Source organism: Mustela lutreola, chromosome 5, assembly GCF_030435805.1.
Source record: "Mustela lutreola isolate mMusLut2 chromosome 5, mMusLut2.pri, whole genome shotgun sequence".
In the NCBI taxonomy this organism is placed as follows: Eukaryota; Metazoa; Chordata; class Mammalia; order Carnivora; family Mustelidae; genus Mustela; species Mustela lutreola.
This window is the reverse complement of record NC_081294.1, coordinates 114,065,793-115,219,225: the sequence shown is the minus strand read 5'-3', so window position 1 is coordinate 115,219,225 and position 1,153,433 is coordinate 114,065,793. Positions and strand designations below refer to the sequence as shown.

The following is a 1,153,433-nucleotide window of genomic DNA, read 5'->3' as shown; positions in this document are numbered from 1 at the left end:
AAATGTACTTATGAATATGCTATCCTACTCCTATAAGTTTAGAGCCAACATGATTCAGACTTGGATGATTGAAGATACCATGGTGCCTAAGATTATCACAGAATATGAAATTATCTTTATCCAGTAGTACAACTATATATGTAATGGAAAAGAGGTTGAGCTGACTGATTATTGACACCTAGAACAAACCCTGGAAATTATGTGCTGGTGTTATTTGGTTTTAACATTGTGTGTCCCTTTCTTAGAAAAATAGTGTGCTTATGCACAAGGATGGTTTATAATTATAGGTGCTAATTAATGATCAAATAATTGAGAAATGGGTACATGTACATACATACAAGTATATGTATATATTTATATGATTTGTATATTTAAATAAGCTCTTTAGAGTGTCTAGTTTCGTGTTCTTTACATAGTATACCTGCAAATTGTTTCCTTAAAAATTAATGTTGTCCCATCCACAAGGGCTCGGTTCTTGTCCAAATGCACCGAAAGCCACAAATCTTGGTGACTGACAATGACCAAAGCAAATTCATGCTAATTTGTGTTTTTGGTAATCTCTAGTCAAAGAGAATGCTTACTAGACCTGGGTTTAATTTTGGTTCTGTTATTTACTAATTTTTTGGTCTTGGGCAAGTTACTGAAATCCTCTGAATCTCAAATGCACTCATAAAATGCAATGAATAATACACACTTCATAGTGTTGTCCTGAGGAATAACTAAGAAAGTGTGTGTAAAACAACTGAAATGGTCTCTCTCCTAGAGTAGATGTTTAACTGTTACTTTCTCTCCTTTTTTGTTCTTTCACAGAGATGGCTGAAAATGCACCCCAAGGCATCATATCCTTTATTCCTGATAAGCTATTGTAGGTTTACTATAGTAGAGTATTAGGGGGGAAAGGATCCATTTTAAGAGCTAATTAATTGCATTTTTATATTCTTTTAAAAGCATGCTTTGATTCTGCACTGCCAGGGAACAACTATCCTATTCATTTGAAGTGTACTACATGCTGATTTGTTATATATATATGTAGATAGATAGATCTATATATACATATAGTGAAAGGATTCCCGCCATTGAATTAACATATCATCACTTCACATATTTGCCTTTTCTTTTTTGGTGAGAACACTTAAGTTCTACCCTATTAGCAAATTTCAGTTATATGATATAGTATTATCAGCTACAGTCACCACAATTTACACTAGATCCTCAGACCTTATGAAAGTTGTGCCCTTTCCAGCTTCTTTCTATTTCCTCCCCCTCCCCAAACCCCTGGCAACCACCATTCTACTGTTTCTGAGTGGTATAATTAAAAAAAAAAAAAATTTACATAATGGTGATACCATGCAGGATTTGTCTTTTCCTGTCTGGCTTATTTTACTTAGCATAATGTCTTCCAGTTTCATCCATGTAGTTGCAAATGGCAGGATTTCCCTCTTTTTTTTTTTTTTTTTTTGGTTAAGATTTTATTTATATATTTATTTATTTATTTGACGGAGAGAGAGAGTGTGTGAACAGGGAGAAGGGTAGAAGAAGAGGAAGAGAATCTCAAGCAGATTCTGAGCTGAGCACAGAGCCAACATAGGCTGGGTCTTATGACCTGAGGCACCTGACCTGAAACCAGGAGTTAGGGACTCAACCGACTGAGCCACCCTGGCACCACCCTCCCCTTTCTTTTTTTTTTTTAAACAGAGTTAATCCTGTCTCTCACGATCTAATATCTTGTAAGTCAGACTAAGATTAAGAAGAAGAAATATTCCAGGGGATATAAAGTTTAAAAAGCAGTAGTTTGAGGATTCTTTGAGAAACAACTAGCCAAATACTCAATTTTTCAAAAACCTTGATCTAAGTGACTGTGTTATTATGATAAATGGTTATAGATTAAACATTAATTCTGGCAACTATATGCCATCTGTCACAGTGATGGGGACCAGTGTCTTCTGGATAAGGAAAGCTTCAGTATCAGTTCTTGGATTAGGGCACTTATCTTTGCTAAACCCAACGTCTCTGTATTCCTTTCTTTTCTCTCCTCTCTCCTCTTTTCTTTTCTTTTCTTTCTACATAAATTCTATCCCTCCTTCTCTGGAAGGATACAAAGTCCTTTGATAGTTCCTTCTTGGGTCCAGGAGGGACTATATTGAAGGGGAAGAATACAAAATGGAGGAGTGCTTGTAGCATCATCCTCCTGAAGTCTCTACTCAACTTTCTCGTGCTCCCTTCTCCCTTACCTTTTTTTTTATTTTTTAAATATTTAGTCATTTATTTTAGAGAGAGAGAGGGAGAGAGAGGTGGAAAATGGGCAGAGGGAGAATCTCTTCAAGCAGACTTCCCCTGAGCATGGAGCCCTACACGGGTTTGATCTCATGACCCATGAGTTTATGACCTGAGCCGAAACCAAGAGTTAGATACTCATGACTGAACCATCCAGGTGTCCCTCCCAAACCTTTTTTTTTTTTTTTTTTAAAGATTTTGTTTATTTATATATATAGAGAGAGAGAGAAATTGAGCATGAGCAGGACAGAGGGGTAGAGGAGAGAGAGAAGAGGAGAGGAGAGAGGGAGAGGGAGAAGCTCCCAGCTTAGCAGGGAGCCCTCTGTGGGGCTTGATCCTAGGACCCAGGATCATGACCTCAGGCAAAGGCAGACACTTAACTGACTGGCACCCCACCCTCCAATATCTTTTTTAATAAGGAATTAATAAAGTTTCTTAATCTCTCTCTCTTCTCAAAAAAAAAATTAAAAAAAGACTTCTGGGTTTAAATTCATTTAATAGGTGACCTTTCTGATCTAATAGCTCATGAACAATGTGGCAATGAGTGAACCTTAGCTTAAGCTTCAATAACAAAATATCATAGACCAAGTGGCGTAAACAATAGACATCTACTATTTATTCCCAGTTTTGGAGCTGAGATGTCCAAGATCAAGGTGGACAGGTTTGGTTCTGGTAAGGACCCTCTTCCGCACATGCTGTTAGCTACCCTCTTATTATATCTTCACATGGTGGAGAGTGGGGGGAGGAGTAGGAATATCTCGTGTCTTTCTCTTCTTATAAGGGCACTAATCCCATTGTGGAGGCTCTACCCTCATGAGCTCACCTAAACCCAGTTACCTGCTGAAGACCCCATCTCCTAATACCACCACACCAGAGTTTCAAACCTCAACCAGTATATTAATTTGGGGAACCACGTGTGTATGTATATGCGTAAAATATATATAGCATGTAATATTTTATATACATGTGTATATTATATGTAGTATATTGTATATATAAATATATATAAATTTATGGTGATATGTGTGTATTTAAGATCCTGGACACGTTTGAATCAACTTGACTCTAACCCTGTGGGATGCAAAGGAAATAAACTATTAACAGAAGTTCTTTGTCTTCCTAGTATTGAACTATACGGACATCTTCTTTTCCTGTTCTACTCTCAGCATGCAGTGAGTAGTTTGAATATCCACAGAATTATATTGGACTTTTGATTTCATTTTTAGTTCATTTTTATAACCTATTTTTCTTTTCAAAATCTTTCTTTAGTTTGCTTTTCTTTTTCATGTATTCTTACATTAAATCTTTTTCCTTAAGGAACACTTGTCAGTCTTAACCAATATTCTGTTTGATACAGAATCACCAAAGGATAATAAGTCATGGTTATGGATTAATTATCCAAGAATCTATTTCAAATCTTTGAATCTACTGGAAGCTTAATTATAGAATTTAAAATCTTAAATAACTTTTAGAAATCAACTCATTATTTCCTTCTTATAGAGATGAGGACTCAGAGACATAATTTCACTTTCTGATTTTCATATACTGAGACTAGAACTCCGTTTTTTTGGTTGAAGGACAATATTCTTTGCCTAGTCATTAATTGCTATATTTTGTTTCCCCAAAACTTTTTTTTCCCCCAAATTGGCTTCTACTTCCATTAGGAAGCATTGAATTAAGTCTGAGGTTTAGGTGCAGTTCTGCCTGGATAGATCAGGTTGGACTACATTAGTGATGAAAATTAGCACTTGTGTGAGCCTTGAGCTTAAAATAAGTCAAGGCTAATGGAAATCATCCAGTGGACCTAAAAGCAATTTAGCATTCCTTTCTGTTTTTGCTTTGGTTTTAAAAAGAATCTGTATATGTGGGGAGTTCTGAGTGGTTCTAAAATAGGCAGGTTCTTATATTTTCTGAAGCCACATTTTTAAATATCAGACATGGCTGATAAAATGTAGTTAGTCTTATTTTCCATGGGGTAGGGGTGTGAGACAGACACATGTATTTCTATTTATTTCTGACCTCATTTTCTCTCATGTCCCTCGTGTTTCCTTCACTCTAGATATGTTGGCCTTCTTACTGCTGTGTGTTCCCTTGTCTGGGGTCACATGGTTTATACTCTCATTCTCTTTAGGTGTCTGCTCAAGAGTCACTTCCTCAGAGAAACCTTTGTTGATCAAACTCTCTAAAGTGCACTCCACTGCTCTAATTCCTTCTCCATGCTTTATGTTTTTTGGTAGTGTTTTTCACTACAGGCTTTAATATAGTGGTTTGCTCTTTTGTTTTTGTCTGTCTTTTGAGTAAACTGTAGTTCTGTGAGAATGGGGACTTTTATTTGGTTCTCTGCTTTCCTCTAGGGCCCAGAACAGTGCCTGTACTAAGCAGTCCTCCAAAAGACACTTTTAAAGGGATGAATGATTTCCGGCATTCATCTTCTCCATGTCACCTTCCTAGAGCACCTGTGGAGCAACATGTGGAGACAAGTGCCTTTGAGGGAGTGCTGGTTTTAAGCTGAGAGACCCATTCTTTTTCCGAAACTTCTTTTTCTTTCAAAGAAGTTGAATCTGAAGAATTTTGTAACTTTGGATTCAGTTTTTTACTATCAAATTAAAGCTAAAACTGCTGCCAGGAAGGAGGGAAAGCCAGATTGGAGGGGGAGGAGGCGAGAGGTAGAAGAAGGGGAAGCAGAGAGTTGGGGGAGAAGATAGCTGAAAGATCCAGGAAACCTGAGGAGAGGCAACAAAAACCAATTAAAGTTAATGAACTACAGCTAAGCTTTTTATTTTAGTTGTTTTTTCCCCCCTCACAGTATACCAGCCTCAACTTGGAACTATTTTTCTTGGAGAGATACTTGCAAAAAGTAGATTATTTCCTCCCTACCCCCATGCTCGGGGAAAAAAATAATATGACACTTCAATCAACAAAAGCATGAGGGTATGTTTTGTGCAGCTATCTAGTGGATTTGTCACTTGGCCTTCAGCCTTGGTCCTACCTCCCACTGAATTCTGGCAAAATCCCAGAATGTCACAAATCTTGTTCTCCTCTAGCTTCACATAAGCCGAGAGAAAGTCGGCCCTACTGAGTAGCTATCTGGAGACAGGAGGCGGAGGTCCAATTGTAGTATCTAATATTAGAAATAGAGACGCCTCCAATGGTTTTTGGCAGACTGAGCCTAGAAAGAGTGGCTCTGGCTCTCCCACTCAAACGTCTTAAATAGTTTATATATCTCTTTGATTAATTTGGCTGGAAACATGATTGCAGTTAATGTATTAGGTATAAAAGTTTAGAGGAAGATTCTTATCTCTATTATACCCATTCTCTAGAATAACTTATTCTATCAATGCAGCTATATTTAAATGATGAGTGCTAATAAAAATGAAAGACCCTCATATTAATTGAGTGTTCTTTATTACCCACAAAACCAAAAAATTAGAATATGAATGAAATGTACTTCACTAACATTTTCTATTCATTCAACATTTTGGTCAAATATCACATTCAAATTTATGATTTCATTCTAAAACACAAAAAGTAGTATAAACAGTTATAAATTACTTTAAAAGATGCTTAAAATCTGAGCTCTGGACACTCAGGTTTCCAATTTGAAGTATGTTTTCAAATACTCTGCTATTCACAATAATCTCTTCCTCAACCTATTGTCTTTACCTCAGGCTTAAAATCAGAGTTTTGTCTATTTATTTCTCAGCTTCCATCTTATTCCATTCATTCCTTTTTTGATTCCATATATATATTTTCCATATATATATTCCATATTCCATATATATATATATGTGAGTGTGTGTGTGTGTATATATATATATATATAAAATTTGTCTTCTTTCATACAATTTAAGAATCCTGGAAGTAAGAGTGGCCTTACTCAATGTTTGGCTGGATGCTAATTCATCTCTCTGTCACCCCAGTTCCTTTTCTTCTATCCTTAAAAATGCCGGGGCGCTCCCTGTTGCTGGAGGCAGCCCTTCCTTTGTTGGGAAAAACCTCCTGATTAGAAAAGTTGTCCCTGGGTTAAATCAAAACATGTATGTTGAAATGTATAGTTGTTTTAGCACATCAGTTTTGCTCATTTGGTGATTCATTTATTCACTCACACATTGATACATGCACTTAATAATTATTTGGTTATTTGTTGAGGTTTACCATGTATAGGGGCTATACAAGCTCAAGGCCCTATAGTATAACAAAATTAGTCTATTTTGGTATATACTTTTTGTTGTTGTTGGAAAGAGAAGAAAACTACAGTTGTAAATATAAATATCCTCACTTCTACTTTATCTGACACAATATAATTTTAAACTCTACTCTGTTTTTGATTACTGTTTTCTGAAAAGCCTTTATATGTTAATATTGCTCTTAAAATGTACACTCACATTTGAAGGGGATTTTTTACATTTAAAAAACACTAAAATTATTACCTTCCACATTTGAAGGCATGCCTTCTCTTAATATTGCTTTTTTTCTTCATATATTTAAATGTTGGTCATTATTTACTTATATTATCTCTAAACCTCAGATTTTGAAATTAAGATGAAGTATATTTAAGTCAGGAATTCATCTTGTGCTGGGATATGTGTGTGTGAGAGAGAGACAGAGAGAGGAAGGGATTGGGAGGGACTGGGAGAACTCCATTTTTCTTTTTATTTTTCCATATTAGAGTTTAGCTTGTCAAAGAATTATTTTCCCTACCTATATAAAGAGTGTTTACAAATAATGTATACAAGACAGACATTTTTACTTACCAACAGAAAAAACATATGACAGTTCACAAAAAATGTGAATGAAGATTTCTAAAAATACAAAACTTCAACCCTCACCTGTATTAAAAATGTAAATTGAAACCTCAATGAAACAAATGTTTTTAACCCATCAAATTTCCAAATTGTAGTCAGTTGTTTTTAAATTTTAATTCAATATGGGAAAGAAAGATGCAGGCTTTCATTTATTACTGGTTTAGATATAAATATAGAAGATGGATTGAACATTAATAACATTTCCTGAATCATAAGGAGATTAATGAGAAATAACATTAATGATTTTTGCCCCAAATTGTTCAGTGTTATTCATGACAACAGTATTTAAATTTAGACATCCAACAATAGGGAAATGGTTAAATGCATCATAATACCACTAATGAAATATTATACAGTTATTTAGTATCATTTTCAAGAAGTATTTAATGACACAAAGGATGCTGTCATTGTAATTTTAGGTGAAGAAAATGAAATATTCAAGTATATGTAGACTGTGACTTTTATAAGTTCAGGAGTATTTGTCTGTTGTATTTATAGTTGACTGTCCCCAGTGCAGTAGAATTATGCCAGGCACTGGCAGGCATGCTGTACATATTTGCTAAATCAAGTAATGAATGAATACGCAGTATGTTTCCACTTAAAAATACACATACACATATATACACACAATTAAGAAGAAAAACCATCAAAATACTAACAATGTCAATCTCTATGTTGGTCGTTATATTTTATTTTTATATTTTCAGTAATTTCCAATTCTCTATAGTTTATAATCAGGCAAAATTTACTGAGCCAATATCCTAGTTATCTTCAACCAGTAACTCCAACTTATAGAGATATTCTTCATTTCTGCTTCTATAGTTCGATTCTGAAGCCATGCCCAATAAATTTGGCATATTTGCCTTTCTAGTGAATACTGATAAGGATGGAATTCTTTACAGTACAAACTCTTTCTCTCCAGTGCACATTGAAATAATGAGCTAAACGATTTTAAACCCACCTCCTGTTGAGTGTATTAGGATGTGTGGTCAGCCCATACCCTTCTATTTTGTTCATGATGATTCACTGTAGAACGTTTTGGTAGCAAAGACCTGCATCCTGACCTGCATTAGCTACTGAGCTTCTCAGTAAAAGAAACAAAGTTAGTTTGGTTTGGTTTGATTTTAGTGATCCTTGCAGGGATTATGTTTTTGTTTTGTTTTTGTTTTAATTCTCAAAACATAAATGTTTGAAAATCAGTTTTAGAATTTTATCTGTATAATTTCAAACTTATCTTTCTCTTTTAAGATCTACATTTTTTAAAGATGAATAAAAACATTTGCTTGTCTCCTGTGTAGCACCTGGATACCCTTGACACTGGTCTCTCCGAATGCGCCAAGAATAAGTTGACTTTCACATCAGCAGTTGTTAACTAGGTTGCTTTCCCCAGAGAACTTTAGAGATCCCTTCCATTTTGCCAAGATGTTGTTCTTTAGATTTCAATGTTTGCATACATTTTAAATGGCACGGTGCTTTCTTACTATGCCTTTGCTTTTTCATTTTCTAATTCAGTACTTAATTTGTGTTTTCCAGTAGATCATTCTCCTTGATAGAGAGGATTAAGTCACCTTTGTTCTTGCTTCCCTGTAACAACTGACAATAACACCATTATCTCCTGAGCTTATTCTCTAACTTTCCATCTGAATTTTCTGTGCCATCGTCTGCATTTCCTCCAAATGGGGGAAAATGTTTTTTTTTTTCTTTCTTAATTTTCCATCTTAAAAGATTGCAGAAATACTGAAGAAATAATACAAGTATTTAACCCTCATCTAGCTTCCCTGAGTGCTAATTCTTTCCCCACCACCTTTCTTAAACTGTTTGAGAGTAAGTGCAGGTATTCTGTCCCTTTACATCTAAATGCTTCTGTGTATTTTTCTTGAAAGAAATTAAGAAGAAAAGAAAGAAAAAGAAAAAGGAAAAGGAAAGGAAAGAAAAAAGAAAAGAAGCGAGGCATCTCAGTGGCTCAGTAGGTTAAGTATCTCCCTTTGGCTCAGGTCATGATCTCTGGGTTCTGGGTTGGAGCCCTGCATTGGGCTCTCTGCTCAACGGGGAGTCTGCTTCTCCTTCTCATTCTCCTTCTGTATCCCCCCCCCCCCATCAAATAAGTAAACAAATAAATAAAATCTTAGACAAGGAAAGAAGAAACAAGAATATTCAGAGTGTAGTTATATAAATCAGGAAATTGGCATTGATACTGATAGGACACGCTACCACAAAATATGGCATTTCGGCATATTGATTAAAATGAGTGAGTCTGAGAAAACTGCCAACGCAGGAAGGTAACTGACCTCTCCCTTCTTGCGTTCTTCCCTGATAGGAGATAAATCTCCATTGTGTAGATACCCTCCCAGGACCAGGAAGAGGGAAGACATTCTTATCACCAGAGACAGAAAATTAAAAATCTTGTTAAGCTAATCCTTATCTTCCTAGGAAGTTCTTCACTATTCACTACCTCTAGCCCACAGGCTTTTGTCTTGTCAGTTCTTCATAAATTTATGGTTTCTTTGTCTAAAAGGTATGAAAGTTTCCTGCTCCAGTCAACTCTTTGGGTCTCAATCTCTTGTGAAGACTCTCATGTATATGTAAAAATAAAATTTGTATGCTTTTCTCCTATTAAATTTGTCTTCGTTAGTTTAATTTTGAGATTCAGCCAAGGACCCTAAGAAGATCGAGAAAAGGTTTTTTCTCTCCTACATCCAATCCAATGGTATTATAGTAAAATATATATAATAAACAATAATAAAGAACTTATTCAAATATTGCCAGTTTTTCTAAGAAAGTAATGTTTATAACAAATTATTATTTCTTTCTGGTCTAGGATCTCATGTTGCATTTAGTTGCCATATCTCTTTAGTCTCCCTTATTGTGGAATAGTTTCCAATTTCTCTTTGTCTTTCATGACCTTGATGTTTTTAAAGAGTGCAGACCAGTTATATTGTAGCATGTCTCTCCATTTTGGGTTGTCTGATATTTCTTCATGATTAGATTCAGGTTATGCATTTTTAGCAGGAATACCACAGAAGTGATATGTCCTTCTCAGGAGGCACTTGATGTCCATTTGTGCCATTACTGGTGAATTAACTTTGATCATTTGGTTAAGGTGGTGTCTGCCAGGTTTCTCCCATAAAGTTACTATTTCCCCCTTCATAATTAATAAGTATCTTGTGGAGAGATACTTTGAGATTTTGTAAATATCCTGTCTGATCAAATATTCACCCTTTAATTTTAGTATCCATTGATGATTTGTGTCTGAATCAAATAGTATCATAATGATTATTTCCAGAAAATGAATTTCTAGTTTGATAACTTTTTCCCTGTATTTATTATCTAATATTTTTATGTAAGGATGACTTTTTCATTTTCTCCCTTATTATTATGTATCTATTTATTATATTAGTATGGCCTCATGGATTGTTATATTCCATTTAATTCAGTGAGTTATATGCTGTTACTATCATTATCTATTTTGATGCACAATTTGTCTCAGATCGGCCTGTTAGAGCCCATTCAAACTGTGTGTGTGTGTGTGTGTGTGTGTGTGTGTGTGTGTGTGTATGTGTGTATTTTGACATGTCCTCATTTAAGTGCAAGGCAAAAATTCTTTTTTTCTGGACTCAAGATACTGCAAGAACATGTATATCTTCCAAGTCCCAACCCTGGCATCAGCCAATTAGCCAAGAAGCTCAGTTTCCTGTTAGTATGGGATGATGTTTAAAAATCCAAGATATGGATGCAGGTGTGGTCATTGCTTTTGGAGGTATTGTTGCCTCTAGCTTTTTTTTTTTTTTTTCAGAAGGCACAACACACTACATAAATACATACATACATTGTATACATATAATTACATCTATTTCATTATCTATCTGTGTCTTTTATATTGATATCTCCAGTCTGAAATCAACATCAGAGATCCTTCCTTCCCATAGTTATAACTCTGTTCTTGGACAATGAGAAATCTGGCTGGCTATGTATATTTTGATATGTCAGAGAAGGCCAGGTTTCTACTTAAAAAGTTATGACAAGAGTTTTCAGGGGTTTTTTGAAAGATTTATGTATTTATTAGAGAGAGAGAGAGAAGAGAAAGAGTTCATGAATGGGGCAGAGGGAGATGGATACAGAATCTCAAGCCGACTTCCTACTGAGTGTAGAGCCCAATGCAGGGCTGGATCTCATTGACCCTGGAATCATGACCTGAGCTGAAATCAAGAGTGGATGCTTACCTGACTGAGCCACCCAGTGCCCTTGTAGTTTTCAGCTTTAAATTAAATCACTAAAAACAAGGCAGAATAAAGAAGTTACAGTACATTGAGTACAATTATTGAGAACACAGAATTTTCTATATGTTTTCACACACACTCTCTCTCTCTCTTTTTTGAGAGAGAGCAGGTGAGGAAGGGCAGAGGGAGAGGGAGAGAGAGAATCGTAAACAGGCTCTATAACCAGTGTGGAGACTGACACAGGGCATAATCTGAGATCATAACCAGAGCTAAAATCGAGTAAGATCTTTAACCAACTGAGCCACCCAACCACCCCTCCCACTCTATTTTAATATATTGTCACCTTTATTCCCTGCCATACTTATTTTTATCCATGAGGCTTTTAAACATCCCTGTACTTGGATTATCCTGAAGATTATCTTTACCACTGGGGAGTCTTTCCCTATTGAATAGCTGGTTTGAGTCTTTGTACCGTGTATGTTGTAAACTCTGCAGCAATGTACCATGGGCAATGGGAACACACAGACCAGGCACAAATGGTAAGAGAAGACATGTCTGTAAAGAATTTTAAAACAATAAAACCAAATAAAATCAGTCTCATATATATTACAATTATGCATCAGCAAATTTGAACATTTTCGGTGATAAAATGCTCTTTCCTGCAGATGGGATGTTCCTCTCCTGTCCCACTAGTGTATCATGCAAGGTTAATCACATTGATCCAACTGTTACAGCATGAATTCATAGCTAGACTATGCCATTGTCTCTATGTTCTGTGTTGCTTTCAAACTGTTTTATATTTATTTAAACTTTCTAGTGTAAAATTATTTTTTTTTTTTTCAGATTGATTAGACTTAATGCAGTAAGTACATTGTTATACTTATTTCTCAAATGTAAATGATGGACTGGTCCTTTTTAAAAAATTTTTTTGAAGATTTTATTTATTTGACAGAGACACAGTGATAGAGGGACAAGCAGGGGTAGTGGGAGAGGGAGAAACAAGCTTCCTGCTGAACACAGAGCCTGATGTGGGGCTCATTCCCAGGACCCTGGATCATGACCAGAGCCAAAGGCAGACAGTTAATGACTAAGCCACCCAGGTGCCCCTGAAAAAGATATTCCCAGGGCACCTGAGTGATTCAGTCAGTTAGGTGTCTGACTCTTGGTTTCAAGGCTCAGCTCATGATCTCATCAAACACCCTACCAGGCTCAGTGCTCACTGGGGAGTCTGCTTGAGATTCTCTCCCTCTGCCCCTCCCTGAACTCTTATGTGAGCATGCTCGCTCTCTCTCTCTCTCTCTCCCCCAAGTAAATAAATAAATAAATCTTAAAAAAGGAAAAGGAAGATCCTCATAATTAATTTGGTTGTTCCTTCTTGAACCATAGTTTAGAAAAGAATGATTTAAGAAATAGGTGTTCAGGGATGCCTGGGTGGCTTAGTTGGTTGACTGTTGGACTCTTGCTTTTGGCTCAGATCATAATCTCCGGGCTGCGAGATGGAGTCCCCCATTTGGATCTACCCTGGGCATGGAGTCTGCTTAAGATTCTGCCTCTCTCTCTTCCTTTTCCTCTGCCCCTCCCCCTGTTAGTGCATGCTCTTTCTAAAATAAATAAATAAATACATAAATAAAATCTCAAGAAAAAGAAATATATTTTCAGCCTTTGAAAATAGCTTATTTATTCAGTTGTGAATGATCATCTCAAAGAAGTTTCTTTACAACTGGTTAGTTATTTTTTTAAAGTAACCATTACAGTTACAAATACTATATAATTCAAATATTCTTATGGATATTCTGTTTCTTCAGGATACATTCTTGGATCCCAGTTTGAGAAATCCTGGGCTAGATTTTTAAATTGTCCTGTGTCATTCAAAGAAACATCTCACATTTTCTTTCTTTTTTTTTTTTTTTTGTAGAGATGCTTTGGATTTGAGAACATCTGCAGCAGTCTTAAACACGTTTTCTCCAGCATTGTGCTTTAATCCTTCTGTAGATATCAGACATTCTCACAGATTCTGGGATATATTAATTTTACTAAACAAATACCATTTATACCTCTGTCTTGAATAGTGTCAATCTGAATTGAAAACATGTCAACTTTGTTAGCATCCTTAAATTCCTCTTTTAAAATTGAGAGAAGTCCATAAAAAGGGATTGGGTCATGATAGAAACCTTTTCAAAGTAAGTAGCTATGAGAGATACACTCACCTTATGGTAAGAAGCAGGTCCAGGTTATGTCTTCCCACTCACTTTAAAACCACTATGTGAAGAGTATCTAGAATCTGTCTTCTGGATAGGAAATGAAAGTTCGAGGTAGAACATTTCTTACTTCCTATACTATAAATTGAAGAATTAATATTCAGAAATGATTAACTGAATTCCTCCAAATTTAAGCTTCTTTCTTCTTTATGCTTTTATGAAAATAGAATTCTCTGAAACTAGCTGGGACCCTTAACTGATCTTTTGCAACAAGAGCAAAAAAGAATGATCATTCTACTTATCTAATAAGTAATAACTTATTAACTAGAGCTTTGGTAAATTTGAGAATTTAATCTCATTTGATTTTGGTTAGAGATACAGCTTAACTTGAATATGTATCTAAAATGGATGTGTACCATGTAAATTCTTCATAGCATTTTTAACATTTTAAATACTACTTAATTAAAAATATTCAGAGTTTACAGCATTGTTTGGATGCTGGTGGAGGTTGTGAAACAAAGAATCTGTACTAATTCCCATAGATACTTTTTTTTTTTTAACTTAGTAGCAGCCTGGATGTTTTACTGCCTGAAGATGTGGGTTCAAATCTAATTCTATTAACAAGCTTTGTGAGGTTGTGGAATTTATTTAACCTCTTTCAAACTTCATTTAATTTTGTAAAATAAAAATGCAAGTGCCTCCTCAGGCCATCTCACCATAATATTAAGAGATCAAATAAGATTAATGCATTTGAAAGTGCTTTGTAATTTCCAAAGCACTATATAAATTTGTTTTTTTATTATTGCATATGTAAAATATTTTTTGACTCTGTCTATATTTAAATTTACTACCTCCTAAAAATGATTATCTAGAACGATGTTTCTTAAAAGCGTGCATCAGAATGACCCAGAGGGCTTGTTAAAACAATTTGCTCTGCTCAGTCCCAAAGTTTCTGATCAGATATGTCTGGGGTGGGGCTGGGAACCTGTATTTCCAACCTGTTGGAAATACAGGTTCCCAGGAGATACTGCAATCCCTGGTACAGAAACCATGCTTCAAGCATCACTAATCTAGAATTCAGGGCTGTGTTTTCCCCCTATATAACAAATAGCTATCAAATAATATCATGATGTTTACCCTGTTAAGTAGTTGTTGCACTTTTCTTCTTGAGTTTTATTTCCATTTCCAATAAAATAATAGCCCCACTGAATCAGACTCAGAGTGTTAATAATTTATGATTATTAACCACAGCATGTTTTCTGCTGTATCTTCTCAGTTCTGATTGAGCCTCTCATTTGAGCAGATTTCATGGGTGAGGAGAGTGTTTGTCCCAACAGTTACTGCCATCTGAACAGAGTAGTGAATCTGTAAATAGGCATTTTACTTCCGTTGTGTGCATGTAAATTTTTAAATTAAAAAAATCACAAAATACTGTCTTTTCCTAAAATTCACATACTTTTTTAAAAGAGGTGATTTAAACCACAGTAGAGGATAATGGCAGAGATCTATCACTCAAATATGGTTCCCTACACATATATAAAGAATACATATGTTGTGAATTAAGTTATTTTCTGAGTATCTTGCTTTTTCACACTTTGGGGAGGCCATATATATCTTAATAAATTATGGTAAATTTCTCTGCAAATAAACTTACCATTGGAATAGAAATTATTAATAAAGAAGAATTTTGATGACAAATGAAAGTGAAGTATTCCTGAGTTTATGCAAGGTAGAATAGGAGCAGGTAGAAGCGATCTACTTCAATTGTGTAAGTTTCATTGACCTTATGATTAATTTAAATGTGCTGTGTTTATTTTCCACAATGTGATTCTAAATGTACCGAGAGCAAAATGACTTGGATAGTAACTTTTGTTTAAGTTTTCTATTTAAAAACCAGATTCTAAGATCAAGGCTTTCAGGAAGTTGGCTAAATTGGATGATTTCTTTTTTCCTTTCTGTATGTATTGTTTTACCAGGGACAGATTCCTTCTTAAATTAGATTAGTTCTTTTCATACAGTGTCTTCAGGAAGTATAGTTGGACCAAATGGCAAGAAATATCAGCCAGAGAGTTTATGCATGTCGAAATGTATGGCTAAAAGAAAATCTGTTTTGGCTATTTTTATGGCTTTGAAGGAAAATATCCCTTCCGGTTCTCTGCCCTTAGCATGAATCATCAAAGGGAGCTGAAAAAAGTAATGGTTGAAAATATTACAAATGTTCACAGAGTATGTGATTGTCTCTTGAGGGTTATGTCAGAGTTGCAAGGAACTTCCAGAGTGCATGGCCGCCTCACACAAACATTATATGAAACGCTTGGAACATAAAAATCACCTGTTTTAAACAAAGATTGGATGAATTTAAAGTTATTTTGACTTCATTTCAGAAATTATATTTCTTAGACAAGAGGTGTAAGTTATTGTACTTTGAGCAATACAGAGACCCAACTTTGTTTTTGAGAAGCCTCAGATGGTAAAGATTAGAATCTAGTAATTCATCTTTTTTAGAACCATTTTGGAAATTATCTCAATGGAATATAAGTATACTACATTAGTATAAGGTGTGATCACTAGACGCTGCAGCAATACATTGCAATTTGAATTGCAAAATGATAGAAGTCATTCTTTAAAGAAGATTCTTCCTCTTTCCAATTTGTGAAATAGAAACTTAGTTATTATAGCTCCAAACTGATACTATTCCCAGATTTCTCCTGCTGGAAAAAACTACCCCTTGTTCTAAGACACTCAACCTAATGAAGGTCCTCAGGTAAATATCAAGAAATATCAAAAATATATTGAAATATCAAGAAATAATTGAAACTAGGGGAATGAGCCATATTTAGAATGCCAAGCAGAATTATACAAAAGGTACAAACCAAAGAATCCCTGCAGAGTTACAGAGGAGGAGAATCTGGCCTATGGCTCAGGTTAGAAAGCAAAACATGAAATAGAGAAACAAGTATCATCTGTTGTGCGATAATGAAGAAAGAAGTTATGTAATGGCATCTGAAGACTGTGTTTATTGTTCTCACTTAGATGTTGGGTCCAAGATTCTCAATCTGTTCTTGAATATTTTTTAAAAGCAGGTAATTACCAGGACTTGTGACCCCCTGTTAAAAAAGTGGCAGGATCTCGCAGACATCAATCTTTCCTGGTGGCTTCTTATTTGGAAGGAAAATCTGACTTGAAGTGGAGTTTCACTTAATTTTGTCTCCCGGCTTTATAAAAAATTTGTAGTTTATCTCTAGGCACCAGACTGATGCTTAAATATCTTTGTGTTTTTCTTTTCCACAAAAAAATGGTTCCCTTCTATATGTGTGGTTAGATATTATATCTTATGACATATCATTTGAAATCTCACAGTTTGAGCATATGTCTGCTATTCCTCTTCTTAGAGTCTCCTTCTTTTCCAAGTAATTCTTTTAAAATTTAGATGACATGTGCTATTGCCTGGTTGACAAAGCAAATGAGTTAGAAGGCATCTTTCTTGATTACTACATAAAGATGGATAAAGGTGAATTATTCATGCATTTGTATTCCATGTTTGATGATAAATGTCAAAGGCCCATTTTATGCTTCTGTTTTTGTACACTAATGATGATGACCATCAACTTTCTGAACTTACAATTAACCTTCAAGGCAATTCATTAGGAGAATCAGAGCTACCTATTACCAGAGGCACCAATGATTAAATCCTAACCAAATTGGTTTAGGGCCTTAAGATCAATTACTTTATTGGTTTAACTCTTTCATGATTACTTATATTTGTAATTTAGAAGATGCTTGTGAAAAATAAAGAAAGTTCAAAAATTGGTATTTAAATACTTCAATAGTCAGTACCCTCAAATTTTGCCTTTGGGTCATTAATATTCTAAACATCTATTACATCAAATGTAAATGGGCTTCATTATGTCTATTCTGAATTGACTCTGTAATTTCCATTTCTGTCTATTTTTCTGTCTGCACTAAATTGGGTTGATATATACACCTCCCATTCTCCTTCACATTTAAATTAAATTCCCTAATTGTAAAATTTAAAATTAGGCCTGTTCTATTTTTGATTTTAAATGTCAGATTCTTGAGAAGACACTGGCCTAATGGGCCTGTTAGTAATCACTCAATCAATCTATACAAGTTTCCCTGTCTTTATTGTCAGTTTAGTTTAGAAAAGTAGAACTTTTCCCCTTCTCTGAGGTCGGGTAGCCCTTCCTTGGTGTTTAGTATTGATCTTTGCTTTGTTCACTTTATTCTTGTGGCATTTGAGAAGGACCACCAAGTAGCAATTAGATCATGATCCCTCAATTGTGGTTAGAACGAATTAGGTGTACCCAATCACTGTTCTGATAATAATTCTCAGAGGGTGGGGCTCATCTTGCAAGGCTTTCTCAGGTCCTGCCAGTCATTGTCAGGAGCTCTTAAATAGAAACACTTTTCAACACTTCAGAAGTTCCTGAAAAAACAAACAAACAAACAAACATATATTTTTCTTTTGTTGTCTCTTTAGGTTTTTCACTGCTAATTACTGCTAAGATGTATAAATGGAATAGTTTAGCTAAGAGAATTTATCTGAAGTTTAAAAAGTCTCCTGCCCCATGACATTTTTTTTTCTCATTTTGTAGTTGAGTTGGGACAGAAAAATATAAGATAGGGAAGCAAATGATCTCTTTTAGCTAATACAGTTGAACCACAGGAGAGCAGTTGATTCCTTAAGAAACTTCCTTGAGTTTTATGGCTTGAAACCTGGAAACTCAAACACTTTGAGAAAGGGGATTTAGACCTACTGTGATTGTGGAAGAATGTATGGAATTTTTAAGAACAGATCATATCTGGCCTCCGTAATTTATAGAAATGAAAAAGCAAAATGAATTCTAGAAGAAGTTCCTGTATTTTGGAATTTGCAGAGAACGGGGGCTATCATATTAATAACCTGTGAAGGGTAGGGTAAAAAATTAGTCCTAATTTGGAGAGACTTCCCTGGTTGAGCACAGAAAGTCCCTTGTTTTGGGAGCCTCCCTCTGTTCAAGGCAAACCAGAATAGTTGGTCACCCAGGAAAGGGATATGGGAATAATTGAGCCACTTTTTATTCTCTTTCTATGAATGGCCTTCCCTTGAAGTGAATGCAGATATGTGCATTAAGCATACATTATCATTATTTGAGTACGGGTATTCATGTTATATTTCCCTTTTATTTAATTGATTTTTAAAATGGTTTGGTAGATATATCACTGGAAAAAGAGAGGAGGGCCTATATATTCCAAACCATGGACTCCATTAGCTACTTTCATGGGCAGAATAGAACAGCTCTCTTTGTAGCTAAGTTTTAGAATGTAGGTCAAGGCATGTTTAAAAAAGAGGATCATGGATATTTCCACTCTTAGACTGATAATTATTTTCTTAAAGTCATTGTTCTATGATCTGACCCGCTAGTGGGCAGAGGAAGGTGTGACTTTGTCTTAAAAAATCCACTCAGAATAATCCACTTTGGGAGTTCATCTTACATGTCTACTGACATGGATGATATGTAGCCATGTTTACAAAAGTTGGCATATACACAGAAACCTAGATGGGAATTTAAATCTCTGTGGACTTTTGCTTAGATCAATTTAATAAAATATTTACGAAGATACATTTTCTGGTGAGCTCCTGATTGGGTTGAATTGAGTTGATGCAGTGTATTGTTATAATGCAGAGGAACTGAGCAATCAATAGTAGCGAAGTGCGAGAGCAGGGATATTCAGGGTCCAAACAGTTAGGACAAGGAAAACTTGCTTAAGACGGTGTCTTAGGTCATGCTGTCAGCATGACAATAGTAGGAATAGTAGGCTTCCAGACTCAATGTGAATTATGCTGTTCCTAAAAGGAGGAGGATTTTCAAATACCTATGGTGAAGGTGGAGAAGAAAGAAATGGAGAGAGTCACAGCACAAAGACTCTCTAGTGCAGTAGACTGTTTATGTTATTTCCATACACCAGTTAATTCCATCTGTTTAATTTACATTTTTATTTTACATCAGGCTTTACATTACTAATATAAATTAGTAGTAATTCAAGTAATGCAAAAACATAACAAAAAATGGTTTTAGGGGTGTGTGGGTGGCTCAGTCAGTACGTCTGCCTTCAGCTCAGGTCATGATTTCAGGGTACTGGAATTGAGCCCCCCATTGAGGGGGCTCCCTGCTCAGCGGGAAGCCTGCTTCTCCCTCCCCTGCTTCTCCTGCTTGTGTTTCCTCTCTCTATGTCTCTCTCTCTCTCTTTCTCTCTTAAATAAGTAAAATCTTTTTAAAAAAGTGGTTTCAACTAAGCGCCATAACCAAAAATCAAAATTTATTAGTGCAATAAAAGAGGCTCTAATACCAGTTTGTGGGATTAGGAGAGGCTTTGTTGAAGATGTAACAGATGAGATAGATCTTTTTTTGTTGTTTTTTTAAGATTTTATTTGTCAGAGAGAGAAAGCACAAGCATAGGAAGCAATAGGCAGAGGGAAGAGCAGGCCCCCCACTGAGCAAGGAACCCACTGTGGGACTTGATCCCAGGACCCTGGGATCATGACCTGAGCCAAAGGCAGATGCTTAACCACCTGAGCCACCCAGGTATCCCTGATGAGATAGATTTTGAAGGGTAGTAAGACTATGAATTGGAAGACAGGGAGAATATTTTGGCCAAAGGAAATGGTATCAACAAAAGTCTTGGCTTAGAAGAGCACAAATAAGAATGGACAATACAGTTTTCTGAATTGCAGGATAAAGGTAGGAGAGAAATGAGATACAAAAGTAGAAACATGGGCTAAGTTTATATGAAGATTCTAAGTGACAGAATGAAGGTGTAGTATAGTAAGCAATGGGGGAAATTGGATTTTAAGTAAGAAAACTGTGTAATTGATAACCTTGATTTAAAAAAAAAAAATCTGAGGGAAGTATGAAGAATGCATTGAGTAAAGAAAGACACCTCTTTCATGTCTTTGCGACATACTTTCTAATGGATTTTAAATGAAATCTGAAATACATCTTTGCCAGCAGTCCCCTCTGTTTGTAGCTAAACCCTACAATAGTACAGTAGTGGCATGTTTTCTAACTCTGTCCATGTTTATGATGTTGCTGGAACTCTTTGTAAAAGAACTGTATTAGAAAGAACACTTTAGTCCATGCAGTAACAAATGTACCCTGTAATCTCAGTGGTCTACCACCGCAAAGCCTGGTGAAGGGTAGCAGAAGTTCTTCCTCACACAGTGACTCAGATCCACTCCATTTTGTGTCTCCACTATCTCAACATACGGCTTTCAAGGAGGCCGCCAAAGGGAAAAAGATTTAGAGGAAGCACTGTGCTCTAAATTGCCGCATAAGTTTAACTGCCTGATAAGTGTCACTTCTGTTTATAGTACTTTGGAGGCCAGAACTAGTCATATAATTTTAATCTAACTGTAAGAGAGGCTGGGGAATGTAAAGAACCATATGGATATTTGTGTTCTGCCACAATCCAACCTTCCAGTCATGAAGTATCCCCTTGCTACTTTCATCCCACTCATATAACAAACCCAACTCCTCCCCAAGGAGATGGTCTAAAATTTATTCATCACTGAATCCAACTCATAGTTCAGGAATTCTGGATTCATGGTAGCCTCTGAATTAGGTCTAATAGTGTTTTTGCTTTTTCCAGAGTCCCACGAACTTGAAAGACAAATTATATCTGCCTTCCTCTGCAAATAGAACAATGGAATTCTCTAATTAGGAAAGGGGAAGGATTGGAAACAGACCATAGTCCTTGGCTCATAGCAAATGTGAAATCTCTGTACAGATAAGGTGAAGGCCCCCTACCTCAAGGAGGCAGGGAATGGGTGGGGATTTCCTTAATTAGGTCATGATTCTGCTGTATTCCTTTTCTATTGTTCTCAGAAGTCCCATGTGAAGTGGATGCTGAGAAATGTGCCATCTTAAACTTAGCACCTTTTTCTCTCACCCATTTCCTGCTCTTGGAAGGCTGGGGGCCAAAGAGTGATCTTAAATTTTAAGAAGACAGATGATTTTTCAATCAGTCATGTGGTTTCTCAGGTAATGCCGTTGCTTTACAAACTTAATAAGCTTCAAATCTATTTGTTTCCAGTAACTTTCATGTTCCAGAGCCCACCCCAAATTCTTTTTTAGATAGTGTCCTTAACCCACTGAGCCACCCAGGCGCCCTAGATAGTGTCCTTTAATCTGCTTAATGTTTTTGATCCTAATATCTTTTTCTCCTCAGTTTTATAGTGGCTTCCTTGAGGCTATTAGGTTTGAATTAAAAGGCTATACCTTAATTTGACTTTTGCAGTGAATCATTTTAGGGACTCAGAATTTTTGCTGTGTCATAAATTGGAGTGTCCTGATACAGGTTTTAGAAGAGGCAATGGATTAGAATCATCTATAACCATGGTTCTCAATGCCTTCTAGGGAAGATTGTCTTTTCTTCTTCTTCTTCTTCTTCTTCTTCTTCTTCTTCTTCTTCTTCTTCTTCTTCTTCTTCTTCTTCTTCTTCTTTTTTAAATATTTTATTTATTTGACAGAAAGAAATCACAACTAGGCAGAGAGGCAGGCAGAGAGAGAGGAGGAAGCAGGCTCCCCGCTGAGCAGAGAGCCCAATGTGGGGCTCGATCCCAGGACCCTGGGATCATGACCCGAGCCAAAGGCAGAGGCTTTAACCCACTGAGCCACCCAGGTGCCCCAAGATTGTCAATGTCTAGGTGTATTTTTATTTTTATGACTGGAGGGGTGGGTGGTGCTTGTGCTACTGGTATTTAGTGGGTAGAGGGCAGGGAGACAGCTAAAAACTCTACAGTGCACTGGGAATCCCCACTCAACAAAAGATTCTCTGACTGAAAATGTTGAGAATGTCAAGGTTGAGAACACTGCCTCCCAATACACACAGACATAATCTAGAACCTCCACCTGTAGTTAGTCCAGAATTTTCCAGCAATTTCTAGGTGAACTGACAGATCCATTCACCTTCTTCAGATTTCTTTGGAATTTCCAGGATTCTTCTTCTGGAAGATAAAGCCAGTAAGTGATAGTTCACCACCTTGGAGGAAACTAGCCCACCAAGTTTCTAGCTATACTTAATTTATATATTTTGGTATTCTATGTATCCCTAACACAACTCTAAGTCCATAGCAACTACCTAACATTATTCAAGAATAATATCACTGGCTGTGGCCATTAGAGGGTGGCTTCTCCATTATGCCAATGTTCAGTTTATTCATTAGAACAAATACAAAGTCTAAAAACTTGGCCAGATATAATCTTTTTGGAAGATGAAAATCTTAGTGGTAAAATGCTAGAAATATAATTGGCCAAATGCAGTAGTGAATATAGGCAAAAGTTAGTAACAAAGCAAAAATTTCTATAGTTTTCAAGAGAGGTAAGACTAAATTGTATTCCTGGGAAGTTAGTTATGTTTTGACATATTTTTTCTCTCTATCTTGAGATGGTTTAGAGCAACTGATAATTAATCAGCATTTTCTATAAGAAGAACTAATATTGTTGTGGAAAGTTAACTTCATTTTAGAGTGTATTTAGTACTTAGTGAAAAAGACTAGAAAAGATCTATAAAATGAATCATTTTCGGGGCGCCTGGGTGGCTCAGTGGGTTAAAGCCTCTGCCTTCAGCTCAGGTCATGGTCCCAGCGTCCTGGGATCAAGCCCCACATCGAGCCCCACATCGGGCTCCTTACTCAGCAGGAAGCCTGCTTCTCCCTCTCCCACTCCCTCTGCTGTGTTCCCTCTCTTGCTGTGTCTCTCCCTGTCAAATAAATAAAATCTTTAAAAAAAAAAAGAATCATTTTCTAATAATAAGCTCTTGCTTAAAATTACTAGTCATATCTGCAAAAATGTGTTTTTTAATGTTATAAGATTTATATCATGTCACTCTCCTTATTCATTATCAATACTTCCTCCATTTTTGTTATGTCTCTTCCTTTCTGGTGCTCATCTTATCTGTAGAAAGAAGTGTGTTTGAAGGCAATGCCCTTGGAATATAATGTTTGCTCCTCAACGCATGTCTTCATAATAATAATCATAAATTTACATTCCTCAAAAAATCTGAGGTTGGAGGAGGAGGTTCATTATAATCTGCTACATTTCTTGTATTCCTATATCTTATTTCCATTTGCCAGTTTTGATAGTTTTAGAGTTGAGGCACATGGATTATCACTTATTTTATTTTTATTTATTTTATTTTATTTTATTTTATTTATTTCTTTTCAGTATCACTTATTTTAAATGGTATACTCATTTTTGTGGAGAAAGAAAAGCAGCCAAAAATCATAGAAATTGTTCAATGTATTACAAATGAGAATGTCACAAGTAGAATGCCAGATTGTTCACCTTGTCCTTTACCCTAACATAAAACTGTTCTATTCTATGTCTTTTTTGTAGTTATGAGTAATACCCCAAATATTTTACAGCACAGTGATGAGTCACAAAGTAAGGAACTATAAATACTCTTGTTCTCCAGAAACAATGAAGCTTAATCTATTCTTTCACATTCACCCACCTCATATGTTGTATCATTTAAGGTTAAGCTTTTTAAAAAACCAACTTTTCTCTACTTTAAACATTTAATCTCCAATACAAGTTATGTTTTCTAGTAAACTGTTTCATTTTATCTAATGTTTCAAAAATGTATCTAAACGTAGCTCATCGTGTACTGCTAGCTACACCTAATCATACACACAGGTCTGAATTACTCCACTCCTATTTAAAGCGAAAGAACAAAAAGTAAGAATGGCAGATGTGTTCATAATTAATATCCTACTGAGTTAATCAGCAGATCCCTGGGAATGCTCTGAGACTTTTGATGTATTCCGAAAATCACAGCCTTAATCTATAGACCTCTCTTTAACAGACATACAACTGTTAGAGTTTGAGGAAGATGTGATCCTTGCAAATAGGTAATAAATATCATTAAGTCACAAACTTGTCTCTCTGAATAACCTAAATCCACGCTTGATTTTGAGTATTTCAGTGAGGCATTTATGTTTAACATTTATAGTGGATACTGTGTACAAGTGTTGCAGTTTACTAATATTGCATTCAGTGTTTCTTGTAGGTAATTCAAACAACGTGAAGTACAGCTCTTCTAAAACTAAGAAGATAGTTTTTTTTTTTTTAATTTTGAAATGGATATTTCAGAATTGTTGACTTACAGAAGACTTCTGAATGTGAGGATATAAGAGGCATGATAATTCAATGAAGAAGAGGAGAAAGGGGAAGAAGATGATTTACAGGAAAATTCCAAGTCTTACAGTGAGACAAACCTGAATTGTAAGCTCAGTCTCCTTTGGTGTGTCTCCCGATTACCTAACAGTTCCCCTCTTCAGTTACCTCATCTACAAGTGTGGCAATCTGTCTTAGAGTGTGAAGTGTTAAATAAGCTGGAGCAATATTTAGGACATTAAAAAATGCTAAATTTAAAAGCTCAGTTTCATTGGGAACATGGAACTCTCATTGTAAAAACACTACTCTATAAAAAACTGAGTTTTAGTTACATTGTGGTTTGCATTTTAGTTTGTGAGTTAATGTATTCAGGTATGTGCCTGGCACATGGTAGGTACTCAATAAATGTTGAATGAGAAAATGTTGGTCTAAACAGAAATCTTGGGATTTAACTAGGGATTTAGTAAAAGAAAAAAAAAAAAAGAACAAAATTATAAGAGATTCATTGGCTCTCTCTTGACTGTCTCTAGATTGAGGATTTGTGAGGTATTTCCTGCAAGCTGAAGGATGTAATACATGGTCATTTTAGGTGTATTACTCCTTAGAATTTATGTTTCAAGTACTTTCATTTTGTGTTTGATTAGTCAAAGCATTACCTTTTCCACAATCTAGTTTTTCCATTGAAAGTGGTATTAACAGTTTTTCTGAGTCAGAGAATTTGTATCATCTTAGTCTCTGGGAGAGTCAGGGCTTACATTCTGCCGTTTGGGGATGGAGCATGGCACTAGGTGCCCCGGTAGGCTTACCTAACAAGGATCTCCATGCCAGAGAGAGGGAGGCATTAAATAGCAAATAAAAGACATTGTGACAGATTGAAGTAGGTTGGGGAGGAAAGCCAAATGGGTTATGTTTTAGTACTTAAGTACTTTAAACTGCATTTCCCTCCATTTTTAAAAAATAAGGAGCTTCACATTTTCATTTTGCACCAGGTCTTACAAATTGTGTGGCTCATGCTGATACATGTTGGTGAATCATAAGAAGCTTAGTGACTTAGCCTGACTTGCCTTTGCCTTCCTCTCAGGCTACATCTGGTAAAACTCATCTTCCTCACACTGCCTTTCGTCCTCACTGACCTTCTGTCTGCTTCTTCAATACATTCTTTCTTCTTACTTCAGAAACTTCATGCTTGCCAGTGCTTCCTCCCAGTACAGCATCCTCTCTCTTGTCTTATTTCTCAGCTGGAGAATCACTTCTTCAGACAATGCCCCTTCAACACTCCAACTAAAGCGTCCTCTCTCCCAAACTGCATCTTATCTCTCTTAATTCTCTCTTTTATTGATTTTATAAAACTTAACTACTATCTGTGATTTATTTACTGGCCATTTTTGCTCAACCAAATGTAAAATTCCATGAAGAGACCATCATGTTTGTATCATTCAAGATGATACACTTATACAAATGGGTAGAAAAGGTCCTAGTGCATAGGTGCATAATTTCTTGTTCAATAAATAACATGTTCAATAAATAACATTTCTTGTTCAATAAATAACATGTTATTTTTTTTCATCCAAAAATATGAAAGGTCTACTCTGACAAAGTACTAAAATTTGAAGGGGATATTAATATGGCTCTTCTAGGAGCTTTTAATCTAGTTAAGAAGAGGCAAGCACATATACAGTTTAAAATAGTATATAATAACTTGTGGGTGCCTTAGTGGCTCATTTGGTTAGTGTCTGCCTTTGGCCCAGAGTTCTGGGATCAAGCCCCACAGAGGGCCTGCTTCTTCCTCTCCTTCTGCTGCTCCCCTTGCTTGTACTCTATCTCTCCCTCGATGTTAAAAAAAAAAAAAAAATATATATATATATATATATATATATATATATATATATTTTAAAGATTTTATTATTTGACAGAGAAAGACACAGCGAGAGAGGGAACACAAGCAGAGAGAGTGGGAAAGGGAGAAGCAGGCTTCCCGCTGAGCAGGGAGCCCGATGCAGGGATCTGTCCCAGGACCCTGGGATCATGACCTGAGCCGAAGGCAGACGCTTAACGCCTGAGCCATCCAGGTGCCCTCCCCCGCCATATAAATCTTTAAACATTTTCTAGTGTTAAAAAATATATATAGTAACTTGAGTGGTCAAATGTAATATGGCAAAATTATCATATTATTTCTTGTGTGGCAACAGAATAGAGTGGTTTGGAAATACAAGATTGCGAGAAATCTAGCTTCTATATTGTTCTTACAGCAAGGAGGTCAAATATTCAGGGAGAATAGCCTACAAGAATCTTAACTGAAATGAACTCATCACAAGCTTACAGGTTCATGGTAGTGGAATGGTAAGAAGGGCTTAGTTTTCAAAAGTATATTCTGGGAGTCAGGAAAAAACAGATGAGTTGATCTCCAAGAAAGTAGATAGTTTCATCCTCAAGGTATGTGAAAAATAGCTTAGTTGTAGAAGGTCACTACTTATCCAAAAGCCATGAATCTATGTACTGTGCATCAGTGCTTCCTGATATTTCATCAAGCTCAACCCTGAATTCATTCCCCCAAACTTCCATGATCCATCTCTTGACCCTATTGTAAACTCTTTGCTTTGGAATTTATTTTTGTCTTCTTGGACTAAAATTACTCTGATTGTTTTCTTTGGTTCTGAGGCTTCTTCTTACCAAAGATGCTCTCCTCAGTTACCCATAGGGCCATGACCTCTATAGGTCCACAAGCCTTGAGGTCCTGAATCTCTCCCCTACCAACATGACCAGGTTCCCTTTTATTCCAGAAGACCAACAGGTACATATAGAAGCTTGGCCAAAGCATGAAGGGGAGGACAGGAAGTGATTTTTATATTACTGGGCTGGATTTCAACATCCATTTTTAGCTCTTTTTGGATGTAACAGACAACAGATTTTAGGAGGAACATCCCACAGTCAAAAATTTTGGAGTCACACAACCAGTAAACTGGGTTATGGCCACTGATTACAGAGAAAAAAATCCTTATGCTCTCTTTTGGTTTGGGGCATTTTTTTAGATCGTCTTCCTTAGAAGTACAGCCTCACCTCAGGCAATGTCTAAAACAAGGAAGGAGGGTATGTGTTTAGGAGAAACTTTTATGTGAGTGAGAAAAGAGGATAGGGAAGGGGAAAAAGCTAAGCAAAGACTTGGTTTTAGGTATTCATCTTTAGCCTGATCTATAGGGAGGTGCAGGAACATAAATTAGACCAGAGAGTCTGTCCTTGAGGCAGTAGGGCTTTTGTATCCACATTAGCTGCACACTTGCTTGGAGTCACCCAAAGTGGGTTGTTTCTCTCAGGTATGTTTAGCTAGGTGACCCCCAGATCCTGTGGGGTTAATTGTCTGAGGGGTTGATGATAAGAGCTAATAGCAGCAGGCAAAAGGGACTCATGTATGTCTGAGTGGGCCACCGATAATATCTTCAGTGGTCAGTGGATATGGAGCTGGTAAAAATAAATATATAGAGGCAAGTAAGTGACTGCAACCAGAGAGCAGAGTTTTCACTACATCTGGTAGTTACCTTTTTCAGAAGAGCCAGAATACAAGATAGAAATAGAGCAAAGAAAATGTACATGCTAAATTCTATAAAGAGAAGCCAAAGGAAATGGGTGAATACTGGAAACCTGTAAGAACCAGATGTATATATTTATTACATCTGTAAGCACTAAGGCCTCAAAGAGGAAAAGCGTAGTGAGAAATTGAGGAAAGGAAGTAAAATATCCATAAGAATAATCTTCAATTATTCATTCATGTATTTGAGGATCAATTTATAGAGTAAAAAATCTGAAATTGCCATGATCCCATGGATCCCATGATCCCTTGGCATCACATGACACATGACTGTGAGCAGGAAATGTAGGTTTGATTTTCATCTTACTGTGCACACTATTCATCACTTTCATGTATATCATAAAATTTAAAATCTCTGCGACTGGACAAACTGTGAGAAGATGCATACAGGCTAAGTTCATTCCTGAGAAGAATAAAAGGAATTCATTTCAGAAAACTCGCTTTAGGTGAACTGTGTAAAACACTTAATATTTTTAAAAATCACCACCTATTGGGTGATGAACGAGATGTTTCTTTGTAACAACTATTCAAACCAACTGTCGGGAAATGGCTGCAATAGAACTTTCTGAAAAAGAAAAATCATCATAAACAGAGGGACAGGTTTAAAGGATGGATCAGAAGAACCATCATCATTTGAATATTTAATGATGGGCTTGACCAAGTGTGCCTGGATTGTATAGTTGGCTACGTGTCTGATTCTTAATTTCAGCTCAGGTTGTGATCTCAGAGTTATGAAATTGAGCCCCACGTTGAGCTCCATGCTCAGTGTGGCGTCTGCTTGAGATTCTCTCTCCCTCTCCTTCTGCCCTTCCTACTCGTGCTCTCTCTCTCTCTCTCTCTCTCAAACAAACAAACAAATAAATAAAAATTTAAAAAATTAGCCTGTTCTGAAATACTGAACACACCGAAGGCACTGTCTTTCTGAAAGAGGATGCATTTTGGTTTTAGATACAGTTGGTTTTAACTTTCATCTTGGCTAGTTGTGTGTAGGTATGACCTTGGCTAAGTTGCTTAAACTCTCTGAGTTCATTTTTCTCATTTGTTCAATGGCCCTTGACAAGTTTTTATGAGGATTAATAAAGTGACATTAAAACAGTACTTGACATACCATCAGAAATTGTTAGAACTCTTTCTTTTAGAGAACTACCAAGGGTAGTTCTTGAGGTCTTATCTCTGCTCCACAAGATAGGTGCCATCTTTGCTGTAAATTGGTTATTTCATCTCTGCTGGTGGCAGGAGGTATACTTTAGCCTCCACCTTGGAAATGGTGGTTAATAGTAGAGGATAAATAAAGCTAGATTTTTTAGTACTCCTGGATAATGTGTGAGTGAGTGAGTGAGTGAGTGAGCAAATGAAGCCAGTTGATCAAGGGCAGCCAACAGTTAAGGATATAGTAAAAAGCACCATGATTCCCAATGAAAGAGCTCATCCATATCCAATTTCCAATGGATTCATACATAATACATTCTTTAAACACATAATAGAGTCATAATGTTAAATTAAAAAAAATAGACTTCATGTGTTATACAGAGTTTCTTTTTCCCTTGAGGTCTAAAGTATATATGACATAATCTCTAATTATACCTTGCCATTTACATGCAATCTTCAACAATTTATTTCCAGGATTTTATACAAGGTTCCTGATATTATGTTTTTCCTTCATAATTGAACCACAGTTGACTGGGTTTAAATCTAATAAGAGCCTGATTGGGGTTAAAGATGTGCCATAATGGGAATGACTAACGATTTCATCTTTGTTTCAACTGTATTAAGCTCATGAGACCTATGATTTTATCACCATTATCAGCATTTTCAATATCCATTTTCCACTCATTTTGGCAAAATAATAAGGGCAAAGAGCAAAAAACATTCAAATAATTACATGAAGCCTGCTCTTACAGACAAAGATGGCATGACTGCCCAAACAGAACTCTTGGCTGTCAGGCGGTGCCACCACACATTAGTGCAAAATGTTCGTTGATCTGCTGATGTATGAAAGTCTGGATTTGGCATACAAAAGGCACTTTGGAGTGTCGATGTATAATGCATGAAAGTGTTGGCTGTTCAGAAGCTGAAAATATGAGAGTCAGGGACAGCCTGTATGTACATGAACAAAGGAAAGGAGACAGATACAGTAAACCATGACTGACTTTGTCCTTTAGGTGTTAAGGAAGACTTCCAAGTAGAGGTGTCTCGAGTGCAGTTTGTAGAGGTGAGTAGACTTGGATCAGGTATTGGCCCACGGTCTAACTGTGCACCCATCTTGGAACCGTTAAAGAACATGGCATGTTCAGGATGTCTGAGAGCAGAACATAGAGTGTGGGAAGAGACAGAAGGAAGTTAGTTTGGAAACAGAGTTTGAAGAGCCCTGCATGCTGTGTCAAGGAGGGAACAATATTTTGTAGGTCAATAGGTCTTTTTTATTGGCTTCAAAATGAACTGAAGAGTTAGGTGATTTCAATAAAAATCCAGTTATCATGATTTTCTTAAGAAAGAACAACACTGAGCCTCTATTCCTATAAGGCAGCACTTGGCTGGAACAGGTTAGCTGCTGCTTTTTTTATATAGGGCTTCTGCTCTCCATATTTTTTCTTCCTATTGGTAGGCTTCTTTCATCTAAATGACCACCTGGCCTTCATAGGCATTTAAATGTCTGGGCCCTGAACATGATGGGGACCATCAGAGGCTTACAGGAAAAAAATAATCAGAGAAATCCACTTAAAATTTTTATCATGATTTGGATACTGCTTTGGGCTCTGTAAGATAGAAATATGGGTCTGGGAGCAAAGAAAAGATGGTTGGGGTGGGTTTGCTAGGGACAGAATGGGGAGAGAGGGAGAGGGGAGGGCGAGGGAGAGAGAGACAGAGGGAGACAGATAGTGAGATACTGAGAAGTTATTTAGGAGTTTTAGGTGAGAAATAGAGAAAAACTGAGTATCCTCTGTATTTTTGTGAATGCTACAGCACTAGACGTATTGCCTTGCATATATATTGGGTACTCAGTAAATGCTTTTTGAATTAACATACATTAACATATTGATAAACATTTAGTCATTGTGTGGACTTTTTCATACCATCTTTGGGCCCTAGTTTGTCACTTAATAAATACAAGTAAGAAAATAGAATTCAGTGACAGCTCCAAGTGGAGACTGATTATTAGAGGATTTGTTTAAATTGTTTACAGTGTTTCACGTGGCACAGAAGAATGATATGTTTCAGAAATTCCAGTTTCTAGTTCTATGCTGGTTTTGGACAATTATTTCCTTTAAAATCAATTGTATTGAATATGTGAGGATTAATAAATCCATTCACTTTATATTAATGCTTTTGTTTTAGAAAATATTTAGAAAATAAACATTTTAGAAAATGTTTATAAAATATAGGTAACGTAGAAATCATTATTCAAAGAATGCTTATGTATGGATCACAGAATTACAAAATGGAACATTATGCCTTTGAAATCTTTTTTGTTCCTTTTCCTGAATCTATTCCATTCCCATTAACTCAAGAAAATCACTAGTCTAAATTTTTGTTTATCATTGCTTACCTTTGTATTTTTAGTTATGTTTCTAATGTTAAACCATTTATTGCTTGGTTTTGCCCATTAATTTTAACTTAAAAAAAAAGATTTTATTTCTTTATTTAGAGAGAGAGTGCAGTGCATGGATGCAAGCGGTGGGAGAAGCAGAGGGAGAGGGAGAATCTCAAGCAGATTCCTACTGAGTGCAAAGCCTTACACAGGGCTCGATCTCATGACCCTGAGATCACGACCTGAGCCAAAATCAAGAGTCAGATTCTTAACTGACTGAGCTACCCAGATGCCCCTTTAACTTTCAAAAATAGAACAATATTGTATGTATTCAGTGATTTGCTTTTTCACTCAGTGTTAGGTTTCAGAGGTTTAGACATTGATGCAGGTAAGTGTAATTAATTGACTTTTCAGTGCTCTGCAGCATTCCATTTATGATCACACCCTAATTTATTATATTTTTATTTGGTATTATGAACTGTGTTATTATGAACACTTTCCTGGGATGTATATATGAGTGTTTCTTTAGAGTTTAAACCTAGAAATGGAATTTCTGCATCAAAAGAAATGTGTGCATTCAGATTTGTCAGATTAGGTCAAACCATTTTCCAAAGTAGTTTACCAGTTCATGCAATGACCAACAGTGTATACATGTATAAAATATTTTTTTGCATAACGTGCTTGACAACAGTTGGTGTTGTCAGACAGAAGTTTTTTGTTTTTATTTTTGTTTTTGTTTTTCACCATCTAGTGGGTATGTAATGCTTACCTTATTGTAGTTTTAATTTACATTTCCCTGAAAAATAATGCTAGATACTACTTTTTCATTTATTTGGATTTCCTTTTGTGTGAAGTGTCTGTTTAATTCTTTGCTCAACTTCTGTGGTTTCTTATTTATTAGCTGTTCTTTAGAAATTTTGCATCCTAATCCTTTATTACATGTGTTGAAAACATTTTCTCTTTTTTTTCTGGATGGTGTCATTTTTTTTTAACAAACCGCTTAATCTGAAGGTGTTTCAATTTTCAATCCAGTTTTGTATGGATTGAACTTTTTGTATGGGGTTCTTATGGTGCTTATAAAATAGTGTTCTGTGTTATCTTATAAAGGTTTTATAGTTTTGACTCTGTAGTTAGGACTGTATTGATTTTTTGTGAAGAGTATTGGGGTAAAACTCCAGTTTTATTTATTTTTTTCCATATGGATAACCAGTTGTCCCAACACTATTTGTTGTAAATTCCATATTTTTACCATTGATCTGCAATATCACCTTTGTCATAAATCAAGCTTCCTTGAATGTGTGGGTATTTTTTCTGGGACATGTCATTTGAGCAAACTATTTTTTAGTCTCCAGCAATACTGCAGTCTTAATTTTAATAAATTAAAAATAATTCTTGATACTTGATAGGAGATACATTCCAACTTGTTATTCAGGGGAGTCTTAGCAAATCTTAGACCTTTGCTTTTCTACTTTTAATCAGTCTATCAAGCTATACTTAAAAAATTTTATTTAGAGAATGTTTAGGGTTTTATTGATAAATTTGGGGAGATTTGAAATTTATGATAGCAGATCTTCCAGCCTATTACATCTCTCTATTTGTTTAAGTCTTCTTTAATATTCAATAAAGTTTATAAACTATAAAATTTTTATAGATTTTTGTTAGATTTATTTCTCAGACTTCATATATTTTTATAAAGCATTAAATAACATTTTAAAATATTGTACATTTTGAATTTGTGGCTGAGGTATTAAAAAGTGTATTTGATTTTTGTATGTTATTTTGTATCTTACAAGCTTGGTAAACTTGACTTCTAATCAATTCTAATAATATATATATTGATCTCTTTGGTTTTGCAGCTAGGCAGGTATATTGATGATTAATTAAAATTTTATTTGTTTCATTTCTTTTGGCTTTTTTTTTCTTGCCTTACTATGCTGGATATGACAACTAGTACAATCATGAATAGAAGGGAAGATAGTAGGCATTGTTCTTTTGTTCCTGATGCTGTAGGGAAAGTTTTCATTATTCTACTACTAAGGGTCATTTTACTATTTTTCCCCCCAAATACCTTTATCTAGTCAAGGAAGTTCCTTTCTATTTCTTGTGTGCTATTAGGTTTTTTTTCTTTAATCATGTATAATTCCTGAATTATTAAATGTTTCTAGACCAATAGATACTAGCATATGATTTTTCCATATAGTCAATTATCAATTATTTCCATAGTCAATTATCAACCTATAGTTCACTCTGTGGAAAACAATTTGACTTTTTAATTCTCAGAAGATTTTTCTCTTTATCTTGTGGTTTCACTGTGGTGAATTTAGGTGAGGATTTGTTTTGTTTTTTTCCTAACTTAGAAATTTGGAGTGCCTTTTGAATATGTGGATTTATGTCTTTCATTTTTATCAGATAATTTTCAGAAATTTCCTTTCTAATACTGCCTATAAACTTAGTTTATCTTTCTTCTGTATGTGTTTCTGTAAATTCAAATATTAGCCTGAGTTTTTCAGAGCACTCCAGTTGTGTGAATTAAGACTGCAAAACCATGTAAAAACTGGTTTGTTTGTTTGTTTTTACTTAAGTTTTTAACTTTGCCTTTACTATGAAGATTGGACTTTTTGAATGTCACAGATTTTAGGGTTTTTTCTCTTAATACTCCTCATCTATTTACTAATGTATCCCTGATATGTATTTTTTTATGTATCCCATCCCTGATCTATTATTTTTTTAAAGATTTTATTTATTTATTTGACAGAGTGATAGAGAGAAAGCACAAGTAGGCAGAGCAGCAGGCAGAGGTAGAGGGACAAGCAGGCTGTCTGTTGAGCAGGGACCCCAATGTGAGACTCGATTCCAGGACCCTTGGATCATGACCTGAGCCAAAGGCAGACACTTAACTGACTGAGCCACCCAGGCCCCCCCCCATCTCAATCTATTATCAGTTCTATCTGGTAAAATTTAAATCACAATTGTTTTTTATTTCCATAAATTCTCTTTGGTTATTTTTTGAATCTGCTTGGTCAATTTCTTTTAATTAGTTATCAATTTTTCTATTCATATTTAAATATTCATTTAAAATATATAAGTTCATTTAATATTTTATATTCATAAATCCATTCCTGCTGTTTTTATACTTGTTTTTTCTTTTGATTTCTTGGGGCATTTGGGGCATTTGGTGAGTTACGTAATTTTGAGCAATGACCTTATGTTTCTTGCAGTCTCAACCTTGGGAAATATTTCAGTCCTGAATGAAGATAGGTGCTCAAGAGAGAATTTTTATTTGCCTCTGTAAATATCTGTGTCTATTAACTAGTTGGGGACCAATGTAAATTCAGTTTTTTGGCTTGCGATCTTCAGAGTACCCACATGTATGAATTCGGGCTATAAACCCATGTGAAAACTAGCTTTTGCTTATGAAATCTCAGGGAATATCTTTAACTTTACTTGTGTTATGAAGGCAGGAACCTCAAGGTCATAGCTATTTAATAATTTTCTGTTAGACTCCTTACCTTGGCCAGAATTGCATCCATGCCCCTTGTCTCTTGAGCCCTTGAGGGCCATGAAAAGGAAATTTTAATTCTATCTTGTTTAGTAAATCTCTCAAGGTGAAAACTGACTTCAGAAATCCTCTTAACACCATTCTTCACTTTTACTTATATTTTAGTCTGAATATTCCTTGTTTTCTTTTGAATTAATCAAGGCACTTAAGAAGATATCTTATTAACATTTTCAGAAGTTTCTTCAGTAGAGAGGTGTGTGTACCACATTGCTAGAAATGAAGGTCTGACTATGTTTTGACTAAAGGAGAAAGAGAAAGTTACCACTGGTGTTAGTAATTTTCTCATGCTGGGAATGGTCTCAGCACAGGCAAGCCAAATAGGACAGTGATTCCTGACTATGAAGAGTAGTTTAGGATACTCCTTTGGAAGACATTGGTCTCAGGATAGGCGAGAGGAGTTTTATTGTGCACATTTGAAGGACAGAAGGACAGAGTCAGTGTGTGCATCCCAGATAGAGCTGCTGGATTAAATTCCAGACATCTAGCTAATCTGAATTTCGGATATATAGTGAATTTTTTAAAAAGATTTTATTTATTTATTTGATGGACAGAGATGACAAGTAGGCAGAGAGGCAGGCAGAGGCTGGGGGGCGGTGGTAGGAAGAGAAGCAGGCACCCCACTGAGCAGAGAGCCTGATGTGGGGCTCGAACCCAGGACCCCAAGTTCATGACCTGAGCTGAAGGCAGGGGTTTGACCTACTGAACCACCCAGGCACCCCTATAGTGAATATTTTTAAGTATATGTCCCAATTATTCCCTTTCATTCAGCCATCTCTCATCCCAGTTATCGAAGGTGGTATGGATATCATGGAATGTATTATTTATAAGCACTATATTTTGGCTAAATGAAAGCCTTAGAGAAGTAAACTTTACATTTTAGTGTGCAAAATAAATCACCAGGAGTATCTTGTCAAACTGTAAATTCTTATTTAGTTGGTCTATGGCTAGGTAATGAGCTTTTGCCTGCCTTTCTTTTTTTCCCTTCCTTCCTTCCATTTATCTTTTTTCTTTTAGTTTCTGCATTTCTAACATGAATGGGTGCTGCTCTAAATGTAAACGTGAAATCTCTTCTTCATATAAGAGAAATTTCAAAAAATAATCTTTTCTCAATAGACAAGAACCTTCTGCTGCTCCCTCCTAGAACCTTCAAGGCAGACATATTTTTCTCAGCTTTTGAACTGAGAAGCATGCTTGTAAATATCTCTGATAAAATGTGGCTGTGGTTCAGTAGGCTCAATTCTTGTAGGTAGCCCTTCCTGAAGCATATTCTCAAAATACTACCTCATCATTAAAATGCTGAAATACTAAAACTCACTCCTGCTCCCTTATCCACCCATATAGATATATGTAGTTCAGCATGCTTCATAGATAAACAAATACATATCAGTGTACCATATATGTTATTCTCTAAAACCCCAAGGAGAGGAATCATTTTGAATAAACACATTTCCAAAACAGATAACAGCTTATTCCTTCATGTTTCCTGTATTTGAGGTAGAATGGGAACTAATGTTAGGAAACACATTAGCTTCCATTATACCAACTGTATTGAGGGGAGTTTTATACCTGAATTTTTGCACGAGTTGTATATAGATCTAAATGGGTAAACAGTAGAGTAACAGAGATAGAATGATAGAGACATGCTAGAATAATTTCTATATGCTTACCTCCCTTTCTTCTCTAAACTCTGGTAAGTTCCATACTACATTTACAAAAACAGATGGGATGTAAGTAAAATCATTGTCTAGGGTTAGATTTTCCAATATTTTGTTAGAGATAGAAATGTTTTCTTCTTCCTCTGAAATGCCTGTTCTTAATTTTTCTGTAAGATAAGTGCATCATTCAAATTCATGAGTTTAGAATATTCAAATGGTACAATATAACATGAGTAATGAGTGTGAGCTCTGTATCACCTTATCATCCTGGATGTTTTTATCTATATGTGAATTTTTATGAATTTTTAAAACTGCTTCTATTCCCGTGGTATTTCAGTAGTGGTCATTGTTTGCTGTTATTCTGAAATTTTGTTTCATTTATTCTTTTTCCTAAAATTGCCATGAAAATAAATATAGATCATGATATGTTTAAAGAGCAATAATTAAGAAGAATTTATTCTTTTCTCCCAATTCATCAAATGTCGATGCTTTTGCATGTGAATGGTTATATCTCATTAATGGCTTCTGTGGTGTAACTCTGTAATTAATATTTATATATTAGCTACAGTATCTGTTCTTAGGGAAGAAAGAATTATATAGTATAAAATTGAATGTTTTAAAGCATTCAAGTAAACCAAAAATATTTCCTCAAAAATGTGTTGAAAGGATGTAACAATCCAGCATGTGATTTTAATTAATGTCCAAGTAACTAAAAATGTATTTAGTTCATAAAGAAAACATATTGACATCTAATTATGGATCATAGAATTTGGTGCAGTGAAACCGTAGTGCATCTGTTCAGTGAAAACATAATCATGGAGAATACTAAATGGCACAATATATAATGAAAAATTGAAATAATGCACAAATAAGACCATTAAAAAATCACAGTGTGAAACTAAATAGAGTTGGAATTTAGCAAGAGAGGTCTGGTAGTTCTAGATTTACTGATAACAGAGATTGTCAAATTCATACAAAATTTACTATGCTAATTTTAATGGTTGTGCAGCAGAATCATCTCTCTTTTCTCCTTTAATGGAATTTAAATTTTTAAAGTAGAAGAAAGTTAGTGCAATTAGCCCACTTTCATATTTTCAGACTATATATAAATTGAACTAAGGGTTATCTTTTTGATAAATCATTTTTCCTCTATTAATGATGGCAAAGACTAACAAATGCCAAGAGTGTTGACTTTATTTTTTACAATACTGTTGGCTCAACCCCTTTACCTCTATTTCTACTGATTTAGTACAGGCCGTAACTTCTTCTCATATGGAATTTCAGTAGCTTCTCAGTGGCTTCCTAACTGGATCACTATGTTCACGGTGGACCTCATACCTCCCAGTCTCTCCCCACTGACCCCCAGTCTATTCAATACTTACAGCAGTGGTTCTGAAATTTGAGCTTGAATCTGAATCACCTGGAGGACTTGTTAGAACACATAACAGCATCCTTAGAGGTTCTAGTTCAGTTGGCCTATGAAGAGGCCCTGGAATTTGCATTTTGAATGATTCCCAGGTGATGCTGATATTATGGGTCCATGGACCATATTTTTGAAATGACACCTGGGCATCTTGCTAATTGCTTTAAAGCTTCTTGCCTCAGCTCTCCTGTTTTCATAGTCTCTTATTGGCTTCTTGTGGTCCTTCAAATCTGGCTCAAATTTAGCAAGGTATTTAGGGATTTCTACCATGTGGCCCCCAATCTATCTTTTCTGCTCATCTCCAAGTTGTCTTTCCCTGGGTACTTGATGCTTTAACACACAGAATAACTCACTGTTAAAGAACATGCCCAAGGGACGCCTGGGTGGCTTAGTGGGTTAAGCAACTGCCTTCAGCTCAGGTCATGATCCCAGAGTCCTGGGATGGAGTCCCACATTGGGCTCCTTGCTCAGCAGGAAGCCTGCCTCTCTCTCCGACTCTGCCTGCCTCTCTGCCTGCTTGTGTGCTATCTCTCTCTCTCTCTTTCTGACAAATAAATAAATAAAATCTTTTTTAAAAATTAAAAAAAAAAGAATATGCCCAAATATTTTTATAACTTCTTGTTCTGTTATGCTATTCCAGTCTGTCTGGAAAACTCTTAGCTCTTCACCTCCATATTTTAGTCATTCAGTTCTCAGCACAACTGCCCTCTCTCTCTTTTTTTTTTAAGTATTTAAAAAATGTATATAATGATCATGAAAATAGATATGATAAAGGTAATCCCAGTAATAAGATCATCTAAAATCTAGTGAACTTCTAATATGTAGCTAGGCAGGTGTCTAGCTTCACACATTATTTCATTCCACCTCCTCATTATTTCCATGAGATTATTTTCATTCCCATTTTATAGGTGAGAAAACTGAGGCACCAAGAAGTTAAGTAATTGTCCATAGTCACATAGCTTATAAGTAGAGTAACTGGGATGTGATCCCAAGAGGTAAATCTCAAGACCTCAGACTTCTAACTGCTTATACAATGAAACTTTTTATATTGTAAAAATGTAGACACTTAAAATTGGGCACCAAAAGGACAGATATTTTTGCAAATTTTATCTTGTATAAAAATTGTCAGTATAGAAAACTGACTAAATGATGATCATTAACTCAAATTCGGTACCAGAGTGGCCTTGAACATTCCTCCAGTTGCAGTTCTTTAAAATTCTCCAGTCATTTCCCTTACCCAGTCATTTATTTGCATGATAGAATTACAAGGAATGCAATGTAACCTGTTCTTATTTTCACAATATCATGGTAAAGTATGTTTCTCTGAGGGTGGGCTTGGGACCACCTGTATCAGTACCACCTGGGGTGCTTGGGGAAAGTGCAGAGTCTCAGATTAACCAAGATCGAAGAAATCAGAGTATCTGGAAGAAGCTCCTGAGAATGCCTTTTCCCTAAGCACCCTGGTGGTTCTTAGGTACACTCAAGTTTCAGAAGTACAGTTCTCTCTGGATATCAGATCAGTCAATGTGATTTATCAACACTCATTTAGTGTGTGTGTTGTGGGGGTTTGGGGAGGTTGATTCTAGTTACTGACAGCTCTGAGTTAGGTTGCATATAGGGTACCTGTGAAGGCACACAAGATTTGTTTGGATTACCAAGGCTTCTTTAAAAACGGTTGTAACTATTTAATGACTTAGTATGCATTATTTAAATCAAGTAACTGAGTCATTTCCCCTTTAACCCATATAAGGCTCAGCTATTCTAGTATTTCTTAATCTTAGATAATTTTCCACAACTTTCTAAAGAAAAAAAAAGAACAAAACAAAAAACACCTTTTGACTTTAGAGTTGACTCAATTATATCCAATATAAAGTTTCTTAAATATTGTATAAGCATAAAGCAAAGTACGCATTTTATATAGTTATAAGATGTACCATAATGTATAAATTAAGTCCAAACAAAACCATAAAGATATATTATTCAAGTTACAAATATTAAAAATGAAGATTTTTTTTAAATTGAAGCTCTTAGGTCTTCTGTTATATTTTAAAGTAATGAATATGTTTTTTTACCATGTCACTCTTTGTCAATGTAATTTTTTTTTACTTTTGCATACAAGGTACTATAATTTATCATCGCTTTAATTGTTTCTCTTTTTTATTTTTATTTATTTTTTAATTTATTTTTATTTTTTATTTTATTTTTTTTTTAAGATTTTATTTATTTATTTGACAGACAGAGATCACAAGTAGGCAGAGAGGCAGGCAGAGAGAGAGAGAGAGAGAGAGAGAAGCAGGCTTCCTGCGGAGCAGAGAGCCCGATGCGGGGCTCGATCCCAGGACCCTGAGATTATGACCCGAGCCGAAGGCAGCAGCCCAAACCACTGAGCCACCCAGGTGCCCCTGTTTCTCTTTTTTAAATGAATTTTTAACCTTACCAACTACTCTTTTACTTTCATGGGGCAATCAATTTAAGAATATGTACATAATGTAAAATACAATCATAAACGTGATAACTAAATGAAACATTCTCCAGGGCATATTTGTTTTTGTATGCACTGATAATGAACTATTGCAAGATGATCTGCAGTCAGACTAGGCTGTGTTGTCTGTTGGGCAGGTTTTTTCTGGTCAGTATGTTTTCTTTTTTTTTTTTTTTTTAAAGATTTTATTTATTTATTTGACAGAGAGAAATCACAAGTAGTCGGAGAAGCAGGCAGAGAGAGAGAGAGAGAAGCAGGCTTCCTGCGGAGCAGAGAGCCCGATGCGGGGCTCGATCCCAGGACCCTGAGATCATGACCTGAGCCGAAGGCAGCGGCCCAACCCACTGAGCCAACCAGGCGCCCCTGGTCAGTATGTTTTCACAACCACAAGCTTTTTTTTTCCCCTCAAATATTATTTATTTATTTGAGAGAAAGAGAGAGAGAGCACAAGTTGGGAGGGGCAAAGGGAGAGGGAGAAGCAAGCTCCCCATAGAGCAAGAGAACTTGATGTGGGGCTCGATCCCAGGACCCCGGGATCATTACCTGAGCTGAAGGCAGATGCTTAACCAACTAACTGAGCCACCCAAGCACCCCCAAGTTCATGCTTTTTGATGACAACTATTGTGCAAACTTCACTCAGATTTGGCTTTCAGTTCCACAGAATGTGATCCAATGTAAACAAGGTACCTGGTTATAAGGCAGTCATTTAGATTGGATGGACTATACCAATATCAGTATCCTAAAATTCTTTTAAAAAAGAAAACACAACATTAAAAGCATTGAAAACAACAAAATTTCCAGAGCTTCAAAACCAAAATGAGTAGACCCCTGTTCTTGGCATCCTTGAAAACCTGTAACTATTCTTTGGTGCATTGTTTTGGCTTGGAAGTATAGAGTGAATATGGAAATTAAAAAGAACAGAAGAGAAATTTTGTATCATGAACATGAATTTCTGCAGATTGGTGGCTTGTTAGATACTCAAATAAAAGAGGATCTGAAGAAAGGAAGAAAATAGTATGGGGAAAGTTGCAAAAGTAATGGTAGCCATTGGCACTCTTGTTTCTTGTTTCTTTCTTTTGGTTCTGATACTCTCAGATCACTCAGGCAAGTCTATGTCATGTAAAAGGTGACTTCTGATACAAGTAAATTAAATACAAAAGCTTGATGTGTTTAGGTTGCGTTTTTGGTCTTCCATCTGCAGCATGTAGTTGACAGTCCTGCGTTAGGCAGACTTTGCTCTGGATTTCTAATTGTTCAAGACCTTTTGGTCTTTATTCACTGTGTCAGATGATACCACTCAGAAGAACAGAGGAATAAAGTCCACTTTCCTGACTTCTTAAGCATCTATTGCTGATACAAATCTAAATTAGTTCTAAAGATCTCCATATTGAGAGAAGTTGCTATTTTCTTCCAGAAACTTATTCCATTGTATAACACCTCACATTTCTGTGTAGGCATCCTTGTCCATATCTAATCCAAACCCTCTGTACTGCATTTTATTCTTTCTCCCTTTGTCTGTCTGTAGCATGAGAAGAACAGATGGCCATCTTTTGTCAGTACTTAAAAACTGTTTCTAAGAAACATTAATTCTGCACCAGGCCTCACTTATTAGACAAAGCTCCTTTTCAGAATAGCCAGGACAGTTTTTTTAATTCATCAGGTATGTCTTGAAGCCCAATTCCCCTTTTCCTCACTTTAAGTCTCTCAATAGCTTCAGGCTTTTATTTTTAGTTTATTTTACTTTTTTACCTTTTTCATCCCTATCTTCAGATATATAATCATTAAAATTATTTACATTGAGGTGTAAATGACTGCTAAAGCTTAAAATATAGGCCATTGGGGGTGGGTATCTTAATTTTAACAAAGAGCATTTTTTCTTAGACTGAAATTTTAATTGCAGGGTTAGAATATCTATGGATTGGATAAGGGAGGGTGGAAGGAGTGTGGAAGATAGCTCTCAGCAATGCTGTGATCTTTCTGTGTAGGCAATTGGTAAAATGCTCCCTGTGTGAGTAACGTCTCTCTTCATTCATGCTTCATTAAAAAAAATATTCATTGGGCAGTTAGTGTCTGGGGCACTGGGGATCCAGCAGTGAATTAGACAAAATCTTATAGAACTTGTTCTTTTGGGAGTAGAAACAATAAACAATGGCGTCTGGGTGGCTCAGTTGGTTGAGATTCTAACTGTTGGTTTCAGCTCAGGTAATGATCTTGGGGTCATGGGATGGAGCCATGTGTCAGGGTCCTCACTCAATGGGGAATCTGCTTGAGATTCCCTCTGCCCTGACCCTTCCACATGCATGTGCTTTCTCTCTATCTCATATCAAATCAATCAATCAATCAATCTTAAAAAATGAACAGACCAACAAAAACAAGAAAATGCCTGGTGTGAGAAATTTTAGGCAGAAAATTAAAATAGGGTAAAGTGAATAGTGAATGGCTAGCTACTTCAGATCTCGGAGTCCGAAAAGGCATTTCACGGCGGAGGTGACATCTAAATTGAGATCTGACTATAAGACAGGGCCAGCCCTAAGCAAAGGTACTGTAGAGAGAGGTAAGAACAAGTGCAAGGATTCTTGGAGATAAACTTAGTGTGTGAAGATAAACTTAGTGTGTGAATGTCTGGCTCTCATTAAAAAAGAGGGAGTCTAGAGGATGAACTTGGGGAGAGATGGAGAGATCAGGTCATGTGGAGCTTTGACATGCCACTAAAGATATTTAAGATTTTATTCTAAGCAGCGTGGGAAACCTCTGGAGCCAGATCTGATTTACATTTTTAAATATTACCAAGTCTGCTGTGTGTTATAGGAGGAATGGAAACAAGAATACCAGTTAGCATATTGAGTAATCTGGGTGAGAGAAAATGATGACTCAGGACAGGAGGGTAGAGGTAGAAGCTTGGAGAAAAATTTAAAGAGGTTGTCAGGGCTTATTATTATTGGGTTGAATGTAGAGTGGGGGTAAAAGAGGAAGTCAAGAATAATGCCTAGGGGTGCCTGGGTGGCTCAGTGGGTTAAAGTCTCTGCCTTTGGCCCAGGTCATGATCCCAGGGTCCCGGGATTGAGCCCCACATTGGGCTCTCTGCTCAGCAGGGAGCCTGCTTCCTCCTCTCTCTGCCTGCCTATCTGCCTACTTGTAATCTCTGTCTGTCAAATAAATAAATAAAATATTTAAAAAAAAAAAAGAAAAAGAAGAAGAATGCCTAGGCTTAAAGCTTGACTAATTGAGTGGTGATGGCTTCTTTATTATTATGAGGAAAACTTAGGGAGAAATAGGTCTAGAGGTGAAATCACGATTTCATGGTATAACTTGCAATAGTAGTTAGGGTCACAGACTCTAGGTTAGGTATACCTGAATCTAATTCTTTGCTTGGGTGTTTTGAACTCAGTGGTCTTGAGCATAAATGGAGATCAATATAAGAGCAGAATTATGAAAATGAAAAAAAAACTTCATAGAGAATACTTAGGTACATCATCATTATTACTAAATTTGAGGTTAGAATTTGTAATCTATTTTTTCCATTTTCTAAATTTTAATATTCTTTGCTAATATTTTATGCCATGTCTCTAAGATATCTGCCCAAATTTTAGAGTTTAAAAATTTAAACAGTAGTGTTATTGTTTGATCAGTTATTTAACTAACAAGTTTACATTCTTTTAAATATACCACAGTGTTGTTTTAACCATAGTAATGTGTTGCTTTCTCATAGTCAGTTGTCTCTAAGACTCATATCATTGATCAGTACAAACTTTGGTCATTTTCATACTTTTCATTATCCTGTGTGGTTTTCTTTATAAAGACAATAAACCAGCAATTATCCACTTTATTCATATACTTTTAACCTTTTGCTTGAAAACATCATAATATATTCTAGCCTTCAACAAACACTACACTCTTCTCTATTTGTTGTCTTTATCAAACAGAATTCGTTAGTATCTCTTGCATTTTTCCAAGTTTTTGATTTTTTCCAACTTCCAATGGAAGTCTGACTTCTGGACTTAAAAATCATTTCTTTGAAGAGAGTATAGTAGGAGAGATTAAATTAAGTAGGTTTTTTTTTTTTTTCAGTTTTGAGGAAGTTAAATTTATATTTCTTTTTCTTAGGCTGTGTTTTATGGGAAGAACCATAGCTTACAGTGGAGAGGAAAAGGGCTTGGAATAATACTAAGGTCATTTTTATTTATTTATTTTTAATTTTTAATTTTTTAAAATTTTATTTATTTGACAGAGAGATCACAAGTAGGCAGAGAAGCAGGCAAAGAGAGGAGGAAGCAGGTTCCCTGCTGAGCAGAGAGCCCGATGTGGGGCTCGATCCCAGGACCCTGAGATCATGACCTGAGCTGAAAGCAGAGGCTTAACCCACTGAGCCACCCAGTTGCCCCCTAAGGTCATTTTTAAATCATCACTTGTACAAAATCTTTATATAGAAGAAATCTGTTTAAATTTTGAACATCTAAAATTGGCGAATGCTATTGATTGGTCTATGCTATTAGTTACCTTGGACTTTTTAGAAAGATAAAGAAGAGAGGATAATTTTCACTGATCAGGGGAATGCAAGCCTTTGAGGAAATTTAGATGGTGATTAGTACTTTGTGTATCAAAGTTTTCATTTTTTTACATTGATTAATGAAAATGCTGATGAGAGAAGAATCAAGATAGAAAGATAAATTGTACATGCTTCTTCCTATCAAAAAATAATGCTCTTAAACATGGCTCATTAATTTCTAGCCTGGGGGTAGTATTGATGATGTAATACTCCTCTGAGAGTAACCTCTATGTTTAACACATTTAACTCATTCATGTTTAACTCATTCAATATGATCAATTTATCAATATTAATAAGACCATCAGAGAGTCTCTTATAGAAATATGCATACTTTGTTCCTATGCATATGCCTCTTTGCTAGGCAGAAATGATTTTGGTGGGCTAACTAAAGAAATCCTAAATGAAGGTACAAATTGAAGATTTCTAAAATAAGTAAGTGGTACTCGTGGTTGAAAGCATTATAGGGTCCAAAATTCTGAGTAAAGAAATCATTTTATATTTACTTCAGAGAGACACTATTTATCTCTGTTGGCCAACATACTTTGAAACAACTATTTGGTTTTAATGGATATATATCTTGCCACTCTGCCATCAGTAATTTGAACAGCTTGAAATACTGTATGTCATCTTACATTGCTTTCTCTTTGAAGCAAACACAATCACTGGATTGTTTTCCATTGATTTAAAAACATTGACTTGCTGAAGTATGAGCCTGTGTGCAGTCATAATTCTTGTCTTTTTTCCCTCGGCAAAGCCTGTGATAATTCTTTGAGTTTCAAGCAGGTGTCATGCATCAGATCCAAGTGCTTAATAAATGCACCAGAAGTATATTTTCCTTAAGGCCTTGTGTTTATCCCATTTCCATTTATCTTGTGAAATATCTTCAAATGCTTTTTTAAAATCCTGGGAAAGAGCAGGTTAGCATTTCTACTTGGCAAGCAGCACTAGTAAGCGTAAGGCTCCCTTGTCTGTTTTGACCTTAACCAACGTTGGTGATTCCCAGTCTGTGTGCCAAGGGACTGTGAGGAGTGATGGAGTTGTTGGACAGAGCCCACCAATCCATATGCACACCAAACTTTTTTTTTTTAGTAATCTGAAAAATATTTCTAACATGAAAATGTACTGTGCTTTTTCCTAAATGCATATAAATACTGCTGTGATCAATAAAATACAAATACATGTTAAAGAGATTCCAAATTCAAGATGGCATTTTGTCGCTATATTTTCTCAATTAATGGGTGGTACTGGGTTACCTGTATTTTTGATATTGTAAATGACAGTGCTTGATGCATTAAATTTTAGGATGACATTATTGGCCAGAGGTACCTTACTGATTCCAAATTGAAATGATTTTTTTTTTATCACATCCATGTTGTGAGCTGATAATCAGGAATTTTACATTCAGTTTGAATAACAGCACACTACTACATTAATGATGGTATAATTAACAACTCCTATAACTATTTTGTTGGGTGCAGAGAGTCACTTAGTTTTTATAGCAACCCAGTGAAGTAATCATTATTATTATTCCCTTTTTGTTAAGAGGAAACCAAGGCTCAGAGAACTCAAGGATATTGCCGTAGGATACTCAATAAAGTAATAAGTCATGTGGGCTTTAAATCCTACCTTGGCCATCTGACTCTAAACTTGCTCTTTTGACTCTGTTGTACTACAGAGCAGTGTGACAGGTGAGACATGCATATCAAAGTTGTGCTTGATTCTAGAAGACATGTATTTATGGAATGGACTTGCCTTAAGTTTTGTTGAATCTAAAAAATTATGAGTTTTTAAGAACTTTTAATCTAGAAAATTTGTTTGTGAAACCCAGGACATCATGTTAATGCTGCTCAAACGAAGCAATTACAGCAACTACCTCTTACTGTTAAACCAGCAGCCACCTATTAAACATGTCCAATTTTTACCTACCATTTCAAATATCAAGAAGAAGGAGGAGAAAAAAACAAGCAATGATATGGAGATTTAATAACTTAAGTGCAGGGAAGAAAAGGAAGGAAGAGCTACATGTAGTTCATGGATTCTAGAAAGTGAAGGATTTGGGGCCTTATCACTAGAGTCCCTAAAAGGTTTCAACTCATTCTTTTAATTCCCAGTTGCTCTGGTGAACTAGGTGTTAGCTTCACCTAATGGTTCTCTTCTATATCCTTCTTCTCATTATTCTCCCTTCCACAGTGGAAAATCTTACTGTTTGTTTACAATCCAGAGTTTTAAAGAAGCTGAACTAAAATTGGCTGCTTCTGGGACATCCCTGCCAATGGATAGGTTCCAAATTGGCTCTGCCATGAAGAGGCAGCTATGCCCACATAAGGATATTTTGGCTTAGTACTTCTGTCGTCTTGTTGCCAGGCAGACAATCATCCAGGAGTGGGAAAATACAGCTGGGGCAAATGTTTATAGCTAGGATGGTCAGCTGGTTGGAGCACTAGTCTGAAGGAAAGGCTATCTGATGTCATGTCTGACTCCTCATGAGAAGCACTTAATGTTGAACTTAGCTTCTAACCCGATCAGATGGACACAGACCACAGTGCATATACCTTCTATCTGCCAAGGCATATTCTTAAATCATTCAGTTTATTTCTTCCACTCTTGACTGTAAAGGAGATAACAACTTTCTTTTCTGATATGAGAACAGGCAGATAACTCTGTAGCTTTTCTGGTGGTGTAGTCAAGTTTAGGAGAAAGAACAATTCTCTCAGCTCTGGGAAAAAAGCTTCCCTTTAAATGTTTCTCGTGGGCTAATATGTTACCTGGAGATGGGAAAACAAGGGTGTGTGTATAAAAATCACATGTAGAAAGCATATGTGTAAAACATAGATGTATATACAGTATTTATGTAAAGATGTCTTTATCTAGACATTCCAGCATAGCTCCGAGTTAAGCCACAACTTTTATAATGGGAAAGCAAATCAGATTTGACTGCATTGGCTGTTTAACTGAAGGAGCCACACAGATGGGAAAGAAGCACAGACAAATTGCTTTTGGCTCTGTTTTCTTTTATAACAACATCAGATATATTTAGTTTCTTTTTCTTTATGCGTTGTGCATGTTTCTGCCTCATATAGAAAGTCATTGCACATTGTCTTCATCAGTTTTGCCACTCTCTACTAACAGGCCCATTTAGCATTTCATTTACCTTTAAAATTTTTGAGATCCGAAGATATCATAGGAAAGTCCATTTTCAGACGTCGATGATGGGCAGCGAGAAGTACTTAAATATCATGGAAGTGATTCTTATTAGGAGAAAGGAGAATCTTATATTTTGACCACATGGTGGAGAAATATTTCTGTTTAGCACAAAGTGTATTTCCAAGCTGGATGGACCTATACACACACCTTAGTTCCAATAATTTGAATAATTTTTTTGACAGACCCTGTATTAACATCATGAACTGTGAGGTTCACTAAAAACATTTGATTAGTTCATGTGAACTTCTCATAAGGTGGTCACTTTGTTCTCCCCCTTTTGAACTCTCCCATCTGTAAATGGCAATATTTTCATATCCAGGCCCCTTGTGATACACTGTCAGGTTGAAATAAGAGGACTATGGTACAGGTTCCATCAGTTATCCTAGTAGGCTCTCCAGTAATTGTTATCCTCTAAAACTAGTCCATGAGCCAGAAATTAAAAACATACGGCTCAAACAATGTGGCAACTTCTTAAAAAGTTAATCGTGGAGTTACCATATGATCGAGCAATTTCACTCTGAATTATCTACCCCAAACTTGTGTTCCTTTAAAGACTTGTCAACCAATATTTATAGCAGCATTATGCATAATAGTCCCGAAGTGGAAACAATCCAAACGTCCAACTGGTAAATGAATAAAGAAAATGTGGTATATCCATACAATGAAATACAATTCAGAAATAAAAAGTGACAAACTACTGCTGATACATGAAATGACAGAGGAACCGCAAACACATTTTGCTAAGTGACAGAAACCGGACATAAAGACTACATATTGTGTGATTAAATTTATATGACATTTCTAGAAAAAGAAAATCTATGAAGGAAAGACGCAGATTACTAGTTGACTAGAGCTGGAGATAGGAGTGGCGACTAACTGCAAAGTACATGAGGCAACTTTTTGAAGTGATGAAAAGTTTTAAAGTGGTTGGTGGTTATGGTTGCACAATTTTATGTATTTATTAAAAATCATTGAACTGGGGATGCCTGAGTGGCTCAGTGGGTTGAGCCACTGCCTTCGGCTCAGATCATGATCCTAGGGTCCTGGGAATGAGTCCCACATTGGGCTCGTTGCTCAGTGGGGAGCCTGCTTCTCTCTCTGCCTCTGCCTGCTACTCTGCCTGCTTGGGCATGCTCTTTCTCTCTGACAAATAAATAAATAAAATATTTTTTAAAAAAATCATTGAACTGAGACTTAACATTGAATTTTATGGAATGCAGACCAGCCTGAATAAGGCTATGATTCTGAAAGTCTATCAGTTTCTATAGCTCTGTATCCACATTATTCCAATTTTGCATGCTATGTATTTCGGGGCAGTCAGTGTGTGTGTGTGTGACAGGTACTCTTCTCGCTGATGTATTCCAACTATGATGGAATCCTCTCTGTTTCATGAATATTTGCCAAATTCTACTCTGCTCCCAGAAATTCTTCTGCACATGCTTTCCCTGGAGTGTTCTTTCCTGATACACTTGCCAAGCCTGGCTCCTGTTCTCACAGGTTGTTGCTCATGTTACCTCCTCAGAGAGGGCTTCCCTGGCTTTATAAAGGAGATTCCTGGACCCAATAATATTTTTGGTCCCTTGTGAACTCTTTTCAAAGCATTTAACCCAACTTTGAGTTAGTTTCAATTTCATATGCATGAGTGTTTACATGTATATATTAGTCTCTTCCCTAATAAAATATAAGGCCTGTAAGTGGAATTATATCCCAGCACATGCTACAGTGGGGGTGTTTAAAATTTTGTGAAGAATTAACAAATCGATGACTAAGAGTACTCCCTGTATTAAACCATGAAACGTTAGAAATGTCCTAAATAATTTAGCTGGGTCTGTGTAGTTTTCTTCAACTATTTCCATAGTTGAGAATGCACTTATCTCATCTAGAAAATACTGGTATTCCTAGGAATATTCTGGAATTAACCTGATATTTTGAGCACTTCTGAGCATGGGTTTAAGTCTTACCTGACAAAGGATTCCTGTATAAGTGAGGGATAGATACCCAGAACTTTCCCAGGTCTGTTTCCTAAAATCTTACATGATTCTGGGAGACACAGAGTCTCCAGATTTATTCAGTGCTCGGGAATTACCAGTTGCTAAATATTGTTTTTTGACACCTCATCAAACTCTTTTAAAAACCTATTTTTACAATTGAATTAGACCTCCCAGGGTGCAAACCATAATACAAAACTAATGTACAGTTAACTGTGGCCTAAATAATGAGGCTTCCCCAAAACCTAATCTTCCTCCCAGGAAGTAGCTTATACTTTGGAAAAATCTCACTCATTACATAATCTGACAAAATAATATAATACAGTTTTAATAGCTACAGTTAATACATTAAACATATGGTTTCTTCAATAATTACTAATTTTTACATTTCTCACTACTAATTACGGTATTAAATCGTTCACTCCTTAATTTGTTCTGTCATAAGTTTTTATTTATTCCAGGCTAAATGGTGATAGAGTTGAGACTTTTGCACTTCTCCCATTAGCTTAACATCACTGATATAAAGCTGCTGTGTGTTGTAATGGTTTATTATCATATTATTTTTGGTGACTTAATTTTCCTGTGACGATCGTCTCAATTTAGCCATTCCAGATGTGAAATAGTTTCTAAGGATATTTTAAAAACCTAAGAAGATTGTTGTTATTTGTAGTTTTATATCATTTTAATGCCATTTTGATAACGGCCTATTATAATTGCCAACTGCCTTCAGCTGCCTGTTTGCTACAGGGTAACTTCGCTACTGTAGTACTGTGGGGGCAAACTAGGCAGTTGGCATATTTTCTGAAGCTGCCGCTATTGCCTATCTCCACAATTTTTTGGACCCCATTATTACATGGGTTAATATTTTGTTTGTTCCAGACTCCTCTAAAAATTCAGTGTCATATAGGGGTGGATTCCTACAGAGTGTGAGAGTTGAGTGGCAGGTTTATGACCCAGTGTTATGAGTTTTGAGTCTTAGGAAGCTAAATATTTCAAATGTGCTCTGCACTCGGTCAAGTGGGGGCTGCTTTTCCTCCCATATATTTTGTACTACTGGGTTTTCAGGTAAGGTCATTCCTCTGTATTTTTCATTCCCTTGTACCTCCTGGAAGCAGGCCAACTGTCCGTTGATTGATAAATGGGTAAAGAAGTTGTGGTACAAACACACACACACACACAATGGAATAGTATTCAGCCATAAAAAAGAATGAAATCTTGCCATTCATTGTCATTCTTATCAATGCGACTCTCTGTCATACCTCTTAGTAATTTTGATGTCCACAGAGATTCAGGCTTTCAGCTTCTCTTTTTAAAAGACTTATTTATTGGGGCGCCTGTGGGTTAAAGCCATTGCCTTTGGCTCAGGTCATTATCCCAGGGTCCTGGGATTGAGCCCCACATTGGGTTCTCTGCTCAGCAGGGAGCCTGCTTCCTCTTCTGTCTCTCTGCCTGCCTCTCTGCCTACTTGTGATCTCTGTCTGTCAAACAAATCAATAAAAAATCTTTTTAAAAATTATTTATTTATTTATTTATTTATTTATTTTGAGAGAGAGAAGACAAGTGTGAGTGGGGGGAGGAGCAGTGGAAGAGAATTTGCAAGCAGACTCCCTACTGAACACAAAGCCCAACTGGGGGCTAATTCCAGTGTTTGAGTTCTTAATCACGATAGTATACATATATTATCTCATCCGAGTCTTATAACCTCTAAAAATAAATCAGGAAGTAGAAGCTTGGAGAAACTAAATAAATCTTTCAGGATCACACAGCTTACAGTGGTGGTGTTTAAACACTTTAAAACTCTGCCTACTTTGTGCCTAAACTTAAGTAGCTGAACTAGACTAAGGAAGAATTTATGCTTACTCATCTCATTTTAAGTTCATGATCATTTCAGTGGGAGCTTTAACGCTGTCAGGCAGACTTATAGTTCCTTAGTCTGTCTTATTTGCCCCCATTATCTCTACCCTCTTCTCAAGCCTCATATCCTTTCTTATTCTAAATCTCTTCTGATAGTCTTGAGTAATATTACATTGAGATCATAGAAATGATTTGAAGAGATTGTTCCCATTGTCCTTCCACCACATCCACCACCGCATGTGTGGGGAGAGCCATATATTCGACATTCTCTGTTCTTAATGCAGACCAGCCAGCTGACTGTACTCCTATGCATATATAACTCTTTGTTATTCGCTAGATCCCAGTTCATTCAAGTAATTGACCCTTGTGTCTGTTATGTTATTAAGTTTTCCCTCTTCACTGGGGCACCTCCAGTGCTGTAACTTCTTCCATTAAAAGAAAATAATAATAATGAAAGATATCATTAGGCACATAGATCAATGGAATAGAATAGAGAGCCCAGAAATATACCCATATGACTATAGTCAACTGATCTTGGACAAAGGAACAAATGCAATACAATAAGTTTCAAAATAGTTTCAAAAATAGTCTTTTCAACAAATCATGCTGAAACAATTGGGCATCCATATACAAAAAATTAATTTAGACATAAGCTATACCCCTTTCACAGTAATTAGCTCAATATATCACAGATCTAAATGTAAAATGCAAAATTATCAAACTCTGAGAAAATGACAGGAAAAAATCAGATGCTCTTGGGTTTGGTAATAACTTCTTAGATGTAACATCAAAAATGAAATCCATGAGAGAAAGAATTAATAATATGGACTTCATTAAAATTTAAAGCCTGGGTGGCTCAGTCAGTTAAGCATCTAACTCTTGATTTTGGCTCAGGTCATGACCTCAGGTTTGTGAGATCAAGCCCTGAGCTGGGCTCTGTAATGGGTAGAGACCCTGGTTAAGAGAATGAATGAAACAAGATGGGATTGGGAAGGAGACAATCCTCATAAGTGACTCTTAATCTCACAAAACAAACTGGGGGTTGTTGGGGGGGGGGTGGTTGGGAGAAGGGGGGTGGTGTTATGGACATTGGGGAGGGTATGTGCTTTGGTGAGTGCTGTGAAGTGTGTAAACCTGGCGATTCACAGACCTGTACCCCTGGGGATAAAAATATATGTTTATAAAAAATAAAAAAATTAAAAAAAAAGAGTCTCTCTCTCCCCCTCCACCTGTATCCTCACCACCACCCCCAAAATACATATATACATACATACACAAAAAGTGAAACTTCTCTCCAAAGACAATGTCAAGAGCATAAGAAGCAGAGCCCCAGATTGAGAGAAAATATTTGCAAAAGATGCGTCTGGTGAAAGACTTACCCAAAGTATTTGAGGAACTCTTAAAACTCAATAATAAGCAATCAATATGATTTTTAAAAATGGACCAGAGACATTTTGTTAGTAGTTATGTCACCAAAGAAGATGTACAAATTGCAAATAAGGATGTAAAAAGATGCTCCATGTCTTATGTCAGCAGGGCATTGGAAATTAAAACGTAATGAGATATCAATACACACATATTAGAATGGCCAAAATCCAAACCACTGACAACACCAAATGCTGGTGAAGATGTAGTGCAACAGGAATTCTCAATCATTGCTGGCTGGAATGCAAAATAGTACAGTCACTTTGGTAGACAGTTTGGTGGTCTTTTACAAAACTAAATGTACTTTTACCTTACAATCCAGTAGTCCTGGTCCTTGGTATTTACCCAAAGGATCTGGGTAAACTTATATCCACACAAAAACCTACATGAGGATGTTTATAGAAGGTTCTACATTTGGAGAAAAGGCAAAAATGCAATAAATCATTACCAGATCAATAACCGTCATAGCATTTAATGAGTGCCCAGAATACTGAACATTGGAGGGAGGAGAAATCAGTTAAAATTATATGATGTAGACAGAGAAGATCTCAGAGAAACAACATTTCTTCTGGCTAATGGAAGGTGAACCCTGTTTCCCTGTTTTCTACACCCCTTTAGTAATAATAATGGACCTCACCTAAGGCAATATGCTAGCATTTATATACAATGATGATTATCTTTCATTTCTCTTCCAATGATAACCCCAGAACTCTTCCAGGTTGAGAACTTCATTGGTCTTACTTATGACTGAGTAGAACAAATTTGCACTGTGGTCAGTGAAAAAGAATGACAATAAAATTTATAACCCCAGATTCTTTATTCTTACCCAGGAGGTTCTCAGGTTCTCATATGACACACGTAAAAATGCTGTCCCTCTCTTTGAGGTACACTATCATTGAGGAGGCAGAGTTCTGTGCAAATGCTGTCCAGGTGGTTGTAGCTATTACTGCACAGATTTCGTGTCCACCCAAAAAAGTGTCTTGTAGTGAATGAGTGTGTATGACAGCTATATTTAAGTTATAGAAAAATTAGCCCCTCTTGAACTATAGTACCTTATTATTATTAATAAATTACTTGTAAAAAATGTCTTAAGTGACCAAGATAAATTACTAGGCTATAAAACCATGGTTTAAAAATTCCGTTGTATTTATTGGGTCCATTGACTTCCAGAAGATGTAAGGCTTTTTTTTTTTAATTTTCATTTTTATGATTTCAGAATTTATGTTGATTTTTTAAAAAGTAACATGATGTATTGACAAGATCATAACATTTAGACTCAAAAGGCTTCAGTCTGGTTCTATGTTCCAAGATGTATCAGTTATATTGAACAACCCACTTAATAGTACTAAATATTGGTTTAATTATGTGCACCATAGGATTGTGTAAACTACAAAAATTCAATAGTCTTGAGTTGTTATTATTGTAATAGCAGAATCAAGGCACAGTAATTGTCTTTTTCTATTTTCCCTTTTTCTTTCATTTTCTTTCGCTCATAGAGATAGCTCCACAGTACTTTTATAGCTTTTCTTTTCTAGTTCATCATGAGCATCTCTGGTGAATAGGGATTTTTACAATTGGGTAGATAGCGTACAATGTATTGTCAGGGACTGCTGAATTACTTAGAGAATTTTTCAGTGTTGAGGTACCCATTAGTTTAGAATATTTTCTATTTTTAAAAACATATGGGTGTGGTTAAGTGAGAAGGAAGGATCAGTTTGACTATGACATCTAAAGAGAAGTGGAAGAGATGGGGAGTTCGGGGAAGCAGTAGAGAAAAGAAAACATTTTTAGATAGTACAAGGAAAATGTTCTCTGAGGAGAAACACTGAACTGATGGTATATATATATATATGTGATTAGATGGCTCCGTGCTGCTCCTGTGGAGAAGGAGGCATGGCTGTACCTTTGCTCCTTGGGAACGACTGGGAGGCCAAGATAAGGACTGAGCTCTTGCACAATGCTGCCTCCAGTTCCAAGGGAGCTGCTCTAAGAACAGCCAATATAAGAGCAGGGTTTACAGAGTTTGACTTCACGTAGAGATTGGGGGTGGCCTGAGTCTCATCTGTTCATCCAGTTCTACAAATATTAGTGTGTACTCTGTGACAGGAATAGCAGTAGACAAAACACACAACGATCCTGTCCTCGGGGAGCTTATACTGCAGAGAAATCTAAGCCTTTCTTGTGAACAAAAATCTCTTCTGATTCACTAGATTTTTACTGTCCCATTGCCCCCCACTGGACTGTTTTTGGATATCAATAATAACCTGAGCATGGTCATTGTATTTCTATTGATACGGGCTGCCATATTACAGGCACTTTGATGTGGTGGAAGAAGTACCAAACTGGGAATCAGATGATGTAGATGTCATCGCATCTGTCACTAATGAGCTACATGAGCTTCAGCCAATCACAGAGTCCAAAGAAAAAAGAGGTGTCTAAAATATTTATGCTTTTTCAGGCAAAGGGGAGGATATCCTCTCCTCCTGAATTCACTTCAGCATAAAATCATGCCTGCTCTCATTTGTTACAGGAATGGTGGTCACAGCTAACATCCAGGCCTCTGTGGCGTAGACTCTTTCCAGTCAGAACTTTTTGGACCTGAGATCAGAATGTGCCACTCTGAGAAAAATTTGTCAGACAATTAAACAGAAACCTATTTAGTGTCTTCCAGCTTGGACTGTTTTCGCTATGCTTGGAATCAGGTGTTTTGTCTAATCAAAGAAAGCATTTTCTGTTTCCTAGAGTAACAGCAAGACTGAACTTGGGTCAAATACTAAAAATAGTTCAGAGTCTGTTAGAGCCTTATAGATGTCCCCAGTATCTATTTCTCCTTTTTCCTTTGTAATGGATTCCTTCAAATTATAGCTGGGCACATGGCTACCACAAGACCAAAGCAATATTTTCTAATCTCTTTTGCATTTTAGAACGGCTGAGTGACTATGTTCTGGTCAAAGGGATGTGATGTGAACAACTTCTAAATAGTGCCCTTAGAGAAAGGGCAAGTTCTGTTTTATACTCCTCCCCACCCAACACAAATTTTCTATGCTAGGATGAGGACACAGTAGACATGGTGGTGAACCACCATCAACTGCAGACAGGCGATACTCCAGTGAGTGGTAAAGTGACATTAAAGAAAGATACTGGGTCTCTAGCTTTGTGGAACCTCCACACTAGCCTTGAACTACCTATTCTGAACTTGATGTCCTTGAACCTTTTCAATCGGGTCCTCTTTGTTTGGACAGCTTAACCTATATCCTAATTAATACAAAGATAAATGACTCAGGTAATAAGCAGACACAGAAGTGTTACATTATAAATAACTTTCTTTGACCTCTTCTAAAAAAGTGACAGCCAGTCAATAGTCTTTGTGAGAAGTGTATGTATGTATATGTGTGTGTGTTGTGTGTGTGTGCATGTATGAGTATACCAAAATGAGGGAGCATTTTGGGGATGACCAGTAAGAGAGTGGTTTTTTTTAAAAAAATTCATTCCTTTTCTTTGTTTCTTTTCTTTGGAGTATAAATTTGAAAAATGATGAAAAGAGCAACATTTGATTGAACAGTAAATTCACGTGATTTTTATAAATTTTAGTGACGATTCTGTCATTGATAATAATTTGTTATAATCCATGGTCATGGAAAGTCAAACTGAAATAGAGAAGGCCTGAAAAGTACATAGAGAAGGTTAAAATTATTTTGTTGTGCATATTCTAATATTGAATTTCCTGATATTAGACTTCTATTTTCTCAGCAATAATAATACATCCATGCTTGCATTGGTTGCCAAATTTGTTTATAAAAAGGTTGTGAACAAACAAGAATAATTAAGCCCCTCAATATTAACTAAATAATATCTTGATGAGGATTTTAAAACAGTTTGGCTAGCATTTTTTCCTGCTTAGAAGTGATGTCGCTGTGAAATGTGAAGATAACACTTCATGTGTTACTATTTGTTGTGAAGTGATTTAATAAATGTTTAAACAAGTCATTACCACGTTGACAGCATTTCTTATCATGGAGCTGTAATTTTGATATTGATTGTCATGCTCGGCTTCCCACCCCCTTCCTCTGCCCTGAAAATGTGAGGACACGTAAGCATGACCCTCAGAGAGTGCTAACAGACTGCATGGTTTTGTTTGTTCTTGAGTCTTCCTCTCTTTTGTGTCAAAGAAGGAAAGACAGTCAGCTGTACTTTCCACACCGAGGTGGTAGCATGCACGGAAGGGATAAATTTTGTGTAGTATATACTCATCTGCTAGGAGAGCACCAAGGTAGCATCTTTAGAGGATAATAATTTTGCTCATATATGAATCACTTCAAAAGAAGCAGCCTCCAGGAAGCCCTTTCTCACGTTGTTTAACAGCTTTCAAACTTGCAATCAGGGAATAACTGTCGTGTAGCCTTCTGGCTCCTTAAGTGACACCCACCCTACCTTTGTGAATAAGTAGAGTAAAATTAGATGGTGACATTCATTTCCTCATTAATAATTACTGAGCACTTACCATGGGCCAGGTAAATAACTAGCTAAAGAAGTGCTATTTTTGTCCTCTTGAAACTTATAGTCTAGTAGTGGATCTGCATCCTAGTTTTCAGGTGTCATTTTATGTATTTTTGCTGGGTGAGTTTCCACTCCTTCAAGATCCTCAGACTGCACTACCAGGAGCTCTTCCTCGTAAATTTAATCAATGAGAAAAGAACATGTGACCTGAGTATGGTGTGCTATCTTCAGTAGTACAGTCTTAGTGATAAAAGGTCTCGTTTATTTGCTGCACACATTTTCTTGAAGAAAGACTCCTGGGGCACCTGGGTGGCTTGGTGGGTTAAGCCTCTGCCTTCAGCTTGGGTCCTGATCTCAGCGTCGTGGGATTGAGCCCCACATCGGGCTCTCTGCTCAGTGGGGAGCCTGCTTCCTCTTCTCTCTCTCCCTGCCTCTCTGCCTACTTGTGATCTCTGTCTGTCAAATAAATAAATAAAATCTAAAAAAAGAAAAAAAAAGAAAAGACTCCTATGTGGGTGGCATTCAGTTTCTGCTCCAACACCTTTGAAAAGGTATTCCAGTTTTTGTCAAATTTCTTATGGTTTACATTCAGTATTTTCCAATTTATTTATGTGTTCATAAAAGGAAATGAAGTCAGAGTGGTGCAATCTGACCTTAATTGGGTCTATATTTAATCCTAGTGACTACCTATGTCTTCCTAAATTCTGGCAACTTCAGGAAATATTTAAAAAACTTGTTTTTTTAGGGACAAGATTTTCAACACAGATTTTTCAATATCTACCTTTTTCCCTATTGAAAATAATATAAGCTGCTCATCTCAACTTTTCTGTCATTTTTCTCATTCTCTCTGTAACATGAGACTGCACCGTAAACATTCTTCTCTATGTCACAGATGTCTTTCCCATGAGAGTGTTTCTACTGTATCTTGAACTTTTCCTCCATTCTCTATGAGTAACAGGGAAATACATGGCTTTTTCTTGTATAGTCCTAGAAAACAGTTATACTCTTACTCTTCTCAACCAGTGGTCATTTTGTACCCTAGGGGTCATTTGACAATATCTTGGAGACATTTTTGGCTGTCACAGCTGAAGGAGGATTTGTGACTGGCATGAATAGAGGCCAAACACACTTGCTAATAATCTTACAATGCACAGGATATCACCTCACAACAAAGAACTGTTTGCTTCAAAATACTGTTGATGTTGAGTTTGAGATAATTTGACTTAAAACAATTGAAATCTTCATCTTTATTAAGATATTTTCTTAGCAATTTCTTCTCTGTCTCCACTTACATCCAGTTAGAGAAGCTACTGGTAAAATACTGGTAAGTATTTTAATATGCTTTCCTTCTTCACTGATCTGTTTTCTGTACACACTGGAATATTTGTCTGTACTAGGCACTCTAGGTAATATAAAGATAAGTAAATCCTTGGCTCTGGCTTTATAGTAAGAAACTTGACATCTGTGAATTAAGATAATTAGAATTAAAGTGAAACCAATTAATTATGTCAGAGCAGACAGAAAGAACCACAAGAAGTTGGAAAAATTGGTTATTTCTGGCTGGAGCGATATAGATGATATAGGTAGCATTGGAATTGGGTCTTAAAGAATAGTTGTGATTCTAAACATGCTGAGGTGAAGAAATAGGTGGGAAGTAACAAAGAGAGAAGGCAAATGGAATCAGAGCAGGCTCAGGGGACTGCCAGTGGTGGCCAAGCTTGGCCTGAGGTAGAGCACATGAAGAGACGTGGTTAGGAACTTCTTTCCTCCTTTAGCCAGGAGGAAAGAAGCTTAATGGTATAAGCTAGATCACTGTTTTGAAAATATGCACATCAGGATCCTTATAGCAGTTTTTTACCTTTCTGAGCAAAAATAATGTCAAATTTTCTTATCCTATATTGAACAAATCGGGATTTTTCATTGCAAGCTGAGCTTATTTGGATTTTCCTGAGTTTCCTTCCATGATACTTTTATTGCTTTTCCATCAGCTGATATTTGTTGTAATCAAGAAGCAGAAACTTTTTTTTTTTTTTTTTTGAGTCTGAAAATTCACCTTGATATGCACATTCTCATAGCTTCTTGGAGGATTCAGTGATTCACTCCTACAGTGCAGAATGAAAATACATTCTAGCCTGAGATAATAAAATGTGCTATAAAACATCCTTAGAAATACCCATCAAAATGTGGCATTAGAATGGAGGAGCAATGGAGAGTCAACTTCCCTCTTGTGGCCTGGGAAAGTCCTCAGGTTCCCCCACCCCAGGGCTTGCTTTAAATTGCTGATTCCTAGACTCCTCTCTATAGTGAAGAGATTGAACCAGAATGGAGAAGGAACAGGATGAAATCTCTTTTCATTTTTTTCTTCTTACAAGATCCTTAGGTAATACACTTGAAACTAAAGTTTAGTATCTATGGTAGTGTCCGATTGCTCATGCTGTGGTTTAGCTCTTCAACATGTAAGAGTCAAATGTGTAACCAGAAACATGGCTTTGTGTGAGTAAGTGAGGCCTAGGACCCTGAATTATGTATACAAAAAGGGTACAGATGAAAAGTGAAAATATTGGTCTGTGATTAGCATTATCGAGGGAGAATTACTGTAGTTTAAAGAAATAAATGTGTTTATTCTGTAAAAATAGAGACTGACAGGCCCAATCATTAATTTCCAAGTTAATTTGGGGAATCTGCATGCATGTGATTTTAAAAATGCCTTGTTGTTTTACTATTCTCAGAACAAGGGAAGTTGAGGACATGAATGCTATTCTTTTCTCTTTTGTTGAGCTACTTAAAAATATTAAGAAACCGTCTTAGTTTTCCTAGAGATTCCACCTAGCCTTTGTCCTCTAATGTTATAGAGCTTTTAAGGTAGTGATAAAGTGAATGGATTTCTATTTTTCTTATTCTTATTATATATGCATAAATTTCATAAATTCTTACCTTGTTTTATGGACTGAATACATTTTCCCATTGACTTGGGTATTGTATTCATGTTTTATTCTGTCATTTTTAAAAGTATGCATGTACTAACTGTGCCTATATGATCGTCAACTCTCAAGGGGCTATGTCTGCATTAATTCCTATCACATATAAATGAGTTCTTAATAAATATTTTTGATGATGAGGATGACACTTTGTATACCTGGCTTAATGGGTCAAATTCACTTGCAATCTGATATTCATGGCCTTCAGCATAACATTATCATTCCTTAGCATGGTTATTTTCTCCTCCATAAAATCAAGCAGCTGATGCCATCCGACTCTGTGTTGAGATGATTCTATGTAATAATTATGTAAAGTACTTAGCCTGGGAGGTGCCCAATAACTATCACTCTTGTTTTTACTTGCTTATGTAATAGAATTGACTAAAATAATTCTTGGCCTTTCTCTGCCTTGTAAAAATTAGCAGTGGAGATTATTTGACTTGCTGTGGAAGTCAAAATACCCTTCTACTGTATTCAGTGTTTCTCCCAGTGGAACCCCTCCCAGAGGAGGCTTACACAGCCCTGCACTGTTCACCTTAGGCATCACCCAGGGACTAGCAGTGGCAAATGAAATGCAAGTGAAAGTGATGAGCCACTTCCTAGCAGATGATTCTGAGCCAGTGCATGACTCACAGTGTTCTTTCTTTCTTCCCTTTGCCTCAAAGACAGGCAATGCTTCATTCATGACTGCCCCATCAGCCTGAGTCCAGGGAGAATGCTCTCTGAACCTGGAGCAGAGATAAAGCTGACCCGCAGTGAACACAAGTCATGAATGAGAAATAAATACTTGTTGTTGGAAACCACAGAGATTTTGTGGTCGTTTTATGTCCCATAAATAATCCCCACAAGGAATTTTGTGAAGAATAAATAGCAAGGAATACTTGATCAGAGCCTCTTTGAAGTGCTACCTTACATCTTAAGACTTTCCCAGCCATTGAAGTAGGTCACAGGAGTCCCTTTAGCCTCTCAAGTCTTGTCTGGCTCTTAACTTGACACCCTGTCATAGCCAGCTCTGAGATATTATAAATTGTTTGAGGGAATATGCGCCCCTTTGTAATCTCCACACAGATGGTATATACCAAACAGCTTCTACAAATATAACTGCTGAGTGTTGAGTAGATATATTTTGTATTGGAATGTAAAGCAAGCTGTGGTGGGTGGGTACACCACAGGTAAATGGACACAGCTGGATAGAGTGTGAGGTATGTGCCTGCCGGAACACAAAGGAGAAATTTGTACCTAATTTAGAGGCCCAGAGGTTGAGGGAAGATTGTTGTTCCTAGAGGCCAGGAGAAGTTATCCTGTATAATTCTATCAACAATGCCAGGTTCAGATGCTCTTCTAAGGGGGAAACATTTTTATAATTTTAGCATTTTCCAAATTATTCCCTCAGTGAGTCATAGTGTTTAACCTAAGCAATTTGGGCTATGGCAATAGAATTCTTCTGAGAATTTAAAGAAAATCTAAAGGGAGTCTGAGCCCACATTCTTATAAACAAGATGCCCCATTCTATTTTAATTAGAAATATCAGTTCGGTACAAAGAGGCTCATTAAGAAATATTTATCAGCTTGTTAAATGAGCTACTCTTGTTACTTCCAGAACAAGTGTCTTAAAAATGTTCAGAATTTCACCAACCATTCAGCATGAAGGATTAGGGCATTTTTTATCTGTTTCTTTTCCTAAAGCAACGGTTTTCTGTAGGCACCAATACATCTTAAATATTTCCCTGTATCATTAAGTGTGGGTGAATTTAGGAATACTCAGATATTTTTTATGTTAGATTTTGATGAGGAAGTACCTGGACAAATGCACATATTTCACAGGCACGTGACAGATACTGATGAATTCTCTCCTAACTGGATATATTATTGAAGGTTTGTCTTTTACTGCTTATTCATTTAGAAATGTAGATTAGATTTGGACTTTGTATCAGATGTGCTGTTTATTCACTTAGAAATGTAGATTAGATTCGGACTTTGTATCAGACTTTGTATCAGAACATTGTGTGTCACCATAGTAAAAGGACAGCTTTTTCTGGGGGCATATATTCAGCTTTTGTCATTTGTGTTAAAATCTCTTGAAAGTTCTTTTAGCTTTGAAGGTTTATTTTAAAGTCAAAACAGCAAAACAACTGTGAAACAAACAAATAATAAACCATATATTTTGCATTGAGCAGACCAGAAAAAATTGGGGTCCATATAGGTATTATTAATCTAAATTATTAAACTAAAGTCAGCTATACTGGTTTTTGGATATTGAAACCCCAAGCAAACAAAATACTAAAGTAGCAGCAGTATCAACAAAAGAAAAAAGTAAGTGTTTAAATAATATCCTAAGAGGGAGATTCTCAAATTGAGGACACATGTTTGGTCTGTGTTAGTCTCTCCTTTGAATTTGCTAGAAGTGACATTTTATAATATTACGAATTATCTTCTATAGCAAACTTTTTTTGTGTGAGATCAGCTATCCTATTTAGTAGATCTTAAATTCTCCTATAGATTACGATGTCAAACTTAAATTTATGTGCCAACAATTGCTAAAGGCTATCTGGATTGTAGTATTGAGAAGAACTCAGGGGCCATATTTATGCTCATCAGGAAAAAGTCCTGGCAAATGAATAATATTTACTATGTTTTGAGGGGGGATGGCTGTTCTATTTTGAGGAAGTCTCGTAAGTACCACAAATTTGCCATCTTTGTCTTAGAACATTTTGTAATTGGGGAATCATTTTGTAAAAGTAGATCTTTTGCTTCTTCATATTCTTCAGGAAAGATAACAAGGTGCTTTCTTCTTTGATTTATTACTACAGTCTTATTTAATATTGCTAAAATCTCATTTATTTTGCATCCCCATCTTGAGAAGATTCCAAATGGTGGTTTATTAGAGAGGCATATAAGACTATAACAAGAACTAAAGATATAGCTGAAAGAAATCTTGAAGAGAGACATACTATAACTTATTCCTTAACAACATTGCTCAGAATTTATGAATTTATGAATCCCATAGTGATGGGATTTGGGGAAAGTTTGAAATGAAAAGAGATTTTAAATGATAATGTAAAGTTGAAAGAATTTTGAATTACATAAATTTACGAGAGAACTTACTCCTAAGTATTCTATGAAGATATTATATTTCTACCCCAACAATGCCAACATGCTTCATCACTAGGGGTTAGCAAAATGTGTAAGTAGATTTGTATCACGTTACTCTCAGGTCTCAGAAATCAGTTCTTCATGGAGGGATCCCAAGTACTAATATTTCTGTTGATACTTCATTCTTACTGTATGGTGTTTTGTTTTGCTACTTTATGATTTCCTTTAAAGTGATTACTTTAACTTTTCCTGAAGAGAGATTGACTTATGTTATCCTTCCATCAACACAACTCAATTACTATCCACTCTCTTAATTGCTGTATTTGAATAAGTCTTAAGATCTTCTGGCAAGCCAAGCTGGTATATTTGACCATCAAAAAATTTCAGAGTTGCTGGTGAAATTTTATAAAGTCAGAACTTTATAAAATGCTATATTCATCTTTAAATTTTCACCACGACATCATTTTTCTTACCTGTGTAACAGTAGCTTTCTCAGTTGTAAGCAATTTCATAAGGATACCATGAGTAGTGTGTATTTTTAAAAACACTACCTAAATCCTACTAGTGCTACTATTACTGCTGCCGCCACTGCTGCTGTTCTTTGTAGTACTCTCTCTATACTCTTGTCATGGTGAAAAAGGGCTTTAGGAATACTTTAAAAGAAAAACAATGCAGGGAATTTAGCCACATTTCTAAATATGTCAGTGTTGTTTTCTTTCAAAGAAGGGCTAAAAATATCTACTGCACATTAGTCCATTTGAATTTTTAAAAATTCCTACTTAATGTATATTCTATGAAAGTACTGAACATCCATAAATAGTATGCAGGATTTATTTGTCAGCTGAAGAGGTATCTTTTAACAGCATCACAAGTGTGTGACCAAATCCCAACTAGCTGTTTTTGTTTGATCAAAATGTAGAGAAAAAATGATAATTCATTATGTTCCTACTTGTTGTGTTCAGCCTTCCCTGTGCATGGTTTCTCTGTATAACACTTGGTGGAATTACAATGCTTTTGCTGTTGCCTCTAAATATCACTACACCTTAGAGAATCTGCAGAGTTATGTAACACTGTGATTAAACAGAATCACACCCCTTTCATAGCACAGACTTTGAGTTTTGCTGATGTAGAAGATGCAGAATCCCAAGATATCCAGCTGTCTTACCTAAAGTTTATAGGAAGGAAGAAAGATGAATTGGCTGAAGGGAAATTAAGAAAAACCCCTCTTGAAGCACGAATGAGCAAGAATGGACGAAAATAAATCAGGCTTCCTTAGCTTCACTTACAGCCTTTTAAACCAACAATATTTTCTTTCATTCTTGGCTTACTGCCATGAGGGAATTCAGAATTTGAATGCAAATTGATTATTAAAAAGATAGACTTAATTTGGAAATGAGTAAGGTAATTAACAAAGAAAGAGAATATTTCTAATCCCTGAGATTTTCAGAGTGAAGGAAACCAGATTTGTAGATCATATGGTTATAGATCATATGGTACCTCAGTAAAAAAATATACAGCAGAAAAATTATTCTTTGTTTCAGGGATAAAAATGTGATGTTTTTTGTAGTTGACACCTCTGTCACACTCGGGTTACCGAAGCAAATACCCCTTTCTTCATTAACAAAGAAAAAAGAGTTCGCATCAGAGCTTGGCTATTTAAGCAATGCATCAGATATCACTTACACAGGTCAATTACAATTTCCAATAATTAAAAACAAGAAGGAAAATGTTCATAGTTCATGACACTGTCTAATTTGGTGATTTTCACACATTTCAAAACTGAGACTTGAGGCTGAGTGCAAAGAGTATGCAGGCCTGGCTGACACATCCAGAGTTCCTGTGAATGTTGCTGGAGAAGTCACTAACCTTCATCCCAGAGCTGACACCCCACTTCCGGAGAGCAAACTCGCCTTCTATGTGTATCTCAGAAAACTCACCTGTCATGATTATGTCTGTGTTATTCAATACTGGCCTTATTTCACACCAGAGGGTCAAAGGGTATTTAATGAATAATGGTTTGCCACTATTATTTAATTCCATCTTCAATTTCTACTTCTACTTCCTAAGCTCAGATTTACTTTCATTTTTCTCGGCTAATTTTGTAGGTTATCGGATGCCCTAATAAGGCAGGCAGTGACAGGTCTGCTCCCAGTTAAGTTGAACTCTTCAAAAATATTCTTCAAGTACATAGAACTGCTGCAACTCAATGTTCACATCCAACAGGAATGGACTTATGGGGAAATGCCATCAACCAATGTTTCTATTTAAAGTTGATCTTCATTATTTATTTTATTTTTTCCTGTGTGTGTGTGTGTGTGTGTGTGTGTGTATCTATTTTCTCATGTATGTATTTTATTGCTCACTAAGCAATCAATTCAGTCAGCCCTTCCTTGTAACCAGCACCATGGAGATAGGAGAAGGGATCATTATGTCTGAATGAGATCAACAGGACAGGTTACCAAAGCTTGGTTAAGAAATCATCCTGTGATGTTTTGGGTTTTTTGTTTTGTTTTGTTTGTGGTGTGTGTGTTTTCTTTTTGTTTTTCTCATTCATTTGTAAGAAGTGTTCTTGTTACGTACTTTTCATCCTTCAGCCTGGCCCTGCTATTCTGGTAAGGTCAGTTGAACTCTCATGTAATATATTTCTTTGTTCGTGTTGTCATTTTGTACTTTCTGTCACTGGTGATCTGTGATACCTGTTAGTTATCTTGGAAGTATGAGTTCACCCATGGGAATCAATTTTCTATCATGTGCTTCCCATGCTTATGTGAAACCTCCCACAAATGCACTTAACTTTAAATTTTTATTCCTATAATCAGAAAAGTTGTGGTTTTCTTGTATTTATGCCTTAAGTAAAATACAAGACTGCAAACTAAGATTTAAGTGACATTGGGAGACGGAGAAGAGAAGTGAGTTAGGGGAAATTGGAGGGTGAGATGAACCATGAGAGACTGTGAACTCTGAGAAACAAACCGAGGGGTTTGGAGGGGAGGAAGGTGGGAGGGATGGGGGAGCCTGGTGGTGGGTATTGTGGAGGGCACCTATTGCATGGAGCACTGGGTATAGTGCATAAACAATGAACCTTGGAACACTGAAAAAATAAAAATAAATGATTCCTGTGTTCTAGGCAGTGTCATTTACCATATCTGATATATGTAACCAACTAAAGATGTATGTTTACATATTTTAATGCGTCATTTTATTGTACCATTGAATAACTCACAAAACTGAAACTCAGAAAGGGAAACTCATTTTCCAAAGCCACACATGGAGTACTTCTTGAGTACAGTTCTGATGCCACGGCCTGCACAGCCTGGCTTTGTACTACTCCTTCCTTCACCGGACAGCTAACACTTGAGGACTTAGCACATGTCAAGCCCCGTCTTAAGAGCTACATCATTTCAGGGTGCTTGCTTGGTGGTTCAGTCGTTTGAGCTTCCATCAGAGTCTTGATTTCTCAGGTCTTGATCTCAGGGTGCTGGGAAGGAGCTCATCAGGGAGTCTGCTTGAGATGCTCTCCTTCCTCTTCCCCTTCCTCTCACCCTTGCGCTTGCTCTCTCTCTCCCTCAAATAAATAAATAAATCTTTAAAAAAAAAAAAAAAAGATTTACTTTATTTCATTTAGTCTTCACAGCTGTGTGAGCATGTCTGAGCTCCGTCTGCAGGCCCAGGCTTGTTCTGGTTCCAGTGCCAACCTCAACACAGGCCAGGGCCTTCACCTTAGTGTCCAACAGGGTGACGTAGGTTCATTTACAGGTGAGTTAGTAAGTGATACAAAAATCTGGTTTGTTTTTTACTGGTGTTTTTTACTGGTGCATGAGAAATTGGCTCTTGGAAGCTTTCTGGTATCAAATGTAGCTGAAATTTGGGGTCCATGTGGGCTCATCTCTTCATTTCACTTCTAGAGTGGGACATTCTTAGGATTATTAATGCCCTCGCTCAGTAAAAGAGATAGTCCCAGTAGCTGAAATCCAAGTCTAAAAATGCAGACTCTTGGGCTCTCATTGGCCTCACTAGAGTTCTGTGTCCATTTCTGCAGCATCCTCTGTAGATAAGGTATTCTCTGCATGAAATCTGGCTTATCCTCGGCCACCAGCTCTACTTCTGCAGCCAGGAGGGAGAATCAGTTTTAAACTCAGCAAGGAGCTGGGGGTAGGGAGGAGTGGTTCTAACTAAACAGAATAAAACATAGATTCACAGATGATTGCCTTAAGAAAGGAAAAGAATCCCTTCAAGCCTATCTTCAATGTACAAATTTTATTTACCTAAAGTGTATAAAAATATATCCAATACCTCCCTCCCTCAAGAGACTGTGCTTGAGCCAGCAGTGTTCACCCATCCTGGAATGGTACCATTTCCTTTTGTTTCTTTCCCATTACCCATCTTTTTTCTGGGACTGGCCCTCAACAATAAAATCCAGCTCACTTGGCTAGAAACTTAGTTCTTTGTTTAAATTTTGTTAGCTCTTTATTAGAAAAAACAAAGAAAAGAAAAAATTGTATTGAATTATCTTTTGAAGATAATCTGTGACAAACAGAATTACCAAACCAAGTCACTCTGGCCCACTCTACCTATCAGATTTAGAAACCAATTTCTCATTAAGATTTTGGTTGAGTCCTTCCTGCTTTCTGGGCCTCAAATTACTTATCTGAATAATAACAAAATGATGCTCTATGATTCTAAAGTCTCTTCCAGCTATGATGTTCTATAAATTTATCTGGACATTATTCTACTTATTCTATTTTTTTCTTGAATAATTAAAGCATATCTAATGAAATTTAAATGACAAGGAGTTTTCAACTTTGTCCTCATGAAATTATTATTATTATTTTTTAAAGATTTTTTATTCATATGTCAGAGAGAGCGCAGAAGCAGGGAGAGTGGCCGGTAGAGGGAGAAGCACACTTCCTGCTGAGCAAGAACCTGATGCAGAATTGGATCCCAGGACCCTGGGATCATGACTTGAGCCCAAGACAGACCTAACTAACTGAGCCACTCAGGCGTCCCTGTCCTCATGAAATTATTGGTTGTGTCACGGTTATTTCTAGAAATTTCCTGTTTTGTGATAAATTCTGTGGTTATTGTAGAGATCATGTTATTTGAGAAAACATGATGCCATCTTGCTTTAACTACTAATAATATTTATCAAGCAGTTACCATATGCCAGGCCCTATTGTAAGTACTTTAAATCTTTTAATTTACTTAATCTTCATGACAGACCTAAGAGCCAGGCACTATTGCCAACACCATTTTATAAATGAGAGGAATGAACTTCAGAGACATCAAGAAACTTGCTAAAGATTACAGAACAAATAAGTAATAGAGAACTATATTGTCTGGCCTCTCACATTTAATACATTTATTGACAATTAAAATTAACAAAAATAGTTTTAACAAAAGCACTAAATTAAAATATTTATCAAACTTTTAGAACCCAAATAATACCTATTTTTACCAATTATGACCTAAATTGTAATCTAGAAGATGCCAATTATGAAATCTAGTGTAACAAAGAAGAGTATGCAGAAATTTATGATATCACATATGTAATTTATTTCCTGGGGAAAAAATTTCATAATATTGGCTCTCTCACCCCAAATCATATAGTTTTACTGATAAAATTAGGTCTTTTATGTAGTACATATATAAATGCACATATATAGTATATATTCATATATACTAATCTAATTTTATCACTAAAACTATATATTTGTATATATGAGTATATTCATGCTATATGATAGCATACGGATATAATAGTAATTCTGGTACAAGATGGGCATATATATGTATTATTTACATATATGCCATATATGTATATATTATATATATATATTATATATGTGTGTTATATATGTATATGTACTTATATATAATACATATACGTGGAACATCTTGTATCAAAATATACCTAATAAATCTAAGTGATATGTATGTTTAGTAAAGGCTATATTTTTCCCTCTTGGTTTTTGACTTGATTTCCAAACTACCCCTTCTTTTTTCTTTATTTCTTACTTAAAGAATTAGGTATGGAAATATTTCAGTTACTATCATGTTATGATTTTGTTTTTTTTTTTTCCTTTTTGATTTATGTATTTGTTTTCTTTTAGTTGTCCTAAGGCACTAAAAATTAATAGAACTGTGTACCAGTAAATTTCTTAGAAAACTGTTTTCTCAGTCTTCTTTTTTAAAGACTACTGTGTGACAAACTTGTCTGATTCTAATTATTGCCTGGAGAGCCCCAATCCAGATCTTCTGCTTTGACTTTTTAGGGGAGAGGCCTAGTAATTGTTCTTTTTGACAAGTATCACAGATGAATCTTAATATCAAGATCTTAAGAACATGAATGTCTGGGAAGCACTGTTTGTGAGACTTGGAATGATTTTTATTTTATTGAATAGAACACAAGGTCTGACAGAAACCTTGTTTCTGAGGCTATTGGATAAAATTTTAAATTACACAATAAAATCCATATAAAAATCCTATAAGATAAATTTTTATACTAGCAAATATCTATTTTTGAACTCTGTGAGTAGATATGTATTTGGGGGCACTGAATCTACTAAAAAAAATCAACTTGAAAATCAAGTAAACAGTAAACTTGAATTTCCCAGAATGCACTCGCTCCTTTTTGATAACTTGAATTTTATTGGCATTAATTCTCATGGTAAGGAATAGTGTCATATCTATGTTTTTCTCTAATGATTTACATGAAAATGACTAGAACTATATTTATTTACCTACTTTTTTAGTTTTTCTAATATTAAATATGAAAATATACATTCACTTTCATTAAACTTGTTAGAAAACAATTTGGAGCATCTTTGTATATTTTAACAACACAAATTATTTTGTTATTGATGTGATTCTCTAAAACTGTAAATTTTGTCGCTTTTGCCACAAAGTTACAAGTCTGTCACATTTCTCAGTGATTGACAGAGAGCCCTTGATTTAGGCCAGCTGTTGGAGTGCTGTGCACTTACTGCTAAAGCTTTCTGGAGGCCTTGGCTATCACATTTTCATCAAATGTGAATTCCTTTTTGTACGTGTACATATTGTACAGAGAACAGAAGAGCTCACAGCAGCCCCTAAACGGCATCTGTTCTTTATAGTGAGATGAAGAAGCTGCAGAAGGTTTGTAGAAACTTGCTGAAGCTTGTTGTCACTTAGCAGGAAGTGTTTAGAAGTTTGCGAAGAACAGAATTACAATTTGTCAAATGTTGCAGACTTCACAGTGAGCACACAATGTTTGATTTCACCGTTGCTCTAAATAGGATTGCATTTTATATATTTCAAAATGACCAACTTTCTTTTTTTGGTAAAATACTAAAAATTCTAGCACAGGAATTCACAGGCATTCAGGTGAGACACATTCTTCTTTAACTTTACCCTTTTTTTGGAGCGGTGGGTGTTGGAGGTGGTAGGAGGTGGAGAGGGTGAGGCGGTGTTGGGGGAGTGGGGGCAATATTGTAGAAGTCACAGTCACAGCACCTGGCACCTGCCTTGCTGATTGGGATAAAGAAAGTTTGTGTGTGTGTGTGTTTTGTTTATAAACTTTACTTTCAGTCTTAGAAGAGATTAGAAGCCAGTGAAGTGCTGAAGTGAATGCTTTATCATGTGAAACCTGCACTTCGGAGCCCTTTCTTTAAAGTTCACGCCTCCTCAGAATTCTTCCTTTGTTGGTTCTATAGGCTGAACCACTAAGGTCAGCAAAGACTCCATTGAATTCCGAAAGTTCACCATTTTTATTATGGTAGCACTTCCTTTTCTCTCTTTGTCCATGTGTGATTTCTAACTTCCTCATCTTTTTTTTCCTTCAGTCTATCCACCATGCATTTTTATCTTCAGGGCAGCTGGGCGGCGGGGTGGGGGGTGGGGGAATGGGGAGGAGCGCTCTCTTTCTCTCTCTCTCTCTCTCTCTCTTTTTTTTTTTTTTTAATGATTTGATTGCTTTGGTTTGGGTAGAAGAAAAGATTGTGTTGCTTTGGTTAAAGAAGAGTTTGATGGGTGTTTGGAGTTTGCCAGAAATAAGTTACTACAACAACACCCTTTAACTCAACCAAAGTAGTTGAAAAGTAATTTACAAGAAAACTAGGTTACAGGCAACTTTTTCCGTGATTTTAAAAAGCCAGGTGCTATAACGAGTTGTTTAAGTCCTGAAATCTTTTTTTACTTTTCAGGCTAAGAGTACATATACACGGAATGTAACAGCAACATTTGGAAAGTCACCTGCCGACTAAATAGGCCTCTGCAGTTTGGAAGGATTCCTCATCTTTAATTTTTTTCTCTTGGTACACATTGTCTCTTTTAAGAGAACTTGGATGATCTAATATGTTCTGAGTTTTCTCCTTAACTTAAATTTTATGATTTCCTATTCAGAATAACTGAGGCTTCTTCTGAGGTGAGGAAATAATATATATATATATATATTTATTGTCCTCAGATCTTTTCTGAAATATTGTCTCATGTTTTAGCTGTTCTTATTCTTGGATTAACTCTCAAATACCTGTCTGAAAATCCATGCCAACAGGGTTAGGAATGGAGTTTGAGCAAACAGAATAGAGTGTGCTAGAATGTGCTGGGGCTGGTCCTTGCAACAGCCTCCCACTGCCTTCAGTCCATTTTCCACACCGCAGGTCTGAAATGGCGCTGGGCTCCTGTGAGAGTTTGGAAATAACTTGAGGGCTTTCTCCTTCATCTCCTTTACTTACTGTGTGAAGAGACATTCTTTCTAACAGGGTTTCTAACATGCAATGTTAGAAAGTGTCTCCCCCTTTTATTCCCCCCAAAAGGGAGAAGGGACCCTTTCTAATAATTTTTAAGAAGAATCTTAATTTCACAACTTTTCTGAAAAATTAATCCTTTTGGGGTTAAACGGGGCCCGCTCTGTTGTTTACCTAGGGAAAAGAAGGAAAGGATCATTTCTATAGGTCTCTGCATACTTGTTCTAGAGTGGGTATAAATGACCATTTGATGTGTTATTTCAAAGGAACTTTATAAGCACCCCAAGAACTGATGAAGAAACTCATTAATTCCTTAGGAACATTACCTCCCTTAATGAAAGGAAAACAGTCTATTGGCTCTTTAATAGTAATCAAGTGAAATGCAGATACTTCTAGGCTTTTATTTTCAATCACCACTTATAGTGAGGCCTCAGTTTCTACCGTTAAGTCTAACCAGAAACTATTATAGAGCAGTTTAATTGTAACGTGTATCTGTTTTTCCTATAAAGATTTCATTCTAACTTGGGGGATTACTTTATCAAATAATTCCAAAATTTTGCCAGCAGTCTATCATAAAAATAAGCTTTTTAACTGCCCACTTTATGTCACTAAGTGAGGAATTGGGAAAAGCACACAACTGTTATTTGTACCACACATTGTAAGAATACATTGTCCAGTAGATGTACATAATTTCAAGAACATAGATAATAAAACAGTAAAATAATTTGAAAGTGATGTATTCTGAATATTTATTACCTTTGCTTATAATATAACTCATTATGTTTCTATCATTTAATTTTTAATAATGGTCATCTAAAATTGCCTGCAAAATTTCTGACACTTCAACAGCTGTCCTCACAAGCTTGTACAAACCAAATCTAGCACAGCACTCCTAGTCTTTTTGAAGCTGCATCTTTCAACTTGAAGCATTCCTTTTATGATGAGATCCTTGTATCTATGGATGGCCTTGCTCAACACATAAACCTCCAGTGTCTTCCACATATCCATTTGAAATGTCAAAAATCCCATGGAATTTATTATACTTCCATGACAACTAATGATGTGTCAAATGTAAGATCAGATTCACCGTTTCCACCTGCCCTCATTCCCCTGTCCACCCAATACTAGTTCTCTTTTCCATTCTTTCCCACATATGTTAAATAACACCATCTCTCTTTCCATTCCAATATTCTCAGCTTGGCAAAATGTAATGATATTAAGCTGCAATTTGCTTTCCTTATTTTCCCCCAAAACTGAAACCTGGCAGTCACTTGGAAAGAAATGCCAGTCTTGTTAAAACTTTGAGGAATTATGTATATCTGTATATAACTGTCCTTAACCTTCAATATACCAGAAAAAAAGAGTCTTTGTAATTTACCATTTGTGTCCAATTGCCTGTTTTTGTTTATTTATTATGTCACTTTATGAAAAGTAGAAGAAAAGTAGAAAACAACTTTATTAGAAATTTTAGTAAGAATTTAAATAAAAGAAACCTCTTTGAGTCAAGTAAATTTTGGCATTCAAACAGCAAAACTGATGAAAGCTGACTATCAAATGCCTTCTTATCTAAATAGATAATACAGACTTTTTGTTGCAAGTGTTACATGATGAAGTCCTTTCTGTTGAGCAAGAAGACCATATTTCCTTTTTTCTTGAGAAATCTATTGTTCATTGAGCCTCATTTAAAGTCTCATATTCCAAGATCTCTGAGTTCTTTCCTTTGGACTGCCATTGCATGTTCTGTAGACCTCACCCCTTTTACAACTGGACCTTATAAATGTCCCCACTTCATGACCAAGATGTAGGGAAAGTGGGGAGAGCCAGGGTAACTCACCTTGCCACTAACTCAACTGCTTTATCCTAGGAGTAGCTTATATTTTCTTGTAGTGAATTTTGCCATCTGGTATCAATCCCCCCATGAATACTGAGAGATCTAGATCTTTCTAGACTCATCTTGAATTCTTGGTTTCTTATGATATGGTGAAATGAATTTCAAGTTAAATCTTGCCTGCCTAACACCTAGGGAAAGGCAACAAGCTTTTTAAGGTAATAGAATGTTATGACTGGATGCTCATTATGAATCGACAAGGACATTTAGCTCTGGTGCCTTAACAGATCTTTGGTATCTAAGTGGTGAGACTAAAACACTCCTCCAACTCTATTTGTAATATCTCAAGTACAAACTAATCCATATGGGTCTATCTTGTCTTTCCAATTACATTTTGAGTTATTGAAGGAAAATTAAAGAACTTTGCCTTCTCTCTCTAAAACATTCCACAGTGATAAGCATTCATTCAGTTTGAACTGATTTGAAACTGCAAATTTATTGAAATATTTGAGATGACTTATTTAAACTAAAAAATGTGTAAGCAAAAACAAATACTTTTTCCCCATGAGGGAAAGTGAAGACTAAAAACATTTCACATTTGCCAACATATAAACATTATATTGCATTTTATTATTTGATTTCTTCTTCTTAAATGATTGTCTAAAGCTTACTCTTCTAAATTTCTGCCTTTCAGCTGAATGGCAACAATATATTTACCTAAAAAAACCATCATTACCAATTATTCTGCCCACTCCAGGTATTGCTGTCTTCTGTAAGATAGTCTGTGTATAGGCAGTTGCTTTGGAGTTCTCTACCCGCTATTAAGATGGTTCCATAACTTATTTTGAACCTTGTATATTAGGGTGGAGGAAATTCCAAGTTATTGTAAAAAAGGTTTTCAACTTTCAGGCAGATCTATGCCCTGGGTTTTGAAAAAAATACATTGAAAGGAAAATGAGAAATGCTGTCTGGGCTTGAGTCATATCAACATAAATATAAATATGAGCACAAATTTATTTATTTATTTATTTATTTATTTATTTATTTTAATCTCTACCCCAACACAGGCAATTTTGTTTGCGGCCAGGGCAAACCATTGTAAAGTTGTGGGACACCTTTGCTGGGCCATGAACAAAATCTGCACATGACATTTATTTCGGGGAAGCCAAGAGTTTTAGAAGGAATTGAGAGCCAAGACTGGACAAGCCAGCATGCTGAGAAGTTCTGTAATTCGTGGCTCATTTGCTTTCAAGCATATGCATGTTGACGTTTCTTTAGAACTTCAGAGAAAAACTTACTCATGCTTTCCATGCAAGTAACGAGACGTTCAGACAAAGAGTCTTATGATCTGTACAGGCACAAGATGCACAGCGTTTTGAATATCCCAAGATAGCTTATGCACTTTTTTTTTTTTTTTTCTTCACAGTAGGAGGAGAACTGGAAGTTCTGAATCAGGAGTGTAAATGCATTGCAGTGTAACAAAAATTTGAGAACTAGTAAAGGAAATACAGATTAATTACCTAGGATTCTATTGTCACATCCCCTCAAGTTACTGTTAACCATAGCACTGCAGGTAGTTTATTTCAGGTATAAGTACCTGCTGGTTAGAAAACGAAAAGATATACAAACCATCTCAAAATGTTACTTGAGTAGTATAATGAGGTCCTATTTTTATTGAATTATTCCCAAACCTGGATCAAATGTATACAAACACGACTAATTATTTAGTAGTAGTGTAAGCCTCCTCATTCTGCAATTCTGGAAATAACAGTCAAAATGGATTGATCTTTTATTTATTCATTTATTCAACAAGCAAGTATCAAATGTTTGCTGTACAATTCAATGTTCTAATAGCAACACTGGATGCTTTTGCATGATGGTCCTGCCAAAGAGGAGAGATTATGCGTGTGGGTTAATGTCAGACTTAAATGCCTTACTGACCCTCCTGCGGCAATAGTTAGTGACTCCAAACTCCTAGTTATATTCTTTTTCATTCTGTCGCATAGCTTACGTTTTTGGGTTAGAACATGTAAATTGTATTATATATTATTTGAAATGATGTCCTTTGCTAGAATAGAACATCTTTCAAGGGGCACTAACTTAACCTTACTATGCATTCCTGAATCGAACTACTTTTTATTATAAATACCTCTTGAAGAATATTCTTGAAATTCTATTTTTCGATACCACCAAGTAAACAATGGTCTGGTGGCATTATATGCTGTCTACCATAATGAATTCCAAGACAAAAGGAAAATATGTCTTTTTGTTGTTTGCACTGTGTAAATATAGTTTCATTGAAATTGTATGTGGCTTACATATATTCTGGAATGTTTGTCAATGTAAGTATCTTTCATATGAAAGAGATCAAGCTGGTGAAATGCATTTTAACTTACAAAACCATGTGCATCAGTTTGTATCTTCTATTGAAACACTATCTAATCTTTATTATTTTAGGTATAGATTCTATTTTTTAAAACTTCAGAAAGAACAGTTTCGACATATTTTCCCATGGAAATGGTTCTCATAAAATAAAGTTGAAATGGCAATTTTCCTGTTTAGTATAACCCTAGAGTTGGGCAAGTAAGGCCCTGGCCTTGTGTTTTAGAATGCCCCACTGATTATAAATGCACACACACACACACACACACACAATTTATTAAGGAAATAGGCACGTTGGACACTTGGGATTGGGCACGTAATGCTGGCACAAATATCCCTTAACATTTACTCTCATGATGAGAATGCTTTTCAACATTCTCCCACCCTTTTTTAGATAAAAGGTAACTGAATGATATAAAGGATCAAGCATGGTATCACTGCCCAAGAGTTAGAATGTGAAAGGTGCTATGACTGGGTGCTACCTAGCTAAGAAAAAAATTCTTACATAACAATGTATCGTTTACCGTTTGTATCTAGCATCTATTTTCTTGGTTCTCTTTGTATTTCATTGTGTAATTTTGAATTCACAAATGTGGACAACTTTACAATATTGAATAACTATTTACAAAGATAGGAGAGTAAATATTGCACATCTTTTAGAGGCTTTAGGTTAATTTATGGAATGTGGGTCTTATTAATACTCTTGCCTCAAACCCCACAAATATTAGGGGCATGCCTACTTCTATTTAGAATTTAACTCGCCAAGAAAGGACAATGTCTAAACCATGCCAAATACTTGGAAGATAACAATTTCAGTTAGAAACCTTAGACTGGTACTCACGATACTCCATGATATGATCCTGGGTATCTTCCCAGAACAGACTCTTAGACAAGGATTTGTGTGCATGGAATGTATCAAGACAGAGCTTCCAGGAAAATCCAATAAGGGAGAGAGGGGAGCAAGACAGAGATGGGGAAGAATCAAAGTGAGAGTATATAAATAATGTCAGACAGGCTAAGCTTCAACCTGATTCTTCCTTAGGGGAGCTCCAGAGTATAAATTACACAGGACCATTGGTGCTACTGTCAGCAAAGGATCTGGGTTCTCCATACTCTGGCACCGATCAGTCCTGCAGGGAGAGGGGCAAGAGGGAAGGGAGGTCAGGGAAGGAATGACAGTATAAATTCCCAGAAACTTCTCCTTCTTTAGCTTTGCTGGTAAAGCAGCTCCAGTAATTTGAGGTCAGTTCTGCAAAGGTAAACATGGTAGATGTTCGTAGATGATCAGCAGCCGCTGCTGTATCCCTGTTATTTTCCCTTATGCCATCGTGGGAAAGGTTGATTCCCTTTTCTCTCCTAGAGATTTGGCTACACAGGGACACACTAAATGCTCTACGAAGACCACTCTAGGATTTTTAAGACTTATTTCTTATTTACACAACAAACCACGTCCTCTTACTTTTCTGACAATTTATGCTAGCCCTTTTGTCTGGAATATAATTTTCTCATTAGAAGATGTACTCTAGAACGCTTTATTAAAGTCTGTCTTATAACACATATCACAAACCACAGAGGTTTCTGCATTTTTTTTCTTAGTTATCCATGCATCACTTCCTTGCTTTCCTACTTCCCCATGTCACCCACAAAAGTGAGATAGTATATAGCATTCTAAATACAATGTTTAGAATCACTGCAAGGAATGGCTAGACTTGGGAAACTAATTATTGTGTATTAAATTATATTAAATTGATTTAATTAAACATTGATTAAAATGTTATACTGATTACCCACCCCCCATTTTTCACCTGGATGTCTGGGAAAGGAAATTTTGAATTTAATATCTACACTCAATGTTTCCCAAGCCAAGAAAAAAATATACTCAAACACAGTTGAGCTTCTTTAGTAGGTAAGGTGCTAAACCGAAGTGGTAATCTAATTCTGAAGAAGTTATCAACAGCGAACACTGGAAAATGGTGCCAAGGAGTAAATAAAGTATATAGACAGATTTTTCACTAGCTTTAAAAACTATCTATAGTGTATGTTGAGGTAAGAATGACTTAAGTAAATATTAGCCTTTAGATAGCACTGTTAAAAAAATCTGAAATGCTTTGACTTACTTTCAACAGAAAAAAATCATATATAATTTGATGACCAAAGTTCATAAAAGGCAGAGCTTTTACATGCCTAATTCAATGATAAAACTCAAATATATATAAATATAGTTTTCAGGGATTAATATTGAACCAAATTGCTAAGGGGGAATATTCTACCTTCTATTTTTATTCTCAGTTTATTGATGTAAACTTCACTAGGACCCGAGGTTTTTACTAAAGATTGCAGGCCTTGCAATCTGCAGGGATTTGCCTGAGAAATGGACCAAGAAGTCAACAGTGGCCCGAAGAGATGGAGTATGCCAAGGCCTGTGGGGTGTACTAACCCGATGTGCTGGTGAGAAGCCAGCCACTCCTCAGCCCAGCAACTGCAGCTGTTGACTTAGTTCACCTCCTCTCTAAGGACCTCATGTGCTCCCGTGCCTTCTCTGTCACTTAGGTTCATGCCCCCCAAATCTAAATCCCCCACTCAGAGGCAAAAGTACTATGTCATTAGTTGTCAAAGTTTTCTGCCTTGGGTCTCTCAAATTCAAAATATCCCCAGCCGGACACATTAACTTGACTGAGTACTGTTTCTAATTAGCTCTTCTGGTTAACTTTCTCCTTATAAACCTTTTTTTTAAAGGTTCTGATTCATTTCTTTCTCAAATCCCACATCCAGTTTGTTTCATATTCTCTCCTTTACTTTTGAATCTTATCTTTCTCTTTATATACATAACTCTTCTAGTCCTTATCTACTATGAAATATTATAGAAATCCTTTTAACTGGCCTCTCGACCCAGTGTCTCTCTCCTCAAATTGATTTCTTTTTCAGTACTCTCAAGGTTATTTTCTCAATACCAAGATGAGTTTGCTTAAAACAAACAAAGCTGTCGAATACACAGCAAACACCTTGGATAGCTTCTCCCTGACTTACATTTTCCAAATATTTCCAAGTATTCCAGATACTTTCATACCTTCACGCTCTTACCACTACTTAAAATGATTTTCCACATCTCCTACTCTATCTGGTGAAACCACACTTATTTTTTAAGATGCTGGTAAAAAATCTTATTTTTTACATGATAACTTTCCCGATCAATCCAACATCTCTGATTCTAAATCATTTTGCTTATACCTTTAAGTAGTATTTGATTTATGTTAAAGTAACTTGTATACCTATCTTGATCTTACTCATCTTTGTATCATTAGAGCTCAGTACATGCTCAAGAAATTTTTATTGAACTAAATCATTCAACTTAAATCAGGAAGAATGGGATTAAGTAGAATATTCTCGCCGAATTTTTCAGTTTTAGAAAGAGGTGACTGAATGGTGAAATTAGTTATCCCTTTAAATTAAGGGATAACTCACATGATACATTCACCTAAAGCCACAGGGTCTATTTCTCTGTTCCTACTGAGGTCAAGTGAAACTCACACTTTAGATTTGTCTCAGTTAATTTCCACAAGCATTCATTTAGTGATTAAAATTTACTTTGATTCTACTCTCCATAAAATAAAAGTAACAAGTCTATAAAGGTACACTCCCAAAGACATTTGCTAGGGTCCTCATTAGAGATTTGTTATTTGTAGGAGAAAAAGAAATTTCTATGGGTGCTTCGGTAGAACAGCCCGCATCTAAAATACCTCGTGTTTGTAGGCATAATTTTACACACAATTCAGGAAAAAAGGAAAAAAAAAAGCAAGTACCCAATCAAACATATATAAAAACAATAGCAACAATAGCTACAAAATAATGCCTCCCCCATACACACTGCTCTTTTTCTGAATCACCCAAATATCAGAAGAAAAAATAACATATTTTCACTAATATCTCAGATGCAGTCAGATCCTTCTACATCCCTCTCAGCTGTGAGTACCCGCTCTTCAGATGAAATAGTAGGGTCAAGCCTTTTGCTATGTTTAAAAGACTGACACCATTCTCTGCAGCAGATTTCGAACACAATGTAAAATCTCTCTACAGCGTGACAATTGACATTTTTCAGCACAGAAGAAGCCATTACCATCTGTCATGTGACTGCTCCGAGGATAATGAGAAACCTCGGACATGTGGGTTGGAAAGAAATGACTTTATTCCAAGTAAAATAAATCTAAATAATACAAATGCAGTGGGAGTGTTGCTAAATATTTCTGGAGACTCTTGAGGCGCTTTGGGAGAAAATGAAGCATGTTAGTAATAATTTTTGCTTCTTTTTCTCTTAAGTCTGCCAATTTAAAAATATCATACAGGCAGGACCTGTGTTTTAAACTCTACCTGTACTTCCAGAAGGGTGTCCTCAGGGCTTTGCCTGCAGGGAGGTCACCGGGAGTCAATGCAAATCAAGCCACTTGCGTCCCTGGCAGCAGCTTACCTCCAGGACCCTTGCGGCACAGACAGATTTTAGAACAGCAGAAGCACTACCAATGTGGTGAAACAAAACAAAATAAGGTTGTTTATGATCCTTTTTAAAAGGAGGGCAAGATTTTTTGCTAAGTCGTGCACCCTCTGCTTCTGCCCTGACAAATGTGATCGTGAAACTAGTAGGCTGTGTGTCTATGTGGGGTTCATCGCAGGGACTTGCACTGGGTTGAGTTAAAGGAAGAACTCAAATACGGAGTCTTCACTCTGAAGGTCTGCCTTCTGTCAGACCTTTTAATGTAATCTTAACATCCATTCTGTTTAATAATCCTTTGTCCAATAGACATAAATAAAGCATAAATATGTGTCTGCCTGCAATGAATTAGTTTTCTAACAGAAGGAATCCTTGCCAAGATTCTGCAGCGATCTGGTCAATGTAGATAATGTGGTACATTAGAGTAGAAGCTGGCTGTTTATTGTTCTATGAATAGATATAGATTTAGCATTTATGGGAGCCTTTGAATAGGATGAAACAAAGCAATGAGTAGCCAATGGTTCTTTGTGGGTTTGATTTTAGCTAGTAATTTCCTATCGGGTCAGTAAATCTTTTTTTATGACTAGGGAAAAATTGTGTTCAAATATCAAAAAGTAAACACATTTCCTTGCATGTGTACTTTTGCCTAAAATGTCATTGCCCAATGACATTTTGTATATAAATATATATATATTTATACATATATTAATGAGTGACATATTATATATATAATATGCCATATTATATGTAAATATATATGTAATATGTCACTCACTTCCTCAAGTTTGTAGTTCCTTCTCCGTATTTGAAGATTTGAGATCCCATGATCACCAAAGTCCCTTTTGGCTATGTAATTCTATGAAAAAAAACACCAAGATGATCATCCTGTCTTTCACCATCCTGAGCTGGTTGTGCAAGGCATTCAGGCCTCTTTAATATTGGGGCTTGTACTTATTAGTGATTCTTTTATGGTACTTGATTTTAATCAAGTTTTCAAAGTTCTTTTGATTAAGGTTTACTTGCACTTTCTTGCTGGCGTTCAATAGCTGATTTGCATTGTCCCTACCTTCTAAATGATTGTTCACTTTCCTCTTCTGTCTAGACCCTCTTTTAAGGTCAAAGGTTAAATATCAGCAGCACAGATGTTTCTGAATAGCTCTTAAAGTAATTAGCGGCAGTCACTAGAACTACTTGAACTACTTCTTTCTCTTGCTCACTTTTCTTTCTGCTTTCCTGTTTTCTCATTTTTTTCTCCCATTTTCCTTTCTGTAGCCCAAAGTCCAAAGCATTTCTGATTCTTAGAAGCTTTGAGAGGACTGCTCAACAGCAGGATCTCACTGTCACCTGTCTTAAAATTAACATATGGAAAGTGCTTAAAAGAAAGCTCAGCCCAATACTTGTCACAAAACTATCAGTCAATAAAGAGATTTTTTTCCCCTAAAGGTAGGTACTTCTTATTCTATTGCTTTCCATTTCAATTTCAATAATTACGGCTCTTTCCAAGATTTACAATAAGATTACTTACTCAGGACTGAAAAGTGGAGTGGGCAGTTGTACCAGGCACACTTGAGATCTGTAGTACCTATTTGTCTCCATTGTTTTGGCAACTTGTCCTATCTCAGGCACCACTGAGGAGGCCAGTTCTGCTTAGACTCTGCCAAATTACATGCAGACATCACTTGACCCTACATCCTCTTATGATCAGGTTTTCTTCTCTTGCCATCTGGCTTCCTTATTGATACTGAGCAAGAAGACCCTCAGAGAGCAGCTTAGCATGTATACGAGTATCCAGAAGTGCAGGTGGGCGGAGGCAAGGAACAGAGGTCTAGAGGCCAGAACTCTTCATTCTGCAGGACAAACTTGTGGCCAATGGAGAATGGAACTAGTAGATAAAAATATTCCCCTTTTGGGGACGCAGAGAGACTTTCCTTTTTGATGGTGAATGTGTTAGGTCTTCCAACATTCAACAACCAGTTGTATGTGATACCGGCTCCATAAAAATATCCAGTTGTTAGCTTGTCTATTCTTCCTAGCCTCATTCTGCTCCCTCTCACTTATGCATCCCTGGGTTTGCATCCTCTGATAAAACAGTAGTACGTGAGGTTTTGTTTTAGCCTCTGACTTCTGAAGGATATTGGTTAATTTAGGTGATATTTATGAACACGTAGAGTCACTCATGGACTGATGAATTGTGAGAGTGGAATACAGGAGAGTAGAAGATTATGAAGGTGATGGGCATTAACTACTTACCTCTACCTCCTTTAGGTCCTCCATGACTTTGTTATGTTTAATGTTTCACGGCAGGGTAGAAATGCATTGGGATGGAAAAAGCAGCACATGTAAGTTCACAAGGATTCTTTCTGCTCTGTTTTATAGGTGAGAGTCTTTTCCCAAATAAGAAGGGCAAAAACGCTATTGTAGCCAAATCTGGTTTCTAGACTTACTTTAAAAAATATGCTCACTTGAAAACGCTGCTTGTTCATTTGACTGAGTTAGGTAGTAGAAAAAGATTTCAGAAATACAATGTTGATTATGAAGAATGTTATAAAATTAACGTTAGAAGACAATTCATATCTTTGTCTCTCTAAACAACAATTTCTGCTTTACGTTTGCCATCCTCATCTAAACATATTTTTAAGGGCCTCTGGGTAGCTCAGTTGGTTAAGTGTCTGCCTTCAGCTCTGGTCATGATTTTCGGGTCCTGGAATCGAGCCTTGCCTTGGGCTCCCTGCTCCGCGAGGAGCCTGCTTCTCCCTCTCTGTCTCTGCTCCTCCCCTTCACTCTTGTTGTCTCTCTCTCTCTCTCAAATCAATAAATTAAAAAAAATAAATAATAAATAAATCTTTGAAAAATAAACAATAAATAAATCTTTAAAAAATAAACATATTTTTAGAGAAAACAGGAAAGTAGATATTCATATATTCAACACATATTTGTTGAGTGAGTAGTTTATGCTAGGTACTGCTTTAGGTGCTAGAAATTTGGCAGTAAATAAAATAAGCCAGATCCCTGCTTTTGTAAAGCTTATATTATAGAGGAATGACATAGACAAAGATAAAGGAGTACACAGAGCAGTTAACAAGATAATTTTTAATATTGATAATTTGCTAAAGATAGTAAACAGTAATATGGTATATAAAGATTAAGGGAATCTGCTTTAGATTAGGTATTTGGGAGAGACTTCTTTGTGGAGAGGATGCGAACACTAAGTTTTTCCTAGAAGCTGGCTGTTCAATATTGAGGCTACAGGTTTCCAAATCAAGAGAAAACCAAGGGCAAGACTCAATATGGAGTATGAGTTAGTATAGATGAAGGAAACAAAGAAGCTAGTATGGCTTGAGGGTAGTGCCAAGAACTGTAGTGGTTTGAGATGAGATAGGAGAGGTTAGAAATGACCCGAATTTTATTTTAGGCTGCATTAATGAGTTTGAGTTTATTCTAAATGTAGTGGAAATTCATTGGAGAGTCTTAATAACATATAAAAATACATAATCCATTTCACAGAACTCTTAAAAAATGTGGATACTGTTGTAAAACATTTGTGAATGGCTTTTTTTAGTGACTTTGTTTTTTTAGAACAGTTGTAGGTTCACAATTGAGGGGAAGGTACAGAGATTTCCTATATAGCTGTGCCCCCACACGAGCACAGCCTCATCCATTATCAACATCTCCCAACAAGAGTGGTTCATTTATTAAAATTGATGAACTTACACAGACACATCATAATCATCCTATGTCCACAGTTCACATTAAGGTTCACTGTTGGTGTTGCAAACTCTATGGGTTTGCAGAAACATTTAATAACATGTGTCTTTCTCATTGTGGTATCATAAAGAGTACTTTCACTCTCCTAAGAATACTTTGTGCCCTATTTATCCCTCCTATGCCCTTACCCTCTGACAAATCACTGATCTTTTTATTGTCTCCATAGTTTTGACTTTTCTGGGTCATATGGTTGGAATTAAGCAGGATGCAACCTTTTCAGAATGGCTTCTTTCACTTAGTACTATACGTGGAAGGTTCTCCCATGTCTATTCAGGGTTTGATAGTTCATTTCTTTTTAGCGCTGAATAATATTCAATTATCTAAATGTACCACAGTTTATTTATCTATGCACCTAACTGAGGGCATCTTGGTTGCTTCCAAGTTCTGGTAATTATGAATAAAGCAGCTGTAAACATCCTTGTGCAGGTTTTTATGTGAACATGTTTTCAGCCTCTTTGGGTAAATACCAAGGAGCATGATTGCTGTATCATATGTTAAGGTTGTGTTCAGATTTCAAGAAACCACAAGCTGTCTTCCAAAGTAGCTGTCCCATTTAGCATATTCTTTCCCCACCCCCCAGCAGTGAATGAGGCTTCTCACTGCTGTACAACCTCACCAGCATTTGATGTTGTCAGTGCTTTGGATTTTGGACATTCAAATAGGTGTGTAATGGTATTTCATATTGTTTTAATTTGTATTTCCCTGGTGACATATGATGTAGAACATCTTTTCATATGCATAGCTGTAATTCATATATCTTCTTTTTTTATTGAAGTACAGTTGACATACAATGTTACATTAGTTTCAGGCATATAACACAGTGATTCAACAACTCTATACATTATGCTATGCTCACCACAAGTATAGCTACCATCTGTCACCATACTATGATATTACAGTATCATTGACTATATTCCCTGTGCTGTGCCTTTCATCCCCATGACTTATTCATTCTGTACTTGGAAGCCTGTACCTCCCTCACTCATTCCCCTTCGCCCATTTTGCCCATTCCTTCACCCCTCCTTCCCTCTGGCAACCATTATTTTGTCTCTGTATTTTTGGGTCTGTTTCTGCTTTTTGTTTGTTCAATCATTTTGTTTCTTAGAATGTACGTATAAGTGAAATCATCTGGTATTTATCTTTCTCTGTCTTGACTTATTCTACTTAATGACCATGAGGTCCATCCATGTGATCACAAATGGCAAAATTTCATTCTTTTTTATGGGTGAATAATATTTCATCATGTGTATGGATGTATTTCTTTATCTATTCATCCATTGATGAACACTGGCTGTTTCTGTATTTTGGCTATTGTAAATAGTGCTGCAATGAGTATGGTGGTGCACGTATCTTTCAAATTAGTGTTTTTGTTTTCTTTGGGTAAACATATAGACGTGAAATTGCTGGGTAGTTTTATTTTTAATTTTTTGATGGAACTCCATACTATTTTCCATAGCGGCTGCTCCAATTTACATTCTCACCAACAGTACACTAGGGTTCCCCTTTTCTGTAAAATCTCACCAACATATTTTGTTTCTTGTCTTTTTGATAATATCTATTCTAACAGCTGTGAGGTGGTATCTCATTATAGTTTTGATTTACATTTCCCTGATGATTAGTGATGTTGAGCATCTCTGTATGTATATGTTAGCCATCTATATGTCTTCTTTGGTTGTATATATTCTTTGGTGAGGTGGCTACGAGAGTCTTTGGTAAGTTTTTATTTTTATTTTTATTTATTTTTTATTATTTTTTTTAAAGATTTTTATTTATTTATCAGAGAGAGAGAGGGGGAGAGAGCGAGCACAGGCAGACAGAATGGCAGGCAGAGGCAGAGGGAGAAGCAGGCTCCCCGCTGAGCAAGGAGCCCGATGTGGGACTCGATCCCAGGACGCTGGGATCATGACCTGAGCCGAAGGCAGCTGCCTAACCAACTGAGCCACCCAGGCGTCCCTCTTTGGTAAGTTTTTAAAATTGGATTGTTCATTTTCTTATTGTTGAATTTTAAGAGTTCTTTGCCTATTTTAATAACAGTCCTTTATCAGATGTATCTTTTGTAAATATTTTAGTCTGTGCATCTTCTTCTTTTGATAGTGTCTTCCTCAGAGCAGAGGTTTTACATTTTAATATGTTCTAGATTATCAATACTTTCTTTTGTAGATTGTGCCTTTGATATTTCTTCTAAAAAGTCATCACCAAACCTAAGATCATCTGGATTTTCATGTTATTTTCTAGGAGTCTGATAGATTTGCATTATAGATTTAGGACTGTGATCCATTTTAAGTTAATTTTTCTGAAAGGTGTAAGGTCTGTGTCTATATTCATTTTTTTTCAAGTTTGTATGAGGATGTCCACTTGTTTTAGCTTTATTTGATGAAAGACTATTTTTTTCTCTATTGTATTGCCTTCTGCTCCTTTGTCAAAGATCAGTTGACTATTTATATAGGTCTGTTTCTGTGCTCTCTATTCTTTCCTATTGATCTATTTGTTTTTTCGCTAATACCACACTATCTTGATTACCCTAGTGTTATAGTAAGTCCTGAAGAAGTCACAGAGTTTCTGTTCTCCAACTTTTTTCTTCTCCACGAATAGGCTGGCTAGTCTGGGTCTTTTGCCTCTCCATATAAACTTTAGAATTCATTTGTTGATATCCACAAATAAGCTGTTGGCGTTTTGATTGGGATTGCATTGAATCTATAGATCTAATTGAAAAGGATTGGCATCTTGATAATATTTAGTTTTCCTGTCCATGAAAATGGAGTATCTCTCCATTTATTTAGTTTTTCTTTGATTTCATTCATCAAAGTTTTGTAGTTTTCCTCCTATAGATCTTGTGCATATTTTATTAGATTTATAACTAATTGTTTCATTGTTTGGGTGCTAATCTAAATTATATTGTGGTTCCATTTTCAATTTCTACTTGTTCTTTGCTGGTGTATAGACAAATGATTGACTTACAAATTACCCTTGTTTCCTACAATTTTGGTATAATCCCTTATTAGTTCCAGGAGTTAGTTTCCTTCCCTCCTTACTTCCTTCCTAAGATTTATTTGTTTGAGAAAGGGAGAGAAGGAGAGAGACAGAGGGTGGAGGGGGGGAGGGGCAGAGGGAGAGAATCCTTAAGCAGAATCCTCTCTGAACACAGAGCCTGATGCAGGACTTGATCCCAGGACCCTGGGACCATTACCTGAGCTGAGAATAAGAGTTAGATGCTGAAACAACTGAGCCACATATGTGCCCCAGTTCCAGGAGTTTTCTTATTGATTCTTTTAAATTTCCTACATAGATAATCATGTCTCCTGCAAACAAAGAGTTTTATGTCTTCCTTCCCAATCTGTATACCTTTTATTTCCTCTTCTTGTGCTCTTGCCTTAGCTAGAACTCCCAGTACAGTGTTGGAAAGGAATGGTGAGAGGGGACATCCCTACCTTGTACCTGATCTTAATGATCATTTAACCAACCCTGAAATTATGCTATGTCTGGATTTCCTAAATTTGTTAAATAAGCTTTTTATTGTTTAAGCTAATTGAATCAGGATTTCTTGTTACTTTCAGCCAGAGGTAAACTAACTGAGAAAGGCCCCATATTAAAAAAAGAACTTATAAAACAGAGTGTAAGCAAGGTGAAAATATAATTCCATAGTGCGTTATATTAAAAGTACTTCAAGGAACAGAGAACTAGAATGACTTTCTTCTTCTTCTTCTTTTTTTTTTTTTAATTGAGGTGAGGGACAGAGGGGCAAAGGGGCAGAGAGAGAGAATCTTAAGCAGGCTCCGTGTCCAGCATGGAGCCTGATGCAAGGCTCTATCTCACAACCCTGAGATCACGTCCTGAGTTGAAATCAAGAGTTGGACCCTTAATTGGCTGAGCCACATAGGCGCACCCTCAAGAAATACTTTAAGTATGCCTGCTAAAGTTACATTTATTTCTTCTATGTAATGTAGTTTTCCCTCACTGACATTCCATAGCACCATGTTTATACTTCACCTGTGTCATTTATATTTTGAATTGTAGTTATATATGACTTTGTGTTAATGTTTCTAGCTTGTAATCTTAGAGGACTATACTTTTGCTGTTTGTACAGGTATGCACTTTTATACCAGTGGGAACTGAATAAGCATTTTTTGAATGAATAAATAAATATTACACAGGGTTTTAGGATGTTAGAAGGTGAGGTCACTGAAGAGAGTTCATAAATACAGTTGAGGTAAGCAGGAAAGGGATCAAAGAAGACTTCTAACTGTATTTTAAAAGATTAGTGGGGTTTGCTTAAGTAAAGAAGCCAGGGGAGGATGTTTTAGTGGTAGGATGAAGAGACAAAGGAAATATTAAGACAAAGTTTTAAATTGTCTAGCTGTCACGACATGTTAAATTAGCTGAAAAAGTAGTTTGGAGTCAAACTAAGGAGGATCTGAAATGTTAAAGTTAAGAGATTATCATCACCCTCTAAGAATTAAAGAGGAACTAAAGTTTGAAACAGAGACATTAAGTTATATGAAAGTGTGTTTTATAGGACTATTAATCTAAAATTTCTCCTTCCTTGCCCCTTGCTGTATGAATATAAAGTCCTCTTTACAACTTTCCTTTAGGATTGGGCACCTTTCTAGTTCATACCCCAGACCACACTCTGGCTGGGAAAAACAGTTTTGACCTAGCTATTTTTTGATTATATACTATCTCTGATGAATATACATGGTCCTAAGATTCAATGTAGCATAATTCAAATAACTATATTCTGTATGACCCTGCTGCTCCCTTTTGCCTGCATCTTTCCTTCTGCAGCCTCTTTTTCATTCCAGGCCACTCACTTACTGTCCTTACTGGATGAAATTCAGGGCATTTCCTTTTGCGGTGTGAATAAAGCTAGTAGTATTGCCATCAGATACCTATGCGTACCGAAGAGGGAGAGATTAATATTAGTGGAGTGCCAATGGAAAAAGAAGTGTTGCTTTCAAAAATCTAAAAAGAGCAGCAGTTTTACAGAAGATATGGGCAGTGAGCATTTTAACAATACTACTAAGTTTAATATGACATTTTGGGGAAAGAAATCAGGGCTGTGTAGAAAGTATGCCAAGTGTGGACTTTTCCACAGTATAGGTCTTGTGGAGTTAAGTAATATTAAAGCATGTTCAGTAATGGTTGGTAGGCTAAGCAATGTAGTCTGGTCACAAGCCCAAGAATACCTAGGCATAGTCCCAAGAGAAGTTTGTAATCAAATGCAGCTTGCAGAAAGAGTTTCAAATCTTACATGATTTTCATAATGAATGTTTTGGATTATCACAGTATGTTTTCCTATGCTCATTTTCATCTAGATGGAGGGGGGATTTTAAGAAGCTATGCCTTATACTTTTTATTTCAGTTCCTTAAGGTACCCAGAATTTCCTTGCCAGAAGGATCCATGTAAAAATTAGAATCCATTTTGAAATTCAACTAAAGATTGCATCCCTAAGTTGTTTCAAAAAATTGAGAGCTGAGCATATTGTAATCCTCAGAGCTGTCCCTAGACAGACAATATTGCAGAAGTTTTTGCCCATGTGTCTTTGTTTTGCAAATGAATATGCAGCATTACATTAGAGCAACAAAAAAATTAATCTTGGAATTGAAGAACCTAACAAATGCTGAATTTAAAAACAAGTTAGTTAACCTTAGAGAAAGAGAAAAAAAAGCATCTAGTAAATTTATTAATGCCTCAAAATTTACAGTGACTTTTCCATTAACCATTAAGGGAAACAGGAAGGAACTAGAAACTTACATACAGTATTAAATGGTGTTTTAAATGAATATCTATTATTGTTCCTGTAAATACCATATAATAAAGCTAAATTATTTAAATATTACTTAGAAATGTATTCTTATAAAAGACACCAGGCACATAGCCAGTATCATTGCAAAACAAAGAGGCAACAAAAAATAAAACTGTACCATTTACAGAAACCATGGCTTACAATACCTCTCATGACTAGAATTGTTAGAATTCTGGTATAAAAATCTGGTGGAATTATTCTTTGCATTTTCATGCAGATATTGCAATGACAATATCTTCTTGTTTAGTGTGGTATTATGAACAATCTGTGAAAAATTTTATTGTATATCCTTTGGTAAGTCTATTTTTGTCTCTTTCAAAGTTGCATTATTTTCTTTTTAGAGAGAGAGAGAGAGAATGAAGGGGCAAGGGGCAGAGCTAGAGGGAGAGGTGGGGCTTGATCCTGCAACCCTGAGATCATGACCTGAGCTGAAATCAAAAGTCAGACACTTAACCAACTGAGTCACCCAGATGCTTCTCAAAATTTCACTTTTAACAGCTTCTAGTCTTCTTGATCGATGAAAATACATTGTGCATCCTTGGTTTAAATGAAAAAAAAAATCATGACTGTGAATTTTGTGTAAAGTTGAAGACTAATAGTATCTGCAAAGAGATTTGAAAAGTCGAAGTAAAAGCATTTCTTTATTTCATAATTTAGTTTGAAATGTTTAAACTAAATGTTTTTTCTTGAAGAACATTTCAAATAGCTTGAGAAAGGGATCTTTTAATGAATACATTATGTGTAGGTAGATATCTAGATTGAAGATGGTTGATTAACTGATAGTTTCACCTTCATAGTCTTGGGAAAGAAAACCGTTACATTCTGCCTAGTAGTGTCAGACAGCTGATGGTAGAAATGGTTGGACTGAGAAATGATCTCTATCCTTCCCACACTTCATAAATGAGGTCAGTTGGCTGTCAAGTAGGTTTCCTGTCCCTCTTACTTATTCCCCTCTCCTCATCTAATTTTTCTCATTGCCATGTCTCTTTTAGTATGACTACCTCTGGTAATGACACTTAGGACAATGAAGTGTGCTGTCGAAATTTATTCTTGTTTAATAAGAGTTTCTTCTATAATTCATTCCACTTCCCAACCTGATTTCACTATTACCATAATTCATTAAAATGAGAAAACTGGCACACATATAGATTCAATCTTTTAATCCCAGGATTAGTGACCAAGATGTGATCAGAATTCAGTTCTCTCACTTTCTAATACGACTCCCTTTCCATGGTAATGCCCAGCCTTCAATCAAACGAACTGAATGTATTTCGTTGGAAACAGTTCTTCTCAGAGAAGGATCTTATCTTCAGCTCTATCTGTTGGTTCAGTATGGCCATGCTTTTCATGTCATTCCCAGTACTCTTTGAGGCAAAACAGCATTGACTGTGGCAATGAAGAATTGATGACTGAATTGGAGGCTGGTTCTTTTAGACCAAAGAAAGCCTCCTTGTCATAGAACTTGACTTTCTGGGATCTTTTGCCATTTTAGCAATGACTTTCTTCTGAGTCACTGAGTTCTAAGTTAAAGTTGGTTGAAAAGTTTAAAGAAGAGGGTGCTGGAGGTTTGTATATTTATAATTTTGTACTGTATATTTGATAGATGCTTTGATAAAAGAATGCATATCTCAGAAATGTATATAGTGTTTTGCTTCTTATAGCATTTGATGCTTATGTGTTTATTAGTAAAACTATATTCAAATTAGAAGTATTAATTCACTTCAGATTATTTTCATTTTCATCAATTTTGTTGAACATTTTGGAAAGAAATCCACATCCAACTGAATTAATCCAAGACATTATTTATTTTCTCTTACAAACATTACTTTAAAGTTTAAAAATTCTCCAGCTAATACCTGTAAACTCTTTGGGATTTAGTAAAGTGTATTTGTCAGTCTTTTCATATTTACTGTGCTTATGACTCAAAGAGAAATCAAATAAGGAACAAGCTCCAAGAATAACTTTGTGCTTTGTGTCAGTAGATAAGACATACCATTCTCATTTTGATTCTTCTGCATGGTTTACTTGAGTTGGGTTTTTTTTTTTTTTTTCTGTATTGTTTAGTGATTTTTAAAAATTTTTGGTAACTCAGTTTGTTCAGTTTTGAATCATGTTGTTATGGTTCTTTGTAGGCTTAAGAATGATTTTTAAATCTAAGTCTGAAGTAACAATTTAAAAAAAAATAGAGTTCTCAAATTTTTTTATAAATACAAAATTTAGTGATTTTGCATGCATAAATTTTACTTATTTTAATTAAAAGAATTATTAGTTTTTAGTTTAGTCTTTTTTATATTCTAGAACTTACTCTTTATGTGAAGGTCATTTGCAAATAATCATCTGTAGTGCTCATATGACTAATCTTGTGCTTATTTTTCTTTCTTTGTTAACTAACATGCTAGAGATGTGACAAACTGTCTTTAGGAATAAAATCATGTATTTTTGTGTCTACCTATCTACCTATCTCCTAAAGAATATGCAGATTCTAGATATTAATAGACCCTTAAAATTAGTTAGTTGTGAATGAGGTTTACACTTTTTTAACTTTAATCTAAATTCCTACAGAACATTTGGAGAGAACTACAAATCTCATTTGCTCTGAAAGCACTCTATGGGCCAAAAATTTCTACTTTCTTTATCTGGCAAACTATTTGGCGGCTAGAAAACTGATTTCTCTTTAAGTCTTTTCTCCCTTAGAGTAAAAGTTTTCCCAAATGTTGCAGCAAATGACTATTTTCCTTTAGTTATTAAAAAGGCTTATTTTAGGGCACCTGGGTGGTTCAGGGGGTTAAAGCCTCTGCCTTCAGCTCAGGTTTGATTCCAGGGTCGTGGGATCGAGCCCTGCATTGGGCTCTTTGCTCCACAGGGAGCCTGCTTCCCTCTTTCTATCTCTGCCTGCCTCTCTGCCTACTTGTGATCTCTGTCTGTCAAATAAATAAATAAAATCTTAAAAAATTATTTAAAAAGGCTTATTTTGACTGACTTCTCTTTAATTTTTTTTCAACTAGACTCTCAAATTTATCAGGGTAAAGTTATATATAATAATACATTTTTATTTTTTCTTTACTTTTCATCTTTAAGTATCCGAAGCCTTGTACTTCCTTTCTTGAAGTGGATTTAGAAACTGAGAAATAGAAATGATATAATTATTGGGGTGCCTTCATGGCTCAGTCGCTTGAGCATCTGACTCTTGGTTTCTGCTTTGGTCATGATCTCATAGGACGTGGATTTGAGCTCCATGTTGGGCTCCAGGCTCAGTGGGAAGTCTGCTTGGAGATTCTCTCTCACTGCCCCTTCCTCTGCTTGTGCTTTCTCTCTCAAATAAATAAATATTTATAAAAGTGGTATAATTGCCTAAAAATATTGACAGAGAACCAAAAACTATAGTGGTAGCCTCTGACTTATAGGAATCATAACAAAACCACTAGAAAAAGAGAGATAGAAAACAGATGAGAAAGAATAAAACTTAAAAAAAAAAAGAAACATTTTAACCATGAAACAAGAATAGGGTGCTGCAAAAATGGACAAACAGATTAAAAAAGAGCAGTTGAAAATGTGAAATTTGAGAGAAAACATGATAGTAAATCATTGGAAGATAAATTCAAGAAAATCTCCCAGAAAAATGCCAATAAGACTAAAAATGGTAGAAAAAAGCTAAGACATTTAGAGGACCTGAAAAATAAGGATTCCATAGGAAATTTAAAGAAAAACAAGAAAGTAAAACATTAATTGTTTTCTTGGAATAAGCCAAGATAATTTTTTTGCAGATTGTATTGGTTTCCTGATTTTCTACATAAAGGTAGAAAGCAGAGTCATACCAAAGCATGCCATCACAAAATTTCCCAACTATGCAGACAAATGAAAGAAAAAGTAATATATAAATCTAGGGAAAAGAAAAAAAAAACAGGTCTACTATATGTGATTAGAATAACTCTGGGTTTTTCAAGAATAACATTGAAAGATAAAAGGCAATAGAGAATTGACTTCAACAGAATTCTAAAGAAAAATAATTTCCAATTAAAAGTGTACATTTAGCCAAGCTATCAGTGATGGGAAAATCAAGGATATTTTGACTATTCACTTCCTCAAGTCATGTATTTCTTTATCTAATAAGATGGAAGAATGTGTGCCACTAGTCAAGGGAATAAAAGAACAGAAAAAATGAAGACATGAGATTTGCCAGAGCTAGAGATCCACCAACAAAGATAGGTAGTGAAGGGAAGCCCCCAGATGAGAGCTGTGCACTACCGGTACATGGAAGCTGCTCCAAAAGAATAAGGTCAGAGGCTCCAAGAAAACTTCCTTTAAACTTCTACTTTTTAAGTAGATGAAACTGATAGCATACCTGATGCCTTTGAACCTCTAGAGTGGAGATTTAGTAACTGATAAAGAGTATGAATTAGTAATAAAGGTGGAAGGAACCAAGCAAGTGAATAAAACAAGAAATATGTGATAACTATAGGGAAAACTACAGAAAAAGAAAACGGACATAAATACTAAGTTTATTATATGGATCAGCTTTGAGTTAAATTTATTGTCATAATAATAGATACTCTGGGTATTAATCTAAACAGGTTACAATATAATTAGGTGATGTGGGACATAGATGGAATGATTCTGAGTTGGGAGTAATAAAGGAGTGGGAGGAGAGAGTTTTGAATGCTGACCTTATGTAGTATGCACATAAATAAATGATACCTAAGACCCGCTCAAAAATTAGCAAAAAATATGACATTACTTTGAGATCCAGTGAATTATATCAATCTAATTGTCTAAAAGTACCAATAAAAGCATATGAGAGACATGGTGATAAATAACAACATAATCAGCTAAAGAGATAAGAAGAGTAACCACGAGGAGGAAAAAATGTGGGAGTGGGGGTAGGGGTCTGCTATTTTTCATAACGAGCTTTGTAGAACTATTTGACTCTTAAATTCTTTGAAATTATAGATTTTATTAAAATTAAAGCAAGAGAAAAATAAATTACTAAAACAAAACCAGTCACTACTGAACTAAATATATTGGAAGGTATTTTTTAAAGATTTATTTATGTATTTATTTGAGAAAGAGAATGAGTGGGGAGGGGAGGGACAGAGGGAGTGGGAGAGAGAGAGAATCTCTAACAGACTCCCTTCTGAGTGGGGAGTCCAATGTGGGGTTCCATCTCACGACCCTGAGATCATGACCTGAGCCAAAATCGAGTCAAATCTTAACCTACTGAGTGACCTAGGCACCCCCATTGGAAGATAGTCTTAAGGTTCACAAAGTAAAGAAAGGAAATCAAATATGCATGGAAATCTTAGCCAGTTGAAAAATTTAACATGGTGCTTACCTGCTTAGTAAATCACTTTGTTATATCTTATTTATTTACATTTGAATTTAAGTAACATTTTATATTCTTCTTCTAATTGTTTTCTTATTTACTTCTAATGTGTGTAGCAAGACCAACATGTGTTCTTATAAGCCAAGAAATCTTCTGGAAACAAGAATGGTACAAATAAATAATACTGATGGCAAAAAAAAAAAAAGTAGAATTAAAAACTAACACATATAAAACAAATGGAGGGAAATGAGATGATTAGGGCCAAGTAATAAAATAAGACTTGGGAAATGGGAAAATCATTATCAGACTAAATAGCATATTATCTAAAATTATCTTTTTTAAAATTTAAATTCATAGCCAATATATAGTACATCATTAGTTTTGGATGTAGTGTTGAATAATTTATCAGTTGTGTATAACACCTAATGTTCATCACATGCCCTCCTTAATGCCCATCACCCTGTTGCCCATCCCCCCATCCACCTCCCCTTCCACAACCCTCAGTTTGTTTGCCAGAGTCAAAACTTTCTCATGGTTGTCTCCCTCTCTGATTTCTTCCCAGTTTCCCCTCCCTTCTCCTATGATCCTCTGCACTTTTTCTCATATTCCATTTATAAATGAAACCATATGATAATTGCCTTTCTCTGATTGACTTATTTCACTTAGCATAATACCCTCCAGTTCTATCGATGTCATTGTAAATGGTAGGTAGTCATACTTTCTGATGACTGAATAAGATTCCATTGTGTATGTGGACCACAGCTTCTTTATCCATTCATCTATTGAAGGATATCTTGGCTCCTTCCACAGTTTGGATATTGTAATCATTGTTGCTATGAACATTGGTGTACAGGTGCTCCTTTGGATCACTACATGTCTGTCTTTGGGGTAAATACCCAGTAGTGTAATTGCTGGGTTATAGGGTAGCTCTATTTTTATCTTCTTGAGGAAACTCCCTCCTGTTTTCCAGAGTGGCTATATCAGCTTGATCTAAAATTATCTAAGTAATGGTTTGAATAACCATTACGTGATCACCTTTCTGTTTTGAGTTGTGTCAGATGCAAATATAACATGCATTCTTTGTGAAGGCAACTGAATTTGTATATGAAAGAACTTACTCCATTTAAGAATTACAAAATAACACAAGGCAGTATCTGAAATGGTAAGATAAGTGAAATGGACAGTAGGAGGAAACTTTGTGCAGTGTGTAAGGCAAGTGAACATTCATTCCAAGGAGAACCATATCTGAGATGGGTCTTAAGGGTGGGAGGAATTCCTGGTTGGGAAAGAGGCAGAAAATATGAATGAAACTCCTCAAACATGAGTTGAAGGCACATGCTGGCAGGTCATGGAAAATGAAATGATACATGCAGAAAAAATTATATAGGTAGAACCAGATTGTTGGAGATTATGGATTTATATATAATAAGTACCAGAAATATTGTAAATTCTAGAAATGCATGATAAAACAGTTTTTTGAGAGGACTAGTTTGGCAAATAAGTCTTAAAAAAGTCAGAGAGGGAAGAGTCCAGTGGCGATAAGATCAGTTTGAAGTTGTACGTGAGTTGATTAAAGCCTTTGTTAAAATGGAACTGGAGAAATGGGTATAATGAAAGATATCTGGGAATTTGTGATATTATTTATATTTTGTATTTATGAAATTGTGTCAGAGAAAAAAGATGGTGTCATTCACTAAAATGGGTAATTTCAAATGGAGATTTTGCTGACAGGCATTTGAAGCAAAATTGTAGCTCCTGTAACCAGTTAATATCAATAAATATGTAAGATTACTTCTCACTCTCCATTCCTCTGGAGTGCTAAAGATAAATGATCAATCACTTTTTGAACATGTGTAGTGGAAACAACACAATAGACAGTCTGGGGTGTTGCATAAGGTTTTCAGTGTAAAGACAAAGATCTACTAAAACAAAGTAAAGTTGGAGAAATGTCATAACAATCCAGAAAATTCATACCTTTTACCAAGAACATGGTTCTTGGAATACTCAAGGAGTTATAGCATTTTTCAAAACTCTAGCTGTCCAGATAATGACTTTAGTTTGCATGTCTGTTTAGCTAAAATAGACATAACCAATGTTTCAGGTGGTAGGGGCTTGCAAATTATTTTTTGTTCAGTCTTGTTTAATCTTGATGGATTTGTCATTGCAATAATACCTATACAAATAAACACATTAAAGTGATCTCTATGCATATCATTAGGTTGATACCTTTGTTTTGTTGTTTTAAAATGTTCATATTATTAAATCCTTATGATAAGTCAGATCCAGAGGTTAATTAAGCAAACAGTAACTTAATCATATTCCTATAAGTGAAGTTAATGGCAGACATGTGGCTAAACTTCTACTTATTATGTTAAATATTTATATTGCAGCCAATAAGCCTAAACATTGTTCATATTGTGCTACCGATATAGGAGGAAGCAGGAGGCAGAATGAAGGTTGCTATGGGATGTGGGAAGGACGAGGAGCCAGTGAGGGATAGGCATCTCTCCACCTGGCACCTGGGTATTTTGTAAACTGCAAGGATAGGGATATTTTTTAAAGCTATTTGACTTGGAGATACAAAATTTTAACTCACAACATTGTGTTTCCTTTGATTTGGACAGTTTCTCTAAATTTGGTTTATTCAGTATAGCCCTAGACTATGTCCTCTTTTTTAGCCAGATGAAATAATTACAGCTTTTCCCCCCTGAACAATAACAAATCAAGCAGACCTGAAATACTGTGTTTTTCTATTTATTTCTTTTATGCATTTCTGAAAAGTATGAAACCAAGTGCTGCTCTCCTTTGGCATTGGCAAATATTCGTAATTTTATCAAAAGAATTATTGAAGTTCAACTTATTTCCATTTCACAGTTGAACTTGAAGAAGGAATATGCCCCAAGACAGTGTTGTTGTATGTGGCAGTTGTGGAAATTTGTAATACTGCTCATTGTTGCAGATGATGGGATGGACCTTGCCTCTTGACTGTGTATAGGATATACCTTAGTTAAGCACCACCTCTCTCTACATATACACTGAGGTCATCTCCAACTCAACTTAACCTACAACTGCACTCACCCTGCCCTTCCGACCCGTTTTTTTTTTTTTTTTTTCCAGATGCTGTACTTCTGTTAATTTTGCCTCTATATTCCCTGATATTGAACTTAAAATCAGTGTCTTACTGAAATCTGTAAACTCTCATGCTTGGATTATTTAGTTGTTAGTCTTCCAATAGGACACACAAACCCCCAATTTTTCCTAATCCGGTCTTTCATATGCATCTCTGACCGACTGATCTTCCTAAAACGTGTCCTTATCAAACCTTTATAGCCTCCGTCTCTCTACTAAGTTAATAAAAAGCCTCACATTGGAATTAAAGACCTCACGATATGCTCCCATATCACCTCTATGACAGACATCTAGAGGATTCTTTCTTTCTAGGGAACTTAGACTATACTCTTTCCCTAAACATATTTAGATTTTTTAGATTCTAGTGACTGCTTATACCATCTCCATCTCCTTGGGTAGCCTCCAAAGACATCAACTAAAATCTTAGGTTTTCCAAATAGAAACAGCAACTGCCCCATGAAACCTTCTGTGGTCAGCCACAAATGACCTCCAATCCTTTGAGCTCATACCATGTATTAAATAGCTACAGAGTCTATGTGAAACATATACGCAGCCCTGTATTGTCTATATCAGTGGGCTGAGAGAAACGTCCTCAATCTAGAAGGAAAGGATATAGTTGACCCTCAGTAATGTTAATTTCCTTCTGCCTGAAGGCTTTTGTTGTTGATATCTAATATCTCTATATTCCCTATACTGCTTATAGTAAGTAAATATTTGCCAAATAAGGACTTAGATGAAATTACTTTTTGGAACCTATTTAATTTGGTATAAAAAATGAACCTATTCTAGGAACTGAAATCTTCCCCTGAAATTAATGCAATATTTCTGTATGAACCTCTGAAAACCCTCTATTCACAACACATGAACAGAACCCCTTGCTAGAAATGTTATTTTGAGCATGAAGACTATGGAGATTTCACAAAATCCAGGAGGGTTTTCTGAAGAGTATTCTGTGAAGCCCCTGCAAAAGTTGTCCTAGCAAAATTTCCCATACCAATTAAATATGCCAAAGATGGCTTACATGGAGATTAACCTCTGGGTTTAAGGGTAAGTTGACTTCCTCCTTTATTTAAAATAAGTTACTTCTCACTGGATTGGAAAGCCAAATAAGGTCAAAAAATTGAATTCACTGGAGGCGTGTGTAAAGAAAGGTATGTGGCAGCGGCTTCTATTCTCCAAAAGGCTTACATTTAATCCAATGATAGACAGTCACTTGTAAAAAAAAGTAAAATGAGTATTTGGAAGAGAACTAAAGGGCATGGATAAATTCAGAAGCATGGAGAATAAATAATGATGATTCTATGACAGATTTCTTTATCTTATTTAGTATTTACATTTTATTAATGATTGTATTTAAATATTCTGTTTTAAAAATATTTTTTATCAGCAAGCACTCAGTGCTGAGGGAAAGAAGGTGTTTTTTAGCAATTACTCTGTTAGTTACTAATCAGTTTGAAGGTTTTTATTATGTTCTGTGCCTGTTGAAAATGATTTCTCTAGAGAAATTCTGATTCTGCAGACACGGTTCAGGAAAGCAAAGTCTTTCGGGTTGCTGTGCCAAGTCCTTGAGTTATGTGTTTGGACCCTAAGACCACACTCTCTGAGTCTGGAGCCTTGTTTAGAGTTCATAAGAACCTGTACTACTCTGGTGTTATTTCAACAGCACATCACAGTAGAGATTCAGGGAATAACACCAAAAAAGGGTCTAGGTTTAAAGTCCTCTGTTTCTGCTTCCATGGGTCTGTTGACAATAATCTTATTTATTATGTAATAGAATCTGGCAGCATTAATAAGCTTTCTTTTTAAAAATTTTATCTTTCTTGGATTTCTGTTAATCTCATCCCTCTTAATCTTACACCTTAAAGACTGGTCCTCCTTAGTGCTCTGATTTCTGCTCTTATCAGTGAAGTCTCTTCTATTCAGTCCTCTCCTTGGGGTCATCTCACACACTGTTCATTCCACAATGTGTGCCCTTGTGAAGCCATACAACTGGTACATGGTGGAACAGAGGTTGGAACCCAGGTCTGCCGACACTGAAGCCTAAAGTCCTAGTCACTTGTCAGCCGAAAACTAACTCTGCAGCTTGAGTGTCTTCACCATCCTTGCTGATACTTACAGAGGGCCTACTGTGTGCCAGGCCCTGGATTTAGATCCTTCACGTCTGTTGTGCCTGACTTCAACACAGTGTTATTCCATTTCACAGATGAAATTTCATGCTGTGGGCATGGTCCAAACAAGAACATAAGGACCCGCCATTTGCATTTTTGCATATGGAGTGCTATCTTTTCTCTGTCTTTAGTTCAGTTAAGCTCTCAAAGGTAGATACAATTCCGGGGCATGTTTATGTGCTGATGTCTTTAAGTTCTTTTAAAGTAGAACACACTGAAATACATAAAAAGAGAGAGAGACAGACCAAAAAACAGACTCTTAGCTATAGAGCATAAACTGATGGTTACCAGTGGGGACGTGAAGGGGAGGATGGGGGAAATTTGTGATGGGGATGAAAGAGCACACATATCAGAAAAAAAAAATAATTTCACTATGGGTTATAATTGTAGGAGTGAAATAAACCAACTGATTTTAATAACTTCACTATTTAAATATATATGTAAAGTATGATTCACAAAATAAAATTTATTACCATACTAAAAAAATAAGAATGTTGTTTGACTAAAAAAATAAAGTAGGACTCACATACTCAAACGTTTATATTACTAGAACAGGTAACATTATTGAGTAAATCAGACTTCAAGATGATTAGGACTAGGGACCCCTGGGTGGCAGGTTGGTTAAAGTGTCTTGACTCTTGATTTCCACTCAGGTCATGATAACCAGGTCGTGAGCCCACATCAGACTTGGTGCTGGGTGGAGCCTGCTTGAAATTCTCCCTCTCCCTCTGCTCCTCTCCCTTTCTCTTTCTCAAAAAAAAAAAAAAAAAAAAAAAAAAAGGAAAGGAAAGGAAAGAAAGAGAGAGAGGATAAATACTTGCTAGGTTTCTGGAAACTTGAGAGTTTGTGCCCCATATCATGTCATTCAGGTTTATTATAATGACATAGTACAGGTAAGTGCACACACTCTCTCTCTCACACACACACACACACACACACCATGGACACCTGCAGGTCACCCATTTGCAGCTTTTAATTTTTTTATTTTGTATTTTAGAAAATGTTTTATTTATTCTTTTTTTTTTTTTTTTGTAGCTTCTGTGCCCATGTGGAGCTTGAACTCACAAATCCGAGACAAGAGTCACATGCTCTCCCAACTGAGCCATCCAGACATCCGGATCTGTGGCCCCTTAAACTATCATTTTTGCCTTAAGCAAAAGTTACTAGGCTAGATTAAGAAAGATATAATTCCATTTTGGAGATGAACGTGAAGTCACTGTTTTGCATGTATTCCTATTTACACCCCGAAGACTGGTTTGGCAAATGGGTGATGACCACTTTGAAGGAGTCACTGCTTTAGTCGAATGGTTTTGCTTAGGGGGTCATGATACACACTCACTTGCGTACTTTTCAAAGAAGGAAAACAGATGATGAGTTCCTTTCTTCTTTCATCAGATGATTATAATTAATAGCTTGAGAGCACAGTTCCCTCTCCGTGGAAGGACTCCCCAGGGATGGAATGTGGCACCTGACGATGCCTAGGGGCCAGCAAGCCGGGCGGGGGACTCCAGCCTCACTGGAGGGAGCTGCAGGCGACTCCATTCCACTTGGTTTTTCAGTGCTGGCAGATGGGACTTCATTGTTTCAAAGTTTCAGTTTGGAAAATTTAGACATTAAGGGTTAATCTACATTTTAAAATAGCTGTCTTTGGAGGAAATTATGCTATAAATGAGAAACCTGTGTGGAGTTCTGGGTTCTTTATGTTAGCTTTGGCAGGGCCAGGAGCCTGTTTTGATGATAAAGCCAGCATTTGAAACCTGTATTTTATATCGCAGGAAAACTAAGCAAATTTAAAACACTCCACATTTGCCTTTTGACACCCCATAACCAAGAGATGAACTTTAATTTCTGGGAGGCCTCCCAGTGATTAATGCCTTCCATTTATGACGTGAGAAGAATGAGCCGTATGTTAGTTGGTCTTCTGTCCGTTTCTAAAGAGCACGCGTGCCAGGATTTTGATGTGCACTCGCATTCTGGCACCAGGCTTTACACTTCTCACCCAGCACAGAGCCAGCTCACAGATCCTGTTCGGCACAGCAACTCCAGACACGCAGCCTGAATTTGAAGGCAGCCTCCTAAAATGTGGCAGGCACCGTCTCCCTCTTCCTATTTGGAGCCCGTCATGTGGGGCTAGGACCACTCTCAGCTGCCTGCAAGGCGGCCTCAAGAGAGTTGGATTTGTTAGCTTCTCACCAAAGCAGTGTCCATGAAGGTCAAGTGTGGCACTATGGGACTGCTTGGCACTGTTATCTGTTGCCTAGACTTACTATTAAGAGGAAATGGTTATATATATATATGTATATATATATATATATATATTTTTTTTTCACATTTCCAATAGAGATCCCTTAGTCTTCTCTTGTAGGGGACAGTATCCAAATAAAGACCTTTGGGGCCTTCCTTGGTTCCACTGCCATCCATGGGAGAGGAATGACATTCACTAAGCTGTGTGTGTAGCTGTTAATGCTGTCCACCAATATTTTTGGTTCTCACACCTTGAAGGCACATAGTAGTTTGCATTTCCTGCCTCTCACTGAGCACATAAACTGCTCAAGTCAATAAAAATCGAGCAGAAGTGTCATGTGTTTTACTTTGCACCGTAAATGTTAAGAGCCAGGTGGTGATTCACCACTCTCCACTTATTGCTGCTGCAGTGACTGGAGAAGCACACAACCAGAAAAGGCCTCCATTAGCCTGGGTCCCCGAGTGACTAATAAATAGAAAAGTACTTTTCACCAGTGTTAGACTTGCAACATGAACAAGAAGGATCCTTGGGTATGTTAACCACTGAGGTTTGATGATTTCTCGTTCCTGCATCACAACATAGTCTATGCTGACCAATGAGCCTTGTTAAATAGAGATTAGACCCAGTGCCCTGATGCTCAAACAGTGCCAAGCCAGGTCCGTGTCTTTCTGGTCTCATTTTCTCTTACAGATATCAGCAAAACGTGAGTTCCCTTTATGTGGAAAAGAGACAGAGTCTGCTTTAGCATTCCATTATCTTCCAGCTCCCCCTGCCCTGCCTCCACAACAGACTAGGAATAACAAAGTCTAAATCAAGAAAGGATATAAGGAGACCCGGCTATATTCTTAACCAGTTTCACCATTGGTAAGTTTGCTAGATTTTGGTCCCACTTAGTTCTTGTCTCTTTCTTCTCACGTTGGTTAGGAAGCCAGAAGGAGAAACAATGATGGCTGTTTTCCCAAACTTCCAACACTTATAGACCTTAAGCACACCACTTGATCAAGTCTATAGGTAACAGAGGTAAGCATACTATTTTTGTTGTTCCTTTAAAGTCTTGAAATACTAGTATATAGATGTCATAGACAAAACTGTAACATGGCCTTAAGTTTCTGAGCCCCTGGTGTACATTCCCTGAATCCCCTTCCCTTCAATGTATAAATGAAAATAGCATCAATGCACAAAAGAAATATCACTCCAGTGGTTAATTTACATTATATGGCAAAGGCTAAAGAGATTTCGCCATTGTAATTAAGGTCCCTAATCAGTCGAGTTTGAGATGATCAAAAGGGGATTATCCTGCCTAAGCCTAACATAATCAGGTGAGAGTTGGAAGAGAGTTTATAGGTCACAAATAGAAGTCGGTCATTTTCCTCCTGGCCCTGAGGGAGCAGCTATCTGTGCTGTGAGCTGCCGGTGAAGGAGGCGCCATGGCTAGGACTTGAGTTTGGTTTCTAGTTGTTTCAGGATAATTCCTGGCAGACTTCTAACAAGAAAATAGGGACCTCAGTCAGAAACAAATTCTGCCAACAACCTGAGGGAGCCTGGAAGCAGAACTTTTCCTAATTGATTCTCCAGATGAGAATACAGCAGGACAGCATTTTGCCTTAAGCCTTGTGAAACCATGAGTAAAAGATGTAGCTAAAATGTGCCAGCCTTTTGACCCAGAGAAACTGTTAGATAATACTTGACGTTATATCTTATGTACATCAAAGACAGAAGCAAACAAAAAGCTAATAAATGGTTTGCAAAGATTTTTAGATGTAAGTGAATTCAAAAGTATTTAGAGCTGTGGCTTCCTCTAAAGAGTTTGTGAAGGTTCCTGATGAAAATACTGATGACATGGGGCCAGTGAATAGGGCTTATAGGTAAAATTGTTTGAGGAATGCTGAATTATCATTCTCCCACTGATTGACTAGAAAAATCTAAATAAAAATATTATGTGATTGCTTATCTACATTGTTTCACCAGTGCTATAGGTCATCAATTCTTGGATGAAAGCCCCAGCTGAGGCTAGGACAATATGGGTTCTCTTCGTGCCCTGTAGTCATTCTAAGATTTCCTAGTAGCCTGTTTTTTTGGTTTGTTTATCTTGCCCTTATCATTGTTCAAAGAAGATGCATTCACTCAGGGGGAAAATAGAGACTTGATATTTTGAAAGTAGTAGTTTTTAGTGCATAACACTCTGGGTGGTTATTGAGGGTGCCAACTAGTTTAGAAGTTTGCTGATTGATTTTCTGTAGTTCATACTATTGGCCACCTGTGTTAATAGTAGAAAAGTTCTCAAAGGAGTTGATTTTAAGGGACTTGGGGGATTTGGGTAGGAAGCTGAGATCACTAGGGCCCTATGAAAAACTGTAAGGTTGGCTGTCTTCTCTTTTTGATCATCTTCTCTTCCCAATCTTATGAAGATCCTCTCCCTGATTCTCAGAAACATTTTGCTTCCCATTTACTATTTAAAAATGTATTTTTTTCTACTTAAAGTTTCCAGTTCAGCAAGTTGGTTTATCTCAGTTAGAAGAATACAAATCTGATTAAAGTACTTAAGTAAGACCACATTATGAAGATTTTATGAACTTACTCCTCCAAGGTAAAGTTTAAAAGATGGTATTCATTAATCCAGACAAATCCCTATTTGAGTAGTAAGGGCAGAGACTTTTGAGTGTAGGGATCTGCGTGTTCTTCTTTCCTAACCGCATTTGCCATTCTTGCATATCTTTTCCTCATCAAGAACAAGGGTCTGTAACTGAATACTTCACTCCTGAAAGTCTGCCAACCATCTCAGTAGATGGGAAATGCTTTCTGCCAAAGGCATGTTGTTCTCATTGGAGTTTGAGCCACTCTCTCACATACCTGAGTTCTAAGCCAAAAGAGGATACATAGAAGATCAGGTAGAGAGAAATAAACATATCAGCTTCAATAGTAATAGCACTAATGGAAAACAAGGTTTAGGCATGTGACTAATATGTGCACCAGAATTGGGCCGATCTATCCACCCCATCAGATACAGCCCAGAAAAACCATAATCTTGCCCACAAGAATATTTTCTTTACCACTCAGCTTCCTATAAGCAGAGAATGAATCCAACCATATGCTCTCCAAGTAGGTTGATCCTGAAGAAAAGAGGAAAGGGGAAGGGTAGAACTAATTAATAACATGGTTCCTGCTCCCAAATTTAACTCTTTCCTCAAGTTCACTCCCATAACTGGCTATGTAAATTGTGGGGCCCAGTGAAAAATGAAAATGCAGGACCCCTTGTTCAACAATTTTTATGAACTTTAAGATAGTAGGAATAGAGCATTACATCAAATATGAGCAAGTATACAGGCTACAAAGTCAGGAAGCAACCTCTGTTTACTTCTTTTTTTTAATTTTTTATTTTTTTATAAACATATATTTTTATCCCTAGGGGTACAGGTCTGTGAATCACCAGGTTTACACACTTCACAGCACTCACCAAAGCACTCACCCTCCCCAATGTCCATAATCCCACCCCCTTCTCCCTGTTTACTTCTTATCTGGGATACAGAATAAGGAAGTTAAGCAAATACAAGAGTGCATTTTATTTATTTATTTATTTATTTAAAGAGGTTTTTTTTAAAAAAATATTTATTTATTTGATGGACAGAGATCACAAGTAGGCAGAGAGACAGGCAGAGAGAGGGGGGAAGCGGGCTCCCTGCTGAACAGAGAGCCCGATGTGGGGCTTGATCCCAGGATGCCGAGATCATGACCCAAGCTGAAGGCAGAAGCTTAACCTACTGAGCCACCCAGGCACCCCAAGAGTGTAGTATATTTAATTCATGTCCATCTACATGTGTAAATCAAGTATAAAAGAAGTTTCCTCAAAAAATGACATTTCCAAGTCTCCCGTTCTCTAATCCCTTAGGTTTAACTAGAGAGTCCATGGTCCACGGGGGAGTGGCTATACCTGTCAGAGTAGGAAAGCAGCCATCTCATCAAGGTGTTCTTGCTGTCATAGCTGTGAACCTACCCTTCTAGTACCAACCACTGTTGCTTTTTTTATCCTTTGGGCATACAGCAAAGAATGTACTTAAGATTGCTATAAAATAGGTCAGAATCATATAATCATAATCATACTATATTACTCCATACTACTAAGGGATAATGGATCCCTTCGACCAGAGGAAGAAAGCTGGTTATTTGAAAATTGATCCCTGAGAGGCCTCTAGGAGAAAGAGAAAGTGATACTCTTCTGCTAAATAAAATGTAAACTCAGTCATTTACTTTAAATATTAAATAATGTGTTTCCTGATTACAAATAGAATTCATTTGTGGGGTCTAATAATGAAAAAGCCTTTGTAATCAATTTATGCTTATTCACCTTAGTGTTATCTTCTTTCTGATGATGTATTGTCAGCTGTATGTCAGGCATTTCATCCTTGCCCTTTTCTGTGTCTTGCTCTGGGGAAGAATATCAGGATTGTTCATCTCACCTTCATTGCACCCTCCTGCATCTTTTGGGGCAGGGCTGAGTCCCAAGCCTGGGCCATTAAGGGGGAGTCATGGTTGCAGTGATTCCTTGTTTTGACATGCTGTCCTAGAAGCAGGAGAGATGTGTTCAGCTGGGAGAGTGAATCAATTCATGATGAATTCAGAAGCCTCTGCCCTTGACCCTCTTCTGCATTATCCAGGGCAGCCTTAGAGTGGCTAATGGTGATGTGGTGAAGAGGTGAACAGGGGTAACTCCTGTCCTCCGAGCCCTTACAACATCTGTTGTATCAAAAAGAAAATGTAGCTGATAATGTTTTTATCATACTCAAAAATAATTCTTGTTCTCTAAGAAAGAAAAAAATCAGTGCAAGGGAAATGCTATTCCTCAAGAACTATTAAGGCCTTTGTGCTCTTTTATATTCAAATCAGTTGATAGTATCCATAGTTTTACTGATAAAAATCTTACTGAGCTTATAGCACTAGATATGACCCTATATATTCTAAAGCAAGTTCATATGATTTGAAGCAAATTTAATGCGTGACCATGGAACGAACACCGTAGTTCCAAATTTTCACTTAGAGAATGTCCCTTAAAGAAGTTTAAGATTCAAAAGCTTTCTAACTTTGCACTTCCTTCTTCATTTTTTCTCATCTTCTATAGAAAGATACAAAGAAAACCCCCCAAAAATATAAATGTGGAAAAAATCTAGATAGAATTCATGAAAATATTGGCAATAGTTTATGGTATTGTACTATTAAAACAAACAAACTCATCACCAAACTATTTAAATTACAGTTGTCTTTATGCAAGGATATGAAGTTTCTCATTCTTCATTGATCTTCTTTCTCAGTATCTGAGAGCATATTTCATATCTAGATGGTCATCAAGCCCAGTATATTTTCTGGCATTGCCCCTCTGTGTTTTTACAGTCAACAAGATCAACTAGGGCCTCATAACCTCACTTTCAAGTGCTTCAGCTCAGTAATCGACTTTCAATTTAGACTGGTGACATATCGTCTTCTTTTTAGGAGGCCCTGGGGTCCCTGGCACCAAACTCCCCTTTCCCTTGGTAGTTGTCAATATGTGATATGTCATAGAAGTTCTTCTCCAAACCTTGCAGTTCAGCAGATCCTATCCGGAAGCCCCCATGTCATAAGCACATCAGTCCTTTTCATGTGGGCTGCATGGTCATAGATAGGTTAAAAGAAACAAGAAGTCAGAAAGGTATAAAGAACTTAATACTGTTTCTAACTGCCATCTGAGATGTAACATGAAAGATACACTTGACTTTATTCCTTTGCTTTTATTTCAAAGGATGGGGTTCACCATGTCTACTTAGATTTCCATATTCTGCCTTAGTAAAGGTTAATTTAGAATTAACCTTATATCCTAGCTTGATGAAGTAATATAGGCAGAATTATAGGCATCCCGGGGCCTTTACGGAGCTATTGTTTCTCTGAGAATATCCAAACTAAGTGAGGTCCAGATCCCTGTCACACATAAATCCTCTCAGAATTTTCATACCCCTTACTTTTTATTTTAATTTTATCTCCCTACTATTCCTTACTCTTCCTTTTTTTATTTTTTTATTTTTTTATTTTTTATTTTTTTTTTTTAGACTTTAATTTTTTTTATTTTTTATAAACATATATTTTTATCCCCAGGGGTACAGGTCTGTGAATCACCAGGTTTACACACTTCACAGCACTCACCAAATCACATACCCTCCCCAATGTCCATAATCCCACCGCCTTCTCCCAAACCCCCTCCCCCCGGCAACCCTCAGTTTGTTTTGTGAGATTAAGAGTCACTTATGGTTTGTCTCCCTCCCAATCCCATCTTGTTTCATTTATTCTTCTTCTACCCACTTAAGCCTCCATGTTGTATCACCACTTCCTCATATCAGGGAGATCATATGATAGTTGTCTTTCTCTGCTTGACTTATTTCGCTAAGCATGATACGCTCTAGTTCCATCCATGTTGTCGCAAATGGCAAGATTTCATTTCTTTTGATGGCTGCATAGTATTCCATTGTGTATATATACCACATCTTCTTGATCCATTCATCTGTTGATGGACATCTAGGTTCTTTCCATAGTTTGGCTATTGTGGACATGGCTGCTATAAACATTCGGGTGAACATGCCCCTTTGGATCACTACGTTTGTCTCTTTAGGGTAAATACCCAGTAGTGCAATTGCTGGGTCATAGGGCAGTTCTATTTTCAACATTTTGAGGAACCTCCATGCTATTTTCCAGATTGGTTGCACCAGCTTGCATTCCCACCAACAGTGTAGGAGGGTTCCCCTTTCTCCGCATCCTCGCCAGCATCTGTCATTTCCTGACTTGTTGATTTTAGCCATTCTGACTGGTGTGAGGTGATATCTCATTGTGGTTTTGATTTGTATTTCCCTGATGCCGAGTGATATGGAGCACTTTTTCATGTGTCTGTTCGCCACCTGGATGTCTTCTTTGCAGAAATGTCTATTCATGTCCTCTGCCCATTTCTTGATTGGATTATTTGTTCTTTGGGTGTTGAGTTTGCTAAGTTCTTTATAGATTCTGGACACTAGTCCTTTATCTGATATGTCGTTTGCAAATATCTTCTCCCATTCTGTCAGTTGTCTTTTGATTTTGTCTGAGTGTCGCAGACCTTACTCTTCCTTTAAACCAGTGGAGGAGAGAGGAGAGAAAGATGGTACTGAAGAAGGCATAAATGTTACGGAGTTGTTCTTGTCACTGCAGCCAAAGCAGTTGTGTTCTCATTTGATTTTGTTTTACATGTAGGCTTTGAATAATGGGATTTGGATCCCGCCATTTCTTCAAGCAATCATACCAAATCTTTTCATCTTTCTATATAAATATTTCTTGGGAAAAGTTATCGACACTACCCTACTGAATTTGCCCCTCAAGTTTTTGTCATGCATACTTTCTTTTTTTTTTTTTTTGTCATCCATAATTTCTAATTAACTTTTGTTTTTGTCTTTTATAACCACCTTTGACACCAGTGACTATTCTCCCCTCAATCAAGACTCTCTTTCTCTCTCACCATTTCTAGGATGTAGCCCTATCTCTCTGACAATTTTTGCTATGCCTTTTTTTTTTCTTTCTTGATTTTACTCTGCCCACACAAGGCACCTGTCCTAGGTCATGTTCCCTGGAATGAAAATCTGAGATGGAAGATCTCACTCCGTCAAATCTAGCTCTGTTTTCTTTCATCCCGATATGGCTCCCTTTAAGTGATATATTCTCACATTCTATGTATAAGTGTATGTCTACCGCACACATATCGCCAATGTCTTGTCCCAACTGCACATCTTCATTTCTTAATTCATTGCAGAATGGATGTCCTACAAAGTTCACATTTCCAAAACTAAAGTCATTACTCATTACTTGATTTCCCCAAACCGACTTTGCTGTATTTGTAAATGATATTGTTACTCTTCATTATGAGGGTTCTAAAGATATGAAACTATCATGCTCTCTTCCTCTGACAGTAAACTATCATGTTTACTTCTCTATCTCCCACTTTTAATTTCTTGGAAATCACCAATGGTTCTATTACCTTAACACTTTTAGTCTTTGTTCAGAACATTTTCTTTATCTTCACTGATTTTCTACCCATTTACACATTTTTCACATGGAAGAACTGATAAAGGAATGTGGGGCTAAGTGATGCTGAGCTTTATTTCTCTGGTCTATTGTGTTCACCTCTACCTCCCTTTTCTGAATCTTTGAACATGCCTTGTCATGTTGACTTCCATAAGTAAAACTTCCTCAACTTTTGATTCAGGCAGTACCTCGCACCTTGTAAATAATCAAAGTTGTCTATGTAAATATATTTAATAGGGACAGAAGCACATTAACAATTTGAAGAAAACACTTATGACTTTCATCCCCTAATCTATTGCTTTGAAGAAATAAAACATGACCCATGGAATATCAGTAAAGAAAATATTTGGGGGAAAATTCTATGGCCTGACTTTTTTTTTTTTTTTTGGACAGACAGAGATCTCAAGTAGGTGGAGAGGCAGGGAAAGAGAAAGAGAGAGAGAGAGAGACGAGGAAGCAGACTCCCCACAGAGCAGAGAGCCTGATGTGGGGCTTGATCCCAGGACCCTGGGACCATGACCTGAGCCGAAGGCAGAGGCTTAACCCTCTGCCCAGGTGCCCCTATGGCCTGTCTTAATTCATTATGACTGCTCATAAGGCTGTCCCTTATATATGCTGTATTCCCACCAGGCAGATTGTCACATTCTGGCTGGCCTCAGATGTTCAGAGATCTGTAAAGGTAACAATAATAATGACTGCAATTTCTTCTTAAAATGAAGACAGCTCTATATTCTTGGATGAGTCTAATATTGCATACTTACAGTCACAGAGTGTTTTTGTATATTTAAAGCTAAGGATATTCTGTTAGGTTGCTTCTCCCTAAGGCCTCTGCTCACTCTGCATTGTTCAGGGAGCAGATTTGGTCAATTCAGTGGAATAATTATACACTTCACAGCTGAACAAGAGATTTAGGATTTACAAATGAATGTTTGATTAGTTCCAAAGTTGACAAAGCACAACTTCATAGGGGAATGGTAGTAGATAAATTCAGTAATAACTCTCAAATAGCCAAGAGGTACATGACATCAACATCACTAATCATCAGGTAAATGCAGATCAAAACCATAATGGATATCACCTCATACCTGTTAAAATAGCCATCATCAGGAGGACAAGAGATAGCAAATGTTGGCAAGGATGTGGAGAAAAGGGGACCTTTGTACACTCTTGGTGGAAATATAATCAGTTCAACCACTATGGAAAACAGTATGGAAGTTCCTCAGGGAATTAAAAATAGAGCTGTCATAGAACCTGACAATTCCACTCCTGGGTGTATATCCAAAAGAAATGAAAGGAGGATATCAAAAACCCCATGTTTGTTGCATCATTATTCACAACAGCCAAGATTTAGAAACAGCCTGTCTGTTAATGGATGAATGAATAAAGAAGATGTGAGACATATATATGTGTAGTAGTATATAATAATAAGTAATATACATCCAATCACAAGAAAGAAGGAAATCCTGCAATTTGAGACAACGTAGATGGAACTTGAGAGCATTATGTTAACTGAGATAAGTGAGACAGAGGAAGACAAATGCTGTGTGATACTACTTACAGGTGGAATTTAAAAAAGCTGAACATGCAGAAAGCAAGAGTATAATGATGGTTACCAGACACTGTAGGGAATTAGGGAGTGGGGTAATTAGGGAGATGTTAGTCAAAATTACAAACTTGAGGGGCGTGTGGGTGGCTCAGTGGGTTAAAGCCTCGGCCTTCAACTCAGGTCCTGATTCCAGGGTCCTGGGATCGAGCCCCGTATCGGGCTCTCTGCTCAGCAGGGAGCCTGCTTCCTCTCTCTCTGCCTGCCTCTCTGCCTACTTGTGATCTCTCTCTGTCAAATAAATAAATAAAATCTTTTAAAAAAATTACAAACTTGAAGTTAGAAGATAACTAAGTTCTAGAGACTTATTGTACAGCATTGTGATTATCATCAACAATATAGTATTTAATATATACTTCAAAGTAGCTAATGGACTATATTTTAAATGTTCTCAACACAAAAAAAGAAGTAATTATGTGATGTGACAGAGATGTTAGCTAATATATAAAAATATCAAATCATCACATTTTACACCTTAAACTTATACAGTGTTTTATGTCAGTTATTTATCAGTAATAATTATTCTTTCTGTACTTAAGTAGTAGTATATTCATTTTTTTCTGCTGTGTCTTAGCATCAGCCATACAGTGACTGTAAGTAAATGAAACTGTATTTTTCTTCAGGTATTTTTAGAGTTTTATTAATCTTTTCTTTAATTGAAGGATATTGGCTTAATAAAAATATTCATATGAAAGGCTCTCTGATCAAAATTAAAAACACATGATTTGAGAATTTCACTTCTAGTAATAGCTGGTTGATCTAAACCAGTTCTCTCTCTCTCATAAAAGCTGAAGAGCCTGGTCAAAGTTTTAAAAAGACATCTTTTTGAAAATAGCAAAGAGCTTGTAAGATAATGAGGAACAGTGAGGCCAAGATTTTGGATAACTCAGGTAAGTTGCTCAAAATTGCTTTTGCAACAGGTCCACAGACATGACATTATGGAACTCAGACAAGACTTAGACTCAGACAAGAAAACAACTAGTCTCATTATGGTCTTAAAAAAAATAAGAGGCAAGATTGAATAGTTTGGCAGGAAAACTAGAAACTATGAAAATTATATAGGAGATACCGGTATATACCTAAAATGGCCAACATTTAAATCACTAACAACTTTAACTGCCAGTGAGGATGTGCAGCGATAGGAGGAACTTCATTCATTGCTGGTAGGAATACAATGGTCCAGCCATTCTGGAAGACAGTTTGGCAGATTCTTACCAAACTAGCCATATTCTTAACCATAATTGCCAAAATGTGGAAGTAACCAGATGCCCTTCAGAAGGCAAATTGATAACCAACTGCAGGACACATAGATAAGGTAACATTATGCAGCACTGAAAAGATATGTGCTATCAAGCCATGAGAAGACATGGAGAGACCTTAAATAGTAATAAGTGAAAGAAGTCAACCTCATAAGACTATAAACTATATGTAAAACTATGGAGCCACTGAAAAGATTAGTAGTTGCCATGACCTGTGGAGCAAGGGGAACAATGAATAGGCAGAGCACACAGGATTTTCAGTGCAGTGAAAATACTTTTCATGATATTACAAAGAAAGATACTTGTCATTATATATTTGTTCAAACCTATATAAGGTGCAACACCAAAAGTGAACCCTAACTTGTACTACTATGTAATTTGAACAATTATGTGTCAGTGGAGGTCCATCACTTGTAACAAATATACCACTCTAGTGGGGAATGCTGATAATGGGGAAAGCTATGCAAGTGTGGGGGTAGAAGGCATGTTGGAAATCTCTCCACATTCCCCTCAATTTTGCTCTGATTCTAAAAATTCTCTAAAAAATCTTATTCCCAGTGAGTCACAAGTGGGAAAAAAAAATTTTTCTTCTTTTAAACCCATAGTGATACCCCAGAACTCCAGAGACAAATTTTAAAGCAATTAGAGGAGATTACCTTTAAATACAGTGGTTACAAGGAGAGTTTATTTCTCTAGTGCAACATCAGAAACCAAAAGATAAGAGTTATGTTTACAATGTACTAGAAAAAAAAACCACCACAAGTTTCAAAACTAGAATTTTATACACAATGATACAAACATCCTTGAAAATAAATACAAAATGATATTTTGTTACTATCCTGATAGTTACTATCAGGATGTACTAAGGAAACTTCTAAAGGATGTATTTTAAGTAGAAGGAACTTAATCCCAGATGAGAAGTCAGAAATAGGAGAAAAAAAGATGCTGAATGTGAAGGTAAATGATGCATATTGCGTGGTTAAAACAACAAGAACAACAATGACAACAACAATTTTTATGGGCTTTAATATATTTCTTGCTTTATATCATTAGTAACAGCAACAGCTTATAAATTTTAAAGTGAATAAATGGATTTAAGATATTCCAAAGTCCTTATATTGTCCTGGATAAAAGGAAATGTATTGCAAAATACTAAATTTTGTTAACTTATGAGTACATATTTAAATTTAGAGTATAAGCAATTCTGCAGATGCTATTCCTTCCCTGAGCCATAATTCATTTGCCCACTTACAGATATCTGTTGGTATAGTAGACTGTCCAGCATCCATGCTGACAACTTAATCTCACAAGGACTTAGAACTCTCTTCTTCCCTTCCTGAAGTTCTTCTATAGATTTCTGAAACTTATTTCACCACAATAGCCACAGTCTACCTTGCACAGCAAAGCTAACTACTCTGAGGACATCTCACAACCACGGGGGATAGAATTCGGTGGAAAAAGTGCCCTAACTACTCAGTCTGCTGGTGGGGTGATCCTGTGGTCTGTTTCGTGAGTTCTTAGAGAAGTTGCAGTAGGATTGACCCTATTTGTCCATAGCAATACCTCACTCATTCATATGCCCTTTATTGGCTTCTCTCCCTTCTGTGTCTCATATTCTACAAAGTCCCAGTTATTCCTGGGGTTTTTTCCAACTTCTGATGTATAAGTACTTATCTTAGGGTCTGATTTTAGGGAAGACTAACTAAGATGATTGCAACAGGCTTGGCTCTAGAAAACAGTTTTTTTAGGATACGATTCTGGCATTGGATCCCTCAGCCAGCAGATGACAAAGACTCTGTTGTTGATAATAAATAGGCCGTGGAAAATCTTTTGTGTGTTATGTTGTCACACCTTCCTAGACTATCACTGCAGTGGACTGACATTGTGGTCAGGTTGGCAGGGAGAAAAGTGCTGACTTATAACAGCTCTACCACCTGAACAATAAAGAGGCATGGCAGTCCTAACTAATGTTGAGGTACCTGGTTTTTCAACCGACTTAGAGGACTTGAAAAAGGATACCGTTAGTCTTAGGTCAGTTTTGAAATCCAGAAGTCTTCCATGGAAGAGTCTAAAGAAATTCTGACCTCCAGCATCTAGAGACCTAAGGTACTATAAAATCAGGTCCCCCAATTGTTCCAAGAATGGCAGAGGTACAAAAGAGTCTGAATGCACTTTTACCGAGGATCTTATGCTAAAGTCAAGATTCTGATGGAGAAGCAGGACTTATGATCTGATAGGAAAGGAGAGAGTGATATATTTGAAAACCTTTAACCCCCAGATATCGCTGAATCCTTTAGGCCAGCAGAAGCAGTCCTCTGCTTTGCTAGAGGAGAACAGCTTCCCCTTCCACTTTACTATCAAAGGCGAGATGGATATAATTGGTCTAATGATCAGTGAGGCTAGAGTAACTTTGATCTGCAGATCAATGGCTAATAGACCATGGAATTCCTAGAGGCTAAATGGAGAGGCAGCTAGCAAAGGTGTTTCCTAACTAATCAAAATGATTATGAGTAGGTGAGTAAAAGGCTAATGTTAGCCACCCCAGTGGAAGCCCTCTTAAATGGCCCATTAAAATAGCAGCTGCTTCCTATGAAAATGGTCTACCTTGTCACTCTGAATTGCCCTTACCTGGTTCTAATCTCTCCCCTCACACTTAGAACTTATAATGCTCTAGTTTTTCCCATTTGTTAAGTTTCTTTTTCATTATCTACTTCCCCCCCATAATGTATATTTCATAAGGACATTTTTGGGTCTATTTTGTGTATTGATACATCTAAGCACCTAGAACAATGAGTGTCACAAAGTAGGGGCTCATTAACTTTGGTTAATGAATAGCCAGTTTTCCTCACTGCAGGATCTATACATTTATATATGTATTTGAATAGTACCATGATTCAGTATGATTGGTCAGTATCAAGGGGTGCTTTAGAAAAAATATACTATGAAATCTGTGGCATTGTAAAATGGTGTCCATCTCTTTGTATGAAGTATGAGTATTCTCAGGATGCCTTCCTGGCAGGCTGAGTTAACAAAAAATAGTTAAACTTTTTTTGCTAGGTAATTGGTTTATACTTACTTTGTGGACCCAAGACTTGGATTTTCTTTTCTGGAAGCCATTTTTTTTTCCCCCTCTTTACTATTATCCTATTGAATGTGATTAATTCTGTTTTATATGTTATGATGTCAAAAGTCCTTTGAGGAAAAAATGGGGTTATTTATAAATATTAATTATCTTTCAAAATGAACAATTCTCAATATACCTCGAGTTTGGAAAGGGTTAATGCACTACCCAACTTACCTAACGTTATCAGAGACTGGGGTATGTGTACTTCAAAAACCTATGTAATGATGCCATTAACCTTTCTTAGCCTAGCTCTGTAAGGTACTTCACCATTGGTTCAAGTGACTCTCTTTCTTTTCATTGCAACTAGCTGGAATTTTTATTAAGTGTCATTAATCAAAGGTGAAAAATTCTCAGAGCAGGAAGATTGTCAGTGAAACTGGCTGTTATATGTGGAAAAAAAACCACAAATAAAAGGGTTTGATAATTATGTATTAACTCAAGCATTGATAGTCTTTTCATATCATCATAGGTTATGGCTCCGCTTTGATTTTAGGGGTTTAATTTTGGGGGAAGACCTATTAATCTCTTTTCCATTTCTTTGCTTTCTTATTTAGTAATTGAACTGCTCAGGTGTTATTGATTAATGTAGCTTTCTTAAATGACAGGTGTGGTATGGCAGTCAAAGCTATTCCCTATGCTGTTCCTCTGAAACAACTCATTTTGGAAAGTGGGGAAAGAATAAGGATGTTAAGTTTTCTCGTAAAAATAGATAGACTTAGGCACCACTTTTGGAGGCAAAATGAGCTTTTCTTTAGAGCACTGGTGTTGGGGTTAATTAGAATGAACTTTAATCTGTACTGTAAAAATTAATATGGGGAAACCTCACTAAAATCAAGTTGGGAGGTTCAGGAGAGGGAGGTGCTCATGCCCTACCACTCATCGTTAATTGCAGATCAGAAAATCAGATCATTAGTTGCAGAAAGAGATGGGTCTTGCAGGGGATACTACTATGTTGTCCCAGTAGAAGGAAACAGGGCTTTTGCGCTCCCTTGGCAACAGCTCAGCCAATGACAGAGAGTCACAGCTCAGCCAATGAGAAACCACTATACATGGAGCACCCCCCCCCCCCCCGTTTTGGCCAAAGGACTTTTTGTTTATAAAGCCTTCCCAACTTCCCCCTTTCCTCTATAAAGGAGTGTTCCTTTCTTTTGTATTGTAGACTTGCTTTTAGTTTTGCAGGCATTTGTTCGTCCCGAATTGCAATCCTCTTATTCCCGTATTGACCCATTTCTAATGACCAAAACAACCGGCGGTTTTGTTTTTGAAGTTAACAGTATGAAGAGTTAAGAGCTAGCTTCTTATAAACATCAGATTCGGACCTTAGAAAGGTTTTTATTAATATGCTCCTGTAAACCTATAACTGAACTGACTGCCGGAAGAAATTCTACTCCTGATGTGACATATTGAGGCTTTTGCTAGCTGCAACAAGTAGGTGAGTGAAGCTCTTCATATTTTTAATGGGCTCACATCACAGAGAAGAGAGAAAACACAATCTTGAGAACAAGGGAAAAAAGATCAGTAGAAAATCGATATTTAGAAAGGTAGACCCTGTAGGATTATATCATAGCCTAAAACTGCCAATATCATTTATTTTGTGGATTAAACATCTGTGCTTTGCAATATAATTGGGGGATACAAGTACAATGTAAGTTCTGTTTAGTTTGCAACTCTGGTTGTTTCTTCCTCCACACTGTTTGTGTTAATTGCCCCTTGTGGATGGGCTTCATAGTCTCTAATCCTCATAGTGTGCAAGTGAATTTGTGCTGTGCTTCTCTCAAACACACCTGCAAGAAATTTTAATAGCTTTAAAAACCTAAGATGTTTCCCTAACTCCCTGTTGCATAACAGTCCTGACTATCTGAGGTATCATCACAAAGGATAATTTAATAATAACTATGATGATGTAGGCACCTGAAATTCCATCTGGCAGCTTACACTGTAGTAAGACACACACACACACACACTCACGCACACACACTTAAGAGATTTTTTTTTTTTTTAAGAATTTTATGTATTTGACAGATCACAAGTAGGCAGAGAGTCAGGCAGAGAGAGAGGGGGAAGCAGGCTCCCTGGTGAGCCGAGAGCCTAATGTGGGGCTGGATCCCAGGGCCCTGAGAGCATAACCTGAGCAGAAGGAAGAGGTTTATCCTGCTGAGCCACCCAGGAGCCCCGAGAAACATTTTTTTTTTTTTTTAATAAACTTGTCTAATGTATTTCCACTCTGTATACATGCTGCTTGCTCTTGCTTGGACATCCAAAAGAAGAATTCAGCAAGTTGTAACAGTGAATCCATTACAAGTTGGTGAATGCTTTGACAAATTATATCCTGTTTCCAACCATTCCCTGAATTATTTTTCTTAACATTTAAATTTAGGTTACAATAAAATTGTATAAATATAGGATAGGAAAAGTAATATGCTTCACTAGCTGTAGTCTTTTTGAAGCTATTGATTCCAAAAAGCAAAAATAAATGGTATTTTACCTAAAATGTGCAGCAGAGTTTAAAGGTCTTCTATGCTTGCAAAATTACTTATTTCCTGTATCTCAGAAAAATAGATGACAGTTTTAGAGGAGGGAAATAATTCTAAATGGGGCTTAAGGTAGTTTTTCTGGAGAGGTCAGTAACTATTGAATGAGTAAGTGGATAATTGTATGTATGGACAAATGAATAAACTAAATATGTAAATTTGTTATGACTAAAAATTAGATTGATTCATTTACAATTATATTCAACTTCATGTATCTTGGGCATAGATCTGCTTTGTAAGTGGGCATTTTTTCTTGGCTCTTGGCCATTACTGTATGACCACACATCTTGGCATTAAACAGATATTTCGAAATTTGAACGTGGGATAGTTAGATGAACAAAGTGTAGCCATAGCTGTGAACCATTTGCTTTTTTTCTGCTCTGTGAGCACCTTTTCACTGCCGCTGGAGGTGCAGTCGAAGACACTTTCGAGTTTCCTATCATTAGAAATTATTTCTAGATTTAACTGGATCTCCTTACAGCTAATAGGATTTCTAGTATGTGTGTGGGAGAAGGGTGAGAGGAACAGGGGCTAAATATTGATTACAGAAGAGTCTCGGAGGAGAATTTACTGTATTTTGTGGTTAGTTTCCTGATTTGGATGCTTTCAGCTTAATGCTAGCATATTAGATTTGTTTCGTTTTCATATTTGATACATGTTAAAACCATGTTAATTCGGGACATCTGAGTAGCTCAGTCTATTAAGCCACTGCTGGCTCAGGTCATGATCCCAGGATCCTGGGATCGAGCCCGGCATCGGGGCCCTTGCTCCTCAGGGAGTCTGCTTCTCCCTCTGCCTGGCACTCCTGCTGCTTGTGCTTGCTCCCTCACTCCCTCTCTCTCCCTCTCTCTGACAAATAAGTAAATAAAATATTAAAAAAAAAAAAAAACCTATTTTAACCCTTACTACCACAATGTATTTTTTAATAGAGCACAGTTAGCAAAGGTGGAAAACCACCAGCTATTTTCCATTAAGATGGTTTAGAGGCCACTGAAGCTTCACCGACGTGGTTGTCCTGTCTATATTCTTTCTTGAGAACATGTGTGTAACATTGTGAACTTTGGGCCTGAAACTTTGATCTGGTTGAACTAGGCATTAAAACTAAATACCAGTGTTTCTTAAAAGAAATGATCCTTCTGAAGCTGCAGATGTCAAAAGCTATCTTGAGATCTTAAAAAATTTTTCTGGAAAGTGAATTTAAAATGCCAAACCAATACTTCAGAAAACATCTTTAATCTTAATTGATTCAAAAGCATTGACTATAATTTGGTTGGAATTTTAGATTTACTCAGCTCTTTTTGTTTTTTAACCTAAGCTTTTATCCATTTTATTGAAATACTAGCTTTTTATCAAAGAAAAAATCATATAAAATGTCCTTTCTCTCACATGTGTGGTTTTTCAGCAAATAAAAAATAATCTCTAAAAGAATAGTTTTTTTAATCAAGACAGAAATTATACAATGCATTCTTTGCAGAATAAAAAATTCTGTATCACATAAGAATGCATTTACCTGTAAATAACAGAAATATCCCTAACAGTGGCCTAAGCAATGATCTTTAATTATTGTAAATAAGAAGAAGTAGGGACAAAGAAGCTTGTGCAGCATTTCCAGCATGCCAAAATAAAATACCTGCTTCTGTTATCCTTTCATTCTATGTGCTTGTCACTCCATTGCAAAATGACCATTAAAACTCCAATTGTAGTTAGAAGAAGGGGTAGTGCTACTAGAGTGTGTCAGTTGTTTCCCCCAAAAGAGCACTGCCTTCTCAGATAAGCCCTAGGGGACTTCTCATTAGTTCTTATTGGCTGGAATTGTATTGCATGGACAACTGTAGTTGCAAGAGAAGCTGGAACATTAAGCCTTTACCTTTTGCAGAACAAAAGCAAGTGTTTAGTGTGTCCAATCTCTCTGTTTGAAGTCAGCAAGAAAATAAAGGGTGAAGAATTACGTCAGCAGCAGCTATGATTTCCAAGCTCTATTTTAGGTCTAATTGAATTCTAGCAGTCTGATGACAAAACAAATTTATGGGACAACAAAGAAACTGAGACATCTTTTGCACATTTACTGCAAAGGATAGAACTAAGATAAATGCCATTATCGAGTAGAGCCCATATATATTGTAATTTCACACAAAAGAGGTCACTGACTCTTTTAGAAAAATGAACTTCAGCTGTATCAAGTCTGTCTTTAAAAATGAGGATGAAAAGTGGAGTTTTCTCTTTAAACAACCATTTGAAACAAACCCTCTTCAGTAAAGCCTATCCGCAGACCAGTGTGATGAGTAGATATGGATTTTTTTTGGGTCAGGATTTAGTTAAATGAGCACTAGTATCACTACTGAAATGAGTATTCTTAACCACTACTTGTTTTATTCTAGAGCAGCAACAAAATGGCAGAGACGACAGCTGCCACATCATATACATACACACACTCCTTCCTACACAAACTATGCTTTGTACATCAGATGCAGCATAAATACCATGGCATGTGGCAGTTGCTATGGTGACAAGTTTTTTTTTTTTTAATGAAGAGCAGATGGACTAAGCATGTAAAACTTGCATAAGTTGTTAGTAATCTGTGACTTACTGTAGACTAGTTGATGAAGGAAACTACAATCTAGCTTTTGTAATTTTTCCACATAACATGTTTAACTACCCCTTTTCTCCTTTTCTTCAGTTCATTTTGTTTTCCAAATGGCAGTGGAAAATTGTTAATTGTTTTTCCTATACCACAGGAATTATATATATATAACACACACACACACACACACACACACACACATTATATATATATGTATAGCCCTTCTTTGCCAAATAAATTTCTATTGTAAGGCTTTTAACTCTTAAGTGGAATACATGCATATTTCCAGTTTCTCATATAAGTACATTTCGTTTAAGTCTAAGTCACAAAATATACATGATAACTTGGGAATGGTTCTGCATGTGAAAGGGTTAGAACCAGCGAGCAGGTAGCTTGCTCTGTATAGCTCAAGTGCTGGATAATGTGTAAGGGCTCTAGGATGTATAATGAGTATTTTGGATTAGTTTTTGTTCTGTTGGTCTAATCATCCAATCTAGGCAGGCCTTGTTCTGAAGTGGCCTAATCATGTGTTGTTCCTAGCTGTTCATGGAACTGGGCAGGGGGAGCACCCTCAAGGAATGATGAAATGTGCTTGTATGATCTTAACCAGTGGTTTTTCTATAGGCCATATTTTCTCTCTTTATGTGCAAAATAGTGAAGGAGATTTTAACCTATTTCAGGAACTACTTATTGTGCACCCCACATAAGGCAAAATTAAGGGGAAGGCACAGAACTGCTTTCAGTGTCAAGAGAATCCTGGGAAAAAGAAGATGAAGTGTCTCTAATACCAAATAGACCCTAACTGTCATTAAGGAGGAAACTGCTGAGGATCCAAGCAGGAAGAGATTCTCATTGGTAATGGCTTTCTTGGATATTTCCTGATGATTTGGTACTATTGGTTTTAGGCAAATCTTTTTTAGATCTTCTTTCCAAGCATGTGTGATCGTGCACTCTGCTGTTTTGTTCATCTTTGATGGTGAATTCACCTTGACTATGGAACTATTATGGGGAAGTTGGTTCACCTGGATAGAGAATAAAATGACATTAAGCTCATTTTAATTATTCCTTCAGCTCTTCCTTGAGAATTTCCTCAAAGATGAGTCATACTTATTGTTAATCTTTATATTTTCTCTTTTGCTTAAGGCTAAAACAGAGTAGAGAGATTGGTGATTAGCAGTTCCTTTATATTCCCCAGCATGCAAAGATAGCCCTTTGGATTGCCCCCCTGGTTGGTATTTTAGATGCCATGATGACTTGTGTTGCTGCTGCGCCCAGTAACCAGCTCTGTGATGGGGCAGTATTTAATAGCCACGTTCTGGTGTGTGTTTCGTGAGCGATGCATGCTGCCCTTATAGCCCAGGTGTTCTCAGACGTGTCTCCTGGCAGAAGTTGATCCTTTTCTTCACAGAGTGTTCATTACAGGCTCAACTGTTGCCACTTCCCTAGATTGACAGCAGGTTGTGAAAGCTGGGGCCATAAACTCTTAATCGTTAATTTACTAGTATATCTATTTAACATTGCTGTATTAAAATGTATTCTACACCAAGCCCATGTGGGGCACTGGAAGTACAGAAGTTAATGTGACAGACTTCTGTTGCTTATATTCTAGAGAGGGCATCAATAATAATCATGTGGATTCTTTTTTTTTTTTTTTTTTTTTTGTTCCCCTAATGATGATTGCAAATTTTACCAGTGTTTTTTTATCAGCTCTAAAGTGATAGCATGGATTGGTGTGACAGAATTTAGGTAGGGTGGCCAAATTCAGCTTCTCCAGAAAGAAACGTTTGCGGTAAGAGTGTCTAGGTTTGTAGATTGAAGGTGGAATTAAAATGGTAACGGTTTCCATTTTAGGCCTAGGTTGTTGACATTGTGTGTATTCTGTAGCACTTTCTAAGTAGTCAGTGTGAAAAATCTGAGATTAAAAAAAATCCTTTTTGTTCTTGTGTTATGAAGAAAGCACCAATTGTGTTATCAGGCTTGGAACTGATGAAGTACCACATGCATTGAAAGAAGCAGAGTAATCATAGTGGGCTTTTTAAAATTATGATTTCATTTAATTGTACTATAGTAAGCCTAAAAATAATGATATAATTACAGAAAGAGGAAAAATGTCCTTCCTCAGGATTGATATTCTGAACCCAAAGTGTATTTATTATTTCTTAGTGATAAACCTGGTATCCTTAATTTTGCCAAAAGTCCATTAGCTAAAGGTAAATGTACCCGTAGTCATTTCAACACATAAGAGATAAAAATGTGCCTTCTGGAGTTTTAAGAGGATCGCATAGATGTTCTACCATGCTGGATTTAAAACTCAAAGTTTCTTATCAAGAATCAATACAAAATAATTACTGTAATCCTACTGCATTCCTATATAAATTAACCCTTCACTCCGCGGGAAGCTAACGAGAATTAAGTATGGTTTGACTTCCAGAGAGTTGCATGTATTTTTATATTTCCAATTCATTACAAAAATAATTGTGGACTCTAATTTTGTTTAACTAGTGTGCTGCTTATAATTGCAAAATAGCTGTTAAACAATTGCTGCAAAGGCTCAACTATGTAAGGCACTAATGACTATTCAACCTCTAGTAAGACACTTAATGTGGAAAGACGTGAGAGATTTATAATTAAAACAATCTTCTCAATGAACTGTTTGCTCAGAAAACAAACAGCTCGCCTTTACCTTGGCACTAGTAATCGACAATTAATTGACAACATTGTTGACAGTACATTTGACTATGCTTCACCACCTATTAGAAATAGGATTTACTTCCATAGTATTACCATGATACTTGTGAGATTATTAACTATAACTCACTAGCAAAATAAAATATACGATGGACTACTCTATGCTTATGAGTACCATTCATGAGTGTTAATCGGTGCAGTGGAGAAGCCTGTATTGTTTCTAATTTTGGTTATCCTCTCTATATATTTCCACAAATGATGTCAGATGAACAGATGTAGAAGAATAGAGTTCACATTAAAAAAAAAAAAAAGATTTAACTGTTAAAATCATAGCATAGCTCTGGGAATTTATTTTCAAGACAATTCTTATCAAATGAAAGTAGTTTAATCACAAATGGAAGTGGTCTAATGTGCTTGTTTAGAACTACAGTGGACTCCAAAGCATCAGACCTTATAGCTTTTTCTTTTCACAAGCACAACTGAAGCTTCAGGCTTTCTGATATTGAGGCACATAAGTGTTTTCAGGGTGCTAGTTTTGTAACTAGCCACCACAGGGCAGATCCTTTGAGAACCAAGACGTAGGTGGGTGCTCTCTTCACCATTTCTATGACCTCCTTCCCCTCCAGCCCTCCTCCTCCATGCACCTGTCCCTTTTTGGGGAAACCAATTCTGTATTTGAAGAGAAGGCAGGAGATGGAGACTTAATACTATTACTCAGCATCATGTCTGGCCAGTGGCAAGTGGAGTATAACTCTCTAAGCCTCCATTCTCTTAAACAGTAGTATAGGTAAACTAATAATACCTACTCTAACTACCTCACAGCATTGTCCTGAAATCACAGTGAGATTTTTTTGTGAAGGTGCTATATGCATAAGTAGTTGATGGTTCCCAAACTGGTTTTTAGTTCACATTAATGTAAAGAAGAGTCATTTTTCCACTAGTGTTTGTATTTTAATTTTGATTGAAGTCTTAATGCAAAGTTTTCATAGGCAATGCAGTATAGTAACGTAGGTTACTGAATTCCCTAAGCCTCAGTTTTCTAATCTGCCAAATGGGGAAAAAAATCCCTACCTTGTGGAGATGATGAGAAGCTTAAATACAAAAGAATGTGTACAGTTATTAGCCTTCTGTAGGTACTCAGTAAGTGCTAGTTATTACTAATGACAATGTTTAAGGAATTATAGAGCTTTTGTATATTCTATGTTCTCTATGAAATTACACCTAGTAGGCATTGGTAACCTCTGCAGCTCTTGCTGTACCATTGATGAAAAGGAGGAAATAACTTCCTCTTGCTTTGGTGCATAAAAGACTGTAACCTGTTTGAGTACATGCTTGTATTTTATGGTTTTGCTGTACATTGTATCTTCTACTCCTCACATGGTAATAAAAGCCTATATTTTATCTACGGTGTATCTATGACATAGGTGTAGTTTTCTACTGCTGCTCGTTATGAAAAAATACAGTGTAGGGGTTTAAACAACGCATATGTGCAGTATCTCACAAATCTGTAGGCTGGAAGTCTGAGCGTGATGTAGCTGGGTTCTCTGCTCACCAGCATGACATGAAGGTATTGGCGAGAACTATGAATATATTTAAGACTTAGAGTCTTTGTTCGAGTTCTCTGGTTGTTGGCAGAAATCAGTTCATTATGGCATAGGATGCAGGTCACTGATTTCTTGCAGGCTGGAAACCCGTGAGTGGGGTAGGGCAGTCTCAGCTTCTGGAGGCTGCCTACCATCTTCCCTGTGTGTCTCTCTCCACAACATGGCAGTATGTTCCTTCAATATCAGAGGGAGAATTTTTCACTTCATTCCTTAATCACATCACAAGTCAAGTGAAGTAGCAGTGTTATAAAATTTTGGGGTGGGGAGTTGCTGCTGTATGGAATTTTGCTTCATTCAAGCTACCTTATTCATGGGGTCCTGAATGAAAGGAACAGAGACAATGCATTCCAGTGACAAGAAAGCAAAGGTAGTTAAAAATAGTCAGATAAAGGGATGTTTGCCTTATGGTATAGACACTATAGTAGGCAGACCTGGGGTAAGAGAAACAAGGAACAACAGCAAGCAATACTAAGAACTAGAAATGGCATACCCTTTTCATTGTCTTTGACTTTGGTCTATAAGAGCCTTATCAAACAAAGAGAAAGATGAAACATTACTGAATTATTCATTTACTATTTTAATATTCATATAAGTACTACTAATAATGAACAATTAATTTTATTTTTTATTAATTAATAAAGTGTTGTTTTGAAGCATCTTTTTTCTGATATTTTTAGTTTCCTATAGCAATATTATCAGACAGGACAGGGAAAACATGGAGACACATCAGCTTATTTATTCTGCAAATAGTCGGCAGGAGATAAAATAGGTCTGCCATGCCTTGAACACATAGGTATAGTTTCAATCTTTTATACCTAATACTTAATAAATAATACAAATTCTTCCATTTGAGTTCTTAGGCCTTATTGCATAAAACCCTCCCAGTGTCTTTTGCTCAAGGTGGATGTAGTTAGCACACTCATTGTTCTATTCCTAATGCACTGACATTTTTTCCTTAAAATTCTATAATTTTTACAGTGTGGAAGCTAATTGCCATTGTGACCATGGCCTGTGCACAGTTTAGCATCACTGTTTTGCCAGACTCCAGCGGTACTCTTTGCTCATCCTATTCTGAAGGTGGCAGGAAATCTGTCATTCTGAGGCTTCCTCCTTACTGTTTTGTGGTTTTTTTTTTTTTTTTCCCTGCAAGCCCTGTGAGCAGTTTCCATCCCTGTGAATCTAATTATTTAATTTTACTAACTGAATGAGGAGAATTTTCTTCCAACACACGAGTTTCTCTTCTGAGAAATACTGTCAACTAAGCACCTTTAATAAAACAAATTCCTTTACTTAATCATCTCAAGAAGATTTTGGAGTTGTTACTATTATCCTGGTTTTGAGATAAGAAAACCAAGGGACAAAGAAAGTGAGCGATGCCCCTGAGGACACAAGCTATAAGCAGTAACTTTTTCATGTTTACGTGTTTTGGTTGCAAGTCCAGTGCTTTCACAAATTATGCCATACTTTTCTTTTATTTTGCCTGAAATAAATATTAAGTATTGGTTCTGTTATTGGAATTTCCTATTATAGTTGCAGTTTTGTGATGAAATGAAAGTTTTCCAGGTTTATTTTACTGTGTAATTTTAGAATAAGTGATTTTATTTTATTTTAAAGATTTTATTTATTTATCTTAAAGATTTTTTTTATTTATGTTTTTCATTGTTTATTTATTTTATTCTATTTTATTTAGTTGAGAGAGACAAAGAGAGAGAGTGGGGAGTCTGATGCAAGACTGGATCCTGGGACTTTAGGATCATGACCTGAGCCGAAGGCAATGGCTTAACCAACCAAGCCACCCAGATGCCCCTAGAATAAGTGATTTAAAACTGAGCATAGAATAACATGTAAACATAACTTACATATGTAGGACCACATGAAACATGGATATATGTTCATTTCATATTTAAAGTTCTGTGTTAGTTGTATTTTCTAGGCAGACATTTAGTGAATTATTCTAATATATTTAAACATCAGTCCAGGTGGTGATGTTTGGCCTTAAGTATACTGGTGAGGTGGGGGGGGAGGGGGATGGGAGGTTGGGGTACCAGGTGGTGGGTATTATAGAGGGCACAGATTGCATGGAGCACTGGGTGTGGTGAAAAAATAATGAATACTGTTTTTCTGAAAATAAATAAATTGAAAAAATTTTTAAAAAAGTATACTGGCTTTTGTCAATGGATATGTGTTTTATTTTCTTTATGACTATACTGAAAAAATTAATTGTAGAAAATTTGGAATGTCCAGGATAAGTTGATTTCTATTTGGTTAAAGGAGCTCCGGATACCTTTGGCTGTTCTCAGTAATACTTATTAGGGATCCAGGGGGACTCTGCCTTCACAAAGAAGTTCATGGGATGTAAGGTAAGGTCCAGCCTTTTTCATAGCAAACATGTCTCATATGGGCACTCTATAATACCATACTTGTTTGACCTTGTCACCTTTTCTTTTGGAGAAAATGAATTTGAGTTATGATTTTATTTGTAATAATCATTAAGAGAAATGACTAAGAAGGAGAAGAAAAACTCCTTTCCTGGGCCATGTCTCAGGCATTTTTGTCTCTTATGTGAAACCATGCGGTCCTTTTCTCCTCACCATAGTAGTTCCTGTATTTTACATATTAGGTGGGGCCAACTATTCATTCAAAAGTAGTTACCAAATGAGTACTAACTTGTAGATATTATTCTAGGCATGGCTTTTAAACTCAATTTTTTAATCAGCCAACTTGGATCCTGGTTTACAGTGAAAGCTACGTAGTGATTTGAGTGCTCTCTACCTGAAGTAAAAGTTGGGATAATAGAGTGAAAAAATAAGTTCCTCACCTAAGAAAGTCTTGTTTTGATGAGGGGCAGAGACCTTTACATCTTTGAGTGGGAACATATTAGAGAATTCTCTGGATTTGTACTGATGTCCATTATTACCCTGGTAGCTATACAGACCATTTCCCCCCATTTTCTGAGGGTAATCCAGTTTGGAGAAACATATAATGGTCATTTTCAAAAGCAAAAATGTATATATCACTACCCTCTTTTACAGTAAGGCATTTTTATGCATTCCTGAGCCCAAGATGATACTGATTTTTGCTAAGACAACACCAAATTCCATTGAGATGGACAAAATTACTCCAGCACTAGCGATCATAACACAGCTTAATAAATCATACTACCTTCAAGTGTTACTTTATAACAAAACTGTTTATCTGCTAACATTCAGTTCTTTTGTAACCAATGCCACCATATGTTTAAGACTATACTTATAAACATAACATACATATGATACTCAATATTTATGTATTTTAACCTTTAACTCATAAACAACAATAAAACCAGAATGGTGAAGATGAAAAACAATGCAAATGGTGTCACTGGTGGATCTTCAATCTTGGAAGACTCTAACAGTCTCAATTAGATGATTAGATGTTTTCTTTAGTTCTGCTATTCTCAAAAATACTACTATAAACACTTTATATGTCAGTCATTTGGTGCATTGCTAACTATGTTCATAGGACATATTTTTAGACGTTGACTTCATAGAACATTTGCATGTTGTAAAGGTCTTAGACATACATTCTAATTTGCTCACAGAAATACCTTCTTAGTTCATACTCTGTGGCAGAATGTGACAAGGCCCATCTTACCAAATCTTTGTCCTAACTGAATATTATTTTTCAAATAATTACCAGTTTGCTAAATAAAAGTATGTATGTTTATAATTTTCATGGATTTTTCTACCAAAGAGGTTAAACATTTTCCCCTCATGCCTAGTACTCAGGTGGGTGTATGCTTGTGTGCACACGAATGGATGTTATGTGTTTGTGTAAGGGGTAGAGTGCTTGTGTCGTTTGTTTATTGTTATTATTTGTTTACCTTGTTTCCCTTTTTGTTGGTTGGTTGGGTTTTTTGTTTCTGTTTTTTGTTTATACTTCCCTTATGTTTTTGTTCATAGTGATTTCAGACCTAAGAGTATTATGCTGTCATGAAGTCAGGTTTTTTTTTTTTTTTTTTTTAAGATTTCATTTATTTATTTGACAGAGAGATAGATCCCAAGTAGGCAAAGAGGCAGGCAGAGAGAGAGAGAGAGGGAAGCAGGCTCCCTGCTGAGCAGAGAGCCCAATGCGAGGCTCGATCCCAGGACCCGGGATCACGACCTGAGCCGAAGGCAGAGGCTTAACCCACTGAGCCACCCAGGTGCCCCATGAAGTCAAGTTTTTGTCGTAAAATGTTGTCTTGGGGGCTTCTCTAGTACAATGTGAGGTTGATGCAAGGTATTTCTCCCAGCTGGGTCATCTAGAGCAATAGAGGTGTTCTGGAATGATGTCTGAAGTCCCTTTCCTTGGGATCCTAGCTGTGTGTCTTAAGAGCATGCCAGACTATCCAAAAACCAGGGAAACCTAAGCAGTGTTGTGAGAGAGGGCAGAGTGAGTCTTGAGCAGCAATGTTGTGTCAGCAAGAAGCAGTGAAGGTGGTGAACTAATATGAGGCTTCTTCTGGTTCATATGTGGAAAAAGAATAGAGTAGTTGAAATGCTGGGAGAGGCGCTCCATAGAAAGGTGTTAGACTTCAAATAGAATATTTGAACGCTTAAGCATTTAGTTGAACATAAAAATGGCTCTATATACTGAATTTTTTGGAGTATAGTATATCATTTAAGTATACAATATTTTTTTTACTTTAGTCCCTAGAAAATAATGTATGTTTATGAATTAAATTTTTTTTGTTCCATTGCATTCCCTGTGATTGAATTTCCAATTTGCCTTAAATATTGCCATTCTGCTCTTTCAAGCTTTTTTTCTGCTAATTTTTATTTCTATTTTATGTTCCTGAATATTTTTTTTAAATTTTACTCATTTCTCCACAAAGCAGAATCCTAACACAAATTTGTAGTCTTGGAATTTAATAAGTTTAAAATTTACATGTTTATCTTCATGGCTACTACTTTTGATCCTACAGCTGTCATTTCTGTTTTATCTGTTTTGCTTTCTATTTTTAATATTTGCTGTTTCCTTTTTGTATAAATACTACCCTGCTTTTTAAATTTTATAGCAATTTGGAGGGAAAAACGAGCTTTTTTTTTTTTTAATAAACATATAATATATTTTTATCCCCAGGGGTACAGGTCTGTGAATCGCCAGGTTTACACACTTCACAGCACTCACCATAGCACATACCCTCCCCAATGTTTATAACCCCACCCCCTTCTCTCAACCCTCCTCCCCCCAGCAACCCTCAGTTTGTTTTTGAGATTAAGAGTCACTTATGGTTTGTCTCCCTCCCAATCCCATCTTTCATTAATTCTTCTCCTACTCCCTTAACCCCCCATGTTGCATCTCCACTTCCTCATATCAGGGAGATCATATGATAGTTGTCTTTCTCTGCTTGACTTATTTCACTAAGCATAATACCCTCTAGTTCCATCCACGTCGTCGCAAATGGCAAGATTTCATTTCTTTTGATGGCTGCATAGTATTCCATTGTGTATATATACCCCATCTTCTTGATCCATTCATCTGTTGACGGACATCTAGGTTCTTTCCATAGTTTGGCTATTGTAGACATTGCCGCTATAAACATTTGGGTGCACGTGCCCCTTCGGATCACTACGTTTGTATCTTTAAAGTAAATACCCAGTAGTGCAATTCCTGGATCATAGGATAATTCTATTTTCAACATTTTGAGGAACCTCCATGCTGTTTTCTAGAGTGGTTGCACCAGCTGAAAAAATGACCTTTAATCTGTATTTCTCAAATTCTCACATTCAAGGAAAATTGAGTCTTTTGAATCTTTTGTCTTTTGGGCACAGATTGAGCAAGATTTTATTTTTCCCATTATTCTACCACCCAAACATTACCTCTTGTACTTTGCTAATACATACCTGGTGTTTGCCCTGTATTTGTTTTCTTAAATTATTAAACTGTTCATTGTTTACATAGTTCATTTCCTTTCTCATGTCTTTGTATTTACATTTTATTTTAAAACTACTTAAAATAATTATTTATAGAGCTAAAAATTGGTGTATTTTACTTCTAAATGAGGAATCTGTGCTGATATTATCTCCCAGATTTTGAATTCTTATTTTTGTTCCTTCTCTCAGTAGACTAGATTATTACCTGGTATAAATTACTTTTAATAATGGACTGTTTATAGGACAGTTTTAAATTTAGAGAAAATTGAGACGGTACTACAGAGGAATCCCACATACCCTCACAGCTAATTTTCCCTCTTAACAACATGTTAGGTCAGTATGGTACGTTTGTTACAATTCATGAACCAATACTGATACATCATTGTTAAGGCCTGTACAGTATTCAGATTGCCTTAGTTTTATCTATTGTCATTTTTTGGTTCCATGATCCTACCCAAGATACCTTTAGTTGTCCTATCTTCTAGGATCCTCTTGGCTGTTAGTATCTTAGACTTTTTTTTTTTTTTTTTTTTTTTTGGCAACCTTGACAATTTTGAGGACTATTAACCAAGTATTTTGTAGGATGCCCCTCTACTGGAATTTGCTTTTTTTTCTTCTAATAATGCAAATAGAGTTAGGGGTTTTTGAGAGGAGTCCACAGAGTTAAAGTTCCAGTTTGTATCACAGAATATCAAGGGTACTGTATCAGAGTTCTTCAAAGAAACAGAACCAACAGGATGCATGTAAAGAGAATTATTGTAAGGAATTGGCTCACATAATTGTGAAATTCGTAGGGCAGGTCCAGGCTAGAATCTCAAGCGTGGATGCTACAATCTTGAAAGAAATCAGGATTTCTTTGTCTAGGGGAGAACTCATTTTGGTCTTGAGGTATAAGGACTGATGGGATGAGGCCCACCCACATTGTGGTGGGTAATCTGCTTTACTTAAAGCCGGTTGGTTGTAGGTGTTAACAACATCTACAGTATCCCTTAACAGCAATGCCTAGATTAGTGCTTGATTAAATAACTGGTTACTTGAGCTGAACCAAATAGACACATAGAAGTAACCATCACAGCTACCTACTGTGAAAATGATTATCACTATTCTTGTTAACTTAGGTCACCTGGCTGAGGTATTATTTGTCAGGCTTATGAAATGTTTTAAAGTTGCTTTTTTTTTTTTTTTTTTTTTTTCCATTGTATGTAGCCCACACTTAAGAGACGGGGATTTATGCTTCTCCCCTTGTCAAGGGCAGAATATTTACATAAATTATTTGAAAATTTGCAAAGGAATTCTGTCTAATCTCTTCCTCATTTGCTTATTTATTCAGTCATTTATTTTTATCAGTACAGACTTGCTTCATACTTTGGGTTATAATCCAGTGCTACTTACTTGGTCACTTAAATTGTTCTAGCTTTGGTCATTGGGGGCTCCTTTGGTGGACTCATATTACCCTTTCACATAATATCAAAAATGCATATTTTGGTGTTTTGTTTCTGTTTTTAGATAAGTCTTACTTGGGGCGCCTGGGTGGCTCAGTGGGTTAAGCCGCTGCCTTCGGCTCAGGTCATGATCTCAGGGTCCTGGGATCGAGTCCCACATCGGGCTCTCTGCTCAGCGGGGAGCCTGTTTCCCTCTCTCTCTCTCTCTGCCTGCCTCTCCATCTACTTGTGATTTCTCTCTGTCAAATGAATAAATAAAATCTTAAAAAAAAAAAAAAAAAAAATTAAAAAAAAAAAAAAAAAAAAAAAAAAAGATAAGTCTTACTTTACGGAACTACAGGATGCTTCTTAGATGTTTCCAACCTGTCCTCAAATCAGCCATTTCTCCAAGGAACCCTTGTTCCTTTTACTGCAGGGTGCCTTTAGTAACCAAAGTCCAGGTGCTAGTGCACTTATTGCTACTGGAGTGTGATTTTTTTTTCTAGGTCTTCTTAACTGACAGAATGAGGAAATGTATACATGCAGACATGTATACGTATGTACATACATACATACAGAGTATATGTAAAATGTATGCACACATTTATAAATACTTGTGTATATATAACCATCTGTATCTCTATTAAGTTAAACATGAGTTCATACTGATCTTTCCAACCCTTATCCCTTAACACCTGGATCATTCTAGCCTCCTTTTCTTGCTTATCTGTAAAGTTTTAGTCCAGTGAGAAATGTCTTATACTACTTACTAGACATTTAATTACCCAGTTTCAGTTCATATGTGTAGCGCTATCAGAATTGTTAACCAGTATCAATGTGGGAAACAACTTTATCAACCAGAGCAGAGTACATATTTGGTTTCTTTTGTTTTTAAATTAATGGACTGTGTTTATGTTCAAAATTACTTAAGTCGGACCTTTACACTCAACCTCTATAGTGAGGTTATTGCATACATTTGTAACACAGCTATCTTCTCCTGTCTTAGTTTGCATTCCTTCCAGGGATCTCTTGACCTCCTCAATAATGTGATTCCCATCATTTATCCTGTTACATTATGTGGGTTTTGACAAATGGATAGTGCCATGTTCTCACCATTGTAGTATCATATAAAACAGTTTCATTGCCCTAGAAGCTTCCCTGTGCTCTATACTTGTGCTCTACTCTAACTTCACCTTAACCACCCTTAATCTCTGGCAAACACTGATATTTTTACTCTTTCTATTCTGTTGCTTTTTCCAGAAGTTCAAATAGTTGGAATCAGACAGTGTACAGCTGTTTCCAAATGGTTTCTTTCAATTAGCAATATGTGTTTTGGGTTCATCATGTCTTTTCACATAAATTGATATTTCTTCTTTTATTGCTGAATGATATCCTATTGTATAGCTGTAGCATAGTATTTCATAAATGATAATCTTCAAGTAAACTTTTTCATAAAAAATCAGTATGTAGTAAGTACGTTTTGAGTGTTTGCTCATCTGCATGAAATTTCCTGATGCCTTTCAAAAAGAATTAAAACTTGAATGGGTAGAAGATCTTTATGAACATAAACTTTGACTCTCAATGTTCTGTGCTACGACACAGTGACAATATTTACTGAGTATATTTCATCAGTTCTAATGTACTTTTTCTTATGTTTTAACATTTCTTAAATTCTGGTGAAACATAAAATAACCTCATATAGTCACTTTGGGGTGGCACTCTGGGGTTGTGCTTTGAGATGGAAATGTCAGTTTTGTTACCATACACAAATTTGGTCACAATTCTTTATCATTACTTCAGTTAAGTGTATGCATTGGTGTTGCTGCGCACACTGAGTTTAAATGCCATGTCAAATGTCTTCAAAATAATTACACACTAATTCAGCAGTTAAAGATTATTGAATGTAAGGAAAGTCATAGATCAGAAGAGAGGCATAAATTTGATATTAATGCAGAAATTTTAATTGTTGGAGGAATGACTATAGTTTCTTTTTTCTCTTTTCTTTCTTCTTCTTCTTCTTTTTTTTTTTTTTTTTTTTTTTGCAAAAACTAACGAAGTGTTTTATGTTATCAAAGAAGGGACAAAACCCTAAAGTAGAGGACTGAAGTGTATTAATTATTTATTTATTACAGATTTTTGTGCACAAATATTGTCTGTCATACTCAAAGGAATGCAAATGAAAGTATGAGAAACTGCCATAAAAATCTCCGTGTAGCTGAAGTTAATTTCAAAGCAAATGAGAAGCTGGTGTGATGGATTGTCACTTAGGATTATCATTAAGGCATTATGTCACAGTTTAATTGACAGTCTTTTGCTCCCTTACTTAATATTCGATAAAATAATGGTGTATTTTACAATCCTTGAAATCTTATATTTAATAACATATGTATTTATGATTTACTGTGCTCTGTGGTTTATGTACTCAGTATCATTTCAGCTTTGCTATCACCCTATAAGGGTAGTATTATTGTCCTTGTTCAGCAATAATGTTATTAGGAAAAATATGTAACTTGCCTGGGGTCATGAATCTAAAAATTGGTAGAGCCTGGACTTGAGTCTTTGCTGTTACATTCCACTATGGTGCTCCAGTCCTTTCTTTCTTCCACTGTTACTGAGAAGTTTCAAGTCAGCTGATATCTTGGAATTTTTTTTTTTAATGTTTCTAACCAATGTGTGGATTATTTCTTAATCCTGTCTGTCCCCTTTTCCACCCTTTTTCTCATAAAGTTATCCATTAAAATGATGACCACAGTTTTAAAATGAGGGGAATGGGGAAGAATCCATAATACCACAAGAAATTTAGGGCATTAAAGAGAATTTGAGGGTTTTTTTTTTTTTTTTAAGCGGGTGTATGGTAGAGAGGACCATACCAGAGATGTCATTGAGAGCCAATTCAAAATTCACTCCCGAGAAGTATATAATAAAATGTACTGTACTCCATTATCCACTGGCAGCAGTATTTTAAAACTGGTAAGTTCTTGACTTGTGTGTCAAGTTTTTTAACCTAACAAAGTGATTCAACTAATCTATAGTAGGAACATTAATCCTATATCTTATGTGATAGAACAGTATAATGCTTTAGGATATTGCAGAAAATTTCACCAAAGATATCAGGAACATTTAGAAACTCTCAAACAATATGAAGAGGCAAGGAAGAACATTATAGAAATAAAAAAGAACTAAGGAGGGGCTCTTGTGTGGGCTCAGTCAGTTAAGCTTCTGCCTTTGGCTCAGGACATGATCCCAGGGTCCTGAGATTGAGTCCCACATCCGACTCTCCGCTCAGTGGGGAGTCTGCCTCTCCCCCTCCTCACCACTTGTGCTCTCTGCTCTCACACATTCTTGCTCTCTCTCTCTCTCATATAAATAAATGAAATCTAAAAAACAACAACAACAACAACAAAAATAACAGCTGAGGAGGGTGTGGAGACAAAGAATATAATGTCCAATATATTTTTGTGAAAACAAGTCTTTTCCTTGGAGAGTAGGCCGTTGTTATGGAAAACATTGTTGGCTTATTTCAAATTACTCTTCCTCCCCTCCTGCCAGAGCCATGATGAGACCAATATATATATATATGTATATATATATATATATATATGGAGATTGATAATTATGACCTTTAAAATCAGGAAGGATAGAGTTCAATTATTGGTGATGGAGTGTTTATTTGCACAATAATAGGCTCGAAAGAGATGCATACTTTCCAAAATAAATCAAAATAAATTCCAGGTGGAAACATTAAATGTAGAAAGTAAAATATTCAAATAGCAATAAATATTAGTATATTTATCTGCTTTCCAAAGCAAGGAATACCATATATATATAATATATATAATATTATATATATTATATATAATATATATATATATATAATCAAGAGAGAAGTCACAATGAAAAATGATTCATGGCCAATATAAAGGTTTACAACTTTATTAAATTAATTAGAAAACAAAGGTATTCAATGAACTAAGAAATTTCTGAGACATATAATAGATAAATGATTACAACTTTGAAAAAGACAAGTTTCCTCTTATTCTCTCATAAACTTAACACTTCATAAAAAATGAAAAAAGAATATGAATAAATAATTCATACCCCTCAAAAGGAAATAGAAATGTCCAACCAGTATACTAAAATTTTTCAACCTGTCCCAATAATTCTTTTTTTTTAAGGCTTTTTTTTTTTTTTTTAATTCATTAGAGAGAGGAAGACAGCATAAGCAGAGGGAGCAGCAGGCAGAGGGAGAAGCAGACTCCTTGCTTAGCAGGGAGCCCAATGCGGGACTGAATCCCAGGACCCTGGGATCGTGATCTGAGCTGAAGGCAGATGCTTAATGGTCTGAACCACACAGGTGCCCCTGTTCCAATAATTCTTAACCTGGGAACTTAGCTCTAAGGAAGTAGCGGAATTGTTTATAATGAGACAAGGATTTTTTACCATGGATTCCAGTGGTCCTAGCTTTTTCTCAGCCACAAGAAATGAGGTTAATATATTCTTTAAAGATTTTACTTATTTATTTGACAGAGAGAACACAAGCAAGGGGACAGCATGGAGAGGGAAAGGGAAAAGCAGGGAGCCCACTGTGGATGATCCCAGAAGCCTGGGATCATGACCTGAGCAGAAGACAGATGCTTAACCAACTGAGCCACCAGGTGCTTTGAGATGAGGTTAATATTAATATATGGAAGAACTCCACAGGATAATGTTTAATGAAGTTGTTGTATGGATAAAATAGCAAGTTTTACATACTTTTTGGGAGAAAAGAATGGCAACGAAATTTTTTCTTTAAATCATTGCATCATGATAACAGTGGTTGAAAACTGCAAAGTAGCTATCTAGGTAGAAACTTGGTTAAATAAGTCAACCAAACTTGGTAGTCATTTAATTATTTTTAGTAATAGTGCTGATAAACAAAGTGTGTTGGGGGGACATATAACAAAGATAAACAGAATTACCTCAGTTCTAAGAAACAGAATTCACTCACAAATCTGTTTCCAGTAAGTGAGCCATAAATTTGTACATAATTCTCTCATGGAGGTGCTATGATTATGTATGATGACTCCATGCTTTCTCTCTCCCTCCTTTCCTTCTTTCTTTGTCCTGTTCATCCCTCACTGCATGTGTATCTTTTTCTTTCTCACACACTCTCTCTCTGTCCCTCTTGTTCTCTCTCTCTTTCCAAAAATTTCCCACTATATATGTATTACTTGAGTTAGAAGAAAATAAATGTTATAAAAATTGCCAGCAGTTGCCCAGGCTCTGATGGCACCTCAGAAAAGTTTGTTTTGCTACTCAATATATCTTGGTTATTTCTCTTCCAGTTCTGTTTTCTTTCTCAGGGTCCCCGTGCTTTTAAGTAGGATCTCTACCTTCCTCTTTTCTCTTTGATTTTTTTTTTTTTTTGCCCTTCCCTCTGTTTTTGGGGAGAGCTTTGCCTTTTCCCTCTGTATTACTGATTTGATTTCAGCAATATCTACTTTAAAAACTTTCTGATTCCAGTGTAATTAGCATAGTATTATATTAGTTTCAGGTGTACAGTAATAGTGATTCAGCAAGTTTATACACTGCTCAGTGCTCATAATGATCAGTGTACTCTTAATCCCCTTTACCTCACCTGCCTCCCCTCTGATAACCACCAGTTTCTTATTATAGTTAAGAATCTGTTCCTTGGTTTCTCTCCCTATCTTCATTTGCTATTTGTTTTATTTCTTAAATTCCACATATAAATGAAATCATATCTTTCTCTGACTTAATTCACTTAACATTAAACCCTCTAGATTCATTCATGTTGCAAATGGCAAGATGCCATTCTTTTTTATGGCTGCATAATATTCCATATCTATCTATCTATGTATCTATATAAAATCATTTTTGTCCATTCATCTGTCAGTGAATACTTGGGTTGCTTCCATATCTTAACTATTGCAAATAGTGCTGCAGTAAACACAGGGGTGCATATATCTTTTCAAATTAATGTTTTCATCTTCTTTGGGTAAATACTCAGGAGTGGAATTCTTGGAATAGTAATAATTCTGTTAATTTTTCAGGAGCCTCCATTTTGTTTTCCACAGCAGTAGCATTACCACCAACAGTACATGAGGGTTCTTTTTTCCTCTCTCCTTATCAGCACTTGTTGTTTCTTGTGTTTTTGATTTTAGCCATTCTGACAGGTGTGAGATGATAGCTCATTGTGATTTTGTTTTGCATTTTCTTGATGATTAGTGATGTTGAGTGTCTTCTGCCCATTTTTAATTGGATTATTTTGGTAGGTCTTTTTTTTACAGGGGGGGTTATGTCCCTACTACCCAAAGCTATCAGCAGATTTAATGGAATATCTCTCAAAAGACCTACATTTTTCACATTACTAAAAAAAAAAAAAAAAAAAAAAATCCTAAAATTTATGTGGAACCACAAAAGACTCTGAATAGCCAAAGCAATCTTACAGAAGAAGAACAAAACTAGAGTATCATAACCCCAGATTTCAAGATCGACTACAAAGCTGCAAATCAAAGCAGTGTGGTACTGGCACAAAAATAGACACACAGATCAATGAAACAGATCGGAGAGCCCAGAAATAAACCCATGATGTTATGGTCAGTTAATCTATGACAAAGAAGGAAAAATGTGCACTGGGGAAAGGAATAGTCTCTTCAACAAATGATGTTGGGAAAACTGAACCACTTTTTTACACCATACGTAAAAACAAACTTAGAATGGATGAAGGACCTAAACGTGAGACCTGACATCATAAAAATTCTGGAAGACAACATTGGCAATAATTTTGTTAACATTAGTCATAGAAACATTTTTCTACACATTTCTCCTCAGGCAAGGTAAACAAAAGCAAAATTAAACTATTGGGACTACACAAAAATGAAAGTGTTGGACAATAAAGGAAACTATCAATGAAACAAAAAGGACAACCCACTAAATGGAAAAGATACTTGCAAATGGTATATCTGATAAGGCATTAATATCTAAAATATATAAAGAACTTACACAACTCAATACCAAGAAGAACCAAATAATCTAATTTAAAAATGGCAGAAGACTTGAACAGACATTTCTCTAAAGATATTCAGGTGGCCAAAAGATGCATGAAAAGATACTCAGCATCACTTATTATTAGGAAAATGAAAGTCAAAACCTTCAAAAGCAATATCTACTTTTCTATTAATAGCCTATAAAAGGATTTTTAAAGAAATGCTATTCTATGCTTAACTTTCCCTTTCAGTCCTTCAATGGTCCATATAATATACAAAGCAAAATAAATACAAAAATGAACTCTAATTCACTGTTCCTTTTTTTTTGTTTGTTTTCCCTGAAGAATCTTTGTTTTTCTAAATTTCACTGTATGGTTTCCTTGTAGTGGTATCCTCTTACATTTTATCATGGATACCAAGGTTTTTAAACAATTGCCTAGTTTTTCAGAAGTATATCTTAAGATATGGTTGCCAGGGTGAGATTCCTTTTATTAAGGCTTTGTAATGGTCCTTTTAAATCCATTATTGCTTTTTATTCATTTATCATTATAGTCTAAAATAGATCTTTTCATGTATAATATTTCAAATATTTTGTTCTTGACTTCAGCTGCCATCCACTTAGGTCCTCACTGAGTGCCTTCCCCAGCTATGCAGTTGTAAGGAGGGAATATAACAGGTGCCATCCAAGTGGACAGGAAGCTCTCCTGGGATATGGATATGTTGAACTGAATTGAGAGTCTTTTACTTGGTTGGTTCTTGGACATTCCTGGTCCACTCAATATAAGATAGGCAAAAATTTCCACAGAAATTTCTATTCCAGGTCTCAACAGGTTTATCCTTCTCTGTGTGTCTGAATCCACTTTCAAAGGCCACTTCCTTTATGCACAGTTGTGTTATCAGAGTCAAGCCACTAAATAGAAAAATATGAAAAGTACCTCGAGAGGGATATTAAGTTTCTTAGGAAAAACACCTTTTAGTAGAGAAATGGATGCCTAATTTTCAGGTTATAATTCTCTTGCACTTCAGAGTTAAGAGTTAAAATTTGTCAGATAACACGGAGGACATTAGGAGAAGAAAAGGAAAGTGAATTGGGAGATATTAGAGGGGAAGATGAACCATGAGACAATGTGGACTCTGAGAAACAAACTGAGGGTTTTGGAGGGGAGAGGGGTGGGGAGATGTGTGAGTCTGGTGCGGGGGAAGGAAAGAGGGCATGTATTGCATGGAGCACTGGGTGTGGTGCATAAACAATGGATCTTGGAACACTGAAAAAATAAAGTAAATATAAATAAAATGTGTCAGTGTAGGGGAGAGAAAGGTTTTTTAATCTTATTTCTATTGAACAGCTTTCCTCTGTTTTCAGCAGCTAAACATATATAGCTCATTAAATTTGTTTGTAAACTCTCTCTATCCGTTCTGTTTTTAATGGGAATTTCTTCAAGAATCCGCTAATGAATTTATTGCACGGCTTTATGTTGTGATTGTAATCTTTTAAAAAAATCTCTTCATATATTCATAGGTATTTTTTAATTCCTTTAGAGAGTTTGGAGAAGCTGCGTCATGGGGTCTTAAACCCTTTGAACAGATATTCTAAGGTCATGAATTTAAATGACTTTTTAACTCTTAAATTGTCACCAAAATGAAGGGATTAGAGGGAGAATTTTCTTTGAAAGAAATGAACTTGTCATTTTTCTTTCCTTTTTCTTTTTGCCAAGTATGATATCACTTCCAAGTTAGATCTGTTTTCCTTGTCTTCTTGAATTTTTGAACTTTGATATTTCTGTATTTATAACCCTCTAACCCCCCTTCCCCCTTTGCTTTTATCTCTTCTGATGGGTCTTTCAGAAGTCCAGACTTCTCTTGTTAATTTTTAACACAAATACTATTAATTGTCAGTAAGCTCAGTAACTGTAAAAATCCTTCTATGTGCCTCAATAATTTTAGACAAAGTTTAGGTTTTTTTTCTTTTCTCTTGGCCTTCCCTTAAAAATCCTTTGCTTCCCTCCGCTGTCCCCCCACCCCCACATCACTCCTTCTCCATCTGTGTACTAGTCTCTATGGGTTAGCCTGAGCAATGGGATGCCTAAGCATCCCATTTTGGAATCAGAGTATTTTCCTATTTCAATTTCAGTAGGCCTTTCCTTGGGTGGCTCAGTCAGTTAAGTGTCTGCCTTCAGCTCAGGTCCTGATCCTGGGGTCCTGGGATAGAACTCAAAGTCAGGCTTCCTGCTCCGCAGGGAGTCTGCTTCTCCCTCTGCACTAACCCCCTCCTGTGTGCCTGCAGTCTTTTATCTCTCAAATACGTAAGATCTTAAAAAAGCAAATAGACACAATGGAATACTATGCAGCCATCAAAAGAAATGAAATCTTGCCATTTGCAACAACATGGATGGAACTAGAGCGTATCATGCTTAGCGAAATAAGTCAAGCAGAGAAAGACAACTATCATATGATCTCCCTGATATGAGGAAGTGGTGATGCAACATGGAGGCTTAAGTGGGTAGAAGAAGAATAAATGAAACAAGATGGGATTGGGAGGGAGACAAACCATAAGTGACTCTTAATCTCACAAAACAAACTGAGGGTTGCCGGGGGGAGGGGGTTTGGGAGAAGGGGGTGGGATTATGGACATTGGGGAGGGTATGTGATTTGGTGAGTGCTGTGAAGTGTGTAAACCTGGTGATTCACAGACCTGTACCCCTGGGGATAAAAATATATGTTTATAAAAAATAAAAAATTAAAAAAAAAAAAAAAAAGCAAATAGACCTTTCCTAAACAGTGCATCCTTAGTTTGAAAAGTACTAGATATTGTTCAATTGCAGGTTGGACCCAAAGTAAGTGGAAATCAGAACACTTTGAGAATCCGATAATCCCTTCTTCCTTTCACATACATGCAGGAGTTTATAACTCTATAGTGACTTGAGAGAAAAGAGACCTGAAGTTAGTGCTGGTTCAGCCAACAGGAAGTGGCCTCACTGGCTCTGTTTATTTTCTGCTCTCATGTCCTACAGGCCCTAACTTAGCCTTAAGGAATTCTATCAATCACCACTTGCCCAGTTGGCAGAGTGTATAACAATAGGGCCATGTGCCATGCTCATTATAATCCTGTGGGGGTTGAAATAAGTGCAGATAAGAGAATGTATTCAGGAAACTGTTCTATTTTCTTATCTTTCCATGAGTCAATGGACAAGCAAGTGAAAGAAACATAATCAGCATTTGCTTCCTTTAATATCTATCCTGTCATCCTTTTCTTATTAACCTGAGGGAGAAGGGTTGATCAATACAGGGATCATTGCATAATTTAACAATCAAAGGATCATAGATCTTTGAAAATGTCAACAATATCAAACTCCTTGACAATTATAACTATGCAGATTAAGACCATATCTGTTTCTAATGGGCAGAGGACATAAACAGATATTTCTGCAAAGAAGACATCCAGATGGCCAACAGAAACATGAAAAAGTGCTCCACATCACTTGACATCAGGGAAATACAAATCAAAACCACCTCATACCAGTCAGAATGGCTAAAATTAACAAGTCAGGAAATGACAGATGCTGGCGAGGATGTGGAGAAAGGGGAACCCTCCTACACCATTGGTGGGAATGCAGGCTGGTGCAGCCACTCTGGAAAACAGCATGGAGGTCCCTCAAAAAGTTGAAAATAGAGCTACCCTACGACCCAGCAATCACACTACTGGGTATTTACCCTAAATATACAAATGTAGTGATCCGAAGGCGCATGTGTACTCGAATGTTTGTAGCAGCAATGTCCACAATAGCCAAACTATGGAAAGAACCTAGATGTCCATCAACAGATGAATGAATAAAGAAGATGTGGTATATATATATACAATGGAATACTATGCAGCCATCAAAAGAAATTAAATCTTGCCAATTTTGATGATGTGGATGGAACTAGAGGGTATTATGCTTAGCGAAATAAGTCGATCAGAGAAAGACAATTATCATATGATCTCCCTGATATGAGGAAGTTGAGAGGAAACGGGGGGTTTGGAGGGTAGGAAAAGAATAAACGAAACAAGATGGAATTGGGAGGGAGACAAATGATATGAGACTCTTAATCTCACAAAACAAACTGAGGGTTACTGGGCAGAGGTGGGTAGGGAGAGGGTGGTGGGGTTATGGACATTGGGGAGGGTATGTGCTGTAGTGAGTGCTGTGAAGTGTGTAAACCTGGCAATTCACAGACCTGTACCCCTGGGGCAAATAATACATTATATGTTAATAAAAAAAAATTTTAAAAATTGTCAAAAAAAAAGACTATTTCTAACAGTTCAGCAGATAATGTAGTAAAAGAGGAGAGGTCTATTTAATTCTTAAAATTTATTGTAAATTCTTTAGCCCTATAGATAATTGACTTGAGGCCTATAAATTACCTGTGAATATGTTGTAATTCCTGGGCCCATATTCATTCAGGTGTATTTGTTGAGTAACAAAGACATAATTTATTCTATCCAACTTGCAAAATTCTTACATCCATTAAGAATAGCAGTCATAGAAAATTAACTCTTTGAAAGGAGTTTGAAATGATACTGATAAACTTTGAGTCCATTTTCTCCTGAATTCTTACTTTCAAATGTGTTGATTTCAGTCAGCTGACCACATAGAAAAATGCCATGTGCATGTGTGTGTGTGTGAGAATGACAGATGTGATTCAGAAATTATACTGTATAAATACAGACACACAGATACAGTTTATCTCTCTCTCACACACACACATGCACATAAACACATATTTAGACTTCCATTCATACAAGTGTTCCAGCACTGTGGAAAGACTGTTTTATTCCTATTGAAATAATAATGATAGGAGAAAAATGATCCACTACTTTCATAGGGAATAACAATTATATTTAAATGATGTTTCTTCTAACTTAAATCCCAGATTTATTTCCTCTTGATTGATTTTGAGGATTGACTTCTGATTTTAGCTATGCCAGGTGAAAGGGCAGCTTCTTGATGAAGTAGCTGTCAAATGTTGGGGTCCATTTTCCAAAGAACAGGGCATTCAGAAATCATTAATAGCCAATACTCACAGCAGCTGGGGGTGGGAATATCTGCCAGTAAGTGGATCTGGTTGGGTACTGACAGTATTCACTAAAGTGGTATACGTTCTTCCCTGAAATAATCTGACAAGTTTTGGTATGATTAAAACTTTCCTGTCATCACCCATTCTTATTTGGCTTACTGTTAATATTTTTATTAAAAACTTGCTTTTTATTAATATTTTATTATTCCCTAAAATATTTGCCTTATGCTTTGTTTCCACAGATTTCTTAAGGGTAATACTGATGCTGACGTAATGTGACAATAACCAGATAGTTCCACCTATTCCATGACTGCTCTAGATTTCTCTTGTCATTCTATACTTTTCACTGCAGCATTAAATTTATAACTCAGAATGTGGCTAGATGGTTACCATATTGATAATATGTAGTATGCTATTATGTTAACTGAAATTATGTCACTGAGGATTCACTAAAATTTTTTTAGTGGAGGGTGTCTATAGTAATAACTTTTAGGATAGAATTAATTTTCTTAGAAAATCCTAAAGACATTTTGATCCAAGATTAGGTGAGTTTTTGAACACTTCTGAGATTCACTTGTTTTTAATTCTAAACATTAGAAGACCCTTTTCCTTTGGAAGAGTTCAAGGGCTGATACTATTATTTCAGTGGATTTTGGATCTGGACTCATGAATGTATTTTGGATACTCTAATGGAGTAAATCACAATTTCTTAGAATAACTCCTTAAAAATTATATGCTGTGATAAAGCTTCTTGGAACTATACAGGAACTTAACTGTTGTGGGTAGGATAGATGATGTAAAGTTAAGGAGTACACAAGGTAAGTGAAAATGTGTTTTTTCCCTTGTACCAAATTCTTATTAAGCAACAAAAATCATCACATAGGTAATAAGAGTAAAAAGAACAATACCAAATATCTACATAGAACATATGCCAAACAATGATCTGAATGTTCTCAACATATGAACATATTTAATCCTCCAAACCATCCTGTGAAATATGCCTGATTAGTATCCTTATTTTATACAGGAGAAAACATATGATTTCACGGTGATTAAGTGACTTGCTTGAGATCACATAGCAAATTTGAGAGAGCCACCACTCAAACACACAATCTGACTTCAGAGCTTCGCCACCTTATTAATGAAAGCATCTCACCAGGAATCTTAATCTTCCTTCCCAAGAGACAATCTGCATATACACAAGGAGATAATATTGCTCTTGGTCACACTACTATGCTTTAGAAGTTACCAGCAAAGAGCTGTTCCTTTAAACCAACTATGGCTTTTACCTTCAGCCTGCTGTGATGCTCTGATGAGGGTATCATGCAGATGCTCTTCCTCTTGCCCTCCCTCTCTGCCTGTCCCCCTCCTCTGTCCTTTCTCCTACTCCCTCCCTCCACCCCTGCTTCCCTTTCACTCCCTTTCTCTATCCCAAGTGCAGTTTGCTATTCAAAAAGAAAATTAGCTGGTCAAGGACTTGAAACAGCTGTAAAATTCTGCAGATCAGAAAATGGGAAAAGAAATTTGAAAATATGCTTACGAAAATAGTCTGGCATTAACTATCTTATAAACACCGACTTAAGAATTACATGCTTCGAGTATAAATGCCTTCTGTATACCTTATAACTTTGCTTCCTAGAACTTGGGTGATGCTAAAGGTGACTGAGGACTTTAAAAAGTCCTTATCTTACCGATGGCTGGACTAAAATCTTGCAACTTAATTTCTTAATGTTCCTACTTTTGATGTTGAAGGTAGTACTCATAATTGGTATGTTTGGAGAAATCTCAACTTTTCATTTTATTGAGCTAAGTATTTGGAGGGGAATCTTTTTAGATACTCTTGCTAGAAGGAGGGGAAAATGTGTATTTGTAATTTTCAGAATTAAGATGGTTGGAATTGTTTTCTCTACTTGTGTGTATTTTTTTATCCTGAGGTTTTTGCTGCTTTTAGAAAGTGAAGAACACCATTTTTGGAAAGTGAAGAATCTTTTGGTGTTGAGCTCTCTTTGGAAAGGGAAATTAACAGCTGTAGAGTATTATTCAGACTCAGTCTGATTGTGTATCTAGAAATGAAGTCCTACCTTAACTGTTTAATTAAAGATTGGGAGAAAATATTTAAGCAGGTGTTAATCAAGTCTTTAAAAAAATATTGCATACCCCTGCCTTCCCAGGTGCAGTTCAAGTTTTCATACTTACCAAGTATAGTAGATACTAGATAGAGAAATAAAGTCTATTTTGAGGACTAGCAGTTTATTTCTTGAGGTTGAATAATCTTATGATTATCACCCAACACATAGTGCTTGATTCCTTTTAAAGAAATAATATATGTTAAGCTCTTATTTCTCTACAGGTTTTGTTTTTTATTTATTTATTCTTTTTTTAAAAGATTTTATTTATTTGACAGACAGAGATCACAAGTAGGCAGAGAAGCAGGCAGGGAGAGAGGAGGAAGCAGGCTTCCCGCTGTGCAGAGAGCTGATGCAGGGCCAGGACCCCAGGGCCATGACCGGAGCTGCAGGCAGAGGCTTTAACCCACTGAGCCACCCAGGTGCCCCTATTTACAGATTTTAAACTCATATTATATTATTTGTAATTGACAAGCATTAAGTTTCATAAAAGTGTATAACTTGGTGAGTTTTGCATATATATACCAATGCCATATGGAAATAGATCCATCTATCTCCATGAAACCATCACTACAATCGAGATAAAAATACAACCTTTTTGTTGTAAAACATATAAACATGTGGAAAGTTACACAGAACGAAGCTGTATAACTCAATGATTGATCATAAAGCTAACATTCATAGCCACCCCTCTGGTCAGAAAATAGAATATTGCCATTTCCCAATAGCTCCTGTACCCCATGAATCACTAGCTTTTATCTCCCTCACAAAAGTAAATCCTAACTCAACTTTTTGATAATTGATGTCAGACTTAAGAATAAAAACAATCATTAAGAAAAACAAAAACAAACAAAAAAAAACCCACAACCAAACCTGAGGAGCCTTCGTTGTGGTGCACTCCTAGGAGGCCCACTGCAGAGAGCTATTCCAGGCAAGTCATTGAACAGCAAATAAACGGCTTCTGGGAGTGGGAATGAGAATCTCGGACTGTGGGTTTGTTTCTCCTTAGCTTACTCCAGGTAAGATGCTCTTGGAGGAGATGGCCGGCGAATCACCTCAAGTTGGAAAACTATTATTTTTCCCCTCCCCTCTTCACTGAATATTTCAGATACCCTTCTTTTTTTCTCCCTATGAACTTAGAGTAGTACTCCTGTAAGTTGAGGCTTCATGGTGTGATTTCACACTATTTATATTTGTGTAATTGTCTGGAACTCTCGTATCTGTTTGGAAGACATATATTTGGTGTAAATACCAAAACGTGTACATAATTACATGTTCACAATGGTTATCACTACCCAGACGGTGAGTATTGCTGTTGTCATGTGTTTCTTCCCTTCAGTTCTTCTGTACTTTCATTTTTTAATAACCATTCATCACTGTTCAGTATTTATCACATAACTTTACTCTTAATCTCCTTCACCTATTTCGCCCATCCTCCCCCACCCACTTCCCCTCTGGCAACCATCAGTTGCCAGTTGGTTCTGTGTTTTTAAGTCTGTGTTTTGGCCTTTTTCTTTTTTCTTTGTTCCTCTGTTTCTCAAATTCCACATATAAGTGAAATCATACGGTATTAGTCTTTCTTTGACTGACTTATTTCATTTAGCATTATGCCCTCTGATCCATTCATGTTGTTGCATGTGGCAAGATGTCATTCTTTTTTATGACTGAGTGATACTGCATTGTGTATCTATCTACATCTTTATCAATTCATCTGTAGATGGACATTGGGTTGCTTCTATATCTTGGTGATTGTAAATAATGCAACAAACATAGGGTGCACATATCTTTTTGAATTAGTGTTTTTGTTTTCTTTGGATAATACCAATATTGGAATTACTAGATCAGATGATTGCATTTTTTTTTTTTTTTTTTTTTTTTACAAAACTCTCCTGTTTTCCACATGGTTGTACCAATTTCCATTCCCACCAGCTATGCATGAAGTTTCCTTTTTCTCCACATCCTCACCAATACTTGTTTCCTCTGCTTTTGATTTTAACCATTCTGATAGGTATGAGGTGATACCTTAATGTTGTTTTGAATGCCGTTTTTCTGGTGACTAGTGACACTGAGCATCTTTTCATGTGTCTCTTGGCTATATGGATGTCTTCTTTAGGGAAATTGTCTATTCAACTCCCCTGTCCATTTTTAAAAATCAGTTTTTTTGTTGTTGATGTTGAGTTGTATGAATTCTTTATATATTTTGGATATTAACTCCTTATTTGATACACCATTTATAATATCTTCTCCCATTTGGTGGGTTGTCTTTATGTTTCTTTGATGGTTTCCTTTGCTGCCCAGTACCTTTTTATTTTGGTGTAGTCCCAAGAGTCTAATTTTACTTTCGTTTACCTTGCCTGAGAAGAACTATCTGGAAGAATATTTGTATGGCCCCTGTCAACAGAATTACTGCCTATGTTGTCTTCTAGGTCTTTTTATGTTTTCAGGTCTCACATTTAGGTCTTTAATCCATTTTGAGCTTGTTTTTGTGTATGGTATATGGAAGTGGTCCAGTTTCATTCCTTTGCATGTAGCTGTCCAGTTTTCCCAACGCCATTTATTAAGGGGACTATCTTTTTCCCCATGGTATATTCTTGCCTCCTTATTTGACCATCTTAGATTATTTGACCATGTATTTGGCGGTTTATTTCTGGGATGTCTGTTCTGTTCCATTAATCTGTGTGTTTATTTTTGTATACATATCATACTGTTTTGATGACTGGAAATTTGTAGTATATCTTGAAATCTGGGATTGAGATACCTCTATTTTTGTTCTTCTTTTTTTAAGTTTGCATTGGCTATTTGGGTTCTTTTGTGGTTCCATACAGATTTTAGGATACTTTGTTCTGGTTTCCTGAAAAATATTGTAGGTCTTCTGATAGTAATTGCATTAAGTCTCTGATTGCTTTGGGTAGTTTGGACATTTTAGCAATACTGGCTCTTCTAGGAGTGAGCATAGAATATCTTAAATGAATTCAGTGAAGTCAGAGGATACAAATTAATATACTGAAATCTGTTGCATTTGTTTACACTAATAAGGAAGTTGCAGAAAGTGAAATTAAGAAGGCAATCCCTTTTACAATTGCACCAAAAACAATGAAACAACTAGGAATAAACAACCAAGGAGGTAAAAGTCCTGCATCCCCAAAACAATACAAAGTCTATGAGAGAAACTCAAGTGACTCTTCTGTGCTTATTACAATTTTCTACATTAAATAGATAGGCATTCTTGGGTCCCTGGGTGATTCAGTTGAACATCTGCCTTCCTCTCAGGTCATGATCCCAGGGGCACAGGATCTAGCCCCAAATCCAGCTCCCTGCTCAGTAGAGTCTGCTGCTCATTTTCTCTCTCCTGCTGTGCCTACCCCGCTTGTGCTCACGCATTCTCTCTCTCTAAATAAACAAATAAAATCTTTAAAAAACATGTAGTCACTCCTGTAAATCTTTTGGGGGAAGATCAAAATGCTATTTATTAGGTGATAATGTAGCTACAGTAATTAAATTTAAGGTAAAACTATATTTCGTTGATTTTAAAATATAGCAATTTAAAGATACAAGAGTGGGACACGTGGGTGGCTAAGTCAGTTAAGTGTCTGCTTTTGGGTCAGGTCATGATCAGGGGGACCTGGGATTGAGCCCTGCACCTGGCTCCTTGCTGGAGGTGGAGGGGAGGAGCCTGCTTCTCCCTCTCTCTGCGGCTCCCCCTGCTGTCCTCTCTATCAGATAAGTAAAATCTTAAATAAATAAATAAATAAATATGCTTTGAAATATTGAATACAAAAATATGCTTATAGAAGTTAAATTTTGAGATTGTTCTTGAGACTTAAAAAAATTGGAAAAGAATTCTCTCAACTTTGGGACAGACCGAGACATATTTTGTAATATTGAGCACTGCAGAATCAGTGTTTTTTCAGACATTTTTGATGAACTCAGACTGGGCTGTATTATACCAAAAACATATTGCATTAACTTTTAATACCATTGTCATCCAGTGAAAGCTAACCCATATGTTTATGATTCATTTAAGTGAAATTCTCAAAATAATGATTTTTAGAGCTGTTTGGTGTTTAAAGAGAAATTTTAGAGTTTTAAAATGGGTTATTTTATTCCGTTAATGGTCAGGAAAATCAAAATGTTATGGAAGAGTCAGAAATATTGTTAATATTGAACACATGAATTTTTTAGGTCATTAACAGAAAGTATTTACTCCTACCTAAAAGAGGATAAATGTGTTTCTCTACATGAGTAAAATCAAAGTCTATAATAATAAAATATAAGTAGAAATTCCATCATATTTCTGCTTTTAAACAATTATACACAGTATGTATGATATTTTTGTGAAAATGGCTTTTTTCAAAATATTTTACTGTTTTTTAATTTTTCACAAAACTGAATAGCTCTTTAATTCCCCAATAAATTTTGAAAATCTACAAATACTATGATCTAAATTCAAGCTTTGTTTTGTTTGTTTTTAATGTTTCTGGTGGTTTTAATTCTCCCCTTCTCTCTCTCTCTGTTTTTAACTTACTGTAGAGGTCAAGCTGTAGTGATAAGATTGTTCTCCCTGCCCCCGGAGAACTTGATTCTGAATACAAAGTTACTTTAACACTTACATAAACACATGTCTACAAACACATTCATGTACTTCATGAGTTTGAAAACATGCAAATCACATGGGAAAGTATTTGTCACAACACTTTCAATCAATATATACCTTTTCACATCTGTAAGAGCTGAAGTCTTTAAGCCTAATTCCTGTGGAAACAAAGAAGTATAACTTTGTCAAAATTATGCTAAAAATTTTTGGAAAACAACATTGATTTTGGAAAGCCAGCCACCTTAGTTATGTTTCCTACCAGCTCATATCACATCAAATAATGTGTTTTGGTGTTTGATATTATTAATATATTAAACAATATTATATAAGCATTATTTAAATTACAATATATTTTAGCATTTAAAATATGCCAGACATTGTGCTAAGAGCTTTATATATTTAGCATCCTGGAAGTGAAGAAATGCTTACTCTTTCATGCTTCTCTTCCATTTTCTTTATTTTAATTTTTTTTAAGATTTTTTTAAAATTTAATTTTATTTATTTGACAGACCGAGATCACAGGCCAGCAGAGAGGCAGGCAGAGAGAGAGGGGGAAGCAGGCTACCCGCCAAGCAGAGAGCCCAACATGGGGCTCGAGCTGAAGGCAGAGACTTTAAGACTTTAACCCACTGAGCCACCCAGCCACCCTTCTCTTCCATTTTCTAAGTACCAAATATGTCACCTTTCCAGAAAATTTCCAAAAGTATTTTACTTTTTCTGTGAAGTTTCCCTGAAAGTCTTGTATTTCTCTCATCATTAAAGAATGGCTAAAGGTTGCATAACATACTTACTTATGTATTCTTCATATATACATATTACAGTAAATAGCTGTCTTAGATTGGCATCATAGTCTACCATATTTTCTCCACGTACTGTGTATGGGAATCATCTCAGGAGTTCAGCAGTACTGTGTTCCTTTCTTCATCACATACTAGATGCGCTCTGCCTTGTATAAATTACAAAACTTCTTTACATACTACTTTCTTCACAGGAATAATGTCTAATTGGCAGGTAATTGGCTATTTGAATATTAAAGGAGGTAACTGCGTAGCAGCTTTTGAGTCATGGAGTCAGTATTCGGCAAATATAGATATCTTAGATTGCCTGAGTTTACATTATACCCCTTGTGCATTCTTGATTTGGAGGCTTTTAAAATGTTGAGTCTTAATTTGGATAGTGTTAATGCCTCCCTGGAGGGGGATATCCCAGTGATCCTAGGACTTAGGCAAACTGCCCTTCTTTTTCCACTTGTCCTTATCCAGCTCTAGATTCATTCCCTGAGAGACAATTTTCCAAAGGTCAATTTATAAAAATCTAATCATCTGCATTTATTTGTTTCTTTTAACTGTTTTGAACAAATTTACAGTAAGTTTTGCTACATAGGGTAGCTTTACTGACCACTGGATTTCCTGCAAATTTTGACAGTTGCCATTTTATTTTCTCACGATGTTTTTGGTAATTTTGATATGTCTGTCCTTGACAACTTGTTGCTCCATCTGGAAGGAAATGAGATAAAGGGTAGAGATTGCCTGATGAGAGCTAGGACTGCTGTCACACAACAGGACACGAGGATTTGAGAGAGAAACCATATATTGTTCACCCAGGATTCACTTGAGATGTAAAAGAGACACAAAAGTTTTAAACAATTATTATTTTACTGATTCAAGTGAAAAACCAGGAATGTTCTGGGAAAGGATGTCTGGTTACCCTACCTAAGGACAGATTGAAAGGGACTTAGGAATAAGTCATGGATGGGGAGATTGATGTGTATTGAAAAAGGAGATTGGAATAGTAAGATGAAATTAAGGAATTAGAGCAGAGGGAGGGGAAATCTGAGGGTCACAAGAAGATATTTATGAGACTGTATTTAAAATATATATTTAAGAACATATTCAAGCCCAAGTGTCCATGAACTGATGAATGGGTGAAGATGTGCTATGTGTATGTGTGTACGTATATATGTGTGTGTATGTATAATGCAGTATTTCTCAACCATCAAAAGAAGGACATATCGCCATTGGCTATGATGTGGATGGAGCTAGAGTGTATGACACTAAGCAAAGTAAGTCATAGAAAGACCAATACCGTGTGATTTCTGTCATATGTGGAATTTAACAAAACAGAGGAACATAGATGAAGGGAAAGAAAAATAAAACAAGATAAAAGCAGAGATACAAATCAGAAGAGAGACTGAACTATGGAGAACAAATTGAGGGTTGCCAGAGGACAGGTGAGTGAGGGATAGGCTAAATGGGTGATTGGTATTAAGGAGGGCATTTTATTTTATTTTCTCAGTGTTCCAAGATTCATTGGTTATGCACCACACCCAGTGCCCCATGCAAGGAGGGCACTTGTGACGAGCACTGGTTGTTATATGTAAGTGATGCGTCACTAAAGTCTACTTCTGAAACCAACATCATATTATGTGCTGACTAATTTAAATTTAAATAAGAACTTGAAAAAAATATTTAAAGAACTATTCAAAACTGTATTTTTAAATATATAGATGTATCCTTCATGAAAATAATTTTTCATGAAAACATTCTGATATAGTTTTATGGATATGTTTTTCTCTTGGGGCAGAGGGAAACTGAGCATCCCTTACGATGCTGTTACGAAGACAGATTGAAAAGTCGTCAACTAAAACTTTACAAAAATCTTGAATAGATGACACAACTGTCTTGTCCAATAGCGACTCTTGTAATTTATTTTTTAAAGTTTAGCAGATAAAAGTACATTAGTCTTCAATAAATCAACTTTCAGTGAATTTTCTTGTACTGAATAAACTTTCAGAGATTGACCTGACACAATTTTGAGTCCAGACAAACATGCTGAATGTAATTATTAGTAGGAATGAAAACTCCTCTAAGATTAAAGTTGGGATTACTTTTATTATTTGGTTATTTTGCATAATAGGAAAGGGAAGACATTTCTATATGAAATACTTGGATTTCTTTACCGCTTTTTCCGTTGGATAAGCCAGTGGAAATATTGGGCAAGGGATTAGCCAAAACAGAGGTAAGGGAGAAGGTAGTAAGAAGATGTAGGGAAAAGAGGGTAGGAAGAAGCTAAAATTGGATTGGAATTCTCTACAAAGGTAGAATAATTAGGGCCTTAACACAGAGTTAGAGTTGTCTTCTGTGTTTTGAATTTAAGCAGTTTAAATATTCCTAGGGACAGAAATATTTTCTTAGCATAACACACAGGTGCAGGTACTGTGCAGCCAAGGAAAAGCATTGGTAAACATTGGAACATTCTTCCAAAGGCATGGTCCAGAGCCAAACTTTCAGACTGCCTCAGTGGCTTAAGTTCTTCATCATACTCAAAAAGAGATGGCCTGTTCTCAATGTAATGAAAGAATGATCTCAAAGTAACACGAGGAATCTTTGTGCAAAGGCAATGAGGGCTAAAATAATCTTCAAGGGAGTTAGCTATGTTTGTACAGCAGCAAGACATTTTTAAATGGAAAGTGTTCCCTGGCTGTTTGTACTGGACAGTGGCGTGTTACATTCCCGTCATCTCTCTTAGTCTCATTGGATTGGATTCTCCCTTTTACGTTAAGAGGTGGTTGGCAGAATATCTCCCCTGGCATAGAATAGAAAAACTTTTTCTTTCTGTGTTTTCAGACTTTACAAAGCCCCCGTGCTCAAACCATACATCACTTTAGGTTTTTGGTAGATCAAAGAATTTCGCTTTTGCTAGGAGGTCAGGACCCTTTTGGCATTATTGCCTTGATAATGCATTGTTTCACTTTTCACATTCTTACATTCTCTCCCTGGACAGAACTGCATGTTCTCAGACATAGGCAACGTTTTCCCCTTCTTCTCCATGTGTAGTAGCCATGAGAGCATCTGTGTGCACCCTCTCCTTCTCAAAGCAGGGAAGCACTTGTTCCCTATTCTGATCCCGTTTTACTTTTTCCAATTCTGAATCTTTATTTCTGTCCATTAAAATGTACATTCCCAGGTGCCTGGGTGGCTCAGTGGGTTAAAGCCTCTGCCTTCGGCTCAGGTCATGATCCCAGGCTCCTGGGATCGAGTCCCACATCAGGTTCTCTGCTCAGCAGGGAGCCTGCTTCCTCCTCCTCTCTCTGTCTGCCTGCCTCTCCGCCTACTTGTGATCTCTCTCTGTCAAATAAATAAATAAAATCTTTAAAAAAAAATGTACATTCCCCAGAGCTGTGTTGTCATAGGCATCACCACCAACATCCTTTCCTTTATGAGATTACATTCTGGCATCTGAAACATCTGGATGGGGCTGAATATACTCGTATTCCAATTCTGACATTTTTTCTGTTAACAAATATTTTGAGGCTTTCTTTTAAAATTACCTTGACTCGCATTTTTTCCTTGGTTCCTCATTCCTTTTGAACAATTTTCTCCTTTGGGGATATAGTCCTGTTTATATTGGGGCTGTAGTTTCTCTAGTGATTGGATGGGGAGGTAGGAAGGAAAAGAAATCCAAGAATGCCATGAGAATCCAATGACACAGAAGTACCTTTCCTAATTCTTTCAGAAAGCATACAGTTCTGATTCTATGAAATATATATGATAGTACTTAAAACACTGGTGTGAAAAGAATAACGATTTGACAATGAGAATGACAAATTTCAGTTAAACACAGTTACTTTCTGGGTCAGACTGATTCACCTTTAATAGCAAGGTGCCTTTATGTCAATTCTGATTCACAGTTGCAATGGACTCAGCAAGATCCTATGTGACCAGTCATGTTTCCAGATACTAATCCAAATCGGAGCTTAAAGAATTTGTGAAATGCAGGGATGCCTGGGTGGCTCAGACAGTGTAACATCTACCTTTGGCTCAGGTCATGATCCCAGGGTCCTGGGATTGAGACCTGCATCGGGCTCCTTGTTCAGCAAGAAGGCTGTTTTTCCCTCTGCCTGCTGCTTCCCTAGCTTGCACTCTTTCTCTTTGATAAATAAACAAAATCTTAAAAAAAAATTTTTTTTAAATCTTGTAAAATTTAAAGAAGGGATAAGGTTGTTCTCAAGAGAAAATTCAGTTCCTTAAACTAACATTTTGCCAATGACACATTTGTAAAAAGTGGAAATTTACTATTTGAAAATATTTAATCCAGTTAGTTTTCCATGTAGTGGTATAATTCAGACAGAACAAGTGAAGTACTCAGTGTGCGCAACGTAAGGCAAAAGATAGTAACACTGGCTTGGATTGGGCTGGATCTCTTCATTAATGGTGGCATGGTACAAGGTTCAAAGATAAGTATCCATTCTTGTCAGGACTTACACGCCAGGATGAGCGGTGATGGAGGTCCACAGGAACCCCTTTTTGAGACTGTTCTTCTGGATATGTGGTAAGGCAAAGGAATTGGGATTTGGCAGGCTCAACTGCATTAATTGTGCTCTGGGTGTAAAATATGTTAGTTTGCCACTGTCGGAAAGAAATCATGATGAGTCATTCACCGAACTACTTAGAATCTACTTTTAACACTTCGAAGTATTTATTGCTTTGGTCATTCCTTTTTTTCTCTTAACAGATGTACTTTTTAATAACTTACTTTAAAGAGTCAAGAATCATTTTACTTTATTTCATCTGAAATTTCTAACAAATTTTTCGGTTGAAAAAATACCTGGTTGTATTTAATTTCCATTCTGAAATTATTTTCCACTTGATCCGGGAGCATTTTATGAAAAGGGGCAAGATCATTTTTATTCCTTCTGATAATGTAAGCCATTAACTTGTGAAATCAGAACCAACTGTATCCATAAAACGAGCTGTCTCAGTACCAAAAGATTTTACCTGCACTTTCCAAGGATTCAGAATAATCTTAGGTATTCAGCTGTTTGTTGAAGCAGAAGAGGGTTGTACTGAAAGCAAAAAATATGAATCCAGCAGGTTAAAAAAAGAGTTTGTTTTATGATCTCAAAATGTTTCCATAATTTGAAACATAACACGCCTACTACATGCATAACCCAGCTTCAACAGATAACTCAAACCTTGTAACAAGAAGTTCCTCTGCTTGGCCTTCAAGATTACAGTATCCATGCTCCTCTTTTCCCAACCAAACTTCATATAATTAATGCCATTCTTAAATTAAGCAGTTAGGAAATATAAAAGTCTACATGGGTTTATAATCAACCATTAAACAACTGACATTGAGCCATTGAATTAAACAGACATGATGCTTTACTGCTGTAAGAGAAATAAAAAAATAACAGAATAAAATCCGTATTTGGGAAAATTGTTAAGCTTTTTCTCTCTCAGAGAGAAAACACAGGTTCTCAAAATGCTGCCACTTTCCTACCTGTTTTCAACTAGCAATGAACATAGAATTACAAAAATTTGCACACTTAAAGTTTGACTCTTAAAATAGTGCTAAACGTATGTGAAGTCTGCAAATTAAAGCTTCCCCCACCCACACCCCCACTACAGGACACTGTAACCATGAATGCCTTGAGATATTGGCTGAATCATCCCCCTTTCCAAAACTGTCCATCTGTCTTTGAGAGTAGTTGTGATCTGGAGGTTCAAGTTGACTTACTCACTGAGCTGCCTGCCAGTTGAGTTGCACTTTGTAGGTGGAAAATTGTTGGTCTTTGTCCCTCCCAGCTTGTAAGTAAAATGAGGCTGCCAAGAGATAAACACATTCTAAGTTTATCATGCTATTCTTGGCCTCAAACTACAAGCCATAAGGCAACTATTGCTCAAGGTACCGTGTTTACAAGTGTTCAGTCCTCCGCTGTTTCAGAGACCCAACAAGATGGAATTTCTTCCTGCCAGCCTCTGTCTTTTTTTTTTTTTTTCCCTAAGCTTTCACATTTCTCATTTCCTTTTTAAAAGTGAGGACAAGGAATAGTTCTTTGACAACATTTCGAAGGTTTGAAGTCTCATTAAAATTTTGATTTTGATGTTTTAGGGTTTTCTCCCCCAAAGGCACTATAAGTTCCTAAGAAAGATTAGAAGCTTCTTTCTATTATCATTATCATGATTATTATTTTTTTGTTTTAAAGATTTTATTTATTTATTTGACAGACAGAGACCACAAGGAGGCAGAGAGGCAGGCAGAGAGGAGGAAGCAGGCTCCATGCTGAGCAGAAAAGCCTGATGCAGGGCTTGATCCCAGTACCCTGAGATCATGACCTGAGCTGAAGGCAGAGGCTTTAACCCACTGAGCCACCCAGGCACCCCATCATGATTATTATTTTACTTAAAAGTAAACTAAGAGGTATACTAATGGATCTTAATATGGGCCTTTTCACACATTTATTGTAAAATCCATGTTTCTCTTAATTGATACTGATGGGATTTTTTCTACTAAGTAGCTGTATTGAAAATAATCAGTTTGGTAATTCTCTCAAATCACCCCCCTCCATATTTTTCTTTACTTTAGTTCTTTTTCTTCTTCTTATTCTCTCCCTCTCTTTCTCTCTCTTCTTGGTGAGAGAAAGTACTGAGTTAACTTTTCTTCACAAATGTCTTCCTGGCTGCATTGGATAACAGGATGTATTGAGTTCATACATCTTAAATATAAAAGAGGAGTATAGCTATATCACATCCTATATTGGCACTGTATATTGACATGTATTATGTATGATGTTACACTGTTTAAATTATTAGAAATCACATTAAAAGAAATTATAATAAGATAGGGCTTTTTACCAAATCTAGAATATTTGGCAAAGATAGGATAATCAAGTTCAATCCTTGATTTACAAATAAGACTTTGAGCTCTCAGAATCTTATAACTATATTCTATATCATGATTTTTTTTGCATTTCATTAAAACTAACATTCCCTTCAGATTTCAGCATAGTACTTACATAATTTACCTATAGAATCAGGCCTTAATTGTTTTCTTGGACATGATAGCTACTGTTCTATATCCTGGAAAAAAATTTTTGAACACACTCTGACTAATGTCTGCTCTTACAGTGGTTTAATGTTGTTATAAATTAAATTCACTGACTATACTACAAATGAAAAGAATATGACAAGAAATTTTACTTGTTCTAGTGTAAGTACTAAAGGTAGAGATGAAAGATTTACAACAATCTCCTCTAGGAGATTGCAGGGAAAAATGTGTTAATTTGAAGCACTACTTGAGATTATCCTGTGGATCAAAGTCATGTCCTCACTAAAATGGGCAGAAGGACTGTCATGTATCAGGGTCAGAATATATTTCACAACCACCCAGTGGCTTCTGAAGGGGTACAGATCAGTTGATGAGGAGCAGTGGGTGAATATGCTATTTGAAAATTATCTCTGTTATTGCTTGAACCTACCTGCAACACTCCATTAACAACAAAAATTGTTACATTATCATCAGTGCCTATAAAAATCCTAACTGCTTTTTCCCTATACAACTAAAAGTAGGTGTTAAGGCTTGTGTATATGCTGAAGAACACATCACTGGAGACATTTGATAGCTTTGCTTTACAGATCTCTTTTTCTTCATTTATTATTCTAATAGTGTTTTTAAATGTACTTATATGACACAGAGTGGCTCAATAGATTATAAAATTTGCCATAATATTTCAAATTCACATTGCTAAATATATAAAAGGCTTCAACTTTGAAGACAGAGTCTAGATTCTGAGGAATTAAAGGACTGGTTGGTCATTAGTACCTAGTAGTGCTAGCAGACGCTATTCTTTGATTAGACTAATAGGTTCTTTCTATAGCTGGCAGAGGAGACTCTGTTAGTGTTATTTTGGCATTGCCTAAAGTGTGAGACGGGTCACTAGAATATTTCTGATATGTCAGGAGTCATCATGGAGAAATGCTTCCTAAATACAGTATTTTAGTTTTCTGCACTATGCACATTTATTTGATTTTTTATTTGTTTTTAAGTCTGATTCTTGATTTAAGCTAAATGTAAATAGTCCCAGAATTAAAATTATAAAGTAGATAGCTTTCAGCATTCAGTGTCATTAGTAAGAAATTAAAATTTCAAGTACCAGGATTTCACAAATAAAACAACTAAACACACACACTTTTTTTTTTTTTCTTCCTGAAAGATTAGGAATTGTTGCTAAAAGTAGATCATTTTCCTTCCTCAGAAATATCTTTGCTTTAACTATTAATCCAGGATTTTCTTTGAGTTTACAATTTGATATTCCATTGAAATCTTTGTTTTTTGGTACAATTTCCTTCCATTTTGTTTGTGGCTGTTCTTAAGGGGGTATGTATGAGGTCATGCTGTGTGTATTGGTGGTCCAAATGATGCTTTGGTAACAGTTCGCAATTCTGAAAATCTTGATGGTTTAAACAAAACAGAAGATTATTTCTCACTCACACTATGTGTTTAACATGGTAAAGTAACAGCCTTCCAGTTAGTTGGAGAATCTGTTTATCATAGTTACTCTAAGACCCAGTGGTTTGAGGCTTTATCTCAAAACATACTCTGATGACTGTTGAGGCAGGAAAATGGAATAAGGTGAATTACTCTATGGCTCTTAAAGCTTCTGTCTGAAAGCAGTATGCATCACTTCCTTCACATTTCCTTAGCCAAAGAAAACCACACGATATTGCCTAGCACCAAACATGGTAAAGAAATGCTCCTACCTTGTGTTTTGAAGAAATGGAAAATTCTTGGGCAGACTTTATGACTTGACTATTACAGGGATAAGGTTAATAACTATTAAGAGAAGTCATTCTTTCTTAGGCCACCAGGAGTAGAAGACATTGGATACAGAATTCTGTTTGCACACCTAGTGTTAACTTAATATTTGGGTACCATTCAGAAAGATTTTGAGGCCTTGCTTCCCCCTTAGTCTTACTTTGATGTGCCTGCAATTGTTAGGCCATGACAAAGGCTTTGGGAGAAATATCAGGGTTTCCACACTTTGGCTTAGGAAGTGGGCATGGAAGTATCCATTTGTGTCTATAAACTGTAGTGAATTAGCAGAAGCTGGTTCAATCTGTTTGGAAACAAATTGTGAAATGGATAAAATAAGACCTAGCATACACTAACGTGAAAACATACAAAGTCATCAAGAGATAGGCAACAGACATGATCCTTGTTATGAAGCATGCAGTTTCAGTGCTTTTAGATCAAATTGAAATGGGTAATAAGTTCATTCATGTGAAATATATAACATTAGAGTGTGGTGCTTTAATCTTAACTATTTTTCTGTAAATACTGTATTATCCATAATTTAAAGGAGCCAATACATTTTAGAAATATAACATTTCCATCAACTTAAACATCCCATTAAGGACTTGAAGGAAATTTTGATACACCTTACGTGTTATGGTACCTTATTTGGTCTACAACTTTCCTAACCATAGTGACATTGATGATTATCTAAATCTTAAATTTTACATTTTCCCCCAAGAGAGACACTAGAAATTCGGGAAATGGGGCGCCTGGGTGGCTCAGTGGGTTAAGCCGCTGCCTTCGGCTCAGGTCATGATCTCAGGGTCCTGGGATCGAGTCCCGCATCGGGCTCTCTGCTCGGCAGGGAGCCTGCTTCCTCCTCTCTCTCTCTGCCTGCCTCTCTGCCTACTTGTAATCTCTCTGTGTCAAATAAATAAATAAATAAATCTTTAAAAAAAAAAAAAAAAAAAGAAATTCGGGAAATGGAGACTAGAAAATGCCCCCTGAGGATAATGCAGATTTATGTGTGCTTTTGTTAGTTAGTTTTGCATACTATCTTAACATTTTTTCTGTATACAACCCTTAAAACTTAGAAGAGTGATGTGGAAGAAGAACTGGGTCGTTGTTCTTAGAAAAGGTCATAGGAGCATGCTCAATTAAAATAAGTAGCAAAGGACCAGAGAGATCTTTGTAAATGGGAGGACAATAAAGAATTTTTAGTGAAAGAACCTAAGAAACTATGAGAATACGTGGGAAATGGTGGGGGCAGTGGTAAGGGGGCCTGGCTAGGGCCAGGGCAGGGCAGGGTAGGGCACGGCCTGGCATTGCGGGCCAGCAAAGAGGAGCAGGTTTCTGATCTGTCCTGTGCCTGATGGCTTTCTGCTTCCACTTTCTTGTTTCTTAGAGTGGCCAGATAAGATTTCTTTTCTTCACAGTCAAAATACTTGTTTGGGAAAGTGGAGGCTTCTTAATTTATCTGGTGGAATCTAACATCTCGCTCTAAGAGAAATCCTTTAATTGTAATTATTCCACATGTTTTTAGTTGTTTGTGTTCAGTAGGTCAAGATGTAGTCTGTGAGTTTCTACCTAGTTGTCTAAATCTTCCTATGAGGATTAACTATACATAGTTATATATAATTATAATAAATTTATGAATATAAATGAGGACTAACTTTTACAAGTAAATTTTTTAGCTATTTCAGAAATTACACAGAATTTAAGCTTTCTTTATTACTGGTGAAAACCTGGATGTTGTTTGCGAATGACCATTTATTTTTTGTATGTTGACTGGTTAAAAGATGATTGAAAAGTTCCCAGAGTAAGAATTCTAATTGTGTGGTCACACAATGTGAAATATAAATTCTCAAGTTCTAAGCATATGCTGCTTTTCCTGAAGCCTATGCCATACCGCAGTGAAACATCTGATGCATTTTTCTTTTTTTTATTAACCTGTATTATATGAACATCTATACCTTTGTGACAAAAAAAAAACAAAAAAACCAAAAACCAAAAAACAAAACAAAAAAAACCCAAACAACTGTGGAGCATATGGGTGCATTTTGTTGACTGTTTCAATGTTTGGGGATTGAAGACAACATGTAATTATGCTTGAGAAGTCAATCCCCTGTGATACCAATTAAGAAGGATAGTGTTGCTAATACATTCCAGTTGTCATTAACTGCCATAAGTCACCTAAAAGGCTTAGTCTATTGTCTTTTTTTAAATAGACATAGGTAGCTTGATGATTTTTTTTTTTTTTACTGAGGCAAAAAAAAAAAATTACACTTCAAAGTATTTTCCTAAGTTGAGACAACACATAACTTTGATTAAATTTTATGTGTTGGACATCTCAATAGGCATAATGAAATAACTTGTATTAGTGAAGTTGCATCAGGTCAAGATGAATACTATAAGTAGTTAATTCATATTGTTATTTCTTTAATTTCAAGAACTTAGCTGACAAGTGGTGCCAAAAATTAGGCTGTATCTACTGGACATGCAATGACCTGAAGGTTTGACATTAGCAGGCTTCAACATGTGATCCAAGTGGTTTATCTAAATGCACTGGTCATCGTAACAAATGTAGGCGAATAGAGCTGAACTAGGAGTTGGAGGACCTGTTCAAGGTCTCTGTTCTGCCTCTTCAAGGTCATTGCTGTTTCAGGGGTAGGAAGGGTCTACTGATGTCTTTATTCTGTGTAAAAGGAATCAAATACCTGGATGTTGTAATCTACAGTGACGTTATGAGGCTTGAACCAGGTAATGCACACTGAAGTACATTGTGATTACAGTATATTGAATAAATAGAATTATCAATCAGAGGTACCCATTTAAATATCTGTTTGAAAATATTTATTAATAAAAGATAGGTTAAACCAGACACTGAATCTGAATTTAGTAGATATGAATGTTAATATAATCTTTAAACAGGCTTCTAAGACCTAAAAGTAGGTATGTTCCTGACTGACCTCAGTACCTTCTCATTTTCCTCAGGAAGAGGTTTTAGCATCACCTCTATTCATAGGGCTATGTCACACCTTTTACCTTTTAGAGAAACTTATCTTTTTTTTTTTTTTTAAAGATTTTATTTATTTATTTGACAGAGAGAGATCACAAGTAGGCAGAGAGGCAGGCAGAAAGAGAGAGAGGAGGAAGCAGGTTCTCTGCTCAGCAGGGAGCCCGATGTGGGACTCGATCCCAGGACCCTGAGATCATGACCTGAGCCGAAGGCAGCAGCTTAACCCACTGAGCCACCCAGGCGCCCAGAAACTTATCTTTTAAATATGTCTGAATAGTAACTTTAAAGGTAATATAGCCTTTGGCTGTGATAAAATTGTGAAATTAACTTAGTCTTGCTCCATATAACTGTAAAAACAAACGAAATGCATGAAAATGTGGGAATTGGACAAAAATCAGTACAGGAGAGTGATCTCAGAGAATGGAAATCATGGAGATGAGCTTTACTATTGTCCCAGTTTGCGTATGATCATCCTACTTATCATTAAGCTCTGTGCAAGGAGTGTGAAAACCAAGAGCCTAGTAGTCTCTGAACTGAAGAGGCGGGAAAGCCAAAATGGTTAGAATTTGCAGAGTAGGGGGACAGAAAAGAGGGCTGTGTTAATTGAGAGCTACAAAGATTGTTGTGGAAATCTGATCAGTATTCTCCCCAAGTCTTTGGTTGTATACAGAAAAAGTACGTGTATTTGAGAAAACTACTCAAGGCCAGAGGAGTCTCTGGAAAGGAATTGCCAGAGCAATCCCAGTGATTATACGAGAGGAAAGTTTGTGTTCCCACAAAGCAGATAGAGAAAGCTCTCCCAGCACACAGGGCATATGGTAGATTACTCAAAATTGGCCTTGCCTTATTAGGGAGTCACAATTAGCCCTAGACTAAAGAATGCCCTGGAACTGCCTAACAATGCTTAAAAGCAAACTTGGGAAGGATCAAATGATTTCCAAGTAACTTATATCTTAATCCAAAGCTCAAGAGTATTTAAAGGAGTAAAAAATATATCAACACCCTATAAGATTTAAAAAAAAAATCTGACATCAAATGAAAAATTACCAGGCCTGCAAAAAATGTAAACTATGATGAGGAAAAAAAAAAATCAATCAATGGAAAAATAATGATGCAGAGGACAGAATTACCAGAAAAGGATATTAAAATAGTTATATAATATTTATATGCTTAAGAAGATAGGTAATGACATGAGCATGTCCTAATATTCTAATTTGTGAATTTGTATCATAGATTTCATGTAGAAATAATACCAAATGTTTTACAAGAAATTGAAGGGGGCTAGATACATCCCAGCTCATTCTACAAGTAATCCATAAAAGTAGTATTATCCTGGTACTCAAAATAGAAAAATCTTATTGTAATACAGCTGTGAGCCAACATGATTCATGAACAGAGGTGCAAAAATTCTTAACTAAGTTTAGCAAATCAAATCCAGCAATATAAAAAAAGATAAGACATTTCAATTAAGAGGAGTTTATCATAGGAAGGCAAGATGTATTTGATTCAAATCTCAATGTAACCTGTCATATGGTGACTAAAGAAAATGGAGATAATGGATTATTTCGATAGAGGCAGAGAAAACATTTGTCAAAAATCCAGTATGGATATCCTGATAAAAACTCTAAACGAATTAGAAATAGAAGAGAACCTTCTAAATTTGTAGTTAACAGTATATGTAATTGTAAAACATTGAATGTTTTCCCCTTAGGATCAGGAATAAGACAAAGATATCCACTTTTTTTTTTTAAGGTTTTGTTTATTTATTTGACACAGAGAAAAAGAGATCACAAGTAGGCAGAGAGGCAGGCAGAGAGAGAGGCAGAAGCAGGCTCCCTGCTGAGCAGAGAGCCTGACATGGGGCTTGATCCCAGGACCCTGAGATCATGACTTGGGCCTGGGCTGAAGGCAGAGGCTTAACCCACTGAGCCTCCCGGGTGCCCCAAAGATATCTACTCTTAATGCTTCTGTTCAGCCTGTCCTGGATATTGTAGTCAGTACATAAAGATGAGAAAAAAATAAAATCTTATAGGTTGAAAGGAAGAATGAAAACTGTCTTTATTTGCAGATGATACGATAATCTGTGTAGAAAATACATATAATCTATAAAAAAGCTACTAGATCTTCAAAAATATTTATCAATATTTCCAAATACAGAGCTTAAATGCAAACATCAACTGTATTTCTATGACATATCAATGAATAATTTTTAAAAATGCATTATGGTAGCATAAATATAATGAAACACTTGGGATAAACTTGACAAAATACTTTCTACACAGAAAACTACAAAATATTGCTGAGAGAAATTATATAATTATATAAGACCTAAATAAATGGACACATATGCCATATTCATGAATTATAATGTGAATTTAACAAGATGTTAATTTTTTCCAAAATTGATCTATACATTCAATGCAATTCCAATTAAATCAATCATAACAGGGGTTTTTTGTTGTTGTTTTCATTGTATTATTTTAAAGAGGTTGACAGACTAGTTCTAAATTCATTTGGTAATATGGGAGCTAGAATTGCAAAATGACTTTGGCTTTTCTAACTTTGAAAAAAGTGCTTACTCTAGTTGATAAAAATATTTTATGTAAACCTCCACTAATCAAGACAGTATGGTATTAATAGAACACGAGAGAGAATCCAGAAATAGCCCCACACTATATAGTCAATTGATTTTTGATGAAGATGCCAAAGAAATTAAATGGAGAAATAATCATCTTTTTAACAAATAGTATTGCAAAACTCGAATAACCATAATAAAAAAAGGAAGGAAGAAATGTGAACTTTCCTTCATTTTGTGTACAAAAATTTAATTGAAATGTATACCTAAATGGAGGAGTTAAAACTATAAAAGTGCTAAAGAGAACAGGAGAAATACTCTGTGTCTTGGGTTAAGCAGTTATTTCTGACATGATAAAAGCACAATCCATAAGATAAAAAACTTGAAAGTTAGACATCATCAAAATTAAAATCTTCAGCTTTTAAAAGACACTGAAGAAAATGTAAAAAGATAAGCTATGGACTTAGAAAAATATCTGCAAAACTCATATTTGGTAAAGGTCTTCTCTTCGGAATACATAATGAACCCACAAAACTCCCTTACGTGTAAGTAAACTGTCTTAATTAGAAAATAGGCAGAAGATTTTCAAGGACAATTCACCAAAAAGATACCCAGCATTATTAGTCATAGGAAATACAAATTAAGCTGCAGTTACATATACTAACACACCCACCAGGATGGTTGAAATAAAAAGTTTAACCATGCTGATTGTGAAGCTGTGGAATGACTTGATTCATACGTGGATATGAGGAGTAAAAGACAGAATAATAGCTTTAGAAAACACTCGGGAACCTAAAAAGTTAAGTGTATTTCCCCCATATAATACAGTCATTCCCATTTGTAGATATTTACTCAAGAGAAATATTAACATATTTCTATATATTACTTGCACAGAAATGTTCATAACAGATTTGTTTTACGTAAAGACAGAAAATAATCTGAATGACCGTAGCAGGTAAATATAGAAACAAATTATGGTATATTCATAAAGTTGACTATTTATTATTAAAAAGGAATATATCAAAATGGATAAATCTCAAATAGTTATGTTGAGTGAAACAAACCACACAAAAAGGAGTACTTACTCTGTGGTTCTGTTTATGTAAAATTGTAGAAAATGCAATCTATACTGGCAGAAAACAAATAAGTGTTTCACTAGAGATGGCCAGTGGAGGAGAGGGAATGAGATCTGGGTTACACAAGAGCACAAAAAATTGGGGGGTAGGGTAATGTATATGTTCATTACCTCTATTGTAATGGCAGTTTCATGTATATATACATGTCAGAACTCATAAAATTCTACATTAATATGTGCAATTTCTTATACATCAGTCATGCCTCAATAAAGCTCTACAATGGAGAGTAGTATATCTATACTAAAGTGATGAGAACTACAGATATTTTCATTTCCATATAATCAGTAATAACGGCAGTTTTTATATAGATCAAAAGTGACCATTTGTGTGTGTGTGTGTGTGTGTGTGTATGTCCTGTGTGCATTTTAATGAAATGCTCGTGGGCTTTGGCCTTAAGAGCTTTTTAATATATCTCCTAGTGAGATGTAAAACTAAAGCTGTATCTAAGAAATATGGATTCGATATGCTTAAATGCCTTACTATTCATATCAATAAAATAATCAATTTATCTTTGATAATCAATTCTCAGTTTAAAGGCAGCTGAAATGCACAAATTAATGATGTGCATGGGTTAGTCCTCCCTGACCCGTTGGACCCGATGTGGTCTTAATATCATTATTAGAAGAAAAATGTCATTATCCAATGTGATCTTATAAGCTACCACAATTTATAGCCACCCCTGCTTATTTTCTATTCTAAAGAACAACTTTGTGGCTATGCTTAAAGAAAGTGAAGTCTTTTGTTTCTCCCTGAGGTTGTCATACCAACAACAATTATTTTGCTCTAATTGGTCTGTAGGAGGTCAGGATCAGCAGCCTAAAAATGCACTCTAAGGATTTCACATTTCAGCTCAGTGGTTAAATTGTAGCAATCTCTGTCTTTATAGTAATATTCTGAAAATGCCTATTTCAGACCTCTTATTTGCACCCCTCCTTTTTTTCTTCTAGAGGAAGTTTCAGTCCATTAATAAGGAATAAACCCAGGGTGCTCATGGCTTTTAAAATGTGATTTTTTTTTTCTTATATTTGTCCCACTCCACTTCTTTGAAACTGGAGGTGAAACTATGCTTCTGTAGTTTCAAAAATATGCCATTCAGTTTGCATTGTGGTTTTTTTTTTGTTGTTGTTGTTGTTGGGTTTTTTTTTTTTTTTTTTTTTTTTTGGTCTCTGAAAAATGAGAACACTTAAAAAGTTGAAGACAACCTAAATCTGATTATTTTACAGCCACCTTTATTCCCATCTTCCTCTCTTTTTCTTCCCTGTTTTTAAACAAAAGTTGTGTTTAATCTGCTCTGTGTCTGCATATCTGCATCATTAGGCTTATGTGTGAGAGGTCTGTCACAGCTGAGGGCCATGTTTAGTAAGGGTAATAAATTGGAGATTAGACAAAATATGATTTGATACTAAAGTTATCAATACTAGTTTGTTGGTTTGAACTTAAGATTTCTTTGTAATCTTTAATGCTAGCCTGATTTTCTTTTTTTTTTTTTTTTTTTTTTTTTTTTTTTTTATTTTTTATTTTTTATAAACATATATTTTTTATATACATATATTTTTATCCCCAGGTCTGTGAATCACCAGGTTTACACACTTCACAGCACTCACCAAATCACATACCCTCCCCAATGTCCATAATCCCACCCCCTTCTCCCCAACCCCCTCCCCCCGGCAACCCTCAGTTTGTTTTGTGAGATTAAGAGTCACTTATGGTTTGTCTCCCTAGTGATCCAAAGGGACACATGCACCCGAATGTTTATAGCAGCAATGTCCACAATAGCCAAACTATGGAAAGAACCTAGATGTCCATCAACAGATGAATGGATCAAGAAGATGTGGTATATATACACAATGGAATACTATGCAGCCATCAAAAGAAATGAAATCTTGCCATTTGCAACAACATGGATGGAACTAGAGCGTATCATGCTTAGCGAAATAAGTCAAGCAGAGAAAGACAACTATCATATGATCTCCCTGATATGAGGAAGTGGTGATGCAACATGGAGGCTTAAGTGGGTAGAAGAATAAATGAAGCTAGCCTGATTTTCAAAGTTATGATACGATTTACCAATTGTAACATTTTTAAAAAAAGACTGTCAACGTTTTCATCTGTTGATACTTTTCATAAGGCATGAGCCTTCCCTCCAAAAGCTATTTGATGCCTTCCCTTACAAAAGAAAGATAAACAGATTTTTTAATGTATAATTACACTAACTGTTCTTCACTGCAGAGGACTAGAATATCTGTTGTCCATCTTTAAATTACATGTATTTGTGTATATGTATATCCATGTCCTCAAGCTTTGGCTTGATCTCCTTTCTTGAATTTCACTCTGTCCCTTAGCCATTGCGATGTACTGTTGGGGTAATTTTTGTCCCTAATTATAATTTAATAACATCACCCATTTCTTCTGGAGTATTTAAGTCATAATCAGCAGTCTAGATGTCCTTATTCCCCTAAATATAGCTTCTAGTTATACAAAAATATTGGCAAAAATGTTGAATGATAACAAATAAATAAAATGAGACACTTCCACCCAGCTTTTGAAATACTTGAATTGACTATTATTTATTCTAGAAGAAGAAATATTAACTTTACTCAGAAGTTTGGGGAAAGCAGCTTTACAGAGGCATACGAGACAACCCTGAAAAATTTAGTTAAAAAAGCATTGATGGGATTTCATGTGATAGAGCTTACCATTGCTAATAACTATATAATGTGGGTAAGACTGTAACATAATGGGCAACATTATGTTCCAACCTTAATATCAAATGAACATTTTCAAAGATTCCTTACCTGTACAATGGCAATGATAATTTTTGTTTCAGCCTATGAGTATAAATGGTTAAATGTGATTATGTGCATTAGGTTGTAAACACCAAGTGGTAGTCAATAAATAAATGATAGCAATTAGAATTAAGGGGAAAAAAACCAATTGGACTGATCTGAAAAGAGAAGAACTGAATAATATAATCAAGGCAATGATTAGACCAAAATAAAAGATTAATAGTTTGAGGCTATATCAACTTTTTTTTTTTCAGAACAGACTTTTTATTTTTTAGAGGCTAAAGTTTTAAGTTCATAACAAAATTTGGGAAAACGTATAGAGATTTATCATATGCTTCATACCCCCACACATTCATACTCTCCCCCATTAAACATCTTACAACCAGAGTGGTACATTAGTTATAATTGATGTACCTTTACTGACATCCCACAGTCACCCAGAGACCATAGTTTACATTAGGATTTTCTTCTGGGACTTTAAATTTGTGGGTTTGCAAAAATGTGTAATGAATTGTATCCACCATCGTAGTATCATACATTTTACTGCTTTAGATATCTATCTAGAACTGGCTGAAATTGGGTATTTCCTTTTCCTTTGGGTCAGTTAGCCTGTGATAAACCCCAGCAGGTTATATTCTGGTTAAACAGTTTCTATGGAGGGCAGAACTCTTTAAGAACAGAATGTTGTGGTGTATTTCAAGATGGTTCCTTTTTTTCTTCCCCCTGCTGGAAGCATGAGGGAATTTTGTGAGAGAGCCAGGTTGAACTCCCAGAGCTAAAATTCACAGAGATGTGGGGCCACTCCTGTGATTGGGTCTCCTTGGAGTTTTTAACTCTGATTTGTAATTCGTCACAGTTCGTGTTTGTGTTTTTCTTCACTTCTTTCAGCCTGCTTCTGCCCCCAACTTTCCTGTAGATGTCTCTGCTCATAATTTTCTGCTCCAATAAGTTTTGAGTCTCTGTTTTGCCTAGTTTGTCTCTCCACCTTTCAGGGCAGTGGTTTTCCCAGTGACCTCACTTCTTTAATGGTTCTGAGAAGAGTTCTCCATTTTTCAGTCTCTTCAGCTTTTTACTTGTGTGGCCAGAGTGGCAACTTCTAAGGTTCTTACATGCCGATTTGGAAACTGGAAGCCCTTCCTGTTTCAACTTTTGCTAAGTACTTGAGATATTTTTCACAGATACTTAAAAATAATTTTTAAATGACTTTGAGATTTAGTCCTCAAAACATTTTATTTTTGAAACCAAAATGCCATTTAAGCAAATCACTTCGTCAGTGATTTATTTAGCTTTCAATATTAGAGTATTAGAAGTGTGGATAAGGTGCCAAAATAAATTATATATTTTTAAAATATACATTTATGTTTGATAATGTATATTTTATTTTGTTATACAAAAACACCCCCATATTTTAGGGATAAATATTCCAATGTGCTTCCAGATATGTCTATGGGTGTGGTGTGTGTCTGTGTGTGAGTGCGTGTTCATAATCCTTGTCTCCTCTATTTTGCTTTTATTTATTTGTCTGTCTTGAGTTTAGTTCAGTTTCGTAAAAGCATTGATTTTTATGCACTGGGTAATGTGATCTTGGTAGAAAAGATCTAATAGCGCTACTACTGTAGCTTAAGGGTAGAACACAGTTTTGCCTGAGGAATCTCATAAACACCTAATATGGTCTGTGTTGCCATATCACTGAGGTGTATGAGGAAAATATTAATGTGAATTATATAACCCTAAAATAATTTAATATTTGGAATGTAGAAAAAGTATTGGTGGTTGGAGTTTATACACTGGAAAATGGAAGCAAGCCAAAACACTAGCACTAACACTCTGCTCTTGTTAAGAAAATGCCAAGGGATCTTTTCACAAGAGTAACTCACAGATTGCAACACAGTTACCTTAGCTGGCTCCTGATGTGCAGTATCACACCACATTTAAATTTCCATCTGTGGTGTCTGGAACTATTGTTCTCACTATGAACACCCCCCCTCCCCCCGAAGTAAATCTACAGAATCTGAAAGACCACAGGATACGCTTCCTTTAGTGGGACAACCAACTAAACTTAAAGAAGTTATAAATGAAGTTTGTGGTCTTTCTAACCACCATGGAATCATTTCATAATTCAAAACAAGCTTTAAAATTATACATAGAAAATGCTAAATTTTGATATATCTGGAATCATCCTTTTTTTTTTTTTTTTTTTTTTTTTGGAATGTCTTCAGTGCTCTATTGCTGCAGCGTGTGTCTTGGAGGACGAAAAATAAGGATGCTGTGTTCTTTGTCCTTTCTCTGTGGAGTTTAGTCATCAATACCCTTAAACCCAAGTAATTGATGGTTATAAAATAACCAAATTGACAAAGGTGACTGTTTAGCAAATTGATTTTAATACAGTTCTATTTACCTATGCAATGTTACCTTGTGTACCAGTTGAGTTGTGATGATGAAATTTCACATGCACACTCACACGTGGTATCTGTTTTGTAAGTATAATTGAAGGGAATATTAACTACAGCTCATGAGTTAGTTATAGGGCTAATCTTTCTGCTTTAAGAAGAGTCATTTAAGAAATGACTTTATGATAAACTTTATTTTTTTTACTCTTTTTATACAAGGAAACACATATTTGTAACTATTCAACTCTCAAAGAACCTGGGAAAGAAAGTAAAATTGATTTTGAACATCATTGAAAGGAAAACTTAAATAAATAAAGGATTCATATATCTATTTTTTAAAAAAGAGGAATACATTTGTTGATGTCTTACTCTTTGCCTTATGGATGAACCTAATAATCATTTTTTCTTTTTAATACATATTTTTTCTTATGTATACTCCATCTCTTCTCAGATATATGTATACTCATTGTATTTACACTATCTCATTTTCATCTTTTCCATTTTCTACATTAGAAGTTAACGTAATCAAAGCATTTAAAATAATATCTAATATTTAAATAATATTATTTAAAATAATATCTAACATAGCCATACACCAATAAATATTAATTAATAATTATCTTGTTATTGGAATGACTTTACATTATGTATTTGACTATCAACCTTATCCTTGTTCTAAGTCAGTATTTATGGAGAATTGCTGGTTTTAGAGGTTGCATGATCTGCAAGGACCTTTGAATGATCAGTCCAAGAAGCAACATTAATGCAAATTCTACCTCTTTGCTCAGCAGTCCTGTTGCTAAGCAACTAAGTTTGTTTATCCTCTCTAGTTTGGGTCAGGACTAGGGGTAATGAGCTGATGTTGCATGTCAGAGAAAGGAGTTAGTGGCTGACAGCGAACTTTAAACCTCTTGGCTTTGCATTGTTTTCACACTTAGGAATCTTCTGCGTAATTTTGAGCACATTATTCTACTTCCATAGGGTTGTTTCTTTTAGATCATTAAAGTAACAGTTATATGTAGGGGCCTTTTGCAGGGTGCTGCCTACATGCTGATATAAAGATAGTCCAAATAAGATGAACAAGAACTTGGACTTCAAGACAAATATTTTGAAACTTTTAAATAAAAATAGCCAAGAAATGTCTTGTTTGCCAAAGTGAAACATCATCATTATTATTACTGACTTGTTTTCTAGTTCCTTCCAGAAATGAATGGCAGAAGTGATTGACAAGGCACCATGTACATTTCCAAAGCCAATTCTTATGACATAATATAGTCTACAAATAAAAATGTCTATAAAGATGCATAAGTTATTTCTGTAGGAATAGAAGGGATGAGTTACATGCCATTCCATTTTGATGAACTTGAATCCAGTTTCTAATCAACAAGATTGCCCTATACAATAAACTACTGATTGTGACTGCTGGCGTTAACAGTAATAGGACAAGAAGATGTGTGGCACAATTTTCTCCATTCAGCTATTCATTTTCCTACTGCTTTGAAGGAGTCTTTATATCCTTATGATCCTTCTCAAAGTTAGTCTGATCAATTGTGCTAAATGTGCCCAGTAGAGCCATTGAATATACGGACAACTCTTGTTGATTGCAAAGTAGTGTCAGTTTGGCCTCAGTTCCTCATTTTTGTCAGAGTTCTCAAAATATGAATTTAGTTTCGGGGTGTTTTTGCACCCTTTAAAGATAATGTTCTCTACTCAAAGCCCACTTAGTTTTATGAATACTGCTAAATATAAGAAATAGATGTATAGAAGCTGATATCCTCAGGCCACATTATCTCTGTCTATTTAGTCTTTCTGAAGTCTGCAGATTCATTTTTTTTCTCTGCCAGTGCTAACTAGAGATAATATGATGTGTTGTATGTAGCTGGAACAAAAACCTTCTTTTGTAAGAACAGCAATAGAATAGAAAACGTCAGCAGAATGTCTAACTTTTATCAGTCTTCATAGTCTTTAGCTCTGGCATTTGGACTTGAAGTTTGGATAGAATCTGTGAAATTGCTGTGAGAATTATTAACTCCAGAAGGCTTTCATTTGGAAGAATCCAAGTTTGTATTTTCCTAGCAAATTTATAACTGAACATGAATTTCAAAGTTTTCAAAAAACATCGAAACACAGCATGGATATGTATTTTTTAAAAAATCACTTGATAAATTTCAGAATGCACTGTTTTGTTTATTTTTAAAGAACCTGTCAAACTTTATTGTTGGATTAACTAAATAATACAGTTTGCCTGTCATAGACTGCTGTGTTCACCACAGTTAAAATGTGCCTTTCTTCCCACTTCTCATTTGGTATATGTATTAGCTGATATTTGTGTGACTACTGTTTGTTCAAAATAATTCTTATAATGTTGTTCAGAATACAGTGATGCCTTTATAACGAGTGTCCTCATACCTAATTTATTATCCATTATCCATTCTTGACAGCTTAGCTCTGTCTCACTGAATCTTCGCCATGAGTTCAAACATGTTCCTTTCCATAGTACCAACCAGAGTGTTGGCCAGATGCTACCTGTATTTCTAACCACTGATGATGCCAACTGTAGAGATATAAACCATTTGATGCAAATTTAAAAATCAATTTTTCCTTAAAAATTCTGTTAAAAATAAGATTTGGAGATTATTTTCCTCCTTTATTATTTTCTTTCTTTCTTCGTTAGAGTAGTAGTAGTACTGCAAACATTGTTGGGTTCTTGATCTGTGTAAATGCAAAAAACTTTACATGTCGAATTTTTTTGATCCTCCAAACAGTCCTACAAAGTAAAGGGGATGCTATTTTATGCCTGCATTACTGATATAAGAAATCAAAGGCACAGAGAAGTTAAGTAATTCAGGTCATGTAGCCAGATACAGTAGAGTGGGGATTCTCCCCCAGGCAGGTTCATTCCACATCTTGTGCTGATAGGCTACCCAGCTTTAAACCAACAGGAAGCATCAACACTGCATGAAATTATTCATTTGTAGGTCTTTCTTTGAGATGTTCTACTTACTTGGTGTTGATCATAGCCAATATTAATTAAAAATTTTCCAAGTAATGTAACTTTAGATTTTTAATAGTAGAGAGCCAAACGACTAACCCTTATAACTCATAGACCATTAAGATTTAGGGGGGCTTTGCAATCACTCGGTCTTACCCACACATATTATATGACTTGGGAATCTGAGGTTTATGAAGTAAAGTTACTTTTTTCAACTTCTACACCTAGTTAGATTCAGAGCCAAGGTGAGGATTTGGGTCTTCTGACTCTCAGTGTGCTGATTAATTGTATTTCTCTCTAGTCATAAAAGAAGATAATAATCTTGTGGGAATTCACTTTCTTTTGGCAGGTGGTAGGGTGAGGAGTGGATGTGGGGTGGGGGTTGGGGGTTGTTATATTCTACCCGAACACATTGTGTTCAGCTGATGTTCACTGAACAGACACAGGAGAGCTTGGACCAAATGAACACATGCATATGTATATGGGTCTTTAATTAAATTCCAACTACTTCCAAAAATGTTTTGAGGCCGCTAGATCCAGTTGTGCATATGAGAGAAAGATTTTTGGGTAGCAAAAATCTAAATAACTGGCTCATAGCTAAAAGATGATATTGATGGGCAGTGATGTTTTTGTTAGATGGAGATACTAGGCGTTCCCTGATTCCATAGGAAAGTACCAATGAGAGGATTTTAATAAGGCCTTTTGAAGATACTATTTGGGAAAATAGTGTGTGTTTGAATTCAATACATTTCATTTCCTGGGGGAGAATTTTGAACACTCAAATGCTTCACATTTTTATACACCAGGCCAAATCTGCTTTCAGTAGTTTAGGCCAGATATGATTAAGGAAAAAGTTTCCTGAGATATTCACCACTGTAGAAAGGAGAGACATAGATATTTTCAACAAAAGAGTTCAGTTTCTTTGAGCTCTGTGTAAGAGAGAAGAGAGCAATGTCAGATGTCCTCACAAGATTTTCTAACAATCTTCTATGCCAGAGAATTATAAAATACTTTGAATTGCTCCATTTACTCCTTTTATTCACAGGGAATCACACTATGTAACAATAAAAAAGGCCTCTAGACTTTTATGAATTAATTTTTCTTATTATCTAGGAGAATTCACATCCTATTTGTCCATTATTTTGAGGATTTCTGAGAAACATTTTTATGTTTCTGTTAGTGCATTTTTACTTTTCTTAAGGTAAGTGAATGCCACCCTGATCCCATAAATATGTGTGCTTTTCCTAAAGAACTGGCATCATGGGGATTTTGCAGAAATGTTCACCTCTTAGAATACTTCCCTTTGGTTTCATAGTTTAAGTGGTTTTCATTTTTGTTGTGTTACAGAACAACATCTGCCCCATATGAAATACCCTCTAAATACTTGAGAAATCAATGAGTTTTGTTGGATTCTTCCCATCTAGCTAACACTTGGCTTCATTTTGAGTGAAAATCCAGTCACTTTGACCACACTTATGACTTAAGTACTACCCACTGTGCAGTTAGTCCTTGCATGTATTGCCCTATGAATATTAATAGGAAATGCCTTTCATTTTAATATGGTTTTCATATTCTTTTTTTTTTTAATTATTCATTTATTTGACAGAGATCACAAGCAGGCAGAGAGGTCGGCAGAGGGGGGCGGGGGAAGCAGGCTCCCCAATGAGCATAGAACCCAACGTGGGGCTTGATCCGAGGACCTTGAGATCATGACCTGAGCTGAAGACAGAGGCTTAACCCACTGAGCCACCCAGGCTCTCCTAGTTTTCATATTCTTGACTGTCATTATCATTATCTTAGGAGGAGTCACAAAAGCATTATTTAGAGATGTACACTAGAGGGTGGTGTTTTACCTGGACACTAGACCTATCAATGCACTGGCTTTGAGGAAGAGTAAAAAATAATTCCAGGAAATGTTCCCCATGTTTAATGTTACATAATTCTCAGCACATATGCCCCATTAACAAAGTTGATAAACCCCAGGGAATGGAAGCAGAGACTGAGTCACTTGGCGGCCTTGCTATCCGGTTTCTTCAACACATTCCTGTAGGTGTTTGGTTTTTCTGAGCTCCACATGCGGAGTGTCACTTGAAAACCAACACTGATCACTGGGTGAGAATATATTTGACTCTTTAGAGCTACAGGGAGTTGGAAAGCAAGGGAGGCAAATAGTGAACATGGATAAAGCTATTAAACTCACCACTTCAGTCTTTAAATCCTCTGAATTGTATTATGTGTACTCCCATGATCTGAGAACAGAAACTATTAGTAGTGGTGGGAAAGGTGATTTCTGAAAGAGCTCATATTTATGTGCCCTACTTTTCTGGTTTTTGCTTGGTTGGGGGGAAAATGAAGTTTTGTAATTCTGGAGAAACCCATCTTTCATAATATCTTAGAAGGGATGATCAAATGTTGCTATACGTTTCCTGCCCCTCAGTAAACCTATAAATGTTAATGGTAGATTGAGGCTTTGGTTTAAGTCATTTTGCTTGTAGCTAGCTGTTGCTTTCATCTTTGTTTTTCTCAGTTCATTCTATTGATATTGGTACAGTCTTTCCTCAAATCATAAATTCTTCCATGGTTTCTCATGACAAATGTCCAAATTTTCATCGACTTTTACTTAGACATGTGAATAAATACATGAAAGGGGGAAAATGTCAAATTTATTGCTCTGAAATTTCCCTTCAAGAGAAAACTATTCTCCCTGCTCTGGCCAGTGGAAATTTGCTTCTAATACAAGCAAGTCTTCATGTGATGTTTCGTGTTTTCAGACGTATATTCTTTATTATTCTTTACCACTATCTGATTCAGAAAGACTGCTGGAACCAAGATCTCCTGGAAGAAATTTAAAAAACACAATTTCATGTGATTGAATTAGAGTTGAATTGACTGGTTCCTATTAAAGTTAAGCCCTGACCAATACTGCCAAACTCTACTGAAGCTAGGTGCACACCTCCCTTCAAATGTTCCTTAGCATTTGGCTCTCGCTGTTTCCATGCCCCCCCTTTCCTCAGTGATACGATAACATTGCAATAATACTTAAATGCTGACACAACAGAAAACCTTGCCAGTTTGGCTCTCAACCTTGGCAAGCTTTTTGTTATAGTTGCAACCCAGCTTACTCCTTGAGTTGCACAAAACTTCCAGAGCTTCTCCCCAGCATGTCTTATAAAGGGGACTAAAAGAGAAAGTAAGAGAGATGCTAATTTTGGACAGAGAATAGTAAATAGGACAATAAATAAAAGCTCTGTTTTGGCACATTGGAACTTTCTCTTTTTTTCCCTTTTAAATGTGTGATTCCTTTTCCCAAATGTTGCACTAGATTTATTTTTAAAGGTGTCATCTATTTCCATTCCAGTGCTATGTCATCTATAATTTAAATTTATGAGATAAATCTTGAGGTTCACCAGTGGAGCAGCTGGAGAATTCTAGCCACTTTGCCATGGAAAATGCAGATTTGCTGAAGGTTTTGTGTCTGACAAGCCCCATTGAAAGCATCTCACTCCCTTGCCTGACAAGCATCCATCAACATGTAATATTTATTCTTCTGTTTTAGTTTCACTACAAATAATTGGCGGTCCCTCAGCAAGAGGACGGTTTCCTGCTGAGGCAGCACCACCTGTATAGCTTTACTGAGCTGAGAACGAATGCTCTGAGAAGGAAGCTTTCCTAGAACTGATGAAGAAAATGAATGAGAGATGTTTAATAAAAGGAGGAAAAGTGGAATTTGTTCCTCCAGTTGCATCATAATTGTTAGTTCTCCACTCTTCCTCTGTCACCATCAGAAATAGCAGTGGAATGTTTATACATACATTTTATGGCTGATAAGAAAAATATTCTCCTTGACCTTTCACTCCACTTGTCTTTCGATAGATACAAATAGGTGTACATATGAGCCTTTAGCTTCACAGTTATCTTCTCTGGACTCAATCTGTGGTCTCTTTTTTTTAATATGCAGCAAACATGGAAATTTTACACCCAACTATAGCCATTGTAATAGCCATTGTCAGAAGGCCATGACCCTCATATAATTATCATGACCTCCAGTTTTCTTGTAACGCCTAGACCTAGATTCCCCTTGTTAGGAAAGGACGTACTCTTAAAGAATTATGTTTCTGTAAAATTCGCGTGGGTTACACTCTTAAAAATATGAGAGGTAGATGAAACAAACAAATTGACATACTGATTTTTTTTTAATTATTTTTAGATAAAGGACAAACTAGAGGGACAGTTTAGGTTTACCTTAATTTCTAGTGCAGGGATTTACAAACTTTGAGGATCAAGATTGGTTTACTCTGGGCTGCACATTGTGCTTCATTACCAAAATCAGGTAAGGTTGTTTTCTCCCAATTTCCAGGAAAATTGTCAAATTGTCATTTAGTATGTCCCCTGTTTGCAGCATTAATCTCATGATTGTGTTTTATAGAGACTTGGTATCTAGCATTGCCCATTCTCTGGTGAGCAAAATAAGTGAACTGGTAATAGAGGAACTTCAGTACAAACACCAACACCTGCATAAATCCCAGCTCTTCGAGAATGGATACCAGTGCTCTTGGTTGTTACTCTGCATTCCAGGCGTTTAATTTAAACATCAACCTAACAAGCAAAGTGAGACATCAAAAGGCAAACACCAACTTGTATGCTGAATTACTGAGAAGGAGTTAGAACTGATCATTATTCTGTGGGGTTTCACAAAGGGTGCCCTGATTTCTGAGGATTGTGCTATCAGAGGAAGTCTGAGGACTATGCAGTGCACTTCATTTATAATTTTTTTGTTTTTTTTTAATTTCTTATTTTTTATAAACATATATTTTTAGTCCCCAGGGGTATAGGTCTGTGAATCACCAGGTTTACACACTTCACAGCACTCACCAAAGCACATACCCTCCCCAATGTCCATAATCCCACCCCCTTCCCCCAAACCCCCTCCCCCCAGCAACCCTCAGTTTGTTTTGTGAGATTAAGAGTCACTTATGGTTTGTCTCCCTCCTATTCCCATCTTGTTTCATTTATTCTTCTCCGACCCACTTAAGCCCCCATGTTGCATCACCACTTCCTCATATCAGGGAGATCATATGATAGTTGTCTTTCTCTGCTTGACTTATTTCACTAAGCATGATACGCTCTAGTTCCATCCATGTTGTCGCAAATGGCAAGATTTCATTTCTTTTGATGGCTGCATAGTATTCCATTGTGTATATATACCACATCTTCTTGATCCATTCATCTGTTGATGGACATCTAGGTTCTTTCCATACTTTGGCTATTGTGGACATTGCTGCTATAAACATTCGGGTGCACGTGCCCCTTTGGATCACTACGTTTGTATCTTTAGGGTAAATACCCAATAGTGCAATTGCTGGGTCATAGGGCAGTTCTATTTTCAACATTTTGAGGAACCTCCATGCTATTTTCCAGAGTGGCTGCACCAGCTTGCATTCCCACCAACAGTGTAGGAGGGTTCCCCTTTCTTCGCATCCTCGCCAGCATCTGTCATTTCGTGACTTGTTGATTTTAGCCATTTTGACTGGTGTGAGGTGATATCTCATTTATAATTTTAATAATTTTTTCAACCTATGGAAAATAACCCGATTAAATAGAGTAGTTTTCGTGAAAACCCAGAAGTCTACGTGTTTTACTGGCAGTTACTTTTTTTTTTTCTTTAAAGATTTTATTTATTTGACAGAGATCACAAGTAGCTGGAAAAGCAGGCAGAGAGGAGGAAGCAAGCTCCCTGCTGAGCAGAGAACACGATGCGGGGCTTGATCCCAGGACCCAGGGATCATGACCTGAGCCGAAGGCAGAGGCTTCAACCCACTGAGCCCCCCAGGCGCCCCTGGCAGTTACTTTTTAAGATCTATCCAGATAATGTGTTCGTAATCAATATTTGCTTCTTATCTTAGTGGTCATATGAGAAATGAGTAGTCAAACTGAGATTAGAGTTCTAATTGACGTGAACTGTTATAATACTCATTGAGTATTCAGAGAGTTAGAAAGTAGTTAAACAAGGGGTTTAGGGACAACCTAAAAATCCTGTTGTAAGACCTTTCCTTGAGGAAATTAAATAGAAGATGTGTAATGTGAAAATCAGGTGCAGACCAATGCAAAGAGAAAAAGGACAGCCCAGGGATTATGTTAGAGCGGCTGAATCCGCACATTCACCATCATGGATGAATTCTTCCCCTGGACTGGTCTTGGAATCAAGAGTCCTGAGACTCCTGTTGACTTACATTCTAGCTGAATTCTCTTGTTTAATTTGTTAACCTTTCCTGAATCTTAACTTCTTTTTCCATCAGAGACAGCTAATGCTACTTACCTCTAAGTGGGGTTTTGTTTTGTTTTGTTTTGTTTGAGAATTAGATGGTTGACCAACTGCTGGGTAAACTATAAACTGTTAGAACATGTAAGATACCTATATGATCTTTTCTTGCTGCAGGACAGTGAAGGGGAAAGATCTAATAGGGGAAAATCAAGATATCATAATGATAAAATAATTATACTAATATTTATGGAGAATTCGTTATGTGCCCGGCATGGTTCTCAGTTCAGTGTATTTGAGCTCATTCAATTCTTATAATACTCTTTTTTTTTAAAGATTTTTTATTTATTTATTTGACAGAGAGAAATCACAAGTAGACGGAGAGGCAGGCAAAGAGAGAGAGAGAGAGCGGAGAGCTCTCTGCTCCGCGCTGAGCAGAGAGCCCGACACAGGACTTGATCCCGGGACCCTGAGACCACGGCCTGAGCCAAAGGCAGTGGCTTAACCCACTGAGCCACCCACGCACCCCAATTCTTATAATACTCTTAACTCACATGTATACATGGCCTAAATAGATAATGGTGCAAATAGGTATAGTATTAAAAGAAATTGATGCCATACGCATTAATCAATTACTAGATAGGTGTTCAGAAGTTGAAATCTTGTGGATTCTGAGTAAAAAGAGATCAGTTTGAACTGTGGAGGTCAGGAATGGCTTTATGGGAGTACTTGGATCTGTAGTCAAGTTACCTGCTTTAGTATATGTGCTGTCGAAGTGAGCACAAGTTACCTGCTTTAAATAAGAGAGATAGGCAGAGACTCTGTAATTCCACACCAGCTACTGACCAGCCACGTCCTGTCAGGCTTCAGATGACTCAACTCCTCTCAGGCCTTTTTGAGATCCCTGCAGCAGAAACCTTCTGAATGAAATGTATCTTACCGTCGATAGACTGCTTCAAATCTCTTTGATGCCTCAAGCAGCACAGTGTCTAGAAATACTAGTCTCTGCTACTAGAGCAGAAATCTTAAAGAGCCATGCAAATTGGATCCACCCGGTCTTTAACTTGGGCCAATTCTTCCACAGTATGTGCAGACACATTCTTAGGTGACTTGACTGCATAATAGAGATCATTATAAGCACTTACTTAATCTCACAGGGGTCTACTGAAGATTAATTAGTTAATGTTGGCAGACCAAAGGTGCAATGTATGTGCTAAGTATTATTATTATTACTGTGCCACTTATCTTTAAAGAATGTTGTTTCTGAAGTCATAGTGCCTATGTGCCATCTGCTCACAGCAGCCTTTACCATCTCTCTACTCAGAGACTGAATCCGGTATCTGAATAAATAGATGTGCTCAAAAAAAAATTCTATCACACCTCCATCTGTGCTTATGGTATATGAATTCAGACATAGGCAGAAATGCAAATCAATCACAAGTGGAGAGGCTTCTCCAGTGCCCAGAGTCACATTTTGAGATGTTGCTCTAATATTCTAGCTTTTCATTTTAGAATCCGCTAACTCACGATGTGATGCTTCTGTGAAATTTTCTCTCTTCTGCATCTGAAATAGGGTGTCACATTAGAGCCCTGAACTGCCTTCTCTTTTGTTCCCAGAAAGTTGAAAGAGAAAACTTCCCCAGAACACGTTCACTGCTGATCTTTTGCAGAAATTAGCTCCATGGTTTTAGTGCTTTAGATATTAGTATAATTATCAGAAGCTAATGAGTTTTTAAAGGTTCCTATATGAAATCATGATTTTGAAACTTCCCTCCTGCCAGAATTATAACTAGGTTACAGACAACATGACATGATCTATGACCCATTTTTACTAATGACTAAAGAATGAAGATACAGCTTCTTATGAATAAGCACTCCTTCCCGAACATGATAGGGCACTGCAAGTACGAAAGCTCTGAAAATCAGGAAGATTAAAACCTTGAGCTAAAATTATCCAAGTGTTTCATGGATGCCACTGTAGTAATATAAATAGCATTCTTTGCCTCTGAAATAGTTATCGGTATCACAATTATCATAGATATTTAATATTCTTCCACAGTAGGTGGCTCAATCGAATTATTTCTTCCCCCATCATCCTACTAGCTCTTTTCTCGACTCAGCTGCAGAAAGTAAATTTATCTTCTATCTGAAACTCACCTCACTTGATCTATACACCCCTGATAATTCCAGTCATATTTTTGCTTAGTTTTGTTTCCTTGTATCCAATTTGTTGGGAGATTTCTTGTCTAATCCAGGAGTATGCTAAGATGTCTTATTTATGGTGGCCATAGAATTAATCAAGTAAGAAATAAACTCTGGTTCCTTAAAGCTTCTGGGACCTATTATATGTATAATCTGATCTCATGGAGGATGCAAGTCATATTTGAGTTCATTTCATCTAATCTAAATTATGCATCCACCTTATGAATTGGTGAGGTTTTGGGGATATAAAGAGGCATAAAATACCATACCTGGCCTCCACTCAAGAAGATAAATCTATAACTAACTATATTAAAATGATAAGCCCCACACTAGGCAATTTGAGCAAGTCTTCAGAGAGCTCAGAGGAAGGATTGATTCATTTTGTTGAGAGTCGGGAAAGAGTTTCAGGAGGCTTTAGATGGATGACATTTGAATTAGGCCGTGGAGACTGAAAATGGTGTCAGTAGGTGGAAAAAGAAGCGAAGAGAAACTCAGCTGTCCTGAGTCGACTTGCCAGCAGACTTCTGCCTCCTTGAACCGTGCTGTCCTCTTGGGTTAAAAATGAAACTTGGACACATTTTTATGGACACATTCCTTACCTTTTTTGAAAATTTTCATCTCAGACCCTTGGATTCCACCCCCTCTCAAAGCCTAGCCTCCTTGGTGTTGTTTTCTGTTGCTTGATCCTACCCATCTTTCCCACTTCAGAACCTCCACTTGGCACAGCTTTCACCCTGCTAATCCCTGAAGCACAGTGTCCCAGACATCACCCACCTGATGTCCCTACAGAGTTCACCGTGGCCACCTAGAAGAAACTTTAATATTTTTCAGGTGGAGGAAACTATGAGGAAAAGACATAGATGGCATAGATCACGGCATGAGTGACAAAAAGCAAACTATCTGGTTGGGCCAGAGCTCTCTGTTCCCTCACACATCAGGACATTTGACAGAATGATGTAAGCAGTCCCACAATAGCAGTAATACTGCGAAATAGCAAAAGTAATCCTACGCTGGCCATGCTTTAGTCTGTCTCTCAGAAAATTCTAATTATAGATGGGGTGTGTGCACAAATAGGCTTAACTCCCTAAGCGACCATGACATCGTTGCTTCTTAGAGAAGATGGTGTCATCTGTCATTTCTTGAGGCTAGGTTCTGTACATTTAGGGGTCCAGATTTCTCAGGGAATAGCTCATCAAAACATCTTGGAAAATTAAATATTTTCTCAACATGCTGCTTACCGATTTGTAAGCATAGAGTGGATGCAGAGATCTTCAGTGGCTTGGATCTTGGGTGTTTTAGACCTTGGCTGCATTTGCCAGCCCACTGTGTTAGTGATAGGATAATGTCCCATCATTTGCGGAGTTGAGGTTGCAGCTAGATTTGCTGATCTTTAATGGTACTTTTATTATTGGATAGACTAAAAGTCTGAAACCCTTGTGCCCCCTCAGGAATAAGGATGTGATGGAGTGAGGCTAGCTCAGAAGGCTTGCAGCATGACAACTTATGCAATGCCTTCTCTCTAGACTAAAAAAGGGAGTCTGGACTCTGGGGCTGTAAATTTGGCACCGTTCAGGAGTTCTAAATTGACTTTAAAATGAATGAGGTAATGGAATACTCAGACAGAAGGCTCATCCGTTATAGAAATACACCTCAAATTGGTCCTTCTTTTGGTAAAGGCTAAGGAGTACTTCTAGTTAAAACTTGGCAAGTTATTTGCTTACCAGGTCTTGCTGGGATTTGAATTAACTGTCACAGTGACAAAATTTTCCTAGAAACTAAATGAAAAAGCCAACATAAACAAATGTTACGGAAAGCCTTCAAAATTTTCAGAATTAACTGTTTGATCTAGTTAGCACCTCTAGATCTGTTGGTATAGTCCATTTAAAACAGATTTCTGTAAGAGGATAAAGAGTGAAATTGAAGCAAATTACACATATGGCGTGGGTCTATCTATTTATGTAATGGAAGAAGAGGCAGAAAACAGAGAGAGAAGAAAATTGGAGGAAAAGAGATAGTGTTAAGGAACAAATAAAATGCTCCTTTAGTAGACCCTAAAAATTCTCAATCAGGTCATTAAAGGCAACAACAAATTAAAGAGTATTTAAAATGCATCCCGCTGAATATAACCCACATGCCTCTGTGAGCTTTTCACATTGGTCAGGAGTTGCTTAGTGAATTGAGACTCTATTAAGTTGCATGTGGTTTCCATTCTCTTGTTTTTATAGCTTTTTGGAATTTACTTTGGGTCTGTTGGGACCGCTAGCCATTTTCTGGCCTAAAGATGCTGTTGTAGACCACATCACAAAGGTAATCTCTTTTGTGTAGTTGGCCGGTCACACTCGAAGTCCTGGAATCTTTATTCAACATTAATATGTTATAATTCAATCCTCACAACTATGCTATAAGGTTGTTACCCATATCTCCATTTTGTCATTCAGTTCAGACCTTTAAAGATGGAGTAATTTGTCCAAGTAAGAGGTAGAGCCAGTTTGAAACCCAGATGATCTGGATTCAGTTCCTGTATTCTTCCCTCTAAATCACATACATGCTATTAAGTTCTTATAGCTTCATATATATGTATGAATCTTTTTGCAGTTATGTTACTAGGATTTAAAGAGATGACATTGATTATTGAACATTTCTTTGCCTTCCATGCCCCCAGGATTGTTTTTGCATGGAGGGGACAAATATTAAGGTGAGAAATGATGACATAAAACTGTATTAGTAAACTTTATACTTTTGTAAAATTTATTGGCCACTGTCAAAACATGAAAATAAAAGGTTTATAAGGAGTATAAGTAATGCTTGCTTTACCCTCTAGATTTTTCATTTTATCCTTCCTTATTTTTTTTTATTTTAAAAGTAACACATGTATGTGTAAAAAATTCCAAACAGTAAAGAAGTTGTAACATGAAAAGCAACTCTTTGTCCCATCTTTACTCTCCAGTCTCAATTTCCAGGTTAAAGTCTTATGTATGTTTCCAAAAGACTTTTATACATGCAGACAAAAAATATATCTCTTTTTTTATATATTCTATTTGGGTGGTATTTTTGCTATCAGTTCTATAATTTCCCTGGCTTTTCACAGCTGCAGAGTATTTCATTTATGGGTGGCCTGATATTGGCTTAACCCATTTATTGCTGTTCAACATTTAAAGATTCTCCAGAATTTTGTTATAAGTATGCTGCGATGAACAGCCTTATTCTTACTTCACTGTTTAAGGATGCATGTATGTAAGGATGCCTGGGTGGCTGGGTTGGTAAAGCATCCAGTTCTTGATTTCAGCACAGGTCGTGATCTCAGGGTTCTGAGATCAAGCCCTGCGTTAGGCTCTGCACTGGGCATGGAATCTGCTTAAGATTTTCTCTCTGCCGCCCCCCCTCACTTGCATATTCTCATTAAAAAAAACTTAAAAATAAATAAAAATAAGATGCAGTGCATGTGTAGATGCTGGGTAAATACCTGAAAGTTGCATTACTGAGTCAAAGACTAAATTCAATTTATTTAAAAAAAAAAATATATATATATATATATTTATGTTTCTTACAAGTAAAGGAGATTATTCTATTTAATACACTTTATAAAATATTTAAAAATTCCTTATATTGTGAGGTTATAGAATATTTATAGAATATTTAAATTTCTAGGTAATCAAATTTATCAGTCTTTTTAAATGCTGCTTCTGATGGTTCCTATTATTTGGAAGGAGTATTTCCACATCAAAACTCTTAATATAAATGTAAATTTTGTTCTTTAAAAATTTTATTTTTACATTTAAATCTTTGATACATCTGGGATTTATTGGGGTCTACTCTTAAGACAATAATCAGCTTTTTAATTTATGGCTGGCTGGTTGCATCAACGAACTTTATAGAGAAAGCTATTTTTTTTTTAACCTATTTGAAATGCCATCTTTATCATACAGTAAACTCTCATGTGTATTTGTTTATTTCTTTACTTTTTCTACCATTCAGTTGATCAGTCTGCCGATTCAGACACTGCTGCCAAACAATTACAGTGGTGGGAAAATTCACCTCACTATCTTACCAAGGTATCTTCTTTTACTACTTTTAATTTTTTCAGAAACTTTCTGCCAATTTTCCATGTTTATTTTTACATAAGAAATTTAGAATCAGCTCAAGTTCCAAAAATAAGGCTGTTGGTATTTTATTTGGATCATGTGAAATCTGTAGATTTATTTAGTTTGAACTTAACGTTTTTACAATAGTGAGTCTTTCTCTGCAAGAATTAATTCTGTCTTTTTTACTTTTGAAGCCTTTTAAGAATATTTATCGTTTAGTAAAATTCAAAATTGTTCTTTCAGAGACATCAATCACATTTGTGATTAACTTCCACCTAGATATTTATTCTCTTTATTTTGAAGTTGGATTCTTTTTTTTTTTTTTTAATTTTTTTATTTTTTATAAACATATATTTTTATCCCCAGGGGTACAGTTCTGTGAATCACCAGGTTTACACACTTCACAGCACTCACCAAATCACATACCCTGCTATAAAATAGGAATTAAGAATCATGTGATTTGAAGTTGGATTCTTAATTCCTATTTTATAGCAGGGTATGTTTCCTAAAAAGCCATTTTTAAAAATTATTTGTATTTGGTTCCCTCAGTAAATAAGTTTTCCAGTTGTGTATCATCTGAAAAAAAAAATGTTGTTTTATCCTTTACAATATTTTTCCATTTAAAAAATTAAGTTTTTAAGAAATATTTTAAAGTATATCACCTGGTACATATAGAACCATATTAAATATAGTAATCCTAATAAACATCCCATTTTATTGTGACTGAATTGAATGAAAATGCTTTATTATTTCTGTTATCATGGGTTTTGCTTTTAGACATATATGCCAAACAGATTACAAAGTTTTAGAGGATACCAGTTACCATTTTATTAATTATAAAAATCAAGCTCAGATACCAGTTTTTACCGAATAATTTGTGCTGCCTACCAAATAATCTTGTGCTTTTGTTTTCTTATATTTTTAAACATAGTGATATTTTTTATTTGAAGATGTATGTATATTCCTTGAATAAAACTTCTTAATTGTGTTCTATTCTTTTAATATTCTAAGAATTTCCTCCTTTTGCTTCGTTTTGTATACAAAAGCAGTATGGGGCTATAGCCACTCCCCCTTTTAAATCTGGAAAGATCATTTTTCCAGATTTAAAACGTTAGTTTTATAAAAGACTTCATAAAAGACGAGTTTGGAAGTTAAAGGTTTATGTGCTTTCTGGAATTTCAAATAGCTTTGCAATTATCTATTTCTTAGGGTCTGGTTATAATTCATCACTGGAACTCCATGGTTTAAGAAGTATTCGGCTTCCTGAGGATAAATAAATACTTTTCTTAATTTTCCTCCACAAAAATTTGTAAATTTACTTTCATTTGACTTCTCTTGTCCTTTTAGATCAATTTTGTCCCTTCATTTTATTCAGACTTTGAAATTTAGCTTCAGTGTGTGAGTTAAATATTTTCTCATAATTAATTTCATTTTCCTAGCAATAGTATCTACTAACAAATTCACTTTTGCCTATTTTACTATATGTAATATTATAGTCCTCAGCTTATTTTTATAAGAATAGTTTATATATACGCATATATGTTTCAAAACATAAATACAAACACAAAGGTACACACATATATTTAATCAGTTTTATATATGCATATGGTTATATATCTGTGTATAATATAGTATGTATATATAACATATACAGTTACTAGCACTTTGAGTTTTACTTTATTATATGTGATTTCTCCCTAATGTTATTTTTTAGTATTACTCATATACCAAGTGTATTTATGTCTGTATATTATTAGCATATGCATAGGTGCATAACATGTATTCAGTTATATGATACCTATTTATATGACCACATATGAATCAATTAGTGAATTAGCTGTTTTACTCATTTTCTATTTTCCATTTTATTAATTCTGCTTTTGTCAGTGGCAATTCCTTCCTTTTGGTTTTCTTAGTTCTATGTTACTGTTACTTTTCTAATTCCCTCAGTAGAATGTTTAATTAACTTATTTCATTCTTGGTTGTTTAGAAAGGTAATTATTAAAGCCTGTAATTTTTTTTCTTTTGATCATATTTTTAGTCAGTTTTCATAGGTTCTGATATATAATTACTTGTTATTGTTATATCCTGGATATTCTACACATTCCTTTTTTAACTCGTGAGCTGCTGAACACAGAACTTCTAAATGTTTAAACAGCTGGTATGTTAGGTTTTTCTTTTGTGTTAATGTAATTGTAGTGCATTTCAAGCAGGGGATGTCTCGAAATTAATCGCTTGTCAAAAAATTGCTTTAACTTTTCTTTATAACTGAATTTGTATGCTATTTTATATAAGGAGATTGATATATTTTGGTAGGTACAACTGTATATATTTATTTGGTCTATTTGACCAAATGAGTTCAAAGATGTAATTAAAAATACTCTAGTGCTATTGTGTATGTTCTGCTTCATTGAAGTGGTTCTTTTAACTCCTTTAATATTTTTTCTCCTCCTTGATTTCAACTTTGATATTAATATCACCAATTTTGCTTTCTTGTTTGTTAGTATTTTCTCTGGTATGTCTTCACCTATCTGTTTCCTGTATTCCTTTAAAGCCACTTTATTTTAAAAGTTTGCTTTATTTCACTATGGGATTAGACTTTCTTGTGGATCAAATTAGATAATCTTTTATTCCTAATAGCTTATTTTATTCAGTTTGCCTTCATTCATATGAGAAATATGATTGATCTTAGTATTATAATCTTACCAGTATTTTATGTTTCCTTTTCAGTCTCTTGTGTGTTTTATTGTGCCACCTTTTCTTTGTGTACTTCTTATTTTCTTGTAATTACTTGGGATGTTTATTGACTGTTGAGTGCTTCTTGGAAGTTAAGCTATCTTAAAAATAATTTCCTTATTGTTTAACTTTACAAAACCATTGAATCTCTACATCAAGGTAAAAAGAAATCAGCTCACTAACACTGGTGTTACTATACCTCCCAATATGTGTGTTAGTTTTGTTGATTTTGTCATGATTTTTTAAAATAATTTTTTATTTTTTATTAACATATAATGTATTATTAGCCCCAGGGGTACAGGTCTGTGAATCCCCAGGTTTACACACTTCACAGCACTCACCATAGCTCATACCCTCCCTAGTGTCCATAACCCAACCCCCTCTCCCTATCTCCCCCTCCCCAACCCTCAGTTTGTTTTGTGTGATTAAGAGTCTCTTTTGGGTCATAGGGCAGTTCTATTTCTAACATTTCTGCCCTATGACCCAGCAATTGCACTATTGGGTATTTACCCTAAAGATACAAACGTAGTGATCCAAAGGGGCACGTGTACTCGAATGTTTATAGCAGCAATGTCCACAATAGCCAAACTATGGAAAGAACCTAGATGTCCATCAACAGATGAATGGATCAAGAAGATGTGGTATATATACACAATGGAATACTATGCAACCATCAAAAGAAATGAAATCTTGCCATTTGCGACAACATGGATGGAACTAGAGCATATCATGCTTAGCGAAATAAGTCAAGCAGAGAAAGACAACTATCATATGATCTCCCTGATATGAGGAAGTGGAAGTGGTGATGCAACATGGGGGCTTAAGTGGGTACGAGAAGAATAAATGAAAGAAGATGGGATTGGGAGGGAGACAAACCATAAGTGACTCTTAATCTCACAAAACAAACTGAGGGTTGCTGGGGGGAGGGGGTTTGGGAGAAGGGGGTGGGATTATGGACATTGGGGAGGGTATGTGCTTTGGTGAGTGCTGTGAAGTGTGTAAACCTGGTGATTCACACACCTGTACCCCTGGGGATAAAAATATATGTTTATAAAAAATAAAAAATTATTAAAAATAACCCCCCCCAAAAAAAACAAAAAAAAAAGAGTCTCTTTTGGTTTGCCTCCCTCCCAATCCCATCATGTTTTGTTTTTTCCTTCCCTACCCCCCAAGTCCTCCATGTTGCCTCTCAAATTCTTTATGTCAGGGAGATCATATGATAATTGTCTTTCTCTGATTGGATTTTGTCATGATTTTTTAACTTTTATCTGAGAAATTTATTTTACAGAATTAGTATCTGTTCGGTTCTCCACCTGGAAATGACTGTACATTCACTTCATTAGGCTTCCCTTCTCTTGCTTCCTCTCCTGTTTTTTTTTTTTTATTATTATAACATTCTGTAATTGACAAATAATAATACCTACATTGCTTTATCATTAGTTCTTTGAAGTGGTATCAATGACTCACCATTTTTTCCATTCCTGGTCTTTACTTTGATTCATCTCTGTCAGGTTGGATTTTGTGATTAAGTGGTTCCTATGTGTGCTCATGGTGATCCTATTAGCCTGGGCTTGATGAAGTGTTTATCTGTTGCCTTAATTATTAAGAAGCAGTTTGTTGGGGAATAAAAAATGAAGACCATCTTTTCTTTACCACAGTGATATACTGTTTTTTTTTACTCTGATTATTTGTCTTGTTTGTCTCTTTTTACTCCAAATGGTTATTTGTTTGGTTTTGTTTGTCTAGGGTTAGTTCTTTATACTTAAAAATCCAGTAACTGTTCTGAGATATGGTGATGTTTGGTTGACATATTTCATTTTTTTCCTTAAGATAGAATTTATCATTTTAATGTACAAACTTTGTCATTTGTTATTTTGGTGTTTGAATGACCTAATTAAGAAACTTCATGTTCTTTTCTTCAGAAATATGAAAATATATATATGTACAAATATACACTCACATATATAAAATTCATCTCCTGTATCTCTTATTATGTCTAAACATTCATTTTTCCCCCATTTGACCATATTCTCTTTATTCAAGCTGGTCTTCCCTGTTCCCAGTTAAATTTTCCATATTTTCCCTACTACTTTTTGTTTCTTTTAATGTGCCCTTATTTACAAACTGTTTTACCTCCACCTTCTTTCTATTTCTATTTCTAGTATTGTTGACTCGCTTTAATTTTTTTTCTGGTGTCCTCCTTGACCACATACATCTCTGCTTTGAACTCTTAAAAAAACAAACAAAAAACCAGAGTTTGCTTTCTTTAAGCCATGATGGAGAAAGATTTGTTCCAGGCTCTCAACTGTCTTCCAGGACATGTGTAATCTTCTGATCCCTCATCTCATGCTGGTGTCCTTCTGATGACTGTTCCCCGTTGAATGGGGTCAGCACTCTGTTCAGCTTTTGAGTCATGAAGTAGGAATAAAGGGGAAAGAGGCTTGGTGAACTAGGGCATAGCCTGCTTCATTTCGGACATTTCATTATAAGCTCTGCTGACACCTCTGTCTTGTAGAACAAACTTGACAGATGGAGTCAGTTTTTTTTCTCTTTTGTGTGGAACAAAATATCTACATGGCTCTCAGTGATGTGTGGTGGCAGAGAATTTGTGCAGGAATGTGGCTTGTTCAAGCAGGAATAGAAATGAAGTCAGATAGAGGCAGTGTCCTTTAGTGGTTACAGGCACAGGCTTTTGAGCGGATAGCCTTCCTGCGTTAAATCTGAAACTTCACCACTGATGAACTACATGCTATTGAAGAAGTGCCTTTCCTCCTTCAGTTGCTCACCTGTATCTACCTTCCAGACTTGTGAATATCAATGACATAATGTGTCCAGGGCACTTGGTGTATAGCAGGCACTCAGATTGCCCTAACACCATTACTGAGACATCGTGTACTCAGTGGTGAGGCTGCTTGGGTTCAAACACCAGCTCTTCATTTACTGGCATTAGTACAATTTGGTACAATTTACTCAACTCTTCTGCGTCTCTGTTCCCTCATATACAAGAAGGAGGTTATAGTAACAGCTACTTCTTTCAGTGTTGGGGAGGTTTTAGAACAATATGTGGCATATAGTAGGGGCTCAGTAGCTTTATTGTTAATCATGACACTCAACACACAGAAAAGTTAAATCTGGCAGACAATTTTGATCCATGAATCTTGATCCATTCATGAGTATTAAACAGTTAATGCCTGAACTTATATACCACAAAGTACTGACACCTTGTGAGCATCTATCCCAGTATTCTGTACAGTAACAATAATGGTAAATGGTTGCAGAATGAATAAATATATTCATAGAAGTGAGGTGACACGGGTACCAAGTTGCCTCCTGTTTTTTGTTTCATTTTGGTTTTTTTGTTTGTTTTTGTTTTTGTTTTTTTATCATGGAAAAAAATATTGAGTTTAATTTTGAAAGGTTTCTTCTGTGATGTTTTGACTTATTTATGTTAGTTTGGTTTTCTCGGTTTTCAGTAGCCTTTTTTGCTTTCTAGTTATGTATTGATAGTACCCGTTACCTGCAAGAATATAGATAGCATGGATTGATAGGAATTAGAAGTCCTTTGAATTCCAATGTGAAGATTATTATTATCACATAGAATCGAGCCTCTGATTTAACTTTAAACCGTTAAGGATTGCCTTAATAACAGCTTGTGTAGGTGGACTAAATGGTTTGCAATATTTATTTAAAACATTAGCTTGATGTGGAGAACTTTCAGTTTCGCATTTTCTACTTAATTTATTTGAGTCATCTTTATTTGTTTGTGGCCACTGATGTATCCTTGGTTTAAAAGAAAAGTGACTTTTATCTCCAAACAGTGGTCATGCTTCATTTCCCCAGCTACACTAGAATGCCCAGCCTTTTGTGAGTAATTCTTGTTTAACCAGTTTACTGCAGTTTTTATCTTTATTATTGTTGCCATTACTGTTCACTAAGTGCCGAAAACATTTTCAATACTTTCAAATGCAGAACCTAACCAAGTGTAGTTTCTGCCCTGGCAGCTCCTATCCATAATGCCACAACTGATATTGCAGAACAAGAGAAAAAACACTGTGAGAGAACACAATGAAATTAGGTTATCCAGGGTTAACAGCATTTCATTAAGTTATTTCTGAGCACCTTTCTTTACTGCACTAAGTTCTTTGAGGAATCTAAAAAAGCATAGGACATATCACTTTCCTAGAAAATTTTACAATTAGATTTGGAAGGCCTAACGTATGCCTATAACATGACTAGACAAAAATTACCAGGTACCTTTTGTTAATCAATAAATTTGCACTGAGCCTCTATTAAATGAAGAGATTGGCTCAGGATACAAAGACATTTATGACATTGTCCCTTTGATTGTAAAGAACTCAGCATTTGATGAGGGATAAAATGTCACTCCATATTACCATTACCACTACCGAAAGTGACCATTTTTCTTGCAGACTTGCTACATGTGCAGTTACTCTATTACATGCATTTGACATCCTAACTCCCAGAATCCCCACAGTAACTCTGAACATGTGTTGCTGTCATTCTCATTTCAAAGATGAGAACACAAAGGCACAGAATGTTCAAGTCACTTGCTCCAGATCATTGACCTAGTAAGACGAACAAGATATAGGGGCCTGATGACATCAGGGTGAAGGGGGGATAGTATGGAATAGGAATTGGGAAAATCTTTTGGAAAGAGTTAAATTTTTTATCACTATCTCAAAGGAATAAAATAAGGACTTTTCCATGGGAGGAAGCTCAGGAGTCCATGTATTTTGAGGAGGCACGGGCCGGGAGAAGAGTGGAAAGCTTGAGGAATAAACAGAGACAAGACTTGGTTCTGGCCAAGATTTTAGAGGCTTGTGATAGAAATGCCTCTGATAAGTCAGAAATGCTGAGCAAAACAGACTGCTCACTGGAAATTTTTCTGTGCCTGTTTCAGAGAGACTTGGACCACATGTCCAGGTAACCTCTGAAAACGGACATGATTGAACTAAAAGCTGTGTGGTTTTCCTCGTGCCTGATAATGCCACAGAGACAAGATTCAGAGCTAGGACATTCTTTCAAGAGACCATCACTCTTAATATTGCAGATAACCCAAGAAAGAATCTAGAATCAAGCTGTTATCTCCATTAACACTTAGTGCCCATTAACTCATTTGTGAGTTTATTGGCTCACTTAAGTTATTAGATCAGTGACAGAATGCTAAGCAAGGCAAGTGGTTTTAATAGCAGTGAAAGCACGTTATAAGATTGCTAAATCACATGACACCAGCCAGGCATGTGGAACAGCAAAGTCATGAAAAGCCAGAGAAACTGAAAGGCAAAGCAAAAGGCTCTGAGGATAAGTCCCACCAATTTTGCAAGTTTGCCTAGAGCTGGCCCTGAGAAATACACAAAGGCAGATCTTTCAGTAATATGCATAATTTGTAGGATAGAAAGTGAAAGGGATGTATTATTCCTCAAAGTTTTTTGTATGGCATCCTTTTGCAGAGCTAGCTGGTAACAGTCACTGAAAGCCAATTGTTAGATTACAAAAAAATGTGGGAGCCAATTAAGTGCTGCTAGACTGAAGTTTACCATGGTGGGAGTATTTACACCATGGATGTTGGCAAATGTTGCAAATCACATTTTCTACCCTCCTATCTTTCTCACCCTCTGATCCCCCAACACATACAACACCTCACTGTGCATTGAAAGCTAAGGAAGGGAAATTCAAGACGTGGGGTTTAACCAGCCTGCCATGGACTTTGAGTGACAACTCCTTTCACTGTAGTGAGGGGAATTGGATCTGCTCTAGGAAGGTGAAGAAAGAATGCCCTCCTGCCCCAACATTCCTTGGAATCATGGCAGGGAACACAAACAGCCTGGGTTGGTGTATGTAGCTTCCTGCTGCTCTTAGAAAACAAGATACTATGGAGTTTGTGATTCACAAAAGTAAAGAATGTATAATGTCAAGGAAGGAGCATGAATGCTTGGGGGCCCTTTGGCGGACCAGTGGGAAGGATTCAGAGAGTTAAATGTTGGAGTGGTACTGACTCAGCAGTTGATGAAAATATAGCGACGGAGGCCTTTGAGACTCCATTTGCTTACAAAGTGCTTCCTTCTCCGCCTTCAACTTTAATCCTCATTCTTCCAACTCTTCATCCTTCTTCGAGACCTCATTGAGTTTCTGGAACTGTTTTAGACCAGACAACATCAATGGAAAAGAGAAGGGAAAGGGGAAGTTTTATAAAAGGCCTCTGAGAAGAACAAAGGCAGACTGCTGGAAAAAGAAGGTGGCAGCGGGGGGGGAAAAAAAGGTACACCCGTACATTTTAACATACTATTTAGTGAAGAGCCTTGGAATTTTCAGCTTGAGAGGAATAAAACCACTTAAGCAGATGGGGGAAAATAAAAGTTAGATGAAACTATAAAATATTCTAGTTACTAAACTGAAGAAACCATTAGTAGTGCTCCTCTTCTCATTTAAACAGCATGAATAAGACTCATTGAATAATAAATTCTTATCCTGCAAGCTGTTTGTAGAGTCAAGGAACCTATCTCATGCAGGTGTTCCATGTGTGAAATGCCAAAACAGATAATAGAAGCCCCAAACATACCATATTGTGGTTAGAGGGAGCTCTAAACCCAGAGACACAGTAAGAAGAATAAGAGGTTTTCAAAACAAAAGTATGTTTGTGCTTTAGTGCTGCTTTAAAGTGATTCAGTTTGTTTTAATCAGTTACACTTTTTGTGCCATAAATTCCGTATGTATACTAATTATACTAGTAAAATTTGAGTTTAACACTGCTAGGAGAGAGCTTGTGAGTTCTGTGGGAAGATAGAGCTTTTCCTACAGGATACAAACTCAACTTCAGGTCATTACGAGTGAAATTTACTGTAGAAATTATTTGCAGCCTAGCTTAAGGGCTTGATTTGGCATGCTTATGCATGCAGAGCTCCTGGAGAAGTTATGGAAACTTATAGCTCTGTAAATGCCAGCTGCTGAAGTCAGGCTGCTCATGATCTGAGCGGTGGAGGAGAGAAAATGTAGACAAGAGAGAGGAAAATAAATGGGAGTAAAGAGGAACACGAGGCTACGTACTTGGTATAAGACTTTGGCAGAAACAGGTTCAATTTTGCTTGGGAGACATGGGAGGAAGGGAATGAAGTGTTCCTGATGCCAAAGTAGACTTGGAGGCCCAGGAACTTCACTTCGATATTCATTAAGTCAACCTTAGTCATTGGTACTCCTGCATCCACTATTACGTATATAGGCTAAACATACAAGTACACATATGCTCATGCATTTATACATAAATATATATACACAATAGATGCATATCTATGCACAATATATAAGCATATATGCATACACACATATAAATATATATACATATATAAAATGGGACATAAATAGGAGAGAAAAGAGATGTAAAAAGTGCCTTCTAGAAACTTACAGTTTAACTGAGGACACAAGGTAGGATATACAGAATAATTGCTCTTGTGTACTTTGATCACTCATTTTTTATTTAACCTACTTTAATTTAGGTCCTGCCCCACATGTCCTTGAAACAGCTCTATCTGCATTTGTAGCCAAATGTTATGTACTTTGTAAAGTTCTCTCTCAAACTTTCAGTGCTGTAACATGTAACTGATCTGTAATACTTGACCTCTCCCCCACATTTTTTTCCCTATCCTCACATCTTGAAATACTTCCTTTCCTAGCATTTGATTCACCATTCTCTGGATTTAACTTCATCTCTCTGGACATTCGGTCCTTCCATGGCCTTTTTGTCCTTAGCTGGTCTGTTAAATGGAGATGCTCCCCGGAAGTCTAGTCATATAATTCCTTCTCTTGGTGATTTCACCTGTACCCATGGCTTTACCTACATAGATGTTGATGATTCTGAAATCCAGCATAAACCTCTAGTCTGAACTCAGACCTTTGTATATGACCAGCTAGAATAAATATCCACTTGGTTACCTTATAGTTTTCTGACAATCTTTAATCAACCGGCACCTCCTCCTGTCTTTCCTCTCTTACTTGGTGACATTCTCATTGTCTCAGAAACTGGAACCCTGAATCATCCCCGACTCTACCTATCACCCCTTCACCCCCCATAATGAATCCCCATAAAATACTGTCCAAAAAACCTCTCCAGTAACATTTCAAATGAGCTTCTTTTCAAAATTCTCTCCAAATAACTCCTAGCTGGATGAGCCCAAAATAAGTCTGATTGTATCTTTCTTTTTGAAAATCCTTCCATTTCTTCTCCTGACCTTCAGATAAGACCTGAATTCCTGAGCATGGCATAGAAAGGATTTTATAATCTGTCCTCTGCACACCTCTTCAGCCCCATGTCTCTGCCCCCTCTTTCTCTCCTCTTCTGGGCAATTCTTGATACAGGACTTGAGCCAGGTGTCACTTCCTCTAGAGAGTTTTCTTGGATGTTCTTTCTGTTTGTGCTCATAGCTCCCGAGAGTTGCCTATACCACAGCGTTTCAGTCCATCGCATCATACTGTTTTTTTCTTGTTTATCTTTCTCTCTGCATTTGGGAGCTCTCAGAAGGCAAAGACCACTTCTCATTTGTCTTTGTGTCATCATTATGTTGCAAAATGTCTGGTACATCTATATAATAAATATAAAAAAAAAATGCCCAGTGCCCAACAGATGTTTTGTTCATGACTGAATTCAAGGCTAAATAGTACTAGATCTGTCAGGAATTGCATTCGGTTAAGGGAAAGGACCTCACTTCAACAAAACCACAGTGGGTTAGACTCATGAGTGTTTTCTTTTGATATTTGTGGGGAGTTGCTGTGGCAGCCCCACAATGTTCAGATGTAGGATCTTCACTCTTTCTCCTCAGTGGTTAGCACTTGGTTGCCAATCTCAGAATCAATCCCATGATCCAGGATGACTAACGGGTTTCCAGCCTTCATGTCCATATTCTAGGCAAGGAGAATGAGGATTCAGGGAGAGGGCAAAACAGAGAAATGTCCACGTGGGTCTAGCTTCTTTGGAGAATTTCCCGGCAAGTCTCACCACAGTCCTTATTCTTACTTCTTACACATTGCCACCATCTGCATGGCAGGTTAGGGAGCATAATTCTTTAGGTGTACATTTTTCATCTTGGAATAAAATGAGTCTCTGTTAGTATAGAAGGTGGAAGTCGATTTCAAAGAAGTAGATGTTTAATAGGCAAATTTTATTATCAGGAGAGTGCCAAAATCAATTTTACCAATGAGCAATTCTGTAGGAGTATTCAGTATAGCCCCGGATGGTTGATGTGTCCTTGCAAAGAGAAGGATGGAGTTTTTGCAAATGAGGCGTGAAAGGTGGGTAAGATTAGAAAAGGCGTAAGCATGGAGTGGCATTTCAGAGTTGGAAAAATACTGTGCATGGATTTGAGAATTAAAGATCAAGGATGGTTGGTTTGGGGGTATTGATCGTTTGCTATTGGTCTTCGCCAGATTTTAAACTCCTTGAATTAGAGCATACTTTGATCCTTATACTTCTCCATTACCTAACATAGCCCCTGATACCTGATAGGTGCTCAGTCAGTTCTAATCTAGAGTCGATGTGGTGGATGGATTAGAGAACATGTTTAGAGAGATTTTCTTAATACATAAAAGAAGTTGGAATTAATTCCACACACCACTAGAGGCATTGGGAATTTTCAGAAGAACGACATGATGAAAATCTTTCTCAAGGATCAGTTTTATTGTAAAGGTGCCGAAAGGAGCCAAGGGAAGTATTTCAGAAGTTCAGTTTGAAGATGTGAGGAATTTAAATGGAAGGGAAGCAGTAGATAAGCAAAAACAAGGAATGATTAAAGAGATTCCTCTGTAATGATTGTTACCCTTGTCCCTGATAATACCTTTTCCCTTTTCTTGCTTAATTTTTTTCTATATCACTTACCACCTTCTAGTATACCATATAATTTGCTTAATTTTTTAATAGTATGTCTTTTGAGGGAATAGGAAGCATTGTGAATTGGTTTGTTGGATTACAATGTTGGCAGACTATCCAAGTTAGAGAGGCTTGAGATTAGATTAGGAAGTAAGTACAGAGCGGCAGATACAGGTTTAAGAATTATTAGTATGGGGGCACCTGGGTGGCTCAATCAGTTAACCATCTGCCTTTGGCTCAGATCATTATCTCAGGGTTCTGGGATTGAGCCCAATGTCCTGCTCCCTGCTTAGTGGGAAGTCTGATTCTCCCTCTCACTTTGCCCCCCACCCACTTGTGTTCTCTCTCGGTCTCTCAAATGAAATCTTTAATACTCTGTACTAACTGTATACTAATAATTATTTTTCTTAAAGCTGAGAAGAAAGAGCACCTCCACAGGTAGGATAATGTACAGTGATAAAAATAGAAGGCAGAAGAGTAGGTAATCAGATATCAGATGATAATCAGGTGGCAATGATCGATGATGTTTGCAACCATAATACATTCTTGTTCAGAAAGAGACAAATCATGAGACAAATCTTAATATGAAGATATTCTCCCTCCCTCTTATTCAGCCAGAAGAAGCAGGTTTGGTTAAGCCAGGATAGATTCTAGGCCATGAGTGGGAATGGGATGAAAAGTTTTTCTTTTTTTTAAGATATTCATTCATTCATTCAGTCAGTCAGTCAGTCATTTATGAGAGAGAGAGAGTGAGAGAGAGCAAGAGAGGGAGGGAATCGCTAGGGAGGGAAGAAGAGGGAGAAGCAGGCTCACCATTGAGCAGGGAGCCTGATGCAGGGCTTGATCCCAGGACTCTGGGATCATGACCTGAGCCAAAGGTAGATGCTTAACCAACTGAGGCACCCAGGCGCCCCTATTTTTTATTGTCATAGTATGGATCCAAGTTGCTTTTTATATTGTGTTTGTATATTGAGAGAGAGAGAGAGAGAGAGTGTGTGTGTGTGTAGAATTTATTTCATTCCAGTTTTGGTGTCCAAGACTGGCTTTAGGAGAAACTTACACAGTAGAAGCCAATTTCCAAAGTGTTTAAGACTACTTTGTTAGGGTTTTTGGTCTTTTCTGATGTAATTTGTCCTTGAAAGAGAAACCAACATGGAGAGTTGGGAGTGCCATCACCTTGTAAAGTTATTTGTTTTGTTTTTTTCTTCCATAAGTAATGTCTTACTAGTCTAACTGAGCTTAGGCATAAAGCTTGGTATAGTCGTGCTTATTCTTGGGGAATGATGAACTCTTTTAGTTATGTTCTAAGGAGGAAAGGATTTTGTGCTGTCGTTTGGTTCCCAGCAAGGGTAAGAGTCTAAGCTAAAAATTAAACTAATAGTGGGTGTCCCCATGGCATTTTGCTTATAAACCTTATTGATTCTGCCCTACTAGATCAGGTAACCTGTCATCTATAAATAATGCATATCTGATTAGAGCAAACTTATGACTCTTTTTAGTTAGAATAGAGTTGTGCCCAAAATTACTTTAAACGAAGATCCCTTATGTTGGGTTTAGGATACTTAATTCTGCTTTAAGGTTTTGCAATGAAGACATCTGCAATTTGGCAATTCAAATTCCTATTTGTAAAATATTTCCTAAAGTAGGCTTCTGAAAGTTAGAGATTATGATAATTACCTCTGGACATCTCTCTATATTTCCCTTGTAGAGTTAGCACATTTTACAATTTCTATTTAATAAACGTCATTCTCTCATCATCCAGTTAAGTGTCCTGTCACAATGAATCTGGAAGCAAGTCCCAAGCTGAGCTTTATTTCCTTTCTACATTTGTTTACATTCTGACCCCAATTTTATTTGCAAAAATTATTTATGAAGCTCTTTTTTCCCCCTTCTTGCTTGTGAAGCAGCTTGTGGGTCTGTAAGCCGTAGAGTAGTGTTCTCATCATGCATATATTTAGCATCCTAATCTCTGCAACCAGTTTTAGCTGCTTGTTATACTTTTCTTGACATTTTCTTGTATGCTTTTTGACATCTGCTTGCAAACTCCTGCAGCCTTTTCAATCCTGATATTCACTTGTTTCATCTGATGTTGTTATCATTCTCCTTAGATATGCAGATGTGTTGCTTTCCTTCTAGTCCTGTCCTTTCAGTCTTGCTAGAAAGACTGTTCTGTAGACCCACCCCCATTGCTTGTCGATTTGTTTGTTTCTCTGCTTGTTTATTGTTACACTGTTTTCTGTCTCAGACCTCTAGCATTGCACTCCTCCTTTGAGGACCGAATGCTTTCAGTTGACTTTTTAATGCAACCCATTTGAAAACACACATGGCAGAACTCTGTTTCACAGGAGCACGAAAAGCCTCATGGAATGAAGCCTTGTCAGAAACGATTTTATAAACTTAAATAATTAGCAAGCTAAGGTGCTGTCTCATCACATGGCATCACTTTGTGTCAGCCATCTTCCTTTCTGGTCATCAAAACTGATTTAATTGTTTATTTGCCTCTAATACCATATAGATCTATGACATTATCTGGGTGTTTGGTAATGAACCCGAGTATAGTGCAGTGCTTTCCTCAGATCTCTGAATATTTCAAAAGGCAGAATCTTTTGTCTGTCTGGAAATGTACCCCCCCTTGTTACGCAGTTTATATCTTTGGAAGAGATGCCTGCAGGGATGCATCCATGATTTCAGGTAAGCCGAGCAAGGTCTGGAGACCCTGGAATCATCCCACATAGGGACTCAATGAAGCACAGAAGTTCAGGTCTAATGCTAGATGTCTAATTCCTGAAACAAAAGCTCTCTTGCATCTATGTTCCAATTTTCAGAAGACATTTGGGTAGTAGTTAATTGGTAAAAATCTGTCAGTGCTGAAGGTGAAGCCGTAAGAAGTTCAATTTTCATCGATGCCGAATGGTGCAATGTCTCGCACATAATACTTAAGTCAGTAGCTTAACCGCCCCTGTATATTTTATGCACGATGAAGTACCAACACAGCACGTTGAAGTGTTTCGGTAACTCTGTATTTGGATTGAGTTTGAACGAGCAAAATATTTTTTTCTAGTAACGTTAATTAAAAGAAATAGTTGTGGACATGATGTTGTCTCTATTCAAGTCACTGATAAATGGCACATGATATTTTGACTTTATTTTTGATATCAGACGTTGGATTAGAGGGCTGATCTGAATTACTGAGAGATTAAAAAAATTGTAAACAGTCTGGCCTTAAAAATACACTATCCCACAACCATGATAAAATCTTTCATGTGTAAAGTTAAGTAACATTTTTTGAATATATCAGATTTTGGACACTGTCTTTACTATCCCTGATGAAAACAACAACAAAAAAACAAGCTTTAAAGGCATAGTTTTCTGGGAAAATTGATGCCTTCCAGGATCTTTAAACACTGAGCTAAGTACATGAGTTATTGAGGTGAAATAAGTTGCTTTCAACAGTTGTTAATATATCATTAATAATCATACATGCAATAAATAACAACACATGAGTTATTTCCTAAGAGATATATGACTGCAAATTGCAGCAACAAATCACAGCGTGTGTAAAGAATGCTCATTACTCTAGTGTGTACAGAAGCTGTTTTAACAACTGTATTCTTTATGGAGAAGCTCACCCTAATTAGCCTTGCAGATTCCTTAGGGAATGTGTGCGGAATGTTTGACATTGTGATGCTGTAGCTAAAGTGGGGGAGGAAGGTAGAATTTCTGCGCCTAGAAAGCACCAGGCCACAAGCCTGGCTTTCTACTCAGTCACTTGTTTTAATGTATGCATTGTGGTGAAAGTAAGTAGCCTTTTCAAACAAGTAGATAATAAGGGTGTTTGGAATTAAATGACTAATTAAATCAATATTAAATATGTAAACTAGACAGCGCTATGGACTAACGTGTTTTTTTTTCCCCCCAAGTGGTGCCCTTCCATTATAATAGGTGCATAAACCAACCGTACGTCTATATGGGCTTGCACACCAAGATTTGTAGCCACAAATGTAATAGGAGCACACTGGCTAGTCTCTATTGTATTTGAAAGCTAAGTGGACTATACATTTAAAAAAGAAGAAGAAGAAAAAGTAAGGTTGAAGCAAACAAAAAAGCAGCATGTTTTTTTCCCCTTTCAATGAAACATTATATGCGGATTCTGCTGCTCTATTAGCTTATAGCTTGTTACTAAATCAGACCTTTCCTGCAGTGAAAAAAATTGCATCTTTTCGTTGTAATCCTTGACAGCTTAAAGTTTAATGGAGGTAGTTTTTTTTTTTTTTTTTTTTTTTTTTTTTTTTTTTTTTTTTTAAGGTATATAATGGGTTGACACCATGGAAGGCTGCTGAGAGCTCACAAACTCAGAAATAGCATGAAATGCAATAAGAACAAGCTCTTGCTGGTTTTTTTTTTTTATCATAATTTCCTACTCTTGATAGAGAAAGCAAGTGGAGAAAACAGTTTTATGTTCTCTTAAAGTAAGTTGTTTGTCTCATCCCAATCAAATGATTCTCTCCTTCCCTGGAAGAGTTTGAGTGGGGATTTGCTTAAAATGTACGAATAAGGTAATACAGCCATTAATAGAAACTATATCTCTACCTCTGAGTACTAGTCAGTAGAAGACAACCAGCCAAGACGAGAACTCAATGAAAGGGGCAGATTTCCCTCTTCTGGACAACAGAAGCAGGGTAAACCATCACTGGCTGGCAGTGTTGCCCTTGACACCCAGAGGTCATGCTTGGTTCCATTTCAATTTACAGATTCCAGAATACCATCTCCAGATAACACATGCTCAGGACTGTGGTTGAGGAGGGTTCAGAGATTACACCTGTAGCAGGCTTTAAAAGTCTTGACAGTTGGCACCAAGATTCTTCTGGGGAGGAGATAACAAGGGTTTATCTTGGTTTGGGTCCTCTTGATTTGGGATAATTCTCTGACAAATGCTTAAGAGTGATGGTGTGGGCTGGGGTGATAAGTCAAACTTTAAGGGAATATAATGGCTACAGGAAAGAAAACAGATGGATTACTGTGTAAAAATTAATAAGTATATGAGGGGCTGGAAAAGGGGAGCAGAAGAAGGAGAGGAAAAGTATAGTTGAGAAATATAATGTGGTACAAATTTTTTCTTTTACCAGCCAAACTGTGTACTATTGAATTTCTGTGGACAGTCACATTATAAAGCCTGTTTCTCTACAACATTCAGTAAAATCTGCCCCATACACATAAAACACTTTGTGTGGGTGGTACTTTATTAGAAAATAAAGAAGGGAAAAATGAAACACAGAGGTGATAGGTGATGACAGAGTATTCAGCAAGCTGTAACTAGTGTAAGAAGTAGCTCTAGGAAGGCAAGATGTGAGAAGGTAGAACAGTATCCGGAGGTGAGGCAGGAGGAATTTGTTTTCAATGTGCCTACTTCACACCTCCACTGGAGAAAATATTTACTTGTATCTTGAGTCTTACTTTATATTGTTCCATTATACTTTCTGAGATCTTTCTTAGGATTCTGTGAAGTTCAGTACAAGTGTGACACATTGTGGGGTGGTAAAATTTATGATCATGGAAATGCTGATATTAATGAACTTTCTGTGTTTTGAGAGTAAATTGTAATGGTAGTGTTCAGGATGAGTGATTGTTCTCAGCAGTTAAGATGGTGCTTAAATGTTGAAATAAACAGTGGGTTAATTAAAACAGTGGCTCAGTGGGTTAAATCCTCTGCCTTCAGCTTGGGTCATGGTCCCAGAGTCCTGGCATCAAGCCCCATGTTGGGCTCTCTGCTCAGCAGAGAGCCTGCTCCTCCTCTCTCTCTGCCTGCCTCTGCCTACTTGTAATCTCTCTCTCTGTCAGATAAATAAATAAAATCTTAAAAAAAAAAAAATTCCGTGGCTATCCATTTTATTGCTTGGTCTTCCATTTCTCATTTTGTTTTTTGAGTCTCTTTTTTTCTTAGTTAATGTAGTTAAAACATTGGCAATTTAGTTTAGTTTAGTTTTGTTTTGTTTTGCTTTTTTGCTAAAACTATCATTATTTTCATGTTACTTCAATAATATTTCATGTTGTTATGTTATAGTTTATTCTGGTCTCTATTTATTTTTCATTTTTCTTTGTTACCTCCTTGCTCTACCAAATTTCAGCTAAGTTTCTTCTTTTAGTTCCCTTGTGTAATGCTAAGGTATTCAGTTGAGCTTTTTTTCTTAATGCAAGTGTTTGTAGTATAAGCAATAAATAAAATACTATTCATCATGGAATTTTTAAAAAAAAGACTGGAAAAAGCAAATGGGGAAACTAACATTTAGTTAGAAGGTAATGAATATATCAAGGAATTTTCTAAACAGATACTCTCATATTTTCAAGGGCTTTTCATTAATTTAATAAACCTTTATGAGAACTTTGAACCAAACAGTATTTTTTAAAATTTTTTAATTTTTTATTAACATATAATGTATTATTAGCCCCAGGGGTACAGGTCTGTGTATCTCCAGGTTTACACACTTCACAGCACTCACCAGGCACATAACCCTCCCCAGCGTCCATTACTACCACTCTCTCCCTTCTCCCCTCCCCGCAGCAACCCTCAGTTTGTTCTGTGAGATTAAGGGCCTCTTTTGGCCAAACAGGATTTTAAATACATAATCAGTACTCATGGTTCTAGACTTTGATTGCTCAGAATTTGAACTTTCAAATTTAAACCATGTTTTTCTTACTTTTTTTTTTAGAAGTTTTATTTATTTTTATAATTTTTTATTTTTTATAAACATATATTTTTATCCCCAGGGTACAGGTCTGTGAATCACCAGGTTTACACACTTCACAGCACTCACCAAAGCACATACAAATCCGGTTTTGTTAAAGTTTGGGTGCAACTTTGCACAAATTTTTTAAAAAATGTATCAGCAGGTGTAAATCAAATCCTAATTAAATTTTGATTTAGGATTTATGCTCTTCAGTGCTTATCTGCATCCAGTGCTGAAGTTTACATTTTAAAATACTTTTGAATATCTTTTGTTTTCAGAATTGTTAAAACTTTGAGGATATACTGTGTTGACACACAATGTTACATTAGTTTCAGGTGTACAACCTAGTAGTTCAGCAACTCTGTATTTTATGCTGTACTCACCACAAGTGCAGCTACCATCTGTCACCATGCAAAGCTATTGCAATGTCATAGTCTATATTCTCTATTCTGTACTTTCCATTCCTGTGACCTGCTCATTCCACAACTGGAATCCTTTATCTCCTACTCCCCTTTGCCAATTTTGCTTACCCACCCCCAAACTTCTTGCAACCATCAGTTCTCTGTATTTGTAGGTCTGATTCTGCTTGTTGGTTTGTTCATTTGTTTCATTTTTAGATTCTACATGTAGGTGTAATCATGTGGCACTTGTTTTTCTTTGACTTAATTTATTTAGCATTATACCCATTAGGTCTATCCATGCTGTCGCAAATTGCAAGATCTCATCTTTTTTTTTTTTTTTAAGGGCTGTGTAATATTTCAGCATGTGCACATGTGTGGATGGGCGCATGGGCACATATACACAGCACATCTTTTTCCATTCGTCTCTTGATGGGCACTTTTGTTTTTCCTATATCTTGGCTATTATAAATAACACTGCAATAAACATAGGGGGGTATATATCTTTGAGAATTGGTGTTTTCATTGTCTTTGGGTAAATACCCAGTAGTGGAATTATTTCATCATATAGTAATTGTATTTTTAGTTTTGAGAGGAACTGCCTACTGTTTTCCATAGTGGCTCTACCAATTTACATTTCTCCCAACAGCATGCACAAACTCCTTTTTCTTCACATCCTCACCAACATTTGTTATTTCTTGTCTTTTTGACTGTAGCCATTCTGACAAGTATAAGGTGATAACCTCATTTTAAAATGATCATAAAGTTAAAAGAAAATTTGAGGGCATCCCTTGGCCTCTAATTTATGATAAGCAAATGTAATTGGATAAAGCACAAATATGTACTGAACACCTACAGTGTTCAAAGTGCTCTACCAGCTTTGGGTGTGATAGGATGCTGAAAAGACATGAACTTCAAACTGAACTAATTTCTGTAGCCCAATATGAGAAATTATTCATTTTAATGCATTGTACTATAAGGAAGGAAACAAAGTATTTGAAGAGAGCTAAAAGACTAGTGCATCAGGCAAGGAAGATTATATCCAGTTGCTGGGAAGGCTTCCCAGAGCTGTGCTAGACTTTGATGGAGAGTATGTGGAAATGGAAAGATGATTTAAAAAGGGCTTAAAAGATATCCAGAGCATGTGGACAAAGACAAGCATATGGGTATCCTGGTGCATCCACAGGAAAAATAGGTGCTTCATGAGAATACTGAACCCTTCATGGGAAGTGATGGGCAGAAACCATTGGGAAAATGGGTGAAGGGATAAATGCTCTGCTGATAAATTTGAACCACATTTTGTTGGAAATGGAGAATCCTTGCAAGTTCATGAGCAGAGAAATCAGTGCTAAAGCTATGGTGTACAAAGATTAATGTGGCACTAGTGCATAAAAAATTGGGATGGGATAATTTATTTGTAAAAGATTTTTAGTGGCCTGAATAGTGGCACAGATTTCTCCCACTTTTGGTGTAACCAATTTTGATGTGATTTCACATTGAGTCAAGAACCCAATAAATACTCATATTCAATTAAATGTTTATAACTTATAAAAAGCAGTCCCATCTTTTGGGGACAGAGAGGTTGTCCTCCACCAGCATGAAGAACAACTGATCAGACAGCAAGCCTTTCTTCAATGATTTCTTAATACTATTTAAAACATATTTAGTAAGAGATAAGTAGGCATGATTAAAATAGGACACTAAAGTCACAATCTCTTGGAGCTGTCTAGGTGTCAGTGATTATGCTAGGCACATTATATGAATTATAATATTTAATCTTCAAAACTATTCCAGGAGGCCAGCATGTTGTTCCTATTTCATAGATTTGGAATGCTAAGGCTTTGATAAGGAAGGTGAAAAGACCAGCCTACAAGTATAATATTTACCTTAAAGTCATATATTGCTAGAAATCCACTGGTGTGTATTGAATAGGGACCATGAATGAGATAATTATTTCAGGAAAAAATGCAAATGCAAGACACAGTTAACAGTAATACCTATGATTTACTGAGCACTGACTCTGCCAGTGTGCTGGATGGGTTGCAGATAGCATCCCTGGACTGCTAAGTTAGACTCAAGTACCATTGTCACATCTACAGTATGACTGTGAATCAGTAATATAAGGATGCTTTTCAGGGGGATATGGACAAATGGGACATGGGATTTTATGACGTGTGAACTCCAAATAGGAAGCCTTCTCCTTGGTTTATTTTGGTCAGGCCTTTAGTATGTTCCATTTTGAGGGCCAAAAACAAACAGAATATAGAGAAAACAGGGTTTAGAGAAAAAGAACCAAGTGATTAAGTTGGCAAAAAATATTTCCTCTGAGAAACAGCAGGACTGAAAGTCAGCATTAACATGTTTCAGTGCTGCATTTTGTACTACATGGCTATGTAACTTCGGAACTCATTATTTATCTTTTGCATCTTAATTTCAAATCTATAAAACCTGTTTTATAGTTACATTAACAAAGTAAATGTAAATGTTGTTGAACGATGGGTATCATCCTAGGCATTATGGACGTAGGAAGGGGATTTTTTTTTCTGTTTTTAAAACTGTTTATTAAGTAAACTACAAATTCAACTAAAATTAGAGAAAAAATGAAAATAAACCCCTATAGAATAGCAATAAGATCTAGTAATTAAAATTTTGCCATTTAAAAAATATCAGAGATGACATTTAAAAAAATTTTAAAATCATGAATAATACTTAATTATTGCTTGACAAGGATCAATTTGGCAACTTTATTATTTTTTTAATTCGATTGGCCAACATGTAGTACATCATTAGTTTCAGAGGTAGAGTTCAATTAATTCATCAGCTGCATATAACACACAGTGCTCATCACATCCTGGGCTCTCCTTAATGCCCATCACCCAGTTTCCTCATTCCCCCACCCATCTCCCCTTCTGCAACCCTCAGTTTGGGGATTTTTTTGCCACCAAGGAAGTGATGTGTACAAAGAGATCAGAGGAAAGGGCAGACATGGAGCATTCAGGGAACTGTAGGTATGTAATTTGTTAAGACAGGAGTGGTGAATGTTGGGGCATTTTGAGAAGTGAGGATGACAGGTTAGTGCTTAAAAAAACTGAGAGCAGCTATGGGGCACCTGTGTGGCTCAGTGGGTTAAGCCTCTGCCTTCAGCTCAGGTCATTCTCTCAGGGTCCTGGGATCAAGCCCAGCATCAGGCTCTCTGCTCAGGAGGGAGCCTGCTTCCCCCCCTCTCTCTGTGCCTGCTTTCTGCCTACTTGTGATCTCTGTCAAATACATAAATAAAATCTTTTTTAAAAAAGATTTTATTTATGTATTTGATAGAGGGAGAGCATGAGAGGAGAGAGGTCAGTGGGAGAAGCAGACTCCCTGCTGAATAGGGAGCCTGATGTGGGACTCGATCCCAGGACTCCAGAATCATGTCTTGAGCTGAAGGCAGTTGCCTAACCAACTGAGCCACCCAGGTGCCCCTAAGTAAAATCTTAAAAACAAAAACAAAAAAACCAAGAGCATCTATATATAATAGTAGTTAAGAGTATGGGCTCAGGAACCAGATGATTTACATTCAGATTCTCCTATACTCTTTACTTGTTGAAGAACACTGGGCAAGCTAATGAATGAATGTCTCTTAAACTCTATTTCTTTATCTGTGAAGTGGGCACAATAATGGCCCTACCTCTCACATTATTGTGAGATTAAATAAATTACTCCTGTTGAAAAGAAGAGGCCACCACTCAGTATCTAAAATGAAGGGCTGAATGTACTGCTTGGTAAATAGAGGAGAATTGTTCTTTAAAAACATAGTCTCTCTGAACATACTATCAGGGATTGAGGAAGTATAGAGCTCTGGGATTGGCAAACTTTCAGAAAGCAATGGAAGGGTGGCTCTTGGAGTGTGATTCTTACAGCACGGCTGACTCTAAGAAGCATGGTTCCTAGAATGAGGCTGGTACTGATTGAGACCTGAGTCACTCATGACTTAGCTTTCAGAAGTATGGTTACAGACTACTGTCTAGTTTAAGTGCCTGAAAAGGATGGGCTCAAAATTGGTTCTAGAGGTTACTTGCTACTGAGACCAAAGGATAATTAGTCTTTTTTTTCTTGCATATATAGTATAGGAACATCATTTCAATTGAGTAGTGCCTTTGCATTAAGTGTTATATTACTAGTCTTTCTATTAATTGTTTGAGTGGATTGAGAACTACTTTTTTTCCCCACGTAATCAGGAAGAGGATTGTTGTTGTTTCTGTCCTGAAAACAATGGAGATTCTCTAGTAAAGGATTTTTAGTAGTGGAATGATGTGATTAAATTTGTCATAAAAAAAAAAAAAAAACATCTCTAGTGTATGAAGGTCAATGAGAAAAAATATATACATAAAGACTCTATTTCTCTGATTTTATGTGTATCAGAAGTGTTGATCTCAGATGTATTTTCTATGGAGTCATAGTGGTTAAAAAAAAAACTGAGGAAAAGGATTAAATGTTACTTTATATAGCTTTGTGGCAAAAACACCTCCCTCACCAATTTTTACCAATAAAAATAACTCACTTGGAAGTTCCAAGGGATTTTCACATTCAGGGGGTAAAAGGGAAATCAACTAATGCTCTAGTCTAAATTAAATGAAAATTCATTATCCAAATTATTGTTGAATTTGAAACAGGTGTTCCCTTCCTCCTTAGGAAAATAAGAAATGAGAAAACTGCCACAGAGTTTTTACTGATTTAAAGGGTTCTTAAATTGAAGAAAAAGTTAAATCCTAGTGCTGTACTTCTAAGTTCTTTGAGGAAATCCTCTTTAATAAAGAGAATTTATAGAACATCAGAGAGAAAAGAAATTACCAAAAAAGGAATGAGTCATTTATAATATTTGGGCCTGCCCATATGGTTGGCCAAATAATAGGGGATTGCAGGGCTACCAGTTTCAAAATAAAATCTTGATTTATTAGTTGGCACCTCTCAAATAATTGTGTCTCTAGTGTCCATGGGAATTTGGAAATGCCTGATTCCATCTCTAAAAGGAAGATGGAGATTAAAAATCCAGGACAGCTGTTGGGAGCCTTCTCAGAGGGTTCTCATTCTATTGCCTAAAAAAGGAGCACAGAAAGAAAATTATTACATACGAATCTGTTGGTAGAAATTGATCTTCACAAAACTCAGCTGTTTTCGTGTAACTGAAAGAACGCCCATGAGGTTTGAATAAAAGCAGACTTTCCTCTTATACTGACCTCACTTAGAAGAGATTCAAAGGATCAGTGTATTCTCAGAAATCTCAAACTGACCGCTTACAATAACACAGTTTGATGTATAATTCCCTAACGGAAAAGATCACTAGCATGTAACTTTATTTTCTTGCAGCATCCCACTTCTGGAAGCATAATGCTCCATGATATTCCCAACGCTTTCATGATAGGGTGAGAAAGAGACAGTCTGAGAAGCATTGCATGGAAGTGGAACATACTTAACACCCAAATCTGATTTCAGTAAATAATCCTGGACCCAGGAAATCAAGTTTTCAAAATCAAGTTCTGTAGGTTGCCCTTCACACAAGTTGAGTGTGCCTGTCCTTAGCCCACCCTATGTTTCCCAACAAAAGGTAATCACGTTTTAACTGTCTGGCAGGGCAAGTAAAATTTAAATGGAATTAATGGAGTATTGGCAGTGTGGTAAAATTTTACATTGGAATGTGATGAAGTTGAGGCAAGCATTCTGCCTTTAAACTAGCTACATACTGCAATAGTTTCCATGGGTGTAGATTGTGGAAACCAACAAATTAAGGAAGGGTGAGTGCCTCATTTTGAATCTGCCATCACTGACACCTTTAGATGGAGTAGAAAATAGATCCATCATATCCAAACTTACCACTGAGAGTGTGGTCATTTTAACATGAGATACGTGCTAAGTGCACTGTTGAACAGTGAATATTTAACAAATGTCACAGAAGAGTGGCATTAGGAGGCAAAGAGTTGTTAAGACAGAGGATAAAGTTCAAAGTCCATAGAATGTCTCCAGGACTAACTCCTACTTTAATCTCCAGCTTCATGCACCACTAACCTCCCACATTCAAACTCAGGATTCCAGCTGTTACCAGACACTATCTGTTCTGAATGTCCACTCTTCCTCCTCTTCCTGCATTGCCTTATTTTTTTTTTCATTTTTTTTTAATTTTTATTTTTTATAAACATATATTTTTATCCCCAGGGGTACAGGTCTGTGAATCAACAGGTTTAAACACTTCACAGCACTCACCAAAGCACATACCCTCCCCAATGTCCATAATCCCACCCCTTTTCCCAAACCCCCTCCCCCCAGCAACCCTCAGTTTGTTTTGTGAGATTAAGAGTCACTTATGGTTTGTCTCCCTCCCAATCCCATCTTGTTTCATTGATTCTTCTCATACCCACTTAAGCCCCCATGTTGCATCACCACTTCCTCATATCAGGGAGATCATATGATAGTTGTCTTTCTCTGCTTGACATATTTCACTAAGCATGATACGCTCTAGTTCCATCCATGTTGTCGCAAATGGCAAGATTTCATTTCTTTTGATTGCTGCATAGTATTCCACTGTGTATATATACCACATCTTCTTTTCATTTTCAGTAAAGTAGAGTCACCCCTGATGTACTCCTGTTTCTCCCCCCACTGAGTTAGGTGGCTCTTCTCTATATTACAGCTACTCTGTACTCTGTATTCCTCATTATAATGTTTATCCCACAATTAATAATTTTCATATTACATAACTATTTCCCCCATGAGACCCTCTCCTTCTAAGGAACAGTAACATTAACTTTCTAGTTCACCATTGCATCAAAGGCTTTTGTTGGTCCTGTGTATGGCACTTGGTAAGAACCCCAAATAATTACTGATGGAATAAAGGCTTATATTTGAAGGATATATAAGTTGATCAAGTGCTTTAAATTTTTTTTTTATTTATTTGACAGAGAGAGATCACAAGTAGATGGAGAGGCAGGCAGAGAGAGAGAGAGAGAGAAGCAGGCTCCCTGCTGAGTAGAGAGTCCGATGCGGGACTCCATCCCAGGACCCTGAGATCATGACCTGAGCCGAAGGCAGCAGCTTAACCCACTGAGCCACCCAGGGGCGCTGATCAAGTGCTTTAAATTAAGATATTCATAGGTAAATATTGCCTTATCCACCTTATCGATGGTCACTTGAGTTTTGGCCTGGTTCTTAGACCCAGAGGTGGAGGATTACAACAGTATCCCATCCAAAATGTCTTTTATAGAAGCGATTAAATCAAGTTTGATATTGTAATGATGTACAGTCAGTTAAATCTGTTGACTCATTTTATGAATCTGTGTCATTCAGTAATTTCTCTGTATCTGTATGAAGTTTAGAAGCCATAGTTTTAGATAAAGCTTTCGCTTTATTTTGATTTGAGGAAATATGACCTTCTGGAAATACATAATTTTCAAAAGTACAAATATGGAAATGCTTTATTCCAATTTTCTGGAAGGAATAATGATTTTTTTTTAGAGCATGTTTTTTTTTAAGTAGATGATAATGAATGTAAATCATTCGACAAAACAATATGAGCTTATTTTCACATTTGTTTGGGATTAAACTGCATCCATAAACTGCTTCCACATGTATGTTAATTAACTCTGCAACGAACCAGCCCTACTTTGAGGATTATAGACAAAAGCTTTATGAAATCCTACCTTTTCAGTTCAACATTTATCATATTTCTGGTCATTAGGGCTCAGTTATGAGTATTGTGGGGTTTCTTTTGGCCCAGGACATTGGTAATAGGACATGAAATCTTTCCCTTGGAGATAAAAAGATGGAACACAAACCAGCTTGATGTAGATCCTCAGTTAATATTATTTGATAGCTGCCAGTAGTGAATATAAAATTTATGGTTTCCTAGCAAATAAATATTAATTTTTTTTTAAAAAGTTACTTTTGCATCAGCATTAAAGAGTGTCATTGCTAGGAGTTGCAGAAGGCCAGAGTTTGAGTAGGCATTTAACAATATATGCACCTCTAGGACTAGGAGTAATTTTAGAAAGGTTACTTTGATGACTTCAGGAGGTTATAATATGCCTAAGCCGTACTTGGACAGGCTTATTTATATTGCTGCTTACTTGTAATTGCGGAAGAGTAAAATGAAAAGGAACAACTGCTTTTTGTGTGTATGTGTTGTGTTTGTGTGTGTGAGAGAGAAATTCATCTTTTAAATACGGGCACTGTTTATAACTGCAAATTGGTAGAGAAATAGATCTATTATTTATCCTAAGACTGTTTGCTCACTGTGTTACTGTTGTGTTTCATTTTGCTTTGGACTAAATATGTTAATAAAAATTTTAAGAATTTTAAGAATACTTAGTTCTACTTGGTTTGAAATACAGGTCAAATCCTTCAAGATAGCAGTATAACTCAGTTTCCATCATATTTCTGTAATTGTTCTAATGATTCAGGTAATAATTATGAGCAAATAATGCCAGTGATAAAACTTACCAATAGCTTTTAAGTTTCTCAGATTACAACAGTATCCCAGAATTCCCATTGATGTTCTGTACTTTCATTTATACATTCATTCAACAAGAGGTCATACCAGATACCATGCTAGCTGCTAGTTATATACAGACATGAATAAATGAAGGCAGTATGTTACTTTACTTCACAGAGCTTTCAACATAGTATGGGTGTGTGTTTATAATTAAAAATTATGAAAACTTTTGTGGAAGATATTAAAAGGATCTTTGAGATTAAGAGGAATTTACCTAATTTAGTTTGAGGACTAGGCAAGGCCTCTAGCATTTGCACTCTTGAATTTGATTGCCTCACTATGCTATTAATAACATTTACTTGGCTTCACAGATACTTAATAATAAGGAAGAATGTTTTGTCCTCAAATGTGCACACTCATAATGGCTTTGGCGTATTTCTTTCTGTAGTGTATTGGCTACTGGCCAATATAAATGATTCAGAAAATACTAGGGCAGTTGAAAATGAAAGGGAGAAGTTGTGTAAAGTAACTAGCTCTTTGTGTTGCCCTCTCCCCTACATACACATTGATTAGCTTCCACATATTTATTAGAGATATGGAGATGTTATTATATAATCTTGAAGTTAACCTACATAGGAATAACTCAAAAACCAAATCTAATCTCCAACTGCAAGCTTCAGGCTTTTTATTTGTTTTACTAATTGATGTAAATGGAATTACTGGGTTAATATTGGCACAGTGAATATTTTTGTCCTAATACACAATTCTATCATTATTTTATCTTTGTCTATAGAAATACTATTTGTGCATGGAAATACTACATTGTGTCAATGACACATTTTGATGGTAAAAAAGAAATAGAGGGATTGAACATTTATAGATTGTAGTAACCTAAGGAAAAATGAATCTTTCTTATTTTATCTCAAACACTTTTACATTTGAAGCATATTTTCCTTTTTGGTGTGAAAAAAATCTACCAAGTTATTGCCCATCTCTATGTTGTTTCAGAGTGTGAAATGAATAAATATCAATCATACTGTTTTGTTTAATGAATACTTTGGATTGAGATAAGGGGTGGAGTGTTGAGACAAATTTCAGTCCCTGTGAGTTTCTCCACTTTATAAAATTATATGCACCTGTAGAACTAATACAATGAAGGGAAAGAAAAAAAAAAAAAACGGGGTCATAATTGCTATCATCCACCCCAGAAAGAAAAGACATTTATCTTATCAGACCATAAGGATCCACTGAAATAGGTCTGAAAGGGTCTGAAGCTGCTGACAAAACCACAACACTGGGCCCAATTAACAATACCCATTTTTAATTAACAGTTGCTGACTCTTTGCCATTGAAATATTCACGCTCTAGGTGTGAAATGGCAACCCCCATTTGTCATATCTGTCAAAATTAATTTTGAAATCCCATGGTCTTCCTTCCACAGGATAAAAGTGAATAACTAGAGCATACTTCCTACCTGCCAGAAGTTCAGTTCCGGGACAAAGACTAGGAAAATAGAACCTAGAAAACTGCTGAGGTCAGCTCTAATAGTACAACTCTTATAAATTATTTTCATAACATTCCTGGTGCTGCAGACTATGCCAATATATGCAGATATTCCATACTTTGGGAGAGGGTATGAAGGGCATTTTGACAGTTTTTAACCTTAATTCTTTTTAAAATTTTTTCATTCAAAAAATGTATTAAGCACCTCATATGTCTTAAACTCTAACCCAGGCATATCTTTTAATCCTGAGCTCACATACTTGAACAGGACAGTGTGCTCTGGGGGACATCACAATGTAATAAAGAAGGAAAAACTGCTAAGTTTCTGTATATGTATATATTATGATTGAGAGTATGATCTCTTTAGAAGGATATGAAAGTATACAAACATCATTGATAGCATGGCTGAGAAGGAAGTTTAAAAGAGGTTAAAGAGCATACAAGCTATTGATTCCAGGGTAAGACTTGCTGCGAATGGGGTCTTTTGTACATGAAAAGTCTAGTTGGATTCAGCAATAATAATAGAATCATTTTGTGTATGTATTTAACATTTAATATAATTTTTTGAAAACAAATAACATATACTCTACTTTTCTGATTGGATCGTTCCAGTGATCTTACGAAGTAGATAGTATTGCCTTTGTTATAAAAATGGAAAAAAAAAATTTCAGATACCTAGTTGACCATGCTAAAGTTAAGGAGTTGGTAAGCAGCAGAGCCAGAGCTAGAATGATCAATTGACACATTAATTCATGAATTCACTTATTGAGTATGTATGTTCTGAGGTAATGGGGGATTGAAAATAGATAAATAAAGCCAATGCCTGATCTCAAAGCATTTACTTCTGGCAGAGGTAGAAGTTGTGTTATGAGAAATAATGATAAAGAGGTAAAAATACAGTATGCGTATCGTACCTTGTGCCAGGGGAGCACAGATAAAAGAATGAGTGCTGAATTCTTCTTGCGGGGATAGAACATTACAACAGAAAATGACATTTTCTGACCCATTTCATGATTTCCCCCCAAGTGTCAGCTGCCTTTGTCCAGCCTATGTAAAACACAGGTATCATTAGAGGTGGGGGGAAAGAAAAAGGGATCTAAAAATTTTGCATTGTTCCAGTGCTCGAGAAGCTTATATTCTAATTAAAGAACAAAATGTCACCTTTGAAGTAGAAGAAAAGCTGTGGAGTTGTCAGGGCTGTAATCATTGACTAGCTCTCTAGCTAAACAAAAGGGAGAATGAACAGTGGAGCATGGAGAAACCATGTCATTCCCAGTCACTGGGGAATTCACTATGACTAAAGGGAGAATTAAGCTGAGTGGGTCAAGGATAAAAGCAAATCGAAGGAGATTCAACACAAAAGAAGTCACCTGGAAATTTGTTTAAAACACTGCACTATGTTTCAGGTGGGAAGAGATGGGCAAGATAAAATCCGTGCAAGATTTAATTGATATTAGAGCTATGTTTTTCCAAATTCTGACACAAAAGCACAGATAAAGAGAAATACTACCCAGAAATTTGAGGCTTGATGAAGAAGATATATATTAATAATTAATTTAATGATAACTCTTTCCCTTCATTTTATATGTTAAAATGCTAGTAAATACAGGTAGGCAAAAGAAAAAAATCACATTCATACTTTTCCCACTCTTAACTGGAAACACACACATTTAGTTGATTATATTATATATTATTTAACACAAGTATTTCCATACATTGGCCCAGACTTTATTTTTAATGGTTACCTATCATTTATTATATCTATGTACTGTGTATTGTATAATCAGTCAGTTCTTTTAGGGCTAAAGAGCATACAAGCTGTCAACACCAGGGTAAGACTTGCTGCAGCGGAAGGACGTACATTGGAAACTATTATTGTAATGATGAGTATTCTTGTAGCTAAATCTTTCATACTTTCATGATTGTTTCTTTATGATAGATTTCTGGAAATATAACTAAGATCAATAAGTAATAAATATGTGAACATTTTTGGTAGGTATGATCAATTTTCTTTTAAAATGTACTAATTTACATCCATTTTCGTATTGTGAGATCTTATTTTCTCCAAATGTTGAGGCTCATCAAATGTCTTTTCTAGATTTAAAAGAAAACTGATTGATGTAACTTGTATCTATTAGTCATTGGTGTTTTGGAATGTTTTTCTTTTGTATTTCCATTCATTAATTTTTGGTGTTCCTCCCTTTTGAGGTACTTATTGGTGACATTTTCTTGATTTGTGAAAAATAATTACATATTAATCTTGTTGATTCTTTTCCCTCAGATCCACCAAAGTTATGATAGGGCTTTTTACTTTGTATTTTTGTATAGTGGAATCCAGTCTTTTCCTTTGTACTTTCTGTTTAAGTGGTGCCATATATAAAATTTTCTTCATTCTAGATTACATAATTAACATCTATATTTATTCTTGCATTTTTTATTTAGATATTTAATTCATTTAGAACTTTGGTGTGTGGTATTGACATAGGAATTCACTTTTTTTTTTTTTTTTTTACCTAATGGTTAACGATTTTCCAAATGCTACTGGGTTCCTTCTTTTTTTTCTTAAAGATTTTATTTACTTATTTGACAGAGAGAGAAAGCACAAGTGGGGGTGTTGGAGAAGAAGAAGCAGGCTCCCAGCTGAAGGGAGCCTGATGGAGAATTCCATCTCAGGATGCTGGGATCATAACCTGAGCTGGAGGCAGACGCTTAACCTACTGAGTCATCCAGGGGCCCTACTGAGTTCTTTCCCCACAATTTGGCATATCATATTTATTATATTTTCAGTTATTGAATATATGTTATCTTTTCCTTATCCTTATTGGTCTGTTTCTGCTTTGTTTTTTTTTAATTTATTAGTCTTTAAAGTTATTTTTACATATGCAGTGTTACTTATCAAATATTATGTAACTCTTCTCTTACATATATCCTCCAAAAAATCCTTTGAACAATTTTGTCAGGTCTGAAAAAAGAGCTACTAATTTTTTATGACTGCATTAAATTCATAAATTAATGTGGGAAGACTTGAGATCTTCATACTATCCCTTTTATCTAAGCACATAATTTCTCTTGCCATTCATTCAGAGTTTTTGTTGTTGTTTTGTTTTTTTCTGAATTTCTTAGGAAATTAACAACTATTGGTCCTAGAAGAACTTAAATTACAGAAACCTTAGAATGCTACTAGGCAGAACTGCAAAAACTGTTACACTACCACTGAATGACTTACACAAAGGCTAATTCAATCTTGGAAATGTTTACATCTTTTGCATAGAAGAATAAGAAATGACTGGTAGAATATTGCCAAGTTAAACACTATCTAGAGACATGTGTGGCAATCAAATGATTTTTATGTCTTGTAATTTTTATCAATCATCTTTTTTTCCCCTAAATACAATTTGATGAAAAATATGCTGTGATTTTTTAAAATAAAACATAAAACCAATTAGGGGTGCCTGTGTGGCTCAGTCAGCTAAGTTGTCTGCCTTCAGCTTAGGTCATGATCCCAGAGTCCTGGGATTCAGCTCCAAATAAATGAATAGATAAAATCTTTTAAAAAATGATTTAAAATGTAAAACCAGTTAGAAAAGCAAAAATCATATGGTTTCACTTACGGGTGGAGTATAAGGAATAATACGGAGGACATGGGGAGATAGAGCAGAGAAGTGAGTTGGGAAAAATTGGAGGGGGATACAAGCCACAAGAGACTGTGGACTCTGAGAAACAAACTGAGGGTTTTGGAGGGGAGGGGATGAGAGGTTGGGTGAGCCTGGTGTGGTGGGTATTATGGAGGGCACGTATTGCATGGAGCACTGGGTGTGGTGCATAAACAATGAATGCTGGAAGACTGAAAAGAAACAATATGGGGGAAAAATCCTGTTTACCATCTGAGCTTAGTTCTGGTGCCAAAGAATGAAGCCAAATTAGGTATTTATTACATGGTATAAAATATCAGGTTGCAAATATTTGGGGACCTGTTGTGAAAAATAGGCTAGGAATGTAATTGCATGGAGAAATGTTTCCAGATACCTCCCAAAGAACCTTGAACATGTTCTAAGTGCTGGTGTTGGAAAACTTTTCTTATTGGTCCATGCTATACAGAGAAAACTCATGGAAGTTAATAGAATTTTATAATTTTTTTCTGTATAAGTTTCTAGCAACAATAGTTTGTGCATTTTTGATAGTAGCGTATGAAGACATGACTATAGATTTTTGAGTTCTGTCTCTTTAATAGAGATGGATTTTTGTGAGCCATATCAAATTCAAATTTTATGGTATATGGCTAAACACATGCATTAGCAATGCAAAAGAAGTTAAAAAGTTATATCCAAGACATGTAAAGGAACAATAAAGTGTAACCCATACAAAAATAAAGTAAGTAAGTAGTAACTGTCTTTGAGAGGCCCCAGATACTGGACTTAGCAAACTTCAAGACAAATATTTTAAGTAGGTTAAAAAAAAAAACTGAAGGAAATTATGTTTAAATAATTAAAGATAGGTTGACAATGTCTCCTGAAATAGAGATTTTTCGTAAAAGACAGAAATTATTTTTTAGAAATGTAAGTTTGGATTTGAAACATAGAATAATTGAATTGACAAAAATCACGAAAGGGATTCAAAAGTATTGAGCTGGCAGGAGAAAGAATCAGTGAACTTAAAGACAGATCTTTACACATTATGGAATATGAAGACAGGAAAAAAGGAATGAAGTTAAAAGAGTAGTCTCAAATGTGGAACATTATTAAGCGTATCCTCGTAAATAATGAGAGTACCAGAAAAGAAGAGAAAAAAGGAGCAATCAATAATTGAAGAAATAATGGCTAAAACTTGACAAGTTGGTTGAGAAATATTATTCTAAACATCCATGAATCCAAATAGTATAAATAAAAAGAGAACAACACACAGACATATGATAGTCCAAATGTTGATGGACAAGGATAGGGAATCCCAATAAGCTTAAAGTTAATTTATCATTGGAAGTAATAGAGGCAAAAAAGCAGTGAAAGGATGTATTCAAAGTGCTGAAGAGAAAATAAAAATCTAAAGAATTAGAGATGCAGAAAATTACTTTTCAAAAATGCGGGTAAAATTAAGACATTTCCAGATGAGTAAGACCTTACAGAATTTGTTGTTAGCAGACGCACCCTATAAGAAACACTAAAATAACGTCTTCAGCCTAAATGCAAATAACATCAGAAAGTAATTCAAAATCACATAAAAAAACAAGCACCACTTAGTGCAATTATGTAGGCAATTATGAAATCATATGAAATCAATTATGAAATCATAATTGCCTATTTTTTCTTTTTTCTCTATTAATTGATTTAAAAATCAGTTGCATAAAATTATACATGAGAGTGTGTGTGTGTGTGTGTGTGTGTGTGTGTGTATACACACATCATTATGAAGCTTTATATATGTATAACTTTATTGTTGAGCCATAGTGCATAGGAATACATTTAACAATAACAGAACTATGAAATGGGTGAAAACAAATCTGTAGTGGAGTAAAGAAATGACACTATATGGTAATTTGAGTTCACAGGAACCAATGAAGAGAAACAGAAATGGATAATTTGCGTGTGATTATTTCCTTTCAGCCTGACAAACTTTCTTTAGTATTGTTCTTTATTATACCTTATAGTGTGCTTTACAGGCAATATATTCTCTCAGCTTTTGTTTGAATATTTCTTCTTTCTGTCTTTTTTAAAATTAGACTTTTGCTAGGTATAGAAATCTCTTTTGACAGCCGTTTCTTTTCCTATCACTTCAAAGATGGCATTCCATGAACATGTGGCTTGCATTTTTTTCTAATGAGATATCACCTTTTTTTTTTTATTCTCCTCTGTGTAAAGTGACTTCTTGGTCTGTTTATAAGAATTGTTTTTAAATTTAGTCTTTGGTAATTTGATTATGATGAAATATAGTTTTATTTGTACTTATATGAGTTCATTGAGCATCTTAAATAACTGCTTTTTCATATTTTTAAATGAATTTCTTTATTTTAGTTCCAGTATTGTTAACATGAAGTGTTATATTAGTTTCAGGTGTACAACATAGTGATTTGATAATTTTATACAATACTCAGTGCTTATAATGATAAGTGTACTCTTAATCCCCATCACCTAATTCACCCATTCCCCCATCCCACCTCCCCTCTACTAACCATCAGTTTGTTCTTTAAATTTAAGAGTTGGTTTTTTGGGTTGTTTCTCTCTTTCTCTTTTGTTTTCCTTGCTTGTTTGTTTTGTTTCTTAAATACACATATGAGTGAGATCATATGATATTTGTCTTTCTCTGAGTTATTTTACCATTGTATTCTGAATGTCATTGGAAATGGCAAGATTTCATTCTATCATATGGTTGAATAAGTGTTCTGTATACCAATTCTTCTTGTCCATTTATGTATTGATGGACATGGGCTGCTTCCATAATTTGGCTCTTGTAAATGATGCCACAATAAATATTGGGGTGCATGTATCCCTTCAAAATAAATACTGGTAATATGACTACTGAATCTTAGGGTACTTCTATTTTTAACTTTTTTGGGAACTTTCATACTATTGTCCACAGTGGCTTGATCAGTTTGCATTCCCATCAACAGTGCATGAGGATTCCTTTTTTCCCAAATCCTTGCCAACACTTGTTATTTTTAATTTTTTTTATTTTAGCCATTCTGACAGGTGTGCAGTGATCTCAATGAAGTTTTTTTTAATGTTTATTTAATTTTTAGTAGTTAACATGCAATATAATATTAACTTAATTTATTTTCATTTTCATTTCTCCCTATATGTTATTTGATTTCCTCTTTCATTTCTTTTTTTTTTCTTAAAGATTTTATTTATTTATTTGACAGACAGAGATCACAAGTAGTCAGAGAGGCAGGCAGAGAGAGAGGAGGAAGCAGGCTCCCTGCTGAGCAGAGAACCCGATGCGGGGCTATGCGAGGCTCGATCCCAAGACCCTGGCATCATGACCTGAGCCGAAGGCAGAGGCTTTAACCCACTGAGCCACCCAGGTGCATCTCCTCTTTCATTTCTTAATTGACCCATGCATTACTTAGTAGCATGTTATTTAATCCCCATATATTTGTGGTCTTTCCAGATTTTTTTCTTGTGGTTGATTTCTTGTTTATTCTGTGTTTCATACTGTTCATACTGTGTTGTGGTTGATTTCTTGTTTTATACTGTTGTGAGAAAAGTGCATGGGATGACATCAGTCTTTTTTAATTTGTTGAAGCTTGTTTTATGGCCTAATAGGTGATCTATCCTGGAGAATTTTACATGTGCATGGAAAAAAATGTGTATTGTGCTGTATTAGAATGGAATATTGTGAGTGTATCTGTTCAATGCATCTGGTCCAGTGTATCATTCAAAGCCCCTGTTTCTACATTGATTTTTTGTTTGGATGATCTGTCCATTGATGTGAATGGAGTGGCAAAGTACTCTGTTATTATTGTATTGTTATTGATTTGTTTCTTTATGGTTGTCATTAACTGTTTTATGTATTTGGGTGCTCCCACGTTGGGTGCATAAATATTTACAATTTTTAAATATTCTTGTTGGATTTTCCTTAGTATTATTATATAGTGTCTCTTGCTATAGTCTTTATTTTAAAGTTTATTTTGTTTAAAATAAGTATTGCTAGTCTGGTTTTATTTTAGCATTCATTTGCATTATAAATGTTTCTTCATCCCCTTTGAATCTGCAGGTGTCTCTAGGTGTGAAATGAGTCTCTTGTAAGCAACTTATACATGGCTATTGTTTTTTTTATTCACTCTGTTACCCTATATCTTATGACTGAAGCATTGAGTCCATTTTCATTCAAAGTAATTTTTTTTTTCTTTTCAAGGTTTTATTTATTTATTTGACAGACAGGGATCACAAGTAGGCAGAGAGGCAGGCAGATAGAGAGGAGGAAGCAGGCTCCTCACTGAGCAGAGAGCCCGATGCAGGGCTCAATCCCAGGATCCTGGAATCATGACCTAAGCCGAAGGCAGAGGCTTTAACCCACTGAGCCACCCTGGCCTCCCTCAAAGTAATTATTGATAGATATGTACTTATTGCCATTTTGCTACTTCTTTTGTGGTTGTTTTTATAGTTTTTCTTTGAAGCTTCTGCTGCACTCTTTCATGGTTTGCTGTCTTTCTTTCTTTCTTTTTTTTTTTTTTAGATTTTATTTATTTATTTGACAAAGAGAGACCACAGGTAGGCAGAGAGGCAGGCAGAGAGAGAGGGGGAAGCAGGCTCTCTGCCAAGAGCCTGACATGGGGCTCGATCCCAGGACCCCAGGACCATGACCTGAGCCGAAGGCAGTGGCTTAATCCACTGAGCCACCCAGGCGCCCCCTGCTGTCTTTCTTTAGTGATGTACTTGGATTCCTTTCTCTTTATTGCTTGCATATCTGTTACTGGTTTTTGATTTGTGGTTACCAGTAAGTTTGTATATAACATTTCCTGCATCTAGCAGTCTCTATTAAATTGCTAAGTTTGCTTAGTTTGCTAAGTTTGAATCCATTTTTTTTTCCTCCTCTTCTCCCACATTTTAAGTATACAATGTATTTTACATACTTTTATTTTGTGGATCCTTTGACTAATTTTTATATGTACACTTATTTTTACTGCTCTTGTAATTCTTGCTTTTCATACTCTCATTTAGGGTCTTTCCTTTCCACTCAATTTGTCCCCTTGTTATTGCTTGTAGGGCTGGTTTAATGGTCATGAATTCCTTTAGATTTTGTTTGAGAAACTAATTATCTCTCTTTCTATTCTGACTGATATCCTGGCTGATTAAAGTATTCTTGGCTACATATTTTTTTCAGCACTGAGAATATATCATGACCCTCCCTTCTGGCCTGCACAGTTTCTGCTGAAAAATTAGCTGATAGCCTTATGGGGTTTCCTTTGTATGTAACTGTCGTCTTTTCTCTAGCTGCTTTAAATTTTTTTCTCTATCACTACTTTTTGCCATGTTAATTATTATGCATTTTGATATAGACCCCCTTGGGGGAATTTCTGTGCCCCCTAGATCTGGATTTCTGTTCCTTCCCCAGGTTAGACAAATTTTCAGCTATTATTTTGTCAAATGAATTTTCTGCCCCCCTTTCTCTTTTCTTCTACTTCTGGGATCCCTTTAATGTTAATATTATTACATTTGATGGAGTCACTGAAGTCTCTAAATCTTTTCTCATTTTGTATAATATTTTTTTCTCTCCTGTGCACAGCTTATTGCTTTCCATTACTCTGTCTTCCAGATCATTAATTGATTCCTCTGCTTCTGCTGGCTTGCTATTCTTTCATCAAGAGTATATTTAATTTTATTTATTGTGTTCATTTTGATTGATTCTTTTTCATCTCTTTATTAAGGGTATCACTGATGTCCTCCACTCTTTCTTAAGTCCAGTGAGTACCTTTAAGATCATTACTTTAAATTCTTTATGAGGTATATTATTTATATCTGCTTTGTTTAGGTCTCTTGCTGTGGTTTTATTCTTTTCTTTCATTTGGGACATAGTCCTCAGTCTCTTCATTTTTGTATACCTCTCTGTGTTTCTGTGCATTAAGAAAGTCAGCTATGTCTTCTACTCTTGAAGATAGTGTCTTTATGAAGAAGAGGTTCGGTAATGCCCTGTAGTACAATGTTTAATGTTTCCCAGGACCTGGTACTTCAGGTCATCTTTCCTATGTGTATGTGTGTTGCCTGTGCCCTGCTGTTGTGTCCTGGCTGTTTTTTCCTTTAATCTGGTTGTCTATAGAGGCTCCCTTTACCTGTGTGGGCACTGTTCATTCCTGGTTGGGGTGGGGTGTATGCTGATCTGCTTGCAAAATGAAAGTTGCTCCTACTGTTGCCAGAACCAAGGCCCCTCAAAACATGGGGTTGGAAATGTGGTATTGGTGGGGTTTATGCTAGTATTCTGGGGGAGGCATTCTGTAGCACCAGGACTAAGGCAAGTGTAATGGGAAGGGTGGATTCACTGAAACATGAGGAGTTCGGGCTTAGTTAGATGGTGAATGTAGACTCCCCACTGCTTCTTGCAGAGAGCAGGGAGGGGAAATTGTACCAGCCAGTTCCTTTCTTCCTGAAGAGGTCTCCCTATGATTCTTGTCTCTCTGGGCCATGCTCTGAGATGGGCAAATCATTCTCCCTCCCATCTAACCCTGACGTTTTTCAAACTGCCATCCTTTTTCTGCATGAACTAAGCCTACTGATATTTAAAATTCCAGGCTTTAAGTCCTGCTGTTTGTAAAAACTTATAAAATTTGGCTCCTCTCACTTTCAGAGGCAAATATTATGGGGATTCGTCATCTCCATGCAGGCTCCCCAGTGTGAAAGTCTGCTTCTTGCCCTTCCCACGTCATCAGCTCCCTCTCAACCAAGGCTGACCATGGTCTATGTTGTGTCACTGCCAGACTGCATCTCCCTCCTTCCTACCTTTTTTGATGTGGTCTCTTTGGTATTGTAGTTGTGAAGTTTGTTCTGCCAATCTTTGCAGGATTTTCTGGGTTATTATTATTTTTTTCTTTTTTAATAACAGCTGCTTTTTATTTTGTTTTATTTTATTGTATTGTATTGTATTGACATATAATATATTATTGGTTTCAGAGGTACAGGTCTGTGATTCATCAGTCGTATATTTCACCCAGTGCTTACCATGTCTCATGCCTTCCCCAGTATCCATCACCCAGTTATCCCATCTCCCTTATCCCCTCCTCTCATTTTCTGGGTTATTTATGCTGATGTGAGTATTATATAGTTGTTTCCATGGGATGAGGTAACCTTAGGGTCCTTCTACTCCACCATCTTCCCAACATGTTTTTTTTTTTTTCCTTTTTAAAAATTATTTGTCTTCTTCTTTTGGGTCCCTGGTTCTACAAGTGCTTTTTTTGTCCTACATGTTTTTTATGAACTATTCTTAGAATTCTTAGTTTTGTTTTGTTTTTCTCTGCTTCAATTTGGGTAATTCCTATTGCTCTACTTTAAAATTTATAGACTTTCTTTCTACTGTATATATTCAGTTTGAAATTAAGCTCCATATCCAATGAATTTTTAATTTCAGGTTTTTTAAAAACATTTTCCATTCTAGAATATCAATTTTATCTTTAGAGATGCCATTTTTCAATGGAGATGGATTTTTCCCTATTTTATCTATCTTCTAATTTCTTTAATGTATTTATGATGCCAATTTTAAAGCCTGTGTAATCTGCTAACTCCAATATCTAATTTATTTGTGGGTCTGCTTCTACAGATTTATTTTTCTATTTCTTTCATTTTGCGGTCATTTTTGCATATTTTGCATATTTTACATATGCATGATTGAATATTTATTTGAACCAAAGAATTTGGTACAAAAATACTTCTCCTCTGAGAGGGCACAACCCTTTCTCTGTCAGGCAGTTACGGGGAAGAGTTGATTATTTTGATCCAAATAGGAATTTAGGTGGGTTGTATCTGGATTGCAGCTTGAGTTTCAGTTTACCTCAAATTTCAGAATTCTTAAAAATGAGATCTATCCTGAGTAATGGCAGGCACCTTTTAGGAGAAATCTGGGATTGAAGCACTGCAAAATATAAAGATTTCTGCCTCCTTTATAGACCAGCCCATAGCATACAATGGTGCCATACTCCGAATCAAATTCCTCTAGGGAAGCTTTGGTTGACCAGAGGAATCAGCACTGAATATGGGGATATAGTAGATTACAATCCTTAATGCCAGCTCATGTAGCTGTTAAAAACTATGCTATATTTCTCATCAAAGTTCATGACTGACCCATTTCTTGTGTATTTATTCTCAGAAATGGCTAATGCTCACAGAGAGGGAAATGACACTGGTATTGACTCAAGAAAGTGTCTTTCCTCTCTAGAAAGGAAATTAGTTATTTCTACAATACTCTCTGAAGTCTTAAATATATTTATGCATACATGTATCTAAATATATACATATGGGTCTGTTTGTATGTGTGTATGTTTTATCTTTTTAAAATTTGTCCTGGTTGTCATGGTGGCAGTTATCACTTGTACTTCCTAAATGAACGTGGAACACCCTATTGCCCTACCAATGTTCATTTAATATCTTAAAAAATAATTGATATCCTTTTGTTATTTTTACGTATTACTAAAAGAATTTGTTTTACAATGGATGGGAGTATCCACAGTAGTACATAGGGTGTTGTGTCATAATAACAGCTACTGTTTGGTGGAGTTCTTACCATAAGGTAGGTGATTTTCTTAGTGTTCTAAGTATATTACTTAATTTAATCTCCACAGTTATCCTACAAATTAAGTACTATTGTTAATCCTATTATCACTTGGGAAAACTGCACCATAGAGAGTTAAGGTGATTTCTCAAAGCCATGTACCTTGTAAATAGTGGAGTCAGGATTAAAAAACAAGTGGTCTTCCTCAGAGCCCCAGGCCTTAAGTCACTATACTATATTGTGGTATTGAATGAACATTTAACATTTTTTTTTTTTTTAAAGATTTTATTTATTTATTTGACAGAGAGAAATTACAAGTAAGCAGAGAGGCAGGCAGAGAGAGGAGGAAGCAGGCTCCCTGCTGAGCAGAGAGCCCGATGCGGGACTCGATCCCAGGACCCTGAGATCATGACCTGAGCCGAAGGCAGCGGCTTAACCCACTGAGCCACCCAGGCGCCCAACATTTAACATTTTTTAACAGGGCTATCCTTCACTTCTCTTTATATTCTAAAATTATTTATGTTATATAGTCTTCTATTTATATAATTCTGCTCCATACTTCACTTTTTCCAGTATACTCTTTGGTCTGCTAAGAGTTACTTATATTTCTCGATTACAGAACAAACATTTATATTCCCTTTAGAATTCGATTCCGCGAAATGCAACTGATTTCTGTGCATTGATTTTATATACTGACACTTTACTGTATAAGTTCTAGCAGTTTTGGAGTGGAGTCTTTTGGGTTTTCCACATATAGTATCATATCATCTGCGAAGAGTGATAATTTGACTTCTTCTTTGCCGATTTGGATGCCTTTAATTTCCGTTTGTTGTCTGATTGCTGAGGCTAGGACCTCTAGTACTATGTTGAATAGCAGTGGTGATAATGGACATCCCTGCCGTGTTCCTGACCTTAGCGGAAAAGCTTTCAGTTTTTCTCCATTGAGAATGATATTTGCGGTGGGTTTTTCATAGATGGCTTTGATGATATTGAGGTATGTGCCCTCTATCCCTACACTTTGAAGAGTTTTGATCAGGAAGGGATGCTGTACTTTGTCAAATGCTTTTTCAGCATCTATTGAGAGTATCATATGGTTCTTGTTCTTTCTTTTATTGATGTGTTGTATCACATTGACTGATTTGCGGATGTTGCATTTCTCTACACCAACAGCAAGACAGAAGAAAGAGATATTAAGGAGTCAATCCCATTTACAATTGCACCCAAAACCATAAGATACCTAGGAATAAACCTAACCAAAGAGACACAGAATCTATACTCAGAAAACTATAAAGTACTCATGAAAGAAATTGAGGAAGACACAAAGAAATGGAAAAATGTTCCATGCTCCTGGATTGGAAGAATAAATATTGTGAAAATGTCTATGCTACCTAAAGCAATCTACACATTTAATGCAATTCCTATCAAAGTACCATCCATCTTTTTCAAAGAAATGGAACAAATAATGCTAAAATTTATATGGGACCAGAAAAGACCTCGAATTGCCAAAGGGATATTGAAAAAGAAAGCCAACGTTGGTGGCATCACAATTCCGGACTTCAAGCTCTATTACAAAGCTGTCATCATCAAGACAGCATGGTACTGGCACAAAAACAGACACATAGATCAATGGAACAGAATAGAGAGCCCAGAAATAGACCCTCAACTCTATGGTCAACTAATCTTTGACAAAGCAGCAAAGAATGTCCAATGGAAAAAAGACAGCCTCTTCAATAAATGGTGCTGGGAAAATTGGACAGCCACATGCAGAAAAATGAAATTGGACCATTTCCTTACACCACACACAAAAATAGACTCAAAATGAATGAAGGACCTCAATGTGCGAAGGGAATCCATCAAAATCCTTGAGGAGAACACAGGCAGCAACCTCTTTGACCTCTGCCGCAGCAACATCTTCCTAGGAACAACACCAAAGGCAAGGGAAGCAAGGGCAAAAATGAACTATTGGGATTTCATCAAGATCAAAAGCTTTTGCACAGCAAAGGAAACAGTTAACAAAATCAAAAGACAACTGACAGAATGGGAGAAGATATTTGCAAACGACATATCAGATAAAGGACTAGTGTCCAGAATCTATAAAGAACTTAGCAAACTCAACACCCAAAGAACAAATAATCCAATCAAGAAATGGGCAGAGGACATGAACAGACATTTCTGCAAAGAAGACATCCAGATGGCCAACAGACACACGAAAAAGTGCTCCATATCACTCGGCATCAGGGAAATACAAATCAAAACCACAATGAGATATCACCTCACACCAGTCAGAATGGCTAAAATCAACAAGTCAGGAAATGACAGATGCTGGCGAGGATGTGGAGAAAGGGGAACACTCCTACACTGTTGGTGGGAATGCAAGCTGGTGCAGCCACTCTGGAAAACAGCATGGAGGTTCCTCAAAATGTTGAAAATAGAACTGCCCTATGACCCAGCAATTGCACTATTGGGTATTTACCCTAAAGATACAAACGTAGTGATCCAAAGGGGCATGTGCACCCGAATGTTTATAGCAGCAATGTCCACAATAGCCAAAGTATGGAAAGAACCTAGATGTCCATCAACAGATGAATGGATCAAGAAGATGTGGTATATATACACAATGGAATACTATGCAGCCATCAAAAGAAATGAAATCTTGCCATTTGCGACAACATGGATGGAACTAGAGCGTATCATGCTTAGCGAAATAAGTCAAGCAGAGAAAGACAACTATCATATGATCTCCCTGATATGAGGAAGTGGTGATGCAACATGGAGGCTTAAGTGGGTAGGAGAAGAACAAATGAAACAAGATGGGATTGGGAGGGAGACAAACCATAAGTGACTCTTAATCTTACAAAACAAACTGAGGGTTGGTGGGGGGAGGGGATTTGGGAGAAGGGGGTGGGATTATGGACATTGGGGAGGGTATGTGCTTTGGTGAGTGCTGTGAAGTGTGTAAACCTGGTGATTCACACACCTGTACCCCTGGGGATAAAAATATATGTTTATAAAAAATAAAAAATTAATTAAAAAAAAAGAATTCGATTCAGCTACCACTTCTTTCAGAAACTTCTGTCATTGACTTACTCTCTTCATCGACTTATTTTAGACCATATGCATACATCTACCTCAGCATTTAACATATTGCATATAATGTATTTATATATGTGTATCTTACCCATAGTCCATAAGATTGTTGAGAGTAGGAATTGGGGCTTAGCCATATCTTTCTTTATATCCCTGATGATGGTCGACATGCAATAATCACTGAATTTGCCTTTACCAAATTGATTTCAATCTGTGTCTTAAACTTTTTCTTAATAGGAATTTCAAAGGTTAAAAGTCTCTGCAGTGTATTGCACTTATCTTGCTACGAAGTTAAAGCTTAATAATAAAGCTCAAAATAAATGTTGTCATACATTTTAGAAGATCTCCTTGGCTAAAGTTAAAATAGCAAGAAATGTTATTTAAAACTGTAAAATTATTCACTTTAATTTTTATCTGTTTTTAATAGTTAAAAGCAAAATTCAAGTCTCCTATTTCAAATTAAACTACTATTCACTCTTAACTAATAATACCTTTATGTGCCTGACACTTCAGGTGGAATGATTAAATTATGTACCTGTAGAAAGATCTCAGAAAGCAATGACAGGTATTACAAACCTACTATGTTCCTGGGTACTTAAAAAAGTACTGTATTTAAAATTTAAGACATTGATTTCAAGTCATTGTTTCTCTCGCATATGACATTCTTCTTTTCAATTCACACAGAAGGTGTAAATTTTCATTTCCTTTGCTTTGCTTTTCATTGAATTTATACCATAGAACGTTGTATCGTTCAGCTTTACTCGTTACTTTAAGCAACAAAGTAGAAGTATAGAACCATTCCTTTTGCTCAAATGGAGAACAGTCTGAAAGGACGTTTTCTTTAAAAAGTACAGTCAACATTGGGCTGCTCATAGAGAGATTAATGCAGAGCACAAAATCCTTAAAGCTACTCTTTCCATTCTTTGCATATAGGCTATGTCTTGCTGCATTGAATGGGTGAAATATATTTTCCTCCACTGTTATTTAAAGCTGAAGTCCTCAAACAGAAATTTAGGGTAAGCAACCCCAAATAACTTCTTGAGCTCTTGTAAAGTTGTTTATGCTTGCAGGCCTTTTGAATTCTTTTTATGTCCTACTATGGAATGTATTTAGCACCCGACTCTAAGAACTGCTGAGAGTGCTAGTCCTAAGAAGGAAGAAACAGAAGGCTTAGTTTTGACCCCGTGGGGTCTATAATTTGTGGTTCAGGGAATGACTCTTATTTCATTCTTTTAAATTACTTTCGAGTCTCTTTTTTTCTTTAATGCTAGGGGTTTTTTTGGGGGGTGGGAGGCGTTAAGATGTCTAAGAAGGAAGGACATAGCCAGAAGGCATTTGAGTGTTATCTTTCTGAAACGGCTAGATGTGCATTTTTTTTTTTTTAATGGGACAGAAAACAGACATGGAACCATGATTTGACAAGTGTTTCCTTGAATGAAAGTGTCCAGGATAGGAGGAAGCATTTTTCAAACATCTTAGACAGTACTGTCACTACTTTTCACAAGAGAGATTATAGTATTTTAGATTAAGACAATTTATTTCATCTCCTAAAATGAATTGTTACCTCAATGAGGCTCCGTCTTGTGATTGGGATTTTAACATAACAGGAAGAGATTTGTCTGATGATGCGTTTCCCATGTTTGTCAATGTCCTCTCCTCCTCACTCCATGAACAGCAGGAACACCCATTCTAATGGTTTTCCTTTGAGTTTGAATCTGAAAATTGTCCTCCCTCCCAAATCATGTCTAAATTCAGTGATCATAATTTCTTTTCTTACCTGGAGACTTTACAGATAGAATATGGGCCAATGTAATTATGTCTTCTCTTTTGCAACCCGTCATAACTATCCGTACACCATGTTAAGTTTTCATCTTCACTAAGCGCATAACTTTTTAAAAAAGAGAAAGATAGTAACCAATATCTTCTTGCCTCCAACTTAAACCTCTTTATACGTGTCTGAAAATTATAAAGGAGAAAGAGAATAGAATGGTATAGATACATGTATGAGACTGTATTTGTATGCATGCATCCCTATATATATTTATACACTTATTCATTCATTTGGTAAAAAAATCACTACTCATTACTTAGTGATGAATCTGGCTTAAAATACCACTTTAAAGCTATGTGAACATTGGGAGGCTTGCTAACTTCCATGAGATTTTTTTATATAAAAAATGGGGCACTCATACCTATTGGGTTATAATAAGGAGCGACTGATATATAAAATATCTATAAAATTTTAGATTTATATTTAGAAAAATAAAAATTTAGATTAAAATAAAATTAAAATTTTTAAATTAAAATAAAAATAAAATTTAGATTATAGGTTCCCCCAAAGTGGTAGCTATTATTACATTTACCCTGCTGTTCCTACTACTCTCTAGTCACTGGACTCAGTGCTCAGAGGCACAGAAGCAAAGAAAAAATAACCTCTTTTCTCAAAAGCCTCAAAGTCTGCTGAGGAAGACTTAGAAGAGTGTCAAAAACCAAAATACAGTATACTAAGAGCTATTAAAAATATTAAACAGGTGTGCACCTTCAAATGAAGCTGAGCAGCCGACAAGAACCTGGTGGGCAGTGGTTGGCAAAAGAATTTCTATCTTTACTGACTTAATTGAAACTAGTTACTAGCCAGGGATTTTGTCTTGGCTATTAATTATTTTAAATTTGTTACAATTGTTTATTGCTCAATTTACTTTTTTTTTTTTTTTTTTGCTTCTGTTTAAAGTTCGTATATATTTTTAAAGCTTAGCATAGGGAATTGTTCTACCTTTGTACTTGAATATCAAAAAAGTAGAGGACACAACTGAACTCAGAAAGGTTGTCTTGTCCTGAAATTAGAAGGAAGGCTTATATCAGCAGAGGATCTCTGAGGATACAGTAACATGTGTTGGGACACACAGGATGGTATGGAATTTATTTATTAGAGTGAATATCAATACGCCTTATCCATTTGAATTTCAGATGTTTAGAGATCATCACTATTGTCATTCCTCTGATATTGAGGTTATTTCCCCAGTTTCAAAGCTTTAACATAATGGTTTAATATTAGAGAAGTTGGTTTAAGACACAGTGGAACAACTGGCAGAGAACTCAGCCTTCTAAAGTATAGGAGGAAGGGTAGTCTGGACCACTGTAAGCTATGGTAACCCTAAGGGTTTTGAGGAGCCTGGGCCAGCAGCTAGAATTAGGAAAAGGATGCAGAACACATGCTCACTTTCTCCATTTCTCTGATGGGCCTGACAAAGCTTACATTGTATGTGTTTCTCAGGATAGCACCAGTTTGTGCTTTTTGAGAGAAAATTTTAAGTTAGGATAGTATGAACGTTTAGCTGATAGAGGGGGAATCTGATACTGTTCTTTTTGTATTATTAAATACAAGTGAGAATAACTAGGCATGGAGAGGAAATGAAATACTTAGAAATAGGCATAAAATAAGAAATCCCAGGAAAATACAAAGAATGCAAGCAAAGAGAAAAACATAGGAATGCTTAGGAGTCAACAACTGAGTTAGAAGAAAACAAAATTAAATATATGAAACAGAAAAATTGACCTCAATATAATCTTTTTAAAAGACAAAGTCTTAGCTGAAATAGTTTTGTTATAGCTCCCTTTTTTGGTTCTTTCTCTCTTAGTTTCTAGTTAGGAAAACCCCCCTTCTTACTTGCTTGCTATTTTTCATAGCTAGGGAAACGGGGAGACAAAAAAGTTGCCCAAGGTGAAGCATCCATAAAGGCTGAGCCAGGACTTTGACCCAGATGTACCCGAGTCTGTCACACCACCTGTCCCCTTCTGAGATGTTGTTGTTGATTTTACAAAAAGGAGGCAAATTAAGTGTATGATTTAAAATGCTTCTTATCTCAGATCTTCATACTACAACCTCCTCTGTATGCTGTCTTGCACTATGCTACATATTCATCTCCCTTTGCTGGTTTCCTCTGATGCTGGAGTTCACTTAAGGTTCAATTTTAGGAAGTTGGATTTTTAATAAGATTCCTTTAAATGGTTTCCATATTTAGCCAATCTTGCAGTTCTCAACAGTACATGGAAGAGCAAATAGGGAGCTTAAGAAAAAAAAAAAATTAGTTTCTTTAACTACGAGATGAAACCAAAATTTCGGCTTTCTGACTTCTAAGATTTGGAAGCAGTGTTGGCAATCTAAATTTATCAATAGTCGAACATATAGCATTCTTCATAAAGGACTTCTTTATTCTCCTTAGGATAGCAACATTTCTTAAATTTCCAAGAGTGGTCCTTTTCCTCTAAGTGTTTTCCACATGACAGCTCTTTTCTGAAGTGCGTTAATTCAGGCTCTATGCCACTCCTGCGTATTAGCTTATATATATGAAGAAAGATGTCAAATATGGAAGAAGTCATTTCTGACCTCATTTTAAAAAGACAAACAGATCTGGTTTAATTTCTTTTCAAACCACGTAGTGCTCTGGCATTTTTATTGTATACGTGAAGGCCATGCCTCGTTTTTCTGAAACAACCTTAGGGCTATATTTTTCTTCAGATTGTTACTGGATTCTGCGAGGTAGTCGATACTAAGCTCTGCCTCCTGATGGTGTGGTGTGGAAGGAGGGTTAGGAAGGAAGGAGAGCAGGAAGCGGAAGGATGGCAGTAAACATTTTGATTTATGCAATTTTTATGAAAAATGTTCTCTTTGCTTACTGCATAGTGTTACTATTATTATCACTTGGTGGGCCTGAGGCATGGGCCACACACATCATTCGCCTAAAAATAATTCTACAGCCTGTCTGGGTGTCATTATGGTGTTTGTTTCATAACAACTGCCTATGAATCTTTATTAAAATTCAAGTAGGCTGAGACTTGGTGCCAACAACGGAGCCCGTATACACTAACAGAGTGCAGTCTGTCCTTGGGAAGGCGCTGGCAGCGTCAGAGTAGGGTGTGTCAAAAACTAGGCAAACTGCAGAGAATCTCAGGCTCATAAACTCTGAAAGAGGCAGGATGAGACCCTTGGAATGTATTCTGTCTGGCAAGATTTTCAGTATTTGGTTCACTCCCAGAATGAGAGAGACTACACCTGTGGAACTAAACAAGTGGGAATGGACCTCTAAGCATGCCGCCGCTTACCATCTGACCACCTAAGGGAGTGAACACTGAAATGTTATGGGCTTTTTTTTTTTTTTTTTTTTAATGGGCTTAAGATTTCTGAAAGACAAAGGCAAATGGCACAAGATTTTTCCTCAGATTATGAAATTATAGGGTTTAGATGGTGGGTATAACACTCTCTATAATAGCATCTATTCTTCCATATATTGGGATAGAACCTGTGTTTATGAAACACAATCTCCATGAAAATCCAGGGAATACCCAGCGTGAAGCTCACAGATTTAATCTTTAAATTAATACTTACTGTTCTTACAAGTGTTTTTATTTTGTGAATGAGAATACTCCTTAAAAAATAAAAACTATGAAGGGGTACCTGGGTGGCTCAGTCAGTTAAGTGTCCAACTTTTGATTTTTGATTCAGGTCATGATCATGGGTCATGAGATCAGGCCACATGTTGGGCTTCACGCTGAGCATGGAGTCTGCTTGAGATTCTTTTCCTCTCCCTCTGCCCCTGTCCCACTCACACCCTCTCTCTTTCTTTCTAAAATAAATAAATAAAATCTTAAGAGTTTTTCCACACATAGGACCGGTTGTAAGCAAAAAACACATAGTTGTAGAACTAAGATGAAATCAAAGTTAGAAGGGCTCTATTTGGCATTTAATAGTGATATACTCCATTAATTACAATATAGCATATTTATTGAAAATGTGGGAAAATGTAGATTGCAAATGCAAAAAGATTTAGCTATTTCCCATGATCATATTGGAGTGATAGCATTATTAGTATTTCACTGGGGCTTTTGGATTTGTATGGTTAGATAAAGGCAATGAGTAATTATGGAATATTCTAATTCTGTCATCCTTTGTGTATGAAAGCAAATATTGTAATAAGAGAGAGGAAGTTAAATCCCCATTCTGTATTCAAATTAAAAGGATCAATATAAACGTATGTAATATTATATTTTGAACAATAAATTATTTATATCTGTTTATATATCTCTTACTTTATCTCTTTAGAGATAAAATATCTCTAAAATATCTACTTAAACACTTAACTATCTCTTGCTACTGTATCTCTTTACTACTAAACAAGCCAAGAAATAGTAAATTCAGTAGCATCTCTCATCCTCAGATTATAATCTAGTAATATTCTACTAAGAGAAATCAAGATGTCTTGAAGAAATTGATGATTCTATGTCTTTGGTAGGAAATGTGCAAGATTAATTTGGATCACCTTTCATCCTGGGAAAAATGAAAGCTATCAAAACTAGTAGCTCTATCAGAAGAACACAGGAGCTGTTAGCTGTGAAGAGGCTTCCACTGGCCAAAGCTGAGACAACTTAACTCTGTAAAAATTAACAGCAATAGATTGAAGCACATAAAAAATGTTTAAATATATATATTTGATTTTTAAAATGAATAATGGCTTACTCCAAAAGATAAGAAACCGTTATCTTAAAAACAGATAGAGAAAAATAACCAAACATCTATTTTTCCAAATGGTAGATAAGGAGAAGTATTTCTTTGTTAGATATTTTCCAGTTAATAGATCAAAAAACTACTGGAATTTGAATATCACCATTTTGCAAGCCTCAATGAATTGCAGGTCTATGCACTCTGAGTATCGATGGTTGCTGACATAACCAAGAGGAAGACAAACATGATATGCCTCCTGGTCTAAGAATACAACAGTCCTCACACGATTGTTAAGAAGACCAAATTCGAGTCCAACATAGTTTCTATATCCAGTTTCCAATTTACAGGAAACACAGAGAACAAAGACACATGCTAAACTATACTGGGAACATACAAGATCTAAACTGTGGAACACTCAATAGTGTTGGACTGGGTCTTTAACAGATTGATTCTTTTTCTTTCTTTTTTTTTGGTAATTTTTTCTTATTATGTTAGTCATCGTACAGTACATCACTAGTTTTTGATGTAGTGTTCCATGATTCATTGTTTGCATATAACTCCCAGTGCTCCATGCAGTAGTGCCCTCCTTAATACCCATCACCAGGCTAACCCATCCCCTTTTCCCCCTCCCCTCTACAACTCTCAGTTTGTTTCCTAGAGTCCATAGTCTCTCATGGTTTGTCTCCCCTTGTGATTTCCTCCTCATTTTTCTCTTCCTTCTCCTAATGTCCTCCATGCTATTCCTTATGCTACACAAATAAGTGAAACCATATGAAATTGACTTTCTCTCCTTGACATATATCACTTAGCATAATCTCCTCCAGTTCCATCTATATTGATGCAAATGTTGGGTATTATTCATCCTTTCTGATGGCTGAGTAATACTCCATTGTGTATATGGACCAAATGTTCTTTTTCCCTTTGTCTCGGCTCCTTCTACAGTTTGGCTATTGTGGACATTACTGCTATGAACATGGAGGTGCATGTGGCCTTTCTTTTCACTACATCTAACATCAATTCCAAGGAAATAATGGGTTGGAGGAGAAAACTCTAGATGAAAGGAAACTGAAAAACAATACAAAAATTTTAAGAAGATGCAAGATTAAAAAAAAAACAAATTTCCCTGGGGGAACTACTATATTTAAAATTCTGTAGTTGATTCTAATGTACATTGAAGTTGGCAATTAAGGGGTTAGAAGTTAACCAAGTTGGAGGAAATGCCAGTTGTCTGCGTTATGCTAGAAAAGTGTGTTGGCATTAAGATACCATGGACACAGGGTGCTTGGGTGGCTCAATGGGCTAAAGCCTCTGCCTTCAGGTCAAGCTCCCAGGGTCCTGGGATCGAGCCCCACATCAGGCTGTCTGCGTAGGAGGGAGCCTGCTTCTTCCTCTCTCTCTCTCTGCCTGCTTGTGATCTCTGTCTGCCAAATATATAAATAAATAAAATCTTAAAAGAAAGAAAGAAAGAAACAAACAAACAAACCATGGACACAGAGGAAGAAAGGTGAGTTGTGTGCTGGAGCATTTCAGCCTTAAGATGGAAGCAGAGGTTGACAAGTCATCAGACTTTAAGAGAAGTGGGAGATTTAACAACTACCCTGGAGAAAACTAGAGATAATTAAGATCCTGCCAGGCTAAACAGCTAGAGATGTTTTGATACCAAACTCTTTTGAAGGTTGAGGGTAAGCTGTCTGGAAGGACTTGAGTATAAAGTATTGAGTATTATTTCAGAGTGACATTAAATACTTTTACAATTAAATATTACTGGTAATGTTACCAGATTTTCCTTAGTGTTTATTTCTTTTTCAAATTGCTTTATGAGTTAGATGGCTAGACAGTATGGTGTGGGGATAGAGGGTGTGTAACTGATGGCTCTGTGTTCAAATCTTTGTATTACTTTTTAGTAACTTTGTAATGTGGCAGAACTCAGCTCTTAAGTCTCAATTTCATTGTATGCCAAGTGGACATACCTTAAAGAATTGTGAAGAATAAGTCATATTTATGTGAAAACACCACCTATTTTTAAATGTTTTATTGTTTATTTATTTATTTGTTTTTAAATATTTTATTTATTCATTTGACAGAGACAGTCACCATGAGAGAGGAAACACAAGCAGGGGGAGTGGGAGAGGGAGAAGCAGGCTTCCCACCAAGCAGGGAGCCTAATGCGGGGCTTGACCCCAGGACCCTGGGATCATGACCTGAGCTGAAGGCAGAGGCTTAATGACTGAGCCACTGAGGGGCTGTTTTTAAATGTTTTAAATATTTAATTTTAGTGTGAACTATTTACAACTTAACAAGACATGCTAACAGATACAGATAATTACATTTAAGACATTTTAACATGGTGCATTAAAAAAAAGTAGCACAGGTAAATCAAAACATCTGTATCCCTTTTTACTTTTTCTTTAATCAAGGTATGACTGCAAAATTGTTTCATATTATATATTATGTTTTTAACAGTTTTATTGATGTACAATTCACCTGCCATATGTTCTGTTTAAAGCGTACAACTCCATTTTTTTTGGTTTATTCAGAGGATATACAACTATTATTATAATCTAAATTTAAAAACTGTTTGGTCCCCCAAAAAGAAACCTGGATTCATTAGTGGTCACCTTCCATTCCTCCCCAAATTTCATCAGCCCTAAGCAACTGATAATCTATTTTGTGTGTCCATAGATTTTCTCATCTTGAACATTTAATTTAAATGGAATAATACATTTATGGTTTTTTGTGATTGATTACATTTATTTAGTGTAATACTTTCAAAGGCTCATTTGTGTTATAGCGCTGTTTCTTTTTATTTCCAAATAATATCACAGTGTATGGATATATTTTTTTTAGTTAGCTGTTTATCACCTGATGGACATTTGGGTCATTTTCACTTTTTTGGCTATTGTGAAGAATTTTCTGACATATGTATGCACGTTTTAGTTGAGCATATGTTTTGTGTTTCTCTTGTGTATGTTCCTAGAAATGGAATTGTGGTTATCATATCATAGCTCTTTGTCTACTATTTTGAGGAAATAGTAAAATTACCTGTTTTCCACAATGACTCTGCCACTGTTTATTCTCACCAACAATGTATGAGGGTTCTAGTTTCTCCTTATCCTAATCGGTGTGGAGTATTATGTCATGTGGTTTTAATTTGCATTTCTCTAATGACTAATGATGTTAAGCATTCTTTCATGTGTTTCTCCCCACTTACATATCTTCTTTGGAGAAATGTCTACCAATTCTATAATACATTTAAAAATTGGGTTGTTGGTTTATTGCTAAGTTATAAATTTTCTTAATGTATTCTGGATATAAGTTACTTATTAATATATGATTTGCAAAAATTTCTCCTATTCTGACTTATATGCATTTAAAATGCATATAATTTATTAATATGCATATAATTTATTAATTTATTTATTTTATATGTGTATTGATTTCTGGGTATTTTAATATTTACATATGTGACATTATTAACCCTATGTGATTTGGTATTTTTCTTGGCTCTACTCAACATTTATATTGACGTATGTCCTGGCTGACAATCCAGTATAGTTCCTTCTCGAGTTAATTCATTTAACATGATGACTAGTGTTCTTTTTTTTTTTTTTAAAGATTTTATTTATTTATCAGAGAGAGAGGGGAGAGAGAGTGAGCACAGGCAGAGGCAGAGGGAGAAGCAGGCTCCCTGCTGAGCAAGGAGCCCAATGTGGGACTCGATCCCAGGACGCTGGGATCATGACCTGAGCCGAAGGCAGCTGCTTAACCAACTGAGCCACCCAGGCGTCCCATGACTAGTATTCTACAGCAAGGGTAAATCATAGTTTAAGGTCATATTTTCTTTTTCCTGTATTTTGCCTTTCAGCCAGCTATATTTAAGAAGAGATGAGATGTTGTGAGCACATTGGTTGTTCTCTCATTCTTAACAATTACAGGGTTTGTTGTAAGGTATTTTGGGGTAGAACTGCCTCCAAAAAGAGATGACTTTATAATGTCCAGGCACTATTACTCGATATAAACAGTACCCTAGAAACTTAACTTCAGTAATCATAATTTATACAGTAATTCCTCACCTCTGTCAACATAAAAGTATTTAGTTTCATTCTATAGTTGAGACATAGTCATAGTAATTAAGCTTATTAGTAATATAACATATTCTTGAAGTTATAAAAGTAGAAAAAAGAAAGATGTTTGGAAATTGCAAACTGAGGATAACTCACGACGTAAAAACAAAAATCAATTGCAAAATAAAAAAATACCAAAAATCAAAAACAAACATTTGTAAAGCGAACCGTGGGAAATAAAGATTGTTGAGGACATTGAGGAATGATGCTAAATACTGCACGGTGTCAAAGACCTTGACAGTTCCTTATGCCAGACACTGATTTTAAAAAGTGCAGTCCCCCTCCATCAGACATTCTGTGCCAGAAAAGTCACTATCCATGTTTCAAGAAGCTGCAGACATTCTATTCACAGAGAATTCTCTGATTCTGAAGAGGCTATACTTTTTGACCTAGAGAAGTAGAGGAATGGAAGGAGAGCTCTAAAAAGAAACTTTCATATTATACTGTTTTTATTACTATTTTTTTACTTTCTGAATTTCTTCTAACTTGGCAAAGTTTTATTACATTGGTTATTAATAGTGTATATGTTTCTTTTCCATAGGTGAATTCTTTCACTCATCACTTAGCACAGAACTAAGTGCTAACTAAACGCTTACTTCATGTTTCAGGCTGTGGGTATTCGTTGTCATGAGACAATGATGTATATTCTCGTTGCTCTTTGGCTTTATATATATATATATACATATATATATATACATATGTGTATATATATATATATATATATATATATATATATATATAAAGATTTTATTTATTTATTTGACAGACAGAGATCACAAGTAGGCAGACAGGCAGACAGAGAGAGCGGGGGAGGAAGGCAGGCTCCCTGCTGAGCAGAGAACCTGATTCGGGGCTCGATCCTAGGACCCTGAGATCATGATCTGAGCCGAAGGCAGAGGCTTTAACCCACTGAGCCACCCAGGCGCCCCAGCTTTATATATTTTTTTAAAGACTTACTCATTTATCTTAGAGTGAGAGGGCAGATAAGTGCAGGAAGGGGCAGAGGGAGAGAATCTTCAAGAAGACTCCCCGCTGAGTGTGAAGCTTGGCATGGACCTTGATCCCACAACCCCAAGATCATGACCTGAGCGGAAACCAAGAGACAGATGCCCAGCTGACTGAGCCACTCAGGCCCCCCAGCTTTGTATTATTTAATCCAGTTTTCATTATTCTTCACAAATCAATCATTTTATGTAGAAAACAATTTGTATTTGTGGCTTCCCTCCTCAGACATATACAATATTTCAGTTTCTTACTATACTGTAGTATAGCAGTTAAGAGGTTGGCCTCTGAAGTCAGATGTCTGAGATGTGTTAAAATCATCTGGGCTTTGGAGCACCTTGGGGGCTCAGTGGGTTAAGCCTCTGCCTTTGGCTCACATCATGATCTCAGGGTCCTGGGATCAAGCCCACATTGGGTTCTCTGCTCAGTGGGGAGCCTGTTTCTGCCTCTTTCTCTGCCTGCCTCCTTGCCTACTTGTGATCTCTCTCTGTCAAGTAAATAAAATCTTCTTAAAAAATAAAATAATCTAGGCTTTGAGAGAAATGGGTGGAGGGGCCTCTGGAGGTCTCAGCTGATTAAGCATCTGCTTGGGTCATGATCTCAGGCTCCTGGGTTGAGCCCTGCATTAGGTCTCCCTGCTCAGCAGGGAGTCTGCTTCTCCTTCTCCTTCTGCCCCTCCTCCAATAACAAAATCTTAAAAAAAGAAAAGAAAAGAAAAGGATAAATGTATCAACATACAGGAATAGAGGGTGGTTCATTAGACTATTTTTTTTTAAATAGACAATATTTTCTGTAACAAAAGTTAAAAATGAGTATATTCCATCATATTCTTCTTTAAGTAGACTAGATTTTTAAAACCACTTTGGGTTACATAGTAAATGTGGAAAAGTTAAAATCTTATACCAGATATTTAGAAATTCTTAATTTATAGAGATATATGTGTATAAGTCTAGCTAGGAAAATTATAAATAACCTTCAGTAATCTCTTGGGAAATCTAGAGTATAAAGCTATGTATTTTACATGTATATGCAAGCATCTTCCTCATTCTTTTAGGTTTCTTGTAATGAACGTTCTAGACTTTGAAATCAAACAAATAATTCAGTTTATTCAGATAACCATGGTACCATGGTTATCTATCTATCTATCTAAATGGTTATATATATATTAATATATATATAAAAAATATATATTAATGATTATATATATTAATATCTATAATATTTTATAGAACAGCATTGTCCAAAATGATAGCCAATGCCAGATGCAACTATTTAAATGTTAATTATAAACAAATTACAATTAAGATTCAGTTTCTCAGTCCTATGAACCACATTTCAAATGTTCAGTAGCTGTATGTGGCTAACAACTATATTATAGTACTTGATGGATAGAGTCCTTTTATTGTAGCAGAAAGTTCTATTGGGTGACACTGCTATCGAATATAACCAATGTTTGGAGTCAACCATTTATCTTCTCTGTCTCTACATCAATCTCTTTTAGTTGTTTTGGTCAAGAATGAAAGTTTTTCCCTTACGAGTCATACAGTACCAGTCCCTTAAGTGTCGTCAGATGATAGTTCCCATTTTTAACTAAAGATGATTTCCTGTTGCCTGGGGCTTGACAGTTCACAAAGAGACCAGAGTTGGCAGAAACACAAATAATATAGGATTAGTAGGATTAAAGTATGGGGGGAAAAAATGACAACTGAGTGAAAACGTGAAAGAATGAGTTTGGAGCAAATATGCAAAAAGCGTACTAGATTACTTTGTCAACAGGAACTAGTGTCATTAAAAAAAAGGCTTGGCAGGTGTTTTATTCTCACAGAAGGAAAAAGTACTTACTGTATAGAAGACAGCATTACATAGGGCCTTGCTTTACATACTGATTTCATTTAATAAAAAAAGAATCAAGACTACCTTATGTTTAACTCTACTATATATACATAATATCTGCTCATACACACACACATACACACACACATATTTACAATAGTATTTTCTCACTTATTTTTAAAATTGAACTTATTTAAACTAAAATCCCAATTCGCCCATTTCTCCTACACCCCCATCCCTCACTTCTGGCAACCACTCACCTGTTCTCTTTATCAGTGAGCTTATTTTATATATAAAATACATTTATTAGCATACATAAGTATATGATTTAATTCTTATTATTATTTAATTATATATGATTATGTAGTATTGCCTATATTATTATTTTACTTTGCATAATGCCCACAGGTCTATCCATATTGTCCCAAATGGCAAGATTTCATTCTTCTTTTTTTTTCTCATTGTGTTTTTTTTTTAATTTTTAATTCTTTATAAACATATATTTTTATCCCCAGGGGTACAGGTCTGTGAATCTCCAGGTTTACACACTTCACAGCACTCACCAAAGCACATACCCTCCCCAATGTCTATAATCCCACCCCCCTTCTCCCAACCCCCCACACCCCAGCAACCCTCAGTTTGTTTTGTGAGATTAAGAGTCACTTATGGTTTGTCTCCCTCCCAATCCCATCTTGTTTCATTTGTTCTTCTCCTACCCACTTAAGCCCCCGTGTTGCATCACCACTTCCTCATATCAAGGAGATCATATGATAGTTGTCTTTCTCCGCTTGACTTATTTCGCTAAGCATGATACGCTCTAGTTCCATCCATGTTGTCGCAAATGGCAAGATTTCATTTCTTTTGATGGCTGCATAGTATTCCATTGTGTATATATATCACATCTTCTTGATCCATTCATCTGTTGATGGACATCTAGGTTCCTTCCATACTTTGGCTATTGTGGACATTGCTGCTATAAACATTCCACTGCACGTGCCCCTTCGGATCACTATGTTTGTATCTTTAGGGTAAATACCCAGTAGTGCAATTGCTGGGTCATAGGGCAGTTCTATTTTCAACATTTTGAGGAACCTCCATACTGTTTTCCAGAGTGGTTAGACCAGCTTGCATTCCCACCAACAGTGTAGGAGGGTTCCCCTTTCTCCACATCCTCGCCAGCATCTGTCATTTCGTGACTTGTTGATTTTAGCCATTCTGACTGGTGTGAGGTGATATCTCATTGTGGTTTTGATTTGTATTTCCCTGATGCCGAGTGATATGGAGCACTTTTTCGTGTGTCTGTTGGCCATCTGGATGTCTTCTTTGCAGAAATGTCTGTTCATGTCCTCTGCCCATTTCTTGATTGGATTATTTGTTCTTTGGGTGTTGAGTTTGCTAAGTTCTTTATAGATTCTGGACACTAGTCCTTTATCTGATATGTCGTTTGCAAATATCTTCTCCCATTCTGTCAGTTGTCTTTTGATTTTGTTAACTGTTTCCTTTGCTGTGCAAAAGCTTTTGATCTTGATGAAATCCCAATAGTTCATTTTTGCCCTTGCTTCCCTTGCCTTTGGCGATGTTCCTAGGAAGATGTTGCTTCGGCTTAGATCGAAGAGGTTGCTGCCTGTGTTCTCCTCAAGGATGTTGATGGATTCCCTTCGCACATTGAGGTCCTTCATTCATTTTGAGTCTATTTTTGTGTGTGGTGTAAGGAAATGGTCCAATTTCATTTTTCTGCATGTGGCTGTTCAATTTTCCCAACACCATTTATTGAAGAGGCTGTCTTTTTTCCATTGGACATTCTTTGCTGCTTTGTCGAAGATTAGTTGACCATAGAGTTGAGGGTCTATTTCTGGGCTCTCTATTCTGTTCCATTGATCTATGTGTCTGTTTTTGTGCCAGTACCATGCTGTCTTGATGATGACAGCTTTGTAATAGAGCTTGAAGTCCGGAATTGTGATGCCACCAACTTTGGCTTTCTTTTTCAATATCCCTTTGGCTATTCGAGGTCTTTTCTGGTTCCATATAAATTTTAGAATTATTTGTTCCATTTCTTTGAAAAAGATGGATGGTACTTTGATAGGAATTGCATTAATGTGTAGATTGCTTTAGGTAGCATAGACATTTTCACAATATTTATTCTTCCAATCCAGGAGCATGGAACATTTTTCCATTTCTTTGTGTCTTCCTCAATTTCTTTCATGAGTACTTTATAGTTTTCTGAGTATAGTTTCTGTGCCTCTTTGGTTAGGTTTATTCCTAGGTATCTTATGGTTTGGGGTGCAGTTGTAAATGGGATGGACTCCTTAATTTCTCTTTCTTCTGTCTTGTTGTTGGTATAGAGAAATGCAACTGATTTCTGTGCATTGATTTTATATCCTGACACTTTACTGAATTCCTGTACAAGTTCTAGCAGTTTTGGAGTGGAGTCTTTTGGGTTTTCCACATATAGTATCATATCATCTGCCAAGAGTGATAGTTTGACTTCTTCTTTGCCGATTTGGATGCCTTTAATTTCCTTTTGTTGTCTGATTGCGGAGGCTAGGACTTCTCGTACTATGTTGAATAGCAGTGGTGATAATGGACATCCCTGCTGTGTTCCTGCCCTTATCGGAAAAGCTTTCAGTTTTTCTCCATTGAGAATGATATTTGCGGTGGGTTTTTCATAGATGGCTTTGATGATATTGAGGTATGTGCCCTCTATCCCTACACTTTGAAGAGTTTTGATCAGGAAAGGATGCTGTACTTTGTCAAATGCTTTTTCAGCAACTATTGAGAGTATCATATGGTTCTTGTTCTTTCTTTTATTGATGTGGTGTATCACATTGACTGATTGCGGATGTTGAACCAACCTTGCAGCCCTGGAATAAATACCACTTGGTCGCGGTGAATAATCTTTTTAATGTACTGTTGAATCCTATTGGCTAGTATTTTGGTGAGAATTTCCGCATCTGTGTTCATCAAGGATATTGGTCGATAGCTCTCTTTTTTGATGGGATCCTTGTCTGGTTTGGGGATCAAGGTGATGCTGGCCTCATAAAATGAGTTTGGAAGTTTTCCTTCCATTTCTATTTTTTGGAACAGTTTCAGGAGAATAGGAATTAGTTCTTCTTTAAATGTTTGGTAGAATTCCCCCAGGAAGCTGTCTGACCCTGGGCTTTTGTTTGTTTGGAGATTTTTAATGACTGTTTCAATCTCCTTACTGGTTTGGGTCTGTTCAGGCTTTCTAATTCTTCCTGGTTCAGTTGTGGTAGTTTATATGTTTCTAGGAATGCATCCATTTCTTCCAGATTGTCAAATTTATTGCCGTAGAGTTGCTCATAGTATGTTCTTATAATAGTTTGTATTTCTTTGGTGTTAGTTGTGATCTCTCCTCTTTCATTCATGATTTTATTTATTTGGGTCCTTTCTCTTTTCTTTTTGATAAGACTGGCCAGGGGTTTATCAATCTTATTAATTCTTTCAAAGACCAGCTCCTAGTTTCGTTGATTTGTTCTATTATTTTTTTGGTTTCTATTTCATTGATTTCTGCTCTGATCTTTATGATTTCTCTTCTCCTGCTGGGCTTAGGGTTTCTTTCTTGTTCTTTCTTCAGCTCCTTTAGGTGTAGGGTGAGGTTGTGTACCTGAGACCTTTCTTGTTTCTTGAGAAAGGCTTGTACCGCTATATATTTTCCTCTCAGGACTGCCTTTGTTGTGTCCCAAAGATTTTGAACCGTTGTTTTTTCATTATCATTTGTTTCCATGATTTTTTTTTTCAATTCTTCTTTAATTTCCCGGTTGACCCATTCATTCTTTAGAAGGATGCTGTTTAGTCTCCATGTATTTGGGTTCTTTCCAAACTTCCTCTTGTGGTTGAGTTCTAGCATCAGAGCATTGTGGTCTGAAAATATGCAGGGAATGATCCCAATCTTTTGATACCGGTTGAGTCCTGATTTAGGACCGAGGATGTGATCTATTCTGGAGAATGTTCCATGTGCACTAGAGAAGAATGTGTATTCTGTTGCTTTGGGATGAAATGTTCTGAATATATCTGTGATGTCCATCTGGTCCAGTGTGTCGTTTAAGGCCTTTATTTCCTTGTTGATCTTTTGCTTGGATGATCTGTCCATTTCTGTGGGGGGAGTGTTAAAGTCCCCTACTATTATTGTATTATTGTTGATGTGTTTCTTTGATTTTGTTATTAATTGGTTTATATAGTTGGCTGCTCCCACGTTGGGGGCATAAATATTTTAAATTGTTAGATCTTCTTGTTGGACAGACCCTTTGAGTATGATATAGTGTCCTTCCTCATCTCTTATTATAGTCTTTGGCTTAAAATCTAATTGATCTGATATAAGGATTGCCACTCCTGCTTTCTTCTGATGTCCATTAGCATGGTAAATTCTTTTCCACCCCCTCACTTTAAATCTGGAGGTGTCTTCGGGCTTAAAATGAGTTTCTTGGAGGCAACATATAGATGGATTTTGTTTTTTTATCCATTCTGATACCCTGTGTCTTTTGACAGGGGCATTTAGCCCATTAACATTCAGGGTAACTATTGAGAGATATGAATTTAGTGCCATTGTATTGCCTGGAAGGTGACTGTTACTGTATATGGTCTCTGTTCCTTTCTGATCTACCACTTGTAGGCTCTCTCTTTGCTTAGAGGACCCCTTTCAAGATTTCCTGTAGAGCTGGTTTGGTGTTTGCAAATTCTTTCAGTTTTTGTTTGTCCTGGAAGCTTTTAATCTCTCCTTCTATTTTCAATGATAGCCTAGCTGGATATAGTATTCTTGGCTGCATGTTTTTCTAGTTTAGTGCTCTGAAAATATCATGCCAGCTCTTTCTGGCCTGCCAGGTCTCTGTGGATAAGTCAGCTGCCAATCTAATATTTTTACCATTGTATGTTACAGACTTCTTTTCCTGGGCTGCTTTCAAGATTTTCTCTTTGTCACTAAGACTTGTAAATTTTACTATTAGGTGACGGGGTGTGGGCCTATTCTTATTGATTTTGAGGGGCGTTCTCTGAACCTCCTGAATTTTGATGCTCGTTCCCTTTGCCATATTGGGGAAATTCTCCCCAATAATTCTCTCCAGTATACCTTCTGCTCCCCTCTCTCTTTCTTCTTCTTCTGGAATCCCAATTATTCTAATGTTGTTTCATCTTATGGTGTCACTTATCTCTCGAATTCTCCCCTCATGCTCCAGTAGCTGTTTGTCCCTCTTTTGTTCAGCTTCATTATTCTCTGTCATTTGGTCTTCTATATCGCTAATTCTTTCTTCTGCCTCATTTATCCTAGCAGTGAGAACCTCCATTTTTTATTGCACCTCATTAATAGCTTTTTTAATTTCAACTTGGTTAGATTTTAGTTCTTTTATTTCTCCAGAAAGGGCTTTTATATCTCCCGAGAGGGTTTCTCTAATATCTTACATGCCTTTTTTGAGCTCTTGAGAATTGTCATTCTGAACTCTAGGTCTGACATATTACCAATGTCTGTACTGATTAGGTCCCTAGCCTTTGGTACTGCCTCTTGTTCTTTTTTTTGTGGTGAATTTTTCCGCCTTGTCATTTTGTCCAGATAAGAGTATATGAAGGAGCAAGTAAAATACTAAAAGGGTTGCAACAACCCCAGGAAAATATGCTTTAACGAAATCAGAAGAGATCCCAAATCATGAGGGGGGAGAAAGGGGATAAAAAGAGGTTCAAAAAGAAAGAATGGAAAAAAAAGAAAAAAAAGAATTAAAAAAAAGAAAACGAATAAAGAAAAATATAAAAAAGAAAAAATATATATATTAGATAACTTGTTTAAAAACGTTAAAAAAGAAAAGGGTAAAAGTTTAAAAAAATTTTAGAAGAAGAGAAAAAAAATGAAAAAGAAAAAAATTAAATTAACTGCAAGACTAAAAAAATCACAGGGAGAAAGCCATGAGTTCCGTGCTTTGCTTTCTCCTCCTCTGGAATTCTGCTGCTCTCCTTGTTATTGAAACCGCACTCCTTGGTAGGTGAACTTGGTCTTGGCTGGATTTCTTGTTGATCTTCTGTGGGAGGGGCCTGGTGTAGTGATTCTCAAGTGTCTTTGCCCCTGGCGGAATTGCACTGCCCTTACCAAATCTGCTCTGGTTTGCTTTCAGGAGCTTTTGTTCCCTGAGCGCTTTCCGTAGAGTTCCGGAGGACGGGAATACAAATGGCAGCCTCCTGGTCTCCGGCCGGGAGGAGCCGAGAGCCCGGGGCCCCACTCCTCAGTGCGCCCTCAGAGAACAGCGCCCAGTTACTCCGTCTGCCTGACCTCCGGCCGCGCTCCGAGCTCACTGAGCCTGCGACCGGTTCAAGGTAACCCCGAGCTGTGAGTTTACTGTCGGCTCTGTCTCTGTAGCTGGCTTTCCCATTCCAATACCTGCAAGCTCCGCGACACTCAGACTCCCCCGATCCTTCTGTGACCCTGCCGGACCTGAGGCCATGCTGACCCCGCGTGGGCTTTGCCCCGGTTTAGCCTCTGGAGCGATGTCCCTCAGCGGAACAGACTTTTAAAAGTCCTGATTTTGTGCTCCGTTGCTCCGCCGCTTGCCAGGAGCCGGCCCCTCCCCCCGGGGTCTATCTTCTGGTCGCTTTGGATTCACTTCTCCGCCAGTCCTACCTTTCAGAAAGTGGTTGTTTTTCTGTTTCCAGAATTGCTCTTCTTCTTCTCTTCGATCTGCTGATGGATTTGCAGGTGTTTGCAATCTTTAGATAAGCTATCTAACTGATCTCCTGCTAGCTGAAGTAGTCTCAGACTGCTACTTCTCTGCCGTCTTGACTCCTCCCCCCAAGATTTCATTCTTTTTTATGGCTAAATAATATTCTGTGTATATACACACACACACAATTCTTTTACTCATTCATTGATGGGCCCTTGGGTTGTTTCCATATCTTGGGTTTTGTAAATAATGCTGCAGTGAACATGGGGGTGCATATGTCTTTTAAATTAATGTTTTTATTTTCTTTTGATAAATACCTAGAATTGGAACTGCTGGATTATATTGTAGTTTTATTTTGAATTTTTTGAGGAACCTCCATACTTGTTCCATAGTGGCTGTTCCAATTTACATTTCCACCAACAGGGCTCAACAGTTCCCTTTGCTCTACATTTTTGCCAACAGTTGCTATTTCCAGTCTTTTTGTTAACAATCATTCTGTGTGTGGTGATATCCTATTGTGAGTTTTTTTCAAGATTTATTTATTTATTTGACAGAGATTGAGAGAGCACAAGTAGGCAGAGAGGCAGACAAAGAGAGAGGGGGAAGCAGGCTCCCCGCTGAGTAGAGAGCCTGAGATGTGGGGCTCCATACCAGGACCCTGAGATCATGACCTCAGCCTAAGGCAGAGTCTTAACCCACTGAGCCACCCAGGCACCCCCCCATTTTGAGTTTTTGATATGCATATCCCTGATGATTAATTATGTAGAGTATGTTTTCATGTACCTGTTGGCTATCTGTATACATGCTTTAGAGTCTTCTGCCTACTTTGTAATCACATGATCTTCTGCTGTTGTATGAGTTCTTTATATATTTTGGATATTAGTCATTTATCAGATAAATAATTTACAAATATTTTCTTCCATTCAGTAGGCTGCTTTTTCATTCTGTTGATGTTTCTTGTTTTGAGTTTCTGTTGCTTTGGTTGGTTGGTTGGTTGGTTTCTTTTTTTGCTATGCAGAAACTTTTTAAGTAGATGTAGTTCCAATTCTTTATTTGCTTTTGTTGCTTTTGCTTTTGGTAACAGATTAAAAAAGTCACCACCAAGATCCATGTCAGACAACTTGTTACCTATGTTTTCTTTTAGGAGTTCTGTGATTTCAGGTCCTTCACATTTTAAGTCTTTAATCTATTTTGACTTAAATTTTTGCATGTGTTGAAGGATAGCGGTCCAATCTCAGTCTTTTGCAATAGGCTGTCCAATTTTCTCAGCATTCATTAAAGAAGCTGTCTTCTCCCCCACTGAAAATTCTTGGCTCCTTTGTCATTATTCTTTTATTCTCAGTCTGGTCACCTAAAAAAGTCAAGATACTAAAAACTGCTTTTAATATCAAAAGAGAAGCAAAGTTTCCTAGTCAATGAGTTTCACATTTGCAGGATTTACTTCATATAATTCTTTATATTATGCTGTGTATAAAATAATATTAGTTGATATTTAGCATTTTGGAAAATTAAAATTTTCAACAAATAAGTATTTCTAACACTTAAAACATCCATTTAAAAGCAAATATTTGAAATTGTTTACTTTTTTCATAGATGGTTATCTAAAATTTTATGACCATTTTTTGCCTTATTAAGTAAATTGTAAAAGTAACATTTAATACTTTCTCATCTAACTGGCCTGATAATTATGCCCAGTAGTTTTCATAGTAATTCTAACACAGTGTGGACCCTACGACTATTGAGGTTAGGTTTGCTTCTGAAGTAACAGCGATAGGTAAATTGTGATTCTGAAGCCCATTATACACTTTTTTTTTTCCTCATTGTAAAGTGTCACTTCACAGTAGATCAGATACTCATACTTCTTGCTTTTCTTAACAAGCTTCACTATCATTTTGGTAAGAAATCAAGGTTTCTGAAAGAACCAGACAGAAAAGTTTGTTAAGTGAATACACTTAACTCTACATGAATTGCCAAACCATTGGATTGTTATTTGAGGGTTGGACATGCCTCCTCTGGGCTTTATGACAACATTCTTCTTCATTTTTCCAAAGGTGTTCTTATTTATTTCCTGTAAGGCTGGAACCTAAGTCTGGATATAACTGATATTGTGAAAGTGGGTTGTTGCCATGCTGCAGAAAACCATGAGTGTCTTTTTAGTTATGTTGATTCAAAACTGGGGGGAGGGCTGTAGAAATGAATGGAAAGGCAGAATTAATGTAAGAACTAACTTTAAGAACCAGAAGTTTTCTTAAGGCTATTCTTGACAGAAACCAAGGGTAATCTCTTCCTTAAAAGCAAAAATATGAGTGAAGTATTCACCCCTATGTACTTGATTTCTTATAACTGCCTCATGTTAAGAACATTTCCAAAATATTTTACACATTTGCTAAATGTATCTTATTGTACACTAGCAAATGTTAAGTTGAATGCTATGTGTATAGTAAAATAATTTTGAAAACCATCTACTTACCTAGTAAAGGAAAAGGGCAACTTTAAGTTCCAGTCTACTTGGTAGGATTTAAAATTTTTTTATCATTAATAAATATTAAGTTGTCTTGAAATTAAATCCCTTTGTATGTTTTTGAGGGAAATAAAAATAAACAATTTGTTTTTACTGATTGCTTTTTAAGTAAATATGAGTGAGCCATAACAAAAAAGAAATCTACACAGAAGTATGAAAGCATTCAGAAGCAGATATCCCTTTGAGAGAAAATTACTTTTTTTTCTTTTAAGAAAGGAAGATGGTTTTAAATTCTCAGCAAGGAGTCACCATCTCAATTAAAAATGATTCTGAATAGGGACTTAAAAGCTGCTAGTTCATTTCATTTATGTTTTGGCCATTAGAACCATATATTAGAGGAACTAAAGTGATGGGAAATTAGTTTGAATTCTTTTTAGAAATAATAAAGAATAAGAGAAAAATTTTTTCTCAAATACTGTGTCCTATTCTTTACATGTAAATTTGAATCTCTTATTACCAGTCACATGATCAAAGAGTCAAAGGCCCAAACTGGTCTTGGAGTGAGTATATCTGATTGATTAGGTAGATGGTGCTTTACATGTGAGGTGACAGAGGAAGACTGTATCCATTGAAAGTCCATAGAGTAAAAAACATTTATTCACATTTTCAATACAGAATGGTTTTTACCTGTATGAGGAGAGTAAAGATATCTTCTGTTTTTATTTATCTGATATGATTCACTGTTTGAAACAGATCGAAATAGCCAGATTGGAGTGAACAGAGCTTTTTAGTAATTGTTCTTTATGAATGTGCACTGTTTCCAGGAGATACCCATGGGCTTATGTTTGCAGTTCTCTTTAATATTAAAACATAATAATCAGCACACTAAAAATATCACCTGTTACTCCCATAGATACTAATAACCATGTTATTAAAGATATTGAGGGCCCACCATTTTGGTGATAGAGGTTCAAGCCCTCTTGCATTTTGTCCATCCTGTTACCCAGGGCTGCCAAATCGCAGTAGGGCCATTTTTCCCTGCAGGAACGTAGGGGATGATTCATCTGGTTTATCTGAAACAAATCACCTAAGATAATTTGTTCTTGTTGTTGTTGTTTGTTTTTTTAGAGTGAGCCTGAGCCAGAGTGGGGGCAGGGGTGGCTGGAGGAGCGGGGAAGAGAGGATTTCAAGCAAGCTCCTCGCCCAGCACAGAGCCTGATACAGGGCTCAGTCTCATAGCCTTGAGCAGACATCACGACTCAGATGCTTAACTGAGCCACCCAGGAACCCCTGACCCCTAAAGTAGTTTAATGCCAAACTGCACAGCCAAACATCACACCTCTAACAATTATTCATATAAAAATGAGCTATCTTTTATAAAATTACTGAACTCTACCAAAGTATTTAAAAATTTGTTCCTAAATTTTGAAAATAAGGTAATTCCAGTTTCAAGACCTAAGAAGAAAATGAAACCAACCTGAATGACATTAGATTCTGGACATTTTATGGTGTTAGGTATTTAATACTGGCCCATTTCATTGCTAAGATTTGCAAACATGAGTAGCTGAATCTTTATAATGAAGAAGTTGAATTCTCCATATACATTTCTGAAAAGTGCTAGTGACAGAAGGCAGCACGTAGTGGAGTTGGGGGGCAAGTGAAACAGTGACTGGAATAGTGTATCTTCTCTTAAGGGAGGACCAAGGACAAACTGGGAACCTAAGGGGGAGAATGGAGCTAAGTGGAGCCATTAAATCAGAGTTTATCAAGAGCCACATAGGATGAGAAAAATATTATCACTGGTTATTTCTTTTACAAACTCAAGCATAATGTGTGTAGACACCTAAGTCATGTGCAGTGAAGTCAGCTCAGTTCCTCCTATTACTCAGTTTTCCTTCTTTTAAAGAAAAATTATGTCTAATGCCATTTCTTGTTTTCATTTTTGAGTTAGCATTTTTTTTCAGACAGGGACTACAACTTTTTTTTTTTTTTTTTTTTTTTGCTTATGGTCTCAAAACTGATTTACATAGAGAATGGTAATGTGACCCAAATGGTCCTCACTTAGCAGTATATTGCTACCAACATCACAGATAAAAAGATGTGTTCAAGAAGAAATCCTTTCCTTGTACCCTTACTTAAAAAATCACCCCATCATTGGAATCTGATAGAGAAGATAAACTTTTTCAAAGAAAGAGCTTATATATTTTGCAGTAAATAAAGGTAAAGTGTGCTTAACTTTTTGCTTTTATCATGTTTACCACTTGTACTTTTATGTTTTTTTGATACCTGGGGAAATGTGACTTCAACTTCAATCCAAAATGTGTTGTGGATTTATACTTCAATAAGTTTACTTTAATTTAAAAATACCCAAATAGCACAGTAGAAAAAGAATATTCAAAATATCAAAATGTGTATCATAACTTCTCTTTGAAGAGCTGGGTTAGTAATAAGAACTTAGAGATGTTTGATTCTTTACAGTTCACAATAAACTTTGTAAAGGAAAAATAAAAAGATAGAGATAATAGTAATAATATTCTCAGTTCTCAGATGTGCTGAAAAAGGCCAAATGCTCCTAAACACCAATAAAAGGAAGGCTCTTTTGAATTCATTAAGTATGCCAGAATCCCATTACCCTTTTGTCTAGGAATGAACAGTGGAGTTTTCTCTTGCAGATTCAGATCATGTATTATGAGATTCTGCGAACTGTCGGGAAGGAATGATGGCAGTAATACCACACCTGGAACTAGAAAGATGTATCATATCTGGTGCAGCTATGTTGGACAAAGGTTTTTTGTTTTTTTTTTTTTCATCATATACATTCTCTGTTTGATGTGATTTTTTTTTCTCTATTTCTTCTGAAAGCTTGTGTATGGGTACATACACACAGATACTGTATGAAAACATGTTCTTATTATATTTGAGTGTGTAGTTAACTAGACTAAGGGGACTTCTTAAATGAATGGGCATGATTTATTCCCTTGTAAAAGGGAAGACTGATGGTGTTAACATTGAACATTTTCTTTCCAAATGAGGCTTATATTTTGAATGACACCATAAGACCTACAAACACTTTTGATACATATTGTAAAAGATTAGGGTATATTTGTGTTCCAGGGCTGAGCTAGCTTCTGAGGATTTTTGTGGGCCTTTTCATTTTGCCCTTGGCTGACTCAGTTCTGGGGATAGTGTGGGACAGATATCTGAACCAGATTGCTTTTGGAGAGTCCCCACCATTAAAATAGTCTTTATTGGCTTAATTTGTGAATAAACTTGTACATACCAAAAATAAAAGTATAAAAATTTTCCCTATACATGATTATAATGAGGTTGATAGTTAATAAGAGGAATTTGTGAAGATATTTTTTTCTTTTGAAATGGAATCGATTTTTATTGTACCTGGGGATGGATGTCCTTTGAATGCATTTCAGATGTGTTTTTCATATGCTCAAGACTAATATGGTAGCTTTCCTTTAGCAGAAGAGTTTTCTGCTATGCCCACTCTTGCCCAGCTGACCTAGAAATTTATATTAATTGATATCTCAATTTACTGATCAATCACAATTTATCTAAAACCCCCCGGGCGCCTGGGTGGCTCAGTGGGTTAAGCTGCTGCCTTCGGCTCGGGTCATGATCTCAGGGTCCTGGGATCGAGTCCTACATCGGGCTCTCTGCTCAGCGGGGGGCCTGCTTCCCTTCCTCTCTCTCTGTGATCTCTTTCCTTCCTCTCTCCTACTGTGATCTCTCTCTGTCAAATAAATAAATAAAATCTTAGAAAAAAAATAAATAAAACCCCCCATGCACCAGGTTTGCAATACAGAGTGATGTCTTCCAACGATAAGAATTCTCTTAAATAAGGCTCAGTTTACTGTCACATAGTGATGCAGTGAGAAACAGAAAAAGTGTTTTCCAACATTGCATCCTTCCCTTAGTGTGACAATGACAGAATGGTCATTGGTCCACATGTGTGATTCACATTCAAAATATTTTCTTGGTCCCAAATTCATGGACAAATATGTTTCATGTGATTAAAAATGTTTAAAAGTGTTTCTTTTACCCTTGCATTTTATTTGTCTGATCTATATTTTTTTCCTGTGCAATAAGCTGATAAATATTCTAGCCAGTTTTTTTTTTTTTAATAATTCTTTTTGCCTTTCTTTTGTAGCTTTTGACTGACATCTATTCACTTCAAGGGTGATTTTCCTGTTGGTAAGAGGCAGAAGAGACACACCAAGCATCCCCTTCAGGAACAAGCAATTTAAGTACTATAATGAGATGGGTCTTTTCAGAGTCTATAATTGGTGACAAGGTGTGGCAGCTTCATATCAGACAAAGATGTACAACACCGAGCTTATTAATGAGGATGGAGCGTCATACTCCAGAAAGCTTCCCGTGACTATGAGACAGGAGAATATAACAGATAGTGTAGGTTGTTACTAAGTCCAATATCTCCAATTTGCATCATAAAACCTTTATGTAAGCCAATTCAAGCTAATCCAGAATGGGCTATTTTCCCCCTTTAGAATTCACTAGGGTAGCCAGCAATCCATCACTTTGGATCTCAGCCCTCCCAGACAACAGCAATAATCATCTAAACGTGCAGATATGCTCAATTTAATTGGGTTAGTTTAGTAACCTTCCTTGTATTAGAGCCAACTTGCAAAGAGAGATAATATTTTCACAGTTATGAAGACATAGCAGCTGGCCATAGTAAGATTTGATTGTGGATCAAGAAATCAAATTTTCATCAAGTTAAGAACTCTTCATGGAAATATATATGGAATAAATAATAAAGTAAAATGATTAACAGGGAGACCTACAAAGATATTGGCAAGGCATACAAAAACTGCCTTACTGATAATGCTGAAATCTGCTACTCAGCTTACTCTGATAGCTTTTTACTAGTATTTTTGGGGAAGAACATTAGTTTTAAATAAAACCAAAAGTCGAAGAAGTAGATAATGAAGTGATATATTAATATTGAGAAGCTACATGAAACCTCAAGATGTTGAAATTATTTTGTAAATGCTAATTTATTAAGCTTTATGCAATTTTCTAAAAAAAGATAACTGTCTTTTTTTTAAACATTCTTAAAAACTTAAAAAGTAAATATGTTTTATGTAGTCAAATACAATTTCAAGGGAAGTCAGAAAGAGAACCCCGGTGTTGGGTTTCTGGTGTTTGGTTCTGAGGAATGATACTTTTTTTTTCATGTGAACAATAGAAAAGTTATCAGAAAATAAATACCTCTTCTTAAAGGTAACACTGGGACCCATTTTAATGAGGTAAGTGACCAAGATGCTGAGGAATAAAGCACTGTACGATCCTCTTACCATCTGCCCCATATTAACAGATTTCTGCAATGAGTTGTTTATAGTGTAATTACAAAGAAAAACAAGGATAAAATAAAACAGAATGAAAGATAAAGGATTGTTCAACTTCAAATGTCCTTTTCCTGGAAAGCACTTATTCTCAGAACAAGCTGCCCCCTTTTCAGCATATATTGCTTCGAGGGGGTTCTTTCTGTTCATAATTATGGGCCCTTTATTCTATGAAATTAAAGGATTCTCCCTCAGATTGTCACTCAATAGTAATGTTTCTAGGGAGTTTGTGAATTTCCAAGTCATTGAAATATTTCTTGAAGTCCAAATTTGGCCGCCTTTGATTATAAGCTAGAAATCATAGCTCAGTTAAACTTTTAGAATCATTTAAAATTACAATTGTGTAGTGATGAAAATGTTCAGGACCACATTTTGAACCAGCAGTGATTGCATAGTATTTATTACTAATGCATTGCATATTACATGTTCTGCGAAGCCAGAAGCATTTCCTTTGGGCATCAGGACTAGGGGAGAAGAGTCTCAGGGGCCGGAGACTAGCTTCTCCTACTTGGTCAGGGCCAGGTCAGGGGTAGTGAAGTAGAATTACAGGTTCTATGGAGGATGGAAAGGCCTGTTTTGTTTCATTCTCTTCATCTGAATTTAGTTCTTTCTCTCAGGGCTCTATGGTTTGGGTCTAACCCAAATCCTGGTCAAAACTAGAATAAGTTCATTTTCTGCCTGATTTAGCATTTATAAAGTAAGGAAGTAAAAGGGCGGAGATTCATTTGATTCATTAAGACCTTCCAGTATCTTAGGTGATACATTTAAAATGAGTGCTGCGGGGGAGTTGGGGAGGGGGCTGGGGGGCTCAGTGGCTTAAAGCCTCTGCCTTTGGCTCAGGTTATGTCCCCAGGGTCCTGGGATCAAGCCCCACATTGGGCTCTCTGCTCGGCAAGGAGCCGGCTTCCTTCTCTCTCTTACTCTGCCTGCCTCTGCCTGCTTGTGATCTCTGTCTGTCAAATAAATAAATAAAATTAAAAAAAAATAATAAAATCAGTGCTGTGGGATTTATGAAATATCGAAATATCTAATTTAGTGAATCTGCTTGTGTTAAATTTACATTCCATATGCCTGTTATAGTTGTTTCCCACTTCCTTTTCTGGGTAGAGAAATAACTAACTAAATAAATAAATAAAGACTCCAATTTAAATCTTTAGATCCCCTTGTATTAGTCCATTCTTCCCAGAAATAGCTTTGAAACAACCACAGACGGAGCAGCAACCTATGTTGACTAGAGTATGGGCTTTGAAATCAGGCACTCCTGAGGTCAGTACTTTTCAGTTTTAGGATCATAAACCTCTCTGCTTCTTTGAGCTTCCTCTTTCTCATTTATGAGCAAAAGTGATACTACTCCTTTGTAGGAGTAGTTACGTGTTTAGAAATAATACATGTAAAGTATCCCTCCTGGGAACTACTGTTTATTACGTGCACTGTGTATATTCTTGCTATTATCATTCCTACTGTTTGTATGTGGGGGCGAGGTCTCTGGGGAAAGGAAAGCGTACAGGTGAGGACTGGTGTGGGGATCATGGAATAGCTGATCTTTTCCCCGTATCCTGCTCCTGTGGCAAACTCTGTGCCTTTTCTCTAAGTGATTCATTCGCAACTTGCCTGGCCACCTGCTTGCAACCTCACCACTCTTTCATTAAGTGTTCAGTAATAAAAATAAGATAACAGTTTGCAACTTCTAAGCGTGGTGACTCAGCTCTCACTCTGCTTGTTAAGTCACCTACGTTTTCCCTCACTTGATGCAGCAGAACCTTGGAAATAAGGATGTTTGAGGATGTAAACTTTATTTTTTTCACACCCTGAAACTTAAAAAAAAATATTTCTTAACATCTTCTGTGTTTTCTCTGAAATAATGTTTTGTGTACAAAAAAAATGAAAGGGGAATTTGATGAGTATTCAGAAATTATTATTACTATCAAAATTCAAGTATATTTACTTTCTTTTTTTTTAAGATTTTATTTATTTTATTTATTTGACAGAGAGAGAGAAAGATCACAAAAAGGCAGAGAGGCAGGCAGAGAGGAGGAAGCAGGCTCCCCACCAAGCAGAGAGCCTGATGTGGGGCTTGATCCCAGCACCCTGAGACCACGACCTGAGCCGAAGGCAGAGGCATAACCCACTGAGCTACCTAGGTGCCCCTCAAGTATATTTTCTAATAAATACGCTTATATCTACTGTTCCAGGCCTTTTGTAGATACAGGTTTTATAATAGGTATAACAATAGTTAAAATTATTTCAGCAATGAAACCTAATAAAAATATGAGGAATTTGAATTTAAGATCTTTTAAAAAGAGTCTCATATGAAGGGAAAGAAAGAACTACCAATGCCAGCAATGATTTTTTTTTTTTTTCAGTTAGGTGGGACTCTCTTATAAACTATGTCTTTAAAATGAATGAAGACATATTTCATCCTGTTACTTTTTCTGACAGGTGTCATTTTTCCAGGACAAATGTTTGAATATCTTAGGTACTTTTAGAAAGTAACAGCTGTTAATAATCTCTGAAGTTTGAAACTGATAACCACAGTCCATCAGGTATGGAGCTGAGCTGAACCTTCTTTCGTTATTGTTGGAGACATGTATTCTTCCTTTCTCTCTAAGGGAACTTTTTTGCAGAGAGCCAAGTAACATGCTATGCCTGGCTGAAAATAATTCGAAATTGGAGTTTTTTAAAACCTACATATCTACGAAGATATCCCGCCTGCTCAACTTTCAGGAGAAAAAGAAAACTTTTAAGTCCTTATCAAACATTTAAATCTTAACTCTTGCCATTTTTATTCTTCCTGCAGGCAACTTAATTTCTCTAATTCTCTATGTTTTACATCTGTACTCATGGAAAGTACATGAGCACATAGGAGGCTCCTCGACCCTCCTATGTTTTATAACTTATTTTAGTCACTGTTAGTCTTGTTTCCAGAAATCTGAAGAATATTCCTCTATAACAATAAATTGCTCACTTTGCTTCCTAGTTACTCCTTCTTTAATTAATGTTGTCCTCTCCTTGGGCATTTTTATCTATGAGCGAGAAGTAACATAGAAAATGATGGGTCTCCTCATTCTCTGAGAGGGTTTACACATTGCTGACCCCAAAGGAGGTGGCAGGTAGACTCCTAGAAAGAGAGTAGCTGACAGCTCTTTGGTGGCACTAGCAAGCAAATGTGTTGTCTTGATTTGTAAAGGGTTTTAATGTCATCAATAGTAATTCAGCAAAGAGAGAGTTGTAAAATGCAGCTCAAAATGTAGCAAATTGCATCATTGTTAGTGCTTTAGAATTTTAAAATATCTGCAGCAGATGGTAGAGTGCTAGGAGCAATGTCTTGCTTTAGTGTCTAGGAAAAGTTTATGTCATCATAAACTCTAGCGTGATTGTGGCTTCTTTGGCCTGCTGGAAAAAGTTGTTATTTATTTTCCTTCAAATAATAATTTGCTTTTTAAAATATTTAGCAGAGTATCAAGAAATCAGGATTTCTCAGAGAAGTGGTTCACTTTCCAAAGACAGAAACGAATATTATATAGTAGCCTTAGAAATGAGGACATGTTTCAAAACAACTTAATAGAGGTTAGAATAAAGGTTAGGCAGAAAAGTTTTCTGCTATATGTTGTACAGTTTGGTTTTAAATGTCCTAAATAAGAAGTTCTTGCTACCAAAAAATTGGGGGAAAGTTCAGTTATGTACAAACCCAGTAATGTACAAATTCATCAAATTTTAGTTCTGGAAGCTTCTTTAAATATTTTAGCTCCTTTTATACCATTATTTATAAATGGCAGAATTACAGCTGTCATGATGTACCCAAGAACATACATTTGGAATAAGGCTGCTAGGGATCTCTCCTTTTCCTCAACTTAGATTGATGTTTTGCATTTTTCCAGTGCATTAAAGTAAAAAATTTAATAAACTAATAATTGTGACAGTACAAAAACTTCTTAAATTGAAATTGGTAATTATCTGTGCAATAATTACAGCTATCAATCTCCTAGAACCTGGAAGAAATTAAGAAATAGGTTGCCTTATTTCTGAGAATCATGCAGAAACCCCAAATGAAAAATAGGTTAAAGTGTAATTCTACTTTTTTAGAAGCAAATAGGACAAAAAAACACACACAAAAAACAACAGCCCAGAACACTTCAAAATAGGAATCATTTTACTAGCAAATACTATACACAAATCAGCTTGGGTTATAAATTATGGGCTACTAGGATAGGCTTTAAAGCCAGTCCATCTGGGATGGAATCTTAGCTCTGCCACTTAGAACCATACCATTTAAGCCTGTTTCTTTTTTTTTTTTTTAATTTTTATTCTAATTCCAGTTAGTTAACATACATTGTAATACTAATTTCAGGTATATGGTATAGTGATTCACCACTTCCATACACCACCTGGTGCTCATCAGGACAAAGGTACTCCTTAACCCCAATCACTTGTTTCACCATCCTGTGGCCCACTACCACCCCCTCACCCCTACTCCCCTATCCCCTTTCCTCCCTACCCCCCTACCTGCCTCCCCTCTGGTAATTGTCAGTCCATTCTCTATAGTTAAGATTCTGTTTCTTGGTTTGTCTCTCTCTTTCTTTTTCTTTTCCTTTGTTAAGTATGTTTTGTTTTGTTTAGATTTTTTTTATTTATTCATTTGATAGACAGAAATCACAAGTAGGCAGAGAAACAGGCAGAGAGAGAGGAGGAAGCAGGCTCCCTGCTGAGCGGAGAGCCCCATGCGGGGCTTGATCCCAGGGCTCTGGGATCATGACCTGAGCCGAAGGCAGAGGCTTTAATTCACTGAGCCACCCAGGCGCCCCAAGTATGTTTTTTAATCTATGCCATGGTTTTCTCATCTGTAAAATGGAGTTACCTATTCCAAAATGTCATTGTGAAGATCAAATGGATTAGTAATGTAAAAACACTTGTAAAAATCTCTGGCAAACAGCAAGCTTATAACAAATTCAACTGCTTTTTTTATTATATATTAAAGTTGGTGCGTTATTGAGTGAACTTTTTTCAGAAAGATAGCATGGCAGTGGTAGAGAGGAGCAGGAATGCATTGCTGATTCTGAGGAAAGCTACCGAGTGCCAAAGAATTAGTAGAAAAACAGGTTCTAGAGAAGTTTACAAGAGAGGTGCTCCCCAAATCATTTTCTACTTTATTCTATGGAAAGTGCCCCCAAATAGACAGAATTAGCTCTATTTAGTTTCCCTCTTAATTTGCTTCAGTTTCTCCAACCTTCTGTACCTTAGTTTCATTCTCTTTTTCTGGGTACACACACACAACACATATATACGTATATGTGTTTTTTCCCTTAAAATTACGCTGGGGAGATTGTTATTCCACTAAGAAAAAAAAAATGCTCAGATAAGAATAAGGCTGTTGGCTTTTCTATTTTGTGCTGAATCTCTCTTGATAATACTCGAGGGAGAAAAGTTAATCTTGTGGGAGACAACAGAGGAGGATTTTTATTCTGCCCTGTAGCATCACAAAAGTCTAAGAAAGAGTTCACTTCACTTGTTTCTCACAGTTCTCCTGAGACCAAGGGACCAGGTTAGCATTTTCACTAACTCATAGTTGTTCCATGACCTCAGACCCCACCACTGTCTCCCTTCCCGAAGGCCATACATACACACTGTGTGGCTCTGCTGCTCTCAGAAAGCTGAGGGAGAAAGTAAACAACGCAGCAGTCAAAACGAAGGAAGAGCATGTTGCTAGGCATGCTTGGGGAATATTTCCAGACATCTTTTATTCTGAACCTCAGTACTTGTTGCCTTAGTCACCAGTCTGTAGAGATTCTTTTCTTTTGATATAACATTTTGACCTTTATCTTACACTCTTTTTAGTTATCTGTAAAGTTAGTTGTCAGGAGCCAGCATTCCTTGGTCCTTGCCCATTGCATGTTACTTTATGATCAAGGACAAAGGCATTGATGCTGCTGGCTGATGTCCCTGCCTTGTTCCTGCCATCACTGACATTCACCTTTCTGGCTGTCACTCTTGAAAAGTAACGTATCGTTTTAGAGGGTCATCTTCTTTCACAGATTCAGTCGTCAATGTATATGAAAAAAAAACGCCCATCCTTCTCCACAATCTTTGTCTGTCAGTTCAGCACAGCTCTCCAACCACAAGATACAAAAGAAATCTGTTAGAACACGCCTCATTCTTACATGGGTTAACAAGTGCTGCATATCACATCAGAACTAAAGAAAATTGTTAAAGTCACCCCAATGAGAGAGTATATACTTCCTATATAAACTGAGTATAAATTTCCCCCAATGTCATTATGTGTGTTTTTCCTGTGCCAGAGAAAGACTACAAGGACAGAGCTCTTTTTTTTTTCCAGTGGCCTCGCATCCTTTGTTGACAGTCAGATGCCACAGTGTTCTAGGGAATACCTGTAATTCATTCCATTGTTGTGTATGAAAAAATTGCTGTGCTTTTTGTCATCTTCTCCATAACTCAAATGTAGATGGACACCTTTGACTGTCAATTTCTTCATTCTTCTTTGTTGGTACACAGTAAATGTTGCTTGTATATTTTCCTTTGGAACTAAGATGTCAAACATGAAGCATATGTGAAATGTAGGGGGTTTTGATATCTAAGTCTCCTTTTTCTGTATCAGAAGATTGGTAAGATAGCAAAATTCTTATAACAAGTATATGTGTTAATGGAATGATCACTTGTAAAACTAGTCCCTACTCTCCACTCTTGGCACCTAATCGCTTTTCATTAGGTTTTTATTGACCACTTTCAACTGATTGTCAGAAGACAGTGCAAAGAAAAGGTGGGACAAATGTATTGCTACATGAATCTGAATCTTTTTTTTTTTTTTTTTAAAGGTAGAGTTATGTAATCAGTGTGTCTTGGAATAATCCTACATTGTTGTCTTTGTTCCAAACTGAGCTCTGAATTTTTTTTTCCCCCTCCGGGGACCTACATAAATCTTCATTTCCAGAGGGAATTCTAATTAGACTATTCTAATGCCTGGCATCTCCCTCTTAACTATCATTGAACCAAGATAAGCCTGTGACTCAAGTCAACTATTGAGTAGATGAAAATGACCTCTCTCGTAGATTTTGAGAGGAATGGAGTTTTAGCTTTCACATGTTCTCCTCTTGTAGACGTCGATAAATAACTTTCAGATGCCTCAGGCTCCCACTGTGCTACTACAAGGGAACCACCCTGTGGTTTAGGATATGGAAGGTAGGTTGAGAAAACAAATAAGAGGTTTTGATAGTGTCATTGAACACACTCTAGCTCCAGTTGCGTCTACTAATAAATTTCCTTGAAAAAGAATACACTTATCATGATAGGAACTAAGTAATGTATAGAATTGTTGAATCATTGTATGGTACATCAATATAATATATCTTGACTATATTGGAAAGAGAAAGCCTTAACTGAAAACATTTCCTTGAAATTAATAAACTCTTGAGTTAAGAATGTTAGATATTTAAGCAACATTATATAGTTTCATAACTGAAAGTTACAGGGAAGAATTATTGGAATGACAAGCCAGAACAATGACCATTGGGTATATTGAAGACTGAGACCAGTTACCAATTACAAAAGAAAATTTCCAAGTATAAAGATATTTTATGCACCCCAAAGAGAATATTGAGATACCAGAAAATCAAGAGAGACTTCGGAAACTTGATAGGTTACTAGAATATTTTTTTCAAGTATGTATTATTTTATGATCAAGCTGGGTCTGAGAAATATCAAGGTGTTCTATCTGCCTTAAAGAATTTCACTGAAAAAATTTGCCTCCTTCCAAAAAAGAACTTGTTTATTCCAAAATTAGTACATATTATCAGTGAATATTGTCATTAATAATTGAATGGATTATTTAAAAATTTGTTTCTTATCTTTAAAGTTCTAAAATATTGTTAATTATTTGAATTGGATTGAATTTCAATTGATCCTTTTCTGTAACAATTATCACATGCAAAACACTTTTTGCGTATAATCAGTCATGATTTACTATTTCCAGTTTCAGGTAGAAATGAAATTATAAACGGAATTATTAGATATCTCTCTTTCAAAATAAGTAAAATAGTATTATACCATAAATTAATGCATATGATAAGAAAAATCATATATTTTACAAAATTACATTGATTCTAATGTCATAGCACATATATCACGGCTAGCTTACAAGATGATTCCCATTATGACCAAGAAAAGTGTTCAAAAAGGGCTTCCTTCTTTCAGAATATGTTTTCCTCCAAACGTTCTTTTTCTTTAGCATTATAATCAATGGTAGACATTTCTAAGTGGCCAACATTTGGTAGGCACTGTAAAGTCAAAGAAATATGAGTCACGATACCTCCCAATAGAAAGTTTTTTCTAATTGTGTAGAAAAAAACAAAGAACTGCATAGAGCCTTAAGGTAGAATAGAGCTAAGGACCAAACCAGGGCTAGAGATAGCAGGTACTAGAATCATTGTGGTTCCTACAGACTAGACTCATACTACCCAGACACCAGAAAGATTATAATCTACCAGCATTCCTGAGTTTACTATTCCAGATAAGTCTATGGATCATAGACAACGGCATCATCTTGGAGCTTCTTAGAAATGCAGACTCTCAGGCCCTGTCCTGAATCCACTCGATCACAGTCTTTGTTAACAAATCCCCAGGTGATTTATATACATGGTGAAGTCTGAGAAACATTGTATGCAGAGTATGAAGGAAAGAAAGATTTCAATCATTCTTTTCCCAGTTTTTTTCCTGAATTGGCTGGTTGTAAGTCTTTAATGTCAGGCTTAATATATACACAGATTTCTTATTTATTTTACAATCAGTATTAATGTTCTTTGTGCAGGATGACTCTGCCAAGATGGGCACTCTACAACCACTGTGTCAGTGTAGGAGGGCTTCCATACAGAGTTCTCATTCCCAGGAATCACCCATGGACTTCCTCTTCCTTATCTTCAGTTTGACTGCAAGAATGTATGGGAAAGAAGAATGAGCACTTGACAGGCATCCTGGTTTCTGATCTCTGTTTGGGCACTAAATAGCAGCATGATCTCAATCATGTAATTATTCCAGGTAGTATTTTCTTTTCAATAACATGGTATTGAATGATCACTGAGTCTTCTTTTAGCTCTGAAACTTAATAATTTGATTTCAGATTGTCATACATTAGAAGATAAAATATAGGAGACTAATACTACATAACCTTCTGTGTGGTTTTTCAGAGACGAGAATGTTGAGTTGGTGCTGTGTGTGGAGTATGCATGAAAGCAGATTGTTGTTGCGGTAAAAATAAGAAAATGCTGAGATGCCTCAATGCCGTGCTGTTATTTAAAGGAACTTTTTGCTTACTTTAAAATACAAAACAGATTTTTTACCTTCAACAGCCAACTTTGAAATACTGTACATATTTCTTATGTAAGCTAAACATTGTTGGTATGACTCATAAAGAAGAATCCTAATGAATTCAACCTTGCCCTGTATACTTATTTTCTTATTTCTGTCTTTGACCTAATTTCCTCACACATTTTTCTCTTGCTTAGAGTTGTGTTATTTTGAAGACTAGAAGCTTCCTATTCAAGGGCTTGCCTTCAAAAATTCATAAGGTAAGTGATTATTGAGTGTCTCTTTGGGACAAAGCAATGCTTATCTTCATGAGAAATTTAAAGAAATAAAACAAGTCCATGATGTTAACATTTTTGAGTAGCAATTATATAATTAAGGTCATCATAAATTCAGGCACACTATTTATTGTGGTAGCACTTGACTACCAGGCACTGTGTATACTAGATAAGATTTTAGTTAATCCTCTTGACAGTGCTATAAAGTAAGTACTATTACTTCTGTTTAATAGAGGAAATAGCTGAGATTTAGGGAATTAAGTTATTTACCCAAGGCTACTGAACGTCTAATTCAAAACTTAGTACATCATACTCATGCTATGTTAGAAAAGGTTTTCTAAAGGTACCTGGGTGGCTCAGTCAGTTAAGTGTCCAGCTCTTGGTTTTGGCTCAGGTCATGATTTCGCAGGTCATGAGATGGGGCCCTGTGTCAAGCTCTGCGCTCAGTGGGGAATCTGCTTGAAAGTTCTGTCCCTTTGCCCCTCCCCTCATGTATGTACATACCATCTCTCTTTCTTGGAAATAAATCTTTAAAAAAAAAAAAAAGTTTTTCTGACCTTGAAAGGTATATTGAAATAAGACAATGATGGAGTATTAAGAAGAAAACAAAACAAGTAAAAGGCTACAGTAGTGGTCCTGCAAATAGGTAATTCAGGCTTGAGTCATGGCATTATGAGTTGAATTGTACACCCTCCAAAAAGATACATATCAAAGCTCTAACCCACAGTACCTCAAAATGTGGCCTTATTTGTAGGAAATAGGGTCACTGCAGATGTAATTAATTAAAATGAAGTCATACTGGAGTATAGTGGGCCCCTAATTCAATATAAGTGATGTCTTTATAAGAAGATGGTCATGTGAACAGTAACCGGCAGGGAGAATAACATGGGGCTATAGAAGCAGAGCTTAGTATTGCACGAACGAGCAAAGGAACCCTAAAGATTGTCTGCAAACTACCAGAAGCTAGGAAGAGTCACGGAAGGATTCTCCTGCAGGCTTCCGGGTGAATGTGGCCCTGCCAACACCCTGATTTTGGACCTCCAGCCTCCAGAACTGTGAGACCTACATTTCTGTTAGTTTAAGCCACAGTTTGTGGTACTTCATTACCAAAGCCCTTGAGAAACAAGTACACATGACAATAGAAAATGGAAACTAGAAAAGAGAGGAAGGCATACAAGTTAGATGGGGAAAAAATGGTGGAAATATATGCAGGAAGTCAATATGTGTGCAAAGGTGAGCCAAAAGTAATTCAGAAGTCTTGAACGTGGGAGGCCGTGGAATATAGAAACTAGTGCTCTTTACAAATGAGGAGGTAAGAGGTTTTTTGAATGGAGTGAAGAACAGAGTGGAGAAGGGATCTGTGTGGATGATGAAAGTAGAATACATTTTAAGGAAAGAGAATACTGATTCAAGTACAATTAAGACAGAGAAATTGTGCCCAAAAGAGATTAGAGTTTTGTTGAAAATGTACATGACCAGAATGATAAAAACCATAGTATATACTGAATGCTCTTACATCCAAGTTACTTTATAGATGTCATTACTAATCCTCACAACAGCACCCTAAGATGTGTTAAAGATGAGTAACTTTCCACCAGACCATCTCCTTCATATAGTAAGAGTTGAAGTAAAAAGTCAATACTTAATCATTAGCATTTTCTAGACCCTCTTGCAGGTATATATGATCTTTTATGATTTTGACTGGTTTTCACTGAGAATGTGGGCAGACTAATATGTATAGCTTAGAGACTAAGCATTGAAGAGGAAGGTTCCTCACACCTTTCGTGTTTTGCCAGCTGGATATGATGGCCCATTGACCAAACCTGCCCTCCTGGATATTTTATAAAGACGTTTTGTGGAATGGAGCATGCCAGTTCACTCACATATTGTTTTGACTCCACAGCAGTGGAGTTGAGTTTAAACAGAGACATTATGGCTTGCAAAGGCTAAAATATTTATTATCTGGCCCTTTACCCCCCAAAAATCTCCAACTCCTGCCCTGGAAGATGGTAGTCAAATACTTGAAGGAGTCTGGGTCCCTAGAGCACTGACGAGAGCTGCCATTAGCATGAACCCAAACTTTTTAGATCATTATGTGAGCCCAGGGGAAGAAAAAACCCCCCAAAACCTATTATGTTCATTAAATTTCACAGTTTACTTGTGACAAGTTTATCCTATCCTTACTAATGCATCCATTTACAGATTAAAAAAAAACATTTCAGAGAAGTTAAATCACTTAGCTACTAATACATTAGTAAGTGAAAAGGACAGGATTTGAATGCAGGTCTGAGTGACTCTAAAGTCTATCCTTTTTCTCTAACTTCAGAGCAATCATCTCCAGATACTGAATTTATGGGGATTTGATTTTCTTCTTTGTGTTCTTGTGCATGGTTTTTTCTAATAGCTTTATCGCTTTATTGAGATACAGTTCACATATAAACACATTCACACTTTAAAAATAGATACTTTTGATAGATATTTTAATGGTTTTTGATATACTCACAAAGATGAATAGCCATCACCATTATCTAATTTTAGAGCATTTTCAGTAATCCAAAAAATCTGATTAGCAGTGACTTCCTATTTTCTAGTCCTCTTATCACCTAGGAACTACTAATTCTCAGTCCTGTTAATAACAGAACAAGGATGAGTTTACCCATTGTAAAATAAATGCAATAATAATAATATTATAATAATAATGTTATATAAATGCAATAATAGAATATGTGGACTTTGTGACTAGTTTCTTTAACTTAGTATAACATTTTCAGGATTTATATATGATGTGGCATATATAAGTACTCTGTTCTTTTTCATTGATGAATAATAATGCATATATGTATGCATATATCATATTTTGTTTATCCATTAATCATTTGGGTTGTTTGTACTTTTTAGCTGAGGAATAATATTATTATGAACATTTGTGTACTAGTTTTTGTGTGAACATACACTTTGATTGTCTTGGGTATATACACCTAAGAGTGGAATTGCTTGATTCCATGGTAACTCTATCTTTAACATTTAAAATAATTTCTAAACTGTTTTTCAAAGTAGCTGCATCATTTTATATCCTACCAGCAATGTATAAGGATTCCATTTCTCTATGTTCTTGTCAACACTTGTTTTTGTCTTATTTTAGCCATCTTTGTGAGTACATAGTAATATCTCATTGTGGTTTTGATTTGCATTTCTCTAATGACTAATGATGTTGTGTATCTTTTCATTTGCTTATTGGCTGTTTGGATATCATCTTTAGAGAAATGTCTGTTCAAATTCATTGCCAATTTTAAATTTGAGTTACGCATCTTATGTTGATTTTTAAGTGTTCTTTATATATTCTGGATACAAGTCCCTTACCAGGCAAATGATTTGAAAATATTTTCTTTGATCCTGTAGGATTTGGGGGTTTTTGTTGTTGTTGCTCCTGTGTTTTTGTTTGTTTGTTTTTACCTTTTTTAAGAGTATTTATTTGAGAGAGAGAGAGAGAAGCAGAGGGAGAAGCAGACTCCCCACTAAGCCAGGTGCCCAACATGGGGCTTGATCCCAGGACCCTGAGATCATGACCTGAGTTGAAGACAAAAGTTTAATCAGCTGAGCCACCTAGGTGCCCCAAAATATTTTGTTTTGTTTTGTTTTGCTTGGTGTCCTTTGCATCAAAAATTTGTTTTATTTGATGCAGATCAATTTATCTATTTTTTTCTTTTGTTTTTGGTGTCATATTCAAGAAACCATTTTCTCATCCAGAATCATGGAGATTTACATCTATTATTTCTTCTAAAAGTTACATAGTTATAGCTCTTACTTTTAAGCCTGTTGTCAATTTTGGCTTAGTTTTAGTATGTGGTATGATAAAGGGGTCCACCCTCACTCTTTTACAGGTGGATTCCCAGGTATCCCAGCACCATTTGTTGAAATGTCATGCATTCTTCAGCTTTTAATTATAATGTATTTGTTTTGTGATTGAAAACACTAAGTATCATAAAAATTATGCCAAACACTTTTCAAAATTAAATATATGTAGAAGGATAATGGTATGTCACAGAAATTGAAACCAGGAAAATGAAGGAAAATTGGGAACACTAAGCTATCATATGCAAAATAAAAGTCAAAGAACTTAAAGAGAGAAAGGAGAGACACACTCTTGGGAGGGGAAACTGAAAGGCTGCATTTGTTTCATTTAATGATAAGTATATGAAGCATATGCAGATAAAAGCAATGAACATGACTCTCAAGAATTTTAGTGGTGAGAGAATCAGAGTTCAAAGGATAAGTAGAGGTAGAAGAAAGATTATTATAATGCAGAGGAACATTTTTGGAAAAAAAGGAGTCATTAGGAAAATACTGAGAATGCAGGAAAAAGATAGTAATTGATGAAAAAGTTGTAAGAGAAGGGTGTGTAATAGGTCATGGACTGGAATAGAAGTGTGGTTTCAATTTGTAAGAAAGAAAGCAATGTCAGAAAGCAGAAGGAGAAAGATTGAGTGATAGGTAGAGAAACCAAAAAAAGCAGAAGGAAAGGTATGGGAAGAGATAGGGAGGGAAGAAGTTATAAGGTGAGACTAGATGAATCAAGAGCCGAAAATAACATTAATTATAATCTCTTTAATACATAAAGAGAACTGTCTTTTCCTCACATGGCATTTAAGTGTGATCATTCAGTCCAGGTCTGTAAACTTGATAAGCTACTGTTTGCTAATGAACCTGTGTACAAGAGATAACAAGTAGAAGTTTGACCCAGATATGTATTTTGCTGAGATACTCTGCGAGTTAATCAAAACAATCCAAAAAATAACTCCTCTGAAAGTCAATACACTTAGCAATCCTGAGCCTGCATGGAGGCAGCAGCAAATACTAAGGGCTACAGGTTACGTGGCCCCTTTAGAAACAGGATCTCCCTTATCGTTTACCTCATTTCTTACATCTCCCATATGTATGTATATATATATACACATATGTGTGTGTGTGTGTGTGTGTGTGTGTGTATATATATATATATGGGATAATAATAATAAATGAATGAGCAGAGATTATATAAGTGGACATGATTCTCTACTTACTCATTTATTAATTATTTAGCTTCATAGTTGAAAAGGAGGAATGACACATGTTTATTTAATGAAACCTGTAGCATAGAAGGCAAGTTGCTAGTAAACAACCAGATCTGGCTTTAGTGTGCTTAGGAATTCAAGGGCATTTTACCCAACAATTATAATCCATGAATGGAACTTGAGGGGGGGGGTACCAGAATAAATACAAAGATATTTTTGAATTAGAATAGTTTCACCTCTTCTTGTCTTTTCTCTGTGATTACAAGCAAAGAATATGATGTATAAAATCTGAGGTTATCTAATTCCCAGCAGGCCAACCGATACAAATGACTATTGCAGATTCACATTTCTGACAATCTGACAAAATAAGTACATTTTCATATAATATTGCTTTTGAGTACTCCAAAGTAAGCCTCTTATAGAGTCTTGGATCATATCTTTTTAAACAAGGAAGGTAATGAATGACCTTGATGTGTGTAAATTTACAACTATTATTATAAGACTTTTAAACAATTCCCTGAAACTGTTCATCTAAGAGCTTGAATAAGTCATTAATGCTTTCTCACTGTGTTTCAAAATTTTTACTTCTAAAGTCCTCAGAAGTCTTCTTTCCCATGCCAACATTCTAGCCACTAGAAGGAATAGACTGGGATTTTCCTGCTTTTATTTATATAATGCTTTTGAAATTAAAAAAAAAAAATGTTCCATGCCATGACACATATAAATGCACTCAGACACAATGGATGCTGCCTACATAGTTGTCTTCAGAAAAACACTCACACACATGAGAAATGTGTCCTACTCTCCCCTCACCCATACTGTAGAAATAGTCTCATGAACAGAATGCAATACTCGGGAGAGAGAATCAGAAAGTTGCCAGATTTCTTCTCTTTGCTCCGGCATCATAATCTAGCTTTTCTGGTGTTGTGTGGTCTAGCTCTGTTATCTCACTCTACCCTGTGGGGCCACCCATGGACAAGTTGCCTGACTTTGTCTTTTGATCTCAAATGTGTCCCTTTTTTATAATCTCCCATCTGATCCATTTGGGGGAAGTTGAGAAGAAAGGCACTGAGTGCCAGCAGACTTCATTTTCTGAGTATCTGTCTGTATAGTCTCTATCACCTTGGCACATGGGAGCAGGTACTCTGAATTTTCATATTGCATTTTAGTCACTTATCCCCATCAAGAATGGGTAGACCCACATTTTTCAACTAAGCTCTCTAAAAACACGTAAATAGCAAGCTGTTCCCTCACATGAATCTGTAAAAAACAATATCAACAACAACAAAGGAAAGAAGAAAACCACTCTAGTATTAAGGGATTTTTTTTTTTTTTTTACAGTTTTTACTCTAGTTAATTCCAAAGATAAACATTAAAAAGAGAAACTTAAATAAACACATACACAAGCAAAACATGTGTTTTACTGATTTCCTCCCCACCAGCCATTTGCCATATTGGAGCGGGAGGAGGAGGACCATTAAAGTTCAGATTTCATTGTGTTTGGTACCTGTGACAAGCTGTTGCCCTCAACCATCCTCATTGCTGTTCACTATCTGTTGTGTTTATTTTTACATTCACCCCAGAATATAACTGGATACTTGAACATATTTTTGTTGTTATTGAGGTTGTTTTGGGGGGATGGTGGATATAATGTCATGTAATAACTAGATTTTAAAAATCAGGCTTTGAGTTGTCTATCAACTTCAAATCAGTAGCTATCACTAAGATTTCAGCCAGCAGGTACTGATGTTTATGATAATAAGGAGGGATGGTGAGGAACTGAGAGGTCAGGTAGGAAATTACAGCGAACTTTCACTTCAGAGCATATTGAAAGATTTAAGCACGACAGTTGCCTTACAACACGAGCCTTCTTCTAATATACTTGGTCACAATTGCATTCCAATATTCTAGAATAAAAATTCTCCAAACTTCTCTCTCTCTCTCTTCCTTTTTTCCCTCCCCTGCCTTTACTACCGTATCCCACTATTGCATTTTTACTAATTTGGATGGGTTTTCACCTATCTTAGGTTGATAGAATCACTGCTTCATAGAGTATGAGTAAAATAATGCATAGTCTTTACCAATATTTTTAAAATAACAGTTCAGATGTTTCTGGACTTTTAAAAGAAATCAAAGAGATTATGAAACACTCCCCCTCTTATTTTTAGAGAGAAGTTAAAATCTGAAATCTGGAAGCATTTGTCATCTTCCAAAAAATGTAACAAAAATTCTTTTTTTCCAATTCCGAATAGAATCGCAATATGCCCTAACATAGGAACTGCATTTGTATGGCTCTATACTAAATATTTTAAAGTGTTTCAACCACTTTCTTTGACTTGGAGAAGTGAAATCACTGTGCTGTTAGATCAATAAAGGCACTTTATATCATTTAAATTATTAGAATTAACTGCTGCTAAATCCATCAGCATTATTTACCTTCGGCAGCTTAGCGTCATAGAAAGATACTGCGCTCTTGGTTCTCTTAGGCAACAAGAGGACAATCAAAGGCTTAATCCTAAATTGACTTTCAGAGTGCAAGAAATTTACAGATCTAAAAATTTACCAAGAGGGAGACCAGCACATCTGCCCCTATAGGAAATGATTTTTGCATAGTAAGTGTTGATCTGCATAACCATATGATCATCTCAAGTGCTGATTACCAAATCTGAATCATCATTACTTAGCAAACTTCTATAAATACACATGGCACCATGTAATATATTCAGCTGTGCTAAATTAATGACAAAGTCCTTACCCCAAGGAGCTTGGGGGTCTAAAAACAAAGAATGACACAAAAGACAAAAATGTAGAACACCCTGAGTTGGGGGTAATTTTCAGTGAAACGAATTCAGTGAAGGGTTTTTATGGTTTGTGGCAAAGGAGGAATTAAAGATCTATAGAGTTTGCCTTTTGGACTGCTCTCCCTACAAGTTATGTGCTGCCCTAGGAAAGAACGCCAACATTTGAATCTCTTGATTTCTCAGGAATTTCAGACCTATATTTCTATGACTGCATTTTTTTATATCTTAAACATGAGTATATTTAAATACCATAAAATCAATGTATCCAAAAATGAACTCATTATCTCCTTCTCACTGTTTTCTTGTTCCTTAAGTCAGCTCTTGCTGTGGTTGAAGGCACTGTCTTATCCCATTGATTATTCAAGACATTTCAGAGGTACTTCTCACTATTCTTCTCCCTCACCTGCCAACAAATCCTGCAGAGTGCCAAGTTCATGTTCCATTGGCACCTCCTTAGTCCTAATCCAGTCTTCATATTTTACTTTAAATGATTGTTGTGATCTTCAGTGGGTTTCTTCTTCAGTTGATCCTTCAAGTTGCTCTTAGAGAACCAATCTTAGCAGTCTTGGGTTGAACCTTAATGGTTCTCAGTATAAAGACAGCACTGCTTCCAATGGCATTTCTGGCCCTTTCCAACTTGATCCCTACCTCTCTTTCCATCTTTGCTTCCTACTAATTCCTACTTACTATACCCTAAAACTATCACCTCATTTAGGTTTCTTGACACTTACTTATGATACCCCAGTCATTTTGTATAGCTGTATAAATTCTTTCTGCCTTCTCTATCATTTAGACCTAGGAAAAAACATGCCTGTGAAGATTTCTCAAGTAGCCCAGGAGGAATAAAGATTTTCTCCAACATATATGTACCTATATAATTTGACTTTATTTTTATCTAGTAGATATCTGTTGGCTACCTTCACAGTGATGTCCCCCTTAACATGTCAGGAGCACCCAGATCTTTCTTGCAAGTTCTCCCTCTTGTCTCAGTTTAGGGGCATTAACATTTTCATGTGCTCCAGGAGTGGGTTTTTTATTCCTTGAAATCACCGTGATTATTTAAAAAGTGAGTATGTAATTCAAGGTAATCTACTCTTCTTTAAATTCAGATATTTTGCCAAGGCAAAAAAATTTTTTTTTCTTACTTGGTTGGTGCCATAATGCCTGACATTGCTTTATCTGTATGTTCTACCATGACAGGATCAAGCTTATGGTGGTTAGAGCCCATAATGAGGAAGGAGAGATGAGAGATTGATTTTAGTAATGTATTTTGATTTCTTTATCCAGTTACTTCCAAAACTGGCCCCATTCGTGGACTTTTGTGTTATGTGAGTTAACTACTTTCCCTTTTGCTTAAACCAGTCACAGTGGGGTTTTCTGATACATACATACCCTCAAATCCTGTCACTGCTTATTTGGATGTTTAATAAGTATTTGCTTACAAATATTTTCTCCAGATAAATTATGAATTCTGTGAGTACAGGGAATGGTTTATATCTCCTGTATCTCTTATTGTGTCTATCCTGGCATATTGGGTTATCAGTAATTTAAGCAGAGACCATATAATCATCTGTCAAGAAGGCTTCCGAAAGGAATGCTTTAGATATAGGAGATTAGACTACATGACCTGAAGTTCCCCTTCAATCTCTCAGCAGGTTTTTGGGGTTTTTTTATGATGATAATTGTAAATGTTGCAAAAGTAATCCACTCTGCAAAGTTGACAGTGATGGCAAACCCACTGGAGAAAAAATGATGTTTTGGTTTCCTGGAACCATCGTAACCGAGTACCACAAATTAGTTGGGTTAAAACCATGGAAATGTATTATCTTAGAATTCTGGAGGATAAAATTCTGAAATCAAGGTGCACCTTGACAGTGCTACCTCTGAAGGATCTAGGGAGGAAGCGGATCCATACCTTTCTCTTAGCTTCTGATAGTGGGCTGGCAGTTTTCAGCTTTGCTTGGCTTACAGTTGCATAGTTCCCCATGCCTTCTTACATGGCTCTCTTCTTATAAGTACACCAGGCATATTGGATCAGGAGCTCGCCCTACTCCAGTATGACCTTATTTTTTTTTTAAAGATTTTATTTATTTATTTGACAGAGAGAGATCACAAGTAGGCAGAGAGGCAGGCAGAGAGAGAGAAGGAAGCAGGCTCCCCGCTAAGCAGAGAGCCCAATGCGGGACTCGATCCCAGGACCCTGAGATCATGACCTGAGCTGAAGGCAGCGGCTTAACCCACTGAGCCACCCAGGCTCCCCAGTATGACCTTATTTTAACTTCACTATTTACACCTGCAATTACCTTGATTCCAAGTAAGGTCACATTTTGAGGTAGTAGGTAGGATTAGGACTTCATATTTTTGACAGGGACCTGGAAGAGGTTGGTGGGGAGAGACACAAATATCTCTAGGAGAAATCTTTATTAGGGCTCCTTGCTATACAGAGAAGAATAGGATAATAAAGATTCTGAGGGAGAAATCTAAATGATTTAAGGGAAGCATAGAAAGTCCTGGTATTGCTCCTAAATAGAACTGACACCCAGTGATCAATGACCATTTTTTTAAAACATGTAACTTTTCCTCCATGATTGGCACTTGCGTATGAAATAAAACATCATCCCAGTGGACACTATCTAGCTCCGTCAGGCAAACAATGATTCATGTTAACAACACGACATTACTGGTGAGGAGGTGCTTTTATTCATTTTTGCTCATGAATAAATTAGATCTTTAAAAAATTCATAGGAGAAAAATGCCATATGAAGTTGTTTTCACATTTATGGAGGTTATCTGTTTATCGGGATGAGGGCATTATGTAATTTTAATGAATGGAATGTAATAACATATTCTTTGGTTTTATAACAAGATTAAAATTGATTTTGAACATAATACAGCCCTTCCCCATTGAAAAGCAAACCCCAAAGCTTTTTTATCTCCATGAAGTTATTGCCACAGAACAAATCTATTTGTAATACATATTTGGAGTCAGGCATATCTTGGTTCAAACCCAGCTGCCACTAAAATAATTGTCATTGCACCTTAGGCAAGTAACTCCACTTTTCTGGACCTTAGTTTCTTAAACTATAATCTCAAAAGATTGTTGTGATGATTGAATTAAATAAATGCATGTGGGGTACTTAGTGTTTGACACATAGCACTAATAAAATTTTATCTTATAAATATTATAAGTAGGTGAAAAATTTCTATTCAAAAACATTTGAGGCAGAAACAAAAGAAAAAACCTAAAATATAATAACATTTTAAAGGCATTATTAGTTCCAAGAATTCATTCTTGCAATTATTCATTTATTCAGTTATCACATTTAAAACTAGAATTTAGTTTCCTTCGGGGGGGAGGGGAAACATTCTTTTTATACCATAAGAAGAAGGAATCATTCCTTTCAGGTTTCTCTCTTGCATTATCTGTCCATATCTCTCGCCCGCATCTTAGTATTATAAAGTAGCTTTACTTAGGAGAGGTATCAAAAGAGGATAGGTATCAAATAATATAGGGAGAAACAATATGCTTTTGTGCCATAGTAACCTGGATTGACTCTCTACAGAGATCAGGTAAAGACTAGTCTGCCATGTAACCAATATTCTGTTCTGTTCTTCCTCGTATATCCCTGACCGCTTCTTGGTTTTTCCTCAAGGCTGCATATCATCTGTTTGTCCATCACACGTGGTGTCCCTCAAAAATTTTTAATCTCCTCTTCTTTCGCTGGACATTTTCTGTGGGTGATCTGTCCTCTTTTATGGATACCACCCGTGTACTAAAACCCACCAAAGCTCTGTAGTGAGCCTCTTGCCTCCTAGATCTTACTACCTAGTTAAGGAAATTATTAGAACGTGAGCTATAGGGTTTCCCTTGTATTGTTGACCACTACAGTGTTCACAATGCCAAGCACAGAGTGGGTGCCCAGTAAAGAAGAAAAACAAAGGAAGACTAGTTCCCACATACCACTGACCATTTGTCTTCCCACTTGTTTCTTGCTCCTAAATAATGACACTCTGATTCTCAAATTGCCTAATCTAGACACCTGGGAACATATTTCGTTCTCTTTCTCACTTTCCACATCCAGTCACTGGTTTTGTCAGGATTACTTCTTTCAAACACATGAAATTGGTCCACTTTCTATTTTTGCTAAGGCTCCCATAGTCTTATGTTTCCATTACTGCATCAGCCCCATCTGGTCTTCCCACTACATCCATTTTTGCATAGTACACCCGGAGTGAGTCGGAGTGAAATCCAAACTCCTCTTCGTTGTGCGCGCGTCCTCTGGAGAGTTTTTTCGGCTTCATCTCTTAACACTCCCTGCTTTCCACTCTTTCTCCCCCCCACCCCCAGTCATACTAAATGGTTTCCCATGCTGTGCTTCCTTTGCCCTTCAGTACACTGAACACACTTAGTCCTTGTCTCAGAAGGCTCCTTCTGCCAACTCCTTGTCTCTTTCTTGGCCCTTGATCTGAGCTTTAAGTATCCCCTCCTCCAGGAAACTTACCCTTAATTCCTTAGCCAAGAGGAGTGTAGATGCTGCCCTCTTCTCTGGAACACAGAGCCTGCAGTTCTGATGTCATGGAGCTCTTCACACCCTGTATTGCCATTGCTTTTCTCCCTAGGAGATGCTATAGGCATATTGAGTGTTGGGACTGTGTTTTATTCATTGATATATTCCCAGCACCTAGGACAGTATTTGGCAAATAACCAACACTTAATAAATATTTGTTGAATGAGTGTTATGTAGACACAGTGCAAAGTAGCCTTTGGCCAGAGCACTGATTACAGTATTAGCAAATCTGTGCTATTTTTTTTTCTTCAAAACAGTTCACTTTGATTTATCTCGAACTGTTATGCAAGCTGTAACTAAAAACGACTGTGCTTGACACTGACTATAAAAATACCACTGTGCAGACTGTGTTTTTAAAAACCAATATTGAAGCTCAGATCATTTATAGTGATGTCCGTATTAAATGCTCTCTACCTACGTTCACTAAGTGTTGAAGGATTTTTTTTTTTTTTTGCGTCTTTTCTACAGATTTTTTCTCCAGCTGCTACCATAATCGCTTCCTTTACTTGGTTCACACTGTTGCTAAATGCAAACAAATCAGACTGTCACAGACTCCACCTGATTCCAGGAGTAAGCGGTAGTCCAGTGACTCATTCATTGAGTCATTCAGCATAAGCAGCTATTAATCTAACCTGGTATTTGCAGGAACACATTGCTTTGATCCATAGAGTATCCCCACGCTTTTAAAAATTTCAAATTTAAAAGTACTAGGATAAGAGAGTACCCCTATCATCTTCTCTTTCTTTGTACATGTATAGAAGGGATTTTAAATTCCTGATATCAGCTAACACTTGAGGTTAGTTATTACATCTGCTGTGATCAGATTTTCCTCTCAGATAGTTTTTCTCTGAGTCCATAATCCTGGTAGAGTATTAGAGTGGACCAAATCCCAAGTGTCTATGTGTAAGTTACTGAATTTTGAAAATTCTTACACTTATTCAAAGATTTGTTATTGATCTTTTTCAGTGTATCTGTTATCACACTTTGCATATTTCTTCCACCATCAAAAATAACAGAATTGTTAAAGTACTCCCAGGAGAGCAGCATGACTGACAATACCGAGAAAACCTAGTATCAGTGAACTAAATTCTTATGTCGAATTCATATCCACACTGTGAGTTTATTTGGGAACGGGGGTCTTCAAAGAAGTAATATAGGTTAAATTAGGTCGCAAGGGGGAGGTCTAAATTGAATGTGACTGATGTCCTTAAGAGGAAGAGATACTAGGCCTGTACACACGGAGAAAAGGCTATGAAAACACAGCTAAATGGCAGCCACCTGCACCCCAAGTAGAGGCCTCAGAAGAAACCTAACCAGCTGTCACCCTGATCTTGAGTTTTAGTCTCAAGAACAGTAGGAAAATAAGTTTCTGTTGTTGAAGCCTCCAGTCTGGTATGTTGTGGCCACCCTGGTAGACCTGGGTTTTAGTCCTGATTTTAACACTTAGAGCTGCAAATGAGATGGGAGACTTCTGCTTCCTGAATTTCACTGCCTAATTTGTGAAAAGAAGGTGACTAAATGTACCACCCTAAGAGGTCATTGCAAGGTCACAAATTATGTGATGGTGCATCGTACCCTCTTTTATTTTTTTTTAAATTATTTATTTATTTATTTGTTTATTTGACAGAGATCACAAGTAGATGGAGAGGCAGGCAGAGAGAGAGGGAAGCAGGCCCCCTGCTGAGCAGAGAGCCCGATGCGGGACTCGATCCCAGGACCCCGAGATCATGACCGGAGCCAAAGGCAGCAGCCTAACCCACTGAGCCACCCAGGCGCCCCACATCATACCTTCTTAAAGAGTTACATACTTAACTTCTAGTTACCTTTCTCATAATGATGTTTGCTAAATAGAAATTGGTATGATGTTTTAGATTTAAATTCAAAGATTTTTTTGAGTCTTTTTTTTTTTTTGTAATAAGACTTTTATTTTATTCTGGGGCAATGGTCACAAAAGAGACAAGAGCCTGTGTGTTGGAGTCTCAGAAAACGAAGTCCAGCAACTACACATGTATCTAATTGCAAATTATGGAACTTCTCAGAGCCCAGTTTCTTTATCTGCAAACGGGTATGGGAGCAGCTAGAGCACATAAGATTATATTGCTAAATGAGAACATGTAATCCCTGGCCCATGTTTGCATCTAATAAGGTCTCTGTTGGGTGAGTTTGTATCGTTCTCATATTTAGGTCCCTCTTTGCCCAGAATGTAGGAAATTCTATCTAGACATTATAGTGTTGCTTTCGTTTATTTCCTCGAGAACGAGATAACAACAGCAACACAGCAGCTAAGGGATTAGTGCGGACTTACCGTGTGCCAGGAACCATAATAAATGCTTTAACTGGATTAATTTATGTAATCACAACTCCCCCATTATTATATTAATTGTACACTTGGGAAAACTGAGGCCTCAAGTAGGGTTGCCACACTGAGCTTTGCCAAATGTGGCACAGAATATACTTAGACTAAAAATGTTAACTGTTTATTTGAAATTCACTTAACTGGACATGCTGTATGTTATATGTCAATGCAGCCCAGAGAGGCTAAGTAACTTACCTAAAATGACACTGAAGCCAGGTTTCAAACCCTGTGCATGACCCACAGAGACCCAAATCTTAAGCTCTGTGATTTGCTGATTACATATGATTTTAAAAAGAGACTGACTATTTGGGCCAGAGTGAAGAAATTTAACTGAGAATTAGCCGATAATTAGAAGATCTTCATAGACGATAATTAGAAGATCTTCATAGACAATAATTAGAAGATCTTCATAGACTGAGCTGATTGTGAACAAGGTCAAGCCAAAGTCTTCAGGAAAGCTTAGGGCTCTGAACTGAGAATTTAGGGCCCTCATTAGTTGGGCAATCTGCTTTGCCATCAGGAGCAGAACAGAGTTTAAAAGGAAGGGTTTCTCTCTGCAGAGTTGTTAAAAATATCTTTTTTTTTCCTTCTCTTGCATTGGAACACATTTCCTGAATTGGAAACAATGGAACAACTGAAATAGCTGTGAGTGAGTTAGAAAATGCCTATTGAACATGCTTCCTTGTGGAGTTTGGTACTCTATCATGGCCTAGCCAGTGACTTGCAGCAAGTTGAAGCCGGACCTCTGCCCGTGTACAGACAGATCGTGAAGCATCTTCTCTGGTTCCGTTAGTCCGTACAGGGGAAAAGGAAATGGAACCCTGTGCTGCAGATTAACCTAGCGACCTGTAAATTGTACCAGTCACCAGGTGTCCATATCATTTATACCTCTCGGTTCCCCTTCCAGGCAACAAAAAAAGTACCCAACAAGTAGGCAGAAAATCTGGGAAAGAACGCTTTTGTAGAAAGAAAATACTGCATTAAATAATTTATACACTTTATTTTTCCATCACGTAAGAGCTATTTTATTTATTTATTTCTAGTAAACCAGAGGAAGGCTTGACAAATACGACCACCTGCCTACTGAGCATATTCACATTTAAATAAAGAGAACAAGAGAAGAGCTAAATAAAGCTTAAAATAAAAGAGAAATAAAAACAATATGTGGCTGACATGCTGTAACCAACAGTGGGATTGAAAACCATGAGCAACTGATTCTTTGAATGATAGATCATCACAGGCTTAAAAAACACCTAAATGTTTAACTTTTAACATCAGCGGTAACGGTACTGATACCAAATAACTTAAATGTAAATATGCTTAGAATTGTCAGGATGGTCCCCAACTTTATGCATTGTGTTTCTAAAGTTTTTTTCTGAATTTTTTAAAATTTTGGAATGTGTTCTACTCTAGAAAGAAGATGAGAAACTGTGATAACTTCAGCAGTTTAGCTCACAAAAGCCTCCTAGATTGTTAATATGCCTGCATTGATGTACTGACTGGATAAAACAAAGCTGTGTTCTCTGACTTCTGATCGTGAATTTCAGTTGGGTTATCCATTACCACCTTGCCTCCTTCGTGCCTGTTCTCTTGAAGAACACTTAGTGTAATGTAGCTATTGCTTTTAGAATAAAATCTGAACTGCCTGTACCTTTTGAGGAGGCCCTCATGACCCGGCCCTACCACACTCTCCAGCCTCATCTCCTCTCTTCTGCTTTGTTTCTTACCAGCCTCACTGGCCTTGAGTGGTTCATTGCTTCAGGTTTTAAAGTGCCTCAGGACATTTGACCTATTTTCCTACCTTTCTTCCCTTGCAGTTCTCGTAGTTGGTCCCATCTTTTTGAGGCCTTTCCTCATTGCTCTATGTTATACCGTTGATGGTTTGTTTCCCTCAGAAGACTTATTCACATATCATTGATCCACTTAGCTCTTAGCATCAGTTTGCCATCTCCTTCAATGAGACCAGAAACTTAGGGTAAGCAAGTCTCATATCTGTATTACCTCTGGACTCCAAGAACTGAACATCATGTGTGCCATGCAGTACGTGCTAAATATTTGTTGAATGAATGAATGAATGAATGAATGAAGTTATGCTGCCTTCTAACCTAACCAGTAACAGCTAAAACAGACTAAGCAAGCCAGAGAATGGTCTTGATAAACTTGTGCTAGTGTTTGGAGGGGATTCTGAACATTGGAGAGCTTCAGGCTGAGTAGGGCACAGCATTTCCAAATGGATCTTTATATACACCAGATGACAGAGGATTCAGGTCATTAATTAAAATGGAGGTAGCATAGATAATTTTCTCTGTGAAAAAACAAAAGGCAGGAGAAGTAATGTTTATGGACATCAGTTAGTACTCTACTCTGAAGTCCTGACTCCAAAGTCTGTCCCTGACAGGATAGTGACATTTTGATTAGGTAGATGGCAATGAGATGAAGAAAAGTTAAGGAATTCCAGAGTTATTTAAAAGGTTAATTAAGGAATTCTCGAACTGCAGCATGACTTATGTATTGCTGGGCCTTAAAGTCAGTTTCTGATGTAGAAAGTCTAGAGTGAACCCTAAAAATGTACATTTCTGACAAGTTTCAAGGTGATATTTATACTACTGTTCAGGGGTTTACATGTCAGGAACCACTGTTTTAAATTCATAGGATTTCTAGTAGATTGATTGTTGGGAATGAAGGAGAAAGTAGTAAAAAAAAAAAAAAAAAAGGTCTGATTTCTAGATTTCTGGCTTGAACCATGTTGGTGTCCTTTACTAGGTTACGAGGAACTGAGATTTTAAAAGAGGCATTTGTGAGTCCTTGATTGATCTGATGAGTTTGAAATTCATTCTAGACCCACAAGAGAAAAATGTCAATAGGGTGGTGGATATGTGCCTGGTATTTGGAAGAGTACTCTGAAAAAAAGTTAGGAATTTTTGAGTTCTTCATATACTGAATGTTATTAACATTGTAGATAGGGGCATGTTTACTGAATGGGAGCAACTGGACTTGGGAGTCAGTCTGAGAAACTCTGACGTTAAGGGACTTAGTCTACAAAGAAGATGGGAGAAGTATTGAAAAGTTTAAGGAAAACAAGAACAGTGAGAGGTCCCAGAATCCAAGGGTACACAGCAATAAAAATGCCCATGTTTACATTTGTATTCATGTAATCGTTAGTTTCTAAGTGATCTCTGACATTGTCCTGTCAGAAGGCAGTTCCACTTACCTACTATTTGAATTTTTACACAAACACATACACACTGTCCTTGTTTTTAGTCACACTTGGCAAATACCATCAACAGTTCTTTGTCCTTTTTTTCAAAATATCATCAATCTCAGAAAAACTATTCCCTTCTTATGACCATCTAGAGAAGCTTATCCTGAGATCTTACATGGAAAATCCACTTTTTTGATAATTTGAAGTTTATCTTTGGTTTCGGAGTCAATTGAATCCAGGATCTCAAATGCTATGAGTTTACCCTCTGTCTGCCTCTTTGTCTCAGTCTCTCTCTCTCTCTCTATATATATATATATTATATTATATTATATTATATTATATTATATTATATTATATTATATTTTCTGTCATCCATGTCTCTTAACAAGTTCACATGAAGGAGGATAAGGCCTTTGGCAGCTTTGGGCTGACATCTTTACTGCTTTATGACCCAAGAGGAAAGAAAAAGGATAACTTCACTTTTCTGTTAAAAATAAATATTGAGGAGGGCTTGTGATTGGCTAGACTTGAGTCATGGAACTATTCCTCACCAATCATAGTAACTGGAAACATGGGCTACTCCATTTAATGAAGCTGGTATTGTGTTTCCAACCCTGTGCGTAGGGGAAGGGTGGTCTTGCAAGCCTCTCCTGAAATCCCTCATTAGACTGAGGAGACATAGTCCCCAAAGAGAGAGGATTACCATTACCAGAGGGAGAAATAAATTCAGGAAAAATAAAGCAGATGTCCACCTTAAACTTGTTAGCTTTTATTTCTTACAACACCCTGTGGTAAGCAATGGCACTCATTATAGTTTGCAGTCTTAGATGTGTTTCAAAGTTGATTTAATATGGAAATTCTGTTCTACCTTCTAGGAGGGTAGGAATTACATCTTCTTTTTTTCTCTTTTGTGTCCCAGGGCCTGGCAAGGTGACTAGCATACAGTAGATGCTTGAAACATGTATGTTTAAGGACTAAATTAATAAAATCCTAATTAAGACATTTCCTCTGAATGAGTTCCCTGTTCTGCTGTGGTATCTTTTCTCTCCATCAAGCTTTGTAGCACCTTTTATTTACCTGTGTTTACTCACACTTATTATTTGAGGGTTAACTCAGGATCTCAAAGTCTGCTTCTGAGAACTTTGGAGGATCTAGGACGCAGAGGTTGACAGTGTTTTTCTGCAAGAGCCAGATTATAGGCTGTATGGTCACAGGCATAGCTAGTCAACAACTTTGTAGTGCAAAACAGCCTTAGAAAATATGTAAACAAAGGGGCATGGTATGTTCCCATAATATTTAGTAAAATAGGTGGTAGGTTGGTTTTGGCCTGAGGTCTATTGTTTGCTGACCTCTGACCATTGACCCTCAGCAAAGTTTTGTGCTGGTTACTTGCTAGAACAGCTCAGAGTTCGTGAATGTATACATAGCTTAGGCATCTAATGTCATAAATCTAGTTTTAGTGATATCATCATTTTCTTCTTCTCATAATCCTTAGCAGATAGGTTTCTGATCCTTTCATTAAGTTTGGAAACTGAGAAGTGGTGTTGTGTGAGTAAGAATGTTATACTTGCGGTGAAAAGGAACTAAGTGTAATGCAGTGTTTTTGAATGACTGTAAATGAAGAAAGAACAGTATCTCCAGTCTTGAGTTGTTTTCACTATGGAATCACATTAATACTAAATAAGAACTGATGTGTATACTTTCTAGGGAGTGTATGGGATGGAGACACAAAGTTCACCATTACTTACTTCATTTAGAAAATCAAATTTTAAACTTTAGCCATTTCAGTCCTGTTGTAATTACTTCCAACAGTGCCTTCAATACCTGAAGGTACAGTTTGAGTTTGATTGAGGGAAGGGAAAAGAAAATAGGAGTAAGACTTACAAAGGAGGGGAAAAAAATGAGCTTATCTTGTCTTTCAGGCACCATTGGAGTAGTTCAAATGCCAGGGATGCAAGCAGTGATAGAGTTCCTGAGGGAACTCTTGCTGCAAGCTTGGTGGTTAATTTTATGGAAACCTGAATCATATGATGATATGGGGAGTTTCCACCTGTGAATATTTCACACCGTAGGGTTGTTCTTCCCAACTCAGTGGTGAAAAACAGATGCCTGTGGTACATGGTCATGGCTGTGGAGACCTAATCATAGGTATGAAAACAGATCCCTCTATGAGTAAATACTGGGAGCCGTCAAAGCGTCTCTTTACTAGCTTCATTGGGAACTGTTGATGAAGGATGACACACCGTCATTACAAATAGTCCAGGGAAAAAGAAAACTGTCCAGTTATTCTCTGTTTTTAAAAATTAAGTAGCGCATTTTGCTGACAGTCATTGCTTGTTCCAAATTTGAGCCTTTTAAAAAGGTCTTCAGATTTGCAAAATTTTAAAAGGTCGAAGGGGCGGTTACAGGCTCTTTTGCACTCCTTCAAAGCCAGGAAACGGCATTGCCGACAAATGATCTCTACCTTTTCCTTGAAAAATACCAGGCAAGGAACTTATTCTGTCACAATGCCCATTTTGGACTTGGTTCACTGGCAGAAGTGTCCTTTTTATTCTTCCCCTAAATCTGCTCGTTTGTAGGGAACACCTACCGCCCCCACACTCAAGCAATAGGCAATGTCTTGTGTCTCTTCTACATAAGAGCTCATAAATTAATTGAAAAGAAATACATATATGCTCTGTACTTCAAGGTAAAATGGTTCTACTTTACCTTCCTGTTCTTCATCTTGGGAAATTTGCAGTCCTCTCAGCAACTAAGCTCTTTAAACAAGATTGTTTCCATTCATCAGGGTTCTGCATAAATGGAGAGCCTCAAATCTGGACTAAGTACTTCCCTTAGAGTCTAATCTGTGGGAAACATAATGAGGGATTTTCTCTGACCAGATGTTCTTTTTATCAAGAACTATCTATCCGGCTCACTAAAATGCCACATCTTTGGCAGACAGAGGTCTATCATGATATCGTTGTTTCTAATATAATTTTTAAATTATTTAATTATGTGTAAATCAGTTGGAGAAGATCAAATGAATTACGTCCTCCAAGTCATAGGACTTTGTCATCATTGGCCTTTCCAAGTGTGTATTGTTTTGTCCTGCATGCATTTTTAATTTAGGGGTGTGGTATCCTGTATGCGTTTTTTTTGTTTTGTTTTGTTTTCACCTTGCTCAGTACTGTTCTTTAAAAGATCTACAAAAAAAAAAAAAAAAAAGAAAAAAAAAAAAAAAAAAAAAAAATAAAAGATCTACGCAGTTAGGTGGATATTTAGTCTGTGCTCCTAACTGCCACATGGAATCTGGGGCGTGCATTTATCCATATTAAGCTGTCTGCTCTCCCAGTGATGCATATGCTGACTGTCTCCAAAGCCGTGACATAGCAAATTATAGTGTGAGGAACTTCCTCAAGCCTGTATAAGAATTTGGAGATTTCTGTACCCGGGGGTGTGAATATACTGAATTTGACAAATTATGCCAGAATGCTCTTCAGAATGACTCCACCTTCACATTCTCACCAACATTTGGTGTTTTCTATGTTTCTAATTTCTATCAGTTTAGAGATGTGGCTTGTTTTAATTTTCGTTTTCTAGTTACTAATTAATTCAAGGATTTTTCTATGTTTGTTAGTGCTTTTTGCTTTTAATTTCCTCTTCTCTAGACTACTTATTCATTTCCTTTGTGTTTTTCCATTGGTGTTTCCTATCTTTTTCTTGTTGGCTCAAAGGAATTTTTTAAAAAAATTAAATATGTACTGTTTTTTAAACATTACAAATATCTTCCCTCAGTCTATCATATGTCTTTTACCTTTGCCCATTCATAGTTATTTGGCTTATGATTTATATTTTTAATATTGTGTTTAGGGTGTACCCCTTTATCTGTCTCTTCACAATGATATTTTTCTATGTTTTTCCCATTAAACTGATAGGTTTTTAATTGACTTAGAGTTCAACTTTGTATGCAATGCTGTGAGCTGGTTTTATTGTACTCCACAAAATGAGCCACCATCATGTTCATACCATTTAAGAACAAACCGTCCTTTCTGTTTTGAGTTACATTATATATTAAGTTCCCAGATACACATTTATCTCTGTGTACTCTCTCTTAATCCATTTGTCTGTTCTTGTGCTAATGCCATATCTTGTTAGAAAAGTGTCCCTTCTTCTTTTTTTTTTTTTTTTTTTTTTGGTATTTATCTAACAGATTCGTGGTCTTTATTTTCTGTGTATTTATCAAACCATCTAGCTGAAAGTGAGTGGGAGTGCACTGAATTTATGTATTAGGAGAACTGACCTTTTTACAATATTAAGTTGTCCTATTCAAAAAATAAAATTCCTTTCCATTTATTCAGACCACATTTTTGTTATTGGTTTTATAGTTCCCTTTGTTATAGTTATGGAATAATAATTTCAATCTAATTTCTAGATGTATATATTTAAGGCTATACCTTTTAATCAGTGTTCTTTTTTCCTTTTGGTTGTACTTCATGAAGTTTGGCATGCATGGTTTTCATTATCATTTAATTATGAATAGCACTGTACATCATGCCTAAATCAAGCTTACCCCTGTAAGGCAGGGCTGCCTTACCGGCCGCCCGCATTTAGGAACCCTGGGCAGCCAGTGCTTGAGTACTACACTCGGTGGCCATATTAAACAGCAAAATCACCAACAAAGGTGAAAAATATGGAAATGATGACACTAAAAGTCCACAGAAGGGACACTTGTTTGCAGCATGAGAGCCCAAACAGGAAGGCAGAGTTTTGCCTTGCTGGACTTCAGCCCACCAGGGACTCACATTTTTTACCGCTCTACCCATGGCCACAAATCACTGTGAACATGCTGCAAGAATTGATTTGGGAGATTACAAATAAATTTAACAAGTCAGGAAATTTGCAAATACAAAGTCTATGAATAAATAATGAGCACTGACTGTATGTATGAAGTGTATATAGAAATACATACATTTCTCTTTCCCCTGACTCTCAGAATTTTGATTCCCTTTCACACCTCTAATTTTCCTAAGTTATTTTTTGGGGGTTTGAGAGTTGGGTGTGAGAGGTCACCAGACCATGTTAGTTGTCTGGACGAGTAAATTATATCTGTAAAGAAAGTCATCAAGACCGATGATCGCATTTAGGTGTGGAGGATCCTAGGTAAAAAGGGCTTGGCAGCATTGATTGAGATAGGTTAAGTATAAGACAGGGAAGATAGGCCTACAACTAGACTCTACATTACTGACTAGAGATCATCAAGGACAAAAGCTAAACAGGTAGTCATAGTCTGTGAACAGAAATCAGAACCACACAAAGGAAGAATCATAAACTACCCCCATGATCCCAAACACCAACTGGGATTGCTTTTGGGGTGTGGTTGGGGGGAGAACTGAATCTTGTAAGTGCCTCCTTCCAGCCATCTGAAATGTTTGTGCCTGTGGCTTTCCTTACCATTTTACCTCTTCAGTGCTTCAAAATGATGGACGGTATTATTGTTTAGAAGTTATTTTTATCTGGTGTTGATGACATTGTGTCTTCCTCTAGTTTGTCAGTCTAGTTTTCCCAAGATCCCATGGTCTGAATTATTAGGTTCTCCTGAGGGGGTTGAGGCCTATGTCAGAGAACCCTAATGTGTGATCTGAGATGGGATAATCTCTACATAATGCTCCTGTCATTCACCGGAATGCCTTTACCTACTACATTATCAGTACACTCTCTCTTCCATTGAAAAGAAAAAAGCAGATGCGGGCCCTGGACCTCTCATTTGGTTGACTGTCTGACTCTTGATTTTGGCTAACGTCTTGACCTCAGGGTTGTGGGATAGAGCCCCCAGTTGGGGCTGCGTGCAGAGTCCACTTGACATTCATTCCCCCTTCTCCCCTCCCCTCTGCTCCTTTCCACCCTCCCCTGCCCCTGTTCCTTCTCTCTTCTCTGAAATAAGTAAATAAAATCTTAAAAAAAAAAAAAAAAAAAAAAAAGGAAAACAAGTGCATCCACTTATAATGCCATATTTTAGTCTGTTTTTTCCCTTACGGTAGGTATTGGCAATTTAATTATTTTTGATAACTAAGATCAAGCATGAGTTTGTATAAGTTATTAAAATATTCACTCACGGATAGTACACTAGTTTTCTTTAGTTAGCTGTTTTTTCTCTTAAAAATATAGCCATCACTTAGCATAATTAAAATGTGCATGTAGAATAAAAACTTCTGACTGTTTTTAGCAATTCATTTTATTGGAGTTACTCCGACAAGGATTGCCAGCCAAAACACTAGTGTTTTGAAGATGCTTTTGTTTCTACAATGAAACAGATTCATGAGAATTAATTTAAGGATCTTCAAAATCAGCAGTAGTAATAATTGCTGTTTGAAAGCTAGACCCAGATCCCATTAGGTTCAATTTTAATTTTCTCTGCTGCACTAAAAATCTGTATTTTCCCATTTCACCATGCTCTGTACAATTTAGTGAAACATGAATCCCCTGAGTGTGGAGTGGACGGACCTAACAGACATGGTCATCTTCCCAAATGCATCTTCACCTGCCAAGTGGACAGACATTGTGATCTTTAAAAAACAGTAAGTTTGTTGCAACCACAAGTGTAGGTGGCAGTGAAATGACTTGATCTATCATGCAAGGATGAAAGGAAACTGAACACAGAGCAGTTTTTCTGTGAAGTATTTTGGATGAAATTGTTTGAACGAAAGACCTCTTTTGCCTAAGTGATGGATACACTCTGTCTCAGATTTCAGTGAGTTATATTTTTTTCTAGCATTTCTTGCTCCATTTCTGAGCCCATGTGAACAAAAGTTAAGTTTATTTTTGTGGCCAAAAAAACTGCTTTTCATCTCTGTAGCAAGTTGAGCTTTTGTATTTATTTTTCAGTGCAAGAAAACATGATAATTTGAATTCTGAATTCATGGAATTGGACTTAGAAAACAATTGGGTTTTGGAGCTTGTAGCAGTAGAATCAACTGGGAGGACCCAATTTCATCCAATTTGTAGCTTGATTTCATCCAGCAAGACACACTTAAGCATAAAGACCTAAAAGTGGTAGGTGTTGTATTGAAATAGCATCGCACTTAGGATGCAATGAGGCATAAACTAATGCTGAATGCTTTACATTCACTAACACGACATTATTCCAGCATGACACACAACCCGAAGCTTTTGCAATTACAGCTGTGACCCCAAATTAGATTTTAAAACATGTATATATGTATATGCATTTTAAAAATTTCCCTTCATTTTATCTCCTAATAGTTTAGAAATGCAAATGCTGGTAGCTTCTTAAAATAACTCTGTTCACCCAGAATATCGTCCTTCCCCTCAACTGACTTTTCTTCGGGCAAAGTCTGATCCTTTCAGGATGGGCAGGACTGTAGCCTGGGATTTTAGGAATGGACTTAGGGGCTGAGTGGCCTCTGTTTCCATTACAGTAAAGCTTCACTGTTTTACCTGAAGTGATTCTATTGCTTTCTCATTGAGTTGTATTTGCCACCACCCCCCCCCCCCCGCCCCATGTAAATGAAAAGCCAGGCTCAAATAAGATTTTTAAAGCCATGGTGACAGTGCCAGCTGGGCTGATAAAAAGTCCCTTTTTCTCTCCTGTGTCAGGACTAAGTCACAGGGGCTCTTACTGCCTCCAGGCTGTAATTCTGAACGACATGAGCTCAGAGTGCATCGTAACATTTTCTCTGGGCTTGTGCAAGCATTTCTTTTCCCTCAGAAGGCACTTTCCATCACCGAGGGTCTCCGATGGGGAGGGTCTTCCCACCTCCATTTGCCGCATCCCCACAGTACTGGGCCACAAAAGGCTTGGATTGACATGCGTATTGTCTAAATATGCCCGATGTGTGAGCATTTCATTTGTGCCTTATGTCCCACAGCTTCCTGCCTCCCTTGGAAGATTATATAATCACTTATCTTTTCTATTTTTAAAGCAGATTAATATGATTTAGTAGAAAAGAGACAAGGGAGAAAAGAAAGGAATAATGGGAGAAAGCCAATATTATTTCTTTCAAAGCAGTTTGGTTTAGAGTCATTTTAATAGGTCTGGAAAATTAGAATTGGAAAAAGAAAATCAATTGTGATGCTATATGCTAGTTTGGAAAGGAAATAAATCCACCCTGGCACTGACTTCCTAGTGGTAGATAATTAGGACTGCTTTGTTCTCATGTGGAAGAGGCAGGGGACTCATCGGTTTCTTAAATCTATTATGATTATTAACAATGTCGTGAATACCAAGAATTCTCTTAGGAATACAAGGTGTTTACAGGATGCATCCGTCACGGGAGAAAAGGGTAAGCAGCCTGTCTACCCCATGTTATTGTAAGAAAGGCTGCTTCTGTTGGAGCAGTAGGGCAGCTGCGTGAATTTTGCCCGTCCCTCTCTCCCACTTGTTGAACACAGATTAACTCTCTTTATTTCCTTTCTCTGTGAACATTTCTGAAGATTTTCTCCTCAAAAATTATTCTCAAAAATGGTAAAAATAAATGCAGTCTAGAGCTTGGATTTTTGTGCAATCTAAAGCTTTAGGAAACTTCTGCTTTGAAATAGTCTCTTTTCTGTTCCTTTTGTCTATGTCACTTTGATAATTTCAGAACAAAAACTGGGTTCCTGTGGCTGAGGATATGGGAGATACATTTATGGGGGGTGGGGAAAGATTAAGTGGTCATGGTGGGAGGAAAATTCTAGAAGGAAAAAAAAAAGCAGACTGAAGAACAGTACAGTGAGCAAAATTACATTCTGTGAAGTTGATCGAAGTGATTTTGTAAAGAAAATGCAGAAAAGACCGCTGGGGACATAAGAATAAATCAAGGACCGTTAGGACTGCCTTCTTGGAATGGACAGAAAAGAAGTAAGAATATATAATTTCTAGAAAGATATAGCTGACAGTAAGACAAATACTTCGGTATGAGAATCAAAGAGGAAAAGAAAGATTGTGTAAAATGTTTGTGGGAAGCTGAAAATAAATTTGAAAGTGTCGAATAAAAAATGCTCTGTACAGAGCTCAACAGGCAAGGAAGACTTTATTTAACACCATGCAGGAAGACTCTCCCCTCTTGCAATAGGAGAGAGAGATTGGGCTCAACTCTGCTGAAATAAAATGTGAGAGGTTTTTAAAGGTTGGGGTGAGCTAGTAGTAGAAATACTGAAGGATGTTGGGGGAAGGATGGAGAGGAAGGATGTTGGTCAGTGTGATTAGGCACATTGTGTTGGCGAATTGTTGCTTATGAAGGTAGGCCTCTGTCTTCTCACAGAGACTTGGAGATGGGGTGCTATCTCTCTTGATGATTACATCTTTGAAGAATAGATCCAGGTCCTGAAAAAAAAACACTCGGGATATAAAACTGGCAAGAGGCTGGTAGAAGATTTACATCTTAGGGGGACAGAGAAAGAATTAAGAATTGTAAGTTTTCTAGGAAAAGGGAGGTCAGGGGCCTATAATCAGGAAGATAAGGTTTAATTAAGTTGAAGGCAACTCTAATGCCACTGTATTATTCAATAAATACCAAAATTGTCAATGCAGGGGGATCCCTCCCAAGACTTAATTTTCATTATATAAAACAGAAATTTTTCATTATATAAAACAGAATTTACTCCATAGTGTTTCTTGTATGACTTAAAGAAATTTATATGTGTAAAACACTTAAAACATCACCTGGGATATCACAAGTATTGCATAAATATTGGCTGCTACTGTTTCTTTTTTAATTATTATTTTTATGAATTAAGTGGAAAGCAAAAATGAAGGATAGTAAGATGCAGAGATCCTATTCAATGATTAAAATATATCATTTATGAATGATCTTTTCAGAACAAAGTAGAAATAGAAGGTCAATAGAAATTTTATTAGAATGGTTTAACCCATCATTTAGGAGGTATTTTGTATTACCGGCACAACAATGTCCCAGGCCAACGTCTGCTTTCCACCTCCCAATTTTTCAACTAAGGAATATTGACTGTGTGCATGCAGCTACAAAGGTATAAAAAGTCTCAGTTCCTGTTTTCAGGGAGATTAAAGAGGAATAACAGGTAAAGGACAGTTACAATCCAACACTGCAAAGGCAATGATCAAAATATGTACAGAGTATTCTAATATTCAGTGAAGAATGGATTGGCCTAGAATTTCCCCGGTGATGGGCTCTATTCTACTTGGTAGTGGAGTTATATAATGAAAGCATCATAGGTTTCCTAAATCTGTGGAAGCCTGAAGGCTGGATTCAGTCTTAGATCCCTTAGGTCCAATCTGAAATGCTTTTTTGTATACTAACATTGGGTTCATGGCCTCTCTCCATGGGAAAACAGTCAGGTTTTACCAGGGAAACTATTAGGAGGACAGAAATAGTAAGCCCTTTAGTGCAGTATTCCTCAGTATTCCAATGAAATGGGAAAAAAAGAAGAGACTTTTATTCCTGTACTGGAGGCAGACCGACAGGCACTGGTGGAAAGCCTAAGGTAATGAGAGTAGGAAAGGGAGTCAGAAGTAGACACTCCCTTTACCGTCTTTACCGGTAACACTAATAAATACTCTGTCTGGCCAAACCAGTTTCCTGGGTAAGAGCCACAACTTTTTCTTCTGGTTTCATGGTACCAGAAACTACTGACTGTTCACCATTTTTACTGAATTTCTGAATGAATACAAGTGCCCTCCTCCTCTCAACCGCATCTGGGATGGGCCCTTCTCATGAGCTACAGAAGGAAGAATGGTGCTTGCTAGTGAAGCACATGGCCATGATTTTTCATCTCACACAACTAAATAGTAAAAGGACACAGACCTCCCTGATCTCAGTGTCCTTGAGATTGGCAAGAGAGACACATACAGACAGAGGCCAGAAATACCACAGTATCCAAAAGAGGCAAAAAAAAAAAAAAAAAAAAAAAAAAAAAGCTATGTTGGTTAGAGGTTATGCACAAGAGGCAAGAGGTCTGTGTCCTATACCCCTGACTCCATACTGAATCTCAGCATGCTGTGAGGTACATACCACTCAGCCCACACTATCCAATCAATAATTGCCTCATCCACTCATTTATTCCTACTGACACCACCTTCAGTCTTGACTACCTGTGTCACACTGGCTGACGAATAGCCGTCTGTCACTAAAACTAATATGGCCAAGGGGATGAATTAGCAATCCTTGATTATCAGCATAGAGCAATAATCTTCTTTTTGTAGTTTTTAGTCTAAATCTTTATCTCTATTTTCTCCTGAAAATAGTCAAGATTCTTTTCCAGATCAGAGAACTCCTCAGATTATAAGCAGAATGCTTTCATTTATCTACCCATTATATGATTTTGGCTCTCTGTGCCCATCAAAGCCACCCAAAAACAAAAACAGCTTGGAGAATGGAAAGGCAAGAGAACATTGGTGAAGGACCTAGTTCCTGAAATCTACATGTCTCTGAAGTCTGTGCCTCAGCTTAACTCTTGGCTAACAGATATTCCCTATACACCTGGACTAGCACTGCCAAATGGTTAATTGTAAAATGCTGAACAACGCTTTAACCATCAAAGGGGGATCTAAAGAAAGATCTTTGAAGACAAAGTAAGGGGGCTGGTTTGCATCAGTCTTGCCAGAATATTCAGTGTTTGCCTTTCCCTTGCATCAAAAGGCAAACCTGTGAGCTTACTCTTATGTACCAGCATTTGATATAGGGCAAGTGTACTTATGTGTGGAAAATTTCAATTTCACAGACATACGTGATGTTACAAACCCACAGGCCTGGATGCTGTACTCACCAGTTGTAAAGTTGTCTTCCTCTACTTGTCCTTTCTGTAGTGTACGCTAATAAACGTGTATGTGTGCACCCATGCAGGCACACACACGTACCCCACAGAGCTAACACAGCCCCTGGAATGCAAAAGACTAGTGTGTCAGACATAAACAAGTGCATGCGTGCCACGGAGCACTTTATCCCAGTTCTTTCCAATGTGTCATTTTGAGAATCTTTTGCTTTTTATTTGCTCTGCTCCTCAACTCCCAAAATCCTTCTTGATGTTTAAGCAGGATGCCCAGATAAATGAGCAAAATAAGAGGGAGATTCAAAGCAGATACTCTTCCCTGGGCCTTGGAATGATACTCCCTGGTGTTTGGGGAATGATCAAGTAGATTGATTATTCATACTTGGAGGACAACTTTTGCTTCATTCAAATAGATTCCAGTCATCAATTTTTTTTTCTTTCCTTGAACATAGATATTTGCTGCTTATTCTTGACAGTATGTAGAGTATTTTCTAAGAAGATATTGCAGGTATTTTTAAATGAGCATAATACAGTGTGTCTTCCACATTTAGAACAAATAGTAGTATCAGTAATTATTTTCATAGCTGTTTTTGGAAAGGTAATACTGTATTGATATACAATAGTACTATATTGATATAATTAATATATATATATTATATAATATATATATATATATATATACCTGAAATATTTGTCTGAAAGAAAAAACAGCTTTATACAATGAGATGATCAGTTTGGGCTAGTTACTATGGTACATTTAATACTGACTGAGCATCATTATCTAAAAAATGAATCTGCTAGTCCATCTTTATATACAGTTTACAGTTCAAGTAATTTTAGCTTATCATTAATGTAAGATTTTTTCCTTTTATTCCAAGTAGAGAAGTGTGATTTTAGGCTACTATTCTAACATGGTAAGAAGATGAAAATAACTTTTACAGGGCTGCTTATGTGGCTCAGTCAGTTAAGCATCTGCCTTTGGCTTGGAGGTTGTGATCCTGGAGTCCTGAGATAGAGCCTCAAGCCAAGCCCTGAATCACTGGACTCTCTGCTGGGCTCCCTGTTCAGCAGGAAGCCTTCTTCTCCCTTTCTCTCTCACCTTCTCCCCTTCCTACCCAGCTTGTGTTCTCTCAGATAAATAAAAACTCTTTAAAAAATGAACTTATACAGAGATAGGGAACTATCAATAAGGATTTAGCTCTGATAGGCTACATAGAAATTGCATGAGGCAAAGCCTGCTGCACAACCACAAATTAAGCATGACTCTTACGGGATTCGCTCCGTAACTCTTCCTCTAGAGACGTGAAGTTTTGTACCTTTCCACAGTTAGAAATGTGGTGCATCTATATGTGTGTTTAAGTTGTTTGTAATAAAAGCGTCTAACTGTTATTTCACATGCAGGGTTGAGCCACCTCCTGCTCCATTGTAGTATGAGTCATAACAACTTCAGCAACTCTGTCTAAAGTAACAAGCTCTGGTAGCAAATGTCCACCAAATTGATTATGTCTGGGAAATGATAATAATGCAAGAAATATATGCATTAAGCCTCCCTTAAAAATGAAGAGCCATCACAGTCCAACACACAATTATTTTGACAAGTTTCCATAGAAAGTCATGGCTAATCATAAGAAGGGCAGATATTGATGATAAGATTGCGTTTATTGCTGTCGTCTTTCAACACTTTCACTTGGGTAAGATGCTTAAGCAAGAGCAATTTCAATGTAAAAGAAGCCCTGATATGTTGATGATGCAAACAGGATGATTAAGACTATTGTAAACCCCCTAACTGCTACTTTTCAAGTTAGTTGTAACAAATGTGAGATTTGCTGGCATTGCTACTCCCTACTTTTCCATCTGCCTTGCAAACGGTGACAAAACGTTTTTTTCCCCCAATGACTTCTCTTCTTCTCATATGAATAATCTGAGCAAACAAATTTTGGAACAAAGAACGTACTTGTTAACAAGGAGGAAAAAAAAGAGCATCTATTTCCATTGAATATTGTTTATCTTTGCTGTATTTTCACAATGATATTACAAGGGTGCTAGCAATTGTTGCTCTAACTCGTGGGATGATGTCTGTATATAAGAATGAGTCACCAGCATTTATGAAAGGTCATTTTAGAATCTCAGTTATTTGTTTTGGATTAAGTGGTGTTTTATGACAAAGATGTATGTTCAGAATCATTCCAGTGCATTGACATTTTTGGTTGGAGTTTGGTGAGAGGCTACATAAAATATCTGTCATCAAAGCCATTACTCAGATTGCTAACCAGCTAACTGATTAGTTTACAGTGAAGTAAAATAACAGTTGAATGGAAATCTAAAATATAGTTATTTTGGATATGGTTCCAGATTGAAAGGACTTGGTGCTGCTAATTGATGGCTGCATTAGTATGCTAGGGCTGCCATAACAAAATACCACAGAATGGCATGATTTAAACAACAGAAATTTATTTTCTCACAGTTCTGAAGATGAAGTTTGAGATCAAGGTGTCAGCAAGTTGAGTTTCTTCTGAGATTTCTCTCCTTGGCTTGCTACCTTCTCCAGGTGTCCTTACGTGGCCTTTCCTCTGGCTGTGTATGTGCCTTTATTACCTCTTCTTATAAAGACAACAGTCAGATTGGGTGAGGTCTTAATGATAAGGACCACATTCTAACTTAATTACCTCTTGAAAGACCCTATCTTTAAATACAGTCCCATTCTGAGGTACTGGGAGATAGAGCTTCAACATACAAATTTTGAAGGGACAAAATTTACCTCACCACAGAGTCTTATGGTTAGTTGCTTTTGTTAGCATAACTCTTGGCTTTATTTTGGTTTTGGTAATATGGACTTAATTTCCATATGTATTCATTAATATCAACATTTCATAAAAATAATGAATACAGGGGAACCTGGCCAGCTTAGTTGGTAAAGCATGCAATTCATGATCTTGGGGCTGTGAGTTCAAACACTAAGCTGACTGTAGAGATTACTTAAAAAAATATTTTATTTTTTAAATTTAATTTTATTTTTCCAGTGTTCTAAGATTCATTGTTTATGCACCACTCCCAGTGCTCCATGCAATATGTAAAAAATATTTTTTAAGTAATGAATGCAAAACAAGCAATAGGAAGATGTAAGAGAACATTTATTTACCATCTGGGTAGATCAGACTTTGAAAAGTTTACTCATCTCTCAGAATTTCCATTGCCAATTGTTTTATTGCTTCATTCTCTGTACAAATATTTATTGTAAAATTAAGTTGAGTTAAATTGATTTTATTTTCTTTTGAGATTCTTTTTTGTTTTTTTAAGACTTTGTTTAATTATTTTGAGAGAGAGCAAGTGAGAGGGAGAGAGAGAGAGCAAGTTGGGGGTGGGAAGGAGAGAGAGGGAGAGAAGCAGACTCTCCCTGCTGACCAGGGAGCCCAACGCAGGGCTCAGGGCATGATCCCAGGATTCTGGAATCATGACCCAAGCTGAAGGCAGACTCTTAACTGACTGAGCCACCAGGCACCGCTTTTTTTGAGATTCTATTCTACACTTCACAGCAGTACTTAAGGGGTTTAAGTGGATCTTTAAAAAAATTAAAAAAAGATTGGAAATGACTATTTGATATATTGAATTCAGTTTGAATGATACTGAGCTTTTTCTTCTTTTCTGAGAACAAAAAACTCACCTTGAAAGTATCATTAGTTTAATAATATATCTGGAAAATTCCAAAGTGTACATATACCAATCCATGTTATTTATGAAACTTCTGAGAAGTAACCAGTAGCTGTCTTTGTGTAATTGTACTATATTTGTTAATACAAATCTTCTCATTGTCAAATTAACAATTGTCAAAACCTTCTCCAATTTCCCAAGCTTTCATCCATTACTGAAGCACAGGAAATCAAGGATAAAAATCTACTTAATAACACAGGGCAATTTAATATGCCTGTCCCAGTTAGGAAGTGAAAGCGGTAAAAGTACAAACATACACATTATGCCATATGAAATTTCATCTAGTCCAAAGAGTAGCTAATAGCCAAAAGAGAAATAATGTTCAGGTCAGACTGCATGCTGTCAACACAGAAGACAAGCAATAAACTCAGGCAAAACAGTCAGCCAAATAAAAGTTTAGAGATTGAACACTGTAAGAATTACTTTAAACCTTTTGATGAAGTCTTCCTAGCCTTCTTTATGTCCTAGGTGGACAAGAACCTTATTTCAACAGCTGCTAATGACATATTTTGTCCTCCTGGTTAGGGCAAAATGCCATTCATAAGCTAAATAGTCTTTCGTAGCCCTTTTTTGGAGTTGTCCATTTTTCAGTCCACCAAAACATTTTTTGGTATGGTTATTACATTGAGGGTAGGCAGAAAGCGGTGGTAAGGGCTAGTAGCTTTGGGATCACAGTCTAACTTTAAGAAGGACAGAATTCTCTGAGATTCATTGAAAATGTGCATTTGTTTGCATCAACCTTGTTTTCTTTTTATCTCAGGACATATTCTTTGATGTTTAGCTGTTCAAAGTTAAGATGAAGCAGATGAAAGTCAGAGAAGATTATAAGAGAAGGAAGAAATATAGTTCCCTAGAACCAAAATACACAGAGCACACTTCCTGAAGGATGAGAGAGGTAAGGAGCGCATCTTTTTTTCTCTTTTTTTTTCTCGGAACAGCTTTTGGATGTGCTTCTATCAGTGAAAGGCGTCATCTTAGGGTTTCAACAGGCAGAACCTTACCACTCAGGAGATAAGAATACTTAAATATATAGTGGATTTCTAGAGATGTTGAATTACTCCTGATGTGTGGTGCCAGCTGCCTCCCCTTCCAGCCAAGCTCAACACAGACTATAAAAGTCTGGGAGGGAAATAATTGGTTATCAAAACTCATTTCTCAAGGCTATAGATCAAGGTTGTATGTTATTCATGTTGTGAAAATTAGTGAGTTAGTGGTTGCTGTTGATTGCCACCTGAACTTTCCACATCACAAGAATGAAAACAAATATGTACAAATTTGACTTTGTATTTTTAAACTTTATTTTAATCACCAGTGCTCATCAGGACAAGTGTGCTCCTTAACCCCCATCACCTATTTTACCTATTACCCCGTTACTTCCTCTGGTAACCACCTTTTTGTTCTCTGTAGTTAAGAATATGTTTCTTGGGGCACCTGGGTGGCTCAGTGGGTTAAGCCTCTGCCTTTGGCTCAGGTCATGATCTCAGGGTCCTGGGATCGAGCCCCGCATCGGGCTCTCTGCTCAGCGGGGAGCCTGCTTCCTCCTCTCTCTCTGCCTGCCTCTCTGCCTACTTGTGATCGGTCTGTCAAATAAATAAATAAATAAATAAATAATCTTTAAAAAAAAAAAAAAAAGAATATGTTTCTTGGTTTGCTTCCCTCTCTCACTTTTTCCCCCTTTGTTTGTCTGTTTTGTTTAAATTCCACATATGAGTGAAATCATATGGTATCTGTCTTTCTCTGACTGACTTATTTTGCTTAGCCTTATGCTCTCTGGCTCTATCCACATTGTTGAAAATAGCAAGATTTCTTTTCTTTTCTTTTTTTTTTTAATGGCCAAGAAATAGTCCATTTTGTGTGTGTGTGTGTCTACACACACACACACACACACACACACACACCCCACATCTTCTTTTTTTGCTTTTTTTTAATGTAGTGTTGGATTTGGTTTGCTAGTATTTTGCTGAGAATTTTTGCATCTGTGTTCATCAGGTACATGGGCCTGTAGTTCTCTTTTTTAGTGGAATCTTTATCTGGTTTTGGTATGAGGGTAATTCTGGCCTCATAGAATGAATTTGGAAGTTTTTCTCCCTTTTGTATTTTTTGGAATAGTTTGAGAATAGGTAGTAACTTTTCTTTAAATGTTTGGTAGAATTCCTTTATGAAGCCATCTGGCCCTGGACTTCTGTATGTTGGGAGTTTTTTGATTACTGATTCAATTTTTCTGTTGGTTATTGGTTTGTTCAAGTTTTCCATTTCTTCGCGTTTCAGATTTGGTAGTTTATATGGGTCTAGGAATTTATCCATTTCTTCTACGTTGTCCAATTTGTTAGTATATAAGTTTTCATCATAATTTTCCTTCTATAGGAGTTTCCTACTCATTAAGCCTGAATTCTATAAATAACTACAACTTTTTGCCATTTGTTTTGTGTAAATAAGCTTGTATTTTTTAAGGTGGGGTGCTGCTATTAAACAGAACTGAATCTAAGAGACAGTAAAAGAGCATGGGGCTTGCAATCATAATGACTGATTTGAAACTTAGCTACACCACTTCCAGGCTGGACAATGATCTGGTGCTTCAGATTTTCCATAGGTATATAATGCAGTTAATAATAATTTTCTTCAAACATTTGGAAGGATTAGAGACATTCATACAGTGTACATAGAACATTGCCTTGCACATTGAAGATGTTAGCTTTTATTAGCACCCCAGTAGCCTGAAGCTGAACCCTCTTCCTCTACCTGTAACCATCATCTTTATGTTATCTCAACTGGATGATTTTTTGACTGCATACGAGGGAAATTTAGAACTTAATTTGAACTAAAAGAGAGACAGAAGAACAAACATGATTTTCATTTAAATAATCTAAGACAAATTAATCTTACACACTGCTGAGATACACCTAATGATTAGTCCCCAGGCTGATCCATCATCAGTAGTTTGTAGCTAGTTTGTTCCTTCCCCTAGAGTAAAGCTGAAGGCACTTCTTTCTTTAACAAACTAGACATTAATTAAGGTAAGCAGGGGACTAGAGTGTATAATTGCTATTGTAAAGTATAAAGAATGTTACAAAAAGCAGTGAACCTACTAATAACAGAAATGGAATTCTTCCTAAAAGATAAAATAGAAGAACATCTCTTTTTGAAGAAATGTGCTTAAAGCTGAAGTTGAAAAATATTAATGAAACGTTATTCTCCCTTTCCAGCTATTTGATGCACAGAATAGAGAAAACTTTAAAACAACCTTTAATCATATTCTCAGAAGTTAGTCAGGGTACCAGTCAGATTTGCTGTATCTGATATTTTGATTTCTCTCCAAACTGTATAGCATTTCCATTGTATCTTTTATGTCACTTCCTGGGTGGGGTATCCTGCCAATACTGCCCTTTTCTTAATTTTCCCATTTTTTCACTGTTAGTTCAGTTGCCTATACTCAAATTTTGAGTGATATTCTTGATTTCTTCCTTAACCATCGTATCCAGTAAGTCATTAGTCATCTCACTTTGACATTATAATAGCTCTAAAATAAGACATTTCTGTATATTCCTATTTATTGTGGTATTCTAAATGATCTGTGTATAAACCCCAATTCTGCCATTTGTTATTGGATCAGTTCCTCATTTGCAAAATGAAGATAAAATATAGATCTCAATAAGTAATTATAAATGTGAATATTATAGTATACATGGGGGCTTGATGCAGTGCCCTGTTCTGGAAGGCCTCAGCACATGATAGCTATGATTATTCTTGTTGTTACAATTGTTGTTCCGATTGGCACCACTCTAGTCAGATCTCTAATGCTTTTCTTTTCACAGCAATAGTCTGTCTAATTCAGTCTCTCTAATCAACCGGTTACCCTTAACAGTATTGTCAAATTAACCTTCTCAGTCCATAATGCTTGCCATATTGTTCTGGCCCCAAAAGGCCAAATTCTTTGTCTTGATGCAATATATCCTCTCCATTCTGCCTCACCCCCTCTAGTCTGTTCTTACTCTGTTCCTATACACTAAACTCTGAAAAATCATCTTCAGCTAAAATAAGGTTTTGGATAATACATTTGGGATTATAAGGTGAGCTCAAATGCATGGGTTCTAGACATTATAATATTATTTATATCTGTGTCTTAAAAGTGTTGACTTGATGATAATTGTGATTTAAGAACACTCCTTTATATCCCAAACAAGAAATAAGAAAGATAGTGAAAGAAATAATAACATGAGCAAGAAGGCTAAAAAGAAAATCCTCTTCATGTAGCTCCCCTCAACAGCAATAATTTAGCATCCATCCATTTTATGGGCAAAAGTGCCTTCATGGAAACTTTGGGATGTAGGTAGGAGTTTGTGACATGATCTTATACATAGAAAACCCTATTGATTTCACCTCCCCCAAAAGGAAATGTTAGAACTAACATTTCTGTAAAGTTGCAGGATATAAAATCAACATGTAGAAATCATTTCTACACTAACAAGACTGCTGAAAGAGAAAAAAGGAAACAATCCCATTTGCAATAGAAGACAATAAAGTACTTAGGAATATTTTTAACCAAACTGGTGAAAGATCTTTACACTGAAAACTATAACATATTGATGAAAAAAATTGAAGAAGACACACATAAATGAAAAGATATCCCATGTTCATGAATTGGGAGAATTAATCTTGTTAAAATATCCACACTGCCCAAAACCATCTATAGATTCCATGGCGAAAGAGTTCAAACATCCAGTTATAAGACAAAGAAATTCTGGGAATTTAATATTCAGCATGGTAACTATAGTTAAGAATATTATATACTTGAAAATTGCTAAGAGAGTAGATCTAAAATGTTCATATCACAAAAAATAAATCATAATTATGTTAGGTGATAGGGGTGTTAACTACCTTATTGTGGTAATCATTGGAGGTAAAATAAGAAAGGCATATTGAATTCTGTTTTCTTACTTATGGGGATTAAGACAAATCGATAACTAAGAGCAGACCAAAACTAGTAAATTCAGACTTCAAATGTCAATCAGCAGAAAATAATGCTGATATTTAAAAAATTAAAAATATATTTCTAACTCAAAACGTTGAGTCTAGTAGGAGTTTCTTGATTGTGGGAGTGTATCACACAGCAGCTGCCCCTCAGATACTAATCTCGGTAGTCTCACAGAGATTTGGAAGCATTTCTTTGATGAGTGAGGTGTTGATACCAATCAAAGTAGAAACACTATCTTAAATATAACCATCTCTCTTAAGGCCATAAATACAACCTAAAAAGGCATATTAGGCCATCCTAGTAGCCAAGGAATGTAGATTCTAAATTTTTTACCTCTTGCCACAAACAGCATTTAAGAAATGACAGTTGATGTGTCAAGCCCTTGTTTTTGTTTCTTATAAAAACAAACCATTGGTGGGTTTTGAGCATCGAGACTATAATTTTGTTTAACTCAGAAAACAAATTTGACTTAAGTTTGAAGGAAGTATTTGTTTCCTTATACTTTTACAATGCTTAAGTTGTCATACATAGCAACAATATCCACACTGTGTGTTTTGGTAGGTCGTACTATCAACCCAAGCAGAAGTTGCCAAAGTATTTGATATAGAAAATTCCGCAAGAAGAGGCTAAATTATGAGGCGTCTACAATGAAAATTACATTAGTTTTCTGAAACTACAGGAAACTCGCTAATAGTTATGTTCATTAATTTTATCTCCTTTGGTTCATTAATTTTATGTTGTTGACTGAAAAAATGACATTGTTTCCACCATGAAGATTCTAAGTCTTCCTGTGCAGACTTTTTCATGATCACTCTGGTCCAAATCAGATGAAACTACCTTCATGGCATATGCACAAACCTGAACAAACATAGTTAGTCTTTTAAGAATGAACCAAAAAGATAACCAATTAACAACAACAACAACAACAAAATTCAAGGTACAGATCATTCTTCTCTGTGAAAATACTTTGCCTTCTTAATGAGGCTGAGACCAGAGGCAACAAGACTTTTGTTTGATAAGAATAATATTCATATCAAATGAGATCGTGTGAATCTGAAGTCATAAATATCACATTTTATGCACCAAGAGATAGGCTTAGGGCAAGTTAGACAAATCATTAGTCAAGAGTATATTTTGCTAAAGATTGAGATCTTTTTGGGCACGTATCATCATTTTCTTCATGTCCTGTTCAAGCCTGTATCTGTCTGGAGGAAAAATGGATATCTTCCCCATAAGACAATGACAGAAATAGGCTGTGGATATGCATCTATGTCCAATCAGCCACAATATGCATAGTAATATGTGGCACAGTTTGTGTAATGAAGTTCCCAGCATGCAGTCTGGAAAGGTATCCTCCAGTGTGTTGGGTGATTTATTTTCTCTGTCAACAGGCAGGACAGCCAGGACTTGTCCTTCCCTCCTCTACCTGCAAAAATACTCTGTCATCTTGGGTAGTGGTAATGGGTTCTGTGAGGCTGTACAGGGGCATTTTTTTGAACCCTTCATTTAACTGGTCTATTTCCCGTCCCTTTTAATTCTGTGACTGGAGCTTTAAAGGGGATATCTTCAAAAACAAAGCAATCTCTAGTGAGAAGAACTCCCGAATCATACTATTACCCTGAAAGCAGTATTTAGAATGGTGAATCAAAACACTTCTGCTGTAATAAAAGTGTATAGAAAATGAGAAGGAACAGCTTCATATATAATTTAACAATGTTCTCTCTACTGAGAGTAAAAGAAAAACAAGATTTTTGTTTATCCCTTTACATTTTTGAAGTTTGTGTATTTACATTAGCCATGATTTCTAGTGCCAGAATGTAGCTGTTACACAGTTTTACCTAGCAATTTATATTAGACTTTGATCTAAATTTTGATTTCTTTTTAACCTTTTATGAGTATACAGAAGTTTATCCAAGAGTAGCTATTTTCTCTCAAATCAGTATTTTGCTTATTTTGATTAAGTAGATAAAACTAGATAAGTAAACTTAAATTTAAGAACTTAAGCCAATTTTTCATTTTTTAAATTTATCTCTAGTTAAAATTAAATAGAAAACATCCAACTTTTCAAAAGGTTGGAAATTTAAGAACATAAAATTGAATAGGAAATCTGTTAATGTTGGTACAGATGATTTTTGTTACCAAAAATTTTTTCTATTTTTTTCTATTAAGGGTTTTCTATTTTTTTTATTTTTTTCCTATTTTTTCTATTAAGTGTTTTCTCACAGAATTTACTAATGAAAAAGCCATCATTATTTGTTTTTCAAAAAATACATCTTACGTTTGTGTATCTAAAATTCCACAGGCTGCAACAGGGTATTGGGATGAATCTCATTTGGAGAACTTACAGTGGAAACAATTTCTGATTTGTCTGTAGATGAAACACGTATCAGTGCTGAAAGGCTAATAGGATAGAAAAGGATTATTTTTCCAAAGAAAGAAAACTACAGAAATTGTCTTAATGTTCAAATCACATCTTTCTATGGAAATTTTATTTGAGACTTTTTTCTAATAAGCTTATCTTAGAAAAGTATGGCAGTTACTTGGCCAAATTGACTGAAGAACCGTAATGTCACAGGCAGGATGTTAGATGGCATGTTTGGGTTCAGACTCGGCTGGGTCAGGAACTCCCCTGCGTACTAGCTGTGTATGCCTGTAGATGAGTTGCTTGAGTAAGTGTCAGGTTCTTTATCTGTAACAAAGGAATAATAATTTCTTGGTTGTTTTAATCTACAAGGTTTTATGAAGTTAAATGAATTAATTTTGTAGACGTTTTTGCACAGTAAGTGAAGCCTAGTGATTACGTGTGGTATTCATGCTATGTTCAGTAAGCACATCTATGCCACTTGAAATTCTGCTACATAATTCTCCACTTTCCCATCTCACTGCTAGAATATTTGGCTTTCTATGAGTTCAGATTCTGGTAACGAAATTCTACAGAGCCACTTTGGGGATGATTTTGCTATTTCTCCAATGTTCTTTCAGGCATTTCAGACTGGTATCTTGTTTTTTGTTTCTAACAATGACTTATTACTTACTATGTAGCACTTGGTAGGAAACTTGTTTCGAAGATGTAATCAACTCCTTCCTTCCTTCTGGACAGCTCTAGCCATTGTCTTCAAATTAGATTTTTTTTTTTTTTTTTTTTTGGTGGTCTCTTATGTCTATGATGTTAAAAGGTTTTAGGTTTAAATCTAAAAGCTGAATGAAGAGCTGAGAACAGTGATGAAATTACTGGAATTTCTACTGATGAGAAGTGTTATTCTAAAATGAAAAACCTAAAGCATGAAATCAAGAGTAGCTTACTTTATTCTTCACAACCTATTTTGTCTTCCTCTGTGCCCTTACTTTTTCTTATTATTGAAGTGTAATTGACATAGAATGTTATATTAGTTTCAGGTTTACATCATATCGATTTGACACTTCTATACATTACTCACTTTTTTTTTAAAAGATTTTATGTATTCATTTGAGAGAGAGAGAAGGAGAGAGTGAGTGCACAAGAAGGGGGAAAGGGAGAGAGAGGGAGAGGGAGAAGCAGACTCTCAAGCGAGCAGGGAGCCCAACACAGGGCTTGATCCCAGGACCTTGAGACATCTGAGCCAAAGGCAAATGCTTAATCATCTGAGCCACCCAGGTTCCCCAACTCACCTCCTTCCACAAAACGGTAATTGCCATCTGTCACCATGCAACATTTTTACAGTATTATTGACTATATTCCTTATGTCCTTACTTTAACTGGACTCTTAACTTTGGCCAGGAACTTTTAGACATTAGCTCCTTTAACCCTCAAAACAACCATATAATTTTTAATCTTGTTTTATGGGAAACTGTGTTTTTGAGAGGTTGGGTAACTTTCCCAAAGTCACACAGTGATTAGGAAAGAAACAGATCTCAAACCAAGTCTTATGTCATTCTATGCCTTTGCTCTTTCCTCTGCTGTAAAAACTCTCTTTCTCTTCCTTCCCTTTCTGCTTCTACTCTTCTCTCTCTCTCTTTTTCTTTCTCTGACCCCCCCCCATCTCTGTCTCTTTCTCTTCCATCTTTTCCTATCATGCTATGGATTTGAAAGTATTTCCATTTCTTTCTCTAATTTTTAAATTATATATTAATTTAAAACAATGTTTAATAATCTCTGTATTGGGCTCCCTAAAAAATGTGTCACTGTAAGTTGAATGTTTGACTCACGTCTTCTCACTACATTGTGACCTTCAGGAGACATCAGCTTCTATGAGTGAGGAGATTCAGAGTGCAGTCAATTTATTCTGTTATGCTGAACAGAGAGATTATGGCTCTGCTAATAGCAAAGATGACATTGAGATCATGATTTGGGAGATGAGAATCAGGTTGTGTGATCCAGAAGGGAATGTAAAATATCAATCAGACTCTCATGTCAAAATCAGGGACCTAGAAGGACAGAGTTAGGTTGTAATCTGGATCAGTAAAACCAGGGGTAACAAACAACAAGACAAGGGCCAGTATTATTGGTCCAGATCTCGCCAGAAGGTATAGCAGGGGAGAGGGAGCTCTTGAAAAAGTTGTATAATTTGCCTGATCCTTAGCTTTTGCATTCTCAGATATAGGTATGATTCCTTCAGTTGAGAGGTTTAGACGTACTGCATGGAATGCATCTAAGTGTTCCCAACATACTGCTATCACCCAGTAAATGGCCACTGCAAGGGAAGGAAACTTTGGGATTTTAAATATTTACTTATGACCTTGACTCAGGAGTTGAAGATTTTCCATGAAACAGTGTTTCTCAAACATCAAAGTGTTCTGCTGAGTATGGGCAAACAGTCATTCGTGTGTCATCGCTCCCCATGTCCCCATGCATGTGTAGACGCAAATGTCAATGTTTGCTTATGTGAATGGATTAAAAATTTAAAAATGGTATGTGTATGCATACATATAAATATATAAATTAATATATGCACTGTATCTTTTTTATTTGTAAAGTTAGATCTATGATGTTGTCAATTCATAAGAAATTTATTTCTTAGGCTATAATTTCAAGTCAACAAGTTCTTAGAAAACTTCAAAATGGCAAGTATTCCTTAACATTATAAATGTTAAACAAATGTTAAACTCTCCTTGAGATTTAGGGGCTAGATGCGAGCTGTGATTAGATGAGAAGCAAATAAAATTGTAGAAAAGAGTACTGGCTAAGGATTTCACAAAATAATCAGCAGCAATACTCTGACTTGTCTGTGTATACCCATAGAAGTTAACAAAACAAAACAAACAAACAAAAAACTAGTGCCTTCAAATTCATTTAAACTTTTTTTTTCTCCAAATCACCAAATAGCTAGATCAATTTATCAGTATACTATAGTTTTCCTCTTCTCGCATCACATATTGGTGACAGGAGGATCAGAGGCAAAGAGAACGGCAAGGGTAGCAGGAGTCCTGGTTGGCCAAAATCATCCTTCTAAAACACCTCTGGTCGTTTTATTCCAGGGTTGAGATTCCTTCAATATCTTACCATATCATACCTCTATATCAATATCTATATATAAAATCCAAATTCTTTGCCTGGTAGGCCACATTTTCCATCACATTTCCCAGGTCTTGTGTGTGTCATTCTCTATGCTGCAATGTCCTTTCCCAGCTGATGTTGCCCAACAGACTTCCATTCATACTTGAAGACAGAGTTCAATGGTAACTTTGGTGAAGACTTCCTTAATTGTACGCTGCACACTTGATCATTCTTTAATACCTTTTGCTCCTATCCCTTTTATCCAGTAGTTATACTTGCAATAGCACGGAACAGAACTGCAATGCTCTTTCTTAGGGTTTGATGCCCTGTTTAGCTAGTAAGTTGCCCAGCAACAAGGATTCTGTTTTCTGTATCTCCTGTACTCAAATCCAAGCTCCTGCCTGGTTTAATACTAGTAGAACTCAAAAGGTGCATGTTGAATTGATGACTTAGATAGTGCTTCTGTGAGACAATTCCGTGGTTCACCTGGGCTTAGATTCTGCCTGAACTGTGATGATAGAGCATGGTGGTCTCTATTATCACTTAGCCATGTTCTATCATCCTTTAGGCGATTCTAAGTTCTTTGAGCTTAGGATCTCAAAATTTTTAGGAATGTTAGCATAATATAAATAAGGGGTCACATTTTTAAAAATGATAATGATACCTGTTTCCATTTAAGTTGATAATACTTTTACTTAAATATTATCTTACTTTGAAATGAAGTAGTCTGAGCAAATATTAGGGTATATCAACTGAGTAGTGGGTAATGTCACAACAGAGTTATTCAATTTGACAACAACGTGAAAATTCCTGGGGACTATGATGGTTGACCATTATACAATTACACATTTTTTTCTCATTTTTTTTTTATCTGTAATGTAATGTTGATAAAAGACAAACATAACAAACATATGATACAAAGATGAGTGAAGAAAATTTAATTCTACAGAATTGTCTGAAGAAGACCTAAGTAGCTTCCATATGGTCATAGTCCTAAATTGCTTTCATCCTGACCAGAATCACCATGTTTCTACTACTGCAAAAGCCATTGTTAAAAGAAAAAATGTATTGTGATGAATATATCTAATTTATATTTTTATCCACTGAGATGAAGATAGTCTATATCCATTATGGGTCCTTTGTGTGCATGTGCTTGTAAATAGCCTGAACTCTTTTTAAATTATCATTTAGAAGAAAGAGAACGCAAAACTCATATTTTAAAAAGTTCTAATGAAAAAATACGAAAATTCAAAATACTAGTTGAGCTAAGAATTTTTGTCTTTTTTGGTTAAGACTGCTCTCTTTCCGTCTCCTTGGTAGTGGACATTAGTATCCCAATCCAAATGTGGTATGTCATTTTCATAAATTTGTTCAAAATCAAGATTTTTATAAACATTTAAGTTAAAGGAAATTAAATAGTATGAATGACTTCCCAAGTGGGAAATGTTGATTTTTGTCATTACGTGCTATAAAATTTATCAAAATATGAAAACCAATTTTATATTACTATCTTTTCTAAAATGGTAATACAAATTAAAAATATCTCAATATTTTTATTCCATTCCATGCATATATTAAAATTATAAAGGAATTTTTAAAAATAGTATGAGGGCTCCTCAAAATTATGTGCTTCTGGGAAAGAAATTTATGAGTTAAAACCTTGGAAAACACCCACATAGTTGGGTATAGAATTTGAGGGTGCATTTGGATTCTATGCAAAAGTATTCCATTGACTTTGTCCAAGAGCATGATGTGTTTATGATCTTCTAACTATAGAGGCTTTTAAATTAGACTATTTTTAAAAAGTCATAATCAGATGCTCTAAACATCTCTATTAAATTTTTGTGTAATGCCCAATGCATATTGCATTACAGATGCAGTCCAATTGTTTAATGATTCAGTCAGAGACTGCTTTGGGAAGATCACCTCCTCAGTGGGATCTGAATACCTACCTTCCTCCATCTCTCCTTCTCCCCCAGCAATCCATCCATCCATCCATCCATCCATCCACATGCATACCTATGTGTTCTAATTACTGAGCCAAACTAGCCATTTGCAATTGCTTACATTTTTGCTTGCATTTTTGGTGGGACTTAGAGGCCAGGATATAATAAAGATACAGCTAATTGGTAAGGAATATGTATGCCAAGCCATGGGAAGGCCACTATTTTGTGACTCTCAGTGTTATTTTAATTATGATTTCTGAATATTCAGATAATTAAGAACAGTTTTAGAAAATGCTTAATCATTTCTCTCCCTATTATATTACCTACATATTTTCTAACTCCGACGCCGTAGCCTACTGTCTCACACTTTTCCAGAAAACACATCCCTGGGGACTTGTGCCTTGTTAGCCTTAATCCCTGTTAAAACCAGGGATTTTATCCATTAACCCCGCTGCCTCCACCATTTACTAGAAAAGTACTGCAATTTCACTTATACCTTAAGGAAACCATAGTTTCTGCATCTCAAAGGAGGCTTCCTTACTCTGTTAGCAAACCGGGAAATAGCAGAAGTAAAATTTCAGGCACAAAGAGGGTCTCTGTGGCAGTCATAAGGATGACAATCTATTACTCAGTTGGTTGAATATGATAATAAAGGAGGGAATAAATACTGGCTACATTACTTTCAAAAATGTTCCGACCTTCTGTTTTTCCTCCTCAGTTCTTACAAGACAGACAGGTATTTTGGTAGAAGATTTCAATGTATCTGCAATCTGGCCCCCAAGTGGCTGTATTACATTTCTTTTATTTATTTCAGCCCATAACCGATGAGTGTCATCCTTATAGAAACCAAACCAAACCAGAACTGCGTCAGGCTTACCTGCTATTTCAGAAGATTTCTAAAATTGAGGTGTGTGTTTAGCAGACGCAGAATAAAACGGTTAAAAATAGGACCCCCTCAATCTAAATTATGTTTGATTCAAATCCTTGCTTGGATGATTCTTAGGTCTCTTGTGCCGAAATGACAGAGCAGCCCTTTCACTCGCAGTGCGGGTTTCAGTGGGAGAATTTCTATTTCCTTACAACCTAAGTGCAATGCAGTGAGTTCACCAAAGCAAGGTAATACCAGCCCAGCATGCATGTGATTTAAATACACAGACTTCCATTTAAAGAACATTTAATATCCTCTTAGTTGCCCTTAGGTAAGAGAATCCCTAAATCCATTCTTTTGTGCTTCTGCTGGAATCGAGTAATAGACAATTAATATGATTCCTCTGACTATGGACCTCACTTTTGGAGAGCTGGATGAGGAGTGCAATATATTGACCCCTTTCTCTTTTTTCTCTCGCTCTTTTTGTGTGTGTGTGTGCTCCATACAAGGAGAGCCCAAAAGAGAAACCTGTGGAAAATAGCTAAGTGTTCATCCGTTAGCATTTTACCACTCAGGTACTACTAATACAAATTCAAAAAATGCTAATAAAGTCTGAAATTTCCCAGTAGGGGAGTAATGGAACACTTTTAAAAAAGGCACTTTCAGTTAATGACTAAGGCATTTTTTGCTAACAGCAATTTTGGCTTCTTATCCCAGGTGGAGAAAAATGCATTAAACAGGAGATTAAAATGTCCTTTCAACTGCTTGGTAATGCCAGCTGCTGCTGCAGGCTAAGGCATCCATGAAGTGGCATTTAGTTGATGGTAGTTCTGTTCCAAGGGATGGAGCAAGTATGAAAATCCCACTGGATGGGGGTCTCTTTAAATATGCTGCCGACGCACAAATAGCAAGTGTAGGAGCTGGGCTGGGATGGTAAACTGTACAATCTGTTCACTGCATTTTGGTTGCTAATTAAGAGGTGACATACAGTATGAATGCACAGAACCTGTTGAAATTCTGTCAGGCTCTGTCTTTGCTTTCACATGTTTGAATGCTATTTAATAAGGCGTCTTAATTGAAAGCAGAGAAATATATAAAAGTAGAGGACAAATATGTTACATTAAGATTCCTTGAAAACGTGCGCGCGCGCATTGTGTGCGTGTGTGTGTGCGCGCGTGCGTGTGTGTGTGTGTGTGTGTGTGTTCATGCTTCCTAACCCCTTGGTGCTTCTCTCCGAGACAGCTACTCTACTTCATAAGCACAATATGCAAATTTCGTGATTTTCCTCTTGCTGTGGGGGATAGAACTGGAGTGGAAAGTTGGAAACAGAACTTGCAAACACAAATGTGAACTTAACAGTGACTCTGACATAAAGGAAAAATGGTTTCTCTTGCCAAGAAATACCGTTTTTATGAGGAGTGCTTAAGCAAAGAAGATGGAAAAAAAGGGAGGGCAATGTTACTTTTAACAATGTATTGTGTGTGTATTTTTATAGCTAAACGCATATTTTCTCTCTGCCTTTCCTCAGTGGATGAAGCCAGATTAATACCCAATTTTATTTTCTGCAAATTGGCTTCAGAGAGTATACATAATGAAAAAAGAAAAAGATGCAGCAAGAGCCAAAGTTCCTGGTCTCTGTGAAGCTAGAAACAGGAACACACTGAAGTTGAGCATAAGGATAAAAGTCCCCAGAACAGCAAATCCGGTCTCCATGCTTTAGTTTCTTCATTTGCATACACTGGTTAATGAGTTAACAGATGATACTGAGCACTCTGGATTTGCCTAGCACATAGAAGGGGCTCCAAAGAATTTGCTCCATCTCTCGTGCCTGTTATTGTTTAGTACTGGGAAGTGCAAGTAGACTTGGGAAATCTGATCATTGTGAAGTTTTCTCTGTAGAATTTTCATTGCCCGTGCTTCTGTCTGGAGCTAAAATTATTTGAATTTGTTTTACTTATGTTAACTAAAGACTTTTCTTGTCTTTCTCCGATGACCAGTGAAAGTTGCTGAGACAATTACATAGACACTTACATTAACGATTGTTTAGTGATAGCTTAAAAAGGTATGTTTGGAGTTTGAAGGCTCCTTTTATTTCTGTCTTACTGTTCCCATCTGTCCAGTCTCCTGGTTTATTCAACTCATACAGTTGGGTGGGACTTCTTCATCTGATGCCCAGACCCACTGATGCTCCCCCTTAAATTTCAACAATACCCACACCAAAATGACATACAAACTACTGTGCTGGAGCAGGGAGTTCATCTGGAGCATTTGTCTTCATGTGAGAAACATAAACCATCTGTATTGTGGACTCGCAGTGGCCTGAATTCACAGCCCACTAATACTGTGAGTTAACAATAGGACATTGGAAACAGCCATCCATTATTACATAAATAACTGAGGGGTGACTTGGGTAAATAATTTCAGTGAACGCGTAATGTGAAAAATGCTTATTTGTCATATTCATCACAATAGGTCCTAATTTGTACCTTCTATAGCATAAGAGATTCCAAATTTAGAAAGAAAACTGAGTAGTGATTTTTTTTTTAATTGTATTTATTCGTTTTAGAGATAGAGAGACAAAAGAGAGGGAGGAGCAGAGGGAGACGGACAAGCAGACCCCGTGCTGAACACAGAGGCAACCCAGATGCATGACTCAATCTCACAGTGCTGAGACCACAACCTGAGCAAAAATCCAGAGTCCAGTGCTTAGCTGACTGAGCCACCCAGGTTCCCCCTGAGTAGGGATTGGTAACCTGTTAAGGGAAATCTGGAGAAAAGAAGAGAGGGGAGGAAAAGGGGTAGTAATCTCCTCCAAGGTCTGATCTAATCTCTAGAGCCAAAATCCAGATACCTTTATGCTAAAGTATGGTATTAAAAAAAAAAAATCCATCAAATCTTCAAATTATCAGAAATTCTGTTCTGATGATTCTCCATGTCCTTTGTCAATAGCGGACATAGAAATATTTCTCAAGAAACATTATTTCTAGGGCATTTAAAGGTATGAAGAACTGTCCCTGGGGCAACAATCAGGGTGAACGGAGATGATCTCCCAGACAGTTTTGAAATGCCTGGCTTCCTAACAATAGAGCTGAGTAGTTGTGCAAAAAATTCCATGCTGAGATGCTCTGAAATTCTTTCACATATTAGTAAGTATATAAATATTAGAGATTTCAGACTCCTAATCACTAAGAAAATAAAACCATACTAATGCTCCCAATTACAAGTCACTTCATTACATTGCTTACTGTAAGAATTTAGTTTTGCTTGGTAAATGGCAGTTAAAAACATAGCAATTACATGTCCTTACAGATTACTTGGCGACTTTATTTCTAAAGTTTGTATGACTTGCCCTTTGATTTTCATAACCGAAATAATCTCTTTACCCTATAATTACTTGCTATGTAAATACCTGTCAATAGATGATTGACTCTGGCCATTTCCATTTAATTAAAAGGTCAATGCCGACACATAAATACTTTTTTTAATTTAATGCTAATATTTGTACCTATAACCACACAGTTAACTTAGTATCCAAGGTAAACTTATCTTTGCTGTGCACACTGAGATACACAATATGAATTTGATGTCACAGGCATGTAACATCAAATTCTCCACATGGCAATTATGAATGGTAGGGCATTTGTTGATAATAATACATAATAAATGCATACAGAAATGTTGCATAAAAATTATTAATCATGTATGAACTTATTGAATTATTGCATAGATTAGATAAAAATGAGTAGGATGAATAATCATTCCGGAGACTTTCTATTCAGTTACCAAAATGTACATAACTGTTAGTTCTCATAATTCTTCTCCTTTGAGCACAGCAGAGAAAATAGGAAGCAGAGATGGATAGGACTTAAAAAACGTATTCCTCTGTTTCTGCGAGAGTCTGTGGGGATAGAAGGGTGAAATGGAGCAGAAAGACAGAGGAGGTCAGATGGGTTATGTGATAGGAGTAAAGAGCAGGCTAATTGAATTTGCAAATGATATGAACTTGGGAGTTGTCAGGAACAGAGGGGAAGACAGACTGGTGAGTGTTAGTAGATGACTTACTTAAGTTTGAGTAAGTTGACATTCTGCAACTTTGAACATTTATACTTTGCATGCATTGGCCTGGCTTTGTTCTTTGCCATAGGATTTATTAGTTGTGGTCCTTGAAATTAGCCAGCAATTATTCCTTTATCCACTCAACAAATATGTACCAAAATGTTCTAGCCCTTTTCCACTCAAGGAAGGACATGGAGAATAAAATAAAGATGGTCATTATTTTTGTAGCCTTTCTGGCTTAAAGACACACTTTGCTTGGAAATGTTGTAGTTAAGTTTAAGACATGTGGCAATTTGAGATATTTGGATGCTACCTGGCTCTTCATTTGAAATTTTCACAAAAATCAATTCAGGATCAATCTGAAGGAGAGTGCCCAGGACCAATTTTGCAGAGCAGAGGCTTTTTTTTTTTAAGTAGGTTATATAAAAGAGATAGAAGAGATGGAAAAGGGTGGTTCTTGGTGAGTTGGTAGCTGAAAACTGCCTCATCCCTGTTACCATTACTTAGGATGGAGAAGTGTATTTTACACCTCAAAGACTTGGCCTGCTTTGCCATGTCTGAAATGTCTCATTCTTGCTTTAATTGAACGTGGCTTCATTTTTGAGTGATGCGAGGTGCCTGCTACTGTCAGTCCTGGAAGGAGAAGGCCCATCCATGAAATGGGTTGTAAATGAGAAGTAGCACCTCTTTTCCACACAGCTCTCATAGCTCTCAAAAAAAAAAAAAAGCTCTGGGAATGAATATATAGACCTCATAATATGATACAAAGAAATGTAGGTCATGAAAATTTCAAGCCTGATAGAAATAGTTAATGCTCATTTATGCAATGACCTATGTTGTTTAATTTATTTATAACTTCTAAATGTTATAACATTCTTTTGAAACTTATCTCCTGTCAGTTTTCTTACAGTGCCCCAGGGAAAATTTTAAACTTGAAAGTTCCAACATTTCGGATTTATCAAAGTGAAAGAATTTCTCAGATTCTTTTTTCACTGGGTTTCATGGATTTTTACATTGGAGAGTTAATATAACTAAAGAAAAAAAAATCTTTCTGTTAAAAAAAAAAAAATCACCTCTAGGCTGAGACCATATTTGGAGAGCTTCTGCTCCAAAGCAATTTTGAGGCTATTTACATAAGAGAAGGAAACTGGAATTTATAACTGAAATTATTTAAATGACAAAATTCGCTAAACTTGATGCTATGATAATGTCTGATGAATATACACATTTTCTAAAGAAAATCAGATAAAATCTCATCCAGTTAAAGCTCTATCTAGTTTATAGTGAAAAAAGGACTTATTTTAAGGTGCTATTTTTAAAGTGTTCTGCAGACTGTGAACTCTCAATCATTTTTTTAAAGAAAGATGTTTATTCTTAATAATAGTAACCGATAAAATTGGTTAAGAGCAGCAAACCATTTCATAGCCAACTTGCCACTATTGTAGCATTCAGAGCCAAAATAAAAAACACTGTGGAAAGATCATGTCCCAGTACTTAGAAAGTATTTTATATACTAAATCAGTTGTATGTCTGGGGGTTTAATGTGTCCCTTTAATAAATCTATGCATGCCTTAAAGCCATAAATTCTTTCAAGTTCAACAGCAGACTTAACTAAGTGTCCTGAAACCTCGAAATTTAGCCAATGCCTTAAATATGATTAACACTCGAGAGTTTAGCAAATCATGCTGTCATACTTTCTTATATGCCCATATATATGGTGGTCTAAATTACCACTCACTGATTGCTATTTAATTAAACAAGAAAGTACAGGTAAATTGCTCTTGTCACTATAAAGGCTCTGGACACATTCAGTGACTGTCACTCAGCTAAACTAGACTCAGAGTGATTAGGTAGCTGCAGCCTATACAGAATATATCATTTCTTTGAGAAACACAGCAGGACATTTTTTTGGAGGGGGGAGGGGAACGTATTTTATTTGTTTTACATCTCTCTGTGGATAATTGTGTGGTTTGGTTATTTTGAGACAATAGCTTGGTGCGAAAATTACACTGTGCAGCAATTTTAGCCCACCTACATTCTGTGGCTATTTGCTATTATTATTATTATTATTTGCATTGTTTGCATTCATATTTAAGACATTTAAAAGCATAAACAAGTAACTTGAGGCTTTCTAATGATGAAGACTGTGTTCTCTCACGGAAATGATAGCTCATGCCATTTTCTCCTCACTTGCACCTGCCTACCTCCTCAGTGTTTCTGTCTCACACGCTTTGCTTTCAGAGCTCATGTAAGTGTCCTGTGTTCTGCTTTGCACATAGCAGGCATGGTTCTTGGCTCTGAGCCCTGTGCTTTGGAGGACCCTCCACTATGACCCTCCCCTCACTGTGCCATTCCTAAGTTTGACAGAATCCACCAGGCTGGCTTGAGGGACAGGCCAGGTAGGAGCCCAAAACCCACCCAACTAGATAACATTCAGGTACTGAGGACCCCCAGATTTTCTATCCAAATATTCCCGAGATCACCCTCAGGGCGTGTGCTGAAGTATGTTCCTGGTTCCTTCTCCTGAGGACACCGGTGTGCTTTCCCAGAGGGAGAGAAGGAGGTGAAGGTTGTGTCAACTGTTCATGAAGATGGTGGTCTGGGAATGGAAACAAGAGTGGCGGTTGGCTTCCCAGGGGCTTCATAGGACTTACGTCTGGCCCATAAAAGGAACAGGCCTCTGGTCATTTACCAGGGAAAGTCTTTCCTAATCTTCCTGAAAGGTCAAATGCCTCTGTTGTTTGTATAGGCCCTCGGATCACTATGTGGCAATCCCTGAGCTGTTCTGATAGTACACATGTTTGTGTGATTACATACTCGATGTCTACCTTGCTACAAGTATTTGGCTTCAAGCCAGAAAATGGGTTTTATTATGTTTATTATTACATCCTCCTGCCAAATTCAGTGGCAGGCTCCTAGTAGATGCATAATCAGTATCTGTAATAAATGAATGAGAAATTTGTCACTTCCTCTGAAAACTGGAAGACCAGTGACCTCATATACTCATGATGCATGACTATATGAGGCTTAATACGTGCTTGGCAGATAGTTCAGGGAAAGTGTGTTAGTTAAGATTTATCTATCCAAGTTGATAATCAGTTTGAATGAGCATTACCTGATTGGCATATGTGTGCTATCAATTATTTATATTAGTCATAACTGTTTTGGCTTGCAAAGATTGTTTTACTGTGCATTACAGATATGTCAGTACATTTAACTGAAAAGTCCAGGGAAATTAATTGACTTTAGGCACATATGGATCTAGGAGCTCACATGATAATACAAGTAATCTGTTTCTTTCTCTCTCTAGACACTGTTTGGCTTTGTTCTCTGGCAGGCTCTTTCCCCAACAATTGTACTCCCAAGTTCCAGGCCTCACACTCACGGGCTTTTTGGGGGTCACGTGGGCAACCCAGAACTATGCAGGTCAGGCCATCACAACATGAAATTGCAAAATGAGGGTGAAATTTGTTCTCCAAAAGAAAATTAGTATGTTATTACTGTAATGAAGATACTGATCAGCTAATGCCATATACACTATCCACTATTATCAACACTATAGAAAAGAGTGTTTTGATTTAAGGTGGCTTGATTTAATGACTTGGAGCCCATTGTTGCTGTGTTACCAATTTGTCACACATAGAAAGAGACAAAGCAGTATGAACCCTTGCTTTCTGGGCTTGCTTCCTGAGGGATCTGCTCAAGCATCCCAGACTATACTCTCAGAGTAGCCCTTCCTTACTTCCTTTGTGGGGGATGGGAGGGAGAGAGCTTACTGGCGCGTGTTACAGCCCATTCACACTCTTGGCATACCCATTGGCTGTTGGCCACATATCAGAATTGAGGAAAGGAGGCAGAGCCAAGCTGAAAGAAAGAATTGGAAAGGAGGAGAATGGGTGTTACAGTAGTCTACAGATTATAATGCCTCTGGGAACAACAAACCACCTCTGCAAGATGACTCCTCAAGAAAAGTCCACTTAATGTTATGGAAGAATATAGAATCATTGGAACAAGTGTTACCTCCTTAGGGGACTACTCTGAAAAGTAAAACTTATTTTTGGTGCCTTTGTTTAGAAGAGAGAAGTGATTAGAGCACTGGCTTTGGAGTCCATCTCTCAGAGTTCAAAGCAAGGCTCTGCCACATACTTCCCCTCTGACCTTGGTCAAAATCCTTGATTTCTCTGTCCTGCCTGGTTCACATCTGTTAAATGGAAATATTTATAGAATCTGCCTTGGAGTTGCTCAATAAGTAATTGAGTTGATACAAGTAGAGATTTAAACTGGCACGTAGTAATTATTTAAAAGTTAGCATAGCTGTTAGAATGCATTTGTAAACAGAATAGTTTATATATATTTGGTACTAAATTATTAAAACGGTCTCAGTAGTTTTAGACATATGTGATAAACAATCCATAAAGCGTTTTTAAAATGACTAATAAAAGCAAAGGAATGAAAAAAGTGGTACTGACTACACTGGAGAGTGTGGGCTCTTGTGAGCTGAGCGTGGAGTATGCCCTGCAGTGGGGGCGAGCTTTGGGCCTTGAGGACACTGACTAACTTTGAGTTCAGCCACCACTCATTCAAAGCTTTGAAGCTCTTGGATGCAGAAATAGCAAAGTGGTAAAGGATCAAAGGATGAAAATGTCAGCACCAGTAAGGATTGGTTCTTGGGTTTTAAAAGTCGTCTGACTTACGCAACACTTAGTGTGTAGAAGCCGGCAATGGGAACTGACAAGATGGCGGCTAAAGAAAACGGAGTGGATTTCTAATCCGAAATAAGCGAAAGGTCCAAGAATATCCACTCATTGTAATATTTCTTGGTTTCACCATGTATGCGTTAATATACGTATTAATTTAACACATAGTCATTGAATACTTCAAATAATATACCAACACTGAGAATGAATGCATATGTGTGTGTGCGTGTAAATATATGTATTTAGTTTCTGATTATGAGGGATCAAAAAAGTCTTTACAGAGATTGTCACCAGGCAGAAAAGGGGTATTTCAGTGGGCTGACAGCCTGAGAAAAGGCACAGAACTCTAACACACCTCTGAACATTTGGGGAGGGCAAGCCCAGTGTGTGAGGCAACATGACGGCCCAGTGAAGAAACAGTCATTGAATGCCCCAGTGCTATCTAATGTTTACATTACTGTATATGTGTTAAAAAAAGCTCTTAATCTGAGGAGTAATAAACAGCTTTGCATTTTAGAAAGATGACTTTTGTGACAATGCAGAAGACAGGTGTGGTGTCTTAAGATGAGAAGCAGGGTGATTTTTAGAACATGACTTCAGGTAAGCAATATTAAGGACCCAGAGAGCAGTGGACATTTTGCTAGAGAGGTATAGATAACAGATGATTTGTGTAGGTGGATTTGGTAATTGGTTGGAAGTCTGACATTGGTAGTATCATTCACCAGATTGAGTTTAGGAGAAGGTATAGATTTGGAGGCGGACAGTAATGATGGATGTGCCTTGGAATTGCTGACTTGAAGATCCAGGAAAAGCTTAGGGGAGTAGTTTGGGTCAGAGGTATGGAAGTGTGTTGGGAGGACAGAGAAATGTAGGGTGTGGAAAGGAAAGAGCAAGCCAGGGAGAGACCTTTAGGATTACTAATTGTCAAAAAAAAAAAAAAGTTTAAAGAGGAAGAAAACTCCTTAAAAGAAACTGGAAAGGCAAAAGAAGATCAGAAAAATCTAATAGCATGGCCACCTGCATCAGATGCTAAATAAACAATTTCTTGAAAGGCACGCACTTGTGCATGTGCATCCAATGGAATATCTGCAATAAACCTAAGAAATATGGTCACAAAACAGCATCCCTTGATCAATTTTCTGGAACATTCATTTGGTCATCCCAGTTTTTCTCTCAGATCCTCTCCTCTAAAATGTTGTCTGCAAAAACCTCCCCTAATGTCTTCTGTGTTTTTCTAATTAATTATATGACCCTAATTAAGGTAGCCCTCTAATGTTTTAGATTAGGGGTTGAGAGTTATTAAAGAATTGATAAACTCTTACTGGATAATAGTAAATATATGAGAAACATCATATAAGTCACACAAACATTAAGGAGTTTCATATTACAGCTGTTTCTATGCAACTGATCACTAGCCAGGAGAAGTGTCTTTTATTTATGCCTATAACCTCAGTACAGTCCCCATTACTATGCTCCTAGTGCTCCCACTGAGCCTGCCCCTACTGTGTGTCTACAGAAGATGCAGTGTGTTTCCAGGGAATTTGAATTTCCTTTTTTATTTAAATGGATTTTTATTTTTTTAATTTTTTTTTTTAAGATTTTATGTATTTATTTGACAGAGAGAGATCACAAGTAGGCAGAGAGGCAAGCAGAAGGAGAGAGAGAAGCAGGCTCTCTGCTGAGCAGTGAGCCCGATGCAGGGGTCAATCCCAGGCCCCTGAGATCATGACCTGAGCCAAAGCCAGAGGCTTAACCCCCTGAGCCACCAAGGAGCCCCCAGGGAATTTGAATTTCTAAGGGATTTACAATCACTAACTCTAAACTTCTGCTCTATTATTTCACTTTATGGATCATTTCATCATCCTACCGTGCTGATATCTCTATGCTCCATTTTTTCCATACCCACAAACTACCACCTAACATCTCTGTGTGTGTTGCAGCCTTAGCTAAGGTTTTGAAGAGATATTAGACATTCAGAAGATTCTCTTTTAATTATGAAAAGAGAAGCCCTTTCCAGACAACTTTCTGACATCTCAGGTTTAGAAAGGGGGTTCCTCTGGTTGCAAGATGGCTAAGACAATAGAAAATCTGTGTCTCCAGCCCGAGTGATAGGAGAGAAAATAGAGAACATGATTAGTTACGGTTGCCAAGTAAGCATACCAATGATAATGTCCCCTAAACACAGGAATCTCTTCATCCTCATACAAATCCCAGGACGTTGGACTACTAAGGTTCTCAATTTTATAGATGAAGAAACTGATATTCAGGTAGGTGAACTAAAGCTGAAAACAAGGTGCAAATCATTTTTTAAAACCAACTTCTTACTTTAAGTTCTATAAATTAGCCACAAGCCACATGTGAGTCCTAACACTGGTCAAAAGAATACCAGCAGTCATTACACTGTGGTTGGTTTCACTGTAGCAATTCCCTGAGTATTCTTGTTTATGTAGCTTTTCTGTCCCTTCCTCTCGTCTTTCCAGAATTCCATCCTTTAAATTCCTAAGCCATCCACGAAGGTTTCCTGACCATCGTCATTCTGGTAACTTTGCTCTCCTTTAAATATCCATAGCTCTTAATCTGTGATAATTTAGTTGATACTTGTTACAAATTGTCTTGAATTTTTGGTTATTCCATTTTGTATCAAGACGTTTTACTTACAAACTTCTGAAGAACAGAGAAGATAGCTGCTAAGAACTATAGCTATCCGACTCCCACTTCCTCCTGTCCCTTGTCCAATTTCTCACAACTGTGTGCCATTTAAAAGATCAGAATTATAACTTACTCTGGTAATGTACAAGTAGATTTTTAAACTTAAACCATTTTTCCTAAACCATATTCATAAACAAATATTACTAAACTAGAAGGCATTGGCTTCTCATGTCTGAACTGTGAGAATAACTGCTCACCCTTGTGTAGGCAAAGCTTCCTAAAACAAGGTAAAGAGGTCAAAGTTCTTTGTCCTTCATGTAATACTTATTGAGAACCTAAAAAGTTCTTATAGTGTACTAGGTTTTGAGGTTTTAAGGGTAAGTGATGACACAACCCTTGTCCTCTCAGCGCTCATAGTCTAGTGGGAAATGCAGAAGAGTGAAGAGGTGGTTCTGTCAAGTACCATCTCTATCCCCATTTTGCCTGGAGCCTGTTAACTACCGTGTGACCATTATCTCTAGGGGTTTAAATCTATTCCTTTTCCCCCTCCCCCTCTTTCTATTCTATTTTGCAGGCTTGTTTCCTGGAATGTAGCAGAATGCATTCTGTCCTTTCGAATAGGCAACCTCTAAGTCATGACTTCATGTTGTCTCCCAGTTCATGTTAGTTGTACATTTTAAAGCCTTCCCTCTGTGGTAGGCTACTCCTAAAATAGCTTCCAGTTGTCCCTGCCTCTGGGTAGTTAGTCATGCTCTTGGACAGTCTCCTCCCCTAGTGTGTGGACCGGATTGAGTGGCTTGCTTATAACAAGTAGAACATGGCAATAGTACCTTCCACATTCTCTCTGTGGCTTGTCTTGTGTCCTTGCTCTGGTGAAGCGATCTGCCAGGTTGAGAGTGGCTCGATAGTATGACCTGTAAGGCAAGAAACTGAGGGTAACTTTTTAGCCAACTGTCAGCCAGAAACTGAAGCGTTGTGTCCAACAACACAGAAGCAACTGAATCTGCCAACAGTCAGATTCTTGATCCACAGAAGCTGTGAGATAATTAATGCTGCTTTTTTTTTTTTTTTTTTTTGAGCCACTTGGGATAATTTGTTCAACAGCAATAGATAACAAATACAGCTTGGAAAAGACTTCATTTATCAGTTGCTGCATGGACTTAATATCTCGTCCTTTGCCCTCATTTTATCCAAGAGCTCCTTTTAACCTCTCATAAGAGGTCTTTCACTTTGGCTTCACCTCCCTTCCCTTCTGTCTCCTAACTGGCCAGGACTGCTTGGTGAAGATTTCTGATTTCTTACAAGCAGCTAGATTTTGATTATCGCTGTAATTAAGAATGGGTTACTAAAAGGACCATAAAACAATCTTCCTTTTAGTAGGATAGGTCTCAAAGTCTTAGAAAATCTTTTCTGTTTAGGGCACGGGGATGGCTACACATCTCTCTCAGCTAGACAACACTGGTAGCTTCCTTACTGGTCTTCTTGACCCCGAGTCTCTTCTCCCCATTGCAAGTCAGAAAAATCTTTCCCAAATGCAAATCTGTTCATTCCACTGCCACCTCCCACCCTCGCCCCCAACACACCAACACACAATACTTTGAGACCTTCTCAGTGATCTCAGATAAATGGTAGATGACCTCTTTAGTACCTCCCAGGCCCTGCAAGGTCCAGCCAGGGCATACCTCTCCACCCAGCTGCTTCCTACTCTTTTTGCTCTTTCTGTCTGGCCACTTCAACTCCCTCCCTCTCTGTGCGCTCTTTTTCTATAACCTGTTTCCACGTCCTGTTTCCTCTTCTAGGGATACTGTAGATGATTAAGGCACATTCATCGCTCAGATGACAGCTGCTCAATCTGATGTTCTTCCAGTGCTTTTATGATCTCCTCATATATGTTGACTTCTCGCTATAAAACTCTGCTTCTTTGCGTGTATCCTAATCACAATACCAAGACCTTTTGGTAGGAGTATTAGAATGCACATCTCCAGTCTCTTCCCTGTGGGCACCACGGAGTGTTTTTTTCTCACCAGTTTGTCAGAATGCCTGGCTGTGGTAGGTTCACAATAACTATTTGTGAACAAGTGTATGAACTAGACAGGACTCAACTGTCAGTTTTAATGAGTATGCTACTACTAGGCTAGGACTTCAGTGGAGAACTAACCTTGTGTTTCTCTAATACGACCATAGCAGAGAAAACCAAAGGGAGATAGTAAATTTTGAAAGCTTGCCATATTTGTACATCAAATGTGTTTTTCTCAACCTACTTAGTATATATTATTCCCAGTTTTGTGCTGTATGATATTTCATACATGCCAGAGTAAGAATTTATTATTAATATACAGCATTAATAAATTTCTGGGTTCTTTTGACTAAATGTGATGAATTATTAGATTAATCCATTCAAACAGCAAATTAGTCACTTGGTTAATAATTGATTAGTAGCTAATCTTTTTAAAACCAGGCATATCATGGAGCATAAAACCTATGAAGAACTGACATCCCTGCGAACACAGAAGGCCATTCCACACCATCTCCCTGACACTGCCTGGTTTTCTTCTTGGCGTGGCCACACTTTTCCTTGGCACCGTTACTTTTCCTTACAATCAGGCTGGTAGTTTTCTCTAATCTTTGTTCCACTGATTAGCCTCTCTCAAAACGAATTTTTAAATAAGGCCCAAAGCTTTTGAAATATTGAGGTTTTCAAATTTAATTTTCTTCATTTTGTTTCTTATTTATACTCTGTAAATAAATATATATATATTTCAAATTGAGACAGACCTTGAAACATAACGTGTCTTTATATAGCTGTGATCCACCCACTCAGAAGAAAACAATTCATGAACATGGAGTTTAAAATATATCATAAAATTCACGCTTCATGCTGTGCCAATTTAACACAAACATGCCACATCCCTTGCATTAATAACGCTAGATGATGACTGATAGAAGTTCATAGGATTGCAACTTAAAATCAGATTTTAAGATTTTATATATTTCTTATAGATCAGAAAACAATTTGAGTAAGGAAATTTAGGGATACAGAAGAACCCTATCTACACTCTTACACAGATTACCAGAATCTGTGATGTCCTGTGATTTGTTACATATATGAGGCAGCAGGCAGTTGGGCCATTTTGTTTTTTTCTCAGGGGACTGGCATGCGCTTTTTAGAGACATTTTTTCTTCTAGAAATTGATTAAAACAATAGTTGGGTAATATTCATGGAATTGGAAATAATTTTCTTTAATTCTTGGAGTGTACAAAATGTCTCTCAATTATCACTAATGGTGCGTGGAGTTATTCATTCCAGGTTTAAAAAGATGTTAAAATTATGTGTTAAATTTATATGTTAAAATTAAGAATAAACATTAAAATTATATGAGTAAAAACAATATTGCTTTGCAGATTGTGAACTGTAGTGATGCTATTCACTAGCCCTAGAAGAAGGATTTACATAGAGGAAAAACAAGTAATAGCATTTTGCGTACGTGCAATTATATGATCAGTTATATCATCTAGCAACCAAAATATTAAAATGAGCTAAATTAAGTTTATTTTTCATTCTCTAAGGGATTTTACAATCTAGGTCACTAAATATTATTTTGCAGAGTCCATAAATTTTCAAGTTTTTCCCAAAGTTGAACCCAGGAACAAAATTGTATTTTATTCCGATGTGTTTTTTTATCAGGAAAGTGTAATTTTTTAGAAAAATCTTATTAGAATGCTAATGCTGAACAAATAGACTAAAACATCACTTAAAGCTATCCATATTAAATGAAAGTGATTTGTGGAGATTTCTTCAGGACAGAATCTTTGTTCTAGTGCACACCTCTCTGATTTGAATTTGTAGCAGCAAAGTGGAATTGTGGGAGGTACGTTTCATTGGAAGAGTTTGGAAAGATGACATCACAGGTGAACACTTTATGCAAGAATGTTTTTATGATTTCACTTTTAAGTAATACATTATTCAAGTAGAAATATTCCACAAGAATTTGATAGTCTACAAAAATTAACAGCCATCCTTGTGGGTATTGTTTTACTTTGTTCTGCTTTTATTTTTGTTTTTTTGTTTTGTTTGATTGTTAGGCCAGACTTTATTATCTGTGGGAAATAGTTTATGTTTTTTTTAAAGATTTTATTTGTTTACTGGTCAGAAAGAGAGTGTGCATAAGCAGGGGGAGCAGCAGGCAGAGGGAGCCAATGCGGGACCGGATCCTAGGACCCTGGGATCATGACGTGCGCTGCATCAACTGAGCCACCTAGGTGTCTCTGTTTTTGTATTATTATAAGATAATGGACTTACTATCTTAAGACATTTTTTCTGCATTTCCCATAAAAACCACTTATCTAAATTTGACTACTCCCTTCAGTAGCTGTGAGTGTGGGGCAGTGGGATGTAAGAAGATGGGACACATGCGCCTTTCAGGCCTGGCCCTCTCAGGGGAGCCAACCCATGACCTTTCCTTTTTGCCAGCCTGAGGCAGCCCAACCAGGAGAACTTGTGATCCACATATTGACAAATACACAAGCAGAAGGAAAATGGAGGGAGCTTGGTTCCCTGAATAACATATACAGGAAAAGTGCTTATGGATTACAGACCATTATTTTGAACTTTCTTGGGCAAGAGATAAATTTCACATATTAGGTCACTGAGTTGTTTTTTTTTGTTTGTTTGGTTTTTTGTTTTTTTAAGATTTTACTTATTTATTTGACAGAGAGACACAGCAAGAGAGGAAACACAAGTGGGGGGAAATGGGAGAGGGAGAAGCAGGCTTCCTGCCGAGCAGGTAGCCTGATGTGGGGCTTGATCCCAGGTCCCTAGGATCATGACCTAAGCCGAAGGTAGCCACTTAAGGACTGAGCCAACCAGGCACCCGTAGGTCACTGGGATTTTAAACCAGCAGCTGTATTTTAGTTTTCTTACTACTGTTTTAACTAAAGCATACTTAAATATGGTAAAATTAATGCTTTTTGTGTGTAGCTTATGCATTTTGGCAAAGGTATGTGGACACTACCACATAGTCAAGCTCTAGAACTGTTCTTTCAGCCCCCCAGAAAAGCACTCATGCCCCTTCGTAGTCTGTATCTCTCATTACTGTCATCCCTAGAAAACACTGATCTGTTTTATTTCCCTCTAGTTTTATCTTTTTTGAAATGTAAAATTAACGACACTGTACAGCATGTAGACTTTTGAGTAATTTGGCATGAACATTTGATATCCATCAATGTTCCTGCTTGTATCTAGTGCTGAAGCCTCTTTGTTGGTGAGTATCCCATTATATGGGTGTATCACAGTTTAACCTTTCAAATGTTGGTGGGCATATGGGTTGTTTCCAATTTAGGACATTTATGAGTAAAGCCACTGCAAACATTCACCTACAAGTTTACTTGTGAACATACATATTCACATCTCTTGAATAAATACCCAGGCATGGGCTCACTGGGTCAAAAGGTGAGTGTATGTACAGCTTTATAAGAAACTGTCACATTGTTCTGTGAAGTATCTGTATAGTTTTTCATTCTTATCAGTAACGTATGAATTCTAGTTTCATTGTGGTTGTTAGTGTTATTTGGCCATTCTCATAAATGTTTGGTGGTCCTTTGTGTTAGTTTCTATCGCTGTGTGACAGAGTACCATATACTTAGCGCCTCAGTGCTGCCCAAATTTGTTACCTTCAAGTTCCTATGGGTCAGAAAGTTAGGCATGGCTATCTGGCTACTCTGCACAGTCTTTCTAGACTGCAGACAAGGTATCCGTAGGGATGCACCTCTCTGAGGCTCCAGATCTTCTTCCAGACTCATTCAGGTCACTGGCAGAGTTTAGTTTTTTGCATTGTGGGAATGAGGTCCCCGTTTTCTCACTGGCTCTTGGTCTGCAGTCGCATTCAGTCCTAGTGGTCTCTTGGTCATGGACCCTCTCACAACAGGGCAGCTTCATTCTGACTTGCAGCCAACAGAAATATGTCTCTTTGATTTCCTTTGTCTCTGACCACTGAACCATTCTATAAGGGCTTATCTAATTATAAAAGGCCCAGCAACATAATCTCCTTTAGGTTGGGCTCAAAATCAACTGATGAGAGATCTTAATCACACCTATAAAAACCTTTCAACTTGGCTGTATAATGTAATAGTGAGCCTGATATCCCCTCACAGTTACAAGCCCCAGCCAACACTTATGGAGACGTGGATGTATAAGGGCATTGGTCACTGGAGGGTCATGTTAGATCCTTCCCACCATCTAGCTTACTTGGGTTTTAATTTCTACTTCCTTGTGACTAATGGTGTTGAACATGTGGTTGTATACTTACAGCCAGCTTTATCTCTTCACTGAAGTGTCTTTTGAAATATCTTGCCTATTTTTTTATTGGTTTGTTTTCTTATAATTGAGTTTTGAGAGTTCTTTGAACATTTAGACATGAGTCCTTTGTCAGATAAGTATTTTACAAATATATTCTCCCATCTGTGCCTTGTCTTTTCATTCTCTTAACATTATTTTTTCAAGAGTGAAGTCTTTTTTTTTATTTGGAAGTTTTTAACTTCAGTGAAGTCCATTTTATAATTTTATGGTTCATGCTTATAGTTAGTACAAAGAAACATTTGCCCAACAAGTTCACATAGATTTTTCTCCTGTGCTTTATCTTGAAGATTTCTAATTTTAGGTTTCACATTTAGGTCTATGATTGTTTTTTATTAACTTTGTTTAGGGCATAAGATACAATTTGAAGTTAATTATTTTGGTATGGATGCCTGGATTCCAGAATCACTTGTTGAAAAGAACATCTATTCTCCACAGCCTTTGCAGCTGTGCCAAAAAATCAACTCACCATATATGTGTGCATCTATTTCTGGACTCTCTTTTCTTTACAGTTGATTTGTATTTCTCTTCTTTCTTTAATATAATATTAATTTCATTGCTGTAGTTTTAAAGCACCTCCTAAAGTCAGATTATATGAGCTGCCCAACCACGTGTTTCTTTTCATACTTAGTTGTCTTTTAATATTAAGTAGGAAGCTGGCTGTAAGGTTTTGTTTAGCTGTCTTTTTAATGGATGGAGGACATTCTCTTCTATTTCTAGCTTACTGAAAGTTTTTATCATGAACAGGTATTGTATTTTGTCAAATGATTCTTCTGCATTGACTGAGATGATCATTTATTTTTACTCTTCTTTAATCTGTTGCTGTGGTATAATTGCTCTGCTTTATCATGATGTATTAATATTTTTACATATTGCTAGATTCAGTTTTTCAAATATTTTTGTGTCTATGTTCATGAAGGATATTAGGCTGTAGGCTTGTTTTACTGTAATGGCACTATGTGATTTTCCTTTCAGGGTAAGGCCAGCCTCATAAAAGAGGTTGGGAGGCAATGTTTCCCATTTTATGGAATATTTTGCACTGAATTGGATATTTTTTTCTTTATAAAATATTTGGTAGAAGTCATCTAGTGAACCTATCTAAGGTTTTCTTTGTTGGAAGCTTCTAAACTACAAATTCAATTACTTTGTGACGTAAGACTCTCCAAGTTGTTGGTTTTTCTTGAGTGAGCTTTGGTGGTTTGTGTCTTTCACAGAATTTTTCCATTTCATCTGTTGTCAAAATGTGTGGGCTTAAAATTGTACATAGTGTTCCGTTGTTTTTTTTATCTTCAGCTTCATTGTTTTATACCCTTTATTGTTTTCTTCTTCCTATTTGTTTTTGTTTTTCTTTTCTTTTTCTAGTTTATTCACAGGATTTTAGGCTCTTGTCTTTTCTAAAGAAAACATTTAACATTATATATTTCTTAAAAGTACTGAGTTAGCTGAATTCCAAGAGTTTTCGTATTCTTTGTTTTTATTTCCATTCAATTTAAGTTATTTTCTAAATTCCCTTGAGACTTCTTCTTTATCCCATGAGTTATATAGAAGTGTATTGCTTAATTTCCAGATATTTGAGTTTTTTCCATCTGCTTTTCCCCCATATGCTTTCACTAGTTCCTAGTTAAAATTTTTTATGAGCAGAGCTCATAGTTTGTATGATTTGTAAATAGTACTTAGGCCTAGAAATAGCCATGTGCTTTCTTCTCCTTGGCTGCTTGTGTTAGAGTATGAGTCAATCTGGTCAAAATGTTACCTTCATCACAGGTGCCCTGTGACTACCTTCAGGGTACCACTGACTCCAGGTTTCTCTAGCATGACCTTGTTCTTGGGTTGGGACCGGTTTGCCAGAGGGTTTTTTCAATGTTTTCTGTTACTATGAGGTGTGCCTACACTCAGGAAGGATCTGTCTCCATGCTCTTTCCCTTCCCCCAGAGGTGTACCACTGTTGCTTGTTACTCTGATTGCCAGTCCATCAGTGAAAGACAGGTGCATTCTCTATTATCTTTGTAGAGTATTATTCTCTTTGCCCCTGGCTTGAACTAGTTTCAGGGATTCTTCCCTTCCCTCAGTAGGAGACTAATGATCTCTCAGTACCAATGGGATTTTCCCTTTCCCTCTTCAGCTCTATGGGTTTATACCTATACTCTGGAGTAGTAAGGGCTCTTGGCTTTCTCACAACTTTAGGTTCGTGTTCCATGGACAGAATGGTCTTTGACAGGGGCCTCTCCTCCTCACATTTGCATTGTGAGGAAGTCTTTCTCTGGTCTCCCTGTTTCCAGTTATTCCCATGGGGCCTAGTAGAGATTCATGGAGAAGAATCTTTGAGTGGCTGTAGACGCTCCTATGTTTTTGGCTCCCAGGGCCTTTATACTCTCTCATGTTAGCCTACACTTCAACAGTGAATTAAAATTTTTAGCTGAGTTCCCCTTACTTACCCCATCATCCTCCCCTGCTCTGCTCCTGATGAATCAGTGCTTAAGAGCTGTATCTCCTTAGAAGCCATCTTCTTTTAGATTACGGGCTAATTGGTTGTCCTGCAATCTCACCAGTATGATGAGTGCAAGAAAATTTATCATTTTGAAAATTACATATCTTTTTCCCATTAGTAGGTTGAGAGCAACACTCCTTTTTGCTTTCTACGTCTGAAGAAGCAGCCAGACATTCACTAATAGATTTTGAAATATTTTTTTTTTTAATTTTTATTTTTTATAAACATATATTTTTATCCCCAGGGGTACAGGTCTGTGAATCACCAGGTTTACACACTTCACAGCACACACCAAATCACATACCCTGAAATATTTTTTATATATTGACTCTAAAATTTTCATTTGTTTGAAATCTATAAATGAGAAAGCCATGAGAAGTAGCTTCTCTTAGTGGATTCTGAGAGTACTACTACTGTATGCACTTTACAAATGAATAAATTGAGCTTAGGGGGTTGTCCAAGACTTGAAGTCATGCAGCTCATAATGACAGAGCTGCACTTAGGACCAGAGCTGTCCTTGATCTGTATGGTTTAGATTCTGACATACAAAAATGCTTGCTTATACGCATATATACTCAGACTATCCATTGGAATAGAAAGCCTAGATTTCAAAGAATTTGTGGGCATTTAAAAACTAATCATGTCCCTTGAAAATGAAGACAAAATAAATACCAATTTGAAACAAAAACAACAAAAAAGCCTAGATTTTAAGATGAATTATCAAAGCAGGCACCTCCTCTTAACCCTTTTATCACCAACATTTAGCAAGTCCTCAAAGAGTCTTTCCTGAATGATTTAATAAGTTCTTGAGTGGATCAATGGATAAAATTTTTTCAGGAGTTTAAACAGAACATTCACTATTACTTAAGTATTTTGCTGGGTATGCTTGCACACAGGATACTAATCTTCTCATAGGAAATTGTGGTGTTTCCTGATAGTATTTGTTTTTATTAAAATTTGTCACAAATGTCCTGTGAACTTTATTTTCAGGAAAAGTGAACTGATCTCAGCTAAATAAGAAGGAGACTGAAAAGTTTACCAAACGATGAGATTGTGATAGCAAAGTCCTCAGCACAACAGCTAATTGCACATACCATAAACTTGAGTTCCTCACATTTATTTACAGTATTTGAAAGTCTACATTCTAGGGCTAGACTAACATGGAATAACATAATTCCATGGAGAGAGGAGTATCAAAGGAATAGAGTAGGAAAAACAGAAGTATTTGATAATATGTGTGCTTTTAAAAACATTCCAGGGTGGATTTATTTACCTGTTTGGAAATGAATTCAGTAAGATCATTTATTTAGGAACTGGGAATGTCATTTTTCCCACACAAACCAGATATAATCTTTTTGATGCACAATAGTCCAAGATGGTTCACCATGTATGGTGGTTTTGGACATACAACTGTAGTCCTCAAGGCTAGGCATGTGTTGACAGTTCATGTACACGTTTGTATGAACATCAGTGGAGAATTATGCAAACATTTGAAATCACCATGATTATTAATGAACCTTTACTGAATCTACAGTCCTTTTAAGCACACCTTAGAATAAATTGGAATGATTTAAGAAATCATGATATCAATTCTTGTTTTGCCCAACCTGAGAGAGGCTCTATTGTACCACATAGTTTTACAGTTTTTTCTTTCTAGGTTATTTAATACTGAGTTGAAATGAATTTATCCTCAAAAGTCATATTTCTGTTGGGGGGGGGGGGAATAAAGACCTTATGGGAATTCTAGAAGCAAGACTCCTAATTGGGCTATAACACAGTATGGATACAACCAAATCAGAGGATTACTGAAAATGGTTTCAAGAAATTCTATGGTTTTCACATTTTTTTTGTTGTTTTAAAAAAATCTCATATGAGATAGGTATTTGAAGATACAAGTATGAGAAAACAAATTAGACTGCTCGATTTCTATTATCAATACAAGAATGCCTAATAATAATTATATCAGAAAATCTAAATTTTTGAGACATTTTCTAAGTCAGGCCAGACACATCACATAAAGCAATTTTCACCTATGCCTTTTGACTTGGGCCAGCTTAAAATACCCAGGCGCATAAGCAGTCAAGATATAGGGATTTAAGGAATCAGGAATGGTCATCCAGGTTCTTTATTACCTTGGGAAAGTCACTGTACATATTTTATTCTCTAGTGCCCTTCTCTCAGTTGACCAATATATATAATAGCATCACTGATAAAATATTCTTACATAAACTGTTCCCATTTTTAAATATGATATATTCGAAAATAATAGTCCAAGTTAGCAATACTTTGTGTAATCCAGATTTTCCATTTGAGTTTCCTTAAAAAGATTTCTAAATGCTTTAAAGGAAGAGATTTCTTCCTTTTGGTACAACAATTAAGTTGTCCTCCAGAGATTGGATATGCAAATGGTTATGTAGAACTTTGGGAATATTCGAAAGTTTAAAGCAGGAGGCAATGCTCCAGAAGGTGGAGGAAATTATAGTGAAAGCATGCGTAGTATGCCTTCTTTGAAAAGTAGTTCAATCTGCCTCATCAATGATTATGATATTCTTGTAACTCTTCTTCGTGGGAAGTTTGTACTCTAAATCAGGTTACATGTTACTAAAGTGCTTTCTCGTTTACTACGGAGTACTTAGCAAGTTCCAAGTGCTATACTTCTTATCTTTTTTTAAATGTTTTTCTCACCATAGCACATACCCTGCCCATTGTCTATCACTGAGCCCATTGTCTATCACCGAGCCCATTGTCTATCACTGAGCCCATTGTCTATCACTGAGCCCATTGTCTATCACCAAGCCCATTGTCTATCACTGAGCCACCCCATCCCTCCCACCCACCTCCGTCCATCCATGTGCTGTTCTAAACACTCTCACAGAGGCATTTTTTCAACTTATTAACAAACTTAGGAGGAAGTTAATAATATCTGTGCATAAAAAAACTGAGACAAAATTTAAATTCTCTGAGTTCACGTAACTCTTAAGTGATGGATCTAAGTTAGGGACCTAGTTAAAAAACCCCATTTGAATCTCTAAAATCTTGTGATCCCAAGTTAGGAAGGCTGTGTGTCTCTTATATAATTAAAAGAAAAAAGAGATTTGTAATGAATGTGAATTTTATACAGTAGTGGATTTGTGACATATGGAAATATATTTATTTAAATTACATATTTTGAGTTTATTTTTACTGACTTTGTCTTCAGAACTATAAATTAGAGAACTGTAATAATTCCTTAAATACGAGAAGAATATAGTTCTATGTTAAATAGCCATGTTGCTGAAATATTTTTGATTGACCATATGTAAATTAAATGTTAAATGCTGTGTTACTCTCTAGAAGAAGCCCTGCACATGTGTTTATCAATAAAGAAAATGTCATATTCAATTATAATTTATCTACCAGTATAATTATAAATCTATGAGATCCTGGTAGTGTCTGTCATATGTTTCTGGAGTCATATACTTTCATAACTTCAACAGATCTCCAAACCTAATCTCATCATGAAGCCAGAAAATATATTAAAGTCTTTGTGGTTAGTTTGATTTGCTGGTTCTTTGGCCCTCTGCAAGTTTCATAACCAGTAGCAAAACTCATGGCTCCTTTTTAGAGCCAAACCTCATTCTGGCATAGTACCAGTGTTCAGTCATTTCTTTGGGAAATGTGCTCTACTGTTTGACCAACTAATTTTAAAATAAATGCTGGTAATAAAGGAAGAATATTCCATACTAGCTTTATTTATTTATTTATTTATTTATTTATTGCATTAGCTACTACTGTATTGGGTCTTAGAGTATCATTCTTGAGGTACAATTTTTTTAATATTAGGGTGACTCCAGCATTTTTTTTCTTCTACTCTTTCTCTCTTCTTCTTGTCAACTACTACTTGTTTAAAGCGTACCTTAGGGCAGGCATTTTGTTAAAGAAAATTTTACACACCCCAGGCATGATGCAGAAAGAAAACGGAAACCATTTTACTGCTGATTTTCAAAGGTTAGTGTCACCTTCCTCAGGTGGGGATCCTGGTAATCGGAGCCAATATGATGGGGGGACTACCGAGTGATGATCGGTAGATGACTTTATTTTTTACAGTCACTTCTTTTATACTTTACATAAGATCCGGTTACAAACAGGATATAGATTTACGTACAGGACATGAACTGCATGTGAGATGTGAGCTACGTGCAGGACGTGGGCTACGTGCAGGCAATCCAGTACGACAAATATACCAACAACGATTATCTCTTAGCTTTAAATGACAAGAACACGTTAAGGATTCCCCATTTTTATCAGATCTATCTAAAGGAGGACAGGAAAGCACTCCAGGGATCCTCCCATGTTCATTCCCAGCATTGGCCCATGAAGACTCTTGCCTTCCCATCTCCTGGAGTTTTCTCTCAGAATCCAATGTGACCAGTCACATTGGTGAGGATCCGGGTTGTGTTCCAACAATTCCCCCTTTTCTGTTTTTTAACTGCAACACTTTAAGAGCCAATTCCAAGCTAGATGCCTGTTGTTTGTTCACTCGTCTTTTGAAGAGACAGTATGCTGTAAGAAATGTACAAAAACATACTAACAAGCTAACTCCTGCCCCAGAAACAGAATGCATAATGCTCTGAAACCAAGCTTGAGGGTCAAGGCCCTGCAGTGCCTCAGCAGTCCCTGTAGGGAGCCCTCATAAGAAATGCCTGGCAATTTGTGTCGAAGTTTCAAAAATCTCCTGCTGGAGCTCTTGGATGTCAAAAGATATATTCTCTCGTAAGTCTTGTAAAGATATTTGATCTTATCCCATTCAAAATGACTATTCTATTTTTCAGGGGTCCTTTCTTACAAAGGGACAGCACACGCATCTTGTGAGTGGCCTTCTATGTCTCTTATGTCTCCAGATATTTCTTGGAGATCGGGGGTGCAGTGGTTATCGGGAGGGTCATTGGTTTCTGGGACCTGATGAGCCAAAGAAGAAGCTATAGTGTTTTGGAGGTTCCATCATCAGAATCTGAGGAAATAAAAGCAGACCCTTTGCCTTTCCTTACTAGGAGGCCAGGAAGCCATTCATTAAAAGATTTGAACCAAATAGAAATAGATGCTTCAAGGGATTGCTGTGATTGTGAGAAGTGTTTTTCTCTCTGCTGTCTGAATGTCGCCTTGGGGTAAATTCAAAAAATTTAGAGTAAATAGAGTGCTAAAACTTCTTTGGGGTTCTCCCTTTTTTGTTTTTTAATAATTTCAGTTTTAGTGTACAATGAGCTCGTTCAACTATACCTTGTCCTTGTGGGTTTTAAGGTATACCCATAGTATCATGAATCTGCCAGTCAGAACAAAAGGCAGTAAATGTGTGGCTTGTGTAAGCTGGTACATTATCAGTTTTTATGGTAGTAGGGGCCCCTCCCCCATAACACTAAAACATTGCAATAGAGTAGAGTGGACAGCAGTAAAGGACTCGGAGAATTGAGGAACTGCCCAAAGAAATCTAGAAAGTGTATCAGTAACAACATGTAAATAAGGTTGGAGAGGGAATAGAGCGAAATGAGTTACATCCATTTGCCATGGTTCATTGGCTTGTGAGCCATGAGGATTGGCTTCTGAAGTATGTGGGCGACAATGCAAGGATGCACAGATAGGACGGGATTGAACAATGTTAGGTGCCTTTCATAGTGGAATTTGGTAACGGTTGTGCAGTCGATTAGCATTAGTATGCAAAACTGAGTGTTCATCTGCAGGTGATGTGAAAATAAGACATATCAGTATATATGCTTGGCAGTTACCTTCTACCATGGGTTCTGGGAGGGAAGAATGGGCCCTAATATGGGTGACATAGAGAGGATGGGGACATGATCGTACAAGGGACTGCAGCTTTGTGAGGAGGTGTCAATGGTTTTTTGTGTTGTAGATATCTGAGCTGTTTCAGTGGCGGGAAAAAGACCAACCACATAAGCAGAATCAGAAACAATGTTAAGTGCAGAAGATATACGGGTTAACAGAGCAGTAAGAACAAACATTTCTGTTTGTTGCACTGAAGCATACTCACTTTGAATTGAGAGGTTTAAGCCAGGTCCATGTATGCCTCCTTTTCCAGTCGAGGAGCCATCAGTATAATACACTGGAGTGCCTGTAATTGGACTAGTTTTATAGATATTAGAAATTACAAATGACGTCTTTTTTAGGAAATCCCATAATTTACCCTCAGGGTAATGGTTTCCAGTGGTTCCAGAATATCCTGCTAAAGCATTAAGGAGATCCATTTTCTTCACTATTTCCCTCAAGAAAAATAGGGAAGGGAAATAGGGAAGAAAAATGTTTTATAGAAATAGGAAGAGTGATAACGTGAGGTTCGTATCCCAATATTTGAAGACAACTGGTTCAGTCAAGGATAATGAGGTCTGCAAGGAGGTCAACATATGCAGTTAAAACCTTAGGAGCTCAGTGTTTCAAGTAGATCCATTCTAAAGGAGAGTCTTGTTGAGCTGTCACCCCTCTAGGGGTGTAGGGCATAGAAAATAACAGTAAAGGTAATGCAGGATCATAATGATGCAAGAACATTTGATGAAGGCGTTCTTCAAGGAACTGAACTTCCTGTTCAGCCTGCAGTGTTAAGCTTTGAGGACTATCAAGGTTAGGGTCTCCCTGAAGAGTGGCAAATAGATGTGTAAGTTGATGTGTAGGAATACCCAAAATCGGGCGTAACCAATTAATATGTCCTAATAATTTTTGAAAATCATTTAAGTACTTAAAGTACTCTAAATGGAAAACTTCTGAGGACGAACAGTTGTATGTTCTATAATACGACCCAAATAAGAGAAGGGTGGAATAAAATGTACCTTTTCAGGAACTGTTATAAGACCAGCCTGTTGTAGGTACTGTTGTGTATTTGAAAACAATTGATGTAAGACCTCTGGGGTTGGGGCTGCTAGTAAGATATCATCCATGTTATGGATAATACAACATGTGGGATATAATTATCAAATGGGCTCAAGAATTTTTCCTAAAAAAAAAATACTGGCATGTCATAGGAGATTAGTGATGCCGTGAAGGAGAACTTTCCATTGAAATCTTTGTAAAGTTTCCTGTAGATTTACTGTTGGAATTGAAAACACAAAATGCTCTTTGTCTGAGGGGTGGATAGGAATAGTGTAAAAGCAGTCTTATAAATCCAAAACTACTAAAGGCCATTTAGTAGGTATACAAGAGGGAGTAGGAAGTCCTGGTTGTAATGTACCCATAGTTACCATTGCAGCATTAATATTATGGAGATCCATTAATAATCTCCATTTGCCTAACCTTTTCTTTATAACAAAAATTAGAGAATTCCAAGGAGAAAAAGAAAGTTCAGTATGTCCTTTTTCTAATTGTTCTTGAATTAATTTTTAGAGCCTGCAGTTTTTCTAATGTGAGGGGCCATTGGGGAGTCCAAATAGGCTCGTTACTTTTCCAGATGATTGGAATTGGTGAAGAGGCTTTATCAGCTCCAGTGGCCCCTGTATAAAACCCAGCCCAGCAGGAGTATCACTAGGGTTAAGATCTATAAGTTCATGCACCCCTTGTAAGTTTTACCTAAGCCTTTCCAGGGAATATACCCCATGTTTTTCATCATTTTTTTTCTTTTTTTTTTTTTTTTTTTTACAAGTGAGGATGGAGGTATGTGAATTTCAGCATCCCATTGTTGTAACAGATCTCATCCCAGAGATTAATGGGTACAGAGGCAATGTAAGGTTGAATATGACCTTGTAATCCCTCTGGGCCCATATATGGCAGAGGTCAGCTATTTAGTCTTAATTGTTGAGTAATTACATAGCCAAGACCTTCAAGGGCATAATCAGCAGGCATTGTAGGCCATTGGCATGGCCAACATTGACAAAAAATGATAGAGATCTCTACTCCAGAATCTAAAAGCCCTTCAAATATTCATCCCTTAATAGAAAACTTCACTTGTGGTCGACTTCCTTCAAACAGTTTCTTAGGAAAATAAATCTTTTTATTAGTACTACCGGATCCTCCTACCCTGAAGTTTGAAAATTGAGTATATAGGGAAGTAACAGAAGTTGGCCGACTCATTCGCCTGCTGGAAGGGTCCAAGGGAACAATGACATAAATTATAATTTGAATCTCACCATAATAATCAGATTCTGTAACTCAAGTATGTATTGTAACTCCTTTCATAGTTAAAATACTCTGTCCAAGCACGAGACCAACCGTATTTGGGGGTATAGGTCCATATAGGTTTGTTGACAATTTATAAGGACATTGAGATGGATGTATAAAGCAAGCCTTAGGGAGAGGGATATCAAGAGCAGCGCTCCCCTGAGTAGCAGCTACTAAGTCCATTACTCAGAGACTCTGTTGGGTACAAACTGAATAGGATAGTTCCATGACCCCACATTTACTGGGGCCTGGGGTTGGCTCCTTAGGGAGTTTCTCTGATGAGGGTTCTAACGGATTTCCATCTCTGCTGATTTTTGATTTCTTAGCCCAATGTTTGCCTCCTTGACAGCAGGGACAAACATTAGGAGGTTGAATCTTGGATTTATTGAGGCAATTGGCAGGAACGGAAGCAGCCACACAGGGAGGGAGACGACAATGGTTTTTGGTTTTTTGGGTTTTTTTAATGTGTCCTGCTTGTCCACAATTAAAACATTTTGCCTGCAATTGTTTTTGAACAGCCATGGTTTCTAACACTGTTACTCGGGCCTGATGTTTAAAGGATCCTACATTATGACAAGCTTTTAAATAATCCATGACATTTCCAGATTCTCTCAGAGGTCAAATCAGGGCCTAGCAATCTTCATTAGCACTATCATATGCTAGTTGTTTCAAGAGCATTTCCTGAATTTGTCCTCTTCTTATCTGCTTTCCAATGATTCTTTTAACCTGCCAATAAAATCAATGTATGGTTCTTTAGGCTCTTGTTGTATTTTTGTATAAATGGCAGTATAATCGGTACCCAAATTAATTTTTTGTCAGGCCTGTAGGACTACATCACATATGAGGTGAAGGGCTGCAGAGGGATGTTATGAGTTTGATGATTAGAAGTCGTCCAAGCTTCTGTTCCCATGAGCGTATCATAAGTGACTGCTACAACATTTCTTCTCTGTCCTAAACAACTAACCTTTTCATGTGCCTCCTCAGAAAGCCACATTTTCCATTGTAGAAATTCAGAAGAGGTTAATACCATCTTAGCTGTGAGTTGAAAATCATAGGGAATCCAGTGGACATTATTGCCCCAACTGAATAAATATTCATAACAATAAGGACAAGTAGGCCCATACATGGAACAGGCCTTTTTAAATTCTCTTACAATCTCCATTTGCATCCCATCATAAGTATTTAGCCCACCAGCACGAAAAGTTACAAGGAAAACTAAGTGCAGCTCATGGGGGCAAGACAGTGTAGAAATAGAATTGTGGTTTTTTAGTTTATGTTGGTCCTAATTGTAACATGCGTAAGTTATCATCCAACCCAGTGTCATTTCCCTCGCCACCAAAGAGGCCTGAAGCTAATTCCTCATCCTCATGCCCAGAGGGAATCAGAGATGCGGTGGCCAAGGGAGAAACATGGTGTTTGTCCTTTTTGCCGAAAAATAATTTTTACTTTTAGTTTGAATTTGTCAGGTTGTTTCCTCATTAAACTCCTATGTATGCAGAGGCGACTCTTTCAGCCTTGAGATTCTCTTCTTTACATTCCCCTCTAAGAAATAAAATTATAAGGCATCTGGCTAGCTCCGTCAGGAGAGCACCTGACTCTTGATCTTAAGTTCAAGTCCCACATTGGGTGTAGAGATTACTTTAAAAAAAAAAAAAAAAAAGAAAAGAAAGAAAGAAAATTACAGTTTTTACCAATGCCCATGTAACCCAAAATTCCACGGGAATTTTTTCACCTTGTCTATAAGCCTTTTCCACATTATGGAATGTGCACTCCCAAATTGCCTCTTCCAAGGTTCCTTCATCAGGAAACCAAGGATTATATTCTCAAATAATATCCAGACAATTTCTTTATTAACATCTGGACACTCGAGCACCTCCCCGAGATAAAAGGTGTGGTATTAATGCTAGAAAAGACTGGGCACAACTTTGATTCTGCCTCATCCTTCTCACTTACCTCCCTCTGTGAGGGCCTCCAGACCACTGTGTGACTATTTGTCAATTTCAGGTCCGTGTTCGGGCTCCACTTGTCACCTTCACAAGGTGGGGATCCTGGTGTTTGTAGCCGAAATGAAGGGGGGGGGTCTACTGACTGATGATCAGTAGACGGCTTTATTTATTAACAATCACTTCTCTTGTGCTTTACACAAGATCTGGTTACTGGGATATAGATTTATGTGCAGGACGTGAACTGCATATGAGATGTGAGCTAAGTGCAGGACGTGGACTACGTGCAGGCAATCAAGTGCCATAAGTGCACAACAATGATTATCTTTTAGCTCTAAATGACAAGAGCAAGTTAAGGATTCTCCACGCTTATCAGATCCATCTAAAGGAGGACATGAAAACATCTGGGGATCCTCCTGTGTTTATTCTGGGCATCAGCCTAGGAAGACTCTTGCCCTCCATCTCCTGGAGTTTTCTCTCAGGATCTGACAGGACCCTAGTCACATTGTCGAGGATCTGGGTTGTGTTCCGAGAGGTTAGCTTTTTTCCTATTATCCTGGTACCATACAGTCCCAAAGCATTTATAAATCTCTGGGCATAAAACGAGTTCAGTGAACACAGTCTATAGAATGTGATAGCCATGAAATAAAAATAAACTCACTCTTTTGTATACTCAGTAAGTTTAGTTAATATCAACTCTAAACACAAGTATTAGGTCATTAATATAATATTGCTATATATCTTTTCATTATTTTTATATTCAATTTTAATCTGAGTACACTTGTGATATTGGATATCAATTTGTCATCCATCATTAGTTTGTAAACATTTGCTGTTTTCATTGCTATCATTCATGAAGAATTATAAAACTGTCTAGTGTCTGTAACATGTTACTTTTCTTACTCTTAGACATTTAGTTATCTATTTTTGCATAGTATGCTTTTCAAAAAACTATTTAGTTATTTTTATTTTTTATTATTTTTTATTAACATATAATGTATTATTTGTTTCAGGGGTACTGAATCATCAGTCTTAGACAATTTGCAGCACCCACCATAGCACATCCCCTCCCCAGTGTCCATCACCCAGCCACCCTACCCCTCTTAGCCCCCTCCCCTCCAGCAACCCTCAGTGTTTGTTTCCTAAGATTAAGAATCTCCTATGGTTTGTTTCCCTCCCCAGTCCAGTCTTGTTTCATTTTTCCCTCCCTTCCCACCATTAACCCCCACTCTGCCTCTTAAACTCCTCATATCAGAGGGATCATATGATTGTTCTCTTTCTCTGCTTGACTTACTTTGTTTACCATAATGCCTCTAGTTCCATCCACATCATTGTAAATGGCAAGATTTCAGGGATATAGATAGATAGATAGATAGATCTATCTGCTATAAACATTCAGGTGCATGTGTCCCCTCTGTATCACTACATTTGTATCTTTAGGGTAGATAACCCAGTAGTGTGATTACTGGGTCATAGGGTAACTCTATTTTCAACTTTTTGAGGAACCTCCATACTATTCTCCACAGTGGTTGCACCAGCTTGCATTCCCACCAACAAACATAGGAGGGTTACCCTTTCTCTGCATCTTCGCCAACATCTGTTGTTTCCTGACTTACTAATTTTAGCTATTCAGACTGGTGAGAGGTGGTACCTCACTATGGTTTTGATTTGTATCTCCCTGATGATGTGTGATGTTGAGCACTTTTTCATGTCTTTATGGGCCATTTGGATGTCTTTTTCACAGAAATGTCTGTTCATGCTTCTACCCATTTCTTGATTGGGTTATTTGTTCTTTGGGTGTTGAGTTTGATAAGGTCTTTATAGATTTTGGATATTAGCCCTTTATCTGATATGTCATTTGCAAATACCTTCTGCCATTCTGTCAGTTGTCTTTTGGTTTTGTTGACTGTTTCCTTTGCTGAGCAAAAGCTTTTGATCTTGAAGAAGTCCCAATAGTTCATTTTTTCCCTTGCTTATCTTGCCTTTGGAGATGTTTCCAGGAAGAAGTTGATGTGGCTGAGGCCAAAGAGGTGTTGGATTTTGATGGATTCCTTTCTCACATTGAGGTCTGTCATCCATTTTGGGTCTATTTTTGTGTGTGGTGTAAGGAGATGGTCCAGTTTCATTCTTCTGCATGTGGCTGTCCAAGTTTCCCAACATCATTTGTTGAAGATGCTATCTTTTTTCCATTGGACATTCTTTCCTGCTTTATCAAAGATTAGTGACCACAGAGTTGAGGGTCCATTTCTGGGCTCTCTATTCTGCTCTATTGATCTATGTGTCTGTTTTTGTGCCAGTACCATGTTGTCTTGATGACAACAGCTTTGTAAAAGAGTTTGAAGTCTGGAATTGTGATGCCACCAACTCTGGCTTTCTTTTTCAACATTCCTCGGGCTATTTGAGGTCTTTCCTGGTTCCATATAAATTTTAGGATCATTTGTTCCATTTCTTTGAGAAAAGTTGATGGTGTTTTGATAGGGATTGTGTTAAATTTGTAGATTGCTTTAGGTAGCATAGACATTTTTACAATATTTGTTCTTCCAATCCATAAGCATAGAATGTTTTTCCATTTCTTTGTGTCTTCCTCAATTTCTTTCATGAGTACTTTGTAGTCTTCTGAGTGCAGATTCTTTGCCTCTTTGGTTAGGTTTATTCCTGGGTATCTTATGGTTTTGGGTGCAATTATAAATGGCGTCGATTCCTTAATTCTCTTTTTTCTGTCTTGCTGCTGTTGTATAGAAATGTAACTGATTTCTGTGCATTGATTTATGTCCTGACACTTTACTGAATTCCTGTATGAGTTCTAGCAGTTTTTGAGTAGAGTTTTGGGTTTTCCACATAAGGTATCCTATCATCTGCAAAGACTGAGAGTTTGACTTTTTCTTTGCCAATTTGGATATCTTTTATTTCTTTATGTTGTCTCATTGCTGAGGCTAGTACTTTTAATACTATTTTGAATAGCAGTGGTGATAGTGGACAGCCCTGCCTTGTTTCTGACCTTAGGGGAAAAGCTCTCAGTTTTTCCCCCATTGAGAATGATATTCGCTGTGGGTTTTTCCTAGATGGCTTTGATGATATTGAGGTATGTACCCTCTATCCCTACACTGTGAAGAGTTTTGATCAAGAAAGGATGCTGTACTTTGTCAAATGCTTTTTCAGCATCTATGAGAGTATCATATGGTTCTTGTTCTTTCTTTTATAAATGTATTATATCACATTGATTGATTTGTGGATGTTGAACCAACCTTGCAACACTGGAATAAATCCCATTTGGTCATGGTGAATGATCCTCTTAATGTACAGTTGGATCCTATTGGCTAGTATTTTGGTGAGAATTTTTTCATCTGTGTTCATCAGGGATATTGGTCTGTAATTCTCCTTTTTGATGGAATCTTTGTCTTGTTTTGGGATCAAGGTGATGCTGGCCTCATAAAATGAGTTTGGAAGTTTTCCTTCCATTTTTTGGAACAGTTTCAGGAGAATAGGTATTAATTCTTTAACTGTTTGGTAGAATTCCCTTGGGAAGCTGTCTGGCCCTGGGCTTTTTTTGGGGAGAGATTTTTGATGACTGCTTCAATCCTTACCAATTATGGATCTGTTCAGGTTTTCTATTTCTTCCTGGTTCAGTTTTGGTAGTTTATAAGTCACTAGGAATGCATTCATTTCTTCCACATTGTCAAATTTTCTGGCGTATAGTTACTCATAATATGTTCTTATAATTGTTCATACTTCTTTGGTGTTAGTTGTGATCTCTCCTCTTTCATTAATGATTTTATTAATTTGGGTCCTTTCTCTTTTCTTTTTGATTAGTCTGGCCAAGGGATTATCAGTCTTAATAATTCTTTCAAAGAACCAGCTCCTAGTTTCCTTGATTTTTTCCTACTGTTCTTTTGGTTTCTGTTTCATTGATTTCTGCTCTGATCTTTATGATTTCTCTTCTCCTGCTGGGTTTAGGCTTTCTTTGCTGTTCTTCCTCCAGCTCCTTTAGGTGTAGAGTGAGGTTGTGTACTTGAGACCTTTCTTGTTTCTTGAGAAAGTCTTGTATTGCTATGTATTTTCCTCTCAGGACCACCTTTGTAGTGTCCCAAAGATTTTGGACAGTTGTGTTTTCATTTTCATTTGTTTCCATCAATTTTTTTCAATTCTTCTTTAATTTCCTGGTTGACCCTTTCATTCTTTAGTAGGATGCTCTTTAGCCTCCATGTATTTGAATTCTTTCCAACTTTCCTCTTGTGATTGGGTTCTAGTGTCAGAGCATTGTGGTCTGAAATATACAGGGAATGATCCCAGTCTTTTGGTGCTGGTTGATCCCTGATTTGTGACCCAGGGTATGATTATTCTGGAGAATGTTCTGTGTACACTAGAGAAGAATGTGTATTCTGTTGCTTTGGGATGGAATGTTCTGAATATATCTGTGATGTCCATCTGGTCCAGTGTGTCATTTAAAGCCTTTATCTCTTTGTTTATCTTTTGCTTTGATAACGTGTCCATTTCAGTGAGGGGGGTGTTAAGTCCCCTACTATTACTGTATTGTTGTCGATGTGTTTCTTTCATTTTGTTATTAATTGGTTTATATAATTGGCTGCTCCTGTGTTAGGGGAATAGATCTTTAAAACTGTTAGATCTTCTTTTTGGACAGGCCCTTTAAGTATAATATAGTGTTCTTCTTCATCTCTTACTATAGTCTTTGGCTTCAAATCTAATTTATATGATATAAGAATTGCTACCCCAGCTTTCTTTTGATATCCATTAGCATGGTAAATTATTTTACACCCCCTTACTCGAAAACTGAAGGTGTCTTTGGGTCTAAAATGAGTGTTTTGTAGGCAGCATATCGATGGGGCTTGGTTTTTTAACCATCCTGATACCCTGTGTCTTTTGATTGGGGCATTTAGACCAATTACATTCAGGGTAATTATTGAAAGATATGAATTTAGTTCCATTGTGTGGCCTGTAAGATGCCCGTTACTGTATATTGTATATTCATTTCTGGTCTGTTATTTTTTAACTCTCTCTTTGCTTAGAGGGCCCCTTTCAATATTTCCTGGAGGGCTGTTTGTTGTTTGCATATTCTCTTAGTTTTTGTTTGTCCTAGAATCTTTTTATCTCTCCTTCTATTTTCAATGACAGCGTAACTGGATATGATATTCTTGGCTGCATATTTTTCTTGTTTAGTGCTCTGAACATACCATGCCAATCTTTTCTGGCCTGCGAGGACTCTGTGCATAGATCTGGTGCCAATCTAATATTTCTACCATTGTATGTTACAGACCTCTTGTCCTGAACTTCTTTTAGGATGTTCTGTTTGTCACTGAGACTTGTAAATTTAACTACCAGACAATGGGGTGTAGACCTATTTTTATTGGTTTCGAAGGGGGTTCTCTGTGTCTCCTGGATTTTGATGCTTGTTCCCTTCACCAAATTAGGAAAATTGCTCCAATATACTTCCTGTCCCTCTCTCTCTTTCTTCTTTTTCTGGGATCCCAAGTATTCTAATATTATTTTGTCTTATGGTATCACTTATCTCTTGAATTCTCCCCTCGTGATCCAGCAGTTGTTTATCTCTCTTTTGCTCAGCTCCTTTATTCTCCATCATTTGGTCTTCTATATCAGTAATTCTCTCTTCTGCCTCATTTATCCTAGCAGTAAGAGTCTCCATTTTTTATTGTACCTCATTAATAGCTTTTTTGATTTCACCTTAGTTAGATTTTAGTTCTTTTATTTCTCCAGAAAGGGATTTAATTTTTCTAGAAGGGGATTCTCTAGTATCTTATATTTTTTTTTTCAAGCCCAACTAGCATCTTTATAATCATCATTCTGAACTCTGGTTCTGACGTCTTGATTAGGTCCCTAGTCATCAGTATAACCTCTTTTTCTTTTTTTGAGGTGAGTTTATCTACCTTGTCATTTTATCCAGAGAAGAATATATTGATGAGAGAACAAAATACTAAAAGAGTAGCAACGACCTCAGAAAAATATACACTAACCAAATCAAAAGAGACCCAAAACCAGGGAATGAAGAAAGGGGGAAAAATATAGGTAGATTGATAGATATTGATGTCTGTATATATCTGTATATATGATTAGACTGGTGAATAGAACAGAGCCACACACTTGATTTTGGGTATATTTTGGTCTGTTAAAAGAAACTGCCTCCCAAAATGTTAAAGAAAGAAAAACCCACATATGTACAAAAATAAGGGCAAACCTGATGAAGTGATGGAATATGACTGTAAAGGTGAAAATTCTAAAAAATTTTTAAAAAGGAATTGATAAGAAGTTGGTTGGAAAGGAAAAAAAAAATTAAAAAGGAGAGAATGTGATCAGGCTGGAGACTAGAACACAGCCATATGTTAGATTTAGTGTATATTTTGATCTGTTAGAAGAAACTGTATCCCAAAATTTTAAAGAAAGAAAAACTTATATATGTATATAAAAAATAAGGTTGAATAATATGAAGAGATAGAATATCACTATAATAATGAAAATTTAAATTTTTTTTAAAAGGTATTGATATATAATAGTTGAAAAAGCTTAAAATAGGAAAGAGGAAAAATTTTTTAAAAATAGAATAAGAAAAAAATAAAATTTAAAATACTTAACTTTGAAAGACTAAAGAATCGTGGGGGAAAAGCCATGAATTCTATGTATTGCATTTCTAGCTCTGGAGTTCCACAGTTCTCATTGATTGGTGAACTTGGTCATGGCTGGATGTTCTTATTGATCTTCTAGGGGAAAGGCCTGTGGCAGTGATTCTCAAATGTCTTTGCCTGAGGTGGAATTGCACCACCCTTGCCAGGGGCCAGGCTAAGGAATCAGCTTGGTTTTGTTCTTGGTAGCTTTTGTTCCCTGAACACTTTCTGTACAGCTTTGGAGGATGGGAATGAAGAGGGTGTCCTCCCAGTCTCTGACCCAGAGGAGCTGAGAGCTCAAGGCCCCACTCCTTAGTGTGCCCTCATAGAAAAGCAGTCAGTTACTGCTGTCTCCCTCGTCTCCTGCCCCATACATGCTCACCTGGCCTGTGACCAAGCATTTCTATCTCTGACACATGGCCCAGTTTGGAGTCTCCAAACCCAGCAGATTCCTGCAGTGTGCTCCTGTGCCACTCCCCCGGGAGGAAGAGGATAAGTCTCCCCGATCTGCCTATTGTGGGGTCCCTGCTTGAGGTGTCGTGGCCCAACTGTGCCAGGCATCACGGTTTATGGCAATTGCGAGCCGAGAGCCCCCTCCACAGTTCTGTCTCTGCAGCTGGCTTCCCTGTTCCAATACCTGGGATCTCTGCTGCCCTCAGACACCCTTGGTTTTTTGTGACGCAATAGTCCTGAGACCACACTGTCCCCACAAGGGCTCCATCCCCCACTTAGTGTCTAGAGTGATGTCCCTCAGTGGAGCAAACTTCTAAAAGATCCAGTTTTGTGCTCCATTGTTCTCTCACTTGCCAGGAGCCATCCCTTCCCCTCATGGTCTGTCTTCCCTTGAATCACCTTAGATTCACTTCTCCCCACGTCCTACCTATTAGAAAGTGGTCAATTTTCTGTTCCTAGAATTGCTGCTCTTCTTCTCTTCTACCTTCTATTGAGTTTGTAGGTGTTCAGAATGGTTTGTTAACTATCGAGCTGAATTCCTGGGACTCAAAGAAATTTAGGTCTCCTTCTTTGCCACCTTGCTCTTGGGACTCTTTGCATAGTATGTTATCCCCCAAAATACTAGCTTAAAATACAATTATTTTATTTAATCATGGCTTTGTGGGTCAGGAATTCAGACATGGTATAGCAGGGACATTTTATCTCTGCTCATAAAGTCTGGAGCCTCTGTTGGTATTGCTCAAGTGGTTAAGGACCAGCTCAGGGACCTGGTTTGGAATTCAGGTCATGTATGTGGTTCCTGGTTTCTCCTTCATGTAGGCACTCCATGTATTTGGTTTGGGCTTCCTCACAACATGGTGGTTTCAGGACCTTCACATTTCATACAGTGTTGTTGATTTTTTCCCCAGAGAGATACTAGGAGCTGTCATACCTCTTAAAGGCGAAGATTGGAACTGACACAGTGCCAGTTCTGCCACGTTCTGTTGGTCAAGGCAAAGCAGAAGGCCATACCAGGTTCAGGGAGGGGGAAACATATTCTCTTCTAGATGACAAAGTAGCAGTATAGAATGAGTTGATGATATCCATCTTTAGTGATACCTGTCATGTTGTTTGAACCAATTGCCAGCTGTCATCCTTTTCCTGCTCTGGCTGATTGTATTTTGGCATCTCTCTAACCTTAATTCAAAACTGAATTCATTAATTATTGGATTTCCCAGAAAATCTGACCATATTAATCTTTTTTTTTTTTTTTTTGGTAACTTTATTGAAGTTGTAAAGAGTGGCCATATCACTAAACACTAAGTATCTTATCTAAATGATTGTTATTTTCTCTTCAGACTGAGTCTTTCTCTATGAAAGAGTTATCATATCAGCTGCTAAGATGATGATGCTTCCCCATCTTATTGGATATGCAGCTTCACTGCATGCTTGTCAGAACTTAGTAATGGAAATTTTATTTCAATGTTGTATTATGGAACATTACAATCACATGTAAAAGTAGACAAAATGTTATAGGACACACTTTTGTAGCCATTGCTCAGCTTTAAGAATTATCAACTTATGGCCAATCTTGTTTTTTCTATACCTTGCACAGTTGCTAGCTCTATTCTCTCTCTCTCTCATTATTTTAAAGCAAAGTGGCACTATGAGAGGATTTAATCTGTAAATTGAATAATACTGAATAGTATGTTGGTGTTAGACCCATGTGAAAAGTACTAACACAAAGTGCACAGTTGTCATATTTTGGACTCACTGTGATTAATAGAGGTAAAAAGTAATCCTTCAGTGCCTAGAGCTATGAGCAGAAACTTAGTTATTTGCTTTTCATACAAGGAAAAGTGGACTGAAATGCAGATATACAGAGACTACTGTCTAGTGGTAAATGATTTGGTTAGGGCTGTTAAAGGGACAAAATTAGAGGAGAAGATCTGAGGCTATCTAAAAGAGAAGTGTATAGATCAAGTGGTAGAATTGGGCATAATAGAGTTTTATGTTAATGAATATGTGAGCCTCGATTGTGGAGAGGCTCTTAGAAACTAGAGGGACATTCTACTACAGATACAGTGGGCCCATGAAGAATGTGTTCAGGATGGTATGACAGAAGGCTTTGTGTGGGCCCAATAGTATGTGTTCCTTCTCAATGAGCCTGACCATGCTACTGCCTTTGCTGAGGTCTTGACTTGCTGTTACCAGAAATGGATTCTGACTACTCAATTTGGAAGCATTCTCAAGGTGGATTAGTCTGGCACTTTGTGGCAGTTTTGTAACATCAGTACCATCTATCCTACATGGTCAGTGATGAATCCTCACCAGATTGATCCTTGCCATATACTTGGTATTGATTTGCCTTTACTCCTGAAATGCTGCCATCATGACCACCAGGGTTTAGTCATCTCTTAACATGATAAGTTCCCACACAATGTTACTTCAGCCCAAATAACCAATTTTATGATAAAGAAGGTGTTATGATAGGCCCTAGAACAAGATATTCACTGGTCTTAACATATATTCCTTACTCAGAAGCAGCTGGCTTAATAGAACATTGCAAAATGCAATCGCTTCTTAGCCTTTTGGCTAAGATCAAGTGTAGAACATTGCAAAATGCTTATTTAAGCCATCAGCTCTGGGATTTTAGGTTTGTCTTCTGAGTTGGTATATGCCCTCAACTCATGGCCACTATCATGTACTGTATCTTTAATAGAATATATGGGAATTAGAAAAAGGAGTTGAAATATGTCCCCTTCCATCATCTTTCCTGTGACTCAGTTGTGAAGCTTTTGATTCTCAGCTCCACAGTCTTGGATTCTACCAAATCTGAGATTCTCTTTTTCATGTGTGGGGCAGAGGATTTTTTTTTTTCCTAATTCCATTGAATTTGAAGCTCTGACTGCCACTTGTTTCATAAAATATAAAGACAAGATTTTCTTTATTGACATAGGTAACGGACCCTTGTGGGCTTAGGACTGCTGCTACACAGTAGAGGCAGACGAGAAGAGTTTCAAACCCAGTGGATTTCTAAGGGCATCACTTGATGCCTCTGTATCCAGTGTCTTCCCCTCAGCTACTTCTCCAAGTGAGGACATGATATTTAGAAAACATAATACAAATGTTAGAGATACCCAATACTACTAACTCGGCTCTTTCTAGGCTTTTTTATTTAAGAAAAAAGAAATCATGGGTTCATCGTGGTACTTCCAATTCAAATTCAGGATTACTTTTTTTTTTTTTTTACTAATTTACATTATTATCTCTATCTCCTTTCTTCTTACTAAAAGTCCAAGGTGTAAATAACACAATTTAGTTACTTATTTGCTTTATCTCATTATATGCATTTAATAGGCTCAGAGTAACACTACTAGAATTAACATAAACAGTATGATTACTGACAAACACTGTATGATCTTATATCACTGTATGATCTTATATGTGGAATATAAGAGAGTCAAATCTGTAGAAGCAGAGAGTACCATGGGCTAGGGGAGGGAAAATGGAGCGATGTTGATTAGGAGTATAATGTTTCAGTTACATAAGGCAAATGAGTTCCAGAGATCTACTACACAGTGTAGTTTCTAGAGTTAACAATACTGTATTGTATATTTAAAGTTTGCTGAGAAGACATATCTTCTGTTACATTATTCTTATTACCACATACAAAAATAATAACAATAAAGGGGGCAGGAAGACACATCACCTTCGGAGGTGACAGATACATTTATATCTTTGATGGCAGTGATGGTTTCAAAGGTGTATGTGTACTTAGCCCCAGACTCATCAAGTTGTATACATTAAATATGTACAGCTTTTTATCTGTCAATCATAGCTGAACATAGTGATTTAAAAAACAATATTAGTGAAACCTGCTTAAGTTTGGTTTTCCTCCCAAATACTTTTTCGTCTTTAAGATACACACTACCAAATTCTGTCAAATCACTGTTTAAAGCTACTTAAAATAGTTTTTCCCTGTGATTTGTACCACTGATACACTATGTCATTTGGTTTATTTGTTTCATTTTGCTTTTGATTTTTAGGTACTGGTTGCATTTATATCAATTTGGCTTTGTTTTATGAATTATGTTCAAAGATTTACATGAATTCAAAGTCGGATATGTAAAAGTAGGTATATCTTGGAGTTCTGTGTTCCATGTCTGTCCTTTAATTCTGTGGTTGCTCTCCTTTTTAAGGTAACAGCTTTTTTAAGTCTACCATTTCATTTTTTTAAGACAAGTGAATAAGATACGTTTACATGTATTTGTGTATAGCTATAGGTGGAGAGAGGACTGTTGTATTCTTCACTTCTTTTTTTAAATATAAATAATAGAATAGTTGAATTTTATTTTAAAAATTCAGGGATTCTTTAAAAAAATTTCTTTTTATTGAATTGAGTTGGTTCACACAATTTCATCTTAGGCTAATCCATTTCAAATGGCAACTCATTCTAAATAAGAGGTCAATGAAGGGAACTTTAGAGGTCATGTTCTCCCAGTTTAATTTCGATCCAATTTTTAGTTTTAAATGCTAAAATACTGTATTTTAAGGAGACAAACTTTGACATCAAGATAAACTCATTATTAGACAAACTAAATTAAAATAATACCAGTAGGTTATTTAGACTGGGAACAGGTAAAAATTACCCCCCTGGTTTGCTTCAGTACTCACTGTTTCCACAGGTACTATTGTTAATGGCTCTTTGAAAAATAGTTAGTATAAAATTCTGAATCATGGTATAAAAACTGATAAAGTGGACTAGAAAACGTGTTAAGCCACTGATGTATATAAGATACTGTGTAAAGCACTGTGTAGGGGAAACACAGAGAATGGAGTAGTAGTTCTTTCCTTTAAAGAATAGACAGTCGAGTTGAGATAATAGACTCAAATAGCATAAGACCATTTATAATCATGTAAGTGAATGTGCAAAGTAATGCAATATAATCTGAGTACAATAAAGCTTTCATCTTTATTTTTCCCCAAAGATTATTTTTTCAATTATTTAATGTAAAACACATTTTTAAATGATTGGTTATAAATAGTAGTTTCCAGGAAATTCTCTCTCTTTTTAAAGATATATTTATTTATTGAAAGAGAGTGAGTGAACACAGGGTAAGGAGAGGCAGAGGGAAAGGGAGAGAGAGTCTTAAGCAGATTCTGCACAGAGCCTGACAAGGGGCTGGATCTCACAACCCTGAGATCAGGACCTGAGCCAAAACCAAGATTCATATGTTTAACTGTGCCACCCAGGTGCCTCCCAGAGAAGCTCTCTTTAATGCATCACGTAAATAAACTTAATAGAAGAAAACATTATAGTGGCAACATTGAAATTAAGCAAAATTAGAAAAACAAAACAATTTTATATTATGATTACCTATCTTGAATTTGAATTTCACATAGTCAGAATGAATAATAGCATGTGTAGGTAGGTAGAAGGTGGAAGTTGATGGTCAGAGGTCATAAGGAGCTATGATATAGGGTATGAAATGTATAAAATGATTTGTAATAAGTGAATTGAGTGGCACACAGAGAGTAAGTCTTGGAACTCTAGTATATTGTCATGCCCTTCCAACCTCTTTACCCCTGGCCCAGCTATACAGAAGAGAAAATTACTTTGGATTTTTAAATTGGATGAAATGGATTGGAAACAGAAGTGTAAAAAGTTCTGTCTCACTGTGAAATTTACAGCATCTAAATCATAGTTTTTCTTTTTTTAAATAACTGAATAACATTTGCTTTTTTCATTAAGATAGAATGTGGAAACAAAGAAAAATTATGGGTACTTTGTTATAATTCATTTGAAATGACATTTCATTAAAGTTGATACACAGACAATTCTATACCCCAAAGATAACTGTCAGCATGTAGTAGATTCTCTTCCTAACATTACTTGATTGTCTGTATGTGTGTGTTTCACTGGGATTATATAGTATATGGTTTATATTCTGGTTGTTGCTTTGTCTTATTATAACTACCATAATGATTCCCACTGTTATAAAATATTATTTAAAATAATTGTTTTAATAGTATAGTATTCCAGTATGCTCCTTTCATTTGTTCCTACTTTTTACCAATGTAAATTTAATTTATATGTGCATTTTTAGGTTGACATCTCATATTTTTCTTAAGAAAATTCCTAGAAATGAAATTATTAGGTCAAAGTTATGAGCAATTTCTTCCTTCCCTTCTTTCCTCCTTCCTTCATTCTTTTGTCCTTCTTTTTTAAATAAGAAAAATATTTGTTGGAAGAATATTGTGTAACTCACAGAACAAAGTAAGTTGTAATTAGGTCTTGATAGCAAGAGAAATCCCTGTGACCTCTGCAGCAGAAATAAATGGAGGGTTTATTAAGGGTTGGCCATTAAGGGACTCAGTGCCAACTGTTTTCTATCCCTGTGTGCTTCCATTTAAGATTCATATTCTTGGAGCAGCACCTGGGTGGCTCAGTTGATTGAGCGACTGCCTCCACCTCAGGTTGTGATCTCAGAGTCCCAGGATCGAGTCGCACATCCCTGCTCAGCCGGGAGTCTCCTTCTCCCTCTGACTCTCTCCCTTCTCATGCTCAGTCTCTCTCTCTCTCTTTCTCTCAAATAAATAAATAAATAAATTTTTTAAAAGATTACGTTTTTGGAAAAGAGAATATATTTGCCCTAATTTGGGTCATGTTCTCGCCATAAGGTGAAAGAATTACCATAAATTCATACCATAGTGTGGTTTTAATAGAACTTTATACTTTAATAGAACTTTATAGAGATCTTCAATAAATGATGCTGGTCAGACAAAAAATAAACAAGCAAAACCACTATCAGTTATATTGAACGACTAATTTGCCTACTATCTAATTCTTGGCTGACCAAAATTCCCTTCTCCTCCAATATACAACTGGTATAACATAATCAACTATTCCACACATAAGCCTTTCTCTAATGGGAGATAACCCAAAGCATATTCTAGTCCTGTATCCATGAGTCATGGGACTATTCTGATTTCACAATCCATGACATTTTTCCTCAAGTCTTGTTGAAATATTCCGGTAGAAACCCTTCCTTTAAATGGAAAATAAGACCCTACAAAAGGCATATAAGAACTATATAGGGCCAAGTACAAAGAGAAGAAGAGAGAAACGAATGCTTTCTGCAGTTTCCCCCATTTTACATGTGACTATCAAGGCTCTTGATACAAATGGCAACTAGCCTTCCAGAACTGATCTAGTTCACAGTCCCATCAGGAATATGTAAGAGTGCCTCTTTCACTGTACCCTTGCCAACAATGAGTACTAAAAAATGTTTGGCAGACAAAAATACTTTTGCTTTAATCTAAAATACTTTAATTCCAACATGTCTGGACATTTTTCATATGTTAAGGGAATATTTATAAAGCTTCTTTTGTGAATCAGTGAATGTAATGTCATTTGCCCAGTCTTTCTCTTGGGGCATTCTATAAACATATTTACCCTACAGCAAGTCTTGACTTAGAGTGCTACTCTTCCTACCACTCAGAGAATGATACACACACATTTGTACATGGTTAGTTGTTCCTGAAATATTACATGTTTTATCTCCATTTCATCTCTTACTAATGCTAGTTAGTTGTGAAGTAACATTATTATCCACTGTTATAGTTATTTGATTGAAAGTAGGAGAGAAGAAAAAATACATATATATTTTTTACTAAAAGTAAAAGCAAAGTGAAAATGAAGAAAAGCTTCATGACAAAACACTTCATTCAAAGGCACATAACTTAAAAATCAGATCTTGGTCTCTGAGCTACACCTTAGAAGTCCATGAGGCACGTTAGGAAGCTGAATCAGAGTATTATGTTGTATTTTATAAGTCGTGCTTATGAGTGACCTAAATACAGTAGTTCCCAAGTGATCTGAGAGAGCCAGCTTCCAAGGGTTGGTAAAGTTATAACCAGGCAACAGCTTGAGCTTTGGGAGAGTTCCATCAGTAGGTCTTAAAAGTCGTGCCTTGGGTTGGGGGTGGAAAGGAGGAAGACTGTAAATATACCACAGGTCTCACTGTGTTTCCGAGTACATCCTGAATCAAGGCAATACTCTTCTGGAGCTGACATTTCTCTTGCGGTGCCTTAAGGAGCCATAGGGCGACATTTAACTTTGGACTCTTTTCTTTGTATTTAGTAAAGAAAGTGCTAATGAGATATGGAAACTAAGATAATAATTGAAAGAATATTATTTTGCGCTTTTGCAGTATCTAACAGAGGGTAATGAAGATACTGAAGAGCAAGATTTCACATTTGATCATAAACTAATTGAAGAATTCTTTTTGGCTTTTTAAATACCCCCAATTTAATGAAAAATGAGGGACTTAAATAGCAAAGCAAATCTGAGAAATTTAATGACTGCTAAAAATACTTAGATTTAAAATATTATTTTAATATTTATTAAATATATTATTTTAATATTTAATATTTTTCCTTTCTTCAAACTCCCAATAGCATGGTGTTTGGACAAGTATCGTGGTATTTTCCATATATTGCCATGTATTATATTATGAAGACTTCCTTGCTAGAGCATAAGTTTTGTAAGAATAGGACTCAGGACCCATGAGACATTTATATTTATAATCATCATTGCATTTTGATTATGTTGTGGTCAGGGTTGAGTAGGTGGGTGTCACATTTATTAGTGGCTAGACTATCAACAAAAACAAAAAATAGGGTCATTTTATTCTGTTTTTACCAGCTCAGCTGTTTATATGTACTTGTGTTAAGTACTTCATAAAATTTAAAAAGCTCTGAACCCTTTGAAATCACAATTCTTATTTTTACAGTTGAAGAGTAATTGTTAAATTATTAAAATTGAAGATGGGCTTGATCCTATCTTCTGTTGTGAAAAGGGAGGATGCAGTCAAACATATATTTTATTTTATTTTATTTTTTAAAGATTTTATTTATTTATTTGACAGACAGAGATCACAAGTAGGCAGAGAGGCAGGCAGAGAGTGAGGAAGGGAAGCAGGCTCCCTGCTGGACAGAGAGCCCAATGCGGGGCTCAATCCCAGGACCCTGGGATCATGACCTGAGCCGAAGGCAGAGACTTTAACCCACTGAGCCACCCAGGCACCCCAAACATATATTTTAATAAATAGGGTCTGATAGTTTTTATTTTTGTCTGAACAATTTCACAATAAAAATAAATTTTTAAAAGGGATCTGAATACATAATTTTCAAGGCAATATTTTATTTTAACAAAAATAAAGGATTTAGGGCGCCTGGGTGGCTCAGTGGGTTAAGCCGCTGCCTTCGGCTCAGGTCATGATCTCAGAGTCCTGGGATCGAGTCCCGCATCGGGCTCTCTGTCCAGCAGGGAGCCTGCTTCCCTGAGCAGAGAGCCCGCTTCCCTCTCTCTCTCTCTGCCTGCCTCTCCATCTACTTGTGATTTCTCTCTGTCAAATAAATAAATAAAATCTTTAAAAAAAAAAAGTTCTATAAAAAAAAATAAAGGATTTAGCTAAAATCTTTGTACTATTTTGTGTGACAAAGGAAGACAACATTTGGAGTTTGAGATTTGAATTAAGCAAGATGCTCTTTGTGGCACTATTTATAAAGTGGATTGCTATATGATTTTAATTTCAAAGTAACCTGTTGTTCTTTTAATGTCTAGGGCTTGTAGTACTTTAAGGTGAGTGAATAGACCAAATTGGGGAAAATACAGTCCTGGCTGTTTTACCAATGTGTATCAACACTCAAGTTCCCCCCCCCCTTTTTTTTAAAATTATCACCCTGTCAAAATTAAATGTGCAATTCACAGGAAATTTAAAGGCTAGTTAATATATCTCTTTGAATTTCTGGATGTCTTATTTCTTCAGTAAACATTATAAAATGCAAAAATAACATTTTTTTATTATGCACTATTTACTTATCTTGAGTCTCTTAGTCTTGTAAGTAGTATTTGCTACTTCTCGGCCATTTTGTTAAACAAATGCTTTTCTTTATTTTAAATTTTCTAACACAAGAATTTTTTTTTTCTAACTCCAGCAGAATATAGGAATTTTTTTTGCCCATGACCTGCATCTTTTTGTTACGCTAGTGTTGGTGTTTGAAGTTAAAGGTCTATACCACATTATCTATATCTAAATGGTCTTATGTAAGTGAAATAGGACTTTGTAACTTCAAAGAACAGTATAAGAGAAGAGTAAAGAACAGAGTAACAGAAAATCAGAAGGAAACAGATTGTTCTCCCTGAGGGAAAAGTGAAAAAAATTTGCAAAAGAACTGGTCTCTTTTTTTAATCTCTGGGATGAAAATGGTAACCATAGAAATAACAATAAAACTAAGGCTTCCTTGTCAAAGAATTTCTCTTGGTGAATGACAGTCCTCTATACTATTTTTGGATCTTTGCTCTTATCACCCTTCCCAATATTTTAGAATTTCTAGAAAGAATACACCTGTGCCATTCATGGACTAACAATTTGGCCTGAAAATTGAAACACTTGAAAATTTGAGCTTCTCACAGAAACAGAATATAGCATACAAAGCACAAACAGCCAGCTCTCTATAGAAGATGGGAGAGAAAAGGAAAGGATTGAGACTCATTCCTCACTCATATTTTTAGCAGTTCATAAAGCATAAAAACTCTGGCTAGTTTAACAGAACACTCAGTGGAAGAGAAAAATAGCTTATGAAATTTAAGAAAATAAGATTTGAAAAAAGGAAGCTACACTACAACAGCAGAAGTTTGTAGGTTTTTCTTTCTGGAATGCTGTTCCTGTGGAGAATTTACTCCAGTGGCAGGTTATAGATTAAAAACAATGGGATTGGACAGCATTTTTCATCTTTTAATATGTATAGTGCTTATTTATTATACCTATTTTTATTTTCCCTTTTCTCTCACCAAACGTAAACTCAAGAAAGACAAAGATTTTTATCTGTATCTCTAGCATCAAGAGCAATGTCTGATATATGATTGGTATTCAATAAATACTCACTGAAGAAACTGAAACTTCAATGGTCTAGGTAAAAGAAAATGAAAGCCTAAATGAAAGTAGTACTATGAAAGCTGAAAAATAACAGATTTTAAGGAGTACAAGTTTCTGAATTTATTACTGATTAGATAAAGGTGAATAAACCAGAGATATTTAGCAAATATCCAGTGTCTAAATAAAATATTAAATCAATTGCTGCAAATGTTTTATAAGAGGGGAAGAATTTGATGTGAGGAGGTAGGTGGTCAGGATATATAGGAGCGTAGTTTCTTACTTGGTGAAGGGACATTCTTGTGGGGCGTACAGAAGTCAGGAAGTGTTTAGATACATGGTCCTGAAATCGAGTGAATAGGCACAAATTGAAATGAATATATTTGAGAATATTCAACATATGACTGTGGTTATATTTAATTTGTAAATATAGTTAAATCTAACATCTGGATGTTCATTCAGTTTCTCCTACCAGGTAGTAGTAATTGTGGATATCTAGTACCATGTTATTTTTTTTTCCTATTTCCTTTACCTCTTTCACACCCCTAGCCTTGCTTCACTCACTCCACTTGTGTCTTTTAAATATATAGTCTGTCTTTCAGGAGTATATATATATTTTTAAGATTTTTTATTTATTTGACAGAGATCACAAGTAGGTAGAGAGGCAGGCAGAGAGAGAGGAGGAAGCAGGTTCTGGATGGAGCAGAGAGCCCCGATGTGGGGCTCGATCCCAGGACATTGGGATCATGACCCGAGCTTAAAGCAGAGGCTTTAACCCACTGAGCCACCCAGGTGCCCCTTTCAGGAGTATATTATACCAGGATACGTGGATGTGCTCTTTCGGAGGCAGAGCGCCTATGTTTTAGAATGAATATCAGGATGAGGAAGAACTTAGCTCAAATTTACTCAGATATAGTATTAGAAGAAAACTTAATCTTTCTGAATGTCAGATTTCTCATCTGTAATGGGTGAATGCCCAGTTTCATAGGTTATCGTGAATATCACTTTTTAGCACAGTGCTTGAACTCAGTTGACTATTTAATTAATTACTCTCAGTGTAACTGTAGCTCTTGTTATATCAGGTGTAATAACAGTATTACATCTAGCAGTAGATCAAAGACGATAGAATTAAAGGTTTGTAGACAATTGCTGATCATTCCTGAACTTGTTCTGAGGTAGATTTTAGATGTTCTTCAAAACACTTCATACTTTAAAGAATTCTGATAAAGTATTCTTTTTAATAAAAAATAAGGCATAGTTAAACATTTTTTTCACAGAAATACAGGATTATCCATCCAAGTGAGTTGGGTTTTTTTTTTTTTTTTTTTTTTTTTTTTTTTTTTGGTTGGTTGGTTAGTTGGTTTTTGGCTCTGGTACATTCTAAAATATCCATTGCATGAGACACAGTTGAACTGTCTCCTGAGTCTAGATACCTGCTGTGATATAAACTGTACTGTGTAAGAGAATAGCTTGTGTTTATATAGGAATTTTAAACACACGATCTCTTTTAATTCTTGTAATCACCCTGTGAAACCTTGGACATCAGAGATTATCATCTCCATGCTATAGATGAAGAGTTTAGGCTCAGAGTGTGGTAGCAGATTTACCCAGCAAACAGTGCAACAGCAGTGTCCAAGCCAAGTTCAGTTGAATGTGAACCTGCTCTTGTTTCCCCTATCCTTACTGCCTCTTCCTCCATCTCTGACCCAGAGGCACAGCACAGGTGGTCACCAGGAAGGAACTGTAACAGAGAGAGTACATCTGGACAAAATTAGCATTTACTGTAGACTTTTTTTTTAAGATTATATTTACTTATTTGAGGAAGAGAGCATGAGCAGGGGTGGTGGGCAGAGGAAGAAGGAGAAGCAGGCTCCAGGCTGAGCAGGAAGCCTGATGTAGGGCTCCATTCCAGAACCCTGGGATCATGACCAGAGCCAAAGACAGACACTTAACTGAGCCGCCCAGGCACCCTGCATTGATTGTAGATGTTGATAAACAACCACTAAACATAAAATGAAAAAAAATACCTAAAGCTGGACAAGATTAAACTTACACTGCTCTATTGTAAAATGCACCCCAGAGAGATTTTCTCCCATTCTATGCAGGAGTTATTCCAAAACATTACCAGTTTGCTAAAGCCTACCCCATTATTAGCCTGACTTCAAAGATCAAATGGAAGCCATGAGGTGCCCCCAGCTAGCTTATCTGTATCCAAATACACATTATTCCTCCTTTAGTATCTCACAGAACTGTTGCCTCTTCTCCAGTGGTGCTAATAACATCCCCTGTGGGCTGGACCCCATTGACTTTGACCTACTCAGAGACTCTGTTCTTTTCATTATAATCTCTTGATGCTAACCAATATTGAAACAAATGAGTAAACAAATAATCATGACTGAAACTGGAAAGCTGCTCTGTAAATCTTCTGTGCCTTACAAGCTTCTGGATCTCTTTCATGCTGTAGCCAGGTCTATAAAAAGGAGTCTGTCTTCACTTCCTAACCTATTTTCCAGGCCACTGACCACACTATTCTGTTTCAGTGTGGTTGACCAATAACCACCTAATTGCCAAGTCTGATAGATTTTTTATTTTCAATACCTTTTTTTCTGTCCTCATCTTACCTGATTTTAATGTCATTTTTGACAGCAGCTCTGTTCCCCTTAAAGTTCAATTCTTTCACTGACTTTTAAAATGTTCTTTTCTTCCCCTTTCCCTGGATTGGAAGAATAAATATTGTGAAAATGTCTATGCTACCTAAAGCAATCTACACATTTAATGCAATTCCTATCAAAGTACCATCCATCTTTTTCAAAGAAATGGAACAAATAATTCTAAAATTTATATGGAACCAGAAAAGACCTCGAATAGCCAAAGGGATATTGAAAAAGAAAGCCAACGTTGGTGGCATCACAATTCCGGACTTCAAGCTCTATTACAAAGCTGTCATCATCAAGACAGCATGGTACTGGCACAAAAACAGACACATAGATCAATGGAACAGAATAGAGAGCCCAGAAATAGACCCTCAACTCTATGGTCAACTAATCTTCGACAAAGCAGGAAAGAATGTCCAATGGAAAAAAGACAGCCTTTTCAATAAATGGTGCTGGGAAAATTGGACAGCCACATGCAGAAAAATGAAATTGGACCATTTCCTTACACCACACACAAAAATAGACTCAAAATGGATGAAGGACCTCAATGTACGAAAGGAATCCATCAAAATCCTTGAGGAGAACACGGGCAGCAACCTCTTCGACCTCTGCCGCAGCAACATCTTCCTAGGAACAACGCAAAAGGCAAGGGAAGCAAGGGAAAAAATGAACTACTGGGATTTCATCAAGATCAAAAGCTTTTGCACAGCAAAGGAAACAGTTAACAAAATCAAAAGACAACTGACAGAATGGGAGAAGATATTTGCAAACGACATATCAGATAAAGGACTAGTGTCCAGAATCTATAAAGAACTTAGCAAACTCAACACCCAAAGAACAAATAATCCAATCAAGAAATGGGCAGAAGACATGAACAGACATTTCTGCAAAGAAGACATCCAGATGGCGAACAGACACATGAAAAAGTGCTCCATATCACTCGGCATCAGGGAAATACAAATCAAAACCACAATGAGATATCACCTCACACCAGTCAGAATGGCTAAAATCAACAAGTCAGGAAATGACAGATGCTGGCGAGGATGCGGAGAAAGGGGAACCCTCCTACACTGTTGGTGGGAATGCAAGCTGGTGCAGCCACTCTGGAAAACAGCATGGAGGTTCCTCAAAATGTTGAAAATAGAACTGCCCTATGACCCAGCAATTGCACTATTGGGTATTTACCCTAAAGATACAAATGTAGTGATCCAAAGGGACACATGCACCCGAATGTTTATAGCAGCAATGTCCACAATAGCCAAACTATGGAAAGAACCTAGATGTCCATCAACAGATGAATGGATCAAGAAGATGTGGTATATATACACAATGGAATACTATGCAGCCATCAAAAGAAATGAAATCTTGCCATTTGCAACAACATGGATGGAACTAGAGCGTATCATGCTTAGCGAAATAAGTCAAGCAGAGAAAGACAACTATCATATGATCTCCCTGATATGAGGAAGTGGTGATGCAACATGGAGGCTTAAGTGGGTAGAAGAATAAATGAAACAAGATGGGATTGGGAGGGAGACAAACCATAAGTGACTCTTAATCTCACAAAACAAACTGAGGGTTGCCGGGGGGAGGGGGTTGGGGAGAAGGGGGTGGGATTATGGACATTGGGGAGGGTATGTGATTTGGTGAGTGCTGTGAAGTGTGTAAACCTGGTGATTCACAGACCTGGGGATAAAAATATATGTATATAAAAAATATATGTTTATAAAAAATTAAAAATTTAAAAAAAAAAAATAAATAAAATGTTCTTTTCTTACATTTTTGTTAATTCTGATTTAGATTGCTGCTTTTTCTTGGTTCCATCTTCAGCTGTCTTCCCATCATCTCATCTTCTCTTAGGACCTCACTTCATCTGTATGTGATGGCTTCCAACACTCTTCTGTCAACCTACATCACTGTGTAGCACCACACGTATATTTCTCACTTTCTATTGGACACTTGTACATACATGTGACACCACATCTCAAGTTCGACATGCTCTAAATTACTTATATGATTCCCAAACACACACTTCCTATATAGTTTTCCTTCCATATTCTCTGTCTTATTGCCTGACACCACCATCTAGTCTGTCTTCTCAGCTGTACGCAGGCTATCACCCTTAGCTCTATCCACTCTTTCATCCATTCCTAAATGTGTAAGTGTCTCAGTTCTTTCTGTCTTGATTCTAAACTATCTCTCAAATCCATTTAAGTCTCTCCAGCTCCCAAGCTGTTCCTCTATTTTAGGTCTGCACCATGCCTCAGGTGAATTATTTTCAGCCGTTCTTCCAACCCATTCTCCATAATGTAGTTAATAGTCTTTCTGAACCTCAACTCTTCTATGCCATGTTCCGAAAACAACCTTTGAGTGATTTTGTTCCCTTCAAATTATGGTCCTTTTTTTTTTTTTTTTTTAAATTGTGTTCACATGGCTTTTCAAGGTTGAACTCCTTACCTACTTCTTCTGTACTTCTCTAGCCATCAGTCTGTTGCTTCTTGATTTAGTCAATTCTTGGGTATCCTTAAAAATCTTAGAAGGAACATCATTTATGTGGGGTGATTTTCTCTGATTCCCCTATTCTAGGGTAGGGGTCTCTCCTCTTTGCTTTACAGCTAGTGATATTTATCCTGTATTGTAATCATCTCTTTATTTATCTCTCTTTACTGGAATGTTAGCTCCCTTATTACAAAAAGCATACCTTTTGTATGGTGACCCCAGAATCTGTCATGGCATTTGTGAGGTAAATGTGATAACCACTATACTATGGAAACAAGGCAGGATGCACATGACAATTGAATGTGTTGTGCACCTAATAGCATTTTGTGAAATGTCTTAATATAATATATATTTGGTGCGGGCCTTCTGTAATTAGATAAGCACTGCTCTAGGCATTGAGCATAAAGCTATGAAAACCATAGGCAAAGTCCCTGCCCTCAGAGAACTTACAGAACAGTGGGTGGAATAAATAAATATACTTGCATTTTAAATAGTTGAAAAAGTAGAGTCACTTACAAATATCTAATCAGTTATTGTTTTGTAAAATCAGAAAGACATCACTTCTTCAAATTGCAGATTTTACCAAAATTTCTGAATAAACTGTGGAAATTATACTAAATGAGAAGTTTTATCTGTAAATTTCACATCAAACTTCAAAATGTCTCCAAATGTGTATGATTCGATGTAAGTATGATGATCATCTGATAAAAGTCACATAAGATGCTGCAAACAATTCCCATTACACTGACTTAAAACATTTTTAAATCAAACATTGCATATAAGATTTATTTCAGAAATCTCAAACCGTAAAGTATGCAAAGAAAATGGGCTATGAATGGATGAGAGTCTAAAAAAGTGTCTACTTTCTAATTCCAGCGGCAAGGAAAAGAATGTCAACTATGTTAGACTGTGGCTGTGTCTGCATCCACAAACTGATTTTAAAAATGATTGAATTCATTTAAATGGCCAGTTATTTTGACAAAACCAACAACCCAAAGTGGCCAAATCTAGTAAATACCTGGTTGTTTGCATTCAGCCGTCTTGGCCCCTCAAGTTGGCACCTATGTATAGATAGTCTGTGTATCAAGAATTCAGGGTGGGCCACTAATGTCATTTTGTGAAAACAACATGTTACCAAATAAGAGAGTTTTCTGGCCATTTGCTCTTGGCCACCCACATGTCTAAGAATGTAGTACGCTGGGCTCAGTACCTTAAGGCCTCACATTTTTTCTCATCTTCTGAAGGTGCGGGGGGGGGGGGGGAAATAGTTTGATTGGAAAATAGTCTCCCTTGTAGTTGCAGGGCAGGGACATAGTTACCATAGAAGCTTGTTATCAGTCCAAGGATCAACCAGCAGGGGCTGCTACCTGAGAAACCAGCAAGCGTCCCCTCATTAACTTCCCTGGTCTGTTGGATAGCACTGTTTACTCAAAAGCAAAGACTTGCATAACATTTTTTTTTTTTTTAAGTGAAGCAACTTTGCTTTTGAATTGCATTTGTTTCTGTAACAATTCCCCAGCTTTAGTTTCTGTCAGATAAAAGACCAACTAGTATTTTTCTAAATACAAACACCAACAAATATGCTTACTGCAATTACTATAGCTGCCTTTTTACTATTGTTAGGAGATATTGAAAGGCTTAATTGCTTGGATTTCTTGTAATGCTGATTAAAAATAAGAAAAATGCACACATACAATTCAGTGAGGACTGTTAGAAAAACAATGCATGGCCGAAAATATACTCTGATGTTCCTGCTAATCCTTAGGGTTGTTACAATATTCGTGTATAAAAGCACAAAATTTATATTGAGGAGGCTCACCATTTTCATTTATTTTTAACAATACCCTTTCTTTACATTGAATGAATATCTTATTACTCTACCGACATGGTAATGTCCAAAAGTAAGAATTTATCCTTGGAGCCTAATACACATTTGATTCCTACTGGGTAGGTCAGAAGGTTTTTTTTTTTGGGGGGGGGGAGAAGGTATGAAGTAAACAGGGTATGATTATTATTATAGATTCAAGTTGCCCTGACTAATCATTTCTTGTAGTTTAAAGATAGAAATAGGAGAGATGGCGAAACCGAGAGAGGCGGTGCTAATTCACTCACTCTTATTTAGCCCTCTACACGGGGAGGAAATGACTGGAGAAACAGGCATTGACTAGTTGTTAGGACACCTTAGTCAGCAGAATCACCTGCACATGGTTGAGAAAGGGGTCCCTCAAAGAGCAGATTTTGTGTTTGATTCTAAGGAGAACTCAAAAGCCAGAATACAGTAGCTGTGGATGGCATTTATATTTAGTAAGAGTGCAATATACTCGTTTGAAGTTGGGAGATGAGTATTTATTGAAACAGCTGGCAAATCAGCAGGAAAATGCTGATTTTGAAAAAACTATTCTTCTTCTGTGGAATCAGACCTACTGTATTTAGCAACACTATTATAATTGAACACAAAAACTGCATTAAAATACCATTAAGAAGGAGACAGAAATCCAGAAAAATAAGAGAATTCTAAGTTAAAAGCTGTCACAGCACTCCTGAGTCAGCTCTTTTAAGCATAAATGCACAAATGCATAAATGATCTTTCAAGTATGACATGAGATGAACCGACTGGACTCTGTTTCCCCATCACTTATGGCCCCTGCATGTCACATGCAACCAAGATATTTTTCCAGGCTGACCTAAACAGCTCATCTATTTGTATACCCCAAAGCACCAATTCCATCCTTTCATGGAACTAAAACACCTGGAAATTGGATGGAATTTTAATTTTAGCATGACGTAAACACAATCTAACCTTTCTATGAAATTAGCTTATGTACTAGTAAAGGACATTCTGTAACTCCTGCTAATCCCTATGCCACCACTTAGAAACACAGAACCATGCTTTTGTACAGAAATGAGGAAATTAAAGGATCACCAGGGCTTTTTTTTTTTTCCCCCCAGAGGGGAATACTGGGAATGGCTCAATTTATGTGACTTGCTAAAAGCCATAAAACTGGTTTGTGGCTAACACCAAATCTTGCAACTTTCAATCCAGTGTCCTTTCGACCACACTTCTTGCCCTCTCTGGTTGGTCAGTGATGGTTGCTGCTATGTATAAAATAAAAATAGACTTTGTCCCAACCCTGGCCCTTAAAAACAACTAGGAAGGCAGAAGTGGGTATAAACAGTAGGGCATTTTGTGAAGCACTTACCTGTTACTATTTTCTCTTTCTGCATTTAATAATGACGGCAGTCAAGTAGGGTTTGTCCACCTCCCCACACATGCCAGGGAAGTACTGTGGCAGCCCACTTTGCAGCTGCCAGGGCAACAGTTCATTTATGTGCCTTCTGCTACCCTGGAAAAAATCAGGAAAATGTAAGCCATGCTCAAGAGCAAGGTGTAGATGCCTGAGAGCTCTCCTGCTATAGTTCAGCTCTGAACTTGGGTTCACCTTAAAGGTAGAAGTCCATCTAACCCTTTCTCAGGAGTGTACTACTGGTTTTTCTCATGAAAAATAAAGTCAAAAACGCTCTGGAGATCAACCTAATCTTCACTTTTCCTCACACAGTGCAAGATAAATCTAGGGTTAGCTTCACTGGCACCAAGAGTAAGTGTAGTACACAGTGTACATGAATCTAGCTTTGGATACTTTTCTGTAGGATCTTAAAAGTTGAGGGCAGAGTCTGCTTTCCAGAATGTACCACTGTAAGTCCACATGGCTTGGGAATGCATCTGAACCTAGATCTTAACATCTGTCAAAATTCAGGAGATGTACAGGTGGTACCAGTGTGTTTCAAGAGGCTATACTTTTGTGCCCAGGTCTTTTCCTCAAGTGTAATCCTGTCCCTTCTCACAGACCCAAGATTAAAAATAGATGTGTCTAGAATATAGCTTCCCAGTTTTCACAAAATTCAGTTATTTCTCACCTTTGGAGAGGCTCGAGTTTACTGCTTAAGATGCCTGTCAAGACCTTGGAAAGTTTAGAAGGAAAGAAACAGAAAATTTGAGAACTTATTACTCTGGTTGAGAGCTCCGTGAATGTTTTTGTGGCTGAAATTTTAAACCTAACTTAAACCTTTGAATATTCAAGTTCATACCTTCTTAGCAAAGCATGACCTCCCTTTCTTTGTGGGGAAAAATTCTAAAAACATCAAAAGTTACTTTTTGAATCATTTTAATTGCAAATGAATCAGAAACATAAGGATGAAGTAGCTCTGAAATTGCAGATAGTTGCTAATACTAAAAGGGAAAAGAGTAAAACGGTTTTAGACTTCAGTGAACCAAAAATATCCAAAATATTATTTTGGAAATTTGGGGTGTAGGGGTGCATGAATGTTGTGTGATGCCTTATTTTTTAAGTATGAAATAGACTCAAGGAGAAATTTGTCTTGAATATTTATAGTGACAACCTCAAATTTGACTTACTCTATTTCCAGAGGGTGTTTTGCTTTGCTTTTCTATTTTGCTTTATGCTAACATATTTTTGTTCTTCTAATCATATGCATTATCAAGTGCACCATTAATAAATCCTTATAGGAAACATGGCTTTGGTCTTACAAAACTCTAGGGATAAGTCTGTGGTTTTTAACATGGATTATCTACAATTTTTGTTGGATCAAGTTTATTAGACGACTCAACAGCCCTAAGCAATTGCTGTGTTACTTCTAATAGTCCGTATCAGTGATATTGAACATTTCCACACTTTGATTTCCAGTAGGCTGATTTACATGACAGGTTTAGAATGATCTTCCAATCCATATTTTAGTCATTTTTGTCTACCTTTACTTAATTGCATTTATTTTGGCAATCCATTTTTCTCTAGCAATTCCTTTATGGATTTGTTTAAAGGAACATTTTTAGCACACTCTTGGCACTGGATGTCATATCGCCTTTGTTAATTTTGTTGAACGATAGACACTAATTGAGTGCACACTCTATACACAGATACACAAAAGCCTTATATCTGTTGAGCTTTTGCATGTGGGGACTTTCCACACAGTTTTAAATCTAATAATAAATTCTGTCCAAAGGCAAATGTTCTGTACCTTTGGTTACCCTCTCCCTTTTCCCTAAACCAGCACCACACCAGCACGGTCCACAAAAATAACTGCAAATGAGGTTTTGTAGTTAAACATAACATGAGAGACCAGGGATAAAGACTTCTATGAGAAAAGATACTATATTTCACTTGCTTATAAGTTCAGAAGTTGGTATCAGTAAAGATACCCAGGACATCTTTATTGATCCACATATCAGCTTGTTCTGTTCCTCTTGTGTATGAGGGAATCATAAGATAAATTCTTTTAAGTGTCACCTAAGATCAGTATCTGAAAGATATGAAGGTTAAAGAAAGATTTGAAGGTTAAAGAAAGATCTGCTTATACTGCTTATATGTGTACACAATGGTTTGCTTTCATAAAATGATTTACTAGACAACTTTGGGTTGGGGCAGTGAGGAAGTCTGGTTTTTCTGATTCTTTGGGCTAAAATGATTATGAACAAAGTAGGTTTGGCATAAATTGCTGATGTCCCTCACCACTGTGGTTTTCAGTCTTCGCTGGTCCACAGCAAGTCTAGATTACCCAACAGCCAGACAAACCCATGAATAGGACAATGAGAAAATAAACAGATAAACAAACACCTAACTTTTGGATTAAAAAACTGGTATTAAAAAAGTAGCAGTCACCTTGGGCCAGGAGCTAACCCAGGCTGTGTTTCCCCTTTGCCCTCTGGGTGGGAGGGGGGCTAGCCCTCAAACCTAACTTCTAATGGCACTTGTGTCACTCCAGGTTTTTTAAGAAACATTGGATGACAAGCTTGACAAGTCTGGGAAGGTTGAGGGGGTAGGGTAGTAGAAGAGGAGAAGACCTGTGCCCTGGTACAATGCTTGTCTAACACCTGTGCAAGGAGAATGCGAAGAGAAGGGAACTGGATAGGAAACATCTCAGATTCATTGCGGTTCCCAAGAAATTGTCAGCCAGCCCGATGAGGAGTTTCCTAGCAAATCTGCTCACTAGAGTCTGTCCCTGGGCATGGTGTCACCTGGGGTAAGCAGGGACTTAGCACCGACAACACAGCAGATCTAGAGGTGCTACAGCCGAAGGCCTTCAGCTAATTGTGCCCACGACCAGGTTTTGTTGGGTAGAGCGTAGTACCATAACATTTATGCTCACATGCTCTTGAATGTTGTTAAAGTGGGAGTCTTTTACTTGGGGCTTGAAATTCACTAACGTGTCTTAAAACGAACCTTCCTCAACTAGTCTTTTAGGTATACGTCAGCTCACACAGTTACACTAAACTAGATTTATTCCCCTTCTCTGTGCAAATAACCTTTGAGGTTAGGCTTCCAAAGCTGACCTTGCTGTTGAAATTTCTTCTACCTCTTAAGAAGTTTCTTTTGTTTTTGTCTTCATTCCTTCTCCAAATCTAAGAAAATTAAATGAAAAATAGGTATAAAGTGAGTTCCTTTGTAACACCTGCCTCACAATAAAGCTATTCTAGGATATCTGTTCTTTATATGATCTTTTTGAAGAACTGTATCTCTAACATCCATCTCTTACTGCCTTTTCTCTTCTGTTGGTGTGGCAGTTAAGAGCTATATAGCTTTTGGGATACCTGGGTGACTCAGAAGGTTAAGCAGCTGCCTTCAGCTCAGGTCATGATCTCAGAGTCCTGGGATCAAGCCCTGCATGGGGCTCCCTGCTCAGTAGGTAGTCTGCTTCTCCCTTCTCTCTGACCCCTCCATTCCCTGTCCCCCACCTCATGCTCTCTCTCTCTCTCTCTCTCTCCCTCCCTCCCTCCCTCTCTCTCTCAAATAAGTAAAACCTTTTTAAAAAATATGTATATAGCTTTTATTTGGGAGGTAGTATCCTGTGACCTCAGGAAAAAAATGGAGTTCATATCCAAATGTGAGAATAACTCTAGGACAGAATTCTCGATTATCCTTTTTATTTCTCATCTGTTACTAGTTAAGGTAATTAATTCTAGTTGCCACAACAGAAGAACTTCAAAGTCTTTGTATTTTAATGCAAAGAAGTATCCAACACTGTTTAGCGGAGAGTACTTTTCCATTTGGTAACTCCAAAGATCCAAGTTTCTTCCATTTTGTCATGTCCCCTTATCATTATATGACTTCCAAATTGGTTGTAGAGGAAAGCAAGTAGGAGGCCACTGGCTCTTAAATGTTTTGAATGAGAAATGACACATAACTTTAATGCACATTGTCATCTGCCAAGAACTCACTCCTGTGTCCCTCCTGTGTCCCTAGCCCAAACGCAAAGGAGGATGGGAAGTGTGAATGAGTACGGTGCCCCTTGCTAAGCACTATTGGTTCTTATATGCCATGACAAACTTGCTCTGCCCTCACTCCAGGGTGGCTAACTGATCTTCTGTCCTTCTGTTTTTTCTGTTTCTTAGCCCCTGAAGTATCTCCGTATGCATATATTATCTCCCTTGCCAGGAAAGAAAAAGTAAATATTTATAAAGTGAGATGTTTCTAGAGGTACCTTGAGTTTAAAATATTCATCCATGTTTCCTGTGTTTCTTGATGCCAGTATCAATCTTCATGTTTTCAGTTTCTGGTATTTCTCCTTTTCTCCGCATGTCTTATTTGAAGGACGTTATTGAAAGGACTGGAATCAAGAGGAAAAGTACGATAATGGTGGAAAAAAACAGTTATCTTTAAAACATCCAATACCTTTCGCTTCTTGGCCTTTTGGCTCAGATCAAGTGTAATACATCCAACACCTAGAGACATGCAAGCAAAAAAGTGGAGTAACCAAAAGTAAATAATTGTATTTTGTTTCTTGTAAAAGTTGAACATAATGTGATAATTTTGGTCTTGTCGTTAGAACAAAGTTTTTAAATTTGCTTATTTCATAGCAGATGAAAAATCCATTTTCCTGAGTATATTGGTTTCCTATTGTTGTTTTAACAAACTGCCACAAAAGTAGTGGTATAAAATAACAGGTATGTATTCTTTTACAGTGCTGGTTGTAAGAAGTCCAAGATGAGTTTTATGGGCCTAAAATTGAGGTGTTGGCAGGGCCGGCTTCTTTCGGGAATCTCTAGGGAAAATATCAGTTTTTTAGCCTGTTGCAACTTGTAAAGACCTCCAGCATTCTTTGGGTCATGGTCTCATTTCATCAATCTGTGCTTCTACCTTTACATCACTTTCACTGTCTTTGACCCTCCTGCCTCCCTCTCATAAGGACTCTCACGAAATATGGACCCACACTGATAGTTCAGAGTAATCTTCCCAGTTTCAACATCCTTAATTTAACCACATCAGCAAGGACCATTTTAGTATGTAACAGAACATATTCACAGGTTCTAGGGATTTGGGCATGAGCATCTTGGGGCGGGGCGGGGGTGGGCATTATTCAGCCTACTATCCTAAGTTATATACTGTCTTTACATATCTTACACTCTTGTCAGTAGCCCATTCTTATTGATCAGATTGATGAAGATGGGGATATAACTCATAGTCATACAATAGATTGATTTTCATGAGACTAAACTTGACGGATGTGGTAGCAAAATCTTGAGCATTAGCCAGCTATGAATTGGTTTCTGAATATCCACTTAAAAGGAAGAATTGATGAGAGAGGGGTTTAACAAATTTGTGTTAAGTTCAAGGAACCTTTTGAAGATATCAAGACCTCCACTGCTTCCCTCTTGGGAATCAAAGTTCAGTCTTCCTTAAGGAACTGTGGCAACTAGACAACAGAAGTCCACAGGTAGGATAGGTTCCCCAGGGGCACCATATTCTAATGTATTAGGGCCAATAAAAATAACTTACAGAGAAGGGATTGGATTTTTAATTTCAATCCCAACTCCTCCATCCCTGATGACAGATGGGATAAATCTAGAGGTGAAATTTTGATATTACACAACCTCAGTATGGTTAAGACTTTAATAGACCTGATTTTTTCCTGGACATCACTCTGCTCTTTCCAAACATAGAGAGGTTTTTCCTTGTAAGTGTCATCCACTGTGATATTTTCTATGACCTAATTGTTACCATTGTAGTAGTGTTACTGTAGAACTACTCTGAAATCTTTTAACCAATGTAATGGAATTATAATGGCATTATAATGGGCTCCCCATAATTTCTTTTTACTATTGTAATGCTGTCATAATGGCATTGTAAGGGGTTCTCCATAAACATACCCTGAAATCATTTTGCCACCATCATGACAGTGAAATGAGTCCCCATAGAGTTTATTTGAAATTGTTTTGCTCTTCTAATGGCATTATTAATGCAGCCTTCATAGACTTACAGAGAAATTGTTTGACCATTATAATGTGGTCTTTGTAGACTTACAATAAAATCTCTTACCAGTGTAATGTGGTTTCCATTAACTTGCACTGAAATCATTTTCCTACCATAATGGCATTATAATAGGGTATCCATGAACTTGGACTACCGAAGTTTGGTTCTCTTGATGGCATCATAGCAGCATTGCTACAGAGACTGTTAAAGTAATGTTGATGCTCTGTTGTGTCATAAGCAAAGACTGTAAGTAATGCACATCTACTTTTCACACTTAAGTATCAAGTGGTTTTTCCTTTAAAAGTAATGCCCTGACCGCTATATACTTTATAAACCAACAATACTTCTCAGATAACTAGATGAGAGAACCCTAGAATCTTAGGGCAGAAGATCTTATCTTAGTCACCCTTTATATAAATTCTAATGGTTTTTGTTAATTTGACTATTTTTTTCAAGTGTGATACATTCTTTTCCTCCTGGTCCTTCAAAGCATAAACAGTATTACTTTTTTATAAATTCTGTTTTATACTGTAATTTATGATGAGAATAATATGAAGTATAATCATTACTTTCTAGTTTTTAATATGAACATTCTGAAGTACATAGTGTTTATATCTAGTTTTTTATTGCTTTGGTCCCTTTAATGTAAAAGAAACAACACAAACACAGAGTACTCACTAGCAAAGAATGCATATAGTATATAGATAGATTACAAACATGAAATAAATAGAGTGGATTAAATATTTGCTGGATGCACAGACCCAGTGTTAGGTACATTCTTACTATATGCAAGCATAGTAAAAGCTGTGATGTTGGGGAGTTTTATGTTTGCATAGAATGTGATTAGATTAACAGCAATGCAACTTCATAAATAGCTTTTGGGGACCTATCTACTACAGATGGTTTTCGAGAGTGGAAAATTTCAATCATTCTCTGAGTTAACAATAGCATAGTGAAGATATATATGATTTCAAAAGGCATAGTGTGTTATTCTTCTATTATTATGGATTTTATTTCTGTTGTCCTTAAAATTCTATACTCTCAGTATCACTTCCTTTAGGCACATCCAGGTGCAAACCTGGGCACCTGGTTGGCTCAGGGTTAAGCAGCTGGCTCTAGATTTTGGCTCAGGTCTTGATCTCAGTATCCTGAGCTCTAGCCCTGTGTCAGGCTCCATGCTCAGTAGGGAGCTTGCTTGAGGCTTCTCTCTTTCTCTGCCCCTTCCCCAGTTGTGTGTGTGCTCCTCTCTCTCTTTCTCTCTCTCTCTCTCTCTCTCTCTCTCTGAAATAAATAAATGTTAAAAATAAAAACAAAAAGCAAATCTATGTAATTAGGTATGAAATAGGTAGGGACCAAGGCACATGATTTAGACAGAACGTGAGTATTAAAAAAAAAAAAAAAAGCAAGTAACTGTTTTCTTTTCTTTTTTTTTATCTTTATGTTTCTTTATTTTTTTTATTTAATTTTTTATTTTTTATAAACATATATTTTTATCCCCAGGGGTACAGGTCTGTGAATCACCAGGTTTACACACTTCACAGCACTCACCAAAGCACATACCCTCCCCAATGTCCATAATCCCACCCCCTTCTCCCAACCCCCCTCCCCCCAGCAACCCTCAGTTTGTTTTGTGAGATTAAGAGTCACTTATGGTTTGTCTCCCTCCCAATCCAATGAAACAAGATGGGATTGGGAAGTATCTGTTTTCTAAAAGTGGCCAGCCATGTCTTTATCCTGGTGTAAAGAGAAAATTGCCTTAGAGGTGTTTCTCCTTGGCTTAGAATGTTTCCTTTAAGGTTGACTCTGCAATTGTAAATATAAGACAAGTATTTATTATTGCCCTGGTAAAAGGTTATGGCAAGATACTCTTTTTGGTAAGAATTTTCCCTGTGATACCCAGTTTATCTGTAGTATTGGTCACTGAGAATGAAGAAGAAAAATTTGTGTAGAAGTCAGTGAACCTTGTAGGAACAAAAGGATCAAGACCTACACCACTTCCCTTTCAGGATTCAATCCTCATACATTATCTGTCATGAATTGAGGTAGGCAATAGAGGTCCACAGGAAGAGATTCCCCAGGAGCACCTCAGTGCTTTTCTACTACATGTGATGACTGGAATGATGATTGAGTTCAGTGCCAAGACATGTATACTCAGGGGTTAGGGCACAAAACAGTGGGGAGTTTGTCTCAAGTTAGTAGCCTCTCCCAGTGCTGCGCTTTCAGGTAATGCTATTTATTATTAATAACAATAAAATGACATTACTATAGCAAGAATTTTTTGTGTGGTTCATATAAATCTGCTCAAAACAACTTGTGAGTATCACATCTTGCCCATAGGAAAGTTGGGAGAGTAAATGACTTGACCAAGATCACACAGCTATTAGGCAGTTGAGGCAGGGGTGACCTTAGGCAGTTTGACTCTACTGTCTACCAATTTTTGTACTACAACATTTTGGTATCCCAAATTTGGGTCACCCTTACCCCTAGCACACTCACACCATGGGATCTTAATTTCAGGGCTGAGATCCAAGATGGTAGGAATAATTTCAGAACTGGAGCTTGTAGTGGTTAAAGAAATATTTGGTCAATTATACCTTCTGCCCTTAGGTCCTGAGAAAGCACTGCCAGAATACCAGTGATACCAGTGATAGCAGCAGCAGATAAATTTAACATCCCAATATATGAGTCCACATGTGTTCTATGACAAATGTGGCTAAGAGCAAAATGATTGCATCAAAAACAAGGGAACTTTCTTCCATTGAACTGATAGGATTTTCTAGTTCTTTTCTCAAAGTGTGACGCAGAACTGATTGCTTTGAATGAGAAAGTCTCCAGAGTTCCTGAAATATGTGGGGTGAAATATGTGGGGAGTTGGAGATGTCCCAAGAGAGATACTTGAGTTTCTGCTAATGGGCGTGTAAAGGCTCTAGAGACTAATTTGAATACTAGAAATAGAAATGACCCATTTATATCACAAACTCATGAAACAGGTTATTTTGCATATTCTGCAAAAACCTCTGGATTAACATATACCAGTCAGATTTCATAAAATATAAATGCAACCAATGATTATCTCTGAATTACTTAATGAACGCCACTGACTTTTACTGCCAAGGTTCAGTTACAAACTTATAAATAAAATAGAAAAACAAATCACAATGGTCAGAGGATGATAGCACAATAATATTGGGGTAAAGTTAAGAAAATAACTGTAAATTATAATGTGGATATCACATAACTGACATTAAAAGTGCCAAAAACAAACACATTCTTAGCATTCTATCATTTCATTTCTGTGAAAAGATTAACATCAACACTAAGCATATCATCATTCCTCAAAGATTAACAAGAGTTCTTGCAAGACTATAGAAAAGCATTCAAATTGGCTATTAGAGGATATAAAAGAGCTATGAGGATTAAATGAGATAATTCACTTACAGCCTTTACTCTAGCACTTGACACGTGGTGGGCATCCAACAGATGTTGGCTCTTATTATTGTTGCATTGTTATCTTCATCCATCAATGAAGCCTATGGCTTCAGACAAGTCACTTAGTTTCTTTAAGTCTTAAGATGACCTTGAAGTCTTCTCTAGGTCTTAAGATAACTTAAGATGACTTTAAAGCCCTTCTTAATATTCAGCTCATTTAAATATATAAATTTTGCTGGTGGAATTCTAATCTGAGTATTTTCTGCAAGTTTTGTTAAGATAGGTCAAAATTATTTAGTCACAGGTAGTAAACTGTGAAATTTTGATGAATGTAGAAGTTTGAGTTATTTAAACCAGTTGTAAGAAAGGCACTTAGCGTGACTGCTGCATAGCAGTCAAAGATGAGGACTCTTGAGTTTAAGGGTTATTATGTACCTTAAGAAGAAAAAAACCTGGTGGCTAAATAGGAAGAATTACTGCCAAACACTAACTAATCATGAAACATGTTGCCCACTAACCTCTCTAAGACCCTAGAGTAGCAACATCATCAGCAGAATCCCCTTCAAATAAAAATATTTTTTATGGTTAGTAATACCAGTTATGTGACGAATTGTGGATGTCAGAAGTCTTTAAGAGGAAGTCTTTTGAGATATTTTGATATGAAGAGGAAATAGTTTGTCAGTCAGTCAACATGATTTACCGAGATTATTTGACCATAGAGCTGTCAAAGTGCTATAAAAGAGCAAAATGTGAGCTTTGTAAGATCAGACATCCAGACAAACATTAAGTAAGTTAAATCCATTGGAAAAAGGAAAGTAGGGCTACCTATTTTTATGGCTCTTAAGGGCAAAACATAAGATACAGCAAGGTCTACCCATAGTTTTTGGCCTTAACAACTGCCAAAATTTTTGGCTTGTTATTTCCTAATTTTTAAAAAATATTTATTTATTTATTTATTTGAAGCAGAAAGAGGGTGTGTGAGGGAGTGGGGCAGAGGGAAAGGGGGAGAGAAAATCTCAAACAGACAGACTTCCAGCTGAGTGGGGAGCCCGACACAGAGCTGGATCTTAGGACCCGAAGATCATGACCTGATCCAAAATCAAAAGTCAGACACTTAACCAAATGAACCACCAAGTGCCCCCATTATTACTTTCCTATTTAGATATAACCTTATTCTGTGGATAGAGCAAGTCTTTGACAAAAGTGGGATGAAAAAAATTGGTGTTTGGCTTTTTGACAAAATCGAAACCTTGGGCTTTGTTCATGAACTGTAAGAAGTGACTCTAAACTTAAGGACATGGTCTTCTCCATGTAGAGGTGCCTAAGAAAATTGTGAAACATGGTGAGAGGAGATGGCAGCGTTCGTGACATCTCCCATCTTAACCCCTAGAATCCTAGAGTTGCTCTCTTATATTTCCTTTTAGTCTTTGAGCCATCTCAGGGATGGGTTAAGTTGTGACTCAAGACAAAAATGCACTAACAGTACATCACCAGCCCATGCTGTCTTTCTTCTTAGTTCTTTGAGTCATGTGATCCTTTCCTTAATCAGCCCTTCTTATCATCTCAACTAGTATTACTCATTTTAAGATTACATTTCCTGAACATAAGGAGCAAAGGTGAAAGAACACAAAAAATTTTAGAGGAATGACTTTATAGCCCCTTGATGGATTATTACAACTCAGTTTTACTACTGTGAGTGTATTTTGCTTCTGTAGTTTAAGTAGTTATCCATTTAATATGTAGCCCTCATTAGTCAGATACTATATTTTTATTGAAAAGATTACTGTACCTTTATGTTCAACTAGAATATATATATACAATTTATATTTTTAAATTGTTTTCAAGATAAATATTTTAGACACAGACCTTTAATTGAGGTGTAAATGTGCACTGTGAGGGGGGAAAGTTCGTAGGCCTGAAGTATACAACTCATTTGGTAGCCATGGTGTGTATTATTGGACATTTGGGCTGTTTTTAGTTTTTGACCTTTATGAATAAAATGGCAGAAATATTCATGTCCAAATCTTGGTGCAAACATGCTTTCATTTATCTTAGGTTTGTGTGTTGAAGTGGAATTTCTGGGATTACAGAGTGCTATATGTATAGCTTTAGTGGATACTGACAAATATTCTCACAAAGTGGTTGAAGCAATTTACATTCCCACTAGTGCTTAAGAATTCCAATTGCTGCATTTTGTTCCCAAGACTAGGTACTATATTTTTAATTTTAGCTGTTTGGGGAGATGTGTAGTGTTGTATATTCTTAACTGCATTTAATTCAAATTTCAGTGACTTATGATGGCAAGTTCAAAAATTCATAACTACAATTTTGTTTTTATAGAACAGCTTTCTAGCTTCTTTGGCAAATATGGTACAATTATTTATAACACAATCCCAAATTTTTACCACATTGAATTGGTTGGGAATTATGAATTAGGTTTTAATTTTAGGTCTTCCAAGAAGCAATAGAGTGATCTATACAATTTATTTTTCTTAACTGGCTTGTTTGTATTGTTCTAAGTTTGGTTTTATTTCTCATAAATATGGTTTAATAAATATTTTATCCTCTGTTGTGTTCTGAGTCTCTGGCCAGGAAAGGCCCCTGACTCTGTATTCAATGGAGAAAAGATACATGTAGACACACTAAACATCGTACTCTAGGTCGTTTTCATCATGTTTTCAGGTTTCTTTGGATTCATTTAGATTTTTAATCCTTCTCCTTAGCAGAAAGTGAAAGGGCCTAATGGTCTAAATTACTACTACTTATCCCTTGAAGGATTTCTTCCTATATAATTCCTCAAGAAATTCCTTCTTGGTCCTTTTGGCAGAGGGATCTTGCTCCAGGGCCACCAGCTTTCTCTCCTTTGTACTGACATGGTTCTCCTGTCAGATCTAAATCTTAAAAAGGGTTATGCCCTTCCCAGAGTAAATGGCTTCCCATCTGCTTCAGGGAAATTACATAAACTCAGGAGTGTTGGAGCATATCATGTGGTCACAATAACAAAAACAAATTCTTATTACATATAGTGAGGGCAATTGTGATCCAAATTAATGTCTCTACTCTTACCTGTGTTGGAATAAGAACTGAGCAGAGGACCAGTCTTCTTCCTCTTGGTCTAAACTTAAATCCATGATAATTAATGTCCCTAAACCATACATTTCGTTTTTAAGATCTCCTGAATTTTACATAAATAAATGATTCTATTGGAGACTGAACTTTGTAGTGCCAAAATTGCTACCAAGTGTAAAGTTAGCCGCTTGTAAAAGCGGCATTAACTCTTCAAAGCCATTCAATTTCTAGTTACTATAGAAAAGCCATTATTCACATGAAAGTGAACCTAATGCATCACTGATTTATGAACTTTGCAAACATTAAACTATGCCAGGTGCTATGATATTCTTGAGAATACAATAGTAAAAACAAAGAAAAGTCATCTTTCTCTGTCCTCATGGGCTTAGAATCCTGTAGTGTCATTGTGCAAAGTTCTTAAATTTCTAGTCTTATAGATCCAAGAACCTGAACTAAATGACTTAAAAAGATATCAAATTTCAGAATGACTAGGCATTCAAAAGGACCCTTCACCTAGAGGAAGGAGGAGGATTTTGTTCAAACATACCTTTATTCACAAATATATAAAGAGTTTTTACTTCATTTGCTTTAACTGGCATTGTTCAGCCCTGAGGTATCAGGAGTACGACAGATGTGCCTGTTGTCTGCTGGAGTTTCTGAACTGTTGTTATCTTAGATTCTGCTTGGAAAACTCTCTGCTTAATGGCTAAGAGCCTGGTTACTACTAGCTTATTGAAAATGCAGTTTTAATTCCTGAACTTCATAAAATCTATGAAAGACCCACAGCAAATATCATCTTCAATGAGAAAAAGCTCACAGCCTCCCCGTTGAGATCAGGAACATGACAAGGCTGCCCACTCTCACCACTCTTGTTCAACATAGTATTAGAAGTCCTAGCAACAGCAGTCACACAACAAAGAGAAATAAACGGTATCCAAATTGGCAGTGAAGAAGTCAAATTCTCTCTCTTCACAGATGACGTCATTCTTTATATGGAAAACCCAAAAGACTCCATCCCCGAACTACTAGAACTCATACAGCGATTCAATAATGTGGCAGGATACAAAGTCAATGTACAGAAATCAGTGGCTTTCTTATATACTAACAGTGAAAATACAGAAAGGGAAATTAGAGAATCGATTCCATTTACTATAGCACCAAGAACCATAAGATACCTGAAAATAAACCTAACCAAAGAGGTAAAGGATCTGTACTTGAGGATCTACAGAATACTCATGAAAGAAATTGAAGAAGATACAAAAAGATGGAAGACCATTCCATGCTCTTGGATTGGAAGAATAAACATTGTTAAAATGTCTATACTGCCTAGAGCAATCTATACTTTTAATGCCATTCTGATCAAAATTCCACTGGTATTTTTCAAAGAGCTGGAGCAAATTATCCTAAAATTTGTATGGAATCAGAAGAGACCCCAAATCGCTAAGGAAATGTTGAAAAACAAAAATAAAACTGGAGGCATCACGTTACCTGATTTCAAGCTTTACTACAAAGCTGTGATCACCAAGACAGCATGGTACTGGCATAAAAACAGACACATAGACCAGTGAAACAGAGTAGAGAGCCCAGATATGGACCCTCAACTCTATGGTCAAATAATCTTCGACAAAGCAGGAAAAAATATACAGTGGAAAAAAAAAACAGTCTCTTCAATAAATGGTGCTGGGAAAACTGGACAGCTATATGTAGAAGAATGAAACTCGACCATTCTTTTACACCATACACAAAGATAAACTCGAAATGGATAAAAGATCTCAACGTGAGACAGGAATCCATCAGAATCCTAGAGGAGAACATAGGCAATAACCTCTTTGATATCAGCCACAGCAACTTCTTTCAAGATATGTCTCTAAAGACAAATGAAACAAAAGGGAAAATCAACTTTTAGGACTTCATCAAGATCAAAAGCTTCTGCACAGCAAAGGAAACGCACAACAAAACAAAGAGGCAACCCATGGAATGGGAGAAGATATTTGCAAATGACAGTACAAACAAAAGGTTGATATCCAGGATCTATAATGAACTCCTCAAACTCAACACACACAAAACAGACAATCATATAAAAAAATGGGCAGAAGATATGGACAGACACTTCTCCAATGAAGACATACAAATGGCTATCAGACACATGAAAAAATGTTCATCATCACTAACCATTAGGGAGATTCACATTAAAACCACATTGAGATACCACCTTACACCAGTTAGAATGGTCAAAATTAGCAAGACAGGAAACAAGGTGTGTTGGAGAGGATGTGGAGGAAGGAGAACCCTCTTGCACTGTTGATCAGAATGCAAGTTGGTATGGCCACTTTGGAGATCAGTGTGGAGATTCCTCAAGAAATTAAAAATAGAGCTTCCCTATGACCCTGCCATTGCACTCCTGGGTATTTACCCCAAAGATACAGATGTAGTGAAAAGAAGGGCCATCTGTACCCCAATGTTTATAGCAGCAATGGCCATGGTCGCCAAACTGTGGAAAGAACCAAGATGCCCTTCAACGGACAAATGTATAAGGAAGATGTGTTCCATATACACTATGGAGTATTATGCCTCCATCAGAAAGGATGAATACCCAACTTTTCTAGCAACATGGACGGGACTGGAAGAGATTATGCCGAGTGAAATAAGTCAAGCAGAGAGAGTCAGTTATCATATGATTTCACTTATTTGTGGAGCCTAACAAATAGCATGGAGGACATGGGGAGATGGAGAAGAGAAGGGAGTTGAGGGAAATTAGAAGGAGAGATGAACCATGAGAGACTATGGACTCTGAAAAACAACCTGAGGGTTTTGAAGGGGCGAGGGGTGGGAGGTTGGGGGAGCCAGGTGTGGGTATTAAGGAGGACATGGATTGCATGGAGCACTGGGTGTGGTGCAAAAACAATGAATACTGTTACACTGAAAAGAAATAGATAAGAGAGAGAGAGAGAGAATGCAGTTTTAATCTCCATGTAAATGCTCTTGCTCATATGTGTCCTTCTCTCAGGGAACCCAACACATGGCTTTTCTTTCCCTTTTTCAACTATAGACATGGAGTATGTATGTGCATGCACACACGTGTGTGTACTTGAGAATATTTGGTTAGTTAAGAGTGTACACAGCGTAGAAGGAAGAAAAATGAGAGAACAATTCACACATCTTCAAATATGCCTCTGAAACTTATACTTTAGTTACAACCTGCTTTCCTTTATCCCCTGTAAACCAGTAAATGTTATTAAATGTTATGTTTAGACAATTAGATTTAAAAGTCTAAATTAAAGAAAACTCTAAGTTTGGGATTCCAGCTCTGCCATTCAATTCCTGAGTGACTTGGTCAACTTACGTCTTGTCTCTGGGTTTCAATAATCTCAGCTGTAAAATGGGGATAGTAATTCCCATTGTCTGCATAATCAAATTTTTTTAAAAATGGGGGTACCTGGGTGGCTCAGTGGGTTAAGCCTCTGCCTCTGGCTCAGGTCATGGTCCCTGGGTCCTGGGATCAAGCCCCAGATCGGGCTCTCTGCTCAGTGGGGAGCCTGCTTCTCCCTCTCTCTGTCTGCCTATCTGCCTACTTATGATCTCTCTCTCTCTCTCTGTCAAATAAATAAATAAAATATTTTTTAAAAAATGGATTGCACAAGAGCTTCAGGACAATTTCTAAAATTATATAACGAGCTATTTTCTATAATGAAAAGAGCTAGTACTACAGTTACTTCTCACTGTCATGGCGGTTGACAAAACTAGGAGAGACGAGGAAAGTGTGCAGCTTGCTCATAAAACCCCTTATACACCATAACCTTCTCTGTTCTTTGCCTATCCTCATATGTTCAAAGTACCATTTGCCAGGGATCAAATCATGCTTTGAGCAAAAGTATATCAGGATAGTTAGGCACATAGGCACTCATAATATACCCTCTTTCATAGAGAGAAGACTTTTACAAAGTTCTCTCAACCCATGCTTCACTCCACCATGAAATATTTCCTTTCCCTATGGGTCAGTTATCCCATTTCACTAATGAGGCATGGATAAGCTAAATGATATCACTTAGGCACAAATGATAATTAGATGGCAGAGCCAGAATTAGAACCCATTAGACAGTTTTACTTCCAGGTCCATTCTCATGTCATTGAACAAGTCTCGTGCTCCATTTCAGCTCAGATTTCTTATTTACAGTGATGTGCTGTTTAAAATTTCACAGATTAGCACTTTGACCCCTTAAAAACAGGATTATGTGATTGTAACACTCCTACCTCAGTGCACTTTTATTTTTACTCAATCAATTCATCAGAACTTTCTGTTGTTAACAGGAGAAAGACAAAGACCAGAAACTTTCATGACCGCTCTAAGCACTCAGTTATTCATTGGAATTGATAGTATTTTATGGAAGCAAAATAGACACAACCAGAGTTATGATATAGCAAGAAGTTGCTCTAGGTCTGACCATGAAAAGAATGTGGCTGCTACAACAAAAGCAGAAAACATGGAATGTAATTTTATAATTCTGTTTTTCCCATAAGAAATTTTATTTTCCACATACACATAGCTTGTCTATATATGTCTATATAAATCATTACTGAATTCATCTGCATACAACAGAAAATCTAAAAATAGTTATTGACCACATGACATTCATCCCCGAAGTTCAGAAGTAGACAGCCAAGTGTAATAATTGGAACCATGGAGTCACCAGAAATCCTTTGTTTGTTTGTTTGTTTGTTTGTTTCTTTCTTTCTTTCTTTCTGTTTCTGCTCTGTCATCCTCACCGTGAGGCTTCCGTCGTCAGTGTCACCCTGTGGTTCAATGTGGCTGCTAGAGCTTCTGTCCTCACGTCCTTGTTCAGGCAGCAGGAAAAGGCAGGGAAGGCAGAGGGTATGCACAGACTGCCTGATTTTCTTTCAAGGAGTTCTCCAAGTCCTCCATGACTTCTTATGTCACCTTGGCTAGATTTAATTCTTATGACCACCCTTAATTGTATGGAAATAAAACCTTCTATTTTGTTTGGGTTTTGTTCTGTTTCATTCTTTTCTATTTATTTTTACTATTCTATTTTATTTTTAAGTTGGCCCGTTTGACTCTGCTCTGGTTATCCAGTTTCACACAGTAAAGAAGAAGGTAGATGGTTATTGGATAGACAGTGGTGTCTGTCAGTGTTTCAGCTAGGCACAGAGTAAATACTAAACATGAGAATTACTTGGCTAACTATGAATGAGCTTCCAAATAATTCACGTGAAAGATAAGTCCTTATAAATTAACAGTCCTCCATAATAAGGAAGTCTTTGAATAGATTTTTACATTGCTATTTCACAATAAAGCAATGCAACATTATTATAACGAACAACATCAAAGTATGAAGAAATAAGTTAACCTTTATCCCTGTGTCTGTTTTCCATTCTGTCTCCCACCCTACCTCTCAGAAAACCAAAACTAGCAGTTACGTGTATTTTCCTACATTTCTCTAGAATTATACAAATAAATGATACACGTGTTGTTAGTATTGAATCACAGTATATAAATTATTCTGCAGCTTAATTTTTAACTTAATCTATGTTCATTAGATATAAATGGTCCCATTCTTTTTAATAGATGCTTAAAATTGGTGAGTGTGGATATGCCATAACAGTTTCACAAAGAAGAAACTTTTACTGACTAAGATACCCACAGGGGCAGCAAAATCATCTTGATGAAATACTAAAGACAGCTGAAAAAGCAAAGGCCTGAATGGCTGAGAGCGAGTGAGAGAGTTTAAGGATGAGCCCAGTAAGTGGGTTACCGTGGCTAGCTAGGACACAGAGCATGCTCAGAGTGTGACTGCAGCATTTTCAGGACACCAGGGGCACTTTTTAGCATAGCTTCTTCTGCCACAAAATCCCTAAAGATGCCATTTATGCCATCTGGCTTTGTTGTTCCTCTCAATCAGCATCTTTAGACATTTCTACTATTCATTTTTTCTCTTTTCAAAACATCTCTCCAATCAAATCACCATCTAATTTCTAAATTCTGAAAAAAAAATTTAATTAAAAACTTTGCCCTTAAAGCACTTTTTCTCGTTATTAGTCCACCTGTTGATGGCATTTCTTTTCGAGTTTGCATTTATTTTTATTCTTTCTTTCATACATTTTTCTTGTCTTTATTCTGCCCTCTTATCCCTTTTTCCCCTTTTTCCATGATCATCCGTCCCATCCTGTAATGCTCATCAGATAAATACTTAATGAAACACAAAGCAGCATATATAGTTTAATCTTGAATTTGCATAAATATTTAAAACGTTATATTGAGAGAAGCTGTGTTAGAGTCCGAATCTCTAGGTTAGCTATTCCTGCTTCCAGAATTTGAACCTCATGCCATGAACAGCTCTGCTTCTCAGCCTTGCCCTACCTAGTTTGTGAGACCTGACTGTACAGGATGAATGTGATGGATAAGTATGAAAAGTCAGTTAAAAAGCAAAGGAAATTCCATGAAAGAGACTAAAGAAACACTTTTTCTGGAACACAAACATGTAGATATCTTGGCATGCAAGGTAGACAGGTATGATTCTGGAACTCAGACCATGCTGCCCAGGTTCTCCTGGTTGATCCAGGCTTGGGGGATTTTGGTGGGGGGAGAGACTGGGTTAAGTAGGGTAGATGTTCATTGGGAAGGGCTGACATACGGAAGTAATTTGCATATGAGGAATCCAAACCAATAGAATGCTTTGTCCCGGGTTATATTACTGTTGTCAAAGCCAGAAGTGAGCTCTTATCTGTTGTACAGGCTTTCTTCACTCTGTCCTTGCCCAAGACTGCTTCACATATTGAACCGATGGGTATAGTAAACCTTCCATTATTTCTGAGAGAAAAAGTCCCATAATCTTTTATGCAATGCTGATCACGTATCAGACACCATTGTACAAGTTGTTTCGTGCTTTCATTTTCTCCATGAATATTTTCCCAGAAACATTTTTGTTTAGCCTCTTTATAGGCACCGTTGACAAACCAGAAGGAGTCTCTGTCCTCATTCCACTGACCTCTGGATGTGTGTATGAATGTGTGTGTGTGTGTGTGTGTGTGTGTGTGTGTGTACACGAAATGCTCTATCTATAGTTTCTCTGTTAAATGAGCATCAGAGATTAAGGATAGAGAACAATACAGATGATGAGGAAAAGCTACTTTACATTATCTCATTTAATCCTAATATCAAGTCTGTGAGGTAGGATTTATGTTACCCCTAAGACACAGGTAAAGAAATGAAGACTGAGGGTAGTTGGTTCACACATCTTGGGTGGGAAAGAGCTGGCATTAAACCCAGGTTGGCTTCCCTATAAAGTTGTGCTCTAGTCACTATCCCCAGTTGCTTCTAAGTAAGAATGTCAAAGAAAAAAAAAAAAATTGCTTGAAGTCATATTCAAAGTAGGGATTGTTAAATGAGAAAATACAGTGGGTAAGTGCTGATGATTAAGTGTCTGAACAGTGGAGCTGAGTTGTTTAATGAGGTTAAGGCTCGTGGCATCAGAACTTGAGTTATTTCATCTTGAGAATGGCAGAAAAGAGGCCAAATAAAAATGCATTATTGGATTCATCTGGTTCCTATTTTTCAAGGATCAAAGAATCAGCTAATAGGTACACAATTCTTGAAGCCATGGTGTTCAAAGCAAGGTCAGCAGCTAATAAAGACATCTACTGTTTAATCATGGATCAGACCACTTGACTTTGCTTATATCACTGATACCAGCCATTATTGGCTGAGAACCAACAGAGTACTCAGTACAGCATGAAATAAGAGAGGTTTGGGGATCTGTTAATTGCATCTTGTCTCAGCTGTAGGAGGTATACTACTCCAAAATCAGTCCCCTCCAATTATTCCAGGTTGCAGCTGGCATGGTGAACCCTGGGTTGTTTTCACCCAATGAAAGAGTCTAATTTTATCACAGAATCACAGGACTGGCAAGACCTTGAGAGGTCAGCAGAGGCTTTCAGGCAAGACTGTGCTGAGTGAATATATCTAATCCTGTTTTAAACCATTTCCAGAGGGGAGATTCCATGATTTCTCTTGAAAGCCAATGCCAGTATTAAGCAACCTTTTCTGCAGCCAGTCTAAGATCCCTAGTAATTTATTTTAAATTCATCTTTCACTGCATTCATAATGCTAGTTTATGCTATCTCTATTTTGTCTCTTCACTGTATTTTTTTAAAAAAAGTATTGTTGAAAGTTAAAGTAACTCTTGTTTTTGGATAGAAGGATTAATAATTTGTAGTTGTGGTTTAATGGGACATTATATTAATTATTAAGCTTAATGTGCCTGAATTGAGTACCTATTCCATAGTATCTTTAAGAATTTCAAAGAAGGGGCACCTGCGTGGCTCAGTGGGTTAAGCCTCTGCCTTCGGCTCAGGTCATGATCTCAGGGTCCTGGGATCGAGCCCCGCATCGGGCTCTCTGCTCAGTAGGGAGCCTGCTTCCCCCTCTCTCTCCACCTGCCTCTCTGCCTGCTTGTGATCTCTCTCTGTCAAATAAATAAATAAAATATTTAAAAAAAAAAAAAAGAATTTCAAAGAAAAACAAAGTGAGTTAGCAGGACTTCCCACCTAGCTCTCATTTTCCCTAGTGTTTCCCTAATTCCAGGGACACTGGCCATTCTATATCCTCAAATGTGCCAAACTTATTTACTTCTTACTCAGGGCTTTTGAACTTGCTATTCGATCCTGTGATAGTCTTCCCTAAATCTTTGTGTCTAGGGGCCTCCTGCTAAGAAGCACCATCCCTCATTGACCTATTTAAACTTTCCTCAGAACACGTGTGAGTCTCTAATATTAAAATTATTTTATTTATTGGCCAGTTGCACGTTGTTCTTTTTGCCTTCCAGGGGAGAAGGTAAGAACTATGTGATGGGAGACCTCACCTGACTCTTTTTTTTTTTTTTTTTTTTCCAACCATTGCAATCCCAGTTTCTAAACAGGTTTCTGCTAGGGAATCAGTAAATATTTGTTCAACAGATGAGCAAAAGGATGGTTGAGTAGTCATAGATCAGGGTGGCATGTTCTCTAAGTCTCTTTTTACTTGGAGAGCTCCCAGAATGGTTGTGTTCAGAGAAGCTGTAGCGTATGCATCCATGAACTTGAAAGACCAGGAGGCTTCAAGTCCCAGATCCAGCATTTATCAGCTGTGAAACCTGGGTCAAGTTACTTAATCTCTGAGTTTTAGTTTGTAATCTGTGACATGGTGATAATAAAACTGCCCTCACTTGTCAGTTATTAGGACAAATGGGTTCTTTCATAAAAATGAATTATTTTATGTAGTACATAATGAATTTACTTTTTAAAATGATATTTATCAAGCATCTACTCTGTGCCAAGCACTGATCTAAGAGCTAAGGATGCAGCAGTGACTTAAGTAATAAAAGTCTCTACGCTCAGTTTACATTTTGGGGCACATACATGCATGTTTTATAATCATTTTAAGAATAAGAACAGGCTTCTGAACTTAACCTTCAATGGGATTAAATTTGAACTCCGGTCATTGTGCTACTGCTGGCTCTTCATTCAGTAGTGAACACATATTTACTGTGCGCTTTTTATGGACCCCAGCCTAAGTATCCAGTTAATAATGGTGTATTAAGGGACGCTTGGTGGCTCAGTCAGTTAAGTGTCTGCCTTAGGCTCAGGCTCCCATCATGAACCCAGAGTCATGAGATTGAGTCCTGCATCAGCTCTCTGCTCAGTGGGGAGCTCGCTTCTCCCTCTGCCTGCCGCTCCCCCTGCTTAAGCTCTCTCTCTCCCTCTCTTTCTGACAAATACATAACTATAAAATAATGGTGTATTAAGAGGGTTCTTAGAAATGTCTATGTGTAAGAGGATGTGGCCAGTCTTAATCTACAAATGGATTGCCTGTGTTTGAAACCTACAGTGCATAAGGAGATCTATAAAGAGGTACAAAAAACATGTTTGCTTAATATTGATTATATATATTTTTAGAAAAACTATCACAGCCCAAACAAATGCATATTTCTTAGGACTCTTTTTGTTGTTGTTGTTGTTTTATTTTTTTCTTAAGATTTTATTTGTTTATTTGACAGAGAGATCACAAATAGAGAGGCAGGCAGATAGAGAGGAGGAAGCAGGCTCCCTGCTGAGCAGAGAGCCCGATGTGGATCTTGATCCCAGGACCTTGAGATCATGACTTGAGCTGAAGGCAGACACTTTAACCCACTGAGCCACCCAGGTGCCCCTCTCAGGACTCTTGATAAAGAAAGGCTTTTTTTTTTTTTTTTCCCCATAGAAATAAGGATGTTTCTTGATTTTAATCAGTGAACCATGTGCATCGGAAGAACTAGACCTTGATTTTTTTTTGAAAAAGCTGTTTTTCTATGAGTAATCCATTCTCCTTTGAAGATGTTTAAAAAAAGACATAAGCAGCCAAGAGGAACTTTTACTAATATATTAATAGGTTTAGGTTAAAATGTAATTCACATATTTTTTAAACATAGTGAAATTGTATTTCCAAGATTTACCTTTGTATTTACCAGTATGATATGACCCATATTCTCTCTCCGCAAATATAGATTTCCCGTCATTTCTGATAGCACTATAAGATCTGTGTATGAATGTGTCTTAATATATTTGTTTAACTCTTAGTTATTGAACATTTAAATTGCTTCTGGTTGTTTTGCTATTCTTAATAATACCAGTACAAATGTACCTGACCAAACACCTTTGTTCAGTTGTTTGATTTCCCTGGGATATATTTGGAAAAAATGACTATGCCAAAGAAGAAGGTATATAACAATGTATTTGATATATACATATCAGGACATATTACACATATTAAGGCAGACGCTCAACTGACTGAGCCACCAAGGTGCCCCTGAAACCTAATTTTTAATAAACCAAATAAAATGCAAAACGTGAAGTTTGCAGAACATTTGTAAGACATATTTAGCACAAAAGCATGATTGTTCGAACCAGCCCACCAGAGTTTGAACTTCCCTAGTTATTAGCTTCTATGACCTGAGGAAAGTACTTACTCTTTCTGTGTGCTGAGACTTTCTCATCCGTAAAAATACGGATCTCTAGAGATGATTGTGAGAGGCAAATGTAAAATGCCCTGAACTGTGACACTGAAGAATGTGTATGCAAAAGTTTGTTTAAAACACGTCAGTAGGGGTGTCTGGGTGGCTCAGTGGGTTAAAGCCTCTGCCTTCGGCTCCGGTCATGATCCCAGGGTCCTGGGATTGAGCCCTGCATTGGGCTCTCTGCTCAGCAGGGAACCTGTTTCCTCCTCCTCCTCTCTCTCTCTCTCTCTGCCTACTTGTGATCTCTGTCTATCAAATAAATAAATAAAACCTTTAAAAAAAAATGTCAGTAATGGGTAACAATCTAAATAGGGCACGAGTTTGGAGATCAGTAAGACCTGGGATCCTGACCTGAGCCAAAGGCAGACACTCAACCAACTAAGCCACCCAGGTGCTCCTACTAGGACAAACATATTAAGAGCTTCAAAAAGAATTCTTCAGAAAGAATCTCTAATTCTTTTTCTGGAAATATACTTAAGGCTGTCATCCAGAAAATGCACAAAGTCTATACCACAAAGATGTTGAACAACATGGCACATCTAAATGGGTCCCAAACAGGAGAGTGGTTAACAGGCAATCTAGGAAGTCAGATTAAACCTGACTTTAAAGCCTGCCTCCACCATGAACTAGCAGTGAGTTTGAAACAGACGTTGAGCATCTTTTAACTGAAATCTTTCATCTGAAATTGAAGATAATTTACCTAACATCATGGATTTGTTATAAAAGGGACATGGTAACTGACAGAGCAAACTGTCAAGAAATGATTGCAAATTGCTACTATCAATAAAAGCCCCAAACTTTAGATAACCTTAAATAATTGCAGAGATATAAATTCTTAAGTATTTTTTCAGATGTCTTAAAGACATGTATAAGTAATGTCATTCATTGAACATTCTAATGGATATAATATTTAGTTAAAAATGAGATTCAAAAGTGAATCTATTAGATAACCTTTGCTATGTGAAACTATACATTTATAAAGTAAATAATGTCAAGTGGTAGTTATTTCTGTATGATAGAATGAAAATTTTATTTGTTTATTCTCTATATACACACACATATATTGCAAATTTTTGTGATTTCTAGGTTCTAAGTAACATGTATGTGGTAGTCTCAGGGAAAATAAGTATTTGTATTGATAATATAAATTAATTCCTAACTAAAAATTTTTTTATTTTATTTCTTTTCAGTGTTCCAGCATTTGTTGTAAAATATTTTTAATAGTTATAATAGTATACAAATGAGAACATAATAATATAATTTCTTTGGTTAAGGATCTGGTTTTTCCTCTTATTCTAACCACTTGCTGTCATCAAATATTTATTATATGTTCCCAGGCAGTTAGCATTTGCTAGAGGCGAGCCTGAATAAGTCCCTATCCTCAAGGTATTGACATATATGAGATCGTCTTACCAATAATGTGCCCTTAGGTATAAGAAATGTACACATGTTTAGGGTGACTTCTGAATAGATTCAGAATGACAGTAAATATTTCAGAGTAGATTTTTATTCCCACTGGTATACGTAGATGAAATTCGTTAAAAGTTTAATAGTTAAAAATGGTAACAGACTAGAAGCATTTTCTTCAAGAAAACAAAAAATCCAAAGTTTCAAGTTACTGTAAAGTTTTTTTCATCAAGTTCAGAAGTGTATACACTGAGCAGAGCAAGCGGTTTTACTCGTTGTCAGAATGTGAATAATTAGCAGTTCGTATTTTCCATGAAATGAGAAGAATCGCCAACTCCACCTGTATCTAAAAACCTTTGTGCACTTGGATGTGCTTGGGAAGTCAGCTGGAGTGTGCTAAGCAAAATTTAAATCAGCTGATTACTTTAATTCTTATTAGATTCTAACCAAGATCTTCCCAGACATCAGTTAAGATAGGGAACTTAATATAGCATGAAATTTTACCATCCTTAAACAAAAAGTAGTAATAAAAAGCCAAGTAAAATGAAAGATCTGAATGCTGTTCTGAAACAAAGTTGGGTCGTGCGCCTCTGTCTATACCTCAGCCAGGTTAGGATCGTTTTGCTCTTGCTCAGTAATCTAGTCCCTGTGCCTCGCACATAGTGGGTTTTGCTTCAGAAGATAATTAACACAAAGAATGAGAAGATGGCATTATAACAAGGCCCTAATACATAAATTAGTAATATTATCACATTAACTTCCCAATTAAAACATTAATGACTTTGAAAGTACATAGATGCATAGTGCCCTGATACTCCCTGTCACATTCAGAATTTGATAAAGATGATTCCAGAGTCTTTATTTAGTCAGTTCTCATCACTTGTGTGTAGGACTCAGGCAGCCCTACAATCATATGGTAAAAGAAGTGAGTTACTCTTTGGAAGTAAGGGGACAGGGGGACATATTTTTTTGTTTTAGGAGCAGACAAGTATTTATGAAAATAGAATATTAACATTTAAAATTCCTTCATATTAGTATTTCAAATATATAAGTAAGGCATTCTCACTATAGAAAGCTGGAAATTATGGAAATCAGAAGAGAAAATAACACATTTCTAGCATGCATGGACAGACACTGGACAATTTGGTAAATTCTCCATTTTTCAGTAACCTCCCCTCCAACATACTCGCTGGAACATGCACAACTATAGCTTTTCTTTATATTAAATAGATATAAAAAAAAACCCACCAATCTCTCTGCATTTCTGACCTTATCGTAATCAGAAGAGTTTGATACACTTACATGAACACTTCGGTTCTTTTTCTTATGGCTCCTAATGAACACACAAGAGATCCTCTCATCTGATTAGCAGGTAGAGATTATATTTAACTTCCAAAGTGAAAGTAATCATTGTACAATATTCTTTCAGTGGTTCTGTCCCAGTCTATGTAAGCGTCATCTGTTATCTTTAAAATAGGGAAAATAGTAGCTCCTCCATCCAAAGTTTTGTTACGAGAATTAAGTAAATTCTTACAGGTGGAGGAATTAGAACAATGACAAGTGTATAGCACAAGTTCAACAAATACTCACTGTTAATTTAATATTGGCATCATTGTTATTGTTATTGTGCACACGGTCTTGGGGTTTTATAGAACAGAATGGGGCAAAGGAAGGAGAAAATTGGGGACCACACCAGTGTCAACTGAAGCAAAGATGGTAAAGCTAAAGAGCTGTGTTTTTTTTTTTTCATTACATTTTTACCACAGTATATGGGAAGAATCACTACATACATGCATCAAGAAACAAACCCTGTTTGTGAGTATGCATGGCAAGATTGGGCTCTAAGACTACAAAATATTTAAAAATATTATGTAAATGCAATGTAACAAATTACCATAATAATATTGTGAAACCTCTCAAGATAATTATTTCTCATGATCATTGTGTAACCAAAGCTAATATTTGCTATTCAACAGAAGAGTAAAATAAATAACTTCATGGAATTTGTAGTATCTTAATTAATCTAATTTCATCTATAAAATATGAGTCAACTTGGCGAGGATCAAATGCATTTTTATTTATCCGTTTAAAATTTAAAAATCCAGTTGACTATTTTTAAATTGTATAAAAGTAAAAAGAAACAAAAAAGGAATTATTGCTTTCAAAGGCATCCTTTCTGCTTTTCCTACTCAGAAATGGCTCTGATTAAAATTTTTAGCTTTGGCAAGCAGTTATCCAAAAATATGATCAAATGATAAATGGATGAGAGATTCATGAGTAAAACCCAGCTTTATGCTGTGCTTTCTAAGTAATATTTTTCAACCAAATTTGAGTAATTATTTTTACAATGGAGGCTGATGTGACTAATATTTGAGCAGTCTGTTAAAAACATAAAGTGGGAGAAATGCTCCTATTAGGGGGATCAAATATACAAACATAAATTCATAATCAAATTCTTTAAAATGCTTTCTGCTTTTCAGAAAATGGGCTCTGAGATAGAGGTTTAGGGTGTTTATGGAGAAGGGCCCTAAGGATCAATACCTGTGAGAGGAAAAAAAGGGAGCAGAGGGAGAACTTGAACTGTGTAACAGGCCCCATGTCATCCTCTACTGGGAGCTCCAGAACTAAATTGGCACTTCATGGTTGCCCTATATTGACTCCAAAATGGCCAAGTCCTTGTACCCAGATATCATGGAAAGTTGGCCTCTGAGACAAGGTGTGGCCATGGACGAGGCTGCTCTGTCCAGGTGAGGCAATTTCTTGAAGGGCTTCCCAGCAGAAGTTTGTCTTCTAATAGCATGCCTAGTATCTGGACCACAGACTCCTCCTCCAAGGATAAACTGGGCAAAACATTACTGCATACTCTCTCATGTTTATCTAGACAAGTAGTGTAAGTTCAAAATAAAGTTTCCAGGGAAATCTGGTGAAATTCCCTCGCTGCCCCACTCCCCTCTCCCACTTGATTTCATCATTCATAACTCACCTTGAGACAAGCTTCTGTATCACTTCCTTCAGGAAGCCTTCCCCACCCAAACACATATGTGTTTATTCCTACTCCCACATTTTGTTTTAGAATTGTCTTTTTTTTTTTTTTTTAAGATTTTATTTATTTATTTCGCAGACAGAGATCACAAGTAGGCAGGCAGAGAGGGAAGGGGAAGCAGGCTCCCTGCTGAGCAGAGATCCCGATGCGGGGCTCAATCCCAGGACCCTGAGATCATGACCTGAGCCAAAACCAGAGGCTTAACCCACTGAGCTACCCAGGTGCCCCTAGAATTATCTTTTAATGCTTCAGTTTCCCTTTGGGAAGGAGAGTTCCTCTAAGGCAGGGACTGTGTCTTGATCATTTTTCTTTGTTAACTGTTTACCACAGAATCTGCATTACAATGGTCACTCTGTGGAATATTGTTGAATGAATGGATGGATGAATGAATTTTTCTTGTGTCCATTTGGCTCTGTCATTTTAATCTCTCCTAATATTTCTCATATAGCTGAATTAACAGAAAACTTTCTCCTTACCATAAATTGTAAGCTCTGTTTTAAAAACAAACAAACAAACAAAAAACCCAAAAAACAAAACTCTATCTTTATCACCAGTGTATTGCCGGGGACTGGCTTAAAAGACTTTAAAAGACCTTAACAGTCATTGAGTGGGTGAATGTTGATTTAATAGCTCTGGAGGTGACAATAATGTAGTCTGTATATAAAGAACCACATGATTTAGAGATTCATTTTACTTAGTGTTGGGAGTCTTTAGTAAATGTCAGGAAAAATTCACATCAAAATTTTAATATTATTAAGTAAAAAATAAAGCATTTTATTACTCTAGTACATTTGTCATAAATTGTATCATATGATATTTTTGCTGAAATTAATTTAGAAATGTCTGGATTCCTATTTCTATAGTCACAGACAATGCCTACACCCAAAGAGACAACAAACATTTTTTGAGATCCTGAAAGTTGTTTGGTTTCACTGTAATATTATATCACTTAAGCCTAGTAATTGTATTAAGCATGTAGTATTTTCATAATTTTCATATTATTTTTATTTTGTAGATGGATTTATTTTCATATTGTCATTTGCAAATGAGAAAAAATTGAGGCTCCGGAGATTTTATATAAAATTCCCCAGTGTTCACATCTAATGAGTAGAAAAATGGATTCAAACTGATTTATCAGATTTCTAGAAAATATGCTTTAATAACCACAACCAACCAGCGTGTATTAGAAATCTATAGATTTTTAATAATATTTTTATATATTTATATGCATGTATTTTTATTTTCAGAAATTGTGAAGAGTAAAGTTTTCCTTACAAAAATGGAAGAACTGACTGTAATATTTTGTAAGAAAAACTCATTGCACATTGCATTTTCCAAAGATGACCACAACTGTAGTCTCCGATTGTACATGCTCTTCTGCAGTGTGACCTTACCACTCCCCAACAAGTTGAGTCTTTTTCCCTACCTCTTGAGTCTAGGCTGGCCTTAGTGACTCTTGAAATCAATCAAATGTGGCAGAAGGGATACACGTGACTTCTAAGGCTGAGTCAGAGGAGGCTTGCCACTTCTTCATTAGTCTCTTGGACTACTCACTTTCTTGCTATTCTTTCTCAGGGGCTCTCTTTGGATCGCCTGGTTTTCCGTCATTCCGACTCAGACTCAATTACACCACTGGCTGTCTTGGTTCCTTAACTTTCATCAGGCAGATCAAGGGAATTCCTGGTTTCCAGAATCAGTGAGCCAATTCCAATAATAGATAAATACTTGATCTATTGGCTTGGTTTCTCTGGAGAACCTTGGCAGCATTCTCATAATGTCTTCTCAGAACTTTTCTTTGCTTATTGTGTGATTGTTTTCCAGTCATCTAGATGGTCCCTAAACCAATCAAGTCATAGACAATGCAGCCAAAGTAGACACAAGCTAGAGCTTATTATTTCTAGCTCCTAATTGTTATCCTTGACTAGAGTGAAATATGGATAGGCTTTAGTCCCCTTTTTACCCAAATGGATATACTAGAATACATGTAATGAGTTCTGGAGAAAGGGAAGAGGCTAAATAAAACTTCTAGAAATAATTTTTAACAATTCAATTCTCTGTATATAATATTCCCCCAAATATATTTGATTATAATTATCTTCAACAGTGCTATCAATATCTGAGGACTGTGATTTTGTTGTTGTTGTTGTTACATTTGATTAGCTCTTGGGTACCATCTGTCCATCCACATTCAGAATATGTTATATGCTTATGTACATGTATGTGTATATACATATGTGTGTGGGTGTATGTGTATGTGCAAATATGTGTGAATAAGCAAACCATATAGTACAGGAGGTAATTTATTTCTATTTGTAGAATTTCATAAAACACACTGAAATAAATATTAGAAATTAGAACTGGGAATAGTTAGCGTAGATCTATTAAGATTAATTTTCATTCTTATTCTTTGTAAAGTGAAAAGAACATTTATTTGCATCAACTTTTAAAATTATCTAATTGCCTCGTACAAAGCAAACAAGTAACATTAAATATATATTTCTTGAAATGGTAAAACCAATCATTAATTAAACATCATTCACCTTTACCTTTTTTGGGGGTTCTCAGTTCGGAAAGCAGGCTAAAATGAAATTCTTGATGCAACTATTTCTATTTTTCTTTTGCTACAAAGAAGTCAGATTAGTAAGAGTGTAGCTGAGGGGAAATAAGTCAAGCCTTGGTTATAGTTAACATTCAAATTAAAAGAACAATTTGGCAATTGATCTGCCATTAGGAAAAAAAAAAAAAACAGACACAGGAAAACCTCAGTGCCTGGAAACAAATTTGTCTTCCTTAAAAGCTCACTTTCAAGTGTGTCTGGTTTCTAGCCCAGTTTGTATCAAAAGGGATCAATTTTTTCCCCCTTTTCCCTGTTCCACTTTTGCACTGGTATTGTCTGAATCCCAGAGTGAGCAGCAATACATCATCCTGCTTCAACATCTGCTAGAGCCCCCTCTCCTCCTAATCTGCCCAGATCCCCAAAGCCTTTTCCACCTGCTATAGCGCCAAATGCTCATTATAGCATACAGCTACGCCCTTCACTGTCCTTCCTCCCAGATCCTCAAGGTTAACGTGGAACAATGGCTATTATTAAGTGGGGGCTTTAGGAATATAAAAGCAGACTGGGCAAGGAGAAAGGGGGAGGGGCAGTGGAAGCGCTGGGTAGAATGCCAGGATAGCTGGCAGGAAAGAGCTGCTAGAAAGCTGTGGCCAATTTTCCAGTCCAAACATGAGTCACTGAACAGAGATGCCCTAGAAATAAATAGCTTCCCTATTCATTGCCCAGTACAAGCAGAGACCACACCCTCCAATGGTTTTATGTCAGAGTACTTTGGGGTATGGCTTTGAGCGGCTTATGGAGAAAGGGAGATAAAAATGGCCAGCGTAAGGAGGCTGGCAAGTCTGGAAGTTATGTTTACTGCTTAGCCAACAGTAAATTGTAAGCAATTGGAGGTGTTCTGCCGCCTCTTCTTTTTTCTTCAAACCACCAACCTGTTCCTTCTTCTTACATCATTGGACCAAGCCCCAATGGAAAATTTGAGGTGCATTGGATTATACTGCTTAGAAAATAGAGAAATTGCACAGTCCCTCTGACACTCTACATTCATCTTCTATTATCATGAGACCTGAAAAAATATATAAAAAGGAATCTAATCGGGGGGATGGGGGAAAGCAGCTTTAATTTAAATTTCCTGTCTTTAGCAGCTGTGTACCTCACTCCCAGATGCCATACTTGGTGCAATTTCCTTTTAGTTTTGTACAAGATATTTTAAGAAGTGAAGTGCTGCTTCCTCAGTGACAGTCATAGGGATGATCTCGATACACCACATAAATGCCTGCCGGCTGCTGACAGAGTTGGTTCGTTCTGCCCTGGACACACTCAGCTCTCCTGCTAACAGGACACTGGACAGTGTCTCCAGCAGGATCAAGTCACTCCCTATTGCTACTCAACTCTCGGAAAAAGTATAAAAGTCCACCTTGTAAAATTTTACTTGCCTCCACTCCTCTGGGCCCCAAGGAAATGTGCCACCATCCTGTAGCCATACGATGTGCTGATCTAAATAAGGCACAGGCCACCTAGCTCAGTCACTGCTCTTGTCAAGAGATGTGGGGGATTGAATGAACTCTCAGTAAAAATAGCCAAGTGTAAAACTGCCTGGGCTAGGTTGAATAGGAGCTTGTTCTTTGCTCTCTGAAATGACAGTGCACCTAAACGGTAGACTTACACTTAGAAGATTATTGTATTTCTCTTTTCTTTTTTTAAAATCCATGTTTGAAAGTTATAGTGAATTTTGGATAGACAGCTTTTTAAAAACTTGTAGTTAAGAGAAGAGAGACATTTTGAGGATTAGAAATTCTTCATTGTCACTTGGAATGATCAAGAAACTAGATCTTTGCTGAAGTTTTGTGTAGGATAAAAAAAAAGGGGGGGGAGAGTTTAACTAAATGATGTACATTTCAGAAAACAATTCCTAACAGCTCTATTGAGTTACTGACATATCCAAATTGTATATGTTTAAGATGTACAACTTGATATTTTGATAAATGTATACACCGTAAAATGATCACCCCACGCTAATCTATATATCCATCACCCCTTGTGTGGTTGTAGGTGGGGTGAGATTTAAGACCTATCTTCTTAGCAAATTTCAAGTGTATCTACACTATTGTTAATTCCCATCACCATGCAGTAACTTAGATCTCCAGAACTTTTCATCTCCTATGACTGAAACTTTGTATCCTTTCACCAACATCTCCCCATTTCCCTTCTCCCGCAACCCCTGCCAACACCATCCTACTCTCTGCATCTATAAGTTTGACAGCTTTTGATTCCACATATAAGTGAGGTCATACAGTATTTGTCTTTCTGTGTCTTGCGTAATACCCTCCAGCTCCAGCTGTGTCATTGCGAGTGATAGGATTTTCTTCTTTTTTAAGAATGAGTAATGTTCCATTGTGTGGAGGGAAGGAAGAGGGATGGTGGCAGATAGATATTATACATACCCATTTGTCTCTTGAAGGACATTTAGGCTGTTTCCCTATGTTGACTACTGTAAGTAATGCTCAACGAACATAACCTTGAAAATCCAAAATCTAAACCTTGTCCTAGACATTTCACGTATATATTAGTCTCTACTGCTGCTGCTTTACTGTCTCCATTTTGAGAGAGAGAGAGAGAGAGAGAGGTAGTAAATGGATGCTAGCATGGAATATTTTTTTAAGTTTAATTTATATGAAAGTAAGAAAATGAAGGAAAATGATTTTTTTTAATTGACACAAGTCTTCAAAGCATATGGATCCTGTAGAAGCAGTATCCAAATACTGCTTTTATATACATATAGCTTTTTAATGGCATGTGGGTGATATTGGGCAAGTTTTATTTTAGTTCCCTTGGTCTTTTCTTCCTTATTAAAAGTGAGTACCAATAGTGTGTTACCTACCTTAAAGGGTTCTCATGAGGATTAAATGAGATGGCTTGGGAAGGCACTAGAGACACAGGGAAAGTTCAACTTCCGTTGCTACTATTCATAGCTATTTATTTGAGGACATTTGCAAGATGTTTAAAATTTTTCCAAATGACTCGGTTTCTTTGCTCCTTCTTATTTCATTTTTTTCTGCTTTTTCATTACTAAATTTCTATTCAAACCTTATAAAGAATAAGATTCTGTTTTGTTTTATGAAGTTTCATATTCTTAAATCTGATATTAACTATATTTAAATATTATACACAAATACCCAGAATTAGGGGTAAAAATCGCTGACTGTGTTTTAATTAACTCAGGCTGCCATAACGAAATACCATAGACTCAGTGGCTTAAACGGCAAATTTATTTTGAAATTTGAGATTCTGAGATCAGAGCGCCAGCATGATCACTTTCTGGTGAGAGCTCTCTTCCTGACTTGCAAATGGTTACCTTCTCCCCATGGTGGGGAAGAGAGATTCGGGTTCTCTGGTGTCTCTTCTTGTAAGGGCACTGATCCCACCATGAGAGCACTACCCTTATGACCCTTAAGACTTAATTTAGACCTGATTGTCTAATTAGCTCCCATAGGTTCCATCTTCAAACGTCATCACAATAGTCTTAGGGCTTCAAAAATATGAATGAAGTTGGGGGGGGGTGGTAGCCAGTTCAGTCTATAGGAGATTTGTTTCAAAATTCGAGACCTTATTTCACCAGCTTGTTGGAAAGGTTTTCAGTAGCCAATAAACATTGATCACAGAGATTCCACATTGTAAGACATTTTGACATTGTAACTGCAGATTTGATTTTGATTTAGCTCTATACATTAGTTTAATCAAAATCTTCTTTATTTCCTAGGAAGTCCGTCCATACTGCTCCAGTTAAGTGTTATGCACAATTACCAGTCTAACACAAATTCTGACCTTTTCTCTCCATTGCCTTTTTTTTTTTTTTTTTTTTAATCTTTCTTTAGCCAGCTTTGGCCTATCCTGTCACCCATCTTCTCCCCACTTAGTCTCATATTATCCTACTCACCCTTAATCCATATAGTCTCCACGTTTCCCTTTAGTAACTCTGAAAATCTTGACTAATTTAACCTTCTTATGATAACATCTCTTCTTGGGTTCTTTTCCTCAGAACTCTGTGTGTTAATCTGCCAGCAACATTTCAGATTTCTTGACCACTTCTCCTTTCCGCTCTCCAGGCAAATCAGCTTTCCTGACACTTTCTCCCCAGATTTTCCTTCAATGTTTCCTATCCTGCCTCCTCAAATTTTCCCTGCTTCTTCTGTAAACCAAAATCTAGGTGTTTCCCCTAAGGCCACTTCCCTCTCCTCCCTGTTCCCTCTGCTTTTAGTGATACCATCCACTTCCAAAATTTTTATTTTTGCCCTTGTGAACATGACATCCACCTCTTTTTCTTTGCCCTAACTCTGCAGCTCCAGACTTTTAAGATTTAGGCGATCAGCAGGACCTAAATCCTGGGAGAGGATCCGGCCTGAAAAGAGAGCACGTGAGCTTACACGTGAGCTTACAGGACAGGGAGGAAGGAAGCACAAAGTTGATGACTGAACCCTGAAATAGTGAAGATGATTCTTTTTGACGGCCTTCTTAGCTGATTCAGGATCTGACCACTTCATTTCATTTAACACTTTAAATTACTCTTTCAGTATTTCGAAAAAACAAAAAACACTCAGGCTTCCCCTCTTACCCTGTATCATAATCACACTGATATAGTTGCCTTACTTTTCAAGTTGCCATTTGGATGTCTCCTAGAGAGTGTGTATCTAGAGTTGATTTCCCCTAATATGTCTTCTTTTGTAACCATCCCCATGTCTTTTGTTAGTAGTTTTATCTCCCTGTCCGTAATCCAAACTCCCCTCTCTTCAGCAGACCCATAATCTCCCCAGTTCACAGGTATCTATTGGTCATCAGCAGTTAGGATTCTGTTGGAATTTCTCTTGTACCTGATACTTCAGTGCCATTTCTCTTTTCATTATTTTGTTCAGACTCTTGTTTTACATTGCCTACGTTTTGTGTCCCCTCCTAAATGATGCCTCTGTTTCTGCTCATCCTTTCTTGCCAAGTTCATCATCACTCCTTTTCTTTTATATATATATATATATATATATATATATATATATATATATATTTTTTAGATTTGATTTATTTATTTGACAGAGAGAGACACAGCAAGAGAGGGAACACAAGCAGGGGTAGTGGGAGAGGGAGAAGCAGGCTCCCTGCCAAGCAGAGAGCCCGATGTGGGGCTTGATCCCAGGACCCTGAGATCATGACCTGAGCCAAAGGTAGAAGCTTAACGACTGAACCACCCAGGCACCCCTTCTTTTTTATCTTTATCCCCCTGTCGGCAGGGCCCATGAAACAAACCCTGCGATGTTAACTTGGTTTACAAGGCCTTCCTCAAATTAAGCTGTACCTCATTTTTGTAATGCGCCTCTTAAAAGTCGCCTTAGCTCTGCTAAAGCTAAATCAGAACTGGTCACTGTTGACTGCATGTACTTACAAACACCTTGGTGTTGTGGCTGCCTTCACATGGCCAAGAGGCTTCCCCACTCTTCCCACCTGTTGAAATGTTCTTCCTTCAAAGGGCAGCCCAAATTTCAACCTCAGCTGAAATCTTCCATTTCTACTTGCTGAAATGTTCATAATCACATGCGCGTGCTCACACACATTTTTAAACTTAAGTGCCTTACCAGATTGAGTCTTGTGCTAAAGCTATTTATACCCCCTTCTTATCTCATCTAATATATTAGAAAGATCTCTGTGTCCAGAATCAGATCTTATTTATATCTTTTTCCTCCCCACCAAATAAGATTGCATGGCTCCATAAATATCTGTTCAAATAATGCTGATTAAGTCTTCATAAATATATTTGAATAAATATAAAAAATAAATTACTACTAAGAAAAATTCTCACTTCTTATCATTAGGTGTTATTTCTGACATGATTGACTATTTAAAATAATTATTATACTGCAATGGTTAGAGGAAGAAGCCTTTTGTTTTTTTAATATATTTTGTTGGTAGGATGACGTGACATGGGCAGCTGCATCCTTTGGTTTTTTAAAAAAACCTCCATGTTTGCATGTAAAATGGGTAAAACTGTAATTTTGTTTGCATGAATGTACATATCTCTGCATTAGGAATAAAATCTTGAATAGAAAAATAACTTAAAGAATGGAATGTGGATAAAATTCGGTCATAGTTAATCTGCAATGGAATTATAGTTCAGCAAATGAGTGTAATATATATGTAAATTAATTAATTAATATATGTAAAATGTATAGTTTATTCCATGAAAACAATATAAATTAAAGAGCCTATATTTAATAATTATTTTTGGTAAAAGATAAGATTATTTTAATAGAATAAACCTTTCTGCTACTTTAAAAAAGTAATTTAATAAGTTACGTGCAAGGCAGAGTAGGGTTTTTTTTTTTCCCTTATTTAAAAATGTGAAATAACATTGTTAGGCTCAACACTGTTTCCTTATTAGAGATTGTGGAGTCTTTCTTTTCTCTCAATTCCCCTGAAGTCCAAGGAATTTCAAGTAGTGTAGAAGGCCCTACGGTAAAAAATGTATTAAAGCCCTGCCAGAAAAGCCAGTTATTTGAAAGTATACGGGAGATACATCCTCAGCAAAACACGCATCATAAAAGCCTATATTTAGTGATTATTTAAAAGAGAGAAGAGAAGCTAGCTGACGCGATGGCAGCTGTGGGTGGCCATGCTTGGGAGATCCCATAAAAGGCCTCGGTTGGCTGCAAAAGGTTTCAGTATGGGTGACAGGATATTTCCATGTGTGTTTCCTTTCAGTTGATACCTTCCGGTAAGGCTTCCTGTGTGCTGCTGGAGCTCATCTACACCACCCACAGCACATTTCTTGATTTGAATTAGGGTTTCATGGAGTATGGGTATTAGAAGTTCGATTTAGTACCCAGACACCCGAGAAAGTACTGAAGCCCTGATGGTTGATTTCAAAGATTCTTGTGACTGCCAAAATAAGTTTTCACGAAGAGAAAATTAAAGTCCACAGAATTTAAATATACAAATTTCAATTCTTTAGTTATAAGGGACATTTATTCTAACTTTGTGATTTTGCAGATGAAGAAACAGAGAGAGAAAGGTAATTAAGTTGCCCAAGGTTGAATCCCCAGATGAATATAGGTTTCCTAACTTCTAGTCTCTGGACTTTGTAGGCTGACTTCTCTAAAGACAATTACCACCAGAATATTAAGGAACAAATGTTGTATTTAATAGTGAATATACCATTTTCCCCCAGATCCAGATTAAAAGAGGAAGAATATATGTCAAAATAAAATGGGCATTATTTGGTTGCATATGATTTAGTTCTTATGTACATATAGATAGATACAAATATTTTATTTTTTATATAATTTATATTTTTATATTTTCATATAATTAAATAAATTTATATATATACATACACACATGTGCACACACACAATTTCTAAATGCTAAAATTATAAATGATGGAATGAAATGGAATATGTTTGAATTGTCGTTGGATGTTATTATGATAAGCTTCACACAATTATAAAATGTTCTCTAAAAATTGGCAACTTATTTTTTACATGTTATTTCCCTAATGAGTTTGTGAGGGATGAAAAAGAGTTAGTGAAAATTATCTTTGTTATACAGTTGAAAAGGCAGAGAGGCAAGTCAGAAAAAGGATGGATTTAAATTATCTTTAAATCTATCTCCTATGTGGCTCTGTTTAAACATCCTCAGGCCAGCTGAAATGAATCATTAAATAAATTCCTATATTAATACAAGGAAGGCAAAGTGATTTTAAACTTCAGTGTTACCTTAATTTGTGCATCAATATCCTTGACTCAAAGGAAATTTAAAAAGAACAGTAGAATCTGTAATTGAAATTCATTTCGGTAAGTAAAAACAAAACTGAGATGATCTTACTAATAGTTCAGCTGTCCCATTATGGATGAGCAGTTGTTAAGCGGTGACCTTCTAGGTTATGATTCTATCTGGTCACCATAATGATTACCTATTTAGGGTCTAAGCATATGCTTGGGAAAAAGTATAGGCCCAGGAAAAGAGCCTAGAGTTGAAATATACTCAACAAACTTGTGAAAATTTGTAACCAGATGTATTATTAGTTAGATTAACTGAAGTAGAGAGTTTTGGGAAAGCTATCCAATATGAACTGGATCGGACAAAAACTAGCAGGTGATTAAATATCATAATGGCAACACATAAAATCCTGAAGATTGAGCCAGTGGAAAAGAAGGAACAAAATAACATTGCAAAAGAATGGTAAATAAAAGGTGAGGAACACTATGAATGATTAAAAATCTAGTAAGCAGAGGCATAGATAATAATAAAGGTGAAAGTCTTTGTGGTTAAGCGGCTAGAAATTTTTGTGGTACAGTCCTTGCAGAATATAAGGGAATTAGATTTTGTTCTCAATGCCATAGTCTAAATGATTTAAAAAAAAAAAAAAGATACAGGGACAGCTCAGAGGTGTTTATAGTTGATGTTCACAAGGGCTCACTCAGTTGATTCATAAAACTCAGTAATCCTCACATAATTGTAGCTATGATTCCCTTATCCCTGTTCACACACACACACACACACACACACACACACACACCCCCTTTCTGCCACTAATTTCATTGCAGGCATCCATAAGAGTAAATTAAATAACCAGAGCTTTTTGACGTCTTGAGACAACTAAACTGTTCCCTACGACATGTGAAATGACACTGTGAAGCATTATAAACCTTAAATATTGAACTCAATTTGACCCTAAAATTGAGGAAATTACATTTAATCAATTATATCTCTGTAATCTTGATAGGTATGTAGATAGAAAGAAAGAAAATATTTCCACTGAATGAATGCTTTTTGCCTAGCTAATACTTAGACCCCTTTCTGAATAAAGTCCTGTATCTTGAGCAAGGCAAGATTTTCACCCCACCCTTCCTTTCAACCTAAGCAAAATATAGGCTCATCAAAATATTTTTCTGAGGAAAAACAATTCTCCAAATACAGTATAATTGTAACATTCATTGTGCTTAGGGATTACATTTGTTAAATTCAGTAGAAGAGGGGCGCTTGGCACTTGTACATTATTGGAAATTCCCCAAACACAGACAACAAAAGCTCAGTCAGTTTAATCAAATTATCAGCTTTTCCTCAGTCTGTGTTTAGTCTGTGTTTGTCTAATGTCCGGGTGCATATTTTCTACTTAAGAAAATCAATAAATCTGCTGCTTTAAAAAAAGGCACATTTCAAATGCAGTATACAGCGTATTGCACTATCTGATCCAGCAATCTGTCTGCCTCTGCCCCACAGAAGGAATGAACAAGAAATATGCCTGACAGGCTTATGAGATGGTTTCGAAACTCATGTGGGAAGGGGAAAACGATGCCATTGAGAAGTGCACACCATTCACTTCTGATGTAGAAGGATGGCGTGAAATGTGTAACCGAAACTTCTTTCTGCTCTTCGGAGTGGTTTTAAGTATAATGGGCAGCCCTGATAGTATCTTAGCAGTGAAGTAGCTAAAGGTGTTTTCTTAGGTAAAATATTTATTCTTGTAATATTCTTTTGTCAACGTAACTGTTACTTCTCTGTATATCTTGAGGTCTGACAGCATGTCTTCCTTTATTATCAGCTTTTGTTCTATAAATATTTAAATTCTCGGTCTACTGTAGGATACTCAGTTTTTCCAACTATGAAAAATGGTAATGTTGCTCCAGGAACATTCTTCATGTCTGTGTGGCTCTTAGGTTCTCCATTGTTGTCTCTTTATTTGCTGTAATACTTGGCACATAAGCACAAACAAGCTGTTAACAAAAAAAAAAATTTTTTTTAAATTTAAAAAAAATTCTCTTCAGTATTAATACTTCTGATAAATAGCTATTTTATAAATATTCTAGAAAGGTCATCCTGCTAATAAAATTAAAGTTCAGGCTTTTCTTAGATCCAGACAGAAAAATTCAGAATTTTGATGGTAAGAATCTGGCTCTTGCATTTCCATGGATTAATTCTGACTGTATTAAAATTAGTGAGTGTTCTCACCTGTATGGGTGGATCTATAGTAAATAAAATCTGAAATGATATAAAGAAGACAGACATTTTAGAAATAAGGTAAATTTTTTCCTATTGGTTGAGATATTTAAACTTAACAGAAAATAGATCCTGCTTTTCTTAATAACAATCAATAAATTATAGACTGCTACACATGTTATATTAGAGCTTTTTGACCTAAAGATTTGCTCACCATTAATCCTTCGAAATGAGCTTGTCTTGATGTAAGTCTTTAATCTCATAACTGGTACTGATCCCTCTCAGTAAGTTGGTTTGAGCAATGACAGTACACTGAGTTTGGTTGCTAGAGAAATGTTATTTACTCTTTCTCCTTCTGTGTTTTTTTGGCAATGAGGAGATGGGGGAAATTATGAAATTCAGATTCCAGTGAATTTGTCAAATATTAATAATTGCCCAAGTAATTCATGACATTTTCATTGATGTATATGTTTATGCTCATAGGGGACAATGAGTGAGCAAGTACTAGAGAAAGAAAAGAAAGACCATTTAAAACAGTAACCTGAATTCATTCTCAGTAAAGAGAAATTTCGATGAGCTGACTCCCCTTTCCCCTACAACACTTGATAGCAAATGTTTGCTTTGTTTATTATAAAAATGCAAAAGTCATCATTGTCAAATAACTTTCTTACTTATTTCTAATGATTCTGGGGGGATATTTTTATTTTTGGTGTAAAGCTCCCTGGATTTGGTTTACTGTTTTCCCCACGGTTGTTTATGTGAAGAATTTCTAGGCAGGGTAAAAAAGGTGTTGCTTGTGCAGAGAATCCGTTTAGTGGAGCAGGCTAATAGGCTGACCAGTCATTAACTAAAACACAGCTGGGAAGAGGCTATAATCCCCCAATTTCCTTCACAAATGCAGTAAATAAATATTCAAATGAAGCAGTGCACACATTTGCATATGTGTTAAACAAAAGCCCAGCTGAAAATCTGGTTTAAAAGCTCTCCCAATGTTCTTCCCTTTTCTACCTACAATTCCTCTACCTGAAGAGTTTGCATTTCACAAATGTCCCCGCACTTCCCCCATTTACTTCAAGAATTATCTTAGAAACCTTCTGTCTTGCTGACCCCCATTAATTCCTTCATTGAATCCCATTTTTAAAAGGAATGAAAGCCTCATATCAAATTAAGTCCATTTCCTCCTCTTTGGATGATTTAAATTTGAGTATCCTTCATGTGTAAGATACCCGTGTTCCTCTCTGTGTTCTGCTGGTTTGTGAATAAAATTGTATTTTTTTGGACCCCGGAGCAGTAAATACTTGGGAAATAAAACTTGGAGACTTGATCACTGATAAAACTAATTTGTTAAGCTCATGGCTGTAGGAAACCGATTCAGATCAGCTTCCTAAATTCTTCAGTCTGTCCTCTGAGATTTCAAGCAAGTGATGTAACATAGGAGGCTGTTCGGTTAATTATTCCTCAGAATAAGCCTCAATATCATTAGAAATTCCCTATTCTGCCTCTTCTTTCCCTCTCTTGCTCTTATTCCATGATTGTAATTTCTAGAGTTAGATTCTAGGGCACACCTGACCTTAGGCTCTTCTGGGTTGCTTATCCTGAAGCAGTGTGAGTCCCTCCCAAGGTGAAGAAATATAATTAGAAGAAAAAGAGATCATTCAGTGAGGAGCCTAAGGTAGGACACAAGGGGTTACTTTCTAGGGGAAAAAATAGATTGCAAAAAAAATTTTTTTTAAGTGATTCTGAAAAGAAAAAGAGAAAAAAGAAAGCTCTGCAGTTAAAAAAGCGTATGAAAAATTAGCAAGGTACAATTGACTTGCACTTGTTTTCAACCCGGCTCGTGATCCCGGCAGATTTGTCCCAACACATTGGAGAGAGAAAAATAAAAGTAGCCAAAGACCCATGGAGTTCCTAGGCTACAGTGAATTTGTGCTTTTTTTTTTTTTTCCTAGTTGTAAGAAGTGCACTATAATTATTATCATATATATAAAGCCATATACAATGAGCTAAATATACATAATCTGCATTTTTTCACGTATATTTGACTACTATATATAAATATGTTTGCATACATTTAGAAGACACTATTGACTCACAGCAAAGTGAAGTGCATAGATTTGAAATATGTGAATCTTAGAAGGAAACGGGCTAGTAATAGAAACACTACATCAGAATTTGGGCCTTCGGCTTATATTTTTAAATAAATAATAGAGGAATTATTTTTGTCAACCTGTACTTAAATGCATGCAAGGATCCTTATTAGTGCCTTGTTAGTTGTTTGCTCCACAACATCCTGACGTGGTGTAATTCTGCTATACTTAGGAGCAAGTGTAGCTTACACAGTAAAGCTTTTGAGAACTGAGATAATAAAAGATTTCTTTTCCTTCTCATTCAATCACGTTTACAAAGGATACTTGTAGGAGAAAGTCACTATCATATAAACGATAATGCTTTGTATTTTTAACAAAATCATGTCGGTATGTTTTGTATTACCCATTTTTTATAAGTAAATTTTTTCCCTTAAATAAAAGCATTAAATCTGGGAGGCTTGTTCAAATACGTGCTCTAACCGATATTATCCGAGTACAAAAGGCACTTTTAAGAATCAAGTTGTGTGAATTGTGCTGGATATCTATGAGCATTATTTTGAAGAGGCTTCAAAGCTTTCAAAATGCATATAAAACATGGCAAAATAACAATAGAGATCTCTCTGGGTTTTTTTATCTAAGTTTTATCTTTTGCTTATTTCCTTAACCGGTTGTTAAGTGCGTGTGTGTGTGTGTGTGTGTGTGTGTGTGTGTGTGTGTGTGTTTTCCTGTTCAAGCCACATTGAACAAGACACTGAGTTACCTTACTTGATAACACAAAGGTGTGGCAAGAGAAAGGTGCCCTAAGGACACCTGTTGAATTTAAATAGAGTTCTTGTTTATTTGCTTGCTTTTCCATTTGAACTTTTCAAGAAAACTGGCCTCTCCTCATTTTGTTTTATTATCCTCAAAGCTGAAACCTTCCCTAAAGGGTTGTAGTAAAGTCTGAGATCACATACATTTATCCAAAGCCACTTCCTCGTAGCCCCACCAAGAACTCCTGTCCCATTTGTAAAGGAGATAAACTACAGTTTTCAGATAACTTGCAAATGAATTATCTCTTTTGATTTGCACATGTGACTTTTTTTTTTTTTTGCTGTTGCATTTATTGCTTTAAGCACAGAAAGTTATTTTATAATGACCTTTCCCCCTATTTTTTCTTTCCTTAACTATAAAAGCTCCAAGTTACATGAGACTGTGGTGTTGTGCATTGGGTTAGAGCTTCCTAATCAGCTCTGTGTCAAAGATTCTGGAATTCATGCAAGTAACCGTGAGTTATGAAGTGACAAGAACTAGAGAGGGAGAGAATTTCCATCATCAAAACAGGGAGATTTTTATCAACGACTCTGTCTGAGCAAATGCAGTGTGTCCTGCAGTCCCATCTGAGGTCATGGCTGCCCCAGAATTTGGGTGGTTGGAGATATTTTGGGATGCTTTCATTAGAAGGTACAGAGTACAGTTAAGAAACAGGCTCGGGGCGCCAGCGTATGATTATGGCAAGACGAGCTGACCACGGGTAAATTGCTGAGCCAACAGGCCGAGAGTCGGGTTGACCTCCCCTGGGGCCAAGTCCACAGAGACACTTCCCAACACACCTTCTGAGGGGTCATCTGAAGCACTCAGTGTTCCAAATACTCATCTGAGCAACAGATGTTTTTATAAGACAGAAGTATTGTACATTTTCAAAGGCTCTGTTTATGAGTCCTCTTCCTTTCTATTTTTAAAGGTGCTTGTATCCAAAAAAATACCCCTTATATTTACTTTAGAAAGATCCAGCATCCTTGATGCCCATTTCACTGGTGGTGGTGATTGGTGGGTGGGGGTGTGGGGGGGAGTGGATGTGGCAAAAAAAAAAAAAAAACTCTAACCACAATGCAAGAGTCACTCACTTAGCAGGCTGCAAGTTGCCGAGAGCTTGTTCAGAGAGCCATTATATAAAGCAGGTATTTTTTAGACTTCTTATGTTTAATGACATTTAATGCTTCTGGATAAAATCTTTCCACTTTCAATTTGTGGTTAACAAAATATTTCTTTCCTTCTGTGTTTCTTGCTTCGTATAGCACCCAAACTTGATGTTTTTTTTTTCCCCCTTGATTTTCAAGCAGCCTGTTTATACAAAGCATGAAAAAGAGTTAAAATGAGAGAGAATTTAGAGAAGGTGTCATTTGATAACCATGACAACTCAGAAGGCAATAAGAAATTTGGAATCTAATATTTGTTTTATGAGCATTAGAAAACCTGGCAATTGAAGCAACAGCCCTCTGTTACCTGGCATCGTCAGAACATGGTTGAAATAGAATAAATCTGAAGAAAATGGGAAAATGTTAATTCGATAAGTGGGAAAGAAAAAAATACACAGTAAAAATCCACTAATGTCAGTTTTTAATCATCTCACCACATCTCACACAGTTTATTTGGGGAAAAAAAAAACAAAAACAAGAATAGTGTTACCCACTGATGTCTCGGTGCCCCTCCGTTCTCCGTCCCCACTTCCTCTCCCATTCCCAGTACACATGAAACAACCCATCAGGAGGTTTGGATTGGGCAGTCATGTATACATTTTCTTAAAATAACACAAAAAAAAGAAATAAAATGCTGAGCAGGATAAATTAATTACGATAGACTCAAACAAATTGTGTTAAAGCCTTGACTCTTAGGGTGTTGGGGATTTCAATTTAATTCAGCTTGATTTAAGTAAATCCCTTGAGCTTTTCTGAATCAAAATTTATATTTCAAGTTTGGATGCTATAAGAAGCAAAAGTGCAGTTATATAGCAACTAAAACAGACTAAGCCCAAACCAGCAGTAACTATGATTGTCAGGTTTCTCCTAAAAAGACAACAAATCAACAATAATGAAAATTAAAGTTTCTACAGAAAAAGCAAATCTATAAAAAATCAGGTCCTACTTACCACTTTATACTTTGCCTTCATTTGTGTGCATGTGCGTGTGTGTGTGTGTGTGTGTGTGTGTGTATGCGGGTACTTTTCCTGGCTACACATTTGCCTCTTCTCTAATTTATTTCCTCCCTTATTGTTTCTTTCCCTTTCCTCTTTTAAATATATCTTAAGGTCTTCTTCAGCAATTCTAGGCCATCTGTCCTCAGCGTACTAAATAAGCATTCGTGGACACATGGCTGCCTCCTCCAGACTGACAAAGGCTCTTTAGTATAGCTAAGAGAAATGACCCAACAGCAGTGGTAAAGAGGCCTAAAAATATTTAAAGTAAAAAAAAAAAAAAAAAAAAAAAAAAAAGCAAGACCCACCAACTTTCTCTTTGCTTGACTCTCCCATTTTTCTTAAGTTTATTTTCTGTTTTACCATTGGAATCTGCCCTAACAGAATACATTTGCATAATTGCCTGCCAAATTGGATATAAGCTTATTTTTAAAGGTAAAGAATCTTTATATCAGAAAAGAGAAATTAATTAAAAAAAAAAAAAAAAAAACCTCTACCTTCCTTTTAAGCCATGGCTGCATATATTGTCAGGTAGTATAATTGGCAAACATTTAAAAGAAGAAAGGTGAGTATGTTTAAGAAGTACTCCTGAAATTTCTACTTGTATGGTAGCTATGAAGGGGTTGGTAGATATATATTTTTTAGTAGTTCAATAAGAATACACCCAGTAAGCAGATATGCTTTCAAATAACTTACATAAATTGTAGGACGTTAAGGACACACAGTTTTTAAGAAGGTATTCAGTGGATTAGATTTTTACATAAAAGACTTAGACTCTTAATTCTTTTTTTAGTTGACCAATCTTGGATTCTTTTCATGCTCTATAGAAAATTAAGTTGTTTTATTTCCAACGAATACTATTTTCTTATATGTTTGTTAGTTTATTAAAGCATTTTATCTAATGAAAAATATTTTAATTGGATGTAAATTATCACTTTATTTTTTCACAACAGATGCTGTGTGAATTACATGAACTTATATGAATTTCTGAGCTACTCATAAGTATTCAGAAAACTGCTAAAACCTGTTAACTGAATAGAAAATAAGATATTTCTATCTTCTTTATGGCCTAAACCTTGCTTATGGAAAAATTGTTAGGCTCTCCCTTTCTCCCCAAAACTTAATAATGTATAAGCAAGTGTTTTTTTTTTTAATTCTTGCACCTATAATATATGTGCTTATACCTACACTAAGTATACCTCAAAGTGATGTCTTCTAGAGTTTACAGTACAAAATGGCTGAATACTACCTGTTATATATTTTATGTTAAAAGAAAAAACTTTGCTCAAGTATAGTCTATCATAAATTATTCCTTAGTGTGTTGTTTCTGGCTTGATTCCAGTTATTACTAGTTAATATTATGAAAAAAAAACCCATTTGTTTAAAAAGTCTATGATAAAAAATGTTCAGCAAATTATATTTTTATAATTTCTAGAAAGAATGGAATATTTTTTAAATGATCCTTAAATTAGGATGGCACAAACACAGTGAGTCGTCTAGTTTGATGCCACAAAATGAAATTCAGACATCAGAGAAACTATTATCTCATCTATTTGAAACTCAAACCAAGTTTCCCAGTTTTAGAAACCCCTCTTTGAAAAATGTGTACAGTAGCATAGATACCATTAAAACTAGCTTTATGAGGACTTTAGTTTGTGTGTGGAGGGCATAGAGGCAATGAAGTGGGGCAAGAAGGAACTGAATTTAGGTGATGATGAATTTCTTTAAGCACTAGGTGTTCATCAGTGTGTGTCTTAAAACAGTCAGTGTTTTTTATAGAATGTTTTCCCCTTTCAAAAAAAAAAAATCTAGGGGATGTTTAGTGGGTTCTTTTGTTGTTCGATCTGTTAATCAGAATTTTGCCACAAATCTTAGTGAGGAACAAAATATTGCAGAAAGATCTTATTTTAAAATTTAGAAAATATGAATGCCAAAATCAAAGTCAGAGTTATAAACATAAGTGGAAAGATACCAAAAGATTTTATGTATTTGAAAATAAAAAGCACAGCACCCTCTGTATAACATAAAGCTAGAATTAGTGAAATGTCCAGAATCTGATCTGGGAAGGAAGCCGGATCAAAGCAACAGAACTTTGTATGGATACTAGGTAAAATGCCCATCTACTTACATTTTCATTTCAACTGGCAGTGAGAAAGTAAATTGCAGTTCTAACTCAAGAGTTTTCCAAATCTGGGATAAATGGGTAGAAATTAAGGAACTGCTTCATCTCTAATATACTAAACCAGCCCCTCTCCAAAGAAAGGAAAGGAAATAAAAGGAAAAAGAAAAGAAAAGAAAAGAAAGGGAGGAAAGAGATTGGAAAGAGAGACCACAGAGTAGAAACAGGGCCAACCCTTCTAAATAGGACGTAAGCTACAGCTCTAAGGCATATCTTGTACTTTTTTCGTCCTGTTAATGAAGTTTTCTTCAATAATTCTTTCCAGTTTGTTCTGTCAAATTCTTTTTGTTGGTGATGATGTGTCAAATTCTTGATGAATATCAATAATGAAAAATTTGAACCATATATCTTCTTTCTTTTTTAAATTGATTTCATAGGAAAATAATTGGCCAAGTACTTATAGACAGTGCATTTGAAAATAAGCCCTAAATTAGAGAAGCAGCAATTGCACTCTCTGGGAAGCAACGTAACATAATGGAATAATACAGACATTAAAATCAAAAGACCTAAATTATAAATTCTTACTCCATTTCTTACGAGGTATGTGGCCCCTGTCAAATTACGTACCTCCCTGAGCCTCAGCCTCCTCCTCTGTAATCAGGAGATAATAATTGCTTCATCATGGACTGATTATGAATACTAAACATGATAATATATGTAAAGTGCCCAAAAGAGGTTTGGGCCCATAGTGGGTACTTAGAAAATGTAAAGTCCCCCACTCCGGCCTACCTCACCCTGTACTGTCTAACGGCATGTGATCAGCTTGATCACCAGAGAAGTGATTGCTCAAGAAATTTTCTGGAACAATGAGACATTCTTTGCGATGTTTATCATATTGAAGTCAACAGTCTTCTTAATAAAGACTGTGATCAATGCAAAGTGGATTTTCATATTTAAAAGCTATATGTGGGTATCTCTGGTAGGGGAGTTTTCTTTTAAAAATCCCCTGATGAAAGCCACAATTAGCATGAGTTATGAGTGCACTAAAAAATTATCAGAATTGTTACTTTGTTACCAAATTCTCCTTAGTGCATGTATATACAATCCCAATCCATAATTCAGAGAATACGAATATGGAATGTGATCCATTCAAATAATACTTAGAGTTGTGTTATTGTCAGTCAAATAAATTTTATAAACCTGCTGACTCTCTATTGGTGCATATACTGTAGATGGAACTAAGAACTAGTAAACCTTGTGCAAAACCACTGTGTTTCAGAAAAACTGCTATTTTGCAAAGGCAAAAAAACTTTCTGAAAAAAATACCATACCATAATGCTTCATTAACTTTTAATTAATTAATTAATTAATTAATGCATCAAAACCTAAGAAAAATATTCTGTGACCTAAGAAAAAGAATTTAGTTCCGATCAGTAATATAAATAATACACTTTATTACTATTTAGATTTTTTGGAAGTCCTCATGGCCTTCTGCCAAGTAAGTCCATAAGTGTGGAGTTTAAATGTAGTAATTCTGCAGACATGTATGAGCAAATATAATGCTGTCTCTTGTCATAATTTAAAAATTTATAAATGTTTGTTTTTAACTGATTACATTGTCTTTTTTCTTTTTCCTTTCCATGAGCACGTATGTACACACATAGTCCTTGATTTTATGCATTTAATTGTGCTCACAGAAATACCACTCAAGCTGTTGTTCTGGAATAATCTCACAAGTAAACAGAGAAATACAGTGGGAGTGCTTAAGAGTTCTATGTGTTCTATTTTACCCATATTACAAAGGGCCCAAGTATTTTTTGGAGTCTAGAAATCCCTAATGGAACTGATAATCCTAGCAAAGATTCCATAATACCAACATCTAACTTTGCTTTCCATGAACAGCAGAAAAAGTTTAAATTACTGTGAAAACAGAAGCACAAATACTTTGCCAGAATCTGTTATATAAAATGGTAATAATCACTTTCTCTTATTGTCAGCCAGGAGGACACCGTATAAGTAAAGGAGAGAGAAAGAGGCTCTAGGGGGAAAAAGATAGGGTGTGAAGTTTACTGTATGAAAGGAAAAGGCTAATAAAAAGGAAAACGAATGGGGTCTGGCTGAAAATTCATACTATTTCATTAAAATTTTGGTTTGGTTTATAAGACAACACATTAAAGAAATTACTTCTGGTTATTTCAGGCAGTGAAAGAGTTCATCTGGATCGGTCCTAGTGTGCATTTGAGTTTCTGTCTAAAGAGCATACTTTGACTATAAATTCATGATCCTGCACTTTATTTCTAGCCAGAGCAGAAAGAGTCTTATTCTAATGAAAACAGTTGGAGCATTATCTTCATTATAGCTTCTGATTCTTTGAAAGGATAAAGAATGATGTTCTTTTTAAATTTTTTCACATGTATATTTGTGTGTTTATTTAAACTTACATTCACACAGTATTGTGTGTCCAATGTATTTCAACAAAGAATGGTATTCTTTAAATTTCTGCAACTTATACTGTGAGCGTAACCAGAATGGACTTGTACTGAGATAGCAACTCTAAAACTGCTGTAGATTAGCACAGCATACATGAGCTTCTTGCTCATCCCAGGACACCTGGGAACTCTGTTCTATACCTTCTCACCCCGGGCAGATGATATTTCTATCATCTGGAAAGTTACTGATTGTCCTGACAGGAGAAGGGAATGGCAAATTGAACTTTTCTTTTAAGATTCCAACTTGAGGTGACACCTGTCACTTCTCACATTTCATTAACCACAGCGAGTCATGAGGATATAAATGGGTTTCATGTCATGAGGACAGGGAAATGCAGTTTGACCATGTGACCAGAAGAAGAGATGCCAGTGGCCAATCACAGGTAGACTCGCCAGTGGGAAGGCCGAGTGGTCAATTTCATCTGTTTTCATTGTTTGCAATTCTTCTCATCACACCGATTATGTGGAAACCCACGTTGTTTAACATGGTCAAAATTAATGAATAGCTTATGTCTTACAGTTTTGTTTCAGACAAAAAAAAAATAGTCTCCTACTTGCCAGGATCCTTTTTCCTGACATGTTTTTTCCCCACACAAGAACAGCCACTAGAAAATTGTTGGCCTTTCAAAACTTAATTATTACAATAAAGATCCTAGAGTCTCAGTATAGAAAAGTCACAGTATACTCCATCTATCTGTGCTGTGGATATCACCCTTGCAGTTTCTTTTACAGGCTTTCTTTCTGCCTTTCTACATTGAAAGTCAAGACTCCTGTTTTATCCAAAAATGTCTCAGGATTGACATTGCCACCATGGTTGCAGTTGTTACTGCTGCACTGTTGCCAAGGCAGCCATAATACAGACCTGGGGTCAAAGTAGTTGCTGGGTGTGGAAGAGGGTGGTCACTTCCACTTTCATGAATACAGCTGCTCTGGATGTGACAAATACCGTTATCATCAAGGGTCTTATTACCTCCAGCCACAAGGTGCTATCTGAACAAATGCTTGGTTTTAACTGTCAGACCCTTGAATATGTCACATTTTTCTCTGGATCATTGGGTGGTTGCAGCAGCTGTTTGTAAACATTGTAAAGCCTACATTAGGTACAGAGTGGGCAAGAATATTTTGACCCAAACGTCTGTCCTCTCAACTACTGTAAGGAATGCAGCATGTCTGCGGACACTTAAAGCAATAGATTGAAATAGCAACTGGGATTAACTTCCAGCTGAATAAGTCAATAGGCATTTTCAGTGTCAGACTCCATCTGGGTCTGTTTTCTTTCATCGGCTGGCCCGAGAGCATGCCCGGGTATTAGGACCATACTGTGAAAAAGAGTCGGGGTGGGCATGGCAAGTAGGTATGTCCATCAAGATTGTGTCTGGGCAGTACTTCCACGAAAAGTCTACTGTATGCCCTTTGATAGTGCGAGTTACCAGTGCTTGTCGAAAAGCATTCATTCCTTTTCTTTAGAAACAGGGACACGAGCAACTTTAGAATTTGTTATGCTCTGATCTCTTTCATTCTGTAAATACCCCATGCTATTTTATGTAGTGGTAATGAGTTAGATATTTCTAGTGCTTGCCTGGTAAGCAGTCATGAGGGCTGCTGTAATAAATAAATAGTAAGAGCACATTGCTCTGATAATAGTAACTTTCATTGAAGGATGTGAATGTGCCTTGCAAAAGAGTGATACTGAATCCTTAGAAAGGCGTTAATAGCAGAAATATAATACACCAGTTTTTAAATGAAACAGTAGAGTGCAGAGAGAATCTCTGACATTGTGTCTCTAGTGTCAGTTGTAATTTTGGACACCTAGGCTCTCCACCCCAGCAGCTGAGAAGCTAAGAAATATTCTAGTAGAAAGTGCACTTACAGCACCTTGAATATTATGAGAGATAGCGTCCTCAGGACTTCTAGATTTTATACATACCATGTATCTCCCAACAAATGATGGTAGACAGTCACCTTTGGAAGTAACCAAATGATGTATATCCAGTTGAAATTTTACTTGGGCTTAAAAATAAGACCCTTGAAATAATAGTCTTATTCTTTTGTCTACTCTTCACAGGATAATTAGATTTATTGCAGCCATGACCCTCAAACGTTAAAAAAGTTTTCCACTGAGCTTGCTTAAATGTAGTAAACTGTTGTGTGTGTGTACACAGAAACGACTCTAACAACTGAGATATAACTCATGTAGTTATCTCTAAAATAAGTACTTTCTGAAAGAAAATTAATCTTGTTTTAAAATGTCTGGGTGGTAGTTAGGTTAGAATTAAATGCATGACTACCGAGATAAGTAACTTAGTATGCGTATGCCAGGGTGACAGGACAAAGTCAGACAGAGATTTAAATTTACTATGGATAATTGAGAATTGGCTAAGTGTGGGATATAAGATTTCATTTAAAAGATGTAGGGGAGTCCTTTTAATGTTTTCTTTTCATGTGATGGTTGAACAAATTGAGGTTTGTTCTAGCCTCAACACACACACACACACACACACACACACACACAGAATCTCAAAACGAAACAGGCAAAGTTGTGTTCTGCTCTTTTATAGGGTGAGGATGTTTGTGAAGTTTCTCACTTTGTTCACATGTTGCCTTGAAATAAAGAAGGCACTTTCATTTGAGCATGTGTCCTGAATTTCTTTATAAAATTAAAATTGAAAATGGAGGCTAGGAATAGTGCCTGAGATCTCTTACATCTGTTTTGTCATGAAAATTATTCTTTGTCAAAGCTGGCCCTGTGTAAGTGGTGGGAAGGAGTCAATTTTTGTTCTATTGCCTTCTGCATCTCTTTTTATTATTCTAGTGTATATTCTAGTACATTTCTCTAGATTGTGTTCCCATTCCAAAGCCCTAAGGAGCCCACAGTTTAGTGCCCCTAAGAATGTAAGATTTTTCTAAAGTGCCCTCTCTATATATTTTGTTAATTCTCATCGATTGTTACAGTTTCCCGGACCACGGTTCTGAGTGCCATGGACTGTAATGAAATGATACCAATATACTGCACATCTTCTGTAACAAGCAAACATCCATTCTATGAAGGGATTCGCTCAGAGAATTTTCCACAGAAATAATGTTATAAATGGTTGCTGTCCTTCTAAATTCAGAGAAAACAAATAAAACAAAATCTTGAACTTATATTTAACATTGAATATCCCTGTTCCCCTCCTGGCTGCCCCTTCTCCTGACCGGAAATGTCACTCTCCAAGAATAGGTGATCTCAGCTGTGTTGGTAGAAAACAGTCTGAGAGTACTAATTCCCACTCTTTCAGGAAAGTGCGAATGACTGTTAATCCCTTAAACTCCCAAAGGTTGAGTGGTTAGAATAGTTGTTACCAAAATAAATCATGTATTTGTAGGACCGTAATACAACAGAAAAAACTACAGCTAAAAATGTTCAGATAATATGTAAGGATTTATTTTGCAGCCAACGCATGGGCAAATCATACCAGTCTAGGCTTTGTCTCTAGATCTTTCTGTCTACAATGCTCTTGATTCAGGCACCTTTTTCATTTTCAACTTCTTGCACCATAGAATTTATAAAAAGTCCTGTTCGTCTACATTGTGGTTCCCATTTCAGCAGCTGCAAGGGACTAGTGTGTGGGAAAAGTGTGGCAGGAAAGAAGGTATGATGTACATTGATTTGAGGTAAATCAGAAACCCTGGGTATTTGCATTCAACTCGGGACTTTCTGAGGATAGTGACTTAACTGGAACTGTGAGATGTGTTCAGGCTCTGTGGAAGGCAGTTGAGAAAATATTGAAGTCCCTCAAATCACACTGTGTGACGTTTTGTATTCTTTATTTGTAATTCAAGTGTTCATTTTTGCTAATTTCTAAGTGAAATGCTAGTTCATAAATCAAGAACCTGGCTTTCCAGCCATGGTGCTAGCATTCATTAGCTCTGTGTTCTTAGGAAAATCACTTCATCTCTTTGGGTCTCAGTTCTCTCATGAGTCAAAGGAGATGGTGATTGTAGCTGTGCCTCAAAAGATGGTGGAGACCCAATGAACTATTAGATACAAGGATGGTTAGACAAAGTCAGGAACATTATGCACATGTAACCTATTTTAATTAAATACTATAAGATGGAACCAAATGTAACCTTAAAGTATTTTCTCTTAAAATATTTTTAAAAGTTAAAAATATTTTAAAATATTTTCTCTTCCTCTATATTAGAATTAATTTATTGTGGAAATGAAGTTCAATATATTTAGAGAAATTAAAATGTCACTACTTTCTTGAAACTGAAATTAATTGCCCTTTCAGATTTTATAAAGCAATTGTTGGGATACCTACATACAAATGCTTATTTTCTGCCTTTTAGGGTGCCAGGAAACTCAGTATACTTCTAAGGATCCTTTAACACTTGAAACAACATAGATTTATCTCCCTTTTATGGTCTGTGCCTTTTTCTTTTATTCGTGGGGTACCAAGTTTTATTCTAGGTACGGATTCGAAGATATTTGAACATATGTGATTAACTAAAATTAAACTTAACTAAAATTAAACTAAAACTGAACTAAAATTAAAAATAGGATTTTAATTTTATATCATACAAAGCATTTATTAGAGTGCATGGTCTTATTTTGGAATCCAAGAAACAGCCTTTGGTAACTTCAAGATGTAATTGAGAAAATATTTCAGAGGACTGGGTCCTGTGTTTAACAGATTGAAATGGAGACAAGAAAGAGTAAAGCTTTCTCTATTATTGTCACTGAGGTCCATTTATACCCACAGTGCATGAAGCATTAGAAAATACAAGTCAAAATGAAGTACCTTCAGCCAGACATTTCTACTTCACCCAAAAAGATGGTCTAGAGCAAAACAAAACACTGTATGACTCGTTTTCATGGATTGCCATTGCCTAGATTTAGGATTATGGCATTTGTCATATTATATGTCTAACTGATAGCTCTATTTGATGAAAATCTGAATTAATCTCAGCTATCAATACTAATATTCTAAGTATTTCACAGTGAAACTTATTCTTTTTAAACTATGGAGCATCATACTAGATCTCATATAAAACATAAAACCAATTAGGAACAGATTTTAAATATACATGATACATGTTTATTTTATATTATGTGTATTAATATATAAATATATGCACATATTATTAATCTCGAATCCTTCTCAATATTATTATATTACAAAATCGGGTTTTCTCCCTGGATTTATGTTAATGTTGTACTTTAAAATTATTTTTAATCCTCTTTATCTATGAAGGGCTCTGGTAACTATAAAATGTCCAGACACTTAACATACACTGATTTATTGAACATTAAGGTGACTTGAGTGCCCAAACCAGGTACTTGGGAATTTAGCAGATTTAGGCTACCTTTGAATCAGTGCATTACTCACAGCTTCAGCAGAAAGCAGATTGGACCGGGGGGGGCTCCATTATGTCCCTTGATAAGTAACTTGGCCCAGGGAATTGGAGAAGAATATCCACTCACCTCTAAAATGAAAATAATGAAGGTGACAGGGTGAGTTTGGATCTCCTTGACTCCTGACTCCCCCTTACTCTTCTAAACACCAGGTCTATCTCTCAAACTTCTGTTATATTCATGAGTTTCTCTGCCATATCCTCCCCAGTCACCATTCTTTCTCCCCTGAATCACTGAAACAGTTTCCTAAATAGTTTCTTATAGTTGACCTCCCCTGAAATTAGTTTTCCACTTTGCAGTAATATAATCATCCAAAAATTCAAATAATATCAAATCTACTCTCTACTGAAAAGTCTTATACCACTTCCCACAGTCCTGAGGACAAATGGGTAAGTTTGCTTTGTTTGTTCATATTCATCTTTTATTCAGTGGGTTTTCCTCAACTTTCTCAAGATTTTTGGATGTGTACTCACACTTATAAATGATGGACTATCTTGAATAGTAAAGGTAGCTGGCACATACTCTGTTTTCTCTTGTTTGGGACTGCTTCCCCGGGAGCCCTCTCACCTTAGTGAGAATCAGGCTGACTGAAGGTTCTTTGTAAGTAGGGAAAGTCAGGGGAATGTTTTGACAGGCAGTTTCTTTCAAGTGCCCCTGGGAAAAAAGCAACTTACAGGAACCTCCTCCAGGCCTAGTATATTCCCTTCCCAAAAGGGAGTGCTTTCTGACTGTCACTTTAAACCTACTGTTTTCTGTGTCTGCGTGGCAGTGTAGAGGTATCTGGAAGTCTGCTCGACTTCCCTCTCAGACAGCAGCATCTTCACAAGAGAATTTTCTTAGTAACATGACCCAAATGCCCACCTGATTTTGAGAACAACTCTTGGCCTTTCGCTGCTAAGCAGAAGCCTTTGCTGCCAAACCATAGCTCTGTTTACACCTGTAGAGGTAGAGAGTTCAACTACCCCAGCTCTTAGGAAAACAGATCGCTAGATAAGACCTAGGATTGGCCCTGGGCCTATCACTGCCCTCTGTGTTTATTGATAACACCTTGGGGAATCTCACGTGACTTCTGTTAAATTTTATCTTTCATTTCTCCAATAAAAATTCCCAGAATTTTTATAAAATTTTGGTTCACTGATGATACACATTTCTTGTTTCCCAGAGTATCATGGTGTCATTCATTTAAATTTATCATTTCTCTTCAAAGAGAATTTGAGAGAAAGAAAACACAACAGATTTGAGTTTAGGCAACCATTAGGAGAGAGAAGATTAAGTTTACTTTTAACTTAAAAAAAAAGTTTGAATAAATTAATAATTAGATCTAGGAAAACTCACTGTTTAAACACTGTTAAGAATTTCACAACCTATGTATCCATCTGTGGATCAATGGATAAATATATCCATCTGTGGATAAAAAGGTTGTGTATGCATATACAGTGAAATATTATTCAACCATTTGCAGAAACATAGATGGACCTTAAGGAAATTATGCATTAATTTTGGATGAAGGTGGTTAAAAGGTACAAACTTTTAGTTTTAAAGATAAAAGAGACTAGGGAGGTAATGTAGAATGTGATGACTGTAGTTAACACTGCTATATGGTATATTTGAAAATTAAGAGAGTAAATCCTAAGAGTTATCATCAGAAGGAAAAAAATATTTTTTCTTTTTTTTTTAAATCTGTATGAGATGATGAATGTTAACTAAACTTACTGTGGTAATCATTTCATAATATATGTAAGTCAAATCATTATGCTGTCTACACTAAATTTATACAGTGCTATATATCAGTTATACATCAGGAAAATTGGAAAAAAAGAATTTCAAAAATATTTCTATTAATTTACATTTTTATTCATTCCTATTTGAGAAGATCCTCCAGAAATCAATTTATAAATCAACTATCAGACCATATAAAAATTAATAAAATTATCTTTATAAAGATTGTATTTTCCAGTTTAGATATTGTTTTAAGGAATTTTAACTTGTTAATTATAAAATATCAATAATCAATGATAGGGAGATGAGTATAACTGATGATTAGTGAATATACCATTTTGTTGCTAAAATCTAATAAATGATATTTAGGCCATTTTCAGTTATTTAAACAAAACCTTATTTATTATGCCAGTCCTCAGCCAATCTTCTTGATGATTCTTTCCATCACAGTATAATTTTCAATTATCACATTTTCTTAAAGTCAATTGAAATTATAGTAATTAATGGAGATTAACTAAATTATATACCTTTTTGAACTCTCCTAACAACTAGAAGATTACTGACAAATGATTCAGTGAAGATTTGAAAACTATCATAATATACCCAAAGGAACTGGTTATTTTAAGAGATATATAATGGTAAAAAAGGAGAAACAGAAAGAATCACATACATGGGGTCTTTCTTCCTAAAATGGCTACAGATACTACTGATGGACACCAAACATTAATCCTCACTGAAATCTAGCATTAGCCTCAATGTACGAAAGGAATCCATCAAAATCCTTGAGGAGAACACGGGCAGCAACCTCTTCGACCTCTGCCGCAGCAACATCTTCCTAGGAACAACGCAAAAGGCAAGGGAAGCAAGGGAAAAAATGAACTACTGGGATTTCATCAAGATCAAAAGCTTTTGCACAGCAAAGGAAACAGTTAACAAAATCAAAAGACAACTGACAGAATGGGAGAAGATATTTGCAAACGACATATCAGATAAAGGACTAGTGTCCAGAATCTATAAAGAACTTAGCAAACTCAACACCCAAAGAACAAATAATCCAATCAAGAAATGGGCAGAAGACATGAACAGACATTTCTGCAAAGAAGACATCCAGATGGCCAACAGACACATGAAAAAGTGCTCCATATCACTCGGCATCAGGGAAATACAAATCAAAACCACAATGAGATATCACCTCACACCAGTCAGAATGGCTAAAATCAACAAGTCAGGAAATGACAGATGCTGGCGAGGATGCGGAGAAAGGGGAACCCTCCTACACTGTTGGTGGGAATGCAAGCTGGTGCAGCCACTCTGGAAAACAGCATGGAGGTTCCTCAAAATGTTGAAAATAGAACTGCCCTATGACCCAGCAATTGCACTATTGGGTATTTACCCTAAAGATACAAATGTAGTGATCCAAAGGGACACATGCACCCGAATGTTTATAGCAGCAATGTCCACAATAGCCAAACTATGGAAAGAACCTAGATGTCCATCAACAGATGAATGGATCAAGAAGATGTGGTATATATACACAATGGAATACTATGCAGCCATCAAAAGAAATGAAATCTTGCCATTTGCAACAACATGGATGGAACTAGAGCGTATCATGCTTAGCGAAATAAGTCAAGCAGAGAAAGACAACTATCATATGATCTCCCTGATATGAGGAAGTGGTGATGCAACATGGAGGCTTAAGTGGGTAGAAGAATAAATGAAACAAGATGGGATTGGGAGGGAGACAAACCATAAGTGACTCTTAATCTCACAAAACAAACTGAGGGTTGCCGGGGGGAGGGGGTTGGGGAGAAGGGGGTGGGATTATGGACATTGGGGAGGGTATGTGATTTGGTGAGTGCTGTGAAGTGTGTAAACCTGGTGATTCACAGACCTGGGGATAAAAATATATGTATATAAAAAATATATGTTTATAAAAAATAAAAAATAAAAAAAAAAAATAAATAAAAATAAATAAAATAAAATAGAAAAAAAAAAAAAAAAAAAAAAAAAAGAAATAAGTCTATAGGGGGCGCCTGGGTGGCTCAGTTGGTTAAGTGACTGCCTTCTGCTCAAGTCATGATCCTGGAGTCATGATCCTTGATCCCAGGATCAAGTCCCCACATCAGGCTCCCAGCTCAGCAGGGAGTCTGCTTCTCCAACTGACACCTCTCCTCTCATGCTTTCTCTCTCTCTCATTCTCTATCTCTTTCTCTCTCTCTCTCTCTCAAATAAATACATAAAATCTTTAAAAAAAAAAAAAAGTGAAAGAAGTCTGTGGGTTGTACATACATTTCACACAAAATTCCATTAAATCTGTCTGAGGAGATAACCCATGGGATCAGTAAAAAATGGTTCTGTGGTAGGAAATGACTTTTAACTAAAGGTTAAATAAAATTTTACTGATGTTATTTTAAACTGATCGCTCAAGACAGTAATTTCTTTGGAATTGTCCTTAGTTCAATTTGTTCTCTACTTCTGTTTTTGTTTCTGTTGCTGTTGTTGTTAATCTTCAGTACCCCCTTTATTTCCCTGATGGTCATACTTTCCTCTCCACCTGCTTCTGTCAGTCTCCCAAACCAGATCCTCTGTCCAAGATCTATCAGTGGTTGTCTTATCTTTCACAGAGGTCTGTGTGATTGGGAAACTTCCTTATTCTTTTACCCCTCTCTCGCATGATTATCTTTTGTTCTATCACCAATCAGAATGAAAGGCAAGTATAAATTTGGTTAATTGTTTCTATCATGGGTCTTAGCACTGTTGATTAAAATTCTAAATGGTGGGTGACAAAACTGTGGTGGTAATTTCAACTACTCAAGACTAAAATATCCTAAAGGTAATTATTATTTATTTCTATTACTGATCTGTCCAAAATATCTTGCAAATGATACGTATCATAATAATCTGTATCTTTTATCTTGAGGAGAAATATTTTTTGTCTCGAAACAGTGTAAAAGTAGTGCGTAGGGGAGCCTGGATGGTTGAGTTAAGTTTCTGTCTCAATTTCGGCTCAGTTTATGATCTCAGGGTGATGAGATGGAGCCCCATGCTAATTTACATGTTGCAGTTTTTATATTAATGTTCTTTTTCCCTATTCCATGATGAATTTCAGAATACCACCTTGCATTCAATCATCCTGCCTCCTTTAGTTTTCTCTGATCTGTGGCATTTTTTCCACCTTTCTTTTTCATGTTTTCAACACTTTAGAGGATTACTGGTCAGGTATTTTGTAGAATGTCCTTTGATGTGGTCTTCTCTGATATTTTTCTTATGTTTAGTCTGGGGTTATGGGTTTTAGAAAATAACACATGGGTGAATTCCCTTCCTTATCATATATTATGATGTACTTCTTATCATATGATATATCGGGATGATGTTGACATGATCATTTGAGTAAGGCCATGTTTGCTAGGATTTCTCCTCTGCAAACTATTATGCTTTCTGTTTCCATACTCCATTCTTTGGATGAGTTACTAAATCCATCACATCACCCACACGCTTGTGTGGGTATGGTATGATGGTGGTGAAGGAGGTTGGGAAAATATGCTCTTAGGAGTGTCTACATGAGTATTTGAGATTCTTTTGCAAATAATGATTGCCTCTTTCCCATTTGTTTTATTTCGTTATTTGTTTATGCCAGTGTGTATTCATATAGATCTGTTTTATATCTTGGGTTCCAATCTTACATCATTGTACTTGATCCCAGGATCAAGTCCCCACATCAGGCTCCCAGCTCAGCAGGGAGTCTGCTTCTCCAACTGACACCTCTCCTCTCATGCTTTCTCTCTCTCTCATTCTCTATCTCTTTCTCTCTCTCTCTCTCTCTCAAATAAATACATAAAATCTTTAAAAAAAAAAAAAGTGAAAGAAGTACATCATTGTACTGGGTTGAATAATACCTCTGAGTGTTCCTATCAACCCAATTCTATGAAAGTAACTTTATTCAGCAACAGGGTCTTTGCATATTTAATCACGTTAATGTGAGGTCATGCTGAATTAGGGTGGTTCATCAATCCAGTATCAATCATGTACTTTATGATGAAGGAATTTGGCAAGTTCACAGGAGTGAAACACCATGGCAGAGGCAGAGATTAGAATGATGTGGCCTTACAAACCACAATACCAAGTATTGCTTCCACCACTAGAAGCAAGAAAGAGATGAGGAGAAATCCTCCCCAAAAGCCTTCTGAGAGAGCACTGCTCTGCTAATGCCTGGTTTTCAGATTTCTAGACTCTAACTGGCAGAAAATAAATTTCTGTTGTTTTAAGCCACTCAGTTTGTGGTAATTTGTTATGACAACCTACAAAGCCAATAAAATTATGCTGTTTGTTTTGTTGCTCAAATTGTTCCAAGTTTGACCATTGAGAGAGCATTCAGTTTGGCACTTACATCCTTTTGACATGTCTCATCCCATGCTGGATTTTTATACTCATTTTCCTCTCCTCTTTTGTCAAGCTTCTCTGACTTCTTGTATATCATTTTTTCTCTCTTCCAGATACTACCATCTCCTCTGTAGGTAGCAGAAGACTGAACTTTCCCCCTAGTCTTCCTATTATCCTCTCTACCTGCCACCCAGGTAGAGAGGATAGTACTGACAAGTTAAGTCAACTTCCTTTCCAGAAAATCATGAAAGGGGGGCAGTAAGAAGATGCCATAAGTGATGTGTCTTCTAGCAGCTTTTTTCTGTATCTGTCACATAATCGGTAGGCCCCATATTTAACAGGTTATCTTTCTGATGACTAAATATTTAATATTTACTGATTTAGTTTTTTAATGCTTAGTCACAAATCCAGACTTCTCACTCTTTCCAAAATGCCATAAATAAATATTAAAAACAAGTACAAGATTTGGAGGCTTACAAATATTAAAATTATTATACATCTTTAAAAAACTATCATGTATTATAAAATCAGACAACAAATACATGTAGCAAAATTTTCTGTGGGACACAGCATAGAGTTAGCAAGGAGAAATCAAGCAAAGTAAAATGTTCTCCTTCTACTTGACCATGATCTCATTCAAGAATTCCAACCAATGATTTTTTTATGAAATTTTATTAGTGCAATTATCCTGTAGCAAAATGGATAGACAAAATATTTACATCTTTTTGTATTGCTGTCCAATTAACAACACAACAGATAGATTTCATTCAGTCTGTAGGAAATTAGCAAATTAAGCACCAGGGGAATAATCCACAAACTAGATAATTACGTAAATTGATTAAAAAATCCACCATCCTGAGATTCTTCTTGATAAATGGAAAAGTAAACAATTCAAATCCCACCATCCTGATATAGGAAGGTAATGTAATGATAGCAGTTTTTCTCATATTTCATGTACATGTCATCCCTATTGTATGACAGCACAGCAAAGATAAAGGACTAAAAAACGGGGAAAATGTCATGGGAACAAAATTGCAAATTAGAGTAAAGAAAAGGTTTAATTTTTCATGAATCAGTGCAAGCCCCGTATTTAGCCATTATCCCTATTTTTTTTTTTCCTCCAGTGAGCTCACTGGAGAGCTTTATTCTAACCCACACTGAGGCTTGTCTAATTCATGACTATACTATCAGGAGCTCAGAGGGTCCAATTTCTATTTTATTTCTTATATAAGAATGGCTAAATTTGAAAGCAAAAATCAAATATTCAGTAAAAACTCATGAAAACTCATTAAATTTTTCAGAATTTTTAGAGTTTCTTGCTATTCTCGGATTAGTTATCTACCCCGAATCTCAAAGAAATATACGTATTTTGAGGCTTTACTTGTGAAAAGCATTGTCTCAAATCTGTGTTCCTAATGTTATGATAAATTAATATTTGTAAAGCATGTTTTTATGGATCATTGCACACAAATATGTGTTAAGTATGACATTCACTTAACCTGGAAGTATAGGGAATCTTCCTAGATTATTATGTAAATCTAGTATATTGGTAGCATGTGTTATGTCTACCCAGTGTACATGGCATTGCGCTCTGGCAGCCGTGCACACAGAGAAAAAGGATTGAAAAATCATATTTGAAGGCACTTTAATAAATCAAGAAATGAAGAAGCATGCAACAGAGCAGTTGCCAGAATGCACTACAAGAAAATGCCTTATGTATAATTATATAAATGTCCAGAAAGTTTAGATTGTGATCCAGTAATCGAAGAAGGATGTGCACAGAAATAATAATGAAAATAACTCCATAGTGCTTAAAAGTTGTCACTCATTCTATTATAGCTGATTACCTGATGTCATATAATCTGAGCCCATAAATAATCTGAGTCCATAGTCAAAGTATTCTAAGACAAGGCTGAGCATACATAATATTTTCCTGAAATGCTGAATTCTGTATGAGGAGGGATGAATCATAAGGTATAATATATTTGAGATCTATGATATATGTTATTATTGTTGTTCTCAATTATCTACTCTTTTACCTCAACGTGTATAATTCCCCCCACTCCCAATTTACCATGCCTTTCTGTAGGTAGACACTTTCCTACCTCATTGTCAGGATTAGCCATGTGACTTGTTTTTTGCCAATGAGAGTGACATACACCCTCTCAACTGAAGTCTTAAATGTACTTGCGAGTCTTAAATGTGCTTGCATGGTTTGGTTGGGTTCTTGCTTCTGTCCTCTTCCAAAACAACAGCATATCCCAGATAGAGGCTCCCTTCAGCCTAGGTTCATAGAATGAGAAGACACATGGAGAAAAGCTGAGGTAACTTGCAAACCATCAGGCAAAAAATTAACGTCTGTTGTTGTAAGTTACTAAGATTCCAGAGTTACTTGTTAAAGCACCATAAGTTACTAATATAACACAAGAGATAATTTTACAGTCAGTAGTTGTATTCTAATCATCCAGGACCCTCCATCAACTTACTGTCCCTCTGAATAAATATAAATTAATGAAGGTGGCTGCTCAGAAGTTTAAGATGGTCATACCTCCTGACTCTCACCCATGGATTTACCTGTTAGACTCCACTGTCTGGGGATACTTTGGCTTTTAAACCACTTAAGATTTTATACCTCCATTGAAGCGTTCTCTCTAAGATATTTTGAGATGTGAAGTTTCTAGGCTGAAATGCTTTGTTTTGGGATTTTTTTATTTGGGTCTGTCTTTATTTATAGACTATTCTGAAGGAGTAACACCACACTGACATTGAAATGTGTCAAACCTCTGTTCCTGCCAGATGTAAAGCTAGAATTCTACCTGGACCTGTGTTTCCTGTGTTTTTCTCTTATTAAGAGTACAGGAGGGTCACTTAGACTGTAGAGGAGAACATCTACGAAATCCAAGTTTGAGGTGGATTCCAAAGGCAGTATACATCAAACTAAAGAGATCTGTGTGCAAAAGGAAGCTCAGTAAAGGTTTTATGGGAGGGAATAACAAAATTATTTCTAGTTTTTAGATGAATAATTCTAGTCACAAAATGGTGCCAAAAGTGGTATAGCACGAAAATTGTGGCAGGAAAATAGGAAGCTTTTCCAAAATGTGTAGTACAGGCAAGCCGAATTTTCTGAAGGCATGAAGTACAACAATAGTAGTGACGATAGACAAACACACATTTGGGATATTTTAATGTGATCTCGCCAACCAGAATAAATTCAATGTGGCGGCAGTAGCATTGTTGCTTTAATTAAATATATTGCACATTTGACAATGTAATAAATGAAAAGTGATACAAAAGATGCTCTCTATATGTGAGATGATGTTATTCATTAACCACATAATAGTGTGTGTGAAGTGAGCAGAGAGAGGAAAGACTAAATAACTCCAACCTTTTAGGAAGAGAAAATACAAAAAAGGAAAATAAAGGGTGGTTAAAAGTGACTAAGGTTGCTAAATAACACACATTATATGATTGGACACAGTTCTCTATGAGATACTATTGTGGTAAAAATTGAAAATGACAGATTATGTCTCTTTTAGTCATAAAGGAATTAATTTGGCTTATTTATTCCTAGCACTATGAAAAATAACCTCATTCCTATAAATTTCAGTGTGGCAGTTTGACTAAATGAAATTGTTATTACCCACATTTTATTTCTGAATAGTTAAACATTAACAAGTTAGTCAAGTAACTGAGGCAACAGAGTTTAGTAGCATTTAGAAAAGAATGTTTTTATTTTTCTTTTGAGGACCACAGGTCTAGAGAAACTGGGGTTGAGGTCTCAGGCCAGGGTCAAATCCTTTGGGTTCAACATTTGTGATATGAATACTAGTAAAGAGTAAGACCTTAAGGTTGAGAAAATAGTGAGTCAGAATGGAGAGATTCCAAACTAATAATCACAGTCAGCAAAATCTAACATCCTGACTCTCTGCTTAAGGGAGATGATGACTCATTAATTATACGGAGCAACTCTGAATAGTTTTCACACATTTCTGTATTCTAACCCATTTTACCCCTCCCTACGTGAGGACTGGACGTGAAATGTGGGGTTAAAAGTTCCTTAAGGAAGGGAGGGAGGGAGCGAGGAGAGAAACCTTCCACTTAGGCATTACGTTCTTAAATAGTCTTATCCTGAGGGTGGCCTTTGGATCACTTTGTTTTTTTTTTTTTTTTTTAAAGATTTTTATCTATTTATTTGACAGACAGAGATCACAAGTAGGCAGACAGGCAGGCAGAGAGAGAGGAGGAAGCAGGCTCCCCGCCGAGCAGAGAGCCCGATATGGGACTCCACCCCAGAACCCTGAGATCACGACCTGAGCCGAAGGCAGAGGCTTAACCGACTGAGCCACCCAGGCGCCCCTTGATCACTTTGTTAATTGAAATTTTCTTTCCTTTTTTCAAAAACCAAAATGAAAATCTCAAGTTTAAATAGGTAGGAAGTAAGAGAACTGTCTTTTACGCCAAATGTGGAAGATACACAGAATTGTATTCTAGGCACTGTTTCCAATTAACATTTTTGATAATTCTGAGGCAGGCCCTGAAAAAAAAAAGAGGTAACATTTATCACAGAAAGAGCTATCTTGACTTTTATGAAACCCCTAGTGTACTTGGGGGGCTTCTCGTGGCAGCAGCCTACATTGGTGGAGGACAAAGTCATTTTCTGGTACAAGTGACTGCAAGGGGAAATACAGGGTGGGAATACAGAAGTAAGCTGGGGAATATAAATGCAGTATTCCAGTATTAGATAATCTGCATTCTTATGTAAAGGTAAAATAATTACAGTATGGAGAAAGAAATACCTTTTTGTAAATAAAGAGAGCATTCTTCTTACGAGATACAAATATAACAAAATCTCCCTTTTCTTATTTCTCTCTAACATATCCATGAAATCGTCTAAAAAAGAAAAATAATCCTTAACTATTATTTGAAAGAATAACAGAAATCAAATTTCCAAAACTTAAAAGAATTTCTAGATTCTCTCACCTAATAGGCTATAGAACCCAAGAACTGTGCCTTCTGTCATTCAGATCTCTAGGCAGTCTTTCTGGAATTTTTCTTCTAGCAACGGCACCAGTAGGACTTCAGCCAGTATGAAATAAGGCCATAAACTGAGTACTTGGCACCATACTGCAAAACTAGTTGTTCTTAGTTAGACATGGTCTCTAAGTTTTAGCCAAGAAATCATCAGGGAAGATGAGGAGCGATAATAATAACTGACTTAATCAAGTTTTAAAGAACCAAGTAAAAGGAAAAAAAAAAAATGGTGAGGGAAAAAACATCTGTGCCATCCCTGATATGGAACAACACAAAAGTAAATTTTGAAAATAGCTGCTTTTCTTTTGTAAGGAGTTAAAGACAGCAGAGTATCTGGGAAACAAAATCTGAACTGGTCAAGTCTTATTGAAGAACAATTGAAGTCATTGTTGAAAATAATTAAGTAGTGAAAATTAAATGGTCTGGCCATCAGTTCATATAACAGGAAACAGAATTAAGAAACATATGAAATGTGGAAGGTATCATAAAGAACGTGATAAAATAACAGAAGACGGTGGAAGAATGTTACCATTTTTTAAATGTCCAATGAAATTATATCTTGGGTGATGATTACCAGTGCCAATTAATATCACAAGTTGAGATACCTGGAAATCTTATACATTATGAAGGAAGTATACAACACCAGTTACGGAGACCTTTTGCCAAAAACTCAATCTTAAATCTCATTGAGCCTAATGATCTAATCCCAATGCAGTAAGAAATATCTGATTATGGGAAATTCTGTGAAAGAAGTAGTACAATGTCCTCAACAGATCCATTGGAGAGAAAAGAGAAAATAATAAATTAGAAAAGACTTAACCAACTCTAAATCTAAACTGAATCTAAAGTTGTTATCAAGTCAATGCAAGCATATAAGGGAAGGCTAATCTCAGAATGCTTAAAGCAAGACAGTAACACATAAATGCCACACAAAATTCAATTTTCATTAATTTATAACTGGAGTTAAGGAGTGAGGGAGTTTGGGGAGGTGCGGAGCTTCTTTCTCCTCTGCAGGTTGGGGTTCTAGCCACCTAACACTCCTGGTCTTTCCATTTCCCAGATTATACAAAAGCTGGAGCAGTTGAGGCAAAGATTTAATTGTGGGAGAGAGGAGGAGGGTCACAGAGGGCAAGCTCCTTGAGTCTTTATAGCAATGGGTTAACAACAGTATCACTGCTTTTGAATCCACAAACAAATGTGTTTCATGGACTAGGGAAATTCTAATTTAAATTGTGAGCTCCATTCCTAGACGGACAGTTATAGACCAGCTAACTCAAATCCACTTTACATTCAGTATTAGGAAGGAAAAGTGAAGAGAGTAATCTAAAATTAATGTAGCCTTTTGCATAAGGCTCAAAAATTACCTTCCATTTTGTTCCGAACTGGTTAATTACATATGAGAAGGAAAACTGCCTTCACAAGTGTATTAACTATGCCTAGGCAATTCCATAAGAGACAGTGGAAATAGTCTCGGTGCCAGAGATCTGAAAGTGCCAGCTTAGAAAGAGACTGTGGTCTTTGTGGCTGGAAGGTCACTAGGTTCAGTTCTGCAGTACAGAAAAGAGGGACCAGAAGGAGACAGGAATTCAGATGCTCTCCATATACTGTGTAGAAAAGAAAGAACTTTGTGAAAGACCTCACAATGGGGATGCTACCAAGTTGTATTCTGCCATACAAACATATGGAAGAATGTAATGATGGCTCAAATGGAACTCTGAGAGGAGGAATTATGAATAAGTGGATTAAAAACCCTACCATATGCTGAATGCATAATGCCAAACTTAACCTTTTGTTGGGAGAGTTTTCCCAACTGTGTTTCTTCACTTTAATTTCTTTGAACTTGATCTCATAAGGGCAGTGTAATTTAGTGCATGCTTTTTTGTCTTACTCCAGAACCTCTGGGTGAGTGAGTTTGCTTCATTCAGAGGTTCAGCATTAGGAAGCATACTAGAATACAGGTATAACCCAATTCTTCGTTGAATAGTTGCTATTGAGATGCTATTTTGGTTGTCATCTCTGTCTTTCTCCTTGTATTATTTCTCAATTTGTTGATGAATATGACAAGGAATATGCAGTTGCTAATCATTCATGTCCTCAAATACTAACCTACGTGAAGGCAAAAGAAAGATTTTCCCATTTAAAGTATGCTTTCAGGTAACTGACCACACCAAATTAACTGTTCCTACAGGACCATTAAGAGCATTGTCCAGATATCTTTCAACAAATGTGCCTTTAAAAGAGAATACTGGGGGCGCCTGGGTGGCTCCGTGGTTAAGCCGCTGCCTTCGGCTCAGGTCATGATCTCAGGGTCCTGGGATGGAGTCCCGCATCGGGCTCTCTGCTCAGCAGGGAGCCTGCTTCCTCCTCTCTCTCTCTCTGCCTGCCTCTCTGCCTACTTGTGATTTCTCTCTGTCAAATAAATAAATAAAATCTTTTAAAAATAAATAAATAAAAGAGAATACTGAGGTAGAAAATAACCAGTAATTACTAGTGAGACCAATAAAAAAATCGAAGGTAAATAATAAAAAGAATTAAAGGATGCTTAGTTTATAAACAAATACTTATTGACAACATGCCATGCTAAGCTGAGGAAATAGTGTTAAACAGACATAGGGATACCTGCTCCCACAGAGTTTAAATTTTTGCTAAAGAAAAATACTAAAACAAAATAAAAGTTAAATAAAAATGCCAAGAGAGAATACCATAGTCTTCTGCATATCTGAATTGGGAAACAGAAACACTGTCAAACTACTTGGAACAAAAAGGGTAATGTGTTGAAGGAATAGGGGGAGGAACTGCTCTTTGTCTACTGAAGTTACATGCTATATAAGCTCTGTAATTTTTCTAGAGAGGAGTTTTTTTTCTCTTTTCTCTTTCTGGACTGCCCCTAATTCAGTATGCGTATGGTAGACAATGAATGCCCCAGCCTTGGTTCTGAGCTCCAACATCCAACACAGATTAAGTGTTCTCTTTGAATCACAATTCCCAGTTGACACATAGGAAAATCTGTTTTACCTGAAATTAGGGGTCCAGTCCACCACACGACAAGCCAGCAGTGACTGGGGGTTGGGTGGGGGGACAGTAGAATCCTGTGAAACTGTCATGGAGGTTAGTCCCCTTGGCAGACTTTGCTACTTGCCTATGCAGGATCTATTTTCTTCATCTTTATTTTTATAATAAAATCCTGATTTTGCATGGGACAACAACATGTCCAGATAAAATATAAGATTCCTTAGGCTCTCTTATGGTTAAACATAGCCATTTTAAAGGGAAAGACTTAGAAGGTACATACCTTTTGTCTTTGGCTTTAATAGTCTTCTTCCCCAAAATTCAAATAAATGGCTGGTAGTGTCTAGCCATTTCACAAGCTTGGAATGATAAGCCCAATGGCAACAGATCATTCCAACTCAGCTGAGTAGAAAGCCTAAGGGAGACCACATCATTAATGTCATGGAAAAGCCAGCATAAGATCCCTGGACTTCTCCCCTTCTGAATATAGTGATGTGACAAAAATAAACTTTTGGTTTATTTAAGCCATTGTGAACTCTTTTCAGCCACAGGTAGCCAAGTGACTTAAGTTCTGCCCCTTCGTGATCAGTTTATGATGTCTAGCTATAACAGAGAAGTGGATCTTGACTGGCTCAGCAGTCCAAAGAAGACTTACTTTTAACAAATGGTAGGGATAGCAACAGTAATAAGAATATGGAAAGAAAAGTATCAGTGTCGAGTATACAGATAAAAATTAAAGTATCAGTGTCGAGTATACAGTGAAAAATTAAAAGAGCAGGGAAAGAGGTTGTACAAATGCACAACATGTTTTATGCTCCATAAAAGTTTAGACCAGTATATGTAGTGTGCATAAGGATATTTGCATAATGCCTCATGATAATCAACGTATTATAAACATCAAAGGCTGTGGTAGAAAAGGAAGTATCAGTTAAATCTAACTAATAAAATTATGCAGAAGATGACAAAAAGCAAACCTTATACAAAGATGAATGGAAATAAAGTACAAACAAAATTAAAAAATTAGATTAAATAGAAAAAAAATGCTAACTATGTGTAAGAAATGGACCCAGAGCAAAAAAGAATCCACATAGCTAGAATAATGGCAAATATTTATACAAAATAAGTTTTGTATAAGTCTGCTATATGAATGTTAATATTATCAAACAACTTAGAAATTCATGCAAAAACACTAAAGAAGTTTATTATTTTGGTTTGAAAAAATTATAAAGGCCAAACATAAATAAATACCCATGCACCAAACAATATAGCACCCAAAAGAATTAAGCAAAAATATTTAGAAATACAGTATTTGTAAAAAAAAAACAAAACAAAAACACCAACCATAAACACCAAGTTTTATTCTCCTGTCCCATGCAAAATCAGGATTCTGTGGCACATTAACCATGCAAAATTAACCTCTAGAGAAACCTCTAGAGAAAATTAAAAAGCTAGGATGAAGAAAGATTATGTTGTGGTATAGATCTCCTTTGGAATCCTGGACCCAGGTCAAATGCTTTGGAGTTCTGAAGACTCAAAAATTTCTGTTTTTGAAATTAAGGAGGAATAAGGAATAGGAGAAAGGGAAATGAGAGGAAGAGGAGCAGGTGGTAGGGAAGGGGCGGTGGGAGGGAGAGAGGGAGAAGAGGGAGGAAGAGAAGAACCTAATCCAGGTCCTGTGTTATGACCCTTATGTATGTTATTTCATCATATCCTCCCATGTACATATCCCTATTAATAACAGAAGAATGAACACACTTTCAGAGATAACTAATTTGTCAAGGATCATACAGAGTGTTTTGTTTTGAATGTCATCATGGTTTTTTTATAATATGTGAAATTTATTTTGGGGAGGCTACACTAGTTTGAAAAAGTCAAGACAAGTAAGTTCATACTTTGAGGAAAACAAAGTATTAAGGTGTGAGGGTGATAACTTCTTGACTGGAGAGACAAAGTGGTATATTATCATTGGCTTAAAACCTGATAGATACTAATGATTAGTTTGCACTTTAATGACCATCCACTTAAATGTGAGCATTTTGAGAGAAACAGTTTCTAGGGTTGTTTGCTTTTGTTTTCCATCATCATAAGCATGAAATACAGAGAGGAAAATAGCTTTAAATAAATAAAAAGTTATTCAGTTTATACAAAAATTGTACAATCCAGGCTAAAATATATCTGACATCGGAATCTTTTCACTTTCATAAAAGTAACTATTTGAAATCTTTTGAAGCATTATTCTCTTCAAACATTTTGAAACAAAAAATTTGCCTTTTGATAGGAACTATGTGTTTCATTATAAAGATGGAACATGATGTTCTGGCTTACATATTCTCTGCAGAAGGAGGTCCTTTTTTGTACTGAATTTTTAGCATATAGTAAAGATCCAGATTGTAAAAAATTAATTTCAGGCATGACAGACTGGAAGTATATATTGAACAGATCTGGGAACAGAAATGATGCAAATGCCTTTCTTCCAGCTTCTGAAAATTATGTAATGGACCAGAATTTCAGGGTAGACTTCTGTTTGAGTGAAGCATGGACTCTTAATCAAAGGAGAGTACCAAAAATGACTTTGGAAAGCAAAAGTATAAGGCAATTTCCCACAAATGGTAGTTCCATTGCCATTGTCTCTGGAAATATCACTGTAGCTAAGCAATAGGATATTCACATATATTTTAATTATTAGTGATGGTAGCAGAACTATGATAGAAAAAATTTTCCTGAATGAGGAAGAGTAGTAAAGGAAATTGACTCATGAAAGGAAGAAGACCAGTGATGCATTAAAAGCTAGAAATAAAAATCAATGAAATTGTTTTAACTCTTCACTATGCTGCTATTATGTTTTAAAATATTACACACTTGTTGGGTCACAGTCAGGATGGTAACATTTATATTGCCTATACAGTGATTTATATGTTATTTAGTGTTTCTACCTCAAAACAAATGAGAATGCAGATAAATAGGCTGATAAAAAATACTTGAAAGATTTGTGCCTTCCTATCATTAAGCCATTTAAAGTACGACAGTTGCACAGAGTGCAATGAATAGTAGTAGATGCTTGTTAGTATAAAAGTTTTACCATAACATTGCAGTTGAATGACAGGCCTATACTCAGAAAAACTAATGAAAAATTAGTAATTCTAATACATGAAGTGATGAGCTTATTTATATCAGTATACATATTACTGAATTAGGAAGATAGTACATAACCACTATCAAAAGAGCAGATAAATGGGCTTTTAGAAAGGTACTGTTAAACCAATCAGCTTCCAAGTTGTCTACAGATTTTGTTCAATTCAGTGCAACTCAACAAATGTTTATCAAGATCCTGTTCTATGCCAGTTTTTCTCACAAAGTGTTTTTAGGAAGGGAAGGAATACCTCCCCCCAACCAAAAAAAAGAAGAGAGGCATGACAAATCCATCATTCAAGAAGTATAAACAAAATGCTGTGGGAATTTACAGGGATTTAAAATGTGTGAAGCATCAGGAAAGACTTCATAGCAGGGCTGGCGTTTGAGATGGTACATTAAAAAGGTCAACAATTCGACATGGGGAGTTAGGGCGGGGGGCAGGAGCATTACTCAAGGATGAAAGCCAGTATAAGTCTACTCCCATAAAAATGCTTATAATAAAACTCAATAAAGTCATTAGCTCACTTTGACTCAATAAGTAGAAGGCAAATGATCTGTAAGAGAAAGGAAGCGATATTAAGTTAGACACTCAAGAGACTGACCCTAAGTAGCCAGAACTCATGAAAGAGCAGCTTGTACAAAATTGATTTTCATTTCCATCTCTATCTCTAATCCATTTCCATCATCTATTTTTTCTATCAATTCCTATTTTCAACTATTATATGTGTATAAAATAACTCCTACCTAATTTTGTCTGTGATAGAATAGAGCTACAGATGTGTATGTGTGTGTGTTTTACAGAAGTCTGCGGTTCTCAAAATACCACCCCCAGATGTCATGCCAGAGCATTTATAATGCTTCAAAGCTCACTCTGTGAAGTGCTTTCACAGAAATTTTTCAGAGTGACCCTGCCTAAACTCATGTCTTTAAGATAATATGTAGGTGAAATTCTATACCACAGAGACTCCCAATTTAAATATAAATTCACATTTCTCTTACCTGAAAGCAATCAACCCCAAGGATAAGAATTGTGTTATGGAAAAACCAATTTAAAAGAAGTATAATGAATCTCCTTTCCATGTTTACTAAAATAAGCAGAAATGTGAAATATTAGTTGAAAAAATAGGGAGGGGTGAGGGCGGGGGAGTCTGTGTAACTGGTTTATTTTAGGATCCACTTAAAACCAAAATATTGGGCGCCTGAGTGGCTCAGTGGTTAAGCCGCTGCCTTTGGCTCAGGTCATGATCTCAGGGTCCTGGGATCGAGTCCCGAATAGGGCTCTCTGCTCAGCAGGGAGCCTGCTTCCTCCTCTCTCTCTCTCTCTGCCTGCCTCTCTGCCTACTTGTGATTTCTCTCTGTCAAATAAATAAATAAAATCTAAAACAAAACAAAAAACCAAAATATTTTTATATTTTTAATCACAGAAACATATTTTTTAATTTAAAATTACGGATGATATATTAAATTCCTATTTTTTCCTCATCTTCCCTAAACTTTCCTGAATAAATAATATATCTTCCTCACTAAGTAGGTTTTAGTTTCTCTAGTATATTTTATGTAGATCTAAGCTGACATCTTTATTTCATTTTAAACAGTAGTTTCCTTAAAAAAAAAAACAAAAAAAAAACAAAACAAAAAAAAAAAAACTCTTTTCAGTCCTAGAATTTTATTTCACATGGAATAGTAAATTGTCATATACTACTTGTTGGGGTAGAAGTTCATACCTGTTCTTGAATAACTTTCTCCTTCTCTACTTATTTTTAAATGGAACTCCTTCCATTCCCATTTCTTCATGTTTGCTTCTACACTGCCTCCCCCAAGAAGCCTCCCAAAAGAAAACAAAATAATAACAACTATAGCTCTTTTTTGCTTTCATATGATAGACACTGAACTAAATTCTTTGCATCTCTTATTTCTTTTAATACTTTAAGAAAATCCTCCTCTGTGGGTAGTATTGTCATTCCCATTCATAGATGAAAAAATCGAGGCTCAACACTGTTCACGGAACATTCAAGATGTCAGATTCTGAAGAGTATGCTCTTTGTATGTTTTCTTTTCCTCATCCTTTTACTTGTGTGTGCATGCAAATATGTGTGTGCACAAACATACACGTATATCGTTGCATAAATGTGTGTTTAAATGTGCAGATATGTATGTATGTCTCTATATAAATACATATATGTATGTGAATCTTTGCATTTCTTTTGTTGATACAGTATCTGGCACATAGTAGTTCCTCAATAAATTATTGGTTGAAGAAGAAAACATCACTAAATTTGTGTGAACTGTACTGACACAGTTACAAACATCTTAGAGCCTTATAGTATTTTCATTCACCACTGTCCTCATGGTTGCTATTCACTAGGAATAATATTTTCTATTCATTATCCCCCTCTATATTTTTAAATTTGTTTTAAGTGAATTTACCTATTACTAAGAATAATATGTTCTGAGATTGTCATATTTGATGTTGAGTAGCAAAAATGATTACAGATTAACAATTTTATCACAAATCACCTTTTATATTAGGAAAAGTAAGAAAGAAATATCTTTAGGGATCTTCTTTTTCAGTTGATACTAATTAGATTTCTTTAAACCAAGTTTAAAGCTCACACTGTTCTGGCTTGATAGTGCCAAGTGATAATCCAATGTGACATACATTTCCTATAGCAATAACATTTTGGCAGATAAACTCCCCAATGAGAAACAACCATTTCTATGCTTAGATGAATTTTGTGATAAAACGCAAATGCAAAAAAAAAAAAAAAAAGTAACAGAATTAAAAAAGAAATACTCCACAGTATAATGAAACTCCTTTCCATGTTTACTAAAAGCACCTAAATTCACAGAGGGTAAAAATATTGAGTATATAATAGCCGACACGTCATAGGTATCTCATTGTCCATGGAAAGTTGATAAAATAACAGATTATTATTTACACTGAAATTCATTCCTAGAAATCTTGTAACCTTTCCCTTCATTATGCAATACTGTCTTGGACCTGGGAATCTAGAAATGTGGAAATTATAACACTTTGACATACCATGTAAATGAGGTATCGCTGTAACATGCTATTTAAATAAAGTTTGGAACAAACATTCAGTAGGGAAGTTTGGAAAACTTATAACGAGATTACCTCCTAACTTTTTTTATAAGAGTATTCTTGTATCCCCCCCCAGCCATCTTTTAATTCCAACAAGAACGTACAGCATGCCAATTTAGTTCTCTAGCAGCAAAGCCACACGTTGTCGTATTGTGGCAATTAGTCAGGAGCTGAGCTTGTCGTTTGAGCCTCTGCTTTTCTTCATGTAGATAATATTCGACTTGGAGGATCTTTGTCTTTCTGATGGAAATACCTGAATTGGATATTATCAGTCTTCATCAACAAGATTATTTCCCATCATCAGTTCTGAAATCGAGGCTAGTATAGGATGGGTAGTCAAAGTTTCCATGTTGGTCTACACGTTTTATTTATTTTCCACATGTTGTTTTCAAGATTAATTGCAAGACCTGGACAACTGGATTGTCTGGAAAGCTTTAGGATAAATCCAATTTAAAGGTTTCTTTTAAAAATGTGAGCTTATTTTTAAAAGATCATGGCTGTCGTGGCACAACTGGCCACAGTTAGGGATGTGGCCCGGGAAAAAAAGAGAACAAAATGAAACTATCTAATCTTTAGAAATGAAGTCAATATCTTTAGAACTGTATTGTTCGTAAAGTAATGTATTTGCTAAGGAGTTAGAGACAAAAACTCTTTAAAAATAAGTAAGATGTAGGTTGGAAGTGTAATTAAAAATTTCAACTCCCTTATTTTATAATCTCTGCCAGACAGGCCAGATCTCACCCAAGATATGTATTTAATAAAATACATGTTTGTCTTTGTACAGTTCCACAGCTGTCAGAAGGTGCTATAGAGACCTTCTCCGACATCTGAGTGCCCAGTTGGAGGCACCCTAAACTCTGTTTTTTTCTCCACTTTCTAAACTTTTTGAATTCTAATCACATCTCCCCATCCCTTCTCTTCAGGTTTTCCCTTTTGCTTCTTTTTCCAAATTTCTTTCTATAAATGAGTGTTGAATGTGAAATCTCTTTCTGTAAAAAGTAAATTATGTAAATCTAATGGAATAAATAAAGTTCCACCAGGCTAAAAGACCAGAGAGAGCAAAGAACTATCCACAGAAGTATTTGGCAAGGGAGGCCCAGACAGTCCCTCCCTCAAGAAAAGCCAATGCATCTCCTCAGAAACTATTTCAGTCACCATGTGTTCTCTAAATAGCCTTCTGAAGAATTTCCCAAGGAGATTTCTTCCCAGGGCACTTGGGAAAGGTTCCTTCTATTAGGGTGGGCTTTTGGGAAGGAGTGGATGAAAGAGACCATTAGGTCAGGTTACTAAAGATAGCCTGCCATACACTTTAATCCTGAAAGGGGGGGGGGGGAAGTAATGAAACAGTGGAAGGCTTTCTGAATAACAGTAGGCAGTTTTCAAATTCAACTCTGGCTATCCCATTGCCAGTGCATATTTACATCAGATTATATAAAGTTATAAATAGCATACCTTCTAATGTTTTCATTCCTCAAACTGTTTCCCACAATAGTGCCCTATCTCTTATGAAATTCGTAACCTTTCTTATTACATGAATAGAGGAGTAAAAAGCAAACTCTTATCATTTTCGTAGCTCTTAGGTATATGCAGTATAGAAAGCCATTTGTCAGTTTCATTTGCCCAAGTATTTTAAATTGATGAGTCGTTTTTAGAGGAAAGCAATAGAATCTAAGTTTAGTCTCCATTTGTGCTCTTTGCCAGTTTCCAGCAGAGCTGGCTGAGAGAAAGCTGAAGGGCACTGATTTAAAATCGGAGTGAATAGGTTAAGTGGCTGCTCTTCCCTAACACAGAGTTCACCAAAGGCACATTTTAATTTCTTCTGTTTATCATTTACTTATAATTATAGGCTTATTTGTGCCTGGTTGTTTACTTTATTGAAATGTATTTAAATTTCACATTTTAAATGAAATATTTCTGTGTGATATTACCAGCTAACCCCAATTTCTAGCTGTTCATCCTTTAATTTTTATTTTGTTTTTGTTGTATCTGTGGTCAAAGGTATAACATGAGATGCGGCAGCTTTGTATTGTTTTGTGTGCCTATGTTCAAAAATTTAAAATACTTTGATATTAGGTAATTGCTATCTTCAATTGTAGAAATATATGCCTTGTATTCTGTCTGCTGACCTCTGAACGTATATAAACAGAGGTTCTTCACCTTGAACTCACTTTCCAATAAAAGATTTTATTATGTTTATGACTTACTATTTTCATCCAACAAATGGTCATATTTTTATATGTTTTCTGGGGGCCAGAGGAAATCATGTCTTTCTCCACAAATGTCTATAACAACATTTTGGATCATTTTGCTTCTCTTTTCTGGTAGTATACATCTAAGGAAAATTCAAGGGAAGGTGATTCCTAGGATTTTTATCCATTGATTAGATGTTACAGGTTTAGAGGAAGTACTGACAAAATTTTGTCTTATATTTTAAAATAAGGTTTTTTATTCTTAAATCTTTTTTATCATCTCTGGCCTGTATATACTAGGAAGCTGTTTTATTATACCTTATATCTATTTGATTACATTCATTTTTATGTTTTATGAAAATATCACAGACTTAAACATTATTGAAAAATTTCTTTCCTATCTTAAGATTGGGGAAGTCAACCACTGAAAAGCATATGTTTTACTCTTTTCCTTTTAATAGCTCAGAAAAGGTATGTTCTCCAGATACTACTTAAAATTTGATGAATATTAGAACATCTCTGGAATTTGTTTTTCTTTTGATAAGTTTTAATTACCAACACGACTATCATTTCAGTTTCCACTGTAAGCTAATATTGTAAAAAGAGAGAATTAATCAAGATACCAAACCTAAAGAGATCTTAAATTTTGCAAATTCTATAGTGAGATAATCAGATAATACAGATTTTAATAGCTGCTATCAGCCTCTATTTATGGCTATTAATTCTAAGATCAGAAATCATGAATCAGAAAGTGTTAATAACTACCACCTTCAGGCTTTGCCATTAAACTAAATATATGAAAGAAGACCATGTAACTCTAATACTAATTCTGTACAATTCTATACTATCAAATAAATGTAATCAGTTAAAAATCAATTTAGAAAAAGTAAGATGACTGGGAGAATGTGTGCAGCAAATATGAAAAACAAGGAGCTAAGTCCTATGACATGAAGTACTCATTGACTAATATGAAAAATACTAGCATGCTAGAAAAGCAAATAGATAATTCATACTAATTGTGTGAGCATGTGTGTTGTATGTGAACACATAAAAGTACAAAAACATAAACAAAAATATGCAGAAATATTCCCCAAGAAGAGAGAAAAGGGAAATGGAGAATAGAAGATGTTTCAAACTTAGCTATCATGATCTGTTTCAAAAATAAATAAATCAGTAAATGAAGCTAATATCATAAAATTGTTAACATTTGTCAGCCTTTGCTGGAGGGTTCAGGAGAGCTTATTTTCTGTACCCTTCTTATGTTCCTTATCTTTAAAGTAATTTGTAATATGAAAACAATCATCACAGAATTCACAAAAGAAATTATTAAAAGGGAAAATAATTAGTAAAATAATTAATGAGTTTTTTCAACATTATAAATAACAAAAAAAATGCAACTAAAGGAATGATAAAAATAGGCAAAAAGTTATCAGAGACTTTAAAATGTAGTATACTCAATGTTAGCATGGGTAGGATGACAAAGCCACATTCATACAGTGCTGTGGGAGTGTAAATTGGTGTAACCTTTCTGAAAATCCATTTGGCAGTAGGTATAAAGAGCATGAAAATGTTCAGCTCACTTTGATCCAGTAAAACCATTTCTGGGAATCTAGCCTAAGGACAAAAGACAAATGTGAAAATATATATAGGTACAAATACGTTGATCATTTCTTCATTTATCTATTTAATGAATATTTACAGAGCTCCTACTATGTGTCTCATAGTGTATTAGCTGCTGAGTCTGTAATAGGCATCAAGACAGACAAGGTCTCCATTGAATTTCCACTGAAGAATTTTTCTAATAACAAGAAATTGAATACAACTTAACTGTCCAACAATAGTGGAGATATTTTATAAAGATAGATACAGATGTAGATGTGGATATTGATGTATCTATATTTATAATCTACATATATGTATCTGTCTACACACACACGCATCAGTGGGACAATTATGATTTTTGGTAGCAAATAATCGCATATATTGAGCAGTTACCATGTGCTAGGACCTATTTTAATCATGATTACATGTATCATCTCGTCAATCCACATAACACCCCCATGATGTCATGTATGTATTTCCTATTCTTGCTATAACAAACAAAAACCATAGTTTGTAGTGGTTTAAAACAACACAAGTTTCTTTTCTTACAGTTCTGGAGGTGGGAAGTCCAAAATACGTCTCACTGGGCTAGACTCAAGGTATTGGCAGGGCCGTGTCTTTCTGGAGGCTTTAGAGATAATTTGTTTTCTTCCCTTTTCTGGATTCCTTCTAGCCTTAGTTTATAGCACTCTCTACATACTCAAAGCTGGAAAGGTCAGGCTGTGCCCTTTTCATATGGCCACAGCTCCTGTCTTTCTCCTGCCCCTTCTACTTTTAAAAACGTTTGTGGTTACATTGGGTCTAGCTGGATAATTCAGGATAAACTACCCTCATCTCACAGTCCACTAGCTGACTAGCAAACTTAATTACATTTTCAGTTTTAATCCCCCTTTTCCATAAAACCTCATTTAGTCACAGGTTTTGGGGATTAGGACATGGACACTTTTGGAAGATTATACCACGGATATGTCCTATTTTTTTTTTATCTTCCTTTTGGATAAAATACACAGAGTAAAGAGGTGTTTGTTATTTTGTTCAAGGTCATACACTTACTAGTGAGAAATGTGGTATTCAAACTTAGCTAAACGAACCAAAACCTGACCCTTAATTACTGTTGTACTTCATAATCACTATGTTGCCAGTGTTAAACCCTTTATAATAAAAGGAAGTGTTTCAGAATAAAGATCTGTTAAGAGTTAATAACATTTACCTCTTAGTCCCGAGCATATGGATAATTTTTATTCTTCTTTATATGTTTTTGAAATTTTCGCAGTTTCTTCAATGACTATAGTTATGTCCTCTTCTGTTATCAGCTTGATTAAGTGGGGAACTGTGTTTTCTGGAAGCCCTTCCCTGGGTGTAATGTAGTAATGTGTGTGTTCTGGAAGGTGGAAAGCAAAGCACAGTCACTATACCCTGATGATCATTATTAGCCACAGGCAATGAGAGACAGAGAGCTGTAGGTGGTTTCCCATTTTTCCTTTCTCTTCTCATCTCTGTGTCTAGTTCTCCTTCTGACTGACAAACCTTCTGGTGAAAATCAGCCCTAGGCTCACTACCAGATTTTTACAGTGAACTCACAGAGTAAACAGTCAGAAAGAGGCAATAACCTTGCACAGATTTCTTCACCTGCCTCCTTTGGTGACCCCAATCCTGCGGCTGGATATGCATAGCTTCTAGATTTCCATGTAAGAACCAACTCATTCACTCATTCAACTCACTTTGACAGGGATGGTTAATTTTCTCTGAAATTATGACTCCTTTTTTTTTTTTTTTAACTTATACATTTCTGGCTTCTCTCACAATTGTGGAAGTCCTAATTTCTGTAATACATTTCTTTTTCCCAGTACATGACACATAGTGCTTTGCATCTCTGATTGAATACTGACAGAGTTATTGGAATCAGAACTGGGTTGATTTTCCTTATAAAAAAAATGAAGACAGAAACATTCACTTTGAGACTGGTAGTGGAAAGGGGCTGCAAGGACATTCATGGGGTCTATGAAGATTTAAAGGATAACATAGAAATCATTATTGGAAGCTGGAGGAAAGGGAGCTCAAGTTAGGTATTGGCAGAAATATTAGCCTTACCTGTAGTAACATGGAAAACAGAAAGGTAACCTAAGGAACTCATTGATCTGGCTAAGGAGAAGGTTGAAAATGCTAACTGGCTTTTTCTGACTACATATGGCAAACTATGAGAAAAGAGGTAAACTTATGGAGGAAGTGTTTACTTTTTAGCAGAATTTAGAGGGACTATAGAGTTAGGTAAAGGAAAGTTGACCATCAAGAATAAGGATCAGAAAGTAAGAAATGGGGGCGCCTGGGTGGTTCAGTGGGTTAAAGCCTCTACCTTCGGCCCAGGTCATGATCCCAGGGTCCTGGGATCGAGCCCCATATCAGGCTCTCTGCTCAGCAGGGAGTCTGCTTCCTCCTCTCTCTCTGCCTGCCTCTCTGCCTACTTGTGATCTCTGTCAAATAAATAAATAAAATCGTTTAAAAAAAGAAAGAAAGAAAGAAAGAAAGAAAGAAAGAAAAAAAGAAAAAGAAAGTAAGAAATGGCCTCAGGGTAATGATCAACCCAGTGACCTACTTGTAGAATACCATCTCAGTTGAAAGATGGAGTCATGTAAGCAGCTTGAACCCTTTACTGAGACTGGAGATTGATCTAATGATATTCCTCACAGACCCTCTCCAGTAGACAAAGATGACAACAAGGACAACAAAGCTGTAAGCTCGCCTGTTAGACCCTTTTTTCTTAGAGGGATTTTATGGATTTTAAGGGAGCTATACCACAGCACCCTGACTCTCAGCCCACGACAGAGAGCCACCTATTTCAAAGATATATGTGATGTGCTTTTGTCTAGTAAACATCAGCAATATTCCTGAGAAAACTGCAGTGTTTTTAGGACAGTTTTAATTGTGGAGACACTGACACCTATATTAAATGAAAGAGAGTCAGTTCAAAAGAAAAATTTCATAGAGTCCCAAACTTTCTATAGTCAGAAAGCAGGGTGAAAAACTTAAACAGCTGTACACATGGGCCATTTCCTGTGGAAAAGGAAGGATGCTTCAGTGTGAGGCTGAAAACCTGGAGAGTGGAGTTTAAAACCATAGAAAAGAGTTCAAAGGAAGCAGGACTGGGCTCTAATTAAGGAGCTGGCTTTTGTGTCTTGGCTGGATTTCAGAACTATTTTGGACTGTTAACTACTACTCTTTAACTAATCTACTAATAGTTAATCTACTGTTAACTACTCCCCTCTTTCCCCCTTTTGAGTAGGGATGCCCTTTGCCGTTTCCTTGCTGCTATACATTCCCTGAGACCATCTTGCTGTGAGTATGATCAAGTTAGCTACATGGAGTGGATGAGTGGGAGAAAAGTGGCTGGGTGAGCCCCTCAGCCATGCCAGTTGTTCCAGGCAGCACCTCCAAGAACGTCGTGGAGAAGAACCAAGGAATCCTACAGACAGGGAGAACAGAGGCCCCAGGCAAGCCATCCTAATCATCTGCAGATGTTAGAGCCACCCCAGCTGAGACACAGATATTGTGTAGGAAAAATAAGTCTCTTTGCTATGCCCTACCTGAATTCATGACCCACCAAATAATGAACAAAATAAAATGGCTGTTGTTTTATTCTATTATGTTTTGGGATGGAATAAACATGTAATCATGTAATACATCATTGAAACAAATATACACTGATCTTATAATTCATATAAAAAATAAAACAAAAGAGAAATTAAGGAGTCAGTCCCATTTACAATTGCATCCAAAACCATAAGATACCTAGGAATAAACCTAACCAAAGAGACACAGAATCTATACTCAGAAAACTATAAAGTACTCATGAAAGAAATTGAGGAAGACACAAAGAAATGGAAAAATGTTCCATGCTCCTGGATTGGAAGAATAAATATTGTGAAAATGTTTATGCTACCTAAAGCAATCTACACATTTAATGCAATTCCTATCAAAGTACCATCCATCTTTTTCAAAGAAATGGAACAAATAATGCTAAAATTTATATGGAACCAGAAAAGACCTTGAATAGCCAAAGGGATATTGAAAAAGAAAGCCAACGTTGGTGGCATCACAATTCCGGACTTCAAGCTCTATTACAAAGCTGTCATCATCAAGACAGCATGGTACTGGCACAAAAACAGACACATAGATCAATGGAACAGAATAGAGAGCCCAGAAATAGACCCTCAACTCTATGGCCAACTAATCTTTGACAAAGCAGGAAAGAATGTCCAATGGAAAAAAGACAGCCTCTACAATAAATGGTGTTGGGAAAATTGGACAGCCACATGCAGAAAAATGAAATTGGACCATTTCCTTACACCACACACAAAAATAGACTCAAAATGGATCAAGGACCTCAATGTGCGAAAGGAATCCATCAAAATCCTTGAGGAGAACACAGGCAGCAACCTCTTCGACCTCTGCCGCAGCAACATCTTCCTAGGAACAACGCCAAAGGCAAGGGAAGCAAGGGAAAAAATGAACTATTGGGATTTCATCAAGATCAAAAGCTTTTGCACAGCAAAGGAAACAGTTAACAAAATCAAAAGACAACTGACAGAATGGGAGAAGATATTTGCAAACGACATATCAGATAAAGGACTAGTGTCCAGAATCTATAAAGAACTTAGCAAACTCAACACCCAAAGAACAAATAATCCAATCAAGAAATGGGCAGAGGACATGAACAGACATTTCTGCAAAGAAGACATCCAAATGGCCAACAGACACACGAAAAAGTGCTCCATATCACTCGGCATCAGGGAAATACAAATCAAAACCACAATGAGATATCACCTCACACCAGTCAGAATGGCTAAAATCAACAAGTCAGGAAATGACAGATGCTGGCGAGGATGCGGAGAAAGGGGAACCCTCCTACACTGTTGGTGGGAATGCCAGCTGGTGCAGCCACTCTGGAAAACAGCATGGAGGTTCCTCAAAATGTTGAAAATAGAACTGCCCTATGACCCAGCAATTGCACTATTGGGTATTTACCCTAAAGATACAAACGTAGTGATCCAAAGGGGCACGTGCACCCGAATGTTTATAGCAGCAATGTCCACAATAGCCAAAGTATGGAAAGAACCTAGATGTCCATCAACAGATGAATGGATCAAGAAGATGTGGTATATATACACAATGGAATACTATGCAGCCATCAAAAGAAATGAAATCTTGCCATTTGCGACAACATGGATGGAACTAGAGCGTATCATGCTTAGTGAAATAAGTCAAGCAGAGAAAGACAACTATCATATGATCTCCCTGATATGAGGAAGTGGTGATGCAACATGGGGGCTTAAGTGGGTAGGAGAAGAATCAATGAAACAAGATGGGATTGGGAGGGAGACAAACCATAAGTGACTCTTAATCTCACAAAACAAACTGAGGGTTGCTGGGGGGAGGGGGTTTGGGAGAAGGGGGTGGGATTATGGACATTGGGGAGAGTATGTGCTTTGGTGAGTGCTGTGAAGTGTGTAAACCTGGTGATTCACAGACCTGTACCCCTGGGGATAAAAATATATGCTTATAAAAAATAAAAAATTAATAAAAAAAAAAAAAAGAAAACATAAAACAAAGATGGTGAATGTCCCTTTTCCCCACTGGCTAATTTAGTAATGTAAATTTAAAAACTTAGAAAAATATACATCTTAATGTTCCTAATCAGAAGATGTCACTTGGTCTGTAATTCAAATGCTGCTTCTCCATAAGCATTTCTGTGTGGCCTAAAGGTGGAAGCTGCCTTGCCTTCCTCTTTCTCCCCATAACTCGTAACTATTTATACCATTCATCTGGCATTCTCTCTAAACTTCCCTGTGAGATGGGCATAAGAGATTTTATTACAAATTTTAAGGTACTAAGCCCTGTATTTTAGAAGATGAAAGGTATATATGGTACTGCTCCTGCTCTCAAGGAACTCAACGTCTTACAAGCTAGTCAGATGATTTGTATAAGGAAATATATGACTGTGATAAAAGAACGATGAAACTTTGTTCCATAAGGAAATTCAGAATATTATGAGGGCCTAAAGGGGAGAGTCTATTTGCTAGAGGGCAGAGATAAATGTAAATATAAGGGATATAACTGTGATAAAAATGGGATTGTAGAGGCCTTTGGCCTATTCATCTGTGGATTCCTCAAACGCCTCTCAGAATTTCAGAACATATAGAAGCTCAAGAATTGTTGAACAAATTACTGGACAGGTTTCTAATTTCTGTGTACTATAATTTTAGAAATAAATCATACGATTATCCCCTGTCCTAGGGTAATAATTTGGCTGTAGTGTTTTTAGGGTTTTTGTTTTTATGAAGCTTTTTTGCTACTAATTTCTATGAGATGTAGAGTTTACATATAACGCCTTTGTAACAGATTTAGATGAAGTAACCATAAAAGCATAAATTATTAGATTAAAAAAAGGACAGAGTTTATTGCTACTTCTCATGCAGCAATGTTTTTGCCATGTACCTAGAAAAACAGGGTCAAATGGCTTCAACATGAAAAATCCATGCAGCTTGTTCAAGATATTTTGACAGTTTCTACATTTTCTCATAATGTTATAAATTGTAATGTTTATAACCATCAGGTGAATGAGAACAGAAGACAGAGAAAGAAAATCTAATTCAGCATAGAGCCTTTAAAAACAAAAGAATGGAATGAGGTCCTTTATGTCACTGAGATAAATTGTTACATCCTTTTATGTTCTACATCATGGACTTCGAACACATTCACAACTTGTATGTGTCATATGGGCATGAGCTATTTCTCATCCTCCTACTCAGACTTCCTTCCTAATAGCAAGTTGTTCCAAAATATCTTGTCAGCAAGCTTTTGCTGATGCTTGAAGACAAACTTGATTCTGAAACCCTTTGCTCTTTGCAAAAGAAAGAAAAATAATCTTATTTTATTTCCAGTGTTAGAATATAAAGCAGTATCGTGGATAATTTCAGCATTTTATGAGTGCTTGAATTAAATGCAAGTAAAATACAATGGCCTATTCTTGATAAGATTTGAATTGTAAAATGGACTCTGTATCAATAGGAAACATTCCTCAAATTCCTGATTTTCTTGATTGTTTTTACATCTTTTTTTTATTCGGTCTATTTATATGTTTCTAGTTAAGGAAAACTATTGGTAATTATGATGTCTTTGACACATTTTAGAGGAAAATATCAATTAATGTACTTAATATAACTACATTTACTTAAATCAGAGATCAGTTAAAAAAAACTATTCACCAACCCTGACCTCAGTTCATTTGAAAATTGAAAAAGGCTGTGCTAAAACTTCAGCCCAGAAACTGAACATGGCTTATGCTGACTGTTGCTTAGGCCTCAGAGAAATCCATAATCCCTCCCTCAAGTGTGGAGACAACATCCCTACCAAGTCAGCTCTCACTACCTACAGTTTAGTGTTAGACCCCAGTGTCTAGCTCAGAAGAATGACCAAGGAGTAAAGGTTGGAACCAATAAACCATTCCCTCTGTGCTGACTGATAGGCACATTCTACATTTGTAGTACTTGAGCTGGAATTTCCAGTGCAAGGCCATCAACTAGCTGGGTATAGGACACACTTTTATGATGTTCATAAAATATCTCTAACCCACAAAGAAATGGTCAGCAAAGGACAGGAAAGACATTCAGTCAATCAGTCAGTCAATCATATACATATATACACATTCATGCTTTTCAATACATTTACTTATTTACTTTTATGTTGGTGAATCAAAAAGAAGTCAATGGAAATGTGACAGAAGATTGATTGAGCAATTGAGCAAGGTTCTGAAATTAGTGCTAATGTGCAAGTAAGGGTGTGATATTGGAAAGGGTAAGAGTATCTCTTGCCTGAGGCAACAGAGAAGATTTGGATGAGTTAAAAGGAAATTCTGACGTGGGGAGAGTAAAGTCTTCAGCTTACCTTCAAAAGCTCTGATCAGAAGCTAACTCTGATCTCAGTAAAGAAGTGATTCTGATTGTAGAACAAAGGGAAGGTAGAGCGTGGCTTTGGGGCACGAGGATATTGGACAGCACTGAAACATTAGAAATATATAAGGCAAATGATGGACATAAGAGGCTCAGAAATGATTTAGGACAGTAGTATAGAATTGCCAGTGAGAAAAAGATGTACAACTCCCTAGGAATTGTTTAGGGAGGGTTCATTAAGAAAATTATCAAATCGAAGGTAAAGTCAAATTTCTGTGAAAGGCAGAATAATAATGGAAAAGTGGTGGGATAGAAAAATGAATTCACAAGATTGGGGAAAGATGAGAGCAAAGGAGCCGTCAAGGTTGAAGTGTATCTAAAGAATCAGGTGTGATTTTGATAGGAATCCACATATCTATCACTGGGTAAAGCAGAGAATGTTCGACTTTTTGACCTTTGGTGATCATTGGGAGTAAGGAACTGACAGATATTGGAGTTGGGGAATAAACTAGAAGGCCATAGTAAAACAGAAAAACAGGATATGTAACCTTTGCTGTTCGCAGAATTTGTAGCTTTTAAAACCACAGAGGCCTGACTGGGGACAGGAATGTTGGTGTGATCTTGTAAACTTGCTTCCTCTGCATGGTTCTGTTGCTGATAACAGCTTCATGTTGGAAGAGTTGTTGTTGAAGGACAGCCTCTCCACACATTTGACTCCTACATGCTGTGCTCTGATATGAAGATGGAGGATGTTAAGTGCAAGAGATCCTAGGCCACCTTGCCCCAGGAATTGTGTTGAATGAATGAGCTATGTGAAATTCAATTACTTGGCAGTTTATTGGTGAAGTGAAGATTTGAGAACTATAGCGTTATATCAACTTGTAGAAATCAGGGCCTGCGAAGAGTGATAATTTGACTTCTTCTTTGCCGATTTGGATGCCTTTAATTTCCTTTTGTTGTCTGATTGCTGAGGCTAGGACCTCTAGTACGATGTTGAATAGCAGTGGTGATAATGGACATCCCTGCCGTGTTCCTGACCTTAGCGGAAAAGCTTTCAGTTTTTCTCCATTGAGAATGATATTTGCGGTGGGTTTTTCATAGATGGCTTTGATGATATTGAGGTATGTGCCCTCTATCCCTACACTTTGAAGAGTTTTGATCAGGAAGGGATGTTGTACTTTGTCAAATGCTTTTTCAGCATCTATTGAGAGTATCATATGGTTCTTGTTATCACTCTTCGCAGATGATATGATACTATATGTGGAAAACCCAAAAGACTCCACTCCAAAACTGCTAGAACTTATACAGGAATTCAGTAAAGTGTCAGGATATAAAATCAATGCACAGAAATCAGTTGCATTTCTCTACACCAACAGCAAGACAGAAGAAAGAGATATTAAGGAGTCAATCCCATTTACAATTGCATCCAAAACCATAAGATACCTAGGAATAAACCTAACCAAAGAGACACAGAATCTATACTCAGAAAACTATAAAGTACTCATGAAAGAAATTGAGGAAGACACAAAGAAATGGAAAAATGTTCCATGCTCCTGGATTGGAAGAATAAATATTGTGAAAATGTCTATGCTACCTAAAGCAATCTACACATTTAATGCAATTCCTATCAAAGTACCATCCATCTTTTTCAAAGAAATGGAACAAATAATGCTAAAATTTATATGGAACCAGAAAAGACCTCGAATAGCCAAAGGGATATTGAAAAAGAAAGCCAACGTTGGTGGCATCACAATTCCGGACTTCAAGCTCTATTACAAAGCTGTCATCATCAAGACAGCATGGTACTGGCACAAAAACAGACACATAGATCAATGGAACAGAATAGAGAGGCCAGAAATAGACCCTCAACTCTATGGTCAACTAATCTTCGACAAAGCAGGAAAGAATGTCCAATGGAAAAAAGACAGCCTTTTCAATAAATGGTGTTGGGAAAATTGGACAGCCACATGCAGAAAAATGAAATTGGACCATTTCCTTACACCACACACAAAAATAGACTCAAAATGGATGAAGGATCTCAATGTACGAAAGGAATCCATCAAAATCCTTGAGGAGAACACGGGCAGCAACCTCTTCGACCTCTGCCGCAGCAACATCTTCCTAGGAACAACGCCAAAGGCAAGGGAAGCAAGGGAAAAAATGAACTACTGGGATTTCATCAAGATCAAAAGCTTTTGCACAGCAAAGGAAACAGTTAACAAAATCAAAAGACAACTGACAGAATGGGAGAAGATATTTGCAAACGACATATCAGATAAAGGACTAGTGTCCAGAATCTATAAAGAACTTAGCAAACTCAACACCCAAAGAACAAATAATCCAATCAAGAAATGGGCAGAAGACATGAACAGACATTTCTGCAAAGAAGACATCCAGATGGCGAACAGACACATGAAAAAGTGCTCCATATCACTCGGCATCAGGGAAATACAAATCAAAACCACAATGAGATATCACCTCACACCAGTCAGAATGGCTAAAATCAACAAATCAGGAAATGACAGATGCTGGCGAGGATGCGGAGAAAGGGGAACCCTCCTACACTGTTGGTGGGAATGCAAGCTGGTGCAGCCACTCTGGAAAACAGCATGGAGGTTCCTCAAAATGTTGAAAATAGAACTGCCCTATGACCCAGCAATTGCACTATTGGGTATTTACCCTAAAGATACAAATGTAGTGATCCAAAGGGACACATGCACCCGAATGTTTATAGGAGCAATGTCCACAATAGCCAAACTATGGAAAGAACCTAGATGTCCATCAACAGATGAATGGATCAAGAAGATGTGGTATATATACACAATGGAATACTATGCAGCCATCAAAAGAAATGAAATCTTGCCATTTGCAACAACATGGATGGAACTAGAGCGTATCATGCTTAGTGAAATAAGTCAAGCAGAGAAAGACAACTATCATATGATCTCCCTGATATGAGGAAGTGGTGATGCAACATGGAGGCTTAAGTGGGTAGAAGAAGAATAAATGAAACAAGATGGGATTGGGAGGGAGACAAACCATAAGTGACTCTTAATCTCACGAAACAAACTGAGGGTTGCCGGGGGGAGGGGGTTTGGGAGAAGGGGGTGGGATTATGGACATTGGGGAGGGTATGTGATTTGGTGAGTGCTGTGAAGTGTGTAAACCTGGTGATTCACAGACCTGTACCCCTGGGGATAAAAATATATGTTTATAAAAAATAAAAAATTAAAAAAAAAAAAAAAAAAAAGAAATCAGGGCCTGAAATAGGACAATATTGCACAATTGCTGAGTCAGGAGGCCTCAACTATTTCCTTCCACCAAGCAGAAAAAGCAGCAACTAGTTCATCCTTAAGCCAAAACATGCATTATAGGAACGCCTTTCTTACTGATCAGACTACTCCTTTTTGTTTTAGAACATCACATGGTGGCATAATTTAAAGAGCACTAGATAGGAAGGTAAGAGTGTTCATGCCCTTAAGCTATCAAATTATCTAATCTTTCCATATCATAGTGATGTCAGAAATAGATGATCCCTGTAACTCTTTGAGGATCAACATGCTCATATTTGGATGTTAGGTAATCTTGATACTAAGATGGAGGGTAGGTTGGTACCCTCCATCTTCTTTCTAAAGAGATTAGAAGATATTAGAAATAAATCAAGAAACTGTTGTTAAAATCTAGTGAGAACTGATGGTCTGTGAACAGAAAGCATATGTTTAGGGAGATTAAAGTTGGTTGCTAGTCAGATATGAAACAAATGATGAAGTAGGGAGAGGAAGGTAACCAGGATGAAAGCAAGGTCTCTGGTTTAGGTGAAGATGCCTTTTCTGGGGAACAAAATATGTGTGAGAGGAAAGATGCAAATTCAGTTTTAGGCATGTTGACTTTGTATATTCAATTTTAGACATGTTGGAAATACCCAACAGGCAGCAAGATAAATATTTCAATAGTTAGAAGATAGATGATAGATAGATAATATATATTCAATATTACATATTGAATTCAATCATATATATATATTCATTCTTTCGTTCATTCATTCATTTGTTCTATCTCGGAGCTCAGAGTATACATAGTTCTTAAAGTTGTGGGTTGCCCAAGGAGAAAATAGAGAAAAAGCCCAGACAAGATATTTCAAGTTTAACATATTTGAAAATTTAAGGTATAGTTGAACAAGGAACAGTAAACCAAGGGCTGTCTTAACATAAAACATCATTTGAAGAAGTTACTAAATGCAAGCAATTGGCATTTAATGGATTAGTTTCCTCACAGTTGTTTGGGCATTTAAATGTTTACCTACCAGAGAAAAAGAAGCAATGTATCCCTGTTTATACTGTGTGTGCATGTGCACATGTAAGCGAGAGGATGCAGCAAAAAATACTGTGTATCCATGTGTATTTATGCTATGTATTTAGGTATCCATAGCGTTTTTGTGAATAAATACATACAAAGAAATACTAAAATTTGGTTCTTAAGGGCTAAGAGGAATGCTAGTTTTTGGATGATGAGGAAGGAAATGTTTGTTACATGCATCTGATGACTTTGCTTATAGTTCTCCTTCTCATGGGGTGTGAAGTTAAAACCACTCACAGAATTTCTACTCAATATTATAAAGGTTAGAAACCATGCTTTTCCAGGGAAAGACCTTCTTTACAGCAAGTAACTCTTAAAAATTCAATTGTTAGTTCTAGTTTGTGTGTGTGTGTGTGTGTGTGTGTGTACATACACACGTACATTATCCACACACAACGACACACAATTTTGTCACCTGTGGAAGGGAAAAAAAATTGAGTGCAGTGATCATAGTGAAACTCTTAAACCAAAAGAACTATAAACAAAAACTGAAATAAATGAATTATGGTTAAATAATCAACTTAAAACTTAGTAGCATTTCTCCTGTAATAATACAGGTTTGAAAATTTTGATTAATTTGCATAAGCTTAATGTGCCAATTCCTTTTTTTTTTTTTTTTTTTAGAGATTTTATTTATTCACTTGAGAGAGAGCGAGCATGATTAAGGGGGAGAGGCAGAAGGAGGAGACTCCCAGCTGAACCGGGAGTCCAGCTAGGGGTTCCATCCCAGGACCCTACAATCACGATATGAGCTGAAGGCAGATGCTTAACCATCTGAGCCACCCAGACACCCCTGTGTCAATTCTTCATAAACTGGATATAACTTAGTATTGAAAATTATATTGAAAAGAACTATCATTTCTCGTTCTCTAAATTTATATCTATATATTCTTGACATTTACACTAAACTCACATCATCCTTTTCATAAGCTTGAACATTTAATGAATTTTATGCCTGAAGTTGCCTAAAAACTATTCAGAATTCTTTGCTAAAGAAATAGACATTCCTAATGCCTACAAATTGAATATGTAATACAAGAATTTTAGGGTAAGGGTTTAATAAATAAATTTAATAATAAATGACTTTAGGGTAAGTCATTTAATAAATGACACGTATATTTGTCCCTCCTTCTGAGTTTGGAACTACTTGAGAACTGGCAAATGGAGCACAAAATATTAGTTTTATTATTGATAAAGTTTATCAGAGAGAATGACTTTTGATCTGTGACCAAATGACTTAGCTAAATTAATCAGCTTTGAATGGATAAGAAGTGATATCCCCAAGAGCTTAACCATAGTGCATAGAGCAGAAAAGAATGCATGTATCAGAATGTGGCTCTGGAAAAGTATACAAAGTACACTCAGTTGTATTCAGGTTTTCTCATAAGCTCATCCCTCAGGTAAATCCCTTCAGTTTCAGTGAACAGAAAAAAAAGAAAGGAAGGAGAAATATTGCAAGTATCTGTCTCATATTTTTCCTTTCTGGCAAAGTGGAACAGAAATTTGCTTTCTTCTTTGAAAACTTGGACAGTGTAAAATGCATCCCTATTTCATAGGTAATAAGCAACAAGGACATACCTCACTCACTGTATACAAAGTCCCTTGTATTAAGCAGATGACAGAAATCAATGTAATGTCATGGAGAATCAAGTCAATTCTATACTTTCAAAGATATTCAACTGCAATTGCTATAGCTCATTTAAATTAGTGATTCTCATCTTGGTTTTTTATTTGTTTGTTTTGCCTCAGGTATTTTTATGTGCCTACTTGTCAGTCTTATTTAAACCTTATAAACCTAATAACTATTTTAGTGGACATTAAATTTCATTTTCCATATATCTATAATATTTAATGCACTTATGAAATTGTTGCTTTGAACCTGTCTGCCCCTGCTTTATTCTGTTTTAAAAAGTCACTCAGACAACGTTAAGTGTACAAAAATAATTGACATATAACACTGCATTAGTTTTGGGTATACAACTTAATAATTTGATATATATTATAGAACGGTGATCTGATATATATGATGTGTAATATATGTTAATTATATATTTACATATAATATATTATGAAGTGGATGCCACAATAAGGTTAGTTAACATCCATCGCTATAGAGTTATAATTTTTTTTCTCTGATGAGAACTTTTAAGAACACTTTAAAGAACTTTTACTCCCCTAGCATCATTTGGAGATACAATACATTACTATTGTCACCATGCTGTATATTATGTCCCTGGATTTACTTATCTTATAAATGGAAGTTGACCACTTTCACCCACTGTGCCCACTCCTTAACCTCCTGCCTCTGGCAATGATCATTCTGTTCTCTGTATATGAGTATGTTTGGTGTTGTTTTCATTTTTGATTCCACATATAAGTGAGATCATACTGTATTTGTCTATCTAAATTTCCCTGGCATAATGTCTTTAAGATCCATTCACATTGTTGCAAATGGCAGGTATTCCTTCCTTTTTGTGGCTAAATTTTATATATGTAAATATTTATTATATATATATATAATATATGCACATACGCAAATATAAGTAAATCTAAATCCATTCATCTGTTGATGGACATTTAGATTGTTTTGACTATTATAAATAATGCTGCAATGAACAGGGGGGTATAGGTATCTTTTTCAGTTAGTGATTTCACTTTCTTCAGATAAATACCTAGAAGTGAAAATGCTATATCAAATCGTAGTCCTATTTAAAATTTTGAGGATCCTCTTTACTATTTTCCACAGACTATACCAAATTACATTCTCACCAACAGTGCTTCAGGGTTCCCTTTTCTTCATATCCATGCCAGTTTTTTAAAAATTTCTGGTCTTTTTAATTATAGTCATTCTAACAGGTGTGAGGTGATATCTCATCATCTCCCTGATGGTAAGTGATGCTAAGTACCTTTTCATGTACCTGTTGGTCGGTATATCCTTTGGAAATGTCTATTCAGATTATCTGCCCATTTTTAAATTGGATTTCATGTTTTTTTTTTCTATTGAGTTGTATGAATTCTTTATATATTTTAGATATTAATCACTTATCAGATATATGATTTGCAAATATTTTCTCCCATTAAGTGGGTTGCCTTTTCATTTTGTTGGTGGTCCTTTGCCCATACAGAAGTATTTTAGTTTGATATAGTCCCAGCTCTTTATTTTTCCTTTTGTTACCTTCATTTTTGTTGTTAAGTCCCCAAAAATCATTGCCAAGACCAATGTCAAGGAGCTTACCACATATGTTTTCTTCCAAGAGTTTTAGGGTTTCTGTTCTTATGTTCACATCTTTAGTCAATTTTGAGTTGATTTTTGTATATAGTGTAAGATAGTGATCAAATTCCATTCTTTTGCATGTAACTGTCCAGTTTTTACAACACTGTTGAAGATACTATCCTTTCCTCATTGTATATTCTTGGTGCCTTTGTCAAATGTATTTTTGTAAGATCTTTATCAAAGAAAGTTGACCCTCAGATTAATGATAACCAGAATGATAATCATTTTGTAGGAATGAGAGATAGAAGTGTGTTAAGAGGGTAGTATTTGAAAGCAAGTAACAAAAGAGTTTGGACTGGAATATGGTTAACTTTGAAGTAGATGTTTAAAAACTCTTGTAAAAAAAAAAAAACCTATACATTTAAAAACATGTAAAAATAAGCAATGTAATCATATTTACCTCAGTTTCTAAAGATATTCTAAGTAGTAACTTTAAAGGTAGAAATTGTACTATATAAAACATCCAACAGCTCATTCCTCCTTTTAATGCTACTAGATTTAATATTACTATTATGTGGAACTTGAAACTCTACCCCGGGGTAGGGGGGAAGCCATGAAAATCTTAGTTTTGTGATTGAATCACACAATTTACCTAAATTTATGAAGCTAAAATGGCAAGATTGTTATGGATCAGTAAATTGGCCTTATTAACATTTCTATTTAAATTAAAAACTTTTGTAAGATTGCTTTAACTTTTTTATCACTACAATATATGTAGAAATTTAGAGGAATTGAGTGATGATCACAGATTTCATGAAAGACCTTCACATTTCATAAAAATAGAGATAACAACTCATCAGTTTTGTTCACCAGTGTATTTTTTATGCTGAACACACAGTAGGATTACAGTAAAGTTTTGTTGAATACATGAATAGATTAAGAAACTAGGGGTAGCTGACAATATAAAAAAATAGCCTTATTGTTTTTGGAAGGCCTTGTTCATTTGTATTGGGGATGAAAATTACTGATCTTTTCAAGAAAAAAGGAAACATACAGGTTTCTTCCATAATTGTATTATGTCCAAAGAGACCAAAGATTTATGATGGATTTGAAAACATTTTTTTCCTAAATAGTAGAAATTTGTCTTTAACATTTAAAATAGTGTCTTAAAAGTTCTCTCATTCCTTATTCCTAGAGGATATTTCAAATAGATCAAGGAGTGTGGTGATAACAGTTATTAGGCATAGAATAAATGAACTGACCCACTTTTATGGGGAACCAGAGACATTATCATATATATTTTAATTTATTTAGATTGTTAGTGAACAATAAAGGAAAAAGAAAGGCAATATAGTCTTCACCAGGCTCTGAGTTTGGGACAAGATAAAATAATTATTTAATATAAACTGGAGGATTTCCTACCTTTTAGGATAGTAAAGATGTTGCAAGTGTAATCATAATGACCCTGGGGTAGTTTGCAATTTAAAGCATTTTAGAAAATGAGACGAATTATGTGACAATATAGTGAGAAATGAGATTCAAATCTGAGTTTATTTGCTTTTTTAAAAATTAACATATAATGTATTATTTGTTCCAGGAGTACAGGTCTGTGAATCATCAGGCTTACACATTTAAAAGCACCCATCATACAACATACACCCTCCAATGTCCATAACCCACCTACCCTCTCCCTACATACCCAACCCCTAGCAACCCTCAGTTTGTTTCATGAGATTAAGACTCTCTTATGCTTTGTCTCTCTCCCAATTCCATCTTGTTTCATTTTTTCCTTCCCTACTCCCCACGGTCCCTCACTCTGCCTCTCAAATTCCTCATTTCAGAGAGATCATATTTCTCTGAATAGAGAAATTGTCTTTCTCTGATCAACTTATTTCATTCAGCATAATACCCTCTAGCTCCATCCATGTCATTGAAAATGGCAAGATTTTTTTCTTTTGATGGCTGCATAGTATTCCATTACACACACACACACACACACACACACACACACACACACACCACTTCTTTATTCATTCATCTGTTGATGGACATCTAGGTTCTTTCCACAGTTTGGCTATTGTGGACATTGCTGCTACAGATCACTACATTTATATCTTTAGGGTAAATACCCAGTAGTGCAATTGCTGGGTCATACAGTAGCTCTGTTTTCAACCTTTTGAGGAACCTCCATACTGTTTTCCAAAGTGGCTGTACCACCTTGCATTCCTACTAACAGTGGAGGAGGATTCCTCTTTCTCCATGTCCTTGCCAACATCTGTCATTTCCAGACCTGTTACTTTTAGCCATTCTGACTGGTGTGAGGTGGTATCTCACTGTTGTTTTGGTTTGTATTTCCCTGATGCTGACTGATGTGGAGCACTTTTTCATGTATCTGTTGGCCATCTGGATGTCTTTTTTGCAGAAATGTCTGTTCATGTCTTCTGCCCATTTCTTGATTAGATTATTTGTTCTCTGGGTGTTGAGTTAGATAAGATCGTTATAGGTTTTGGATACTAGCCCCTTATCTGATATGTCATTTGCAAATACCTTCTGCCATTCTGTCAGTTGCCTTTTGGTTTTGTTAACTGTTTCCCTTGCTGTGCAAAAGCTTTTGATCTTGATGAAGTCCCAATAGTTCATTTTTGCCCTTGCTTCCCTTTGGTAATGTCTCTAGGGAGAAGTTGTTGTCGCTGAGTTTGAAGAAATTGTTGCCTGTCTTATCCTCAAGGATTTTGATGGATTCCTGTCTCACACTGAGATCTTTCATCCACTTTGAGCCTATTTTTATGTGTGGTGTAAGGAGATGGTCCAGTTTCATTCTTCTGCATGTGGATGTCCAATTTTCCCAACACCATTTGTTGAAGAGACTGTCTTTTTTCCATTGGACATTCTTTCCTGCTTTGTTGAAGAGTAGTTGACCATAAAGTTGAGGGTCCATTTCTAGGCTCTTTATCTGTTCCATTGATCTATGTGTCTGTTTTTGTGCCAGTACCATGCTGTCTTGATGATGACAGCTTTGTAATAGAGTTTGAAGTCTGGAATTGTGATGCCATTAACTCTGGCTTTCTTTTTCAACATTCCTCTGGCTATTCTGGTTCCATATAAATTTTAGGATCATTTGTTCCATTTCTTTGAAAGAGGTTGCGGTATTTTGATAGGGATTGCATTAAATGTGTAGATTGCTTTAGGTAGCATAGACATTTTCACATTATTTGTTTTTCCAGTCCATGAGCATGGAAGGTTTTTCCATTTCTTTGTGTCTTCCTCAATTTCTTTCATGAGTACTTTGTAGTCTTCTGAGTACAGATTCTTTGCCTCTTTGGTAAGGTTTATTCCTAGGTATCTTATGGTTTGGGGTGTAATTATAAATGGGATAGACTCCTTAATTTCCCTTTCTTCTGTCTTACTGTTGGTATATAAAAATGCAACTGATTTCTGTGCATTGATTTTATGTCCTGACACTTTACTGAATTCCTGTATGAGTTCTAGCATTTTTGGAGTGGAGTCTTTTGGGTTTTCCACATAAAGTATCCTATCATCTGCAAAGAGTGAGAGTTTGACTTCTTCTTTGCCGATTCGGATATCTTTTATTTCTTTTTGTTGTCTGATTGCTGAGGCTAGGAGTTCTAGTACTATGTTGAATAGCAGTGGTGATAGGGGACTGCCCTGCCATGTTCCTAACCTTAGGAGAAAAGCTTTCAGTTTTTTCCCATTGAGAATGATATTCACTGTGGGTTTTCATAGATGGCTTTGATGATATTGAGGTATGTACCCTCTATCCCTACACTGTGAAGAGTTTTGATCAAGAAAGGATGCTGGACTTTGTCAAATGCTTTTCAGCATCTACTGAGAGTATCATATCGTTCTTCTTTCTTTCATTAATGTATTGTATCACAGTGATTGATTTGTAGATGTTGAACCAAACTTGTACCCCAGGAATAAATCCCACTTGGTTGTGGTGAATAATCCCCTTAATGTACAGTTGGATCCTATTGGTTAGTATTTTGGTGAGAATTTTTTCATCTGTGTTCATCAGGGATATTGGTCTGTAATTCTCTTTTTTGATGGGATCTCTGTCTGGCTTTGGGATCAAGGTGATGCTGGCCTCATAAAATGAGTTTGGAAGTTTTCCTTCCATTTCTATTTTTGGGAACAGTTTCAGGAGAATAGGTATTAATTCTTCTTTAAATGTTTGGTAGAATTCCCCTGGGAAGCAGTCTGGCCCTGGGCTCTTATTTGCTTGACTCTCCTTACCATTATGGGTCTGTTCAGATTTTCTATTTCTTCCTGGTTCAGTTTGGTAGTTTATAGTTTATGGATTCTCTAGGAATGGATCCATTTCTTCCAGATTGTCAAATTTGCTGGCATAGAGTTGCTTGTAATATATTCTTATAATTGTTTGTAGTTCTTTGGTGTTGGTTGTGATCTCTCCTCTTTCATTCATGATTTTAATAATTAAGGTCCTTTCTCTTTTTGATAAGTCTGGCCAGGGGTTTATCAATCTTATTAATTCTTTCAAAGAACCAACTCTTTCCTTGATTTTTTCTACTGTTCTTTTGGTTTCTATTTCATTGATTTCTGCTCTGATCCTTAGTATTTCTCTTCCACTGGGTTTAGGATTTCTTTGCTGTTCTTTTCCCAGCTCCTTTAGCTGTAGGGTGAGGTTGTGTACTTGAGACTTTTCTTGTTTCTTGAGAAAGGTTTGTATTACTGTGTATTTCCTCTCAGGGCAACCTTTGTGGTATCCCAAAGATTTTGGACAGTTGTGTTTTCATTTTCATTTGTTTCCATGAATTTTTTTCAACTCTTTTTTAATTTTCTGGTTGACCCATTCATTCTTCAGTAGGATGCTTTTTAGCCTCCATGTATTTGAGTTCTTTCAAACTTTCCTCTTGTGATTGGGTTCTAGTTTCAGAGCATTGTGGTCTGAAAATATACAGGGAATGGTCCAATCTTTTGGTACCAGTTGAGACCTAATTTGTGACTCAGGATTTGATCTATTCTGGAGAATGTTCCATGTGCACTAGAGAAAGATGTGTATTCTGTTACTTTGGGATGGAATGTTCTGAATATAACTGTGTTGTCCATCTGGTCCAGTGTGTCATTTAAGGCCTTTATTTCCTTGTTGATCTTTTGCTTGGATGATCTGTCCATTTCAGTGAGAGGAGTGTTAAAATCCCCTACCATTATTATATTATTGTCGATGTGTTTCTTTGGTTTATATAGTTGGCTTCTCCATGTTAGGGGCATAGATATTTAAAATTGTTAGTTTTTTTGTTGTACAGACCCTTTACGTTTGATGTAGTGTCCTTCCACATCTCTTTATTATAGTCTTTGGCTTAAAATCTAATTGGTCTGATATAAGGATTGCCACCCCAGGTTTGTTTTGATGTCCATTAGCATAATAAATGGTGTTCCACCCTCTCACTTTCAGTCTCTAGGTGTCTTTGAGTCTAAAATGAGTTTCTTGCAGGCAGCATATTTTTATTTTTATATTCATTGTGATACCCTGTGTCTTTTTTTAAAAAATATTTTATTTATTTATTTGACAGAGAGAGAGATCACAATTAGGCATAGAGGCAGGCAGAGAGAGAGAGAGGAGGAAGCAGGCTTCCTGCTGAGCGAAAGCCTGATGCAGGACTTGATCCCAGGACCCTGAGATCATGACCTGAGCCAAAAGCAGAGGCTTAACCCACTAAGCCATCCAGGCACCCCACCCGGTGTTTTTTGGGGGGGTCATTTAACCCATTTACATTCATGGTAACTATTGAAAGATATAAATTTAGTGCCATTGTATACTTGTAAGGTGACTGTTACTGTATATTGTCTCTGTTCCTTTGTGGTCTACTAGTTTTAGGATCTCTCTTTACTTAGAGGACCCTTTCAATATTTCCTGTAGGCCTGGTTTGGTATTTGCAAATTCTTTTAGTTTTTGTTTGATTGAAAGCTTTTTATCTCTCCTTCTATTTTCAGTGATAGCCTAGCTGGATATAGTATTCTTGGCTGCATATTTTCCTCATTTAGTGCTCTGAATATATCATGCCAGTCCTTTCTGGCCTGCCAGATCTCTGTGAATAGGTCTGCTGCCAATCTAATATTTCTACTGTTGTAGGTTACAGACCTGTGCTCCCGAACTGCTTTCAGGATTTCTCTTTGTCTCTGAGACTTGTAAGTTTTACTATTAGATGATGGGGTGTGGACCTATTTTTATTGATTTTAAGGGGGGTTCTCAGTGCCTCCTGGATTTTGATGCTTGTTTCCTTCCACAAACTAGGATCATTCTCTACAACAATTTGCTCCAGTATACCTGCTGTCCCTCTTTTCCTCTTTTTTCTTCTTCTGGGACCCCAATTATTCTAATATTATTTCATCTTATGATATCACTTATCTCTCATATTCTCCCCCCATGGTCCAATTGTTGTTTGTTTCTCTTTTGCTCAGCTTTAATCTCCATCATTAGGTCTTCTATATCACTAATTCTCTCTTCTACCTCATTTATCCTAGCAGTCAGAACCTCCATTTTTTATTATACCTCATTAATAGCTTTTGTAAATTTATTTTTAAATTATTTTTTATAAACATATAATATATTTTTATACACAGGGGTATAGGTCTGTGAATCACCAGGTTTACATACTTCACAGCACTCACCATAGCACACACCCTTCCCAATGTCCATAACCCCACCCCCCAATAGCTTTTTTTATTTCAGTTTGGTTAGATTTTAGTTCTTTTTTTTCTCCAGAAAGGGATTCTCTAATATCTTCCATGTTTTTTTGAACCCAGCTAGCACCTCGATAATGGTCATTCTAAGCTCTAGTTCTGACATATTACTAATGTATTGATTAGGTCCCTAGCCATCGGTACTGCTTGTTTGTTGTTGTTGTTGTTGTTGTTATTGTTTTGTGGTGAGTTTTTCCCTCATTGTTATTTTATCCAGATAAGACTAAATGAGTGAGAAAACAAAATACTAAAAGGTTGGCAAAAACCCTAGGAAAATATACATTAACCAAATCAGAAGAGACCCGAAACCAGGGGAGGGGAAGAAGAAAGGGGAAAACATTTAGAAAATAAATAAATAAAAATATACATGTGTGTGTGTGTATTAAACTGGTGAATAGAACAGAGCCACACACTTGATTTTGGGTGTATTCTGGTCTCTGAGAAGAAACTGCCTCCCATAATTTTAAAGAAAGAGAAACTTACATATAAATAAGGAAATGTTGAAAAACAAAAATAAAACTGGGGCCATCACGTTACCGGATTTCAAGCTGTACTATAAAGCTGTGATCACCAAGACAGCATGGTACTGGCATAAAAACAGACACATAGACCAGTGGAACAGAGTAGAGAGCCCAGATATGGACCCTCGACTCTATCTATGGTCAAATAATCTTAGACAAAATGGGAAAAAATATACAGTGGAAAAAAGATAGTCTCTTCAATAAATGGTGCTGGGAAAACTGGACAGCTATATGTAGAAGAATGAAACTCAACCATTCTCTTACACTGTACACAAAGATAAACTCGAAATGGATAAAAGACCTCAAAGTGAGACAGGAATCCATCAGAATCCTAGAGGAGAACATAGGCAGTAACCTCTTTGATATCAGCCACAGCAACTTCTTTTAAGATATGTCTCCAAAGGCAAAGGAAACAAAAGCAAAAATAAACTTTTGGGACTTCATCAAAATCAAAAGCTTCTGCACAGCAAAGGAAACAGTCAAGAAAACAATGAGGCAACCCACGGAATGGGAGAAGATATTTGCAAATGACAGTACAGACAAAAGGTTGATATCCAGGATCTATAAAGAACTCCTCAAACTCAACACACACAAAACAGACAATCATATCAAAAAATGGGCAGAAGATATGAATAGACACTTCTCCAATGAAGACATACAAATGGCTATCAGACACATGAAAAAATGTTCATCATCACTAGCCCTCAGGGAGATTCAAATTAAAACCACATTGAGATATCACCTTACACCAGTTAGAATGGCCAAAATTAGCAAGACGGGAAACAACATGTGTTGGAGGGGACGTGGAGAAAGGGGAACCCTCTTCCACTGTTGGTTGGAATGCAAGTTGGTGCAGCCTCTTTGGAGAACAGTGTGGAGATTCCTCAAAAAATTTAAAAATAGAACTTCCCTATGACCCTGCAATTGCACTTCTGGGTATTTACCCCAAAGATACAGATGTATTGAAAAGAAGGGCCAACTGTACCCCAATGTTTATAGCAGCAATGGCCACGGTTGCCAAACTGTGGAAAGAACCAAGATGCCCTTCAACGAATGAATGAATAAGGAAGATGTGTTCCATATACACTATGGAGTATTATGCCTCCATCAGAAAGGACAAATACCCAACTTTTGTAGCAACATGGATGGGACTGGAAGAGATTATGCTGAGTGAAATAAGTCAAGCAGAGAGAGTTAATTATCATATGGTTTCACTTATTTGTGGAGCCTAACAAATAACATGGAGGAAATGGGGAGTTAGGAGAAGGGAGTTCGGGGAAATTGGAAGGGGAGGTGAACCATGAGAGGCTATGGACTCTGAAAAACAATCTGAGGGTTTTGAAGGGGGGGGTGGGAGGTTGGGGTACCAGGTGGTGGGTATTATAGAGGGCAGAGATTGTGTGGGGCACTGGGTGTGGTGCAAAAATAATGAATACTGTTATGCTGAAAATAAATAAAAAATAAATTTATAAATAAATAAATAAGGATAAATATAATGAATGGATGGACTATTACTATAAAGATGAAACGTAAAACAATTTTTAAAAAGAATTGCTAAGAAGTTGGGTGAAAAAAGAAAAAAAAGAGTAAAGAATGTAATCAGGCTGGAGATTAGAATAAAGCCAGGTGCTCGATTTAGGGTATATTTTGATCTATTAGAAGAAATTGTATCCCAAAATTTTTTTAAAGATTTTATTTTATTTTATTTGACAGAGAGAGATTACAGGTAGGCAGAGAGGCTGGCAGAGAGAGAGAGAGAGAGGGAAGCAGGCTCCCCGCCGAGCAGAGAGCCCAATGCGGGGCTCGATCCCAGGACTCTGAGACCATGACCTGAGCTGAAGGCAGAGGCTCTAACCCACTGAGCCACCCAGGCGCCCTGTATCCCAAAATTTTAAAGAAAAACCTATCTGTATACAAAAATTAGGTTAAATACCACAAAGGGATAAAATATGATCATAACAATGAAAATTTTAAAAGATTTTTTAAAAGGTATTAATAAAATAGTTAAGAAATGTTAAAACGGGAAAGAGGAAAAATTTTAAAAACTAGAATAAGAAAAAAATTTAAAAATTTAGCTTTGAGAGACTAAAGGATCATGGGGGGAGAAAATCACGAGTGTATGTGTTGCTTTCCCCTAACTCTAGAGTTCTGCAGTTCTCGTTGATCAGTGAACTTGGTCTTGGTTGGATGTTCTTGCTGATCTTCTGGGGGTGGGGTCTGTAGCAGTGATTCTCAAATGTCTTTGCCTGGGATGGAAATGCACCACCCTTACCAGGGGCCAGGCTAAGTAATCTGCTCAGTTTTGCTCCTGGAAGTTTTTGTTCCCTGAGCACTTTCCATACCGCTTTGGAGGACAGGAATGAAAATGGCAGCCTCACAATTTCCAGACCCATAGGAGCTGAGAGTTCAGGGCCCCTCTTCTTAGTGCAGTCTCAGAGAAAAGTAGTCAATCCCTCCCGCCTCTCTGGTCTCTGGCTACACTCCGAGTTCACCCAGCCCGTGACCAAGTGTTGCTATCTCTGGTACATGGCCCTGTTTGGAGTCTCCAAACCCCGGAGATTCCTGCAGCACATTCCCATGCCACACCTCCCAGAAGAAGAAGGAGGGTGTCACTCTGGATCTGCCACTTGTGGGGCCCCTGCTCTAAGAGCAGTGGTCCAACTGTGCCTTGGATCATGGTTTAAGGTAATCCCAAGTTGAGAGCACATTCCTCAGCTCCATCTCTGTAGCTGGCTTCCCTGCTCCAATACCTGGGAACCCTACCACACTCAGACATCCCCAGTCTTTCTCTGACCCCACATGTCCTGAGACCACACTACCCCCAGCTTAGCCTCTGGAGTGACATCCCTCAGTGGAGCAGACTTCTAAAAGTTACAATTTTGTGCTGCTACTCTCTCACTTGCCAGTAGCCAGCCCCTCCCACCGTGGTCTATTTTTCTGTTGCTTGGGATTCACTTCTCCGCACATCCTACCTTCCAGAAAATGGTTGATTTTGTGTTGCTAGAATTTTTCTTCTTCTCTTTGATCTCTTGTTGAGTTTATAGGTGTTCAGAATGGTTTGATAACTGTCTAGCTGAACCCCTGGGACCTGATGATATTTCAGTCTCCGACTCCTCTGCCATCTTTTTTTTCTCTACCTTACGTTTATTTGCTTTTGAGCCATGAAGTTTTATGAAGGGACTCAACCTCTCTGTATCTCATATCATCTATAAAATGAGGATGAGAATAGTTCTATTTCATATGGGCTCTATTTCATATGGGTTCTATTTCATATGGGAGTTAGTAAGTAAAATCATCTAAAGGACTGGTACTACTCCTGGGCATGGTAGATGTCCAGTATCAGCACCTCCTTCCCTCAGAAATATAGGGAAATTTTAGATTCTCCTACTAAAAACATGAGGCTAAGCAGTCTTACAAAAGTGTTATAATATTTAGCATCTTTTCATATGATGTTAAAGCAATCGTATGAAAGTTTTTAAACAGAAATATTAATAAGGTCAATGTATGGATTCATGACAATACTACGTTTTTAGCATCTACTGAGATGTGTTTGTGAGAAGTGAGAGATCCAGAATTTCTTACAGACCTAATTTTCTCTGGACAAGCCTCAGTGTAAGGGTTTGGTATGGGCTGGATAAGGGGAAAACCATACTGAAGATCTCTGCCAAGAGACTCTCTGAGCACAGGGGCCATATCTTTGTTCTGATAAGCTCCCCAGGTGATCATAATGTACACTAAGATGTGACATGCACTGGTTGCAGAATAATAATTTTTCTGGGTCCTGAAGTAGCTCCTTTTTTGTTTTGTGTTTTATAATAGGCAACTACTTAGTGGGTTGTGCTCAATCATTGAAAAGGCAGCATACTCTTCCCTCTTTTTGTCCTTAGGGCAAATGGTATAATTATAAAAGACCACTAGAAAGAGGTTTTTTTGGTGCTTGGCTGGATCACTGAGAACCTCATCTTTACCTTTTTTCTCAACTTCCCAGAGTAGCCCCTTGTGCTGCTAGGTAGGAAGATACAAAGAAAACTGAATTATATCCCAAAATTTATTTTTACCGTAAACTAGAGACTCGAACTATGCTGGGTTTATCAAAATGAGCTACAGTTAAAGACAGAGTTGTTGAGATTAATATGAGCTGAGGATTCTTGCCTTATCTTCATTTCTAGCAAGAAGGAACCTTTCTTACATAATTGGATAGGCTTCATGACTTGCAGACTTCTATTTTTTTAACTGTTGGTTTAACTGTTACTATTTTACCAATTCCTAGATCCATTCTCATGCCATTAATAATGCCAGGGAGCAGCTGTGTTAAAGCTGAGGCTGTCTCCCGAATTTACCAGCCATTGAGGTCACCATCTATAAGTAGTTCAAAAGAATTCTGCTCCCTTCAAGGTCTTATGTTTCCCCCACCTGTTATACTCTTAGGACAGTTCCCAACTTCATTGCTAATATAATCTTTCTGCATTTATTTTTCTGGTTGTTCTTCTGTTTTTCTAATGAATATTGCCATTCTTTTTTCCTTGTAATATTCATCTAGCTTACCCTCTCTGATTAAAATGTCTTTCTAGGTGCACCTGGCTGGCTCAGTTGGTTAAATATCTGCCTTTGGCTCTGGTCATGATCCCAGGGTCCTGGGATTGAGCCCCACATCAGACCCCCTGTATATCGGGGAATCTGCTTCTCTCTCCCTCTGTCCCCATGTGTCCCCCTGACTCAGACTCGTGCTCTCTCTCTCTCTCTCAAATACATAAATAAACAAATAACACTAAGTCTTTTAAAAATATATATAAAATGACTCCCTGGAATAAGAGCACACACTCCTTATTTTTATAATTCTCATCTAATGTTTCAACCAGTGAGCTGCTCCTGCTTTGTAAAAATTAGCTTTGGAGGCTGATTCTTGAGTATATCAGTAACTTCTCCAGCTGTTCTGGTATATTTCTGCCCACAGATAAGTTCACCAATGTCGGTATTTTAAGATTTCCAAGTTATATCCCTTGTGAGGGAAGACATGAAATAGAAAAAGAGAACTAGAAACAATATAGAACACACAAGAACAAACAAGTGAGTACTTTTGATGTTGCATCAAATATGGTACCAATGTCCTGGTCTGGTGTTCATGAGTTTGATATCAGTTTTGACATTTTGATGTTCTAAATCAAAAATGTGGTTAAAGATCACAGTTACTATGGAGCCCTCAAAAAGAATGGCTGACCTTCAATGAGTTCTTTGTAGCATCAATGAAAGACACATGAAAAAGAAAGGTATTTAAGATGCCCAGATGCCCAATATTTCATTGAGAATTTCTTTTTACTAAGAATTTGTGAGGTCTGGGTTTATACTCTTTGTACCTGATATGAATAGTTTCTTAATATTAAGTGCAATTTAATACTAAAGATTTCCTAATATTCTTGCTTCTCTTTGTTCCTCATGCGTTCCAGGATTTTATTATTTGGTTGTCAATTTGACCAAATTTGTAAAAGCGGTCAGTCAGTGATATCAGGGCACAGAAAAATTGAACTAATTCTGTTTACTTAACCAGCCCAATTTCGGCTTTGTAGCATTTTAAATGAGGGAGAAATGTTACTCGTTGTTAGTTGGATTTCAAACAGGAGATCACTGCTGTGGGCTATTGCCTCTTGAAAACTATGAATGCTTATCTTAGAAAAGAGACACAGAAGGGCAGAAACTCAAAATGAAAAATGGAAAGCTCAGAATAAGTGGTACAATCTGCAAGCAAAGTTCTAGCACTCTTCCTTTGCCCGTTCAGAAATTGATGTTTCCGATACATTCACCTTACCAGAATGAGGACTTCCTACTTTAATATACACATTCTTTGAGGAGAAGGCTGGTTCCTCCTAACCATTAAACTTTCAGGGAAAAAAAAATCTTCCTACAGAAATATGCCTGCCATCTTTTTCGCTTTCTTCCCCATTATGAACATAGGTCTTTTTTTCTTTTTCTTTAAATTTTATTTATTTATTTGACAGACAGAAATCACAAGTAGGCAGAGAGGCAGGCAGAGAGAGAAGGGGAGGCAGGCTCCCTGCTGAGCAGAGAGCCTGATGCGGGGCTCGATCCCATAATCTCAGGCCTCTGAGATGATGACCTGAGCTGAAGGCAGAGGCTTAACCCACTGAGCCACCCAGGCGCCCCTGAACATAGGTCTTGATGAATATATACAACACACACACACACACACACGCAATATTAGATTTCTGTTGATGCCTAACAAATTACTACAAACAACACCTTAAAGAGCATAGCACAAAATTATCATCTCACAGGTTCTGTATGACAGGATTCTGGACGTGGCTTAGTTTGCTTTTGTTCGCTGGCTCTCATATGGCTTCAGTCCGCATGTCAGCCAGGCTGGGTTCTCATCTGGAAGGTCATCTGGGCAGGAATCTACCTCCAAGCTCATTCAGGTTTGGATGGAATTTACTTTGTTGTGGCTATATCCCCAAGACCTGTAGGTCCGGCAGGCTGCCTCTACTTTCTTGCCATCTGGGCCTTTCCATAGGTGGCTCATATTGGTACTGTTTGCTTCTTTAAGGCAGACTGGAGAGAGAGAGTGGAGCATTTCAGAATTCCCTAGCCTCTAGTGTTAAAAACAACAACAACAACAACAACAACAACAACTTATTGAGAGATGATCATTTGCAAGCAGGCCACATCAAGGAGGAAGAGCTTTACTTGGGGTTTTCTTGCAACAAGTCTAAAATCAGGAATACTAAGGACTCCCTGCTGTACATGTCTTTGCATCATTTGCCTGCGTATTCTGGGACTCAAAGAAGGACTTGTATAATTTATTGTATGTAAATTTCAGTCCAAGGGCTTATATTTATCAATCTTTTACTTCCTGAGAGCTCCCTGGGATTTCCAAATTGTGACATATATAAAGGTATATACCAGCTCCCTTCTGTTCTCCTCTACTACTCAACCTCCACCCTCAACCCCAGGTAATTTTATTCATTTCGGGGACCTCAGAGCCACTCTGTTATGCCAGTGATGCCCAGAACTATCTATGTAAAGGCCAAACTTCTCTTTCCATATTAAGTCCAGCATCATATTTGCCCTCCAACATTTTACTGAGATGTATTACAAGTAACTGCATCTAAACAGTTCAGAACTTAATTCATCACCCTTCTTCCCCCTTACTTGTTCACCACTCACCTGATCCTCTTCCTGTCACTAAAACAACACCATGCATTCAGTGGCTCAGTTCACCAGCATAGGACTCCTTTGCTTTGTCCTCTTACCATTTACAAACTAACAAATACTGGCAATTCAACTTCAGCTTCGTTTAAAATTTTAATGGTGGATGTTATATATTTGTAGCAAAAGTCACTATTACTTTCTGTTGAATTTCACTTTATGTTTCTCTGTAGAGCATCCCAGTTCTTCCTCCCCCAGAGTTAATTACTATTCTGAATTTTGTGTTAATCATTATCTTGTTCTTCTTTGTATGTATTCCCCCAACAACACATTGAGCACTGCCTGATCTTGAACTCTATAAAGATGGCATTCTAATGTAAGTTTTCTTCAACAATTTGTTTTTTTCACTCAAAGCTGTATCTTGAGATTTATCCATCTTACTGCATGTAGAGGTAGTTAACTTGAAACTTGAGTAGTATAACAGTATAACATTTTATATGTATATGTAACAGATTATGCATTTACTTAATGGTGGTCATTTGTGTTTTAATTTTTCTTTTATTATTACAATGCTACTATGAAATTACACATATCCTCAATTCACCTGATGTGAAAAAGAGCCTCAATTTATGAATGGTAGCACATTCATATTTCCAACTTTATAAGTTAATGCTAAGTTATTTTCCAGTGTATAGGTTAAAAATTTAAACTCCCCCTTACAGTGTCTAAGAGTTCTTGTTGTTCCAGACCCTGACCAACATTTGATTTTTCAAGACTTGTATTTTTGTCAATATGGTGGGTGTGACGTGAATTTCTCTGAAATGTAATGTAGGTGGATATGCTTTTATTTATTGCTGGCCATTTGTTTTCTGTAAAATATATGGGTGTATATTTTTGTCCATTTTTCTACTAGGTTGTTTATCATTTCTTACTGAATATTATAGACATTATTTTCCAGTTAGAAGTATGCAGATTTTATTCTCCCAATTGGTGGTTTTTTCTTATTTATTTGTAATCGATAGAAGAGCTCTTTTGATCAGTAGTTCTTCTTTTTAATGTAAATTAGGTAATTCTAATGTTTTTATATTAAGTGACTTTGTGTCTCATTTGAGAAATCCATTTACACCACCAAAGTCATAGAGATATCCTCCAGTTTCTTTTAAATTCCTTATAAATATTTTAACTACATCTGGGGTAGATGGTTGGCTCAGTCAGTTAAGCATCTGCCTTTAGCTCAGGTCATGATGCCAGGTCCTGAGATCAAATCCCACATCCAGATCTTTGATAAGTGGGTGCCTGCTTCTCCCTCTGCTTGCCACATCCCTGCTTGTGTTTTCTCTCTCACACAAATAAATAAATAAAATCTTTTTTAAAAATTTAAAATATTTCTTCAGTATTTAAGATTTTAACCCATCTAGGATTGATTTTTGTGTAGGGTGTGATGTAAGAGACATTTTTTTTTCTTTTTCTTTCTTTTTTTTTTACAATTAGAAACTGATTATTCAGTTATCATTGATTGAACAGTGTGTCTGTTTCCTCATTTTGGATCATGTTTTTATACATTGGTGGTTCTATTTCTTGGATGTCTTTTGTTGGTATATTTTCTATCCTTATGCCAAAATCACGCTGTAAAATCTGTGACTTCACCATAGATCTGGACAACCAATGGAGCAAGTCCACCTTGCTTTGCTTCAAGGATATCCTAAATATGTTTTTCTCTTTCCTGTATACATTTTTTTAATTGCCATAGGCTATGAAAAATCCTGTTAAATTTGTGTTGAAAGTATAAATATGTTTGCAGAGAATTGACATTTTCACAATATTGAATCAACATATTATTGAATATGGTATACTTATTACATAAAACAAGGTGCTACAGTTTCAGTCTAATAATTGGTCTCGAGTTTTTCATAGAGATAATCATCTGTTCATGATTGTTTTGTTTCTTCTTTTCTAATACCTAAGATTTATTTATTTTTCTTGTTTTCCAGAGAGCTTCAGGACATCAAGTGTAAGGTAAGTGGAAGCAGTAATAATTTTCTTCTATCTTATCACTTTTTTTCCTTACAGTTCAATTTTGTCTTTGTTTATAGTCACTTCATTTTATAGTTCATTAATTTCTGATCCTAAACTTATTATATCCTTACTCCTACTTCATGCACTTTTCAGTTTTTTTTCTAACTTCTGAAATTGAATACAGCTTTTTAAATTCTGAGATAAATATTAAAGTGTATGGATTTCCTTTTGAGAATTTTTTTGGTTACATCTCACAAGGTTTGAAATTTTCCTTATTATTGATCAGGTCTAAATATTTTCTAATTTCTGTTATGAAATTTGCTTTGACCCATGACTTGTATGCAATGTATGATTTTAAAAATTTTAATGTATTTTTGGTTTTGTTGATTTCTAAATGTACTACATTTTAGCAATTTAGACATTTAGTATTAAGCAATTTTGATCAGTGTGTATTGACTGAATTTTTCAAGACTTTGTGAAACAATTGTTCAATGTGTGCTTAAAATGAGTAAGTTTACCTCAGAAGGTGGGTATACAGTTCTTTACATGTACTTTATATGTATGTGTTGTTTAAAAAAACCTAGTTATTAGTGCCATTAAAATCTTTTATATCATTACTGATTATTTCATCTTGACTTAATAGTTGTTATAAACTGTGTTGAAATATCTCATTTTGATGCCAAATTTTCACTTCATCTATTCTGAAGCTATATTATTAGGTTTGGGGAAGTTTAAAATTATTGCATCTTCCTAATGAACTGAAGCATTTGTTATTATATTATTACCTATTTCATTTCTATCAGTGGGATTTTTGCTTTAAAACTACTTGTGTGATTTTATTATTACATAGTATTATTTTGTAGATTATCCATTTTCTTGAAGTAGCTCTTAATGAATCTAGGATCCATGTGCAGGTTAGTAGGAGTAGATATAGATAGAGGAAGATTTTTGGTTTTTGTCTCCCACATATGCCAACCATTAAAATCTAAGCTCTAGGCTACCCAAGATCTGTAGACACACCTGGGGTAGCAGTTAGCCTTCGCTACGTACTGACTTCATAGGATTCATGTCCATGATTCATTTCTAGTCCCAGAGCGTTTGCATTTCCTTTCCTACTTGAAAACTAATTTACTTACTAAAGAAAGCTTATAGATATACTGTATACCTACAGAAACACATGTGTAATTATTAAGGTATATCGAGGAAGAGTTTTAGTCCTCATCTGTCATACTGCCAGAAATGGATGTCCTTCATTTTCAGCATCTTTTAAATGCATCCAGTTCCTACCATCTGCACTGCCACTAGGCTTATTCAGGTCCTCACTTGTTTTTTCTGCTTTTATTTTTCCCCCTTCCAACCACTTCTCCTACAGCCTGAGTTTCCTCTCTGAAACACAGATCTGTCGGTGTCACTCCATCTTGTTCTTAACATTAAGGATGAGATTATTTAATATGTCCCAAATGGTCTTAGTGACTAAAACTGCTCATTCCTCTTTATTCTGGCCTCACCTAACTCCAAAATATCTAATTCTGCTACAGAAATTGCTTTCTACCTTTATGGAGGATGTTTTGTTGTTGTTGTTTTCTTTTTGTTTTTTGGGGGGGTTTGGGGAGCTTTTATTGTTGTCATTGTTGTTTGCTTTATAAACACTATCTTAACTTATCCCTGCAAAGATCTTATTTAAGTACTATTATCCCCATTTTACAGGGAGAAATAGAAATGGTTAAGTGACTTAACCAAAGTCACACAACTGTTAATTGAAGGAATTGAGATTTCATCCTATGTCTTCCCAATTTCCGTGATGCTTATGTGAATTTATGATCCTCCTATAGTTCCTTTCTCATTTCTGGGATTTTCCTCTTCTTAGCTTTCCCTCTCCATAATATCTTTCCCATCCTTCAGGTCTTCCTTGATCAAGTGCACTTTTCAGTGTGCCTTTTTATCTATCATAATATCTCAGTTTCTTTCCTTTTCTTCATTTCCCTTCAAACTCTAAACTATATGACAGCAGAGACCAAATCTACCTTCTTCTCAGTGGCATCTTTAGGACAATGACACATACTTTCGAAAAAATTTCTCAGATACTGTTTCCAAAAACCCTGATGTAATTTAAGAAAAGGGATTTTATGATAAATCAAAGCATGGGGACTTTTTTCTTTTCTTTTTTCTTTTTTTCAAAGAATAGTTCCCAGGTCAAAGAGTATTATTTTTATTTGCTGTTTTTAGTGTGAAGCTACCTCTTCTTCTTGAGATTTTATAAATATAAAAGTAGGAGCTACTTATCATATATGAGCCCATACAGTGATTGTTTAACTGCATGTTGGGCAAAATTTCCAGCATTTCTAATAGTATGAAAGAAATGTGAATTCCATAAAACATAAACCTAAGCATTATATTCTATATTCTATATTCTCTTTTTGTTACACTATTGCTTGACTAACAATTCAGATAAATGTTGTTAGTACATTCTTGGCAGTTCTATGAGAAAAACATGTATTTTCATCAGAAAAAGGTACAGATATTTGTAAATCTCTTTTAGGCATTAATACTTGATTTGCCTTTTATTTTGAAATTTTTGTTATAATAGCCATTTCTTTCCATGTGAAATATGGAACACTAGATGGAATTTGCCCATAGAATTTAAGAAACTCTTTTCTTAAATAAAACCAGTTAAATTGATACAACCAAGTGGTAAAAAAAATTTTTTTACCTTCATTGTTTTTCTTTTTAGTGAAGTTAAGGATATATATTTTCTCATGCCCAACAATTCACTTCTAATTATATACCATAAAAAGGCATGATTAGCTATATTAGTATATGTATGAACAAGTACCATAGCACCTTTATTCATAATACCCCAAAACTGTAAGCAATCAAAATGTGCATTTGGAAAAATAATGGAAAAATAAATTAACACATATTCATACATGATTATTAACAGCAATTCAAACAAATGAAATATACCTAACAAAGAAATCTTAAAAGCTAACACTGGATGAAAGAAGTCAGAGGTCACACCAAATAAATATATACTTGGGATTCCATTTATATACAGTTCATAATAGGTAGGACTGAGTTATATTATTTACTGATACATTTTCAGGTGGTAAAACTGCAAAGAAAAGCAAGGAAAATACCACCATAAACATTCAGACAGAGTAGGAGGGAAGGTGTTGCAGTTGAGTAGGCTATTTTGTAACCTGGTGGTGGCTACAGAGATGTTTGATTTATTATAATTCATTAAATTATGAACTTAAGTTTACTCTACTATCCTTTATATTTGCATATTTCACAATAAAAGGATGACACCATGGTAAAATTTAATTTCCGTTTGCTATAGGTCCAGAGAATTACTTAAAGTTGAACTGGACTTACCAATTTCTATCAACATTTTAGTGCATAGTCACTGTTCAGGAAGGAAATGACTTTTTTGAGGAAAAAGAAGATAAAGTTTCTTTTGGCTAAAGGAGAATTCACTTTCTTCATTAGCAACTATATAAAATGCTACTTTTCCATTTATGGTGATAGGCAGGGTTGCACTGATTAAAAAAAAAAAAAAAATTCCCTATGAGAGTGGTTAGTTTTGCAAACTAAGGCTATAGAGTAGAGCTTTGCTTTTAAATGAAGTTAATTTGGCTAGTCATTTTAATGCCTGATATTCCTTTATTACTGTCATGTTTTAAGAAAATCTGTAATTTCATCAGACACAAATAGGAAAAGTCTGGGCATCCTTAGTTTATCAGCCATTCAGTATAAAAAATAACTTATAGGAGAGTCATAACAGTGTGTGAATGATTTGGTGACAGTTCTGTACTCCTTCTTACTTTTCTGCAGGACTGAAAAACAAACCCACTAATTTATTTAAAAAGTATTCATTGACCAGCCACTCTTTTGTGGTTTACAATGCTTAGAGCTAAGAATATGAACACAAAAAGGAAAGGCTCTCTGTCTTTAACTTACTTAAAATATTTCTTATTACTTAGGCTTTTTCAGCATTTTAGCTATGGTTCATTCAACTGTTAACAATTTAAAGAAGTTATATTGTCGGCTCCATTTAATTTTAATTCTTTATCTATCTGAATTATAACTTTTATACTCAATAATAAATGTCATAAATGACGAGGTCACTTAATTTACCTTAGTCTGAATGAGAAGAGTGTTTTTAGAAGAAGTTCATGGATTTAAGAAATATTTGGAAGTTTGTCTGGAAGGAGGAGGGAAGGAGATTATACATTCAGTTTTGGACATGTGATCTCTCAGATGGTTGTGGGACATTTAAGCAGAGATGCTATGTAGTTAAATATATAGGATTGACTAAAGCTCATCAAAAAGATAATAGTTGCGGATTTTATTCCTTGGATTAGATTCTTACACATGAAGGTGGTAAATGAAGCTACAAGAAGGTATATAATGATAAGAGCCACGGGCTTAAGAGATAGCCCTGAAGACACTAATATTTAGGAAAATGGAAGTGAAAGAGGAGTCTACAATGAAAATGACAGTGTTGTATTACCGAAACAAAAAACTTGTGTTCAAAGAGGAAGAATTAGAAATAACAAGTTTTGCAAGTAAAATAAGGTAAGAATAGATTTAGAAATAAGACATCATTGATGCCCTTAAAAAGAACAGTTTCAGGAAATTCTTGGAAGTGGTTTCCAGATTACAGTGGGTTAAGGAATGCTTAGAAAGTGAGTGAAGGATAATACAGTGACTCTGGGCCACCTTTTTCAATAAATTTTCTTCTAAAAGGGAGAGATAGGACAGTATTTAAATAGTGACTTGAAGATGAGGGTATTGGTTTACTCTTGAAATTGGAGAGACTTAAGAATATTGAAACAGTATTATTTGAGAAAGATCGAGTTAAAAATATAAGAATCTAAAAAGGGAAAGAAATACATGATTTTTGAGGTACTGTGACCCTTAAAAACCCAAGATGGTTGTGTGGGGCAGCAGGGGGGTGGCCAGGAGGGAGAAGGATTGGCCTCATGTATGAGGAATAACACCTCTACACCTGGGACGGAGGAGATAGAATCAGTGGGTGCTGATGTTCATTTGCTTGATTATGGGTTCTGTTTTCTTTGCGAAGAGATAGTAAGCTGAAGGTAAAAAGATGGCCAGCATAAAGGAGAACAGAGAAAATAACTGTCTTTTGAATAATGGGTAAGAGAGCTAGGGAATGAGGAAGAATTGATCTACTCTTGAGGTTTTTCCATGAAGATGGTGATATAGAAGGAAAATTTGGGAGACTTTGAGGTGAAAAAGAGGAAGAAGGAGACCAGAGAGTCTAAATCTAGTTGGGAATTAGATCAGGGCTAATGGAGATGCACAATTTTCAGCATTGAGGGATTAAAGTTCTTGATCAGTTTGGATAATGGGGATGACTGAATGAAACCTGGAAGGCTAAGAAATTGTTGCCAAAGAGAAAAATTCAAAATTTTAGAGATGGGGGCACCTGGGTGGCTCAGTATGTTAAGCCTCTGCCTTCGGCTCAGGTCATGATCTCGCGGTTCTGGGATCAAGCCCCGAATTGGGCTCTCTGCACAGCAGAGAGGAGAGCCTGCTTCCCCCTCTCTCTCTGCCTGCCTCTGCCTACTTGTGATCTTTCTCGCTGTCAAATAAATAAATAAATAAATAATCTGAAAATTTTAGAGATGGACTAGTTCTAGAGCTAACAAGTTTCAAGTTTCTACATGGTAACTCACAGCCAAAAATGGAAAATGACCATTTGACCATATTTGCCTATGTAACCCTTCATCTGCTGCATTGGTTGTACACAACTTTATCTGCAAGTATTTGTTGGTCTCTTTTGCCTTCCCCTACAATATCCAGTTGTTTCCTTATCTCTCTATTCAGAATCCACCCACGCTTCACAAGTCAAGGCCAACGTCATTCAAACCTTTCCACATTACCTCAGCTCCTGGGATTACTTGCTGTTAGGAATGTGTAATGTTCAGTGTGTTTCCCTCAGTGGCCTAAATGAGTTAGTAGGGTGTGCCACAAAAGCTGCATTTCTCACTCTCCCTCTTGTTCAGAGCAGTGTACCTTTGCTCATGCCGGGCCTGTCTGGGAAGCCTGTCACCTCTTCCTTCTCTGTCTCGTTTCATCAGCGTTCTAAGTTAGGTGCCCTCTCTGTTCTCCTCATTCCATATGCATGCATCTATTTCAGCACTTACTACATTATGCTCACATTAAACTTTTTATATCTTATTCCTTATAAGTCTGCACACTTCCTCAAACTGATTTTTCATTTTATTTATCCCAGTGCCAAATACTATGCCTGGTACAAAACAGATGCTCAGTATATGTTTATGGAGGTGAGCTGAAGTAAAGCCTTGTTCAGTCACTTGGTGGCTTTGGGACCCAGACAATTTTCATCCACTTTCTAGCCCTTGTCTTCTCTGGAAAGGATGAGGACATCTCACAGGGTTGAGGAGTTAGGTGAGATAGCTAACGGAGAGAAAGCCTCCAGTCTGCTATCTAGCAGATAGAAGACTGTAGTAAAGTTTTTCAGCTTAATTTTAGTCTACTTTGTGCTACCTTGTGTTTTTCAACTGATATTTAATATGTGTATCACTATTTGACATTTTTATAAGAATGTCTTAATTCATCAACTAATTAGTTTTTTGAGAATAGGGATCATATAGTATATAAGCTGTGTATTTTACATTACCTAGCATATATGAGGACGATGAATACTTACAAACTGACTATTAAACATTTACAAACAAACGAACCACTTTCACAGATTCTGTTTGAATCTAGCTCTGAGACAGATGAGGCAGGATGATTTTTCCCTTTAAGAACAGACAGCGTTACATATATCTGTATTCAGTGACACAATTAAACCATAACCAACCACTAACTGAATGGGGATTGAAAGCATGAATTGAAATTTGTATACCATAAGCAGAATGCTTTTTCATTCAATGACTACAAGCCAAATTGCATATAGTCTAGTCTGTATCATTTGTGGTTCAGGAAAATTCTAATCCGGGCTACTCACCACACAAGCAGACGAGAACAGCTATAAGAATTGAATGACATAAGACATGCAGATGTTTATATAGCACCTGAATCATTAAATCTTTTTTCTTCAAGTTCATAGGAATGTTCTGGCCTTATATAGGCATAGCATTCAGCTGTACATTGTGCTGAGAATGAAAATAAACAAATGCCTTGATACAGATGACATCCATCAAATGGTTCTGTTTTTCCTCATATAAATGTATATAATTTTTATTAAAAATCGTATTCTCAACTCTTTAATGATTTCTTGGTGAAGACAGCAAAGCCTATTTCATAACTGTATAGTAGAAAGATTTATAAATATCTTATTATACGGAAAGAAACTGAAGCAAGAAAAGAATGTCACAGAATCACTTAACAGTAAATGTATAGAAAATATACTTGGTCCTCAGTTCTAATGATTCAGAAAGAAGGTAGGTGCAACCCTCAACCCCATCAAGTCCATTCCTTTATTCTGGCAAATTTATATGGTTCTGATCAGGAAGTTTTGAATAAAATGCATGTCACAACCTCAGAGTGGAGAACTGATTTGACTTGTCTATTTGTTTGTACATATTTTGAATTTTTTAAAATGACACAATACAACTTGAAAAAGAAACATTTGATTGCAGGAGTTCATATGTACTCTTTAGATGTTTTCATAAACCTTCTTCATCTATATTTTCGGCAATTTTTCTTGGACGTCTAACAAATACTGAAATCAGTTTGCCTCTCCACTTACCCTTTCATAATGTTCGTGACACAAGCCTGTGTAATTTGACACCTTGGAACTTTAAACAGACTCAGAATCTTTTGGACCTTCTAGCCATCATCAATTCACATAGTGTGCAGTAAATCCAGCTCAAAATAAACAACACAGATGGAATCGAAGCTTATAGTACAATGTCAGCAGTATCCACAGATTGACAGAGCTAGTTAGGCTGCCAGATGCACAGAATGTTGTTCTATCTACTTGTTCTTTATAACTGGACTTGATGGAGTACATCAGTGTCAAACTCCTTGCTGGTTTCCACACGCACACGCACAGAAACGCACCCGCATACACACGCGCATTCCTGCGCTCTATATCAACGGCACCATCTGCTCTCAGCTGTACATGTGGTAGCTAGCTAACTATCCTACTGTGCCTGGGTCTCACCGACTGCTTTCCCTGGAAACAAATGACAACAGTTTTTATCTTGTGCCCTCCTTGGCATTATAAAATAAGGCTCTTAACATTTCCATACGCATATATTTTACATGCATTTTTTAAAATTCTGTTCTCCGTTTTATTTACTGATTCCCTAGAGAATGGCAATATCTCTTTTTATATCTCCCCCAAATTGAGATTTGCCTATGGAAGTTCACATACTGAGACTGTTGCTTCTAAGATTTACATAAAAGCAATGTATGTAAAAGTCATGGGCCCTGGGATCATTTTGTTGTCTCCACAGTATTTTGTAGGGTGCCGCATACTATTTGTAAAATGGGGGCGTAAAAATGTGGGGATTCAGAAGAGAAAAGACATCTATTTCTTTCCACTACCCTTCTATAAAATTTCACTGACAATAATGACCATGCTGGGAATGTGAAGATTGAGGGAGTACAAACATGAAATATTTTCATACACAAGTATCTTGCCTGCAGCAGAAAGCTCATGTGTTATTCTGTTACCAAGTGTAGAATTTTTGCCTTGACCTCTTTGCCATCTCATGTGAAATCTAGATGGGTAGTAAGATATAAAAAAAGATAATCACTTTTTTTTTTAAACTGACAAAATTCAATTGTAATGTCTTTTCAAAGCAATACACCCATATTAACTGAAAGTAGGAGCTGTTGTAAGAAGGATGTATGGAATAAAATAACAGAGAGACGACCCAGGTTTGGGTCATACCAGATATCTTTTCCTGACCCACTTCCACGTCTGACACCTGTCTTTATGACAATCTTTCCAGAACATCTATGGAAATTATACCTACCTTCTGGTAACTAGGTAACATAATCTCCTGGAGGCTAGCTAATTGCAGCCCACAATAACCTCACATACAGTAACTGTTAAATTTTTCATTTCTTTCAAATTATTATGGATCAGTGGAGAGGGTATTGATTTGATTCATTAACGGATTCCCAGTCTGTTCCAAGGTTAATGATTACATGTATCTCAATTACATCCTTAACAGGTTATACTGTATGATTTGTTTTAACTGCTTTGTACATTGTGTATCTTCCCCAGCTGAAAGGCTTCTTAGCACTTCATGATTTAACAAATCTTTCTCCTCCACTTCCTAAAACAATGAACCTGCCCTGAAAGAGCATATCAAGGCAGGACAAAAATACATGATAAAAGCTTTTTGCAGAATTCTCCAAGAACCATAGCATAACAGTTTATTTTAGTCAGGTAAATAGTCTTAGGTTTAAGATGTTTATAAGTAGTATGGAACAGAGGGGTCGATCCTTTCTCTTGATATTTTATTCCACCTTTCTTATATAGGAGGCATTTTTCTTTAACTTTGATCTTTTGAACATACCCATTATGGAATTTATCTTTAAAAAGTAGAAGTAAATACATATTCTTAAAGTCACCTGTAATCCTTCCAGCAGAATCCAGACACATTAAAACGGCTCTGAAGAGTCGAAAAACATTTTAAAATTTAAAATGTAATATTCATGTGACACTGTTTAGAATGACAGAAGGTCAAATGACTTGTAGGCATACTTTGCACATTGGCCATGGATGGTCAGGCAGGAGGATAGAGGGACCCATTGCAGGGAATCTGGGGCAGAGAACACATCTATCAGAGGACAACGTGATTTTGACAAGAATGAAGACAGTTATTTATTCCAGTCCTTCTATTTCCTTTTTATCCCTTTGCCCCTGCCTCCAACCCTACTTGGCTCTGTGTACTTAACTTCTCTGTCATGAACGAGAATTTGTGAATCTAGGGACAGTCTAATCTTGCTTAATTTTGATGCAAAAGCCCTGTTTCTTGCACAGAGTACTGTAAAGTCCATAGTGGGAATTACATTTTAAAGTATCTTAGTACTTTTACTTACCCACTTGTATTCGGAAAAAGCAAAACACTAGACTCCCCTCCTTTCTGGAACCCCCAAGATTCTGACAGAGTTTGGGAACTCAGAAGCCAAATGGGAATCATCAGGAGGAGAGACTTCAGTTACACAATCCATTAAATAAAACAATAGAGCCTGCAGCTGAGCTATTAAAAAGAGTAGAGCAATTTTTATTTCAATGGCTACATTTTATTTCCTCTTCTGAGTGACTGTTAACAAAGGGCCGCTGAAAGGACTGGATAAAAAGCAGGCGTCAGATGCAGGATCCATGAGTTAAACAACATTATTAGATACAATTTCATAAAATCTAGTTGCTTTTTTGCTACTAGAAATCATGTCCTTTTGTCAACTTGTGGTCACATCAGCACTTCTCTGATATAATTTGCTCCAGCTGCAGAGCATAGCTGGCCTGCAAATCAAGAACCAGAATGAGGACAGGCAGGAATAACTCAATGGCTTGGATAATGTGCAAATCACTACACTTCTCGCTATTAGTCTACTTTTTTTTTTTTTTTTTTTCAGAATATTTGGAAGAGGAAAAATTTATCTTTAGCAGAGCAGCCAATCAGCCACCCTCTTAAGAACTGGTTTGTCTGGTTATCTTCTGAAGCCTAACTCTCTTTGCAGTGATGCTCTGTAATCATGATATTATGAATTTAAGAAAAAAAAAAACAAAACACTAAACTTCCTTTGTTTACCGTAAGCTGGCAGTGTGAACACCTAATGTCAAATAGCTCCTGGTTTTGTTCACCTCCTCTAAAAAATGTTCCTTAGATTTAAAAATCTTGCTGTGTATTTCTGTTCATAATTTTTGCATTTTAAGTGCTTCTATCTGGCCTAGAATGCACAGGTTTACAAAATAATACACATCATTCGAATGTCAGCAAACTGCTATAAATGCCTCAATTCAAGACACAAAAAGAGCCAGTTAAAAAGGAAATGAAGTACTACTTATTGATTTACACATGAGTAAAACTGGTAGAGGTTTAACTAGTCATTCAGCATTGAACTTCATACAGCTATGGTTGCTTGATTATTGATCTTCCCTGGAATCAATTAAAATTGGATCCCAACCATTTCAAATTCAGCTATAATTGAATAATCAACAATCACTCATGTAGGGGAGAAAAAAAACAGTTTCTAAATAAAAGCAAAGTCCAAGTATTCTTGCATGTCTGAGGAAACCATTATATATGGTGGGCAAGTAAGAACAAATAAAAGCATATACAGCTGGGATAGCTGAATCAGTGTCCCTAATGACAAGAGCAGCTTATCAAGTGTGCAAAGGCAGCACTAGCCTGTAGTTCACCAGTGCAAGGGAGCTGATTCTCTCTTTTCATGGCATGGCCACCTTCCAAGGCCAGGTGCAATCATAACTGCAAGCCCGTTATGTAACCCGTCACCTTCTCAAATTCATTGCTGAAGCAAGTACCCACATCCAAAGCTATGGCTTTTTCTTTGTAAACTGACCTGGGAAATGTTGTGACTACAGAACATGCTTTTAGACACCATTGTTTTAGAAAGGACAAAGAGAAGTCATGTGCCACATACCGATGACACCGAGTCTGTTTTCTTCTTGGCAAAACGAGGCAGTGAGATAGGGATCAGTCCCATCCTTTTTTCTTTCTTTCCCAACACATTGCAGCGGTGAATCTGTCAAAACCCAGAGCTCTGCTTACTTCTTCGCTTAGAATGAGAACATAATATTTTCTGAAATGTGTGTGTGTGGTTTCCTTCCATCCTGAAAGCTGTAGAAGCTCGCCCCATCTAGATACAGGTCAGTGAAGTTCATAAGCTCTAGCCTAAAGGAGCAAATTTTAATTTCTGATTAGAGTCTGTGAAAGCTGACCCTTTGCATTTTTCAGATGTATGATACCCCCACTTTTTTTTTGTTGACCCCCTCTGGGAGGGTAACAAACTTATGACTTATTTAAAATGGAATCCTATTTTATAATGCTGTTGACTAGCAAACAGGCACTGCTTAACTATCACATTAAGTGATTCTATTCAAATAAATGAGAAACAAAGTGAATAACTTTTTCCCCCTTTGGGAAAATAAAAACACCTACTGATGAAGAAGAATATTTTGCAAAATGAATTTTGACATCTCTAATCACACTCTTTGAATTCTGGTCTTGCCTAGCATCCTTATAGGTGGGCCTAGGTACAAAAGATAGGGCAAAGGAACGGAGCCTGAAATCTGTGAGGTGGCCCTTTAATGATGATCACTTGTTTGATGGTTCTTTGTTTGTTCCTCACCCAGGACAAGCTCTTCTTTTATCATCATTAAACCATAAACTAGTTGTAGTAGTGAGCAAAATATGCAGGGAACTTTTATAATGACACTATACATAGACATGCTGAAGGCCACCAAATTGCTACTTCTTTGTCAGATCTTAGATGCTCATCTGGTATCCTTAATTTGTGTCTAGACAGGGAATAGCAACAAAAAATAAACAATAAAAAAATGCTTCTGCTTTTTATTTTATTTTTCAAGAAGGAAAGCATAGCTTACTTTTTCTACATTAAAGTTAAAAAGAAGCCATTCTTTCTAAAAATTGTCTTCCTATATCCTCTGGATTGGTTGTTCTTTAGAAGTCACAAATCAAGCAGAAATATATGTAGCACTGAAAGTCCACTATAGCAATCTAATAATTTGCTTAACAGCATGGTTTCAAAAATACTCCACTTGGAAGTTGCATCATCCCACAAATGTACAAAGAATCTTTTTGAACATTGAATTTAGTGTTATTCAGGTCTGTTTCATAAGGTGCTACCCTAGCATGGGGGAGATAAGGTATTCCCATCCCCCTGGGTTTAAAAAATCATAGTTCAGATATTAATATCCAACACCTTAGCAGCTTGTGTGCTATTTTGCCAGTTGCTCTTGCTGGCAGTAGGCCTCCCTTGTAAAAGATAAAGATTTCCACAACAACAAAATCTCTGCATAAATTTCAAATTTATTGCACTTTCTTCCGAGTCCCTATATGCTATATTCCGTTTATGTCTGTGGAACACCAGATGATGAAGGGAGGGGGAAGACCGCATTGGAATATTTTGAAGATGACGGTTAACCTTAATGTATTACAAAACTATTGAGGCAAATTTAATTGCAGAAGTACATCTAAATGGATAAAAACCAAGGAGAGAAAGGAAGGAAGAAGGAAAAGAAAAAAAGAATGAAACAGAGAGGGAGAAGGGAAAACATAAAACCTTGGAACAATTTCTGTTGCTTTATCTAATGTTTTGTCTGCTTTAAACAGATTAGTGAGTCACTGTCTTTTCGTTTTGTTTTATAGGAAATTCTGTTGACTTAAAACACTACTGCCAACGTAGACAGCAATACCACAAGTATAGTTTTATGACAAAAATATTTAAAGCAAAAAAAAATTATTTCAGAGTCATTCATGTTATCGTGGTTGCCTGAATTTTCACAAAACATTCCCAAGGACTCAGTGAGGGTCGAGGAGCCAGTTGTTTCTCTGAGTTCCAGTTAGCCCGAGGCATTCCTACTGTGAGAGACAAGGGCATGCGGGCTTGACTTAGACAGCTGGTTGATGAGACCTGTGATTGCAATTATTTCCAAATATTTCTTAGAACAATGTGTAACTTGTAAAGTTAAAGAAAATTCACACACAACAATTTATGAGTATTGTGTTGTGTTGTCGTTTCACTGACTGTGAATCTAAAATTCTATCTAGTGTACTTTTTTTTTTCTTGTTCGTGGTATTTGTTTTCAAGTTTGGATGCAAACCTCATAAAAGGGGAATAATTAAGTTAATATTTAATTTTTGGGGGACATAGTATGTGTTCTATGAAGAAAGTATTTATGGAAAACTCTTATTTTCCTGCTGGATTGTAAGGCTGACTACATCACAGATTGTGTCCTGCTTAGATATGCATGTCCTGGTGAACAGCAGAGTTCCTTGCACACAGCAGAATGAGTGAACATTTGCAGAGTTAAAGTGAAATCCAATTGAATTATAATGGTAGTAAGACAGCAGTCATTTGACAATTTTCTAAAACAGACACACAGCTGATAAATGGACAATTTCTAGCATCAAATGGATTAAAGAAAGATGAGCTTATATCTTTGTTAGAAGATTCTAATTTTTTTCATCTTGGATTTTCAAAAATACCTGTGTCCCCACTGATCATGGCTTTTCTGTTAACAGTAAGAATTGTCCCTTATTGGGTGTCAGCCCCATCCTAGGTATTACGGTAGATGTTTTAGGCACATTATTTTACTACTTGTTATACTCATCCCTTGAGATAGTCCTGTTTCATCCCATTTTTTCAATTAGAAAACCAAAATCCACAGAGATGTTGAATGACTGCTCATCATGTGTGGCAGACTGAAAAATGGCCCCTCAAAAGATACCATGATGTAATCTCTGGAATATGTGAACGTTACCTGATAGTACAATAGAAAAAAATTTTTGCCAGTGTGATATGATTAAGTTATGGATCTTGAAATGGGAACATTACTCTGGATTATCCGGAAAGCCCCTAAGTACAGTGACATGTAATTCTCATAAAAAGAAAGTGGAAGGAGGGTTTACACACACACGCGTGTGCGCGCACACAGGAGATGGGGAATGGAGAGAAGAAGGAAAAGGAGGCATTGTGAAGACAGGGGCAGAGATTACAGCCGGAAGCCAGAAAATATCAGTAGCCACCAGAAGATGTAAGAGGTAAGGGATGGATTTTCCTAGAGCCCCCAGACGGAGCACAGTCTTAGTGACATCTTGATTTTGGCTCTGTGATTCTGATCGCAGACGTCAGGACTCTGAACCTGTGAGAAATTAAATTTCTGTTGCTTTTAAGTCACCACACATGTGGTACTTTGTTACAGTAGCCTGGGGGAACTAACATACAACTACAGCACTTTGGCAGTAATAACGTTAGAATTTGAACATAATGTATTAGTATTGTACTGCATTGCAAATTATCACAGATTTAACTGTTTAAAACAACACCCATCTATTCTCTCACAGTTCTGTAGGTCATTCAGGGCCGGCTGAACTGCGATTTTTTGTGTAGGGTCTCACCAGGCTGAAATCAACATGTTAGTCACACTGGGACCTTACCTGGAGGCTCAGGGAGGAATTACCCCAGTAGGTTTGGCCCATCAAAAAAATCTCCCCATCTTGAGATCACCTCAAGAGTGATTTTGTTTATATCTGCAAAATCCCTTTTGCCATGTAATCTAATTGCCAGGGAATAACACCAGGGCAGAGGTTATGGGTGCCTACTCTGTCTTCGTGATTCTAAAGTCTATGCTTTTGTGTGTGTGTGTGTGTGTGCGCGCACGCGCGAGCCATTCCACACTGCCTTCCAAAGCACTTTGTCTCCAGGAGTCTTTAGAAAACACCCAGAATAGCTAATTAATGAACATAATGTTCATTAATGAACATAAGAACTTGTTCTTAGACCCAATAGGGTGATGCTCTGAGAAACAGCTAGGAGGAGTCACAGAGGTGGGAGAGAGATTGTAGGACATAGATGAGGACTTGCACAGAGATGTACAGAAGTAAGATGTATAATAGTTCTCACTTGGTACCCTGGTCAGATCACTCCATCCTGTTTAACCATGATGTGTGCTCCAACTTCTGTATATTTTGTTCTAACATCTCTCAAAGGATTGCACGGAGGTTACTGGAGCTAGCTGGAAATGTAGGGAGTTAGCTAGGGAGATAGCTGGAAATGCCTGGGAGTTTATGTCCCTCTGGGGTGACTCAAGGACTGTTTGGTAAAAAGATACAAAGCCCAGTCCTTAGCATAGAGATACAACAAACTGACTTGCCATTTAAGCTCCACAGCTTTTTCTGCAATCTGGCTGAGCCTGGAATTTCACCTGATGGTGTACCCCCCCCCCACCCCGCCTTTTGTTTCTTCTTCCTCCCTATTGTGAACTCCATTAACAGTTTCTCCTGGGAGCACTGCCTTAATAAATAACTTGCATTTGAAATCTTCGCTCAGGTTTTCCTTCTGGGATGACCTGACCTCAGATAAGGAATAGACTTCAAGCACTTTTCTGGAGCCAGGAGCATTAGGGGCTGGCCACTGGCAGGAATGGAAAGTATCCAGGCTATTTTGTGTGGGTAGTGATTACAGCCTGCCTGGTCATTACCTGGCAGCCAGATTCTCCGCTGTCAAACAGATGCCTCTTCTGAGAGTGAGAATGTGTGCTCGACACAGAGGCTATTTGGCCTCTCTTAGCAAGTGCTATTGACGGTCTCTCCTTGAAGAGTAGAACTCAAAGCCTCTTCCAGCATCTCTGGAAAAAACCTTTGTCCTTGATTGGCCACTATTTGAAACTCATTGCCTAAACTGTGTGTATGGCTTTCTTCTGGCTCAGACTTGCTATTTCCCGGTGGGTATGCATGTAGTGAATGATTAATTTTAAGTGCCTGTAGGAAGTACAATGGTGAGCACACTGAAGGCTGAATGAGTTTGCACAGAGTGTTTTAAACATTATCCTAGTTATTTCAAATCTGCAGTTGATTCGTGATATGAGTACAGAATACAAAATGATGATTCACAGATGGATCCACTGAGCACTCTTAACTGCATATTCAGGTGAATGTGAATGATGCTACAAGGAGAATCGGGATTCAAGATAAAAGCTGGCATAAAAGGAGAGAGCAGGATGTGAAAAATTGTGTCAGAGTTGCTCATTAGATACTACCAAGAACTTGTAGTTACACAAGGGTGGGACAGAGCTCACCTGCTGTGTTTGATGAGGGTTCCATGATTTTTCACCATGGTACCCTACTGACTCCTAAATTAAAAGTAAAAACCTTTACATGGGAAGGGGGATTATGCAGATGTATAGCTAGTTCTTCCATTAATTCAGCAAGTATAAAATGATAACCTACTCTGGTTAAGATGATTAATTAGATAAAATATTACTCTTCGGGCAATGAAATTATTCCATGTAAATGAGCTAATTACAAAGAACAGCCTTAGAAGCTTTAGACCAGATTCCTTATGCTTAAGGATTACTATATGATAGTGGGTCCCAGTCAAACAGGCTTTAGATACCTAGAACTTTTAAAAGGGATCATATGATTCGGTTAGTTCCACGAGGGTAATCTCCTTCATGTAAGGTTACCTGATTAGTAACATTATGATTACATAGTCAGATAGAGTTTCTTCTTCTCAGGAGGGTCAGCCTTTTTATTCTATTCAGACCTTTAACTGAATGGGGAAAGCACACCCATGTTAGAGAGAGCAATCTGTATTATTCAGTCTACTGATTCTGATGTTATTCTCATTCAAAAACACCCTCATGTACACATCCAAATATGGGTGATCAAATATCTGGGTACTTTATGGGCCAGTCAAGTTGACACATAAAATCAACTATTATAGGTGGGTCATTTTTTTACCCACTCCAATAATCTCTGTCTTTTATTTGGGTTGTGTAAACCATTTACATTGATTGTGATTTTATGTGTGGGTTCAGGTTACCTTTTTTTTTTTTTTTTAATGTTTGTTCCTTCTTTTTCATTTTTGTTCCTTCTTTTTCATTTTATCTGTGACTTCCCCTTTCCTGTCTCTTTGGACTATTAGATCTCTTGCCCCTCATCTAGTATTCCATTTTAACATATTTATTGTTTTTAGACTATATATCTTTTATGAGATTTTTAGTCATTGCTCTAGGGATTATAATACACACTTTTGACTTTTAACAGTGTACTTAGAATTAACTTTTTACTACTCCAAGTGAAATGTAGAAAACTTACTAGCTCAGATGTCCCTTTACCTTCCCTTCCTTATATTACATTGGTTTATATATTACATCTACATACATTAAAAACACCTTCAGAAAATATTATAATTTTTTCTTTCAGCTGTGAAAAATATTTAAAGAACTGAAGAGAAATATAGTCTATTATATTTACCTATATAGTTAACATTTCTGTTTCTTTTACTTTATTTAAAATGTTTTAAGACTACTTCCAAAAAAAAAAAATACCCCCTCTTTGTAAATATTTTCTTCTCAATTATTTTAGAGGTCTTCAGACAATGAATTCCCCTAGTTCCCACCATCTTAGAAAGTATTTATTTCACCTTTATTCTTGAAAGGTATTTTCAATGGATAAGATTGCCAGGTTGAGTTCTTTTTAGCATTTTTTAAATGTCTGTTCTGACCACCATTTTTTTAGATAGAAAGCCACAATCATTCAAATTATTATTCTGTTATATATAGTACATCATTTTTCTCTAGCTGATTTCAAGAAATTTTTCTTTAGTTTTCAACAGTTTTTTAAAGATTTTGTTTATTTATTCGACAGACAGAGAGGGAACACAAACAGGGGGAGTGGGAGAGGGAGAATCAGGCTTCCTGCTGAGCAGGCAGCCCAATACAGGGCTTGATCCCAGGACCCAGGTCATGACCTGAGCCAGGCAGATATTTAACGATTGAGCCACCCAGGTGCCCTCCCCACCGGTTTAATTATATGTCTGGACCCAAATTTCTTTATGTTTATCATGTTTGGGTTAATGAGCTTGTTAAAACCATAGGTCTACATTTTTTACCAACTTGAGAAGTTTAAGCCATTATTTTTTTCAAATTTTCTTTTTCTTACCTGACTTTTTCTTCTTCTTCTGGGGTCCCCGGAAAACTTTGGGTATTATTCCACAAGTCCCTGGGATTATGTCCTTTTACTTTTCAGTATATTTTCTCCTTATATTTGGAATGAATAATTTCTAATCATCTATCTTCCTATTTAGTAATTCATTCTTTTGTCATCTCTATTCTGCCCCTGAACCCATCCAACGAGTTTTGTTATTTTCAATACTTTAATTTTTAGTTCCAAAATTTCTATTTGGTTCTTGTTTTGATTTTCTTTTGCTTTGCTGATAATGTCTATCTTTGTATTCATTTCAAGAGTGTTTGCCCTTAGTTCTTGTATCATTTTTAATAATAGCTGCTTTAAAGTCCCTGTCAGATAATCTGGCGTCTATACCAACTGGGTATTGGTTTCTCCTATTAAGATTTTCCTGGTTGTTCCTATACTGACAAATTTTGGATCGTGTTCTGGACATTTTGCTATGTTATGAGAGTCTGGGTCTTGGTTAAATCCTTAGGAGAATGTTGGTATTTGGTTTAGAAGGCAATTGACTCCATTGGATTCAGGCCACAAATTCTAACCAGGCTTTTGAGGGTTGTGGTTTTAGTGTCAGTTCCATTTTCAAGGCCTTTGAAATGCTATTTATATCTGTCCTGTGTTTGCTACACCCAGTTGCCAGTCTAAGATTGGTGGTAGTCTATGTCTTATTTCAGTTCCCAGAGCTTTTAGTATAATATTTAGGATCAGATCCATGTATATAAAGCTCAGGAGTAAGCCCAGAGTTTATAAACAACTTTAGTGGTCCTCTCTCCAAATTTCTCCCTCTTGATTGATATCCTCAGTACTTGCTGGCCAGAAAGCTGGAGATCTGATTGTCCTTCTTTCTTGTGCACCTTACATTACTACATCCTCATCCAGGGTCAAGGAACAGGAGAACAAAGGAAAAGGAAATGGATTTGTCTAACCTACATGGGACCACAGATCATGACACAGGAAGGTTTCATCCCTCAGAGTTGTATAGTTGTGAGTCCCCCATTGCGACACTACCGCTGATAGAATACCCCTAAACTAGAGGGTTTCCTTGTGAGCTTCCTCTATCCATGCTGATGCTCACTTCCAAATTTCAGGATGAGTTGAGTCTAGGCCAGTTACTAGAGGAAACAAAAAGGTAAACTCACTGTCAGTTTGGTCATACTTAAAGTTCTGATCTTCTCCAATTGCTCTGCTGTTTGTTCTTCATAGTTCTCAGATAGCTGGTCAGTGCATTCTTTCCAGGATTTATAGCTGCATTCAGTGACAAAGAATAAATTGTGCTTACTGTGTCTTATCCAGAATTTAAAAAAAAAACCCATGGTTAATTTCTGAACAAAGTTCATGAGCATGCCATAAATAATAAGATGATAGTAAATATAGTAGGGAAATATGCCATACTGCAGTTCTTCTTAAGCCATGGCATTTTGTTCTTCATTGGAATATAAGATCATTAATATAAGATCCTTTAATATAAATAAAAGGCATTTATATAAATATAAATTACATCCAGTTGCAACTCATTCGCTCAATATAAGAAATATTTATAGAACAGCTACTTCAATCAAGGCAATTTACTAGTCACTACAGGTATAATACTATTTCACATGGTGTTGGAGGAAAACCAGTTGTGTGGCATTGTAAAAGCAAAGGTGAAATAGATATTCTATTGTTATTATGACAATTGTTTTATTTGGAAGATCCAGTCATCATCTAATTTTAGCCTTGTATTCTTAATTCAGCAGGCAGTCATGTTTACAATATTTAGGAAAAATTACTATTTTGACAGATTGATCAGCTATTTCTTCAAAACCCTGGGTAAGGCCTATTTTTTCATCCAACTATTGAAAAGTATCCACATTTTTACCTCTCTGATCTATGACTCCTTTTTTGGAACCCAATTACACAATTCATCTGCTTTCTTAAGAAGTAGTTAAATCACTCTTCTGCTGTATCACTAAAGATTATTTTCCTGAACTATTGTGAATATTATTAACTGATTTCTTTACTATTTTTGTGAGAAACATTAGCAAATTCAACACGTGAGCAGGCTTTATCAACCAAGCCTACAAAACCCAGACTGTAGATAAACAAAAGCCTGAAGAAGACTTCTTTATTGGAAGCAACAGATTTTATTTCTTAGCATGATCAAGGGTTAGGATTGCTTTTTGGTTTACTGAATGGAAGGGGTTCATATTATCAGATATGCAATAAATACAAAGTAACTGATGAACTGGTGAACTTTAGTAATATTCAATAACGTGGAGTCATTGCTAAGTTTGGCATCATTAAAGAAAAGTTTTCCCTAGAGGAAGTACATCAGAGGTTTTTTTTTAAAGATGTATTTATTTATTTGATTTTTTTGTGTTATGTTCAATTAGCCAACATACGGTACATCATTAGTTTTTGATGTAGTGTTCAGTGATTCATTAGTTGCGTATAACATCCAGTGCTCTGACAACACGTGCCCTCCTTAATGTGCATCACCCTGTTACTCCCCAGCCCCTCCCTTCTGTAACCTTCAGTTTGTTTCCCAGAGTCCAGAATCTTTCATGGTTTGTCTCCCTCTCTGATTTCTTCCTGTTCCGTCTTCCGTCCCTTCTCCTGTGGTCCTCCGCTTTACTCCTTATGTTCCACATTTGAGTGAAATTAGATTTATTTGAGACAGAGAGAAAGAGAGAGAGCGAGCATGCAGGGTGGAAGGGCAAAGTCAGAGGGAGAGAGAAACCCAAGTAGATTCTGTGCCGCTGAGTGTGGAGCCCAACACCGGGCCCAGTCTCAGGACCCTGAGATCACAGCGTTCCTTGACAAGATCATGATTCTAAGATCACAACCTGACCCGAAACCAAGAGTCTGACGCCCAGCTGACTGCACCCCCCACCCAGGTGCCCAATATCAATTAAAACAAAAACCTGTGCATGCTTTAGAAATAAAATATACATGTCTTTAATTAAGAAGTTCACTAAAGCAGCCAATGCTACTCACTATAAAATGAGAAGGCAAAATTTCCCTCAACTCTGCTCCTTAGGAGCAAAAAACAAACAAACAAAACAAAAACAAACAAACAAAAAAAATACTAGAGTAAGAAGGATTCAGAAAAAAATTCTTGCCCTTACTCATTCTCTTTCAGAATCCTGAGCAAGTCACTTAGTTTCTCTAAATCTTGGTGTATTCATCTATAAAACGGGATTATAGTAGAACTTACTTCATACAGTTGCTACAAGGATAAGATAATATGAGAAGACTTAATGCCTGGCACACAGTACACAGTAAATGATTGCTATTATGATCACTAAAGGAGTTATTTAGTAGAGTTCAGCATTTTGTCAGAAAGGGAAAATCTTTAAGAGGCAAAGACATCTCTGGTGTTTATATCCAAGCTACTTATCTGGCAATGCATTTTGTTGTTTTTTTTTCCTCTCATCAATATAGAATATGTGTGGATTTGAGGCTTCTATAATATTCTCAATTAGAAGTAATACCAATATAGTGAAGTTCATTTCTGTTCATTCCTACTATTCTCTTCAATGCCTGTTTATTCACTTTTCCCCCACTCATTGATTTGACATTAATTGAGCCTACCAAATGCCAGGGACCATGCTAGACATGGTGAATAAAAAGATAATTAAGACTCAGCCCATCTCTAAAGGGCACCCAATCTTTAGCAGAAAGATAAACATTGACATCAGAATTTCAGTAGTGTGTTGGAGACATCTTGTATCTTTTCATAATAGCCAGCTGTTGAAATTCCAGGAATTTTTCAATTTGTTAAAAACACTGTCATTTCTTAAAAAGTGACATAAGTGTATAATTATATTAAAATGCAGGTAATATTGGAAACTCATCACCATCATTTTGCTACACTTTACTATTATCTATGCATTTGAGTTTACTTACATCTTTTATTTCTGTATGCTGGAAATCTTACCTAATGGTGTGTTACTGTACATCTTTCTCCAATTCCATGCTTCATGATTACCATGCTGGCTATTTGAAATCAGCCCTGGTAGAATATTTACACCATGGGAATTGACAAACATTACAAATTACGACTCTTTCCCCTAGAACTACTTTTGTCTAACAGTGCCAGCATAACAAATCTTCTCATTATAACACACTGCAATATGTATCATCAGAGAGATGTATAGGACGCTATAGGAATACAGATGAAGTGATCCGTGAACCACTGACTAGAGAAATTAAAGAAGGCTTTGTGGAGACGGATATTTGCATTGATGACATTTAGAGTTTTGGCTCTTTAGCAACCCCGAGGACTAGAGAAGTTCTTCTGAAAACATGAAGACTGTATTATTGCTCTCAGCTATTCACTCCATCTTCCTGTTTTATATCCTTACTCAGTGCTTTTGAACTTGGCCTTGTGAACCAATTTAGTAACTGGCATGCTGGTGGATGCGAAGTAAGCCACCTTGATCGGAAACTTTAAGAACCCTTGCATGTGCTTCTAGCTCTCTTGCTCTTAACCTTTGCCTGGAGAATGTAATGATTCATATAAACACAGTTCCTTCATCCTGGGTGCTAGAATGAGAAGACATATAAGGCAGAAATGCAGGCAACTCTCACTAATTTCAGCTATTCTAAGAAGCATCAGCGGGCATGTTAACATGAATAAGAAATTAAATCATTGTAAGTTGTTGATATTGGAGAGTCATTTATTACCACAGCATAATATATTGAAAACTGACTGTTACTTTTAAGGTGGGATTTAACATTAGCACCTTCCTGCTTACTTATCATTGCCAGGGAAACTTTCTTGTAAGTAAAATGAATCTCTGATATACCCAAAATGCTTTCGGAACATGTTTAGAACCTTCTTCCATGGAATTTCTCCTGATGGCACAATGTACAGGTAGACTTTGGTATAGCCACTTCTAAGAGCAGGAAACTATAGAAAATAGATGGTAAGAATTCTAAAATCACACTACCTATATTACAGTTTTTGCTCAAAGCCAACACTGCATAAAACTCAAGCATGCATATATCATCAAAGAGCTAAAACAAGAAGGAACCTACAGAGTCACATCATGTAGCTCCTACATTTCATGGTTAGTAAAGCCAGGGCTCAAGGCAGTTGAGTGGTTTTTGTAAGAAGTGAGCTAAGAAGCTGCCATACAGCTCCTGTTCCCTAATTTCCAGTGTAGATTCCTATCTTCTACATCATCATCATCATCATCATAAATGAGTAGCATTTGTTACATACTTGCTATGAACAATACTCTGAATTAATGGCTTTATACATATAAAGTCATTTAATCCATGTAACTTGTTTAATAAAAATGAAAAAAGAGATAAGCATTATTAATACTTATTTTTAAATACTAGAAAGCTTAAAGAACTCACCCGTTGATCACACAGCTTTAAAGTGTCATTGGGATTCATAGCCTCACATTTTATCACTGGGCCCAGTTTGCCTCACTCATACTGCTCCATGAAGTACTAAGAGATTCGAACTATAAACAGGACATTCTTTTCTTTCTGAGAGCCAGCATGGTTTTTTTCTTACAAAGGTCACACTGTTGCTTTAATCTGAATAAAGCTATATTTTTTTTTTGAGAGATGCATCACTTCTCAAATTACTATCTGCTCTAATCAAAACTACCTCCTCAAAAGACAACCTTTTTTTTTTTTTTTTTGGAGGGAGGGGTATTTTCTTTGGTTTCTAGCTTTGACTTAAAATGTTCTCTTCAAGATTACTAGAAAGTAATGACCAATAACTTGGTAGAAGTCCATTATAGAATTATAATATGTGCTAGAGAAGGGATGGATATTTTTTGGAGAGTTACCACCTTTGAGTCCATGTCAGGAAAGGAAACGTATAAATGTGCCCAATAGATAAAAATGTTTGTTTTCCCATTATATTGGTTAAGCCAACCAAAGTCTCTCTCCTTTCACATTCAGAATTTTTAAAAACTTGTGAGGATCAGTTTACAGTAACTTTTGATGTTAACCAGATATGAATTGAGAATATTTTGACATTGGAGAATGCTCATGAAATTAGCCTAAGGCTTAGGTTTTTCTTTTGCTTTCAGAGGAAGCTCCCTGAGAGCAGAGGGAAAATGGTCTCATTCTTTAGGTTTCTTGATTGCGTTCTTTTTCCAATTCACCTTGCATCTGAAGACATGGTTTTATGAAAGAATTCCACAACAAATTGGAAGTTAATCCTTAGGGTCTCTAAATTACCTGATGGAATGCTTCTCCTATTCTCCATGTTGCCTCTATTCCCCAAGTCCTTTCCCAGAGCTTTCCACCTTTGAAACAAAGTGTCAAGGAAGTGCAGTGCAGCAGTCTAGGAACTTGACAGAAAAGCACCCTGGTGCACCCCATCTATCTCGAAGCACCCTCAAGTAGATCAATCCATGCTTTCATCAAAATTACATATATTTTTTGAAGCAAAAATCGAAACCACTATTGTTTTTTGTCTTCGGAAACACTGGAGCACAGAGAATGTAGGGAAATTGCTCCAAAATATCAAGAAAAGTATGACTGATAAAATTGTAGAACCTAATGTACTTTTTAAAAATATATATATTTTTCAAGATTTTATTTATTTATTTGTCAGAGAGAGAGAGTGCACAAGTGGGCAGAGTGGCAGGCAGAGGCAGAGAGAGAAGCAGGCTCCCTGCCAAGCAAGGAGACCAATGTGGGACTCGATTCCAGGACCCTGGGATCATGACCTGAGCCGAAGGCAGCGGCTTAACCTACTGAGCCACCCAGGCGTCCTGCTAATGTACATTTTTTTTAATCAAGAGACTAAAGCCTCTCGTTAATCTTTTCACTTCAGTTTAGCTCTTAGCCTTTCTTTTGTGGATAAGTATTCCTTATCCACAAAACATTCTGATCCCCTGTATCACCTACATTTGTATAGGGTAAAATCTCATGATCATTTGGTGTTCAGCGAAGTGAAGAAAGAATAAGAACAGAGCTTTACTGAGTTTTCCTGAACTGCTTTTACTTTAGGATGAAAATACTTTTTATATAGGAATTATCTCTATCTTTGAAATTTGCCACCTGGTGAACAGAAGTTAGTTGAGAGTTTACTTATATTAGTACTAGAATTCATTCACTGAGCTTTTTTTTAATAATAAAAAAAAGAATATAATTAGGAATTATGCTAAAGAAAGATGTCATAAATGGTGTAGCAACTTGTTTTGATGATTAAATTTAATTCTAGGCCTTTGGTTTAGAAAACTACTTTTAATATCTCTGCTTTAGAATTTGGTCTAGTAGAATATGCTAGTTTCTTTTATTTCTTTATAAGCTTACGTCTTTCTCAACCATTCATATATATATATACATACACACACACACACATACATATACATATATACACTTTATTTTTTATTCAATTGTTACTTTAGCAGTGTCTGCAATTAAGAACCAGCTCACTAAATGAACTGTAATTATTGCAAATTGTGGTAAGCACCAGTAATTAAAATGTTGCAGTAATGCTAGCCAGCTTTGCTAGATGCCCTTTGAGAGTAGCATAAAATGATATTATGTCTTTAACTGGTATTTGTATTACAGATGAGAAAACCTGGAAATTCAGGCCTTCAGACTCCTTTGGCTGTCTTTAGAGCATAATGTAAAGTGGGGATTAGCAGTTATCTAGTGAATTCAAACTGGGAAGATAGTTAATTTGGTTAATTCCCCAGCAAAAGTGGCTTTTTCTTTAAAATGTACAGTCTTTAGGGCATAAACATACATGGCTTCCCCACGAGGGGAAAATGAACAATAAACTCTAATCTCTTCTTTGTGTTTGCAAGATGCTAATAGTGAGCCTTCTGGGTACAAAAGCAAGACAGAATTCCTTCAATACACACCCATCTTTTGAGGATCCTCACCCAGCTGCTACCCCCAGTGAACTCTCCAGCTGTGTAGTCATTTGGCAGAGTGCACTGTTATGCATAACTTAAGCTATTTGTGTGTGACTCCAATACAACTGGTGAATATAGGCTGTCCACAAGGAAACCCCTTAACTTATTGCAAATGAAAAACAATGGATTCAATGGTCGCATGGTCATGAAAATGATCTAAATTTCAGTTTTAACATTGACTGGATTCATTTGTTGACATATTTGATTATTTGCTTCTTTTCCACCTTTACTCAAGGTGATCCCCCAAAAATGTCATCTGATTAACCCAAGGTTGTGAATTAGAGGAAGACTAGGTAATATATTTCTGAAAACAGTGCTAATGAAGAAGTCATACATTTGATAAGATTTAAGTTCAATGAATCTCCATAAGGGCCTCAGAGAATACAGAGATTTGGAGTTGAGGATACTGTTGTCATGTTACAAAGTGAAAAACATTTGCCATCTTGTGATCCTGAAAATTGTCTGGTATCCCCAAACATTCCAATTACAAAATCCAAGGCACAGGTCTTCCTGTCCTGGCCATCATAGGTTATTGGATGTTGGAATAATTTTCCTACCACAAACAATTGTGAATCTAGGGAAAAAGTAAAATCAGCTGACTTTAGACTTCGTATGACAGACAGAACAGCAGGTTTGATCTTTGCAAACAAGTAAACAGGTGGAGTCAGTTTTACACCCACCCCAGCGCTCTGCCTGGGGGTGTTTCTCAGATTGAAGCATAGGGAAGTAGAGTACAAACAGAGAACACTGGTCTCTCCAGGCAGAGAAAAGAGAAACCAGATTTATGGCTGCTGAGGTGACCAGAATTTTAAAAAGCAGGATATTAGAAAACAGGAAGTAGCTTCAAGAAGAAGCCCTATACATCCGCATAGGTGTACCCTTCCATCTTTCCCCAAGTAATAAGCTGAGTATTCATACGGGACCTGGAAAACCACAGTTACTAAGGGTCTGTGAGATGATAGAGATTATAGAGGATAGTCAGTGCTGGAAGACATTGGAAACCATCTCTCTGAAAAAACCCAGTCATTCAGCTGAAACCATAGCAAGACCATACCATAAGAGAAGGACAAGCCCAGCCCTAAAGGAAGGGTTATTCTAGAACATTTTAACAGAGCATAAAACTAGGCCTCAAAAAAATCAAATTGTGCTACCACCAAATTAACTGCTGCTAGAACAAGTCTCAACAGTTTTTAAAGGCAGCATAATTTAGACTAATACACAATTCATAATGCCCAAAATTCAATTTAAAAAAAATTACTGGATGTACAAGAAAGCTTTTAAAATGTGACACAGAACCGGGAGAATTACAGTGGAGAGAAACAAACCCAGGCGGGACAGGGGAATTAGCACATAGGGTCTTTAAAATAGTTGTTATAAATATATTGATGGGTTTAAATAAAAAGATAATGTGCAGGAAGCTCGAAATATATTTTTCAACAGGGAAATATAAACAATGAAAAAGTGAAAATTTTAAAACTGAAAATAATATAAGTGAAATAAACATTCCAAATGCATAAGCTTAATAGGAAATTGAATTCTTAAAATAGTTAATAAAAACTATCCATATTGAAGTACAGAGAGAAAATCATGGACTTGTGGCACAGTATCAAATGGTCTTATTTGCATGTGATATTGTAGGAGACAGGAAATGGCAAAAGAATTCTATAGAGAAAAAATATCTCAACAGTGGTCTCCACTTTGTGGGAGGAATTTACTGGGAAAGGACACGAGGGAGCTTTTTGGGAAGACGAAAATGTCCCTTGTTTTGAAAAGGGTGTGAGTCACAGAGTTGTATTTGTCAAATCTCATTGAGCTATTTACGGTCTTACGGTCTATTCATTGAAATCTTCTTTACCTTTTACTCTCAGTGTGACAAATTGTTAGTGTCATCTCTTCTCTCTCTATTTTTTATAGACTCTTTCAGTGTTCCTTTTCTTACCCCGACGATTAAATATTCACATTTCTAAGTTTCTGTCCTTGGCCTTCTCTTATTTCCACTTCATACATTCTCTTGGGACCTAAGATATGATTAGTACAGTACAGGTGTTCAGTGCTTGATAGGTAGATGGATGGATGCATAGTTGGATGGATGGATGGATGGATGGGTGGATAACGAGACAAGTAATGAGTCCTCTCCTATCTACTTTCATTCAGTTTATGTGTCGGGCACTTTTCCAGGTGCTGAAGGCACAGTTGTGAACAAAGCAGGAAAAAAAAATTCTGTTTTCTAGTGTTCACATTTTATTTATAGTGAAGCCTTGGTGCAACTTCCAATTTCAGGTTCGCGTCATTTCCCAAATAGGAGCACACCTATCTCTGAGTTGTACCTTGTAAGTCAATGTCAGCATAAAATTAAGACCTATACCTGATTTGTTACTCCTATATATTTTTAATATGTAATGTACATAAATTTATATGCATTTTTGTCATGTTCAACCATATCTGTACCTTAATACCCTATGCTCTAGTCATATAAAATTATTTTCTATTTAACTCTTTCACTGAGTATTTTTGCATAAGGGATTCCTTAGCCTAGACTATCCTTGCTCTTCTCAGTCTTCACCTTCAGTGTCTCCTTGTAGAATTCTTACTCCTTCTTCAGAGATGCTTAAGAGATCTCTTAAGATTTTCTTTTCAAGGTTTCTTTTTAATACTCCCCTTAATTATTGTGTATAGGTTTATCGGTAAGCTGGGTGTTGGTACAGGTTACTCAGCCATAAACAGACTATACTCTGAACATAAAAAAAGGATACAGTAGAAGAATTAGAGGTATAAGACCAAATAAAGCACTGGTAGTCCAAAAGATTCTATTCAGGAGAGAGCAAAGAGAAAAATAGGATGTTCAAATGCAGAGGTGGAACCCAATGTTCAGGAGTAAAGATTGCCAGGGACATGAGCCAGCTACCAAGTACAAGACTGGACTCCATCTATACCAAAATCTCAGAGGCACATGTCTCTTCTAGGGGCTTCAAATAAAAAGGGCTATAAGTCAACAGCTGGCTGATTAAAATTTATGTAAGGATAGCTAATGGCCAGGAGAACGGGACATGGGGAACACTTCTGCCCTCAAACACAAAAGAGACCTATGACAAAATTTAATGCACTGTAGACTAGAATAATACTGTTGCCATTTAACTGGCTATGTGACACAGACAGCTGCTGTGGATGAGTTTGGGAGCACAGTCTGATACCCTCTCCAAAAAGGAGTTTGTTACACTACTTGTTAGACTGTTTACCTTTTGGGTCAGTAAGGCCCTGGATGGAGGTTATACAAGTTCTTCTCTCTATCTACTATTATGTGTGGCCCATTGTAGGCACTGAAAGTTCCCTTTTAGCAATAAATTAACAGTTTTCAGTGAGTGGAGCAGTATTCACACAAAGCTTTCTTTAGTCCTTAGACATGCATTCTTTGTTTGGGATTGTGATAGGTTTTGTTGCCATGAGAACATTTTACCACGAGAACATTGTCAAGACAGTAATCTAAAGATGTCACATCCAAATACCAAGCAAATAGATCAGTTCAAAATCAGTTAATACTCTTTATATTATATAGATAAATGATACTTTATTCTTTATTTTTCATTTCATAACTGATTATCTTAATATCATTTATAATTATCCTAGTTTATGAAACTATTCTCTGCCCTTGGTAAGAATGGATTTCCTGGATATTTCATAGCATTTTGCCCATGTTGTTCTGCGGAACACTGCTTCAAGGAGATGTTAATATGTAAGGATATAGGTTTTAGAAGTGCAGCCATCCTGATCTCTGTCTAAAAGATTCACAATGCACATTAACATGCTAAAGACTCCAAGAAGGCCTGGGGGGCGGGAGGGGAAAGGTGATTTTTAGCACACAGGTACCCAAAGAGTTTATGACAAAACACTTTCTTCATGACAAATAAGGAACATTTGGAGCAGTGCTTCCTGAGAGTAACAGTTTAAGAGATTTCTTCTAAAGAATAATAATTATTGGGGCACCTGAGTGGCTCAGTGGGTTGAGCCTCGCCTTCAGCTCAGATCGTGATCTCAGGGTCCTGGGATTGAGGCTCGCATCTGGCTCCCTCCTCGGCGGGGAGCCTGCTTCCCCCTCTCTCTCTGCTTGCCTCTGCCTGCTTGTGATCTCTCTCTCCGTCAAATAAATAAATAAAATCTTAAAAAAAAAAAAAAGAACAATTATTTTCTTTAGACAAAGAACCAAATATAATGAAATTATGACAGCATTTGGAGTCAGAAGTCATAGGTTTCAGTCACCTAAGCCAGTTACTAATTTGTCATCTGGGAAAGTTCTTTAACTTCTTTGAAGATTACAGAGGCTATCCTGCAGGTATAAGATGCTCAACAAATACTGGTTTTATTTTTCTTATTTTATTATCCCCTCCCACATTCTGATGATGAGACCAAGTACCAGACTGTGGGCCCAGCTGGAGTTGACCATCCCGTAAGGGATGGGCCTCCCTGATAGCACCTGTGCTTCAAGAGAGCCAGGTGGGGTACAGTGATATTGAGACTAGGCAGGAGGTAGGTGGGGAAGTGGTTAGTCCACCCACACGTTCTCACATGCTGCAAAATGCAGCTGGTGATTATTCTCTCAGGAGAAGGCTACTAGCACGCATATCAATGAAAATAAGTCCTCAGGTCTAGTTTGGCACGGGTGCCTTAGTTATTGGCCCGTACTTTCAGGAGGTCAACAAGGAAGTTCTCTCTTTTTCTATGAAACAATCATAAAATCAACCAGAAGAGTTAAGGTTAATACTTTTCAAATATAATACCTGGAAACTTCTTTAGGCTATAACTACAACATCATCTGTAAGCTTTTTCTCTATTAAATTATCCAACGCTAGTTACAAATCAAAATGTTGAGCAAGTACTAAAACTTTAAATATGGTTTTCCACAAATTTTAAACAGATGCAGCTTTAACCTAAGAGCCTTTCATATCCATTTCCTCATTCTGCTTGTCCTAAGAAATGACTAGCATGGACATTTTGGTGAAAGGGGTGTCCTGACTAAAATGGAGCTTAGTTTCTCTGAGACTACCAGCCCTCTGACCCTCTCTCCCAGCCCATCCCTGCTCCCATGACCCATCCTCGGCCCATGGCAAAATGGGAGGAAAGCACATGCCATGTAGGCTGTGTCTTTTCTAGGGAAAAAAAGTCCCCTTTGTCAATTTTCCTCACACATCAAACATACCTTCAGAAGGGTGACAGCAAACTGAGCAGTATAGGCTAAAAGATGCAAAAGACTGAAAATCAAATGTTTAAAAAATAAAACTATGTTTTTCTCTTGGAAATCAAGAGTCATGACATGTGATCCAGAATTTAGATGTTTCTAGGGAATAGTTCTATTGTCAAATCCGATGTCAGATAAACTGTGACTCCAGATGAGAAGGATGCCTGGAGAAGGCACACAGCAAGTTTTGTAAAAGAAAAGACAACCCAGAGCAAATATGTTACCTACCCACCCTTCCTTCCTTCCTTTTTCTTTATTTTCCCTTCTTTTCTCTCTCTCTCTCTCTCTCTCTCTCTCTCTTTCTTTTTTAATGAGAATATGAAGTAGTTCCAGATGGTGAGCAAGTGGCCAGACTCAAACAAGTCACTAAGCTTGCTGGCATAAGAGAACCTGCTTCGTGGTGACACACAAGTACTGAATCCCCACAGTCCTGCTTCCTGGTGAAAACCAGAGAGAGCAAACTAACAATAGAGAAATGAGTACTGTAATTTATCTTGGAGGCCATTTAGGTTGTTTATCCCAAACTACATTTTGATTCCAGTTACAGTTTAATTATGAGTATTTGTTCTCTAACAGAGACTAAACAAAGGGTAACTATTTTCTTTTATCTTTTTCTTTGTTATGAAAATTTCAGTTTCATGTTTGCCTCTCCTCTCTCCTTAAATAGTGTCTCATGCTATGTAAACGCATTCAGCTCAATTTCTTCCCACTCGGATGAAGTCTCTAAAACTAACAATAAGAGCAGGAGTTTTTACATGTAAGAAATGTGTGACTTAATAATGTCTTATATATTTCTTTGAGCTTTTACTACCTATATCTGATGAGTCACTTCAGTTGTAAAGACTCCGGGCATCAAACAACTGACATAAATTTTGACAGCGGAGGAAACCCACTAAGTTTAAATACCCCTCTCCAGCTGTAACTGGCGAGGTGTTTTTGTTTCTGATCATGAAATAGGAAATTATAAAGATACAGAAGGAAGGTGGGTTATGCTCATTCTCTTTTGTGTATCTCCCACCGTTTCTGTCCCAGACCAGCAGTGATGAATTTGCTTTCTTTCAGAAGCCATAGTCCACTTGCAAAACATGTTCTGTCTGGTTTTGCAGCTGCTCAAAGGTTAGTTTCAGTACATAATTTTTGTCAAATAGACTGCTGAGGAGTAAAACACCCTACACAATGCTTGCTGCTACTTTATGTCATGGGAAATCACATTTTCCCCCTCTATATGCTGTAGATGGGCACCCTGTGACTTGCTCGGCCATCTTTGGATTCTGTCTAAATTGTAGTGATGAAAAATATTTGATAATCAGTTCTTTCTTGGTAGAAAAGAGACTTCTGGTTTGGATTGAAACTAAATTCTATGTTGCTTTAAAAATTAATCGGTAATTAAAATTTGAAAAATATATAAAACATTATATGCAACAATTTAAAAAAGAACTTCTTTACTATAGAGAGCCCATAATTTTGAAATTTAATATTCACTTTTCCTGACACAAGAGTAATACATTTTAATTGTTTTCATCTATCACTTGCATTATTGATCAGTTTTTTTTTTCTTTTTTAAATAAACCTTCATTTATCTATTTTTGGGTTATTTTTTTGTGATTGTTCTGCCAAAAAAAACTATTTCCACTGCCATCTGTGTTTTCCATTGTCTTGCCTTTTATTTCGTCATGAAAGGTTTTCATTTTTCAGTTCATGTCAACTAGGATCCTCATGTGATTTCAACATAGCTGATACACATTTATTGAACGAAAAAGAAATGGACAGTTTATCAATAATAATCTGCATTTCATTCTATATGTAACAGTAAGTGTAAACATTGTATTAAGTTGGTTTTATTTTTCAAAAGTTCATCTATGGTCTTTGAATAATGAAAGGCATTCTGAATATGCGCATACTCATCAAACTTGATGCAGACTCAAACTCCTCTGTCCATAGCTCACACACTTCACATGACTCCACAGGTTATCAGGGAGGGGTTGAGGGCATTCACTTTGGATTTGCAAATCTCAATTTAGTATGTACTAACTACCTGCCAGATGTTCAAGTCACTTAAATTTCTGACTCTCACTTTTCCAACCCTGAAACAGACATAATATTTATCTCATAGGTTTATCAGGAGGATTATAAAATATAAATGTATAAACATACATGATTAATCACTTAAATATACTCAGAAAACATGAAGCATAATTATGATTATTAATATGTTATTTCCATGCAATAATTTGATACAGAAATTAAAACATATCCAATTAATTTGAATATTTGAAAAATCATTTCTAATGAAATGGACTTGTAACTTACCAAAAGGTGTTATTCTACCCAGAAAGTGAATTATCATCTTATAGGCAATAACTTCTTGCAAATGATTTTTAAAGGAAGGATTTTTTTTTTGTTCCATTGTGACAGCTATAAAATATTAATGTAACTGTTAAAAGAAAGAGCTTTCTGGGGTGCCTGGGTGGCTCCATCATTTGAGGGTCCAACTCTTGATTCTGGCTTAGGTCATGACCTCAAGGTTGTAAAAGTGAGCCACAGGTCCCAGCATGGGTCCTGCTTAAGATTCCCTCTCTCCCTATAATCCTTTCCCCAACCCCCCTTCCCCATTTGCACTCACTCTCTCTAGGAAGGAAGGAAGGGAGGGAGGAAGAGTTTTCTTATGATCTCTCAACTTGAAAGATTTAAAGCACCATAGGACAGACCTTGAAAAGGGAGTGACTTTTATGGATATCTGAGGGTTTCTGTGTGCACATTTCAGTTTCAGTGATCACTTGAAAACAAATGATTCCTTCTCTAAGGTAATGTAACTTTTAATTTGAAATATAACTATGTTTACTCTCGAGAAATTTCAGGAAAAAAAACAAAATTAAGAGTACAATATAATAAAAGTAAATAATAGATAAAGAATAACTTACTGAAAGTGTATTTCTTAATAAATTACTCTGTATTTACTTAGTGCAGGTGCATGCTGCTCATGAGCTCATATACTACGTTCAGCTTCATGTACTACGTATATGAGCTCATATACTACGTTCAGAACTCTGCCATTTGGCTTGCAGTGAGGGACTCACAGGGTCACCTTCACTGATGCACCAGCACGGTCCCCAGTCTTACAGTCAGTAAGTTAATATAGAAGGTCAAAATGCAGATACATCACAGGAGAGACAATCTTACAATATGATTAATTATAATACAGCTTTTCTGGAAATGCATTTTTGGAGGAATGAGTTCATCATCTGGACTATATGCTTCAAAAACTTAGTATCTGGTGACTCCAGTTGCAACAAACATTTATCAAGTGTCCACCAGGAACTAGGGAAGGCGCTGGGGAAGCAATAATGAGTAGAATACAGATTCCTTTCCTTAAGGATATCACTGTGTCTTGAGGCAGACACATAAATATTTGGAACATGCTCACTGTTACTAGAGAAAATGTGAATGGCTTATGGAGACAGTGAAGAGTATGCATCCCAAGCCCTCCTAAGCCAGTCTGTGGGAAAATTCTTGGAGGAGGTGGTACCGTCAGAAGGGATACATGGATGAAGAGACAAGGCCACAGCTTGATAACCAAAGCATAATATGCTTCAGTCATGAGCTCTCTTTAGTTTAAATAAGACACAGGAATCAATATCTCAGCAACATTGACTTGAACATGGTAGGTAAGCAAAAGAGCCTATTAAGGCTTGGATAAAGTGGAAGGGAAAATCTCAAGTGGAAGCTAGCTTACCTTTGTTTTCCATATAATGCTTTTGCTACTGTTCTAGGACTGGTTTAAAAACACATTTAAAAAAAATTTTTTTTTTTTTAAGACAGAACACATGTGTGCAAGTTGGGGGATGGGGCAGGGGCAGAGGGAGAAGGAGAGAGAGAATCTTAGCCAAGATCCATACCCAGCATGGGTCCCACTGTGGGGCTCAAGGTCAGGACCGTGAGATCATGAGCCAAGTGTGAGAACCCTAAGCCAAAGTAAAGAGTCTGACACTTGACCAATTGATCCACCCAGGCACCCCCGAAAACAGATTTTCTCTTGGTTTTTTCTCTTGGTTTATTCTTTGCTTTGAGAGTTACTGTGAAGAGTTCATATGTTTCTGCTACTTCTAATTTCTTATCTCAGTTTAATATATATATATATGGAAACTCTCTTCTTTCCTTTTAAATGTAATGAATGAATTATATTTCTCATTTATATATGAAACTACTCCTGATGGACTTCCAGTATTTTAAAATCTATCTCAGTGGGGAGGCATCTGAAAGATATTCTTACCCTCCCAAAGCACTATAATGGTAGTAATTTGGCTACATGCAGGATTCATTTTATATTGCTAAGCCCTTGCAGCCTCCTCAAATTGTCAACAGGAAGTAGGAGTTCCTTGACCACAAAACCTTTGGAATTATTAGTATTTTGAGGCTGCATTGAATGGGATTTCCTAATGTATCTTCTCAGATTTTGGCAACTAGGGCGGTGACTAGAGAATTCTTGATGCTGAGCCCTCGGGTCTGGATCATGTTTCCTTTTCATTATACTGTGGTCTGATGTTGGTAGTTTTTAATTTCCAAAACAAGAAACATCTGTTTAAAACATTTTTTTTAAACAATTGATAGGAATTTCTCACTTACTATTGGGGTGAGCTTTGTTGATGAGATAAAATTAATTTCTGTCATTCTTTGGCTCATACTAATTTCCTCTTGATATTTGCTTAAGGTAGTCAGAGTTGTCTTTGAATGCAAAATAATAAATGCAGTGTATGCAAAAACAGTGATAATGTATCTCAACAAATAGACTATTGTAATTATAAATAACTAAGTAGATACGTAAAAACTGCATCAGTTTGGGTCCCCTAGAAACAGATAGGAAGACAGAATAAGAACTGCAAGTGATTTTGGGGGAGCAATTCCTGTGAAAGGTGAAGGGGAGAGTGAGCAGGAAGGCAGGGAAGGCTTTCAGATTGTGATACTAGCTTGATACCTATGAAAGAAGAGAGGAAAGAAATGAGACTGGAGTAAAGAGAGTTGCAGATACCATGTAGCACTTGGAAAGTCTTAACCAGGCCAATGTGTAGTCCCAGAGCAAAAATGAACCATTGGTGTGGGCTGCATTCAGCAAACAAGACTGGAATCTTTTCCTTCCTCAGAGACCGAGAAGTTCATCTAGAATACAACCTCAGCAAAGCTAAGGTGGAAGCTAAATATGTATTCTCTCTTGAGGTAGATCCTGAACAGTGTACATCCATGGCTGCCACCCTAGTCTTTCTCAGTATTTTGCTTCATATCATGGAAATCTCACTGACCAGAAACGCATACATAGGAAGGATTTCAAAAACCATTACAGTATAATAAATTATAGTAGTATTTTTAGTTATTTTGACAAAACAAAGTTTATTGAAAAAAAAAATGAATGTCACAGTCCCACTTAAAGAAAATCCTGCTGTAAGTCAATTACTTAAAATTGGTATTTTTGACCTTAAAATGTCTTAGAGTCTCTTAATTTTTTTAACACTGATATAAGTTTGCAAAGATAATTAACGACATATTTTGTTAGAACAAAATTTAGCATTTTATTTCATTGCTGTATTAGAAAAGAGACTAATTATGCTATTTGAGACAACATGGATGGACCATGAAGGCATTATGTTAAGCGAAATAAATCAAGGAGAAAAAGACCAATGCTGTGCCACCTCACATATATACAGAATCTAAACAAAGCAAACAAAAAAATGAACTCACAGAGACAGAGAACAGAATGGTTGTCATTAAAGGTGGGAGGTGGGAGACGGATGAAAAGGGAGAAGATGGTCAAAGGCATAAACTTTTGGTAATAAATAAGTTATGAGGATATAATTTACAGCATGGTGACTATAGTTAACAATATGTATTATGTATTTAAAAGTTGCCAAGAGAGATCTTAGATGTTCTACCGTAAGAATAAAAATTATAACTGTGTGGTAATCAATGTTAATTAGACTTATTGTGGTGACTATCTCATAATATATAGAAATATTGAATCATTGCATTGTATACCTAAACTACTATAATGCTTATATATATATGTGTGTGTGTGTGTGTGTATACATATATAGAGAAACTATATATATATATAGTATCTCAATGAAAAAGAATTAGAGTATTCTATTATTCTTATAGTATAAGACAATAAGTATTCTTACTATGAAAAAATAAATAATATTGAATAATTTGTGTTAGATGGTATGTGAATTATATAAAGGTAAACTAAACTTGGAGTTTTGTGTCTCTGGAGTTTTCAGCTTTACTTTGTGGTACCAGAATATCTTGATACAGAGGAAAAAGGAAAAACACATGACCCATCGTATATAGTATACAAAGTATATAATAAAACAATGTTTTAGAAAAACATTTAATGACAGGAGAAAATAGACAAGACCATTATTAAGAGGAATAAAATAATGAAAAACAGTTTGAAAATGTCCTCTTATTGCCAAATTTATGTACTACTGTTTTAACAATACTTATTCTAGGGTTTTAGGATTATATATCTGTTTGCTTAGGTTTTATAAGTGTTCTAAAATAAAAATGTATTATTCTTATAATTCTGAGCAGCTATAAATTTTTAGAGTTATAAGTAATTACTAGCTAGCAAGTTTACACACACACACAAATGCACACAAAATCACTAATACTTATAACACAACATCAGCAACAAGTCAACAGGTAGAAAATAATTGACTTTTTTAATTGAAGTATAATTAACACACAGTGTTGTATTAATTTCTGATGTACAATGATTCAAGTAATTTTATACATTACTCAGTGCTCATCAAGATAAGTATACTCTTAATACACTTTATCTCTTTCACCCGTCTCCCCATCTGCCTCCCTTCTGGCAATAACCACTTTGTTCTCTGTCTTCAAGAGTCTGTATTTTTATTTGTCTCTTTTTTCCTTTGTTCATTTTTTCCTTAAATTTCACATATGTGAGAAATCACATAATATTTGTCTTTCTCCGTCTGACTTATTTCATTTAGCATCATACCCTTTAGGTCTACCCTTGTTGTTGCAAATTTCATTCTTTTTTATGGCTGAGTAATATTCCATTGTATGTATCTGTGTGTGTGTATGTGTGTGTATTCTTCTTTATCCATTAATTTATGAATGTATAAGTTGGTTTCTTCCATATCTTGGCTATTGTAAATAATGCTGAAATAAACATGGGGGTTCATATATCTTTTCAAATTATTATTTTCATTTTTATTTGGTAAAATACTCAGTAGAGGAATTAATGGATCATATGGTAATTCTAGTTTTAGTTTTTTGAGGAACCTTCCTAATGTTTTCCACAGTGGCTGCATTAATATGCATTTGCACCAGTGGTGCACAAGGATTCTTTTTTGTCCACGTCCTCACCAATACTTGTTACTTCTTATCTTTTTGATTCTAGCCATTCTAACAAGTGTTTGATATTTCACTATGGTTTTGATTTGCATTTCCCTGTTGATGAGTGATGAGCATCTTGTCATACATCTGTTGGCTATTAGTATGTCTTCTTTGGGAAAATGTCTATTCAGGTCCTCTGCCCATTTTAAATCACATTATTTGGGGGGGGGGATGGTGCTGAGTTTTGTAAGTTCTTTACACTTTTGGGCTATTAAGCCCTTGTTAGATATATCATTTGCAAATATCCTCTCCCATTCAGTAGACTGCTTTTTTGATTGTTGATGATGTCCTTAGCTGTGAATAGCTTTTTATTTTTGATGTACTCCCATTAGTTTAATTTTGCTTTTGTTTCCTCTGAGAAGACATTTCTAGAAACATACTACTTTAGATGATGCTAAAGAAATTAGTGCCTCTGTTTTCTTTCAGAAGTTTTATAGTTTTAGGTCTTACTTAAGGTTTTTAGTTCACTTCGAGTTAATTTTTGTATATGGTGTAAGGAAGCAGTCCAGTTTCAAACAAGAGAAACCCCATAAGGCTATCAGCTGATTTTTCAGCAATAGCTTGCATTCCAGAAGGGAGTGGCATGATGTATTCAAAGTGCTGAATGGAAAAAACCGGCAACCAAGGCAAGGTTATCACTCATAACATAAGGGAAGGGGCATCTGGGTGGCTCAGTGGGTTAAAGCCTCTGCCTCCGGCTCGTGTCATGATCTCAGTGTCCTGAGGTCGAGCCCCACATCAGGCTCTCTGCTCCACAGGGAGCCTGCTTTCCCCCCACCACCACCCCCGCCTGCCTCTCTGCCTACCTGTGATCTCTGTCTGTCAAACAAATAAAAATCTTAAAAAAAAAAAAACCATAAGGGAAAATAGAGTTTCCCGGACAAAGAAAAGTTAAAGGAGTTCATCACCACTAAATCAGCCTTATAAGACTTGTTAAAGTTAATGCTTTGAGTGGAAAGGAAATATCATAATCATGAATAAGAAAACTATGAAAGGAAAAAATTTCATAGGTAAATTCAAATATATAATAAAGAGTAGATAATTCACTTGTAAAACCAGTATGGAGGTTAAAGCATAAAAACAAAAAGAAAAAAAAAAAACAGTATCATCAACTATATCTATAAAAAATCAGTCAAGGGATTCACAAAATAAAAGAATGTAAAGTATAATGTACATAAAACGTGGGGTAGAATAAAAATTTAGTGCTTTTAGAATGTAACTTCAGCAACCATCAGCTTTAATATAGACTGCTGTATGTATAAGATGTCCTACATGAACATAATTATAACCACAAGAGAAGAAAGGAACAGAGAACTACAAAACAACTGTAAAACAACAAAATAGCAATAAATACAAACCTATCAAAGATGACATGTATATACATATATATAAATATAAATGGACTAAGACTCCAACAAAAGACAGAGTGACTGAATGAATAAAAAAGCAAGACCTATCCATTTGCTGCCTACAAGAGATCAGTTCAGACCAAAAGACTCATGCAGATCAAAAGTGAAGGGACAAAAAACATTTACCATGCAAATGGCTTCAAAAGGAAAGTTGGGGTAGCAATACTTACATTGGGCAAAATAAACTTTAAAACAAAGATGATAACAAAAGACAAAGGAGGAGACACTGCATAATGATACAGGGAAAATCAAGTAAGAGGATATAACACTTATGTGTCCAACATGTGACACCTAAATACATAAAGCAACTATTAACAGATAAAAAGGAAGAAATTAACAATAATACAATACTAGTAGAGGACTTTAACACCTCAGTTATATCAGTGGATAGATCATCCAGACAGAAGAGCAATGAGTAAACAGCAGCTGTGAGACACATTAGACTAGATGGACCTAACAAATATATTCAGAATATTCCACTCAAAAATAGCAAATTATAAATTCTTTTCAAGTGCACATTAAATATTCTCCATAACAGATCATGTTAGGCCACAAATTGAATCTCAATAAATTCAAAAATACTGAAATCATATCATGCATCTTCTTTGACCAGAAAGGTATGAAAGTAGAAATCGATCATAAGAAAAAAGTCTGGAAAGACAAATACATGCAGCCTATATAATATGCAAATTTCTGGGCCAACCAGAAATAAAGAAAAAAATAACATATATGGAGACAAATGAAAACACAATGGTCTAAAATCTTTGGGATGCAGCAAAAGCTGTTCTAAGAGAAGTATATGCAATACAAGTCTACCTCAGGAAAGAAGAAAAAATCTCAAACCACCTTATGCCTAAAGGAGCTACAAAAAAGAGGAACAGACAAAGCCCAAAGATAGAAGGAAATAATAAAGATTAGAGCAGAAATAAACAAAATAGAGACTAAATAAATAATAGAAAAGATAAATAAAACCAGGAGTTGGTTGTTTGAAAAGACAGCAGAATTGATATACCTTTAGCTAAACTTATTTTAAAAAAAAGAGAGAGAGAGAACTCAAATAAGTAAAATCAGGAATGAAAGAGAAATAGCAACTGACATCACAGAAATACAAAGGATTATAGGAAAATATTATGAAAATATTATGAAAAATAATATGCCAAAAAACTGAACAACCTAGAAGAAATGGATATATTCCTAGAAATATATAACCTTCCAAAACTGAATCAGGAAGAAATAGAAAATTTAATTATTTAATTATTTTTATTAACATTTACTGTACATATAATGTATTATTTGCCCCGGGGTACAGGTCTGTGACTCGTCAGGCTTACACACTTTGCAGCACTCACCATAGCACATACCATCCCCCATGTCCATAACCCAGCCACCCTATCCCTTCCTCCCTACCCCCAGCAGCCCGCAGTTTGTTTCGTGAGATTAAGAGTCTCTTACAGTTTGTCTCCCTCCAAATCCCATCTTGTTTCATTTTTTCCTTCCGTACCCCCCACTTGCCCTTTTTCCCACCCTGCACCCCCAGCCTGCCTCTCAAATTCCTCATATCAGAGAGATCATATGATAATTGTCTTTCTCTGATTGACTTATTTCACTCAGAAGAAATAGATAATTCTAATAAATAGCATTGGTTTTTGTGTAGGGTTATATTGTCTCTTCCATCATTTTTTCTTACATCTACCTTGTATTTTCTTTGTGCTTATTTTTGACTGGAAATTCATCCCATATGTTCAATATGTATAAAGAAATAAGGTTGAAAATGCTAGCAGAGGACATATAGGATTTACAATTACAGTGGAAAAAAAAACACAGGAATCATTTTAACTCAGTGGATAGAAGATTACAAATCTGTACAGGATATATTGTTCAAGAGAAGATATGATTATAAAGATGACAAAGTTCTGTTCTTTTATGGTTGAGTATAAATGTAAACAGAGAAGAAAAAGTGATCTATGACACAATATTTAAGAGTTTGGCTAAAATATTCAATATCTCTTTTAGATACCTATTTTTTTTAATAGACCTACAGCTTTTTTTTTTTTTTCAGTGTTCCAAAATTCATTATTTATACACTCTTGATATTAGCTCAGGGAATTACTAGGAGTTACTAGAGAATATATAAAGGTCAGGGCTGGTGAATATATCTACTGATAACACTTTGAATGCAACTAGAATTTGCAGGTGCTTTAGAATCTGAAAGTCATATTAAGTGTCTAGGTGTGAAGTAAGGGACCCATGTGATGTTTCCGTTGAGATCATCCAGGAATGGGAGTTCATGCCTCAACACATTTTCAAAGTAGGTGAAAGAGATAAATATATTCTGGAAAATGATATTCAATAGAATTTATGTCACCAATGAGAAAAGGAATATACTTAGTAGAAAATGCACCCACAGAGCACTAGCTTATACCCCTGTCAGTTGCCATTGACTTAAAAACAAATTAAGTCATGGATAGACTCTTCTCTTGAGTAGAAAAAGTTCTCTGTATAAGACATAATATTTTCCCACATTTGATTAGACATAAATTCCTTAAGAGCCAAAAGTAACAGAAAGTTGAGAAATGTAATAGTATTTATAATTTCTATTTCCCTGGTCTCTTGATGCAACACAGATCCTGTTATTAATGCAAATGCACCCAAAGAAGTATATAAAGAGCAACTTAAGTATTCTACATGGATAACCATCTCAAAGTAGATCATTAAAGTGATTTTTCCTTAAAGTGAGCTCATCTAAATCAAACAGTAGCATAAAAATATACATTACATGGGGCACCTGAGTGGCTCAGTCAGCTAAGCGTCCGACTCTTCATTTTGGCTCTGGTCATGATCTCAGGATTGTGAGATCAAGCCCCACAGTGGGGTGTACACTGAGCATGGAGCCTGCTTAAGATTCTCTCTCTCTCTCTATCTCTGTCTCTCCCTCTGCCCCTACCCACCCCTCTAAAGGAAAATAAATAAAAATATGCATTTCATAAAAATACAAAAAATATACAAATTTTGTGAAATGTGAAACATCTTGAATTCTTTATTCCAATAAAAACTTTGTTACTGAAGATAGCTGCTTTAATCCTCTCAGTTTTAAATCTAAATTAGAGACACAGAATACATCAGGAATAGTTATCGCTTCAGTTTGTCCCATTTAAAGCTTTCATTGTGTAGTATCACAAAGTGCTAGATTTGGGATTAGAAAATCTTGATAAAAAGTGTCTCACCTAAAGAATCTTTTGCACGAAAGTCCTAGATCAGTAGCTAGGTCAAAATGTTTCAGTCCTCCCTATGCTGCCTGAGGCTATCAGTCCTTCATCTACTGTAGAAAACCTGAACCTTACACTCGTATCAGAATTGTATCACCTTTTCCTCCCTTCATGTTTTGTCTAGGATTTTTCTAACTTCTTAGATTTTTCATGCGTTGAATAGTTCAACCTCTCTATTTCTGCATCAGTCTTTATCACAACTCCTGTCATTATCAGGGTAATTTCTGGGTTCACCTGGACATGGAAACCAATACACCAGTTCTTCTTTTTTGTTAACCTCTGCAAGTTCAATTCCCTTCATCATCTAGCAGTTCAACCATCCATTACCACAGCCACACCTTTGACATAATCATCTTCACAACTGCTGTACTTTTAAAATATTCAATTTTTATCTGTCACTTTCTCAGGATGGTCTTCAGGATTCAGAAATAAAGAAGTCTTATGGAGAAATTAGATTCATATATGTCTTAACAATCTTAAAAGCTATGAGAAAGAATAGATAAGTTACTTACAAAGAAATGACAATTAAACTGACAGCATCAATAGACACCAGAAACAAATGGAATAGTGTTTTCAAAGTGCTAAGGGAAAATGATTGTCAAATTAAACTTCCATGTGCAGAATTAATGAGTGAAGGTGAAATAATGATACTCTTAGACACACAAAGTCTGAGAGTTATTCTGCTCATAGACCCTTATTAAATGAACTACCATATTTCACTGGATTTAAGATGTTATCAATTATATCATGTATCAGCAAAAGAAAAAAAAATACTTTTAATTAAACTATGATATGCCCTCAATTGTAAAGTGCATTCTAATTACAGAGATGTTGAAAATATGAAAAACTTATATTTTAGAATAAATTAAATAAAAATGAGTAGAGGAAATACTTCATCAAAAAGGAGTGAACCCAAAAGCTAAGAATAAGACATAAGACAATATTGAGCAAGGAAAATTATAAACATATTTGCAAATGCAAATAAGGCCTAACTATAGCTAGCAATAATTACTGTGTGACCAAAAGAAAGATTGAGCTAAAATGCCAGTACACAATAACATGGAAGAGAGGGAAGATATCATGTTAATGCTATTCTGTGGTCCTTATATTATTTGGAGGAAAGCCTAGCAATACTCCTGGGCATTGTTAAGTATTTTAATGGTCACCTGTAAAAGAGGAAATAAAATGTTCTATATTCAAACAGGTAGAATAAAAATATGGATATTTTTAATTATATAACAAATTCAATAGAGCAATGAGAATGAATGACTTAGATCTATTTCTATAAATATATGTAAATCTCAAAAACAATGATGAATGTAAAAAGCAAGCTATGGTATAATACTGAGAACATAAATCCCTTCATTGTGGTAACTAGCCAAACAGCTACTAGTTACTGATTCCTGAATATTACCTAGGTCCTTATATAATCTACCCAACAACTGTCAGAAAAAAACCTCACTTTCCATGCCACTTCATAAATACTCAGAAGTTAGGTATATACTAAGAACGTTACTCCACTCTCTTCGCATAACACAGTTACTAAGTAATTGAGTTCAGTTTCAGCTCCAGGTGTTCTATCTCAAGAAGAATGTTTATCTTTAATCACTACCTCCTACTATTAGTTTCCAATCCTTGTACAACAGCATCTCATATATAGCAGGCATTCAGCGAACTTATATTTAAAGGAAGGAAATAAGGGAGACAGAGATAAAGGCTGAGGAAGACAGAGAAGAGTACTGGGAAGCACGGGAAGAAGAAGGAAAGAAAGTTGAGTTATGAGGCCAACTCAGGACACGAGTAACCAAACTACCTTCACAACCAGTCTTGCAATTGCAACAGGCCGGGAGCTTTTATGGATGCATTTCCTTGATCAAGTAAATGGAGCAAAATTCCGATGAAAGTCATCCTATATGTTTGTAAAGACTTGGGGAATGTATCATCCTTGCATTCTTGGAAAGAATATACTGAGAAGATATTTGCCATCTGTATTCAGTTTGATGAATACAGTTTGTGTACTTCTGGCATGAAGATATCTGGATAGATATTCTACATTTTCACCTGCCAGGAATGCTGAGGTTTACTAAGAGGTTTCATTCTAATAAGAATGAACAAAGGAGATGAGTAAGAAGGGAACAGAGTATACTGATCACTTATGTAAGATTATGAAGATCCAAATATAAATTTCTAGTGGTTTCTCATTGTGGAAATAACAATTCCAACTGAAATAGGGGTCAGTGAATTTGCCCAGAACAGTATATGTAACTTCTTTGACTGCTGGGGTTCTACTTACCTGTGGGATCTGATTATGTGCTGAGTTGGGCGAGAAAACAGATTTTTTAAAAAGTATTTTTAAGATTTAAGTGACAAACTCAAAGTCCACAGTAGCTTTTTTGTTCAGTGGAATATCTGATATTGGCATTTGGCTGCTAGAGAACAATACATGGCTTTCTCATCCTGACTCTAGATCTTCAGCATAGCAAAGATTTCTCTTTCCTTGACTTGGGCTTCTAAACCTGGACGGCATGACATCTGGACAAAAGAATAAATAGCGAAACCTCTAGGAGAAAATTAGAAATAAATAATACCAAGATTTTCTTACCTCTCTTGACTACATGGGAGGCATGATATTTCTGAGTGGTGAGAAGAACTCAAATTTGGATGTTTTCCATTTATATGCCACTGATGACTTGTGGACTTCCTTTCAAGAGGAGAAGCTGATAAAATGAAAATACGGTCTAAATATGTATCAGTTCAGTAATTGCAACCAACACACAGACTTTCATATTTTACCCTATATGTGGGTATTATTTCCAAAATAACTAAATTCATTATTTTCCTATGCAGAAAGATGTACCAGTTAGTAAATAGAGTAAGAATTTTGTTTTAATACCAGTCTGATGGAATAAGTTCTACCATGCTGCTTCACAGGGATAACACATAAACTGTATTTCTTTTATATATCAGTAAATGAAACTTGTATCTTATTTGGGGTCCAAGGGTAGTTTCACACAGATAAACTCTTGTGTTTCCTATTTGTGGATATTTACCACTGGTGATGCAGGGAGTGATTTGTTGTGGTGCAAGGACATGAAAACATATGAATTACATGATTAAAAATTTAACCTTTTTGAATTATCTTTGAATCCCTTTTTTTCTTTTTGAACAAGAAAGAATATTGAAGGCCCAGTGCCTTTAGCAGAAATAGCACCTTGCTAGAATTTAATAATGTTATTCTCTTTTCAGAGTAGTTACTTTTATTTTCCTCCTTTGCATATCAGTGATTCTAGTTTTTAATGTAGACTAGTTACAATTTATTTTCTTATAAATAAATGCATTTAAGTGAAAAATGGAAGTCAATGTAAAGAAAAATATTGGATAGCCATATAAATTCTATTTTGGATAAGGCAAAACTTACAAGTTGGATAGAAGAATGTCTGAAATCTGGTACAATACTGTAGTGAGTGTTAAGTGACATAGTATTGATTGACAGAGCAAATTCTTTCTATATTAGCAAATGGAAGTAAAGAATAGCAAATTATCCTCCAAACAATACCCTGAATAAGTAAGTCTCAATAGCCTATCATTTGTGCAGGGGTGTGTGTGTGTGTGTGTGTGTGTGTGTCCTAGCTGCTGGCACTGGGCACTTTGCTCAGTTGTCTGGTTCTTCTGTAAGCTACAGTACTGTCAGCCTTCCAGTCACTGAGAGGTAGAAAATGCATGCTAATATATTTTACTGTATACCTGTGCAAAACCCATGAGCAGATTCAGAGTATAAATAAAGGACATAAAGGGAAAATATGCAATGGGTCTGAGAGTCCTCTCTTTTTCCGTTCGTTCGAAGAAGGACTCTGGCACAGAGTTTGTTCTTTTACTTCTGGCTGATTCCCTTTAAATCGTCCATATGTTTTTGGAACTTAGAATGAGGCCAAATGACATTCTGTATTTAGGGTGCTGGTCTTCAGGAATGGAAAAGGATTTGTCTAAGTTTTGAAAAGCTTTATGAATGATGAAGGAACCACAGGCCGTTAAGTTGGCTGCTACTGTAACCTCTAGACTGAACGATTCATAACAGCCCCAGTTCATAACCATAGCAAAATTCAGAATTATTCAAGCTTTCTACATAACAGGAACTTAGCTTGTTCCAATGATAAACAGACACACATGAAGGAAAATTCCACTGACCTTCTCTTCACCTCCTCCTCCGAGGCCTAATTGCCTTAAGAAGTAGTGTCAAAACAGAACACATACCTTCAGTTTCGGCAGTTTGGATGAGCAGGGAGGTGAATACTTTGCTTTTAAGTAAACGAGAATGTGCTTAAATTGTTGCATAATGATAAGCCAAATATTGTAATGGTTTAAAAAGATCAATTAACATCTTTCTATATGCAGAAAAATTTAACATAAGTCTTGGGGGGCGGGGTAATAAATATTAGTTGTCTTTTGACAAAAGTTCAAAATGAAAACAGCTTATTTTGAACAATGGTCAAGATAATTCCTTCAATAGTAGTAAGATATATTGATTATATTGATGTGTGTGTGTGTTAGTGCATAGAGAGAGTTTGTTGTTCGGAGTGCAGAAAAATAAACTCTAATTCACTTTGTTTAGGAAATTTAGCAAAATATACCAATATTTAAGTTGTGGATACTAACCTAGTTATCTCACTTCTATTAATTTACTTTACTTAGATCTAATCAAATATTGAACAATTTATATACATGATATAAGTTAGAGCATGTTTGTAACAACAGCGATTTTTAAAAACCTGGGAGCAGATATCTGTCAACAAGAGATTGGATAAACTAGCTGTAGTATAGCCATTCCTTGAATACTATACAACTCTAAAAACTAGCAAATAATACCAAAAAAGGTAAGGTAAATATATATGTAAGCACATGGAAGAATTTCTTGATCTATTACATCAATAAACAAATTACAGATATTTTAAAATAAGCAAATAAAAAAAACTCCATACATACATACATACAAACATGCACACAAATATATTCATACACACATGTCTTTATTTCTATGTACTGGCTTATATTTTATAAGTACCAAATCACTTGGGATGTTATTCACCAAAAAGTTAGTATCAGTGGAGAGCTACTGTTATAACTTCATGGGAAGTGCAGTCCGTGGGAGAGTGATAGCAGAGCAGAAGAACATGATAGAAATGTTTACAGCTCTTGGGAAATATTTATGTGAACTCCTAAGTATATAATTGGGCAAGACTTTGACAGAGTTTGGAAGTCCTTTATCAGCAAGGTAGGGACCAAACACACATGATTTAGGAGTCACTTAAATGTGACTACATGCATTCTATAAATCCTAGAAAATGTGAGTTACAATTTTGTTTTTTAAATTTTTCACTTAGTTGTCTGATATCAACTAATAGGTGTAGGAGTTGTATGAAAAGGTCTGTACATGAGTTAAGTTTGATGAGGTATTTCACCCACAGGGCACTCAAACATTAAGACTAATACTAGTAACAAACATTTATATAGAGCTTGATGATTGACATAATGTGTTCATACAACAGTATCTTGTTATAGTCAAATGTCATGAAATTAAATAATGCATCTACTTCATTAGTGTTATACCATGTTAGATACAACAACTATGAGTGGAAACCTTATGGAAAAGAAAGAAGAAAGATGTATTTAACAATTTTGATTTTGTAGTAACTTGCAGTGAGCTAACCAAATCATTTTGTACTATGGGTTAAGATTAGGAAGGAGAACTTTAGTCATTCATTAAGATTTAAAACAGAAATAATAAATGAATGAATGTGAGTTTTGTGACACCAATATGATTCTGGAAAGTACAAAGCATGGTTACACAAAAGTCCTGATAAAAATTACAACACATTTTTTTCTTTCAAATATCCATAAGCCACAATCTATACTATTATTTTAAGAATAAAAACAAGTACCATTCCTAATGTAAACCAAGATTTTTCTGGATTAGTAGTTTTATCTCTACTATTTTATAGAGAAGCGGCCTTCATTTTGAGAAAATGGTATATGAAGACCCACGAAAGTGTTTGAATTCATTTTCATGTTTGAATGAGGTATCTCAAAACAGAAGACGTGATAAAGGAGGAAGGAAAAGGAAAGAGGAAGAGGAAAATAGGTGGGAGGTTGTTTTCAAGAATGTCAAAGAACTATTTCAATATCTATTGTAAATGTTTATTTCAAATCGAAAGTGGTACAGAGAGGAAGTTTATAAAGAATTCAGGGGAAAGAACTGATCAACCCAGGAGTTTCCTTAGTCTATCAAATACAATTCTTTTCTTCTTCCTTTTCTTCTTCTTCTTTTTTTTTTTTTTTTGCATACAATGTTATTTTAGGAATTCTATTTCCTTTTTTAAAAAAACAGGAATTAAAAGCAATACAATTTAGAAGCTACTGACTTCTTAAATTTCTCCTAATCCATAGAAATTCTCTTTAGGGGAAAGGACTCTATAACTAGTATCCATTCAATATTTGTTTCTTAAGGAAAAGAGCAGTAATAACAACAAAAGTAAAACTGATTGTCAATTTTACTAGAATGCTTCCAGCAAAATTAGCTTTGTCCCTATGTAGGTAACATCAAATCAGCTGACAATTTAAGTAAATTCTAGTAACAAAACAAAGTAGTTGTTCTACTAAATAACCAGAAGAAATTGAAGAAAGAAAATAATTAAATTAGTAGAAATTTCACTGAACCCAATTGATTGAATAGTTTTATTTAGATGACCTGGTAATCTTGGTTCACCCTAATAAGAACACATTTTACTCTAGGCAGAATTAGAGAGTGAAAAGGTAAAAGAAAAAAAAAAATTCCTCAGAGGCAGAAATAGTTCAAACTGGGCAAATTTTAATATAGTGAATTTCTGGAGAGTGTGTAAGTTCTTTTGTAGAGTAGGAATGAAACCATATATTAACTATTTTTCCAAATAGGCCTTCAGTATTGATCTATGTGTCTGTTTTTGTGCCAGTACCATGCTGTCTTGATGATGACAGCTTTGTAATAGAGCCTGAAGTCCGGAATTGTGATGCCACCAACGTTGGCTTTCTTTTTCAATATCCCTTTGGCTATTCGAGGTCTTTTCTGGTTCCATATAAATTTTAGCATTATTTGTTCCATTTCTTTGAAAAAGATGGATGGTACTTTGATAGGAATTGCGGAACAGAATAGAGAGCCCAGAAATAGACCCTCAAATCTATGGTCAACTAATCTTCGACAAAGCAGGAAAGAATGTCCAATGGAAAAAAGACAGCCTTTTCAATAAATGGTGCTGGGAAAATTGGACAGCCACATGCAGAAAAATGAAATTGGACCATTTCCTTACACCACACACAAAAATAGACTCAAAATGGATGAAGGACCTCAATGTACGAAAGGAATTCATCAAAATCCTTGAGGAGAACACGGGCAGCAACCTCTTCGACCTCTGCTGCAGCAACATCTTCCTAGGAACAACGCAAAAGGCAAGGGAAGCAAGGGAAAAAATGAACTACTGGGATTTCATCAAGATCAAAAGCTTTTGCACAGCAAAGGAAACAGTTAACAAAATCAAAAGACAACTGACAGAATGGGAGAAGATATTTGCAAACGACATATCAGATAAAGGACTAGTGTCCAGAATCTATAAAGAACTTAGCAAACTCAACACCCAAAGAACAAATAATCCAATCAAGAAATGGGCAGAGGACATGAACAGACATTTCTGCAAAGAAGACATCCAGATGGCGAACAGACACATGAAAAAGTGCTCCATATCACTCGGCATCAGGGAAATACAAATCAAAACCACAATGAGATATCACCTCACACCAGTCAGAATGGCTAAAATCAACAAGTCAGGAAATGACAGATGCTGGCGAGGATGCGGAGAAAGGGGAACCCTCCTACACTGTTGGTGGGAATGCAAGCTGGTGCAGCCACTCTGGAAAACAGCATGGAGGTTCCTCAAAATGTTGAAAATAGAACTGCCCTATGACCCAGCAATTGCACTATTGGGTATTTACCCTAAAGATACAAATGTAGTGATCCAAAGGAGCACATGCACCCGAATGTTTATAGCAGCAATGTCCACAATAGCCAAACTATGGAAAGAACCTAGATGTCCATCAACAGATGAATGGATCAAGAAGATGTGGTATATATACACAATGGAATACTATGCAGCCATCAAAAGAAATGAAATCTTGCCATTTGCAACAACATGGATGGAACTAGAGCGTATCATGCTTAGCGAAATAAGTCAAGCAGAGAAAGACAACTATCATATGATCTCCCTGATATGAGGAAGTGGCGATGCAACATGGAGGCTTAAGTGGGTAGAAGAAGAATAAATGAAACAAGATGGGATTGGGAGGGTGACAAACCATAAGTGACTCTTAATCTCACAAAACAAACTGAGGGTTGCCGAGGGGAGGGGGATTGGGAGAAGGGGTTGGGATTATGGACATTGGGGAGGGCATGTGATTTGGTGAGTGCTGTGAAGTGTGTAAACCTGGTGATTCACAGACCTGTACCCCTGGGGATAAAAATATATGTTTATAAAAAATAAAAAAAGTATATATAAAAAAAAAATAGGCCTTCAGTATTTAGAAATAGTTTTTCTAAATAGATAATATGCAATAATTTCCTATAAAAGAACTTTGATCAAGATCTCTCATTTTTATGATTAGATAATGTGTTGCTCATGTGGCTTTTTCCTGACATAAACATATAGAATGAAGGAAGTCCTTAGAGTCGCTTGCACTGGTATTTAGCTGACTCTCTGATTGACTACATGATCCAAAACCCAGTTACAGTGCCATGTAGGAATCTGTACCAAGGGACTAATTTTTGTTCCCTTCACATTCAGCTTCTTCAGCATCTTTCATCTTTGATTTAAATAGAGTAGTAACAGCATATTTTTATTCCTGTCCTTTTTTGTGGTTTTTCCTTTTGCTTTTTTCTGCTTTCATAAAAAATAAGGAATTATTCAAATAGATAATATGGTGGTTGGTTTGCAAGTGAATATACAATTTATGTGGGTTTCTTGGGGCTCAAAACTCTCTATTGTATCTCTAATATGCTAGCTGGTATCACTAGTTGATAAAGTGTTTATTTTTTTAATTTAATTTAAATTTTTTTAAAGATTTCATTTATTTATTTGACAGACAGAGATCACAAGCAGGCAGAAAGGCAGGCAGAGAGAGAGGAAGAGAAGCAGGCTCCCTGCTGTGTGGGGCTTAATCCCAGGACCCTGAGATCATGACCTGAGCCGAAGGCAGAGAGTTTAACCCACTGAGCCACCCAGGTGCCCTTTAATTTAATTTTTTAAGTGTTCCAGGATTCATTGTTTATGCACCACACCCAGTGCTCCATGCAATATATGTTTATTACATTTATCTAAATCTAGGAAAAGTGCTTGCAAAGCTTTAAAATATCACCATACTTTAAAAAAATTTTTTTAATTTAAATTCAATTTAATTAACACATAATGTAGTATTAGTTTCAGAAGAAAAATTTAATGATTCATCATTTGCATATAATACCCAGTGCTCATTCCAGCACATGCCCTCCTTAATGCCTATCATGCAATTACCCCATTATCCCACTCACCACCCCTCTAGCAGCCCTCAGTTTGTTTTCTAGAGTTAAGAGCCTTTTATGGCTTGTCTCCCTCTCTGTTTTTGTCTTGTCTTTCCCTTCCCCATTCTCATACTTTTTGTGTCTTAAATTCCACTTAGCATGATACCCTCTAGTTTCATCATGTTGTTGCAAATGGCAAGATTTCATTTTTCTTGACGGCTGAGTAATATTCCATTGTATATATACACCACATATTCTTTTTTTAAAAAAGATTTTATCATCTATTTGTCAAGGAGAGAGGAACAGCAAGCAGAGAGAGAAGCAGGCTCCCCACTAAGCAAGGAACCTGATGCAGAACTCAATCCCAGATCCGTGAGGTCCTGACCTGAGCTGAAGGCAGATGCTTAACTGACTGAACCACCACCCAACCGTCCTACCACATCTTCTTTATCAATTCTAGGTTCTTTCCATAGTTTGACTATTGTGGGCATTGCTGCTAAAAACATTGGACTCCATGTGCCCCCTTTGAATCACTGTGTTTGTATCCTTTGGATGAATGCCTAATACTTTAATTGCTGGGTCATAGAATAGTTCTATATTTAATTTTTTTATTAATTTATTTATTTTCAGAAAAACAGTTTTCATTATTTTTTCACCACACCCAGTGCTCCATGCAATCCATGCCCTCTATAATACCCACCACCTGGTACCCCAACCTCCCACCCCCCCTCCACTTCAAACCCCTCAGATTGTTTTTCAGAGTCCATAGTCTCTCAGGATTCACCTCCCCTTCCAATTTACCCCAACTCCCTTCTTCTCTCTAACACCCCTTGTCCTCCATGATATTTGTTATGCTATTTAATATTTTGAGGAACCTCCATACTGTCTTCCAGAGTAGCTGCACCAGCTTGCATTCCCACCAACAGTGTAAAGAGGGTTCCCCTTTCTCCACATCCTTGCCAATATCTGTTGTTTCCTGAGTTGTTAAATTTAGCCATTCTGACCCGTGTAAGGTGGTATCTCATTGTGGTTTTGATTTGATGCCAAGTGATGTTGATCACTTTTCCATGTGTCTGTTCACCATTTGGATGTCTTCTTTGGAGAAATGTCTGTTCATATCTTCTGCCCATTTGTTGATTGAATTATTTTTCTTTGGGTGTTGAGTTTGGTAAGTTCTTTATAGATTTTGGATATTAGTCCTTTATATGATAAGACACTTGCAAATATCTTCTCCTATTCTGTAGGCTACCTTTTAGTTTTGTTGATTGTTTCCTTTGTTGTATGAAAGCTTTGAAGTCCCCAAAGTTCATTTTTGCTTTTGTTTCCCTTGCATCTGGAGATGTGTCTAAGCAAGAAGTTGCTATAGCCAGGTCGAAGAGGGTGCTGCCTGTGTTCTCCTTTAAGTCTTTCATCCATTTTGAGTTTATTTTACTGTATGGTGTAAGAAAGTGATCCCGTTTCATTCTTCTACATGTGGCTGTCCAATTTTCCTGACAGCATTTGTTGAAGAGCCTATCTTTTCTCCATTGGATATTCTTTTCTGCTTTGTCAAAGATAAGTTGTCCATAGAGTTGAGGGTCCATTTCTGGTGATCTCTGTGTCTGTTTTCATGCCAGTACATTACTGTCTTGATAAATACAGCTTTGTAATAGAGCTTGAAGTCCTGCATTGTGACGCCTCCAGCTTTGGTTTTCTTTCACCACACTTTTTTATCCTCCTTATTATCAACTACTTACTTCAGACAAACCCTCAAACTGTACCTCTTATCTTTTATAAATGTTCTAGATGTGAGGAAGATGGAGATAAGACAGTCTGTGCTCTCAAGGAACACAGAGACTAGAGAAGACCATTGCATATCATATCATATTTAATATGGAGTGATGCCTTAAAATATGTGGTACAATGAAGGATATAATTGGTTATAATTGGATATAATTGGATATAAAAGGATATAATATGAATAGGATATAATTGGTGCTCAGAGGAGGAGTATCTAACCCTATATTGGATATAGAAAATTATCCAAAGAAAGTTTATTTGTTTATTTGTTAATGAGATCTAAACTGAGTTTGAAGATTAAGTTGAAAAAGACAGGTAGACAATGTGGAGACATTATTCACGACCTAGAGATGTAAACCTGTAGGACACTTCCGAGGAAAAACAAGTAAGTTTATTTTGTTGGAGGGGACACATTTAGAAGCTGCTGCAGATAAGACTAAATAGATAGCACAAGCCAGATTATGAAGGACCATCACTGCTGAGATAAGAACATTTTATTCTGAACATATAGAGAGCCTTTAGACGACTTTATGGGGATGGCATGAGCAGACATGCATTTGGAGGAATAATGGCATGTGGAGAGTGGAGAGCATAGCAGAACTGGAGGGTTGGGTCCAGAAATGTGTGATGAGCAGCAGAAACATTAGTTAAGGGTCTCTTTACAATGACTTAGATTTGAAATAGACTAGCGACACTGGGAGAAGAACAAGAGTTAGAGCTGAGGTATTTAAGCAAGTTGTGTACTAAAGCTTAATAATGAATTAGAGATTGAGGGAAAATGGAAGAAAAGAGGAGTACACTCAGGTTTCTTGTTTGGGAGACTGGACATGAGTGCTTTTCCTTTGCATTGCTTAAAGCCTTTTCCTCCCCCCCCCTTTAAATCTGTCCTTCCACCCATTTATTCCTTTAATATCATACCTCCCCCTTGCCCTCATCAATGAAAACCTGGAAAGATAAAGTGCCATGAACTATTCTACTCCATTCCAGTTAGGTATATAATTTTCACTAACACTTAACTGGTTATTACTCTGAGGGACTTTTTGTTTACCTGTCATTCTTAAATGTGGTAAAGAGTATCTACTGATAGAAAAACCAACCAGTGACAAATTGTGTTAAATAGATCCATCCTAGTGAAAGAATTTATTAAGACATAATGATTGATATAGAACATTGAGATACTAAAATATGCTATGTAAATTTTCTGGAAACTCCAAGTACATAAACTTTTCCCTCTTCATCCAGAAAACCAGAAATTTAGGACACGTGTTCACAATAGATGAGAAATAGATTTCTCATATACTTTACAGATGTTGACTATTTCACACATAATTTTAGTTCTCTAAGGCCGTGTACCAAGAAAAATTATTATGTTTGGTACTAATATAAGAGGACAGGATTTTCTCAGTAGAACTTCACCTCATTTTTTATCAAATTATTTTACTTAATAGCCTCCTACAGTACATACTATATTATGCGATTATATGTATTACATATTACATTTAGTATATTAGCTCAGTTGGCTAGAATATGGTTATTGTAGAAGAGTTTGTTAATTTCTCATATTACCCATTCAACTGTTCTTTCCTTTTGTGATAGACCCTCCCTGCATGATCCCCCAACTACATTCCCTATTGCTTAGCATCCCTTTTAGCTTCTTATATCTTGTAACTAAATTCTTTCTAGTGGGATATGGGTAGAAATATGTATAACTTTCAGGTCTTGTCCTTAAAAATAATATGTCTGTGTCACCTTTTTCCCCCCTCTCTGTCTTCTGCCATCGGTTGTTCTTGCAAAAGGCAAGAACAGGAAATTTTCTTCTACCCCAGATAGAAGCCCCATGATAAAGAAAGCAGTGTCAACCTGCCAGCTTGGGTCCTGGATTACCATGTCAAAGCTGCTCATTAACTATTTTCTCCTGCAGAGTTATATGAGAGAGAAAGACACATCTGTCTTCTTCATGGCACCATATTTTCTCTCTGTTATAGAAGGTTCTTCTCTATCCAGACTCATACTGGTGATCATGACAAGGTTTGCAGCTCCAGTGTAACACAGCCAATGGTTTTCACACAAGAACGACTGTCTCAAACATATGTTATGAAAGGAACAAGTTTTTCAAAGAAAATGGGCAGGGTTGAGGGCAGATGGATGGAGAACGTGCAGATACATCATAGCAAAATGATCACGAGGACTGGAAAAATAATGATGAATCACGTGGATTGTTTTTGTTCCCACTGTCTCTACCTCCCACTCCCAAACTTTCATTAACTCCAAGCTCAACATTTAGAAATTGAGTATGTGGAAGATGGGCCATCAAAACAATATTCTATCTGGAATTTGAGACTGGTTCCTAACCCTTAGCTACACTGATCACTGATAATGGCCCATGACATAGAGGGTAACCACCCTATGATTGATGAAACGCTTAATGTGCATGTATCAAAAAACACTGAATTGATAAACTTATTTTGTACTGTGAGTAAAACCTACAAACGGGCACAGCTGGTCAGCAACTTGGTCATTTGGACTTTCCATTCTGAAAAAAAATCTTACTCATTTTCACTTCTTGCCTCCTACAAACTACATTTGGATTTTACACGTTAGACTATGACATCTCACTTCTAAAAACTAAAATGTAAAGGTTTGGGCGGTATTATTCATCAGCTTGTTTAAAAATGCATTTGAATTCATATTTATAGCATCATGCAAATATAAATATCATGAAGCAAGAATAAACACTGTGCCTTAAAGTGTCTCATTCCAAGAGTGTGTGGAAACCTTTAGAAGTGGGCAATAGGAAAATCACACTGCCTGATTTTATTTATCATCTACCCCTTGAGGAGTGGGCAGACTAGAAAATTTGTGCATTTCTTCAGAAGTCAGCTTCATCTGGAAATAGGACAAGGTGTGAAACTGAGAGTAAAGTCTCAAAGTAATGTGGCTGACAGTGCAATATGAATTAGTGTAATGTAGATTATTTTTCCCTTAGTTCACAGAACCTCCAGCGCTACCAAAAAGCATAATAGAATTCCCTCCAAAAATAAAGTTGATCTTCAATTCATGACATTTCAGAGTTTATTACCATGATACCAAGATGGCATATGGGTTACAAATGCCAACATTAGTCTTTCAGTAACAAACTACGGACTCAGTAGAGGTTGAAGTGAGAGCCTAAAAATTTAGGCCCTCGTATATTCAGCATTTCTGCAAAACTTGAATGGAAGTCTATGTTTTGACAGATTAACGTTGACTGTAACTAAATCAAAGAAGCTGTATTTGAATATAATTGAGTAAAGCATGCAAAATATATTATACTGCTTAAGGAGGAGAGTGAATTCCTAGGTCTGGATAATTTATCATTGGTTTTACGGAGATTTTAAGAAGTCTGATAAGGAACATGACTATTTTCTTAGTAAACAAAAGAAGTACATGTTAGTAACTCTTTAAAGAGACTTCTCCATCAATTTCAAAGAAATACACCTACCAGCAAAAAGAGAATACTCTTGGTACACCTGGGTGGCTCAGTGGGTTAAGGCTTCTGCCTTCGGCTCTGGTCATGATCCCAGGGTCCTGGGATTGAGCCCCACATCGGGCTCTTTGCTCGGCAGGGAGCCTTCTTCCTCCTCCTCTCTCTCTCTCTGCCTGTCACTCTGCCTACTTGTGATCTCTATCTGTCAAATAAATAAATAAATTCTTAAAAAAAAAAAAAAAGAAAATACTCTTGTACTACTTAGTAAGACTTACCTAAAATAAATTTTCCTCATTTTTCCATTAGTATTTTCATTATTCCATACTAGAATGACTTAAAAAATTGTGGAGTGATTTACTTAAAATTCAGAATTTTACTGAAGTTATAATTTTTAAAATTTAGTTTTCTTTTTTTCTGGTATAAGTAAATAAGTGAGGTGGTGGAATAGGAAAAGAAATACAGAGTGGTACTATATTTAGAAGTTATCTTTTGAAAACTTTACTATGTTTTCAGAAAAAAACATTCTTAAAGGGTTAGAGAATAAAACTGTAAGGGAGGAGTTGTAAAGCAAAACATAAAAGTCAGTAGTAGGTGTAATTTATCGGTCCTAAATGACTACCTAGTTTTGAGAAATAATTAACTTCCATTTGGTCTGAATAGAGTATCTGGGGTATAAACAAATAAGCCTATTTGACTGGGAGGACAGATATCAAAATAAATTAATATATCCAGAGATTGAATGATAAATACACTTCTCCCTTGATAGTACATTTTTCCAAAGAATTTGAGATTGTTTATAATGACCATCTTTACTTAGAAACCCCTTTATCAAGATGGCAGGAACTCAGCCTGAATTAAATATACATCATTTATATCTCTTAATTTTAGTCAAGTTCTTATTTTTTTAAACACAGAATCATCCTTTGTTGGCATGCAACAAAAGACAGGAAAGTAAAATGTAAAATATAATGTATATTTATCATAATCTGAAATAGACAAATGTATTTTTATTTGGATTTTTTTTTGGAAACCTACACACATGTATCAACATCAAATGTTAAGAATATAATATTCTTGAAACTTATTAAAAGACATATAAGTCACTCAGTCCAGGAAACTAGGGATGAAAAATACTAGGACAGGCCCATGTTTTTCCCCTAATGAATGAAAATTTTTAACACGGCTCTAGGATCTTTTCTGCCTATGAGCACAGTATCTTATGGGAAGGAATTGAGCTCTAGGTATTTCAGTAACTAGAAATATCTTAAGATTGGAGATATTTCGTGTATAGTGTATATTTAACCACATACTCCAGTTCCCATATCACCAACTCATAACGGACTATTCACCTCATATATTCTGTTAATTTGGCCCACCCAGAGCTAAACTTCTCTTTTTTTCTTAATGGATAGATTCTACTCTTGTCCTCATTTTATTACTATTACCACCTCTTTCCTATTGTTCTGGATTAGAATTATCCAAGTCATATTTGATTCCAGGCTTTTTCACTCACCTTTCTCATCCACACAGCAATTTACAACTTTGCACACTTGGTAGTACTTGCATTCTCCTTTCCATTTCAACTTCCATTTGGTTTAGAATCCTAAAGTCTCACCCTTAAACTCAGACCTACACTTTCTAAACGTCTGTCTTTGCCTCTAATATCTTTTCTCTTTAAAAACACTTGGTACATTGTTGCAAAATTAATTTTCCTTAAATATCATTTTCATCATTCCACTTATGTGTTTGATAATGTGGAGGACCCATAGCCCTGAATCTTGGGCTTTCTAACTCTGTGCCAGTGGATGTGTAGTGTCACTCTCCTCTGTGAAAATGAAGGTGTTGGACAAGTCATTCTCAAAGTTTGCTCTATCTCATGTTTTATTGTGATTATGTGGTCCTATGAGCAACCTGGCCTTCCCACTACCTACAGCAGCAGTTCTCATACTTGACTGTACAGAAGAGTCACCTTCTATATTGTTATTTTCCATTTCCCCTCTTCCATGTATTCTTTTTTTTTTAAAGATTTTATTTATTTATTTGACAGAAAGAGATCATAAGCAGGCAGAGCAGCAGCAGAAGGGAGGGGGGAGCAGGCTCCCTGTTGAGCAGAGAGCCAGATGAGCCTGAGCCGAAGGCAGAGGCTTTAACCCACTGAGCCACCCAGGTGCTCCACTCTCCCATATATTCTTTATCGTTCTCTACTTTGTCTCATGCCCCAGGAGGATAACCCCCACTGAGTAGACCATCTAGGTTACCTTGCCCACTGGTTTCTCCTAGGATTTGGCCAATGGAAGACGCTGACAGAAGACCAGTGTACAGGAGGAGAGTATCAATGTATCTTTTTTTCCTTAAAGGAAGGACAGATCTTAGTCTTTTTCTGTTTGGGAATCACATCTCTAGCAACAGTTTTGTCCCTCTGACTATAGCTCCTACCGGGAGGCCAAATGGATTCCAGATATTACTAATATCTGGCTACCTTCTCCTTAACACTGAGTCTGTTGCACTAACCTTGCTTACACTTTTGCAAGTTGTCCCTTCATTAAACCTTCTTCATTTAAATCCTTTTTCTGGGATCCTGATCAGTAGATGGGAAGAGGTGTTTGTTTGTTTGTTTACTACCAATACTCCAATCAGTAGAATCAGAAACCTTGCAAGTGGGGCGCAAGTAGAAGTGATTTACAAAAGCTCCTCCTGATAGATTATAAAGTCCAAACATTTTATATCTTATTCAAGGCCATGTGTCATCTGATACCAGCTCATCTTTTTGATCTTTTCCATCTTTTGCAGATACTACAGAAAAAACAGTCTCTCACAACAAAATTTGGCCAGATAATAATTTTGCCAGTACGTTTATTTAAAGAAACATCAAAAAGTACAAATGAACGTAACATATGCTAGACACACTGCTACATGGTCAAACAAACAAACAAACAAACAAACTTCCCAAAGTGGATCAATACTGGAGTCAGGGGGAATCATCAGCACAAAATCTTCTGAAAAGAAGTGACTTTAGATTTAATGAAATATGTTAAGAAGGACAGGTCTGTCAAGGTATCATAGTCTTAGTTTTCTCATACCCGTGAAATGCAAAGTCTCAAACCATCATTTATATGGTTTTCCAGTAGGTATATTTCTCTTTTAATTTGGTCAGTTATTAAAAAGTAACATATTTAACTTTCACATTTTCACTTGCCTTGATTACCATTGGTTTACAAGAAAACAAATGGACAAATACGTTGGCAGGTAGGGTGAAAGAAAAAAGAGATACCACTGTTCTTCAGTTACACAGAAACTGGTGATATTTGGAGCAAACACATGGTGGCTAGTGCCTTTAGTTATTTATAGTTCTAGGATTCTCAGACGCTTTCAAGTCTTGATTGTCTGACCGATCATTTCTTCCTTGCGTTTGTCATAAAGGCTTATTTCAATGCCTCTAATTTCAGCTGGATGGCCACCATTCACTGCTGGTGAGAAGTGGTTTCAAATCAGTAGGTCAACCCAATCTTTTGGGGATAAAACCATTCATTCAATAGATATAGAATGCCAACCACAACCAACCAGAATACCATAAATCTGATGTCTGGAGCTGGTCATTAAAACAAGACTTTATCAAATGTGGTCCTTATTTGAGTTAGTAATAACACTGGTAAAATGAAATGAAAAATGTGGCGATTATATAATTTATTTACTCCAGATCCATATGCAGAATAGCTGCTTGAGGATTTGAAGTTTGGTTGCAATATGTTATGGCACCATTATCCCTACTCGTGTTCCGTTTTGGGTGGGGCGGAGGATATAGTGGTAATGACCACTATGAGTAATTTACCTGAAGCACAGCAATTAATATCACTGTTGTTCTCTTATTGCTCACAGATAAAACAGATCTTGGCCAAATTACTAAAGTAATTTAATAAATTATTTTAATTTCACTGCCTAAAAGAAGAGGCAAATGGATGCCAGTTTTGAGTTAGAGTATTCTGCCAGAAGAACTTTTTATTCCAGTTAGTGGGATATATTCTAGGGTGGTCAGCTCCTGCACAGAGGAGAACAAGATGGTAATATTTGATCAGTTATACCTTAGCCAGTTTAGTCAAGTGTAAAAATGTGAAACACTTCCCAGGAAAAGAGTTACTTTGACTCATAAAGAATCTTTCCTCCAATATGAACTTCGTAGTTTTTTGTTTCATAGGATGTATTGAGTTGCCATTAGTACCAGTGGTGAACCAGCCAGTAACTCTGAGGTTTCTAAAAACATTGATGACTGTGGTTCTTCTGGCTACAACCAGATATGGAAAAAATAAAAATTGTATTTTCTCTCCATTTAGTTCTAAGGTTCAAACTTCAGTCTTGAGGTAAGGTTGTACCCTGTGGGAGGGTACCTCCATGCTAGGCCTACTGTTTAATACACAGGAAGATTATAAAAGCATGTCAATGAACATGGAAGGGGGGGCTTTTTTCAATCAATCAAAATGTATGGTTTATACTATAGTCAAGACACTTGAGCTGCCTTAGAATGAAATAAAATCTTAGCAGGTATTGTGGGTCTTGGAAGGGACTGTGTGATTATGTCATTAGAAAACCATTTTTTTTTCAGTCTTTGAATTTTTTAACCAAAAAAAAAAAAAAAAAAAAAAAACCCAACAACTTTGGCAGAGAGAAGAATAGTATGTCTTCTAAACACTAAAAAATTCTCTCAGAGGCCTTTCCAAGATGTTTTGGATGGCTCTCTGCCTCTCCCTCTCTGGCAGCCCCCTCTTCCATCAGTGTTTGCAGAAGGTCAATAAACCCTGTGCAGGCGGGTGCCGGGGAGTGCATATGTGAGAAAACCTGCTGTTGTTGCGGTAAATGCAGTGTCCACAAATTCATTAGGAATGCATTTGTTCCTGGAAGTGCTAGCTATTCCGGTAACTGGCTGCCGCCAGTGTTTTTAACCATATTCTCCACTTCTCTGCAGACGGCACAGGGCAGAAAACCAGGCTTCTGTTCTCACTGCCTGCATCAATTTGTAGTTTGTTACTTGATCGGCTCGTTTTACCTTTCGTCTAGTGTAAAGGGCAGTCTGGGACACTGTAGTTATGTCTGGGGCCTTCTTATTAGACTTTATGATGAAAAGGGGCTCTCTAGGGTAACGAAAACTATGAATCTACTTACTCGGCTCTAAAGAAAATACCAGGCATAAGGAAGAGCTGAAAAATTGTAGGCAGTGTGAAAATTGGAGGAAAATAACTTCTACCTTCCAGATTCTCTCATACACAATAGAAAAAATATATATATAGTGATTCCTTTAACATGTTAATAATTATTTTATTAAGGATTCTTTTTCGCTCTGAAAAAATAGAAAACATCTCCATTCTTTCTAAACAACACTCTCGGAAGCTAGCTCTCTGAATAGCAATAATACTAATATTACCTGTAAACTAGAAGGAGAAATTTGAAAAGGACAAAATGAATTGTGTGCTAAAATGGCCAGAACTGTATGGGCATACACCTCCAAAATCAAACACTACTATTTTTAACCTTATCTGACTGCCAAAATGACAGGAAAAAAACAGTACATAAAAATGGGACCCCTACCTTTTTCTAAAAACAAAACAAAACAAAACAAAAAACCAGCTCTGGTCTGGCTTTTTTGAAGTAATTCACCTTAAGGGGGTGACAACATTGAACTTCCTGTGATAACAGTATCTGACACAACATGGATTCAGCTTACTTGTAACTGGCACGTTAGAACTCGTGAGAAGTGCGAGGCCCTTCCATCACGAATGAAACACATCTGTCCAGGAAATACACTTCACCGCGCCAAAATGCTTTTAGTGTATCTGCCCCCTGAGTGCCCTCTCAAGCTACAATTCCCTGTCAGCAAGTACCTTGTAATTCCTTTCCTTTTATGTTGATGAAACTCTTGATCTATTATGCCAATATCGCATACTTTCCAGTCTCCCAGAAACTATTACTCAGTAATACGCACAGGAGATCATGCACTGTTACTTAGACAACCAGTCTCAGCTAAGAGCATCAGGTTTTGCAGAAAAGCCATAGCTAGGTGGTCAGACTTTTTAATGTGGCTCAGGTTCCACATTGGAAAAGGGGGAAATGAAAAAGGAAAAGAAAGAAGGCCAATGATGAGGTGAGATGCTAGAGAAAATGATGCACTGCTTTGCAAGGCAGCCAAGAGGAATGAGTCAAGGAGGGACCTGACTTGCTTTGTTCTCCAGCCTAGTGAGTTGTGACTATATCCAGCGAGTTCATTTTAGGATGAGTCAGAGCTGGAAGTCCCCACGAGGTTCCACTTATATCAGTAGTAGCGACAGAGCCTCCAAATGAAGGTTAGGTGACCCCTACCCCCATTCTTGAGAAAAGCATAAAAGTCCAGGTTGTCTCTGTGTTTTAAGTTACTCAGGCATTCAGAAGTACATCATAGTCACAGTCGCTCTCAAGAGCTAACTGAATTCTTAAGTTCACGATTTCTGGAGTTAGCACAATTAGATGTGATGTTCACCTAGACCAAAGAGTCAGGAAATGTGAAGATTCAGGAGTATCTTAAGTTGAAAATCATCAAAGCTACCCCAGTTGATTACTTGGCGATAGTTTCTAGATGACTCGGGTATCATTAGCTGTTGAGGATTTATGCTGACCATGAGCCAGCCACCATGTTTGGTGCTGAGGTTACAGGCAAGTAATAACTAGCACACCTGCTACTCCTGACTGTATGCCAGACAATGTTCTAAGCATTTTTACAATATGACCTCATTCAATCTTCACAACAACTTTCAGAGAAAAGTATTACTATGATAGCAGTCTTACAGGTGAGGAAACTGACGTGGGGAGGTTGAACAGCCTGCCCTAGGTTACAGGACTATGAGGTGGCAGAGCAGGCTTGGCTGTACTTGTAGGCTCCACTGGTCTCTCACATCCCATGATCATTAAATACAGACAGAAACACTGGCAGTTAAATGACCACCACGGTCATAGTCAATTGATGATAAAATCAAGAAGACAACCCATCCACTTCTGCATCCCTGACCAGTCGCGGTCAGGCCTCTGAAACACAGCCCAATGAGAGCTAAGAAATGTCTATAAGCTCTTCCACAGCCCCAGCTTTGCTGGACAAAATCCAGCCCTTGGAATGTGGCTTTATTTTTTTAGGTTAATTATTTAATCTTTTGTTCTTGAACTGTTCCATGAAAACAAAATGACGTCTCCCATTCTGAATTCAATATGTCAGATCCTGTATTTTATATCCAAAACCCACTCAAAAGAAAGATGGTATCTTCGAAGGCAGGACTAAGGTTTCATCAGCTCTTTTTCTTTTCTGATATGATGGCACACTGAAGAAACCTGCTTTATTACAGAAGTCTTCGAGAGTTGTGGGAGTTTTAAACCAGAGTCCTCGGTGGATATTTCTCAATGAATAATACAGGATTTGCAATAGACCTTTTAGCCTCCATGTCCCAGGCATTGTGAGAGGAGAATAATAAATCCCCTGGCATAGGTATAATTCAGATTTTCAACTCCATATTCATATGATTGTTTAATATTTATTGACAAGTCCTATTTGTTGGAGGCCCAAGTCGGCCAAACATTTAAATTTCCCTCAGTAGAAACTCTAGTTTATAAAAATAACTTGGCAAATAATTTGTAAGTGATGTTCTGAAGTGATCAGCATGCCATCTAAGGAAATGTTGAAGTCAGTATGCTATTTTAAAGAAGGAGCACACAAAAGTTTCCAATACAATTTATTATGAGACAAAGTCGTAGGTGGAAAAAATCATTAATATTATTCTTCGGGTGGATATAACAGATCAAAAAGCACTCCATTTAAAACATGTCACTGCAGGAGTGACTTAATTATTCATTTTGCCTTCTGAGTCATGTGTTCAAGCTTTGTAACCTTTTGGTTAAAAAAAAACCTGCCATTTACATTTTAGTTTGGGAGCTGTTTTTCATACTTTGTAAAAGGAAGCAAAATGAAAATTTAAGTTACTACCTCTATCATAAAGTAAGACGTGGCCCATTTTTTTTTTTTGATGCAACTCTAATTCTTTCATCTGTTTAATTTGAACATATATAAATACCTATACAGCTAGATGTGTAGTTACATAAACTGTAGCTATACAAGTCAATTACTCTCCAGGGTAGTATTCCAAACACTGCAGGAATTAAATTTCTTTAAGAACTTTACAACTTAGTAGTAGAAAATAAAAGTTGTGTGTTACTCTTTTACATGTGTGATTTTAGGCTGATAATATCAACTGTATATATGAAGAAATCAAAAGAAGCAATAATAATCTATTTGAGACCTCGAAACGCTTCGAGGAGCATCTGAGAAGGGTTTCTAGCAATGGGCCTGGACAGAAGTCCCTGGAAAGAGGAAATCAGGCCAGTACCTGAAAAATGACCCAAAAGCCAAAAATTAAGCATGGTATCAGGAGGAAAAAGAGTGGAGAGAGAAATTTAATAGGCACAGAGTGCCTTAAAAATAGTTAAGGCCAGAAAAGCTGGTTAAACATTAGAATGAATCTTCTAGCTTGTATCTCATCTAATATGGTAAAGACCTTTAGAGAATGGTCATTGAGTCACTGTAGTTGCCCTTTATGCAAGTATGTCACCCAGTGATTTGTAAGGCGGACAAAATAGAATAAAAACTAGAGATAGCAAAGGCCAGTCGGGAGAGAGGAGAAGCGAGGGGAGTAATATGATGGGGTGATGTGATGAACTCACAGGACCTAAAAGGGTAAAGAAGGAATGGGGCAAGAGAGAGGATTTGTGGCTGAGGAAGCATCTCAAAACTCCATCATCTGGTTACATTAAACGTGGGTTGAGAACTTTGAATTTCTACGGCTGTTTTTTAAACCTTGATGAACAGGAGAAGCATCCCAAAGAGAAGTATCGGTGCAAAAAAGATAAGCCTAACAGTAAGCATCTATTTATCCGCGGCCGCAGGCAGTTGAATACGTGGGAGGCTGTTAAGAACCTCTCAAAACCACACAGCATATTCACCAAAGTAGATTTGCAGCTTGAAATCATCAGAGCAGATGCATTTCCTATGACCAGGAGTATTACTAAAAATATCCTCCAGGTTTTTTTGTTCCAGATGAAAGTGCTACTTGGGTGAATTTGAGCTTTCAAGTTGAAGGTGCTACTATTGTTACTTAGATGTGTTCTTCGTGTTTGAGAGTGTTACTTCCTGTGGCGTGAGTGTCCCCATGATGACTGTAGCTCATTCTTTGGCCCCTCGCAGAGATTGGGGAAGAGTCTTAGAGCCAAGACTGACACGGCTCGTGGCTTTCTAAGTTAAGGTCATAGAGAGTGCAGCATATTTTGTTGCACCACTCTCTTCAGCAGTCTCAGTGGAGCAGACCACCCTGGTCACTTACTGCTGTCACTTTTGGGTGACTGACAGCTCAGTTCTGTGGGGATTTCAGCTTAGCACCATGCAAGTGCAGGAGAGTTTGTATCCCACAGACTTGTACTCTAATTTCATGTAGTCCTGTTGCTTACAAACCCATTTCATCTAAGGTAGAGGAATGGCTACTTTAGAAATCTGGCTTCATCAGTTCTCTCAAAGGTTGTTATTTATTTGTATAAATTTAAACCGAATTGTTGGCAACTACCAGAATGGACATTCCAAAGTAGAGCTACATCCTCATCTCTCCTGTCTCTTGCTATCATACTAATTATTAATAACAGTTCATTTCACGTATCACGTTGGTAATCGATTTGAGAATTCCAGTGACTCAGAAATGTACTTGGGTACCTGTTGCATACCAAGCATGTAGCCAGCTCTGAGGACTCAAAAGAAATACAGAGAATAGTTTTATCCTCAAGTGGTTTAGTGTCAAAGCACAAAACCAGAAAAACATATCTGAAAATCTTTGTCCACAACTTTAAGAAGGTATCTGTTAAGTGTTCACTGAAGCCTAAAGACAGGATAGGTTACCTGGTCACAAACTCATGTATGAACTTTCTAAATGTTATTTACTTGAGCCTTTTGGATGGCCTTTAACCAGACTTCTTTATTTGCTCTCAGAAACCCCACAAAATTGAAACATCAGTTCCTGGACAGTTTTCGTGTTTCCATTGAAATTATAGGGGGATAAATGGTAATAGAAGGAAGAGGCAAAGCTGATCAAATACTGTGTCTGAAGAAGATACTCTGCTTTGGGCATGAAGTGGATTAAGAGAGTGGTTGCAATCACTCATTATAGTATTTTGCAAATACAGAGCTCCTCCTTAAGGAGTCAAAATTGCTATTCACAACTAAATTGTTATGATAAGAACTCAAGATAGCTCAGGCAAAAGAATGGTCGTTATGACCTCTGTGAGGCCAAAAACAGAATGTAACTGGACCTCTGTCTTAATAGCTTTATCTTCTAGACCTTGTTCTTCTGGCATTTTTGTCCACATCTAGGGACTCTAAAGTTATTGCACTCAGAGGTCATATTTTTACGACCTCTTATTTTTCTGTAGTTGATTATCTTCTAATTAATGGGTTTAAGTCATTATAAAACACCTTTTCCCCCTATTTCACAAAGAATTTGAGCTGAGGATATTAAATGATTTTGGAATTTGGAGAGTGACTTTATTGCTCTCCAGACATTTCCTTTTAATGTGCCATGAAAAGTCTACTTGTTATGCTCCTTGATAATAACTTGGGCAGAACTTAGATTTCCAATCCCTTTCACTTATAATAATACCCATATGATGATGATGATGATGACAATAACAACAATGACAACAGAAAGATAGAGGACAGCTAGCTAGCCTTTTAGATGGATGGATATTGGACTATTAAAGTTCAGCCTCTACCAAAAAAAAAAGGGGGGGGGGGTCAAACTCATATGTCATTCATGGCTCTTCTCCTCACTCCCAAAAGTATTAGATTTCCTGCAAAGATAATGAAGGTTAAGCTTTGGGACCCTTACCATTCAGGACCCCCTTACAAACCCTATATCTAACACTGTATTTGGAATTCTGGGTTCTACTTTTCAAAAAGGGTTCCCTACTTCTATAAGGCCCCTCAAAACCTGCATACCCCTCTTTTAGAAATTTAGGCCTGGAGGACATGTGGCCTAAAAGATGGATAAAAAGGAGTGAGGGAGTTAATCTACCCTTTGATTCCCTTCTTCTCTTCACGTGTTTCTACCCCTCACTCCTCCGGAGTTAGAGCTGAAGAGAAGGGATTAGAAGAAAGAAGCACCAAATGGCAATTGTTGGTCGTTCCCTCTTTCTTGACTATGGACATCTTGTCTGAGACAAGCATGTAAATGCTAGCCTTCTCTTGATATGGGCAGTGCTCTCTCTAGATGACCTCATATGACTTCCTACAAACCACCTTTCCCATGGGTCCTGGCCTCTTCCTTCTCATACCTGTCAGGCCAGCCCCCTGGGTAGGCTCTGGATGGCTCAAAGTCGATCACCTGTTACAGCATTCTCCTGGCTGGCTCACACACATTCTTCAGAGCCTTGCTTACTAGCAGTGGTAGAGGATGTGTGACTGCTGCCCCCCCTTTCCTTGTCATCTTGCCAATTGTGTTTTCTATCTACTCAGATAATGTCAAGGAGAGATTAGCTAGTCTGCTGCATAGGCAGCTATCCAGCCAATAACTGAAATGTTTGTCTCTCTGAAAGACACCCCCAAAACTCTAAGAGTGATTTCTTTGGAGCCCCTTTCACTTGGTTGAGTAAGGAGAGGGTGTGTAAATTCTCCCAAGCTAAAGATTTCTCCTGTCACAAATCCTACTACTTCAACCACTCTCTGTGAATTTTTCATCCTACCTTTATATAAATCCTGGTTGGAGTAATAAGAATGAATGTGAAAGACGTATCTGACCTATGAAGGAGTCTGAGAGATGGGAATTGGTAGCGACTCATTTCCTTTTTTAGACTACCTTGTTCTTTGTCAATTATCAGTTTTGAAGTCTTAACTAAAATGAATGGAAAGACTAGAATGGAAAGACTCTTACTCAAATGATAATTATAAAAGCTTTTCTCTTAAATAAAACACTTATTAGGGGTACCTCAGTGGCTCATTCAGTTAAGAATCTGTCTTGGGCTCAGGTCATGATCCCAGAGTCCTGGGACTGAGGCCCTCATCAGGCTCCCTGTTCAGCGGGGAGCCTGTTTCTCCCTATCCTTCCAACTCCTGCTCTCTCTCACTATCTCTGTCACTGTCTCTGTCTCTCAAATAAATAAATAAAATCTTAAAAATAAAGTAAAACCTTTATTAAGAGGTTTACAAACCTCTAAAAAACACATGGCAGAGTGAGGATCAGTTGGCAGTCGGGATGAGGACTTACCCAGCCACTCACTGATTAACCCTCCACACACAACGAGTGTCTTCACCATACCAGACACCCTAGCACATTGCCTGTCTACACGGACCATCCCAACTCTTGCTCTGTCTTTCTGGTCTCATCTCCTGCCACTAGACTAGAAAGTCCAGAAGGAGGGTCAGGTGTGCTTCGCCACCTGAAAGGTTGTAAATGATGTCAGTAACTAAAATTAGAAGTATAGAAAAAGGATTGAGTTGTGGGTGAAGGTAGAAAAGCATCACTTTTAGTACTGACAATGGTAATGACCAGCCCATTCTTATATAGAAAGATACACAAATAGAATTATTCATCCAATCACTGAAAAAAAAAATAAAAACAAAACAGCGTTTTCAGTACTTTCTGTGCACCAGGTTCTATGGTAGATATTGCTCTCATATTATCCCCCAATAGAATCTAAAACATTATCTGTGATTAACACACACACATACTTATTTCAGCATACAACAAACATCACACTTCATGTATCACTGATTATGGACATAAGAGCAGAACTGGACAAGTCTGTATGTATCCAGGGTTTCACAAAGCATTTTCACAGCATTAGAAAATTTGAACATAGTGAATCCCAAATATTTTAGACAAGTCATTCTCTGTGATAATTGTGATTATAGATTCATCTGAAGTTCATCTATTGCCATGTAATTTTTCAAGGAATTTGGTTGAAAACCTACTCAATAAATAAGAGATCAGTTCTTGAAGTATTATTATTTTGTTCATTTAACTTTATCGAGTACTATGTTGCTGACAAATCTCTTTTCAGATTTATAGTTTGTAGCACATAGTAGGTACTCAGCAAATATCTGCAGATGGAATGAATGAATCAATGAATTAATGAATAAATATTATATTCCCCCAACACAATTATCATCCAGAGTAAATGATTTTTTTTGGTAAAGCAGGCAGAGGGACCTGACCATAACTTGCCAAGTACAATTTTTATTTCTTGGCATGACTGCTAGTATGCACGGGGATTACATATGTATTTCATACAAGTCTCAGCTTCTTCTGAGGTTTGTCACTCTACATGGCAACCAAGTTTATCTTCTCTCCAAATGGACGAGTGACATTTCTGGAAAAGGTGCCAGAGGCGGGGAGAAAATACTTCCTACTAACTCCTAAGGAATGAGTCCCCTTTCAGACATGAAGGAATGTACCTATAATATCTGTTTTCTCTTCTGTAACATTGTTTGTTCCAGCACAGGTAAATTAACAATGCCTAATAAAAAATCCAAAAGTTGGACTAGCTTTAGTGTGCTCAGGAAATTAGTTCAAGGCTTGAACTTAGGTTCTGACTTTCATTTAGGAATTAATTATACCATGTTTAAAAAACATAAAATTAAGCAATATTTTTAATAGTTTTCTTAGAAAATGTAATGATGCAAGACCAAGAGCAAATTTTCATTAGGTTGAAATCTTAAATACTGAAACATTTCCTGGATATTTTTGTAGCTAGTTCTTTTTTTTTTTTTAATATGTTATTATAAGAATCATACTTCTTTTAAATGGAATCTTTCAAAAACATGACTCTACTTCCACATATATAATACTTGTGCCATGTTGCTTTATATTTTTAAACAATCTTATGATAATATTATCATCAATATGTAAATATAATGAGAAAAAATAAGACAATGAGTAGCTTTCTCTTGATGACCATGCAGTTTGCCCTTCAGTACTAGAGGTGAAACTCCTTAACCTTTTATTATAAAGACTTTCTTTTCTCCTTATGAATTGGTGAATTTGCCTAAGATGAGCTGAATTATTACCATGGTGGTTCCATGGCAGTGACTTTTCAGAATCACCACTCAGGCCTTATTGTCTAGATGGATGAGATAAAGCTTTATGTTATTTTCCTCCTCCCATGACAACTTACTAACCTTCACCACCCCATAGAACTGCAGAATAGGACCCCACTGTTCTAAACCCTTGCCATTTATGTATATTACATTGTTTTTGATTTCTGAAGTAGCTTGGCTAGTGGCATCTTCCTTTAAAGTGCTAATAGCAAGAAATAACAAACCACCATTTTTTCTTTTCTTTTTTTTTTTTTTTTTTTTTGCCCTTTCACTTTATGGGGACTACAATTAAGCTATTATTCACTTAATTCAAGTATAAAAACAAAACCCACTGAATATTCAAGGTAAAAGTCTATAGTATGTTTTTAGGATTTTTTTAAAACTCAGATTGCTGAATGTATTAATTTTCTATTTCATTTACTATTTGCTAACCTAGGGAGGAAAGGGTATCTCAAGGGAGTTTTATAGTGATAAGTGCAAGAATATATTGACAAGGAGAGATGTCACATGTGATGAAATTTGCTAACCTCATGAATCAGTGGTAACACCATAGGCTGAAAATATAAAAAACAAAACAAAACAAAAACTACTGAGTAATATAGTTTTCTCTAAATACGCAAGAATGATGTAAATTGTATTACCAATGAGACATTTTATTTTTATTTTTTTTTTAAAGATTTTATTTATTTATTTGACAGAGATCACAAGTACGCAGAGAGGCAGGCAGAGAGAGAGAGAGAGAGAGAGAGAGAGGGAAGCAGGCTTCCTGCGGAGCAAGGAGCCCGATGTGGGGCTCAATCCCAGGACGCTGAGATCATGACCCGAGCCGAAGGCAGCAGCCCAAACCACTGAGCCACCCAGGCGCCCCACCAATGAAACATTTTAGATTGTGTTTGTAAAGATTCCCACATTTGAGCTGACCCAAGTAGTTTGTCAGAAAACAATGTCCCTAATCATTCTCTATAGCTAACCAAACACATGAAGCTGACTTTCTAATGGCATAAGCAGCATTTCCCTCCTCATGACAAGTATAGTTTTGAAACCAAGAAACTTTAGTTTGCCCTTCAAGAAAAGTGATTTATAGGAGTTAGTGTGGGGGGAAAAAAAGGAACCCTACTTTGCCCAAAAAGGAGACGAAAACCTTGCCAGAGGCAACATTGTGACATTGCCAATGTGAGAGTGTTGTGAAATCCCAAGTGTATGTTTTTGTGGTAATGTCTGAAAGTACTGGTACTGTACTGGTGTCTCGCTATCATGCGTCTCTATTTCCGGATCTACTTCCTTATAATTGCTAATGCAAACAGCGCAAGGAGCAGAGCAGTGTATAAGTCTCCGCTTCACTTCTTCTGTTGTTTTCATTGATAGATGGCCTCTTCTGAAAGTTTCAAAATAATTTTCTTCTACCTTTAGGAGAGAAGATAAATCATTTTTCTAATTAAATAAATATACTATATTTGTTAAGGTGGCTTAGCCCTTTGTCCTACAAGCTATCAGTTTCTTTATTCCTCTCACTCTGGCATCCTTAAAACCAGTCCCTATTCATGTGTATTTTGCAAATAATCAAGAGGCTAAATAACAGTAACTGAGGAAAATCAGGATACTACTATTAAGTAGCCAAGCTCTACATAGAACTATAAAATAAAAATAGAACATATGACTCATAATACAGTACTAGTTCTTCATCTTTCAGATGTTCCCAGCTATCAGAGTCAGTGTGGGCTATGACACTGGTAAGTGTGGGCTAGTTGGGTAAAACTTTGGAGAGAACGATTGGCTTATTTTTTTCCCCCCAGATTCTTTTCATATTACCTCATTTACTTCATGTTTATAGAATGTACAGAAAACTCTGTCAACTCATTTCTTATTTGCGTTAATAGCAAGCCACCCTGTCCTAATGGCATTTTAGGTTTACAAAACACATCTGAGGAAACAAGTGTCTGGCTTTAGTTATTTGCTAGCTAAATGTCGTCACCTCATGAAACAAATTTCACCAGTGATTCCTGTCATGACACACCACGCACAGGACCAACCAGACAGAAAAGACAGCATCTCTGACCATGGAAGGGACACAACAGAAAGGCTGTCATGATATTTATATCCCACCTACTCAGAAGACCAATTGAGAAACTCCATATGGACTCCAGTTTGCCACTAACCCACAGAATTGAAATTTCTTGACTGGCTTAAATTAAGAATTTGGGGATAAGTATAAAACTTTGCAGATATTTATTTTCATAATTCTAGGCAGTTTATTTTCATATAATTCTTCTCATCCTACCCAATTCTCTTTTAGTTGACACATTAAGCAAAGGAAGTGCGTTCTTAGAAAGCTCATAGGAGAGAGGGCAAAGTATAATCGGAAAAAATAAAAGAACACTGTCAAAGAGCTCTAAGGTACATTAATGAGAGAAAGGGTGTCTGTATGTAGTTTAAGACAAGAAAAAGAAGCTGGCCTACATGGAAGTAGATTGGCTGATTTGAATTATCTTGGGGACTGAAACCCCTTCCTCTCACTTCTCAGCATTGCCCAAATGGCAGGTGGTACAAGTCCAGTTCCCCAGTAAGTTCCTGTAAACAAAACTACTTATTTATAGACAGCTTCTCAGTACTGTTTTCAGGAGCTCAGTCAGACTGCAACTCAGAGTCACCTATCAACTGCAAAAAAGAAAAAATAAAGACATAAAATCCAGTCTGCAAATTTTGCTTTACAACTGGAACCAGATAATCTGACATTCTATACATTTGGAGGACCCTTAAAATCATGATTGAGAACTGGTATAAAGAAAGAAAAAGAAGGCCGTGAGCCTCTTTTTTAGAAGAAAAAGAAAATTGGGCTGACATCATGGAAATCTGCCAGCAAACCTAAGCAAAATTTGATGTCTCTACTTCTCCTTTCTGCTCTTTCTTCTTTTTGTTGGGCATTCATGGGAACCAGCCTTGATGGAGGAATCACTGAGCCTTGGTGATACATCACAAACTGGAGAACTGAGATTATTGAAATATTGAAAGCTTCCCCCCAAGTACTTTGCCATATTTATTTAATTAGTCAAATTAAAATACTAATAATCCCAACAATAATTCCTTCCTTTTAAATATATATATATATTTCAGTGTACTTTCATTTATTCTCATAATTCTCCTTATGGTATGTATAGATAGGTATAGATTAACTCAGCATATATTTCAGAAAGTAAATTCCTCCATTGTTTTAATCTAGTGTTACACATAGAAAATAGTATGAAGAAGTGTAACTACTTAGATGGATCAACAACGTGGCAGTCTTTAATGTAATGGCTAAATGATACCCCTTCATATATCCACCAATTTTTATTCATCACTTTTCAAATTCAAGGCACCTTGTTTGTTCTGAAGTGGATACAAGTGCAAACTTACATAAATATAATCTTACTCTTCAGGACCTCAGTTTTACCAAAGAAATAAAATGCAAGCTCAATTAAAGCAGAAATGTATTTGCTCATTGCTGGCATATAACCCACATTTAGTACATATTTCCGAACAAGTATATAAAACATAAAATCAAATAATTCTAATATAATGCAGGATATAAATCCCAAACATGATCAGATGCTAACAGAGTTTCAGATGAAGGAGTAATCACTTTTAGCTGAATGATCAGGAAGAATTCATGGAGTTGTATTAGCTGATAAGGATTTAAATTAGGGAATGGTGCAAAATGGATAACTGTTAGGCAGGCAAATAGGAGAAGTCCCAGTGGGGGTGGGGGAGACTATATGGAGATGGGATAAAGCACAGAATGCAAATAACTGGCATCCAGGAGATCAATTCAGTTTGAGTAGGTAGGGAAGTAATGGAAGAAAATGGATTGGAGCCAGATTATAAGGGTTGTTGTACTGAAGACTTCAGGCTATTTTCCGGATCAGCTGACTCTAGGTCTCCCACAGTATTAAATTTTTTTGAGCACTCGCAACAGTATGTGTGTATTTTATACATTAGGATTTATAAAGTAAACATCCATAAACTGCTTAGCTATACAAATATATCTATACTCACACATATTACAAGTAGAAATTTTTAAGTGTCCTATAGCTACTATAGTTTCTAACACCACATTGTAAATGTAATTAATTATTTTGTACATATTTGCTTAACACATGCCATCCTTGTCCCCTGTCGAACTGTAGTTTCCCTGAGAGCAGAAAACTTGGCATTCTTGTTCTTTCAATAGCACTAGAGCCTAGTGTAGTATTTGGCACAGAGTAGAGGTCTATCGATTATTTGATCACAGAATAAGCCAAGCAGTCAATTGATTCAATTGATTGTGAAGTGAGAATATTTCAGATTAAAATACTAATCGGGAATCATCAGACATCCCCATTACCCACTAAAGAATGACCATCTATCCACCATTTCATTTTCTTATAAATGTCTATCTTCAGTCTTGGAATTATCGATGACAGACTCTATTTTTAAAGAAAAGATGGAAGAAACAAGACTGTCTCATCTTGAATTATAACACTGAATCTTTCTTAGTATATTACACTTTTTTACAAAGCAAAGAAACAGTCAGCCTAAGCATTTTCTCCCCACAGAAGATGGATTAAAAAAGAATATAGAAATCAATTTGTGACTTCTTTATATAAAGCAAAGTTTCACAAAGTGAACTCCTTTGAGTCCAAGTGTTTCCAGCATGGTCTTTAGTGGCTTTCACAGTATGAGGGTTAGAAGGGGAAGCTGGGGTAGGGGTACTCCACACTATTACCTCAACCAGCCATGTTTAATGCTCTCCATTAATACGAGTACTTTTTATAAGATGCCGTTTGAAGGAAGGGATTCAGGCAATGAAAATAATACATTAAAAACCCATGATTTAAAGTTGTTTGCATCCCATATAAATCCAGCTAAGTAACTGTGTAAACCCTTGAGTCTTAATAGTTTTGTTATATCAGCTTGTTTGTATTATAGGACACCTACTCCTTCATCTATGGTATTGCTGTTGAATCTAAAGCAAAATTAAAAATGAAACTAACACTATCATCAGAGTAGTTTTACCCTTATAAATTTTTGGTGGTTTTCCTGTTTGCCTTCCCAAATCCATCTCCTCCTTTCTGTTTTCTATCCGCTGGACTCTGTTGTTGGCTGCTGGTTGGGAGTTACCCAATGAGAGACACTGGAGGGAGATCAGGATATTAGAGAAGAAATGGGTCATGCGCTGGTCCTGCATCTCTGGCAGTAGCTGCAGCCCTTCATGGCTCCCCACAGCCAGACCCCTGTCCACAGTTCCAGTTCTCACCAAGCTCCAGTTAATACTGCTTCCCACTCTTCAGCCCCAGAGGGTAACAACTTTCCACCTATGTTATTCTCTGTGTTCATGCCAGCCTTCACTTATTCTCTTACTCCTCTCACATCCTAATCCCTTGTCTCTTTATTTGAGCCAGCTGGTTAATTATATTAGCCGCCATGACCTACACTGATACAAAACTTAAGTCTATTAAAATAGCAAGATCTAAAATACAGAAAATAAAATATAAAAATAAATATATTTAAATATAAAAATAAATATTTTTTAAAATCTCAAAAAAATAAAATGTTTCAACATTGGCTCTTCCTTGTTTACTATATTTTCTGCCCAAAAAAATGACTACCCTACTCTTAGAGACTACGAAGAAAAGAACTATAGAAAAGTGAATTCAGTGCTGTGTTCATGAATGTCCGGAAAAATTCTTACTTTTTTTTTTAAATGATGGTTCAAAACTTCCCACTTCCCACCTGCATGCAAGCCACTAGGTGACAAGGCCACATAACTCACTTCACAAAGCCAGGGAGGACTCGGGAAATGTCCCTGAGAACATTCAAAGAGTAACATGTATATGCACATATATACATTTTCTATACAAAAGCAGAATATGTTGGTTTGTTAGAGGCCTGAGATAAGAGTAAATGACTAATAACAAAATATTTTTGTCCAGGTAAAAGTGTCAGTTACCGCCTATATTTCAGTGAAAAGTATAGTTGGTGCACTTTGATAACCATAACTAGGATTTAACTCTATAAAGTGTTGTCTCTAGGAACCTTGAAAAAAAATGACATGAACATGAAGAAATTTTAACAAGACTAAATAAATAAAGAACATTACTGTATGTTTTGAACATATTCTTGAAAAGAAAGCATAGAGAGAAAGTTTCCATAGAGCTTTTTTGAAAACACTGACTAGTTATTTTTATATAGCTGTAAAAAAAAATTTAGCATACTTCTTTACAAAGGAATAAAGAGAAAATTCTTCTGACGAGTTTTTAAGAAAACCTTGCTTTGAGGGAAACATTCAACAATCTACTCTTTAGGGATCTTAAATATCTACAAAAAGAAAATAGGTATTAAAGGTAATACTGGAATATGTCGTGGGAGTTAAATAACTATAGTACTATCATGTCTAAAAATAAGAAGGAGGTCTCATCTAGACCGACCATTAGTGAAAATGCAGGACATCTTTTCTGGCCAAAGAGTTGAAGACGACTGGATTTTGGCTTCCATCTGCCTCAAATTTACTGAATCTACAGCAAAAAAAAAAAAGGACAAAAACAAAAGGAACCTGTCTTTGTCAAGTAGAATCACAGTACTGAAGTAACAGAATGTCCCTGTGGTTTCTTCAGTGATTCACATGAAAGACGGCTATGATGACAAGAAATTTATAAGAAATAGCAGTATCCTGCCTACAGTCTACCCACAACAAAGAGACTGAGTTTGGGTCAGAGGTGAACTTGCCTCCCTTGGGTTTGTACGGCAGAATGACCAAGACCACTGTGACTATGGGTGCAGTAGATAGAAGACTGCTTATCTCACAGATGCTAAATTCAGAGAAGCAGCTGTGGGTGAGCAAATTACATTATAAGTCACATTTGCAATCCTGGGCACTGAGAAGACTGATCAGTGGGAGAAGGAGCACTCCTTACTTGAAAAAGAAAATTTTCTTTAAAAGAGAATTATGTACGAAAACAAATGTCATGAGATATTAAAACCACAGTGCCATTTTGCAACTTGAGAGAGCTATGTTCCTCCAATCCTGCAGGAATATTTTTTCTTCATATATATGATAAATTCATTAAGGTCATCCCTTTATGCTTTCTAATTATGATGTGATCCCTAGGTACCTCCAATCCAACTTGCACTCAGCAATCCATAAAAAAATCCTCAGAAACCCTCCAAACTTTCTCTGCAATATTCAACATGATTTATCACCACTTCCATCTTATAATTTCTCTTCCATTGGAATTGATAATGCAGGATAGCTGTGGTTTTTCTTCTGCCTCCCCAACCACACTTTCTCTGACAATTTTCCTCTTCCTATCTGCCAGCTGTCAATATGCCTGCATAACAGACTTTTTAATCAGTCAACTGTATGTTTTGGGTCTTGAGACATAAGAGGAAGCAATTTATTTTACACAGACAGAACTCTATCATCAACCAATTCCTCAAATTATTATCGAAATGGTTCTTAGCTTTTCGAAGGTCGGGCAAAATAAAACATTCTTTTAAAGATTTTATTTATTTATTTGACAGAGAGAGAGAGAGACACAGTGAGAGAGGTAACACAAGCAGAGGGAGTGGGAGTGGGAGAAGCAGGCTTTCCCGTAGATCAGGGAGCCCGATCCGGGGCTCATTCCCAGGACCCTGGGATCATGACCTGAACTGAAGGCAGATGCTTAACAACTGAGCCACCCAGGTGCCCCCAAATAAAGCATTTCTAGTAATATTATCACTTAAGAGCAGTTTTGTTTTGTCATGGAATGAGTGTGTGCACATGCACAAAAACAGTCCTGGACAGACTCTTAGGCACACCCAATCAGGATTTTTGAATTCAGAATAGATCTTTAATGCATAAATTCATTGTAAAGTCTCATATATTAAGGACAAACATAGAAATTTGTTAAATGATAGGCATATCATCTACTTTCTAGGAGGTTTCAATTTCTTGCCTAAGAAATAGTAAAGTAACGGGCATGACTAGTGGAAGATTATTAGAAGACAGTTAACTTTCTACAGCAAACAAATTACTATCGGTAAGAGTCCTTTCTTGGCACATAGGCTTTTCTTGTAAGATTTGGTGGTATAGTTTCCACGGGAAACTCAGCTATTGGTTTGTATAGTTTCCTTGTTTTACACTTACAGGAAACACAAAATAGCATCCTAAATTGTTTTTCTACCAAGTTATAGCTGTCATCAGCTACAAATGTGTTTAAATGTCTAGAAGGTTACCATGAACACTGGTCCTGCTGCCCCTGCTCTTCACCTTGTAAGCTCCTTGGGGGCTTCCCTGCTTCCCTGGCCTCCTCTGAGTTCTAATTCCTGAGTGACCCCACTGACTATGTGCTGTTCTGCGAACTGCTCTGTCATTATCGGAAGGAACCAATTGATCAGAAAGACATGAGTCCTTGAGAGCTTCACAGGTCCGCTCAGCTGAAGGAGAGAGAGAGAGCTGCCTCCTCACTGGCATCAGGTGTAGAGCACTTCAGTATTAAACTGAAGTTTAAACTAAAGGAGTAAAGCACTTCAGTATTAAACTAAAGACACCTAGCACTAAAGCTTTATATTAAATTAGATAAGCTTTGTACTTTATTCCTATATGGGTACGTAGTAGCAACAATCAATATTTTAATAAAAATTATCCAAAGAAAGCACTGAATTGGGAAAAATATCTATCTTTGCCAGTGAACTAGGAAAATATTAACTTTAACAGTAGAACACATTAATACAGCTCAAGGAAAACTTTCTGGAAAGGAGCTTGCAAACTTCTCTGTTGGATCACAGAGTAATAAAGCCATAGACTCTAAGAGATGGAACATGGCTTATACATTATTTATTCTTACCCTTTAATTTTTCAGATATGAGAAATGAGGCTCAGATAATTTGGATGAATTTCCCAGTTATGTAACTAGATAGAACTGAACCAGGACTCAAGAACATGGGTATTCTGATTCCTCATTCAGCACAATATTCCTTATTCAACAGTCTCTTCTGCCTTTTGCTTACATGGAATTTTTTTCTTCTGAAAACATCCAAAAAGCATGAAAGTTTTTCAGATTCTGTAATAAATATGTTGAAGTTCTGAGTGGTCACTAATAGATACTTGTTTTATTATCTTTTTTTTCCTGGCCCTTAGCCAACTATCCCAATAAATTTAATGAAAGGTAACAAAAACCATTACTCAGTAGTGATCTTTAAAATTCAGTGGCTGGAAATACATTAGGATTTTACTAAAAATTACTTAAACAAAATTCTCTTAATAGCTTTGAAAATCAACATTTGAACAAATAATTCATTGAGCTATTATATGACCTACATGCGAACAGGTAAATATTTAGTATTCAAGAGGCAATAATTTAAGTTGGAATTAAAAATGTATTTTAGAAAATCTGATTCTTGAGATTTTGGTATCCATTAATTTTCGCCATTTTTTGTGTATTTCAAATACGCCAGAGTTTAATGGTAGTATTCACAAACTTATTTACTTGCAGTTTTGCCTTTCCTTGAGGCATTTCTAAGTGCCCAAAACTATTAATAAGGATGAATAAATAGACACAAATGAGCTTCTTTTCAGTCATTTACAATTTAGTCTACTATGTGCTAATCCTGTGTCCTGCGTTAATCCACCCCAAAACACAAGTCTTCCATTGTGCTCAATAGAGATGGGGCATATGTGGTGGAATTCAGTCAAAATATTAATTTAGACATCTGGGAACCATCACCTTCTTGAGAAAACTATCAGGTAAAATACACTCATTTTCAGCCAAGCTAAATTCCCACGTCCATGAATTGCACAACCCTGTTAAAGTCAGTAAGTGTCAAAGTCTTGAGCTATGGACTAGACAACATTGCCCAATAACCACAATTAGGGTTTCCAGCATCTGCTGTTCCTCTTTTACAAATCTGAATTCTTCTTCCTATGCTATCTCTTACATGCATTATTCATGCCGATGTTGAAATACTGACAATTTATGAGGAGAGTTCAGGAGTTTTGTGTGGCACTGGAAATCACTGCCTAAGTAACAGAAGGAAAACTTACCCCAGGAAATTATCTCATAAACATTCTTAAAACTCCATTTCATTATGGTGTGCTTTAAAAAAAAAAAAATTATGGGATGGTATTTTGTGAAATCTTTGGTTTGTCCTGAACTCAAAAGCTAGATTTTAACCCTCAGTTTCAGTGTCCTTCAATGACTTGTCCTGATTTTACTTTTCTTTTTTCCCTCACTTCATATCTGTCCTTTAATCAGTTAAGTTTATCTGCATTGTACTCATCTCTCCTACTTCTGGCCTCCACTCTCTGTTATACCTGAAATATTTTAGCAGCTTTCAGAATTATCTTTTCCTCCTGATTCACAGAGCTGTCAAGATACAGCAGTTTAATGTAATTGATATTTAAATGCAATAATTATTTCCACTAATCCAATGTATATTCCTTAGGAATTTAATTTATTTGCCCCTTTGCTCTTCATAACACCAAGGGAAAAAAAAAGATAGATGAAAGCTCACACAAAATGTAAATCAGCCATAAAAATAGATAATAGCCCTCAGGCCCTTAGTCTAAAAGAAATAAAAGACCTAGTGAGAATCAAAAAGTGGAACTGAAACAAAAATTATATTTCTCTTTATTAAAAACATTTGTTTGGTTTTTATGAAAATATGAGTTTTTATGAAACTGAAATATTATTGCTTTGTACAAGACTGTGTCTTCTCTAAGTCAAACAATCTATCAAATTTTGGATTACCAAGAAGAAAAGTATATTTGGGAAAATCCATTTTTGCAGGGCAGATTTAAGTTTGGAGCAAAGTATATTTCTAAAAACTAAGAAAATGTGATATAGTTATTTGTTTATATTATGCATTCAATTGATATTTACATATACGTAAAACTCTTTTAAAAAAAGAAAGTCCAGGTACAAATGATCATTTTTTGGTTAAGTACTACATATATATCTTCCCGTTGCTCTTAATAAATAACAAATTGCCCTATGGGTAATCCAAGATCAATGGATGAACCAAAAGAATCTCCATAATGCATTTTCTTGAGGCTGGTAATAAATGAACTTCTGTCTTGAGGAAGAAGTTGACTTACTGATTTACCAATTTATTACTAAAGCTAGCTCCTAAGGAATCTCTAAAAATATTTTTAACATAAAGTTAGCAAAGTTTACAAAGCATTCTAACTCGTTCATCAACTCCTTCCATGCAGACCACATTTGTTTTCTCTGTAATCCTTTTCCCCCTCCTAACAACAGCTGTAGCACTGTATAGCTCCCATTAGTCTAATGCTATTCTTAACTAAAATTACTAACTTGCCTCTAAGAGGTGCACTAGAGGGGGCCAAAGGGCAACTCAGTATGGGGTGTTCCATTGGCCTACCCAACACCTTATCCATTCAGAGTGTACCAAAATACTCCTACTTAAAGTAATCAGATGATCAACTAGCCTAACTGCTCACTGATAATCTACTACATATAAGGCATTGTAGTAGGCAATTTTTTGAGAATACAAAGATATATATTACTGACCTAGGATTCAACATTGCTACTTTGACTACCCTCAAGCAATAGTCAAGAGTTCATGACATGTAACAATTTGTAATTTTGCTGAGGCATGAAATTGAATTACATGTGGCAAGAGGCAGGACTCTCACAGGAATCCTTTAGCTAGAGCATGCTTAGATGACTGGCCCACATATCTTCTCCCAGTGGTTTAGATATTCTCTACTTGTGGTCAAGTTACTATGCAGTAATTCTCATGACATGATGAAAAACTATTTTCTTTGTGAATACTCTCCCTGAAAATAAAGTCAGCTGCTAGTTCTGGTGATGAAAGTAAAGTGGAAGCAAAACTATCCAAGAAAGTGATCGTTCTAATCCAGAAAATAGAAGTTTTATGGAGACAATTACATGCTACACTGATATTCGTGAATTTGGGACTGTGGTATCCCTCATGAATACTGAAGATCTGCCATATAAAATAAAGTCCTTATCTTCAAGGAACATTTAGAAAAACATGAAATTCTTCATCATAGTTACGTTTTAGAACTCACATTGTCTTTAGATCATTGCAGACATGAATGTCATTTTAATGACATCAGGACATCCATTTTATTTATGTCTTCCTAAGTATTGTGCACAAAATCACCACAGTATCTACTGTTCCCCACGCAAGATTTGAGGGACTGACCCAAACTTCTTTTGTTTGGGGGGTAGTTTTGGGTTTGTCTGTTTTTTAGTTTTGGATACCAGCTAATATAGCTTAGGTTAAGATAGGGCTAAGAATAAGACCTACCTATTCCAGTTAATTGTGGCAACATATAATATAGGCTTGGGCTAAAACAACTCCACAGAGAGTTGGATTTAATATATTTTTGCAAGGTGGCTTCAACATTTCTTTCTAAGCAAAATAAGCCTGGAAACAGTTTTTGAAGCCCAGAACATGCTGACGGTATACATGATGTTGCACAATGGGAAGTATATGGCAGGCATATCTTGGCCACCTGTCCCTTATGAAGATCAAGGCTCATCATTTCAGCTCATGGCAGCTGTTGTTTTCCATCCTTCTTTCTTCCTGCTGCTGGTTGTATATCCAGCCATCCAGGGTCTCCTAACCTTGGGCTGTTACTGTTTGTGGTTCTTGCCCTTGCTATTTTCACTTTATATAGGCTGTTTCTGTCCTTTTTCAAACTTGTAAAAATAGTGCTCCTAATAAGGACTGAAAATCCAATGCTTGACTTCTTGAGTATCAAGCTTCCTCTTTCCCTGGACGATCACATAACAGAATGGGGGGTGGGAGAGGAAGAAAGGAAGTAGGAAAGAAACAAGTCATTTATCTCTTAAAGTTTGCAAAGTTCTTTTTGAAAATGAGAATTCTTTGTATTTTTAAAATCCTCTCCACCCATTAGCCTCAACACTACATTGCTGCTATACTTACACCTCGCTCGTTATGTATTTACTTTTTATATAACTAAGCAGCACCCTGTCATAAATGAAATATTCATGCAAAAAAAAAAAACTGCTCAAAATGAATTTATAAAAAGAACATATAAAAACTACCATCTGCTCCCAGTCCTAGCAAGCCCTTAGATACCCAAGTGTAAGCCCTCTGATTCCACAGAGAGGTAAGGCAATGTGTCTGTGATGTATTCCTGAAAGCCAAAACTTCAGACTTTGTATTTAGATGGATCTATGAGCTCTGGCCATCGAAATGCTTAGATCAACATTGATGGGCTTAGATATTGCACATAATGAATTCACGTGCTAGCATATTGTAATGGGTAGTCATACCCGGTCATGTTGTGCTAAAATGAGCTGAAACTCTTCTGGGAAGTTGTGAAAGCATTTTGTAGTCAGTTGATACTGCAGTACTTTATAATACGCCTTCCTTTAAAAAAAAAAAAAAAAAAAAAAAAAAAAGAGTTGTCCAGACATTCCAGGACTCCAAGCTGAAGTGTTGTCACTTGGAGACTTATTGTTTTAATTCACCTAGGGATACTTCTGATATACTCAGGGCATTTTACAGCTCACATTTGGAGTATCATCACTGTTGTACATAATAAGATAAATGATTTTCTCAGTAGTTTCATTTCTCCCAAATGGTAAGTTGCACCTTTATAATTTCTATGAACATGCGAAAGACAGTCTTCCCTTTCTGTAGCCTCCCCTTCCCATCGAACACATTCCCACTTTCCTCAATGTTCAGTGCTACCCGCTCTGAACTCTGTGTTTAGAATTTTCATTTTTCCCCACCTGGAGTCATGAAGAATTAAGTCTGCCTGCAAGTAACCAAAAAGCAAGATAACAGTGCCATAAACAAGAGTTTATTTTTCTCCCACAGGAAAGATATCCAGAGACATGTAGTCTAGAACTAACATAGTGGTTCCAGGATCATCAGGTAAGAAGGCCCGCTTTTCAGGCTTGCCTCACTACCCTCAGTGTGTTGCCTGATGGCTGAAGATACTTCTCCAGTTCTAGTTATTCCACTATATGCCAGAAAGCAAGAAGAAAGTTCTGCTCTGTCCTTTTTTAATAAGACTTCCAGGAAGTACCACACATTTTAAATATATGTCTTTGACCAGAACTTAATCACCATGCCAAATCTTGCTGCCAGTTACCCTGGGGAATGTAGTCCTTTAGCTTGACACCTTACACCCAAAATAGATTAAGAGTTGTCATACTCAGGAGGAGGGAGAGAATAGATGTTGGAACAGGAAATTCATAGCCTGTGCTTCACTTGACTGGATCATATCATGACTTGTTGTTACAGATCCCTTGTTTAGGTTTAGATTTCTATTAGTCCTAATTAGTTGAATAATCTAGCTGTTTGTCATTCAACAATCAAATTATAAATTTAAAAAAAAAGATAAAAATAGAGAAAAGTTCTCGATTTACTGTTACACCTTGATTTTATTTAAAGGAAGTTCTGAGACTGCCTTCAAATAACTGACCACACTTAATCACCTAACTGGATGGAGAATTAGGTCTGTAATTCTATAACTAACTCTCAGTGCTTTCCTCATCAGGTGTTTATTTTATGTTTGTTTTATGACCCAAACCAAAACACTTTCGAGAGTGTGAAGGAGGGGTTATTAACAATTACATGGAAACATCAAGGGTAAATCAGGACTGTCCAGAGCAAACTGGGATGTAAGGTCATCCAACTCAGCCTCCTTCCTGGAATCCTTCACATGCCAGACCTATTCGGATAGATGTCAGTTTACTGTTATTAATTTATCAGTCATTTCTCACTGGATATGTGGTAGGAGATGAAGAAAGCATGGCAGATTTGGGCTTTTATCCTACACATCATGTCTCTCACTTGGATATACAGGGGATGGAACTCTGGTTAACAACTGCAGATTAACTGAACGTATTATTAATGAACTATTTGCAGCCCTTCTCGCTACAGTAAAGCCAGAATTGTTCCAGGAAATGGGTATGAGAGATGGACATCTACTTCTAGTGCTAAGAACCTAGTTAGAAGGGATTCTTCTTAGGATCTCTGAGTTTGTAGTATTTTTATCCATCATCCTGAATAGTTTGTCACTTTAATGTGTAACCTGTGACAGTTGACAGCTGTCAGTCGGAAGGATTTGCTCTGGCTAAGGGCCAACCATAAAGAACAAGGCTAAGAGGGAGAGGCCAGGCTGACAAACTATTCTGGATTTCTTCTTGGGGCACTAACATGTTAATATTTTTTTGAGAAATCACCTCTGCCTATGATGGAATCTAATACCAGATCCTCCCTTTATCCTCATTTATTTTTCCATAATTTTTTTTCAGAAGCATATTTTTATCTGGAAAAGATGACTGTCTATTAAATTGTACCTTATTGCTCTGGAAGCCTCCAAAGATACTGATGCTCAACTAAGGAGAAGCAAAGGCACTGAAAGAATTTGGATTAGTAATAATTTTCCCAAACACCCACAATCTACACTATACTTTTCTCTGTTGCTTTCTAAAGTCTTCTTTCCCTAAGTGAGTTTATAAGAAGCAGTGTAGCATGCCAGTTCGAAACATGGATTTTTGAGTCAGACTTTCTAAGTTAAAAATCCCTGCTCTGCCACTTCTTAACTGAGCTACTCTAAGCATATCAACTATCTGTAAAATGAGGATAATATTAGTAATTACCTCATGGTTGCTTGAATATTTATTGAGTTAATATGTTCAAAGTGCTTAGAGTAGTGCCTGGCATACAGTAAGAGCTTTTTAAGTGTTTGCTATTTACAACCCAAAGATGGACACAAGATATAAAACTTGTCTCCGTATATAGATCCACTCAAACTCAAGGAGTTCAAAACTGAACTCATCTTCTATAAAAACATGTGCCTTTTCATGGTATGCCGATGTATGTTAAGCATATCACTTTCCTCTATACACCCAGACTCTAAATATTACCCTATATTCTTTGTCCCTTTCTATTCTCTTTCACATCAAGAAGTATTCAAGTCTTCTTCTTCCAAAATCCACTCCCTTCTTTCTCTTCCCACTGCCACTGGCCTAATTCAGATTCTCTTTGGTTTTTTTGTTGTTGTTGTTTTTGGTTTTTTGCCTAAATAATTTCAGCAGCTTTCCTAACTTGTTTTTTGTATCTCCAGGCTACTCCCTTCAAAACCATTTTTGTAAGGATCTGAGAACATTCATGTTAAAATCCTACTGTGGAAAGGTTCTAGATTAAGAGTGGTCATACTCAGGAGGAGGGAGAGAATAGATGTTGGAACAGGAAATTCATAGCCTGTGCTTCACTTCACTGGATCATAGTGAAAAGGTTCCAGCCTATCTTTCCCTTCCCATCTTCCTCCCCGCTCATACCCCAGATAAGTAGCTAAGTAGCTGTGCATTTTGACATCTTAATATTTTTTTCCCACACTTTTCCAACTAAATAGAATGTCTTGTGCTCTCTGATATTCATTTTCTGAATATCAAAGTTTACCGATTTTAAAGGTCCAGCACCTTTAAAATGAAAGGTCCAGGCACCTGGGTGGCTCAGTCAGTTAAGCGCCAGACTCTTGATTTCAGCTGAGGTCATGATCTCAGGGTCATGATAACCAGCCCTGTGTCAGGCTTGGTGCTCAGTGAATGCAGTCTGCTTCTCTCTCTCTTCTTCTCCCCCTGCTCTTCCCCACACTTGCTCAAGCACATGTTCATGCTCTCTCTAAATAAATCTTTAAAAAAATAATTTAAAAAAAAGGCCCAGTAGACATGCAAATGTCTACATGAAACTTCTAATGAATTGTAAGTACTCTTTCCCTCCTTGGAGGTTCTATGACTTGTACCTCTGTAATAGCTCATTACATTGCCCTCTAAGTTATAGTTTCTTATTGATACCTCCTCCATGTTTTCATCCATATGTCTTCATCTTTGTACTTCCTAGTAAAGCCCTTCCTCTTACACACTGGGCACTCCTAGACCACTGAATATAATTGTGAAATTTCTGTACTACTCTAAAACATACGTCTTTGAAAGCTAAAATCTAGCCCAACCTCTACCTGTGAAGCCATGTGACTCTGTGTTTCCATAAAGGGGAGAGTTTCTAAATCAGTCTTCCTAGAACCTGTCAGAAGGGGTTGCCTCATTCTTTCACTCCCTCCAACAGGCAAGCTACACATCCTCCAAGAGGAGCACCTTTTACTTTATTTTTTAAAATATTTATTTATTTATTTATTTATTTATTTATTTATTTGACAGAAAGAATGTGTGTGAACTTGAGAGAGAACAGGGAGAGGGAGAGAGAGAATCTCCAGCAGACTCCAGGCTGAGTGCAGAGCCCAAGGCAGGGCTTGATCTCACCACCCTGAGGTAATGACCCGAGCTGAAATCAAAAGTCAGAGGCATAAGCGCCTTAGGCACCCAGGCGCCCCTAGGAGGAACACATTTTTCTAACTCATACACAGGTGCAGTTCAGGACAAGACAGGCTACAGTAGCAAAAAGAGTCAAAACGATATAATGGTTCAAATATGAATGAAGTTTATCTCTTACATAATATTTCAAAGAGGGTTTTTCTTGGTTGGCAGGCAACTATCCTCATGGTGATTCAGAGATGAATTTGCAATGTGGCTAAAGAAGGATGTTTTGTATAGAAGCATGAGGAACCATAGCAGGTTTAGAGAACTGCAAATAGTTTTGTCTGGCTAGTGCACTGGAAACATGAGGGAGTATGGCAGAAGATGAGGCTAGCAAGATAGGCAAGATCCAGAATGTGAATTTATCTGAAAGTCCTGTGAAGAATCAGACTCGGTCCTACAAGTGACAGGAAGCCACTGGAGTTTGTTTCTGTGTTACCATAATTGTCATTATTGTTTGTTTTTTATCAGGATGGTTAATTTTTTTTATATAGAAATGTTAGAAATCAGCACTGCCAAAGTATGTGAGCTGATTAGGGTTGCTGTGAACAGAAAGTTAGGATCACCAACAAGGCAAATACAACATTCCATAAAAATGTTGAGAGCTCAAAGTAGGGCAGTGGCAGTGGTGATAAGAGAGGAAGGGAGAAGAAAAAGAGCAATTTAGGAAGCAGGTCAGAGCAGGACTGGTGATTATTTAAATTCAAGGGATTAGAAGGAAAAAGTTGAGGATGCCCCAGCTTTCTAGCTGAAGTGAGGTCTGCGGCTGTGCCTACGAAAATCAAAAGTTATTCATTTCTACTTTAACACCGAATTTATTTTATTCTGGTCCCTACCGAACAAACTAAATGACAATAAGTGCCCTTTCCACTAATCTTCCAGAGGCCATGCAGTAAGACCTTTCAGGGTGGAACACAGAATCCATCATATTGTCACAATAAAGTCTCCAGGATGTTTATTGGTTAAATAGAAAAGTAACTTGAAAGAACCGACTGTAACTTTTCAGTGATCGTTGCCTGACCTCAACACCACCAAAAAAATACCTACTGGAGCCTCAAAATAGAATTAGCTTTGCCTGTTCTGAAGTTGCTATTCATTATTCATTGTCTTCCTTTGTTTTAAAAAGAATTGGAATCTGAAAGTTTGCAGTCCTCAATAAAGATCAGTATGTATTTGAAGATACTTGCTCCTGATGGCTGCTGAGTATTATAAAGTTAGAAGCAATCATAGAGACTTATGCTTGCTTTATTTTCTCAGCAATGTGGAAAAGGCACATTGGCCTCTTAAATCCATCTCCCAGGGATTAAAGGAAACTGGAAATGGTTTGACTCTTCACTGAATCTTCACTGCCATATGAGGCTGGCTGGAGATGGCACTCTGAGTTGAATTGGCACAGCTCCGCAGCATTGGAATGGTATTTTTTGACAGGGTTGGATGGCATATGTAGTTTTGTGTATTGTTCTTGTGCTTCTTAAATCAAATTGCCCAATTTAAGCCAAACAAATGTTCCATTCTCCACTGTCCCTTCAAATCATACCAATCCTTTGCTTGGTCAAATCATACCCCCGCCTCCCGACTGTGCTCTGCAGATTTTCCATGGTGCTGAAAAAAGGCTTTCATTATAATAGATATTAATAAAATAACACACTCAAGCATGCTTTCAGTATTTTTATTTATTTTGATTATATTATTCCTATAGTAGATAACTATTTAAATTTTTTAGTTAGTAAATGAGTCAACCTTATAAACCTATATATAATAAGTGACTGTATTTAAAAACAAAAATAGGTCTCAGATCTCAAATCAGTTTCTGGATTGCTTTATATCCTGAAAGCAGTTTACCCACATTAATTTAATTTAATCAAAGAATGTCTAAATCACCACTGTGTCTTTTGTGCAAGAAACTGACTTGAAACACTCAGTGTTGGGCATTTCCTCCAACATTATAAGTAGGCAAGTCTTCAAACTACTGTTGGTGTGTTCTTTATTAAAATCAGGTTTGACAAATTTGAGGACAATTACGGATAAACTTGTCTTATAATTTTAATCTTCTATTTGAACTCATAAAGGTGCCCCACTGTTATTATTGATCTAGATCATTTCTAAGATTTTCCATCAATCACTCAAATGTAAGACCTTAGCCATGCCCTAGTTCTCCCATGTTCCTGGATCTCAGACTTGTGGGCTGACTCTACCAGGCAAATTTTTGGCAAAATTGGGCTCGTGACTGGTAATTCCCAATGTGTGGCACCACAAAGAAAATAGCTCCATTTTGACAGCCACATGGAGTGACTTATGTTATTGGCATCTCACAAATCATACCAGTTGGGTGGCATCTAAGGTTATGTGAAGTCCTGCAGGAAGACAAGTCACATGATATAAAGAATATCTGGCCCTATAAAAAAAATTCTGGTTGATAATCTAGATGTCTTAGAGCTTCAAAGTGGGATCAAAGAATTTGAACAATGAAATGTTAATGTCAGTGTTCTGTTCTGAATGTTTGTGTCCACCCCCACACATTCATATGTTGAAATCATAACCCCAAATGTGATGGTATTAGGAAGTGGAGTCTTGGGAGGTGATGAGGTCATGGGGTAGAGTCCCCAAGAATGTGATTAGTGCCCTTAGAGACCCCATAAAGCTGTTTCTTCCATGTGTAGACACAGTGAGAAGATGGCTGTCTATGAAGGAGGAAAAGGCCCTCGTAGGAGGAAGAAGGGCTTCATCAGACACCACATCTTCCCATGCCTTTATCTTGGACTTCCTGGACTCCAGAACTGTGAGTAATAAATGTTTGATGCTTAAGCCACCCAGCCTGTGGTATTTTTGTAATAGCAGTCCAGATGGACAGTTGATGCTAAAGCAGGGCACCACTAGGGCATACACTATCTGGATTCCCACATTCCCATTCACCTTCCCTCAACATTTTGTGAGATTTATATTATAAAGTGGACACTCCGGACTTCAAGGCCTTTTCCTACTTTACATTTCCTGGTGGGAACTGACCCTAACTGTACTCCATGTTCCGACTCTCCTGTGGCAAGTGCTCAGCTTATCTCTGCCCAGTATGAGGACAGAATTTGCCTATGGGCCATTTACATTGGCAAAGCTCTCTATTCTTAAACCATAATGCTTGCTGCTGGTTTCTGGCCTCCAGCAGTTTGCTTTAGGTAATTCTTAATGTCACTTTCCTTTTTAAGGTCTCTCTTTGAGCTTTGACCTGTGGACTCTTTGGAGAATATTAGCATTGTTCCATCCTGTTTTAATATGATCACTTTTTCTAGTCTCTTAGATAACCAGAGAAGTAGGTAGGGGAAGGAGGTGGCTTGTTTTTCATTGCAGGCCCCAGAGCTGGTCCCTTTGGAAACAGATTAAAATTCTTTAGTCACTGGGTCAGCCTATTTTGCCTCAGATAAACTTTCTTGGATCTGAGGAATAAGTCTTTTATTCATTTTTAAAATTTAGTGGGGTTTTTTCCCCCTGTGGTCAGTGTTATTGCTTCATTTTCTTCTCCTTATTTCTCTCTTTGCTTTTATATCTTCTCTGTAGCTCTGCTACCAGACCCTGCCAAGTTTCTTTATCAACTGTCTCTACAGCCAACTTAACTTTCTGAGCCAATGGTGTCAAAGCAGAATGCATATGGGTGCCGTCAATCTCACATGGTGCAACTTGGAATTAATTTCTGATGCCTACCAGATATTTAACCCATGAGCAGAGTAAAACTTGGGTGGCCTTATAGTCTCTAAATTGAAGTGCTCTCTCTTTAACTCTCTATTCCTCCTCCTGCTATTTTAATTCAAATGGAAAGCCTCAGAGTCTACCTACAAGCAAGGCATATCTTCTGCATTCTCCCCACCTCTTACCTATCTGCCTGCTAAGGCTTGGGTCCAACCGTATATCCCAGCCTCACTTGTTCATGGTCTAACACCCTGCCCAGCACTTGCTAATCCCTGGCTTCTTATCCCTTCAAATCACTGCCTGCTCTGGTCCTGCCCTAAAGGAGAGGCTGTCTTCAAATCCAAAAGCAACTGTCAGAAAACTCTCTAGCATTCCCTATGCACAGAACAGCCAGCCCTCATATTTGCTGAGTCCCAACATAACCTTAGACCATTTCCTCTGGGCACTTTGCCTTCACCCTAGCCAGATACTTGAACCAACTTGGCCAGTGCCCTTTTGCCCTAGTAAATGAGTTTCTGTATGGTTCAAGCTCACTGCCCTCCCTCCCATGGCCCTCTAACCAAACCAAGCTTTGGTTTGGCCCTCAAACCAAAGCTCATGTCCTATCATCACTTCCATCTAGAACCCATGTATTCTCTCTGCTGAATTCACTTTTCATTAGATACTAGCTGATAACCTGCTTATTTCTTCTTTACTCTTACTTTTTTAAATGAATCCTTCCCAGCTCCCCTTACCACACAACACAATCTAGTCCAGGAGAGAACATCTTAAAGAAACGTCGGTTTCGGTGTTGTTGAATAACTAGTTAAAGCTCTTTAACAGGATACGCTTGTATCACTATACGCTTGTATCACTATGGCTTTAGAAGAAGTTATCTTGCTTCCTCAGAGCTCAAACTTGACTTAAGTAGAGTTAATATTTATTAACAATTCATTATTTGCTAGTCACTGGGCTCATCATTCAATACTAGCTCAACTTCCACAATGTCCATGTGAGGGGGATACCTTTTTAACCCCACTTTCCCTGGAAGAACATTAGACTTGCAAAGATTAAACAACGTGCCTGTGGTCAGCACAATAAGAAGTGAGAGAGTCAAGATTGGAACACTGAATTCTTGGTCTTATCCTCAGTTACACTCAGTATTGCATGCCATGAAAGAAGTGTTCCTCCTTATCCTTTACAGCCTTTTAAGTCCCATTTAGGTATCCGTTTCCCAGGAGATAATTATTTTACTCATTCATCAAAGATTTTCTGAGCACTTAGTAAGTGCCAGTGACTGTTCGAAGCCCAGGGGAAGTATCTGTTAACTAAAGAGGTAGGATTCACTCAGCTGCACTCAGGTATAGAGGTAGCTCTTCTGATTTATGGGAAAAATCTTCTCCAAAAGGAGATGATCAGTGTGATGAGGAAGGTTAGGCCTCTCCACAGCAGGCTCCAAGCACGGATGGCTATTTTGTCATCCCCTGTGGCCAAGGCATTCACTACAACTTCTGCATTTGGTCATAGATGGGGGCATTTTATTTTTTTCATTTTATTTCTTTTCAGTGTTCCAAAATTCATTGTTTATGCACCACACCCAGTGCTCCATGCCTTACGTGCCCTCCATAATACTCACCACCAGGCTCACCCAACCTCCCACCCAATGGGGGCATTTTAAATTAATCTACCCAGAATTTGGAATGTCAGAACCAGAAAGAATAACAGAGGTGGTCTTGTTTAACTGTCTTCCTATAGAAATGAAAATAAAAATGCTGAGAAGTTTACTTTTCAAGATGACATAGGTGTGTAATAAAAGAATCACTTCTTAAATAGTTTTCCTAACCCCCAACCGGTGCTTTGATTCATACATCACATGGTGTTCTAAGGAAACGATGGGGTACATCTTGAAGCCAGAGTTTCCATGGCTATCGGCAAAAATCTCCTGACCATGGATCCACTTCTCAGAACAAGCATCTTCATTGAGGCCATGGCCCATGAAGCACTTCCAAAGGTTTTCAGAGTGGTATCAGACAATCAGGCAGTGGGAACTACGGAGATTTATAGGACCAGCACATACTACTACCGCTTGTAACCAGTGGTGTCTGGACTTAGTACCCATCTCCTGTTTGAAGTAGGAAAGGAACCACAAAGTTTAGAGAACACTGTCTGTCCTGTTGAGCCTGCTTATTCGTCAACATCCTCACAGATTTCTGTTCCAGACCCTCCTTCAAACCCGCCTAGGCAGCAATCTTGGGGTTTGCCGTTGAGAATATTAGGTCAGCATGAACTGAGTTCTGAATCTTCACCACACTCTCCTTGTAATGGTTTTCCACATTTGCAGTTTATCCTGGTGCTTAAGCGTATATATTCTCCTTGCCTCCCCACCCCTTACAGTGTGAAGTTAGTGGCTTTGTTTATCCCTTCCGACACACTAGCTTTGTGCTATATTTAACTCCTGTACATTAGCATTAATATCCAGCTACACAAGTGAAGTTGCCGCTGTGCATTACTTCCACCAGGTACAGTAGGGGTTTATTCGGCTAATTCCCTTTGGGGATAAGGAAACAGATGCAAACACAATAAGAAAAGGGTTGAATGTTCTCTCCACAGTAGACAGAATACAGATCTTTATAAGATTTTTGTGTGCATGAGTTTATTCTTTTGCTTTTTACCTTTTGCATTTTGCCTTTGGTTTTGGCTGGCACACAAAGCAACTTACAAAAAGGGAGGCTGACAACATAAATGTTCCCCTGAAAAGAACATGCTCTTAACATAAAAAGAAACACAAAAGACCAACAACGTAAGTTATTCCTCTGAGATTTCCAGTTGCCTAGAACAGTACCTGATACAGAGTGGTGCTCAAAAAATTAATGAATAAAACCACATGTGATTTCTTGCTTTCTGGATAGTCTTCCTTTAGCTGGACAGGAATTCTGCCTATGCTGAGAAAGTCAAGATGGTGAACCAGAGAGATGATATAGTCATTACAGGATTTTTTTTTTTTTTTTTTTTTTTTGCCCAATTGCATTTTTTCTTTCTTTTTAACTTTTGCTTTGTGAAATTCGCCTCTTCCATTTTTCTCCTCCTCCTCACCTTCTTCCTTTTTAAAATACCAGTCTCGCTTTTCATTTACCTTTATTTGTTGAAGCACTCAGACCACAGTAGGGTTGGGTTTTGGTTTTTTTTTTTTTCAAGTACAATAAATCACGCTTCATTAGAACAAAAACGGATGTATTCAAGGAGTTTTTTATCCAAGTAAAAGACACCTTTTTTTTTTTTTTTTGGCTTGACTTTGTTTTTGTGAGAAAGGGAATAACAAAAAGCAGTATTTATTTGATCCTTAGGTGGTAAAAATTTATTTAAGTAAACAAGGTTATAGTTTTATTCAGTTAAGGAAATGGGAATGGTTTGTGGAAGATGAGAAGGAGGGAAGCAGAGGGAAAAGGCATTGGGATGGGCAGAAACACTCATAAGTAACAGGAAAAGGTGAGAAAGACCAGTAGACTGGGAGGAAAGTGGGCCAGAGACTGAAAAATCCATGGAAAGAGAAAGGTTCCAAAAGGAGGGCAGTTCCGTGTGTACCCCCAAAGGTCTTTTTGCAGAACTTCTATGGGAAGAGCAGGGCAAACATGGAGTGTGGTGTCCCTCTCTGATTCACATACACTGTTCTCTTTTTAAAGCCCCAGATCCCATCTATGAATCTTACTTCCACCCTCTTGGTCCTTCAGCTGCTGTAGGGAGAAAGCCAGCTGGAGCGAAAGGAGGCTTCTAGGATGATATCCAAAGTCAGAGAACTCCGTGCAAAAGCTGTTCTGCCTATTATAAATGAGAGTAACTCAACTGAGGGGACTCTCCACTAATAAAAACCTAGCCACTAACGAGAGGTCTAGCCATAGTGCACGTGGAGAGTGATACCCAGCCTGTGTCCACTCTAACCGATCAATGCCGATGCTTTATTTATAAATATTTTAAGTATTACTAGCTACCTTAGGATAGCACTGAAAAAAATGAAATTATTTTAGATCACACGTACTTCTAATTCTTTTAAATATGTCAGTTTAAGCAAATTCGTTTCATTCAGTCATTTATCCAAGAAATGTTTATTGAGTGCTTATTATTGCCAGACAGTGTGCTAAGCAACAGGAAATAAGGCTTGAGATTGAATTGGTGACCTGATCTGCGGGTACTTTGTAGATGGAGCATTCTGAGGGATTTAGAAGGGAGGGGAGATGGGTGAGCCTGGTGATGGGTATCGAGGAGGGCATGGATTGCCTGGAGCACTTGGTGTAACACACAAACAATGACTCAGGGCACACTACATCAAAAACTAATGATGGGGCACCTGGGTGGCTCAGTGGGTTAAGCCTCTGCCTTCGGCTCGGGTCATGATCTCGGGGTCCTGGGATCGAGCCCCACGTTGGGCTCTCAGCTCAGTGGGGAGCCTGTTTCCCCCTCTCTCTCTGCCTGCCTCTCTGCCTTATGATCTCTCTCTGTCAAATGGATGAATAAAATCTTTGGGGAAAAAAAAAAAAACTAATGATGTACTGTATGGTGACTAACATAATACAATTTTTTTAAAAAGTTATATTTTGTTCTGCTTTTAATAGGGAGCCAAAGAAGAGTTTTAAACAGAGAAGTAGTGTAGTAAGATTTCTACTCAGAAACATCACTTCACTATCCCAGTGTAGTTACCGACTAGTTTAAATGCTGTTGCAGTAGTATAGGTAAGAGTGATGATCAGTTTAACCAAATGTGCAACAAAGGAACTCGAGAGAGACTTAAAAATGGAAACAATAGGACATGGGGACAGCTTCACTGTTGAGTGTTAGAGGGGGCAAAAGGGGCAGGATGGTTCTCCGATGCCTGCATGTAATGTGTGGAAGGTATGTATTACTTCAGAAGGAGAGATCTAGTCAGAGGGAGAGAGGAGAAAGGAAAGAGGAGAAGAGCAGAGTGCCGCAGACAGAAGTGAGAACCAGGAGGCACTGAGCTGAAGGCTGAGGAAGGTATGTAACAGAAGAGGGGGAGAATGTCCAGGCAGAGTTAGAAAAGAGAATCTGGACAGAGCAGTAAAGTTCTGAGTGATTCAAAGAGTGCAGACTTTTTTTTTTTTTTTCCAGACACTGAAATAGACAGCATGATATAGTAGGAAGTGGGTAGAGTTTTGAGTCCAACTGATATGAAATTAAAACAGCTGTCACTTACTTGGTACAAGATCTTACAAAAATTACTCAACAATTCCCAGATTCTTAAAAAAAATTATAAAATGGAGATAATATGTTGTCCATAGGATTGTTCTGAGTACTAAAGTTTATAATATGTTGAGTGTCTAGCACTATTCTAGAATCTTCCTTCCCTGCTTTTCTCTTTAGCATTACTCTCCTCCAGGCGGTCTTCTGAGCTCATTTCAAAAAAGAGGTTTGATGAGACTAGAACCCTGTTTATCATCTTAGCACAACTTTATCTACAGAATAGAAGTCACAGGCGCTTACCCTTTTAGCCCATCTCTCATCACTTTGTTACCTCATTCCAGCTGTACCATATATACAGCATTATCTTTCATATCTTCAAGTCTTTGAACAGACTGCTTCCTCTTCCTAGACTGTCCTCATCCAGTTCTCTGACTACATAAACCTTTATCAACTTTTTAAGACTTAAGCTCAAGAACAAAGACCTCCACGTACATGCCTTAGCCTGATCCCTAGTTTGCAGTAACCTCAGATAGAACTGTTAAGGACTTCGAGAGAGATGAGGCACAGTGTGGTGGTTAAGAACACGGGACACTCGAGTAGGACTGTCTGGGTTCGAATCCCTTTCACTGGTCATTACTAACTATAGGATCGTGGACTACTTAAGCTCTCCATTAATCAGGTCCTTTATTTATAAAATGATGATGATAAAAATAAGACACACATCCCAGAGATGTTATGAGAACTGAGTTAATACAAATGAGATTAGACCAATGTCTGGCACATATTAGTAAGTCTTAGTTTCTTTTGACTTATGACTTTTAAGGATCTTCGTAGCTGAAGTTGTAGGTTTCCATATAGCACTTTGTGCATATATATAATTAGCAGGAGAAGAACCATAGGCAAGTAGAATTCATGAAAGCCCCAAGGTAAATCTGTATCCTATACGGGCTCTGAAATCCACATGAGCTCCCTCTCCAACATGCAGTCCTCTCAGAACAAGTAAGACAGAGCAGAGCACTTGGGGATGAGACTTTGTTTTTAAACAAGGAGTTTGAGCATAGATACCAGTGATGCCAGTCAATAAGTATCCTTTAAATACCTACTACGATTGAGTCACTGTTCTAGGTACAGTGAGGTCAATCCCTTTTATTCAGAGCTGTTTAAAATACCCTAAAATCATGTTGATTTCCCATGATTTAGGGCCTTAAGGGATCCTCCTATTAGGACCAGGAAGGCTCTGGACTTGGTTTTTTTTTTCCCCTGCCTTGATTTTTTTCCTTCCTTCCATCCTTTCTTTCTTTCTTTCATTCTCCCCCCCCACACACACACCCCAAACTGAGCACTCTTACCAACGTGTGTAGGTACTATGGTGATAGTTGCTATATAAATACAGGAAGAGAGAACAGGAGAGGAGGAGGAGATAATTAACTCAATTGTATACAGCTTTCTTTTAGAAGAAGAAAGGTTCTCCTTAATTTCATTCCTTTCTCCAAACATGCAGAAAAGGGTGCTATGAGAGACATCCTGAAAGTCAGTCCTAAAACACAGTGCTGACTCCAAGACAGAGTCCACTCAGTTCTTACACCTGACTCTGCAAAGCAACCTACTTCCCCTCCTGCTTTTCCCTCTTTTTGTAAATAATTCTCTATAAATGGGAAAAATGGAGAGCAAGTCTTTCAAACAGTTATCATAAATTAGAATAAATTGCATTAATTCAAAATGTAAAACTAGGAGAGCCAGGAGAACATGCAACATATTTTCCCCAAATAACACTGTGAACAAGCACAAGTGTATACTTTGGGCATATGTATATCTTTCTTCTGACTGACAGCCTGAAGGATAGTCCATGTGATTTTTGTGTTGCTGAGGTGGAAACAATCTTTATTTGGATTGAATAGCAGAGTAAACAGGAATGAATAAGAGACACAAAAGTTTACAGTACAGATGGTTTTCTGATTCTTTTTTAAAAATTGTATGCATTCTCAGTTAAAAGCACATTTGCCTTTTGTTCTAGTCAACTGTCCTAGAGACTTTTCATGGTTACACACCAGAAAAATTAAAGGTGATCAGTAAATCATGTTCTGGGTTTAATAATGTTATGCAGGCTAAATGCACAGAAGTTTATCTTCTTTACTTTTTAATCTGAAAAAGTTAAGGTTTATCCTGTGGAAGTCATAAAGGAAACTAAAACACTTAGTTTATTTTTTTTTTTATCTTAGCTTGTTATCACTAAGAAAGATATCATTTACACACAGTGTATGTGTACACATATACCCATGTTTATGGGGGAGAATGGGCAAAAGATTTTGATGATTCAAGGAAAATAATAAAAGGTATGCCAAAAGTGGTCTCCAGAGACACAGAAGAATTTGATTAAGCTATAATTATGCCCACCTATAACAAGGTACACCTGTGCAGCAAAGCGCTGCCTTCATAGAATTGGAAGAACATTTTCCTTCTCACACAGTTATCTGGCTCTGGCACCAAATGAACTTCTTTGGGTGACACAAGGAAGGGATGCCATCTGTCTTCTGTTGACAAGGCCGCCTTTCCTGTTCTGGGAGGCAAAAGGCTATTCCGATCGAATGATCCACAACTTTATGATGGTAATGTCAAATGTAAAATCAAACACCGGTGCCTAAATACTTACTCAGCATTTTTTGTTTACATGATTATGGCACTGAATCATGGTTTATCTTTTAATCTGTGTCAAACATTACCTTTATCACCAACATTTCTTGACCACAGCATCTAGGGCAGTTAAAAGGTCTAACTCAGGGGCGTTTGAGAGAGAAGTGGACATACACACAGGTCTGACTTTCAGGCTCATCCTTGATTCTGCAGGGTCTTCTGCCTGCCTCGAAAAGACAAGTTATGGCTCTCAAGGGTGATCTAAATCTGGAACAATTCCCACAAAACAATCAATGGCAAATCATTATTTCTTTCCTTTTCCCAAAGAACAGGATGCACAGGAAATAATGCACATGTAGTAAAGAGTTGAAAGCCTAATGGACATAGGAAACTTGCTGCCCCTCCAGATCAGCACATCAGGCCACCAGATACCAGTCTCAGGCAGGAGTTAGTCATCATCTTCTTGCATGAGCCATACTCTTCTCCCAGGATTGATGCATCTTCTTCCCCTCTACATAAAGAATTAGCTGAACAAAGTAAAAATGAGAGGACTCTGGGCCCGCAGATGGCTGACCAGCTGTTTCTGAGTGACTCCCCATGAATCAGTGCCTCATCTGAGCTTTACTGCTTCCATGTTTGGGGGGCCAAATAGTCTGCATTTTGGAAAAGTAGTTCATGGAAAATAATACAGCAAACTAACATTTATAGAAAACCACAGTAATCTTGTAACAAATGTCCTAAATTATGTACTCAAAAGCAGATCCAATTTTACCCAAGGTTCCCTGTCTACAGTGCCTGTAGGTTTATGTTGTTGTTTATAACTGCAGCTCCTCCAAACCCCCAACCCAAGTGCCTCTTTTTAAATGATTTACCACTTTATATAACATACCACACAGAATACAAAATTTCAGCTTGAAGAAGAGGCCAGGGAGTGGAGGTAAAGGATTTAAAGGGCTTTACTTTTCTGTCCCCTTTGGAGATTCATCTTCTACATTTTCATTCAGTCTGATGGTAAGATTAATGCTGCTTTTTAAAGCTTCCTGGTTCCCTTTTAAACAACATCATTTCTCAGTGCTTAAGTGCAATGTTGGGGGTATTGACAAAATAAAAGCAGAATGGAACTTTACATTCCAACCTCTTCCATTCTCTTTCAAAGCGGAAGTTTCTGGCAAGACAAGAGCTTCATTGAAGCCTTTTCCTGGTTGTTCTCTTTAATTTTAGATGATTGTTTGATGTGGATCTCTCTAAGAGAATTTATTTTAATACACAGAGGAACAGAGATAGCTCCAAATGCCTATTATCAGGAAAAAGGCATTATATGTGATGGGAGAGTAAGAAACCTTCTGTGATCATTTTTATTCAATGAAAGCCATTCCTTTGGGTGGGAGAGTCAAATGCTAGTACCCACACATGCTGCATGCATACCAGCACGAGCCAGAGGAATGCAGATTTCTGTATCTGAGAGCAGCTGCTAAGTGAAATGGAACGTCCAACAGATGGCTGCATTGTCATTGTTGGGGGAGGAGGAGAAGGAGCTATTTTGGTTTTTCTGTTGAGTGTGTGTGTGTGCGCGCGTGCGTGCGTGCGTGTGTGTGTTTGTGTGTTTAATAGGATGTGTTCTTCACTACCTGGATCTCTCTGGTGTTTTCAAGGGCTTTTATTCACTTGGAATATTGACACAAGAACAGGCATTAGAGATCTTGACATGTAATGGAGAAGGAGAGAGATCAAGGACACATAGCTTGTTAGAGCCAAAACCAGAACCCTTTCATTAGGGCCATACCACAGAGAAGTTATGCATTCTACTTACTTGAGTATTGTTATTTAACACCAATACCAAAGCTCAAGAGAATGAAATGCTAGATCAGATGCTATATAAACTATAAATCCTATATAGTCTGAAAAGTATGTGAATATTGTTTTCTTGAGTTGGGGGAAATTGGAGGGGGAGACAAACCATGAGAGACTGTGGACTCTGAAAAATAATCTGAGGGCTTTAGAGGGGAGGGGTGTAGGAGGTTGGGTGAGCCTGGCGGTGGGTATGATGGAGGGCACATATTGCATGGAGCACTGGGTGTGGGGCATAAACAATGAATTCTGGAACACTGAAAAGAAATTTTAAAAATTTAAAAAAAAAAAAAAAAAACCACGAGGGAGCCCAACAAATTTAAAAAAAAAAAAAAATTCTATGGTGGAAAAACTAAAAAAAAAAAAAAAAAAAAAAAATTCTCTGGTAGAGTTGCCTTGTAATCTTCACATTGCAAGAAAGAACTAAGATGCTTTACAAGCAAAGTCATATCAAGTCTATATTATATATTTTGTTAGATATTTCGGACAACATGACCAAATTTAAATAACATGCAATAGAACACCATAATTCTACAGCAGTTTCATATTTCAGATTATAAGGAATTAAATTTAATAAGTCAAAGCTTTCAAAAGCCATGGCTGAAAGGCAAACAGAAAAGTGTTGAGATCCCATCATGACCTGTCTGCAAAAGGTCTCCATCCCCCTGATGATGAGAGCTTTGGGTAAGCTGTACAGTCACATGGCTCACCCATTGGTTCATGTTTTTTTCCAGAAATAGAATCAATAGAGAACAGACAAACCCACAGTTGCCAGTTTGTACAGTCTTGTGGTTTCTGTCAGGGGCTACAGACTCGAGCAGGTCTACCAGATAATGAAGGCAAACTATTTCAGTTCCTGTGGGTCCAGAGCGCCTCAGCAGAGTTCTGGTTTCAAACAAATGAATAACAAATTAAAAGGTACAGTAAAATAAGGGGGTGGTTAAAATATATTAACTAAAATCGATGGAAGAGAAACACAGTTAAAATCGCTGCATTCTCAGCAATAGCCTGTGATGCATTTTGTTAATCTCTTAAAATTTATGTTAAAAGCCTTTTAACAGAAAGTCAATATATTTGGGTGGTGGAGCAAGTACGTCATCCTGTACCAGTGGTTGCATTAAATATGATACAGAGGCTCCACTGTCTGTAGGAAAAGAACAGGGGGTCCATCCGACGGAAGTCCCACCTCAAAGAGACCAGACGCTTTTCCCAAAACAGTCTGTGGAGCCAAGCCCAGTATTGTGCTCTCCTCCTCTGCCTAGGTTCCCCGCTGACGTCAACTATAGTCCTGGAAATGAAACAGGATCAGAATACCAGAAGCATAGCCTAATAATAGAGCAAAAATGGAGAGCAGATGGAAAATAAAGCTTCTCGATAAAGTGAGACCTAATGTTATAAATTTGTTCAGGGAAAGAAAACAACAGCAGCAAAGCAAAAAGGCCTGCAAGCAGACTTATTGGTGCTAAAATTCTGGAATATGGCTGACTAGAAAAACACCTAGATACTTAGAAACCTTCCAGAAAATGACAAAAATGAACAGGAAAGCTGGGAGTAATCCGTTTTGGGGTTAGTTTGAAACATGGCTACTAAATGTGCCCAGGGGTGAAAATGACACCAAACTGAACTAGAAAACTAAAACAGATGATTAGCAACTTGTTTCACCCATGAGTTGTACATAATTTCATCCACTGTATTTGCATCCCACCTAGAACAGTCTGTTTAACACAGGCATAAACTCTAATCATGGCAGTTAAATGGTTTAGGTCCAGAGTACAAGTTTTTGCAAAGGGGTCCTATCATACCCAGAACTCCTAGAAATGTTCTCATAATTTACTTGCCCCTGCACCTTCCACTGTGTGTGTGTGTGTGTGTGTAGTCAGAGTCATCAAAGGCTACTGTATCTCTTTGTGTGGCTATGAGATACTCAAACCCTCCACTTACTTTTCTGAGATGAGCAACAAACTCTTGAAATAAACCTCATATTAATTTTTACTATGTGTACATTTTTACAGAAGAGAGATTTTTAAATCTTAATAATCTTACTTATTCTTAATAATTGGATTTATGTTATTTTTTATATAGACAAAGAAGGCCCAAAGACATTAATATTGAGATACAATTTCAAACTGTAAATACATGTTTTATCAGGAAATCATGATAGAATGTTGAAGATTTTCTATTCGATAGCATTCTTCATTTTTTTATGAGAATGAGCTACTCTTTGGAAAAGCTGATGAGGTCAAGTTTTAGAACAGCTGCATTTTCTCTTACTTTTGCTGTTCAACCCACTAACGGGTTTGGTGGGGGGAAAGCCAGTTTTTAAAAATTGTTCACATTTTTGGCTTATCACGCTAACGGTTTCTGGGTTCTGTTCTCTAGCATCCAGAAAAAGAAATCTTGTTTCTTCAGGTAATCTTCTAGGTTCTGCCTCTTCAACCTCTTCACTCTGCCTAGCCAACATTTTTCTTTGAGTCTGATTCTAGCTCTGCTTGATCTTGTGAACTTGACATTTCACACCCTCCCACACTCCCAGGGGAACTCCCTCACCTTGAACTCCAACTTCAGTCTCTGCTCCTCACCCTGTGGCTGAGCAGGAGCCCAGTCCATCCCTTGCCAGGCCTCTTGCCCCACCCCAGGAGAGAAGACATTGGATACCCATCTCACGGTGGAAGGCCCCCAGCCTGAGAGATCACAATGAACTGTTCTAAAGTAATGAGCCACGACACAGTATGAAAGGATGGAGGTAGGGAGAAAGGAATCACAGACTTTTAGAACTAGAAGACACCTAGAGATCAGTTATTTTACAGGAAAGGTGAGTGTTACTCAAACCCAGGTGATAATCCAGAATTCCTACAAGAAGAAGGTGATAAAATGTATATAAAATGTTTTATAAACTATATAGCACTGTACTTTATGCATAAAAACTCGGTGTTTGTCTTCTAGTTAGTATGTTTGAGAGTTATTCCAGAGATGCTGCCATTACTCAAAATGTTTTAAATTGCGTCTTTAAAATTGTCATTTGAGGCAGTTAAGATTGTCACTGTACAGTCACATCTTGTTCTTATCAGTAAAGGTATTATCCAGGGCTCAGACATTCAACTCAGATTTGATCTTAAATGTCTTCGAAGGCAGAAACCATGTCTGTCTTGCTCCTTGCTCCTAGTATACTGCCTGCCACTTAGTAAGCACCTAATAATTATTTGTTCAAGGAGGTTTTTTTTTTAAGATCTAACCCACCCTCAGAGAATGATGATTTGCTATGATTGATAGGCAAAGTCTCTAAAGACATTTCAAACGAGAATTTCCCAAATAAAATTATTTTTGAGCTGTAACACTGTTGTTGGAAGAAGTTCAAGGCTATTCATTAGAAGGGGACAACATTCATTGTATTTACACATCTGTGTTCTGGCTGACCTGTTTACATTGTTGGATTTATTTATATCTCACCTTTAAAAAAAAAAAAAAAAGAGCCAGATTGAAAAACAACAAAAATAAACCCATAATAACAATAATGTTAATGAAAAGCCCATTACTGTAATTGTGTCTCAGATATATATGACAAAAAGCAGCCCACAGGGTGGGTTCCTTATGTGTGGTTAGCTAAGGAGTGACAGTAAGTAACGAGAAATAGAGAACAAATGAGACTCACCCAGTCTCAAGCACATGTCTGCATGCCATCTGGCCCTTGTTCCCTGTTGAGTAAAAGAGTTACTTACAGCTACTAAGAATGCAGTCATAAGGAAACATTATGGGGGGACTGGGGTGACAAGATTCCCAGATTGATAACAACTGCCCAGGAAGAAAGGCATCTGCAGGCGTCACAATAACCAATCATCACTGTTGTTAGCGCTAACAGGTAAAGTCAGTTTCAAGGATTCCACGTGACACATAAAAGAGGGAACAGTGCCGCTCCACTAGGCCGACGTTTCGTTTGAAGAGGAAAGAATGAGCACAATACTGAGTGGGGAAGGTGTGTTAATCACAAGACAAAGTTGTCCACCTTTCTCTCTTGGCAGTTAGTCTCAGGAGAGTCTAAGAGTAGTAATTTTACAATTGTTTTAAAACCCAGTAGGCACACAGAAAAAGTCCACTCCACACCACAAAAACATGAACTTCCTCCTGTATTTGACTAGCTCCAGCCTACAGCATCCCGGCCAGGCTAAGGTGACGTTGTACATTTTATGACTCCTGTTGGCCTTAGGGCTTGATTAGTAATTACTCATTGAACATGTTTACGTCTTCTTTTTACTGCCCTCTGAAACACTGGATTAAGAACATGTAAGCAGATTCAGCGAAAAGCACAGCAAAGTGTGGTACTTCATAAAAATGAAACCAAGGAGTACTCAAAAGAAGAAAAAGAGAATGCTGAATTTCTCACCAGACCACCGGCTTGCTCATTTTGCAGCCACTTTGGTTTTGATGAGGACCAGAGTATGGGTGTCATTCCTGATGTGTGGTATCCACAAGAACAGTAAGTCATTTCTTTTCTAGAAATGTTATTCCAGTGCCATAATAAAAAGGAGGAAGTATTACTGGAATTCTGAAGTGATTGAAAATTTGAACTCTGTCCTTCAGCTAAGGAGGTAATAATCAAAGGCAGCTTCATGACTGCTTTTCTGTATCCAAGAGAATTCATGGTTCAGCGTCACTACCTTAAATCCCATCCGAAGCCTTAACTGCAGGATTGGGTTCCAGTACAATCTCCACAGTGCATCGAAAGTACATTTCTAACCTGCAGATCTAATTCTATAACCACACAGGTTAAAATTCTTTTATGTCCTCCATGTCACTGACTGAAGTCTGATTTCAAGCTTAACCAATGAAGATTTTTAAAGAACTGGCTCTCTCTTATATTTCCAGCCTCACCTTCTATAACTCCTCCATTTAGTGTGTAAGCTCCAGCCACAAGGAATTAGTTAGTCTCCAGAATCCAGGATTCCACTGTGTTCACTTACACCTCTGTTCTCTCTGAGGAACACATACTTTCTTTCACCTCATTTTCTAGAAAACTACTATTCATTCTTCAAGACACAGACTCTCACCTTCTCTTTGAAAACTTTTGCCATCATTTTCCCTTTCAACCCTAATCGTGCAGACTCAAATACTGCTGTATGCGATTCTAAAGAGTACAAAATGTTTTGAGCCATTTTGACTTCGCCATTTTGACTTTGAGGGCTCTTTGGGCCCACTGTGATGATAACCTTGACTTTCACTTCCAAAGGGACAAAGCACATGAGCATGTATATCCAATTCAGCTAGATCTCCGTGGCTGTTCCCTCTCCCCCCTACAGGATGAGGACCTGCTTGAATAAGATTTGGTTTTAATTGCTGTGTTAGTCTCTGTGGGCTGCCATAACAAAGTACCATGGACTGAGTGCTTAAATGACAGAAACTTATCTTCTCACAATTCTGGAGGCTGGAAGTCCATGTTCAAGGTGCCAGACGATTTGGGTTTTGGTGAGATTCTCTTCCTGGCTTATAGATAGCTGCCTTCTTGATCTATCCTCACTTGGCCTTCCCTCAGTGGCTGCGAGATGGCAGGGGGAGAGAGAGAGAGAGGACAAAATGAGAGGGAAAACCTGTTCTCTGGTATCTTTTCTTTTCTTTCTTTTTTTTTTTTTTTTTTTTAAATGAAAACACTAATCCTATCAGATCAGGGGTCCACACTTATGATGTCAATTAATCTTACTTAATTAATCCTACTTCCTTAGAGGCCTGATTTCCAAATAGAGCCACACAGGGGGTTAGGGCTCCAACATATGAATTGGGGGAGATATAACCATTCAGTCCAAAACAATCATCTTGTGCTTCCAATACCCAACAGAAGTCCCACTAATGCCTGTAAACATTTGTGCTATGATTAAATGCCATACCACAGAAAGAGAGAATGAGGAAAACTGGTCAACTCATGAATCAATCTAAAGTATGTACTCAGTTAGTGTATGTATACCCTGTGCAAATCCCTGTTATAAACATGTCAGTGTTCTTAAGGAATTCCTAATCTAATTGAGAATTTAAATAGAAATAAGTGCCAAATAAATGGTTCTAATCATAAGCAACTGTTGGGTAGAGAAAAGGGCACTGGATTTGGAGTCCAAAAACACGAGTTCAAAATCCAGCTCTGCCACATACCATCTCCATGACCTTAAAGTAAGCTGCTTCATTTCTGTACCCTTCAGTGCCCTTGCCTCTGTTAACATGGTGACACAGTAACAGAGGAAGCAAGTGAAAGAGCGTTCAGAAATTCACTTTGGAAATGCTAACACCACATAGACACAAGGAAAGACAGGTGTTGCTATGCCTTCACAGAAAGCTCTTTTGACAGGCTCCTTGAAACCTTCTTTCTTCCCAAAGGTGAAGAGCGGCTTTTGTGCAGGGCACTGCCTCCCTATAATGCAGGCCCTTTTCAGGAGCCACATTTGCACATGGCTTTAACCATCATTCTCAAAACCCAGTGTTTTCTGCTAATGCCCAAGCAGGGAAGGAAGAGCTGTTGCTCATGTTCTGCATTTGCTTTCTTGCATGTAAGAGAATCAGCATACTTCAATTCTGAATCATAGAGAAACTGCGGTAGAAGCAGAATAAAAATTCTTCACAAACAAATGCCACATGGGTTACTTCAAGGCTCCATGCACTCTCACTGACACATTGAAGCACTAAAAATGTTAAAGCGAAGTAAAACTGAGATGACCAACAGTAATTTAAACACACAGGCCCCCCTACATTGAAAGTCTTTATTGAAGTCCCACCAAATATGTTATCATGGGCTCCAAGCAGATAGAGAATTCTCTGTCAATGACAGAACATTCACTTTGTAGTCCCCAGAAAAAGGGAAAGTTGACCTTGACCAATTGGTAATTATTGCCTCACCTTCCAAGCAGCAACTCTCAGATCACATTCCTAAATCTGAAATAAGTGTGTGATATTTGCAGAGTTGGTGGCAGCAAACAGCGTCCAGGTGGAGCTGCATAGGAAAAACAAGAAAAATGGCTCCTCACCAGAAACACGAGAGGAGCATGGAGGACAGATTCAGACACCCCAGGCTCCCAAACTCCCTATTGAGAAGAAGTAGACTCTGTGTATTTGTGTGTGTTATTTGTGTGTGTGTTATTTGTGTGTGTTTGTGTCTCAAAATCCACACACACACCCTACACAAGCACACATTATTTATTTATTTATAAACAGCCTCACTTCCTACTGACACTGGCAGTGCTCTTCATTTTCATTACATACTGAAGAAAAGAATTAAGGGGTGGCAAGAAAAAATTGTGAGAAAGATTACTCTGATGCATTCAAAGGTAGGCTCCAAAATTGGCTTTGTATTTATTATTTCATATATATCAAAAGCAACAAAAGAGCACAACTAAAGAAATAAGACTCTGAGAACTTAAATTGAAAATGTAACTGAAGTATCAGGAACTGGCAAATACAGCATTTAATACATTATTTATTTTCTTTCTGCTCCTTAACAAATGTAAAGGTGTCAATGCATATAAAAAATATTCGCTTCAGTTGCTAGCAAAATACTAGAGCAAAAGCATGAGGGGGCACTCCCAGCTGCAGGAAATGGAAGTCACTTGCCCAAATCACTGAGTGGTCAGGGCATGCTTTACAAATCTCTTCAATATCTCCCTCTAAGCTCTTCACAAGGGAGTTCACACAGGCAGAGACATATTTTTTTTCTTCTTAATCACGTACCTTTTAAGATTCATAATTTGGGATGAGCAAAAGGCTCGGCAGGAGGTGGGGATGAATTAAAAACCATAAAATTGATGCTATCACTCTGATTGACATACCAGTAGTGCAGCATACATTTCCTGTTTGTCAGGAATGAAAGGTGTTCACATTCTGTAATAATACCTAATAATGTTTTGGAAAGACAAACTGCTGTCTGACTACATTTTAGCAAGATGGATTTTTTTTTCCTTCCTGGCAGCACTGAAATCAGAAGCTAGAGTATATATTACAACCCTCTATAAAAGATGACCTAGATATTTAATAGCTGCAGCTATTCCAGTCCACTACCTGGACCTCCCCAGGTCTCTGATGCTATATTCTAGCATGCCTGAAATCACCATTACAACTTAAGACTAATTCAAGAGAGTGTCCAGGGAGCTAGCTGTCCAGCACTTCCATAATAAACTTAAGGGAACAAGTATCCTTTGCAACCTCCAGCCATCTCATCACAAAATTGGCCAACCCCCTACTTAAAGTTTGTCTGATCGGACAATTAACATTTTGTTGCAGGGTAATAAAGAGAATCTTGTACATGTGGATCAGGAGACCTGAATCCCTCTAGCTGCCATGTCACTGCCTAGGTAACCATGAATAAGACACTTAACCTGTCCACATTTCAAAGTCATCATTTAAAACAGAGACGCCTCTACTTGCCTTGACTTCCTGAAAGGGTTGTTGAAAACACAAAAGCAAAATGACAGTGTTGTAACTGTCACGTGTCCTCCATCATGTAGGCCCTCAATATGATTTTTGTTAGTTGAACAAAGGATTTGGGGGATGTTGGAAGTCACCTGTTTCCGGGGTGATAATTTAGCAAAAGGAGGAGGAAAGAATCAATGCAGCACTAGATCTTATAGGACAGAACTAAATCAGAAAAAAAATCTAATATAATTATAGCCATCCAACAACTATTCTTATGGTAAACTTTGAGCCAAAGACATAGTCCTCAACTTACCGCCCTGTTATTACCATTTATTTTCCTATCGAATATTGATTGTAGGCACTGACTACCTAAGGTCTCAAATGTTAAAGGTATTATTGTGGGAAAAGGAGAATATAGGGACAAGATTAAATAAATCCAAAAATTTCAGGAGGAAGACAGAAAGCTAATGTTTGTGTTAAATATTTTAATGATGTATTTTTGCATTTTAATCTCTGGGATTCTGTTACTTCCACAGAAGATTTCAAGAAAATAAATATGTAAGAACAGTGTAATAATAATTGTCTAATAATACCAATTTCCAAGTACTGGGCACTAACTAGAGTCTGAATAATCCTTTGTCTCCAGAATTGTAAACACTGATTTGGATGCTTTGCAAAAAACCTAAGGAAAATTGACCCAAACAAAAAAGGAAGGATGCTGTATAGACCCTGCTCTTGGTAATAATACTGTTGCAAGGGATCGAAAGTGCTTTGGAATACAATTTGTTGCTGTTGTTTTTGCTAAATCAAATAAACGCTTTAAGCAAAAACAGGTTTCAAGCCTTCTGCTTATAATTGCACTTCATGTGACTTGACAATGCTGATTTCTGTGTAATTTTTTTAAATCCATGTTTGGTAAAAAAGAAGGAGCTTTTCTACTAGTTCTTCAAAGTTCTAATAAAATCAGCTCCTGATGCACATGCTTATAGACATAGTGCAAATTCAGTCATAGAAAAGCTCAGCAAAGTCACTCCACTACACACAACTGATCCTAGCTAAACCTGCAGGAGTTATGGCGCAACTCTTTCAGGATTTGAATATCTTTAAATCATGGCCTGAATTAAATTCATGTGCACTAAAAAGAACGTTAAAAACAGAATGCATGGATCATTATCCTCATAACCTTCAAGTGGCAGCCCATAGACTGCTGTTTCTTGTGTCAGATTGACAAAAACTGGAAGAAAAGCATGAGCAAAAGGGATTTTGAGTGCCATCAGCTGAAATTTACCTAAATCCTCACAGCAAAATATAATCTGGAAGAAATAAGAGATTCACCTTTTGGTTCTAGTCAATGATAACTTGAAGGCTGGCTTAAGCAACATCTATCCCTCTACTTGCTAAGTTCCCTAAATGTGGTTATAAAAAATAATGTTAAGTATTCAGGCCAGAGATATTTATCAGAAGGATATGATTTAAATGGCTATGTACCTCATGGAAAAGCTTACAGAAAAATATAGGTACAAATATGCATAAGTCATATTTATATACTTTCTATAAAATTAGACTGGCATTAATTAAATGGCAGAAAAGGCAATGAGAGCATTGTTTGGAAGGTAGCTTGTTCCAAGTTCTGATTATAACTTGCTTCCCAAAGAAGGAGCCGCCCACAGCTTAGAAGACAGATGAGAAGATCATCATCACAGATTTGCTGTGAACAGCTCTGCTCAGCTCTGTCCCTGCCAGACTTGGGGCCACACACACCCTTCTAAGATGGCTAGAGAAGATTCACAAAGAGCATCGATTCTTGCTCCAGCTTTGCAAGAGCAAAGGATGATTTTGTCCCTGGGTAACTTGAAACCTTCCTATAGTGCTGAGAACTGCCCTCAGTAGCAAAGTTGTCTTCATCATCATTACGCCTAACATTTTCTGAGCATTTACTATGTGCCAGGCATAAATTGCTTTGCATCTCATCTTATCTTCACCGTAATCCCATGAGTACTATAATTACCCAAATTTCACGGAAGAAGAAACTGAGGCCAAAATTTGCCCATGGTTACAAAAATGGTGAGTGCCAGCATCGGGACTTGAATTTAGACAACCTCACTCTTTTATAATCTTCACTTCTTGTAACCATTAGAGCAGCTTAATTAGCTGCAGACAACCCATGGATTAGCCATTTTAAAATGCCATCCCACTTACAAATCTCTTCCTATTTATTCACTGATCTTTTTGTTTGTTTAGCCCTTGACAAGTGCTAGGAACCGTTTTAAGGACTGGGAATCCAGCAGTGAACAAGACCAACCCTCTACCTGCGTGGAGCTTACATTCTACTTTCACACACATAGCTTCATTTATTCCTTAAAATAACCATGTAAGTCTGGGGCCATTAGTGTCACCCACTTGTTAGATAGGGAGCCAGAGCTCGAGAAGTGAAGTAATTTACAAAGGCCACTCAATTGGTCAATGTGAGAACTGGGGTTTGCCCTTTGACCTTCAGCCAACTGATCCTACATTCTGTTATGCCCCTGTTATTCAAGTATTATGGTTCCAAGAGGGCCTTCAGTAGTTGGGCAGAATGCCAGTACTGCAGGAATGGAAAATAAGACCAAGCTGGCCCTTTTCCTCCTAATTTCCTCTTCTCTACCCAATTTCTTGGTTCTTACTTCGCTCATGCTCCAGGTACCCACTGTTTTCTGGCTGTCCACAGTCTCCTACTTCTGTCCCCACACCCACCCCACAAGCCTGTTCTCCCCAATCCTCTACTATTTTCTATATTCCCCTACTCCATTCTTCACTCCTCCCACATCCGCACCTCAGAGTTAATCTTAGATCCTACTCTTCACTTTAGAGGGCTGGCCTTTCCACTGTTGTGGAAAGTGACCAAAAAGAAGTCCCTTCTTTCATTATACCAGGAAAGACTTAGCCCTAGTCAGTCACATATGTTATTATCTCAGAATTTCTTGAGTGAATTTTCCCAGAGAAAAAGTCTCCCATGTGGTAGTTATATTCTGTAGTATTTATTACAGGTATATATGGGCTAAATATGTTCCTGATGGTGGCCAGCAAAGTTGAACAGTGGGTCATGTGCTTTGAATTCCAATCAACCAAACTATAAGTGACTTCTGTCAAAGACTTCCTTGGTAATGCATTCCTATCTCCACTATTATTCACAATAAAGAGTGGAAATCAGTAAATGAAAAACTTTTTAAAAATTAAAAATACATTTTTCCTTAGTATTAGAGAGATAAGGATGAATGTAACAAACACCGTGTAGAAAAAGAAGTGATTTTTTTTTTTTTAAAAACATATAATTTAAACTTAGAGGTGGCAATAGGAGACATTGCAAGAGACAAAATATAAATATGTCTGACTTGAAACATTTTCAGGTCTACAAACTCTGAATGCAAATGACATTCAAGAACCTCCTCAATCTGACCCTCACTTTTTCATTAGCTATAAACCCTATGAGAGTAAAGAACCTGATTTTGTTCAACACAGCAACATTTAGCACGGGGCCTGAGACATAGGAAGCACGTAATAAATGATTACCGAATGAAGGAATGTCACTCTTAACCTATCTCTAGCACTATCTGCTTCCCAACCAGCAGAGCCCTCCACTGACCAGCATTCCTTAAACCTAGGTTTTGACACTGCACTTCTCCCTCAAGCAGCAGCCTCTGTCTGTACTACCTTTTCCGCCTTTCCAGACCTGCTGAAATGAGATTCTTTAAGGTCAAGGTCCAAACCTGTTTCTCTTATGATTCCCCTAGGCTGGGATTCTGGCATGAGTACAGAGAGGCCATCCTTGCCCACAGCATCTCAGTGTGGGACAGCAGGTGTCCAACCTTCCCTTTGCTGCAGGGCCCTGGGCTGTTTGGCAGGGATTGGGAGGGGGCTTCTTGCCTGCGTCAGCCCCAGGTACAAAGTATGTACCACCACAGAGACCGTGTGCCTTTGGGGGTCACCCATTCATTTGTACAAAGGGGAGATTGTCTTTCCTACCATGCTGAGCCCTACACTGTCATTTTGCACTGGGGATTCTGAATATGACGTAGCCGGTCTGGGACCTGAGAAGATAACCATTGCGTCTTCCTTTAAGCACACACTGAAACTCCCCCTGTAATTATTAAAGAATTCTCTAAGAGCAAAAGGGCCTAAACTAGTCACCACAGCCTCTAATTTGCACACAGGCTAGTTAACTGACTTCTACAAGGGAAAATATCATTTTATTTCATACAAAATGTAAATAATCCTCAATCCAAATTTACCTGGACAGATCAGAATATGGACTAAATAACACTGATTCCTTTTCCTTTTTTCTGGAATTATCACTCATCTTTTTGAAGAGAATTTTACAAATTTCCCATGCTACTCATAAACGTTTTTCTGCCAGACTAAGAGAAAACCTTTAGAAGCTGGACCTGTAACTCATTCTGAGATATGGTCTTCTGCAAAGGACTGGGCACTGTTCAAATATAATGATTATACTATTCATTCGTAACTATTTACTATGCGCAAAGTGTAAGAGCAGGCACTGTTAAAAGCTGATCCCTCAAATTAGGCCTTAAGTTGGCTCTGCCCAAGACCACTGTAGGCAGTTGCCCACCTAAAAGAGGAAATGGGAACTAAATGCAGCCTGTGCTCTGTTTGCCAAACCACATACTCTGGCATGGGGTTGGCTGTCCACCCAAGGGAAGTTACACCTTTTTCCTCATTCTCACAAAGTACCTTCTTGACCTTGCCTCTCCTTCTGCACATACCTCTCAAGCTGCATTTGGCCATCTGTGATTTCTTTTCTCTCTCCAGAGTCGTCACTGTTCAGTGGAACATCCTTTCAGTTGCATGAAGATGCCAGACTAGAGGAAAGAAGACATACCATGTGATTTCCCAAAGGCCAACATCTCCCAAGCGTTGGTTCTGACCGAGGGGCCACAAGAACAAACAGTCTAAACCAAAAGTTATCCTGTCCAAATTATCTTTTTATAACACAGCATAGCTGTATTCAGTACAAAAGAAGGAGAGTGAGAACCCAATGTGAATTACAAAGCAGAATTTGAGTCATGACACATGAGTTAAAGAACTGGAACCCCTTTTCATATTTTATTACCCACAGTGTTACCAAATAGATGGCTTATTTGGAAAGGTAGCACCTCCTTGAAATTAACTTTTGATTTCTAAAAGTTCAGATTGTTCCCACCCTCCTTCGTCAATTAAAAGTGATTATTTTTATTGCTATCAGTCATGCATATTGGTTTTTGAGAAACATACCATTAATCATAATTAAATTGTATGGGCTCAAAAATCTCTAAGACTTGCAAGAAAAAAAGTCCAAAAAAGCTGTAAAATTATTTCTTAATCTGTAAAATCTTGTGTTGGTTTTCTATAAAACCAGCGATTGGAAAATCACAAAATTTCTATTTTTATCTTTATAAGAATCTTTATAGGTTTACCTAAAAAGGAGGAATAGAGTCACTTACTACTATTTCAAATAGGTACTGCTTTTGACAAATACGCAAATCATACTGGAATTGTACATTTGAGCTTTTTAATTACAGCAACTCTGAGATATGACTTGGTAAAACAGATTGTGCTGCTCCCATTACCTCTCCAAGCTGTTCTCAAATGTTATCATACTCATGTTTCCAAGGAAGATAGAGCACCAAAAGGTGAGATTCTGTCAGCTCCTGCTATGGACTGAATTATGTTCCTCCTCCCACCCCCAAATTTATAGTACAAATCCTCAGTACAAGTATATCTGGAGATGGGGCCTTTAAGAAGGTACTTAAGGTTAAATGAGGTCATATGTCTGGAGCCCTAATCCAAGAGAACTGGTTATATAAGAAGAAGAAGAGACATCAGAACTCTTTCTCTGCTATGAAAGGACATTTTGAGAAGTCATTCGTCTGCCAGTCAGGACAAGAGCTCTCACCAGCATTCAACCATACTAGCAACCTGGTGTTGGACTCGAGGCCTCCAGAACTGTGAGGAGTACATTTCTGCTGCTTAAGTCACCCAGTCTACGGTGTTTTGTTACGGCAGCCCAAGCTGACTAATAACACAATCCCTTAAGTAACCTAACCAAAAATAATAATTGTTACTAATTTTCAGCAACTAAGGAGAAAGAAAAAATGCTTTATTAGATTTTATTTTTGTAAGAAAAAATGTGAATAAAAGCATCTTTAAAAATTGAGTTCTCTTCATTTTTTGTAATATACAGCTTAAGAAAATTTGGTGTTCCTGCTATGCAAACATGGCTTCAAAAGAAATACCAGTGCTTCTGCCAATCAGACTGATGCTCCAAAGAGAATGTCTACAATTCAACACCAAAATAACAAACAGTCTGATTAAAAAATGGGCAGAGGACATGAACATTTTTTCAAAGAACACATACAAATGACCAATAGACACATGAAAAGATGTTCAACATTACTAATCATTAGGAAAGCACAATTCCAAACCACAGTGAGATTTCACCTTATACCTGTCAGAATGGCTAAAATCAAAAAGACAAGAAATAAGTGTTGGTGAGAATGTGGAAAAAAAGGAACCTTCATGCTCTGTTGGTGAGAATATAAACTGGTACAGCCACTGTGGAAAACAGTATGGAGATTCCTCAAAAAACTAAAAATAGAATCACCGTATGATCCATTAATTCCCCTCCTGGGTATCTACCCAAAGAAAATAAAGACACTAATTTGTAAAGATAAATGCACCCTTTTATTATTATTTTTAAGATTTTATTTATTTGAGAGAGAGCATGCCCACATAAGAGCAGGGGGAGGGGCATAGGAGAAGGGAGAGGAACAAGCAGACTCTGCTGAGCGTGGAGCCCAAAGAAGGGCTCGATCCCAGGACCGTGAGATCATGACATGGGTGGAAACTAAGGGTCCATGCTTAACCAACCAGGCATGCCTGCACCCTTTTATTTACTGCATCATTGTTTACAATAGCCAAGGCATGGAAGCAACCCAAGGGTCCGTTGATAGATGAATAAATAAAGAAGATGTATGCACACCTGTGTGCACACAGATAGGAGTATTATTCAGCCATGAAAAGGATAACCTTTGCCATATGTGACAACAGATGGACCTAAAGGACTGTTTCTGATAACAAGGATGGACCTAGAAGGTAAGTAAAATAAGTCAGACCAATAAAGACAAATACCATACGATTCCATTCACTTGTGGAATCTAAAAAACAAATGACTAAACCAACAAGGCATAATCAGACTTTATAAATACAAAGAACAAGCTGATGGTTGCCAGAGGGCAGGACTATGGGGACATAGGCAGACTGGGTACAGGGAAGTGGGAGATACAGGCTTCCAGTTTGGAATTAATAAGTCATGGGAGTAAAAGACAAAACACAGGGAATATGCAATGATATTGTAATAGCAATATATTGGGAGAGGTGGTAGTTACACTTGTCAGGAGCAAAGCATAAGATACAGAGAAGTTGGATCACTATGTTATGCACCTGAAACTAATATAACATTGTTTGTCAGTTATACTCAAAAAACCTTTTTGTAATTCCTCTTATACAGAAATCCTGAAGGCACTACTATTCAAGTCCCAACACGATGCTGCTGATTCTCTTACACTCTTCACATTCCCTGCTCTATCCTCCTGCACAACCACAGTACTTAATTTTAAAATATCTATGCCATTTATGATGCTCCAACTTATAATTCCCATGACGTGCATTTGCCTATCTCCTCCACTAGAAGACACAGATCCTGAGAGCAGGATTTTTTTGGATTTTCCCGAATGTCTATGACGATGTTTTACCATAGTGGATATATATTGGTGAATGTCTGGGAAAGAATGAAAAAAATACTGATGGTTGGATGGGTGGATGCATAAATGAAAAAGTGGATTGACAATTTATTAACGATAAATTAATTAATTAATAACATTTTGCCTCATCAGTTTTCCACAGCATGGAGAAAAATTATCTTTGCACCATGATGCCTCCCCTTGATGCCACACTTACAAAAGAGAAAAGGAAAATGGAATGACCCTTAGCTGCAGTACCTTCCATTTGTTAGGCACAGTATTCTTGTTAACTTCTTTAATCCTACTGCCTTGAGAGTTAAGTTTCACTACCCCCATTTTTCTAACAAGAAAATAGAAGCTCTGTGAGTTGAAGTAATGCATCCATGCTTGGCCAGCTGCTAAAAAGCAAAACTACAATTGAAGGGCAAGAATGAAATACAGGCTCAATCCCAGATATTGTCTTTCTTTCTTAGTTGTCTTCCCTTGACATTTTGCTTCAGTGTTCTGGTCAAAATAGAGTTAATTAAAAAATATTCTCTGACACATAGATCAATGGAACAGAATAGAGAGGCCAGAAATAGACCCTCAACTCTATGGTCAACTAATCTTTGACAAAGCAGGAAAGAATGTCCAATGGAAAAAAGACAGCCTCTTTAATAAATGGTGTTGGGAAAATTGGACAGCCACGTGCAGAAAAATGAAATTGGACCATTTCCTTACACCACACACAAAAATAGACTCAAAATGGATAAAGGACCTCAATGTGAGAAAGGAATCCATCAAAATCCTTGAGGAGAACACAGGCAGCAACCTCTTCAACCTCAGCCGCAGCAACATCTTCCTAGGAACATCGCCAAAGGCAAGGGAAGCAAGGGCAAAAATGAACTATTGGGATTTCATCAAGATCAAAAGCTTTTGCACAGCAAAAGAAACAGTTAACAAAATCAAAAGACAACTGACATAATGGGAGAAGATATTTGCAAACGACATATCAGATAAAGGACTAGTGTCCAGAATCTATAAAGAACTTAGCAAGCTCAACACCCAAAGAACAAATAATCCAATCAAGAAATGGGCAGAGGACATGAACAGACATTTCTGCAAAGAAGACATCCAGATGGCCAACAGACACATGAAAAAGTGCTCCATATCACTCGGCATCAGGGAAATACAAATCAAAACCACAATGAGATATCACCTCACAGCAGTCAGAATGGCTAAAATCAACAAGTCAGGAAATGACAGATGCTGGCGAGGATGCGGAGAAAGGGGAACCCTCCTACACTGTTGGTGGGAATGCAAGCTGGTGCAACCACTCTGGAAAACAGTATGGAGGTTCCTCAAAATGTTGAAAATAGAACTGCCCTATGACCCAGCAATTGCACTACTGTGTATTTACCCTAAAGATACAAACATAGTGATCCGAAGGGGCACGTGCACTGGAATGTTTATAGCAGCAATGTCCACAATAGCCAAAGTATGGAAAGAACCTAGATGTCCATCAACAGATGAATGGATCAAGAAGATGTGGTATATATACACAATGGAATACTATGCATCCATCAAAAGAAACGAAATCTTGCCATTTGCGACAACATGGATGGAACTAGAGCGTATCATGCTTAGCAAAATAAGTCAAGCAGAGAAAGACAACTGTAATATGATCTCCCATCTCCCTGATATGAGGAAGTGGTGATGCAACATGGGGGCTTAAGTGGGTAGGAGAAGAATCAATGAAACAAGATGGGATTGGGAGGGAGACAAACCATAAGTGACTTTTTTTTTCTTTTTCAAAGATTTTATTTATTTATTTGACAGAGAGAAATCACAAGTAGACAGGCAGGCAGAGAGAGAGAGAGGAGGAAGCAGGCTCCCTGCTGAGCAGAGAGCCTGATGCGGGACTTGATCCCAGGACCCTGAGATCATGACCTGAGCCAAAGGCAGCGGCTTAACCCACTGAGCCACCCAGGTGCCCCCCATAAGTGACTCTTAATCTCACAAAACAAACTGAGGGTTGCTGGGGGGAGGGGCATGGGATAAGGGGGATGGGGCTATGGACATTGGGGAGGGTATATGCTTTGGTGAGTGCTGTGAAGTGTGTTAACCTGGCGATTCACAGACCTGTACCCCTGGGGGTAAAAATATATATTTATAAAAAATAAAAAATTTAAAAATATATATATATTTTCTGAGGCCACCGGACATCGCCACTTTACTGTGTTCTATTTGGAGAATGGGATGGGGGCATTCACTCTCTCTTAGTGTTTCTCACTCCCCCACCAGTGTGAAACAATATCAGTCTTAGGATTTCCTCTGTATGCATTATCCTTAAATACTTCCGCTATAGTACCACCAGTATAAAATTTAGGGGGATAACATAACTTGAGATTCAGGAAAATTTGAGTTACATTCCAGTTCTGTCATTTATTAGCGCTGTATATTTAAATAATCTGTCTGAATTTCCACATTAAACAATGTTCATAAACCCAGACATATCTGAACATATGGCAAAAGCTGGGAAGACAGACCTACTAAGGATTAATTTGCATCAGGAATGGAAAAGCTCCTTAGTCAGTGTGGCAGAGACTACACAAAAGCTCACCAGTCACAGTTCTTCCTCCTGGGCACTCAAAACAACAACAACAAACCATTTTCCAGCATCCTTTGCATTTAGACTGGTGCCATGTCGTGGAAGTCATGTTCACCATTTCCAGTCATGCACATAAAATGCATCATGTGATCTTTCTTACTCTTAGCCGGTCGGCCACCTAAACAAGGTAATACAGCAATGGACTCCAAAGAGGCCCAGAAGAGGATCCCACCACAAGATAAAAGAATTGGGATTCCAGAATCATGGGTTGGGAAGCTACCTGCCACACAAAACTGTGATATTAGCCAGAAGAAAAGCCTTTACTGGGTAGAGTCCCTAAGATTCTAGGGTTGTTTGTTAGAGCACCTGGCACTAACTATCCTAATACAGTTTCTCAGAAGTCAGAGAACCCAAGTCTAGGGCGAAATAATGGGTCATCAAAGAAGAAAAGTGTTGGTTTGTGTTATTCCACAGCTGATGAGCATTGCTCAGAGCATTCTTTGGACTGCCTCCCTCCCCTCCCTCCCCATCTCATCGTCACTTTCCCAAACCCAGTTCATGTAACTAAGGCCACAGGTTTCAGGAGGAGCCCATCATGGAGACCATTCTCATTAGAGTCTCCACAGGGCACTGACAAGGCAAAGCAGCACTGCTTTGTGGTCTCTGTAACAGAAAGGAAGGTGGGGACTATTTCCCCACTTTGACGAGAAAATGGTTGGAGAACAGAATGGAGGAGCGGTATCGTGTCAGAAGCAGAAAATGTCACACCAGGTATTAGGCCAGGAGCAACCCAGTCAGAAATGAGAAGAGACAGTAAATTGAAACCTTGAGAGGTTCAGTCCCCCCAGACACCCCCATAGTTAGGCAGGGCAGAATTAAGCTAGAAGAGCTCCAGTTTTTAAACCCCTTTTCTTCCCCTCCTCATTTCCCTTTTATGTTGAACTTCCCTCATTAAAATCATCCCAACGTTCTGACTAATGCCTTTGAGTAGCACAATGACTTTACACTTCCCTGTAAAGGAGAATATTGGAATCACACACTGAGTGAGGGACACGCTGAGAGTTGCTGTCCATCCTCTAGTGAACTGCATGATAATCCTGTTAACCTTCCTATCAGGAGGTCATTAAACAATTTTGAAAGCTGTTTCCTCTCACATCAGAACTACATGTGGAATCAGATCTAGAATTTTTAATATAAGCTGTTCGGCTGCACAGACTTAAATAACAGCATCTCACATGTTTTAGATGGTCTTTTATTATTCTTCCCCTAACTACTAAGTACCTTTGTCGGCTTCTGTCACTTTGGATATTGTCCTATGTTTTTTTCCTCTTGTCTTGATTTTAACATCTAACACATTTTCTTCCAGTAGTACAGCCTCACCTTCTCTACTTCCTCCTGATGCTTTGTTTATCACTTGTGCTAACCTAGGCTTCATTCATTTCAACATATCACCTTCCTGTACACCAGTCTTTTTCAATTTGTTATACTTGGTGTTGTGTTATTATTTCTGCATAGCTGTTTTCATGAAACTACCCATTTCTGTTAAACCTGTTTTATTTCTGTATTCCGCTCACAATCTTTCTTTTTATCGCCAAAGACATTTTACCATCCAGTTTTCCTCTTTCTTTCCTTCCTTTCCTCCCTCCCTCCTTCCTTCCTTTTTTTCTGAAGTGTGCTAACAGTCACATGATGTCAGAACTTGTGTCTGAATACATTTTCAAGAAAAAAACAAGTTTTCCATTTTTATCTTTCTTGATCATATAGTCCCTTCATTCAGCTCAAAACTTGATTTCCTTTTGGACTCCCAGAACCACTATTTTTTTTTTTTTTTTACCTCCAGAAGAGAAAGAACTTAACATTTTTAATCACATTTAAGAAATTGGGCAAAATTGAAATGTGCTTCCGGTGACTTAAATAACACAAAATGGATTCCTAGTCTCTGGGGAAGACTCCATAATAAGACCCTATCATTGAAATAGCAATTCAAACATCAAAAAAAGTCAGTTTTCAGGGAGTGTCAGTTTAGGGACTTGACATTTTTAAGAAATGTCTTTGCAAAACAGGGGCCTAGTTATCATTGGATGAAGGACACTGATTTAATCTCCAGGGGTGACTGAACCCAGTGTCTGGGGTTCTTCCAAACATTTAAAGTCATTTCCAAATGTTTTTGATGCAGCACAACCCAAAAGGATTTTGGCAAGTATGTTTTCCCTTCATTTTAAAACCCATGCGTATTTCAAGGGAAATGCAATCCATATGTCTTTGATTCATTTACACTTAAATCATCTAAATGCCATTGTGTAAGAGCTATTTGATGTACAAGAAGCCTGTGAGCCTGTTTTATAAGCCTTTTTAAGCCTTATTTCTTTGAATCAGAAAGTCATGTTTTGCCGGCCCTAAACAGATCTTGAACTGGGAAAGGCTCAAGTTCACTTCTAAACTGAAAACCCGCAAAGTTTTGCGTGGCTTCTGTACTTAGCAATATGTTTCCCCTTGCCTAAAGCTCACAAACACCCAGCATTTCTCTTCTCTGTCTCACATGTAGTGAGAACAGGGTAAATCAATTTTTGAATCACATTTTACTTGTAAAATTCACATTTTGAACCTCAGTTATCTCCCAGGCACTGCCAGAAGTTAAAATAGCAACACTTGAAAATTAGGCTTTTGCTCTAAAAGGGCAAAACAGTCTATAAAGTACATAAATTACTGCTTCTGTACATTTATTTGTTTGACAGGTTTAAGATATAAGTGTGGCTTACATATGGATTTTCAGGATGCCAGATTGGATGCTCCACGAGCTACAGTCACAAATGTAACCTCTTTTTTTAAGACTTATGTTTGGGAGAATAGAATTGGAACAATCTTGCTGTTCTGCACAAATCTAATTGCTGTGTCAAAACAGCAATGGAATATGATGAACATTTGCATTTTTCTCATTTACTGGCCTTTTCTATGGCTCTAATCATACTTGCATTAGTGGTCAAGAAGAAAGTATGTTGGGCTATTTGTTCTCCTGCTCCCTGACACTTTAAAAATTTCTGATGAATTTCAAACTAATACTTTTGGGGGTTAACTGTGGACGTCTGATCAAGTGTTTGGAGATACCTAAATGATTAACACTGATTGCAATGGACAGAGAAACGTACCTTGAAAATGGGTAAATTGTTCACAAGGAAAAGCACTAATTATCTTCAAATGTGTGATTTCTTTGTTTTTATTTAGTCATATCTTAGAGGTTGCATTTTAATAAGAAGGAAGAAATAATGATGCTGTGATGGTCTGAAGAGAAACAATATTTAAATTTGTAATCCAAGTTTAGGGGGATGGAGATAAAGTTAAAAAGAAAGAAAGAAATCCAGGAGAACCTAATTATTCCTTATGTACTCTCTCTAGTTCACTATATGAAAGACTATCATGTTTGTGTAATCAAAAGGATTATGAAATTTAAGTTTGGAGAGAAGGATTTGGGCGCTAAATCTAGCAAACAGTTAATTATGCTGAGATAATTAGATAGCAGAAAGTGTTGGATTTAGTTCTTTTTCATAGTTAGTTTTCATTAACTACCAAGTCTTCATGATCCTCTGCAGGCAGAAATTATTAGTATTCTATTCTTAGGAAGAACGGGGCACTGACAAAAGAAACTTTCAAAAAGTGTGACAGAAGCCTTTACATTGACCTATGTACGTATTTTCTCTAAAAAATTAGGTATTTTTCCTATTAAGGTTTTTGATATTACAAAGTTTTAAAATCTAAATTAAATTCAGGCAATACATTAAGAAAGTTCAGCAGACAATCATAACAGAACCATTTTTTCAAGCATCAATTTAAAATATAAAGCAAAAGTTCTTATGATTTAGCTGCTGCTTCACAAAACTCAACCAAAGGGTATTGATTAGGATTGTGCCATAGGTTAATAACTGTGATTTTGGTTAAAACAACTAATGTTCTATTGTAGAATTTCAAGATTTATGAGATTTAACTTGCCTTCAGATGGACATTAAAAAACTGAAGGAAACAAAGCTCAGCAGTGCTTCTTGCCCCTGACTTGTGGCTATCCACACTCACCCCTTCTTGCTCTAGCTAAATTCATCTTCACCTGGTAAACACAAAAGCTGTGTCAGCCCTCATCTGTCATCTCAGAATGACTTGGTGACTATCTTGAGAAACCACATGACGCAAGGCATTATTTACTTCACCTACTGGGTCAGACTGACCAGCTCTCTGTCAATGCAAGTTTCAAGCCCAAGGGAAACACAGCCAGCAGAGATTGGAATATAAATGGAACCCTAGCAGTTACAAGAGGACACTAATCAGGACTAAATTTCATGAGTATAATCCCAGCCCTGAGAATTCCAGTTCCTACTTTTTAAAATGGATTAGAAGCTCTTTTTTTTTTTTTTTTTTTTTTTACGATTTCATTTATTTATTTGACAGACAGAGATCACAAGTAGGCAGAGAAGCAGGCTTCCCGCTGAGCAGAGAGCCCGATGGGTGCACGGCTCTATCCCAGGGCCCTGGGATCATGATCTGAGCTGAAGGCAGAGGCTTTAACCCACTGAGCCATCCAGGCGCCCCAGAAGGTATCTTTATGATGCTCCCTTAGCACACATATTTACCTACCACAAACACAAACTCACATTTACATAAATAAAACACATATACACATATACATATACACATATGCAAACACATACACACACCTCAACCTATATTCTTTGGTAAGCATGCTTTTCTAGATTTTATTTCTAAATGAGAATTTGAAATCCAAATATACCCAACTCTGTATCTTGAGAGTTTGGGAGGCAATTCCTTTCAAAGAGAACCATAAGAATTTAAGGAACATTTTGTACAAAGGATCACGTTGGTTCATATTTTATCTAAATCCATTTACTCACACCTTACTTAAGCAGCCATACAATCAGTTAGAAAGGTTCAATGGGGCAAACAATGCTGAGCAGTGTTTTGAGATTCAAACAATAATCATTATAAAATCTGAGAGTCAAACTTATTAATGCTCATTCTTCTTCCAAATATTTGGTTATAAAAAAGCTAAAAACTAAGTTACTGATAAGTACCTTTATCCCAAAGGACCTGCATCTTCAAAAAGGGCATTCAATACTAGACTAGGCAGAATAATGGCCCCCCTCCTGGAAAGATGTTTACATCTCAATCCCAGGAATATATGACTATGTTAATTTACAAGGCAAAAGAAGTTTTGCAGATGTTGTTAAGGATAATACTGAGCCCAATGTAAACAGAAGGGTTCTTATATCAGGGAGTCAAAGGGTAATAAAGAGGAAATGTGAGAAGGGAAAGGAAGGGAAGCATAGGCTGGAGTATTACACTTTGAAGGGGGCATGAACCAAAGGTGCAGGAGGCTTCAAGAAGCTAGAAAAGGCAAGGTTGTCTATTTTGCCCTTGGAGTATCCAGAAGGAACATGGCTCTGTTAGCCTGTACAATGTTAATGTTAGCCTGTACAATCCATTTTAGATTTCTGACCCCTAGAACTTTAATAGATCACTTTTTTAAGCCACTAAGTTTGTGGTAATTTGTTACAGCAGCAATAGGAACCTACTGCAAATACCAAGTTATCTTTTGAATGTACTTTCACAATCACTATTAGTGTTTGATATCTGTGTATTAATCTAAAAATTCCCTATGTGCCTTCCTTTAAATAAATACACCAGCTTCATTTTGCAAAAGGATATCTCATAAGATTCTTAAAACTACGCAGTTTCCCCAGTGCCTGTAAAAATATATATAAATTGATTATACATAAAATTTGCAATATATAAATTTTCATGGATGTTTTTAGGAACGTATAAATTTGTTCAAAGCATAAAGTATTAAGTACAATCTTTCCCCCCAAATTATCTTTCATCTCTCTAAAATTTGATGTTAAAACATCCCTACTTATCAGTTAGCATTATATTTTCCTTGTTTAAAACTGATTTAGGGGGCTCATATAACAGCTAGTACCAGAAAGAAGACGAGATATCTAACCATCTTTTGTCCTTAAAGGTCTAACATCAGAATAACTGTTCCCCGACGTTTAAAAGCTTAGGGTCAGTCAGTCACATCCATGTTACCTATCCCTGTAATTGACTACCATCACTAAGGCTATTTGCTTTGTCCTCTCTGTGGAAAGTTCGAGCACTTGTAGCTTGATCAAGAGGCAGGACCATGAGAGGTTGTAACACAAGAAGCTTGGGTGGTGCTTGGACAGATTTGTGTAAGGAGGAAGTCTCCCATCAAGAGACCTAGTGTCAGTGACATAAGTCCACCATCCAGAAGGGGACTAGAGCAGGTGACCTCCCAGGAGAGAAGGAGAAACCAAAGATGGGCTTTACATGTCAAGGTGATGCTGCTTAGTAGCAAAGTGAGAAGCCTCTGGGTCAGAGAGCTCCAAAGGGTGGCTATAGTGTTGGGTCCTTAAAAACTTCAGTTTGTCTTATTAGGCTATTCGACTTGGGGTGCACAGTTTCAAAGGTTGTAGAAAGTAAGGAAATTCTAAGTGACTAAAAATACACCTATTGGGGCTACATTTAAAGCAATTAGATGTGTATGAATTTGAGTTTGGTGCTAGCAGGCTTTGGGCCAATGCTCCTAACCTACTAGAAAGAAATAAACAAAATGGGAGCCACAGGGGCTATCTTGGGCCATTTAGATGACATTTGCTCTGTTACTTCTTCCACCTTCCCAATTCCCTTTCCTTCTGAATCCCAGGATAAAAATACTACACCTTCAGTTTCTTTACAGAACACAAAATGTTTCCTCTCAATTCACCTTTGGCTTTTCTCCAAAGGCAATACTTTTCTTACAGCACTCATGAATAAAGATCTTTCATTCTCTTACACCTCAGTATCACACAACTGGAAGAGTGATGAACGGCCCCCATCCCCCTCTTCATTTTGACCCTTCTGTTCAAGAAATTTAAGGTTACTCCTGAGACCTTTTTAGGATTACACTCTAGTTCAAAAGATAAAATCCTGCTGCACTGAAGATCAGTTTTCCTGTACATAAATATACTCTCCTTGTGTATGTGATCTGTTGGCCTCCAGAGAAGAACCACCATATTCATGGGGGTTGTCACCTGGATCACAGCTTCTTTCCCATTGAATACTTGTTATTATCCTGAACATTTCAGTGACCATACAGAAGAATTCTGCAGTACCCTTTCACATTGATCAGAAATCTCTTCAACACCACAGGGCTTGACCTCCACTCTTCTCCCCTAGCTCTTTTTCATGTCTCCTCCTGGACCTTCTCAGGAACTAAAACTTCTCCCAACTTTAGAAATCAGAAATTCTGCTCTCCTGCTTTTTAAAAGCACACCTCCCTTCTCTGACTCCCTCTGGAGCTAGTTTCTTTATACCTTCTATAGTGTACAATCCTTAGAACCCCTCATAATCCCATGGTATTCCATAATTGCCTCATTTCCTCTCCCAATCCTCTGTAATGACATCCTTTTGTTATATCTCTCCACTCTGGATCGGTCATACAAATTGTCCATTTCGGTACTCTGAGGCTGAATTTGGTTAAACAAACAAACAAACAAACACAAAAGCCAATACAGTTCTGTAGACTGGGGCCACTGAATATTTACATCCTTCAACATCCTTGCCTCTCTCCATTGCCCATAAAGGTTTTACTTGCTTTCTCTTAGCTCCCACTCCCATATCCCTTAGTAGTAATTCAAAACATGTGTCACTCCACTTAAACCCCTAACCACATCTTTTTATTCTCCAGAGTAAACGTCCATCCTTTCTTCAGAGAGAAAACTGGGGTTCCCAACTTAACTAACTCAACTTCAAAGCCTATTTTCCCCTCCTGTCGTGGCTCTCTTCATTTGTGAGCTTTAGCCATTCAGTCATCCTGGTCAGAAAACTAAATAACATGCTCAGTTTCTGCTCCCTTGACCACAGGTAGGCTTTCAGCATACATTTTCTCTCTCTTTTTTTTTTTTCTCTTAAATGTCTGTACCTCATTTTTTCACCTAAACTTCTATTTTCCTCTTCTGTATATCCTTCCAAGTTATTTCCAAAGTAACCCCATGTTACTTCAGAACCAAATCATCTTTCTTAAGCTTTGGAAATACCTTCCTTTAAATAAAGAGAGAGAGAGAGACAGACAGACAGACAGACAGATTTTATTTATTTATTTGAGAGAGAGAAAGAAAGAGCACACGGCAGGAGAGGAGGAGGGGGAGTGGCAGAGATAGGCAGAAGCAGGCTCCTGACTAATTGGGCAAGCAGCCCAATGTGGGGCTCAATCCCAGGACCTTGGGATCATGACTGGAGCCAAAGGCAGGCACTTAATTTACTGAGCCACAAGGTACCCCTGGAAATGCCTTCTAATAGATCTCCTGCATTCAATATCATTTGACCCAAGTTGATTCTCTGTATTTAAGTAAAAGTGGTATTTCTAAAAAGTAAATCTGATTCTGCCATTTTACTTCCTCATATCTTTTAGAGGTTTCCCAAGTCCTTCGGAATTGGGTTTCTGCACACTTGCCAACCTCTTTTCACATAACAATTTTTTTTATATAACTTAAGCTCCGCTGTTACTAATATACTCATAGATTCCTATGTTCATCAATTCATTTCGCCCCTTTGGATGAGCATAATTTCCTGTATTGTTGCTTTTCTTTTTCTTTCTTTCTTTTTTTTATTTTTGCTATTCATACTTCAGGCATTTTTCAGTTATCTCTGTAAAATCTTCTCTGGGTTTTTCCTTCAAAAATAACCACAGTACTATTAAAGTGCTAGAATAAACTTGAGAAATCAAGGAAGGCTTTCTACAGGATAAAACATCTAAACTGAGATTTAAAATAGGTGTGTACATTGGCCAGGTATATAGTTGGAGAAACAGTGATTTCCAGGTCAGTTAGTAGAGGGAGGTTGTATGTGTCATTGCTCCTTCTGGATGTAATATTCCCCCACAAGCTAGGGTCTGTAATTAACCCAACACTCTACCTTATTATAATACGAGATACAAAACAAGTATCCAGTAAATTTTTGGTAAAGGAAGAAAGAAGAAAGACAGAAAGACAGGATTTCACTTTAACTTTCCTCTTGTCAGTTTTCTTTCAAGGACATTCTTTAATATATTTTACTTACAACATATCTCTAGACTGTCTATCTCACTGCTACCAAAGGGCAATGGTCAAACATACCATTTATCAAAAAAGAGGAGTAAAAAAAGTTATAATAGTAGCGCCAGCAATTTCAGAGTGAGAAGAGTGAGAATAAGGCAGATTCATAATTAATTTACTCTATATTTATACCATAGTAGCTAGGATCTGCTAACTATATGTATATATACATAAGATATATAAATATACATATATCATACATATATACATATACATATACATATGTATACATATAAATATACATATATCATACATATATATCTCCAACCTTACACATAATACAAGGAATAAAACATCTCCTCCATAAATAGGTAATAAAAGAAGCCAGCCAAAAAATGCATCTCCAAGTGATTAGAATACACTCTGATTGGAATTGTGTGTTAACTGAGAAAATTGTGTGTTAACTGAAAAAAATCTTGCATTAGAGAGTGAATAAAACATGCATCCTGACCTCTAGGACCTAAATACACAACAACAGAGAACAATGATGATCTCAAAAGAAAAAGCTATGAAAAGTAGAGCAGAAGGAGAGTATATCTATCTTCAAAGATCAGGAAACAATTCATTGAAGAAATGATAGCTGCACTAAAGGATAAGCAGGATCTGAACAGGGAAGAAAACACAAAATACTGTAAATTCTATGATCAATGATGCACAGAAGGGAAATTATGAAAAAGTTGAGAACTGTCATGGTCATCAGTCCTCGTCACCGATACCTGGTTTTCTTCTCCTTGTGCCAAATGGTAGGGTTGCATTTCCTACCTTCTCCTATGGTCAGTTAAATCCACATAACTGATTTTGACTAGAGGATTGTGAGCTGAAGTGACATTTGTCACTTCTATGCCATAAAATTTATTGCTGTTTGAGACCTATAAAGTCCTTTCCACTCTTTCATATGATATGGAGACCAGCAACATTTAAAATGGTGGCTACACCATTAGACTGGGTCTTTGAGTGACTACAATGAACAGAGAATATACCTGCTGACCTAAAATGACTACGTAACATGTATGAAAAATAAATCTTTATTATTTTAAGACACTGAGATTTTAGAGTAGTTTGTTACCATACTTGAAGGTATACCATAGAGACACAGTGAGATGCCCCATTTGATAACAGAAGTGGCATATTAAGTGGAGAAGTGATAAATAAGTTTGGATGGATAAACAAGTTAATTTGTGGAAAAGCATGAATTCTAGCTTAGAGTTTGGGCTTTATTTTATAACCAATGTATAGCTGTTAAAAAGCTTTCAAACAGGGAAATGTTATGAATAGAATTGTGTTTTAGGAAAATTAATCAAGCAGGATAGAGGATGCCTAGGAAGTGGAAAGACACTTAGAAGCAGGGAAACAAGTTATGCTATTGTGAGAAGCCTGGGAGTCATGGGGTTTAAACTAGGATAGTGGCAGTGAGAACCAATTTGGCAGAATGAATGGAACAGCAATTTGCAGGTCCTGGCAACTGATGAGGCCCAAGGGACTTATAAATCATTCCAAGATTTTGAGCCTAAAAGACTATTAAGATGGTGCCACTGCCATTTAAATATTAAGCAGAGAAAGAGGAACAAATATGAGAGGAAAAAAGTGCAAATTTAGGTCAAGCATGACACCCAGCTGGCAATGTCCAGTGGACAATTGGAAACAAACCGAATATAGATTTGAGAGTCATTTGGGCAGTGAATTCATGATATGAATGAGAGTGTCAAGGGAGAGAGGAAAAAGAAAACTGAGGCTAGACCTTTGTGGAACACCTACATTTAGACAACAAAAGGAGGAAGAAACGAAGATATTGAGAAAGGTGTATTTTTACAAAGTCAATATGAGGGAATTTAAAGGAAACTGAGGTAATTAACAGAACCAAATGTAGGATGGATTAAAAACTATGAATTTGCTTTAAATTTATTAGATTTCATGACTTACAAGAAAGCAGTTTCAAGTGATAACTTCAGTTACCAAGTGATAACTACATAGGAAGCCAATATTCAAGATATTCAAGACTGAGAAGTGAGTAGTGCAAAACAAATTGAGATTGTGGTTTCTTATACAGCAGAGAAATATTGAGCAGTCAAATGAATGACCTAATTTATTACATAAGAAAACAAGATACACTAAAAATATATTGAGTGAAAAAACAAAATTAAAAAATATACATATTATATGATTACACTATTAATCATACAAATAATGAAGGCAAATATTTGCTATTTATATAACAAATGTAAATACATCAAATTAAGGATAGCAGTTATCTCGGGGGAAGAAGAGAGGATAGGAAGATTTAACAGTACCCATACATTCTTTCTTTTAAGGAAATAAAAGAAGTAAAATAAAATAAAAAAGAGATGGAGAAATAAAATGTTGCCTGCTCTATAAAGGTGTTAAGTGGTGAAAGAAACACCCAAAGAACAAATAATCCAATCAAGAAATGGGCAGAGGACATGAACAGACATTTCTGCAAAGAAGACATCCAGATGGCCAACAGACACACGAAAAAGTGCTCCATATCACTCGGCATCAGGGAAATACAAATCAAAACCACAATGAGATATCACCTCACAGCAGTCAGAATGGCTAAAATCAACAAGTCAGGAAATGCCAGATGCTGGCGAGGATGCGGAGAAAGGGGAACCCTCCTACACTGTTGGTGGGAATGCAAGCTGGTGCAGCCACTCTGGAAAACAGCATGGAGGTTCCTCAAAATGTTGAAAATAGAACTGCCCTATGACCCAGCAATTGCACTATTGGGTATTTACCCTAAAGATACAAATGTAGTGATCCAAAGGGGCACGTGTACTCGAATGTTTATAGCAGCAATGTCTACAATAGCCAAACTATGGAAAGAACCTAGATGTCCATCAACAGATGAATGGATCAAGAAGATGTGGTATATATACACAATGGAATACTATGCATCCATCAAAAGAAATGAAATCTTGCCATTTGCGACAACATGGATGGAACTAGAGCATATCATGCTTAGCGAAATAAGTCAAGCAGAGAAAGACAACTATCATATGATCTCCCTGATATGAGGAAGTGGTGATGCAACATGGAGGCTTAAGTGGGTAGGAGAAGAATAAATGAAACAAGATGGGATTGGGAGGGAGACAAACCATAAGTGACTCTTAATCTCACAAAACAAACTGAGGGTTGCTGGGGGGAGGGGGTTTGGGAGAAGGGGGTGGGATCATGGACATTGGGGAGGGTGTGTGCTTTGGTGAGTGCTGTGAAGTGTGTGGACCTGATGATTCACAGACCTGTACCCCTGGGGATAAAAATATATGTTTATAAAAAAAATAAAAAATTATAAAAAAAAAAATTCGGAATCCCTAAAAAAAAAAAAAGAAATAGGGAGTAGCTGAGAGAAAAGACAACATAATGGAAGTGTATATATTTGTCTTCTCAAGATGCCAGGAAACCAAAGAATGAATATTTGTAAGATGGAGTAACATATCTTTGTCACTGAAGACAAACACTGGGAATAGGAAGAAGAAAGCAAGATATCAGAATCCAGAAAGGGAATGAATGATGTATAAAGGTTAGGCTTTAAAAGAAGGAGAAGAAAGCTTCCTAGTATACCTCATTTGCCCTTATTTTCCTTTAGAAATCTTATGCTCCAGCCAATATGGGCTTCTCACTGCTTCCCTAAGCCTACTTTTCTCCTCTTTGTCTTCTCATGCCCATCTTTCAGTATTCTACTCTAAGGTCAACTATGTCAACTACTCCATTAATCCTAATTATCCTGTCCCATTTTGCACTTTCATAACTTTGTATTTTTCTCTTGGTTCATGCCATAATTCGTTATTACTGTTTTCTCCTAACTCTGTATATGTCTTACCTCCTTAAATGTGTCAGAGTTCTGATGTATAAGCATCAAATATCAAGAAGCACTTTACCTAACTTGAATGGAAAATGAATTTATTGAAGGATATCAGATGGTTCACAGGATCAAAAGGAAATTAGAGAACACATCTCAAAAACTGTCCAGAGACCTACGAAAGCCAACTGCAATCATGGCCAAGGTTAAAAGATGAAAGCAATCTGGATTTAAGTCCACAAGTGTCACCACTGCCGCTGGACTTTTAACCACAGAGCATATTCTCCAGTAGTTTCTCAACCACTCTTCGATTTTTACATTACTTCCTCACTATACTAGTTCTGGGGCCCAGGGCCATGACTACACTCTTGAGCTCCAACAGCCCAGAGAGTGGGAGGAAAGACAACATCTTCAGCTCTAGTAATCAAAGGCAAAACACAGATTCTTACCAGGATTTAATGTAGTGGGGGATTTTCCCCAAATAAAAGGGATGTTCAGAATTCAAAAAACAGAAGTTCTTCTTTTCACCTTCCCCATTCCGGATGAAGAATAAAAAGATTATGTGATAATGTCCTTCCTGCATGCTAAATCATGAACCAGACAGGAAGTACAATATTGTTGCAAGGAAAAGGGAGCCAGACTTTCTGGATTCAAATCACAACTATCACACAAATCAGCAAATTAACAAGGTGATCTTTGGCAACTTACTTCACCTGTTTTACCTCCATTTATCCATCTATAAAATGGAGATGATGCTGTTGATAGTGATGATAATGATGATGATGATGGTGAATATGATTATGGTAATTGGATCTCCCTCAGGATTGTTCTTAAAATTAAGTTTATATACATAAGCTACTTTTAATGGTGTTACTATATACTAAGACATTTATAAGTATTGTAGACTATATAGGTACGTTAGCTATTATCATTAATATCATTTTTTTTATTGTAGAGTTTTTTTTCCCCCTGGTGGGCTGAGTCCTTCTCATGATAACACAGATTTGCCACTCGACTGCCTGAAGGATCATTAAGGATAGGCTCTCTTATCATGAAGTACCTCAAATTAAACTTGCCTAAACAAGGGATTACTCCAAAGCTGTCCATATTAGCACAGTGATCAAACCAAAATATCATTTATATTCTCTCATGCATTAAATGGTACATTAAACTATTAAGTACTTACTGTATGTGCCAGACACTGTTCATGGCCTTTGCAATATAGCAACAAACAAAACTGGCCATGTCTTAGCTCTCACAGAGTTTCCATGTCTAGTACACTTATAAATCAACAAATTATATGCTTAAACATCGCAGACTGTGCTTCTAGTAAACATATGACTTAGATATAAAATAAAAATCAATATAGTTTTGAAACTGAGTACATTTCCTTAAGCTAAATTACTTTTAAGCTCTTTCCAATTCTAAGATTGCAATGATCCTACTAAGTCTGCTAATAGAGAGCAGTGATGTGGTTCCCCAATGATTATAAACAATCCAAGATATTTTAGTATTTCCAGGCTGCTTGGCACTCTGTTAACTGTTTTACATATATTTGTCTATTCTCATAATAACCCTACAAACTAAGTTCCATTATGAGCCACCATTTTATGCATGAGGAAAGAGAAGCTAATGTCATCCAGGGAGTAAGTGGCAGGGCCTGAAGACAAACAAAAAGTTGCTCCCAAGTGCCATGGCATAAGAGCATCTCAGCAGGATTTAAAGAATGTCCACCAAGCTCCATGTACTTTCCCAGCACCCTCTATGAATTTCATGGCTATCCAGATTTTAGTTAGATTTCCAATGCTCTGTGGCTCTTGGTTAGAACAAGCATCCCCTTGGCCCACACGTGATCTTCAACTGCATTTATGAGAGGCCCTCTGGTGTTTTACTAAGCCCATATTCTTGATACACACCAGTTCTCATCCCCGCATGTACCACCACATCACTACCAGCCTCACCACTACACTGACTCTAAAAGATGAATCCCCAAAAAGATGCTATAGTTATAAGTGATATTCACTTTCCCCTAAGAGACCTTCTGGACCTATTTTATCATGGCTTACATCTCTGTACCTCAGTCATCAATAAAAACACAATCCTCCTGGATCATTCATCAGTAGCAAGACACTCTTCTGTATGTCTCTAAATCTAACCCAGTCTTCCACACACATATGCAACTCCACACTCTTTTAAGGTACCCCTGAAAGTCATGGCCTGTCAGTAGAATTTCCTATATTCTGAACACAAAATCCCAACATTCCATTTATCATCCTACTCTAACCTAAAGCCGGCTTTCCCATGAGAGCTTTGCCTCATCTGCATCTCTTTCAAGTGATACTTCCCATGTACTAAAAAAACACAGAGCCTGAAAGTGAAGTGGGTATTCCCTTAGCTCTTGCTGCTTCCAGAAATTTTCTACTCCCTCTCCCTCAAAACCCCAACCTCTGTTCAACTCAGGCCATCAAACAAAGTTTTGTCCCTTCCTCCTATTTAATTGATTTATCTATATAAAGCCATGATTGGAATAGATTCAAGAGAGAAATGGCAAAGATTAATTGAAAATAGTGAATATAGATAACTATTTTTAGGAATTTTGCTGTAAGGGACAATAAAGAAATGAGAAAGTACCTAGAAAAGGCTATGAAATTAAAAGATTTCCTTTGTTAATTCTTTGTTTCTTGTTGGTTTTCATTATGGTAAAAATAATAGCATGTTTGTATGCTGGTAATAATTTTCTACAGAAAAGGAAACAGGAGATGTAAGGAAAACTTTCTAGAGTCATATCTTTGAGTAGTTAAAGAGAAGGGATCTAGATTTAATTGACAGAACTGGCCTTAATATCTGGCTCACTGTATTTCTCTACTCTTATGATCAATCTTAGTTATTTTAACACCCATAGAGATGATCCATTCAAAACTCTGGCCCACTTGTCCTGTAGATAATTATCTTGTCATACCCTCTATCTCAGATACCAACCCTTATGGTTCCATCCTATACACTGTATTAAAATCATAACTATATAACCGCTGATGTCTCAACTTCAAGTATCCCCACTCCAAAATTTCTTTGAGCTCACTGAAACCCTAAATGCATATAACTTTCCTGTCTATAAAAGCCTTCAGGACTTCACTTCCCTGAGATTAGATTCCACCACTTCAATGGGTCCCATCATTATAATTACCTCTTTGCCTACAAAGCTCCTCCTCCCTCTGCTGTATTCTCTTGGCAAAACTTCAATTAAATCTATTACACATGGATTTTGTAAAAAAAAAAAAAAAAAAAAAAAAAAAAAAAAAAAAAAAAAAGAAGGAGGAAAAGAAAAGAAATTACAAACACAAAGCTACAGTAAATGGTTTTATATAAACACATGATCACAAATACCAAGTAGATCTCAGCAAGCTGGGCATTCTGATTTTTTCTAGTTAATTCGTTTTCCCATTCTCTCAAACTATTTCACACCTTTTCCCTTAACTTCCAACACCTCTTCCAGTCACTCACTCTTAGATGATGATCCTACCTCTAATGTTAATAGCTTTAATTTTAATGAACTTTAAGAATCTACCAACTTTCCCTCAAATACTATAATAAATACTTGACTTGTCTCCTAACGAAAAGAATAAAATGTCTTCATTTCTGACAAAATCTAACTTCTCTAAGTCCAATTTCTCTAAACTGTGCCTAAGTCACATTCCCATTTACCTCGTTCTTTCCTACATCACATATCTATCTCTACTGGAACATTTTCATTAGCATACAGTGTAATTTTCTCCCCCCTACTCCTGCCTCCACCCACTCTGTACGTGTGTATGGGGGGGATATATAATTAAACACACACACACACACACACACATTGTGTATGTTTAATTAAATATTTAAGTATTTATTAAATTCCAATTGATACCTCTTTTGTTCGGGTTAGTTAGGACCCTCTCTAGTATTGCCAAGGCAATAATTAATGAATTATTTTCATCTTTCATCACCTCTTTGTAGTACTCAGACAGGTGATCATATCTCTCTTCTTAAAATGCTTTTTCATTTGAATTCATGACATTACGATACTACAGTCTCATCTCTTTCTGGCTTGTAGTCAGTCTTTAAATGTTGACATATGTCAAGCTTAACCTGCTCCTTTTCTCTACAATCACTCCCTAATTTTTCTCATCCAGCTCTTAAGTTATACCTCCAATCTCAATCTCTTTCCTGTAATTCATATTTTTTCATCAGTACCTACTCAATACTGCCACTGGATATCTTAGATTCTTAAATGTAATGTAACTAAAGCAGAACTCTTATTCTATTTCAATTTGTTCTTACCACTTTTCTCAGCTCTGTGGCACTGTGATTTGTCTGGTTGCATAAAACAAAAACCTCGGTGTCATCCTCGAAAATTTGTTTTTCTGCTTTTCCTTTTCCAGTTCTCCTTTCAAAATATAATCTGAACTTCATCACATCTTACCAGCTCCGCTGCTACCACTCTCTTCCAAATGTTTTATCTCCCTTCCAAACACTATAATAGGCTCATAACTTACCTCGTAACTTCTACTCTTTCCCCCCACACAGGAGCCAAAAGAAAATTTAAAATCTCCATCATATCGTATTTTATTATTAATCTTTCTAAACTCTTCTCATGGTTTTCCAACATACTCAGAATGCAATCAAAATTCCTAATACTTGCCTTCATCATCCAGCTCTTACCTACTTTTCCAGTCTCATTTCCTATTATGTTCCTCCTTGCACACCACAATTTATCCACAGTGTCCTCCTTACACCTCCTGAATACATCAAGGCTTATTCCTACCTCAATACCTTAATGCTTGCTGTTCTCTTTGTCTGGAATAAACCCTTGATCTTCCAATAGCTTGCTTCTTCATTTTATTCATGTCTGTGTTCAAAGATCATGAACTTAGAAAGGCTTTCCCTGACCAACTTATCTTTGATAACTCCCCTTTCATTTTTAAATCCTTTACACTAATCTATTTTTCTTAATTTACAACTATTAGAAATTAATTTGTTAACCTGGTTTATATTTTTGTCCCTGTCACTGGTAATAAGTTCCATCCAGGCAAGAACTCAGTGTTTAAAACATTTCTAGCACTTGATAGGCATTCAATAGATTATATTAAATTAGTGAATAAATGAATGGCTTCAGTCAATAAAAATGCTTTTTTAATCTGGACATTTCAGATTCAAGGTTTTATTCCCCTCTGGAGTTACTTTTTACCTTAATAATATCTTCATTTGCTCATTTTATAAGGCAGCTGTGAATGTAGTTAAAAATACTTTTATATAACTCCAACGACTTAGAAACTCTAAAGTCATAAATAAACACTAAGGATCAAAGGATGCAAGTACAGAAACTGAAGCATCTAAGTAGATGTGTTCACTTTATTAAAGTCCTTGCAAAATACAAAATTAACCTGGCTATTCTGTCTTACAGAATACTATTTAGAGTATCTGCTAAGGGTTAAATCTAATTTCCCTGAATTCAGCAAGAGAGAAGAAATGCAAATAGTTCTGATGTCATGTGGTCCACAGACTTTCAAGAATACCTATTGTATTGGGCTGGGCTTTCTGTGTTATACGTGGAATAGAGAAGAGATGAAATAAAGTTCTTTATGAGCAGAGTTCATAATTCAGTTGCTGCTACAAAACTCACGCACATGAATAATTCTCAGAAACATGTTCAAACCATTAAAAATGAGAACACACTTATAAAGAACTACCAAAGTATGTTAGGAGAGTGGAGGGATAAAACCAACAAATTTCTTTAAAAGAGGAGGCAATTTAATCATAAAGATAAACTACTGTATCTTCAAGTTGTCAAATGAATGCAGCAGTGAGGTAAATGGAAGCAGCAGAGACAGGTGTGATTTTTCCAGAAGATAGCATGGTGAAGTCATGTGGAAACAAATAATCTGATCATTTAACTAACTTAAGGAGAACTCAGAAAGTATGCTGGTTAGATGGGGAAAAGGAATCTTGCCAAGACCCTGACACAGGAAAGAGTTTAGATTTAAGCCAATTTTCAATCAATTTTCAAAATCAGCAAGAAGAATCCTAAGTCAGATGTAGTAAATCAAATCTGAACATCTATGGAGGTTCTCCATGGTTACAAGGATTCCCAGTGAATAGAGGTAGGCCTAACCTGCATAATGGAAAACTAAGTAACTTAGACGCTACCACATTCATGGCAACTAGAAAAGCTGGACAAAATTATTTTTTTTAATTTGAAATGAAAACTGTGCTTGTGGGTCTAGAAATCTAACTCAATAGTATAAAACTGCAAGGCCAGAATCCTAGAGAGGCAGAGGCCTGGAGATGAGCCCAGCATTCAGGGATGATGTACCCCTGATGATAACTGCTATTCCTGAAAAGGGCCACCGGAAAACTAAGAACACTTTTACTCCCTTGCACACTAAGATGTGTAAAGTACGCTATCCTAAACTCAACAATTTTAGTAATTGTATACACCTATGTAACCACCATTCAGATTAAGACGCAATATTTACTTACCCCTTAAATTTTCTGTCATTCCTTTTCTTCCCCATGTAACTATTACAGGGTCTTTTTCATGACTCTAATAGAATCTTTACACAGGTAATCCAGTTAAAATGAGATCATTAGACTGCCCTCTAATCTGAACAGTGCCCTCGTAAAAAGAAAATTTAAACATAGAGACAGACACAGAGAAGGAAGATGGTGAAGTCACACAGCGACAAGATGGCTACCTTCCTGCAGTGACAGATGCTCAAGCCATGAAAATGAAAGGATTGCTAATACCAGAAGCTAGATGCCTGAAAGGACTCTCCCCTAATCCTTCAAAGAAGCATGACCTAGATAACTCCTTGATTTTGGACTACGTACCACCAAAACTAAGAGATAAATTTCTGTTGTTTTAATCCACCCAAGTTTTGGTACTTTGTTATCCAAGCCATAGGAAACTAATACAATATATAACAATAACTTGAAGACATTCAGAAGCAACCAAATTGGTAAAACTTAGGGATTCCTATCCTGAAAGGAAAAGAGACACATCAGGTAAGGTCCACATTATTCTGGCTCTTCCCCTAAAAGCACTTTTCAGTTTGATGACACAGGGTGAGGAGCAAACCTTAAGCAGGAAACAGGATTCTTATAGCTAATTGGTGAAACACATAAGAGCTGGAATTTTGGACTGAAGGAGTGGTGATATGTGGAGGGAAAATCCAGAGTAGAGGGGACTACACAGGAGGAAGCTGCAAAATATGCATACAAATACTCATCAAGCATTAGCTCACTTTAAAGTAACACACATCCCAGATGTAAGCAATATCTAGTAATCGAAAGAGCTGAACAACAAGACTTCAATAGCCGCCTGATATGAGGGAGATAAAGTATGGAATTCAAGTTTTGTCACTTTAGGGGGGCTTGCTAAACAATTCAAATTTTCATTAAATTCTCAAAAGAGCCACCTCCTAATACTAAGCACCATACTAAATTAGATCTGTTCTTACAAAAACCAACCCTCTACAGGTCCAAATAATCCACAACTACTCTACCCGCATCTCCTCTTCCCCCACAAAATTACATTTCTGTGCAGGGAAATAGCTTCAAGAACCTTTAAAATTTTTCAATCACAAAGTCTAGTGTCCAATCAAAATTTGAGACACGCTAAAAATATGATTAATTGATTGTAAATCATTGAAATAGCAGAGAGAAAAACAGACCTAGAGATGGTTCATAAACTTAAGCCAGAAAAAAAAGACTTTAATATACCCCTCATTTATTTATTTAAAGAAAATATGGAGAAATGGTTATAATGAAAGAAAATATGGAGCATTTCAATAAAGAATTGAGATCCCAATGGATATTCTACTTAAATGTCCATTTAAAATCCCAATGGACATTATAGAAATAAAAATGTTGAAGTTAATAACTCGTTGATGATATAACAATAGGTTGGACACAGCAGAAGAAGAAAATGAGAAACAGAAATAGAAAATCTAGGGGCGCCTGGGTGCTCAGTGGGTTAAGCCTCTGCCTTCGGCTCAGGTCATGATCTCAGGGTCCTGGGATCGAGCTCCACATCGGGCTCTCTGCTCAGTGGGGAGCCTGCTTCCTTCTCTCTCTCTCTGTCTGCCTCTCTGCCTACTTGTGATCTCTGTCAAATAAATAAAATATAATCTTAAAAAAAAATTAAAAAAAAAAAAGAAAATCTAAGTAGATTTTCTAATAGAAAATACTATTCTAAATAAGATTTTCTAGTAGAAAATAAAAACTGAAACACACAGAGGAAAACATAACATAACAGGATATGGTCAGATACACTAACATATATATAATTGGAATCATCACAAGAGTAAAGAGACAGAATATGGAGCACAAAAAATATTTGAAGAGACAATGATTTCAATGATTTGAAGAGCCAGTAATTTCCCAAAACTGATTAAACACTGATTTGGGAACTTTGAGGAACCTCACAAAGGGTCACTAAGGAAAAGAGTTCTCTACCAGCGATGTTGATTCAGACATATAAAACTCTATGTTGAGTGCTTACTCTGACCAGGCACCAAGGATACATCACTAAATGGATAGTGTCTCTATTCTTCACAGAGCCTGCAGTCTAATAAGAAAGACAAATATTAAAGACTCTCATATTCAGTTACTGATTAGTTGTGTGGAGTGAAGAAGAATGAAGAATCAAAGATAAATTCATTTTGAGAGGAGAGATTGAAGGACTAATACAGCAGTTCACACATGAGCTCTACAAATACAGAGAAAGGGATGGATTTGAAACTAAAATGACAATGACTTGAAAACAACTGATTCAGATAAACAGAAGTATACAATTAAACAATGGTTAAATAAAGGCTCATAATTAAGCTAAACAATTACTTCTTTCTCTCTTCTACCACTAAAATATCTTACTTTGCAACAGTCATTTTTCTTGAAAATTTGGGCAACTGACCCTCACATCCATATTCACCTTACCTAAATCAAACAATTTCAGCCTTGCAGAAATGTACAATGCTTTATAGCTGGAAGAATTAACACATCTGAGTGAAAAATATTAAAAGAATGAGGGGTGCCTGGGTGGCTCAGTGGGTTAAAGCCTCTGCCTCTGGCTCAGGTCCTGATCCCAAGGTCCTGGGATGGAGCCCTGCATCGGACTCTCTGCTCAGCAGGGAGCCTGCCTCCCCCTCTTTCTCTGCCTGCCTTTTTGCCCATTTGTGATCTCGGTCTGTCAAATAAATAAATAAATAATCTTTTAAAAAAATAATCAAAATTAATATTTTGTTATATTTTATGAAGTACATTAAAAATATTACTAAGACAACATAATTTTGTTGGATAATAGTTACAAATATTTTAACTACTTTATTAATGACAAGCCAACTACTTGTTACTAAGCTACTGAGCTACCTATTTAGACTCAAATTGTTTGACCTAGCAAAGAAAAAGAGGAAAAGGAGGGGGAGAATGAGTCACCTTTCATGCCAAGAATGAATTATATTCCTCTTCTCCCAACTAACAAAGGCACCAAGTTTGAGTTATTTTCTTCAATTACCATCTCCCAGAAAGATTTCAATCACCTTTTAAAATAAACTTTATTTTTCTACCTCTTCCAACAATAGGAAATCAGCAGTGAAATTTCAGAAAATAAAGAATTATTTAATCAAGAAAACAAAATCACCCATAATTCCACACCCAAAGATGATTACTGTTAGCCTTTCTGTGTATTTTCTGCTGTCCTTTAACAAATGTATTAATCATACTAAATCATTAAATGATGCTTGGCTTGCTTTTTTTTTTCTTTACATGAGTTGTACATTTTAAAAAGCATTTTCTAATGATGTAAATCTCACTTTAATGAATTATATTGCACCGTGTAGACATTCCATAGTTTAGCTTTTTTTTCTAGTTGTGTTCCCAGTTTTTAACTTTGCATTATTTGGAACTGGAATTAACTAAAATTATTTGCTTGGGATCCATAAATTTAATAGTTTGTATCTTCCTTTCTACTACCCTTAAAGATAAATTAAAAGATAAAGTTGTTTCTGCCTCAAACTCTATGCTTAAACAATCTGTTTTTTTCTAATTTGGTTTTCAATTTAGAAGCCTTATTTCCTCTTTTTTTTTTTTTAACACAAAAGTTAGCATCTAGACACACTGTTCTGCAATATTTTTTTTCCACATAGCAATATATACCCATTGAAATGTTTCCATTTCAGTATAGAGAAAGTTTCTCCTCCCTTTTTTTCCCTCACAAATGCTTATGATTACATTGTATGGATGTACCATAATGTATTTAACTTGTGTCTTACTGATGGAAATTTTTTACTGATCTTTTAATTATAGCATTTATCAATGCTGCAATAAATAGCCTTGTAAACTTTCATGTTAATGTATACAAATATGTCTGTAGGACAGATTTCTAGAAGTGTAATTGCTCAGTAAGAGTATAATTACGTTCATAACATGTATTCACATCTTGAATTTGTGTTAACACACACACACACACACACACACAAATGCAAGCACACACACCTGCTTCTATATGCCAAAAAATGGTGATACAATTGATTCACTTCTGTGGAAAAAGGGCATGGCCTAGGTAGATAGGGAAATAGCACTGAGTTGAAATTTTGCATATTTTATATTTTTATAATTTGTATTGTGCCTATGTATGGCACCTATTCAAAGTAAATTTTAAATGCCTACCTGTTAGTATCACCCAATAGCCCCAACTCCTTGATCTGGTGGGATAGGTATCTAAACACTATTACAAAACATGTACTGGTACACATATGCAGTCCCTCTGCTCCGATTCCATCAGGTTTGTGATACTTTGATACATAAAAGGCATCACCATCACAAACTGTTGAAATGTCTAGACTGAACTAGAGAAAGGGCTGAACACTAATTCTAAAGCTTAGCCCACAAACAGCCAACTGGATATTAACACCTCTCTAATTGTTACAGTATAATTCTAAAAAGAAATCACCACTGAGAACACTTTTTCTAATAGTGCCTATCAGTGTTCAACAACTTAATGTGAAACTGATTTCTCACCCCCCAACCTCCAAGGATGGGATAAAAAACATTTTAAAATAGCTTTTCATTTTACAGTTTAGGACACTCAAGGCAGAATGTAAAGTGTTTCCACAGTGAAGACAGTGATCTAGAAAGAAAAGAAAATGAACCCTCTCTATTAATATTAGATTTTGGGGGCTTAAATTAAATACAACAACAAGGGTGAGTAGAGCGATTCTGTATGCCCTAGGTTGAAGCTTCTTTCTCCATCTTTATCCTTCGCTCAGCTCAGATACAGAATTAGAGAAAACATAGGAGAAAACCAGCATTTAACTGTTAGTATAACAAACTAATGACTTCTAAATCTGTTTCTTTTTTTCCTTTCTTTTTTCTTTTCTGAGAAGAATGCTGCACATCGACTTAAGAAAAATATCTTTAAAAAAATCTTTTTAATTTTGATATAAAATGTGTAAAAAAAGTGCTACTGGAATTAAAAAATACATCTTGCCCAAATATGTATCTTTAAATAGATAAATGACATCTGCCAAAGACAAGGGTCCCTGACTGATGGCTCAGAAGGCTTGCAAAATTCTGAGAAAAAAAAGATTCCAGTTCCTTTTTCCAAAGCACTCTCTTACCAAATCAGCACTCGTAGAGATAGTTAAAAGATAAAATCAATGTTGTGTCCACTTTTAGAACATGGACACACTACACTGAAAAAATGAGGTTCATGCTACATTAGGAAGAGTAGGTAGGAATTTGGCAGCTCAATAAATTTGCTGATTTCACATAGCTCACTAGTTTTGTGTCATGAAAAGTTCTTTTCCTTACTGCATATCGGGGTAATTACCACCTATGCTAAAGAACAGGTCAGATGTAGCTCAACCTTAATGGGTTTCCCATATATCCCTAGTAGCACACTGTGAAATGTTTACATTTCTGTAAACATTCTACATCTCTGGGAAAGAAAAATGAGTGCGTAACTAGGCACACAAGTTTTAAATGAATTTCACCAATGTTAAGGTTATGTAGTACACAATTTACAATAATAAGATGAAAGTGAACAAGTCAAGAAATGACAGATGCTGGCGAGGATGCGGAGAAAGGGGAACCCTCCTCCACTGTTGGTGGGAATGCAAGCTGGTGCAACCACTCTGGAAAACAGCATGGAGGTTCCTCAGAATGTTGAAAATAGAACTACCCTATGACCCAGCAATTGCACTACTGGGTATTTACCCTAAAGATACAAACATAGTGATCCGAAGGGGCACATACACCCAAATGTTTATAGCAGCAATGTCCACAAGAGCCAAACTATGGAAAGAACCTAGATGTCCATCAACAGATGAATGGAGGGACGCCTGGGTGGCTCAGTTGGTTAAGCAGCTGCCTTCGGCTCAGGTCATGATCCCAGCGTCCTGGGATCGAGTCCCACATCGGGCTCCTTGCTCCGCAGGGAGCCTGCTTCTCCCTCTGACTCTGCCTTCCACTCTGTCTGCCTGTGCTCGCTCTCGCTCGCTCTCTCTCTGACAAATAAATAAATAAATAAAATCTTTAAAAAAAAAAACAGATGAATGGATAAAGAAGATGTGGTATATATACACAATGGAATACTATGCATCCATCAAAAGAAATGAAATCTTGCCATTTGCGACAACGTGGATGGAACTAGAGGGTATCATGCTTAGCGAAATAAGTCATGCAGAGAAAGACAACTGTCATATGATCTCCCTGATATGAGGAAGTGGTGATGCAACATGAGGGGTTAAGGGGGTAGGAGAAGAATCAATGAAACAAGATGGGATTGGGAGGGAGACAAACCATAAGTGACTCTTAATATCACAAAACAAACTGAGGGTTGCTGGGGGGAGGGGGTTGGGAGAGGGGGGTGGGGTTATGGACATTGGGGAGGGTATGTGCTATATGGTGAGTGCTGTGAAGTGTGTAAACCTGGTGATTCACAGACCTGTACCCCTGGGGATAAAAATATATGTTTATAAAAAATTAAAAAATTAAAAATAAATAAATAAATAAAAATAAGATGAAAGTGATACAATTAAGACATAGATCAGTATGTCACTCACTTGTCATTGACATATGTGAGTAATTTCTTGCTAAATCAAATAATAGTGATCAAACAATGGAAAAAGAATTCTTCAATTTTTGTCCTACTCTTAATGTAATGAATACATACAAAACACTTAGATTTAATCTGCATTGTTAACATTTTCTCCATCACTTTTTTAAGCTTGTACAAAGAAACAAAATAATAATGTAATCCCCAATTATTAGCATTTGATGATTTCCATGGTATAAACACTCCTACCATTTCAAGCTATCAAAGTGACATCAATGAATAGAGAGTTGGGGGAAAATGCCCAATAACACATCATTGTATAGTATTTCTACTATAAAAATAACCTTGGGGCACCCAGGTGGCTCAGTGGGTTAAGTCTCTGCCTTCAGCTCAGGTCATGATCTCGGGGTCCTGGGATTGCCCATGTTGGGCTCTCTGCTCAGTGAGAAGCCTGCTTCTTCCTCTCTCTCTGCCTGCTTCTCTGCCTACTTGTGATCTGTCAAATAAATAAATAAAATCTTCAAAAAAAAAAAAAAAAACCTCAAGAACATAGATAATAGTACAATGCAGTTAAAAGTTAATTAGGAAATGATGTTTTTGTATTTATTACCTTTAATTTAGTTATAACTTCATTATAGGCCTACATATTTTAATTTCTAACAATTGAATAAATTAAATAAATGAAAATTTAACAACTGGCTCTTAAGAACGGATAAAAGTTGGCTCTCACACATCTTTGAATATTCCCATAGGCTACTCCCAACAAACAAGGGCTTATTTTCTAAAATGCTTATTATGACTTGCTTGCTTAGACCTCTTTACCTAAGAAAATAATATTACTGATCATGGTTTGGTGGAAATGGGCCCTATTAAACTCTACATTTGTAATAATGATGCTAAACAACAACAAAAAGAGTAATGCCATTTTAGGAAGCAAAATGTTCAAACCTGAAGTCAATTCAATTGGAAAAGAATAAAACCGAAAGCAAAAGTTTGTAGTGAATCCAGAGGAGACTTATGAGCACATCCCAACTCTTGGAAGTTAATGTCACTCTTGCTTTGTTAAATCTACTTACACTGAAAGAGTGAATATGGGATACGAAAAGGCTGTGTATTAGAAGATATATGCAAGTCATTTTTCAATGTGGAGAAGTACATTTTATATTTCTTCAGTTGTCAATATCCCCTTTAAGTCTATCCAGATCCATAGGGTCTTCCTTCACTGACATGCTTCCTTAAAGCAGAAATGCTTTCATATTAATCTATTATATGTATATTGACAAGTGCTTTTTCATATTCATGCTTACTGACCACCCTAGAATAAATAGGACCATTTTCTGTATCGGGGTATGAATTTTAGTAGTCTTTACTAAATAGATTTTTTAATACTAATGTTCAGCTAAATCAGAAGATAAATAATGTGAAATAGCCTTTAATGTTTATCTAAGTTGAGTCCTTAATCATAAAGCTTTAGCTCAGTATGATCTTTTAGTTTACATTGAAGGAGGAAGAAAGGTTTTAGTTTTTGCAGTATATATATTTCTAGTACTCCTTTCTGATTTTATGACCAATTCTGTCTTCATGCTTCCTTAATCTTGAAGCTCTTTCAAAGGCAACATACTGTGCCAAATGTACAGTGATTATGTAATGTGGACAAAAATCCAGTGGGAAATGTGTAGAGCAGATCAAAATCATTCCACTTAAGACCTTTTACAGTCATTTGATCTAATGATGTTCACTAGGGTTTGATGTACTAAAAGGCAGCCACTGTGCGAACATAAGGTTTGCATCAACATGTGACTTTTCAGCGAAACTGGGATCACTGTGGTCTTTTGAAGACTGTTTTACATGCAAAATAATAATATCTGTACAAAAACAAATCCCATAACAAACATTCTGAATCGCCAAATTTTATGCTACTTCCTATGAAAAATCTCTTTCTCTTGTCAAATGAACATCAAAGCAGAATGAGAAGTGAAATAGAAAAATCCACTGATTACCAAAGTTGGACCTATAGCTCATGTGAATTTTTGGAGAAAGTAAATTTTCACTTAGTTTGCTACTTCTGTTTATGCTTGCTGTAACAGATCAAATTTTTACACGCACTTTCATAATTAAGCTAGAAAATATCTACTCATGTTTTCATATTCTACTCTTTGGTTACTTTTTTCAAGGTTCACCATTATTGTATATTTTAAGATTCAAAAATAAACGCATGACTTCTAGTTTCAATTCAGACATATGAAGAGCTTAGAAGTCACTATTCATTTCCTTATTTAAATAAAGAACTGAATAAACTGAAAAGCCATGACTTCTTGAACCATAGAGAACTAAAGTGGCAGGGCAAAGTGCCCCAATGCCACCCAAAAACTCAGAGAGACAGGAAAATCCCAAGTCACAGCCAAGATCCACTTGCCTAGAGCAGAAGTAACTGGAGCCACAGACTGGTAGGAACACTTATCTGGTAATTTTGACAAACTGCTGGAAGCTGAGTGGACTAATGTGAAAATGAGATACTCCAGGGGGTCACAATCTTGAGGAGGGAGGAGGTCCAAACTTTTGTGGCTTTTACTACCAGGAACCCCACCAAATTCTCACAATAAAGACCCAAGAAATATCCCTCTCTGGCAAGAGCAGGGGAAGAATAATCATTATGAAACACATCCAGAGACTTCTCTGTAACAAAGGCCTGTAATCCAGGGGAAAGCACTATTGCCTGAGACTCATCTTAGATGAGGAAAGGGAACTCCAACTCCTGCCCTCTCTAGTCTTCTGTTCTACCTAAAGAAAATAGAAAAAGAAAAAAAAAAAAAAAAGGTGGGGGGGAATGGAAAACAGGAGTCAGAACTTAAAGGAAAGAGATCAGGAATGGTATAGCCCAAGAAAAGGATAGGAGGTAGAGGGGAGAAAGCTATACCAATAGTAAAGGTTATAGCCCTAAAATACAGGCAAACTAAGATTTAATCTTCAGATTAAAAAATATCAGATTTAATCTCATCCTCCTCCATACCTTACCACATTAACAGGGCTCCAGTATAACAACAGTGGATTATAGCTGAAAGAGCTAGAAGATGCTGACTCTCTGTGAGGAGAACTTAGGAAAACACAAAAGTCAAAGGGTAAATAAAACAAGAACACTAGATAAATGTGAAGCTACTGTCATCTACAGCTACAGCAAACATAAATACAGACCAACTCTTAGCCAGATTAAGATAAATCTTCATGTTACAGGCCTATTTACTTCAGTTCCCATGTCTGGTTTTCAACAAAAAGTTACAAGGCATGCTAAAAGTCAAGAAATCATAGAGTCTGAAGAGACAAAATAAGCATCAGTACTAGACTCAGATATAACACCTATTGTAATTATTAAACAGGAAATTCAAAATAACTATGATTAACATGTTAGAGCTTTAATGGAAAAAAAAAAAAGATAAACGGGAATTTTTCAAAATGGAAAACTTGTTTATGTCAAAGAATGTTGCCAAGAAAATGAAAAAACTATCCACAGAATGGGAGAAAATATCTGCAATTCAACGATAAGAAGATAAAAAGAAAACAAACAGTAAGAAGATAATTCCTACAGTTAAACAATGAAAAGATAAATAACCCAATTAAAATTAGTCATAGATTTCAATAGACATTTCTCCAAAAAGTTATACAAATGGCTATTAAGTACATGAAGAGAAACTCAACATCATTAGTTATTAAGGAAATGCAAATCAAAATCACAAAGAGACACTTTAAAAACACTAGGGTACCTATAGTAATTTTTTATAATAATTTTTTAAAAAGGAAAATAGGAGTGCCTTCCTGGCTCTGGCAATGGATCCTATGACTCTTGTTCTTGGGGTTGTGAGTTCGAGCCCTATATTGGGTGCTGAGATTAAATAAAAGTAAACTCTTTCTTTTACAAAAAGGAAAAAAAAAACAAGTGTTGACAAGCATGTGGAGAAATTGTAATCCTCACACATTGCTAATAGAAAATAAAATGGTTTAGCCACTGTAGAAAACAATTTGATAGTTTCTCAAAAAATTAAACAGAGTTAATCATTATGATCCAGCAATTCCATCTATAGGTAAATACCCAAGAGAAGTGAAACCATATGTTCATACAAAAACTTATACATGAAAATTCCTACCAGCATTATTCATTATAGCCAAAGTAGAAGCAACCTAAATATCAATAAAACAATCAATGAGTAAACAACCAGTGGTATATCCATACAATGGAATATCATTAGGCCATAAAGAAGGATGAAGTACTGATACACGCTACAATGTGGATAAAAGCTTAAACATTATGCTTAATGAAAAAAAATCAGATAAAATGGTCACATATTGTATGACTCCATGTGTATGAACTACCAGAATAGATCTAGAAAGTAGGTTAGTAGTTGCCAGGAAGTAAGGGTAGGGAGAAATGAAGAGTACTTATTAGTGGCTACAAGATTTCTTTTTAGGATGATGAGAATGTTCTGGAATTAGATGATGATAGGTGTACAATCCTGTGAATATACTAAAAACCACTAAATTGTACACTTTAAAATGGTGACTTTTATGGTATGTGAATTCTCTCTCCCCTCTATCAGTTAAGGACATGGCAGAAAGTAGATGATATACTCAGAAGGTTTAATTAAAGAGAATTTAATAAATGGACTATTTGTAAATATAACAACAGTATAAAGGGGGTAAAACAGGGGAGTTTGAAGTGTTCTGAAGTTATCAACAGTGCAGAAGCATTATCATCCCTGGGACCAAAAGGACAAGGAAAGGAAGGAATCCCCAAAACTCAGAGCTATAGCTGTAGCTGTAACTGAAAGAGAGGGCCATATAATAGGATATGGGCCTTCAGGAGTCTCACTGTCTCTGCCAAATAGTGCCCTAAAAAGTCAAGAGCCTGGGTGATAGATAACCCAAGTGATAAATAACCCCACCGATCTCTTATCGGTGCCTACCCAATTGACCAAAGTCAATAGAAGCCAAAAGGTAAGGAAGCCTATCTATGACACCATCGATTTAAGTTGGCGTCCTGGGATATAGGATATAGAACTGGAAAAGAGAACAGATAGCAATTATACCGAGAGGAGGAAAAAAGAAGATGTAGAAGAATCCTTCGGACTACTGTCTAGAGAATGAATTCTAGGGAGGAGGAGGGGAGGGTAGTAAAAGTAGCACAAAGACAACAACATGAAGCTATACTGGAATTCCAGGGTAATGATGACGGTGACTCCCTGTGGGATGATAGTAATGGGCGTGAAAGATAAAGAGAAGCCTCAGAGGTCTCCCTTGATCTTTAAGACAATACAGTACCTAGGAACAAAATACGTAGTAAATCACTGACCAGAAATGTCAAATGACTCAATTTTCCAACATTTAAACCAGTATCTAAGTCCAACCCATTTCATTAGAAGCCCTAAGTCAGTGCCCTCCAAAGCAAAGATACCTAATAGAAGGAAGAGGCCCCACAGAATTGCTATATTTAATCAGCTACCCCACCCTGGTTCCCTGGTTTACTCAGACTACAGTCTCCAGGCTGAGCCTACACTGGCTGAGAAGAGCCAGTGATTATCTGAATGACTTTTGCCCAAAGAATTTTGACCCGAAAGAGGTCTTCAAATAACTAAACCTAGCCTCAATTTACAAATGAAGAAACTGAGGCCCAGCAAATTGGCTTGGCTTGCCTTGCCCACTCAAGGTTGCAGCATGAGCAAATGGCACCCCTGGCTCTAGAAGTAGGTGCATGTGCTCGAGGCTGATGGGCTTTAGGTCACATGTTCCTAACTGTGAAGCTTCCAACTAAAATGCCTTGTGTTTCAGCAAACTCCTTGTTATAAAGGTGATCCCAAACATGCCCGTCTTTTTAGCCTTGAATCCCATTGTGCTGGAAATGGAAAAGCACACTGTTTAAAGTTAGATTAATAGTGAAAGGATTTCCAAAGTAATGTTAGTAGCGTAGCTTGGTGGTTAAAAATGATGTTTTCAAGCGTCATTTTCAGAAGCGATGTATTTGTTTTGCGTCCAATTATGATTCAGCATGTCAGATTGTATTACTCATGTAGTTTTACCTTCTGATATCACAGTTTTAGCTCAATATAGTAAGTACAGACTTCTGGAGGGAAAAGGCAGCTTTTGATTTAACTTTGCTTTCACATATGGAGCACACATTGTGGTATCAGTGTAACAGAAAAAGAGTTAAGAAAATGCTGAGAAATGTGAGGTTGGGCTCTTTTGTGGTCAAAAATGAAAGTACCACCTGACAAATCCATCCTAAGATATTGCCATATTTGAGGCTTGTATCATGACGTCACTTATCTCCTCTGGTCGCCAGGAAGGCCTTGAGAGCCCAAGATCAAGATGAGAGCTACCTGTGTCTCTATTTCATTTTTTTAGCATTTAGATCCCATTTGAATATAAAACATACGGAATATTCATTTCATTTTGAATTACCTAAGAATACTTATCAACGATTAAGATAAGCAGGCCCACTCTTAGGGTATTTGCAATCCCAGCAAAATGTTTTGAATGCCCCCACCTATATAAACAATTTGAATCATTTTGAATCAGCTGTGTCAGCACTACTCTGGAAGTCCCAAATGACCAATCCTACAAAAGAAATTCTACTCCGGCCAGTGGGAGGGATCCATTTGCCAGGCCTCGCTTTTGGAACCAGCTTGGCTTGGGGTCCCAGGATGATCCCATTGGTATAAGTTCCTCAGCCACTCCAGCATCTGCTTGACTGAGGTTTAGGCTGGTATAGGTTCAGAGTGTACCCAAAAGGGAGAAGAGGGACAGGGCCCATCAATGCACACTCCAGGCTAGGTATGAGTCTGGGCGAGTGCCACATATTAAAGGGGGATTTAGTAAATTCCAAGGAAGGCAGTTTAAAGGTAGAGTCCTTCGGCAATTACATTCAGGTCAGGACCTTGTTTGCCCAAACCTGATAGACATTCTGAGAACAGATAAAAGCTCTGGTGTTAAGGACCTTACTGTGTCATGGACTTCACCATCTAATAGAAAAAGCAAACATTGCCCAAATCTATATAAGCAAAATTATTTTTTTTTAAGATTTTATTTATTTACTTGAAAGAGAGAGCATAAGAGGGGAGAGAGACAGAGGGAGAAGCAGACTCCCCATTGAGCAGGGAGTCCAATGCGGGACTCAATCCGAGGACTCCAGGATCATGACCTGAGCTGAAGGCAGTCACTCAACCAACTGAGCAACCCAGGCGCCCCAGCAAAATTATTATTTTTAAAGGTGACATTGATGTGCTATAGTAATACCTTGCCCAGTCTTTTAAAAAATGAATGTTTTGCCTGAGTAAAAGGTGCTCAGATGAGATGTAACTATGGGCATGAGCTAGGTGACAAGTTGGGACATAGTTTTAGTTTTTTCAGACAGCATGTATGAGAGCCCTAAGTTGGGGCATCAGGATTTGCTGGGATTCCAAGTTCTGAGAGTCCAGAATTGAGGAAAATGTAGAGTCGGGGAAGACAGGGAAGACGGCCACTACAAGCAAGAGTCAAAATAAGGTGCTTCTTCCCACTTGTCAGTGTCTACAGCCTTCCTGCTCAAGGAGGAGAATGGAGCCACTGCATTAGCACAACCTAGAAGCTTGCTAGAAATACAGTTTTAGATCTCACCCCAAACTTAATTGAATTGGAACTGGCGTTTTAACAAGTTCTCCCAGGGATCCACATAGATATTAAAGTCAGAGAAGCACTGGTCTATGATGTCCAATTCCCTAAGGCACATCACATAATTAGGAAAATACTACCCAAACCATATTTACTAAACCTGATCAACATGAGGAGGGAGCTCATCATACTTTTAGGATAACGTAAAATCTATTTGGAAGATCTGACTCCCAGGGATGGTAGATGAATCCACATTTATTTGCACCATATTAGCAGGAAAAGATACTATTTCTCAGGTAGAAAAGACTTTCTTTATCTTGGAATGGGGTAGTGGTACTAGAGACAGAAATTGACCTTCTCTCTCAAATAGTGCCTAGAAATTTGAAATTCAGCACTGCAATCATAAGTACCTCCCATTCAGAATTATACATGTATTCAAAACAGAGGTTACTCTCTTAAGGTTAATATGTCATTTCAACACTATTTTTTAAAGATTTTATTTATTTATTTGACAGACATGAGATCACAAGTAGGCAGAGAGGCAGGCAGAGAGAGAGAGGAGGAAGCAGGCTCCCCACTGAGCAGAGAGCCCAATGTGGGGCTCGATCCCAGGACCCTGGGAATCATGACCTGAGCCGAAGGCAGAGGCTTCAACCCACTTAGCCACGCAGGTGCCCACATTTCAACACTATTTTAAAGGCCAACTTTAAACCAGTATCATTTTAAAAAATGTCTTAACTAAGCAAATGTGTATATATGTATATATATACTTTCTAAAACAGAAAAATTAACATATATATGCACATAAAAATACCACAAAAGTATAATTTCTATTAATTCCTGGAGAAAAATCTATATAAAAGGCAGCACCAGAAAATAAGAGGTGTTGCAATTCTTAGGAAGGAGCCAAGACGTTCCTCAACAGATGAACAGATAAAGGTGTGGCACATATATACAATGGAATATTACTCAGCCATCAGAAAGGATAAATACGGGTGCCTGGGTGGCTCAGTGGGTTAAGCTGCTGCCTTCGGCTCAGGTCATGATCTCAGGGTCCTGGGATCGAGTCCCGCATCGGGCTCTCTGCTCAGCAGGGAGCCTGCTTCCTCCTCTCTCTCTCTCTCTCTGCCTACTTGTGACCTCTCTCTGTCAAATAAACAAATAAAATCTTAAAAAAAAAGAAAGAAAGGAAGGAAGGAAGGATGGATGGATGGATGAATACCCACCATTTACACTGACATGGATGGAACTGGATTATGCTAAGTGAAGTAAGTCAAGCAGAGAAAGACGATTATCATATGGCTTCACTCATGTGGAACATAAGGAATAGTGCTGAGGACCACAGGGGAAGGGAGGGAAAACTGAATGGGAAGATATCCGAGAAGGAGACAAACCATGAGAGACTCCTGACTCTGGGAAACAAACTGAGGGTTATAGAAGGGAGAGGGTTGGTGGAATGGGGTAACCAGGTGATGGGTATTAAGGAGGATGCATGTTATGATAAGCACTGGGTATTATATGCAATTAATGAATCACTGAACACTACATCAAAAACCAAAGATGTACTATATGTTGGCTAACTGAACATAATAATAAAAAATGAAAATATCTTAAAAGATAAACAAAATAGATGGTTCATTGAAAATCCAGAATTTTTGCTTTTCTTCATATGAGACAAAAATGTCAGTTTTCAAAAAGGTTTAACAAATCCTGTATACCTATTCTTTCTACAAAATCATCTAAAAAGCATCAGAATCAATGTATTTTTTAATGTTTACCCTTCAAATAAAAATCTATATGGAATCAAGAATTAAGAAATATCTCTAAAACTCAAAAGATTTCTCTTGACGATGAAATTAGTAACATAGTTCTCTGATTAAGATAATTTTGGCTTTAGGCAATTTCATTTTCTTAACTCTGACATTTAGTGTATAAAACACACACACACACACACACACACACACACACACAGAAAATGAGCCTAGTTGACAGAGAGTAATGACAGAGTGAAGAGCTATAAGAGCCTGGTGATATCAATGAGCTAGATCAAGGAGTTAAGGATAATTTACAGTCAACAGTGAAGCTCTACACAAATTATTAAGCATTATACTTATTTTTAAAATGTTTTCTTTTTAGGAAAGTTTAATAATTTATCTAAGATAAATTGATACCTGTTTAAAACAGTCTATGAGATAATACATAAAACACATTTAAAACAAACAGTGCCTGGTGCATAATATTCAATAAATGTTAATAATTATTACTATATTTGTCAGTATAACTAGGAATGTCCAGCTATAAACCAAAAAAAAGATGTTATGTTCTGTCTCCTACCTGGTCTTTGAGTATCTTCACACCATCCCACCTAATTTGAGAATTTTCTGATTTCCTTGGCCCAGGGATCAAGGGATCAAGGTGGTCACCCTGTCAAAATTTCACACAGGTCTATGCCTCTGAAAAAATAACACTTAATTGCGCTTCCCATCTTGCTATTAACGGGTCCTGGGGCTACCAGTGTTATCCAGAACTTATGTTACAAAACGCAGATCACATTTGAGTGCTGCTTCTTAAATGCCTAATGGGAAACAGAAAACCACTGTAATGCTACACTAACATATAAGGGCTATGGCTCCACTCACGAAAATCAGTCCAGCCTCCAGCTGGCAGAAAGCCCACAGCTCAAACTAAGTCCCAGATAGAGAAACCCCTGAGAGGAGGGGAAAAAAAATTCTGAAAGAAGAATTCAAATAGTTTTCCTTTAATCTATTGAACTATACGAAGTATGGCATGTGTAAGGATTCTTTGAGGAAAAGAGTCTATGTAAATGTTATCATTAAATAATAGTGATGACAATCATGAAGAACTGAGTGACCCTAAAGCGTAATATTTAAAGACAATGGAATAAAAATGATACCAATTATGGAGAAAATCAATGTAAGCAAATGGCTTGTTAGGTAAGAACGCAGTGCAGAATTATAATAAATTTTCACCTCTTTGGGTTTGAAAAACTTCTAATACAACCCAGTCATGTATAGCAAAGTAGTATTTGTATTATTTCTCCTCAGTCTCCCTTCCACAACCCTTTAAAAGGCAAAATTTCTAAGATTATGAAAAACCACCATTAGCAAACCAACTCAAATGAATTGGGAATTACTACCTAGAGCATGGTGTTGAGAAGAATTCTAAGGTCAGCTGAGGAAAATGAGGCCCCATGATTCACTAGCGTTCATTATCATGGAGTAAGGCAAAATGAAACCAACACTGTCCAAGAGAGACCCTTGTTGAAAACCAACTAGCAGCTATATGGGTATTAATCAATTTGAAATCTTACAAAACTGAAGTTTTATTGCAAAATTAACAGCTTATTTCAAAATTGCTTGCTTAATTTTTTTGACTGATACTATGTATTTCCTCCTTAACCCACCACAATCTATTTTCCACCTTTATTATTTCATGCCAGTAGCATTTCAAAGATCACCATTAGTCTCCACACCATCAAATTGGCTTTTTCTTAAGATTTGGCCTCTTGGTATTATTGAGACTTTTGGTAACTTTGAAATCCATTGCATGGAACTCTCTTTCTTTGTCCTCCTGTGGCTTGATCCCCTTGGTTCTCTTTTGTCTGGTTTTTGGAATAATTGCCTTCTATCTAGTAACTCGGGCTATCATCTCCCCCTGCTTCTAGCTGTCCTGCTTCCTTCTGCCACACTGATCTTATTAAAACATTTATTTCATCCTCCTGGCTTTTTACTCAAAAGCCTTCTTACTTTTATGAGATAAAGGTTAAACACCTTATACTGGACCATTAGGTTCTTGTATTAGTTAGCCCCATAACAGCTTTCCAGTGGCTTGTCCCAATAGGAATTTATTTCTCACTCATGTAAATTCCAGTTGTGCACAGGGAAGGGCCTCTGTTCCATGCAATCATTCAGGAGCAAGACAGTCAGAGGTTCTGTGATTTTCAACATCAGTACAAAATCAAGTCAGCAAATGGGAAAGAGAGAAAGTAAAGGATTACACAGTGGGTTATTGTGAGTCAAGCTTCCCATCCATATTCCATTGGCCTGAATCAGTCATATGCCCAAGCTACCTATAAGAGTTTGAAAAATGTGCCAAGTAGCAAAAAGAAATGCATTTATTGAACAGTTATGCGATCTTTGTCACAGTTCTACACAATCTCTTACAACTAACTTCTAATCTCTACAACTAACTTCAAAAAACTCTCAAATCTTCATAAAATACCACCATTTTTTTTCCTGGATATGTTCAGCCTCTTTATACCATTGTCAGCAAATAAGGCTGTCCTTTACCTTAAGTGGCCTCCCCTTTTCTGCACATCTAAATTCTATATACCTTTCAGAACATGGTTTAAGTTTCACATTAGCCATGATGGCTTTCCTAACTTCACAGTGACTGCTGCTTCCTCAAAACAGATAGCACTGTGTTCCATATTATTTACTGGAAGATGCTACTCCAGATATTAAAAGATATAGTGAAGATGCCATGTGTGCATATTTAAGTTGTGAAATGAACTAGAGGACAAACCTGAACAAACAGGTAATTGTACATTAGACAGCATCCAAAAGAAGATTGGCTTGTTCTAAAGTTAAGATCCAACTACACACTATGCATTTTGTGAGTATGCATTCACAACACTGAATGCACAACTTTGAGACTGTCTACCCATTCCGTGATCTAACAGTTCCTCATTCTCTCCTTCCAGTTGACAGCAGTGTAGCCAAACTCTCAGTTTAGTACTCCCTTTCTTTTCCATACCTAGAGGATACTAAGGTATTTTAATGGGCTAGATGATCGGTAAAGGGAAAATTTCTGTCTTGTGACAAAATAGAAAAAGCCAGCTTGCAGAAGGAAAGAAGAAAGCATCTATTCAGGGTACAGTGACACAATAAAGAGAAGGCTAAGAGAAGCCTGAAAGAGTTCTACTTTCTGGTCCATCTTTTCTAAGGCCTAATTGCATTTCCTTTCGTTGGTTCTTAAGGGTAGCCCTATACCCACATAGCCATTTCCGTTTCCCCCTTTTATCATGTTAGCAATATAGCAGAGAATCTTAGAGTAGCAACCTCTCAGAGTCAGAGATTCAGATTTGTGACTTAGGCAAGTTGTTCACCTCTTTAAATATCTGCTTTCTCATCCTAAAGATATCACAAGGTTATATAAGACACCCTGTGTAAAATACCTAGAACAGCGGCTTAGACACAGTTGATGCTCAATAAATGCCAACTGTTATCCTTAAATATTGTATTTCATCTAATATAAAGTTCTATTGATTATAATGGACATCATGAATATAGGCCAATATCTCTAAGAATATAGATGAGGAAATACTCAATATTAGCAAATGGAGTCCAACAATACATTTAAAAAAATCATTCACCACCATCAAGTGGGATTTATTCCAAGGACACAAGGGTGGTTCAATATTTAAAATCAATCAATATGAAACATCACATTAACAAGAGAAAAGATAATAAAAAACATATGATCATCTCAGCAGGTGCAGTAAAAGCATTCGACAAAGTACACCCATTCATAATAAAAACTCTCAACAAAGTTTTAGAGAAAACATACCTCACATAATAAAGGCCATATATAGAAAACCCACAGCTAATATCACCCTCAATGGTGAAAAACTTAGAGCTTTTCCCATAAGATCAAGAACAAGATAAGGATGTCCATTCTCACACTTTTATTCAACAAAGTATTAGAAGTTCCAGCTGCAGCAATTGGACCAAAAAAAAAGAAGGAAGGAATGAAAGAAGGAAAAGCATCCAAATTGATAAAAAAGAAGTAAAACTGTCATTATTTGCAGATGATGTGATACTATATGTGTATATATACACAGCCCTAAAAACTCTTCCAAAACAACTACTAGAACTGATAAATGAATTCAGTAAAGTCACAGATAAAAAATTCATATAGGGAAATCTGTTGCATTTCTGTACAATAAGAATTAAGTAGCAGAAAGAAAAAATTAAGAAAACAATCTAATTTACAACTACACCAAAAAGAATAAAATACGTAGGAATAAATTTAACCAAGGAGGTGAAAAACTATTCCTATAAAATACTGATGAAAGAAAATGAAGATGACACAGAGATGAGAAGATATTCCATGCTCATAAATCAAAGGAACAAAATAGGGAGCCCAGAAACAAACCTACCCTCCCTTAATTGTTAATTAATTAATGCTCAATTAATCTAGGACAAAAGAGGCAAGAATATACAATGGGAAAAAAACAGTCTCTTCAATAAATGGTGCTAGGAAAACTGAAAAGCTACATGCAAAATAATGAAACTGGACCAGTTTCTTACACCATACATAAAAATAAATAAAATTAAACCATACATAAAAATAAAAATGGATTAAAGACCTAAATGTGAGACTTGAAACCATAAAAATCCTGAAAGAAAACACAAGCAGTAATTTCTTTGACATCAGCTGTAGAAACATTTTTCTAGATATGTCTCCTCAGGTAAAGAAAACAAAAGCAAAATTAAACTATTGGAACTACACCAAAATAAAAAGCTTTTCCACAGTGAAGGAAACTTTCTCCAACAATACAAAATGGCAACCTACTGAATGCGAGAAGATATTTGCAAATGATATACCTAATAAGAGGTTAATATCCAAAATATAAAAAGGACTTATATAACTCAACACTGAAATAATAAACAACCTAATTTTTTAAATGGGCAGATAACCTAAATAGACATTTTTCCAAAGAAAACATACACATGGCCAATAGACATATCAAAAGATGCTCAACATCACTAATCATCAGGAAAATGCAAATCAAAACCACAATGAGGTATCACCTTAAACCTGTCAGAATGGCTAAAATCAACAACACAAGAAATAACAAGTGTTAACAAGGATGTGAAGAAAAAAGGGCTCTTATGTACTGCTGGTAGGAATGCAGCCTGATGTGGTCACTGGAGAAAAGAGTATGGAGGTTCCTCAAAAAAATAAAAATAGAATTACCATATGACCCAGTTAGTAAGTATTTACACAAAGAACAAGAAAACACTAAATCAAAAAGATATATGCACCCTATGTTTACTGCAGTTTTATTTATAATAGTCAAGATAGGGAAGCAACCCAAGTATCAATAGATAAATGGATAAAGATGTGGTACATGAGTGTTCAACAGACTATTACTCAGCCATAAAAAAGGATGAGATCCAGCCATTTATAACAATATGGATGGACTTCGAGGGTCTAATGCTAAGTGGAATAAGTCAGACAGAGAAAGACAAATACCAGGTGATTTCAATCATGTGGAATTTAGGCATCAAAACAAATGAATAAACAGAAAAAAGGGGGCAAACAAAAATGCACTCTTAAATACAGAGGAAAAATTGGTGGTTGCCAGACTAAGGGAGGGTGGGGAAAACAGATAAAAGGGATAGAGTACACTTCCTGATGAGTACAGAATAATGCACAGAATTGTTGAATTATTATACTGTACTAATATAACACTGTATGCTGAAAATAATTCATATACCAAAAAAAGAGAGAAAAGGAAAAAATAAAATAAAGACATCACCAGGGGGCACCTGGGTGGCTCAGTCAGTTAAATGTCTGCCTTCAGCTCAGATCATGATCCCAGGGTCCTGGGATGAAGCCCTGCATGGAGCTCCCTATTCAGCAGGGAGTCTGCTTCTCCTTCTCCCTCTGCCCCTCCCCCCTTTTCATGCTCTCTCTCACACACTCTGTCAAATAAATAAAATCTTAAAAAAAAAAAAAAAAGACATCAGTATAGCAATGTAAAATAAGATGTGGAACGATGCTGACTCAGGATCGATGAAATATGGTTTTACTCTCCCTCTTGAGCCTCCAGAAATTGTTCTACGGTCCTTAGCAGGCATGTTTTATAGTCTCACCTAAAATTCAGTTACCAGGTCTGGTAGACCAGAGCTCTTATGACTGTTGCTCCTCTCTTGCTAGAGGGGTAGAAATTATAATTAGTATTAATTTCCAGGTGAGTTTCTTATCAGAAGAATTCCAAATAGAAAGTGTAAATTGAGTTTTTATCTTTAGAAAAGTAACACTTCTCCACTTAGCTCAATGCTTCTCAGGTTGGGATGACAAGCAATAATTATTTGAGAATGAAAACTTTTTTTATTCTGTTTTTCAATTTAGTGTGATAATTAATATGTGAAAGAGAAAAAAAGGACATCTCCATTCTCATATGTTAGTTAGAAATAGCAATATTGACAAGATCAAGTAACTGTTTTGATCATTAAATAATTACAGATGCTATAGAATTTTGCAATGGAATAAAATACATGCAAATGCCAAAATTCTGCGTTAGTAAGTCACTGCCTTAAACATATGGAAATTTAATTTAAGACAAATGCCTTAGAAGCATCTAATCATAGAAACAATACTAGTATCTAATGCATAAACAGTAGTAGGCAGAAAAAGAACAAAAATATACATAATACTTAACTGCATATTACATGAATAAAAATAGGTATTTTTTACTTTTAAAGAATTGTCATATCGTCTAAGAAGTTTGCAGTAGTGCAAATAGCTATTTCAAAGAGAGAAATTGTGATTTATAATTCTATGGAAAAACTAAAGTCTTGAAAACTTCTCTACAGATGTAATTTAAAAAATCCTCCATGCAATTTGCCTCTACATCTCCAATCAAAGGAACAAAATAGTGCAGTGAATATGTTGAAGATTTCTCTTTTTAAAAAAGGGGGAATTTGTATCTAGTTACATGCAAGAGGTGAGCACAAACCTCAGAGGCCTTGTAAAATACAACTGTGTTAATTGTTTCAACAAACATTTGTTGACCACCTATTCTGGGCCACGTGTGAAATGCTGTGAAGTCTAACGCAAATTAAAGTATCTCAGAAAGGTATGAAAATCCAAATCTTATTTCATTATGATTAATAAAGACCACTGCCAAAGAGAAAGAAAAATGAGTTATACAGGGTTCTGGGTATTCCAATTTAAGAACTACTTTTAGCTTCTATGTATCTCATAGGACACATAGTCTTGGTCTTCTCCTAGCAGCTGTACAGGTGGAAAGGAAGGAAATCCAACTTATATATGAAAAGTATGCTTTTTCACAATGACACCATATGCTCTGTCTCTCCTTACATCGTTAAGTCCAACTTTTCCAAAGAACTCATCAGATATGAAATTTACTATCTCAAGATCTATCTAAGGTTCAAATGTATACATGAGAAAATACAGACTAGCTCTTGTCTGAAAATGTTTGTCACGGGGAAAAGAGACAACCATGGGAACAAAAGAAGACATACAAATGTGGGCCAAGTGAAAAGATAAACAAAAGCTGGGCTCTTCCCTGTAGTAGTAGGGATGCTCTCTTCTACAAAATTACACTCATGAGGAATGTTAAAAAAATTTCAACTAAAAAAACCCACTTCTGTCTGTGACCCACAAACCCAACGTTTTACAGTGCAGGGGTGAAGGGGCTGGGGGGAGCATCCAAAACAAGTCTCTCCCAAAAGAAATGACTTAAATTTCACATTCCCTCTCCACACAGGATCCAAATGGTGAGAGTATAATTTATAATTTTTTTTATTGTTTATGTTTATTTATTGGGGACCACATATTTAAGCCAGTAATTATTTTTCAACTACCCATTATACAACTCTTTCATACTTATTTTGCCAATATAAAAGAAAGTCAGTAAACGAGTAAGGGGACATATGTTTTATAAGTGTCTCCTGAATATAACCATATTCATAAAAGTCTAATAGTTGATAAAAATAAAAGACTCAATTTTAGCTTTTAGGAAGCTTAGAATCTACTGAACAAGCCAGAGCCAATAATCATTCCTTTGCCCCTCAAATTGAGTTTTATAATAACAGAAACCAAAGTCTGATTATCTGATTCTCCTAAGGACACATACAACATACCCCTCTCACACACTCAACCTTAAGCAATATGTTCCATCAGGCATATTATATGAAAACTGATGCTTATTGCCAGGTTCTCTGCTAGTGCTTTATTTGCATTAACTCATTTAATCTTTGGCATAACCCATACAACCCATACAATTAATCATACTTTATCAAAGCTTAGACATGCCATTATGTTATGCACCACCAAGGGCGGGGGGGAGAAATGTTACCCATTAAATCATAACATTCCATTGACCACAAGACTCAACTTCATTTCAGAGTAGTTAATTGCAAAAATTTGTACTGCTTAAACTCAATTAGTGATGGGTACTAGCTCCATTTTTCAGGTGAGAAAAACAGAGCACAAATAGGTAAATTTTCTTGCCTAAGTTGACTTAGCTAGAAAGTGGCGAAATCATTGTCTGACTTCAGAGTCCACAATCTTAAATAAGCTTCACTACATATGACAGAAAACTGGATGCAACATCCTGAATTTCCCAAGAAACACAAAGGTGTTGGTTGCAGGCACCAAGAGAAGAAAGCAAAGTTATAAGAAATAGAATAGCAGTCACAGAGAAGTCTTTCTTACTGTGCCCTGTGAATTCTTTCTTTAAAAACTCCTGTTATTTCAATGGGATTTGGGTTATTCACATCTTTTATTGCACACTGGGAAAATATTAGTAAGTCCCATACATACAAGACTTCCACATAGTAAATGCATGAGTGGATATACAGGACACTAAAACTTATGATTAAAGTGGCAAGGTATGCATTTTTATAATCATATTCCATAATACATAGATTTATAAATTATACATTTCAATGGAAATAAGATTCTGTCTACAGAAGGCCTTTGGGAATAGAACCTTAAGACAGGGAGCACGTGTATATGTTCCATTGACTTGGGTTATTACCTGCAGAGGAGAATAAGAGCTGCAGAGCTGTGAAATGCCTAAGGGCCAAGATATATGTTGTCTAACACTTAGCACAGTACCTTCCACAATAGTCAATAAGGTTTTTTTGGAAGCAAACTCATGACTTTTTTACACTTTCATCATAAAAGCAAACTCTTTGCTCATTTGGCAAGTCCTTGTGTTTTGGTAAAAGATGTTATATATATCACATATATTGTGTTGGCTGAGTATGACTTCTCAATATGAAGTGCAAGATTTCAGGATTTCCAGTGTAACTGTGAAACTGAAGTAAATTTTCAATTGTTTATGACTCCAATGGGCCTGAAAAAGAGAGAACCTTTACGTATTCCAGACATCTTTAGTGATCAAAGCATAGGTGGACCCACAATTTATGAACCTGTTCTTTAGAGAGCACAGCAAGAGATAGGACTTGGCAGTGTATGAATATTTGCTCTTGAACCTCACTTGGTCATTAGTAACCATGTCTCCCACAGTGAGATTTGAAGTTACTTTATAAGATCTACTTTGGATGAGACTGAGGCCACCCTAGATCATATGTTTTGGCTTACCCAGTCCCAAAGAATTTGAACCCAAAATGAAACCTCATTGCCTTGCATCATGTTCAAACTGAATTTTCCTTTCTAAAGCCAGAATCTATTTGTAATTGCAGTTATTTTGTCCTATCTCATCCCCTATAATCAAAGTATCATTTTAAAATGTTAAGAAACTATAGATGTCAAAAGTAATTGGAAATGAAGCAAAATGTAACAATTTGATCTTTCATGAGTTAGTCTCCATATCAAAATATAAACTAAAAAGGGATTTTATATCTGGCAAAGTCTGAATGTAATGCTAGCAAAGAACTGGAAAGAGAAGAAAAGTGGCAAAGGGCAGAAGGGGAAAAATTAAAAGTCTATGTAGAACAATGATTGTTTACTTTAAACGCAAGGGATATTCTTTTGAAGTGAATATTGTGCTAAGTGTTAAGCCAAAACCAAAATTATATGAATGGAAAGAAAGTAAAGGCTTTGAGTCCCCAATGGATTTTTTAAATTCCTGTGGAAAGTTTGATGGACTGTCTTTCTTCTTATAAATAAACTATTGTGGTTTTAAGACATGTGTTGCGTCTTGGTTTATTTAATTCTGAATAGCAGAAAGAAAGAGTCACTTGGTGGGTAATACACAATATATTGGCATTCAAAGTAAATACAATAGATCATGTTTAAATTAAAAAAGAGCCTGCCTCAGAATAAAAGCCAAAAGGCAATTAAAAAAAAAAAAAAGGCATTGTGGTTGTGAAGAAAATCCAGTCTCTATAAAAATAATTTAACTAAATTATGGCAAGAGAAATGTTCCTACAATGAACTCAACCTAGTAAGTTTGATTTCAATATTATTAAACATTTTCTCTTCTATTTAAGAGGACAAAGTATACACTCCAATTTTAAAAATAATTAAAAGAGAGATGGTTGTTGGATGTGTATTAATTGGAATCTCAACTAATTCATAAATTCTAAATTTTTTCTAATCATTTCACTGACCTGCAATAAAACTGGCTAAGAAATAAGCATAATATATTATTTTTTTTCTATTTAGAAAAACATATTTTGATTTCTACAGTTACCGAGTCTTTGGCTTTATCTTAATTCTAAATAAATCTTTCTACCAACGATCTTTGGAAATACAGGTATTTGAGAAATGTTTTTCAGTGATTTTAGTTTGACCTCACCTGAACACTGTTATACATAGATAGATAGATACAGATAGAGATACAGATATAATCTTCCTTATCAGATTGGAGATTTTTTTTTTTTAAGATTTTATCTGTCAGAGAGAGAAAGAGCACAAGCAGAGGGAGCAGCAGGCAGAGGGAGAAACATAGGGAGCCTGATGTGGGACTTGATTCCAGGACCCTGGGATCATGACCTGACAGAACACAGATGCTTAACTGACTGAGCCTCCCAGACATCCCTGGACTGGAGATCTTTAAAACTATAAAACAATCTGTGGAAAGAAGAAAGAATTTCACATCAAAGAAAATTTTAAAACAAATATATGTATATGTATATGTATATATACATATATGTATATGTATATGTAACTGATCTCAAGAAAACTGTATTTCTAAATTTATACCAATTTTGAGAACCTAATAAAATTAATACTTTACAAAATATAGAATCCAGACAGCCTCACTGAATACTAGGTGTTGCCCATCTATACATATTTTTACCTTTATGGGGAAAATGGGGTAATCTATTCACTATTGATAATATTCTGGAGAACATAGGGAAGAACGACAGAGATAAAGAGAAGAGAAAAATTATACCCACAAACAGAAACAGAACTAAACCACCATCCAATAATTTCAAGTCTCTTTGGATAAAAAGGTACATTTACATTTAAAACTAATTCATAGCAACCATCCTCACAATCATACTCCGTTTTTTTCTGCCCTTCTCCATTTTATAAATTGCATAAATTAGAAGAAAATTGTCCCCTATTAAAAACGACTCTTTTTTTTTTTAATCCTTGTAAGGTTTAAAATCATAGCCTTTCCATATTTTCTAGTGTTGGAAAGTCAACATATCCGTGTCTTCATTATGGCAAACTACCTTTTCATGCCATTTTCACAGATTCACTCCAGCAGAATTTCTCAAAAGTGAGCTCCAAAGACCACCTGCATCAGAATCAACGGGACACATTTGGAAAACACAGATTTTGGGGCTTCAGCCCAACCCCACAATTAGAACCTCAGCAGATGGGAAAAGTTCCCTGGATGATTCTTATGGGTATTCCATTTTGAAAATCACTTGTAACAAGCATTCGGAGTCATAAGAATGAGAAATGGTGGGAAACGTATAACAGAACAAGAAAAAGATTACATAAAATAATTCAAAATAGTCAAGAGAGCATAAATCAGGGCTCAAAGATGCAGAACAAGAGTTCAAATAAGAAATAGACAGATGATAAAAACATGCCTAAATAGATACACATATAGGTATTCTTGACACATTAAGGCCAGTAGTTATTAAGGAAAAAACGCATTTTCCCAAACTGTGACCTGCTACAGAATATGTCCATTATCTTCATTTTTATTGAGCAATTGCCAGTATCTTGCAAGACACTGTAGAATACAGTCATAAAAAGTGTTAATTTTATTAAGGCAAACTTTCCTATGTTATATGTGATGATTTGGGCACTGAATGCTAAATTTTAGTTTTTAATACAGAGGTTTCCTGGCTACCCCATGATCAGTGATTCAAATATATTACCTAAAGTAAGAAATAGCTAAACATCTCTCAAATAGCTGAACTCCAATAGCTAAATATCTCTCAAATGAACTTATAATGAGATCAACTAAGTAATGAAGAGTCACCATATTACTATGCTAAAGATCCATAAAGATTATTAGTAATAAAGTCCTAACTTTACCTTTGGACATATTTAGCAAGCAATTTAATAACTGCATTCAGATTATCATTACATTTCAAGCTATATTTGAAAATACTTTTTAATCACACAATAAAGATTTAAAGTATTTATTTAAAGATTCAAATAAACATTTTAAACATGTGTTCAAATCCAGTTTTGGATAAACTAATGAGCTCATCAATGGCTAGGAAACCCACACACAAATTCATGCAAACTGAACCTTTACCATTTAAAGGAGGTAAAAAGTCATTAGGAATTTTAGCAGTTTTGTGTTGACAATGAAGTACCCTAATAATCTCCTTTATATTTTATGCATTAATATAGTTAAACAGCCTTTGGAATTTTTATGAAAACTATTTAAGTTTTTTGACAGTTTGTCTCTACTTGTCTCTGTACAAATATTATCAATAGTTTGGATATAATACCAAATATCAAAGAGCGTGGCTGCAGGGGCAACGGGATCCTGAAGACAAAGGCTCTCGTGTCACAATGGCTGGGTTGGAATCCTGACTCCCTACTTCACTAGCACTTCTCCAGTAACCGTTTGCTATGATCACCACTTTTATCCAATTTTCATTTTCATCATTGTAAGCTTACTTTTCTGATTGTTTGACTTTAAGATAATTTGATATGAAATTATAAAATAAATAGTATAGTAATATACTATACTGTATATAATCACAGTTTAGAATATACTGCTTTTAACTGGTATATACATATGTGTGTACATATATATATGTATGTATGTATGTCTATATATATGTGTATGTCTATGTGAGATATATATATATATATATATATATATGTATGTGTCACAATATAAGATTATCTTTGAATAAAAAGGTCTAACTGGTAAATAAACTTTGAAAACCAATATAATATTACTTGCCATAATTAAGAATTCAAAGTGTGCCTAGTCATTTACACATGTTGTCTAGTATGTCTTATAATAATTCTGTAAATTATGTATTATCATTATTTTTATTCCCATTTTACAGATGAGGAATGAGAGCCCCAAAGAACCTGCCCAGGGCCACAAAGTCAGACAAGGGCAGAGCCATGATTAAAAATATTTGGATTACAATACCTACTGTTTTTTATTAATACGGGTAGGACATTTAAATAACCTGGGTTTAGGAAACTCCCTTTAGATGCAAGTAAGGGGTAAGAAGAGCTGTAAAGGGTGTTAGGGAAAACCAGTGCAAAGAATAGGGACTAAGCTGATGAATGGCTGAGATCTGCATATTCTGGCCAAACTGAACCTCCACTCCAGATCGCATTCTAAGATGATTTCGCCATGGTATCCATTTCCTTAAATGACTGCTGTCTGCAGCTTCTTAAATCCAAGCAGTAGCCATCCTGGAGAAGAATGCATGAAATGAAACAGCTGCAAGGGTTCAGATGCCCCTGTCAATCTCATTTGTCATTTTCCATCAAAGCCATCTTAGTCCAACAGGCAGTTCTGTGTATTCTTAGTTCAGGCCTACTTAGTTGGCTGAATCACTGTGACCTTTCTTTTTATGGAAACTTATTCAAATGGCTTCACTCACCCCATACGTCCCATTCACACTGTTGTTCTACAACCCCTTATTTCAGACATTTCTTTAAGAGAGATGTTTTCTGAATAGTGTTCTACAGAGAAATGTAGTTTTCCCCTTTCTTTTAAAAATGAACTATAAAAATGTTTCTCTCTAGCAGTAAGATATTTTCAGGGCTCATCCACAGAGAAGTCTGAATTTCTATGGTTGATGAGTGATACAAGTTAGAAGTATGTTTTGTTGCTTATGAATATATAGTCAGCTGTAGCACAGGAAGCTTGGATACTCCCTGTACTTGGTTAAGTGTCTTTCTACCATTTCTGATTTAGGTTTTTGGGTTTTTTTGTTTTTGTTTTTTGGGGGATTTTTTTTGTTTTGTTTTTTGTTTTTTTACTGCCTACCACAGGAAGCTAAAATTGTAGCAATTTCCAGGGTCAGATGGGGAGAGAAGTCCTGGATGAAATTCAGACAGAACCACACACTTCCCTTACCCAAACCCCCCAAGATGTGGCCCCTGGAAAAGGTCTTTCATAAAGAGGACCTATCAGTTAAACGTCTCTTTTGTGGGCAGATCTGGCTCCTGCTAAGTCTAAGGTGTATAAAGAGAGTGGAAGTTTTTACAGCAATTGCCCAAAATTGTGTTTTAATTTCCATACACACATTTGGAATCTTGTTATTTTTAGTTTTTGCCATCACTGTTCAAACAAAGCAGCAGGTTAAAACTTTTTTTCTCAAATCATATGAAAACCTCATATAACAAAAGTCCAGTGCTATTTTAGACCAAGTAAATACAGACAAGTAGAGCTTAAACCTCCTGTTGTGTTTTGGCTCTGCTTCAGTTTGAACTAAGAGAAGTCTTTCTGGAAAAAAGATGAAAATTTTAATTTTTAAAATGAATCTAAATTTAGGAGATCTTAACAAGCAATAATCCTGTATACAGTTGTTTTAAAGTCCATAAAGAATAACCTGTAAGATATGAGACATTAGGTACCATATTCTTTTTAACTGTTTTCATTTTTAGGACAGTACTTGTGGATGTGTATTCTGACAGTATGTTCTGAGATAATAACCATGGAGACTAATTCAGTCCTTTATTCACATAATCAGCAAACATTTATTAAATGTGTACTATGTGTAGAGCCTTAGGCTGAGCTGGGAAGAAAACTATGTCATCATCCAGACTTGACCCTCAATGAATCGCAGTCTAGAAAGGAGATCAAACCATAAACAAATCATTACAATACAATGTGGAAAGAAGTATTGATGAGTGTGTGTATAAAGTGCCATGAGAACATTGAAGAATTAGCAACTTGTCATGCAGGAAGTCAAAGAAAAGCAATCAGGAAACTCTTTACCAAAGAGATGGTATTTTAGCTGAGTTGTCTGAATATAGGGGGTCAAAGTATTCCAGAAGATAACAGGCAAAGGTTCCAAGAGAATAAAATATATATTACTTTCAGAACACCAGACTAATTTATGTTAGATTTCAGGACGAATTTTAAAAGTAGAAGGCCAAAGTTTCCTGACGACTTCTGAAGAATTTAAGCATTATCCTGAAAACAGTAGGAATCATTGAAAATTTTTAAATTATTAAGTAGATTAGAATAAGAGAGACCTGTTAGCAAGCTAGGGCAGATAGGAAAACAGAAAGACCTTAAGCCAGTAGGAACAGATAACTATCAAGGAGAAAGAATCATAAGGCTTAGGCACCTGATTTGTTGAGGAGGCTGAGGGACAAAGTGGGTCAGAGATCATTTCAATAACACTTAGGAGGCTTTCAGCTTGGAGTTTTGGAACACCCAGCTAAAAATGGCTGAAGTAATGAGTCTCATACAAGTAAGGCATGAAGAGGTTCAAAGAGCTACAAAAAGATTTCATTGGGGCAGAACTGCTTCTTTAGGATTTCCACCTGCTGAGCTCTGGCCCTCCTGATTGGCAAGGAGATAGCTACCACTTCTCCTGGCTCACATACTTTCTGATTAATACATAGGAAAGAGAGATAGTATCTGCCGCAACCTGAGCTTTGTTATCACTGGACTGACTTCGGTCTTCTGCCCACCCTCAATCCATATTTGTGGCAGTGAGAAAGTCTACTAATTGGCATAAGCCAAGGTTTCTGGAGCAATCACTATGTCCAGGAAGATGGAACTACCCTAATTTAGACTCATCTGGTCCCATCAATGGGGCTGGGAACCAGATCAGTTCCAACTGAATCAAGAGTAGAGAATATATGGGGGACAAACTGCAGGGCCACTACCATGCTGATCAAAATCATTATTGTACATACTATACAAATCTTAGCAAGTGGTCAAGGCTGATTTCTATAAGCAGTTTCCAGGTTTAAAGAATGAACTGCTTTGTTCCTGCAGAATAACTACAGTAATGGTAACTGGCAGTCTCCTACCTGAGGTAAACAAAGAGAGGCATTTAGATTTGTAATTACATCTTCCTTAAAAATATGATATCTTGGAATATCTGCTAAAGAATTCTATAATTTGAATATCTATATCCCCTCTTATGATTCCTAACTACTTAGGAATAAATCAATTAGCAAGCTCCATCTTAAAACAATACCCTAATATATGTTCCTAATACAGTGAACAAGCAGTTTTCTACTATTTTACATTTTTTATAGATTTACAACTAACTTGCAAAAATTTATTAGAATTATGTTTATCCAGGGTATAAACTAATGAATTTGCCATTAAAAAATACATTTAAAACTCTTACTTAAACCCGAAACGTGTAGATTTGGTATTATTTAGTACAAGCAAAAATACAGATACTAGCTACCATGTCATTTTTAAAAGATAGTTCCATGCCAGTTTATCAATAAGGTATCATTAAATGAAACTCACTGGTTAGCAAGATTCACACCTATTTGTTAATTTGGTTCTTTGTAAACTGGTATTTAGAGATTTGATAGGGAAAGATACATGGGGTCAGCCACATGGCTCAAATCCTAGTTTTGTCATTTGCTAAGTATAGGACTGAAGTACGTGAAATGGGTTACTAATAATATCTCTGGATATCAGTACTGTCATCTATAAAACTGACCAGCAATACATGGCACATGAAATGAAAGGAAAGATCAGAGACTCTAATAAGCATAATGTGCCTGGCCTGTGAGGTGGTTGTGATCTCCATTTACTCGTTGACAACTACACAGCAAATTCGCATATAATTGAAGCCCAGAACACAAAGTAAAACTTTAGTAAACACCTTTATGTTTTATAACATAAAAATCATAAGGCTTTAAAGTGCATCTTACATGGCTAATTTAGGGAATGGAACAATTTTAAAGCTAGATAAACTATTACTCCATTTAACATGCCTAACTCTGGGAAAAGAACCTATTCATTGATTCATTTATTCAAAAACATTTATAGAATACCTAATTTTTGTTAGGTACTGTGCTAGGCTCCGGGATATATAGTAGGGAAGAACAACAAAAAATCTTCTGCCCTCATGGAGCTTACAATCTTTGTATGACTAATGAGCAACTAATCAAATAATTATGTATATTCAGTGTTAAGTATAATGGAGAAGAAGAGAGGGTTAAGCCCTAGAGAATGCCCGAGAAAGGGGTGGAGCTGGCAGGCAGTATTTTAGATCCAATGGTCACAGAAAGCTCCCTGTTGACTCTATATTAATGTCTAGTACCATAGTTCCGTGGGTCAGACTTTCTCTTGTTTTCACAGGTAATAAACAGAAACAACAGCTAAGCCCCCTTCAAAATTATTATGAAAAGTCTTAAGAAGTTTCTAGCTTGATTTTCAGACTCAGATTAATCTTACTGTTCCCTATGATAAAGAACTATGATTTGGCTTAAGATTAAATTGTACTAGAAATTGGAAACATGGGTCAACTTTTCAAAATACTAAAGGTTTTCAACCAAGTCAAATACCAAAATTCTCACTCAAGTAAATTTTAATATTTCCTCTGCTATTTGATGCAAACCATACATTTTAGGTTATTAAAGGATGGAATATAGTTTTGAAAGGTTATTTATTTTACTTCAGGATTTAAGAGTACCTGGTTTGTTTTTACTGGATCATTTCAAGTGCATTCTCAATTAGGCAATACAGTTTTTTAAAACAAGCTAGATGCAACCATGAAAATAAGAAGACTACTCCATTTGTTGCATATTGCATTACACTAAAGGTGTACGGATTATAAAAATCACCAAAAATGTTATCAATGTTTAATAAATGTATTGAAGGATAATCAACCTCATCAATAATAATAGCACTGAAATACAGGTGCACATTGATGTTTGTCATTTACCACAATAAAACCTAAAAAAATTATCTCTATTTTAAGTTCCCTTCAAAATATTTTTTGAAGGCTTTCATATTAAAATACTGGTTTCCATCAAATTAAGGGCAATACATACATACGCACACATACATACATCTATGTATGTGTGTATAATTGTCATGTTTCTAAAAGCTCTCATTGTCTCTAAAAGCTTGTTTGTCCTCACTGCACCAAAAATTATATAGATTTATATGAAGACATCAGAGATGAGTTACACATCCCAGAAGTGTTCATTTTCTAGTCTTCCTGATCATCACCAGTCTAGCATCTACCTTGCTAAATTTAACTGCAGAGCATTTTGACTTGTGCAAAACTAAAGAGATTTCAATCTCTGGTGCATTTTCAGGATGCCCCCAAATGATACCATTATCTAAACACCAATTTATAAGATAAAACAGCAGCTGGGACAGCTGAGAGAGTATTTGATCCAAGGGCTTCTGTAGCATTTGGTCTTCTTGATCACACCTTTCTTCTTGACCACCCCTTTCCTTGGTTTCCCTGATACCAATCTTGAGTGCTTTTATGATTTTTCTTCCCAATTCCCTGAATGCTTCCCTTCTATGTCTTTAACTACCTCCCTTTCCTCATAGCAGACCTTAAGTGTTGCTGTTCTGCAAGGTCCTGTAAACACACTGCTCTTTAGTAACCAACAATTACATTTTAAGATCTGTTTTAGGTAAGATAGTATAGATACAACAGAAAGAATGGGAAGTAAGTTTCAGTGTAGACTATGCTGTAGATGAGCTGGTAAAATGGTTCAGCCAAATAGATAATCAAATTCATCCACGATTCTTACTGTACCAGAATCTAACTCCATCTAGCCACCTGAGTGATACAGAGACCATATCAGAAGACCGTACTTGACTACACTGTTAGGACATATTAGGAACATATACAATAAAATCTAATCATGCGTATCCCTTTTATTCCACAGATTCAGTGAGGTATGACTCCTGTAATATAGAGAGGATTTTTTTCCTCACTTATAAAAACCTCTAGTGTAAGCGATAAGCAACATTCTAGGGGAAAGAACTTGGAGTTTTGGATATAGACACACATGGGCTTCATATATACCCCCTTTTTTCACTAAACAAGTTGGTAAGTGTGTGTTTTTTTAACCTCCTTGAGGATTAACAGGTGTGTAAGAGCCTGTTTCAGTATCTGAAAAAGAGTTGGTTTTTTTTTTTTGTTTGTTTTGTTTTGTTTTGTTTTGTTTAGATTTCACCCTAAGAGTTTATAGAATCTATATATAATGGCACACAAACATGTGTGGCACAGAATTTCAGTTGCACACTAATCATAAAGCATGATATTTATGTTTAATTAAAAAATGCATGCCTCAATTGATCACTTTCTAAATCTACTTATGTAGAACCCATACCACTGCGTGGCAAATAAAACAAAATATTTAAGTCCTTTAAATTTGAAAAATCAGCCCTGTGATTTTTTTGCCCTTATTTTTATTATTTTTTAAGAGATTTTATGTATTCATTTGACACAAAGAGAGACAGAGAGAGCACAAGCAAGTGGAGAAGCAGGGCGGGGAGAAAGAAGCAGACTCCCTGCCAAACAGAGACACCGACATGGGGCTCGATCCCAAAACTCTGGGATCATGACCTGAGCGGAAGGCAGATGCTTAACCATCTGAACCACCCATGTGCCTCTATTTTTTATTTTAAGTTTTCATTTTAATTCCAGTTAGTAAACATACAGTGTTATAACAGTTTCAAATGTACAATTTGTTAATTCAACACTTCCATACATCAACCCATGCTCATACTAACAAATGTACTCCTTAATCCCCATCACCTATTTAAACCATCCCCCTACCCTTGTGACTTTTAATTACAAACTAAGTTATGGTTTGAACTTCGATGTTATTTCTCTTTGGTAACATTTTCATTTTATAATTCTCAGAAACAAACCATGGATGACTGTTAAATAATTATTTTTAGTTGATAACATCTGAGGGAAGATAATGTATTCTCACTGTTACACACAAATATGCTGTTCTCTCATTAATATTCAGTGATTCCTACAGTTAGTGTATACTAGAAAGAAACCAGAAAGCAGAGCATATTATAACCCATAATAACTTCAAACATATAATAACGTCAGGTAATTATACATACTCTATCTTACCCTCTATTGATTTTCAGGCAAAATAACACAAGAGTAGAGTATTACTGAAAATATAAAGCTTATTGAAGTAAACTTCCCTAATGAATTAAAAATGTATAAAATATTATTTTCCTTTTTGTACCTTTTAGCTGAATGAAGCCAAATAAGGAAAAAAATTCAGAATTTGGCCCAAGGAAATGTCCCAACCAACAAAAGAACCAAACAGAATCTCTATTTACATATTCAGCAAGTATTTATTGAGAGTTATATATTATATACAATTCTAGGCACTTGAAAGAAGTGAGGGTGGGCATACACACTTTTGAGGAACTACAGACAATAAAGAGTAACAGTAAATAAATCATATGGAAAAAAGAAAAGTAGAACAGAGTAAGTGGGATCTAAAAACCAAGGGTGGATAGCAATTTTTAAAAAACCACAAATTCCAGAAAACACCTGGTACCACTTCTCCCCATTCTTATTATTTGTTTGTTTTTAAGAAAATTGTGCTGAGCCAAGCAAAACAGCGCTGTACTATATACCTTAAGTAATATTATAAAAAGTCTAAATACCTAACCAGTTTTACTGATGCAAAAATTTGTATTGGGAAAAATAACACTTATACCCATATAAACAATTTGGGAATGTAGCTTGTTTTGTTTTTGTTTTTGTTTTTGTTTTTAAAGAAAAGTCTTTCCTCCTCCTCAATCCAGACAAAAAACCACACCAGAAATTAGAGCAAAACATCCTGATTAGATTAGCACCAACTTCACTGGTGGCCAGCAAATGACTCCCTAACAGGGTGGGGCAAGAAAAGAAAGTTACTCCTTTTTAGGGGCTGACTGCTTGCAACAAACAGGCTCTATCCTGGCAGTAGCCTGAAGCAACCCACCCTTTATAGGAACCATGACTGATGCAAGTTTATTGTTTCCCTTGTTGGAATCCCAAAGGACACAATGTTTATTGTTCATTTCCTCCACACAGAGTCTGTCTATCCAGCCTAAGTAATACAGGGTCCAAACCTGGGTTTGGCAACCTCTAGCCTCCAGGCTAAATCCCATAAAGATACTATTGGTGAAAACCAGGCCTGTCTTAAAGTTTAAGAATTCTGTTGGCCAAATCTGGTAACAAACACGGTTTAACCAGATGTTGGGAGTTAGTCCCAGAACTAACCAGAAATCCAATCCTTCTCTAGACTAGAGAAAAAAAATACAACCACAACTCTCCTACTCCTTCTGATGTCCCTGAAGGTCCTGCCCTCGACATGTTGGCACTCTATCAAGAATTCTGTACTGGAGATCCTTACGAGTTGGTAGTATGATGGCCAAGGACAATGACTTTGTCTTACTTAGATCAGGTGCTCTAGAAGCATATGGCGACTTAACTTTGATCCCAAGTGGATACCATATAATCCGTGTCCCACTAGAATATGCCATCTCCATGTTTCATAAAATATTTTGAGGAAAATCAATGGCCATCCACATCACAGCTTCTCCTGCTGTCTTTAAATGCTGAAAAAAGGGTTAAAAATTTCAACTGCACACCATCCACACAGGTTATATACAACCTCTAATTACTCTCTTACCATTGACACTTATGGTTCATAGAATACAGATAAGATCACCCAAGCCTCACTACCTCTAGTAGGTTCACTCTCCTGAACCCTTCTCTGAACCTATCCACATGATGCTAGCATCTTCTAACTTTTGCCCAACTCAGGAGTTGGCCTATTCGGACAATGGGGAATGAGAAATTCAGATCACAAGCAAGCTCTACGTTTGTGTCAAGGCTGTAGAACCACTATGCTGGCCAAGTTGAGGAATGAGTTCCCTAGCATCATCCCATGTGTCTGGCTCCAGGACCCAAAATACCATCAACAACAAGCATGCAGTTGGCAACTGTATCTTTCAGACTTGCTCATAAACACACACCTATATATATATCCACATATCACATTTCCTTGCCCAATGAGGTAAGGATGCCTTTTCTGCCTTGAGTTTCTAGTAATAACTTAAACGATGGTGGGCTAAAATGTCATCCAGCTTATGGCCATATCCACAAGTGCTTTCTTAAGAGGTTTCCTGACACCATGGCTTCCAATTTCAGTATTTTTAAAACCACTTGCACATTAAAACCTCTATACCTCTGGTATTAAAAAGCAAGTGTGCAGATAAAACAGAAACACACTCTGCTCATGAACAAGGAGATTGTTAAGCTTCTTTCAGTGTCAAAATGTCATCTGTGCTAGTATATACTTTTTTAATTCTCTGAAAAAAATATTTCTCTTCATTTGTTAAAAATTTAAAGTGAATTGAAAACTCTTTGGGAATGCAACCCCTGTGTGATTGACAGAGACAAGCACACATACCTTGAAAGCTCCACTGTAATGTTTATACTTAATAAAAACAAATACTGTGGCATCTGAGAGTAGCCTAGTCAGCCATGCAGCTTTCTACCTGGCATCTTGTAAATTAATCTGGGTGTTTATGCTGTAGATCATTCATGATGAACATATTGCTATAGCAACATGCATTTCTTCCATTTTTTTCCTGCTAATTACACTAACATCACCATCAGCTTCTAAATCTTTGAATTACTAATGAATGTATGTGAAAAGCAATGTCTTGATAACACTCTTTCAATATGGTCTCATCTACAAAGTAAGAAAGATGCATGTAATTTCATTATTTTTAATTTATTGTTATAACTTGTCAATAGAAGGCTAGTCTATACTCAAATTGCAAATGTTGAAGGAATTGGAAGGTGTCTTTATAAAACAATATGTAACTCAAGGAGAGAGAACCTGGTGATTCTGGGTAGAATTCTTTACTCTGATGCCCATTATCATGCCATCTCCATCAGTTATATCTATACTAAGCTAGCATTTGACCACAAGGAAGAATTATTTAAACCTATGAACTGCCTAGGCTCTTAAGTTTCTGTAGCTCAAACATCAATACTATAAGCATTCAAATCTATTTAAATGAAGTCTCTATTATTAAGTCTTTCAGTAAAGCATCTAATGAAAGACTACAGATTTTAGTTGACATGTAGTAGACTAGTAAGAAACCTCTGGAAAATGTACATTCACCAACACTGTAAGAATACAGACCCATCCAAGGTAATTCCTCAAACTAACACAACTTGAAAAGTTCTGTTTGATATTCTCTCAGATACACATTAAGTATGCTGGAAAAAACTTCTACTCTTTCAGGCCATCAAAGTTCTATATAGGTCACAAAAACAGATATCCTTAGTCATTTACTGATGCAAATTATTAGTGCTTACTCCAAATATGTCTAGACACAACCAAGTTGTTTAAGCCCAAAAGCTTAGCTTTTTAGTAAAGCTGAAAATTTCTGAGATGACCCAAGAAGGGTGAAAATGGAAGTTTTCACCTACTCAGAACACATACAAATGTCAGGGAAAGGCAAACGAGGAACAGAGTGCTGAGGAAGATAGCTGGATTCCCCTTACTAAATGAACTACTTCAGTAAAACTTGAGGATCATTTGGTGCATGTTTCAGCCAGACTCTCTCCATATAATTTCCTCTTCTAGATTTTTCTATCCATTTGAAATTAACTAGAAGTGAAATGATGACTACCCAAAGGAAAGGAAGGTATTGATCCACTGGGGCTTTAATATGGTACCCAATATCTTAATTTCAAACAAGATGGAGTCCATTCAGGGTGGTATGGCCATAAACCCCAATATCCTAATTTCAAATTTGCCTTTCCTAAATTTGAGAATTTTGATGTATTATTGCATATATTTTCTTGTGAGAACTATGAATATGTGAAACTAATTTCATGTATTTTAATGTTCATATGCAGGAATGAGAAGAAAACACTTGTCCTGCAGCAGTAGAACAATAAATTAACCATAAAGGGATGAATCATAAACATCATCCGAGTAAATCATCAAAACATTCACTTGTTGAGATAAATATTATCATTTCTCTTACCATGTATTCTAGCATCACTGAATTAAACCCTAAAAATTCTGAAATGATGGGCTTATTCTTCTTCAACAAGACTTTTTTCTACCTGCACTCAATTGGGGCCTGTGATTTCTCCTTCTTCACACAAAGAGTAGAGAGGAGAACCCAGAAAAGATTCCCATCATGGGTTCCAAATATTCAAAAACTGATACTTTGGGGACACAGAGTTCAGTAGAAACTACTGAAGTTAGGGAGGGGATGGCGAGGCTCAGCTATTTTTCTCTGCAGAAGAATGGAGCATTCAGAATCAGTCTGTTGCTGATAGGATTACTGAGCATCCATCGTGGACCACACACAGCCCTCAAGATCTCTTCTGCCAACACATGAAGAAGCTGGTGTACGAATGGATTTGATGGAAGGTTTTTAAGGGCAAATAATTCAAAATAGCAGGCTATTATTTCTATTACTTAACAACTCTAAAATCATGATGTATATGTAAATAATTTATCAAGGGAATGGTTAGAAGAATGAGTATTGCTCAGCTCTTCTATTGGTCTTGGCAGAAAAAAATACGTGGCTCTACTACTGGGATAGGACTCATAAGACAAATCTGACTTTTTTTTTTTTAATTTGTTTATTTGACAGAGAGACACACAGCAAGAGAGGGAACACGAACAGGGAGAGTGGGAGAAGGAGAAGCAGGCTTCCCACAGAGCAGAGAGCCCAACACGGGGCTCAATCCCAGGACCCTGGGATCATGACCCGAGCCGAAGGCAGACGCCTAACGACTGAACCATCCAGGTGCCCCCAAATCTGACTTTTTAAAATGTGGTGGGGGGAAAAAATGTAGCTGTTTGTATAAATACAGGGAAACATATAGGAGAATATTTAACAATAGTAGTTACGAGGCAGTGAGGTTAAGAAAGGAACAAATTTTTAAATTTTCTTCATAAGTCCTTTTTTTTTTTAAAGAGTTTATTTACTTATTTATTTGACAGAGAGAAATCACAAGTAGATGGAGAGGCAGGCAGAGAGAGAGAGAGGGAAGCAGACTCCCTGCTGAGCAGAGAGCCTGATGCGGTACTCGATCCCAGGACCCTGGGATCATGACCTGAGCCGAAGGCAGCAGCTTAACCCACTAAGCCACCCAGGTGCCCTCATAAGTCCTTTTTATTTAACCTCTTAAAACAAACATAAATTCCTCTTTTAATTAAAAAAAAATAATGTACTCTCTCTCTCTCTCTCTCTCTTTCTTTTTTTAAAAGTTTTTTTTTGTTTGTTTTTTGTGGTTTTTTTTTTTTTTTGTTTTTTCTATTTAACAGAGAGCAAGAGAGAGCACAAGCAAGGGGAGCAGCAGGCAGAGGGAGAGGGAGAAGCAGGCTCCCTACTGAGCAGGCAGCCCGACATGGGACTCCATCCCAGGACCCTGGGATCATGACCTGAGCCAAAGGCAGACACTTAACCATCTGAGCCACCCAGGAGCCCTCTCTCTGTCTCTCTCCCTCTCAAATAAATAAATAAAAACCTTTAAAAATAATAATAATGCAAATACCCTTTTTATTCCCAAATATACTTTTAAAAAGAATTCTTCTACCTGAATAGAATGAACAATTTCCTCTTTTACTTCTCAGATCAGGAAATTTCCATTTAGGAGAAGAATCCACGCCTGAAACTTTTTATGAAAGGAAAATCAGTATAAAGCTTTACAGAGGAAGAATTTTTTTTTTTTTTTAAGGAAATTTGTAAAAAGAAAATTGCTTCCTAGCTGAGACCATGAATGGCAAGTTGCAGCTGAGAGTGAATTTTTAATACTTGGTTAAAAGTCCTTGATAATAGAGGTTTATTATACAAGCATTAACAAATCCTTAATTATATCAGTGTTTGCAATAAGTCCAACTGCATTATCCCAGTGGTTTAGCACCTTATGTATATATTATATCTATCTGATTCAATTAGACTTCCAACATAATCAATACAGAAAAGACTAAAACAATTAGCTCCTTTTCACTCTCAAAGTTGATCAGAGAGTAGCCTAGAAATAAATATTCTCCATAATTTGGATTGTATGAGCTGCCAGTACCCAGGAGGTTTCCAACATGGTCCTTACAATAGTCATTGTGTAATTTAAGTTCATTCATACTCATTGTGGGCTTCAGGGGTAGAATCTAATCCAAAGTGCTCTTTTAAGAATACAAAATGAGAAAATACATTTCCAACTTTTTGAGGCAACAAGAACTATTATATTAGAAAATGATTAAAAATATCTCTGTGCTCTCTCCAGAAAAGGAGAAACTAGACTTGCCAGTTACCTTATTTCTTTACTGAATCCAACTATGACTTGACTGAACTGAGTTTTTTTATTGTTTTTGGCCAAAAAGCCACATGCCTCAAATCTGCCTTTATGATAAGAGCAAATATAATAATTCAAATACTTAAATATGAATAAAACCTCATTAAATTTCTATACCAAAAACCATAGTCCCTTTTTCATATAAATGCAAAAACCCAAGGATGCCTTATTTAGAGACCACCTGAAATATACGCTACAAAATGTGATTTGAATTCACATCAGAGAAAGCTCAGAACAACTTTTGTCAACATCTTCTTTGCATTAACTGTGTATCAGTTAAGGAAGCAGAGCTGTTCCATGCCAGCATAGTAAACTGTGATTTGGGTCCCTACTGCAGAGTGCAAGGCGCACCCCAGAGGAATCAGAAATGCCAACTACGCCAACAGACAGATGTGTGGCCTCAAGCAAAGTGCTTCACCCAAAAGAGAGGCTGTTTCCTCATCGATCAAGTGCAGATAGCAATGCTTCCCTTACTTATCTCAAAAAATTACAAAAAAGCAAAAATAGGATAAAATTAGTAGCAGCCTCACCTTTCCTCTTCATCTTTCCTATTCAGAATGATTTAGTAGAATTTACTATGTGTCATTATATTTTATCCTTACTTATTTATCTCTACCAATATATAATACATTCTTCTAATATGGGTAGTGTGCCGTTTTTATTATTTCCAATTACTGTAGGGCCATGATACATATTGGTAGAATAAAAAATTGCTTATAAAAATTAAAGCACTACATAAGTGCAGGATGTTTGATATGTTTTTGCATTCAGACAGGAGTCAGTCTAAAGATGAAAATCCTTCTATGAGGTAACCATTTTACTCTGATGGTCACTGTGCCCTGAACCAATGGGATCCGTGTTTCTCTCTGAATTCAACCAGACCAAGGCCATGATCTACTAAGCCCTGGCTTTTTCATGAACAAGTTCGTTGCAAAACAACAGGCCTTTATAATTTGAATTTCCCATCTCACATGGAATAAAGTACACTTCATGGCAGAAGTTAAAAGAAATACCAATAATACAAATAAAATTGAATATTAAGCTGCAGACTTTCTAAATAAGGTCCCTAAATACATCCATAAGATTACTGCATTTGAAGAATAGTTTGCACAAACATGGGCTCATTATTTTCAAATAAACAAATGGGAAAAACCCACATTTCCAAGAAGAACTGTGACCAACATTAGAAAACCAGCGCTCTTCATGTCTAGAAAGAAATCTACTTCAAAGACAACATGGCTCCTTATATTCTAACATCACTTAATATTAATAATGATTTCACTGCTTCTTCTTTTGGAATGATAAACTTTTTTTTTTTTTTTTTAGCTGAGTAGAAATTCCAAATGCTATTGACCAAGACCTATCAGTCTCAAATCATTTTAACAGTATATAAGAGAATATCATGGAAACAGAAGACCAACATGACCAAATAAAAAGTCAATGGATATGGATAAAATTATTCTATTTTAGTAATAAAGAAAATTCCCTTAGAAAAACTGAAATTCTTTAGATAAAAAAGAGGATTTAGTGAAATCATAATTTTCATGCCATCAATGCCTGGTACCTAGTCAGTAGCCAACAAACATCAAACAAATTATTAAAAATCAATATCGTAATGGAGAAACATGTTAAAAGAAAATACAAGGCTTTGTCCCAATTCCACTCTTAATCTTTAATAAAAAGTCCTAATTTAGCATTTCAAATTGTTCATTTTCCTTTTTTTCTTTTTTGTGTGATCTATTATTTGTCATATTTCATCAGGACTTCTTCGTTGCATCATTTTGCAAGTGTGAAATTGAAGAAAGAGAATTCAAGTGACTTGAATAGGATCAAATAGTAAACTGATGACAGAGTTGCCAATGTACTAGAATTCAGTGTCAGAATCTTCATTACCACCTAACACCACTGTGTTGTTCTATCCACTCCTCCTTATTAATTTTCATCCCACTTGAAAAATACATAAATACAGTAGGAAGATTTTTAAAGCTGATATACTAATTTTGATGGGAGAAAACATATATTTCAATTATAGTCTATGGAATCCTATTGCTTCTCCATTAAAAGAAAACTTTTAGATTTAATGTTGAAAATATGGGAAATTGGAATGTAGAGAATAAAATATCATCTTATAAAAGCTGTTTGTCTTGAAGTTCCCCAAATCCACCCAAGATTAATTCAGTCACTGGCATTTCTGGCTACTTTAGACAAAAGTCAAGAGAATAGAGAAAAGCAACTGCTAAGTGTATCAGATGAGAAAGAAAGAAAAGACATAGCTTAACTAATTCACAAAAATATCCAAAATCTAAGTATTAGTGTCCTAAATTTTTGCCACCAAGGATTTCGACCTTTAAATATTCTCCACCAAGGAATCTATGTTTTGAAAAATCTGCTTTATGGCACAACTTACACTTAAGTTTTTAATATATGTGAGTTAAGTCTTATAGAACTGAGTTGATATAATTCTATGCAAAAGCAAAGATCCTAATCATACTCTATAACCTTACTGAGGGTAAATATATGCTTCCCCGTAGATGCACTGAAGCAATGAAATAGCTTACACTGAACCTCTAAGGATTCATACTGTGAACTATTATGGTTGAGAATTCAGTTTCTCCTCCATACCTCAATGTTTGTAACTCCCTCCTATTTTAATTCCTCATGACACAAAGAGTCATTGATGAATTTATCCATTACCCTCTTTTTGGTACTCAGCTACTAGGAAGTCCTGCTCATCTACCTCCACAAAATAATCTCTGATTTTTCCATTTCTTTTTCCTTTCCCACCTTTCCTGTTCAAGGCACCATCATCTTTTTCATGGGCCACTGTAATAGCTGCCAACTAGGGCTCCCTGCCTCCATGTTCCTCTTCGTAAAATTTATTCTTCATACAGAACTTTAAGTTTCCTTTCTTTAATTTTATTAACATATAATGTATTATTTGTTTCAGGGGTACAGGTCTATGATTCATCAGTCTTCTGCAATTCACAGCACTCCCCATAGCATATACCCTCCCCAATGTCCATAACCCAGCCACCCTATCCTTACCCCCTCACCACTACCCCCCAGTAACCCTCTGTTTGTTTCCTGAGATTGAGTCTCTTATGGTTTGTCTCCCTCCTTGGTCCCATCGTGTTTCATTTTTTTCCTTCCCTTCCCCACCACGACCCCCCGCCCTGCCTCTCAAATTCCTCATATCAGACAGATCATATGATAATTGTTTAAGTTTCCTTTTTAATGTGTCAATCATATCATGTTACTCACCTACTTAAAGTTCTTCAGTGATTTCTCATTGCATTTAAAATAAAACCCAGAATCCTTATTATAACCTGTAAGATATTATAATGTTCTGCCCTGTTCCTTCTTTTCCAACATTACTCTAAAACTGCTCCTTCCCTAAACACAGGTCATCAGCTTCACTAGACTTCTTTACTCTCCTCAAATAGGTCAAATGCATTCCTCGCATATAAAGTCACCTTCACCTGAATTCCCTTGTCTCTGATCTTTCCATAGCTGGGTCCTCCTCACCATTCAGATCTCACAACAAACGGCACCTATTCACAAAGGCCTTCCCTGATGCCTCAGTTTGTCCTAATTCTTTGACACATCTTCTACCAGATTGCATTATTCAATTTTTTATTAGCACTTTTATCACTACCTGAAACCATCATATTCATTTATATGCTTATTTGTCAATATCTCCCCATTAGGGTACAAGTGCTGTGACAGTGGGGACTGGCACACAGTAGCCATTCAATAAATAGCTGTTGGACAGAATGGATTGGTATAAACCAATTTTTTTAACTGAACCTATGTGGAATATGTCTGATCTTCTCTACTAAATGTGTTATTCATTATGAATGTTCACTTCTGATCTCTTTTTCCTGCACATGGTAGATAATTAATCAATTGTTTGAGTGAATGAATTTAAAAAATCCATAAATCATTTTAGTTCCATCAGACACTTCTGTGCTAGACACCGTGTTACACTCCGGGCTATTATGAGGAGAATTTAAGTAGAGGACCAAAAAGGAAAATAAGAATCGATCCTTGCCTTCTGCCTACAGAAATGCATGGAAACAAACTATAACCTAAAATCGGGTGAAATAAATACAACTGAAGCACAAGAATTAAGGTTAGGGAATGCAGCTGATTGTGAATATAAGCTAGAGCCCAAGGCATGTGTAGGGATACAGTGAAAAGAAAACTGAAGGTGGAGAAGATTGAGTGGCATCTTAATTTTGCAGAAATAAAAAATTCTTAAAGTAGAGGAATGAATGATAAATTAGCTCTCCACTTACATGTAATTTCCTCCAAGAGGTTTTCTTCTTCCTTCAAGGTACTGACCAGGGGACCCCATAGCACCCTTTAATTCCCAATCAGAGAATCTATTCCACTGAATTGATATTGCCAGGTTACCAGTTTGATCTCTTCTTTGCCACACAGGCAATTCTGTGAATATCTTGCTCACCGTTTTCTCACCAGGTTCTGGCAAATTACTTAAAGCATGGGGAAGCCTCAGTAAATGGTTTTAGAAATAAAGAAGCAATTAGGGAAGGAGAGAAGAAAGAAGGAAAGGAGAAAGGGAGAGAGGGTGCGACAGGAATGCAAGACAATCTCCTTTCTACTCTGCACCACCCGTCCCCACCCAGCAGTGGGGTGAGCATCTACACTGTGGCCCACCATTTAAAAATCTGGATGTGGTTCACCAAGTGAATGTAGTTGGCAGAATAAACTATTAGCAGCACATCAAATACATCATATTCATAGTAACAAAAAATAAAGCCAGTTCCAACAGTTGTATTTATAGGTTATATCTTTTGCAGGCTTTAATTGAAGAAACATTTTAAACATTTATCCAGATTTTAAAACCATGTATTAGTCATTTATTTAATATATTCTCATACATGTGTTCAATATTTAGGCAATTTACTATTTTTATCTTAATTAAGACTTGTCTTTTTTAACTTGCAGCAAGCTAAATCACATGTATTGTCCTAGTCAGAAGTCTAAACTCTAAAATCCATTTGTTTGGCTGGGTGGGTCCTTACCATAAAAGCGATTCTGTAGTGAGGGCATTTGAAAATATAAATTGATATGGATAATTTGAAATTATCCATATATTTAATACTTGAAACATAAGCAGGAAGTGGTATGAGAGGGTTTCAGTTCTATGTACTGTGCATGTATTTCAGTCTTCTATTTTGCATTGAGACAAGGTCACTCTGAAAAACTGAATTGAATCTATACATGAAATAACCTTCCTTGTCCTTCTTCAACAAGGAAACTGTCCTGACCTTTATTTTTGCCATTTGCTTTGGAACAACATATACTGCACAGATGAAATTACTCCTTAGACAACACAAGAATGGGCAACTGCCGCTTCAAACCCAGACCAGACCAACAAAAGGCTTCCTATTCAACAATTCATTGCCTTCATTAATAACAGTTTCTTCAGTTATAAAATTGACCTTTTAGGTGACAACAATAAACAAATGACTTAAATACATAAAAACAATCTTATTTTTGACATTAACATATTTACTTTTAAGTGATACTCACTTTTAATTTGTAGTAATGTGAACCACATTTAACATATGTCCACCAATTTAATGTGACACAAAAGTTACCATTAGCCACTTAAGAATTTCTGAAACAAAAGTAGGATATTCCCTGCCCTCACAATCAAAATATCATTTCCAAAAGGGTCTCAGAATATATCCAGATATGCCGAAGTATGTCTAGGCTAATTCAATTTTTAGATCCTGAAAATACGGCCAGAGTCTTCCAGGACCTATACTATACTTTCTGCTTCTTGAAAAAATAAGTTAATCTTCAGAATAGTTGTTTATGAACTTAGTTTCTTTGCCTTAGTTCATTGGGAAGGAAGGCAGCAGTATGGGAAACAGCACAGAATTTTGAATTAGAACTTCTGTCTTTGAGTCCTGGGTCCATCCTTTACCACCTGTAGTCTTAAGAAACTAATTTCTTTTCTCTGAGGGTTTTGGAACCCAGTTTCTTTGTCAGCGACTGCCTTCAGCTCAGGTCATGATCCTAGAGTCCTGGGATCAAGTCCCACATTGGGCTCTCTGCTTGCCAGGGAGTCTGCTTCTCCTGCTCTGCTCTTTCTCTGTCTCTCGCTCTCATTTTCTCTCTCAAATAAATAAAATCTTAAAACAAAAATGTATATACTGTTAGAACTTAACTGACTGCAGTGAAAATATTATCTAAGGAGCAATATGTAGAGTACTATTAAAAATGTTCATTATTAAATTTCCATAATCTTTATACTTCATTCTTTACTAAGGGAAACGTTTTAAACCTTCCAGACTCAAAAAAGGTAAAAGGTTCTGACCAGCTTTCTAATTTGGTGTTAGGTTATCTGCATGGAGTTGGATGCTCCTCGATCTAAACTAAGTCATATTGCACAGACTCCTCATATTGAGTATTTTCCTTGACATTGACAAATTCCTGGTTGCCAAAGTATATAGAAGATGAATGTACCTGGGCAAAATAAGAACAGAAAGAAAGCACCTTACTTTGAGGAGAGCCTGATAGGCCCTCAATATAATGGTTGAATGAACCTTCTCTATGGATAAGATGAAGGTCTTTTTGGTCAAGGCTTTCATGGGAAGACAATCTATCAGTCAACTTCCCCCATTTTAGTTTTTAATCCAATTTCCTTGACAGTGTCCTAATAAATAAGGAAGTTTGTGCATTAATGTCCCTGCAGTCTTATACCAAGCCAGACTTCATGATACATTCAGCTATGATGGGCCAAATTTTCCTCTAAAAAGTCTACTTTTCTATATATTGGCTTCAATAATTTTGCTAACGAGTTCAAACATGAGTAATCTTTTATATATCTTTATTCTCCTTTATAACAACATGGAAAAAAATCATGTTTGTGAGATAAATCTTTGAGCATATTTTTTCCAAGCAGATTTCGGAATTCTCCTAAAATAAAACACGAAGAGCCATGGAATATGATTGGGATAGCTAGCAGACCAGAATTGGCACTAGTGAATGCCAGCTAATACAATTTTTATGGAGCAAATATATTCTTTTGCTGTTTTTGAAAATGAATTGCAGAAACTGAAATATAATTCCTTTTTAGGCAATTTTTGTAACTCTAAGGGATTTAAAAAAAAAAAAAGAAAGAAAAAGAAAAACAATTAAAAAAAAAAAAAAAGTGGACCAAAAGAGCTGTTTGGCATCCGGGTCACTCATACCTTGCTATCAGTTTCAGGGTCTGCTGCTCTGCTTTTACTGACCATGTGCTGCTTATTTGGTCTGGTGTCTGAGTGCTGCCCTTTTCCTGTTTTAAAATGAAGTCAGCTGCCCTGCCATCGTGGTGTCTCTCCTACCACCAGTCTCTGCCTTACACGGCTCTGCCTTATTATGGGTCTAGCAATTGCGTGGATTTCTTTCTCAGAAATTGTTAAAAAGGAATAGAGGTTTAGCAGACTGTGGCAATGGGAAAACAGCCTGAAAATTACAGGGGCAGAAGTTGAACAACACTGTATGTTGTTTTTATGAAAATACAAATTGCTGAGAACAATTTGTTAAATGCAGATATATCTTAAATAGAGAAGTCCTAACATTGTAATCTTAAATTTTGGCAGTTATGCATAGGTCAATATTACTTTAACATTTAATTATATTAATGGTAAGTGATTTCCATATTCATTAGATTCCATATGTAGTCTGAAAGACCTGTACATATGGAAAAATGGAAATAACTCATCCTAGCTGCTGGCAAGAAATAGACAGTTTTGTTATGTTGCTGTTGTTGCCGTCGTCCATGTTGGTGGTGATAGTGAGGTAATTTTTGTTTTTGTTTGTTCATTACTGGAAAACTGAATTCTAAACATACTCTCTTCTTTATAGATTGAAATGACTTCCTAGTTATCTTTCCAGATGCATACTTCCATAAACATACAATTGATACTTCAAAATTAACTAAATATAGGAAAGTTGTTATAAAAGCAAAATCTACTCAGAAGAGGTATTAGGATTCTTTATAAATTTCTTTGGTAAATAAGCTAAAGAAACAGTGCGATCATCAATTATTTGACATATACTTTATATTTCATGTGGTTCCCATATCAACAGCAACAATTCTATAAAGAAAATATAGTTTCAGACATCATTCGTCCTCAAAAAATATTTGTTCTAGTGAATGGATACAAGGTTGTATGAATGAATGACTCCCAGCAAAGAAACTAAAGCTCAAAGAAATTAAGTGAATCACCAGAAATGGCACACTAATAAAATTTAAGATCCTGGCCTTGAACATACATATTTTGATGCTAGTTTCATTGTGCTTTTGAGTGTCCTATTATTCTCTTTCCAACAATTGACACTGACTTTCATCTACTCTTCTGCTACAGATCTAAGCCATTCCAGGCAAGTAAAGTCCAAGGCAATTTTCAAATGTATCAACCATATGTAGCCATTAATTCTTAACATTAGCTCTTTGATCTGTGGACAAATCTGGACTGTGGGAGACATACTGGGGAAGAGATGCAGAGAAAACTGTGCAGTCAAATCAGAGTCAGGAGAGAAGAAAACAGGGAGCACTTACTGAATTAAGTGCAGAATGAAAGAAAAATACTGTACTCGCTTTTAACTCATACCAGGGATTCCACTAAAAGCAATTTTTCCCCATGAAGAGCAGAACAGTGCTGGACATTTCATGGACCCAGAGAATTCTCAGCCAGAAAGACTTTATCAGTTAGGGTGACTAGAAACTAACTGGTTTCAAAGTGCATTCAATTCTTATTAAATATTACAAACTTAAGTTTTTAATGACTGAAATTAAGCAAAAGTTAGTCAATTCAAGCTTCTCCCTATTACAAAACCACTTTTCACGCACATCTCTGTTGCTTGTCAAGCCTTAAAAGATCTTAAAAGACCAAGTGGAATAACCATTGAGACTCTGTGAAATGCTTAGGATCCAAAGCTTATCTGGATTTGTCTACGGGAAATTTGAAGATTTGAAAATACTCTTCTAGGCAGATGGGTCTAACCTGCTGAAACATTTTGTACATACTTCCAAAGACCTGTCAGAAGAATAAGTAGGCATTCACTAGAGCCACCAATTTCCCAAAGGGTGAGGAAATGGGAAAGAAGCAACATTTAAATGAACTCAGTTGCTCTGGACAATTAACCCAATGGACCAAGAGGGATTGTTCTTGTATAATCATTTTGCCAGTGTTTGGCTGCAACCTAAGAGTGAAGCGAACATGAGCAAGTAGGAAATATTACACTGTATAGGAGTTCCAGGTATATTAATTCCATCTTTCCCAATGTTCCTTAGGTATGTTCAGAGAGTGATGGCATTTTTTTCCTAGTCAAATGAAGAAAGGTTTTTCTTAGACAAGAAATTCCATCATTTCTGAACTTTTACAACTGTGTGCTCTACCTATCATTTTCATATGCTTCCTTAACCAGCAAATGATGTGGTAAAATTGTGGGTAGTGGCAGCATGAAGAACAGAACCATTTTAATTTTTCCCATCTGGCATATTAGCATTAATAAAAGATGTTTAAAAAGAGAAGCCTTGAAAGGCTTTCACCTCTTGATTTAACAAGATAATAAGGAAAGCTTGCAATCTGCCACTAAATATAACTGATAAGAATAAGAGTGAGTATAATGTGATGATCACCAAGATTAACCTTTGAGACAATTTTTAAAACCCTGCTGATTATGATACAATCATGTTAAGACCAGCCCTGAAACTGTTGTTGTTACTTTCTAGAACAAAAACAACAGGAAAAGTTCCATTTCATGGTAAAATAGACTACACACATTAATAGAACCAAAATTGGGAAGATACCTACAGCTGTCTTATCTGTCAAACTGACCATAGAGGATCTCCCACTCTATGGAGTTAGTTGCCCTAGTATTACTACTGAATCATTACATTACTGGTTTAGATTAAAGACAGGATATCACTGACTGTACATTTCCATCTTTATCTGTTTCACCTAGTTTTGTTGTTTTTATGCCACCATTCTTCTGGATTACATTTCATTAATAATTTTCCTACTTACCCTGAGTTTTTGATGGGACAAGGGGAAAGATTTTACTTACCCTGGCAGTTTCTCATTAAAATGGGATTTAGGGATCTTATTATTCTTAACTGAAATGGACAATTAATTGAAATGAAAAACCTGAGTGGTTTGTCCAAGGTTTCATATCTTTGTTGGTTGATCTTTTTGACCATAACTAAAGTTCAGAAGAACACTACAGCTGACAACTATATCGAGTAATAAGATTGAAGAGCTCACCAAGGAGTGTAACACAAATGTAATTTCAATTTACTTCTTTAGGTTATTCTTGACTGCGTATCAAATGAGGTATTTTAGATAGTTATCATAACAGATAAGAAGCAAGGCTGGGGATAAAAGTCTCCTTACAAATATGCTTGTTTATACCAAAACAGATATATAATAGGGTCAGCTACCCTTAATAACAAAAAACACCTAGAAATATAAGGACAGACCTCGTTACATAAGCAATACCCATGTTAATCCCTACCTTAAGTAAAGGCAGTTCTCTGCCTTTACTTACTTAAGTAAGTAAGTAACCCACTTACTTAACATGGGTATTGAGTTTTTTTTACTCAAGGCGAAATTTGGTAGTGTGCTACTTAAAACTGAGTAATAGATGTTCCTAAGATATCCTTACTGCACATTTTAAGTACCTGCAGGGCAGGAAATTATTTATGTAAAGAACTGATAACCACATAGGGAGTGTATGAACACTTGCTAGTTTCACTTTTGCACATATGGTATTCAATCCTCAAGGCCACTTTTGTATTACAAAGCCAAAACACACTATAGCAATCAAAATGGATATATACATGTCCTATAAACAGCTCTTGTTTAATTTCTCAATTCTCTTATCTTGTTTAATTTCTCAATTGAAAGCAACTGTGTATATTTAAAACTCCAACGCAAAAAGCAGTGCAGACTGAGAGACAATGAGAATTCTGTGCACAGAATGAGGGCTGAATGTGGTCCATAGGAGAAATGATAAACCCATGGTAACCATGGCAGATTTTTATTTTTAGACAGTCTCAATTAATCAAAATCGTTTGGCTAGAATTTTTTTTAGAGTGAATTTTTCACTCTAAAAAAAATTCTACTCAATATTCAGGGCCATAAGAATATGTAGTATACTTAAGTCAATGAAAATTAGGGGAAAAAATGTCTTCATTCATTCTTCGTATGGAGAAAGCATGGTATTTGGACCTTTCATAGTATCTAGTAAGAATCATAATGTCTCAAATGCTATATCCTATACTGTTTTTAGTAACACCAGCAGTAAGTACATTTCATTTTTGTTTCATTAAAAATTCTAAAAAATCATTAAAGGTTAAGTTTCACAGATATACAAAATAGATAACATGTACTAACAACAGGTATTATATTTTAGATGAAAAGATACACATGTCTCACAAAATTATTTTTCCTCTCAATTTTTTATTAATAAAGACTGTTAAATTTGCAAAGTTGTACATCATTACCACTTTCATTAAAAAGAAAAATAACTGTATTTCTTTTGAAGGCACAGAATTAAAATGGGATAAGAGGCAATTGGTTAATTTTCCTAAAGCTAAAGGATATGAATTAATAGTTTTCAATATTTCAAAGACTTTTTAAAAATACCAATGAATAAAAAGTTTTTTAAATATTACCCTTGTATCAACCTTTTGCAAAGTAAAGAATAATTGATTGAATGTTTTCCAACCAAAAGGAGTAAAAAAGTCTCCAGTGAGCAATTATTCTCTAGGGATCTGTCATGATGGCAAGTTTTTCTGGAAAATTTGGAATTCCCTTGATGGTGAATTTTCCAGGAGTTATACATAACTTTTAAGATAATTTCTATAATGTGAATAAATCATAAAGGTAAATTCTTTAACAAAACCACTGAACATGTATGTTTATCACACTGCTTGAATGGCTTTGATTTTGTTGAGAAGAAGCTGGCCTGATTAATTCAAGGTTTCCACTTCTATTTCTCCAGCCAAAGGGTATGGATAAATCACTAACAACTCATCACTGATACTGGAAAAGTAATACAGAGCTCATTCCATGTTAATTCCACATTGGTAATACCAACTCCGTGCACAAAAAATGATATAAATAAATCCCTTTATATCAAACACATTTCTAAATTTTAATTAACAAAACATTAGCCATACAAAAATAGAAAGCCAACTTAAGTTATCTTGTAATTTAAAAAAACAATGTATATAGATTTGTGTCAGATTTTGGTTTTTAAAAACCATTCTCAAAAAAAAAAAAAAAAGGAGCAAGGTGTTCTTGGGAGAAATGGCTGATTCTATAGCTGGGGCAAGGAAAATAAAAGATAATTCTAGCACACCTTGTAGTACTACTGTAAAATACAAAGGACTGGAAGGTGTGTCTAAAGGACACGGGAGCCAACCGGAAAGGGACCCCAAAGGCCAAAGCTGGAACAATCTGATCAAAAAAATAAATGATGGAGCACAGGATTATAGCCCAAAGTATAAGATAAATACTCATAAATTTATTGATGAGAACAAGAGACAAATCCTTTAAAAAAGGATTCTAAATATATGTAAATTCTTTCCTCCAGGAGAGGAGAGTTTAATTCCCTTCCTCTTGGGTATGGCTTAGAATTAGTGATCACTTATAATGAAAAGAGTATGGAACAGGAAAACGAGAAGCCTTACATTGGAGAAACCTGGCAAATACTACAGTAATAAGCAATGAAGATTAACATCATCAGTGATGTCATGTGGGTTTAATGCACCCTTTGATTTGATAAGAGAAGGGTACTTCACCTCTGTAATATTCTTTAGAAAACGTAACTTCAGTGTAGTCATGATAAAAGTACATCAGGCAAATCCAGACTGTAGACATTCAATACAATACACGGCCAATAGTCCTCAAGACTCTCAAAGTCATGACAATAAAGAAAATTTGAGAAATTATCACAGATCAAAGGAGACTGGGAAAATGTGGTAACTAGATGCAATGTGTTATTCTTAATTAGATCCTGGAATAGTAATAGAAAACTTAGTGAAATATGAGTGGCATGGAGTTTAATTAACAGATTTCATTTTGAGAAATGTATCATGGTAATACAAAATAGTAGCAATAAGGAAAACCAGGTGAAGGTTATATAAGAGCTCTTTCCAACTTTTCTATAAATCTAAAATTATCCCCAAAGAAAAATTTCATTAAAAAGTAATTTTCTGAGTGGGACAGGGCATATAGAAATATCTGTACTTTTAATTTTGCTGTGAACCTTAAACTGCTCTTAAAAAAAAATAGAGTCTTAGGGCGCCTGGGTGGCTCAGTTGGTTAAGCAACTGCCTTCATTCAGCTCAGGTCATGATCCTGGGGTCCTGGGTTCAAGTCACACATCAGGTTCCCCTGCTCTGCAGGGAGCCTGCTTCTTCTTCTCCCTCTGCCTGCCACTCCCCCTGCTTGGGCTCATGCTCTCTCTCTGTTAAATAAATAAATAAAATCTTTAAAAAAGAAAAATAGAGTCTTAATAAAAACAAGTATTATTCACTTGTAGAAAAAGAAGCAGTTGTCATAAGTAAAGAGCTCAGAAGTAAGCCCTTGCATATATGGTCCAAATGATTTTCAAAAATGGTGTCAGAACTATTCAATGAGGAAAGGACATCGTTTCAACAAATGATGTTGCAAATCTGGCAATCCACAAGCAAAATAATGAAGATGGACAACAGACCTTACATTATATATAATAATTCAAAATGGATCAAAGACCCAAATATAAGAGGTAAAACCATAAAACTCTTAAAAGAAATATGGAGGGAAAGCTGTATGCCATTGGATTTTGGCACAGATTTCTTGAATATTGCACCAAAATCTCAAGCAACAAAAGAAAAATTGACAAATTGGACTTAATTAAAATGTGTTTTTACATCAAAGGCCACTAAAAACAGAGTGAAAACAAGGCCCACAGAAAATATTTGTGAATCATATATCTGATAAGGGATTGAGAGCCAGAATATATAAAAAACTCTTACAACTCAAGAACAAAAACTTATAATTATTTTTAACCAACTGAGCCACCCAGGTGTCCCTATAATTATTTTTAAAAAGAGAAAGCACTTGAACAGATATTTGTCCAAAAAAGACACATAATGGCCAATAGGCATACCAAAAGATGCTCAGTATCACTAATCATTAGGGAAATGTCAATCAAAAGCTATAATGAGATACCACTTCACAATCATTAGTATGGCAATTATCAAAAAACAATAATAAATAGAAAATAACAAAGCATTACTGAGAATATGGATAAACAAAATACTTTCAGCCTTAACAGGGAAGGCAATTCTGAGGCCAATAAGATACCATGTGGATGACATTTCAACCTTGAAGACGTTGTGCCAAGTGAAATGAACCAGATACAGTAAGACAAATACTGTATGATTCTATTCATATGAGGTCAAATATACAGAGACCGAAAGTAGAATGATGGGTGCTAGGGACCAGGATAAAGGAGGAATAGGGAAACTGTGTTTAATGGGTGCAATATTTTAGTGAAGAATATCATAAAATTTTGGAAATTGATGGCAGTGATGATTGTACAACAATATGAACATATTTAATGCCACAAAAGCATTCACTTCTGAAAATGGTTAAAGAGTAAATTTTGTTATGTATATTTTAACACAATTTTAAAAATTAAGGTAATTGTCATAAATAACATGTCCAGTTTTTCTTTTCAACTGTTTGATGTATACATATTGCTGTGAATGCTTCCTGAGACAGAAATCAGATTGTAGAATATAAGAAATGGAAACTGGAAACTAGATTATAAAACCAGTTCTGATTATAAAGGTAGAAAGTGCCCAAACCAGGTAAAGATAAATCATTTAAACATGAGAGAGACTCAACAAAAAGCAATTTGAGCTTTTTAGGTAATTCACTTTAGGAGAAATCTCTAGAGATTACTTTTTTAAGATTTTATTTATTTGGGGGTGCCTGGGTGGCTCAGTGGGTTAAGCCTCTGCATTCAGCTTAGGTCATGATCTCAGTGTCCTGGGATCAAGCCCCGCATCGGGCTCTCTGCTCAGAGGGGAGCCTGCCACCCCCTTTCTCTGCCTGCCTCTCTGCCTACTTGTGATCTCTCTCTCTCTCTGTGTAAAATAAAGAAACAAAATCTTTAAAAAAAAAAAAAAAGATTTTATTTATTTGAGAGAGAGAGAAGAGCAGAGGGAGAGGGACAAGAAGACAATGTGCTGAAGGCAGAGTGTGACACAGCACTCGATCTCATGACCCAGAGATAATGACCTGAGTTGAAATCAAGAGTCAGATGCTAACTGAAATGAGCCCCCTAGGTGCTCCTCTAGATATTATTAATGACTAATACACCATCAACCATTTTTTAAAACAATAGTGTTTCACATACTAGTTTTCTTGACACTAGTAAAAGTAACAAAAATTAAAAATAGAGATAATTGAAAAGTACTCTTTTGTACAAGTAAAAAAAACTATCAAACATTTCCTCTTTGTTGAGATATAGGCTTAAAGCATAGCATTTTAATAAGTAAAATAATAAAATGGCTTGATTAAAACATCTGGAAAATACCACAATAATTTTTACTTTTTATTTTTGTCTAAAAATATTTTCTTGGGGCTCCTGAGTGGCTCAGTCGTTAAGCGTCTGCCTTTGGCTCAGGTCATGATCCTGGGGTCCTGGTATCGAGCCCCACATGGGGCTCCCTGCTCAGCCAGAAGTCTGCTTCCCCTTCTCCCACTCCCCCTGCTTGTGTCTCGCTTTCTCTCTCTCTCTCCCCCGCCCCGTGTCAACTAAATAAATAAAATCTTTAAAAGAAAAAAAAAATTTCTTCTGTTGATATATTTTTCCCCATTACAACTTCTCTCTTCCCATTGCTATCCTTTTCAGTGTTTGTCTAGTCAAGACAGTCAATTAAGAAGAGAAAAAGAGATTTGTGTCTGTAGAATTTGCAATGGTATGTCTTTACAATATAGAATTTGAAAGAAAAGTTATTCACTCACTCATTCACTCCTTATTTAATACACACTTATTAAAACTCTATCATGAAGAAGTGTGTTCTTGGGACTGTGCTCTAGTCAAATATTTTCTTTCCGGTCTTATTTTGCCACACAGTGTAAGTCCTCTTTACTATTATTAGTCTTGCCTTTTTTTTTCTCTTTTCCGACCACAAAGCTCTTTTTTCAAAGCTTTACAAAATTCCTTCTGATGTATCATTTCTTCATAATGAATCTGAATCATACATGCCAGCACCCAGCATACAACAGGTGCTTCATAAACATGTGCTAAATGGATCTACTGAACAAATAAAGAAATAAATCTTGATGATACGTCCTCACCATCAATACATGGAATGCTAGTTGCACCACCCTGGGTTATAAAAACCTTAAACATAACCAAATGACATTTATAAACATTTTGAGGGCAGTTAATTTCAAAGTTCAACTGAAAACAAAGATTTATACAAAAATCTGCTCTCACATGTTTTTCAAACTCATTAGATGGCTAGTTACTTCTTTTTTAAAACCAAAAAGCAATTACAATACTTGAAATATGCTGTCTGTGTTTGATTACAGTATCGATCAATGCTGAAAGCATTCAATGTTCAACAACATTGTTGAAATTTCACATAAGTCTAGCAATAGGAAAATAAGAAGTATGCATCTGGTTAATTCTCGGAGTCATATATTTACAATTAAAATTTGACCAAGCTTTAAGAACTTAATTCATCATGTAATTATGAAACACACCAAAAATGCATGGTTAAAGGAACAAAACTTAACGATGACAAATTCTGTGCATCAAAGCCTACTTTTACTTAAATTTCTCTTTTTTAAAAAGGCTTACCCTTAAATCAGAGACATAATCTCTTAAAACACACCATATGTCTTTTCTTTTGTAGCACATGTTTAGAAGCAGCCTTAATTAGAGTCAATGTATTGTTTAGATTTTTTACCGCCACTTCCCTTATTTAAGTCCTATAGCAGTTAGCCCTCTAGCTTTGTGCAGGTTGAATATCAAATTAATGAAGAGAAGGCTCTGGAAAGTCCAGAAAACCTAAGTGGCTGCAGTAGGGCATTCACTAGAATCAACACCATGTATTTACCATTCTTTTTTTTTTTGTGGTTTAATAATCCTCATTTTTTTGCCTTTCTATTACTAAATATGAGTTTTTGTACTTTTTTATTCCAGTGGTATGATATGTGTTTTTTTTTTTTTTTGGTTTTTTTTTTTTAATTTTTTATTTTTTATAAACATATATTTTTATCCCCAGGGGTACAGGTCTGTGAATCACCAGGTTTACACACTTCATAGCACTCACCAAATCACATACCGTCCCCAATGTCCATAATCCCACCCCCTTCTCCCAAACCCCCTCCCCCCGGCAACCCTCAGTTTGTTTTGTGAGATTAAGAGTCACTTATGGTTTGTCTCCCTCCCAATCCCATCTTGTTTCATTTATTCTTCTTCTACCCACTTAAGCCTCCATGTTGCATCACCACTTCCTCATATCAGGGAGATCATATGATAGTTGTCTTTCTCTGCTTGACTTATTTCGCTAAGCATGATACGCTCTAGTTCCATCCATGTTGTCGCAAATGGCAAGATTTCATTTCTTTTGATGGCTGCATAGTATTCCATTGTGTATATATACCACATCTTCTTGATCCATTCATCTGTTGATGGACATCTAGGTTCTTTCCATAGTTTGGCTATTGTGGACATTGCTCCTATAAACATTCGGGTGCATGTGTCCCTTTGGATCACTACATTTGTATCTTTAGGGTAAATACCCAATAGTGCAATTGCTGGGTCATAGGGCAGTTCTATTTTCAACATTTTGAGGAACCTCCATGCTGTTTTCCAGAGTGGCTGCACCAGCTTGCATTCCCACCAACAGTGTAGGAGGGTTCCCCTTTCTCCGCATCCTCGCCAGCATCTGTCATTTCCTGACTTGTTGATTTTAGCCATTCTGACTGGTGTGAGGTGATATCTCATTGTGGTTTTGATTTGTATTTCCCTGATGCCGAGTGATATGGAGCACTTTTTCATGTGTCTGTTCGCCATCTGGATGTCTTCTTTGCAGAAATGTCTGTTCATGTCTTCTGCCCATTTCTTGATTGGATTATTTGTTCTTTGGGTGTTGAGTTTGCTAAGTTCTTTATAGATTCTGGACACTAGTCCTTTATCTGATATGTCGTTTGCAAATATCTTCTCCCATTCTGTCAGTTGTCTTTTGATTTTGTTAACTGTTTCCTTTGCTGTGCAAAAGCTTTTGATCTTGATGAAATCCCAGTAGTTCATTTTTTCCCTTGCTTCCCTTGCCTTTTGCGTTGTTCCTAGGAAGATGTTGCTGCGGCAGAGGTCGAAGAGGTTGCTGCCCGTGTTCTCCTCAAGGATTTTGATGGATTCCTTTCGTACATTGAGATCCTTCATCCATTTTGAGTCTATTTTTGTGTGTGGTGTAAGGAAATGGTCCAATTTCATTTTTCTGCATGTGGCTGTCCAATTTTCCCAGCACCATTTATTGAAAAGGCTGTCTTTTTTCCATTGGACATTCTTTCCTGCTTTGTCGAAGATTAGTTGACCATAGATTTGAGGGTCTATTTCTGGGCTCTCTATTCTGTTCCATTGATCTATGTGTCTGTTTTTGTGCCAGTACCATGCTGTCTTGATGATGACAGCTTTGTAATAGAGCTTGAAGTCCGGAATTGTGATGCCACCAACGTTGGCTTTCTTTTTCAATATCCCTTTGGCTATTCGAGGTCTTTTCTGGTTCCATATAAATTTTAGCATTATTTGTTCCATTTCTTTGAAAAAGATGGATGGTACTTTGATAGGAATTGCATTAAATGTGTAGATTGCTTTAGGTAGCATAGACATTTTCACAATATTTATTCTTCCAATCCAGGAGCATGGAACATTTTTCCATTTCTTTGTGTCTTCCTCAATTTCTTTCATGAGTACTTTATAGTTTTCTGAGTATAGATTCTGTGTCTCTTTGGTTAGGTTTATTCCTAGGTATCTTATGGTTTTGGATGCAATTGTAAATGGGATTGACTCCTTAATATCTCTTTCTTCTGTCTTGCTGTTGGTGTAGAGAAATGCAACTGATTTCTGTGCATTGATTTTATATCCTGACACTTTACTGAATTCCTGTATAAGTTCTAGCAGTTTTGGAGTGGAGTCTTTTGGGTTTTCCACATATAGTATCATATCATCTGCGAAGAGTGATAATTTGACTTCTTCTTTGCCGATTTGGAGGCCTTTAATTTCCTTTTGTTGTCTGATTGCTGAGGCTAGGACCTCTAGTACGATGTTGAATAGCAGTGGTGATAATGGACATCCCTGCCGTGTTCCTGACCTTAGCGGAAAAGCTTTCAGTTTTTCTCCATTGAGAATGATATTTGCGGTGGGTTTTTCATAGATGGCTTTGATGATATTGAGGTATGTGCCCTCTATCCCTACACTTTGAAGAGTTTTGATCAGGAAGGGATGTTGTACTTTGTCAAATGCTTTTTCAGCATCTATTGAGAGTATCATATGGTTCTTGTTCTTTCTTTTATTGATGTGTTGTATCACATTGACTGATTTGCGGATGTTGAACCAACCTTGCAGCCCTGGAATAAATCCCACTTGGTCGTGGTGAATAATCTTTTTAATGTACTGTTGAATCCTATTGGCTAGTATTTTGTTGAGTATTTTTGCATCTGTGTTCATCAAGGATATCGGTCTATAGCTCTCTTTTTTGATGGGATCCTTGTCTGGTTTTGGGATCAAGGTGATGCTGGCCTCATAAAATGAGTTTGGAAGTTTTCCTTCCATTTCTATTTTTTGGAACAGTTTCAGGAGAATAGGAATTAGTTCTTCTTTAAATGTTTGGTAGAATTCCCCCGGGAAGCCGTCTGGCCCTGGGCTTTTGTTTGTTTGGAGATTTTTAATGACTGTTTCAATCTCCTTACTGGTTATGGGTCTGTTCAGGCTTTCTATTTCTTCCTGGTTCAGTTGTGGTAGTTTATATGTTTCTAGGAATGCATCCATTTCTTCCAGATTGTCAAATTTATTGCCGTAGAGTTGCTCATAGTATGTTCTTATAATAGTTTGTATTTCTTTGGTGTTAGTTGTGATCTCTCCTCTTTCATTCATGATTTTATTTATTTGGGTCCTTTCTCTTTTCTTTTTGATAAGTCGGGCCAGGGGTTTATCAATTTTATTAATTCTTTCAAAGAACCAGCTCCTAGTTTCGTTGATTTGTTCTATTGTTTTTTTGGTTTCTATTTCATTGATTTCTGCTCTGATCTTTATGATTTCTCTTCTCCTGCTGGGCTTAGGGTTTCTTTCTTGTTCTTTCTCCAGCTCCTTTAGGTGTAGGGTTAGGTTGTGTACCTGAGACCTTTCTTGTTTCTTGAGAAAGGCTTGTACCGCTATATATTTTCCTCTCAGGACTGCCTTTGTTGTGTCCCACAGATTTTGAACCGTTGTATTTTCATTATCATTTGTTTCCATGATTTTTTTCAATTCTTCTTTAATTTCCCGGTTGACCCATTCATTCTTTAGAAGGATACTGTTTAGTCTCCATGTATTTGGGTTCTTTACAAACTTCCTTTTGTGGTTGAGTTCTAGCTTTAGAGCATTGTGGTCTGAAAATATGCAGGGAATGATCCCAATCTTTTGATACCGGTTGAGTCCTGATTTAGGACCGAGGATGTGATCTATTCTGGAGAATGTTCCATGTGCACTAGAGAAGAATGTGTATTCTGTTGCTTTGGGATGAAATGTTCTGAATATATCTGTGATGTCCATCTGGTCCAGTGTGTCGTTTAAGGCCTTTATTTCCTTGCTGATCTTTTGCTTGGATGACCTGTCCATTTCAGTGAGGGGAGTGTTAAAGTCCCCTACTATTATTGTATTATTGTTGATGTGTTTCTTTGATTTTGTTATTAATTGGTTTATATAGTTGGCTGCTCCCACATTGGGGGCATAGATATTTAAAATTGTTAAATCTTCTTGTTGGACAGACCCTTTGAGTATGATAGTCTTTGGCTTAAAATCTAATTGATCTGATATAAGGATTGCCACTCCTGCTTTCTTCTGATGTCCATTAGCATGGTAAATTCTTTTCCACCCCCTCACTTTAAATCTGGAGGTGTCTTCGGGCTTAAAATGTGTTTCTTGGAGGCAACATATAGATGGGTTTTGGTTTTTTATCCATTCTGATACCCTGTGTCTTTTGACAGGGGCATTTAGCCCATTCACATTCAGGGTAACTATTGAGAGATATGAATTTAGTGCCATTGTATTGCCTGTAAGGTGACTGTTACTGTATATGGTCTCTGTTCCTTTCTGATCTACCACTTGTAGGCTCTCTCTTTGCTTAGAGGACCCCTTTCAATATTTCCTGTAGAGCTGGTTTGGTATTTGCAAATTCTTTCAGTTGTTGTTTGTCCTGGAAGCTTTTAATCTCTCCTTCTATTTTCAATGATAGCCTAGCTGGATATAGTATTCTTGGCTGCATGTTTTTCTCGTTTAGTGCTCTGAAAATATCATGCCAGCTCTTTCTGGCCTGCCAGGTCTCTGTGGATAAGTCAGCTGCCAATCTAATATTTTTACCATTGTATGTTACAGACTTCTTTTCCCGGGCTGCTTTCAGGATTTTCTCTTTGTCATTGAGACTTGTAAATTTTACTATTAGGTGACGGGGTGTGGGCCTATTCTTATTGATTTTGAGGGGCATTCTCTGAACCTCCTGAATTTTGATGCTCGTTCCCTTTGCCATATTGGGGAAATTCTCCCCAATAATTCTCTCCAGTATACCTTCTGCTCCCCTCTCACTTTCTTCTTCTTCTGGAATCCCAATTATTCTAATGTTGTTTCGTCTTATGGTGTCACTTATCTCTCGAATTCTCCCCTCGTGGTCCAGTAGCTATTTGTCCCTCTTTTGTTCAGCTTCTTTATTCTCTGTCATTTGGTCTTCTATATCACTAATTCTTTCTTCTGCCTCATTTATCCTAGCAGTGAGAGCCTCCATTTTTGATTGCACCTCATTAATAGCTTTTTTGATTTCACCTTGGTTAGATTTTAGTTCTTTTATTTCTCCAGAAAGGGCTTTTATATCTCTCGAGAGGGTTTCTCTAATATCTTCCATGCCTTTTTCGAGCCCGGCTAGAACCTTCAGAATTGTCATTCTGAACTCTAGATCTGACATATTACCGATGTCTGTATTGATTAGGTCCCTAGCCTTCGGTACTGCCTCTTGTTCTTTTTTTTGTGTTGAATTTTTACGTCTTGTCATTTTGTCCAGATAAGAGTAAATGAAGGGGCAAGTAAAATACTAAAAGGGTGGCAACAACCCCAGGAAAATATGCTTTAACCAAATTAGAAGATATCCAAAATCGTGAGTGGGGAGAAAGGGGATAAAAAGAGGTTCAAAAAGGAAGAAAGAAAAAAGAAAAAAAAAAAAAAAAAAAAAGAAAAGAATATTTTTAAAAAAAGAAAACACCTAAGAAAAATGTAATATATATATATATATATATATATATATATATATATATATTAGATAAACTAGTAAAAAATCGTTAAAAAAGAAAAAGGTAACAGTTAAAAAAAAAATTTTACCCGAAGGCGAGAAAAAAAAAAAATGAAAAAGAAAAAATTAAATTAACTGCAAGACTAAAAAAAATCACAGGAAAAAAGCCATGAGTTCCGTGCTTGGCTTTCTCCTCCTCTGAAATTCTGCTGCTCTCCTTGGTATTGAAACCGCACTCCTTGGTAGGTGAACTTGGTCTCGGCTGGATTTCTTGTTGATCTTCTGGGGGAGGGGCCTGTTGTAGTGATTCTCAAGTGTCTTTGCCCCAGGCGGAATTACACCGCCCTTACCCGGGGCCAGGGTGAGTAATCCGCTCGGGTTTGCTTTCAGGAGCTTTTGTTCCCTGAGCGCTTTCCGTAGAGTTCCAGAGGACGGGAATACAAATGGCGGCCTCCTGGTCTCCGGCCCGGAGGAGCCGAGAGCCCAGGGCCCCACTCCTCAGTGCGCCCTCAGAGAACAGCGCCCAGTTACTCCCGTCTGCCTGACCTCCGGCCGCGCTCCGAGCTCACCGAGCCTGCGACCGGTTCAAGGTAACACGGAGCTGCGAGCTTACTGTCGGCTCTGTCTCTGTAGCCGGCTTTCCCGTTCCAATACCCGCAAGCTCTGCGACACTCAGACACCCCCGATCCTTCTGTGACCCTGCGGGACCTGAGGCCACGCTGACCCCGCGTGGGCTTCGCCCCTGTTTAGCCTCTGGAGCGATGTCCCTCAGCGGAACAGACTTTTAAAAGTCCTGATTTTGTGCGCGGTTGCTCCGCCGCTTGCCGGGAGCCGGCCCCTCCCCCCGGGGTCTATCTTCCCGTCGCTTTGGATTCACTTCTCCGCCGGTCCTACCTTTCAGAAAGTGGTTGTTTTTCTGTTTCCAGAATTGCTGTTTTTCTTCTCTTCGATCTGCCGATGGATTTTCAGGTGTTTGCAATCTTTAGATAAGCTATCTAGCTGATCTCCGGCTAGCTGAAGCAGTCTCAGCTTGCTACTTCTCCGCCATCTTGACTCCTCCCCCGTATTTACCATTCTTTTAAGGAAACAACATAAAAGATCTTATTTTGTTCATAATGTCAAACACTTATAAGGTATAAATGTACCTCTAATTTAGTGAATATAAGGGAACTTATTAATTGTCAAGTGAGATGCAGTAAGTCATAAAAAGTTCTGGACTTGTGATCTTGCTTCTTCTTTTGGTCCACTGAGCCAAGAGTATATGGCTGCATAATTACAGAATCCCAGGAAATATCTAGAGCTGAGTGTCGTGCATGGAACTATAAAGCTCATTTTGGTCTGAAGAACTGAATGTCTGGTCAAGTTCACTCAGGAGAATTTAGTCTCATTTGATTATTTTAAAAGCACTACAAAATACTAAATCATTTTATTTAACATCTGACTTGATACCCCTCATTCCTTTTTTCATCCTCAAATTTCCAACTCAATGTTTTTGGGGTTGTTTGTTTGTTTTTTGAGTTTTTACCAAAATTCAAGTTAGTTAACATGCAGCGTAATGCAAGTTTCAAGAGTAAAATTTAGTGATTCATCACTTACATACAACATCAGTGCATATCACAAGAAGTGTCCTCCTTAATTCCCATCATCCATTTACCCCATCTGCCCAACCACTTGCCCTCCAGCAACCTCAGTTTTTTCTTTATAGTTAAAAGTCTGCTTTATTGTTTGCATCTCTCTTTTTTTGCCTTATGTTCATCTGTTTTGTTTCTTAAATTCTACATGAGTGAAATCATGATATTTATCTTTCACTGAGTTATTTCACTTAGCATGATACACTCTATCTCTATCCCCATTATTGCAAATGGCAAGATTTCATTCCTTTTTATGCCCAAGTAATATTTCATTATATATAGATACATACACATGCACATACCACAACTTCTTTATCCATTCATCAGTTGGTGGACATTGAGCTGTACTGATCAATGTTGTTATGTATGTTACCGGTACAAAACAGGCACATAGATCAATGCAACGGAATAGAAAACCCAGAAATGGACTCATAACTATATGGTCAACTAATCTTTGACAAAACAGAAAAGAATAGCCAATGGAAAAAAGACAGTCTCTTCAACAAATGGCATTGGGAAAACCAGATAGCAACATGCAAAAGAATGAAACTGGACCACTTTCTTAGACTATACACAAAAACAAATTCAAAATGGATGAAAGACCTTAATGTGAGATAGAAAACCATCAAAATCCTAGAGGAGAACAAAGGCAGGAATGTCTTTGACATTGGCCATAGCAACTTCATAGATACATCTCCAGAGGCCAGGGAAACAAAAGCAAAAGTAAACTACTGGGACTTCATCAAGATAATAGTCAAAGCGCAGCAAAGGAATGAACCTAAATGGTATTATGCTAAGTGAAATAGAGAAAAATAAATACCACATGATTTCACTTATATGTGAAATCTAAAAAACAAAACAAATGAACGAACAATTAAACAACAGAAAATGAAACAGACACCTACTAAGCACACAGAACAAACTATGGTTGCCAGAAGACAAGGAGGGTGAGGGACCAGCGAAATAGATAAAGAAGACGAACAGGTACAAACTTCCAGTTATAAAATAAGTAAGTCACAGTGATAAAAAGTATAGCATATCGAATACAGTCAACAATATTTTAATAATTTTGAATGGTGACAGAAGGTAACCACACTCACCATGGTGAGCATAATGTGTAGAATTGTCAAATCCCTATGTTGTACATCCGAAACTAATATAATCTTATATATCAAACAAGACTTCAATTAAAAGTTTTTTAAATAAAATAAAATGAAGTGATTATCTTGCTGTAGAAGAATTTAGCTAGCCTGCCTTCTTATAGGGCTTTTGGGGTTTTTTTCTTTGTTTGTTTTTATCCTAAGGCTTTAATTCCAGCTATACTTGAGCTTTGGTTCAACTTGTCCCTTCTTTGACCTTTATAGACAATCCTATACATGAACTTTTCATCTAAACTGTCAAGTTATGACATCAGTTCTCCAAAAACCCACCCCTGTCAACTATCCATCCTAGGGAGACAAATTTAAAAAAATAAAATAATCACAACATACAATATTATTTTCATTGTTTCTTCTTAGAACATAATTCGATAGCAAAAATCATTTGGGGATAATATTTGCTCATAAAACCATCAGTAAGGATCTGCTTTTAGCAAATGACTCTCCCAGGTTCTACTGGAGAAACTAAAACACATGAACTCTGTCCTCAAGGATAACTGAAGTATAAATCAATCATTAATATTAGAAAAAAAACTTCTGCGTCACAGTAAAAGGAATGGGCTTTCACAGGTTAAGATTTATCAAAAATATTTAATTAGCCACTTTCATCCTTATTTTAATTCTTTAAACTCCAAAAATCATCCTTACTTCTTCACTTCCTCACCAGAACCTTCTCATTTCTTACCGCTTTGTCCTCATAGCCTCCTTAAAAACCTCAACCCTTCTCCACTTCTACAAAGATCTGCTTTATCATCCTTAAAATTACACACACATGGCAGATTGGTGGCATTACATTTGCACTTTACAGTCTGAGGTGTTTTAGCATCCTAATTCAATAACTTTACATGTTGCTAATCAAATCTCTTTCCAGCTGCTAAAGTAGCTATTCAAAACCATCATCAGGCCCCCCATATCAATGGCCCTTCGCTCCTCCCTTCAACTTGGCTGCCTCCAGCAAAGCCAAGAAATTAGAGGCTGTTAAATCTCCCTTTACCCAGTATCTCCCTTCTCTTCAGTCCCTCCCACCTCAAACACACATTTGTAAATTTATCTACACTGGTACTTCTCTCCTTCCTCTCTTCCCCCTTCTTCCTCCCTCTCACTCCCTCCCTCCCTTCCTTCCTTTTCCTCAGATCTAGGATTGGTTCCTTATAAATTAAAATATTGCATAGCCCCTCAGCATTGCCCCATATACTCTTGCTGTCCCCTGATCAGCTCTTACTTATACCCCTCAGGGCAGTTCTTGTAAACATTTACCCATAGCCTTACCTTTTAGCCACTATTACTCCTTTTACCTCAGTTAATACCTTCAATAACTTAGACTTCAGTGAAAAAATGACAGCCATCTGAAATGAAGTTCAGTTTCCTCCAACTGCCCCCGCCCCCCTCCAGTGCCATATACATACACACATACACTTACCTATTTTGGAACCTTTCTTTTACTAAAATTTTCCGGTCTCAGAGGGAAAAATTTGGTTCCTTCTTGTCTCCTACAGTAGTAACCAAGTTTCCTCCTACCTTATAAAGAATCATCTGTATGCTCAAACTCTCTCTCTCTCCTAGCTTCTCTCCCCCCACCTCAAATTATTTCACATAAGCCATTTTCTGCCCCACACCCCTGCAAAAACAAAAACAACCAAAAACACAAAAACAAAAAGACCCCCACCTTGATCCTAAATCTTTTCATACTACTATTGTATATCCCTTCTCATTTACATGACAAAATTTCTGCAACAGATTTTTGGACCTCTTGCCTTTATTCCCTCAGTCTACTATCCTTTGACTTTTGTCCCAAAGGACACCCCGGAATACAGGAAATATTAGCAATAGCTTCCTATCTGCAGAATCATCAGCTAACTCTTCTTCCTCCCAAATTCTCTCCACCTTAACATTATTGGACACTTCTTCGAATCTTCTAAATTTCTGACTCTATTTTCCTTCTACTTTTTTGCTACTTCTCATGTGCCTGCCTCCTCAATGCTGGAATTCTCAAGATTTGATCTTATTCTTACTCTATACACTGTCTGAGGGGTAAGGTTCTGACATAGATGTTTCAGAAGTCCTTTGATACAGCTTCTTTGACTCTGTGGTTTAAATGTCATGGATATTTTTAATAACTCCTCAAAAACAATTATTAAATGTTAGCTTTTCAAAAATTATCAATTCTAATCCTCTTGCATACTAAATGGATACAGCAAAATGACTTCATCAAAGCATTCCATGAATGAAAATGGAAACATCAAATTAATCAAGTTCAAAATGTTTTCCTCACACCCTTGGTAATCTAATCCTTCTAAATGTCTTTTCTGATGATGATTTATAATCTATCCCCAGACTTCATTTGTCTTTGATCCCTAGGCTTATATTTGTAATAGTTCATTGGACATGTCTACTGGTTCCTTTAAATCAACGAATCTGGAACTGAATTCATTTTATTCTCTTTCCAGGATGACTTCTCCTCTCTTGGTTAACACCACCAAGATAAGCCCAGCCGTCCCAATTAGAAACTCAAAAGCCATCTCTGATTTCTCTCACTTCTCTCCCACATTCAAAAACTTCTTACCTCTAGTCAGCTATGATTTCCTTAAAAATCTGTCAAATATGTCGCACCTTTCTATCCTCAGGGTAATTCAAAGCACTCATCATCTTTGGATACAAAAAGCTTTTAACGGGTTCTTAATATGATTTGAGCATCCTTCAATCCATATTCCATGCCACAGACTTCTTTCCAAAACCAAGCCTGATTGTGTTATTTCTCTGCTTAAAACTGTGAACAGTTTCTTAGTGGCTATAAGAATACGTTCTGCTTGTCTTTTCAGAGTTATCATTGCCACTCCCTCATATCCATCCTGAAATCTAACCATAGCAAATGGTTAACCATACAATTCTTTTAACAAGTGCATTCTTAATGGCTCCCTGTTTTTGCAGATGCCTTTATTTCTTCCTGCCCGTGTCTATCTAATGAATGCCTAATTAGTCAGTATTCCCACTGCACCTTAAATACACTTCCAGGAGTACATGGTTCATATACTACTGCAATCATTCTTTTAAGTGTTTTCCTTTTCTTCTCCTAGAGTTAAGACATAGTATTCTATTTGTCTTTAGATATCAAGGGCATAATGGAATGTGGGCATTTGCTACCGAGAAAATTTTAGTGAAGAAATAGAGGCAATCACTATGTATATTTGAATAGCATAAAATTTTCTGATTACATTCCTTCAAAAAATAGCAAGTTCTACAGAGAAGAGAAATGAATGTACATGTGTGACTGAATCTGAATCAAGAGCAAAGCCTGTGAGGGTGCTAGTTCTTGGCAATGCAAGAAACAAGTTCTTTCCATCATATTCTCACTTCATTACTCTATTTAGTTAGAATTAACCTCAACTTTTTTCTTAATATTTCAGCTGCAAAGTAAATTACTGGAAATTCAACTTCCTCTTCAAGACTGTCTTTTAAGAGCCCACTGACTTATGATAAGCACTGGGTGTCGTATGTAAGCGCTAAATCACGAGTTTGTACACCTGAAACTAATATTACACTGGGAAAAAAAAAAAAAGCCCATTGACTGCTTGCAAACAGTACAGTCAGAAGGGGGGGGGGATGTAGGCAAAGGAACAATCTAGTTTTTTAAAAATAATCATGACAAAAGAGTTTTCAATGTGATTATTAACTTACCCAACATGGGTAGTTCACTAATCTGGGATTTTTTAAAGTTATAAAGAATAAATCTCCCTCTAGTAAGATTTTGTAAGCATTTAATTTTTCAGTACTGCAAAATAGACTTGATCAACTGTTTTTCCCCCATAAGGTTCTACTTTAAGACCTCCATATGCTCAGTTTTAATAATCTGCTTCCACAACCAGGAACCATTCCAAATATGAGTTATGGAAATATTGTGCTTCTTATTAAAAACAACATGAAAAGAAATATCTGAAACCCAGGTATCAATCTGTAAAACACATAGTGGCAGATCCATGTGAAAGGTCTGTATGAAGAATTACTGCTTAAAATCACTTTTACTGAGGCAGTTTAACTCGTTTCACTAGAAGTGAAAATTGCTATGACAAATATGTCACTATGGAGGTCAAATGGTAATTTGCACATGCTAAACAGCTCAGCAGGAAATTACATGTGATCCTCAAAATCACCAGCATTCCCACCAGAAATCGTTTTATAAGACATGGAGGTCACATGGATTGTGTTAGGGATAAAACTCTTTCAAACACATGTTCTACCCTCTCCCTTGGGAGGAAGAAATTGAAAGGTATGGAGAGAGGTATGATCAAGGTGTTTGAAGTTAGAGAAATGTAATTTAGCATAGTTATGGAAAAGGGAAGTATAGAAAAGTATCAATATGAGACCAATAAAAGATATCTGCTTAACTTCCATGAATCTTTCGATACCATTTTTATCAGTATTCGTAAAATGCAATTATGCTTATGTATTTTGTTATCAAGAAAAAATATTATATGAAAAAGGAAAATATTACTGAAGATAATTTAATGTTACCTCAAAAGTAGTTGTTGTAATATTTCAGCAGATCTACTTCATCTGCATATACCTCCTAAAACAAATAAGATTTAAGTTAGTAGTCTGGTGCCCTGGGGGTCTGAATGAATGTGCAACAGAAAGGGAGTGACATTTAGCAGTATCCTGTACTCTTATATTTACATGTTGAAGAATGCTGTTTCCCCCAATGATCCTAGGTAAACACAAGATTTTGAACACTGCAATAAAATTGCCTTAAAGTATTATATATAGTTATTTTATTCCAATGGTAAAGCCCTATGAGAAAAACCTCTCAGGGCAAAGAGTCCAGGAAAGAAATAGTACTTTATTTTTGAACCCCCGCCCCCTGCCAAAAAATGGTCTACTACTATCTCTTCTTAAAAGGCTTTTACTTGTTGTATCTTTCCTCCAGTCCTGTATAAAGCTTCCTACATCTACACATATACTAATTATTTTTCATTGAGCACTTACTTTGTCCCAGGGACTATGCCACAGTGGTGGCCAAGATACACTGTCCCTATTCTCAAGGAGCCTTTGATTTAATGAGAAGTACAAAGATGTTAAGTACCAAAAGAGGAGAACTATAAGTTACTATGGGAGCATAACACATAACTGTCTAGTCTAATTTGAACGCGATCAAGAAGAAATCCTGGTGAAAGAGACACCTAGCTCAGATATAAAGAGCATGCAGGTAGAAGTGGGGACAGCAAAATACCCCAAGCCAAGAAAATGCAGTATAAAATGGCCTAAAAGTGATATGAAACCCAGTTCAATCATGAAAAGTAAATATGTTTAATACAACTAAAGCACAGAACTCATGGAAAAACCTCTAATTAGGTTGGATTGAATGAGATCATGTAGGACCCTCATGAGCCATGGTCTATTACCTTGTATAATAGGAAGCTTCTGGAAGTTTTCCAGCAGGAGTTGGGAATCAGCTTTGTATTTAAAATTTCCACTCTGAGGCGCTTGGATGGCTCAGTCAGTTAAGTGTTTCTTATTTCAGTTTAGGTCATGATCTCAGGGTCTTGGATCGAGCCCCTCATAGGGCTCCAGGCTGGGCATGGGGTCTACTTAAGATTCTCTCTCTCTCCTTCTCCCTTCACCCCTCCCCTCAAAATAAATAAATAAATACATACATACATACATACATACATACATTCCTCACTGTAGTATAGGTAAGGGATGATCAAGTCTGGAGACTGCGAGGCTGTTAGGAGATTGTTTTAATAATCCAGGTGAGACATGATTGTGGTATGGATGAGAACATGGCAGTGGACCAACATGTGCATGAGAACCAATGCACAGAAGGAAACTGGTTACAAAGGACTGGATTTAACGGAGGGATAGAGATCAGAGATGCTGGTTTGAGATCCATAAAGAACATGGATGCTATAGAAACTATAGCATAAATGAGCATATCTAGTGAGAAAAGTAAAGGACCAATGATGGAGACCAAAAAAAACCCACCAAATTTAATGGGTAGGTAAAAGGTCCCACAAAAGAGATAAAAAAGAAATAATGGAATAGCGAGAAGAATATGAGGTTTCTAAAGACAAGCAAAAGGAATGGCTCAAAAGAGTTTATGTTCTATAGTACATAATGTTCCTAAAAACTCAAGTCAAGTATACATTAAGAAATATCTCTTGGATTTAATAATGAAGACACAGATGGTGAACTTGGCAAGGAAAATTCAGCAGAGACCTAAAACCAGAAGTCAAGTTATTTAGGTTCAGGTATAAGCAGAGGTAAGATATAGAGGCAGGTGAGTGTATGGCTCATTCTAACCATGAAACGTGGAAGAGATATATGTCAACTGGAAGGGCTCTGAGAGAGAAAAGGTTTGTACAGAGGTTTTTGTTTTTGTTTTTTAATATGAGAAATATTTGAACTGTGAAAACTGATCAATAAGGAGAGACCAAAGTAAAAAGAAACACGGCTACCTAAGAAGAGGATAAAAATGCTCCAGCCTGTGAGCAATGGCATTAATCAGAGCAGAAGGAACCTCTGTCATGGTTGAAAGTTGGTGGACAGAGTTTCTTTATGATGCTTCACATTTTTTCTTTGAAGTTAGAGACAAGATTATCTGCTGAGAGTGAGAGAAGAGAAGGGAAGATCAGAGGTTCAAGGAACACGAAGAAGTGTTGAAAGCACCACTGTGAATGCAATAGAGGGAGCCAACTAATGACGTGTCACTGGGCCCTGTTGAGGGACATTGATTTCAGAGGTCATGAATATATAGTGGCATCTACAAGTTTAATTTTCACAAGCTCAGAACAGCAATGATCTAGGATTGGCCCAATTATATTTATCCAGCATTGCAAATCTTCAGAAATGTTATGATAGAAGGACAAGAGGGCAAGACAGTTAAGGATACTCACGGTACATCTAAGTCAGGCTGGGAAAGATGTGAAGAACAAAGTGGACTTGTCCAGAGGGATCAGAAGTTCTCACATTTCCCAGGAACTGTGTGGTAGAAAAATGTAAATGGAAGAAAAGGGGACATAAAATTCAAACATTACAGAGTGAGATGGTTGAATTTGATGCCCTAAAGAGGTCTGAGGTTACAAGATCTGATGTGCAGTAATGGAATAGGATAGCTGAAACGGCTTATAGATAAACATCATACTGGCACTGAAGACAAGAAATTGAAAGCCTAGGTTGTTAGAAGGTAAGTCATCCAAGTGGATACTGAATTCTCCTGGAAAGACAGCAGGATTTGAGACTCAAAGGAGTCACTGTTGAAATCTCCACTGAAAGGAGGGCAAAATCCTGAAAGATGTTTTGAATAATTCCATAGTTTTACAGATAAAGACCTGAAATTCCACCTGAATAACATATTATGTTCTTTAAGATGCTTACTTTCTACTTGATGATGATAATGTTGAAGAATGCTATATATGAGGAGCACAAGCTTAATCAAATCATGATATTCACAATTTCTACTGGTCATCCTCGAGAGGGTGGCCCTCTACACACTTAATCCCAATAAGCAATTTGTCAGGGAATGATCAGCAAACAGAGAAGTGAATCTTATACCTACTGAAACTATCCCATTGTTGATAGAAACACTTAGATAATATGGTTAAACTATCTTTTACCCATTTAAACAGAGAAAGAGTCAACTGACTTAGCCTCTAATGTCTTAGGGCTATCACTTGTATATCAGTTACTCAATTACATATAAACTCATATTTTCTTGAGGCACCGTTTCCCAAACATTGCTAAAGAAGGCCTGTATTATCTGTTAAGTATGGACTCCTGGGTCCTAGTCCAAACATACTGAATCAGAATCTCCAAGAGAAGAACTAGAGCCTTAATATGCCTCCCCCATAATTATTATTACCAGGGATATTTGAGAAACAGTAAATAGCCTTAGGGGTCAGCTTTTGAAGATTCCACATTAAATAGATCCAGTTGCAAGTCTTTCTAATTAGGAGCTTTTCTGCCATGTTCCTTATTGCCAACTATCACTTCTTTTTGCTACTGATCTTCCTGTCCCAAGCAGTCTTTCTCTTCCAATCCCAATTTATATCAATAACTGCAACAGAGAAAGTGAGACAACCAAGTTTATTGGAATTCCCTGTGCAACATGAATATGTAGGCTTTGGGTGATGATCAAGGACCATATCCACTAGTAAACTACACACATTTTTAATATAAAGATTTGAGAGTATCTATTCAGGTTTTACTCATTTCTAGATTTTCTTGTCAATTGTCCAGATAATTATACGATAACTTATCCTAATATAAACAGAAGTTTAGAGCTGGACAATGCAGCCAGGTTTGGCTTGGTTTGGTTTCAGGATTTTACCAAATGATTTATTTCCCATCTAGGTATCTGGCATAACATGGATTACTGCTTACATTCCATTTTTTAAATGATAGGGATAAATTGTCCTTAAGGCTTAATTTATTTGACAAAAAGAAAAAAGGTCAAATAATTTATTTACATACACAAATTTCTCAAAGAGAAAGCCATTAAATATGGTGTCCTAATCTAATTGTGGGATTTCACAATTAGAATAATTCTTTTCTATTTGGGTATCTCTTCTGGGTATCTTAATCTGGATGACCTGGTGAAAACAGAAGAAAAAGGAATATAGAGCACTAGGAAAGAACCCATTTCACAGGCTGTAAAAACTGAGACTTCAGGTTCTTTGGAGAAAGACATACATTCAACAGTCGGGGAATTAGTGAGCATTTCCTGGTGGTGTAAAACTACTGTAAATTTGTAGTGACCCTGGAGAAAAGTGAAGCTGCCCCTTACTTGTTTTAAGTCTTGGTTTTGCCTGGTCTGAAAACTGTGGACTCCATGTTTTCAGCCACACTCTATGTTCCCTTAAAGACTTGTTTAAAGATCGCTTGTCAGCCCTTTTGCTTAAAAAGAGAGACTGAAGAGTCTTCTTGAACTGTAATTAAAGTCTCAAAGTAGTTGGCTTTCTCAAAATGCTGAGCCTCACCCTCCTCCAAGTTGTTTGTGTTAGCTTAACAGGGCCACTGCAACCTGTCCCCCTCTTCCTTGCTGTGCTATTGAAACACAGTAAGAAGACCCTTTGAGCCAACCATCTGCTCTTCAATTAAACTAGCAAGCATCTTCTTTTCAATAATTTATTGTGGGCGTCTTTTTATTTCCAAGTAACTGTTGGTAAAAATTCATGAATTAATTGGGAAAATGAACTGAACAAAGGCAAAATTTCACTTGCAAGAAGGAAAACTTAGGGAAGCAAGGTATGACAAGACCACACAGCATTCTTGACCATGACAGTTGGCCCCATATTTTCCTAAACCTTATAATTTAGCCACTTTCCAATGAGAGTCTAAGAACAATTGCAACAGTTGTGGCTATAAGCAAGCATGATGCAAGATTTACTAATAAAGTGGACTGCTTTATAATTACCCGTGAAATAACAACACTTGACCCTGATTTATTTTGTGGGCTGCCTTTTTCTCTCCAAGCATGTTGAAGTTAATTTTTTTTCCCTAAAACCAGATGTTTTAACATTTCAAAGAAGATGGATGGAATGCAAACTCAAGACCAAAACTGTTTTAGGTTTGCATTTGTTACTATTGTTATTAAAGAAAGGGCCAGGGCTCTATGCAAACTGGAAACAAGCCAAAATTCTAATTTAGATGACAGTGGCCATCTTGAAATTTTCTAAACATACAAACAGCTTTGTTTCCATTTTCTGCAAGCACAGAAGCAAGCAATATGAAAACTAAATCAGACAATAAAAGAATCATTCTTCTTTGACGTTCAGTGTGATATAACAGTCCATTTTCTTCATTTAAGCCTATTAAGTGTCCTATTGCTTAGAATATGAAATTAAAGATGTTAAGGTTGACTTAACAGTAAAACCAACTAACCAACAATAATTTTTACAAATATTTTGACAGACAATTTTGTCTCTGGTCTGTGATTGGCTCCTTTGACAAAATTAGGGACCTGGGAGTAGAGAAGTTCCCAAGACCCTTCTCCAAAATGAGAAAGGCAGAGGGCTCCTGTTCTGTTCTCTTGATTGTATCCAGCTGGTTTCAGAAAAGCCGCCACTCAGTCCACTCTAGGGCCAGAGCTCCTAGGTAGTGGTTCCAAATGGATAAGAACACCGAGAGGGAGGTAAGAGATAAGATAGAAATGCATGAACCATGCTGATAACTGCAGTGACAATAAGGAAGGCTGACAGCGTGACACGTAGAAATGCAAGTCCATTCTAAGCCAGAGCAGAATGAGCCCTTTCCTAAATAACGATTACTTAGGTAATCTCTCTTCACTAGATTAGATCATTGCATTAGTGCTTCATTTCACTTTATTTATTTTAAATAGATGCCTTTTGCTAACTAACCAAGGTAAGTACTTAGGAGAAGTGGATTGACAGGACTTTTCTGATAGCATGTGCACAGCATCAGGTTATAATCACTGGTTTCTAGCTGGCAAAGAACCCCTCGAGGCACCGAGGATTTAGCGCAATATAGCTGCCTGGAGAAATGAAGGCAAGTCTCCTCAAACAATGCCATACTTTCCTGTTGCTATAGAATCATTGTTTGCCAAATCACCTTGAGAGAAATGGCCTTCAGAGGGGGTTGGTGATGATTATTTTACACAAAATGGAACGCTTAAGTAGAAAAGATTTGGTTATGGTATGCCACCTTTCTTAGGTAAGGCATGTCATTGGGCATCATAAATCAGTAATATATTGCTCTTGTATGTCCTGGGGAGACAAATACAATGGCTGGTATACACGCCCAGCAACAACTAATGTAGTCTTTAACTGCAAGGAAGCAGACTATTAACTAGAAAGTGAGGTTTGTTTTGTTAAATCTACTGGTGTCTGGAACAGAGAGTGACAGAGTAGGAGTCCTTCCTTCAGTCGTTCAGCAAATATCTGGGCGCCTACAATATGCCAGACATACTACCATAGTAAGGAGAAACAGAGTTCCTAGCCTCATGAAATCACAGGATATTGGTAAGTGCCACAAAAGAAAGCCAAAGGGTGCTAAAAAGAGAGTACGATGGGGGACTTAGAGAGGCAGGAGGAAGCTGGGAAGAGGAGGTGGCACAGGAGGCCTTCCAAGTAGAGGACACAGCCTGCACACCAGTCCTACAGTTGGAGACAGCTCAGGCAGGAGGAAGAACAGAAAGGAAGACTGAGTGGGTGGAGGGTAAAGAGCAGGGAGGGTACGCTGGGAAAGGAGTGAAGAGAGCTGGGAAGGGGCCAGATCCTCTCAGCCTTGTGAGTTCTATGAAGGAAGAAACCCCCAAGAGCAACAGGAAGCCACTGACATGTTTTAACTGTAATCAGAAAATCCCAGGAAATAGGACACAGTGTTGCTGCCCTTGTCTACAATTCATACCCACCAAGCCCCTGTCTTTTATAGGGAATCATGGCATCATATACATTTTTCAGACACTCTTTTCTCTTGTTCAAGTTATAGTCTCGATTAAATAAATTCAACAGAGGGCCTACATGGCCTAAAGCAAAGCTCATTTTGCCTTCTGTTCAGTATATTAAGAAAGGATCTAAACAAGATTCTTTTAAATGCCAAATACAGTGAATTTTTAAATATCTTTATGACAATAATCGAAGAAAACAACAGGGGCATTTTGTGGGGGTCCCTGCATGATCATTCTATAATTTCTTAAGCCATTTCTAAATTGTGGACAGAGGCTAATGCTTTCCTCTCATATGCTGATGGCAAAAGCAAATATTTACAAGGTAGGCTGTCCAAGAAAGAAATAGAATCCACATATAATCTGTTTTTATTGCACTGTCTGCTGCTCAATTTTATAAGCAGCTGCTGGCCAAATGTAACTCGAACCCAAACCCAAAATGTTGCGCCTTTTTGTTGAAGGGAACAGAATATTTTACTTAAATATGTCAAAAAAAACTGTTGAGAGTCAGTCATTAAGGGCTTTGGGTTGGGTGGTTTGTTTTTTTGGCAATTTGGAATCTCATTTTGAAACAGACTACAAAACCATGTAGCAAAGTAAGAATTATATTGTTATAAAAGCCCCGTACAAGCTTAACTCAGAGATATTAGAGTATGCACTTCCAATCACGAGTAGGTGGCACAAACATGAATACTACTGAGAAATAATGAGATGTGTGTACATATGAACCTCCTGTGTATCTTTCTGAAAACATAGCCCCAAGAGAAAATGACATAAAACAACTTGCAATTAAACTTTATTTGATGCCAGATGAGAAACAAATGTTTCAGAAACTGTAATTTTTAATATAATTTTTCCTTTGCATGTGCAGACCAGCAGCTCCTTATAACACACCAGCTCTTAGCCAACATGTATTTCTAAAGTAACTAATAGAGGCTGAAATTTTAATTGCGTTTCCCCTTAATTTGTATATTTACTTTGTAAGATTTTTTTGGAGAAATGAATTATTTCAGCTTCACTTCAGAAGTCATGGGACATATACACCATCATGAAAACAAATGCTTTATACACATCTCCTAATTAAAAAAAAATAGCAGATTTCTCCATCTATTTTATGCAAATAGCTAATAAATTTCTCCAAAATTAAGGACTGGTTTCTTTTGGATTTTTATACAAGACAGCAGTTGTTCCCAAAAGTTTCAATTACTGGAACTTCATTTTAGTGGCAAAAATTTTCAAGCAGCTCTGCCCACAAGATAAGAGACTTTTATATTACACTACCTACTGATTAAAAGAAAGTTCAAAATAAGAAAACTATAATTAATCCAGTAACAGTTTAATAAAACGTATGTTTGTAACCACAAAAGTTTATGGATACATTTGAAAAATAGCACTATAACCACAATCAGATATACTAGTTACTTGTTCTAAAGGTAATGACTGGCTCATATGTGAGCCCCTGCAGTCTCTATTATAATTTTCTGAAAAACCCCAATGCTGGATAAATCTAATCATATATATATATGTATTCTATAATAATATTATCAATATGTATATTTGTACATATATAAGTGAATAACAATATAGTGATCTATAAACTCCATTAAAATAACCCAAAAAGTTTAAAGCTCGTGAGTCTTTTTAAAATGACATTTCACATAGAAAAACTTTGAGTAAAAGAGATGAGAAGCTGGAAAGTTTCTGCAATACATCACTTGACAGGAAGTTAAGTTATCAGAATGAAGTCTTATGGGTAACAATCGCATAACCATACATGGTGTATGTCCTAGTTACCATATAGATACGAAAGGTCCATTAAGGTTCCTTATCAGCTGTATATTGGTGTAATTTAGAGAGTTTGATAACATGAACCTGAACTGCAAAAGTCTCCAAACAATGCCCTGTTATCAGACATCTAACTTTTGAGTTTAAACAGTTACAATAAGTAGACTTTCTCCTGTCCCTACCAGAGGACATTGTCTTCCTGAGCTATTCAGCTGAAGCTTTTCATTTCATTCTTTTTTTTTTTTTTTTTTTTTTTAAAGCAAAACACCCAAAAGATGTATCAGGCTCCTAGAATTAAAACAATACAGGTGGCTCAGTTGGTTAAGCAACTGCCTTCAGCTCAGGTCATGATCCTGGAATCCTGGGATCAAGTCCCGCATCGCGCTCCCAGCAATTTGGGGAGTTTGTTTCTCCCTCTGACCTTTTTCCCTTTCATGCTCTCTCTCACTCTCTCTCTCTCAAATAAATAAAATCTTAAAAAAAAAAAAAAAAAGAGAGAGATTAAAACAATACAGTGCAGGGGCCCCTGGATGGCTCAGTCAGTCTGCTAAACAGGCCAGCTCTCAATTTCAGCTCTAGTCAGGATCTCAGAGTCCTGGGATCAAGCCCAGTGTGGGGCTTCCTGCTCAGCAAGGATTCTCTCTTCCTCTGCCCCTCCCCCAACTCTTGTGTGTGCATTCTCTCTCTCTCTCTGAAATAAATAAATCTTAAAAAAAAAAGAAAAAAAAAAAAACAGGGGCACCTGGGTGGCTCAGTTGGTTAAACAGCTATCTTCAGCTAAGGTCATGATCTCAGGGTCCTGGGATTGAACACCATATCAGGCTCCCTATTCCCTCTCCCTCAGCTGCTCTCTCACTTACACTCTCTCTCAAATAAATGAACAAAATAAAAAAATAAAAATAAAAAAATACAGTGCAGTATTATTAGTCAACAACTAAACACAATCTACATATAGCTTATTTCAATACACAGCAATTATGTAATGAGCAGAGTCTCTACGGTAATCTCCCAGGTTTTCAACTTAATCACTTACATCACTTACCCCTTTTACAATGATTTTCACAAATGGTCACATTTTCATGTGTTTATTTTCCACCACCAAGATGCCTTTAGACCATGCTGAATAAAATATCGCATGATTTTCCAACTTCTTTCCTACTAGAGCTGAAAACAAACCATCTGGTTGCTTACTAGGTAGCTGGGGACCAGGGTTAGCTTCCTAGAAGCTGTGCTCTACACCAAATCAGAAGAGGAGAGAAGGCGAAAAGCCATATGAGAAAGATAAGTTTTAAAAAATAATTTTAAAAGGCCAGAAAAAGAGTTCAAAGGTATTTTTAAACAATGACATTAGAAACCAGAAGTAAGGCACTTAGAAAGTTCAGTTTGATCAGAAACTAAATACTGGGGGCGCCTGGGTGGCTCAGTGGGTTAAGCCGCTGCCTTCGACTCAGGTCATGATCCCAGGGTCCTGGGATCGAGCCCTGCATCGGGCTCTCTGCTCAGCAGGGAACCTGCTTCCTCCTCTCTCTGTCTGCCTCTCTGCCTGTTTGTGATCTCTCTCTGTCAAATAAATAAATAAAATCTTAAAAAAAAAAAAGAAACTAAATACTGGACTTGGAGGCCACAGAATGAGTTGAGGAAAGTAAAGGTACCTAGAATGTAATTTATATTAGTATCTATTCTTACGAACCAGCAGGACTTTTGCCTAGGTGGGCTTCCCAGGCTTAAAGAGCCAGGAACAGGTGACTAAACTTACAGGCTAATTTTGCCTCTAAAGCAATGGTTGCTATTAGCTTGAACTCAAATCACTAATTCTACTTACATATTCTAATCTTGGAAAATCCATCCAGTCAACCTCTATCCTGCTATTAAATTCATTATCAATTTATATAAATATAAACTTTTTTCTAGACTGTACCACCCTAGCTGGAATCTAAAGGAGACTCACTATTGCTACAAAGAAACTAGACTCTCCTCTACAGCTCTCTGGAATACATAATGTGAAATTTGTGTTCTTTAGCCTCAGTGAAGAGCAAGAAAATCATCACAACATCATGTCCACTGCCCCCTCTCCTGTTGTCATCATATCACCCAAATGTTAAGTGAACCAAATGTCCTTATGGTTCAAGAAAGAGGAGCAGAGACCCTCCTTGTGGTCTTATGGCCCCAAAGGCTGGACTCAGTGCAAAATCCCCAATAACTACACCTCTTTCATTGCCACCGTTCATCCCTAGGATGGCTTTCAAAAGTAACCCTTGACAAAGACAGCACCAGTGAGTGGGCCTTCAGGAAACACTATCAACTTCTCATGTCTATTCCCAAAGATCTATCTGACTCTGGTTCTATAGCATCCTTGAGTCCTTCTTTAACTGACTGGATAATGGACAACTTTATATTGCTCTATACAACCACTACAAGCAACATTTACCAAACTCTGTTCCTTAGGGCTCGCTCTCTCTCCCTCTCTTTCACTCTAGCTCTAGCTCTCTCTCTCTCTCTCTCTCTCTCTCTCTCTCACACACACACACACACACACATATGGCCAACAGCATTGCTGCTTCTGTATTTAATTTTATACATGAATTTACTATATGGGATTACTGAAAAAAATGTATAAAGAACTATATCTGTCATACTAATTCTCTGGTTTTAAGAAATACATACCAGGACATCCAGAAGTTAAAAAGAAAGACTTTTAATATATACATCAATGCAGCCTACCACTTAACCCTGAGGCTGATGTGTGTTGCTGATTTGATGATCACTGATATACATTAGCATTTTACAGTTGAAAAATATTGTATGGTTTTATTAAATATTTGTTGTATATTAAAAATTTACACTTCATGATCCCATATAATTGAATGGGAGAGTATTAAATGAATGATCCATATAATTGAAAGAATATTAAAAAAAAAAGTAATACAGGTTTCAAATTGTGTCTTAAAAGCACAAGTAAACAAGTAGAAAATCAGAATATTTCAAAATAAAGATCATGTAATCTCAATTTTTTCTAGCTTTGGACAAATAATTAGTGATTCCTGGAAGACTTAATCTAAAATTACCAAAATATCACAAAATATGCAATTCCAATTCTTTCTCTTTTGCTATACAGTATGTATATAAAAGAAGATTTTCATATGATGTAGCAACAGCAAATGAATATGCTACAAAGGATTATCTAATGTATTAACATAAAATGTAAATTTTTGTATTTTACTTAATCTTCAAATGGTTGGGTTTCTTATTACTAATAAAATAAAATAAATTATCTGAATTTTGTGGTACTAAAAAGTTAAGACATACATATGAATAAGTTTTGGTCATTTTTTGAAGCTTCTAAATCAGATATGAAATGATTTTTCAGGTCCTCTTTCATCAAGGTATGTAATATATCTTAGGACATCCTATTGGAGTTCTAGTAATATATTATAATTTAAACTGTTCAGCATTCCTGCCCCAAAAGATTGCTCAGAGTCATGACCCCATCAAATGCACTTAATCCTCTACAGGGTAACAGTTCTGCCAATAAGGTAAACTTGGCCAAATCCTTTATTGCCACATTAGGGAAGCAAGCACTCTTCCCTTCCCCAAGTCAGGGGTCAAGTCCTGTCTTGCCTTGACTATGGGTAAAATCTCACACTCTATGTTGACGTTCTGCTAGAATATGTCTGAGTGGAGCCTATTGTGCTTCAACATATAGTCTGAAATCCAGAATTTCAGATATTTGTGAAAAGCCTGCTCATATTTCACTTCATTTCTGGAAATAAAAATCCTAGGGACACACTCAGAGTGTTAGAGTTCCCCTAATGAAGATCTCTAAATACATGCCTTCTGCAGGTGTTTCCTGAATAACGTTTCTTTGGACATATCTTTTTTTTACTGCTTAAAATAAAATATTTTCTTTGCAAAGAATAGTCTTATTCCAGCTTTTTCAGCTTTCTTTTTTATTTTCCCTTTTAGTACTTAATGACTTAATGTCACCATAGTGGGGAAATGTATGTGTGCATGTGTGTGTGCATGTTCTAATTCCTTTCTATAAAGTTGACTTTATAACTTTGGTTGGAGCATCTTGCTTTCCTGTAAAACTCTATGATCAGTAAATTAATTGCTGTGCTGCCTGTGGCATTTGTTCTGGCCTTCTTTTCTTTCTTCTCCTTTCCCCCTTTCCTAGGCCTACATGATTATGATTCTATCTTGTCTTCCCTGAACTGATCGTGGTTAGAGATTTAGATCCAGAACATATACAAAAGAATTTTCCATCAATAGACTTCACATGCACATTTCTCCTTTATCTAAAACATTATTCTCTTTAGTCTCTATAATATACAAGGTATTACCTAGAGAAGGATTTTCCTCAATTTATCCAAAGCTTTGTTCAGTTATCAGACCACTGTCCACACTTCACAAAATGAATAGCAAATGGCCCCCATTCATTTTGAACTGATAACTTGAACTAAAAGTCATTGACTTCAATGCTAAATGGCATGGAAAATTCCCACACTCCACCACCAAACCCTGACCTGAGAGATTTGTTCTAATGTTCACAGGAAGCCATAAATTGTAAAATACATTCTACTCTGTTGACTCATAATTTGTAATGGAATAATATACGGTTTACAGAGCCCTATTCTCCCCCAAAGCATCTTAAGGACACATTAGGCATCTAAATCCTTAACAAGGAAAATGCCTGACACAAAAGGCAGAGTGCCAGTAGGTATTAGTAGTTACAAGTAGGTCGTTATTGGTAGGTATAGGTATTTACATTACTCAGAGAATGAGAGACTGGGAAAATAGAAAGACAGTTGATTTAGAAATTGGAGAAGTTGATAAACTACAGTGTAATTGTAATAATTCACCTGCATTTTTTTTTACAACTTTCTTTTAAATGTATATCAGAGTAAATTTCCCCAAGAAAGCATGCTACATCAGAATATCTTTGAGATGTAATCCTGGCTGAAGAAAACAAAAGAGAGTACACATCTCTGAAGAAAGTTTGCTACTTATACACATAAGAAACTAGTCACCATTACCCATGCAATTCCCTTGTTAAAAATCTTGGGATCTTCTTCTAGCTCTGCTCTCAACCTTAACCTGTAAGTGATGGTTAACTATCTTTGTGTCAATCACCATAATTTCACTCTTAACTTTTCTTTCCAACTTCTCTCCATTTGGTCTGGCAAATAGCCTCATGATCTTTCCTAACGTCCTAACAGAACTCCCTGTTACCAGTCTCCACCTACCTTCTACATGGCCTACAGGAGTAATTCTCCTGAAACAAAATTCTGACTATGTCACCCAAAAGTGAAAATTCTCTGATGGGGATGCCTAGATGGCTCAGTTGGTTAAGCATCTGCCTTTGGCTCAGATCATGATCCCAGGGTCCTGGGATGGAGTTCTACACTGGACTCCATGCTCAGCAGGGAGCCTGCTTCTTCCTCTCCCTCTGCCTGATGCTCCTCCCTGCTTGTGTGCTCACTCACTTGCTCCCTCTCTCTGACAAATAAATAAACAAAATCTTTTATAAATAAATAAATAAAATTCTCTGATGGTTTCCAATTTCCTATAAAGCCCACTGAATCTCCTCAGAAATGAAGAATATCACCCTTAGCAATCTAGCCTTTTTATATCTTTTCAGATTCATACCTAGCCAGACTCCTCTTCTATCATACTTCACCTCGCCCCTTTCCTTCCCCTTCTGGAGATGTACAACGCACTCTTCTACTTTAACCATTGTCTGAAACTTACCTACCTCTCTCAAACTGCTTTATTTGTTCCATTATTTCTTTGTTCATTTGCCTACTATATTTATTGAATTGCATATAAGTTTATTCCTTCTCAAGAAGAAGAGTCTTTTAAAGTCATAACCTCTATCTAAATGATCTTTTGATTATATTGCTTATGAGTCTCTTGGTATATATAGTACATGTTCAATAAAAAATTTATGGAATTATTGTGGTTTTGTACATAAAAAAATTACTCTTAGAAATTCTCACCCTCTAGTTTCCAAAATCTATAAAGAACTTATCAAACTCGACACCAAAAAAACACAAATAATCCCTTTAAGAAATGGATAGAAGACATGAATAGATACTTTTCCAAAGAAGACATCTAGATAGTTAACAGACACATGAAAAAAAATGCTCAACATCACTCATTATCAGGGAAATACAAATCAAAACCACAAGGAGATACCACCTAATGCCTATCAAAATGACTAAAATTAACAACTCAGGAAACAAAAGATGTTGGCAAGGATGCAAAGAAAAGGGAACCATTTTGCTCTGTTGGTAGGATGCAAACTGTTGCAGACACTCTGGAAAAAAGTATGGAGGTTCCTCAAAAAGTTAAAAATAGAACTACCCTATAACCCAGCAATTGCACTCTTAGGTATTTATCTAAAGGATCCAAAAATGTTGATTCAAGTGCTAATTCACAAGCACCCCAACATTTATAGCAGCACCATCAATAATAGCCAAATTATGGGAAAAGCCCAAGTGTCTGATGAATGGATAAGGAAGAGGTGGTGTGTACTTGTGTGTGTGTATGTGTGTGTGTAGACATATATATATATATATAATGTAATATTACTTGGCAATCAAAAGAATGAAATCTTGCCATATGCAACAACATGCATGGAACCAGAGGGTATTATGCTAAGCAAAATAAGTCAGAGAAAGACAAATATCATATAATTTCACTCATATGTGAAATTTGAGAAAAAAAAAACAGATGAACAGAGGGGAAGGGAAGGAAAAATAAAATAAGATAAAAACAGAGAGAGAGGCAAATCATAAGAGGTTTGTAACTATAGGGAATAAAGGTTTGTTGGAGTGGAGGTGGGTGGGGGGATGGGTTAAATGGTTGATGGACATTAAGGAGGTCACTTGATGGGATGAGTACTGTGTGTTATATGTAAGTGATGAATCAATAAATTCTACTCCTGAAAACCATACTACACTATATGTTAACTAACTTGAATTTAAAAAAAAAAAAATTCCCACCCTCTTCATCTCTCTTTCCTCAGTGGTCTCTCCACCTTTCCTAGAACATGATTCTTGAAGTATAGTCCCACCACCACCACACCCTAACTTCCAACATTGCTGAGTTGACTATTGTCCTCAAGGTCCTGAATATTCCCCCAGTTTCCTTATTTTGCCCTGAGATCCCATTCTCTATAAAGATACAAACTGCACATTAATCAAGTATTTTGCCACCTCACATTGAAATTTAAAAGATCCATCTAGGGGCACCTGGGTGGCTCAGTGGGTTAAAGCCTTTGCCTTTGGCTCAGGTCATGATCCCAGGGTCCTGGGATAGAGCCCCATACCAGGGTCTCTGCTCAGTGGGGAGCCTGCTTCCCCCCCCCCCTGCCTTTCCTCTCTGCCTACTTGTGATCTCTGTCTGTCAAATAAATAAATAAAATCTTTTAAAAAATAAAACATAAATAAATAAATAAAAGGTCCATCTAAATAAAGAAGAAATAGATGGGGCACCTGGGTGGCTCAGTGGGTTAAAACCTTTGCCTTCGGCTCAGGTCATGATCTCAGGGTCCTGGGATCAAGCCCTGCACTGGGCTCTCTGCTCAGCGGAGAGCCTGCTTCCCTTCCTCTCTCTGTCTGCCTGCCTCTCTGCCTCTCTGCCTACTTGTGATCTCTGTAAAATAAATAAAATCTTTTAAATAAATAAATAAATAAATAAGAAATAGAACCTTTTTCTCTGCATTAGTATTGATCTATAAGCTAAGGAATGGTCATTTGTAGATAAGCACCTATCCACAAAGAACATCCATTATAGAATCACCCAAGGGTAAAGGAAATGTCAAGATGCTTTTAAAAAGAGCTATTTGGCAAGCTTTTAATTACAATAAGCCAATTAAATAAAACAATAACCATTAGAATACACTCATATAGTAATCCAGTCTTGGGTTGATTTTGTTTTGATGACTTATATAGTTGGAGAAGCAGCTAAAGTGGCTTTGACTTTGACAACTTTACTTATTTCAAGTATCACAAGTCATAATCAATTAATCAAAAACCTAACAGTTTTAGATTTTTTGAATTTTCTCTTCATATTCCAATCAGCTTGTCTATAAACAGACCATTTTCACTCATAGCCTCTAATACTTACATAGATAATTAAAATACCATGCAATTCATTCCATTTGAGGTATTAAGTCCACTGTGTGTTTTTTAACAGCAGCACAACATTGAGTTCAGTTGTCTTTTTTTAAAGATCTTATATATTTATCTGTCAGAGAGAGAGAGAGAGAGAACGTGCACAAGCAGGGGGGAGCAGCAGGCAGAGGGAGAAGCAGACTCTCTGCTGAGCAAGGAGCCCAAAATGGGACTCGGTCCCAGGACACTGACACAATGACCTGAGACGAAGGCAGCCGCTTAACGGAATGAGCCACCCAGGCATCCCTGAATTATTTTGTCTTAAAGAAGACCAACACCCTCTTCTGCCAGATAGTTCTGTTTTCAGCCCAGCAAGACCTTTCTTCAATGATGAACAGAAATATTAATCACCATGATCTCTTGTTTTAACTCATTTACCTACGTAAGAGATTTGTCAGATACTCTATAATCCAGTGTATTCCAGAGTTCCAGAATCATCTGCAATTTATTTCCTTTTATGTAAAATAATATCTACTCAATGTAGTTAGGATCACAGTTTGTATTCTTTCATTTCTCTTTTCCGTAACTTTAAACTAGGCATACTGCGGTCTTTACTATATATCTCAGTTTCACTCACACTAAACCACTTTTCAAGTTTTAGAAAATGTCCCCCTTTTGAACATAGAGCTAAAATGTCTTTAAATGCAAATACTTGAAGAAATGATTGGAGAACTTAGCTTGAAGTCTCCATTTTCCCCGAAGCTTGAAGCACTTTGTACCTCACAAACTCTGAAACGTAGTCATTCAATTGGCCACAACTGGCTAGCTTCCAGGGTCTATGGATGATCCTGCCTCCTCCACCCCTGCCCCCAATGCTGACTGTGGTAAAGACAACCACCAGATGCTACCCACCTCCAGGCCCCACACCCTATACCACGCTACAGTTAAAACTATGATCAGCAAACTAAAATTACCATGGGCTATTCTTTCTTTTTATTTTTTTCTTTTGAGTCAAATAAAACTGGGCAAGTCTGTGAATGCATAAGAAAGAAATTTTCCCTTGTTTTATCCTGATTGTTGTACACTATAGCTTTTTGCAATTCTTCTTCCTTTACTATGGTGAGACCAAAACTGAGATTGATTTGCTGATATGCTGTCTCTCTTCTAAATGCTGTACTAAGTTTTGAAATTATACATAACAATCATAAGTATAGTAAAGTTCTTTGGTTTTCTTAGATCCAGGGTTATTTCTTAATAGCTCTCATTTCTACACCTATAAAGACTTGGGATTTCTTCTTAGATCCTAAAATACTTTAGCATAAGTTGTAATTGTCCTATCAGTGTGCTTTTTCCTTCACATATTATGGAATTAAGTTAAATGCCATGATTAAATTGTTTTATAAAATAAAACTTACAAATGAATTTGTAATTGGAGATAATCCAAAATAAAACATGAAATAAAAATCAATAGAAAATGTTTTGGTAAATCTTTTCTATTCATTAAGCAACATAAATATTTCATAAATTTCATAGATTAGACATGTAACTAACAACTTTATAGCAAATTTCTGTTTCAAAAAGTTGAATAATGGTATTATAATATTTTGCTATGAAGAACAGTTTTTTTAGGAGAGGTAGCTTATTTCTTCATATATGTAAACAAATGAGTACATATGCAGTAAAAATACCGTGTAATTAGCCAAGATGAAAATATTTTACAAGAGCTGCTTCCCTACAACAATAACACACAGCTGTACCCAGATGTGGCCTAAGGCAAATTATTTCTTCTCTTTCATTGAAATTTTGTTTTTCCAATAGTTTATGTCATACATAGGAAAATTTTCTAGGAAAGAAAAAAAGTTTCTGAATAACAACTACAATTCCTTATTCTTCACACCCACTCTATAGATAATCAATAAAAATGAATAACATATTTTGGTCCAAACTGTTCAGAAAAGTTTGGGTTTAAAAACATTTGCCTCGGGGCACCTGGGTGGCTCAGTGGGTTAAAGCCTCTGCCTTCGGCTCAGGTCATGATTCCAAGGTCCTGGGATGGAGCCCCATATCGGGCTCTCTGCTCAGAGGGGAGCCTGCTTCCTCCTCTCTCTCTGCCTACTTCTGATCTCTGTCTGTCAAATAAATAAAATCTTTTAAAAAAAAAAATTTGCCTCTTGGGGCATGTGGGTGGCTCAGTCATTAAGTGTACGACTCTTGATTTCAGCTCAGGTGATGATCTCGGATTGAACCCTGTGTTGGACTTTGCACTCAGCACAGTCTGCTTGGGATTCTCTCTCTTCCTCCCTCTGCCCCCTCCCTGTTCAAGCTCTCTATCTCTCTCTAAAATAAATAAATAAAATTGTTTTTAAAAATTGCCCTTTTTAGGGATTCCTGGGTGGCTCAGTCAAACTTCTACCTTTGGCTCAGGTCATGATCCCAGGATTCTGGGATCACGTCCCACATCAGGCTCTCTACTGAGCAGGGAATCTGCTGCTCCTTCTCCCTCTATCTGCAGCTCTGCCTACTTGTGCTCTCTCTCACTCTGTGAAATAAATAAATAAAATCTGAAAAAAAAAAAAAAAGAAGTAGCTATGTACATACTGATCAATTTAAAATTGTTAGTTCAATGTCTTTTCAGAGACAAATGTCACATTGAAAGTTTTATCGGAAGGGAAAAAAAGACAAGCCATGAAGACTCCTGAAAACCTAACAGACATTGTTTGTGTGACTAAGTCATGTTGCTCAGGTACAAATAATTCAGGAAAACTATAGTATTTTGTGATTCTTCCTTTATAGCTTTCTTTGGAGAATCATTTGAAAGGAAATATACAGATTTTTAAAATAAACACTTGAATAATTCATTTGGGAAAACAAATTATTCTTCATGATCAGGTAAAAAAAGTGATAATGAAGAGTTGAAATAGTGAAATCTTAATGATTCACTGTAGAGCTCACATGTGTGCTTTGAGATCTTCTTTCCTAAGGTTCTCAAACGTCCCCCTAGAATTTCCAAACAATTTCAACACAGTGATGGAGCTGTAACAGTTGAGCCCCTAAGGCCAAGTCTGTCACTCAAGGCCAATATGTTAGGAAACCAAACTCAAAAGATCTTGCTCTCTTAAAGTATGTATTAAATCTGACAATAATCCTCATCCCTTAGGTTCCTTTTTCTTACTAGTCATCAAGAAGACCAGCTCTTTCCATCACTATAGTTGCTGATCAGATTTATTTTGTTAATTTTGAGAAAAGTCCCTGCTTGTGTTCTAGTATTTTTCCTATTTCATCTTTGTGTGCCAGGGTTTGGGTTTCGCACAGGAAAAAAAACCCATAAATAATTTCTTATGTTACCCCCATAATATCAATAAGAGTCTGAGATAATTAAAAGTCAGAGATAATCCTCAAATATGAATTTCTATCTTTGCAAATCAAACATTTTCCAAAAAACTAAATATCAACAAAATGAAGCAGTTTGTGGTTTATTTATCCATCGAATCGTATTTCTGTCAAATCTCCAGAGAACAGTAGTTGAGGATTGCTATCTCAGTAAAAGCAATTAGTACTGTTTACTGATCAATCTTTTATAAAACAATTTTTTCTTATGTCCAATATTCCATATTGTTAAATTTAAAGGTATTTTATTATAGCAGAAGGACTTTCTCTCCTCTTAACCATATCTTAACAACAGTACAAAGGACCAATTTAATCTTCTTGCAAATTCTGAAAGAACGCATACCATCCGGCCATATGAGCTGAACTAAAACCTAACTGTGGTGCAATTGTGAAAAAGTTATAAAGGTTATCTAATAAGACAAGGAAATTTGAATATTGCTGAAGCAAATATATCTTCCAATATCAACTGTATGATACAAATTGAAATATTTATAAGTAAAACCATACCACGGTATGCATTGCATTGGTATTAATGTTTTTTTAAAATACTCTGAAATTTTAAAATACAAAATGAGAACTATCCATTATCATATAATAACTAAATATTACTTCAAAAATTATATTTAAAATTATAGGCTTATGAAATTTAAAAATGTCACTCTCATGAGCCATTGGTATAATTGCATATATCTCTTATGATGCTCAAGAAAAATTAATTGCTTTCATTGCCAATCCATATTATAATATTAGGTATTTTTCTATACATGCAAATCTAAGATTTTTATTGAGAAAATCTGATAACACAGGAAATGACCATAAAAACAAATTTAGACCTTCTTGGAAAAAGACAGTATGTATAAATTAAGAGTCAGACCCTTCTTATAAAGGAATGCGACAAGACAAATAATAAACTAGCAAAAAGTAGTTGCATTGGAAAGGCTCTACTATCTCTCATCTCATCTACTTTATCTCCAACAAATATAACATAACTATTCTAAACTAACCTCTGGACTTGTATACAGCATATATATTTATCAAGTACTTCCTTCTTTTTGAGCATTGACTAAAGCTGTCTAAAGATATATTACTTAGAGATTTTCAAATCTAAGTAAAGATAGGGGCAAACTGACATTTAATAACAGAATCACTTTCTGTGCACATGCATTTTTCTAGGCTATAAACAATGCAGATATATGAATTATTTGGCAGTCTCCAAACATTAACCATTAATGTTCATCCCTATTGCTTTCATTTTGAAATCACTGCAATCAAAAAGCTCAATCTCTTCTATTTTGATGATTCTTGTTTTAGTGTTAAACCTGTCAACATAGAGTTTTTAACATGTAAAATGCTCTCTTGTCAGAAAACAATTATATGTTTTAGATAATAAGTGTCCATTTAAAGAATTATTTTAAAGGAGGCAAGATAAAAAATTTTTGATTTATTGGTATAAGGTATTCCACACTGAAAGCAACAAATGAACAGAACTCTGTTTCTCCAACAATATGAACATACAAGAGCCATTAACACTAAAGTGAGCTGTGTGCTCGGCCTTGAGAATTCAATAGGTCTTGCCTACTAATGTTTCCTTTTAATGCTTTAATACTTTCCTTTCAGTGTCATTCATATCCAGATGACCAAACTATCTTGGTACAAAGACTCGTTCATTTGCAATCTGGTCTGATATTAAATTGTTCCAAGATAGCCTACCTTTTAATATTTGGTATATATTTTTAATAAGGTGCTTGTAGTTACATAGGAAGAACATAGTAAGACACTGAGTTCTTAGGAATGAAGACCTAGGAGTCCCTTGACACAATACTTTTAAATTAGATATACCAGAATAAATAAATTTGTATCAAAATATAAAATAAGAGCAGACAAAAATCTTAATCAGTGAACACATTTCATTTAAGAAATTTGTGATTCATCATACTCGTTTACATAATGCTTCTTCCTAGGCACAGGAAAAGAAAGTATACTTTCTATTCAGAAATTGAATTTTATAAAAGAGCAATGTAAATGAATACCTTTCTACTCTACATTATAGATTGCATATTTAATTACTTAATGTATAAATAATTTAAGTTTGAAATGGACTTGAACTTTTCATTTCCTAGAATTTCGAGATATATGGTCAAGGGAAGTTTGACCCTTGAGTTAATCTATTTTTCTACAGATCCATCTACCAGAACTAGTTCAGACCTAGAAAGGGTCAGCTACGTGAGTTAAAGGCCTACCTCTGATTAGAGATTCTTAATTAAAGGACTCTCTAACAGGTATAAATTCCTTCAATTTTCTCCAAGCTTGGAATAATTTCAACCAAGATTTCAAAGCAGAATACTAAGTATATCTTCAAGAAAGTGGCGGTTATGGCAGTGAATAGCCACAAATGCTTTCATTTACTTCCTGCTACAACCTCTATAAGACATTAGGATCTAGTTACTATTTACAGATCCTTGCCAACTTTCAACGTGTGACTCTAGTAGTCATTGTACTGCTCAGACACATGCTCATTTTGCAAGAAAAAAACATTCTAAATATTTTTAAGATATGACATACAACTTAAGTTTTGCCCAAATTGCAGAACAAAATGGGCTAAAGTGTTGCTTAGGCAGAAATGACAAATAAGTTACATTTCTCCAACTTCCTTCCCACAGTCCTTCTTGATAGGAGAAGTCAGAAAGAAGAGGGTTGAACAAACATTTAGCTGGGCTGAGAGTGACAACTGGTTTGCTTAATGCTCTTAACATCCTGACTCAGTGGAGGTGATGCATTGGGTTCAGAGTTGAACATTTGTGACTTGAGTAATCCACCAAAATATACCTGCTTTGAGAGAAGAAATGCAACCTTTTCTAAGACTTTTCAACATTTTCTTTATAAGGCAGAACACTTCTAAACTTTGGGCAAATTTTTGTACTTGTCAGATTTCCTCTTTTTCTACTCTCAAAAATCAGTTAAACAGACCATAGTCAATGAGGTGGCCTGCAGGGACCACATCTATAAAATCTGGTAGCAAAATATACTAGATAAAAGCACGGACTCTGTATCAGATTGCCTCAGTTAGAACTTCAGTTCCAGTAGTAACCCTATAAAAGCTACACAATCTTCAGTTTCTTCATCTGTAAATTGGGAATAATACAAGTCTGGGGATGATTAAATGGGTCAGTACCAGAAACAGATCCTGGCATACAGAATCACCACACAAATGGTTTTCTATTGTCAGCATCAAACTGTTTTCTCAGAAGCTAAATTATGCAATAGATACAGGGGTATCTCACAGATTATTACATAATCTGGCTGGTCAACTGCAATACAACATTCTTGAAATCACCCTAAATAATTTTTTCTATTTTAAATACTTTTTTATAAGCAAATATCTAAATCATAAGCAAATATTTAAAAGGACAAGCAATGTTAATGCCTTAAATAGTATATTAACATTGAAAACCTTTCTGAAGCTTTGGATCACAGATTTCATGGTCATTTTATTTATTTTTTACCTGGTATTATTTAACATTTTTGTGAAGAAAATTTCAATAGCTTTTAGAAGTCAAAGAAATTGGGAATAATTTTTTTAAAAACACAATAAAAACAAGAACAAGAAAACCATTTCTACTTGTCATTAGAAATAATTTAGATCAACAACTATTCCTGATATAAAGGTCTGATTTTCTGTATGTATGTGTATGTGTGTGTGTGTGTGATGCATATGCATCAGTAAAATTCACAACTTGCTTTAGGACAGCTTAAAGTAGAGAGTCCTTTGAAATTTGACTTTGACATTTGTTGAAACTGTCAGTTCTTCAGCAGTCTGTAAGAGTTTCTTCAAAGATGTCACTTTAGGAAGACACTAACTCTAAAACACATGATGAAGACCAGCTGGGTGAAAGATGGGGCAATCACATATATCCTGCTGAGGGATACTCAGTAAGAACTGCCCCCAAACATCCTTCTAAATTCCCTAAAAGTCATGATTTAAATATTCTCTTGTGTGGGGCCATTTTTAATTTTCTTGTGTTCTCTTTTATAAGATATGCAAATTAATTACAGTTGTTTCCAACTCTGACTCAAATGAGTTTCAAAACTGAAACAGAACATGGTGTGGGAAAGGCACTACTGAAAAGAATCCTTTGCTCAAAAACATTTTCTGGACTAGTCAACTTCAGAAGGAAAATGGTGGTAGTGACAGGAGATACGCAGTGTACATCTATGCCTTTGGAAGAATTCTCATGCCCCTTCTTTTTTTGTTCTTTTTCCTTAAAAAAAAAAAAAAGGCAACAGGAAATTTTATCTACCTTCCACTATTGTGTAGACAATTTATAGTTTTACTACTATCTGAAAGAACAGAGAAAAAGTTGGCAGGCTTTTTTCTAGACTTTTTAAAGTATTTTTAAGTTGTTTTTTAAAATTAGTATTATTTTTGTATCTTTCCTGTCCATTCATGCAACTTAATTAAAAACCACTAATAATCAAGAAATCACCAGGTTCATTTCAACTTTAAATGTGCAAAGTAATGCATATCTTATAAAAACCCATGGTATTGCTTACACAAACACTTATATGAACACAATTCTTCAAAACTGCACATGAAAAATCACCTGACCAAGAACACTGGCAAGATTCCGTGTTATTGTCCTTAGAACTGCTCCACCCTAGTGTGCATAGTATATGGACGTGTATATAAATTTGAATATATAAGTCTTAACATGCCCCAGTGTTAAAATTTCCCCAATGGGATTTTAGCTTAAGATAAATATCTGAATTCTTTCTTATCAACAGTGTCAAGTAGTGTCATATATTAATTTATCTATTAATGAAATGAGCCATAGAACCTCTGCTCTTTGAACGAGAATACTTTCCTTGTCACTGTAATTATATATAACTTTTTTAGACACTATCTAACAAATCGCTGATGAAGAATACTAAAAAACCTAATGGCCTGAAAGAGTTCATAAGGTCCTCAGTATCTAATTTAAAACTAGAAAGTGTTAAGTTACTCTAGAAACATTCTGGACCTGGAGGCTTTATTTTCAGGATGAAACTTGAGGCAGTATACCATATCAGCTTTTCAAAAACAGTGAAGTGTTTAGAAATGTACATCAGAGTTGTGGCAGAGATGAACACTGAGAATCCAATAATCTATGATCCCATGGGTGGGCAGCCAGCTACCTGGTGGCAGGTTGATTATGCTGGACTGCTTCCACTATGGAATGCATAGCCTTGTGTTCTTATTGGAAAGGACCCTTACTGTGGATACAAATTTGCCTTCTCTGCACACAACACTTCTGTGAAAACTGCCACTATTGGACTTGTACAATGCCTTATCTATGGTCACATTATGCCACACAGCATTGCTTCTGATCAAGGAACGTCCTTCACATAGCAAATCAATTGTGGCAGTGGGCCCAGCCTCATGGAGTTCACTGGTTTTACCACATTCTCCACCATCTTAAAGCAGCTGGCTTGATAGAACAGTGGAATGGCCTCTGAAGAATCAGTTACATTGTCGACTAGCAGTAATACATTGCAAGTCTGGAACAAGGTTCTTCTGGAGGCTATATATGTTCTGAATCTGCATCTCCCACAGCTGATGCAGTTTCTCCCACAGCCACAGATCCAAGAATCAAAGGGTGGAAATGTGAGTGACATCATTCACTATTACCCCTAGTGACTCATTAGAAAATTTTTTTCTTCCTGTCCCCAAAAACTTAAGCTCTGCTGGCCCAGTTCTTAGTTCTAAAAGAGGGAATCCTTCCACCAAGAGACACAACAATGATTCTATTGAACTGGAAGTATCTGCCCCTCAGATACCTTGGACTCCTTATGAATGAATCAACAGGCAAAAAAAGGGCACTAATGTACTGGCTAGGATGATTGATACTGACTGCCAAGGGAAAACTGAACTGCTACTCCACACTCATGATAAGGAAGAGCATGTCTGGAGTACAAGAGATTTTTCTAGGGCATCTCTTACTATTATCATGTCTTGTGGTTAACATCAGTGTAAAACTACAACCCAAATCAGGCAGGACTACTAATGGCCCAGACCCTGCAAGAATGAAGGTCTAGGTCACCTCACCAGATAAAGTACCATGACCAGATGAGAGGCTTCCTGAAGGCAAAGGGAATACGGAATGAGTAATGGAAGAAGATAGTTATAAAGACCAGTTTTGGGGTGCCTGGCTGGCTCAGTTGATAAAGCTTGTGACTCTCGATCTTGGGGTCATGTGTTCAAGCCCCACATTAGGAGTAGCGTTTACTTAAAAAACAAAAACACACAAAAAAGTGTGATTAAAAAATAAATAACAGCTACAACCACATGACCAAAATGACGACTATAATTATAATGAGCATTTCCTCCTTATTTTGTTATATGTTTGTACGTGTGTGTATAATGTAACATAAGATATATTGATTTTATGCCATGGTTATTAAGTTACAGGGTATCAAGGAGAATGGTAAACACCATTCATGAACTTTGCATCCTCTTCCGGGGGAAGATTAGGTGCATTTTAGGTTGTACACAGGAGAGTTGTATCACGTTAGGCAGGAGTATGACTTTATCATCTTTAATTGGAGATTAAGTATCATTTTAGGAGATGTACATGATTGGCAAGCTGACAAGGGCTGTACATGTGATGATTACATGTACATGTTAACGTGGCTGGGTCATGAGGTACCTAGATATTTGGTCAAACATCAATCTGTTTCTGTAAGGGTGTTTTTAGATGCAATCAGCATTTAAACTGGTAGACTTTGAATAAAGCAGATTGTCCTTCAGGATGTGGGTGGGCTTCACCTGATCAGCTGAAGGTCTGAATAGAACAAAAGACCATCAAGAGAGAATCTCCCAACAAACTGCTTGAGACTATCTCTAAAATCAGCCATTCTGATTCTACATTAAATGACCTTCAGACTCAAAATGGAACACAGCCTGCCCTGGGTCTCCAGCCTGTTAGCCCACTCTACACAGATTTTGGACTTGCCAGCCTCCATAACTGTCTGAGCCAGTTTCTTATAATAAATATCTTTGTATATACATGCACACATCCTAATAATTCTGCTTTTCTGGACAGTCCTGACTGATACAGGGGGAAAATTAACTTTTTGTCATGACCAAGTTGAATATAACTTCCTTGGTCATCCTCCTAATTCTTGTGTTATTCAACCTGTCTCTATATCTGTTTCTCTCTCCTGCTACTGTTATCCTTTTTTTTTAGTTTACTTATTTATTTTTAATATTTTATTTATTTATATATGAGAGACAGAAAAAGAGAGAGAGAGAGAGGCAGAGGCAGAGGGAGAAGCAGGCTCCCTGTGGAGCACAGAGTCAGAAATGGGACTCAATCCCTGGACCCTGGGATTATGACCTGAGCTGAAGGAGATGCTTAATTGACTGAGCCACCCAGATGCCCTTGCCATCCTATTCCCTAAATTTATTGTGTTAACCAAAGAACCCTTTCCTTGGCAAACTCTCTTCCTTGACAATTTCATTTAATATTAATTTGAACTAATATTTAAATTAATTGTCAAATATATACTTCCAGCCTGACCTCCCTCTGAAGTTACAGATCCTCATTTGCAAATACTTAATAGTAGTCTCCATATGGTTCATCAGAAACGTTCCAAAAGTAAACCACTTTTTTCTTCTACAAGCTACACCTATTTTTCTTATTCTGTTAATGTCCTATTTTCCTTATTCTTTTAATAACATAACTTTCCCCCCTAGTGATCCTCAGCGCAAGATCTCATTTATTTTACACTTTCTCTCTTTTTTATACACAACTAGTTGGTGAATCCTGGCACATTTTCTTCTGCAGTACTGTGGCATCTGTTCTCCCTACTCCATCATCCTTTTTCACCTGCCATTCACACCTTGGTTCAAGCCAGAGGTAAGTCTGCCTCACTGGATTTCTTCAAGAACCTTCTAACAGGTTTACTTTCTTCTAAGCGTTTCCCCTTCATCCATTTTCCCTATGATACTGACATTATTTTCCCAAAGAAATGATCCAAAAATCTTCAGAGGCAAAGAAACAAGTGACCGGGAGCTCATGAAAAACACTTTCCCCCCAAACAGACTCCCATCCCTGTTTCTATTTGGAGATACTGGCCACATCATAAAGCCAACCCACACTGAGATAGCTGTGTTGTCAATGCAGTACAAAAGCAGTACACCACACACAAAGGATACAGGATGGGGTAAAACTTTCAGGGTGTAAGGCAGAGTAAAAAAAAAAAAAAAAAAAAAAAAAAACCAGATTCAAGATAATGGCAAGGGCTCAAGAGCCTGAAAGAGAGAAATAGGAAATGACAGTGGACTCAGAGGATATCTAAGTGGAGGGTAAAGGATGAGCAATCAACCTCAGAAACAGGGCTATTCCAACCAATTCATAGTCTTTCTCTGTCTCCCCCTCTCCCTCTTCATCCTTTGCAAATCCAAGGTAAAGGAGAGTCCTTGCTGAAGGCATTTACAATTGCCCATTTATGTTATAGTTATTCTTATACCTCATACCCTCCTACTTTTCTCTAAGTTCCTTGACAATAAATTCTACCAGAGTCATTTTGGTATGTCTCCCCTACAACAGCAGTTGTCTTATACACAGTGAACACAATAAATGTTTGCTAAAATAACGCATTTCAGTTAAGCTTTTTAAGTTTTTTAAATCTACAGTTAATATAAATATTTTTCATGACCTGGCACATCAGCAGTAAATACAACTTTAACAAATAAAGTTATTCTCCTTTTCTCTTTCCTGTCACAGCTTTCAAAGAACCCAATCAGATATGGCAATAGATCTGTTATCCACTATCTATGAAATCCTAATAAGGATAGAGACATTTTTGAAGAAGAATGGTAACAGTTATGCATATATTGTCTTTATGATGTGCCAGACACCTATCTTTATATACATTAACTCACTTTTTACAACACATCTATGATTCCAGTACAAAAACAGAAACTGAGGTACAGAGAGCTTAAAGGACGTGCCCAAATTCACACAGTTAGTAAGCAGAAGAATCAGGATTCAAGTCCAGGCAGTCAGGACCAAGAGTCCAAGATCTTATGCCACTCAACAAAACAGAACTCTTATCATATTCCCATCACCACTCAGAAAAAGGCCCAAATGGAAGGGATGATCCCTGGTTTGAAGGGCACATCATCTTCCAGCTCACTCCAGAGAGTAACCCTTGAACCCCTTCTCAAGGGTGAATGCAAAGCACTCTAGAGCCCAGAGCCCATGAGGGATCAAGGACTCCACTGGGTATTTTTTAAATGGCAATTGTGCAATGAAAATTCTAGTAATGTATCTCCAGTGTCATTGTATAAGGCTTTTGGTACAGGGAGATATAGAAAATGACGTGTTTTAAGGGTGTTGCCTTTGTAGTAGCCTCAAAACCAAATTTTCTAAAAGGTAAAGTAGAATATATGTGAAGACTAGAATCACGAATACCCTTACTGCACACACCCTGCTGTGAGTTACTCTTTGAACAGAATTGCTGCTTAGACTTCAAACCACCACTGTGACCTCAAGAGGTTAGCAGAAAAGAGAAATTCTTTGGTTCAGAAACCATAACATGGGTATAATGCCATTTAAAGGCACAAGATTCAGAACTCAATGTGGCTTTTTGGAAAAAGTCAGTCAATCCTCTTGTGAAAAAGAGGAAAACTCAATGAAGTATAATGCTTTTAAATTCCAGATTAACATACAGACCTGAAAGCAGTAATATATTATTTCCCATAAAAATAGATGCTATGTTCTTAAACATCAAGTAAATCATATTTGTGAACTGATCATATCCATACTGGTATATTTAAATTTTAACAATCTTTTCATTGTAAAATGGCAGTTATCTGTTAGTGCTCTGAAGAAAGAAATAGTGAAATATAGGCTACATGAAATGTGTTGAGCCCATGGAGAATATATGACATAGCAACTGGGGGAAAAAAAAATCCAAAAGCCTGGCAGGTAGCCCCAGTCTAAAGCACTAGATTTAAACCACGTATCTGTAGATTTGACTGATCATTTGATTGATCTGTATGAGCTTATGACTGAATTAGGAGGAAGAAAAAACCAAATACTTGTCAAGTTTTCATTACAGGAAGATTCCTAACTCGCTTCTCACAGATTCACTGGGTCATATTTTTATTATGATCTCCAAGCTTCCCCCCTCTAAATTCAGTAATTTTTGTCTTTAACCATCTAACCAAGAAGGGATTTTCTCTTTGTTCCAGGATACCAGAAAATAGCTAATAATTACTATTATTGTTGTTGTTATAAAAATAAGGAAACAAAAGGGGAGAGAATGGAAGGAAAATAGTTTTAATTTGTATGATTTCTTATAAAATATATCAAGTTACATTATCTCCTTCTCCTCTCAGATGAACTTATCAAAATAACACCTTGCTAGTTTTCTCTAGTGTCATTCTAACTATATTCACTTATATAATACAAACATTTTGTTACTAGACTGTTTGGTATATAATGACTAAATCTCTAATACTCATAATAAATACTTGCTCAATACAACAGATGCTCTTAGATCTCCTTTAATGGACTGATTAACATAAGAGTACTGGTAGGAAAAGAAAAAAAAATTCTAGTCACTTTCGATGGAAAAACTATTACTATAAGACTTACATGATGTTCACAGCCTCAAGTGAGTGATTTTATCATTCTAAGCTGTTTAAAATAATCAGCCTCATAAAACTTTAATGACCACTACTTTCTCTCTGTATTTATAGAGAAGCCTCCTCATTCATTTACAAAGAGACAGACTAAATTCTCAAATACTTGCATTATTCAATTCTTACATGGCATGAGCTTTCTCTGTTCCAAGTCTCAAATGTATCCAAATTAGTTTTAACCCCATAATACAAACTGCATGATCTGTAGACTTTTCTATACAAATTTCAGATTGTCTATTGAGAGGATTTAAATATTGTTGATTTTTAATCTAATTTAATTAACTCACTATACTGAGTACACTGCAATATAGCTTCACTAGTATTCCTTAGGCAAAGAGATTACTATATAATTTATTGGGATGTTGCCAAGAGCATATAACTAATATATCATCTATAATAAGCAAAGTAGAAAAGCATATTCCCTCTGCACAGGTGGATGATAGTATTTGTGCCAAATAATATAGCATTCCTCTCCCTACTTGGTATTTTAAACATGCATTTTGTTGTCAGGCTCCCTGCCAATAGGCTGCATGGGTTGCAATGGAGTCTAGCTGATAATTCAAAAGGTGAGTTAATTAAGGGTTGCAGTTTGGAATGTTATCAAGCTGCTGCTTAGACATCTATCTGCTTTCCATACAGGTGTGAAATATTGACAGCAAATTTTAGAAGTGTGGTGACATTTTTACCTCTCACTTACTTGATTAGATTTTTATATGGCTCATACTTCAAGGGGACTATGAACCATATCCTTTTGTTCAAGTAGGTATCTATCATGAGAAAGTACTTAGGGTGTTCAAAAGAAATACAGTATTAAATATATATATATATATTTTAAAATTTTTATTTATTTATTTGACAAAGAGAGATCACAAGTAGGCAGAGAGGCAGGCAGAGAGAGGGGGAAGCAGGCTCCCTACTGAGCAGAGAGCCCGACGCAGGGCTTGATCCCAGGACCCTGAGATCATGACCTGAGCTGAAGGCAGAGGCTTAACCCCCTGAGCCACCCAGGCGCCCCCAGTATTAAATATATTAACTAAATATTCTTGAGACCTCATACATTCTTCCTTTATAGCACAAAGGTTGATTTTTAAGAGTATCAGTCAAAATTAACCATTTATACTACCATATCTTTCATTCAAAGGTTCTAAAACTATGATAACCCAGAAGACAGATCACAATGAAGCTCTGTTAGTTTATAATATTGTATTTATAGATAATATTTCCTAGACTGATAATAGGCCACAAGAGAGAAATGATTTCAACTTCTAAGGCTATGCTTTCTTTAATCTCATATCAGGAGAAGACAAGACTATAAAAAGACCCAAATCTTGATAAGCATCTGGGAATTTACCTGGATGAGAATTAGGTAAAGAAATTTAGCCACAACATAAAAAGATTTAGCTACAACAAGACATAACATTCTATAACATAGGTTTTGCCATCTTAGCAACTCCTAGAAGTTCAGTTTTTTAAATGAGTTTATTATGATTAATGAGCTTTAAATTCTTAGTATCTAAATACCCTTTTAGAGTTGCCCTATTTTTTCCTAAAATACTAGGAAATAGGCATGATCAGGAGATAGAGCAATTAATTGTGAAAACGATTTCTATATAACTGATGTTTCCCTTTTTCGTTTCTCCCAATCAAAATCAGACACCAACTTCCATCATATGTCCCAGTGTTGTTCCTTTATTTCTTGATTTCCCCTAAATAAAAGGTAATTTTGCTGAACTCTTAAGTCTTATATTTATGGAATTCTAGAAAACCCTTTATATATGACCATTAATTATGTTTTCATATTTAGTTATGTTACTATGATAAAGATAATGATAATCATGATGATAGAAATGAAAATATTTAAGGATAGAATTGTTTTTTAAATTGTTAAACCTAAAAAAAAAAAAACACCTTATTTTTTCTTAAGATTTTTTTTTAATATATAGAGAGACAGTGAGCGAAGGAACAGAAGCAGGGCGAGGGGGAGAGGAAGAAGCAGGCTCCCCACTTAGCAGGGAGCCCGGTACGGGACTCGATCCCAGGACCCTGGGATCATGACCTTAGACAAAGGCAGACACTTAACAACTGAGCAACCCAGATGCCCCAAAATCACCTAATTTTGGTCCTTTTATGTATTTGTAGAAAGTATCTTGAACTGGTTCCACTGAAAACTGAACCTCAGAGAAGGATGTGAGAACATGCAGTTTAACTGGAAAGGCAGCCCTGGAAGCAACAGTGAGGGAGTGAGGAGAGGGGCAGGGAAGTACAAATGCAAACAGAAGAGGTTCTTATTGTTTGTGCATCTCTCAGGGCTAATTCTGTTGGGACTTCTGAGGAGTTTGCAAAATGCCTTCTAATGCTGTCCACCTGAAGGAGCTACCAGTTCCTCTTTTTTTTTTTTTCATTGTTCAGGGTTTGTCCCCTGAGAGCAATAAATATCCCACACTTAAATAACCCACACTTCTCAGCAGTGCTCATTTCAGGTAAGGTCATAACTCGGAGAAACTCCAGAGAATAAAAGCTGAAAGATACACATCACATGCTTGAGATGGGACACCACCAGTTGGATAGAAGTCTGGGCTCAAAAGAACCATGCAACGCAACTGGGACTGCAAGTGTAGGTGACTAATGTCGGCTAGCGTAGGAATGAAGTTGTTTTTCAAACAAGTACTTCCTATAAGCTCTGTTGTTAAATTTTTTTAATTCAGTTTCAATCAAAAAGTAATTAAGCAATGATATGCTTTAGTCTATTTCTGTAGGAAAGGAGGGGATTAGCTAAGATTTCTTGGCCCCGAGCACAGACTGGTACTTTTTATTATCATAAAAACTCGGTCTTCTTTGCTAAGGTAGCCTAAATCAGCTCCAGCGAAAAATGATAATAGACCTTAAAACCATCAAAATATACATGGCAAGAAGAAATGAGGGGGAAAAAAGTCTAAGGCAATTTGGAAATTGTGGTAAATGAGATTACTGATTGGCAAATATTCATCACTTCTTTCTCCAAACCTATCATAGACTGAATCATACTTCCCAGATGATCAATACTTCTACGTAACGGCTCTGTCACTGGCTTTAGCCAATGGGACACTGCCAGCTATGATGCAAGCAGAAGCCTGGTAAACATTTGTACACTGAAGCATATCCTTTTTTGAACTCTACCCCATGAAAGGCAGGCAACACATAGACACTCTACCATAAAGAAACTTGGGCTAAACTACTAAATGACAAACCCTAGAGGAAACCATCTTAGATTTGTCTGTCACTGACTGAGCTCTCTTCTTAAAGCAGATGTTTAAATAACTCAGATATACCACATAAAGCAAAAGAATTACCCATAAAATCGTGAAAAATAACAAGCATTGTTGTTTAAGCTACTTAAGGCAAGTAGTTTGTTTTGGAAATGATACAGAAATTGATGCTGGAAACAGAATTGTACACAACAAACCTAAAATTTATGGCATTGACCTTAGAAATGAGAAATGAGTTGAGAACTGAAAGGTGGCAAATTGACTATTAGTAGAGCTGAAAAAGAAGGAAGAAAGTGCAGTTGAAGGTTAGAGAAAGGGGAAATTTTTTTTAAAAGATTTTTTTATTTTTAAGTAATCTCTATATCCAACTCAGGGCTCAAACTTATAACCACGAGATCAAGAGTCACATGTTCTTCTGACTGACCCAGCCTGGTGCCCGAAGGGGAACCTTTTATTAGTGGAAAAGTAAATGAGCCTGTTGCCTGTGATAACTTTAAAGATAGAAAATTTACTGGAGGAACTTACGGATATCTCTTTGTACAGCATGTTGAACGTGGCAGTTGATTCCTTTTACCCTCTTAGGATAAGGTATTGCAAGAGAAAGATGATCTAAAGATAGAATTGGTCAATTTCCAAGCAAAATTTAGAGAGGATATTTCAAACCCAGCGTTTCATATGTGGAAAATGAAACTCCTTACTTTCAGTCTTCCCAGGCCACAAAAAAAGAAGGCAGGGGAGGGGAAGGGAGAGAAGGGGATGGGAGAGGAGGGGAGGGAAAAGAAAAGAGAAAAAGGGAAAGGGAAAGGGAAAAAGAGAAAAGAAAAAAAAACTCAAGTGAAAATGAGCTCAAAACAGAGGTAAAATCCAGAGTGCTACCAAAAACAAGATCAAATCAAAGATGAAGGTATAATAGGCTTTGTTAAGACTTAAAAGATTTATCTGTCCTGTCAGCTGCATAAAATGACTTAAATTTTCAGGGCATTGTGCCACAGCAGGCAGCCTCAAATAGAGAGGGACTGGTTTGGAAGAGATTTATGAATGTGGTTTTCATCTAATGGAGTAAATTATAATTTGATATATAGAAAACCCATAAGTTGTTTAAAGGAGTTGAATCAACTGAAGACAGAAACAGTTCAAATTAAAAGATGTCCCCAACTCTGCAGGCTGAAACAGACTGGGAAGTTTACTTAGCTGCAAACATACACCATTTCTTCTGGGGAAAAAAAAGGATGAATCAGAGAACAAAGTCAAGCACTGAGAGGGCTGAAGCTTAGGGTCATGAGTATGTAGCCATAAGCAACAGATTGGAGAAGCACTGGATTTTTTCCAAGAAGCATTGGATCCTACATCAAGGAAAAGTCCCTGAACCCAGAACACAGGGGATGGAGGATATGTGCCCAGAAAGAGTACAGGATTGTTATGGACAACAACTACCAGGTGCCTTCAACTTCTCCCCTTTTCAAATAGGAGCCTCTACTTCATTTTCTCTGTTCCTGTTTCACCATTATGTATCTATTGGGTGTGTATGGCACAGATAGCTTGGGGTCTTAGTTTACAAGGCTTAGCTACCCAAGAAGCCATGTCTGGGTACACATGAAAAGGAATACAATTGCTCAAATGGTGCAGTTGATGTGGTGTTGGAGAAAATGGTTTGGATTAGGATCCTGTCTTTTTACTCTCGAGTAAGGAAATGAAGTTCTATGTGCCATGATTTTCTCAGCTGTCAAAAGTAAAATGTTGAATGGGTGATTCTTGAAGCTGCTTCCTCTTCTAAGGTTTTATGACTTTGTAACTCTAAGTTCTAAGACATATAGTTGTCTGATTACTTGATTTGTATCACACATTGTCATGTTATTTGTCAATGCTCTGGCCTAATCCTAGAATGTAGCCATGATTTTTTTTAAGCCTTGATTTTTTTTTTAACTGTAAATATCTGATGTTCATTTAAAATAAATCTACAAATTAAGTGTAATTTTTCTTAGAAATTTTGAACATGAGAAAAATGTACATCAGTGCTACATAATTAAGTACCATTTATTTTTTGCACTGTTTAAGCAAGCTACAGATATTCAATTGCCATTGAAATATTTTTGTAAACCATGCAACCTTTTACACAAAAGATAATTATGAAATAGCTAACATTCATTTGACCACAACCAATAAATAATTTATGAACTGGGTGTTTGAAATTATGCAAATATTCTAAATACTTTTTGTTGCCTGTACATCTGAGTAAGTATGATTCAGAAGAAAGTGTGCAATGGATTAATAGATTCAACATTGAAGAGATTTGCATTTCTACAGAGTTCTTTTCTTTGCTGGCTCCTACTATCTTTAGTATCATGGCTCAGAAAACAAGCTTGACAATACTGTCTCTAAATGTATTTGAATATCCTGGCATCCCTATTCATCAGCCTCTTTGATGCTTTAAATGTCTTTTGCTTTCTTTCCAGAACTCTTTATGAAGGCAGAGAGATATGCTTTTAGTAGAGTATCCAACTATCTTATAATACACACTAAATGGAGGAGAAAATGGGCGTCTTTAAATATTTGATATATCTGTGATGGCCCACAGCAGAGTTCTGTTAGAGTAACTTGCCGAGCAGGCTCATTATTCTGAATACTCCACACATCAGGTGTCACACGCATCACAGCAATGACCAGGAACTGCCAACTTCATAAACTCCCTTTGCAAATGGAAAGTTTCTTGACACCAATAAATTGTGGGATAAAACCTACTGGCAGTAGTATGCATGGTGCCTTATGGTATGGACTAACATTGAGTGAAGGAAATGTTTCGGACTCCGGATTATAATCAAGTAAAAGAAACTTACCACCTTCACAGTGTATCACCCAAAAATATTTCTTAGAGAATTCCTAAGAAGTCTGGAGGTCATTTATTTTCATTTCTTTCCAAACCCGGGAGTGGGGAGTGGGTGGCATTTCTGTTCATAAACATATTTAGAAGTCTTCAGTTTTATGAGTCCTGTCAATGTTACTATACTAAGGAAGGGTACAAAATTTGTGTTGCTAGTTAATGTACTATTGTTTCATCTCACAGCTTTCTTCACCCAGGCGCACCTTAGTCTCTGACCAAATTCCATCAGACAAGGTACTAAATACATGTATTGATAGATGGGTACCTTCCATTGTTTGGTACGTTCAATGAGTATGTGAGCATAAAGACGAGGGAACCATACTGCACCAACAGCTATGGAAGGGTATAGACACTTGAGTACTGTTTCTCTTAAAAAGCCTTTTTCCTGTAATGTCAGATTGCTTAAGAGCTATCTAGCATTTTGCATCCCAAAAATAAAATTCACATCATTTGAGTTCATATCCTCACTAATACTGATGCTTATTTTCTCTGAAAGAAGCCATTTCACTAAATGCTACTCAGTATTTCGCTTTCACCAAAGTTCCTAAAGCAGCCATTAGGTTTAACTGTTAATCTAAACAAGCTTTTCTTCAGTAATTCTGCTCTGTTTGCCTTACACACATCCTCACTTATCTTCCTCTCCATCCAGCCAACATGTACCTCCTTTTTAAAAGTGTTTACTTTGGTGCTTTTCTACACTGAAAACCCAAACCCCCAAACCGACAACTGGAACAAAGAACTCACTCTTCCTTAATGCCACCATATGAATAAAACTTGCTTATTTTCTTTTTATTCAGATGTGCTATGTCTTTTGTCCTGCAGTTGCACAGCACAGAATTGCCCACCTACCCTACTCTCCCAGAAAGAGAAGGTGGCAATGTTTTCTTAAGTTATCCATAAATAGTGAAGCAACAGAACACATCAAAAGCTACACACCCTGGGGATTGCTTACTCTGTTCTACATAGAATTCAGCTGAGTTAACTTTAAAACATTCCTTTTCATTTAAGTACTCCCTTAAAACAGCATAAAGGATGGAGCACTATATAAGCTGCTTACAATTTCTACTGCACATTTTATCAGGAAAGCTATCTATCCCAGATTTCTTCTCTTCAGAAAAATTTTAATGATCTGAGGTCACACCTCTTAAAAAGAATGAGGTCTAGTTTTACATAAGAAGGTCCAACTTGTAGGGTTTTATTTTCTTTTTATGCTCAGACCTCACAAACCGAGGACCACAGTCTTCAAATAGCATTCCTTGTTAAAATTGAACTCAGAAAAGAAGGTTATTCTACCTCAGAATTTTAAATAAAGCTTCTACAACAAAGTTCAGTGTTCCAAAGCTTTAAATAAATCTGAATTAAAGCAGCACTCCAGCACTAAAGTGTTTAAATCAGGTTGCTAATCCCCTTACTCTTGACACATGTCTGGTGCTTTGGGGGAGAGCAGTATAGACCTAGGATTGCTTCTTACAGGGGGGGACCTCAGAACAACTGCACCACAATCACCTGCAGTGTTTACTGGAAACAGAATCCTGGGCCTCTCTCTCTTTGACTGAATGAGAACCTCTGCTGATGGGCCCCGAACCTGCATGCCTGAAACATTCCCCAGGTGATTCTCAAGCACACTCAAGCTTAAGAACCACTGTGGGAACCCATCACTGCTGCCGAAGAGACCCAGTGCACACCAACTCTTAACCTGCTGAATTCTTCAATTTCAGGAGAATTAGCGCTGTCAAGTTGAACCTCACGACCACCACACTGAGGCCAGAATTATGTTAGGAAGATTAAGGTCTTTCCGGATATTCAGAACTTTTGTCTCCCTGCTGTCAGCAACTAAGGAAGCTGGCAAACGCTGGTCTCTCACAGTAACATTTAGTGCCGGTCAACACACCGTATGGGCTAACATCTGAGCCCAGAAATAGGAAAGGAGAGTATAAATAGATTTGAATTGGGGTTGGACAAGGATTTGGCAGGCAAAAAATGACTGTGTGTTGATGGGGTGGGAAAGGATAGCTGCCAATTCAGGGATCCGTGGTCGAGGAGCTTCCTGACCCCCATCCACCCCAGAAGTTCCTGTGAGCTCTCCGGACTGCTAGCCCTTGGCTATAATTAGGGGGGGGTGCTGCTTTCCCTGGCTGCTTCCATATGCATGTTAGTTGTGTTTGGCATTCAGCAGCAGTATTTGAAGAGTGTCTGGCCCCCACCAGCATTTAGTTGAGCCAGTCAGTGGAAAAAATGACAATGATATCTGGCATAGAATTCAGGTGTTAAAATACCTTTATTAAAATAGAGGAAATAGCACCTATTAGGAAGTGACCCCAAGCTACCAAATTTTATTAGACTGGGAGGAGGTGTTTTTCCCTCCTTTAAAGCATACTGTAAATTCCCTTATGTCTTTCATGGTATTTAACTGCAGAAATGGGTGCATTCAGTAATTTCAGATTTTCAATGCTATATTTATTGCAACTCACTTTGTGTAGTATCAGGGAATACCGAGCTGGGACTTGGCTCATTTCGACAAAACTTTCTGTACATATTTAGCTAAAAAAGAAAATTTGATGGGGTAGGAGAGAGAGTCAACACTATTGGCAGTTACCCATTAGCAGTGCAGGAGGTAAAAGTCAAAAATAAAGCCTGTGGGGTAAGTCTGAACATGGCATCCAAGCTTAAAAGAAATGCCATTTCTCTTTTTCATCCTGAGGTGGGAGAAGAGGCTTGACTGAAATGAGTGAAACCTCACTCCATCATATTCGTCTGAAGCCAGCCTGCCAGCCCTGATGTCAGTGGTGAGTATGCTGATATGCTGAGCTGTGGATGAAGCGGGCCATGTCTGCCCTCCGCAACTCTACAAAACCGCTTGAAAGTCAGCACGAGGTGCCGCCTCTCCCCTCTCTCAATGAAAAGCATACTTCTTGATTAAAAATGCATGTTTCTACTTCATGCCAAAACAAGAGAGTATTATTTTCAGGATGATCATAGAAACCAAGTTAAATGTGTTTCTTATTTCAAGAGATAAAAAAGCATCGCAACTTGGTGAAGAAACGTTTCAGTGCTGGATGTTAGTTTAATGTAGCACTACTATGCACGTAATTTGTTTTGAAACTCGGTGATATATGAAAATCTTCAGCATTTTTGACAGAATGAGATTACACATCCATCCCCCTCTACACTTTAAAGAAAGAAAAACCTTGACTTAGCCTGCCAATGTTATAGACAATATCTGCGTGTGTCTGCATTGTAACACCCCTCTTCTTATTTCCACTTTCAGAGATAGGAATTCCTGAGATAATTTCATTCATAAAAGGTTCCCACCAGAGTCAGATGGATGGTCAGGAAAAGATATTGAAGATAATTTGTAGCCCTGTTGGACAACTTCTCGAGTCAGTTTGATTCTTCCTTGCCAGTCAGGAGACTCGGGACAGTTTGACTGTGGATGGGAGACTGAGTATGTAAGGGATTCAAGCACCTCCTCTCCCAGAGGATAAACTGTGTCACAGGCAGTCAGGCTCAAAGGGAGTGTCTACGTAAACACAGAGGCTCCCTCCTGGCTTGAGAATAAAAAGACCACTGTCTGCCCCTAGAAACTGAGTCACCAGAGCACATGGACCCACACCTTGCCTTGTCCAACATGAAGCAGAAGTTATAGGTGAATGAGAGATGCGGTGGGCAAAAGAGAGGGAGACATGAAAAGGGACTAAAAAATACATAAAGAAGATTTATTGAACACAAGAGAATGGGGCAACTCCTACATTTTGGCTACCTGCTTACTCTAGGAACATTATTAACAATGATTATCAAGTTGATATTCTTGACCTTAAGAATCTTTTTCAAAGTAAATTCATGTATAAACAAAATGTGACCATATTCCTTTGAATGTTTTCGCTTCAATAAAACTTAATCATCTTAACCAATTCACATAAGTAGAAGCTTACTCATCTGTCATTCTACAAACCAGAAATCTCTCCCAGCAGATATTTTTTTGTTTTTACTAGTTTGGTTGACCTAGACCCAAGAGGTACCTCTTAAAGCATTAACATTTAACTTTGTTTAATTTAGGTTTAGCATTAAAATACATGTCATAGCAAAAAAACTCTCTTGAAAGTTATTAATCCATGAATAATATTCAGAATAAATATTTATTAGAATACTTGATTAGACAGCATAATGCACAGCACAACCATTCCAGGTAATATATTTTTCTATGATAATGTACTAAAAAGACAGATGGTAGGGAATATTAGAATGTATAGCAAGAACAGCTAAATTGGGGATGCCCGGGTGGCTCAGTAGGTTAAACATATGCCTTTGACTCAGGTCATGATCCCAGGGTCTTGGGATCAAGCCCCACATCAGGCTCCTTGATCAGCGGGGAGCCTGCTTTTCCCTCCCTCTGCCTGCCACAACCCCTGCTTGTGCTTGCTCTCTCTCTGACAAAATCTTTAAAAGAAAAAAAAAAAGAATAGCTCAATTGTAAAATTATGTGGAGCCAGTAATATGTAAAACCTTATAGATATGGAATTATTTAATTAATTTAGTATCTATTATATGCCTTGTAACATATCAAATATTAAAGGGTATCCAAGCAACAAATGACATTCATTGCTTCTTTCCTCGAGAAATTGATAACATAGATCCAATATTCACACGAAGGACCAGAGAAAAGCACTATGGAATATACACTTAAGAGAATGAAACATAACACCTAAGCAATATAAACAATGATACCAGCAGATAGATACCCTGATTAAGGAAGAAGGGGGAAAACAGTTGTTTCATTACTTCAAAACTAGCAGCATTCTTGTTTTCAAACCTTCAATACCTATTAATCCTGGGAACTCACAAATGATATCTAAACGTATGCCTGTCATGTCAATATGTTCTGAACCTTTGAGCAGCTCACTTTTAGTTCAATTTCAGTGCAAAACTATAAGGCTTATGGCATTATACATAAATGGTCTTTAAAATTTCACATCCTGAAAAATCATAGATATAAAAACCTCACATTTCTACCTCCAAAAACAGCCAACCTATTTCTCCGATTGAGTACCCTGGGCATGGAAAATTGCTAGACTATTGGTTTGGAGTATTTCTGGGACTGGTGCTGTGCTACCACTACTACTACCCAGGCATAATTGGCACTGTTAGTTCTTTAGTTATTGTTACAGCTGCTAGGGGTCTTTTAATAGGTTATTTAGAAAAAAGAAAAGAGGACAATTGACCCTGGGTGGTTCTCAAATGGTGCTATTATTGGTTTGTTTTCATAGATTGGCAGTACCCTACAACAGGCAATGTTCGAGAAATAAAATTACAGTTGTATTAACAGCTTCAAATTAGGGGTATTTTTTCAAATCATTGTGTGGGGTTTTAGTGGTGCAAGAATGAGTGGTTTTAATTGGGCCTTCTTCCTTAGATGGCTTGAGAAAAACTCTCCAGCCCAACAACAGAAGGAAGGGGGAACCAGGACAAGAGCCACAAGGACAAGAGCCACATTATCACTTTATGAAATGGCTGGTCAGGATCTGACAAAATATTTTTATAATTGATTCAAAGAATGAAAATGCTAGGAACTGGTCCTTTGCAGTAGAACACATTATGAAGTTGACAGATCCCATTTGGGGGGAAAAAATCTTCAGAAGCTGCATTGCCCCAGGTTCCTGCATAATAAAATGATCTTCTGAAAAGTTGACTAGCATATTTTGGCTGTGAGCACCAGAAAATACCACAAACAAAATATTTGTATAGCTTATAAAACACTCAAGCTGAATATTAAAAGCATCTGTTTCCAAGGAATATAATTATAAAGTACTTGAAGTGAATCAGGAGGCAGGATTCACAAAACATTAAACATGTCGTAAACAAGCCATTTGACTCATCCAGATACTATGGATAGTAGATGGACTGCTGATTTACAAAGGAATACCTTCATTGAAGATTCTGAATCAGAAAGCATGACAGCAAGGGTCAAATGTTTCCTGATGTCATTGTGGGATGAATAATTCTGGGCTATTTACTGAAGCATTTTAGAATTCTTCCCCCCCCCCTTTTTTTTTAAAGAAACATGTGGACAAAGATAGCCTTAATATTTTGTCTTGTGAGAAACATGTAATCTGGCCAATTTGTGTAGTCAAGACCACTCTGACAAAGTATGTGTTGATAGTGAACATAAGAATGAATTATACACCCGTGAACTGTGGGCATGCTTTATCTATAAAAAGGCATCAACTGTCACTCAGAAGTGTAAGATTTAAATGTGCTAATACGCAAACTCTTGTTTTTATGTGGTCCTATCAAGAACAAGAAGCTTCACCATGGACATTACGAAGTCAAATGTAATTCATAATGGTACTGCTGTTTTGTAAAAAGACAGCAGACAGAATCTACTTTCTAAGATTAAATTGAAACTTCCTTCCCCAAATGTTAAGCTAAAATTACGGGCAAAATTCTTTTCTCACATTTGCATCATGGGACTTAAGCCTATTATTCTTTCCTCCTACAAGACAGGCTCCTGGGAGTCCTGCATACTTATCAGGAGCAAAATATTGGATGTGACATCTGCAATATACATCTTTGTTGAATGTTGTCCCAAATCAAAATAAAAGCCTGTTTTATATTGTTCTCCTGAGGTCTTTGGAAAGAGTGTCTTTTTGCAGTCTCAAAAATGATATGAATTTTCAGAAAGATAGTCTCTGAAAGCATCAATCCTATAGGAACATGTCAATTAAGATCACTTTACCCCATGTCTACATGCATAAACTTTGTACTACTTAGAGGAAAAGACAGCAAAAGGAGGAGAAAGAAGGTGGGAGAATGATGCAGAATAAAACATTGTGAAAAGAAGAGGTCGCCGGGTGTAAAAACCGGGTGTTTCTAAAAGCCATGGGATTCTGAGGTCAGCACATCCTGATGTGTTCATCGGAAAGTTCACAGAGAGCAGTTGCTAAAATGGTAAGAGTCTGAAACAAGTGTTGAAGTTTTATGTCCTCTTTTGTAAAACTCTCACTCTCCTTTTTTGCGCATTTAATGGGCTTTATTTGACTGCTGATTGGAGTATTCGACCCTGACAGTTCTCTTCACAGACTGAATGTGAAGCCTGAGAACCTTTAGCCAGTCACACAAGACCAGCCTGGGGACCCAATGACATCTTTGAACTGTGGCTCTTTCCTCGAGCTTGATTAGAGATTTTATCCTGACTGCCGAAGGGAATGGGAACCTTTAATGAGAAATGGTGTTTTGTGCAGGAGCCATGGATACAGGAAGGAGAGGGACTCTACAAATTAGAGGCTAGCTTGGCTGAAAAATTGGGTTGAAAAATCACTTTAAAGAATTGCACCATTATAAATCACCATATAATTAGGCTTGCAATATATAAAAGGAGCATATAGCATATGGAGGACAATCTTTGTAGATATTGTTAATATGAATCTTAAATGCCACCATAAATGTTTTGCTACCTCAAATTCATAGTGTTATATGAGTTAGAATCAATGAAAATTCTACCATTTGGAAAGAGAAAATATATATTACCACATCTCTTGGTATTTGATGCTCTTTTCACTACAAGAACACTTTTTCGGTTTTGGTATACAAGAATTCTAGAAATAATGCATTTCCATCAGGTGCTATTTTATTGTACTATTTTCTTGATGTTATTAATTTATAGAATAAGTGAAAATGATTTTTTTTAAAGTACAAATGCTTTCTGTAAATCACTGCCCTCTAAACTCTGGTAGGTATCTTATTAAATATGAATTTACCTTGTTTAGGTGGTATTTTCCCCCTGGGAAACAGTAAGCTTATAATTAAAAATCTGAACTAGAGATCCAAAAAGCCAACTAATATCATAAATATTACTTTAAAAATTAATAAACTATTGATTAAAAATTAATAAGTTATTAAATTCAACCCAAATTTTTCAGTAAAGGAAATCCATTACATTATTCCACAGGTCTCTATCAAGTTGTCCCTGTGTCTCTTGGATACAATTAGATGAATTATCTGTATTCATTGTAACATTTAAGTCACAGTCACAATCTCCAAATCCCGCATCAAACTACTCAGGGGAAAGAAGCATTCCTGGGTTCTAAAGCTTTTTTTAATGGCTGCTAATATATAAGACAAATTTAGAACTACCTTATTTTTATCTCTGTCAGGATTTCAGTGCTTTGATCCATTCAGGAAAACAAAGTTCAAAGTTTTATATAAGCTCAGGCATAGATTATACGGCCTGCAACATGACAAACCCTGCAGGAATCTGTCAGGAGACAGCATGGCTCTTTCTCACCTGGGCCATTATTCTAGCAAATTGATTATCCCACCACTGCATGGAAGGCAAATTTGAACTGTGATCTCTATCAGTGCCCTAGTTTTTCTCTTTTCTCTTTCCAGTGTTTTAGCCATTCAATGTAAAGCACTACTGAGACCCTCTGCCCTTTACCTTTCTTATAAGTTGTTCTCTCTTTGTTCAGAAAGCACAGATATGCTCCAAAATACTAGATGTTTACAGTAGTTACTCATGCAAGCTGTGTATTTTTAAGACAAGGAAACTATTGTTTTAAAAAGATCTCTATTTTAATACAATCCACCTCCGGTGCTAGAAAAATATTTGTTTTAAATATTTTAACAGTTACCAGTCAAACTAAAAAGTAAGGTTCAGAAATTAAAGATATAAGCTTGATAGCATTTTGAAAAAACATAATTAATTTTAACTTTTAATTATAGTCCAATGTGGGAGTCCCACACAATCATAATTCAACAGTTCACAACATTTTATATGCCCGACCCCATTCACTTTAACTGTTCAAAGCACTAAGCTCGGAATTCTTGAGGGTGTTTGCTTGTCACCCAACATATGAGCCATCTCATCCAGCTTTGTGTGGTATGGAAACTTCATCAGTCTTACATCAACTTTTTTTTATAAAAAGGAAGCAAAAAAAAAAAAAAAAAAAAAAAAAAACAACCACCAGCTAAATGATTTCTATGCATATATGTGTGTATACACGCTTACAAATATACATATTCATCTAAAGAACTGCTATATGTTTTAAAGCATTTTTTAGTCAGTTGCTAAAGGAGAGAGGTCAATTTTTATGTTCCTTCTTTTGCTTTTAAAAATATTGAAACTTTGTTATTACAACACAGTATAAAAGATTTTCTTTTTAAAAAACAAGTCAGAGAAAGACTTTTCCCATCAGAGTCTCCATTTCAGAAAATATACTCATCCCAATTATGGTAACCTTGTTTTTCTTTGTTTGCTTATTAGTTTTTGGACCTGAGGTACACAGAATGGGATTAAGCATAACAGTTCATAAAGCACTATCACCATTTATTTATGCATGGCCCTTCTAAATTTTGTTATTTATTGCAATTTCTTATATAATAAAATCAATGGACTCGTTCTTCAAGCCAAGAAATAAAATACTAGCAATATTTACATCTGTTGGGATGCTCCTCTTTCTCCCTTGCCCCACTGAAATCACGCTGACCCTGAATTGTGTCATGCTCATCCCATAGCTTTATCACACACGTGTGTTTGCCAGAACAGTACACAGTTCACTTTTACTTAACTTCAGACTTTGTAAACAGACTCACCCTGTCTGAATCTTTGGAGACATGTTTTTCACTTAAGATTATGTTCTTAACAAATTTTTGCATGCTACGGTGTGTAGTTGTACACCAATTCATACTTCCTGCTGTATAATATCCTATTATGTGACTACATGATATATTTTATTTATTCTTCCACTGATGGTTATTTGGAGGTCTGGGGGTTTTTTTTCTTTTAATTTTTTTGCTTTTATGACACTTCATTATAAAAATTCAAGCATGTGTAGAAGTCAAATACCTGGGTCATAAAATACTAAATCTTACAAGATAAGGCCAACGTATTTTCTAATTTCTTGACACCTAGTTTTAAAAATTGTTTTTATAGTACGGTGCCTAGGTGGCTCAGTCAGTTAAGCCCCTGTCTTCGGCTGAGGCCATGATGTCAGGGTCCTGGGATCAAGCCCTGGCATCAGACTCCCTGCTTGGTGGTGAGTCTGCTTCTCCCTCTGCCTCTGACTCTCGCCAGCGTCTCCCCACCCCCAACCCCACTCCTGCTCTCTCTCTCTCTTACTCTGCTGTCTCTCAAATAAATAAATATAATCTTAAAAAAAGATTTTCAATATCAAAAACTGACCAGGAATTTAAGTTTTCTAAGAGATATTTAGGACCAACTTAAGGAACAAGTAAGAAAGACAATTTAGGGGTAATTTATGTCTAAAAAATAATGGCTCAATGTGATAAAGAGTATCTATGGGAAAATTACAGCTGACATCATATTTAACAGTGAAACACTGGATGTTTTCCCCTGAAGATTAAGAACAAGGCGAAAGTGTCCACTCACAACTTCCAGACTAGAGAGCATATCCTGTAATAAGATGAAATGGTTGGGATGAGGATGTAGGGCAGTGAAAATAGGAGAAGAAGGAGTAAGACTATCACTACTTACAGATGACATGAATATTTACATAGATAATGCTGAATAATCAACAGGGGATAAAGTACTGGAACAAGTGAATTTAGCAAGTCTCAAAATGAATGAATATATATATATATATATATACATATATATACATATATATATATATATATTACATTTCTACATAATAGCAGCAAACAATTGGAAAATTAGTAACAAAACAGTTCCATCTGCAATAGAATAAAGTACCTAGAATTTAATTTCACCATAAGATGTACAAAATCTGCATCCTGAAAACTATAAAACATTGCTAAGAAATTAAGGAAGACATAAAGAAGATGTAATCTATCAATGGGGTAGAAGATTCAATATTTGAATGTGCAATTTTCCCAGAATTATAAACTTAACCCTATCCCAATCATAACCTCAGAAGGCTTATTAAAATCAAATTCATGTATGGGGCACCTGGGTGGCTCAGTGGGTTAAAGCCTCTGCCTTCGGCTCAGGTCATGGTCTCAGTGTCCTGGGATCGAGCCCCGCATCGGGCTCTCCGCTCAGCAGGGAGCCTGCCTCCCCCTCTCTCTCTGCCTGCCTCTCTGCCTACTTGTGATTTCTGTCAAATAAATAAATTAAAAAAAAAAAAACCTTTAAAAAAAAATCAAATTCATGTAAATTTATATATCTATGCAAAAATACAAATGCCTACAAATAGCCAAAACAACTTAAAAATGAAGAATGAAACTGGAGGATTATATCACTTGGTTCTAATACCCACTCTAAAGCTATAGTAATAAAATGGTAGAGTATTGGTATAAGGATGTACAAATAAATTAATGAAGCAGAAGAGAGTCCTAAAATAAATACAATTTTATAAAGATTTTTCAACAAAGTTAGCAAAGCAATCCAATGGGGGAAAGGAAAATTTTTGTAACTAATCATGCTAGAATTTGATATGCATATGGGAAAAAAAATGAACCTCAACTCTTACCTCACACCATATATAAAGTTATTTTGAAATGATCAAAGGTTTAAATGAAAATGCTGAAATTACAGAGTTTTTAAAGAAAACATAAGAGAATATCTTTGAAACTTAAGTGTAGAAGAAGATTTCTTAGAAGGGACACAAAAAGCAACAATCATAAAAGACAAATTTATAAATCAGGCTTCATCAAAATTAAAAACATCTGCTCATCAAAAAAAAATTTAGAAATTGAATAAGCAACCACAAGCTAGAAGAAAATATTTGCAAAAAATATATATTTGACAAAGGGTTTGTAACCAGAATATACAAGGGTTCCCTACAATAACTCAATAATTAAAAAACAAACAACCCAAGTTTACCATGTAGGCCAAAGACTTGAACAAACATTTCACAAAGACTGATATATGCATGACCAATATACACACGAAAACACATCATCAAGGAGATGCAAATTAAAACTACACTTACTGGGACGCCTGGGTGGCTCAGTTGGTTGAGCAGCTGCCTTCGGCTCAGGTCATGATCCCAGCGTCCTGGGATCGAGTCCTACATCAGGCTCCTTGCTCCACAGGGAGCCTGCTTCTCCCTCTGACTCTGCCTTCCACTCTGTCTGCCTGTGCTCGCTCTCGCTCGCTCTCTCTCTGACAAATAAATAAGTAAAATCTTTGAAAAAAAAAAAAAAAAAAAAAAAAAAAAACTACACTTACAGTCTATGGCCATACCACCCTGAACGCGCCCGATCTCGTCTGATCTCGGAAAACTACACTTACAGCCATTCTTAGAGTGGCTAAAATTAGTAAGACTGACCATGTCAAACACTGATGTGTTACCTGCTGTAACACAGGTAAAACAGTATAATATCACTTTGGAAATTTTTTTGACAGATTCTTATAAAACTAAACAAATATCTCGTCTTTGGTACAGCAAATTCTACTCTTAGGGTTTTATCTGAGAGCAATGAAAACATAGGTCAACAAAAATACCTGAAAAAATTTAGCCAAAACTAGAAACTAACTCAACTGTGTAACAGAAGAATAAATAGTATAATACAATGGAACACAAACTCAGCAATAAAAACAAATGAATTACTGATAACCACAACAGCATCAATGAATCTCACAGACATCATACTGAGAGAAAAAGAGCCAATCACAAAACAGCACAAATTGTACAATCCCATTTATATACAAAAATGAATTGGGGAGACAATTCCTCATTGCTGGAGGTAATCAAGAATAATCAAGGTGATCATGATAGGGACACCATGAGCTAAGTTAGTCTAAATGACCCCAATGGATCTTTCCAACATCGATCTTCTACAATTATGTTCATTTGAAAGAACTTCAGTTTCATAAACCTTAAGACTTAGACAATAGTAGACGAATGTACATAATTGACCAGGCAGTAATTATTCCTGCCATGTCGACAAATAACTGAAACATGTTTTTGAAAAATCTGCAGGATGCTGTTTTACAAGAAAAGGCAAACAGCCAAGGATTAAAGTGTGTTGACTAATAAACAATAATGCCTTATAAATTATAATAGTAATGTTAACACGTTCATTAGTTAGGTCAGTCAAATCCTAATACGGACAAAGAAAAAGGAATGTAATCCTGCCTAGCACCTGCCAAGGAGAACAAATTTTTCTGGCTTTGTAAAAGACAAGTGGAGTTTCAAATCTCAACTCTGCATGCAATCTCCTGTGACATGTTCTTCTGGTTAAAAATGAATAAAACCTAGCCTCAAGCAGGTGTGTCTGTTTCTAACTATGGACAGGTATTTGGAAATGGGAGGTATGTTTTCATAACATTTTTACACAGTTAAGAATATCCTTTGCTTCTACACCCAAACTCAACAAGTGGCAATTTCTTAATGGTTAGTTGCAACGTGGAACCTTAATAAGCATTATCAATGAACTTATTCCACTCTGTTTTGTTAAAATTAATTGACCTATGTTGCAATTTGAATGGCTCTGTTAACCATAAACAATTTTGTAACATGATACACTGGTCATTTTGAAAATCTTGGTCCAGTGAGTTATTAATATCTCCAAATATTGACACACTTCATTATACAACATCTAAAAAATGTCATCTCTATACAGGCACTACTATGTTCCAAATGACAGGATTAGAAGAGCTACATGGCAGCAAAGTTTCTGTCACTCTAAGTGAACTTCCAGGGTATTTAAGTAACCTGGCCTTGGAGAAGATAGTACTGAAAAAGATAAAGAAGCAAGTCTGAAGAACTGCTTGATACCCATTATTATCACTGCTGAGGACAACAGAAAAGTCTAAGTATTAAGAAACTTCCAAGTTCATGGTAGTGAGTGCAAATTTTCCAAAACTCTAATTTTTACTTGAAATCTCATATTTTGTCATTGACCATAAATGTTATTGATTGACATTTATTAGAAAATAACTGCCAAAACCCAAAATAATCATAATTGTGTTTTTCAGTCATTCTTTCAAAGACCAGTGGTGTTCCACTATCTTGCAACTCAAAGCACAAATAGTTTCCTAAAGACAATCATGATACTTAAAGAATATGGCAGAAATGCTTCATGTGTACCGATTTTGTCACACAAAACATCATAAACATATGTACTCAAGGGTGGAGATAATAATAAAATTAGTAATTTAAGATGCTTCATCAAGAGCATTATTAAAGAGATATCGATCTATTTTTCTTGCAAGTATGCAGAAGTATTTATATACAGTATCTACAGTTTGGTGCCACTGCCTTTCTGCTAAGATTTCAGCAGTTTTCTCACTATTGCATCAATGCAAATGCTTTCATAATGTTGACTATTATGAAAACAGCTTTAAGTTTGCTGTCTGCCTGAAAGAGTCAGCGAGATTCTCTGGGAGCCAGAACACTTTCGGAATTATGGGGGGTGAAGTGGTGTTGAAATTTAATTAACTAAATATCATTCAGCATATTTTAAAAAGCTATTACTATGTATCCACTGTCTGAAGAAGACCACAAACTGCCCACCCAATCTCACCCTACTTTGTTGTAAAAATACTACAATTTTCCATATTCAAAATCAAGTAGAAACAAAACAGATTTTCATAACATATACATATATGTATATACTTAATTGTATATATATATGTAAGTATATACCTATGCAGATACACACACACACACACTAAACAGAGAGCTTGAAATTTGTCATCATGGTCTTGAACACAGCACTTTAATTCATTTTTCTATCTAGTAAGATGGAGATGCAGCTGTAGTAACTAAAACCAGTTAAGACCTGGTTTTTTACTGCTCAAAAGGTCAGACAGCCTAACCACCCGAAACCCTGTGGCCTTACTACCAAACATACTACTGTTGTCATACCTAACAGTGCTATAGCCTATTAATCAGGGAAGAAGGAACTATGATATTTACCTCTTCAATCTCTTAAGTGCATCATTTTATAGGACAAGATGTTAAAGGAGAGGGAAATTTGCCAAGAAGTTTTAAAATGACAGTAATTAGCTAGAGACATCACTCCTCCCCCAAGACTAAAAAAAAACCAGCATTCCTGGGATATTACATTGGGTGGGGGGAGTGCCCTTTAAAAACACTGTATAACATAACTCTGAACTTTCTAGCTTTCATCTGCCAGCCCACATAATAACATTCCTTCCCACACATGTCCACATTAGGTCAAATATCGATTTTGGAGCTGGATGAATAAAATAAAGTATTTGTGAAAGAGCAAAATATCAGTCATATCCAGCCAGCCAGATACTATCAAATATCAAGGAGCCAACATTTAGATTCTTTAATGTTCAGACTGTCAGTAATAGGACCCCTATGAATTTAAACCCAGACTCTTCTCATAAGTTCCTTTTATATTTGAGGAAATTAAAAAAAAAAAACACTGATATTATTATCTTCATTTTCCTTTGAGGTCACTGGTTTTCTTCCCTCCTCCTTCCTTTCTTCCACAAAAATTTTTTGAGTACCTACAATTTTTTGAGTGCCAGATACTGAATACTGCATTATCTCAGAAAATAGCATTCTGCCTCAATATGTTTGGCTTTTTTAATCTATAGAAGTGATTACAGAATCTTTGAGAACTAATGCAAAAGAAACTGTACCTAGAATACACAATTATCTAAGACAGTAATAGCTTATTCCCTGTAATTAGGAGTTCCCCCCACCCAGTCTCTGCTATCTTTCCTTCTATTGTATCCCAACTTCTGTGCTGATGATTGCGTGCTGGGTTTTTTTTTTTTTTTTAATATCTCCTGTAATGCATATTATTTTGGGTGTGGATAATTTCCTGGCTTTGACTTTTACTCCCTTCCACTCATTTAGCAACACTGACTATTCACTTTGTAAACAGCCTACTCTTTCTTGCTTTGCTGTTTTTATTGCTGTCACTGAAATTTAGACTTCTTTATCTTCTTCCATATTTATGAACTCTATGGAAGTCAGGGATGACAGTTTATCATGACATTTAAGTAAAATCTTGGGGGCGCCTGGGTGGCTCAGTGGGTTAAGCCGCTGCCTTCGGCTCAGGTCATGATCTCGGGGTCCTGGGATCGAGTCCCGCATCGGGCTCTCTGCTCAGCAGGGAGCCTGCTTCCTCCTCTCTCTCTGCCTGCCTCTCTGCCTACTTGTGATCTCTCTCTGTCAAATAAATAAATAAAAAAAAAATCTTTAAAAAAAAAAAAATAAGTAAAATCTTGGGCTCTGAAGTCATACTACCTAAATTTTGAATTCCAACTCAGTCATGTCTTGGCTTTGGGACCATAAGAAAATCACCTAACCTCTAGAAGCCTCTGTTTCTCAACCACAAAATGGGGCTAATGAGAGTAACTTCTTCAATGATTGCTTTGACACTAAATGAGATAATGCACACAAAGCTCTTATCATACTACTACAGGGGCGCATAGTAGGAAAACAACAAATATTGGTCCAATAAAATTAACATGGTGAACAGATTAGATTCTCCCTAAATTCACATACTATCTTAATTGCTACACTTATTTAGTACATGTTCCATTTTCATTGAGGATGTTGCCTTGTACAAGGAATTAAAAGTAACTGTCACTTGTCCTTGGAATTTGAATACTCATTTGAAAGTTAAATAGCCATATTAAATAGTATATGACTAAAATGCAGTAAGAGTGACCCAAATGGAAAGTACCATGGTATTTCAAAGAAGGGAGATATCACTATGGTCTGCATGGTCAAGAAGACTTCACTGAAGAGAAATAAAAGGGGTGAACTTAGTAAATAAGGTAAAAATCAGTGGACCCTTCATGGTACTGCAGGCAAAAGAAAAAAATGACAGAAGCAGGAGAGTGCATGGCCTTTACCAGAATATTCTTTGACCCGATTTGCTTACTCCTCCTTTATGGGAGATCAGGTTGGAAAAGTACATCGAGGCACAATAGTAGAGAATTTGGGATGTCTGACTAGAACATCCAAACGTATTATAGAATAGCAGTCACATTAATACATTGATTTAATCAGTAAATACATACTGAATGACTATGAGAAGTGCTAAGTGCTAGAGATGGTGCAGTGGAAAACAAATCCCTGTCTTCATGGATGGAATTTATATTCCATCCTCACACCTAAATGCCTACAGAGGTACAGCAGGTAACAGAAGTAAGCCAAAGAGTTAGGGTAAGTCATGGCATGCTTTGAAGTTGAATTCTGTGTCAACTTCAGTGGGCCACAGGGTGCCCAGATATTTGGTCAAACATTATTCTGTGTGTGTTTGTGGGGTGTTACTGAAAGAGATTAACATGTGAATCGACTGAGTAAAGCAGACTGTCCTTCCTAAAGTGAGGGAGCTTCACCCAATCAGATGAAGGCCTGAATAGACCAAAAAGACTGAGTAATGGAACTGCTGTGTGACTGCCTTGGAACTGGGTCATTGGGTTTTTCCTGCATTAGGATTCAAACTGAAATATCAGCTTTCCAGGGACTTCAGCCTGCTGACTGCATATCTTAGGACTTACCAGCCTCCTTAATCATATAAGCCAGTTCCTTATAATAAATCTCTTTATACACACACATATACACCCACACTTAACAGCGAGAAACAGAACCAGTGGGATGTGTATATATATACATACATATATACATATACACCCACACACCCTATTAGTTCTGTTTCTCTGGAGAATCCTGACTAATACAGGTAGGGATGAGGGAAAACTCTAAAGTGCCTGCCTAGGTGCCTGGGTGGCTCAGTTGGTTGGGCGTCTGCTTTCAGCTCAGGTCATGCTCTCAGGGCCCAGGGATCGAGCCCCGCATCAGGCTCCCCGCTGAGCCGGAAGTCAGCTTGTCCCTCTCCCTCTGCCCTGCTTGTTCTCACTCTCTCTCAAATAAATAAAATATTAAAAAAAAATAAAATAAAGTGCATGCCTTACTCCAGCTAACTGGCTTCATGTGAGAATGGGACCTACTCTGCTAGACCATTATTTATCAAGAAAAGCCAGAAACCTGGAGATTTTTACTATCTCAATTTTAAAGTACTGACAACAAAGTTTAAAAAAAAAAAAAAAAAGTACATCTCATCAGCTAAGCAAAAGCTATCTAAAAGTTATATGCATCCCAAGGACCCAACTCCTTACTTCAGCTTTAGAAAATTAAGAAGCAATAGAGATTTTCTGAGCAGGATCATTCTTATGTCAGTACATGTTAAGAATTAGAAGACAAGTATACTAAGGACTCAGAGACTAGTTAAAAGGTCCTTGTTAGGGACGCCTGGGTAGCTCAGTGGGTTAAGCCTCTGCCTTCGGCTCAAATCATGATCCCAGGGTCCTGGGATCAAGCCCTTCATCGGGCTCTCTGCTCATTGGGGAACCTGCTTCCCCCCCCCCCTCTGCCTGCCTCTTTGCCTACTTGTGATCTCTCTTTGTCAAATAAATGAATAAAATCTTTAAAATAAAAAAAAAAGTCCTTGTTATAACCAAAGTTCAAATGACGAGAGGTCTGGTATAATGTTATCATATTGAGACGAGAAAAAAAGGAACACTTGAAGAAGTGGTGCTAACAGACAGAGATGAGGAATGAAACTTGTCATTCTAAGAAAATGTTGATAATTAGGCCAATGGCAGAAGTATTCCTTCTCTGACGACGATAGATACTTTTAAGTTTCTGATTTAATTTCCTTGACAAAAAAAAAAAAAAAAAAAAAAAAAAGGAAGCTCACTCTGCTATGTACTTTCTTGTTAAACCAACACTAGTTAATTTATTAGGTATACTTCAAAACTCCATCGGCCTGAGAAGTTGACAATTCACTCATGGAACAGCCTTCCCCAAGGATTCAGAAATCTAGACTTCCTTCTCTTGAAGATATACTACATCAGAGGGCCTCTGAGTCCTTCCTTTGCTCTGGGTCAGTAGAAGGTAAGGAGCCTACAGAATTGATCTGGGAGTTCTGATGGGCCTAGTCTGGTAGAAAACCACATCACACTTCATCAAGTAGAACTTAGTCACAAGGCCTGACCCAACTGTAAGAGGTGAAGAAGTAATTTGATGGACAACTAGTGAGGGTGTCCTACTAAAGGAATAGGTATTTATTCTTTTTTTTTTTTTTTTTAAGATTATGAGAGAGCTCACAAGTAGACAGAGAGAGGGGGGTGGGAAGCAGGCTCCCTGCTGAGCAGAGAGCCTGATGTGGGGCTTGATCGCGGGACCCTGGGATCATGACCTGAGCGGAAAGCAGAGGCTTCAATCCACTAAGCCACCCAGGTGCCCGGTATTTATTCTCTTTGAGCCTATTTTCTCAACTATAAAATGAAAGGTTTGGATTTGGTACTTTCTGAGATCCTCCCAGTTTATTAAGTTTTGTGTTGTTGTTATTTGAGTGGTTTCTTAACCAGTAGTGGAAGAAAGCAGAGCAGAAGCCAGAATATTTCTACCCTTTATTTATGATAGGATACATGCAGAATAATGTCCTATGCCTTCTTAAGACACCTTATAATATTATTCTAACTGATGAAAAGCAATGTTCAAATGATGTATTTCATGGCATCTTATTAGCAATTACTATAACACTGATCACAAAGGATTTACATCACATATTTCTTTCCTGTATTTCTAGATAACCACAGATCTTTCTGTAGTAATGACAAAGAGTATATACAAAAGGATAATGTACTTCCTTAGACTTTTACTTAATTAACACTGAATGGAATTATGCTTAGAATAAATAAAAGATGAACAGCTCTTCTTTTCATTCTTATTCTCTCTTTTCCTAACAAAAATAATTTATAATTTCAACTTTTCCTGCTGCTTTTCCAAAATCCTAGTTTTAAATCCAATCAAAAGATGCTAACATATTCCAAAGTGAGAGAATGCTTTGGATTCTGTACTACTCCTGTCTTCTTCATCTTTAAGAGATTTTAAGTCTTTTCTTTCCCAAGCTGCCAGTTACACTGAATTGTTCTGAAATGTGAATGAATTTTTTTTGTGTAAATATGAACTTCCATCGACTACAGCAACAATAAGAACTTCACACTTGTCATTTACTAAAACCTGCCTTTTGAGCCCTGTCAGTCATGGGCCTCTACATGTGTGTTTCTTGGTTGGAGCAGTGTTGTTTTATGGCAGCTTCTGTTTAGGAATTCATGTTGCTACTTGGCATTTATGTAGTTCAGCTGTTAGAGAGTCAGAGTAAAAGGAAAGAAAACATGCAGGAGTGAAGATTTCAGGAGCGAAGAAGGAAATAAGAAAGGGCTCTGGGTTATGAAATAACAATGCCAGCCATGTGGCAGCAGTAAACCACAGGCACACCCCCCTGGTTTAGGACAGACAGGGTAGCAGAGCAGACACAGCTCACATCCATCCTGTTGATCTGGGTGGCCAAGTGCTATTATAAATATTATATTATTATTATTTATTGCATGAAATATTAGCAGTTACATTCAACTTTCCAACTTTTTCATTCCTTTACAACACTGAGCTTGATTACAAGTGCCACTGAGTTTAGATGTGCTTAACGCGAGACAAAGAGACTCTGGAAAAGACAGGCATGCAAATGAAATACTAAATACCAAAGTATTCTTTGGTCCCTAACCAGAGTTGACAGAACTGTGCAAGATTCATAATGTGGGCTCAGATATGCCCAGAAGATCAGATATTTATCCAAAATTTATCTGCATAAAACCATATCCCTTGGGGGCTCTTGCTTTTTAATGGGAAGATAATAGGAGTAGGCTTTCTCTGGGGTTCTCAGACACTTTGAGCTTATTAGTCTTAAGTCACTAGGAACCTTGCATCTAGAGATTTGAGGTTCAGGGAACAAACTTTTTTAGAATACGTAAACAAAAAACAATGTAAATTAAATTTCACCCCTTTTCCATGTAACTCCCGGAAAGGTAATATAGGTTCTCAATCTGGTTTAATGGACATCTTCTATTTGTGCTTGCCAAGGAGAAAATATAGTTTTCTTTGGGTTCTTCAGAAGATGTAGCTTATAAAAAGAGCTAAATAGAGGTAAAATTAAAAATGTATAGAAGTTAACAAATTTTCTTAAAAAAAAAAAATTGCTTCCATTCTACAGGTGCTCTACATCTTTAATAATTTGAGACTTGTGTGTAATGCATTTTTTTTATTTGTTGTGAAGTCCATACCATAACATATCCATGTTCTATTAGTATTTTAATACTGGTATATTAATATTTTCATATTATCTTTGTAGAAAACCTCTCTAAAACAACCAAATGCAAATGACTATGAATAACAAATGATACCATCAGACTTTGAGATATAAGGACAACATATTTATAGCAGATCTCATTCATTTTCAACTTTTCTGGCACATACATATATTTTACCTTCATTTATGCTCACCCATTTTAGTTTAAAAAAAAAAAAAAAACCTTCAATCTAATAACTGAAATGGTATATCCATTACAGCTAAAATTATCCACACACCATATGTGTATTGATAGTGCCCAATAGTAAGAATGCTTTGTATTTGGACACAAGGAATAATTTCTTATACCTAATATCTCTTCACTTAAAATGGAAAAAAAATGACAACTAAGGGTATATACAGCAATTTTCAAGCACTTACGGTTTCCTCCTTTTAGTAATTTGCCAAACCAGAAGAGTAAATTAAATTGCCTTGCTTTTCTCTTCCACACTTAAAAATGTATTTCCACAACTGTTAGACTTAGTACTTTATTGTTCTAATATAACTAAGTGGTTAAATGAGGCATAGAGTCAATCAACTTTGTGTTTCAAAAGCTCAGCAACAGAAGTATTCTTTTTTTTTTTTTTTTAAGATTTTATTTATTTATTTAACAACAAAGATCACAAGTAGGCAGAGAAGCAGGCAGAGAGAGAGGAGGAAGCAGGCTTCCTGCTGAGCAGAGAGCCCGATGTGGGGCTCGATCCCAGGACCCTGGGATCATGACCTGAGTGGAAGGCAGAGGCTCCAACCCACTGAGCCACCCAGGCGCCCCCAACAGAAGTATTCTTAAGGTAACAAAATACTAGATGACTTAAAGAAAAAGTTAATTATCAATTAACACCTCGGTGATTCCAAAAGAGGTATGAGTTAGACATGAGACTAGGACAGGATCTCGAGCACAGTGTTATGACAAGCATGGTACAATAGTGGGGATTTACGGAGTTTTCTTTTCCAAAAGGAGCTGATGGTATAGTTCTAATTGACTATTAGAAATAAAGTCTTAAGAGATTTAATACATGAACACTGTAAAAGCGTACAAACTAACATGTACTCATAGCTTACTTTTGAAAATGGCTAGTGCTCCAGCAGCACACCTACTGCGGTAAGAACAATCTTAAAGAGGATGAGTGTGGCCCCTGCACGGAGAACATGTACATTCGTGAAAGGATCTGAGTATATCAGTGAGTGCCAGGGACTAGGGGAAGTGGTGAAAATACTGACTACAAAGGACCACAGTGGAACTTTCGGGAGGGTAACAAAAATGTTCTGTATCATGATTGTAGTAGCGGTGATATGACTGTGTTCATTTGTCAAAACTCATCAAATTGCAGTCTTACAGCTGGTGATTTTATTGTGTGTGAGTTATATCTCAACAAAGCTAAAAAAAGAATTCTGACTCTTTCACCCCATGCACTAATTTGGATAATACAATTTCATGAAAAGCACAGGGACTTTTCCCCTCTATCCTTCTTTGCTTAAGGAATTCAGGCATGGCAGAACAAGCAGATCTTTTAACAATTTATCAAACTCTTCCAATCAAGTACAAATTCACCATATTTAGATATTGAAATAAGTCATTATTTCAATGGGGTATCTAATAGCTGCTTATCATTAAACTAAAGGAAATAATGAGGAAACATGGAAAGTACTTTTTTTCTTTTTTAAGATTTTATTTTTAAGTATTCTCTACACCCAGTGTGGGTCTTGAACATAAAACCCCAAGATCAAGCGTTGCAAGCTCCACAGACTGAGCCAGCCAGGCACCCTTGACTAGAAAGCAGAATGATCAAGCACTAGTCATGTGCTGTTCTCAAAAAAAAAAAAGAGAGAGAGAGAGACTTTAAGGACAAAGTCTTTCTTCAAGATAAAGATTATTCACCTTTTGATCACACCAAGATCTAATTTCCTTCTCTAATCATTCAAGTTAAAACTCTGAAACAAATATATATGCACGTTATGCACATAAAATGAGTATGTGTTTTTCTGTCTCCAATACATGCGTTGAGGACAACAGAAGGTTGTTTGATGAAATCAAGAATGTGGAAAGAGTTACTTTTGTCTTTTCTCCATCCAGACTTTTTTTTTTTTTTTTTTTTTTTTTTTTTTTTGGCAGACCAGTCTGAAGAGGTGGGAAAAAATGAAGCTTGAAGAAAAGAAAATTGAAGCTAAAAACAACAGAGAAGATTGATTAACCCCATGTTATCAGGTTAAGTGTCAACAGCAAGGAGCTACTGGGCTTCTGCTGTGTTTTCCTCTAAACTTTCAGCCTTACATCCGTCAAACCTCAAGATAACTATCCATCATGGAGTCAAAGTGGCGAACAACTGTGTGGTCCTTTGATAAAAGACAGTGTCACAATTTGTCTCCTTCTCTTCCCACAGATCGCCTCTAACGGGGTAAAGCCAGGCCACAACAGCTGCAAAAAGCCCAATGACATTCTTCAGTATAAAAGAAATTCTCGGAAAATACGTACAGCAGGAATCTAAACAAAAAGTATCTAAGCTCAAAAGTATCAAAAAGTATCTAAGCTCAATGATTATTTACTTGTTCTGACAATTATGTTTGTTCTTCCTAGACACTAATGTTGATAAACCACTTTTTAAGTATAATTAAATGGCAGGATTGTGATACACTTAAAAAATGTGATGATCTTAACAATCCCCTGAGAGCTACAATGCAGCATCCATATAACTAAGCAACATTTAAAAACTATAGATGGACTATATTAGCATTTATGCAATGCCTATAAAGAGGTAATTCATACATTTAGATGTACAACAGAATATCATCTATGCCATTCAAAAATGGAGAGCCCCATCCTCTCTGGGGAAAAAAAAAAATCAGCCTAAATAACAAAGAATGCTTAGTAGTATAGAAAATGACTACATCATAATATTAGGAGAAAGAAAGCAAACTTTTAAAATATGAGTTATGATTACAATTATGTTCCTAAATATTCATGGGAAAAAAGTGTTTGAAGGTTTATGAAACATACCAATTGGTGTACTAGAGTAGTGAGGATATGAACAATAATTTTTTTCTGCTGTGTTACTCCTTGACATTTTTTTCTCTACACACTTGAAAACTAACCAGGTTTACAGTAAGACTCCCTTCCCTAACATTCCACATCTGCAAATATTGGTTTTTAAAAAATCACCAGCTCTGAATCATCACCAGCAAAGAAGAGGTCATCTCAAGCTGACCTGTAACTATCCTATTATGGGCCAACAGATCTCAGCTTCTTGAGTAGGAATAGCTCTATTCAAGGACAGTGAGAAAAAAGTAATCCTAGGTAACTGTTCTGACACTTCGTCTTGCCACTCAGTCTTTCCAGTGGAATGCAATTAAGTGGAAATGAGGGAAGAGAATTAAAGATTTATGTAATCAGTTCAGAATCTCATGGAACACCCTGATGACCAAGCAAAGGAGTTATTCTGTTCCATCCTGAGCACATTTCTCCCCTTAAGTTATAATATAAATTATTTTGCCTTCACATCTGCTCTTGGAGTTCATTTTAGACTGATTTTATGTGCATAAAAATATTTAAGAGGGAAACACTGAGTTTCCCTAGGCTTCATGCCACCTTCTGAGAAGATAGCCCCTTAGCCCATATATGTCCCCCAACATTCTCCAGCAGTCAGGGTATCTGAGGTACATTCTTTATTGTCTCAAAGGCATTTTAGTGTATTGGGTTTTTACCAAAATGCAGATATCTATTAAGGAAGTGTAATTAGCTAATATCATTCTCAGTTAACATTTTTCTTGGGAATGGAAAAGGATATGGGGAAAGAAAAAAAAAAAAAAAACCTATGAGAATGAGACAGCAGCTATGAAGAGGAACTGCCAAAACGGAGAGAAGTTTATTGAAGGGGAAGGGAGGAACAAAGCAAATGAAATCTGCTGCATTCACCATTTGATCGTGGGCCAATCCTGTTGATCCTTGTTGAGTAAAAAATGTGAACTTTAGGAATGGAACAATTTGGATTCAAATCCTATCTCTACTGCTTAGTAATTGTGAGGACATAGACCAGTTACCTAACCTGTCTCAACAGTGTGTTTTTCCTTACCGGCCAATAAGGAAAGTAACATATACTTCATGAAAATATTTTAAGTAATAAATGAAATAATTATGCACTTAACCATGTATAATCAGAACTTCACATATGTTCATTACTATTCCCTTTATTTTCCTTTCCTTCTCATTTTCTTCTGCCAATTAGGGATACAATATACTCCCTAAATCCACATTTGCAGTGAGTTTTGAAGCCCTACTAAAGATAGTTAACTAACATAAGGGTCTTCACGGCAGTCAAGACCAGATATCCAAAGGCCATGCTGGCTCCTAAGGATTCTACTTTCTGTCTCAAAGAGAAGATCCAGGTCTGTTTTCTAGCTCTTTCAGTAAACGGCATAGAAACTCCACTTATGTACATCTTGGATGAAGAATTCAAACTGCCTGTTCCATACTAATCTGTTACAGAACGTAATGAGCTTCCCAGATGTGGGCTGTTTAAGAGAGGAGCCACATGCAGAGATCAGTAGAGAAGAGACTCTCATCAAGAGCCCCCAGATGAGGCCTCTAAAATTCAGAGGGCATCGCAAAAAGCTTTGAGAAGCCTGGCTATGAATGTGTAGTGCCCACTAACTGTCCCAAATCTAAAACTTTACTGAACCTGAAAAACTGACAAAAGATGTTGGTTCTTAATTAGCAACACATATACCCTGCAAACTGAGGGAAAAAAAACAGTTCTAATTGTAGTGTCTTTGGTTTGTCACATACAAGCTGTTTGGAAACCCCAAATTCCAAAGCATTATGAAAAAAATCTTCTAAGGGTGTAGAGTTAAGACATAACTAGAGTACAAGCCAGTTGGGTTTATTTTTTAATTTTTTTAAATTTTTTTTATTTTTAGGATCTATGGGTTAGAACTAAAAACAGCTCTAAACAACAATCTGTGGCATATTAATTGCTTTGTACCTGATCTTCTCATGAAGTCAGCAGGAGTTTTGCCATTGAAGAACTATGAGAAAGATGGTTTCTGCTAGAACCAAATATTGCCACCAGCTATTCCAGTCTGATGGAAAAATAAAGTCCATATTATGTGTAATAATAATCCATAAGCATGCTCTAACATAGTTAGCATGCAAGTATTAATTCTGAGTGCTTTCAAATAAAAACAAATGTGACTCGACCTTTATACATGGATAATGATGAAATCTGGGTCTATTAGACTAGAAATAGAATGAAATTCCTAACATAAAAAACGAGGGATACTTTGCATGTCCTTTTTCTTTGCTTTACATTTCAAAAGCAAAAAAGGAAAAAAAAAATTATTTTTACTGAAGCTTTTCCATCCATGAGGAACCACTTCACACACACCCTAATACATGAACGTATCTTCTGAAGTGCTAAGCATGTGATATACATGATAAAGCATTGCTATTCCCAGAAATATGGCTCTAAAATAGTCATATGTGACTATTCAATGAAGAGAGTGTTTAGGATAGCCCAATTTGAGAAAGCTGTGTTACAAGATCAGATTCTATTTTTAGGCTGGATTTTTCTAGACAGATGTTGAAAACCCATAAAGAGGATTTTAAAAGTGTTATTACTGGTAAGTTATTGCACCCTTAATGTGGTCCGTACTGTGGCAATAGAAGCCTAGGAAAACATCTTTTCTTTCTGTCTCTTTCTCTCTTTAAACTTTATTTATAGCCTTGCAAAAGACTAGCATTCACATAACCCGCCTTTGCAGGCGTGCCAGAAGATTAATGATATCGCAGTGTTCTTGAGAACAAAAATGTGTCTACCACTGTGTTGAATAATCTCTCCTTTCACACATTAAAAGTGAGATGAGGCCTACTTTAGAAAGCAAGGACAATGTGTCGCAAAGAGTTAGTTGGCTTAAAGACATACCCGTATTGCTATCCTGAATCACAAATTGTTTTCATGCATGTTATCTCGAGAATAAGAAAGCTTTTATCACCCACCCTTTTTTTTTAATTTACATAGAGCCTCAAAATCTGACTTTTTCCAGCATTTTTTACAATCTGTTGCTTGTAAGAATTGAGAATTTAGAGAAAATTGTTCATTGTGACCTCTTTTATGTCTACTCTACTGAAATTGAGCTAACAAGAGCGAAAACAATTTAAAGATTTAAATATGATAGATGTAGTCATTTATGTTAAAGTTACTTTTGCTTAGCTTATAGTAATAATAACTCAATTTTTATTAGAACTTTTTCTGATGCCGTGCACCATGCTAAGTGTTCAATATATGTTATCTAATCCTTGTGAAAATCAAGAGATAGTTACTACTATTATCACCCCTGATGGGGGGACAATTTATGTTTAGAGAGACACAGGACTCACCCTAAACCACTCCTCCAATAAATGACAGGACCACAATTCAAATCCAGGTTTGGGGAACTTCAGTGTCATGCTCTTAATCACTATGATACACTGTCTCTTGGGCAATATTCGTTTAACTAAACTTTTATTCAACCAGGTAATACTTAGAGACTGCTTATAATGAATTTTCAGAAAATTCATCACTGGTATTTAGATATATGCTATATACCAGTCACTGCCACTAGCCTTTGGCATCATAAAAGTGAGTAAAACAAAATTCTTTCTCCCCAAATGTAAATGGGGCCAAGAGAGCCAACTTACTAATAATCAGAGTTTTCTAAATCCACCTAACCTCATATAAAACATTAAAATGCACTCACATTTCACATTTAATATAATCACATAACTACATAGGAGTTGTGTTACATTTGCTTGAGATTATTTTTATGGGCATTTTAATAGTCCTTAATTTTTCAGGACTTATAGCCAATATATATTTTCTCCTGAGTCCCAGACATTTTTACCCAGGTTCTCTGTGTATAGTACCTTGGCCCTACTGGGAAAGGCAGAAAAGCAAACTAGGAAAGTGACATAATGTGGTAGGAAAATAATACAGGTATGTGCAAAGAATTATGGGAGCCAAAAGGTATCAATTCACAAATTAAAACTCTGAAGGAAAATCTTGGGGTATGAGTAGGAGTTCATCAGGTAACAAAACCCTCATTTACAAAGCTATCAAGCTACAAAAATTATGATATATCCAAGAAATGTCAAGTAATACTATATGAATTAAGAATAGTACTTAAGCAGCATGACACAGGATAGAGATGGAGACTTACAATTCAATGTATTTTCATTGTACATTTTCTTTCATTGGAAAGAAATTTTAATATACATTAAACTGAAAATTCTGTTTCTTTACTATACTGAACTCAGCAGCTTCGTATCCTCTAAACATAATATAAATTACAATTTTTTTTGCTGATACTATTTTATTGCCAATTTCCTAAGGGAACAACACTATTTATTAAGAATATTGATTCATCAGTATTTATAAATCTGGGCTACTATACTATATATATGTACATTCATGCTATTTATAGTTTATATCATATATCCAGTATAAATATTCATCATGTATGTATACCATGTACCATAAATATAGTATAGATAAAGAATAGTAAGTACAGTGGTGCATGGGTTATTCACATGGTTTAGCGTCTGCCTTTAGTTCATGTCATGATCCCAGGATCTTGGGATCAAGCCCCACACTGAATTCCCTGCTCAGTGGGGAATCTGCTTCTCCCTTTGCCTCTGTCTCTTCCCTGCCTTATGCGTGCTCTCTCTCAAGTAAATGAATAGTAAATACAGAGTGTGTGTGTGTGTGTATATATACACATATATATGTATACATATCAGGGATTATATATAAGCTTTATGTCCACAACCTTAAAATTTCTTTCTTAAATTATGGAATATATCTAACAGAACTGACCAAATCCTTTATTTCCCATTAAAATTTTTAGGTGAAAAACCTGACCCCCCCCCCAAAAAAAAGTCTTTGAGGGTGAAACCATCTGTGCAAGTGAGGAAAATCTTAAGTTTGTAAACTTTTTTAAGTAGTTCTCTTGAAAATATTATGTTAAAAATAGGTGTTTTCTTTAATAATTTAGTTCAGTAGAAGGGGAAGATAAAAGAAATAGCTCAGTAAAGGAGTCACTCAATTGAGTATCTTTTAAAATGCTGTAGTAAAGATGCTATTATATATTTGTTGGTAGTTAGAAATGGGGGGAGGGTTCTGAGAACAAGACCAACTAAAATAATAAGCCAACCAAACGGAATACTACTACTACAAATTCAAAGGTGTCATGTGAGAACTCTTGGTCTAAATGAAAATGAAAGATTATGGAATTGGGAGGTTATCAAATAAATGAGTTTTTACCTTGTGAAGTAGTAGGAAAAAGGGTGAATAATCATTTTAAAACATAGGCTGAAAAAAATTAGGACACACAATGTAAAAGAAACTTAATATGAAAAAAAGTCAGAGAACTGAGAAAAATTCTCCCCTTAAACTACGATGTGAAGGCTTTAGACCTATGCTTACTAAAATAAATTGGCTGAATAAAATACAACATGTATAACTATTACCTGACAAGACTTGGATTGCTTCCCAATGCCTAGACACTTATCCTGAGACTGACCCCATATTAAATTATGTTATAATGGCATCAAATGGGGCATCATCCCAAGATCACAAAATTCTGGGCCTTAAAATCTTGCTCCTAGATTACTCTTTGTTTATTTACACTGATGTTCTAATAAAATTCTTTATTTTCTCTTTTTTTAAAAAACAAAATTATGAGCTTTAACTCATTTCTTACTATTCTTGTTTGAAAGTCACAGTTTATTATACATACACATATATTTTTATCCTTTACATTCTAAATGACCAAAATTAAGCTACATGTTAAGGATATAACCTTGAAAAATATGGACATGAGGGGCACCTGAGTGGCACAGTCGATTAATTATCCAACTATTGGTTTCAGCTCAGGTCGTGATCTCAGGATCATGGGATTGAGCCCCATGTTGGGCTCTGATCTCGGAGTAGTTTAATTGGGACTCTCTCTCCTACTACCCCTCACCTCTGTTCTCTCTCTCACTCTCTCAAATAAATAATTGTCTTTAAAAAAAAAAAATATGGACATGATCCTGTTGGAATTTAAATCCAACAGGGGCAGAGAGGTAAACAAATAATTGCAAAACAATATAATACACGTTATAATAACAATAATAAAAGTAAAGGGGTTATGAGAAATGTCAAGAGAAATTATTTGGAAGAATCAATGTTTTGCTTCCTAGAATAAGATCTAAAGTATAATTATCAACAGAGACAGAGAAGGGTGGGGAAATTGGGGAAAAACCCAATTTCTGCTATTTCAGGCAGGAGAAACAGCATGTACAAAATGCCAGAGGTAGGAAGGCATGGATTCTACTGAGGTGTGAAAACTGGAGATAAGCAAAGGCTTGTTCACACACAGCCTTATACAGCATGTCAAGGAAACTGAGTATTTAAGCTGAAGTAGCTAGTTAGTTAGGTTTGTTCTGTAAAATCATCCACTATCTTGTATATAGAGAATGGAAGACAAGACTAGAGGTAGGGAGAGCAATGGTAACAGTTGGTGTAGGTCAGGCAAGAGGCAAATTAGAGGACAGATAGCTGAGATAAAGATTAAGGAAATATTTAAGATGAAAAATATGTAAGACCTAATATCATATGTGGTGAGCAGAGGGAAGAATGAAAGAAACAAACATATCCCTCAAGTTTAATGAGCAGCTGGGTAAAGGATAGTACCATTTAATGGGTTGGGGGGCACCTGAGAAAGGAAGATGACAAGTCCAATTTTCAACATGTTGAGTGTGAAGTTCATGAGGGATGCCTAGTAGGCTGGTGGATATAAAAGTCTGATGCTCACTACTGATGTCTAGGCTAGAAACAGAAATTTGGAAGTAATCAGATTATAGGTTCTGTAATAACTCAAATCCTAAAACCAAGAAAGATTAGCCAAGGGAAATGGATAGACCAAGAAGAACTAAGTGACAAAAGTCGAGCCCTGACAAAGCCTAACATTTAGGGAATGAGAAAAAAAGGAGCACTCAAAAAGGACTATAGAATTGATTGCAGAGAAAACTTGATGGAAACAAGAAGAGTAAGAAAAGAAAGAGGAAGTGCTCAAAAGTGTCCAATATGGTTGAGAAACCAAGCAAGGAAAAAAAAAAAAGAGAGAGAGAGAGAGAGAAGTCAAGCAAGGCAAGGATTTAAGAGGTGTCTATTCTCCTTGCAGAGATTGTTTGGTGACAAAGAAGATAGACTCTTAGCATATATAAAAATACATATGTAGGTATATACATACATATACACATGTGTATGTCTTTATACACACTCATTCAATTATCATAATAACATCATCTAGTAGGTACTGCTAGTATGCTTTTATCAAGATGAGAAAATGGAGACACAAAGAAGAGACAATTTTTCCAAGGTTACACAGCCAGGAAGTAGTAGAGCCAGAAATTGAAATTGGTTGAGGACTTGAGTGGGAGGTGAAGGAATATAGATTGGGAGTGCAGATAACTCCTTCTAGCAATATCACTGATTTTCAAAGATAGTTTTGTCTGGGCAGATTGTCTCTGCTTATCAGGTTCAAACTATGTGGTGAATACTACCCAAATTGCAGACTGACTTTTGAGATAACAAATGGCTTGTGGAGAAATGCTTTTAAAAATCCAATGTGTTCAAATGGCAGTGATAACAACATGAAAAAAATTTTTTTTCCAATGTACCATCTCCATGAGTTTCGAAAACAGTACACTATTGTTGCTTCTTAAACCTAAAACAAGTGAAACCCTGCCTGGAGCTACTCCAAAAATCATTCCAACACAGTTTTTCCAATGGATCCATCAAAATAACTGGAATCTTGAACAATTAGTTTTAATTGTTAGTAGGTCTTTATGAAGTACCTATTACCTGTATGCATTGTCTGTTTAGACTGTTGTCCTTCCAGAAACATCTTTAGGAAGCCAGGACCCATTTGGTCAATTTATGCCACCATAGGAAATTAGTTAAATGATAAATTGTCACAAAGTTGAAATTTCTTAATATGGGTGAAATACCACTGATTCGTGTGGAAGAGAAGAAATTCCTCCATAATTTTCTTTTCATTTCCAAATATTTGGGGAATATTGCATAGCCACATTCATCATCTGCTAGCATCTTATTATAAACCATTGTCGGATGAGAAACCACATTAAAGTATTTGCTATTCACAGGATTTACTACTCTACTATAAGTAAGTTTTAACATGGTATGACTGAGAGCATAATTATAATTAGAAAATCTCTTTTTAAACCAGATTTAGAAACAGAGTGATCGTTGGAGTTTTTTAAAAAAAAAGATATTTAAGTAAAATTATTTAAATTATGAGAGGCCAGAAGTTTTTGGAAAGTTTAGGAAATCATCATTCAATTACAATATTCAAAATTTGGTAGTCTGTTTTCGGTTTCTTCGTTTAAAAAAAAAAAAATCATATCCGGAAAAGAAAACCAATAGTGTGTATGGTTGCCTCAAGATTTTTCTTTGGCCAAACTGCTTATTTTCCATAACGGAATTTCCCAGTGATAGTTTCATGAACTTTATTGCCAGGTTGACTAGCCAAAGACACTCAATTGTCCCCCCTCCAAACGAAGACTTGAAGTAATGCTGAACACAACGAACATGAAATTGGGAAAGACATTAATTTGGTTTTAACCACGAAAGGCATAATACTACTTAGACTAGCCAAGATTTTGGAACAAAATAAGTTTGTTTCCAATATTCTCATATGTTACATTGGCCATGTCAAAATGAGGTTACATTGTCCCTAGGACAACCCTGAGATTCCTGAGGCACTCCTCCAAACCTCACTGTTCTACTAAACATGAAGTCTATCCTGCCACCTCGGAAAGAGATTATAGTGCCCTCCTCCACTGACAAGAGACATTTTAGCAGTTGTAGCCCTGTGCTTGGCTGCAGGCCTTATTTTAGCATTAGACACTGGATTTTCAAAGGTTATCTTTCCTAAATTAAAGGAAGAGTGAGACTGATGTGAGGGCTCCCCTATGCTGACTGTGGTCTGCTTACATAAAAGATTCTGTAAGTTTCCCAATAAGAAACCATACCTTCCAGGTGATAAATGGGTCAAATTCACAGAATATTAAAAGTGTGGGAGGCAGGCTAGGAGAAAAGAAGGCTTTCCTGCTTTCTATTTCCAGAGTGTAGTTTAACTGGGATACTCACAAGATTTGGTCTAAAGAAAGAAGGAAAGCCATGAAGTAATAGAAAAGTGCTAACATAATAACTAGGAAACACCTCTGTGATCTCTTTCTTTTTATTTTTCTACTACTAAGTGTTTTTTGTACTTTCTTCTTTATTTTTAGCCTCTTCTCCACTCCTTTCTATTTGTCCTAACCTGTCCCCTCATAATGTGAAGTACACATAACTGTCACTGTGGTTATGTGATCCAGTGCGAGCTGTACATAAATCCTTTGATTCAGACAATTATCATTAGATTCAAACACAATTACCCAGTAGATATCTGCCTTATATGAACTCCCACTACCCACAGCACAGAAAATTCACTCTTCCTTTATTCCAAGGGTTATTTCTAGGACCAGATAAAAACAACCTCCCACACCATTTTCATTCTAGAATCAGGAACCCTCACTGAACATACTTGTTTCCATTCTATTCCCAATTCTCTTTCTCTTCTGGCTGATAAAAAACTGAAGTCCTGGGTCTCAGGCCAAGTTACAAGGAGTATAAAAGAACACAAAAAAGAGGACAATTGAAAAAACAAGTTTCCATGTTAGTCTTGATAAAAGAGGAATTGCTATCTAGCTTTCTTGCCTCCTAGTCTCATCTCCCTCTTATGTTAGTGAAGGAGCAATCTCCTTTTTGCTTTCTCAGTAATAACCATCAATCTTACCTATCAGAACCTTTCTGCAATATCCTAAATTAGCTTTAGTTTTTGTAATAAAAGTTGGCATGAAGTCTCTTTTTTTCTTCCAGAAACGGTATATGCAACTAGAAACCAGGTATCCTCAAGTCTACATTCCTCACTCAGTAATGACAATTAATAATCCACTTTGGCTCAAAAAAGCTAAATGTTCTATCATCAATATCTTCTTCCATTTTCTAAACAGAGACTCTTGAAGACACTTAGTGAGCACACTAAGACTACAGAATCAGCTGATGCTAATGCCTTCATAATGGTTCATTACCTATTTCCCTTTTCTTCTAGCTTACTTTGTCAGTTTATTTAAAGCACCTGTTTTTTCAACCAACTACATTATATTGTTGGTTACAGCAGCAAGACCAATGTCAGAGACAGGTAGATTCAGGGTGGCTTAGTTCTGTATCCTGACTGATAGGACTTTCATTCTTTGTCATTTTGTCAGAAGCATCTCAAAACCCAGAAAGAAGCTATAGAGACCAAACAATCTATCCCTCTGTCTTCATACTGTTAAAAGATTACTTTTCATATTTGAGGCACTTGAGGTCCAAAGAGGTTAAGGGACTTTATGGATGTTCCTCTGTTAACAGTAAAAGGCAACAAATAGTCCATACCTCCACACACTGTTATGGATAATACTGTATGCTATTTACTGCATCCATGAAAAACAATGTAAAATAACCTATTTTATGCGGTCTGTAAGTTTGTAATCTTGAAAAAAATCCATCATCTACACATAACACCCAAACCACTATATTCCAATGAATCAATCTATCAGCTGTGTGAACTGGAATGAAGGAACAACTTCTCTAAACATCAAACTCCATTTTCATAAAATGAAGAAAATAATAATTATTCTCTTAGAGTTTTTTGAGAACTAAATAAGTTAATACAGAGAAAGCTCCTAAACAGTGCCTAGCAATGTATTAGGCATTCAATAAACAGTAGCTATTATTTGTCACCAAATCCTGGTGGTTTAGATATTAAAATAATTTCCCTTACAGTTTGAATGAGATGTATTTAGGAAAAATAAAGGACTGCTTTAAACTACAGGTAGTAAACATGGAATATTAACCCAAGAAACCATAGAGGCTAGATACATAAGCAGCTACCTAAAGGGGTTTTATAAACATGGCATTAACACTTGACAAAAAAGAAAAGAGATTGATGTGAGGTTCCCTGCTTCAGGTTGACAATAAAAGATGAAAACTTTGTTCTCAGGGCGCCTGGGTGGCTCAGTGGGTTAAAGCCTCTGCTTTCGGCTCAGATCATGCATGAGTCGGGGAACCTGGGATTGAGCCCCGCATCAGCATTTAAAAGACCTGAGGGAGGCCCGTTGTAGCATTTGCGGCTGGAATGAGGGAGCCTGCTTCCCCCTCTCTCTCTGCCTGCCTCTCTGCCTACTTGTGATCTCTGTCTGTCAAATAAATAAGTAAAATCTTAAAAAAAATAAAATAAAAAAAAATAAAGAAAGAAAAAGAAAACTTCGCTCTCTTACCAATGTGCTTTGCAGTTATTATCAGATTAAGCATAACATGGCCCCATTAGGTAGCAAGGCAGCTTCTCTCACACTGATTGAAGGCAGCCTATCCAAAATCCCGGACTTCGTCAAAACACAGGTAGGAATGGTCAAAGCTGAGAGGTGGAGACGCCTGTGGTGCAGGAGGGGCAAAATACAGCGGGTCCTGGCATGTGCAGTTACGGACGTTTTAAGACATTGCTTATGGGGAACAGAGAACGGGAGGAACAAAATCCCTCTGCTACGCTAGTCGTTTCCCCAGTGGCTCAGCGGAGGCCTCTCAGCGTGGTGCCGCACCCACCTGCCTGCGGCAGGAGCACTGCTGTCCCTGGGTAGCCGCTTCTCTTACCTTCCTAATGCAGGGTGTCCGGGTCTCTGTGGTGCAGGAGGTGCTTCAGCCTCACCCCCAACTTCTGGGATTCTCGCAGTGGGGCCTAGTTCATAAATAGTTGTTGCTTGTTCTTCTTGGGAGGAGGCGTGAAGTCAGGGACCCTCTGTGGCGCCATCGTGGTGACGTCACCCTCCCTCATTCCAGCCGCAAATGCTACAACGGGCCTCCCTCAGGTCTTTTAAATGCTGACTTCGCTGGCATTTAAAAGCGCCACACCGGCTACTTATTTTGCTTTGGAACCATTCTAGCTATCCAATTGTGACTGTCCAGGGCATGCCAATCTTACTCTTTTAAACCCCAAAAGAATAAGCCCCATCCAACGACAAAGTGTTTAACTATCTTGGTAAACGAGATTCCTTTTCCTAGTGGAATTGGGTTATTTCTACGTTCTACTAACACCAGGACTGAATTATAACAATGATTAGCCGGAATTTACAAGACTGCTTCTTTACAATGACACCATTAGCATTGTAGATCAACATTCCTTTAAGAATGAAGATTAAGGGGTGCCTGGGTGGTTCAGGTGGTTAAGTGTCTGCCTTGGGCTCAGGCTCAGGTCTTGATCCAGGAGTCCTGGGATTGAGCCCAGCATCAGGCTCCCTGGTCAGCAGGGAGTCAGCTTCTCCCTCACCTCCCTCTGCTTGTGCTCTCTCTCTCTTTCTTTCTTTCAAGTAAATGAATAAAATCTTTAAAAAAAAAAATTAAGATTCAGATTGGTTTTTAATTTTGTTTGAACTCCTTCACTCTTTGCTGGTTAAGTGTACTGGGCAGAGTGGTGAACCAGTGAGTCCTGGAAAGGCTAATGCCATCATTCAGTATTCTAATAACCATTTTTTTCCTCATATCAGCTCTTCTGCATGTAGAAGAACAATTCATACACTTGCTAAAGCTAGAAAAGTGAAGCATCCAGAGATACTGCTTTCCAATAAAGTAATAATGCTCCATTAGCTGTTTTGCTGTTACATGTTTTACCACAGATGTCTCTTCTTTAAGCTGCCTTCCCATATGTGGCCCTGTGATAAATTTTATCAGTGGTCAGCGGGACAGGGCTGCAGGCTGGGCAGTAGCACAGTGGCTTTTTATCTAGCTTAGTTCCCCCTGCCATGCCCCCCACCCAAAGCAGCATTTTCTTGGCGTAATTTATGTTGTGGCATTTCTGTCAGTAGATGTGGTGTCAGCAATTTGTGTTCCTAATGGAAGTTTACATGGAAATGAGATACTTAGCCACAGAATAACATTAAAGATGGGATAAAACTAATAAAAATTGTAATGCAGAGGTGTTGGTGCCTGCTCATATATTTTTTAAAATTCTGAAACAAGGATTGTCTTTTGCCAGAAAAGTTTGTTTTCCAAGTTTAAAATACTGGCATATAAGTGGTATGTATAGAGTGCACCCATTCACAGTTAAAGCTAAAATTGTGTCAGCACATATATTAGAAGCTTCTACATTCCAGAGGCCTTATAGTACTGTCATAATATTTTAAAATAGGTTTTCACACTAAAAAAATAAAATAAAGTTTTAAAAAAATACAATAAAAGTTCTCTTTCTTTCTAAATTTAAAATTTTAGAAACCTGCAGGTTTAACCAAAATCTGTGTTGTTGGTACCTTGGGAAAAATATCCACATATGATGTATATTTTTGTAAAGTTAAAAAACTCAGCCTTTTGCAAGTTTTATTGGAGAAATCATTTCACTGATTGAATAATCTTTGTCCCTATACAGTTTACCATAAGATTTTCAACTATTCCATGGCAGGATATTGAGAGCATTTAGAAATAGCTCTGTGTTGCATTAGAAATGAAATAGAAGCATTGTTTAGACTCCTTAGCCAAAGGCCCCTGAGATAGCCCAAACTCTAGAGTTATTTAGACTGTCAGCTTCTCTAGCTTAAAAAAGGCTTTTACACAAATATAAAATCCTTATTCATTCTGAGTTGCTACAGACAACAGAAGCAGAGGTAGTGCTATTTCATGTATCTACCACCTCTGCTACTAGCACCTTCTTTTCCTCACAAACAACATGTTTCCCAAGAAGCAAAGAAGGAACATGGACATCAGGAATCCTCGAGACGGAGTTAACCATGTTATCATAGGGAGCTTCCCGCTATTGAATCAGCAACAAGCAGATTTTATCACTTACATTTTCATGTGTTTTAAAGTATTGTAAAAATAATGGGTTTAAAGTATTTTTAAAATATCTTAATGACATTTTCCCCTTAACTAAATTTCATGGTTGACCCATCCATCATATGGAGTCTATCTTTAAGTATTCAGTACTATTCTGAGCTGAATGTGAAATGATAGTTCTTTTATGCACAAAGATGTTCAGAAGGGGAGATTTGCTTCTGAGAATGATGCCTGCTTTTCTGAAACAATTTTCCTCCAGTCAAACTGGCAAGAAAGACCTGAACTCCATTAGTTGAAAATTTTCACCCTTTTGAAGTAATTTAAGGACCTGTCCTTAGTCATTTTTATTAAAGATGAATGTTTTGAAATTCAGTCCCTATATCCAAGGTGTATCTACCAGAGTCCTGCTAGAATTTTGAATAGACAGCAGAGCAGCATACCAAAATGCCAATATATGTATTCAGTTTTGTAAATACACCTTTAAAAATACTTCGCCATATTTAGCCACTCCTAAATATGTATTTACACAAGTCTACACACTGTAAGTGTTTACCTGGGAGACAGGAAAGGTCTCTCTGGTAAATAATATGGGTTTTATAGCCTTTCATGAAGGAATTTTTTGTTTGCTATGTAAAAAAATCAGCTCCTCTCAGTTATAATTTAATAAAATTTTTCTTTCCCTGTAAATTTACTGCGTAGCTCTCGAGGTAAAGCCCTGCAATGTTTAAAAAAAAAAAAAAAAAAGACAACAGTGGTGTTATCTTTGGGTACAGAGTGGCTTTGATTCATTTTGCTAAAAACTACAGAGGGTAGAAAGCACGAATATAATTTCTGAAAACCAAACAAATAAAAATAACCTGTCAGATATATTTTTGAGCTAAGGCTATTGAGTAATCACCTATTTTTTCAGGTTAAAAAGAAATCAAAATCTTTAGGAAGATCAAAATGATTTAAACTACTTTGCCCTGAATTTTCTAGATCATTGATTTAATTTTATACTTTATATTACAGGAGTGGGTATAGGTTAAACGTTTTCAACTGATAAGCAAAATTGTGTTAAAGCCAATAGATGAACAAATTCTTAGAGAAAAGCAGCATTGCCCAGTACACCAGTCCAAGGACAGGAAATGTTCAATGCAAGCTCTTAGCTTGCAAATACATGGCCTTGAGCAATTGAGTTGATCTTACTTACGCTTTTGAATTTGTAAATTAGGTTGTGATCTACCTAGAGCTAAAGAATGATGGATCTGTATTCATATATTAAGTACTGAATATTAATAGAGGAAAAATATGTTTTTAAAGAAGACACGTTTTCCTTTTTTTAATTGAAAGATACAAAGTGAGATAGAACATGATGCTTGGAATTAAAGAGATGCCCTGTTATTTGATAGATTCTCACAATTTATTCAGCCTCACCTTCCCCATCTTTACTCTCCCCTTAGAATCTTAAGGCTTTTGAAATCACCTAACATTAATCAAGTGGCCCCTGACTTTCATGAGCCACTTTAGGGTCCCAGAAATGGATCTGGCTTAATTTGGAGTCCTTTAAAGTTTGGGGGGAGGTTCTTCCAGAAGGGACCTCTATCCTAACCAGCTCACTTCCTCCTGGAAGATAAATGTGCAGGATTTCCAGCAGCTTGTCTCTGGAACCACTGAAGATTTTCCTGTCATCAGTGGATTTAGAGACCTACAAGAGAAGAAAAAAAGAGAGAGGCCCCTTACATGAATTCTAAAGACACTTAATAAATTACAGCTTTACAGTTAAAGGACTCCTCTTCTCTTTCTTTGTTCTGGGTCTTTCAAGAATTTTCTCTTTCAGAATTTTTCTGTGCATGGGTGCTTGTGCACAGAATATATACGAGTTTGATTTACACTGAGAAGGTGGGAAATATGGCCATTTGGGGAAAGTCCAGATATGGAAATATTGCAGGCTTTTTTCAGGATAGAAACATATCAATTTTTTTAAGGGGCCCAATTATTTCACCCTCACATAAAATGCCCATTGAAATTTGTCAATACAACACAGGTGCTTCTATGCCTTCCTATCCTATCTCATTTCTAAACACAGCTTCGAGGAGATCAAGTTTACACACACACACACACAAGCAGATGAGAAAATGTTTATATCTCATATGCAGATATCTTAAAGCACTTTACTTTTAAGACTTTTTCTTCCACTATTCTTAAATTGTTGAAATATGTGCTATCATATAAGATTAAAACAATCCTTTAAAATGAAAATATGATTTGTTTTACCTTTAAATGTACTAGAAATTTAAATACAGTGATACCCTTGATGAACATGGAACAGGGGGTTTTACAAACTAGGTCACTAATTCAAATCTGATTCAGAGAGCACATAATATCCTAGAGCCATCCATTAGGAGTATCTAAACTGAATTCAACAAATAAATATCTGATTATCTTTTTACACAAATTTTATACCTATTCTACCAATTGAAATGGAACATAATATACTACTCGTGTATTCAACTTACACTTTTGAAAACCATTCTGTATCATCTCACATATTCACAAAACAAACAGAAAATCCATTGTGTGTCAGTAATACCCACACATGTGCACTAAGAGACACAAAATATTCCCCACCTTCTGAGTATGAATTGGCGGGATATTATTCTCTCAGCTTTCACCCTAGATCCTCACATACCTATGGACATGGCAGGTTAGAAGGATGACTCCTGCGTACAGCAAATCCATTCTGGCCATGGTGAATTATGTCCCAGAGTACTGCAAGAACTAACAGAGGAGCAAAATCACTGACCCTTACATTGGAATCACAGCCTGTTAGAAGAAGCACTGCCTTCTGTCTCTTAGTATCTCTTAGACATTAGAGAAAATACAATTTCTGTTCAATTACTTCTGACCTGTCACTCCACGCCTTATCGCCATTAAGACTCAGGCACAAGTTTAGAGAGTCAGAGTACATGACAAATACCTCCTATGCTAACAATGGCCTCTCCATCTCCTTGCCTATTTTCCTGGAAACCAACATATGCACTTTGACCCTCTTTTCTGAGGATTCCTTTCTGAAGCTATGGCAAGATTTCAGAATTCCTGAGTTTGGACAGAGGCTGAGACCCACATCTCTTGGGATGAAGATATATTGTGAAGGAGGCTCAGCTAGAATTAAATCACAATACTTTGTGTGGCTGACGAATGTAAAATTCCTAGATGACAGTCCTAATCCAGTCTGCGCTGGTTAAATCAGTCCTGATGCCGTGGTGCTTAGTTCTTAATGCTACCTTGTAAGACTGCACAGTATTCACGGAAGAGAATATGGGGTCAAAAAAGAAACACAACCATATTCTACAGAGTGCAGTTGAAAGCACCGGGACTGCTCAGAAAAAAAAAAAAAAATAGAGGGAATTTGGAATTCTTTTCAATATTTGAATGACTGTAACACAGAAGATGGAGTAGGCTTATTCTGAAGCTTATTCTGGCCGAAGATAAAGAGCTTCCTATGAGTTTGTGCTGTCCCAAGAAAGAATGGACTAGCCTGCCTCAAGAGAACCTAGACAGCATCCAACACAGGCTCGACAGCCTCCTGGGAGTTGGGCTGGATGACTTTGAAGCCTCTTCCCAATGCTGAAGTTGAGTGAATCTATAAAACTAACCCAGCCAGGAGAGTTCCAAGACGGCCCAGAAAGCAGTTTCAGGATACTGTCACACAAAGTCATCCTAGGCATCCTAGGCATAACCTCATTTTGGCTGCTTCTAAGTCCAGAATTTCTTTCAAGGAGGCTGAATTCCCTGCATTGAGTGTGATTGTAAAAAGGACACGGATTCTCCCATCAAAGAACCCCGGTTTGGAATCCTGGCCCTTCCATTCTAGTAGTTGTATAAATTTGAGGAAGTCAATGAACCCAAGAATCTCAGTCACAAAATTTAGGGTTAATATTCCCATCTCACAGGGTAGTTGTGAGCATATTAAACCATCTGTATGCTACCTGGTGTTTGCAGTAGGTATTAACTGTTGTAGGTATATAAGTAAGAACATGGTATAGATATCAGGCCTGAAAAGCCCACCTCTAGATCTCATGGTAAAGATGGTCATATTGCAGTAAGCTCTGAATGCAGTGAGATAGGGTGCTGTGTGTCAAGTACCTGCTTCTAAGAAGGTTCCCTTTTCCATCCAGAATACACACATTTATGTTAATCTGGAAAGAAAAAAGATCCTACTGTGGAAATTGTGCTATAAACATATAAAATGTAGTAAATGAAATAATAATCACAGTGATGAACTTTCTCAAAATTTACATGAGATGAATAATGCAAAGGCAGAGGAAATTATTCTCTACTAGCAGCAGAAATCCTCTACATAGCTCCCTCTTAATTTCAAGATGCTTCTAGTAATGCAGTCTTTCTGATTATTGTTGCTCCTTTATCTTCTTAAAATCAAATCACCTAAGGATAGAAGCATTGGTCACAAAGACAATGAGATTTGCTAGATTTCTTTTCCTTTTTTTTTTTTTTTAGATTTATTTATTTCTTTATTTGAGAGAGAGAGGACCAGAGAGTGAGCCTACAGGCACACTAGTGGGGAGTGGGGCAGAGGGAGAGGGACAGAAGTCCTCCTCAAGCGGAGTCCTTCCTGAGCCAGAGTCCAAAGCGCTCAATCCCACGACCCTGAGATCATAACCTGAGCTGAAATCAAGATTCAGATGCTTAAGCAACTGAGCCACCCAGACACCCCGCCTGATTATTAAAGAGATTCTTTTAGCTTTCATCAGAGGACTCTTAAATTCCCAAACTAAAAGTTGTGATTTTCAACTAAAGGGGTGATTATTTTCATATATAAATAGTCAATGAGTTTAAAAGTGGAATCAAAGATCTCTGATTTGGTCAGCCTTCACAACATGCATGGGGTATTTTTTGATATAAATTTATACTTTTACCATCCTTTGATAGACACTCACAACCATTTCTGAGTTCTTTTCAATTCACACTGAATTCGTAGTATTAGCTACAATTCCTACTAAGATGATTCTGTGTGCCCAAGAAGGGATGATTAGATTTGATGGAAACATTTACTCCTGACTTAGGTTGGTAACCTTAAACACACAGCTACGCTAGGCGACCTTTTCAATGGTTGAATTCCTTTAGGTAATCTGGTTACAATACATGACAATGTGGCATCCAAAGATGCTTGGATTTCAACTCGTGAGAGGCTGGCAGTAGGGAGCTCCTGTTCCAGGAACACAGTTCTCTAGCCCCAGCATAAGTGCTCTTGTTCACAGGAGAGAAGACAAATTATCCAAAGCAAAGACTTTGGGACAGCCCCTGGCTTCTTGCCCTACTTTCATGTGGCAGTAATTTCCCTACACAAGAGGCTGAGGGCCTGTCTTTGACACACAGTGTCTGCCTTGCCTCCCACACACAAACCCACAAGAAAGTCTGATCCAGAGAGTATTAAGAAAAAAAGCCCTGACCTGACCACACAGCAATTCTGGGACATGAGCAGTAGCCACCGCCATGCCCGGGCAAGGGTTTCACTGTATCCAACTAAAAGTGAGCACAATAAAATTCCTTTGTCAGAGTCCCAGTGGAGTGTTGGCAATTGAGTGCATATTGTCCCCTCGGTAGGAACGACTATGAACAGCATGAAATCTATGCTTTGGCAGCAAGAGAACTTGGTGCTAGCATTTGTCTAAACTGAAACAAGACAAATGAGTTGGCCTGATACTTACAAGTTATCTTATATGTTAAATCACCTCTAAAAATAAAATTAAAAAAAAAAAAGATTCGAAGAAAACTGTAAATCTTACGAAAGGAAAAAGATGGTTAGATAAGCTTTATGCTTGTAAAGAATGATTTTAAAGCATATTGAGAAGCATGAGTCGAGGAAACAAAGAATTGTGCACACCTCAGTTGTTTCAGTCTGTTTGGAATTCAAGGATGGAGGGGCAGGGTATGATCAGACTCCTGCAATAACTCGGAGAGTATTTATTTGTAATTAGTCAAGAAGTTCTCATACCAGTAAGTTATTAAAAATTTAAGTAAATACCAGGTACTGAACTTAGGCACTGAACAAACACAAATATAAATAGATGTTGCCCTCACAAAAATCAATTCACAGACATAAGGCATAAACCCTCTGGATAGCAAAGGATATGCAGTAAAAACTAGAAAAATTTGACTAAAGCCATTAAAAAGAAAACTAAATATTCTAGGGAAATATTCCTATACCTTTTTTCCCTCCAAAATTTCTCAATGTGCTACTAAGCCTTCATTTTCTTTCCCTCTCCAACCTGTTAGATTGCATTATTCATCAGAGTCACTGCCTCCGTTTCCTACAAGGTCTAGATCATGTTACTTCTCTTTTTCCTAATTGGCTTCCGACTTATTGGCACAAAGAAGACAGGCATAGCCCTAGAAGAGGTTCACGTTCTAAGTAACACAAACACAATGCTTCTTCCCAAAGGAATGTTTCGTGATTTCTTTCGTGGGAGTATCATGTGTCTTAACCCAAATAAGGAAGAAGACATCTTTGCTCATGGTCACCTTTAACCTCGGGGAGCACAGATCCTGGGAGCAGAAGAATAGGGGCAAAGTTTCTACTCTCTAGGTTCCTGATACAATGTGATAAACCAAATCGCTTCATTACTTGTCATCTACTTCAGTCTCAAACTGAATCTGGTGTGGAAAGCACAATGCTTATTAGATCAAAAACCTGGCCATGCTTTACAAATACAAGACAAAGATAGAGATGTATGCATGAGCCATGCATAGTGATACTTTAAAATAGAGCACAAAAATGTATAAATCTTTTCCCTAATATGCCCAAGAGTTTAAAAGTAAAATGAAGAATCTGTCAATGAGTCTGAAACCGAACCACTCAAACCAGGCTCAATGTTTATAGATGATGAAGAGCCAAACCAATAATAATATTGTGGCATTGATTCTTTATGGTCTCAGTCACACCCACCTCATCACTTAATATATTTTTTCTTCTAATATGTGTTCAATCCTTTTTGACGGCTTGGCTCAGAGCTTAGATAATGGAGCCAAACCATATCCCTTTGGTCGGTCTCAAGCTTGGCTGGACTTCCAATGACTTCCACATTTTAAGAGCCACTCTCACAAAAAGCTTCATATAATAATAAAGCCACCTGCCTAACAAGTAATAAGAATAAGCATTTCTTGATTAGTTGTACAAGCTAGTCAACATGTTGAGGACTTTACACACAATATGTCATGTAATCCTCACAAGAACCTGCTGATGTAGGCAGCATTAGCTCCATTTTACAGATAAGGCATTGAGGCAGGGAGGTTAGGACTTTCCCAGGGTCACAGGGTTAGCAAATGGTGGGAACTTAATCCTGTCAATTACATTAAAATTGCCACAGGTCCACACAGTGTCATTTAGCTACACTTTGAGGCAGATTTCCGTACTCACTTTTGGAAATGTATAAAGCTTTCCATTGCTGCATCATGTGAAGACTGGCCAGCATTTCTGAAGTGTCAGACTGGGAAATAAATTGCTCAACTTCAGGTGGTACAGAGCTCTAATATTCACAAACACACAATCAATGACTAACTCCCTACCCTCTGCCACCATCACCTCCACCAACAGCAGAACTGCTACACACGAAAGATTATTTTTTGTGACTTACAGGGTTTTTTTTGTTTTTGTTTTTGTTTTTAATTTCTTTTGATGTCATCAATGGAGCATGGTGTCTCCCTGTTTGCAGATACTGGGGGCAGTGTTACACAAAGTGTGAGCTACCTCAGGCCAAACCAGAAATAGCCCTGGTCCTCCCATCTCTGAACTTCAAAGCCAGCCCATTCTCCCGGCCACTGCTGTGGTGACTTCTGCAGTGGTCACGGGTGTACAGCCTGGGTGGTCCCCCATATCCAAGCATTCCCTGTGCCAGGGAGCAACCACATGCCCTGCTTCTGGGGATGGGAAGGCAAGGGTGGAAAAGACAGAGCTGATAAATACACCCTGGCCTCCCCCAAACTTTCCCTTGGAGAAAGTCAACTATATATGAGCCAAATGTGCTTATACAAGGCAAAGCTTTTCAACAGTACACTACCATCCCACACTGCCTAGAGTTTTTCCTTCCTGACTACCGCATGGCAACATGGGAGGCCACGTGGCACCTCATAGGGGTGTGGGAAGACCATGAAACTAGAAGAGACCCAAGTTCTGATTCTGTCACTCACAAGCTCTGTCACTCATACGCCTCAATTCTTAGCTCTCTGTGCCCATCGGTATTCTTCATTTAATGTTCCTCTAGGTGCTGGGCACTGGGGCTTATTTGTTTATTCGTTTCCTGAATATAGGAAAAGCATAAAGTATTTCTCCCAAGTTTCCTCAGCCCCTGACTCTGTTAGACAAAATTAGTAATTGACAGTATGAAAGTTTTAGTGTTCAAGAGTATTCAACTGGAAATCAACTTTTGCATCTTGGAGATAGCAGACAGGAAGTCCCATGGAGGGCCTAGACTCACCTCAGGTATATCTCTTCTCAGGAGATTGTCACCTGCAGGGTAACTTTTCAACAGAAGCAGGAACTGAGCAGTAACACTGTCCCCACTGAATATTTGGAGAAACCTGTTTCTCCAGCCTGTTACGGGGCTTTAATGTGAGGAACATTATCCAGAAGGTCTCGTAGAAACAGGGGAACACTAGCCTATGCAGCTCTGGGAGAAAACTGTTTTCTTTATGAAACTCATAAAGGAACCAGTCCTAGCATTGGGAAGCATACCAAGGTTCCCTGAACTTTAAATAGATAGATAGATAGATAGATAGATAGATAGATAGATAGATGTCTGGATGTTCAACAACCATGGGCCACAAGGTGGGGAGGAAGAACTGGCTTTTCTTTGAAACTAGAAACTCCATTTGGTATGTGTTCAGTAGACACAAGGAGCAGATCCCATGGTCACAAGTTGTTTTATCTAAATTTTTTGTAACGGTTTCCTTTTGTTGTGAGTTCCAAGCTGCTTTGCCCCCTTCCATCCTTTACAACTATTGAGTCTCTTCTACAGATCTATACAAATAAACAGGCCATTTCCAGACTACCAACCAGTGGCACCACATCCTGTGTTGGAGCTAACGATAAATAAGAGTGAGGCAGGTAGTCCCTCAGACACATCTGGGAAGCATCCTCTTCTCTGAACAGAAGCACACAGCATTCAATTCTAGCCAAAGCTTGTTTGGCCTTGTGGTCTGCTGAGTTGAAATGGTTATGCCATTTTTTCTGTGTGCGAATCTAAAAGATCCTGTTTTTCATCTGACATTTTTACCTTTTTTTAAATGTTGGTATATAAAAAGTAACCCCCGGGGAAAACTTCTACTGACTTTAGCCATGAATCCCAGGTGTATCCTAATTAGCTTTAAAACTTATTAAAAAAAAAAAATAAATAAAACCAACTTCAAGTTGAAGACAGCTAAAGAACTAGAAGCTACTGTTTGGGCTAATTAACTCTTCTGGTAACATCTAGTGACTGGAAACTGTGGTCTCAAAGATTCTGTGATAATGTAGCTACCCAGGATCTTATCTGCACTTTTAACTTCTTTTAAATTAATCAGCTTTATCATGATTAACAACCTGAAATTATTTTTAGCTCTGGTTCTTATTTATTCTCTTCCCCTACTCCAGTAATGTATTCCCCTTTCTCTCAGCCAAACCCTCCAATCTCTCCTTAATATATAGAAATTTCATGAGACCAGCATCACTCGCTCTCCTCCCAAATATGTGTAAACATACACTGGAGGTAAGTGTAGGAAATACTCTTTCTTTCACATCCTGCATTTAGCAGTCTCAGAAGCATGGGCCGATTGAGGATGGGCAAACACAAAAGTATGGTTAGAATCCACTCAGAGAACTCTGATTCTGCTCTCTGGAATCTTAAACTGCCCTCTCCATCTTCCCTAATGCCTCAAGGGAATGTGTTTTCACTTGGAGCAGTCTCTTGGCAGCTGATCTGCAGTAAAAGGAAAACCACACCTGTGGTTATATGACAGCCCGGGGAGGGACTAGTTATAGATCCATTAATCCCAACCATCCTTCTGGACTAGACTGCGACAGTCAGCAAATGGGCCAGGAAAGACTGCAATGAAAACACAATCCTACTGTCACTCTCCCACCACCTTGTAAGGACAGGTGTCCCTTCTGGAAAACTTGGGTTTTAGCCAGCTTACAGTTTACATAGCTTCAGAAGGCTATTCAGAAGACTTAGACAAGAAATTAAAAAATCTCTAATCTTCTATTAAGAAAAGGAATATTGGCCCAGAAATCAAAAGAGCTGGCCCCTAAGCCCTTCTCTGCCATTAATTAGTTCTGCGACTTGGGAGAAAAGTTTCTTCACGTAAACATTATTAAGCCAGAGGATTCTAAAGGCCCCTGTCCAGATATCAGGCAGAGGAATAGACTCAAGGAAACCCAGATTTACATTCCATAGAACTCTAAGAGACTTTTCAAAGACAAACGTTTACCACTCTTTTCTGAAATCACAGAGCTTTTGCATGCCAATGTTAGTTATAAGACCTACATGAAATAAAATGTCATTTTTTCTGATGCATTGATCACCAGTCAGAAGGGTAAATTCAGATACCCTGATGAAGCAATAAAGGAACTCTAAAAGATGAACAAAAATAAATAAATGTGACTACAACAATACAAACACCAAATGAACATTTTACTCCTATTTTGTGCCAGACTTTGAGCTAGGAATTTCTGCCTGTGTTATCTCAGCTTAGTGTTATAAACAGGCTCAGTCCTCTCATTATGTTCTCCAATTATCACCCCCTCTGCCCTGGCCAGCCTACCATATGCCCGCTTCTAGCATAGCAAACATTGTATAAAGCAAGACCTTTATACACAAGCACACCCAGGGAGTCCCCATCCTATGGGCTTCCAGAGCCGTCTCCTCAAAACATCACTTCCTGAAGGAGAAAAAGAGTACCCTATTTGTCAAAAAGAAAAGAATTCTCAGTGTCTGCCTTTTCCTGGTATACTTCCTTCAAGTCTCTGGGAGTATTTTATCTACACAAGGAGGGTCACTCTAATGTCTAGATCAATATCTGCAAAAGCTTTTAAGCTGTAATAACCACGATCTTCAGCACTCAACATATCCTGACAAGACCCCCTCCATGTCAAGTGAAGTGGGTAAACTCTTAGAGATTTTTAGACTCACTCTTTGGCTACCAGTACTCTTAGTAGAAAAGTCCATAACCATTAAGCCAAATGCAAGAGAACGGGCATTCCCAATGATATAGTCTTAATTTTCTTTAAATCCAGCCTGCACAAACTTCATCACTACATTGTTGTTAACTAATGAGTTGAATTTTGGCAGCCCATTAATCTTCATTTTGTAAACATTGATTTTTTTTTTCCGTAGATTTTGAATGGAGCTAAAATTAGCATGGGTTTTTGTTTTGTTTTGTTTTGTTTTGTTTTGGGGGTCTTTTTTTAGTATAACCTCCTTTTCAACTTCCTGCTACTGGGTATTTTATTGCAACAAACAGTTCTATCCTTGACCAGGGTCTAAAAAGAAATCAGAAGAGTTCTGGGAATAACGGTCCCACCTCTCATCTCGTTTTACACACTTCCCCTGTCCCTTCTGGGACATGGAGCAGCCATTGACTTCTAAGGAAATTCACTTGAGGCTCAATTAAAACTATGGGGCACTGAGAAGAAGCAGCATGTCCTCACCTTTTCCTCCCCAGTAAGATCTGTTTCCAGGACCAATCCTATACAGGAGGACTTTGAGGGTTTGTGGTACACTTGACAACTGCTGGTTCATCTCAAGTTTCCCTCCTAAATGCAAATGCCTAAAGATTAAAATTGAAAGGCTCTCTCCCACCAAAGGCAATGTTCATGGCTCTCAACCTTTCCTTAGCTTGCTCTGGCTTCTTAGCCACTGCCATTCAGCAAACAGTTTAGGTAACAGCAGTTTTATTAGTGTGGAAGATGTGTGGTATGAACTACATTCTTTTCAGTTAAACTGAGAAGGTCATTTCATATCAGCCATTTTCTCATTATGCCTTTTCTTTAGCATGTTTTCACTTAAAACAGGCTACCCATCTTTCCTTTTTACTTTTTTCCTCTGTGATACCCTATTCTAGGTTTGGAGCCCTTGCCCCTTACTTTCCTCAGAACTACAATATTATATTCTCCAAGAGTCTCTCTTCCCTTCTCTATTATTCCCCTACAGTCCATTGTGATTGCTTCATATTTCTACTGATAAAATACCACTCCAATCTCTGTGCATCATATGATTACTTATAATAAACCAACCACATTTCTTCCTTTGAAGCACCATGACATTATCACTTTCCTTCAATTTTTTATATTATTCACTAAAATTCAAAACTTGTCAATTAGTCTTGGGAGAGGGAGAGCATCTTCCAGGCAGAAGGCTGTACTTGAGGATAAAGTATGAATTTCCCATGGTTAGACAGCAGATAGCCAGGTAGATATCTTAGTGCTGCTACACATCAGCTGTAATTCCTTGGCCATGTTAAGTAAGCTCAGAAACAGAGGCCCAGAGCAGAAAAGAGCATGTTTACCAGACAGTTGGGTTCTGAATTTTGCTAAAGCAGAGCAGAAAAATTTCAAACCTTTATCCACTGGAAGATAGAGTGGGATCAGCTTACATTGACTTCATTGGGCGTGGGCTTTTCACTCTGGATTTCTTGTTGTAGTCCAAGTGTGACAAAGAAGTTTGATCAAAACTATCTCTTAGCAATTGACAGTGGTTCATTAGAACTCTGTGTTGAGAATTCTGAGGCCACTGGCTCTAAAAGAAACAGAGCATGATTGATTATTAATGTCTTCCACGAAGGAGAAAAAGGTTGCTTATGTGTTTATGTCTGCCACCCAGGCAATGTAAACAGTGGAGGTCAAGGAGGGCAATTTCAGCCAAAGAGTGACATGATAAAAGAGATGTTTTGAAGATTAATTTGACAACAGATTATATAGGATGGGCTGCTGAGAGAGAAGAGAAGGCAAAAAAAAACCCCAATTTGATCTTTTACCAAAATCAGGGCAGCAACCATGCAAATAGAAAAGAAGGAATACATTTAAGAGATTTTAGGGACAAATTGATATACTTAGCATGACTCCTAAAGAGCCTTTAAACTGAGGGCATTTTTTAAATATTTTATTTTGTTTTTTCAGTGTTCCAAGATTCATTGTTCATGTACCACACCCAGTGCTTTTTTAATAGATTTCATTTTCCAGAGCAGTTTTGGGTTCTCAGCGATATGGAACAGAGGGTACAGAGATTTCCTGTACACCCCATACCCCCACACTTGCACAGCCTCCCACATTATCAAGAGCCCCAACAGACTGGCATATTTGATACAACTGATGAACCTGCACTGACTCATTATAATCACCCAAAGTCTATAGCTTATGTTAGGGTTCATTCTTGGAGCTCGACATTCTATGGGTTTGGACAAATACATAATGACTTATATCTACCATTACAGTATCATACAGAGTAGTTTCAATGCCCTGAAACTTTTCTGTGTTCTCCCTATTCCCTCCCACCAGCCCCTAGCGACCACTGATCTTTTTACTGTCTCCATAGTTTTACCTTTTACAGAATGTCAGAGTTTGAGTCATACAGTATATAGCTTTTCAGAATGCCTTCTTTCACTTAGTAATATGCCCTTAATTTTCCTCCATTGGAATGAGATTGGCAGCTCATTTCTTTTTAGTGCTGAATAGTATTTTATTGTCTGGATAAACCATAGTTCATTTACCTACTCAAGGACACCTTCGTGGCTTCCAGCCTCCATGGGCTGGTTTTCGTATGGACGTAAATTTTTAACTTTTGGGGGTACATTACCAAGCAGCACAATTGCTGGATCACATGGTTGGAGTATGCTTAGTTTTGGATGAAATTGACAACTCGTCTTCCAAAGCGATACAACATTTTGCTTTCCCACAACCAACGAATGAGAGTTCTTGTTGCTCCACAACCTCACCAGCATTTGGTGTTGTCAGTGTTCTGGATTTTGGCCATTCTAATAAGTGTGTGTATTCCCATTGTTGTTTTTATTTGCATTTCCTTTTTGACATGTGATCTGGAGCAGAGTTCATGTATTTTGATTCTTTTTTTTTTTTTTTAAGATTATTTTTTTTATTTACTTATTTGACAGACAGAGATCACAAATAGGCAGAGAGGCAGGCAGAGAGAGGGGGGAAGCAGGCTCCTTGCTGAGCAGAAAGCCCGATGCGGGACTTGATCCCAGGACCCTGAACCAGAAGGCAGGTGCCCCAAGGTATTTTGATTCTTGAGAAGAATTACTATATTAGCTAGTTCTTAAATTAACAAAGATTCATTCATTTCATTCAACCATTCCTAAGCACTATCACCTAGCAGACAGCAAGATAAGAGGGCATTTGAAATATAGTACAGGTAAATTTTTTTTTTAAGATTTTATTTATTTATTTGACAGAGATCACCAGTAGGCAGAGAGGCAGGCAGAGAGAGAGAGAGAGAGGAGGAAGCAGGCTCCCCACTGAGCAGAGAGCCCGATGTGGGGCTCGATCCCAGGACCCTGGGATCATGACCTGAGCTGAAGGCAGAGGCTTTAACCCACTGAGCCACCCAGGTGACCCTAGTCCAGGTAAATTTTGACAAATGACAGGTAAGGAAAATTTTGGATGAGGTGTGTCCCTAAGGTTAGTGAGTATTTCAGTAAACACAGTAAGGCTTTACACTGGTAAAGCAGTGGCCACCTAGAGTGAGTCAACAACCTTGGGTAGAAGTAGAAGATACTCAAAATAAATCTTGTCTTCTTCATAATTTTGACCAGCAGCTCTGGCTCTTCCTTAGTTCATTCACTTTTGTGAATAGGTGACTGCATATATAAAGTACACAATGGCGCTAATGCCAGAAGTAAAGACACAGACTGACACCAGATCTCATTTCAAAGACAAGTCTCTTGAAAGGTCTCCTGGAGCATAAGGCAGAGGGAAAAAGAAGACATTGATCATAATCACTAACACTGCAAATGTACTTATTTGTTAATTTGCTGAGAGATAACTATGCATGAAGCTCTGAATTAAAAACGATGTCAGAGGGGGCACTTGGATGGCTCAGTGGGTTAAAGCCTCTGCCTTCGGCTCAGGTCATGATCCCAGGGTTCTGGGATCAAGTCCAGCATCGGGCTCTCTGCTCGGTGGGGAGCCTGCTTCCTCCTCTCTCTCTCTCTCTGCTTGCCTCTCTGCCTACTTGTGATCTCTGTCAAATAAATAAAATCTTAAAAAAATAAAATAAAATAAAATAAAAAATAAAAACGATGTCAGATGAGACAGGGCACATTCAGGATGGTATGACCATAGACACATACTTTGATTAGCCATTTGCTTTCTTATTTGGCCCACTGCTTGTGCAGTAGAGTGTTTAATATTTACATTAAATATTTAATATTTGCATTGCAGATTTTCCAACTCTGTTTTACTATTGACCCTTAGTTTTATACCACTGTGGTCGGAAATATACTTGGTATGATTTCAGTCTTCTTAAATTTGGAATATTCATTATGTGTCCTTTCATGTGGTTTAACCAGGGGATTCTTCTGTGTGTACTTAAAGGAAGTGTGTCTCCTACTTTTCTTGGATGGAAGGCTTTATATGTATCTTTTAGAACCATGTATGCTTCAAGTATGCTTCAAATAAAAAATGCTGTGTTGGAAAAAAACATCATTTGAACTGAGGACACTCCTTTAAAATAAAGCATATAGAGGTGAGTAGAGGGAACAGGTGAAATAGGTGAAGGAGATTAAGAATACACTTATGATGAGCACTGAGTAATGATCTATGGAATTGTTGAATCACTATATTGTACACCTGAAACTAATACAACACTGTATGTTCACGACACTGGAATTAAAAATTTAATAAAACATAAAAATGAAAACATTTCAAAATTAGAAGAATGATGTATATCCTCCAGAAATATACATTCTACTTAGGAGAGAAGACACACGTGTGTTAAAATTAAGGAATAGGTTAAGAGATGGCACAGGCCATAGAGGACAAATGGCTCTGCCTTATAATAGTGGTAGTCTTAGGTATGCTACAAAGTGAGTGAATGATTTGGGGAACAGGAATAACCATTCACTGTAAATGCTGAATCACAGAGATTTTCCAAAGCTAGACAAATGCTAGGCAAACGGGTATAACCAATGAGGAAGGGCTCTTTAGAGAGGACTGGCCCTGACTGGGGCTCCCTCCTTCCTGCACAAATGTGTTGATTATTTGAATCCAACTAAGCTGGGGGAAAGATGACTGGAACATTTCCTTAGACAATGGCCCAATTGAAAGGTCACTTCCTGCCACTTTCCATGTCCCTGAGGGGGAATCCCATACTGGCTCCCAGTAAACAGAGATGTCTATGTTGAAAGTCAGGCTTCTAAACAAATCCTGCATGCCACAGTCATAGGCCTCCACTTTGGGGTTTAGAGATGAATTAAAGATAAGTATTCATGCTTAAATGTCCACTCAAATATAATGAAATCTGTACAGTTTTCCAATTTACAATTATTGCAAAGTAACTATGTTTTCCTCTACTTTGTTGACTCTATGATTTTTCATATCATCTGAGAAACAGAAATTCTTCACTCCCAAATGAGCAACATTTTGAACTCAACCCTGACCCTAACATGATAAAAATCTGTGCCGTTGAAAAGAAACATAAAGTGTTTTGTTGTTTTGTTCTGTCTCTTCCCCTGAAAGGCATCCAAGGGCAGAATCCTGTTGCCTTTGTTCACAATAAATATGACATAGAAAGAACATGGTATTTTAGACAGAGCTTTCAGAAAAATCCATATAAGGGCAAAAAAGAAACATTTGATGCTGAATTCTTTCCTAATTTAAGACATTTTGAGTCCAGTTTTTATTTAAAAAAAAAAAAGGATAAGAATTCCAGGGCAAATCTTCCTGGGATTTCTTGTGTGCGCTGACAGTAGTAATCAGCAGACATTGTCCAAGTCATTGAAGGAATCCCGGATAACCAAAATGTCTCCTCTGTGTGCCTAGCAAGCACCAGCCTGCTCAAAGATGTCCTCCATTCCCCCGTCCGCATCTTCACCCCTGGAGTCCCGACATCCTTCAAAATAGAGCATTTTAAACATGCTGGTGTGTTGTTTTGAAATTGTTCTCAGGTTACTCTTTGGAAACAGTGTATGATCCAATGCAGTGCTTATCAAAGCCGAAGCTCTGTATCAGAATCACCTGGGGTTTTACTAATATGTAGATTCCCGGGTCCATGCCAGAAATTGCTGAATCTGGAATATCTGTGGGAGAGACCCTGGTATCTGTATTGTTAGAGACTCTCCTGTGGTTTGAATCTACAAGGCAAAGAATCCTGAACTTTGAACTCTAGTCTTAGTTCTACTATTAAACATTCATGATACACTTTCAGCCTGTCATTTTAATCTCTACAACTCAATTTTGCAACTGTAACACGGGATTACTGTGATGTAATAAATGCAGAAGTACTGGTACGAATTTAAAAAAAAATTCATATATGTACTTGTGAATCTCTTAGGTAGATGATAAAGTCTTTGACATCCAGGAATCTCTTTATTGTATTTTTCTTAGTGGTAACATCATATTTCTAGCTGGATTTCAGTAAATAGTTGTTCAAAATACATACAGGAAAAGAGTTGGAAGCCTTTGAAGCCTAATGCTTACAGAAAACAATTAGCCCCCAGGAGTCCACCTCAGAGGAGAATTTACTTTGGGTGAATTTACCATTGAGCAGGGTCTTCCTTAAAATTTGCAAGTTAATTGGGGCACTTGGGTGGCTCAGTCGTTAAGTGTCTGCCTTCAGCTCACGTCATGATTCCAGGGTCCTGGGATCAAGCCCCGCATCAGGCTCCCTGCTCAGCAGGAGGCCTGGTTCTCCCTCTGCCTGCTGCTCCCCCTACTTGTGTGTGTGCTCTCTCTCTCTCTCTCTTTAAGAAAAAGAAAAAAAAAAAAAAACTTGCAAGTTAATCATCTATCAGAGTTAATTAAAGTTAATATGGCTGTTGTTTGTTATCTAACAAAGCTCCTAAGATGGACATGTAAGACCTTCTTGCTAATTTGTTTAATTTTCCAGGAGAAAAAGAACTCAAATAGCTTGGTAAATCCTGTTGACTACCCAACATGGTTCAGAGTAAAAGTACCATTTATGAGGGACATTATTTTACTGTTTTTCATGTCAATACTTTGGACACTACATTATATCCCTATTTTACAAAATGAACAAACTAAATCACAAAGAAGTTAAATGGCTTTCTCTGACAGCCTAAAATGTCTGTCTCCAAAGGAGGAGACAAGGAAAAACTTGTCAAAGGATCCAGCTGATCACTTAGGCCTGGTAGGACATCCTGTACCCACTGAGGGCCAAGGTTGTCAGCTGACATTCGCTGAGGTGTCTCACTCCTGCTCTGTCCTCAGACTGACCAACTCCCTTTTTTTAATTGACATACCTATTACTTTATTTTTTTTTAAAGATTTTATTTATTTGCCAGTGAGAGAGAGAGTGCAAGTGAGTACACACAAGCAGGCAGAGAGGCAGGCAGAGACAGCAAGAGAAGCAGGTTCCCTGCCAAGCAAGGAGCCCGATGCGGGACTCGATCCCATGACCCTGGGATCATGACCTGAGCCGAAGGCAGCGGCTTAACCCACTGAGGCACCCAGGCGTCCCAAATTGACATACCTATTACTTTAAATATGATAAAGTCTCCATTCAGATTTAGGTCTGCTACACTTGTGAAGTCAGTGTTTCCAATAGGTTCGTTTTACATGGTTAAAAAGATGAGCATTTCTTTGTATGAATAGTTACACATTCATGATCGTGACTATTAGAAAAAATACATATAACAAGGATATCAAATCTTAATTTCAATAATAGGATTACAAAGATGAGGTTAAAACATTTTAAATGGTCAACTGATATAAAGTTAATTTAAGAAAAACTCAGGGGGCACCTGGTGGCTCAGTCAGTTAAATGTCTGCCTTCAGCTCAGGTCACGATCTGAGAGTCACAGGACAAAGCAGGAGTCAGGCTCCCTGCTCTGTGGGGAGTCTGATTCTCCCTCTGTTTCTACCCCTCCCCTAGCTCGTGCTTTCTCTCTCTCAAATGAATAAATAAAATCTTTAAAAAAAAAAAAAAAGAAAATATTACATAACACCTTAAGTATTGGGCAGATTTGACCATTTTGTGGAAGGAGTAATAAAGACAATTTGGGAAAGACAACTTTAAAATGACTTTACTCACCTCCCTCATTCTGAGCTCCCTCATTCTGAGTTGCTTTTTTTTAATCTTAAGAAAAAAATACTAATTTCCCTGTTTTTTTCCCCGTTTTTTCCGTTTTCAAGTTTTCCAAGAGCTGCTTCAAAGCAGCCTCTTTTGAACCAACAACATATACGTACTTCATTTGACTTCAAGCTGCTGTTGATAGGACTTCAAATTACACTAAATATAAACATAGTCAGGACAGCTCCTTTTATTGACTTTGGCACAGATTAGCCACTGTTCTTGCTATCGCACGTATACTACTGCTAATTAGCAGAACTCCTGTAGGTATTGTTCTCCCCAGTTCACAGGGATGCAAACTGAGATTGTGGAGCTGTAATAATTACCTCCAGCTCCCTTACTACATGGAGGGACCAAAAAATGAACCCAAATCTGTCATGCCCCCCAATTTTTCTTCTTCCCCCTATATATGTTACCTCTCTGTACTAAATTTCCTAAAATTTATTGCTGCCAAAATATTTTAAAATGTCTTACACAGTAAAGTTTCAGTGAGTACATTACAGTAACAGAAAAATTATAGGCTGTATCTATGTGTGCGTGTAGGTGTGTCTTTAAGATAATTCAACTGATTGTATTTTTCATGGGTTACCTTTGAGAGGTCTGTCACTTATTACAACTCCTCTTCTAGAAGTCAACATTCCCCTGCTTCCCTTGGAGATGAAAACCTGGCAACTACATTTGTACAGGAGATGCCACCTTCTATGTAACTAGGGGTCAACACCTTTCCTAAACCAAAGTCAATCTGATTGATTTTCATTCCTCCAAATCTGTTCTGAGGACCACTTTGCTAAACAAAGGACAGGTAAATTTGGGAATCATGGGCTAGGAGAGGCAGAGAGAAGACTGAAAGAGAAGTGCACCTAGAACCAGAGAATCAGGGCTTGAGGAAAGAGAGTGAGAAAGAGAGAGAGCAAGAGCTACTACCATCAGGACTCCTAGCTACGGCCTGTCTTGAGCCCCAGTTATTGTATTTTCTCCCTTTGTGTTATGTGAAGTATCCTTAAAATAAGTTTTTATGTTTTAATTAAGGTAGTCTGACATGGACTGCTGTTATAACTAAAAAGGTGTTAAGTAATACTCGATGACAGAAAGAAATCTCTCCTTAAAAACACTCTACAGTGAATGATTCTGAACCATTCCATCTCTTCCAGTCATTTACTGGTAGTGACCATATGCCAGATGATTTCAGTTAGTTCTAGAATCCAGTCCATTTGACTGCATTATAATATACACACTTAATATGCAGATAAGTGACTCGGGTTCTTTGTTGGGTTTGATTAAATTGTCCAAATACTTTTTCATCATAAGGTACTCAAATTACTTTCTCCCCTAAAGAGCACAATCATAAAAGATGGACTTTATTTACCAAATAAACTCCTGTTCATCTAATTTAGGTCCCTTTTAGCTGCTGTTTCTACTCATCCTGTCTTAAGCATTCTTACTAGAAATTCCAGAATAGTTTTTGACACAGACAAAACTAGAGGTAGATTTAGTAACCAAAACATGCATATTTAAAAATTGTCTCTTACTTAGTATATGTTAATATGGTGGTTCATACCAGAGGAACAAAATAAAATCATCACAAGAAACAGCGACAAAACACAAGCACTCTGGATAATTCAAACTTAGCCTTCTTGCTGGTTCAAACAATTTGGTTTTGATTTCATACATCACCAAAATGAGACATTAAAGAAGACTCTACACAAAGTACTTTTTTTGTTGTTCATCCACATTTTCCCTTGGGTTTAAGAAAGAAAAAAAAAATGGAAACCATAGAAGAATTTTTTTGATTGAATTGATTTTTAAAAATGAGTTTAGCAATTAAAATCAGATTTTTTAAGAAAGAAAAAAATACATCTGAGTAAAGCACTTATACTAAAAGTTTTAGCAGAATATGGATCACATTATTGGTTTTTAAACCACCCCTTAAAAGTGACACTCATTCTGGAATGGAAAAATCAGTAGATCCAAAGTAGAACAAGATTTTAACTAGTAAAATTAGGAGCTAAATTAAAACTTGACTGTAAATTAATTGCAAATTTCATAATCTTGGGTAAATTCTGACTAAAACACCTTCCTAGCTGAAAGTAATCTTTTTCTCTAAGTGTTTCCTTTCAGCAATTTCCTTCTGGTTTATTACAGAAATCCTTTAGGCTATGCCTCCTGGAGTTTAATCCTCCAAGTAGATTTTTTGGTAGCAAATCTACTGAGTGTCCAGCCTCTTGACCGGTTGCTTTTGGCCTGAAAGTTGTTCTTTTCAATGCTTCTGCCCAAAAGAGGAAAGGCAAACTTAGGGACGAGGGTGGTGGCCTTGCTTTGCCAGCTGCCCTACGGGTTGGCACGTGCTCAAAGATCAGAATGTTAGGAGAACATAAAGTTATAAATATATGTTTTTGAAGAAAAAAAGTCTTATTAGGAGCACATTAATATTATTGTGTGTCATGTTGTACATAACCTCACTTCTACAAAATGAATACCTTGCTTGTTGAAAAACGAGCTAGCAGATGTTGGTTTTGAAATAAAGAACTAACGTTTAAGGCTTAAACTGAATATTCTTATTCAAACCTGAAAACTCAATGTGCATTATTCTTTGAATTTATCAGGCCACTAAGAGTAATTATTAGCCACTACTAATAAAATATATTAGTATGTAGCAGAATAATGGACCAGGCTAGCCCTACACTGAAGAATAAGAGCTTTCAATGAAGAGTCTATTAGAGACAATATCTCCCTCAATTCCCACAAGGGTTCTTTGACCCCTGGTTAATGCCAGTGAAGTCCTAAGAGCTGTTAAAAAGCAAGTAGCTTTAAGCCTCCACTTAAACTGTGGAGGGTTTTTTTGTTTTGTTTTTGGTTTTTTGCTGCTTATAGGATTCTTCCCCTTATTCCTCTCTGCAGAAAGAGGTATTTTTTTTTTCTTAGTCTCAGTTTATATGCTGTCCCTTTTATGAAGCTTCTCCCACATCAACGCCTTCCTCTTGCCCAAGCTCCACAGCAGTAGAATTAATAAATTAATCGTGCCCTCTGTGTTACCATAGCACAGCACTTCTGTATTACAGTTAGCTCCGTATGCATGGGTTTATCATTATGGGCCCAGAAACTTTTTCAAAAATGGGAACAATATGTAATTCATTCAGTGCTTTGTTTATAACAGGTACTCTAAAGATGTTCATCAGAAACAAATAAAATCCTTAATAGAAGTGAACTCATCTACTCACTTATTCATATCTCTATTCAACAAGTTATGTTACTTGGGATGTATTTTCTGTCTTATTGCAAAATATTTTCTCAAGAGACCGAGAGGTCATTGGAAATCTTTCAAATGCTTGACATCATGCAGTGGGTAAGGGATAAGAAGATAAAGTAAAAGAGATAAGAAAACAGCTACTCCTGCTTAAAAATTTTGCCCTTGGCTATCTCTGATGCTAGACATATAGCAGGTGCTTGATGAAAAGTTGTTGAATGATTGGCTGATTGACTGATTGATTATAGCTGAAGTTCAACTGTTTTCTGTCAGAGCAGGTGATAAAAACACCTGTTAAAATTTTCATCTTCTACAAAGCTTTCTTACGAAGTCAAGTTTTGTCCTGACAACTAACTCACACAAGACTGATGTCATTCCTCACTAAGACGTTCAAAATCTCCTGTATGCATATCTTTATATTCTAAATACAGCCATTGATGTTTATGTCGTATTTGTGCCTGCTTTGCGCCCCTTCCTCTGCACGTTGATTTTCTCAAAATGAGAGAAAAGTATTTTATCCCTGCTTCTATAAACCAGAAAGTTTGATTAATTGTTTTTCACCAGGACAAGGACTATTCATATTAACAATGATTATTAGCCAGAGGCAGTGCAGGTTTGGGGGCTCCTTCCGAAGTCTCCTAAAATGACAAAATTGCATTTGGAACCACGTTAGTATCAAGTATGGATGACCATATCCATAAGTTCTTCAGCTTTCAGGGTTGGAAGAGAATTTAAGAATAATATATTTCAAGTTCAATGCAAGGATCCCTTTAAAAAAAAAAAAATCTGGTAAAAATCTGTCTGGATACAACCAGGGACAGAAATTATTTTCCTCATAGAGCTTCTATTCCATTTCTGAAGAAGTCTAATTCTTAGAATGCACTTCCATTTACTGAGCCAAAATCAGATTCCCTGAACTTCAAACATTGATCCTGGCTCTAGCCTCTAGTGTTTCAAAGATTTAATCTAATCCCTCTTCAAATATTGAAAAGCAGCCATGGTTCCCTCTAGGTATTTTCCAGTACAGCCTATAAACCTGACTAAATCTGTATCATCCAACACACATGTGTCTATTAACCACAAGGACATCATGAGAGATCACTTCAAAGGCAGTGCTCATGTACTAATGCCAGTATTTCTTTAACCACCAATTAAATAAGCAAAATGAATTGGTCATGATCGCTGCTAAGAAACTCACGTTGGCTCTTAGTGATCACTGCCTACTTTTGGGTGCGTCTATGCAATCTGCTTAATAATTCATTTGGCAATTGGCACATCTTTGTTTCCAAGATCTTTGTTTCATTCTGTATCAGTCACAGTTCAACTAGAGGAAGGTGGGTCTCTAGGTATTTAAAACAGTGGAAGAGAGTATTTTATTTTTATTTTTTAATTTTTTATGTTTTTAAAGATCTTATTTATTTGATAGAGATCAGAAGTCGGCAGAGCAGCAGGCAGAGAGAGAAGGGGAAGCAGGCTCCCCGCTGAGCAAAGATCCCGATGTGGGGCTCGATCCCAGGACCCTGAGATCAGGACCTGAGCCGAAGGCAGAGGCTTAACCTACTGAGCCACCCAGGTGCCCCAGAAGGGAGTAGTTTTAATACAGAGAGTTGCTTACACGGATGCAGAAAGTCTCATTGAACGGGGAGTGGTGAGGCAATCCAGAGATTAGAAATAGCAGGAAGTCATCAGGTCTTCTAGGCTAGAGAAGAAAAAGCAGGAGCCTGTGATACTAAGGCCAGGAGTTAGGGTCACCTAGAGGAATTTGGAACTGTGACAGAGATGTAGAGCAGGAGTGGCAGCTATAGACAAGACATTACTTGAGACATTTCCAGAAATATCCCCCGAAGGACAGAGAAACAGGGAAAATAACCTGGTTTGCCCCTTTCTCCAGCCTTTACTTTTCCAGTGGATCTCCTGCTGGCTGAAACTAGTAGAGTCAGCTGACCCTGAAATCTGGGAAATGCAGCCAACAGAGGTGAGGGGTACAGAGCAAAGCAGGAGAGGAGTAGAAACGGGTGCCTTTCCACAATTCTCCATGATTGTTTAAAAACACCACAATTACAGAATATCTCAGTACTTCTACTACCTACCTTTATTATAGCACTTATTTCATTACGGTTTGTTTCGGAGGCTTCTCCTCACATAAATGTCTTCCCTAAACCTGAACACCTGTGACATAACTGTGTTGTTCTTCTTGTCATTGCCTTTACCAGTGTGCTACATACAGAAAACACTAAATTAATACCATTTGTCTGATTCTGGAAAAATCTATTCTTTCCCCCCCAAAAGCTCCTCTTTTATTATCACTTCCTTTGTTTGAGGTCCCATTTCTGCCTAATCATGTTTGCCTGATCATGTTTTTTAGTTTATGGTTAGTGTTAATAAATAATTAACTGGAGTTAAGTAGATCTAGTTTTCTTTCCTAGAGAGTTCACTGGACAATAGCTGCCTTATTGATCATTTTTCTAACAATACACACTTTTACTATTGTGAAGAAAAATGCATCATGAAAATGTTCAACTAGTATTTAAATGATGTATATCAAAAGACCCTCAACATATTTTTATTTTTTTAAGTAATTCACTCTTTATATTTTGGGATTTTATGATAAGAATTTATATGGTATCCCCAGCACAAATATTGTAACATTTAACAGCCAGATAGCTTTATAAAATCATCAATCAGCTGACTGAGTTTATGAATTTAACTAATCTTTTTTCAACAACAGGGCAGGTTTTCACAGTGATTGACAGAATTGAACAGCAATTGCATCATTGTGTTGATACAGGATTCATATCCAGCTTTTCCTGACTGTCCAAAATAATCATTTTAATCATAGACTCTAGACTGCTCCTTAAACGGTGATATATAGAGTTGTGCTATCCCATACAGTATACTCTGGCCAAGGAAAGCTATCAAAACCTTAAGATGTGCTTCTTTTGAGTTGGCTAAAACTATAAGCACCGAACACACACCAAATTTCAAAAACCTAGTGTGAAGAAAATAATGCAAAAATACCTTATTCGTATTTTATGTTGATTCTGTGTTAAAATGCTTATAGTTTGGAAATATTGGGTTCAATAAAATATTATTAAATGAATGTCATCTAATAAAAAAAAAATCTTAAAAAAAAACAAAAAGAGATGCCTAATCAACTGAGCCATCCAGGTGGGGCGCCTGGGTGGCTCAGTGGGTTAAAGCCTCTGCCTTCGGCTCAGGTCATGATCCCAGGATCCTGGGATTGAGCCCCACATTGGGAATCTCTGCTCAGCGGGGAGCCTGCTTCCCTTCCTCTCTCTGTCTGCCTCTCTGTCTACTTGTAATCTCTGTCAAATAAATAAATAAATAATCTTCAAAAAAAAAATTAAATTAATGTCATCTGTTTCTTTTCACTTCTTAAGTTTAGTTTCTAGAAAATTTTAAAATATATATGTGGCTAGCACCTGGGGCTTTCTTTGTTTTTCTTTTGGATACTGTTGGTCTAGAGCATACGAAGAAGTGAGTGTCTGTGGAGACAGGGCATAGCAACTAACAGAGAAGTCATCTCTCCTTTTAATTAGTTTTGTAATAGCAACAGATTCAATGTCAGACATTTAAAAGAGACAATACTATTCTCTTCAGTCAAGCAAAACTCCCACTGTGGTTCCTAAGAGTTCTGCCTGAGTGAACCAAATGAGATTAAGCCCATGATGTTTACTTTGTACTAAAGCGTTTTCTCTTTTCCGAAACTTTCTTTTAAGTGTTGGCTATCAGGCTGTAGAAGTGCAGCATAGAGAAAGGATGAAAGAACAATAAAGGAACAATTTGAAAGTGTTGTTTTGAAACATGTAACTAGTGCTGTCAGCTGCTGGTTCTTTCCATTTTGTACATTTACATTTCCTGACTGTAGTTTAAGAACATTTCACTGCATGTTACTATCAATCATCCTTAACCTAGAATTGCACTGTACATTAGTAACAGTTAATTGGCATATTTAAAGTAAATAGCTACTTAGTTTTGTTGTGAAGGTTTTGCATACAAATCTATAACACCACACGCTTTGTTTGTTTCAATAGCAAATATCCCTGTCTGCAACATTGCCACTTATGTCAGTAGCTGAATAGAGATGCAATCACATTGAAATACCCTGCACACGAGACGACAGCCCAAATGACATGCAATGTGTAAGCAGCTGCTCTTTGCCCTTCAAATGATGCCCATACAGAGGGAAGAACACAAAGACATGAAAAGGAAAGGCAATGTGAAGTCTTAGAAGGATGGTCAAGAAAGAAGGAAAAAATAAAACGGAAATTATTATTTTGCCTACATGTTTTTACACACAAGGGAGCTAAGGGAGGTAATTATTTAGCACACATTGTCTTGGCCTCTCCCATCTGTGTAAGGCCGGGTTTACCCCCAGCAAGCACCATACTTCCCAAAGCTCAGGGAGACTTATCATTCTACTCCTCATTCCCTCAGAGTCCATAGCATATGTGCTGCCGAAGCAAGCACTCTCAGAGTCCATAGCAAATGGAATTGTCCCTCTCCCTTGGCAGAAGGTCTAAAATGGGAATGGGTTGGGTATTGGACGATAGAAGATAAAACGAAAAGAACTTCTGTCTAGCTGTGACACTAACACACCTATGAGATAAAAACAAACAATCCACACTGTATTTTGGGTCAATGCCAGAGTCTCCTAGACTCTAGGAGAGCGGTCTAGTCTCCTAGACCTAGAGAGATGAATCTTCACCCAATGCCCAACATTTTCTTTGCTATCTGCACCAAGGAGTCAAAAGAGACTACCTGGTAGTTACGTGTGTTTATAGGTGTGTGTGGGTGGATGTTTGTGTGTGTGTGTGGATGTGTATGTGTTGTGAATTAGATGAGTTGCCACCTTTTCCCTTAGCCATAACTCTGTAATAGGATTTCCATTGAAGCAACAATATAAAGAGCTGTCCGTATGGATCACTTTCACAGTCTGTAAAAATCCTATAAACAGACAAAAAGTTTAAAATAAAATTAACGGGGCACGTGGGTAGCTCAGTCATTAAGCGTCTGCCTTCGGCTCAGGTCCTGATCTCAGGATCCTGGGTTCGAGCCTTGCATTGGGCTCCCTGCTTGGCAGGAAGCCTGCTTCCCCCTCTCTCACTCTTCCTGCTTGTGTTCCTCTCTCACTGTTTCTCCTTCTGCCAAGTAAATAAATAAAATCTTAAAACTAATTAATTAATTAAAATCAACAATATCACTGATAATAGTAAAATTATGAATCAGAAATCATAATGATACTATTGTTAGCACTAAAAACATCATTACAACCCTATTAGGAAATTAAAGGGGAAAAAAGAGTTTTATGCAGATATCCTGAAAAGGTATAATCACTACTCATTTTTAATTTTATTACTTTGATGAAATTCAAATCTGAAATACCAAAAAAACAAAAAACAAAAAACTTGGTACCTCACTGATACATCATCATTAAGTATACTTTGTTACTTTTTTAATGAGCTAACATAGCTCTGGCATTTTTCAAGTGTTTGCAATATGCCAACACATCCTGCAAAGGCAGGAGAGCTCCAAGCACGTGTCCTTCATCCATTTCCATATATTACATTCCACCTTGAAAGGAAAAAGAAAATTTGCATTGGAGTTATCTCAAACATCAGAAAATGTGAAGAGGAGAACTTCCTTTCCTAAGTACAACTATCAGGAAGAATTTCCCATCTGTTCTAAATTTCTAATACTGAACTCTTCAGTTGAGGTCCACAGTCTTTCCTGGTTCACTGCATATTTCTAAATAGATGTTTTGCCAGCACCAGCTCACAATTAAAAAGCCAGAATTCCTAGTGTTTCTGAAGCTCTTTATTCAATGAGGCTATCTTATGTGAACCGCTAACAGCACCAACCAGGCCGATACCAGGTTTGGGACTGCACATGTCTTCTTATTACATGGCCCATTCAATTCAGGACTAACACCCCATCCCTTCTCCTAAGTTTGTTTTGCTTTCTGTTCCTTTCACAGCTAGCATTAAAGCTCCTGAGTGATGATTAATGCATAACTAGATTATTGCTATAACCTCATCTTCATAGGTGGATCCATTGTCTCTATTGCAATCCATCTTACATAATATGACAGAATTATGGACTCTAAAGTGAAGCCTCTTAAACAGTCTGAACACAGTTAGTGAACATGTTTTTTATTTCTTCCAACCCATCTCTGAACTAATATTTTGTAAACTAAAATGAACTTCTGGAAAATTGATCACATGCTTGGAGGCCCCAACTATGTCAGATTGCTGTAGAAATTTCTAAATGGTGGCTCTCAATTTCTATATCTGTCTCATCGGAGACCTTTATTACACATTTGCTGATCAGAATCAGTATGAAGATCCCTCTCTGAGAGCACCAGTGAACTACATTCTATCAAATCACCATTATTTTCTAGGCTTACCATATATATATATCACTCCAGTGCAAGTGCCAAAAGTCAACCTAAAACTCAATTGTCTGTTCAGAGGAGTTGCATCTAGAAAACACCTGAAAAGGTTCTTTCTCTCCCACAAAATATTCTCTGATCATAAAGCTCTTTAGACTCCTGTGTTAGAAAAAAATTGTCAAAGATTTTATGGAAAAGAGGCACCAATGCCTTCATCGAACTACAAAAAAGCAGGATACTTGAAAATACTGTGGCCACAAAAGTATTATAGAAAAGCAGAATAAGGACTAAAAACCAAGCAAAACAAAAATCCCAGCCAAGCTTATTAAAGAAAATTTTAACAATATTTTACAAAAGGGACATAAAAACTGTTCTTGTCACTAAGATGACCAAATTCAGTCCCGAAAGGCAATATAGAAAAAAAAATTGCTAAATAATTAAGTTCTTCAGTGCACAATCCCTTTACGTCTAGCAAGTTTTATGAAAGTCAAACTGTTCTTTTTGTGTTAAATGAGAAATATATCCTGATGAATTTCTGAAATTTCAGCTTTATTCGCTGATGTCAATATGTTGCAGAGAAGCAAAGAGACATTTTAGTGAGGCGCTCACCTTCTAGCTACGCCTGGCTAGACCATTTGTCTTAAGGACTAAAATTCAGGGATAACAATACCCCCTCATCCACAGGCTCAGAATCATAATAATCTCCTTCTTTCTGGATTCCATTGCTTGAGCCAGATTACTTTTCATACTGTTTCTTCATATACTTTGCAACATGATCACATCGTATTTTTCTTCAAAACTCTGGCAGATTGTTTGGGCTAGAGATAGATGGAGACAAGAGGCACCATCTGGTGTAAGATCTTTATTCCTTGTTAGCACTACAGGAGTTCTGGTATTTTACATGGTTCAAGCAGTAGCAACAAATTTTTAAATGCATAGATTGAAAAGGTGTAAGTTGGTCAAACGGCCCTTGGCACCGTCTGAGCACATAGGTGGTTTCATTGGTGTAGGATTGGGTTTTTTTTTTTGTTGTTTCTGTTGGGTTTTTTTTCCCCCATTTCAGACAACCAGTGGCATATGGTTTCATGATTCACAAAGATGGTCCTTGACTATAGATTTGACGATCTCAACACAACTTCCAGGCTTGCCAGAGCTGTGTTACAGCAGAGAGAGCAAATAGCTCATGATATTTCTCCTCTGATGAGTAAGCTCCAAAATCACAGGTTTAAATTTGATCTGGGATTGAAAGAAAAGGAACCATGTCCTCCCATGCCAGTCTCCATGCTTTTTCTTTGTCAGAGGTATCTATTTCTGCATCATTGAACCACGGCTTCAGGGAACAAACTCTCGAATAATGCCCAGGTTAATTCTGTTGACTTAGACTGAATATCTACATTTGCTCTTTTCTTTATCTTTCTATTCTTTGGAACTCCAAGCCATTCTTGAAATTTAGCCATAGTTCTAAAAATCTAGCAACCATTTAATAGAATGTTTTTTCACCTTCCACACACAAAGTCAGTGTTTTCTAATGGAATTAGCTAAGAGTTGGGTGCCAGGAGATTTGCTCAGAAGCTAACTCACAGCTACCTTGCGAGGATAAGTGAAAAAATGAACTGGAATAGTGCTTTGGAAACAAACTACAACATCAAAAAAATGGGGCTTATACAAGTTAGTCTTGACTGCAATTCAAGAATAAAGTTAAAAGAAACCTCACCTGTTGGCTCCTGATTCCAGAAGCCTGCTTGGAGTTACTGCTGTTGGAATGTATTGCCAACAGTTTGAAGTATCTTTCTAGAATCACATTAACAGCATCTTAATCTCTGTGAACCGCTCTGCTAGTACCCTGTACAAGTATAGTCCTCATTCTCCTCCCTCCGGCTGGCCATTTCCTTTGATTCTTTTAAGCCTAAATTAAACTCTCACTTCTCTTTCATGCTTCCTCTATATGCTTTCTTACCTGAAGACTCACCTTTTTACAGTTTTCTGGATCCATGAATTATGACTTTTTTCTACTGAGCCCTTGGACCACTTATCTCTGCCATCTACCACTCCTTCACTGAAAGCCTCTTTTTTTAATATATATGAAATGGTGCAGATATCAGTGGGGATGATTTGAAATGAAGAAGGAAAAGAAGAAATAACAGAACATAAATAGGGTGCTATGTCGAAGAAAGTGGATGTCAATATGAGAGTAGATGGTGTAGATAAACTCCATATTAATATGGTCAACTTGTTTCATTTGCCACATGGCTGCAATTGTAAACCATACATGTAACTCAGGAGTCTAACAAGCTCTGCAGGTGCTTTTTCATTGATGCTCTTCAGTCAAGAACTATGTCAGAATCGATTCTTTTTGTATTTGTCCAACAGGCAGAGTACCTCACAATGTAGAGGTCATTTTTTTAAAGCGAGTGATTTGTAAGCAGTCTCATTTTTATGTTAGCAGCAAACAATTTCCTTCAAAGTTCAGAGGAGAGATACCTATATACTCCTGACATGCCTTGGTTTCAGTTCTGTAATAGGACTCTGCTGTGTCTTGGAACACATGCCCCAAAAAGAAAAAGTGAATGTACACCACTCTGTGTTGATAAAGTAGAAGAAAGAAATCTCCGTGTAGCAGTTCATTTCTTCTCTACTCTGTATGTTGGAGATGAAACAGAAGTTGGAGTCCAGGCAATGACCGACTATCAGTGGGCCCTAAATTATAACAACTTCCCAAAATGCTGGCTTGGGAGATTAAATCTGAAGCTGGTGACAAATTTAGGATCCAAGGTGCTTATCAACAAATAGATAATTTCAAAAATCTCCCAGGGGGCCCCCCGGGGAATATAAAAGAAAGGCCACACTTACCAAGTGGACATTTAGAGCTCTCCATAGTCTGGTAACAACCCATCTTTCTAATGTTTAAACTACTTCCATCTACTAATAACCCTCAGTATCCTGTAGAAAAAAACCTATTCTCTGTTACTTAAAAATATTATACAGATTCCAGGTTCTACAATTTCGTTTACATGTAGCTCTTTTTGAGACGTCTACCCTCTTATCTCCCAACTTATCTAAACAACATCCTCCCTTTGGATCCATCCTACAGGCTCATGGCATCTATGTTTCCTTTCCAGCTGCTTCAGAACTTGGTGACTCTCTCCTCTGATCTCCTAAACAACTGGTTTCCCACCCTACCCATAAAGCTCTTATCATGGGCTATCTTTGATTGCCAGTTAACATTTTTTACATATGTCCTGTCCTCTCTACCAAATTCTGAGCCAGATGCTATGCTTAAGCCCAGAGTGTAAATTCCTTGGAGATAATTACTCACTTCTTTGTGCAACCTTTACAAAAAGGCACTCATTGTATTTGTCAGTGGATCATTTTATTGAATTCCTGCATTTTAAATGTAAGTGCATAATCAATGTTAAATGTTCAACTCCAAATTTCTCTAACTGTAGAGACGTTTGCCAAATTGAGTCTGGCTTTATAAAAGCATATTGCTAGGCATTAATGTAAGCCTGAGATAACACCCTAAAATCTAAGTTAGAAAAATACAGATTGAAAGCTTAAGAAATAAAGTAGGGATAAAATTTTAAAATTCCCTTTAAAAATCTATAGTAAAGACATCTTTTTAAATATAATTGGTTTTTAAAGACATCTTTTCAAAATAATTAATAGTCTGACCATCAACACAGTATTGTAAGACATTTTTTTAAAACAGATCTGTGGGGGCGCCTGGGTGGCTCAGTGGGTTAAGCCACTGCCTTCGGCTCAGGTCATGATCTCAGGGTCCTGGGATCGAGTCCCGTATCGGGCTCTCTGCTCAGCAGGGAGCCTGCTTCCTCCTCTCTCTGCCTGCCTCTCTGCTTACTTGTAATTTCTCTCTGTCAAATAAATAAATAAAATCTTTAAAAAAAAAAAATAAAAAAAATAAAACAGATCTGTGGGATTGACCTCATCTGGTATTCACAGCAAAAATAAAACATGCAAACTAGCTTGTGTTGAAAAGATGCTGAGACAAACCTGGTCAGTATATTCTCAGCTAAGCTCTGAAAGAAACATTCTGAATAACATAGGACAATGGAGCATTCTACAGGGAATTTGGGAAAGTAAATTAAAGAAGGTGACAGTATCTAGAAAAATAAATTTAGTGATGAAGACAAATTTTACACCAGCTGCAATGTGATTATATCTACATAGGACTAACGCACAAACTTTTTATACCAAATTAAACATCCCATTCAGCCAAACAGTTGTAAATTCAGTCAAACAACCAAGTGGATTACCTCTATCCCATTAATTGGCTGGTCGACTGAATTGATTCAATGTTTAGGCCTTAAAAAATTGGCTCCAAAAAAAAAATTGGCTCATAACTTAAAGTGGCCTTAGAATGCAAAAAGTCTATAGCTGTAAAAACCATTTTCTCCGCTTAAAGTAAGTAACGTACACAACGTTGTGCCACAGACCAATCAGCTTTCCACCAAAGATGGGTATTTCATCAATAGCACAGAGTTGCTGCTAGAAAGGGGCTGGAGTCAGGGAGTCCATTTCCCAGCCCCCTTGCATTTAGGTGAAACCCTTGGCTAGTTCTAATATTGAAGAGAGAGAGAGAGAGAATGGTCAAAAAAAAAAAAAAAATGTGCCTTTTCCACAATTCTTCTCTCCCTACATGCCCAGGCTCTTAACCGTTACATGTTCGCATCATTGCTACACTACAGTCTTTATGGTTGCAAGAGATCTTGTCATAAGCTAAGTGTATTAGTCAGCTCAGGCTACTAGAACAAAATAACAGACTGGGTGACTCAAACAACAGACATTTAGTTATCACAGTTCTGAAGATTGGGATCTCCAATAGCTAAGTACCCCCAGATCTGGCTTTTGGTGAGAGCGGTCTTCCTGGCTTGCAGAAAGCTGCAATCTTGCTATATCTTTACATGGCCAAGTGAGGAAGCTCTGGTGTCTCTTCCTCTTCTCATAAGGATGCTAGTGCCATCATGGGAGCTCCATACTTATGACCTTATCTAAACCAAATGATATCCCAAAGGCCCCACCTCCTAATACCACCATATGCGGGAGGTGGGGGGAGGGGCGGGGGCAGGGAGCCGTTAGGGCTTCAGTATATGAATTATAAAGTTGGGGGCAGGCGAGGGACACAAATACTCAGTCCATAACTTATCTCTTCTCAAATCTGATATATATTAACTTCTGTTTGCCTATTCAAAGGTTCAAGACAGTCTTAGAAGAGTTTGATCCTCCAGTGAAAACTGAGACCACTATCCATGCACCATAATTTGGTATTTGATGATAATCAAAAGAATGGTAGTGGTGATAATACAAAGGTGATGATAATAAAAACTAAACGGTTTTTCATTTGTTTTTAGAAAAGAGTTTTCAAAACAATTTGTTAATATAACTGCTATGTTTAAAGGCTTCTCTTTTCAGTCTTTCAAAAAGGAAAAAAATAATTATTTCGATTAAAACTGAGTTAGGCAGAGTTTAAGCAGTCTATAATTATCAGGAAAAAAAAAAAAAAAAGACTGAGCCAGTTGCAGTTTATTCCCCTCAAGGCATTCATTGGGAAGAACCCTGGGGCATCACTGTAGCCTAGTACTAAAGTTACCAATTCAAACCACTGTCCATCCAAGAAAGCCCCCTGCAGAGCCCTTACTATTATTACTCAGTGCAAAGGACTGCATTGTCTTCCTAAACATCTAATTTAGAATTAACTTACATGAGCTCTTATCTGCACCACAGTCTTGTGGAGCCGCCAATATCACCCTGAACCTGGACTAGGTCAAAATATAAAGCTTGGGTCCTGTGAATTGCAAAGAAGTGAGACAAACCCGATGTGTCCAGAAGATCTTAGAAATGAAACATACTTTACCTAATTGTTCTACAATTTCTTTAACTGTTAACTAATGTTAGCATTTATAAGGGAAAACGGCAACTTAAGCAAAAATCCCATTTTTTAGTATATAAAAATGACTTTACCTTGGTTTGAACTGATTTTCCCCCTGTCCCCCAATTTGAGCTGTTATTTGGGGTTTCCAAATATAATAATGCTTCTGACCATTCTTAATTGCACCTTAATGGGTGTTAAGCACAGGAGTGTGTGCAAACAGACTCGACTTTTCTAGTCTTTGACTGTTCCTTGCCTCTGGCCTCTGTCAGAGAGGCTTGCTAACTACATCTCAGGGGAGCAATCACACAGCTTGACTCTGCCTGTGGCTCTGACTATTGGGACTTCCTGAAGTCACAACCACTTTGGCGTCCAGAACTGGGGCACGGCGTGTCTACTCTTCATAAAATCCAGAGATTGCAAGTGTGAAACGTGAGAGCTGATTAGGGATGCACCTTAAATGGTATCAAGGGAGCCAGTTAGCAATGCAAAATATCAGATAATATAAACATAACATTCACTGCCAGTAGATCCCTTATGTGAGTTCCACAGAAAACAAAATGCAACAGAAAAAAAATTGGAGGTGAGTAATAAATACAAGATTTCTTCAAAGATAATTTTACGTAAAAGTTCAATTTCATGGTGGAAAAAATTCATAATAAAATGATGTGGAATGATGTGCCAGAAAAAAATTGATATGTCTATTTGTCTTTCTGGAACTTGCTTGGTATTAATCATTTCTAATGGATACATCTAGTCCTCTTTATACATACACCATCTTTCTTGTGTATTATTGATTGAGAGAATTTGAAGTTAGAAGATGCAATTATTTTGGCTGTATTTAACCTGTTTCTGTGACTACAATAGAATGATTCCATTTTGCCTCTTTAAAAAGCCAAAGTAATCTTGGTTGAGAAATTTCTTTTTTTAATTATCAGTTTTTAAGGAACATAGCATCATGCTTAGCAGAAGGGCCCTTTCTTCCTCAGAATTCTCGTGTTGCTACTCTCTTGTCAGCCTAGGCTTTCAGAGAGAGGAGAAAAAAATCTTCATAAAAGCTTTGGCCTAATTAACAAGAATGAACTAGATTTTATGATGAACAATTTATAGGCAGTTAATAGAGCTCATACACGGTAGCCAGGAGCTAGATAATTTATCATAAAAGGAATTTCAGTTACACTCCTAATCCCCATTCTCTTGATATTGCAACCAACTGCATTTACAATTGCCACTTTTATAAGCTTTGATTTACTGACAAATGTTGCTGCATTTTATAGAGTCATAATGAAACTTATAAATGCAGTAAATACTTGTATCTCTGCCCATATGCTTCAAATACTTTGCCAAACAATTTACTCTTCTACATTGTTATCTCTAGATGAAAACAATTTTTCAAAGATCTCCTAAGGATTCTTCATACTAGCACAAATAATAATAAAAGTAATAGCAAATTGTTTATTAACCATCCTAAATATTTCTTGAAAAGGAACTGATTTACCCCTAAAAAAACAATACAGCTGCTGTAATGAGTTATGAATGATAAGTACTTTTCAAAATTATAAATAAGATGAAATAGCAAATATCCAAACATAATTTTTTAAAAGGCAGAATTTAAAATAGGTGAGAACCAGGAGATCAGATTGTCTCTTATCACTCTGTGTCTTACCGCTGTTCCTATTTTATTTTATTTTTACTTTTTTAGAATTTTTATTTGACAGAGAGAGAGTGAGAGAGGTAACACAAGTGGGAGAGGGAGTGGGCAGCGGGAGTGGGAGAGGGAGAAGCTGACTTCCCACCAAGCAGGGAGCCCAATGCAGGGCTCCATCCCAGGACCCTGGGATCATGACCCGAGCCAAAGACACTCAATGACTGAGCCTCCTAGGTGACCCTGCTGATCCTATTTTTTTTTTTTTTTAGATTTTTTTGTTTGTTTGTTTATTTGACAGATGGAGATCACAAGTAGGCAGAGAGGCAGACAGAGAGACAGAAGGGGAAGCAGGCTTCCTGCTGAGCAGAGAGCCCCTTGCGGGGCTTGATCCCAGGACCCTGGGACCATGACCAGAGCCGAAGGCAGAGGCTTTAACCCACTGAGCCACCCAGGCGCCCCTGCTGATCCTATTTTAATGTTATAACAAAATATGGCAGACATTGCGGGGACAGAATTGAAGGACTGTATACATACGCTATCACATCAGCTACATCTCCTCTAACCACCACTCTTTAGAGGAGTTCTTGAATTCCTCAAATTAGGTTAACACTTCTTCCAGAAAGCCTCCCTTGACCATTGGCATTCCTTCTATATGCTTTCTTACCATCCTATTCTTCCTCTTATCACAAAAACAAACATCTGTCTTGTAACTGCCTGATTAGCATTCACATTCCCCATTGACCATGAACTCTAAGATAGTAAGGACCACCATATTCCCACTCTGGAATCAAAACAATGTCTGAGACATAATGTATTTGTGAATGAGTGATGTCCTTGGTTTCCAAGCCTGTAAATATAAGTGAGAATAAATCATCCTAGTTGTATGATCCAGTAATAAATTTGGTCGCTAAAACTGGCATTGACTTAGTCTGTATTTTAAAGAGTACAACATTCAAAAGCCATGACTTTCTCTACTCCTTTCTCATGACCAGCATTATAAATACTTTTAAACATTATGCTCTATTTAGATCTTTCACATTTTAAAAGGGACATGTTATAAGAAGAAAAAGGTAATAGAGGAAAATAATAAAAATAAGAAATGATGAGAAGAGAAATCCAGAGGAGAAACTCAGAGAAAGACAATGGTTTGACTTGAAACAGATGTGCTAAATGTTACATTAATCATGGTCTCTGGGGACACAAAGAAAGTGCTGCCTGTTTCTTGAAGGAAGAACAGAGCCATGGACACTTGCAAAGCTGTTTAGACTCTATAACAAATTCCTGACCTAACAGGCTGTGAGGTATGAGATTAGGCACCTATAGGCCCACTCAACAGACCGTCTTTCTAGTGATTCGGGATGTAGTACTACCTGCCAAACAACCAGTTTTTGTACACCTGATCACATTATAGGCAGGTGGTCAATTTTATTTTATCATCAACTATTCATAAATATCAAATATACCTCTTCTTCATCCAGGGTTTCTTATCTCCTATCTAGAGATTATGAAATAGGTTCTATTATTTTTTAAAGTAAGACATTTTTTCTGGGAAGATGATCCTTTTTCCTCTCGGCTTCACCCCATCACCTCAGAGAATTTGAGGCTCAAACAGCTGTCCCAGAAGGCAGCCCCAGCTGCCACATCAGTCGCAAGAAGACAGCATCCCTGGCACCCTCAGAATGGCTAGCAGGAAAATGCAGCTGAAAATCGGTGAGTACCTTGACACCTTTTCCAATTTATTCTCCATCTGTGGAAGTGTGGAGACCCGCTGTTCCTAGCACTGTCTACCAAGGATGCCAGGGCCTGGCCAGCACATGATACCTATGAGAGATGGAACCAAAATCTCTTGCCCTGAGTCAAAATAAAGCCTCAAAATGCTATCTTTCATGATGCCTAATGGCAACTAAAAATAACAGAAGTGGTTAGTTCAGACCCAAGATTCACCTTGGAGATTTTCCCTAATTGTACATACCCCCAAAAGTGTCTTTTTTCCAAATGGAATTGGTCATTGACATGCGGATGTGCTCCTAATAGCAAAATAAAAATATTCCCTGCCCGAAGCATTATAATAAAGTTGTCTTTTTCCATTTCATTGTCTCAGAACATTTAATCAATTGACACGACATCTAGGGCAGGTCAAAAGGAGCCACCTCTATTAATTTATAATTGCAATAGTCATTAACTTATTGATGACATACTCATTACTTTAACTTATTTTTAACAGTTTTGGTTTTAGTTTTTTAAAATGTTTTTAAACTATAAACTCACCTGGGAGTCAGAGATAGAAACCTATGCACTTTCTTAATCCTGTGTTCCCCATTCTGAAAAAAATCCAGCCCCAAGGAAAATTCTGAAGTGGACATATTTTGTCTGCAAAAAAACTGGCCTCCCATTAAGGAGGGTTTCCTATTGTCTACCTAATCTCAGGAGCCTGAGATCATCTACCTACCAAGCTCTCATTTAAATTTTATATTAAATGAAACTTTGAAAGTATATTTAATTTTTCTAAGACAGAACTGGGTACACAGTAAAAGCCCCAAATTTATTAACTCCCTTCATTTTCCAGCTCAGGAAAAGATCCATTACCAGTTATTTCCAAATGTATGAGGACATCAATCAATAATTTCCTTCTACCTGCAGTATTCTCTTCTCCAGTTATAAAAGGAAAGGCTTGTCTCCTTATTAAGGAAGGTGTATGTGTGTCTGGATGAGGGGGAGAAGGAGAAGTGGAATGAAAGAAATACAAATTCTTCCTAGGCTGCTAAATGGCACAAAACAGTTACCTTGCTCTGCCTACACATAAAACCCTATTTCTCCTCCTCCCCTCATCCCTCCCCCACTCCCACCCCCCAGCCTCCACTCCCTGGCAGGGGCCAGCTTCCCCTTCTTTATCTTTCTGAGTTCACAGCAAGACTCTGACGACCCTATCTTAATTCTGGTCTCAAGCTAAGTACTTCACTGACAAGACAAGGCTTGTCCCAGGCAGACAATGGGAAGTAGATAAGTATTAAAAATGCTTAATTCCAAACATGGGAATGAATAAGCTAAACCGCTTTGGTAATAATTCTCCTCAGTATCAAATATGATGAGGAAAAGCATTCCTTAGCACAATGATGTGTACATAACAAGTGGTTGGGTTCATTTACTTAACATGTTTTGCATAAGTTGTGATTAATAGTCTACATTTTTTTCTGATATTGTCTCCATCACATTGTGAATTTTAGCTTTAAACAATGGCTGTGTTTCAAATATTTGAGAACATACCAGACAGGGATCCTCCACCCTATTACCAAAAATACTATAAATACTAGCTAATTTGGGGAATCCACATTCCGTATTTCTTCCCCACCAAGCTTATAAAATGTCTATGTATACATGCATTGATATGCAGATTTTCTTGATAAACGGAAGTATACTCATATAACCATAGTCACGCTCATATTTGTGCGGGCAAAAAAAAAAAATACGTTAGAACTAGGAGGACATTGCAGGTATAGTTCAGGGCATCTTCGAACAGCACATCTTTCTATGGAATGTGGGCCACTCATCTAAACATCCTAGGATTTTGACATAAACCCTGTCAGATAGAAGATTCCATGCTACCAGATACACTTCTTTTGAAAATGTCATCCAGGGCAGAAATTGATTTTCTGCCTCAAATGCAGGTGTTGCTCTGAGAAACCCCCTATCCTATTAAAAGTGTCCCTGTTCCACCTCCATCTAGACATATAATACATGATGGAATTGACATATTTGTAGGAATGCAAAATTCTCACTGATTCATTCATTTGTTCATTCAACAAGTATACACGAATCACGGCTCTAAATGCTAGGGGTACGGCAGGGATCAAGACAGTGAACATCTGGGGCACCGGGGTGGCTCAGTGGGTTTAAAGCCTCTCTGCCTTCGGCTCAGGTCATGATCCCAGGGTCCTGGAATCGAGCCCCACATCAGGTTCTCTGTTCAGCAGGGAGCCTGTTTCCCTTCCTCTCTCTCTGCCTGCCTCTCTGCCTATTTATGATCTTTGTCTGTCCAATAAATAAATAAAATCTTAAAAAAAAAAAAAAAGACAGCAAACATCCCTGCTCTCTTGGAAACTACTTGCCATGTTCAGATAGTGTATTGTTGTGTAAAAGTATTATAAAACAGGGTAATTTGCTAGAGAAAGACTGTTTTGGATTGGGCAAAGAAAATCTCTCCCAAGGCTATGCTATTTAAGCAAATCATACATAATCATAGATATTAAATAACTTGATAGAAAGGTCACAGGATCTGGCCACAGAAGACTCAAGTTCTAATTTTCTAAGAGTCTTTAGGCCAGTTCCTGAAAGCCTTCTCCTTTTAGCATAGAATAGGTACCCCACTGGGAACATTTCTCATTCTCCCTAAAAGGGTTGATATTGGTTCAACTTGATGAGCTTTGTCCATTATGATATTTATATCATAACTAAAACCCACTACATCCACCTTCTTAAATAATAAGACTCTAAATCAATGCTTCTCAACCCTGAATGCACACCAGCTTGGAATCCTAACCGGCCGGCACTGCTTTAGATGCTGAAGTAAATGACGTGAGATGAGTATGAAGGACTTATAGGTGCCATTGACAAGCAGCCTAGAAAAGGGATTGGGAGTGGGGGTCTTTGAGAATTAGCAAATCCGCAATCTCTGGATGTTCCACTGCCTTACAGAAAACCACCTGATGTAAGTGAAAACCTTTGAAGCAATTCAACATTTTCATAGCTGATTTAACCCAGGTGATTTAGAGAGATATTTATCAGGGGTAGGAAAAAAAAAAATCATGGTCATATGATCAAGGCAGATTCAGACTGGGGGTGATGTATATGTTTGTGGTGTTACCACATTTTTTTTTCAAGTTTTACAACAGAAATCACACTCTTTTGAGGTTAAAAACTGCCCTACTCTCTTCAAAAGATTTTAAATTTCACACCTCCACCCACACATTGAATTAGTAGTTCAAACCAGATGGAGTTTGGTGCTTTAGGTTAGAATGACTGTCTGGCAAAGTTCTCTCCTTGATTGTCCATAACTATCATTTAGGCCTTAATGGCACTTTGCTTGATTTCTGGCATTAAACTGCATTTATGCTATATTAGGTCTTACTCTGAGCTACAGAATTTTCCATACCACAGCCATGTGGAGGGGCTCAAAATAGTTTTTTGACAGGTCACTAGAAAGAACCAAGAGAAAATTCAAAGATGAGTCAGAAGTATTTTAATAAACAAACATATTCACAGACCAGTACCTTTTCTCACGGTGCTAATATCCTCACCAAATGCTCATTTCTTTTTCTTAGTCACCCAAATTTTACCCAGTTTTCAAGGCTCAACTCTACCCTCTTTATCTTTCTCCCTTTACCAACCTTCTAGAATTCATAATTCTTATATATACACACTACTGACTTCTGTTTCTGTATAGGATTTAACTGACGTATGGGTAGAAGATAAAAGATACCTCTACAAGATAAAAAAGGACATTTTACGCTACTGTCTCTCAGTAACTTCTCTAATTAGACTAGATTCAGGCAAACAAAGGAGACTTGGAAGATGGACAACAAAGGAAACTACTCTCAGAGACGTTGCCTAGGGCTATAGTATTAGAGCTTGATCTGAACCATGTTGGGAAAGAAGCAGAAGAATAGACCCAGTAAGCATGCCCCTGGCTAGAAACCAGTAGCTTTGGAGACAGAAGGAGAGACCTCAGAATCTGAAAGCAGAACCAGATTGGAAAGTTAGTTCAGCAATATCTCTATAAAATGGGTTTGCAGAATGCCAAGAGGAATAAACACGATGTGTGGAAAGCAGCTATCCCGTGATGCCTACCATATAGTAGGTACTTGGCAAATAATAATTATGATTGTGATGGCCCAATATTGTTGGGGAAAAAAAGAATTTTACTACATTTTTGATTCAGGAAGAGATATGATATAAAAATACAGGCAAAAATAAAATCTATGAGAAATATTAACTGGGTCACACTGAATACTTGGATCCAATTGAAAGCTGGGATTTGTTTGGGAAGACGACTTCTAATCAGTTTCTTTTTTATTTATCCCAGAAATGCATGTTTTTTCTCTTTCCTTCTGGTTGATCATATAAAAGTGTTAATAAAGCTTCCATAGTTCAGATACTACAACAATGTAGGACAAAGGAAAAAGCCCGTGATTTAAAATCGGCATATGTGCGTTCTGGTCTCATTGGAAGCAACTGAACAATTATCTTACTCTCTGCACCTTGTCTTGATCCTTTGTAAAATAAGCACTCTTACTTCACAACATTCTTGGGAAAATTAAGATGAGGTGTAGAACTTACTGAATACCTTGTAGTTGAGATAGGCCAAACTATTCAGCAATCAAATTTAAAAACAAAAACAAAAACACTGAATTGGTACTTGTTATTTCCTATACGCAAAGGACCATGAAAGATACAAAATAAATTGGAGCCAGAGGACCCAACTTAGGAGAACTAGTTGCTGGTGGGACTGCAAATCACTTAAAAAGGACACAAAACTAAGTTGGCATAGTGCCAGGTGTGAAAACACAGAACGTTCCATAGGGAGTGATGATGCACAGAGCTTGATCACTAACCTCCCAGACTACCACTCCAAGGCCACCTCAGTAGAGTTCTAACCTACCCCTTGAAACCTCATTTACCAGGTCTTTCTTGGAAACTTGTTTCAGCCACATATGCTATCCCCAAACATATGCTATACTCTCCCTCTGCTCATTCTCCTTCCTTCCACATCTAACCATGAAGCTACCCAGAATCTTTCCTCTTTAAAACCCTTTCCCATTTATTACCACATATTCTAAAGGTCACTTTTTCCATGAATCTTTCCTAACTCTTTAAACTAATTGTTCCCTTCCACATTTGAACCTCCTATTTCATTTTGTTAGTGCCTCTCTGTAGCAGTTTGTACAATCTACTTACATATCACCTTTCCCCTCTTGGTTTAAAAGACAAAAAACGTAACCTCCTTCACCGTATATCACTCCCCAAAACTTGCTCATCAAAGGTATTTACTATTTTTTTCAATATTTAATTCAATTACAGAATCTGGTTGAGATGCTTATAAACCATGCAACAAACAAAAGCAGTCTTAATCTTGATCGGGACAGAACAATTCTCTTGCTACCTTGTTCATTTGTTCCTTAAGTATTTGTTACTGGTGCCTATGTTGTATAAGCCTATGGGATACATGCAAGTAAAGAGCTGATTGCAGAAGCAGGTGAAAAGGCTGTGATATAAGACGGACAGTATGGGCAGATCGGTGGGGAGGGGCGTAGATAAACACCCCTTCCTGAACACTCTCCAAAGGACTTCTAATGGCTAAGAAAAGATATTTTTCAGTAGGTGATCCATGAATCAGAAAGTTGACTTTGACATCAAATCTCTCTCCAAAGAGGGTAGGAACAGAATGATTTAAGCTCATCCAGAGAAGAGATATAGAGCAAAGACAGAAGAGGCCTCTCCCCGGTCTGCATATTGGACTCACAGTCCTTTGGCAGAGGAAAATATTGGGCAGACTGATAAATATTTTCATCTACTTAGTAAGACTTCATGCTATATGCAAGCCATTATTTTCACAATTATTTCCTCTTTTTTTTTTTTTTGACTGATTCAGAACAATCACATTTTGAAATTGTAGTACTGAAATACGGCAAACGTCTTACTTTCAGCAGCAATAAACTTATGGCTAAAACATAGTGTTTCTTGTATATTCCTTCTCTATTTCTTCTTTTGGATTATAGATTAAGAAAGAGATTTTATGCAGCAGTTGGTGACAAAATATATTTCTTATTAATGTGTAATATTTGCTACATTAATAATTTTATGGCTTTAATTATTGATGCGAACTTAATTGTGCCCCATGTCCCTTTTTCTTGCAGCTCAATAAAAACTATATATTTCTTTAATTAGGCTTCATTTGAAAACTAGAAGACAATGCAGGAATGGTTTCTTGCTAATTCACCTATCTATAGCCAGTAAAGAAATGGAATTAGTGTCTTGAATGTGGTTTAGTGAGAAAAAATATCTAACTGTTCTGAAAGTGTGACTTTCCTTTGCACAGTTAACCTCACCCAGAGGCCAGGGATATATAGCCAACAGAAACCGAACACTGCAATAGGGGATGGTTTTCTCCCTTTCCTGGCTCTGGGGAGAAATTCCATTGATTTTAGTAGAGATAGAAAGGGAAAATTGGGGTCACCTACATGGCTATCATACTGTCTTCCCTCTTTATATGCTCTGCTTTACTAGAAATGTAATCTTGGTCTTTCCTGCTTGATTTCAACATTTTGTGTGGCATTCTACTTACAATCACAGGGAATGTTCTGGGCCCAAATGTTTCAAAACAACTGCAAGAAAGGCTAGATGGAAGGAAACTAACATTTGCTATGCATCTGGTCCAGGTCACACTAGGAGCTTCCAATCAATTACTTCTTTAATCTCCAGGGGTCACAATAGCAAATATCCAGAAAACCAGAAATGAAGCAAGCAGACTGGGCTTGAGAAATAAGGAGCCCTCTGAGCGCCATCTTTCATTTTCCACTTTTGATAGAGAAATGAGTACAGAAAAAAAAGTTTAAGAATAACATTTGCAACTTTCTGTAAGAATAACAACAGAGCAAGTGCAATGGTGAATTGCAACTGATGCTCCTATTTCAGGGTCAGAGAGGTCACTGGGAGTAAAGGGACTATGGCAAACCAGAAGGAACACATCCCATTCTAAGATTCTCTACTCTGGCTTTATTGTTGCCATTTTGATAGATCTTCTAAGTTTTTAAGTGAAGCTTAAAAGCTTCCTTCTTACATATATTTCTTTTCTACTGTTACATAAAAGATAAACACAAACTTACTAGCCTAAAACAATACAAATTTATGATCTCACAGTTTTCTTGCTCAGAAGTTTAAAGTCTGCTTAGCTGGGTCCTGTGCTAATGATGTCATCGGGCTAAAATCAAGATGTTAGCAGGGCTTATAATCCCATTTTTGCCTCTAGAGTCCTCTTCCAAACTCAGTGGTTGGTGGCTGAACTCATTTCCTTGCAGTTGTACAACCAATAACCCTATTTTCTTGCTAGCCTGTTCACTAAGGACTACTTTTAGCTCTGAACTGTCCCCTACTGCCCCTGCCCCTAGCCATAGATCTTCTCACCACATAGAAGCTTATTTCTTCAAGCCCAGCAAAAGAATCTCTCTAATGCTTCAAATCTCTCTGACCTCTTTTTAAGAGCTCACCTGCGTAGGTCAGGTTCACCAAGGATTATCTTCTCCCTTGATTAAATCAAAGTGAAATGATTAGGGACCTTAACTATACCTGCAAAATCCCTTCTGCCATATAATGTAACATACTCACCAGAGTGATAGCCCATCATATTCACAAGTCTTGTTCCTACTCCAAAGATGGGGGTTAAACACCAGGAGGGGGGAATCTTGGGAGCCATATTGGAAATCTGTCTACTATAGCACCCTCCTCGGGCTTCCCACAGAAGTGTCATACTCTTTTTAAAAACGAGCTGCTGCATAGCCATGAATACTTTAACTTCCTTTTATTTTCTACAACTGCCTTGACCTCTCTGCACTATTTTATCATAGTATCTATTGGTCCAATGCCATCTACATTCAGTGCCTGTCACTATTTAAAAAACTTCAGTGTCACAGCCTTTTTCCTGCAATTTGATAAGTATAATAAATAGTTGTCACAAATGAAATTTGCACAAAAGCTAACTGTGATGTCAATAACAGGTATAGTTTTTGTAACTGTAATGTAGGTTGATTCTTGAAATCCTAAATTTATTATTAGTACATTCTATTCAGAGGGACTTACTCTCTTGATATACATAGAAAAGTCAAACTTGAAAGCATTTTAGAAAATGACAGACATCTGAAAGTCCCATTTTTATTCCAATGAAAATACCTTTTACCAAGAAGTTAAAATTTCCCACAAATATAAAAGGACTTAAAAAAAAAATAAGGGTAACAAAAAGTGCTATTATTCCCAGTAAGACAACTCATAACCATGTTGATTTAGGAAAATATTCAAGCATTTACTTGGGCAATTGTAAGGTAAACTCAGTTCCCACAATGAAAGGAAAATGTTTCAAGGAGATTTCTGGGGTTTCTTTTTAGCTTACTTGCTACTTTACCTATAAGAATCTTTCATATCATTTTTAAGGGCAAACTATAAGAAATATTTATGTTTAGAGGAGAAATCCATTTATAGGAGTTCAGATTTAATTTTTTAAATAGATAAGCACAGTCTTATAAATAAAATCAATGATTTCCCCCAGACACTTCTAGAAAACAAATAAAAATAAACCAGCTCTAGTTGCCTCAGTTGTTGCTTGAACACCAAAGAGCAAAGCACTGGGATTTTAAAGAGTGGTGGTATTATTTTAGACTTTGTAAATCATATAGAGTAATTCATGATTTAGAAAGGAACTACTGAGCTATCTAGCTATTCTCTTTTAAGAGTAGCAGTTAAAACACACCACCAGCTCATTTCATGCATGGAAGGAAATTCTCCAAACTCTTAAACAAATCTCCAGTCAGTTAAATGACAACAATGTTTAACAGATAAGTATTCAGTACTTCCCCAATTCTTATTGATGAATCTCTCATTCTCAATTTTAAAATTTGTTATGTCAACTAAATGGCTGTAAGTGGATTGATTTACACATATTATAGTACATAGATTAACTAGATCAGTTCAACTAAATGCCAATATTTTATCCCATCTAATTTTCTTTAAAAAAAAAAAAAAGGTTTTATTTATTTATTTGACAGAGAGAGCACAAGCAGGCAGAGCGACAGGCTGAGGGAGAGGGAGGAATAGGGTCCGCAAGGAGAAGGACCCCCAGGCAGGACTCAATCTCAAGACCCAATCTCAGGACCTTGGGATCGTGACCTGAGCCAAAGGCAGACACCCAATTCACTGAACCACCCAATGCTCTACCCTACCTAATTTTCAACACAGCATGCTGATAAATATTTATAGAAAAAAAAAAATGGTGTTCCTGTATTTATTATTATTTGCACCTTGAGAAGACTGATAGGGTTACACAAATGTAATCTTAACTTAAAAGTTTAATTTGATAGGCAGTCATTTCTGAGCATTTTTTATTGCACCGAGGGTGAAATTTGTGGTAAGTTCAATGTAGTCATTTGATAACAATAATAATTTCAAAAGACTAGAGAGAAGGTGAAATTAGTAATAGAAAAAAAAGAAAGAAAGGAAAACTCATTTTAAAAAGCACTTTCTTCTTTTATCATTTATTATATTTAAAAATACAAAACAAAGTTAACTTTAGCTCTTGACTTCAGTTCTTCATTCTTCTGAGTGAACAGAAAACCTTTCCCCTGGTATAATTTGAGAAGCACTGAGCACCTTCAGCTGGCCTTGACTTGATCCTGGTGACTAAGACCTCAAGACTTTAGTTTAAAGGCATTGGCAACCACCATTTAAAGGCAGAAGTTATCTGGCAGGGGTAGTGCATAAAGTCATTATCACGTAAGATTAGTTGTGAAAGATAAATTGTGGGCTTCTAATGAGTTCCTAATATAATAGGGGCCAGAACAGTTGGATCTGAAGAGGATAGGAAAAGGAAAAGCCTTTCTCTAAAACATCCCACTCACAATAATCATCCAGTGAATCTGCTGAGTTGAATCAGCTTAGACAGCACCAGACTTTACTTCGGGGACCCTGTCAAAGAATAATGTTTAGCTGAATCCCAGAGGAAACTTTCATGGCCAGGGGAAAGGAAGAGCAGTTACAGGACATAAAGTACAAAGGAGAATGAGGAAAGTATCCATATCCATGCCTGAATATTTAAAAATTAAATAGGAATAAGGAAACAGGAGATACTGCGTAACTACTACCCAGAGATGCCCCTCTCCTCCCACAGTACAAAATTTAACCTGTTCTCATTTATCCAATAATTTGTTTTAGAAACCTATGCAGGTTAATTAACATCTGAAATTCAGAAAAAAAATATAGAGGTTTTTCCTGTATCTAGATAGCCTGTAAATATAATTTTCATATCATTTAGGTAAGGCCGAGAAACAAAGCTCCTCCAGTGTGTATCTTGAATTCACAGGACAATTTACCTATGATAGAAAATAAAGCTATTTGTTAGCAACCTAAACATTCGCCACCATGTATGATATTAAGCTAATCTTACACTTTTCACATTTACAATATTACTTTCAAACTATCCAGAGCTCGAATTCAAATCTACAGTATGGTCCTTTTAGTACAATATAGCTTCAATGTCTTTCTCTGGTCATTTTATCCAAGATGATGTAGATTATGAAGTTTAATTTTATACTTACAACATTATCATTTAATTTTCTCCAACAGTATACCGATAAGTTTCTGCTAGTGAATTGGCAAAAATCACAATTTTTCTTAATTTATTTTCTGCCATCCCATAATTTTTCAACCTAGCTCTGAGAGCTCTGGTTTCACTTCTTGTAGGAAAGAAACAGCTTCTTCGAATAATGCAGTAAGATCTAGGGATCTGTAACATGGGAAATTGAATGATTATTTCAGTATTTCCACAAGCAGTTTTCAGAGGGTAGGGTCACACAAGTGTACTTAATCAGAAAAATGTATCAATGAAGTTCAGGATATAAATGCCAAGACACTGCCTACGATGCAGTACTGCCTGTTGGTATCTAGGACATCCAGAGTTCAAAGGGAAGATCCAGTGACTAGAAGGAGCTTCCCAGAAAAGCCATGGAGTTCTGGATAATATTTCAAATATGCTTATTCTCTACTTGAGTGATTAATCATATTTCCGTGATTCAAGATGCCTACTTTTCAGTTATGGTTTCCAAAATTAGGAAACAACTTTTAATCAAGGTATACTTTTAATATGGTAATTTTGTTTTCTTTTCTGCAAATGTATTATTTAATCAATAGTGAAACTTAAATGATCAGTGGATCATTATACTTGAGAAAATAAGGTATTCCAACAGATAAATACAAGGCCAAACATAAGAAGAGTAAAACTTTATACAAGATCAGTATATGCCCTGATACTGTAAAACTTAAATGAAAAAAAAAACAGAAAAGGAAAAATTCTGTACCATGGTAGTGATCTTAGCTATTAGACACTAGTTCTATGTTTAAAAGCATGTGGAATGCTTCTCCAGACTAAATTTAGCACCCTTGTGGGGGAGAGAATTCACTTGTTATTTATAAGTAAGAACACTGTGTGTGTGTGTGTGTGTGTGTGTGTGTGTGTGTGTGTGTGTGTGTTGGGGGAGAGGGGTGTTCCAAGTAATTCAAATCACATTAGAGACCTTAAGACTAGATCTACAACACGACAATTAAAGTTTTCATGAAAGATAAGTGATTACATGTGGTTAAAAGTGGTGATAGCAAAATAAATTTCTTTTCACTGAAAAGTTGTAATTTGACCTGTTTTGACACATTAAAGGGAGGTTTCCAACCTAAACCATTTTCTTAACTCTTGGGTCAATCAAGTAATTCTAACTGGGGCTGTAATTGAGCATTCTGGCAATATAAGGAGACTTGAATTTTTTTCTAGAACATCTGGCTCACTTAACAGACAAGAAAAATAAGGTTCAAGAAGAGAGTCATTGGGGGACGCCTGGGTAGCTCAGTCAGCAAAGTGTCTGCCTTCAGATCATGATTCTGGGGTCCTGGGACCAGCCCTGCATTGGGCTCTCTGCTCAGCAGGGAGTCTGTTTCTCTCTCTCTCTCTCTCTCTCTCTCTGTGCTCTCACTCTCTTTCTCTCAAATAAATAAATAAATAATTTTAAAAAAGAAGAAGAAGAGAGACATTGAATTTGCCCAAGGTTGCCTAGGTGATTAGTGACAGAACCATGAGTAGAACCCAGTACTTTCTGTTTTCCAGCAAAATACTTTTCTCAGGGGAGAAGAGACTACCTCCCTCTCCCTGAACATGACAGAATACTGTGGTTCTGGGCAGCTTTGCCAGAACCTGAAAATTAAACCCAAGTCTCAGAGGAGTTTTGAGAAAGCAGAGCCCTAATTCTACCACAGTATTTCAGGTTGTTCTCTGTAATCCTCTGGCCACTGCAAATAGAAACAATGTCTATTTGGTTTTTGTAGCAGACCTGGGAATTCTTGCGTTAAAATACAGTATTTAAGCAGTCAAGGAAGTCTTTAATAAGTTAGAATCATATATCATTTTGAGAATTGGAAGTCTTGTGCAATAAATTTCATGTCATTCTCTAAATTTATAGAGGAGGAAGATAATGTCTGGGAAAGTAAAATGACCTGTCACGTGCTGGTCAGTACAGGGTCAGGACTGGGACACACGTTTGCTAACTCCCTGTCCACTCTTTCTTCATGACAACACATAGCTTCCTCATAAATGATGTCCAGGAGACTGACAGATGCCTACGGGAATTAATCTAAGACAGCTTTCCTCTGACAGATTCCTCCAGCCAACACAAGGATGTGGATGATACTTGTCTCAGGCCTGGCTAACTCTCTATCCTAGCCCTGCACACATTCAACCAAATATGATATATATGCACACATATAACTTGCTTGTAGGTAGACATCAGTTCTGTCTGATAATTTTCTCTCTCCCCTTTGTATCTTTTCCATCTCAACACAACAATACACAAGAGTTCCTACAGAAAAACAAATGACCCCACTTTCTCACTGGGTTTCCCTCTAGGAATAAACCAATGGACAAACTCTGTGGAGCGCCACGGGTGAGAAATTATACCTAGCTGTTTGCAGCCTCGAGCCTGTTGGGACCCAGCATTACCTACCACAGTGAGGCTAGAGCAAAGAGAGAAGAAAAGCTGATGCAGAGGAAGCCTTCAAAAAGGCAGACACAAGGATATTGGGGTTCACATGAAGAAGATAAAACATATGGTGGGAGGCTAGAAGGATGACTAAAAGGCTTGGTGAAAATGGGTTCAAGACCTCACAAAGGATTCACAGTTAGGCCTTTGTTCAGGTCCTGGTGTGGACTGCCTGATGACTTCAGGAAACTAGACAGTTACCTATATTATATTTCTCAACTGATCCACCGTGGAGGCTATGATGGCTCTCTCCATGGTGCAGCCAGTGGGACAGCTGGTGGTGGCAGGCCATCTCAATTATGGCCACTTCAATTATGTTCTTGCTACTGTTAATACATGTTCAAATTCCGTTTTTAGAAAATTTAACAATGTATTTGTTGAAATACATTGGGATTTCTAGGATTCTAAAATAAAGACGCATATTAATCTTCATTTTAAGAAAAAAATACATTTCAAAAAAAGTCTTCAGGGGCACCTGGGAGGTTCAGTGGGTTAAGCCTCTGCCTTCAGCTCAGGTCATGATCTCAGGGTCCTGGGATCAATCCCCGAATCAGGCTCTCTGCTCAGCAGGGAGCCCGTTTCCCCCTCTATCTCTGCCTGCTGCTCTGCCTACTTGTGACCTCTCTCTCTGTATCAAATAAATAAATAAAATCTTTAAAAAACAAACAAACATGGAGGGGCTGGGAGGTTGGGGGAACCAGGTGGTGGGTATTTTTTTTTTTTAAAGATTTTATTTATTTATTTGACAGAGAGAGAGCACAAGTAGACAGAGAGACAGGCAGAGAGAGAGAGAGAGGAAAGCGGGCTCTCCACTCAGCAGAGAGCCCGATGCGGGACTTGATCCCAGGACCCTGAGATCATGACCTGAGCCGAAGGCAGTGGCTTAACCCACTGAGCCACCCAGGCGCCCCTCAGGTGGTGGGTATTAGGGAGGGCACGTATTGCATGTAGCACTGGTATTAGGGAGGGCACGGATTGCATGGAGCACTGGGTGTGGTGCAAAAACAATGAATACTGTTATGCTGAAAAGAAATAAAAAACAAACAAACAAACAAAAGTCTTCTAAGGGTTACAATAAGTTTCCCTCTTAAAATCTTCAGTAACTAATTTTAACAATGGCTTTCATATCTTTCTCAGTTGGGCATTTTGTTTAGCTCAAAAAAAAAGAAATAACTATGACATTTCTCTTCTAATAATGTCAGGAAGTTTCCTTTGTTGCCCAAAATGAAAATATTTCACTGTAGCCTAATTTCCCTCTGCATTATATAGCATAAGATCAAGAGCCATAAAAAAATCATTACTTTCCTGATGACTTCAATCTATTTTATAAAGGGAAGAAAGTGAAGGATAAAGCTATCTCTCAGCATTCCCAAACCACTTTGCTTTTGGAATTTGGATTTTCAGGCAACTGTTGGTTGTTCATTGGTTTGAATAACCCAAGCAAGGTACAAGAAAATCTAACTTCTATGTTAGAACTCACATCTGCTTATGCTAGAATGAAAACCCATCTGAGAATCAATGAAGCACATGGAGAGGGTCTAATTAAATCCCTATGCCATTTCCTTTAAAGCTGTCAAATTGAAATTGTAATCGTGTATTCATTCACCCCCAGTGGTGTGGTGGTAATTTTAGAAGTGGGAATATTTAAGCAATAAGACCCAACAGGGTGTGTTTTGCTAGGATATCAACAAGACTGGATAGTTCCTAGGTAAGCAGCCAATAGTCTGAAAACAAAACCTTTCCTAAAGAGTAGGTGAATCATAAGACCTTTCTATAAGTGTACAACCATGCTAACGACCAAGACAATTTGGGGAATGAAAACTCATAATAGATGTATTTATTAAATTATAGTGTAAAACCATGCTAAACTATTTAATGAAAATAATGCAAAGCATTGACACATTATATCAAAGTGATAATACATTCAACAAATTAAAAATCATATTTCCAAGATTTCTGGATTTTGAAGTCACCATAAAATTCCAAACACTTTTTCTGCCTACAATCCTCTTTCCTCTTATGCCTAATTTTGTTGTTGCCTTAAATGAGTTCCAAGAAAAACTTAGGTGAATAAATATGAGAAGAATATATGCTCTGCAGCTTGTTTTTGGGGTACATTTTTGTCTCATTTTAGAGGACAGCTCAGCTTTAAGGAGAAGTCTCTTTGGAACATAGATCGAAATGTCTAAAAGTTCTTCACATATACTAAAAAGAATATATATATAGCTAAGACCCACAATTACCCAGGATGCTTTCTGCACTATGTTTAAATAACAAATAGCTAAGAGAGGCAACTAAATTAGATAGCTAATTCACTGGTTTCATGTGGATACTGCCTGAGTTAAGAGACTATGGGTGTCTCCAGTCCTCAACATAGTATCTCTATGTTCTTGTTTCTAGGGTATAGGATTTCTTGCTCAATCTAGAGGCAATGACAACAACAAAACACCCAAAAGACAAAAAACAAAAATGAAAAACGAAAAACCAAAACCACAAAACACACAGGAAAGAAAGAAAGAAAAGAAAAGAAAAGAAATAGTTCTGTAGATTAAATTGTTAAACTGCTTCCTTGATATACTTTCTGACTGGAAAATTCAGTAAATCGAAGTAAAAAAAAGCTAGTATGACAACATTCTTACAATTCACAGATAAAAAACTCCTCCTTTCACTAAAACCTTCTCTCATTTTAAACCCTTCCATCCTCCTCTACATCCAATTTCAAACAGAAACACATCTGTAGGGATGAGTGTCAGCTGCTCTGCAGATATAATCCAGGCAGGAAAGATCATCAAGGTGGAACAACAACAGAGAAAAAAGATAATACGGAGTCTGATTCTGTTTTAGCTCTCCCCACTCCTATGCCAGCCCCCTCTCTACACAAAACCTCTTAGACAGATCTCCTCAGTCAAGTGGACAAACACAACAACCTCAGAGAAAATTAAGGGAGGTTCCATTGTGCTGCATTCTCTATGTCTAGGGTATCTCTCAGGGAAGAATTGTGGCAAGCAGTATCAACAATAAAAAAGTAAAATAAAACAGAATATCACTTCTGTATAAAAAAACCACAGAAGACTGAGTAGAACTAGAGGTCACACGAAGAATGAAATAACTTGATAAAGAGAGGATACTCTTCCCAGCTTCCTCTCCACTTGGCTTAAGCCTATTCAACTTCTGGTGCCTGGGATGGGGAACAGGGTGGGGTGGACACTTTGGAGAATGGAAGTCTACTGCTTTGATCAAATAAACTCACCTTTTCCGATCTGGTTTTCCTAGAATATAAAAATCACTCACACGGTGAGTGTAGAGAATCATCACCATCATAATGCCAACTCACACATTACATTCTCTACCCTACACTGGCAACATAACTATATAGAGAGGAACAGAGTTCATAGGTAAGTTGAAGAAAGATGAAACTCATAAATGACAAGTAAGAATTCAAAACCACCAGCATACCAGGAGAATCCATAAATCGCAGTAGGGCAGATCCCCAAAATTAGTCAGTGACAGGGAGACCACAGGCAAAGTTATGATAAAATTCCAATATGGAATTCTTATAAAAAGCAGCATAAAACTTGTATGTCTTTGGACTTTTCAAGTGGAGGTCAACATTTGAATTATAGGGAATTGCTCTTTTAGGCTCTTATTTTACCTGAACCAAATTTGTCCAAACTTAAGAAGTACACATTGCTTAAAAAGAGCACATACTCCCACTCTCCAGGATTAGTGATAAATAACTAAAACCTCTGCAGGAAAAAATAAACTATTAAATTACTTATTTTCAATGCTCACTGGACAGCACATCTGAGGGCTCATGTTAATTGAGCATTGACCAACAGACTTCATCAGAGGTGTCAAATACATGACTCCAAATTAGAAGGATTATTTCATAGCTTTATCTCCACAGAAAACTGAACAGTTTAAAATATAAGTATTATCTCTCAAACTAGATTTTTTCTAGTGTTTTTTGGAAGGGACGCATATAAATGGATTTCAGAAACTATCTTTCACTTACAACATCATTGGATATGCTTTTTCACTTTTGTTGGGTTTTCACTATTAGATATAAAATCACATAAACCTCTACAGTGAAAGAGATGACTCCACTTAAATAAATGTGTTGATCACTAGCAACCTACATTAAAAGCAAAGAATTCTAATTTTACTATTTTTTATTTTTTTATTTTTTAAGATTATTTATTTATTTATTTGTCAGAGAGAAAGAGAGCGAGCACAGGCAGACAGAGTGGAAGGCAGAGTCAGAGGGAGAAGCAGGCTCCCTGCGGAGCAAGGAGCCTGATGTGGGACTCGATCCCAGGACGCTGGGATCATGACCTGAGCCGAAGGCAGCTGCTTAACCAACTGAGCCACCCAGGGGTCCCTAATTTTACTATTTTTTAAAAAAGAAGTAATTTTATAGCCTTTAGATAATTACTTCTTTCATATATATTCCAAACAAAAATGAACCATTTAAGTACTAAGGATTATTAGCACCTTAAAATATAAGTGATTCTGCTACAGTGTCAGTGGGTTACTAATGAAAATTATGTAATTGGTCTTTGTCCAGATAAGAGATGTGCACATGTAGAAGACATGCAGGCCTAGGCATTTTAGATTAGATAACACCTGACTTACTTTGAGAGAGAAAAACAGCAAAAACTTGTTAAAATCTCTGCTGTTTTAATTAGAGATGTAGTATCATGAAATACTTAATGCTTTCTTTCCTGCTGCTGGAAAAACACCTGCTCCTCACCCATTATCTGATCTTGTCAGTACCTAAATAGTAAAGATCAAACATTCGCTGTCAAATGGTATTCTGAGTAGTACATCTCAACTAAACTCGACATGGAGAATGATGGCTTTAGAGAGGAATAATGATCCAAATAACCCCAGCAATAATCTTGCTTTGGAAGCAAAATATTTGCAAACTCTCCTATTGAATGTAGTTTTTGTCACACCTGTATAGCCTTGCCAAAGGCATGCTGAGATCTCAATGGTGGGCTAACACGAAAAATTAAGTAAACTGAATTGTGTTGAACCAAGCCTAAGAAAATTAATTTAGCTGTAGGTCCAACCATCAAAGAACCAAAATGCTATGCCTCAGAGAGCATCACAATCCAGAAGTAATCCTGACTGGTGTGTTTGTACAGGAGTCTACACAGCTGGTATGTTATAAGTGTGCTATAGCTCACACTTTGCAGTAGAGACTGGTAGAGAAATGGCAAAAACTATCCAACAGGTAAGCACTTGGCCAAGGGGTCTGGGGTTTATGCAGAACCCTGTTCCAGCAAATAGACCTGAAGGACACTGTACAGTAAGCACAGTCATGAGAAGGCACAATGAGGTCAGGAGATACGGCTGCAGCTTGGTAGGCAGTGGACTGCTCAGGCCCTAGCCAGTCCAATTATCAGAAAGAACAACAAGGCTACTGCCAATTTCCCCCATGGGCAAAGATGTAGCTTATATTTCCTTGCCTTTAGCTCAAAACTGGGCAGAAATGAGCCTACACATTAAAAGTTTTCAATATCTAAAGTTAAATGAGGGTAGAGAAGGTGCAAATCTACCTTTGTGTGGTCATTTATATATTTTTTCTATCCAACACACACAGAAGTCACTGAACACACACGCACACACACACGCACACCACAGACATGAACACATTTTTGTTAAGATAGTATGAATGATTTTCTTAAGCCTGTATTTTACAATGGTCCAAATTTATTGCCAACTGCCAAGTCTTTTTAATTTATAACAACTAGTAACTCTTACATAACATTAGGAAAACCACATTAAGTTTACAGTCTTTGACATTCAAACATATTGTTTAAAATGCCCCCAAAATGATGAACTTTACCTAGAGATGAGTTTCAGGCTTATACATCATCACAGATTATGAAAATCAGTGGAAAAATGTACAGTTGTGGAATAAACCTGTTGGAATCTACAGATTTCCAATTCTGGGTTTCTTAATTTTAAGCTCTTTATATTCTGATTTATCAAATGCAAACTTTGAACTTCTCCAGTTGAAATATTTCTTAAATTCTAATATAGAAGGATTTATGTATACTCCCCATTGTTTCATTTACTTAGAAAGCAGATTGAAAGAACAATGACACTGGATTTCAGATGTCTGGAGGAAATACTGCACGCATGACATCTGTTTTCCCTGGGGATTTGACACACATTTGCTTTAATGTACTGGTGTGTTCCTCATTACCTTCGAAGCTATATGCTAAAAACAGGAGTATGTTTCAGTTTTCAAGGAAAAGAAAAAAATTATAAATCCCAAAGCCCTTCTCTCTGATGAACAATAAATTAGGGTTAAGCTTTCAAAAAAAGAAAAAATGCAAATGATCATGTTTCTAAATGGCCTAACTTTTTAAAGATTATGTGTAAGTCTTCCATAAGCCTTCCATACATGTTAGTTTTCCTTGAAGAATTATCCAGAGCCAGAAAGAACATGTCTTTGAAAATCAACAGTTAACAGAAATAAGATCTGCATCTCTAAATAGACTGAGTCACCAATTTAAGATGTTTGAGGTATTAATCCTCTGGAAAATTATTTGGCCTCCAGAAGCAGTGAATTGTTAAACATCTTTGGTGGATACCCTGGAGTTTTGATATAAACTGACACATGAAGATCCATGCTGAACACAGAATGCCACTATTCCACACTATATCAGCAGGCTTGTAACATCTACATCTCTGTATAATTCCCCTTAATAAAAAAAAATAATAATAACATATCCAAAACACCTCCATGAGTCTCCTTCAGTATCTGCTCAATCAATTGGCAAATTGAAGGGTATTTCCCCCTCAGATCACCTAAACTTAAAAAGTTTTTATAAGGTTCCTTCAGAATGAAGGAACACAATTCAGAATGATAGCATGAAGAATAAAATGTATTCTTGAAGTCGAAGTTCACATATCACATGGGTAGGTGAGATAAAATCTTTTTTTTTTTTTTTTCACTGTGTCTGTCCTTTGCCTGAGACGACCACATGAAATGATCAGATGTTACTCTGCAGCATGAGAACTGGATGGAACAATGAAATCAAGTGTCTCGCATCATTTCCTAAGTCCAGACAATGATAATAAACATCTCTCGAAGGGTCTAAGCCAGACCCATTAGTGAACATGAGCTGTCTCACATCAGCCGAAAGGAAAACTGTCTCCTGAAATTAAAGAGCAATTGGTATCAACATTTACTTTCTCCTGGCACCATCTTTAGAATCTTGGAAGCAGACCTTTGACTCGTATATGCTGATGCACTTAAATAAAACTAAAAAGACTTTAATATCCCCCACTCGGTGAACTGAAGTGAATCAGAGAATTGATTCAGTGAACTGCATCCATAAACTTGATTAAATACATTTCACAACTTACTTTGGAGAACTGGAATTAATTTTACATTTATTACGGTGGCTTTTCCATTAAAAATAGGGACACCAAGGAAGTCAGATTGAGTTAGGGATAAAGGTTAGAAGGTCCTACTAAAAAGACAAATAAAAAGTGACTTAAATGTCACTATCTCCCTGCCAAAATGTGTAAGTGATATTTTTAGTTTGACATAAAAACTCCATCCTTGTTTGTTGGTGTTGAATTCTGAACATAAATTCTACAGTTTTCAGATAGAGATGCTATGTGTATATTTAACAGCTAAAACACTGACAGGACTGGAAACCAAAATCTTCTGTTTATCCAAAGGTTAGATAGAGTATATTCAGACACAATATGAATGCGGATTACCTACATGGGCTTGCCAACAACAATCTTTAGGATAGAACAGTAATTTAATGCCAACCTTAGCTAAACACCCAGCGGAGTGAGCTGACCAAGTCTAGCTGACTGAGGCAGGTAATCAGTAGCAGATATCTCTGCTAAGATGAGATTTAATAGTTTTTATGGTCTATATCTCTTTTGGTTTGAGTTTTTTCGAAACCTCAGAAACAACAAAAATATGAAAGTGAGAATTCTTTATTGATTGAAAGAACAAAACAAATTGATTAACAGATTGGTGGGTAACTGAATATATGGATGGAGAAATGAACTTTCAAAGACTTTCATTTATAATAGAGTTTTTATTTTATTATAGTTATTAGTTATATATTAGTATTAGAGTTACATTATTTATTATAACATAGCTTTATTTTTATTTAGATAAAAGGCCAATGAGCCTTACTTCCTCATTATAATATCTGGTTTGAAATTGTACCCAGTAGGTTGAAGACAGCTGAGGGAGCACCTGGGGAAATTTTTGCTTAAGAGACAATGATGACACAACAATTTGTTTTCTATATATCATAGATATTATCATGGAAGATAAATTGAAGAGATTCCAAGAACGAGGGATGATTTAGGTATTAATTCTTCAGTCAAGAAGTTTACCCTCAGAAGACTCCATTTGTTTACATTTTATACAAAACTCTAGTTCAAACATCTTGGCTGGATATATGTACTTCATCAGAACAAGTAACTAGTTCATGATTAGCTAGATTCTCCATACACCAGGATCATCTCCAGTTATAAATTAAGTACCAGTGGAAGTCAAATCAGCAGAGTATAATTTATTAAGCTACTGCTGTGCTAATGCAACCTCCAAAGGTAACTCATTTACTATCCAGGATTTGATTAGCCCCTAGAAGAACCTGGTTCATTTTATTCAAATAACGCTACTTCAAACCATAAATTTCACAAACTGACCCTCAGAGGGAAAAAAATCTGTGATTTTAAGTATATTGGAAATCTGTAAAATTCTAACTCATTCAATTTCCATCCACACTGACACCTTGCTAGTTGTACAGGGAGTTATAAAACATGTAATCCTGTTATTTTTCAAAAGGTAAGTTAGGCAATATCATGGGGAGGCATATTTTGCTCAGGAATCCTTACACCATTATGATACTACCCAATATGTTATGGCGATTGTAATACTTTGTAGACCAGTGGAAAATATATCTAAAAATAACTGTGCCATTTCTGAGCAAAAGCAGAAGTAATTGATGTTTCCTAGAAAAATGATCCCACCTGGCTTTGTAGAAGAGCAGCATGAGCGTTTCAGTGACAGGTAGATCCAGAACAGAGCTTTGTCCTCAATATCATTCCGATTCTCTGAAACCCCAAAGCAAGGTTCATAGAGATTCTTTAGAATGCTCCACTTGAAAGCCAGATTACACTATTTAAGTGGCCTATGGAGTTCTGTATTAAAGGCTCCCTGCTGCTCAGGCATTTTTCCCATTATAATATATTGCTGTGGATTTAACACTGTGGACGTTCTAGCATTTAACTAATATGGCTCAAAAGGTTGTCATCGGGGACGCTTCTAAATTATATCACTGCAAATAAACCTTGCTACAGAAGGAATTGCTTATTTAGCAGAGACATTTTATGGCATATTTGCATAAAAATACTACTTCTGTCTTTCAAGTTCATCTGTAACACTGCTGCTCAGCAGAAGAGCATTAGATGTGTTACAAATACAAGCCACTTTGGCAGCAAGCTAATTTATAAATGCATAATGCAAACTTTAAGTGCACCGCAATGCCCTAACTTATACCCTGCCTAACTCAGAGATGTTTGCATAATAGAAAAAGAGTATAGAAAATACTTATTACTCAGCTCTTCCATTTAGCTTATGGGGAAATTGGTAATCAAACACTATGTTAGTCCCCCATCATATGTGGCCTACAAAGCAGGTGAATGAAGCAATTCAAGGCAAGGCAGTTTCCAGAGGAGAATGAAATGTTGGCCACATGGTTAGATTGTCTGAAGAGATGTTTTTTACTCCTCTTCTGACCCCAACCCACAATGAATGCAAAAGCGGACATGAGAACAAAAGGTATTTACCAAGACTTGTCATGTCTTCTTGATCACAGTTGGGGGCTCATGCTTATTGGTACCACAGAACATGAAAACAGTTTAGAGATTCTGAGAAGCCTGGGTTCAACATTTGTTTTAATGAATGTGCTATGTGCTCCTGGACAAGTTGTTTGACCAAAGACTCAATTCCTTCATATATAAAGGCTGTTAAATTCTCTTAACCACAGTATGTATGTTATATACATACTGACTTTTGTGGTTAAGAGAATTTAACAGCCTTTTCAGTTAGATAAGGCAGGTACCTTTACCTATAGTCTTCAGATAGGAAAATTAAAACTCAATGAATTTAAGAGAATCTGTACAAATGTAAGAATTTGTAAAAAGTCACATACATAGATAATTGTAGAGCTGGGTACAAAATCCAAGATTTTTGGCTCCTGACTTATAGGTATTTCTGTTCCAATATGCAGAATTCTCACTTTTCCTAGACTTTGCTGGGTGTTCTGACCTCACAAATGTATACATAAACTGTTTTCATTTTTAATGCAAACAAATCTTTCATTTATTAAAAAGTGAAGAAAAAACAAAACCTTAAACAGCTAGTCAGGTTGGAACTTCACATTTGTTATTTTGAAAACCTGTCCAAAGGCCTCCTAAACTGGGGCGCTTGGGTGGCTTGGGGGTTTGGGCCTCTGTCTTCAGTTCAGGTCATGATCCCAGGGTCCTGGGATTGAGCCCCACATCAGGCTCCTTGGAGCCTGCTTCCCCTCTCTCTCTCTGCCAGCCTCTCTGCCTACTTGTGATCTCTGTCAAATAAATAAATAAATAAATAAAAATCTAAAAAAAAGAGTCTCCTAAACTATTCCTACTTTTCACAAATTCTTCCTTTATTTCAACTCTGAACTCAAAAGGTATAAGGTTTCAGGTTCTCTCTGAGATTTTAACAGTGTCCTGTGATAAAGGGAAATACAGGACAAAGGAGGCCATTTGTAAGCATAAGTCATCTATGCATTGAATGTAGACTGGACACTTCTCCGGCTGCCCTATGCTCACTATAAATTTTTTCTCTCTTGAATTTCAATAATTCAATAATTTAATAATTTCAATAATTTCAAAAATTAGATTATAATATATAATATATAAATATAATTATATATAATATAAAATATATTTTAATATAATTTGATAATTAATATAATTTAATAATTGAAATTAAATAATTTAATAATTTCATTAATTTCAAAAAATTAGATTATAATATGGTCATAACAAAACATATCCCTACAAATTAATTTATTTACACATTCAATGAATATTTTACCTTAAAACTCATCCATGTCCCTTGTACAATATACCATACTATATAATTTAAGCATTTATTTCCTTTATTCTCTCATATCTCATTAGAAATAAAATGCAGGAATATGTCACTGTTGTCACCACTATCCTCAATTCCTGAAAAAAGTACCTAAGATATAAACATGTCCTAATTATTTGATAAATGAATGAATGCATTCACCCAAAACATATCTTAAATGGCAATATGAATTCCATCTGATACCAACCCAGCCATTTTTGGATTGCATCATCCTTTTCACCTACTTAAAGTGAGTTAACCCTGTTTAATGTACAATTTCCCCTTCTTTTTCCTGCACCATCAATGTATTACACTATCAAATTCTTCCCACCCACTTACAGTTATGCATTAATATCTATCAACTTGGAAAAAAAAACCTTGATACCATAGCTCCCTCCAGCTGTATCTCCACTCGTCTGCTCTCTTTACATGAAATCTTCTTTAAAATTTGTCTCTACTTCCTGAAGCCACTTCTTCCCTCTCTATTATTTCTTGACACACATGCCTAAAACTCTAATTGCTTTTGTTAATGTCTCCAGTGATCTCCATGTTGTCAAAGCCAATGGCCAGTATGGTTTTAAAACATTTTCTTCACTTGATTCTTGAGATACCATTTGCCTTTCATTCTCCTCCTCTCCGACTGGTAGGTACTTATCCTTCTAAACTTGAATCATGGGTTATGTCCCAGGGTTGTCTTCAACACTCTGCTTCCATCCACTATTGGCACTTACCATCTAGGTAATCTCACTCAATAGCTTTAGATATCATCTATATGTCAATGGCTCTAAATTTAATCGCTATCACTATCCTCTCTCTTAAACTTCAGTCTCATATATCTAAAGCCTACTTCACATGTTCACTTGAATGCCTGAAAGAAATCTTAAATTTAGCATTCTCAAATGCAAACTCTTGGCTCCTCGTCCACCCCCAAAATCTATACTTCTCCTAGGGTTCATTTCAATAAAGTGCACCTCCATTATTTCAGTTGTTTATGTCAAAAAACTTAGTGTCATCATAGGCTCCTCTCTTTCTCTCACACTCCACATTCAATCCATCAGTAAATCCCACAAGACCTACCTTCAATATATATTCTTAACCAACTACTTCTTAATACTTCTAACACCATAGTTGAAATCACTAACATCTGTCACCTATACTACTGCAATGGGCTTCTGAATGAGTCTCTGTGTTTCTTTTTCTTAAGATTTTATTTATTTACTTATTTGAGAGAAAGAGAGAAAGAGAGAGAGTGGGGAGAGGGGTAGAGGGAAAAAGAGAGAATCCCAGGAAGATTCTGTGTGATGAGTGCAGAGCCCAGTGCAGGGTTCAATCTCGGGACCCAGAGATCATGACCTGAGCCAAAATCAAGAATCAGACACCTAACAAACTGAGCCACCAGATGCCCAAGTCTCTATATTTCTAACCATGCCACTCTTTCAGTCTCTTCTCAATACAGTATTCAATAATATTTATAAAACATAAATCATGTCAAGAGGACCTAGGTGGCTCAGTTGGTTAAGTGTTGCTTTCAGCTCAAGGTATGATCCCAGGGTCCTTGGATAGAGCCCCACATCAGGCTCCCTGCTCAGCTGGGAGTCTGCTTCTCCCTCAGCCCTTCCTCCAACTCATGCTCATTCTCTCTTTTTCTCAAATAAATAAACAAAATCTTAAGGGGAAAAAAAAATCATAAAATAGATCATGTCAAAACTCTGTTGACAACAAACAATTTGTTTCTGAAATCACTCAGAATGAGATCCAAAGTCTTAACCACAGCATACAAGACCCAAATCATCTCCTCTGACCTACTACACAAATTCTCAATCATTCTCTAATTCTATGAATTATGATACAGCTAACATTAGACTCCTGAATAGTCCTCAAATATTTCAAGTACCACCCCCCTGCCTCATTGCAATCATATTTTCCTTTGCCTAAAAGATGCTCCCTCAAAATGTCTAGCTGGGTTTCTCCATCATGTCCTCAAGTTCTTTACTCAAATTAGATACTAGGTGAGAAGATTTCATTGACCATTCCATACAAAATAATGTCTTATCCCCATAACTCTATATATCCTTATCCTTCCTTCATAACATTCATCACTAACTAACATATATTATTTATTTATTGACTTTTTCCTCTGTTTTAGATCATGAGGTCCAAGAAAGCAGAAACATTAAATATTGTATGTACTGCTGTATACCAGTCTTGGGACAGTTCCTGGTACATAATTGATGCTTAATAAGTATCTATTGAACCAGCTGAATGACTCTATTAACTATGAAAATATAAGGTAAGGAGAAATCAGAAAAAGTTATATTAGGACCTTCCATGGTCAAATAAAGTAGAAAAACACAGGCTTAAATAAAATTAGCTTCTCTGACTAGAGGGCTTCTGGAAAGGGAAATAAGATAAAGTATAGTATATGCCTAATGTATGAAATTAGGAAAACCTTTATAAGGGAGATTCCATGAGACTATCTACCTTCTGGGGAACACACTGGAGAAATGCTGCCAAATTGAAACTGCGTAGAATAAAATATATTTTGCAAAATAGTTTTATTAATGAATTGATTGTAGACTAGTATTTTGAGCCAGTTAGATATGGCAAAGAATTTTTTTTTAATTAAAATATTTTGTTTATTTATTTGACAGAGAGAGAGCTAGAAAGAGAGGGAACACAAGCAGGGGGAGTTGAAGAAGGAGAAGCAGGTTCCCTGCTGAGCAAGAAGCCTTATGAGGGGCTGGATCCCAGGACCCTGAGACCATGACCCAAGCAGAAGGCAAACACTTAACAATTGAGCCACCCAGGCACCCTGGCACCAGAATTTGTACAAAATAATTTATCCAGTGAAAAATATTTCCTTTAAAAAAGAGGAAAGAAAAAGAAAAATATTTCATTTTAATTCTATAGGTGTGGAAAAAGTATTTTTAAGCTCCTAAGATGAGAAATTTAGAAAAGAGTGAGCTACTATGTGAGGTGAACTTAAGTTACTCAATTTATAAACTCCTTTATTTCATTTCATAGGAACTCTATAAGATATGTATTGGTATCTCTCTTTTTTATATGAAGGAAACAGAACCTAGGGTGTTTAAGTGACTTACTCAAAAAGTTAATGATAGAACCAGAGTTTGAACCTAAGGCATTCCAGTGCCCCAAATCCCAGAATTTATTCTTCCTCCCTTCCCTTCTTTCTCCCTTCCTTCTTTTACTTCTTTCTCATTCATGATGTTTCTCCAAAATTCAAAATCGACCAAAAACCACCAGCCTCCCCCTACAAAAGCTAGATTTTTCAATTATGGGAGAAATACTCTATTCTGGAAATCAACAAATTTTGTACAGGTCCCATGAAAAAATGGGTCCCATTTTGCATTACAGTGATCCATTATTTTATATGGACCACCCTGCACTTCCTATATGCTCCCCAGGCTCTTTTTATTTCATGGGAGCAAAAATTTATTCTCTTAAAACAAAAGTTTCATTTTAAAAGAAAATTAATTATTATTTAAAGGGTAGTTTAAATGTCATTTCAAATCATACCTTATTTCTGTACATCCAAGGGATTCTGCATAGGATGTAGACTATTTTAAAATGGTCATATTTTTTCCCCCAATCCCTGTTTCCATCAGTTGTGTGGTAAGCAGGAAAGCATAGACTTCATGCAGATGGCCTCAGTTACCACTTGAGACCAGTATTTTTCATTCTCATTTATAACCACACAAGGAGTTATTCAAATTTGGAAGGTATGGCTGATTAAGAACTTATATAAACTCAAACAAATTGCTCAAAAGAAGAAACAAAATTAATCCCTTCTCATGCCTTTACTTTTCTCAGTTACCCTTAAAACGGATTATGATTTTGCTATTTCATGACAAATAGCCCTCTGCCTTGAATACATGTTCTCTCTCCTAAGCTGAGTTCTAAAATATTTACTGCTGTATTAAATTACTGCTGTATTAAATTTTGACTGTACAAGTTTGACTTAATAACACTTACCACCTAGCAAACTGACAAATCTAAATGTTATTAGGATAAATGATGGTATGACAACTTTGTGGACCCATTCTCTAGAAAATTTCGATTTTCATTTCATCTTACATCAATTCAGATCAATGTTTCTATTTAGAATTTTAAATCCACAAATATTAAATTCATTCATCAGTAATCAGAAAATGTAAATTTAAATAATAATAAGATACCATTTTATGTAAGGTAATGAAAGTGTTAACTCGTGCCAATGTGGTAATCATTTTCCAATATACAAGTATATCAAATCAATACAACACACAGCTTAAACTTTCACAGTGGGGGTGCCTGGATGGTTCAGTTGTTAGGCTTCTGTCTTCAGCTCAGGTCATGATCCCAGGGTCCTAGGATGGAGCCCCACATCAGGCTCCCTGCTCAGCAAGAAGCCTGCTTCTCCCTCTCCCACTCCCCTGCCTGCTTATGCTCCCTCTCTCTCTGTCAAATAGATTAATAAAAAGTCTTTTTAAAAAATTAAAAAATAAACTTATACAATGTTATATGTCAATTATATCTCAATAAACCGGGGTTGGGGGAGGGAATGACATACCAGGATTCAGTTGTTGTTAAGAGCCCTCTTCTGGTTTACAAGCAGCCAGCATCTAGCTGTGTGCTCACATGATCTCTTTGTTCTCCAGGGAAGAACAAGAGGTCTTTTACCTCTTCCTCTTTCTAAAAGGGCACTAATCCCATAATGAGGACCCCACCCTCATTAATTAATCTAACCTAAACTACCTCCAAAGGCCCCACCTCCCAACATCATCACATTGGAGGTAAGGTCTTCAACATACAATTTGAAAGGAAAGGGGACACAAACATTCAGGCCGTAACATTGGTAAAGGACAACTTTCAAATATATGTCCATAGAGACGTGAACATGCATAACCCCGGTCGTACTACTTGTACTACCAATACAGATTTAGCTATATAGAAGTCTTTCTTTAAAAAAATAGTACTGAGTGAAAAAGAAAGGTAAAAAATGATAGATGTATTGATGTAACTAAGGTTAAACACTTCAAAACAAAAAAGCTTAAGTTATTTATGGTACATATAGATACATGAGATAAAAATGAACTAAAAAGATACACACCAGGTTCATAAAAGAATGAGACTGACACTGGTAATTAACGGAGAACAGAGATGACAAAATTTTAACTATTGTCAGTTATAAAAATGGGTATTCTACTAGTCTATGTATTTTTCTGAAATAGTTACATTTTTTTAAATTTTAAAACAAATTATTAGAATCCTACATCCTACCTCCTAACTACAATTGGGTTCAGGAGGTTGGAGTAGTTCATCTTGTCTTCATCATGGTTATAATAAATGGGGCATATATTTGCAGAATAACCACAATTTTTTAACAGGACTGGTAATCATACATTGGATATTCCAATGAATATTTACCCAATTTTGATGTCAATAAGACATTTGTATATATCGAACTTGTGAAAATGTATATTTTAATATGCTAAGGCCACTAGTTGGCATTAGTAACGTATCACATGATTGAATTAATTGCAATATGGGTAAGAAGTAGTGTAATCACATCCAATACTGAGAAACCTAGGAAAGTTTCTAGTGTTACTGGAATATGGAAAGTATTGTTAGAGACAATGAAGCCATGAATTCTAAACCCAAACTAACAATGAATTTAGCCATTTGGGTTTCAAAACAAGATTGAGATCAGGAATATTTTGCAGAAAACATATGCAGAATAAGGGAGGAAATAGAAAAATATGGATGCATGTGGAGAAATAATGCTCCTCTCTAAAAACTCCAACTAAGCTGGTGGTAAATATATTGAACCTATGTTTCTCTAAGCAACATACTTGGAGGATCTAATGTCAAAAAATTTTAGATTCAGATAATAGTGGCCATTGACAGTTTATTGAGCTTATATGTGTTATATGTATTATATGGTCATTCACTTTTGGAGGGTTGTATGTTCTAAAGATATGTCCTTGCCAAAACTATGACTGCATTGGCTTAGGCCCCATCATTTGTTACCTGCTTAAGGTCTCAATTTACTGCCCTCCTCCAGTTTCTAGCCTCTTTTTAATTGTCCACTCTAACACCGTATCTCTGATATAAAATTCTGATCATGTCAGTCCCTAATTAAAAACTTGCAAAACAAAACCAAAGCCTGCAATAAGTTAGTACTTTGGGCTTGGAGAAATTTCCTCTAAGAATAGTTGAATAAAAATAGCAAGATACAGGGGTGGCTCAGGCAGTTAAGGGTCTGCCTCCAGTTCAGGTCACGATCCCACAGTCCTGGGATTAAGTCCTGCATCAGGCTCCCTGCTCAGTGGGGAGTCTGCCTCTCCATCTCCATTAGCCTTTCCCTCAGATCATCCTCTCTCTCTCTCAAGTAAATAAATAAAATCTTTTTTTCAAAAAAGAACACAAGATACAGAAAAATGTGCAAAGTATTCTTTCATAAAGCAAACAATGACCAAAAAAGCTATGTGTGGAAACTGGATGTATGTATCATATACTGTATACTTGAATATGATTATATGATGGTGGAGAAAACAAGAGTTACAAAATAAGTGTTAACATGAGTTGGGGAGGGAAAGATATGGATTAGGGAGTGGGGGAGAGGAGAGAGGAGTTGGAGGGGGACCAAGTTGAAAAAGGAAAAGGAAAAAAACAGTATGTATATGATCACCTTTATATATATTGATATATGCTATATGTATAATTTTTAAAGATTTTTTTTTAATTTTAGAGAGAGTGAGAGAGTGAGTGGGAGGAGGGGCAGAGGGAGAGAATCACAAGCAGACTCCCCATGACCTGAGCTGAAACCAAGAGTTGGTCACTCAACCAACTGGGCCACCCAGGCACCCCAATGTGTGCAATATTTTAAAATAAGCATTTAAAAAGCAAAACAATGATTATAACTTGTCATTATCTGCAGGAAGAGCTGAAACTCTGACATATAACAGAGTCTTTCCAGTCCTCAAATTCAAATCTCACAATCACACCAACCTCTGTCCCAGTTGCTCTTCTTCTTCAATGTTCCCACACCACACCATCTGAACTCTCCCTGTCTTACAAACCACCATGTATCTGGAATTCCCTCCCTTCCTGTCTCCCTATGGAAACCCTATCATTATTCAAGATCCATTTCAAAGGTCCCATGTGAAGCTTTCCTTAACTTCACATACTCCTCTTCTGTGCTCCCTTAGGGTTTTGCAGATCCTTCTATTGTGATGCTGAATTGTATTGTGATTACTGTTGGACATATTTCATCATGTAAGTCTCCCACTAGATAGCTAATTACATGAATAAAAGAACCATATGTTTAGTCTTTGCACATCCAGCATCTAGGATCATACCAGCATTTAGGAAATGGTAGGCAATTTTTGTTGAATTAACTGATTTCTATGTGCTTTTATGTCTTTAAAATGATAGTCAACATTGTTAGCTTTCTCTATGCCAAGTTTAAGCATTTAAATCCCTGCAAGCAAATCAGTTTTATTCTGGTTAGTTGTCATGGTTTATATACATCTTATACTTGTCTGTGTAACAGGGTATTGGGGGCAGGGGGAATCCTTTCTATCTAAGTTTTGGGGAGGCCATCCCAAATTAAGACCAAAACAATAGGTGGCATTCCTTCCACATTCCAAATTAAGGTTCTAGATCTCCTATACAAGACTTGAGAGGGGGTGGACTACAACCTCTTAGTGATTCACATCTTCCTCAAGTGTCTCAAAGAATTAAAAATGAGGAAACTAGAAGGGACAAAAGAATTTCTCTGAAGAAAGTTGTTGAAGGCTATAGCAATTTTCCATCTCCCTCACCTATAAGAGAGGATTTGAGACCACTTCTCGGAGAGGTTGATATTTATTCCTTAAAGTCTGGAGGACAGAGAAGACAAGTATTTGGTCCACCCTTGAGAAATGTCAGGCAAAAGACTCCTTGGAACTGTCTGCTTGGTGGCAAACCAAAGAGATATGGCTGTACCCAGAGCCAGCTGTATTCCTCACAATAGGGCAGAGTTTCATGTTTCTGGGGACCAAAGATGGGGCCTTTGGATGGGAGCTGGAGATAAGAGGTTCTTTTGAAACGATTTTTTTGTAGGGATGAAACACGCTTAGTATAGAAAAGCTGTGAAATCCTAATTGATGCCAAAGTTGAGAAACCGTTAAAGCATTCAAGCCGAGGAGAGGTGATTGCATGATTCTTTTTATTTTTTTTTAAGATCTTATTTATTTATTTGTTTGAGAGAGAGAGAGAGCACGCGAACACAAGCAGGCAGAGTGGCAGGCAGAGGCAGAGAGAGAAGCAGGCTCCCTGAAGAGCAAGGAGCCCAATGTGGGACTTGATCCCAGGACCCTCAGATCATGACCTGAGCCGAAGGCAGAGGCTTAACCCACTGAGCCACCCAGGCATCCCTGATTGCATGATTCTTGAGGAAGAACCTCTGAGGAACTCACAGCCTGGAGTGCTCCCCCACCACAAGCCAACACAGAATGCCAGCATACCTGGCCCATGCCTCTCCTCTCCCCACACACCCAACAAGGAAAGGTGAAATTTCAGGGCTGGTCATTAGGGAGATGCCAGGATATCTCCTCATCTGCAGCAGTCCCCAAATGGGGAAGTTTTTAACTTTACATGAAATTAGAGGTTTACTTTCCTGAAATGGGATTGTTACTATGACTACATGTAACAAGACTACTTCTTTTATCATATAAAAGTGAACGCAAAAGCTATGGAACGCACCTAAAATTTCAACCAGAGTTTGGAAAAAGAGTTAATCCTAGGAAGGTTTGAACTTAACATGTTCTAGTTATTCAAACAAACTTGTTGTGCACTGTTATTTTACCCAACAGGAATGGAATGAAAAATATTTATTAATTTGTATCAATTTATTGCCACTGCAGAGGGAAAGAAACCTCAAGTGCATGTTTGGCTCAGAGAGAAATATTGGATCATTATTATTCTAAAGGCTGATGTTAGGGTAAATTGTCAAAGATATACAAAATATCCTCTTAATGTCATGATTAAAACTCACAATGAAATCACCGCAGCAATTCTAACACAAAAAGTTTATCTTCACAATGAATTCTATTCATACAATAAGATACTCGCCAATTCCAATGGAATAATTAGGACAATACTTTTGGAAATTTTGTTATTTTTTTTTTCTGCCATACTAATTTACTGCATGTCAGGTATGATAGTAGGCACTGGAGAAACAAAGCTGAAGAAGACCACATCCTTGTTACTGAGCAGTTCACAGCTAAGAAGAAAGGCAAACACATAGACAAAAAAACACCAGCAATGGCACTAATGAAGGCCTTTGTCAGGTCGCTTGAGCACCACCGGGCTTCCTGCCTCTAGACTCATGTCCTCATGCCCATCTACAGTGATTTCTAAAATAAATCTAATATGATCATGGCACACACCTACATTGAATGCTCTACTAGGTTCTAGTAAGTTTCAATGTTAAATTCAAGTAACTTAATCTGGGACAATCTTTATGATCTGCCTCCTAGCTACTTCTTCATTCTCCTTTTTAAATTCTCCTCTTTTGTTAACCTTATGCTCCAGTGCCTCAAATTCTACCACATTGTTTCATGCCTCTGAGCTTTTAACCATGCTACTCCCTAGAATGCCTTCGCCATCTCATTTGCCTGCAAAACTTCAGCTTATTCTTTGAATCCTTGCTAAGACATTCACTTTTGTGAGTCCACCCCTTTTTTCCTGAACTCATCACATCCTTATTCATATCAATTCCATTTCTTAGCCATACGTCTGTAGTGACACATATGGTATTGGCCTACAAATATTTACTCAGATGCTCCTCTCTACCTCTAAACTAAGCACCTGGTAGGGTGACTAGAAATTAGAGTCAACGAGAAAATGAAATAACTGAACCAAAGTTGAATTTGTTTCGGTTGTAGGATAATATTTATTGACCACAATGAGGGGTCATTTCTTGGGACTCAAATGGTAAGTTGCTAAAGGCTGTAATAATTGATTCAGAAGAAAATACAGATGAGGCAGATTGGAAGAGAGTCGGCTGAGTTGCCTCTGTGAATCAGGCCCAGGATTTATGAGGTAGAAAATGAGGAGTCCTCAGAGGTTCAGAGGGTTAAGTCCTATAAGGACTTGGGTGTTGGAAGAAACAATTAGCTAACACGACTGAGAAATCAAACAAGAAATCCCTGCAGCGGGGTATGATGTTCATTTGAACTTTGTCAACACTTCAGATTCCATCTGTTTTTTCATGTGGTTTCCATGCTCCTCTATCTTTCCCTAAAGGCATACTCATGCTTAGAGAACCTGTAATAAAAAGATTAGATAAACAATAACAATGAATGCTTTCTCCTTATTGGAAATTCACACAATTTATACAAATGTACAAATGTCAGGAAGAATCATTAACCAAATACCACCCCGCCCAGTTACTTGGTATCTTTCTTTTCTCACTTGATTATTTTTTTTTAAAGAACATAGACTAGGGACGCCTGGGTGGCTCAGTTGGTTGGACGACTGCCTTCGGCTCAGGTCATGATCCTGGAGTCCCGGGATCGAGTCCCGCGTCGGTCTCCCAGCTCCATGGGGAGTCCGCTTCTCTCTCTGACCTTCTCCTCATTCATGCTCTCTCTCACTGTCTCTCTCTCAAGTAAATAAATAAAATCTTTAAAAAAAAAAAAAAAAAAAAAAGAACATAGACTAAAGCCTTGGCACTTCCTCCATAATTTTTATTATTCCTGAATATGACTGAATAGGAAATATTTTAATTAGTTCTTCTATAACACCACAATCACATCTTCGTTTTTAACATCCATCATTGCTACTAATGGTACCCCATCTTCACCACTACCACTATCATTAAATTGAATCTTCTTAAGACCTGTTTATCTGAGAGATCAACTTAGGTTGGCTCAGATACATCCTCCTTAGTTTTTACAGTTCACATACACCACAAGAAATATAGTCCATCTGGATACAAATTGTGATCTTGGCTTGACGTCTCCCAAGAAACAAACTACTGAACAACCCATTCCAAACTTACTGAGAGACTTAAGCCTAACTGTATAGTTTCTGACCATTCACTCCTTCAACAAACTCTTAGTGAGCTTCTACTGAGAGTAGATTCTACAATACACATTGTAAATATTAATATACAAAGAACGCATATTACCTTCAGGGAGCTCCAATGAATTCACAGACAATGACAAATATCTGAGGTAGGTGCTATGTTGGAAGATGCTACAGATATGAGGGGATGCTCCAAGGATGACTCCCCAGGAGGCATCCCAGAAGAGGTCAAACTTAAGTAAGTTTTGAAGGATGGGTTAAGAGTTATGCCAAGGCCCCACAATGGGGAAGGGAAATCCACGCGGCAGGAAACACGGATATTAGAGCCTGAAAACATGAGCCTGGTGGTGTTTATAGAAAACTTCAGACTTTTGATGTAGCTGCAGTATGGAGCGTGCATGAAGGTATAGAGAGAAATGAAGCTGGACAAGCAGGCAGGCCTTGATGGTCAACAGCCTCTTACACCAGATTTAGATTTTTACCCTGAAGGTCATGAGAAGTCAATTCAGAAATTTTGCCAGGTGAGTGGCTGGATCAGATAAGGTTTGTAGAAAAGTCATTCTGGCCCAAGTGTAAAGGACACAGCAGAAGGAGTTGAGGGGTTATCATATAGGTTCAGGTGAGATAGGGAATCTTGAGAAATGAGCCTGCTTGGGAGGGAAAACATCAGGACCAGTTTGGGGCAAGCTGGGACAGCCGCTAAAAAATCCAGTAGATCATACTTCTTGGTTTCTTTAGTTACATAGTTTATCCTGCTACCCAGCCATAATTTCAGTCTAAACTACATGCCCTCACTGCAAGTAGTAAACCAGCCAGTGCACTGTAAACCTGATGCTAACTCAAGACTTCCCATTTGGTAGTTTGGTAGTAATATACCTGGCTGATGGAGTTTGCACTGTGCTTGAAATATCCACACTGCAAAACCTGCTTTTGGAATTTCAATCATTTTTTATTTAGCCTTGAATCACAGCAGAAAAACTGCATCCTAGTTGTCTTGCTTCCTGGGAAGTTTGGTAGGAGACCAAAAAAAAAAAAAAAAAAAAAAAAGTCCGGGAAATCTTTTCCTATGGCTATGTTTATGGGCCGGTACTCTGCAGGGCATAATAAGGTAAGGGCAGGAGAAGGGGTGGAAAAGAATTTTCTCTTTTGGGCATACCCAGATGTGAAGGAATGCAGTCCCTGGTGTTTTGGGTCGGTATGCCACATATAGAAAATTAATAGGCAGCTACACAACTTTGAAAATTGTATCATGAAGTCTTTTGCCATGATTTCTTATGGGAAAATTATTTTTGATAAATGCACTTTTGGATTGCTCATGTTTCTCTAATAATAATTCCATCACATATGTCAAGGAGTTACTATATATGTGTCTAGAAATAAGAAAAAAAAAAGATCTAAGCCAGAGATATTCTATTATAATTTAAAAAGAAAAAGTAACAGACATTCTTTTTATCCCATACTCTGACTTTCTGCATGTGAAAAAAGCATTGTCTCTAACTCCATCTTAAGGGTGAATGACCAAAATAAATCAATTTGATGTGAATGCCAAACAGCCTAAATAATGGGTTCTAATAACTAAACAAGCATGCTTGGGTTTTTATTTAATGATGAAAAGCCAACTGTCACAACATTTTCTTATGTCAATTGATGCAAAAAGTTTAGTAATTCAGAAACTTTATAAATTCCAATTTCCAAATCAATTTTGGGAAGTTTTAAGTATGATTAACTCTAAAACTTGTGATTCCCTCCCCAAAAGGAAATATTCCATTAGCTCCTGATTCAACAAATTTAAAATGGTAAGATTTTATAAGTTTAAGAGTCAACTCAGAATATTAAAGACTGAATTAATAAAACTATACTAACCACTAGTTCATTAAAAGTTTAAATTTCTAAATATATATTATGCAAAAATTAGTGAATATTTATGATGACTTCAAGTGGTATACTAGGAAAATGTTCAGTATTGCTTTCTGTTCATAAAACTCCAAAATGTAAATGCATTTTATATCTTCATAAAATCACCTTATATAAAAGGCCAATATGCAGTAACACAAGAAATCAGCATATTTTCTACCCCTTGATAGTAGTGACTGGAAATAGAATTCTTGGGAAAAAAAATTAAATAACATAAAACCAGCTTCTTAGTTAGCAACTTTGGAGTTTCCTGGTCTGTTATGTGGTTGGACTATTGCTGGCTTGTCTGAGCTGGGTTGACCACCCATCTAGCACTCAATCCACATGCCCAGTCTTGTGGGTGTCTTTCTGTTCACATGTTTTTAAAGCCATGTTTGGTTTTTCACTGACCTCCTGTTATGGTGACCTTTAAAGCAAAAATATTACTACTCCCCCCATGTGTGATGTTGTAAATGTGAATTAAGTATTGGGCAGATGGGGAAAAAAAAAAGACTAAAAATCCATGTAGGAGGCCAAACAAACTAGGGAAAAAATGCAAAAATTCAAATTGCAAACTTCTGAGAATTTCCCAGGAGCTTCACACCATTTCCACATATTGAAAAGAATGTACTAGGAAGTTTTACAAAACCAAGACTGATAGAAATAAATAGATGAAACAGGGAAATTTAATTCATCTGTTAAAAACGCAAAAAGACAATGTTTTAAAAGTACATTTTATGTTCAGTTACAACAGAGCCTAGATGTATGATGTATCCGAGTGGTGCTACATGGCTTCTCAGGGCAACTGAGGTGTGGTTCCCTGCTTTACAAACGACATATGGAATCATAGGAAGAGGCTCAGGAGCCATCTCTTCCCAAGGAGGCTTGAGGAAGAAAATCAAGTGGGATTTCTGATCTACCACCACCATATATTCTTCAGTCCAAACAGTGCTGCTCTTAGCTCTTTACAGGGGCCATCGTTTGAACAAAGTGTTTCAGGGTGTTGTAAGAAAAAGTCCATACTTACTAATCTAGTCTGGAACTCTGAAAGACAAATTTACTGAAAGAAATAGAGTAGCAGATTTTAGAGTAGAATCCCTTTCTCCTAACTACTCCTCCAGGTTTTGTTTCTCTACTTCATGGTACTCAAACGAATTCAGCAAAAAATATGAAGAGATCATCCCAACATAGTATAGTTAAGCAATAGCCTATCTTCCCTCTTAGATATTCTATTCTTTTTGTTGGCTTAGACTTCTAATTGTTTTATTTTGAAACTCTGAGGCAAATTTGTTGGGGTTTTTTTTGTGTGTGTTTTTTTTTTTTTAATTTACTTTGAGACTTGTAGCTGACATGACTAGTTACTTACTCAATTACATTTACTCTTTATTCCTTACTAACAAACCAATTTAGTTGGGGGTTCCAACAGTGATCACCTAAAAAGCTCTATTTCCCAGTCTCCATCACAGGTAGGTGGCCATATGACTAAGTTCTGCCAATAAAAGGTAAGCAAATGCTACTGGGTGGGGCTGCTTGGGTTAGTACACACATTTTTCCTTTCCCTTCACATATTCTTTCTGCCTAACGTGGTCATGTTTGTATAGAACATCCTCTGTTACAACAGCAGAGCAGAAGGATCCTAAGGCATGGGTGACAACATGGAACTAACAACACACAAGCCCTGGAACTTTGGGCGTTCCTCTCAGTTGGTTACTGTTAATCACAGTCCTACCTATAGTACAAAAATTACAACTCTATACCTTGGACAAAAATATATGGTAAAAATTCTTCAATTTCTCCCACAGCTTAAAAATAGCATAAATAACAGCACCCCAAATGTGTGAAGTTTTCTCAATAGAAATTTATCATTTGTTAGTAGTGACAGAATCTTCTACTCTCACTTTTTTTTAAAAGATTTTATTTATTTATTTGACAGCCAGAGAGAGATCACAAGTAGGAAGAGAGGCAGGCAAAGAGAGAGGTGGAAGCAAGTTCCCCACTGAGAAGATAGCCCCATGCGGGGCTCAATCCCAGGACCCTGAGATCATGACCTGAGCTGAAGGCAGACGCTTTACCCACTGAGCCACCCAGGCACCCCTTCTACTGTCATTTTTAAAAAGAATCTCAAATTCTGAATATGATAGGGCCACAACATTTGCCTGATATGCAGAAAAATGCCTTTGTGGACAATTGCTGTGAAAACAAATCTCTGTGCAGTGAAACGGATTTTAATCAGATTCTCTAAAGGGAAAAATCTGTACTAGTCTAATATTCTGATTTATAAATTGTATCTAAAAAGAAATGCAGTTTTATTCTTTTCCCAAAGATAATATCCATTTATTAATAGCAAACATTGTAAGGGTTTGTTCCCTTATCTTAATTAAATATATAAATCACATAGCATAAGAGACCTGAAGAAGTTTTTTATACGTTTAAGCTTTTTTCCAGTTTTATTGAGAAATAATTGATCTACACCACTGTGTAAGTCTAAGGTTTGATTTACATGTATCATGAAATGATTGCCACAATACGTTCAGCTAATGTCCATCATTTCATACAAATACAATAAAAAGAAAAGAAAAAAAAATTCCTTGTGATGATAACTCTTAGGATTTACTCCCTTAACAACTTTTCTGTACATCCTACAGCAGTGTTAGCTATAGTCACCATGCCTAGTGCTTATTTATGTTTTTAAGTGGAGTTTGTACCTTTTGACCACCTTCTTTCAACTTCCTCTCCCCCCACCCCGCCTCTAACAACAACCGCAAATCTGATCTCTTTTTCTATGAGTTTGGTGGGGTTTTTTTTATTTTTGTTTTTTAGATTCCACATATAAGTGAGATCATAAGGTATTTGTCTTTCTTTCTCTGACTTACTTCACTTAGCATAATGCCTTTAAGGTTCATCCATGTTAAGGATTGCAAATGGCAGGATTTCCTCTTTTTATGACTTAATAATATTCCATTTTATATATATATGATATATATATATGTACATATGTATATGATATATATATGCATATATATATCATAATCTGAAGATATTTTGATGATACACTATCCCATCCTTTCTTTTTCAATGGAAAAGATAAAAACAAAGAAAGGCAAGAGAAGCTAACATGATACTCCTAAATTATTCACTATTCATTGGATTCTTTCTCAAATAAAACAACTTTACTAAGTAATAGAAGAAGAAAGGACTTCTACTTCCTTAAAGAAGGTAAACTTTCTTTACCTTTTATCTTGACCTCACCACTCCAGGGAGGATGCCCTTCCTTCCCCCACATAACTCCCTCCTTCCTTTAACCTGGCTAACTGCCAATCGGCCTCTAAGACCCAGGCTTGGTCTCATCCAGAAAGCTGTCCCTGACTACCCCACCCCCCACCATGCTCAACTCCTGGCCAGGTGGGGCGTTTCTTCTCTCTGTTGACTGCACACTGTGCCTACCACTGTCACCTCACTTCCCTCAGATCCTAGCGATCCAGGTATCTCTTTTCGTTCCCAAAAGAAAGTGAACTCCCCAAGAACAAGGGCCAAATCTGTATGCTCCCGCATGCAGCATGGAATCTGACAGGATAAACTTTCCCTAATACCTTCCTTTTAGAAAAAACATGCCAGTGAACCCTAGTACAAGGACGACAAATGCTGAATCAGTGAAATCTTACTCAGCTCTTTCATGCTTTTGAAACCCTCTCGCCTGTTGACTTCCATCCTGTAGTCAAACAGATGCCCATGAAGTTCAGGGGACGTGGCTCCAAAAGATCAAAAGAAGTGGAAAAGTTATAAACAACCCATTTTAACGTATGGTAGGACAATACAAAGTACATGGTGTTGTCTTGGGGTAAGGCATAAGAATTTAATAATAAGGAGCAAGTGGGGCGGTTAAATAAACAGAACACACTCGATAAAATCACTTGTGCAAGTGTCTGGTTACTCAGATTTGGTTTCCAAGCACACCATGAAAGATACGGCTTTTTAAATTAATAGGTTAATCTAGGCTTACGAAAGGAAGACACAGTGGAAAAAGCATTGATGCAAAATGCAGCAGGAAATCATCTCTTGGAGGAAGCATATTTCCTAGAACAGAGATAAGGGAAACTAGAATGTTCCAAATGATATTCGTAAGGTAACATATTAAATTTGTTATTTACCACATCAACTATAATTTAGTTGAAGAGATTTCTAAATGAGAGTTTGCTGGTAATTTTCCCCACCTCTTTCTTAATGATGCTCTTTTTCCATTCATCATATTTTAAATGATTCTATAAATAGTTTTTTATGTTAAAAAATAGTTTTCTCTTTAAAACAGAGTATTAAAAGGGGGACCTATATAAAATATCCTACAGAGTGAAATATTAGGAAATAATATAACCAAATTATTGATATAGTCATTTTAATTGCTACCTTGTTATCTGTGACCTAGTTTGCTTAGTGGTTTTTATGGAGCCTGATTCTCTGATTTACTGAAGAATGTTAGATTTAGAATGGGTGTTAAGAATATTTTGATCTCTCTTTCAGTTCTATTGGACTGACATGATTTCTGTAAAAACAAATCAGTCCAGTAAAATTCATTTTTCTAGACAGCAAGTTTTTATTAAATTGGACTTAATAAATAGGGAATGCAATTTTTCTATAATTATTATTCCCTATAGAATATGTATATGAAGGCAGACAAGAGAGAAAATTATCTATCATAGTCCCTTGGAAATGTATTGCAATCATCAAACAAAATTAACCTAAAGTCCACTGTTCTCTTTACAGACTAAAAGCAAGCCTAAGAACATTTGCAGCTGGGATTAGGCTGAAGGTCTTACCTTAGTTTTCTACTCCGTATAGCAGATCTTCAGTCTGCAAAGTTTTCTTGAAAACACTCATCTCTGTGAGTCATCCCATGTAACGAAACCACAAAACGGCATTCATTTGTGATTTGCTCATTCCTGATACAAACACTCCATTCCCCGAATATGCAAAGGTCTAGAGAAAAACTGTATAGAATCATGAAATAACGGCAGGTATGTAGAAAAGCTTTCTCATGAGCTACAGTGAGAATAGTAATAATTAATGACAGAAAGAGAGAGAAAAGACAAAAAAAAGAGGGTTGTGAGACCCACACAGGCAGAGGCACCCACACACATACGTGCCCGGTGGCATACCTATGATACAAAGATTCTCAACACAGTGTCCTAGATCAGGCCCCTGACTCGATGGTCAATTCTTAGAGATGACTGCTTGTCTCTCTAGGAAGCATGAACACTAGGTCTGAGGTATGGACCCATTCCTCAATATTTTGTTTCTCTGTGCCAAGATATCTGTATGGGCACCATGCACGAACCTATTAATGAGATTAGAAGGATAAAGTAAAAAACTGAGCCAGATCATCAGAGGCTTGTACCAAATACCATAACCAAAGACCATCATAAAAAATAAGCTGTATAAATGGTGACATTGTTTTCATCACTTCTGAGTAACCGGTCTATGAGATGAATGGGTGTTCTAGTTTCTTTCTTCAGCTTGGCAACCAGGAAATCAGTCATCATTGTCATTAAATTCACATCTAGTCTCACTGTGTTTTCTTTCTTACCCTGGTCTTCCCTTTGGCTATGTGATATATTTTTTAATGGATTTAAGTTACTTTTACTTACTTTATTATATTTTGTTTGTGACTCATTTGATTCTTCAGTAAAACTAGAAAGGGAAGAATGAGGAGGAGGCAAGGAGTAAGGGGAGAAAAGAAAAAGAGGAGTAAATGTGTGTTCTGGACTATGGAGTTCAGTCAGGCCCATGTTGAAATTCCACTACTTCCCAGTTTTTTTGCTTTGGGCAAATCACCTAACTTAAAATTCAACTTCTTTTAAAATTTAACTTTTTAACTTCTCTGACTTCAAATTCATCTAAAACAGGGCGCCTGGGTGGCTCAGTGGGTTAAGCCACTGCCTTCGGCTCAGGTCATGATCTCAGGGTCCTGGGATCGAGTCCCGCATTGGGCTCTCTGCTCAGCGGGGAGCCTGCTTCCTCCTCTCTCTCTCTCTGCCTGCCTCTCTGCCTACTTGTAATCTCTCTCTGTCGAATAAATAAATAAATTCTTTAAAAAAAATTTCATCTAAAACAGAGGGATCTTAGTACTTACCTCAATGGAGAAAATACAATAGGAGATCAATATCTAAACCCCTGTGTGGGTGTGTATGTATATACGTGTGTGTAATATAGATGACACTGTGCATATAGATAAATCTCATATATATATATAATGAAACACACAAACATATTTATAAATACACACACACACACACACATTTTCACAGACACACTTACCTACAACCTCTCCCTCTCCCTTCCCCTGCCCCAGCACAAACAGACACACAAAGCTAATTACGATCTACAGATGATATTGGAAGCAAGTCTAGGAAATAAGCCATTTTATTAAAGCAGAGTTTGTATAATCCTTGTATTAAAGAGAAGCCTAAAAGAAATTGCTCTCTTTGGTTCCCCCACCTGCCCGTCTGCTACAACAATCATCACCACGGCACACAGTTCTCACCACTGACCTATTGCAGACAGTTAATCAAGAACAGAGAGAGCAGCTTTCACAGTACAAGTAGGTACTTGTTCTCAACTTTTTAAAGTTCATAATTCAGTCTTACTGTCATTTCTTTCCTCCTGCCGGTACTTTTATGAAAGGTAAAGCTGAACAGAAAGAAAACCAGAGTCATTAACTGTTTGAAACTTTAATGTGCTACCAAACCAGAATTAGATGTGATAATGAAGTTTCCACTGCTGAAAGCAGACTTTGCTAACTGATGTATGTAGTGAGAAGGTGTCCACATAACCAATGAAAATTTAAAAACATGCTCATTTTTTATAATTCTCATTCATTTTTTTTGTGTGTGTTCGTTTAAACTGGCCAAATACCAAATTAGACTTCAGTTAAGATACTTTTTAAAAGGAGATTTAGTAAAGTCCTGCTTGTTTCTTTTTTAAAATATATGCTCTACATTTATAGTATAAAATGTTGATCAAGTAACCTTATATCTAGGGACGTGAAGAACATGTAGATGGGTCAAGATTTATGGTGTAACATTTGCTCGACTTTATTCAAACAGCCATGCAATTGGTCAGAAGAGCCATCAAAGTCACCAGAATCCCGGCACAGAGAATGGTTCGCCCTCTGAATACTCTAAGACTCTGAATACTCTAAAGCCTAAGACTCCCCAGTCTGGCATTCCAGGTACATCTAAATAAGATTGTGATTTACATTGCTAACAACTTCAATTTCAGTTTTCTGTGCTCAGCGTTGTGAAAATGGATCATGAGTTGTCGCTCAGACACAGCACATTTCTTTTCTACCTATTTGTGTTTGCACATACTGTTCTCTCGTCCTAAACTGCCTCTCCTTGCCCATGCCCCCAGAACCCTGTGTGCTGCTCCGGCTCAGGCATCTCTCACAGATCACCATCTGTTGAAATCAGACCCACTTAAAGTTCACTTAAACTGCCCTTTTCTCAAGAAATTATTCCTTCCTGCCCACCCCAAACTGACCTAATCTCTTCCTCTTATTCATCCAGGATCAATTTGCTTTAACTCTTGTATGTCATTTTTCAAGGGTTTTGGCACAGAAGAGCTCATTTACCGTATGACGAGAGAATCAGTGAATTATAGGTTATATTGCACTCTCATGTACCCCTAACCTTCTACTCCTCTTTAGCCTATAAGCTTCTTAAGGGCAAAGATGGAGTTGGTGGGAGGAGGGTGCTTATTAATCTTTATAACCTTTAAATTACCTAATAGGTTCGTTGACCGTAATGAACACTTGATAAATATTTCTTGAATTGCATGATTAAACTGGGTCGACTGGGCTGGGTTTAGTTAGAAGTGCCTCGGGATTGCCCCCTTGATTTATCAGGATCAGCGCTAGTGATGCAAGAGGTAATTTTCTTTGCTGAATCATAACTGAGTTTATATCACACCAAGATTTGGAAGGTACCATTTTTCAAATTAAATATAAAAACAATAACCTTTCTGTTTGTAACATTTTAAGTTCTCCTGGCTCCTTTCAGGCATGGGGGCATTTCTGTAAGGTGTTGACCTAAATTTCTTCTGACCTAATTTCCTTGTTGCAAAAGGAATTCGGTGCAGCCAGCCCCCACTGCGGAAAGGTTTTGTTCTATATCACTGTCACATTTCAATGACAAATGGAATGAACTTTGTTAGTCCTTTTGAGATTTCAGAATAGCTCAGGATATTCCCCTCTAAAATCTAAGAGGATTTCAAGTGATTTGTCCTGCAGGCTACGGAGTGTAAAGGACCTCTCTTTGTCCTGTGCATTCCCCTAAGCAGTCAGCCTTCTCCCCATGGAAGTACCAGTAACTCTCCACACATGTTTTTATTGCACAGCGGCTGGAAAGAAGGTTGTGATGAAACGGAGAAGAATGGAAGTGGCAAAAACAGCCCACTGGGCTCTCAAATAAAAACAAAAACAGAGAAGTGTTTCTCAGCACTGATCAACTGTACTCTGGTTCTAGTCCCACACATTCAGAAGAAAAACCAAACTAACCCCTACTCTCACAATAGGGAAAAATAGATACCCTGCTAACGATACAAATAAGCCAAAAACAAACAAACAAAAACCAGAAAAAAAACACTTTTTCCCAATACAGAGTGAGCATATGTATATACTTGTGTATATATGTAGTTGAGGAGTAAGCCAGTGGGAGAATAGGATTTGGCTTAGTTCGGTAGCTATATGAGTCAAAAGACAGTAAGAATATAATAAGAAAATTCTTTTCAGTTTTTAAAAGAAAAGAAAAGAAAGTCTTCTATTAAGAATAGCTTCCTGGTAGAAGCATATACTTCCAAGTGGAAGAGCTTCTTCCGGATGCTGTTATTAACCAATGACAGTTATCTGAATCGTGTATTCACACGCAGCTTCCAGGTGAAACAGACTGATTTGAAGATTCAGAATTTTACTAATCATTTAAGTAATATATATAGTACATGTGCCTTAAAATGCTTAAGATTACTGGAATTCTCTCACAGAGATCATAAATTACAACTCGAAAATGATCCATTATTTCCATTTGGTAGCAAGACTCCTGGAAGGCCTTAAGGTGCCACACCCTGCCAGTTGGTGATGTGGTCAGCACAATGTGGAGGAGGTCACAGAGACCAGCTGTCCCAGTAACTTAGCCCAGCGTACGTGGTAACATGAAAGAGAATAAAAGGAGGAAAAAAATCTGACAAACGAAAGCAAGAGAGTCCCTTTCAAAAGAGAAAAGATGTAAGAAAAGCAGTAGAGGATAAAGAAGTACAGGAGGGAGGAAAAAGTTGTTTCTAACAAAAGACCAAGAGGAAAGTAAGTCTGAAGAAGAAAGGGAAATTCAGCCACTCAAAAAAAAAAAAAAAAAAAAAAAAAAAAAGGCTGAATATCTTTAAGGAACTCTCTAAAATGAAAAAAAAATCACAATTTTTTTTCACAAGAGTGAAAGATGCATCTATAGATGACAGGTTATATATAAAGAAAGCAGCCAATTGAGAGCCTCAGTCAACAAGTATTTGTTACTAAGAACCTTCTGGGCCAGACCCCTTCTGGGTGCTGGTGAGGTCATGGTGACCAAAACAGGCAAACCCACTACCAATACATTATCTCACCAAGACTGTGCTCTACCCAATGGCCAGAAAAAACCTGATTATTTAAAGTTGCATTTCTTTTGTTATGGCCCGGTACACAGTACTAAACCAAGAGCAGAGAGATGAGAGAGAGAAGATGCAAGAAGATAATAAGACAATTTGGTTGGTTTTTGAGCAAAGAGAACTAGTATATTATACAGATCGAACAGAATAGATTCTCTCCTGAGAGCTCTCACCTGAATCCCTAAATAGATGATCTACTAAAGGAAAAAAAGAGGGAAGTCTTTTGTGAAATCAAAGGAAATTATTATTCTGGGAGGTGGTTTTGGCAAAAGAATTTCTTGGCATATTTCTGTGACTTATAAAAGATTTCCTAGTGCAAAGTAAAATTTGAAAAGTTAAATTCCCCACTAGGAAATTATCTCAGCAGATGCCATTACAAAATGGCACAGGACAAGTTGTACATAAAATAAAGACCTTGCCTGAGTCTTTTGAATCTCTTTGATATATTCTCTAAGGACTAGAATGATCTCTAAACCTTGATTTGTGTAGGATGAAGGAAAACTTTTTTTTTTCAATATTGATTTATTTATTTGAGAGAGAGAGAGAGGGGGAGAGAGCGTGTCGCACACACACGCACAAGCAAGGGGGTGAGGGGGCAGAGGGAGAGGGAGAGAAGCATACTCCCTGAGCGCAGAGCCCAATGTGGAGCTCCATTTCAAGGCCTAGGGATCATGACCTGAGCCCAAACCAAGAGTCAGATGCTTAACTGACCAAGCCACCCAGGCGCTCCTGAAGTAAAGCTTCTAATAACCAATTTACTTGGTAACCCAAAAATACACGTCAACTCACACGTAAGCTCTGTGGTGAACTTAAAAGTTGTTTCTTCTACCGAGAACTAGCTTTCCATGATTGTCACTCATGGAATCTGTTCAAGGAGCAAAGGACCTCAGGCTGTTAGGGTATATTGACCTAGCATGGCATCCTGGCCCCACTGCCCTCTGCTCCTGCTGCCATCCATACATACCTGCTTCTCCAGAGTCTTCTATCAAACACATGGAAAGAACAACTTCTGAAATCCATTTCTAAGTTACCAGGAACAAGGATGACAATTTGAAGGAAAAGCTGGGTCAAATTTAGCTCTTCATAAAATTGGCTGGGCCTGCCTCTGCTCAGGGGAAAGCCTTGCTGAATCTCCACTTTCAGAAGCCACACTAGATTGAACAATCAGACTGTTTGAAAAACCCATCATCCCACAAGGATCTGTGAAGTGTTGAGCGTCTAGAGCACGGGTGTTCTGAATAAAAGGATTTTGCCAGGAGTTTTGAGATCAGAGATCCATGATTAACTCCGACTGCCGGGATCAATAAAGATTGTTTTCCTTTGAAACAGAGCACCTATAAAATTATGTAATTTGAGGTATAGGAAAATCATTGCCGAATGAGCAAAGAGTACTTTGCTGCCCACAGAATCCATTTGGTAATAATTTCAGCATGAAAAGTAAGACCATTATTTTGATAGGACAAATGCACTTGAAAGTCACGAAAGATTATATCGGTTAAAAAATTTTATTTGCATAAAATACGTTTTCAGCACAAACTCACTCAGGTGTAGCACTAGTCACACCAGAAATGCAATTCAGTGTGAGCTGTTTCCTAAAGGAAAAGTACATGTGAGAAATTAGATTATTTTGTCTAGCACAGCTGCTGCTAGTACTGCAAAAGAAGAGATGCAGCTGATGACAAGGTAGAATGGAACTTGGCACCTCCGCTGGCATCCAGCCAAGAACACAGAATGTTTTAGCCGGTCTATGGCATGTGATCCATTTCTTAATTGTTGATAACATATAATTAGGACAATCTAAGCCTAGTTTAATGAATGCAATAAGTTAAACTTCACCGCTTGACTATACTTAGATAGACTTTGTTAGTCTTGGAGCATGGAATTGCAGAGTCACATTTTATAAACAGTACAAAATGGAATCTTCCCTTTACAAACTATCAGCCTAAAATTATGGCCGACATCCTAACCCACAGTATAAATTCTGTGCACTGTATAAATGTCAACTGATATTCATGGCCAATGTGTCCAAAATAAATTTTCCCCTTGAAGATTTTAAAGGTAAGATTTATGTGAAGAAATTGGTCACATATTTAAAAATGACAGACTACACGTTCTGCTAATCAGTTATCAGCCTGATTTATTTTGAACAGACTGAGATGATCTAAGATGATCTGAGCTCAGTCTAGTGTACTACATGTTTTTTTAAAATGCAATGATTTTCTTGAAAATACTGAATTATTAACTTTTTATTAAAATAGACTCATTGCAGTCACCTTTACACATCCCCTATTACTTATGAGGTTTTGTGAATACATTGTCATTTTAAAGCATGCAAAAGACCTGTACCTACAACATAAATAAATTCAGCTGAATTTTTCCTATCTCTGGTAAAAGACTCATTTTTTTCCCTAAGGGGTTAAAAGTCTTACCTTAGATATAAAATAACGCGAGGAGTGAAAAGTTTTTTTTTTAAATGCATTTTAGCTTTCAATCAAAAAAAAAATTTTTTTTTAAGGGAAGCTCTGTTTATCCACAGCATGCATGCTTTCTCTGATTGTTTTTTCCCCCCATCTTTAAAGTTGTTCTAATGTTATCAGAATTGATTTTTAGTCTCAGTCATCCCAAAGGAACTGTCTTGAGTGAAGCTCTTATCGGGGAACTGTAATGAAGAATCAGCTTGCAAAGCTGTTACTATGGTGCTCACATATCTGAAGAAATTTTTAGTGGAAATAAAATTCCAAAGCACTAAATTTAGAGGTATTTCATTTCCTAGTAAGAGGTATAAAAATAGTACTACTAGATACAATTTAAATTCCAAGGGGGAGATATTTATTTCTGTACAATCTTCAACTATGTACATTCTAGAAAGCCAGTTTCTTTCCACGAGCCTTGAGACAAATTAAAAATCATGTTAACTAATTCCCTCTTAGGCCACATAAAGGATGATATGTTTAAAAAAAAAAAAAAAAGGAGATTTTAGACAACCTGTGGAATGGGAAAAAAGTATCTGCAAACTGTATATGTAATAAGGAGTTAATATCCCAAATATATAAAGAACTCATATAACTCAGAAACAAAAGAACCAAATAACCCAATTTAAAAATGGGGAATGGACTTAAATAGACATTTCTCCAAGAAAGATATATGAAAGGCCAACAGGCACATGAAAAGATGTTCAATATAACTAGTCATTAGTGAAATGCAAATTAAAACCACAATGAGGTATCACCTCATACCTGTTAGAATGGCCATCATCAAAAAGACAAGAGACGAGAAATGCTGGCGAGGATGTGGAGAAAAGAGAAATTTTGTACATGCTGCTGGATTATAAATTGGTACAGCTACTATGGAAAAGAGCATAGAGGGTCTTCAAAAAATTAATAGAACTCTCATATCATCTCACAATTCCACTTCCAGAAATAGGTCCAAAGGAAACAAAAACACTAACTTGAAAAGATACCCGCACCTCTATGTTCACAGCAGCATTATTTACAGTAGCCAAGAAAAGAGTGGATAGAAAAATTGTGATACACACACACACATCAAAATATGTAATGGAATATATATATTATATATATAATGGAATATTATTCAGTCATAAAAGTGATGTTAAAGGCACTATGTTAAATAAGTCTGACAGAGAAAAACAAATACTGTATGATTTCACTCATATGTCCAATGTATAAAACAAAAATAAAAAACACCAAACTCATAGGAAAAAACATCAGATTCGTGGTTACCAGAATTGGAAGGAAGAGAGAAGGGGAATTGGAGGAAGGTGGTCAAAAAGTATAAACTTCCAGTTATGAGATAAATAAGGACTAAGGATGTAACATACAACATGATGACTATAGCTAAGACTGCTTTATGATATTCGGGAAAGTTTTTAAGAGAGTAAATCCTGAGAGTTCTTATCACATGAAGAAAATTTTTTTTCCCTTTTTTCTTTCTTTTCTTTTTATTGTATCTATATGAGCTGACAGATGTTAGCTGAACCTATTGTGGCAATCACTTCACAATATATGTAAATCAAACCATCATTCTGTATGCCTTAAACTTAGACAGTGATGTCTGTCAATTACTTTTCAATAACAATGAAGAAAAAAAGGAGATGTTCATTTTCACATTTCATTAGGGCTGCTTTTAAGATAAAACTTTACAAAGTGAAGGCATAACTATGTGAAAATGTAGTATTTCTCATATATTTAAGAAAAAGGTTTTGACGATGATACATAAGTGTAGTTTTAGACAATAAACTGTATACCAACTCACAGGGTAGGGCTGGGTGGGAAGAGTTAGAGAAATGTCATCAGTTCCCCTGCATGGTTGCTAGAAACCTCAGGTTTAAGACACATCTTCCGTGAGAAGCAATAATCACTATGTGTGCACAGGATAACTGGACCCCCTTTTCTAGAAATAAAAAATTAAAATTTCCAAAAATGATGACAAATTACAGTCCTGAAATGAAAGCAGTTATAAGCATCATATGTAAATATGCTTCTTCCTTTGCCCACTATTAAAATATGTATCAAATTCCTCAAGGGCAATTGCAATTCCGGAGTTGCCTTAGTTACTACACGCAAAAGAAGGTTTTTTTTTTTTTTTTTTTTTTTTTAAGATTTTATTTATTTATTTGTCAGAGAGACAGCGAGCGAGAGTGAGCATAGGCAGACAGAGTGGAAGGCAGAGTCAGAGGGAGAAGCAGGCTCCCTGCGGAGCAAGGAGCCCGATGTGGGACTCCATCCCAGGACGCTGGGATCATGACCTGAGCCGAAGGCAGCTGCTTAACCAACTGAGCCACCCAGGCGTCCCAAGAAGGTATTTTTTTTTAATCATCTTTAAATTTTTATTTTTAAGATTAAGTCACCAAAAACAGCAGGGGAAAAAAAACCCTATGATAATATTACATGAGTGAGAATATCACATTATACTTCTAATTTCATAAGAAGAAAAGAGGAACTGGCACCTCTTAAGAAACAAGACACCGGCAGTTACAGACCCACACTTCTATATGAGTAACAGATATACCTATAATTACTGAAGAGGAGGGAATTAACAAGTACTGCCATAATTCTTCCATCCATTATATGTAATTTTATGTATACATATTTGAATAAAAAACTTTTAAACACTAAGGTTAGACAAGTGCAATAAAGAAAAAGTTTCTGGACTTAAGCCGTTCGGAGCATACAAGAGAGGAGAGAAGAAGGGTTCATGTTATAATTGCCTTTTATCTCTTCTTACAAACTGTCCTTCAATGAAGTCATTCAGAAAAGCAATCCACAGTGCCATCATCTAAATTAAAATGCAAACCTCACATTAACACGAATAAATGTGTCCATAATTTCAGAGATTATTTTAGGAAGTGTGGTCCATTATATGTGTTTCTTTTATGATGAGTTTGGAAGTTGGGGGAAATTTTGGCTCATAATTGGCATAGAATACCCAAACTAAGAGATATAATGCAGGGCAATAATGGGTAATTTCCACTATTCTTTTACAAATATCTAATTCAATACTTCTAATTATCAGTTTGCACCATGAAGGAAATATTCCTTCGAGTAAAGCAAATGTAGAGTTTCTATTAAAAAATTCACATGATTTTCTAAGTATACTTTTCATGTTACCATAATTTAATTTTCACCTCTATTTGACAAGGCCTGCTACAAATAGTGAAATCTAATGGGGGGAAAAGTATAAAAGAAGTGAGTTTATTTTGCTATCACATAAAACAGAACTCTAAACTGTAGCATTCATAAAATAGAATTCACTAAACCTTTTTTTTCTGATAAAACACTTAGAAAACAATCTCTAAAACTGCCAGTTTTAAAAACAGCCTAAGAACATTACACTGTACAAGTCACCTTTTTGTTAATTCGTTATTTATTGATAAAAGAAGTGTTTGCCTGATTTTTGTCACAGTGGCTGTAATTATATTTTTTTAACAGGCTGTATTCTAAATATAATCTACTAGTTTTTACCCACTTTCAGCTCACAATAAAACCAGCTTTCCACCTTTCTTACTTGCTAGACAAAATGGATTAGAAAGTGATTCTTGTGTTAATTTCACCAGAAACTAGACAGTATAAACTGCATATTCAGCTACACAGATTTCTGGACTTTTGATCTTATCCATGTAACTATACTAGGGATGCTATTCTGCAAATATTAAACCAAGGCATTTCAGGACATTGCCTAAATCACACGTCTTTGTAGCTTCTCACCTTCAAAGCAGAGCTAGAAAACTTACCTACCTTAGACCAGGAAAGGATAAGAACTTAGTTTGCAAGCAAGTCTTTGTGGAGAGTGCATTGATTTGCTAATTTTTTTTAGTTCCTACTTAGCATTTCAAGGACCCCCAGCCTGGAGGACTCGATTTAGAATTTTCATTATGAAGACAGGGTACCTTCCACCTAAGCTCTCCAGGCCATGCTGCTGGCTGCTTTCTGGTAGAAGGCTTACGACAATGAGGAAGGGAAGTAAAGTCTACCTCTTCTGTTTCAGGGGCCCAAGGATGATGGAGTGTGGAAAATCATCTGAGACTGCCTCCCTATTCCCCTTTCTGGCTTCACCCTTAGTTAGGTACAGAAAGCCCAAGGAAAGAACAACTTCAAATTCTCTTATCAACTAGAATGCAGCTTTCCCCGCACCCTGGGGTGGCCCCCCATAGCGACTTCCTGACAGTTCACCTATTATTTTTGAGGAATGGCTTTCCTAGACTCTGCTTTGTTTCACTGTGGCCTGGGTAGAAACCAGGCTTTTCCACAGCACCTCACCCTAAACCCATAGGGAATTAATGAGGCAGCCAAGACAAAAGGTGCCCACATCAGCTAAGTGCCAGCAAGACAGGAGACAAGGGACATGACCCCGAAAGTCAGAGGAACAAGAGGATTCTACACACAAAGATACTAGTTCTTCCCCAGCCATTCCTAGACTGTGAAAGTCTTTTTAAAGATTGATTGATTGATTGATTGACTCATTTGAAAGAGTGTGTGAGCGCTCACACATGCATACAGGAGGAAGGGCAAAGGGAAAAGAGAATCCCATGAAGATCCCATGCTTAGCATGGAGCGCCAGGTGAGACTCAATCTCATAACCCTGACATCAAGATCTGTGCCAAAACCAAGGGTCGGATGCTTGACCAGTAGCGCCACCCAGGTGCATCAAGGCTGTGAACACCTTACCCTTCCACCACACATCCATTCACCAACTAGAAGGGGTGCCTGGGAGTGGACAGAAGGTTAAGAAATTTGGGAGACAAAGCATGGTTTCCTGAAGCAGCAGCATTACCTAAAGGGATAATTTTAATTACTGGAGTGGGCCTTATTTTAAACCACAGAGGACCTTAAATTTATAAGAGAACCAGAATAGTTACAGACAACATAACGGAACTACATTTTCCAGGCACATCTAAGTGTGAATGAAGCCAATGTTAAGTAACCAACACAAAGACAAAAGTTTCTATAGTAAAAATAATTCCCTCTCAAACCATACATTCTTTCACACATACACCATCACAGCATGGTATCTGGTGAGGAAAGTGGAGTGGTCTTTTTGACCTGAATTGTCCACACAGAATAACTATGTTAATCTAACTGACCAAATAACCACTTGGGTTTCCTTTTTGGTTTTTCTATGTATGTATTAGTTAGAATTACCAGTTTAAAGAAAAAACAAAAACAAAAACAAAAAATATATACCATTCATTTTTAGTTCAATCATCTATTTTTTTAAAAAAAAGGAATACTAGTAACTGGCATGGTTATTTGGGGGGAATTAATTAAGACAGTTTACATGAAATTAAGGGCTTTCTGTAACTTGGTTAGCACAGTTCTGGTACCCTAATCTCCATCCCCTCCCCCATGCCATCTTCATACCTTTTCTGAGATCAGTCACATCCAAACCTTCAGCATCAATGACATTCCATTTTCCATTGCCATCATTTCAAAAACCTTTAATCACTAAATTGGCAAGTCTTCTTTGTTCTTCACTTGAAATAGTTCTTATACTTAGCCATTGTCTCCTTTCTCACTGCCAGGGCCTTCAATCCAGATCTCATTTATCTTCTTTGGCACCTGCATCTTCTAACTAAATACCCTTTGAGTCCCTCCTATTTTGCAAACGTTACTCAACTCTAAACTGGTCATTCCTTTCTCCGAGGCCCTCTCCACTTTTCTAGATATGCTCTAGACAAGGCAACTCAGACTCCTACATCATTTTGTACTATTTTTCTCTACAGATATAATTAATATTCATATTCATTTTAAACACCATATTCCTAGCACAGCATCTTGCCCACTTCAAATTGTACATAAACTTTAATTTTTGAATGAATAAGGACTCTGATACCTATGAAACCTTTCAATATAGATCTCTTAAGAGGGAGACCAGTTTTGTTTTACTTAAAACAGGAATAATAATTAATAATAATAATACCTGGCAGGCCCCTGGGTGGCTTAGTGGGTTAAACCTCTGCCTTAGGCTCAGGTCATGATATCAGGGTCCTGGGATCGAGTCCCACATCGGGCTCTCTGCTCAGCGGAGAGCCTGCTTCCCCCTCTCTCTCTGCCTGCCTCTCTGCCTGCTTGTGATCTCTCTCTGTCAAATAAATAAATAAAATCTTTAAAAATAATAATAATAATACCTGGCATTTGAAGAATGTAGACACCATCAGCATGCTTTTACAAGCATGTCATTTGAACACTGGGTTTTGGGGAGATGAAACAAATTGCCTGCGATCACACATCTAGTAAACAGCCCTGTCGGAGCTTGAACGCAGCTTCACTAGATTCTTTTCACCATCCCAATCAGCTTCAATTGATTGATTAATAAAGTGAGAGTGATTAATTGCAGGCAGCTGGAGCCTGTGTCACTGAGAGTATATTCTTCATTGCCGTTCCATCCAACCCATGTCGAAACACTCTGTTGTCCTTATTGCCTTTATCTGTGTTAACCAGATAGATGTTAGAGGTGATAAATGAAGGATGAGGACAGGGACATGTTGCATGTGTATCATATGTATCTGAAAATTGGGGAGATGACGATTTAAGAATATATTTGCTGAGGGCTTCTGGAAAAGGAGGTTCCTTAATGGCTCCCATGTCTCTCTGCAAGACTTGAATGTGAAAACAGGCAGCTCTGGTTTTGCCAGCGACCAGTAGTCATCTCATGACTGTGAAGAAGGCACTGGAAGGCAGAGTGCAGAGACAGAAAAAGATCAGGTTTTCTTTTTTTTTTTTTTTTAAGATTTTATTTATTTATTTGAAGGACAGAGATCACAAGTAGGCAGAGAGGCAGGCAGAGAGAGAGAGAGAGAGGGAAGCAGGCTTCCTGCGGAGCAGGGATCCCGATGCGGGGCTCGATCCCAGGACCCTGAGATCATGACCCGAGCCGAAGGCAGCAGCCCAAACCACTGAGCCACCCAGGCGCCCCAAGATCAGGTTTTCTTGACAAAATGGAGCCACCTTTCAGTTATGAGGCCCTTACATTTTTTTTAAGATTTTATTTATTTATTTGGCAGAGAGAGAGAGAGAAAGCACAAGCAGGGGAAGCAGCAGGCAGAGGGAGAGGTAAAAGCAGACTCCCCGCTGAGCAAGGAGCCTGATGCGGCACTCGATTCCAGGACCCAGGATCATGACCTGAGCCAAAGGCAGACGCTTAACCCACTGAACCACCCACGTGTCCCTAGGCTCATACATTCTTGTTAAGACAACTTGACTGAGTTTTTGGCTACTTACAACCAAAACAAAATGATAGGAGCTGATTTTTTTTTTTTATCAGATTTTATTTATTTATTTGACAGAGAGAGAAATCAGAAGTAGGCAGAGATTCAGGCAGAGAGAGGGGGAAGCAGGCTCCCTACTGAGCAGAGTCTGATGCGAGGCTCAATCCCAGGACCCTGAGATCATGACCTGAGCCAAAGGCAGAGGCTTAACACACTGAGCCATCTAGGCGCCCCTGATAGGAACTGATTTATGACAGAAGTAGAAACAAAGAAAGGGCAGTTTATACTTTCATGTTTTCAGACACACATGTAAAAGGCATCACTGTGACACTGCTACTGAATGTGTTAAGGTTTAAAAGTGCTTGAGAACTTCCTAGGTCACTTACAAGACGTGGATCCTGAGGTATAAGCACTGCATTAGGGAAATGGTGGATGACTTTACAAGGGCTGAAGAAGGAAGCAGAACAGCCCCCCTCATCCTACACAACTCCATATTACTGTCAGTGGATATCCCATCTGGTTTACAGGTGCCAGAAAGAAGCAAACCAAATTCTGGAAAAATTAGACTAGCAGGGAATGTGTAAGTAGAACATCCCCTGAATGGGAAAGGGGATGTTTTCCGCCCACGCCGGGCATTCTGTTTCTATTTTCTGGGCTCTGCCCTATCCCAGGCCCCTCTCCCCACTGAAAGGCCATGGAGAAAATAGACCTCACCAAAGCATGAGACAGAATGACCCACAGTGCAGCTCTGGAAGACAGCCAGTTCCCCAGCATTGATGTGGTCCCACTTAACTCCTCTGGGGTGGACGCATGGAGAGGTTTAGTGACAGTGAGCTATCACAGCAGCTGGCATCCAAGAAACTGAAGTGGAGTCACTGCAAGTAGGGTGGGCAGGAGAAACGCTCCAGAAAACACTGAAGTGTAATTTCAGGCAATGCCGCATTGTTTGGGAATTTGGGAAACCACAGGAGTAAACAGGACAAGCTGGCATGCAGCAGGCAAAAACAAGGCAGGATTTTTTTTTTTTTTTCCCTGACCCAGTAGAGAAACCAGATCAAAGATATGGAGCAGTTGGCATGCAACTCTGGCCCTATAATACTAATTCATTTTGCTACCAACCGTTTCTCCTGTGCCTACTCTGTGTCATACTCTCTGATAGACGAGTATGACAACAAGGAAGTCATAACTCCTTCGACTCATACAAACCCGGAGGCACCAAACACAGATGTGCAAAAACGCTACCATTTCATTATTTTTCCATAACAATTTATATTTGATGTGAAGCCCCTATTCAAACAGTAACAAAAATTAGGACCTCCTCCAGCTCGCTCTCCCTTGGGTTGCCTCTAAGTGCCAGGGAGTCTGGAGAACAAGGTGGATATGAGGAACCCAGGCCTCACTGTATCACACCTGCTCACTGGACTCTGTGGGGAAGCCCCCACCACCTCTGTGTGGACCTGGGCCATCCTCCTCATCCCTGGAGCAAGACCTCATCAGTCCCACTCTCTCCCAGCTACTGTCCACACCTTTCTAGTACTTCTTGGCTTCTTCACCACTCCAGGCACTCTCTGGGCTTAGGCACCACCACCAAAGCTCTCTTCTCTTTTCAGCTTGCTTCAATGAATTCTTATCCAACCCAGGGCTGAGGATGGCACAACAGAAACGACCCCTTCTTTCAACTCTGTTTTCTAAAGGGGGACCTTAATTTGGAGTTACAAAAAGTTGACTCCTTTATTGTGACTTGTTTTACTTTTTGTCCCTTCTCCTAAAGTAGCCTAAATTCCTGGATGCAGAGGAAGGGTAGGGGGTTATAGGAAGTACTAGGAGGACAAAGGCACTGGTCTGGTGAACATCTCCAAAGATTACCCCCACTGCAATGGAGCTTTGACTCCCTTGCACTTCTCAAAGAATTGAGAAGATGAGACATTTTTCATTGAAGAAACCATGTATGAGCTGGATCTTGAAAACAGGTAAGTATTCATCAAAAGAAGAAAGTAAAAAAGGGTCAAAGATGTGAGCAAGACTTTACTTGTATTTTTAGATTACAAAATAATATAGGACTTAAGAACATGCAGGACCTCACTGAAAATGAAGGTTCAGTGCCATTAACAGTATGAAATGTCCACTGCAGACAGAAAATTTGACCATATGCCACTTTATTTTATGTGGTTAAATGTCAATTTGAAATTGACATCTCTTCCCTCACTTAAAAGTTAAGAAACTAAAAGCTTTATTTAAGAAATATATAACTTGGGTAAAGTCCCAAAGCAGACATCAGATAAAAAAATCAAGAATTTTATTTTCCTCCTCTGTGACAAGTACCTGTTTGACCAGAGACTTCCATTAGGATCACTGAGTGATGGAATATAGCATCGTGTAGAAAAAGAGATGCCCCCACGACGCTACTTCTGGAATAGAGAATTTTAGATGCCTCTTACATAACTGATTTGATCATCTATATTGTCAGAGAAATACGGAGACACAATAGGCAAGAGCAATTATTTTTAATCACCCATCAACATAAAGTGTCCTACCAGCAATCTGTATCGCAGATTTTATCAACACATGTAACCTTCCTTTGCTTCAGTGAGAGTTGTGTGGGTGTCCATGCACTGGTGAAAAGAATCCCACGAACACACATCGCTCTTCCCCATTTACATTTTCAGTATCCTGAATTTAAGCATGCTCAATGAATCTGACAGGGAGTGCTACTGAAGTCTCAACTCTAAATAAATAGTTTAAAATAAAAGTTGTATAAATATCGGTCTGTGCCAACGATGCGGTTTGAGAGGGAGTGCTATAAACACAAAGTAAATTAAATGGGATCTACTTTTGTGGGGTAAAAGGCTACTTAGACTGGTTATTATAGGGAAAATACTGTTGTGTGGTGCGACAGCACGTACCCATGTGGCTAACCCACAGCTGGTAGAAGAAACGAATCCCACCCATACCTAGAAGCGGTGCCACAGCCAGACCACAATTCCTATGAGGGATGAACTTAATTTGCTGAAAATGAAGGCCAGGCTCTGTTGCAGCTCATTAGCTGGTTACAGACACACTGCGAGAGAAGAAAGTGGAATTCAGTCGATGTTCCAACTTCTACATGTGCTGTGAATAAAACAGACTATTGTTTTTTTGATAAAGAAGTATTGTTTTGAATGTGCAGAGTGGCTAAGTAAAGCCAGCAGAATTTTTTGGCCAAATATAGTCTCTTGCTCACTCCTAAAAATCCTAGCTTTCAAATTAAGAGCTGAAGTCATTGAAGAAAAAAAAAAAAAAGTTTACATTCCTGCAGCCTGCTGCAGCAAAGCCAAACAAATGTTTGGCTTAAAGCTCACTTACATCTCTTTCATGAGCCTTTTCTTTAACATGGAAGTCTGAAAAGTACCATTTCTTTTATCGAGTCATTTAATGCCAAGCATTGTGTGTGTGTGTGCATGTGTGTGTGTGTGAGATGTGTGTGTGAACGTGCGTGTGTGTGTGTGTGTGTGTTTAAGTGAGGACACGCACACTCAGCAACAGTACTATAGGGTCAGTGTAGTGGTTTTAAAGCATGGGGTCATATTTGAATTTAAAGAAACCATGGTTTTACAGCTTCTGGCATAATTTAGGTCACAGTCACAAACTGATTTTTTTTTTAAGCATCATTAACCACTGAATGGACAAGGAATGTGTTATTTTCAAGGAGTTTCTTTGGTGCCAGTTCAGGCAATAAAAAACTAAGGACAGGGGTCAAACTTGGGAGGGTAATCTAGTATGTAGCTGCCCTCCTGATGCACTTTTTTACCATAAAAAGTCAACATGCTTTTTGGGCTTCGGTCTCCAAGTCCAAGCTGGGTAACACGGAGCAACATCAGTTTGTTGGCGGCAAGCATCTGGATGGCAAATTTTCATACAGTCAGTAGACGGCAGATCTGCAACTCTGCAAAGCCCGCTAAGATTATGCAAACTGCAGAACTGAATATGCAGTGGCCTAATATTTTTTCAGGATCATGGGTTGATTTTCCTTACAATATTCTACATGGATCAGTCCAATTTTTGCTATAATTTAGTTGAGTTTTGTTATAACAATGACCTTCAAAGAAAACAAATTCCCAGCTTAAGAGTAGACAATGAAGTGGATTCAATCCAGCCTCTTTGTAACTAATTGGCAACTGGCAATCCATGCCCAGACCCGAAGAAAGGGAAGCGAGAGGCTGTGTGTCTCGTTCTCATCCCTCTCATCCTAGTTGTCTACCAGCTCCACACGTTGGTGGCATTCTGGTGTTTTCAGGTGTAACTTGGTTCTGAAGGTACATTCCCCGAGTACAAACGATGGGTGTGTCAGAGTGGGGAGAGCAGAGACCAAGTATGCCTTCATGATCGAACAATGGCACGCTGAAAGCTGGGGGTCTCCTTAGATGAGTTCTACTTCCCATCTTAGCCTTCAAGAACTAAACAAACACTTTCATTACAGAGGGTAGTTGTTACATGGAAGGAATAAAATGAAGCATTTACCATAAAACATTACTTATAGATTGAATTGTTTTCAATATCAAAGAAACAGATGGGGGGGGGGCATGTCCAGAGGGTCCACAAACTCTCTCTTTGGATGTTAGTGGCATCAGCCCTAATAGAATTTCACCTGCATAGACTTACCTGCAGAGTTTACATAATCAGTATACTAGTGACTAGATCAACGTTAAAGGGAGAACTGAAGAAATGTACAGTTTTCTAGGTATCTCAGGTATCAACGCTTGTGCTTTTGATGAGTGTCCTAAGATATTACAATCTACCAAGGAATGTTTTTGATTTATGTCAAAACCTCTGAGAATTAAGTCCAGAGAGGCTGTAAGTGAAATAAGAAGGTCACCTTTTGAAAAAATGGATGGAGACGGCCTTCAACTCAAAACGCAATACCAACTCATTAATGAGATGGCTCCAGACATGTGTTTTCCAAATAAATATTTGTTGAGTATATAAACATACTAAATGTATTTATTCATTTTGACAATGTTTATTAGTTTCTAAATGTTTTCTAAATGTCCTTGTTTTCATAAAAATGTTTTAGAATACAAATTTAAAATTTTTGTCTCACGTCCTTGTTTTGAGTCTCCACCATTGTATTACATACGTGTGTGCCCTTTTTGCCCTTAAAGCTGGATGCTTTCTCCTTCAGTTCCAGATCTCCAGTTAGGACTTTTCTACTGCTATGCCTGTGTCTAATATTATTTCACTTCTTCCTTCCAATCTGTTCTGAGATAGGAAAAGAGATCTAAATTTGTTAATAATTTATGTTAAATAATAATCAATATGACTCTGTTTAAAAACCTACTATATAAATTCCCCAGAAGTTTTGCGACTGCATTTTCTGCCAAAAGCTTAAGTTGCCAAAAGATGAGTAGTCAGGCAAGTAAGAAGTTATTGGGATATGCAAGTCGTGATCACCTCTAGACTACTTCAAAAAGTCAGGGAATACCTACACCAACAGAAATGCGAGTTGACCACCAAATGAGTTTTTTCCTCAGTAAGACTTTACATTAGGGGCTAATTTATATCCTAAGTTTCTCCGATCCCACCTCATATTTGAACACTGGCTTATGGTTTATGAGCAACTTCCACAAAATATATGAGTGCATATATTACCTTCATAACATGAGTATGCTTGGCTTCTTTAGGTGACAAGGAATAGAAACCTTCTCAAGCTACCTTAGGTTAGTATAAAGCATTAGAGGAGAGTAAGGAATATAAAGACCTTTGAAACAAGCCAATTGGCCACTGGACATGACTCAGGGATGGGAAGATTGTTCAGAGGACTGTGAACCCACATGATCGGGTTATCACACTTGTACTTTGGCCACAGCAACACATTTCTTCCTTCATAGTGGCTTCACCATTATCTTCACCTATTTTCTTGTTTTTGTAAATTTTTGGTAATATTTAAAAACAAATTAGTAGAACCATTAAAAAACTATTTTCGGTGTTTAAAATATTTTAATTTAATTAAAAATGTATTAAATATTAACTATTTAAAAACTATAAAATATTAAAATTATTTTCAGTACTTTATGAAGGATTAAATGTTGCATACTTTAAACAACCGAACATGAAGATGGTACTTAACATTCATTCACTCTCTCTTTCTCTCACACACACAATGCACTAGTGACAAAAAAAATAATAATACTGAGCCTTTGGGTGTGAAATGTTTCTGGCAAAACACAAATAATTTCATCAGTTCTACCTGAGTTTCCTTAGATGGCTGGTGTTCAATTAAAGATACAGACTTGAGGTGTATGTTTTTTTTCTTGTTCTAGAGAACGAGGAATCATTTACTTGTTGCAACTCAATCCTTTGAAAGTCGGAGTTTCCTGTCTGCTTATTCTCTTGACTGCAAACTGAGCCTTCTCTTATGGGAGGTGCTTTCACTTAAGAGACAGACCACTTTTCACAAAAGAGAGACCCAAAAAATCTTAACCAGAATAGAAAAATTTGTCAGGGACATAAAAGCCAAAAAGCATTAACACCACAGTCTCTGCAGGGGGACAAAGGAATGTATAGCCATTGCGTTTCCAGCTTCCCGGACCAAGCCTACTTCTGTAAAGCTTGTCTTGGGATCTTGAGAAAAGAAGTAATTCAAAAGGAAGTGTGGTGGAAATTTCCAAAATACAGGGAGTCTGTTTGGATAAAAACAGTGAAGACAGGCTTCTATATTTAATGATGGGGCCTGGGTTCCCTGTCTTCTGTGATCACTGGCTCTGTGTGGTACACTCTGGTGAGTTTATGATGGTGTAATCCTCCAATGAATGAAGCACTCCCTTCCCTTCACTGCTGTTTATTCTTAGCTTATGCACACAAAGAGCAAAGAAAGTTGTCAACAACACGTCCAGTTTATACACTAAGCACTGTTAGGAGCCAGATGACTCAAGTGAACCAAGAAGCCCTTGTATCCTGAACATCCTTCATTCATTCATTCACACACACAAATATTTACTCTGCACCTACTATGTGCCAGGTACAACAACAGAAGAGGTTAACTGGGGAAAAGTGAAGGACAGGGACATAGCAGCGGTAGAAAGGGAAGAGGGAAAAAAATAGTTTATATTAACAAAAAGGGAGATTCTTTTCCTGACATCCTCTAAAAATTTGTGTCTCTCAGCCTAACGTATCCATCATATTAATTAAATGTTCATTTCTGATTTGAACCATAAGATTCCAGAGAAGATTCCAAGAACCATAAGATTCATTTCTGATTTGAACCCTAAGATTACAGAAAAGCCCCATGTTGATGAGCTCCCTACTATTCTGATCAAAATTCCCACAGTAGTTGAAAGATAAATCTACACTAGCTCTGTACAATAATTCAAGCCTAATGAAATTCCACATATTTTAAGAGCAGAGACAAAGGAGATAATAAAATAATTTGTTGCTTTCTATGAAAAAATATAAATTTCATAATTATAAATACCACTGACAGGTCCCTTTTACAATAAGTAAATAAGCAGATTAAAGAGGAAAATCTGACAGCACCTAAATTCTAATACTTTTGACATAATTATTTAGGAGAAGAATCAGAAAAGAACGGAAGATACGGGTTTTTTGTTTTGTTTTGTTTTGTTTTGTTTTGTTTTAGCTGGAGTTTGGAGGAGTTGTAGATCACCTTATGTCTTTAAAAACGAAGCCCTGCCTTTATAAACTGGTAGCTCTGGCCAATGGCAAGCTGTTTTAATATCATTCTGTGAATTGGGACAACAAAAATAGCACTCGTTCAGAAAATGTTTTCAAGTCACGATTTCTAGAAGTCACCCCACCCATCACTATGTCAGAGTATTTTTCTTCAGTCCATTAAAAGCAGGTTTTGCCTTTATGCTGCGTTCAAGGATTCCAAAGGTTCACTCACAATGTCAGACTACAATAAAATTCAGCGTAATGTGAACCACTCTATGATATTGCCTTTCCTTATTGCCTTTCAGTTACACTGTTCTAAATGCAATAAAGGAGAAGTTGTTCTGAATGGGACAGAGAGAGAAATGAGTATCATTCCCTGAGTTGAAAAGTTATAGACTATATAATATGCTAACAGCTTTGAGCTGAATTTCTTATATTGGTGGTTGGTTATACTTGTTTGAACATCTGAGTAACCTGAAAAGCATCTAAGATTGCTTTTTACAAATCGGAGTGGTTTTTATTTAGTATGCATTCCACAATGGTCAATCAAGCAGTGTTCCCCCGGCCCCCAGCTGCAACTATATCAGTACATTTTTCTAGAGAGCAAACCCACAGCACTGTGGTCATAGGAAAAGAGAACTCATGGCCATTTTCTCTGCAGAGCAGCTCCTGTGAAAATGAGGCACTTCTTTTTACACAGTGGCTTGACTCTTAGCAACAGGTCAGAGCTAGGGAAACAAGCATTGCCCAAGATATTCTGGGGGCTGTAAACACAGGAATGCTCTGAGAGGTGCCAGTGGGACCCCAAATGATCCTGAGCCATTTACATACAACTTTGGCACAGTACAGACCTGTCTCTCTGCATTCATTAGCCTGAGGTGAGCTTCTTGACGGGAAGTCAGGAGCAAATGACGAAGCTTAGCTTTCTATGCCTTCCAAGGAGAGCAGAACTGATCTTTGGAGGTGATGTCAGGAGCATTCCAAACATGAAAGTCAGTTTTAAAATACTGAGAGTATATAATGGTTATTTTACATACGGTCATCCATTTATGTGAGAATGAAAAAAAAGGACTTCCAGACAATTCTAGCCTATAAATACCACCAGCCCCAGTCATTATTTTAAGTGTTTCCTTAACCCTCTAAGAAAAAAAGAAGAAAAAGCTTAAAAAAAAAAACACTCCAAAGTAACATTTCAAGGGTAATTATACTCATATTTTGAAGTAACATATCCTACGAATATGAATGATTCTGTCCAGCTTACATCTTGGGTCGTTCTGTGCAAAATTCCCACTAACAATCCCTTTGCCTTGTACTTAAAATAAACCCATCTATTCCTTCTCCCAGAAAGAAAATAACAAAAATCTCAATGGTCGCAGTGAAATTATCCCCTGTGACAGAGTGAGTCATCTAAACCACTGCAGGCAAAAGCTCACTTCTTTGAAAACTTGTTCTCTGTCTTCCTTCTAGGGAACCTATATTTACTGGCATATGACTGGAAAGCATGAAGCTTTACTTCACTTTATGCACCTGACATGGTCTGAAGGAATTTTATTGAAAGTTAATGTTTTTGTACAAAAATGTATTTTCTCATTGGCTTTCACACCATAGAGTTAAAGCAGCAGAGCCAAAGAAAAAAGTTTGGACTAAACATTTTTAATTTCTGTTAAGAGTTCAATGTTTGCTTCATTTTTGTGACTTTTTCCCCCCATACATAATTATTAATTCTGCAAAATATCAGAGCTGATTCTATGCACTCATCAGAGAAGACTTATGATTAAAAAATTAAATATCCACAATTTCTGATATCTTTGACAGTATTTAATATTTAAGAAGTCACACTGTGCCAATTTTATAGTTTAAATGCTCACTGCTAAAAAACATTATAAAGATTTTATTGATGAGAATTCATCAGCCTTACCAGTAATTTTACAGAAGATATATCCCTTTAATAACGCCTTCTTTTTCTCTTCCATTCTATCCCAATTACTGAATTTTTAAGAGATGCAACTTTTATGGATTCTACTTTGAGGTACCTCAGATCTAACAGGTTGATTTCTTAAAACTATACCCTTTTATTTAAATCAATAAAAAAGCATAACAAATTTGCTACTACATATGACACGCTTTACTTCAATTAAATTAATACGTTTTATAAAGCCAATCCATTTTTTCCTAGAAATTTTTCAAATTTCCTCATCTTAAATAGGAATTTCCATTATTTAAAATGTTTATTGGAAGTTGCACAGACATTAGAGAAATTCTGAGTTACTCTAATAACTCTAATAGTTACTCTAATATAAAAAATATATATATACATATCTATCTACAAATATTCACAGAATTCTTTGAAATTAAAAATCTCCTGACTGCCTAGTTCTAGACAGTGTATTTTCTGACACAGGTTTTCAGAAATACAACAGGAAACATAAGTGAGTCTATAATAAATCCCTCTTAAAGGTGTCAGTGTTTCCTGTTATCTATAAAAACTTAGAAATACAATAAAGAGAAAGGCAAGAAAATCTATGTACAAGCCATATGCTGAGCCAAATATAATTAATAAATCTTGCACTTATGCCCGTGCCCCCAAAAAACTTTACTAAATGGTTATCTTGGTTGGATCAGCTCCCTCCACCAAGACTGTCCCCAAACTGACAACCTCAGAGATAAGCCACCACCTTGGCACCACTACCCAAATGAGAACAGAGACAAATATCCTGAGAAATTTCCTAAGGAAAAAAATATGAAGAAGGAATCATAAGGAGTTAGGGCTGACAGGAACATTAGAGGTCACTGGTGATAAAATCACCTATTTTCAGGGAATTAAATAAAGAAACCATAACATTTTTATAATTTTAAAAATTAATGAATATGTAAGTTCAAATAAAGTACCCTGAGAATACAAGACCTTTAATAAGAAATAGAGATTGCTCCAGCATGATTTAATAAATTAATTATATAACTAGTGTTCAGTGATTTTTTTTCTCAAACTTAGATAAAATAAATAATAGATAATTCAGAGCTTCCAGCTATTATTTTCAGGCCCTCTCTCTCTCTCTCTATCTTTTGTTGTCTCTTCCAGGAGACACGTCTCTATCCTATTTCCTCAGACTTATCTTCACCAAACTGACCAATAATTCCAATTAAACATTAACTGTAGCAGTTTAGCATGTTAATCCTGAAATGGGTTTTTCCACTTTAGACCACAAGCTCGCAAGACCCCAAAAAATGAATAGGAGAATTTAAAGTAGTTGACAAATAATGAGAATAATGTTTAGTTCACGAAGGGCTTCAAAATTTATCCTCAGGTGGCCATCTAGTCACATAGTTGTGATAATCATTAGGGTGGAAGTTACTGGATTATAGAGATGATATTTACCACCAAAATGAATGATAGAGTTTTGTTAGAATTATTCAATTATTAATTGTTCACTTCATAGAAGTGCTAAATAATAAACACAGCTCAGTAAATGGCACCAATCCTTCTCCAAAACATTTTCATGATGCAATCTGTCGAGAACGGGAAAGAAATCGATGGAAAGTGTGCCTTCCTTCACGAATGTACACATCTTACTAATTAAGCCATGTGTTGTAATTTTATCTAAGCAAGCAGGAATGCACATAAAAGTGCCTATATTGTACCATAAGAATTTGATCTAAAACACAAGTGTGGAATAGAATAAGAATAGTAAATTATCACTAAGTGGAAGGTGGTAACAATAGTAGTTCAAAATTCATAGTCAGCAAGGCAACACTACACAAATTAAAGCCCCAGGCATACTCTTCATTTGGGTGGCACAGCACAGAACCACATATCCATGCTAAAGAATTATGTCTGTGGAGGTTTATAACAGCCAGCAAGACAAGCAAAAAAACTCACAAGATGGCATTTTTTAGAGAAGAGTCATTCTTTGGATGGGGAGATTGTCTCCATTGTAATCCATGGCCTAAAGGACAACGCTGTTGTGAAAATTCCATGGTTTCTGTGACAATCTCTGCTACTCTACTGAGCTCCGAAGGTCATTGTCACTCTGTTTCTCTGGAGATTTCCAGTGAGTCAGCTACAAAATCCAGAGTTGCTAATGGTTACGTTCCATAGTCAAGTTTTCCAGAATTAGCACTAGAACAGCATGCCCTGAGACCAGCAGACGCTGTGTTCGGGCAGGACAAGTGTTGGAGGCACCTAAACAGCAGGTACATTGAGAAGCCTGGTAAAGACTGAGCATGTCTGAGAGCTCCATGAGGAACTGGTGGGAGCGACAGAGATTCAGAAGCAGAAGTTTTTATATGGTGTTATGTGGTGGTGGTCGTGGTGTGTGTGTATGCTTTGGTAGTGAAGTATTCAAACATTTAGTTCATACATTGACCCTGTGCTTGAATTTTCATATGTGCTCACCTCTAAAGGCCCACACTAAGGTTTTGGGAAATTGTATAGTGTGTATTTAACAGAACAAAGACAGGGAAAGGATCTCATGAGAGGGGGAGAAATGGGTTGGTATATGAGAGAATAGAGAAGGAACCACCTAACAAGATTATGCCTAAATTTGAGGTTAGGGTAGATTAGCTAGAATTGTACTGGATCATTCCCCAAACAATTAAGCTTTCTTCATATCCTACTTTTTAAAAAGACTTTATTTATTTATTTGTGTGTGTGAGAGAGAGAATGTGTGCACATGTGCACGCACACGAGGGTTAGCAAGTAGAGGGGGAAGGGGCAAAAAGTGAGGGAGGGGGACAAGCAGACTTGTACTCAGTGCTAAGTCCTGACTCCAAGCTCCATCCCACAATCCTGAGATCAGGACCTGAGCCAAAATCAAGAGCTGACTGTCCAACCCCCACTGAGCCCCCCAGGAGCCACTCTTCTACTTCTTCTTTTTTTCTTTTCTTTTTTTTTTAATGCTTTCACTGATATTCCAGAATGAGATCATCAGCTAGCATTTCTCATTTCTTTCATTTTCCTGAACTTAGAAGTCCTATAATCCCAAATTTGACTAATTTGCCCTTTCTCATCTGCTAATGGTGGGGAACAAAGCAAAGTTTGTTAGAGCAGTAAAATACAAATCAGTAGGTCTGTATGAGTAGAAGTATTAAGAGTTCTTCTACCATTACTGACATTGTGGACTTTTTTTTCCCTTGAATTACTATGCCCTTTGGGTTATTTCTTAATTCCTTACTATGGTCTGAATGTTTGAAATACTGTCCAGTTGTTATGTAAACTATTAATGAGTATTTTAGGCTTTACAATTAATTTTCTCTATGAACTCTAGATTTCAATTACAATGAATTTTTTTAAAAAGATTTTATTTATTTATTTGACCAAGAGAGAGAGATTACAATTAGGCAGGCAGAGAGAAGGGGGGAGGGAAGCAGGCTCCCTGCCAAGCAGCAAGCCTGACATAGGGCTCAATCCCAGGACCCTGAGATCATGACCTGGGCCGGCGGCAGAGGCTTAACCCACTGAGTCACCCAGGTGCCCCTCAACTGCAATGAATACTTTTAAATAAAAATGGTGGGCAGGTGGTTCTGCTATTTCTTTATGAATTGTCATGTATCCGAATTAGTTCTTCCTTATGAAGTGTTATGCTAAAAGCAATGATGCTGGCTCCACAAAATGAACTGCACATGAAAATAAGCACATTATTTAAGGTAAATGAACCTTGTAAGGGCTCTTGAATGTCAATGATTTGCATGGAGAATGTTTTCATTTGTAGATAGATTTCCCGACTCGTCTGTTATGAGAGATTCTGATGATAGGTGAGCTCTCACCAACAATTAGAGGCTGGGGCGCAGATGTTGTACAAAGCTACATATCTATTAACAAATATTTATATGGCATCTATTATTGGCCAGGTCCTAGGCAAGATCCAAGGACCATGAAAATAAATATGATATCCTTATATCAAAAGGTTCATAGTCTAGCTTGGAAGATAAACATATCTTCAAGCACTATACAATGCAATACAACATGAATAAGTGTGAAAAATAGGGATAAAGCAGAAAGATCTCCTGACTTCTATGTATGGTAAGAGAACATTTCACCACAAAGATGTCATTTGAACTGTACCTTGAAAGAGTGGATACACATTCCAAAGGTGGATAAATCTTCTGTGTCAGAAGACATTCCAGCTATGGTCAAAACATGGTTAATACTTAGTAGTTTATAGCTTGTTTTAGCTACAAGGAAGTAGTATAGACAAGACTATGAAGTAGATGGAGGATGAAATCTTTCTGTGCCACACTGAGGAACTGGACTTTATCATGTAGGGGACAATAGACCATGGTAGTTTCTTAATCATATTTGATAATCCATCCACAAAACAAACATGCAAGTTAAAATTTTTGTGATGTACTTAGTTATGCTCTATCCTCCCTCTTTACAGGTCTTTGTATATCCCCACTCCCCGGAAATACAGCCCAGGCCTCTCCCTAGGCCTCTTGTGGAGGACTCAGGACCTGGACAGAAAGCCTCTCCAGTCCTAGGGCAACCATTTATTTTAAACCTAAATTCAATCCAAACACTGACTGATCTTGCAGCATACCCAAATGACAAAGAATCCAACCTACCAGTAAAATATCCCCAAATGCCGGAAATATTCAGTAAAAGGGATTTAATCTTGCAACCCCAGAAAAACATAATAAAACTTTCATGTAAGTATTTATAACATGATTGATAACATCACTTTTGTCTCATGAAATTCTCAGTATCATGAGAAAGTTCAAAAGCAAATGTGAAACAGTCACATCTTCCTTCATCCAGCAGGAAAATCCAGTCACCTTGCAAATTGGAGTTTTATGGCCTTGAGGAGTGATAGGGTAATGGGAAATGCAATTGTTTGAGCTACTTGCATGATATATTTCTGATAGCTCACAGAAGTCCATGAAGAGCAACTTATCTTCACTTCTCTCCTGTCAGCTATTGTGTGAGGAGGTGGCTCAAAATGTGTACTAAAGAGCGTGATTACAAGTCTTTACTGAGAAAAAGGAATTTCTTTTTACCCTGGACACACAAATAATGGTCTTGTTTCTGTCACACTCTCTGCTTTTGTCTATCGATGACAAAAGTATAAACGGATTAAACCAAAGCCTTTGGGAAGATAATGGCAGCCAGAAGATCTGGGTTCTAGACAAATGATGCACTTCTGGAATTGAAAATAAAGTCAAGGGCGCCTGGGTGGCTCAGTGGGTTAAGCCGCTGCCTTCGGCTCAGGTCATGATCTCAGGGTCCTGGGATCGAGGCCCGCATCGGGCTCTCTGCTCAGCAGGGAGCCTGCTTCCCTCTCTCTCTCTCTGCCTGCCTCTCCATCTACTTGTGATTTCTCTCTGTCAAATAAATAAATAAAATCTTTAAAAAAAAAAAAAAAAAAAAAAAAAGAAAATAAAGTCAAAATTTTAAAAAGAGGCCAAGACCAGAGCTTCTTAAATCTCCTAAATAAGATGTTGCTATCTTATTTACAGTACAAAAGCCGTTATCCAGGTATAAAAAGTCATTATCAATATAAACCTAGTGAAAGTATATGAAGTTAAAATTTATGAAAATGAAAATCAGCAGGCAAAAAAAAGGGCATGACCATGTTTTTCCTGCCTGCATGCTGTTCTCTATTGATACATATTTTGCTTCTCTGTATTTACTCCAACTCTTTTTTTTATAAGCCACTCATGTTTTTTTAATCAGTTGCTTAATCAAAGGATCTAAACACTCTATGGGAAATTTCTCTTTTCTTCTCCCGTGGCTACATAAAAATAAAGGCGCTAGCTGTGACAAATATTTCACATGGATTTCTGCTTCCTAATATATTTAATTGACAACGAAAATAAGACAGGCATTAAAGATTATACACTTATATTGGTTTTCACTTTATTTCCATTAGCAACTTTTTGCTAACTTTTCAAATTATGCATTGTTACCTTGACCCATTTTTTAGATGCCTCACTGGATCTGAAAGGCAGTAATTTGGAACTTAAAACTTGAACTTTCGATTGTTATATTTTTAGTACAATCTAACGGTATTCATAGGAAAACGTGGATCTAGATTAGAAAATAAGGAGTTGTTTCAGAAGCCACCACCCTTTTAGTTCAAATCTTTTTATCCTTAATTTTTCCTAAAATAATTTTTTGCTAATATTTTTAGCTAATTACTTGCTCGGGCCACTGGGTTAATTTTACATTATTGGTGGGTTTTCAAATTGTGTGCCTTTACTAGGTTCAAGAATGAAAACATATGAAAACGATGTATGTTAACTTAACCTTACACTATAAATGTATGCTTTTTCATTATAATTTACAATACAAAGGTTTCAGACACTCTACACGCTATTCTGATTCTTATAAGAAATTGTTGAGATTCAGGAATCATGAACCATGCCTAAGTTCTTGGAAACTATGTGTCTGCTATGGTGGCTGTTGGCTCCTGTGAATGGAAAAAAGTGCCACAGAGAATTTCAACCAACATGAAGCAACTGTTCCAAAGAATGTGGCTTAAGATTTTCAAAGACAAGTCAGACAGTTAAAGCACGCAGCTGTACTAGAAGGTGACCAAGAATAAGAATAGATGAATCAAATAACAAATGCATTATGAGACAGGTCTGAATTGTCAGGACTAACTTAAATTCTGGCTTTTTACCTGAGGAGCCTTCATATTTCAAAAACAACTGAATTAAGAGAATGTAAACATACTGAGAACGAATTTCAAAATTGAGCAGTGGCAAACAAAATGGTAAACAAATGTTGTCCAAAATCAAAGTAATAAGAGGTTATCAAGTTACTCTGACAATGGGAAATACCTAAATCCTATATGTTCTTTTGAGGATAGCACACACGACAATTTTAAATCACACTAAAATTCAACTACAAAATTCTCCCAGAATAAATTAGCTTCCCAAAAATCAAACATTTTCAGAGAGCCTCTAAAAAAAAGATAAGTGTGAAATGTAGGCCTTCTGTGGAATCACCAAAACCTCTTAGCTCTTTATTCTTCCTTCTAAAAAGTTTCTCTGCCGAAATATAATTTAGAGAACATGCAGAAAATAAATGTAAGATGGGCCAAAAAAGTATGAAGGCTGAAGCTCCAATGACAATTTAGAGAAAATACATGTTATTAAACTTCAAGCCATTTCTTCTTGGTGAACGCAACTCATTATTTCTCAAGGAAATCAGGCTTGACCAATACCATTGTGAATTACTTGTATAAATTAAATATGCCACTTCTATAGAAAACTTTAGGTCAGCAGCAGATGTTGGTAAATTCCTACAGAAATGCATGCCCAGAGAATGTTTTTTTTTTTTTAAATGGCAGAAATCTGCTAGCTATTCCTGCCTTATCTGCAACAGCTGAGCAATCTTTCAGTGCCACGCGGAGACGGAAAACTTGGCTCAGATATAGCGTGGACAAGCTTGCCTTAATCACATTGCTCTTTTACATGTGCACAAGGACATCAACATTGACAGTACAGAGTAAAGCAGCCATTTGCTGAAAACAACTGTCAACGTTGTCAAGTTTTTGGAACCTCTTATAATGTGATTTGTATGACAAATCTTGTGGCATTTTGTTTGTCAGCAACAGTAGTGAATTTCCATGTATCTGGGAAGGCAGGGAACTGTTCAGAAGTGGATTGGGTTTCTTTACACAGACTGCGTTAAAGGGAAAACAGTTATTAATTTTAAAATGACAGATTTCAAATAGATCTAGAATTTTAAAAGTGGAATTTCATTAAAAATATCGCACAAACGTATTTTCCCCCTTCCGCACAAACCTTGAAAATTTGCAATCATTGCTCGATTTTCCTTTGTTGCACTCCAGGTTTTGAAAACTGTTCCTGTAAAAATATTAATATTTTTGAGACTGGAATCTGTAGCAGTAATTACTAGGGTGTGTTCTAAGTGACAACAGTAGGTTCAGTCCTTTCCTCAAGAACTAGGTGTGCACTGCCATACGGCTCATGAAATCGGATATAACAAGTTATAACTAACCTGGCACACACCAGTGTTACTCAACAATGTACCTATTAAGAGACTATTATAGAGATCTTACGGTTCATTAGTTTTTCAACATTTCCTTTTTTCCTACTCTGAGCTTGTGTTTTTCATATACCTCTTCCTTAATATGTTTCACTCATTTGTCCTCAGTCAAGGTCCTCCTCTGCTCGTACGGAGTCCGCTTGAACGAGCAGTAGGACAGACTGCATATCCGCCCCTCTGTGTACCTGCCAAAGTGTCCTTGGGTATAGGAGACCAGCATACTCACCCAGCCAAAACAATCTCAGGTTCTTCACATCTACACCAGTTATGGTTCCTTTAGAACAGATATGACAAAGTCTAGTGAATCTTTTGTACGCTTGCTCTCATGTGGATCTGCTCAGAGAATTCCAGAAAAAACATTCTCTTCCGGGGTGCCTGGGTGGCTCAGTGGGTTAAAGCTTCTGCCTTTGGCTCAGGTCATGATCCCAGGGTCCTGGGATCAAGCCCTGCATCGGGCTTTTTGCTCAGCAGGGAGCATGCCTCCCTTCCTCTCTCTCTCTGCCTGCCTCTCTGCCTGCTTGTGATCTCTGTCTGTCAAATAAATAAATAGAATCTTAAAAAAAAAAAAAAAAACTATTGACATTGGGGAAGGTATGTGCTATGATGAGTGCTGTGAAATGTGCAGTGTGTAAACCTGACAATTCACAGACCTGTACCCCTGGGGCTAATAACACATTATATGTTAATAAAAAATAAAAAAAATTTTAAAAAAGACATTCTCTCCCTGTTATGATCCTTTGCCTTTCTCCTCAAAATATGCTGAACGTAATTTGTACAACCACCCTTACAAATAGTAGATACTCAATGATTTTTTTATTGAGTTGATTTCAATTGAAATGATAAATACAATTAAGACACTTTTATCATTGAAGAATAAATCCTTCAAACTCTGTGATAGCCAGTTCTCCCTCCTGTTTTCCTTCCCTTTATTTTCTCGAAGAATATCAGAGTAGGGGCTTAGAATAGCAATAGAAATATAACTCAAGCTACAAATACAAGCTACATAAGTAATTTTAAATTTTCTAGGAGCCATACTGAAAAGTAAATACAGATTAATTTTAATAATATATTTAACCCAACATGTCCACAAATGTAAAATATTCCTTTTCTGTTGTAGTAAGTTTTTGAAATCTGATATATGTTTTATACGCACGGCACAGCTCCAATAGGACTACGCACATTTCAAGTGCTCAGTAGCCCCATACAGCTGGCTCATGGTTGCCCTCTGGTAGGCAGAGTTCTAGAGACCTCAGTTCAAGCACTGCTTTGTCCAACAGCTTATGTGACTTCAAGTAAGTTCCTTTGCTATTGAGTCTTGTTTTCTCCACTTATTAAAAACACTTTTTAATATCTCCTGCCTTGATTTATCTGCAGGCAGTTTATGACGAACATAGGGAAAAATATATTTAAAGGTAGTCTGAAAACTAGGAAGTTCTCTGCAGTTTTAATTTTTTGTTGCTATTTCCTCTTCCATTCCCCAGAATTCCCTCACTCCCTCACTTTCCCTTTTTTTTTTTTTAAACTGCTGCTACTTAAAATCTTATGGGGAAGGCTTGATGTGTTTTATGGTTTTAAAAAGCTACCATCAAATGCTTAAAGTACCAGCCTTTTTCTCTCAATAGCAGTTTGCCTTCATGAAATCCCAAGCTCTGGATAGTATCAATAGCTTGCCTTTTCTCTGATAGCCACTATTTCTAAAAGACACTCACATTCCACAGTTTTGGTCCCCTTCTTCCATCATCTAGTTGGACTTTGATATTTCTAGACCAGAGCTTTGCCGAACGTCAAAGACAATGTAGAGATAAAAAGGCAAGACCTCTGTTCCTAGATTTATTTTAAACACCCAGCTTATTCTCTACATATAAAAACACTCTATTTATAAAAATTATGTATACGGCTGAACTTTCAATCACTATACTTTCAGCACAACTTAAAGGTGTTCACAGGAAAATGTGAATCTAGATTAGAAAATGCAGAATTTTATGAAAGCAACTAACCCTCTCTAGTTCAAGCCTCTTTTCATCCTTAGGTTTCCCCCAGAAGAATAGTTTAGCTAATATTTTTAGCTAATTACTTGCTCATGGGTAGGAAATACCTGGGTAAGAAAGCTATTATTCCATTTCTTTAAATTCTGAAAACCTCCTTCACCATCCCATGATTCCGACTGGCTTTTCTCCTCCAGATCATCTCACATTCATTGCCATCCTCTCCCTCCCTCCCTCTTGCTCTTTCTGTCTCTCAGTCTGTCTCTGTGTCTTTCCCTCCATCATCTTTCCTCCCTCCTTCCTGCTCCCCGCTTGCCCTCCCAGTCTCCTCACTAAATGTATTTTCCGGACTAAAGCTAAAACTGTCACCACACCCCTTTCCTTTCTCTGGGGCAGCTTGTATTTAGTATCTGGCAGGCTATACGTTAACTGGGGCAAAAGAACTTGGAAATTTTTGTTTACCAACAACCAGTATCCTATATCCTACAAATATGTAATGGAAAATAAACTATAAATGCAACATTCAAAATATATTGATTATAAAAACATCTTATAAATGAATCTAGCAGAATCTAGAAGTATCACTAGCTGCCCAAGTCATCCACTACCCCCAGTAAAATAGAAATCTATCAGAACAGTGATCTAAGTATTGTGGGATTTTTTTAATGCTTCTGAATACGATCTTAATCACCATTTCCAGTGATGTGTCTACATACCAGCTGCAGCCCTGCTGATTAGAGCATCAATTCCAATTGATTTTCTAACACATACTTGCAATGCCTATTGTATCTCGTTGCACACTGTACACTATTGGTATTTAGCCAAAGTTAAGGGTGGGGGTGAAGATTTTGTGTACAAAACGCATGGGCCCCAGGGAATATTGTAATTCTCAGGAGAACAGAAGAATCAGGTATTCAATGTCACACTAAATGGCTTCTTAACCGTTAATGTGTCTGGTGGCCACGGGCTCAAGTAATTCTCTTGTCCAGAGCCAGGGTTACTCAGCTGTATAATAACCCCTAAAGTCTCTCCTTCGAAAAGGACTCAGGATTCATGACTTTAATTTTACCACCGATAATATGAAAAGTATACTCCATATAGTACTGAGCAAGCATTCACTCTCAGCTTCCTTCCACTATAATGAAATTCTAATTGTTTCTAAAGTTTAGGAAGGATAAAATGGTTAATCTCCATGATGACAAAAGGAAGCCAGGAAAATAAAGTGACACACTTGAATGAACTGTGAGGAAATAAAGTGCACAACATGCGATAATGCCATGACTCTGTGTTATTGCGCATTTCTGGGCTGAAAAGATATGGTTTGATGGGTAATTTGTCATGCTGTGCAATAGAGAACAACAGTAAAGAGACTTCAGACAGAAGAAAATTACACAAATAGTAGGGTGGAAAGGTATAATTGAAGATGGCAAAAGATTGAAAGAAAGACATTTAAAATTACTGTACTGACCTACTAAATGCACTTGGGCGTGGAATCCTGGCCTCACAAGAGGAGGCATTAAATGACTTGGGGCTGTGACACGACTGCCTAGCAATGCCAATCTCCCGAGCTCTGGGAGAAGAACAGCACAATGCACAGCCCACCGAACAGCCTCGACCTGCTTTCTTTCCCGGAGGAGCCTGAGCGTCTGGTGAACTTAGGAAAAGTTTTCCAAGGAGGCACTGTTTGTTTGTTTGTTTGTTTAAATGAGGAGTAGCTTTAATTTCAAATTTGGGGGGCTTAACTCCTTCGTTTTCTGAAGTCAATACATCTCCACTCTGTAACTCTGAAAAGCCAGTGTAATACTTCTTTTAATGAATTCATGCAAAAAGGATGTTGCTTCTCGAGTCTGGTTGAGTTTCTCAAGGATACAAGAGAGCGGCACATGGTGGGACACACATCCATAAGTGTGAGGAGCAAGAGATGCCAGCATGAGCCTCATCCCTTCAGCAGACTCATTAGTTACGCAGAGCTCAGAGCACGTCCCTTCACCTTGCCAAGCCCAAGCCTCCTTCCCTGAGAAGGAAAGTCATGGACCAGACACTTTCTAAAGACTTCTTCCAGTCCTACAATTCCACTCTAAATAGCAGAACCTCCGAAATGCTTCTCAATCAGGTTATTTTCTTCTCCTTCCCAAGCTCATAAAGCATAGATGTCTCAAACAACCATACCTCGTAATGGCTCGAGTTACATATCCCCTTTGTTCCCTTAAATTAGAGAAATATGCTTTCTACGTTTCATGCAAGATGATTACACAGGAAACAAAAATTAGATCTATTTCTTACATATAACTGCTTAATCACGACTTACCTTTAAAAAGTTGATTTTTTTTTTAAAGATTTTATTTATTTATTTTACAGACAGAGGTCACAAGTAGGGAGAGAAGCAGACAGAGAGAGGAGCAAGCAGGCTTCCTGCTGAGCAGAAAACCCAACGCGGGGCTCAATCTCAGGACCCTGGGATCATGACCTGAGCTGAAGGCAGAGGCTTTAACCCACTGAGCCACCCAGGCACCCCTAAAAAGTTGATTCTTAATGACAACAAAAACTTATTACAGAAATAACATTTCTTTATCTAAAGGAAAGTGCAATCTTTAATGATGATACTAGATACTAAACTTTAAATGAAGTGGTAGCATTTTTGCAATTTTTATTATTACTCTCATGTTTACCTTGCCTCATAATTTCTTCCAGGAAACAGAAATCTTAGGATGTAAAGCTGTGTGATGCTCAACAAACTACTGAAAGTTTTTCCTTAGAAAGTGTCCTGAATGTATAATAGGTAAGGCTTAAAAATGTATAAAAATTCATAATTCATAATTATGAAATGATGATATCCATGTTTTGAACAGTTTTTTTGACTTGAAGAAAGCTAAATAAGCTCAATAATAAGACCTTAATAAAACCATTCTGCCTACTGAGGGTTGCCGGGGAGGAGAGGGTGGTGGGGTTATGGACATTGGGGATGATACGTGCTATGGTGAGTGCTGTGAAGTGTGTAAACCTGGCGATTCACAGACCTGTACCCCTGGGGCTAATAATAAATTATATATTAATTTTTAAAAAAGAACAAAAAAAACCATTCTCTCTAGATAACATCCAAAGGAATACATTAAATTAAGAGATTTTAAGCTCATAAGGGTATATAAACCTAACGGTGTTCAGAAAGATGGTGTAAGATGGTCTTATGATGTACTCTGGGAAAACATGTAGACTTGCCTACCATGCTGTCCCAGAAATATCCTGAATATCATAAACAGAATTTTGGACTGGATTTCATCAAGAGACATCGTTATATTTTCTTCTATTCTTCTATTAATTTTCTTCAAGTTAAACATTTCATATTCAGTATTCAGTATGTTTTATATTTGCAAATTATAATACTGATAATAATAAGCAACAGGTACCATAACAACTCTATCCAGAAACATCTTTTCGTTAATTCATTTCAGTATGAGGCTTAATTTAAAACTTCAGTAAAAAATGCATTGTAGTAGATTCTAGCAAAATCTTTTCCCAACTCCCAGGGCCTATGATTAATATATTACACATAGCAGAGCAAAGAGAAAGATAATTTCTGACTAATGTCAATAAAATCATGTGTTAATCATTTAACTATAAAGTTCAAAAATCAGGGTGCCTGGGTAGCTCAGTCAGTTAAGGTACTGCCTTCGGCTCTGGTCATGATCGCAGGGTCCTGGGATCAAGCCTGCATCAGGCTCCCTGATCAGTGGGGAGCCGGCTTCTCTCTCTCCCTCTGCCTCTCCGCAGCTCTCTCTCTCTCAAATAAATAAATAAATAATCTTTTATAAAAAAGAAAAGAAATTTCAAAAGTTGAAGAAAAATCAAAACTCACCTATGCTGGAGTATTATACATATGAGGTTAATCTTTTGATGGATGTAATGAGCAAAGACTCAGTCTTCCAATAAACAAACTTATCCATCCAACAAATAAGAGTATTAATGACTTTTAAGGTCTCATCCTGCTTTGGGATTTTATAGTATATGAAAACACGTAATTATGCTCAAGAAAATTCTATTCAAGATGGTTAGATCATGAGAGACAAAAACTCAAAATCCTCAAGACTTCATTTTATTGTCTACCTTTTATGACTATTTATATGAAGTCTAATCAGGACCATGAAAATTATTATCATTTTGATCAATGTAGGAAGGAACAGGTCTAAATGCTATCATTTAAGAAAATAATAATAAATCCCACATTCATTCATACATTTAATGAGTATTTGTTAACTGCTGATGATGTGCTGGAAGCCAGGAATAAAGGGCAATTAGACAGACAATGGACCCTGTCCTCACAAGGTCTAGGGAGGAAGAGCAGGCAGCTGAATAAATAACAATGGAGTGGGTGAATGTTAAGATGGCATAAATACAGTGAAGTGTGAGGCCATGCAAGGCTCCATTAAACCTGTGGGAAGATAAGGTGAAGCCGAGACCTGAAGAATGAGTAAATGTAGCTGATTTTGTGCAGTGTAACTTCTTGCTTACATCTTTGAACCCACTTTTCTCATTCCATACATGCCCTCCCCACCTCCTCATTCCTTCTCATCCTCTTGGATTTAGTTTGGGTAATCATCTCTTCAAGGAATTCCACCCTGAATCCTCCATCTCTATCAGTCTAGAGGGTATACCCCCCCGCCAATGCTTTCACTGAACCCGTACATATCTTCATCCACCAGTCCTCTAAATACCTGTATAATCTTGGTCTCTTGTGCTAATAAAATTCAATAAGAGTTTCTTTGAAGATCCTGAGAACATTCTTTTAGCCCTCCAAAAAGGCTCTGAAATAGCCCCTTTGACTTGATAGCCATCTTGCTACTAGCCACTGATGAAGCTGACCCACAGAGAGAGTAAGGAAAAAGAATGGAAGGGAAACTGAGTCAAAACTACTGGATTACAATGTTCTTGAATTCCACTCTGCCCCTGGACTTTCAGTAGTGTGAACTAACAAATTTCCCCTGCACTAAAGCCATTTGGAATTGGGTTTTCTATTACCTATGGCCAAAAGCAGAGAGACTAATAAAACATTATGGATGGGAATCCTGTCTTTTTCCAACACATTATTTAGACCATAGGAGCTGTTCAATAAATGCTTCCTGAACAAATGAACAAAGTAATTCAAGGAGAATATCTAAAAATGAAATTACTAATTTCATACCTAAATAAAATTGAAAACATATTCTGTTTTAAAATTATATTTAGAACGCCTGCCATTTTTAGAGGTTTCCCTATATTGTAAAGAAAGTACATCTTATGCTCTGCTGTTCTAAGCGTCGCTCCTCAGAGCCTTTCTTCTCACCCCTCTTGCCCCCTTCATGCCCACAAAGCAGATCCTTTTACTCCCTCATTATCCAGTGTCCTCATATTTCTTTACCCTTCCCACTTTCAAACTTTGTTATCCAGAAAGAGCTGGTAAGCTCATTCATACTGATTTCTATGGATCTGATTTAAACAAAGTATTACCATTTCTAGAGATATTTGCAAAATCCAAAGATTTTAATCTCTCCTAATGCAGCTTCAGCTATGAGCAAGCAGGTAAAGGAGGAATTTGTGGAGCCTAAGAGCCAACTCGATGGCCCTGAAACAGCAGAAAGAAATGTATGATTTCCATGAACACAAAGGCAACTCTAGACCATTGTCATCAACGGCCAGCCCTACAGAACAACAGGAACCTACTCTTATTCATTTTTTTTTCTTATTCATTTTCTTAAGAGCAAATAAGTCCAGTAACCAGTGAACCATGTGATCAAGTGATATTCATGCTTCTAAGAAGTTCTGGCTGTAGACGTCATCCCTGGAACGGGATTTAACACCATCTGGTCTGTATCCCATTTGTAACTGAGTAACTTTGCAAATAGAAAAAGAATCCATAGTAAAAATTCCCCTACGTCCAAATCCTATTAGCTAAATAAATAATACTTGATTTACTCCATCTACGAACAAACTCAAGATGTTACAGGCTCCAAACTCAGATAAAAACGAAACCCTTAAAAAAAAAAAAAAAAAAAAGGTAGATGTCCCTAAGTGTTCCAATCTAGAGCAATTAAAAATTGCTTTGGCAGGATGCCTGGGGGCTCAGTCAGTTAAGTGTCTGCCTTCGGCTCAAGTCATGAGCCCAGGGTCCTGGGTTCCAGCCCCACATCTGGCTCTCAGCTCGGCAGGGAGTCTGCTTCTCCCTCTCCTGTGCTCTCTCTTGCACTCTATCAAATAAATAAGTAAAATCTTTTTTAAAAATTGCTTTGGCTACCTTTTATTTTGCAAATCAGATATTCCAGAACCACCTTTATTTCCAAACATAAAAGCATCCCATTGAACACCTCAACAGAATTGCCTGTATATCCTTAATGTCTTTCCAAGCAATTTTATGCAGTCAGCACCCTATACATTAGGGAAGGAATGGATGTACGCTCTATGGGTTTCTTATAATAGCAATGAACTTTCATAATCAGACCCATTTCTTGATTTTGCTTACTTTTTTATGCAGCTACATTAATACTACATTGTCAGACAAAGACAAGAATGAATATGAGACTTGAGTTTAAAAAAATAACAACAACAATATAGCCATCCAAGGAACAAGTGCTGAGCTTGTGAAAAAAATAGCTCCCATTTTATTAAATAATAGTGTTCATGCAGGGATGTCTGAAGTACTCTGCAAGGCTAATTAGGACAGATCAATGTACACTTACCTCTCCAGAAGGCTGAAAGGTGTGTAGTGACTATGTGTCATTAAAAATTTACTTGACCATGGGCATCAGATGTGCATGAGAGAATGACCCTGGTGAGCACTCTAAGTTTCCATTTTACTCATGTCATCCTCAATGCATCAAAAATGCTGTAGACACCATTACTATCACCCAGCCTCATAACAGCTGATGTGCTATATATGTTTGAGAGGGTGGTATCAATTAACTATATTATCCATAAAGCCACTTGCAATTACTACCACTTCACAATTTATCATTAACACATTTGGCAGTTTTTTTCAAAGTAACATTTATTTAAAGGTTAATCAAAATTCTAAGAACAGCATTTATTATAATGTGATTTTTGATAATTGACTAAATCAGTGGCTCTTAAGAAAAACACCCTTGTCTCAGTCCTGCTCAGTATACGCCACAGTGCCATTTGGGGAAAAGAAATACATATTAGAATGTTCATTTCAGACCTCGTCATGGAAGATCATATATTAATGTAATCAGGTGGTACATTTACATGCTCATTAGTAATCCATCATTAGTCCAAATGCTCACTATTAGGAATAAATGTACAACGAGTTATTCAGAATACCCAGAAATAGTATTTCTTATTTAAACATTCAGAATAAGCTGACTGAAATAAGTGCACACCTTGAATTTGAACTTTCAAGGCACATCACTAAAGTCAATCAGTTATGTCAGGACACTCTTCTATAATAATCTCAATTATAAAATTCCTGCCCCTCCCTAACGAGGAGGTAGAGTTCCAATATCTGAATCTTTTGAATTCACTATAACTGAAAAAATTCCTGATGAAGTGTGTGTTTAAATTTTATGCTTTAATACATAGCATGCCACTAAAACCATATTAGTTATGCTTTATGCTATTTAATCATATGTCAAAATCTATAAAATCTCTTCTAGCATGCTAAGGTAATTTAACTGTAATTAATCAATCAAGGAAATAAATAAAATGTAATAAATGCCAAATAATGTAACTTCTTTAAAAACAAACCACTATCTACACATTTATTCTAAAAATACTGACTAACCAACACCAACGAAGGAAAAACAGAGTGACAAGTAGGATGGCTGAATCTTTTTCCAATTAATAGCTAGCTTTCTCTAAACTTACAAATGTTTTCAAGAGGTCTCTCTGACTTTCCAGCTAAAATGTGAGCAGCTTGAGTATCAAAACTTACCATTTTTATCCCATGTCCAACACAATGTCATAATCATAATAGGTGTTTAGTAATTGTTTGCTGAATGAGAGAATGAATGATTCCAAAATCCACAAACTAGGTTCTTTCATCATAACGTGTGAGACCTAAACAGTCATACTTTTCTTCTGGCAAAAATTGTGTATTATACAACAGTAGTGGATGTATGTATTTGTATTTCTTCCTCCAGATGAAATCAATGATGTTCTTTCCAAGGATATATTTAACAGTTTCATAGATACAGATTTGACCCAAGGAAAGCCAAATTATAAGTCACGAATCCAGTCAGCAAGAATTTATTAAGCACTAACTGCATACCCTACACTATGCTACAAATATACCAAAAGAGTCAAAAGCATGCACCTGCTTTCCAGATCAGAGGAAAAGGCATATATATATATGTATTTTTTTTTCATTCAATAAGCATTATTGGCTACATTGTAGTCCACACGAGGCACTAATTGGTGGAGGGGAGAGTCAACAAATCTCAGTTTTCATCAAGGGGATAACAAAGAAATTAACCAGCAACTGTATGTCAAATAGAAAGTCATGAGTATCTCTGAAAAATTACAAACTCATTCTCATTGGAACCCTAGGAGAAAAAGCTGGTGAAATCATAGAAGTTGTAAAGAAGCAGGTGGCATAAAAAGAGATCAAGAAAATTTCCAAGATAATATAAATAAGTGTATTTACTAGTGATTTAAGAATTGAAAATAAGCATCCAAAAGTTTTCAGAGTAAGTTGCTCACTTTCTTGATAATGACTGAAGTTATTTGTTCTTCTCATCAGATTAGTTTCAGGGACATAAAATGCTAACTTCCAGATTCATGGCCACCCAATACAAAAAACATGGACGAATTTTCCTTTCAAGGTCCCTGGTGATAACTGTTGCTAAGAAATCTCAATGCTGAAAGTATCACAAGGATATTACAACAAACGAAATTTGCCCCTCTTACTGCTACCCCACCCACCCACATGTGGCTCTTGAGCACTCGAAATGTGACTAATCCAAGGTGAGCTGTGTTACAAGTGTAAAATACAAACTGGACTTCGAGGACTTGGTTTAAAAAGAAAAAAGAATGCAATCAACACAGAAAAAATTTTTATATTGATTACCTATTGAGATAATATTTTTTGAATATCCTGAGTGGAAATATATGTTACTATTTTCATATATGTCTTTTTACTTTTTACTCAGGATACTAGAAAATAATTGGGCAGACTAGCCTAAAGTCATTTTAAAAAATAACTTTTTAAAGTACTTTATGCTAGAAAGAAAGGATAATGTTCAGCAACATGCAGTGGTGTTTTAATATGATTATCTGATAGAAAAATGTGATATAATGAACTACTCAATTCCTCCCCAAAATACACAGCTAGGAAAACAAGAGCATCTCTCTAGATGAACTGAACCTTTCTGCCACTGATCTAACAGAAAGTGGCATCAGTTTCCATGCCTTCGTTTTTCTCTGATTGGCAGAACACTTGGGCCTAAAGTTTAATTTACTCCATTGCAGGCTTCTTAGGGAGGGCCTAGGTTTTTTGGTTCAGTTTTATCCCACACCCTCTTTATTACTTGCCTTGGTTCTGCCCCTTACTTTAAAGGTCTTATTGTAAGTTACCAAAAAAAAAACCTTTTTAAAACTAAGAGCTAAATAGCATATAAGAAAGTGAATGAGGGGTGCCTGGGTGGCTTAGTTGGTTAAGGTTTGCCTTAGGCTCAGGTCATGATCTGAGTCCTGGGATGGGCCTGCCCTGCATTGAACTCCCTGCTCAGTGGGGAGTCTGCTTTTCCCTGTCCTCCAGAAGGGGGTCCTTCTGCCCCTCCCTTCCTCTACTCCTGCTTTGTCTCTCACTTTGTCTCTCCCTCAAATAAATAAATAAATCTTTAAAAAAAGAAAGAAAGATAGAAAAGGAAGGACGGAAGGAGAGGAAGGAGGAAAGAAAGAAAGAAAGAAAGAAAGAAAGAAAGAAAGAAAGAGGAAAGAATGTGAATGAACCCCTTCTAGAGCGTGGGGAGACTCACCATGTCAGTGACCCCTCTCCCTGTTACAGATGTGAAGCACAATGCATGTATACCAATAGCAGGCCAGTACTCACATTTGAGATCATAAAACAGAGGTGACCTCATCCATGGCTGTCAACCAAGAGTCAGTGAGATAGACAGGCACAACATTCAAAGGGCACAGTGAGCGCTGAAGTCATATATGCAGCTAAAAGTAATATGGTATCATATCAGAGAAAAAAGCAACTATCTGAATACCTAGAAATCAGGCAGAGGTGGTCATTATCAGAGCTGATCATATCCTGCGAGACACCACAGCATGGAGTAGGGATATAAAGACAACACTCAAAGATCCAAAAAGACCTGGCAGAAACCTAGTCCCATAAAGAGACAAAAGAGCATAATTTCTGTGAGTATGGGCCCCTGGGACCAAGCTCAGGGTCATGACCTCCCAGATCTTGTGGACTGCACAGATTCAAGTTGAGAATTAGCAGTAATATGGAGTCCAACACTGGTAGCTGAGTCACCAGATGTGCTCACTGAGGAAGAAAAAGTCAAAGACTCTGCAAATGCTTCCTATTGTTGTTGGATTTGGTCCAGGAACCCATGGACTTGGGAGTACCCATCCGTTCAGTTCAACTTGTTCATGCAGATACAAGGCAAGGAAGGGAGATGATGGCAGTGTCTCTCTCCTTATAAAGTGGAGGAATAATATTGGTTCCTACATAACTCTTATTCCAAAATTAATGCTTCAAGTATATTTAAGCTACTTAAAAAAAAAAAACTTCCCAAATAGCTTGCCAAATTCATGAAAAATCCACTGCTTCCTGTTAATCCCCATTCCTCTCCAAGAAATGCTTATAATATTATTTAATAGCATTATAGATTTAGACTAACACAGTATGATCTTAAGGTTGTAGGAAAAGCATAGAATATGTGGACTATTATGTAACCTTAAGAGTCCTAGTAATAAATGCATTTTAAGTAAATGAATAAAAATAAGAAATAAGTAAGAACTTTCTCAGATCTACAGAGATAGGACAGGATACAAAAAAGATCACGGTCATACAATAAAATTAGGACCATACAGTCACAAATTGCCAGGAGGCAAGAAATATTATAAATCAACTGTGCTATTGATACAGACTTGTACGTTTTCTTAAAAGTGTTTAAGGATTTAACACACAAATAAAAAAAAAAATTTTTTTTTACAAATAAAAAGTTTTTATTTCAGAAAGTAAATATTAATAAAATGTTAAAATGAAAAGTAGTACACATTTGGCTATAACAACAAAAATAATGAAGTCTCAGGATCTGATCAATGATAAATGACCGGAAAAAAAAAGACCTATTCAATCTAAAATATATTATTTCAGGATGCCTGGGTGGCTCAGTCAGTTAAGCATCTGCCTTTGGCTCAGGTCAGGATCCCAGGGTCATGGGACTAAGCCCACAGTGGGCTCCTTGATCATCAGGGATTCTGCTTCTCCCTCTACCTCTTCCTGCCACTCCCCCTTCCTGCTTGTGCTCCCTCCCTTTCTCTCTCTGTCTCTGTCAAATAAATAAAATATTTTTTAAAAATAAAAATACATAAATAATTTTTATATCAGCAAAATTTAAAAAAAAAATGGACCAAGACTCTACCATTGCATCAGTTTTTTAAAAAGAAGGATAAGTTCAAAAGAACTGTGAATTTCACCAAATAGATGTAGGTAATTTCAAACTGACTGCTATGTTGATAAAGGTAAATGAGGCAAACCAGAGCTGTCTATACATACACCCTGAGATTCTAATTCAGGAAGACTCAGATAGATTAAATACTCCATGAACATATTCTGCCCAGGGACTATTCCATAGCCCACAGTTGCAGACTTAGACCCCCTCCTTAGTCCAAGGGCAGCCCCAAATAGGCCTTCCTGACACGGAGAAGGGGTGTGAATTTCTGCAACAACAACAACAAACAAAATGAAAATATTTCCATCTTACATGTGGTAAACCCACCTATTCGTAGTTTTGTGAAACTTATACACAGCCTGGTAAAAATCCTAAGACAACTGAGTTGTCACAATGTGACAAGGACATTAATTAATATTGAGTTACTTTCTTAGTGCTTCTTACTAAAGACCAACAAAACCAAAATATGTCCCACCAACATATCAGAAATAATGTATTTTCTACTTAGCTCCAAGGGGTAAAAAACTTTTATAACTTCAGAAAACTCAAAATATGTGACAATCTGTCACTGAATTTAAGTTATAGTAACAAGTGACAATGCATGCATAATGGCCACAGCAGCTATGTGTTCATTTTACATACCAAAACTATTTCTCAGTGGTCAGAGTAAAGCTTTGGCTGATGGTGCTGATGGCAGGATTGGGCTTGAGAAGAACCAAAGCTATGCATAATGCAAAATCATTGGTATTTAAGTCTGTAATGAGTCTTTGAACTTACAGTTGAATGCGTTGTGAGAAATGACACTCCTTTTTACTTTATCCATGCTCATTTTTATAAAATGTCTCCCTTGTACGGTTGGTACTTTACTAAGGCCTTAATGAGCAGGGCACATCACCATGGGTGCTGGAGGTCAGGGGGGATCAATCACAAGCAATCCACAATTCCATTACTGCTAACACATGCCCCTCAAACAGGGACCTTACTGGGACCCTTTAGGAGACAAGGAAGTAGTAGAGCCATTGTCTCTTGACTTAGGAATGGGAACAAGGTATTCCTCCACATATATACTCTATTACTTCCCCTTAACTGAGTATTATTACAGTGCATTGTAATTGGTTGTTTAGTTCTTTGTATCCTTCATGAAATTGCAAGACTTTTCAGAAAAAAAAATTTATTTTGAAATACTTAAAAATTCTCAAGAAAGTGCAAGGAAATGTACTATCAGTGTACCCTTTCCCCAGCCCCTATCTCCACCCCCACTGTTAAGATCTTGCATAATTACAATATTAAAACCAGGTAAGTGATATTGGTATAATGCATAGAGTTTATTCATATTTCAGCTGTTGTAATGTACTTATTTGTGTTTGTGTGTGTGTGTATAGCTGTATGCAACTTTATCACACATGTAGCTTTGAGTAACCACTATCACAACCAAGACACCTAACTGTACCTTTACAAGACACCCTAGTGCTACCCTTTTCTGTCCACACTTACTCTCTCCCTTGCCCTCTCACGCCTGGCAACCATTAATCGGTCCTCCAAAGCTATACTTACATTATTTTATGAATGTTGTATAAATGGAACAAGCAATAAGGTAATCTTTTAAGATAAACTTTTTTCACACAGCAAAATCTCCTTGAGGCTCATCCAACTTGTTCCCCTATCAAGAGTTCATTCCTCTTTATTGATGAGTAGAATTCCGTACCATGGATATATCATATTCTGTTTAACCATTGAAGGACATTTCCGGTTAGGGTTATTACTAATAGAGATGTTATGAGCATTCATGTACCAGTTTCAGTGAGGAAATAAACTAAGATTCTTAAGGGGATAAACAGCATTTGATTTATTACTATAACTCCAATACTTTATACAATACAGTAGGTACTAAAAAATGTTCATTAAAGGAATGATGAATGAATCACAAAATTACCTCTAAATAAAACACAAAATAAGGCTCATCTTGTAGGAAAAACATAATTAGCTGGGAGGGAAAATGTCATCAAGAGGTCCTGAAAGTTGCTTTGCACACAAAGGAAACCATCAACAAAAGGACAAGGTGACCTAGCCATTGGAGAAAATATTTACAAATGATGTATCTGATAAGGGGTGATAAGAGGTTAATATTCAAAATCTACAAAGAACTCCTACAATTTAACATCAAAAAATCCCCAAATAATCCAATATAAAAATGGGCAAAGACCGACATAGATATTTTTTCAAAGAAGATATATAAATGGCCAACAAACACATGAAAAGGTGCTCAGCATCACTTATCATCAGAGAAATGCAAATCATAACCACAATGAGGTATCACCTCATACTTGTCAGAATAGCTAAAATCAAAAACACAAGTAACATCAAGTATTGAAGATTTAGAGAAAAAGGAACCCTTGTGAACTGCTGGTAGGAATGCAAGTTGTGCAGCCACTGTGGAAAACAATATGGAGTTATCTCAAAAAATTAAAAACAGAACTACCATACCATGCAGTAATTCCACTACTGGATATCTACCCACAGAAAATAAAAAACACTAATTTAAAAAGATAATATACACCCTTATATTTATTGCAGCATCATTTTAATAGCCCAATTAGGAAAGCAACCCAAATTATGTCCATTGATAAATGAATGGATAAAGAAGATGAGATATATACATCCAATAAATATTATTCAGCCATGAAAACAAATGAGATCTTGCCATTTTCAACAACATGGGTGGATCTAGAGGGCATAATGCCAAGTAAAACAGGTCAGACAATGACAATTATCATAAAATTTCACTTATATGTGGAATTCAAGAAACAAAACAAAGGGGAAAAAAAAAAAAGAGCCAAATAGAGAGAACAAACTGGTAGCTTCCAGAGGGGAGGTAGGTAGAGGGTTGGGTGAAATAAATAAAGGTTATTAAGAGTACACTTGTCATGATAAGCACTGAATGATGAATAAAACTGCTAAATCATTATATTGTACTCTTGAAACTAATTCTAACTATATAACTATGTATCAGTCAATCAATAATTTAAAAAATTATAAAAAAGAGGTCCTGAAAGTTACACTCATGGTTTTAAGTCTACAGTATTCTAAAGGACAGGGACACACACACACACACACACAAACACACACACTCCTAAATCTTTTTTAGTTTGCTTTAAATATTGAGTTTTGGATTAATAAGCTACAGCTGAACTTTTTTTTTTTTTTTTTGAAACAACTAAGGAGACTTTCTATTCTAGCCAAAATGGACTAAGAGGGGCTATGTGTACCCTCCTTCCTAAAACAATAACAATAACAATGACAAAAAATATTTAGAAAGTCTTGTTTTTAAGACATGGACATCAGGCAACAAAGAAATCCCTAAGAAATGAGAAGCCAAGGACGTCAATCTTTTGCTTGTCCTGCTTACAGTCTTGAGGGTTTCTTAGCAGAATCACAGGGAGGGTAACTCAAGAGAGGCAAACTCCTTGAGTTGAAGAAGCAGGTCTGAAAGTGTGCAAGGGTAAGATGGTAGCTATCATTCACAGGACAGGGCACCTGGCAAAGGGCTGCTGTAGAGAGAAATGTGTCCTGAGACCTGCAGGGTCCCGCTTGCGAATTTAGCAGAGTACTGATCTGGACAAATGTGTGAGGAAACTTCCCAAGGCTGGGTATTCCTTAACTCTAAGGAATAAATAGATCTAAACAATGATCAATATTTGCTAACATCACAAAAAGAGAGAAAACCAGTAGTCTTGCTCAGCCTCCTCCAAATGCATTTGGTCAAGTTCCTAATCTTAATTACCAATTAGTAGAAAAGATATAGGTCAGAGGAGCTTACTAAACAACTCTACAGGAAGGCATCAGCAAATACAAACTATAGAGAGCTCTACCACCCAAATAATCCAGTTTCCTTAACAAAGAAAAATAGATGGAGGGGAAACCTCTAGAATAAAAGAGAAGAGAAATAACCAATTGCAATGTATGGGTCTTATTTGTTTTCTGTTTCAAATCGTAAAAAGTAATTGTAAAAATGTCAGAGACAATCTGACATTGAATATTGGTTGTGCATATTTGATAAAAATAATAATAATAAGACAATATTGACTGTTACGTATGGCTCATTTCTTAGGTGTGATTCATTTTCTCAGTTAAAAAACAAGTCCTAGGGGTGCCTGGGTAGCTCAGTGGGTTAAAGCCTCTGCCTTTGGCTCTGGTCATGATCCCAGGGTCCTGGGACCCTAGAACCCCACATTGGGCTCTCTGCTCAGCAGGGAGCCTCCTTCCTCTTCTCTCTCTGCCTGCTTCTCTGCCTACTTGTGATCTCTGTCTGTCAAATGAATAAATAAAATCTTTTAAAAAAATAAAAATAAAAAATAATAAAAATAAAAAACAAGTCCAAAAAAAAAAAAAGTCCTAATAGTATAAAGATATCTGCTGAATGAAATGAAGTCATGCCTGGAATTGGCTTCCAAATAATTTGGGGTGGGGGTAGGAAGTGGAAATAAGGGATATGTTGAAACAAAATTGTCCATGAGATGACAGTTGTTGAAGGTAGGTTGTAGCTGTATGAAAGTTCGTTATACCATTCTCTCTAGTTTTTAGTATGTTTCAAAATTTAGTTAAATAAATTAGAAATACATCTATAAATACGTAAGAAATTAAGGCTGTGATTTAGGACTCAGAAGTCACAGGCCATGATAAAAACTATTTCTTAGACATGGAGATATCAGAGATGATGCTTTATGAGGGCACTGAGGACTGTGATTTGTAGCATCCCCTTAATGGAAGACTATATTTTCTCCACACAGAACACTGGCTTTTTAGCAAGGATAGAACTTCCTTCTGAAAATAGACCTAGCAGCATACAAGTGGTTGACTACCTAACTGAAGACACAAAAAGACATCAAAGGAGACCAAAAACCTAGATCTACAGGTGCAGTTATTATGTCTTCCTGTTCTTTTAAAAGCACATGACTGCTGCCCTTCCAACAGCATCCCTGCTATACAATTCAACCAATTCAATCTTGCCATTCCTACACTTCCTGCTTGCTCACTGTCACAACTCCACCTTCCACATACACATTTAACTTTTTTTGGTTTTGAGGTCAGGGAAATGTCCAAATATTTTTTCCCCATTCAAATAATTCATCAGAAATACATTACAACCAGAATCTAGTTGTTTTGCAGTAGGAGGAACACTGTGAGTAGCTTGTCCGAAGTTCTGCCGAAAGAAGTCTCCCCCCTCCTCTTATCTGAGCCCTACCCACTCAAGAGAATATGTACAAAGCCAATAAATGGATCTCCTAAAAAGATGAATGTTACACTTTCCACTTTAAAATATCCCTCATGGTCTCTAGTTCAGTATCTTATAAATAAGCTATAGCCTATATTTCTTACTCAAGAAATGAGCTGATTTGCTGACTCTAAAAAAAAAAAGTCGAAGTAAATTTTAATTCTCAGTATATTTTTAGCTAATAATTCTGTCTATAATATTACTGTACTAGTAATATTCTTAAGATATCATGATATATCCTAATGCCCATTTTCACTAAATGCCTAAAAAGGCCATGGGATCATGGCTTTAAAATATGATTTAAAATGTGATATGTGCTTTGGCAGCAAAATTAGCTTTAGGGACTCAAGGCTAGTGAGCATTTTTGTAGGTTGGTTACATTTTGTATTGCAAGATGCATTAGAGAAATTGTAAATGAACTTTTCAAAATATTTATTATCGGGGCACCGGGGTGGCTCAGTGGGTTAAGCCGCTGCCTTCGGCTCAGGTCATGATCTCAGGGTCCTGGGATTGAGTTCCACATCGGGCTCTCTGCTCAGCAGGGAGCCTGCTTCCCTCTCTCTCTCTCTGCCTGCCTCTCTGCCTACTTGTGATCTATCTCTGTCAAATGAATAAATAAAATATTTAAAAAAAAATTTATTATCATTTTTACAACTTTCACTGGAGTGTCATTGTTTTTAGATGCAGTCTTGTTTATAATGTCCATTTTTTTTTTTTAAGATTTTATTTATTTGTTTGACAGAGAGAGACCACAAGTAGGCAGAGAGGCAGGCAGAGAGAGAGAGGAGGAAGCAGGCTCCCCGCCGAGCAGAGAGCCCGATGCGGGACTCGATCCCAGGACCCTGGGATCATGACCTGAGCCGAAGGCAGTGGCTTAACCCACTGAGCCACCCAGGCGCCCCTATAATGTCCATTTTAAAAGTTGCTACCCCAGGCTTATAAAACAAAATTATAAGGTCTTCCCATCAACAGTATTAAAAGCATTCATCTCTAAGAAAGAGTTATAAAGAAATTCCACTGCAATAATTCAAACATTAAAGAAAATATAAAAATTGTTACTGTATGATAGAATATCAAATAATTAGAAACTGCTTTGTACTTTAATTTCTTTTTTATTATTTTTTATTATGTTTAGTTAGCCACTGTTTTGCAGTACAACATTAGTTTTTAATGTAGTGGTCAATGATTTGTTACATATAACTTCTGATAAAAGCAAAATACCTGCATAACTGCCAATTAGTCACATGTGATCTATGTAAATTTAAATCAATTAAATTTAAATTATATTCAAAATTCAGTTTCTCTGTCATACTAGCCATATTTTAAATGTTCACCTGCCACATGTGTCTACTGGTTACCATACTGGATGGGGCAGATATAGAACAATGTCTACTGTCTCATAAAGTTTGATCAAGTAATGATGGTCTTTGTTAGAGAAATCAGCACTGAGGAATGTATATGTGCATATATCAATTGATTTCTGTCATGTCATTTTCCTTTAGTATAAGAGACAGAATTAAACTTATAAAATTTATATATTCTCATGCAAATATTTAAAATTGTGTCACAGGGACGCCTGGGTGGCTCAGTTGGTTAAGCAGCTGCCTTCAGCTCAGGTCATGATCCCAGCGTCCTGGGATCGAGTCCCATATCGGGCTCCTTGCTCGGCAGGGAGCCTGCTTCTCCCTCTGACTCTGCCTGCCACTCTGTCTGCCTGTGCTTGCTCTCCCTCTCTCTCTCTCTCTGTCAAATAAATAAATAAAATCTTTAAAAAATAAAATAAAATTGTGTCACAAACACTGCAGTGTAGATTTTCTTTTTCCTCTGCCACAAGGAGAACAGAATTCAGAAGATCCTATCTGCTCAAGATAGGGAATTATGGCATTAGCCAGTCTTCTTCCCCTTTGATTCACACTTTTGTTCTTTATAAAGACCTGTTCTAACCCTGCTGCTTTCAAGCTTACCCAGCAATGGCCCAACATTTATTCTGTGGCAAGGAATTCCTATTTAGAGAGCTGTACCTCAGGCCTCAAACTCCACACTTGTGAAGTTTGTTAACTGGCATAAGAAAACTCACTTCCTAGTTAGGTCTTCCCACCGGGAGAGGAGGCTCTTACACTCTTCCAAAGTACTAACAGATTCCTTAGTCTAACACAACTTTTCATCTCTCAATTTAGAAAGATGCATTTTGTAACATATGTAAAAAGACAGAAACATAGAAAGGCATAAATAATACTGCATTCTTGTATGGGAAAGTGAAATGCTCCTACAGTGAGATACTGAATAGGAAGGGTCTGTCTAATTCAGCAAAGAAGCTGAGTAAGATCATCTTTACCGTTTATGCTTAGCAAGGAACCATGCTGCAAAGGAAAGACAGAAAACAAAGCAACAAATAAATGAAAAGCATATGAAAAACTTCTAAACAGGGCTAAACCGGATGCATTTAAGTGCAACTCCTGAAAATCTTGATGAACAGTAGTATGTCTATATTTAAAAGACTAGATAAACCATATAGTTGATCCAGATAGTAAAAAAGGAAAAAAAGCTATCTACAATTATATGAGTATAGAGTTTGAAGTATTTTCATGAAAAAGTAAACAATAATAAATAATTATTTGGTATCGAAAATAATTTGACCTTAAATGAGAAAAAAATGAGAAAAAAAATAATAAAGTCCAAGTAAAGGAGTTCTTAATACAATAGTCCAAACATTTGTAAAGTGGATCTTTGTCCAGAATAGTATTGTTTGCAAATAATTTCTACAGTAGATTCAACAGATTCCATGGTTACAAAAATTAATTAGAACCTTAAAATTAGCTATAGAAATCAGCTACAAGCTAATGAGTTTGGGAGGAAAAAAGAAAGAACACAATATGCCAACTTTTCAACCCTTTCTGCAAACAGACTTTCACATCTTAAAAATTACACTTGCTTTCAAGATTCCTTGCATCCATAACTTCAACTTTTTGCTCACTTGCTTACTCCCTAAGAAAGTCTAAAACCACATAAACTGCTATAAATGTTTACCAACAAAGTATTATTTTCCAATCAATTTTTTCTTAATTTTCAAAGTTGAAAAAGTTTTTATTACAATTAGGTCACTACTCTTGGCATAAGGCCTCTGAAACATTGTTTCTCAGACACTAATGGGTCTTGGAAAAGTTTGAAACTCTCAATTCATTATGACTTTGAGTAGCTGTTTTGTACCGAAGAATGAGAATTGATGGAGAGGTTGGGACTAAACACATAATTTTATGAAATATGATGAAAACATAAGGGTTTTGTTATGACGCACGTAACAATCAAGAACCTGCTTCTTTTTAGCAAGCTCCTAAAAAGTACCTCCCGTATAATTATTAAATAAAAACACTCACTTATTTGGTACTCAGCTAGCTTTTAAACTCTGAATAAGAGAAGTACACAGTGAGAGAGGTACTTACATGGTTTCCTTGGATACTGGATGATGCCATTCAGGTCTATGTTTTTATCTGAAAGTGGTGCCCTGCGGAGAAATGAGGCTTGGTGAGTGGCTGTTTATACATAGTAAGTAAATAGGAACTTTGTTTATTTTACAAAGCATTTTTTATTTTGACCCAGATTTCTTTTTCTCATCATACTCAAGCCTTGTAAACAGCAATAATATGGTAGAACAGGTACTTTGCACAACTCTTTCTAATACCACGTAGGAGATCATAATTATCAAAGCAGAAGCTCAGAATGCTTTGGTTAAATACTTTACTCCTTGGGCTACTTTATGTATCTTAACAACTCTATTTATGTCAGACATATCAATGAACACTGCCTGCCTCTCTATTTCCCTTCAGAAGGAGTTGTTCTCAAACTGTCAATAAAGAAATTAATCTAAAAAAATTCACACACATGATAAATGCCCTTACCTTAAAGAGTAAGAGAATTCTAGCTTCACCAGCTCCTAAACATCCAGGGTTTCCACAGACATTAACTGTCATCTTAGATGTAGTAGTGGGGTCCTAGATTCTCAATAGTTTAAGGGCTACGAGCACACAATTTTGACAGTCTCTCAGAACTACAGGCTGTCTAATTTTGGTTGCATGATTAATCCCTCCTATGTGATAAGTTTTAACCTTCTAATATTTCTCTGGATCGAAAAGAACAAATGAGCTACAGCAAAGAATGGCAACTAACTTTAACGCTTAACACAATTTAATAATCTGAAATGAAGTAAGTGTGTGCTATGTTTCCATTAAAAAGTTTCCAGCCACAATTAATTGAACAAAAACTTGTCTTGTTCCAAGATTATTCTTGGAAATGTAATTTTAAAGTCTGCGTGAAATGAGGAAACTTACTTTTTTACCATATGAAAGCAATCTCATTTTTTAGGAATGATTTTTGGATAGGCTTCCAATTTGATATTTTCCATTTGAACTAGCAGCATAGGGGCTTGGCAGGGGGAGGGGAGGGAAGCAATTCTGTGTTCTTTTGCCAGCACTGACAAAGGTCTGGTTGTCAGTGATACCTTTACAGCTAAATTTACCCCAGAGTGACAGGAACAGGTGCACCTCGGCCTGCCAGACACTTGTGCACAGGGATCACGCATCTTACGGCTTGACGATCAAGGGGGGAAAGCCTGGGTCTTCATAGAAAAGGAGAAGAGACAAACGCAGCCCAAACTGGGGGGTTTCTCTTCAAAGCCAGCTGGTCTGGCTTTATTCTACAGGAATTTTTTTACCTGTCAGGGTTTGGACAACAAAGCCCTCAGCAGGTGCTGAAGGGTACAACTTCCTGGAGAAGCAGAAAGGCACTGGTGAGTTTCAATTGCCAAAATATATTTTTTAATCTTTAAAAGTTGATTTTGCTATCTTGGAAGAGGCACTGCTGAGGAACCTACATTCAGAAAGCTGATGAGACCATTGGAATCAGAGCCAACTAACTCAACAGTAGGTTTGCCTAGTGTAGAAAGTAGAGCTGTTACCATTTGACAATTTTTTACATTAAAAAAAAAGAGTTTTATAGGAAAGACTTTATATTTGAATGTTGGTCTCTTTCATTAGTAACTCTAACATCTGAAAGATGAAGAATTAATTACATATATGATATTAGACTATTAAAATAAACACACAAATATCATTTCCTTTCTTTTTATCTAATTCTGTCATAATCTATTCTGAATAAAATGTTTTTTTAATAAATCAAATAAAAATGTGAAATGGTACATGCTCTTTTCAAACATTTCATGTGCTAGCATTTTTTATATGTGCATGTGACAGGAATATGATTAGAAAGAATATAAAATTAGTTTTATTTATAATACATTTTTTAAAACATGTATTGCACAGAATATTTAATAATTAAAAGTAGCAACATTTTCTCATTATCTTACAAAGAGTTTCTTTGGAGAAAAATCTTTGGAATAAACAACCAAGACAGTACTAAAGCATGTTTTTACGTCACTGATTTCCAAAATTAGTACATTTATATATTTGCTATTTTTATTTTGTGAATTCGAAAGTTTAGGCAAAATTTTTTTTTCAGAGTAGGATTTTAATTAATACAAAACATGGAAAAATAAGACCACATGTCAGGATATATTTTTAAAAAAGTGATTCTATTTCAAGGACTCATTCTTTTAACTATGCTTCACAGCATTTCTCTACAAATTGTTGTATTATACAAATTGAAAACATTTATTTAAGCAAGTAAGGAGTTCAAAGCTAAAGACTATACATAGTAAACATATGAAACCATTTTAACAACCAAATTCCATATTCACAAACAACATGGGCTAATGAATGTAAAAGACACACAGCATACACCGATCAAGAATGCTATAAATTATTAGCCCTAAAATCAATTTTCTGGGCTGTGGGGGGTACAATTGGTACTTAAGAAGAGAAAGGCTCCTACCAATATAAATTACTAATATTATGAGGTAATTGTTTTTTCATGATAATCTCATAAATAATTTTCAAACTACATGCTTCACACATGGCTGTATAGTAGGAAAATAATAAGATCTGACTTTTTTTAATGACTACTACATCTAAAACAATTATTAAATCAATGATGATATGAATAAACCACAAATTTATAAGTATCATACTCTGACTTAATTATTGTTTAAAATTATGAACTATTTGTGGCTTAAAAAATTACCAGAAATGATCTAGACAACAAAAAAATCTAATATTTTTAAAACATAATTAAAACCCAAATCTGATTTTCATTATAAATTACTACATATAGAATATCATTCAGAAAATTAAAGTATATTCTACTTTTTTAAATGATATATTATGGTTTCAAACTGCTATTTTTATGTGATATTCTGTCATCTTCATATATTGCTTCTGGTACCTAAGTAACCATGATCCAATATTGCATTTTTTAGATAGCTTCATTAGTCTCTTAAAGAATAATTATGTACTACATGCACTTGATAATTTTGTTATTTATCTAGTCTGTTAAGTACTATATTCCTAAAGAATCAGAGCACTCATTTTTTAGAAATAAGTACTACAAACCTGAACACACACTCTTAAGTCAACTTTTAAAATTACATTTGTGAATTCTTTATGTGCATTACTATCGGCTATAATTATTATACAGTTTGTCATTAACACTCAATATGAGCCACACAAAAGCTTCTTCCAAACTATTTTTCATCACTCTTGTGAATTATTTACGTGTGATTGAACCTATTAGAGATAATGTTAGGTATAGCCCAAATATTCATAAATAACCAAAATTTGTCATCTTAACCATGGCCTGAATTGTGGGCTTAATCCAAAATTTCATGTTTTTTTCTTGTAATTATGGAGAGAAGCTTTAATTCCTAGTACAACTTGCAGCTACATTTTGTACTTTCCCATAAACCTTCAACTTTGTTTCACAAAAATACCTATGCCAACTCCCTCAATGTATGGAAATGATTTCTTTTAATAAGTCTTAGTCAGAAATTATGATGATGTTGCAATGACTCATATGTGTCCTAAAAGTTTAATTTAAAAACATACTTTTAAATTTTAAGCCTTATTTGCAATGTATCTTCATAGCTTAAGAATGGCTTATTTATAGTGGAGAAAAATTAATTATTCTCCTGTTTCAGAAAAAACATTTGAAAAACATTTTGTTTACCCATAGACACATAGAGAAAATTCTGATTCTCCCAGCAACTAATTTCAACAAATTATATTGTGAATACCAATCTATTTAATTTCAGGACAATGAAGCTTCCAGCTAAAATGGTTTACTTGTAAGTATTTAAAGACACAAAAATACTTTGGCAGCTTTAAATGTATCTCCTCATTGACCAGCCACCTGACTGACAGCTGTCAACTGTCTATGGGCCAAATGTAACCCAGTAAAGATAAAAATTACATATTACTCATCCCTGTTGAAATAATACCTGGTGCCAGTAAGGTCTTCAAGTAGGAATAATTAGACTATAGATATAAAGAAGTGAAAAGGGAATCATTTCTGCCACCCACAATCCCTCCTTTGTCATTAACTTATTTCTCCTTTCTTTTCCACTTACCCCACTTGTCTTGATACCCGTAGCTCATACTTACAAAGAGTTAATTTCCTTAAAGAAACTTCAGATGTATGTAACAAGTATGTGACCATGAAAATACTGGGCAGCCAGGTAATGATGCCCACACATTTCTTTCAATCAAATCTTCTTTTGAGCTCATGGAGTGTTTGAATTGTGGGAAAGAGTCTTTGATGCTTTCAACTACTCATTTTTTAAAAAAATGAAATGGAAGCACAAAAATAAAATTTACCCAAGGTCACCAGCATGACGATGTAGATGTAGACTTGGCTCTGTCTCCCAACTTCACATCCAGTGATTTTTTTTTTTTCTGTTAGACTTTAAACATGTGGACAATGAAACTATAAGTAAAAGAGAGCACATGGAAAATTAATGCGAGACATTGCACTGGGGAATTGTTTGCAGTTAATACCTTCTTAAAGAAATACAGTTTTATCAAAGCATATTAAAATGTAGCTTTAAAAAAAAAGAACACAAACATATTAAAATATCTATGGTACAAACTCTTTTTTAGATTCTCTTTACTATTTAACCTGATTTCCAAACTGAAAACATTTATGGTGCTTATGAAACAGCAGAAAGAAAAATTAATCAATGGCAATATAGATGTTTAGAAGATAAATGACAAATTCAGGTTGCAAATTTTTTTGAAATATTAGAAAACAATTAAAAATACAAAATATACCAAAGCATAAGCATACATACATTACCTAAATACAGAATATACTAAATAGTTCACATAACCAACTCAACAACTAACAAGTGTCTGTGTGTGTGTGTGTTAATTACAAAACCCCCGGGGACCCCAGAGACCTCACCAGCAAGTGTTTCCTAACAGCTCAGAAATTCTATGACTCAACAATCCTGTATTAATTTAAGTATCTGGTATTTATTAAAATAATTATTAATTATATTAATATTTTATATTGCTATAATATAATTTGTTGTTAATGCTGCATATCATATTGATTCAATCAAGGTCATGAAAATATATTCAAACTAAATACTTTATTCTTCTCTGACCCTCTAGAAAAGAAATCATTTAGAAGGTAACTACCATGTTCTGAATTTAAAAGGATTTATTTTAACACTGAGCTTTAGAGCTATATTTGCCTGTGAGAAGTTTGCTTTAAAACCCAAACAAGCAAATGAATTTTTTAAGGAGGGAGACCTTTAAACACTAATATAGAATATAGGAGGAAATTGGAGACAGGATTTCCCTGCAAGGAATTCCGGTAGAATAATCTCCAACAGCTCTATGATACCATTTAGCAACTAAATTATACAAAATATCTAAATTTACAAACATATTTGCTTATTCTATTACATTTAGTCAAAAATCAACATTATTAATCGGCAAACCACTTAACAATATGCAATAACAGTATGCAAATCGATTGTAAGCAAAATAATCAGTAAATAATATCCATTTCTAGTAATTGTGAAAGACAGGGGTGTCAAGACAAAATGTGCAAAAAATTCAGTCATCTCCCTGCATCTCAAATGGGTGTTAGTGAAACTGAATGACTTATTTCTCATCTGCCTTTGAAGGGTTTTTAATGTTTTCTCATTAGAGCTGAAGAGTACTGTCAGAAGAGCAGCAGAGTAGAAGTAGGCAACTATGGGTCATAATCTCTCTTTCACTGCTCAGTAATTTTATGACTGGAAACCAAGTCGTGTAATCTCTGGGAGGATACTGAAGGGATGTGACTCTTTGCTGGGCTATGCATAAATCAGAGGAAAGGCCGTTCTGGAAAGTGTTTATCCAGTAGAAGGTGTTTCTGTTCCTTCATGTGAGGTCCCAAAAGGATTCTAGATAATGTTGGTGGGTTCCGGTCTCCAATGGCCTGCCCTGCCCCCTCCCTACTGCTATAAGAAGCCCACCATATTGGCAGCATTCCAAATAATTAAACTAACACCAGTTCTTAGCCTATGAGATGAGTGTGGAAAACAAAATCACTTTACAATACACTACTGACCAGCCAGCCATATTTTTCCTACTTGGGTACCCTGGTAACAAAACATAAAAGGTCTTATCTTCAAAGTTACTTTGTCACACATAGCTTGGAACTTTTCACTAACTTTATAAGGTGGAGTTGCCGCATCCAAAAAACCTACTAGTCATTTAATGTTTTTATTAATATTTTTTTTAAAAAAAATATTCTCCACACTTGCTGCTGTAAGCCAGCTTGAGAACATGTTTGCTCATGTCAGAAAGATGTTGGAACAAGCAACAGGCTCATCAAAGAACCCCCTAATCTTAAGTGTTAAAAATATCTGGATCCAAGAGAGGTTAATAGTAGCAGCTGGCTACACAGAGAGGTTAAAAGGCTGGGAATATGGGTCCCCTTGTCGCCTGGGATGACAATGTTGTGAAGGCCTTATATGATTGATCAGCAACGCAGAGGTAATTATCAAGGTCATAAGGAATATTTGTATTAATTGAAAGTCTTTTTAGGGAAAAGCCACATTTCTCAAGTATTGTGCATGGGACTGGTCTTGGTTGCCAGGAATCTAGGTTCATAAGCCGCTGGCAGCCACAGAAGCATGAATGTGTGCTCCTCTCCATTGTCACTGATGGTAGATGCCATGGGATCCGAAACCCATTTTACAGGTTTTGCTGAGATACGAGGATCCAGGAGCAGAGTTCACCCAAGAAAAAATAAGGACTGACCCTCAGATCCATAAGGATGAAGAACTGAGTCCCTGTATTGCTTAATCTGTCTTCTAATCACAATGGGCAGAATATATGTGGCATGTCCTTTTTGATTGTTTACAGTACGAGCCAAGACAAGCAATGGAAATATTCATATCATTCTGACCTCTCATTGTTACTATTTTGAAAGGAGTTCACTGATTTAGAAGTTCCATGAAACTAAGGATTAGTTGAGAGCGTGGGAACGAATAATGTAGCAAATGTAAGGTTAAGGAATTAGAAGTCTTCACAGATCTTATGATCACCCTTACCCTAAGGCAATGGCTTGAAAGCAAAAGATACATAAGAAACACCCAAGAAGCTAGTTTTTAATGAGATTTCTGAGGCTGTTGTTCAGGGGAGCTGAGATGGGGCCTAAGAATCTGAGTGACTCTGAGGCCCTCTGATAAAAACTGTTTTCAGTGCTAGATTCTGTGCTAGATTCCAGTCCTCACTAAAGTTGAGGGACTCCTTCAAGAAGGTTGGTTCTCTTGCTCTGCAATAGCAAGAAAACCAGCACCCAGAGATCTCAGGTCCTAGGAGACCAAAGGAAGCCTATGGATATAGCTACAGAAGTTCTGCGTGCATTTTTATTTATTGTCAGATATAATTGCACTTAAATAGTCTGTTTAATTATTTCTATGTAGATTGGCAAAGGGTAAGGTTCACCCAACATTAGAGATAAACCAAAAATCATTCTCAAGTTCTACTTGAGTTTCAGGCACTAAATAAAACAGCTTTAAATATGAACAATGGCTTGAATTGGCTCTTGAGAAAATTCATTAAAAAATAACAGAGTGCTGTTTACGAGAAGTATGTATATATACATATGCATGTATACACACACACACACACACACACACACACACACTCAAGTTTTAGAATACTCGATCATCACTGACCCAGGGAGTTTAGAAGGCTATGGTCCAGCAATAATGTAGGAGAAACCACAGGCTTTATTCTCCTGTGCATGAGTTGTTTTGTGGCCATAGGCTACCCAAACGAGAGTCTCACAGCTACAAAAGGATGAGGTGAGAATATGTGAAACAGACTAGATAGATGAACATAAATCCTTTGAAAGCAGATAAACATTGCAAGCACATGCGTTACTCGCTGTGAGTTAATCATCATTGTAATCAGAGTGATTATAGTGATTAATAACAAAAAAATCATAGAAACTCTTCTATGACCATATTATCTATAGCATATATCAATTGTTTAGAAATAACTTCCCTTGGGGTGCCTGGGTAGCTCAGTGGGTTAAAGCCTCTGCCTTCGGCTCAGGTCATGATCTCAGGGTCCTGGGATGGAGCCCCTCATTGGGCTCTCTGCTCAGCAGGGAGCCTGCTTCCCCCCCACTGCCTGCCTCTCTGCTTACTTGTGATCTGTCAAATAAATAAATAAAATCTTTAAAAAAAAAAAAAAAGAAAGAAAGAAAGAACTTCCCTTGTTAGCAGTATTTTATTTTGAAGGGATTCTAATAAATAGAAAATTATTACTATCTTGTGGTTCTGAAGGAGAAAATGTAACTTTACAAAGCATGAAAGAAGAAATCTAATTGTTAATAACCAGTGGTGTGTGTGTGTGTGTGTGTGTTTATGGTTGTACTGGCTTTACAACTGAAAATAAAAAATTTACAACTGAAGATGAGAAGATGAAGCAGAAAAGATGAAGGAAGAAAGAAGGAAAAGGGGAAGGAAATGGAAAAGACAGGATTCAATCTATTGATAGCTATATCACTATTGCTAAAGGGACCGAAAGGCATAAGAAAATTGTAGAATGTTTCCTACTTACCCGTCTTTAAGCAGTGTTCAAGATCTTTTACTTAGAATCATATTTCCTCATCTCTGAATTTCTTCAGAATATATTATAAAGTATACTGTATTTGATATGGAGGCTCCATATTTACAGGTTTAATGTCATACAAAGTTGGGAAATATTTGATTCATGGGCCCTATCTTTGCACACAGGAAGACGCTTTGTCTGACATTTCACAGAGGTCATAAAGGGCAGAATGTAGTGTTCCCTCCAACCTCAAACCTCTCCCCAACCTTTCCAAATTCTAACCTTCATCCAGGAAGCAATACCCATGCTTGTCACAGGACTCTTACATCCCTTTCAAGACATTTCTGAAGAAATAATCACTAATTACACCTCTGATGGCTTTTGGAGGCAGAAGGGAGTTCACACAGGGTGAGACCAAGTGACAACATGGTAGCAATGGCACAAGGGACATGCAGCAACTGTGTACCTCCTATGCAAGACGGGAATAGAAAAAGAAACCAGAACAACAGGTACCAAAGTGTTATTATATATTTTTAAAAAGATAGGTAGATAAATTTTCGGGGTGCCTGGGTGGCTCAGTGGGTTAAGCCGCTGCCTTCGGCTCAGGTCATGATCTCAGAGTCCTGGGATCGAGTCCCACATCGGGCTCTCTGCTCAGCAGGGAGCCTGCTTCCTCCTCTCTCTCTGCCTGCCTCTCTGCCTAACTTGTGATCTCTCTCTCTGTCAAATAAATAAATGAATAAATCTTTAAAAAAAAAAAAAGATAGGTAGATAAATTTTCAAGGAGCATCACGATACTTGGCTGATAGAGAGCTCATCTTCCAATCACAACCTCTTCAAAAATAGTTAACTTTCTTCAAGTAAGAGCCAGGGCTTTCTACTTACTGGCTAGCATCTAGGGCTAACTTACAGATCGGCCAAGCAAGAGGGACCGGAGCCATGATGAAAATCTCCTCCCTAAAGCATCTCCCCACCAACAGACCAGGGAATTTATGGAAGTTGTGTAATCATAGATACTCCTTTGGAGGATGAACTCCTTTCAGAAAACTTCTGAAAAGAAGTTCATTTAAAGGAGTAACACATTGATACTGCATCATGAAGTAAACTGTTGGAGTGGTGGGCTCCTCTGATAGAACACAGTCCACGAGAATTCTGGAACATAAAATGAGTGCTGAGGAATGAAAGGACCTTGTGGGTCACATCAGTGAAAGGCTGTGAGGAGACAGAGACACTCAATAAAGAGCTATTATTGATTTTAAAAATTGCTGCTGGGTGAGTGGAGCATGCCAGAGTCAAAGAAGGACAAGCTGAAGGTGAGTCTAGGGAGGCTGGTGATACAAAGACAAGCTTTAGCAATCTTACAATTTTGCCGATACCACACAGATAATATTGATTTTAAAAGACTTAAAAACTCAGATTTAATAAAACCTGCTAATTCTGTATATTTATGTGACAGTTCCTTAAATTTAAGTGTAAGATTATGCAATCAATAAGCAATTTAGAAGATGTCTGATAGAACCAAAAAATAATATCTTGGAGCCTTATTCTGAGCAAATGGATATATAATTACTTTTGTAAGTCTGACAAAATAAAATATGAACACAAAAAAAATGTTTCTCTGAAAAGAATATGGAACACTGACAAGGATAATATAAATTGACAACCCCAGAATGTAAGATTCTTGGTATAATATACATTGGTTTAATCAACATATTATCCTAAATATTTTATATTTATTTCAAATATAAAAAGCTATATATAAAATAAAAACTGCTTTGAAGCATGAAAGCTGATAGAAAAGGAAACAACTTCTAAGATATTGTTAGATAATGAGACATTGAGGTATTTTCCAGGAGCATGCGGTAGTCCTTAAAAATGAAATAGTATGTTAGTGGACATTTACTGAGCATTCTCTTTTTTTTTTTTTTTAAGATTTTATTGATTTATTTGACAGAGATCACAAGTAGGTGGAGAGGCAGGCAGAGAGAGAGAGAGGAGGAAGAAGGCTCCCCGCCGAACAGAGAGCCTGATGAGGGGCTGGATCCCAGAACTCTGGGATCATGACCTGAGCCGAAGGCAGAGGCTTTAACCCACTGAGCCACCCAGGCGCCCCTACTGAGCATTTTCGACATGCCAGGCACCAGGTGACTATAGAAGTACAATCTTACGTCTTCCTCTCAGGAAAACTGTCATCCTATAGAGGTCCTGAAACGTTTTCTATTTCATAACAAGGGCATTTTGAAAATTAAGGTCAAATGGTTATTAAGTCTGAGCCTGGATTCTAATTCAGCAACTCTGATTTATCCTTCCCTGTCCCTTGTACATTCCTTGCTAAGGTATTTCCCATGATGTTCACATATGATATGTAACTTCTAATCGATGAAACTAACTTTTTAAAACTTTTATGATGTTATTGCCAAAATGTCTACGTAAAGGCTACACTTTCACAGGAGGAATACCCTTGAAATCCCCCTTCTGTATCTGCAATTAGTGTCAATTTATGAGCCAGATATCAAATAATCTGCTGCTTTATAATCACATCATAGTTTCCATCAAGCACCTTGTTCACTACATTTGGTCTGGATTTAGTTTCACCAACAAATTCATCCTTAATGATAATGATTTGCCAACAAACAGTTAAGACTGAATAGCAAATGCCTAAGGAGATTTCTATAGAGACCTGTGCGAAGACATTATTACTGAAATAAGCGAGTAACTTCCTAAGCTGTCTACCGGAAGAGGATGACACATGTTTAGACATGTATTTCTAAAATATTTTCTGGTGGGGGTAAAAAAATATTGATTATATCACCTCCTGATCTCATGATCCCTATAATTGAGCAAAACTTATGAGTCTAAGGACATAATACAGCATCACAGCTAAGAGCATCACTAGAAACAAACTAACCCAGATTCATGTCCTTTGTCTGGCACAAGGGGCTATTAGACCCCAAGTAGGTAATGTCACCTCTCTAAGTTTTAGTTTTTAAAATCTGTAAAATGAAGAGAATTGTAGTTCCTGTCTGAATGGTTGTTGTTTGGATAAAAAGAAAAAAAGTTTATAAAGCAGATAATATAATTAATTAAAGCAATTAGTACAAGACTAACAGTAAGTGGCCATTAAATATTACACACTTTAAATTTATTTCAACTCTCATTCTAATAAGATAGTATTATTTTTACACATATACTACAAATATCCTTGTATTATAAATATGAATATTATTCACATATAAATATCAAACTACAAATTTAGTAAAAAAAGGAAATCATCTATAGAAAATCAGACTTCCTTGGTTTGAGTCTTTGACTAAGTGAAGTAGTATATACTGATAAATCAAACCGGTTTTAATGCCTGACAAATTTAAAAGTTTTACTGTATTTTACTTTTAATTCTCACCATATTGCAAAACAATTTAGAGAGACTTCATCCCAAACAATGAAAATCAATTCTCTCTTTTCCTGTAAATTAGCCTATGGATATAATTACGTATCTCCTTGTTTTCAAATTTAGTAAGTATGGGAAACATAAATCTATGCATGATCTTGCCTTCCTGAAAAAATAAAATTTGTATTATTTTCCTTGGTTTATAATTCTAGGTTATATACAAAATATTTAGAAGTAATTTCGTAAGTTCTCAACTATGTAAAACACCATCATTTGGAAAATTACCTAGAGAGATAAAGAAAACAAGGTACATTTTGCAGTGTGGTGGCTTTATTCTCTCCTTTCTAGATTTGTCTTATTTTGGTATTCTTAATGAGGACAGATAGCAGGTATACCAGATATAAATTGTTTGTAAATACTTTCTGAATCCATTTTTCCCTGTAATACATACTTACACAAATTAAAATCAATAGAAATCACATATGTCCCAAGTGGGACTTTATTAAAGTCCAAGAAGCAGCAAACAGTCCCCTAGACATAGTTGTAATGTTGATCATGCATCCAACAGAGAACAGCGTCTGGGTCCCTCTTGAACAGAATGCTCCATTAGGCATTCCATGGGCTCCCCCTTCCTGGCAGGCCTTGGCCCAGCCCCATTGCCATAGATGGCCATCAGACATTTGGAATGACATAAGGAGATAATCTGAGCAGGCTCTGCCCTAAAGAATTCAAGCTAGCAGGAGACTGAAGATATCAATGTCTTCTTGGCTGACAACAGCATTCCAAAGGTCAACCAGGGTGAAAGAGGATGGACTTGGGAGTTTCCAGTGCCTTTTCAACAACAAAGCAGCTAACAAGTATAAAGAAGCACCCCTCAAGACAAAAAAAATAAATAAATTAAGACAATAAAAGTCTGGAAGTATACTAGAGATGCCATGTCTGTGAAAGGGAAATAAGACAACCTACATCCATTCAGTCAGGGAATTTTGGGTTTGAAAAGATCACCTCTCTTAAAAATAAAACAGTTCTCATCCTAAACCAATTCCCACCTCTCTTGACAATCTACTTCTCCAACTTTTTCTACAGTGTCAGCCCTTGTATGGATGAATATGGAACTTAATGGTGTAGAAGTAGAAATGTATGGAAATTAACGGTGTAGAAGTAGAAATGTATGTAGTGTAGTATGTAATGGTGTAGAAGCAGAAGAATAAGAATGTCTTTTACTACAGTTTACCAATTTCCCAGGCCTGTGCTTTGTTGGGTGGCTCATTTAATCCCCATAACAAAGTTTTAAGAGTAGCACTTTATGTTCCACACTTTACAGATGAGGAAACTTAGGCAAAGGGAGGTTCCATAACATGTACCTGATAGTATCTTCATCGAATTTGGGAAAGTCTATGCTTTACTAACAATTTCCACCTTACACAATACTTTTCCTCCCTGACCTTAAGAGTGTTTATTAGCTCTTACTTTAAAAGGATAATTCCATTTCCTCAGATTTTTTAAAGTATAAATAAGAACAATGTTATCCCAACCAGTCTCTTGAAGAAGACATGATTTCAATCTATGAAACTACCAGTAATACATTTTTAGTTTAGGAGACAGTGTTCCTACACACCTTATTCTTTACTAGAATTTCTACCTAGAAGAATGCTTAGAAGTATTTTCTCTTGTAAAAGGGTGCTCCTGTCAAATCTGTCAGATTACCTTTCTATAGGGCGAATTTGCCTAGTCAGTCTCAGGTAAGGTGCCCTGGTCTGGCACAAAGTATAGTAGATAGACCCTGCCTGGTGACCTTCACTTCTTTCTAAATTCATGGCGTGATTTAGGGGTACATCTGTTAATTTCTCTTGGCCCCATTTGTCTACCCTGTAAAAAATTAGGTGCTTGTGTTAAATGTTCCCCAAGACCTCTATCAGCAAGAAGATGCAGAAATTCTGACTTTAAAACTTTCCACACTAGTGCCAGGAAATGCAAATGCCAAGAGTGTCCTAAAAATTGTCTGGTATCATAAAACAGATTCTTTCTTTCTTTCTCTTTCTTTCTTCTTCTTCTTTTTTTTTTTTTTAAACCAGCATTCATTTAAAACTCTAGAGCAGCACATTCCAATAGAACTTTACGCAATGATGGCAATGTTCAACATCTCGCAGTCAAATAAGGTAGCCACTAGCCGCCTGTGGCTATTGAGCACTTGAAATGTGGCCAGTATAACTGGGAACCTGAATTTTGAATTTTATGTAATTCTAATAAGCTTAAACTTCATGAGCCACAGGCGGCTAGCGGCTCCCATACTGGCGGGCAGCTTATAGCTTCAAGAGCACAACAATATAAACATTTTACACCTTTGATTTATTCAGCCGAGTACTTTGCAATGTCTTTGGAGCATTGATCTTTTCACCACTCTTGGAGCGTTTGGTACAGCTCCACAGTTCAATCAAAGAACAGCCCAGGCATTTGCATTTCGTGATGGCATTTTTTGCGAGAGACCCCAGTATTGTTCTCACGTGCCAGCAAATAAAGGGGAGGGAAAGGGAAAGGAAGTTTTGGGAAGGGGTGTCTTTTCTCCCCCAGTCTCCCATTTGTCGTGTAACTTGGGGCCTTTCCCGAGCCAAGACGCGCACCTATCCACCGAGGCAGCTTAACTAGCAGACGCAGCAGTTGGCTGTTAGTTTTTTTTTTTTTAATAATCGTGTAGACCCTGAGAGATTGGGCTGTAAAATCCAGCTCCCGGACCGCGTCCTTTCCTATTGGTCTGTCAGGTGAAAAACAGGGCTGACTGGCGGCGGGACAGGGGCGGCGGCCGGACCTGCGCCCGCCACTCCTTCTCCCCCAGGCGCGCAAAGCGCTCAGAGCCCCGGCGGCTCCAAGGGCCGCCGGACGCCGACCGCGTGCCAGCGCTTTGTGCACCGTGCGTAGGTGGGTTCACTGGGCGCCTCGCTCGGAACTGCCCCCCTCCCCAGCCCTCTGGGGTCGTCGCCCGCCAGCCTAGGGGAAATATCCCTGAGAGCCCCAAACCAGACGAGCAGGGCAACTCCCCGACACCGCCACCGAGCTTCTCCAGGGCCCACCCACCACCGCTGCGCCCTCCTCCCATTCTCCACAGCCCACCACGCGGCCTCTTCGCCAAACCACCAGCCGCTTTCCCCCGAGCCGTGACATCCCCCTCAAGACGCAACCCGGCACACTCCCCGCCAAGGCAGCCCGCCCCCTTCCGCGCACCCAGGCCCACAGGCCCCTGGAGGGCCCCCGAGCCCGCCTCCTCCTCGCCCGTGGCGCACGCACGTGGCGCACTCACCCCCTACTAGCTGCCTCCGAGCTCTAGAAACGCTCCCGGGAGGGAGCCCCCGCCCCCTCGGCTCCGTCCGCTCTGAGGAAAGTGGGTGGGGGGAAGCGAAGACGGGCTGAGAAGGAGTAGGTAGGTCGGTCCGCTCTGAGAAAAGTGGGTGGGGGGAAGTGGCGATGGGCAGAGAAAGGAGTATATAGGTGGAGAGCGGTGTTGGAGGGGACGACCGGCAATAATTGGATGGCGTTGCGGCTGTTGCGCCTCTGTGAACGCCCAGCCAGCGCGGATTCACTTTCCACACAAATCACCGGGAGGGATTGTTGCTGCCTGCAATCAATAACTCAGCAGAGTAAGCTGCTGAAACCACAGGCGTCCCCTGTCTGGGTCTCTTAAGGGGCCGTCCGAACTGAATTCCAGCCCTTGGCTTCCCAGACAAAGAAGTGGGCACCGAAACGCAGGACGGAGATTTTTAACCCCCACCCCCACCCCGATCCCGGGTAAAGATCTTTAAAAATTAAAGGGCACACACGTAGAGAGGTATCTAGGGGGGGGAAAAAAAACACCAAACAGTTAAAAGGGGAAGTGTAACAATCCATTCTTTGACTTGAAGGTTTCTGTGATATTTCGAGAAATGGGATAGAATCAATGTTCCGATGAACTTTTAACGATTTTCTAAGTGAAGGTAAAGTCCATTAAATTTAGCCATGCATATGGATACTTTTTAATCAGCCACACATTTGCAAGGAAATTACTGATCTAGCCTTATTTGGGCATACTGATCCAGGAAAAGGAAGAAATGTATCATAATTTGTAGTGGCATTGTTAAAAGCCTTAGCATATCTTTCAGACATTATTCCATGAAGACTGCATTTCTGTAAGAGAAAAAGGCCCTGGGAGATGTGTATTATGATTCCCACTTAACAGATGTAATACCAAGCAGAGCTGGGAGAAAGGGTATTGACTAGGTCACCAGATACTACCCGCCACTAAGTTTAGACTAACTCACTGTAGGCCTGAGCCTCAAAGACTAAGCTCAGCTAACACCCCTAAAATAAAAGTGGCCAAAACTCATTTCTCCTTGCCTGAAGCAATTTAAAAATAAAAATAAATCTTAGGAATGTCAACCCAAATATAGAGGCTTTATAAATCTTAATGAGTCTTCACTATGAAAAGTCTTCTTGCTGAAACAAATGGGTAAATGGATATTGACCACCCTGGTCTGATAAGTCTCAAGGTTGGGAGGAATAGACTCATTCTGAAGCCAGGGAAAAGTTCATTTGTATGCTTGAAGTCATAGAAAGCTGGTTTCAAACGGAGATTAGAACACAGGAGCATTTGTCTATGCTCAGTATAGTTCAACCCTGCTGGCTAGCGTAAGATATTATTGGTAATAGAATTCATAAAGGGTACTGAATCCACACCACTAATCCTGAAGTATTTAAAACTGCCCTTTGGGCGCCATACACAATAAGCTCTTTCAGCAACTTCAGTTGAAGCTTCGTTATCCCTACTTGACAAATTTTCTTAGCTTGGGATATGGTAGATTTGACTTTCGCCTTTGTAATTCTTAATCAGATACAAAATTAAAGGTACAAAAAATAAAGATAAATATAGGCTCTTTAGATATGAGATAAAGGATATGATTAAACCTTGGCTTGGAATAACAAATCCTTTGCATATTGCAGATTCTCAATCACAAGTAGTCCATATGGTGTATACTGTGCATAGGCTAAAGCTGTACCTAAAGAATTTTTGAAATTTAGATATTTGGCACTATTTATATTAAAGGCTATAAGTATTTTCACAATTAATAATCATTTTAATTATTTTGTTTTTAACATACATTCATTTGTTTTAAAATCAGAATTAATACTGGTGTTACTTCAGGTTAGAAGTTTTAGAAATAAATTTACTTGAATGTACTTTAATATCAGCTTTCTTTAAAAAAAATGTTTTTAACTGTTACCTTGTTGTACTTACACATTTTAAGGTGCCAAAGAAGAGTTGAAAACTGTGAAGTAACTTCTATGAAAAGATGAAGTAAAGAATGGAAGGCAAATGACTGTATGTGTATGTGGTGAGTGCTTAACATTTGTTATATCATTTACCACCAAGCTAATTCATAAAGGTAAAACTGCCAAACTCCTTGTCATTAGGTATCTATAATGTAGACACACAAAAGTGATAAAGTGTGATGGCAACCATTATATGCTTTATATTAAAAGCAATACCATGCCATTTTGCTTAAAGCTCACATATCACCTTGCAGGGCCTACCTTTGCAAGTCTCTTTTACAGTTAATCCATTTCAGGGGAAGTTATGTATGTCATCTCTATTGTAACTATAAAAAGATAACATTTTTAATGCTATTGGAATTTATATCTTCCTACTTTTTATATTTTCTGAACTTCTATATTCGATTATCATGTTTGTGTTGAAAGTATTCTGGCTGAAGAACAAATACTATACAGTTGAATAATCTTGAGGGGTAGATTAATCTATAGGCTCTCTTCATCTTAGGGTGGGTTGCTGTGGCAACCGCCCCAGCTTACTTTAAAATAATTTTTTAAAGCTTACTTCAAGAGCTACACCCAGCGTGGGCCAAGCTTAAAAGCAGGCATACCCAGTGAACAGGGTTTTAGTAGACTGCTGATTTAATGTAGGCAAGTAGTAAAGAGAGGAGGGTGGAGTAAGATGGTATACAACCTTGAACAGAAATTAGAAATTAGCTTTCCTTAGAGTCAAGTCCTAAGGAGTATGCTCTCTGTAATTTCTGTGGAACTTCAATTAAATACATTGCTAAACAATTCTTTTTGGGGGGGTCAAGTAAATATATATTTACATACATAATAAAGCACTTATGACAATTATTTAATGAAGGAAATATTTGGTGATTGGGGAAAAACGTTTATTTAAATAGTATGTCAATCCCAGACATCATTTTCTCTTAAGCAGTTTGTCACCTTTTATTTAACATGGTAGGTCCCTAGTGTCCAGCTGGCTTAAAGGGTGTGAGAATTTTCTATTTTCTAGTCATAGAACTGGAATAGATTGGAGAATTCACGTAACTCATTTAATGAACAAGCAAACTAAAGCCCTGAAAAGACACACTCAGTACTTAGGCACAAATCTTGAACCAGAGAATATAGGCCTCCTAATACCTAGTACAAGCTCCTCCCTACACCAGAAAACATAATATAACCAAGTACCATTAGGTGGTAAAGATCAGGATGATTTTGGTAAAAAAAAAAAAAAAATCCAGAGTATTTAAAGAATACAAAGCACATTTTGTATTAACCACTTTGTGAATTACCGATGAATAATTTTAAATCTCGGTGACTTTCTATTGTGTATTTCTGCACAACCTCTTCTGTTCTGCTTTAAATATGAAGGCTCATGGGAAGGAAACTAATGCTAATATTAACTTAGGTCACACATAATTAAGAAGCTAAATCTGCTGAGGGGAATATCTTATATTTTAAAAGGCTAACTGTGATACATTTCGGATCCAAATTATTTCCAGGTATCCACAGTGTGGGGTTATACATATTCCTGAATGCTTGTACTCTCATTGATAATTATGAGTTTGTTATTAATGTTTATTATTAAATAATGCGTTAAGATGTTAAAAGGTAAAATAATTTATTTTTGAGGGAAAATCATCTAAAACTGAGGTGTACTGTGGTAAATAGAAATAATCTATAATCCATCAAAAATCATATGATTGAGTCATGTATTGCCTATGTCTATTCACTCATGTAAAATAGGCTTTTACAATTCATTACATTAATTTCAAGCATTATGGCAATAAACTTATATGTTCCTGCAAATGTTTTGCTTTGTCAAGGCATTTGTGAATCTAGAAAAAAATTAATTTCATTTTCCCACCATATATAGACATATCTTAGTATTCAAAATAACTATGCACCTTTAAATTTTTGGATTCTTTTTTTTAGAAGTTGTACCTTAAATGAAAACCTGATACAGACTATCTCCGCCATATTATTAAAATGAATTCATGGTAGTAGCAAACTCACCAGATGAAAAACAAACAGGCAAACAAATATACTGTAGATACTAATCTGCAAGAAATATTATTTCAGATGACTTTTGCTTTGTGACAGTTTGCCACGCTTTCCTATAATAAAAGCAAGAGATTCATCTTAGTTGTGCTGATAGTCACAGTGGTGATGAACCAGAAGCCTGAAGATTGTTCAGATCTGGTTGTTCTTGCCTGTAAAATCAACCTTCTCCTTTCAAGTGAAGCCTTGGGGCAGACACCTAAATGTTGACCCCACTCTTCTAAGAAAAGCTACTCACATCAAATAGCCCCTACAATGAAGCAGGGAGGCTTTTTGAATCACACTGTCCTCACACATTAAAATAGTCTAGAGGCATGGTGCAGAACTTCACAGGAAATGCAACTAGTCATTGGGTTAAACACATAGTGCTGAAAGGAATTTTTTTTAAGTGAGGAAATATCTTTAATTAGCTAGATATTTCAGTATGCACCTATTGTCTACTCCTGTACGTTCAACGTTTTTATTTCCTGAATGTATTTTCTCTTCTTCCTTTCACAATATTAAAGATTTTTAATTTGATTCACACAGTTTATATGATCTATAGTTCCACTGGCGTGCAATCTTGTCTTTTCATGGTTTGTGTACTAGTTGATGTATTGTATCTTTGGCTTTACTGGGTGTGGTGTAATTGGCTAGAGAGGGAAGGTGCCTAACCCCTAGAAACCTTTCCTAAATCTTGAATATTAACCTATCTTCCCCCCACCCTCCACCCCCTGGTCAGGTCAAGTGTTTACTGGGCTTAAACCTTAACATAAGTATCTTCCTTATCAGTCTCTATTTCTGCTTCCTGTGCAGCTGAAACTCTTCAGGATAAGTGAAGTCATCAGCTATCGGATAGGGTAGCCTAATGCATTTGGGAAGTTGGTTTGGTTTACATGTTAATGCTCTGGATAAAATCCAGTAAGGTGTGGAAGAGATAGAAGTAGGAGGAGGGAGGGGGAAATCTCCGAGGAAGCTGCCGCCTCGGTAAATATTTCTAAACTGATTAGAAAGTTCATGGCCCTGCGATGAAGTCGAGATTTCAGAACTGGTAATTATTTTTATTGCTTTGTACATTACTAACACATAGTTAGTATTTCGGCACGCTTTCTGGCCCTCCAACCTTTCTGGGCCGAAAACCGCGTATTGTGGGCATGCAGGAAAAGCGCCCTGGAATCGAGTGCTGCAGGCATCCTGGACGGTGGCTTTTACGCGTGAGTAACAGGAGCGCTCGGACCAGTGGAAGAAAGAAGTGGTTAACGCGTCTCCAAACGGGGGAAAAGTCGCAAGAGCAACTATTAGGGTCGCGCTCCTATTGGTCAGAGGAAAGATCCCGACTTTAGAAGGACTTTCCTGCTGGCTGGCTCACAGAGTCCCCGGGGAGCGAGCGCGCTGCAGCCGGAGATGGTTCTCCGAGCGTTCTCAGCCGCAGCGTGGGGAGAGCAGGGAGCCGCCGCTCGCGATGTTGTCTTCATTTCGCGCAATAAAGAATTGTCATTAGGTTTGCGTATGGCATGTGCCATTACCCCACCGTAAAACTAAAATTAGCAAAATGTCAGGAATGGAAAGATTGATTCACCAAGATGCAATTATCATTTAAAAGTGCTTGATTGAGGTACTGATGTTCAGTGATTTATTCTGCATACCATATACATAATTAAAGTAGTGTAGTGGAGTAATTTATCAATCTAGTTGAGACTGGAGGGGTGAGGAGGGAACTGCTGTATGTTTGTTTTATTAAAATGCTCCGAGGTCTAGTCCCGCCCCCCTTTTGCGAGAGTGAAACTGATGATTTCTCTAGCTCGCGAGGAGAGAGTCAACGGTTTGGGATTGTGAGGGAGAGAGAGAGACGGAGAGGAAAAGGCAGCGCGAGGCGGAGGCAAAGGCAAGGGCAAGGACAAAATAAAGGGAAAAAAGAAGGCAAGAGGCACTTCTTAGGACGTGCCGCTTAGAACCCCAAGCCCGTCTGCTCCGTTTTCCCTGCCACCCCCGCCTCCCCTCTCAATATCCTTCCACCACTGCCCCCGCCCCCCCCCGCCTTTTTTACGCGATGTTTCAAAGGCTGCGAGCGGCTCTCCTTTTCCCATTCGTCTTCTGTCACTTCCTTCCTGGACGCAGTTTTCTGGACGAGTCTGGTTACTTTTAATCTGGCCGGCTGCTGAGAGCTACTTTCTCCTCCTCCTCTTCCTCCTCCTCCTCCTCTTCCTCCTTCTTTTCCTCCTCCTCTTCCTCCTCCTCCTTCTCCTCCTCCTCTTCCGAGCGGCCTCGGCGCGCGCGGATGCGCGGCCCCGAGCGCGCCTCCCCCGCGCGCGCTCCCTCCGCGCGCGCACACACTTCGTCTCCAGCTCTCTGCTCGTTCTGCTCAGTCACAGACACTTGAGCACACGCGTACACCCAGACATCTTCAGGCTGCTATTGGATTGACTTTGAAGGTTCTGTGTGGGTCGCCGTGGCTGCATGTTTGAATCAGGTGGAAAAACACTTCAAGGCTGGACGAAGTAAAGATTATTGTTGTGTTTTTTTTCTTTTTTTTTTTTTTCTCTCTCTTTCTCTCTTAAGAAAGGAAAATATCCCAAGGACTAATCTGATCGGGTCTTCCTTCATGTAAGTACCTCTGACATTTCTCGAGGAAATGGAAATAGCCTGGGTATTGTCTCTGAAATCTGCATCAATATATTCCACCGCACTAGGTCTATTCCTGTGCCTTTTTGAAGGCTGAAGTTGAGGTTTGTTGTGCATTCTTTTTTTTTTTTTTCCCTTAATTCCGTGATTTCCTGCTCTGTTGCTGAAAGTAACTTTTTTAGATAGTCTTATCCGTTTGCCATCAGTTATTGAAATCACTCCTGACTCGTTCTTGCCACACTAGTGTGTTTAAAGTTTCATGAAGTTAGTTCACGTCATTAGCATGTTTGATATGGTGGAGTGTGTGGAGCCTGGTCGATTTTAATATTTCACAGAATGTTCTGTGACCTTGAAGTACATGCCTTAAGATTTAGCCGCTAGTTTACTGTGGAAAGATGCTCCTGTGAGTCCCCCCAATGACTCTGATTTGCTTTGGGTTATGCTTCTGAGCCACTAATTCTTGGGATTAGTTTGAGCTAAAGCATGGCTGTCTGTCAGAGTATACCTTTGTGCATTTCCTTCCCTTACCAAAGTGCTGGCTTGATAGAGGGCTTCTCAGTTGGTGTGGGCAAAAAGTAATATCCTGGCCACGTTAGTCTACATTTCACAGTTCGTATTGGGGTTCAGTATATGCATTGCTGTTCAGGTCAAGTCAAATTCATAGCTATTTAAAAAGAAACGAGGTTAAGGCACTTTAATTGCCTTCTCTTTGGACTTTGGATGAAAGTTACCAAACTCAGTGATAAAGTTTGGCACAAAGGCAGTATATATATAGACACAACATATTGTTTATTGTATTATTTAAATGCTAGGCAAGGATTTAAATTTAATACTAATGTTATCTTCTTCCCAGAATATGGCTATTAATTCTTAAAGGAAATTTTATATCTGAAACATTTCCAACTATTCTAGGTCCAGAAGTTACCATTTTTTGGAAAAAGCTCTTTTCATCACAATGTAGGAATGTGTGTCTTTTGTATAAAATACCTTTATATGTAAATGCTGACAGTATAATAGGTAGAATCAGGCTCTCTGCCAGTTCTTTAACTGGTCCTCAGTGGAGAATTGCTTTGACACAAACTGCATTTTACTATTGTGAATCTGATACTAACTCTAATAGTTACTGTCTTGTGAAATGGTTAGTGACTGCATATATTCTCCAAGTGCTATAAAGGGAACTCCAGCCACCTCATTATATCAGTCCAAAAAAGTGATCAGCCTCTTTTTCACTGGCACCTTGCAGTGGAATTGTGGTTGCAGGGTAAAGATGTTTATATAGAGTATAATAACTCCAATCCCTAGAGACTTGGAGGGACATGGAAATGTGACCACCTGTGAACCCCGTTTAACCTCTGTATTGCATACTAAGTTTAGCTTTAAATAGATTAACAATCTCCAATTCTCCAATTTGAAACATCTTACTTCACTTTTAATATAATACCAGTTTTGGCTAGTCTTTGAAAATGCTTAGAATGTACCAGTCTGACACAAGCAGTATTTTTGTTTTTCCATCAGTTTCAGTTAAATATAATGCAGTTAATAAACCATATTTTGTCTCCCTGTGTATGCATAAAAATTACTAAATTAAAAGAAGTAGTTTAAAGCAAGTAGATTCAGAACATGACAGGTAAAATGAGATATGCCTATCTAATATCCCATCTCAAGAGGAAAAATAATCTCTAAATCAAAAATCTCAATTTATTTGTTGGAAAGTACATTTGGCTATATAGTAGACTACAAACTCAATTTTAAAAGTTTTCATCAAAGCACACTTTAAATTCAATGTTTAAAATATGATTCCCTAGTCATGTTAAGGAGACAATAGTTGGCAGTTATCTTTTCTTCAAGTTTTAATAAACTTTATAAAAATTTACGGTTATTTGATAATGTAATTCACAAAGCTTTGGAGTATTTGTGACATATTTTCCAGACTTCTTACAAAAAACAGTATTTTCCTTTACTCATTAATTACGCGATTTGCATTCTGACTTCCGTGTATGCATGTCAAAGACAATATTAAAGACCTAACTTTTATTAAATATTAATTGGTTTCTTAGGTTTAAAAAACAATGAGCACCTTCTATTAAAAAGTCAATTTTTTACCTTTCCAGAGCTGTTCATACTTTGAAAGTATACAATCACATATATCATTAACTTTTCATAATAGAAGCATGTAACATTAAATACATGAAATTTAAATAACAAGGACCTTACTGCACCTTGCCTCTTTTCTTCTTTATAAACATACTCAGTTTTCAGAATTTGAAATGGTTTATTCCTATAGTGAAATGGACTGTTTGTTGATTCAAAATTGGATACTGAAAAGTCATCATGTTTTATATTTTTCAGATTTCTATGTATTTCTTCCTTGGCCCTCACTTTTATACTGAGTCAATAGATTGAATAACAGTACAACTATATCTTTCCAATAAATGATTTACTGTATTAAATTTCTTTTATAAAATGCTAAGCTAAATAACTCCTTGGCATATGTTAACATTATATTTCAAAAGTTTCTTCTGTTTATTGTAGAATGTTTTGTGGTTTTATTTCCCAATGCTGCATGCGGTATATTTTGAGTCTATGAAATCTCAGAAAGTAACAAAAATGGGGAAATATCTGTGCAATAGCACTTGTGCTACATAATCACCAAAAAAAAATAGTTATTAAACAGAGAAACCTGGCTTCAGGGACATGATTCAAAACAATATGGGAGAATTTCCTATGCAATTAAGGGTTACAGAATGGACTTTAGAGGGATTATCACTAAAGTTCTACTTTCTTTCAAAAGCACATCCTCAGAGAACACACCAGGCAGATTAATATCTAAAATTTATAAAAATGCACATATTCATTTTATGAATATAGTGATTGCCTGGACACAATGAAAAGATTTAATCACTGATGTTCACTCTGTGTGCTGCATGTGGAAGGATAGGTGATTAAGATCCCCGACCTCAGCACTGTACCTTAATCTCATGGGCGCGTGGACTGCCCTGCACTCAGTAAAGCCTGACTGTTCACCGAGATCTGTCATCTTTAGGAAATCAAACCAGATTACAGAGGCAATTCACAAAACCAGGAGCAACAACAGAGTCTGTGCACCTTACAAAAGGCGGATTACGCAGTTCACATGTTATTTTGATAGGTCAAAGATAAAAGCTGATTGTTGAGGAATGGCAAGACTCTCCAATTTCAAATGATTGCCAGATAAGTATACCACAACCCTGTTGCTTCATCGTTATGAAGAGCCATTCAAACAATAGAAAACTCAGTTTTCAAGTGACAGGCTTTCAGTAGGGAAGTAAGAGAAAACATATCCTTTGTGTGTGTGTGTGTATATGTATACATATATATATATATATATATATACATATATATATACCTTCATCGCTTAAATTTTTAAGTTCCATCACTTCTTTATGAACACACATCAAGTTCTGGCTGCTTATGTGAAGCAGCTATCATAAGGTTTAAATGCAGTAGGCATTTTCAGGGGCGTTCTAGAGAGCACAAAACAGAATTTGCCAGAAATAAAACCTACACTCATGGTATTGAATAACTGAGCAGAAAATGCATAGTAGTCAATAGCCGTTATGTTATTCTGTTCCCAAATATATTCTTCATAAAAATGTGTAATTACATAGTTATGAATCTATACATTTAAAATATATCTTGATAGGTGTTTATTGGTCAAATTATATGTATTTCATGAATGTGATGTACAGATTATTCTTTACAACAAAATATGATGTTTTGAGAGTTTATTTCAGAGAATCAAGTTTTGGTTTACATAATAACATTTTGAAAACCCCAACTTCTTACACATCCACTCTACAGTAATTTCTTGCTTCCTTAAAAATTGAAGTCCTTTTTTACCCAACTGATGCCTCCTAGTGTTTCACACAATAAAACACTAATGAGTCACCCATAAATGTAAACATTGCATTTTCATTGCCTACATTTTCTGTGATACATAAAATTAATATTTATGTGTTTAATTTTCTGTGCATTATTATAAGATAAGAAATTCTATTGAATGAGATGTTTCATCTGAGTGGATTTGTGGCTCACATTGCAGCTTTTCTTTGACCATAACAGTATCTTACTAAGTTTTAATAAGTTTATTACCTTCAGTTCCAGTTTATATATTCACTGTTTATATTCACTTATTCTAAGTGAAAACATAAGCAGAATAGTAGAGCTTCCATTTTGTAGGCCTGGAAACTGTATAGCTGAGTTTGTCGGGGAATGCCTAAAGAACATATTGCAAGGGGACTAACCATCCTATTTAAACATTAAAATATTTTAAAAGATATAAAAATTTGCCAACTTTATGTCTTTATATCTGCAGATTTCTATGTGAAATGGAATAAAGAAAAAGAGTTTAGGAAAAATAAAAGTAAAGATAAATGCATAGATTTCCCACAAATATGGAGTCTATCACTTTATTAGAAAATAACAAAAAACGTGCCTGGTGAGGGTATTAGTCTATACAATAGAAGGAAGACTCGTTAGAATGTAACTTCTCATGATCAGCAGGTTGTTTTAATGAGGTAGAAGTTAGTGGATACCAACTTTGGTGTGAGTTTTCTGTCATTAACGTCATGGGCATAGACTTTCAATACTTCTGTCCTGTGACAAAGACAGCTTTCTGCTTGTACGTATTTTAGATGGATACTTTAGTTTCTGAATATTTTTTCTTTAAAATATTTATGAAAGGGAAGAGGCATTCCTCTAATAGGTCTAAAATTCAAAGGATACACTCAAAAACCTGTGAAATTTGTGGGCCTCTTCCTTAGTTGTCATACAACATACATGTGCACAAAAACAGTGACACATTTCTTCCACTGACACTTACAAGGGGTCTCAGCATCCAAATGTAGATACTAGAGTGAACATAGTTCATTTCTGTTACCTGTGTGTGTATCGTTTAGTTCTCCTGATTCAAAACACGTATCATTTTAACAATATTTGACTCTCATTTAAGATTTGCTAATTTGGTCAATAATACAGTGCAATTCTGTGCATGTTGGACACATTTCAAAGAATGTAAGGGGGTGTGTTCCTTTCATTTAAGGAAGCAAACATGGAGAAAGGGGTGGACTTTTCCCACAAGAGCTAGATTTCTTCCCTTGGAGAATTGAAGCAAATATGCAGTGTGTAAGTGAATAACAGCATGAGAAAGAAAATAATTTCTAATAGTCTGATGTAGTTAGTGAGCAAAGAAACTGCTAGGTTTTTTTTAAGCAGTTATTATTGATAACCTTTCTCACACTGAATGTTGAAAAAGTCTATGAAAGTTTATAGTTTTAATATTAAGTAACTTCTATAAAGTGCACTGAAATTAATTTTGCTCAAAACAAGAATTTAATAGTAACTATTTCACAGATATATTGAGGCGTAAAAGAAGTAACAGGAGCTAGAAGTACTCATTCCTTACCTCTCTCTTTCAAGAATAAGTAGATAACATCAGTGTTCTTATGTTAGTTGTTTTTGTCTGTGCAAGAAAAATAATTAAAATTCTGTAACAAAGAATACTGGTGTAAAAAATATTATAAAAAGATTATCCAATATAGTATTCTCTCTTATATTTTAACATTAACTGCAAAAAGAAAAGTCATGTTACTATTAAGTATGGAAATTATACCTGTTATATAAATTCATATTTTGGTCAGGTGATAGTATCAGTAATATTCATTTGTCATCACCATAATGTATTTTTTGTCCATTGTCATTATATTACCCAAGTTAAATCTGTATATTTATTTTTAAAATATAGCCAGTGTAAGCAAAGTTCAAAGTACATAGGAAGAGAATCTTTTGAGGACATTATAAAGAAAATTGGTGACATTACAAGCGATAAAAACAGTAAACCTATTACGGGCAGATTTCTGCAGGAATCATTACTCTTTAATAATGCAGATGTTATACAGACTTTATTAATTCTTAATGTTGTAAATTTTAAATGAATGGAGCAATGTTGTTCATCCTGCAAGTGGTTGCGATTCATGTAGAATGACAGTGCAGATCTTCTCGTAATGATTTAAATGAAGTACCTTAAACTTGTTTTTAGAGACTGGAGAAACTGATCTCTGAGGCAGTCCCTGGTAAGAACCTGCTTTTTCTAAAGAGCATCCTGAGCACGGTCTGGTTTTCCTCTTGTTTCTTGTTGTCATAGATAAGATGCACATGAAGAATTCATAAAAATTGTTCTCAGATACTGTGGGTCTCTAGCATATAGGATTTAAAACATGATAGATATGGTCTTTTGATAGAATGAGAAGTGTTTTTTAAAATAGCTATAGCTACCTCTCTTTTTTTTACACATCTATGATTTTCAGCAAGTTAGAATGATAGCGCGAGAATGCATCTTTTTCTGAACCCCGAAGATAGGCAGCTTTGGCTTAGATATGCTTATTTATTTGCAAAATTAAAAAGTAGATTTACTAATGTAAATAAGTGGAGACAGACAGGAAAATTAGTCTACTATTTAATAGAGTAAACATGATTTTCTTTTAACCTCCTAATTAATTGTTGACCATGCATAAGGTGTGCAACCAAGGCTTATTATGGAAGACCAGTATTATTGCTTAATGTAACATGAGGCACTGGGATTTCTTTAAAGTAATTTCGAAGATGTGATTATTTAGCAGAAATATTCACTGGAGCATTTTATTTTTAGAAATCATGGTCACACAAGGAAGCCTTTATAGGACCGACTACCTAATTGCAGTCAAAAATCTCTTTAATGAATGAACACACACACACATACACAGAAGACACACATTTTAAGAAAATAATGGCCTTATATTTTTCTTTATATCTGAACAGAAGGTACATGTCTAAGCAGATGTTTTAAGTTATATCCTTCATGTAGGTGAGTCTGTAAATGTACCATTTAACTTAAATGGCTTTGTGGGAAGGTAGTTTGAGGAGTTTAAAAAGGAAAAAAAAAACCCTCCAGTTACTATAGTTTCAGCTCGCTCTTTTTAAAAACAGTAATTACACTCAGGATAAAGAAAGAAAAATAAACTCTTTTAATTCTCTGTAACATCCACAGTTTCTGAAGTAGAGCCCTGGTATATTTTTATTTCTGAATATGCAGGGCAGGTACTGGCAACAGAGCTGCAGAATGAAAACTTCCTGGCTGCAGACCAGATACAGTGCACAGTGCCACATCATAAACTTCCCCTCTTCTGTCTCAGAATGATTTCAGCCCGAAGTAATGTCCTTTTTTCCCCTTGCGTAGGCTAAGGAACAGAGGGCCTTCTTCCTGGGCAATCGCTTTGGGAAAGGAAAAGCAGAACGTTTCCCCTCTTTAACTTGAAAATTCTGCCTCTTAAATCACTAAGACATTAACTGCAAAGTGGATTCAGTATATTTCCTTTCTCTTCCCATATTGCAGTGTAGAATGCATAAAACAATAGGTGTAAGATAGAAAATGAGACCTCTTCCCAACCCCTCCTCCAGCACACACAGGCCCAGTCAGATATCTGTATTTTCTTGTTTTGCAGAGAAAAATATAATGGTTTCTTTTCAATAAGGCCTGTGCATTATATTCCAGATATGTTAGGTCATTTTGTGATGCAAATTAACGTGGGGTGTTTTTTTGTACTTATCTGAGGAAATAGCAATGTTCTACCACAGTATGTGGCACTACAGTAATTTTTATTGATAAACACTCACAGTTTTAATGATTACTAGGTCAAAATACAGAGTACAAAGAGGGAGAATATGGGTTTTAGTTTTCAGATTTGGTTTATGTTCTTCGTTTCAAAAGTACAATGTAAGTAATGTGCTTTTTACATACAAAAAATAAATCAACTTTTAAATATTTGCATTAATATTCTTTGCATTTGAAACTTTAGTCTGAAAACTCATACTTCTCCTTGTAAAATAAAAAAAATTGTTATAACTGTCTTTAATTACCAATTACATTTTCAACCGATGCCAATGTGATTTTTAAATATCTTATTAAAAAATAATTTTTAGCAGCCATGGTTCTTTTCAGTTAGTAGCAGAATTCTTATTTGTATAAAGTAGACAGATTATGGCCAGAACACCTCTCTAAAACTAGCTTCCTCTTGTAGAAATGTATGAAGTCTTAAGTAGAAAATGGTACTATGTAATAAAATATTTGTTCCAACTTTATTTTTAAACTAAATTGATTTAATAGTATACAAATAGTACATAAATGTTAGTTTAGTCATTAACCCACACAACCAATTATTAATTGCCTGTATAAAAGTAACCAAGTCAGACAGTTATATGTAATTTAATTTTATTTCTCTTTAAAATAGATAAGAGATCATTTAAATTAATTTTAAATACCTAGCAGCTATTTTTCTATGTCTGCAAATGTTTCCTAAAAAAAAGTATCAAGAAATTATCTTAAAATGTAAAAGGTAGCTCATAAGAGCATGATCACAATGACCTATTCTTGCCAAAGGTGTTATGAGCAAAGGCCCTACACCTGGCACACTTTAAAGGCTCCTTAGCAAGAAGAAAATATGTTAAACTTTTTTTTTTTTTTTGCATGTGATAATATATACTTAAGAGTTGGTAATTTTCTGACATTCATTGTTTACAAAATTAGACAGTCTATTTAAAAATCCAGTTTCTACTTTTAAAACTATTTCATTTAGGATATGGTATGAGACTTCTTTATCTTCTTGGGATTATACCGAACTGTAGGGTAATTTGAATCACCACCACTCAATAAATATTGTTAGACATATTGTAAAGTTCAATTGTTTGATATGTGTACTGAATAAAAGATTTTAAATAGAAAATGGATTGTTTTGCCATTTAAATTATAAAACTGTACCTGATTAAAATATGAATCTCTTGGAGATTCCCATAGTAGGTAAATCTCTGGGCAAAAAAATTAAAAATTTTAAACTGACAACCAGTAACTTACCAAGTACTTTTTTAAGGAGACTGATTTCTATTTACATATGAGGAGTTTCGTTGAGGTTTGGGTGGCCTTGTAGTAAGGGTTCTATGGTTGAGAAAGGAGGTCTTTTCACCCTTCTTCAACCGTTCGTATGTTAAAAACATATAAATCCAGTCCTAATTCCATTAGGATTATTTTTCTTAACTAAGTGAAGACTAACAACCTGCTTATCTAAAAAAAAGTTTGTCCATTTAATCATTTCTAGTATTTATCCGAAGATGTCTCAGAGTCTTGTATAGGTTATATAGGTTAAAGGGGGGAAAATGATGACTTTTCTTTCACATTTCAGTTTTTCTCCCTTTACATAAACCAAAAAGAAATTCCTATGATGACATTAATAGATTTGAAAAGGACCGGGTAAGCTGCTCAGTCCCGTTGCTTATTTTCCTATGGACCTTTGGTTGAAATGAATGGTCATTGTCTTTTTTAGGACTGTTAGATCTTTCTTGAGTTAGTGTGAGCTCTATGTATTTTTTTTTTCCTACTCCCATTTTATCGCTTCAAAACTTAAAGAATTCTTGACTTCATCCTTTTTTTCCCCCCTCAATTTTTTTTTTTTTGGGGGGGGATTCTCTCCTGAGTTCTCTTCTTGCTTCAAAACATTTGGTATTGTGATAAAGCAAGTATACTTTCAACTGGATTTGACTACACATGAGATTGTAGAATGTCTCCTTAAACTTGAGAGATTGATGTGGTTCATCAAGCTCAATGCTATGTCATGTCTAAACACTGATCTTGAAACAGCAAAGGCTACATGATGACACCTTTGTAAGAAACTGCCGACAGCTTTAGAGTCAGTGGATGGTATATCTATAGCAAAGATGCACAGTGTTGTAAAGTCTCAGGAGGTGTTACAGTTATCGGACTCGTTGAACCAAATTACGGCTTTCATAATGTTTGTGAAGTGTTGGGCCAAACTCCAAGATGTGAGTGTGTGTGTGTAAAGGGCGGGGCAGGGGAGGTTTAAGTGGAGGAGAGCAGAGAGAGTAAGAGACAGAAAGATTGAGATGAATGAAAGAGAAAGAGAAAATTGGGTCTCTTGATTCTCAAACATAAAAAGTTTGAAGACCCAGTGCCATATTAATATCATTTGTTTAATTACACACATATACACATATGTGCTCCTTAAGAAGAAGGCCCTAAAGTGATAGAGAGTAATGGTTAAGAGTAAGAACCAAAGTGGGTTCAAAATCCAGCCTCCCATTTATTGGTTAATGGATTTAGGAAGGTTATTTATCCACCAGAAAGCCTCAGTTTCAGCATCTGTAAAATGGGGATGGTAATACTACCCACCTTTTAGAGTTGTTAGAATGAAACAGGATGATACATTTAAAAGCACAATGTAAGTGGTCAGTAATCAGCAAATTATCATAGCACTATGCTATGTTTTAATCATTTTATCTTCCTTCCAATTATGACCACTTAGAAATGCTTGACGGGATAATTATTTTGAACTTTTTTTCTGATAATACTTTCATAACATTAAAATCAGGTCACCTTGAAGACAAGTCTAATTCAGATGCTTTTGGGTCAATGTTAATGGCTACTAAGAACAATATAGTTTTTTCTCCAAGAAACTCAAAACCTTTCACAGATCAGATGTTGTTAAAGATCATATTATTTTTAGAACCGGAAATGGGACCCAAGAAACATAACAATTCATCTATGAGTTTTAAAGGTCATTTATTGAAAGTTCTGAATTCCAGATAGATCATGGCTTAGTTTTGATAAAAACTCAGTTTGGATAATGAGTTTGATGTACATAGAGTTATTAGGTGGTTTTAACTGTAAAGACCGCCTCACCAAGAATTCTAAAGGTTTTTGTTTTTTGGGGTTTTTTTTTTGTCATGGGTTTTTTGTGGTTTTTACATTAGTATTATCCACTTTTGAGGGCTACATTAGTATTCTTTATTTTTTTTATTATCTAATTTTTTATTACCCAGTTTTGATTGCATGTGGAGACAGAATTAATTAATGAAGAATAAGGATCATTTTACTCAACTTTCTGTTCCTTCACAGTCACTCTTGCCTATAATAGGTATTCTAGAGACAATCACTGAATAAATTAATGACCTGTATTTATTTGTAAAGATAAAATATATTTTTAATCGAATAGTTAAAAATAAGTAAATGACATTTCTATCATGCTTTCTTGTTCCAAATTTAAGAGATTATTTGTTTTAATTATAGTTTATCAACTTTGAGAGGATGAACAAATGAACTTGAGTATTTTTCTACATGTGAGAAGAAATATAAAGTAGTACAGAAAATGCAGATTTTACCGAGAATTACACGTTCTAATAACAAAAGTAAACAAATTTGGGTTGGATGTGGGTGAAATGGGACTATTTCTGGTCTCAGCATCTGTTTACCACTTCTTTGCTCAGCTTTTATATTCACTTAATTTCTGGAAGAAATTCATATTTTGGATGACAGGTAATGTCGACAAGGCTTGCCCAGTTTAGACGGCCTGTGGAGTATTAACCACTTAGAATTATTCTCACACTCAAATAATGCCCCTCTAGTGTGCACCTTGCATTTCAGCTTTCTTTTCTAGTCCTGTTTTAATGTAGGGCTAGAGTGCTCAGTGCAAGGAATACTTGCAGAGTGGACTTCCCTATGGTAAAACAGCATGGACAGCTCCCAACTCTGCAATCAAGGATGCCTCTAAAAGCTTTAATTTAAAAAAAATAATAATAATAATAAGTCTGCATGAAGATGATGGAGCCCTCTAAGGCACATGGGCTTAGAGAATTATTCCCATCTGCAACCCCCTCCCCCTGCTTAGTAGCCCTTTCCAGGGTTATGATTACTGGAAAATGGCTGTTAATCACCAGATTTTTTTTTTTGACTGCAGCTGCTTCAGTCAGACTACTAATCTATTAAACAACTTCGTCTCCAGTTTAAAATTTGCATTGTATACTGTATAGAATAAATTTTCATTGTAATCAGAACATCCAAGAGAACTTCCTGATATGATTTATAGAAGCACATTTGTTTTTATGGATGGACCTCTAGTGCCATTGAGCCAACTGTTTAAACAATACTGTGGTTGATCAGCATAGAATAAAATATTGTAGCACTAGTGAGTGTAAGCAGCATTTACAATAGTCACATTTGCAGAAATTCGGATTGTGGCATCTCTAACACTTGGCAGTGTAATACCCATATAATTCAAAACTTAACCTAGATATTTAAAATTTGACTTCAACCTGAAAGGGTTTTTAGAAGTTTAACATTCTTGTACCAGACTGTGGTAGAGTGGTTTGGCCTCTTTTCTACCCTAATGCTTATTACATTTGCCATAATTTGAAGAAATAATCTAAAACCTGAGTCAATATTTGCTGTTAAAAAAGGACAAAACAGCTCTAACTTACGAAGGACCTTTTAAAAACACATTCTTATATGTAAAATTGACAAGCTACAAGAGGTGGTTGGATGAAGTTCATCATGTTGGAAAGAATGTTTCAATTAAAGTTGAGCACTTTCTCTTCCAGGTCTTTTTTTCTCCGTTTTTTATTTGCTGTGCCAAGGTATCCATGTGCGTTTTTCCACTGTCATCTGGCTCATTCCCAGCAGATGCACACAATCTGTTCTGCTGTCACTAACAGGGTTCGGTTTATGAAAAGAATGTGTCAGAACATGCCACTATAGTCACTTTTACAGGTTTTTTTTAAGAGTAACTGAGAATATATGCATTGCCCTAGTTTTATTGTACTCAGCCTTTAAGAGATTTCTAAGAAACTTTTATAATAGTCATAGACCAAAAGCATTCTTCTAAACATATTTTTGACCAAATATTTACTTTTTATTGAAAATAAAATGGTTAAAATTCATAAACCTCTTTAATGATGAACGGAATGTATTGTATTTAAATTTAAGGGTAAACTTTTATAGAAATGTTTAAAATAAAACAAAGATTTTTACAAAAAAACAGATTTCCAATTATCAAATTTACTTCATAGTCATTACATACATACCTTATACTAAAAACAAACCTGCTTTTCTACTCTAATCAAGATTTATTTCAAGAATATTGTGATACACTGTTTAGCATCATAAATACCAATTATTTGACTTGAAAGATAATACTGGTTTCCTTAAGTGTTTGACATTGTTAAATTAGACCAAAAGCAGTTAAACTATTGAATTATTCTTATTCTGTATAGAGACACATTAAACTGTATAATCTCAAAATACTGTGACATTTTTCTCTTGAAGATATTCACATCATTCTAAATAGGTAGGTGAATATTTCTGAACTTAATTTTTATTGATTAGGGTGTCTCTATTCCTTTCCACCATTTTAAATAAAAATTCAGTTGTTGTCTTCATAGAAAACAATTTCTCTGGTTTTATACAAATAAAAAAATCTAAGCAGTGGAAACCTGCATTCATTTCTGAAATAAATGAGTTAGCACAATTTGAACTTTTAGGTATATATGTGTTGTAAGTATCTACTACATATATATATATATATATATATATATGTATATACATATATATATATAAGCACATGCGGATAGATAATGGACACATTTACTTTTTGTATACAGATCATGCTATTTATATATCTCCCAGAACTGAAGATTTAAAAATGAACCTAAGTGCCAATTTTAGATTTTTTAAACAATTTTTGATATGAAGAGCAGTTCAGAGTTCAGGAGAATTAAATATTTTTTAATCAAAGTTATAATTCACTTGAGCTAAAAATGAAAATACAGAAGCTACATTAACAAGTGATCACTTATACAAATTAAGCATTAATTATACATATTTATATAGGAAAATTAGTTCTTAGATTTCTGCATAAAGAGAATTTATGAAAAATATTTTAAAGCATAATTTGTGTCAAAATTTTCTGATTACGAAACTGATACATTGTCACATGGACAATGCAAGCAATATAAGTTAAGAAGCTTTTTTGCAAACACTTTGCACATTTAGCAAGAAAATAATTTACTTAGAACTCATTGGTTCTGTTGTCACATCATCTTGATTAATTGCTAAATAAATTTTCTGTCTAGAGTTGTATTAAATGATTGTTGTAGGAAGTTTCCATAATACCTAAAGAAAGAGTAATCCTGGTTCATTATATTTCAAATATAGCAATGTAATCTTATCTATCTTATGTTGATTTTGTAATGTTTTCGAGATATGAACAGGGCACATATATTTAAGACAAGTAATAAAGGACAGTTCTGGAGTTCATGTTTTCCTGGCAGCATTTTAATTTATCCATGACTTTATATGTCAGATAACTTTACTTTTTGCCTAGTCTTGGTACTTGAATTATTTTGGTTTTGGTAATCCTGAATGTTTGCCATTGGGATAAAAACACTGCTATACACCAGGAATCACGGGTGGTTAACTAAAAGAATGTTTGGTCAATTCCCATGGGTTGTCAGAGCTTCTTCTCTTCCCAGAGCCATCAGTAAGTGGGGCTGGGAAGAATTGCTGTTGCATATTATAAGATGGTAGATTTGGCCTCGCTAACTAACTTGCCAGTATTAGGATAGAAGTCAGGGATTAGAGAACAACCAGAATCTTTTCTTTTGCTACAATTTGATTATACATACGATCATTTGGAGACAAAACTCCATGAGCAAACTTAATTATATGTATTCTGAATGACTAATCCTTAAAGTCCTCTATCGCTCAAAGTGTAAATACAATCCTAAATTTCATTGGGAATGAAAAAGGCTTGCTCCTTTTAATGGGATTCACAGAACTAAAGAACATTTAGAATATGGTTTGCCCTGTGAAATACTTTTAAATACCAGATCTTCTGAAAAGGTAGGCTCTTTTACTTAATATGCCTCATAAAGAAATAATCTGGGGGCACCTGGCTGGCTTAGTCTGTAGAGCATGTGACCCTTGTTCTCGGGGTTGTGGGTTCAAGCCCCACATTAGGTATAGAGATTTGTTAAAAATAAAATCTTAAAAAGAAAAAGAATCTGATTTTTTCCCTAATTTTATATTTAAAAATTAAGGGAAATGTGGTTTTGAAAATCAAATTTTTCCTGGTTCTCTAGGAGGTGAACTGTAGGGCCAGTTTATCTCAAAAACTTTTTTTTGTTGTTTCTATTCTTTTTTAATTCAAAAAAAATTTTTTTTAATTTTGCCAGTTGCCTCAATTTCTGACATGGGTGCCACCCTCTTTTGTGGTTGGGAGATAATTCTTTCTTTGCATTTGCTTAGTCATAGGTCTTTTGGGGGTAAAGACAGATTATTTTTGTGAAGTTGTCCCCAAAATATGTATTATTCATAGACTAAGAAACCCTTCAAAGAGTCTCTCTGCACGGGTAATGATAGGTTGGACTACAGTGACCAGAAGGCTCTCCAGTCAGCTTTCTTTGGGGAATTTAAAGACAGTTGTATCCTTTTTCCATCTGCATCAACATATGTTGACCAGTTGGTTTTCAATTCATGCTGGCTTGGTGGTTGGAAGTAAGACTGATCTTCTATAAATATATTGATACTTTCAGCTGTGACTTAGGAATTCCGCTTTTACCCAGCATCACCACTAAAGGTATCATTAATAATTCTAATAACTTTTATATGTGTAAAAGGCATCTATTATTAATTTGGAAGTAATCTAATTACAACTGTTTTTAGGTAGTAATGATCACAGCTAACATGTTCTTAGAGTTTTATTGTGTATTTGGGCATGTTCTAAGGCCTTGAGGCTTTATATACATTAACTCATTTATGAGATAGGCACCGTTGCTATCCTCATTTTGTAGATGGAGAAACTGAGGCAAACAAAACAAACAAAAACCAAAAATCTAAGCCATTTACCTCAAGTTATCCACTTTGTTAATGGCAGAGCTAGAGCTTCACCCAGATAATCAGCCTCCAAAGTCCACTCTTATATCCAGTAAGCCAAAATCTCACATTCATGATCTCAGCAATTAGGTAAGAAAAAAAAAATGACCTAACTATAGATACTTAATTTTGCATGGCATCTTGGGGAAAAGTATTCAGGAATCCCAGATCGAAATGTTCATAAACTACATTTATGAGATATGTTGGTACTGTATTAAAGAAGCAAATTAATTCTTTGTCTATGATACATATATTGTTAACCTGGAAGGAAAAAAATGTATCTTGTCAATTATTTGATAGATCTTTTTTTCACAAACAATGTTTTATTCTTATTGGTGAAAATCTGATTTTTTCCAGTGAAATGTGAGCATCTAGTTTTATGTTACCCACCTCCAGTTTGCTTCTCAGTTTTTGAGCTGTTTTGATTTTTAATCTTTACTTGCAGGAATCATGTAGTTTTAATTTAAGAATGTGAGCTGTATGACAAGAGTTTATAAATGGATATTAAAATTTTTTAGGAGTTAGCCTATTAATTAGTGCAGATAGGTATTTTGGAGAATTTGAATTAGAGCATACCTTTTAACTTATTTGTAGTTGAAACAGAAAACAAACAATACTTTAAAACCAGATAGAGATATGAAATAAATACTGACACATTAGAACAACTTCTATTCTATTTGAAAACTAAAAAATGTTATACCAAGTTTATTTATCCAACACATGGCTTTGAGTTTTGGCTAAATATTTCTGTGTTCAGTAAAATACATTCTGAAAAATGTAAAGGGATCAGTTTTAGAATTTTTATTGTGAGGAATAATACTAATTTCCTTTTCTCTAATAAGCAGTTTTCTTATTTTTTCAAAGAAGTATTACCATGCTCTTGACTAGATATGAGGATAGAGAGGTCAGAGGTCAAACTGGACTCAGATTCACCAAATGTATACACTTTAGACTTCAAAATTAATAGCCCCCATATCTTTTCAGACATGGTTTCCTTGCCAAATTTCCAATGTATTTTAGTAACTGCATTTGGTACCGCTTTATTTCACTGTTGAAGAGAATCAAATGCTATTTGGATTACAGTACAAACACCAGAATAACCTCTGTTTTCTGTATTTTAAAATGCTTTTATTAGAAATATGACTTGAAGATTTGGGAATTAGATGGGTGATTTGGAATTAATTGGTTACAGTGATAAATAGCCTTCCTGTCATTTTATTATGCCCACTGAAAGGGAAAGGTTTGTGTGCTTTATGCAATGTTAAGTGCCACTGGTAGTGCTCAGTATTCATCCCTCTCTTAGTAATGAAACCACCAAGCTAGTTATGCCTACTTCCTAATGTTATTTTGACTACAGTTATTTGAATTCCCTCCTAGAAACTTTGAACTGTAAAGCACACTCTTAAGACTTAATGAAACAACGGATTTATATTTAGTATCCATTTGAGTTCGAAATATACAGGAAACAAGTATTCACTATAAAGGCCCGGATTACCCAAACCTGAGGAGGAAGTCTTAGCTGTTGGATAATTCTATAAAAGATAATTACATAAGGTTATCAGCAATATTTCCGGAAGAAGATTGTGATATAATTGATATTGCATTTCAAAGGCCTTTTAAAAATTTTTGATCAAACAAGGATTAAAATCAGCTAACAATTTCTTACAAACAGAAGCCATTCAAAAACTGAGTTGAAATTGATCTTGTGTATATGTTAAGTGACAGAGTCCTAGGTGTCCTTTATACAGTTAATTTAGTGCAGGGATTCTCAATCCTGGCTGATGAGCATTTGGGGAGATTTTTTTTTGCAAAGACGTATACCTGGGTCACATCTCCAGATCTGGATTATCTTGGTGTGCTGTGTGGTCATTGCTGTTTTTCAAAGCTGCCTGGGTGATTTCAATGTGAGGCGTGAGTAAGAGACACTATTGAGAAGAAGATAAATGTGAATTTTGAACTTAGTCATAAAACTCCATGCATCCCAGAAGTTAAAGAAACAAATAAGCATATAACTCTGTCCATAAAATGTCTGTTGCTCTTTTCAACATTTCCCCTTGAACATCAACTACAAATTAATTAATTAATCTGCCAGTACATTCAGCAAGTGTGTCATGGGAGGTGGCTTGCTAGGTGTTAGGGATACAAAAGGGAAAGATGGAGTCTCGGCCTTTGAGGAATTCAGTCTGATGAGGGAGATGAACATGTGAAGTTGCCATTATGAGTGTAATGTGATAAATGCTACAATGCCGGTATGTGGAAGGGATGTTTCAGAGATAAAATGTTCAGCTTTTTTTTGAGAGATGACTTCTTGGTCAGGCCAGTCTTCAGTAGAAGAAAAGGACACCTAAGGTGAGTTTCAAATGAGGAGTCAAATCCTGAAAATACCCTGGAAAAGGGAATTTTTAAAATTCTCTCCCCTCTGAAAACATAACAATGTTATGAATTTTTTTGTATGACCTACCATATTCTTTTTGCCTCCCCATTTGGAGAAGGTGCCCAGGCCTTGTCCAGGAATTTAGGTTCTGTTTCTGTTGAGGACAGCTGATGAAAGCTATGAGGATGGTAGTGGGAAGAACCTAGCTAATCCCCATTCCATTCTCTGGCATGACAGAAAACCTCACGGTTATGGATCTCGAGGTAACTTGGAGGACTTGCTCCTGCTCCACTCCCACTTGTGCCCTATTTCCTAGACACAGCTGAAAGGAAGGATGGTCTGATCCAGGCCCTCCCCTGCAATTCACTGTTTTGACAAGGGATGGAACTAAGTCATGAATGAGGGAGAAGGGCATCAGCCGTGAGGTACCACCACACAGATACTTTATACAGTGAAAATTCAACATTTATCTTTTACTTAAATTGATTTAAAGAAAACTTCAAGTGATATTTATCTTTTTTTCCTTATTCTAAAAAAGCAAGAACAGATAAATAAAAGTACTTCAGGGATGCCTTACCCCTAGGAAAAAAAAACCTTGGGTACTTCATTTTTTCTTAAGTTTTTTTTTTTATTTATTCATGAAGGGCAGGGAGAGAGAGGCAGAGGCAGAGGGAGAAGCAGGCTCCCCGCTGAGCAGAGAGCCCGAGGCAGGACTCCATCCCAGGACCCCAGGATCATGACCTGAGCCTGAGGCAGAGGCTTCAACCCTGAGCCACCCAGGCATCCAAGCTTTAGGTATTTTTGAAGTGCTCTATTGAAGGGATTGTAATAAAAAAGAACAAACCTTTAAGACGTAGCAAACCACGGTCTTAGAAGAAACACAGAATCCAGGAGATGGGACTTAGTTTTTCTGTGTTGCCAAACAAACATACAACACACACATGCGTGCGCGCACACACACACACTCACACCAGTTTCTCTGTATCTCAGAAGACAGAAAAGGGAAGACTGACAAGAAAATAAATACACTGGTTCCACAAGTTACATTAGAAGAATGTTGCATCATTTCATAAGAAGCCTTACTGTAAAATGAGCCACATGCAATTTTATGTAAGGAAGTTTAGATGGTGGTCTTGGTTATATAATGGAATAAAATTCCAAATCTATAAACAAACTTCTCATTGCAGCTGCTAGACCGCATTACCTCCACAAACCAGATTCTTCACGAAAATAAGCCCAATTTCATATTGGTAGGAAGGAGGGGTGAACAGAGAGCTGCACGGCTTGATTGTATCATTTCCCAGTGACTAGGGTAGAGAATTAAATTAGTTATGAAAATTGAGACCTTTGATCTAAGGGGTTGACTTTTTGAAAGTCATAAAATGTACGGAATTTGATCTCAAATAGATAATACATTAACATCACACATACAATTAGAAAATTATCACCTTGAGTAAATTAAGTATACAGCATTGAATTCAATTAGTGTGTTATTAGAGATTTACAAGTCAGTAAATATCATAAGGTGAGATTAATTTTTTTAAATGCAATTGGAAATCCTCCAAGGTTTCAGTAGGATCTAGGTGAAAACAAGTGATTGGAAGCCCGTGAGTCTCCCAACGCTGGTTTTGCAGGAACGGGGCATGTTTCTCAAAACTATTTTATCTCAGAAAGTCAGAGTTTTCTATGATTGCAACTCTTGAGAGTCACTGAGATTATCCAGATGAGTTTTTCTCTCGCATCATGAAATAGTTGAGAAGCTCTTTCATGGGAATCAGCTCATAAACAGATAAAACTTCAGTAAATTTCAAGAACATGCTACATTCAAATAAGATAATGCTACAATGTAGCTGTATTGTGGTGTTACATTTCTAGGAACATTTAATACAGTGGATTTCAGATCTGCCTTTACATTTGACTTCTTGGAGAGCTTTTTAAAAAAAAAATTTTGGATAACGAGCTTCAGTGATTATGATATCATTGGTCTGGGATGGGTCTAGGTATCAGGACTTTTTAAAAAATATCTGAAGTGATTCAAATGTGCAGAGTTAAAGAATACTGTTAACATTCAAAAATCTTTAGAACTTTGAATTATCTTTGAACACAAAGTTAAGTAGATACAGAATATTAGCATTATTTTCCCTCTTAACCATAAAATTGAGAAGAAAATAAATAAAATTAATTTCTTAAATTACAACAGGAACATTATTTCTTCCATAGAATCTTCCCTTTCCCAGTTTATGAGACCAGCTGTATCATTCCAGTTTCTAAATTATTGGCATTTCTAAAGATGAAATAACAGGGGAAGTGATGAACTTTATAAATAGACTGTCTAAACTATTTGGCATGAGGGGTCAAGATGTAGGCGAAGCTGGAAAAAGACATGTGTAAATTAGCCAGAGGCCAGCAGTTGTTGAATTCCCTAAATTTCCTTAAGAAAGGGAAGAATAAGAATACCTTTAATAACATATTTTTTTTTCCAATGTGTAGTCAGTAAAACCCAGAGGAGAAAAAAATTTACCTTTTGAGCCAAAATTAGGTCATGCCAACCACAGCATATTGGAAGCTCTACTTAAAATGTAGTCTTGCAGGATTGCTGTGGATCCTCTTAATATCACGCACGTGGTAAGGCTGACTCTTCCAGATCAGGACTGCAGTGCTCTGCTCAGTCTGTCCACCCCATTCAGGCCGCCATTGGTATACAGACATAATCTAAGATTGTGTCTGAAAGTTGTGCTCTGGAATATGGCATTTTTTTAAGATGAAAAAGTTTATACTTTCTAAACAACAACAACAAAACACAGTTTATTTTGTTTTATGATTCTAGAGAGGGGAAATGTTCGAGGAAACAGGAAATGGACCTATCTAGTGGCTTCCTGGTAATGAGGAGAAGGTTACTTGAGAACTACCTTACCATTAAAAGAAGAAAGAAAAAACCCTACAAAGTAATAGTTTCATTCATTTAGTCACCTGTTCACATTAGAAGTGGCAGGGTTGTTCTTTTTCCAGCCTTGAGGGATGTGGGAGAAAATTAGAAGGTACTCCATTCTCTTCATTGGCACTTATCATTATTAGAATGTTGAATCTACTGTAATATGCAGTATATTTCCATTACATAGAAGAAACTGCTGCTTTTTTTCTTACTTGCAGAGCATAGCATTTCACTGGTATTTCTGTTCATTATTTGAATGTTGAACTGGCCGTAAAAATATAACTTATTCCCATCACATAAAGGAAATTTTTACTCTTCCCTCCTTGGAGAAAGTATTTAATGAAAGGATAAGACCTATAAGATTTTTTTAAATTTTATTGTAGAATGAACTCGAGAACTTCATTCAGTTGTGTAAGGAAAGTATTGTCCCTTGTAGTATCCAACATATTTGTTCTGTTCTCAAAGAAAAAAAATTGAACTGTATCTCTTGTTGAACACTACTAAATTTATTCCCATCCAAAAAAAATCCTCAAATTTTTAGACTTCTTCCTAAATACCATTTCTGGCTGAGGCCTTCATAGCCATGAGCTTTATACCAATGCCATATCGGCAAAAAAAGTTTTTCTTTTCCAGCACTTTGCGATATCTACAAGTAATTATATCAGCCTAGTGAAGAAACAGTAGAGACATAATATTCTGTCTTCTCTGAATTGAACTGGGATATTATGCAAGAGAGTGAAAAAACAAATGTTTTCTTCTGTAGAATATTGCATATAGTTCCTATAGACTCGTATGTTAAATGACATTCTCCTTGATATTTCTTGTATGCTAGTTCTACATTTTCTGATAAAACAGGAAATAAAAGGCTCAATCGTTATAGCATGGGGATTCTGGAAATAATTCACAGAGGAGAAAACTCTTGAGCTGAATCTTAAAGGAAGAGCTTCAGTATGTCATTGCTTGTCGCTACATATCTTGTCTTTTGAGTAGACTGTAGCATAGCACTATGCACCCAATAATACAGTCACATCCACAGCCTATGACTAATTTATGTACCCAAAATCCGCTTTAATACTGGAAAATCTAGATTTTATTTTTCATGGAAACATTTTAAAATGGTTATTAGCTTCTCACATGGGCCCACAAAAATGCCCTGTGCAGTTGCAATAAAATTTTTAAAAATAGTAAGAAGTCATATAGGTGTAGTAATACAGATAACTAAATTATACTCTTCAACTGTCCTTAACCAGTAATGCTTCGCCAAAGCACTCTTTAAAAAAAAAAAAAAAAAGAGAGAGATTTTATTTATTTATTTGACAGACAGATATCACAAATAGGCAGAGAGGCAGGCAGTGAGAGAGGAAGGGAAGCAGGCTCCCTGCTGAGCACAGAGCCAGATGCGAGGTGGGGGGGTGGGGCGGCGGGCAGGACCCTGGGATCATGACCTGAGCCAAAGGCAGAGGCTTCAGCCCACTGAGCCACCCAGGCGCCCTGAGCCAAAGCACTCTTGATGAGGAGCAGGAATTTCTGTGGAAATAATGCAAACAATTTCTAAGTTTTAAAATGTAGTCTGCTAGGGCACCTGGGTGGCTCAGTCCTTAAGGGCACAGGCTCAGATCATCATCCCAGGGTCCTGGGGATCGAACCCATATCTGGCTTCCTGCTCAACCAGGAGCCTGCTTCTCCCTCTCCCTGTACCCCTCCCTGCTGCTCAAGCAGTCTCTCACTATCCCTCAAATAAATAAATAAATAATAAAGTCTGCCATGTACAGACCTCAGAATCCTATGCAGTGTTCCTTCAAAGTGCAGAGTTCCCACCGCCACTTTCTTGAGAAAATATTTCAACGTGGTGTTTAAATGATTAACGTGTTTATTGGCGTTTGAAGATTACTGCATAAAGAATGTAGTATTCTTAGTTTATAATTTCTTTTTAAAATAGCTTTTTCTGGGGCGCCTGGGTGGCTCAGTGGGTTAAAGTCTCTGCCTTCGGCTTGGGTCATGGTCCTGGGGTCCTGGGATCAAGCCCCACATCGGGCTCTCTGCTTGGCGAGGAGCCTGCTTCCTCCTCTCTCTCCACCTGCCTCTCTGCCTACTTGTGATCTCTCTCTCTGTCAAATAAATAAATAAAAATCTTTTAAAAAATAATAGCTTTTCCTGTTCCTTAATGCAGGTATATAATAAATATCACTCCAAACGTTGATTAATTAAGGCCAGTTACCATGTGGAACATACTAGAATTCCCCAAGGATAACTGAGCAAGAGCTGAAGAAGAGGACACAACGGGATAAATAAGGATATGCCGGGGTGCCTGGGTCGCTCAGTCCTTTGAGCAGTTGAGCATCTGCCTTTGGCTCAGGTCATGATCCCAGGGTCCTCGGATTGAGCCCTGCATCCAGCTCCCTGCTCCGTGGGAAACTGCTTCTCCCTCTGCCACTCCCTCTGCTTGTGCGCTCGCTCTCTCTCTCTCAAATAAATAAATAAAATCTTTATTTAAAACAAAATAAAACAAAACAAAGCAAGGATGTGCGTATAGATGAGAGTGCTTGAGAAGAATTTGACTAAACAAGGCTTAGGACTCCAGCATTTGAGTCCGGACTCCTTATCTTTGCTGCTGCCCTATGCTGCCTGCTATCACTCCTAATAAACTCTTACTGGGCTGCCTCTTCCAGGGATGCCTCAGGCTGACTTTGAGTTTCATTGCCCACATGCCCAAAATCTGGACTCTGCCAGGGCCATGGCTAATACATAGTTATTAAACGAATGAGCAAATGAATTCTGCCACTCTTTTCCTTCTGAATTATAATCTCTGTGGAGTCTTGTTCATTGTAGGGTCCCTTGATATGAGTGGGAAAGTTCCTTCAACATATTGAGGTAGATACTACATATGAATTGACTTGAATTAAGAAAAAAAATGGTAGAACTTAAATTTAGAATCTCTTTGAAGCTCTGGTCTTAAGGTGCTTTGCATACTGAGGGAAGTGGAGATATATGCATTGGGTTTATTTGAATTAGACATTCACAAAATGGATTTCATGATCAGGAAATGCCTATGTTTGTTGAGATTGAGTTCATAGAAAGAGGACACTTTGCTGAATAGTTTTATGAGTCTAAAAACAATACTTAATGAATTTAACGGAAAGAGTTTTGGTGATACTTTACTTTCTTGTTTTTAAAAATCCTCCTTTGAGATTTTCCTCTGCGCTATCTAGACTTGGGCCATAATCTGTGCACACGTTCAGCTACTTTACAGGAAATGTGAAAGAAGGGAATGAAAATTCATACAACATGAAGTGCATTATTTTATTCACTACCTTTTAAGCTACCTGTCAGCTCAATTATTTTATTCTTCCATCTTAGAAAAAGAGTCTGTGAAGAGTTATGGGAAAAAAAATCCAACATTATTAAAAGGAAATGTGTCCTCTTATTACTATAGGTAGTACTGACCTTAAAATGTTAATGATGCGGGGCGCCTGGGTGGCTCAGTGGGTTAAGCTGCTGCCTTCGGCTCAGGTCATGATCTCAGGGTCCTGGGATCGAGTCCCACGTCGGATTCTCTGCTCAGCGGGGAGCCTGCTTCCCTCTCTCTCTCTCTCTGCCAGCCTCTCTATCTACCTGTGATCTCTCTCTGTCAAATAAATAAATAAAATCTTTAAAAAAAAATGTTAATGATGCTTTTTAAAAAATGAAGTGATTTGTTTTGAGAATTAAAAGTATGCTCAGATTATTTAACAAAATAAACTTGAATATAGACTGTAGTTTTAAATGTTTCTCTACATATTCTGTAAAGCATTCATTAAGACACTTTCAAATTCCAAAATTTTAATAATGGTGATTTAAAAATAAAATAGAAATCCTTTATAAATACAAGCTCCTTTATAAATTTGTGTCTGTCCTTTAGGTTTCTTCACTTTCCAGGGTGCTCACACCCTGCCGCTCACCTCCCTTTTTGCACATAGAGCCACTTTGGAGAGTAAACCACACATAAACGTTTCTAGAATGGGTCATTTCATTTACATACGTACTAAAATTAGAATGTGTTCTCAGAAACAGAAAAGTGAAACTCTAAAGACTCAGCTGAAGACAATTAGGGTTCATTGTAGTCCTTCTTTCTTATCAAAATACAAAAAATGTCAACTTCTGTGTCTTTAGCAATCATGGTCTCAAAGGTTTGATGAAATGAGGTACATAGAATGCATCATAAAATGGAAATACTAAGGGGCGCCTGGGTGGCTCAGTGGGTTGAGCCGCTGCCTTCGGCTCGGGTCATGATCTCGGGGTCCTGGGATCGAGTCCCATGTCGAGCTCTCTGCTCAGCAGGGAGCCTGCTTCCTCCTCCTCCTCTCTCTCTCTCTCTCTGCCTGCCTCTCTGCCTACTTGTGATCTCTGCCTGCCAAATAAATAAAATCTTAAAAAAAAAAAAAAAAAAGAAATACTATACAAATGTAACTGATTCTTAACCTGCATTAGACTATAAACTCTTTGAGCTTGGGGATTACAGCATACTCCTATATACCTTTGTTTTCTCTTTTGTCTCAATGAGTCTATTAACGCATAATAGATGTCCTATAAATGTTCATTAGATTAAATTGGAACAGCTGAAAGAAGGGTAATAATTGTCCCTAACTAAAATGAAAGATACCTAGGAAAAACATTTCATAAAATACTTCCACCACGAGACCTTTCCCATTGAGGTTATCTTACCCACATCTGACTTTTGGAGGTATGTACCTAGCTATAGTATTTATTAATATCTGTCTTATGTTAGAGCTGATATTTAAAGTATCTTTCCCAGTTTAGTAAGATTTAAATTCTTTGGAAGGCAGGGATTAGGTTTTATTGGCCTTTGTATTCAGGATATAGTCCCTAATGGATTTAAAATCTCTCAATTAACAAATTACTTTTTGCACTAGATTTGCTATACCACCTGACCGGCCAAACAATGTGGGTCGTGGGTCATTACTAAAGATCTTCCCTTTGGGTAGGCATTCAGTTCCTGTTGAGGTGCTATTGCCCACTATTCTATGACCCCGTGGTAATAATATCTATTTATTATATGCTAATACACATTTACAGTTGGGAAAACCGAAGTTTAGAAGTCACACAGATTAAACCTTTGGTTTCTGATTAGAAAACATTGTTCTTATTTATAGCTACAAAAAGCTGTGATCAGTGACTTTATTTCATTTCTTTTGCAAGTAATATGTAAATAATGATTTTATATCTTTCTTAAATTATAGTATTATAGTTCTATCTCAGATTTTCCCCCTAATGTAAAATTATGAATTTTTGTCATTCTTTTGTATGTCATGAGTGGAAGTCATGAGCTAATACTGTTGTAACTGATAAAACAGTGTTGAAAGACACATTTAGGATTCATTAAAAGACTTAGGGTATCTTTTCGGCCCTGTTTGGACTTTAAGTTTTATTTAATTCATTCATGTTTAAGTTGGATTTTTTGTGTGATAAGCATCTTACTAGGTTGATCTTTTATTTATTCCTTTAAATATATGAAGAAAAAGTACATTGGAAGACTTTTTAACTTTTAAAAAACCGTTAACATCTAACATCTAACATCTAACAAAACTAACTGAACATCTAACAAAAGCTAACTCAAGTCTTTTATCTATTCCACTAGTTAGCATCAGTATGTGATAGGAATAAGAAAAATAATATGATAGTCTAATCATGACTTTTTACTATTCTCTAGCCAATCTCTATGATATAGTTGTTTCAATAATATGATCTAAAATGATAGTCCTTTATATTTTGCATAAATTTCATTTATGGCAGTTTCTGATTATCTGTATCCTTTAAGTATAATGATTTATTACTGTTTTTAATTTATTGAATATCTAGGCATTATATATCAAACAGAACATTTCTTCTTAGTGGTCCTTTAGGTATTGGCTACCAAGTGTTCTCAGATGTCTGATAATTGACTCTTTCTCAAGGGTGTACCAATCCAGCCTAGAAGACCTCATTATCTGTTAGGTACCCACCTCAGCTAGAGCTACATTTTCATACTACATTCTTAAGAGCCACATATGTAACATTTTAATTGTCACTTGGATGGGGCACCTGGGTGGCTCAGTCGTTATGCCTCTACCTTCAGCTCAGATCATGACCTTGGGGTCCTGGAATCAAGCCCCGTATCAAACCCCACATCGGGCTCCCTGCTCAGTGGGACACCTGATTCTCCCTCACCCACTCCCCCTGCTTGTGTTCCCCCTCTCACTGTCTCTCTCTCTGTCAATAAATAAAATATTTTTTAAAAATTGTCACCTGGAAAATATAATAGTTGTGATAAAAATCCTTGTTAAAAGTTTTGCTTATTGTATGATATATTATTTCAAATGAGGATTAATACAACCAGAAGGCAGTGCTTCAGTAAATTGAATGTTACCTTGAATATTCTTCTGTAGGAATCGACTATAATTCTGACGAACTTCTGTCATTTTATTTCATGTGCTTCCTCAACTCAACTTTCATCTCTTCTGCTGGTACTTCTATTTATTTATTTTTACCACTGGTACTTTTAGATATATATTCTTCTTTATGTTTATTAATAGAAATAGAAATAGCCTTAAAATTAGCTTTTTCAGGGGCGCCTTGGTGGCTCAGTTATTAAGCTTCTGCCTTCCATTCAGGTCATGATCCCAGGATCCTGGGATTGAGCCCCGCATTGGGCTCCCTGCTCTGCAAGAAGCCTGCTTCTCCATCTCCCAATCTCCCCACTTGTGTTCCCTCTCTCACTATGTCGTTCTCTGTCAAATAAATAAATAAAATCCTTTTTTTTAAAATTAGCTTTTTCAGTTTTATATTCTTAGAATACGTAATAAAAAGGTATGTTTTTTGTTGTTGTTGTTGTTTTAAAGATTTTATTTATTTATTTATTTGACAGAGATCACAAGTAGGCAGAGAGTCAGGCAGAGAGAGAGAGGGGAGGAAGCAGGCTCCCTGCAGAGGAGAGAGCCCATTGTAGGGCTCCATCCCAGCACCCTGGGATCACCGGAGCCGAAGGCAGAGGCTTTAACCCACTAAGCCACCCAGTCACCCCAAGGGTATGGTTATTTTAATATAAATTTTCCCCTTTGCTGGTGAATGTTGAACACACACTTCAATATACAATTCCAAAATTTTTAAAAAGATTTTTATTTATTTATTTGACAGAGAGAGACATAGCAAGAGAGGGAATATAAGCAGGGAGAGTGGGAGAGGGAGAAGCAGGCTTCCCGCCAAGCAGGGAGCCCAGTACAGGGCTCAATCCCAGGACCCTGGAATCATGACCTGAGCTGAAGGCAGATGCCCAATGACTGAGCCACCCATACACCCCACAAAATGGTTTTAATTGTGTTATCATGCCTGAGGAGATACGAGTAACCTTTCATTTGCCATCATAGTAATAATGAATGTAGAGATTCTGAATGAAGTACTTCCATATACAGTCACTTTTAGTCATTTAAAATTTCCATTTGTCATTATGGAAATGTAACTACAATGATAGTTTGCTTGTTTATTTTGCATCTAAAACACTTATGGAGTGAATCTGTATACATTGGTTACATTATAAAGCTTCAAATAATAATCATTCCTGTGCATTTTTAGTACAATTAGAATGCTAATATCTTTTTGAGATGGCAAAAATACATTTTATAATTTCAAGAACCTAGGGTAAGTATTATGGTCTATTTACTTAACTATAAATGTATAAATTATTTTAATTTAATAAGATAGAATAGTATACATTACTAAATACTGAATTTTTACAATCAAAATATGAAATAATTAACATTGCTGGTTTATAGAATGTTAGCATGTAGAAGCTAAAAGATAATAGAAGAATTAGCCAAATCTCAGCCAAAAGGTGTTCACCTAAATCTATATCCAATACTGCTTAAGACAGGTTGACAGATATCAAAATACGTGAATGTTACTGGAAGACAAAACGCAAAGTCCTGTCATTATTCTAATAATGAGACAAAGCAAAGTTCTTCATTTAAAAATATATGTATTCTTCATTTAAAAATTCATTATATTGGGCGCCTGGGTGGCTCAGTGGGTTAAGCCGCTGCCTTCGGCTCAGGTCATGATCTCAGGGTCCTGGGATCGAGTCCCGCATCGGGCTCTCTGCTCGGCAGGGAGCCTGCTTCCCTCTCTCTCTCTCTCTCTGCCTGCCTCTCCATCTACTTGTGATTTCTCTCTGTTAAATAAATAAATAAATAAATCTTTTAAAAAATAAAATTCATTATATGGGATAATGATATGTGGGTCACATACATACACACACAAATATACACATATAAACATACAAATATCCATCCATACAAATATATATATACACAAATATATACATATATAAACATATATTGTGTATGTGTGTTCAGTGTATGTCAGGTAGATCACTAAAGTCAGAGTGAGCACAAGAGGTCTGGAAGTTTTATTTGCTACTCCGTGTTAGAATGTAGGGTGTCCTAGACATCCTGGTGCTACTGAAGAACAGTGGCCTTGTAAGGCCTATGGTGCTTCTGTATTCCTCCGTTCTCTCATCTGATTCGGCAGTTATTGTTCATTTGTTGTGTTCTTAAAGCAATCAAAGTAGCCAACATTTTTTATTAAAACGCTGGTATTTTTTTTTTCTAGTATGACGTGAAAGGCAGACGTTGGAGTCAGATGCATAGGTTTCAGTCCCAAAACCATAGGCAAGAAAAGACTTCTTTGCCTAAATTTTCCCATATGTAAAATGTATGTAATAATGCTACAATAAGACTACAACAGTACCGGACACAGAACAAGATTAACAAGGATTAACGATCATTAGCCTTTTTAAACATTTACAACCAAGAAATTTTGCATTGAAAGGTTTCTGGTTTTTGCTTTTAGGGGAGAATATCTAGGAAATAGATTTTATAATCGCCTATGTTACCCTCGAGTTAAAGTCATTAAAGGTGACTTCACTATTGGATTGTATCTTTTCAAAGTTTCAAAAAATTCTCGTGGTGGAATTTTAGTTGTTTCAATTCATATTATTAAATTAAAAATAGAACTAGGGAATACCAGATTTACCAAATTCTGGAATTTTCTGACTTTTGAAAACGTTGATTAACATTAGATAATTTCCTGCAGGAATTTGCAGATTCATCTTCCTGAAACATCAGAGAAAACTGAACCTTAATAGTGGTCAATCATTAATCCCATTGTTATAAAGTTAAGCATTTAGACAAAAGTCAAGTAAATAAATGTGATAAAACTTTATTGTAGATTTTTAAATTAAGCTTCAGACAGCTTTTGCACTACTGACACTTATTTTCAGTGTATTTTATCATGTGTGTATAACCTTTTTTTTTTTCCTAAACAAACAAGTCTCACAATTCTTGTACAATAAATGAGAGGTTTCCCATAGAATTCAGTAGAATAGCTAAAAATCATGTGGGGCTGGCTCTAAGAGACGTGAATCTTAAGATTTAGGCAGTTGGAGCATGTGAATGTATGAATGCCTTTTATTTTCAAATTAGAAGCAAATAAACTAAAGGTATTTAAAGTGCTTAGAACAATGATTCTTTTAAGAAAAACTTCGCCAGACTGAAGAATTTTTTTTCCATTTGAGGAATCAGAATGCACTCACATGGCCCACCTAGAATTCTAAATGACCAGCCCACTGACATAGGGAATCCTTTAAACTCTTTCACAGAGAAAGAACAGTAGTCAACAGAATTTTTATCCTTAGGTATGTCAGTTTTTCACCAAAGTCTGAACTTTATTTTTTCTCATCATTTTACCTCAGCCATCAGTGTAGGGGATGAATTCATGGCCTTTTTTTTTTTTTCTTTTTTGAATGGCATTACCCAAGTGACCACTACTTAAAAGCAGGGAATAAGAAGTTACACTGCTTATGTTTTTAAAATGTGTCTCAGTTTATCTACCTTATCAGGACTAAAATAATTACAATAAGAATTAAATAATAAAGGTATTTATCATATTGCCTATTATTATTACTAGGTAGAAAGATGTAAATGTGTGTAACTTTTTTGAATGAGATGGTTTTCATCCACATAAGACTACCCAGTTTTCTACAAAGTAAGAGATACTGCGTAACTGGGAAATTTTATTCATTCAATCACACTTCTAGAAGTAGTTTTATTGTTTTCTACTAAACTTTTTGGCCACTATAGCTTTGGATTTGCAAATACACATCATTAGTAAGTTTTTAACTCATGCAGATTCTGTCACTTTCTGCTATTTGCTTTTGGGGAACATTTTTTAAATAGGAAATTATTCTATATAATCTTTGTAGAAGTTTTAATAATAAGATTATAAGTCACAACTCAAGTATTATATGTGAATTTTAGTTGCTTCACCCTGCAAATTATAAGTTTGCAGAATGAATTTATTTACGTTCTGTGCATTGCCAATTTTTACTCATGTACCTTATAAAAGCAATATATTTGAATCTAATTTTTCAAATTTAGGTAATAGTTGTTTATATTGTTCAACTTCAAATTTGAGAAGCTCCCTTATGATGCATTTGTGATCTAAGTCACTACCAAAAATTGTGTGAGTATAAATGAGATAAACTAGAAATAGTGATCTTGTTGTGTTGTGTAGATTTTATTTGACAGGCAGCACAGCAGGGCAAGTTGCAGGCAGAGGGAGAGGGAGAAGTAAGCTTTCCACTGTGCGTGGAGCTGGATGTGGAGCTCAGTCCCAGAACCTTGAGATCATGACCAGAGCCAAAGACAGCCATTTAACTGACTGAACCACCCAGGCACCCCTAGAAATAGTGATCTTAAGTGAAATCTAGATTGGTGTCTGTTCTAGTCTCCTAACTAATTATGCATCTAAGCAGTATGTTAAAATTCTATCTAGAGGTCCTGGAATTATTCCCTCTCTCCTTTTTTTTAATGTCATTGTTTAAAGATGAGCTACTAAATGAAAAAAAAAAAAAAGTGGTAATAGAGGAAGTTGGCATGGAGAATTGTAGCTGTATTCAGCTCTTTTTATCTTTTTCTAAATATAGTTATGAAATACTGTTCAGGTCAGCTGATGTAAGCAGTGGAGTGCTTCTTCATGTCTTCTTTCTTTCCCAATTATTTCAATAATGTTTTGATGAATTAAAGTATATAAGTGAAACAAAGAAATCAGCGCCAAGTTCTGATATCAAATCAAGAATTGAAATTGCTAATTCCTCAGATATTTTTAATATATTGCTAATCTCAAGACCAGGACTAAATTGGTATTCCAGGACTAAAGTGGTAAATTTTTAATAGAGCTGTCTCTCATGAGCAAGTCTTATTTTAACATACTAGAATATCATTTATTCTTTGAGGATGTGATTTATTCTATTTAAATATAAGCCCTGTAAAGGAGATGTGTTAATCTATTTTTACTCTAAGTACATAAATATGTCTGCTACTCTCTAGTCAGTAGATGTATTCAGAAGCCAATATGCCTACACTCTCACATTTCTTCTGTAAATGATGAATAATATTGATAAATGAAAATTACAAATCTGCAATAGAGCTTAACTATTGAATACTAAATCATTCTGTTACTAACTCTGTGTTCCAATGACATTTTCTAGATTAAAAAAATGTCATTCCTACATTTAAAAAATATTTTGTGCCTTTACAGCAATGTAAGCAAATGTGCATTTGAAAGAAAATTCACAATGTAGCCACAAATAATTCCCTATAACACTCAAAGTGCCATTTTCAAAAATGGTTCAATTTTCAGAATAGAATATTTAAAAAATAACCTCTTTCCTGCCAGACTTTACATTCCACATGTTTGGTACAATTAAAATGAAGAGTGGTGGAATGGAACTCTTCCGTCTATATTTTGGAAAAACATATTCACTCACCTCAGTTTGTCAGTGTGCATTAAGAGGTAGGTCATTATGCAGTAGAAAAAGAAGAAGAAGGCAGCTCTAACTCATGTGGCTGACATATACTGAACATGGCCATTAATACAACTTGGCAGTGACCTTGGCAGCATTACAGGTAATCTCCTTGCAGGGATAAACTATTTGAATGATAGTATAAGCACAAAGAGAATTATCTTTGGAATTCTACCACTTAATTTTCTTACATCCTAACAAAAATATTTTTTTAACTCATCCCTTAGTGATTTTCTTTTTACCTTTGCTCTCTCAAACGACAATTTACTCACAGACATTGTCGCTGTCATTTTTCTGTCATTATGAGGACTGCTGTATATTTGGTAGCACTTTCGTAAAGGGTTGAAGTTGATTCTATTTTTTTATTATAGGTATAAATCTGTAGTCAAATTTTATTGGATCACTCATAATTGAAGTTCTGAAAAGTAGAAAGCATATGTAAAGAAGATAACAGGTTAAAAACTCAACATTAAAGAAAATTCTGTATTATATATGTCATAAAAACTCAGCACAATTACTATTATTACTATTTAGGATTTATTTAGATTTTTTAAGATAAAACACATCTGTTTATCCCATCTTCTGAGATTTTGCAGTAGAAAATTCAAGTGCATCATTTCTTACTTCCTACATGAGATGAGTTTGTCACACAAGAAGGGAATTGATGTGCATAGAAAATTCAGGTAAATGACTAGAAATAGATCAAGACAAATAGTTAAGTTGTTATGTTGTTAAAACATTCTACTGCCTAGCTTAATCTCATATGTAGTCATAATGTGTACTGAATGCCCCTGATAAGGAAGTTTCATATAATGGAGACTGGACTTAATTAATTAATTAATTAATTTTTGATTTGTCAGAGAGAGAGCACAAGCAGGAAGAGTGGCAGGCAGAGGGAGAAGCAGACTTCCTTTTGAACAAGGACTCTGATGCAGGACTCAAGGCGGGACTTGATCCCAGGACCCCAGAATCATGACCTGAGCCGAAGGCAGACACTTAACCGATTGGGGCATCCCTGAGATTGGGCTTATTTAAAAGCCTCTAAGAAGGTCATGATTTCTTATACTTGCTTCTATGTCATATTTCAATACAGGAAATTAACAATGACTTTAAAGGTAGAGCATTTTTTCCATAATGCAGATCCATTTTTAAAAACTATTCCTTCCTGAATTGTTTCTGGGGTTTTTTTTTTTTTTTTGGCAATTTAAACCAGCTGTTGATAAGAGCATTTATGGAAGCCATTGACATTTCAATTCAGTGTTTTTTATTTATAATGTTCATTCTAGTTTAAACTTTTACAAGCAATCCGAATTAGTTAATTTCTGGAATTAAACAAATTCACCGGTCATTAACATTTTTGAGTATCGCAAGTTTATAGAGTATTAAATCTGCTTCCAATTAATGGGTCATTTTAAGTGCACAAAGTGAATTATTTTCATATATAGAACCTTAGGAACCATTTGATAAGAAGGACACCGAAATTTATGAGGTAAGGCAGGTTCAGTAAATTAGAGTATACTGCACTTTTCATTAATTCACCTATAAATTTAATCTTTACCAGCACCTATTTCCAGTTCATTGTCAGGTTGATCTATATAATGAGAATTCCTTATTATGTTTACATTACTAAGGCATACGCCAAATGGAAAATAAGAGGTATCTTTTCTTTGACTATAAATTGTAAGTATAAAAGGCTGCTAGTAGCCTGTAACACTATTTAAATTGTCCTTGAAATAACTTTAAATACAAGCACATTAAGAAATACAATTTAGGGGTACCTGGCTGGCTCAGTGGGTTAAAGCCTCTGCCTTTGGCTCAGGTCATGATCCCGGGGTCCTGGGATCAAGCCCCACATCAGTCTTTCTGCTCAGTGGGGAGTCTGCTTCCCTTCTCTCTCTCTCTGCCTGCCTCTCTGCCTACTTGTGATCTCTATCAAATAAATAAAAATCTTTTTAAAAAATACAATTTAAATCAGAGAAAAATTTAGTATTTTTGATGCATTATGTTTCAACTACAAATAGCAATATATTTTAAGTCCAATTTTCAAGATAAAGTAGAAAAGCCAAACAGAAACAAAATGAAACACTCTTCTCTAATCCAGTAAGAACCAAAGGTTGAAATGTATTTTTAGATAAAAGCTCTGATCCTCAATGCATTGAATTAAACATATTCCCTGTCAAGTAATTTAGGACTTTCACATAAAACTTGAAAATTTAATGGTGAAAATAGTTCCTTAAAATTTTATAATGCCTCCTAAGAGTGCGACAGCTTAACAGAGGAAGAAGAACCTGGAATCTGGCATTATGCTCCCTTGTCTCAAAACCTAGTTTTGCTACTTACTTGCTGTAAAAAGCTGGGGAATTTTCATGTTTTCTCTCCCTTGATTTTTTCCTGAACTGAAATGTAATAGGACACATGATTACAAACTTATCCAAGTGAGAATTCCTACTGAAATAATAGAAATAATGTTCCTGGGACATGTTCATTTAATGTTAACATTCTCGCTAAGATGACTAAAAATTGTTTCAGAGATGTTAAATATCAAACATAAATTAAGACTCTTGCCAGAATTCCAAATTTTATTCTAGAAATCTTTTTTTCCCATGTTGCCAGTCAAATAGAATCTCCCACCATGATAATTTTATGGATTAAAGAAAATCATAGATACTAAGTTTCAGTAGTTCATAAAATCTCTCTTTAGACATAGAAGAAACATGTATGTTACCTAGTTAATGTGTCTTACTTGGTAGTGGAGAAAGTGAGTCCTAGAAAAAATTGAATGAGACACAAAACTTGAATTTCAGAACTACTAAATTATTTAAATGTGATTGTGTAGCACACATTGTCTACCTAAAAATTGGTATCATTTTTTTTATAATGTCTCAGTAGAATTTTAAACTTCAATTCTAACAATCCATTGGTACACCACTGATGATTTCAAATAGAATTTAAATGACATGCATAGTATTTTAAGTGATAGAATATGTCTATGTTTCAGTGCTTAAGCTTCAAATAACTTTTGGGGGAAAGCAAATAACTAATGGAACAAAAACCCAAATAGGAAATGCTTTTCATGCCATGATTAAAAAAACAAAACAAAAGTTTAACACACACACACACACACACACACACACACACCAAGACAACACAAAGCCCTGCATCTAAAAGGAAATGAGATAGGAAAACATTAACAGGGCATTACCCTGTGGGATGACACCCATCCCTAATTTCAAGACTTCTAGAAGACGAAAGTTGCTTCTCTTCAAAAGCCACTGAGATCCTAACCAAGAATATCACCTTTAAAAATATTATTTAGATGTCTGGGTGGTTCAGTTGTTAAGCGTCTGCCTTCAGCTCAGGACATGAGCCCAGGGTCCTGGGATCAAGGCCCACATCGGGCTCCCTGCTATGTGGGAAGCCTGTTTCTCCCTCTCCCATTCCCCCTACTTGTGTTACCTCTCTCTGAGTGTCTCTTTCTATCAAAAAAAAAAAAATATATATATATATATATATACACATATATATATATAAAATTATTTAAGCTCTCATAAATACATGGAAAATTTACATAGAAGCTGGCATATTGGCATATATCTAGCCACACACCAAAGCTGTTTTCTTTCTTATCTCACTATTTTCTCCTCCTGAGAAATTTTTTTCAGTGTATTAATGAAAACTAAATTTGTAACAAATAAATCATCACCATATCTCCCACTTCTTTATTTACTATAATTTTGATGGGTGATGCTATATTCATAAATTCTCAGTGAAGGATTTTTCTCACTGCGTGTCTTTATATTTTTCCATATGGTTGATTTTTGTAATTGCACTGTTTTTAATCTATTATCTTTTATTACACCATAGGGTATCATTGATCACTTGCTCTCATCCTCATATAATAGAAACATCTAAATATTGCAGTCACAGACTACCCAGACATAGAGTCAGGAAACACAAAAGTGAGTTGGCATTCTTGATTTACTAGAATTTTTTCTCTTTCAGTAAAACTAAGACAATTTTACTCATTAATTAGTTTATTTTATTTTTTTTTTAAGATTTTATTTATTTATCTGACAGACAGAGATCACAAGTAGGCAGAGAAGCAGGCAGAGAGAGATGAGGAAGCAGGCTACCCGCTGAGCAGAGAGCCCGATGCGGGGCTCAATCCCATGACCCCGGGATCATGACCTGAGCCGAAGGCAGAGGCTTCAACCCACTGAGCCACCCAGGCGCCCCTAGTTTATATTTTTTATCAAACCTGGTGATTAACCAAAGATTCATAATTTCTTAGGATCAAATCACTGGCAGGAATTAAAGATCCGAAGAATTCTTCAGTAGAAAAAGATGACTGTTAATGGAGCATTTTTCAAAGGAGTTGGAAATATTTTTAAAGTATTCTTAGAAAATGTAAAATGTAGGATGGAAGATTGTGCAAATGTTCAAATACCACTTCACCTGGTATCACAACATTTAAAAAAAGAGGGGAGTATCCGGTTGGCAAAAGAAAGACCCATAGGAATGGAAATTTAAAAGCATTATAAGAAAAGAAGAAATTAAAAACAGTATGGAAGTAGAAGTTCTAAGAAATAGTGATGGCTTAAAATTTGATAAAGAGAATAGAAATTAAGGTATGGTATTTACAAATTCATTCAGTTTACCCATGAATAAGAACAACTGCAAAGGATAAAATAAAGTGTAGCCCATTTATTCATGTGGAGGTGAAAGTAAATATAGATAATGCCAGGAATATTGTAAATTCCACAAGGGTGTGATTTTTTAATGTTTTATTTTTATTTTTTTTAAAGATTTTATTCATTTATTTGACACAAAGAGGGAGATTACAAGTAGGCAGAGAGGCAGGCAGGGAGAGGGGGAAGCAGGCTCCCCGCTGAGCAGAGAGCCCGATGCAGTGCTCAGTCCCAGGACCCTGAAATCATGACCTGAGCCGAAGGCAGAGGCTTTAACCCACTGAGCCACCCAGGCGTCCCTATGTGTTTTATTTTTATTCTTTGATTTATCCCTTAAAATACTGCCTAAAACACAGTACATACTAATGCACTAAAAAATAATAATAATAAAACCTGAAAACCTTTAGAAAGAAGGAATGAATGAAATGTTTCTTTGCTTTATCTTTTATAGTTATTAAGCAACAAAATGAACTCATGCTCTCATGTCCACATACATAGAAGTGTCACATATGTATCTATGACCTGTGGAATCAAATGATACTAAGAAACGAAGAAATATAGAATTCCTTGGCAGGTCTTACTAAAGCTAAGATAATTTTAGTAGTAGAAATTCTTTTAACATAATGCCATTGCAGGGCTATGAGGGTACTATTCCTAAGAACTTCTAGATAAAAACTGGAAGGTAATTATCAATGATAATATTTTTAAAAGAAAGCAAAGGATGGCCCAGGGAACCACTGTTAGTAACTAACTTGCAGAGTTTTAATACAGAAGAAAAAATCACAATGAGTTGTTAAACATTTTGTATACATTCTGTAATACCCTGGGTATGAGTATGAACCAACACAGCATCATTAAAAACTGGTCCTAGGAGGATATTTTAAACTATAGTATACAGTGTGAAGGAGAAAAAATAGGCATAATCTCAGCTTCCAAGGCTTTTGGTTTTTGTCCTGTACAACATACTCATTTGTAAAATGGAAAAATATCCTCTAAACCACACAGATTTAAAGATCCTCTAAACCTTCACAGTAAGTGAAGGAATAGTGAAATAATTTATCCACTAAATTTAAAAACTTTAATGAGTCCTATGTAAAGTGTGTGAAGTCTGGCCCTTGAAAGATAGGATCTGAAGCCAGCCTGATCTTGGTAAAAATTAGTTAACTACAGAAGTGGCAAGCATGGGGTGCCTGGGTGCCTCAGTCATTAGGCGGCTGCCTTCGGCCCAGGTCGTGATCCCAGGGTGCTGGGATCGAGCCCCACTTCAGGCTCCGTGCTCAGTGGGAGGCCTGCTTCTCCCTCTCCAACTCCCCCTGCTTGTGTTCTCTTTAAAAAAAAAAAAAAATGAAGTGGCAAGCAATTATGAAGCTTAAGGAAATACAAAAAATACAAAAAAAAACCTCTACGTACAAAATAGAGAAGAGAAAAAAAATCTGGCAAGGGAAAACAATGCAAAATGGCCATACATGAAAAGGTAAGCTTTGGCTTCAAAATTTAGGTAGTTTGTATATAATTAAAAATATGTACTTGATGGGAATATACAACAAGAGCTTATTTTGAGTACTATGTGTATTTTTGGACTGTAGAGTTAAAGGCGGATATGACTTGAAGAGCTGCAAATATGGGGGGGAAAACAGAAAGTAAAACAAGGGCAGGATAACAAAAACAGGTATAATTCAATATACAATCTTGAAGTGTCTGAAATGAGAACATGATGATCAAATGTTGTTCTCTGTACAGCGGGTAGAACAAGAGGAGTGGGCATAAAGTATTCTGTGAGGGATTAGCTATAAGTCAGAACTTCCTGAGTGAGAGTTGTGAAATATCAAAATAGGTTACTGAGGAAGGTTATGTTGCTCCTTTTCCGGAAGGCCTTAAAAATAGTAGAGGTGGAATCCTTGTGAAATAATTTGGGGATGGTATTATCTAAAGGAAGAGAAAATGTATGACCTTGCATGGCCTCTGCCAGTTTTAATGTCTGACATTTCTACTCTTACCTTAGTTGAATGGAAATATAGATACCTATTTCAACTCCTCTACCCCAAATGGATCATTTTGCTCTTTTTTAACATGGCAAAATTTAGATAAATTTTAAAGTGGATCTCCTAAAGATCTAGTTTAAGAAAGTGACATTTCCAAGCTCAACCCGAAATTCTGCTTAATAAGTTTAGAGAAACATTTATTAAATAGTTATCCTTTTTTCTAAGGATCTGAATAGAAATTGTGCTATATTCATCATTGTTTCCTAATTCATAAAATATATGAACTAACCATTTTTATGTGATTTTGATTGTTGGAATCATCAGTAAAGTGACTAGTGATTTGGTATGTTAACTACTTACTTGATGAGAGTGTTATACTTTTCTAGCATGTAAAAATGATGTCACCTCTGTACTTCTCAGAACTCTTTTATTACCAGAGTCACCCAAAGGCATGAGAGACTCTGATATAAAAAATATTCCAGACATCTCTTCACTGTGAAAGGCAATATTTGCCAACAGGTCCTTTCTTACTGAATTAGAATTTTCAGAGATTTCCTGTTTACCAAACGCCCTGTTCAAGTGCATGGGCTATAGAAACAGTCATGTTGAGCTTTCATTTTGCACAGTCAACAGCCCAGCATCTTAAATTGAATTCAGACTTGAATATAATGGGTCATTGTCAGTCACAGAGTTTTTGAATGGCTCTGACCCAGTGTGCTCATCAGCTGGTACAATAACATATATAAATACTTAAATGAATATATGTGTACCTATATTTGTACCACAGGGCTCTCCCTACAAAAGTAGGAGGATAGTCTGATACATGCTGAAAATGTACAAACTATTACTTCCTCACACTATGTAGGCCTCTGACGACAGAGCAAGGCTATGTGATACACTGTGGAAAAACTGATGTGAACTTCTGTAATACACCAAAGTGTGTGATTTTTCTTCAACAATTATAAATATATTGCCAATTATGTCAACTGTTTTTATACAATTAATAGTATATTTTATTAGGTGTATGTCTTATAAAGTTGATATACATAAAATTACTTCTAAAGTAATATATTTAAAGAGTGTGAATTGCATAGTTACAGCCAGAGGTCTCAAACACAAAGCATTCTAAAGAAGTGGGTAAATGTATAAAATTCTGAAGTGTAAACTGCACTGCATAGAGAAGAATATTGTAGTAGACCATAATTTGAAGAAATGAAGGAGGAGCATAAAGAGATGGAAGAACCAGAGGAGCAGCAGAAAAGAGAATAGGGGTTAATGACCAAGGTAATGTCAGAATGAATTGGATCTGGGTTTGAGACTTACCCAAGGTACTGTAAAGGAGAGCAAGATGACGATGACTGCCTTAAGCCTGAAGACAAGATATCTGTAATCCTTGTCTTAATCATGAATGAAGTTGATTCTCCTGACCCATCCTCAGGAAGACACCCGTCTTCATGTTTTTGCCCAGGACTCATGATGTAGATAAGCTTATTCATAGGCATTTACCTGGTTTCCCTTGTGAGCAGCCATATTTGTAGAAAAGGAGAGGGGGAACCTACTGATGCAGATGATATGCTAATAACAACTAACTCACTCAAGTGTCATTCTTTTCCCCTACTTGGCACAGGGAGTTATTTTTTGCCATCAAGAATAAGAAAATGTTTTAAAAAAAAAAAGAATAAGAAAATGTTAGGTGAATTAAAGAACACTGACTTTTTAAATAAAGATTTTATTTATTTTTTAGAGAGAGAGAGATATTAAGAGAGAGCATGATCAAGAAGGAGAGAGAGAAGCAGGCTCCCTGATGAGCAGGGAGCCTGAGGCGGGGCTCAATCCAAGAACCCTAGGATCATGACCTGAACCAAAGGCAGATGCCTAACCAACTGAGCCACCCAGGCACCCCAAAAGAACACTTATTTTTTTTTTTAAGATCTTATTTATTTATTTGACAGACAGAGATCACAAGGAGGCAGAGAGGCAGGCAGAGAGAGAGGAGGAAGCAGGCTCCCTGTTGAGCAGAGAGCCGGTCGAGGACACTGAGATCTTGACCTGAGTTGAAGGCAGAGGCTTTAATCCACTGAGCCACCCAGGCGCCCCAAGAACACTTATTTTAAAAGTACTCTTAGATTCCTCTAAAATGCTTTGAACATCCCATTTTCTGCATAGAATTTTAACTTGAAAGCACTCTTGTGAATAGTACCTTGCTGCATTAGCAGAGTATGTGGGTTCAAGTACGAGTCTGGGACCAGATTTATATAGTCTATAATTACTTACAGCCTAACAGGAGTTGTGTGACCCTGGGCAAGTAACTTAACCTCTCTGTCTTCCAGCTTTTTTTATTTTGTAAAATAGAAATTATTAAAATAGCCTTCCTCATAGGCTACTGTGAGGATTGGAGTTAGTATTTGCAAAGCTTTTGGTGCTAAAGGAAGTATTTTATAATTCATAGTTATTTATTAAATTCCTAAATACGATTAGTGACTCAAAGTGCATAATGTAACCTTAGTCTTAATTGTTTATATTGCTTGAGGTGAACCATCTTTTTAAAGCCAAAAATATGGAAAAAACAATTCTATTTACCCAGGCAATTTAACATCTTTGTCAGTTTATTTTTTCTCTAGAACTATATCCTTTGGAGAAGCATTTTGACGTCATTTTGTCTTATACCTTCACCAAATTTCTGTGAATTGTCTTACACCTAATTCACCAAATTAGGGACTTAAAAAGGGTCTTTAGAAATTGAACCTCGTTCCCTTTATGTATCTGAGGAAAATGAGACTCAAAGCCGTTGACTGGCCCAAAGACAAGCAGCTCGTGGGTAGTCGAACCCCTCCAAGAATATGATTACAAATAGAGCTTTCTTTTAACTATACTCTACCACTTCTTGGTGCTTTGAAAATATATTGCACTAATTGCTCAATATTTTATTAGAATTTTTTAATTTAAAGGAACAGTTTTCTGCACTTTATATCATATTTGTTATTTGTAAAACTAAAAGAATAGTTTTCCATTGTTTTATCAATTATTCAACAATCCTTTTTTGTTCTCCTTGAGCCAGGCACTGAGCGGAATGTTGGTTCAACACCGTAGTGTGTTCTGCAGTCAGAGGGAAGATCCCTTTCTATAAAGCTAGCATTTCCCAAAACATATTCTGGATATACAGATTCTGTCATCTAGCACACTGAAGAATATGAAAAGTCCTGCACCAAAGAAGCTTCTCTCTTCATTTTTTTAAATTTCCTGACCTTTTTTTTTCTTTTTTTTTTCTTTTTTTTTTTTAAGAATAGTTTGTTATAATCCTTAAGAACTACTGACCTTTGGAATCCATACTGGGGTTTCTGAGGAGAGTCGTGGGATTGCTTCCACTGATGGGTGCTTTCTTTTAGATCCTAGCTTTTAGAGACTCAGGATTAAAAAACCTCATTTCAGTAAACTTCTGATCTGTGATAGCATGGTCTGTTTTACAGGGGAAGTACTGTAATCCTTTCCATGTATTAGTATCTGCCAAGGATGACTTGAGCTATCCTTGAAAATAGCCTGGGACAGAATGTGTAGACATGCTGAGATAAGGAGCCTCCTGCCAGGCCTCCAGCATAGGAAGCGACTTAGCTTACCCCAGGCCCACGACCGGCCCTCTGCAGCACACTTACCCTGCCCGGGTGTACAGAGGAAACATTCTGTTCATCTGAGAACACCTCTATTCCTAGCTCTTTGACAGTTTCACTTTCCATATCCCCTCAGTTTTAAACATGTGGAAAAAGAGATAAAGGAAGGTGATGAAATGAAAAAATGAAGTGGGGAAGGCTATGGAGAGAGAGAAGAAACTCAAATTTACATGCCTGCTTTGCATGCGATTATGGCTGGCTTTTGGAGGGGGAGGTGAGTGTTCTCCAAAGGTCATTTTATAAGATAGGAAGGAAGATGAGTATGCAGTGTGAAATATTGGTTAACATTGAGAATAGAATCAAACACTATGCTGATTAAACCATTTTGATTAAAATAAAAACTTTTCAAATTTCTGATTCTTTTTTGAGGCATTAGATCAACTATAAATAAAAATAGATCAACGTTAATTTAGGCTTCATGATAAATTATACAACTTACCCTATTTTAAAACTTAAAAATATGTTCACCAAGTAGGAAATACAAAGAAATTAGTGCAGTAAAGGATCAAATTTATGCTGCTACCCCTCCCCACCCAGAAATCACAGGGGAGGGAGAACTGAAAGTGTATACCCATTATTTCTTAAATAAAGTTTAGTTGCATAGGAAATTTTGACCCCTCTCCTTACTTAAAATACTGGTTTTTCATTAGGCATTACTATTTATAATTAAAAGTGTCTATTGCCTTTTGCTTTAAATTCTTATTTATTAACAGTCACAATCCTTAAATTTTTTATTTTTCCTCTTAAAAATGCTTTAATTTAAAAATTACTAGATGATTCAATTTGTCTGTTCATTCCAAATTGGAAATTAATCTGTTTGGCTTGAGGCTACGTAGCTTACTCTCATTAGATGGGTATGTCCAAAGATATGTGAACATTTCCCATACAGTGAGACACTGGGATTTTCAAATATCGCTGAGATCTTAATCAAAACTGTGCTGATTGCTTGGGAGTTGGGTCCTGTGAGAGAGGAAATAAATCAACCTACCCCCATGACTCTGGTACATTAGTAATGTTGTAAGATTGTTTATTTCTAAAAGAAAGAAGGTATAATATAAAATATGTAAATCTATATTTCACATTTGAAAAAGTTTTACATTGTATTTGTCAGATTGTTCACAGTGCTATGTATATTTAACACTGGAAAAGGAATTTTTATGCCCAAGAACTATTTCAGTCAGTGGACATTGATTTAATGAAGTGTCCATGTTTCAAGGGAAGACACACCTTTGGATTCAATTCATATCAGTTTAGAAACTTTTTGCATTATACTCTATTATTGGTGCTTCAAAGTATTTATAATTTCTATGAACTTCCACAATACTGAAGTGAATAAGTTTACACAATTAATTTATGAAATTGAATTGTCCCCATTTGAATGTCTATAAACAGGGTGCTGTTTTTTATTTGAGCCTCACAAACTTCTCCAAGAATAGAAGTGTTATTATTCCCATTCTGTAGATAAAGAAATTGAGGTTTGGGAAACGCTGGATTAGCCATTTGCAGCAACCGTGACAGGCAGAGTATTCATGGAATATTCAGACTGGAGTCGTCATCTTCCAAATACTGCCTGGCTCCATCCGTGTTTTAGATTTGTCCTCGGATGTCATCTTCTCAGCTGTCATCTTCCGTGACAGCACTGCCCACTTCTGCTCTTTCCTGCTCCGGCACCTCCTTGCCTGTTCTCCTGTGGCATTTTGTTTCTAGCCCTTCTCGATCTATAATCATCATATTAGCATGCTTGTTTATTGCCTCTCTCTCCCTTTAAAATGCAGGTTTCGGGAACACCAAGACCTCCTTTGTTTTGTTCACAGTGGTGTCCCAGGTACCTAGCATCATGCTTGACACCTTTATGTCTCTGTAACTCAAGATCAGACTTTTTCATTGTTATCTCTGTAAGATTAAGCATCATGAACTTGGCTCACAGTCTCCAATGACATCAGTGTCACCAGGATTGGATCTGCACACATGGTCCAAGTTGAAATTTAGTTTAGATCTCTGACGAGGATGCACCACATACATACAGTTGCGTGTCGTTCATCTGCTCCAGAGCCATAGCAGGTAGGACGCGATCGTGCTAGGAGATCTGTACTGCATACGTCCGCCAGCGTTTCATTTCTCACCTTTAACCGACAGCATTCCTGACCAGCGACCCTGAGAAAAGTCCTGAAGCGTTAAAACTGTGCGTTACACAGCACTAGTGTGTTTTACAGCAAGCAGTGCTGTAGTGCAGACTCCTCTTGTCCTGGAGTTTTGCACAGATAAAGGGAGGATATAGTTTTGAGAGGATTGCTCTAACTACAAAGTGCATCCTGAAGGCCATTTAGCTCACAATGAAGGTCTGTGTTTTAAAATAGCACTATAACAAAGTAACTACAGAGTTTTTGGCAAGGGCTTCAACTATTTATAGAACTAAGTAAGGCATAGTAAATAATACCACAGTGCCCAGTTCTCCCTTGCCATAACCCCAAACTTACGAGAAGCACTGTAATTATATTTTTCTACTTTAAAAAAAAAAATCATAGTAGCCATTATCAGTTTAACCATACGGAAGCTCAGGCTGAGATTTCTTTTTTAAATGCATAGTTTTGATTTTCAGCAGCTGCGCTGGGTCTTTAATCATATATTATCTTTATGAAGCCTTTTTCTAACATATGTTAATTGGCTGTTTTCTGTGACAAATTATGAGCTCTTACTTTGATGAGGTTCAATTGCAATCATGTTGAAGTCGAGTACGTAGAGTTTCCACCCCTGCTGGCTTCTCAAACCACTACAAACATCTGCACGTCACTGCAGTGCTGAGTAATGGCAGGATTTGGGCTGGCTGATTTCACTACAGATTTTTTTTTTTTTCCACAGGATATTTTCAGCTTCTTTGTACTAAATCTGTTGCAGGGTTTGCCCTTTTTAGCAGAAGCATGCTCTAAAATTAACATCAAACCTTATTGGCGATTACTATAATACAGTGAGAAATATTTCATAATACAACACCCTAGCATCTGTTTTGCTTTGCTGAAATTTTAGTGTAGTTTTTAGTGTAGTTATTATACATTTTTAAAAATCAATCAGTTGTTAGGTTGTTAGTGGTTTCTAAATAATCAGCATTTTATAAAAAATATTTTGAATTCTTCTGCAGAGAAGAACGGGTGTTTATTGAGTGGATGACTATTTAGCTGTCATAAAGAAAAGGCACGTACCACTTTTTCTAGGTATTTCCAAATGTCAGTATGTGAAAGATTCTATTATATTTTCTTTTTTCTTTGTAGTTACATCTGTTGGTTAAGGAATGAAAAGAGTTACATGTTCCATCAAGGTTAATGTCCAATAAGGGGCATAGCATCCATTTCAGTTTTCTATCCTAATGTCAGTTTTTAATATATGATTAGGATGAACAGATATGTTCTAATCCATCTGCTCTGAGAACTGTGACAGATAGCCTGCATGGATACCAACAGATGATCAGTGAGAGCTATAATTAGAATAGATGTAAAAATACAGCACATTTGTTTATATTCTCAGAAAAGTAGTCAGGATAATTGATTAAGGCCTTCAGAAACTGTGTCAAACTCCAGTCATACTGAGATGAATTTAATTGTGTTTCTGGCCTGACATCGAAAGTAAAGGACTCTGCGAGTGCGGTTCTCCAAAGCCAAACCTAGGGGTCATATTTCCATACAGGTATTAGAGTTTAGAATAAGATGAGCCAGATGTGAACAGGAGCTACTCCTCCTCATGAGGCTGTTTTTAATCAGCCGTTTCCCTAGAGTAGCACACAATCAATGAGCTCTAAATCCTGAGGCTACCTGCATTCAGAGGAAGGCCTGCGAACATCATTACAGAACTTACAATTGAGTATATGTGAAAAAATTAGAGCAGAAATTAAGGGTAAGAAAGGTTAACTTCAGAAGTCTTACTTTGGTACTGCTCTTTTAGAAGGTCTCAGAGATAATTTAAATGTTAAAAAAAAGTATTAAACCCTACTAAATGCAGATACTAAATCCACTAAAAGATCACTGTAAATAAGCCAAATGGAAAGTTATTATTGATTTATGTTTGAATATATGTATTATTTTGAGAAGGTAGATAGGTCAATTTCAGCATGAGTAAGTAAATCTAAGGTGGGTTGTGGGTTGTTTGGGGTTCTTCATCAATAGTGCTACAGCTAGAGAGCATGGCTTTAGGAACCCTGTGTGACACTTCAGTGTGACTGCAAAGTCAGCGGATGCACTGTGTCTTGAGCGAGTGTACACAAGGAAATTTAGTTCCACTTGATAAGACACATACTTAATTGGCTTTAAGAAAATAAACCAAGGTAAAGAATGATGTGCAAATGAAGCAGAGAACTTGGCACTTGACTGTATGGAAGCCCGTGAGCCATGTGGCTTAATTGGGGCCAGTTGGGATCATTTAATGATTGCTGTCAGAAGATCAGATTTAATTCTCCTTATAAGAAGACCACAGTGGGATAGAGTTAAACAAATTGTCATCAGAGGTTTCAGATGAACAAAGCCTTAATTAGGTTGATTAGGATGCTGTAAAAGAGATGAAGAGAATAGAAAAATTGATGAATCACTGGTTTCCATGTTGAGCCACATGTAACAGCAATATCAAATATCTATATTTTGAGAGACATTATTACAGCATTTTGAATATTATGTATATCAGATGGAAGGCTTTTGTGTAAACTTTCTAAAATTCTGAAGTTCAACTAGAGACAAAAGTAAATGACATTCAGTGTAAACAGTGGGTGATTTATGACACATATTCTTCTTAATGTATAACAAAAACATTGGCAGGAGGACAGTGGTATGTCTTTCCATTTAAAGCCCATCTTTAAATATTAAATAAAGAGGGAAAATAAATAACAACAGAGGCAAATTATTTTCAAGGACTTGATATTCAATTGTTTAATGTATTATTTGAATACAGAATAAAAACAAAGCCTTTACTTAGAATGTCCTTTTGACCATTCATATCACAATCTTAGTAATACTGTGATTACTTACCAGTGATAATACTCATGACTACTCATGTGTCTTAAAACATATTCTTACTGTTTTATCATCACATTATGAAAGACTAAAATGTGGTCTTTCCATTTGCTGCAGCTTCACAGGAAAATGTTCTCTCTGCACACACCCATACACACACACACACACCAATGTATCAGTTAGGCTAAAAACTGTGCCCAGTGCATACAAGTTTTTGAGAAAGAAATTTATAGAATATTTCCATTTTAATCATGAAATATGATACATGAAGGCTTGAGAAAACAATGAACATAAAATTTTTTTCTGACATTATGAGATGTCTGGGAATTCAGATTTTGTTGTAATAAGATGGTGATATGGAACAGCAGCATCTCCCCTTTCAAGCCTGGCTTGATTTGAGGCTGACAATTCTGTTTCGCTGATACTGGTGTTGTATAGTGCTTTACTTGCTTTGTTCAATAACAACAACAACAAAAAAAAATCCAGCTGCATACTCTTTACAGAGAGGTTACAGCTGGGGAACAGAACACAATCTGTGATGCTGACTGGTAGCTCTGATCTGTGATGAGACAGTGCCTATTTTACCTTTGTGGTAAGCTCTGCCACGTCACAAAGTGGCCTTGGAAAGAAAACGTCGTGGCTGTACTGTTGTGAAAAATCGGGAAAACAAAGGCATGGTAGAACCCCAGATTAATTACTTAATATGATGAGGAAAGACAAAAAAACTGCGGTGTGGTTCAATAACACAAGGCTCTGGACATATTTAGACCATTTGGAGTTTATTTTGGCATGGGGAATGGAGAATGCTGTTTAAGCTGCCTTGTGAAAAAAAATGTCCAAGACAAAATATACCATGGAAAACCATGACAGGGAAGCTGTGCTTCCCCCGTGTTTAGTAAATTGTTTATAATGCAACACAGTTGTTTAAAGGTGGGTGCCTCCTAATTTCCAGAACTGTGTAAATAAAATGATTTATGTCAGTGATAATAGCAGGTTAAGCCCACTTATTAAATTAATTGCAGAGGTTTTCAAAACGAGTTCCTTTTTAGTCTTATTATATTTCTGACATACATTTCATCTCCTTTTGTCCTTGGGGAAAGATATTAAAGTAGGACTAGAAGCATTAATGTAGAGTTTTCAGCAGCGGTGGTCATTGGGAAAATTGATATATTTCCCTAGTTATTTCTACTTTTGCAGCCTGAAGCTCTTCCACGACTGATACTTAAGAGAAACTTCTTAATTTTTATAACACTGTAAATTTTTCCTTCACGTAATGATTATTGTTAACGAATAAATGAAGCATTACCTGTTAGAACTTGCTCATCATTAACTTTGCAAAGGCTTCATGGTTTATCTAAGGACAATGATTCACTTGGTAGCCTCATGGTATAATATGGTTTTTATTTTATGTCTCAAAACTGAAGCAGTCTTACAAGTAGTAGGTCTTGTTCCCAGTACTGCTATGGACCCACTTCACATATAATACCACCTTGAATGACCATAGCCATCCCCTGCACACCAGGAAGTTTGTTCCTGGCGTTCCTGGATGGCTCACTCAGTTAAGTATTCTATTCTTGATTTCTGCTCGGGTCTTGATCTCAGGGTCATGGGATCAAGCCCCATGTTGGGCTCTATGCTCAGCAGGAAGTCTGCTAGAGATTCTTTTCCTCTTCTTCTGTCCCTCCCCCAATCATGCTTGCTCGCTCGCTCTCTCTCTCTCTCAAATAAATAAATAAATAAATCTTAAAAAAAAAAGAAAAGTCTGGGGGTGCCTGGGCGGCTCAGTTGGTTAAGCATCTGCCTTCAGCTCAGGTCATGATCCCAGGGTCCTGGGATCAAGCCCAGCACCGGGCAGGGAGCCTGCTTCTCCCTTTCCCGCCTCACCCTACTTGTGCGCTTGCTCTCTCTCTCTCTCTCTCTGTTAAATAAATAGATAAAATCTTTTTAAAAAAAAGTTTGTTCTCAGCTCATTGTAGGCAACAACAAGCTGAAGTTCAGACCTGAGCTTTCTAACTCGAAAATTCTTTCTACTTCCACTCCTCAGTATAAATTACTCTTCTTCCATATATGAGATGTATATAAATATGACAAAAGATTAAGTGAGGTTATGGGCCTGCTTTTATATGTAAGAAAATGTTCTCAGGAGTAGTCATTAAAAATAACAACTGAAGAAAATACACACCTGAGAGATGAAAATCTTAAAATCATTAATCAACTAAGTTATTAGCTCCTACTATAGGCCTGGCAGTGGGTTAGATACTGGGATTACGAAAGTGGGAATATGAAAGCAAGACAAAACGGAGTTGGCTCACAGATGTTGAAGAAGACAGGCAATTTCAATTATGACAAGTGCTGCAAAGGAAGACATGGTGCCATGAGTCCTCATGGGGGATTTGTTGCAGCCATGAAAAGATGGAGTGCTTCCTGAGGAGGTGAAATTAGAGCTGAGATGGAAAGGAAAGGAGAAGTTAAGGGGAAGGAGGAGCATTCCAGGCTGAGGGGATTGCAAATGCAAACGCCCTGTGGTAGGAAGGAGCATGATATGTGTGAGGAACAGACAAATGGCATTATTATTTGTGTGTGATACTGTGTTACAGAGACTTGAAGATAACTTAGAAGTCCATCATATTGACACTAAATTGAAGTAAATTGAGAAAATAATTTTGTGTTTGGCATGATGGTACTTATCTAGTGGTAAATAATGGTTGTTTTTTTATTATCTTTAGGAGGGTAAGTGTTGGCTCTGTATCTAAAACGAACTCAGCTTGCATTCATAGCTAAGGTAATATAACATGTTATATAGAATATCATAAACTTAAACGGAAGTAGAAGAATGACTTTCAGGACCAAGGAAATATTTCCCAATTTGTAAGACATCACGTAGTTGAGTAACAATAGGAATAATAATAATTATATCTTTTGAAGTTCAAAATACCTCTTAAGCAAAAAAAAAAAAAAAAAAAAGTAAAAGTTCTACTTGTTCCTTTCAACCAAAATATAATTACATGTCTCATATGTCTTTCAAATATGTCGTGAGGTAGAAAGTTAAATGTATCTAGATGTACCAGAATGAGCCGAGTTTTCCACTTAAAATAATATTGAATCATTTAATTATCTGAATTAGTAATACCAAGCTTGCAGCTTAAGATCATTTTTGTACCTTCCTCAGAATCCAGTTTGTATTTATTTAACAGTATAATTTCCTATGTGATATAGTATGCTTGGTTTTGAACCTTGAGTTTTTTTAAAACATTATATGAAGATGCTAGTGTTGTCAAAATGTGAATCAGTGAAGAAGTTATTTGCTAATATGAGTAAAAGAATACCAGAAATCTTTCTTTGCAAATTGACATCACATATTTTAATGTTTTATCATCATTCATGGGCTGTTTTTATTTAAGCAACTGCATTGTGCTTATTGTAGCAAAATACATGTTTTGCGAAGATAAGTTTAGCAGAAGAGAATTAATTTCTTCCCACATCTTTTAATGTGGCATGGCAGTCTCACTCTATGATCAAAACACATAACTGAAGGTTGTGTTTAATTTCTAAATCAAAGTGTTGTGGGAAGATGATTGAAATCTGAAGATGACTCAGATCCACTTGATATGTGGTTTTCTTCCTACAGAAACCTTATGGTAGACTGCCATTTCCATGTTAGAAGGAACCTAATAGTGATGAGATTGAAATAAATAGTTTCACTATATACTGAAAGTTTTTGTTCGTTTCTTTAGTTCTTACTCTGAATTTTTTAAAAGAACTTGGAGACCTTCAATAACATAGGCATCTATTCTCCCCACCCACTGTATCTTTTTTTAAACTATGGGTACAAAGATGTAACCAATGTGTCTTACAAACACTGATATATTTTGGGGGAACAGTTTTTGTAATTCCTTTTTTTTTTTTTAACTAAAAATAAAATTTATCAAATTGCCTCTTTGCCTGTATAGAATTCTTCCTTTGCCTCAAAGGGTAAATTAAGATTATATGGCTGCATTAGCTATGTCAGATGATTTCTGTGAGGCATGACAAAGGTAATTATGATATATCCCCTACTTCACCAAAGGGAACTTGTTTGTCTTATTTTTATTTCTTAAAGAAATCTTAACAAAATATTAACCTAGAACTGAAATGGATTTTTCTTAGGTGTTTTAAAAATAGAAATAAAAAATTGAGTCCCCATGTCTGGATTTCTGTCATTGTCCCTTATCTGAACCTCTCAAAGGCCTCTCTGTATATGGTGTGCAGCACAGCACACTCAGACAGTTCTGCTCAGAGAAGGAAGTGAAGAGTTTTGGTTCCCATTTTACACTTCTGGAACAGTTTAGGGAAGGAAGCACCTTTACACCTTTTATTGTTCGTGGTTGCTGACATCATATCCTTCCCTGACCAGTCTGTGCGTGTTTCCTGCCATTCTGTCAAGATTCTTCTGTGTTATGGGGAGGGATTTGTGGGAGGGAGGGAGGGAGAGAGAGAAGGGAAGGGAGCAAGAAAGAGTGAGGCAGGGAAGGGGGGAGGAGGTGTGTGTCACTCAAGGGAACTTGTTTGTAAAGAGAAAGCTGGGGTAGGAGAAGGATCTTGAGCATCTGTCCACAAGAAATTCTTCTCAACTTGGGTCTCAAAACCACTTTGCCTTCATCTGTCTGCATAGCCAAACTCAAAGTGAACAGAAGCCTGCCATAATGAAGTTCCCCTTTTTAGTAAGCAGCCTGATTTTATTTTTCTTAAATTTAGGTTGACAAAAAGAAAAAAAAAATGCAGGAGACTGTAACTCTATAGAGTGTAACTGTGGTAGAGCATTTCTTTTTCTTTTTTTAATTACTGATTGTTTCTGTGTAGCTCTGTCATTTTCCAAGAATGCTGCTTTCATGTGGAAAGAAGTAGCGGCAAGGCTGCTGGAATTATTTTAAGCTTATGGTTGATTGTACATAATGAAAGTTCTCAGCATAACTTGAAATTCTACTACATGTAGTTTACCTATTCTTTTCTTCATGTACATACAAAACAATTTTAAAAACTACTGAAGTTTTTTAATCTCCTTTTCAGCTTTTCTAGGCCTCCTACAAATTAATACTTGAAACTGACCTTACAATATAAATTTGGCATAAAAATCAGCTTAGAGAAGTAGTTACACCAAGAAAACAACTACTGAGCTATTATTGACCTTCCTAACTCTTTGAGTTTTTACTGACAGCCTTGAAATGTGGTGATCCATAATCAAATGTTCTAAGGCACGTTTCGTGACATATTTCACTTCATGAAAAAGTCGCATCATCACCGCGTAGTAGTCTGCATATGTACATAATAATATCAAGTTTTGCATTTTAAAAATGCTCAGAAGGCAGCACTTCAAGAAATATTCATTTTTATGGAAAACAAGAAAATATTTTAATTTTACTGAAATTTAAACTTGTTTCTCTTTACATTAGCTTGCATATTTCAAGAAGGAAAATACATCAAATGGTATTTTCACCGACTATATTATATATATATTTGATATACGCATACAAATTTTTTCAGGCAAAATATTTCCCATCCTTTTTTCTTTAAGAATTAAAAAAAAAAAAATCCTTGCTCTGCTCTTTTTAAAAAGTGTTTCTTCTTTCAAAGTTGTGAAATACGGGGTGGTGAGGTGTAGGAACTCTTCTAAGTTTGGCTCATGAGTTCTCTCTCTGCCTTTCTGAAGAGACTTTTCTCGAGGGATGCTTCTCTGCTTGTTTGGTTATTTGTATTTTGAAACCAGAATCTGTCGAAGTTCTTGTCTTCCCCGCCCTGTCACCACACTCTAATCTGTTCACCCTGACCTTCCACCTTAAAGTGAATAAGCGCTTAGGCAGGCATAGTCCTGTAAGCCGATAGTGCCACTGGCCTCAGCCAAATGAAAAGAAAGGAAATTGTCCCATATGCGTTTGTGGATTCATGGGTTGGCTTTTTTGTGATAGAGGAAGCCTGTCTGTCTCTGTGGGGTCTTGCACATGCATGGGAAATGCCATTCTAACGGGCTGCTTGCTTCTAAGGTAAGACTATAGGAAACACAGGAAAGTTGCCCAGTTGAGTGATATTTAAGACGGTTTCTAAAAATAAATAGATGGACAGTGTGTGGCAACGGCGAATATATAAGGCAACTGTGCTTTGTAAAGGTTTCATATTTTAATGTGATTTTAATGTCTTATTATAGCTAATTTTTTCATGTGTATTTGTCAAATGTGTGTTATTTATATAACTCTTTAAAATTTTTGAACTACTTCCAACATCCAAAATTGCCGCTGGAGTAGTAATTTTTGATGAGCACTGTGTGGTCATGATGTTACTCAACATATATAGTATTCCCAAGGGCACAGCTAAGCTGCAGTTTCATAGAAAGGCATTGGGCAAAAGAAAATGGATGGTCTTAGTATTTAAGCAGCGCTTAATCCACCAGAACTAATTATATCATAATAGCTTCTGCAATTAGATAATCACAGAAAATTTTAATTTAAAGAAATTTACTCAAGGTGATAAAGAATTTAGAAATTAAATTAAAGAAATCAAAAGACAGCAGATGATCAGACCAAGTATGTAACAACTTTCCTATTCCAGTAACTTTGAATTAGAGCCAAATAATCTATTAAATAGCCAGGACATTGGCTTAGCATTACATAATACATGTGGGAATTTCTCAGGTCCCTCATCAGACACCAGCTAAACAGGGAAATTCTGAGCAATGTATAAAGTAGTTGCATTCTTTGACATAAAACTGGATAGAATAATTGAAACGGTTGCTTGCAAATCTAGAATCCAATGTGGAATGCTTTCTTGTTAACTTCCACATTTCACGGCAATTCATTTTCATTATGTTCAAGTGTTTTCAGATATAATTTAAAACAAAGTAAAATATATACTTTTAATACTCGGGTTCTCTGGGTTTATTTTATATTCTTGATGATCATTTCTTTAGTTTTAATTCATGACCTAAAGGTATCTAGTATATAATACTGGGCTTCTGTAATTTTGTATGTTACTCCCCAAAGATATATGATATGTCTTTTTAAAATATTTAAATTTAGAGAACTGATGACTTATTATAAAAAGTGTAGTTATAAAAAAAAGTATCATTATAAATGGAGTAATACTCTAATTTTTTGCACCATTTCTTTTCTGTGAATGATTATCTTTTTTGATGCTTATATTCAAGATATAGCTTAAGGGCTTTCAAGAGGAAAAGGAGATCTCACTGCTGATAGCTGCTTATTATGTAAGATTAAATATCCCATATTATTTTTACAGTGTTCTCATAGCAGTGACTTTTTAAAAATAAGATTAAAGGATTTAGATTTAAATTAGTTGACATTTACATATATCAAATAGCACTTTCATAATAGTCCATCCTATTTGCATAACGAGGGGACGTTATCACCTCTGCTGTCAAAACATGAGATTGTTTTCCCTTCAGAAATGAATTAGCTGCCCTACTTAGCATACACAGGTACATAAAGGTTCATTAACTCTCTGATTTAGGTAATTTTTCATAATGGAAGGGTGAAAATAGTCACCTAATTTCATTAAAAAATATTAAGGAACTCACTGCAAAAGATACATTTCAAGTGTTAGGCTTTGAAGTATAGTTTTTGTCATTTAAATGACTTGTTAAATTACTTATGAGATTATTTTAATTATAAAAACAAACCGTTCCTTTTTGATATCCTCCTACATGGGATAGACCATGTGCTTTTAGTACTTATTTTCATTCATTTGATTGGCTTACTTTCATATAGTTCTCTTTTTAAATTAGACTATGATCGCTCTTATGAAAACGCCTTTCTGTTAAAGTGGTATTTAATTCTTCTCTTTCTTCCAGCAGGAACGAATGCAGGAATTTGGGAACTGAGCAGTGCAAGTGCTGAAGAAGGAGATTTGTTTGGAGGAAACAGGAAAGAGAAAGAAAAGGAAGGAAAAAATACATAATTTCAGGGACGAGAGAGAGAAGAAAAACGGGGACTATGGGGAGAAAAAAGATTCAGATTACGAGGATTATGGATGAACGTAACAGACAGGTGAGTGGGGTAAACTTTTTCCTGTACCTTCATTTACATAGACTATTTATTACATTTTCTCCAGGTATTTTAAAGATACTGAAAACATTTGAACTTAGAAACATCCATTAAGAGAAGTTTCAGTGAATTAAATGTGGCCAGTTTAAATGCTAATATTCTATCCTGTGTAAAGGGGGGAAAAAATCACCTTGTCTGTTAGACAAATAGTTTACATATTAATGATTGTTCACTTTTTATTTCAACATAAATTTTGAATGGGAATTGTATTTCTGTAATACGAATACCTTAATGATTAAGAGTTAATAAGCATAATATTGCTACACTGCATGCATCATCAAACAAAGATATTCTTAAATGCATAGGAATGAGGCCTTTTGTGGTCATCCATTTAAAGGTTTAGAATATAGGCTTATAAAAACGGCTTTCATTGTATTTACAGTAAAAGAGACTTTGAAATGTATCCACAATATTTAGTATTGCACTGACAACAATAAACACTCTTACAAAATATTAGTAACTTAAAACATATATATATAATATATATAAGTATATTTATATAAATATATAATAATACACATATAGGCAAAAAACTATTAGTTAATTCATGCCATTATCTTTAAACCATGAATTTGATAAACAAAGAGGCAAATGATGTTACAGTTTTTTTCTACAACTCCATTGATAATGCTGTATGATCCCATTAATCTATCCTAAAGAATTTATATATCCAAATGCTCTCTATTCAGCAAAGACATGTATATCATAAATATCTGTGATTTGACTATTTTTCTTCACTCTTGGGGAGAGTGCATTTAGTTAGGTGATATAAGGAGAGTTGAGTGGTTGGTAAGCATTCTGATGTTAAATTACAAATAATGGGAGAAATTATGGTAAAGCCAGATTCCAGCCATTACAAATGGATAATGGAACCTGGAAAACAGGCATTCCTTGACCATGGAGAGAAGAATGTTTTACCTGTTGCCCATTTACTCTGGGGAAAGCTAAGAGGATAATTTCCAATATGCCCTCACCAGACAATCCCCCAAATAAAGACAGTCTAGCTCTCCAGTTGTCCCTTTCTGTCTTATTGGAACTGCAAGTGAGACTAGAACTAATTCATGGTTTAAGTTTTTTTAATATTTTTTCCAGTTTTATTGAGAAGTAACTGACATACATCACTGTATAATTTTAACACATACACTGTGTTGGTTTGATTTATATATATTTTTGTGAAATGATTACCATAATAAGTTCAGCTAACATCCTTCATCTCATATAGATACAATAAAAAGAAAATAAAGAAGAAAAAGGAAAAAAAATTCTCCTTGTGATAAGGACTCCTAGGATTTACTCTTTTAGCAACATTCCTTTATATCATACAGTGGTATTAACTATAGTCACCATGTTGCACATTACATCCTTAGTACTTAACTCATCTTGTAACTGGAAGTTTGCACCTTTTGAGCACCTTTATCTGTTTCTCCTTCCTCCCACACTCCTCCTCTGATAATTGCAAATCTGATCTCTTTTGGTGAGTTTGTTTTTTAGATTCTACATATAAATGAGATCATACAGTCTTTTCTTTCTTTGTCTGACTTACCTCACTTAGCATAATGCCTCCAAGATTCATACATGTTGTTGCAACTGGTAGGATTTCCTCTTTTTTATGGCTGAATAATGTTCCTGTGTGTGTGTGTGTGTGTGTGTGTGTGTGCGCGTGAGCGTGTAACCACTTCTTTATGTGTTCATCCATTGATGGACACTTAGTTGTTACCTGTGTAAATTATAATGAATAGAAGTTGTTCATTATGCCATCAAAGCCAGTATGTCATTAAGAGATAAAGAAACTTTTTAGATTTAAATTTTTGTAAATTTAAATTATTGTATTTAAAGTATATATGACTTGAACTATTTTTGGCTGAAAACTGAGCTAAAGGATAAATAAAGGTTTATGATGGATTTCTTCATTGTTTTCCTACATGTTTATTGCTATGGGTCAAGCCAAAAATAGCAATTCTGTCAATATAAAACCACAGTATTTTTTAGCTGGCTTACAACTTGAAATTAAGATTGAAATATTGAACGCCATGTACCATTGACTCTTTAGACTGTTATTTGGACTAAAATCCATTTGGAGTATAGTCAGAAATTATATGAATTAGTACCTACATTTCATTAATAATGCCAGGTAATTTTTAGTTTCATGAAATTCATTGTATCTTCCTTTTGCTTTCAAAGAGAGAAGAAAATTTTTGTAGGTTGAATTCATGGAGTTTTCATTATGCTTTATAAAGGAACATAAAATTCACACAAGATGCAAGAATTTTAGCACATACTTTTGAACTAACAATTGAACGTCTTTTCTTAATTTAAATGTGGCTGTGTCTACAGTTGCTGTTACTCTCATCCATGTCAGAAGTCTTAATAGTTTTAGAAGAAAAATTGTTTAAATCTAGTTCAGTTATGATTTTTTAATCCTGATGATGAATTTCTTGATTTTATTCTATAGAAATATAGGATCTATGTAGTCTTCTCCATATTGTAGGTTCAGCAGGCCCTTCACTCATACTCTTAAATCAAATTGGTAAAATTGAAAACTGCCATGTTTTAGTGTGTATTTCGTGATGATTATAGGTGGCTATTGACAGTCTCCAACATCCATCTTACTTATACATGTTTGTTATGTGTACCACTCACCTACTACAAGAGCAGTCATGAGAGCCTGAAAGATGTAGGTCACTTCTATAATCAACACTACCAAATCTGCAGTAACAAATCATCCCAAGTGTGGAGGCACCCCTGGCCCTGGGCTTCCTTTAAACTATGTGTTCACGTGTTGAAAAGAAAAATGGTAACTGTTTTGCTCTTTTTGAAGCTTCCCCCACTGCAGACTCCCTAATAGAACCTCACACAATGGTTCACTGTCATCTTTTCTTAAGAAGTAGTAAAAACCTGCTCTGCTTTTGCAGGTGTTTATTTAGCTATACAGAAAACAGGATGTGTTTTTACAGAATAAGAAAGAGAGACATAAAAGTGTGAAATGAAATATTATAAAGCTGATGTGTAAGTTGAATATCATTAAGAATTAACATTGCTATAAAACAGAGCAGCTAACTATTTAAATTGAATTTTATCCTTCCTCTGCCTTTCATAATGGAAGTAGGGAGAACAAGTAAAATTCAGAAACTCCAGGTGTATACATATAATAGTTTAAGAGAAAGAAAAAACTTAACAGCTCTTTTTTTTCAAAATTTGTCCAGAGTTTCTGAGTTTATGAAAACTACGTATTTCTCAATTTCTCACTTAAACTGGATGGATCTCTTAAGCCAGTATGTAAAAATAAATAAAATCATAAATTTTTAATTAATCTTAAAGAAATTTTCAGTCAGCTTAATAAAAACAACATGCACCAAGAATTACATATGTATTCTTTCATTTCATTCTTATTAACCCCATTTATAGTTGAATATCTCATTTATTTATTAAATCAACAAATAGTATTAGATTGCAGCGTGCCTGACATTAAGTATTCAGGGTAAACCAGACAAATCTTACACAGTTTGTCATCTGCCACAGAAGTCAACAAACTTCTCCTATAAAGGGCCAGAAAGCAATATTTTTGACCTTGTGACCCAATCTGAATAAAACTTTACTGACAAAAATGGAACAAGCTGTACTGGGCCAGATTTTGTGGATCCCCGGCTTAGTGGAATGACACAGAAATGAAATGTGCAAATATATAATACAAATGTTGTAAATAACATGCTACGAGTGAAATTATCAAAGTGCTATCAAATTATGACAAGAGGTGCTTTATTTAGATTGGGGATTAGATGAAAGGTCTCTCTGAGGAAATGCTGAAAGATGGGAATGAAGACATGAGTCAGAGTTAGGCAGGTGACAACATTCCAGATGGAACAATATTTGCAGAGCTCCTTAAGAACGGAAAGAGCTTGCTAAGGAGCCAAGGGAAAGCTCGTGGAACTTGAGTCTGATGTGTATGACTTTAGAGAGATGAGAGAAAAGATTAGATGCTAGGCAGGGCTCAGATCAGGCAAAGCTTTGAAGTCAGATAGTAATAGCAGGTGGTAGCCAAGATTTGGAGCCCACATCTTTCAGATTAAAAAAGTAAAACAAAACATGCTTTTCTCAATTATGTCATGCTGCATCCTGTGTAATATAATGGCTAAGAGCATGGTTTTGTGTCTTTGCTTTTCCCAATTACGTCATATTGCATCCAGTATAACATAATGGTGGAGGATGGTTTTTAGACACACACAAACCTAGCTCTGCTCCCAGTTCTGCCACCTACTAGCTGTATTAACCTCCAGCGAGTGCCTTAACCCCTTTGAACCTTATCAGTTCCCTCATCAGTAGAGTGAAGGTTAAAAAATTGTACCCAGCTCCTCAGGTCACTGGGATAATCAAATTAGGGGATAAATGTAAAGCATCTAACATACAATAAATGCCCAATAAATGTATCTATTAGCTGTTCCTATTAAGACTCAGGCTCTTTAAACCATTAGCTGTTAAAAGTTAATGTGACTTCCATCAAAACAGCTCCCGCACTGTGTCACACACTAGAGTCATACCTGAACCTTCATTTCAAGAGGGTTTTACCTTTAAAAGCTATCAGGGAGCTGGAAGGAAAAGTGGAACAGAGCAGAGCAGGAATACAAAGGAGGCTTTGGAAGCTCACAGGGAGTGAGAGAATCCTTTCGGAGCTGGAGCAGCTAATAGCAGAGGATGGCTCCTGGACCAGAAGGAGAATCACAAACATTTGTAGAGCAGGGCTTGTGACAAGGATGGAAAGCAGTAGCTTTCGAAGCTCTATGCTTGTGGGACTTTTCAAATGTATGCTACTGACGAAGTTATTTTGAACTACTTACCACCGTTTTTATCACTTCAGCTTCCAGCTTATTCTAACACTACAATTTCAATGTCTCCATCTGCGTTCTTTGTTTCTACCCCCCTGAAGTACCTTCAGCAATCAGGCAATAATATTACCCTCCTTCATATGGTCCCGGTAAATACGCCCCTGAAAAAGCCAGATTTTTTTAATGACTTTTGTCTTTGTATGACTCTTTTTACAAACAGAATAGACTTAGAAATCTGTGATGTCAGTTGTATCAAGAATAAAGTAATATAAAAATTAGGCTTGCTTAACCTAAACATGTTTATACATGTATGGTTCTATTTTAAATTTTCAGCTTCTCCACTTTGAAAGGATAAGAAAGGTGAATGCAAATGCATTTGTGTGATTTGTTATAAAAAGGCATTTAAATGTTTGAATAATTATAAGGGAAAAAATATTTGCCAAATAACTCAAGGTCTAATATAATAAGTTAAGGGAAAAAGATTTTTAAATGTCTTAAGCTCTCTTCTATCAGTTCTGGCACACTAATGGTTTTTGCCAGCAAACAAAATTTTATGTAATTATCAGTGCAATATCTGGAGCACAAATTAAAGACAATTAGGAGCATTCTCCTGTTAATAGAACAAGAGAATCCCCTTATGACTAAAAAGAATTCAGAGATCGTAGCTGTTAAATTTTCTCACTTTTTCTCTTTTCTTATGTCCCTATGTCAGTTTCTCTGTACAACTTATAAATTGCCTTAAATGGGCTCAGAAAAAAATCCTGGAGAAATATGTTCAGTGTAGGTACAACATATGAACAGTTTCTACAAATGGATGTTTTTAAACTAAATCTGATATTTTTTAAAGTAAACTGAATAAAAGAGATTTACTTATTTCCTCAAATGACTCTGTTTTAAAAAGAAACGAATGTTACTCCTTACTTTCTCCTGTTTTCCACTATGTTAGGCAGTTCTTAGAATTTAAGCTGAAATTTCAGGGGAATTTTTACTGTAGTGTTCCTTCAAGGTGATATCCAGAATACCAGTAAATAAAAGGCTAATTATAGTTCTAAACTTGAGAGTAACAACCTACTAACCTACTCTTTAAATGTAAGGAACAAGATAATTTAGAAAGACAAATAAATTGCTTCAAGAAGTAACTTTGTGATGAATCCTGAACCATGAGTCAAAGAACAGAGTAATCTAGACATATACATTTTCTTTTATCATTTGCACAAACAGAATTTCCAGAATCATTAGTTGTTTGTATGCATACCAAGTAAGTATATATTATTAGAGAGGAAATTATACTTAAGATACTATCAGAGAGTTATCCATGTTTCTCAATCAATGTCTGGAACCTTGTTTTAAATTAGGTGAATAAAAAGTTCAAAAAAATCACCAAAGTGTTGATTTAAATCTAAAATAAAATCCACAAATACTTCATAATGATGATTATTATTCCTTTTTCCCCCCTCAGTGTCATTTCTTAACAGCTAACTGCCTCCCCTAAACTTGATTTTAATATATAAAATCAGGGTGTATCATAGTAACATATTAGCACATAGTAGTACATTTCAGAATTGAATTATAGGGTCTATTGATACGTCCTGTGGATGCCTACTTAAAGGTTCCCCATGCACATAAGTTAGATCATTCTTTCATTTATCTTAAAATCACCAAAGGGAAGGGGTGCCTGGGTGACTCAGTGGGTTAAAGCCTCTGCCTTCCGCTCAGGACATGATCCCAGAGTCCTGGGATGGAGCCCTGCATTGGGCTCTCTTCTCAGCAGGGAGCCTGCTTCCCCCTCTCTCTCTGCCTACTTGTGATATGTCTGTCAAATAAATAAATAAAATCTTTAAAAAAAAAATCAAAGGAAAAAGTTTTGTTCAGAGAGCTGGAATTACTAGTGATTGAAGAGACTGAGAAAGGAAACCAAAAGGAAAAAAAATACACTTTTGAGAGTTTCCAAATCAAAGAAAGCAGTAGCTAGAGTGCTCAGATGTACATTTAACAGCTGTGATATCAGGTCATTCGTTTCTATTCTATTCCTAGCAATTTAAAAACAATTCACAAATGGTCTCCCCTCTATATGGTTGAATCTTAGAGATAGCACACCACACACTTACTATGCATCCCATACATGTGGGATAGTTTATATTTGTATTGAATAGATCTATTCCTTTACTACCAGAGAAGTACTGTCTTAGATGCTCTCAAACTATTTCATTGACTTTCCTTTAATAAGGAATCTAAGAGAGGCCAAAAGTTGCACAAGGCAAAAGGTAATAGTTTCCTCCATGTACTTGAGGGCTTCAAGATGTTTTGTTGTTTCAGTTCTGATTTGAGTATCTCATACCATTTCCATTTAAAACCATGATTTAGAAAAATCCTGATGCTTGTATTTATTGTATCTCAATGGTTTTAAGTAGAAAGTTGGGATTGAATGGACCTTCCACCTCTGCAAATGCTCGCACACCCCATTCTGTCTGTGACAAGTCACCTTTTGCTTTGCAAATGCACAAACGCTGTGACATTGTATTACTGAGAAACCAACCCTAAAAATATTAACATTATAAATAGACCACATAAACCAAGAGGTTTTTCCAAACTGTAGATTAAAGAACATGTTGCTAATTTTTTTCAAAAACTGTGTCCTTTGCCGTCTAGACCTCCTCTAACATTGTAATTTATTCGTTCAAAATGAGCTCCTTTAAAAATTATTATCATAATAGTATTTTTAAAGTTTACATCCTCACAGACTCTAATTGAAGAAGGTATGGCAATGCCCCCTCCTCACTCCAGAATGATAGCTTTGGTTGAAAAAGAAAAATAACATAATTAATTTGAAGTAAATGAAATTCCATAATATGGAATAGGTATACTTGCATTTCTTTTGAAATAAGTTGAACCACTAATAAGAATAAGAGAACCACTGTAAATGTTTGGAATTTTGACTTTTAATTTTAAGTTGGAACAGTTTAGCTTAAGAAATCACTAACATTTAAATAACATTTCAACAAACGCAACTGTTTGGAAACTACAACGGAGACAGCCTCCTGCCTTCTGTCTTGCGAGGATTGATTTGGAAGGCCCTGAGGGAGAAAATATTGGAGTTAGGAGGTAAAACTGAAGCCATCGTGGAAAGGAAGAAGTTACACTCTTCCTGTTATGACAGGAAACGTAGACAAATGTGCTTCCTGAGCATTTGCTCAGCAGGGAATGAAGTAGTCTTTGACCTTTACCTTAGGTACATTTTGGCTTTGTTAAACTAGTAAACATGTTTTTGCCCCCAAAATATTAGTCTGGTTTATTTGATTCTTCTCAGATTCAAATGATACATTTTAGGTATATGAGGTATAAAGAAACAGAGGTATTTATTTTGTGACTGCATCCACAGATCGAATTTAGAACATAAATCAGCCTTTTAACGAACCAAGGAGACCTGAATGGCTTATATAAAAAATTAAAAACATACTGCATTATAGCCCCCTCTTTTTAAAATCCAGAATACTCTTAGGCTTAAAAATGGGCTACAATGAAATCTTTTAAATCCTGGTAAGTTTAATAATTGTAGACCATCTTTCTTCCTTTTCCTCCTATGGACAGATATATCAGAAATCAGCTACTATAAGTTTTAAAATGCAAACCCTGTGAGTTTGTGAGTAAACACTCAGGTTTATTCATATGCATTCAATTACTTAACTTTAATCTAACTCATTGTTCAATATTTTTGCCCAAGAAGTGTACAGTGCACAAAATTTAAGAGTTTTATTTGGGGGGTAAGGGGTTGACTTAGGTGAGGGGTTGGTAGAGTTCTGAATTCCACACACTACATTCGCTATTTTAATCTTTTTATTCTGTTCAGAGTTTTAGGAACTACTGCTTGAAACCCCTTTGGAAATCCTGCTACATTGCAGTGAAACACGGCTCAATTTGCTTGAGGCTAACGAGGACAATAGTCCTCTTTGCAGCAGAACACACTGCTGTCTCATCCTCGCAAGTTATGCTGGAGGGTTACAAGCACATGGTAGCAGTCTGCTTAAAAGAGTCCCTCACTGCTCTTTAAAGAGCCTTTCATTTACGATGGCAGGCCCCGTCATTGTATAAAGGAGCGCTTGTCTAGAACACAAGTCTGCAGTGGCACTGCTTCCTCCCACCGAGAGTAATCATCAAGCCTAAAGCTCGCAAGCCTTTCTAATGACAGACTGAATTAAACAAAATAAAATTGAAGAGGAATAGTTTAGAACAGTTGTACCATTACTTACTGTCAGGAACAAGCCAGGGGAAGAAAAAGAGCATTTAAGAGGGCATTTCCCTTATTTTCAATTAGAGATTGTCGCTGCAGACTCTTGACTCCATCCCTAACCCATTAAACACATAGGAAGACTGCATGGCTGTGGATTAGAGACTGCATTGTATCTATGAACTGTCCGTCTTGTCCTTCATTAGTCACTCTGTTTCCTTAACCAGGAGGAAACTGAGAGATTATCTATGCTGGGGGTAAGGAGGAATGGATCTAAAATATTTTCATAGGATGAGGGTTATATTTATCGTGACTCTAGTTGGACAAAAAAAGAGAGAGAGAGAGAGAAAACCTCAAAATTTGAAAGTAGAATTCCTTGGATACATTTGTCCCAAATACATTGTAAAACAAAGAAACTAATAATTACTTTATGAGTTAAAGAAATGAGTAAAAAGTTCTCCATTCATTGAGCAGTTCAATTAGGATTCTGTTGACCGTATTCTGAGTGATGGAAAGAAGTGTTAGGGACCCATAGATTAAAAAATGGTTGCTTCCCTCAGTAATGCGTTGCAAGTTGTTTTTTGAGTTAGGACTCGGTTATTCTTGTAGATGTGAGAAGCTGCTCTTTCCAAAGGTCTTTTCTTTCATTTATTTGGAACTTTCCTGTAAGGTGCAAGTACTCCCACAGTTACTATGGCAGGAAAGTTCTCCTTAGGTAACTTTATGAACAGAGCCGAGATTGGGGGTGAACGGAGCAGACACACATGTGGCGTGGAGGCTCATTATTAAATGTCCTTTCTGTTACACAGTAGTCAAACTAATCTCCCTGCCCCGTAGGAAATGGTACAGGACTTGTCCTCTGTTTTTAGAACTTGATATTTACATTACCTGTGTGTAAATTAGAGTCCCACCTTTTTTTATTCTGCCTGTAAACAGACCTGTATTTTTTACCAACCAAAATGTTTCTCATTTTGTGAAATTTAAATAAACATTCGTAAATATAGAACTACTGCATGCCCACTAGTGTATACATGTGGTTCCCGCTGGCTTTAGTGGGAATGGCTGGAGGTCTTGAGGGCAGAATTGGCTACAGTGTCCACACAAAAAGAGCTTTGATTTATTGTCAGAATGTAGAAGCCAACTTCTTCTCAATTTTTGTATTGTTAATATTTTTTACTTTAACCTAGAGAGCTATCGTTACCTTAATTAATAAGTTATGCACTACTTTGCTTGTACTCATCAGAACTGCTGACAATTCTTAATGTATGTACACTGCTCAGCCAACGGTTGATGGGATCCATGCTGTGCTGAATGTCAGCCCCTGAAATGCCTAGTTATCTAAAAGAAGGAACACTGACTAATGGAATGGAGAATGAATTTTGTGTGAAGAGGGTTCTATTTCTAATTCATCCAGGAACTAGCTTTGTGACCTTGGATATGGCAATTCATGTCTTTGTGTACAGTGTCATCTAAGAAATGGGATGATGAACTGTACCATATCCTAACTTGAAAGAGACACTGTCAAATGTAGTGAGATAACTTATTATAAGGTCTTTGAACTTATTAGAAAAAAGTCACCAGATAAAGTCAACACTTATCTAAAAGCAATTATAAGAAACAAATCCACACACAAATTTTAACCCAGTCTAATTTCTCTACTATTCAGTTTTACCAAATGCATGTTTTCCCAGTAAATTACTATGACAAAAAAGGAAAATAACAATATGAAATTTTGCTGTCTCAGCGGCAAATTTTCTATTAACATAGTTAGATCATGCATAGAAAGTTATTTTTAGTCATTCATTTTGGATTGCAAAAAATGTGTAATTCCTCCACCCATCTATCCATGCATTCATTCATCAAATATTTAGCCAAGTATTGTCCTGGGACCTCAGAGTACAAGATTGGAAAAGAGATGTTCTGGGCTGTCAAGGGAAGTTCAAGGTCTAGCTGAGAGAGAAACTCTAGTCTAGAAATAATAATGGTTAACACAAGTTGTCAGGTTCTAGGACAGCAATCTTTTACAGTATGTAACAAGAAATAACTGAGCCCAGTGCATCAGAGAAAAAAATACTACCTGCCTTGTATAGTGTTTCAGTCAACAAGTCACTTACACTTTTATTACAGCCTTAGATTAACTCCCAAGACTCTGTAAGATGCTTCGTATAACCTTCATTTTACAGGGGAGGAAACCGGGATTCAGAGAAGTTAGACAATTTACCCAAGAGTACACAGCTTGTAAGTGGCAGATCCTAGACTTGATTTTTAATTCCCATGTTTTTGTTTCTATGTCACACTGCTTCTTTAAAAACATTTTAATGAGATGAATTATCTCTACCATTACTTTTCTATGCATTTTCAGCACTGCCCAGAATTTAATATTATAACTCAAATTCTTTACAGTCTTTGTAGCTTATCTAGCTACAAAAAGTGACAGTGTTTTATTTCTTGGAATATAGAAATCAGAGGTGATTATGATGCCGTACTTCTGAGATTGAGTAACCAAAACTTAAGGCATCCTATAGAGGGAAACTGCAAAAATAAGATTCTCGTTTTGAGCCATATTACCATTCACTCAGATCTTCCCCTTGATCTAGAAGCCTGTGCTACCTAGGCATTGAATCTGAACATCTAAAATCTGAAATAAATATGTTAAAGGTTACTCTAGTCCAGCTTCCTGTTAATTCAGGAACACCTACACCTTCCTCGATAAACAGCTGTACTTGAACATGTTCAGGAATGAACTGCTTCCTACTTTATGAGCCTAGATCCACTCTTTGGCAATTCTCCTCACTAGATTTTCCCGTTTTCAGCCTCTTCAAAAGATTTTCGGCAGGGGCGCCTGGATGGCTCAGTTGGTTGAGCATCGGGCTCTTGGTTTCTGCTTCTGAGTTGTGGGATCCAGCCCCCTGTGGCAGGCTCAAGGCTCAGCCATGAATCTGCTAAGATTCTCTTCCTCTGCTCCCCCCCCCGCCCCAGCACACACATACACATACTTGCATGCACACTTGCTCTCTCAAATAAATAAATAAATCTTAAAAAAAATAAAAGATTTTCAGCAGTGCTTTCTAGTTCTAGTCTGTAGAATAAAACGGAGTAACTCATTTGCCTCTTCGCGTACCACAAGTCTTCAGATCTTGGAAAGTGTTCAGCATATCACTTTTAACCATATTTCTCTGGATTAAACATTCCAGATTGCCTCAGTAATTTCTTTTTTTTTTTTTAAGATTTTATTTATTTATTTGACAGACAAAGATCACAAGTAGGCAGAAAGGCAGGCAGAGAGAGAGAGGAGGAAGCAGGCTCCCCGCTGAGCAGAAAGCCCTATGTGGGGCTCCATCCCAGGACCCCGATATCATGACTTGAGCAAGGCAGAGACTTTAACCCACTGAGCCACCAGGTGTCCCTCCCTCAGTGATTTCTAATGCAAAATGTTCTTGGATCCTACATCAACCTGTTTGCTATCCAATAGACACTGATTTTGTCAGTATCATCTTAAAATGCAATGCTCAGAACTAAATACTGTGCCTAAGATTAATTAGTACTAATAAAAGATCATTAGAATTATTAATTTCCACTATAACTTTAGATCTTTGTCCCCAAATCAGCCACCACATTAATTTTCTTCCAACCCGAACCTGTAGAATTGTATTTTTAAAATATAAACGGAGACTCTAAAATTACCTGTATCATCATGCTATTTGTGACCAGCTTTCTAGTCCGTAGCAAGAGTTACAGATAGAGACTCTACCAAATTTATGTTAATACACTAGTCTGATAAGCATCTTCATTTAAACCAGTGATAGAAATGTCCGAGACAGAAGAGTTACTGAACTCTATGGCCCTTTACTAGAGACTTTCCCCTTAAACTTAACACTGATCAATCAATTCATATTTAAATCCTCTAAATTACTACTAGCTAGTCTCAATTCTGTAATATTGAGATGAGGATTTTATCAAATACTTTGCCGAATACATGTTCTTTGACAATCTGAACTGGAAGGTTCAATAAATTCTTGCTCAAAGAATGCAGTCATTTTGAACTCTTAGATCCTGCCTCTTTATCTCTGTATCTTGTGACTATAAAATTAAATTTTTATCTTCACACTTTATCATCCTTCATGATGAGTCATCTAGGCAAGAAATAAAGCCCACTTTTCTCGGAACTTTTTGAAATGTCTTTTTTCTTGAAATCTAGAGCATATGTACATAATATATTTCTCTCCATTCTTTAGCTACTTTATTACAGATTCCAAAATGGTATAGTCACTCTCTCTCAAGATTCATGTTACTAACATGTAAACTGTTAATTAAAACAAATACATATATCCAAAGTCTCTTATTTTTGAGAGATGAAATGATCAAAAAGGTTAAAAAAGTACATTTAGCAGAAAATTATATTGTTCCACTAAGACTATTTTTTTTTAAGATTTTATTTATTTGACACACAGAGAGATCAGTAGGCAGAGAGAGTGCGGGAAACAGGCTCCCTGCTGAGCAGAGAGCCTGATGTGGGACTCAATCCCAGGACCCTGAGATCATGACCTGAGCCAAAGTCAGAGGTTTAACCCACTAAGCTACCCAGGCGCCCCAAGACTATTTTTTCTCTTGGTAGCAAATTTTTGTTGAAATCCTATGTAACTCAAGTTTTCTAAAAAGTCAACATAGGGACGCCTGTGTGGCTCAGTTGGTTAAGCCACTGCTTTCGGCTCAGGTCATGATCCTAGGGTCCTGGGATTGAGTCCCACATCAGGCTCCTTGCTCAGCGGAGAGCCTGCTTCTCTCTCTGCCTCTGCCTCCCACTCTGCCTGCTTGTGCTCTTTCTTTCTCTGACAAATAACATAAATAAATAAAATCTTTTTTTAAAAAGTCAGCATAATTGAAAATTGGTTTCTCCCTCTAAAGCCTTAAGTACTCAGACCTTGAAACAGCTAATTTAAAAGTAAGCAAACAAAACAACAAAATCCCTACAGAAGATACTGCTGAATAATTGTTAAAAAATCTAAATGAGCTTAATCTTTACAAAAGTTATTTTAGTTCAAAAGTTATAAAATCAAGGTTATCTTAATTTCTACAAAAAAGGGGGGAATTTCTTTGACTTCATGCCACCATTTTTTAGAACCTCATCTTTTTCATCAAATTTGGCCACAAACCAAATATTCAGACTTTAAAATAGACTATTTCCATTCCATAATTCACTGTTTCAGCAAATGTTCATTGAGTGTCCACTGGTCAGTCTGGGTGAAGCCACAGATGGGGTCTTTGGGAAACTTGAAAGCCAATAGGAGAGGCAGACTCATAAACAACCAACTCTATAATATTAGAAAAAGTCTCATAGTAAAGGTTTGTAAAACGTTTTAGAGGATGACAGTGAGGGAGGAATGAGTTTTTTTCCAAATATAACAATGAAAGCTTCGTAGAAGAAATTGGCATTTAAACTAATTTAAGCCTTGCTGCTTGATTGGGAGCCTGCCAGCAACCAGATGGAAAGGGGGTGGGACGTAATACCACAATCAGCTTTCACTGAGTACAAGATAAGAAGTAACCAATATGGTAGGTTTCATTTCATATTCATCTTGATTCAGTTAACATCTACTGTTATTTTTCTTGTTCAGTCTAGAGAAAAGGTTGGTCAGAAAACAAAAACTGAATTCACCTCTAACTCTAGATAAAAGTACAATTTCAGATCATTACACATGACTGAAAATATAACACTATTAACTAAGTAATAAACTTTGCTTCAAATAAAGCAACTTGCTTTTAGCCTTAATGAATTAAATGACTATTTTGTTCTCCAGCCATGAGGAGGAGACATGAACAAGGGAGATATATATGTAATAGAAGCCCCAGCACCTAGCACAAATATCTGACAGGGAGAATGGTCAATAAATAGTGCTTCTCATTCGGCATATAGAAAATGCTCAATAAAAACCGCTCAAGTTATATTTGTTTCTATGAACAGATTTGCCAAATTTTTTATAACTCAGTTGTATGGAGGTATATTTAATAAGGTGCCTTTTCTCAATTTCAAATTCTGATTTCAATTCCTGATTCATACCTTGTAAGTTCTAAAGTAATTATAAATGTAAGATACCTAATGTAAGATGTATAAATGTGTGATGCCTGCCCTTATGCTAGGAGTTAAAACTTGAAGTTACTCTAAAACTCAATACTGAATCCTCTTACTGCAACATCATCATTATATTTGGGTCTGATTCAAGAAGTAAAGGAAAGAAAATTAAAACTGTCAGTGTTTGCTTTCTGTGCATATATTACATATTAAGTCTCTTTAATTCTGAAAACTAATGTCGAATTACAGTGTCCACTAAACAATACTGGCTTTATTCTCTTGTCAGTGCACCATGATTGTTGTAAGCACTGGAAAAGAGCATCTCTTTGCCTACTACTATGAAAAGAGTTTTCCGTCTCACCTAAGGTTAAAAATAATGTTATTTTAATAGAAATGGACTTGTTCCCATTACAAATTATTGTCAAGTTATAAAAAATGTAATCATTACAATACATTATTATATTTAAGTATAAAAGCTCTGAGCTGCAATCTTTGTCATTGAGTGGCATATTTTAAACGAAGAGTAATATCCCAGGTCTCTTTAGAAAACTTAATGCTTAAAAACAGTTTTATCTAGCCATGCACAATGAGAAAAAAGCATTCTAAAATACATTTTGAGTATGCTATGAGGAATATGAACATAATACAGAATTAAATTTAGAGCAATTAAGAGTAGATTTTGAAGATATTTTCTTAAATGCTTTAATACAGTCAGCACCATTTCAGTTTGCAGTTTTAATGAGAAGAAGCTATATGTGCTGACTTTTTTGACAGGTATTATTAAATAAGTATGCATTATCCAGAAGCCTATTTGGTTACACAAAAGTTGAGGAATAACTAAAAGTAAACACAAATAGTAGCTTTAATGATATTTCTGTGCTGAAATGTACTTTGATGGTGAGTGTTGTAACGTACTAAATTCTGAGGTTGAGTACAACAGAAACCATACTGTATTGAGACATTCCACCTACAGTTTGTGGTCATGAAAGTCTGATTAAAAGTGGTTTTAGATATATGAAAGTATTTTGGGCCAGTGCCTTCTGTATTGAATCTACTCTTACACTGTTTCACTAAATAAAATACCAATGTGCAAATACATCTGGGTAACTAAATTGCTTCTAAAATAAATATTAAAAGACATTTTATATAAATCTATGTAATTATTATGATTCTTTATCTATTCTAAAGAGGTAGTCTTAATTCATTATTAATACCAATCATAACTCATCTGAATAAACTAGAATAAAAAAGCTTCTAAAGTAGTGTGATAATCAGATATGAAAATAAAACACTAGGTATATTTAGTAGAAGTACCTTAGAAAGACAATCAATAATCATAAAACAAAAAGTGGGACATTGGCAATTATTACAAAGAAAAACTGTCCAAAGTTGAAATGTAAATAATGTATCTGAGTGGAGATTGACTAGCTGATGTGGGCTGATAAATACCGTATTTTCCAAAGAATGATCAGAGGGGATTCCAGATTTCTGCTTTCTCTTTGTATTAGGAATAATGAGATCCTCAAATAGCCTTAATCAGTAGACTCTTCATAGCCACCAACATAGACATATTTTGTAAGTCCTTTTTCTGTACATCAGCCAAGTGAGGGATGGGAACTAGGTTTATTGAGCTTTAGTGTTAAGCAGTATGCTCACTACTGTACACTGATGTTATTTTGTGCAGTCTTCACAGCAACACTAAGAATAGGCGTCCTCTCTATTTTAGATGAAAAATCAAACTCAGAAAAATCCAACTAAAGAACTTAAATGAATTTCTCACGACTAGCACATAACAGGTTCAGCATTCAAATCTGGGATCCTCTTAACCAGGCCCCATGTTCTTCCCTTTTTACCATCCTGCCTTTAATGCAAATGTGATAAAGCAATATAATCATTATTGAGCATAGATTTATCTTTTTAAAAGTCTACTGAAGATTTGATTTTTTAAAATGTCATGGGAAAAGCTTTCACATAATTTTATTTATTTTTTTAAAGATTTTATTTATTTATTCGACAGAGATCACAAGTAGGCAGAGAGGCAGGCGGCGAGGCAGGGGGGTGTGGGGGAAGCAGGCTCCCCGCTGAGCAGAGAGCCCGATGTGGGGCTCGATCCTAGGACCCTGGGATGACCTGAGCCGAAGGCAGAGGCTTTAACCCACTGAGCCACCCAGGCGCCCCATAATTTTAGATAATATAGATCAATTTGATATTTCTAGAAACTTCACTTAATAGTTCTCCCTATTTCATTTTTATACTACAGATCATTAACTTGTGCCCATATGTGTCTGCTGGTCCAAGCACTGGGCATACACTGTGAGCAAAATAAAAATGGCATAAGATCTTGTGAAACATGCACTGTAGAGGAAGAGACAGACATCAAATGATCACATACAAAAATATACAAATTATGAAATGTGAGAAGTGCTATTAGGGAAAAATAAAGGATGATAGATAAAACAGTATTAACAAAGTGTGGAGGATTGAGGAGACCAAAAGATCAGGTTTTTCTGTCTGTTCACCCACAGTTCCTGTCAATACATTTATATTTAGGTTTGTGGGATGGGGTAGGATTCAAAGTTCACTCTGAGGTCTCTAGTTTGGGTAACTGAGTTTATTGTGAGATGGCCAAGCCAGGAGGGGGAGCAGCTTCAAGGATGATGATGAGTTTAAGATGTGGAGGTTTAAGAGATTACTAGGACATTCAGATAGATGTAGGACTGGAGGATATCCTTTGGGTGTCCCAAGACAAAAAAAAAAAAAAATTGAGGAGTGGGAATCTAGATTTGGGGATTACACACAAATACGTATTAGATAAAATAGGGCTGGCCTCTGCAAGATGGGTTAGATATGAAGGTGAGAAAAAAAAATTTAAGTTGTCCATTTTAAAATCAACAAAGGAGGGGCGCCTGGGTGGCTCAGTGGGTTAAAGCCTCTGCCTTCAGTTCAGGTCATGATCCCAGGGTCCTGGGATTGAGCCCCGCATCGGGCTCTCTGCTCAGCAGGGAGCCTGCTTCCCCCTCTCTCTCTGCCTGCCTCTCTGTGTACTTGTGATCTCTGTCTGTCAAATAAATAAATAAAATCTTTAAAAATAAATAAATATATAATAAAAAATAAAAATCAACTAAATTAAGTTAGTCAGCATTTCCCAGAGTATATGACTCAAAAAACCTAGCTTTGAAAACTGATAGTAAATGCTCCTCTAAATAAATAAATAAGCAAAGAAACAAACATTCTTTCAGGAAATGGTTTGGCAGGTTAAACAAAATTTAAAAATTTTTCCAGCCTTTAATATATCAATGTGCCTCATTTCCCAAATGTATTAAGCTACTGAACTTTTTGTCCTGAAGAGTATTTTATAGAAATGATATTCCAGAGAACACCTGCTGGAAAATGCTGGGCCATGTAAAAGCTTACAGTTAACAATGTCCATGGTTTTTGGTGGACAAACTAGAGTGTAATCAAGAAAGGAATGAAATTGGGAATGGTGAAATTTTTATTTGCATTTGGTATCCTTGCCAGATAGGAAGTATTCAAAGTCAGAGCTGTTGTAGACAGCTCATCAGGAGAAAGGCATTGTGAAGAGTGAATTTTAAAGATTGGAGATGAATTGAGGAAGGAATGATTTCAGACAGGGAGATCATCTAGGACAGGAAACTGATAAGTACGAGAATGATAGAGCCGCCTGGGAAGTAGACAAGAAAGTGTGAACCTGAGAAACATTTCAAGGGAAGGAATTATGGGACTTGGTAATAGATTAGATTAAAAGAAAAAAAAGGAAAAGATAATAATACATTTTCAGGCCTGAGAAGGGAGGAAAGATACACAGAAGATTGAAAACAGAACCCTAACGGTATTTTGACAAAAGTACTTCCCAACTTTTTGCTGCATTTCTAGAAAACATAATACAGCACTGTCTGAAAGCAGTCTTATCCCTTCGAATGTTTTCAGTTAAACAAAACAAATTCTTAAAAGTTTTGGACACACACACCAAGAATTTCTGAACACGCATCGAAAATGGTATGCATGTCCAGTCTTCACATGGTCAAAAAATGAGCTCCAAACTTATAATTGGGAAAGATGTTAACCATGCTGAAATTAATTTTCTCAAATCTTAAATTGCTCCAGAAAACATGAATAGTTCTCTGGTCACCTTCATTAAAATGCCCTACATTAAATCTGGCATTTACAGTTTCACATTCAGCAACAAGCTGGAAATCACACTTTTCAAATTCTAAGAAGAAATTAGTTTTAGATTTATTTGCTTTCTTTCCAAATGTGTTAGTGCCCAAGGGCTCTGACAACGACACACTTTGTTTCACAAAGGAAAAAAAGTAGTACTGTTAAAAAGAAAAAAAAAAGTTTTCTTTTCCTTTAAAAAAAAAAACACCAAAACTGCCTGGTTTTTTTTTTTCCAGGTGACATTTACAAAGAGGAAATTTGGGTTGATGAAGAAGGCTTACGAGCTGAGCGTGCTCTGTGACTGTGAGATCGCGCTGATCATCTTCAACAGCACCAACAAGCTGTTCCAGTACGCGAGCACCGACATGGACAAGGTGTTGCTCAAGTACACGGAGTACAATGAGCCGCATGAGAGCCGGACAAACTCAGACATCGTGGAGGTGAGAGCGCATGCGTGGTTGGCGAACCCCACCCCCCCATCCCCACCCCCAGCTGAGTGGTGTGATGGTTGGACCTCCCCCTTCCACGCACACACGTGCACGCACACATACTGGTTCCTTTTCCTAAGGTGTTCCTGTTCCCCACGGATGTCCCCCGGTTATCACTCCAACATTACCCCACCCTTTCTATTCCTGCAAAATGCAAGTTAGAGCGATATGGTGATAAGGACAATGTAGATACCTGGTCCTTGCTAGAAAACAGGCACCACTGTCAACGTATTGACCTCATCCTCCACACGGCCGTATCAGGAATAAGACTTGGGAATTGTGGCCAACACAGGGCTTTACTGACTTTTGGTGATTTCTTTTAGGTATAGACTAGTGTCACAGCATCGTCAAAGAAAAAAAAATATTTAAAAATGAACTCACCCAGCCTTATACTTCAATTTCTCACTTTGTCTCTTCTAATTCATTCTTCCTAATGCATTCTTACTGAAAGGGTAAAGACAATTATTCTGCTAGAAATGTTTTCCCCCCAATTATATCATTTAGTATAGCATTGTTAATATACGCAGAATCAGAAATCTGATGAAAATGAATTTCTAAATGTTAGCTTGGTGTTTTATGAAAGTTAGATTTAAAACGTTTTATTGTGCCAGAAATAAATAAGCATCACATTAAAACACAAAAATGTTTTTGATTCATTAGCATAAGTAGCATTGCCATACAGTTTTAAACACTTCCTGCACATATCCTATTTAAATATTATTGCCTTATAATACCCTTCATAAACAGTGAATACTGAATCAAAAAAGACGTTCAGTGAGGACTGTCCCTATCTGTCTGTCTCCTTCACTTGTCTATCTCCTCATGATTAGTGATGGTGATTATGATTGCTTTCCCAGAGTTAAAAGAAAACTAATAAATTTTTCAAAAGTATGTTTTCAGGGTCAGTTTACCAGAGTATAGGTTATTTTTGTCATTACTTTTAGACTGTTTCATATTATGAAAATAATTTAGCACTAATTTGACCAGTCTTATAATTGCCTAAGACTGATTCTCATGTCTTTGCCTTTATTTGGCCACCTGGGTGGCTCAGTCGGTTAAGCATTCGACTCTCAGGTCTTGATCTCAAACCCCACTTTGCACTCCACACAGGGTATAGAGCCTACTTAAAAAATAAATAATATAAAACAATAAAAGTATTGAACTGATCGCCTTTTTTGTTTTTGCCTAACAAAGCCAAGCAAATAATTTCAGAAAACGAAAGTGAATAAACTTAATGTGGTATATGTATAAAATACTTGCAGATTTGCATTACTGAATGTCACTTTAGTTTTTCATTGACATGATTTTAATTGTGTGCCTTGATGTTGAAATTTAAGGCCATTTACAAAACTTACCTGAAAACTTTCCTGAAAACATTTCTGGAAAAAATTTTATCCACGTATACCTGTAACTGTGAAAATTCATAAACAAACACGAATATGAACAGAACTGGTCAACGTCAAATCTCATAGGTGCTTCTGTGTGTGTGTTTGTGTATGTGAGTTTGTGTGCCTGTGCACTCACACACATTTAACGTAAGTTCCAAACACAAAACAACTCAATACTCAAGACTCCATCTCATTACCAAAACCATTACAACAGATACTTCAGGGTATCAGAGTTGAGCTAGAATTTGTCATTAGCCCTAAACTGCTCCAGTCCTTAACATGATGTAAAATGCAGTAGAACCATAGTAAAGTATTTGAAAAATGTGCTTTTAAACTTCGCTTTCTTAAAGAAGCTTAAAAATCTAGAAAATTCATTTTTCTGAGAGCTTTAGTCAGGAATATACTGTGTGATTTAACAGAGAACTTCACATTCTCAGGACTTTCATAATCTTGGACAGATGGGTATCTGAGCCAGACTTCTTTAAAGGCCATAAGAAGAGCACTGGGTTACAAGTCAGAGGGCTTGCATTTGAAACCTTGTCTTGTACACTCTTACTGTGTGACAAGTTAGCTACTTCTCTGGGCTGAAGTGTCCTCATCTTAAAAATGAAGGCATTGAGTTCGAAAGTCCTTTGCAACACAATTCTTTAAAAAGCAATACTTTTGAAAGAGAGTAAAGCAGCAGCTCTATTATCTTGCGTTTAATTCAGTAAAGCTCTGAATCTCTCAAAAAAGATAGTCTGGGGGTCCTGGACCAAACCTAGGGATGGCTTGATTCTTGGGATGAACAGAACATATTATAAATCGGTCCTGCTCAACTACCTGAATCACACATTCTTCATCTATTTCGCTTTTCCATTTTAGTAATAATAGAGATAAATGAGGAAGAAGTAAGAGGGCTCCCTAAGCCTAATAAAATTTACATCACCCCCACATTGAGTATTTTTCTAAGTGCAGCTCATTGAAATCGCTACTCTTGAAATACTTGGCGGAGAAGACGGCATCTGGATGGAAAACTGCATTTATAAGTTTCCCAAGTAATTCTTTCATACACTAAGTTTGAAAACTTCTGCAGCCCTGAGACATAATTTGTGTTGGGGGTGTCTGACTGATTCAGTCAGTTAAGCATCCGACTCTTGATCTCAACTCAGGTCATGATTTCATGGTTGTAAGATCAAGCCCTGCATCAGGCTTTATGCTGGGTGTGAAGCCTGCTTGATTCTCTCTCCCTCTCCCACTGCCCTTCCCCTCCTTAAAAAAAAAAAAAAAAAGATGTAAATTGTTTTGGAGGCTAAGAAACTGGGATACATCAGGGATTTGAGGAATCCATCCTTAGAATGAATCTAACACAAAGTTGAGAGTGAAGGTAGTTTACTACTCCCGGGTAAAATTTTAAATCCTATTTATTTTAATTTAATGGAATACATCTAACTGCGTAAGTTTAATGAGGAGCATAATATGTTTCATGAAGGGTCATTAGTTTTATATTTCCCATTTGGACCATTATCCCTCTCCCTTAACCTTCCAAAAACAGTTTACTCACAAGAAAAAAAGATTGGCACAGAGAGAGAAATAATATGATTCCCAGCATTTAGACCAAAATACAAATTTCTGGGCCATACTAGAGTAGTGTTACAGGGTCATAGGAAATTGTGCAGCGCGTGGGTGTTGAAAAAGATTCCTTCTTTTAGCAAAAAAGCTCTGCGTAATTATCATGTCTTTGCTTGATAATTAGCACTACTGTTACAATGGCACAAAGACAAAGACTTAATAGACAGACTGAGATAGGTTTTTTTATTATTATATTATAATGCAGCTTGAATATCTGTTTAGATACAATATATAAATATGCCAGATTTAGTAAATGTGTTAAATTTTTAATCCATTGCTTTAAAAAAACAAAAACAGTTACTGTATTAAAAGCGCTTTCTTTGAAGAAAGTCCATTTTATTTTACTATATGACAAGTAGACTGGATATTTACTCAAAATGCTGGCTTATAAGGCTGTTGAAATTAAGTAGGGATTCTGATGATATTAAGGGAACTCTCCCCTTCGTCTCTTCCAACTGTCTTAGCTCCACTCCTGTCTCCCTTCTGCCATTCTACCATACAGTTGATGTTGGGCTCTATTCCTGGAAGATGTGGTGTTGAGCAATTCAAGATGACCTGAAGAATGCAAGGCCCACAGAACACGCTTTCGGGCCATCCTTCTCTTAACAATGATTTAGCAAGTGTCAGCTTATAGTCAGCACTATACAAGGGATTCTGAAACAGCAGAAGACAGGCATTCTTGTTAAGGTTATAGAACGCATATAAAAAGCAGCTCAGGAACAGTTGGAGGGCTAAGGAGCCCTCATTAATGTAATACAGGCAACTCAAAGGAAGATATAAGCTAAACAATTGATCAAAAGTCATTCAAACAAGTCATTGATCCCCAGATCATTGCAGGTGGTCCTTGGAGTGGCAGAAGTCCCAGACAAGTTACCTCCGTATCAAACACATTTTCTAACCAAATACCCCTAAGAGATTGCCACTTAGCACCTGGCCAGGAGGGAGGATGTCACCCTTCAGTGATTCAGTGATTCTGTTTTCATCCAGTCTGGGCCATTAGTCAATGACTAAGGGTGGAAGGGGAATAAAACACAGGGCCCTCTGTTGCTCCCTAGGAAATCAAAAAAGATGGACATAACCTGGGGAGGGTATGTGCTTTGGTGAGTGCTGATTCACAGACCTGTACCCCTGGGGATAAAAATACATGTTTATAAAAAATAAAAAATTTAAAAAGAAAAAAGAAATAAAGGGTATCTGCAAAAATCTAAAAAAAAAAAAAAAAAAAAAGATGGACATAACCCCTGCAAAATAAATCTTGGATTTACAGTTGTTTCATCAAAGGATTACTTTTTTTTTTTTTTAGATGCACAAATTAGCGAGAAGAGTGTGTGTGTGTAGTGTGTGTGTGTGTGTGTGTGTGTGTGTAAGAGAGAAAGGGAGAAAGGAAGATAGGAGAGAAAGAGATGATATTTACATGAAATTTTATTTTCCATCATCTGAATCTTGTTTGGATTTAAAGAATTCTAAGAACAGTTGTTCCACCAAAATGTTTCCTTGCATGGTAATAATTAAGGCCTGAATTAGAACTGGAAATAGCTTATAAATTTTATTGTTTCACAATGCTCCTGGAGGTTATCAATAAGCTAACAACTTTTGCGTAGCTTGGTGAAAATTGAGAGCTATAATTTTTGTTGAAAACCAAATGCAACAAATAGTGGAAATGGACTTTTTTATAAGCCATGTATTATCAAATTTGGAAATATATGTAAAATAAGAAAATCTGTTTATTTTACTTGAGCTTTCATTGTATCTAAACTAATTGAGTAGGTTCCAATTTTACACTCTATATTACAAAATATGGATATATAAAGGACGCCTAAGGGGCTCAGTCAGTTGAGCTTCTGACTCCTGTTCTCAGCTTGGGTCTTGATCTCAGGGTTATAAGTTGGGGCCTGCTTAAAAAAAAATATGATGGGGGAGATAAAATTATTTGTATGCGTGCTTTATAGATGTATATTACATATCAGTACTTTTTTTTTTTTTTTTGCAATGAAGTAACATGGCTCTTTCCATGGGCTTCTTTTTTTTTCTTCATTTCAAGTATTTATTTAAATTCCAGTTCATTAACATATAGTGTAATATTAGTTTCAGGAGTAGAATTTAGTGATTTGTCACTTACATACCACATCCGGTGCTCCTCATAACAGGTGCTCTTCTTGATATGCATCATGGGTACTTAAGTGTAAAAGTGCATTCATTTATTTGTCTGGTTATTTGTTTTATTTTTTATTTCCTTATGCATTCAATGAACAAAGATTGGTTGAATTCCTGCCATGTAGTATGTGCCTTGGAATGCCTAGAGATACAAACATAAACAAGGCCCTCAAGGACTCTTGGTCCTTAAGATTGCGCACAAGGCCATGCATGTTCTGGTCCCCTGTTTTTATCTTCTTCTCCAGCCTCCCTCTTTTCTATTTCCCTCCCCCTACCACCGCCATCCTATATTTGAACCACCAAAACATGTTTATTTTCCTCAGCTTCTCCAAACCTGATTTGTTTTGTCTTTAACACTCCTTCCTTCAAGAAAGGTCCCAATTTATACTTTTGGAAAGCCATCCTTGAACTGTCCAATTTACCTCGTGGTAGCCTTTTTTTCTGTATTAGAGTTAGAACTATGTTTCCTCCATCAAAGCACCATATTATGGGGCACCTGCATGGCTCAAGGGCTTAAGCCTCTGCCTTCGGCTCAGGTCAGATCTCAGGGTCCTGGGATCAAGCCCCACATCTGGCTCTCTGCTCAGCAAGGAGCCTGCTTCCCCCCTCTCTCTCTGCCTGCCTCTCTGCCTACTTGTGATATCTCTCTGTCTGTCAAATAAATAAATAAAATCTTAAAAAAAAAAAAAAAGGCACCATATTATCTGGTTCCTGTTCCACAGTAGATTTTAAACTCCTGAAGGGAAGGGACTGTGTACATTTTGTTTACCATTTTATCACTAGAACTTCATGTGAGGCCTAGAGACTATCAGGCCCTCAGAGTATATTTGTAGAATAAATAAACAGGGGGAGACAGTTTAATAAAACAGTTAATAACAGTGTACGTCCAAGTGATTATCATATAGCATAATATTACAAACCTAAAATGTGAAAAATGCTTTTATAGCTCCAATGAAACTTCATTAAAATTTGGCAAATTTTACCAAAGCACAATCCAGAAACTAAATCCAGATCTATGCTAATACAGTGACCACTAACCATATATGACAATTCACATTTAAATGAATTGAAACTAGATAAGATGTCCAGTCCAGTTCCCCACTCGCGCTAGCCACATTTCAAGGTCTCAGTAACCTCCTGCAACTAGTGACTGCCAGATAAGACAGGGAAGATATAACATGCATTGATTGTCACAGAAAGTTCCATGCAACAGGGCTGGTCTAGATTGAAATGTGAAAAGAGAGGCATTTTAAACTAATTGCGTTCTCAAGTTAACACCAAGATTAGTTCTTCAATATAAAATTTGAGGAGTGCATTTTAGAAGTAAAGAGCTGTGTCACCATGAGATTTTAGAATCTCGAGCATAAATGTTCATTATGAGAGACACCAATTTGGGGCTAAACACTCAGTGTAAAACTAAAAACATATTTTACCCCTAAACCAATAACCACAGAGTCAATCGGTAGACTTACTACCTGGTCAGAAAGCATTTGCAAATTGTCCAGCCTGACAGGGAGCTAGGCAATGTGTGCTGTTTTTTTAAATGTGAAGCTTGTGAACGGAAAGGGGGTAGACCTTTCTTGTTACTATTTTAAATTTACTTGAGGCAACATGAACCAGTATTTAACTTTATAATTAGTAATTTCATTTCTTCAGAAAAGCAGGTTTTTTCTTTATGAAGGAACTTAGAGAAATAATATTCTTAAAGTCCATTAAAAATTTTTCTTAGGGTACTATAAAATATAATTAAAATAGTTCTTACTGCAGGTAACTCAGTAGCTCTAACCTGTCCTCTGTTAAACCAAGTATATAATTGCTTTTCAATAGATAGCAGTGAAAAAATGAAGAAAGGATTAGTATATTCCATAAAGGATTTAAACCTTTGGTGTCGAGGCTTCCAAGAAAAAAGGGAAAAAATGATCTTGTGAAAACAATGTTTTGCAAATTTCTACTAAATTGTAATGTTCATTTTTGTTTATATCTCTTTAGAAGACTTTACTAGTACCTATAAATCACATTTATCTTTATTCCCCAAAGTCTAAGAGAAGAAATGGGCCTAAAAGTATCTTCACATTTGTCATGACGACCAAATGGATTTTTAGATATCAAATTTGATATGTAAAAATGTGTTTCTTTTTAAAACAAGATTTTAACTTAATTTACATGTGTTTTGTGAACATGAAAAGCTGCTTCACATCTCATTTATTAAGAACATCATTGCTGAACAAATAAAGTGCATGTTAGATTACTCGAGTTATATGCACAAGGCAATAAAACTGAATTTCCTCTCATTTGTTACTGCACGGCTCTAATGGTGTATGGGCATTAGTACTAACAGCCGGCTGAAAAGTATTTAATAGTAGAAAATACAGTAGGTTTCAAAATACAGCCCTTTTCTCACTAATGTAACCTCTTTGTCATTACTAATCACCAGCACTTTATCATCAGAATTTCACATGATCATTCTTGAACTGGAACAAACCAAAGTTCTCGTGTTTTGGAGCCCCCCCCCCCCAGTATCTGAAAGTGAAAGGGGAAAAATATTTAGCCTGGATTTTTTTTTTAATTTAAAGATTTTATTTATTTATTTGACAGACAGAGATCACAAGTAGGCAGAGAGGGAGAGGAACGGAAGCAGGCTCCCAACTGAGCAGAGAGCCTGATGCGGGGCTCCATCCCACGAACCTGGGATCATGACCTGAGCCGAAGGCAGAGGCTTTAACCCACTGAGCCACCCAGGCGCCCCAAGCCTGGATCTTTATAGTCAATTTTTAGTGATATGTACAGATTTCATGGCATGTGGAATTTGATGTTGGACAACATATTTTGAATCATAATTGGTTATCACCTCAGTAAAGGTAGCATTGTTTGGCCTTAAAAGTATCAAATCAGCTTTCAAAGAACAGAACATCCTTACTTCCTCAGGACTGGCTACTGAATATATCACTGTGGAATACTCAAAAGTGAAGTTTTAGGAACAATTCCAGAGTCCTGCCTACAGTTGGAATACAAGATGATAAGTCTTTTAATCAAATAATATTTGTAATTTCAGTTACCTCACTGAATTTTTTTAAAGATTTTATTTATTTATTTGACAGAGATCACAAGTAGGCAGAGAGGCAGGCAGAGAGAGAGAGGGAAGCAGGATCCCTGCTGAGCAGAGAGCCCGACACGGGGCTTGATCATAGGACCCTGGGATCATGACCTGAGCTGAAGGCAGAGGTTTAACCCACTGAGCCACCCAGGCGCCCCCTCACTGAATTTTTTAAAATTTATTATTCTAAGTCTGTCTCGCTTCCCTGAAAGACATAATGATGTTTTATTTATCGCTGTTAACTCCAACAGCCATCTCAATGAATGACACATTGTAGACATTCAATAAATATTATACACACACACACACACACACACACATATATATTTGTGTATATATACATATGCATATATACATATATATTTATAAAAGAACTTACTGGTGATCATTATAGTATAAATAAAATTAAACTTTACCAAATTTTCCTTGTTGAAGTCAAATATGTTCTAATAAAAATAAAGGTGAGAATCTTTCAAGTGAACCTGGGATGAATAAAGTTGTTGTTGTGTAAGAAAAAATTGGCACAGTAGACCACATAGAAATACTACCTGTAGTAATGGTGGAAAGAAAAAGATCAATCTACATTGATTCCTGAGGAAGAGAGAAGCAACCTGTTGGTACTTTGGCCAGGATCTGACAAGAGGGATTAGTGGGTCTCAAATGAATAGCTTCTGGTCCAGTCTGAATCACTGGGACTCTTGCTTAAAGGCTGATTCGGACTCACTGGTATGCGGCAGGGCCAAAGATCTGTTTTTTTGACCAGTTCCCAGGTGATGCTGTTGCTGATTCTGCTAGTCGTGGACTAAACTTTGAGCAACAAAGATCAAGACTTTCCTTTCCAAACATCTGTTTTCTCCAGCATGGAATCTGAAAGTACATTTTTAAACATTTCTTTTTTGTAGCTTTACTGAGATCTAGAATCATATCATATAGTAGGTTTTTTTTTTTAAGTGATATTTGGTGAAACTAATTCTTGAAAGCAAGGGCATTAGGTTTTCGGAAGTATTATGTGAAAGGCCTGTCACTACTCAGTTGAGTCACACTTTGTGTGTGAACACTGCATCTCCTGGCCTGGTCCCGGCCCTTGTGAGTGCCTGTCAGTTGGTAGTGGCTGGAACACGTGTTGAGGAAGATTCTGATTCTGAAAGCAGACCGCGGGTGGGCATGTGTGATATGATTGGTTTGCATGTGTGCTATGGGTGCAGAGAAAGTGGCTGCCATGCTTTCCTCCTTATTCTCACAGCCAAATAATTCATAGAACGTTCTGGGAAAAGACTTTAGACATGATCACTAAAAGGACTGTAATTAGGCAAGTGCTGCAAATGTGTACAACAGATTGGGTGGATAGATTATATTATTGGAAATCCATCTCATTTTACTAATAGCTATTTTGCATATTATCCAGTCATGTCTCAACGGCATTTACTATAGTCTCTGTTACCCTGAAATTTAGCCACCCAATGGAAGTTTCTTTATAAGGCAAAAAAAATTTCCTGTCAATTATTTCTAAAGGTCATAGAGTTAATGACTAGCTGGGAGGTTAATTAGATTCTGAAAGCCTCTTCATATCAATTAAATCTCTTATCTTTATGTTTTAGTAAATAAACTCAGTAACTATTTAGAGCTACTGTTTTAGGATAAGAAATACTATAAACAGTAAACTGTACAATGGGTATTTGGGGTTTTTTCTCACATCTGAGAAATTGTGATTACGAAATAAACTGATACATGAATTGGTGATAGTATCTTTTATTCTAGAATTTCTGAATCAGAGAAAAACTTATTTTTCGAAGTTGCATGCAAATGACTCTAGAGTCATAAAAAATGCCATCAGTGTAACCTCAATAAAACCATTTTGGAGAGGAAAAAGTAAGGTCAGAATTACCCTGAGAATGAGCTACCAACAAAAAACCAATTCTACTCTCTGTGGTTGCAGAAACAGAACTCCTTTCTGAGTTACTACACACATCTGTAAATAAGTGATATATTTAGTGCCGATGGCCTGACAATTACAAACCCAATCATTTCTGTCACGTGAATTCTTTTTGGATAGTATAACCAGATTTCAGAATGAAATGATATAGATCTGCATTCATCAATAAGGTAGCCACTAGCAACATGTGGCTACTTAAATGTAAGTTAATTGAAATGAAATAAAATTTAAAAGTTCAGCTCCAGGGCGCCTGGGTGGCTCAGTCGGTTAAGCACCTGCCTTCAGCTCAGGTCATGATCCCAAGGCCCTGGGATCGAGCCTCGCATGCAGCTCCCTACTCTGCAGGAAGCCTGTTTCTCCCTCTCCCACTTTCCCTGCCAGATCTCCTCTCTCGATGTCTCTTTCTCTCTGTCAAATAAATAAATAAAATCTTTGAAAAAATAAAATGAAAGTTCAGCTTCTAGGTGCCCCTGGGTGGCGCAGTCAGTTGAGTGTCTGACTCGTGGTTTCTGCTCAAGTCATGATCTCTGGTGGTGAGATCAAGCCTTGCATTGGGCTCCAAGCTCAGCAAGGAGTCTGCTTGAGATTCTTTTTCCCTCCCTAGCCTTCCCCCATACTTCTCCCCCATCTAGTGCGAGCACTCTCACTCTCTAAAATAAATTAATTAAATCTTTTTTTTAATAAATAAATAAATAAATAAGTAAAAGTTCGGCTCCTAGTCTCACTAGCCACATTGCAAGTACTTGATTGCCACATGTGATCAGGAGATCCCATACTGGTCAGGACAGGTATAGAAATATTCATCACCTTCCCCTGGGCAGCACTGCTGTCAAGGATAGAATTGACAAATCCAGTGCTCTTGTTCATGACATGATTGCATGACGGCTGATGGATACACCTAAGAAAGGGCCTGTCCACTGGAGAGGATGCGTGCAGCCATTTTGTCTTTTGTTCCTCAGCAGACGTTTACTCCATGCCAGTTGTGTGTCAGGGTCTGGGTCAGGATACAGAAACCCAGTTAGGAAAGCTGAGCCACTCAGTCAGTGTTTATTCCCAGGAGAATATTTGTTAAGATAAATGTGATTTTTGTGGAGTGAGGTGAGAGGGAACACCAAGGCTGGGATTGACCTAAGGGATGAGAGAAAATGGAGGAAGGGACAGTAAAGAAGATTCGCAAGGAAAGAGACACAAGCTAGGTCAATTCTGGACTTGCACTTGAGGAAAGAAAGAGCACACAGGCACACGGCTTCTTCTGATTTTTCCTCAATGGAAATGTAAGAATTTTATCTTCATCTGGGCTTCATGCCTGGGGTCTCCTTAAAATGTGGTGGTTCTGAATGAATACCATGGTTGGGGGTAGGGGGAAGAAAGCTGCAGAGTGATTTTCTTGAAGAATGTTGTTGGAACAATGTAATGAGAGTTCACATTTTAAATTTTACATTTAAGAAATAGAACTTCAAAAGCCCCACAGATTTGGAGAGAAATTAAGTTCTAGTTATAGCAACATCACACACTAGTTCTCTAACCTGGGGCAAGTTATTTAACCATCTTGACTTCAGGTTCCTGCTCTGAGTCAGTATTGTCGACCCTGACCCAGACTTCCTCACATGCTGCTGTGATGATTACAGGCTATAAAAGATGTCAGAGTCCATTGTAAACTGTTGTTACATAAGGTGTTTTTATTTTCAACATCAAGGGGAAAGTTTAGGTGATAAAACTTGTTTAACCAAAGGAGAGAGAAGCAGCAAGTTCTTAATCTGAGAATAAATGTCTAACATTTTATATTAATAAGTATGTAAGTATACCATTCTTTTTTTTTAAGATTTTATTTATTTATTTGACAGACAGAGATCACAAGTAGGCAGAGAGGCAGGCAGAGAGACAGAAGCAGGCTCCCTGCTGAGCAGAGCCCCATGTGGGGCTCGATCCCAGGACCCTGTGATCATGGCCTGAGCCGAAGGCAGAGGCTTTTACCCACTGAGCCACCCAGTGCCCTAAGTATACCATTCTTATCTAAATAATGGTATTTTGTATAAATTGTTTTCTATAAATTTATAGAACAAAGGCCTGTGAATTTTCTTTTCCCCAAATATTTGTGAAATATTCTCTATGTGCAAGGTGAGTGGGAAATATGGCAGTGGTAATGATGTGCCCAGCACCCTCCAGGGCCAGTTGACCAGTGTGGGGAAAACGTACTCAGGATTTGTTCTTTCATTCAGCAGATATTGATGAACATGAAGACCATGTTCCAAACATTGTGCTAATTATTGGTGATGCCTCTGTGACAATCCTCCCAGCAGTCTGAACCAAAGCACATAGAGTGCAGTGTGGTATCTGAGGCCAGAAAGTAATTGCAACTGCGAGTACTTGAAGACATCTCATAGTGGTTATAGGTGAAACTATGACTTTGACTGATAAGTAGATAAGCTAATAAACTAAATCAATCTGCAAAGTCACTCATTCCCAATTAAAATAAAAGCGAGACTAATAAAGGTAATAGTGTATAGACACACATACACACACACACACACACACACCCTTATACGTGTACATGTATACTGTGTAGCAGCTTATATTTTGGTTTCTGGTTGGCATTGAATTTTTTAATATATAGCTTCTCTGTAAACATGTGGTTATAATTTTAGAGAAAATCTATAGAATACAAATGTTAGGAAAATGCAGTGAATATAATTGCCTTTAAGTTTGATAAAAGGTTCTCTGGTGCTAAGAATGGAAACCTTAAGATTACATCCCACATCCTTGGTTTAACTTTACATATGAGGTTTTCCCCCCCTCTTTGTGAATTCTAAAACATGATACATCTGGCTGAGAGGCTGGAAAATTGTTACATGCCTGTGTAACATTCTTATAACCTAATCGTTCTACAACTTTTCTCGCAGTTTAATCATTGGAGAATGTTCTTTGTTTTTGTAGTCACTGTTTCACATAGTAACAGCTTGTTGTATTTTGGTCTGTTTGCCAGAGGGTAGGTTTATTTTTAAAACCCTGAACTCTGAATTTTTCTTTATTTTTCCAAGATTGAAAGCAGCTGAAATGCCTGGAGTTACAGGTTGAAGGCTGCTTTACAATATGTGAAGAGAAGCTTCTTTCCCTCCTCCCTTTGTGTGTGTGTGTGTGTGTGTGTGTGTGTGTGTGTGTTTAAATTTTTTCCTAACAAATGTCTTCTAACTGGTAGTTGTCTAAAAATAGAAAACTGCCTAACTAAAAATAGCCTGGCTCTCAGTCGTGCCAAGGAAAATGGAGAGGAATAGGCGTGGAATAGAAGGCTGAGTAATCCAGTTCTATTCATTCAGAGAAACCTTTGAGAATGCAGGCGATGATAAAGTGCCCTCAAAAAACCACAGGCCTGACTCTCTCTTCAGACTTCGAGGTGCCAATAAACATTTTAGCCCCAGGATACATTTTTTTTTCTCATAGGTTGTAAACATTTTCTGAAAGACAAGGCTTTGTTTCACAGAACCTGACAAGCTGCCATAACTGACTTTCTTAAGGTCTTAAAAATTCATAATTGTTAGATATATTTTTAAAAAGCATCTTAAATGAAAGTATTGTAAAATAATGTGCATCGTGTAATAATTAGGAGAAAACTGTTACAATAAAAATTGCTTACTGCTTGCAATTAAACTCAAAACTTTAAAGTTTCACAGAAAGTTATTCCTGTGACTCATGTAGCTAAAGAAAACAGCTGACTTGGTTTAACTCCCTTAGATACAGGAATTTTCTTAAGCGTATATCCTCTTGAGAGACCAATATTTAGTTTCTTTCTTACAATTAGAATTTTCACCCAAGCAGATTTTTTTCTTTTGTTTTTTTAATCAGAGTAGAAACTACCTTCAAAAGTAAAATTTCAAAAGTAGGATGGCTAGGAATTTAGAAAAATGGAATTTTAAGTAAGTCATTTTTTAAAAAGTACATAGACCACTTTTGTAATGGTAACTTTTTTTTTTTTTTTTTTGCTTAAGTAATCTGAATAATCAGGTCAAACATAGCAACAGGGTGTGGAAATGTCAGCACAGTTCATGGGGTTATACGGGCCTGAGCATTGTTATGTTCAGTTCCTGTAATGATGCTAGTGATAAGACTCTTGAGACAAAGGACGATAATTGATGGAAAGAGCCTTAAATCATTGCTAGAAGAATCAAGGTCCTTGTATCTGTGTACATCGACTCTTCTGGTCTCCTTCCGTCTTGTAAAGCATTTTGTCGTCTTGTATGGTGGCCCCCTACTGCTCTTTGTAATAGATGCAGACCACAAGTGATTCCTTCATGCAGCATACAGGGTGTAATTGTGTCTGTGTGGTGTATTAGTAATTACCAAGCTGAATTCCCATATTGTATCTTTACTGCAGGCATGGAAAAATAGGACATACAACCCTGCATAGACATTTTCAACCTAGATAGTGAACCACTTAGAGCTACATTCCAGGGACAAAGCCTTTTATTTGCACACATTTTAAACAAAATTTCCATTGTTGAGTCATTGGTGCTATGCAGGATAAATTCAGTTTTGCAAATAACTACCTCTGATATATTCATTTCGGACTCTTCAGCAAAACTTGTGTAATATGGAAAATATTTGCTATTTTTGATTGCTAAAAAGTCATTTAATACTGCTAGATATAATAGCGATATGATATGATATGCTAGACTATCATGTAGAGAGAATAGTGCATGGATCACTACATATAACAGATTGTATAGCATTCATAAACATTAAATAATATGATTGTTTTAGCAGTATTTTAATGTTAAATGGTGATATTTTCATATATAATTTATTGATTTTTGGCTCAACATTGTTAAACTTCAGAAAAAGCTGACAATGAATTTTCGTTAAAGTAAACAGATATAAATTAATAATTAATTCCTTTGCTATAAAATTTGCATCCATCCTTTATGCATTATGTAGCCAATATTGATTTGACTGCCTCCTAATCATTGGGGATTTGAAATGTTTACAGTATTATTTATCAATAATAGAAGCCAAAATAATGTAAGCAGATTGGTTTAAACAAGAGAAAGTATGTTTGTTTTATGCATTAAATGCTTATAAGGACAGCTAAAAACTATTAAACTCAGTAACCAAGAAATTAATTTGGCCATTTCATTAGCAACAGCAAATGACATTAGATTTATTTTGTGAATTATTGAAGCATGCAAGAGTTTGATTCCATTTTTACTTTCGAATTTAAAAGTAACCTGCCAATATGTATATTTTAGAAATTTACTTCCAGTTTTATCTGTGGGTATTTTTATTCTAGCAATAATTACTAGGTTCCTAGGATGTAGAGAAGTTCATAATGATGTAAGAGAGATGGAAGTTTGTAAGATACAGTAAGTGACATCACAAAACAATCTAGCTGAGATAGAAAATACACATGGGAATCAACAGGACAAAACAACATGAGAAGCGCTGTAAGATATTTGAGGGAAACAGAATAGCAGTGAGAGCATCAGCCTGGATCTAGACTGCATGAGTTTTTATCCACTCTCCCCTCCTGACTGGTTGTATTTTCCCAGACAAGTTATTTAGGCTGTCTGTTTCTTACGTCCTTTGTAAATAGGGTTAATAATAGCACCTGAGAAGTAAATTATTGAACATTTATAAAATGCTTGGAATAGGGTATGGCCCATAGTCAAGTTCTTGGTGATGACTCTGATGATGACAATGATACCCTGATACTTGAAATCAAGTAATAGCCTCTAGGAAGTGGAATTTTAAAAGTCAGGAGAGGGGCAGCGGGGTAGCTCAGCTGGTTGAGCTCTGACTTTCAGTTTCTGCTCAGGTCATGATCTCACCATGGTGGAATGGAGCCCCACATTGGGCTGAGTGGTGAGCAGGGAGGTCTGCCTCAGATTCTCATCTCCTCCCCATCTGCTCCTTCTCCTTTTCTCTCTCTCTCTCAAATAAAAATTTTTTAAAAAGTCCGAAGAGGTGAGTGATGAGTATTTTTAGTCTCAAACAAACGAAGATCAGAGAGATGGCTATAAATTGAAGAAGAGGATGTGAGGTAAATCTTTCAGAAGACCAATTATGGGGCACCTGGGTGGCTCAGTAATTTAAGCGCCTGCCTTCAGCTCAGGTCATGGTCTCAGGGTCCTGGGATCGAGCCCCGCTGAGCAGGGAGCCTGCTTCTTCTCTCTCTCCCTCTGTAATCTCCTTCACTCTCGCTCTCTCTCAAATAAATAAATAAAATCTAAGAAAATAAATAAGTAAAGACCAATTATGCAAAGATCACAAAAAGAAATATTCAAGGCCATGAAAAGCTTGATAGGAATAGAATGTTCACATACAGCAGCAGTTATAACTAAGACAGCAAGATAAATGGAGAAGAGGGGGACAGACAAATCAGATGCTCTAAATGTTTGATGGGGAATTAGATGCAGTACAATAGGTATGAGAAAGATACTGGTGGCTTCAAGCAGTAGAATAGCATAATGGCAATCAATGCTTAAGGAAAATTCTACTGGAAAATTAAGAATAAGTATCTCTAAATGGGAGCAATTTAGTTCTAAAAAATGGAAACACCAAGTTATTTTGTTATAGTAACATGTATATGTGTGCATCCTAAAAATCCTGAAGCTTTTCATTATATTTACATATTTTAAACCATTTACATCATTCTATAAATACCTATGATAATCATAATATAATTATGACTATATGATAATCATAATATGATTATGATTATATGATAATCATAATATAAAACCACTTGTTTTGAAATATGCATACAATTTCAGTGTGCTGATAATATGCACATGCATTTCTCTGGCTAAGGACTATTTGTCATGTATGTTAAAAGACCAAATTATGGACATCTCAGGAGGTATGTTTAAACTATATAATTTGCTTTACATTAAATTGAAGAAGAAATCAAAATCTATAAATTCAGTAGTTTCTAATGGGTATGTGCCTTTTCAGTAACTAGTAAATGGTCAGAATTCTGGATACAATACTTCCAAATATAAAAACTCAACTCTCACACGTTCAGGTTGATAATCTAAAAGCCCAGGCTTTTCAGGGCGCCTGGGTGGCTCAGTGGGTTAAGCCTCTGCCTTCGGCTCAGGTCATGATCTCAGGGTCCTGGGATCGAGCCCCACATCGGGCTCTCTGCTCAGCAGGAAGCCTGCTTCCTCCTCTCTCTCTCTCTCTCTCTCTCTCTCTCTCTCTCTCTCTTCTCTGCCTACTCGTGATCTCTCTCTGTCAAATAAATAAATAAAATATTTAAATAAATAAAATAAAAGCCCAGGCTTTTCATCACAAGACAGTGTGTTATAGGAAAAGGGACAAACAAGTTTTAGCTTTTGACAAACCTGGTTTCTACAACTTTCACAAATTCTGTGCTTTGGAGCAGATTTCTAAACGTCCACCAGATCTCTGCTTTCTAAGCAGTAAAGTAGTGATGATAAATCTCACTTTTGGTCTTTTCGTAAGAATCAGCTTACACCATGTACATCTATATCCATTATCACATGTTGGACACATGATGCTCATAAACATGTTCTTTCCTTTCCTGCTTCTCCTTCCTACAAGTGTAAATTTGGCAAAATTTTTAACATTTTACTTTCACACACACACACATACACATCTTGGATATCGAAATCTTCAGAGTATTTTCTGATTATATTCAAACAAAACATCACATTTTATAAATTGTTACATATATGTGTAACTATTTCTTGCATAATGAGGTTATGAGATTCTTTAGAGATAAGATTCGGTATACAGAATTTAAAACTAAGGAAAAGGTAGAGAAAAGCAAAAACTTGGATTTTATTAAGTCAGAACAGAATTGATTAAAAAAAAAAAAACTAGGCAGAACTCTGTCAGAGGGGCTTGCCCAGGTTCTGTTGGTGAACTCTGGTATATAGTTAGGATATAATTTATTCCCTGGTGTTCCCCCCTTGAACTACTATGTACCCAGGGAAGAGCACAGTTAAACAATGAAAGGGAGGGTAGGGAGAAAGAGGGAGGGAAGGAGGAGGAGGAGGTTGATTAAGATTTTAAGGCAATGAAAGTAATTAGCAAAGCTAAGACAAGAGTTCCTACACTGCCAGTTTCTTCTCTGATGCAAAAACAAATAATTGATTTTTATTAAAATACTAGCCAGCCAACAGTGTCTAGTGTGATGATATTGTTAACAATAAAATATATCTATCTTACATTGCTTCTAACTTGTGTCTTTGCCCTAGCTCCCTCGGTATTTTGATGGCAGTAAGGATACATGCTCTTGGAAGTGAGCCAAGCACACACTAACACATTATACATTTGGCTTGGTTCCAAGTGAACAGGTGTTTTAAATATTCCAGTCACATACCCACAATGTATATTGCTACTGGGGAAAGGATATCATTTCTGAACCACTGATGTTTGTTTGATTCTGTTCTGAACCACACCTATTTTATACTCTGAAGATTTAGCAAAGATGAACTGTGGTTTGAGGAAGGATGACTGTCAGAGCCCTACTTTTACTGATAGGAGGTACAGCAAATTTTTAGTTCTGAACTCTACACCTGATGTCTGGCTATGGAGATCAAAGTATTTGCTGCTCAACATTAGAAAAAGGGAAACTCAGAGCATTCCACAACTGAGTTCATACAAGTATGAGAGATTGTATTTATATTAGAGAAAAATTTAATAAATTTGTTTTCTATTAGAAGCTGTCATTCAGTTTGCAGACATACCACAATAAAACAACCTAACCTTCTGGGGTCTAAATTACAAAATCGAAATATTTCCTTCTGGAGGAAAAATAGGTAAAAATAGCGATAGAGAACTATATCGATCCAGAAATAATTCTGAAGATCCGTTCAAAATTCTTAGCCTCGTGCTTGTGTGCAAACACACACACTTGCTCACTCACACACATACACACAGAATGTACACGTTACACATGTAGTTAATGTGAGACTGGCAATTTTCAGCAGATGAACTCACATATGTAACTTCCATCTCACTGTGCACAGGTTCCTGTGTCAGACCAACAAACTCATTGATTTCTATCTGTCCCTTTGGCTTCAGCAATAAAATAACGCAAGAAGGTGGAGGCGGAAGTTGGGGGCAGGGGGCTTCTAACTTCTCCCAGCCACCTGCCTTAACTTCATACTTCATCTCAGTATAGATTGGATTCCTCTGGCCATTAGTCAATAGTGTGCATTACCTCATGGAAACAGACTCTGAACTCTGGTTTGCTTCCTCTTTTAATGGTACCGTTTCCCCTCATCTTTTAACCGTGGTCTTTAAAAAGAAGTGGGATTCTATTCAGAATGATGGTGATGGCTGTTTGGGGCATTTTAAAACTATTAGCTGGTTAATGTGTGGTTAATATTATTTATTCAACAGAAAATTGACTTTAAAGCCATGTAAAAAACCAAGTGTCATAATTGTAAACTTCTTTTAAATGTTATACAACTTTAATTTCAATTTTCAAAAAACTCAGTTTCCCATCTAAGAGATTCATGCATTGGCCAGGCTGGGGAAGCCTCCAGAGAAAACAGGGCAGCTCAGCCACTGCGGAAGCCGCGTCGCTGACTGTGGGTGGCATTTCTCTGCTGAGTCAGGTTTGTGCCAGGCCTTCCCTCAGCTTTTACTAACAGTGTGGATTTTCTGACAAGATGCAAAAACCCAAGTCTTGCGGTTCTTGAAGCTCTCCTGCAGTTTTTCCCTTTTCCTTGGGACTTTGGGAAATTTTCACTTAAGAAGATCCCATCTTGCTATGTCTTCTTCGTAACTGTTGAAAAAAACTGGGAACTTTTACAGTCATTTCCTTCACTTTTTCTCCCTTCTGGGCTACAAAGTGACACAGTATTATCCATATCATTTTGAAAACCAAAGAAAGGGAAGAGCTTCTGTACCCACCTTTTAAAAGGAGAATTTTTATAGCTCATACACGATTTCTTCATGATCCCATAGTATTGGCCAGAGGGAAACAGTAGTCCCTCCATAGAAGCATGTATTTCTTCTCTTTTCCCCTACCTACCCCCACAAGCCCAGCAAAAAGTTACCAGCTTTGGCATCCCTTATCTATACAAGCAAATTGAAGGGAAGAGCTGGGCGGTTAGCTTGGGCACCAAAATAAATATGACAAGCATTTCCTCTTACTAACAGAGACTTAAAGTATTTGCTAGTATTATTTCAACAATTGGGAGAAACCTACACTTCATTTTACCCAGGCAGATACAGCCTAAATGCTATTGCAAAGGACCTCCTTCCTGGTCCTAAAAATGTAGGACTGGAAAAAATTAAAACGCCTTTCTTTGCCTTAGGTTTTCAACAACCTACACTTTATTTTAACTAGGTAGCTACAACGTACATATTATGGAAGGGGCCTTCCCCTCTCTTCAGTGGCTATTGCAATAGCACAACAGAAAAAACATTTTAGATAAAATTATTCATCAGAAAGTGGATCCTGGGCACTGGGGTGGCTCAGTCCTTAAGCATCTGCTTTCGGCTCAGGTCATGATCCCAGGGTCCTTTGATCGAGCCCCACATCCCGGCTCCCTGCTCCACAGGGAGCCTGCTTCTCCCTCTCCTACTCCCTCCCCCTGCTTGTGTTTCTTCCCTCCCGGCTCTCTCTCTGTCAAATAAATAAATGAATGAATAAATGTGAATAAATAAATAAATGAAATCTTTAAAAAAAAGTGAATCCTATTACAAATATATCCCTTTATGAGAAAAATAAGATTTGTCAACATTTCACCAATTTCATCTGAGAACAGAGTATTCAAAGAAAACACTGGCGTAACTTAGGCTATCTTTGTAATCGGATGATTTGCAGAGGCAGAATAGGGGAATAACTGACAAACGAAACCCAGGAGGCTCGTATATGAGTTCATTAACTCGGTTCTACCGCTGACTAACTTTGTGGACTTTAGCAAGTGCTTGTAGCACCTTGCACCTACTTTTCTTCATCTGTGGCAGTCATGGGGAAGAGTAGTTACGAGGGTTTAAAAAGAGATCCATGCAAAGCTGCAGACTCAGTCCCTGGCACATAGGAAATGCTCCATTAATGGGAGGTGTTACTTGCTGAGAAACAGATTCAGTTAAGGGGAAAATTAATATTTTGATAGTGTGGGAAGACTGGTTTAATTTCCTTTTCATGCCATAGAAGGGGAAATGTTGTTTTTATAATTACCTAATGAATAATATGGAAGAAATTATTGCGCAAATGAAAAATCTAAGTTCACCACTGAACTAACAAAATCCCTGGGAATTCATAAGGTATGGAAATTGAAATACCAAACTTAAAAATCAGGTTGCAGTACTTTCCTGTGATAACGCCTGACATTATTAAAGCCTACATGACTACAAAAGCAGGTAATGCCACGGGGATGAGGGGCCAAAGCCGCAGAGACTCCCCAGAGAAGGCTGTCCCAGGCCAAAGGATAGAGCGGTCTGTGGGGCTGGCAGATGCCGCTTGGCCCACTGAGTTAGACAACAGGTGTCCAGCCGCTGCCAGGAGTGGATATTGGGATGAGCAAGATTGCCGATGGCCTGTGGTAAAGCTTTATGTTAGATCATAAAGTGCTGAGTGCAGGCATGAAGAGAGGCCAGCTTACCTGCTGGGGGGGTCAGTTGATGTGCTCACTGGATTATTTTTTCCCTCTGTCCTTCATCAGACCCTCAGCTTCCCTCTCTCATTCTCATTCTCTTCCTCCCTCCCCATATCCATTCATCTATATCTATCCATCATCTATCATCATTTTATCCTTCCTCTCTCTCCTCCTTGTCCTTACTTTTATTAAGCATGTACTCTCCATAGCTTTGTTTTAATTTCCTAGTGCTCTCTCTAGCTTTTATAGCATCATATGAAATCCAAAGTGACTGAATGCAAAACCTAAGAATGTTACTTATCTGTATAATCTATGAAGGCATGGGAAATGCGATTTTGTGAACGAGTTGCTCTAAGATTTGGGGACCATGGATTCATATATGGATAACACTCATCGCATAAGGAAAATAACTTGAAATGAGTTTGATTTTAATTATTGGTTAAATTAATTCAGAAACATAAATTTAGAAAAATTTAAACCTACATATAAAATAATGAGGAAGATTAGCCTGTGTAGGCTTTCATCAGCATTTGGTATTGATAATACTAGCCTTTCCAAAACATTTTTTATGAATTACATTTTCTTTCAAAGTATTTCATCTAGGAAGAACGATCCCTATTTGCTATAATGGACTGCATATTAGGTATTTTCAGAATCTTTTTTTTTAAAGATTTTATTTATTTATTTGACAGAGAGAGATCACCAGTAGGCAGAGAGGCAGGCAGAGAGAGGAGGAAGCAGTCTCCCTGCTGAGCAGAGAGCCTGATGCAGGGCTCCATCCCAGGACCCTGGGATCATGACCTGAGCTGAAGGCAGAGGTTTTAACCCACTGAGCCACCCAGGCGCCCCCAGAATCTTTTTTGTAGATAATTTTTGTCCTATTTATTTTTAATGACTATACTCGATTCATTATTGCCTGTGCTAATGAAAAAGGACCCTTTATTCTTTTTAATTCTAGCATAGTTACCACACAGTATTAGGGGTGGGTCAGTCTTTAAGTGTTTGCCCCTGGCTCAAGTCATGATCCCGGGGTCCTGGGATTGAACCCCCCCACCTCATCCAGCTCCATGCTCTTTGAGAAGCCTGATTCTCCCTCTTCTACTCCCCCAGTTTGTATTCCCTCTCTCACTGTCTCTCTCTCTCTGTCAAATAAGTAAAATCTTCCCAAAAAAAAAAAAAAATCTAGTGTTATATTAGTTTCAGTTAGTTTCAGTATATTAGTACAATATAGTGACTCAACAATTCTATATATTACTCAGTGTTCATCATGGTAAGTGAATTCTTTTTATTTTAATATAAGCGTACTCTTAATCCCCATCACCTGTTTTACCTACTCCCCCCACTCACCTCCCCTCTGGTAACTATCAATTTGTTCTTTATAGAGTGTTTTTTGGTTTGTTTCTTTTTTTTCCTTGTTTATTGTTTTGTTTCTCAAATTCCACATGTGAGTGAGATCACGTAGGATTTATCCTTCTTTGACTTATTTCACTTAACATTATATACTCTGTATCCATCCGTGTTGTTGCAAATGGCAACAACATTTATTTATGGCTGAGAAATATTCTATCATATACATATAGAGACCACATCTTCTTTATCCTTTCATCTATCAGTGGACATGAGCTACTTCCATAATTTGGCTATTGTAATCAATGCTTCAGTAAACATAGGGGTACCTGTATCTTTTCAAATTAATGTTTTTGTTTTCTTTGTATAGATACCCAGTGGTGGAATTCCTGAAACATATGGTAGTTCTATTTTTAACTTTTTGAGGAACCTCCATACTGTTTTACACATTGGCTGCACTGGTTTGCATTCCCACCAGTAGTGCATAGGGATTCCTTTTTCCCCATATCCTTGCCAACACTTATTGTTACTTGTGTTTTTTATTTTAGTCATTCTGACAGGTGTGAGATGGTATCCGATTGTGGCTTTAATCTGCATTTTCCTGGCAATGAGTGATGTTAAGCATCTTTCCAAGTGTCTGTGGACCATCTCTATGTCTTCTTTGGAGCAAAGTCTGTTTTCATCTTCAGTGAGAACAGACCCTTTATATCAATATTATAAAATAGTAGAACCTCCATTGTGAGTTAGGAGACAGCAACCCGTAATAACAAGTAAGTCAGGAAACCTGAGGGCAAGTCCCTGTGACAAGTCAAGGAAAGGGTCCTACTGCTAAAATGCTACTGGTACTTTTAATATTTGTCCTATAGGTGCTCTGGTTATGTTTCTGGTACCGGCTGGAAATAACTACATTGCTAGGAAAGCAAATAGTGGCTCTGTGATTAATGAACTCCAAATTCCCATTAATTTATGAAATTCTGAGGGTCTTTGCTCTCCTTGGTCCATCGTATGGAAACAGGCAGGCACACACACAATCACCCTACAGAGAGCACAGCTGTGTTAAGATCACAAGAAGGGCTAGTCTAACTGCAGACAGTGACTGGACTAGTGTCCATGTGCTCTGTAAATACAGCAAACGTCCCAAATGGAGAACTGAAACTGAGCAACTACCTAAGGAATTTGAAGCCCTTTTATTTTTAAGCACCTTTTATTTACCTGATGCTCCTTGATTATTAAAATGTAGAGTGGTGGGGCCCCTGGGTATCTCAGTGGGTTAACCCTCTGCCCAGGGTCCTGGGATGGAGCCCTGCATCAGGCTCTCTGCTTAGCAGGGAGCCTGCTTCCCCCCCTCTCTCTCTCTCTCTCTGCCTCCCTCTCTGCCTGCTTGTGATTTCTGTCTGTCAAATAAATAAAATCTTAAAAAAAAAAAAAAGGTAGAGTTGTAACAGACTTTCTTCCACAGGACACCTACCCAATACAACTGAACATAAAATTCACAACTTACTAACAATTCACATGTAAGATTTGTGGTAATAACATACAAGTAATATGTAAGGTAATATTACATACAGGTAATATGTATATGTATCACATGTAAGATTTGTGGTAATAACATACATATCATCTATTTATGTAGACGATAAATAAATCGGATCCTGTCCTTCACTGAAAGTAATTTTTAATGTGGGGGAAGAGATGAAACGTATCACCAATATAAACTTACTTGCAGAAAAGAAAGCAAAGGGCATTGTAAGCGTTCTGCTGTGCATTTTGGAGATGTGATGTAAAGGACTTTCTCATTGCCTGTTCTGAGTGTGGATAGACATATGTTCCCTGACCAGCTGACCACATCCGATGAACCTAACATCCAGTACAACAGACTTGACTCTAGGACAACCCTCCGAACCTAGTAGAAGTCTTTCTTTCCCAGATATTCACTTCCAGCCAGGATTGCTGGCCTGGCTTCCTGTTCATACACCAGGTCTGATAGAGCCCTGTAGTGTTCTTCCATCTACTGGTCTAACTGGCCCAACCCCTCGTCAGGGACCATCTCACCCATTATACCTTGGGCACTCTTTATCAAACAGAAAGTTTTCCAATGTATCAGCCAACGAAATATTAATTAATATTAATACTGCATTAACCCGATCCTGGGGGATTTTACATTAAAAGAGACAAGTACTAAGGCTAGAGACCTGGGTTGCTAGTCATTGGCAGACCTACCAAACATTACTCGTGTTGAAAAAAGAGAGAAAGGCGCCTGCCTTCAGCTCAGGTCATGATCTCAGAGTCCTGGGATTGAGTCCCGCATCGGGCTCTCTGCTCGGCAGAGAGCCCGCTTCCTCCTCTCTCTCTCTGCCTGCCTCTCTGCCTACTTGTGATCTCTCTCTGTCAAATAAATCAATAAAATCTTTTAAAAAAAAGAGAGAGAAAAGGTTCGGTGATAAAGAAAAAGGAAAGCTTGGATCCTCACTAACTTTGGCTTACGATTTCTGAGACTCCTTATTATATGTCATCAGGCTCTCCTTGGCTGTCCAGAAGAGCCAACAAGTTTGTTGCAATGTTCTACTGTCAGATACCACACTAGTTGCTAAGGATGGGAAGCTTTCAAGAGATAGGTCTAGTGTAAAGGGATCTTATAATCTAGAAAATGAGACAAAAGCAATAATACAGAGAGCAACATTATGAAATAAATGTTAATTACAAAGTTTCGGAGAAGCACAAAAGAGAGACCTTCATTCTCTTACCTCTCCAGCTCACAGGATTCTTTCCTTTTGTAATTTAAATTTGTTTGTGAAGCTGGCAGAAGGTGGGGCTAGAGAGAGTGGGTCGTAGGGGCAGAAGCAGTGTGTACTCTGAGCACAAATCTAGCAAATGCCCCCTGGGTGTTTTCAGCTTCCACCGTGATTCCGTCTTAAATAAGAACCGCTGTCACTGCAACCTTGGATTCCATTATTCTTTTATTAGCAACAGCAGTATCTGTTAGGTATCATCGGTGCGGCGGGCACATTCAAGTTCCTGTAGGTAACAGAGGTGAAAAAGACAGTTTCTGCTCTTGTGGAGGTTGATGCTAATGCAGCCACAGTAGCTGTGGTGTACGTATTGCTCTCACACAATCCCAGCGATGATGCTCTGACGCCCTGATACCTCAGGTTGCCATGTCAGAGGAATATGGGTATTGAACAGCGTGCGCTAATACAGTTGTCAATACCACTCAATCGGATGGTTCAGGCTCAGACTCGGGCAAAATGCTCAGAATTAGCCCAGAGGCTAGTTTTCACAGGGCGTACTCACAGGGTATACAGCCTAAAGGCAAAGAAGAGGCCCTCTGCTGTCATTGGTGTCCAGTCACTATCAAATAAGCAAAATCACGCAGAGCAAATAACAAAGAGAGGGTTTCCCCATCCATCCAAAGGCCAGAAGAGAAGGGATACTAGGGTCAAGGCGGCCACCAGAGCTCTTTCCTTCTCTGCAGCCTGGAAGAGGCCCAGGGTAGCAGAGAAGTCTTAGGAAAGGAAGCAGTTTAACCTTCATCTGGGTGTCCCTGGCTGTCTCAGAGAGGAGGATTTGGGTGGCTCAAGTACAATTCTCAGGTATGCTCAAAATTGTCATGGCACGAGTCACTCAATCATGAACCTCGCATCTTATTTTGTTCCCTTACTGGAGGCTCTGTGTACACCCTGCTTTTCAGATAAACTAGTGATAAACCATAGGTCCCAACTAACAGATTCTTCAAATGACATCAAAGGTGACGCCTTTGTTTCTGAAGGAAAACCTAAAAATAGAGAAGAGAATGTGCAAAAGCATCCCTTTGCATTATTTTTTCAACATGTTTGTGTCCTTCTGGTGGTAAGTGAGAGCAGGGATAGTCCCAGAAGACTCGGGAGCTGGAAGGAAACGGCCCCGCACATACAGGTCTCTGGGCAATTGTAAACACACAAAAAAACAACCATTCGTAGCCTGTGTAAAATAGTCTGTATCACCTTCTCTGAGTCCATTCGTGCAGGGATATTCTGTTGTCACAACCACAAAGTGATCCTAGAGCTTGCTTTAACTTACCAGAACTTGTGTTCATTGAATTTGTTTACTTAATCTTATTAAAACAAATAAATAATGCTGTCATCTTAGGAGACCACCCAGCTCATTTCAGTGAGTCTCTCGGTGTTAGAAAGTATGACTGTCAAATTTGTTTGCTTATTCATTGATCCAGGGAAGGGTTAATGAGAACTGAGAACCTTTATTGAGCCCACGTGTATTAATCTGGCCCCATAGTAAGAACCAGAGATACCCAGTCCTTACAGAGCTCACTGTCTAGTGGTAAAGCAGACATGTGAGAAGATGAACTTGGAATAAAATATACCACCTGTTATTAAACACACAAAAAGAGTCACAGATAGAGAAGGGAATCCTTAAGTGCCCAGAAGAGCATGGAAAGAGCTTCACGGAGCAAGTGTTGGCATTGGGTAAGAGGTAACCTGGGATGACTAAGGTTTGTGTAACGGAGAGCAGGGCAAACACAATCTTCTAGACAGGAATGAATGACACATACCAAAACAGTGTCGGCGCAGGACCTACCCGACTTGGGAAATGGCAGGAATCTCCCCCCTGATGAAACCCAGAGTGCTGGGGGAGAAGGGAGGGAACGAGGCTGGGGAAAGAAAACTAGTGGTTGTGGCCACCTGGAGCCACCCGCGTTTATATGGAGAACGGTGATAAAATTAGATTTGCGTGGTAATGAGACCCTGCTGAAAGTGGGAAGGATGACCGGCTGGAAGGTGAGATCAGAAGACAAATAGATTAAGGGTGGGGGATGAATTAAAAAAAAAAAAAATAGTAAGAGAGTCCAGAGATGGCAGAGTAAAGGGTGACTTCTGGGTTTCCGGCTTGAACCGCTAGGGTATGATGCGATGTTAGCTAGGAAAGGAAAGACGGGAGGGGAATGGATAAGGGGATAGGTTACAGTCAAGAAAAGAAATGAGAAGAGATCCAGGGAATCCAGTCGAAATGAGGAAGCGTGGTGACTGAGAATGATAGTGCTGAGCTGATGATAAATAGAGGCGGTGAATATGGTGGGAATATATTCCCGCTTCATGACTGACCGGGCTCTGACCCAACTTCAGTAAAAAGGCATTTACAACTAGATAAGAGCCCACGCGGAAACAAAAATAATGATTTAACCTATCCTTTCCATCTACATCTTCTTTTGTTAAAATAAGGCATTCGTGGTTTTAAAAAGATGCTTCAGTGTGTTATTTTTAAGAATGAGTGCTCCCGATAATCTGCCTTTTTCGGTCCCTGTAACCTATTTGCAAGTAAAATGCTATAGTGGAAAAAGGTTAGTAGGTGAAGTTACATTTATATTGCAGACTCAAAAATCCTGCTTCGTGATCTTTGTTAATTTACTCCTCTCCTCTCTTTCTCAACCTTTGTTTAATTTATTAGTTCTGTCCTATCTTTTCCTTATATAAGAAGTCACTAACATCATTCATCCTTCAAACCCACTTCCAGCTTGATCATTCATATTCCAGCTTTTTATTTTTTATCTCATCTTTTCTTTTTTTTTTAGCTTGCTTTATAGAGATTATCAGGATTAACTGCATATTTTAGCATGCATTTCGATCATTATGTATTAAATGTTCCCTACTTAGTATTTTACTTCAGATCTCTCCTGGATTCAGAATATCAGGGAGCGTTTTCATGGCTAAGTGTGCCAAACTTTCCCATCTCAGTCCTGTTCCCAGCCAGCCTCATGATGCATGCTCTGTCCAGGTTCCAGAAGAGGTGTGGTGGAAGAATTCTTAACAAAAACATCAACCCACTGACCTATCCTGAGGCAGCCTGAATCATCTGATTGGCCTTAGAATCACCCTGATTTTCCATGAATCCTCCAGGCTAAGGTTGGCCCGGAATAAGACCAATGTCAAAGCCCAGGAGAATAGTGGAACAGTAGACCAGCATCCAAAAATGGGGAAAAAAGATGAACTTTGACCAAGAATTTTAAAACATGCTTATTTCAGATTTATAATATCTGACTCACATCCACAAAAGTTTCCCCATGTGCTTGACTACAAGGTTTCTGTTTTTCATTTTTTACCTTTATACAGTCTGCCTAAAATACCACTCCCTTTTTCCTTCTTCCGTGCTAAATCCTGTGCCCTCTTTCCTGCTGTTCACATCATGGCTGAGATTATATTATCATGGCTTTTTGACCTTAAAGATTTCATGAATGCCTCATTACTTCTGACAATCCCTATCTAGACCAGTACCCTAATTTTTAAGTATTCAATGATATAAATCTCCTGAGTTTTAACCAGTTTCATACTGCATTGTTTTCTAACTTTAAAATGATACATTCAAAAATGGTCAATTTGTAATAGTTACCTAAAAAGAACAAAATAATAACTGAGTTTTAACAGCATGTAAAACAATAACATTCAACGGTGAAAAATTACAGTTACAAAAATACTAAGACTCTTCTATCTCCCTCTAGCATCTGAGCATTCTTTCCTGTTGTGTTTGTCCATCCATTAAGTCTCCCATTAATGCTGTAGACGTTTCTTAAGCTTCTGCCATGTGCCAGACCCTGGGCTAAGTCCTGGTCATACACGATGGTTAATAAACAATCCCTCACCTCCAGGAGTTCACTCATGGGAAAAAACATACAAACAGAAATTCTTAATCCTATCTCTGGGAATGCATCTTTGTATCCAAAGGACCACAGACAACACCTGACGCAAAGTAAGTAGCCCTTAGTAAATGTATATCAAGAGGTCTGGACCCCACTACCATTTCTGCCTCCAACCAGCCAGATAGCTTTGTTCCAGTATTGAAACCTCAGCATAAACTAACTTAAAGTAAAAAAATGTGTTTTCTGTTCATTCAGCAAGCATGTATTGAGCACTTTGCAAGTGTGTTGGCTCTGTCCTATATTGAAATTGCAAAAGTGAATGAAGGAAAGTGCTTTGTTACTTGCCTCATGAGCTGACAAGGGAGACACATAAGTAATAATGGGTGATAAACCCTCTAATAGAAAAAAATGTATACAATAAATGAGTACATGAAGAGGGAGAAATCAATTCCACCTAGTGATCGGAGAAATGTACAAAGAGGAGATGATGTATTAGCTCTGCCTTGAAGGAGGACTGTCCCAAGTCCAGGAAAGAGATATTGGTGGGCTCATTCAGGAGCCCAGCTTGAGCAAAGACACAAGGTCTGGAAGGCCAGTTGTGGATGCACTGTTATTCCTCCCCTCTGGAAGACATGAGGAAGAACCAGATGATCCTTGGTGGTCTAGTCCAGGATTAGAATACCTATAATTTTGGGAACGATCGCCATCTGAATGTTGATATGAAATAATTCCCACTAAAAGTCATGGGTGGGTGTTTCTTTATGTTCTATACATAAAAAGTCTTCAAATCTTTAACTGATGTCTTTTATTTCCATTATTTAAAGATGAAAAATTGTTCAGTGAAAAAAATTTCAAGTTCAGTATTAAGATTATCTTTTGAGAAAAGGAATAAAATGAAACAATGAAATCTCCAGCTCTTCCCAGCCTTTCCTCAGTAGGACTTAATATCTGGTTAGAATAAGCATTAATAACCTGGAGGAATACAGTGTTAAGGTTTATATTTTCTATTTTTATTAAAATTTTCACCACAAATGAATAATTTGGGGTAAAATTTAATTTTTTATAGTCTGTACTAGATATGATTTGCTTGTCTAATTAAAAATCTACCTACCGATTATAGTAAATTTGCAGTATTTTAATTGTCTTTTCATTTCTGTATTAAGAACAAAGGAGAACTATGGAACAGGAAAGATAGTGCAGACGATCCTTATAGTTTTGGTAATTAAAACCTATGGAGAAATTTCTTGGCACCTGATCTTCCCCCAGCCTAAGTAATCTGTGCTAGAAATCACACACACACACACACACACACACACACACACACACACACAAACTGCATACAATATTATAGGCCATTTCAGGGGTTTTTCATTTCATTTTGCATTGCCTGATTTTCTAAAACCTGACTGCACCAAACGGTATCCGTGTATAATAGGTTTTCGGTAATTGTTTGCTGACTATATTTTAAGTGAAAGAAGTCATTCCCTAGGGCAGCCACTTCCCAGCCTGGAGGGACCAAAACAGTAGCTGGGTAGAAGCACACAACCTTGGGAGGATGTTTACGAAATACTCTCAGAAACTTCACTTACAGACAGTATCCCTTTCAATGGCATCTTCTTTTCCTGTGTGGATTTACTGCTTTCTAAAGATTATTCAGCTTGTTGGGAGTAGACGTTTATTTTCATAAAGCTGTGAAAGACAAGCACAAAAAATGATTTAGTATTAAAGAGAAGGAAGCTACCTTTTCTAAGTTGAGACCTTTTTTTTCCCTTGGCTTTTGTGCGAACATGACATTCATGAAACTAATAGAGATAATTCTTCCATGTGTTCCTGACACATCAGCCCTCTGAAGCAAGGGTAACGTAGCTGTGCAAGATTGATTGATTATTTGGAGTTAAAGAAAAACTAATGGGTGTTTATGGGTTTTTTGCAAAAAAATAAAATTGAAGCTGCTGCTGTACCGTGGGTAGGTACAGAAAAAGAAATGATGAGAATGTTCTTTTTTTTTTCTTAAGATTTTATTTATTTATTTGACAGAGAGAGAACATGAGCGCACAAGCATGGGAAGCAGCAGGCAGAGGCAGAGGGAGAAGCAGGCTTCCCACTGAGTGGGGAGTCTGATGCAGGGCTTGAACCCAGGACCCTGAGATCATGACCTGAGCCAAAGGCAGAGGTCTGAGCCATGCAGAGCACCCTGAAAATAGATATTCTTGAGGACTAAGACTGCCGACTTGGAAAGAGGTTGAATGTTGGAAGCTTTAATCTGTGATGGTGGTTCTCTAAAAGAAGCTTAATTTTATGTAAATAGCAGTAACATAAAATATGTAGCTTCATTTAATTGAAAAAAGGCCAATAATTTAGTTATTTCTTTTTTTACTAACAAGAAATAATTAAGAAAGGGAAACCAGTTTTAACCATTGTATACAGAAGGGATTTTGTAGATGATAACATAATGCCTAGGACGAGAAATGAGAGCTCCATGTGGCATTCTTTTTCATTTATATTCCTTTCAGTAACGAAATAGAATCTGTTCCCTACATCTATTTCATTAGAATTTTTGAAGCACCTGTCACCTATCATCGTCAGTTTATATGTATTTCAAGTTTTCCTGATGAACAAATGTAGTAATGCAGGGTCCATATGTCCACATGTCTGGGAGGGGAGAGTCCACGTGGTTTTTGGACTACCTGTCTGGACTCCCTTTCCCATTTATTGTTTGGAGTATGTCACCTTCTGTCAATCTAATTACTTCTCTAAGAAACGGCTGCACTCAGCTCACTGCACGACAATCGCTGCCTTGTGAAAACATCCCAGAAGCCTGTGCCGTCAATTGATCTACCCCCAAAGTGTCACTCTCACATTGAAAGTTGAATTCGGTATACAGACTCACTCAAGATTTACAGAGTTCTCTGAGAGAAGAGTTTCTTCAGATATGGAGTAGGAGAAGCTGGTTTCAGTAGATCTCTTGCCTCCTCTTGACATATAGAATCAATCTTTTCACAACACAGTCAGCTGAGAGACACTTACAATATATGCAGCCAGGACTTCCAGCCCCTGCAAAAAAATAATGATTTAAGTGCTTGCATTCCCTGACCAGCAACATTCGTAAAACATCAGAGAAGCTTGCAAAGGCCAGGGGCAGAGATTTTTATTTTTTTTCTAGAAAAAAGCCTGAAGCAATAATACTTATTTAACAGTCCCTTTAATTTATACTGTTTATCGTTATGATAAAGACAGACTTGGCTGATCTAACAGTAATTCCTTTGTCATCCTTAAAGAACTGTAGATTTTTAATATAATAAAGATAAGAGTTCCACATGCACACGATAGTATACAAGTTTATGCCATCACATCCATCTTCAGGGCCTTATATTTCTACCATAATCATCTGTTCTTGGCAAAAATGTGTTCTACAAGCTTTCAGCTGAGGATAATATTTTTGAACAATTTTTTCAATGTTCTAGTTATGTGATTATAGGAATTTGCAACTCACTATTAATTTGCCCTTGGGTTTTGTATTCATATATCTCAAAATGCCCCCCTTTTTAAAGTAATACAGTTCAACTTGAAATAAAACTATACATTTCAGTGTGAGAGATATTTCATTACTTAAATACTGGTGATTTCATTGAAAGATAATGTAGTCAGATACAAGAAGAATTTATAAGGAGAAAATGAGCCACTGTTTCCCGCCCCCCTCACTGCTGTTTCCTTTGTGACTTCATGCCATTTGCTTTGTTTGCTTAACCGTTTATATAATTCTTTAGGTACAAAATGAGCTCTCGGTTTAATGATTTTTTAATCCAAAAACTGGTAATTGCTTTATTGACTAATAAGCATTCCCACTCTAAAATCTGACCGCTAGAAATATCAACATTTTAGCCATATTTTCATACTTAAAGCTTTCTCAGCCCAACTCTTAAATTTTTCTACCTTAATTTATTTCAGCATTCACCCTGCTGCTGTAGTTGTATGTGAGTGAGAGTCATCTATTCCTCATCCCTCCCTGTACAAGTGTGGGAAAGCCTGGGCAGGGGAAGGTGGTCCATATTGCCCCCGGCAAGAGGCCAGACGTGTGGACCTTCTTGCTTGCCCACGCTGGTTTGAGACTTGGCATAAAGTTTCCCTAAAATGTTCATGGAAGACTTGTGAGAGATAATGAGTTAACATTTGTGGAGATCTTTCAATAAACTGTAATTGATGTTTGAATTTTTATAAACCAAACACAGTATCTACCCTCGAAAGCTTCATAAGAATATTTAGCACACATGTACGTGCCAGATGGATTGTAATGACAGTTGATAGGCCTCTCCTAGCCCTTGCGTTCTGTTGTCAAAAATCTGCACATCAAAACAACTATAATTTTTACAATATGATTAATTGGCTAAAAGATCTGGGTACACATTGAAAAATCTACTGTCTAGATTAGACTATAAATTAACGTTATATAAGATAAGACTTTAAATTAAGGGTTTATGTAAGAATATTCCTATCATGCCTTGTAGAAATATAGGCAGGTAAATTTTGAAAATCATTGATAATATTTTCTTGATCTGACATCTTTCTCTACATAAGTGAATTTTTATGAAAAATATGTGGATTATGATGCAAGACACTCAGGAATTATTCTCAAGGATATGTGGAGATCAAAGCAGAAACACATCATAATACAGCAAATAGTTATCACCCGGAAGAATAATCTCACGGTTGAGATAATGTTAACAAAACAGCCTAAAACAGAAAATTAAGTTAGTGAATAAAATTATTATTGTAAAGTATTGAAACATTCTTTGTAGTATTATTTTAAGAACCCCCCCCCCCAGTTACTTATTCTGGGTAAAAATGATGGCATAGATCCATGGTAGGGGGACAGGTGGCCCCACCAATTATAAATTCCCCAAGATTGTGAATGTATATATTATCCTCTTGTGTCAAAATATTCATTTTTAATATTCAAACATTATACCACATAATAAGCTGTAACCATATGTTTATTTGTTATATTATACCACTATAACATTAATAAATATTTACAGAGCTGCCGTGTATCATAGATGTATTAGAAGTGGTAGCTCTCTTAGTTTGATTTTAAGTGAAAATCTTCCATGCCTCAGAAACTAATTTTAAATGTTACATTTGTTACACATTGATAAGAGCCAAGGAGTTTAAATTGTTAAGACTGACACCCCCTTTCTAACTCATGTTGTTTTATTTATTTTCCCCAATTGCATGAATTAAAGATGGAGTGTTATCTCAGCTTTTGCTTTATTTGTACGTGAATTCTGTCTTTAATAAAGATGAGCTCTGCTGAGCTTTCCATTAATGAGAGACACATAGGTACCCAGCCCTTTAGAAACGATGGTGGTAGTACCAAGAAAAATCAGAAATGTTGCTAGTCTCTTAATAATTGACATGGCAAGCTGTGTGATTAATCAGAAGTTTTATGATCTCTGAAAGATAACATTAGCTCTGTAAATCAGATGGTGTACGATTAATTTGACAACCATCCCTTAAAGGGGAGAAAAAGAAAAAAAAGAGGGAAAGTAAAACTCAGTACTCCTGACTCATACTTTTTCTGTTACATTGTTACACTCGTGTTTATACTTCTGTGACAGCTGAGACTAGACCAGTCCTATGTTCAGGAGACAGGAGGTTCAGGAAAAGGCACTGACTTTTCACTTTCATGTGTCAGCAGACAGTCTCAGGGTGATCCTACTCAGCTGGAACCAGAAGGAACTTTTGCTACTTTGGTAGTTATTGACGTGGTTGCCTATTTTCAGTTTCTCTGGCTTCCTTGCTCAGCTTACAGAAAGTTAAGCTCAGCCATTTTGACTTTTCCTTTAGCCTGTGTTTAGGCAGATAGCTTCTTGGTATTATCAATCTCGATACAGATTTTCCCAAGTACAGACTTCTAACCAGACTGGACAAAAGCGATTCTCATTATGATCACAGTGTCTGGACGTTCTTAATGGGTGCTTTGCAAGAATATCACCTGGGTTCTCTTACGGCCTTTTGCTGTCACGCACACATCCAAAGGGGTGCCAGGACACCAGGAGCACCAACCATTATGTTAAACTCAAACTAGAGATCCGTTTCCATTTCTGCTTTTGTCACAGTCGCGAATTCCGAAATCATTGTGTAACGCCCTGACTTCTAACTTTCCTGTGGGAAGATGGTGTTGCAATTTGCCACCTTACTTGTATTCCTCTATAAGTGTCTGTCGTTAGATATTTGAAGCACATATGACTTTCGTACCATGAAATTTCAGCCCTTGTTCCGTCTTTGTTCATTGATTGAATTTCGTTGTAAAGGGAATATTGCCCTTTTATTTTTCTGTAACTAGTAATGGGTATGATATTGAAATCACTCCCGGGGGGGTTTCCTCTGTGGTTCCTTTACCCTAATGTTAAAAAAAAGCGTATGTAATTACAACCTGAAATACTGGACAGCTTGAACTTCTCTAACACCCCTGAATGTCTCTTACAGCCTCTGTCTAGGTTTGAACTTTCCAAATTATGTATTTCAGACGTTGAGAAAGAAGGGCCTTAATGGCTGTGACAGCCCAGATCCCGATGCAGACGATTCAGTAGGTCACAGCCCTGAGTCTGAGGACAAGTACAGGAAAATTAACGAAGATATTGATCTAATGATCAGCAGGCAAAGATTGTGTGTAAGTACTCGGAACACCCTTCATTTTTTTTACTCTTGATATTTCTCTGAACCTGGCAGGCCTTGAACAAGAAAGAAAACAAAGGCTGTGAAAGCCCCGATCCCGACTCCTCTTATGCACTCACCCCACGCACTGAAGAAAAATACAAAAAAATTAATGAAGAATTTGATAATATGATCAAGAGTCATAAAATTCCTGTAAGTACCGAAGGTAGATGGCTGGTCCGCTGATAACCTGCTGCAGTAACATCCCTTAACCCTTTCAGTGATGACTTTCTCTACGAAGCCCTAGAAAGTCAAACCGATAAAATAGCCATCTCATCCCACTGGTAGTGCGTTTAGAAAGCAAACCCTAAGGGGTGCTGAACTTAGGTAATCTAAGAGTTGCCCACAAGAAGTTCATCCGGAGGCAGAAGGTATACAGGCAGAAGAGACACACCCTGAATTTACAGGGTGTCTTTAAACACACGGTTCACAAAGCACCTGCACTGGTAAAAGGCTGGACTCTCCTGAACGAGCCGGAAGATTTACTGTAGTATATACACATATCCGTCCTGAGCCCAGGTACATGAGTAGAACCGCAGTTCTCCCACGATCATCATCCAAAGGGAAGCTTGTTTCTGAATAAAGCTTCTGCCCCTCTCCCTACACATGACATCCAACAGCAGCACTGAAGGGTTAAAGCTAATGCTCGCTGCAGGGAAACAGACTGCATGAAAACCTAATGGTAAGATTTCAACGTATCTGTGTGCTGGGGTGATTTGAAAGCTTTATCAGAAGATTCGCTTTGCCTACACCAACGTTTCCCATGCTTTAACATTTGGCTAAGTTTTTGTCTTAACCAAGTCAAAGGATGTCTAACAATCAATCATATGCCTTGCCAGATATTTAAGAGAAATAACTCCGCATGTATTATTTTGTTTGCCCACATAGAGAGGGGAAAAGTACATACCTTTTTTTATACTCTGTCATCAGTCAAGTGATGTTAATTTTGTGACATCGAGTGATGCAACTCAGAGGTTCACGTGCTTTCTGAATAATGTTAGAGTCTGAAACCCTCATTGTGTACCAGCTCTTCAGGAGGTAATTAATTCCTTTCTCAAAAAAGAACATTTTTCATAAGTTAGCAAAACACCCTCAACTCAAGTGAAAATATGCCTCAGCAATTACAAGCGCAGATATTTGGGGACGAGAGCTCTAGGCCACGTCCACATTTGCACTCACAGGATAAATTAATGCCCTACATGTAGGAAGTGCACAACCAACTTGTGTTGAATTAAATCGAACACTTTAAAACTCATTTATATAAAAAAAAATAAAATTCATTAATAAAATGTATGAATATTAGACTTTCTATCCTCATAAATATGTCTGCTTCTTTTGTTAAATGAAATAATGTCAGCAATAGAGCTTTTGTGGAATCAGAATTACTAATACCCAGTATTCGTGTATGAGCCACTTAGCTAAGTGGTTCGAGTTCTTAAAGGTTTCATAAAACCAAGTACTACCTACAACACATCCACAGTGGGCACTTGATCAAAAATAAAACATTTCCTATCAGACACAGCGATGCATACATCACTATGCATACGGAATTCTTAAACGATAAAATGCCCATTGAGATTTTATCCTGCCCAGAAGAAGGAAACCCTTGCCCAAAGAAACCTCTCCTTTGGGCCAATTTTTAATTCTTACGGGCTGAATTTCACTTACTATAGGATACACTGGTTTAGAGCTGCTAGGCATAAATGTTTGTGAAGATGAGACTGCAGGTGTCTCAAACGGAAGGAATCCCCTGTCCAGTTAAGGAAGGGCAGTACATGCAATACTGCAGATCACGCTCCATGGCCGTGATCCTAAATGCGTGTGAAGCTTTAACCCTCGGAGGCTCTGGAAGAATGCCTGTATTTGCACACTGGATCTTTTCCCCATGCTTTAGGAGAAGGAGGTGTGATGCATAACCTGGACTCCCTTACAGTATTTCATCCTGTCCTACAAAGAGTTCAAAATCAGGATACATGATTCCTTAAGAGGTGCAGTGGTGTGTGGCGGTGGATGAAAAACCACATGAGAGTTTACAGGGCGGGCTGTGAGAAGGACTACACAGCTCCTAGCTGTGCCTCTGAGTCTTCGTCTCTGTAGTAAGTGCTTCAGGCTCCACGATGAAAAGCCCAGTTTTCGCACATCGCTTTCAGTTGCTGGAAGTAAATTTTGTTGAAAGTTTCCACAGCTGCTAAAACATTTGCAGCAGGGCAAGGACACTCTGCCCTTTGTATGTAGAGAGTGTCTCCACCTCTTTAAAAACATTACAAGACTGTTTTTCTAATTCAGAGACCCAGTTTGAAGAGTTTCCCTTTTAAAATAGAAAATTTAATATTGCAATCACCTGTTACAATTTAATTTATGCCCATATTCCTCAATTACATGAAATAATTCACGGATGATTTGGAATCTTGTTGACCAGTATTTCCTCATGTGGGGTTTGCCACGGTTCATGCTGGGCCTCACAGCAAGAAAAAAAACAGTTCCATTTGAGGAACCAGGAATTAGGAAATGGGCTGAGGGAAGGAGGCGTGGTTGCAAGACCGGTTGAAAGTGAACGGGAAGGGAGGAAGTGGAAATGTGTTTTCTTCAAATAACAGCCTGTGAGGAGAGAGAAATACTGCTGTACATAGAATTAAGGAAAGAGTTAAAAGGAAAAGCTCTGGAGATTATTTATCTACTGAGGAGGAATGCTTGCAGGAAAGAAAAGATCAAAGGCACTGGTGAAATGGGGCCACAATGGTGAGCTACTCAAAGAAGGGAAGGAGGTGGGGGCCAGAGCAGGACAGAGTTGTAGGTAGACCCATGACCTAGTTAAGGCGGTAGAAGCTACTTATGTGACCACCTAGTGATTTCTGTGTTTCCGATTGAACTTAGCTTCTATAGGTATTAAGGTGAGGGAGTAGGTGCTGGAGAGAAGACCAAGAATGATGAAGGTGTAGACCTTGTGAGAAATTGGGGATGGGAAAGGAAAGAGCGAGTACAGGCCAGGGTTGTCAGACGGTTCTTAGCAGCCTGGTGATGGTTGATTGAAAGGGAGTATCATTAGTGGCCCAAAAAGGGGATTCAGTTCAGTCATTCACATTAAATGAAAGAGGGCCTATTAACTTAAAAATATTTTATTAAAAATATTTTATTTAACTTTTTATTGGACTTTTCCTTGTGGTAAGTTTAGGAAAATAGTGGGTTTTGGGTAAGAGTTCAGATACTTTCCTGACCACGATGACTCACTTCAGTAACCATGATCAGTTCGTTCAAGGGTAGACACTAAAAGCTTTTTAGCTCTTTTGCCTGTGTATCGGAAAGAAGGGCTGGCATTGCGGGCATGTGACCTGTGCAGTTACACAGGGCCCTGCTCTTGTAGGCTTGGCCATCGCCATCTTGAAATTCTTCATAATTTTTTTTAAGGTTTTCTTTATTTATTTGACAGAGAGCAAGGTAGTAAGAGCAGGAACACAAGCAGGGGTAGTGAGAGAGGGAGAAGCAGGTCTTCCGAGAGGCAGGGAGCCCGATGAGGGGGCTCGATCCCAGGACCCTGGGATCATGACCTGAGCCGAAGGTAGGCACTTAACGACTGAGCCACCCAGGCGCCCCTCTTCACAATTTTTTAACAGGGGCCACACATTTTCATTTTAGCCTGGGCCCTGAAAATTACATAGTAGTCCTGCCTACAGCATTTTATTCAGTCACCCCAAATTCCCTCTTCCTACCTGTCTTGAATGTTCTAAAATTTGGAGCCCGGCCCTGAGATATATGCAAGTCGGGAGCTCTTAACTACTCTCTGGCTTCCAATTTTTAGACAAAAGTATTTTAAAAAGATGCTTTTAAGTTCCCTAATTTTAAAAAATCAAGAAGAGAACAAACAATGCTAAATTCCTCTAAACATTTATGCACTTTTGTAGCCTTTGCATTCCCTAAAATGTTTAGAGCTGGTTAATCTCTTTATGTTTGCAAACAGCTCATATCTCAGATCAGGTCAAGGGACATTAAATGACTTGCCTGTTTAAATGGCAATTTATTGCACAACAGGATTGCAACTGAGATTTCTGATATAAAGCCTGTTCTTTCTGAGTCTCTGAGCTACCTCCTCAGTTGGTCATTTTTAAACTTATAATTCGACTTTAAAATTATTTAGCCAGTTCCTAATACAGATAAAGAAACAAAACAAAAGATAGAATGCAAAAGATATTAGCATTTTTTATAAATGTGATTTTTAAAATTTTTTTAAGATTTTATTTATTTATTTGACAGACAGATCACAAGTAGGCAGGGAGACAGGCAGAGAGAGAGGAGGAAGCAGGCTCCCTGCCAAGCAGAGAGCCTGATGTGGGGCTTGATCCCAGGACCCTGGGATCACGACCTGAGCGGAAGGCAGAGGCTTTAACCCACTGAGCCACCCAGGCGCACCTAAATGTGATTTTTTAAATATGCTTTGGTATCAGAGTTATATCTAATTGCTATTTAACCAATCACAAGAGAATTTCATACTTACCAAATTGTTTACAGCCCAGAATGCTGGAAACTGAATAATTCTTTGGGATGATGGTCAGAGGAAGAGAGGAGTAGAGAGATTTTCACTGAACCAGTTATTAGGGTGGTCCAGATTTTATGAAGTAATTTGATAATTTTTCTTACTTTGGATGTACATGCAGTCAGAGGAATTGGGCTTTGCTGTCTACCGAGACACAATCAACACTCCATAGAATATTCAGGGGAGAAATAGTTTTATATTAGATCCTTAAGTATTCAGTCATAGTTAAACATTTATAAGTAGTAATAATGAGTACAGATAAAAAACACTTGTAGCTAAAAGATAGCTTTAAAATACCAAACCTGAGTAAATACGGAAGAAAGAGGTCTTGAAGGCTTATTTTTTCCCCGAGACCTCAGTCACACCCTGGCAGTTAGGAGCACAGAGCTCCCTCTAACATGGTTCCTCAGCTACATGTCATGAGAACCCTTTTAGTTCATTATTTTCATGATTCACAATAATAAGCTGCTAACGTGAAGCCCATACTCATATCACAGTATGATTTCTGACTGCAGTATTTTATTTCTGTCCAAAAACTTATACTGTGTTACACAGTGATTTAATGGAAAAAGCAACAGGCTCAGTCACTTACTAGTTGGATGACCTTGGGGCACTTAATCTCACAGATTTAAAAAGGAAAGGATTATATCCATAGTGAAGGGATGTTGAAAGGGTTGGCTCACATAATGTATGTGAATTAAATAGTGTGGCGCCTGCTCAGTAAATAATATACAGTAAATTGTAAGCTTGTATTTTCATATTAGTACAGTGTCTTCCTAAAACTTCTTTGATGAAAAATATTCAATTCATATGATAAAAATTAGATGAAGTGCTGCGTTTCCTGACAACAAAAGAGCTCTAGCAGCTTGATGAAAGGGAACATTATTTGGCCAACATCATAAGTGATGTTACAAAGGAAAGAAAAGCAAGAGCAAGAGATCAGGAGAAGGATGGGGATAGGATAAACTGCACAATTAAATAAGGTAGACAGGGTGGGCTTCCTTGAGAAGGCCAGATTTTGAGCAGAAAATTGAAGGAAGTGCTGGAGTTGGCCATGGAAATGAGGCAAGAATGAGCGAGTGAGGAAGAGGACAGTAGGAAATCAGATCATGAAGCCTCGTGAAAGCTGGGATTTATGAGGCCTTATGGAACATTGGAAGAAGTTGGGCTTTTCTCTGAGTAAGGTCGGAGCTTCTCACAGGGTTTGGAATAGAGGGTGTCATCATCTGATCTGTGCTTTTAAAGGATCAGTTTGATTGCTAGATTGAAAATAAAAAGAAGGAGGGCAAGGATAGAAGTAGGCAACTTGTAGGAGGTGACTGCAGTTATCAAGGCAAGAGGTGATGGTGCTGGAATCAGAGTGGTGGCCATTCGAATGAGAGGTGTTTGGAGAGTGGATATATATGGAAGTTAAGCCAATAGGATTTCTGGGTAGACTGGGTGTGGGAAACAGTGAAGATTCTTCAGGGGGAACTCCCAAGGATTTTATTCTATGCCATTGAAAGCATTGTCATCAGTTGGAGATGAAGAAAGCTATGAATTGAGCTAGATTGGAGTTGATTTGGAGATGTCTATTAGACATTCAAGTAGAAATATTGAGATTGCTGTTGGATATGCAAGGCTGAATAGGAGAGAGATCAGAGCCACAGATAAAGAGCCATGCCACTCTTAAATTCAAAGATCAGGGAGAAATGAGAACCTGCAACAAAAGCTGAAAAGGAGCAGCCATCGAGGTAGGAGGGAGAGTCCAGAGTTTTGAAAGGAAGAAAGTTTATCAAGAAGGAGTGACAGCTGTGTCCAAGTTAAGGATTGAGGAGTTCCCATTGGATTTCTCACCCTGAAGGTTAATAGGGACCATGACAAGAGGATTTTCAGTGAATGGTTGGAGGAACACTTTTTAATGGAATGAGTTGAAAGAAAACAGTATGCCATATTTACAACCCAAATTGCAAAAGCAGAATTGCCATTGGTGATACGATTTTCCAAGATGGTGAACAATTTTTAATGAAGTTCCTTACATAGGAAAGTAGAATATTCCCTCAATGCACATGGTAATTGCACTTCTGGAAATTTCAGTATATAGTAAAATCCATGTTTCAATGTATGAAAATACCTTGTGTTTGTAGAACAGAGTTAGTTCTGATTCACATCATTATCAATGGGTTTTTTCACACAGATGAATTGTCCAGTGGTGGCTTTTCAAAATTGAATAGGACAAGAGATGATTCTTTGTTGTGTTGAACTGTCCCACATATGACGGCATATAGAACACCTGCCTACCTACCCAGAAAATACCAGCCACACCCCCAATTATTGTGACACCCCAAAACTGTACCACAGATTTCCAAAGTGTTCCCTAGGGAGGGAGTTCACCCTTGTAGAGTACCACTATTCTAGATCTAAAGAGTCACTATAATGGCTTTGGGGAGAAACATGGTCATTGAAGGTAGAGTTCAGTGAAACCCAAAGGAATGGTGAAGTATATTACAGCTTGCAACCTGGAAGCTGTTACCAGCTTTTAACCAGGCCTAAAGGAGCAAGAGGACACAAAAGATACCAGTGGCACAGCAAGATCTGAGAATATAGAAGACATGACACCAAATGAGGCGTGACCTTCATGAGCAGAATACAGCCTCTGCCAACCTGTGGCTCCCAGGGAGGATGCTATAGTAGCCAAATACCCTGACTTCTCTCCTACTCTCTGTACTTCTGCCAGTGCCTCCCCTGGCCCAGCTGAAGCCAGAGGGCGGGGGGAGCCAGGTGGATACAGCCTGGAGACTCAGCCTGCCAGGCCCAGAGCAATGAAGAGGTTGGAGAGCGGATCTGGAGGGGCAAATAGAACCTCCCACAGTTGTTTACCTTTGTTTTCTTAGGTATTCTAAGTAATTCTTATTTGGCCTTTTACTACAATGCAATATTTCATTCAGTCTATAGACATTTATTTTACAACATAAACTAATACTTTTTGTTGTTTAAAAGACTCTGAAAATTTGAGCCTCTGGAAATTCATTCTTTGACGTCTTATCCAACATTTATGTTTCATTGTATCATGATGTTGATCCAAAGTTATTGTTTGTTACTCTGCTTAAAATAGATAAAGTCTTAATAAAGACTGACTGTTTTAATAAAGCACTTTAGCATTTTTATCTTGCTGTAAAACAGTGAGGAATCAAAGACATTTGTAAAAGAGTTATGAAATATTTGCTTCTGTACGTATCAATATGTCCAGATCATGGAAGAAAAGAAAATAGGAAAAATAAAGAGTAAGAAAACATAAGCCTGAATAGAGAGTAATATTGAAATCACCAACAGGATAAAAAGCTTTTGCAGAGCATGACATAGGATACAGGCTCGCCAATCAACGAGGAAAGGAAAGTTGATGTTAAGATCACTGAAGGAAAAAAAAAAAAAAGATAAAAATAAAAATGAAAACCTTTGAGTCACATGCACATAGGCATTTAAACTTACACATTGGCTTATCTGAAATCCTGAGGGAATGTTTTATGTAAACCCTGTCTCTAACAGATCTATTAGATACACACACACACACACACACACATATGTATCCATTTTATAGTAAGAATGCTATATGCTCTGACACCGTAAGTCCTCTGGCAATATGTGCAAGCAGTATTTTCATTTATAATGTTAAAACATTTTTTTAAAAGGGGGGAGTTGTAAGTATGATTGGTTAGTACAAGCAGAGAAATAAGCATAATTTTGCTTAAATTGCTAAAATAATACCAAAATATCAATAATTGGGACCTAATTACTCTAATGAGGTACCCGCACGACTTCATTTCACTAAATATTTGCCAGCTTTCTCCTTTGAGATAGAAATCTTGTTGTTTGTCAGTGTCCATGTACCCCCCAAAATGTAAAGTGTAACCTATATTCTGAACTATCATTTTAAAATATGAACTATTGAATGATACATGCTCTGTTGAATTCTGTTTCTTGAAATGCCTATTATCTTTAGCATTACTCTCAAAAGACAGACTTTTAAAAATAATAATTAAAGTACAGGTGCTATTCACATGCTTGGAGATGATTTTATATCATTAAACTTCTGCATAAATATGCTTCAATAAGCAATTAAGCTGAAGACTCTGGTTTGCATTTTAATCCTCCTCTTTCTCTGTGAAGTCATCACAATCATGTACCTTTGATCTTGCAGTCATTTCTGGCACCAGATTCAGACATCACAAATGAACAATTATTACTTAATAGAATGGAATTCGAAGACAATGGAGTCTAATGAAATGGGGCTTTGTTTTAAACAAAAGTGAAACGTTTTCTAATAGTTGCGAAGGAAGAGTTCTAAGCACATTAAAGAAATCAATTTATGATCTGAACATTTTGAGAGCTCTCCTTAATGGTCTTATAGACACCAAGCAGCTTGGAATTTGAAATTTTTCTTGGAAAACTAAAGGCTGTCTGTACATGAGGACTTCTGTTTCTTTTCTTTCCTTTTACCCATGTTTTTCTCTGCTCCTACAGGCTGTTCCACCTCCCAACTTTGAGATGCCAGTCTCCATCCCAGTGTCCAGCCACAATAGTTTGGTATACAGCAACCCCGTCAGCTCACTGGGAAACCCCAACCTTTTGCCACTGGCCCACCCTTCTCTGCAGAGAAACAGTATGTCTCCTGGTGTAACACATCGACCTCCAAGTGCAGGTAACACAGGTATGTATGTCCTCATATGCATGCAATGTTAACAAATTGGGAAGGAGCCACTCTTGGCACAAAGGGTATTTTATCACCAAGATGTAGACTTTTCCAGGTTTCCATTTGTTATGTTTCCTCGTTGCTTAAGATCCACCTTCTTGGGGCACCTGGGTGGCTCAGTGGGTTAAGCCACTGCCTTTGGCTCAGGTCATGATCTCAGGGTCCTGGGATCGAGTCCCACATCGGGCTCTCTACTCAGCAGGAAGCCTGCTTCCCTCTCTCTCTCTGCCTGGCTCTCCATCTACTTGTGATTTCTCTCTGTCAAATAAATACATAAAATCTTTAAAAAAAAAAAAAATCCACCTTCTTTTTGGTCTTCAACCCCATCAGCCTGATTTTGAAATCTCCCATAATCTGCTATTTTTCCATTTAGACTCCCACCCACCTCTCATGTGGCTATATTTCAACTATATTTCTCAAACAGCTATATTTTCAGCTCTGTTTCTCAAACAAAAAGTCAAACATCCTTGGAGAAAGAAAGTCTTCATTTTTTTGCTACTACTCTCCTCCTGCCTAAGATGCCATTTCTCATCTTCCTCTTAGCCAGATTATCACCTTTTCCATAAAATCTTCCCCTGTGTCCTCTGATAGCATTTGTGCCATTTAGTTATTTCTTAGTGTGGTTGGTTTTTATTTATTTATACAGAAACTTATACCACAGAGGACTGAAAGCAGAAAAGAAATGTAATAAAATAGTGTAACTTAAGAAGTGTGAAATAAAAACAAAACTTAGAAATGAAATTAAGAGGACACCATAAGAACATATATACCTGCCACAAATTAGTCTCAGTGTTTCTAAGAAATCCCCACTGTTGTACAATGTGCGGTGTCCCAGAGAAAAGAAATTATTGCTCAGGAAAAGTCCAACCATTCTTCATACTCAGATCAAGCAAAACACAGTATATGATGTGCTATATTGAATTTGTGTCTATTTCCCCACTGGATTTAAAGAATCTTGGAGGGAAGACAGTCCTCCTGGATTGCCAACTTCACAGTTGGAACTAAGTAAATGTATACTGACTATAACCAAACAATCCCCTTATATCTCCAAAAGAAGCACCAAAAATAATTATATTTCTAAATCATAGATAGCAAAGCATTGTATATTACATTTTACTTTTTTAAAAAGCACTCCATAGGAAATTTTTAGTATGTCTTAGGCACACATAACTATATTAAAGGCAATTTATTCACAAAATAATTTTTCCTTGAGAATACTTCAATATCTGCCTTGTAATTAAAACTAAACATGTGGAGTGCCTTGGTGGCTCAGTCATTAAGCATTTGCCTTCAGCTCAGGTCATGATCCTAGTGTCCTGGGATTGAGCCCTGCATCAGGCTCCCTGCTCAATGGGAAGCCTGCTTTTCCCTTTCCCAATCTCCCTACTCATGTTTCCTCTTTCACTGTGTCTCTCTCTGTCAAATAAATAAAATCTTAAAAAAACAAAACTAAACTAAACCTTATTCCTATTTAGTACAGAAACTTCATATAGAAAATATAATCAAAATCAACCAAATGATAAAATCTTGATACATCTTGAGTCCGGGAGATGTGTATAAAGGATGCCATTATGCCATTCTCTCTGCTTTTGAATATGACTGAAATTTTTCATAAGAATTTTCAATACCATATGTTATTCCTTTCAGATCACACTCAAACACAGTTGAATTCCCTGCATGATAAATTCATGCTTGTTTATTTTTTAAAAATTTCATCCTTTATCTCCAAAATATTATTTGATTGGAAATAACAAACATTTCTTTAAAAGTAATGAACAGGGCGCCTGGGTGGCTCAGTGGGTTAAGCCGCTGCCTTCGGCTCAGGTCATGATCTCAGGGTCCTGGGATCGAGTCCCGCATCGGGCTCTCTGCTCAGCAGGGAGCCTGTTTCCTCCTCTCTCTCTGCCTGCCTCTCTACCTATTTGTGAACTCTCTCTGTCAAATAAATAAATAAAATCTTTAAAAAAATAAAAATAAAATAAAAGTAATGAACAGGGGCACCTGGGTGGCTCAGTCATTAGGCATCTGCCTTTGGCTCAGGTCATGATCCCAGGGTCCTGGGATTGAGCCCCGCATCAGGCTCCCTGCTTGGCGGGAGGCCTGCTTCTCCCTCTCCCTCTGCTTGGGTTCCCTCTCTTGCTGTGTCTTTCTCTGTCAAATAAATAAATAAAATCTTTTTTAAAATAAAATAAAATAAAAGTAATGAACATATTCTTCAAACTCCAAAACCAGAACCAACTAATAATTATAGACTGTCACTTAGGATCAGTTAGAAAATAATCCAGCCGAGGATGGCTCAGTCGGTTAAGCGTCTGATTCTTGAGTTCAGCTCAGGTCACAGGCTAAGGGTTGTGAGATAGAGCCCCACGTTGGGCTCTGCACTGGGTGTGGGCCTGCTTGAGACTCTCTCTCTCCCTTTCCTTCTGTCCCCTACCTTCCTCTCTAAAGAAAAAGAAAGAAGGGGAAGGAGGAAGGAAGAAAGGTAGGAAGGAAGGAACGAACAAAGGGAGGGAGGAGGGAAAAGAAAAGAATCCAGCTGATATTCTATTCTTTTGGCTAAATCGTATTCCTTAAAACGAACAGTAATTATTATACCGAGTATCTTATTGAACTCTCCCAGCTGTCATATTTTAACATTGCCAAATTTAAGTTAGCAGAGAAGAAGCATACCTTTCTAAATTTGTAGCAAATGAAATCTTCTCTGTTGTGTCAGTAAGGAAAATTCAGGTAGTCAGTGAGGTCATTCGCTGTGAGTAGATTCATGAAATGACCAAAGTTCTGGACAATTAGCATTTTACAAAATTAATTATATAAAAATACATTTACAAAGAATTAAACATCAAGTGTAAGTTTACTTCAACACACAGTCAATCTTACTGCTTTTTTTTTCCACTTTCTATAAAACATCCAAAAATGAAAATTCAGAGACCATTTAAACCCTGGATTTTTTAAATGTAACCTTTCTTAGAACGGAAGATTCTGCAAAATGTCAGTGATTGAATGTAGGCTTAATGTTTGAGCTCAGCATGTCATAATAAAACAAATGTCAGCCATCCAACTTAGGTAATATTTTACAAATTCAGGACCCTTGGGAGAGCCAGAATACTGGGATTGCTAAAGGTAAAGTGTGTTGTTCTGTGGACCTGTGGCCTTTCCTTCTTCTGATCTTTCTCTTTAATCCGTAGGTGGTCTGATGGGTGGAGACCTCACATCCGGTGCAGGCACCAGTGCAGGTGAGTGGGGATTTCTGGGCCACAGCATGGATCATTGTTCAGGGTTTCTTTGCTGGGCGATTTGCAGGAAGTAAGTCTTTTGAACCAAGTAGGGAGATGTGTGAGCTGTATGGAAAAATGGCCCCCAGAACTTCTCAAGCATTTTTATGAAGCAGGAATGGATGGATTAGTAACTTAGAAGAAAACTATTAACTAGAACTTTTCTTAATCAGACTTCAGCTAGTCCACATAACCAGAAGTGAAGGCTCTGATCAAACCCATTTAATCCTAGATACAATCTCTGGATACAAAAGTACCTTTAGCAAGACTTGCCTATTGAGTTCTCTGTGAATCATTTCACATTAAATGTGAATCTCTCTCCACCCAAAGAAGTACCAAACTCCTGGTAGAATGCATGTTTAAAAGGAGAGGGTATTCCTCTGAAATGAATCATACCTTACGTGTTAACTAATTGAATTTTAATTAAAAATAAATAAGTAAGTAAATAAGTAAGAAAATAGTAAATAAGTTAAAGGTGGCAGAGAGGGGCATCTGGGTGGCTCAGCAGGTTAGCATCTGCCTTTGGTGCAGGTCCTGATTCTCGGGTTTTGGGATCGAGCTCCGCATCGAACCCTGCATTGGGTGCTTTGCTTATCTGTGAGTCTGTTTCTCCCTCTGCCGCTGACCCTCCCTTAAAGATTTTTAAAATCTTTAAAAATTTTTTAAATTAAAAAAAATAAAAAGGAGGGAGTGAGAGTGTAACCCATTCAACAATATTGTTAATAAAATAAAACCAATTTTGACATTAAAATTAGCTCTTAAAGAATATGAATATGGTGTACTCCCAAAAAGCCATTTAAATATATTTTAAGTCTTGGGGCGCCTGGGTGGCTCAGTGGGTTAAGCCTCTGCCTTTGGTTCAGGTCGTGATCTCAGGGTCCTGGGATCGAGCCCCACATCCGGCTCTCTGCTCAGCAGGGAGCCTGCTTCCCCCTCCCCCTCTACTCACCTCTCTGCTACTTGTGATCTCTCTCTCTCTCTCTCTCTCTGTGTCTGTCTGTCAAACAAATAAATAAAATCTTTAAATATATATATATATATATATGTATGTATATATGCATATAAACTCTTAAGGATTTCTTCCACTACATCCAATCATGTTATAGGCACACTTCCCCAGGGTTCCATATTAATTCATATTATTGTGATTATTGAGATATTGATGTCACTTTCAGAGCAGACGTAAGACAGCACAGTAGTTTTTAATGCAAACCACAGTTCACTATTGGCTTAACAAATAACCATGGTAATTCCTGCCGCTGGAACATGATATACATTTAAAATAGTAGGAGACAGGCCTGAATGACACAGGTTATGTTTGAAATGTCAAAAAAAAAATTCAAGCTTATTAAAATATCCATGGACAACTAATTAAAATATTTTGCCAAGGTCAAATATAATAGTCCGCTAATTATAAGAAAGAAGATAAAATCAGCATACAAAAACATTTTTATAAATATATCCATTTGGGGGAAATGTTTCTCCTTCTGATACTGGCTCTTCACTAATTCAGTGAGTCATAAAGAAAAAGAATTTGGACTACACAGTGAATTAACAAACACTATCAATGGTACTAGCTTCCTATTTTATCAACCTTTTAAAAATTAGGTAAAGTCAAATTAATGAGTAAACTCAATATACTATTTTTCTGGACATTGAAACAAAGTGCTCATTTTTTCCCTCGAAACATACTCTGAGGCTTGCAGCCTGAAAATTACAAAACCGGATCAAAGCCAGACCAGTGTTGCTCGGATTCAAGTCTCTGCCAAAACTACAGTTAGAGAGAATGATAGGGACTGAGAACTGGATTGTCACAAAGACCAAGAAAAAGATAACTTTAAAAAATGGTTTTGATGTTATGATATTTTATCCAGTATCTCAGTGCTTTTATAGGAACATCTGGTAGTGGTGAAAAAAGTTATCATATGTAGTAAAAAAAAAAAAAAAAAAAAAATGGGGGGGATGGGTTACTCAGCCCTAATGGAAATAGACTCTTGTTTCTGCTTAATAGCTAGAATGCTTTAGGATTCTCTGTTGAAAATAAGTGTTTGGTTGTTCAATTATGCTGTCATTGTCAATTCTCTGACAGCCCGCTAAGTTTAATGGCCCTCCAGGGACAGAGAAGACGGTCTTGTAAGTGTAAAAGTTAGCCACATATCCGGCTATAGCGTCATTGAACTAAAAAAATCTTACAAGCTTAGCAAATGTATCTTCCTGCATCAAGACCTCTATCTACCACAGACATAAGAACCCTTCAGGGATGCCTGGGTGGCTCATTGGGTTGAGCCTCTGCCTTCATCTTGGGTCATGATCTCAGTGTCCAGGGATCGAGCCCCACATCGGGCTCTCTGCTCGATGGGGAGCCTGCTTCCCCCTTTCTCTCTGCCTATCTCTCTGCCTACTTGTGATCTCTCTCTCTGTCAAATAAATAAATAAAATCTTAAAAAACAAAAAACCTTCTACTTCAAAAATAGAAGGAAACAAAAAGAAAGACACTCAGTTGCACCACCTTGATGATAATAAACATTATATCCAGAGGAATATATCTCATAGCCATGAACATATAACTTTTCCAGTGTCTATTTATTTGTGAGAGAGTTAGTTCCTTACTTTTTAAAAATAGAGGAGGAAGCCCTTTCTAACTCTGGCTCCACAGAACACCTGTTGCAGATGCCACTTAGTAGAGGCAAGCTCCTGTCAGGTCCTGCTGCAGGCTCAGCCGTCTTCCCCTTCTTTCTCAAACCCGCCAGTATCATGTGTCAAAGCTGAATATATCTATGCTGATGTCAGAGAATCACATAACACCAGGGGGAGCGGGGCCAGCCAGAATGTCTCTGCATTTTCAGAAAAGAAAACTAAGGCAAAATGGCCGAAAGATAGCTTCCAAATTTCGAATATTGTCATTGAAATTCAACGTCTCTGATCAAGGTAGAAAGTCTGTGGCCATGTGCACACAATTAAATACTTTTCAATCTTTGTATTTTTTTCAAAATCAGATGCTCTCAATGGTAAAAAGAAAAAAAGTGGGGGGGGGGGGGGCGGGTACAACCTGCAGAAAGGAAGTGAATTTAACAATTAGTGTGTACTTATAAATACCAAGAGACCAAAGAGATAAGGATTCTCTTTTTCAGTTCAGCTCAGTGATATAGTAAAGCAACTTTCCCATCCAGCCCCTGAACTATATAGTTCTCCCTCATCCCATCATCCAGTGGATCATCAAGTCTTACCAACTCTGCCTCCAAGGTACTTCTTAAATCCACTCCTTTCTCTCCATTCCCATCCCATTGCCCTGGTTTCGGTTCCTAGCAACGCTCCAGGACTGTTTCCAGAGCTCCCTAATTTGTCTCCCTGCTTCACGTTGCGTTCCCCTCCAGTCTCTCCATGACTGATTAGCTTTTCTCAAAGGCCTACACTAATTGTAGGTCATCCTTCATGTGCCTTAAGTCCAGACATGGCTTCCCATCTCTCTCAGAATTACCCAGGAGCCTCTTATCTCTGGCCCAGCCTTCCTCTCTACTCTTAAACCTTCTTTTCTCCCGCTGCCAGCAAGAACCCTGCACTCTAATAACACAAACATTTAAATTGCCCTTACTATGTGCTTTACAAAAAGGAACTCATTTATTCTCATAATGGTTCTTTAAAGTAGATATGCATATTATACCCTTTCCATAGATGGGGAAACTGAAACAGAGAGAGGTTAATTGCCCAACGTGGAACCCAGGCAGTCTGGCTCCAACATTCATGCTCTTAACCTCTTCATTGCACTGCTACTTTGCAAACAGTATTGAGGCCACTTGCCTTTACATATGCATTCCTAGTGCTCCTTTCCCTCAGCTTCTTCCTGCTCCTGAGCCCTCCTTGTCATCCCTCAGAATTCAGTACAGCCATTCAGGGGGAATTATGCATCTCTTCTTTTTTCGCCCATGGAAGCCTGCTCCCACATCACTTATCTCATTGCATTGTTATTGCATTGTCTGGGCACACATCTTTCTCCTGGACACTCAGCCCTCTAGGGGCAGACTGTGTCTTTCTTACAGGTTATATTCCCAGCTCAAGACATAAGAGAGAGTACATGGCAGATACTCAGTTTATGTTTGTTAGCTGAATAAAGGAAAAATTAATCTACTCGTCATGAATTTTTAATAATGTTGATGTGAGAAAAGAAAGAATACTTCAAAGAAATAATGTAATTTTAAATATAAAAAATAGACCCTCGATTTATAATTCACAAAAATAATATATTCTTTTGATAGTCGTACAAAGAATAGTAAATTATCCGGTTAAATGACTGAGAAACATTGGCCAATAAAGCTTTACTAACTTTTCCAACATACTTAATTAAAATCCTGAAGAACTGATACACAGCAGTAAATGAAATGTGGGTTGGTACATCAGACCATCACAAACCACCACTTAAAACAATAAACCTCTTATCACTTAAATTGAAGCGGTTTCAAAGATGAAGGCAAAAAGTAACAAAGAAGTAACAGGATGAGGTTGTACTCTTGATTTAAGGGACGTATACAGCAAGTCATTATAAGACATTAGCAGTGGTGACATTTCTAGGTTTCAGTTCACAGTTATTCATCCAGTGCTTAGTCCCTTCCTCTCAACAGCCAAAATCGAAAGTCCCCGCTTTTTAAATTACATTTTGTCATAGCTGTGTAATTAAAGCTTTTAGCATGCTAATCTTAGTGGTTATTGATAATTGAAGATCAATTTCAAGTGGATTTTTGTAATCATTAGACTTAATAGAAATAAAAGGTAGGCCCTCTCTTTTTCAGCTCCACTTGATGATAAAGTATAGCATCTTTCCCATCCAGTCTCGGAGCTATGCCTTGTTTTGGATTTTTCACTATCCTATTAGAACCCTTTGTTTTCACGTTGATAACATAGCTGCTTTTTTATGGAGTACAAAGTGCCAATATGCTCAAGGATTCGTGACTGAGACAAAGAAGAGAAAGAAAGGGAAGGATGGAGAGGCGAAGAAAGGAAAACATTTTAGGAATCTCTTTGAAAATTTAAGAGAATTTTACAATCTACATAGCTATGTGACAATAAGGCAAAGGAGATTTATGTATATTGGTTAATAATTTTAATTGGCATTTATTGTAAATTAGGTATAATTTTATAAAAAAGAAACTAACAGCTGTTTCCTTATTTTGATTGTTAATTGTTTACTATTTTATGCGTTTGGTTGTCAAGCATTGTCACTTCTGGAATACTTAATTTATATCAGCTAAATACATGGAAACTTGGTGGCAGCGTACTGCTGCGGGTAAATCACTGAGCAGTGACTTAAAGAAGGAGCGCTAGCTTCCAGGCTCTGAAAGGACTCCATCTAGCACGACCTTGGGCTGTGACTTTGAACCTTTGAACTCAGAACTCACATTGCGGATAAGATACAGGCTTTCCGTGCAACGTTTCGTGATTATATAATGATAGAACTTCACTTACATGACTTTTTTTTTTATAATTCATTTAGTACTGGAAAAGAAAAATTTAGCATATTATAAAATAGAACTGAGGAGAGGAAAAGGATATACAATATTAAATTATTCTGTACCAGTGCCATTGTTTTGCAAGTATTTGTTTTTGAGGATACTTATCAAAAGTTTCTTGGCTGACTTTCTTATCAGCCAGAAAGACTTCTCTGCAGTTCTCAATCACTGATTTAAAGTATCAGTAAAGTGGTTAAAAATTCCATCTAAAAGGATTGGCTTTAACAAGTTTACATTTTTGTTACCTAACAATATACAGATTCAGACAGTGTAATATTCAAGAAAGAGAGATGGATATGACTTAGTTGCTCTGAGACAAGAAAACTATTTTTGTTAGCATAAAATACAACTTTCTACTGCTTTTTTAAATACTGTTAAGCAGCATGTGGAAAAGAATCCAAATTAATAGTCGGATTCTTGTTTTGGTGAAAGTATTATTCTGTTAGTTTGAATTATTCTAAATAAAAATTTTGAGTTCATTTGCAGTTTTACCTTGAGAGTTCACCCAAAACATAGAGATCCATCCGTATTGCTTTATTATTATCCATGAAATTAAGTAACAGTGATATTTTAACCCAAACCAAAGTTATTATCTAGATTTATCAAAGGAAAAAAAAAAAAAAAACTTAGTCCTCTTAGTTGGATGATCTACAGCATATGATTAAAAAAAAAAAAAAATCAGTGTCCGCTTCCCATACACAAGACCTGGAAAATTATAAATACCTTGTGATGCCATTTCCTAGGGGCCAACATTGAAGTAGGAGAGGCAGGTCAAAGAGAAGGTAAAGGAAGAATGTTACAGGCTAGGTCAAGGTATTATAAAATCTGTTTTGACCCCTGTAGTTTAACTTAATTCTTAAGGAGTTTGATTTCCACAGGGGAAAACAAAATCTCAAATTACAGCTCCCTCAGGAGTGTTTGAGCAGACTTTAGAGTGCCTTGTGTATTTCTGACCTCACAATTTATATCTTTTGTATCCCCATCTTCCTATTACAGTCAGTAAAGCAATGTGAGAATTTGTCTCTTTGCTCATATCCCATTGACTTAACTTGAGAGCGTGACCAACAAAACTGTGGTTGTTTTAGTATTAATACCAGCAGTTTAATATTTTCTCCTAAAATATTAGTTTTACTCAGCGCTTTTCTTTATTTCTCTTAGCAGTTCTTTTTCCTCATACACAAGTGGTTTCTCTTCTTGCTTCTAGCATCACCATAAGATTTTATTTGGAGAGAATACAGAAAGAACAGGTCTTTTCAAAATCATTACTGATATGAAATTGTGCATCAATAGACAGAAGGGATGTGGTTAAAAAAGCCCCTCTTTTGGAAATAAAACTTTTTACCTACCAGGGACTTTTTGGGGCTTCAAGGCTGTTGGCCAAGAGTATAATTTGCTGTTTTTAGACAAACATTTGCCAGTCACTTAAATTTTACAGTTGGACTTGCATGGTGTGTTCACGCAAATCTCAGTCCAAAGAGTACTAAAGTCATGATGACGTCTCATATTTGAAAGAGTAAATAAAATATATCCCTTTAGTTTATCTTCAACTAAAGGAAACTATATTGTATCAAAATCTGGAGAAACAATTTTAATTTATAATCTATGGATGTGACCATGGGATGCTTTAATATTCACCGGGTTTACTTATTATTGTTCCATTTTAATCGCTTTAACTGAATTTAATATTTACTTGTTAGCTGTTTTGCTAAACACTATGCCCTCCTTTCACAATTTCTTGACCTTACACTCCATGTACAACCTCCAGTTACGGTAAAGAACTGATTAGTGTGGGGGAGAAAACAGCCTGCTGTATTAATATATAGGTTATTATTAATGTAGTAATAATAGCAAATCTAAATCTATGGTCAATTTACATAAACATGATTACATTAATTTACATGACAATCATGAAAAAAGGAACTTTCAGTTTAACACTAAGCAACTCGGAGATAGCTAGAAAATCATGGTGCAAAATTTTTGCACAAGCAGTAATTTGGAGAAATAATCCAGAGGCAGATATTTAGAAAAATAAAATAACCAGTGAAAACACATGACATATAAGTTATTCTAGGGATGACATTATTGCCCTTGGAAAGGCCGTGAATTCCCATTTTTAGGATTGTTGTGAAAATTAAATGAGTAATGATAGAAGGCAGCACCTTGCACAGTTTCTTTCACCAGAGTAAGTGCTTATTAATAAATGTTCGCATTGTCAGTATTATAATTATCTATATTCTTGATTTCCTAAGGAAAAAATGAAGCTTAATGCCCTCCTAGTAATATTTATTAAAGGTATAATAAGCAAGTAGAGCACTAGTAGGCTTCACAGAGATGTCTGCTGCAGCCCCTACCCTCAAGGGTGGGGATAAATAGAGTATAGGAATCAACCTGAGGCAGAACAGAAGTGCAATGCAGTACAGTGCAACACATTTCACTTTGAACATTATCATCTTCTGATGTGTTTGCAGCAGTTGTGTAAATGTTAAAACCACAAGTAATTATTCCTTCTCTTCTGTCACGTTCTCTCTAATTTGTACTGTCTCAATATTTTTGTTTATAAAAATGACTGAGAGAATGAACGATTCTGTCAATAATGAAGACACCCCCTCATTTTTAGCAAAGAGACAGCCCCAAAATCTCAAGAAGTGAACAATTAAGTGAGTCATAAATCTATCATTCATTGTTAAGTGGAATTTTTTTTTTTAAGATAGCAAGGTTCAGTATCATTTTTATGGTGCAATTAAAAACTATCCCTTCAGTAAATCAGTACTCAAAGTAGAATGATATTTTGAGTGCCTTTGTGCATTGAAAACATCAGGTTGTCAAATTCCTCCTTATTTGCAAATGGAGCTTTTATTCAAAGAAATACAAGGATGCATTCTAAATCTGAAACATCTGGCTTTTGTAATAAAATAGTAGAAGCAGCTTGTGTTTTGGATTCAAATTAAAACTGTCCCACTTACTGACAAGTCACAGAAGCTCCCTGAACCTCAGTTTCCTTATCTGTCAAAAATTGGGATGATAATGCCTGACCCACATGACTGCTGGGACAAATGAAAGACTCGTTTGCCAAAACAAACCTGCTTTGTGACACAGACTCTCAATCTTTGAAAAAACAAGTCAGTAATAAGTAAAATGTCTTTTCTTAACTGCCTCACAATCCAGAGCCTATTGTATGCGCTGAATGTTCAACGTTCAGGATCTAGTTGGCAGGTAGACTGTTAATTTCACAAAAGATATAAAACAAAACAGGTCCAAGAAATATCAAGGACAAGTTGGGTAGATATGAACTCCGTGAAGGTCTGATTCAGCATCAGGGTGACATGGTCAAGTAGAAGAGGCAAGCTCTTTGTAGAATGTCTGCTGCCCTCTAACTTGTACAGCCAAGAATAGTCTTGGCTTTTGTGTATTCCTGGAGTATTTTTCTAAGAATACACCACAAAAGACACTGAGGTTTCACAGGAGTTTCTTCATAGTCTAACATTATATATTATTGTATTATTTCCCTAAGAAACCCTCAGATAGAGTGGAGACTTGATTTTATGTTTAAGAATCTGTAATCAGGAGTCTTTACCAGGATAAGAACCAGAAAATCTGCTCTGCCTCTATTCCACAGTAGGCATATTAAAGTTTTCATCATTCCCAGATTTCTGACCTCCACATGTTTTGTGGTTGCCTTTTGCCTTAGAGCCATCCCATGAAAAAGATCTCCTTTTCCCTCAAAAGAAAAAAAAAAAAAAGATCATGATTCACAATAGCTAAATAACATAGTTTCTGCACTTTTAACAAGGTTGAGGCATTCAAGCCTCAGTGAATATAACTGAATTCTAGAAGGTCATAGTATTTTTCTACTAAAAACTATTTAAAGTGCATTGCTTCCAGTAGGGTAGGAGGAACAAGTTTACTATATACAATTTTTTTAAAAGATTTTATTTATTTATTTGACAGACAGATCACAAGAAGGCAGAGAGGCAGGCAGAGAGAGAGAGGAGGAAGCAGGCTCCCTGCGGAGCAGAGAGCCCGACGTCGGGCTCAATCCCAGGACTCTGGGATCATGACCTGAGCTGAAGGCAGAGGCTTTAACCCACTGAGCCACCCAGGTGCTCCTACTATATACAATTTTAAAGTGATTTCAAATGACTGTGAAAAGATGTATGTTTGAGATACAAAACAGTGTCCTAATACTGGAAACTAACTTATCGTAAACTAACTCAGATATAAAATTAAATGACGGTAGTGAGCATTATTATGTATGTGACACCTCTAGTTTAACGAGAAAGTATGCTATAAATGTTTTCAAATTGTTCCAATGAAAGAAATAAAAAACCTAAGTTGGTTAAACCTTTTGCCAAAGTAAAAACAGAAAATCAATACATCAGAGGTTCAACTGGGTGCTCTCCTGTGGCAGTTTGCCCCAAATTCCAAAAAATAAGATACCATAAACAAATTACAAAACAAAATCAGTTTATACACCTATGTATTAAAAATTATTCTCCAGGTAACAACTAATAACAGATACTCTAAAACACTGAGCATTTCACCATCGTGTTAAGTGGCTCTGATGGAAGCTGTTCTCTTAAATTGACAATAGGTAGGTAAACATCTTTACCCTCCATTACAGGAGAGGCTATCGACTAAAATATTACAGAATCTACTTTTAAGAGCATATTTAATCATCCACTCGAAATAGCACACTGAAAGTTAAACAGTTGCTCTGGCATTTAGTGTTGCTGAACCCAATATTTCCTATTTGTAAATATTTATCTATCCCAGAGACCAGAAATACGGTTTAGAACATCACCATTCTGTGCCTCTTTGTCTGAGTTCAGCCTTTTCTCAACCAGAAATGCCATTTCTGCCGGCCACGCTGACTGTGTTCCTGAAGAAACCCCATCACCTCTGGCTTAGGATGGCCCTTTGGGTCTCTCACATCCCTGGTGTCACCCTCTACTCCTTTCCTCTCTTCCTTCACATTCCTATAATTTTAGAATGAGATTTGACACAGGGGGTTTTCAGAATTCCGGAGTGTGCCAGTTCTCAGGGAGCAGGTCAACTGCCGTCCTTCAGAGCATGGCATCTGGACACACTGCTGGGTTCAAATCATGGCTCCATCCGCTGAGAGCTGTTTGACATTGAGCAAGATGCTGGACCTCTCTGTTGTTAAGCTTTCTCATTATGTAACACAGGGATCCTATTCGTACCTGACAAGGGTGTCAATGCAAGGATTCAAGGTGCTTTATATCCATGTATAATAGCCAACAATTCTATAGCGGTCACTAAGGGCCTGGTACTATTCAAGGTCCTCAAAATGTATGCTTGATGTTGTGGGTTCTACTGATAAATAGTACTCTAGAAAGTGTTTGATATTGTTAATATTATTGCATGGTCATGTAGGGGAAGGCTGTCTCAGACAAGTATATGAGAGGCTCTGATTCAGATTGCATTTATGCTTCTCTCACACCGATGAAATGATGGCTTAGGGTTAAGAAAGCTACGGCTCAGTGTGGTTGGAGGAACTCTAATGGAGACCTCAAGACCAGAATTTGGATTTATCTACTTCATCCTCCTTTGACCATCACTCCTTCACTCCTTCTGCCTTCTAGGTCTTCCTGTCTCTGCCGCCTCCTTCCTCATGTGGTCTGTGGCAGATGCATCCTAACTAGCTTTTCTATAGCAGTCTAACCTCTGATCTACCACTTCCACGGACACCCTTTTCCTAAAGCACAGTTAAGGATGTCACTTACCACTCACAAACTCTAACTTTGCTTAATTTCTAGTGTAAGAAGTTGAATAAACATTTAGCGTAAAGACTAGGGTATAACGTTAACATGATCTGAGAGGTCTGTGTTAGTCAAACTTGCTTCTCCAGCTTCTGAAAACTGCATACTCTAAAACCACTGGCATTCCATTCTCATGGGAATACTCGTCCTTCCCCAATACAGTCATGACTCTGAGATCTTTCATGTATCCCCTGTCTCCGGGAAGTCTCTCTCTCTGGACCACCTAGTAAAATCCTGCTTACTTAAGTTCTTACTTACCACCCTTCTGGCATTCTTTTTCTTGGGATATCACGCAGCCCGACTCTTGGTGGAATGTTCCATATGAGTAAATTATGGTTGAGATGTATAGAGAAAACCTGTGGCAGGAAGCGTAAACACCCGTCAGTAAAGAAGAAAAGAGGCTGTGCCTCAGAGTTTTCTTTTTCATCAGGGAAAATTCCTACTTTATTTGATTCTACCACTTGCAGTTAGCTAAGGTAATGTGCTGTGAAATGATTAACAGGTGCAACAAGTGAAAAAGAAGCTTCAATTAACTCTCTCTAAACAAATTTAGTAGTTGGGCACTTGCGTGATTTCCTGACTTTAATATCATATGGTTGATGAGCAGTTTGTCTCAACGGTGTACTTGGTCATCAGTGTGTAATCATTATCTAAAATAAGAAATGTTCTCAAGTAGCGCGTAGAAGAGAGACCCTCGATATTTGAAATTAGCAAGTAACATTAGCAAGTAACAGTTTTCATCTCACGTTCCCTCAGTAACTTAACTTTTGGTGCCATTCCTGAGTAGTAATTCCTAATTTTTCCAGCATAGTCTGTATATCCATTTTGCAAGCATCTGAAACACTTAAAGAGCTAGTCCTCTGCATGTATCACTGCTTCGAATTGCAACGAGATAGAAGGGACTGTGTGTTCAAGGTGGGCTGAGTTGTCTGAAAAGTTGTCTGAACTCTCGTGAAAGAGTTGAGGTGTTAGCTGATTCTTAAAAATGAATTTGAGGGGCACCTGGGTGGCTCAGTGTGTTAAGCCTCTGCCTTTGGCTCAGGTCATGATCTCAGGGTCCTGGGATCGAGCCCCACATGGGGCTCTCTGCTCAGCAGGGAGCCTGCTTCCTCCTCTCTGTCTGCCTGCCTCTCTGCCTACTTGTGATCTCTCTCTCTCTCCTCTCTCTCTCTCTGTGTCAAATAAATAAAATCTTCTTAAAAAAAGAATTTGAATTAAAAGGAGAGCAGGGTGCTTGGATGGCTCTTCAGTTAAGTGTCTGCCTTTGGCTCAGGTAATGATCCTGGGATCCTGGGATCAAGCCCCACATCGGGTTCCCTGCTCAGCAGGGAGTCTGCTTCTCCCTCTCCCTCTGCCCCTCTCACCACCCCCCTCCCCGCCCCGGCTCTCTCTCTCTCTCAAATAAATAAAATATATTAAAAAAACAAAAACAAGAAGAGAGCAAACACTGCTAGAGCAAAGACACAGGCGTATCCAGAGGGCTGTGAGCTTGGCTGTAGATATTGGGAATTAGGTGAAACAGAGGGGGGTCAGACTATGCGCAGTTCTGAGAGCCAAGCAGGGCACTGACCCAACAGTGTTAAGTATGGTCTGAAAAAGTAACATAACAGAAACAGCCCTTTAGAAAAAATGTTAGAGAAATTCTTGAGACTGTACGTTAGATTTATTGTCACACACGTGCACATAAGTCTGCATCCAGCTTTAAGGAGCTCACGGTTTTCGTGAAGCCAGTCGTAAGGTCTGGTGAAGAACCCTACCACTGGAGACCAGGGACCCTGATAAAAGACCAAGTCGAATGGCGATGAAAGCCTTCCTTAGGATGGTGGCAGCGGGGATGGAGGGAGGCATTTCTGAAGAAAAAGAGATTTGGTATCTGATTGGACAGGGAGCTGGAAGAGGAAGCAGGGATTTGGTATCTGATTGGACAGGGAGCTGGAAGAGGAAGCAGGGATAGTCAAAGAGGACAATTCAGGAGACTGAAGAAAAAATGTTGCCCGTGAAAAAAATTAGCTGTGGTTCATAAAGACTAGTATCTGTTTTGTGCTTATTAGTTTTGTATGCTTGTATTTATAATGGAAGTCCTAGGGGGAAGGTGATGTCTAAACATCCAAGTAAGAGGAAGTTTTAGAACTTTGGGCTCAGAGAGAGCTAGCTACATGCTCAATTGCGCTCTGTGAGACAAGGCAAAATGTCCTTCTCACAACATCTTAAGCCAGGAATATGTTCTTTGAATTTACAACTTCTTAAAATAGGAGTCAATAAAAAAATAAAAAAAATTAAAAAAAGGCAGCAAGTGTTTTCAGGTTAACTGGGGAGAAAAAAAATTTTTTTTCTCCTAACACCACATTTCAAGTTTTGTATATTTACACTAATTTTAATATGAATGTTTAGAAACTTGTAACCGATCCAGGTCGATTCTGTTATCCTTCCTACAAATTATATTGTGAATGCTTAAATTGTTTTATTTTATGTGAAACAATATTTTTAATCAAATCAAACTATAAAACAAACTGACTCTAAAGTTGGTCTGTTCTTCATTTCTTATAATCTATAATCAGGAAATCCATTCACTCATGCTTTATAATTTTTGTGCTTTGAAGTGGTCAGAGGACTGTGACATCTGCATAAAGTCACATCTGAATTGATCGTGGTCCAGGCGGAGGGTAACTTTAAAACACAGCATGAAGAAATGTTGAATATGTATATTAGAAGGTTATTGAGAGCTGGCATTTCCCACCCCCTGACCCCTGACTTTGAATGAGACCATTCTCTTCGGTGAATTTATCTTAAGGTAGGACAACAGCCTCAACGCAGGCCACAGCGTTCTAAGTGAGGAGGAGGCCCGCGGTTTCAAAGCCAGTTTAAATGCAGGCTCTTCTTAGCAGTAAACCACACGCATGTATTCATCATTGATTTTCAAATGATAGGTTTCTATATCACTGGTTTAGGATCCACAGTCTTGCATTCCTGAATCTATATTATGCCAAAAGAATAACAACTTGGTGGCTGGAAACAGAAATGGTTATTATACGGCTCCAAAATGCTAGCTGGCACAATATGCTAAAAACAGAAATTCACCGGTAAAAGGCAGAATTTATTTGTTCTTAAAAATAACTGTATGCTCTAAAAATATGAATTTAAGAAGTGTCATCGTGGTTCAAAATATTTTATGTTCAATATGGAAACACCTTAAAATATGTGACTAATCTTCTAAAATGGCATAATTTCCAAATAACAGGAAATATTCCAAGAGAAAAAGAGAATGCTTTCAAATCCTTTTTTTTTTTTTTTAGTTTTGAGACATTTATTGGATGAAAAACTATAATGTATGTTTACTGTTTTTTTTTTTTTTCCTGCTGCCCTAGATCATTGTTTAAAAATGTGGGCAGAAAGATGTAGGTTTTGTTGGAATTTCTCAGAGAGTTTACTGTAGAAATTTTTTTTTTTTAATTTTCAAAAAAAAACCCTTTTCTCAGAGCATCCGTGAAGCATTTCCATTTTCACACACTGGCCCAGTGCTTGTCATATCACAGGACAACACATTTCACAAAGCGGTTTTACTTCCTTTTAGCAAAATAACTCCTCCGTGCAAACCAGTATTGGCATCTACCAAGCAAGAGTTTTAGTTTCCTCTGATCTATTCAAGCTTCACTGCACTGCTTAACTGACTCTTTCTCCCCTTCTTTTGAAATTACCCACCTAATTTTCCATTTAATTGTTTATTTAAACCAGATCTCACGCAGGCTTAAGAGATAAGTGACATATGTATTGAGTGTATCAGACTGAACTTCAGCTGACAGGAAAGTATAGGGCAAATTTTGTCTTGGTTTTCTCAGCCTCTTGTTATCCAGTAGAATCTATTAATTAAAACAAGAGCCTTAACATATTCACAAGAATGATTCAGTTAAGACGCATTAAATATAAATTTATTTTTTCAAGCATTTTTCTAAGTAAGCAAATCCTTTGTACCTCTCCTAGTGATACTCGGTAAATGTATTTGTTTCACATAGCAAATTTTGCCACCAAAAACTGTCCAAATTAACTGGAAAAGAAAATTTTGGCTTTTGACATATTTAGCCAGCTGTAGAGAATTTAGTGACTTTCAGTGAAGTTTTATTATAGAAGAGTAATTTATATTCAAATTCAGCCAACATTTCCTAAGAAACTACTGTGTCCTTGACACATGTTTTGGTGGGGGTGAGGGGGTTCGTTTATTTTTATTTTTCTCCCAGTAACTTGGAGAATTTTACGGATGACCCAATTGACAGATTTAATCTTGTAGTTATTTGTTATATATTCAGCCTGTTTATTCATGCATAAAATGAGACAGGTAAATGAATGGGATATGAAGAACAAATGTGCTCTACACAGTTTGCCTCAAATGTATTTTAATTCAAAAGAGGTTTCCATAAATATTTCCTGAAATATACCTGTGCTTTGCCTTCCCACTCCCTCCTCATCTTTAGCTCAGGCCATCACCATATTTCCAGACTGCTTCATACTCCCAGACCTTCCAAATTACAGGATATCCCAATGCCAGTATATCTCTCTGTCCCCTTAGAGGCCTGTGTACGGCCTCTGCTCTGTGACCCTCTTGGGTTTGCATTTCTACCATTTCAATCCAAGATGTATCCGCCTGGAAGTCAAGTTCTCCATGTCCTTCTAAGGTCTTCGACTCCCCTCTCTTTTCATGAGTTCCCTACTAGCCAGTTTGCTCACAGTGTCCCTGATTGTGCTCTGTAAATTCCCACCTCAGCCCTTTCCCCGAGCCCAGTCACAAGCTCAGCATGTCTTACTATCTCTTCCCTTTTTTCAAGGCCCACATCAACTCCTGACTCTTAGGTGAATCTTCACTGGATAATCTCTTCCCTCCTAAGAGCTCACTAACACTTAGTCTGGATGGCACCTCTCTGTAGGCACCTGCCCCGAGGCCGCATTGTCCTGGTTTGGACATTTCACATGTGTGTATTGAATTACCACAAAGGAATTGCAGGGCGTTTGAGGACTGGGGCCAAGTCCTTGCCTCCCCACAGGGTAGCACACAGTATCATTCGTCCTGGGGTAATAGACACTTGTGTTTTAGGATAATGATAATGATGACTGACCATAACAGTGAGGTTTGACTGTCTCCTTTAGAGAACTTCAGAAAACAACTGTCTAGTTTTCCAGCAAGGATTGTCAAATTGGAGAGCGGGTCTCTATTCCTCTGCAGTGAGAGGCAGCAGAAAATAACCAACAGATGATGTTCTGCCTCAGCTATGGTTGTACCAACTCCCTCCATAGCTCTTCCTGTCATGGAGCAATGTATTTTGCATTATGAGAAATGGCATCCTTCAGACAGCCGGTTCTGTTAGTGGCGGGTTAAACATCAGCTACCTATCTACAGGAACCCTTTCAATGTCCATATTAGATGACTCTTCTTGTGCCGTGGTGAATCGGCACCACAGTGGAGGCAACATGCCTTCATTTCAGCTCTTAAGAAGGAGTCCTGCTTTTGAAGGAGAACAAGACTTCAGGGTCATAAGCTGAACTTGGGAGGAGGGCAAACCAGACGGAGGAAAACCATAAGGAGAAACCACTCCAAGGAAAGGGGAACTCAGCAGCAAACTGTGGAAGAGGCTACCCCTCCTGCAGGTCCTAGAAATTATAGTCTTACTGGTATGCCCTTTCTTCACTTGAGGACACACAGACACACAAAATAAAAACCAAACCATTGAACTGAAAGAGTGAGTCACACCAGTCAGACCTTTGCCAAGCTAGTCAGCTGAAGTGCAGAACCGATTCTGTGCTTTTCTTAGGCCCTGAACAACGGTCTGACTTTCTTCCTGAAATTTTTTTTTCATAGAATAAAAGTATATGTCGATTTCTGAGCGAGTTGGTATATATTAGCTCTTCTCATTAAAACATGTTTCGTCTTCCTTCAGAGAATATTTAAAAACTAACTGACTGGGTTAGTCTTCACATGGAGGCTGTTAGTCATCCTACAGACTTTGTTGTATGTCTTACCCTGTTAAGCTTTGATTTTTAATCTCTCATAGTGTCTTCTATAGAAACGTACTTGAATCTAGATTTCTTCCTGAATACTTTCATTGTTTTGTGTTAACAGGGAACGGATATGGCAATCCCCGAAACTCACCAGGTCTGCTGGTCTCACCTGGTAACTTGAACAAGAATATGCAAGCAAAATCTCCTCCTCCCATGAACCTAGGGATGAATAACCGTAAACCAGATCTCCGAGTTCTTATTCCACCAGGCAGCAAGAATACGATGCCATCAGTGGTAATGCGAGACGACGTTTTAAATAAATGTTGATCATGTTTTGTATATGTTTTGCTGTTTTTGTATCTTTCTAACATTTTTGAATTACTTAGGGGCTCCCAGAAAATTAACTTACTGATGCTATTGCTAGAGCCCTGTTTGTATTTAGCCATTATTTCTGGTAACTGGTTCACATTTCCCTTTTCCATGTTAAAAAAAAAAAATCAAAAACAAAAACCAAAAAACCAACATCCAATAAACTCCCCTATAAAACTCATGTTCTGGGACCAAAAAAAAGCATTTCCTTTTTTTAAGACCTGCAATTTATAATTAGAAAAAAATCATGACTTACTACTCTGCTTATGGTGCATACAGTTTGACCAATGGTAGAATCAAACTCACAAAATAGGGAATTTCATAACAGATTTTTATAATACTGAACTGGTTATGTCCTCAAGGTGCTGACAACCAAAAATCTTTTCCATAATTTCTAAATGAATGTTCTCATGTTAGTAGCTGGCCATTCTTTTCTTAGGTATATTGCAACGATTACTATATCTTTCCATATATGCCCTTCATGCAAATAACTACCTCCGAAAAGCAAATCGTTTTAAAATCCTAGGCATTCTGAGAACAAAGGTTGTATTTTACATAAAAAAAAAAAAGTTGGCCCTGTAAGAAAAAATAAATAAAAAAATAATTAAGAAGTATAAATAATATCCCTGGACTCTCTCATTTTCCTTTCTCCTGGGTCTGCAGGGCTAAGACGAAGATAATAACTGTGGGACCAAATTCAATAACAAAGAGACTTACATCAGTGTTCTCCAAATTAGCTTTGCTTAAGAGCGAGAACATTTAAAACCAAGATTCAGTAGACAAATTTAGATCATTCTGCAAACACATTTCTTTTTTTTCATTCTGTGCTCTGTGGCAAGCTTCAGGGTAAAACAGTCCTGCAAGCTGATTAGTTTATTATGGCACAGTGCAGATTAATTTTGAATATCAACCAAAAAAAAATCACATAATATGCAACATTCCCTTCGGAAAGACTGGTTCTAATAAATAAAACCTCCCACAGGGCCATAGCCAAGCGGTGTGGGCCATGCATGGCAGCCTGTCTCTATCCGCAGATTTATTCTAAGTTCTTAAAACTGATGTTCTCCCGGGGATAGGGATCCTGTGAGTGGTCCTACAACCAGCCTCTCACCAGCAGCCAGGTGCAGCACCCCCCCACCTCCTCCAGCAAGTGGGGTTTCAAAATATAATCTTTTTTCTTTTTTTTTTTTTCAAAACGTGGTGCTGAAATAATGAAGGTTGAGACACTGACCTGTGCAGAAAACTGGATAGATTGTCTTCACATTGGAGACAAACAGCTCATTAAGGGAAACAAAGAATGTCTTTGTAAGGAGTTATCTGTAGAGTCTAGGTTTTAAAATTGTTTAAACTGTTGTGTCTATCAGAAGATGCTTTGCCTTTTGTTGAAAAGATTTTGCCCAATTATAAATATTTACAGACACTAATTAATAAAACTCCTTCCCCATGCTCTCAGTCTGAGGATGTCGACCTGCTTTTGGTAAGTAGTAAAAGTACTTCCCTTAAATGGCACCTGCAAGGAGAAACCCAAGGTGACTTTTAGGTGGAGTGGCTCTAGTAAAATGGGAATATTTCAGAAGTTACCATAGTGTGTCCAAATGAATCATATTTAAATGCCATTAATTTCAGGTATCACACACCTGAAAAGAATGTCAGGTTATTTATTTTTCTGTCTCAACCTTTGCAAGAGAAGACCATGTTTTCAGTTTATTTTAGGACTTGATTTATTGTAAAATTCTAACAAAAATAATTTCCTTATTTAAACCATGAAGATACTTATTTTTCTAAGAATTCAAACTGTCATGATTTTTAAATGTATGTGAATCTTTAATCTGCTTGCTGTAAGGAGTTAAATATACATGTTAGGGGCTTTGCCATTTAGTTCTGAGGGAAGTTTAGAAGAATCTGAAAAAAGTGGTCAGAGCACCACCTGCTGGTCAGAATGTAGCATGAAATTCCGCCCATCTGCTCTGCTGTGTATAGAACTGAGCATAAAAACCACCATGGTTGATTTTAATTTTTTTTAATTTGCATTTGAATAAAAACTGAAACAATGGAGTACAGTATACATATTTCATCAGTTTTCAACATAGTCTGTTTTTACCCATAATAAAGCTTATGGTACTTGTTACTAGTTCAGTTGCCTAGGAGATACTGATGTAATGGGTTACTATGGCAACAACTGGTCTCTTGAAGGATTGTAAATGATAGGGTTGGCAGAGTTCATAGAGACACATGTTAAATGATTAATTTCATGAGACTTGTACCAAGTTATTTCTTTATACACAAAATTAATACTGAAATCTAATATTTTTAACTTTAAAAAATTCTATCAATAATGTCTCTTTATTTACTTTAAAAGAATCAAAGGATAAATAACTCCCAGTCTGCTCAGTCATTGGCTACCCCAGTGGTTTCCGTAGCAACTCCTACTTTACCAGGACAAGGGATGGGAGGATATCCATCAGCCATTTCAACAACATATGGTACCGGTGAGTAGCTTTACCATGTTCAAATAGTGCATTAAATACTTTTTGTTAAAAAGCAAGATTAAAAAAAAAAAAAGATATCACTCTTTAGTCTATTAGGAAACTTCATTTAGTACCTGTGGCATCCACAGACTATACCATTACCTATATGTTACTAAGACAAAGTGAATATCCATATTTTTTCTTTCTTAAGTGACTGAAAGTTTTATTGACCTGACCTGAATTCAATATAAAAGACCAATTTCAAGGAAAATGAGCCATTATTTCTTGGATATAATAGAAAGCTCACTTTCTCAGGATTGTTTTAAAAACATTTCTAGATCATCAAAGATGTATATACTGTAATGCCAGATTGTAGTTCTAGTAAACTAAAATTGCAAGCTGTGCTACTTTAAAGCTTTTGTGGAATACTTGTTTTTTGGTAAATGAGACATCTCTTTTAAATAGAAATTGCTTCCGATGCTTTATCTCCTTCTACCCTGAGAGTAAGAGAGTTTATAATAATCATTACATGATACTAATAAGAGTATTTTTGAATTGGAAATGTGTATTTACCATTTGATAATTTTCAAATTAAGTGTTTTCCCTCATTGTTTTATTTATTGGTCTAGAGTACTCTCTGAGTAGTGCAGACCTGTCATCTCTGTCTGGGTTTAACACCGCCAGCGCTCTCCATCTTGGGTCAGTAACTGGCTGGCAACAGCAACACCTACATAACATGCCGCCATCCGCCCTCAGTCAGCTGGGGTAAGCAATGTTATTTCTATTATAAAACACTTTGAGAATGTGTTCTTGGATGACAACAGCAGTCTCTAGATACTGTGCTCTAGTGTCCCATTGAAGGATGTAAAATTCTACTTTATCAGAATGGGAAAGTAATTATCAGATCAGTATCTTTTAAGTCAGTTAGATATGCCTTTCCTTGTTTTTTGAGAGAAGGGGAGCTCTGTGATAATGAGATACATTACTTCCCTATTGTTTTAGGCTATATTGGTTTCCACTTTGATCAATGAAAAACTTTCATTTAGTTGACTTTTCATATAGCTCACGTGGGACATAAGAAGATACTTATAAGTTCTTTAAATTTTAGATATATTTGTGAACCCTTATCACTCAGCATACAACATCTAATTTATGCTAACCTTAACCTAGTACTACAGTATCTCCTATACCATCGATTTCATATATGTATAGTGTACTCACCATATGGCTATATATTTATAGATATTGCACAAATTAAATATATGTGTATATGTGCATACACTAATTACCTAAATTTGGGTATAAAAATAATTTCTGTGGTTTTTCTGAAATCAGAATATGTGTATTTCTGCCCCCTTGTGGTAATTTTGAGAAATGTCTTTATCATAGAAATGACTCCTGTCATTTATGTATGGAAATGTTCAAACCTTTAAAAAGCCCTGAATTCATAATTCACACTCCTTGTAAAACAGATAGTTTTTCTAAGCTTAAAACGTGAATCAAAGATCTGACTCTAAGTTTAACTAATAACTCCATCACTGCAGTTAATCTTCAGAAGAAAATACTAGGAAGATATAAAATATTGAAAGATAAGAGCTTATATTTTAGAAACACTCTATATGCCTACCTCGTTTTTACTTTTCTGCCGAGCCATGTGGTTAGAATAGTTAGCTAGCTCTGTGCTAAAGAAATAATGAGAATAAAACACTGATTAGAATAAAAATCTCTGACATCACAACTTCATCTATCCTCCCTGCCCTCCTAGCTTTCTTGTGGAATTGATTTCACATAGATGAGTGCTCTAGTAATAGAGTTTCCCCCATTCACTATTTGCTTATGTGCATCCTGCTCACTGATCATTACTGTTGAAAATCTAACCTTCCATGTAAACAATAAAATAAATTTACATGGTATTATTGCTGTGCTTTCTTAAAAGATTGTTAACTATTTAGATATATTAAATACTGATCAGCAACAGAGTTTCTCCTTTTAGGACATTTAAATTTTCTCAGAATTGTTAACTATGCAAGTAGACATTTACTGCAATAACTTTTTGAGATAATTATGACTGAGTACACGATACCATCCAGGCAATCTTGAAGTACATACATGCGGTGTCGCACTGCTGGGGCTAAGCAGTGAATCCACTGTACGTGCTTCTTGGCAAGGATCAAGGCAGCTGTTCACATGTCATGTTTCACAAAATTCATCCATTAGAGGACTGGATTTCCTTAGAAATTATCGATGTCAAAAGCCATATTATTTTATCTGAATGTGGCTTTCTTTTGTTTTTTGTAACACCCGACAATTTGCATTTTACATATTAATGTATGTATTTTAACTATACTGTAATCTTAAAATTCACTTCTATTACATGGGAAGAATCTAATTTTCTGCTTCCCTTAATAAAAGCTTCAGTAAATGAGAAGGGAGAGAACTGGCCTACAGAGGAACCAAATTACAACAGCCAGGGATGAAGCATTTTGTTTAGTTCCGGTTTCTTTCAATAACGGTTTTCATGGTGCAGTATTTGACTCTGAACTTAGTCTATGAGTTTTTATTGCACTTTTAATCACTTCCCTTATCCCTCAAATAGATAGGATACCCCTTCCACACCTTCTGGTTTTGGCTAGCCTCCTTCCTTCCTTCCTTTCTTCCTTCCTCTCTCTCTCTCTCTCTCACACACAAACACACACACTCACACACACACAGGGTAGCTTTTGCAAAAAAAAAAGGTTCCTTCAGAGGGACTAGCCCTTGTTCACACAATTAAATGTTAAACTATTTTTGAAAATCCCAAGTTGTAAAATTTATGTAAAATAAATTATATGAGGTTTCTTAATTCCCTACAGTGTGAATTAATTCAAAAAAATCAGTATTTTTTTTAGGCTACAGTTTCCTCATGTTCTTATGTGAGGGGTTCACGTTCCTCTGTAGAGATATAGTGTTCAGAGTAGAGTAAAATATATTTCAGCTCTTCCAAAGCATATATTCCCAGCAGCCCAAGATGGTCACCATAGTTCTTTCCCAAAATTAAGAGGATAAAAGAGCCCTTCATGTTTTGTTGATGGAAATACCTTCAATTCTTAAAAGCAGTACTTTTAACTCTCTATAGTATTTGATTTTATCTAACCAAGTCAGATAAATGGCATTCACTGATTTGTTGCAGGAAGCAGAAATGATAGGCAGAAGGAACTTGCCATCAGGGGTTAGTGACAGTCCTTTGAATACGAATATTTGAGCAAATGACCCTCAAAATTTTAAGCGTTTTTCTCATAGCGCCTTAAAAAAGGGCAGCCTGTTTTCTGGAAGCATTTCTATACACCATCTTTGTTGATGTGGGTGTTTAAAGACAACTTTTAAAAGGTTAAGTTAAATATAGTTTGATAGTCTAATTTCCAGGCGGAGGCAGTAAGAAATTTGAATAAAACTATCCAGTCATGTTTCATTTCTGAGCAATTATGGGGAAGGGTAGGTGTTTTCCCAGTTGGAAGGCATCTGTAGTACATGAAAACTTGCAGCAGGAGTGGAGATGGGCAACTTGCATATCTGGCTTCTGTCTCCCCACCTACCTCTTTCTCACCCACACACATGGAGTATTTCACAATTCTCTGGGTCTATAAAAATTTTGCTCTCAAGAACAAGCAGACCAACATGCTTGTATCTGAATCTAGCATGTATACAGCTAAGGGATTTTTAATGCTTTTTTTCTTTCCAAGATAATAATTTGATAACAGAGACTAGCCAATTACACTTCATTCTGTTCGGAATCCTCCACCACAGTAGAATGAAGCTGAGTCTCAGTCATCACGTACATCTCAGGACTGCGTTTAGCGTCCCCAGAACTACTCAAAATGCTTCATATGTGCTTTCAGTGTCACAGGAAATGCCACTAGAAAGGAAACCGAGGGGCTCGCTTATTTGTTTACAGGAAGGGATAAGCAAGCAGTGAGTGTTGTTATCTCCCATGGGGAAGAGAAGCCGCAAAACCAGTACAAGCCAGTTCACAATGGAGATACCATAAATACGTAGATAATGCAGTTTCTAAAAGCTGCATTAAGGGAAACAGCATTTTGATTACACTATTTTTTGCATCAATTAATCCATCCAGATCAACTGCTTCTACTTGTCCATCTCACCAAAGTTTTTTACTAATTGTCCATGTCTCCCTGCCTGTGAAAAAGCAATCTAAATGTCAAAGGGCAGTCAAAGTATTGGTTGAGAAGCCACTTTGTTTACAGGCTCCTAATTGACGTTTGTTATTAAAGAGTTGTGTGATTCATAGTAGAAGCATTTAATTAAATTTTAGTGAAACAGCCTTTCTTATCGAGAGCCAGGAAAATTCTTTCTTCCAGAAATCAAAAGATGATTTCCTCTGACATCAAAATGAATCATTAAATAACTTTGAACCCAGATAAAACAGTCCACCATCATGGATCCTTTTGAAATACAGGTGTTCCCTCCCCCCACAGCCCTGGCTTAATATCTTCTTGATTTAAAGATTATTTAATTAAACTCTTAGAAAATTAATAAACCGATGCAGTGTCAAGTAAAAACTATAAGTAAATAATGACAAGTATAAACAGGCGATTGAAAAATCATACGCACTCAATGTGGTAACTCGATATAAAGGCTAGGACTGTTTTGATCCTATAACATAAAAGCTGGAGAAAGAAAGGCTTATTAGGGAAACAAATAATTCTCCTTTAGGTCATTCTAGGCATTAGCTCATCTATTAAGAGAAGGAAAGTAATTCTTTGCCAGTAGGTGGTGCTTTTGTATAAAACATCACTCAAAGATAAACTCATTTTGACTAATTTTATATCTCTATACATCTTGAGCCTGAATTGCATCTCCCAAAAAGCCAACCCCAAGTTATTCCACTTCTTCCTCTGAAATATATCCCCATTTTCTCACTGCTCGTAACGACTTTTTAATGCCACCTAATTCTCTCCATTTGAAAGTAACATAATCACGTCCCTGGGTAGGTAGGCTCACTTTCCTTTGTCTAGAATGGGTGTATCTGTATGGATTATTCTTCACCGTGACTACTAAGGGAGATATCTGTGCTCTCTTGACAACGTGGGCAAGTAATGCTGACTGTAGCCACGGATGTCAGTGCGATCAGAATGCAGGAGCAGGACAAGCATCTTAAAATTGATGTCGGCAGTGTTCTCCCCGTTTATCCTGATCAAAGTCATTGCGATTGCCAGCTGACACCCAAGGGCTTAATGCTTTTCCCTCCAGAGTGCCAAGTGTCCGAATTCTTCCTCATTTGGGAAGAAGGGAAAGTCATACTCTCCTGGAATAAATGAGGATTAAGGTTTATAAACACATTAAAAGCACACTAGATCCTTCTTTACGAAAGCTTTTCCTTAGACAAATCCACATTTCTCAGCTCATACCAATTATAACTACAGGCTGAGCGATATCCTACTACACACGGCGGCAGGGAGAGGATGGCAGTGATGAAGTTGAGGTTCTTGTGGAAAATAGACGCCCCTTGCGTCCCACGTAACAGAAAGGATGAAGAAGGGCCAGCCCTTGAGCAATGTTAGTGGGGTAGGAAGTCTAAGTGTTTTTAAACCAACATTCAATTTTCGGCCAATAATCTTCAGCCTCCTTCCCCATCTTTCCCCCCTCCAGTCTTTCGCCAGATACAGTTAAGTGTAGCATTTTAGGGGATTTATTCACTCGAAATTTGAACTCTCATCTCTCGCTCTGAAGACTGTACATCTTCATGTGTTCGCACTTATTACGTGGAGGGAACCATTTATATCCGTCACAGGCTTTTTGCAGTAATTTCCACACACAGGCGTTACTCAGTCAGAGACGTCTCATTCAAAAGCTACATATTGTATCTTAAATCTTAGGTTAGATTTCGGAACTAGTCTAGGGAGAAATTCCACGGACACAGAAAATGCTTTTTTCCACCGTGTCATGTTAAGCCTCTCTGAGCCAGTAACCTGCATGTGTAGGGAGCCTGTCAGAAACTAGAGGTATGATTCACAAGGCCTGGCCCCGTTAAATACTGTAATTACTCCCAGGCATTCTCAGTGGCTCTGAGCAGGCACTGCCCCTCACCCCCACCCCAGTGCTTCCGAGCACGCTCTCCTCCCTCTGGGCATGCTCCGGTATCTATGCGAGTCTTGAAGCTGATGTTTGATGTAATTGTGAGTTCCTGGGGGCTCCAGGCCTCCTCCATCTGTAACTGGGTTTCCTTTCCTCCTACAGAGCTTGCACTAGCACTCATTTATCTCAGAGTTCAAATCTCTCCCTGCCTTCTACTCAAAGCCTCAACATCAAGTCAGAACCTGTTTCTCCTCCTAGAGACCGTACCACCACCCCTTCGAGATACCCACAACACACGCGCCACGAGGCGGGGAGATCTCCTGTTGACAGCTTGAGCAGCTGTAGCAGTTCGTACGACGGGAGCGACCGAGAGGATCACCGGAATGAATTCCACTCCCCCATTGGACTCACCAGACCTTCGCCGGACGAAAGGGAAAGTCCCTCAGTCAAGCGCATGCGACTCTCTGAAGGATGGGCAACATGATCAGATTATTACTTAATAGTTTTTTTTTTTTTCTTGCAGTGTGTGTGTGTGCTATACCTTAATGGGGAAGGGGGGTCGATATGCATTATATGTGCTGTGTGTGGAAAAAAAAAAAAAAGTCAGGTACTCTGTTTTGTAAAAGTACTTTTAAATTGCCTCAGTGATACAGTATAAAGATAAACAGAAATGCTGAGATAAGCTTAGCACTTGAGTTGTACAACAGAACACTTGTACAAAATAGATTTTAAGGCTAACTTCTTTTCACTGTTGTGCTCCTTTGCAAAATGTATGTTACAATAGATAGTGTCATGTTGCAGGTTCAACGTTATTTACATGTAAATAGACAAAAGGAAACATTTGCCAAAAGCGGCAGATCTTTACTGAAAGAGAGAGCAGCTGTTATGCAACATATAGAAAAATGTATAGATGTTTTGGACAGACCCGGCAAAGGGTGGCCATTGGTAAATGTTAGGAACGCACCAGGTCACCTAACATCCCGAGAACGCGCTCACAAACCTGCACGCATATCATTGGCGTATGGCACTCATTAAAAAGGATCAACGACCATTAAAAGAGGACCATACCTATTTAAAAAAAAAAAAAAAATGTGGAGTTTGAGGGCTAACGTATTTAATTAAATAAATAAATCTGGGTCTGCATCTCTTATTAAATAAAAATATAAAAATATGTACATTACATTTTGCTTATTTTCATATAAAAGGTAAGACAGAGTTTGCAAAGCATTTGTGGCTTTTTGTAGTTTACTTAAGCCAAAATGTGTTTTTTTCCCCCTTGATAGCTTCGCTAATATTTTAAACAGTCCTGTAAAAAACCAAAAAGGACTTTTTGTATAGAAAGCACTACCCTAAGCCATGAGGAACTCCATGCTTTGCTAACCAAGATAACTGTTTTCTCTTTGTAGAAGTTTTGTTTTTGAAATGTGTATTTCTAATTATATAAAATATTAAGAATCTTTTAAAAAATCTGTGAAATTAACATGCTTGTGTATAGCTTTCTAATATATATAATATTATGGTAATAGCAGAAGTTTTGTTATCTTAATAGCGGGAGGGGGGTATATTTGTGCAGTTGCACACTTGAGTAACTATTTTCTTTCTGTTTTCTTTTACTCTGCATACGTTTTATAAGTTCAAGGTCAGCTGTCAAAAGGATAACCTGTGGGATTAGAACATATCACATTGCAACACCCTAAATTGTTTTTAATACATTAGCAATCTACTGGGTCAACTGACATCCATTGTATATACTAATGAGTTTCTTTCATGCTATTTTTTTGTTTTTGTTTTTGCATTATTATCAAATGCAGGGCCCCTTTCCGATCTCACCATTTCACCATGCATCTTGGAATTCAGTAAGTGCGTACCCTAACTTGCCCGGATCCTAAATTATCTGGTTGGTTTTTCAGCCTAGAATCTGAGACACTTTTTAGAAACATGCCCGGAATAGAGAAGCTGTGTTGGGGCACATGTCCTGCAAATATGGCCCTAGAAACCAGTGATATGGCGTTTACTCAACGCACAAGTCATAAATTCCCACAGAAGAAAAATGTGAAAGACTGGGTGCTAGACAAGAAGGAAGCAGGTAAAGGGATAGTTGCTTCGTCATCCATTTTTAATTATTTTAACTGACCCTCAACAATCTTGTCAGCAATATAGGACTGTTGAACAATCCCGGTGTGTCAGGACCCCCAAATGTCACTTCTGCATAAAGCATGTATGTCATCTATTTTTTTCTTCAATAAAGAGATTTAATAGCCATTTCAAGAAATCCCATTAAAGAACCTCTCTATGTCCCTTTTTTTTAATTTTTCAAAAAATAGCGATGACTCTTGTCTAATATTTGTCTATAAGGGATTAATTTTCAGACCCTTTAAAAAGTGAGTGCCATAAAAAAAATTGATATATATTGTTTTAAAAGAGATTTCAATCTAGGAATGATTTTCCTTCTCTTGGAATGTGAAGATCTGTCGATTCATCTCCACTCATGTGCATTGACATACACAGCAACAAAGATACAGACAGTAAGATCGACACTGCTATAGCACGTCTAGGACATTTCTTATCCATCCTTTTCTTTCACTTGCATAGTTCCTATGTGTTTCTCACTGTAAAAGGCTGCCGCTGGGTGGCAAAAGCCAAGAGACCTTACTGACTAAGCTGTATTTTCTTAACTTGATCTGAAATCCACAATTAGACCACATCGCACCTTTGGTCATATCCATATAGGATGCTAGCCTGCCTTGTACGAATGTTTTCTATATTAAAAACAAAAGAAAAAAACATCTTTCAACCTTTCCATATATCCCACTCCTTAAGATATTCATGGAACATGAAAGAAAATCATTTATTTAGAGGAAAAACAAAGAATCATCCTTGAAAACACACACACACACACAATCACACACACACACTTATTCACACGTAGCGGGGGGCATCTAAGAAAATCATTTTCCTCACCGTAGACTTGATTCCATCCTTAGAACCATCCTTATAACTTGATGTGTATAAAATATGCAAACATGTCACAAATGTTCTTTGTCATTTCAAAACACTTTATCAATATCAGCAGAAATTTACCAGTGGGTGGGAAAGGGTCATTATGTGAAACTATGAAGAAATAGCCATATTAATTTTTTACCTGCAATTTGCCTCAGCAACAAAGGAAAAGTGAATTTATAATGCTGAAGATAAAGTAATCTAAAGTACCAGCAGAAGCCTTGGCTATTTATAGCAGTTCTGACAATAGTTTTATAAGAACATGAAAAGAACAGAATCACTTGAAAACGGATGCCAGTCATCTCTTGTTCCCACTACCGAATTCATATAAAGTGGTGGCAAGATAGCGAAGGGATAATCTGAGAGTTTTTTAAAGATGATTTAACGAGGAAAAGCACAATTTTGATTGTGATGAGTCACTTTCTGTAAACAATCACTGTCTCTCTTTACCCTTCTACCTTATCTGTAACTTACCATTTATTGTATTTGCAAAGCTAGTATGGTTTTGGGTTTTTATCACAGTAAATCCTTTGTATTCAGGAGTTTAGGGCAGAGCCCTGAGGGTGTATGATTTTACATAACCCATCCTAGAGTAACATTTTAGGCAACATTCTTCATTGCAAGTAAAAGAATCCTAAGTAGCATTTTACACAGCTACAAATATTGTTATAGCTAATCCTATTTTGAAAGATTTTTGGTAATATTAAGCTTAAATACTGGTAACACTGATGCAATATAGGGAAGCTGCACAACCTGTATATTGTATGCATTGGTGAGGGGAAGGCTGGTCATTTCAATCTTTTTTAAAATTGTGTTTTTTAGTAAAATGGCTTATTTTTTTCCCAAAGGTGGAATTTAGCATTTTGTAATGATGAATATGAAAATACCTATCATCCTCGGATCATTTTAAGGTTGACTAAAGTGAGAAAAGGAAAGAATTCCAATACACTTTTTAAAAGAATGTCTGCCCTCTCACACTTTTGATGTATTTGTTTTTCTTAACATACCCATCTTTTAATTTAGAGCTAGTGGTTTGTTTTTTTGTTTTGTTTTGTTTTGTTTTGTTTTTTGCCCCCTTTTTGCTTTTGTTCATTTTTCCAAAGGGTAAATGCTTTGTAATTTCTTTCTTTAAAAAAAAAAAAAAAAAAAAATTGCCTTTTTTTTTTTTTTTAAAGAAGCAGCCACTTGAACCCTCAGTAAAGGCTGTTAACTGAGCATGGCAGACTTCATCTGTTCCCATTTGTGCCATCTGCTGTGATGTCGTCACTTACATGGCGTTAATTTCCTGCCACTACAGATCTTTTGAAGATTGACGGAATACTGGTGTCTGTTAGAATGCTTCGGACTACAGATGTAATTAAAGGCTTTTCTTAATATGTTTTAACCAAAGATGTGGAGCAATCCAAGCCACATATCTTCTACATTCAATTTGTCCATTTTGGTTATTTTCATAATCGGGTATTGCATTTTGCCTTCCCTAGTCATACCTCAAATTGATTCATACCTCAGTTTAATTCAGAGAGGTCAGCTAAGTGACGGATTCCGTTGTGGTTTGAACGCAGTACTAGTGTTCTCTCGCAGACCTGGGTCGCTGTAGGCATAGGACTTGGATTGCTTCAGATGGTTTGCTGTATCATTTTTCTTCCTTTTCTTTTTCTGGGGACTTGTTTCCATTACATGACAGTAATTAAAATAGCTTGTAAATGAGGGCATACAAGCATTTGCAACAAATATTCAAATAGAGGCTCACAGCGGCATAAGCTGGACTTTGTCGCCACTAGATGACAAGATGTTATAACTAAGTTAAACCACATCTGTGTATCTCAAGGGACTTCATTCAGCTGTCTGTAGTGAATAAAAGTGGGGAATTTTCAAAAGTTTCTCCTGCTGGAAATAAGGTATAATTTGTATTTTGCAGACAATTCAGTAAAGTTACTGGCTTTCTTAGTGATGCAGTGTCTGTGGTGCATTTTTTTAATTAATGTTTTGCTGTTTAAATATTTTCCACTTAATAGTGTTGGTTAAAAGCAGCTTCTCCCACAAGTGCAAGTGAGCATTTTGAATTTCCAGCTCAAAATACATTTACAAAAGGGGGATATTTGTGTTTGGAGGGAAGAAAGGTATAAACTTGATTTCTTTTCTTGGGATGCTACATTTACTCAGCCAGTGTAGCAGTTCAAGGTTCTTATCAAGTGGTTCAACTTCTTTATCAAAGTAGTTCCGTGAAGACCTTGGGTAACTTGCTTGAACACAGAGAATTTTCCCAAAGTCATTCTGAAAAGCACTACCATACAATAAGTTATTTTTTAGTGATGTGTACAAAGTATTTTCAGATTTATTTTTTCTTCATCAAAATAATTTATTTAACCAAAACCAAAACAAAAACAAACCCCAAAACCGAACCAAACACATGGGCTTTTATCCAAATACTAGAAAAAATGAGTAAATGCATATGTTTTAAGAAACTAAAAAATATATGTATTACCAAATCCAATGATAATGTCCAAAGGGAATGTCCTTAAAAGGAGCACCATGAGGACTAATTTAGGAGCTGAAGAGGAAAACAAGAAGGCACTGGCCAGCCACCTGGAGAACTTGAACTAGTGCACGAGGTGAATCTTGCTTTGAGGGAAAAAGGAAGCATTGCATGTGGCTTCCAGATAGCAGTGCTCATCTCTCTGTTCTTTTTATTCATTGTTAGCAAACACTTATTAAGCACTTATTATGTGTAGTTCACATTACTGAATACTGATGCTACAGGGATGCATCAAGATGTAGCCCTTCTTTTAAGAAACTTATAAACTAGTAGGAGATTAAAGGACTAACAGGAAGTAGAAATGGTTCTCAGAGACTTCTGCAAAGTGCTAGGAGAAAACCGCTAAAGAGATCTTTGGAGCAGAGCAGAAAGTGGACAGTTCCTAATCTGCCCAGCAGAGACAGCCTTGGACTTGTCTTTGGAGGGTGTAGGGAAGGATGGAGAAAGGCCCAGGTGGATGAGGGCAGGACTGCTTAGTGGGCATGTGACCTCTGCAGTCACATGCACGGCCCCACACTTAGTTTCACTCTCTACTGTTACCATCTTGATAATTTCATCTTTGAGTTTATTTTGTAAGTGAAGTCTGATTGGGTGTGAGCAGAGGAGATACACAGAAAAAAGTAGAAATCTTTGATTCTGGTAACTTTAAAGGCCTCTTTTTCCTGCTTTGTTGAAAAAGGGACATTTTCATTTCACACTGAGCCCCTCATCTTATGACTAGTCCTGGATGAGGGCATTCTACAAGGAGGAAATAATAGGTATCAAAGTACAGGGATGGGAAAACAAGAGAAAAATGTGCAGGAATGGTGTTCCAACCTGTTTAGATAAGGCATAGCCATGTATAGGCGTTGGAGAAGGTCATCAAGAGGACATAACTGCTAGCTGACCTGCAAGCTGGACCCAGACAATTGAAGCCTCCTCACCCCTCCCCCTGTCTGTACATGGTACACTCCTCCCCCCACCCCCCGACCGTTCCCACAGGGGGAGCCACTTTCAAGGATGCAACCTTGAGAAAGCAATGTATTATTGCGACCAGCAGAATGGTTTCCAGGACTGAACTCAGTTAAGGCCTCTAAAAAAACTTGTAAGACTGGCAGGCTGGTGTGGAGATTTACTAGTCTTGTAGCCACTAAAGACCAGGCTCATCTGTAAGTTCTCTTGCTTCCTAAGCCTGCCATCTCCCAATCTGGAGTCACCTGCCTCTTTCTTCGGTCTCTTCTTGCCTCCATGTACAGGAGCCAGTTTCAGATTTCACCCAGGAAGCTCCCAAGGTTTCAAACCAACAGCCAGAGGTGCAAAAAGAGACAAGACTGGAAGAGCTGGCTGGGATCTGATTATATCATTGCAAGTTAAGAACTCTGGGGTTTAAGCAATTAAGTGAAAGATTTAGAAGAGATGGAACTGTCAAAATTCAGCAAATGATGAGATTAATGGCAGGAGTGATGATAGAATTGTTAAAAGTTTACAGGTTTAAGCTTAAATGATTAGGATCACAGTAATGTCCAGATAGGAAATGGAGAAGAGCTTATTCTATGTGAGGAAGGGTAACTAAGTCACTTCTCAACATGATGGGCTTGACTTGTATATTTAAGTAGAATAGGAGAATGTTGTAAATGTAGACTTGAACTGAGGATACCAGTTAATGCTAAAGGTAAAGCTTTGGGTGTTATTAACAGGGAGGTGCTCGTGAACACCACGACCATGAAATGAACTTGTCAAGGGGAAGGTCAAGGGTGAAGGAAGAAGTAGGCTTAGAAGGGAATGTGAAAGAGGGGAGACCTACAGGGAAGAAAGGACCTGTAAAGAAATCAAGGATCATTTAGACAGAAGGAAAAACCGAAGTGTGTTGTCAAGGCCAGAAGAGGCAGAAGAGGTTTCAAGGTTAAAAAAAAAAAAAAAAAAAAAAAAAAAAAAAACAGTGTCAGATGTTTTATAGGGGTCACAAGGGAGGAAAATGGAGAAAGGGATTTTGGCCTTGGGTATTAATCTGAGAATCATTTCAATAAAATGGTGTGGGGGAGAGAGGTTGCTAGCAGAGGTGAAATTTCAGGCAGCAAGTGTGAAAAAATCTTTCACAATGTTGGTAATTAAAAGACAAGAGCGGGCGTGAGCGGCCAGCAGAGTCAAGGAGAAAGAGGAAGGTTGTGAAAAGGCCAGGTGGTACCCGAGCCTGGTTATGGGTGGGGGAAGACCTAAGGGAGCAGAACACACACGTGAACCATCCTAACCAAAAGCTAGAGGACTACATGGCCCAATTCCTATGGGGTTCTTTCATTTCAGAGATGCTTGAGAGCCTCGATTAAATACAGTTATTAAATCTGATAAGGGAAAATTATTCTCACAGAGTATGTGAGCTTTCATTTTGTGAATCAAGTACTTTTGGCATTCTGTGTGCATGTTCCTACGGCATCTTGGCTGCGCAGACCCTCACAGATCAACTTCAAAGCAAGATTCAGTGATGAAAGAAGAAAGCCAAGCTGGCTTTCCTGTGGTGGTTTCCCTTGCACTCCCACGCTTCTTACTTCCTGAGAGCAAATGTCTCCATCAGCAAAAATACAGCTCTTCTTTTCACCTCTCCTCTCCCAGGCAGAGGTTACACTTAGGAAAACACAAAGGAGATATTCATGGTTTCTGGCCCTCGAGTAGCTCCTGGTGTTAGCGGTAGCCTCGTCTGACCACTAGCTCCATCACACCCAGTCTTGATAGGCTCAGAATTGAGGAAGAATCTCCAGCTCTGAAATTCTCAACCCCAGCAGCCAACTTCTATTCTAGGCCAAATGGCAATGACAATCACCTCTCAAATCTGGTAACGCGTGCAAGAACCAGGCAGAAAGGGTGGAAACATGAACAACCAGTGGGGCAAGTCCACCTTGAGCAGAAAGTAGTTAAGAAACCCTTGACCCAACACTCTACCACCAGCACTGCTGGGTCTGTGTCTTTTCCCTTGCCCTGCCCTCCCTTCCTTGAAGAGAGCACTGACAGCGGGAAGGTCACAGTGACCCCGGGCAACTTGAGAAAACAGAAGCTGAAGCTGGTGTGGGAGGGAAGTATTGAGTTCGTTTCTGCCATGGGCTTGACCTACAAGATCTACCTGCTCAGAGACCCTCAGTGCAAATTTTCCCGAGGTCATCCAGTCTCCTGATGGAGAATCAGACCAGCTTTATCCCTCCCAAGCTAAGAAGCATTTGTCGAGTTACCTAAGTCTTGATTTTCTCACCTATCACTATACTCACAGGGTTGCTCGGAAGCCCAATTAAGATGTTTATAGTTGCTAACCACTGAAAAGATCAGAATCCCTACTCCCCGACAAGTTACTCAAAATAAACATGACTCTGCTCTCTAAAGTAATGGCAAAGGAAGGTAACAAAGTTCTGACTTTTCCTGTGATGACTGCAACAGGCTTTTCTATTTCTTAGCAACATCATGTTCTTTCCCAAAAGGCGATGTGGTATGCTCCTACTTTGCTGATGCCCAAAGAACATGATCTACTTACAAAGAAAGCCGTGCTCTCAGTATGCATCCTAAATCTTCCCACTAGCAGTGCTAAATATATCAACACAGAAAAACTTTCTAGAAGTAGTTTTTGTAAGAGACCAAGTCCTCAAGCATTTATTCCATAAATATTCAAAACGGTATATGCTTGCTTCTCTTTACAAACAAGAACCCTGCTTGAATGTGCAAACCTGTTTGTATTTAAAAGTTTAATGTGCAATAACTATGATTAAAATATCAAGAAGGTGCCCATTCATAAGGGAATGTTTAAACTGTTTGTGGTATATCAACACAATGAAATACTATGCAGCAGTTTAAAAGAAACAAAATGAAACACTCTCTAGGTACTGACACAGACATTTTCTGGAAAATATTATTAGATAAAACAACAATAATGGAACTATGTATATAATATGCTATCTTTCAAGTAAAATGTAGGCAAAAACAATGAATGTTCTTATAATTCCATAAAGAAACACTGGAAACATATACAAAGAAACCAATCAAGTTTCCAAGATAATGAGGAATTGGGGAGGGGTAGTGAACAGGACCAGAGCAAGACTTGACCGAACATACTTATTAATATTATTTTTATTCTTGAACTATATAAATATGCTTACTTACTCAAAAGAAGAAAGTTTTAGTTTAGAAAAAAACCCTTCCAAACAGATATAAATGCCAAGAGAACAGATTTTTAGAAATCTCTCCTTTAGCTAAAAAGGCCTGTGGGAAATGGCCATGCACAAGCAAATTTCAGTACTGGTGAGCTCGCCTTTAGGATTCTGCAACTGTCGTCTTCAGCTAGAGGACAGGAACAAAACCTTCAGATGAGGACTTTGCTTCTATTGACCACAGTAAGCAAGTAAGCAAAAAGCCTTACTAAAGCAAGCAGTTTCCCATAGTGAAACCACAAATATCCTCTTCTAACAATACTCGGATTTTCTCTGCCATTTTCTGAGTCATTGCCTACCTTTATTTTAATTCATTCCATAATATTTCATTTACTCTGCCTAATCAAACTCTGTATATCCTACTGAGCCATCTAATTTTCACAATGAAAAATCTAGACACCTAGGCTAGATTTCTGTCGAACTGACAGCTGCCTTGTTCATTGTCATTGTAAGCTGCTCCCACATGTAAACAACCCAGCTGTAGTACTAGGATGCAGAAAACATGCTATCCTAACCAACTTCGGTGTCCATAACAACGAGCTGAAATAGCATGGAGAGTATATCATTTTGGGGGTAGTTTCTAATTCGTCAGCTAAATTTCCAAGTAAAATGTGGAAAGGTCAAAACAATACAACTTTTCCACAATTCCCTACCTTCTTGTTCTCTGGATTTACTATCCTGGTTTACATTCTTTGCATGCACAAAATTCTACCATTAAAACAGGTTAAAGAAATGGCTCAGCCAAGTCAAAAAACATGTTCTCTATTTCAGAGTTCTACTGACAATAAAGGATAACACTTCCTGCTACCTCTCCTCCTAAACTCTCAGTGAGTGATGTCCTAACTCTGAGTCCTCTGAGTTCAATTATTAAGAAAGGATTCAGAAAAAATGGTTTACTTTTTCCACACAGTGCATCCTCTCCAGGATTCTCTTTAAAGATACTGACAACCATGTGAGAACATATACAACAGCCCTTGAAAGTTCACCTACCTTAATAAAACCCAGTTTTCTTCCTGCCTTTAACAACGTGTTTTATGAAACCTAGGAATAGAAGAGAAAGTTACTGTGAAATACAGAACCAAGAAATAGGAAACAGATTACACTGAACGTCTGCATATAGAAAATTACATATGGCTAGTTAGATAAACAAGAATATAAGCAACAGGGGTGCCTGGGTGGCTCAGTGGGTGAAAGCCTCTGCCTTCAGGTCGGGTCATGATCCCGGGGTCCTGGGACCAAGCCCCGCATCGGGATCTCTGCTCAGCAGGGAGTCTGCTTCCCCTTTCTCTCTGCCTGCCTCTCTGCCTATTGTGATATTTCTCTCTGTGTCAAATAAATAAATAAAATCTTTTTAAAATTTTTTTAAAAAATAATATAAGCAACATTGGTGTTCATCGTATTCATAGTTATCAAAACCTTACTCCTTAAAATGTGTGCAAGGATTATGTCGAGCACAGAAGAGAGCGTGTTGTGTAATTTTATTTGTACTGCAGCCTGAGAATAGAAAGAACTCATCTACATCCACAGAAATCAGAACAGTGGTAGACTGTGCAAGGTGGAAATTGACTGGAAGGGGCACAACAAAATTTCTGGGGTGATAGAAATATTCTTTATCTTGATTGGGGTACTTTGTCAAAATGCATCTAATGGCATACATAAGATCTGTATAGGAAAAAAAAAAAAGATGTGCACTCTATTTGGTAAATTTTATCTCACCTTTTAAAAAGTTTTTATGTGGGGGCCCCTGGATGGCTCAGTGTGTTAAGCATCTGCCTTCAGCTCGGGTCATGATCTGAGGGTCCTGGGATGGAGCCTTGTGTCAGGCTCTCTGCTCAGCAAGGAGTCTGCTTCTCCTTCTCCCTCTGCCCTTCCCCCTTGCTCAGGATCTCTCTCTTCTCACAACAAATAAAGGGGGGGAAATGGGTGGGTTTTTTGTTTTGTTGTTGTTGTTGTTTTTGGACAAAGAAAGGGAAACCACAGGCAAGGGGAGCAGCGGGCAGAGGGAGAAGCAGACTCTTCAATCCCAGATCCCAGGACTCTGGGATCATGACCTAAGCCAAAGGCAGCTGCTTAACCGACTGAGCCACCCAGGCGCCCCACAAAAAATATTATTTGTGGGGCGCCTGGGTGGCTTAGTGCGTTAAGCGTCTGCCTTCGGCTCAGGTCGTGATCTCAGGGTCCTGGGATCAAGCCCCGAGTTGGGCTCTCTGCTCAGCGGGGAGCCTGCTTCCCCCTCTCTCTCTGCCTGCCTCTCTGCCTACTTGTGATCTCTCTCTCTGTCAAAATAAATAAGTAAAGTCTTTAAAAAATATACATATTTTTAAAAAGCATTAAGATATCCTCATATGAAGAGAAATCTTAAATTCAGGATATTATGTAAGAATGGATTGTAAGAGACTTCACTCCACAGTGCTTCCTGTCCAGGTCTAGTGGGGCCTACTTCGCAAATAATCCGCATGCTTCCATCAAGCCTCAATTCAAATCAAGATGAGAGGCTGAAAATTATTTATTCTCTTAAGTGCCTTGAGCATACCCTCCACAATGGCCATTCACAAAGATTCACAATATTTGTGGGTAAAGAAAGGTAAGCTTTAGTTCAGTCTGAGGTAGATTAGTATGATTACATTGTAACTGATGAGGTAGGTAATGTAACAACACACATCAAATAAATGGACTACTTCAAAGACAAAGGCATTATGTATTCCAGAATATTAAACGACTTAGTATTTTGCTACGGAGAGTCTTATACCATATTCTTACCAAATCTTGTTCAATATAACGTTAAACCTCAGAAAAGAGTATAAGAAAGCTAGAATGTTTATCTTCTGTCTCTAGACCGTCCAAAAAGAGAATTCATTTGTTTTTCCCCCGGGGAAACTATTTGAAGCTGCAATATGTGTAGAACCAAAAGTGATAGTCAATGCAACCAGTAATATTAAACCACTTCCCCATAAAATTTATCATCCATCTTCCCATCCCTTGAGGGTTAAATAGAGGTCAGCACAAATAAAAAGAAAGGGCCCAGGTGCATTTTGAGGTGCACTTAGCGAAATTAAGTGCTAGACTTATCTACTTAAGTACTCTGAAGTTATAGTGGAAAGGACACTGCATTCTTCTCTTATTTATTAAAAAAAATAATAATCCTTGGGGCCCCTGGCTGGCTCCATTGTTGGAGAATGTGACTTTTGATCTCACAGTAGTTAAGTTCGAGCCCCATGTTGGGTGTAGAGATTACTCAAAAGTAAAATCTTAAATATATATATATTTTTAAAAGATCCTAAAAATTAAACATTTAAAACATTAAATATTTATCATAAAGGGCGCCTGGGTGGTTCGGTCATTAAGTGTCTGTCTTCAGCTCAGATCATGATCCCAAGGTCCTGGGATCGAGCTTCCTGCTCAGTGGGCAGCCTGCTTCCCCTCTTCTACTCCCCCTGCTTGCGTTCACTCTCTCGCTGTCTCTCTCTCTGTCAAATAATAAATAAAATCTTAAAATCAAATGAACATTAAAAAAATTTTTTTCGTAAGGTACTAAGGCCTATTTTTTTATGCATTTAACCAAACTCAGATGTACAACGGATCAACATGCAGTATTTACACACACACAACTGCACGCATCCACACACATGAAGAATTAGTTTAAAGAGCTCAGGAACATGAATCAGATTGATACAATGAAGTAACAGAAAAGAGGCCTTGATTTTGTCAACATGGATATCTGTCTCAGAATATAAACTCTAGGAGAACAAACTATTTCCCATCCCCTTTTGTCCAGCACCACCGCAAGGACTGTGCACCCCCAAGCAGCCTGTCCAAGGTGGAGGACAAGCAGAAGGGGCCAAGAAACTCTCATTCCGCAAAGCAGATATTTGGACGGAAGTAATAGGGTCACTGGCTCACGACTCCATTTTTCCTGGGTAACATCAGAATGATTCCTGAATTATTTCTCGGTGCTCCTCCGTCCTGAAAGAGGGGACGTGAAAGTGCATGTGGAAAAAAGGGGTACAGGCAAGGCTCCCACAGACACACAAAACCACCAACACTCTTTCTGTTTTTATAAACTGTCATACAGATTAAAATAGTCTCCAGTCTTGGTCTTGTGCTGTTTTTATTACATAATAAATATTATTTATTATAATAAATACATAATAAATGCTATCTTGGGAAAATGATGTAATTTATTATGTGTGAAGAAGTGCCTTAAATCTTTTTTGCCTCATTTACAGTATTGCGGACATTGGTAAAGCAGTCGCCTGATATGTTCAAAAGATTATAAACTTTGGAGAAAACAAATCTGAGTTTGAATTGCCTCCCTGGCCAACCATGAGCTGTATAAAAAAATGACTTAAAATCTTTGAGCTGGTTTTCTCATTTGTAAATGGAAATAATAATATATATATTTAGAGATGTCAGGATTTGAAAATTCCTTACACATATAACTGTATATTCATATGCACATATATTTATAGTTTTTATATATAGTTATATGTGTATATATTGTATATGTGTGTATATAAATATGTGTATGTGCATATATGCTACGCATGTGTATTTGATTATATATATATACATATATATATATATATATGTATATATATATACATATATGTATATATGTATATATATATGTATATATATATGTATACATATGTATACATGTATATATATATATGTATATATACATATATATACATATATATATATGTATATATATATACAGATCAATCAGGCGCTCAGTACTTACTGGATTCTTTTAATGCACTATGAGTTATACATATTCACAGCACCTTTGTAAAAAATAAATATATTTCCAAACGAGCTGAAAGTTTCTGGAAAGCAAGTGGTCATAGTAAATGAATGTTTTCCTTATCTGGAACCAGCCGCTAGGAGTAACAAACTAGATATTAAAGCATCCTGACTGGGGCGCCTGGGTGGCTCAGTGGGTTAAAGCCTCTGCCTTCGGCTCGGGTAATGATCCCAGGGTTCTGGGATCCAGTCCTGCATCGGGCTCTCTGCTCGGCGGGAACCCTGCTTCCCCCTCTCTCTGCCTACTTGTGATCTCTGTCTGTCAAATAAATAAAGTCTTTTTTAAAAATAAATAAATAAATAAAAATAAAGCATCCTGACTGTAAATTAATTATGTCTTTTTAAAATTAAGATCACTCAACAATACGTCAAAGTCCACGGTATTCAATGAATATTCCATGTACCTAACCACTCACAAACATTTGGCTTGTACAACCTTTGCAAAAATCAACCCAAAAGGATTCCAGACTCCATCAGGTTCACCTCCCCACACATTCATCAGGCAGGTTGGCCACTGACGGCAGCTGCCCACAGGAAGGGTTCATCTTCCTTTGGCTGACTCCTGGGAAATGATCAGAAAAATTGGAGAGGGTATCGATACTATTTTGAAATTTAGAGTTCCACCCTGACCATCACTGGGTCTGATACTTCTTTCTTTCCCTGACAGCAGCCACAGGATGATCTAACTGGTACATGCCCCACATGGCAACTTAGCCAAAATGGGGTTTTATCTGTTTTGTTCATGGTGACATCCTAAGCTGCTACACAGGTACCTGACATAGAATCAACTGTCGACAAATATTTATTGAATTAGGAAATGAATGATAATAGTAACACAAAGTATTCTGTAACTTTTTAGTTCCTTAAATTAGTTTAAGATACTTAATATGCTTAAGATACTTAATATGATTAATATACTTAACATTTAAATGGAGTTTGTTCATTTTGACTCCCACTACCATGCCTTGTAAGAATGATTCTTGATTCCCTCTACTGATGGACAGTTAGTTTGCATGGACCAGCATGGAAGGATCTTAAGAACATAATTTTGGGGGGAAAAGCGTATTTCTGAATATACAAATATGTAATCAAAGATTTTCATAATGAATAGAAGAAATACATACTAACTTCTGGATAGTGATTTCTTCTGGAAAGAAAGACAAAGAGGAATTAGTGGATGGAGGTACAGCTAATTTACAATTTTGTATTTTTTTAAAAGATTTCTTTATTAATTGAGAGAGAGAGAAAGTGTGTGTATGTGTGTGTGTGAGAGAGAGAGAGAGAACAGGGGGAGAGGGAATGGAAGAGGAAGAAGATGGCTCCCTGCTGAGCAGGGAGCCCAGTATGGGACTTGATCCCGGGATCCTAGATCATGACCTGAAGTGAAATCAAGAGTCAGATGCTTAGCCAAGTTAGCCACCCAGGTGCCCCTGTATTTCTATTCTTTAAAAAAGAGAGAGAGAGAAGAGAGATTAAGCAAAGATTTTTCAAATGTGGATGGTGGTTACAAGGATTTTTGTTATTTTGTTTGCATTTTTCTGTACATTTGAAATATCTTATACTCAAAACTAAAAAGTAAATTTTAAGTAGGTGTTAGGGACACCAGGATGGCTCAGCAGGTAGAGCAGGGGACTTTTGATATTGGGTTCATGAGTTCCAGTCCCAAGTTGGGCATAGAACTTACTTTAAAAAAATAAAATAAAATAAACAAATAATAAAAAGATGATATTTTCTCGCTCTAACCAACTCCTTAAAACATAAGAACTTAAGCTCAACCAAAGAAAAGTATACTAACATAATTTATACTCAAAATGAATGATTTCTGATAGAATAGTTTTTATTTTTATTTGCATGGAAATAAAATATAATTAAGTTAAAATTTTGGGGAGAAATGCCATCGCATTTTCTCATTATATTTATAGTCTCATATTCTTTTTTTAAAGATTTTATTTACTTATTTGAGAGAGAGAACACAAGTGGGGCGGGGGTTGGCAGCAAGGGGCAGAGGAAGAGGGAGAAGCAGGCTTCCCCACTGAACAGGGAGACTGACTTGGGCTCCATCCCAGGACACTGAGATCATGATCTGAGCTGAAGGGTGACACTTAACCAACTGAGCCACCCAGGAACCCCTATAGTCTTGTATTTTTATAAATACATTATCTTAGTATAATTTCTTATAATTTGAGTGGCTAGTAATGTCCCATTCCTAGTTAGTTTATGCAGGATTTCCAAATAAACTTAATTACACATAAGTATTTAAGGGCTATATATTTTTGTGAGATCTGATTTCTCCTCTCATTATGAATAATTCCATAGAAACATGTTTCTCCTTACTAACACTTTACTCATGACCTGAATCATTTCAGTATGAGGAATTGTATTTCACTTACAAAACCAGTCTCCTGTTTTGTTTTTTGTTTTTTTTTTTTTAGATTTTATTTTCAAGTAACCTCCATATCCAATGTGGGACTTGAACTCACAGCCCCAAGATCAAGATTTACATGCTCTACTGACTGGGAGACACAGGCACTGCCCAGTTTTCTGTATGTTGTACCTTGTTTTATATAAGCCCCTCTGGAGACATGACTTGTCTGAAAGAATTCTAGCTAATTTAGTAATATAAGTCTGCTATACCAACAAGAACTTACATTTATAATCAGAAAGAAGTCAGAGCTCTTTAAGTTGACTTAAAAAAAATTAATCAAAGCAAGTTAGAATCTTCAATAGTCTTAAAAGACCAGGTACAGTCTAGATAGCTTATAATTTTGTACTCTTACTCCAAAGAAATGTGAAAATTAAATAAGAATAAGAGGAAAAAACAATGATACATCATCATGTGTTCATTTGCATTTTCCCCCACAGATCAGCATCCTGCAATGGTGAACAACAAGGATTTTTGAATAGTGGGCTGGTGCGTTTCTTATTCTTCCATTACAAAATACATATATTCAGGAAATAGGGCCACGGTAATGAAGAGTTTGATGTAACTTCTACAGATCCTCAGGTAATTGTAGGTCAATTCATTTAGACTTTGACCATGTATTTTTTCTTTATGGAGGAAGTGGTGACTGAGCAAGGAAGGATGGTCTTTCGGTCATTTATAGCCAAAGGACATGACTGAGAGATGGCTATGATGCTCTCTGTGTTTTTCCCTTCACTAAGCAAATAGTTATTAAATACAGAGTGCAGAACCCTGGTATTTTAGGTGCTTTGGAAAATAAAATAGTCTTTCTAAAATATAAACCCTGTTGTCAAAGTATTTTGAAACTAGAATGTCCTAAAGGGTTAGAAATCTCATCACGTGCTGTGGCAAAGAGCCAAGCCAACCAGTCCCTAATGGACAGGAATCCAACCGGAGATTTTGGCTGATGCACCGCTGTCCTCTGCCAGCTGAACCAAGTGGTTTGTGTGGTGGCAGGAGTGGTAACACGTGGGTTGTAATATAAGCAAGATAATCAAAGTGGATCTCTAGATGAAGATAAAATATATTGTACCACTAACTGAAGCAAGCAAGGAAACACAAAAACTACAAACACAAAAACTACAAACCCCAAGCTGTATAGCGTACAAAATACTACAAGCTCTTTTCTTTTGCATAAGAAAAGAAGCTTTTCCAGAAACAAAGGCCTCTGATTTGGAAAACGTACCTTGCCGTATATTGTTATTGTTTCTTACGTTAGGTTTTGTATTTATGTACCGTTTCTAATGAGTTAGTTCCAGGGTTTTTGGTTTTGGTTTTTTTTTTTTTTTTTTTTTGGCTTTTGTTTTTTTCTCAATTCAGCAGGCCAGAATGGAATTGTAAATTGTGATGGTGAGGGGTACCTGGGTGGCTCAGTGGGTTAAAGCCTCTGCCTTCTGCTCAGGTCATGATCCCAGGGTCCTTAGATAGAGCCCCACATCGGGCTCTCTGTTCAGCAGGGAGCCTGTTTCCCTTCCTCTCCCTCTGCCTGTCTCTCTGCCTACTTGTGATCTTTGTCAAATAAATAAATAAAATCTTTAAAAAAATTTATAAATTGTGATGGTGATGATTAAGGGGTCTGCGAAACACTTCATTCCTGGGATGACGTGTTTTTCTGCTGTGTTTACTTTATGTAGAAAAAAACTAATGGTGCCAAGTGGAGGCAGAGAAGTTATTCTAACCCCGCTTTGTGAATCCCTTTGGGCACACCTCATGTACATTCGTTCCTCTAGTTCAGTTCAGGCTGGGTGAACAGCAGGAGCCTCCTTTTCTTCTTCAGAAATGTCAAAAGGGGGAGGGGCAGGCTGGATATTGTGACACTATTTTACAATGATGTAATATTGAGTCCCTAGGCTTCACGTTTCTGGAAGCTCCATAACAATGTGGAATGTTATGCTGTGTTTGCCTCTGCCTGTATCTCGGAAGTCTGCATGTGTGTGCACACACATTGTGTGGTGACACAGATCACTGTTTGGATAGGTCTTGAAGTTAAAACCCTCACTTTACATTCTCAATATCACTAACCTTGCAGCTACTTCTCTTCCTTGTGGAAGGAAATTGTATTTTATGCAAATACACCCTCAAGACCATGTACGAGACTGCCGTTACAGCTTCTGACCAAAATGACAAGACTCAACAGTAAGTTGAAATACAGGATTTGTGCACTAAAAAAATGCAGCAGGCAAGAGCCTGGTGTGACTCGCCTCAAGGTAGCCGAAACTGGACAGTATTTTTTTCTTTTTTTCTTAGTGTAGGAAGCCAATTGGAGGTGTCTATTCGTAGTGGGGAATTACAGCATTGATCCCGGGACAGAGTAATGAATAACATAACTGGTTAGGGCACAAAATGTCTTTTAGTAAAACTCACTAAGCCCTTCACTAAACCTCCCTTTCCTCCAAATCTGTAATAGGCAACGCTTCATGGGGGAGCTTGGGCAAAACATTTGTCCTAAACACTTGTCACCGGTCAGGCACAAAGCCCTTGGGGGCAGTGATGTCATGGTGTTGAAGCCACCCAGCACTTTCTCTTGGAGATCTGTGCTGATGCCTTAGGAAATGCTGTGCTTTAGGCCATTCTTACGCAACTTCTGGGTGGTGGTGGTGGGGGGACCCTATACATGTGTATCCATTTCCCTCTAATGCTGCAAGAAGCAAATTCATGCCACCATAATAATAAAACTATTATTACTGTTATAATCACCGCTGACACTATATAAGTGCTTATTTTATGCCAGACGCTAAGTGCTTTACATGTGTTAACTCACTGAAGCCTCAGTGAGGACTGTGAGATAGGCCCAATCGGTGAAAATCTTCTGCAGGTACGAAACAAGGAAGTACAGGGAGGCTAGGTAAATCGCAACGAAGTGCCCCAGCTGGTAAACCCGAAAGCCAGAATGTGACTGAGATGGTCTGAGTCTGTCACCCTCAAGCTGTAAAAGCTGAGAATCCTTTCTGGGGTGGCTGCCCCTCCCCTTATCGAAGTATAATGAGGTTCATTCTAAACGTAAGCATTTTAGCTATTACAGTAGATCAGGGTGGAGTTTTATAAGCCCGAAGAATTATAAGCAGCTCTCCATGGTTCCCTCATGAGTCAGACAGGGACCCGTGCTGCCATGAACTAGCTAATTCCAAGAGCTCTTTCTGAAGTTCGTTTGAAAATTGAATCAAGGACATTTGAAATAAATGTTACAAACTTTGCAAGTAGTTTAATCCCAGAACCCATATAATTGTAATAAAAGAGAAACAGGAAAATATCCAAGATGCTTTACAGGATCTGAAGGGGAAATCCGTATGGCAAACGTACTGATTCCAGGCAAGTGTTTAGGCAAAGCCTGTGTCAGTTTCGGTCTTTGTGACAAGGCATGGACAACTAGTAAAAGTAGTTAAAGTGTCAAATATGGTGCACAATGAAAATCAAAAAGGGGAAAATGTGAGAGTCAATGTTTGGACAATTTATATAAAAAAATATGGGTACAATATGGCAGAAGGTGAAAGAAGGTGGCCTCCCCTACAAACGCAATATGCTCAATGAAAGAATGTTTTATTGGGGCATGTCAACAGTCAGCCGAATCTGAAAACCCAACCATCAAGTGCCAGATGAGGAGTGCAAAAATGCCAAGAAACATATCAAGAGGTAAAGAGAGCCAATAAAAAAACTTCCATCTTGTGGCAGTTTTATGAAAGGGATTTACATAGAAATCAAGGGCTAATAATGAGAGCACACAAATTACTGTGGAAAATGATGATTAGTGATAATAATTGTTCGAGAAAACATGTGTGTCACCTGCCTCTAAATGGTAATTTACGTTTGACTGATGAATAATTCAAGTTCCTAGGCTTAAGACAGGCCCTGCTGTTGTCACTAACTAGTTTTCTAGTCGGGCCAAGGGGACAGGGCTGCAACTAAATAGCCCCCCCCCCAGAATTACCTATCCCTCACAAACAATTTTTTCAATTGCCCCCGACTGCTCCGTCCCACCTGCTGAGGCCCGAACATCTTTCTCTCTCTCCCTCTCCAGCCCCCGCCCACTCTGCTTTGTTCATCTTGCTGGTCTTCAAAGTCTGAATCAAACAAAGAGCTTGTAACCCCCAAGTTTCCAGACACTTAAAAGGTTTTGTGTATATCACATGTAAGCCTTTTGAAGGAAACATACAAAGGAATAATCTGTTTGGTCTTCTCAGAAAGAAGTTTTCGTTCTGTTTCTCTGCAAACTCATGTTCTGAAAAATAAAATGTATCAAGCGTGCTGTTACAGCCACTATTTTAAGACTGACAAAGATATTAATGGAACAGAGAAGTTACTATCACCAATCTTCCCAAATGAGAGGTGTCAGGATATCATCCTGATAGGAAGAGAGCTATTATTTAAAGAAAAGGGGAGGAGCACCTGGGTGGCTCAGTGGGTTAAAGCCTCTGCCTTCAGCTCAGGTCATGATCTCAGGGTCCTAAGATTGAGGCCCCCCCTCCTCCCGCATCGGGCTCTCTGCTCACCGGGGAGCCTGCTTTCTCCTCTCTCTCTACCTGCCTCTCTGCCTACTTGTGATCTTTGTCTGTTCAAATAAATAAACAAAATCCTTAAAAAAAAAAAAAAAGAAGAAAGAAAGAAAGAAAAAGAAAAGGGGAATAGGCCTGCTATCATCTTAATCGTCTTAATCTTTGAGTGCCCACCCCCACCCCCAAAATTCCTACCTTGAAACCTAATCCTCAATGTGATGGGATTTGGAGGTGGGCCTTTAGGAGGTAAAGAGGTCATAAGGCAGAACTCTTATGAAGGAAGTTAGCACCATATGAAAGAGACCCCAGAGACATCTTTTGCCTCTTCTGCCCTATAGCAATAAGGCCACCTTATCTATGAGACTTTGTTATATCAACCTAAAGCGACTAAGACAGGGCTCAAAGTTATCATTTTAAATATATTTGGGTGGTATTTCCAAATCTCTTATTTTCCTCAGTGAAGGGTCTCTGTGATATTTTAATTGCATGTTCACAAATTAATTTAGTAAAAATTAGCTATTAACTCTCCATAATATATCTTTGCTCAAGGTACAGAAACATTTAAACAACATTTCTCTTTCTTTGTCTGTTTTTGCAGTGGGTTTGTTTCAACAGAAGCAACTTTTTTTCCCCCAATGATTCGCTTATTCATTTGGGGGTTATGGAGGAGCAGAGGGGGAGAGAGAATCTCAAGCAGATGCCACACTGAGCATGGAGCCTAACAGGGGCTTGATCCCACGACCCTAAGATATGACCTGAGCCGAAATCAGGAGTAGGTCACTCAACCAACTGAGCTACCCAGGGTCCCCTAGCAGAAGCAACTTTTTTTTTTCTTTTAAGATTTTATTTATTTATTTGACAGAGGGAGAGAGAGATCACAAGTAGGCAGAGAGGCAGGTAGAGAGAGGAGGAAGCAGGCTCCCTGCTAAGCAGAGAGCCAGATGTGCCAGTTGTGGTGCAGGGCTCATCTGAGGACCCGGAGATCATGACCTGAGCCGAAGGCAGAGGCTTAACCCATTGAGTCACCCAGGTCTCCCCAGAAGCAACTTTTTACAACATCTCATACTAAAAATATCCTTGCCCCAAATGTTAAAAGTTTTGAGGAAGGTTTTACTTGGCTTTAGAAATATCCATGCAGTCTTACCTGTTAGAGCTTACAGAAAAACTCCTTTGTTCAATGTTAAGTTCTCAAAGTTTACAAATAAGCAAAGTAAGCAGTAGTATCCTAGGTAGCAAGATTTCAAGGACACTGGCTTTAAAAATAATTCTCTCTCCTTTCCAGTTTAGAAAGTTTGTGATTAGAGAGTTTTTTTTTTTTAACTTTCTAAGTAGATACAATGTAAATATCTCTAGGAGATAGCTAATGTAAATCTTTTACACCTTAGTATGAAAGTTTATCAGATACTTTTCTACAAATGATTGAAGAACAAGGAGAGCCAGATACAAAGGGTGCCTGAAGAAGGTGAGAGAAGTGAAAGCAAATGGAGAAAAGACTAGATGTCATGCAGTTAGTGTTCCTTGACTTCTCAGTTTTGCCTAAAAAGGATGGTGACTATTGCTATGCTGTTCTAACCCATCAGGAAGGAACCATGTCCATTGTCTTTGTATGCAGAGCACCAACCAGAGAGCCATTCTAGGGATATCTACTCAATTAATGGACAAATGAATGCAAGTATTTAATGGATAATATATTCTTGGTATTTTCTATAATCCATACATGTAATGGCTAGCCTCTAAAAAATTGCTTCTGGAGGCATGGCCTACATAACGAGCATCCTTTCCAAGGAGCTACTCCTCTGTTTTAATTTCTAGACTGGACTCTGCCTTTCCCCCACTCCATTTCAGTTTCTGGTGAGAAAATTCCTTGTGTTTTTCGATAAGCAAAGCAGAACAGGCACTTTTTTGGTAGGTGTTCATGAAAGGTGGGTAATGATAGAGACATCAGAAACATGAACCATATTACAGGTAAACGTATTTCATAATTACTTACTATTTACTGAGTACCTGTCATGTGGTGAGTAAGGGGGGCAAAATCTCTGACCTCTTCGAGTCCGTATCCTAGGAATGGAAAGCAGACCAAAAAAAGTATAAACAAATACAGAACATATTTTTGTGCAGAATGTTACAGGTTCTATTTGAGAAGAGAAGATGGCAGAGAAAGACTGGTGCGGTGGTGGATTTGTCCTGGAGATGCTTCCTGAAGAAGCAATGAGAAAGATAGAGCCGTGTTAATTTCTGGGGGCCAGGTTCCAGGGCAGAAACCAGCAACTACAAAGGGCGTGAGGAACATGCTCTAGGGACAGAAAGGTGAACGTGGTTTTCATATAGGAGAAGTCTAGTTTCTAACACAAGCCCCATCATTTAAATCGTCACTGAATGCTCTTTAAAAATTAATGAGTAGGAGTTAGAAATGGATCTTCTAAACCAGTTTCTAAATCCTAATTCTGTCTTTGCCATTTTTCACTCAGCAGTCTTAGATCCCAGAGAGGTATGTTCTTTCCCTGTTGGGCTTTCTTCATATTTACAATGATGAGTTTAAGCATAAAGACTGGCCAGAATTTAAAGAGTAGGTCTCTGTGGTGTGATTATGCAGCCATGACTTGAAGTTAGAAAAGAAAAAGCAGGCATATTCCCTCCAAACACACTTATTAGAATTTACATCTGAACTAGGAAGCATGAAGGAACTGATTTGGACATTAACACATTGCTAATCATCAATACATGAGCGTGAATTCATTTTACCACGTGATCTAATCATTGCCTTGGAAGACAAAAAGCAGGACTCTCAAAGACTAGAAGAAAGGAGAGCTAAGTTTGGTGGATGAAGGAGAAAAACAGGGAAGCTCAACACGTGAAGACAAAGTTATTTTAGGCTCCTAAATTGTGGTTCTAGAGTATTTTACATGAAAGTACAAATGTTTCCTTACTTCAATACGACGTGGGAGACAACAAGCAGAGGAACATTTTTTCCTAGAGCTAGGACACATTGCATCATCCCTGTGCACAAACGTTATGATTGTGCCCACGTGTGTCTTACTAGACATTGTGCTTTACCCTTAATTTTTAAAATGGTTGCAGTACTGAACACATCACGACAGTAGCTTTGAAATGTTAATTTTTAATATTATGGTAGCAACTATTTTAATTTAATGTTACCCTAACAGTAAATCCATTGTGACTGTAAAGCAACATCTTAAAAAACAGGGACCATAGGAGACCTTCTTTGGAATTCCACATACTGTCCTAAATACTTGCAATGATGAGGAATGGTATTCAAGTGGGCATATCAGAAGATAATATTTCTTTTTTTCTTTTCAAAAATGCCATTGGAAGGAAAAATAAAGCAGCTCATTTTCTCATGTGTCTCAGAAATCTATTCTAAGGACAACAGGGGTGGGAAGATGCGGAGGAGAAGAAGCGGAGAAGAGAAGGAGGAGGAGAAAAAAAGGATGAAAAAGAGATGGAAAAGGAGAAAAAAAAGGAGGAAGAGGAGGAAAAGAAAAAGAATCCAAATATATTGTAGGAAGTGACTTTATTCAAATAAGTACATAATCACCTGCAAATGAATACTCTGCATGCATATTTTGACACATTTATTTAAAATTTTTTAAATTTCCTTTATCACATGTCATAATGAACAGAGAGTGAATCTCTTCATAATTTTATCTCATTTGTCTTAAATGAGATATATAAAAATACAGATATATTAAATACCAAAAAATCTCTGAATACAAAGACGTTCTCTATCAGAACTAATAAAATTAAAAGTAACTTTTTTCCCAAAAAAAAAAGCATGAAATTTTATTGAGCTATCATTTAAGCTCCTCTATGTGTTGCCATTATTACATCAAACTTTGTGGGACTGACTACCTCCTTTATAAACTTTATTCCTGGTACTTATTTTTCCCTCTCTATATCATTCCAATACATCTTCGACAATTCTAACCTCAAATTCTAAAATTAAACCATCGAGGAAAATGGCAAAATGTTTGGGTTTCTTGCAAATGTCTGTGGAAATGACCAAGAAGAGACCCAGGATGCCAGAATGAACTCTCACAAGGTCTGGCTCTGCCTGTGAAGAGCACTGATGCAGCGGGGTAGGATGCCAGTCTGTTTCTAGCTGTCTTTACTGGAAGGCAAGCCATCTCAGCTATCCACTGCTTCCACTGCTTTTTAGCCACAGCTTTCCCTTTTAATGGACAACCAAGAACCACAGGTTGAAGCATACTGGGGAGTGCTGGAGAAACATGGCCTCACCTGAAAACCTTGGTGACCTTTCCTAAGAGCTTCTACCTAGGGTCCAGGAGAGGTGCTCGAACTCTGTGTCTGCCACGTGCGAGCTGTGTACCTTTGTGAAAGTCCCGCAGCTGTCTGCACTGCAGTTTTCAAACTGGAAGGACAGGAAGGGAGAGAGAGAAGCAAAGCTATCTTACATGGTTGCTGGGAGACTTCATGAGAGAAAAATATATAAAGCCTTTAGCTCAATCCCCTGTGCTTTAAAATCATGAAATAAATGCTAACTGAATTACTTAACTCATAAGCCAAATACTTTCCAGATCTCCTTTTTAAAAAATCAACAGATAAAAATTAAGTTAAAAAATACATTTTTTCCCCCATCAAAAGAAGTAGATGAGCAGGTAAATTCTGTCTTCCTCGTAGTTTTGTGGTTCTTTTAAATTAACCCGAGAGAGAGAGAGAGAGAAAGACATTTCCCATGTTTTGGACGGTGCGAGCGTCCAAGAGATAACGGGCGGTATGAAGAATCACTTTGAAAAGAATAAGACTCCTTAAAGTTCTTCTGAAACAAGTAGGGAAACTGAGGCCAAGGGGAGATTATCACTCGGCCACGTCAGTAGCGGCGGGTAGAACACCGATCTTCAGGACCTCGCCTGCGCAGGACACCCGCCCCACCCTCCTCTCGACCCTGGTGCCCGAGCGCGCAGGAGTGTTGATCCTCCGCTCCCTCCCAAGCTCTGCTGTCCTCGTCTACCCCGAGGCTCAGCCCAAAGCTCAGTCTCCCCCGGCGCGTCTTTGAACCGCGCAGAGGAGTTCCGCTCCGCCCGGAACTCCAGGGATGGACTGAAAAAAGCACGCGGAGGAAATGGAACGGGACCAAGTTGGAGGGTCAGTGCGGGAAGCAGCGCCACGATGGGGGTGAAATGCTTTCTGGGTTTCTGAGACAGTTCACAGAGGTTCCCAAGGGGCCATCCCCAAAAGCTGAGCGAGGCATTCGGTACCCTCCTGCCTCCTTCAAAAGTTTCAGGACAGGAATCCAAGTTCATGCGGTTTGATTCCCAAGATTTCCCCCAACTGCAAGGAGGACCAGCAAAATAGACTTTTGTTACCGCTCAGATGATCACCCTCGTGGTGGTCGTCGTTAAGGTGGAATGAGACATTGAGGCTAAAATAGGTTGTGAAAAATTCACTTGGAGACATTGGGTCCCACTCCTCAGTCTCAGGGCTGGTCTTCCTCCCTCTTCCCTACTCTTCACCCAAGCGCTAAAATGTTGCAGTTTGAGAAAAAAGAAAATAGGAAAAAGGAGAAAAAAAGAGAACGAGGCTTTTCAGGTCCTTTAAAAAAAAAATATGGAATGGCTTAAATAATTGCAGATTTATTTTCTAAACTGCTTCAAACATAAAATCTATAACTCCAGCCCCCCCCCCCGCGCCAAAAAAATAGGAATGTAACAGCCGGGATCCGGGAGAAAGATCCAGCACCATCCTTGAGCAGAGCTCCTACGCGGTTGCGGGCTGGGGGCCACCGGTCGCCGACCCAGCCGGGCCCCAAAACTTGCCAGGCCTTGGGAACCCTGAGCTTGCGACACCGACTCCAAGGCTGCAGGTCACCAATTCTCTCGAACTCCAGATTTATTTTTATTTTTTGGCAAATTTTCCAAATAAACTGTTTGGGAAAGGTGATCGTTCCGATTCTCAGAGGAGCGGTCCGAAGACGCCCGGGAATTGGGTAGGAGGGTGTCACCCGGCCTTTGAGTCTTTACACCCTCACAAGCAGCCGCTGTGGAGTGTTGGGGGGGGGGGGGATGTGAGGAGGGAGATGGTGGCCACTCGTTGGCCAAGTTCTCAGAGGTCTAGGGGCCAACTCTTTGAGTTCAGACTTTTCTTAATCTTACTCGGAAAAGGTCCTGAACATGAACAATTTGAGAAGAAGGAGACCTTTTTAATAGTAACGCCAGGTTGCGGAATATTGTCAACAGGGAAACCGGCCCTGTCGCCGCTACCCTGGTGGAGACGTGCCAGAACTGGGATAGTGGCCTGGGGTGCCAGGGCCTGCCAAGCGCCAAAAGCTCGCTATTTTGACTCTCCAGGACAAATGTGGGGCTCCTCCTCATCGGCGCCCACTGTTAAGTTGCCTGAGGAAGGCTGCTGTGAGCGCCACCAACAAAGGTGAAATTGGGACGCTCGGACCTGAGAGGGGTCCCTGGGGGCCCGATGGGCTCAGGGTTGCCCTTGGTAAGTCCTAGCTTACAGGGTGAAGAAAAGTACTCATTTTGCCTTTGATGGTAGGGCAAAAGGGGTGCTACGTGGTCAAAGGTAAGGATTCAGGCTTCCAAGGACCCCCAAACAGGTAGGAGTCCGGTTTGGAAACTGCTCGAACCTAGGCACGGATTCTCCACCTCTGGACCCAGGTGTGCAGTCGCCCCAAGTGGTGCCAAGAATGATTTGTGCCACTTCCTGGGGGCACGGATTTTAAGCAAAAAGGGCAGGAACGTGAGTCGATCCTTGGTTGGGCGCTACAAGTTTTTTGTTTTGTTTTGTTTTGTTTTTTATTCCTAAATTGATGGGGTTTCCTACTCCTAGCTTACAGGGAGCGCTTCTGCGGTGGAGAGGAGGTTAAGGAAAATGCCTCCCATCGGATGCCCTGTTGCTATGTGGGTCACGTCTGGGCGTTTCAAAATTGAAAATTGTTTTGTTTCCTGGTTATTTACTGATGAGAGCATCTTTAAAACCATTGCAACTCGCTTTTACCTATTAATATCTATTATTTTATTATTGCTTTTTTTGTTGTAACTTCTATTTTATGTTTGGGACTTAAAACGCTCATACTTCACTTAAGCAGTTCTCAATCCTTCCTCTTTGGTCTGCAGTTGAAATACAGCTCTGTGAAACCTTCGGTCCCCATGGGTTCATTTCCAGCGCTCATTCCGCGCCCTGCTGGGGTACAGTACCCCCCACCCCACTCCCCCGCAATGCAATTTGACAGCCTTGCTCGGGAGGTAGACACAGCCGCACCCCGTGGCTTGCTTCCGACTCTGGACCGTCACAGGGACCAGTTCACTGGGAACCCAACGTCTCTTGTCCGAGAAAGGAGGGGGTGGGAGCTCCCTCTCTCGGCAGAGCCGAGCCCCCCTGGCCCAGAGTCCTCTCGGAAACAGGGCCACAGCCTTGAGAAGGGGGTAGGAGGGCGAGGCCTTCCTCCTTCCGCAGCCTTCTGGCCTCCGCACCTTACTTCCAGGACATTTCCGAACGCGCAAAGCGGAGAGGAGGGAATCCCGCGAAATAACACAGTCCTCCTCCCTCGGCCAGCGCCCAGTTCTGCTCTTCCTTCCGCCACGGTTCAAACTTTATTCTGCCACTAGAGGAGACAGTCCCCCTGCCCCCGCTGTCCTTCTCAGACGTGGCTGTCCCCTGACACAGGCCCCAGTCGCGCGTCCTGCGGTACGTGCCCGCGCACCCCGACTACTGCTCTCCAGGCGCAGATCCTCAGTCCCCGGCCATGTGAAACCAAGCCCAAGCCGGTGGTGCTCCCGGTGTGGGAAGAGGAAATGCCTCTGGTTCCCCGAATTCACCCCGCAGCCCTGAACCACAGATCGGGGCACCTGCTAAACAGCCTGGCACAAAGGGAGGAGGCAGGTGACGTGCTGAAGGAGACCTCTGGGGAGGGGGGTCACCTCCACGTTCCTGTTCCGAGCAGCTCCTAATCTGAGCTTTGCCCTACGGCCCTGGTGGAGGGGATTAGCGTCTGCGGGGAAGGGAGACTAGGAAATGCCCTGAGGGCGGGACCCAGGAGCCAGGGCCCCGGCCGGCACGTTTGGTTCACATGGTTTCTTTCCTCAGTCACTGTCAGACGGCGGAGCTCTGTGCTCCGGGCGGCGGGTCGTGGAATTTTATTAGGGCCTCGACAGCTTCCGCGTTCCACTGAGGTGTGCGAAGGGGGAAGAATAAAATGCAGAATTATATTTATTCCTAAAAACGAGCATTTGGTGTTAAATTACTATGGTCCGTGTTTTGCTTTTGACCCCCACGATGCTGGGACCATCTTTCCCAAAACTTCTGCACTACTTTAGCTAACTGATTACATAAACGGAGGTTAGACAAAAACAGGGCATTTTATTTTCCTGGCCTTTCTCTTTACTTCTAATATGTGAAAGGGCTCTTTTTGTGTTATCGTAACTACTATTTTAGTGGTGTTTGTCTCCTATTTGCCTGAGGAGTGTGAACTCAAAGGCATCTGGACTGTTCAACACATCATTTGTTCTCTTGCTTTCTTCTTGTTAGCCAAATAAGCGTCTTCCTTAGTTTTTATTCTTTAAAGCAAAAACAGGTCATGGGAGTACGGATGAACTTTGTTTTCTGAAGCACATTCTGATTCCCTCCCCTGACCAGCTAAAGACCTCGGAGCTTCGAAAGCTCTGCTTTCCTTTAGGTTCCGAAGCTAAAGTTCTTGAAGCTCACTTCTCAAAACCCTTTGCACAGGCCTCCCTCCCTGTCCGAAGAGACCTGTAAACAACGACTTGTGTTTTAAAAACAAAAACAAAACAAAAAACCCCAAACCGAAAAACTGGGTTGGTGTTACATTTCAGTTACATGGGAAGAGGTAAAGCCCTTCGTCAACATCATTTGCTGAAGGTCCTTTTCCCCTTAAACCGGGGACTCGTGTACCTCCTTGTCGCTGAGCTCAGAGGAGATGCCAGGCATCCGCGCACGCTTAAGTTTTCTCCGCTCCCGAGCCCCGCGTGCAGACTCGCTCGAGCTGCATATCCCCTGGTGTCCACTAGAGGTCACTGGCCCCTCGCAGCTCGCGGCGCGGCCGGCCGCCCCCCGCTCCTTAAGCTCAAATTAGCCGCGCGTTAATTAACACCCGAGTCCATCAAGGCGCGTTCTTCGGTACAGTACTCCGGCAGGGCTTATATAGGCAACCCAAACCCAGCCAAAGCAAACCTCCCCAAACCCAACACTTCCAGCATGTCCAAAATGGGAGACAGGCGCCTGAGTAACCCGGGGCAAGGTATAGTGCCATCACGCTTTAACTTTTGTTCTGTGGGGCTTGCTAAATTGCTGTGAAGATACGTTCTCTGCTAGCTCAAGTTCGGCGGGGCCCGGCTCTGCGCTCCAGCTTTCGGAGGCTGGGCAGCGCGCGTTCTGGCCCCTTTAGCACACTGGTCCCCTGGGCGGATTTCTCCAACTCGGTAGCCACGGGGGAGAGCGGCCCAGGTCCACACCGTCCTAGGCGCACACGTATATAAAAGAATATTTATTTAGAGTTCGGAGTACGTAAAAATGCCCAGATGGCTTTGAAATGGTTAGAGCAAAGAAACAGGAACGACGCAGTTTCTCATGCCTATGGATGTGATCTGGGGGAAGGGGTGGGGTGGGTGGTTGAGAAGGACCTTAGGAAATCAAATCGACCCTCGTGATTTTAACCCGCGAGAAGGGGATGTCTGCCAATGGCCAGGGAAGGTCCTTACCTCTTGCTGAGTGTGCGTGGGTTTTTTTGTTGGTGGTGGTTTGTTTTGTTTTGTTTTAAAGATACACACAGAGCTTGACGTCTAGCTTTTTTTTTTTTTTTTTTTTTTTTTTTCCTTTCCCAATTAAAGCCCTCAAAATATTTTCCGCTAGGGACTGAGGAGATTGAGTCATGTCTTCAGGGCCTCAACTAAATCCCTAAGAATTGCATGCAACCGAGCCCAGGTTTATTCCAATAGCGCTGTCCAAATGTATGATATTTGTAAACCTCCACGACAAGTTCCTTTGATACGGTGTTCTGGTGGGTGTGGAAGGGTCACCTGAGGAGCTCATAATTCTTTTGGAGAAAAATCTCGGAAATATAAATACGGATTTTGATAGAGGAGTTTACGCGGTCGGAGGTCTTTTGCCTTAGCGTGGGAGTAGAAGGTTTGGGGAGGACTGTGGGTATCCTAGCAGTTTGGAGGACCGACCTTTTTTCACAGTCATTGGTGCAGACCCCAAAGATCTGGACAGTCAGGTCTTTGGGAGAGCGGGATGCAGTGCATTAGCCACCGTTTATCCAAACTGCTCAGTTACAGGCAAAAAATACCTGACGTGCCCTCATTGTGCATCGGGCTTCTCGTGGGTTGCTGTAATAATGGCCGATTAATAAAGCCACTGGTACGCCCTCAGTGGGAAGGGGCATACCGTCACGCCACGCTGTGGGTACCTCCAAGGTCAGCATCAATAGCATCCAGAAGGCCCGTTAGTGAGGGCTCCCGGAGGGCCCGCAGCAGGTGAGTAGCCCGCCCTTAATACGGTTCGAGGGGGCGCCCTAAGGAGCCCACTGTAGCCTGGAGCTGCGAGGGAACCGGATGTCCCTTGAGAGGACTCTGGAACCGAGAAACCGCGGCTTTGATTTTTATGTCCGCGAGGTAATGGGGAGTCACCCTTGAAGTCTTCCCTCCGGGACACAGTGCCCTCTCTCCCCCCTCCCCGCCCCACACCAAGGCGCCGCCCTCCAGCCCCAAATTCGTTCCTCTTCCCCTTGGCCTTTGGCCCGGCGCTGCCAAGCCAACGTTTCAGGCCCGATCCGCCGCCAGAACCCGATCCAGCTCAGCACCCACACAGGTGTCAGCTTGAGCTGACATTATGTAATGGATTTGGCTGCCGGGGCTCTTACCAAACGGAATTAAGAAGGGTGGGGTTTTCTCTTTTCTTTTCCTTTTTCTTTTGACTACATCTGGTGTCAGGTGGACTTGATCCGTGGCAGCAGGTGTTTTTTTGCAGGAAAATACCAAGCGGAATGGCGGCCCTGGTCAAAGCACTCCCAGAGAAGGGCCCGAGGCAGGCCTGGGGGCCCTGTGCCCAGCCTCCAGCTCCCCTTCCAGAGCGGCTCACCTGAGGTGGTCCTCCGCAGCCTCCGCGGGGGCTGGCTGAAGTCCCGGCGCGAGGGGCCTGCGGGAGGTTGCCTCTGCTCGCTCTGTTTTCTGGTCAAGCCCCTCTGGTTAAAAACTGTGGGCGTCCAACCTATGACTATTTGCCTTTTATTAGCTTACAGATCCCCCTGTGAGTGCGGCTGAGTGTAAGACAGGGCGGAATATCAGGGGATTCTAAGTAAAATACCCTCGCAGGTGACAGGGAGCCCCGCCTTCGTGTCGGTAGTTTCACCTGAAAGCCAATTCGGTGGGAGCAGGTCTCTAAAAACCAAAGCCAGCCAGTTCGGGATTCCTGATAAGGACTCCTGCTCAATAGAATTTTGAAAATATTCTACCAATTTTGGTACGCTGTAGAAGGGGATTGCATATAATGAATGACAGACTCCATTTTGCTAGACAGAAACTGAAAGAAAATTTAGGAAAGGTGGCATCTCCCTCTCCAAACCTTCAGTTTACTTGTGAACCCTAAATAGTTGTCTTCAATGAATTTAATGCCAAGGGCTGGTTTGAACTATAAAAAACCTTCAGGAGGGTTTGCCCCTTAAAGAGCCAAATGCTAGATTTGGGGCATTGGACTTCACCGAGAATGATAAAATAGCAAATAATGTTTAAGTGACCAGCTCCAAGGTTAAATCTGAATCTCCGTGTTCGGTACCAAAAGGACTAATTCATATCATTAAAGATGATGTGAAGGTTAAAAGCAAAGGCTCGGAGAGTTATGACAGTAACTGTGAAGACAGTGGCCAGGGGCTGGGTGTCCAAATGGTTATTTACAGGAGTTTTGGGCAAATATCCCAACTCCTTAATTTGGACTCATGAATTCCAACTGAAAACTCACAAAGACTTGCGTTCCAAGCACACAAATAAAAATCTTTCTCTCTCTAGAGTACCTCTCATATACGGAGGTCAAACTGCCAGGTAAAGCTGGCCAATCCTTTACAGTGATATTTACCAGACCCTGGAGGTCCCATGGCCTCTGTGTTAATTGTAGCATAACCTCAGCCATGACTACCTATAAATGAGATTTTTTAAAAATCTAGTGAAAATAATCAGGGAGAAGAGTAATATCTGTAGGGGAATTTTTAGAACAAAGTTTAACCTGGCTCCATTAAACATGCCATGGTCAAAAATATTTAGTAGTGAATTCTTGCTTTCCTTGGTGCTGCAGAAGCCCCTGGTTGTTACCACAAGAGCTGTTAGCAAAATTAGGAAACAGCACCCCCACCCCCACTCTTTTTTTGAAAGGCACTGGAGTTTCTTCACGAATTGTCTTTGCTGGATCTCATCTGCAAGCTGAAGATCCTGTAGTGATCTGGGAAGGGACCAGCCCTGACACGCAGCCTGGGAGGAACTTGGAGATACAACTATGATCTCATGCCAAAAGGACAAAATGATTTTGCCCAGAATCAGGTTGTGTTTTCAAGTTACCTTTCAGGTCTAACCGCATGGTAGTTAGAAAACTGATAAACATACAGCAAACTCATCAGTGTGGTCACGAGTGAACCAGTTTCCTTTTGGGGTTTTCCTCGAGTCCTCTTAAAGGATCCCAAACCTTTGAAAGGGGCAGGCCTTACATCGTTGGGCCATCTGAGGCTATTGGGTGTTGAATTCAGGCACTTGGGGGCATTTTGCTAGTAAGTATGATGAAATCTTCAAGGTCGTCAGAAAAGATTTAGTAGGGAAAAAAGAAAAGTAATTTATAAAGTTGACTGCTTAAAATAAAAAGAAGAAAACTTTTACACAATGTTAAGCCTTATTTAAGCATAACCAAAATTTCCTGTCATCTTCTACCTAACAGATAATCCATTACTTTCTTTTACATTAATTGTTCTGTATCTCAGACCTGTACTTTGTTGAACCCGCTCCCCCACTCCTCCAGAGACCCTAATCCTGAGGCCTCAGGATTAGTAGCAACAGTGGCTAATAATTTCAAAGAAAGAAGCAAATTCCCTAAAATTGTCTTCAACAAGCAGAGCACTTTAATTATTAAGCAATTGTTAAATAATGCAAAAATGAGTTCTTTCTCCATCATACCATTGTACTACAGCCTGAACGTTGCCCTTATACAAATACCCACTTCTAAATGCACGGCTGATCCACGGAGAGTGTACTTTCATCCTCAGAAACCAAGCTCCAAACCGTGCCGGTGCGCGACAGCTGGGGTGCTGATGTATGCGGTGTGCGCTGGCAGCATAGCGACCCACTTGAGCAGGCTGGGCTGGGGTCTGAGTACTTCCTACTTCCTCTCCTATCACCGCTCTGCAAAAGAATTTTTAAAACTCAGACTGCACACCGGCTCCTTTTGCTGAGGGGAGATATTTTCATTTGCCTACAAAGAACAGTTTTTCAAGAGCCACTTCGTTTGCTCCATTTTCTTTCAAAAGTATGGTGGGAACAAACTAGCAACATTTTATCATCCTTATTCTGGAACAAGATTTGGCAGGTAAATGGGTTCTAAAACACGCCAAATATCGAGCAGTTTAACATTCAGAGATTTTTGTATGCTGCAGATAGATCTATAGCAATAATAATCCCTTAACTAACTATACAAACGCATTGTTCACCCAACCATCCAGTGGTCTCACTGCAGTGGGAGAAGGAGGGTGGTTACCGTGACATCATTGCTATTATTTAAATTAAACTGCTATGGTAGAATATAATTGTTAATAAAAGCCTTCTTTTCCCCGCCCCTCAAGGTTTCCCCTCCCCCTCTGGCATTTTATGACGCGCCATCCACGATAAATATAAGCAGAATTATGTCGATCCTGGTAGCCTGTTCTGTAACTGTAATGTCGCGTCTACAGGTCAGCAAAGAAATGGTGGAGGATAATTACTTTCTTTAAAGAATACTTTGAGAAAATACACTTTTTTTTAAATTAGTTTAGGGTGCTGGTGTTCAAACTTTTCTCTTTATAAATGTGTATGTGTATACACAGAGAATTCTATAAACGCTTGTGCACACCCTCTGTAGTATTCTTGTGTTTGTACATTAAATGCTGCCATGTAATCATTCCATTGGGCGGGCTTAATGCATTTAACAGAACTAATGGGTCGTCTGTGCCGAAAAGCATGCTCCTATTTTTTAATCCCGTCACGTAATAAAACGGTTTTGTACCAGTCTGAGACTTCCACCTTTACCCATTATAGATGCTCTTGTCCCAGAACACCCTTTCAACAACTTTTGGTTCCTGACTATTGCTAAAACGTCCCCCTTCTTTCTATGCAATTTTCCCTTATTTTTAAAGCCTATTTTCGTGTTTAATAATAGTAACAGACAATCCTTGCTGTATGAGAAACTCGGTTGAAATGATCCAGTGAGCTCCCGCTTTGGTCCTTGCTGCTGAATCTCAAATACTGGATATGATCGGACTTGGTCGTGGGCTCCAAGCTGCAGGAGACCGAAGCTACTTTTTCGTGCCGGGATTTCACCTTCTTCCTAGCCTGGAGTGTGTACGCGCGCCACACACACACACACACACACACACACACACACACACACCCCTCTCCGTAAAACAAGCGGAGGGGGTGCCCCAAATGTGAACAGAGACGCGGGACTGAGGCAGAGCCTGGGCGGTGGGGAAGCAGCCCGTGCGAGCGTCGCCCGCACCAGGGGCTCTGGCTAAGGTGGGCGCCGGAGATCTGGGTGAGGACGCGCGGGGACTGCGCGGGCTTCCAGCTCTTGTCTGAGACGCAGGCGAAGATGGCTAGGTGCCCGGCAAGGAAATCAAAGTTCCGTGGAGCTTGGAATCCCTAGATAGCCACCCCTGTCCGGGCGGAGGCGAGCCCTCCACAGTCCGAGCTTAAGCGCGGAGCGGCCTCTGGCGCTCGGTCGGCTTGGGTAGAAGCCTGAGAAGGGGGTCCCGCGGCGCTTTTGTACTGCCCCGCCTTGGCCAGCCGCGATCTGACGCACCGGCTCCCCCGGGACGCTGGGGGCGTCGCACTGCAGCTGGGTGGGGAGCAATTTATTCCTCGCCGCCCCGTCCCAGCCCATCTTCGGTTACTCCACCCGACCCCTCCCATCCCTCCACCTCCTCCTCCTCCTCCTCTACCTAAGCCTTCACTACCTCTGATTCTCCACCTCCTCCTCGTCCTCCCTATTTCTCGCTCCCCTCTCCTCCCTCCCGCCTCCCTTTCCTCTTCCCCCTCCCTTTCTCTTCTGAATAAGCAAGCTTTTGCTTCTAAAAGTCACAAGTAATCCTCGTGTGTGACAGAGAGAGAGACACGAGCCTGCCGAGAGGAGCTGCAGGCAGGAGGGGAATCCGGCACAACGGCTGGGAGAGGAAACTTGACGCTTCTGGGCCACCATTTGCCAGGGCCTCGCTCGAGGTAAGTACTCTGGGGACAGCGGAGTTCGATTCCTGGCAGGGTCCAGCCTTCGCCCGCGCCCCAGGCCCGAGAGATGGGTACCATTACCTGGGGCTACTCAAATAATGATGAAAATGGGGGTGGGGTGAGAGCGGGCGGGCGGGGGGTGGGGGCGGCGGGCAGGGTTCCAGCCCGAGGGCGGGGGCCAAGAGGATTCTGTGCGCCTCGGAGGCTGAACCCCGGGTTCTTGCCCTGGGGCACCCTGTGCGTCCTACCAGGGTTCCAAGCGACTACGAGAGGCTGCCAGCTACCCGATTTCCCTCTCTGCGCTGCGCGTTCCCACAGCTCCCCTCTTTTACACATTCGCGTGCAAATGAGATCCTGCTCTGCCATGAAGGGACAATCTGCGCCTCGTTCAAATCTCGGAAAGGGAAAGTTTGGCAAGGCGGGGGCTGCGCAGCTCTGCGGTTCCCTGGAACCTAAATTGGGAACCAGAGATTTGCGCAAGACATTGATAGTTTTCTTTTTTTCCCCCTGTTTAAAAAAAATTACCTTTAACGAAAAATTGTATGTGTTCAAAAGATTATTGGATTACTATGCCTGATCAGGTGCTGATTACCTACCAATAAGCGTTTTAAACACACGCACCTTCTCGTGCGCACACATACAGACACACCAGGGGCTATGTGCGGTCGGGAAGGCCATCATAAGTAACCAAGAATTCAGAGTCGCGAGGGCTGTTAAACGTGTAAAGATTGTGTACGTGTCCTCCATGTGTGCAGAGAGCAGAGGGAGGGGGGCAGAGGGAGCACGCGATGGCTCGGCGTTTTCTCTGTGCCTGTGTGTTTCGTGTGTTGTCAGCTGGCTTTGGTTTCTAAGCGCTGAACGCTGCCAGGGGCGGGGGCCGGCATCCACCATCCACCTCGGCACCCTAGTGGCGAAACAGGACTCATTTGTTTGGTGCAGAGCGGTGACGACCTAGAAGAGACTAAAGTGTGGTTAGGTCGGCCCCCTGCCATCCATTACACCTGCGGCAGATGGCTCAAGTGGTAGAATGGTTTTGTTTGCGGGGATGAAGGAGGGAGGAGGGGGAGGCTGGAGCCTCGCCCCATTCTAAGGAGGTACCATAAAGAACCAAAGACATGAAAGAAGCCATATTCGTATCATCAAAAGCAATAATGTTACCGCGGTCCATGAGTGAACCTGGGACATGTTACTGACCTTGGCGCCTGACCCCAATTGATGACATGGCAGAATTTTAGGACCAATATATTTTCAGATGAATTTTTGATGAAGCACCTCCTTCTTCACACACACACGCACACAAACACAACACCTGTCTCCCACCAGATGCACACAGGTGTCCTTGGAGCTCTACTCCCTGGAGCCAAACGTCATTGAGCCCCTGCGGATTTCACCGTAGCTGAAAGGGAGGCAGGGAGCCTCTCCTTTCTCCCCAAACGACTTTTGCAATCAGCCTGCCAGCTACAACACATAAGCCTCCCCTCCCCAGATAACCAACTAGCTGGGATTTAGCTGGTTTTCTAATGTATCCATCTCTTTTTCACATACAGTGATGTGCCTTTCTGAGCAATGTTCTCATCTGTGCATCCCTTTCTTCCTTCATGCTCCTCAACAAGCAGGAAAGGAAGTACACACACACACACACACACACACACACACACACACATCCTCCCTAGGCGAGCCCTGAGGAGGGCAGGTGTGACAAAGGAACATAGATACAGTCTAATGATAGCTTAGCCTGTCTTCATTCCTTAATTTTCTAGCTAAGAAAGAGGAGTTAAAAGAGAAATATAAGGAAGACCTAAATAGAATGAAAAGCCTCGTCTCCACCTTTAGTTCACACACACATCACTGTAACAACCATGGATGGATATATATATTTATATATATATCCATATATATATATCCATATATATAGAATATAGAATTTATATTTATATGTATTATGTAGATATTCATGTTGTGGAATAAGAAACAATTTCACTGGCCTAATTTTCTGTTCTCGATATAATTAGGGTTTAATATGCTTATGCTTTGATTGTAATTATGTATACAGAGAATTTCCACCATTTTGACACTTAAGTCCTATTTTTCTATTTTCCTTAATGATAAGCCAATGATTTTTAGATTCAATAAAACTGAAGAATATCAAGCAACAATGAGAACTCATTCTAGCTAAGATTTTCAAGTTACAAATAAAGCTGCATTCTAGAAACCTAATTCTTCCCAAGAAAGGGAAACATTTCAACCCCTACATTTTTCATGAGGGAGCTACCTCTGAAGTGGATTTGGTTGATGGGTGCTTGTCGTGTGCCCAGTGTAATTTAATTTTTCTTGTGATCATTTTCTTTTCCTATGAAGGTTTCCATTTTAGGAGAAGAAAGTTGACTTTGATATGTGCAGTGGGGTGCAGAATTCATTGAGAGAAATGCCTTTAGAATATACTTCTATTTTATTCATTATTAGTAATACAGGTTTGTTCATACATTATACAAACTGCTAAGGGCCTGCTCTGGGATGTGAATTCATATGTTTTCAGAACACATTCAGATACATTTGCAGGATAAAAAATAATAAGAAAATATTGCAAACAGTTGAAAAGTGGCCTTCTTGAGCATTTTAGAGAGTTTTTCAAATTAAAAAAAAGAGATTGAATCTAAATCTCTTCCCATTAGAGGCACTAAGAGATCCCAATCTTATTTAAATAAATCAGAATTAGTAATACTTTGCAATGGTAGAGAATGCAGACAAAAATCTAGCCCTAACAAGACTTCTTCCCCCTTTTCCTCAAAACACTTTATTATTTTAAAATTTTAAACTTTATTCAACTTCATTTATTTATTTATTTTTAAAGTAGTCTCCACACCCAATATGGGGCTTGAACTTAGGATCCTGAGATCAAGAGTCACAGGTGCTACAACTGAGCCAGCCAGGCACCCCTCAAAACACTTTAGAAACCCTAGTTTCAACAAGTATCTAAAGCTAAGTAAAATAATTTTCAGGATGAACTTGAACTTTCTATGGAAGTTTTTTTTTTAATTCTGCAATTTTAATGAGCGATATTTTAAATAGAAAAATTCTAGGATGCATATTAGTTCAAATACCTCAGTCTCTCTAGGAAAAGCAATATATATTTTAATACTTAGGTGAGTTAACACCCGAATCACACTAAATCATGTTTCTTAGGCCCAGGTGAGGCTCAGAACCAAAGGCAGGAAACAGGCGGTATCTAAGAGAGAAATGGCTAAGATACCCCCTTCCTCCACCCACTGCTGGGACCACCTCCTTTTCATAAGAAAAGACCATTTGCTGGAACAGAAAACACTGATAAGAGAAAGTAAATCTGCAGTACGTGAATTGGCGTCTTCCCATCCTCATACTTACTAGGGTTTCCTCAGTCCCCGCCATCCCTTGGCATCCTCTGCCACCCTTTCCCACCAAAGCCAACAATCGAAGCATTTACATTTATTTATATGTAGCAAGATCTATAAATACCCTTAGGTCTCGAAAATATCTCCACCACCCCAAATTTGCTTTTACTTCCGGCGTAATTAAGAAGATCGTAATTCTTAAAGAAAAACCATCCAATCTCAATCCCCGGGAGCGGTGAGGGTGCTCTCAAGGTGCAAGAGGCTGGCGTGGAGGAAGGCTCGGCAGGTCTGCGTTCCGGGAGCCAGCCACTGACTGTGTGAGTCTGTGTCCTTGACTCGCACATTTCCCCTCTTAAGGGAGGAAAATGAACTCTCCTAGGCTCCTAATTTGCAAAGATACCATCTTTAGTCAGCACTGAAATAGGGGTGGTGGAGAAGAGGCCTGGGTCGTGAACCCGAAGAGGTCAGGTTCTCCAGCTTCTGCCTGAGTCTCTCATAAAACCAGGAGACCGTAGTCAACTGCACTGCGGGTCCCTTCGGTATCCAGAAGAAAGAACCTGAGGGGGGGTGGAGCCTGTGTGCCCGCCTGAGTGTTCAGTCCCATCCTACAATCCCCTTGAGTCTCTAGAAGCTCAGGCTTTGCCTTCCCGGAGGCAGGCGAGGCCTAGAGGGGCAGGCCGAGCCTTGGGTGCAGATTCTTGTGGCCTCCCAAATCCAACGCTGCCGGGCACCCCCAGCCCAGGGCCGCCCCGACGGCCCCGATGCCGTGCCCACGCGGCCAGTAGGTGTCGCTATTCCCCTGCTGGCCGGAGCCAGGAGTCCCGCGCTGGCCCCCAGCGCCACTCAGCCTTCCGCGCCAGGCAGGTCCACAGACCCACCAGAGCTCCCGAGAGAGGGCCGCTACCCATCTGGGACTGTCCCCTCTCTCACCTGGCCATGACCGTAGCGACAATGGCCGGCCTACAGGAGCGCCTTGGGGGAGAGAAGGAAGAGAGGGGTCTGTTGGGGCGAACGCGGGGCCCCCGACGGAAGCTGCTCCAAGCCACAAACTCTCCCTCCTTTCTCTTCTCTTCACGTGCCGTGGGCAGCGACCGGGCACAGGGAGTATCCTGGTAAAATCCCGAGCTGGGGGATTCAACCGAGGCTCCAACCCTGGCTCCACGGTGGCTTTAAAAATGAGGTTGAAATCCCAGCTTCGAGGGAGCTGGCCACACAAAGAGTGCATTGGTTTCAACTTCTTGCCTCCAAACAATTAGGAAAAGAAGGAAACCTGGGCCTGGCCACTTGCGTGAGCTACATACCGTCTTGTGCGCACGTCTGCACGCAGAAATGCCGGGTAATCGCGACCGCCCCTCTCCCCTGGCTCAGGAAGGACTCGGTATTTGGATGTGGTTGGCTTCTCCCAAAGCATTGCTTGCCAAATATCATCCCCTTTTGGAAACTTAGCAGTTAGCACGCCTTTGGAATCTGTATTGAAATTGTAGGTATTGAGAATTCTGCGCCCTTCTCTGGCGTCCTGCGGCTCCCTGCCTTCGGCCTCGGTGTGCCGCGAAAGAGATTATTAATCAGAAGCGTTCTTTTTGTGTGTGTCTCAAAAGGAGGTTTGGCTTATGAATACTGAGAGGGATATTTACAATGGGTGCATCCAGCAGGTAACTGGAGATTTTATTATAATTCTGATTGTTTGATACAGGGAAATCACTGTTCTGATTTGAAGATAGGGAGGGGGGACCGCACTGAAAACGCTAAATTCAGAACTTCGAGTTACTGAGTTAGGCTGCAAAACTGGCTTTGTATTTAAACTAACGTTTAAAAGCCAAAATCTTCATTTAAAACATGGGGATATTTTGCAGGAAAAATTTTTTAAATCCCACATTTGATCTATATATTTTGGTAAACACGATCAGTTGGTGAAGAAGAAAAATGTATCAATCAAATATCAAAGGGAATGAGAGAAAAATTCTTACTTAAAATCCAAAATATTTCGAAACACGTCTTGTTCCTGACTCTGGGCCTTGGTCTCACTGTTTTGGGGGACACGGCTGGGCAAATGCCTGAGTGTTCAAGGCAAGCCTTTATTTTTACCTTGAGGTGGCCAACATCATCTTTAAATGTCATGCCTTTTGTTATGTTTCACAAAATTGGCGACTGTATGTTAAATCCTATATCTGTTATACAATTCTAAATAATTATTTCTGATTGAGACAGCAAATTAATCATTCATTGATGTGGGAGGGGGGAGAAACACTGTCTAATTGGAGGTTGTGAAGTTCAGTGAGGTGATATTTTTAGCTTGGAAAGTCCAAAATCAGATATTTGGGTATCTCTCCCCCTCCCGTCTTTTCCCCACTGCCTCCCTATTTTACCCTTTTTCACCCAAACCTTTGGGCTCCCCTCTCTGCTCTCTCCCCATTTCCTCAGTCTCCGTCTTCCTTTCCCTTGTGGCGCCACCCCCCCCCCCCCCACACACACACACCGCAGTGCCTTTCCTCTTTCCTTTCCCATCTCTTCTCCGCCCCCCCCCATTCTGCTCCCCTTCCTCTGTGCGTGTGTGTATCTCTCTCGTTCTCCACCTCTCTCCCCCATTTATTGTCTGATCCTATCAGTCAAGTTAATATAAAAGTAGCAAGTGGGAGGCCCAGAACCTCTCTCCCGCGCACCCAGGACACTTTGGGGAGGTGTCGGTCGCTGCCAGGTTACCGGCTGGAGTGGTGGCCCTTGATGCAGGGCACGCATCTTGTTGAGGAGTTGGGGTCTGCCCAGGGTTGCGGGGCTTATTCAAATGCCGCCCGCTGCTGCTGTGATTCGCAGGGACTCGGCCTCCATATGGTAATGCGGGGCGGAGTGGGGGGAGGCGCAGAGGGTAGAGGAGGGGAGGATGGGGGTGAGGGCGGGGTGGGAGGGGGCTCCGGCACCGCGCGCTCGGCTGCCGGGCTGGGACAGAGCACCCGGACCCGCGGCGGCGGCGGCAGCGGCGCTACCCACCCTCCGCCACAACACCCACTGAACCAGCGAGCCACCGAGCCACCGGCCCCCGGGGTAAGCCACAGCGCACACACGGCAGTGACGGTGATGGTTGAGATGCTTCAGGTTACTACCATGAGCCAATAAGGGAGATTAGAAACAGAAAAGGAGATTACTGAGAGATCAGAGATAAGAGGTGTACCTCTCTGTGTCCCTTGTCACACAGCGCGCGCGCGCACGCACACACACGTCTGTACACACATGCATGCACAGACATCCGTACATGCACACATTCCTTGCTAGTACCATCTAAATATATGCACCGCCACTCTACGCCCTGAATGGTGGCGGGAGTGTTTGTCCTGATCCCCGCATAAAGGCAGGCAGGTATGTTCCAGAGTCTAGGCAGGAACAAACCGCCACGCACGATTGAATTGCAGCCAAACTCGAAGAGACATTTAACCTGCCGAATTGTTTCGCTCAGCCAGGTGCCCCCCCAGAAACCGGCAATTCTGCAGCCAGTTGTGAAATCCTGCAACTACTCATAAAATGTGCTGAAAATGTACTTTAGGAAAGGTAATCTTGCTATGTATGGCAAGGTAAGGGCAAACGTAAAGGATGAGTGTGTTTCCGTTTTTTAATGTTTTACGTGTAGCCATCTGACCACTTTTTATTGGGTGACATATCATATGAGCACTTTGGTGTAGGCTTGGGAAAACTACAGCCAGAGGTAGGGCTGGAAATGCCATAAGAATTAAGGGTGCTAAAAATGGATGCTGGATAGTCCAGCATGAAAGATGGCATACAGCTGTAGGTTTAAAATGGGAGAAAATACATGTGAATATTTATACATGAAAGGCATTGGGGAGGGGTGAATCTTGCCCTGAGTATCTGTGCAGGTAAGTCATTCATAAGAAAACTAATTACCTGTGCATGTACTTGGACTTGTTTAATTGAATAAGCTGCATGTGTGCATACTTGCTGTTCTTTGTGGCTATGCAATTATGGAATCAGTCTTTTAAAAATGATAGCTTTGGGGGAATTTTAAAAGTGGACTTCATACATATATATTTTCCAAAAGCCATTGTGTTGAATAGATGTATTGCCAAAGGGAAATCTGACCCTATAAACAAGATTACCATAGCTTGATATCTAACTCAAGGCCTATACAGTTTAGGGTAAATCAACTGGCTTAATATAGTCAATTGTTTTGTTTATTTGTTTTCATTTCAAAGACAGGAATTAAGGATGCTTTTCAATCGAGATAATGTGCCTGTTTCCAGTCACATAAGGTAAAAATGAAACTCAGTAAATTTTTGAGTGCAGCAGTTAAGGTACAACATAGAACATGGTTGAAAATGTCTTCCTTGCAGAAGGCTGTCCGTTGCTGTGTCTACACATTTTAAAATAGATTTTTTTTTTTTTTTTGCGATAAGAAATGCTATAAGGCAATAGGTAGCAAATGCCGCAACTCTCAGTTAATCAGCACAAAAATTCTTTAGATATCTTTGGAGTCACTTCCCTTTATACATACATTATCTCAAATGCGCTGGCCCGAACTGAGTTTTTGCTAATATGAAATTAATTAGATAATCAAACTTTGAGCCTTGAGCGATGGACATTACAGCTAACCAAGGGGGTATGTCAGGGGGGAAAAAAAGTGTCTTTTCTTTTATAATCAAACCAAGAGGTTATACAGCTGGCATTACATACATGACAGATGTGCATATTTGGAGCCTTAAATACACAGAAGCAGGGAAGCAATTGTGCATATTATCTAGCAAGAGACAGCAGCAGACAGACATAACAAGATAGCAAAAAAAGGAAGGAGGAAATCAATAAAACGATACAACCTGAACTTTTCGCGAATTAAAAAAATGCAAATATATCTTTACATATGCATCAGTATTAAAAATAATACACGCTGGAACCAACAGGAGCGGGAGCAGGAGGAGGAGGAGGAGGAGAGGTGGAGGAGGAGGAAAGGAGGAGGAGGAGGAGGAGGAGGAGGAGGAAAGAATGGAGGCGCCGCGGAGCCCTGATTATGCATGGGCTGGAGCTGCCTCCTCTAACCTGTTCTTCTCCGAGCCGGGCAGCCGGCGGTCCTCAGCCGCCCACAGAACAGGAGCCGAAACAACCGTTCCCGAAGGCTACAGCGTTTATTTTTCTCTTTTGGGGGTTTTGGCGGTTGTTTCAGGGGCTCGCCAACTGGCCCCTTTAATTAAAAGCTTCAATAAAAGGCGATCGCGCCAGGAATGCACCGGCTCCTCTCCGCGCAGGATTTGCATATTTTTTTAATGCCCTAATTTCCTTGATGTATGTAAATGTAGCCGGACGTAGAGGGAGACAGGGAGCTGACGTCAATGGACGTGACCTCGCAGCTAAACCTTGAACGTGAAGCCGGGATGGGGGAAAACACGGAGCGGCAGCCGGCGGAGCCCGCTAGCGCGGGCGGCGGCAGCGGCAACGGCCAAAACCAGGCCGAAGAGGCCAGGGGGCCCCGTATACCGACCCGGGGGAGGACAAGCCGCTGTCTTCTTTCGCCACCGCCTGGCTTTCAGCCTCGCCAGCCTTCCGGCCTTACAAACCAGCTCTTGTCCTGCGCCTCCGGCGCCACCAAATACATGTTCTTTTGCTTCCCCCAGAAAAACAAAACACTCAAAAACAACAAACCAAAATCAACAGAGACCAAACCAAATCAGATCCCCAAATGTTTTAGACCAGTGCTCGGGTAGCTATCAGAGAGACGACTCTGACAATGGAACATGATTGTTTGTTTGTTTGTTTGGCTTCTCTCTACAAGAAGAGGGGGAGACCGCAGACAACAGCAAATCATTCCTAAAACACGATAAGCTACACGTGTTTCCAGTAGGGAGCGGTAAATCGCCCAGCCGACTGGTGGGAGCTTCTCGGTTTTGGTACCTGTTTACCTGTGCACTCATTAAGCCCGTCGGCTTCATTAACTGCCATGCTATTAACCCGTGTTATAATGTGAGAGGTGTCTCGTGCATGTGTGTGTGTGTGTGTGTGTGTGTCTGTGTGAGATGGAGATGCTGCGAGCGAGATGAGAGCGAGATCGGTGTTTCTCCAAGGCCACCTCTGGGACTTATCTTCAGGGCCATCTAGGCCAGAGCTCCTGGGCCGGAGTTCGAGTTTCACCCATTTGGGAAGGCGGGGTATGTCTATCAGAGAAGGCTCTCTCTGAATAGCCAGGCCCTTCCTCTTACACCGTGTGGGAGGAGGTCTTTTGAGGTGTGAGCCATTCCTTGGTCGCAGCCTGGGGCGCTGCCTGGCGGATTCAGCCTGGTGTGTTTTTACCTCGGAGCTCAGCAGCCTCAGCGAGGAGGTAGCGACTCTCGGCTACGCGGCAGGGAGGCCTTCAGACTATTCCCCCCCCCCGCCCCCCACCCAGCCCCGCGCGCCGGCGTGTGCGTGCCTGCGCACCGGGCGGGAGCCGCTGGCACCTCCCAATGCACAGCCGCCCCCGCTTCTGCTCGCCACCCACTCCTAGGTAGCTAAGAAGTGATCCTCGGCCTCTTCTGGGCCGGGGCCATGCGGAGTCCGGGGCGGAGGGCTGAGCCGCGGGTTGCCAAGGAAGGGGCGCCGGAGGCCGCGGTGTTGGCTTCCCAGTCCTGCCCTTAGCCGCCAAGGCTGCGGTTTCTTCGTTCCACCTCGCACCCCTAGCTTTGTTTTCCTGACATGCTCGTGGCCACCGGGCCCCACGCCTGCGAGGGGAGTGTATGCGTGTGCGCGGGGGGCGGGCGCGCGCGCGGGCGGGGGCCCTCCCGCCAAGGACACGCATGGCTGTCTGTCCTCCCGCTGCACTTGGCGGGAAAGCTGGGGGCCGCCGGCGGGACTGAGCGCCCGCGGCTCTCATTACCACCTCCCCGCTCCCCCCGGGCCGCATTTACATACGGGCCACTCGCCTGAATTTTTATAGCCCCCGTTCCGCCCCCGGTCGCACGCGCGCAGGCTCGGAACAAGCGCCCGCGCGCGCAGACACCCGCGCCCAGGTTGCGGCCGGCTGAGAGCGCGAGCAGGCCCGGGGGTGCAAGCCGCCCTCGGCGAGACGGATTCTTGCACAATCCCTCTCGCGCCTACACCCCTGACAGCCTCCCGGCTCGTGTTCCAGGAAGCCCACTGTCCCTCAAGGCCCCCACCCTTCTCTCCCTGCACACTCCCACCCCCACCCTCCCACATCTCTCTGCCTCTTTGCCTGGAACACACGCACACACACACACACACACACACTCACACGCTTTTTCTTACCCCCTCAAATAAAAAACCCTATAGGGCGTCCCTGGTACGTTTTGAATAGCTCTGGAGTTTAAAGAATAAAAATCCTTATAACGTATTGCTTGTCTTTAGCCAAACACATTTGACGACCACAACAAAAAGAGGAGGAGGAGTAAGGAAGGGGACTTGAACCAAAAGACCTTTCTTTTTTTAAAAAAAGTCTGCAAGTCAAAAGGTCAATCTCCAAGTTTGTAAATAAAATTGCAAAGGGAGTTCTTAAAGGAAAAAAGGAGAGGAGAGGAGGAAGGTAGAAAAGATCCACAAGTTACATAAAATGGTGCATTGGAAAAACAAGACGGGCCTAATCTCTTAAAAAAAAAAAAAGAAGAAGAAGAAGAAAAAGAAGAACAGGAGAGAGAGAGAGTCTAAAGAAATCAAGAGAAAAAAACTGAAGGAAAAGAGAAAAAGAGGGAAGAGCAAATAAAAGGTAGAAAAGGCAAGAGAAGTTTCCAAAGAAATGTGTTCTTTACATCCTACAATAGGAAAATGTAGCCATTGCCTTCCTTCAGACGAGACATTTCTAATTTGTTCCGTCTGTCAGGAGGGGACTATGAGAGGTTTGGGTGCAAATTCATTATCTCTGGCAACGCAGAACGTAGTGTGGAGACTGAAAAAGACCGTGGCAATGGATGAACAATAGGGCTTCAGTTCATCAGTAACAAAAGCAGTGGGGAAATTGGTTGAGTTTCAGAGCACGTCCTCCTCGGCAGAGGGGGCTGGACTAGACCTTGGACAGCCCCCCCAAAAACTTGCCAAGCCTCGCACACACCACTTCACTCTCCACTCCGAGGCTCAGGGAGCAAGTGCCTGGCGTGGGGGGGAAAAGTTGGCTTTTTTCCTCTTTCGTGTTTTGCGCCCTTCTCTCTCTCTCCCCAGAAGGGAAGATCCGTTTAAACTATTTTAGACGCAATCAAGCAAGAATCACCGTGTGGAATTGAGCGGCAGTTTTAAATGTGCTGTGGAGAGGAATGATCTGAAATTTTTTTTTTTTTTTTTCTTTTTTTGAGACGCCGAAAGGAGCCTGTTTGTGTACTGCGGCCGCTCTGTGACTCTGGATCTTGTCTTCTGGCCGGCGCCTCGATTCCTGCCCAGCTGGATTTGGGGGGCAACACCGCCTGGCGCAGGAGGAGAGCAAGTGAGTATCGTGGCGGCCCGCAGGCGGCAACTCGGTCGGCGGCACCGGGCCAGCAGTGACCGCTGCAAACCCCGCGCCGGCGCTCCTCACCTCGTCCCCGAGCCGGTGACCGCAGAGCCCCGTTGCGGGCCGCTCCGAGGGCCAGTCCGGGGCTTTGCTACAGCTAATTGATTGTGAGTCTCGGATGCTAAACCTGTTGATCTCTGGAGTCGTCTGAGCCAGAACTGTTAATTATCAGCGGTTTGACCCCCCAGTTGCAGAGAGATGCCAGGAAAATTTAGCGTGGAAAAGGGGAATTTTGTATGTAGTTTTGTGTTGTTGTTTCGCGGCACTTTTTTTCTTATAAACGAGAGGCTAAATACAATTGTATTTTGCGCTCCTGGATTCAAGATTTGCATTTTGAATGATTCTTTTAACCACCTCAAAGTTGCAATCACCTGGCAATGAAGTGACGATCTGACTGGGTTCTGGTGGAAACTTAACGTACACTAGCTAACTAGATGTAGTGGATTTCCACTTCCCTTTTCTCTAGCCTTTTGGATTCTAGGAGGCGAGAGGCCGCTTTACAGGGTTATCCCAAGTTCAGATTCATCAAGATACAGCCATCGCGGTTAGTTATTGGGACTTGGAACATTTCAGCTTCAGATGCTTCTGGTATCTGAGGGGAGCCGGTCTCTGCAGTTTGCTTGGAGCCCAGACCCCGCTGAGGGAGGCAAGATCTTCCTTCCGTGGCCTGGAATTGTCTGAGGGAACACCGGGAGGTGGGAACCCACGCGCTGTATTTGCATTAGTGTCTGCCGCGTTTTCTCTTGCAAATGTACCGGCGCTGCTTGAATGGGGGACTGTCTTGAGGGGTCAGGGCAGCAATGGTATTGATCAGAAGTTAGACCGGAGGCCCTGTCAAGTCACGGCCATGGCCCGGGGCTTTTTTTGGGGGCTGTGGCTGCGTTGGGCCCAGAATGGCAGGGTCGGATCCAGTTTCCTCCCTCTCCTGGTGCCCAGCTCTTCCCAGCACCCTCCTTCTCCACCTTGCCACCAGTAATTAGGGCGCTGTCTCGGAAACGGAGCTCCCCATAGTCAGCATAATTGAACCAGCACAGTACTTTCATTTTGCAAAACCAGTAGCCCCACCCCACTACTCCAAAATAACAATAAGCATTTAAAAAATCATAAAAGAAAAGCAACCTATTTTTGAGAGAGTAAGACTTCTTGAATATCGAGTCATGGAGGAATGGGGGAAGGGAATTAAAAAATCCACCACTTTACAGCAATCAGGTTTTACATTATTCATTGATTTACTGAAGGAAATAGCCAATCAGGAGCCATAGATATGAATGCACATCTCACCGTGCTGTGGCCTTACAGTAAACTATTTGCATCTTTCTAATGGATTAGATATTTATCTAGGGATTCCCATTGTTTGAAAGGCCTAGAAATCCAGTTCCTTAAACATTTAGAAAATACGACTTTGTTCCAGTCTTGAAATTCTTACATGGAAGAACTCTCCCTTGTCTTTTGTATGGCAGGTTACAGTGTTCAAATCCCTAATGTTTTTTAAGGGTCCCTCTTCCTTCCAAGCTAAAAATAAAAGAAAAGAAGAAAGAAAAAATTAATTTCCCAAACCCCTCCAGATTCTGCATATTTTGCATTCCTATTATCATGCATGTCTCCATTTAAATGCAAATTAGCATATTTAACCCTGTGGGTGCTGAAGCTCAGCATACATTGTACTGGGGCTTTCTGTAATCTCTTGGCATTTTAAAGGATCATGGTAATTGCAATACTTTAAAATGAAGCCAAATCTAAACATGATTATATAGATATATGTATATATTAAAACTGTGATCATTTGTTTTCTTGACTATTTTTCAGATGAGACTACAAAGAAGCATAAAATGAATAGACAATACAACCAACCAAAGGTAATTTAAAATTTTATATTTGGTAAAATCAAAATGATATACAAAGCCAAAATAGAATATCATTTGCTGGATGGTAGGCCTCCTGTGTATTGCATCTGTCCCAGTTCATCCAACAGATACGATTCCAGAAAAATCTAAGTTTCCATATGTGCAGGTTTTTTTCCTGTGTGTAGCCTTTGTATACTACATATCAACAATAATGCAAACATAACCTGTAAATGCCTATAAAAATGAATTTCAGGATACAGAAGACATACCAGGACACTTTTATTAGAAAGTAAGCCAGTCAAGTACCTTGCCTGAACTATACAGACTGCTGTAAATTAAATGGCTTTTATGTAGAAAATGGTAGTCTTGACTGTATTAGTGAACTGTGGTTTACTTACATAAGAATCTACAAATTCAGTATTAAAAAGGGATTTAGTGATAGGCCAATTCTTTATACACTCTGCAGTAGTCTGAATAGGACTCAGAGAGGTGTTCTAAATATATATGAGTGGCAAACCTGATTATTTGCATTTATGGAATAGCATAATTCTGATCCAAATATGTGGAAAATCATAACTTTTCACTTCTAACTTAAGCAGAGATTGTTTATTCCCAAGAAAACCAGGATGCTTCAATTCATGTTTCAGCCATCTGGAGACCTATAAAAAGATTAGAAAACAAGCATGACAATCACGTCCTAATCTATGAGCCATTAATGGGAATTTATTAGAGAATGAGCAAGCAAGCCATTTGAATTCAGTATTTCCTTCAATATGCAGATTTCAGAAAGGGTATTCTGTATCTCAGAAATGGCTTTCTGAAAAACAAAAATATCTGAAATAAAAACATGTAGGTGTTAATAGTTGCTCATAACAATCAATGTATGGCAGGCATTGCTAGGAATCAGCCCAATTGTTTCAACTGGCTCACATCCTAAGTGATTATATAATAAAGTCCTTGAAATGTATATGATAAACCATGCCATGGACCTTGGCAATATTCAAAATAATCAGGTGTTCAGTGTTAAGCCTTGCTGTGTATCTTTTATTTCTCCATACCTTGAAAAGAGTTGGAGGGGTAAAGTGTTTAATTGGCTCTATGGCTAGTGAACAGACTGCCCATAATCTTTATGTTGGCTATTTTCACTTTTGGGGGCTCTCACAATGAATCTACGGTATATGTGACATGTATGAGGGCCACTCCTGGAGTCAGGTGACATGACTATGTGGCATTGCTTTAGAAGATACTATTCTATGACAGTATTTTCTGTAGCTTCTAATTGTAGAAGCACTTCAAATGTTCAGTGTCTTGGCTTTCATGATAGTCACTTGGGTTCTAAAAATGCATTTAATTGTTAAATGTGGGACTATAGCCACATTAATTTGCGAATTCACACAAATATGGCGTGACACACATATACAGACATACATGTATCACATCTCTCCACTTTCACCAACCCCCACCCAGATGTATATAAAGCAAAAAAATATTCTAAAAATACCTGGCATATCTTAGGGTTTGACTTAAAGAATTGAATTCACCTGATCATATGCTTGCTTTATGTAGTACATGCCAAATCACTAATGATTCTGCTTCTAGGTCTTGGAAAGCAAGGCCAAAATACTCTCAATCTTCCAATGCAGCAAAGCTCATTACGGTTTTACATAATGTCTAAGTAGCATGTGCCTCAGTCATGTGTTCAGTTCTGTCCATTAGTTTATGCTGTGACCTCGTAGTTCAAGAAGGAACAGTAACTCCATGGGAGTGTGTTTCTCTGAATTAGTTTGTAGTCTGCACGTACATTTTATATGTAACCCAATGCAGCCATTTCTGATCATACTTCTTTTACCAAGATTTGATAAGAAAAGTAGATGAGTCTTTTTTAAATAATCAGAACACAAATGCTCACCCAAAAAAGTGAATAAAAAAATCTAAGGGAAAGTTGGCATCTGTGTTTCTAAATTGTATCTTTAATTGGTGTGATATTATCGTATGAACTGTAGATTGGGGGCTTTTCTTAGCAATTTTGGTTCTCTTGTCAGTCTTTTTTATAAGATTTACATATATGTGTTCTGTACGTAACTTGGTAAGCGTATTCACACTCATGTTTTATAAGAATAAATTACTGAATTAATGAAAGAGAATATATTAATTCTGAAGGTGTTTTAGTCATTGGGCAAAATAGTCCACCTAAAGAAATGAGAGTATTGTGATAAACTAGTGATGTGTGAAATGAATATGAAGATTTATGCCATTCACGTGTAGCATATATTTTAAAGAATAGCAACAGCACCAAACATGACTCCCAATTTTGGGGAACAATCCATAAAGTTCACCCATGGAGAATATGCAGCTTACGTGGACTGCACCTTAGCTATTCTGTGGAGGGCCAGCTGGGGATTAGAACTTTACGTATCATAGATGCATTAGACATAGATCACCCATTAATGAAGGAGAAGAAGAAAAGAGCTCTTCAAAGTGACATATTTACACTTTGAAAAGTCCTAAGAAAAGGAACAAGGCTAATTAATAAAATAATATCCCCCTCTAGATAGAAGAAAGGTGGGGGTGGGGAAGGGAAAGGTGGGGTAAAGTTATGCTCTTAACACTCAGGTGTTTGGTCGTTTTCATGAGGTAAGGATACTTTTTTCATAATTTCATAAAGAAGACTAGTACGTTTTGTCCTTCTTTATGAAAACTGATTTTTGAAATGATAAACAAAGGCTCAGCGTTTTTATTACAGTAGAGTTGCATACAACAGTAGAAACTAATGCTGCAGTGTTTACCTGTGCTACCTTCGAAGGCACACACCCCATGCAGAGTCATTTTTTAAAAAATCAGGATGAAGTCGGCCTGCTTAGAGCATTCCGTTTGAACTTACAGAGCAAACCAAATACGCTGCCCTATCGCCATGGCACATAGATACAAAACATGCCTGAGCCGTGAAGCCATTAAAAACACACCACCAGAGCAAATTGTCAATGTAATCACACATTGACTCACTGCGTAATACAGATCTGATTCCCGGCCCCAGAAAGCAAGGCCCTGCTTTAAGCAATAGCAAAGTGCCCTCCATCTGTCTGCCCATGCAATCTGCCAGAAGAGAAATGCAGGCAAAGACGTTCCCCAGATCTGAATGCTTTTATCTGTCCTTAGAGAGAGATTTCTTCCAGTCTTTGGATATTAGAGCGATCTACACTAGCACCGAGGAGGTAAAAGGCCGCGGGTTGCTTTTCCTGGAGCGGTCGGTAGTGCTAGCGGAAGAGATGTTGATTGAGAAAATAGGGCTTGTTGCAAGGCTGCCGCCGCCGCTGCCGCCGCAGCCGCTGCTCGGGCAGGAGGCGTGGGGCAGTTGGCTGATCACTGATGCATATCAATAACCGTGTACTTGAGATTTCTCATGACATCATCATTACCTTGGTCTCCCGCGGTCTCGAACCTTTGACCTTGCCGGGCTGGTCCACATTTTGGCAGTGAAAGTCCCTCCAATGATGGCCCTTTTCTCCTTCTTTCAGACCGGGGGCAGCAGCACGCCAGCAAGACGGCATCTTCTCCTCCCCAGCCTAGAAGCCCTGTGAAATCGAGGATCTTCCCCCTAAAACACACACGCACGAGATATGTGCAATCAAGCTGCCACCGCTTGGTAAAAAGCTCACGGTGCCTAACCCAAAAGGATCAGGAGCAGATCCTTGAATCAGCTGTCACCTCTTCTATAGGATGGGATGCTTTTTTTTTCCTTCCTCCTTAACCTGCGCTGGAAATTGCCGTTGGCTTTGTACATCTCTATAGAGGGAGGCTAAAGAGTCTTGCGTGAGAATGAAGCAATTTACAATGCAAATAGAGGCCTGTGGAGGGACGGATGCTGCTGCTCACTCGTAACCGCTTGCTGCACCTTAATAGCTGGTTTTATTTTCTGATATTAATAGATGAATTGTTGGCTAACGCTGCCGGAGATTACTTGCTGAAAGGAAAAAAAAAAGTTCGGAATAAACTTTGAAAGCAACAGATCTCGTTTGGATGTTTTAGCTGCACACACAAACAGAAACCAGGTCATATTTACATGCAAGAAGGAATCTTATGTACAAGTGTCCTGGAGGACTACTCTTCGGTGCTGCCAGAGAGATCGGGATCTGGAGTCTGGCCAGAGGAAGACAGAGGCGTGTGAGGGAAGCGAGTTGTTATCTTTGGTTATCTAGCTGTATGAGTGTATTGGTCTTCATAAAGCTAGATAACCGAAAGTAAAAACTCCTTCAAGATCGCCGGGGAGCATGTGAGAATGAAAGACTACAGCCAAGAGACAGTAAAAACCAGAAAGGTCAGGAATACTTATTGAATCTAACTTTGTTTTTGTTTTTGCTTTTGTTCTTTTTCCTTATGACTCAAGGTGGGATTAGAGGAAATTAAGTGACACACAGATACCACCATAGGAAGGTGCCAGATACTTTGAGAGGGGTTGTTACAAATGCAAAGGAGATTTGTATGGTGCTACTAAGTAAAGATGCATGTGTAGTTTGTCCTACTTTAAGACAAAAGTTTATATGAGGGTGGTTGTTTTATGGTTTGTTTTTTTTTTTTCCTTAGAAAGCTGTTATAGAGATGTCTGGTATCTAGTTTAAAAATGATTTCATAATACATAGATGTAGGCTATTTCCTTCTGAGGTTCCCCACCCCTGAAAAATTTGAAGATTATGCTTGAGGATTGTATGTATTGGGGTTGTATATCAAATTATATTAAACTAGACTTTCAGAAAAGTTTATAATGGAAGGTTAATAATTTGTATCTCTGAAGACATACAGCTAGCAGAGAAAATGCAAAAAAAAAAAAAAAAAAAAAGCAAAGGCTGATTTTTATTCTTCTATTCAAAATACAAGGACAGATGCTTCTCTGTTCCAAGAGGGTTTCCTTGAGGAAGCTACTGAAGCAGAAAGACATGATGGAGACGAGATCGCCTCCCCTCTTGTCAAAGTGTTAAAAAAATGTTCTGTCTTACTCTGCGCCTAGCATTGGAAATGAAAGTGACATTTACGCCACAACCCACGTGTGCGCCTCCTCTCTTTTTGTTTAAGGATGATCAGGTCTATCCAGGAAACAGCTCTGGCATCCCAAACTGAAATAATTAGGACGTATATAGACCTGACAAAAATGGAAAGGGGGTGGGGAATCTGAGGGTCTGTCTTGCCTAATTGATTCCGATAAACGGAATGCAGGAGATGTGAACGGCAGGACGCTCCGATTCCCACGCTCGGGGGCAAGTGGTAAAGCGGGCCGGCAGCCTATGACAGACAGCCCTGTTGGGGGGTGGGGGTATGAAAAAAACATCAAGTGCACACACCATACTCATCTCCATCGCCTAAGAAAGTAGAGGCATTTCCCACCCACAGCCATCTGCAGCCTCCCAAATGGTAGCACCAACTGGTCTGTAGCTGCTGCATACTGTCTGTTTCTGTTAATTTTATAACCGCTGTTTAATTTGGCCATACTTAAGTTCAGCTTTCTTCTTTGGTTAAGATTTTCAGTATTTAAGAAAAGCTAGTGGAAAGCAGCTCACCAAAAGTCCCATTTCTGCCTGCTCTCCACGTCAGATTCTCAGTCTGTACTTTTGGCCTTGTGACCACCTTTTGGCTTTTGTTTTGGGTGGATTATATCTAGACGACACATACTCTATAATGGACATTATCATCACTTCATCAGGCTGTTTACCCTGTAACATGATATATCTAAGATCTTGGCCCAATTATGCTAGTAGACACCCACTAGAAGTAAAACTATAAAATCATCAGCCTACAGAAAGCTAATTACAGTAGTAATATGATAAAAGGTTGTTTTGGTATGGTCCCAGTGGGATGCATTCTATACAGCCATTTTTATTGAATTTAAAAATGACTATACTTAGCAGGAACTTTGGGGCTTTGGAGGTCCCCACTGCAATCTTTTCATAAAAGTTCTTACATTTTCCCACATGTCAAAGCAAACATTTGTATAGGCATTAAACGTAAATACAAACATCGCAGTAAGAAAATGCCTAAAAGGGCCTGTTCTCTTCCATGTGGCCTGGATTACTGACAATCTCAAATTCCAAATACAGAATTTTTCTTCAAAAGCATTAATTTTCCTTTGTAGCTTCAGCACCTTATAAGATTCTTGACTGGAGAACTCTGTAAACCCACTGTTAGTTTCAGTTAGAAACTCTGAGAGACTTTATTAACGTAAATTCTCATTATGGCTGCTGAACACGTGCCAAAGTTTTACTACTGTAGTGACCGTTGAGAAGACCCTTGTTTATTTACATTTGAAGCACTGTTTGTGCAAACAACCTTTCATTGTTAAGTGCCTGTATTCCTTTCATTTACTTCATGTCCAGGGGTGCTATTTACCTAGGACCATTGTCTACTACAATTAACATTTACATTACAAAGTGTGTGGTTTTCTTTCTCAAGGAGGTTCAATTAAGGCAATAAGATGTTTGCTAGGGAAACCTATTGTTTACTGAAAGCACTCAATGGAGTCAAATTACTGAAGCTTTTGCTTACATCTTGGTCTTTTATGTAAATATGTTAAATATAGCATCTAAGGAAAATAAACAATATTATAATTATGTGTTTGCCATTGTCATATCAAACTTGCTTTGTACCATACTAATGTTACATGACTTATCGATCAATAAAAATACATTTCAATGTTATTATTTTCATTTTATTTTTTGCTGTTCCACTATTCCTGCTGCAACATGTCCCAATTTTTCTTTTTTCTATTGCACATCAAACTTCTGACATTTTGTTTTATTTGTGTGTGTTGAAGAGAGGTATTGTATCTGAGCATGGGTCTGAAGGATGTCCAAGGTAATCTCTACAATGACCTTATAATAAGGTGATATTTCTTTGAAATCTGAAATATTCCAAAGGCATGTACATATAAGTCAAAAGAAGTGTAAATATCAGTTAAGTAGTTCTTTGAAAGCTAGTTTTAACATTGGCAGAAACCGGATCAAGTTTATTTAGCATACCACTGCATTGTAAAACAGTTGGAGTGAAGTTGCAGGTTGCGTGAGTATGCATGTTAACTAGTGGGAACCAAGCGCAGTCTTTGTGAAAGGGGAGCAGCAGATTGCTGTGCAAGGCCAATGTTAAAAAGGCAGCTGAATTTAACACCATCTGGAAGAAAAGATCCCTTCACGACTTTCTCACACCGTCAGACAAAACTAGTGTCTCTTGTTCCGAGCCCTTGTCTATGCAACCATACAATACTGAGTCATTATACTTTTGCTGAGAGAAAATTTGAGAACACAATATGGGTAACCAGTGAATGACCAAGTTTCATTGTGCCCGCTTAAGTCGATTGAAATCTACGTCTAGAGCTATGAATGGTAGTATTGTTTTCCTCACCAGGGCTGTACTAAATGTCAGCACAGTGTAAAGAAAAACTTGAAGTCTGCAAATAACTTACCAGATCTCAATTATAATATTTTCCCACACTAGAACTAATATCATTGCGAGGGGCTACATTGCAGAAAATACAAAAAGAAACGAAAAGAAATAGAGAGTTCATTTAGAAGTTATTTTATCCAGACAAACATTTTAATTTTCTGATGGGAACTTCAGTTCAGGCTGCAGGCTGGGTTGAGAACCAGAATTCATTACTGGGAAGTTCAAGTTTCAAAAATGCTTCTTGTGCAATTTAAAATAGAATAAAACAAACAACTACACCCACCTGAAGCCCTCCCTTCTTAGATATAAAGATCTTGACTCTACTTGGGTTTTATTGCTTTAGCTCTGCTTAGAATTATTAGTATGCATCTAACCTAAATTTTGCTTGAAATTTTGGCAGACACTGCTCTTTCAGAGTTTGCCACTATGATTGACATTGCAAAAGAACATCATAGATGTACATTTCCAAAAATATGCAACATTCTGGCAACTCCCTAGTTGGATTCTGGTACTCTCAGGAATACACCTCCCTTTGTGTTACCCTTCCTCTCCATTTTCTAACTTTCCTTTTCTCATGATGTGTGTGAACCAGTTATTATATTTGGATTTAACATTCACGTTATGATTTAACTGTAAACAGTCAGAAAGAGAAAACAAAACAGTTCAAAAAGAGTAAAAGGAGTTGGTTGTATATGTTTTATTGGGATGTCTATTTTAAATATAATTGACTTTGCAATTTTGTTATTGTGTCACCAAGTGTCGCATAGTTCTTAAAATGTAAGTGCAAAACAATGAGTAATTGCTGTTTTGCTGAATAATACATCTGAGTTGCCAACGTCAAAGGTATTATTTTGTGTATTTCTAAACAGGAACATTAACTGCAGGTTTTGACATCTAGAATCTTTTCATGAAATACTTAAAAATTGGCCAATAAAGTGACACCTGTGAAAGAAAATACAAAGATATAACCAACTAATTTTCCTTGTCCTACTTTCTACTAGAAAATTAACAATGAAAAGTCACTCAATAATAGAATTATGAAGGATATAACAAACAAAGTCATACAGAAAAATCCAAAACAACAACAAAAGTGGAAACTGGGTAGAGGTAAAAAAGATACATAGGAAAACTCCTGCAATATCCTTGCAGGATGTGAGTGGACATATCCACCAGTATCAGCCCCCTAGTGAAGTTACCATTAAAGTGCATACTAATGAGATAAAAGCACTATTTACATTCAAAATGAATTATTTTCTCAAAGTGGCTTTTCTTTAAGTCTTCTTAAACAATACATTTCTACCAGTGGTCTGTTTAGTTTTTAAATTAAAATGATTTTCTCATTTGGAAAAATATGAATTATAATTTGATTCTGTGTAGTCTTTGATGAAAATTAAGAAACCACTTGAATAAGAGATAAGGATAAATATATTTCACGTTCCTAAATGTCCTTCCTATTTGTAGACTACATTTAAATGGTATAAGAGCGTTTAGCATTTTGAGAATTTTGAATTTTTAGAGAGGGAGAGATAAAGCTGTAAGGTTTTACTTTCTAATGTAGCTAGAAAATGTATGAAAAAGTGTATAACTGTATATCTAGCCCCCCCCCCCCCATGGGTTTATACCTCTGGAAATGCCCTTGTGGCTTGAGAATATTCATACCCCTTTCCCACTCTGTCTTGCTATGACTTAGCTTTTCCCTAATATGTTAGGGTAAGTAAAACACACCTTATATATGATGCTGCATTTGGATGGATGCTGGGGGTGGAGGAGGTGGGCAACAGAGACAAGATGTCCTTTAGAAGTTGATGAGGAAAAAGACATCTATAATACTCTCCCAATTGTTTTAACGTTAGTACTTGGAGACGGCTAAACGGGTTCTACAGTGATGGGGCATGTAAGGTAGTTCTTCAGTGTCTCCAGATTTTAATGGATGGCTTTGTTATCCTGTTTTTGTGTTCGTCGGTTTCTTAGCACAAGTTAAACTAGTACAGAAATCAGCAGAAACCTTCATTCTCATCTGCTTAGAGAACCCACCTCACCCCTTTTGGGAATCGTTCGACTTTATAGTGGAATTAATTCTAAAGATGGTGAATGGAAATGGAAAGTATACAGTTATGATTTCTCCTAAAGAATGTCTGCTTGCCCTCAATCAGGGCCCTGAGAGTTAGTGCACTTCCTTAGAAAGGTGATGACCATCTTTGAGGTGGGAGCATGTGGCTTTCCGCTTTACAGCCAACTGCCAGACCACAGGGGGTAGGACTTTAAAAAGTGAAGATAATCGACTTTATTCAGGGAAATATGGAGTTCAGAGCCATATTTGTTCAAAGAGAAGCACATCACTGTGTTTGGTGGTTTGACTGAGGTTTAGCTGAGCTCCCGCACAACGCATTCTTGAGATCTAAAAATAGCCCGGCTTAGCAGTCGCATTGCAAGGTGCTTGGCGTGGGCGGTGCACAGAGGAGACAGCAGGCTCTGTGACTGGCTGCGGAACTGGCTGGGCTAGGCAGTGGCAGCGGCAAAGGCGGCAGCTTGCCGCCGGGCAGCACGACGCCTCCCGGTGACCGCCAACAGCCAGAGTCCTCCTGCAGCTGTAGCTGCTCGCAGTCCTTTCCTGAAGCGGGCATCTGATTGGTGTTTCCCGGGAGACGGGCTGCCAGAGCTGCCAGAGAGGCTGGAGCTGGTGCGCCGGCGCGCGCGCTCCCGGGGCTGGCGCGCGCTCCTAACTGGCGCGCGGCGGAGCCGCGGGGGGCGCGCTGCGGCCCAGGTAGGCTGCTAGGAGGCCTCCTAAGTTCGCGCGAGCTCAAGTTCCCGCGCCCGCCCTCCAAGGTTTGAGAAGCGTAGAGGGGGGGCCGGCAGCCTTCTTCTGCCTGGCATGCTGAGTTGCATCCGCTAGGGCTGCTCTGTTTTGTTTTGTTTTGTTTTTCATTTGCTCGCCCATCGGCCCCTCACACTGGTGACCTCGGTCCTGCTTCTGCGTCAGCTCCGGATTGCGGTTGCTTAGGAATCTGAGTTGGGCTGGTGCATGGGGGTGGCGTCGGGGTTTAGTCACGCCAGGACGTCGGTTGGAGCGAGGGATCTAGCTGCGGCCACCTCCTTCGCAGGGCACCTTCCTCAAGCTAGCAGGCAACTTGTGTTTAAGGGGCTTGCTTTTGCTGATACTGTTTCTCAAGTTCTGTCCAGGAATCTTCCGTGGCTATGATCAATATCACGTGCTCCCCCCCCCCCCCATTTTTTAACCTAGTGAAAAGCTAACGGAAAGAGCACCTCCCCTCTCCCCTTCCTCACCCTCCCCCCCAACAGCCTTCACCCCACACCCTGGGAAGCTCTTAGAGAAGAAAGTTTTCAGAATCAGGACCAGGGTTGGTGACCACACTGCTCTGGGCCTTTCCCTGGATCAACTTCCACTTCTGCCCCATGGCCCATTCGGGACTCAGCGCGCATCTTTCCCCTATCAGATTTGCAGGAAATATTAATCTCCCTGTTGGGTGGATACAGTAGAACTTGTTCAGAGATTACTTTAAAAAGAGATCTGGGTCTTAAGCACTTACTAAAGCCAGTTAATAACATCATGCATGGACATTTAAACTTGTTGTAAGTTGCAGAGAGGATTAGTAGGAAGTCACGCTGTGCGCAGCTAATGATACCATCTTAACTCTAACCGGGCTAAATCCACCTCGTCCGGCGCAGGTCCAGCTCTGCGGCCCTCGGGTGAGGTTGGGGAAAAAGGAGGGTCTTGGAGCAGCGCGAGGAGGACGGAAACAGGAGGAGCCACTCTGGTCCTCGCTTCAGGTGATGGTCACTGGTCCTGGGAAGTTGCGGGCGATCTTGCTGCTGGGTGGGCACGAGCACCGGGACGAGGGCACAGGCTTCCTGGTGTACATTTATGCGCCATAGGCCACGGGCTGTGCTTTAGGGACACTAAAGGACACTTACTTATATGTAAAGCAGGTTTGATTTCATTCCCTAAAGGGTGCACCAAGGTCTGTAGCAAGCTCAGGTGAGGTTGTGGGATTCCCACGGTGGTGGCTTTTTGCTACTGGTCGATTTGCATTACAAAGGCCGTTTACATTTAGTTCTCTTACAGAAGTAGTCAAGCTCAGTATTTCACAGGTAAATTTCGAAGCATATTATTAACAACTTCCTGTCATAGGCTTGCTCAACTGGTTTCAAACTGATTACTGTTTTAAGGCAGTTTTCGACTACTTTATGACAGGGCCAATTAGAAATAATCTTGGGAAAATGCTTCGAAAACGCTGCGTTATTAAAACACTCACCTAACAATATTCATTTGGTTCTGTCACTAAGTAGCTGTCTGACGGATACCTTGTGTTCTCAGAGTTTCTTTTAATAGTCACTGGCCCTGGGAAAACAAGCTATCAGGAGAATTTTAACTACAACCTGGGTCTTGGAATTATTTTATTTTATTTTACTTTATTTTTTTAGTTTTGGATTCAAATTTGACAAGGTTAAAATGTTTATATCTTATATAATTGCTAGTGGGAGACTGGAAATAACTATAGATGCTAATCACTATAACAATTGGTGAAAACTTGTAAATGAACCTCTTCGGAAAAGGAATGTGTGCAAATAATAATAATTATAATGGTAATAATAATAATAATAATAAACACTTTCTCTGAATCAGTCCACAAAAATGATTTATAGAATATTACCCAGAATATCTCTCAAATCTTTGCCTTTTAGGGGAAAAAATATAATCTACATATATAATCATATGTACACATATATAAATATGAGTGAAATGTAGTGGATTTGAAGAATTTCAGTAAGTATGATTAAGAAATATTTTCCCTGAGTAAATATTTCAAATGTAATTAATTTATGCATTTATCGACCCTGATCTAATGAAAAAAAAACTTACTATAATTTATTTGGAGGTAATGCCTTCATGAGGACAATAATAGATTTAATATCATTAAAATTCAGAATCTATGCACTTACTTCCTGTCAGGACTAGATTTCTTGTGTAGTAATAATAAAAGTGTACTTAGTCCTTATTTTTAATTCAGTGAGCATTATGAGGGTACCTGAAACTGTCACATGAATTTAACAGTCTTTGAGAGGAGCTCAAATAATGGATTTTAGGCCTTATTTTTAGAAAGCACATAGTTTGTACACAGAAGCTGCTCAATATGTATCATTTTAATGTATTGAATTATTCTTGAACTATATGATCTATGTACTAAGTTAAGTTAGTAGTGGCTGACAAGAATCTGAAGTTGGGGATGTTGAGCAGTCTGGAATAGTTTGAAAACTATTTAGGAGCTTTAAATATAAAGTTATCACCATGACAAATTCATGAAAAGTGGCTTTGAAAAGACTGGAAGAAAAATAATTTGATAGGTCTTCATCTTTAAGGTCTGTACTACATGCCTCTTGTGTGATTCTGGTAGTGAAAATATCTAGACAGCAAGGAAATAGGGATTAATTGGATGAATTCATATTTGCATTGTTTTATAAACTAACTCATATGACAATTTGTAGGTACTTAGATTAATACAAAAAATAACAAGTTTAGCTGTCCCCAAATAAAGTTAGAATTGCTGGGTAGCTTAGATTTTCACACTTAAGTTTCATGCTCAATTATAGTCTAAAATCTGAGTTTGCAGATATGACATGGGACTCTAGTGATTCAAACATCATAGTACAAATACTGCATATATTTCTGCCAAATTTGTCTCAGATGGACTAGCTACTAAGGAAGAATCCATAGCATGACTGAGCTAACAGAAACTGTGTTACCTTTCCAATAGGTAATACCTCCATTTGCATGCGGTGTTCACTGATAAGAGAGAAGACTTGAATTTCTGTCATTTTTCTGGACACCAGCCTTAAGGTCTATATTGTCAGTTCAAAATAGAACGAACAGTAATTTATGCTAACCAATAATAATAATAATTATTATTATTTTTAAAGATTTTATTTATTTATTTGATAGAGAAGTCACAAGTAGGCAGAGAGGCAGACAGAGGGGGAGGGGGAAGCAGGCTCCCTGCCAAGCAGAAGGCTCAGTGTGAGGCTTGATTCCAGGACCCTGAGACATGACCTGAGCTGAAGGCAGAGGCTTAACCCACTGCGCCGCCCAGGCGTCCCTAGCCAATAATTATTATTAAGACAAAATTATTTTCTTGGCCAATAGAAATAGATATTTGGGGGGTGCCTGGGTGGCTCAGTGGGTTAAGCCTCTGCCTTTGGCTCATGTCATGATCTCAGGGCCTTGGTATGGAGTCCCACATCAGGCTCTCTGCTCAGCAGGGAGCCTGCTTCTCCCCTCTCTCTCTGCCTGCTACTCTGCCTACTTGTGATCTCTCTCTCTCTGTGTCAAATAAATAAATAAATAAATAATCTTTAAAAAAATCTTAGAAAATAAATTTGGCTTTATTTAAGTTCAACTTCACTAGATCCATTTTATTAGAGAGTGTCTAATTCAATTTTGATTTTTCAAATTGCTTTTTATACTATGAAGAACACTTCTACATAAAATGTAGTTTGAAAAGAGAAAAATTTTATGCTTTTATCATTTTTAGTGATCAAATACTGCAGTGCTAGATATTAGAATATCATGTGCATCAATACATTATTAACTTAATCTAATGCTCAGACTCATTACCACATTCATGGGTGTCTTTCTGATATCTCTCCAGTTCACTGGATTTTGAAGTGTGATTATGTAAATTTTCTACTGATAAATAAATGACTATAATTGTACTTGAAATACCACTCAAATTCTTAAGACCATGGCATCTAAATAATATATTATGCATTCCTTAATTATTTATCAAGACTAATTCAAAATAACTGTAGGGTAAAGCATACATTTATTTTTAAATAGCCATCCCCTTCCCCAATTTTTTTCTGGAACATATTAAGAAATATTCCAGATGGTGAAAATATGGAGAGATGAGAAAAAGGTTGATAAGTAGAGTAAACAACAAGTCTATTCCTCAAGGAAACATCTCTGGTCTGGCCAATAATACTATCACCATGATGCAATTTTTATGGCATGTGATTTTAATACCAGTTCAATAAGGGTATTTTGGTGACAGAGGAAATTATGTTTAAATGTTAAACATTAGTGTAGAAAATTCCTCACCACTCCTTGACAAAAGAAAAAGGGAGAAGTTAGCAGGAAAAAATAATACACCGATGTGTATTTTTTTAGGTTCTTTTATAATCATAGTAGGAAAATTGTAATCTTGAGTTATAAAATTTGAGTAAGGGTTATACAATCAAATGACACTAAATGTAAAGTATGGCTTTCCTTCATTTAATTATAGCTACAGAAAATCACAATAACCGAATGGTACCTTTTCATTGTTTAACATCGCAAGTGTGTATTCAGAACTCTTGTACTGTGCCTTTAAAAGAAGCATGGGGTGTGTGTGTGTGTGTGTGTGTGCGCGCGCGCGTTTTACCTACATAAATTCTAATTGCAGAATCCACTTTAATCACTATGTAGAAATCATCTGAAGCCTCATAAGTTCATGAGCTACACACTTTTCTTTTTTATTCTGCAGACCACACCTTATCTGGTTGCTAATGAAATACAGGAGATTGATTGCAGAAAATCTTCAAGGGAATATTTGCTGTACCACATATAGTAAGCTCCATTTGGTGCATTAGCATTTAGCCATTTTATGCAAATTTAGAGAAAATGACTCATGTATATGATTTAATATGCATCAGCGATAACTCATACCACCCTTATAAGAAAAAAGAAATTAAAAATTCATTAGAAAACTAGACTAGTGTCACTACATGGTTAAAACATTATTAAAGCATATTTCAATGTTTTGCTTACACTAGTGTTCTCATCATGGTGCCACCATTTCATGACAAAGGCCGTAGAGGAGAAAACATTCAACTTAAAATGTCTGCTGGCACACATCGCTGGATTTGTGTGTCACTAAACAATGAGCGAGCATAGCCTTGAATACCAACTATTTAATTAGCACTTTTGGAAACCATGCATAGAAAATAGCTCATTTACATGCATCTGCTTAGCGATTAGTCCCATAAAAAGCTACCATTTTTTTTTTGTTGTTTAATATAGCGAGCATTTTACCATCGGCCATGAAAAAAATCAAAACATATGTTATTATTTTCAAATCCTGAAATTCAGAGATTTAATTAAAACAGGCAAAATCTTCATATTTCTCTTCAAGGTATATTTAAATTATTTAATTTAACCTTAAGTGTACCATAAAAGGCTGGATACAAGTAATAATTAAGAACTTCAAAGGGCAACGGAAACCCTCTAACAGTCCTTGGTTTAATTAAAGGCTATTATTAGAAAGCTCTTGAATATACAGTTACATTTAATGACGAGTGATGGCTAGTAAAAGCTGTGTTTGAAAGTTATGAGTATCTTATTCTAAATGCAATTGATAGGCTGTAGAAAGTATTGCTGTCATTTCATTTTGAAAGTAAATGACATATATTTCTTGAAAAATCAAATCGATAACATATAAAAACCTGTTAGTTTAAGATGCTTTGCTTTTCATTAATTCTCTAGTCTACACATACCTGTCATGATCACAGATTAACTGTATGCTTCTTAAAAAACATTTTTCCCAATTTAAATGTCTTTAAGAGGGTATTTTTTTTAATACAGTGGTATATTTATGAAGCCTTGTATACAAATGTGCATGGATGCATTAATAATAAAAGTGGACTTTACTAGTGTATTTTGAAATGTAACATTATTTTTTGGAATGTGGGTTGATATTTAATGTAACAGTAATAGATTATTTTTTAGAAGTTTATATTATCTATCACATTTGTGTGAGTAGAGAATTGGCCCCCAAAAAGGTGATTCTAAATACATTTTAGAAAGTGTACAAACCATATAGAAAATAGGAATGGATCATTTATATAAAATTTTGTGTTTATCATGAGTAATTATGCTTATTGTACTATTTTGCTTTGTATATATTTATACAGGGAATTTAGTTGGAATTTGCATAAACCTCAAGACAGATGAGTGAGTAGAGTGTGTGTGTGTGTGTGTGTGTGTGTATTCTGAAGTGAAATTGAACAAATATTTTGAGTTTATTTAGAACATTTTACTGAGGGCGCCTGGGTGGCTCAGTGGGTTAAGCCGCTGCCTTCGGCTCAGGTCATGATCTCAGGGTCCTGGGATCGAGTCCCGCGTCGGGCTCTCTGCTCAGCGGGGAGCCTGCTTCCTCCTCTCTCTCTCTGCCTGCCTCTCTGCCTACTTGTGATCTCCCTCTGTCAAATAAATAAATAAAATCTTTAAAAAAAAAAAAGAAGAACATTTTACTGATTCTGTTTAATTATCTTTAGAAACTGGCTTATAAAGCATTTACAGTAAAAAACTTGCTTACTTTTAAGCATATAAAATTTTAATTTTATGAGAAATCTAGTATTTAAAAAAATGTGATACTATTT

At 37.1% G+C, this 1,153,433-nt stretch overlaps 1 protein-coding gene and 2 long non-coding RNA genes across 22 annotated transcripts; 1 reads left to right on the top strand and 2 right to left on the bottom strand.

Annotated features, from left to right (window-relative positions):
• Nucleotides 1-595,425: 595,425 nt before the first annotated feature.
• Nucleotides 595,426-928,112, bottom strand: LOC131832445 (uncharacterized). Of its 3 annotated transcripts, none has more exons than XR_009354050.1 (5): nt 927,989-928,112; nt 917,058-917,166; nt 912,738-912,799; nt 605,151-605,246; nt 595,426-597,538 (listed from the first exon to the last, which is right to left on the bottom strand). It is a non-coding gene; the product is annotated as an uncharacterized LOC131832445 (long non-coding RNA). The 3 variants fall into 3 exon arrangements; XR_009354049.1 differs by lacking the exons at nt 595,426-597,538; nt 605,151-605,246 and adding exons at nt 779,112-779,577; nt 780,562-780,650; XR_009354051.1 differs by lacking the exons at nt 595,426-597,538; nt 605,151-605,246 and adding an exon at nt 779,111-779,577.
• On the top strand, nt 927,595-1,090,940 carry MEF2C (myocyte enhancer factor 2C). 18 transcript variants are annotated; one of them, XM_059175439.1, is made up of 12 exons: nt 927,595-927,609; nt 929,967-930,053; nt 990,809-991,004; nt 1,010,592-1,010,795; nt 1,047,098-1,047,241; nt 1,056,314-1,056,500; nt 1,059,728-1,059,775; nt 1,077,202-1,077,374; nt 1,078,903-1,078,926; nt 1,079,809-1,079,938; nt 1,080,547-1,080,682; nt 1,086,152-1,090,940. In XM_059175439.1, the coding sequence occupies exons 3-12, from the start codon at nt 990,951-990,953 to the stop codon at nt 1,086,471-1,086,473; spliced, it is 1,422 nt and encodes a 473-aa protein (XP_059031422.1). In that variant the 5' UTR covers nt 927,595-927,609; nt 929,967-930,053; nt 990,809-990,950; the 3' UTR covers nt 1,086,474-1,090,940. The 18 variants fall into 18 exon arrangements, with proteins under 18 accessions (XP_059031422.1, XP_059031418.1, XP_059031425.1 ...); XM_059175435.1 differs by lacking the exon at nt 927,595-927,609 and adding an exon at nt 928,010-928,108; XM_059175452.1 differs by lacking the exons at nt 927,595-927,609; nt 929,967-930,053 and adding exons at nt 934,106-934,641; nt 1,047,301-1,047,438.
• A 5,737-nt stretch (nt 1,090,941-1,096,677) lies between these two features.
• LOC131832442 (uncharacterized) lies at nt 1,096,678-1,131,525 on the bottom strand. The gene is made up of 4 exons (XR_009354048.1): nt 1,131,309-1,131,525; nt 1,111,703-1,111,835; nt 1,109,436-1,109,503; nt 1,096,678-1,096,729 (listed from the first exon to the last, which is right to left on the bottom strand). It is a non-coding gene; the product is annotated as an uncharacterized LOC131832442 (long non-coding RNA).
• Between the last annotated feature and the right edge of the window lie 21,908 nt (nt 1,131,526-1,153,433).

Bases quoted from the DNA above. Each gene is read 5' to 3' on its own strand.
- MEF2C (XM_059175452.1), top strand. From the start codon at position 990,951: ATGGGGAGAAAAAAGATTCAGATTACGAGGATTATGGATGAACGTAAC. The intron at 1,056,501-1,059,727 runs GTATGTATGTCC...TTTAATCCGTAG, and splicing joins TCCAAGTGCAGGTAACACAG to GTGGTCTGATGGGTGGAGAC. The intron at 1,077,375-1,078,902 runs GTAATGCGAGAC...CCATGCTCTCAG, and splicing joins AGAATACGATGCCATCAGTG to TCTGAGGATGTCGACCTGCT.